Below are 1,153,433 nucleotides of genomic sequence, written 5' to 3'. Positions count from 1 at the left end.
AGGGTGCATTACATCATAATAAACGTTCTTAGCATTTTACTTTTTTCGTTGTGTTGTAACATGACCCATCATTCACTTTAAATCAGTGTACATACTTTGTATCCATCAGTTCTACAACATTAAACATACAATGCAGTAAATACTCCTGTGGACTCATCCATAATAACGACTAATGTCATTAACGTGTTGTGACAGAAATTTGTATTGTCTCACCCCTAATCTATGTTAACGACCCCTTCCCTGTCCCCCTTCCTGGTCTGTCAGTGTGTTTTCGTCTATACAGTCTTGCATTCATACGGTATCATGAGTGTCAACCTATACCTTCAGTGTACTAGGGCCTTTCCTCATAGTCCACTCTGATTTTCTCTGGTGATGTGATGAGTGACATAGTGGCTCAGGGTAGCGAATCAAGAAATGAAAGTGGGAAATCCAATTACGTGAAGCCTTCTAACATAACAGCCCAGTCCATGGAGAAGGGATGCCTCCGCAAACCCCTTGCCTCATCTCTCCTAAGTGCGGCGCTTTCCGCGTTGCCCCATCTGATTATCTCCTCTCTCCATATATGTAGTTGGGGGCTCCTTGGAGATTTCCATCTCATAGTAATTGCCCTGATCGCCAGTATAAGCGCTAAGTCTAGAAATCTCAACTGTACCTTCTGGGCTTTGGTGCCCCTGCATAGACCCAATAAGCACTCCAATATGTTGTCGGACATTGGAAGGTGTGTAATGTCCCCCAGTACATTGCAAATGTGTCCCAAGTAATCCTTGAGACGTGGGCAAGCCCATAGCATATGTACAAAACTGACCTCCTCCTCCCCACATCTTGGGCAGTGGCTCTGGGCTTCTGGGAACATGCAGTGTATCAGTTTCGGGGTTAGATATGCTCAATGTAGTACCATATACTGTATAAACTTGAGTTTTGCATTCCGGGAGACCCGTTTGGGATGTTCCAGAATGCCCTCCCAGGCCCTATCAGTAATTCCCATATCTGCCCATTTCCCACGTAGGTCTATAAGGCTGATAGAGGCCTGCGATCGGATGCCTGTATATAGTCATTTAACTAGGTGGCCACCTCTCCCCATGTAATAAAGCAGATGCACCATGTCATGCTGTGAAGGCTCATTACGCTGGGGTGCCCATGTGGTCTTGATGTAATGTACTATCATGCGTGCAGTAGATAAAGGCGTTCAGTAGCCCCAGTCGTCCTTACAAATGTGCCATGATCCATAAGCACTCCATCCCCGAAGAAGGAGCCCACCTCCGCTACTCCCGCGGCCTCCCAAGCCTGCAACCTAGCCATCGTGAGACCCCCGCCCATGACTGGCAGCCCCAATAGTGGGATATTGGACGCGTAGGGGATCGCATCCGATGTGTACTGTAGTGCTTTTTTCCAGCATTGCAGTGCCGTTCGCAGTAGCGGTGGCCCGTCCGATGGCACTTTCGCCCTCGGAAGCAGCATACTATGTAGTGTACCCCTTTCCAGATCCTGCGTAGTATAGTTTATTTCTTGCAAGTTCCTGCCTGCTGTCCAGAAAGACAACCATTGCAATTGGGAAGCATAATAGTATGCTCGGAAATCAGGGACTCCCAGCCCTCCCCTGTTTGATTTTAGCTGCAATTTCTTGAGACCCACCCTGCCCCTACCACCGCCCCATATAAGTTCTATCAAGATTGTGCCTAATAAGCGAAATTTAGACTGAGGCACCACCAGGGGCAAATTTACAAAAAAGTATAATAGGCGGGGCAACATCACCATCTTGGATATGGCTATTCTCCCCATCACGGACAGTGGCAGGGATGTCCTGAAGGAAATACTAGGGCGCAACGAGGCGATGGCCTTCATCAAGTTGCCTTCTAGTTGGTCCGCAGGAGTCCTATAGACGTGGATACCCAGGTACTTAAAGGTATCCTGTGCTACCGGTATCTGATAAGTACTGAATTGTATTATTTCTGGACGAAGACCTTGGAAATAAAAGGCATGGGACTTCCCGGCGTTAATAGCCAACCCCGATATAGTCTCGAAGGTGGAGAATATTGTAGGGAGTGGGTTCGCCTCGCCCTCTAGGTCTCGCAAATATATGAGGATGTTGTCCGCATATATTGAGATAAGGTGTGTATCATTCAGTATGGGAATACCCAAAACTTCAGATGACCGCCTCAAGGCTATAGCCAGCGGTTCCACCGCGAGCACAAACAGGAGGGGGGAGAGTGGACACCTCTGCCTAGTGCCTCTGTGTATTGAGTATTCCGTAGATATATACCTCCCGGTACGTGCCCGTGCTGTAGGGTCAGTATAGAGTAGGCGCACTCACTGCAAGAAATCTGGAGGGAGACCAAAAACGCGACCGGGCTGTGAACATGTACTCCCATGTTATGGAGTCAAATGCATGATGTAGATCTAATGCTAGACATCCCGCCCTGACATATTCATTGGGAATAAACCTCATTTCATGATAAGTCTCCTAGTATTGAGTGAGGTGCTACGCGCAGGGAGAAACCCGCCATGGTCACTGTGTATAAGAGTGGGGAGTACCGGGGCCAGTCTGTTTGCTAGGGCCTTACCGAGAATTTTGTATTCTGTGGCCACTAACGATAGTGGCCTATAATCAGACATCTCTGTAACATCTCGTCCTGGTTTGGGGCGTGCCACCACCATAGCTTGTATCGTGGATTGTGGCAATCTACCAATCTCCCAAGCTGTTTTATATGGTTCCATTAATTTAGGTGCCAAGACATCCGAATAAGTTGCATAAAATTCCACTGGTAGACCATCTAGTCTCGGGGTTTTTACTATGGTTAAGGCCCTATATCGCTGCTTTTACTTCCTGTTGGGTGATGGGACCGATAAGGTCTTTTCGCATGGTCTCTGTGATCTTGGGGAACCGCAGGCCATCAAAGAAGGCCCCCATGAGACCATTGTCCACGTGCTGTGGTGCCGCATATAGGGTAGTGAGATAATTACTAAATGCGTCATTAATCTCACTTTGAGTGTGAATCAGTCCCCTCTATGGTCAACGAATGCAGGTGATCAAAGGGGACTCTATGTTAGTCCTCAATATCCGGGCCAGCAACGTACCGGATTTGTCTGCATCCATGAGTTTCAGTTGTGTATACGCTCGGTAATCCATAAGTCTAAGTGTTTCCAGGGGCTCTGCATGTCTAATACGGGTCTCCTGGAGAGAGTCCCGTTTTACGTCATCTGTTATTGCGGCTGGTTCTAACTCGGTCATCAGTCCCTCCGTATCTGTAAGTCTTTTATGTATCTCTTGGCGAGCCCCTATGGTAGCAGTGATTGTCGAACCACGGGTGTCATAAGTGATCAGCTGATATCAGACTGACTAGGCTTTTGAGACAGCAGCTAGAGAATATTTATTTATATCTTTTTTGACTAAGGAGCTTACTTAGTTGCCAGAGGCCAAGGAATCACTGTGAGAAGCAGTTGGCTGCACAGTTTTATCTTTCTTAGCATCTCCTTTTGACTTGTTATATTCTTTTAAAAACGTTAGTAGTCTTTTTTGACCTAAGTATACGTAGCTAGGCTAGATAAAGCAGTTCATGTTGTACATCACAGAAGTGTAGCTTCTTGATGTCTCCTAAGGTCTCTCTTGCTTCCTGCAAAGTAGCTGTAAAGTCAAGGTAGAAGGAAAATTAGGCACATTGATGTTGGATTTCTCTTTGCCTCTTGCCACCTTCAGGACCATGTCTCTTTCACAGTAGTTTTGCAGTCAAATGATAACAGGTCGCATTGGAGCACCAGGTAAAGGGGTAAGGGTCTTACCGTCCAATGATCTGTGTGTTCTCTGCACAACAAACACTGGGGAGAGGTTGTCTCTACTGAAACCTCTGAAAGGCGTAGCTCCACAAATTTCTCTGAATTTTCTTGTCACTGGATTCCAACATGTCTAATATGCAAATGTTGTTTCTGGTTAGATCTCACTTCCAGTCCTCAATATCTCAATTTAGTGCAAAATATTCCCAATTTTGTCTCCATCTACAGGATCTCCTCATTTGATGGTGCCCGTCTTCTACATCTGCAGTGTGTTGCATCTGCTTTCTATCAAGTGTTGTTGGCACAATGGTGTGGGCGGGAGGCTAGGAATAGGTGGCATGGTGCACAAACACAGTGGCGGCCTCTGGCACACTGGTTTCCCTTGTCACAGTTGGGCCTCCACTCGCATGCAGCTGCTGCCAAGTTTGTCTTGCCTCCCCGAGTTTAGCTCATTACAGCCTTGCTCTATTCTGCTGACCTTGAAAAGTCTTAGGGCCATATTTAAAGTTTGGAGAATTGGATACTAATGCCTCATCCACCGTTTACAAGTGCAATATAGCCTATGGCACTCATAACATGGTGGACAGAATACCTGCCACATTTTGACGGAGTGTCCTATCCACCATCCTCGAAATGATGCCCTTTTTGTCTTTTGATTATGTATTAAAAAACTCCTTGGGTTATATGATTAATGAAAAATTCAAATAAAAGCGACTAATGAGCTTTCGGATGTGTATGTAGTATACATTCTGGAACAAATCAATTTTTTAAATAATTATCAGTACTGGCAATTGTGATTGTTATGAGGTTATATTGTGCTCAGCCTTACTGATTAGAGCCATCCCCATATTTGGTAGAAAAAACTTAATCTCATTCAGCCTCATCTCTGGTCTCACAGGTGGTTTAAAGCGTTGCACCAACTTATATGCCTCTTGCATATCCATCTTGCTGGGTATGTCTTTTTAGTATTGGGCATCGAACTCCATCTCAACCTCCATATTAAAACCATGGTAAAAGGTGGAATTTCATCTTGTTCATTTAGAGAAGTATATGGAATGCTATCCACGGAGCTGGACTGGAAACCCTAACCAGTCCTGGCAAAACTGCTGAACCAAGCCCCACATTGCAGAAGGGCCCAACAAGAAAGGGATTCTGGACTCTCATGGCTGGGTGATGGCAGCCCATCTACTCTGAGAGCAGCCGCCTAGCCTGCCGCCCACTGGGAAGATGCCAGAGTGACAATGGCTAGTATGGCGCGACTGTCACACAGCAACCTTTAAAAGTGCAATGTATACTTATCTACTCACCTATCTTCAAATTGTAATTGAGTATTAGCCATTGAGTGCGCTCCCACACTGCTGGTCTGTCAGTGTTTAAAAAGTGTTAGGTATTGTAACCTTGTTGATTGCTCTCAATCCGAAAGCCTGGGGTAGCAGCATTCTGTCTTGCAGCTTTAAGAGAAACATGTTGGACCATAGTGCAGCTTCGAGTCAGCACCCCCCACTGGGTATTCAGCCCTGTCCAAGTCCTAACCCCCCGTCTGGGATAGGTTGAGAGCTGTATTATTTGTCAGTCTGATGCCTGAAGGGGACATGGAGTGCCGCACTTTGTGAGCCAATAAACTAGATGACAATGCTTAACCGTTTCCAGACACTTACATACCTGAAGTGTGAGAGGCATGTAAGGTGGTGTAATACCTTGAAAGTTATTTAAACTGAATATAGGAATGAGAAAATAGATCCGGCTGTTTAAGATGCCTAGATTAGACTGCCGTACTGGGTTTACTTGATCAGCACATCTGTCAATAATACTGGAACTGACCAATGCTTTAGTTTAAAATAAAAAGTCTGTGGCATATTATTGTAAATTCAACTGAAAGGTGTGGATATACTACATTTATATAAGTATAAAAAACAACTTAAACGATATAGGATAATTAAAAGTTCGTGCAAAACGTAAATAATGCATACATTTTCTACCGTGAGAGGTACTTTCATAGTTAAATAGTGTGTCCTGTATTCATGTAAAATGGAAAAATACTTCTTTAAATGAAATCCATAATAAATTCTAAGCGGTCCTATATGCCATCTCCTGTAGCACGTATACATGCATGTATTTGTCAGTAATTGTGTTTTACATTCTTGGCTTCAGCTCCTGAACGAGAGCCGGATGTCTGGAGAGAAATCACGTGGAGTTCAGAAGGACGGACACTTTTCTTATACTGGAAGGTAGGCTTCAGTTGGAATACAGAAAACTGCCCAGGCGTGTTCTTGTGTTTACTGCAAATGAACCCCTCACAATTTGTATCAGAAGGTTGTACAAGAGGGCTGGGCCTGCAGTGTAATTTACAGTGGAAGAACGGATGACACTAAAGGCCGAGGAGGACAGGGAAGGGCTGGGTTTGCCATAGTGCTGGGTCTCTGTTTTGGCTGTGATGAGCATTGCGAGCCACCCCGTGTCACCTAAAGACAGCCTGTTTTACTTTCGGTAACTGTTCGTTTAGCTCTTGATGCAAAAGGTGTTCACAGGAAGCCTATACATAAGGTGTTGTCACAATTTAGTGAGCAGCACAAAGTGCTGGATTGCCTTTTCGCCTCTAGGTCTTTAAATACCCACCAGGCTAAGCTGCACTTGTTGAGTTTTGGCCTTTATCTTCGTCCTTCCACACTGTGTGTGCTTTAGTTATCAGCTGCTGTCACTAACATGACCCTGGACGTCTATAAAGTAGTTTACAATGGGGCAAGGAACAAATGTGAACGCTCCAAGGGTTAATGAGAGGACCACTCACTTCAACATTTCGAGATATCAGGTGCTGTTGAAAAACATACTTGTACAGAAAGGTGGGGCTTGTTTGTGGTTTTATTTCAGATCATTTTTATTGGAATTTTAAGAAAAACAATAAATATAAACAAAGAGAAGAGGACATTGTGTGGCATAAGCAGGGTTTGGTGTGTAGGACAAGATATGCATATCAATTATTATTGTATAAACAGAGCTTAACATCCCATGTATGAAAGCTGTGTACTAAGTTAGTATGAGACAATACGCACATAGTATATGGTCTTTACAGTGGGTGACCCCCAGTAGAACATCAGGCATTTATGTAGGGGAGTCTGAATTGCGAATAGCATAGAGAAGGCAGGGTGGGCTAGTAGGGAGGGGGGGTCTCATCAAGAGTTGTGAAGTTTTTAGGTCTCCACTAGACCGCACATGCGCTGTCTCTTAGAGACATTTTATTTTCCATTCAGTGGGCTTACAGCCCATCCATAGTTTACCATTAGTTCTGTTTTGTTCTGTTAGGTGTTCTTCTAAAGGGCTTCAATACCAAACAAGTATTTGCAATGCAATCAGTCTCGCCTTTGGGACCTTATATGTATTTTGATATGCAGCACATTATCCTGGATGCCGAAACATCTACTGTTCTTCAACATGGAAGGAAAGTAAGCACCAAACTGCGTGACACGCAAGGAGAGAAATATTGCCTTTCAGTTGGAAATGGTATATTCCAAAGCTCTGTTTTTAATATAAAATCAGGGCCTTCTGTGGTCATATCACTGAAAATACAAGATTTGAAAAAAAGTTATTGTCTGCAGGTGCTCTTGGAAGACAATTTCTATGGACTGGAATCTAGAGAATGCTAAAGTGATTCTGGTCTTTTACTGACCTCTGCTGGTTAACTATCAAGAAAGTTAAATAGAGGCAGTTGCCAGACAAATAAAAAAAAAGGCCATCAGCAGAAATCAATTCTGGAATTTTACCAACCTCTAATGGTCGTTTTCTGTCAAGACAGTAGAATAGAGGCAGTTGAACAGAAAAAAAGTCCCTAAGTGGAAGCAGACAAGTCCTAGGGCTGATCTCCAGAGCCCACAAAGTACATACACATATAAGTATTATAAGGATATACTAAAGTATATACAAGAGGTCTCGAATGCTCGACCTAAAAAGGCATCTTGGCGATAACTGAGATAGCAGAAAGCAAGAGGAAGAAGAAGAGTTGGCGCCAGCCATTGTTCTAATTTTCTTTCTTCCTGTTACATCATGTGGGTATCATGGCTTCTTTATGTCTATGGCTCTCCCCAGGACCAGGACCAACTACTTGTGTCCATCCCTGCCTCCGTTTTTGGAGCTACTTTTGTCTGTGTTCAAGCACTACATATGAGTGCTTGTGTTTCAGGACGTCTCCTGTTCATCATCCAAGTTGCTTCTTTTAAACTCCCACCCGTACACCATTTATGTTGCTGCTTTTGCCTCCCACTCCCTGCCCCCTCAGTTTCTTCAACAACCCCACCTGCCCCGTCCGTGTTTCATCTTCTTTTGTGTACACATTCTACTTTTGTTAAGGGGCGAGAACTCTGCTGCTTCCCTCGCTTGTAACAGCGCTTGTACTTCTGTTACAAGCGCTGAAATGAATGTCCTTTGCGTGGCCATTTTAGGTCTCGCCTAGCGATGTAGCGCATGCGCTACCCGCCTTGGCGAGACCTATAGTTGTCGCTTTTGCTAACGAAGGGAGACAGAAGATGGCACAACCCGGACAGGCGATGTCCACGCACACACACATCTCCTGTCCGCGCTCGCGTCGTTTGAGCGGAAGGTGCACCATGCGCGCGTTCACTCTCACGCCGACAACTTGTTAAAGAAAGCCCCAGGCATCCGTGTTCTCGCGATGAATTCGGCATTTCTGTTTCACTTCGCTCTCCTCCCCTATGGCCGAATTTTGGTGACGTGTCCAGTCCAGCAGCCAGAGGTAGTGGTATGATTTCATTAGCTTTGCAAAGTATGCTTTACCAAGTTTCTATTTATTGTTTTGGCGAACAGATAGTTGTGCCCTGTATCAATATGAACTCTCGTGAACCTTCTGTCCCTAGGGTCGATAACTTCCTTGACAAGTTGACAGTCGACCTCATGAGTGCGAGACAGGCAGGCAGGGAACTTCAGTGGCATAGCAAACATCTTCGCATAAGAAACAAAATGATGAAGATAGAGGTGCCGTCTCTGTAATCCGGAAAAAGATTTTAAAAATGTGTGGAGTAATGCTCCATCATTTGAGATGCTGTTGTTCAGACTCCCATGATTCCCACATCCTAGTGTTTGGCTCTAATAGTTACATGCTTAACCTCGTCTTGTGTGCTGTTTTCAGTGTGCGACTGTTTATTAAATATGCAGCATTTTATAATCAAGTCCTTGCTGTGCCAGTAATGAAAGGTTGTGTGGACACATATACTTTAGTTTTCCTTAATTTTTGACATGGTAAAATGAGGACTGGTAGTAATTTTGTGGTTTAAGAGACCACCCCGCCCACCAAGACATGTACTTTTAAAACCAAAACTAAATCTTGTGGGTTAAGATTAGTTTTGATAGCACATGGATGTATTTCTTATACAGCAGTATTACTTTTGGTGATTGTTGTTTGGAAAATAATATTAAAGTAAATCAAAACCTGTAACATAGTCTCTGGTCTTACTAGAAGTACTATGTGATGCAAAAACGCATTATGCACCTTTAGTCACGCAGTCATATCGAGGGCATTGGCTGCACAAAAGACCTAGCATGGTTAAAAACACCTAGTCAACAAGGATCGTCAAAGCCAATGGGTCTTGCCTGTGCGAGAGTTTTTGGCTTTGTTAATTTCTTTTAGCCTTGCTGTACAGCTGTGTGGCTGTGCAGCAAGGCTAAAAGTAAAGTTAGAAAAAAATCACTGTGGCGTCATAGCACTTTTTTCTAACTTTATCTTTAGCCATGCTGCACAACCACACTGCTGTACAACATGGCTAAAAGACATTAGCAAATCCAATAGCTTGCGTATAGATGAGACCTATTGGCCTTGCCGTGTAAGTGGCATGTAAGAAATTCATTGTTTGTAATATTTTTTCATGTTTTAATGTTGAAACAACTTCACATCATAAACATATATTGTTTTCATAGTACATATCTTTAATTGGAAAACAGCTTTTCATCATGAATAAACAAGTACCTGAATCCGAGTTTACTACACAGTTTAGTGACACAGCTGGGCAATGTGATTACCAGAAGCGATAAATATGTACATTCCGAGTTTACTTCTGGAAAATGAGGGTTTGCATGCTAAATTGGTGCTCTCCACCCAAAATGTAGAATGTTTGGAATGTACCGCATGTTTTTTTTCCCTTACTGGTCCAACCGACCTTCATTAGGGCAAAACTGAAGAGATGCAAGGTTTACTACATAGCTCAGAATCCACTCATGCACATACAGGACTTTACCCATCATCATGCCTAATACCCTCACTTGGAGTCAGACTTTTTGTCCCAGAAGTCATTTGTGTCTGCAATAAGATAACAGTGGCCACATGTACAAAATATGTTGATAGTCGTAAACGGGCCGATGCACAGGCTCTGTCTGTATGCTACGTTTAAAAAAAAGAAAATGCTTTTTTGAAAAGCTGACACAGACATGATGGTCTGCGGTCTTGAGCCGGCCACCATCAATGTGTTTTTAGCGAATTTCCAATGAGTTACATATTGCTACCTACCTCATCAATATTAATGAGGGAGTTATATTTACGAGCCACTGAGAATCGCAACTGAAATGGAGTAGAGTTTCACATATTTCAAATTGCAATTTCTTCATCACGATTCGCATGGAATAACAATTAGGAACTCGCAATTTCTAACTTACATAAATTTGGCCCTATTACTCGCAGGAAAAGTGGAATTATCTAGGGAAATTCAGAAGCTATTCACAGCTAACACAGTAGTAAGATCATGGCTGCCAATTCACTAAAATGCCAGGGATACACAAAGTACCATCATGCATTTTTAGGGTCGCCTCTGCAAGAGCATGCTGTAGCGCATGCGTCTCGCTTGCGAGACACGGTTGTTAACAAAGAAGGGCTTGGAGCCGCCCGTTGCCTGCCATTTGTTAGACAGCATGGCATTCTTTTTTAAAGCCTGGTAATTTGTCACTGTAGGCCTAGCATCCAAATCTACCCTACTCCTATTTCTTCCACTCCAATCCACCCCACTCCGATCCAAACCACTCACCTCAATCCAAAGCACTCACCTCAATCCAATTCCACTCCAATCTACCACACTCTTATTCTCCCAGCCCGCCCCACTCCAATATGCACCACTCCAATTCACCCTACCGTATTCCAAAACAGTCTGCCCCACTCCAATCTTACCCACTCCAATCCAAAACCCAATCCAAAACAATTTGACCCCTCAAAAATCAGCCCCACTTCAATCCCCAAAAATGTTCTACCCGACTCCAATCTAAAACAATCTTCCCCACTCCAGTCTGCCTCAATCCAAAACAATTTGCCCCACTCCAATCCAAAACAAGCTGCCCTATTCCGATCTACCCACTCCAATCCAAAAAGATCTGTCAGATTCCAATCTGCTCCACTCCATTTCTCCCCACTTCAATCCAACACAATCTGCCCCATTCCAATCCAACACAATCTACCCCATTCCAGTCTGCTCCACTGCAATCTAAAACAATCTGTCCCACTTGAATCCTAAACAATCTGCCCCACTACAGTCTGTCCCACTCTAATCAGTTCGCCCTACTCCAATCTGTCACATTCTAATCCAAAACAATCTGCCCAACTTAACCGAAAACTATTTGCCCCACTTCAAACTAAAACAATCTGCCCAACTCCAATCCAAAACAATTTGCTTCACTACAATTTTCTCCACTCCAATATGCTCCAATTAATCCAAAACATTCTGCCCACTCAAATACTACCCACTCCAATCCAAAACAATATGCTCTACTCCAATTTGCCCGCACCAATCCAAAGTAATCTGCATCACTCCAATCCAGTCCACTTTGCCCCAACCCACTGACTCATCCCAATTTACCCATCTCCACTCACCCTAATCCAATCTGCCCCGCCCTACCCCAATCCAATCCACCCTACTCCAATCCAATCCACTTTACTCCCTCCCTATTCCACTTTACTCCCTCCCCATTCCACCCCACTCTAATCCAACCTACTGTATTCCAAAACAGTCTGCCCCACTCCAATCCAAAGCAATTTGCTCTCTCGAAAACAGTCTGCTCCACTCCAACCCAAAACAATCTGCCCCACTCCAACCCAAAACAATCTGCCCCACTCCAACCCAAAACAATCTGCCCCACTCCAACCCAAAACAATCTGCCCCACTCCAATCTAAAACAATCTGCCCCACTCCAGTGTGACCCACTCCAATCCAAAACAATTTTACCCACTCCGATCTAAAACAATCTACCTCACTCCGATCTGCCCCACCCTACCCCAATCCACCCTACTCCAATCCAAACCACTTTACTCCCTCCCCATTCCACCCCACTCTAATCCAACCTACTGTATTCCAAAACAATCTGCCCCACTCCAACCCAAAACAATCTGCCCCACTCCAATTCAAAACAATCTGCCTGACTCCAATCTGCCGGATTCCAATCCAAACAATCTGCCCCACTGTAATCCGCCTCACTCTAATCTGCCCCACTGCAATCCAAAACAATCTGCCCACTCCAATCCATCCCACTCCAATCCAAAACAATATACCGCACTCAATCCTCCCAACTTCATTCTGCCCCACTCCAATCCAAACAATCTGCCCACTTCAGTTTGCCCCACTCCAATGTAAAAGAATCAGACCCACTCCAATCCAAAAGAATCAGCCCCACTGCAATCTGCCCTTCTCCAGTCCAAACGAATCTGCCCTACTCCAGTCCAAAAGAATCTGCCCCACTCCGCCCCACACCAATCCAAAACCATCTCCTCAACTCCAATCCAAAACAATCTGTCCCACTCCAAACCAAAACAATACGCCCCTCTCCAATCCAAAATAATACGCCTCTCTCAAATCTACCCCACTCCAGTCCAAATCAATCTGCCTCACAACATTCTGTCCCTGTCTAATCCAACAACAATCCTCCCCATTCCAATCCACCCCACCTACTCCAATCCACCCCACAGCAATCAATCTAGCCAAATCCAATCTACCCCACTCCACATCACCCCACTCAAATCCACCCCACCCCAATCCAATCCACCCCACCCCATCCAATCCACCCCACCCCAGACCAATCTACTCCAAGCAAATCCAGTTCACCCTGCCCCAATCCAGTTCACCTCACCCCAATTCAATCCATCCCACTCAATCCAATCCACATCACTCTAATCCAGTCCACCCCAGTACCATCCAATCTGCTCAACTCCAGTCCACCACACCCTACGCCAGTCCATTCCACTCATGCCAGTTCATTCCATTCCAACAAACCCCACTCCACCTCACTTCATTCCTCCCCAGTCCACCCTATTACAATCCAGTACACCACACTCAATCAATGTCACCCTACTCCAATCCACCCCACCTCAATGGAATATGCCCTACTCTCCATTCCACCCCACCTTAATCCCATCCACATCAGCCCACTCCACCCTATTTCAATCCACCCCACTACAATCTAATCCACTGCATCCAGTCCACCTCTCTCAAATCCCCCCTCCTACACACCCCACCCCGTCTACCAAACTCCAGTCCAATCGACTCCAGTGCTATTCACTGTAATCCACTCCACTGTAACCCAGTCCAGTCCACTTCATACCCAGTTCAGTCCACCCTACTCAATCCATCCAACCCACCACACTCCAATCTAATCCACCCTACCCCAGCCCAGTTCACTCCAGTCCAGTTTACTCCAGTTCACCCCACCCCAGTTCAGTTCACTCAACTCCAGTCCAATCCACACCACTCTAATCCAATCCATCCACTCCAGTCTACCCCTTTCCAGTCTACCACATCCAGTCCAGTTTCATCTACCCCAATCCAGTGTAATCCACCTCACTCCAGTTCAGTTTAATCCACCCCACTCTGATTCACCACAGTCCATACCACCCTACTCCAATACACCTCAATCTACCCCAACCCATTTCCATCACTCCAATCCATCCACCACAAAGCCAAGTCAAGTCAAGCAAGCTTTATTCGACAATTGTCATAAAAGCATATAAACATAAAATGTTCGTCAAATTATTTAAAAGGTTTTAAATTAGAAAGCTTAAAATTCATTGTTAAAATACAACGGGGGCGTGGCCAAGACGGCGAACATGGCGGACGTAGCCTAAGTGAGCTCCGTCCCGCCATCCGCATATCCTGCCTGCATCCTACGTCGCCCCGACCGAACTGCGCCCAAAACCAGGTGGCAGACAGCGGATCCGACGGCGACGCCTCGGCGGTGACTCTGGTGTCCCGGCGGTCTGCGGCTGGGGAGATACAGCCGCCGGGAGCCCTGACGGCGAAGGGGCCTTCCTCCACGCCACAGCCGGGACCTCGATTTTGGGTTGGTCCGCCCGGAAGTGTGTGGCAGCCGGGGCGCGCCGGCGGAAGGTGCCGCTCTGGCGAAAGTGAAGTGGCGGAGAAGCGGCCGGGATCGATCTAGCCCCGCTACCGCCTGAACGCTTGGTGCAGTGGCGGCAACGCCGGCTGGGGGAAGACTGAGTTGGCGCCCGTTCTCCAGCGGAGGTGGGGTAAGGAGAGGCGGCTGGGCGTGAGGCCTAGTGGGGGAGGGGACGCTCTGGGACTGTGCCTGGCCTCACTCGGCGGCGATATCGAGCCGCGGGGCTCTGAGACACTGGAACACTAGGGGGGCGGCCGCCATACCGACCCCCTACTTGTCCCCCCCACCCCCCTCCATATTCGGACTGTGACCCTGCTGGACTCTTCCTGGGGGCCGGACAGCTGATGTGCTCCTGCTCGGTGGCCGCCTCGGGCCATGGTGAGGGGGAGTGAACTGGACGGACCACCACAGTCTGCTGGCACGGTCCTAGGCCTACAGGCGGCCCCCCCAAATTGCATTGACATTGCAGCTGAGAGGCGTGGCGCGGGTGCTGGGTTAATTGCTGCGGGCCCCGCAGCGGAGTGAGTGGCCCTGTTACCGCGTGGCTCGGCTGTATAGACCGGGCACTACCCCCTGCCACTGCACACATAGCGCCTTGCGGGAGTTCCACGGGGGTGCGCTTCATATCCAGAGATCCACGGCGGTCCGGGAGACGCTCATCATTAGAGAACGTGCACATTGTGAGGAGTACATTGGACTGCTGGTCCCTCGTGGTCGAGATCATCCCTCTGTCCGAGACATGACGAGAGGGGGCAACAGCGGCAATGCTTCTAAGCAGGGCCCGATGGACAAGTTTGCAGGACCCAGTGGGAGTGCGGGGGCGTCTGGTGGTCCTCAGAGCACGGGGCCTGACAACGCGGCGTTGATGGCGGCGATCACGCAGTCGAGGGACATGCTGGATGCAAAGATCGGAGCGGTCGGAGCCGACGTGACCTTGCTCCGACAGGACCTACGCAATGCGGTGGCACGTATCACCGAAACGGAATCCAGGATCACGGAAGTCGAGGACGATGTGGTCACTCAAGAAGAAAGTCGCCGCAATGGAGGGGATTCAGAAGGGACTTGCGCTGCGGGTGGAAGATGCGGAAGGGAGGGCCAGGAGGAACAACCTGCGCTTCGTGGGCTTCCCGGAGAACTGTGAAAAATGGAACATGGAGGCCTTCCTGACCCAATGGCTTGAGGGATGGCTCCCCCCGGACACCCTGTCGCGCTGCTTTGTGGTAGAGCGGGCGCATCGAGCACTCCTTCCTAAACCACCTACTGGAGCTCGCCCCCGCTCAGTGATTGCCAAATTGCTCAACTACCACAACAGGGACGCTATCCTGCGACAAACCCGCGCCCAGGACCCTCTAATGTTTGAGAACCACAAAATCCTTGTGTTCCCGGATTACACAAAATTGGTCCAGCAGCAGCGACAGTCGTTCACTGCAGCAAAGGCACGTCTGCGTGAGCTCAAAATTCCTTATGCTTTACTCTTCCCGGCTCGCCTGCGTGTGGTCTTCCAGTCCCGCACCCAGTTCTTCAATTCCCCGGAGGAAGTTTTTGAATGGACCGACGAGACAGTGCGAGTCAAGGTGAATACCCCCCCTAGGCGGAACTCGGATTCGTCGACCACCGGGAGACCTCCAAAGCCGCCCAGAAGGTCACGTAGCAGGAGTAACCGGAGGTCGCGCTCCCAGAAGCGCCCGCCTCCCCGCGACGAGACGGTCGAGGCACCGGAGGAGACGGACTCTTCCCCGTCGAAATCCTGACACCCTTACTTTCACGCTGACTCTGGCAACGGATATACTGGGCTGTTGAGGTACCTGGCTGGGTGGAATAGGCCTGGCGCTGCTCTTGGACATGCCACTCATTGATGGACTACATAATTCCTTACTCATGGGTGGGCAGCAGGTCGGGTGACGCTTACCCGAGGGCGGGCCTACTCCCGGAGTTCGTTCCCACGTGTTGGGTGGGAAGTTGTTAGATACTTAGTGGGTAGTTCGGTGGGATCCATTGGTGTAGTGGGTCTTAGACCTCCCGTTGGAGGTTTGTGATTGCCTGCACCGCGACAGGTACTTCAATGTTTCTGAGGTATGGGGTAGGGGGTTGGAGGGGGGGTCGTTGGTACAGATTGGGGCGGGGGAGGGGGCGTAGGGGGGGGACCGGGGTTTGGGGGCTCGGGAATCATGGGGGGGGGAGTTGGATCTAGCTCTAGCACGGTGTTTACGAGAACTTGGGGGCAACTGCATGTGCACGTGTGGTCTTGGTGGCCCGATACTCTCAAGGTTTGGGTGATTGATGGCGGCTGATGAACAGGGTGCGAGCCTTTCGCATGCTACGATGCGTATATTGAGCTGGAATGTGAGAGGGATGCTTGACAAAATCAAACTGAGTGCGGTTCTGCGATTGGGGAAGACTGAAAAAGCGGATGTTTTGTTACTCCAAGAGACGCACCTCATGGGCACAAAGGTTCTTAGTCTGCGGAGGTATGGGTATGACCAAGTGTTTCATGCTGGGTTCACGAGAGGGTCCAGGGGAGTTGCAATCTTGATTCATCGCAGGGTCCCGTACACACACGACACACAGTGGCTGGATTTGCATGGACGGTACGCGTTTGTCAAGGGGAAGCTGGGGAGTGAGCCTGTGGTCTTTGGCAGTGTGTATGCTCCACCCCCACTACAAGACGCTCTGATTGAACGACTGTTCGATATCTGGACTGACATCCCGCTTGTGTTGACGATTGTGGGAGGAGACTGGAATGACGTGATGGACGGGAGGCTTGATCGCTGTAGACCCGGCGGAGGCCGGTTATTAGATACTACTACACGACTGAGTAGGATGGTGCAAGGGATGGGATGGATTGACACTTGGCGGCATTATCATGCATGTACCCGCGAATATACCTGTGTCCGCGGTCCACAAATCCTTCTCTCGTCTGGACTACCTGTTTGTCCCACAGCCCTGGATAGGGAGAGTTGCTTCTACCTCCATACTTCCTAGGGGCCTATCTGACCACTCCCCGATTGCATTGACGTTGAGTCTAGGTGTGCGGCGACAGCCGTTTCTCTGGCGACTATCCACGTGGCATTTGCAGCGCGATGACTACCAATCGCGCATGAGGGAGGCAATAGCGCATTACTGGATAGAGAATGAGGACCCGAGTATGGTTGCCATGACCTTGTGGGAGGCCCTGAAACCTGTGCTCCGGGGCGTGGACATAGCGTGGTGCGCCGCGAATCGTAAGGCCCGCACGTTGGCCCTGGCGGACGCGGCTGCCCAGGTACGTACCCAAGAGGCGACCTGTCTGACAGGGGAGAGCGAAGACGCGGTGACTGTGTTGCTGCACCTCCAGCGCTCTTACACCTCCTTATTGCTAGATGAAGCCAGACAGAACTGGCTAGCTACGCAGAGTCTCATTTATCAATGGGGGGACAAATCCAGCACGATGCTTTATAGGCTGTGTCAGGATACCTATCAAGCCCAGCCCTTGCCGGGACTCTGTGATGCCGCCGGAAATCCTATATCAGCTCCCGAGATCCTGGCCCAAACCTTTGCCCAATATTACGAGACGCAATATGCCCCCCAGGACTCCCTCCCGGCGGAGGAGATCGATAGATTCCTTGCGGACCTTCCGCCCCGGGCGCTCTCGGACGAGGTTAGGGATCAACTGGACCTCCCGCTGTCTGCTGAGGAGCTGGGAACAGCTCTAGGCGGACTAAACACGGGCAGGGCCCCTGGGCCCAATGGGTTCCCCTGTGAATTCATGAAGTTGTTCCATCTCCAATTGGGGCTGCGCTATAAGAAAGCCCTGGAAGTGGCCAGGGACCGTGGCAGACTGCCGGCGGACTGGCGACATGCCGAGATCGTGGTTTTTTGCAAGCCAGGGAGGCCCCAAGATAGTCCCGAATCTTATCGTCCGATATCATTGCTGAACTTCGAGGCGAAACTACTGGCAAAGGCTCTGGTGAATCGCCTACTCCCATATATTACGGACTTGATTCATGCGGACCAGGCGGGCTTCATGCCCCACAGAGCGACAAGACATAATATACGCCGCGCGCATTTAGTGGTAGAAGCGGTACGGCGGCGGGCATCCCTGCGGCCCTCTTACTGGCGGACATTGACCACGCCTTTGACTCCTTGAGCTGGCCATATCTTCGAGCGCTCCTCCTCCGGCTTAATCTGGGCCCGCGCTTTTTGTCGTACATTCACTTGCTGTATACGGACCTGACGGCAGCGGTCAGGGTTGCGGGGGCGGTCTCCAGTTCATTCCCCATTGGTCGGGGCACCCGACAGGGATGCCCCCTCTCACCTTACCTGTTCGCCTTGGCTATGGAGCCGCTTGCGGCTTGGGTGCGGATGGACGCTCAATTGCACGGAGTAGAATGGGTGGGAGGCCCATCCGATAGTATTGCACTCTATGCTGATGATGTGCTCTTTTTCCTCACAGACCTCGATAAATCGGGACCGAGGGTCCTGGACATAATGCGCATTTTCGGGGAGGTGTCCGGTCTTAGGATCAATGTACGGAAGTCGAAATTGTGGGTCCTGGGTGACCGGGGGACCCTGGGCCCTTGGGCCTCGGCCTTGCAAGAAGCGGCGGGAGGCCTTAAATATTTGGGTGTCTTCTTGACGGACGTTCCGGGAGTGTCATGGTCCCGTAACATAGTGCCAGTCTGGGACAGAATCCGCTCAGATATGCAGACGTGGTCCAGGATGCCCCTGAACGTCTATGGCCGCTCGGCCATCTTCAAGATGGTAGCCCTACCCCGTATTCTCTACCAATTGCAAAACCACCCGTATCCAGTTTTGGCGCACTGGTTTCGGCAGGTGAACTCTGCCTTGGGTCGATTCCTGTGGACTGGGGGAGCAGTAAGAGTGGCGCTCCGTACCTGCTTCCTGTCGACCTACTGTGGGGGGCTGGCCACCTCGGACGTCCAATCCTACTATCAGGCGTCACACCTGCTTGTCCTTAACGAATGGTGGTATGGGGATCGGGGAGACCCGACCTATGCCCTGGAAAGGTATTTGATGGACCGGGACACGCTCCATACTATCCTGTACTCGGCTGCTCTCCGGAAACGACTCCCGATGGTCACTCAGGTGGTCTTCAGAGTGTGGCGCGACGCTCTCCGCCGCATGGGATGGTGGAATAGGCTAACGGGTGAGACTCCCCTGTGGCACAATGGGAGACTGCCCGGTTTGGCTTCCCTGCGGGGCTTTGAAGGTTGGGATGCTATTGGCATCTCGGCACTGGGCCACGTATTAAAGGGCACAGTCCTCAAGTCGTTCCAGGCATTGCGGGTAGAATTTGACATGCCCCAGTCTCAGTTCTTTCGATACCTGCAGCTCAGACACGCCCTGACCCCCGCAATAGCGAACTTAACGTCTTTGCCGGAATTCAGTCCTTTGGAAGCTAAAGTATTTATGGGGGAATTGGAGACAAAGAAAATTTCAACCATATACCAAACGCTGGTTACCCATTGTTCCCCCTCCCTTGATAATCTGGGGGCAGTTTGGGAGGGTGAGCTGGGGGAGTTGGAGGAGGAGGACTGGAGGGAAGCCCTGGAGGCCCCTAGGGGGGCAGCAATAGCAGTGCGCCTGCGATTCATCCAATTTAAGTACCTGCATAGAGCATATTATACAAGAGAACGGCTGTGGAAAGCTGGACTGATAGCCTCCCCGGAGTGCCTGAGGTGTGGGAATGCGATAGGCTCCTTCTTACATACGGTATGGGGATGCGTACGGCTGCAGAGATGTTGGACTGGTGTGTGGGACTGTCTGGAGGAAGTACTGGCATGGGACCTCCCTCGCACGCCGAAGTTGGGCCTCCTCCATGTTATGGAGCAAGTAGGGGGTAACAGATATAAACGCCACTTGCTCCTGTTGGGTCTTACAGTGGCCAAGAGGGACATAGCCCAGGCTTGGAAGGCACCCAGAGCTCCGCTGGTGGGGTGTGGAAGCGAGGCATGGACTTCAACATGGGCCTGGAACGTCCAATCTTTGAGGCCAGGGGCTGCCCTAGAAAACACTATCGAATCTGGAGGAGATGGGCGGATTATCGGGGCCTCCTGCTGGACCCCCCAGCGACAAGAGACACAAGTCTGGACCTTGTTAGTTCTGCCCCTGAGTGAACTGTACCACATGCTGCTGTTAGGATCCCTCAGATTATGTTCTAGACAATGTAAACACCGTGCAGGGTGGGGGGTGGGTGTTGGGTTGGAATACGGGGTGGGGGGCTTGGGTAAACGTTGTTTTCACTGCCTTCCTGATGCTACGGAAGCGGTGTCTTGTTTATATTCTGTCAACAACTGAAACCCAATAAAATTTGTTCTGAAAAAAAAAAATACAACATGATTTCATAGGTACTAAAGTGCATGTTAATTTAGATCATCTCAAAAGGGGTTACCCCAACAACAATTTGCTTCTGATTGCCCAAGCCCATCCTAGGAACTTGGCCACAGCTGTGAACACAGGGGGATTGTTACTGGTGCAAATTATTCTACCTGCAACCATACCACTCCTAGTGCCCAATAGCTTGCACATGGGTCGTAACCATATACGGCGTGGGGCTATATACACAGGGCATTCAAAAAGTATGTGGTTTAATTGTTTCCGAGGCGGCCACCACAAAGCAATCCAATCCACCCACTCCAATCCACCCAATCAAATTCACCTCACCCCATTTTAGTCCACTCCAATCCAATCCACCCTATCCAGTCCATCCACCCCAATCCACCCCACTCCACAATCCAATCCACCCCAATCAGCTCCAATCCAATTCATCCCACTAACTCAATCCACTCCACCCCATCCCACCCTACTCCAAGCCACTCCACTCAACTCTATACCAGTCCACCCTACACCACTGCACTCTAAGCCACTGAACTCCACTCACCTCTCAACACTCTACTTCAACAAATCGAGTCCACAACACTCTACTTCCACCACTCCACTCTAGAACAGTCTACGCCACTAACATTTAGACATGCGGAACAGCAGCCACACTGGTTTACAAATTGGCAAAAAAATCATTGCCAAAGCCAATAGCTCCTATATAGGTGAGACCTATTGACTTTGCCAGAGCTTTTTTTTTTACCTCTGCTGGCACTACAGGGTTCATCCTTTTTCCCACCTCTAGCCTCTTATTAGCCTCCTATTTGCATCTGATTTTCTATTACAGGAGACAGTATGAACAATAAACAGTACTCCAGATCCCTCTTTACTTTGTGTTACTGCTGCTGCCTTTATGACCCCTGACATCAGATGTAACAGAGGTAGTGCCAGGGTATCCTACGGAACACATGGCAGCTACACTCTAAGTGACCGTTGTCGGTGAGACAAAGCTACTCAAAGTATAAGCTTTATGAATTGTGCCCACGTTTCTCAGCTTATCACAGGTGTCCTAGTTTAAAGGAAGCATCCACTGAAATTCTCCATTTACCTTCTATTCTTATGCTACCATTATGTCTTGTTCTTTCCTCAACATTCGGTGATTTTAATTATTTTCCTTACATTTGCTTTACATGTTGTTTTTTGTTCTTAGCCTTTACCTCAAGATGCGGCCAATGGGGAGATCCTTAATTATGAAGTCCAGTGGATGGCACTGAATGGGAATTCTTTGCCGGAGAGACGCCTTGTTGGTATCCCGCAGACCACTACACAGATAAAGCTTACCAACAAAGATTACATGATCAGTGTTGTGGCAAGTAACACTGCTGGGGTTTCTCCCCCTGCAAACCTATCTACACTAGAGCTTACAAGTGGTGAGTTTTCAATGTGGACTCAATTATTGCTGTGCAGTTGAATTGGTGCAATATTTTGCATCACTTATTTTTTTAATGCATTAATTTCATGGACTCCATGCTTTTTAAATTTGGTTTATGGTAGCATTTAAAACAAAACCAGCGGATGGTATGAATTGCTATATACGGAATCATTATTGTAACACAATTGATTGAGATTTATTTTTTTTAAACGTTGTTTAGTGTGGGAAAGTGGTACCAATATTTATGTCACCGGAAGGTGCCCCTTCTTGACATGGTCACCTCCACTTTTCCCCGGTACGTGAATATTCTCAACTTCAAGTGCACTGGGTTCCTGCTAACTAGGTCCAGAGTGCCAAATCTCTTTCCCGAAACTCTAAAATTGTTCCCCCACCTGACTATACCTATAGAACTCTCTACAAGTCCCTAGTAAATGGTACCTCTGGTTTCTAGGGCAGGAGATACTAAAGAAGGGTATCCAGGGGCTGCTGCACAAATTTTGCCATCCTAATAGACTCCTCACCAAACACATGGAATACTACCACTGCAGGCTGCATGTTTTGGTGTAGACAAAAGTTAAAATACAACATGTTACACATCCCTCTGTGCCACGTCCCGTAACACTGCATGTAGTATTTGTAAGTCACCCCTTCAGCAGGCCTTGCAACCCTAAGGCATGGTGCTCAATATTACATGTAAGGGCCTACCTGCACTAGCAAATATGCCCCTGGGCTGCTCAGTTCCACTACTGCCAGTGCAAGTGAACAAGGAAGCCATTTTAGAACATGTTCTGGACACTGGTGAAAACAAGTTTCCCAGCTACATGATGGCTTCATTGAAAATATGAATGTTTAGTATCAAACATCTCATATTCACAAAGCCACCTTGATTCTAGTGGTGGATTGGTGAATACATGCACACAGAGGGCACCTTAGAGGTGCCCCCTGAAAACCTACCAGCCTCTGGTGTGTTGACTGACTGGTCTCTGCCTGCCTTCCAACCAAGACAGATTTCTGACCTTCCAGGGTGAAGGCATTTGCTCTCAGGAGGTCAGAAACAAAACATGCAATGGAGGAGGGTGTTCACTCAGAATGGGATACTGATTAGCACTCCTAGGCCGGCAAGCTTCACAGAAGCTCCCGGCTTTGAATTGCAAATCTGTGTCCCTTCACAGGAGATGAGGCTGACCCCCTTTGTCTAGAGCACTGGGAACCTGGACAGCGGGGAAATTAGCTAGTCAGGTGCTCACAAAGGAACTCTGGGATAGGGTTATGCACACTTCCCACAGGAAGTGGTCATATAGGGGGCATAGTGTCACCAAGGGTCAGTAGCCCATAGGCTATCACCCTACACTCCCCTAATACCCATAAATTCAGTGTTTAGGGGGTCTCTGGCACCTGACGATCAGATCTGGCTGAGCTGACAGAGATGAAAAAGGACGTGAAGAGTTGCATCCTGCAAGAACTGAAGCCCCAGCAACTGACTTGGGGCCAACCCTGCTGGCCTGCCTGCTGACTTTGACAGTTGTGCCAAAAGTCGACATATCCAGCAGCTGCTACGTCCCTGAAGCCTGGGAGACCTGCGAGCACTTCATCCAGGAACCAAGACCTCCCGAGAAGTAGCTTCCCTTCAACCTGGAGGCATCCAAAGACTCCTCTGAGGACTTGGTAACCACTGGAACCTGATGCCTGAAGACACCACTGCACCCTTTGCTCTAAGCCCGATAGAAGTAGGCCAACGGTGTCAACGAGGTCCCCCAGGCCTCCATGGACAGAGTCCACTGTGGTTTCACCCTTAGTGAACTTTGAAGTTGTCTGCAGCCACTGTACGCAGGCCCCCTCTACTGCAAAAATTCTATGTAAGAAAAACCAGACGCCTAAAGACTCATCTGCACCGGTCGCCCCTGGCTGTGGAGAACAGGATCATAGATGTCCCTACATCTCGGAGCATCATGAGGTCTGAGCCCCCCTGTTGCTTCAGCCTCACTGGCCTCCCAGTCCGAGCTTGCAGCCCCTTTTTACATTGAGACCGATCCCTATAGCGAAACAATGGCCCCCAATGCTTTTTTGCACCTCTCCACCCGGCCACCCTATTTGCATTGGTGGAGTTCTGCTGGTGCTGCCTTGGGCCTTACCCACCACTCACCGTAACTCCTGGAGATTGGACTCGTAAGTTGCTCGAACACACTGCCCCTCAGAAGAGCGCCTAAGGATTGCCATTACAAGCCGCCTCTCCACTCATAAGGGAACCCCTGGGACTCTTAATACAATATATTTCATTTTGAAATATCATATTAAGGGCCAGCTTCCTACAATATTCATGTCCCAATTTTTACCACCTTTTTATGTTCCTCATTTAGAATGCCAAATTTAATAGCCTTTATTAAATGCATTTTGTTATCTTCTGTATCACTGAATGCACAAATGAAGATCCTTATGTTTTGTGTAGAGGACAATACATTGTGAAATTTAAGTGGGGTTTAGGTTTTGATTTGGAACTACAACAGCACTTTTTATGGTGCTCAGTGAATTTCTTAGAATAGAATTTTTCTTATGAGAACTTAACGTGTGCACTACCATTATTTTAAATGTCTTATCTTTGAATATACTTGGGTGGTTGTGTGTGTGTTTGTAAATACTTCATATTTAGTTGTTTTCATACCTCAAAAACACTGTACATCACAAGGATCCATGAAATATGGAACATATTTCACAAGACCCTGAGAAATGTGGAAAATACTTTGCAGGTGTCTGTGAAATATTGGTTTCATCATTATAATGAGAGACCAAATCTCCAGTGCCTTACCATTGTCCATAGTTCAATTGTTCTGTTCATGAAAGGTGAACAAAACCTGAAAATTCTAATTATATTCAATGCCCATGCTCATTCTTGCCCATGCTCATTCACACTTTTATAAAAATATTTTCTTGTGTAAAATGTTTAATTTCTAGTTACTTCATTATTTTTCTCCTCTTTTTTACTAAAGCTATCCAAACAGTCCAACGCAGTTGTGAGAAAGGGCCATCTTTCTTCCATGGTATGCCCCCACTTTTTGCTGAATTGCTGATGTGCTTTGACTGAGTGTGCCCTGGGATCCTGCCAATCAGGGGCCCAGGGCCTGTGTTCCCTCCCTAAAACTGTGTTGAAACTAAAACCCAATTGGCATCTCTGGCCACATGTCAGTCGCTGCCAAATGATACCCTAGGTACCCAGGGCATTGTGACCAGAAAAGACTTCTAAGGGCTGCAGCACTTATTGTGCCACCCTTAGGGCCCTGTACCCTGACACACTGCCTTTGCAGGCTGAGTGTCCTGGTGCAGAACTAAACAATGAGTCGACATGGCACACATTCCTGTGTGCCATGCCCACAAACCCACTACCCTGGCATACATCAGTCACCCCCCTAGCTGGGTGCGCTATGTGGGCACAGGTGCATGAGCCCAGTGCCCCTACAGTACCCAGGGTCATTCCTGGGCACTGTAAGGACAGTGATGCCATTAAGAGTATATGGTGCTGGGAGGTTGTCATTACGACACAGCACCATGATGGCTACACTGAAGACTGAGAAGTTTGATATCAAACTTCTCATCACATTAAACCCACACTGATGCCAGTGTGGGATTTAATGCCAAATGCACTACAAATGGCATCTTAGAGGTGCCCCCTGAAACCTAACCAACTCCCAGTGTCCTGACTGCCTGGCTACCGAGGCTGCCACCACTGACATGTTTCTGGACCCCTGGGTTGAGCGCTTGCCGCTCGCGGGGGCCTGAAATAATGCACATCCTGGGGCGAAGTGCCAAGCCTCCACCCCCAGGATGGGCAGGGGAAAGTCCAAATTCAAGCCGCCTTTTGTGAGCTTCCCCAGGCCAATTGCTGTACTCCGCAACTGGCCCCCACCGGTTCTGACCCCTGCTCTGGTGGGAAGGCAGGCGGGAAACTCTAGGTGAGGAAAGGGGGTGTGCCAGCCTGTGTCAACTCCACCCCTCAGGTCTGAGAGGCGAGGTGAAGCACAACTCCGGGCTACCGCCATCTTGAGGATGGGGAGCCCTACCCAATCAGAGCTAGGCCCCTGCCCCCCTCCCACAGGAGAGGAGCAGGATAGGGGGTGTATTCAGAACAGGGACCCATTGGTCCCTGCCCTTGCCCTACCTGTAACACCCCTAAATTTAGTATTTCGGGGCAACCTGAACCTTCCTTCCTCAGATCCCGATTTTGAAACAAGAAGAAGAACAAGAAACAAGAAGACCTGCCGTGCAGCTGCTAACAAGAGGACGACACCAACTGACTTGGCCCCAGCCCTACCGCCCTGTTGATCCTTGAACCTGCTCCTGCTAAAATCCTGGCGTCTCCTTCGGACAGCAACCTCGAAAACCCCGGAGGACCTGCCTGCCTTACTCATCTAAAGATTTAGACTCCCATGAGCAGTGGTTCTGCTCAAACAGCAACAACCCCTGCTGCCAGCCAGGAACCGCAAATCCAGCACACACTGCACCCGCAATCCAGTGCCCAAAGACCCTTCTCGAGGATCCTGACGACGCCGGCAGCCTCACAACCAGGGACCCCTCCAACCGCGACCAGCTGAGGGTAAGATTTCCTGACGTCCAAAGACACGCCTGCACCAGGCGCCCCACAGCCCCATGTGCCCAACTCCTGGGTGTTCACCTATACTACATGATCCCAGCTTACCTCTCGAAATGGTGGTCGCACATGAAGAATCTCCGTCCCCGAGCCTGCAGCCTTGGTTCAACTTCCAAGTCTCCCATTTAATAACATTCGGCGCCCGAAGGCCCAAAAGCACCCTGCACCCAGCCGCCCGAGTGCCGCTGGAAGTGCAGCAACTACTCTACTCTTCTTCCCCACTTGCCCTGTGTAAGTGACCAGAAGCTTAGCTCCCACAGCCGCGTGGCCTGCCTAATATCTGCTTCCAACGGAGGGCCCCCTTTCCTCCATAGGATAACATTGAGCCTACTCTCTCTGCACCCGGCTGCCCCAGTGCCGGTGAGGGTGCAACAACTGTACCTACCTGACCCTGGGAGACCCCTGAGTCTCAGCCCAGAACCTTAACTCTGCCAGTTGAGTACTTACCCAAAATCCGATAACTCACTTTTCTTCCACAGGGTAACATTGACTGGTTTCACTTGGAAATTCTTCTAAGTGTGGAGTTTTGAAACTTTAAAATATTCATCTAAAATCAGCCAAACAACGAATTCCGATGTACGCACCCGTTATCAGTAGAGATCCCAGTGCTGTATCTTTCAGCCCAGCACTGAACCTGAAATTATAATCGTGATTTACTGTTTACTCAATTTTCCTCCATAGGAAACCATTGTCTGGTTTTCACCAGAAAAACTTCTAAGTGTCCAATTTCTAAACTTACAAATATTCCTTAAAAGTCGCCTGTATGACTTAAACGCATTATTTCAATTGTTTACAGGAAACACACCAGTTCTGGATCCAGGATCCAACACTGAGTAAGAAAAAGTAATGATAACACTACTTACCTGCCAAGTGAATTTCCTCCCATAGGATAACATTGGTGATTCTATGTGAAAAAGTTTCTAAGTGTCAACTTTTAAAATACAATAAGATTCCTTAAAAATCACAACTGTAACCAAAACGCTTTTACTCAATTGTTTACGGGAGATGTCCCAGGACTGAATCTAGGATCCAGTCCTGTGGTTAGAAAAGTAATCCATAAAGTAATCTATTGCATTTAACTAGAAAGTCCCATTGAGCTCAATGTCACATTGTGTTTGAAATTGTGTTGCCTATTGCAACAACTGTAGCTATTGTATTAAAAAGTAGTCTATTTCCTATTTGAAAAGTATTTAACTAAAGTAACTCATACTGAGAAAGTATATTTTGATACCTATTGTTGGTTCTAAAATAAAACAACAATATATTTTTATACAAAACAATTGGCCTACAGTTCAGTTCTTGAGTGTGTGAGACCATTTGCTGACTGAGTGTGTACAACAAATGCTTTACACTGTCCTCTGATACTGCCTTACTGCTCAACCAAGCTACCACTTTAGAGAGTAAGGTTAAATCTAACCTTAGCCTCTGCCATACCTCTGGGGACTGTGGACTCTGTGCACACTGTACCTTACTTTGGTCCAGTATATACAGAGCCACTTTCTTACTGCAGTATTTCAATTACCGCCTTCAAAAAACATTTAACTGAAAAAAGCTATTTGTCCCAAAATAGACGTAATAATATATTTATAACGTGTGGGCTACTGTATAGTATGTTTTGCTTTGCCACCTTAGGATTCTTGTGAAATGTAAAACCTAATGGGGTTTAGGCCTTATTGATTATGATGTGTAGTTTCACTAGAACCCTTTAATTGCAGTAAAGTCCCATATTACACAGTTACTCATTAGGGCTTCACTCGAAGGTCAATAATGGGTAATTTTGCTCAGAAAATTAACATATCGCTCAGAAAATTACTGACAAATGACACTTAACATGCAGTTATGGTCAGAAACCTCAGCCGTATTGTCACTGAAATTATCCAGTTATGAGTAGTTAAGCACACATGATTGACAGTACATTTTAGCAATGAAATCACAAACAACATCAATGACATCAAGAGACTTGGCACTGTGCATCATGAGGTTTGTGCTTAAAATTCCATTATGGATTCATGAATCTGAAAAAAACAAAGTCAACCTTTATGGGCCAAACCGTATCCCCTGTAAGGGATGGCCACCCAGGCAGTTTGTGCTTGCAAATATTTCAACCTCGCACCTAAAAATCACAGCCTGCCCTTGAGTAAGCAGTTTCAGAGGAGTTTAAGTCTTACCCCACACCCAAAAAAGAAAAAGCCCAGGAAGCAATCTGCACCTCTACTCGCACAGTCATCTTCATGGTCACCATCCCCTGCACAGTCTAAACACACAGATTCAGATTAGGTCCCCACTGCAGATCAGCCATGAATATATGAAGACCCAATACCCGCAGATGGCGAAGGTGACCCTTGAATGACCATCATGTGGACCCCTCAGGTGATCCGTCTTAGCAGTAATACCCAGTGAGGCCATCCCTACCCGATAACATAAACACATAACAAACTTTTATGCAATCGGCAGCAGATCACCACAAGCTCAAGCTCAGTGTAGTGGAAGAAGAAAATGACTTTATCCTTGAGGCACTCTAAAAAATTTGAGCCATCCGTACAAGTTTGCCAGTGCTGAAGAGTGTACTTAAATGCTCCACTAGAATTTCAGGGGTCCAGCAGAAACAAAAGTCAAATCACATTTAGGGTGTCGAATAAGTATAAAGCTTTTTTGCAAGACCCTGTATACCTTAGAGAACGTGTCCCATCTAATTCACTTGGCATACATACTGCACGAACAAGGGCTTTGATGTATGCAGTATACTCCTTCACCTGATGTGGGGGATGGGGGGCAAGAACATCATTGGCACAGGAAAGTGGTTAGCAGTGGGGGCAGCTACACAGTGGCGTGTTACTAACTGTGGTGACTTGTTTTAAAGATATGACTGTTATCAGTGGGAGGAGATGGAGGAGCTGGTTAAGCACCATCGGGACGCTTACAAAAAGCAGGGGGAAAAGATCATCGTGATGGGCAAAATAATTTCAAATGCTTATACATGGAGTGTTACAGATATTGATGATTCTGTGTCCAAGGAGACCAGTATGTATGTATGTATATGGTATTTCTATAGGTATTTCTGTACTGCAAACCTAGCCAAAAGTCAGCAAAGTGCTGTACTTGGTCAAAAGCAAGCTTAATGTCTGCACAGTTAATGGATAGTAATGTTGTGTTCTTTAAAGAACTGAGTCTTCAACTCTTTCCTAAATTGGAGCAGCATTTGGGCAGTCCTGATGGATACATAGATCCTGCTAAATAGATAGAAAAGGCCAGTTGTTTTGTGTTTTTCTGTATTACACTTACTTTGCATTCTGTTGGTGTCCTGGCTGTTCCGAAAAGCCACTAGAGGTGGTAAGCTGGTCTGCAAGATGAGCACCAGTGCTAGTTGTTTTGGCTTTGTAGGTGATACAGCTAAATTTGAAGATAGTGCGGCTGGCAACGGGAGCCAATGGAATCCATCATGGGGCTGTCATATGATCATATTTTTTCTGGCCCTGATGGAGTCTTGGAGGTCATAGAGTAGGGCCTTACCACCATCCAGATGCAAGAGTACACAGGTTTGAACAGTAATACTGAAGTCGCTTTATGGAAGAAACTGTTTGACTTTCTTTAGAAGAGGGAGCTAGTACCAGGCAGTCTTTTTTTCTAACAATGTTATTTGAGGGAGAGGTTGGTGTTCAGGGTGATGTTATGTGATTTGGCATTCAGTAAATGTTGTGCTTTGAAACCATCAAGGTTCATGCCATTGAGCCAAGTTTGTGCTTTTTGTTATTCTTGTCAAATAGAAATGTTATCTTAGTTGGGGTGAGCCTTAGGTAGGCTTTAGACATCCAGTTCTCGATGATGTGCAAGCAGTGGCATTGAATGTCTAAAGCAGAGTAGACTTTCCAGTAGAGTTGTGGCTCATCGGCATATTGGTGAGTCTTGATGCTGTTACCTGTGAGTTGAGCACCAAGCAGCTCCAGTACCACTAGCACGTCTGCTTTACTACCACATCAGGCTTATAGTGTCTAGATTCCGGCCCGAGGTGTATTTATTGGTTTGCCATTTACTATTACTATTGTGGAGGAAGGGGAGAGGAATCATGGCTCACCTAAGCGTTAGCCTCTTAAGATTTATGGCCCCTCCCCACACTTTGTTTTGTTTAAATATTTTTATTGGGTTTTAGCTTTCATTGCAACATTTTTAGTTCAGTGCAGTAGTGCAATGTTACGAAAGATACATTAACAAGCCGAACCAAATACATAATTCCATACATACGTATTGTACTGTCCAACTGTTATTAAGTTGATTGGTCCACGTGTACATATTTCATGTTACTGCAATGTCTGTGTCGTACACATTATAATGAAGATCTGTCGGGGAAGGTGGACACACCCTTCTTAACGCAACAGTGACCCTGCGTCTCCGCTTTATGTATTATCCGTCTCTTCGGGTGTACCTGACGGGGGTGTCATGATGTGTGTCTCTTTATGTTGCCGTGTCGACCTTATCTAAATGCGTTCCCAAGTATTCTCTGGTGGGGTACCCCTCCAGTGTGAACTAGTAAACTTTTTGTAACCGTTGGAGTAAACCATAGGGAGGGAGGAACTAGAGGGGAGTGGGAAGTTTCCAACTGTGTTTAGGTGGGATTGCTCGTATCTCTGGATACTTGTTTCAGTTAGGTGTGGATGTCCGGTAGTATGCGCGGGGTGGAGGGGACCGATTAGCTCAGGTCTCTGTGGTGGTCCTTACTCCAACAGGGGGGTGACCGCTCTGTGGGGGTACCCTTCTCGCGTGGGCCCGGGGTGATTGGCTTGGCCCCTCCCCACACTTATCAATAAAAAGCATATTATACTCTGCACATCTGATATCTGCCTCTTTTTATTTAAGACCGAGTTCAACATAGAAAACACTCTTTAGGAAACCTCATTTTTGCATATCTCCTACCGCCTAAACCAATTTGCAGTAAACCTTGGGGAAACCAGAGTAGTTAATGCAGGCTTTTAACCTATCACAGTTGTTACAGATTGAACAAAGAGAACAAAGTGAATCAATGAAATCCAGTTGGCAGTTTTATCCTTCGATTTCTTTGATTTGTAAACATGCTAATATTTGCAAACAAATGCTAAGAAAAACACACATTTTTGATTATTTTTTTAATTAAATAAATTAATTAACTTTAGATGTACATGAATATTGAGAGGATGAAATCAACCACAATGTTGGAGTGTTTGTGATACACTATCTATAAGAAGACGTAGAGATCCACATTAGTAGGAATCTTCTCCTCCTCCCACCGTCCCGGCCTGACCATGAGGGAAAATAGCAGGCCATAGCCATTGCCCGATAGATTAGAGGTCAAAGGAAAACAGAATCTCTGGCTTTGCCAATTTAACAGAGATTATTTTGCTGGCTGCGTCCACTTTACCATCTCCTTCAAACTTTTCACCTGTGAGGGTATCCAGGCACTGGAGCAGGAACGTAGGTCGGGCGGTGTTCTAATTAAACAGCCAGGTCTTCCGTTTCTTGTGAAAGTTGAGTAGCGAAGGGCGGTCCTGATGTGTTTGAGGGAGTTAATTGCATGTCTTGGCGGCGATTTAGGAGAAGGAGTGCCCTAATCACTTGCTTCTGTGGATGCGGGGGACACTTGTTAGGGCGAGTGAGGCGGAGTGTAGCTGTCTGGTTGTATGGTAGAGTTGAAGTCAGTTGTTGAGTTACACAGGTCTGTTGTTGTGGAGTGCTTGGTAGGCGTAGACGAGTAGCTTTAATAGGCACCTTCCCTGGATGGGTTGCCAGTGGAGAGGTAGTAAGTGATGTGCGCATTTCTGCGGTGTCTAGGATGAGTCTGGCAGTAGTGTTTTTAGATGCCAGCATAGAGCACTTTTTGGTAGTCTAGTCTGCTGGTTATGAGGGCCGGGTGACAGTACGTCTTGTGGACGTGGGAAGCCATTTGAAAATGTTGCTGAGTATGAGGAAGCCGCATGAGGTCACTGTGTTCACCTGTTTATTCTTTGTGAGTTTGTTGTCTATGATGAAATGAGGTTTCTGGCCTGGTCTTTGGGGATGGGTGTGCTTCCCAGTGCAGCTGCCCACCAGGAGGAGTCCCATGGGAAGCTCATGTTTCTAAAGATCAGGGTCTTCACCAAAAAATATGGGTTTGTTGTTCTTTCCTCAGCCTTGCCTAAAGGTCAAGCATTAACCCTGCCTTGCTGAAGGACAGAGATAGATATTTGTTTTTGCTTCACCCAGTACATGACCTTCTCAATCATGACCAAGTGTTGGCGAGTTTGATGTTACCACTAACCCCTGCCCAGAGACAGAAAGGGATGTTTACATTTTAAACTCTCCTAGACATGCCCAAGGGCTGGCAGGGTTATTGTTGCCCCTACACCTTCCCCAGTGGCAGAAGGATATTGCTTTATTTAGAACTTTCTATATCTTTGTCAAGGGCTAGAAGTGGATCTTCGTTCCTCCATGTGTTTTCCTTTGTTTTGTGCCAGGGTGGGAGTTAATTTGGTGTTTTTCACCTTGACCAACAGTGCAGGGGATTTTCTAGTGCGCCTTTGTGGATGGTAGATAGGAATGTTTAGTCAGGGGGGCGTGGCCACGAGCTGAGCATGGCAGACGTGCTCTAGGGTAGCTCCGTCCGAAGCCCACAACACGAGTAAAATATCCTATACACCCGAACCCACAAGCCGCCCAACTTACCCCTGAAACACACCGGAGCCCGGGGTGATCACGAGACGATCACGAGTGAGGGTGAGACACCTCGGAAGGCCGGGACAGAGGAGCGCCATCTACGGGGCCTGACACATCGGCTGAAGCCGCGGCCCACAGTGGAAAGTACCGCCGCCGGGGTAGCGCCTGATCGCCGAGACCCAGCGGAACGGTGAGACGCGACTGGAGGGGGGATCCGGAGTGCCGAGACGCAGCCAGACACAGCGGTGCCCTGTGGAGACCAGGGAAGCAGACCACGGGGGTGAGCCAAGCGGAGAAGAGGGATTTCGGAGGCCGCGCGGAGGCGGCGCCGGCCAGGCAGAGTTGGAGCGCGAAGCCCGGCGTCCGCACCCGCCAATACACGCACGCTGTCAGGGGCACCGGGACTGTCCGTCGAGGTGGAGGGACCGCCGAAATCTAGCCACCGGGCCCCTGACCCCAACTGAGCAGGGCGGCTGCCTGGGGACTGCCGCGGAAGCACGGCCGCCATCTTGTCCTGGATTGCCGAGCCTACGGCAAGACTCCCGGCACTACGTGCTTCGCTGGGGCTGCGAGGGTCGGAGCAGACCGACAACAGCACGGGGCGCCATAATTACCAGGACTCCCGGTAATCCCATCGCCAGACCCCCGACCTTGCATACATGGGATTTCTACATAGCGCCAGAAGCTGCTAACATTGCCACCATCTTGTCTTGGGCGGAGGCGCCGCCGCGCCTGCCGCTGTGATCCCAGCGACATGTGACGTTGATGGGGCTGAGAGGACCCACATGAACATACAGTGTCGCAGGACGCCATAACCGACAGAGCTGGGGTGGTGCTGACCCGCGTTGGGTCCACCCACTGTCTGGTGACAGACGAGTGGAGCGGGGCGACCCTTCCGGGACATCCACGCTGCACACATAAGCATACTGATAGGAGTCACCCGGAGCAGTAAGGCGACAACAACGCATAACCTGGTAGGACTGATGTGCATCCCCGACGGAGACCAATAGTGCGGGGCACACGCCCGGGCACAGAGCGAGTCATGGGGAGGAACAGAGCCAAGGCACAGGACATGGGCGCCAACTCGGAACTACAATCAACAGGATCGGAAGACCCGCTGGCCTCCTCTAATGCGGAGATCGTCCCACCGACCGGGATGGCCACCCAGGACGCCAAACTGGACCTTATACTGGCGGAAATAAAGGCGTCCAGAGAAGCGCTGGAACTACGAATGGACAATATGGCGACTGGCCTTTCACTACTACGAGCAGACCATAACAAGCTGGCGGAAAAGGTAACCGAGCACAAAATAGCACTGGATGATCTAATCCCGCAGCAGACGGTCCATTCCACGAAATTGGAAAACATGGAGAAACAAATCAAGTTACTGTGGAATAAGGTGGACGATGCGGAAGGGCGTTCCCGCCGCAACAACGTGCGAATTTTGGGAATACCGGAACGAAGCGAAGGGAAGAACCCCACGCAATTCGTGGGAGACTATCTGAAAACGCTAGTTGGCCCACAAGACCTCACTCCGCTGTGCAGCGTGGAAAGAGCACACAGGATGCCGGCGATACCACCGAAGCCAGGAGCACCACCGAGGCCACTCATTGCTCGCCTGCTGAACTACAAAGACAGGGATTCTGTGCTACGAGTGGCGAGAGAGAAGGCCCCGATCCGCTATGAGGATAGAACCATTTCAGTGTACCCAGATTTTACCCCGACGGTACAAAGAGCCAGAGCATCGTTCTTGGGAGTGAAGCGCAAGTTGCGGGACAGAAACCTTAAATATGCCCTCTTATTCCCTGCTCGCCTTAAGATACTGCATGGCAACAAATCCTACTTCTTCGACTCGCCGGAGGAAGCGGCGGAATGGGTGGAGGTGACGCTTACGCCGCCAACTACCCAGGACCTCTTTGAGGACGACAGGGGAGGTGGGCCCTCACACCAGGAACGGAATCATGAGGCACCCAACTCGACACACAACAACAAGGGATCGTCGTCCAGCGGGGGTCACAAGTCGACGGGATCTGTCAGAACAGCGCAAGTAGGACACCTGACGGAGGCAGCGCTGGCGGCGCACGACGCCAATGTTCACTCGGCGGAGGGCAACCGCTCTGGAACGCTGACGGAGGTATCAGGGTCGGCTGATAGCCTGCAACTGTTCCCCAAAATTACGGCGCAAGTGGCCAATGAATTCTGACCGCGACAATAGAAGGCTTCGAATGGTAAAGTATACATGGCATAAGGGGCGGATGTGGGTAGGGGAGCACCGGCTAAGGGCACGTAACTGTACTATCACCAGGCTCTGATCCGGAGCGAGTGGCTCCCCGCCCCGCCTAATGGAAATGACTATGTTGTTCAATCGCCCAAGTTGGGCGTTACGGTTTGGTCCCCGAGAGTTTTGGCTTAGGGACCTGAGAGTTCGGGGGTTATCTGTTAACACGGCACTGGGGGCATGGAATACTTTGTTGGGATCTTTTGCAACGCAGCACACACCGATCTGGCCTACAAATGGGAGCAATGGGGACTAACAGTGAGTACAAACTGTGCTCCTGGAATGTCAGAGGCATGGGCTCTGTCCATAAAAGGCATAGACTGCTGGCGCAACTCAACCGCAGGAACGTCAAGATCGCTTGTCTCCAAGAGACTCATTTGAACACTGCAGAGGGGGGGAAGCTACTTAAGAAGTGGAAAGGGCAATTGTTTGCTACCTCATACTCTGTATTCTCAAGAGGGGCTGCGATATGGATTCGTAATTCTGTACCGTTTAAGCTAGTGGAGAAACGCATAGATAAGGAGGGCAGGTATGTGTTTGTTAGTGGGATACTGGATGGCACTCCGATAGTACTAGGCAGTATTTACGCCCCCAACTCGGGTCAATCCGACTTTTTACGGCATGTGAATAGTGTTATGGCGGAATGGGCTGACCATAGTTGGATCATAGGGGGGGACTACAATGCGGTGTAAGATATCTCATTAGACAGATCGCACCCACCACTACAAGACACCGAGAGCAGGAAGCATGCGGATGCACTGAGGAGGTGGGCGGAGGGGTGGGGACTGGCGGATGCATGGAGAGCCAAACATGTGCTGGATAGAGAATATACCTTTTACTCACCACCTCACAGCTTACATACCAGAATAGATAATTTCTTTTGCACTACGTCACTGATGGGGAGAGTCGCTATGGCGGAACACATGGGCAAGACATTGTCAGATCACAATCCGGTAGAGGTCACGTTCCGATGGGGGCAGGATTCCGACGCCAATACCTACCTGGCGCCTTGCGCCGGTACTATTGGAAGACACGGTTTATCGCACAACACTCGCAGAAGCCATCACGTCCTATTTTGATACAAACACTGGATCGGCGAGCTCCCGCAGTGTAGATTGGGACGCTTTTAAGGCGAACATACGGGGAGTAGCAATGGGCACGCGCGTAGGCATGAGACACATGGTGCTGGATAAACTGCGGGAAGTGGAGGGAAGACTGGCAGCACTGGAGAGTGAAGCGGCTGGCACGAACGTACCGTTCACGCCGCTGCAGGGAGCACATATACAACATGCAGAGCTGTTAGAGGAACTGAGAGTTCTAGATTACAGGGAATATACGAGCAGGCAGCACGCGCAAGCGGAGAGGGCGGGCCCCTACTGGCTCGTATGGTACGAGACGACCCCGTACAAGTGCCGATAATGGAGATTCTTGACCAGAGGGAATCCCGAACCTCGACACAGATAGGCATAAACGCTGCGTTCAAGGCATATTATGAGTCCCTATACAGCCCACCCGACCCACAGACAGACACGACGTTGAGAGAGTTCCTGGAGGGGATAGACCTGCCGCGCATGACGGATGCCCAATGCAAGGAGTTGTCCCATCCTATCGCAACCGCCGAGATCCGCCGAGCAATAAGAGCACTACCACGGAACAAAACGCCGGGAACGGATGGCCTACCGGCCGAGTTCTATGGTGCCTTCATTGACCTTCTTGCCCCACGCCTTCAGACAGTCTATCAGGAGGCGCTCCAAATGGGTAGCCTGCCACAGACGTCACTTCAAGCCCTTATAGTGTCACTCTTGAAACCGGGCAGGGATGGCCTACAAATGGCTAATTATCGACCCCTCTCCTTACTAAACCTGGATTATAAAATATTAAGCAAGATCCTAGCAACGAGGTTGGCACAATACATACCGCACATGATACACCCTGACCGATGTGGCTTTGTGCCGGGCAGAAGCACGGCCATGAACCTCAGGAGGCTCAGCCAACTAATGCTTAGTGGGACTTAGGATGTAAGGGGGGAGGGTTGTATCTCCCTGGACCTAAAACAGGCCTTTGACTCCATAAGATGGGACTACATGATGGAGGCACTTACACGATTCGGCATACCGCCCACATTTTTGTCCTGGATTCAGCTGCTATACACCCGCCCCACGGCACGTGTCCGCACGAATGGCTGCATATCGGCGCCCATGGAAGTGGCGAGAGGCACAAGGCAGGGATGCCGCTGTCCCCGCTATTGTTCATACTGGCACTAGAGCCATTACTGGGCAAACTTCGAGGGCGGGCACAGCACAGGGACATCCATAGGGACGGAGTCACGCATATTGTGTCGGCATACGCTGATGATATCATCCTGTACTTCAGAGACCTGAAGGGTGATATTGAGCCGGTGCCCGCCATATTTGAGACTTTCCGCATACTATCTGGGCTCACCATAAGCGAGATGAAATTGCATGGTTTCTATTTCTCCATACCGACGGCAGAGGATCGAGTCCCTTTCGCACCACATAACTTCCAGGTGGCGGAGACTACTTTCCGATACCTTGGGGTTCAAATTTACAGGGGAGCACAGGACATGATAGACGGCAACCTAGGGAGGGCGATTAGGGCACTGAGGTCCCAGGTACAATTCTGGACGGCGCTGCCATTGTCAGTGTCAGGCAGGGTAACCATCTCTAAAATGGTGGTCCTACCCCGGCTCCTTTATTATTTTACGAACATTCCGTTTCTGATACCTGCGACAATGTTTGCCACACTGAACACACTACTGACGGAACTAGTATGGGGTGCTGGGAGGAGAAGAATTAGCCTGGCTAAACTGCAACTCCCTACGTCGGCAGGAGGTATGGGTGTACCAGACCTACGAGCGTACAACTTCGCCTGCCAACTGCAATGGTTAGCCTATTGGGTGGCTGGAAGGAATCTGCATGAAATTAATGTCTCTGAAGCAGACTGGAACAGGGGGGACATACACACTTTACTGTCACCTGGAGCTGAGATACCACGGCGGACGCCCCCGCTGCTTCGTCTTGCGGTTCTATACTGGAGAAAGGCGATGAGATATACCTCCAGAACGTCCTCCTACGCCCCTACGATACCGCTGCTGTGACTGCCGGTGGGTCTGAGGCCACTTTGGAGTGTGCAACTGGCGGACTGGCATGAAGCAGGCGTGACGCAGGTGGGGGATTTCTTTAATGGAGGCAGGGTAATGGCGTTTGGAGACTTCTGCGCAACGCATCACGCACCAGGAGGGTCGTTCCTATTACATGCGGGGGTGCGACACTACATCACACGGGTGTGGGCAGCGGATGGCCAGGAGCCTCCCGCAAACCCCTTGATCACAATGCTTCACTTAATGGGCTCTGGAAGCCACTTGACACGATGGCTGACACATGGCATACGGGAGGGTAGAGCATTCCCGTTGCACCTGACACGAGACAAATGGGAACGGGACTTGGGGAGACCTATTAGAGACACGGAATGGACCAAGATCTTAGCGTTCCCCAAAAAAGGTGTCCCGGAACCCGAAATTCAAATTCATACAGCTCATGTTACTACACAGGGCATACCTAACTCCGCGCCGCATACATGCAATGTTCCCCACCGCACCGGACACATGCCCCCGATGTGGAGCGGCAAGCGCAAACCTGATCCATATGCTTTGGGAGTGCCCAAAACTGGGATACTACTGGGCGACTGTCCAGGCTGACCTGACAAGGCTGGTTCCTTCCAAGCCATACACCACACCGGAATACACATTATTGGGGCTGGGCCCTGTAGAGAGGAAGAAAAGTGTAGGTACACGCTTCACTGACCTGGCTCTGCTGCTGGCGAAACAAACTCTGACAATGAAATGGAAGTCGCCGAGACCGCCAGACCCAGAGGTATGGAGGGCGGAAATGTTATGATGGGGTAAAGCAGAAGGTATGACACTACAAAGGGAAGAGCGCAGGGGACTCAGAAAGAACCCTATCTCGCTAGACTGGAATACTCTAATGGGGTCCTTTGAGGGAGGGGGAAGTGATACATCTGACACCTCTATAGAAGGGAGTTGATAGTGTTTTGATGATGACGCGCCTCCATACAATAAGTTACACGAGTACTTGGGTGCAAGTCCTGATGAATGTTGATTTGTAGGATTACTAGGTATGTTCAGAGGTACTGCGCTGGATGCGTTACAAATGATATGATTGTGTGAGATGGACTGCGTACTACGATGATGAAAATGTACCTTACAGTGCCGAGGTGGGAGGGTATGGGAGGGGGGAGTTGTGAGTGGGTTGTTTCAGTAATAAATAGAAATGTTTGACGCAGCGAAGGTACTATGGAGGGAAGTAACAATGTATGATAAATGGAGACAATGCATCCCTGTACCGTACCATCATATTATTATGCTTCAATAAAAACGATTAAAAAAAAAAAAGGAATGTTTATTCAGCAGGCCGCTTCCCTAGTGTTATATTTACTATTGTGCACATGACACAGCCGCCTTGCTCCCCCTGGGACCACGAAAGATGTGAGCAGCGGAGTATTAAGGCAATTAAGTGCTGCTCCGGTGTCGTAAAATATTGGATGGAGGAGGCTCGAAACATCTAACTCAGTCCTTCTGGGCCCCACTTTGTGGATTTGTCTATTCTCACAGAGCAAGAGATACTTTAAAATATAACAAATAATAAATAGTTCCTCTATTTAATCTCTACTTATGTTCTCCAACACTGGCAGAGGTTAATAACATGTGTATTGTACTAAGAGTTAATATTCCTCCTAACTTATCCCGTTTTGGATATTCTGCATTAAGGGGAAGTAAAGTGCAGCACTTGTCCCCTCCAGCTTGGCCCCAGATGGCCTCTCCGCCTGCACTGAACCCCCTGCCACCGCAGCCATCTAGCTGCATAAAATGACTCGATAGTTCCTGGTCCAGGTGACTATCCCGCCTTCCGGAGAATTTAAGACGTGATCCCCCTGTACTCATGGGGAGATACCGGTTAAAATAGTTAATTATGGCCAAGGTATCTCAAGGAGTTAAGAGGGAACTGATCATGAGGCTCTTAGTGGACATTCTAACAACAGTAAGGCTGCTTTTGGAATCATATGATATCAGTTGCCCGCAGCTTGTCCTAACTCGTTCAACCGTCTGGCCAGCATTTCTAGCCATATTTTTAGCCAGTTTCAATAAGAGAGACAGGACAGGGCCAGTGTCAGTCTAGCAGTGGTCAGTTCTAAAATGGAAAATAGTTTTCATTGTTCCTAAATATACACTCATGCTCCTGAGAGTCATCAGCTTTCACAGGTTCCACAACATCCACCATATATCAAGTCTGTCCATAAATGTATCTGCTTTTATAAAAAGTAATTCTGTTTTTCCCTCATTCATACCTTTTCAGTTATTTTGCTCTCTTTTACTTGATGTTTTACTCATAGGTAATGTTGAAACCGAGCATGCTGTAGGAACCGGCGATGGCATGAACATCACGTGGCGTCATGGCTCCGGTGCCACCTGTGGTATCACGGTGCAGTGGCGCCACTCCTTAGGGTCTGTGCCATCACCCCTAGACTGGAAAACATTTCCGTCGGATGCAACCGATGCGTGGATTCCCTCTTGTAAGTCTGAGTTGTTTTCTTTTAAATGTTTGACTTATGTACCATATCAAACGTCTCACTTGTTATGCATTATACATGGAAATGCATGAACATTGTTTTGTTTAGATCTTTAGCAAGTACTTGTTTTTGTAAATTTAACTTTGTTTCAAAAGCTCTTAGTATTGAATATTTTCAAGCATGTACATCCGCCTACATATCTTTTTTCGAGGTTTGGGTTCTGCAGTTGTTATCCGGACTATTGCAAATGCCATGCAAATATAGACACAAACTCCCAGCAGTATCCAACATCTAGGGTTCCATGACACCATCACGCAGACAAATTGTGCTAAAACAAATTGCATTATTATGCGATTGCTCCGAAAAATTGTAGAGGCGTTGTTTGCAGATGAAGATTTGCAGCTCTATTGCTAGACACCTAGAGCACAGCTTGAATTAACTGTACTGTCATTTTGAACCCCAAAGTGAACCCACCCCTTTGTTGATCCAAACAGACTACACTATTTTGCTATGTCTGAGCTCCCTGCCAGAGGCCATCCAACGAAAAGCCGACTCCATGGCACGAGCTACAGAGGTGGGTAGGGAGCCTGGAGGATCCATATGAAATAAGAAGGGTAGACGCATATGCCATGGGCACACATTAATACCACTTCAAATCTCTGATGTGACTTAATATCTCAGGTAGGGTGAATTACCAGTCAATGGCTGCAGGATATTTGTCTCAGAGAGACATTGAGGTGCTATTTGTTACTAAATAAAGGTGCAAGTTCTTCCTTTGGCCCGTCAAACACTAGAGGAATATTACTCTGCGAGCACTTGAACTCTGAGCGCCACTCTGTTCACATGTCAGTCCTCTTCCACTCTGTTCACCTGTTAGTCCTTCCACTCTGTTCACCTTAGTCCTCTTCCATTCTGTTCACCTTAGTCCTCTTCCACTCTGTTCACCTGTTAGTCCTCTTCCACTCTGTTCACCTGTTAGTCCTCTTCCACCCTGTTCACCTGTTAGTCCTCTTCCACTCTGTTCACCTGTTAGTCCTCTTCCACTCTGTTCACCTGTTAGTCCTCTTCCACTCTGTTCACCTCAGCCCTCTTCCACTCTGTTCACCTCAGTCCTCTTCCACTCTGTTCTCCTGTTAGTCCTTCCACTCTGTTCATCTTGATCCTCAGGCATCATCCTTGTGTAGGCTGAAGATTAAAGGAGCCCAGTGTCACTTTAAAGAAGAGTGACCTAGAAGTAGCATTCTCTGAACCATCACTTTGTACTACAGCAGGCTTATCCTCTGTAGATCCAGGACATGTATGGAGATCGTAGATGCCAGATTTTCAAGCTAACCACCGACTATGTAAATGAATGCCATTTAGATGTATGATATATAAATGTATTTTAGGTAGGTGTCAGAAAATCTGGCATGAATCCAGCCTTCTCGACCTCTGATGAACACACCGGCCCTACAATCATTTTAAAGCTCAATGTAGCCTACATATGAGTACAGCTTAAATTGAAGACATAATTAATATACCTGCAATTACTACTTATAAGGAAAGCCTGGTTACAAACTCACCCTGTGCTGATAACAGTTGGACATTCAAGACATTAGAGAGAGCATGATGTTCCATGCTTGCTGCCCCATATCTGTAGTGTAGCACTTCATTTCAGATATAAAGTTTATGTAGCCCACATTGTTTGGGAATGAGTTCTCAGCGTTTTCCATACAATGTGACCTTCAGGGTGTATATCTGTCTTGTTGAACATATTATTGTTACTTAATAGATAACATAGTCTACTTTGTATAGGGTAGAGGCACAATTTAGCACCTTCCTGTTGTTAAGATGGTCCACAGTGACTGCCTGTTCATATGCAAGATGTTCTACAGTGTAGTCACCCGAACACAAAATGCTATGCCACTCTTCCATGTCTTTTAAGTCTCTGCTATGCACAGCTTAAGTTGTCTGGAGGAGACGCATTGTTTCCATTGTATAGCATATATTAAGAGAGGCGTTTGCATCAACTTCTTGCCCATGATTAGATGACTTTGTTGGCTGTCTGGCTTTGTTGGTCGTCCATATTTCAAGGCGTTTATTTTTTAAATATAGTTTCGTATAGCACAAGCTTAGCCCAAAGGCATTAGAGCATTGTACCTGAACACCAGATTACATTGCACAAGGTCGGATTTTTTTTTCTTTTTTAAGCACAGTGAAATTAACTGATTTGCCCAGAATCACAGGAACTGAGCCAACACCGGAACTTGAACCTGGTTTCCCTATTCCAAATGTGGCCATTAAGCCACATCTCCTCCCTTTATTCTTGTGGGTTTCCTGCCAGGACCCTTCTAGTCTATATTTTGATTGATTGACATATCCTTTCACGGGTGATATCAGACCTTACATTGCAGTGCAGTACAAGAGAGAGACTATTTTATGACCCACTCTCTGCCCCCCTCCAATTCTTCCTCGTCAACTTTTCCTGTCACTACCACCTCCTTTAAAAACCCACTGGTGCTTTTTTCCCGCTGGCCACACTACCAGTGAGTGATCATTTTAACCCGTTTCATGCGTCGAACGTTCAGCGCCAGTGCTGAACGTTCTAAGAAATGGGTGGGGCCGCGTCGGCCGTTCGTCGTGCGCAGCACTACGGAGGTAGTGCTCGCAACGTCCAACGGCCGACGGCAGCACTAAAGGGGTTAAATACTTTTGTAAACATTTCTAGATGGCCACCCATGCCTTTGCACATTTTTGCAGTTGTCATCTTTTAAAGACTTTGTTTTATTTAAAAATATCCCATTCAATAAGAACATTTAGAAAATGCATTCAGATGGCAGCCATCAATACACATTTTTGTGTTGCACACAAGCATCTTGTAGTTTGCAAGTACAACATGGCCATAGACTTGCATGTTCTGATTCCAGAAGGGTTTAGTCAGCAGAAAGCCTCATCAATCCTAACTTTTTAGCTGCATTCTGAAATTGTTTTTCAAAGACAGACGTGGGCTGATCTACTGCATTTTCTAATTGCCATGCAAGTATTCACACACACACTACATGGTCTCTTCCTCCGGAGCCTGGCCATCAACAACCCCATTTGAATGCATTGCGTTACCAATATACGATAAATGTACAACTGGGAGAGGCACTCCCAACCCAAAAGTATGAAGACTTGACAGATGTGCTCGACAACTCCTTAGACATGTACTCCTTCATAGTTTTTAATTCATTGTTCGGATCCAAATGAAGGCTCGAATTAACCTCACGTTTAGAACTTGTTTCTTTTGATCTTCCCCAGTCATGTATAAATTAAACCCACCACTCCAGTCAAAGCGTTTCGTTCCTATCTGGAATCTTTGGATTCAGAGTGCTTCCCCCATTAAGACCTATTTCTGGTCGTATTCTGCTTGAAAGATTAAAGTGCATCTGTTTCTTTCTTTGCAGCGCTTCTTCAGCCTGGAATAAGATACACATTTTCAGTCTATAGTTGCCACAACTATGAGTATCAGTTGTTAAAGATTGTAATCGGATACGTTCAAGAGTTGCGTAAGTATCTTCATTTGCTATTCCATGTTAAACCAAACCTTTAAGTATTTTCGTAATGATCAGTTGAATCAAATCTTTGCATAGTAGGTGTGGATTAGAAACTTTGCAAAATCCAATTATAAACAATATTTGACCTTTTTGTTTTAAAATATTATAATATCTCATACCTAGAATAAACGTTTGTCATACATTGCCCATATTAGAATAGCTTGAAGCATATTTTGTTTAATTTAAAGAAAATAAGAGCCCATTTAATATTAATCAATATTTTATTGTATGTCCTATGTTTGAATGTGAAGATTTAGAATCTCTTAATTCATGCAAATAAATATTGATATTTTTTTTATTCTTAACCTATGAGTTCTGTTATTTCTGCGGGCACCCTGTTCACATGATCCTTTAAAACCTCAGAAATCAAATCGATCACTTGGGCGATTACATTAATTAATGTAATCTTGATGTGATCATAAAATATTTGATTTTAGTTTTTACTTTTTTAGGAATTGCACAGACCTTCAGGGATGTAAATACTTTATGGTCAATAAGTAGCATACGTCTGCCATGAAGCAAGACAAAATGTGAACCATATGAGATGATTCACAGTAACAAGAGAGCACTGAAGTAAAAGCCTTTGTCTAAGAATGTTAAGAAGGAATAGGGTAAAACGAGTGCTCCAAATATATCTGTGGTCAAATGTATTCTGACATCTTATATGTAGTCGAAGAGAGTCCAGAAGCATCCCTCAACAAAGGGTTTCAGATAATTGGAAAGAGTGTTGAAGATTAGTGACAGGGAGATACCAAAGAAAAAATAATTATACCAGATTGAGTCATTGTTTAATATTATGCTGAGGAAATGCAGTCACGGGAAGGGATGAATATCAAGGCGAGATGCAACAGTAGACCAGAATAAGAGTTGTCCATCCATCTTATTTAGAAGATTTAGCATAATGCTCTCTGCGTTTTAGTTAGTGTATGGCCCCGGTGCCCGTGACGCTATGCTGCTTGGCTGTGCATAATTTGGTAAGGCTGTTACCATTATGATCATCTGATTGCATTTCCGCATGGCAACTGTGCAGTTACTGGTGTCCTCTGGTGGTTAGAGAATTGGTTGTTTCCATTATTGCAGGGACAGCTGTTTAAATTATCCTAACATGAAGATGATTTACTAAAGGGAAGTGAAGAAGGTATAATTAGCTTTCAGAGCCTCCACTATCCCCTGGCCTGTGCTGACCTATGTGTGGATAATCATATATACACCTTAGCATAACTTGTGGAAGCACTATCTTACTGAGTCCATGCAATAGTGCAAGGTTCTCCAAAGTCAGTCCTGAAGGGCCGGATCCAGGCCAGATTTTTAGCACATCCCCATTTAGATAAATGTAGTTATCTTTAAAGTCTGGCATGGGTCCAGCCCTCCAGGACCAACTTTGGAGAACCCTGCAATAGTAGATAAATCGAGAGAAACACATCTCTCGTCACCCAACAATGTAGCATTCGAAGTATGTGAGAGGAGCTATTCCTGCAGCTTCCACTGTCGTATACATTAGTGTCTAAATTCATGTTTAGATTGCTGAAATTAAATTAAATACTTTTTTGCTAACATTCACATATACCTTGCTAGTAAAGCGAATCTATTGTCTGAGTTTGAATGCTTGCTGTGTAGATCCTTAAAAGATTTTTCTTCGGCACATGGTTTGATTAAATGTAACTGTGCTATTTAACTGTACAAAGAGGCATTTGGTGTTATTTACCTGGAAACAATTCTATATATTGCATAGAATGATGCACTTTATTGGACAACATCTCAGATTATAAATCTTAGTGTTGTTTAACTGATAAAAGACAGGAAAGATTCTTTGAAGTGTAAATTTGCCTGACATATAATTGTCAAACCTCCAGTTGACTGGCAATTGGTCTTTTACGAAGGCCAAATTTGTCAGAAGTAAGTGTCCACAGTTGCATGAGTACCAACAAGTCAGTAAACCTTTGTGGATAGGACCTCTGATATTGGAGAAGATGCCTCTAATGAAGCTCAGAAATAATAGGAAACCAAGAAGCCTATTGACAGCCCTAGTCTGCACCTTTGTGCAGCTTCCCTGTGTGTTCCTCCTACAGAAACACGTGAAGGGCCTCCAAAAGGGCTACCAGATTTTTTGGCAGAGGCAAACACTTTTCTTCTTGGTGACATTGTTACCTCATTGGGGGGCAGCATTTAAACTGTCTCTGCACAGAAACTGACAGTGCACTTCCTGGTAAGCAAATTATACCATCCTTGCCCACATGTAATGAGTATCACAGAAGGAAATTACACAAAGGTCTGCTGCCACTTCTGAAATACTTAACATACCACAGGAGCCCTAAAACTGGCATAAAAGTAAATTCCACTCTCAAGACACCTTTAATAATACAGCCCGGAAGACACCTTTAATAAAGCAGCCCGGATGTTGAACTACTTCCTGTTCACCTTTTGTTTGGAAGGCTGCTTTGCATACTTTGCAATGGAATCAGGGACGTAGTTTCAGGGGAGTGTTTGGGATGCTACACCCCCCGAAAAAAGTGTATTCTGTTGTAAATAGTTGGATACAAGTCGGATATGCTGAAGTGTCTGCCGGATTTCATTAGGAATTTTTACATGCACACTCACTTGTCTCTGTTTTGAAGGCCTTAAATGCGTTGATTAGTTTAAAAAAAGTTGCTTTTCAAGTACTCCTAACAATCCGCCCTCCTTTCTCTTTCCTCTGCTCCTTAAACCCCCCTAATGTCCTGCTGCTCATATAATGTATTTTGTTTTTTTACAAGATGTCCCAGCGTGATATTTGGGAATTCTGAAGCTCACACCCCACAATCTTATTGACCAAGCTATGCCCTGAATGGAATGTACCAGACCCCAACTTCTACAATTCCGCTCCAGGGCACAGGATTGGCAGCACAATGCACAGGTTATTTAGGCATATAAAAGTTGCAGTGGTCTGGTGAAAAGGGTGTAACAATGTGATTAAAGACAATGTGCAACTGTCTATAGCAAATGGCTTGGATTGGTATAAGGAGTTTGAGTTGTTGTAGACTGTTCATACTACTCCAAATGCTCTGAGAGGGTTATCTCCGTTTTGCCTACTAAATGGATGGGTGCCCTAGTCTAAGTTGGTTGGATCATGGATGGTAGGCAGAAGTGATTAGAAGGATACATTGGCAGAGGCCAAGTGTAAGAGAGAAATGGTGCTAATAAATTGGGAGAGGAAAGTGGTAGGCACTAGTTGGAAGTAACGGAAGGGTATTGTGTCAGAGTTAAAATGCCTATGTTTGTAACTAAAGGGCATTCAAACCTTCCTATGCCCAAACAAGTGGTGCAAGTCCGAGAATGTGTGGTTAGATTGGATGATGAACAAGGAGAGATTATCTGTGCAAAGACAAGCCACTTTGCCCTGGAATAAGGACACATTTAATGATGAGTTGAAGGGGATGGCTGAGGGAAGCTGTAGTCTGAGGTCATCTGCTGAAAGAAAACCTCCTAGAAAATTGAGAGATTTTGTGTATAGTTAATACATTCTGTTAAGTGTGTGAAGGCATGTTGTGTTATCTGTTTTCCATACCTGGAAAGGTATAAAGATATTTTCTTTTATGTCATTTTTGATGCGCAAGTTGTAATATGTTTCCAGTGCATAAATGTTTGATGTTGTGTTATTGTGTTGGATCTTTATTTTTTGGGTGGTTCTAGATCCCAGATGCATTGTTGGGGGATGATGCGGGGATTAGAATGTGAGTTTTTGAACTAAACTAATGACAGATGTTATCTTGGTGCCTACCGGTCAAGTTATACCACAATTAATAGAGTATACCAGTAAAACGTACCTGTTGTATTCGTAGAGTCTTTGCATTGATCTATGTATTACTTGAAGCTTTTGAAGGAGTTTTTAGACCTGATCCTATGTGATCCTTCTTTTACGTAGAGGAGTTCCTTCAACACCATACACGTTAGTGAACAAACTAAAAAAAATGGCATCACTTCCTCATATGTGATGGTTTATAAAGATAAGGTGACAGCAACTCAACATACCCAATACATCCAGTGTGGTCTGCGCTCATGCGCTAAATACTCTTTAAGAACTTTCCGACTAGTTACTGGTAACTCTCTTGATATATTATTTTTTCAATGAGCCATTGCTTAGTGAATGTTTAGATTATAAAGTTCTATATTATAGTTAACAAACTGTACCTTTCTTAAATTAGACAGCCTATATGAAAAATGTGTGGGATGCTGCCACCATATTAAAATCTCCAACACAAACTTTGTATCTTTAGTTGATGTCAAATGTTTGTCGGCAAATATTTTTATCTGTTCCAAACAGTGTTTGTCTTTCTTATTAATTTATTGTCCACTTAGTTCCCCAAAGGTTTTATCCCCAAATTGTAAGATGTTGTTTGGCTACTTCATGGTATTAGGCTCAATGTATGTTCAGAGGTGACTTGAACTTTCACTTTGATAACAAAAAAAGACAATAACGCTTCTCTTCTTTAAGGTCATAAATCATACTGTGGTCTTATCCTGTTAATCTACGAGCTGACTCATTCTGTGTGTTGTGCACACTGGACATGTAATGGGAATTATTGATTTGATTTCAATTGAGCTGTTGATATTGACAGATGACTCGCTATCTAATAGGATTTCAGTTTATACGTATAATTACTCTGTTTTCAGCCAAAGGCTAAAAAAAAATCATTTAAGTACCGTCATAGGCATTACGTTGATACTCATAGCTAATAATAGCTTAATCAGACCCTCCAAAAGCTTTACAGTCCTTCTACAAGTTATACTGAGTATGTTAGGTAGTCTTCTTACATTGCAGACAAATTAGTTCCTTTACCAAACAGACACCATAATGCAGCACATACATGTTCCCCCAATAGTAAATGCCTGTTCTCAGCAACTATGCAATAACTTGGACAAACAATTCATTGATAAAATAAATACCATACAGCATTCTCATTTAAATACAAACTTTAACAGCTGATGAGAAGTTTGATTCCAAAGTAATTACTACTGGGAAATAGCACAATGCCTAAACTACTGGGAAATAGCACAATGCCTAATCACTCCATCAGCTTTGTGGTTTAGCTGGTTTTAGGCAAATAAAGCCAGAGGAGCTTTTAAAGCTCATTCGGAAAGGTCAATGAGGCTAGTTCAACAACCATACCCCTTCAGGTGATCTATCAGGACATTATATCTATGATGGATACTATTTGGAAACGTGCTAATATTTCATTCAGATCCGTATAGTACATATAAAATTAAGCAAGATGTGGAGAGGCTGATTTAAAAAAAAAAAAAAATGTTGCCCCTGAAACTCTTTCTTATTACTGACCAATTACCTTATTACCTACGGTTGTGCCAATAACTAATGCCTAACTGTTTTCTTTATACCTAGAATCTAACAGACTTCTTAATGATGCTCAGGTAGACTTCTGTCCCAACCTAAGTAGTGATTTCGCCTTAGTGTCAGTTGTGGACAATCCAAGAATTGCTGCAGACCGTAATAAAACATTTGGTCTCATAGTTTGACCATTTGCAGTTTTTGATACCATTATTTGTTCAATCTTTTTATCAAGATGTTTGGTATAAATGGAACTGCAGTTTAATGGGTTTCTTCATTTCTGGAGAATAGATCCAAAAATGTTTTATGTCATTTTTTTATTTATATCCTCAGTCCATTGACACAGGAGTACCACAGTGCTTACATATTTCTCTATTTCTGCTCAATATATATCTTTCTCTGTGGCCTTCTACCTTAGCAACAGATTTTTTTCCTCCCTTTTTAATCCACTGAGATTGCAGTCAAAGTTTAGGTATTAAACTGAATAATACATTAACTAGGGAGAAACCAGTTATTGGTGGTAGTTTTACCTTGCACTATCTGGTTACGCAAATTAAGGCAAATAATTCCTTTTCTCTCAGTTGACAATCGGAAAACTGTTAGTTGCCCTCATATGGTCTCTACTGTACTATTGAAAATCTATGCATCTTCTGATATCAAACCATTCTTTCTCAAGGCTGCAAGCAATCCATACCCAGGAGGCATCGCTGGTCACTCTCTCCCCTTGGATTTTCTCTTCCAAGCTATTCTAACAGCTTTTCCTAGGCTGCAGTTTGAAAACCATATCTCCTTTAAGACATTATGTGTCATACAAACATGTTCTAATCTAAGGATCTGGAATCATACATTACATTTCTACAAGCCATTCCACGCGCTTCAGTCATCAGTTCAGATGTTAAATCCACCATCGTTTTCATAAGCTTTGTTTGGGGGCCTTCCCTTCTCTGGAACAAACTTCTAATAGAATTAAGAATGATCTTCACACTTTTGTTATTTAGAAAATATGAGACTATTTTGTTTCCAAATTTCAGTTTGGTTATGTTAGTCTTTCTTAATGCCTTTAGCACCGAGAGACCTCACGGTGTAAGTTGCACTTAATATGGTTCAGAGTAATGGAAAGATTTGGGGGTTTTTGACAGCCCATATTTATGATGTTACAAAAGTGCTGTAGCACCATAATTGATGCTCTAGTTAAATCCCATTGTTAAATAAATTGTATAAATAAGTGGTAACTTTGTAAAAAAAAAAAACAAAAAAAAAAAAAATACTATGATCAGAACAATCACCTGTAATAAAGGAAAACAAAAATTGCATAGAACACAAAAGTTCTTTGCTTTATTTAAAGTGACGATGCCTTGTAATTATTGCTAAGTGAAGGGCAGCCTCCATACAAGATTTAACACATGTTAAAGCAAGAATTGTGTATACTGGGCAAGAATCCATGCACAACTATTAATAAGTTAAGTATGTTTTGTTTTTATATAATTTCTGTTTCTGATCCATTTTTCAGTTCTGCGGTTAGGCTTGTTCGTTTTATAGGCAGCATCATGACAATATACTATGTTACAATATGATAGATTGACATGTTGTACATTTCATCCATAAACCATTGTAAAACTGTAGTAGCTCTTATACTGCTAGTGTCTCCCAAGAAGATTTTGAACAAATATGCTAAAACCTCTGAACTCTCCAAAATGAGCAGGATGTACAAGTGCTTTTGGTAGAACGACCTCAAAAAGATAGCAAAGCACTTTACCATTCTGGAAAGCTTGGATAAAAAAAGAGTTTGAAAATCAGTAAGTGAGAATGACCTTGTAAAAATCTTCAGAAGCCAAGCACCTCTTCCATGTATTACCTAAGAAAAGAGAAACTGTAATCACTTAATAATGCTCACATTTAAAAATATCAACTGTAAATCCTTCATCATAAAAGCAACTGCACGTCAAGCAAATGTACCTCACATCATCCTCCACCAGAAAACAAACTATAATCATCCAGCAAATACTTCTACTTGAGAAACAACATTGTGAATAAAAAATACCCAGAACACAATCAATCCTGGGGCTAGGTCACATAAGAAATCTATATCCGAGTCAAAAACAAATCCTGGCATGGCTTGCTAAATGCGAAAATCTGCATCTGTAATCACATGATTCTTTTCATACTCTACAGATCGCTATGGTTGCCTGATAAGCTCCATGCTTTTGGTCTAGAATCCAGTTTTTGCTGGAGCTACCACCCAAATGCTTCCACTTTAAACACATGCTTCTCACCTGCCCTTGTCTACACTTCTGATGTAAGAGTGTTCCTGGGAAATTATTAATGTCATTGTGCCTGGATAGCTCCATCTGAAAAAGTAGATTCTGCTCTTAGCAGAAGAACCTCCCTCGGCTATTCTAAAACGGAGAACTAAACTTCCACATGTCTTAATGTCATTTGCCCTTATGCCTTATGAAATCCTCTGATTGCCTACAGTGACCCAACGGGGAAACTCAGTATGTCATGACCACAATGAGACTGACCTGAGAACCAAAGAGACCGACCAAACATACCTTCTGCAACACACCTTCTGTAAAACGTCCGATAAATTGACATTTTGCCCAGTACTCCTACAGTGTCTGCTTGGGAATGTACCAGCTCTTGAATTCCAACTCCGAGTGCTCTGCAGTCAAGACCATCATTGTTAAGTCACTGTACACAGGCCCAAGAGATTGCATGGGGACATATGCTTCTCCAGCTGGAGACCACAGTGAGCTTCACTGATTTTTTGATTTTTTTATTTTAATTTTATCATCCATCTGTTGTGTCCGTCAAATAAACACAACATTGATGAAGTGGGCCCAGCAGCTTTTAGTTTGAAGCTTAGATACATATCCCTGACTTATTTTCTTCATACGGATGCTGTCATCACCTCAAAAATTAAACTGGACCTTAATTGTGACATGAAAGATGAACCAAAGCCACCATGAACTGTGGACATCATCCAGAAATTGCTAACCTGACCCACAGCTTATATCCTTTTCTGATCTTCACGTACTTTTCAATTGCTGCCCAGTGTACTGCAAACTTCTCCGCATCACAAGCTACTCCAGCTGTGCTCTAAACCCTTTTTCTGGTTCACACATGCTTTTCTATTCAATGCTTTTTTCTCGCTTGCATATTAAAACACTAAAGGTTTTATAAACCCTCCCAGATTAGCCCCTAGATCCTCTCCTCTTTAAATGTTGAGATATTACTCAATTTGTATATTTATTAAAAAGAATAATAATTTTAGCTTTAACCAAGAAGTCAGAAAAAATCCCAGCATTTAATTTGTATAGTACAATGATGTCGCCAGGATTATTTTTGATCCTGGGATTTCAAGTTTGTATTTAAGAATTTATATTGTATTCATGTGTAGTACATAGCAAAAATTGAACTACTTAAAGCATATTAGGCAGCAATAATGAATTTGTTCCAATTCCATTAATACTATTCTTATTCTTCAACAGCACCAGCTTCACCTCCAAATTGTACTGTGAAAGAAACCACTTCGAGTTCAGTTCAGATAAAGTGGGATGACATGTCTGTTGAAGTGCTTCGAGGCTTTTTGAAGGGCTACTTGGTCTTTATTTCTAAGGAGGGTACAAACACATCAATGCTCAGTTTTATGGGAAATGGTAAGTAAAAAACCATGAATGATGTATTGTATGTTAGACTCAGGCAGTCATTTGCATCGCCCACTGTATTTTTGTGATGAGAGAATCAAGAAGTCTGCAGTATTGTTAATGTTTAACAAGCAAAATCAAATGGGAATGTTTGTCCTAGTAATGTATGTTCTTGAAAGAAGATTTCCTGTTACAACATTAGTTGTGAAATCATAATAAAACTCTATTAACAATGTAGGTATCCGGTTTCATAGGATGTAAAAATAATTGGACTTAGTTTGACTGATAATGTTTGTTATTCAACACGATGCTTAAAATTAGTTTGTTTTGTTAGAGGTTGTATTCGCCGGAAATGGCTGTGTCTTCTTTTTTGTTTCCATATGCTTGCAGCTGCCAACAAAATGATGAAGGTCAGAACTATGCTCAGTCGGCTTCCACCTTGGTTGCAGAAGGATTTGTGTTGCTGTTTGCAGACTAAAAAAAGGTCAAGAGATTGCAGTCTGGAGGGGCCATATGAAGAAATACTTAGGTCAGGAGTACATATGTGATGAGGACATGCATAAGACAGCTAGGGGAAGCATAAATACAAAGAAATGGTAATGGTAGAGCCCATAGTAACTATGGTAGAGGTGTTTTTTAAACAAGATAGGCAATTAGTGAGGTAAGGGAAATAATGTCAACATATTGAGTGTTATTGATTGTATTTCAGGCCTAGATAATTTTCAGATGTATGATTCTGAACGTATGCACTAAACTACCACAGAGGCCTGATGGGGCTATCTGCTGCTCCCATTTAATGTCTTTGTGATTTGCTGTGTTATGCAACTATCTCTTTTGATTGCCTGTAGAATAGTTATACATGACATCTGCCCTATCCCACCTTTCAGATCCCAAGTTTGTCTTTATCTATTCTTGTACCTGTGTACAGAGTGCCTGTATGGGTGTTTTGTAGTACATGTGTCTACCCAGTCCTTCCACATTGTGTGATTTTGTACTCTAGCTCTGTGAAGGTGACTAGTTGGCATATTATTGTTTTGCAGATTGTTTTGCAGATTGAATCCTTTTCTGGATTCACATGCTGTGCATTATTCCGCCATCTAGTGGTTGGGTCCGGAATGCTCTTTTTTTGGGTGTCGTCGACCACTATTTGGTGCCACGTCAGACGGCACCGTGGATGATGATGTGCATAGTAGCCATCTTCAGATTATTTCTTCTGCCGTTGGGTCTGGAAGCAAGAGGGGACACTATGGAAAATTGCAGAAAACCCCCCAAAATAATGGAGTTTTTGTAAGAAAAACATAAACATTGCATCAACGACACGACCGGGGTACCACACCTGGCCTTCGGAGACGATGTCTTCAGTACAGAATACAGCCGCCACCACCACAATGCATGGTTCGACAAATTACGAGATAGGGGCCATGGAAAAGACCCCCTTCAGATTATGCCCCGAGTGCCACTACAAATTTCGCCCAACGTGATCCACACAAGGAAAACAGGAAAAGTGGCAAAGTTTTCTTGCGCACAGGATAAAATTTGCACTCCCCAAATTGAAACAAATGAACAATCACAGCGTGCTTCCAAGGACAGTGATAGCCACTTATATTCCCAGATAAGAACCAGTAAACCAGTCCAAATTCAACATTAGAACAAAATGTCCTGAGCACAACTTCACTCCGAGTATAAAGAAGTCCAGTCAATCTTCTTTTGTGGTGATTTTATTCTTCAAATCAGATAAAATCTTCTCATCAGTCACATATGGAGATCTTCAAATCATCCAGAGCCAAGTCATCCAAAGCCAAAACGTGTTTCGTCAGCTAAGATGCCTCTGCATCTCTGACTTCTTCAGGGCTATCTGGATATTTCTCCAAATTCAAAAATGACCAACCCCTCCATATTATAGGTAGAGAATTTCGCTGTATCAATATCGTAATCTGCTCGCTCAGTATTCCTTTCAAGCATCCAAGTAAAATCAGGATTTTAGCATAATCAGTTGTCATGTGTCCGAGACACAGAGAGTACCCCTCACAACATTGCGCTGGCGTTTTGAATTTGGAGACCGGGGTACCACACCCGGCCTTTGGAGATGATGTCTTCAGTACAGAATACAGCCACCACGACGATGCATAGTTCGACAAATGGCGAGGTAGGGGTCATGGAAAAGAAGCCCTTCAAATTATGACCCAAGTGCTACCATAAATTTGCCCAACATGATCCACACAAGGTGTACATCCTCTGTTTGCCTAAGGATCACAAGGACAAGGATTGCGAGGCCTGCGCTGTGTTTGTTGAAGACCCTCAGGGCACGCTGAAAGCAGAGAGAGGGCCACAACGCGACAATGACCCAGAGACAGAAGAAACCTTCCTTGAAGAACTTAGGTCTCTCTAGCTACGAGGAGGACCAAGAGGTCCCAACAGAATTGACGCACGAAGATTCACAAATCGAAGTTCTCAAGGAAGACGCCGAGAAAAATCACAGCCAAAAAAGATAGGGACAGTCACGAGGAAATAGATGAAAAAGGTAAGACACCCATACCCATCGTAACCGAAAGGTCACGAAATGAAGGCACAGCCGAAGTCAGCCCCGACGCTGAATAAAAAGGCGATCAAAGATCAGCCATGATCCAAAGGCCCACGGAACCCGAGGAGGGAAGATCGCATAAGGCGCCGAAGCAGAGGGTCGAGCAAGAAACCGCGAAGGGAGCTACGCCACCCTCAAACACAGAGTCCACCACTCCAAAAAGAGAAGATCTCAGGTCACTGATTCCAAGAGAACCCTTGAGGTCGAAAAGAAGAAAAGACACCTTGTGGCGAAAATGGCAGCACTCCTCCAAAAGAAAAAGGAGTTCAACTAATCACTCAAGGGATTCCGTATCCCCGCGATTCCCACTGTCAACACCGAAAACGTTGACCCCGAAGAAACAGAAAATGCTGTTCTAGTCGCCTCCAACTCCCAAACCACGCAACAAGGATGTCTAGGAGGAAGAAACCTCTGAGAAACTTCGAGGATCAGTGGAACGACCTCGACACAGAAAGTCCAGAGGAGGAAATATCTCTTCGCCTCCAGATGATATCGCTTTCTATAATGGACTCATAAAAAGAGCAGCAGACCTTTTCGGGTCGCCCTCGAAGAAGAAAAGGAAGAAATATTCTTCCTGTTAGAGACAGTAGCCCCTTCCAACAAGGGTACACAGTATCTTCCCATGCTACCAAGCATCCTGGACCAAGGCAAGGAAGCCTTCATAGAGCCCGCCTCAGTCAAAGGTGTGACACCTAGGGTTGAGAAGAAGTACAAACCTTCCTCCAAGGACACCTAGTATATACAAGGAAATACTGTACCAGACTCGATCATTGTCACCACAGCTAGGAAGAGGGGTGACACCCTTCCCAACTCTGATCCACCTCCAGAGAAGGAGAGCAAAAGAATTGACATGGTGGGAAGAAAATAGAAAAGGAGGCAGCTACGCAATGGAGCATAGCAAACTCAAATGCTCTGTTAAACGGGTATGGTCACCAATACTGGGAGGACATCGAGGAGCTCATCAACAAGCTCCCAGAAGAGGACAGGAAAAGAGGAAGATCCATTGTCCAGGAAGACAAGAATATTGCAAATATATGCCTAATGTCAGCACTCAATGCAGCTGACACTGCCAGCAGACAAATGTGCACAGGTACCACACTAAGGAGACAGGCTTAGTTAAGAATATCCGGCTTTAAGCGGGAAGGTCAAACCTCCATCAATAATAGACCATTTACCCTGTTCGGCAAAAAAGTTGACGAAACCCTCCAACAAATAAAAAAGGACAACGAAACTGCAAGAGCTAAGGGAGCACTACAACAAAGAGGAACTTTCAAAAGTGGAGGGTTTAACGTAAGGAAACCCACAGGACAACAAATACCTCATCCACAGCAAGGCCACGGAAAAAGTCAACAGTCAAGCCAACAGACCGGATATCAAGGGTAGCAACAACAGCCAAAGCAGTCCTTTTGTGGAAGGGGAAGAGGCAGAGGCCAACCCTCCAGAGGAAGAGGAAATGGATCAAACTGACTCATACACAAAATAAGACCCACACAGAACACCAGTGGGGGGCAGGATAGCACAATACGAAAAATTGGATATTAAATATAATAAAATATGGATGTTGCATGGAGCTCACAAGGAGGCCACCAGAAAAACGTCCAAAAATAAGAAGGTCCAACCAATCAGAACTCACACAGCTGAGATCAGAAATCAAAGAGCTTTTTCAAAAGCAAGCAATAGAACCTGTACCAAAGGAAGACCTTTCCAAGGGAAACTCCTCACCGTATTTCCTAGTGCCCAAGCAAGACCTTACACTGAGACCCATTCTAGACCTAAGGTTCAAAAACAAGTTCATCTTAACGCAACGTTTCAAAAAGACTACTCATCAAAAATTAATACCACAAATTCAAAGGGGAGATTATATGGCAACAATAGGCCTCAAAGACACATACTTGCACATTTCCATGAACAAAAACCCCAGAAAGTATCTGATTCCTATGCAAAGTAACACATTATCAGTTCAAAGTGCTACCTTTCGAAATAAAATCAGCACCACAAGTCTTCACCATGTGCCTGGCCGCAGTGGTAGCACACCTACGAAAAGAAGGAATACATGTCTATCCTTATCTAGAAGACTGGCTTATAAGGGCAAATACAAAACAAAGATGTCACAAACATGTTCGATCAGTAATCCTCACACTCCAAAAACTAGGATTCTCAATAAATCACAAGATGTCATCCACAAAGCCAGAACAAGAAAAAATCTTCTTGGGGGCAAGACTCAACTCAGTACTTGCACGAGCTTATCCAACGCAAAACAGGATACAAGGGGTCACTCTCTGACAGTGAGGAGAGTCATGAAACTCATGGGCATGATGGCATCATGCATCCCACTCATTCCTCATGCCCGCCTACATATGTGACCCTTCAAGGAATGGCTCTCCAACAATTGGTCACAGGGAGTTGGGAAGATCTAGTGGTTGTTACGCAGAAATTGTAGGCAGAAATACAAAGGTGGGCATCCAGGAAGATAACACTGCCCAACTCGCTCTACGACAATAACAGATTCATCTCACAGCAGGTGGGGAGCGCATCTCGGCCAATTGAAGATACGAGGTCAGTGGAATGACTTAGACTCCATAAAACACATCAATTATCTACAAATTAAGAGTCCTCCTAGCTCTGAAGTTGTTCCAGAAACACATTTGCAGGAAGACCGTTTTAATTCGAACAGACAACACCGCCGCAATGTTCTACCTCAACAAACAGGGAGGTATGAAGTAATTTCCACTCAGCAACCTAGCTCTACAGATCTGAAAATGGAGGATTCTAAAAAAAAAATCATTATACAAACAATACATCTGCCAGGGATATACAACACAATGGCAGATCAATTGAACATGCAGAACAACTGCTCCCACAAGTGGGAATTGAAGCAGAAGACAAGACAATACAATACATCTTCAAACTCTCTGGACCCTAGAAATATAACTATTTGCAACAATACAGAACAAGAAATATCAGTTCTTTGCCTCCAGGTTTCATCACCATCTGTCAAAAGGGAATGCCCTATCGCTCTAAACTGGCCAGAGACATTTGCCTACGCTTTTTCACCAATACCCCTAATCCAAAGAGTCCTAGAATAAGCAAGACAACCAGGAACAAACCTAATACTGATTGCTCCACATTGAGGCCAGACCAACATGGCACTCAAGTCTGCTAGAACTGTTGAAGGGACGAATAATCAAACTCAGGGTAGACAAGGACCTACTAACAATTTAACAAGGTCAAATCTTCCATCCAGAACCAGTGACACCATGCCTGGCGCATGAGTACGTAGAGTGTGGTCATCTAAACTTGCCTCAGCGAACAATGGAAATTCAAAAGGAGGCAAGAAAACAAACCACAAGACAATGCTATGCTGCAAAATGGAAAAGGTACACCACTTGGTGCACAACAAACTGATGTACTCAAACTCCACAAAAGAAACAGTGGTCATATATCTAACACACCTCCTAGACAGCCACATCAACTACTCAAGCCTAAAGGTATACCTCACAGCTATCGTAGCCTACACCCAAGGAAAATTAAGCAAGAGCTTCTTCACAAGACCTGTCATAAAGACATTCTCAGAGGGATCTAAAAGAATTACACCCCCAAGGAGAACTCCAGCTCCCAATGGAGTTTAAACCAAGTTCTCACGCAACTTATGACTGAACCATGTGAGCCCATGCAAAAGCAGACCTAAAGCATATCACTTTAAAGACAGCATTCTTAATAGCTGTCACATCTTTACGAAGAGTAAGTGAACTACAAGCATTAACCATAGAAGAGCCATACAGTCAAATCGACAAGGACAAAGTAATCCTATGAACAAATCCTCAGTTCTTACCCAAGGTGGTGTTGAGTATCACTTAAATCAAAGTATTCTCCTTCCAGTCTTCTTAAAAAAAAACACGAACAAAAGGAGAGATGAGTCTCCATGCCCCGGATGTAAGGAGAGCTCTACTGTACTATCTACAGAGAACAAAACAAGCTCGCAAGAGCAAGCAACTGTTTGTTGCACACTCACATACCAAGAGAGGAACACCTGTCACAAAAGCAACAATTGCACGATGGATAGTCCAAACCATCCAACTATACTATGCCGCCGCAGAAAGAACCCTAAGCATACGGCCCAAAGCTCACTCAACTAGGAAAAAAGGAGCAACCCTAGCATTCATGGCCAATGTGCCAATAGACACCATATGTGCTGCAGCATCATGGGCATCTCCACACACTTTCACCAAGCATTACTGTGTGGACATACAGATAAATAGAGAAGTGCAAGTAGGACAAAGAGTACTTCAACACCTGTTCACAAAGTCTTCCTCTTACCACAGCCTCCTCACGTAGAGAGAACTTGCTACATAATCTGATGCACAGGATGTGAATCCAGAAAAGGATTCACGCTGCTGAACAAAAGGGTTACTTTCCAGTAGGAGTAGTTTTGCAGCTTGAAGAGTTTTCTGGATTCACATGCAACCCACCCAGCCTCCTCCTACTAGTAATACAAACAGATGGGGGACTATAATTAACAATTCACTAAAGTACCATCCAAAAGACTACAAGTCAAAAACACAGAAAAAATAATCTGAAGATGGCTACTGTGAACAACAACATCCAGGGTGTGCCGTCTGATGTCACACAGGGGACGTACCTGGTACCAAATGGTGGTCAACGATCACCCCGCCTCTCCCCCTCCCCCAAAAAAAGACTATTCCGGACCCAACCACTAGAAGGCGTAATAAGGCACAGCATGTGAATCCAGAAAACTCTTTAAGCTGGAAAACTACTCCTACTGGTAAGTAACTATTTTGTCATTATTTTTAGGTCTTGATGTTCTGCTTTTGCTAATCATCTGCAGGGGGTTTCTCAGCACCAATCCCCTAGTCGCAAGAATACCACTTGTAGTGAATAGGTCTCTGGATCCAATACCTCATCTCTTGGTGTAGGCTAAATTGGTACTGAGGATCCTTTGGTGATGCATGGAGTTCTTTGAGAAGAGTTTTGTTGCTCTTAGATGGAACTTTGTTATTCACTTGTCAATATTATTTAGCAGCTACACCCCCATTCTAGAAGAGCCAAAACTGCTCTATAATAACCAACTACGGGACCCATATTTAGTTTCTCGGTGGCCATTATCGTCTATAGGCAGTACCATAACTTACCCTACATAAAAAAGAGAAATCACAAACTGATTAAAAAGGCAGGATCCAGCAATAGCCATATCCATATGGGAAGCCTTCACATCTCCAGAAGACCCTGTGGAGTGCATCCACGCATGACGATGAGGCACCACACTAGTTCCAACCGCTCGCCCTAAGCAGTCCGTAGTATTCAGACCAGCCGGAGTCACATATTTGGCTGCATTTTGGACATCTCGAATGGTTTGAGCCAAAGAGGTCCTAAATGCCTCAGAGACTGCCAACAAAATCTCACTGGCCATATCAAAGAGGGCCTGCATATATTGGCCTAATAGACAGATTGCACTGACTGACCTCTAGACTAGGCTGGCTGACTAGAACATTGATTTCCCGAATGCCTCAATCCTTTTAGACTCCCTGTCTGGAGAGGTCTAAAGGATTGCTATAGGATGCAGTTTGCTGGTGGAAGCCTGGATGACAAAACTCTCAGGATGATGGTGTGGAGTAAGAAAATCCGGGTTGGTGGGTACCGGTATGTGGCATCTGGCCATCTGCCTGTTCACCAGTGGGCAAGATGATGGCTTAGACTAAGCTCTCATAAGTGTGTCAGGTAGGGGTTCATTGAATAGAAGTAAGTACTCAGACAAGTTTGAACCAGTGTGCAAATCCTCAGAGAGGACATTTGTCTTGACACACAAGGCAGTTGTAGGTCAGGACCTCAGCTGCTCCTCTAATTATGACAGCAAAGGAAGCATTCTCTTCTGTTGGGAGTCCAGTTGGTGTGGATTTAGGGGGTCTTTTGGGGGACCACCCAAAAGGAGCAGGGTCACCCTATAGTCAACGTGTCCGGAATACAAACTGAGACCAACTCTGGAGAGAAAGGATATTTATTACAATCTCATGAGATGGAGAGAGCATCAACAACAGACACCCATAGCTGTCTGAGGAGGCAGTCTGCTGAGTGCTTTGGTTTGTGCACCTTATATACCCTTCATCCCCACCCTGTGCGTGCCAGGTGAACAGCAACAAACATTGATAATTTACAGACAAATAATGATCAGTTCTGATACAATCAGCAGGTGTTGGCTGTTTGGCCCCTGCAGGGCATAGGTGAAAAAGGCATGATTATATGAAAAACAAAGGTTAATCTGATAAGCACAGATGGTAGCGGTGAGTCCCCTGCAAGGTGTAGGGTAAAAGCATTTTTATACAAATAAGTCCGCAAATGGTAGTTGTTTGGACCACGGCAGGGCTCAGGCGGGAGGTATGATTACACAGCAAGCAGAGATAAATCTGATAGGCCTGTTGATGGTAGCTGTCGGACGCCTGCAGGGTGTAGTGTGCAGGATGAGGACAATAAACATCTGGGAAACTCCCTGTCCGACTGGTTGAGCATGGGCTGGTCAGTTTGTGGCAGGCCAAAACACGAACAGGGTGTGAGTGTCTGTGCAGGAATGTGGCAGGTCAAAAGTGGAGCTCCAGAGTATCCGTGATACAGAGAGAAGGTCAGTCATGATGGGTATAGCACAAAATGGTGGAGTGAATGGCAAGATAACAGACCTACTTTTCCACACGGGGTAAATCCCCCCCTGTATCCTGGGAGGTATCAAGCCCACTGGCCCCCTATAGGTTTGTGTATACACTTCTGTCATCATAATGTGGGGTTAAATCACTCCCATTGCATATCCAGCAGGTGGCAAACTCTGGTTAGAATCAGACCCAAAAGGATGACGAGCCTCTGAGGAAGGCTCTGCTGTAATGAGAGCACATTATCTAAGCCAGACTGTGCGGGACTGGGTACGCTTGAAGACCACAGGTAGGGCTGAGATGGATAAAGGTTGAACACCAGATCCCACTCCAGGGAAGTTGGAACTGTTGGAACTGACATCAACGAGAGAGGGACTAATGCTAGAAGACTACCAAAAATACAGGCCTCCTCGATCTGCTGTGATGTCAGCAATGGCCCGGGGAATTTAGAACACATCAGTCATTTGTGGAATCAACTTCTCAATCCAGAATCAAGAGCGAGATCGATTGGCACTTTGACACCCTTGCCACTTTTGTTTAGACAGATAGGGGCAGGGTAGGGTTGAGTCCTGCATCAACATCTTAAGTTTTTTGTTTGACTTGGACTTCGACTACTGAATGACTTTGACCTCGAGAAAGACCTGGGCAGGAGAGGCTGTAAGAGTTGGAATGGGTCCACGCCCTCAACCTGGACCAGGGCTATATTTCACTGTCCTAAATTGCCTTCAGGTGCATGGGGGCACATTCTTCACACAACTTGGAGTTGTGTCCTGAGCTCAAACCCCAAAGGCACATATAGTGTCATCCAATACTGAACATTTCTTTCTGACAGTTATGGCATGATTTAACCCTGAAGTCTTTGTTGGGGACACTGTTTCCATGGTCACTGGAATTCAATTTGGAGAAAACAGGCAAAATCTGGAGTGGGGTTTCGGATCCTCATTTGAAGGCTTGGTAAGAAAAGAACTGACGGCAGAGCACATTGGTGCTGCTTATAGACTTATGAATCCAGTCTGGTGCTACAGGTATATTCTAAAGGTGAACATTCTGAGGTTAGAAGTATGCATCAGAAGAGCAGATTTTTCCCTATGAATTATTTTATGGATTCCTATGCTGTTCCTTATTCCGCCATCTAATGGTTGGATCTGGAATGGTCTCTCGCCGTCTGGTGGTAAGTCCATACTCGCTATGATGTCAGATGTGCCCCCCCCGGAAGTTCCTTTGTGTTGTTGCCATCTTTAGGTACTTTTTTCACTGGTGGGTCTGACAGCAAGATGGAGGAACTCTGAGGGAAATTCGAATATCATGACTAATTGTCAAAGAAAACACTGCAAAAGACACTGAAGACCACAAGAAACGGAGGTGGGAATGTCGATGGTGGGGGTTAGGGCCCGGGCCCACTTTTTAGCATGGGAGAGAACCAGTAGAACCAGGAGGACATGGTCAGAGTATGCATTGAGGTGGGGTAGAAAGTGGACATTGTGAATACCCCTTTCATGTTTTGCCCCAACCACCCTCACAAGTTAACACGGAGAGACCTGCATGAGATCTGTAAATTGTGCCTGCCCAAGGTCCATCTCACCACGGACTGTAAGACCTGTGCCAAATTCCAGCCCAAGAAGCTTCAGAGGAGACCGAGGCAGCGCCTGGCACACTACGAAATGGCTGAGCAGAATAAACACCAGTCTTTGAAAGATCTGGTTCTATCAAGCGAATAAGATAGCCCAACCTCCAACGAACTGGCGCAGGGAGCAGAGACGGACACAGAGAAAGGGTTCATTTATGTCAAGAAACTTGATGCCGTGGGGAGGGCAGCGAAAGAGGCTACAAAGGAAGCTGGCTACAAAGGAAGCTGAGTGCAAAAAGTACCAGAAGATAAACAAACCCACATACTCAAAGTATGTTAAGTTTGCCTCTGCATTGACGTTGAAATTTATGACACTCGAAGGAGAGCATAAAGCCAAGGAGCTGCAAGGGTCCAAGCAAAAGAACACTAATGTGGTCAAACCTTAACAATACCCTTGCCAGCCACTGCTGCCAGAAAGAGAACGAAGGAGAAGGATCACAAGGCCCAAGAGCTGCTGACTCTGAACAAGAAGGTATCAACGGCAACCAACACCGAATAAATGGCGCTCGAGGTTGATCTTAAGAATCCACTCAAATCTCAATTGGTGGCACTCCAGCAAAGGAAGAAGGACTTTGACGAGTCCATCAAGATGTTTTCAATCCCACATGAGCTATGGAGCCAAAGCAGGGAGAAGGCGAGCAAGAAATCAACCCCCACCCAGAAGCTGGAACCACATGAGGAAGAACTACAGTTCTTTGACTATAAGGACAAAGACTCAAATGTTGTCGGGCGGGAGGGAACAGCAGGAGGATATGTGGCAGGATCTCAATAGCGAAGGATGGTGTCAACAACCGTTCATCGAGGATCTCACCCCCAGATGTGAAATGGAGTAGCAAAAGGAATGCTCCTGTTTCCCTCTCGTAACTTCGATGCCATCCTAAAAGGCAAACCCATGTAACAAGCATTGTCGAAAATAGCCTTTCAACAACCAGCAAATGCAGGAAAACATACAAACACTTCTCACAGGACCCTATTGACATAAAGGGCACTGTGCCAGATGATTCCATCATAGTGACAACAACAAGAAAGAGGGGCATGTACCAACATCAACTGGCTTATCGCCAGGTGGAGAGAGCAAGAGGATGGGCCTAGTGGGCAGGCCTCAATCCAGTGGACGATTGCTGGTTCCATTGCCTTACTCAACCGTTACGGACACCAACAATGGGATGAAATGGAGGGCCTTATGCAGCTCCTCATTGAAGAGTACACAAAGAATGCCAAGTTGGTATTTTAAGAGGGCAAGAATATCACCAAGTCATGCCTAAAATCGTCCCTTGACGCTGCAGACACTGCAAGCAGATAGATGTGCACCACAGTAATGCTCAGGAGGCACGCATGGGTGAGAGTCTCAGGGTTCAAGGCGGAGGTACAGGCCTCATGCTTCAACATGCGTTTCACCAAGGAAGCCCTATTTGGGCCAGCAGTAGATGAAGCACTGCAGCAGATAAAGAAAGACAGGAAACAGCAAAGATAATTGGTGCTTTGCGATCCCAGGGCTGCTTCCAAATGAAGGAGCATGCCTACCAGAAAAAAACAACAGATAAGGGAGGCTAACACAGCACAGTCCCCTAAAAACAAAACCGGTTTGGACAAAAACCAGCCACCCACACAACGCAATAGCAGTACCCAGTATGACAGCCCTCTTGTGGAAGGGTTAGTGGGTGAGATCAACCACAAGAGAGGGAGCCCAATTAAGCCAGGGACTTTCTCAGACAAGATCCCCACCACAAAACACTGGTGGAGGGAAGATTTTAGGGATTCTTCCAGGAATTAAGGTTAATCACTGCAGACAAGTGGATACTAAATATAATAAAACACAGGTACTGCGTAGAACGCCTCAGAAGACCACCTCCAGCACCACCAAAGTAAAGACCTCTGCGAGCGAAGGAACCAAGACATCTACGTCAGGAGATGCAAGTGTTCATCAAAAAAGGAGACATAGAAAGAGTTCCAGAAACTGGAAGAGGCATCTCCTCTGCGTGCTTTCTAGTGTCAAATTCGGATCGAACTTTAAGACCAGTCCTGGACCTCTAATACTTAAATAAGTTCATAAAGATACGCTTCAAGATGGGGACACAGCAGGTTGTTATTTCACTCCTAAAGAAAAGAGACTTTATGACCGCTATAGCCCTAAAGGATGCCTACCTACACATACCAATGAATTAAGGTGACAGACAGTCTCTCATATTCTTCTATTCGTCATAGACCAAGTGTGCTACTAGTTTAAGATCTTCAGCGTGAAATCTGCACCAAGGGTGTGAGAAGTTGGCCTGGTATATGCTGTCCATTAATTAAAGTGGGCACCTTGTACCAGTCCAAACAACCCTTCTGGTGATTAGGTGAAAGATAATCTTTATAGAAAGCTATCCTAGTGGTAGCTATGGAGAGCAGCCTTCAGGCTGAGTCTTGAAGGAATGTTAAGCACCTTGTTTTACCAGAATGCAACCTTATAGTATTGGTTAAATAAAAAGGAAACCACACAGTAGGTATAAAAATATGTATTTATTCTATATAACACTCTCTAGTGTCCTCTACACGAGGATAGCACACAAATCAAATAATACAATTGCAAAGAATCAAACGTAAGTAGCACAATACACAGTGGGCTCCAGGGGGAGTCCAAACCATATACTAAATAAGTGGTATAAGAACCGCGACTCGGGACTAGACCTAGTCGAGAATGTGTAGAATTGCTGGGACCCCAAGGAACCACCCAAGGAGAGTAAGTAGGGACCCCACGGAGGACGGGTGCAGAGTGAGAAGTCGACTGCGTGCTCCGTACAATTCAATGGGAAAGTTGTTGTTGAAACTTTAGAGATTAAAGTCCCTTCCCAGCAGATTACGAAGACGACCCATGGAACTTAAGAAGTTGGAGAGCCACCCCCCGTGGATACCTTTGTACCAGTGATACCTATCCCAGGCGAGCCGGGTGCATAGGCACGAAGTGGCGTCGGAAACCCTTGTCGTACTCTATGGATGACGACAAAGAAATGCTCCTGCTGGAAGTAAGTTAAGTGTCCGGTGGAATCCAAACGTGGATTCTAGATGAGAAGAACCTGAAAGGAGAGGGGACAGAGTCTGGGTCACTTTGGAGTGACCAGGGGCTCGGTAGACAAATACCCCCCGATGTCGGGTGCTTCAGGTATGTTGACTGTGATTTTGACTCTTAAGCTGCACGGACCAGGAGACGTCCAGGATGACCAGGAGCTGGATACGAGCTGTCCCACTAAGGATGTCGAGTGCTGCGGGGTCGGTGTCCGGTGAGCGCACCAACAAGCCTTGACAGCGGCAAACAACGCAGATGGTCAAGTTCGGTGTCGATCTGGTCAAGTTCGGTGTCGATCTGGTCAAGCAAGGACCAGGGGACTCGCCACAGCAAGGGGTGTTGGGGCAGGCCTGGAGCAATCAGGGAAGCCCAAATAAAGTGAAGTTGACCCTCAAGTGGACCCACATGTTGGAGGCACAGGAGTCGCAAGGGGACCTCAGGCGGTTTCACAGGATACCAGCTAGTAGGGCTCAGAGTGTGAGGATGCTGGAGTCCTTCTCAGAAAAGATGCACTGGGGTCAGGGCTACAAATGCGTAGAATTTTTGCACGACAACAACCATTTTCAGCTGCAAATAGACGCTGTGCGCAGGGGTACGGGTTATGCGGTCCCCACAAGGGATATTTGCCTCAAACTCGGTAAGAGGGCAGCTCGACTTCGGAGACCTTCAGTAACCCACCTCCTGTGTTACTTAAGCCTTTGGAGTCTGCAGGAGCTCAGGATCAGCAAACCAGTCGGATGCGTTACGGGGCCTGCGTTTGCAGGGGAGTGATTTCTTCACTCCAAGGGACATTCTTCTGTTGTCTTGGAGGTCCACAAGGTCCTGCATAGAGCCTGTATGAATCGCAGACAGTGGCGATACTGGGGACGGCAAGGGAAGACGAAGTTGAGCCCAAGGGAGGTCCAGCGAAGTCCAGCGTGTCCAGACGGATGAAGTGTAGTGGTATCTTCTTGTAGAATCTTGTTCACGTAAAATCTAATGTCCTGTAGCCAGGTAACCCATTTTATACCCACGGGAGAGGGTTGGACAGATTCTAGGGACCCTCCTAGGGGAGGCACAGGACAGGGGGGAGGCTACTCCCATGGCCTTTGTCCAGTTTCGCACCAGAGCAGGTGAAAATGTCTCCCAGGACTGGTTTGAGCTGGACTATGCACAGCGACACCAAATGTGCCCCGGAGCTAGACTTTCTGGTGCTGAGACAGTGCACCCACGCAGCCCCAATAAACTAAATCCTGTCTGGGAGGTGGTCGCACCTCCCTGTGACAGGATGCCTATTGTGCTGCCTTCCCCTGCTCGAGCTTGGCTCAGCAGCAGGAGGGCAGACTCGTGTCTGTGGCTGGCAGCATCCATTTTGTGCTGTAAGGCTCGAGAAAGTTAGTACCGGTAGACTTAGGTACCCCCAGAACCTCAGTTCTGAGGGGAGAAATCATACCTCCACACCATTTACTGGTGTGGAGGTATGATTCCAAGGTACCAAACATGGCATACTTCATTTCAGTCCTTTTCGAGATAGCATTTACAGCGAGGTTATAATGCACCTCTACCTATATGTCTGGTAATATCACCAACAGCCCTGGAGAATGGTCTCCGAAGACTGCAGAGGTGCCCTGCTCATGCAGGAGCACCCTCTCATGTAAAATCCAGCACCCTGCCTTCAGGATTGTTAAGGCCTGCTATAGGGGTGACTTATAAGGTTTTAAGTGTAGTGATATGGATAGATATAGTGAACCTATATCTCTCGTAAGTGGTGCAAGCAACAGCTTCCACAGGCTGCAGTAGCAGACCTGAGGTTCCATTTTGCATGGCCTCTCATGGGTGGCATAATACATGCTTTAGCCCATGGGAGGCTTCTGGTGTATCCATGCCCTGGGTACATGTGTACCATATACTAGGGACGGATGTACCCCAGTAGCCAATCTGGAGTTGTACCAAAGTACATACATATCAATTTAAGGCAGAAAGCAGATAGAATGGGGTGCCGAATAGCAGGATCCCAGCCAGACTAGTCAGAACAGTGGGTGCAAAAAGTGGGGGTAACCATAAGAAGCAGATCCTACTTTCCTACAAAGGGTGTTCACAAAATGCCTGGCAGCCGTTGCTGCACACCTCAAAAGCAGGGCATACATGTCTACCAATACCCGGACGACTAGTTAGTAAAGGACATACAAATGATGATCCAGACGCTGCACCAACTGGGTTTCACCCTAAACCTGAAAAACTCATCCCCACAACCAGAACAGGAGAAAGTGTTTCTAGTGGCAGAGCTAAACTTGAGGACAGCACAGGCCTACCCAGTGCCCTAGAAACTGAAGGCTATAACAGAACAAGCTTGACTATACCCGAGGAGTCAGTCTCTGACAGTGAGGACTGTAATTAAGCTAATGGGCACGATGGCCTCAAGCATCCCTCTCAAACCCCAATCAAGGCAACAATACAAGAGTGGCTTAGCAACCCATGATGGCAGGCACAGGGAGTAGGGAGAATCTGGTGGGTGTCTCTTTAAAAATGCAGAAGAAAATAGCAGGTGGAACAAAGAACATATGACCATGGGGAGACCCTTCAAGATGCCTACAGCGATCATAAAGAAAGACACATACCACACAGGATATCAAGCACACATAAATGACCTAAGGATCAGAGGTTACTGGACCCATATGGAGGCAGTAAAACACATAAGCCTGCAGCAACTGAAGACGGTTTTCTTAGTCTTGAAAGCCTTCCAAGCACAAGTGAGGGGGGGGGGGGGAGGTTGCTGATCAGCAAAGTGAATGTTGGTGGAAAAGATTTTTCCAACTTTACATCTAGCACATGACACATGTAAATGGGCAACCCAAAGGGGCAAACTCCTAGTAGCAATACATCCATCAGGCATACAAAACATTGAAGCAGGTAAATTAACCAGGCTAGCAAATGCACCCCATGAATAGGGGCTAAAGTAGAAAGTGCCGGACAGTATTTTCAGGAAATTGGGCACACCAATCATAGACCTCCTTGTACAACCAGAAAATGCAAAATGCCTAGACTTCGTGTCCTGGTACCTGTACCCCCGGTCAGAAAAGCTGATCATGGACATTTACATACACATTTCCACCTATTTTCTTGATCCCAGGGTGCTAGACAAATTCAGACAATCAAACATGTGACTCCTCCTCATCACCCGCAGTGGGCCAGACAGACATGGTACTCTGAGCCAGTAAAGATCTTGTAGGAAGCATACCTTCAAAATCCACACAGGATCTGCTAACAATGTCAGGGGTCTTATGTCACTGTCGGGTATGCAGGTATGGACTGGCTTATGAAAGACGCAGCACACTGCTTGTACGGAGTTCAAGAAGTCTTTTAATGGGTAGCCCCAAAACACGGCGTTCAAACAAATGAAAGATCTTCTTTTGGTCAGGAGAAACACAACAATAACGGACACAGTCTCTGCTCTTACCTCGGCCCCGCTCTCTGATTGGGCATAAGCCGGTGACGTCACGGCTGATGAGTCGTCCTCCGGGAAAGCCCAGGCCACGTTAAAGGGGCCGCAGGAATCCTGTCCACGGGGCAGAAACGAAGAAGAATTAAAGTCCGGCTCCTGTCCAGCAGCCCCGTGACAGTCACCCTCGCCCTCATAGCCTGGTGCTTGAGTACCTAGAATTTGGCTATCTCCATTTCCCTTCCAGAGCAATAGAAATCTTCAAAGAGGCAAGAAGACAGAGCACACGAATGTGCTATAGTGTGAAATGCAGCCAATGCACTCACTGGTGGAGGATCATGGCAGGTTAGAAACCAGAACGGAGGACAACACGATACGAACATACCTTACCTACCTAATAGACAATGGATTAACCTGGGTGCTCCACTTGGCTCGCAGGTAGCAGTTTATCTGCCATACAGTGGTAAAGAGATTCATGGAATGATCAAACAAGGTAGCTCCATCCAGAGCTGTGCCAACACCATTAAGGAACTTGAATGTTGCGGTCCCACAACTGATGAAAGCCCTTTAAGCCCATGCACAAGGCAGACCTCAAGTTCCTAAAGTAAAATACAGATTTTCTAACAGCCATCATGTTGATGTGCAGAGTCAACAAGCTAAAAGCACTCACCACCGAGAATCCTGCCTTTCATTACATAATGACAAGGTATTGTTGAGAAAACATTTCTACCCAAAGTGGTGTCACAGTTCCACCTTAACCAAAGCATTCAGCTGCTGGCCTTGTTTGAAGAGCCAAAGCTGAAAGTGCCGTGCACAGTTTGGACATATGTAGGGCACTCCTATACCACAAAGACTTTTAAGAAAGGGATGCCAACTTTCCAACTTTTCTTAAACTTTGCAAGAGCAAGTAAGGGCATGCCAGCGACTAAGGGAACCTCTGCACAATGCATAGTACAAGCAATCCTGAGCACACTTCATGAGGGAAAAAGTGCACAACTCTAACCCTCCTGGCAAACTTGCCAATCACCGACATCTACATGTCAGCTAAATGGTCGACCAAACACACCTTAACAAAACACTACTGAGGTGAAATACAAAGAATCATGGATCAGACAGAGCGGTACTCTACAGCATCTTGTAAACTTAAGCGGTTTTTAACCCAACCTCCCCAAGGAGGCAGACATCGCTACAGAATGAATGCACAGCATGTAACATGTGGTTAAGTAACCAGTAAAAGTAGTTTTGCAGCTTTAAGAATGTGCTGGATTCACATGCGAGACTCCGCCTCCACCGGAAATGTCAAGTGGCAAACAGACAAAGGGAGAGTGGCAAATCATTAGAAAGGGACTTTCCAAGACTGCAATTTGTCATGGGGGGGAAAAGAATCGGACCTCGCACAGGAACATCTCGGACTCATCTGATGTCATAGAGAGGATGGACTTACCACCTAATGGTGATTGACGATATTCAAAAAGGAAGAAAGAAGGGGGGAAAAACGAGAGGCACAATTCTGCACAAAATAACGCACAGCATGTGGATTCTGAAAAGACTTTAAGCTACTCCTACTGGTAAGTAACCTTTCCGTTACTTACCTTCCGTAATTCTCTTTTTGGTGGCTACTCTTATCTAACCACACATTTCTCACTGTCATTCCACCTCCTCATTCTGTGGCCTTTCCTCCTTTTTACCGTCTAAAAAGTCTGAAAATAGGCCTTTGTAGATGGGGCCTGTAAAAAGTCAAGCAAGAAACTGACATTGGCATGCAGTGGTGGCGCTTATCATCCGCTCTGCTCTGTAACCTCCAGGCGGAATGAGGCCAACTCTGAACCAAATGGAGCCATCTAGTGGTATGCGGGAGCACTGCTGTGAAAACGTCTAGTATGGTGCCTCGTGACTATTCTAAATGTGCAGGAGTTTGCAATTAGACTGAATATCCACCAGAAACCACATTACAGAAGGTAAGTAACTTGTTCTTCATGGCCACTTTGAAGAAGATACAGCAAGGAATTCCATGTTCGATGATTACAGCGGTCCATTTGCCAGTTGCAGGCCCCATACTTGCCAGATCCTGGCTGTGAAATATGCTTTTGATGGAGTGTACATTCCATTCTTTCCATTACAGTGTGCTTCAGGAGTCTGGCGCAGAGACAAAAAGGCATATGAAGGGATCCTATTTCTAAAAAATCTTCTGAGTTAAAAGTTGTTGCATTGTACTAAGGAACCACTACCACGGTTAAGTTGATCAGTTCATTGTTATGCATTCAGAGGTTTGTTTTTAGAAAATAAGAAAGCTCTGACGCTCACTCACATTGCCGCCCTGGTGATGGCAGGTTCAGAGCTAAAAATGCAGCGATGGAAGCCTGCGAGGCTCATCAAAGCTCTGTCCCTACATTTTTATCCCCATTGAAACATGTTTTTGAAAGCAGCCCAGGCCTATTGAAAAAACATATGCTACTTTAAAAAAATCAGTTTGGGAAGATATGGGGGCAGACAGAAATTGGGTTTCTGGACCACTGCCTGCTCCCCTTAAGGCCTCTGGGGCGATTCCCAAAAATGAAGACGTTCCACAGGGACAGCTTCCACTGTGTGAATCAGAAAACTCCCACACTGTGGGAAAGTGTTGGTCAGATTAACAGACTAAATCAAACTTCAAGATGATATTTTATATGCAGTTTATGTGCAGCTAACATTACCTACACAGAGAGGCTGTCAGAACCCCTTTCAGAGGGCCACGGGGCATGCAGGGCCTACTGAGCCCAACAGTGGTGGTTGAGGCCTTTTACTCCTCATGTCCCAGGGCTCTGCTCTTGACTCTCAGTGCTAGCTGTGGTGGAGCAGTTAAGGCTCCCCACAGGGGTTGTAGATACAGGTCAGTAAACATGACTTCTAACTAAAAATGCAGTATGAGCAATAAATCGATGTCCAGTCAAATATTTGCTTTTATGCGAAAAAGCAGCATTTAATTTCTAACTCTCCAAAGGCAAAGCAATATGACATTCAAATACAACACCACATTCCCCCTTGAGGTTCGGGGCCCTGTAGTTCTCATGTAAATCCCTTTCCTCCATTCTTTATGTGACTGTTTCAGGATTATTCACTGCTGGCTGCACCGAATGAATGAATGAATATTGGAATTTGTCGAGTGTGAACTTAGCCCAAGGATGTCTAGGCGCTGTATGCGGAACCTAAGGGTGCAGACAAAGAGCCATGCTCATACCGACATCTGTGAGAAAAGCCAGGTCTTTAAGGTTTTACGGAAAAGCGAATGGGACATCTGACTCGAAAGCTCTTCCGGGAGGGAGTTCCACAGTTTAGCAGCAGCCGTGGAGAAAGCACTACCTCCCCATTTGGCCTTATTAAACCTCGGTACTGTTAGCAGATATTTGTCTGAGGACCGGAGCAGCCTGCTAGGAACATAGTGATGGATGATAGCCTTACTCCCCTCTGGACCTGAGCCATAGTAGGCATCATGAGTCGGGCACAAAGTCTTGAAGAGGATACTAAGGTCCCAAAGGTAGCCTGTGCAGCAGCTTGGTAGAGGCTGTGACTGAATGATATTTTGGAAGGTTCAGCACCAACCTGGCCGCAGCATTCTGCACAATCTGCAGGCATCACACTAGGCCTTTGTTAATGCCCAGATAAAGGGCATTGCAATAGTCCAATCTGGACGTTACCAAGGAAATGACGGCCTGCTTACATGCATAAAAGGAGAGGAAATGGGAGATTTATCTGAGAATCCTAATGATCCCGTAACAAGTGGAGACTGTCCTGCTGACCTGCAAGTTGAGGGAAAGTGAATTGTCCACGATAACCCCCTAGGTTCTTCCCATGGGATACCGGAAAGGTACAGACGCCAAGTGCGTCCGGTCACCAGTCACTGGAACAGATCTCCTGTTTACTACAAAAATCAGGAATGCAAACTATTAGGCTGTACTCAAGAGTTCTCCCTTTTGACCCTTTAGTTACTTAGTCAAATGTGTTTATGGCACCGCAGCATCTTTACAACAAATTCCCCTGGGGCCCAACTGGCCCAGTTCTTGTCTTACCCACTCTTGCAGCTCAAAAGAGTTAAACAATGCAGCAGGTGCCTTCAAAAGCGCACCTGCAAGTCCTGTTAAGTTTGGAGAGGTCGGGCTGCTCGCGGCCCACGTGGCAGCACCCGATCATGCAGGCTCTCTCTTGAGCGGCGCTGCTGGTGGTCTCTCAGATGTCAGAGCAGCAGTAAGTTGAAATTGCTCAACGGGGGGAGAATCCTTTCTTCAGCCCCCAACTGGCAGGTGCTGTGCCGTCCCCAGCGTCTCCGGCAATCCTTAATCATGAGTCAAGGGCATGTCCATCGCAGTGCGGGTCCAATCCCAGATTGTAGCCTCAGTCTCTCCTTCAGGTAGCATCCTGAATCCTTTGGCAATGTTGGTACCGCCAGCCTCTGCTGGCATACAGTGTTGCAATGGTATGGGGTTATCTGGGTGCAGGCTCTCCCAGCTCACGCACCCCGCCCCAGTCAGTCACAAGTCTTGGCCCTCCTTGAAATGGTTATTTTACTGGAAGCCCCCTCTGGCATATGGGGTCACTGCCGCTCAGCAGTACGTGTGTAGAAGGAGCCACGCAGTGCTCAACGTGCGGCCCAGTTTACGACAGCCCTCTCCTAGCATATGAGGATCACCGAAAACAATCTTGCACATGGGCAATGGCCCGATCCATGCTTAGCTGAATCATCATGCCTCGCACAGGTAGTCCTTACAGTAGGGTCCCCACTGGAGCTTGCTCCCGCCAACGCTCACCTCTTCCTTACAGAACGCACTGGTTTTGGCAAGCAGGCAGGCACCAGGGCTGGTGGTCTTGGTTTCCCCAGGTGATGTCCCGTCACCTAGCAGGGAGACTAGCGGGCCTTAGCCCCCAGTATTGGTCACAGACAGAAGTGTTGAAGAGCTTCCCTTATCACACAGCCTGTTTGTCTGCTTGACAGATGACAAATGTTTGAGGGCTCAATCTCCCCTTCTTATAGTGCTTTTCCAGACAACAAATGTGATTTTGGGTATGGGTCTTTGAAGTTTTATGTTGGATTGTTGCTTCTTTTGAAGTGGGCACTTCTCCTTTTCATCTTCCTTCATGAAAGGTGTCATAGTAAGCATGACTTCAATGCTGATTGGCCATAGGCCAATTCAATAGGCCAATTCATGGGAGTGACCACAATTCACACCTGGATGTCTGCCACAGTGATATGTGCATCAAAAGGTTAATTCTAGAGCCCTGGCCTTACCCTTTATGATTGTCAGCCCCGTCTCCCTTACCTGAGATGTGTCCAGGCCCCTCCTTGTGATCGATCTCTGAATCAAAGAGCAATCTTATGAAATGTAAAGGTAGTCTCTTCCTTTTCCCTCTACCATGCCCCCAACCAGCTCTGAGAAATACAGCAATGCACAAATCCATCTGGAGTGATTCCTCTCCTCCTCATGTTTTTAGCAGCCAGGCCTGGGGTTCCCAAAGTTGAACCCAGGGTCCTCCATACAATGCACAATTGAATGGATATTCACTCAGTGTACTTTCACAGCACCCTTCAGTCCAGCATTGTTTCTCCATGGATTGTACTTTGCATGTACCCATCCACCCAGTACCCACACACACTGTTGAGCACTGAAGCTTTTCTATCTTTAACAAGGGTGTGGTCCTACAAACACACACTGCCCGCATACACAAACGCTATGTGTCTGCTGCACAACACTTCACCCTCCATATTGCGCTCCATGCAAGCCCACACACTCCGCATATGCTTCATCCACATATGCACCCCACAGCACTACATCTCATGTTATGTATTCCTCTTGTCACACATACACCCAGTGCATGTACTAACCACACATGCACTAGACAGTACTACTCTATCCCTATACTGTACCCTTCCCAGGCACACATACAACCTCACATTGTCACTACTCCTGAGTTGCGCAGAACTTCACATCTTACCTGATGTAGGCCACGGGTGAGTTAAGCACACAACAGCAGGACTTTTAAAAAGGTCAGTGAGCCTGCAGGCTTCATTCCAGTGGCACAAGGTACAAACGTCCTGTTCACTACTACTAATATACTACACGGTATGCTGGCACCACCACGCTTGCACTGTTTAACTTCTGGTGAAGACATAGCCTTCTACCATTATGAGGGTAGTGATTTGGGCACCTCTCCCAGCCCATTAAGCCTGCATTCTGTGAGACAGGCCTATGCCATGGCACACACATGATCCTTGTTCGCCTATGACAAAACATCACCATTAGAGATCCAGACAACAGTCCAGTTGAGCACTCACGGCATCGGTACACACCTTTACCATGCAGAGGAATTTTCCAACCCAGCACAGTCACAACCTTAATTCTGTATGATATTGATAGTGCATATTGTCTCAAACAAATCCACCAGACTCGTCCCACAAATATAGATAACCTGTAGTAGGGCAGTAGATGGGTAATATTTTCCAGACAGCCAAGTATTTTACAGTCCGTATGCATACTATTTTGCCACAGGACTGTACACTGGTCCCCAGTCCATCTTTACTACTATACCTTGGTGCATGATATCAATTGGTTAACTGTGGCAACTAAGCGACTTAAGGATGGGGCCCCATTAAATACTGATTGATCCCCCATGAGATGTAGTTTTTTCCTATATGGTTTTTTAAAGTATTTTATTGTCATTTATAAAACTAAAAAGACAAATCCTCAACAGATGGGTGAAATTGTTGAGTCAGCAGTTATGGAGCCAATCATGCAATGATGAGTTTCAAATTACATCTGAATGCTTGGAATGCATACATATTGGTATTTGATGGAACAATCGCAAGTCATTCTTATGGCTAGAGATACTGGGATGATCTGACTGTGGAGCTGAGATGTCGATCATTGCACGATGGACCCCAAATCTTTTCATGTTTACTGGGTCAGCCTATTTGCTACTATCGTGCCACAAACAAGATCCTCTCACCCATTCTACCATCTTCATTGCAATAAGTAGATGCCTACATTGCTGATATGGTCATTTTGATGTACATTTTGGACGCATTGTGATACTTTACCCAAACAGTGGTCATGTGTCTGCAACGCTTTGCAGATTCTATGCTTTCTTAATCCATTCATTATTTACTGGTAATATTTGACATGTGTTTTTACAGTAGTATTCTGTCTTCCTGACCTGTATTGTCCCTTGAAGCAAGAGTTCTTATGAAATTCTCTTTCCAAATACATATTTAACCGGATTTGTCTCAGCTCGCGCTATAACCTTTGAAATGTTTTTATTTTTTAATCAGGCCGTACAGACATGAAAGTCAAGAATATCACTGATATGGAAACAAAGATATTGACAATACGTGATCTTAAAAGTGGCACCCGCTATATGCTGGGCTTGCAATCTTATACTGGAGGTGGAAAAAGCCCACTGACTTTATTGTACGTGGACACACCAGACAATTGTAAGTAAGATGCTGGTATATTGTATGTTTCTAGCTTTTTCAATACAATAATTTGGTGCCCAAAATCAATATATCAATTTCAAAACCACATTTACACGTAGTCCTGTATATTTATCTGGCTGAAAAATCCTCATGTTTGATCTTCCGATAGGAAGCTAGATGGATGCATGGATGAATGCAGGAAGGTATGGGTACCATCTTTCAAGTAATTACACAAATAGGTGTGCTCTGAAGAGCTATGAAGTACACAGTGCATTACTTTTCTAGATCTTTAGCTTGCTATTTCTCATTTTTTTAACATAATGAGCACTTACATACAGAGCCTTTATATTAGAATTTTATATAGCCATAATACCAGTTTATAAAGATTAAGGAAAAGGAGCTATGCATTACTAAATAGATCTAGCTAATAATTCGACTGGCATGGTTGCTTTAGTTTTTCAAAGTGAATTTTAAGTCTTGGCTCTAAACGGCATGCATGCGCTGTCTTGAAAAGAGACCTGTTGTAGGTAGTTTGTGGGCTTCAGCCTGCCCATAGCCTTGCTATTTCCTGGCTCCCTTATCGCTCCATTATTGGTTCTCCCCATTTGCCCATGGCATGCATGTGTCATGCCTCTTTCCGTCTTTAACCCTCCCCGAGAGCAGGGACCAAGTTCTACTATTCATACACAGCTGACATTTTAGAAAATGTTTTAGGGGCTACTTTTTTGTTCGTCTTGGAACACCCCATACCATGCTTATGTTTTCAGTTCACTGACTTTGTCCTCCATCTTTTTTTTTTTTTTTTAAATGCAGTTTTATATAGCGCGAACACCACCCAAATGTATTATTACTGCGCTTTATGTGAGTGGCAGTTACTTTACACAAGGAGACGTTAATTTTTGCATTTCTGCTAGAGCCCTTTTGCTGTCTGTGCAGACAGTGCCTGCTAAAGTAGCAAGTGTTAATCCCAGATTCATAGGACTATTCTTTACATAATTATCACATTCTTGGATTCTGAAATGCTGATGAGTGGGGACAGCAGCACATGATGTGGACATTAGGCGAGTAATGAGGTTTTTGGACTCCTGTTTAAATCAGATCGACAGTTTACCCCTTCCGTGGTCAAACCAAGTGGCGTTTTAGAAATATATTGTTTAACCTGTGGCTAAGTTGCCCCAAACTGTATACTCTTGTGTGGGCAAGTTCAGAAACCCTTTTTGTAATGGCAGCAGTGACATACCTCTGCTTGACCCGCTTCCAGACCGCATATCCCCTGCCCTTTGATGTATTTATTCTCGTCATTGCTTGCCGGGTGTAATTAGTGCAAATAATAAATGTATGCTGTTCCTTTTTATCGTCGCCCTTTAAAGCCCATCATTGTCTTGATGCTTTCTGACCTAATGTTTTATCGTCTTGGTGCTATGCACACTGTTTCTTTCCCAAATGCCATTGCCGCTGAATAAAACTCAGCCTCCCGGTTTTTAGGTCTTGGATATGGATGATGCGCATATGCATCTCGAAAAGAGACCTGTTGTATGTACTTTGTGGGCTTCAGCCCACCCATAGGCTTTCCATTTGCTTAATCCCTCATCCCTCCATTATTCGTTTTCTCTATTTGCCCATGGCATGCATGTGTCATGCCTCTTCCGGACTTTAACCCTCGCCGAGAACTGAACCAAGTACTACTATTCATACACACCACCCATCTTAGGAAATGTTTTCAGGCCTACTTTTTTTTTATTTCTCTTGGATCGCTCGTGTTTTTGCTCCAACCTCTCTCTCTTGTGCTTTTTATTAAGGACCTACCTGATGTTAGAGCAAATTTAGCCAGTGCCTCCCTCAACTTCACAATCCTGGGTGACCTTAACCTACATTTTAATTATGATCTATCTGCTTGTTCATTAGAATTAGTTGATGAACTGGCAATATTCCAACTCACACTAAAAGTGGACAGTCCCATCCATACTAAAGGCCACTTGTTGGACCCTATTCTTTCAAATATAAGTAACCTTTCGGTAGATGAGGCTGTTCCTATTCCTTGGTCAGACCACTTCTTACTACCTTTTAATTGGGCATTACCAGACGCTAATCCACCAACTGCCAGAGTCACTAAATTTGCTCGCAAGTGGTTGAAGCTCCCCTTAGATACCTTGATAAGCAACCTTAAGAACACTTTGCCCCCTTCTCGCCCTAACCCCATTGTCGCAAACGACAAGTTTAATAAATGGCTTGAATCTTCACTTAATCATGTTCTTCCAAAGAATGAAATCTCAGAAAAGGTGGGAGTAAAAAAAAATCCTTGGTATTCTCAAAAATTATGCCAACTAAAGCAGATTATGAAAGAAGTTGGAGGAAGGACTTCTCCGCTGCTAGTAAAATCAACTATCAAGAAGCTATCAAAAGCTATACAAATGAAATAAAAAACGCCCAAGTTCTTCACTATCAAGGAAAATTTCATCTGCAAACTATTCTTGTGAGATATTTAAAATCGCCAAATCCTTTCTCACACTCCCTACCCCTCCTAATGACAGACAATGCTCAATCGGGGTGCGAGCTAATTGCCGATTTCTTCTCAGAATAGATGCAAACCATTTATAATTCCTTCCCTCCTATTATAGTTCCACAAGCGTTTGTATCAACTGATAACTCCATCCTGCTGGAGGAATTCCTGCCTCTGGATCTTAAGACCCTGCAGGGGTTGCTGAGAGAGCTTAAATCGGGTACCCCCTTAGATGCCGCCGCCCCACTATTCTCCATAAAATTTCGGAGGTGGTGTCACTAGTTATACTTGATTGTATAAATTCTTCACTTAAAACCGGGATTGTTCCACCCCAATGGAAACATGCCAGGGTTAAAGCACTCCTAAAGAAACCGAACCTGGATCCAGATAATTTGGGAAACTATTAACCAATCTGCCAATCTCCTTACTGCCAGGAGTCAGTAAATTAGCAGAGAAATAAATTCATTTGATCTTATCGGCCTTCTTGGAAAACAATAACCGTCTGCATCCTACGCAGATTGGATTCAGACACCAACAAGGCACAGAGACGGCTATGGTAGAGCAAATCAGGAAGACTCTTGATAATGGAGGCTGTGCTGCCCTAATTTTATTGGACCTTAGCGCAGCCTTCGACACTGTAAATCACCAGTTAATGATACAAAGTCGGAGGGAGGCCGGAGTGACTGGACTGGCACTAAAATGGTTGCAGTCTTTCCTCCAAAACAGGGTTTTTCAGTTTTCGAGGAATGTTCTTCAAAACGAATACCGTTGACTTGTGGGGTCCCACAATGATCTTCCCCTAGCCCCAATATGTTCAATGTGTATATGAGCTCGCTGATTGAAACGGTATGCCCATTTAGTGAACAGATCATTACATACGCTGTCGACACACAGCTAATTATCTCTTTGAAGCAATCTGACCACCTGGATCCAGATCTAGCCACCTGCCTTGAGAAAGTCTTTAACTGTATAAGCGATTCCTTTTTAAACCTCAATGTATCTAAGACCGAACTCCTGCTTTTGGGGAAGTCTGCTCCCCACCTGTGGCCTAGTTGCCTAGGCCCCCTCGTCCCAAAAAAACATATAGAGTTTAGGAATCTGGCTTGACTATAACTTCGATTTCAAAGAACAATCATGCATAGTGGCAGCGAGCTGCTAAGGTCTGCTAAGAATGTTTAGAAAGTTGCTTCCCCTACTCCCTCTTTCTGCTAGACAGCTGTTGGTACAGGCCCTTGTCTTATCACGACTCGATTATGCCAATGCCGTATATTTGGGAGCTCCCCAGGTCACTATCAAAAGACTTCAAATAGTACAGAACTGTGTGGCCCGAATGTTGCTGAACATTTCCTGACTATCCTCTGCAAGACCTGCCCTTGCCACCCTGCATTGGCTCCCTGTACACCCCGACAACACCCAGCTGATCCTCTCCCTCACCAACGACCCCGCCACCGCCAGAGCCAGCCTACACGAAGGAATGAAAGACGTCGCCGAGTGGATGAAGAACAGCCGCCTGAAACTAAACTCAGACAAGACGGAAGTCCTCATCCTGGGATCATCCCCGTCCGCCTGGGACGACTCCTGGTGGTCCCCTGCGCTGGGCACCACCCCCAAGCCAACGGACCACGCACAAAACTTGGGCTTCATCCTGGACTCCTCCCTCTCGATGACCAAACAAGTCAACGCCGTCTCGTCATCCTGTTTCAACACCCTGCGCATGCTCCGAAAGATTTTTCGATGGATCCCCACCGAAACCAGGAAGACTGTCACCCAGGCACTCGTCACCAGCCGACTGGACTACGCGAACACCCTCTACGCGGGAACCACAGCTAAACTACAGAAAAGACTCCAGCGCATACAGAACGCCTCCGCACGACTCGTCCTGGACATCCCCCGCCACAACCACATCTCCGCCCACCTGAGAGACCTGCACTGGCTCCCCATCAGCAAGAGGATCCCATTCAGACTCCTCACCCACGCACACAAGGCTCGTTACGACCTGGGCCCCAAGTACCTCAACAACCGCCTCACTTTCTACATGCCCACCCGCCAGCTGCGTTCGACCAGCCTCGCCCTCGCCACCGGACCACGCATTCGCAGAGCCACCGCCGGAGGAAGGCCCTTCTCCTACCTGGCAGCCAAGACATGGAACTCCCTCCCCATCCACCTACGGCTGACCCAGGACCATCTCTCCTTCAGGAAGCAACTCAAGACCTGGCTTTTCGAGCAGTAACGGACCCCACCCCCCCAGCGCCTTGAGACCCTAGCGGGTGAGTAGCGCGCTATATAAATCTGATTGATTGATTGATTGATTCTACAGGAAAGAATTCGATTTAAGGCTCTGTGTATCACCCATAAGTCATTCTCTGCCTCTGATCCGTTCTTGGATCCAACCTTATGTACCTAACAGAGCCCTTAGGTCTGAGAACAAAGGTTTAATCTTAGTTCCCAAGATTAAATGTGCACGCAGTGGAGGGAGACTGTTTACATACAATGCATCCAGACTTTGAAACAGTCTTCCCCCTCCACATACGCTCTGAAGCTGACTACCTTAAGTTCAGAAAACTTCCGAAAACTTTTCTCTTTCCTTAACCTCCTCACAGTTTTACATGGCGTCTTAGCACTGGGATGCCCCAGGGTAACCATGCGCTTTATAAATGCTCCATTTAATTTCATTTAATGCATTTTTGTATAGCGCAAACACCACCCGAATATATTTTCAGAGCACGTTACGTGAATGCCAGTTACTTTACACAAGGACATATTCTTTTTTTGTAGGAAGAGGGAGATTAAGTAATGTGACCAAGATCACAGCATGTTGTGCCGAGACTCAAACCCGGTTTCCCAGCTCAATAGTCGGCAGCTCTGACCTAACTTAACATTCTCTCCTCCTGTCCTGACCTCCGCCTGCAAGGGCTATTCACAATTTTTAAAAAGTTTAACATCTATCACTTTGAACAAGTACCTCTCGGTGCCTTGTCATAATGTGCCATAATCATATCAAAGTTTCAACATGTTGAAGAAATACACCTTTTGAGTAAGAAATAGACCTTTCGAGTGTTTTATAAACCCTATCATATTTTATGTGATGTGTGTTGCATGATCTACATTGTAAATACTTTCAGAGCTTTGCACAGGCTGTTTGCTCGCCCATCTCCACCCATGGTAGCTACAGCCTCTGCGACTCTTCCGAAGTAACTGGTCTTAGCCAGGCCAATAGAAGGTGAGGTCAGGGGCATACCGGACATCTGTTTCCTCACTAGGGGGCCTATTATGATTGCGGTTTTCCCGCATCCTCCGGGCCGGCGGAAGCCACCGCCGGCCCAGAGGATGCGGGAAAACCACCGCGGAGCCTCGAAAGACCCACCGCCATATTATGATGGCTGGTGGGTCTGGAATTCCGTCCGCACCTTTTCCGCTGCGGTCGCCTTCCGACAGTGGCGGAAAAGCTTTAACATGGCTGGTGGTGTCTATCAGACACCGCCAGCCATATTAGGATGGTGTGAAAGGCATGCTTTTCCGCTGCGGATTTTCTGCCGTGGAAAAGCAAACGGACTTTAACTTCGTGGGCCCGTTGCGGGCCCCCCTGGGTGAAGGTGGGGTGGGGGGTGCACATTGGGGGGGTACCTATGGTACCCCCCTGCATTTGCGTGCACAAAGCAGCAGGCACTGCGCGGTGCCTGCCGCTTTGTGCATGCAAATGCGATGCATGCATTTTTAACCTTGCGGCGGGTGCAGCTTGAAGCTGCACCCACCGCAATGTTAAAGATAGAGGATGTGACCGCCACCCTGGCGGTCACATCCTAATCTGCACGGAGGGAACGCCGCAGCCCTTGCGGATGTTCCTTCCTGCTCAGGGGTCGCGGACGGACTCCAGTCCGTCCGCGATCATAATCGGCCCCTTGGTACGGCTGTACAAGTGTGATCCTGAGTGATTAGCAACTGGATCTGAACTCACGAGCCAGGAGTTTGGTTTCGGCTAGCATCATTAACTGCGACATAGAGCATTATTAAGCAAGAATTTGAGGAATTCTTTTCCCTCTGTATATATTTACCATCAACAGGCAGCAAAAGTGCTGGCTGGCGTGCCTATTACATGGGCTGATAGCATTTAATATGAGCCTTATTTATTTATTTATTTATTTGACTGACATCCGAAATCAGCTAGATTACATGATATATCAAGTGTTGACACTGAGCTGGTTAATCCGGCCCACCACTTTCCCTAGATAGGCTGCTCTTGGGCTTGCCAAGCAACACCTGCATCTGTCCTTGTGAAACTTGACATGCTGTGAAGTGTTGAGCTTTGTTTGGGCTCTTGTAATCACTTTGATAACTTAGGAGCACCATAATAATTGAGCTATTCCCATTGTCTTGTTTAAAGCTGCAATTTGCCATGTTCCCCCTAATTGTCTGATGTGGTGACCCATTTCCAGTTTGTTATTAATAATCTACCGCATGAAGTGTGCCGTACGTGAAATACATTTCAACCTTTCCTCCGTCCATACATGCACCTCTTCCCTGTTGTGCCATTTTTGCTACGGACTGTAGGCGAGGGCCTGCAATCAAAGAAAGCAGGCCATAATTGTTGTCCAGCATTTCCATTAAAACCAAGCTCACAAGCACAACACAGGCCATGAGGGTTCTACAGCGACAAGTGGCACTAAACCTCCCCTTGACCAGAAAGAAATACCACACCTTTCATAACAAAGCATTACATCCATCTCCACTGGTACAACTCCGCATTCTCCCCTTTACAAAGCAGTGTCACAAAAGACTGAGGAAGGCAGGTGCCGTCCTTGTGCAGCACACCATTCTACAACTGGTCGCCTTATTCAGCAAAACAGTATGAAAGTGTGTATAGAAAGTCTAAAAAATGCTCTTGTAAAAAAACAAAAAAATAGCAAGGAATTCCAGTAACAAGCATAGAAGATTTGGACACCAACGGTCACTTTTGTGAAATTCATAGCCTTTTTAAATGTTTTTCAACTCCACATAATTTCACTCTACTCAATGCTTCATAAATACACCCCACATAAATGCACTCTATGCCAGATAGCAACAATCCACATGAATACAATTCCCCTCAACATAATTTCAGTCAACACCACACAGTTCCATGCCACACAATTCAGAATATACATTTCCAGACTTGGTAGCTTCAAAGGGCATTGGTTCAGACGTGCATATATTCTTCCTCCTCTTCAAACAGTTTTCTGTTATGCCTTTTAGAGTGTTGATGGCTAACATATGATTAATAGTGTTAAATGTTGACCACTGGTTGGACCATGTTTTCCCTGCTACAGAGCGCATCATCGAGCACTTTCAAGTTGGCTGTTCTTGCACTGCTAGCTGAAGTTGCCACGTTTGGGAGACTACGGCAGGTCTAGTTTCTTCATCGTGGCAAATCTGTATATACCTCCTGGGAGAAATTTTGACCATTTGTTGAGTGTACTCTTCATTTATTCATGATATAGCCACCAGGGAAGAATGCCACCTAGTAATAATCGTGGGAGACTTAAATATCAAAATCTCTAACTCTGCTTCGGCAATTGATGCCAACACTGATTCGAGTTCAATAATTTATTAGGATTTTAAAAAGATAAAAACAGTTAGGTACAGTTCATAATGATACCAAAATAAAAGAGAAGGAAATATCCACAAGTTCGGTAGAATACATCATTAACAGTAGATAAATTGCCACAACTCATGTCTTTAAAAACAAAATGAAGGTCAAGGAGCAGAGTGGCAGTAGTGAATCATAGGAACCCATGAACGGCATCATTATTTACAATACAGAAAGATAGAACAGAAAAAAGAAAAGGGAACAGGACAGAAGAAAAGAAAGAAGGAAAAAGAAAAGAAGAACAAGGAAAAGGAAGGATCTCTCTGGATGGCGCAGCAAAATAAAACACTACAAACAACGGTCAGTCAGACGTCACAAAGGGATATTGGTCGACTAACCCCCTTGAGGCCAAATCCATATAATTATCCAAAGTACTCCATACGTTAAAAGAAATAGTGGGAGTGAGATGAGCACTATCCACAGAAGTGTGTGCACTTCTCAAGAAGGAGACCCATGCCCACCATGTGTGATAAGACACGGAAGCGAAAGACTTCCAATACATAAGGTTTACCTTAACTGCCACAGTAAGTAAAAGATCCAACAATTGCATATCTAAGGTATCTAACGGCAGAGGCTCTCGGGAAGCCAAGGGTCCCAATAAGATCATAGGAAAGGAAAGAGAAAATTGAATTCGAAAAATTAACATAAGATGTTTATGAATAAGATCCCAAAAGGGTTGAAGAAGAGAACAATGATCGAACATATGTGGATAGTCACCAACCGCCAAGCCGCAACTCCAACATAAATCATCATCTTTTAAATGAAGAGAACAAAGCCGCTTAGGAGTCCAATGAAGAAGGTTGATGGAGAAGAATTTGTATTGAAACAAAGAAGGAGCAATTTTATTGCGCAAAGAGAACGTACCTATCAATTGCCAAGTGTCCGCCGACACATGATCAGTTATCTCCGTACCAAAGTGGCGAGACCATTTTTGCTGTGCAATGGTACATGAATCTGAAGACGTTGAGGTCAACAATGTATAAATGCGTGAAGCAATGTGGCCAGACTTAAGCCACAAAGAAAATAAAGTAATCAAAGGGGAGTTGGGAACAAGACGCACTTTGGCAAGAGCGACTTTAATTTTCAAGAATGTGTAAAAATCCAAATTAGATAGTGAAAATTGACGAGCTAGAGAAGAAAAAGGTAACGGGTCGTCATTGGAGTCATAAAGATGACGGACCAGCGTAATACCGTTGGCAGACCAATATTGAATTAGTGGGGGGTCAATAAGAACCTTTATTCTGGGATTACGCCACAAAGACGACCACCTAGATGTATGAATCGGAGTTGCCATTTTCCGATTGACCAATTTAACAGCTGCAACGGTATCCAATATAATAGCACCAGAAAAAAGGATAGATAATGAAGACGTAGTTAAAAATGAAGAAACCGGAAGAGGAAAAGAGAGCCTGCTCGATGCACATCCAAGAAGGTGTATGACCAGGAAGTGAGGAAAACCACAACACTCCTTGAGAAGCTAAAAAAGCGATTTGATACTTCCCCCAATCTGGGAAATTACAGCCACCCATATCATAAGGTTTCCTCAAGGATTTATATGCGATTCGAGCCCTCTTATCATTCCAAAGAAATGAGGAAGTTATGGAATCAATCTCACGAAAAAAGGAAGAAGATAGATTCAACGGGAGCATAGACGAAATAATAGGAGTAACCATCATTTTTAAAGTTTGGGCCCAACCCCACCAAGAAATGTGTTTAGGAGACCAAGTGTCCAAAAGATTACTAACTTTAATTAAGGTCTGTGTCTCATTATAAGCCACTGTATCAGATAAAGTACTACAAAACCAGACCCCTAAGTATTTGAGTTGTTTAGATTGCCATTTGAAACCAGCAGATCCCATATGGGCCGGAAAACCATAAGCATTGAGGGGAAACATCTCCGTCGTGTCTCTGTTTAGAGTATAGCCAGAGACCGTAGAAAAAAGAGCAATTGTATCTGTGATCGCAGGAATAGCCGAAACAATATCTTCAGAAAAAATAAGGACATCATCTGCGTACGCCGCTGACTTTATGCACTGTGAACCAAACGTAAACCCTTTAATGTCTGGATGAAGATCAATTAGCCTCAGGAGCGGATCAATAGCTAGTAAAAACAAAAGCGGTGCCAGGGGGCAACCCTGACGAGTACCCTGACGAAGACTAAAAAACTCAGAGGTAGCCCCATTTACTCTAATATTCGCTCGAGGCTGGGCATAAAGAGACATCACCATATTAACAAAGGAATCCCCAAGATTATGAGCACAAAGAATGGCTTGCAAAAAAGGCAAAGAGACCTTGTCAAAAGCCTTCTCGGCATCAAGGGCTAGAGCTGCAGCAGGAAGCGAAGATCGTTTAGCTGGACCCAAAATATGGCAACAAGTACGAATGTTGTCCCTAGCAAGCCTACCTTTGACAAACCCAGTGTGTGATGGATGAACCAGAGAAGGAATATAGGACTCCAAATGTTTAGCCAGAATTTTGGCAAAAATGTTCGCCTCCATAGTAAGGAGGGAAATAGGACGAAAGTTTTTTAGGGTCCGTGATATCCTTCCTCTCCTTTGGGATGACCACAATAGTAGCATCCGCTGCTGTACCGGAAACTGCACTTCGATGAATGAATACATCAAAAAGGGTCTTGAGACGAGGGACCATGAAAGGGAGAAAAGTTTTATAAAACAAAATGGGAAAGCCATCAGGTCCTGGAGCTTTGCCAGATCGAGTAGCGTTGATAGCAAGAGTAATTTCCTCAGTTGTAATTGAGGCACCTAGCTGCTCCCCATCTTCCTCAGAAACAGAATGAATAGGAATAGTGCGTAAGAACTCTTGACAAGCCTCCAAGGACGATGGATTAGTAGGAGTATACAAAGTATCATAAAAATCACAAAGACCTCAAGGATCTCCTTAGTCTGAAATTTTTAAATGCCGGATCTATCAGAGATAGAAGAAATTTGAGACGACTTAAAACTAGACTCTTGATACTTTAACGTGGCCGCTAAGACCTTACCAGCACGATTCTTCAATAGCAACCGTTTAGGCTTTTGTGCTTGAACACCAATATGAGCCCTCTTAGTGACAAGAGCATTATAAGAGTATTTTAAATTTTTAATAGACTAAAACTTGTGAGTCTTTCGTTTGACGAAAAAGAAGTTCATTTTGTTTAATACTATCCGCTAAATCAGAAAGTTCCTTCTTAATGGCAGCATTCCTCTGCGCCATAACTTTAATAATGTAACCGCGAAGGGTGCATTTAAAGGCGTCCCACAAAACCACTGGAGAATCAACGGAACCTTCATTAACCGAGAAAAACTGTTCAATTTCGGCTTGCAAGGCACTGACCGCAGCGTCGTCATAAAGAATTTCCGTATTTAATTTCCACAAAGGGGAGGATTTCTTAGGTGCAAGCCCCGAGAGGGAGAAGGAAACCGCAGCATGGTCTGAAACAAGAATAGGATGAATGTACGGCGAAGACTAAGATTGTAGCAGAGACGAATGAACCAAGAGGTAATCAATACAAGAAAAACTAGAATGAGGAGAGGAAAAAAAAGAAAATTCACTGCCAGTAGGGTTATGAAGACGCCATATATCATGAAGATTATCAGAAGAGCACATATTTAACAAATGCTTGTGAGCTCTGGGAGGGCGAAAAGAAAAAGCAGAATTTCTATCTAACAGAGGATCCAACGGCAAATTAAAATCACCACCCACTATTAGATTACCCTTATTAGGCGTTCGGGAAAGTAATTTAGTGATATTCTGCCAGAAAAGAGGATCATCATTATTTGGAGCATAAATATTCAAAGAATAAAGATCATGAATACCATCAGATAATCTTGATAATACCCAACGACCCTCAGAGTCATGGTCAGAAGAAAAGATTGATAATCCAGAGTTTTTAGAAATAAGGGTGATCACGCCATTACGTTTACCAAGAGCATCAGAGCATACCACATCCATAACCCAGCCTTTCCGCAACCACAGAGCCTCTTTATGGGATCATTTCGTCTCCTGCAAAAATACCAGATCCGAAGACCAAGATTTGCAATAATCTAAAATGTTAGCCCTCTTAACAGGATGATTTAAACCCTTAACATTAAGGGAAACTACATTTAAGCCAGGCATGGACGTACAGCAAAAACAAACAAATTAAGAAAAACAGATGGACAGAAAATTAGAACACTACCATCTGACACAAAATAGAGAGGCACCATCAGGAGATCCAAGAGGAAAGAGAAAGAAGAAAAAGGAGAAGAAAGGGAAAGAGGAGAGAAAGAAAGAAAGAATAATGGAAACAGAGAGAAAAAGAGACCCGCCAGGGTAGGTCTATGAGAGACCCATCTCATACCAGGGGGAAAATGGAGAGGGAAACAAAGGACCGTCAGGAAAAAACAGTAGAGAAAGCGATGGATCCCAGACTAGAGAAAAGGAAACAACAAGCAATGGTCCTAGAACAATAAAAGTGGACCCTATAATATACTTGAAATCGGGGAAAGAAAAGCTACGAGAAATAGGCACAGAATAATCAAACCCGGTCAATGACCGAAAAAAGACAGAAAAATACAATATGAGGCATATCAAATAACAAGCTCATGAATAGAAGCTAAAAGTGAGATAAAAGGATCTTCGCTATATGTCAACAATTAAGTGGCAATAAACTATAAATGCCATACAAAGAACAAGAAAAGTATATATGAAAAGCAGAAAATGGTGCAAATCAAGAACTAGCAAATATATAAATAAAAAGGCAGTAGTACATGGTATGTAGTTGGAGAAAGGAGAAACAATAAATATGAAAATTGAAAAATTAAGAAGATAAAATGTTAAGCAATATCATATATCAGCAGGAATAAAACTTGCAAAGTTAAAAACAGTGCGAAAATATAAACAAAATACCACTAAGTGACAAGAAGAAATACTAGGAAGGGAGCCATAAAATAGTTACAAGATAGGCAAATATAGAGAAACAAACCATACGAATGAGCACAAAGAGAAAAACTGACACATCGGACCGAACGGCTGACAAAAACAGACATATAAACCTACGCCAAGAATAGGTAAGATCAAATCTCGGCAAGGTACAAAATCGAAAGATACCAATAAGTGGGGAAAAATACAACATGAAACAAATATTGGAAAATATGAGACGCATGAACAAAGAGCCAAAAATCGCCCACAACAAGGAGGATAATCAAGAAAGACGAAATGGCGGCAGAGAAATATCGGGAATATCAAACAAGAAAGAGAAAAAACAAAAAAGGGTGAATAAGTGGATAAATACCAAGAACAAGTCAAGCTAAAGCTGACAAGTGACAGACAAATCATCTGGAAAACGAATAGCAATCAGCTACCAACATATGGAGCGAAAAAACAATGACATATGTCAAACAGCAAGACGCACTAAACCACGTGAAACAACAAAGACAGAAACTCAAGTCCCAGAAGAGCCAGGAGCCGGAGAAGAGTCCATCTGAGACTCAAGTTGGTTATCCAAAAAAGAGGAAAGATCAGCAGGTTCATCAAAAATCCGATAGCGGCCCTTGAAGGTTATACGAAACTTGGATGGACCAGCAAAGGAAAAAGGAATATGCTTGTCCAGCAGACGTTTTAGCAGATTGAGAAATCCCTTCCTTCGAATTAGTGTCTCTGGCAAAATCCTGGGAGATAGTAATCCGATGGCCCTCCCAAGACACCGACTTGACTTTCCTCATGTGATCCAAAATCTTTTCTGAATGCTGATGACGCAGTGGTTTAAGGATTACTGCTCTGGGATAAGTGGAGGTTTTAGGTTTGAACGCAGGTACCCGAGGAGCTCTCTCAATTTCAAAGTCTCTTTGAAAGGAGATTTGTAGGGTAGAAGGAATCCATTTGGAGAGGAAATCAATCATTGAGGGGGCTGACTGCTCTGCATCTTCAGGAAGACCAAAAATACGCAGGTTACTCCTCCGAGTACGATCCTCCTGCTCTGTAAGGTCTCTGCGTAAGGCCGCCATAGAATGTTCTAGCTGGAGAAGAGATCTCGAATGCTGGTGCGTAGTATCCTCCACCACACTGATACGAGATTCAGTATTCGTAACCCTGACAGATAAGGCTTTAAAGTCACTCCTGATAGCAGCCACCTCAACTTGCAATAAGTCGGTATTAGTTTTAGTAGACTGCGCAATATCATGAACGGCATTTAGATGCGTCAGAATAGCATCCAAAGTGGAGTTAGTATCCTTCTGAGAGGACTCAGGAGAGGGGGACTGCTGCTTAGCTCGTTTTAAAGCCCCTTTAGAGTCCTTCGCAGTAATGTAAGGCCCCATGGTGTCCGTCATAGGAACAGGCCACAATAGACAGCTCAAAAACACCCCCACCAAAGGTACTTGACGTAGAATAAATGAGCAAGGGCCAAGAATCACACAAAAATAATTCACCAAGGGCCACTGACAGGAAGCGCCGTTGGCGTAGATTATGCCCGGGACACCAGCGCACAAAATGGCGGACAAAAGCAGTTGAAGTAGAAGAAGAAGCCAAAAATATTCTCGAGCGCCAAAAAACAGATTCTGCCAAATAGCAAGCAACCTAGCAATCAGGTTACATAGCACAAACCACTCAGGTAAGGCAGGGAATAATTATAAACAAGTCGAGTGAGGTGAAAAAAGGTAGTCAGAAATTCATAGAAGATAGCAAGCAGGTATTGCGTCAGTTATGCATAAAACGACTGCAAAGGGCCATCAAAATATAAAGGTAATAAATGTCACCTCAGAACAGCTGACTGAACCTGTTGCGCTCGAAGGCAAGGGTCTGATACCACAAAAACGAGCGACGCCACCGCATAAACAAAATGGCGGCCGCTCACTGAAGTGCCGGTAATGAGGGTTGCAAGCAGAAAAAAGGACAGTTCAGATCGTCGTGCGATGAGGCAGCATAAAGGAAAGCGCTCACGGCACCTTCCGACACCTCATGATGAAATCTGTAGAAGAAACACTCTCGAACGGGATCCTAAAATCGTCCCGACTGTCTCCGTCTCCCTCGAGCTCAAGCGCGACCCGCCATCTCGCAGCGGCGCGCAAGCCACGCCCCTGATGCCAACACTGATTAAGAGGAAATTTGGCATATACCTGAGATTTTATTACCGAAAAAATAAAAACGTATACACTGAGGTTCTCCCAGCTTGATAGCATTAGAAGTATAGAGCTTATCATTCTAAATAGGAGAGTGCCTGTTAACAAAGCAGCTCAATTTACGTTTCACTCTCATCATACTCAGAGTCTCTTAGACTATGTGGATGTCTCTTATCAAATGTTTGGGGCTTGTGAAAATCTATTTGTCCTCCCGTCGGTATGGAAAGACCATAGTGTAGTGGGTATGACAGTGGCTTTTGATCTACCTGTATTGGATCCTGGGAATTCTCACCCGGGTATGGCTGTCTCCAATAAAGCAAATGGACATTCCTTTTGGACGTTAAAAAATATCTCTGAAAAAAAGTTCGATAGTGAAGAGGGCTTATGTAGAACAGCAGGGTTATGCTCACACTAATATCATTCCCTATTTTGAGGCCCAAATGGAAGAGATACGTAATTTAAGCTCTAAATCCGTTGGCCCTTGCTTGACTAAACAGGGTATGTTTTCGTTGAAATTATTAAATCAAGAAATTGACTAGTCCGAAAACAGCATATACAATTCTCTATGGGTCGACAGCAGGAAATCAGTTGTCTTAAACGAGTAAGAAGCTGCCGTAAACTCAGTAAAAAGAGATGGGAGTATGACTCTAAGTGGATTGGGTTGAGGGAAGCTGCAAGGGCCAAAGATTCAAGAAAGTATAGGCACTTGATTGCGGAATATTGTGATTCAAGGCAGAGGGCTCTGCCTATTCCGATCCCAGAAAAGGATTGGGTGGATTATATCTCCCTATTATATAAAAACAGTCCAATTGTTCCTGTGACGATTGGTGTGGATGAGTCTTCTCTTCTTGAATTTGGTCCCCCGGGATGAAATAGTAGGTTTTATAAAGAACGCCAGAACATTCGGTGCACAAGGTCCGGACGGAATTCCGATTGTGCTAATTAAAAAGGAGTCACCTGCATGGAGAGCTCTCTTAGCACCAATATTTAATTATTGTTTTTGAAAAAGAAAAATTCCCCCTACTTGGAAGGGTAGTATTCTAGTCCCTTTGTATAAAAAGGGCCTGAAAACTTCGCCAGCTAGTTTCAGACAGAATGCACTGCTGGATGCTTCAGACAAATTATTTGCTAAAAGCATATTATGTCATCAGCCACAATGGGCCCATGACCAGAATATTATACCACCAGAACAAGCTGGTTTCAGAAATAAACATAGTACCTTGGACAATATTGCGGTCCTTCAGACCATTGTGGAGAAATATCTTTTTTTGTGAGGCATGTCAGTCTCTACTGCATTCTTTGATTTCTCCACAGCGCTTGACAAAGTGGTTCGGCAAACGCTGTGGAGAAAGCTCCTTTATCTTGGTATACCACATCACCTTTTGGGTCTTATTAGAAATACATACAGATACCTGGTGCCAAATTTTGATGGGAGGTTCGCTGGGGCTATCAAGTTAGATTAAAACATATAACGGGCTTAAGCAGGGCTGCCTGCTGGCCCCTCTTTGGTTTTCTCTATATATATCCGATCTCCCCGGCGTCTTGAACTCAGTGAGGGGGATCCCCCCAGAATCGGTACAAAGTCCGTTGGTTCTCTATTATATGCAGATGACGTGTCCATTTTTGATTTAACGCTTAGTGGTTTGCAACGTCGCCTGGATGACCTGATATGCAGAAGCACACTTCTTGAAAATTAACATTGCCAAAAGTAAGATCTTGGTTTTCTGCAGAAAGGGCTCAGAATAACGAGATGTTTTAAGTAGATGTTGGGGTCTGAAAAATTGGAATCGGGTGATTCTTATTTATATCTGGGAAAGGTTTTTTCAAAAACAGGGCGAGATGTAGAGCATATATCAAACTTTGTATAAGAAGGGCTGTCTCCCAGGCTAGCGCATTAAACAGATATCATAAGACTTGTTGGAGACGCCATTTTGGCCATCTTCTGTCAGTTTTCAAGGTTAAAATTCCCACTTCATTAACATACGCTTCTGAGGTACTGGATGTGAAGCATTCTTTCATTTGACAAGGCCGAAGGTCGAATTCTGCGCCAAATTGGTAATTTAAACTCTCTGGCTGCCCCTCATGTTTTACATTCGAACTTGGTTTATTATGCTCATATACTTTATCCCTGGCAGCAGTTCTGAGGTGAGGTAATTCCCTCTGCTGGGGGGGATGAGGGTACCCTTAGGGCTGCCCTTAGAATGGAAATCTTTGATAAACTGAAAGAACTATTAACATTCTTTAGGTCCTTTGCACAAGCAAATAATTCATTTGGGCTTAGCCTGAACACTGTCTTCCCCCATGCCAAAGTCTGCATTGACGCTGTTTATAAAGAAGTCTGCAACCTCTATCAGTCTGGTCAGAGGTACCGCTTTATCAGCCCAAGTCTCGAAATGAGGTGGTCTGTGGGAGCACCCTGGGGAATAAACCACAGCCCTATTTAACTTGGAACCTACCTCACGGGAGTAGAAGGTTGATACTCTTTTGAGAATCAACTTGTTGCCCCTAAGAGAAGTTACTAGCATTTAGGGTAAAATGGAGAGGAGAGAATTTGTGAAATGTGTTATTTACAATCCAAGAATTTAACTATGTGTGCTATTTGTGTCCACAGAGTTACAAACGGCCAGGCACATGTTTTTAAGACCATTACTTATTAAATGTAATATTCATTCTGCCCAGGAGGCCCGTTTATTTGTTTTGCCCCCACCAAATGAAATGGTTTGTTAAAGGATATATACATTTTTTTAAACTGTTTTGGCTATTTATTAGGTAATTTTTCTCTATTTTGTACTTCACATTATTTTGATGGTTGGATATTTGATTGTATACATATTTCTCCTTTTGTTCCATAAGAATGTTTTGATTAACGTATCTATTTTTCTTTCTTGCACACCACACAGTATGTTTGATAAGTCTTTTTTAGGAGGCAGCCATGTACAAAGAAAGAATTACGTATTGTATGTAAAGTATTTCTTGTTTAATCTGTGTGTGTATTTTTGTGGACCTCTGTAGGAGTTCTATATCAAAATAAATACATTAATTTAATAATTAATTGGGTGGGGATATTAAGTTCTATGGCCTTTCACATTTAAGATGGGTGGCCATTGTGATGATTAGGTAAATCAGATATACAGTATACTCATTATACTTTGGTATGTAGGTTGTATGCTTGTACTCATGTAATTTATAAAGCTCAAATCTAGCCACTAATTCAAGAAGGATTGTTGTGTAATCAGCTGGAGGGTGGAGGGGATTGGATTGTAATCTACAGGGTGAGAGTGGGGATTGCTTTATTGTAGGGGTATAAGCCGGGAAAGCAGCCACAGGCAACATGGAGGATTGCAGATTTGAGAATGGGAAAGGAGTAAGTAGAAAGATTGCAGAGGGATGAGTGAGGCAAGATGAACAGGGAGATGAAGAGTTTGAAGAGGTAGGGACTCTTCAGGTGGGTCTGACTGCTGGGTGCTTACTCTGCATAGAGGTATTGCGCGAAGAGAAGAGTCTAGCTTTGTTTAGAAGTGGAGAATAGATGGGGCCTCGCGAAACGACCGGGTTTTAGTGCTGTGCCTGGTATTTTAACCGCGAGTTGATAAATGCATTATCCTGAATGCAAGGCATCATTGGATATGTGCTGACAGCTCCTGTAATTTGAAGTTTGTAATTATGAATGAGTTGCTAATTATTGTAAATATGAATCTTTACTATTTATCAGTAGAATTCGCATGGTAAGCTAGACTTGGAACTCGAGTGCATAGTAATTTTGGTAAAGAAATGGGGTCCAGTGGCTTAGTTTTTCGCCTTCAAGCCAAGGGACTTCATTCTAGTTATCGACTTGAGCAAAAAAATTGGTTTCTGGAAAAGGATCCTAGCTTCTTGTGAACTAGATTGTAAATATATGCAGAGTTCTTTTTACAGAATCGAATGGTTGAGGTCCTCCTTCTGCAATAAAAGTAGGTTTCAGTAAAGCTCCCTTCTGCTCTTTCATGTTAGGTTTGTGCTACATCACGTACCAAAATATTGAAAAAAAATCATAATATTTAATAGCATTTGATCCGTGTATACATATCCTGCCAGAGACAACATATGTCACACAAAATCCATCTACTGTTACCCTTACACCAGCAATTTTCAAAACCTCAACACCTCATGTCATGAGCGAAAAGGTGGCCTTGAGGTTTTGGTTCACAGATATGATAGAGGAAAAAACTTGTGTTAGAGAAAAACGTGTTTGGCATCGGTGCTATAAACAGTTGTGCAATACAACACGTGAACTTTAAATAAGTACATTTTTAATTTGGTACCTTTTGCTCTTTCCTAGTGGTGGGCCTAATCCTGGCTATTTTCATCCCAATTGCTGTTGCTTTGCTGCTTGGCGTTGTGACCAGTACCATCTGCTATCGGAAAAGAGAATGGTAAAACACACTTTAACATGTTTTGTGTTTCATGTTTGAGATTTTAACCATTTTTTCTTTGACGGGTTCTTTGAGTGTAGAAGAACATTCATTGTCTTTATAATTACTTTTGCTGTGAAATGCCAGTGGCGAAGAGAAAATGAGACTGGATAGCTTACTCACCCTGCCCTTGGCAACAATAGTGCATTGCATCTTTACCACCTTCTTGCTAGTGAGCAGGGGGTTCTTTACACCGAGCAGCTTCAGTGAGCCACTGTCATCTCGGACTTAAAAAATGTGTGGAGAAATCCAAACACGTATGAAGTTCCTAACTGCATTTTTCTTTCGTTGTGCTGTTCATTTATTGCAAATGTACTGAGTTGTTCTTGTTGGTGTTTAGTGAAAATATACTTAGAGCAATGTTCTAGTGCATCGTTGTATCAAGGAAAAGTGCACAGTGGTGGAGAGGGTACTCCTACTGTCTTACCCTTCGAATGCTAAAAAATAAAAGCCTGCACAGTGGAGGAAAGGGTATCTTTGCTGACCAACCCACTATGTTCTGATGATGAAAGAAGATGTCATGGTCTGGGGTTCTATTGCTGTACAACCTGTACAGATGTGTAATTTACTGATGTGATCCACTATTATGCACATTAATAGACGAACAGAGGACATTTAGGGAACAAATATTCAAGCAAAACACTGGTAGATCTGTGAGCACCATTCTACAGTTACAGCCATTTTTTATATTGTTGTTGATTTCAGTATCTGATTAGTATCCGATTAGTCCAGTCAGTAGTACTAGAAACTGAAAAGTGACTAAAGCATAAACAGATTACTTGATTGATAAACAGAGCATCGTAGCAAACAAATTAGCGAGTAGAGGGTAAACATTCCAGTTTGTGCTCTGCCTTGAGACTGACGTGGACGCATTCCCTGTACTTGAAAGAGGGGCTTAGCACTTTTTAGCGCATTCTCGTGTCCTGCAGCTCGGGCTTGGTCCGGGCTAAAAGCAGGGTCATCTGCGTTCAACAGAGGCCAGGTAGAGCCAGCCCTCTTTCACTTGCAACAGACGTTGCCATATTTTATGGTTATGGGAAGTGTAAGAACTCTTGTGCTTCCACAGCTACTTCCAGTTCTACTACCAATGGTTCCACTTTGGATCGTTTTATAGCCCACGCAGTAGGGGTCGTATGCAGGGAGATTAAGCTGGTTAAAAGGGGACTTTCACTTGTCAGTGTTGCTCCCTCGTGTTCAAAGATCTCTGACCCCACACCCATTAATATTCTTGCACATGACATGCCCATTCAATCATTGGGCATTTTAGGGCCTTGGTAGTGCGAGGGGGCCCCAGAGAGGCCCGCCAGTGGCGGAGGCAGGGCCGTGACTGCAGCGCTTCTACCGGAGAGGCATTGAGACCGGCGAGAGCGGCCGGGTGAGTGACACTCCACGGCGGTGAGTGGAGACGCACCACCTGCGATCGGCGGCTAGATCAGGCCAAGGGAGCGGGCGGTGGCGATCTGTGCTGCCGGGCCAAGCATCGGGCAGAGTTGAGGAGATCTGCCTGGCCCTGCGGCCGAGGATACTGTTGACGGAGGACCCTGTGGCCCATTGATGCACAGTGGACCTGCTACTCTGGAGGAATTGGCTGAGGCCCACCAAATACACTCCCTAGCTCAACTGTGTCGCCTACTGACCGCGATTGCTGACGGGGCCTGAGCCTGGCCTGCCAGACGTGCATGTGGAGCCAGAGGCCCACTGGGACGATACGCCGTCACGTCACGGCCCGGCCTCCGCCACTGGAAGGCCTCTCTGGGGGCCCCCGCGCACCGTCAGGCCTCTCTGGAGGCCCCCGCGCACTGCCAAGGCGCGGGGCCGAACTCCTCTGCTGCGCTACACACATAAGGCTCACCGCTGCCACAGTTTCCGGGCTCTTGCCACGCTGCCAGGAGGCCTCAAACGCCTCCCAGCTCATTCCCGCTGACACGTCTCGAGGCACCCCTGTTCTCCTTCACCACTACCTTCCATGTTAGTGGTTTCGATGAAGGTCTTCCAGGCCGCCACAGTGCCGATGATGTAGGATAAACAACGTATATGAGGATGGGCTATGAGAGCTCGCCTAAAGCGAGTCCGCCATGTTGGACTTTTAGGCCACGCCCCATGTCTGGTCCTTTTAAATGCAAGTCGCACTTTATTAAAGCCAGTATTCCTAAAATATGGAGCACGCACATGCAGGGAAGGAAAAGAACTGCTCTTCAGCCTAGAAACCTTGGCTGAGCTGACAAGACTTAGCAAATACATGGCCCTAATCCAAAGTCTGCTTTCTGCCCATTCACTCCGAAAAATTGATGGTGCTGCTAAAAAAATCATAACTCGAAAGGATTTATAACATAGAAACAACATTATTCAAATCTTGTTTATGCCTCCACAACTAGCACATTGCACTTTAAGTTGGGGTCACATTTGTGCCCTTAAACAATCCTGACCTTGCACGTCTAACCTTCCACAAGCTACATTTTACACTTTCTGATGTGTTCGCAACTAGGTTCCCTGCACAACACATGAAGGGCCCAAAAGAAGATCTTGTGCAATATGGTGGCTTGCTCAAAGACTCAAAAAGAACAGTGACTGTCTGACAGACTTGGACTTGTCTTTAAAACAACACAAGGTACTCTTCCTGTTAGTGCCCCTTTAGTGTATATAGGTATTTTATGGGGTGCCAGTCAGACCCCTGAAGTCCCATTATTCTTCATTGATCGACTCCGCAAGAGCACTGTTTTATGAAATTTTTGTACTCACTTTTTAATCATTGTTATACTTTATTGCATGTTGCACTTTTTCAGATGCGGCCCCATTAATTAACACAATTCAAGGGGCACCAACTAGATCACATTGTGTATTATCATCCTCTGTTGACAAGATTTAACAAATATAGTGTTCATATGGAAGGTATTTTAACGGCGTCGTAGGCATGGTTAGATTTTACGGTTATACATGACGATATCTATCAATAAGGCCGTCTATGATACGGTGCAACATATTGAGGAAGTGCTGAGCCAGGGTGTGCCAGTCAAAACCTGAAATCCTCCCCAAACTCAACCACTCCTCTGGTTCAGGCTTGCAGCAGGCTCTTGGACCGCTGCTGGTCCAGCTGTTGTAGGCCCCATTTAATGTCCACAAGGGGACATGATGAAAGCCACAAGTATGTCTATATCCATGAACACAGAATGAATGATGGCAATGTGTTGGCTTGCAGAATCCAGGGCAGGTTGCTGGTATTTGATGGGATATGAACCCAGAGTCTACTTTGAACCTCTCTCTCTACAGAGGCCTGCCCATATGTCTTAATCCTTGTGTACTTTCCTGCATGAAGAGCACTCTTAGAGGAAGATGCTTCACAATTATGGAACAAAGCCAAACATTGGATCTCTGAGCATCTGGAATTTAACACTTATAACTGATAAAATTTTGACTTTGAGGAGATTCACATGGAGTGGGCCTTCCCGAAATCATTTCAAGGTGACTGCGTAAAGATCAATTTAGAAAGCTTATTCTTGTTAGGACATTGACAGCTAGCTATTCGTATCAATGTGATAAGCACAGTTGTATTTGAGCCTTGCCACTTTTTTTTAATAAGCTGTCATTATTTTGTACTACGTCCCATTCTGATTCAGTTCCCAGATTACTCCCAATTAAGTGTAATAATACCATACCACTGTGCAACAGACTATTCCCTATGCAGAGCTTTTATGACCTGAATTTACTACGACCCACTTTTTTTGGTGCCTAATATGATTCCTCCTGACCTTTGTGTACTTTGTCCGAAAGTCCTTGCACTGTCTCTCCATCCCCATCTCTCCATCCCCATGTGCTTTCTGTTTTTACATGAAGTATAGTTAGCTAGAACATTGCGGGCTGACCTAAAAAAAATTGCAATAAAGCTAAGACTTCTTTTATTGACAGTTTTTACATTGTCGTTCTGCAGGAAACTTTGTCTGTTGTGGATCCCATTTATAATGGATATTTTACAGGTCATGGAGAGCTTAGGGGGAACTTTCGGTATGGTTTAAACTTGCTCTAAAAGTTAATATCATCTTATTTGATTTGAGCAACAATGGGGTTCATGCCTTGTCTGAACTCTGTAGGAAAGAACTTACTTTATTAAAATTCTTTTTTATAATGATGATTTTTCATAAATTAACTTTGCCAATTTTTGAGTATTATTTAACTGGGCGATTTGTTGGGAGTTTAATGCTAGTTAAAATATTGAAACTAATTAAATGACTCTTTCCCATATCAGAACTTTTAAGCTATTCATTCTGCCTGTAAAACTATAGAGGGACTGAGCTGGGAAAATGTATCTTAGAACACCATTTGGTCAACATAAACAAAAGGGTTGCCTTTATTTCATCCCTTATTCTTACTTTTTTGAAAGAGGATGTTCATCCACTAAAGACTATATTTCTGTATTTTCTTATCGAGTAGTCTTTTGAGTCACCTGTGTCCATTAACATTTCTAAGACACATTCTAATCTGAGACCCCACAATAACAGTTTGTGCCTTGTGTGAAATCTACCAAATCCTGTTGTTTTTTAGGTTTTGCTTGCACAGCGCTTGCACTGTACTTGAGAAATCTATTGTTTAATATAAGCTTGAAAGGGACTTACATCCCGCATCCTCTCTTTCCTGGCTTCTCATTGGTTCCTGTGCGTGCCACTCGCCTTTCCTCCACTTCTATTGGCTGTAGCATATTCTCCTGTTTTTACCGATGTTTGTTCCTCGTCTGCTTCTCTTATCATAGTTACCCGCCACTGAAATACTGTTAACATCCGCTTTGGTGGGACTATATTTTCATAAAGTTTTACCTTTTACTCTTGCTGCATATTTATATAACGGTTTATCACCTGGAGAGATTAAGTGGTTTGTATAGAATCACAGGATGTTGCGTGGCGCCGCTGAGACTCGGACCCGGATCCCCAGCTTTCGAATCAGCTCTGGCTGCTACGCCACATCCTCTCGACTCCCATGTTATCTCTCAGGGAGCTCCTTCGTTTTTTTGGACGATGATTGATGAAAACAGCTCTTTATTTGGGACATAGGCGAAACCTATGCATTACCAATGCTTGATTTTTGAGCCATATTAAATCTAGAAAGTCATCCACTCCAAGCTGGTTTAATGCAACATACTCAGCTGCAAATGGCCAGTTGAGAAGTGCCTTGTCTGCTAAACCTTTGTCCGCCAGCCTAGTAGCCATCTGTCGCAAAGAATATAAGTGCTCCCTAAAGGATAGTCGTAAGGAGATTAAGCATACTAAATGGGAAGTTTGACCACAGACTCCAAATTTAAAAAAACAAGATATTTGATTGCAACCATCATAAGACACATATTGCTTGTTAGTTCCTATATACCAATAAAGGAGTGGGTTTTTCACTTTTCTAATATGTATTCCTTACCTATCTGTGGCTTCGTGGGTTCTCTGTTAGACGGATCACACTTCTATTTGAAACTAGAAGTGGATCTCCAGGTACAAGTTGTAGTTTTGCATGAATATCCATCAAACAAGGCTTCCGGACCTAATGGCATGCCTAAAGACTTATTTGAATGTAATGTCGTTAACAACCTAAGTGTGAAAAATGTGCCTTGTTCTTGGTCCAATTCAATTATTGTCCCTATTTTAAAAAGGGAAATCGTGCAGACCCACATTACTATCTGCCCATATCCCTAATAGAATCAACTGTAACGGTATAAGGTTGTCACTTTAATAGAATTAGGCCATAGGCTAATGAGCATGGGGTTCAGAGCATGTTCCAATATGTGTTTAGGGTTGGTCTTGGTAAAATGGCGCAGTGCCTAAATCTCCATTTTATCATCTGTAAACATACCCTGGCCTAGCATTGGCCACTGTACCTTGCTTTTTTGGAGCTCTCCTGTGCCTTTGCCAAGCTTAACAGATCTAAGCTGTAGCCAAAGCTCTTAGGTATGGACTAGACCCTAAATTGGTTTGTTTACTCTCAATCATGCATCCTAACCTATGTGCCAGGGATAGGTTTGGCGCCAATAGCAGGTGTACTGAGAGTGGGGTATGCCACGGTTGTATCCTAGCCCCTCCCTTTTTCATTTTGTATATAAACGGAACACTGTGCTGGTAGAGCTATGACAGGATGTGTCTAAGATCAATCAATCAGTGGATTTGTAGAGCGCTACTTGCCCCCTTTGAGGGTACCTAGGTGCTGGCAGCGTCCAGTTGATTAGCCATATACCCAGGTCTTTAGGGACTTTCAGAACTCTGGAAGAGATTGGGAGGTCTGTAGACTAAAGGGTAGCTCATTCCATGTCTTTGCTTCTAGGTATGAGAAGGAGCGACCTCCGCATCGGTTATGTTGGATGCGGATGAGGGGTAGAGAAAGGGACTCAGAGTGGAGGTGTCTGGTGGGCTGATGGACGTTTAGGCAGTGGGTCCAGTAGGCAGGTCTGCTGTTGTGTAGGGCCTTGTATGCATGGGTCAGTAGCTCGAACTGGCATATTTTCTGTACAGGGAGCCAGTCGAGTTCCCTGAGGTAAGGAGTGATGTGGGAGGAGGAGGTAACTGTGATCTCTGCGTAGAGAGCATTGTCATACTCCAGCCATACTCCAGCCCGCTGGAGATGAGGGCCTGGGTGATAATGTGTCTTGACGTTTGGGGTAGCCATTTGAATATTTTATGATGTATGGGGAAAATGAAAGAGCAGGAGGAGGAGTTAGAGTTCATCTAAGTTGTCATGGTTTGCCTAATGTCCAGGATGATGCCTAGGTTCCGAGTGTGGACAGTGGCGGTAGGAGTAGGTCTGAGGGCCACCAGGATGTGTCCCATAAGGAGCTTTTGTTTCTGAAAATCAGTACCAGTTGAATCAGTAGATAGTTATCCTTCATCCAGTTGGTGACGTCTGTCATGCAGTTGTGGAAGTTGGTCTTGGTGGTGTCTTTGGAGAGAGATGAGTTGTGTGTCATCGGCGTAAGATATGTTGTTGAGTTAGTGTGCTTTTTTGGCGATGCTGGCCTGAAGTGTCATCTAAGTGTTGAAGAGGGTGGGGCTGAGTGAGGATCCGCAGATGATTTCCTTGGGTTCGGAGATGAAGGGGGACTTTTTGTGTTCTTCTGGTGAGGATCGAGGTTATCCATTGGAGAACGGCTCCTTGGATGCCTATGTTGAGCAGCCTTGTGATGCGTGTGTGGTGGTAGGCTGTATCAAAGGCTGCCGAGAGGTCTAGGAAGATCAGAGCCGCAGTCTCTCCTTGTTTGAGTTGGGCCCGGATGTCGTCTGTAGCCGCACCGCAATAAGGGCTGTCTCTGTGCTGTGGTTGCTGTGGAATTCATATTCGGAGGAGTTAAGTAGGAGGTTTTGTTCCAGATGTGAGGAGAGTCGTTAGTGGCTTTTTTTCCAATACTTTGGCCAGGAACAGGAGCAGGGAAATCAGTCTATAGTTGTTGAGTTTGATGTGGTCTGCCTATGGTTTCTTTATTAGGGAGTTGACTTCTGCGTATTACAAGTCCTCAGGGAAGGTGGCCATGGCAATTGAGGTGTTGAACAAGGCATTGAGTGTGTGGTTGATTCTGGCTTTGCCTGTGTTGAAGATGTGGTGAAGGTATGGGTTGTTTGGGGCCCTTGAATGTACCAGGTTCATGATGGAGGCGGTATCCTGTTCAGCGAGCTGGCACCATTTAGTTAGTTGGATGTCTGTGGTGGTAGCGGGGTATTGCTTGAAGAAGTCTGTGGCCTTGGGCTGGGGTTTGAAGTTTCTGTAGATGTTAGCGATATTGTTGTGGAAGAAGTTTGCAAAGTTGTCGCAGAGGTCCTGTGTAATGTTTATTGCACCTGAGAGGTTGGAGAATTGACAATGTTGAAAAGTACTTTTCTTTTATTGGAGCTTAATCGATGCTTGAGGCTATTGCTTTTTTTCTTAGGTTTTCTTAACTGCCTGTAGTAGGGACTGAGGGCCTTGTCGGTCGTGCCCTTGTTGGTGTGCCATCTTCTTTCCAGTTGTGTACAGTGCCGTTCAGCGGTTCTGAGGGCTTCAGTGTTCCAAATGTTCCAAATGGCCTGCCTGGTGGACCTCCTGTGGGTGTTGTTGCTGTAGGCAGTGACGCTGTCGGCGCAGTGCTGATCCAATTGTTGACGTTTCTGATGTTCTGGTCTAGGTTGTTGGAGGAGATGGGCTTGGTTGTGTTGAGGGAGTATCCATGTGTCCTTTGAGACCTTGCTCCAGCTGCTGTGGGGGGCGTTGGGCAGACTGGGGCGGAGGTCCATGAGCTGGTGTTGTTGAGATGGACGATGTATTGGTTGGTCCAGGTGAGTTCCGTGGTGTGGCTGTACCTGCTTTGGTCACTGGAGGTGAAGATGGGGTCTAGCGTGTGGCCTGCGGTGTGTGTGGGGTCGTGGACTAGTGGGGTGAGTCCGATGTTCATGCTGTCGAGGAGGTTGGTGGCGTTAATGTAATTGTCGTCGTTGAGATGGAAATTTAGGTCGCTGAGGAAAATGTAGTTGTTGGAGTCTATGGCGACGGAGGCATTGAAGTTGCAGATGGCTGCACCTGGTCCTGAACGACGGTAGGCGAGGGTGCCACTGATGGTGGTTTTGCTGTCAGTTTGGATTCAGAAGTCAAGGTGTTCCATGGCTAGGGTGATGTTGTCATTTTTTATGGTGCATTGGATGGATTCCTTGTGTATGATGGAGATCCTTCTGCCAGGCTTGTTGATGCGGTCGCAGTGGGTGATCGTGTATCCTTCGGGTATTGCAACGGCAATGTTAGGCGTAGAGATGGCGTTGAGCCAGGTCTCAGTGATGAAGAGGACGTCAAGTGTGAGGGTGTAGATGAGATTCCAATTCTCTGTTGTGTTTGCATAGTGAGTGTGTGCCGAGAAGGGTGCATGCAAATTGGTGTTTTTGTTCAGGTGGTGTTTGCAGCAGCGGTTCCTGTGCCTGGGCATTGGGGCTCCGCCCTCGTAATTTTGTGAAGCTTGCGGGTGTTTTAATTGCTAAAAGCAAAAGCAATTACCATCCACATGCATAACAAAACAACTCAGTTCCTCTGTGCCTACCTTTCTATCACCCTCACTCACTCCAGAGTCAGGCAACCAGGCCATTTTCCAGTGTGATACATGGGCGCTTGTGCGCATGTGCCCGACAAAGTTTTCGTTTTCTTTTTTCTCCGTAGGGCTGATCTAGCGCCAGCCCAAGTCTGCTGTGATTGGGGGTACTCTGGGACCACCCAATTATGACGTACAGCAGGCACCGTATTTTAGAAGCAGCAGTTCATCAGCCCTGTACTTCCTGGGGCTGCTTGTCAGTCATTGCTGAGACCGCATCATCATCCCACCCTTTCCCATGTCGTCATAGGGTGAGGTGGGGTCAGTAAGCTTCACTGACCCCATCATCTGACGACCTGGGAAGGGGTGGGGTTACAGGAGGCTGCTTGTGATTCCCTCGTGCCCATGATCCAGGAATCTTTTTGCGCAAGGTCTGGGGCAGGGCAATACCAAACTGGAACACGCACGGTAAGCCCCCACCTTTATTTATCTCTCCTGCCCCTTAACATAAAGTAGTACCATCTTCGGCGTAAGAGGGGAAGAATGTCTCTCAGTTCATGTTTAATAACACTCCCTCTAGATAAATACTTCTCGTTGCAAGGATGAAATCTCATATACTAAGGTGAAATGCTTCCTTTAGAATATAATAGGGTGTCTTCAATACTCAAAGTGTATTTCTTTAACACGCGGAAGTCTTTCACCTTAGTACATCAGATTTTATCTCTCATTGAAAATAATGTATTAAAAAGTTAGCGCTTGAGTACTTGAACTGGGAAACATCCCTGCCCCAATTCTAATACCAATGCTATCAGTGGTCATGTGACCCTATATGTGGACTAGATTCCTATTAGATATACGCTCTTTTTCACCAATTTTGAAAACAATTCTTGGTGCGAGAACCACTCTCTTTGACAAGAGGAACACATTTAAAAATTAGACCATCACATACTCTCTGTAGAGAGGTTGCAACCATTCAGACGATACACACTGCTGTGTGCCTCATCTGAAAAAAGCGTGTAATTGATGATGGCAAAGAGCGAAATAAGTATGTAAAACAAAGAAACATGTCATTTTAGACAAAAAGTGGACCAATCTATTTGGGAGCACTGGCAGAAACTCACCCAGCCAGGCAGCCTTTCTGACCACCGGACACCGCGCCTGCATCCAGCCGCTCTCCCCCGCCGCCGCAGTTCTCATCGCGGCTGCCGAGAGGGGGGAGCGAGTGAAAAACTAAATTCCCCAGCGTCCCTTGCTGGGACGCCCACAGCGGCGCCACTTTCCCGCACCCGGAGGCGCATTTAAACGCGGCGCTCCTACAGAGGAGCGGGGGACCAATCTATTTGGGAGCACTGGCAGAAACTCACCCAGCCAGGCAGCCTTTCTGACCACCGGACACCGCACCTGCATCCAGCCGCTCTCCCCTGCCGCCGCAGTTCTCATCGCGGCTGCCGAGAGGGGGGAGCGAGTGAAAAACTACATTCCCCAGCGTCCCTTGCTGGGACGCCCACAGCAGCGCCACTTTCCCGCGCCCGGAGGCGCATTTAAACGCGACGCTCCTCCCGCGTCGCGGGACGCGCGCGGGCGACGCCGGGCAGAGCCCGGGCAGAGGGCAGGCCGTCTGTGGCCGTCCGGGGACGACAAGGGATGGGACGGGCCTCCCCCCCTGAAATTATGATCATAGGCGCCCTAAGGTACGTCGCTCTTAGTTGTCCCACTGACTGTTTGATCTATCTGGATGGACTCCGGTGCCTCTCCGTGTTCAATGTGATGGACTGGGCGCTGCTTTGATTCTAACTCTCATTGCACGGCGTTGAGTCTATTGCAGCTTATATTTAAGACTGATTGACTGAAGTACTATCCATACTGTGATTCTGTAAACATTTTGTCATTTCAATATGTCTACCAGGGGTTCTCGAAGCAATACTGCAGCTGGGGGACCTCCAGTGAAAGGCCCTATAGACAATTATATCACAAGGGCCAATGATGCCATAGATCAGGGAATCTTACTCCTGGAGCGTAGGGTCTCGCTAGATCTAGCTCGAGCTAAACGATCATCCCTCGGCTCTATTATATCGGCAACAACACCTATCCAGGCTTGTACTAGTAACACCAGAGCTCTAATTGATGTTCGCGCCGATATACATAGTATACCAAATGAGGTAAACTTATCTGCATCGATTCCCCTGTTAGACTCTGACTCAGAATCTACCACAGACTTGGAAAAAACTCCTAATCTATCCATCAATCCCACCTCAGAAGAAACAAACACAGACACTGTGAGGCAGTTACAAGGTAGGCGGGTGGGTGCCGTACAAAAACAGGCCAAACACATTTCCAAGCATTGTATGTCTAAGGTCAGGAAATATAGCGTGCCCAAACGTAAACCCAGGAAAGGCATAAATGCACACTTAAACACGGGCGGGACAAACGCACCCATTGAGATTGAAAGTGAGGAACTACAAGGGAAGTTGCTAGATACGGAGGATAAACTCGACACAGATACTGTAAATGACCTCCTGTTGGAAAAATTGGGTGAACTGCTTAGTATTTATTTGTCACCAATAGAATGCAGATTAACCCGCATCGAAAAGCAACTAGCGGAATTAAGTTCCCCTTTTAAGAATATCTCTAGTGGTGGGGTGTCTACTAGCGTGGGGGTTAAATTAAGCAACTCAAAACCCACAGGCCCTAAATCTAATAATCCCGCAGCTCCACAGGCAATTATATCTAAAACTGTAAAGGCTTCTGGCAAAGGGATTATTGCCAACCAATCTGTAGCGAAGCCTAGCACTAATCATACGGCCACCCATCTTAATACTAAGACAGTTGTAGAGCAAGGGAAGGGCCAAAATATTGACCAGAGTAAGGGGATCTTAAAGAGTCAAACACATAACCCTGCGCAAAATCTCCCCATGGTTCAAACCGCCCAAAATATGGTAACTAATACAAGGAAGATCCCACCACGTATTAACTTACCACCTGAATGTGGGGCGTTTGTGCTGGTTCTGGTTAATGTCCCTAAACTCAGGAGGGATCAAGAAGAAACTCCTATATCCCTCAAAAACAAAACCCTTCATTGGCTAACTGCAAATTGCAGTTTCCCTATGGAGGGGCAAGGGAAATTATCCATACCCAAAGAGTGGGCTGGATAGGCCCTCTGCGCAAAATGATCGAGGGGGATTGTATAACCATAAATTTTAAGAACCCCCAATGGGCCCAAAAAATACTGGCTAGCGCTCCTCTACCCTCACCATGGGAATTTAATACTACCTTGCTCCCACTGGGTTACTTCTATAGACATCTGATCCCCTCTGAGCTAAATATGTCAACCAATCTCGCCATTCCCAATCAGGATTTGAACTTTGGCGCTAGGATCATGTCTCCTCTTTTTTTCTGCGAACCAAGATCCTAACCACCTGAATGGTCCTATCTGGCGCAAGCAGGTCTCAATGCCAGCATACCCTCTACATTACCCTCAGTTCCCATTAATGCCCCAATATGACCATAGGGAAAGGTCATATTCAGCACTTACCTCCAGTCGATATATGCAGCCAAATGAAGCCGGGCCACTGTTTAATATCCCAACCCACAATTGGTTCGATTATTTTTCGAATCTAGATGAGCAGGATTGACTGGATGGAACGAATGGCAACAGTACCAGAAGCTTAGCAATAGACAATGGTAACAAGGGATACACACCATCAGTCGCAGTAAGAGCAATTCAGAATAGTTTAGCCGACGATTCGCTTGCTAATAGCGGTCCCCTAGTAACATCCCCGGGGAACAACCACTTGTAACATCAGCCAGCGATGAAATTCGGGACTCACTTGCCAATGATCACACTGCCATCTCTCCACTCAAATGGGGTTACAAAATGCACATGCCACCTGAACTTGGCGCGAACATAGTGAGGAGCGCTGGGAATAAACCCACTATACATCAGAGGAAATGTGGGTTATCAATCCTTAGCTGGAATGTGGCGGGATTGGAATCTAGACTCTCAGACCCCTTATGGGCTAAGATAATTGATGGTATAGATATTGTCATGTTTCAGGAAACGTGGGCTGTTGGGAATTTGTATATAGAGGGCTATCATTGTTTTAGTATAACATCACCCAAACCGAGTTTTGGTCGAGCGGTAGGCGGCCTGTTCACTGGGATTAGGATTTTGGCTGGAGGTTCAATAAGAGATTTGTCCATTGGGAATCCGAATATTCAAATTCTTGAATATAAGTTAAAGTCTAAGACCAGGATTTATTTAATCAATTTTTATAACAAGGATTTTTACTGCGTACCGAATAAGAATTTTGAGGCATTATCAAGGGTTTTACATAATTTGGAATTTAATCCTCTAACTGATATAGGATCAGGGATTTTAATCGGGGGTGATTTTAACGCAAAGGTATCAAAGAATCATGGAACTGAGGATAAGATTTACTTAGATCAGGCTGAACGGAGGGGCACTGAATTATCTAGCATACTGACTGAATTTGTTCTTGGTGATGCCATGTTAACAAATCATAGTCTCAGTGCACCCCACGCACCCACGTTCATAGGAAGGGACAGTAGTTCTACAATTGACTATATCTTTGTCGCCTCACTTAATAGATTGTATAGTAAAGTCAACTGTGATGGTGACATCATTCAGCGACCATAACCCACTTATGGTGACCCTGAATTTTGCCCCCACCCCGGTTTATACGAACCTAAATGGTGCCATGGATATTACTCCCTCGATTGATGGACTGAGATTAAAATGGAGGGGGGTTGATAGTGGGGCAATCCTGGATAGTGTACAAACTCAATACCCGCACTTAATTGAGTCCTGCCTATCCATGGACGGCAACCACCGTAGGATAATTGCTGATTTTGAAAAATTATGTTCAATTATAAAAACTCTTCTGTCAGTTCCATTACCTAAGGAAGATAAAGAACCTAGGTGGTTTGACTCAGCCTGTTCGCTTGCGAATAAGGAGTTAAGAAAGGCACTCAATACTAAACCTAGATGCAAAATGACCATTCAGATAGCTAGGAAAAAGTATAAAACTAAAATAGCGGAAAGGAAAGCCACTTTATTATCTGAACAATGGGAAGCACTAGTGACCAGCGCAAATCTGGGGGGCAGCGGACCCTTTTGGTCCGCGGTCAGGAAAACAAGGGAAATGGGCAAGAAGCTTACAACAACTAACTGTAACATAACCAGTAGTGCTTGGGAGACCCATTTCTCAAATATTTATGCTGCACCACCTGAGGAATTGGCGACCCCAATTACTGGACAACCGCAACTGCAATTGCGCGGTCTACAGATTGAGGCCCATGAAGTAAAAATAGCTATAAATGAGAGCCTTGGAAACAAGGCGCCTGGTCCCGATGGTTTGCCCATTGACATTATCAAATTCAATTTGGATTTATGGGCACCAGTTCTCTTAAATGTCTTCAACAGTTTACCATCAACACCTATGCCCGCCACGTGGGCAATTAGTACCATCGTCCCAATCTTTAAAAAGGGAGATAGGTCGGAACCGGCCAATTACCGCCCGATCTCCCTTTTGGACAACACTTTAAACATTTTGGGACAAGTTATTTATAACAAAGTACTTGAATGGACCGAAGACACAGATTTGCTGGACCCGTGCCAGATGGGATTCCGGAGTGGGGTGGGGACAGTGGAGCAATGCCTAAATCTTAAATTAATATTCGATAAGTACAGTATTGCCCGATCGTCCCCCACTTACCTTGCTTTTATGGATCTCTCATCCGCTTTCGACCTAGTGAATAGATCCAAACTCTGGACAATCCTACTGAATTACGGGCTTGATGAGGCTCTTGTTGGTTTCCTGGCTTATCTTCATACAGATTTGAAAGCACGTGTCAGAATTGGGATGGGTGGTGAAGTCTCTGGAGCCATTGACATTGGTAGGGGGGTGAGACAGGGGTGCGTTCTAGCACCCCTGCTGTTTATCATTTATATTAATGGTCTATCCAGTAGTCTAAGGAAAGTTACCAGTGATGTCCCAACAATTTTAGGGAAACCTTTACCAGTACTCCTATACGCAGATGATGCGGTGCTTATGGCCCGCACACCTAATGCCCTCCGCCTTCTTGTCCATAGTTTTGTGCATTTTATGGAGGAATTAGATTTGCGGGTACATTTAAAAAAATCTTTTATAATGTCATGTGGCCCAGGGAAAAAGAAGCTCAATACTATACAGATAGGCACAGATAAACTAAAATCTGTGCCTATATTTCCCTACTTAGGAGTGGTTTTCGCTGCGAACGGCTTGTGGAGTGGGCATTTGGCCCACGCCACGAGCAAGTTCTCGAAGGCCACTAATTCTATATTGAGCTTGCCCCGTCCGAAGAAAATAGGCGCCACAAGAGCCATTTTAAAAATTTTTAAATTACAGTGTTTACCCGTTGCCTCTTATGGAGCGGAGGTCTGGGGACTTGGAGGTAGCACCTGCATTCAACGGGAAGAAAGCCGCTTTTGCAGGAAAATACTGGGCGCTCCAATCTCATCCTCTGATTATATTTGCCACAATGAACTAAATCTCCTGTATGTTAACGATTTTATTAGAGCAAGACCAGCACTGTTTTGGATCAAAGTCTGGAGGAATGATTCAGCCATCCTTACACAAAATATTATAAAAGACTGCTTAAACTGTGATCATGGTATGGCAATTCCCTGGCTCTCTGGAGTTTTTAAAACATTGTCTGCCGTTGACAGACGCAATTTATTCTCAGACCCAACCAGGATCGAGACTAAGGACAAAGTTGAGGTTAAAAATGCACTGTATGCACTTTACAACTCTGAAAGGATGGAAAGAGAATCATCAAAATCAACTGTCGCTAAATACTTGGGTAATGTTTTGTGCAGGCTATCACTCCCACCTTATTTATCACTACCCATGACTAGCTGGGAGAGATCATTATTGTTTCGTCTAAGGGCGGGTTCTGTAAAATTTTTACTGTCTTTCCCTTTGGGCTATTGCCATAGTAGCGACTACAAACCTTGCCCCTGCGATGGTGTTAGTTTACAGGATGATTTGCACTTCCTATTCTTTTGTAAATACTATGTGAAATATATTAAATGGTTTTTAACTCCATTTTTTAAGAAACACAGACCACTGTCACTTAATGAGTCCTACAGAATGTTGGTTTCCTTGGATTCCGATGAACTAATTTTTCGCACTAGCACTTTTTTGAGAGTGATAACAAGAGTGCGCAAAACGATGGAAAGCCCTTGAAATTAGCCTCAACAGAGTCTAACTGTTTTGTATTTTTTATCGTAAAACCTTGTGAATTAATGTATAAAGTCAAAGTCAAAGTCAAATTTATTATGATTTGGCTCTCGATGAGGGCCACATAAAAAATACACACATAATAATACAACATAGTACATGAAAACATCATACGACAGAAAAAACAGCCACAAAGTTATCTGCAAGTAAGCAAATTATCGACATCTCCCGGAAATTCATTAATAAATATCTAAAAACTCTTTAAAATAATTAAAAATTCTGGAACAGAACATTTCGTTAGGGGGGCAATAAAGTGCATGGAAGAACATTTTTACATTCACAATTCCCAATTGTAAACAAATAGGTTTTATCCATTTTTGGCGCATGGGACACAATACCGGGCAAATAAGCAATACATGATTAAAATCCTGCACAACATTATTACAGAAGTTGCATAGGGGAGAAACCCCGTACCATTTTGCTAAAAGGGAATTCAGTGGAAGCAAATTATGACGTAAAAGGTACCAAAATCTACGGACGCCATGAGGAATATTCCAAATTAAATATTGTTGGGCTACTTTGGGAGTATATGTCATAACCAGGACTTCCCTTTCTTTTTTCTTAGGTTGGGCGAGTATATCCGACTTAATGCAAAGTTCCCAGGACATTCTTTTTAACTTCAACTTTAACTCTAATGGAGAAAGTAAAAATAATGTGCTTTCATCCAGTTCAAGCAGCGATGTCGCTTTTCTAAAGTTTTTTACCAGCTGCGAGAACTCATTAAAGTTGCCCAATAGTTCTTTTTTTATAATTTCTCGTAAGGTGCCCGGTTTACCTCTAGCCAAACAGGCTACCCATCTTACAAGGGCTGCCAACCCCTGTGCCCAACAACTTCGAAGTCCGAATTCCAGTCTGCATGATGATGTAGAGCAGGCTGTGTTAAGTGATAGTATTTTTCTTAGTACCTTTCCTTCCATTTTTTGCATGAAACCCCATTGTTTCAGCTCCACTAATTCCGTTCCATAAAGGAGGGTTGCAGGAATTTTAGTTTGAAATACATCCAAGCATAGGGAGAAATGTCTCTTCCCAGTAGCTTTATACAATGAACATAATCCCATACCATGGGTCATCGCTTTTCTGGAATTATGTTCGATGTGAGGCTTCTCACTAAGATTAGCAGATATTATTTTGCCTAAAAACGTGTAGGTTTTAACCACCTCAAGTTTTTCTCCGCTAAGTATCCAATTATAGCTACTAGACCTGCATTTCTTCTTTCCAAAAATGCACATAACTTTACTTTTAGAGCTATTAATTTTCATATAATGTGCATCTGCATATTGGTTCAATGCATGAAGACGATTAGAAAGACCTTTCGGGGTCAGATCTAAAACAAGTATATCGTCTGCATACATTAGAATCGATATAGCTGTCCCTCCAATTTTCGGGGCTAATCCCTCACACACTGCAACTGTAGTAGGTAAGTCGGCCGTATACAAGGAAAACAATATGGGTGCCAATATACACCCTTGCTTTAAGCCATTCAGGGAGGGGATAGAATGAGAAAGACCCCTCTCACCTCCTTGTAGCACCTTACACCATGTGCACGAATGTAAAGACTTAACTAAGTCTAATAGGTATCCCGGCATACCCATAGCCGCCAACTTTCTCCACAGCGTTGGACGATCCACCTTGTCAAACGCTGTGGAGAAATCTATAAATGCTACGTATACGCCACCTCCTCGTACACGAGCATATTTATCCATAATTACCTGTAGCAATGTTAGATTATCTAAAGTTCCATGCTCTTTTCGAAATCCTGTCTGTTCCATAGGTAAAATATTATATAAATTTATCCATTTCATTATTTGCAACAACAAAAGTTTAGCAAAAATTTTCCCTATTGAGTCTAATAGAGCTATTAGACGGTAATTAGAGGGGTTGTCCCGATCACCTTTTTTAAAAATTGGGATTAGGATACTTCCCCTCCAAGAGTCGGGGACTGTTCGTAATTTAAACCACGCCAGAAATACTGGAAGAAGAATCCTGCTCCAAGTCGTAACATCTTGTTTAACTATAGACATGGGCAATTCATCGGGCCCCATAGCCCCGGAAGAGCGCATGCTCTTTATTACGGTAGCTATGGATTGCTCAGTGGGGAGTTCCATTATAAAATCACTATTTAGCCCTGGCACCCAAGGGTCCACCCCTGCACCATTAGGCGCATATAGGGTGGACACAAATTCGGTCCAGACATCTTCCGTAATAACTATAGGAGTGGGCGTTATTACAGAACCACATCCTTGCCTTATTATGGACCAAAAATCTCTAGAGTTTTTACAAATTGAGGCCTCTCTTAACTTGATCCATAAAATATCTTCTTTTTCTTTTTTTATTTTGTATCTCAATCTTACCCTCCTTCTTTTTAATAAAGCTAACTGAGACTCGATTTCCCCCGATCTATTGAGGTATTGCTTTCTAACGAGTTTATTTATTTCGTTATTTAACCTTAATAGAGGACTAGGGGAAAAATGCTTCTTTTTTGGTTTTCCTATAGTCCTAGCCATTGAGGTGACTTTTTTAATAAGATTTTCAAGAAATAGGAATTCCCTACCTTGACAGTAGTCCAACTCCAATAATGATTGGCTAAGGATATTTTGTACGTCCTTACTATTAATATTTCCCCAATAACATCTATCTGTATTGCACTTGATCGAGAAACCTCTATTCTTTAAAGACCAGAGGCTCGTTGCTGGGGGTGTTAATGAGACAGTTATAGTAATTATTTTATGATCACTGAGAGGGGAGTGAGAGATCACCAAATCTTTAAGAAAGGAGAACATATCAAAATCCGTTATTACATAATCCAAAATAGATTCTCCCCTAAAAGATACATGTGTATAATTTGCAGGAGTATCTGAAGGCATCCTGCCATTTATAATAATTCCCTCCAGGGCACTGAGTTCCCCGAGGAGAATCTTGCCTCTTTTATTAGTTTTGATTTGGGCAGGCAGGACTGCTTGAGGTATATTATATGCCTCTTCCTTATCTTTATTTCTAAACATGACCAAAGAAGTGTTAGACACTTTACAATTCAAGTCCCCCACCAACAGTAAGTATGGGGGGTGATCCACCTCTATTAGTTGTTTAACATGGGAAAACATACGTTTTAAAACTATCGTGAAAGTATCTTCTGGAGGAATGTAGGCATTTAGTATTATAAGTGAGGACCGTTGACTAGCAGAGTCCATATTGGAAATAGTTATGGATTGGAATAGATTACTCTCGTCCTTATAGTGGGAAAATTGCCATTGTAATGCGTTTGATAACAAACAGGCAATTCCACCCTTAGCATGGCCTTTTTTTGATGGAGTTGCAGGAGCCTCTAGGACGAAGTAATCTTTCCCTCCATATGGGAGAGTTTTACACCATGTTTCCTGGATACATATCACATCTGCATTCAAAGAGAAGAGGAAATCAAATTTCTCGGGGCAATTCGACAAACCAGCGGCATTCCAAGAGACAATTTTTAAACAAGTGTTAAAGATGCGAAAATGGTCGTGGGTTTCTCGAGGTTGTATTTGAGAGAACTCCTGGTAACCAGTTCCACATCAAATTGTCTTCATTTAGAGGAACGTCTGTGTTAACAGGTAATGGAAGCACCTGTGAAACCATTCGTTTTCCTCTGGAGACCCAAATTTTTAGGTCTTTATTACACATAGAAAAATCTTCCTGATCAGAGGTCCACTTTGTGTTTCTTTCACTAGATGAGAGACACAAATTATTATTAACAAAGGGTAGCACATCAATTCCTCTGCATTGAAAGGCTTCCGCTTGATGGAGAACTAAATTGGCTAATATTTTAGAGTAAAACTTTACCCTTGTTCGTTGCCCATTTATAGATTTTATTGGGAGAACTAAATCAATGTCATTTGTTAAAACTAACTTTAAACTTTCTATCTCCTTAAAGCAGTTAAGTAACCAGGATCTATTCATTTTTAGATCTGTATCAAATAATGGGAGAAAATCCAATGACAAAGTATCCACATTTAAAGTAGGGCTTTTTACTGGACGAGGCATTGGATTCCTAACTACCTCCGTCTGTGGCCGAAATTTGGGTGCAGACGGATTAAATACTCTTGTTACTATCGGCGTATGTATAGTATCTTCGGGACTTATCGATAGAGGAACAGAGACATTTACTAATGGACATGGGACTGCCCCCTTCATAGATGCTTCAACCGGGGTACTCCCACATTCAACGTTTGTGTTACCTCCAACTTCCGTCATACCAGGGATATCTAAAGGTGGATTTTGACCACTTTCTGTAGGAGCAGGCAATTCAGAAGTTGCATGTTTTTGAAAAATAGTTTGCCTAGGTCTTTTCTTTTTATATTTACGTATCAGTTTCCTATTTTTCCCTCTTGATTTTACTTTAGCAGCACTAATAGTTCCCGAGGGACCTTCAGGCTCCTTTTTATCTTGAATAAAAATAGGAAATAGATCATAACCCTCCGTTTGTATCTCTACAACCACCTTTCCTTCCTTCTCAGCCAACACAGAATCTTTTATCTGTGGCAAGGAAGATGGGGGAGGTCGATTAGGGGGCTTTTGAATATCCACCTCTATAGACAATCCTGTGGGGGCAATTTCCCCCACCTCAGTAGTATGATCATCAACTTTTTGAACAGCAGAAACAAAATTACTAGAAGTAATAAGAGGATTAATCACATTTTCAGCTTTTTTTACATTTTGTGCCAACAACACCTGCAATATCTCAGTAACCGAAGACAAAATACAATCGGAGTTTACAGCAAATTTACCCATTAGAAGTAATATGGAAGACAAGATTTGCTCAAGGGCTATGAGAGACTCAGAAATCGGTTTATCATTTTTTGGATAACTGGATGATGTAAAAGCACAAATCCCCGATAAATTAAGTTCCGGAGATTGTACAGCACTCTGCGAAAAAAGGTTATCTGTGGATTTAACAGAGGGAGTGCTGCTATAAAGTAGCAATCCAGATGGTGTTTCTCCAGTAGGGGTTTTATTAGCCACTAGATGAAGCAAAGATGGCTTATCCACATATCGTCCGCAGAGTTCCAAATCAATGCTGGTGGCTATTGAAACATCAACCTTATCTTTTTCCAAATTATCATTTCCCATGAGAATGCTATGTCCCAAAGCTTGCGCTGGTATTAACAAGGGATCAGCGCCAGTCTCATATGCTGGACATATAGGGATGTTTACTTCACTTGGCTGGTTCAGTGACCTTTTTGTTTCCAGCATAGGATCAAGCTGGCAAGCTCCCTCCATATTAGGACAAAGTTCCTGCTGAGGTAAATAATCAGTATCAGACTTCTTGGGAACTTCTAGGGATTTATTCAGGCTTTTTTCCCAGATTTGAGACAGTTGCATCTGCCCTTTCATAGTATCACAATTAACATATTTTTTCCTCAAATGAATAGGACCGGGTATTGTACCAGGTTTCTCCATTACAACTTTCCCAGAACGGAGTGTCTTTGCCTCCATAGTGCAGGAAAGATTGGTCCTACAGCTGGATTCCCCACTATTGAAGGTAATACACAATATAGAATATAAATAGTAAAAATATTCCCAGGGAGGTGAACACAAGAAACAAACTTGCAGAGAAAGTGCTCTGTGACTATAGTCCTATCAGCACGTTTGCATGCCTGTAAGGTACAGTAACTCAGGCAGCGAACAAAGTCAACAAACGAAAAAGTTAATAAAAAATACCAGGGCCCAGCCCGGCCTACCTCGGCCACTGAGGGCCACAGATGGCCCGCCCTTTGCCCGGGCTTAGCCCCGGGCGCTCCTGCGCGCTCCCGCGACGCGGGGATGACGCGTTCTTAAGCGCCGCCTGGCGCGAAGTCTTCCCCGTCTTCCGCTGCGGGGCAGGGCGGGAAATGAAGTCTTGCGGCCCCCTCCGCTTCAAGACCGCTTCAGGCAAGGAAAATGCGGCGGCGGGGGGGGGGCACCGAGACCACAGGCTCCGGGGTTCAGGTAGAATACTGTGCGGCGTTTTGCGAGATAGACACTCGCGTTTCTCCGACCTTAGCAGCACAGGATTTCAGGCAGCGTCACCCGCTCCACCGGGATGACGCGTTCTTAAGCGCCGCCTGGCGCGAAGTCTTCCCCGTCTTCCGCTGCGGGGCAGGGCGGGAAATGAAGTCTTGCGGCCCCCTCCGCTTCAAGACCGCTTCAGGCAAGGAAAATGCGGCGGCGGGGGGGGGGCACCGAGACCACAGGCTCCGGGGTTCAGGTAGAATACTGTGCGGCGTTTTGCGAGATAGACACTCGCGTTTCTCCGACCTTAGCAGCACAGGATTTCAGGCAGCGTCATGTATAATGTAAATGAATTGTTGTTTTTTTAAATCACGGTACTTTTATGAATTTTATGTAATTCGAATAAAGGTCTTTTGAACTTGAACTTGACAAAAAGTGGAAGAAGTATCTCCAGTTATCATCAAAATATTCTCTAGTCATTTCTTATTATAGAGATTCTGCAGCTCCTATAACCTGTTATCAAATCAGAAAAAGCTTATGCTTTCTACTGATGATTTAATATGTCTTCATCATGTAATAAGCTTGTGGGTATACCTATCTATTGGTTTAACCTGAAGTCAAAAGGGGGGAAAACCCTAAGCCACCTTGCAATCAAAGCCTGGAACAGCATGCCCATTCACTTAAGACAGCAGACCCTAGAGAAACCCTTTCGAAAACTTCTCAAAACATGGATTTTTAACCTCTCTGACGACTGGACCAAAGCAGCTATCTAGCCCCTTCCTCCCCACCCCTCGTTCTGGTTTTAAGGATTTTCAGCGCCATGATGCTCCCTCCGGAGCGACCGCCGCGCTTTAGAAATACTCCTTCAAATATCAAATATCAAATATTGCTAATACATTTAACAAAATAATGACTTTGTTTATAGCCAGAGAAAATTTCTGGAACTGTGGGTCTAGACACATTGTGCACCACTCTGTCCCCAATCAGGGTTTCAGCAATGTACTACAATGATAAACAACTTTATAAACAGAATAATCAGAGAATTCAACACATTTGAAGTTGCATTGACGTATGAGGTGCAAATTGTGTAATCTCTCAGATTGTTGTTTTTACAGTTCCCATTCTTTTTGTTATTTTGTTATCCTTTGTATACAATTAGGATGACTTTGTATTATTTACCACTGTCTCTTTTTAAATGCTAACAATGTTCAAATAATGTTGATTTTTATTTTTAAAGGCTCAAGGAAACGTTTTACCCTGAAATTCCAAATCCACAAAACAGCAAGGCACTGCAGTTTGAAAACAGCATGAATGAGGTAATAATTTTCACAGCGCGCTGAATATTTTAATTTATTGGTAGGACAATTAAATATTGCACGCAGTTATGTTGGGTAAAGCTCTGTTCTTTTTGTTCTTTCTGGGAATGAAAAGTGGAAGATTGATAGCACTGCTTGCTCCATTGCTAGAATTAAAGCACAGGTATGTGAAACAAGTTTTCAACTTGTGATGCCTCCACAGGTTAGACAGTGTGCTCTGATATATCCCGAATTGAGTTTCTAGTCAACACAGACCAGAAGCAGCTACTTGAGTCTTTTGCCTAATTCATGCAAATCATTAGTTGGGGCACCTTCAATTTCTAGAGCGTGCATTTTGATATGTATGTGCAGCCAGGATTAAACGTACATAATTGTTTATCTAATTTCATGCAACAAGATCTGTGTTATTAAACATTGACTCATATCAGACCACCACCACTGATTACGGGCTACAGCTGAAGGCTCAGTAAATACACTCTCTCCCATTTGTGGTTTTACTTCACTTCGTTCCATCTTCTCTTTCCCTGCCTTGAAAGACATTCCTTATGTGAATCATGTCATGCAGAGAGACAGGGAGTGTAGGGAAGAGAGGAGGAGGAGGAGATGATGTTGATGGGAGTGAGGAAAGAAAAGAGGATGGGGGACTGGAGGGGAAACAACTCAGAATGCAGCTTAATATTGAATTATTGCCCACATTGTATATAATATGAATGGCATTAGTTCATATTGTTATATTTTGGGATGTTGCCCCTAGTTTGCCACAAAAATGCATGTCGTCAAGAACATATTGAAAGATAAAGTTAAAAAGGCTTGAATTGGGAACATACAATGCAGAATTAACACAGACCGTTATTATGCGGTAGAACTAAAATGCCCACTTTTTGAAGTCCGGAAGTGATTGAAGAAGGCGGTTGAGAGGGGCTAGCCACTTGCATAGGGTTTTTACCATCGGCATGTGATACCCTACTTTGGATACTCAGGCTGTCAAACCTACAATATCAGACATAGTAAAACATTTGTCATGTATTTTGCCTTCCTAAGTCATTAAACGGAAGGGACAATTAAGCCTTTCATACTGATTTCCCCAGTGAACATTTCAGCTTTCATCTTCATTGTGATATATTTTAAGTGTACCTTCTCCATGTCCAAATTAAACTCAGTTAGGAGATGCTCTCAGTAAGCAGGAGAGAGACCTTTCTTTGAATACCGTTATCAAGGTACAATCTTCAAAATCCAAACCTGCTGTCGCTCAAAGCATCCAGCTCTTTCCCTGTAATGCCAAAATTGAACTTTTGTTTTGAAACTGCAGAAAGGCAGTATTTTTACTCACGCTATCCATCAAACTGCACAATATTCTGTATTGACTTTGTCTCCTTCTGACTCTTCTATTACAGACGGACTCTCAGCTCAGACATAATGCTTCCTTTTAACTCTTTTGATGTATACAGTTTCAGAACCTACAGTCTCATATTCTACAAAAGATCTTGATCATGAGTCTCAACATGACCCTCTGTACCCTTTCTGATGCAATAATATTGCCTGATCAATCGTTGGTTTCTGATAGATACTTCTACCGCCAGATTTATCAACTTTTGAGTTTCCCCAGTTTTGCTGTAGCTCCCACACATTGATTGGTGGCACCATTTCCACATCTCCTCTGAATGTGGCCACACACAGCCGTATATGGGAGCTACCCTGCAGGCTGATGGTAGTTCCCCTTTTTCCCCTTCAACAGGATCCAATGCTCTGCTCCCGATTTCAGCTCTTGGTTGTTTTTTGGCAAAGGTTTTGGTAACACAATGTGCTAGGTATGTTCTCCCCAAAGACTGCAGTTTACAAACTGTGCAATGATTGCCAAAAGGAGATGTCAATCACAGATCTGCATGATGTTTGCCTTTGGTGCTTCAACACAAACATAACTCTAAGTCCTGCTACTTATGGCTCCTGACATGGGTGGCTCCTCCGCTATGGCGGAGGAGCTTTGCCCCACTGCTCTTTGAGCAAGAAAAATAAGATGATCATAACTTAGTTATCATTTTATTTTTCGCAGGTTGAGGGCTGGGTTAGGGTTGGGATGGAGGCACAACAGGAGGAGTGGTTTACACACTCCAAGTGCCCATGACTGCTTGGCCAGCTCTCTTGGCCTGGCCAAACAGTCATGTGCACTTTGCATGTTCCCCACCAGGCTGCATTACACAGCCTGGTGGGGAACATGCCTAGGCCGCCAGTCCACATCTGAGTGCCGAGCCACTGTGCTCAGACCAATCACAACGCTGCATTGCAGCATTGTGATTGGCTATGGGAACCCTGGGTGCTTCCTGGTTCCGGAACTCGAGAAGCAGAGGAGAGATGCAGCTGGGTAAGTGTGATTTATGTATTTTTTGTCTCCCGCTACCCCCTGTTCCCTTGCGTCTCCACCCTCATTCCCTGCCCGCTGCTACTGGTTCCTGATGCACCCGAAAGCCATCATGGAGTGTAAAACCAAACTCTGCCTCACTGAACACAAGAGGTGTCACTGCTCAAAGTCATTAAGTCGCTCTTAATCTCATTCTCAATCACTGAGTAAGTCTAAGATGAGGCTGAAAGGCAAGTTGTGGCAGAAACACAAGAAATCCAAGAGGAATTTAACCCTTACCCAATGCTTCCAATTCAGAGAGAAATCACACAGTTACCAATCCAATGCAAATCCAGCTGTGAATTCGGACTCGATTCCAGTCCTGGAGTCAATGCGTTCAAAGTTTTCCAATACGTTGTCTCCTCCAAGGCAAATGGAGGCCTTGAAAGAGGCCATGCTGCAATTGTGTAAGGTGGGTACAATTTGCTGTGCTTCATCTTTGGGCCTCATGTGTCTGTAGGAGGTTCCATTTGCAATTCCAAGGCAAGTCCTTCCCCGACACCATCTGACCGTTCAGCCTCAATCTGGCCTGACATCGGCCCAGCCTGTACCTTGGTGCCTCTGCAACACGTTCTCTGATCCAGAGCAGACTTTACATCCATCCCATTTCATGGAAGACTCCCTCTTTTGCCCTCCTGCCTTGATGGCAATATCAAAGATCTGAGGCCTTGTTTTGTCAGACTCTGAAACTATGCTGGGGATTGATCCATTACCCACAATGATGATAACACGGCCCTGTGTTCTCCCACCACCCATTATAATGATGAAATCCTGTTATTGATTCATAGAAAGATAGTGCCATTGATACGTCTCCTTAAACTGAACTTAACTCTCCTTTGGATCCTCCCAATGAGGAGAGTGACTCCTTTGCTATGGTGGTTTGTAGATCCGTGAAGGTCTTGCATTTGCAATTGCCTTCGGTGGAAACCAAAGTGCATTTACTGACATACATACTTCAACCTGACAATCTACTTCCAAAATGTGTTGCTATTAATGTGGCCCTTACAGACTGCCTTTCTGTTGCTTGGCCTAAACCTTGCTCCTGTCCAATGTTAATCCAGTGGATTTCATGGTGCTATAGGCCCGTTCCTAGGGACACCCCTTTCCAGCCCCTGTACCCAACTGCAAAAATACTTTTGTTGCAGCCTTCCTCTACGAAGTCTAACTCTAATACCTTTCATATATTTTCGCTGGATAGGGAATCAAAATAGAGTATTGTTTAAACATGTGTTGGCCTCATCTAGTTTAGACCTCAAGGGCCAGATGTATGACCATTTGTAATTGCGACTCGCACATTGGGACAAATAGCGAGTCCAATTTGTGAGTCGCCATTACCAATGTACAACAATGTCTGAGGCACTGTTTGCGATTCCCAATGGGGTCGCAAATTGCATGCCTCTTGCATATTAATGAGGCTCTTTCAATTTGTGACCCCATTGGGAATGGCTGACGCTCCCAGGGTTGGTGGCTTGCTGGGGTCAGCAGACCACCATGTCAGGGACAGCTTTTAAATAAAGCAGTTTAAAAAAAAAATGCAGCCCATTTTCCTTAAAGGAAAACGAAATGCATTTGAAAAATAAAAATGAAACTTTTGAGTTTTATTTTTTAAGGGCGGGCAGTGGTCCCTGGGACCACTGACTACCCTTAAAAAATATTTGCGAGTGCATTCACAAAGGGGAAGGGATCCTGTGGGAACCCCTTCCCGTTTGCTAGTGCTTTACCACCCTTCAAAGAAGGGTGGTAAACTGAAGTGTTTTCCGACCGCGATTGCGGTCGCAAAACATTCTTACATTGGTGTGGAGTCGCTATTAGGAAGGGACGCCCTTGGGCCGCCCCTTCCTAATAGCGAGTCGCTAACGCTATATTGCGAGTCACTAATTGATTAGTGACTCACAAAATAGGGTTAGTACATTGGCCTGACAGTTTTTTGCAAATGCCTTTGTGACCGCAAAATTTGGTCGTACATCTGGCCCAAGTTCTTAGGATCATGGTGAGTGGCATTTCGCCTGCCATTCCTGGGGATTTCAGACATTCCTTCACATCGATATGGTGCACAAAAGTATGTACTCAGAGTTGGCCTGGATACCCCAGATTGTGTCGCTCATACCATGGTCAACATAATGGTGATTCATCACCACAAGTGAATATGCACCTCCGGCTTGTGATGTCCAAGCTTCTTTAATGGATATACAATTTGATGAACCAGGATCTTTGGTGAAAAGGCAGACTTGACTCTGGAGTGCTTTAAAGACCACAGTGCTATGGCATGCTCTTTGAGGCTGCTGTCCCCACCCACCTGTTTTACCAGTTGTACCTATGGTTCAAGGGCTATTTGAGAGGCCGTGCAACAGCAGCCCTTGCAACCTGTACAGGAGATAGGTCAGCCTTTTTACAGCTCCAAAGGATTGGGGTGCTGGCAGAGGCTGTGGTCACCAGCTAACACAGCATTCATCTTCCTCCTCCTCACATGCTGCGAATTTGTCAAGCCAGTTTAGCAAATCCATTTTTATCTGCTTTGTTGGCATGCTGTTTCTTCAGATCAGTGGGTGCTTCAGGTTGTTCAAGTTGGTTACGCCCTCCCTTTTGTGTCCTTCCATCCCACTTTCCTCTTTTTGTTACATAGAAACCGGTTGTACCTGCTACTACCCTCTCCATGGAAGTTCCTTCTCTGCTAGCCGAGGGTGTGACCAAGGTTGTCCCCAAAGTAGTAAAGGACACAGGATACTATTCCCAATTATCCAATAATTCCTGGTTCCCAAGAGACATGAGGGGATTGTGCACAACCTTAGATCCCAGAATGTTGATGCTGCCAGGTCATTGACACTGCATGGTGTCCTTGGGAGTTACAAAACACATACTTTGATGTGCCGATCCTGCAACCCACAGACATCCTTCAACCCAGAAACATTATCTCTAGTTCATTATCAGGATCAAGCATTACCAGTTCACTTATACCTATACCTTGGCAACTGGCATTTGAAGGCAGCATCATGTCAGCTACTCTCAGGCCACTTACAGGTGATAATATAATTGCCTTCCACCATGGGGTTTTCCATCAGTGAACTGACATACTATCTTTGGCACTTTGTTTCAGCCGTCATTGCCAAGCCTTTCTTCCCAAGTAACAAGGCAGGGACATTCAGGCTTGAGCTTTTGTTCTGGCCCAACTAATTCGTAGGCATAGCTTCCCATCCTCATGCCTCTTGGCACATGCAGGCTCTACACTGGAACCTTCAACTACAGTCAACTGCCCATTGGAAGGTGCCTCTTTAAGAACATCCAGGTCTTGGATGAGATGAACTGGGACCCTTTGGTGGTGGTTGAAAGATTCCAATCTGACCTGTTTAAGTGTACAAAAAAGTGATGGCTGGAATGCTTGAATTAATCTCAGCCACTGGTAGTTTTCAGGGTCGCATCCCAGTCCATTGTTATTTTCCACACAATGCCACCTCAGTTTGGACACAGCTATATACAAATCACTCTTGACCCTACTCTAATGGGAACAGGAACAGTCAAGCCCAAACTGCCAAGCCAGGTCCTCCTTGAACCCAAACACAAGCAATCCAGGACCGGTTGTTATGGGCATATTAGTTGGATATAACTTGGTTCCAGTGACACGATACGCACAGGACCCACGTCTGGGCATACTCGACCCACTTAATGTCACATACTAAATTGTACAAAAATGTTTACAAATAGTGATGGATGGAATGCTAAAATTAATCTCAGCTATTGATATTTACATTGGCCGCATCGTTATTTTGCACACCATGCCACCTCATTTTGGACCCAACTGCATGCAAAATAGTCTTGACCCTGCTCCCATGAGAACAGTTGAAGGATTTAAACTTCGGCATAATCCATGGTGATTCCCAGGGTCCATTGTTTTTCCTTTTTTGATATCAAATCTTCCCCTTTCTTCTGTTACACACACCTCCAAGGAATTATGTGTGTCCCTACTAATAACTGGTTTAGTTCCCATACATTATAGCTTCAGATGATTTTCATGTTTTTAAAATTTCTAGATGTACACTTGTATTCAAATCTCATTTTTGTGTGTGTCAATGACATGTGATATACTTAAGGTTCCCTTCACCTTCTTTTCAAAAAGGTATTGTCTTTTTCTGCACCTATTGAGGTACTGGAGTCTTCAGTTGCTGAAATATTTTTTCTGTGTTTGTTATTTAATGGAAAAGGCTAAAAATAATTTCATTTTTTTGTGTTCATTTTCAGGGTAATCCATCCCTTAAAACATTGGAGATGAATCCTTGCACTCCCAACTGTGTGGAAGTGGTGGAAACCCTGTCGACCATACCGAAGATAGTGGATACTGAACTTATATCACCAGTTACATACAGCGATGAGCTTGGAGATAATTTGATTCAAGATGACTCAGACTCAGAAAGCGAAAATCATGTTGTTGTGTCCTACTGCCCACCCATCATTGAGGAGGAGATATGTAACCAAGGAGCAGATGACAATGCAGATGATTCTCAAATAATCTATCTTGACGTTCAGTTAATGTACCAGCCACAAACGAAGGCCAGCAATGAAACCGATGTCGACTTGGAGGACATGGCGGGCTACAAGCCGCAAATGCAACTGCCTATTAGTACTGTGAATATGGGCGAGCAGCTGCCTGCTGAGGAAGGCGTAGACCATAGCGCAGGTTATAAGCCTCAGGTGGATGTAAATAATTGGAACGCAGATTCTCCAAGTTCACCAACATCAGCTGCGAGTTATGGTGAAAATGCCTCTTTTGGCAGTCCATGTTCAATTAATTCTAGACATTTCTTGATTCCCCCAGAGGATGACAAGGATTCACTCAAACCTACTCATGTTGGGTGGTCCTTTACCTCCCTTTTTCAAACCAAACCTGATGAGTAGTTTTTGGAAAAACCTTGTTTAATTCATCTTCAAACTGCTGCCCAAGTGTGCAGTCTTCCTCTTGTTGCTAAGGCACCAACACAATTGTTGCTATCAGTGGCCGACTGAGTATGTCAGAAGGATGACTGTTACCAGTTCTTGTATTAATTTCTAGGAATTTAATAGCCACGTCCAATAAACCTGTTACTGGAATGGTTTCTCAGAATTCCTAAAATGATGAAATTTAGTTTTAGCCAAAGAATGTTTTCTACCTTAGCTACTCTTCCAGTGTTGGAGTCACTTTGTTAGGTGAAAATATGTAGGCACTCTTGTTGAAATTGTATAGTAGGTATGCATGCTGAAACATGGTCAAAAGACTAATGTATCAAATGTGACAGAACATAGCAGTAAGCTATGCCCAGCTACCTGTATAAGCTTTCCTGGATAGATGCGTTCCCCCTCTTTAAAGTGCTATAGACTTTGTTATTGCAGGTCTGCTGTCCTCAAAATATCACCTTTTTTCTTTGTGGATAATGCTGCAAAGTCTTTGGGTCTACTGTTAAATGAAGGAATGAGAAAAAGTCACTCTTCCTTTCTTGAAATGAAACGAAGCAGATGCAATCATGTACCTCAGGGTTCCCGTTTGTGTGAAATGTTGAAGATTTTAGACTATTTAGTCAATCGCAGATTGATTCCTCTTGGGGGATGAACATGCGCTCTTGTGGGTTATTTGTTTTCTATTCTTGTTCTTCAGACACCTGCTGTAAACGGTGTTGCTTTTCACCACACACTTGTTAATACTCCTATCATTTCAGTTATGAGCCCTGCTTGAATTGAGTACGATGCAGTTTGGTACCAAGAGTGTAAAGACAAAGCTGTAAAAGGGTGGTAATAGGCTTGATGAAATTGGGAGTGCTGATAGGATGGATTTCTTTGTCATTTATACAGAATTTTAATGAACTCCAGATGAGCAACTTCTTTTTCGCCCTAAATCCGCACACTCAAAGCCCTTTGGATTACAAGTGTCTAGGGCCTGTATTACCTCCATCAAAAGATGGCCATACCTTGTCATGTTATGATGTCAAGAATCGGCAAAGAGAGAGACTTGGTGGTCACAGCTTTTTAACAGTGGCCTTTTCACTGCAAAACATTCTGTTAATAATCGGCCGCACTCGCCTCTGACCTCACGCATGCTTTTCATCCAAGCATCTTCCATGTGTGGTATTGCCTTCCTCTGTTTTGCGACCCACATAGCTCTCTTCCTTGGCACTCTGAAACAGATGTTGCCACCTGCATGACCTATGTGGCTTGCTCAGATTTTCAGCATATTTATCTTTTTTTTCAGAAATGGTTGCTAGTTATTTTATACTTAACCCCAGATGTTGTGTTAGTGGAGTCTTTAGTAGTTAAAACTCCCAAATTCATTAAGAAAAATGCTAAGTGTAAGATAGCCGTGTTTACAGTAGGTTATTTTAAAAAATATATATAAACAGAGATATTGTTTAAACACGGTCTATGAAGAGGCCATACAATGCATTGGATAGTGCTATGTCCATTATGCATCAATATGACATTGCATTTGCTAAATGCCTTGACTTGGCAGATTTGGTCATTAGTGATTTGACTGAGCGTGTAATTTCCCGAGACAGCATGCCCTTCTTTTAAAAATACTTAACTTTAAATAAGTAGTTGATTTTTAATTTTTATTAATTACGTTTATTTTTAGATTTGTTCCCATTCACAGAATTACCTTTACATTCTGTGAGCACACCCTGCCCGCCACACCATGGGAACCCAAGTTGTGTGTTAAGATAAGTCTTTTGATATAAACATTAACGTAATAGATGGTCACCTAGAGGTTTGAAAGTCCTTGACTTAAGGACTGAATTTCTGAACTCTGAAAATATGTGTCCTTAACAAGTGCCTGGTCAAATGAAAGCTGCATAAAACTGTATGGAAGTTTCACACATTGCAGGGAAACTTTGTGTTGTACCAAATATATTCTAGTCTTCCTTTGATGAATCACAAAGTGCGCTGACATAGCTAAGTCTTTTAATGTGATAGCAATGTTCATGTTCCTACATTATAACGCGATCCTTCTTCTTGGCTAACGGTATGGTAAGCCTCATATACATTGCGCCTATGCAGAGTACTGGCTGGGTGTTTAAGAGCTCTCTGTTTAGTAAAAAAGAAAAGTACATGTGCATGCATTGGATATTTGCCTTGGCAACTGTGCTAGTAATTTGCTTTCAAACGTTTGGATTAGGCTGCAAGTGAACACCTGCTTTTGTCTGTGTTCAAGCTCTGGGGCGTTATGCCAAAAGATCATATTTATAGAACATCTGTTTTGGCGAATTTATGGTTAAAGGTGGACATTGTGGAATCCCTTAAAATCTGGGTAGGTTTTATTACTGGGATGTTTGTTCCAGGCACGGTCCTATCATATGTGATCTTTTTAAAGTGATTAATTCCCCACAATATGCTGTACACGTACAGTGGCCTCCGAGAGCTCTTCTTCTGGGGCTCATAAAAAATCTGAAAATATAGGTTTACCAATCTTTTGGCCTTTTTTGGAGACAGTCAAGGTGAGCAGAATGTTTCGCAATTTCACAGTACTTCCATATGTATCGGACTATTCAACACTATTTTAGCTTCATAAACTTGTTTTACTGGTTTGGCAGTAAGAACTGTAAACTATGATTATGCATGTCCAGTGGTGCTTGGGGTGCGGTGAGCAATTCAAAAGCACTTTGTTTCAGTATGTTTAGTCATTTCCTCACAGAAAATGCGGTCTTCTTAGGAAAAGATTTAAGTGCTGCTGAGCTGAATTCTTTGAATAGATAGATGCTGTAGTGAGTTCCATGAAAATGTAGATCTGTTAGAACAGCACGACAAATGTTTTGGTCATACGATCACTTAGGGTTGAGTAATATTCTTCTTTCGCCTAAGGGTGAAATTATTTTAATATTGATGTATCTATTTAGAATGTTTAGGCAGGTATGTTTCTACCTTCACCCTTTACAAAAGTATAAAATGTATACTATGGAACAAGAATGTTAACACTACTTTGTCACAAACTGTACCAGCTTTTTCATCATGTAGACTTTCAAGTCATATTAAAGTCAATCCTAAAAAGGTCAAGTGAATAGAAACTCGGTAGCATTTGCAGCCTTCTGGATAAGTATAAAATATCTTCCTGTTTATCTGTTATGGTTAATCATCAAAGCCATGGGCTGGTAGACATTTATTCGTTGATAAAGTGACTCTAATAATTGCTCCTTTGTTATTGTAGAAAAGTACTCGGATGTCTTTTGATTCATTTGGAGTTCTTATAATATCTTTTTAAAATTCTGAATGCCCTATTGCTGACCTTAATTCAGCCTAAAGCCCTAGAAAGAGCCACGCCATAGATCTACTGCCTTTGCGGCTTGTCACCAATTTGGCCATTTGCTATATCTTTGACAGCAGTAGATGAATTAATAAGACCTTCCTCAATGATGGGCATACAGAAATGAACCCCCTAAATAACTTTGGATTCAAGACCAAATAGGTCCACACAAGCATAATACTAATAATTTTATTTAATTTCGAATGTGTTCGTAATATTAAGATCCTTGGAATTTCTGTGCTATCTCGCTCACCTTTTGATTATCTCTACGGTTCACTTACGACATTGGACAGCAGAGATGCAATATGCAGTACCCATTAATGTTGTCTCCTAAACATGTAGATTGCAACAGAACGATTTATTAGGATGTGTTTTGGGGTATACCATTGAAGGCAGCTAATAGTCTAAAATTAATATTCAGTGGAAAAGTGCACCCCACTCTTAGAATTTTTGTGCAAACTTTTTGAGTGCTATCAAACAGTTGATTATAAGAAATCGGTCACATGAATCTATATATTGACAGGCACATATTAAACTAAAGAATGCTTGATATATTTCATTTTAAGTAACGTTAAGTTAAATGTTCACATATATGTATGATACTCCCTCTGTTCTCCCCAAACACTTTCTCATCACATGACCTGCATTAAATAAACTGTTGCCAACTATTTTATACCAGGTTCCTAAGCAGCATATAACATCAAGATCATATTTCTCTTCAACTGCTGATTGCTCATTCCCTCATGAAACGAAAACCTGAAAATTGAGACATGTACTAAGCCAAGGAAATAAAACATGTTACAATTTAGAATACAAATGTCTCTCTGTTTGCAGCTGTATTAATCAGCAGGCCAAGCTAGTCAAGAAAGCAAAGGCACATTTTGTAATTTCTCACAATTTGTCAGGTGAAATAGTTGATCGCCACAAAGCAGCTTAATAGAGGTTAGGTCAGCAACAAAAAAAAGTATGTCAGAAATTCCGAACAAAGCATCAAAACTTATTTTTTCCAAACGAAGAAATATTTATTTCAGGCTGCCTTTGTCATAACAGATTCTCATAGGCAAATCCTTACAGCATAATGGTAGCATTTGTACATGAAGACTAGCCAATAAAGTTTAATCGGTGTTTAGCATTATTAAAGCTACCATGACCTGCTCCCTGATTTATTGCTTGTACCACTACACAATTGACATCGTTACCAATATGATTATTCTCATCACATATAATACCGTCAAATACTTAATAACTCTTTGTATTGCTTATCGAGTGTTCTGTAGGGGTTGTGAAGGGCAGAGGTGCTCTTGTATCAGTGTTTACACTCCCTTTTTCCACAAGCTTGAACAAGGCGTGGTGTGTTCGAATTCAGCCCTTGAGTTCCACCAACAGGCCAAGGCTGATGTTTTGATAATATCATTGTAGAAATTGTATATTAACACAGGTAGTCTGGTGGTACTGTTGACAAACCTAAGTGTTGCTAGCAGTGCCACCAATTCCTAGAAATGTAGCCACATGTAAAATTATGTTTTACATTTCTTCTGGAATTTTCAATGTTTGTCATCCTGCCTCAGAGTCCTTCAGGAAGGAGTTCCAGAGTTTGGATCTCTATATTTACTTATCAAATGCACTTATATTAAGTAGTTACCCTGAAGATCAACTGGTTGTCTGTCTTTTAACTGTAATTGGACACCCTAAAATAGTTGAAGCTAAAATAGAAAATAAACAATTTGTTGTGTTGCTAGTCATGGTAATATTACAGTTTTAAGAGTGCGTAAGAAGTGTTACATATGCTTATGCTATTTAACAGTATGTGAGTTGCAGAATTTAGAAGCATATTGATCTCATTTTGAGATTTCTGCACTGTGAGTGAGTGAATAGTAAGAGATAGTAGTGCAACAATATCTGAAATCTTCAGGCATTTCGTGCATGAAGACATGTTAGTCAATCAATGTCATTTTGTGAAACCCAGGACTTTCTAATCTATAAATTGCATTATCCTCATGTCTCCTCTGTGACATTTACTAGACAAAAGTAGCAATCCATAAGGTTTGTTAATAAAAAGAAGACATAGATACTACCAGAAGTGCAATTTAGAGATGTGAATTTAAAGCATTGTACTAATATAATGACTATTAACACCCTTTCAAAGATCGATTAAAAACAGCGTGATGAGTTCAAACATTAATAGTGCTTCCCTAAGGAGGTCCTTACCTCCTAATCACTCAAACAATTCCATTTGTTTTAAATGTTTAGGCTGCTGTGATTGTATCAAGTATGCACTCATACAAAAACATTTGGATAACATGCCATGTGTCCTTTCACAGAATGTTCCAGTATTTCAGTAGATGGAGAGCATTAATCGTGCCACTACCATCACCCAAGACTTGGTGGGATACCCACTGGTGATCAAAGCACTGAAAGTAGGCGCTTCACTTGCAATAAACAGCCACATCTGAAACTCTTTCAGCTGCCTGATCTTGCATTATTCTGTTTTGTTAAATATTCCTTTAGTGGTGCTTTCTGGCATCTGCCATAGAAAAGTCCCTCAGAAAGAAGTTTGTTCAAATCCAGGTTTTTTCGTATTGCTCTGCAATAAGCTTTCTTTAGTTTCAGGTTGTTTCAGTGTATATGCTTAATTCTTTTTACACAAATGGAGAAATTAGGCAAGCTTCTTATCTTTTTTCGATAAGCTGTGTGTTCTGAAAACGGCATTTTATAAATTGTTTCATATGAGCTGTTTTAAGTTTTACATGCGTTTGTGCTTGATTGTACACAGGGAACCTTTTAGCACTCAACAGAAATATGTACACGAAGGGGCTGATTTATAAAGATCTCAGAATAAAGATCTAATTTATGCACATGCAGAAGTTCCAACTTTCAGTTTATTCACAGACATTTCTGGATGGGCGTCATTGTTTATAAGTAACATACACCTTTCTGTTAATGCACGTAGAAGTGTACAGAATTCCCGAATTCAGATGACTTATTCCTAGATCTGTAACCCTACTCATTCATAATATCTGTATATGTTTGACAAATAGGATTACAGAATATCGACCTATTCATATTTTCTATTCACTTGTTTCACCTTTTTCCTCACTTATATTTTGAGCTTTGTAAAGACATCGCTTCATTTTTCACCCAACATTGGCCATGTGCATACAAGTGTATGTTAGATATTCCTTAACTGTAGCTAGTGCATTGAAAAACATGTGAATTATGTTGAAGTCCTCTACTGTTTGGTGATGGATAAGATTTGCATTGCATATCCCTTGTGCTGCCCTGAAGTTCTCAGTCTTTTCATGGTGACACCCAGGGGATCCTTGAACAACATTCCAAATGAAAATTCACAATTCTTAAGATTATGCACTGTGTGTGCATTAAGCATACATATGTAACCAGCACTAGGTTTTAGAAAATATACCATTCTGACGTTGTGAATTGTAAAAAAAGTAAACAAATTTTACACTTTAAAGTGCACATCTAACTTGCATAATGAAAAGCATTTTGAATGGGCTCTTTATTAATGGCATCAATATACCTACAGTCGCTACATACTTTGATCTTGGTGTTGAACACTACTCATATGTATTTAATCAGTTTTTGGACATGTAAGCTATAGCTACATTTTTTTATGATTTGGAACACATAAGTGATGTCTGCTTATCATTTCCAGATATTTCTAGTTAAATGTGTCAAAATCTTTTTTGTTTGTAATATTTTGAGGGCATTAATCCGGAAAAACTATTGACACTTAATTTTCTAAAAGTACACCACAAGCTTTAGGTGGCGTAATTTAGATACATAATCCTGTTTAATATTGCCTATCCAACTTAAGTGTATTACCTATTTCAATAACCACTGTACATTCCATTTGTAAATCACTGTTTAATGTTATCAACCTTTTTTTAGTTATAGCCTGTCCAATGTATAAATATATTCTAGAGTACTATATGTGACAGATCACTTGTGCTATCTTTGAAATCCATCTCACATGCTGAGAATATAAAACATTGTCTGCCCAAAACACACTAGAGTGAAAATTACATTGAATGTGCTGTCCATATGACACATGCAAATATCAGAATCATTTGATACCCTTTGTCATCGGTGCATTATTCTTAAAGCACCTCTACTCCTTGGCAAACATAATTTTGGAAAAATACAGTGTGGCTTTTTGTTAAAGTTGACTTGTCACAACATAATTAACTGATATAAGTGTTCTGATAATCGCATTATTCCTCAACATCTTGCGTACCACAAATATTGATGGTGACTTAGTAATAATGTTTATAAAATATCTATGCTCTAGCACCCTTTTTGTTTTAGTATTTAATCTTCTAGTGGTTTCCAGAATTAGAGAATTGTGCTTTAATCATCTGCACCAATTATATTTTTCAACTGTATTTGTTTCAAGCCTATTCAACGAATAGTAACGCATAGCATCATGCATAATAAACAAACCTTTCCCTTGTTCAATAGGTATTTATTATTACAGGCAGCTATATTGACATTTTAAAAATACCTAATAATTAAGCCGCATAATACAATTCATGAATTATCATGTTCAAGAATTTAAAGTGAATTATATTAATGTAAGCTTTATAGATTCCAGGTCTGCATTGATGTAGCTCAGCATTTGTTGTTACAGCATTGTATATATTGAATTGTATCCTTATAGAATATGAATAAGTTATACCTGTTTCTCGCAGGTTTCAAAATTGGTCTTAGAATGTGAATAAAATGCAAACTATCAAGGTGCATTGCATTATGTACACCTGTGATTCCCCCAAGTATCATAAAATATATTAAATGCCATTCTTTTGGGCATCACATATAAGGTTTTTGTTTTGCTGTTACATAAAATGTAATACTCCTGCAGAAACATAATGTGACCATTAACCAATATGTTTGGGACTTTCTTAAGACTTCACAAAGGAATTAAATCAAATGACTGTGCTTTTTGTTGTGCAGTAGGAGTTAGCACATATCATATCTTATACCCAATTTAACAAAATGTATACTGTGAAATGTTTTGTTTGTGTAACATTGACCGTGATGTAACACATTTATCTTGTGAGTCTACAGTAGTGTCCGTGTAGGGTAAGGCAGAATATGCAGTCCTTACTCGGAGATATGTAATAGGGAGCCCCTAATGCCAATACATATGTGAAGGTTGAGGAGTTTGTACTTATCAAGCTTCTTCATTTTAATCAAGGCTATGCTTGCGGGATGAGGGTTTTATGGTTTGAACAGTGAGATGTCCTTGTGCTTTTTAGCTACGTTTTTCCAAATAGTTTTCACAGCATAACACACTAAAGCTTTGGTAAGCTTTTAATATTGTCACATATTGTATATCTGTTTATAGTAAACAGTCACAAATGGTGCAATAAAAGTGCTTAATGCATGAGAAGATGTATGACGTGAAGTCAATGTGTGTTGTTACCATGCAAGGTATGGATCTTTCTTCTGCAACCTATTATGTTTACCTTAAAAATGCATTAAAAAAATATAAGCTTCAGAGCAAAACCTTAATCATGCATGCTCAAACAGTGGATTGCTGCAATTCTAATGCTACAAATATCTATGCTACATATCCAGAATATTATAATTGGTAAAGATACTACCTTGTCAATGTTCTTCTAAATTGAATTGTCTCGTGTGTAATATCTAATGTATGTCCTATCTGACACATGCATGTCATAAGCCAATGCTATACATTTGCCGTGATCATCAACAAATAAATATATTTTCTTACATGCGAACACATTTCATGAACATGCATTTTTTCAGTATTTTCCAAAGAGCTTTTGTATGCATTATGCTTTAGCCATTGGTCAAATGTGTTTGGATTTCAGAGCGATATGGGGGTTTTTTTCTTCTGAATTTATCTGGAAAAAATAACCTCTTTTGTGTACAACCTTACGGAGCATGTTCAAGATTATCTAGACATATCCCTTAATTGACTAAAAAATCATTTTGTGTTTCAAAAAGCAAAAACTCAATAGAGTGCTCATAACATTTATGAAACATTAACAATTCATCTTGGATTGGGGGTGTGCTGCTGTCCAGAAAGCAACAATTAAACATTTATGGATAAGGTAAGCACATCCAGGATCCATATTGAAAGAATGGAGCCTTAACGTATGCCAGCATGTTGCAGGCCAGGTACCTTCACTACCAAACATAAAACAGACCATAAACTGTAAAAGACCAATACAACAGGTAAAAGACTGGACTATCCTCCCAAACGTTTTAACTTACAATCACATGCTAATACCTACTGCACTAATACTAGCAAATACTAAAAAACCTTTCCTACTACATGAGAAATAGGATGCCAACAAAAGAATACTAATATTTACCACAGCCAAAAACCCACTTACCCATAAACAAAGTCAAATTTGGATGCTGGATGGATTGTTTAAAACTTGCCCACCACTCTTCACTCAAAATTACACTATCTACAAAATAACATGTCACTAATACACAATCATAAAACAATATTACAGTGAATTTTCAAATTGGGTTACTACAAAAGCTGACAAAATCTAACCGTAAAAAAAAAACTATTTTGATTACCTACGATAAGTCATAAGAACATTTTAACAAAGCATATTATCCAAGATTACTTGTTTTCTCATGTAAGACAACAAATCGGACCGAAAACACAAACAAATATCTGCCTTGTAGGTGAATATATAAAAGGCAGTAAACCGCAAAAAGAAATTAAAGCATTGGCCTTTGTTAAATCCGACCACTTGAATGTACATTATAATACTCTTTGCCAATGGGATTATTATGATGAGAATAAAGAAAAATAGTCAGACTTCCTAAAATATTTTGAGAGAACAGGGATAGGTCATTTGAACAATTCACGTAGCAGGAAGCAACCACAATTTCAAATATCACAGGCAGACTACTATAAAACCTGTTTGGAAAGTAAGGCAAAAACCAGTAATGCCATATCTCATTTACTTCTGCTGTAACCTGCTACCACTTCTTGAAAAAACTGGACAAACTGTATAGTTTCCAAGAAGGAAAACAGGCATAATTACTGTCAACATTTTAAATATTTGTCCATATTTTAGAGTTATATTACCTAAAAATGCTGTTACATTACAATATTAAACATGCTCCTTTACAAACAGGACTAACCTAAATAACCCACATTCAAAACTAGAAAATCTTAAATTTCAACATTTCGCTGTTCGTCAATTACATCCAATGTAGAAATCATCCAATTCCTCAACCTCTTTCTTTTTTTAAATGAAATATACAATTACAAATAACAGTATTTTTGTATGGGGTTAACCGGCTGACCCCTCCCCCCCTTTTAATTATTTAGATTTACCTGTAGAACAACAACACTATTTTGACATACGTGTAAGTGCCACCAACTCCCTTGCCTTCTATGAAATTATATTTACAACTACAAATACTAATTTGGGTTTAGTTTTGGAGACTAAGCCTCCTATCCGCCTTTCCTTTTTTAAATTAAATGTACTATAATAAAAATATGATTTTTACATTGGGTTAACCCATTTTATTTACTTATAATTAAAGGTGCAATACAACTATTGGTAGCATGTGTGGCTGAAGATACTCATTCTCTGCATATTCCTACCATCTAGTGTTAGCCCTGAACGTTACAACTTGTTTTTGTTCAAAAAGTTAGCTTCACGACATGCTGGGACTCCTCCAATAGTCCATGAATAAAAGAGGACTTATTTTCTTCTACAGATTGATTTCTGCCATCGGTTTCAGACATTTAGACTACTCACTCCTAAGCTAACATGTTCTAGCTAACTTTTGTGGACAAACTCTTTTGCATTTTGGAACCAATAACTCAGATGATAAATGGCAAATCTCTGCACAGCTGCTTCCTCAGTAAGTGTCAGCATACTGGTCTTACCATGGGTATTTGGTGTGGCCTGATGGCAGAATTGGTAAAACATATATTCCATAGCACCTTCCAATAGGCATTCTACAATGATACAACCTGCATTTCCTTGAGGGTTAGTGACTGCTGGTTGGTGCTGCTGTTTGGGTCAAGAGGCTCTGAGGGTCACGGAAAGCGAATCTCTGTGGAAGTCCATCAACCTCTTCTTGCTTCCATTGTTGCTGCTCTCTTCCAAGGCTTCTAAATTGTGCTTCCTCCTCCCACTGTCCGTTGCTGCTCTCGCCCTCATGTTTACCCCCGCACTTTTTTAGACCTATTTCACAGCAGCGCGGGCGACTGTACAACATGACTTAAAGAAAAAAAAGCAGTGATGCGGCAAACGCTGACCGTGTCATAGGTTGTTTTACTTTAAACTCTTCTCCTGTACAGGTTTTTAAATTTCCCAAACTGGGCGTAAACGTCTTGCATGATGTAAGGTGGAGACAGCACCTGAACTACCCTAAAAATCAAGAAGACTGGATAGCATTTGGAGCATCCCCAGCAATAATTATTGCAGAGTTGCCGCTAGTTGTCAAGTCTGAATTCTGAGTGTTTAGTGCCTGTTCGAGGGTCAATAAGGCGTTCGCTTTTTAACCTGAGCCCGCCTCCTCCAATGTACATTAGAAAGAGAAATTTGAAAATCTGAGTGACATGTTAACACAAAATGTAGGGTAATGGTTGGTTGGAGTTAATGATAGTAATCTGACAGGTTAGTGAGATAATGATCCGAATGTGCAGTCCCCATTAAGTCCTCCCTTTCGATATCTTTACTGCGGGAACGTCGGAACAGTGGAAGTCTGATCTATGCAAGGAAATTAGAGCCCAGGTTTCCTGGAATGAGCAGATCTGGTGCTTATTGATAAACATGCACCAGTCGGCATCCTTCATATTTGCACCAGGCCTGACATATTCTAGATAAATAGTTTAAGTGAAGTGAAGAAGTGAAGAGGAAATTTATAAAGCTCTAACTGCCACTCCTAACGGAGTCTCCTGGCGCTAACCACAATAGATCAGGTAGGTAACAAGAGTCTAAATAAGCTTTTGGCTACGAGCCAGTGGTAGTCCAAAGATCCACGTCTTTAGTTGTTTTCTAAACTGCCCCTCCTGTTCCATGGTTCTGAGCTCATTAGGCATGCTGTTCCAGGCTTTAGCTCCCAAAACGGTCGCTGATCTTCCGCCTCTGGTACCTAGCCGAAATGTTGGGACATTGTGCAGGTTGGCCGAGGCTGACCTTAGCGTTCTTGCCGTAAGGTAGGGCCTAAATCTTGCTGAGAGATATCCTGCGCCTAAGTGGCGATGGGCTCTAAAAGTTGTCAGTAGGAGTTTCAACAGGACCCTTTTACAGACCGGGAGCCAGTGAAGGGTCTCCAGTGCCGCCGAGGCCGACGCCCTGCGTGGTAGTCCTAAAACCAATCTGGCCGCCGCGTTCTGGACTACTTGAAGTCTCCTCAGGTTAGATTTGTTAGTTCCTGCAAGGAGACTATTACAATAGTCCAGTATAGATGATATGAGAGCCACTGCTACCGTTTTTTTGGTGACTAAGGGAATCAAGTTAAAAAAAATTCTCAAGGTTTTTATAAACCCAAAACAGGTCCCGGTCAGTTTCAAGACGTGGGGCTTGAAGGAAAGGGCAGAGTCGAACCACACGCCTAGGTTTTTAGCCTTATCTACCGTTGATGGCGGTGCTGTGGCATCGTCTGGCCACCAATCCCTTGGACAGAAGGCATTATCTTTCCCTTTCGGTAAAATTTCTGTCTTGCTGGTGTTGCAACAAAGATGGTTTTCCTTCATCCATTGCAACCCAGCCGTCAGACAGGCCTTAAATTTTACCTCTACATTAGTAGAGGTCTTATCCAGGGAAAGGATAAATTGGGTGTCATCGGCATATGACGTGATTTCAATCCCATAATTAGAGATTAGAGTGACAAGAGGGGCCATATATACATTAACCAGCAGAGGACTCAATGAAGCCCCCTGCGGCACTCCTGTAGTGATACCTTGTACAGGTGACATAAATGGTCCTAACGCAATTGCTTGTGTCCTGTTTGCCAAAAAAGATGTAATCCATGCTAAGGCCTGATCTGACATGCCACACAATCTTAATCTGTTGAGCAAGATTTTATGTGAGATCGAGTCAAACGCTGCTGACAGATCTAAAAGGATCAGCACTGCCCTCTTGCCTTCGTCCAGGATGAATTTAATGGTATCTGAGATTTCTAATAATGCCGACTCAATGGAGTATTTTGGTCGGAAACCAGATTGGCGGGGATGAAAAGCCTGTGTTGCCTCTAGGTAATTAGAGAGCTCCTTGTAAACAATTTTCTCTGTAATTTTACCCAAGATGGGTAACAGGGATATGGGTCTATAATTTGTAAGATATGATGAGTCGACGTTTGCATTCTTTTTTTTTTTTTGTAAAAGAATGCGCTCAATCTCCCTCGCAGGGGGTACGGTATCGGGTATACAGACATCAATGAATTCAGCTAGCTAGTAAATCCGGCCCAAGGCCTGCAAGCTACATATCAGGCTTAGAGGCACAGTCCAAGTCCGACGCAGGGGCCCTAGACCTTCAGAGGGCTTCAGTTCTGGGCGGGGTATCGCCAGTGTGCCGAATAGATTGTATGGCAGTCATAGTCTGCATCCCCCACTTCCCCGTTATTCTACCTTGCGGTTGTCGCCATAACCTGTCCCAACAACCCTGCCCACCCCCCACCCGTTCCCACCCCGCCCCCCAGTGGTGGTAACACACATTCACGCATCGAATCAGTCAAACAGAGCGACTCAGGTCTGGAATAGATGAAGGCCTCTCTAGGAGGGTGGACAAACCGCAGAAGGCAAGCCGCTGGATAGGAAGGGGACCCCATCGGAAGGAAAAGTTTTTGAAATCACCTCGAAAGATGTCTGCCATTCGTTCCAACCTAAGGAGCCTCCATAGCCTCGCATGCCAGAGTGCGAGCGCCGGGGCCTCCTTTTTCTTCCAGGCTGCCGCTAATGTCAGCTTGGCCGCCCCCATACATAGCCAGAGAATCTTTTTATCAGCTCGTGTCTGGTGTTCAAGGTCAGGGTCTCGAAGGCCTAGTAGAACATGGTCCAGTGTGTCCTTGATAGGGTAGCCCAAGATGTCTTTGATATGAGACAGGATTTCCGCCCAGTAAGGACGGATGAACGGGCAATCCCACCATATCTGACGAAAATCGCCCAGCAGCCCCTCCAGCACCTATCCGAAGAGTTTGGAAAAATCCGTACGTAGCCCCGTAGGTCACCAGCCTCCCCCTCGCATGGCACTGCTCGAATGCGGATGTTATTCCGGCGGGAACGGTTCTCCAAATCCTCAGCGTGAGTTTGGAGATCTAGGTTTTGTTCCGTGAGCCTGAGGACATCTTACTGCAGCTGATGCACATCGCCAGCTAATCCCAGGTCGTGCTCTTCGAGCGTCGCCACCCTCTCACCTATGCCGTCTACGTCTCTCCGTACCTCACGCAGGTCCGAAGCCAGCTGGCTGCGTAGTTCCGAAATATCCTCTTTTATCGCCGCAAAAAGTTCCATCATAAAGGCCTTGGTGGCCGGAGCATCGCCGTCCTTTTGCTTCGGGGAGCTACTGGGACCCGGTGGGGTCGACGACGAGGTCCCCCCTGGCTGGCCATCTTTGCCCGGCTTGTCCTTCTCCTTACGGGGCCTGCTCGCCATTACTCCGCCTCCGGTATGTCACCCCAGACCAGGCGCACTCCGCACCTCACTACGTGCCCCTGTCAGGAGGGGGCGTTCAGGGCAAGAAGACCACAGACCTTAGCGTCGGGGAGCCCGAGTCTCAGGGAGGCCGCAGTCGCAGGCAGCGGAAGGGGGGCCCAAGAGGACCCTGTCCCACCCTCCGCTCGCTAGTCAGGGATCCAGCCGAGCTTCACCAAGCCTCATGCCCGCCTCAGTGCTGCATCCAGGGCGTAGGTCCTCAGGCGAGCCGCAGATAGCCCAACCACGTGGCACAACACCGGCCGGGATGCTGTTGGGGTTCCCGGGTCTCACCCGTCTTGGCTTCGCCTTGTAGAGGTCTTTTATTTATCCCTCTAGGGCCGGGGTCAGTTGAGCGGTGCCGCCCCCTTATTGATCGGGCACACCTCTGCCAGGCCGAGTCCAAGCAGTCCCAAGGCCGGCGCTCTCGGGCAGGGGGCCCCTCCGCCACACCCCCCCGTCCGTAACAGGCCCCACCACATGGGATTAGGCAGCAAATGTAGCCCGAGGCCAGGAGCCCCGTGGAGCTCCGATGTCCACCCTCAAGCCGGGAGCCCCCGGCGCGGATCCCGGCAGACGCAGGTCAGCGGGGCATGCGCTAATACAGGTCGAGGCCTACCTGGGCCCAGAAGCCCCGACCTCGTGTGACTGGGGCAGCTGTGTCGTGGCAATCAAGTCCGGGCGTTCTCCCGCTGCTCAGCTCCTCCCTCCTGCTGAGCATACACCTAATACAGGTCTCCCCTCTCCATTCACAGTGTGTGGTCCTGATGAGAACTCCGTAACAAGAGGAGTTCGAAACGCGTAGACCTTGTGTTTCCAAAGCCATAAGAAATCAAACAAAAATCGGAAATTTATGGATTATTGACTTATGTTTACATTGTAATCTATGGCTGTGTAAAATTTGCTTTTTGAGAAATTCGTGTATTATTTCTTGTAAATAAGAATGGTATGATTGTGAGTTTGTCTGGAAAGTTTGATAGTGATTTTGGTATGACATTGAGTGTGAATGATGATAGAAGGGTGAGGTTTTTTTGTACAGAATGTTTTTCATATATTGTGTGTTATAAGTGTTTTGAAATGTAAAAAAATTTGAACAAAATAAGATTGAATATTTCTAATGAAGTGAATTAAAACAAACAAAAAGATTAATTCAAGAAACTGAGGTCTCCTCACTTTATGTTTAATTCAAGGGTGAGATGAAAAATTGATATCAAATTGAGATAGGCAGCATTGGCATCTCTTCAGTTTGAAGTAAAATATTATGCATCCCTGGCATTAGCTGACCTTGCACAATGGTCTGAAGAAAACAATAAAATACCGATAAATCAGACAGGATTCCGCCGTGGCATGGGCACCGCAGCAAATATAAAGGCACTAAGCATAATAGCCGAAAAAAGCCTTCAAAATCATCAGGCACTATACACCTGCTTCATAGACTTTAAGGGGGCTTTCGACCGGGTGAGCAGGCAACTATTAGGGTCCAAACTGAAGAAGCAGGGCCTGCCGGATTCAATCCTAACCCCAATAATGGACCTGTACACCAACACCTGGATGCAGGTAAAGATCGATAACGGAAGGCGGCTAACCCGGAAGATCAGCACTTATGATGGTCTCAAACAAGGCTGCGTTCTGGCCCCACATCTTTTCAACTTATTTATGGCTGACATGACATCCAGGCTAGACAGGATCAATGCCCACCCACCGCGGCTAGGAAACCTACGTTTAACACACCTATCCTATGCCGACGATGTGGTCCTACTTAGCCAGACGAAAATAGGCCTACAGCGTCTCCTACATGAATTGACTGGATACACAAAACAGAACCTGCTAGAAGTAAACAACAAGAAAACGCAGATAATGGTAATAACACGACGCTGTAAAGCACCACCAATCCTGGAAATGGATAACAACAAATTGGAAGTAGTGGAAAGTTACAAGTATTTGGGGATCCCACTGGACAAGTGCCTCAATTTCTCTTTGCATCTCAATTCCATTGAAAAGAAGGGCATCGCCCTGTTGCACGCCTTTAATACCTTAGCCATCAAACTCAAAGGTCCTTTATTCAATCCGCTATTAACTGCAATGAAAGCTAAACTACTTCCAAGAATAGCGTATGGAAGCGTGCTACATCACGGAAAGAGCGCACAGCTAATAGACAAAATTCAAACTAAAGTCTACAAGCGCGTATTTGGCCCACCACACAACGCATCACCCGCGCAAATGCAACTCGAATTCGGCCTTCAGTCTCAAGTATTGCTGAAAAAATATGAGACTGTTAAATTCTGGTATGGGATTTGGATGAACCAAGATAATGAGGTCAATTGTGCAATGTGGGAAGCAATTCATAACAGCCCGAACTCCCAGTATGCCAAATACCTACGACAATCCCTTGAAACCACTGAATTAGTAGCGCTCTGGGAAACCAAGCTTCCAGTACCAACGTTCAAACAGGCAGTAAAGAAGGCAGCCAACAGGCACTCGTTGCTCAACGACAAATTAGCCCTGAGCCATCGCTCACATGCCTGGATGATTTTACAATCATATAAAAAGTCCACGCCGGCAGCCTACCTGGAACTCGCATTCTCATCACATATTAAACACAAATACCTTTACCTAAGGTTGGGGAACCTGCCGACCAATGCCGATCAACCTAAATGGAGGACCCCAGACATCAAGGAGTGCGACTTATGTGGTGCAGCAAAACAAGATCTCATTCACCTGATCTGCATTTGTCCCGCACTGGACCAGGAACGCAGGAACAGGCTAAAAGGGAAGTTCAAACAAAATGGCATTCACACCTGTCGTTCCGCTATTATCCAAGTCTTGTGCTCCGCGGACCCTCAGTTCATCTGTAGAGCAGTTAAATTTATCACGAGCTTTGAGGAAAAGAGAGGAACTTTGGCAAAGATCCAAACCATATCTTGAATTACACAATACTTGTGTAACTATTCCCTCTGTAACTGTCTCTCGAACTTTAAATGACATTTTTTCTTGATTTTAAGTTCCAACTGTATGTATCTTCAATTTAGTTTTAATATTCCTTTTTCTTAATACTGCGGCATTTTAACTTTTGTAATGGTTTTTATTAACTATCCAAATAAAGAAAGAAATTCATTCATTCATTCATTCATTCATTATGGGAAGTTTGAAAATCTAGAAGTCTCTGGGTCCTTTGCGTGGTCAAGCTTTTAAACAGATAAGCTGGTCTGTCGCCGGTACATTAATGTATTTTTGGGGAGACTTGTTGACTAAACTAAAGCGGAATGGTTACTTTTTAAGTGAACTATTTGTTGCCAGTATCCCCAAGTTACTCAGTAGAGACCTTGCAGCCTATAAAGCTGTGCATGGGTGACTATTGTGTGGCCTTGTGTCTTCATTATTACTCGCATGTGTTTAGAAATGCAATTGAGAGAATACCACTAGATGCTAGCTTGTCAGAGCCCTCAAATAATGGCAGGAGATTCAACAAATTACTTTGATTTTGGTGTTGCCATGTGAGACCTCATGTGTATCTTTGTGCCTAAGACTGCTGTGTTGAAAGGCCATAGGAGGCTTGGAGACCAGTCATACCGGGGTACCTCCTAATGGCATAAGTGAGTGGTTGCAGGTACAGTGATCTACCTGTGGCGACAATCTGCCTGATTAGTCTGTTATTAAACATGGGATAATATTCATGGGCTGGCGACCTGCTGGCAGCTGTCTAATTTGGTTGGGCTACAGACTTGGATCGTGGTACCATCTATTTTGTAAACAGCATAGCTTTGTTTTTTTACTGCATATGTAATAAACTGGCACTTTTTGTATGATCACCACCCACATTTTTAGACTGATGTTGCTTATTTTTCGATGCTGAAATGCACTGGGCCCTGCTGACCAGGCCCCAGTGCATATGCTTTGACCTCTCAAAGTGTATGTGCGATTGGCTAATCACTGATTATCATATTTCACTCACCTGTAAGTCCCTAGTATATCATACTAAGTGTATCCAGTGCTAGTAAGATAAATGTCCTAAATTGCCAACCCAACATAGCAAAATAAACTCTTTCGTCACGTTCAAACCTTTCTTTTTTAATAATTGTAAGTCCTTCCTAGGGAAGGTCTTTGTAAACAAATATTAAATATTAAAGGGCATGCTTCTTTTATGCTATACATATCCTGATTGTGATAACTCGCAAATATTGCTTTCACTGGAGTAAGTCTGGTAGTCTCATTGGCTAAAATAGGGTTACACTAGCCCAACTGCTGAGTGCTAACTTTATTTGGGACCACCAAACCATAGGACTTCATGGTATCAAATGATTGGTTATAATAAACCTGACTTATTGCTGCAGTCAGATTTAAACTAACTGTTAATATAAAGGTTATTTTAGAAAGTCCCCACTTTTTTCCCCCCAATGTTCTAGTAGCCGCTTCTGATTAACTGCATCACTTGTCACTTGAAACAGCCTGCTGCCCTTCTCTAAGGAGGTGTGTATCGCTCCCAGAGAGGAGGAACAAAAGTTCCCCTGGTGGGAGGAGTTGTGACCTTCTCCTGACAGGATGGCCAGAGGGCTGTGGTCACAGATGGCCCAGCTTTCAACTTGGGCATAAAGTCAGGCTTAATGTAACAAGTTGTTTGATACCTTACAGTATCACCTTTAGTACTCCCAGTAAAAATTTAGCAAGGATTAGATGTCCACTTGCAACTCAGCACTCGCCAATAGGGCTACAAGCCTTTTACTGTAAAAACTTCAATGGTGGGTGGCTACTATACACAACCTGCTTTGTAATCTTTAGACCTACTCTATGGGCGACGTGCAAATATTAAAAAGAGAGCATTGGACTTTACCATGACAGTTGAGTGAGCAGTTTAAAACTGGCCTTCAAGTCTCCAATGGCAGACTGGGAGGCATGTTTTACCTTTGTCCTACCCAGAGTGGCACAACCAGTGCTGCTGTCCCCTAGGTTACCCTCTAACTTACAGACCCCTGGTACAATATACATGGACTTACAAGTATGGGCATAAACCAAACAAACATACACATTTTAAGGTCAGGGTACTGACACTGAGGTCTGGTTAGCAGATCTCTGTGCACTCCAGCAGGATCAGTCCGAAACTTTAGGTTTGACCTTACAGGAAGAGGCATTTCCTTACAAGAGGGAATGGAATGAGGCTGTCTAGGTAGACCTTATCAAGGCATCTGGAACCAGAGATATGACTTCTTTCTGGTATATTATCATCCTTGGCAGTTGACAGTGAAATTTCTGTACCAACCATTTTATCCAGCCCTCGTCCTGGTTTCTAATTTTGAGAACCAATATTCCTCCTTTTGTCCATCTCAGACTTGTTTGGCCAGCCACCATAACACCTGGGCCGACCACATTAGATCATAATCAGCAGATGATCTAATTTTTTCTATTGCCGAAACCCAGGCTTCCATTGTGAATTTGAAGGTAGGTAAATAACCAGGCCTTGATAAGATCACAGGATGTTTTACCATATGATGTAACGTTATGCAGTCTATACATTAATTTACTATCCAGTGCTATAATTGATGGTGCAGAGGTACCGGATACCTGAGTGTTGGGCTGAAATCATACCTATTTAGCAAAAAGAGTTAAAGGCATTCCCAGTAACTACAGGTTGATAAGTTATTTGAATAAAAATTGCAGAAGATATTTGCTAGACAAGTTCTTAACAAACTTGAATGAGGTGTAATCCTTTTACAGGATGAATTAAGGCAACATTGACCGTGTTTTTAGATTTCCTCTTATCCAGTGGAAATATATTACCATTAACACTTGTATGATGCATTTGTTGACCTGTGGGAAGCTTTTTACTTAGCCCCAAGACAGTCAGTATGGGAATCCATTAAATCAATGGGTGTGCCAATTTCACTGTTGACCATTATAGTTCAACTTTGAGTATTTTTATGCACCGGTGTTCTGGGGTAAATGGGGAACTTACAGAATGCGTCCATGTATGAAGAGAGGTTAGGCAGGAGTGTGGTCTGGCCCCCACTCTTTTATATATTTGCATTAATTATGCTTTCAAAACTCTTTTGATCCGTACAAATGATTCTACTAAACTTAATGATTCATCTTACCAGCTCAACTCTTTGCAGATGACCCTGTATCTCAAACTCATTTTGGCCTGCAAAATCTTTTGTCTAAGTTTAAAGTATTTTATGGGTTTAGAAACGAATATGCAGAAAACAAAGTGCATAGTAATTAACCCTCACAGGGGCTTTGAGAGAGTGGAAAGATTTGGTTACTTTGGAATTAAGGTTGATGATAGACTATCTTGTGAGCTCCAAATGGAGAAGGGCAAGCCAATACCCCAACACAGGGCATCCACACTTCTAAAGATTCAACGTACAACAATTTCTAGATCCGTCTTCCCAGCTCTGGAGGTGTATAAAGCTAAGATGCAGTCTGCTGATCTACATGGATCATAGATTTAGGGTCATGCAAATAAATCTGCACTAGCTGTAGGGGAAAGCATTTTTATCAAATCTCTTTGCAACCTACCTATGTTTTGGTTGCTTTTTATATTTTGTTACATAAGATTTAGCTTGCAGCTGTTTGGAAACCTCTTCTATTATTTGGAGCTAGCCCATGGTCAACCATCAAACCTGCTCCCTTATAAGGTCAGTCTAACCAAAATTCTAAATCTTTACACTCTAATACTTTCCGTTTGTTGTGCCACATAAAACTCTGACTAGGTACATTGCAGCTGGAGAATCTGTGGACTGATCCGTCTTCTACAACACCTGCCACAAACGGCATTATAGAAAAGCTTTACAGGGCATTTATAGTGGGCCAGTTACAAAAGTTTACAAGCACAGGGAGTCTCACAGATGCTTAAAATTCAATCCTTTTCCCTCTTTTGAGACATGTTTGGTTAATATATAGGCTCCTTTAGCTAAAACACTATTTTCGAAATTCCTATATCGAACCATTTGCATTACAAGCTTTACATCAGAGTAGAATACTGGCCAATACACAACTATTGTTTTCTCACTTGGCAATAGTCAGAAAGTAGAAATCAATAGAGCATATATTATTATTCTTCTCGGAGGGTACTGCAGCGAGGAGGAAGTGGATTCATCCTTTATGTCAATGTACGGGTCTTCAACACTACCTACCTACTGTAGGACTCCTACCATCTGACCATTTATCCCTTATTGTGTTCTCCTTAAGTAGGTTTTTACATTGTCTCTGAATAATTAGGAACTGGTCAGGGTTGGCATTCTAGGCCACCATTAGATAAAACTTTTCTTAGACTAACCTTGGTGCTTGGGGATCTGGTTTTAGGACGCTGTTTGTGATATTGAGTAGTGAGATTTTATAAATATGTCCTCTAATGTTTCCCAATGACGTACTGTATTTGTGTATTTTATATGCATATACAAACATTTTATATTCATAGATTTTGCAACATACACTTAATTTTATTGTTGCATTATATTGCACCTTTTTTATGGAGAAACATCCCGGAAATAAACATTGGTTTATTGATTGGTATAGAGCAAACCCCACAGAAAATGATGTAAGAGTGGATAGGGTTGCCCATGGGAATTGTAACCCCATTTGCCGGGGAGCCCTTCCTTACCCACAAACTCAAAATTGGCATCCAGTCTTCTTACACTGCTGGACTCAGAAAAGACAGAAGTACTACAACTGCTGTACTTGTGGACCTCGGAAAGATGGGATGCACCAAGAAAGACTGTAACCTGCTAAACCAAGACAGGACTTCAGAAAAAGAATGGCTGCTGCTGTTAAACCCATAGCAAGAAATCCGAAGCCTGCATAGTGCCCAGCTGACCAGATGCCACTGGACTTGCCCTGGATTCCACTGATTCGTGCAATCAAGCCTTACCTCCCAAGAGGTGCCCCAGAAGTCCTGGACTCTTGGCTTGTGCGAACACGTACTTTTTCTCCCCACAGAATTACAACGTTTGAGCGTAAACCGAAGGATAACATTTGTGTGGCACATACTCCAAGGCTCATATACTACCACTACTAATTCATGGCTTTCACTGGTGCCCTGGACTTCGCCTGTCCCTCTGATGTTTTACCCAACATTGGACTCCAGCTGCAGAGGACCCAGTCACAGAGCCCATCATGAAGAAAAAGAACCAGGAAAGCTTCTAAGTGTGAAGGTAAAATCTTGACGGGGACCAACCCAGCTCCTGCATCTAACCCCGCACTCTATTGCAGTCAGCCTGAAACATTGTCTTTGGCCTGGACCCTCACAATTGAGGCTCGTAGAGTACTGCTAAGAGAGAAAAGCAGCGATTTACAAAATGTTTGGGATTAAATTGAAGTGATTTATGAAAACCTTGCAAAAATAATTACTCTGGTTCCCTTGATCTAATTTGTGTCCTTTGGGTCTGTTTGAAGATACAAATATATATATATATATATATATATCGGAGTGGATTTTTTATTGTCATGTTTCTTACTTATTGACTGTTTAGGTACTAATAAATGTTTTACACTTGTCCTTTGAGTGAAACCTGACTGTTCTGTGCCACAGCTACCTTTAACTGAGGTTTGATTTATAGAAACTCACCAGGACCTGATACAGAATAGTAACACATTATTACTTGCTTAAGTCTCACAAGTACCCAAACTAAAAGTCTACTTTTCTCACAGCAAATAAACTGGAAAGCACTATCTGAATCCTGTACAATGGAGCAAGTGGCCGTCCTCTCAGCGGGGGTTGGTGGGGCAGGAACAGTGGATGGTTACGATGACATAAATTTATCATTACACTGCAAGCCAGTGGCAATGGATGTTACTAAATCATTTTCACTATTCGAGGTGGTGAGCCTGGTAGTTGTGAAATGTGAAAATTGCTGACATCAATTACTGATGGTAAATCTTCTGCATGTTTTTAGAGCTGTTGTCATCTAAACCGAATTGTCAAGAGGGGCTACTGGTGGTTTCAAGTGCTTTGGGAGAAATAACTGGGTGGAGTTTAGCTGCAAAGCATCTTCAGTACCACATTTGGATCGTTTTTGCACGCTGGTTGGCATAAATAGGTGCCCTATAAAGATTTGGTGGGATGCACTGAATAAAAAGTGGATTCAAATAGAGAACTAGATGCCAGATGTCAAACAGTCCATGCACCAGGAGATGTTCTAGGGGTGCACACTCAATATTGTCTACCCAACACCCCATGATCTTGGCTAATAAAGCTTTGTGGAACAGTCGGGACCATTACCTTGGATTGATCAACACCCCCTGACATACTAATCTGCGCTATTTTTACACAATCACTACTGACATCCCATTGCACTGGTTTGCAACTAAGTCTTTGGTGAATTCTCCTGCTGACATATGCTTCTTAGATTAGACAAGTGCTACACACTCCATTTGTTAACATTAGCAACCTTCTTGTACCCCTCCGCTTTTTTGTTTCTTGTTTTTTTTCACTTTCTTCTCTTTTACTTTCTCACCAAGCGGTTGATTAACATAGATATATATGCCTTAGCAGGCTCTTTGGTAAATATTTTGCCTCCCTTCATACTACCCATATGTACTGTTGGCAATTTATGTAGCCCACATATGTATACCAACTGATTGTTTTGTACTAAAATCTTTAGCAGAACCCTTTGAAATAAAATAAATAAATACAGTGGCAGATAGTGGTAGTCAGAAACGGAATAGTTAAGTTAAACTCAAAGATTCATTAGAAGCTCCAGTCTTTAAATAATTCGGAAGAATCAGCTCAAAGCTCTTCAGTGCCTGGTGCCAAAATGAAGTGCCAGTGCATGTAGAAAAATGCAAAAAACTGGAAGACGGAGAAAAGGAGGAAGAAAAGTCACTTATCTCGCCCTTGCCCCCGTAAACAAAATGGGGCACGCCTCGGCCTATAGAGAAGGGCTCATGCAGTGTCCAAAAAACCTATGGTGTGCATTTGGGCCCTTAGGAAGTGTTACATTCAGCTGTGCAGGAGGCCAAAGAGTAGAGAACAGGTCAAAAGAATGACCCCCTTATGGACTGCACGATCCACTGGCTCAAGGTCCTAAATTCTAAATCTCAAAATCTTTTGTGCTCCCCTAGTCCAGGTCCAAGTCGAGAGTAGAGTAGGGATCCTTCTGACATATTAAATCCCACAAGGAGGAGCTCGCCCCAGCCTGAGTCAGTCCCAGCCCCTCCCAAATGTAGGCCAGCCACAGCAAGATACCACCTATCGTCCTGCAGCATGTTCACCCCTGGGCTCCTGAAGAAAAGTGAGCACAATGACGGTAGTGGTAGCTGTGGAAGGTGGCAGAGGTCCATAGTGAAAGCAGAATGCCGGGCTAGGCAACATTGAAGTGAGCGTTATCTAATGGTAAGTGGCCACCGAGGCATGTGCTGAAGACTCCAAGGCAACTGGAAGGGAGGCAGATGAAAAAGAATAAAGTCCAGGCAGCATGCTATAGCATAAGTACACAGAGACAGAGAGGTCCAGAGGCAGAAGAAAAGTGTCTGACAACTACGGCACTTCTGAGTTGACACAAACACAGCACCACCAAGTGGGAGAAAAAAGACAAAGCATGAACGTTGACATGTCTCGCAAGCAGGTGGCTGTGGGGGGCCACCACCTATTGGAGTATCACCAACTCTATGGGTCTTCTATCTCAACACATTTTAGACACTTGGCGTTTCTTTGCATTTATAAACTGTTGTCATCAATTTATCCAAAACTTTATAGCTATAACTAGATGCATCACTTGTGTTTTTAAAAAGGAAAATATGAAGAGATGTTTTTGATGGGATGAAGAAGCTAAAACAGCTTTTAATACACTCGAGCACCAATCTGTCATCCTGATACTTCAAAGAATTTACTCTGGAAACTGACACCTCTGAACCAGCAGTTTTGTTACAAGAATATGATAGAGAAGAGTATTCTCTTTTAGCTCATGTTTTGTCTGAACAGAACGACTCACTTCTTAAAAGAGAACATTTAGTTATAAAGTTAGCTTGTGCTATTTCGAGACATCTTTTGGAGGATAGTAGAGAACCATTTGAAATGCAAACTGATCATCTGAATTTGCAGTATTTATGAAATCTACAACACATACAATTAAAGGGAACCCAAGGGCAATTTAATGACCTGCTCTGAATACATGCCCTATAAACGCTTATCACAAAGAAGTATCAGAGGGTCAGGATTTATACAGGTAGTTATTGAGGACAGTAGTAGTGAGTTGTTACCACTAGCCATACAACTCAAAGTTACAGGAGCCAGGTCAGGTTAGTGTCTAGTCTCTGGCACCCATCAGTCACCACTCGGAACCGCCCTTCATCATTTGGGGCTCCGAGGACCACCACCGCACCTGATCTTTTCTCTGACAGGAAAGGCTTGACCTCCCTGTTGGTCAGGGCATGATTGTTTGAAGTTGGAAATATATATACTGGTGATGTAACTGACGGGGTAAAAAAGTGTGTGCAGTGCAAAGAACAGAGTGATACCAAAAGATATGGAGAAAGTGAATAAAATTGGTTTAAGGAGCAACAGAAATTTTAATAGGGTATAGCTCCCAGCACCAATGTTAAAAATAGCCAAGACAGGGAAAAGGATAGAGTGGGGTCCTGAATTCAAGATCGACCAACGTTTCTTCACCGCTTTCTTGATACTGTTGGATAGTGTACCAAAAGTGTGAACAAAAGTAAGCCTTTCCAGAGGTGCTTTCGGAGTGGGAGGTTCCAATAATGCTGCTCGGTTATTGTTGCTGGCCCGCTTCATGGCTCGATGCACCAGACGGGGAGGGTATTTTCGTTGATAAGTTGTGTCTTGAGTGCAGTGGAATGTGTATTAAAAGCTGTGTTAGTGGAACAATTTCTCTGTACCCGTAGAAATTGCCCAAACGGCAAATTGTCCCGTAGAGACTTAGGATGATGGCTGTCGTACAACAGGAGGGAATTTCTGGACATAGGCTAGGCACTAGTTCAAACAGTGCATTTGGTCCTATCCTTTGGATATAGACCTCACCAATGTTGATAACTACACATGGGGAAAAGGAAGGTTTTTTGTGGACAGGTGGTGGGTGATGTGCTCATGCCATGTATTTCTTTTTCAGTCTACAACTGAATATGTGAGAAGACTTGGAACAATCAAACCTAAGATGTCCAGGTGACACGTATATATCTAAGTTGTTCCAGTAATCTTCTCCTTTTTAAGAAAACACTTCTTCACATTGAAAGGGTTTTTTTCTATTTGCAGTAGCGATTTATTTAGGTCCTGAAGAAAGCAAGGCCAATAGCCATTATTGCTGAAACATGTTGACCACGTTCCACCACTAGACAGTTTATAAATTTTCCCTGTCTTGGCTATTTTTAACATTGGTGCTGGGAGCTATACCCTATTAAAATTTCTGTTGCTCCTTAAACCAATTTTATTCACTTTCTCCATATCTTTTGGTATCACTCTGTTCTTTGCACTGCACACACTTTTTTACCCCGTCAGTTACATCACCAGTATATATATTTCCAACTTCAAACAATCATGCCCTGACCAACAGGGAGGTCAAGCCTTTCCTGTCAGAGAAAAGATCAGGTGCGGTGGTGGTCCTCGGAGCCCCAAATGATGAAGGGCGGTTCCGAGTGGTGACTGATGGGTGCCAGAGACTAGACACTAACCTGACCTGGCTCCTGTAACTTTGAGTTGTATGGCTAGTGGTAACAACTCACTACTACTGTCCTCAATAACTACCTGTATAAATCCTGACCCTCTGATACTTCTTTGTGATAAGTATTTATGAAATCTTCATTGCAGGAATAGTCCTCAAACTACAGGAGTGTTTTTCTTTGCACAGTTTGTTTTTATTATCACATATACTCCTGGTTCAATGTATAGTAGATGCTCTATCTGATTGTTATCCTGAGGCAATTAATTATCAGTGTGTAATTCACTGTCAGTGTCTGTGGCATCTTTCTTAGTCATATTCAAGATGACTCGAGAACAGATGGCTTGAAGAAATTAGGGGCCTCATGATGTCGGTGGGATCGCAGCTGACAGGCCGTTGGTGGCGGTCCCACCAACAGACAGCCTTTTGGTCTGTTCGGATCCTTGTCGCCATCTCCACCAGGATCAGTGAGCCTGGACCACAAGCCCCAGGAGCCTCAGGGGCACAACACGCTTTTCCCACGCGCCAGGAGGCGCATAAAGACCCGCCTGCTGCGGAGTCCCTTGGCGTCCAGTGTTTGAAAGTGACTTTTGCGGTTCCCCTTCACGCGGCCGGGTTCGGCTCCGCCCCCCGCCTTCACTGACCGGCCGTGCTCTGCTCCGCCGGTCCAGCGCTCCGGACCACAAGCCCCAGGAGCCTCAGGGGCACAACGCGCTTTTCCCACGCGCCAGGAGGCGCATACAGACCCGCCTGCTGCGGAGTCCCTTGGCGTCCAGTGTTTGAAAGTGACTTTTGCGGTTCCCCTTCCCGCGGCCGGGCTTGGCTCCGCCCCCCGCCTTCACCGACCGGCCGGGCTTTGCTCCGCCGGTCCAGCGCTCCGGACCACAAGCCCCAGGAGCCTCAGGGGCACAACGCGCTTTTCCTACGCGCCAGGAGGCGTATAAAGACCCGCCTGCTCCCTCGTCCCGCGAGGACGCGCGCTGGACTGCGCCGGGCTAAGCCCGGGACAAGGGCGGGGCCATCTGCGACCATCGGAGGCCGGGTCGGGGCACCCCCCCTTGCTTTTGAGCCAAGAACTGAGGAACTTTGAATAAAGGTACCGTTACCCACTGACTATTTCCGGTTCATGTAACAGGTCCTTTCTAAGGTACATTATAGTTCGGTAGTCGATATTGACTTTGTTTTTACTGGCAAAAGCTGTCATGCTATGTCTTGCAAAGGGGGCATTAGAAAACCTTCCTCCCAGGGTGACCTGCTTAGGGGAACAATGGATTTTTATATTAAGAATGCAATACTGCCCATCGCTAGTGAATTAGACAGAATAGAACGATCCCCAGCCTTGGACAGTTCTCTCAGTTTGGGTTCTCCTCCACAGACTGTTGATATAGCTCCGGCTATTTCATTATTGGATGAACTAAATCAAATGTGTAAATCCTCGTACGCCCCTATGGATTCAGAAAAAGTGCAAACTATCGCTCCTATCTCCCCTACAGTTATGATTAATCCTGGGTCTAGCTGTTCTTCCCAACTAACTCAAATTCCACAGGTAACGCCCCTTATAATACCACCAATAGCAAACTCGCTACCCGCAGCCGCCACCCAGGCGCTCTCTGCCAAAAGGAAGAGAAATGAGGTTAAACAAACGGGCAGTCAGGCCAAGTTACAAAAGTTAAATCGAAATCCATCTTTACCCAATACTCCGAGCACTGCTACACTGAAAGCATCTACACAGACTTCTCTACTGTCCGCGCTCGAAAATATGATGAAGTCGATTATATCCCCGTTGATCGATCAAATGACTAGATTAGGGGTCAGGCTCATGGGTGTTGAGGAAGCAATAAAAGCTAAGTTGATAGTTACAAAAACCATGGGAGGATCCGTACAACTACAGCATCCAGCCCCTACAGAAACACCTAATTCCATTACACAAGGCAAGATCACTCGTAACCAGCCAGCTGCTCCACACATGAAAATCTCAAATATCTCGAAAGCCGCCTCTACATCACAGAGTTCTTACCCTAGGGCTGGGCAGAATAAAGAGACATTATCTCAAAAAAGAATAGCGGCTAGTTATGATACTATACCACACAAAACTAACCACCTACATTTGTCACCAGAGGCAGCCCCTATTGTGTGTGTCCTCTCAGGAATACCTGAACTCCCAAAGGGGAAACCTGAAAGACAGCAGGATCTAAGGAACAAGGTAGTGTTCTGGCTCACCAAAAATAGACCTCTGCCCCCCAATATAGATGGGACTATATTAAGCGTTAGAAGGGTGGGCTGGTTAGGACCTCTCACAAAAAACACTGTGGGGGATTTGGTACTCGTCAAATTTAGTAATAAATATGTTGTCCCATACCTCCAATCTTGGCAGCCACAAATAGGTGATGGACCTATATCTGTTTGGAGCCTAAGTGAATTCTACCCCAGAACATTATATGCCCCATCCCAATGCCAAGCAACATAGAGTAATTTCCGGACGGCGAGAAGCGGTCCTGCACTGAGTGGCCACCTCTCCCCTGCTTTTAATTAATCTGTTCACTCTTCCTGTTGCTCATTGATTAGCTGATTTATCCTATTGATTTAATCTATTCTTAACAGATGCTAATTCTTTTTTTATGGAATGAAAGGTATTAATGTATTGGTGTATAATTATGTACTGCTGTTGCTTTTATGATTTTTATACAGAAATCGAATAAAGCTAATCGAATCGAATAGGGAGCCTGACGGGGCAGTGGTCGGAATCATGATCCCGAGTGGAGGCGATGCCGAGGCAGGCACCACAGTCGGGATTACGATGTCCCTTTTTGACAGCCTTATCATCGCGGTCCGACTGCCATGAAAGGCTGTTGGAAAGGGATTTTAGGGGACCCAAACAGGGCCCCCATCCCTCGTTGTCCACTGCAAAGTGGCACTGGGGGCACATCTAGTGCCCCCACACACATCCATGCACTGTGAGCCATGCACCACATGGTGCATGGCACACCGTGCATGAATGTGCACAAACATACTTTTCCTGGGCCACAGCACAAGCTTTCATGAAAATTAGCACTTTGCGACTGGCAGCCCGTCGGTCGCATCATAATTGAGCGGTCGGACTGCCACCTGCTTGTCGGGCGGTCTCCTGACTGCCGTGGTTGCCGTTGGTGGTCTGACCGTACACTATCATAATAAGGCCTTAAGTGTATATTAACCAACATGCTACATTTGAGCCAAATAAGGAATTACAGTTGGATGTAATGAAACTGTCATTACTCATCCATTTTTTGTCAATTGTTTTATTTTAATGACGTGTGGGTGACCTACTGACAAACATAACTTATGACAAGCACAAAAAAAACAAGCAGGAATATATTTGTTAATATAAGCATAACCCCTTTCTTTTGTCCAAATTAAGACTTCCGCTTTATGACAATGTGATAAGAGATCTGTGGGTGAAGGTATATGCGGAGGCTATTTTGGCTTATGTATAGTGAGTGACTCGTTGTACCCCCCTACTGGTACAAACCTATAAATTAAAAGTAGACGACTAAAGAGCTACCTTTGGGTCCAATGATGGGGAGAATTCAGTGTTCAGGGCTTCTCATCATTGGTGTGATCCTAGTAATGGGCACGGGGATGGTTGATTAGTGTGTATATGGCATTGGGAGGTGTATTCCAGCTGGCTTCTAATCTTGGATGTTAGAGTAAGGCCGGGGTACCGCCTGCCTTACTGTGTTACCTCAGAGCAGTTGTTTGTTTTAAAAGAAACTAATAATAATTGAACTTTTTTGCGTGTTTACATAGTTACTAACATATTGGTCCCATCTCGTTGTTAGACATTCACTTTTTCAGCATACAAGAGACATCACATACAGTAAGCTGTACATGTAAACAGTTACTACTTCCAACTGCTCATCTCTTGTGTTCATTTACCACTAGCCATTCTGCTACTTCAATTGTGCTCCTTCTCTTCAGAGACTGTCCCACATGGGAAACAGCCTTTACAACAAATGTTCAACAATTGGATGCCTTTACATCGAAGGCTTTACAAGTCCTTTACAGCAAAACGAATGTGCCTTTACCAGGGATGGCTTTTACCACGAAAACCATTCTAAATGTAAGTATTTTGCAGGTAAGTAGGAAGTATATATATGAAAATTTTTAGGGTTTAGGCTGGATATGGGTTTTTGGGTGGCAAGAGAATTTTTAGGGTGTAGGATAGGAAGGGATTTTTGGGTGGTAAGGGAATTTTTAGGGGTTTAGGGTGGGTATTGTTTTTTGGGTGGTAAGGGAATTTTTAGGGTGGCAAGGGAATTTCTAGGGTTCAATGTATATGTGTATATATATATATATATATATATATATATATATATATATATATATATATATATATATATATATATATATATATATTCACTGAAAAAACCATAGGTTTTACACCAGTTATAGTTAGCTGGAAATTTTACTCGCATAAAGCCATTGAAATTCCCACGTTATAGTTAGTTGGACTCACTATAACTTGCGCGTGCAATGCACTGCTGATGACGTCACATATTACATCACTCATGACATGGTCAGTGACATCACTCATGACATCACTGATGACGCCATCCAGTGAATGTGTGTCTTTCTGAAAAATAAATATGTGTTATATAAGTATATGTAAAAGTTGATGGAAGAATAAATGTTTAAATAAGTGTTTACATAGATTTAAAAAAAATGGTTAACTGGTTTATTAAGTGTATCTTAGTGAATACATATATTAGAGAGTAATGTTTAAATATTTAAATATATGTGTTAGTGTTTCACTTTGTGTATACGTGGCTGCATGGGTTGGTGAGTAGCTACATGTGTATGTATATGGGTTATTAGATGTTTTTCTTAGTATCAGTATGAGTGTTTGTATGGTTTAGTGGGGGTATTACTTAGCACATAGATGCATGAATGACTGTCTCTCTCTTTGTTTGTGTTTTGAAGACAGCATATGTGCAGGACTGTATGGGTGGATGAGTGTGTATATGTGTGTGTTAGTGAGTGAATGACTGTCTCATTAGTGTCTTTATCAGTAACTACATATGTTTTAATGTAGTATATGTGAATATTGATGTATATAAGTGAGTATATGTGAGAGTGAGGGATTGTAAGAGTTCCTGTTTAAATAAGTATGTGTTTCTATAAGTGATTGTTTAACAGAGTAAGTATGTGTAAGTTTCTTTAGAAGTAAGGTGGTAGTGTGTGTATAGCTGTATATGCAAATAAATGGATGTTCAATAGTTTATTTGCATGTGTGAGTTTGTGTGAGAGTATCTTTTGGATGACTGTCGGTGTGTAACAGGATGTATAGGTGTATCACTACATATCATGAGTGAGTATATGTATGAGTGACTATATAGAACTGTTGGTGAATGAGTGGATGTGTATTTAGATGGTGGAATTATTGAATTGGTTGTTGTAACTAGTATGGGTATCTCCATTTTTTTGAAAATGTTAGTTTCTATTTTTCAATATGTGTTTCAAGGGTTACATTACAGTGAAAGGAGGTCTGTCACAAGGATGGTGTCATCAGTGATGTCATGAGTGATGTCACTGACCATGTCATGAGTGATGTAATATGTGACGTCCTCAGCAGTGCATTGCACGCGCAAGTTATAGTGAGTCCAACTAACTATAACGTGGGAATTTCAATGGTTTTATGCGAGTAAAATTTCCAGCTAACTATAACTGGTGTAAAACCTATGGTTTTTTCAGTGAATTTAATAGGTTTTTTAAATGCTAATTCCTAACTGTAACTGGTGTGAAACCTATGGTTTTTTCAGTGAATTTCATAGGTTTTTTTAAATGCTAATTCCTAACTATAACTGGTGTGAAACCTATGGTTTTTTCAGTGAATTTCATAGGTTTTGTAAATGCTAATTCCTAACTATATATAGGGCCTCAAACCTAAGTTTTTTTCAGTGAATTTCATATGTTTTTTAAAATCTAATTTCTATAGCTATGAAATATATTTTTTATAATAAATCCTATATTGTATATTTATATAATACTTTTTTTAATGTATATTTTTCGCTTTTTTTTTTTTTTGCCTTGGTGCGCTCCCGGTGCGCGTACCGGTGTATGCACAGGTAAGCGCAGTGTTATGGCGCGCCCCGGTGCGCGTACCGGTGAGCGTCCCATTAGCGCTATTGCCGCGAACGAAAACAACATCGTGACGTATCGCGTAGCCGCGTCTTATGACGCACGCCGTAAGCGCCCCCGGGCGCGCCCAGATGCGCTTACGCTAAGCACCCCAGGGCGCGCCCCGGTGCGCGCCCCCGGGCGCGTAGCGTAAGTGCGTCGGGTCATGTGACCATGAAAATAACACTTTTCATTGGTTCAGAACAGTTCTGTTTTCCAAATGATGAAAGCCCGGGTCATGTGACTTGAAAATAACACTTTTCATTGGTTCAGAACAGTTTTGTTTTCCAAATGATGAAAGCCCCCACCTTTTTTCCTCATTCTTACTTTGTTCTTTGAGTGAGGAAGACCTGCTTTTTTCTTAGAGATATGGCTACAGTACTGTCAGCAGCTGGAGCATCTGCCCCACCACCACCACCACCACAAGGACCACCAGAACATCACATTGGTGGTCAAGAAGAAGAGGAGGAGGAGGAGGAAGAGGAGGAAGAGAGAAGGCAGTTCCTGCCAGAAGACAATCCCCCATACAAACCTAGGGAGCACTTTATATGGGAGTTTTATAAAATCCCAAGGGGTTTCAAAAAAGTAAACGCTGCAAAGGTGACCTGTCTCATCTGTGGCGCTGTACTATCCAGGGGGAACCCTGCCAAAAAATATTCATTTGGCAATCACACAATGATTCGCCACATGCAACGATGGCATCCCAATAACTATTCTGCAGCAGAGGTGAGAGAACTGTGCAGAAACCTTCCCCAATCGTCTTCCAGAACCTCAACAACCAAAGAACCCACTCCATCGGGTCCAGAGGCAAGGGAGATGGTGCCAAACATACAAACCAAGTTTGGTGGGTACAAAATCGTTTGCATTGTTTGTGGAAAAACAATTACCTATGATGAGCAAAGTATTAATCTCAACCTTGCTGGTGACAACCACCAGTGCCGAAAGAAGCCTTAATTTTTTCCTGTTTTTTTTTGCTTCAGTTGAGCCGTTTACAATTCCCTGTTTTTTGTTTGTCCCCATAAAAAATACAAAAAAATATAAAATTCTTCATAAAAGCCAAAAAAAGTAAAAAATGTTCAAAAAAACAATAAAAAAATAAAACAAAAAGAATAAAAAAAACAGTTCTTTTTAGAACTACCTCTAATTTATAAAAAAAATCCTACATTTTTAAAAAAAACTGTCATTCTTTTTTCTTCAGGGTACCCAAAAAAGAATTAAAAAAAAGAATAAAGGAGTGAGCAATTCCTCTATCTTGCAAATGTTGATACCAAGCATTATCAAAAAACATGACACAAACCAACAAGAAAGAATCTCAATCTGCTTCCTAATCTGAGATAACACAGGTGACATCATTGTGAAAGGTTCAAATATATTTCTTTAATCATGTAGACACTATTTATTCCTTCTCAAAAATGTAAACGCCATTCATTTTCCCCAAAATCTTTTTTCACATCACATTTAAGAAACACAGCACAGGTCCTATGTACAAGCATTCCATGTCACTACTGAAACTTCACAATTTTACAAAATACATTTCCTCTATGCAGCAAAAACCTTTTACCAAGCATTATCAAAAAACATGACACAAAGCAACATTTAAAAACCACAATTTGCTTCCAAATCTTCTCCATAGAGTTTACAAGTCTCTATCTATATTAAATGAATCATTACTCACCTTTACAAATGCTTTGGGAGATTGAGAACAGTGTCAGACACACACACCAATATTTCTTTAGCAGAGCAAAAGGTATGTACTCCAGGCACTACAACCATGAATGGCACAGAAAACCTCTAATTCTACACACATATCCCTCATGTTAACCAATTAAAACTCTTCCCTCTCTATTTTCAAACCAACACCCTTCCCCCCCTCAGCCCTTTCTACCTGTTACCATAGCAACTCCCTCCTCACTGACCTCTCAGGTTTAAAAGTTTATTCTACAATGTTGCAAATGAACTCAGCAAGGATGTTTGACCTCTCAATACACCAGCTTATCCGGTGCAATGTTTCTTTAAATGACTTTTTCTTAACCATTCAAATTACTTCTTTCACAGAACAGAACCATGCACCCTAACTTTCAGTTTTCAACTATCTGAATCCATCAATCATTGCTTGTGATTCAAGAGCACTGAAACTCCACAGTTTTTTTTGCAAACTCCTACTGTTCCAACTGCCATTTCATTCCCACACTTCATCTGACTGCACCAGAACCTTCTCTCACCATATATTCTGTCTGGATTATTGGACATAGCTACATCCCTGTAGCTATCAGAAATTTTCACAACCTTGATTTACTAAATGTAGACATCAAGTGGATTGGCCAAAGAGGATTGAGATGTCATCAATGGATACCATTGGTGAAAACCTTTTACCATCTGCCACACCCTGACCTCATAATTTTGCACTGTGGTGGAAATGACCTAGGCACTTTGACTGGGGTAGGTCTGGAAATGGTTTTAAAGGACACCTTTGGGCAATTGATGACACTTTTTCCACAAACTGCCTTGGTATATTCCAATATATGCCAAAGACAGAAATGGAAGTGGTCCAACCAATTTTGTCCACAATTTGAGAAAGCACGGAAACATGTGAATAAATCTGTTTCTGCTTACATGAGAGACTATGGAATGGGTTCAATATACAACAATAACTTGCGTTATAACATGCAAGATATCTACAGAGGAGATGGTGTGCACTTCTCAGATGAGGGGAATAGAATATTCCTCCTGAATTTAAGACTGTGCATTGGAACCTACTTGTAGGTACCTAAATCAGCCACAGAACCCAAAAGCTCTTTTCAGGGCTACCCTACCTCTCATCACTCAAAATGATTACTTTACTCATACCGGGTGCTCCCCCCGCGAAAAATTAAAAAATATATATTTTTTGGCCTATATGAGCCTCCTAAGCCCCCCTCAGAAAACCTAGGGGGTCAGGGGGTGTCTACCATGCCCCCTTTTACCCATTCCCAACGTTGTTTGTCCTCCATCTTGTGTCTCAAATCTACCGAAACACAAGATGGAGGACTCCCGTAGCGCTGCCGGTACGCGTACCGGGGCGCGCACCGGTGAGCGCTCCAAACATTTTTTAAAAGATAATTTACATAAAAACCACTGGAGAGACTTTCACCAAATATAGAATAGGCCCTACTACATACCAGTCCCTACCATTTTTCCAAATTTGGTGGAATACCATTGAGCCATTTGGGCTGTAGCCCTGTCTAAATATCCTGAGGTAAATTACATGACAAAAACACATATGAAGTGTTAGAATTTACAACCAATTAAAATGTTACTTTCATTTTCTACTTTTATTTCCTGACATTTGATTGGTTATGTACATGAATATAAATGAAAAATGAGAGGGAAACACGGCCATTTTGACTACAACTACCTGAGGTACATCTTGAAAGGAGTTTCTCATTTATCTTCATCACCTTTCTATAAGGTAAGTTGTTAATTTGTAAGGGGCACTTTAAGTTAATTTGTAAAAACGTTTTCTGATAGTTATTTACTGTCCCTCTGTTATAGTTATAGATTAAGATAGGCTTCTCTGTTATAGTTATAGATTGAGTTAGGCTTCTCTGGTATAATTATGAATTTACTTAGGCTTCTTCACATACACTTTTTCATATTTCTACTTCCTGCCTGATACCATACACTGCCCAAAGATAACTTCACTGTTAAAAACTCAGAAGTACCTGTCTGAACTTAAACCCAACAGTGCCCTAACTCTACTGATATATTTATTTTTTATGCAATTTACAGCAAGAAAATGGAAGGAGAACAAAACAAAATTAATATTTCTTTAGAAATTGTTGTGGAGAACAATCCGGAGGAAATTAATGATGACTTGGACTTTATGGATCAGTCTCTGGACCAAGAGTTACTTAATTGTGTTGAAGAAATAGAATCATGGAATCAAAATGAGGAGATTCCAGATGATGTAATCTTAGAAGTTCTTTTAAATTTTGAAAAATCACAACAATAAATGTATATTTAATAATTTAAAAAAAATCGAGATATTATTCATTTTTATATGTAATTCATGAAATAGTACCAAAATGATTATAATATAAAGTGATACTTATAGTTTACTGTGCAACTTTTTTGTGTTACATAGTAATTTTGCTCATAGTTACTTCCTTTCTCCCACTATATTATCTCCAATGAGTATTTGACATCTCTTTTTCATCTCCTGCCTCCATGTTGTTTCTGCTTTCCTGACAGACTATGGTATAGATTCCATATACCACAATAACTTCTGTAACAACATGCAAATTATCTACAGAGGAGACGGTGTACATTGAATTTAAGACTCTGCATTGGTACCTACATGTTGGTACTTAGATCACCCACACAACACAACAACTCTATTCACAGCTACCCTACCTCTAAGCACTTTAAATTATTATTTTACTGTTTCACTAGGTTTTCCCCATGGTACGCTCCCCGGTGCGCGTACCGGGCGCTCCCCCCGCGAAAATCGCCCTTTTATGGCCCCCACATCAAACCTAGGGGGTCAGGGGGGGTCTGCCCTACCCCTTTTTAGTCATTTCCCCCTTTGTTTTTGCCACCTCTTGTGTCTCGATCCTACCGAAACACAAGATGGCGGCCGCTCCGGACTGTTTGGAATGTTGACAGACACCCGAGAGCCAATCAGCTTTCCGCTCGCAAACTCGCGCTGGTACGCGCCCCGGTGCGCGTACCGGGGCGCGCTTATAGATATATATATATATTTTTTAACCTAAATTACTCAAAATCTACTGGAACACATATCTTGAGACATAGCAAAGGCACATCAGGCTACCAGTCCCTACAATTTTGCCAAGTTTGGTGGAAATCCATTCAGCCGTTCGGGCTAAAAGTGAGTCCAACCGCCCTATGGAAATTAACATGGGGAAAACACGTTTTGGGACCCCCCTTTTATCTCAGCCCCCGCTTGACGAATCCCCCCCAAACTTTCAGGGAAGGAGCGGAGCGGGCCATCTTCTTTGAGAAATTCGCGAAGATTCGTCCACCGGCGCCAAAGTTATTCCCAATAGAATGTTGCGGATTTCCTATGGAAAATAATCCTAACTATAACTACCTACTGGCAACCGCCAGTAGGTAATATATATATATGTATATATATATATATATATATATATATAATATATATAATTTATGTGTGTGAAGTAAAAGGTTGCCCCTTAGAGAGAGACACTCACAGGTAAGTTGGATTGCTTAAAGAGTCAGCTCACGTAAATCACACTCGGCAGTCCTCACCGACACGTTTCGGGCCGAGCGTCCTTCTTCCAAAGCAAACTGCCCCAAATGACGACAGACAGCCATCTCCAGTACCTTCCCTTTATTTATAATTAAACATGCTAATGTGAGCAGCTGCGTATTGCATCATAAGACAGGAAGTTCCAAAAGTTTGTAAGGCATGTGGGTCGCTGTCTGATCGCCATTTTCACAAAAGTTCTTTAACTGCATGCGTGCGGTGCAGATTTCCGCGCTGCATTTTTAAAAAACCAGCGGTGCATGACGAGCTCAGCTCTTCATGAGCGTACGAGAGGCGTAACTCATGACGAGCCGAGCTCGTCATCCTACTCGAAGGGGTTAAAATCTTCTGATTCACAGAGTCAGTCTCTCACATCAAAATTGCACTCCCTGCTCCGCATTCACCATCCAAATAAGACAGCAGCGGGTGCACTGGTTGTTTTGCGGGGGTTCGTCTCACTACCGGGCCGGAGGTATAGATGTGAAGAAAAAGGTTACCCCTAGGAGAGACGCGCTCGCAGGTAAGTTGAATTGCTTAAAGGGTCAGCTCACGTAAATCACACTCAGCAGTCCTCGCCGATCCGTTTCGGGCCGTGCGCCCTTCAACCAAAACAAATTGCCCCAAATGACGACAGACGGCCATCTCCAGTAACTTCCCTTTAATTATATAAACATGCTCAGGTGAGCAGCTACGCAATATATATATATATATATATATATATATATATATATATATATATATATATATATATTCAACAAGAGGTCAACCCTATCCACCCGACACATGGGACCCATACCCGAATCCCCAGGAAACATTTTGTGCAGTCTGCTGGGTGTCACTGTTCATAGAATCAATATGGGCCATATAAAGCGCGACTACTCACCTGTGAGGGTCTCAATGCAATGTTTAACTTCAAAAGGTGCAATCTTAAATTTTGGACTACCATATGCCACCATTTCCCCCCCAGTTCCTATCTAAGAGGGCCATGTTCACATCTTCTGCGTAAAGTCTCTTGGTCCAATCCGAAACCTTTATTTCTGCACTATCCAATAGGCCATAAAAGCACTTATATTAAAATACAGTACAATGCATCATCAAACTAGGGACTTGGGAAGGTAGAACAATGAATCTTGAGCTCTTGATTTGGAAATATACAAGAGCTAAGCAAGGTTCACTTTACCTGTCCTTTGGCCTAGTAGACCATTCAATATTGTGGTGCATTTTGCTTTCTTACGGGCCCATGAATAAAGTCTGTCTTCTTGCAGAGCTCTATGAGAATCTCTTAGTCAACGTAACCTTTGGGAGGAATATTGAACTTACTCCTTCTATTATAATTAGACTGGGTGCACGACAAGAGTGTGTGTTGGCCACTCTTTTATTCTCTTTATATATAAATGCAGTGATGATTCTCTTCGGTCCTTACAGATGGATGTGCCAATGGTTGATGATCATCCGGTAGGTGTGCTTCTTTATGCAGACGAGACAGTTCTATTATCAAAGACCCCTGTTGGGCTGCAGAAATTAATGGATTCCTTTATGGGTTTTGTGGACTCCAAGAAAGTAAAGATTAACAAAAACAAGACATTTATAATGATTTGTGGGAAAACAATAGCTAAAGTTAAATCCTTTTGCTATTTAGGCAGCCTTTTTTTGTGTAATGGTACATAGGGCAAACACATACAGAATACCCGAATGAAGATGAATAGAGTCTGCGAGGGTGTGTTTAGATTCTATAATAAACTTGGCTGCCGTCCCACCAAGTAGATGACTGCCATCTACAAAGCGAGGGTGCTAGCGACCACAACTTATAGTAGGGGTGTTTGAAGCCATATGCTTAGTAACCCTTCACAGGCTGAGGAAAACACCTTGAGGTTTCTCCTGTCTACCCCCTTGCATCATCCTCCGTTCTACACAGAGAAGCAGGCCTGAGCCATCTGGAAGATAGCTTGATGTTTAAACCCATTTCTTTGTGGCGTTCCATATGGGCCAAACCAGAGACTACATTTGCAAAGGCTATAATACTAATGATTGTTTAATGCTAGATTATGTTCTCAATATCCCGTGGTTGTCCTGTATCAATGATATTCTAAGGTCGGTGTATGACTTTTCTGTGTTTCAGGACCTGGTTAGGATCTTATCGCTTGAGAAAACAGTGGTGAAGGCCGTTTTGTTCGACACCACCACTTTATACAGCCGCATGCTCAGACAGTTCACACTTGATTAGACACAGTCCTTATCCACGTAAGTGGAGAATGCCTCATCATCCACGAGCAATACTCTCATCATGAATTTCCAATTCTTCGTATTTTAATCTCCTGTCTTTCTCCCTTTTTCTTTCCCTCTTTCCCTTTTTTCTACCTCCTTCTAGAACCTCAGTTGACAGGCAATTGCCCCAGGCACCCATTTGCTCTGTCCTGAAGATGATCCCAGCATTTAGTATAAGGAATCGAAACGTCGTTGACTGTATGCAATCCGACATAAAATGTATATCTTGTATTAATGTGTGCTAAGAGTGCTCTCATATATTAGATGTTGGCTAAACAGCTATATTCCTTTATGGCCACGCCTTCCTGTATTGCCTGAGCCTTTTTCTGTTTTTATGATACACATGTCCCCACTTGTATGTTTTGTTATTTTTTTCAATAAATATGATGTCTAGTTGGACAAGCAAAGTATAGATATCATTGCATTTCTATATATATGAATCTGCAATTTAAAAAAAAAATAATAATTTAAGGACTTCTGTTCCTTAAAATATATCACTGAAAAATTCCCCAGCACTCAACAACGACCCCACCAAAACATATAGATTCTATATTAATTATCCTCATTTTCACAGCGCTTCATCACAATTTTGAATTCAATTAATTCAACCTAGACCTAGCAAATTGCTGTGAATCAAGACTGAGTCTCGGGTAACTCATCTCTTTTGCCCACTTTTATGTAAACACTGCATGCACGTACAGTTAACACTTGACTAGACACAGTCCTTATCCACGTGAATGGAGCATGACTCACCATCCATGTGCAATACTCTAATCATGTATTTCCAATTCTTCGTCTTTTAATCTCCTGTCTTTCTCCCTTTTTCTTTCCCTCTTTCCCCTTTTTTCTACCTCCCTCTAGAACCACAGTTGACAGGCAGTTGTCTCAGGCACCCATTTGCTCTGTCCTGAAGATGATCCCAGCATTTAGTTAAAGGGATCGACACATCGTTTATTGTATGCACTCTGACATAATGTATCTTGTATTAATGTGTGCTAAGAGTGCTCTCGCATATTTGATGTTGGCCTAACAGCTATAATCCTTTCTGGCCACGCCTTCCTGTATTACCTGAGCCTTTTTTTACTTTTTTTTTATACATATGTTCCCACTTGTATGTTTTCTTCTTTTTTCATTAAAATATGATGTCAAGTTGGGGGCGCTAGAGGGCGCGAGAGGGCGCGAGATAAGATGGCCGCACTTTTGTGAGGCTCTGTTGGATCAAGCCAAAATCCGTTAATAATCCTGCATATCCTGCTTTGTGAAGCGCTCCGTTCGGGCGTACAAACATCCTGACCCCGGAGTTTGCTCCGTGGGCGGCTCTGAGGCTTCTGCTGCCCGAGGAGCTTTTGAAACACCGTGAGCTGCGAGGGGCCTGGTGCGGGCCTGGAGGGCTGGCGGAGCGCACGGACGGGGCCTGCCGTAGGGGCTCCCCCACCAGCGGCTATACCGACGGCGACAGGAGGCGTTAGGAAGACCCAGCGGAGCCCGGCTGGCTTCTCCTGTTTCCCATCTCGAGATCGTGGTGAAGGTGTGGCCTGGGGGAGAGGCTTCCAACGGCCCGGAGAGCAGCGCGGGAGACGGGTCCTGAGAGGACGGCTGCCAGACGAGCCGGGACCCAGCCGGAGATCGGAGAAACGAGAGTGGTGGTGACTGGCGGCGCCCGGACGTCTCCGGTGCTGGCTGCGGTGAGTGGGGTAGGGGTCGGGCGCGGCCTGGGACTGCGGAGGCAGTTTTGGGCCTTGTGGGCGGCCTCCCTCTGCGAGTTGTGGCCGGGGCTGGGGGGGACCGGCTGCAGGCCTGGCTGCCACGCGTGCGGCTGCACAGCGTGGGCTAGATCGAGGCTGAGAGTCCCAATTATACCCGGTCTGTGCATCTAGGATTTGCTGACATCCAGCGTGTGGGCCTATAATCCCCGGCCTCGGGTAACATTCGAGCCGAAGCAGGCGGGCGCGTGCGCATTGCCGAACGGCTGGAGAGTGGGGACGTCTGCAGTTCTACCGCATAGCCCGGTCTCGGCGGACATATTTCGTTGTGCATGACCCCATGAACATTGAGTGTCCACCTCCATTTTGTGTTTGATCAGGTCGTGGGGGTGCCGCCTGGGGCGTTTGGTCTCCGAATACTTTGCGGGCGCCACAGGCCCCCTGATATCTGCGAAGTTGTGGTCTGGGCTGCGGAACTTCCACAGACATGGGCAGACCGGCCCGGGGTCAATCCAAGATAAACTTTGAATCTCGCAGACCGGTCAAGATGCCGCAAAAACCTGCCTCTGAAATGGCGTCTGGCGGGACACCTAAACTGGAGGCAATGCTGGCGGCCATGCAAAAATCGCTGCAATCTATTGAAGGTGCCATGTCCGCGGTCAATCACTGGCTAGATCATATGTCGACGCAACTGGAAAAACATAATGCTCGCATGGGGGAGGTTGAGCAGAGGGTTTCGGCTACTGAGGACGGACTAACAGCAGTCACAGATAAGGCCTCGGATATGGATAAGATTCTGGCGGTCATTAAAGCAAAGAATGAGGACTTGGAGGCGCGCTCGCGACGCAATAACATCCGCGTTACGGCCTGCCGGAATCGACAAATGTGGGGAGAATGGAGGTATTTATGGAGCGCCTCATTACTGACATATTTGGGACTGAACAACTGTCAGCCATGTTTATTATTGAGAGAGCGCATCGGTCGCTGGCGACCAGACCGCCACCGGGCGCCCCTCCACGGCCTGTAATTGCCCGAGTTCTAAACTATAGAGACCGGGACGCCATTTTGAGAATGGCAAGGGAGACAGGCGCAATAGAACACCAAGGGAACAAGCTAGAGTTTTTCCCAGACTTCACTGCAGCGGTTCAGGCGGCCAGAAAGGAATTCAGTGCGGTCAAACAATTCTTACGAAAAGAGAAAGTAACTCTACCTCGCTAAACTCCGAATTGGAGCCCCGGCTGACAATAAAATATTTAGCACTCCTAAAGCGGCGATGGACTATGCTAAAAAGTTGAAACGCAAAAAGCGTGACTCTGCCGAGATTCCCGAGGAGGATGAGATGGCCGAGGAGGAGATTTGAACTGCATACAAAGACATTCTGAAGCTTGTAGTTGTTGATTGCACGGCCTGTGGGCTGCGCCTTCGCATTTTATGAACATTTCTGTCTCCATATGGGCTGAGAATTGAATTCCCGGGCCACACGGAATCGGAGTGGTCGACATGAACGCTCGGGGGCTGATGTGTGGGTCGGCCTGCCTCTGTGGGCTGGGATGGCATGTCTGGCTCAGAGTGTGCGTCAGACGATGTGGGTATAGGAAGGAGGGAATGACAATGTATGGCCTTGAAATTCTTTGTGTACCCTCTAACGTTTAATTGGTGCTAACGTGCTCTGTTATTGTATGGATGTTCGATCATTACTACTTGATCACCTCCCTTTCTGTCTGTTACGGGAGGGATATGCACCCTGGCGCCTTCCACATGGGTGTACCCCAACTGATGAATGAACAGGGGGGGGGGAGAGAGTTGGGACTTGGGTTGGGATGGCTTTGGCTAGATTGGGTGGCTGAAGTGGGAGGGGGTTGATGGGGGAGGGGGGTAGGGTGAGGGACTGTTTCTGGATCTTCCCCTGTTGGGAGGGTTTGTTGTGCGAGTACAGCCATGGCATGATTCCTTTTATACTACATGGACTCAATCTTGAATGTCGGGGTCGGTCTAACGAGCACAGCCTTGACGTGTATGCCTCACTTTTTCTTCAGGCAAACTACGATTTGCCCAGTGACTCAGCTTCTTTCAGGTATATGATGCTTCTGGTGGATGCCCAGTAGCAGTAACCTCAATTGGATCACGTGGAATGTGAGAGGTCTCAATAGTCCCAAAAAGATTAGACAGGTGATAGGGTACCTGAATCGTCATAATGCGCACATCGTTTTTCTCCAAGAAACGCACTTAACGGCGCAAAAAGCGGTCTCCGTAGCTAAACAGTGGGCGGGGTTTCGGCTGGCCTCGACGTACTCCACATATGCTCGTGGTGTTATGGTACTGATCAAAAGGGGAATACCGTTTGAGAGTGTACGTGAGGAGGTTGATAAGGAAGGGAGGTACATTCTATTACATGGTAAACTGGGCTGAACATTACTTACAATGGTCAATGTCTACGGGCCCAAAATAGACGACCCTGATTTCTACAGAGTGCTGTGGAACAGAGTGTATGAGATGCCACCAGCTGCTATTGTATGTGGGGGTGACTACAATGTGGTTATGGAAGCTGGTGTGGACAGGAAGACTTCCCACCCACTGCAAGAGAAGAAGGCTGCGAAGGTGGTGCGTGATGGCATGACAGATCTGGGTTTGGTGGATGCGTGGAGACTGCTTCACCCTGGGGACGCAGTGGGTACATGTTATACGTATGCGCGAGACACGTGGTCCCGATTAGATTTCCGGTTAGTGACTCGGGATGTGAATGTGTGGGTCTCTAGCGTTGAACACTTACCGCGTACGTTGTCAGATCACGCACCGGTTGCGCTAGCAATGGACCTGCCAACTTATTCTTCTGCTCCGTATGCCTGGAAATTACAACCCACAGCCCTGCTGGATCTGGTGTTTAAAGAGGAATTGCGGGAAGCGTAGAACTTTATTTTTCCGAAAATGCTGGATCTGTGCAGGGCATGAGCACTATATGGGAGGCCTTTAATGCAACTATTAGGGGCGTGTGTATAGGGAAGCAAGCAGGGGTTCTCAGGTCACTGCGTGACTCTCTTGCAAGGTTGGAGCGTGACCTGAGAAACCTGGAACACCATTACGATATTTCCCCTACTGAGGCACTGCTGGCGGACATAAGGTCTAAAGTAGACGAGTATAACGAACTAGCAGATCAGGAAGCTTGCCACTTATCCAAGAGGCGCAGAGCACGATACTATGGGGAAGGCGGACGACCCGGTCGCGCACTGGCAGAGCGCATCACTGAGCCGTGGGCGAAATACTGTAATGTGCAGGGGATTAATGTTGAGGACCGTTCCGTGACGGATGCAGAAGGGATTCTGGATCAATTTGTGCAATATTACAAGGGAATGTACGTACATAGGGAAACGGCTAGCGAGGACGAGGTGGGACAATATCTAGAGGAGGTAGCACTGGTTTGGCTCTCTAAAGCTCAGCAAGACTTTTTAATGCATCATATAACGGCTGATGAGCTGAGGGACGCCATCACTGCATTGCCGAATGGGAAGGCGGCGGGCACCGATGGTCTCCCGCCGAATTTTATAAAGAATATGTAGATGTGCTTCTTCCTCACCTGGCTGAAATGTACGAGGAATCCTTTGAGCAGGGACGACTGCCGGACACGCTCAGAGAGGCCCTCATTGTCGCGCTGCCTAAACCCGGCAAGCCGCATGATCAGTGTGAATGTTACCGGCCGCTCTCCTTAATGAATACAGACGTGAAAATCTTAGCTAAGGTGTTGGCTACGCGGCTACGCCTGCTCCTCCCAGTTATGGTTTCACCAGACCAGTCAGGGTTTGTTCCGTCATGTTCTACCGCACACAATTTACGGGCTATGTTCGCTGTCCTCCATTTGATCAAGCCAGAATTGCCAGCTGTGGCTGTTTTCTTAGACGCTGCAAAAGCGTTTGACTCTATCGCATGGAACTTTTTATTTGCAGTATTACACTGTATGGGGGTCCCCCTATTCTTTGTCAACTGGGTAAAGTTGCTGTATGCAGACCCAGTAGCCCGGGTTCGGATTAACGGGCATGTTTCGGACGTGTTCCCCATACAGCGCGGGACCAGGCAGGGCTGCCCGCTCTCGCCTCTATTATTTGCTCTGATCATGGAGCCATTGGCCTGTTTGCTGCGCCAACGACATTTACACTCGGCTCTGCGCTTTGAGCAGATGCAGTTGGCTGTGTCTATGTACGCAGACGACATGGTTCTATATGTAAAGGACCCGGAGAGCCACCTCGAAGGGGTCATACAGGAATACATTCGCTTTGAGTGGTTTGCGGGACTGTCCATTAACTGGGCAAAGTCGATTATTATGCCTCTTACTGAAAGTACCGTGCAGTTCTCTCTGAACTTTCCCCTGGAATGGGCCGCGGACCCTGTTCGTTATCTAGGAGTCTGGCTGCACCGGGACTCGCACGAAAAGCTCAGAGCTAATTATGGAACGGCGATCTCTAGGCTTGAGGATCAAGTGGGTAGATGGAAGCAATTGCCATTGTCTTTTGCTGATCGGGTAGCATTGATAAAGATGGTGGTACTCCCTAAATTCTTGTATTTATTTGTGAACGTCCCACTGATGCTCAAGAGCCATTTTTTTGCTACACTTCGTTCTCTGTTGCTCACATTGGCATGGGGAGGCAAGAAACCCCGCCTGGGCTGGGACACTGACAAAACCATATGAGTTTGGCGGCTTTTCAGTCCCGGATATGCACCTCTACTACTTGTGTGCCCAGGCCCATTTCGCCTTATATTGGTTGTCGGCCCCACCTTACACGCCACATGTGGCGGTAGAGGCCGGGGCGGTTAAACCATTGCCCTTACAAGCCATGATAGTAAGCTCCCATTCGGTGTTTGAGAGGAACGAGGTGGATACAGTTCGGAGCACGTCTGCGGCCTGGACTACGCTGGGGAAGCGTGCAGGTAAGCTTCCTCTATACGCACCGGCGATACCTCTCTTGCATCATGAGAATATTTCGGTGCTGGGTGAGGCCGGAGCACTCCGCCTCCTACGGGCCGCTGGTCTGTAGGTCATGGGGGATATCTTCCCAGGCGGCACATTTATTACATTGCAGGCTTTCTTGGCAAAGGGCGGCAATGCAAGTATGGCTACGTTCATATACGTTCGACTTCGAGCCGCAATACGAAGACTGTTCCCGTCTTTCCCCTCAGAGCCACCGACACTTGAGGCGTTGAAGCTCCTATACATGTCAAAAGACAGAACGAAACTGGTATCCCGGTTATATAGAGCGGCGCAACAGGACGAGGGTGCGGTAGATGACCGCTTGAAGCGCAAATGGGACGATAAGCTTCAGCAGCCCTTAACGGATGAAGAATGGGAGGAGTGCTGCTCCATGACGGGAAACTTTGCAGTGAACGGAAACTTTAAACTTATACACTATAAATATTTACATCAATTATATTATATGCCGGCGCAATTACGTAAATATGGGCTGCGAGACTCTGACAACTGTACACGTTGTGGGGCAGAGGCTGCTGACTTTGTGCATTTGGCTTGGGAATGTCCCAAAGTTTGCGAGTTCTGGACGAATGTGGTGGCGACATTGACTACTACGACTGAAGTCACGATTGAATGTACTCCCCGAATGTGTCTGCTAGGCTTGGTCTCTACCATACCGAAGGGGGTACGTAGGCTTGTGTCACTGTCACTTCAAATGGCTAAACGTAGGGTTGCAGTGTGTTGGGGGGGTAGGAGGGCACCTGCTCTGAAGGACTGGTTGTTGGACTTGGCGCTTTGTCGGGACCAAATCACCTGTTACTACGAGGCGTTACCATCTAAATCTAGGCCTAATGACATCTGGGGACCATATACTACATACATGCTTGCCAGGGTAGACTCTGATTGTGGAACTGAATAAACTGGCCTGCATGCAAAGCTTAGAAAGGTTGGGATTTCATACACTGGGCACTGGCGGGGCATTTGGACGTTCTTGGTGTTTATGTAGGTATACTGTGTGGCATTACATCTACAGAATTTACATCGTTACATGGCAATCGTGGAATACTTAATCCTTGAGTCTTGGACAAAGTGAGTGAATATACTACACATCATTGACTAGGATTACCTCATGTGCACTGGCTGTGCGGTTTGTTGTTTTTGTTTTTTTGTATATAGTTATCTGGGGGACTAATACAAGAAAGGGTGGCTTTATGAAACCTACTGCTACCCTGATGGATCTGTCCATATGTTATTGCAATCATCGGCTGGCGGGCAATCCACCGGCTCTCCGGCAGATGATACCTGGTCATGCTCTGCTCATATCCGAACACTTTGTTACTACCAGCTAGTAGGAGATACAGACTGAAAACGCGGCCGGCCCGTGGGGTTGTAGGCGGCATGCTATGTTAATCTGTAGAATATCTATGAATGTCTCTTGCTCTATATGTGTTACGAGTGTGGAGCAGCTGGCCAGTTTATGGTTGTAGGCTACCAGCTGTGTTCATTGGACAATAAAGGTTTTTGAAACAAAAAAAAAAAAATATGATGTCAAGTTGGACAAGCAAAGTATAGAGATCATTGCATTTCTATATATATGAATCTGCAATTAAAATTTTTTTTTTTTTAAGGACTTCTGTTCCTTAAAATATATCACTGAAAACTTCCCCAGCACTCAACAACGACCCCACCAAAACATATAGATTCTATATTAATTATCCTCATTTTCACAGCGCTTCATCACAATTTTGAATTCAATTAATTCAACCTAGACCTAGCAAATTGCTGTGAATCAAGACTGAGTCTCGGGTAACTCATCTCTTTTGCCCACTTTTATGTAAACACTGCATGCACGTACAGTTAACACTTGACTAGACACAGTCCTTATCCACGTGAATGGAGCATGACTCGCCATCCATGTGCAATACTCTCATCATGTATTTCCAATTCTTCGTCTTTTAATCTCCTGTCATTCTCCCTTTTTCTTTCCCTCTTTCCCCTTTTTTCTACCTCCCCCTAGAACCTCAGTTGACAGGCAGTTGTCTCAGGCACCCATTTGCTCTGTCCTGAAGATGATCTCAGCATTTAGTTAAAGGGATCGACACATCGTTTATTGTATGCACTCTGACATAATGTATCTTGTATTAATGTGTGCTAAGAGTGCTCTCGCATATTTGATGTTGGCCTAACAGCTATAATCCTTTCTGGCCACGCCTTCCTGTATTACCTGAGCCTTTTTCCTTTTTTTTGATACATATGTCCCCACTTGTATGTTTTCTTATTTTTTTCATTAAAATATGATGTCAAGTTGGTCAAGCAAAGTATAGATATCATTGAATTTCTATATGTATGAATCTCCGCAATTGTTTTTTTTGTTAGGGACCTCTGTTCCTTAAAATAGTTTGCACCCAAGGTTCTTGACCACGTATTAGGTTCCCTTGTCTTTGTAAAATATTGAGTAGTTTTCAGGGCTGGGGGATCGGGATGTTTCCAAGGCTTGGGGAGATCGGCCCATTTTTAGGGCTGAGGGAGAGTCAAGGTAGTTGTTAGGGCTCTGGTAGTTTTTAGGGCTTGGGGGGTCGGGTCGTTTTTAGAGCTTAGAGGGGGTTGAGGTAGTTTTAGGGGCTGGTGTAGTTTTTAGGGCTTAGGGGAGGGCAGGGTAGTTTTCGGTCTTGGGGGCAGGGAAGTTTTTAGGGCGTGGTAGAGGGGGTTGGTTTTCAGGAGGGAGGGGGTTGTTTTAGATTTCAGGGCAGGGGCCTGGGAGACTGTTTTGGGGCTTAGGGTTGGGGCAGGCTTTACAGGGCATGGGGGGCAGTAAAGTTTTTAGTGCGTTGGGGAAGGGGTTGGTTTTCAGGAGAGAGGGGGTAGTTTTAGGTCCAAGGGTGGTGCTTATGGCCGATTTAGGGCTCAGAGCAGGGGGTAGGGATCGGGTCCTTTTTTGCCATTTTTATTATTATTAAATTAAATTTATAAGGCGCACAGCTACCTGGAGGTTTCCCGGTGACAACGGACACAGTGGGAAAGAAGGAGAAACATCTACTGATTGAATAGCCACGTTTTGAGACCCTTACAAAGGTTTTTATAACTGGTTTAGTGCCAGAGCGGCATGTGTATCGAATTCCACAGTGAGGGGGCCAGATAAGAAAAGGTTCGGCCACCCATACGTGACAGTTTGAACCTGGGAACTAGTAATTTGGCTTGAGAGGAGGATCGAAGCAGGCTTGTCGGAAGATATGAATGGGCTAAGGAGCTCAGATATTGAGGTGCTGTGCCCAGCTTGATCTTATGCATATAACATAAGGCCTTAAATTTAGTACAGTTCTCTATCCTGAGCCAGTGGAGGTCACGGAGAGAGCCTGAGATAGAGGAATTTTTCGGTACATGACAGAGCAGTCTAGCCGCAGAGTTCTGAACCACTTGCAGTTTTTGAACTACCTCCTTATTTGCTACTCAGTACAGGACGTTGCCATAGTCCAGCCTGGACATGATCAAGGCCTGGTTCACAGTTCTTTGTGTGGGACCAGGCAACATCCAAAGTACTTTGCAGAGCCAATTTCGGCTGGTGAAGCAAGTTGATGCGACCTTGACTGCTTGCTGCCTCATAGATAGCTGATCATCTATGACTACGTCTAGATTACGTGCTGTTTGCACCGGTTGAGGCAGATTGCCCATTTGGGGGGGCCAATGACGAGGGCCCCAGAGATCTTTGTTTTTCCCCAGGATCAGAACCTCAGTTTTTCCACTGTTTAACTTTAGCCATTAGTGTGCATCCAGCTAGCTATCTTTTGCAGCCCTACCTGTAGAGATGACACCATGAATGACTTGTTGGAGGATAAAGAGAAGATTAGCTGGGTGTCATCGGCATAAGAAAAGATAGACAACCCAGCTTCTTCCGCAATTGTAGCTAGCGGGCTAACATACAGATTAAATAGCACTGGGCTAAGGATCAATCCCTGTGGACCTCCATACAGATACGCATGGGTCTTAAAGCTAGAAGGTGGGGAAAAGACCTGAAAAGTCCGACCGGTTAGAAAATCTTTAATCCATTTAAACGCTGAGCCAACTATGCCCAGGCATTGAAGTACTTTTAATAGAGCAGTGTGTGACCCAGTGTCAAAAGTGACACGCAAGTCAAGCAAAATGAGTGCCACTGTTTCACCCCTGGCAAAATGTTGGTGCAGAGCTTCAGTGACTCCCAGGAGCGTGGTCTCTGTGGAGTAGCCTGCTCTAAAGCCTGGTTGTGACGCATGCAAGATTTTATAAGATTTCACAAACTGCGTAAGGTGTTGATTAACGTGTTTTCCCAAAATGGCCGAGAAAGCGGGAAGGAATGAGATTGGGCGGAAATTCGAGAGTTCAGCCGGATCGGCACTGGGTTTTTAAAAAAAGGGGAAGAACCATAGCGTGTTTCCATGCGGCTGGTAAGATTGCTTCCCTCAATGATACATTGAGTAACTCCATGATAAGTTAAAATGAAATAGGCTCTAATTTTTGGAGAATATGAATCGGGAGCAGATCGTTAGGTGAACCAGATTTAAGGCTATTTAAAATGCTATTAAAAGACAAGATGTCCAATGGCAGCCACATTTTTATCATATTAGTTGCTTCCCGAGTCATGAGTCCCTTGTGGCATGACATAACCTAATGTGGAGTGAGCGCTCTTTATTTACTGTTCCACATTAGTTGTTTCTGTATTTAGTTCTGAGTAGATCTTCTCTACTTTGTCAAAGAAGAACATTACCACATCCTCACATTGTGCTTCATCAAGCACAGGAGGCGTCAGTTGGCAAGTTGCTCCTGAGAACTCCGTTACTATTTTGAACAGAACTTTGGAGTTATTATGTGCTGATGTAATAGTATTATTAACATGTTCTTCACTAGCCACTTTGCACAGGGAATTGTAGTCCCTCTAGGCAAGTTTATAGCTATGCTTGGATTTAGGCGCATAATCCTTCCTCCAACGTCTTTCGAAGGCTTTACATTTAGTTTTTTCAACTTTGAGCTTTTCTGAGTACCAAGGGGCCAAGGGACGATGGCTATTCATTTTCTTGATAGACGTTGGAAGGCATGTATTAACGGATGTCATGATCCAAGTATGGATGGTAGCCAAATCCAATGTCTTAATGGATGAAATAGCCAAAATATTGTTCGCGAGATGTTGATTGAGAGAATCAATATCTGGATTCTTCCAATTTCTGCACTTAGATTTGGTAGAAGAAGTGAGTGAATTATTCTGCCACAGATCAATCCCCACCTTAAAGCTGACCAAGAAATGCTCCGACCAAAGTATAGGAAGGGTTGTCTGGCATGAGATGTTTGGTAAGTTCGAGAAAATAGGATCTAGCAAATGACCAGCCCTATGGGTGAAACCTGAGTTGCAAGTGACACATTCATAGTTTCTAGATCGGCTATCATGGCAGTACCAATCTTACATATAGGATCGTTAAAGTCACCCTTAATGGTAAAATAGGCAGCGTCTAGCAAAAAAGGGGCAATAAGTTCCGGAAACCTCGCTGCTCATAGCCCCACTGGACCTGGCGGACGGTACACCAAGATCCCGAAAATGTGAATTGAGGGGAAAGAAGAAGCCTGAAAGAGCCGGCTTCACAACCTTCAAAGGGTAAACTCTCCCATCGGCACGAAAAAGCCTTTTTTTAAATTACTGCAATGCCACCACTGGATTTATCCCCACGATCCTTTCTAAAGATCTTGTAAGTGGGTGGTAGGGCAACTGCAACATCGGGCCCGGAACTTTCATGTAACCAAGTTTCCGTAAGGAAAATTGCGTCTGGTTGTGTGTTCTGTAAGAGGTCATAAATATCCTCTTTGTGCTTAGATACGGATCTACAATTTAATTTAAAAAAGGTAAATTATTTTACATAAGCTTCTTTATTCTTACCCACAGCGGGCGGTTGCTTAATAGAGCTCATGGAGGTAATGATATTAGGCGTATATAGCCTATTAAGTAAAGTGGTACAATTGAAGCCACAGCAGGGACAAGGCATAAGGGGGTTGCCTGGTTTAAAAGAGATGCAATTTTTTTGAGATTTTTGCCGTAATCCATGTAAGACACTAGAGGAGTATTTCCTTATATCCACTTAAAAGGAGCAGGGGTTGTGGCCCCTGGCCCCGGTTGGGCGAGGACGGGCGCAGATGGGCTTGCCTATGGCGTGCCACCGGCGCGTCCCCTGCGCAAAGTGAGTCATCGGTTTATATCCTGTGCAGCAGCTGGTCTGCTGCCGTCCAATCACCGCCTCTCCCCGCCTCCTACCCAGATATTCAGAGAACCGATTTGGTATCAGAGCGGGGGGCAAGGGTCAGGGGGGGTACACTTACTTGAAAAGTCTTAACCACTCGTATGTCTTTGCCAATAAATGCCTTAACAATGAGTATTTTGTTGTAAATGAATGCGTGATAAAGGCATATGTGTGGTTAAGACGGCAAGGACCCGGCATGCATGGTGATCGCATTTGTGGTTCCGTCAAACAACCCAATTGAAAGGGTACAAACTTGGGATCTTTTCTTACATTCCTTTAAAATGTGGACATTAGTGATGAGTCTGGGATAGAAAACAAGTAGTAATGTACTTCGGAATGGAAATGAACTGCGTATTGGAAGAGTATAGATTATTAATTAGAGTCCTTTAAAAGTTTGGAATCAAATAAAAATGTACTTTGCAAATTAATTCATGTAGAAAAGAAGTGTACTTGCGAAATGCTATGTGTCTATATATGCTGTAAAGGGGACTGGACTTAAGAGGGGGGAGAAGTTAGGGTAAGTGGTAACTGTAATTGTATCATTGTGTGTTTTATTAAAATGCTAATAAAATTATGTTAAAAAGAAAAAGTTATAGACATGGCACTAGCTGTTGAAAACAATTATTATGTGCTACAATATACATTGTCATGGCCATGAGTGCACTCCACTCAGGAATGTATTGGAGTATATCCATGTGAGATTTCTCTCTGTGCGAATATGGAATCTATACCTCTGTCTGCCCAGATTTTAGTAAGTTTGGGCAGACTCTGGATTCGTTAACAGGTAGTTCTAAAGCCATGCAGTGGTCCAGCCCCGGACCACATTTCAAGTGGGGCAGGAGTCTCATTCTTCCATTCCCCCCGCAATTTCCTTCCTGACCACCAATAGGCCCATGTGCATAAAGGCCTATCCGAACCAAGGAGTTTGGGTAAACCCCTAATGTAGGTGTACAGGGCATGTTGTAACTGGAGGTGATGAGAGAATTGTTTAGGCATTCGAAAACATTCTTGGAGATTGAGGAAAGGGACCTTATTTTTACCTACCAATATATCCCAACCCTAAACTCTCTCCAAAGCTGCCACCTCCTAAAGCATGGTTCCCGTCCAGGGGGAGGCTGGGCGAGGTCTCCTCCATGTGTCTACCATGCCATTCCAAGTCTCTGAGGACAGCTCACCAAATCTTGAATATCTGTTTGGTTGCCGGTGAAGAGTCACCAGTATGAGTCTCCATACAGGTAATCAAAGGAATGTGTTACACCCATGACCAATCTCTTGGTAGGAAAGTAAGTAAGTAAGTAAAGAAACATTTGTAGAGCGCGTGGTTACCGGAAGGCATCCTATCCAAGGTGGGGACAGTCTGCAGTGAGTGAAACCAGCTGTCAATCTCTGCTAAGTGCACAGCTCTGTAATAAGACTGTACATTTGCCATACTAATTCCGCAGCTCAAATGTTGACTTGCAACATTAATTAATCCTCTGTATCTAACAGTCCTACAGAAAACCCCAAGGAATTAATCCACTTGGAAGGTGTTACCAGGTACTCAAAATGGGTAATGTTGGAGTGGATACAGAAAGAGTACCAAGCTATGCAAATATATGTATTGAATGTTCTTTTCTCACGACTGTATCCTAACTACCCTAAATATGAATCACTCCGATACCCGCTTGGGTCATGTTCGCACTATACAAAACTTTATAAATACATGTAAAAAATTGTCATCTAGATAGGCGTACACCTGCATCTACCTTCCCACCTGTAGGAGTTGACCACAACAGTTCTGGGTCATTTCATCAAAGCCAACGATGGTGCCTTGACTACAGTCTTGATTTTACCAGGTAAGACTCTTACTGGACAGACCTGCTTTGATACTTCCAAATTCTTAGTGACCAAGAAAGGGAGTGCTTTGCAGAGATTTGGAAGAGCTGCTCTGTGACCAGAACTGCTGCCTGCATGAAAGCCAGTCTCCCAGCAGCAAGGAGACCTGAAGTCTGCACTTTTTGCTAGAGGAGCTGAGAGCCTGCTTGTTACCTACAAGCATACCTCCCTTCTCACTGAGAAAAGGAGAGTGCCTGGCTCTACATGAGTAGAGAGTGTCCAGGAGAAGAAAATCAACATGTTCTTAGCTTGAGGAACAGCCACAAGAAGCCGGCTGCCAGAGCAAATTAAACAAGGAGTTGATAAACGTAATGTCCTGATCTCCCTACAACAAGGGCTGTTGTTGCCACCGATCAAGAAGCCGTGATCTGGCCTGGAACGCCACAAACTGCCAAAGGCAAACATCCACTTGAGATCATGTGTGGAAGTTATAATGGCCAATACTGAGCAACTGCCTGTGCCCTCCATATGGACCTGTGGTGCTGATCCCCACCCAGTAGCACGTGTTCAGAGTGAAGCTGTCCTGTTGATCTCAGAATGCACCCACCAACACCACAAAAGCCACATCTTGAGCTGGTAAAATGGTGCCAATTCATGAAAAGGCTGAGGGAGAATGAACAGTGGCAAATCTGCTGTTAAGAACCATAGAGTGCCTGTGTGAACTAGTAGCAGCATGAACTGTTGAACTGATCTAAGGATTAGCTGGTGGGGCTATCCAGAGTGAACTGCACTTGTACCTAACTAATACCCAAGCCCATAAGTCATAAAATGGACTGTAGACATGAGAATAGCTCCTAGAAATAAAATGATTTTCAACTCTACTCCCTCATCTCACGTCTCGGACCCCATTCCTCCCCAACTGGTAAAAAAGCTCAAGCACACCCTAGCTCCGATCTGGACCTAGACTATAAATAGCTCCCTGAAAACCGGAGTCATGCTGGACTGTCTCAAAATCAGCCAAGTCACACCACTACTAAAAAAAAACGGGGTCTGACACAAACTATCCCAAAACCTTCAGACCCATCTCAAATCTTCCTCTCTTAGTTAAAATCTTGGAAAAATGTGTTCTCCAACTCACTCAACACATGGAGTCCAACAACCTTCTAGACCCTCACCATTCTGGCTTCAGAAAAGGTTGCAGCACAGAGACAGCGATCCTGGATGTCATAGACGACATCCACAAATCTCTAGACATTGACCAATGCTGTCTGCTCATTCTCTTGGACCTATCGGCAGCCTTTGACACAGTTGACCACAAATTACTCATTAAGGTACTGCAAGAAAGGGTAGGAGTGGATGAGGTGGTCCTACAGTGGTTCAGCTCCTTCCTACAGAACCGCATACAAAGAATAAAAATCAATAACTTCTTGTCGGACCTAAACACCGTCAGCGGGGGTACCCCAAGGATCAGTTCTTTCTCCGCAACTTTTTAACATCTACATGGAACCCCTCACTTACATTCTCAAAAAAAACAACATCCCCCTCCACCTTTATGCAGATGACACCCAGATCTATCTTGAAACCTCCTCCATTGACGATATTCACAGACTAAACGACACTCTAAGGGAAGTCCAACACTGGCTAACACTCAACCACCTTAAACTCAGCCAAGACGAGATGGAATTCTTGCTCATCTCCAACAAGGAGCAGAACCCCCAAGTCACAGATTGGCTAAAAGCCATGGATGAGCTCAACTGCAATATCACCTTGACCGACTCTGTAAAATCACTAAGGGATCACTCTGGACCCAAAATTAGACATGGCCAAACACATCAAGAACTCCGCTAAGAGCGCCTTCCTCAACATTAAGGTGCTCAACAAAATAAAACTCTTCATCCCTCCCCATGATCTCAAACACGCCACCCAATCGCTGGTGTTGTCCAGACTGGACTATGGAAATGCAACCCTCACAGGAACAGCAAAATCCCGATTAGCTCCCCTTAGATCAACTCTCAAAGCAGCAGCCAGAATGGTCACCGGAGTGAAGAAATTTGAACACATTTTGCCTGCACTCAGAGAACTGAAATGGCTCCCAATCGAAATGCCAGCCAATTTCAGAACTGCCTGTCTCACGCACAAAGCTCTACACACTGGGAAACCCACCTAATGGCCGCCAAACTCAAGAAAGCCGGAGAGACAAGGAACCTCAGGAGCACCAACACTCTAATCTTCATCCCCCCGAAAACTTGCAAACAAAAAACCTCATCTCAATCCTTCTCTGGAAATGCACCGAAAATCTAGAACTCCATCCCTATCCATATCAGGACCGTGCCCTTCCAAATGGATAGCGACCGCCCAAATTCAGACTCTTGTCTATTCAAGCACTCAGCCACCTTAATATTTAGACTTCTACCTCACACCCCTTCTGACCCGTTCATATGCCCCCCTCCCTGAGCGTTCTCCTCTCGAGTCTAGGTATATATCACCCTAAGACTTCGTGATCTCCTGTTATTCAATGTGTATCTCGCTCTTAGTCATTTGACTCGCCACAAGTCTACATGTATACTACTTTTTCTTTCGCGATGATCTCCTGCTATGCAATGTTTATGCTGATACGAGAATTTCGACTCGCAAGGAGTCAACATGTATACTACTGTTATTTCTTTTGTGGTTTCCCTTCCACCTATGTTGTAAAGTGCTCTGATACTTTCAGGTCTGGCAAGCGCTATATAAAACTCCTAAATAAATAGAATTGTGAAAGGGCACCAGAACGGCTGAAGCTCTGCACTGATATTAGTAGATGAGATTATAGTATGTTAACTATAATCCTATTTGGACTGTGAACTGTTTTGTTTTGCTGTGAGTTTGAAGTATTTTCTTTTTACTATGATAAGCACTTAGGCTTGTAAGCCAACGTTTGTGGATGCATGAGCCTGTTGCTCCACGCTGGCCTGTAATAAATGCTATCCTCGCGTAGCCCAGCCTGGTACGCCCCCGGGTGTGTGGCCCTGGTCCGGTGAGAGCCCTGATGGGTTTGTGACAGTGGTCCAGGAGCCCAGCAGTGTGCTGAAGATAGTAGAAGGGAACACTGGCCATGCGACAGACCTTGTCGCAAGATGGTGGCTCTGTCATGCAGAGAGTGGAGGCCCAAGCACAGACATTGTATCGGTAAATTGCCGCTCCGGAACACAGCGGAGGAAGACTAGGCATGATAGCTGCTGCACTCCGGAGTCCTCCAGGAGGCGAGGCCTGACCGGCTGACTGTTGGGCCCTGGTGGCAGCTGTAGGAAAGTGTGTTTCTGTTGCAATAACCCCCCTACTTTTTGACATATCTCTGATGCACTTTGCCGGTTACCAGTCAATCAATCAGGCGTTTGTTAAGCGCAACTATTCACCCGTAAGGGTCTCAAGGCGCTGGGGGACCTGCGTCCTTTCCCAAAACTGTACCTTTGTAACCTAAATTGGCAGCTCTCTGGCCACATGCAAGTCCCTTGTAAGCGGTACCATAGATACCAAGGGCACTGTGACCAGGGAAGGCCTCTAAGGGCTACAGCACATATTGTGCCACTCTTAGAGGCCCTGCACCTTAACACACACATACTGCCATTGCAGGCTGTGTCCTTTGGTGCAGAGAAAAGTGAAGAGTCGACATGGCACACATACCTGTGTGCCATGCCTTCAACCCACTGCCTATGATATAGGTAAAACACCCCTTTAGCTGGGTGCCCTATACCACTGGTGAGGGTACAGTTGCATGAGCTCTGTACCCCTACAGCGTCCAAGTCCATTCTAAGACATTCTAAGTGCAGTAAAGCCATAAAAAGTATATTGTCTGGGAGTTTGTCATTATGAACCCACAGCACAATAATGTCTTTACTGAATTCTGGAAAGTTTGATATCAAACTTCTCAGCATACTAAACCAACATTGATGCCATTGTGGGATTTATTTTACCAAACACTCAGAGGGCATCTTAGAGATGCGACCAGCCTCTGGTGGGTTCCCTGACTGGTAAACACCAGCCTGCACCACAAGACATGTTTCTGGACCCCTGGAGTGGGAGCCTTTGCTCCCTGAGCCCATAAACAAAGCCTTTTCTGGCCAGAGGTGGTCACATCTCCCCAGGTCAGAAAGAGCCATCTGTGGCAGGGGAGCTTCAAAGGCCTTGCTCCATTTGTAACGTGACCCCCAGTCTCTCCTGCTATCAGGAGCAGGCCCCTTCCTGTCTCCCCTCCTTTTCAGCGGCTAAACAGGTGGGAACAATTAGTACAGCCCAGAAGGTGTGCCCACCTCGGCCAACCCCACACCTCAGGTAGGGGATGCGAGTTGAAGTCCACTCTTAGTGTCCCCCATCTTGCAGATCGCAGGCACTCTCAAACCAGGAGTAGGGATTGTGCCCACTCCCCCAAGTGGGGTGAGCACACCAAGGGTGTAGTCACCCTAAGGTCAGTAGCCTAATGGCTACTGACCTTCAGACCCCTAAAACGCCCCCCAATACAGTATTTAGGGGGCAGCCCTGAACCAAGTAGGCAGATTCCCGCAACCTACAAAGAAGAAGGACGAAAGAAGACGCCCAGCAGAGGAGACTGCAGAGAAGAACTGACTTGGCCCCAGTCCTACCAGCCTGTCACCAGTTTCCAAAGATCCTGTGCCAAAAGATCCCGTGTTCTGAATGTCGCTGGCTGCAGGACAAGGCGTCTTTTGGCACAGGATCTCTGGAAACTGTGGCCGGGCCGGTAAGGCTGGGGCAAAGTCAGTTACAGGCTCTGCACTCTGTTTTCACATTGGGTGGGGTAAAATGGTTTTATATCTCACTGACAGATATGACTCGTACTCCTTTAACGAAACTCAGAAGCTGCTGGGAGATTATATTGGATAGGAAATCACAGACCTGGAATGGGGCAGAATTCTTGCATATCCAAAAAAGGATTCACGTAACACCAGACTGAAGTACACACAGTTTAACTATACTCATATGACGTATATAACGCCCCATAAACTCAGGATTGTCTACAGCGGCGAGGCACGCAAATGACAGAGATGCGGTCATAGAGATGCAGATTTCGATAATATGACTTTGGGCTGGGGCACCTTAAGAGAAGGTGTTGAGGTCGGTAGGCTCCGCCGTGGGGCACACACTGAAGAACACAGTTGAGGTGTGTTTACTGGGGCTCTCACCCCAGCCACCTAAACGAAAGGTGAGGAATAGATTCCTGGACCTTTCCCCGGTCCTGGCTAGAAGACGAATGGCTAGTAAATCAGAGGTTGAGCCCTCAATTGATATGTGGTGGTGAGATGTGACCTACTGGGCTGGGGCAGAGGGAAGGTTCCTGGTTAGAGTAGAAAGGAGGGGGCTCAGGCGCCATCCCATCGCAGAGTTATGGAGAGAAGTTCTGGAGAGTGACCGGAGTGAAGGGGAGAGGGGAAGTGACAATACCCAATCAGACGACGAATGTACCTAGGTAGCTGGTGGCCCAATAGTAGCTGAATGGCGGACTGATAGTGAAGTAGTTGATTGAACTTAGCATGGATACCCAAAAGTAATTGCTTTTGTAGGCTGAACGGTTGGGGTCTCAATGGTTTGACACAAGAAGAATGAACCATTTATAAGAGGGATATTCTAATATATGTGGCTGGGGATGTCTCCGGTTTCCCCCTCTTCCTGGTCTTCTTTCTTCTCATCCTGGTCATTTTTTGTCTCCTGATCTTGGGCCTCATACTTGTCCTTCTTTTCATGGGTTGTTCAGGTCCTCCTGGCTGCCTTCCTCCTTGCCCGGGTCACCTTGCACAAGTCCCGCTCGCTCTGTACCTTCTAGTCCCAGTACTGCAGTGCCTGGTCCTGATCGTCCCCTTTTTCAATCCGGTTTTTCATGTCCGTTTGTACCTAGGCCTGGCCCTCCTAGTCCTTGTCCTCCTTGTTTGGATTATCCTGTTCCTCTTGGCTCCTTTCCTTGTCTTCTTGGTCCACCTGCAACCACTGGCCCTGGCCCTGGCCTTCTTCTTCCTGGTTCTACTTGATGTGGATCTACTTGTTCAGGTCCTCCTGAGCCTGGTCATTTAGACCCAGATGCCCATGGCTACCTTTATCCAATCACCTTGGTCGTCCTAACTAGGGTTGCCTTTTTATTTCTGATCCTCCTTACCCTGGTCCTGCAACCACAGGTTCTGCTTGGTCTATACTGCTTGGTAGTTTATGCCTTCTCATAGTCCTGTTCCTAGTCTTCCTGGACTACTTAGTCCACCTAATCCCCCTTGTTCTGGCATTCCTTGCTCCAGGTCCTTGGTCCCGTCCCCCGCTATTACTACTTTGTCCTGCTTATACTGAGCTCATGGTCCTACTGGACATTGTCCTCCTGATACTGATCATCAAAGTGACACCACCCACATAGGGTGGCTCGAAGGATAGCAAGGCGAATCCCACCTTTTCTCCTTAGAGGTGGTCCATTTTCCTGTATCTGTCAGGATTCTGCTATTCTGCCACTAGCTGTCACTGATGAAGGCCCTTTACAAACCTGCCTTTAACATCTGTATAGGACATCACGCACATCAACACTTACCAAACTTAGTTGCACTTTACCTTTTAGTCTAGGTTTCGGTTCCACTTCTGTGAGGCCTCATGGTACTTGTAGTTCTCTCGTCTTTATACTCTTCCTAGATCATGTCCTGGTGGTGATTTCCTGTTCACTAGATTTGTTAGGTTTGTTCATGGATCCTACGGTTATTCAGACCCTTTTATATTTGCATTCTGGACCCTTCTCAATATTTGTTCCAATACATACTCTGTTCCAGGTTTTTCTATTCCATGTCGTGTGTCTCCAGTTTCCACTGGTCTTCCCTTCTCCAGTCCCAGTTTAGCCTTCCCTCCATTGGTGGTTCCCTGATTCCCTGCACCTGGTTAAGTACGTGCGCTTGGTTTTCTCCCTGCACCTGTGGTCCTTCAGTGAGCCTCCAGCTTTTTCAGCCCTGTGGGCGCAGAGTGCAGCAGCTAGCAACTGACTTATGTTGCGTTTCCTTGGGCTCTGTTGTTTCTGACGCTGTTATTATAGGCTTGTTCTTTGATTCTGTTTCCCTTATTACCTCCACCTATTTTCCTGTTTTGGGCTATTCTGTACCTTGTTTCCCTTCATCTCTTTTCTTATGTTAGTCGTTGATCGTAGTCTCCTGTCTGCATTCTCTTTGATCTGCCCTGTTACAGGCAGACTCCTTCGCTTGTGTTCTGTGTTCATGTTTGTCTGCATATTTCTGTTTTGCATTGTTTGAGTGTAGATCCTTCCTAGCTTTATTTTCAGTATCTCAGCTCTACGTATTCCAGTCCTGTTGCTATTCCTGATTCCAGTCATGCTTTTCCCTGAGCCCAGTTTCTGTTTTGGTGTTCCCTGTTCTGTTCCCTGTTGTTCTGTCTTGTGGTTATATTGTAATTCTGATTGTCTTAGCTTCAAAGGCGCCAGTAACAGTCCAAGACTAGCGCCTTTGACACAGAGGAGCACCCTGCACTCCTCCATAGGCGCTCCTAGGCATCTCTTAGAACTCTGTGAGATTAATCTGCTCCTTGCTTTCAAATAGGATCTTTTCACCTCACAGAGAGATAATTTCCTAGGAGCAGACAAACTATATGTATGATAGTTCGGTTATTGATTACCTGCTTTACCTTCCTATTGTTAGTACTTGTGTTATCCCTGCAGACTTCCAGTTCCCTATACACTGCCTGTTCCAACCTGCTTCGGTCCTCTGCCTATATCTTGCTCCTTGGCAGCCTTCGGGTACTCTCTTGCTTGTATTCTGTTCAGAGACCCCACACAAACCCAGTATCCAGTCTAGTACCAGTCTCACCCAGTTAGTCCCCTGAAACATCACCGGCTAGTTCCCTGACAGTGTAGGTAAACAGGAGTGTAAGGAGCACCAATTACGAAAAGGTAAAGAGGGGAGGATACAGAATAAATAAGGGAAAGAAACACACACCAAAGCCCTTGTTTCCAGTAGGATGGTTGTTAGAACATCTGGACCGGATTCACTGAGATACAGGATGGCACTGCATTGCCGTGGCACGGTAAACTACCTTCACCCCGCATCCGTGACCCCGCATGCCGCCACAACGTGGTCGTAAAAACGACCACGTTGTGACAACGCATACCATTAACCTGCAAGTCATTACAACGACTTGTTTAGGGGGGGAGTAGGTGTTGGATTTAAAATCCAACACCTTCCCTACAGTACGCACAGACTGGAGTTAGAATAGTAAATTTTACTATTCCAACATCCAGCGCCCCCCCTCCGCAGGTCGTTGTAACGACTTGCTGGGTAATGGTATGTGCTGTCACAACGCTGTCATTGTTATGACCGCCTTGTGACAGCATGCGGGATAATGGTACGCGGAGTAAGGAGGCATATTCCCGTGGCACACTTCCTGTTTATTGTGCTCTGCCTTCTCTGACCTGGAAGTCATATCCCAGTCCTTGGGTGGCTGGGGCAGTGTCTTTTAGACCCCACACTGGAAGCTATTGTCCTCCATGGTTGTAGTATCTACTGCCCTGTCTTTTATCTGACCCATGTCATATGTTTCCTGTTAGACCTAGGGTATCCTAGACTACATAGGGTAGCCTGGCACAGTAGAGGAAACAGCTAAACTCCAAGGCTTGGTTAAGTGCTTACAGGACCCACTCACAGTAACTCAATGACTGACCACTAAAAATACAAGACACTACACCAGTTTAGAAAAATACTAGTACCTTTTATAAAAGTTCTCTTTGTTCTTTTCTTAGATACAAGCAGTACACATTTAGTTCAGCATAGTTGTCATACAAGTTTCACAATCTTCACTACTTTTCTCAGTTCAGCAAGGCTTAATCACAGGTACATTTCATTTGAGGTAACTTTCTCTTAATTACACAGTATACTTCTTCAATTAGCTTTACAGAAGGGAAAATTCACTCTACAGGTTCAATGTGTTACTTTACATAACCCAGGCACGTACATTACCCCTCTGCTCTCAGCTTCCAGATCAGCTCAACAGGCTTCTACCCCCAGCAGCGTTCCTCGCAAAATATGCAACCAGCTAGATGGTTAAAAGAAGACACGGTAAAATTAATAAGGCTTCCCTTTTTGTCTATTCTCTGGCTACACCTTACTTGTGGAAGAACTGCCTCCAAGTGAATAACTGTCTGGAAGGGTTTTAAAAGTGAGCCCTGTCCGCTCCTGACACCCTTGGGCTCAACCTACCACACTTCAATGCTAGGCACATGAACTTAATGCTTTGTTTTCCCTTTACACTGCTTTCCCCCCTTTATTTAGCTTGGTGATAGCAGTTCAAATGTACTGGGAGGATTAATAGCCAAGTTCCTCGTGTTTTAGTTACTGGCGGTTCCTCAGATAATCAACTAGTTCTCTTAATACTGCCGCTTTAGTGTTCTTGGCCAACCGGCGCTGCCGCCTCCCGCTTTCCCTCGTTCTCCCCTGCTTACTTCAGTCACGGCGAGACACCCGGCTGGAGTCGCTCGGTCTGTCACCAGTCTCCGGCGCCGTGGGTGAGGACTCTGCAGGAGTTATCGTCAGGCGGGGACAGTAGAGCGTGGAGAGGCTCGGTTCGTCGCTGTCTCACCGGCGAGTCCGACGGCGCTCTCGCTGCTCCGTTGACGAGGCTGACGGCGCTCTCACTCTCGGGCTCCGCCTCTTCCGTCCAGCTGGGTGGGCTTCAGGCGCGCCTCCTGTGATGCCGCCGGCTTCCTTTCGGCTCCGGACTCCGCCCCTCCTCCAGCGCCGCCTTCTTCCGTCAATACGCAGATCAGCTGGGCACTTCCCTCGCGCCTGGGTCAGGCTTGGTGTCGGCGCCTCAAGCAGGTAGGAGCCTCAATCGATTTCACTGCCTGTTACCACAATGTGCGAGGCGGTCGCGTATGTTGTGACAGGGACTGTCCTTACTCCTCAGCCAGTCAGCAGAGCTCTGGTCCGATGTCCACCTGATCTGCCTATACTTCTCAGGGCAGGTGTGCAGGACACACGAGGGTCGCTATATAGCCGTTGGCAAGGGTCTCACAACATGACCCTGTAATTTACAATCTGGTCACAATGTCTCTGGTCACGGTTAATGGATGACGTGACAGTGGGGTTTGGTCAGCCTGAAAGGGGGCACTTCCCAATAACGCGACAGCCGGCCCACAGGTCGATCTGGTCACCACTGGTGCGCAATCCTCCTCCACAGGTCGCCTCTCTCCTCACCGGTCACTCCTGAGACTGCACAAAATGGCTGCTGGTCACTGGCCTTTTATAGAGTGGCCTGAGACCTCTGGAAGCCACTAGAGGTTTCTGGAACCTTCCTCATATTAGCCTATGGGCCTGTTCCCCTGGAATGTCCGTTATGGCAGTTGGTGGACACCATTTTAGGTTCCTGAGTGTCCCTAGATTTTCCAGGAGCTAAACTAGGCCTCACAGGGTATGAGGGAAAAATGGCGTCATAGTCAAGGAACACCTAGCCCCCTGACAGCACTGAAAAATCCTGGTGGTTATATAAAAATAAAAATAGAAACACTGGGAGGCTAAGGGGGACAAAAATAAATAATGTTGGTTAGAGTATCCCCAGATGCAGACAGGTCTAACACGCGTCCCCCCCAGCTGAAAGTGGGGAGAGCTACCCAATCCCTTGGGAGTTCTCATCACTAAGGCGGAAATACCTGGATAGACCGTCTGCATTGGCATGGTCCGATCCAGGCCGATGTTCCACCCTAAAGTCCATTCCCTGTAGGGAGATGGACCACCTTAACAATTTGGGATTCTCCCCCTTCATTTGCATTAGCCAACGAAGGGGGCGGTGGTCAGTCTGAACCAGGAAGTGCGAGCCAAACAAGTATGGCCGCAGCTTCTTCAGAGCCCAAACCACCGCAAAGGCTTCCCGCTCAATGGTACTCCACCTCCGTTCCCTGGGGAGTAGTCTCCTAGACAGGAAAACCACGGGTTGATCCAAGCCCTCATCATTTAGCTGCGATAACACTGCCCCAATGCCATGTTCTGACGCATCTGTTTGGACAATGAATTCTCTAGCAAAATCAGGGGCCTTGAGTATTGGAGCGGAACACAATGCTTGCTTCAAGGTCATGAAGGCTCGCTGACAAGCCTCCGTCCAGACTACCCGTCGGGGTTGTTTCTTGGAAGTAAGTTCAGTGAGGGGTGCCACAATGGTGCCATACCCCTTCACAAAGCGACGGTAGTATCCAGTGAGGCCCAGGAAGGCTCGGACCTCAGTTTGAGTCTTGGGGGGCTCCCAGGCTATGATAGCCTCAATCTTTGCCTGGAGGGGCTGCACCGACCCTCTGCCCACCAAGTGGCCTAGGTACACCACCGACCCCTGCCCGATCTGACACTTGCTGGCCTTGATTGTCAAGCCGGCCTGTTGCAGGGCGTGAAGAACTGCTTGCAAGTGTTGCAAATGGTCCTCCCAGCTGCTACTGAAGACAGCGATGTCATCCAGGTAAGCAGCAGAAAAAGTTTCCATTCCAGAAAGGACCTTGTTCACCAGCCGCTGAAAAGTGGCAGGGGCGTTCTTGAGCCCAAAGGGCATCACACAGAACTGGTAGTGTCCCTGAGGTGTAGAGAAGGCTGACCTTTCCTTCGCCCCCTCAGTAAGGGAGATCTGCCAGTACCCTGAAGTTAGGTCAAAGGTACTTAAGTATTGGGCAGCTCCCAGCCGGTCGATAAGCTCATCCGCCCTAGGGATGGGATGAGCATCTGTCTTAGTTACTGAATTTAGTCCTCGGTAGTCCACACAGAATCTCAATTCTGGTGTGGTGCCCGGCGGGGCAGCTTTTGGTACCAAAACCACCGGACTAGCCCAAGGGCTACCAGAAGGTTCAATCACTCCTAGCTCCAGCATCTTAGCGACTTCGCTTTTGATGCTGGCCTTCACCTTGTCCGACAGCCTGTAGATCTTAGATTTCACAGGGGGGCTGTCTCCTGTGTCCACGTCATGGGTACACAGGTGGGTCCTACCCGGGACAAGGGAGAACAGAGAAGAAAATTGCCCCAGGATCTGGTGGCAATCTCTCTGCTGTTCAGGAGTCAGGGATGGTGAGAGAATCACTCCCTCCACCGACCCATCCTTTTCTTGGGACGAGAGTAGATCAGGGAGAGGTTCGCTTTCCTCTTCCTCTGCTCCATCGGTCACCATCATTAAGACAACCTCGGGCCTCTCATGGTGTGGCTTGAGGCGATTGGCATGCAGCACCCTGTGGGGCTGTCTCGGGGTCTTAAGATCCACCAAGTAGGTGGATTTACTCTTTTTCTCCAATACCTCAAAGGGGCCTGTCCAACGGTCCTGGAGGGCATTAGGCTCTCCAGGCTCCATCACCCACACTTTTTGTCCAGGCTCCAGTTCCACTGGGTGAGCGTTGTGGTCATACCACTCCTTCATCACTGCTTGGCTGGCCTCCAAGTTGTCAGAAGCTTGCTTCCACAACTTAGCCATTTGGCTCCGGAAGGCCAGCATGTAGCTCACCACGTCCTGGGGAAGCTTCCTGGGAGTCTTTTCCCATCCGTCTTTCACCAGGCTGAGAGGTCCCCGTACAGGGTGCCCGTACAAAAGTTCGAAGGGGCTGAAGCCCACTCCCTTCTGTGGCACTTCCCTGTAGGAAAACAAGAGACAGGGTAGGAGGACGTCCCATTTCCTCCGCAGGCTCTCAGGCAGACTTCTTATCATGCCTTTCAAGGTTTTATTAAACCTTTCCACAAGACCATTGGTTTGTGGGTGGTAAGGAGTGGTAAACCGATAGGTAACACCGCACTCCTTCCACATAGCCCGCATGTATGCTGAAAGGAAGTTAGTCCCCCTGTCGGACACAACCTCCTTGGGGAAACCCACTCGGGTGAAGATCCCCATCAGGGCCCTTGCCACTGCGGGTGCAGTGATGGTCCTCAGAGGAATTGCCTCTGGGTACCGTGTGGCATGATCTACTAAAACCAGGATGAACCGGTGACCAGCTGAAGTTGGTGGATCCAATGGCCCTACAATGTCGATGCCCACCCTCTCAAAGGGGGTGCTAACGACAGGTAGTGGTTCCAGGGGAGCCTTTAGCTTCACCCCTGTTTTCCCACTGGCTTGGCAAGACACACACGTCCGACAATATGTGTCCGACGCCACTTTCATTCGAGGCCAGTAAAAGTGGGGGACAAGCCGGGCAAAGGTCTTGTCCTGTCCTAGGTGTCCTGCCAATGGTATCTCCAAAAGAAAGGCTCTAAAGCATTGAGGGACCACCAAGGCCCTGGATGTCCCATGTCCAGGTGCCTTGGGCTCACTGTAGAGGAGTCCATCCTCCCAGTAAATCTGGTAGCTCCCTACAATGTTTCCCGCTACCTGGGCTTTGGCCTGTTGCCGCAGCCCCTCAAGAGTAGGACACTCTTTCTGAGCTTTGCAGAACTCTTCCCGGGAAGGACCTCCCTCCACATGCCATTCAGTAGGGATGGGTAGGTTCTTCAGGGAAGCAACATTCTCCCCTGTGGACTCCAGATCCACCTCCGCAGGTGGCCTGTCTGTCTCACGAGGTGGAGATGCCGAGGCAGGGTCCTCCGGCCTCCTGTCCTTTTCTTCTCTGGCAGCCGGCTGGGCCATTGTTCCAGGCTCCAGCGTAAGTGAACTCCCCCTTCGGGCAGTCACGGACCTTGTGCTGACACAGGTCCAGTCAGGGGGTCCCAGCATCTCAGAGTGAGTCTGGTACTCCACCCTCCTCCAAGCATTGTGCTCCATATCATTTCCTAACAGGCAGTCAACAGGCACGGCAGGGCTTACGGCAACTCGAAGTGGACCTGCAACCCCTCCCCACTCAAAGGGAACCTCGGCCACAGGGTAGTGGCCCAATCTGCCGTCAGCCATCACGGCGGGATGGAGTACATCTGGGATGACCTGCTCTGGAGACACCAGTTGACTCCTTACCATAGTCATACTGGCTCCTGTGTCTCTCAGAGCCTCCCCTCTACGGCCGTTGATGGTGACCCACTGCTCATACTTGGTAGTATTAGAGGGCAGTTGGGTCTTTGGCACCATCTCCTTATCACCCAGGGACACTAAAGTGACACCCGCCCACTCCCCTCCGTTACCCAAAGGCATCTCCTCCCCGAGCACTACACTAGTTATTCCCGGGGTTTTTCCTCCAGTGGGAGGGGGTGGTCTTTTTGGGCATCTCACATCTCCTTTATAGTGTCCCACACCACCACACTCAAAACAATGAACAACCCTTGGCTGCTGGCTTGGGCCAGGATTAGGGTTGCGAGGGGGGTTACTCTTAGGGATGAATCCTCTGCCCCTTCCTTGTGAAGTATTTTGTGGACCTTTTGAGAACTCCCTCCTATTATCCCCGCCCTCTTTCTTCTGGGGGGCGCCCTGTCCAGACTTCTGGGAATCCCCTCCAGTCCCCCTAGATGACACCCGGGTACTAACCCAGATGTCCGCCTCCTCAGCAAGCTTCCTGGGGCTGGTCAGCTTGCTGTCCACCAGATGCTGTCGTAGCTCGGGAAGACATTTCTCGAGTAGGTGTTCCTTGAGTACGAGGTCATATAAACCTTCATAGTCCCCTACCTCGCTGCCTTTCACCCAACCCTCTAAGGCCTTTCGGGCATAGTCCAAAAAGTCCACCCAGTTCTGCGTGCCCAGTTTGTGGCTTCCCCGGAACTTCTGCCTATACTTCTCAGGGGTTAGCCCAAACTTCCTTATCAGCGCCACCTTCATGGCAGGGTAGTAGGTTTGCTCACTCTGCTCCAGGGCCAATAAGGTATCCCTGCCAGCAGGTGGCATGTATTTGTATAACCCACCCCCCCAGTGGGCTTCCAAGATCCCATGGGCCCTCAATGAGACCTCATAGGCGGCTAGCCATTTTGCAATATCATCACTTGGTACGTAGCTAGCCATGACATCTTTGGGTAAATAGGGTCTGGGTTCTCTGGTGTTCACCTTGGTTTCGCTGCCACCATTTGGAGTGATGTTAGGGACCTGGAATTCGAGCTCTCGTAGCTTGAACTCGTGTTCCAACCTCCTCCCCTCCCTCCTTTCTTCCAACTCCATTTTTGCTATTTCCCACCTTAACAGTCTTTCCTCTCTCCTGTCAGCTAACTCGGTTTCTGACAACCCTCTCGATGACACACTGCTGCCCTCCCTTGAGGTTGCCTTGGGGCTGATTGACATCTCACCCACCCCCGGGGGACATTCCGCAGTCCTATCAATGACAGTACCTCTGTCCGATTCCTCCTCCTCTACCGTTCCCTCCGTGTGCGCTTCCACCCAGGCTCGCAGACTAGTACGGAGCTCTTCTCTTTTGGCCCCTCGCCTAACGAACACTCCCCTTTCCTGACAGAAATCCTTGAGCTGTGCCACAGTATAGGTCTCCAGCTCTGACATTTCGAATTCCATCTTGTCAGTGAAGAGTGTGGACAACCACCCCGAAGTAAGTTACAAGGATAGGAAACTCTGAGGGTCACCTCCACCCACCACCAGGAGTAAATTTAGAAAAAACAAAATTCAGATTAGGAGGGCCGCAGGGAGAAAACTCCAGGTGTAGTCCCGTGGTAAGCACTGCGTTACTACTAAGTGAGTGTAAGCACAAATCCGCAATCCCACCGCTGAAACACCAATTATGTTAGACCTAGGGTATCCTAGACTACATAGGGTAGCCTGGCACAGTAGAGGAAACAGCTAAACTCCAAGGCTTGGTTAAGTGCTTACAGGACCCACTCACAGTAACTCAATGACTGACCACTAAAAATACAAGACACTACACCAGTTTAGAAAAATACTAGTACCTTTTATAAAAGTTCTCTTTGTTCTTTTCTTAGATACAAGCAGTACACATTTAGTTCAGCATAGTTGTCATACAAGTTTCACAATCTTCACTACTTTTCTCAGTTCAGCAAGGCTTAATCACAGGTACATTTCATTTGAGGTAACTTTCTCTTAATTACACAGTATACTTCTTCAATTAGCTTTACAGAAGGGAAAATTCACTCTACAGGTTCAATGTGTTACTTTACATAACCCAGGCACGTACATTACCCCTCTGCTCTCAGCTTCCAGATCAGCTCAACAGGCTTCTACCCCCAGCAGCGTTCCTCGCAAAATATGCAACCAGCTAGATGGTTAAAAGAAGACACGGTAAAATGAATAAGGCTTCCCTTTTTGTCTATTCTCTGGCTACACCTTACTTGTGGAAGAACTGCCTCCAAGGGAATAACTGTCTGGAAGGGTTTTAAAAGTGAGCCCTGTCCGCTCCTGACACCCTTGGGCTCAACCTACCACACTTCAATGCTAGGCACATGAACTTAATGCTTCGTTTTCCCTTTACACTGCTTTCCCCCCTTTATTTAGCTTGGTGATAGCAGTTCAAATGTACTGGGAGGATTAATAGCCAAGTTCCTCGTGTTTTAGTTACTGGCGGTTCCTCAGATAATCAACTAGTTCTCTTAATACTGCCGCTTTAGTGTTCTTGGACAACCGGCGCTGCCGCCTCCCGCTTTCCCTCGTTCTCCCCTGCTTACTTCAGTCACGGCGAGACACCCGGCTGGAGTCGCTCGGTCTGTCACCAGTCTCCGGCGCCGTGGGTGAGGACTCTGCAGGAGTTATCGTCAGGCGGGGACAGTAGAGCATGGAGAGGCTCGGTTCGTCGCTGTCTCACCGGCGAGTCCGACGGCGCTCTCGCTGCTCCGTTGACGAGGCTGACGGCGCTCTCACTCTCGGGCTCCGCCTCTTCCGTCCAGCTGGGTGGGCTTCAGGCGCGCCTCCTGTGATGCCGCCGGCTTCCTTTCGGCTCCGGACTCCGCCCCTCCTCCAGCGCCGCCTTCTTCCGTCAATACGCAGATCAGCTGGGCACTTCCCTCGCGCCTGGGTCAGGCTTGGTGTCGGCGCCTCAAGCAGGTAGGAGCCTCAATCGATTTCACTGCCTGTTACCACAATGTGCGAGGCAGTCGCGTATGTTGTGACAGGGACTGTCCTTACTCCTCAGCCAGTCAGCAGAGCTCTGGTCCGATGTCCACCTGATCTGCCTATACTTCTCAGGGCAGGTGTGCAGGACACACGAGGGTCGCTATATAGCCGTTGGCAAGGGTCTCACAACATGACCCTGTAATTTACAATCTGGTCACAATGTCTCTGGTCACGGTTAATGGATGACGTGACAGTGGGGTTTGGTCAGCCTGAAAGGGGGCACTTCCCAATAACGCGACAGCCGGCCCACAGGTCGATCTGGTCACCACTGGTGCGCAATCCTCCTCCACAGGTCGCCTCTCTCCTCACCGGTCACTCCTGAGACTGCACAAAATGGCTGCTGGTCACTGGCCTTTTATAGAGTGGCCTGAGACCTCTGGAAGCCACTAGAGGTTTCTGGAACCTTCCTCATATTAGCCTATGGGCCTGTTCCCCTGGAATGTCCGTTATGGCAGTTGGTGGACACCATTTTAGGTTCCTGAGTGTCCCTAGATTTTCCAGGAGCTAAACTAGGCCTCACAGGGTATGAGGGAAAAATGGGGTCATAGTCAAGGAACACCTAGCCCCCTGACAGCACTGAAAAATCCTGGTGGTTATATAAAAATAAAAATAGAAACACTGGGAGGCTAAGGGGGACAAAAATAAATAATGTTGGTTAGAGTATCCCCAGATGCAGACAGGTCTAACATTTCCTGATTCTCCTGCCACATGGTCAATCCAGCCCTAGTCCTCCTGGCCCTAGTTCTCCTTTTTTTCATGGTTCTGCCATAACTTGTTCTGGCCTACAACTGATCATCTTAGCCCTTCCCAAGTCTGATGGGCCAGTGCCTCTTGTCCATGGTAGGTTTACAACTTCCTGACCTTCCCAGTCTTGGTCCTTCTGGTTGCTATTCTCAGCTACTCCTGCCCTGGTCCTCTGGATCCTTACCCGCCTGTTTCACAGACTTTCGGTTCAGGCTCTTTTCATCATCCTCACCCTAATTCTGGAGCCCCATTCCACCTGATTCTGCTCCCATTGTGTACCTAGTCCCCCTGGTATGCCTGTTCCATAACCCTTCTGCTCCTGTTCCCCTAGTCCATATACACCTGGTCTTCCTAGTTCTGGTGCTCCTTTGTGTGGTTCCCCTGGATCTGACCTTCTGATGCTAGTTCCACTGGCCTTGGTTTCCCTAGCCCTGCAAGGCCCCCTGGTCCTCCTACCCCATTTTTGTCCTACTAGTCGTCCTGCCCCTTGGTTTGCCTGTTTAACCTCATTCTTATTCCTCGGACCTTGGTCCCCTCTGTTCTCATAACAGTGGTCCTCATAATTTTGGTCTTCCTTGTTCCCTGGATTTGGTCCTACTAGTTTGCGTGGTGCAGTACATCCTGCTAATAGTGGTCCTTCTGGGTCTGCTCTTGTCCTCCTAGTTCCTGTGGGGGGTCACCATTTTCATCATGGTATAAAGCCCTCCAAAGCTTGGACTTCATTGGTCTTCTGGTCCTGGTCCAATAGGATCTGTACTTCCGGGTCCGTTCTATTCCTCATGGACCTACAGATATATGGTCTCCTGGTTCTGCTAGCCCTGGTCATTCCCTGTTGTGGCCTTCCTGGTCCTTCTGCTTCTGGTCCCCTGATCCTCCTTGATCTGATCTCTGTGGTCCTGCTCCCCTTAACCCCCTAACCCCGGTCTTCAGCCTTACTGTTCTCCAGATACTAGTTCCCTTGGGACTGTCCAACCTGTGTCTTCTACTCCTGTCTCGGTTCTTTCCTGTCCAGCTAGTTCTGGTAGGAGCTCCTCGTCCTCCTACCCTTGGTCCTTCTATTCTTTCTGGCCATGCTCCTCAGAGCCCTAATCCCCCTGTTCCATAACTTTCTGATTTTTCTCATAGTGGTGTGGGTGCTCCTTGATCTTTTTCACCTGATCCTGCTCCGAATCTGTTTGTTCCTGGTACCATCTGGCTATGCTCACTCGGGAAACGGCCTTTACAACGAAGCCGTTTCCCCGAAATCTTTAACCACGCATGCAGTACAACGCATGCGTGGTTACCACTAATGCCTTTACCACGCATACCTTTACTGCGATGTTTGTAGTAAAGGCATATGTGGTAAAGGTAAAAAGAAAAAAAGGGGGGCTTGGGGGGGTCTCCCCCCCAAATAAAACAACTCAGCATAAGTCACTTCGGCGTCAGCGTCGTTTAAGAGAAATCGGAAAAAAATACCGTTTTCTCTTAACGACGTATGACGTCACCACGCAATTATTCGAGGAAAAGTTTATCCGTGGTAAACGAATTCCGTTGTAACGCATGCGTGGTAAAGGCATGCGTTGCAACGGAATTCGTTGTATCATCATATATTCGCTCACTCTAGTTCTCATGGATTAGGTTTGCCTTTATATTCTCATGGCTCTCACCATTCTAGCCCTCCAGGTGGTCCACCCCTTGTTCTTATCATCATTCTCCTTCTACAAGTCCTCCTTCCTCTCCAGGTCCCCTCTACAAAGACTTTACTCTGGTACGGCCTCCAAGCCAGTCACTCGGGCATATTTTTTTATGTTATTTTTGGCCTTCCAGATGTCTTTTGCAAACAAAGCTGCCAATGTCCGAACTGAAGGCCCAGTAGAGACAGATCTCTGCCAACAATGTTTAGTATGTTAAATTTTAAAGCACAATTCCAAATACATATTGGGCGTGACTAAGATGCCAGTTTAGCTCAATGGACCACCCACAACATGGAACCATTAATCATCTATGCCTGAAACCCACCCTGGGTGAATGGTGTAAAAAAGAGTGTTTATTCAAGGGTGAGCAGAGTGAAAAGACACTACCCTTATTAATGACCAGATGCTTTGCTTACCTGTCCCATAGTTTGTCTTGTCCTGTTTCACAGAGGCCACATTACAGTTTCTCGACCCAATTTACCTCCTGCAAGTGCCCCAAAGCATTTGTCCTTTAGCTCCAATTGCCTTATGTCAATGCCCCTTCCTCCGTGGCTCAGACACCACCTGTCTCTCTGCGCTACCTGTTTGCTACTGCTAGTAACCTGCTCTTGTTTGCCATATCTGAACTACTAAAAAAGCACAGTCCCAAATAAAGAAGCCCAAAATAAGTGTAAGAGCCATAAGCAAACAGCCAGACACACCCATACTGAAGAATAAAACATCTGTGTGATATAACCCGAAGATTCTGAAGCAGAAGTTTGATTTAGCATCTCCTTTTTAATTTGATACAGCAGAAATGTATTTATACTGAATTGGTTTTACTTTTTTTTTTGCCGTAAAAAACTTGGCTTAATGTATTCACTTTTTTGAACATACTTCTCTACATTTGTACAAGCCATTCCTTTAAAATGCTTCACATGCTTTCCTACACCCCCATTACAAGATGGCCACCTAATTCCATTGCCTGAGTCCCTTTATTGTTCATGTCCAGTAAAATAAAGATGTATTTCATAGTATTTATTCGGGTGCTGGTGAAATAGTACATAATCTTTGTTATTTAACATGTGGCCAGGTAAATAGAGCAGTTTAAGATATTTAGCAGAGATTAAGTACTAATTTAGTAAATAGCATAGATATTGTGCTATCTCGCTGGTGACTAGATAAATAGCCACTTCCTTTTTTTAGTATAATAATTCTGGTTGGTGATCATTTGCTTTAGAAATAAAATAACCGTAGACAAAAAAGACACCAGTGCAATAGTTTAAATCTTTAATTTGTTTACGTCTGATGGCTTCATAAATGTACAAGTTTTATCATCAAAATTTACAAAAGAAAACATCAGATTTAAAACCGATTATAATTCACTTATATCTCTACAAATAGCGTTTAACACTGTGAGCATAAAGCATAGCCTTTCCTAATCAACAGACAACATATTTTGGAAATTGTGCAAAGGATTAAAATGTCAAAAGTATACTAAATACTTATTTATCAGAGCCTGTTGCATCTATAAAAATATACATGTACAAAATGTCTAGTTTAGTTTTACAAAGGTAGGGTCAAGTAGTTTGGTCATAGTACAAAATATGAAGACACTCATTGCAAGAATTTCAACCTTCAGGCAAGTTCATTCTTTGTATTTTTATTTTAAAAAACTGATGCCTGGAATTGAATGAATTATATTTGAAAGAAAGTGTAATTCGATTTAAAAAATAGGTGAATCAGCTTCTAATGTGTGAAGTTAGAGAAAGAAGGAACTCCCTTCTAGTATTTGAAGTTGTTGATTATTTTCTATAAATGCTGACTAGGTTTCTTCATTTATTCTAACGTCTCTTACATTGGTGCCAGTGAATACACGATTGAGAATTAATGTATCGCAATATTTTAAGAAGATTTGCATTGCTCTAAATGAAAGTTTCATAGATACTTGCATTGGAATTCATGAATGAATGTATGTATTTGTTCATCCATTCCAGTATTCGATGGAGACATGCATTGGTTACATTGTTCAAGGATGTCTACAGTAATCTCATCGTAGATTGTATGAGTTAAAACTAAACCTTTTGTGCATTTCCGAATTGAAGAAAACTTTTAAAGTCCTACATGCGTGTCAGCCGTATCTTCATCTAGTTTTCTGTTGGACCTTGGTGTACGCTAGATTGTATGTTTGAAAAAGCAACACCAAAACACAAAAGTAGTATCAGATTAAGTACTTGTGTAACAAGCTAGAGAAGAAATTTGTCAAAGGAGTTCCTCAGTGAGGAAGGGTAAATAGGAAATAGATTGATACTCATCTGCAGGCTGAAGCAAAAAAAGTTCAGTTATTTCAGAGGATGCATCTGGATATATTAGAGAAGGATTTACCTAGAACTTGTGAATAAATTCATCCATCAGTTGAATAGGCGAGTAGCAAAGAGCACACGGCAAATGGTCTTGTATTGACTGCAAAATCCTTTTTTGCATGCCTGTTTTTTGTCAGTCTATATTGTCCCTTATTGTCTTTGTGTGTTTGTAAAGCGGAAATACTAATTTAGCAGAACATGCTGTTGGTTATTACCTTACACAACACGCTAATAGCTGACCATGCCATTTCTCCCCCACCCCATCACCTGTTTCTTTATTTGGCTATTCCTGCATAGCTTTGAATGAGGTATAATGTGAGTTATTTGTTAAGAACAGCACCATGAAATTATTGCTTGACCGCAGGTTTACTGTGCTTGCAAGAATGTAGAAATATTCACTGCTTCTATGGGCCCTTGACAGAGGCAGCCGCTCAGTAACCTTGCTTGAATTTCAACAAAGATCTCATAGTTTGGTGGCAAGAGAAGATTAAGATCCATCAAGGCCCATGTAACAGCCCCAGCAGTGGCATTGCCAACACAATGAAGACCAGGAACCAGGTTCTGAAATGAAATCCCAATGCACTAGCTCATTCTCTCCTCCACTTTCCAAAGCATGTGAAGAACCTTCAAGCAACATCTCATACAATAGTAAAAAAACCTTCTGCCCCTTTACTGTCCTTGGACGTACATGTAGATCTTAAAAAACATTCTGTCTCCATAAATTCAATACACTTCTTGCACACCCATTGCTTCCTCTGCACTACTCTCCACCATGCTCTTTTATTTTATGGCATGTGTGTGCTTTATGAATGCACATAAAACTGGAAGATAATCCATGAATCAAGATGAATGCCAATTTGCACTGTAATATCTAAACTATGAAAAGTACTGCATATGTATCTTGTGATGGACACCTGGAGACGCCAAGGAATGGCACATTAAATTTGGTTTTTTGGACGAATGTCCTAATTGTGCAGGTGGCACATATTTGTGCATGTGTAGAAGTGAGTATTTTAAACATCATTGCTTACAGTCCTAATATACTTTATTGTGGTTCTTGAACACAGTGTAAGTAATTAGCCTCTTTGATGTGGGCGACTGGTTATATGTCATTTTACTGTTTTTTGGAATTTCATACCACATACAATTGCTACTGCTGAGGGATAATGTTACTTCTAATTATCTGTTCAAGCAGACGTGACTTTACCAAATTCAAGGTAGGAAACAACTGTGTAGTAGTTACAGTCTGTGGGACAATTTTTAGAATAAGTTATATCTTAAATTGTAAAGGGCCCTCTCCTGTACTCCTTTTTGAGGCGATCTAAAAGCTTCCCCCAAAATGGGGAAGGCTGCACAGGTGATTTATGTAATTAGGCATAATTTTAGAAACAAGTTACCTAGAGGTCCTTTCTAACTCCTCTTCATGATGGTCTAGTAAAGGTCAGCCTACCAATCAGCCAATTTTCTGCCACCTCCAGTATATGTTTGATAACAATGTGCATACATTAACACTAAGTAAGTGTAACTAACTAGAAGTTATTTTGAAAATGAGATTACATCCTATTAATGACAAAAGTCAAATATTGCATTTGTTTCGCACTTCTCTGTGGGTAGATATAGTGCCTCCCTGAAGCCACATTAACAATAAGAATTAGACTGAAGAGCTGAGAGGAGCGTTAGATACCTGGCTGGAATTGAAATCGATTTGTTTTGAAGGAGCATTACATTGTTAATGAATCCTTGGTGAGAGTTTATAGTGATAAGTACACAGTTTCCACTATATAGCGTCTTTGAAAGTGAATTACAAGTTCTGCAGGCTCTATTAGCAAGTACGTTGCAGACAAATTGACCATGTATTTCAGGTTAGAGTGCACGACTATGTTCCATGAATCTACACTCTGATTCTTTACTAAATGGTAGGAAGTGATGCCTTCCACCATGTGGCATCAGTAGCTCTTATTGTATTGTATTCTAATTGCAAGTGAAATTTGCATCTACTGGTGGGCATACATCTGTGCAAATTTTGTAAAACCTCTCCTTGAACTCCTCTATATGGAAGAGCATGTCCTGGACAGTTCATAGGTTCCCTGTTTGTACGAATTATTACAAATTATGTTAAAGTAGATGATCTTTATTGCAAGCACCATAAAAAGGATTAAAAAAATTCCTAAAAAGCGCACAAATGTGTTGCGTAATCATATTAAGGTGTATGTGTCACTCTGCTGACTTGCACCTTGATTATGTCAGGAAATAACCAACAATGAATTATTGAGAGCATGAACCAACAGGTAGCCTTCATTTACCCACTGAAGCAGAAGTTTAATAACCTGGATACCAAATCCTTCTCATACGCTATTCTCTGGAAATGGATTCAGGTGCTAAGCTCTAAGCACAGAGAACATGCATGAATATGCAAGAATGACTCAATGGTGCTGGTAACTGAAAAAAGGTATTTGAGAAACTTTTAAAAGTGTTACTCCTTTTATGTTAGTCCGAACTCGCTGCCATATTCCTTTATGTGGAAAGATTTTAGGGTGAGGTATCTGTAGTTGTCAAACTATTCAGAACATTTAGCAAACTGCTTTTACTAAATGTCCAGAACTGAGCCTCTTAAAGATCTGTTCTCTATATCGAAAAGGTGTCGATCTCAGAAGGACATTCGGACGTATGACGTGTGCACTGAGCTATTTAGCCTTCATTGGAATTCACCTTGATGTGGCCTTAAAGAACTGCCTGAAAATGGCATATTGTGCCCGGAGCCCAATGACGTTTGCTGCAGGTACATAACCAGAAACGGGCTTTTACCCATATAACCTCTCTGCATGGTTCTTTTATTGTTCAGTCCATAAGCTACTGGTGGAGTGCTGTTCCAGGTACCACTTGCATCTTTGGGGAAACAAGAACTTGCTTAATGTACAGCAGCAAGATGTCTGCCTTTAGAAATAACGCCCAGGATGCTAATGATGTGCCCATTGACGGAATTTGCTTTTTTTCCTTGAGGAACTCCCATAACAAAACAAAAAGCGCTGACTGTGTGGAAAGAGGCGTAGACTGGTTCTAGTGCATTGTTTCCCTGTGTCATCCTCACTGCTAAGTAAACATTACTAATACTGAATTTTAGACACTGGTACACATTGGTAACTGAATAATGAAGGTTTCTATCTGCCTTCTAGAACAAATAAATACTGCTATTTGTCGTAAAAAATAATCACTCATACATTCTATTTTGGGCATGCGGAATTGTTGCAATTTCTAGCAATTCAATGAGATTTGGATCCTTGCATATTTGTTAGTCGGTTGCTGTGTGTATGTATAATCACCATGTTTAATGCCAAGACCTATTAGCAGATAGAATAGGCTTATGGATATAAAAACATCACATCTCCTGTTCTGAGTACATAGTTTTCTTTGGTCAGATATCAATTCTGTGAAGGGGATGATATATTTAAACTCAAGGACACAAATTTCATGTAACTTAGAAGCCTTTCAACTTTAAATACATACACTAAAAACTGTGCAATTTAGAAAGCAAAAGTTTTACAAGAGAGATTTATATTTCCTGTCTTCTGCAATATTCTTTCTTGGCTCCTTGGAAGATAGGCCTGGGCAGCAACAAGTCTTTTTTTAGTGGTCTTACACCGCTGGAATTATCTTTCACTGACAGTCTCTGCGTCGCTATTTTGCTCCACAAGTGTTGATGTTTTTCCCATCTGCAGCATCTTCCACCAGGGAGACGTGGAAATCAGTGGACAGGGTGAAGTGCGATATGCACCCCACAAGGCCCCCCATGTACTGCCGGTTTGTATGCAAGGCTATCTCCTTCATTCCACCTACAGGGCGGAAAAAGGAAAGACAGTGACTAATTAAAACTCTAACCATGGGTTTGCTTGTTGCAAATATTTGTATTTGTCCTGGTGCTTGTTCGACGCATATGTCTGTGCTTCTATCTAACATGCTATTGATAAAGAGACACACACATTTCTTTTAAAACACTACATCATGATACAGTTAATGTCCACTTCCGGATCAGAACTTATTTAGCCCTCCAATCCTTTGTTAACTGTATCTTCCCCTTTGATCTGGCACAGCACCCTACTGCCTTTCAGATAGGTTCACACTACATATACAACACATATATACAAGCAGTGTTTAATTTGTGATTGTGTTTGCTGGTGCTTGGCTCTGGCACTTATTTGTAAACACCTGCTTCTATTTATTAGAATGCATCACTAGGTGGCAGTGTGTGACTTTATCTAGCAGTGCTTGTGAGTAGAACATGTTTCTATTTAGTATACCTAAAAATATATATATATAAAACTATGGTTTAAACCTATAGTTTTAAGGTGACACGCAAAAAGTGGCAGCTGCAGTGGGCGCATGCGAAATATTGTAGGCCCTGGTACTTAATTGGTTTTTTTATTTTAATTATTATGAAATAAGCACTGCATACAAATAGATACATTTTGAAGTACTCGTTCTGCTTATCTCAGGATTTATCTGGCAGTTGTTCATGTAAACTGCACGTACATTTATCATGGTATTTATACAGTGCAAATGCACGGAAAATTGCATTTGTGTGCCTGTCTGGTTGTATATCTGGCAGTCTATCGAGGCATTTTCATAGCATATTTGTAAGGAACCCCCACTTCTGCATTGTTGTTAAAATAATGTGTATGCAAAGACACCTTTCAATTTAACATAGCACTAGTAGAGTTTCTTAGCCCCACAACCCAACGAACATTATTTGACAGAGAACCCAGTGCGATCAACTTCATACTTACTCGCAAATAGGTGGAATTTTTTAACGAGTGATGCGAATTATAGCTGAGAAAGTTTACCAATAAACCCTACTTTATTGCTCTCAGTGTGAAATATATTGCTAGGAACACTGCTGTTGTACGGCTTGCCATCTCAACTTGTTCAGGCCCAGTTATGACAGTTTTGGGAAATAATAACTTTGTGCTTGGTTTCTAAAGGGCATATTTATAAAATAGTGTTGCAGTGCTGCAAAGCAAGTAACTTTGCTGTGCTGCACTGCGTCACTGGGAAAGGACAAGAATGCGCTGTATTTAAGGCATAGGGCGCATTCCTGAGTTTTTGTCTTGCGCTGGCGCCCTTTTGGCAGCCTAGCGTCAATGCAAGCACCACTGCACCGTGGTGCAAGTATACATGCAGGATTGTTTTTGTGCAGGAAGAGATACCTTCCTACACAAAAACAATCCTGAGAGGCATGTTCCTCTTTCTATGAGTGCTACAGAATGCATCACTCATAAAAAGAGGAAGAAACAAGGAGTAATAAAGATATTTGTCCTCATTACGACTCTCCGCGATTTGTTCTGCATTGTGTTACTTCAGAAAGTTTCTTTGCGTCTCTTCAAAAACCTGACTTAAGGTTTCCGTCTCTCTTGGCCCTTAGCTTATTGCTTTCTTTGAGGGTTGTCTCAGGACACTTCAGCAATTGAGCTCTGACAGTAACCAAAGACTTTGTCACAAAGGGCCTGCCTTATATTTCGGGGACTGGATACTCCATCACAAACGTGACGGCTATCCCGTCAGATATATTGCAAATGCCATAGCAATTAATGCACCCTTAATACCGCGGATGGGATACCTGCAACATTTTCCTTTATTTATTTATTTATTTATGAAGTTTTATATAGCGCGGACTTGACCCTAGTAGGGTACCAGAGCGCTTTACAATTGGTTAGGCAAGACAAAAATATGACAACCAAGCAATACAAATGCTGTCACGTTCACTCTCGGCTCTCATCTGCCTCTCTGTCATCATCTACATTCAACACAGTGGTCAGAGTACTAAATACAGCTCTGAAGTCATAGGTGCTGGAAGAAGCGGTGTGTGTGTGGGAGTGGGTGTAGTGCCCCCCTCCCCCCAATAGCCATACTAGAGTTCTGAAGACGAGCAAGCATCAAATGACAGTCCAGTACTCTGACAAATTGCTGGTTATTCTTTTAACATGGAGACTGGTGTTAACCTTTCTTTCTCTTACTGCAGAGTGTGAGGATTTTGTAAAGTGAACTATGTGACATTCTTTCTGGTGTGAAAGGAGAGGCTGTAGAATGTTATCTTGTAACGAAACAACAATCAAATACCTATAAATTAACTGTACAAATATTTCCAAATAAACAGTTAGGAAAGCACAAATGAAGTGCTTTCTTTCTAATTCTGACGTGTGATGGAAACAAAGACTTTAATAGGATCAAAACAAATCAAGACTCTTTATTTGGTGATGCACAAATGACAACTATTTGATGAAACTGATTTTTCACACATTATTGGTTGTGTGGTATATAGTTTTATCAATAAAACTCTGTCCAAATTTAGTGGTGGTAGTGTGCTACCACACTCCGCTTTAGTAATATATTTGTGACTGTGTGCTGCAAAATGCAACACCAGCTACACACTACACCCTTGCCACTCTCTTGCTGATTGGGTGTGGCTCCTCAGTGACACTAGGATATGTGATGCTTGCATTTTTCAGAATCCCTATACGTTTAGCGATGGCAGTACGCCCAGTATGAAAATGCTCCAGCACTAATGAACTATCGAAGGTTGTAAAATTGCTTGTTTTATGAAATTATTTCAGCTGAGTCTTCATAATACTGTCAAGGGATTTCGCAAGGAACAGTAGATGGGTAACAGGTCACAAGTTATTCTTGTCTTCAGGGACAGCTACTGCTTTTTTAGAAGAGGAGTGACTTGCCATATAAATGAGCATCAAATAAACAAAAGGTGAGACAGAGTAACCTGTCCGCCAAAATATAAATTAGGTCCAAGGACATTGACACCTGTCTGAAAAAAAAGTGGGTTTCAATTGATCAACTTTTGACCTTGTGCTTTACCACATACACGAAAAGTCATCTGAAACATCGCATTAGACACCGAGAGTTAAGCATAGGTAGCTGAGAGAGCTGGAGTCTGAGCCTAATAGATGAAAACCTGAACGTTTGTATTTCTAACATCTGGACAAGGAGCTTGAATTCTTCTCAGTGCATTAACATCAATAAAATGCCTACAAGCTGTGCTACTCATTATATGACAACCTCCTCAGACTATCTCAAATGTTCCTACATTTGATAGAAAAAAATAATAAAATTGACAGTATGCATTATATCTGGTCGAACTGCCAAAGTGTAAATATCTTTTGGAAAGCAATTTTAACCTACATCAAGGATCTTAAGGCCTTGTCGGTTTCTAATGATTTCTAGATACGCCTGTTTGAAAGTCTAAGTTTAATGCAGGCTCCTCATTCACACATCCTCAAAGCAGAAACGCTCATTATCGTCCATTCCTGGGTAAACATAAGCCCTCCCTCCTCAATGATGTTGTGGAGCAAGATCTGGAATGCTTGTGTAGTGAAGAAAAGCTCACCCACTCTATAATAGGATGTTATGATCTGTCCCCACTCTAGATTTTTGCTACCTCGGATTTCACTTTTAGAGGCATGTTACCAACAAGGCATAGTCTCTTTTCACAATCAACTTGCCTCTCAGGATGGGTCATGAAGGTTTTGGCACCAGGACTCCTGTTTGGTTATACCTTTTATTTATGGCTATACCCATGCTAGTCATTCCTCTTGTTTGCAGATTGCCATAAAGAATGTATATATGGTATGCCTTTGCCATTTATTGACACCTGTATTTTTATTCTTTTCTATTTAATTGTACTTAGATTTGACCTAATTTATCATTATGCAGATTCTTCTAAATACATTGTTGTGCAAGTGCTTATGTTAAATAAACTTTGGGAATAAGGGACCTCATGTATAAAACACTTTCATGGTCACAAGGCATACGAATCTCAAAAACTCAGAGTTTATGCCGGCAAAAGTGTGTGTTTGCTATGTACAACACCTTTAACAAGTCAGAAAAGTCTTTCTGACTCGCAACAGGGTTTTGCTACCCTGTATGAATAGCAAAAAACAGGGACATAAAAGGGGCATCCCTTCCCTACTTAGAAGTCATATTGGTACGTATCAATAGCAATTGCAGATGCAATCCACTGATCGGATATCGAAACCGGACTTCATGTGGAACAGCTTCCCCTTTGGTAATTGCCAATGCTGACCATGGGGGCTGAGGGGACAAGGCACCCCCTATGTCCTTCCTAAGAGGTCCTTTATAGGCCTAGATTTAAAAAAGTGTTAGTTGCTCTCACCATACCTGCTTTTCCACGAAATCCAGAAATAAACACATTCACAGATAGGCTTTGGGTCAGTGGTCTGCATCTATTGGTTAGCTAAACGTCATTCACATTTTGCATCCGCCCATCACAGTATAGCATGGGACAATGGATCAGCTCACTTTACCCACTGGCTTCCTTCACATTGAGTGACTGCACAAAGCCTGTGCTTATTATTTACCTAAAAGTAGTTCCTTTCACTTCAGTGGCAAACCTAGTTCAAATTGGTTTTATGTATTTATATTTATTTTGAATACAGGCTATTTGTTTTGCCTGCACTTCAGGCGTCTAGTTCGATGGTGATTTATTTTCTATCTTCTCATTAAAATTCTGTTATAAAGTGGTTACATGACATTAAAAGAATTGGTGGAATGAGAATGCAGTGGTGGGGGGCTGCGGTGCCTTGCAGACATTTGCAGTGATTTGGAAAATGCCACATGCATACTTACTATTTAGCAGGCAGGAGGTTTTGTGAACTTCAGCAAATCCACATTTTCGGATGCAACTGATAAGTATGAGGAAGATCGCAAAACGTTGATACTAACTTTTCACCCACTGTATTCAAAATGCCCAAAACAGGCCAACATGTTTTATGTTTTTCATGCATAGCTTTCTCCATTGTATGACCTCGCTGGCAATTTAGGGGTTTCAGTTGTAGTCTGCAGTCAGTGGCATTGTCTAAAAATCTGACTCAATGTTTTAGTTATGTATTCAATTGTTTAATAACTTGTTGGTGTGTAAGATTGGATATTCAGGGACAGTCCCAATTGAGGGTGTACTGTGGGGTTGGGGAGTGGGCTTCTTTTCACCACATTTGATAGTGTGTGTAGTTGAAAGCTGTTCTGGATGATATCTGTGTATTGTTGTCTGTCCCCAGTGTGTGAGCTTTCCTAGAATGTATGTTGGAGGGCACCCTATCAGAGGAGCTGCCAAGAATCCATGGAGTTGCCACAAAGCAGGGTGTGACTGATTCAAGAGAAATAAGGAGACAAAGAATGGTATTGGGCTCAAACAATAAAGAGAGTTCCTCAAACTCAAGAGGCAGGGGCAGGCTACATTTCTTAAGTGGTATTTGGGCTCCAACCAAAACTACAATTTAAAAGTAATACTTCTTTGATAAAACTTTCTTTCCCATTTCTAAAAGACCATGATAAAAGTAAATCATTGTCATTGATAGGTGGGCACTTACCAACATACAAGTCTCCATTGATGTTTAACTGGCGCATCATCCCTGGTGATTTTCCTGTCCGTGCACCATAATCGTCCACAGTTACTTTTCCTGTTTGACCATCACTGCAACAGAAATACAAAGGTAATCATGACTATTGATGTTCATGTTCTTTACATCTCTCTTGGTACCATAAGAAGAAATTCACTATGGAACAAAATTAAATAAAAAAAACTACCAAGACTACATTACAGTGAAATGCCAAACAATAGAATATTTACTTGAAAAATACAAATTAGTTTGAACTATTTTACTGTCACAAAAATGCATCTTAACAAAAACAAAGTTAAAATTCAACATAGGATGGGAGGATTGGAGGTGGTTACTAAATAACTGTGGTCAATATAGCTGCCTGGTAACTACCTGCGGTAACTAAAGACCCAGAGATACAATCGAATACACCCATTGGGAATAGTTGTTTTTCAACAACGTAACAAGATATAATCTTACATGCATCTGATACAACGAGCAGACTTTTATTTAATTACCATGTTCATATTAGTAATTTCAATGTATAGCTTATGCTGAGCTATGCTCATCGAGCCTCAAATAAAAGAGGTTCTTCAGAACGGAGGATTTACCAATTGCTATTGGCACCTTGAAAATGCAACACGGTTGCTTTTGTAATACTTTTAAATCATATGTTTCTTAGCTTATTTAGACTTGCACTATTCTATGTCCACTGAGTACCACATTATAACATGGCTGCAACTGAAGCACTCCAACATCCAACTGCAGTGCAGCTAGAGCAACGGTTAAGCGAGATGGGTCAGGGCATCCAGGGAAGAGAGCGTGACAAACTTCCATGCCTCCCTTCTTTAAAGGACAGCACTGTGCATCTGTCCTGTCCTGCCTACTTATTCATTAATGGTGTGAGACACAGTGCTAACCTGCAGAGGGCACTGACCAGAACAAAGTGGTAGACAACAGCCAGAGGAGCAGTAAGTGAGCTAAACGATGTAAGAGTTATGCACCAATCAAATTGCAGGTCATATGATTTGCAGTCACTTGCTCCCCTTTTAAATAGTGGGGTTGTTGTGGCATTCAACTATTTATGGTATAATTGATTCAGCAATCACAATAATGTGAGAAGTAACCGTACTTACGTAGGGGATAGGGTTAGTCACAAAACAACAAGCTAGTGTCCCCCACGTTTCTCCAATATTTTTTTCCAAACTACCCACTCTTCACTCTACTCCTCCACACATTCCCATTCTGAACTCTTCAACATGTGACAATGTTTGCTGTGTTGCTATTTATACCCCAATTCCACAGCATTATTCCACAAAAACATCTTTGCAGGAGCAAGTACATATTAAACGATTTATTAAAAAAGATTTTGCAGTGTAATCACACAAGTAAAACAGTTTTTTATATTAAAATGATAGGGACTATTATATACCCTGTTTTTTGTCTCCAGGTCTCAATATAATACAATTCACCTATCAATGTCTATACACAATTAAAATAACCACATTGCATATCAGATAATCAATTCATTGGATACAAAGTGCATTTTATATATTCACATTTGAATTTTGACCCTAGAATTTCAAAATACAGGTAGGTGTTGATACAGCGTTTTGGCGGATCATTTCCAATACAACCAGCTTCTTCAGGAGAAAGATTTTGTGACAACAATCATCTGTGTGTTGTACACAGGAGACCCTTGGCTATTTGACAAACTCCCAGAGCTAGTTATGCTCTCCAAAAGCTTTTATGAATCCCCCACTATTGATTACATTTCTCTGTCTTGGAGGAAAGATGGGCTGTTTAATCACTTTTATTTGTCACAAAATCTTTGTCCCGAAGAAGCTGTTTGTATTGGATATAATCCACCGGAATGCTGCATCGACAACTACATGTTTTTAAAAATTCTAGTGGTAAAAATTCAAATGGGAATATAGAAAATGCACTTTTTATCAAATGAATTGATTATCTGATATGCAATGTGGTTATTTTAATTGTGTACAGACATTGAGCGTTGAATTGTATTATATTGAGATCTGGAGACAAACAACAGTGTATATAATAGTCCCTATCGTTTTAATATGAAAACTGTTTTTAGTTGTGTGATTACACTACAAAATCTTTTTGAATAAATTGTTTAATTTGTATTTGCTCTTGTAAAGATTTTTGTGTGGAATAGTGCTGTGGAACTGGGATATAAATAGCAACACAGCAAACATTGTCACATGTTGAAGAGTTCAGAATGGGAATGTGTTGAGGAGTAGAGTGAAGAGTAGGTAGTTTGGAAAATAATTTTGGAGAAACGTGGGGACACTATGTTGTTGTTTTATAATTGATTCAGCAACAAAAATGAAAAAACTGTTTAGAAACAGATCACATACCGAACGGCTTTCACTCTGTGCCACCTTCCATCATTGAAGGACCCATTGACCAAAATGGTAGCAATGCCGCTTCCCAGGTTGTAGCTGAAAAGAATAGAAAGAGGCACTGATAATGACACCCCTTGCTTACATCAATCAGTTGAATGTCAATAAGATACAGAAATTCCTGAAACAGAGCAGCATCAGCTGACTGATTATGCCCTGTAATGTTGTCCAGCATACAAAAATAGTACAGCTAAATAACCTCGTTTTACAAATATCCTCGCCTTACATCTAGACCACCATACTTCCCATTCATTCAAGAATTATTTTTGGAAAAACATTACATTGGCATATTGATGCCAGCTTCATTTAGTCCAATTGTGCTACCTCATACAGTGGGAGGTTTAATCTGCTATTACATGCTTTATCAATGGATGTAATGCAACAAAATCTGAAAATAATCACGTCTTCACGCTTGAAAAAATGTTCTCCAAAAGTAGAGGAAGAGTGAGTAGCATAAGATTACAAGTGAGGTGTTTGCATTTGTAATTGAAAGTCCAACAACAGACACTCTTGGCCCCTCACAGTAATGTACTTTCCTTTTGAATCCGATTTCGGTTTCACAATGCTCTTTAGATAGAACTGGACATCTTGAACATTGATATTTAGGTTTCCATTTCATACCTTAGATAACAGGGATAATCGTTCTGGAGCATTAGATGTACAAATATAGTACCTTAAAGGGACCCCACAGTGTACAGAACAACAAACAAGATTGTTAAGAGATGCAAAATGCCCAGTCATGGTAACACATTTTCTGGCTTCCAAAAGGTTATTGCTTTTTGAGAATTTTTCATTTGGGTTATATTCATTTCTCTATTTTCTCCAGAGTGGATATTAATGTTTTTCCAATTTGTCCTTTTCTGCATGTGTGGCATGAATCATTGCCCAACAATTAATGTCAAAACACTCCAATGAAGAGAAATGCTGGCTTGATCTACCAAGAACATAAAAAGTAAAGGAAGTGAAACTTTGTGGCAATGACTGAACATATTAACCGCATGCGTGCGGGCGGAATTCCGCTCGTACGCTGACTTTTTAAAAGCGCACTTTACGTGACGAGCTGGGCTCGTCATGAGCGTGCGAGGAGGCTACCTCATGACGAGCCCAGCTCGTCATCAGCGTCGAAGGGGTTAACCCCTCCTATGCTCGTGACGGAACCGTTCCGTTACGAGCCTTGGGTGCGCTGTGCTGGTGACAGAGCGGTTCCGTCACGGCCCACTCGACACGCCTGCGCGGCGCTGATTCCGCGCCTGCGCTGGACGTTCCATTGAGCGGGCGGGGCCGTGACAGAACCGCTCCGTCACAAGCACAGCGCGCCCGAGGCTCGTGACGGAGCGGTTCCGTCACGAGCATAGGAGCGCCGCGCGGCCCTCCATACCCCCTAGCACTGCGGCGGAATTGCCGCCACAGTGAAGGGATTAATAGACACACGCTTACTCAAAGCACATGAACTGATGCAATTCGATAATCCACTCTGCATTGTAAGATTGAGGAGTTATGACTTTGTGCTGTCTGTATGCAAGATGTAGATGGCGATTCTGAGGAGGGCTATCTCTGAACACCTGCTGCAAATTCTGGCCTGGGCCGTGACTGTCTGTCTGATCATGTGAAGTAATGGAAGCAAGTTTGTACCCAACTCATGGGACTAATGTGTTGAGGAAATACATTGGGATCTCTCTGTATCCTGATAACAGTAAGAAGGGATAACCATGTATGTGAGGTTACAAGAAGATCTAATACCCAAATACTAGCACCCAACCCAGTTTCAAGGTACTACTCTTTGGGTAAGTCTCTTGAGTGGAATATTTACATTTTTATCTAGAAAGGTATCATGGGCATTCAATATATTATCAACCAATGAACATTCTAGCTAGTAAGGAAATTAATGGACTGGTTCAAAATCATAACAAGAATTGTAAAGTCAAAAGGTTTGACGCTCACACTTAAGAGTAGACAGAATTAACAAAAAATTGCACCTTTAACACAAAACAGTTACAAAAAAGGATTGCTTTTTATACACAATGTATGGTTAAGATAAAGAGTTAAAGGTTTGGTGATAATGTGTACTTTTTAGCTGTAAAACATTCCCTAATGCATTTCAATGGAAATAGCTAATAGAATGAAGGTAAGGATGAAATACTACTGTGGACTGATGAGTTTCAAGTTTTTGCAACATTTTCATGAGCCAAAGATTTCAATGGCTTAAAGAGAATAAAGCAAAGCCCCTTACAGCATGAACCGAATACGATGTGTTTGCAATGCATGGGGCAAACGTCATTACATATCGAACCTAAAAACGTCTACATCTGAGTGAAAGTCTATTGCTGATACTCATGCAGCAATTAAATTATGCAACAACATACGATCAGTAAGTCTTTTTCTGACACACATGTGTTCAAGAGTTCTTTGAGAGAAAAGGTTGTTATTGTCACAACCCAATATAGTTCATAGATAGTGGAAACCATGAGTCCAGAGCTGTTGAAATAGCAGTGCGCATTCAGAATGTGCATTCATTCACCTTAGAAGGAATGTCCAAATCCAGTTTTCAGTATGGGGTAGAATTCTCAGATACATGCTGGTGTTGGTAAGGAACATGGATAGACTAGATGGAGGATCACTGGAAAAAGCAAATGTGAGTTCATAGAAGAAAATGTGCTTCAGGCATGAAGAAAAACAAACCGACTGGGGCAACGATTGGAAAGTAAGGATATCCATGATGAGCTCCTTGACATACTGAAGGTTCAAACATTCCTGCCACAACCCAATCCATATTTGCACTCTCTCAGGACTTCAAAACTGATTTGAAATTGAATGGGAAATGACATTCACAGTTCCCAAGTACTGTGTCCAAAATGTCATCCACCTTAGTTTGGGCACATAGAACATTATTACTTGCGGTATTCTTTATTGATGAGGACTAATGCCTGAAGTATGTTCAAAGTAGCTATATATTGAGAAGTCATGGAGTTTAGGCATGGAGCTCCTACCCTCCCCACCCCGAAACTCACTCCCTATTCTACCTCCGAAGCTAGAGTTCACATGTTCTACTGGATATTGTGTTGTTTACATTTTTTATCTTCGGTTACTTGTATTTTTGTTTACGATTATGTAACCCCGAGTATTTATGGCTAACTTACTTACATATCACATTGTATATCATTTTCTCTTGTATTGTTACTATGTATTCTTATGTACTCGTTATGTTCCTCATGTTATCCGGCTGCGCTTACTCTTTAAAGGGCTCTGACACCTTCTGGTTTTGTTCGAGCTATATATAACTCCTCAAATTAAAACAAATAAATAAGGAAACAGATGTAAACACCATGACCTAGCTCCAGGGAAGCATTACCCATTGTCTTTGATTAGCACCAGTAAGGAGTTCTCTCTTAGGGTCAGAGCAGGTGAGAAATAAGGAGTTAATGTCCCTGATACTGCATGCATTTGGAACTAGATGATCCTGTGTGGGCTGGATCATGGCTATCAGTGGCACAAAGAACAAGAATCTGAGTGAAATTAAAAGAGAAAGATGGAATGGAAGAGTGTAAGGAATATGTTTTTTCATTGATGTGATATGTTTTTGGAACAAGACAGTACTTATCTGTAAAGTGTGTCCAAGCGTAAGTGTACACAAACTGATAGTGTGGATTGAGCAATAAAATGTTATTTTCTAATACCATGGGGCTTCCAAAAAGAGCTCTCTATATATGATAACATCTTTTTCTTAACACACACATTTTCCACAAGCATGCAGTAGTGTAAAAGATCAAACTGGGTGCTATTTATTTTGATTTTTCATCAGCGTTCAGCAACCATTTCAAAATGTCATCCCAGCCCTGTGCACTGAGTAATCAACTCGTGTGGATATTCATGAAAGGAAGGTTTACAAACACATTCCATACAATAAGGTATGTTAAACAAGGCTGAATGGAGCTCCCTCCCTCTTCTCCCTACACATAAATGCCCTTTGTTAGGAGGTTTAGTGCCTCCAAAGACATTCCCGTGATTCAAACTATCTTATGACTTAGGGCCTGATTACGATCATGGCAGACAGAGTTACTACAATGTGATTGATATCGCATTCACCAAATTACCATTTTATTATATCCTATGGAACTTGGTAATACGGCAAATGAGATAATCCATAAGATCGTGATCAGGGCCTTAGTGGGTTTTGCACATGATCCAAATCCATTGCAAGCCCAGCTGCAGTGATGAAAACCTATTGTAGAGCAATTGACCTACTAATAAACATCAGTAAATCACAAATGATAGTCCTTGCCAATACCAATGACCTATGTCTACAACCAAATTAGAACCATGTCTTGTAGTAAAGGAATATCTGTATTTATTCATACATGTGGATAACACCTTTCATTAGAATGGGGTAGTCAACAGCCAGCTAGAAATGTGGTTTGTAAGGAAGCACAACAGTACCATTTCTCCTCAGATCAATAAACATTTGCCAGCAAAGTACAGCTAATGGATTATGAAGCCACAAGGAGAGGATGTATTCCAATGCTTTCAAGCTACGAGTTAGTGAAAGAGTAATGAGAAAACACCTAGGATGCTCCCCACACGTTTTCCCTTTATCGCACGTAAAGAAGATTACGCACATAGGTCAACTCAAGAGAGTGCAGCATAGCTATGCACACTATGCTTATAGAAGGCAGCCCCATAAACTATCTGGTGGATAAAGCCTGAGCTGAACGTCTTCCCTTAAGCATTATATCATGCTAAAACAGAATCTCTGAAGTTTGACTATGGGAAATCACCTGAGCTAAATATTTTCTTTTGAATAGAGCAACATGGGTGCTTTGACTACACTAAAGACAACACAGCTTGCACAAATAAAAGCAAAATCAGGGCAACAACTGAAAAGACCACAACTTCTTGGGTTGAAAGCCATCTGCATTGTGCACAAGAGCCAAAAGCCTTATGTGCTGATGCATTCTTAGGAAATTAGTTCAGAATGTACTACCACTCACCCAAACATTGGCTAACATGGTTTGTGGCCCAGGTTGAGCTTGCAATAATTTTATAATCAATCAGAAAGTGTTAAACACTTTTGTCTGACCTGCCACCTGTAAAAAGTAAGTTGGGAAAAAGAATGGCTGAGAAGAATGGGCTGAGCAACAACAATTAATACACAAAATATAAAGTTCTGTGTATGCTAATGTTAAAGTATGAGAACCTTGCCTTTAAGGGAAGAATAATCCAAATTGGTTTTGTAGCCGGGACCTGTTTTAGTCTGCTACGCTCCATTAAGAATTTCCTGCACTTGTTAGCAGTTGAGACCTGGGGTATAGTAGTCCATGCTTTGATTACACCCCAGCTGGACTTCTCCAACTGTGTTCATATCGGTGTGTCCGATTATAAGACTAGTAAATGTCAGACAGTCATAAACGCCGTGGCCTGGATAATTTTCGGACATTCGAGAAGTGTATAAGTTTCCTCCTATCTGCAGTAACTTCAAGGCTTCCCATTAAGAAAAGGATTTTGTTTAAATATCTTCAGTTGGCAACAGCTTTATTAGTGAGGATTCCTAAATTTCACATGGCAAGATCAGGAGGGCACTCTCAGGGCTGGCTGGCAAGGCTTGGAATGAACTTCCGCTCACTTTGCGTGCTATCCATGTGAGGCCCTCTTTAACCACATGAGCGCTAGCGAAATTCCGCTCCTGTGCTCATGTTTTAAAAAACCCATTATTCATGACGAGCTGGGCTCGTCATGAGCGTGCGAGGAGGCTACCTCATGACGAGCCCAGCTCGTCATGAGCGTCGAAGGGGTTAAGAAGGCCCTAAAACACATTTTTTTCGTTGAACTCATTGTGAGTGGCTTTTCTGATCTTCGCAGACTAGCATTGGGACAGACCTTTGGAGTAAGTGTATGCTTTATAAATTGCCTTCACTCATTTGAGAGTGTGAACCAACTACTAAGAGCAAATTAGTATGCAGGTATAGTACAACGCAAGATAGATTCCCAGGCAGGGGTAACCTGCTGAATATCCATTCCCTACACTACACAGCTTGAGATTTTGAGAACTAAGCAATGGTGTTTTACATGATTTACAAAAACTGTAATAATGCAATTGCCTCCTCTAAGAAACAATGGAGGCGGAGGAGGCATGAAGGAAAGTCATCTAATAGCTCTCTAAGCACATTACAACTCAATCTATATCTACCAGATTACCTTTTCTGCTTATACAACTCCTGTCTAAGATGACAAAATGGCCCAAATTTAAAGATTGACATTTTATTAGCTATTAATATTCCCTCATTTAGCCAGGCTCCAGGGCAATATTTTGTTATGGAGCTGGATATTACAATTACGCCATATGAGAGATACAATCGAAACAGAAAAGTAATGTAAGGCATGGTCTTGCAGACATTATTTTAGAGTAAAAAAAACTTATGGAAAGGTGAATTTAAATAAAAGCAGTGTGGTCTAAACATCTCAGGAAACAAACAATTCCCAGAGTTGGATTGTACTTCAATGTATCTCAAGAAACTGTAGGCTTCCTATCAAAACTCATTAAAATGTTTCTAAGCCTGAACCAGATCTCCCTTAGCCAAATAAGATAGGGGCATTCTAGGAAGCCGGCTTTTTATATAGTGGACAAAAGCGAGGTACACTGTGGAAAGAGTTCAGGCAAACCCCAATTGGTTTACAGCGGCAGTAATGATAATCCAAATGCTATCTTTTGCGGTGTTGTGGGGGCTAGCAGTTAGACTTATCAGAGGGTAGTGCTAAGCATTTGTTGTAATCATAGAGCCAATAAATGAGATAGACACTCAAGAATAAATCCGAGACCAATTTAGAAAAATAAGTTGTATTTTTATATAAGTTTTGATTCCAAGAATTTCGTTATCAAGCTAGTGCTTTTGCAGTTGTGCATTTTTTCAGGTAAGTAAATTGTTCAATTCTATGCGTATTTACACAGCAATACTTCCCTATGGAAGAAACAGCATATGTTGCATACAGATATGTGCTATCAGTTTCTGGGGGTCTCCTACGGGACGTATGCTCATAGGGGACCAAGTTACCACCCTCAGTTACCTGTACTTGTTACCTGCCCTGGGGTGCCTGGGTGCAGAGGTGCGATTCGGTTTGGTAGCTGTGTGCACTACTCCGGTGGAAAGAAGGTGGGCCACTTAGAAAAAGGTTGCAGAAGGAGATGTGAGGACAAGTCGGGGCGCTCCCAATGAGGGACTCAGGTCGCAAGGGTACTAGGAAGTAGAGGATACAGCCGGTTTGTTGGTACCTGGGCTGGGGCGCTTGGGTGCAGAGTGAAAAGATCAGCTCTGTGCATCCTAGTGCCTTGTGGTTGTCAGTCTCCACTGTATGAGGGTGCAAAATCAGGACAGCTGGGACACCCTGGAAGTGGGTCTCTGTAGTGCTGATGTCTCTCAATGGCTGCTCAGTCTCAGTGCAGGGGGAGTCCGGATTGGACTATTATGGGTGCTGTTTGCTGCAAGGGCTCTGGTACCACAGGTATTGGTCCTGTGCGGCTTCAGTTGATCCTTGTCCTCTCACTTGATGGGGCACAGATTGACCTTCGGGAACACAGTGTCCTCTTTCTGGGGGGCTGCTGTGTCGGGCTGGCCGGGGAGCGGCAACACAGTAGACTGGACTTGTGTTTCATGCCTGTGGACTGCAGAGGAGTAGCTCCTCTACCCCAAGAGACATTACTTTGCAATTTGTGAATGTTGACAGTCTCCCAGGGTTCTTGGAAACTGGTCAGCGGCAGGACTAGTCGCTGGGTATGATTGTCAAGACTTGGTGCAAGCAGGCACGGCTTGGCACCAAATGTCCATAGCAGTTTTCAGTTCTCGCTTTTCTCACTGCTCTTCCTTGTCCTCTCTTCTTGTTCCATCAAATCTAAGTTCCTGGTTTCAGGGGTGCCACCTAAATGCTCAATTAAGGAGTGTTGCGGGGAGTGACAGGTAGTAGCTAATGGGCTACTTACCTTCATGGTGTCTATACCCTTTATATGACCATTTCCTGTGGGAAGTGAGCATAACCTTAACCCAGAGAGCCTAATTCTGCCAAAATGGTGTAATTCTACAAGTCATGTTCACTTCAGGTAGCCAACCATATGGGTGGTATTAGCCTGAGAGGGGAACACGCCTCCTGACCAGCTAATTTTCCTGCCTGTTCTGGTGCCAAATGGGCCTGGGGCAGGAGTGGAATTTCCCCTGTTTGAGGAAGCCTTGGATCAGGTTCAAAAGGTAGCAGAGGCCTTGGAAGCCTACTGCCTTGATATGCTAATTACTTAGCCATCCTGCTTGGAGGAGGTGACAACACCTCCGGCCAGAGCAGGCAATGTTTCTACCCTCAGAGAGCTCAGGTTCTCACCTGCAGAGGGTCAGAAACCTGTCTGTGGTGGCAGGCTGGTCTGCACCGGTCAGCCAGCACACGGGTAGTAGGTAGTTTCAGGCATCTTTAAGGTACCCTCTGGGTGCATGTATTAATAAATCAATCACTGCAATCAGTGTGTGCTTATTAATAAGAAATGTTTGATACCAAACATCTCTAGTTTCAGTGAAGCCATCAGGTAGCTGAGGGAACTCATAAACCTTCCCTGCCCACTTGCAATATCTAAGAATCAACTTACACATCACAAGGCCATATCTGGTGATTAAAAAATGTCCACTCATGTAGTATAGTACACCCTGCCTTAGGGCTGCAAGGACTGATGTAGGGGTTATTTACCTATACTGCATGCAGTGTCTACAGGCATGGCGCACATGAGGTGTGCCATGCCATGTCTTCACTTTTCTCTGCACCATGGCAAGCAGCCTGCAATGGCAGTTAGCAAATTGGGTGCTGATGGGTCTCTTAGGGTAGTATAATCAATCCTGCAGTCCTTAGAGACCCTCTTACCCTCTTTAGCTTTCCTGCCCTAGGCACCATGAGAACCATTTACTTACTCATACATGAGGTTCTAAAGGCATTGCAATTGGGGGAACAATTGTACAGTTTTAGGGAAAGAGAACTGGCACTGGGGACGTAGGTAGCTGGAACCCAATGCACTTCTGTCAAACTTGCATTAGATACCAGGCAAAAAGTAGGGGAATCATTTCAGAAAGGGGCACTTTCCTACAGGCATGACTAAATATACTACATCCTCAGAAAGACAGTGTTTTTTTTAGTTAATTAATTTTATGCCCGAAGTCCTCCATAAATCCCAAAATATCTAATACAATCTTATTTTAAGCATGCTAATCCTCCTTAAAATAAATACGCGAAATGATGAACAACTTATGTATATTTATAATCAATCTATTGAACAGAAATACCTGCCCAGTTTAATCCCTCTCTTGCCCACTTGGCCCTTAATACAGAATCTAGATTTTGGAAAAACCATTTATTTAGTAACATTACCTGTATATAACGAAAGCTAACTATAACTCTGTATCATTTCCTGTAACCTTCATTTCCATGCCTTGGAAATCAGTCTCCAGACAGAACGAAAAAAAAGTATTTATGTCAATTAAATATGTAATGTATAAATGGGGAACCAGCCTGGTTGCAGGCTGTATATATTTTCAACAAATTACAACTGTAGTAGCCTACAATTGATTGCTAGGTAATATGCCTATTTTTGGCAATTTGTGTGTGCTGAATGAAGTGAGGATAGCCAATAGAAAATACAGAAAAATATTAGACAATGGTGGTTTATGTTTAGAAAAAGAAGATCAATGATACTCATAGATCAGAAGAAATAGTTGCCAAATGCGAATTACTAAAGTCAAAATAATAAAGGAATGAGTTAGGTGCTGTGATGACAGGCATTAATACACTTATCTCGTACATGTGCAGACTGCAGCTAAAACTATTGCATACCTGAATGCTAAAACCCCATCATGGAGGCCAAGAGAAATGAAATCACTGTTTGGCCTCATAGGGCTGTCGCCTCTCCACATCAGCAGGCCATCTCTTGCTGTTGTTTTAAACCGCATAAATATGTTTGTTCGAGATCCTGTAACTCTAGAGGTTAAAAGCAAAATAAAGAATGGACATTGGTTACACATTCAAAAATCAGTTTGAAACAACCAAATATCTCTGTCTAAGGTTTAGCAATTGACTAACCAGTTTCCCAAAAGGATGTCAACAGAACTATGACTTTCTCTCTTCATGTTAAATATGTAAATCAGTCAAAACACTCACGGTCCGATTATGACTTTTGGCAGTGCGGGGGTGGGTGGCCCGCCACCACCACGCCCCTGCACCACCAAGAGTTGCTGCCGCCAGATTACAAGTTTTTTGTAGTCGGGTGGCGGGGTGGAGGATCCCCCAGTGGTGCATTTTTCAAAGGCGGTGGTGCCTTTGAAGAAGGCACCGCAATGGGGAAGCCTCACAAGGTTCCTGCATGTCATGAACTGTAGTGTCCATGCTGTGCAAGAAATTGTGCGCATGCACACAGAGGCTTGAATGTTGTGCTCCCCTGTGTGCATACACAGGGCTGCCGAGGCGGGCTGTTTCCTCTCTGCCAGGGTTTTCATTGTGGTGGAGCAGCCATAAAAACCCTGATGGATAGGAAAGTCATAATAGGCTTGGTGGGACCAGGGTGGTCCCGCCAAGCATATTGTGACCTCTGGCCACTGCCAGGGAATGGCAGTTCCCTGGTGGCGTTGGTGGTACCAGGGCAGTCCCACTGCCTAAGTCGTAATGGGGTGGTCGGACCGCCGATACGGCGGTGGCTGGGTTACCACCGCTGTGCCACCACGAGCCTGGCAGACCTTGGACCGCCAGACATGCAATTAGGCCCTAACTCTTTGACTCATTATTTTATGTATGTATGCATGTGTTGGGTGTTTTGCATTTTCTGATTCACTTCTAGAAGAGGGTCTGTCAGCTTTCCAAATGCATTTATATATATGTAGAATAAAATATTTCTGGGAACACTAGATTCAAGCTGAAACTAGGGGCCTTGTAACACAGTACCACTCCTGATTACAAAAAATCTAGTACGGGATGAGAGCAGGCTGGCATATTCTAAAGGATGCCCTAAGTGCGACTTTTATGTTCAGGCATTGGTCCTGTGCTTACTGTGCTATAGACTCAAGCTGCATCCTATTGATGAGGCCCAAAAAGATTGAAACTGATATGTGATTACTTGTGTTCAGATTTAGATGGGGTCTAAACTGGCAGTTTGGGCTGGACTGTTCGTTTAGAAGCAGGACCAATGCTAGTTGCATAAGGCTGGTTCCTGTCTGAGGTGGCATAGTATGCAAAAGATTATGGATTTGATTTCGGCCCGGAGTAAATTACCAGTAGCTGAAATTGATTCAAGCAATCCATACATCAGTTTTCCGGTATCCTCCGTGCAATGCCCTACGCGTGATGGGTATGTCCAGAATTGGTTCTTGTGCTCACTGTGTCACTGAAACAAGGCTGTGCCCTCCTAAAAAGGCTCAAATATGCTGAAACAATCAATCTAGCCATCCCTTTTTTAGGTCTTGCATGTGTGAGCATGCATTAGTGCATGTGTTCTTACATGCCAGACTATTGTGTTCTAGAATGAGCTTGGAACCTTCCCATTAAAAACCATTTGTTTGCAGCATTGTTAAACTTCTTTGATGCTTTTTAATCGGATAGTGCTTGCCATGTGTCACAATCTTTTCCTTCAGTGGCGCATTGACTGATTAAGTTTAATTATGTCTCTCCACTGGCCATCCGTTGCTCGCGCTGTGATGTAGGTACAATTTTCTTTTAAAAGAAACATGCTATGACACGGTCAACACTGGCCACTTCATAGCACTTTTTTACCATCCCACCCCATTCTGTTTCTTCTAGCCTCCCCCCACCCCCATCCTGTAACTACAGACTCATCCTGTTAGTTCTCCCCCACCACCTGCCTCATCCCTGTTTGTTCTCATACACCACCACCCTTGCACTTTTTGTTCTCCCCAACCACCCTCCCCATCCCTGTTTGTTCTACCCCCCCACCCGCCCCATCCCTATTTGTTCTCCCCCCCACCCGCCCCATCCCGATTTGTTCTCTCCCCCCCCACCCGCCCCATACCTATTTGTTCTCTCCCACCTGTCCCAGTTTCTTCTCCTCAGGGTACCCTCTTTTCCATCCATGTTTCTTCTCCCCCATTCACAGAAAATAGTTTAAAAAAGACGTGTTATAAGGGCTTCTTTTAACCGCCACTTTACTGACCACCACCCCTTGTTACCCACCCCCACCTGATTGCCACAACCAATAGCTCACACATAGGTGATACCTATTGACTTTGCCAACCATTTCTTGGTTTCCCCAATAATAAAAGTGTTCTTTAAGAGGGAATACTAATGCCCGGTGCACAAAAATATTTGCTGCAGGATGGCTGATGCTGACCAAAATAATATGTTAAGAACATCTTGTGTTGCAATATGAGAGACATTTAGAGTGGTGACAAAAATCTCCATATCGCTGTTTACTACTTTGTCGTCTACATAAATTTATGGCAGGGTATGCTTTGACTTGACTGGGAGAGCTTGTGATTTGTTTATGCCTTTGCAAGTGTAGCTTTATTTTCTTTCTGTATATACAAACTCATTAAAAAAACAAATAAAAAGATCAAATCCAGTAAATTAATTTGCATTTCATCTTTCAGGCATATTTTATAAATAGTCCTATTCTCCTCTTTGTTGCCTTTGATTCTTCTCCCTTAAAGAAGGCTCTACCCCTGAATTTGTTGTCTTCCAATCAAATCTGAAAAATCTCTTTAAAGTTCCTTGACAGTGAAGGTGAGAGTAAAAGACAAGCTAACAAAGCACATGAAAATGTCCCTAACTCTGATGTGATAACCAACTTGAATGTTGACTATTATTATAGCTATCCCGGGTTTTTATGAACAGCAACTCGGAGAATGCAAGTCAATATCATAAACATCTGCCACTTTTAAGATATATAAAATCTGTGTTGTTGGTAGCACTGCTGTTTTAATAGAGCTTTAAGGCAGACCACATCAATTCTTTGGGTTGAAACCTTCTGCCAAAGTCAGTCCCTTAAGGCAGGCGAGAAACAGTATTGGCACAAAATAAATAGACCCGAAGAAAACAAAGGAATAATAAATGTTAGGTTTGATGTTCATTTGAAAGAAGAATTCAAGCACAAAATACTCCTTGCAGATGCTTTCAGTTAGTCTATTTTCTTCAGAAGCCAAATGTAGAAAAGTCTCTAAAATATGTTATTCATGCAGCTGTGTTAAATTCAAAGTTATATAATACGTTTTCTTAAAAATGACAATGTGGAATTCAAAAAATGGACATAAGTTTCGTAGTCAGGCAAAGGTAACTTACCTTTTTAACATGTCAGTATTGTCGTAGGTCAGGTAACTACGACCAATAAACTGTGGGATTTCAATGGCTTCTGTAATGACTGGAAGATTAATTAAACCACAATTAGGAACGCATGAGACCAAAAGCAAACATCTACATGGGCGTTAAACCATCAAAATGCCAAGAGTCACGAAAATGAACTCCCCTTCGACCCAATAACATCACATGAAGTGACAACATATTATCTGAACCAGAATCCTCCAAGGAAAGTATGTCACCTGACCTTAATCTTAATGATATCACCTGGTAATACTGAAGTTATAGACTCTCAACTGCACAATTATATAGCATAAGTTATTAACATAAACAAATGTTTATATTATATACCTCTTACATTTTCATTAAGATACTGACATAATAAGACCATTACACATTTCTATTATTTATTGGACAAAAAAAGTGGAGACATATGATTTTGAGTCAGGGTTGTGTCACTTTTGTGGCGCAGCCCCAACACAAAACCATTTTTGGTATTTACTAAGTCAGGCAAAGCCACTGTGGATTAGTAAATGCAAAGTAATGTGCATGCAACATAAGTCGTTGCCTTGCGTTACTTTACATTGGATAGTTATTATCTGAGTGGAGGATGAGCATTTCCATGCACCTACCCAGGCATTTTGATGGAAATCCAGATTTACAAAGACTTGTAAACCTGGGGATGCGCCAACATGGTGCACCTACCCAACAGAGGCGTAACAAATAAAAAAATCTTTAATTCTCCTTGTTAATTCCTCTTTCCAAATGTGCTGGATTCTGCAGCCCACGTAGAACATGGAATTTGCCTCTAAGGATTGTTTTTGTGCAGGAAGGTTGCCCTTCCTGCACAAAAACGATCTTTATTTGTTCTAAGTTGATTGCCTCAGTTCAGAGCCTGAGCTGCAGAAAGTAAACAGTGAACATGACAACACAGTTTACCTTTTGTTTTGTTCTTGGCATTGCTTTTGCCACCTCTGTGGCCAGGTATCCCAAAGGCAACTCCAGGGGTTGCAATGGGTCAGCCAGGAGTCGCAGCTGAGACCCCTGGTGACTCCTAAATCATGTCTATGGCATGCATATTCACCACTTCAAGAAGCTTATGTTTTACAGCAAGGTTGCCCAACATTGTCCATAAGAAGAAGATTTGTTACTCATATTTCAGGCATTCATATGTGATACTTAGCAGCATTGGTGTGTAATTTAGTTTATAATATGTTCTTGGAAAAAGATCTGTAAATTTGTTTCACCCCTATGCAATGTGGCAACTGAAAGTGTAAGTCATTGGCATACAAATGTATAGGGGCTTATTTTAGAAAAAAAACTAGCTATGTACACAGAAAATAGTATGATGAACTCCTCAACCGATTGGGCGGGTAATTGGCAATCCACAATGACTCAATCAATATTTAGCCATTCAAAATACTTACTGTTGATGCAGTAATTTCCACACTCTGCATGCAGTAAGCATAAAACAAAATGATAATTAGACTCCATTACTAGGTACAATTAAGATAGCTTTTTAGTAAAGACACTTGTTTACTGTACAAGAAATGGTTCAGTTTCATTCCATATTTTATTTTCACTTATTGCAGCTGGAATACAGCAGATTAACAATTTGGATTAGGGCACTGCTCATTTGTACACAACTCAAAAATTAAGTTCAGTGCTTGGTAGGGAAAGATGGAAAAACATTGACAAAGAAAGAAAGTAGGAATAACAAAAAACCTAAAAGAGTGAGATGAACGGGCAGAGTGATGGAGGAAAGAGGCAAAAGGAGAAATCAAGACTACACAGTGTTGTTATTTGGCACACCGACATTCAATAGTGCTATTTGCGTACTTCAGAGCAATACTTTTGGCCCTTTGGATTTATTCTTTTACAAATTAACTACTAATTAAGTTGGTAACCCAAAAGACTCCAAATACTTTCTAGATTAGTGAATGGTATGATCCTATTCTCTCTTTAGCATTACCTGTACATTTCCATACGTATTCCTAAATGTACATTCAGATCAGTTCCCGAGCCGTAGTCAAATATTATAACTAAACGCCATGCTCATTAAAGTAATAAAAAAAATCACAAAGAAACGTCACAGGGTGGGAACAGGAAACTAATGTGACGAAGCTTCTGATAAGAAGCTTGGTTGCCATGACAATAGAAAGCTATTGTCACAAGATGGCGTCGGACTGTCCACAGTCCGTACAGACACGCGCATGCTGTTTGCTTTGGACAAAGGGCGAGAGCAGCCATCTTTGTCCATGCCGACGCGTGCATGTATGCCTTTGGGAGAATTGATTGCAAAAGGCACTCGCATGGCGAGAGCAGCACATGCGCTGCTTTCGCCGGGGGAGACCTAAAAAGGAGTGGCGACAGCGGACAGCCTTACATAGCGCTGCGAGAAATAGAAAACGGTCTAGTTTTCATGCCGTTAACACTGATGTGTGCAGTTGGTTGTGTGTATAGTAAAGTGATGAGGGATGTTAATCCCACAGGGAAACCCAGTTTCCGCAACACAGCTTGTAGAAAGGGCCATTCAAAGGAGTCAAAGGCGTTTTCGGCATCCAACAGCACCATCACAGCCAGGAATGTAGGTGCTATCCTATGGAGGACTGCAAAAGAACACCCGGAGAGTCAGTGCGGTGGACCTATGCGGGACAAACCCGACTGCGCAGGCGATATAATCTGCCCCATTAGTAGCGCAAGACGAGTCACCACCATCTTGGAGGTATTTTGTTAGTTTATATTTTTGCTATAATATTTTTTACATGTTATTACACTACATCTTTGGGTCCCAGCACCAAGAATGGTGTATGCGCACTTTATTGCATCCCCTATTCACTTAATGAGTCAGCAAATACAAAGAAGCCTGGGGCCTCTCATACAATGCTTTGCTAATTTACAGTGCATTAGCTCTTATGTTGCAACAATATTATGATAAGAACTTGTTTACTGGGATTAATTAGTTTTGAAAGGACATTGAACTGGTACTGCAGGCCTTGTCTTGGATACAAGAGAGAAATATCCTGATTATCCATGGGGAAAAAACTGAAGTGTTAATTTTTTCACTTGAAAATGAATGAAAACGTGACGTTGTACCTTTCTGACAATGCTTTCCATCAAAGCCTAGTGGACAATCACATTCATAGCTGTCCCGTTTCGGCCGACAGCTGCCTCCATTAGCGCAGGGCACATTCGCACATGGGTGCACAGCATTGTCAAGGTTCACCCCAAACGCCTGTCCTTGCTTCAAATGGATGGTCCGGTCATTTAGAATGATCTGCAATAGGAAAGACAGAGAACAAACACAAGTAGTCTTTGGTAATCAGAATCCATAATTGTGAACATGACAAGCTTTCATTTCCATTATAATATTTTAGTAAGTGTGATAATAATGATTTTAAGACACAACCTTGATTCCGAAGTTTATTTTTTACATTTTATGTTGTGTATATTTTTTGTTAATGTTAATGTTAATGTTAAAATAAATTTATTAAGCGCTCGTACGCCCGAGGGCTTCATGGCGCTGTAGGAAGGAGCGTAACAGAGCAATCACGGTAAAGATGAGGCAGCTCAGTAATGCGCCTGCGAGAAGAGCCAGGTTTTCAAGGAGTGTCTAAAACTGAGGATGTTATCATTCAGTTTGAGATCAAGGGGGAGAGAGTTCCAGAAGGCAGCTGCAAGATGGTCAAAGCAGCTGCCTCCGAGACGTTTCCTCTTATAGGAAGGGACGATCAAAAGGGATTTGTGGATGGACCGGAGATTACGGGAAGGGCTGTATCTTTTGAATAGATCTCTAATGAATAAGGGGCCAGAGTCATGTAGAGACTTAAATAAGATGCACCCTGCTTTAAAAGCTACGCGTTGCTCAACAGGCAACCAATGTAGCTGCTTCAAGCCAAGTCTAACAGACTGCCTCTTGGAGAGATTCAGAAGCAGTCTGGCTGCCTGGTTCTGAACGAGCTGGAGGCGTTTAAGCTCTCCGATTTGAAGGCCAAAATAAAGGCTGTTAGAGAAATCTAATCTGGAAAGAACCAGGGAGATGACGATCTGTGTTAGAGCAGCCAGGGAGAAGAAACAGGCAATTTTCTTAATTTTCTTCAGCTGGAAAAAGCTGGATGACACGACTGCTCCTACCTGTTTTTTTAGAGAGAGATCCTCACAAATGAAAATTCCCAGGCTCTTAACCGAGGATGACTTAGATGGAGGGGCACCCATGCTAGAAGGCCAGAAGCTAGGGTTCCAACTAAGTGCACTCTGTCCAGGCAAGACCAATTCGGTCTTGCCTGGATTAAGTTTCAGATGATTGCAGCTCATCCAGCTCATAATGTGGGACATGGTGTTTTGAAATTCTACCACTGAGTCCTTGGTGTTCAAAGGGAAGATGAGCTGCAAATCATCTGCATAGTTGAGGATGGTGACTTTCGCATTCCTGAGGGAGTATAGAAGGGGACGTAGATACAGATTAAAAAGCAGGGGTGATAAAGATGAGCCCTGAGGTACCCCACAGATGGTAGATATAGTAGGGGCAGTGAAGGAACCCAATCTAACTGATTGAGTGCGGCCAGTGATAAATGAGCGGATCCAGCTCAGCGCAGGGCCCCTAAGACCTGCCTGCTCGACACGGTCGACCAAGATGGCGTAGTCGACCGTGTCGAACGCAGCAGAAAGGTCAAGTAGCACCAGAGCCTGGTGGATCCCTACATCCGCGTTCCGCCTCAAAGTGTTCTGCACCGAGAGAATGACTCCCTCAGTAGAGTGACAAGGGCGGAAGCCAGCCTGATTAGGAGCAAGATACTTTGATTCCTCCAGAAATTTGGAGATGCTGTCACATACATGAGCCTCCAGAAGTTTGGCGCAGTAAGGCAGCAGGGATATAGGCCTATAATTGAGCGGATCTAGCGGATTGGCTCCTGCCTTTTTTAAAAGGGGAATAAGGAGGGCCTTTTTAAAATTATTTGGGACTTTGCCCTGTGTGAGCGATCCATTCAGCATGGCAAGTAGACCCACGGAGATGCTAGTTCCTACCTCATTCAGAATATAAGGGGGGCAGATGTCATCAGGAGAACCTGATTTAACCTTAGCAAGAAGTTTGATTAAATTAGCACTATCGATGGAAGGGAAAGAATCCAGGGTCACAGGATTGTAAAAAGTGTCCGCCAAAAGGAGGGGAGACTGAGTGGTGGGAATACCCTGTTTTATAGTGCAGATTTTATCAACAAAGAAGGAGTTTAGCGAGTTACAGAGCTCCTGGGTGGGAACCACCGGGATAGAGGTTCTGTCGCTGGCGCTAAGATTTTCCACAATGCTGAACAGTTCTCTTGATTTGTTGTGAGCATTTAGAATTTTTTCAGAGAAATATTCTGTTTTATGTTTCTGAATGAGCTTTTGATAGTCCTTTCGGGCCTTACAATAATTGGCTCTATCTTGTTCTGAATAGGCTATTCGCCATTTTCGCTCCATTTGACGGACTTCGAGTTTAAAAGTTTTCAAAAGAGGTGTAAACCACCTGTGAGCGTCATTGGGGCGAGAGCGGGGAAAGTTGATGCAGGGGGCATGAGCGTCAGCTGCCTGGAGCAGCCATTCGGAGAAGGCTTCTTCCATTTTTTCAATGTCCTGATCTAATGAGGGGAGGGAGGAGGTTAAAAAATCAATAAAAGCAGGAATATCGACATTCTTCCATAATCTGGTTTTTCCTCCTATCTGGGACTGGGGCTTCTTACTTCTTTCGATAGTCATAGTGAAATTGATCAAAAAATGGTCCGACCAAATACAGGGCATGATGGAATTGATAGCCAAGGAGATGTTCTGAGACCAAATCTGATCAAGGCTATGCCCTTTTTTCATGGGTTGGAAGATGTATCTGTTGAGTGAGGTTCATGTCAAGAAGGGCCTCTTTCAATGCAGCTGCATGAGTATCTAACTCGACAGAGTCCAGCCAAAGATTGAGATCGCCCAGCAACACTATTTTTTTGTAAGAAATTATTAAAGGGGCAAGCTGTTCAGCTAGGGATGCCGCAAAAGTGGGCATGTTTTGAGGAGGACGATATATGAGGATAAGAAGTACTGATCCAGAATTAGTGTCTATTTTAAAAATCAAGTTGTCTGATCCTATGAGGTCAAAGGACGGTAGGAGAGACACTTTATGGGAGTTGTGAATAATCGCGGTTTTAAAACCATTGTCTTTGATATGGCCTCTTTTTGGGGAAACAACTGGCATTAGATTATAAAAATTAAAGCCCTGTGGTGTAACGATCACTGTATGACATTCCGATGACCTTCAATCACACTCACACTGGGTACAAAAGGCAATTTAGGAGTCTGTAAGTAGTGGTGAGGGGGCAGGAATAGAATTTGGAGGCTCTAACCTGTGGAGGGGAGGGCGCTATCACTCTTGTCCTTTTCTTAATAATCTTTGATATTGGCAAATGTCATGAACAAAGCCATGATCTCAGGGCTGGACAATTTCTATACACATTATTAGTGGGGAGACACTTTGTAGCACTCCATTCTCTCCATTATGTATAACCAAAAGAAGGGGGATCTGCGAGAGACAAAGGTAAGAGTGTGCATGGGTATACAAGGACACAGCTGTCTTCCCAACAGTCAAAATCGCCTCTTTGCTTAAGCCAAACGACATCCAACTGAGAAAGTGAGTAACTTGGGAATCTTCTTCTGCCTCTGAGCATTCATTTGACCCTCAGATTAATGTGGAGGCTTGCTATGGAAATATCTCCTAGTCCTCCAAATTATCTGCAGAGTCAAGCTTGGTGATGGCAGACCTAGATATTATACCATCACCTACACAGGGCTTCCAGAGAAACTGATCAAGAGGATACAGTCGCTCCAAAATAAGGGTGCCATGAGCTACTTGAATTTACAGAGGCGAGATCACATTTAACCCACCTGACAGAGCTTCAATGGCTACCACTAGAGCTAGGAATTAAATTCCATGTGCACTGTACCACACACAATCAATACTGGGGCATGGGCCTGGTACACTAACAGAACTTTGCATCCTACTGTGTTCCTCATGAACCATTATGCTCAACTATTGTCTACCTTGGCACACATATAGGGCCCCATTAGGATGGCGGGCGGATTGCCCCCGCCAGGCCGGTGGTAGTCACCGGTGGCCCGGTGGGGGCAATCCACCCGCCATCCCTGTACAAAAGACCCCCGCCATATTATTATGGCTGGGGGGTCCGCGACAGAGTGAAAGACCGTCCGCCGCATTTCCGCCCCGGTAGACTTGCGACCGGACGGAAAAGGCTGCAATATGGTGGAGGTGTCTGTTTGACACCGCCAGCCATATTACAATGTGCTTTTGGGAATGCCGCCACGGAAAGGCATGCAGAGTCTGCTGGGGGTCCCGTTGCGGGCCCCCAGGGACTCTGGGGGTGTGGGGGTACATATGGTACCCCCCAGCAGTTCCATGCACCACATGGCAGGCACCGCGCGGTGCCTGCCATGTTGTGCATGGAGGTGCACAACATGCCTTCCTGGCATTGTGGCGGGCGGTGCAGGCGCATCCTAATAGCAGGCACGGGACATACAACAGGACGGGACGACGGGACATATGACGGAATAGCGGGCGGACAAAGTTCCCCTGCCATCCTAATGTGCCCCATAGTCTTTAAATAGTTGAAAGACAAAGAGAAGACTCTTACAATACAGGGCTGAATAAAGCTGTGCGCTTCACAAACAAACTGTAACCAGAACATTTCTCGCTCGCCTATAAATGCCCTCAACTCCTGCAGGGAAGTGATTAAGAATAATAGGCTGGTACCTTCATCGTGAATTGGACGCTATCTGCCCTATATCTCGATGCCAGGGAGGAAGACATGTTGCTTCAGGCACTGGCACGTGTATGTCCAAACCTGAGGGAGAAAACAATCTGAGGTGGAGGCTTTGTCCTGGGGAACTATGGACTGAGGGTGGAATCACAGTAGGTCTTGTGACTTGAAAACAGCTTTGAACAAAAGCAACTAGATGGCATAAGTATTGAGAGCGTGTGTATCTACAGCCACATGTGCTAGAAACATTATATCAAGATCATTATCATCTAGAAAGTCATTTCCCTAGATTTTTTAATACAAAGTATTCAGTTGAAAATATGAAGTGGCACCGGCGTAGCTAGGGGGGGCGAGGGGGCGGTCCGCCCCAGTCGGCACTATTTTGAGGGCGGCCGCGCGGTACTGGCCCGTTGAGGCAGCCTTTATAATTTATTTGGGTACACTGACTGATACTACTATCAGTCAGTGTACCCAAATAAATTATAAAGGCTGCCTCAGCGGGCCAGTACCGCGCGGCCGCCGTTTGAAGTGTAAGCGCTGCGCAGCCAGTGGATTGGCATTCACGTGACATGGAGAGGTCACGTGAATGCACCTAACAGTGTATCCTTTTACTGTCCCTGGGCGCGAAGGCAGGGCAAGCGGTAGTTACGTTTGATTATGGTTGCTAATGCCCGCCATGCTGCAATAATTCTTTTGGTGCCTCCTCGATCATGCGTGCAAATACCGGCTTTAACTGGAGGGGCCGCACAGTCATGGCAGAGGCAGAGATGCATGCAGGGTCGGTCGGACATTTATTAATACAAAAGGTCCACCGTCCGGCTCAGCTGAGGTGAGTGAGAAGTACCTTGCTGCTCGGACCACCGCAGGCGTGCCTCGGCCTCTGAAGCTCACCGTTTACCTGCGTTAGTGGCTGCTGACTCGCCGTACTGACCCGGCTGCTTGCTACTTTTGGCCTGTGCATAGTGGTATAATTGTGGTCCAGTGGCCTAGGGGTTAACCAACTCGGGACCGGGCTGCTGCCTGTAGCTGTGACAGTGTGTACCAGCCCGGGGGAAGGCGCCTGTTGCCGCTGGACTATCTCCGCTCGTCCCCTGCTTCAAGAAGTAAGTGTAAAAATAAACATAACTTATAACCTCTGACATCGCAATCGGTGCTCTTAATAAAAGTGATGTCCCTTTGGTTTTATTAGATTTATAGCAGCCGAGTATCAAGAAAGGTAATGCTTTTATTTTATGTTTGTCAGAGCGGAAGAAATTAAAGCGTTACACTACACCTGCTCAAAATTTTGGTAGTGGAGTCTACATTCAGTGCCCCAGCGAACGAACCATGATGGATGCTTTCAAGTGAGGACATCAAATCTTTAAAACAGTCCTCATCCGCCTCCTTCTCTCCCGCCGCCACTATAGCAGTCATTATGTTGTTTTCTATGCTTGGGTAAAGAAAGTGGCAGGCACACTGCGCCGGCTTCTCAACAGATAATCTGACCCTACTATAATAACGGACTTTGTCGAAATCTACAGAAACATTATTTTGTTTGCAGTGACGCAGTACACACACAGTAGTGCAGATCCCAGTGAGTCCTTGTTTTGATTAACAATCAGCTTAGAAGGGCACTCGGTGCTTCAGTTTCTGGTGCTTTCCAGCACTTGTAACCTCTTCTTACAGTGCATTGTTGCTCAAATGGGTGCAATTCTTGATATTTATGTTTTCCTGGTCTTCATTGCTTGATTTTGCGTGTGAGAAAGTGTCACTCCTAGTCATTGAAATGTCACTCAAAATTGCATTGAAATTATGAAAACGTCACACTTTGCAATCTGAAACCTTGGGCAGCTATGTTGTAATTTCATCTTAGGTTGGGTGGGGCAGTTAGGTTTGATGCGCAGTGGTGGAGGAAGTGTAAATTATGCAGCTTGATAGACAAAGCACTGACACATTTTACCTGGGCAGATGCAGTGTATTTTGGGACATGTAGTAGATTTAGATTTTGGCAAATATCACGAAGGACAGATTTAGAAGAGTGGGGTCACTTCGATTGTTACAAGGTTACCAGGGTAAGATGAAGGGGAGGTTACTATTGTGAAAAGACGTCAGAACGTGAAATAAATCACTAATGATTATGAAGTACATGAAAGGAAAGGTTACTGCCTAACGCAGCTTGGAAGAGGGAGATATAGGGTTAACGGAGGTGGTTACGAAAAGGAGGAGGGTGAACACAGAGCACGGGTGTTAAAAGCACAGGTTTAGGAAAGCATGCAGTACGTGGGGGCTTGTAATTCAATCGTGAGGTGTTTATGGAAGCTGATTTAGAAGGTAAAGTTCCGGGGTGACTTACCTGTTGGGCAACAATTTGTTTATGAATGGGTGTCACGTAAATGTATTGGGACGCAAGGGTTTGAAATGTGGGAAGTGGAGAGGTGGTTTTGGGCATCAACATAGGGGTAGCTCTAGTGTTACTTTTAGAAGCTCATAACAAGCCGTGATGTTATGAGTGAGATGTCACAAACAAGGTAGGCAGAACTGATGTTAGTTTTTTTTTTTTCTGCTTCTCCTTCGGCGGTGTAGCTAGGTGGGGGCGGTCCCCCCCAGGCGGCACTGTCTTGGGGACGGGGGCTGTCTAGCCCTGGACCGTGTCATGTATGTGCATGTAATTTGCATGATTGAGGTAACTATTACCAGCGATACTACGTGTCTCTCGGACCTCTTTCAGGTGCTCGCCGTCCTTTTTCCCCAGCACCACCCCAGGGGGGGCGGCAAGCTGAAGGATAGCCCCGGGCGCCACAAGCTCTAGCTACGCCTCTGTGAAGTAGTAAGCATAATACTGCTATATTAAATATTTAGAACGTCTTCTATGCTAAAGTTCTGAGCATTAGCATGCACATTATAGTGCTCCGTTTCCACTAATGTTTCTCTTGCAGACAGTAGAGCTGATCGTAGAAGTGACCGCAGCTTTTGGAGTAAACATTTTAGAAGGTTTAATGAGTGGAACTCCTTTTTTCCAAGCCCCTATTGCTGGTGGTACGTCATGTTTCCCCACATTAAAAGTAACGCACCTGTGGCACAAGGGGCTTGCAAATAAGCCCCTCTGTCTGCTCAAATATTAGATGATCTGCTGATAACAAGTTTGAATCCTTGCAACGCCAACTCAGCCTGCCACCTGTCCAAGATTGGTAAATTGACTACCATCAAACTGGATGATAGTCAGTCTTTCTTTACAGAGCTTAAAAGTGTGGCAGGACGAAAAGTGAAAATATAAGTTGTTATAATTAGTTATTACTGAAACACTGATGCAGGCACTCCAAGAAGGTATTGGTCTAAAGCAACTCCTTTGTAATATCTGTATTGAGACCTTCAGACATTCAGTGTTAGCTTTGCCTGGACTTTTGTTGCTATTTTTATGAGTAAGTTTTTCAAATGTAGCTGACTTAGTCGATGCATTTAAAAAAATAATGTACCCCCTAAAAACTCTAGAAGTTCCTAGGACAGGGAAACAACCATCAAGTACATAACATTCCTAGGCAACTAAGGACTTTATAGAAAATCAAGTCCTATACATGAAGCAGTGATAGCCGCATCAGCTTTGTGTACCAGTCAAAAGACAGTTAAAATTGTATCATTTATTCATATAAAAGTTAAAAATTGTGACATAAACATACATAAAAAATTATTGTGCATGGCATGATGTCCAAGTGATGTATTAATTACCTAGCACAAGCATAAAACAATCAATTGCTTAAAGACAAAAGTTAAAAACAGTTCCAATGAAAACAATCACATGTGGCTAAGATGTACTAAAGTTCATAAAGACTTCTTTCGGCGTGCAAGCCTTCTTCAGGAAAAGCCACGATAAACTCTGTACAATAAAAAACACATATACAATTCACATGTTAAACCGATATCGGTTGTGCGTTACAATACAAAGGGAGACTCCAAAGAAAAAAGAAAAAAATGAAGTGAATAGAAGGGTGAAGTAAAAGATATCTTGTTTGTGAAATTGATATAAGAAATGCTAGTAAATATCAAAATACCAAGAAGAAAACTCCCAGGCTGGTGACATGCAACTGAGAGATAAAGCTGTTGAATAGCAAGACCTCTATTGTGCATAGATACTTATAGCCCCTCCTCTAAATTCCCATCAATGAACAACCGGGAATTTTTGATGTTCATCCTAAGCATGTCATGTGAAGGACATATTTATCTGGATACCATAAAATTCTAGTCCGACATCTGCTAAATCTAATTTAAAAAGTGCTGCTTACCTTTTGAATACTTCCACTAAAGGGCTTCTCAACACCAGAGTTTTTCTTCAGTGAGTCATAATCAGGCACGCCACCAACAAAGATGTCTGTATTGCACTTAATTTGATTGAAGGCTCCCTGAAAGACAGAGGACAGAGCTTTTAAGGGGTTCATCATTGTGCAGCTATCACACCGTGTGCAGTTCCACACCAACCAATATCATAGTTCGGTTTATTAGTTTTCTTATTGCATGCAAGAACATATGGTGGTTTGCAGTCTAGGGCTCTGTTAAACTGCATGGAAAATTAGACATTAACTTAAGTAACGCTCCTGCTCCTAGACTTAAATATTTGTCCTCACATTCCTTTGTGCTACACAATGTCTTTATGTGGCCCGTCAGTGCTATGCAGAACAACCTGTGCACATTCTTTTGGTTGTCTGATAGAGTATCAAAGCTAAAAATATTGGGTGGACAGAATATCATGTAAAAAATATCGAAGACCAAAGTATCGGTAAGGTATGTGAAAATAGGTAAGTAAAGAATTACTATTCTTAACTCCACATTTACATACCTTGAAGATATTAACATTGTCAAAGTACATAAATGTGGAGTTAAGTATAGTAAGAGTTTGCTTACCCATAGAAACATACTTTCACAGTATTTTTGGCTTCAATAATCTTGACGCGATATTTTGTCCACACTATATTTTTAACTCAATACTTTTAGATGTTAGTTTGATATGGTGTAGTTTGCTTGGGATGCATTTATTTACAAAATTCTACTGAAGTCATCTTATTAGCTTTTAAGTTTACGGAAATATTGCTTGTTAAATCAGTGGTCAGAAGTCTCTGGCACAGGTCAGTACATTAGTGTCTACCACATTTCCAGGTGGGAGTTCCTAGATACTGAGTGTCCCTGCCATAACAAGCTGTTCTGTGACTGAGAGATCTTGAGATACAGGCCTTTCAACACCACCAAAATCAAACGGGACGTTTAGAGTGACCTGGCTCCTTAATGACCTGTTGTCTCCATTAAGTCATCTAATGTCTACTAGACTTGGATTCAGGGGTGTAGCATAGTCAGTGAGATTAAGGAGTGTGAATCTAAATTTCACAATGCAAAAAATAGAGAGCTGTAGGTTGGAGGGGTGAGATGAGCAAGGTTTAGGCTAGACTATTTACATGAAGAACAGAGTCCGCACTGATTTGCTGTAGGTGGGTCTCTGTCTAGTGTGGCACAGTGGGTGAAAAACAATGGGTCAGAAGCCACCCTGGCGACTGCCACTGGTATGATTATTTGCAAGCATTCCCCCATTCACCTTTAGGGTGTATGATTGGCAGATGTATGCCTGGAAATTTGTGACTCGCACTGCTTTTCTACCCTCCTGTTGTCAATGTTTGTGAGTTTAAAAAAGTTATACAGGCCTCAAAAAATCTTCTAGCCCACTCCTTATGGCGAGTCTTATTTTATCAGGTCAAACTATATTTAGGACCTACTCGCTTGTTCTGGCAAGTTTACGAAGTAGAGGTGGTCTGACCTGTCAGAAAGTGAAGGAGAAATACAGATGCCTTAAATCTTGTTTTTATCTTGTGGTATTTGCTCTGTTTTCAAAGACAAAGGTCAAAGGCCAGTTTACAATTACTTCTCCTTCTCTGACTGCAGAGTTGCAGGATTTGGTAAAGCGAATTGTCTGACCTCCTGTACGAAGTGTGAAATGAAAGGCTGTAGGGTTTCAGGTTTTTCCTAACACACATTTAAATAGCTAATATGTCAACTGTATAAACATTTCAAAATATATTTCATTAGTTGTGAAAGCCCATTTTTTGTTCTTCTGCAATATGAAAAAAATATTTTAGTAGGATGAAAAATAAATTAGAACACTTAACTTGGTGATGTGCAAATGATAAATTTGTTTCCTGAAACTCAATTTTCACATATTATTATTAATACGATATATCGTTTTATCAGTAAAGCTGAAAGATAGTGGGAAGGTTTTTGCCCATTTCTTGGAAATTTACTATCTGTAAATGACAGTGTGCTGCCACATCATGCCTTTGTAATATATTTATTAAAAGTGAGTGGTTAAACATGAACTGAGAAACACTCCTGCCCTGATGGCGAGGCTATTAGTACACTGAGAGGCAAGTGGGGGATAATGTGTTCCCTATATGTGGGCTAGATTTGTATTACACATGGCGAAAACGTTTAGTCTATTTCATCAAACAAAAGACTTTTGTTTTCCACAGCAGAATGCTGAACTCACATATTTGAAGGTTTTCGCATATGTGAGAATGAAGAAAAAGGTCAATGATCACACAATTTGAGACCAGTTTACAGGTTAAGTACATCACAGTTAGGTCCAGTAGATTATGGAAGTTACTCGACGTGCAGGTCTAGTAAAATTTTTATGACTTTCTGAGGCCTGATATACGGTGTGCAAAATCCTAGGGAAACTAACGGCAGACTGCAGGGTGTTGATGGAGGTTGAATGGCGAAGCTGCCTGGCAAACAATAAAGGATTTTGCACACCGTATGTGGGTCTCCAATTGTGGGTGCTTTACAAGCGGATTATATAGCGGCCTACCCGGGTCACGGCGACCCCTCCTGCAGAGGCGCAGGTCCAGCAAAGCCACTAATTTGGAGCAGATGGAACGATGTGCGTGTTTGCGAGGGGGAGAACAGCCTCGCACCATTCCTCTTGGGACACAGCAGCCCACTATGGGACTTTTAAATCAATTTAGGAAAAAACGGCAGCGGCATCTACGAAAGAAAAACAAAGGCAAAGACTTCAAGTACCAGACTGCAATAGCGGATACGCCCATGGGACGGGACTCATTTCACTGCATATTAAGTCATGCCGTATGCTGCATTTCCATAGAAGCCATTCCTTTGATCAAGGGCAATGATGACGCCCGGAACGCGTAGGGAAACTAACGTCAGACTGCAGCGGTGTTGATGGAGGCTGAATGGCGAAGCTGCCTGGCAAACAATAAAGGATTTTGCACACCGTATGTGGGTCTCCAATTGTGGGTGCTTTACAAGTGGAATATATATATATATATATATATATATATATATATAAATATATATATATTAACGCTTCAGAACATCCAATATCGGAGCACTCACAGACGGGTGCTAAACTCCCAGTGGTGTGCCCGCAAATTCTATCACAGCTCCTTTCTCTTTTTCTTCTCAAAGAAAACAGCACTAAGCGGGGGCAGTTACTTTCAAATTCATCAGCAACACAACAAACGCGTTTTGGCTAGCGCCTTTCTCGGTGTTAGATGCCACACTGGAAACGGTTGCTTTAAATAATAGAGTTACGTGTTTGGCAACAATAATAAAAAAAGGACAATATGTCAACTTCAATAGGGGGTGCCATATTTGCATGGTTACACTGACAGAAATCACGGTTCAAGTGCCCTTTTGTCATGTACCAATCCTATCAATGTTTACAGAATATTTCATCCGTATTTCATCAAACTAGCGATATAATCACAAGTTCATATTTCACCGTATATCGGCAAAATTACCACTCTAATTATGGCGTGCAATCAAGCGCTTGTCATTTGTCCTATTTACATCAAGCCGTGTGTCGGCATTGAACAAAAGTTGCCATTATTCATTTAAAAAATTCATGTTCAATAAAACTGAATTCAGGGAATCTCCAAGCATATTTTGCTGTGATATAGCACCAACAAGCTGAGTATAGGCATTCAACAAACAATTATCAACAATCTTTAGTCACAATTCATTATTCAAGTTTTCAAAAACCTTTTTCTGCTGAATGGAATACCTTGGTATGCAGATTGTGCTTTTTGTGATTTGGTGTAATCCATTCAGTAATGTTTGAGAAATGAAGGTTAAAAAAATAGAGATATGTGGATGGTTGAGTTTGAGGGACACTCACGAGAATCCCTTGAAAACCATAAAAAAAAAATAGTGTTCTGATTAGCCCAAGGAGCTTTTTTCCCTCCCGAGCCATAATAGGCCCCAGCGACCCCCTCCCCCCCACCCCGGGCCGTATTCAATAAGGGGGAGGAGAGCCGCACAACCGAAATCCTTGAGCCTTTAGGAGCCCTCCCCTGGGACCCATCCAAAAAGGGTAGGGTCTATGCCCCCCTCCCAGAGCCTTTATTGACCCCAGGGACTTCATCCCTGGAACTGATTCACTTTCTGTGTCCCAGGGAGCCCAGCCCCAGGACACAGCAGTTTCCCTACCCACACCAGCAGGAACACCTGTATTCGCTCCTGCTGGGGGGGGAAGGGGCATTTTGTAATCTCCTGCCATATGGGAGCAAACACAAAGTCTGCTATCAGTGGTTGAGAGCTTTAATAATACACTCACCAGCAGGGAGCACACTTTGATCTGCTTCCTTGCCGGCACTGATGCTGGCAGAGAAACAGAGCAAGAATTTGCTCCCGCCCAGAGCGAGCAGCATAAGTAGCTGTTCCCTCCTGATGAGCAATACTGTGTATACTCCGGTTAGTTGGGAATTTTATAATGCTCCCACCCTGCTGTGCAGACAGTGAAACTGCTGTGTCCTGGAGTGGGCTCCCCGGGACACAGCAAGTGACCAGGACCTGGATGGGGTCCCCTATGTCATTAATGGATCACGGAGGGGGGGCGTGCCACCTCCCTCCCTTTTTGGAAAGTTAGTGGCCCTGGGCAATGGGGTCCCCAGTGCCTTTTTAACTCTCAAGGAGGGGGGTGCAACCCACCTCCCCCTTTTTGGAGTCCCTCAGCCCAGGGTTGAGCCCCCAGGAGCCTATGACGGCTCTTTGAGGGGTAGTGTGGTCCCCTACCATTACTTGGTGATTTGTGGCTCTGGGGGCGTCCTCCCTGTGATCTATAACTTCCCCCATTTAAAAAAGGTGACAGCCCAGGGAATGGGGTACACAGGGCATTGTTATAGGTCTTGGGTAGGGGGCCGCGTAGCCCCTTCTTCTTTTTCCTGAAGATTTCGGTTCAGGGTGTGTGCTTCCTGGGGCCAATAATGGCTCAGGAACGTGGGATGAAAATGGCTCAGTGGGGGCTGTGTGGCCTCTCCTCTTTTTAGGAGATTCTGGCTCCTGTGGTGGGCTCTCCAAGGCCTATAAGTGTTCGAGAAGGGGGACTGTGCAGCCTCCCTCCCCTTATAAGTGCACTGGATACTGGGGGGTGGAGTCCCCGGGACCAAATACAGCTTAGGGAGGGGGCAACGCGGTCCCCTTTATACTATAGCATGGCCCCAGGGGATAGTATCCCCCGGCCTAATAAGGCTAGGGGAGGGGGGACACATTACCCCACCCCTTTGAAATTTAATGAGTCCCTGCCGTATAAGGCTACCGTAGCCTCATAGGCTGGGGGGCATGTGGGCCCCCTCCCCCTTTTAAAAATGGACGGCCCTGGTGGATGGGTTCCCCAGGCTAAAGGAGGCTTGGGGGGGCCCTCTACCCTTTTAAAATCAGGGCTAGAGAAGGACCCCCTCCCATTTAAAAACAACAACTGAGGGACATAACTCCATTGGCCCCTCCCCCACACGAGGTACGCGGTGGTGGAAGGCGTCGGCGTTTGTTTCTCGTAGCGGGAGTGAAAGCTAAGGCGGTTTCGGACCAGCGTTCTCTGAGGTTTTCTTTCTGTGCCCTGAGCCAAATTGGGTTTGAACGTGAGGAAGAAGATCAACAGCTGGAATTAAGAACGCCGAAATGCTGAGGAAACCATGCTGAGGGAGCTACTCCGCTTTTCCGTGGGGTAGAGAATGGCGGTTATACTGTGAGAAATCGGTTTGCTAAAAAACGGCGTCTGCACTCTGAGGGGGGCCTGCACCGGCATCTGCATCCGTGAAAGTCGCGGTAGGTGCAGAGGAGACACGTTGTGTTTTGTTTCAGCAAGTAGAAGCTGGTAGCCCTCTTTGAACTTGTTGAATACTTTTCGATTTGGAGCAAGTAACTTTGATATCTGATGGGAATCCTCGGTGGCTTTCTTTTAAAAAAAAACAAAAACGTCTTGACTCGAGTTGCAGAGCAGGGCTGAATTAGGCTCAAATCATCACGCCACATAATTGAGGAAAGTGAACGGCGGCTCCTACTGGTTATTCCTATCATTCTAAAGGGACTGTATTTAAATATACGAAGAAGCGTTAAAAACTGTTTAAAAACTGTAAAAACTGTGAAACACTAAAGGAAACAGAGAAACAGTGAAGATAACACTTTGTTTGGTGTTAGTAATTAGCAGTCGCTAGTTTGTAAAGGAGCTATCGCTGGAAAGGAACATTGAATATTGGAATAAAAAACTTTTCCCCCTTTTTCGAAAATTAGAAAGAACAGAGGAGCTTGCTTTGAAGGAAAGCAAAAGACAAAAGGATTTTTCCCCGCTGAGTGATCAGGGTTAATCTGCTTGTATTTTAAAAGGGGAAAAAACTGTGGAAGCCTCTGCAATATTTCTGCAATACCTTTCTAATAGTCTTTTGCAATAACTTCTTGGGGAGTGTTCTTTAACCTGTGAAGAGCTGAGCTGCTGAGTTATTGAGCCACTGAGTTACCAGCAGTCTCTCTGCTCCCCAGCTGCTGCCTCTTCCCTCGGCGTTCCCGCCCCCCCGCCTGGACATTATATTTTATTAACCTATCGCGGCCCCCGCTCCGCGGGTGCTGCTCACGGTGTGTTTTCTGCCCTGGAAGGACGACGTTGGACCCGTGCGCTTTGCTAGCGCTTGTGACTCTGTGTGGGGCTACTTGAGGGGAAAGGACTGAGACTGCACCAGAAGCAGAGGGACTGCGAGGACCAGCATTCTCTCTGCTCCCCAGCTGCTGCCTCTTCCCTCGGCGTCCCGCCCCCGCCTGCAGTGTATAAATCTCGCTCCTATTCCCGCGGCGCGGGACATAGCCCGGGCAAAGGGCGGGCCCTCTACGGCCCTCTAAAGGCCGATTAAGGACGGGACGGGCCACCCCCCTTGGTTGGCACATTGTAGGCCTATCATATAGAAGGTAAATACTCCCCCTGTTTCTATACCTTGTGGACTCTTCCATATATCACGGTCCTACATCCCTACACCACCATGACCTCCAAGGGGGACCATTCAACCAGCGAAGCTGGTACTGGGCAAACGTTCTCCCTGCTAGACGAGCTAAACCTCCTATGCAAAACCAAATACGCCACATTGGAAACTCCCCCTCCGCCCAAAAGGGTTAGTACACTTCCAGACAAGGCTACACCTTTAGATCTCCCCATATTAGTTAATAATTCCTGCAGCCCTAACACACAAAGTATTGAATTCCCTCAGGTCCCATCTGCAAAAAGGATAAATAACGATGACAATCTAGCTGGAAACAACCCCAAAACCCAAAATTTGTGCCGATGCCCATCCACTACTAACTCCCCAATGATTCCACCGATTGCTGAGTTTCCAGAAGCTATAACACCCCCTCCCCACCTGCAAATACTACCCCTTATCGAACAATTGGTTAGCTCTATGATGGCTCCGATATTAGAACAAATTAACTTGTTAGGCGAACGGCTATCTGAGATAGAGAAAGCCATTAAGTTAAACTCGCTGGTTGACAAACGCAGTGTCACATCCAATCGCCCTAAGACACCTCCTACCCATCTAGGCTTAAAACCACTTGTGCAGGAAAAAGGGCGTCAAACACAACCTGCTGGCCCTAGTGCGACAGGGCAAAAAACAGCTAAATACCCCACTAAAGTTTCCCCTCCCCAGCCGACCGCACCTAGAGTAGGTCATAATAAGGTTAACTCTATTCATTTACCTCCAGAAGCGGCCCCATACGTGTGCATCCTTGCGGGTGTACCTGCTCTTCCACCGGGAAAAATTGAGAGTCAATATGACTTAGTCAATAAAACCAAATTCTGGCTGTCAAAAAATAGGCCACTGCCTCTTAATCTATACGGAGCGATAAGGAGTGTTAGAAGGGTGGGCTGGTTGGGCTCTCTCCCCAAGGATATTGCAGGGGACCTGGTACTTGTGAGATTTAGAGACCGAAATATTGTCCCTTATTTGAAAACTTGGCCGCCCCAAGTAAGAGACGGCCCAATATCAATATGGGACTTACATGACTTCTACCCCATAATCCCATGTTTTCCTCCCTGAATACCTGGACCAATCATGAACTCCTACGTTTAACCACGATCTCCTTTGAGACTGCCATAACCTTGGAGTGTAAAATAATTTTTTATGTCTGGGACCCTACCTTACTGTACTTTGATCATTTAAAATGTTTTTTATTATTATTTGGAATGTAAATTGTATTTATTATGAACTTTTATGGTTTTGTATCTCAAAAACCGAATAAAGTATATTTGTTTGATTGATTGAAAAACAACAACTGAGGGATGGGGTACCTGGGCCCTAATAAGGCTCAGGAAAGGGGCTGCATGCCACCCTACCCTGTTTAATTGTATTTGGCCCAGAGGATAGGATACACAGGACCTTTTAAATCTTGGGGAGGGATGTCGGCCCTAGTCCTTTTTTTATTGGAACTGGCCCCGGGGATGGGGTTCCCAAGGCCATTTAGGGGTTAGGGAGGGGGCTGCACACGCCCTCCCCTTTAAATATATGTTTTTCCCCAGGGGTGCATTCCCCTGGGACCAAAGGCCAACCCTACACTGCGCACACCAGGGGCAGTGTCTGGTCTGAGGTTAGAGGTCTGCTGGGGCTTTGGCCACAGCATCTGGCAGCAGGCCAAGTCTTGTGGCCAACACTTCGCTGCATATGGCCAAAGGCTCTGGGCAGCATAAATGTGGCTGCCTGTAGGGAGTTGGCCGCAAGCCAGCCCCTGAGGCCAACCCCACACTGTGCACGGCATTCCCCCGGGCCCAAAGGCCAACCCTACAGTGCGCACACCAGGGGCAGTGTCCGGTCTGGGGTTAGCAGCCTGCTGGGGCTTTGGCCACAGCATCTGGCAGCAGGCCAAGTCTTGTGGCCAACACTTCGCTGCACATGGCCAAAGGCTCTGGGCAGCATAAATTTGGCTGCCTGTAGGGAGTTGGCCGCAAGCCAGCCCCTGAGGCCAACCCCACACTGTGCACGACAAAAGGACATGCGCAGAATGGAGTTGGCTGCTTACGAGGGGTTGGCCAAAGTCCCTGTAGCTAACCCCCTGCTGTGGATTTGCAGCGTGGGATGGTCTGCCTCTGTGCCCAAGCCCTGTGGCAAAACCCAGCTATGCGCGGTCTATGCGCAGCCTAAGGCCTTGCACTTTGTGAGGTGTTGGCTTTACGTCTGGTAATAAAATATTACTTTACGTAAAAATAAAAAGTAGAAATTCACAGACTAAAACAAAGGTTAGAGTAACTTTAAAACTAGATCTAATAATTAGATCTGTTTTTGTTTTTAAAAAAACGTAGAAATTCACTGAGAAAAAACAAAGGTTTAAGTAACGTTATAGTTGGGTGAATATGTCAGTGATAACATTAACCCCTTCGCTGCTATGCCTATTCCCCCCCTGTGCTAAGCCTTTGGCTATTTGGGGTAGTTCGAGCTTAGGCCCCTGTAACGTTTTGACCACATAAGGTATCCACAAGAAATTTGTGTCATTTTCTTCCAACAGCCTGGGGATTCTGAAGGCACCCAGGGTTTGTGGATTCCCCTGCAGGGGGCCCAGAAAATAGCAAAAATACAGCTAAATTTAGTTTTTGGGGGAAAATGTGAAAAAAGTGCTGCAAATGAAAGCTTCTGGGTTTTTCCCTACAAATGGTATCAAAAAAGGGTGTGTGGTGCTGAAATCACCCTTTTACAAGCTTTTAGGGAATGACAGACTTTTGTCAGAAAACCAAAATATTTTACACAGTTTTGGCATTTTTCTGGAACATAGCCTATTTTTGCTATTTTTTGTCCTTTCAACCTCCTTCCAGTTAATGGTAGACATGGGTATGAAAGCAATAATGGATCCTGAAAAGCTATACATGTTTGAAAAGTAGACACAATTCAAAATTCAGTAAGGGGTCATTTGTGTAGCTCCTTCAAGGATTCTTTATAGAAACTAGCAGTTAAATATAGGAAAAATTGAAAATTAGTTGAAAAAAACAGCCTTTTGGGTCAACATTTTCACCTGTAACTTCTTCTAATTATGACAGCTCTTTGAAAGCAATATATTGTTACATCAGCTGGACCTTACTGGTTGTGGGGATATATAGGACTTGTAGGTTCACCAAGAACCCGATGAACCTAGAGCCAAAAACTGAGCAGCGACTTGCAATGTTTTTTTATTATGTACCGGCATATATAGCAATTATTCTGGGAAAACGTATGCATAGAAAAATCGGTATGAAAGACACCTATGTATTTCTGAAATGGGAACTCAATATAGAGTTTAGAAACAGTAGATATTTGCACATTTCCGAAATTGGGAATACTCCATCCTAGCACGAGAATTATCGATTTATTTTTCAAAATTACTTATTTTTTACACATTGTCTTTCATTTGGAAGGCAGAAATGCATCGCAAGTCAATAGGTAAAAACAGTTGCTTTACAAATATAAATTAGCCTAAGTCTCCCGAGAAAAATGGTACCTCACTTGTGTGGGTAGGCCTAGTGCCTGCGACAGGAAATGGCGCAAAACGCAACGTGGAAAAACCACAATTTGACAGTGAAAAATTACCGTTTTTTGGCAAAGTGTCAAGCTGTCGTTTTTGAACCCTAGCTCTGCCGGCATCCTCGGGAAACCTAGTAAACCTATGTATTTTTGAAATCTAGACACCCAGGGGATTCCAGTGAGGTATGGCCTGCGTGGATCCCCCAACGTTTCCTTACCCGGAATCCTCTGCAAACCTCAAATTTAGCTGAAAAAATCACTTTTTTCACACAATTTGGTACAGGGGCATTGGTATGCCCATTCTGGGCAGCCCCCACCCTAATTAAAATTTGCCCACACAAATCCCTGGCATCTAATGGGCTTTTGGCCCCCCCCCGAGGAAGAAGATTGGGGGCTACTCCCCATCTGCCCCCCCGGGGGGTTTTGTGGGGGAGGGGGTGGGGCATGGGCTGCCCCCACCCTAATTCAAATTTGCCCCAAAAAAATCCCTGGCGACTAGTGGGCTGTTTTCCCACCCGGGGGTGCAGATTCTGAGCTGATGCCCCCATCTGCCCCCCCAGGGGGGACAGAAAGCCTACTAGATGCCAGGAATTTTTTTGGGCATATTTTAATTTGGGTGGGGGCTGCCCAAAACGGGCATGCCATTGCCCCCACCCTAATTAAAATTTGCCCCAAAAAATCCCTGGCGTCGAGTGGGCTTTTGCCCCCCCCCCCCGGGAGGGCAGATTGGGGGCTTCTGCCCCATCAGCCCACCAAGGGGGGCAGGAAGGCTGTAATTTTTGTAGAGGAGGGGGTATCGGCATGCCCGTTTTGGGCAGCCCCCATCCTAATTTAATTTGGCAATAAAAATCCCTGGCATATAGTGGGCTTTTTGCCCCCCTGGGGGGGAATATTGGGGGCTAAGAGACTAAATGATACCAAATCTATTTGGGGGAGCAAAAGCCCTTGCCCAAGGGGCCGCTCCCCCTCCCTGGTGTCTAGTGGGTGGATGCCTGCTTGGGGATCGCCCTCCTGGGGCGATCCCCAAGCAGGGATCCACTGGGGAGGGGTACCATTGGAAAGGGGAGATTCTCCCCTTTTCAATGACACCTCTCCTGTCTTTCTACGTGCCTGGGGGCTGAGATAGCCCCCTGGGCACATAGAAAGTGAAACTGAAAGTTTCGGTTTCTGTGCAATGACGACAGTGCGACCTGCGCACTGATCGGCATTGCACACAAACAAAGGGGGGGAGTTGGCGGGTTAGCGGGGGGGGAAGGGGGCTCGGGAGCTGAGGAAGCTCTTCCCAAGCTCCCGAGGCTTTGGGGGAGAAAGAGAAATCCCTCTGCTGTCTGCAGCAGAGGGATTTCGTGCCCCTGTCCTCATGACGGAATGGTTCCGTCATGAGCACAGGAGCACCGATGCTCATGACGGAACAATTCCGTCATGAGCAATTTGGATTAAAACGGATGAAATGATGAAAAGAATTTGGTTTCTGGATGTTGAATTATTGAAATTTGACACTTGATCAGCTCGAGTCTGGTAGGGTGATGACCCACCAGTTTGGTATGTTAAAATAAACCTTTTGCCAGGCCTAAATCATTCTTTCTAATACACATACTATAAGTCACCCCAAGGTAAGCTCCTAAAAACATGTCCTGGGAGTGAAAAACTCTCAAATTCGTTTTCACTCTGCCCTTCCCGACTGTACATGGGAAACACTGCTGGGTTGGAGGGCAGCCCTCAGATTTATTGGCTGGGAGCGGAAGTTCACTGGGCTGACCACATTGTGGCAGGGGATCTGGCTGCACCACACTGCTGGGCTCTGAGGCTTTGTGAGGTGCGACACAATAGGTATTACCCATCTTGGAGGTGTGTGGCCAAGCGATAGCCTACAGTCCTTCCAAGAAATGCAGGAGCAGTACTAGCTCTCTCACAAGCAGTTCTACCAATATCTGCAATTGCACCACGCCTTGCTGGCTCACATTCCCTCAGGTACACAGATCCCAGAGTTTAACTCCCTTGAAGCTAAACTTCTGATGGGAAAAATGGACAAGGGTGCTATTTCTCGGATCTACAAGTCTCTTATTCTAAATCCCCAGATCGCTACCCGAGTCAACACGGCCGGTGGGATGCTTGGTTGGGCGAACTTGATGAGGACGACTTGCGTGAGGCCTGATTGCCACCATGGAACTGGCTATTGCTGTGCAGATGCGAATGGTACAGGTTAATTACCTGCATCTTTCATATATATGTTTCCATCAAACTGGCAGGGCGGCCCAATCCTGTTGTACCCGCTGTTCCGCAGCTGAAGCAGTGATCTGGACATGTGCATGTGGTCTGGACATATCATCAACTGATCCTGCTTTGGAAGGAGACTAAGTGAGAGATTTCTGAGATTCTGGGATGCCAAGTTGATCTCCCCCCTAGGGTTGCTTTATTGGGCTATTGGAGGAGTTGGGAGGACCTAGGTTGGACCGCACCTTTATTGGAGTGGTGCTACTTGTGGCCAGATGATATATAGCTCACAGGTGGAGGACTGCATATCCCCCACCTGTGGCACAGTGGAGGAGGGGGGTAGATTGGTGTGCACACCTGGTGCAGTCTATTTATGAAGCAAGAGGCTGTACCCGCAAACATGAGAAGATCTGGGGTAGGTGGCGGATTACCACTGGCTGGGGGTGGAAATATAATACTTGTATTGCTGTACTCTCCTTACAGGATTGATGCAAAGTTGCTGTTTATGTTGTTATTGTTGTTGTTGTGGACATAAACAATAAAAATTTGGTTATGAAAAAAATATTTTTTCACTACTGTAGGTGACAAGACAGAGATCATGTTATTTGGCAAAATGGCAGAGTCATGGTCAGCTGCCTGGTGGCCCTCGGAACCTGTCCCTGTCCCTTCACCTCAGTAGATCGTGAAAAATCTTGGAGTGAAGTTGGACCAATCACTTTCCATGAAAGACCAAATTAACGCACTTGCTTTGTCACCACGAGGCTCCTAAAAAAGCCCTTCCTTGGCTTCCAGACACCATCATCAGCCGCCTGGACTACGGGTACTCTCTGTTGACATTTGTAAACAACACCTTGCTATCCAAGCTGCAGGTGGTCCAGAACACTGCCACATGGCTAAACTGCAATTTTCCCTGTTGCTCTCCCTCTTCTCTGATTCTCAGGAAGCTTCACAGGCTGCCGATTAGATAGCGTGTCATTTTAAAACTATGCTGTCTGACACACAAGGTATTCCATAAGTTCCGCCCAGCATATTTCACCACTCGACTAAAACCTTACCTGCCTCCCAGATGTCTTAGGTCTTTGGATAAGGTGGCTCAGAAGCTCACTTTATGTTGTTCTTAGCAGGAGCAAATCCTGTTCAGCAGAAACCTCCAAGCAACAGTAGCCGGTCTCATGGAGCCCTTCTCAGCTATAGCCTACAGCTTCCTTCCACTGGAGATTTTCAACTTCCAAAAAAGTTTCAAAGTCCAAAATTAGAATTCTTCACCGTGGCTCCCTCCAGTGACTCCCTGATGATGATGTCTCCTCCTCAAATACATCCAGCTGCCTTGACCTGCTGACTTTACCTTCTCAGAAAGTTTTCTTCTAAATCCAAAGGTAAGCCAAGATTGGGCCTAATTCACCTTGTGTAGTCAAACCGAGCTTTATTGCTGCCGGCCTTAACTTTTGACTTTTCCTTGGTCTCGCACAACCAGAAAACCATGGCGCTCTGATCTTTTCACTAACAACTTTAAAAATGTATAAAAATGTATAACTCTGGTTCTACTAATTGAATCTAATTTTTTTTGTATGTCATTTTATTTATAAAATTTGACTTTCACATTATTACTGTTTGTATGCTGCATAAATACTTTACATATTGCCTCTAAGTAAAGCCTGACTGCTTTTACGCCACGCTACCAGAGGGTTAAGCACCAGTTAATTTAGTGAGTTTTGTGGTTCACCCTGGCAAGGATTGTGGTTGTTATTTGACTAAGGTCTTCACCCCCCTCAATCTATAATCCAATTTCTTATAATTACAATTTTTAGGTTGAGCCTACCAGACAGTGATATATTGCATCCTTTCCCAACATTATCAACAGCAGACCACCCTACATGTTTGTATCACAGAGAGGAGGTTTAAGGGAGGAGCAGCAGGTGTAGGTGCTACTCTACATGCGGTTGTTGTTAAATGGTTTTGTGGTTCTAGGCAGTGATGTTGCTGGCGAGAACATGGTGCGTCTGCATCATTAATAGCCTTCTCCAACTAGTTCCTCTGGATCTGCATATTTGAAGAACAGTTAAAAAGAACTCAAAAGTTCTCTTTTAAGTTGGTCCTCCCATATGCCATATCCTTGTTTTGTATTCACTGAATTTTTTGTATATGTTGGTGTGCGTACATGCCATGTTCACCAACATACAGGTGAAAGAATGCGAAAGTGGGCCTGGATCAGGTATTACCTACTCCATGCCACATTATTGTCTTAAATAATGCTCACATTTTGTATTGCTTTCATATCATTGGGAAGACACCATCTAATTGGGAATAGTATATTGGAGGGATAGGGAGAGGTGTATTAGTTTAATAGTGGTCACCTTTCTGTTAAATGAAAGTAATACATTATTATGGAAAGGCAAACTTGTTTGGGTGTAAGCAATATTGAGACTATTTTACAATGTGTGATTGGTTATTAGCTAAATAAAAACAATCAGCCTGCACCATAGCAATGCAAGATGGCTGTTCTGTTATCCAGTCAATAAAAGGTGTGTCATGATAACATATTAAACAAAGAACAAAAACATGTTTTTTCCGCTGCTATTTCTATCTCTGTTACCCTGTGGTTCTAAGCCGAAAATAGTTATTTGTGGAGGGCATGCAAATCAATATCAGAAAACGAAACCTTAATTAGAACTGAGGAATAGATTTTTCTGGTCACAAATCAGGACCGCAAAACCACTTCCAGAAAACTGTGAACATGTTTATCATATTTGTCATATACTACATCAAATCTATTACTATTTTATGAAAGCATGTTCAAATTATCTACATTTATGTTACTTGGTTACTGCACATAAAGGTAAGATTCAAAGACCTGAAAAATAAGTGCTGCTTTTTAATACTTTGCCAACAAGAACTAGACATTTCTACTGATATGGACATGATTAATGCTTACCTCTGCCATTCCTTCTGTTGGTTTTTGGCTATCCACTTGTACAATACCATTCTTTGCTGTGCGAGATACACGTAGCTCATGCCACTGGCCCAGACTTATGGGCTCTGCACTCCTGGGGGGAAAAACTGCTTATGTGAGTCTTAAAACTTTTAAAATGTGTTTAGAATGTTCCTTCTGCTACTATCAAAATGGTATAGAATGAGGAACTCTAGAGTGAAGAAATTGCTTTTCATGTCCATACAAGTCTACATAAAATCTTGATAACTCAATCACTATTTAAATGTGAAAGTATATTGCTCAAAGGCTCCTGTAACAGGTATTACTTGCTCTCTGCTTCAATAAAACTCCCAACATTTCAATGCTGTAACAACGTACTACTTCACAGCACATCAACAAGCAGTACAACAAAGGAATTTCTATATGATAATGTACTTTGTAGTGTACATTTTTGACATTCAAGTCAAATTTAAAGGAAAGCCACGAAGAACAAATGTTATACGAATAGTTTTACCTATGCAGCTTTAAAAGCCAGATGACAAAATGCCATAATCATTAAAAATCGAACAAATATAAATTCAAAAGATTACCTCCCTGTAGGGCTCATTCCTTTTGCCTGCTGCACCTTGGCAAATAAGTGGTTTAACCTCTCAATTCTGTTTGAGTTGCTTTTCCTTTCAACTTAAATATGTCTTGTCCTTTCGACTTTTTGTGTGACTGAAAGTGAGTATTAAGGGGGCGTGAGGTTGATACACATTGACCACTGCTTTCCCATGTCCTCTTCTCATCAAACCACACCCTTCACTCCGTCTGCCTCATACCACCTCCCACTTTCTTTGTTTACGCGCAGGTTCTTTTGAAAGGCCCTCTATAATTTTTTGGGGCGTTCATGTGTACAGACGCCTTGCAGACATGAGTTGTGATTAGATTGCATGTGCTGACTGGCTGTCCGTCTTGTGTCACATTATGAAGCTTTGATACACATATCGATAGTGAACTCCGAGTACTTTACACGATGGGTTTGAAATCTTGATATAAATATCGACTATTGTTTGTGGGCACTCTGGATAAAGTATAAAACCTTCACAAGATCTTCAAGTGTAGACTGTGAGTGATTTTAAATTGCGGTTATGGAGACTTGACACGAACGAGGAGTCTTGATACAAAGATCAATATTGTATGTGAGCACTTTGGACAAGGCACATGACTTTGAGTGAGCTAATCCAGTGCTCACTGGAGACAATGTCTTTCTTGTGGCAGGCAGGGCAGGTCCTTTGGGTTCTTGAGGCTGCTGGCTGCAGGACACACCGTGATTTCGCTGGGGCAGGTTCGAGCTGGGGACAGGCCGGTAGGGTCAAAGTCAGTGGGTGTCATCCTCTTCTTAGTTTCAGCATAGCTCGTCGGTCCTTGTTCTTCTCTTCTTTATCGTCGGTTCTTGTCTGAGGAGGCACGGTTTAGGGGTGCCTCTAAATACTAGATTTTGAGACATTACAGGTACATAAAATGTTGGGACCAATGGATCCCTTCCTTGGGGTGGGTACACCGCCTGTTATGCCACCCTCCAGTGGGAAGGGGCATATGCCTACCTCTGGTTGGCTGTATCCTCCTATCTGCAAGTTTGTGGGGACTGAGAGTTGTGCTTCACCTTGCCTCCCCCACCTGAGGGGTGGGGTTGGCAAAGTTGGGCACACCGCCCTTCCTCACTTGGTTTTCCCACTGATTCTCCCGCCGAAAGTGGGGGTCAGAACCAGTGGGGGCCAGTTGCTGGAAGCAGCAAAGGCCTGGGGAAGCTCACAAAGCGGGGAAGCCTTTGAAGCTCCCCTTTTGTGGACCCTTCTAATCCTGGGGGAGGAGGCTTCGCACCTCAGCCCAGGATGTGCATTGTTTCAGACCCCAGAGAGCAGCCGGCTCTCAACCCAGGGGTCCAGAAACATATCTGGTGGTAGCAGCTGGCGAGCATCCACTCAACCTGGACACTAGTGTGAGGCATTATTTCAGGGGGCATCTTTAAGATACCCTCTGTGAGCATTTTTCATTAAATCCCACACCAGCATCAGAGTTGGTTTAATGTGCTAAGAAGTTTGATACCAAACTTCCCTGTTTTCAATAAAGCCATTATGATGCTGTGGATTTTGTAATGACAAAACCCCAACACCATATACACATAATGGCATTACTGCTCTTACAATGTCCAATAATTGGCTTAGACACTGTAGGGTACAGGGCTCTTGCATCTGTACCCTCACCACAGGTCTAGTGCACCCAGCTAGAGGGGTGGCTGAACTATGCCAGGGCAGTGGGTAGTAGGCATGGCACACAAAGGTGTGTGCCAAGTCGACTCTTCACTTTGTTCTGCACCAAAACACGCAGTCTGCAAAGGCAGTATGTGTGGAAAAGTACAGGGCCTCTAAGGGTGGCATTATAAGTGCTGCAGCCCTTAGAGGCCTTCCCTGGCCCCAATGCTCTTGGTACCTGTCGTACCATTTACATGGGATTGACCTGTGGCTAAACAGTGCCAATTGGCTTTTGTCTTAATGAAGTTTTAGGGAAAGAACATAGGCCCATGGTACCTGTTTGGCAGGAAGTAACCCAGGGCACACTCAGTCAAAGTACATCAACAGTTTAGCAAAAAATGGGGGCAACCATGCAAAAAGAGGGCACTTTCTTACAGTAAAGGATTGCAAGAAGTGATGCATTCTCCTCAAAATGGCCACATTATTAGATGTTTATTTAAAGACAAGGGAACCCTATAAGGTAATCAAGGACCTAGGGTGTCAGTTATTTATTTATTCATTTATTTATTTGTTAGAGGAAAAACTCAACAGAAGCAATAAATATAGATCAGAATCGATTCTATATGTTCTATCCATCCGGATAGTGCAATTTATTCAGGATAAATAGATTTTTGTTGAGGGACAAATGTAATATCCGGTGGAATACAACCCTGTATCCGAAGCAAGACAATATACAAAGTGTCACAAGGTGAAAAAGTGATAATTTACATAGAAAAAAACAAACGACATACAAGTACAGTCAGGCGGGCCAAAACAACTAGCTTGTTCTTAATTGTACATAATAGGACAAGCATGATAAACAACGACAACTGTAACACATATAATTTAGAATCGTTTGTGTGCAAGGTGTTTTAAAGGTCGACGACGTTTCGATCCCATTCAGGGAATAATAGGGATCATCATCAGGACAGTAATAATGTCAGACTGAAATAGCAATTTAACATAACTGACAAACCACATATGGAGATGCAAATTGAGAGAAACGGGGGGAGGGAAGGGAGAAAAAGAAAACATAATAAGATTTTACTGGGAGACTTCCCCAATGGCACAGTGCATTTTCAGAGTAACTACTCTGGATAGTAATGATTTGTTGTAACTCAGACTATTTGCTCGTGGTAACAATATGAGTGACCGTGATCGAGGAGGTAGTCAAAGTGGCACAATTCACAAAGTCAAACACAATTGGAATTCCTAATAACTGTCGACACTAATGGTGGATCATGCATAACACTAGTACAATTGATTAAATAGTGATCACGGGCGCGAGCGGGGATAGCAAGTTGAGTGGAAGAAGGAATAGTCATTAAGGGACTCCAATAACCGCCAGTCATGCACAACATACTGAATATTGTATGATTAATATGGCCATGGACGCAAGCGGTGATATCAGGAGTTCATGGAAGAAAGTGTCTTAATGCGACTACTGTGAATGCGGTGGTTCTAAGAGAAGTGTGACAGGTTTAAGAAAGTGAGAGAGCCTTACTGGTGATAATGCGGAAAGATTCAAGTGCCGGTGCCTACCCGGGTCCCAAGGAAAGTAGCCGTCATTGGGGGACCGTGGTGGGGCAAGACTGTGAGCAGGCTGCGTGAGGCGGCAGGGTGTAGTGCTAAAGTGCATTGTCGGCGAGAACTGCAAATTCCAGTTAGGGAGCAACAAGTATACCTTAGGAGTAAGTCAGAATACGCTGCCACGGTGATCTTAGCAGGGATTGAAAACAGCTACATTTAGTCTCAACGAGTTCTGTAAAACTGAGAGACCACATAGTGGTCAGAGATTCCTTAAAATACATAACACCTCTTTTTCCTTGCACGTTTTTTTAAGGTACACTTTTGTGACATAACTTTGTTGCAATTATTTCCCGGGTAGTCGACAGCGCGTATAGTCCGCTTTCATTTTCTACGCACGTCCTATGAACGAGTTAGTCCGCTTTCACTTTTGACGAACTCCCCATGACCGAGATTTAAACAGCGCATCCGGTGTACACCGATCGAATAGCTCCACGGAGGTGGACGCGGCATACACACTGCTGGAATCGAGTTAGAAAGCACTAACCGTAAGCGCGAAACTACGCAATAGCATTAAATAGCGGCGTATCTGCAATACTTCTTGTTGAGTAACATAATACTAGGTGTCTTATACACGATGTTCGCATGATATTTAAACTTGCATAACAATCACGAGTTTCCTTTAAAACCGTCACCAAACACCCCGTGCATGTTTTTGCTCACGAGGACCTGTAAACAAGAATCCTTACTGCTTCTTCACCAGAGAAGAGCATGCAACAAACAGGTTGACGCTGAAACACTTTTTCACATAACTTTCACTACGCAGTTTTTGAGAGCTATAGCACGGCATGATTAACCAATTCTCCACTTCGCATATGTTCACGAATAACAATGTGGTCCCCAACTGTATTATATATATTCTTAAATAGTGATTTATCACTTACAGACAATCCCCTTGATGTAGGCCACCGGCCGCAATGCATTGGGAGTAAAAGCTTGAAAGCATGTTAAACCAAGCACCAGGAATGATGCATTTTGGGAATTGAAGTTTCTTTTGAATGAATTGTTTGTGACGGGATCAATAATATTAAAAAGTACTTGAACTAAAGGATCCTTGTAATGGAATTCAATTATTGAACAGTGAAACCTTTCGCAAGGACTGACCCTGTGCCCGGGGCACATCACCCACACATGTGGGGGATGCAAATGGAGTGAAATTGTCCATTTGATGTCATTTTCACTGTATCTTTTCTTTACAAAATGTTCCACCAAGGGTGCATTGGATGTTTTGCAGCGGACACGGCTCCGGTGTTGGCATATCCTGATGCGCGCTTTCTGGGACGTTTGTCCTATGTATATTTCACCACATGGACATTGAATCACATAAATTACATTACAGGTGTTACAATTGGTGAAACTGTTTGATTTGATCTTGACACCATTAAAAGTGAATTTGTTCCCTTCGATTGTGAACTCGCACACACTACAATTTCCACATTTTATGTGTCCCAGCATAGGGGTCATTCCCCAAAGTTCTGCATTATGGATTGCCTAGAATGTACTAGGATGATAATCAGGCTTACCTCTCCAGGGATAGCTGTCATTCCTGCCTGATCTTGCAAATTCCCATCAGCGAAGAGCAAGTACAGGGTGACCAAAGAAATGGGAGACAGACCGAACTGCCAGGCCAGGTCCTCCCTGGACTGGAAACAAGCGTCCTAGGACCGGTTTCGGCCGTTCAGCCCTAATCAGCCAGGGTAGTTTGACTCCAGCAGCATGGAGAGCATGGTACCCACGTCTAGGCCTACCCGTCCCACTTGGGGTGACAAATGCAAAAAGAACAATTGTTGGACAGAATGCAGAACAATATCATACATTCACCCCAGTACAGCGATCTGGCCCTAAATCCATCGTTTTTGTGCTCACCATACCATTCCAACTGGGGTAGCATGGTGAGCAAAAGAATGATGGATTTAACCCAGCTCTCTTGACTGGGGGTGAATGGTTTGATTTGTTCTGCATTCCATCCATCAATTGTGTGTCTTTTGCTTCCTTGTCCTAAGTGCACTGGGTGTGCCCAGACATGGGTTCTGGGCTCACTGTGCCACTGGATTAAAGCTATCCTGGCTGATGAGGGGTGAAACCGGAAACTAGTCCTAGGATGCTTGTTTCCGGTCCAGGGAGGTCCTGGCTTGGCAGTTCGGGCTGGACAGTTCCCATGAGGCACAGGTTCAAGTCTGATTTGCATATGGCCAGGTCTAAACTGGGGTGGCATGGTGCGCAAAAGAATGATGGACTTAACCCAGATCTCTTGAATGGAGGTGAATGTTTTGATTTGTTCTGCATTCCGTCCATCTATTTTGTGTGTCATTTGATTAATTACCAGCCTGTCCTCCATTCTTAAATGTCCATGTCTAGCCATCCAGGCACATCTATTGAAGGGTCATCAAATTGCACTAGCATTTGCTGCCCTTGAAAGCATGTCAGCCAAAAACCAATGACGTTGATGGACATATAAATGAGCATGAAATACTGAAATAAGTAATACTGTCCTCTTGCCTCATCTCTCTGTGTAGTCCTGAGATATTATATTCAAACTAAGGAGCTCCTGATGTATCTAAGGAGTTACTATGGTGTAAAATAAGTCATCCTGACACTAGAAACCACATTCCTCACTATCTCACCAGATTCTTGATAATGAATACTGTTGGAAGTGACCATCTTCCAACAGGCCAATTGCAAGGTGTAATCCCAGATTTTTGCCTTGACTGTTTTTGCTGGCAATGGAACTCTGTGTACTTTAGCCCTGCTAACCAGTGGTAAAGTGTATGTGATCCCCCTTACAACATTATTAAATTGTCATAACCTTGATTGGCATATCTACCTTAGCAATAAGTTCCTAGTATATGGTACCCACAGTGTACCCAGGGCCTGAAAGTTAAATGTCAACAGTGGGTAACATTACTCATTGTGCCATCAACTGCAGTGATAATGCAAATATGAATGCAGGCCTGTCACCAGTTGCCTTGCTGTGCAAGTTTAAACGGCCAATTCAACCTGCCAAAATAATCTCTTTTGACAGGCCAGAAATACTCCTTTTAAATATTTATTAGTTATCCCTAATCAATCAATCAATATTTGTAGAGTGCAGCGCTGTCAACCTTGGGGGTATCGTTGCGCGAGGTCTCCGTCGAAAAGCCAGGTCTTGAGGAAACAGCAGGAAAAGGTAAGAAATGAGCAGAAAAGGGCAAAACAGAGGGCAGAAAAACAAGCAAGCAGAAAAGGCAAAACAGAGGGCAGAAAAACAAGCAGAAAAGGCACAAAAAGGGCAGAAAAATTAGCAGAAAAGGAAAAACAGAGCAGGAGAGGGCAAAACAGAGGGTAGAAAAATAAGCAGAAAGCAAACCAGAGTGCAGGAAAATTAGCAGAAAAGTAAAAACAGAGCAGAAGATGGCAAAACAGAGGGCAGAAAAATTAGCAGAAACGTAAAATGGAGGGCAGAAAAAATAGCAGAAAAGGCAAAGCAGAGGCCAGAAAAACAAGCAGAAAAGGCATAACAGAGAAAAAAAACAAGCAGAGGAGACACAAACAGAGGGCAGCAGGTAGACAGGCAGGAGAGTGTAGCGGACTACGGGAAAGCTGGACAGGAGAACAGTTACAGGGGTAGCTGGCACGAGGACCTAAGTAAGCTTTAATGTCCACTGAGGAAGGGTGTATGGTAGTTAAAAGTAGAATATGTAAAAGTTTAACATTAAATATGTCCTTATAGTGAAAAGGCCCTAAAGCAGGGTTAGTTGTTTGATAGGAAAGAAATGGGGTACAGTATTTAATTTAATAATGCTATCTCCGCCTAGGAAACAATACACTGTTCATTTGTGGACTTATATTTATTAAACGGCCAATTCATTCGTAAAGTTTCATGTGTAATACATATTTTAGAAAATGTACTTTTAAAAAGTTGCCTGTTACCTGCCTAAAGCCTCTTATAGCCCATTTACATGAACATCCAACTGTCACCGAGGAGCTAGAGTAGCCCCTTTGATGAGGTGTGAACCAGCTACCAGAGCTCAGACAAAGTAAAGGCATTGGGTGCAGGGAGTTCCTCTGTTTCTCTGGAAGACTGACCATCTCGGTTGTGCCAAAGAACTTAATTAACTTCAAATAGGCCTACCCAGTCACATGCAGATGTAGCTAACACCTGGGCCAGCCCCCTTCCTTTGTTCCCGAGCCAGTCAGGAACCAAGCTCACTGGGAGAGGAGCTGCCCCCAGAACCAATTGTGAATAACCACAGAGGAGGGGTTGCTGATTTCCATGGCCATACTCTAGGGTGGGCACAGGAGCCATATTGAGTTTTGGTAGAGAAGGGCACTTTGAGCAGGGTATACAGAAAGTACAGCAAAAGTCTGGAGGATCACATCTGGAAACTTTAACCCCATTGGTTAGGGAGTGGCCATGAAATTCACCCACCAACTGGCTGGTGCCAGGCATAAATGTGGCACCCACAGTACCCTCCTTATATCACGTCTGTACCGGTGGAAGAACAGAAGAGGTATGTACCTGCTGTCTGTGACCTGAGATGAACACTGGAGACCAAGCCAGCTCTCCCTCTTGTACCCAGGCCAAAGAAGTGGACTTCAATGGTCATAAGGCTGACCTCCTATTTGAGCTACAGGGACACAACATGCTTCAAAAGGCCTTTTCCTGCATTCCCAGCTGACCAGTTCCAACTGGATCTGCCTTAGACCCTGCTGCTGTCCTCTTCTGGAGTGAGTCATGACACCAAAGTGCTGTTTGTCCTAGACCCTTGGCTGGTGTCAAAGTGTACTCCTCCTAAAGTTTCTTGAAACCTGGGACTTACATAGAAATTGGGTACCTACTTTTTGCCCAAAGAGCTGCCATGGGATCGGGACCAACCTGCCAAGTTGATACGCTGAGAGTGCATCACTGTTGGGACTGAGCTTGTTGCAGCTCTCGCCACGTTCTTCTCCGCAACAAGAAATCTGATTCAGTGGGTCTGTAGTCAACAGGCATCTGATGCCATTGAGCCTTTTTCAGCCATGGGCCGCATGTCTTGCCCCACCAAGCAAATCCAAGTTCCAGAAAAGCTTCTAAGACCAAATACAGAAAATTATACCAGATCAAGCTGCTGCCGATTTCCGATTGAAGTTGTGAGCTGTTTGGGTTAAACACTGGAACTTTTCCTGCTCAGAGCTTTTCTACCTTTGTTGATGAGTTCACTGAGACCTCAGACTTCAGCTCCCTGTTTTCATCGAGCGCATTTTCAACCACATCCTACTGCCTTGATCCACTGAAAACTTTGTGCATCATAAAAGTTTCCAAGTGCCAAGGTAACTTTTTGATAGAACATACCAGGTCCTTGTATCTAACCATTGATCCATCGTGGTGGGCCTTAAAACGTAGGCTTAACCTGGTCATGCGCAACCAGGTTACCACAGTTGGTGCTTCTTGCTTTTCAGTGCTGTTTTTAAATTCAAACTTTAAAAATTCAAACTCTGGTTTTACTTGTCAGATTTTTGTTGTCATTTTATTTATTAAAATGTACTCTATTTTCAAAATGTTTTGTTATTTCTAAATTGGTTTGGTATTTCTCTTTTGTTGTGTTTTGACTTAATTTCTGTTTGAGCAATAGGCACTGTCTAATTGCTGTATACAAGGCCTCTGAGGTCAGCCTATTTTCTCCTTGTCATAGCTACCAGGGGGTGAACTCAGGTTAATTTGGTGACTTTATGTGCTTCCCTAAAAATAATTGTAGTTATTGTTTTAAATAGGTACTTGCCCCCTCAACTAACACCTCAATTCCTTTACAAATACCAAGGCATACACGTTGCCTGCTAATCATACTATCTACTGGATAATGGTTGGAAATATCCATTTATTGCACTAATGTCTGTTGCATCATATCACATGAAAAGCAGAAAGTAATGAGAAGGTGCACGTCAAACTGGCTGAAAAAGAGCTATCCGGCTAGATATACCTAGGACATATCCCAAATACCAAGCAATACTAATATATGTGTGCATGTGCACTTCCGTCTATGCACAGCAAGCAAAGATCCATGCTCCAATACTGCATTATGTGGGAAGGCCTTACACTGTTGCTCAACATGCTCCAGAGAAAAGCACCAATTGCAGTTATTTATGATATTCTTTCTATGATCATAATGCAGGTACCCAAAAGGGTGTCTTCTATTACACCTCCATAGCCCCACATTATTCTGATTAGTTTCAATCCTTACTATACCTTTGCATCTTTGTTACTACATTCACGAACCATGAAGGAAATTAACATCTAAAAAGTTACGATTTCTAGAAAAGTGTCAGGTCCCGATCTACTTGTTCTGAAAGACATGGTGGACATTGACAACTGGTTATGGCATTGATTTGTAGGCATTATCAGGCTGATCTTATCATAAGGAGGAATTGAGCACAATAAAAGAGAGTGAGAGAAAAGAATGAAGAATTAATAAGATTTTGTACAGTGAGTACAATAATGGTTAAACTATGTTCTAGAAAGAAAACTAGAAGGTTCTAATACCTTCAAGGTATGACGGCCAAACCCAATCTTTATTACAGCGTCCTCATGCTAGGGGCTATGAAACAGTTCACCAATGAACACTCTAGCGAAAGTTAGGCAATAAGGATACTTTACATCAGATCAGTAAAATTCACAAGTGTTCGGATATCCACTCTAAAGATGGGGGTTTGAGGGATAGTGTGGTACGCATAATACTGCTACACCAGCTGTACTTTGATCTAGCCTCCTGTAGTACACAAGTAGGCCCTGAATAAAGGAGGCACACATCTATAGCAATTAAAATTCACTCACATCCCAGAAAATGGAATTCCCACCTGAAGAACACTTAGCACATCCTTGCTTGGTCCAAGTTACTGGCTCACTATTTTGCCATCTATTACTAACATTAAATGAAGTAAAACAGCTAAGAGGCCAACTGAGACCTATAGGTAAAGTCGAGGGACTGATGACAAAATAGTAGACTTCTCACTATGTGTTTCAGAGGTGGCTTTTTCTTGTTGGTGCCTGCATCTCAAAACGTACTAGTCGATTCGATTCAAAAGCTTTATTCGACTATTTCACTAAACAATCATAAAAGCATACAGAATATATACAAAATACATTCCTCCTGGTACACTCAAGCTCCAATATCACTAAAATATACCAATTAAAAAGAAAAAATCATTCATAAAGGTATGAACATAATACAGCTCATAATAATAATAAAAAAAAAAAAGAAAACAGCTTAAAAGATTAAAAGACCATACTTTTCCTAACGGCCATTGATTTCCAAATAAATGTAGCTGTGAAGAAACAAATATCTGGATCCTCTAGGGAGAACAGTAAGCTCATTGCTGATTTTTTTTTTTTTTTTTTTTTAAAGACCTTTATTCATTAGGAAAGGCAAGTACAAAGCAACAAGAGCCCCATGGCTCATATATACAGTACATCACAATTTACTGAAGTACAAAGGATCCATTACAGAAGGAATAAGGTCTAGTTTTAAAAGTTTTCCTTGTAGAATAGACATGAACAGGATAACGTGGTGCAACAGGACGACACCGGCAGAAAACAATCAGGATAGGTAATCTCGAAGCATAAACAAGCATCAGAGTCGTTGCGTGGCACCCAGGAAGGAAGCGTCTAAACCCCAGGGAAGGAAAAAGGGAAAAAGAATAGTAGGCCCATAGAACAGAAAGAAAAAACAAAAACAAAAAGAAAGCATCCCCACCCCCTAAGTACCCCCCACCCTGCACCCCTGCAGCTGGCTACGGCCTAACCCCCCCTAGCAGTGTGCCTGTCGCCCAAGAAAAGGAGTCCCGAAAGATAGAGAGTGAGAAAAGGAGAGAATCCTAAATCTCTCGGAAAAAAGAAAAGTGGGGAGGAGCCCACTACCCGTCCCCCAGCTCCACCATGTCGTACCAATAGTTCCTACAGCGGTCTGACACTCAACAAGTACAGTATGTCCAATAAGCAGAGAAAATGAAGGCGCAACAGCAGCGCGCAGTATCTGTAAGGCAATAACACCCAATCCAAGTACAAACCCCCGCTATAATCTTCTATCCCCAACGATGCATGTCCGAGTCACTGAAAGAGACTAGATCCCTCGCCGCCCCGCCCACCCGAATAGCACAGGAACAGGAAACAGTAGCCCCAATGGCATACCACGGTCCCAGAGCACAGAGTGGAGCACCGCGGCAATATCAATAAACAAAGTACCGATAACATGCCCCCATCCGTCACGATCCGTAATCAAAATCCAGCAGTCCAATAATGGAAGCGTCTATCCTTGTCCCGTTCGTTCCGCACCACCGCAGATCCACGCAGCCAATGCAGGCGTAGACGGCAAGCCAGGGAAGAAACCACGTTGTAGGGGACCAGGTGCAGGCAGGGCGATGAAGTCTAGGAGTCCCAAAGAAAACGCCGAGTATGCCATCACAAACACTCCCAGAGTAGCCAGGGCAGGGAGGGAAAGCTCTGCGCACCTCTCTTCTCGGAGCGAGTCTCGGGGGTCAGCAAACATGGCGTGGAAGGAGGGCTTGCGTCGTCGCCAAGGTTCCAAAAGATACGATGTCGGGAGCCACCCTCCCGCGACTAATGGCAGCGACAGACTTGGGGTCACGAGAGCGCCAGCAACTCCAGTGGACACCACCGGAGCACAGGCGATGGTGGAACAAAGAGCGGTGCTGAGTCCCTGCGAGGCGGCCATTTTAGGGCAAGTGGAAAAACTGAGGATGTCCTCCATTTTGTCCAACAGGGCGCAGCCAGAGCGTAGAACCTCAGATTGGAAGGAGAGGACCGCTTCCAAAACGCTCCCAGAGCTGTAAGAGGGGGCACACAGTGTATCAGGCACGGTTCTCCACATGGTGAGGCCAAAAGCATCATTCACGGCCAATCAACCACGACACACAGCAGCATGTCCGCCATAGCATTGGGCAGGGAGACCCCGGGTAAAAGCAGGCGCGCACCACAGAAGGACAACCAAGCGTGCTACGAAGGCCGATGCCGGAGCCTGAGTGCAAACAGTAGTGCAGTCTGATAAATACGCCCTCCGCTCAGTTTCGAGTACCTGGGCAGGTCGGAAGTCCAGCGCTAGTAGCGGGGCGAAATGCAGACAATAAGCACACAAAGCACAACGCGAGTGTCCGTAGCGTCAAAGTTGTAGCCTGGTGCAAGCGCTGCAGGGCAAAAAGCGCAACAGGATGCGAGTACAGGGTCCGCTGATCGATGCGAGCTGCAAAGCGAGACCTCACCGTCACCAAGTCCGGAGGAGCTTGTCTGATGGCCAGCTCCGATAGATACGCGAGGTCCCGGTCCATACGCCGATGCAGGCCGCCAGCTGCGCCCAAGTATTTCTCCAACTTGCCAAGGAGCAAACACTTCAGGATTTCGTCACGGGTCAGTGAATCGCTTCCGCTGTCGAAATCAGTCACTATATCGCAGGATATCAGGCAGGAGAGGCTTAAAGGCGGAGACGGTCTCCGGAGCCGAGGGACTACACGTCCGCTCCGAGCGCCATCTTGGCTCCTCCCCCCCCTCATTGCTGATGTTATCGTTGTTACAGCCTTTTTTTAAAAGAAAGGTTTCAAATAAGCAATGCGAAGGTGCAAATACAGATCACAAATAAATAGAAAGTGTACATTGCTCTGTTTAGTAACCTTGTCACAAGGGCAGGGTGAGGAAGGATGATTTTTCATTCGAGGGAACGCCACCAGGTGGTGAACGATTCCTAATCGTAAGCTAGTGAGGACAAACCGATGGGATGGTCTAGTAACTATCCTCAGATAATTTTGAAAGCCAGGTGTCACCACGTTGGAATAGTAAAATTGTGGCGTAATTAGCAGCATATTAACATTTCTCCGTAATTGTGATTTCTTGTTCAAATAACGACACTTTAGCTCTTTCTTGGGGATATCGGATAGGCTCTCGGGGTTGGCCTGGACGTCTAGATTAAGTACATCTCTAGCTGTTGCCACAACATAATGAATCCATGGGATCAATGAGCATTTATCTAGGAGAAGACAGTCGCTAATAATACTCCTGGTAAAACCAGTTTCTTCTTTCATCCAGATTGCTCTCCACACCATCAAGGGCCTTAGGGTGATTAAGTCAGACAGATACCCCAACCCCAATTCCTGGTGTGTTATCTCAGTTGAGGCTGATTTGGGTAAACATAACAATTTTTTAATAAAACAATTTTCCTCAACCTGTAGATCCACGTGACGACTGTACCCCCAGACACCGGATCCATATAATGCGATTGAAGCACATCTGCAACAGTAAATGTGCAGCATATCATGGATACAACGGTCCCCAAGCTTGCTCGCGAATTAAAACATTCCGTGGGCACTTTTAGACATTTTTTCCTTCACATTAGTTATCTCTTGGGACCACATGCCATTGGTGCTAAACGTAATACCTAAATAGCACAATTTTTTTACTATTTCTATTTTCTTATCCTCTATATAAAATGCTTTCAGCTTCCTCATTTTCTTCCCACACTGCATAATAAAAGTTTTGGTATTATTAATTTTTAGCTTCCTACCCTTGATGAATCCCGCAAACTTGTCCATTAGCCTCTGCAGGCCACAAGGGGTTCTAGACAAGAGCACCGAATCGTCGGCATAAAGCAAGACGGGAATAGCCAGACCGTCTGCTTGTGGGGCATCAGAATTGACCTGCTTAAGTTCAGTGTCGATTGCGTTGATAAAGAGGGAGAAAAGGAGGGGCGCAAGGACGCACCCTTGTCTTATGCCCAGATTAACTCTGATGCTATCCGTACATTCTCCCGCTTGGCCGTATCTTATGCGGGCTGATAATTTTGTGTATAATCTGGCCAAAAAATAAATAATCCCAGGGGGAGCGCCATGCTCTAGCAGGGTTGACCATAGCAGTGCATGATCAACAAGATCGAACGCGTTACTAAGATCCGCGAAGCAGAGGAACAACGAACCCTGCTTGGCGCGCGTATACTTTCCTATTAAAAGGTCTAAATTTATGCACTGATCTATGGTTCCCAAACCTTTACGGAACCCATATTGGGACTGCGCAAGGATGCCACCAACATCCACCCATTCCCCTAGTCTGGCCAGCAATACTCGACTCATCGTTTTAAGTGATGAGTCTAAAAGGGAGATAGGTCGGTAGTTCTTCGCATCTGACCCATCTCCCTTTTTATATATAGAGATAATTATAGATTCGCCCCAAGTATGTGGGGTGCTTTCCTCAACTACCGCATTAAAAACCTTGGTCAGGACGGGGACCCATAATTTTATATCGGCCTTGTACAGGTCGATGGGCACCCCATCAGGGCCTGGGGCTTTCCCGCCCTTGCTACATCTAATGGCAAGCTCTACCTCTGAAACAGTAATGCCTAGTGGGGTGGTAGGCCATTGATTGGCCACCATAGTCATTGGATCGCCCCCCCCTTCCGGGTCAAAAATGCTCGTAAAATGTGAGACCCAGCAGTCTTCACTAACTTGGGCAGTGAGGACTGGCGTGTTATCGCTCTTAAGGAAGGGGCAGTTAACAGTGTCCCCAAAAAGTTTACTGTCTGAGAGTTCGACAGCCCTGGCCAGCTTGTCCCATGCTTCCTCCTGCAATTCGTGCTTCCTGCGCTTTATCTGCCCTTTGTAATCGGCCCTTAAGTTTTTAATAGTCAGCCTATCTCTGGGCCTGCTAGCTAGAGCCTTTTTTAACTTCCGCAGTGACTCCGAACGTACTAGTCACAGTTAGGTCTTTCTAGTATTGGGGCACCTACAGATATCTGGGCACATGCAAGTTGAGACGGCACTGATAGCCACAAGTGACTAGCTGCTGGTCCAGTTGTAGACATTTGTAACTGTAACTTCAACTGGTGATATCTCCGGTATAGTAAATACTATAATTTACCATGAAGATCCTACCACTAACATGGGCCTTGGCTCTTTTATCTGGTAAAAGGTCACTCCTCAAGGCATGTGCAGGTGAGTTCCTCGTGCTGGAAGACTGGTCTTCCTTTTCTCTACAGGATAAGTAGTGTTATTACTACAGAAGCTTTCCAGGAATTAGTCCCAGTCCCAGCATGCACATGTTCCATTCCTGGCTTTATCTGTTCTCTCTTGGGGTTGATACATATCCGTCCTCAATGTGGAATTAAAAAATAGAGTGAAATACTGGCTGAGTAGAGTAAAACAAGTACTTCTCTGGATTCTGCAAATTATAAGTTTAAAAACTCTGCTTCTCCTGGGGGGAGGGGGCACCTTCATGGTGTCACTGGACAGTTATTACGAGCTTCCAGCCCTAATGGCCGAACTGGGACCATGTTGGGAGGGGTCAGGTGAGGACGCATAATCAGGTGTCTGGAAAGCCTCCATTGTACTAAGGAGGTGGCCACAAGAAACATGGAAGGAGTGGGTTTCAATTAAGCAGGTGACTACCTGGGCTGACTACCTACACCTTCCATAATCTACAGCAACAGGCCTGTCACCCTAGACACTCTTAATTAGTTTTTAATATGGCATGGATTGTAGTGGTACAAAAAACTTTTTATTACCACCAGCCAGTTTTTCACATCCATCCAAGTGTCAAACATTAATATGGTACACACACGGTAAACATTCAATCTGTCGTAATGCCATCACCCACTAAACGGTACTTGTGGAAAAAAAGTGTGGAGAGGAGAGTGAGCCCCTCACGGAAGAACCGCCAATCGGGTTGTCTGACTAGCAATTGCCAGTACACCCAATTATCATCATCGGTGACTCACTCTCATAACAGTGGAAAATGAAAACAGAAAAAGACCGACAACATATAACAGTGCTTCTTCTCAACATCAGCCCCACAATCTGCTGACTGTTCCTATCAAAGCAAGTCAACGTATTGCCCTTGCTATACTTGTGTGCACATATAACACAAAAACAGAAACCCCCAGTGAGAGAGAAACGTGAATCTCACACAATTAAAATAGAAGAGTTCACTGGCCACTCTGGGTTTATTCTGAGCTGTGAATTCTTCTAACTTAAAAATGACTCACACCATACAAAGTCTCAGGTGGGTCATAGTCGCCAACAGGTTTCGTTGCTCATATTTTCTGCAACTTCTTCAGGGCAAATGGGGGTTACCCACTGCTATTGCCACTGTCTTTCAACACACACCTGTGATGGTAAAAACTACAGGTTTGTAAAATAAGGTGAGCCGAGGGTTAAAGACCCTCTCATATTTACTAATGAATTTAATTAAAAAGAAATGTAATACAAGGTTGTGTTACTCAGAACAGACAACACTGCACATAATCACCTGGGGTTAGCGTCTTTCACGCATACCTGCTACCCCTTTTAAACAGTCTGCCCGTGTCCTCAAAGATCACGTGTTGATTACGAGAACCCGCTATCGTTGGATGTCCTGCACACAGAAACAAAGACAAGGACCGAAGTCAGTCGATGTGACACTACATAATCTACTGTCACGCACTCAATCACCTCATTGGAGTATAGAGGACTTGTAATTAGATATAGGAAACCAAATATTCACAATGCGCCCTTCTCAAATCAGACCCGTCGGTCACCGCCTTTATCTCCAACCTAAACCTCCCCCATTTGGTACTGGTTTGATCACCTTACCGATCCAGTGGGGAAGCTTACCCACGCTCGGTCACCGGCACTTCTAAATGTCACCCGCGCCCCGTTCCGGCTTCAGAAGCCGGATATCAGGAGACGCGCGATGACGTGTAAGACGTCGCGTGGCATGTGACAAGAGTACGCCACACGTGGCGGTCATCTTACAGTGTGTTCCATAACCTTAACAGTGGGCAAAGCACACTTCTTGGCAGTGCAGAGCATTGCAAACCAACAATCAAAAGCTGAAAAAAGGGGGAATCTGGTGTCAATCAACCATCTTTTCACCGGAAACTTTTCTTGGAGGGGCAAATAAGATTATTTACAGTTAAAACGTCTGCTACCTAGGTATGGGCATGTGTATCAAAGGGATCAAATAATGACGAGAGGCACACATGGGTGGTATAAACTGTACTATATGTATTGTATAGTTGGGAGTTGGTGACCCAAGGCTGCACTATCGACTTTTCAAGGATATACATCATCATGTGAGCTCATCGTTTGGTGATTTTATTCCACTCAATGAGGTCGTTCAACCCCTCACGATCGACCTGTTCCTGATAGATCCAGCGACCTTGCTTTCTCGCCAAAATGTTTTCTACATTATGACTCTCACACATCACCCTCTCCAGTACAACCCACTCCAAATCCTTGGGATCATGTCCCATGTCATTGAAGTGTTGCACCAATCTCGTTGTCAATTTTTTCGCCCTGATGGTGCTAAGGTGTTCTTGAATGCGGACTTTTACCTTTCTGGACGTAAGAAGTGGATAACACCCAAAGAGGCAGACTTTATTGTCAACAAAAAGTCTCGCATTCCGGCGTTCTACATCTTGCCGAAGATCCACAAACCCCAGAGACCACCCCCAGGAAGCCCGATAGTGTCAGGTATCCAGTCAGTACTGGAGCCCCTGTCACAATTCGCGGACTTTTTTCTGCGTGAAGCAGTAATTACTCAGGAGTCCTATGTTCAGGACACGACTGACATTCTTAATGTCCTTGAAGGAGTGCATTTTGACCCTGAGTTGCAACTGCTAGTAACCATCAACATCGAGTCACTCTACACCAGTATCCCCCAGGACGCCACGCTGGTGGCAGCAGCGCGGGCCCTGGGGGAACTGGAGTGGTTCTACGATACGCCCATCACGTTTGTCATGCAGTGCATTGAGCTTGCATTGACTAAAAACTTTTTTGAGTATAAGAACCAACTATACCTGCAAGTGTCTGGGACGTCTATGGGGGCCACTTTTGCCCCAAGTCTGGCCTGCATTTATGTGGGCCAGTTTGAGGTGAATGTGGTCCTCCATCGGAACAACAACCCCTTTAGGGAACATATCTCCTTATGGAGGAGATATATTGATGACGTCCTCTGTATCTGGACAGGTACAGAGGACCTCCTCCTTGAATTTCTCTCATGGCTCAACCAGATAGATGACTGCCTTAAATTCACTTGGTCTATTAATAGAACCACAGCAGTCTATCTGGATGTTGATATCGAAGCAGTTGACCATAAATTGGTGACGACCGTACATCACAAAAAAACCGAGAAGAACTCCTTGCTCCACTACAATTCTTTCCATCCAAGAGCCTTACGTGATAATCTTCCTGTGGGGCAATTTTTGCGCTACAGGCGAAATTGCTCCACGACAGAGTCATTTGTGGAGCAATCGGAAGAACTGGCTGTGAAATTGGCCGCCAGGGCATATCCCAAGAAGGTGGTAAAGCAAGCACGTAAACGTGCATTGAATACGCCTCGGGGTGCACTCCTTGAACGCCATGTTAGAACTAAACAGGAGTGTATACCAGTGGTAACAACTTTTGATCCTTTATCCACCAAACTGAGGCAGATTGTGAGGAAGCATTGGTCAATTCTTGATACAAATATGGGAAAGATGCCACCTCCAAGGTTTGCTTTAAAAGAGCCACAAACTTAAAAGATAAACTGGTCCATACCCGGACCTCACAACCTGTATATACAGAAAGGCTACCACCTGGCCATCACCCATGTACGAGCTGTTCAGTATGCAATTTAACAAAGACTACGAAGGCAGTGACCCTGCAAAATGGCAGAATTTGGCATCTCACCAAGTTCAGTAATTGCAATACTGTAAATGTAATCTACAGATTGACATGTAAATGTGGGCTGCACTACATTGGACTTACGTCCAGAAAGGTAAAAGTCCGCATTCAAGAACACCTTAGCACCATCAGGGCGAAAAAATTGACAGCGAGATTGGTGCAACACTTCAATGACATGGGACGTGATCCCAAGGATTTGGAGTGGGTTGTACTGGAGAGGGTGAAGTGTGAGAGTCATAATGTAGAAAACATTTTGGCGAGAAAGGAAGCTTGCTGGATCTATCAGGAACAGGTCGATCGTGAGGGGTTGAATGACGTCATTGAGTGGAATAAAATCACCAAACGATGAGCTCACATGATGATGTATATCCTTGAAAAGTCGATAGTGCAGCCTTGGGTCACCAACTCCCAACTATACAATACATATAGTACAGTTTATACCACCCATGTGTGCCTCTCGTCATTATTTGATCCCTTTGATACACATGCCCATACCTAGGTAGCAGACGTTTTAACTGTAAATAATCTTATTTGCCCCTCCAAGAAAAGTTTCCGGTGAAAAGATGGTTGATTGACACCAGATTCCCCCTTTTTTCAGCTTTTGATTGTTGGTTTGCAATGCTCTGCACTGCCAAGAAGTGTGCTTTGCCCACTGTTAAGGTTATGGAACACACTGTAAGATGGCCGCCACGTGTGGCGTACTCTTGTCACGTGCCACGCGACGTCTTACACGTCATCACGCGTCTCCTGATATCCGGCTTCTGAAGCCGGGACGGGGCGCGGGTGACATTTAGAAGTGCCGGTGACCGAGCGTGGGTAAGCTTCCCCACTGGATCGGTAAGGTGATCAAACCAGTACCAAATGGGGGAGGTTTAGGTTTGAGATAGGGGCGGTGACCGACGGGTCTGATTTGAGAAGGGCGCATTGTGAATATTTGGTTTCCTATATCTAATTACAAGTCCTCTATACTCTAATGAGGTGATTGAGTGCGTGACAGTAGATTATGTAGTGTCACATCGACTGACTTCGGTCCTTGTCTTTGTTTCTGTGTGCAGGACACCCGACGATAGCGGGTTCTCGTAATCAACACGTGATCTTTGAGGACACAGGCAGACTGTTTAAAAGGGGTAGCAGGTATGCGTGAAAGACGCTAACCCCAGGTGATTATGTGCAGTGTTGTCTGTTCTGAGTAACACAACCTTGTATTACATTTTTTTTTAATTAAATTCATTAGTAAATATGGGAGGGTCTTTAACCCTCGGCTCACCTTATTTTACAAATCTGTAGTTTTTACCATCACAGGTGTGTGTTGAAAGACAGTGGCAATAGCAGTGGGTAACCCCCATTTGCCCTGAAGAAGTTGCAGAAAATATGAGCAACGAAACATGTTGGCGACTATGACCCACCTGAGACTTTGTATGGTGTGAGTCATTTTTAAGTTAGAAGGATTCACAGCCCAGAATAAACCCAGAGTGGCCAGTGAACTCTTCTATTTTAATTGTGTGAGATTCACGTTTCTTTCTCACTGGGGTTGTCTGTTTTTGTGTTATATGTGCACACAAGTATAGCAAGGGCAATACGTTGACTTGCTTTGATAGGAACAGTCAGCAGATTGTGGGGCTGATGTTGAGAAGAAGCACTGTTATATGTTGTCGGTCTTTTTCTGTTTTCATTTTCCACTGTTATGAGAGTGAGTCACCGATGATGATAATTGGGTATACTGGCAATTGCTAGTCAGACAACCCGATTGGCGGTTCTTCCGTGAGGGGCTCACTCTCCTCTCCACACTTTTTTTCCACAAGTACAGTTTGGTGGGTGATGGTATTACGACAGATTGAATGTTTACCGTGTGTGTACCATATTAATGTTTGACACTTGGATGGATGTGAATAGCTAGAGAAAAACTGGCTGGTGGTAATAAAAAGTTTTTTGTACCACTACAATCCATGCCATATTAAAAACTAATTAAGAGTGTCTAGGGTGACAGGCCTGTTGCGGTAGATTATGGTTTGAGTGGGGGGCGGCCTGTACCCTTCTCTTTCCCCCTTCGACTCCTCTTATTTGGATATACCTACACCTTCCACCAGCTATATCTAATTTTGAGGAGGTGAAAATGAGATATGTACATTGAGGCTGCAGTGTCCAGCTCTACAAAGCTTATGAAGTGAACTTTTGCCTGAATAATGGTGTAACTGAGGGACTATTTGCCATTATTAGATTTGGAAAAAATGAAAGCTTACCTTATTACTGCTGTTCCAGAGCCACAATCAAATCTGAATTCCACATAGCCGTCCACCATATTAATGGAGATGAAATCTTTGCTGTCCGTATCGTAGCTGTACAGAATAACCCCACTCTCAGAATCAGGTCGTAATGTGATTTCAAACTCAATGAAGGAAAGGTAGTGCTGTGGTTGAAATGGCCAAGGTGTTGCAGCAAATGATCGCAAAGACTCATTAAACTGAGGCACAGCCAAAGTGAAAGCTGACAACAACAAAAAAGTTTTGTGTAAAGCATACAGAAAATATGTGATTTATTTTAATCATTTTAATATTTTTTAATTATTCTGTGAATACATAATTTTAAAAGGTTGCGAAGGATTCTTTATAATTCGTTTTTATTTCTGTCTAAAATTTTGGTATACAAATCTTGCTCTTGCTTTAACCTACCATAGGAGACATTAACTTTCTAAAACCATTGGTGTAGTTGCTCAGTTGTCTCCTTTATTCCCTAGCACACTTTAATATTAAAGGAAATCTTTTTGGTGAGAATAAAGTGAGTGCAAATTGGTTGTGATCCAGAAATAGCTAGGAAAGCAAGCATCTACCTTCTAAGGAGAAAGGAGTATGTGGACTTTGCAAAATATTATGATGCGGTTTATGGCCCTCATTATGAGTCACCCGATCTATTCCATTTCCTGTGCAAGCTACTATTTGCACAGGAATGGGAATAACAAGTTTTGTGATAGTTACCACATGCCTCACAATTTTCCGTAGGTAAAGGTAATAATTGTTGCACCTTTTAAACTCTGCAGCCCTTGGTACTGGATTTTAAAAGATGCAATAATAATCGCCTTCCTTGTTGGGCCACCTGTAATGAGGGCATAAGAGTCTGATTTCTGGAAGGGAGTTTTGTGAGACTGCGATATAAAGGAAGAAAAATGACTAGATTTTGTAAATGGGATCTGGATATGAATTGTGATGTAAGATCCCATAAATCTGTCTTGTAGATACATTTCTGAACATTTGTGAGAATCTAGAGTTTGGTGTGCAAAACGACTGGGAGCCAGTGCAAGGGCCACCAAATGACAGTGATGAGACACTTTTTGTTTAGAATAAAAATTAGAGGCATAACCATATTTTAAATCATTTAACAAATGAAAATGTCAAGATCTACAGACATGTAGGCAGGGTTGCTTCTGCTACTTGCAAGGTGAGCATGGGCGTGGTTATTTGGTTCCCTAACAATGGTTTCTGCATAAAAGGAAAGCCTCTGATCAAAGAGAAAAAAAGGGCTGTTTTGAATCACATTGTAAACTACACCACTGACCATCAGCATGCACAATGCAAAGCATAAAAGTAACTGTGCTTTCTTACCCCTTTCACAGTGTCGACCCCTGAATCCGATGGGGCAAAGGCACATATATGAGTCTGCTCCGTTCGAAGCGCAAGTACCACCATTGATGCAAGCGGCTTCATCACAGATTCCACTGCTACATTCACCTGGACATTGAGGTTGTGAGACGTAAGAAATTAGAAATGTTCCATTGAAACTTTATTTGCATCATGCTATTTTACATTCCTATATAATGTAGATGAATTACCCACATGTCCGGATCTCTGTATTGCAACTGAGCACGTAGTTCTCAGGATTAATATATCTTAAATTTTAAACATCATTCATGTCCATATATCTACAACTTTCAGATTCATAACTTGGTGTTCATTCAAAATATTCAACTTAAAAGCACAGTACATTGAAGTGGACACATTTTTACAGCAATCTATGGTCCATGATGACATTATAACATGGGGATGCACCACTGAAGGGAAAGACAGGGGCGGCCGGGTGCAGGGTGCTATTTCAGAGTCGGGCGCCTAATGCTGTTCAATGGAGATTCTTCTTTTGGCAAACACGCTGCACCGGAGGTTGTAGGAGGAAGACCTACAACAGCAGAGGTAAGTAGAGATGTAGGGGTTTGTGGGGGCACCATTGGTTCAGGTTACCAATGCCCAGGGGCTTCGGATGCATGGGTGCCTTTTGCCGTCAGACTCTTCTTACCCGGGCTAGTCGTGGTCAGTGGAGCCTCTGGATTCACACTGCAGGCGCTGCTGTGGAGATCAGGAGATGTCAGCCAACGCTGGACTCAAGATCAGAATCGCTGGGGAGACTTTACAGCACAATTGAGCCACTCAGGCCGTGGGCGTTGGGTGCAGAGTGGGCAGGAGACACGGATCCACCTGGATCCAGAGTCCTTGGAGTTAGTTTTTCTGGACAGGTCCGCTGTCCATGGAAGATTAGATTCTTTTTTGAAGCTAGCACTCCTACCAAGGTTTTCAGAGGTCACTTGCTGCAAGGCAGGTCGCAGATTCACAGAAGCCGGAGACAGGCCGGTAGGGCTGGAGCCAAGGCAGTAGTTGTCTTCAGTCATCTCTGCAGGGATGTCTTCTTTCTTCTTAGGTCATCACAGATCTAGTTTTCAGGTCTGGGGGATCAACCTAAATACTAAATTTAGGGGTGTTTTAGGGGAATAGCTGGTAGGGCAAATGGGCACCTTACCTGGGGTGGCTACACCCTCATTTATGCCACGTTCCTGTAAAAGGCGGCATAAACCTAGCCCTGTTTGGAGGGGTCTCCCCATCCTTAAGATGGCGGGGACTGAAAGATGTGCTCCCCTACCTTAGGTGTGGGAGAGGGGTTGGCCTAACGGCTAAGGCGCTCGACCTCGGACCTGGGGATCTGGGTTCAAGTCTCGATAACGACGCCAAAAACCTCCTGTGATTCTGGGCAAATCACTTAATCTCCCCATGCCTAAAAAATGAAAGTGTGTCCTCATGTAACGTAACTGGTGCTATGTAAAGCGCTCTGATACCTGATTTGGTTCGGGTCTAGTTCGCGCTATACAAAACTCTGCAAAAAAAAAAAGTGTGGAGTTGTCAGAGGTGGGTACATGCCTATTCTTCTAAGGTTTGCCACCAGTTTTCCCACCCAAAATAGGGGTGTAAACTAGGGGGGGTCACATTACAAAGGTGGCAGGCCTTTGAAGCTTCCCCTTTGAGCACTGAATCATCCTGGGGGAGGAGATGTGCCACCTCTGCCCGGATGTGCATCGTTTACAAAGCCGGCAAGACTTTGAATCTTCCCCTTGGAGCACTGGCCATGCTGGGGGAGGATGTGTGACACCTCTGCCCTGGATGTGCAATTTTTCTGGGCCTAGAGAGCAGAGGCTCTCCACCCAGGGGTCCAGAAACATGTCTGTGTGTGGCAAGCTGCCTGAAGCCAGTCAGTGTCCACACCAGGGTCAGTAGGTTTTCAGGGGGCACCTCTGAGTACATGGTTTAATTAATCTCACACTGGCATTAGTGTGGATTTATTTCAAGGAGTTGCATGGTGTCAAACACTCCTGGTTTCAGTGATGCCATCATGGTGCTGTGGAACGCAAGTTGTCAAGTTACCAGCCCATGTGCTTTCTATGACTTCCCTGTCTCCTACTATATCAAGGAATAGACCCTAATATTGTAGGGGCATATCTGCTCATGCAGATATGCCCAAACCTGTGATATAGTGAGCCCTGCCTTAGGCTGGTAAGACCTGCTAGAGGGGTGACTTACTTACATCTTGGGCAGTGCTAGTTGGCATGGCACACAGGAAGTTGGCCATTTCGACTTTGTTGTTTTCTTTGCACCAGATCATACATGCTATAGTGACAGTCTGCATGGCCTAGGTGAGGGGTCTCTAGAGGACCCTCTTCAGTCCCAATGCCCTAGGTACCCACATACCTTTTACTTGGGACTTACAGGGGACCTGAAGGGCCAATTGTGGATCAGTTTTAAGGTACTGGAAACCTGGACAGCAAGGAGCCAGTACTCTACAATGAAAGATGCATGAAAAGCCAGGTAAAAAGTGGGGGCGGGGGTTACAATAACAGAACCCCTTATTTTCACAGTCTATCAATTTACAATTGCCATGACATTTGCAAAGGAGATAAATACATTTGAGAAAAAATGATAATTATTTTTGAAGCAAAAATAATTGAAAGGAAAATGTTGAATTATGTTTATTTCCTACTTTGGTACGTATGTGGCCCATGCAATACATGGACTATGTAAACACAGGGTGAGCTATGTGTGGGACTATCATACTATTACTTGTGTAATGTAAGAACGTCTAAAAGTTTTGAACATCATCAATGATAGTATATGAAAATCATGTAAGCCCATTACTCCGGTTTCTAAACAACTAAAGTGGTGTATATGTCTATCTTACTTGACTGTAGCAGGAGAGGTGATTTTTTTTACAAAACTTATTGGAACATACTTCATCTAATAATTAAACTAATGTAAACATGTGGCCAAAACACTCATATATAGACACAGAGATGTAAGCAGAAGATTAGGCCACTTCTTCATACAGTGTATATCAACACATGCTGTAGAATGGTTATGTTATGTAAGCAACATAAATCCTGCTTAACAGCAATGTTTTAATTTCAAGGGATTCCATCACAGAATGAAAACAAATGTTTATTACAGGTGGTACAATTTATATTGAGTAGTGTGGAGCCCCTTCTTGAGATAGATAGTTGAAATACCAAGTAAAAAACACCCTATAACTTGTACTACTTAAGGACATTTTCATTCAATGTATTAATGTTAAGGTGATGCTACAAACAGGGGCGGCTGCTCTCCTCCTTTCCTGGAGAAGGTAGGCATAGGAGATTGAGAGGTCTACAGATACACACTGGTTAGTCAGCGAGGGACACTATAGATTCATCTGAATTTCACTTATCCAGCATGTGGCAGTAGTGACAGGATGCAACAATTTTTCTAGGGCTTTGGGTCAGGAATTTGCTGCCCAGAAGCCCTGACTCCAGCCTAACCCAGCCTTCCCAAAGCCGCTTCATATTGGCTGACTCCACTTTCAATCCGCTCCTAGTGTTCCATTACTGGATACTGGCCTGCCTCATGATGGTTTCCCTGCCACCCTTGAACAATATCTGCCTTCTCTGGCCTGTCTGCCACTGAACTTCTGACACCCCCTAGCTCTGGCTTGCCTTAATGCAGTGCTTCTGCCTTATTTGCAACACAGGTTCCTGCTCAGTCACCTGCTGGTGTTGCAAGATGAGCTGGAAAGAAAGAAGCAGCTGAGACTGAACATTGCCCATTTCGTAAGTTGGGAGAGACGGCGAGGGCAGGGGTGAGCAGGGGTAAGCTGAGACTGTGAATGTTTGTGTGGGTGTATGTATGTACCTGGAAGTGTCCAAGTGTGAATGGGTATGTCAGCTTCAGACTGTAAAGCTGTGCAAGTGTATTGGGGAAAGGGCTAATAGGACATGTTGGCTCTCACTGGCATAAGGGTAGACCAAGTGGGACATGACAGGCCTTCTTGGTGAACGTTTTGGCTCATCTTAACATGATGTTGGCCCAAGCAATAAACATTGAGCACTGATGATAATATTTTGGTTTTATCTGGTGTTCGACCTGTCAGCCTTAGTTTGGGTTCCACCAAACTCTTAGCCTCCATTTTTTACTGATCTCGTTTTTGCTGGCCTTAGGACTCTGTGCACTTTACCACTGCTAACCAGTGCTAAAGTGCGTGTGCTCTCTTCTCTAAACATAGTAAAATTAGCTATATCCAATTGGCACATTTAACTTACTCTTAAGCCCCTACCATAGTTGTACTACATGTTACCAGAGCCTGTAAATTAAATACTACTAGTGGGCCTACAACAAGCAATGATTTTGCCACCCTCTTAAGTAGCCCTTTAAACATGTCTCAGGCCTGCCAATGCAGCCTGTGTATGCAGTTTTAAACTGCCATTTCACACTGGCAAAATAAATGTCACTCCTGAAGGTAGGAACTGAACAGCCCAGAGGGCAGGGTGCAGTGTATTTAAAAAGATGGACATGTACATTCAAGATTTACATGTCCTGGTAGTGAAAAACTCCTACATTCGATTTTCACTACTGCCATGCCTACCTCTCCCATAGGATAACATTGGATTACCTTATTACTTTTAATAAGTGATATCTTTCAATTGGGAGCAGGTACAGGTCGAGTTTGGCGTGTTTGGCGTCTACAGAATTTTTATTAAAAAGCCCTCTTTAATGGTAAAGTTAGATTTTTAAAAACAATTCTGAAAATACCACTTTTAGAAAGTGGGATTTTCTTCTCCTAACATTTTGTACATTCAGCCAGATCCTGGGTCACATGACTAGGTGTAGCTGGCAGTTAATTTTTGTGTATTGCTCCTGAACACAAATCTGCACTCTCACCCATGCTCTTCAACTTGTTCATGGAACCTCTAACGGAAAAAACCTCTAACGGAAATGCGCAATGCATGCAACATTCAATATCACATGTATGCGGATAACACCCACCTTTGTCTGAAAATCTCCTCCCTGGCAGACATCAGATCACTCAACTCAACCCTACTCAAAACACAACACTGGCTGACCTCCCAACATCTCAAGCTAAACTCACCCAAAAGGGAATTTCTCCTTATAGTGCCATCCAAACTGGCTTCCGTCACTGTTGTCTAATTGAAACTCCTAACAGCTCTCAACTGTACTCCACACTCCAGTGACTCCACAAGGTCTCTTGGAATAATACTTGATAAGATCTTGAGTATGCAGGTGCACATTAGCTAAGCCACCAAAGCAGCTAACTTCCATATAAGTATCCTAGGAAAGATAAAACCCTTCCTTCCTCTGGATGACTTCAAGTCTGCTGTTCAAGCACTAATAATTTCCAGGTTGGATTATGGTAGTGGAACACTCTGTGGGTTACCCAGCTACAGGTTGGCACTGCTTCAGCTGCTCATCAGGGAATCTAGAAGAAATAACCACATCACACCAGACCTGAAATCCCTAAATTGGCTGCCTTTTGAGGTGAGGATTCATCTTAAAATTGCTAGCACGACACCCAAGACCCTTCCCCATAACACCCCTTTGTAACTAGCTCAAAAACTAGAGCATTCATAATCGATCGTTCTCGGGTATTGCCCTAAAAATCTGGAACTCCTTGCCTCTGGATGACAGAATGATTCCCTCTAAGGCATCTTTAAAAAAGAAGTGAAAACTCTATTGATGAATACCCTCTGATTGACTGTACCCACTCCCACTAGGTATCATCTGTTGTATTTTTTCCCCCTAACAAGCGAGTCTTGCTCTTCCTCTACGGACTGTCTCGCCCTGAGTAGCGTTACTACAATGTACTTCGCACGTGAGCCTATGACTTTGACTTCGTCTTTGACCTATTGCTGTCCCCAGGATCAATATTTGTTTGTTGTGCATATATGCTCATATATATCCTTTTGTGATGTCATGCTACGTTGTTCCTCTTTTTACTCCAATATCTTCCCTATCACTGTTGTCTCTAGCAACCTACTGGACTAACTCTTTGGTCCGGGAACATCTGTTAAGCACTCTGATACCTGCCTGGCTTTTGTCCGTGCTATATACAACTTTATATAAATAAATAAGAAAGTGAGACAAAGGAAAAATAGGTAGTGGTAGGATGGGCCACTCTGAGTTAACGAGGGGGAGGAGCTTTCACCTACCACACTTGCACATTACAAGGGCTCTGCCTGAGCACTCTCACAAAGGGTTTGCCACTAGCCTTTTGTGATCCCAGACAAGTTGAGACCAGGGCAGGAAGAAGGGGATGCCTAACACCTTTTTGTTTGATAATCAATTTTATTGTTTTTTTAAAACAGGTAAATCAGCAGTAATCAAATGCAGTGTGTTACAGCAGTTATAGGACATCACCATGTTACATATTCAGAAAATGCACTTGCAATACATAGGGGCATATTCTCAAGGACTTATCACTGAGTTAGCAGCACTTTACTGCAGCAAAAGCCACTATAAATTTATCGTCCCATTTACAAGCTGGTGCTAACAGCTGATATCACCACTTTACCTGCAATAGCAGCCGCAAAAAACATCGCCACAAATTACCCCAGCAACTATCGCTAATGAGATCCAGAGTAGGCGTTCCCGTGCAAAAAGCTGCAACAGCACCACTTCGCAACATTCTCAACGACCAGCCAGATTGACGATAAAATCACAGAACAGGTGATAAGGCGCATTAGCAGCAGGAATTTAACACCTGCTCTTACCTGGTGTGAAGTCGGATGACAACCTGCACCAGAAAAGGGAGCCCAGCCCAGAGCCACACCTGAAGAACAACAGATGCCATGGAGCCAACGACCATGCAGCTCGGACACCCAAGAGGGCCACAACACCCACTGCCATCCCCCCAGAACCCCCACCCCCACCACCCCCCCAGAGTCCTTTAGAGAATGACAAGTTCATCGAAAGAGTACAGTCCACAGTCTGAATGCCGTATCATTGGTGACCAAACAGAATATGGCAGTACATTTCGAGGTCCAAGGTGAGTGTCGCAGAGTGTATCGGGGGACAGTGGAAGGTGATGATGCAGAGGGCAGAACCAAGCAAAAACTGGCCATATGGTGGAGATGAATACTACTGCGTCCTTCTTACCACAAAGGCAGATTCATCCGCATCTTCGTCCTCTGGTGTTTCATGTGCCTCACATGTGGGTGGTGGTGTTCTGCCTCCAGCACTATGTGGCATTGACACTTCAGGGGCGGAGAAGTGGATGGAGTGGTAGCAGCAGCATGCATTAACGCCAGGCCTTGTGGCAGCAATGCCATGAGGAGGGTCTGCAGGGCACAGAAGAACCCAGCTACCTCTCGCTGGTGTGCAGCCATGGCAGCCGCTCTTTCCGCCTGCGTCCGCTCCATGTTCTCCATGATCCTCCGCATGTGTCCCAACTCCTGGGTGACATCGCTGGAGCCACTTTGACTAGTCAGTTGTTCTTGTCTCTGAGTCAGGACTCTAGCGATGGCAGCCATGGCTCGTTGGAGAGCATGGAGCGGACTGTGGGTGTCCGTTAGGGACTGTGAGTGGTCCCTGATGGGACTTAGACACCCACGTATGGCATCTAGTTTGGCTGCCATGCGTTTGAACCCCACCCGCACCTGTTCAGCCAGCTTCTCCTGGCACCCCCACACACAACGTTGGAAGGCCATGTGTTGTTCGTGTGGGTCTTGGGGGGATACCGTGGTGGTGGGTGCTGCCTTCTATGGGTTCTGTGCAGGGGGTGGGGTCTCCTCGTAGCAGCTGGCCTGCCCTGCTCCTGAAGGGGGGGTGAGGAGGCTGTCTATGAGTAGTTGGAGGGTGTCGGGGTCAAAGGTGTGGTGGTCCTCTTCGTCATCAGAGAAGAGAGGTTCGGCCTGCTCTGCAGGAGGTGCTGGACTTCCCTCTGCAAGTTGGAGGGGAGATGCATTGTACATGTTTACATTCAGACTGCATGACAGTGTACATTGTGACTGTTTGGGAGGAGCTGCCTATTTGATGCAGGACAGTGGACATTTCGACAACATCACGGATGTGTGTTTGTACTTGTACATTGTCAACTCACATTTCCCTGCAATGCCAAATGTGATTGGCTAGTTTCTACAGACAAGCGGCACCAGTTGTGTCTTCTGTTCTGTTGTGGACGTGTTGCGGTTTGTAACACATCGTTGTCAATGTTGATGTGCTCTGCAAGTTATGCGTGCGTGCTGCATTTTGGGGGAGTCACCTCTGCAGCTCTGATTTTGCTGCCCCTTATCCCTTTCATGTGTTGTGCCTTTGACTTCTGTGCTTATACAGTGCTGAGATGTTGCATACTTGGGTACATCTCCAGGTGGGAGTTGGGGGGTCTGGGACATGGTTTGTCCGCAGATGTGCTATACTTAATTATGCATGTGTGCCTTGTGCCCATCTCCCCCGTCCCCCTAGTCCCTGGCCGTTACTCACCCTGGTACTGTTGTGTCCGGTCATGTTGAGTAGTATCCGGTCCCCCAACTCCTGCCATCGTCTCCCCACTTATGACTGTGGACACCATTTCCTCCATCTCGTCCAGCTCCCTCTGTGGCGCTGGACTCCCACCTCCAGTCTGCATTGCAGCCTTCCAGTTGTTGGCGAGTTTCTGCTTGGTTTTGCGCTTCACATCATTTCAGCACCTACTGACCTCTTCCACTGTCCTCTTCAGCACTCCGACTGCATTCACCTTGTCCACGATGGATTGGCATATTCCATTTTTGTGTGCCAATGACACAGTGGAGGTTACGAACAGTAGTTGATGGTGTTCTACCACCTCCATTATCAGGATCCTGTTTTCCTGTGGACAGAACTGCTTTTTCCTACTCTTCTTGTCCTTGCCCTTCCCTGACCCAGAGGTCCCAGGCTGGTCCTCTGGGGGGCTTGTGGGGTTCTGGTTGTCCTCTGTACTTGCTCCGGCTACCTCCATTGTGCTTTGCTGTTGTTTGGCTTTTGTTTGTATGTTTTTTTCTACTTTTATAGTGATTTTTCCTGCATGATGCGTGGGAATTGCAGGCCTGTCGCTGGTTTTCGCAGATTTTTTGTATTGCGATTGGCCTCATCGTTACTATTTTCGAGTTTTTCGGCATCACGCGAATTTTAACACGGTCATTTGATGCGTCAGCGTGAGACTATCGAATGGTACAACCGGGTAGGGAATACAAGGTTAACACAGTGTTACTTTGTCGCGATAGTCTGCAATGTGTAAAGTTGCGTTAAGCTAATTTTGCGACGATTATCACACGTTCTTGAGAATATGCCACATAATCTCATAAAGTCTCACATAGTGCTCACAGTTCCTGAAGGGAGGTACTTTTATTCTATCTGCCCCAGCCATTTACTCCAGACTTTACAATGTTTCGCCGGGCACCCCATGACCTCATACATAGGCTTCTCTTGTGCTGTGCATCAGTCCATCTCTCTGCACAATTTGGTTATGGTGGGTGGGACAGGGTTTATGCAGCTGACAGCAAAGTCCCTCTTAGTCACCACCATGGCTGCGCTCTGAAATAGCTTGTCGAATCTAGAGCTGCATATTTAATGGATTGCGTGGGACCTCCCAGCCCAGAAACTCTGTGAGCTCCTTTTCTATGTCCCAATATTGTGCAATGACGGGGCAAGTACCATGTGAATGAAATCTGCTTGGTCTTGTTCGCAAAGTTTACATGATGCGGTTGGTTTCGGACATACGCTATGAAGGTGTTTTGGTGTTAGGTAGGCAACGTGTAGATAGTAAAATTAGACAAGACGGAGTCTGGCTGAAGTGGGGACTGTTTTGGGTACCATCAGTGCATCTCTCCAGTCCTCCTCCTCAAGAGGCCCGATCCATCCCTCCCACTGGCTCCTAAGCAGATCAAACGTATTTGGAGTGTGGTTTGTCAGGGAGCGGTAAATACAAGAGATTCCTCCTTTTACCAGATTACCTGTCATGGTTTGCACCTCAGAGGGACTATATTCTGCTAGTGAGGTGCCATTTGGCATGTGTATGTGGAGGGCATGGCGCAGTTGCAGCTACCTATAAAATTGTGAGGAGTGTAGGAAAGTACCGGGTCTGCAAGTCCTGAAAAGTGTGCATATGGTCGCCTGTCTATATGTCCCCAAGCTGTGAGATGAAAATAAGATCCCAGGCCCGGAATCCCTCCAATATGCTGACCTCTCGGAGCCAGGTACCCTGCCAAAGTGGCGTGTATTGGGTCAACTTATTGGTCCATTGGATGTGGCGCAGGGCGGCACGCCAGGCCAGGAGAACCACCTGTGTCACCATGGGTAAAGTTCTGTGGATAGGTCTCCATACTTCATCGCCTAGATCCTGGGTAGGCCCAAGTCATTCAACTCTGCTCTGTATGCCGAGTCAGACCAGCCTCCGTTAAACCAGTCGTGTAACGTAAGTAGGCGAGTTGCCAAATAATACAGTCAATAAGTTAGTCATGCCCATACCCCCGTCAAAGGATGGGATTCGGCATTGGGACAGGGCCATGCGAGGTCTACACCTGCCCCAAAGGAATTTAGTGGTCAGGCTGTCCAGTTCTTTAAACCAAGTCCGCAGGAAATGAAATGGGGTATTTTGAATTATATAGAGGAATCTGGGAACTATCATCATTTTAAAGGGGGCGACTCTTCCCAGAGGATTAAGCGGTAGTGTCTGCCATTTGTGGAGGTCATCTCGAGCTCTCTTTTGTGAAGGTAGCTGATGAAACGCTTTGAACCTAAGCTGTGTGAATGAAAGAACGATTTACACTGCCCAGTTGATTATTTTACTCGCACTTGAAATAGCGCGCACTAAAACGATTTGAGCTTTAGTTAGCGTGACATATGTTTTTTACTGAACACTGCGCCGATTGATTTTATAATTTGCACTGTGTTGGAAAACAAAATGTAATATTGGAATTTCTGATTCACTCACCCCCACTTCACTCCTGCAGCCCCGTTTCCACTGCAAGCGCCAGGCTTGTTTGAGTGGAGGGCGCAGGGAGGCTCCTTCTTCCGGCTCCCAGGCCGAGGAAGACACCGATTGGCTCAGTGGATAGAGGCGGAGCTCACGAGTCCGTCCTCTACAAAAGCCAGACGCTTTCTATGACGCGCAGCGAGTACGCGCTGCGACCGCGCCATGGCCGCGCCAAAGACAAGCCTAAGACCTGCCCGTCTGGGCCCGTCCGGGACAGTACGGGGCTCGGGGCACAGAACTATACTCTATCAACGCGGCACAATACAGGTATGAGCGCCGCATATCTCAAAAGTCTGCGCCCAATAAAACACAAAGATTGCTGTGTACTAATGCCCTCTCTTACCTGCAGCACTGCATGCAGTAATTGCAATTTGAGTCTGTCTAACTTTCAGCCCCACCCTGATCCTTTATCTATCAAGTTATCATCTAAACTGCGAGCAACCCCAAAGACTCGTGAATTCTCCTTCTACAGTGTCAACTGTAGATCCTTACCACGGCACAAATTTGACATTTTTAATCTTTTAATGGACAATAAACCTAGCGCACTCTTTCTAACAGAGACATGGCTGCATGATAGCGCTGGCCCTGACATAGCAACTGCACTTCCCCCTGACTATGCCATAGTCAGAAGAGACAGGGAAGGTCATATAGGAGGAGGAATCGCTATCATATTCAAGCGGGACATTATATGTACACTTGAATCAGTCCCCATCCCTGACTGCGAAGCAGCTTCATTTAAAATGTGTCTTAACCCTAATTTTACGATCTCTGGCATCTTAATATACAGGCCCCCTGGATATGCCAACACCTGGGCTGCAAATCTGATAAACTACATTACTCCCTTTTATCTTGCCTCAAAAAACTTTACTCTGCTGGGGGACCTAAACCTGCACTTGGATGATCCCCTAAATACGGCCTGCACGAACTTACTCGACGACCTAGCTGCATTAAATTTAACCCCAATTAACACTGGGGCTACCCACAAGGCGGGGCATCTGCTTGACCCCGTTTTCACAAACATCCCTCAACTCTCCTGGCTAGACACGACTCCGATTTGCTGGTCAGATCACTACCTTATTCACTTCTGCTTAAAATTACCTACATCGCCGATTACAAACACCATTCGGCCCTCATCTAAGAGAAGGAACTGGAAACTTCTAGATATGAAGGAACTTAATCGTACTCTAGAAAGGCAGCTTCCAGGTCCAGGCACTGACATGGAAAATATTGCTCTGGCCACCCACTCTTGTCTAGAAAACGCCGTCGAAAGATGTCTTCCCCTATCCCAAGAAAAAAGTAATATCCACCGCCCCCCGGCTCCTTGGTTTAATGATTCCCTAAAAACCATGAAATCAAAATGCAAAACCCTTGAAAGAAATTGGCGGAAAGATTACGCTCATGATAAAAAAATCACGTACCACAAAGCCAGGAATGATTACCACTCAGCCTGCAACAAAGCCCGAGCCCTTCATGTGGCCAAAACCATCAATACTGCGCCAAACAAAGCGAAAATACTATTCAACACGGTAAAGAACCTCGCAGGGGAAAAAACGGCAGCTTCAGCTCGCCCCTTGGACAAAAAACAATGCCAAGATCTTGCCTCCTTCTTCAAAGAGAAAATCGAGAATATCATCTCTGGCATTAGGAGTAACCTCCCCACCCATGACCTTGGTGAATCAACTCCCTCCTGGCCAAATGACATTAACATCATTGAATCCTGGCCTCCTTTTACCATAGAATCACTAGTCTCCACCCTCAAAACTGTTAAATCAGGTTCCCCTCGTGATCCGGTACCCACTTCTATTCTTAAAATCCTGGACGTCCCTGCCCTGTCCACCATTGCTGAAACTCTAAATTCTTCTCTTCAACTCGCCGCAGTGCCCTCAATGTGGAAACACGCTATGGTCAGTCCACTCTTAAAAAAAACCACTGCAAACCCGGAGCTCTCCTCAAACTACCGGCCGATCTCACTCCTCCCTATTTTTTCAAAATTGTTGGAGAGACATATTCACTCGGCCCTCACCTTCTTCACCGAAGAAAACTGTCTTCTCCATCCCTCGCAATCTGGGTTTAGGGCCGGCTTCTCTACTGAAACCGCCCTACTAGGAGTTACCGAAAACATCAGGAGACTCCTGGACGATGGCCAGACAGTCGCACTCATTTTACTAGACTTGAGTGCGGCTTTCGACACCATCTCCCACGCCAAACTGCTGGCCACACTGGGGAGAAATGGCATCAGGGGCAATGCACTAAAATGGATTGAGTCCTTCTTGTCACAGAGAACCTTCCAAATCACATCTCCAATAGCCTGCTCGGATACAATGAGCGCCCCCCATGGAGTACCACAGGGCTCCATCCTAAGCCCTCTGTTTTTTAATCTCTACCTCCGGCCCTTGGCTGATCTAGCGGATGAATCTGGCCTCACCCTCATGACATACGCTGATGATTCTCAAATCATCTTCTCCCTGTCAGAAGCAAACCCACTTCTTCCATCCCGTCTTAATCAAGGTCTCCAAAACATCTTCAGCTGGATGTCCGCACACCAGCTGAAACTCAATGGAGACAAGACCGAGGTCCTCCTTTTGGGGAAAAACAAAGACCTCTGGAACGCTTCTCACTGGCCCTCTGAGCTCGGTTCCATCCCTACTCCCGCTACTCAAGTTAGAAATCTGGGAGTCATCATCGACAACACCTTGTCCATGAAGCAGCAGGCAAACAGAGTGGTAGGCCTCTGCTTCACCATCCTAAAATGGCTAAGGAAGATCCTCTGGATGTTGCCCCTCGACACCCAAAAGTCCGTAGTCAATGCACTTATTACATCGAGGATTGACTACGGCAACATTCTCTACTTAGGCTCAAACAAAGCTGTCATTAACCGATTACAAGTGGTCCAGAATTCAGCGGCTAGGCTACTCTGTAACATCCCAAAAACCTCCAGTGTGTCCAGCCACCTAAAAAACCTACATTGGCTCAGGGTGGAAAGCCGTATTAGGTTCAAAGCCCTGAGCTATATGTTTAGGATCAAATCTGGTACCGCCCCTAAATATCTCCAAACCCTCGCCACTCCCTACACTCCGGCGAGAGCACTACGTTCTCAAAATGCTGCAAACTTTTCCACCCCAAAGTTCAAATTTGCAAGAATGGGAGGTAGATCCTTTGCTGTCATAGGGCCCACACTTTGGAACAAACTCCCCCCCCATATCCGGAAAGAAGACAGGTATAACATCTTCAGAAAACAGCTAAAGACCTGGCTCTTCCAGAAATAATCCACCATCATTTACCTTCCTCCATAAACTTGCTTAAATTCTGTCATCGGCGCCGGGAAACCCTTGTTGGGTAGCTGCGCGCCATACAAATGCAATAAATAAATAAATAAATAAATAAAAGGGGGCGACTCTTCCCAGAGGATTAAGCGGTAGTGTCTGCCATTTGTGGAGGTCATCTCGAGCTCTCTTTACCAGTGGGGTAACATTGAGTGACCAGGCGAGGTCAGGAAGCAGGGCCACGCAGATTCCCAAATATTTAAACGATTGCCTTCTGATAGTTATCATGGATTGCCAATCAAAGCAGTCTCTCAGAATGTGGAGAGGGACTAGGACAGACTTACTGGAATTTAATTGCAGGCCAGAGATTTGTCCAAAAGACTGCAGCGCCCGAAGACAGTGGGGACCGGATTGAGCCGGGTTGGTCAGAAAGAGCAGCATATCATCCGCAAATAGAGCGATTTTGTCTTCATCAGAGCCTGGCAATTTCCATTCCCTAATTCGGTCATCGGACTGTATGAGGCATGCTAAAGGCTCCATCGCCACGGCAAACAGGAGCAGTGAGAGGGGGCAACCTTGCCTCGTCCTCCTCTTAATAGGAAACAGCTCAGATAGTGCCCCATTGGCGAGCACACGCGCCTGCGGCCTTGCATATAACACCTTAACCAAGTTGCTGAAGTGATGGCCCATGCCCATCTCAACTAATGCGTCCTACAGATACTGCCAATCTATATAATCAAACGCCTTTTTGAAATCAATGAGAAGTGCTAAATAAGGGGTTAGTGATTGGCGATTTGCTAAGGCTAAATGGAGGCATCTGAGGCAGTGTCTGGTCCCACAGGGACAGGGCTCATACGCTAACCGCAGGCTTCCTGACTGTCTGCTGTGACGCCTTAAACGGATTAATTACGTGCCCAGTTCCTGCATCTTTTCAGGTCCCTGGCTGCTATAACTTTCAAATTGCCGCGATGGCTCAGTGACACTTCACTCGTCCACCAATACATCAGTCCCCAGGTGGTTAGACGTTTCCCCGCCGGATCCCTTGGATCGGGGCCGATATTGGAACTGCCTACAGCACTTCAAACGAGACAACCTCGTCCTGAAGATGGTCCACATTGATTAAGGACCGAAACGCCGTCGACTCAACAGCGCAAACAATAGGCGCACTGTGTGGTGACTCCATTGAAATTACGAATTGTGTAATAGAAAGTCACTGAATTCTGTGTCACAAGTTTTATCGGTTGTCACTCGAATTCTTGAACTGTGTGCTGTACATAATTATGCCCTTATGAATTTCTCCTTTCATGATTTGCATACTAAAAATACTAAAATTAATTTTGAATTGAAAGACTTTGAATAAGTGTCTCCTTCCTGTGACCTATGTAATGCCTTGTGCATGCAATATTATTTGCCTCTTCATTTATACCTTTTGGGATATTGTTTTACCTTTATAACCTTGAACCCCAATCCCGATTGGTTTATGGGTCACACTTCTGTTTTTCTTTACAACATGGTCCCACAGGACGGCATGAATCCACATTGGTCAGGGTGGACCAGTTTACTAAGAAAGGGCCTCAGTCGGTTGGCTTGGACCGAGGCAAATATTTTAACCTCCATATTAATGAGGGAGATTGGGCAGTTTTTGGCACAGTTTGATGAGGGAGGTTGTGTTTTAGGGATCACCACAATCGTGGCGGCATCTGTTTCTGGCAGAAACAAGCCATTTTCGACAGCTTTGGAGTATATGTCCGAGAGATGTGGAACGAGTGTCTCCCGGTAGGCAACGTAGTACTCCTGCGGGGATGCATAACACCCTATGGGAGTGGAAGCCTCTAGAAGCTTTTCTTACTTCAAAGTGGACACGAGTCATAAATATTGGGCCTCAGACCCCAACTCTTCCGATCACTAGTGAACCTGTGGACTCTGTCAGAAAGAAGGACTGCCAAGCTGTGAAGTTTGCCCTCCTGACCTGATTTGCTGCCCAAGGACTTGTTGTGAGCATTTTAGGCTCCGATTAAATTTTCCAGATTCATGCCCTTATATAGGTACAATTCACATTGCCCTTACATAGGCATAGAAATCCAGCCCTTATTTAGGCATAGCCCATGCTACCCAGATACAGGCATCTCTACTTCCATCCGTTCACCAAACGTCACAACGATTTCTTGGAAAACCAGCTTAAGCCGTTAGGGAACTTCCCCTTGCTTGAATATTGATTTCTCCAAGAACTCAGTTACTTTACAATGAACAACTATTCCCCAGGGGTTCATTCATGACGTTCATATGCCCGACTTTATGTCAAACTATGGCATTCCTAACCAAATTCAAGGTATAAATATACCTTCACTTGCTATAGCAAGATACAGTGGTTCGGAGCAGTTCGAAGACCTACTTGCCCGACGCAGCTCGCTACAGCAAGTGCCGACGGAAGCCGACTCTCCAGCTGACGCACTGATCAGGAAGCTGCTTTTCCCCTGCCGAGAATCCAGCTCCAGTGTTTCCGGCTCCCCTTGGGGGGTGTTGGGAAATAGAGTTCCCGAGACAGAGATACCAAACCTCCTTCATTCTAAGGTATGGGGCTGATTAGAACCTAGAGAAACCTTTGGTAGATTCTTGGCAAAAACTAAACCTATGCTAAACAATACTTACTTCTTCCCTCGTACTAGACTTAGGTTAGGTACATTGGGATAGGCGTATTTTAGAAACACCAGTTGAGTATTTTAGTCTATGTTATTTATCTATGTATTTGTATATGGCTTAGAAACCATACAAAGCTCTTACAGTATTCTTTCATATTACTGTTTAGGCTGTATGCATTATACTTTGCAGTCTGCCTAACGATTGTAGCAGTTCACTTCTCTTGCATGAGAAAGAAGACTGTTCAATAAACCCTTTTATTGAAAACGCCAGTCTCACTATTTCTCTGCAATTCTGTAGAAACGAAGCATGCACGATTGACTAAGTGAACTAGGTATCTATTGTTTACGCGACTCTGAGAGATATATTCTTATTCTTGGGAAACAAAGTTTTCATGTTTATGCAGTTGTCAGAAACTAATCCCTTCTTGTGTATTCTAGTGACCTCTGAGTTAGCTGGCACACACACAATTAAGGTTAGTATATTCAATAGAGACATATTGATCTAAGTCCTACGTCAAATCTATAGGATATATTAGTCCAATGCGCAGAGCCTATTGGGAATATAGGAACTACATTACAGACTGATTTGCTGCCCAAGGACTGCTTTTGCTGCACTAGGACTCGTCTGCTGGCAGGTGCCCTGATGAAACCAGCCTGCCTGTATGTTCCAGGACTCCAAGCTCTCCAAGGGTCAGTCGGCTGACCTCATGTTCTCAAGCCACAGAGACACAACAGGCTTCTCTATGCCACACTATTTTTGCGCAGGACTTCACTTTGCCTCAACAACTCTGTAAGCTTGATCAAGTGCATCTCAATGCCAAAAACTGGTCCAGTGTCCCCTAGCTCCTCGCAGCTCTGAATCAGAGCCATGCATTGCATTGGCGGTTCTGCCAGCCCGACCCAGAGCGACGCATCTCAATGCAGACTACCGGCCCAGCTCGATGCACCCCGGTGCATCTCAAGCCCCCCGGTGCATCTCAAGCCCCAGCGACTTCACTAGCACTGACTCAGTACATCACACCGCGACCTCAGTGCCAACACATCGCTAACAAGTCTTCCCAAGTCCTAGCGGCTTCCTCAATGATGATGCAGAACCTTGCATTGTAAGCTCCAATTCACAGTCAATGACTTAGGGCATGTATATTAGAGCGTTTGTTTCATAGCTTGTGTGAAAGCATTCCACCATAATTTTCTTTGGGTAATCTTTCTTCCCGTTTTTAGGTCCAGCCCACCAAACAGAGCATATGTCTGCTGCTGTCGCACATGTATTGTGCACATGCCTACAAAATGACAAGCTATGTATCTGGAAATACACCCTATACCATCAATCTTAAAACAGTTAACAGAGAAAAACGTCTCACCATTATTTCCCTAAGTGTCAATTAATGACCACTGATGAATTTTGTTGTAATTCATACCAACTGTACACTGAATATACCATATGTGTTTGATGGCGTTATATGTATATTCTTGTTTAAATGTATGCCACTGTTTGTATGTTTTCCAATCTTTGGGTACACAGTTAGATCTGCGAATGTGACATACAGTATATTCAGTGTACAGTTGGTATGACTTACAAAAAAATTCATCAGTAGTCATTAATTGACGCCCAGAGAAATAATGGTGAGACTTTTTTTCTGTTAACTGTTTTGAGTTTGATGGTATGGGGATATTTCCAGATATTGAGCATGTATTGATCCCAGCTCTCTAGGTCCTAAATTGGATCACTCTCCTTTATGACAAACACATTCAAAAGGACCAGGGCGCCCATGTCAAAGGCCTTTTTTACACTTCAGCCACATTGCACAGCATCACCATTGCTGGATGAAAAATGTAAATTAATGTACATCAATACAGAAGCAGGCGCAGACTCAAAAATACAGACTGACATGGAGCCTTGCATACATCTGATCAAATATGTTCTGCTTCCATTTAAAAAAGAGACATCAGAAAACATATACGTATTATTACTTATACTTACCAACATCAGCTCCACTCAAGGCTTTGCCTAGTGGCCACGGTCTCATAGCCGTCATTTTACCATTGATAACCAATAACTGGATACATCCTTTAAAACCTCGGTTTGTTCCAGCTGATTTTACTAACCAGTATGCACTTGGTGCGCCACCAAGGTATAAAGGAGTCCTGAAGGTAATTTTACTGTACTGTCCCTACAAGAAGAGCAAAAGAAATTATAGAAATCAGATATATGAGGAATTATAAAATAAGTATTTATTAAAACATAAAACAATGCAGAGTGTTATGAGTTTAGTTGCTGCCACTGTGGTATTGACTCACAACTCGAATGAGTAGGCACTGTAGCTCAGGTGTCGTTATCAAAAGAGGTCAGAAAGAAAACTATATTTTGCACAGTTGTAGGGCCCACTCCTGAGGGCTATATCAGTTTTGATAAAACTCGTCCACAGTTATAGCAGGGTCACTGGAATTATGTGGCAGGGGAGGGCCAAATTATGCGGTAAGAAAAGGCAAATTATGCGGTATAATGCAGCACATTCTGTAATAGTACTACTTCTGTATTTTATCATTTTTAAACTGGGTAGCACTCTCTGGGCATATTTTACACCGCATTAGTACCAGTTTAACATCCAAATATAGCAATAAGTAGCAGAAAGGTGTGCAGTCCAGCTTTGCATAGGGCTTTCCACTGCGCAGCAACACATGTCATCACATCTTTGCAACTTTTGAGCACTTTGCGCTACAAATAATTTTTTTGTTAAAGTCTGTAGATTATGCGACAAATTATGAATTATTTGGCAAATGTTGCAAATCTATAATTATGCAACCATTGCTGCTGCCATACAATCGCATAATTCCAGTGGCGCTGGTTATAGGTCTGCGCATCAGGAGAAGACCAATAATAACCTGTATAGCTCAATGCTGAAGAGCAACAAGGCTACTAGAACCAAACAATAAATCTTCTCTCTGTGATATACTACCTTAGGTTATTTAGGTCTATATTCAACAACTTATAATTTCATTTCTTATTTTCCACTCATGTATCCCACATAACATATCACAATTCATTCATTAAAAATATGTATAGGTAAGTTTTGACTATTTTAATAATTAGTAATCAACAAATTTCAGGATATACACAGAAATTTGCATACAATAAAAACAGTAATACTCTGTGTAAACAGACAATCGCAATAGTGCAAGGCACTAATGACTTCATATCACACAAAAATTAATTCCAATATTGACAATTTAAAAAAACTCAAAAACTGTTGATGCAGCGTTTTGGTGGTTTCTTGGTTTACCCTTTTCTTCAGGACATAAACAATGAGCATTTAAAAAATATTGAAAACCAGGGGTGCAGCGTTATTTCATGTGGGACCCTATTCGTTCGAAATTAATGGTATATTCATTATTTTGCCACCAAATTTCTCTGCTGTTTCATTAGTGCCTAGCTGGAAACCCTGGACATGACCTGCAATTTGTTAAACAGATTGAAATGGGCCAAAGTACGAAAAACGCAGAGTTTGTCTGATGTACGTGAGTGCCACGAAGTAATAATTTAAACAACAACAATGGAATATGCTGTGGCAAGTAAAATTATTAGCATGATGACATGGAGGCTAGGTTTTGCTTGAAGGGAGAATGAACCTTTAGATCAGTGGGAATCTCTTTGAAAGAAGCACATGGATTGGTATTTTTCATGAGGAATATAAGTTATACAAGGAAATATATAACACATCTCCTTCCTACAAAATGATAAAAAGCATAAAGGACAAAAATTATGCTTGAAGAAGCTTCAAAGAAGGAGTTCTTATACGTGCTCAGTTTTTGACGTGATTAGTAACGGAACCTTCATCCCCTCGGTTTACCCTTCCATCAGGAGTTATGAGAGTTTCAGCAGGTACTGAAGCTGGCTCAGTTAAACAGATATGTCCTGAGTCAGTTACAGAAGCACCATACTCACACAAACCATCAGGGTAATTATTGTGAAACTAATCGTGACTAAAACAGGACTACTAATCTGTATCAATCATTTTGGGGCATATTATCAACAACTAGCTATATTTATCGCTAAATGGGCTTAGCGATATTTTTTTTATCGCCGCGCATCGCCGGATTTTATCGCAGAGATAACGTGCTGTTAGCAACGTTTATCTCTAAAGCGATAAAATATCCGGCGATAGCGGCGAAATGAGTGAATATCGCTGGGAATCCAGCGATATTCACGCATTAACGCCAATTGGGTCTTAACCTTAATATCCAACTCCCATTGGATATACAGGTTAAGAACTGGTCTGAGCAGGCGTTCGTTTTCAGCAAATGTTTTTATCGCTACGCCTGCGTTGGTAATAGGCGATAGCGATGTTAGCGACTGCTTTCATTCGCTAACAGGTTGGGTACGCCCACTTTGCATGTCATTAGCGATAAATATCGCTGACATGCAAAGTGCGCCCCAAACCGCTCGCTATCGCCTCTAAGCTGTCGCTAACTGATGTTAGCGACAGCTTGCTAATAGGGCGATGAAATTATAGCCGCTTTGTGGCCGAAAACGGCCGCAAAAGCGGCGATAATTTCATATCGCCTGCCCTGATAATATGCCCCTTAATTTCTGACACATTTCGCCACCCTCTTGAGATTTCAACACCTATCATCTTGGGCAATGACACTCTTTTTATTGATTTTAATAACTTTGAAAACTTGGAGGAACCATTTTACAACATGACCAGGAAAGCAAATCTTTTACAAAGTCACCCATGTGCATTTCAGTAGGTTTGGGCTTGAGAAGGGCATGCAATGCCCCCTACTCTTGGCATGTCGTGACTCCTCGGAAGTTCTAATAGAGATCAGGTTGGGCATTGGCACATTCTCTACAAGATATTTTGCATTTAATCAACCATAAGCATATATCTGTAATGGGGATTTGGCCCTTCAACAGTAGTAAGGGTGTAAAACCTGGAACATAGTTGAGATATTTACTATACTCCCACAACCTTTCTCTGATTGCCAAAGATACAGGAAACTGACTCTGACATGCAAGATAGACGCTATCCTTTAAGTAACAGCTAAATTCTTCAACTTGTCCATTGCTTTGGGGATCATAGACAGCCATTCTGATGTGTTGTGTGTGCTGCCGTTGTATTTCAGTCATCTCATTAGAAGTGAGCTGCACATCGCTGTCTGTGATTAAGGTTTGTGGAAATTTTTCTTTGCTAACAGTTTTTATAAGAAACTAAAGCACGTCATGTGTGTTGACCATTCCAACAAACTTGGGGGCATATTATCAACAACTAGCGATATCTATCGCTAAATGGGCTTAGCGATATTATCGCAGAGATAACGTGCTATTAGCAACGTTTATCTCTAAAGCGATAAAATATCCAGCAAGAGCGGCGAAATGCGTGAATATCGCTGGGAATCCAGCGATATTCAGGCATTAATGCCAATAGGGTCTTAACTTGAATATCCAACTCCCATTGGATATACAGGTTAAGAACTGGTCTGAGCAGGCGTTCGGTTTTCAGCGATATTCGCGCTTAGCGTTAATTTTTTTATCGCTACGCCTGCGTTGATAATAGGCAATAGCGATGTTAGCGACTGCTTTCAGTCGCTAACAGGTTGGGTACGCCCACTTTGCATGTCATTAGCGATAAATATCGCTGACATGCAAAGTGGGCCCCAAACCGCTCGCTAACGTCTCAAAGCTGTCGCTAACTGATGTTAGCGACAGCTTGCTAATAGGGCGATGAAATTATCGCCGCTTTGCGGCCGAAAACGGCTGCAAAAGCAGCAATAATTTCATATCGCCCGCCTTGATGATATGCCCCTTAATTACTGGCCATTTAGAATAGACATTCCAGGGTGGGAAGCTTTAAAGGCCCTGCCAACTTTGATATGTAACCCCGAACCTCTCCAGATAGTGGAGCTGCCCACTCCACTGTCCTGACCCCACTTTTCGGAGGCAAGGCAGGTGGGAACATTTGTTAGACTAGGAGGTGTGCTCACATTCAGCCAACACCACCCCTCGGGTGGGCGAACTGATGTGAATACCACTTTTCAAAATCCTCCCTCTTGTATTGGAGAGAATTAGCCTATTAGGGTCAGGGTTATGCCCACTTCCCATAGGAAGTCATCAGATAGATGGTGTAGTAGCCCTACAGGTAGGCAGCTCAATGACTACTTCCTGGTACTCTCCTTAATTTCCCATAATTGAGTATTTAGGTGGCACCGCTCAACACTGAACATCAGATGTGATAGACCTATAGACGAAGAGAACAAAGAGGATCTGCTGAACCCAAGAACTGGGTGCCTGTCACAGAGTTTTGGCGCGAACCCCTGCCTGCCGCTTCAACACTCGACAATCAAGGTGAACTGTTTTGTCCTGCAGCTGTGTGGCCTTTAAGAACACTAGAGCATTATCAGCCTTCACAAACTGCCCAAGAACTCCCTTAGAGTAGAGGAGCTTCTCCTCTGTAGACCGCAGGCACTGAAACCGCAGAGTCTCGTCCATTGACTTGCAGCTCCCCGGCCCGGCCGGTGCAGAAACTGACCAGGGAGAGGCACTAGCGCTCTAAAAGTTCAGATCTGTTTCCCCAGCTAGTGTTGAGGCACCAGAAACAACTGGAGCCGTGCATTACCAATCCCCAGGATACTGGATGCCCTGCACCCAAGACTGACATTGAAGAGTCCAGTCAGGAGTTCAACTGTAGCAGAGCCCCGCAGCCAGTGAGTGACATCCAGACGCCTGAGACCCACTTAGAGAGTGGCCCAGCAGTCCTGAATTTGCCCCTGCCAGCTGTTGGCCCCTGACCACTTTTAAGCACCGGGACAGTCAACTTACCTGCTCTGCCCCCAGCCCGCCTTGCCTGGGTAATGGCAAACTGGCTGTTCTCCCTTGTCCCAAAGGCCCTTGTGTCCCTAGCCACCATTTGGGAGCTCTCGGACTTGCCTGCAAGTCCCAGTGTGCAGCCTCATTTTAGAAGGACCCCTTACCCAGTAGCTCCAGCTACCAACCTCACCAACTCCCTGTGGAATTCAGGATGTACAAATGGGGTGAGGCACAGACGCTGTGAGGCACAGACAGCGATTCCCCTGCGGCACGCAAGCACTACACCGCGGGAGTACACGTATATCACCTTGCAGTGCCAGTTCCACCCACCCCATTTGTGCAAACACGAACACTGTCCAAGGAACCGAGCACGCACAAACTGCCATCATGAATTATGATACCATCACCGGTATGACGGATCAGAAAGCGGACACCTTCGCTTTCACCCCAGATGATGCAAGTAAAATTTACGATATGATCAAAGAGGACATAGCACCCACCACTAATCCTCGCAGTACCGAAAGTAACATAAGACAACTACTCTACCTGTTAAAAAAAGAGTCTAACCAAAAATTGCACGCAAGTACACTCGTCCGGTACCACCGGGCCCAACGGATCCCCAGAGGCCTAAGGGTCTCACTAAAACCTCTCCTTTGCAAGAACAACACCCGATTTGTTGAGCGTTGGTACGCCATACTCAATAAATGTTCCCTGGATTTAATCCTGTTAATCATAGAGGAACTTTCAAAATCTTTAGAAGAATTAACCATCGAAATCAAGAATACACGCGCCGAACTGACCAACACCATGGACGCAACCGCACTAGCGAAAATGCTGGAGGACATCAATATACAACTGGACAAACACATCCGCGAAACCCAAGAACGTAAAATTCGCAAATTCAAACGGGATACCATCGACTACAAGCTCGGCGAGGTGTACACCTGGGCAGAGGTGTACGCCCGCCGACGCCCCAGTAGACCTTATAACCCCTACTCTGAACAGGAAACATCATCGTCTGATGGTGATACTAGAGCGAAAACCACAAGACAAACACCGAATTCAGAAGAATCACAATCACAACCACAGCCCGGTACATCTAATGCTGCAGTGCATTTTTTGGAATCAGGTCTAGAACAACCGACCGACCCAGGCGGGGCAAGACCCGCAGAGGTAGAAAAAACACCAACAAAACCAAAAAAACGGAAAGGCAACCGCAACAGATAAACAAACAAGAAAACCTGGTGATTAACATTTCGTCACACCAACTCACTGATGAGGAGACCCGTATCCTACAAAAAGGACAATCATTTGTCCCCACTACCAAAACGAACACTCTAGAATTGGAGGTGAGCGCCTTCAAACTAGTACGCAACATCCGTTTGCGTCATTATTTTCAAAACGTGGTATCTACACCCACACTAGCGGAAGATGACTTGAGAGGACTTCGTCCCCATAGCACATTCCTGGCTCCACAAAGCCACAAGATAATTGACACGTTTGAAACTTTGATCAAACAAGATATAGCCAAACTCCCATTTCAACCAACAATGAAACACAACAATCTCACCAAGAAGGAGCTAAACATCCTTCGGAAACTGGCTAATAATAAATCCATCGTATGTCAGACTGCCGATAAAGGGGGAGCCCTAGTAATTATGGACGCGACATACTACCAGGAACAAGTTGAGGCACACACATCAGATAAAAACACATATGCCCAACTAACCACGGACCCGACAAACGAATATACCAACATACTGAGCGACATCATCAAACAGGCATTTGACAACGGCACCATATCTGACAGAGCCAGAAGATATCTTACACCAAGACACCCCACTACTCCGGTGCTACACATGGTACCCAAGGTGCACAAACACCCGACTCGACCCCCACTGAGGCCCATAGTATCCACCAAAGGGAGTATACATGAGGCTACGGGCAAATTTCTTGACAAATATCTGCAACCCTTTGTACTACAAACCGATTCCTACATCAGAGACACCACCGACTTTTTAGTCAAACTGGAAAGATGCACTGAGAATCTCACAGAACAGGAGCTAATACTATGCACAGTGGACGTATGTTCATTGTACACGTCCATACCTCACGACATGGGGATTGAAGCCATAGAAAAAACATTAGCTCGATCAGCCTTGGATCCAGACCTGAAAGTACTATTGATGGAATTGATGATTTTCACACTATACCACAGCTACTTTTCTGTCAACAACAACTACTTCCAACAATTGTGCGGTACCTCCATGGGTAATTGTTCAGCTCCGTGCTACGCGAATATCTTCATGAAGCATTTCGAAGAGACACATATACTCCAAGATCCCATGTGGCTCACCCATGGTAAACTTTACTTGAAATTCATAGACGACATATTCATCCTATGGTCAGGCCACACTAACACCTTGGCAGAATTCTTGAATAACTGGAACAAGATCAACGCGAGAATACAATTTACCTGGAACTATGACAAGGAACACATCCATTTCTTGGACGTAGATGTACAGAGAGATGGGCCTAAGTTCAACACGACAATTTTTCGTAAACCCACGGACCGGAACTCCATTCTACACTTTAACAGCTTTCATCGGCCAGACCTCAAACACAACCTACCGTACTCCCAACTCTTGAGGATCAAACGTATTGTCTCTAACGACGCAGAATGTGACAAAGAAATCCTTCACACAGTGGACCGATTCACTTCACGAGGATACCCACCCACAATTCTCAAAGAGGCAGTCTCTCGCAGCAAAAGGTGCACACGGAAAGATCTACTACAGGTCAAACCAAAATCAGACAACACCCGTATGGTAGTGGTATCTAAATACACAACCACCAGTACAAGAAAATAATATCTAAACACTGGCCACTATTGAGCACAGAACCGGATTTCCAAGGAGCATTCACACAACCACCCATATTTGCGTACACAAGAGGAAGGAACATCAAGGAGATTTTGACCCATCCCAGAGAAACTACGCAAACAGAGACATACAAAGGACTGTTGCCATGTCATAATTGCAGTAACTGCCACAATATCATACCAGGGAATTCCACCAACCATCCAATGAAAGGTTACCAAATCAAACTCAAAGTCAATGCCACATGCAACACCGCCAATGTGATCTATATGCTTAAATGCCCTTGTGGTTTGAGCTATATAGGACACACAGAGAGGAAGATACGAGCACGCATATTGGAGCACAAGAGTAACATCAGGACCAATAACCTAAAATCTTCAGTGGCAGCACATTTTAATGAAAAACACCACACAGTGCCACAATTGAAATTCCTGATTTTGGAACAAATTAAACCAGGCAGAAACAACAAAAACACATTGTTGAAACGTGAGAACTTTTGGATCCGACTCATGGCCACGATGCAACCGTACGGACTTAATGATCGGATGGAATTCCTTTGCTACTTGTAATGATGCTACTGGATTTATCATTAGTAATTCCCATTTATACCATGGTCATTTATACCTATATTTAGGTCTTGTTTATATTCATGTCTTGTTCATATTTACAGCCTTTTTTACTCTGATTTTTATTTTTCAATTCATCACTTGACTCTGTTGAACCTGTCACCCGATCGTTTCACAGTTAGTCTCACTCTAACCCCACACTCCAAGATGGCGCCCGTTTACACTGTTCAAGGATTAGTCCTTCTACAGTGTTCACGCACACTAACGTCTGTTTAATCACTTCATTCACGAATGCGCCGTACGCCTGCATCCTCCCGGACGTACGCGACAGCGCTCACAGCCCCAAGTAAGTACCCGTCACACGGACGAGTAACCCAAATGCATGTATTATCCGCGGGCACCCCTGGCACGCTTTGACCATTTATATAGAGCACTATCCCAGAAAGCTTCCACCCGGTACTTGAACAGTAGGTGCACCTGCCCATATAATCACCATGAGCACCGAGCACGCCCTGCCCTGTAACTTCAGATCACACCTAGCATACTTGTAACCTTACACACCCACCCCGAAGGCACCTTTTCATTTATCAACCACACGCTTAGCGAGCACCTAATCTACCTTTTTGCACTAGGTAACATAGGACCACTCACTGTCGTGCTATGCATGAATGATACAATTACACTCCAGTATACTGATGGACACTCATTTTTTTGACTTGTAGAGTAATCCCCTGATAAAGGGCTGTCTTAAAGCCCGAAACGCATTGGGACACGTAATATAATTTCGGCCGACATGAGGATGCACCATGTATGATAACCATGAAATGAAATTAGTTATACCATGCAGTGAACGAAAAGAAATAAACACAGAAGTGAAGCAACTTTACATTCACCAGCCTACTGATTATTGCAGAAACCCTATTCAGGGTCTAGGACAGAATCATTAAGACTTTGTCTTTGAAGCTGTGCGCAGAGGAGTCTTCCCCTCTGATAGGGGAAGCCACGTACTAGTACTGTTGAATTCAGGATGTACCCAACAAACTATTGGTAGAATATTGGGCCTTGTCTTCCTGCTACTCTAAACCTGGATGGTGAAACCATACAACTGTCTGCTTTACCAACCTGATTTTTCCTCCCATAAAATTGCATGGTGCATAATTGCACACAACTTTGAACTATTTGCTTATGTTTAAAAAGTCATAAAAAATACAGTACTTACCTTTGAACAAAGTTCTTGGTATTAAAATATATATAACAAGAATTGTTATTTTTCTAAATTGGTTTCAGATTTATTTTTTGAGTGTGTGTCTCATTTATTGCCTCTGTGAGTACAACAAATGTTAGCACCACTCTCTAATAACCCTAGCTGCTCACTCACTGTGCCACAAAAAAGGAGCGTTAGTTATGTTATGTTATGTTACGTGGATTTGTACTGCGCACAGCTGCCCCAGCTAAGGGGCGTCCCGGCGCACGGCAAGGTACCACGCAACAACCACTGGAAACACAACCGCTAAGAAAAGAGCCAAGTTAAAATAGAAAGGTTTTAATAGCCCTGCGAAAGGACAGGAGGTCTTCCAACAACCGAATCCCCATTTCCACAATTCGGCTGCTTTGACCCGAAAAGACCGGCCACCAACATGGCACAGCTTGTATCTGGGAGTAATAGTACGGGCTTGGCCCAGAGATCTCAAATGCCGAGTGGGGACGTACTAGGTCAAGAGGTCCATAAGAATTTGAGGAGCCGTACCATTTAAAATCTTGAAGGCTAGACACAGTACCTTGAATTGAATTCTAGCCCTGACTGGCAACCAGTGCAGAGCTTTCAAAGTACTGGAAACAGGGCAGAATCGAGGGAGACCAACAATTGCCCTAGCAGCGGCATTCTGCACCCGCTGAAGGCGGGTGATTTCAGCCTGGTTAGCGCCCACCAGAAGGGAGCTGGCATAGTCCAGGCGTGATATAACAGTCGCCTGTATAACTAGCTGCCGGGTGCGGGGATCGAAAAACTTCAAGATTGGACGCAGGGTCCGGAGAATTCCGAAGCAGCAGGCCGCCGTTTTCTTTGTGTGCCCCTCAAAGCTGAGAGTAGGATCCATCCACACTCCCAGGTTTTTCAGTTCCGTCACCGGACGAGGGGCCGGCCCAAGCTCCGGAGGCCACCACCTATCCCCCCAGAGATCCGCCCGTCTGCCGACGATCATGACCTCGGTTTTCTTCGCGTTGAGCTGGAGACAGTTGGTCTTCATCCAGCTTGCCACCGCCCTAAGTCCACTCTGAAACCTGGGAGTGTCCTGTTCTACATCCCCGCTGATCGTAACCGCTAGCTGGGTGTCATCGGCATATGACACCTTGGTCATACCCCATTGCCTGACAACCTCAGCCAGCGGTCTCACGTATAGATTGAACAACGTGGGACTCAGCGAGGATCCCTGCGGCACTCCCTGTTTCAGAGGATGGAACTTGGACTGGAACGGTGGCACCGCAACGCTGAAGAAACGATCATCGAGGAAAGACCGAAACCACTGGAGGGCAGACCCCCTCACTCCTATCTCCTCCAGGCGATGCAACAGGATTGGATGAGAGACAGTATCAAAGGCGGCGCTTAGATCTAATAATACCAGCGCCGCCGTCTGTCCTACATCCATCACTGTGCGAAGGTGTTCAGCCATGGTGAGAAGGGCGGTCTCCGTGCTGTGTCCAGCACGGAACCCGTTCTGGGTGGGATCTAGGATGTTGAGTCGAGAGAGGTGGTCCGAGAGAGTCTTGTTCACGTCGGCCTCCACAACTTTGGTCGGCCAGGGGAGCAGGGAAATAGGCCGATAGCTTTCCGGCTTTTCCGGGTCCAGGGAGGGTTTCTTTAAAATAGGAGAAGCCACAGCCCGCTTCCAGCTTGCTGGAACCATGCCCGAGGCTAACGAGATGTTCATCAGGGAAAGTACCGAAGTGCGACCCATGAACAACTGGTCTCTAAAGAGGGCTGTCTTAAGCGGATCGGCGGGCGACCCGGATTTCACCTGCTGAGCCAAGATGTCAAAACCCTTAGTTGTCAACGGGGGCAGCACATATAGCAGGGAATCACCAGCGATGTTACATGGGGTGCCTGCCGGTGGCCTAGTATCAGGGAATGTTAAGTAGATGTTCTGAACTTTTTCTAGGAAGAACAGGGCAAGGGCCTCACAGTGTGCCGTAGTATTATCTACTTTAGCCTCTGTGAACCAATTTGGGACCCACTGGCCTCTCTGCAGAGGGGGTTTCATTTTAGTACACTATATAACGAGCCATCTTCCTACAAGAATGTTCTGAGCAAATTCTTTTCAGAAGACAAGCTCAGATTTCCCCTGTGGCAAGTGTGGACAATTTCATTATCACACCAATGGGGGAACAAATAAACCGGGGGCACATTGTTATTTCATGTGGGACCCTATTCCTTTTTAATTAATGGTATGTTTGCTATTTTAAAACAATTAAACCTGGAATTTGGTCATCAGATTGCAGTGGGCCACGAAACAGGAAGACTGAGCGTTTGTTCGTGTGAGTGCCACAAAGGAAGCAATGAGGGTGGTTCTACTTCTTGCCAGCCAAAAATAAGATATTAAAAACAGCAGTGAAATATCCCATGGCAAGTAAAAGTATTATCATGACAACATGGAGGCAAGGTTTTGCTTGAAGAAAGAATGAACCTTTAAATCAGTGGTAGTCTCTTTGAAGGAAGCAAAATAATTGGAATTCTCCAATAAGAATGTAATTTATACAAGGCAATATATAACGCATCTCCTTCCTTCAAAAGGATAAGAGACATAAAAGACAAATTATCCTTGAAGAACCTACAAAGACGGAGTTCTTATACATGCTGAGTTTTTTATGTGATTAGTAACTGAACCTTTGAGAGAGCACAAGTTTGAAAAAAAATGTATAAGTACGCCATATTTACAAGCACGTAGTTAGTAAACATGTTTTGCACACGAGTGGTTTATATTCAGTAGTGAAACGTATAGAATGTTAAGTAGAGTAACTATAATTATAACGGTGTGAGATTAATGTAGAAATGTTGGAATATATGTGAAAACCTCATGTTCTCATGTTAAAAAGAGTCATGTCCGAATTAAATGTAACTTTGAAAATCCAGTATTATGTGTAGGCCTTAGGGCAATTCACAGCAAACCTGAACGTGCTGCTAAATTAATGTGAGATAAAGTTGACATGGTTCTTTCAAAATGTACTATTGAACTTAGGGTTAAAAGTATATGCTTTATAGATGTGTTATTTTAGAAACGTATGCTAGTTAAGAATGTTTGCTGTTTAAATCAAGTTAACGTTTTAAGAGTGCAGGAACCTGCTGCATGTAAATCAAGTAGGCCAGAGCAGATAATGTCATGTAGTTTAAATTGCCATGTGCTCGTTAGAGGAGAGGTCGTGAGGTGTCCAGCACGGAGCTTTGAGAGTGTTTTATGACCAAAGATATGGTGGAGTCTGGAATTTGAGGCCCACTGCAGGACGAGCTGTATGCAGGTGCGAGGGTCCTAATCAGCTCGAATGAAAGGGACTTTGTTCAGTGGCGCCTTGCGCAGGCCTGTAGGAGTTTCCAGGAATTTCAGGGGGTATCAGCGCACGGAAGAAGAAGCCTGGGAACCAAGGTCAACTATAACGAGGGTCTTCAAGAGTACCATCATGGAGTTTGCCGCGCAAAGATGTACCACGTGAGGGGCGTCCCAAGGGGCGTTTCTATTGGAAATGTGATTTGGTATTAGGGAAAGTGACCCGGGAGGAGAGCAGAGCAGATGATTTTGGGAGCCTAAGGAAGCGGATGGGTAGGCAGATAAGCTGATCAGGAGAGACCCATTATCAGAGAAGAGACAAAGAGAAGTGCGTGATCTTCTTAGGAAGTCACCACGGCTGACACCTAGAGGGTTAAGATCTTGCTAAGTAGGGATGTCATTTAGTGTAGTGTAGGGACAGACTAACCTTAATTTTCTTTTCTGTAATGACTTTGAGGTTGCAACTTGTATCCATTTTGGCAACCCTGATGGTTTTCGAGCTTGTACTTATTATTCTGTTTTTCAGACTCAGACTATTCAAAAAGTTCATGTTTATAGTGATACCGATTTATCTTCTTAATCTCATTTTGAGAAGTTTGTATCTTCAGTTATCTTTGACTTTATATTAAATCTTTAAAACTTAAATTTGGTCAGTGGTCATTTAGAGTGGTGTAAGTTCTTAAATTGATTGATTTATTGCGAGATTACCTTTTACTCAAGACAGGTACCAACGATTCAGTCGACATAGTTTGGGATTTGGTAAGATAATTAGTAACCAGTAATCCCGCGTTAGCAGTTGGTAGCAGAGTGAGGATGGTTATCTTCTTGAGGAAGGTAATCTAGAGAGGTTAGTTTACCCCAAGGCCCGAGACGCCGAGAGACGAGCAGCGGAAGAATCGTGTGCCGAAAGGTGCAGACGGTGCGAGAAAAGCAGCAGTATCGGAGAGTGAGTATAAAAAGGGTCATGCGTGAATAGATTGCGGTGTTTTGTGTTGTATTTGTATTGTAATGTCTTGCGGAGTTGAATGCCTGTAGTGTGAATGAGAGACGGTTGTGAGCGCGCGCAACCTGGTAAACTGGTAACCTGGTAAACGGGTTAACTGGTGAAATCTTAAGTTCAGGCCAGAGCTTAAGTGGTTTTGGGTGTATCGAACATCCAGGGTAGTTGTCGACCATAGTACGGAGGTCACGAGGTACCATTGACCGCCGTGGATCCAAGATAGGGGGAGTGTAAGAGTGAGTGTATGAGTAACGGACGCTGGTCGAAAGTTACTGTGTGTGAGTAACCTATCGGAGAAGGCGATTGTCTGGAAGTAATCGGAAAGACATTTCGCCAAGTTAAGGTGACAACTACAGAAAGACTGTGGGCGTACAGTCAAACAAAGGTGATCGCTTGGACGGAAGTAATCATTTTTCAGAGTATGAATGGGATGCGTGCATGACCGAGGAGACGAGCTGAGAAAGGAGGGGAACTGCTGCGAAGGGGGACGGGTGACGTCGGCTAGAGCCGCGCTGTGATTGAGCGGTTGGTGTGACGTTAGCTAGAGCCGCGCTCTGGTTGGGCGGCTAGCGTGACGTCGGAGGAAAGTCGCGTACGGATAGGCCAGTTAGTGAGGACAGCGCTGAGATTGGTGGAGTGTCATCAGGAAGTAAACAAACGCGGAGAAAAGAGAAATCATGAAGTGTTTTAAGTGTTTGAAAGGGATTTTTAAACGTAAACGAAGTGAACATTATTACGGGGAAGAGGCTCCCCCAGAGGGTACGCCAGCTCATTATATGGCAACGAATGTTGGGCTGCATACGATATTGTGGATTGGGGCTTGGAATAAGCTTACGGAAGGGAATGAGGAAATGCAGTTCCCGAGGTACGGGACGTTTAAATTAGAGGTGTTACATCGGCTAAAAGCAACCATGTCCTCATTGAAACCCTCGCCCAGACCAACACAGTTTGAGGCTCTTAATGCATGGATTAAGGCTGCACACGACCGAAATTTGAACAGGCGTCAACAAAGGCTGACGCGATCGGTAAGGGCAGTGCGAGATTCCAAATGGGATGAGGAGGAAAAGCGTTGGAGGGTACAGACTATCGAGGTGGAGAAAATGTATCCGATGAGGGAGGTGTCAGGAGGAGGAAACCTCATGGAAGAAGACGAGGAAAGCGAGTCGGAGGACAATCTGATAAACAGATTGTTAATGGATAGACCACCTCCGAGAGTGGAGTTAATAGAAGATAGAGGGCTCGCAAGGGAAGATGGGAATGACATAGAGGGATATACACCACTCCCTATATCGGAATGGACACCTATCAAAAGTGGAGAAACACCTCCAAACAACACTGTACAGAGTGTAGTGGGAAGGTTTGTGGTGCAGAAAACGCCAACCACAGAAAGGGTTGAGTCTGTGGGATTGCCAGACGCTCTTCAAGTGCCTGTTACCATAGGACCCATAGTTTCGATCTATAATTCTGAGAGAGATAGAGGGGAACAACAAAGGCAATTGGATAGGGAGAGGATTGAGATGGAAAGGAGGAATAATGTGACAAATGCATGGAAACAATTGCCAGGATCAGTAACATGGAATACCCCATTAGACACAACTGTCGGTCCCAATTCAGAACAGGGAGGTCCGAGAGGACCAATGGATCTAAGGGGACCGCGGCCAAGATCTTTTTCAGAGTTAAGAGCTGATTTGAGGGAATGGGACGGGTCCATAGTATCTCCGAGTAACAGGACAAGAACGGAACCAGAGTGGGAAAGCAGGGGTAACGGGACTGTATCTCATTGTGGGGCCAGCGAAAGCAGTCAGGGCCGGGAAGGCCAAAGTCAAGAGAATAGAGGGGATGCATGTCCTACAAATCAGAGAGAACAGCCGGAACAAAATACTAGGATTGTAGAATGTGAGGAAATGTCCCGTCTCTGGGGGAAGGGAGGAGATGAGGCGGTACGGGCTTTTCAGAATAGGTTTAGGTGCCTTCATCATACACTCGGGGAAGACGTTCAACATTGGAGAAAGGAGAACAGCGATAGGTCCCGCCACGCCTCGAATAATCAGGAATCACAGGGAAGTAGGGAAGAAAGAGGGAGTAATGGAACATCTTACCCTGCATCCCGTGAAACTAGCCCGGAGGGGGAGAGAGGGGCTATGAGGCATGAAGGAGTGTTTCACCACCCACCCCGAGAAGACGGAAAGGCATGGGATCTAGAGAGATGGGAACAGGGGAGGACTCCCTATAATTCACCAATACCTAAACGTAGATCTCGGAGCTGGGATGGGAGAGATGCGGATGGAGGAGCTAAATTGAGTGTCTTGAAAGCTGAAATTAAGGCAAAAAGGCTTGATGTTACCAGTTTAAAATCAGATGTTGATGAGATAATAGATGGAACATTGCCTTTGGAAAGGATAGAATTGTACGAACAGGATGAGTTATTGTTCATGGCAAAGGATATTACTAGGAAAGCTAGAGCGTTTCATGAAAAACTGACTGATTTGGCAGACAAGTATGCCGTGGATTTGTCTAGGACAAGGGCATTGCAGAGTAACCACAGATTACAGTACGCAGACCAGGATCTAGATGAGAAGAGAACTACTGGATTAAAAACACACATAAGAGAGCTGGTAACAGGGATAAGAGTGTGGAGAGAACTGGATAAATGGGAAGAAAGGTGGTCGAAAAAGGGCACAGTTAGGCGAAGTACAAATGTGATGACCCCTGAGGGAAGGGTAATGCAGATGGAGGCATTCCCTTTGCGAGAAATATCAAATGGAAATTATGTACATGTGCCCTGGAGTAGAGGAGACTTAGCCGCATTTACCAACTCATTTCCGAAGTTGCGGGACAATCCAGTCGAATGGTATAAGCAGGTAGAGAGGTTTGTTAAAATCTCGAAAGTACTGTGGATAGATTTGAACACGTTGTTTGACATCGTGGTCCCATCTGATTTGTGGACCCCGTGCAAGACTAGTGTCGAATGGCCAAATGCTGAACCATTGAGGGATGCTCGAACAAATGGACCATCTGAGATTGTCATGCGAAAGTATGAAAGGGTAATAGCATGGCTGAAAGATAAGGTACCACCACAGGACATAGATTGGGTAAAAATAGACCGAACAAGGCAGGAACCCAAGGAGACAGTTCACGAGTTTTATGAAAGATTGCTGAAAACATTCAAGCAATACAGTGGACTAGATGTAATGGATCCCAAAGACATAGGGCAGTTCGTGTCAAAGTTTGTCTTGGGGTTGAGACCTGATATTTGTTTGATGATACAGCAACATTTAATCTGTTGGCAGAACAAACCACTAGATGAGATTTTACAATATGCGAGGTACTGCAGTGACGAGATAGATTCTAAAGCCAAGAATCTAAAGGAGAAATTGATGGTGGTGCAAATGCAGTCCGCTGGGAAGGGTGGCCAGCAGAAGCAGGGGATGGGACGAAAACCAAATGGTCAGAGCAAAGATAATGAAGAAGGGCAGAGACCTAGGATAGACTTTGCCACTTTAAAGAAAACGACAAAGTGTCATCAGTGTCACCAGGTGGGGCATTGGCGACGCGAGTGTCCCTTTAACCCTGAAAATGGAGAGCTAGAAGTAGAAGAACAGGTCCAAGAAGACCCAGTGCAAAAGGTGACAGTCCCAAGTAATAAGGTGGCCAAAGGGGGGACTTCGGCTCCACGGGCCCAATTCCCACAGCCACCGAAGATAGCAGCTGGAGGAAAGGTCTTTAAACAAATGCCTCTGTTTATTGAGGAAGAAAAATGTTATTACATTGATCCATTGACAGGACAACGGGTGAGCAGTGAAGAGGACTGTACCCTCGGGGCAGTTCTAGAAGTGGATCAGAGAGGGCCATTTGTTGAGGCAGAAGTGGCAGGGTGTCCCACTACGTTCTTAGTGGATACTGGGGCTACTCGTTCGACTCTGAGATCAGCGGTGGTTCCAGACTTGCCGATGTCAGGGGAAACAATTCAGGTGGTAGGAGTCGCAAATAAAAGAATGACTAGTCCGTTGACAGAACCAGTATCTGTGAAAATAGGCAATCATATGAACGAACATCAGTTTGTGGTTTGTGACTCGAGTCCGGTATGTCTGTTAGGAAGGGATTTGTTGTGCAAATTGAACTGCACCATATACTGCACCCCGCAAGGAGTGGAGGTACAGACTACCGACGATGATGCTACCTTTAAGGTGGCCAATTCAAAATTCTGTGTAGAACTATATCCTACTCTGACTGTAGAAGATCTTCCCCAAGATTTAAGAGATGCAGTGGCGTCAGAGGTCTGGGATTTCACAGGAGAAGATATAGGATTGATTAAAGGGGTAGAACCGGTAAAAATTCTGGTAAAACCAAATGTTGAGTTTCCAAGAACGCCTCAATACAAATTGTCCCAGGAAACGATTGCGGGAATAAAGCCTGTGATCGAGTCAATGATACAACAGGGAATACTGAAAGAAATCGTGGGTAGTCCTTGTAACTCCCCGATTATGGGTTTGCAGAAACCTAGCGGGAAGTTTAGGATAGTTCAGGATTTACGAAAAATTAACAACATAGTCGTTTCATGTTGTCCCGTGGTACCGAATCCATCAGTGATATTGTTTCAAATACCATGTCAAGCAGAATGGTTCACAGTGATAGATCTTTGTCAGGCTTTCTTTTCAATCCCATTGGATGAAGAGAGCAGGTACCTTTTCGCTTTTAAAATGGAAGATCGCGTTTTAACATGGTGTCGAATCCCACAAGGATTCACAGACAGCCCATCCATCTTTAATCAGTTGTTGAAAAAGAATCTTGAGAATCTAGTACTGCCACAGAACTCGGTTCTGGTACAGTACATAGATGACCTACTTGTTGCGTCAGAAACAGAGGAAGCTTGTAAAGCAGATTCAATTGCCTTACTGAATCATTTAGCTGAAAATGGACATAAGGTATCTCCGAGCAAGTTGCAGTATTGTCTGACAGAAGTACAGTATCTAGGGCACAGGTTAGAAAAAGGGAAACGTAAGGTGTCCCCAGAGAGGATTGAGGCGATAATGAAAATGAATGCGCCTACAACACAGAGAGAAGTTAGAATGTTCCTAGGAATGGTGGGTTACTGCCGACAGTGGATAGTTAACTTTTCACTGAAAGCAAAGCCCTTACAGAAACTGACGCACAAGGAGGTGAGTGATCCGGTACCATGGGATGAAGAATGTCTGGTGGCGTTTTTACAGCTGAGAGACGATTTATGTCGTGCTCCGGCTCTGGGAATGCCAGATTACGAAAAGTCATTTTCACTCTATTGCTGTGAGAGAGAGGGATGTGCTTTGTCAGTCTTGGCACAGACCCACGGTAATGCCCGTAGACCAGTTGCATATTTTTCGGCTACATTAGATCCAGTAGCCGCAGCGTTGCCCGGATGTCTCAAATCCGTTGCTGCAACGGGTGTCAGCATTGAAAGGAGCGAGAGTATTGTGATGGGACATCCAGTAGTGGTGTATGTACCACATTCAGTTGAATTGTTAATGACCAGGACGAAGACGCAGCATCTGACCAATAGCAGGCTCACGCGTTACGAGCAAGTTATACTTGCCGCAGAAAACGTGACTCTCAGGAGATGCTCTGTCTTGAATCCTGCTACTTTGATGCCATTACCTACGGTAATAGAAGGCGAAGGATGTGAAGACCACGATTGCCTTGATGTGACTGAACTATGCACGAAACCCAGACCAGATATTGTGGATGAGCCATTGTCAGACCCCGATGAAATTTATTTTGTTGATGGCTCATGTTTAAGAGACGATACTGGTCGGTTGAGAGCAGCTTATGCTGTTTGTACTATTACTGGAGTTGTAGAAGCCGCTTGCCTGGAAGGAGTACATTCCGCACAGGTAGCAGAGATTATTGCCCTAACTCGTGCCTGCATAGCAGGAAATGGAAAGAGAGTTACCATCTACACGGACAGCCAATATGGTTTCGGTGTGGTTCATGATTTCGGGCAGTTGTGGTCTCAGAGGGGTTACATGACCTCCTCTGGTTCGCCCATTCGAAATGGAGAATTTGTGCGATTGTTGTTAGAAGCATTGCAAGGTCCAGTTGATATCGCAATAGTGAAGTGTGTAGCTCATACTAAGAATACAGATTTTGTGTCACAAGGTAATAGATATGCTGATGAAGTCGCACGCTATTGTGCGGAACAAAGTTATTCTTTCTCAAAGGTGGAAATAGAAGGTGCAGAAGAAAAGACTGAATTAAGTATGATGTTAGAAACTGTAGACACTTGGGAGGATTTAAGAATAATGCAGGAGAACGCACCTGAAACAGAGAAAAAGGCATGGGAAATAGCAGGTTGTGTGCGAAGTGAAATGGATTTTTGGGTTTCAGCAGATGGGAGAGCTGTGTTACCTGAAGAATTAGCTAATCCCATGGCGAGAGAAATACATGGTCCAGTACATCTAGGAAGGGATGCTATGATGAGAGTGTTTAGGCAAACTTGGTATTGCCCGAAATTTAGAATAGCAGCAGAATCAGTATGTAAACGATGTGTTACTTGCCAACAGCTGAACGTAGGCAAACGAACACCAGTCACACTGAGTCACATTGGGAGGTCGGGGGGGCCTTTCAATAGAATGCAACTAGATTTCATCGAAATGCCAAGAGTCAATCGCCTTCGGTATGTGTTGGTGATTGTATGCGTATTTTCCAGATGGGTTGAAGCGTACCCTACACGTAGGTGCGATACACTCACAGTGGCTAAATTGTTGCTCAGGGAGTTGATACCGCGCTTCGGGGTGCCTGCCTCTTTGGAATCTGACAGAGGAAAACATTTTAACAGCGAAATAGTGAAGATGTTGTGCTCCACACTGAATATCGATCAAAAGCTGCATTGTAGTTATCGACCAGAAGCTTCAGGAATTGTGGAACAAGTGAATGGCACTTTGAAGAATAGATTGGCTAAAGTAGTGGCATCCACATCCTTGAGTTGGCCAGATGCTCTTCCTTTAGTGCTCATGAGCATGCGCAGCACACCTGATAGGAGGACAGGTCTCTCTCCCCACGAGATCCTGATGGGGAGGGCCATGAGACTTCCTACAGTTCCAACTACTGCTCTATTGAATATTACAGATGATCTGATCTTGGATTATTGTAAAGGACTGTCTGACGCCATCCATTCTGTGTCCCTTCAGGTGCATGCGGCTGAAGTTCCAGCAGCGAGGAACCTGTGTCATGACCTGAACCCAGGGGACTGGGTCTTAGTTAAAAAGCACGTCCGGAAGAACTGCCTAGATGTTCGCTGGCGTGGGCCCTTTCAGGTAATCCTGATAACGAACACCGCGGTGAAGTGCGGGGGGCTGCCAAATTGGATCCATGCATCCCATACTCGAAGAGTTCCAGCACCTCTAGAAGGAACAGCTCCCATCCCAGACGAAAACCCGGAAGTGGAAGAAGAGTCGCAAGAAGGGATAGAGGCAGCTGAGGGGGTGTCGGAAGAAGTTGGGAACGCAACGGATTCAGAAGAAGAGCGAAGGCAGGACGGCAGTGAGACAGAAGACGCAACTGAAGGAGAGAGCAGAAGTGAATACGACTCAGACCCGTATCGGAGCGACCAAGAACCAAGTGGGAGGACAAGAAATAGGAGAATAAGGCTTGGAGCTGCCACTTGGCCAACAAGGAGAAGAAGGCTAAGTTTGAGGTCGGCCCAGGAAGAAACGCTTACTCCTATATCCGAAGACTCAGATCCAGAAGAAGATATCCAGGATCAAGCCGAGGAGGGTCTTAGAAGATCAAGGAGGGTGCGAGTGCCTAGTAGAAGATACTCTACTCCCGACTGGACCTACCTCGTTGCAGATGTCTGGGAGACACAGAACAGGGAGGATCAGGGAAGTGGAACTGATCAGAACTGACCCGATCATCACAGTGCAAATAAGGTTTCTACTGCCAGGAGCGGAGACCGAAAGGTTGCTGACACTCAACATCGTTCATCCTGCTCTCCTGAGTGGAATAAGAAAATTGATTTTAGAGACAGTTGAGTTTCCAGTTTGCTGTTCACGATATCCAATATTGGAGGGAACTCTTCTTCGTTTGGAAATGCTTGAGCGAGTAGTAGAAATGCTAGGAGCGCTTATTGTTGTGGATTAATACCATATTGTGAATGTCTTCAAAGGGGCGCAGAACTGGGAAGGTGAAGAAAGTGATCTTGATTAGAACGGACCCCTTTGTAATTGTGGATGTAGAACTGATAGTACCAGGAGTGGAAATTGAAAAAACGCTAACTCTCAATTTTGTCCGTCCACTTGTCTTGAGCGAAATAAGGAGAATAATCCTAGAAAAAGTTGACTTTCCATGTTGTGGTACGAACTGTCCAGAACCTGAGGGAATGATACTTCGGATGGACATTTATGAAGAAGTAGTGTCACTCCTTGAGCCATACATAACTTTAGATGAAAACAAGACTTTTGAAAAGAAATTGTAAACTTGTTGCAAGATAACCTAGCGCCGAGTGGAAGAAGAAAAGTGATAGGGGTTTCATTTTAGTGGATGGAGAAGGGCTAGGGTTGTCTATTTTCTACTGGACTTTGAACTGTTTTGCGGAAACAAATTGTCAAGCTTCCAAGTGTTCAAAGAAAGACATTGCAAGAGAAAAAGACTTTGTTTGAAAAGAAGAGGAAGTGAATGCTGGAAGAAAGTCAAAACTACACTGTTTGAGAACATGGAGGCTGGCAACCCGAACCGCAGGGCAAAATGTATAGCTGTTATACTTTTAGAAGTAGTTGGAGATGTAATAGGTGCTGCATTCCCTTTCTTAGGATTGATAATGAATGACATTAAGATCAGGAGGTTAGCTACAGTCGTAGATAGGCTATCTGCCAGTACTGCAAGATCCTTGATGCTGATAGAAGGGGAGATGCAATCGATTAGGGCGATGGTTCTTCAGAACCGACTTGCTTTAGATGTTCTGTTAGCAAAAGAGGGAGGAGTCTGTAGGGCCTTGAAGGTCCAGGAATGCTGTACTTACATTCCAGACAATTCAAAGCCTCTAGAGAAGTATATACAAAACATCACTGCCATACACTACGAAATTGAGGACCTGGCAAAGGTAAATGTGTGGGAAAAAGTAGGCCATGGAATGGGTAAAGTTGGAAGTTGGTTTGCCAACTTAGGAAAGGGTATCGTTTGGTACATACTGAAACCCATCATCATAATTGTGATTTGTGTAATCACTTTGTGGGGATTGGTGCGTTTGTATCAATGTTATAGAGCAAATAGGTTACAGAGAGCTATGAAGAAACAGGAAGAAGAGTTGACAGCGATGCAGGACACTCAATATAAGAGTCTGAAAGCATTAGAGAGTATGAAAAGAAGTGGTACTGCCCTGTCTTCACTTTAAAAGGTTCTACATTTTTAGTGTCTTGGTGATGATGACCCCTGAAGGTCATCAAAGGGGGGACTGAGAGAGCACAAGTTTGAAAAAAAATGTATAAGTACGCCATATTTACAAGCACGTAGTTAGTAAACATGTTTTGCACACGAGTGGTTTATATTCAGTAGTGAAACGTATAGAATGTTAAGTAGAGTAACTATAATTATAACGGTGTGAGATTAATGTAGAAATGTTGGAATATATGTGAAAACCTCATGTTCTCATGTTAAAAAGAGTCATGTCCGAATTAAATGTAACTTTGAAAATCCAGTATTATGTGTAGGCCTTAGGGCAATTCACAGCAAACCTGAACGTGCTGCTAAATTAATGTGAGATAAAGTTGACATGGTTCTTTCAAAATGTACTATTGAACTTAGGGTTAAAAGTATATGCTTTATAGATGTGTTATTTTAGAAACGTATGCTAGTTAAGAATGTTTGCTGTTTAAATCAAGTTAACGTTTTAAGAGTGCAGGAACCTGCTGCATGTAAATCAAGTAGGCCAGAGCAGATAATGTCATGTAGTTTAAATTGCCATGTGCTCGTTAGAGGAGAGGTCGTGAGGTGTCCAGCACGGAGCTTTGAGAGTGTTTTATGACCAAAGATATGGTGGAGTCTGGAATTTGAGGCCCACTGCAGGACGAGCTGTATGCAGGTGCGAGGGTCCTAATCAGCTCGAATGAAAGGGACTTTGTTCAGTGGCGCCTTGCGCAGGCCTGTAGGAGTTTCCAGGAATTTCAGGGGGTATCAGCGCACGGAAGAAGAAGCCTGGGAACCAAGGTCAACTATAACGAGGGTCTTCAAGAGTACCATCATGGAGTTTGCCGCGCAAAGATGTACCACGTGAGGGGCGTCCCAAGGGGCGTTTCTATTGGAAATGTGATTTGGTATTAGGGAAAGTGACCCGGGAGGAGAGCAGAGCAGATGATTTTGGGAGCCTAAGGAAGCGGATGGGTAGGCAGATAAGCTGATCAGGAGAGACCCATTATCAGAGAAGAGACAAAGAGAAGTGCGTGATCTTCTTAGGAAGTCACCACGGCTGACACCTAGAGGGTTAAGATCTTGCTAAGTAGGGATGTCATTTAGTGTAGTGTAGGGACAGACTAACCTTAATTTTCTTTTCTGTAATGACTTTGAGGTTGCAACTTGTATCCATTTTGGCAACCCTGATGGTTTTCGAGCTTGTACTTATTATTCTGTTTTTCAGACTCAGACTATTCAAAAAGTTCATGTTTATAGTGATACCGATTTATCTTCTTAATCTCATTTTGAGAAGTTTGTATCTTCAGTTATCTTTGACTTTATATTAAATCTTTAAAACTTAAATTTGGTCAGTGGTCATTTAGAGTGGTGTAAGTTCTTAAATTGATTGATTTATTGCGAGATTACCTTTTACTCAAGACAGGTACCAACGATTCAGTCGACATAGTTTGGGATTTGGTAAGATAATTAGTAACCAGTAATCCCGCGTTAGCACCTTCATCCCCTTGGTGAACACTTCCATCGGGAGGTATTAGAGTTTCAGCAGGTACTGGAGCTTGCTCAGATAAGTCCAGAGTCAGATACAGAAGCATCATACTCACACAAACCTTCAGGATAATTATTGTGATCTTTATCATCATGAATAAAACAGAACTACTTTTTATCAGTCATTTCATTCCTGACACACGCTTGACCACCTTCCTGAGATTTCAACACCAACCATCTTGGTTAATTGTAGGAATCTGGCTCTGTATATACTATACCACAGTAAGGTATAGTGTGCACAGAGTCCAGTGGATCCCCAAAAGCTTACAAAGGTAAAACTAGATATCACCTTACTCTCTATTTGTGGTAGTGTGGGCGAGCAGTAAGGCTTTATCAGAGGGTAGTGTTAAGCATTTATTGTACACACTCATGCAAGAAATGATGTCACACACACAAAGACTGAACTCAGACCAATTGTTTGTATTAGAAACATTTCTTTAGTTGCATTCTATTCTTAGAAACAAGTAGGACTTGGTTCAGGTAAATAGAATTGTACCTTTCAAGACAGATTGATCAACAAGCAAGTTGGATGGGAATGACTTTTGTTACAGGTTTGTAAATTATTTAAATTCAGTTGAAATTACTTTTGGATTACTTTTCAGATTACTTTTTCTACTCAGTGTTATATGCATAGATATCACACTGGTACATTTCCTAGATAAAAGGTAAGAAAAACAGTTTTCATAAAAGCACAAATTCTTATGTTTCCATACAAACATCCTCAACACTTAGAAATTTTTCAGAGGAAAACAGTCATAATCCTATGGAGAAAAATTAGGTTATCGGTTTGCTGGTAAGTAAACGGTCTTGAGGGTTGAGTTTCTGGGGTTAGAACAAGAGTACACCCAGGGTCAATGATGCACTGAAAAAACTCTCTAGGCGTCACTAGGGCAGTTAGGTGCAGAGTGCTGAGGCCCAATAATAGTCTATTGGGCTAGGGGCCATCGGTCAGTGGCTGCTCTCGGACAAGCCACAGGGTTGAGGGCGCAAAGCTCCTAGGGTTAAGTTCAGGGCAAGGGGGGATCCTAGCTGGCACACAAGGTGCACCCACAGTCGATCAGGGGCGGCCTGGTGCAGGGTGCTGATTTGGCGTCGAGTGCCCTGTTCTTTTCAGAGGGAGGTGCTGGTTTTGGCTGTTAGCCCCAGGCTCGGTCCAGGAAGTCTTTCAGGAGGAACCAAAAGCTGGGCAGGTAAGTTGGAGGGCTCCGGGATGTTGGGCACCTTAGGTCCTCTTCTCCAGGGTGCATGGTGGCCGGATTCAGGGGTACCTTTTGAGGTCAGATTTCACCTTACCGTGCCACTCGCAGATGGGGGGGTCTTGGTGCAGAGGCTGCAGGTAACATCAGGGAGTCCTGGTGGGGTCAACCCATGGTGGACTTGGACTCTGGAGTGCTGGGGGACCTCGCTGCGATTACGATGCAACACTAAAGTCAGATTTATCAAGCCACACAAGGCCACCTTGCGTGACCCTTAATGGCCTGATAAATCTGAAGTAGCGCAATCCAGTTCAAATTGCTGCCTTGCGTTACTCTACCCCAGGGAGGTGTTCCATGGATGGAGCATGAATGTTCCCACGCATCCACTCATGGATTTTGGCACATTCTCAGATTTATCATTAGTGGCAGACCTGGGAATGCATCAAAGTGCTATGCGTTTAGAGGGGAGGTGTAATGAGGAGAAATATCCTTGTTTTTTCCACTTTTTATGTGTGCTGCATTCTGCGGCATGAATAGAAAGATCAAAATGTCCCTCAGGATTGTTTTTGTGCAGGAAGGTGCCCCTTCCTGCACAAAAACAATCCAGCTTATAAAGCAGGCACCCTTGCCCAACAGAGCAAGGGTGCCTGCATTGACGCTAGGCAGCCAAAAGTGCCCTAGCACAAGGAAAGAACAGGAATGCCTGTATAATGTTAAATTCGGACATTCCTGCCCTTTCCTTTTCACATAGCGCAGCAAGGATGATAAATATGCACCTACATTTTTCAGGTGCAAATGTAAAACTCTTCTCTGCTAACCTTTAACATACTTTCTACATGGCTTGCTTGCTGCTTGTTGTTCAGAATATCATCTTGAAAACACTTCCTGTTTTCTTCCAAGTCCCTGATGAAGAACGGCTTTTTGGAAGATGGGTGCTACTGACACAAGTCCAAGCAGCTTTATGGAATACTCCAAAGGGCACTGTGAGCTGTTTGGAGTCTTCAGACAGTTCTCTTTGGTGATATGCCTGATTAAGATGCAGGGTGGGGAAGACTGTTGCACCACTTAGTGGAGCTAAAATGTATTCTATTTGTTGATGATATTCGAAGAGCTCAAAGTTCTTAGGTAACACATAGTCGCAAGGCATCATTATTATTTAGGGGGTAAAACAATCTTTCCTATAATTACCTCCTTTTGAAGTTGTTCATATTAACAATTGAAGATTCTTCTGTGTGGAAAGAGGCACTTCCCTTTAATTTTCTCTCCTGTAACTGCTTATTCTCCGAGTTTGATGTGGTGAACAAAGCCTCCAAGTTTCTCCAGAACATTGTTGAAGATTTTGGGAAATTATAATAATTCTGATGACAACTAGGATCAGTAGCACAGATAATTCAAACAGGGGCTGGTGCACAAAGGTTGAGTGTTATTTTCAATAGTTGCTGGGCATTCCTCCATAGCACACATTTCTTTCAAAGCTACATAATCAATCAATCAATCAATCAATCAGGTCATTTGTAGAGCGCACTACTCACCCGTAGGGTCTCAAGGCGCTGGGAGGGGGGGGGTGCCGCTACTGCTCGAACAGCCAGGTCTTGAGCTTCTTCCTGAAGGAGAGGTGGTCTTGGGTCAGGCGCAGATTGGTCGGAAGTGAGTTCCAGGTCTTGGCGGCCAGGTAGGAGAAGGATCTTCCTCCTGTTGTCGCTCTTCGAATGCGGGGGACGGCGGCGAGGGCGTGGTTGGTTGATCTGAGGAGGCGCTTGGGAGTGTAGAAGTTGATCCGGTTGTTGAGGTAGCTCGGGCCTTGGTCGTGTAGGGCTTTGTGCGCGTGGGTGAGGAGCCGGAAGGTGATTCTCTTGTTGACCGGGAGCCAGTGCAGATCTCTCAGGTGTCCGGAGATGTGGCTGCGTCGGGGGATGTCGAGGATGAGTCTCGCCGAGGCGTTCTGGATCCGCTGGAGTCTCTTCTGGAGTTTGGCAGTGGTTCCGGCGTAGAGGGCGTTGCCGTAGTCCAGTCGGCTGGTGACGAGGGCTTGGGTGACCGTCTTCCTCGTCTCGGTGGGGATCCACCGGAAGATCTTACGTAGCATGCGCAGGATGTTGAAGCATGACGAGGAGACGGCGTTGACTTGTCTGGTCATGGAGAGGGAGGAGTCCAGGATGAAGCCCAGGTTGCGTGCGTGGTCCGTCGGTTTGGGTGCGGTGCCCAGGGCGGGGGGCCACCAGGAGTCGTCCCAGGCGGAGGGCGTGGAGCCCAGGATGAGGACCTCCGTCTTGTCTGAGTTCAGTTTCAGGCGGCTGGTCGTCATCCATTCGGCTACGTCTCTCATCCCTTCGTGCAGGTTGGCTCTGGCGGTGGCGGGGTCGTTGGTCAGGGAGAGGATCAGCTGGGTGTCGTCGGCGTAGGAGATGATGTTCAGGTTGTGTTGGCGTGCGATGGCCGCGAGGGGGCTCATGTAGACGTTGAAGAGGGTTGGGCTCAGCGAGGATCCTTGGGGTACGCCGCAGATGACTTTGGTGGCCTCTGACTTGTACGGTGGTAGGCGGACTCTTTGTGTTCTTCCGTCGAGGAAGGAGGTGATCCATTCCAGTGCCTTCTCCTGGATTCCGATGTTGCTGAGGCGCTGTACTAGGGTGCGGTGGCAGACAGTGTCGAAAGCCGCGGAGAGGTCCAGGAGGATGAGGGCCGCTGTTTCTCCGTTGTCCATCAGAGTTCGAAGGTCGTCGGTGGCGGCGATGAGGGCGGTCTCGGTGCTGTGGTTCGCTCGGAAGCCGGACTGTGAGGGGTCGAGGGATCCATTCGTCTCGAGGAAGGCGGCCAGCTGTTTGTTGACGGTCTTCTCGATGACTTTGGCCGGGAACGGGAGGAGCGAGATGGGACGGTAGTTCTTGAGGTCGGTGGGGTCTGCTGTGGGTTTCTTGAGGAGAGCGCTGAGTTCGGCGTGCTTCCAGCTCTCAGGGAAGGTGGCGGAGTCGAAGGAGGTGCTTGATTCATGTACACCTTCCTTGAATGCAACGCTGCTCAGAAAATACCCTAAAACATCAGCATAGCGTCCATCAACAGTAGATGGTTTCATGCCTGGTTCAAATAGATGTTAAACTTTGTGTCCCAGTAGACTGTTGAACCATTTTTTGGTAATTAGAGTAATAGGGAAGCCTGAATCTGAGATGACAATCAGATTCTTCCCCAGCACCTGCAAGGCACACATGGGTAATTTATCCACATCATCACTTTTCATACCATTCACTTTTTGACTACTAAGACTATGTTTCCAGTAGCTAGAACCTGTTCCACATCGAAGTTCTTACTGTGTGATAATTCCTCAGAAACAATGGCTTTTCCAACAATTGTTAAACTCATCTTTAGCCACTGGGCATCCTTATGTGATGCGTGTATTGTTACCACATTAAAAGTATGCATTTTTGTTCTCAAATTTCTTATTCCTCATTATAACCAATTCTCATTTGTTTGGTATTCTTGCTGCATACCTCATTTTATCCCTTTCTCCCCCTCTTTCTTCATTTACAGCTCAAACCCACAATTCTGCCCTAGGTACCTCAGGCAGTTGAGTAAAATGTTCTTTCTGCATTATATTAGCATCAATTGCAATTAAACATGTTAGGAACTCTTCCTTCCACCTTTTCCATGGTATGTAAGGATCCGTTTTATTCTGTAAGAATTTTGTTGGTTGGTCAAATTGGATTTTACAAGGGTAACGTAACTACAGCAAGTACAAGTGGACGATTAAAAGATCAGTACAAATATGGAAGGAGCACAATATAATGACAATGTAATATTAATTGAGACCAAGCTTTGTGCAGATCATGAAAAGGAACACAATTATGTGAGGCACAATATAAACCTATACTTTATAGTATGAAGTACTTCCTTTCAGCACTTGAACATATGCTGAAAAACTGAACAATATGGTTGCAGTTCAAGAAAATATTGTATAGAGTAACTGAAAGTGTTTTCCCCTGGGGCGGTGGGTGAGAGGGCGGCACTTTGGGAAGTACCCGACCAATGATTCGTCAGAGGCAGGGAAGAAACACATTTCTGGGAGAAGTGAGGAAAGACATCTCACTGGCTGCATAGTTAAGCATGAAGGAGAGTCCACACACTTCCAGGCAGGTTTTCAGCAGCCACATCGCACAACAGTTTGGCTCCAATAGGGGTATTCTCCTCAGACCCTGAGAGAAAAGGAGGATGCATGCCCTCAGGCTCCTACAGATGGCAGCACGCTGGAAGCTTCAGACAAACTCATTTGGATCTTACGCTCATCGCTAAAACTTGTAATGGATTCAGATGTAGAAACTCATGGACTCCGGTACAAATGGCTTTATTAGTAAGATCAACAATTATACAGGAGCAATCATCAAGCAGTTCCTGGTATAACTGACTCAACTGTCCCCATCAGAACTCTCTGAATGCAATGTTTCACTGCGTCACCCAGAAGGAGGAAATGGGGTGAGTGGCGCAATACAGATACGGGAGAGAAATAGAAGAATGTGGCAAGTTTTACAAGAATATATAGAACATTGACATTCTGGCTGATATATATATTTTTACATGTTGTTATGCTGTGTTATGATATGCAGAATTGTAGATAACACTCACATTGGAGGGTCTCCTGGCACTGAGCAGGTGTGAGTCTAGTCACTACTCAAAAAGCCAAGTGCTGAGCTTCTTGCGGAGTTCAAGAAGTGAGGGAGAGGCTCTTCTGTGTAGCGGCAGGTCATATCATGCTTCAGGAGCAATGTAGGAGAAAGCTCGACCGCCGGATCTGGTTTCCTGTTTGCATGGGTTTGTGCAAGGAGGACTCCCTAGGTGTGTGGACCGTTTGTAAAAGCAGATGCAATTGCGGATGAATGCTGTGCCAGTATTATGTAGTGCCTTGGAAGTGTGGGTGAGAAGTTTGCATTGTGTTTGTCTGCGAATGGCGAGCCAGTGGAGCTCCTTCAGGTGCAGAGTGATGTGAGTTCTGAATGGTCTGGGGACTTCTGGTGAGTTTTTTGCTGATTCTGAGATAGAGGGTGTTCCTGTAGTCCAGCTTTCTTGAGACCAGGGTATGTGTGACAGTTTTCTTGGTGCTGATTGGGAGCCATTTGAAAATTTTCATCAGCATCTTCGGGGTTTTGAAGCATGAGGTAGTGACGGAATTGACTTGGGCGGTCATGTTGAGTTTTATGAGGATCCTGAGGTTCTTGGCATGGGTAGTGGTGGCGAGTGACAGTCCTAGCTCTGTAGGACCCCAGGTGGAGTACGACTATGATGTGCTCTTTCAAAATGTCACAACTTCGGTCTTGTCAATGTTGAGCTTTACACATTTGATCTTCATCCATTGGGTGATTTCAGTCATGCAGGCATTGAACTCGATCCAGGTACTTGGTATCTTGACCATGAGGGATCGAATGTGTTGCATGTCATCCGCGTAGGAGACGATGTTGATGTCATAGGAGCATATGATGCTGGCTTGAGAGAACAAGTATTGAAGAAAGTCTGGCTAAAAGAGGATTCTTACAGAACACTACAGATGAGTTCAAAAGCGTCCAAGGTTTACGGTTCCGAGATTTATGGTTCCAGGCTGACTGACTTGGTCTTTCCAGTCTGGAAGGAGCAGATCCATCAGAATGCATGTCGTTGGATTCCAATGTCTTGTAGGCATTGGATGAGGATGGGGTGGGAGACTGTGTCAAATGCTGCTGAGAGGTTAAGGAGGATGAGGACCACCATGTATCCTCTGTCCAGAGCCATATGGATGTCATTCATTCCAGCAATGAGGGCAGTTTTAGTTCTGTGGTTGTGTCTGAAACCAGACCGAGTAGAGTCGTGGAGTTGGTGATTGTGAAGGTATTGTGGAGTGTGCAGTCGCTAGTGGTGTTCAGAAGTTGGTGGTCGTTTATGTATTTGGTGAGGTGTCTGTTAATGATTTTCCCAAAAACCTTGGCTGGGATGGTAGCAGGGCAATTGGTCTGCTGTTGGCGATCTTTGAAGGGTCCTACGAGGGTACCTTCAGCAACGGTAGGACAGGCCTATTTCCAAGCATCTGGGAAGGTCACGGAAGAGGTGGAGGTATTCAGAATGGGTGTGAGAATGGTGCCGAAGGGATGCAGTCCTCTGAAGTAAGCGTGATGGGGGCAGTGGTCCGATGGAGTCTCCGAGTGGATGGACTTCATGGTGGTGGCGTTTTCTTCTGTGGTGATGACAGGCCATGTGGTTGGCATTAGTTCTTTGGATAAGAGCAGGAGGTGTTAGCAAGGTGTGTGGGGTCGGGTTGTGGACTGAAGTTACTGTAATGCAGTGATTCTGTTGCTGAAGAATTGAGAGACATTGTTGCAGAGGTCCTGCAAGGGGTTGATTCAGTTGGAGGCAGCTGACGGTGAGGTGAAATCTTTCACAATGGCGAATATTTCTTTGCTTCTGTTGCAGCAATTGAATGAATATACCTTCAACAAATAATCCATTGTATTGCTGCAAGCGGCCCACTAAACTCTTGGAGACTATATTAAGGACATGTTATGGACAGTTTTCATTGCCACACACCTAGCCACCTGCATTCTCTTTTTATTTGTCACGCTACTTAACTCTAAAAAGAAGGGTCCAACATGAGTAACGGAACACATGCTTAGTGGACATATGTCTAACAACAGATCAGCAGGACACCATGTCCTGAAGCAACTAAAATAGAGAATCCTCACAGGACACATACTTGAAAAATTCTAAGTTCTAAAGAGGACTAAGATTGCCACATCCACACACAAGCCCAGACTCAACACTCTCATTGTTCAGTGTCCTTCTCTAGTCCAGTTCTTTTTCACCATCTTTGTGTCTCTTATCTATGAGCCTTCGTCTATTGCATTACTTGACAATTGTTTTTTTTTAGTTGATTCATTCCTCCATTTCTTTTTTCTATGCTCCATTTCATTTTCTTTCTTGCAATCCCACAGGTGTTTACTCATCTTACTTTCTTACTCCTTAATTTTAATATTTTCCCTTGTCAGCTGATATCTTTTTATCTCTTACTATTCCAGCTACTAGCTCCCTACCTGTAAACAAGGTACTCTTACGATTAAAGCATTTTCCTTACTTTTCTAATTCATCATCGTTAATTCCGTCAAATTTCCTTTTTTACACATGCCGGTCTGCATAACTAAATTTACCCATTAGTCCCTTCCTCCTTCCATCTTGTTCTCTCAACCCTGACTTTTAGCAGTTCCAGTTCATCAATATATCTACCATTCACTCACACCACTCCAGTCTACATTTCTGTTGATGCACTCTCTCACATTTTACTTTATTCTTTTTTGTGCCTAAACATCAGATATTCTCTTTCTAGCTCTCATTAGTGCACATTATTCCTTTTGCAGCCTCATTTTTTCCACTCTCAATTTTTAAATTGTATTAACTGTCCTTCCGCCTCCTTTTTCTTACCCTTTCTATTTTTGTTATGTATGCCCATCTCTTTCTCTGTTTATCTTGCTCCTCATCAGTCTTTTTCTAATGTCCTTCATTCCCAGCCACTCTTGTCTCTCCTCTTGTTTTTTCTCATCCTCTCAACTGCGGTGGAAACAGATTCACAGCAGAATGAATGGAGCACAAGGTAAAGAAGGAGTTCCTCCAGCTGGCACTGGTTATTCACCACAGTCACTTTGTAGCAGGAACCTGAGCGCTTTACCTCCACTGACATTGATGCTTTACCTTCATTTCCCTGTGTTTACATGCCCTAGAAAATTGCCTATTACTTAACTGTGCTCAACATGAACTTATCAGTTATTCATTTACAGACAGGGGCAGAGTTCCAAATGTTTTGCAAATCTAGAGTTCAAATATTTCCTCCAAATCCTAATTCACATAATCAGGATAGAATCCCACATAGCTTACTACTTACTGCCTTTTATACTAACTAGCATGTAGGGTAGCAATGAAGGACCTCCACTTCATCTATCCTTAACAAGTTTCTGTATGGTGGGTGCCTCAGCTGTGGTTCAGCGTCTGCATTTCGGTTTCTAAAATTTTCCTTAAGGTGTTCTTTGGCCTCTCTGTCTTCCATGTGCCCTCTGGGACCTAGTGGAGTCTTGTTCCTTTATGATGGTGTGTCCTATCCATCTCTATCTTAATCTCATAATGATGGTGGCCATGCTCTCTTGCTTACATCTGGTGAGCAGTTCCTGGTTGTAGATGGTTTGCAGACAGCAAATGTGCAAGATTCTTCTCTGATTACTGGTGTGGAAGGTGTCAGCTAGTTATGCTGCTTTTCGTCATCCTCCAGCATTCTGATCCATACAAGAGTGTGGTCAGAACACAAGTTTGGTAAAGTCTCAGCTTGGTGTTGGTGCTGTGCTGACATGGCCTTCACACAATGTTCAGCATCAGGAAGTCAATCCTGACTTGGTTCGGTCTGCTCTCGATGACACTGTGGGCCCCTTCATCATGGCTGATAGTGCTGCCTTGGTAGGGAAACTCTTCAGTCATAGCTAGGTCGTTTCCAACCACCTTAATTGGCGAAGGGTTTAGGATGTTCAGTGGCATGACTTTAGATTTCTTCATGTTGATCTTCAGGTCTCCTTGCTGTGCATAAATGTTGAGGCGAAACATTTTTCCTAATTAAGCTGGTCCTCCAGTGTAGAGAATAAGGTCCAATCGATGCCTCTATTTTGGTTTTCAGCTGCGTAATGCATCAGCCAGTTGACTACTAGGTTTAAGAGCAACACTGACATCATGCATTTCTGTCTCACACCAGTATTGACTTAAAAACTATACTTATCTCCCACCTTGCAGGTAAAATGGTCATAGAAGCTTGACGATAAGAACTATCTGCTGCGGGATGCCATATGCTCTCAGTATACGCAGAGGCTGTCACTGTGGATACTGTCAAAGGCTTTCTCAAAATCATGAAGTTAATACACATTTGTCTCTGCCACTCCAGAGTGCACGGGATTCTATGTATGCACTTACAAATGAGAACATTATGCCAGTATAACAGAATTTCTGCATTTTCTGGTTTAAGTACTGGACATTATTGTGAGGATTTCTGTGTGGGCCAGCTTGCAAGAGGGGAACACCCACATTCTTAGTGGGAGTTTATATAATCCTTGCAGGTAGATTCTCACCCTTTCCAGAGTTGGAATGGGAAATGAACACTGGGAAAAATATTTTTCCCCTCGATGCAAAATGTAAGTTGCATGAGGTAATTCAAATTCTCATTTAATGAATCATTCTTAAGTATACGCAGTGGAAGTTTCAATTGTGTTACCTGAGATTTGCCAGCTACAGGGGTGTTATCGTCCATTTGAAGCCGGCCACTGAGTCCGTCTCTGTGAACAGTCACACTGTGCCAGCTGCCCAACTTGATTTTACTTTCACTCGTTATGACAGCAGAACCAGTGCCACAGTTAAACCTGAAAAGAAATAATTTGAGAGTGTCAGTAAAAAAAAGAAATACGAAATATACCACTACATGACCACATTCTTGGTGCAGAGCTGTGGTGGGGCAAACAGCAATGCCCTCCTGCTTCTTGCATTCCTGTGTCATGCATGATTTCACCAAATACAGATTGATGTTTTACTTATTCATATTTAAACAGCCTTCAATGGCTTGCTCCTTTGCCTTATAATTTGTTCAAGAAATAAATTATCAGCAATACAGCCTTTACATGAAGCTGATAGAAATTGAAAGCATGACCGGAGCAAGAGAATTCTCATTTGAGTGATATTAATCATACTGAGACTGCAGAAAAGAGGGCACAAACTTTGCATGAGATGGGTATCTCCCCACTTGTGCCTGAAAGCCTACTGCATATTTACCACAGATAAGAGAAGGGGGGTTGTAGGGGGACGACAGTAGAACCTTGAATCCTGGCTATAGTGGACATGTGTAACTACTTATTCGTAACTGCATTTTTAGGTCTCGCCTGTCAATGCGCATGCACATTGAGCGGAGCGAGACTGTAGGGGCTTAAACAGAGTTTAACCAGACTGGCGATTTGATGAAGTGCATGTGCGCTTTTAGCTCAATGCGCAAGCGCAATGAGTTAAAATGCGCGTGCACAGCATCAAATCGCCAGCCATCTGTTCCCCAGCAGCTCTTCCCGCTCCGCCCACAAGCTTCCCCCAGCGTGCGCTCTGCCTCAGCCGCACTCCTCCCACACCTTTGAAGTGAAGCTTTGCTTCACTTCAAAGGCCCCTGCTGCTTCACACTATTCACGGCCGCTAGGCAGTGTTTCTCCCTCATCGCCGCTCTCCCCGCTCCGCCCCCTGCTGCGGCCGTGTCGCATTTCTCCTCCCCCCTCCCCACAGCAATGCCCTCCGTCTTGTTTCTTTGTATTAGGCACCCTGACAGCCCCTGGCATAGACCACTCACGGAGGCGACAGGCATACTCCGTGCTGGGCTCAGGACGGCAAGATACCCCTTAATTTATGCATGCACCCCTGCATCCGTTAGACACATCACATCTTGCATGATAAATCTGCAGTAGGTTTCCCCAACCTGGAACAAATTCTGCTTCATGCTCTGACCTTTTTCGTTGAGTGGCATTTAATTCATCTGCTCAATTTTTTTTTCTTTTAGTTTTTTGGGCATAACGCAATTTGCAGATTGTAAATGTGCTTTCATTTTAAAATCAAAAAAGACATATAACCTGCAGAATGGGGGAGTGTCTTACTGGACGACAGCCTAGGTTCCAAATGAGTCAATTTCATGCTCTCATAATTTTTTACTAATTTCACACAGACCCTTGCCCCTGTGCAGTACCGTGCTCCGTAGAAGAACACATATTGTGTTCCCCACCCCCCTCCCCAATAACTACATATTTGTTTTGCTGTCAAGATCTTTTCTGGGCATCGTGCACACAGCCCCCTGTTTCTGGTACATAAACAAACAGAAAGCCGACAATACAATATGTTAGTGAGTGTTATGGAAAACAGGGTGCTCTGGGCGCCTATTCTCAGGGACGTGTACCTGAAAGCGCGCTCCTGCAAATACTGCTTGCTGTAGAGATGGTGCGTTGCACATCAAATTTCCTAGAACCCCCTTACCTCATCCTCACGCAACGCTTCATAACCAGGAAGCATATCATGAACAGCTGCGCTGGCTCAGAGAAGAGCTGAGCGCTTGTTTTCATGCGCCTGCACAGTCAAAAGTGCAATAATTTAAATGTATAGTTTCACGATTCTTGGACAGCACAGCTCGGAAAGAGGTGAATCCTACTCTCTGTTCCTGAGCTGCTGCTCGGTTTGTCGGCTCTGCTGGGGCCAGCACAGCTATTTATGACACGGCTATAGAATTAAACGTCCTCCTAAACAAAATATAACCAGGGTGTATTGAAATAAAGTGCTGCATTGTCAAATCGGAATAGATGAAAATGTTTTTTTGAATGGTCACCATGGTGAGTGCCTATTGTTAAATAATACATTTAGAAAAAGTTGCTTTTTTATAGAGAAGGCAGGGCACTTTTTTGTAGAAAGGCATCAAGCCTTCCTTTCACTATTTATTTCAAGATTATTTCTTCTTTCGTTGTTCGGGTCTAATCAGTCAGTTCTCCCCTAGTTACTGCTGCTTGCCCAACTTTAGGTAATCCCGTTTTATTATGAGATTATAGAATTGACTCCTCTCACAGTGAAGGGTGCTTGAGTGAAGTTCGTTAGTGTTTGCTTAAGTGAGGTTCTGTAGTGTTACTGAGTAAAGTGGGGCTTTTACTCCTCACTAACAGTCCCTCCCCTCACCCCCTTTGTTTCCCGATCCTGTCCGCTTTCCCAGACTCACCCACTGTTTCCCAAACCTCAATTCCGAACTACTCCATAATCATTGTTTACCTACATTTTTCCCATCTCCCCCAACCCTCTTCTGTTACTGCCCTCTGCTTATTCCTATTTAAGCGTGTCCTTTCTCCACCGCTCACCCTTCCCATATAATCCCGTTGCCTTCCTTTACCCGCAATATTACCTCTCCTCACTGGCACTGATTGCCAGGGACACAATTTCAAACTGGGTGGAATTTCGCTCTTTCCCACTCACTCTACTTCCCTTGCTACCGACATCTTTCAATCCCGAAAGGCGGCTCAGGCTCTCAGCTGTGAGCGGGAATTGGAAGCATGAAATAACGACTTCAGAAATATAGTCATTATTCCCACAGACTTCCGACCTGCTGAGTAATCGCAGTGCAGTCGGGATGGAGGCGTCAGGCTTTCTGTTTAATCTGCTTTCTGTTTGTTAGTTTAAAGCCAAAGCGAAGACACTTCTAAATAAATAAATAAAGCGTAAAAACACTTGTTCTTTCAGTGCGACCTTTCAGTATGTTTTTTTAGTTAGTTTAAAAACTGACCAGAACACCTATTGTCTTTGGGCGTTAAGCATAAGCCTGTGTGTTCCCTTGGAATCCGTAGGTGTAGTAAAACATAAAGCAGTGTGTCCCCTTAGAATCCGCAGGAGTGTCGTACACTCCGAGGGTTGCAGAGGTTTGGGGAACTAAATCGGATTTAATAAATGGAAGAAGGGTCAGTGAAAATTGTCTTTGTGCAAGCTTCCCCCAGCGTGCGCTCTGGCATTTCTCCTCCCCTAATTATTCACTGCCCAGCACATCAAAGGCTGCTGCTCCCTGTGCGTCTTGTCACCCTCTGCTGTCCGTTGGTTACAGTATGATCAGTCCTGTCGTGCCAGTGCCCGTCAAGCACTTTAGCATGTCCGATTTCCTTTAATGAAATCCTCGGAGTTGGTGGACAATGTTCAGACTGTCGACATTATGGTAGAAGATGTCTTGTGTAGACAATATTTCCTTGAAGCATTCAATTACTAAATCTTGCCTTTTTGCCAGCATGAGATGCAGTCCCCTCGGACCACCATTCAGTCAGATGTTTTGTCTCTAATATTCTCACCAAACAATAGTGAGTAAAGATACTCCACTGCCCACAACAGAAGAACTGAAATGAGGGATGCGCAGCCCCTCTTATCTCTCTGCTCTCCTTACTCTCAGCACTCTCCCCTCCCTCTCTCACCTCCCTCTCACCTCAATATCCCCTCTCCTCACTATCCTCACTATCCCCACTCTCCCCTCTCACCACTCTCCTCTCACCACTATCCCCTCTCACCACTCTCCCCTCTCCTCACTCTCCAATCCCTCTCTCCCCTCCCTCTTTTTCCCCTCTCTCCCCACTCCCCTCTCTCCTCACTACCCTCTCTCGTCACTCCCCTCTCTCCTCACTCCCCTCTCTCCTCTCCATCTCCCCTATCCTCACTTTTCCATCTCCTCTCTCCTCACTCAACCCTCTCCTCACTCTCCCCTCTCCTTACTCTCCTCTCTCCCCTCTCTTATTCTCTCTCACCTCTCTTCTCCTATCTACTCTCTACCCTATTACCTCTCTCCTCTCATCCCGCTCCCCTCAGCACCACCACAGCATCACTCAGAGGCACCAAAACATCACTATGCGCCACTACAGCATCACTGAATGCCACAGCATTACTCATTGCCACCACAGCATCACTCAGCACCACCCCAGCATCACTCAGAACCACTCACCATCACCACATCATCACTCAGCATCACCCAGCATCACTCAGCACCACCACAGCACCACTCATCATCACTCAGCGCTACCCCAGCATCACTCAGCAACACCACATTATCACTCCGCACCCCACATTATCACTCAGCGCCACCCCAGCATCACTCAGTGCCACTCCAGCCTCACTCAGCACCACCACAGCATCACTCAGCGCAACCACAGCATCACTCAGCGCAACCACAGCATCACTCAGCGCAACCACAGCATCACTCAGCGCAACCACAGCATCACTCAGCGCAACCACAGCATCACTCAGCGCAACCACAGCATCACTCAGCGCAACCACAGCATCACTCAGCACCACCACAGCATCACTCAGCGCAACCACAGCATCACTCAGCACCACCACAGCATCACTCAGCAACACCCCAGCATCACTCAGCACCACCGCAGCATCACTCAGCTCAACCACAGCATCACTCAGCGTAACCACAGCATCACTCAGCATCACCACAGCATCACTGGTTCAAATATATTCTCTCAATGTTTCAAGCTTTATTACAAATGTCAAAAAAGATGTTAATATTTCACTTCTGTTCTTGGATTTCCGTCACAATAAAATGCACTGAACATAATCTTCACTAAAGTTATTTACAAAAGTTTAAGCTATTGCCATTATAAATTAAATTCACTTTTATTTAATTATTAATTATTTAAAAAAGTTAAAAGCCATTGTTATTTGTAATATCAATACATCTAAGTCACGTAAATACAAAACATGTTGCATTACAAATGCTATAGGTGTCACATTTGCGAAAGTTATAACTATTGGCATCGTAAATGACAAAGCTATTAATTTACCTATTTTAAAAAACAACACATAAATAAAAAAAATATCATTTATAAGACCAATAGCTCAAACTTTCCTAATGCGAGACCTATTGCATTTCCAATGCTTGTTTAACTGTGTTTTGTTTTCAACTGTAATAAACTACTTTCTTTTGTAAAATTACAACAACGAAGTTGGGCAATCAGTTAATGTCTCGCTTGGTGAATGTTGAGCTCTGAGCTTGATGCACTACCGCTCTGAGAGGCCTGCCATCGCTACCACAGAGGCAAGTGCTCAAGGGGCAGTACACGTCTCAGTTTTCACAGGAATAGAAGAATGGACACCAGGACACTGAGGGCATATCTCATCAGCCCACCAGCTCCTGCTCGTCCTACCGTCCCCTAAGAGGGGGTGACTAGAAGTAAAGCACTGAGATGTGTTTGGGCAATGTACAATAAGTCCATGTGACCAAAAAGGCATAATGAACATGGACTACTATCAGCAATAACACTAGCGTCTGCCAAGGAGTCCTCTAAGCAGATATTAATAGGGTTTACCAAGATATGAGACTTTGTCTACGGCCTTAAGCGGGGCCTAATATTCTGCCCAACTTTTTATTCTAGCACCGAACGATGATATCTATACATACTTCCAGCTGATGCACTACTCATTTACTCTTAATCAGTCAATGGACTTGTGCTGTGAACTTAATATAACTATATATATTTGCATGGATTCTAAGAGTGGGTGGTACTTAAAGAGTTTCTGCTATTGAAGCTTCCCATCGGCCAATGTCCTTCAACCTCAGGAGGGCAACCAAAGCATTGGGCACATGCGCACTGACATGCCAATATTTTCACTCTCCACACCTATCCTATGTGTAACAAGAATCTCGAAAACACACATTCCCCAAACATTCCACGATTGGAGTTAGAGTCATCAATTATACTGGCCTCAAATCTTCCAGTGTGTTTATTTGCCATTTCTCTGGTTTTGAGGTGAAATATAGGAATATGGCTATTTAATTAGAGGCAAGTACAGACAAGGGAGGGGAGGAGGCCTAAAATATGTCACAAAGACACTGGCCCTCCCTCAAGCAGACCACTGACCCGGAATTGTTGCATTCAGAATGTAACGCCACTTACAAAAAATGCCTAAAGAAAACTAAACTTCGAAGCTCCATTTTACATTGCATATGCCACAGGTCCGTCTCCCGTTCCTGGTGAAATTCTTCACTGTAATGAAATACATCCTGCCTGCCCAGATCTCCTCAGACTAAAATACAAGCTATCTAAAGGTCATAAACCCTCGTGGCAGTAGGACGGCAGACATCCGCGTGAATGCTCTGACTGGAGGTAAATTGAGCAGGGCAGCTGCTGTCTGGAGTCCCGCGTGCATGCCCGAAATCAATCACCTATGCAGCCAACACCCCACACCTGAGCAGCGAAGGCTTCTTAGAACATCCGGCGCAGTGTGGAAGAAGTGCTGAGTTTTCAATGTGCAGATGCGAGGCGCAGTTTATCGCAGCGCATGAAGCAGCAAGCAGGCACCCGTGATGACGAATGAGGCTGTGCGGAATTCCGCTGAAATCCAGAACAGCTAACAACCTCACAAGTCGACTGCAGCGAATGCGCTATCACATCCCGTATCCATTTTCCTTATATAGCATGCACTGCCCAGTGAAGCAGAAACTTGCGAAAAGGGTAGCGTGGCGTCCAAGCATTCATCATCGAGATGCTGCACAGGAGCCTATGAGGCTTCCTCCCCATCACAGGCCACACAACTACTTCTAAATATGACACAACCTAAAAACCACAGAGCACAGAAAGGGTAAAATCAGACTGCTCTGTCGATTTTCAAAAGGCGTTTGATTCAATCTGCCACACAGTACTCTTTCGAAAACAAAAAGGAGGCCTTATACGGGGATGGGCATATTAATTAATCAAAGCAGAGCGCTCACAAATAAAATTCAGTAGACAAATATCAAGACTGACAACTTCAAATAGGAACCCGTGGTGAGACAAGATGGTGGCTGCCTTAGCGGAACTCTGTTTAACAAATACATGAACAACGGGGCGGTCATGATTCAAGAGCGACCAACCGCAAGTTCACCACCAGAAGATAAAACAAGCATTTGCAATGTAATCGGTCCAATTGCATTGCAAATGCTTAAGTTTAAAACTAAGCGCAGAGCCGCTCGGTTTCTTTATATATTTCTTAACTTCAACACTGAGCACGGTGTCCTTGAAGCGGGCGCTGCGCTCGGTGCTAAAGTTAAGAAATACATAGATAAACCAAGCACGGTGTCCGTGAAGCGGCGCCATGCTCAGTTTCAAAGATAAACGAGCGAGACTCAGAGAGCGTTTCCCTTGCGGGAGCGAGCCAAGGGCACCATCTGTTTGCAAGTTAATTGCAAACAGATGGTTTCAATGCTCGCTCCCGCAAGGGAATCGCCAAACGTGCACGCGTTGCCATTAAAAGCAATGCAACGCGTGCATGTTTTTGGCCAAAAAAGCAAATCGATTACAAGAGGCCCTTCTATGCAGCGCATGCGTGCTACGTAGGCGAGACCTAATAAACCATAGCTAGAAACATCAATTGGTTAGAAACATCTCACCTAATGGCCATATGGTTCACAACTCAATTTTCTATTAGTTTCTCTTGAGTCCGAGCAGTCAGTCATTCACATAGTGTAAATTCCAGATTTTGGTCTACAGTAACTGAATTGGAGGTGCTTCCTGTATCTTCGTCTACGCAACTATTGTGAATCTTGCAGCTTTGCTTTTGTGTAATCAGTTTTCCTCACGGAGATGTCTGTGTAACCCACTATGTAGAGCAGGGAATCTAGGGGAATATCTCCCCGCTACAACTTTCTTGATTATCCCCTATATCTCTTTCCAGAAGATCAGCCGCACTGAGCAGTTTCACCACATATGTTCCACTATGCCCCTTTGTACGTAACCTCTCCAGAACTTCACAAGAACCTCCATACATTGCCCCCACCCTTACTGGAGTATAGTGCAAGTGCATTACAATTTTGTAATCATTTTCTTTAAACTGAGAACATATGGAAGTGCTGGTTGCTCCTGTCCATATTACGGTCTCCTATATTTCCATATATGTATAAGACTGCATGGTGGAAGTGGACCACAGAGCTCTATATAGTAACGTTATGCTCCTAGCAAGGCTTTTCAATCTGCATGAGACTTTTTTTTAACCTCCCATATCTTATTTTGGGGAGTTTTTCTACTGCAGTAACTGTGTTAGACTGTAATGGTCTGGCAGAGTTAGGTGAAATAAGGTGGTGCATGTTTGCAGCAGTGGATTCTGCCTTTGTCATATAGGGCTTTAAGTGTTAGTGGATGCTCACTTTTCCATTGAGAGAAGTACCTATTCCTCACATCTGGTGCACAATCAAGGTTTTATGCAATTGGTGTCAAAGATGTTCAATGTGTTGTCACCTCACCTCTACAGTTTGCTAAATCCCACTAGGAGAGCGAGATGGTAATGGTATTGAGGAGAGAGGTGATAATTTATGTACTTATTTATTAAGCATGCAAATACTGGCTACGAACTAGTGCTTGACACATGTAAGAACTAAGGTTCCTAAGGTATTGTAAAGACTGAAAAGCAATGTTGAAGACGTTTCCTGGAATGAAGCAAATTCTTAGTGGAGCATTGGTACAGTGGAAGGCTATTCCAGCTCACACTTGCCTGATAGGCAAAGAAGAGGTCACCAAACCTTACCCTTCCAAATGAAAGAGGAGTCCTGTTGGGATGGTAGACAAGATAAAAGATAAAAATGGGATTCTAAAAATTGAATCTCTTGTGACAGAAGATAGGTATCCTTAAGTAAGAAACCTGCACAGGATCTATTTGTTAATCAACAGCCTATAAGTTTGTTTTACAATGTTCAAAATAGGCTCTCATTATGGCAGCCCAGAAAGTAGTAGCGCTGCTGCATTTTGAAGTAGTTGTAGGTGATTTAAAGAATATTTGGGAAGGTTGAGGTATAAAGTGTTCAAGGAGGTAGCCAACTATTACCTGAATGACCTGAAATGAAATTCCGAAGGGATAAGTGGAAGAAGTGTCCTAAATCTTTTAAGATGATAGACCCAAGATGTAACCTTGGAGATTTGTGTTTCAAAGTTCAGATTTTTAATAAACATAAATTGAAGAGTGTGCCCTATCACCAAGGAATGTGGACAGTCTCCCAAACTAAGGGGCACCAGGTAGAAGACCAGATAGAAGGAGCTCCTCCCAAAAGCACGACTTCTGACTAGTCAGACTTCAGTTTTAAACAGTGATTAGTCATCCGAGAAGTAAGGAAATTGCGGAGATTAATTTGGTATATTTCCTGATCATCATTTTGTGTCACAATCAAATGAGTGTTGCCAGCATAACCCATAAATGACAGGCCAAAGGATCTGATTAATCTTGCTAAAGGGGTTGCATAAAGATTGATTAGAGTGGAATACTATGGAGTCTCCTCAGGAACTCCACCGGATTGCTTTTTTGAAAATTACATAAAGAGCTCCATACAGACAAAATTAGCTCTTTCTGTCAAATTGGAAGAAAGTCATTTCAGTGTCTTGCCTTTAACACTAACTTACCACAAATTGGAAATCAGCAATGCATTAATATGGTGCTAAAGGCTGCTGATAGGTCTGGCAAAATAAGAGCATCAGTGCCATTGTAGGACACTGGAATTTCTTTGCAGTTATCCCCCACTTTTTGCCCCATTTGTAACTATTAGATGCTGTTTTTTTTAACTTTGACAGTGCACTGATACCTGCTAACCAGACCACAGTGTCAGTGCTCTTTCCCCTAAAACAAGGTAAAGTCTAATTGTAAGCCAATTGACACAGACTTTAGCACCCCTATAAGTCCCTAGTAAATGTGCCCCTGGTACCTTAGGCATGGGTCCTAAAGAGGGTCCCTAAAGGCTGCAGCATGTCTTATGCCACCCTATGGGACAGATACACAAATTACATGCCTTTGCAGCCTGCGTGAATAGCTGAAAACCATTCTGAGAACATGCCATGGCACACTCACCCTGTGCCATGCCTAAGAGCTCAGCATGTACTATTTGTAAGCCATCCCTACAGCAGGCCTTATAGCCCTAAGGCAGGGGCATTATAGTATATGTGAGAACATATCTGCATGAGCACATATGCTCCTGTGATGTCTAGCTCTATTACTAGATATTGAAAGTGCTCAGGGAAGCCATCTTAAGACATGTACTGAAGACTGGTAATCACGAGTTACCCAGCTACACAATGGCTTCATTGAAAATACTTGTGTTTTGTACCAAACTCCTTGTCTTAATAAATCTGTATTGATGCCAGTACTAGATTTATTATGACATACACCCAGAGGGCATCTTAGAGGTGCCCCTTGAAACTTTGCTAGTCTCATAGTCGCCTGGTTGACCGGACTCTTCCAGCCTGCCACCACAGACGTGTTTCTGACCCCCTGCCAGGGAGAGCCCATGCTCTCTGAGGCCAGAAACAATGTCTGCTCCAGAGGACGATGTTCACAGGATGGCTAGTGAGATTAGCAAGTCAAGCCTCTGCTGCCTTTGATATGCGACCCCAAGTTCCTCCAGACCTGGAGAATGCTCTCCCTTCCCTGAGGCCCACTTGGCACCAGGACAAGTGGGAAATTAGATAGTCAGGATGCATGTTATACTGTCAGGCAAGTCACACCCTGAAGGTGGGCTACCTGAAGTTGACGCGAAAAGAAGGATTTCACCATCTTGGTTGGGGTGAAATTAGGAACTGAGGAACTCTAGGATAGGGTTATGCCCACACTTCACAGCAAGTGGTCACATAGGGGGCGTAGTGACCCCAAGGGTCAGTAGCTCATTGATTACTACCCTACACACCCTTAACACCCCCATATTGAGTATTTAAGGGAGCCCCTGGTACCAGAAGCGCAGATCCTGATGACCTGAAGAGAGAAGATGGACAAGAAGAGTCACACAACAAGAATAGAAGTCCCAGAAACTGGCTTGGCACCAATTCTGCTGGCCTGCCTGCTGAATTCGCCTGTTGCACAAGAAGTCAACTTGTCCTGCAGCTGATGAGTTCCCAAAGCCTGGGAGACCTGCCAACCTTCACCCTTAAACCAAGACTTCCTGAGGGACAGCTGAACTGTCCCCTGCATCCGGCAGACAGCAAATGAAAGACCAAGAGGACTCCAGCCCTGCCAAAACCTGACGCCGCCAAGAACCACTGCATCCAAGCCCCCCAACCCGTGGCGAAGTGGGTCAATGGTGTTAGCACGGTCCCTTAGCCCTCAAATTACAGAGTCCACTGTGGAGTGACTCCTTGTGGCATTCCTGATGTCACCTGCAGCCTCTGTTTGCATGCCCCCACAACCGTGAGTGTTGCCGGATGGAGCAACCCAACACCCCAAAGAACCTCTGCACCCGTACACCCCGTCTTGAGAAAAGGACCAAAGGTGGCCCCATGTCCCTCAACATCGCAAGAACCAGACTGGTCAAACAGTCCCTTTCTGCAACTTCTTTCTAAGGCGACCGTTCTCCTCTGGATAAAATTGGGCACTCAACTCTGTTTGCCACCTCTGTTCCCGGCTGCCCTAGTACCGCTGGTGGTGTTCTGACGGTGCTGCCTTGGACCTCGCCCAACACACATTTTAACTCTGGAGAAGTGTCCCGTAAGTAGCTGACAAGAACCAACAAGCATTTGCAATGCAATAGGTCTCCCATTTACGCGAGTTTAAGCTATTGGCATTGTAAATAACAATGGGCCCGATGTAGGTCGGTCGGTAACGGCCGAAAATCGGTATTTTCGGCCATTTTCGGCCGTTACCGACCGGTATCGAGCCCTCGGGATGTAGCAGTCCCAAAACCGGCCGATTCGTTGAATATACCGAATCGGAAAAGTTACCGATTCGTTAGAATACCGAATCGGAAATTAACCCGAATCGGCAAATATACCGAATCGGTAACAAACCGAATCGGTAAAAAATATGGAATCGGAAAAATCACCGATTCGGTACAATACCGAATCGGAAAAACACAGAATCGGAAAAAATTACCGAATCGGTAAAATTACCGATTCGGTATAAAACCGATTCTGTGTGCAAAACTGAAGATTGAGATGTAGGACAGCTCTGAAATACCGATTTAGCGTCAAATTCGGTATTTAAGAATCAGTATTTACCATAGATTGGAATCAGGTGGTAACCAGGTGCAACCTATAAAAAAGGACCCAAAATGCATTTCTGCTTGCACCATGGTAGCTTTTTATGTCATAGCAAGACGGCTACGGCTACAGCAGGATGGAGAGAGGGAATGGCAGAGACAGGAGCAGGTGTATAGAGAGCGTATCACCCTGTTCATGCAGACAGAAGCAGAGATCCTACAGAGGTACAGGCTGGACCCAGAGACCATCTTAGAGCTCATTAGGGATCTCAAACCCCTGTTGCAGCACCCCACCCAAAGGGCACACGCAATCCCAGTGCACGTGCAGGTGCTATGCAGCCTACACCTGCTTGCGTCTGGCAGCTATCAAAGTGCAGTAGCTGCGGTAGGAGGGGCGAGCCAGAGCTGCCTGTCCCGGTTCTTCCACAAGTTCCTAGACGCCATGATACAAAGGATGGACCAATACATTTCCTTCCCTGCAACCCATGCAGAACTGGTACAGACAAAAGCAGACTTCTACCAGATGGCAAGATTCCCCCACATCATTGGCTGCATAGATGGCACACACATTCCGATTTGTCCCCCTGCTGACACGGAATACATATACCGTAATCGGAAATCAACGCACACCATAAATGTGCAGGTTATTTGTAATGCCAAGTGTGTAATCACTGACGTGGTAGCAAAATTTCCAGGGAGTACCCATGACTCCTATATCTTTCAAAATAGCGGAATTTATGCACGGCTGACGGCAGGGGAATTCGGTGAAGGATACCTCCTAGGTAAGACACAGTGTCAGACCCCCATAACCTAAATAGCAGTGTGAAGTACATGTATGCATGTGAGTAATGTTACCCCTTTTTCTTCTAGGCGACAGTGCATATGCCCTCCGCTCATTCATTCTCACCCCCTACCTCAACCCCTCAACACCCAGCCAAAGGAGGTATAACCGTGCGCACAAAAGCACAAGGAATGTAGTAGAACGGACCTTCGGCATCTGGAAAAGCAGGTTCAGATGCCTGCACAAGAGCGGAGGTGCAAGACAATATACCCCTATCACCTGCTGCAAAATGATTGCTGTATGTGCAATGTTGCACAACCTTGCGGTCAAGAAGGGCACAGAGGTAGAGTTGTCTGACTACGAGGACCCTGACGATGACATAGCTGTGCCACTAACACAACCTGCTGGAGTGTCTACACCAAGTGATGGGAGGTACAGACGTGAGGAGATAACGGACAACTATTTCTGAGTGAGTACAGATGCACAGACACGTTGTGAATGTGAGGAAATGCCATTTTTAATTTTCGGTATAACGTCACAGCACTGATGTGCAACAAATGAAAAAAAAAAAACAATATGTGGTCAGGAAATGGGCCGGGTTGCCTCACCCACACTGGCAGTCTCATTTCTTGCTGCGCTTTGCAGACCCACTGGGATGCGGCTCCCCCCCTTCTGCATGTCCGGCTGCCTCTGCGGAGCGCCTGGTGCTCCGGCGCGGCTCGGACACTGCGCTGGCAGGACTGCTGCGGCTGCTGCTCTCCCCAGCCTCGGCCACGTCCAGGGCAGGATTCACGACAGTGTTAGAAATTATCAGTGTCTCCATGGCAGTGGTGATGCGGGCCATGCCCCTGGTCAGCTCCGCAGTGTTATTAGTGAGGCAGTCCTCCATATTTGCCCCTCGACGGCATAGCAGGGCTGTTGATGCGGCAAGCCGGTTTATTGCCCGGGTCTGTACTCGGGCATCCCTGCGCCGTATATATTCATGTTGGTCCAACTTTGCACACAGCTGTGTCATGGCAGTTGTCATACTGCCCATACCTGTGGCTATTTCCCGGTTGGTTGCAACTAAGTCAACAATCCCCTTTGTTAACTCCCCCATCTGCAGGTTGTGCTGTCGCAATTGGCGGTGACAAGCAAGGATGAATTTGACCTGCATCCGCTGTATCCGGACCATGCTCCCCTCTAGCCCATGGAAGACGCTGCCCTCCCGTGATGGATTAGCACTGCCACTGCTGGAAGTGCGTGGACGGCGGCGTTCGGTGCTAGTCTGCTGTATGGGCTGCTGTGCCACAGGTGTGACAGGTGTGGGATCTGGTGCCTGACCCGCATCTCCCTCCATGATGGACAATGGGGCCACATTAATCCTCCTGGCTGTAGCTGTGGCAGGTGCTGGCTGGTACTGTGTGGGTGTGTTCTCTGGGGAGAACTGGAGTGTTGGTGATTGGGACAAATGGGGGGAGTGGGGAAACAAGAGGGAATGTCCTGAGTCATCCTCAATTGCAGTCTCGCTGCTGTCCTCCACCTCCTGCGACTCAGCCATGCTGCTTGGCCCTGCCACCGCACTGTCTGCTGTTGCTGGTGCTGAGCCTTGTGCAGCTGCTGCTCCACTACCTGATGGTGGCCCTAGGAATAAAGTAGCATTTGTCAACTGAGTGGAAATGTCTTCCTGTCACTACAATAAATGCATTGCACATGTCAAGTTCATTACTCAGATTATTTCTTAAGGTGCATTGCAGTGTCATGTGCACTGTAAAATGTTCCTACATTAGCTGGCTACATTTCCCATCATGCATTGCACATTTATATTGCTAGCAGTACTGGACTGGGGTTTGGCTGTACATGGGGGCCAATGGGGAGGTGTCTGGTAGGGTGTGTCATGCTGTGCATGCTTCTTACCTTTAGCTTTGGCTCTGGCTGAGCTGTCCAGGTCCCCAACTCCAACCACACTCTGCCTCTCGATAGTTGTCGATACCAGTTCCTCCAGTTCAGTGAGGGGGGGCGCGGGGTTCCTGCCGCCACCGGTCAGTCCTGCCTGCTTGCTGATCTCCGCCAGTTTCCTCTTGGTGAGGCTCCTGATGTCATAGAACCTCTTCTTGAGGTCATCCATGGACCTGGGGGTCACACCAACTGCATTCACCCTCTCGCTGATGGCACTCCACAGGTTCCTCTTCGTTGACTCTGGGACTGTGAGGGACAGCCTCCCATACAGCTGCCTGTGTACCATCACCACCTCCTCCACCAATACTTTCAGCTCCGAGCTGCTGAACTTGACCTTTCTCTTCCTGTCAGCCTTCTGGCTCTCAGAGCTGCTTGCCATTTTGACTGTGTACACAGTACTCCCAAAACTCTCTCTGCTGCTCACTCTCCCTCCCTGTTCAGCTCTGGCTTCCTTTCCAGAAAGTTCTGCTAAGTTGCACCTGCATGGGTAGCCACTCCCTGCTAGGGTGGGGGAGGGTGCTTCCACCTCATTGGCTGCTTTCATTAGTTTCACTTCCTTGTTTGCCGATCACGTGTTTGCCGATTCGGTATTTACCGAATCGGGAAATACCGATTCGGTTTTGACAATGCATTCCTATGGGCCTTTGGCCCGTACTGTTGTATTTCCATTACCGAATCGGTATTTACCGATTCGGTATTTACCGGATCGGGAAATACCGTTTCGGGACATGCCGAATCGGTAAATACCGATTAGAGTATAACCGATTCGGTAAGTGTAGGAACACGATACCGATTGTTACCGAATCGGTATTTTAACGATTTTTTTTTTCTACATATCATTTACCGATTTCAGAATACCGATTCGGTATGAATCGGTATTTTAAAATCGGTAAATGACTTTTACCTACATCGGGCCCAAAGTCTTTTATTTATGTTTTAAAAATGCAAACAAAAATAAAAGGCATTGTCATTTACAATGCCAATTGCTTAAACTCACCTAAATGTGAGACATGTTGCATTGCAAATGCTTTATTTCTGGGGAGCAGGTCTCTTCACAATATATTCGAAACTGTTCAGTGGTCTCAAACTGATGGACACAAGACGCAATATTGTTAAGTTGTGGGGCAGTAAACAGTTTTCTACTTGTGTTCCTCGTGTATCAATATAAGCTGGTGCATGTCCATAGACAGGGTGGTGTACTCCAGTCATGGTTGCATTAGAAAGATCAGCAAGATTTGGGGGAACAATGGAGCAAAGTCCATGGACTGCATTAGGGCCTCTTTTACTTATGTCAGAATTACAACTCAGGCCGTGGCCAAGCAAGATAGTCATATAGATTGTTCCTTGTGGAGCTCCCGCCAGCGAATACCTCCTGCAGACATCCTGCGGCATTCGTTACCACAGACGCTGACATACATGATATAAAGCCACACTAAATAACCTGGATTGCAGCCATAGCAGTTCAGGCAGCCAAGTAGCAGCAGAGCGCACAGAGGAACAACCGATGGTGCTGGCTCGGACTTCCAAGACCCATGAGACACGCCAGGTGTGCAGTGCGGTCGGCCCCTGGAAGCTGCTCTCGCCCGGAGCTTTCCTGAGAGGGCTGCGGGGCACAGGAAAGTAAAAGCATGCGCACAGAGCAACAACCGATAGTGCCGGCTTGGACATCCAAGACCCGCGAGACAGGCCAGGTGTGCAGTGCGGTCGGCCCCTGGAAGCTGCTCTTGCTCGGAGAATTCCTGAGAGGGCTGCATGGCATAGGAAAGTGAAAGCGAGCGCAAAGAGCAACAACAGATGGTGGTGGCTCGGACAGTCAAGACCTGCAAGACAGGCCAGGCGTGAAGTGCGGTCGGTCCCTGGAAGCTGCTCTCGCTTAGAGCGTTCCTGAGAGGGCTGCGGGGCATAGGAAAGTGAAAGCACGCCATGCGCACGTTGAGCGAGCCGTACACGTGCACATCGCCTGTCGGGGCGCGTGCACATAATCTGTTCCCCTTCCGAACAAAAATCAACGACAATAGACTCGCCAAGTGGGTAGCGCATGTGCTGCGTCACTAGGCGAGACCTAATAAACCGCATATGATTTTCCTTTCATAGGTTAACATTGAAGAACTCGAAATTGCACTGTGTTGACTTTTTGAACTGAAAAATATTCTTTTTTTAAAAACGTATGTACCTGAATGATTTTCTTCTGATTCCTAAACATATTTAAAGATACTTGCTGTTTTTAGGTCTCGCGCAGCGAAGACCTTATGTCGCCCGTTTTCGGGAATGTGGACAGGAGAGGGTGCACGAGCGCAGAGCTGCTCAGTTTTGACCTCGTGAGCGCGCACGGCGCCGTGCCCCTCTCCTGCCTCATTCCCTTGCGCAAACACTCACTCACGCATGCGCACATACACACACTGCATACACACACACACGCGCACACGCGCACACGCACTTACACTTACACAGACACGCAGGCACCCAGACAGGCAACCCCCTCCTCCTCCCCCACAGTCACACACGCATACACACAGACTCCAAGACACACGCACGCTCACACACATACACAGCCCGCCGCCACGCGCGCGCCCACACATGCCCCCCCCCCGCCCTCGCAGGCCAGCCACAAAGCAAAGCCCCACTCACCGGCAGCAGGACTCTTCCTCCATTCTTCGGCACCGGGGCGCAGGGTAGGCTCCTGCCTGCTCCGGTGCTGCAACCAATCGCGGCTCTTCCGTGGGAGGCGGGGTAGGCTCCCGCCCTCCTACTGCCTGTTTCCGGTTGTCGCGCCGGCCTGCCTGACTTCCTGGTCGCAGGCCGGCAGAGTGACGGCGGTGATTTGCGGTATTTATTTATTTAGTTATTTATGCATTTTTATATAGCGCGGACTTTACCCGAAGGCGGTATTTTTTTTTCTGGCACTGATAGCTATGAGGACAAAGCTGCTTCATGGTCGGTAAATCTGATAAAAGTTTACACAGTCTCCCTTAGCCACGTCTAGTGCTCCATCCATGTGGGAAATGGATGTGGAGTCGATGCGGAGTTGCATGCCACACGCACATATTCATACTGGTGTGATTTAGAACCTCATAGCCCTTTTCTTGATTGCAAGGAGGAGGGAAACTAAAATTACATACCTAAACAAGCCTGTGCTCGTCTTTTCTCCTGCCCCGCCCCGTTCCGACGCGGTAACCAGTACCGTTGCGCGGAGGGCGGGCCAGGGAGAGCCAGTGACTTCCTGCCGGGACACTCCACGAGCGGTTAGCGCTCTAGTGCACTAATCTGGAGGGCCTATTTAGGCGGAGCCTTGACCTGTGTCAGCTGCGGATGTGAGACGGTGGCAGAGTCTCCACTCCGCTTAGCCAGTCAAGAAACCTCGATTGTGCCTCGCGCTATACCTACTTGTGGTGGGTTGTAAGATGTGATTTGCCTGTCTGTTTTAAAATACTCGCTTTTTAATATTGCATTGTTGATTCACGAACGATCTTTTAACCTGAGCACTTCATTTTTATGTGACACACATTTCATTGGAAACCACACGCACATATTCATACTGGTGTGATTTAGAACCTCATAGCCCTTTTCTTGATTGCAAGGAGGAGGGAAACTAAAATTACATACCTAAACAAGCCTGTGCTCGTCTTTTCTCCTGCCCCGCCCCGTTCCGACGCGGTAACCAGTACCGTTGCGCGGAGGGCGGGCCAGGGAGAGCCAGTGACTTCCTGCCGGGACACTCCACGAGCGGTTAGCGCTCTAGTGCACTAATCTGGAGGGCCTATTTAGCCATCGCCTCTTTTGAGCGCGCAGCGATCGCGCGCAGCATCGCCAAAGCAACGCGCGACAGGACGAGGCAGACTGAGGCACAAAGGCAATTAGGCGCCCCCACGATGAATCCCGGCATAGAAGGTACTAACTATGTCACTTACACACCCGAAACTCTCCGACAGCTACAGCCCAGGGTGATGTGTGATACACGGTTACAATATAAACAGCTTGAAGGGAGTTTCTCTTGCCTCCAATGTCGTTTTCAGTCAGACACGGCAGGAAATAGCATTTACGATAAAGCTTCTAGAACTCCAGCTCCCCCGGAATTCAAATGTCTCCTTTTAAATGTACGTTCTATGCCCAAGCATCAACTACAGATTTGGGATCTTATTTTCTCTGAACAACCAGACATTTGTTTTTTTACTGAAACCTGGATGAAACCCCATACAACACCGGCTGTTGTATTGGGTGTTCCCTCAGGCTATAAAATTATACATGCTGACAGGCCCAATAAAACAGGAGGCGGCTTAGCGATCATATTTAAGGATATGTTTAAAGCAACAATTTTAGACAAAATATGTAGTCCAATGATGGAAATTATGATTTTTAAAATCACAATAGGAAACACATCTTGGAAAGGAGCTGTATCGCCCACCAGTTCCCAATCCTGACTTTGCTCTGCTCCTCCTTGAAATATTAGCCCCCCATATGAAAGCCAAGGAGGATTTTATCCTCCTTGGGGATTTTAATATACATATGGACAACCCAGAACTTCCAGAAACAACTCATTTAACAGCTGATTTGTCTAATCTGGGGCTCAAAGTAATGAACAACGGTGCCACACATATAGGTGGACATTCCCTTGACCTTATATTTTCCAACTGCACCGAAATAAGATGTCTTCCTGCAAAAAAAATCCTCTGGTCAGATCATTTTCTGATTGAGTTCCATCTAGCTGGACCGACTAAACGAGTTCAAAAAGCCCCGCCCCCGCCAATTCTTCGTCGAGAATGGCACAAAATTTCTGTGACCAATCTGCACGAATACTGGGTGCAACCGATAGTCACGGCTGCAGACACAGCTGAGTCTGCACTAGAGAAATTTAATAAATCCTTGAAATCCGCTATTGATACCCTTGCCCCCCTCAAACTGCACAAACAACACCCCCAAACCAAACAAGAGAAATGGTATACAACTGATCTCAGAAAGGAAAAACAAAGATGCAGACGATTAGAATAAATATGGAGAACCTCTAAAAATGACGAGGCTAGGAAAGCCTTTCACGAGGTTCAATCATCATATTATAAAAAAATCAAATCAGCTAGGAAAGCCCACCTCTCAGTACAACTGGAGGAGGCAGGAAACTGTCCACGCGAATTGTTTAAAATCTTGCAAAATTTTATTAAGCCTACAGCTACTGAAAGTACCGAGGATGCTTCACAATTACTTTGTGACGAAATTTCTGACTTCTTTGAGGACAAAATAAACTTGATTTACAATAAAATTTTAACCTCTAAGGGTGGGGTCATTGTATCCCCTCCCGAAGCTAAACCCATCACTCAGGCCACAAATTCCCTACTTGTCATTCCTCCAGTCACAGATCAAAACCTTGCAACCCTTATCAGCCATATGAAAACTGGCTCTCCCAACGACTCCCTCCCTGCTAAAATGATGGCCCCTTTGATTTCCATCTTAGGTCCCTCGATCCAGGCAGTTATGAACACCTCCCTGGCCAAAGGACAAGTCCCCATGGAATGGAAGATTGCGGTAGTAAACCCAATTAGGAAGAAGGCGACCCTACCCTGGACGGATCTATCTAACCTCCGACCTATCTCTCTCTTGCCATACATCGGCAAGCTAACAGAGAAGCACGTGAACACCCACCTTTCAAACTATATCGAGACAGCGGATGGCCTAGATCCTTCACAATCTGGATTTAGGCCCAACCATAGCACCGAATCCGCCCTACTGGCTGTCACCAATAACATCAGGATGACGCTGGATAGTGGAGGGTCGATGATTCTGGTGCTATTGGATTTATCCGCTGCCTTCGATACGGTGTCTCACGAACTGCTTCTCGGCCGTTTGAGAGAGATAGGTTTGGGAGGCACGGCTCTGTCCTGGATGGAGAGCTTTCTTTCGGGTCGCTCTCAAGAAGTCAGATTGGGCTCCCATAAATCCATCGCCAGGGAGCTCACCAGGGGTGTGCCACAGGGCTCATGCCTAAGCCCCACATTATTCAATGTGTACGTGGCCCCCCTGGCTGACTTAGTGAGATCCTTTGGGTTTATACCGGTGTCCTACGCCGATGACACCCAACTTCTGTTCCCTTTTAAGACCTTCTCTTCTGCATTACAAAGAACTTTTGCAGAAGGGATGAGGGCAGTTTCTAAATGGATGGCCGAGAACTGCTTACAGTGCAACGTGGCTAAAACTGAGGTTGTACTCTATGGGGAAGCAGTAACATTATGGTCCAAAGAGTGGTGGCCTCTTGAACTGGGACCTGCCCCTATCCCTAAACAGACCATAAAAAATCTTGGTGTGTTATTCGATCAGTCATTGACATTCAAAGATCATGTCAACCAGGTTGCTGGTACTTGTTTCGGGGTTATTTCACTGCTGAGAAGGGTGTTTCCCTTTCTCCCGGATCACCACAGAAAGACCCTGGTCCAGGCTCTGGTCATCAGTAGACTGGACTACTGTAATGGCCTTCTTTTGTCATCTAATGAAGGCCATTTCAACAAACTACAAGTAGTCCAGAATACGGCCGCGAGGTTAGTCTTGAATGTTCCATCTAGGACTCCCTCCCGGCCACTACTGATGGAACTCCACTGGCTGCCAGTGCGACTTCGCACCAAATTTAAAATCTTGTGTACAATTCACAAATGCTTGATTGGGAAGGGCCCAAAATTTCTCACCACTGCCTTTCTTCCCTATGTTCCCGGCTGCTCACTACGTTCCAGCAATCTTCAGCTCCTTCAGGTTCCTAAAATTAAAAAGACCCGCCAAGGAGGCAAGGCCCTGGCATACGCAGGACCTGTTCTCTGGAACTCCCTCCCCCTTTCGTTAAAACACATCACTGATCACCTGTCTTTTCGAAAAATCCTGAAAACTCATCTTTTCTCCAGCGTTTAATCATTTCCCGCCATCCACTACCTACTAGTACTGTTCAGGCACAATACCTGGTTTCTTCTGTTTGGCAAAGCGCAGAGATACCTCTCCGGGGGTCTATTCAGGCGCTATAGAAGCATATAAATAAATAAATAAATGCAGAATGTATGTTGGGCCTGTATGTGTGAGCTTGTTGAGATTTGTCTGCAGTTATGCGGATTTCCTACAGAATGGCCTCCCTTCTGCACCCATTTACTAGTTTCCAAAGTGGGGACAGTGAGAAAACCAACTCTTATTGCTGCCCTGACAACACTAATCACTGGGTGCCCCATAAGGTGACACTGATGTAAAAATGCTAAAAACGAGTTAAACAGGCAAAGTGCTGTTGTCAAGTAAATGTAAATTGTAAATTGATACGTTAACTGGTGCTCATGCTGTTCTAGGCATTGCCAAGCTTCGTCTTAGCACTGGTGCACTAGCCGGCGCCCGTGGCCTGTTCCAGCTGGGCAGATCGGTATTCCTTCCTTTGGCATTCCCCCACCCGCCTGTCACCTCCTCCTTCGCACCTCTTTGTGAACTCTTCTCCGCTTTGAGATTACCGAGGAAGTGACGCGGGAGCGAGCCTCCTTGCAGAAGCTGCAGAACTGGGGACAGGAAGGTGCCTGAATTTATTCTCGCTGGGGGCTGCTGCTTTCCGACTGTACGTACACACCTGCCCTGTTGCAGCACAGGAAAAGTACAGCAGTTCAGTATCCACACACTTCACAGGAGGTGACATGGCAGTGCGAGGGGCAATGGGAGGGAGACTCTTTGTAACGGGTGGCTGCTGTCAAGAGTGCGAGTAACAGGTGCCTGTAGAGAAAGTGTGCAACTGGTGCTCTGAGAGGCGCAATAGAGGGACATGAATGAAAACGGCTGCTACCTGTTGGCCCCCAAGTCGTGTGAGGGATACCTAGGTCCAGTCATGAGTTCTTACCCAAGAGTACTTTGCATTCTGGGATTCATACTATCCGCCTTAACGTTGCTGACATTAGTTTACAAATGAGAGTATGTTAAGTGCTTTTATAAAACCCAGGACAGACTAATGGTGCCCAATGCTGGCAGGGGACTTTTTGGCTGCTATGAATACGCATGCTGTTTTTCATATCTGCTTGCTGACAGTCTTGTAGTATTTAATATAATATAAGCGTGCACATGCTCTGCTTTCTAGAAAGTCAAGCATTTGCAATGCCATAGGTCTCGCATTTGTGAGACTCATCTATTAGCATTGTAATGACAATGCCTTTTATTCATGTTTTATAAACCAAAACATAGATAAAAGGCATTGTCATTTACAATGCCAATAGCTCAAACTCACATCAATGCGAGACCTATTGCATTGCAAATGCTTGTTATAAATTGGTGTGAAGTTCTTTTTTGAGTTGTGCATCCCATTAACTGACCATGGTGTGTATTTTCAGATGTCTTGCACTCCTCTGTGTTAAACCTAAGGCTGCTCGATCACACTTCACCCAAAACAAAGCACTTTGGAATTGCCATAGCAAGACTCTTTCCACTCATAAGGGAACCTCTGGACTCTTTACACAGTATATCAGAATTTTGATATATCAAATAAAGAGCCAATTTCCTACAATTGGAAACTGTTCTTCTTGAATGTGTTAGAATTCATCAGATTCTTAATGTACCACCTCATTCTCTTCAATTTCAAATATTTTATTTTGAATCCAGAGAGAGCAAAAAGGACATCCGGAGTGGAAACCAGCACCAATAATGAGGTCTCAGGATGAGCTACCAAACACAATATGTTGTCAACAAACAGTACAGCTTTGTGGTGCCCTTATCTTGTGGTTAGGCCTTAACTATTGCATTTGGAATTCATATTTTATACTAGGTACTTCAGAGATAATGCAAATAATAAAGACGAGTCTGGGCAGCCTGCCCTAGTACTACAAATAAGTTGTATGTGAGAAATCAGTGTGCCACTTATCCTAATCGTGACCTGGGGGCACCAAAGTTAGCTTCTAAGTAATTATTCATGTGTAGGCCTAAAGTAGTTATGTAAAAGACCTTTGGGGCAGATTTACAAGCCCCCTGCGCCACCGGTACATCACTTTTCGTGATGTACTGGTGGCGCAGGGGGTCTCCTCCATATTTACTAGGAGAGAAAAGCCACCCTGTGTGACTTTTCCTCTCCTTGTAAATATGGCCCCTTCACACGCAGCACTTTGTGTTGAAGGGGAACTCCCCTATTGTCGACTATTGTCGTTGATTTTTGTTCGGAAGTGGGACAGGATATGTGCACACACCCAGACAGGCGATGTGCACGTGTACGGCTCGCACAACGTGCGCATGGCGTGCTTTCACTTTCCTATGCCCCGCAGCCCTCTCAGGAACGCTCCGAGCGAGAGCAGCTTCCAGGGGCCGACCACACTGCACGCCTGGCCTGTCTGGCGGGTCTTGGATGTCCGAGCCATCACCATCGGTTGTTGCTCTTTGCGCTCGCTTTCCCTTTCCTATGCCCCGCAGCCCTCTCAGGTACGCTCCGAGCGAGAGCAGCTTCCATGGGCTGACCGCACTGCACACCTGGCCTGTCTCACGGGTCTTGGATGTCCGAGCCGGCACCATTGTTTGTTGCTCTGTGCACGTGCTTTCACTTTCCTATGCCCCACAGCTCTCTCAGGAACGCTCAGAGCGAGAGCAGCTTCCAGGGGCCGACCGCACTGCACACCTGGCGTGTCTCGCGGGTCTGGTTGTTGCTCTGTGCGCTCTGCTGCTACTTGCCTGCCTGAACTGCTATGGCTGCACTCCAGGTCATTCAGTGTGGCTTTATGTCATGTATGTCAGCGTCTGTGGCAACGAGTGCCGCAGGATGTCTACAGGATAGGTATTCATTGGCGGGAGCTCCACGAGGAGCAATCTACGTGACTATCTTGCTTGGCCACGCCCTAAGTTGTAATGATGACATAAGTAAAAGGGGCCCTAATGCAGTCCATGGACTTTGCTCCATTGTCCCCCCAAATCTTGCTGATCTTTCTAGTGCAACCATGACTGGAGTACACCACCCTGTCTATGGACATGCACCAACTTATATTGATACACAAGGAACACAAGTTGAAAACTGTTTACTGCCCCACAACCTAACAATGCTGCATCTTGTGTCCATCAGTTTGAGACCACTGAAGAGTTTTGAATATATTGTGAAGAGACCTGCTCCCCAGAAATAAAGCATTTGCAATGCAACAGGTCTTGCATTTAGGCCAGTTTAAGCTGTTGGCATTGTAAATGACAATGCCTTTTATTTTGTTTGCGTTTTTAAAACATAAATAAAAGGCATTGTTATTTACAATACCAATAGCTTAAACTCGCATAAATGTGAGACCTATTGCATGGATGTTGCTGTGGGTGTTCCCACGCAACACCCATGGAACAAGAAACATCTCCAGATTTAAGAGAAATTGTAAATCTGGAGATGCGTCTGAATGCTACGCCACCCTAGAGGTGACATAGCGAGGCGGAATGAGGAGAAATGTTTTCATTTCTCCTCGTTTTTTTCTCATTTAATGTGTGCTGCATTCTACAGCACGCATTGAAAGAGGAAAACACCTGTAGTGATTGTTTGTGTGCAGGAGGGTGCCCCTTCCTGCACAAAAACAATCCCCCCATGGTGCAAGGGTGCCAGCGCATGGCTGCAGTTTGTGCGCCAGGGCATGGGGAAGCACAGAGATGCGACATATTCTAGTAATTATGTAGCATCCCTGTCCTTCAGAAGTGCCACAGTGTGGCGCAGCCAAAGGGCTTGCGGTGACACGCTGCGGCACTGTAGATCTGCCCCTTGAATTGGAAAGTACATTCAATATGATCAAAAGTCTTTTCAGTGCTGAGGGACAGCAGAACCATTTTATCGTTCAGCCTCCTCAATCAGGGTCACTGCCAATCTGATATTATCATACGACCTTTCCTTTTTTTAAATAAAACCCAATAGGTCATGTGAAACTTTAATGAAGATTGTTGCATCCTAATTTAGTAGGGTTATGGGCCAGTAAGGTCCACAGCTCAGCAGGTCTTTTCAGGCCTAAGAATAATAGTGACAGAAGATTCCATCGTTAGGGTGTGGCAGAGTATGATGTCAAGAAAGAGCTGCAAAGTTGGGCTAGAGAGGTAGCCAAGAGCAACCTATATTGAGCCTAGGGCCTTGCCAGTAGGCAGGCTCTTTATAGCTTTCAGAACTAATCTGGAGTGATTAGAGAATCTAGAGACAAAACTGTCCCTGTATCCAGGTGTAGAAAGCCAAAATTGGTGAGATCATTTTTTGAGGACTCAGGATCAATTTCATGCAAATGGTAGGGGTTTCAAAGCAAACACAAGGAGATGATGGACGGAGCGCTGAAACCTTTCAGATACTCACCCCCAGATATAGAGCTGGGTTGAATCCATCATCGTTCCTTAGCTCACTTTGCCACCCCAGTTCAGCTATATGCAAATCAGTCTTGACCCTGTGCCTCATGGGAGCAGTCCAGCCTGAATTGCCAAGCCAGGTCTTTCCTTGGACCGGAAACAAGCATCCTAGGACCGGTTTCGGGGTAACACCCCTCATCAGCCAGGCTAGCCTGAATCCAGTGGCAAAGTGAGCAAGGGACCCACATCTGGGCATACCCTGCCAACTTAGGGCAAGGAAAGCAAACACAAGGATATGATGGACGGAGCGCTGAAACTTTTCAGACGCTCACCCCCAATCACAGATCTGGGTTGAATCCATCATCGTACTTTAGCTCACTTCGCTACTCCAATACTAGATGTAAAAGATTAGAGATATGTTTTTCTCACCAGAGTAAATTGTGCAGTCTTGGGCTTGGAATGTAGTTCCTAGTTTGCGGTCTTAGGATTTTGTAGCCTAGAATTTTATCTTCCTTCTTCACCTGTTTCTTTAAAAAATCTTTATTTTGTTTTATTAGAGAAAACAGAAGTAAGAAAAAAAAAAGCGACAAACCCGCACAATTCCCACACAGGGGCATAAGTAGAGGCAGAAAGCAAGGGCGAAGAGTCTAAAGAGCGACCACCATTTAGCTCGGACAGCAGTTCCATGAGGCAATAGGACAGTTAGGCGCAAGACAACGCTGGTTACAGTTCGAGATCTCGGTGGGTGGGACGCTCTGTGAGGGTGGAATTGAGGTATTCAGACACTCCGCCTGCTGTATCGGTGCCTTATACGCCTCATTCTGCATCGAGAGTGCGGCAAGAAACGAACTAGTAAGGAACTTACCCCCCCACCCCCCTCCCCCCTGTGGTGGTGACAACGTACAATCATTCTTTCAACCTGAGTCTCATTCATACCTGAAATAGATGGAGAGCCCGCACCATGGACGGGCATACTGCAGATGGCAAACCTTTTGAGAGGAAGCAGACCAAGGGTCCCCAGTGGAAAATAAAATTCTTTAAATCGCCCAGGAAGATGTCCGCAACCCGTTCCATGCTCAGCAGTTGCCACAACTTCGCATGCTACCGGGAAATTGCTGGGGCCTCCGTTTTTTTCCAGGCCGCTGCCAGAGTAAGTTTGGCAGCCTCGATACACAGCCACAAGATCTTTTTGTCCGCTTGGGTCTGGTGTTCGAGAGCCGGGTCTCGAAGGCCCAGTAGTACATGGGCCATTGAGTCAGCGATTGGATAATCAAGGATTCCTTTGATATGGGATAGGATCTCTTCCCAAAATGGGCGGATGATCGGGCAGTCCCACCAGATATGGTGGAAATCCCCCAGCAAACCACAGCCTCTCCAGCATCTGTCCGAAGAAGACGGGAAGATGCGATGTAGCTTGGACGGGTACAGATACCAGTCCATGAGCGTTTTAAGATGGGGCTCCCTCAAGTCCATCGAATGATTATGTGCAGCGATGTCCCGCCACAGGCATGACCACTCCCCGTCAGAAATGTCCCGTCCGAGGAGTTCCTCCCAGTGTCCCATATACCTGGGGCGAGGCGACACGGCGGAAGTAAGTAGTAGGTTATAAAGAAAGGAGATAACGCCCCTCATGGTAGTGGTCCGTAAGATGAAGGCCTCAAAGGGAGAGGGGGGCCTCGTGGCCACTTCATTGATCACTGGGGATGTGACCCAATAAAGCAGTTGGAGATGGCGGAATCTCTCGGAAGGTGGGACTCCATAGTCCCGCATACAGTTGTCAAAGGTAAGCGGGTTATAGCCATGAAACAGGTGCGTGAGAGCCCTACAGCCTCCCTCCCTCCATACCTCGAAAGGCCCTTCATGCATCGCCGGCGGGAAGGCCGGGTTAAAGTGTATTGGTGTGAAGGGGGATGGGAACGTAGTCCAGCGCTCATCACTAGACACCGTATCGCAAACCTTCAGGGTGGTGCCGGTGGGGGTACTGATGTAGGCGTTCTTGGGTCTATCCTTCTTAGGTTTCCACGCCAGATCCCAGATTGATCTCCCCGCTACGCTTCTGTCCATGTGCAGCCAATGTTTTTCCGAACATTGCTGAGACCATTCCACCAGAACCCGTAACTGCGCAGCTTTGTAGTATAGGTGCATATCGGGGAGGCCCACTCCCCCTTTCCTCCGTGGCCGCCGCAGAGTAGCAAAGGAGAATCGCGCCCGTCCCCCCTGCCAGATAAAGCGGAGCATCTGGGTTTTGAGGTGCCGGAAGAAGTCTACATCCATCGGTATAGGGAGTGCCTGGTAAAGGTATAAAAACTTGGGCAGGAGGACCATTTTGAGCGCGTGTATTCTACCCAGCCACGATATATATTTGGGTTTACAGCGGTCCAAATCCGCACGAGTCTTCGCCAGCAACGGGGGGAAGTTCGCAGAGTATAATTTCCCTATCGAGGGCGTCAGCCGGACCCCTAGGTACAGGATGGAGTGGGAGGCCCATGGCAACGGGGTGAGTGGTCACACTCTGTCCACCTCCGCTGAGGAGAGTGTTAGATTGAGAACATACGATTTATCGTAATTTACTTTGAAACCGGCCACCTCCTCAAAGCGCAGTAACACCGTCTGGACGTGTGGGAGAGAGTGAGCCGGATCCATAATAGACAAAAGAACATCATCGGCAAAGAAGGTAATCTTGTGTTGTTCCCCAGTAAAGGAGAGACCCCGTATCTCCTTGTGTTCCCGCACCACTAACGCCAATGGTTCAATACTCAAGGCGAAGAGTAGAGGGGAGAGAGGGCAGCCCTGTCTGGTGCCCTGGGAGTGCGGAAAAAATGCTGATACGTGGCCATTTACCGCTACCCTAGAGCAGGGGCTATTGTAGTTCGCTCTAATCATCGTAAGAAACTTAGCCGAGAAGCCGAAGGCGGCCAAGGTGTGAAACAGGAAGCCCCAGTCCACCCGATCAAAGGCTTTCTCCGCATCGAGACCCACCAGGACTGCTGGTATGTGGAATCTGTTAGCCTTCTCAATCAAGTGGATAACCCTCCTCGTATTATCGTGGGTCTGGCGACCATTAATGAACCCGGATTGGTATGGGTGAATGAGCGCCGGTAGCAAGTCCGGGAGCCTACTAGCAATGATGGAGGAGTACAACTTGGCGTCTATATTAAGGAGGGCTATCAGGCGATATGAGGAGCATTTAGTCGGGTCCTTTCCTGATTTGGGGATAATCGAAATCACGGCCTCCGCCATTGATCCGGACGTTTCCCCGGCCTCCGCCATGGTGTTAAAAAGAGTGACTAAAAAGTCGCTCACTTCCGTCGCGAACGTCTGGTAGAAAAGAGCGGTATAGCCATCTGGCCCAGGGGCCTTATGGAGTTTCAGTGCTTTGATGCCGTCTAACACTTCTGCTCTAGCGATCGGGGAAGCTAGTAGGTCATTCCATTCCGTGGATACTTGAGGTAAGGGCAGACCACCTAAATATTCCAGTTGGTCCCTAGAGTCTAAGGTCCCACCTCTATAGAGTGCGGCATAGAAGCGTCCAAAGAGATCGGCCTTGGCCTCGTCCCTATGCTGCAGGGTACCTGCCGCATCTCGGATACCTCCGATGTAGTCCCTTTCCCTCTTATCCCGCAGCTGGCATGCCAGGTGCCTCCCCACTTTGTTCCCCTGGAAGTAGGAGAGGTGCCGTAGTCGAAGCAGTGTAAACTCCACACTGTTGTTGTAATGGGCCCTAAGCCTCCCCCTTACCGCAGTCAATGGGCGAAGGGTCAATCGGGAAGGATTCAGTTTATGCGCCTGTTCAAGAGCAGCGAGTTCTTCCTCCAGCTTCTCACGCTCTTTCCGCCGCAACTTGTTGAGGTGAGCATTGAGGGCCAAGCAGGTGCCCCGCATGGACGCCTTAAAGGCATCCCAGGTGGTGAAAACTGATGTGTCAGATACGGGATTGAGAGTAAAAAAGTCCCGGATGGCCTTCCGCAGTTCCTTGCATGATGGTTTGTTCCGGACAAGGGAGGCCGGAAAATACCACTTGCATTGTCCGTCACCCTTCGCAGACCATTGTAGCCCGAGCACTAGCAAGCTGTGGTCAGAAACAGAGAGCGGGAATATACTGGAGTCGCGGACATCTCTGAGGGCTTGACTCAAGGAAATGTGGTCCAGGCGTGAGTAGGAGTGGTGTACATGGGAGAAGAAGGTATAGTCCCGAGAATGGGGGTGTAGGGAGCGCCATCCATCAACCAACCCCAAGTCCCCTAGCAGCCGCTGTGTCTCAGTGGAGAACAAGCCTGTAGTAGACCTCTGATGATGAGAGCTATCCATTTCCCTATTCCAAATCAGATTAAAGTCCCCCATAAGGAACAGGACTCCCTCCACAAAGTCTTCCACTCTCCGCAGCAGATCCTGGCGAAACCCATTTTGTCCTGCATTTGGGGCATACAACACCACAAAAGTGCATAATCTACCACACACCATACCCTTAACCATCAACCAACTGCCATCCTTGTCGCTGAGCACCCCCAGAGGCTGAAAGTGAAGGGATGAACGGAAGAGAAGGGCCACCCCCCTATGCTTCGTGGAGGCAGATGATCTGTATATAAGGGGGAAATTCTTATGTTTGAGGCGGAGCTCATCTTTGCATGCCAGATGAGTCTCCTGGAGACCCACCACATCCAGCTGGTGGTCATTCAGATATTTCCAAACCTTTTGGCGTTTTTGCGGGGAGTTCAAGCCCTTCACATTCCACTTGCCAATACTATGAGGCATTACAAGGCAGTGACTTTACCCTCGCTACATGCATACTGCCAATGGACCTCTCCGCCACCTCCACCCGGAGTCGCCCCAGGACAGTCTGCGCTAGTACAACCCAGCAAGAAAACCCATGGGGGCCACCCACCAAGAAACCACATTCCAGCCGATTGCCCTCCAACACTCCCCTACCACCCTCCGACCCCACCACCCGCCTCGGCCCCATTCAGAACAGCCATAGAATCCACCCCTGCCACCTCGTTTAAAAGCTCATCGGCAGTCCAACCCGACAGAACCACCAGTATCGCGCAGTCAGCATGGGAAGCACATAGAGCCTTCGGGCCCAGGTACACGCATACATCATTCCATAAAGCAAAAACTGCATCGAACCAATCATCCAGGCCACCACCACCTCCCCCCCAGTCCCAGCCCTCCCAATACCCCCAACAACCCCCCATGAAACCTTCCTCCTCCCAAGGAGCGGGAGTTCCACCCTAGAACCAGGAGAACAGAAGGAGGCAACAAGAAGAAGGGGAAACACAAGAAAGAACAACGATCCTGATAGTCCAAGAGTGTGGAAGTCTATAGGACACCCCAGGGGGTGGCGGTCAGGACACCATTGAGCGTGCCCCCAAGGTCTCGTACCGGGGTGTCTTCCCAAAAGTACAATAATACCCACGGTACCTGAAGAGGAGGAGTCCCTCCGGCGCCTTCTAGCCGTCAACCCAGGGGTCAGGCCGCCCCAGAGCTATCTTGCGCCGGTGCCACCGTCACCGACGCCACGGAGGCCACCGCTGCGCCTCTTTCCTGCAGACTGGTGGTAGGATCGGGCCTCCTCGGCGCAGACTCTCATCCCACTCTGTGCCAGGACGGGGAGCGCCGTATCCTTCTCGACGGGGAGCTCCCAGCGCTCGGGGAGGGGGCAGCGTCCTCCAGGCCCAGAAGATCTTTGGCTTCCTGCAGGGATCTGACCTTAACCAATCTGTTTTGCCATCTGAAGATCAGTCGAAAGGGATGACCCCAGGAGTAGGACACATTTTGTTCACGCAAGAAAGTGGTCGCAGGTCGAAACTCACGCCTCTTTTGAAGTGTTGATGCCGCCAGGTCCTAGTACAGTTGAGGATGATGGCTCCGGAATTGCAAGGAGGGAGTCTACCGGGCCTTTCGAAGTATGCATTCCTTCAATTGAAAGTCATGGACACACACCAGGATATCGGGGGGAGGGGCCCCACCACGCCTTGGCAGTCCGACCCTGTGGACCCTGTCCATCCGGATCTCGCTTACGTCCTCCTCACCCAGGATCTGCAAGAAAAGTGCTTCCACATATCCCCTCAAGTCTCCAGCTTTGCAGTCCCAGGGCACCGACCGGATGCGGATGTTGTTCCGACGTGACCGGTTCTCTAAATCCTACGCATGGGCCTGGAGGTCTAAATTCTGCTCAGTGAGCCGGATCACATCCTGCTGGAGCTGGTGCACATCGCCCGCCAACCCCAGGTCGTGGTCCTCCAGTGTAGCCACTCGCTCTCCGATGCTATCCACGTCTCTCCTCACCTCTCGAAGATCCGAAGAGAGCTGGGAGCGGAGTTCAGAGATGTCCTCCTTAATGGTCGAGAAAAGCTCCAGCATGAAGGCCTTAGTGGCAGGGGCCTCATCATCTCTTGGTTTAGGGGAGACGCTGGATCCGGGAGACGCCGCCTGTTGGTTCCCTTTCGGGGTAGCGTCTTTGCCCAGCTTCTCCTTCCGCTGTTTGGTAGACATTGCGCCGATGCCGGCTCCACTCCCACCCGACGGCGCGTTAGCGATGATTCCCACTCGTCAATGTGGGTTGCCGCTGGTCGTCCCGGGGCCCTGCCGCCGTCGCAGCGTGTATAGGGGCCAGCACTGGCGCAAACGAAGATTGTCCCAGGTGGTGTGACCAGACAGCGCCGCTCGGGCCCAGCTTGCACGCCCAGGAGTCCGCGCCGAGCCCAGGGGCCACAGTAGATCACGAGAAGTGCGTCTCTGACCCAGGCACCTCTCCTCGTCCAGAACCGGCCCCGAGAGCAGGACCAATCCCTCAACGACTCCTTCTCTACCCTCTCCTCTCACGTGGCTGTAGAACCGGCCCTTGTGAATTCCGGCTGCACCGTAGATACGTGAAGGTCTCTGGGTCAGGACCGGCCCGTAGAGAGCTCACCTTCAAGGGCTCGTTCCACAGGCAACCGCCGCCACCAGCTCCAGCCCCAGGGGAAGGGTGAGTCGTGTAGGACCAATAGCCCCAGCCTTTCGCAGTGTGGTTCACCGGCCTCCTCTCTGCTCCGGTCGGTTTTGGTACTCCGCTCCAAACTCCACCGGGGGACGTAGGCAAAAGTCCCCAAATCTGGACTCGAGGCGTCTGCGGGCAAAGCAACGTTCATACGGGACCGATGTCTCCAGACGTGTCACTCCTTGCCTCTCTTCACCTGTTTCTTAATAATGTTGCTGGGTGTATAACATTGTTTGGGCATCCTTGTGGATCCAAAGGCCCTTCCCTTCTTTCAACAGGGCTCTACGTAATGTAATGTGAAGTGGATTTGTAGAGTGCTGCTCATCACCAGTGAGGATATCCAGAAGTTGAGTAGGTAAGTGGAGGTATGTGAGGAGGCTCAGCCTGAGTACAGGTAGTCTTGATGGTCAAGCCAGAAGACTAATTGAAAGCCAGGTATTCATTTTCGTGTGGAATTCAAGAAGTGAAGAGGAGGCCCTGATGTGTTGGGGGAGGTTGTTCAAAATTTGGCAGCTTTGAAGGAGAATGATCAACCTCCCATTCTACTTCTGTGGATGCTGGATGTATGTGTGAGTGTGATGCTAAGCCAAGTTGTCTGGTGGGTTGCTCGAAGTGAAGCCGGTGATTCAGGTATGCGGGTCCTGTGTATTGACTTGAATGCATATGTGAGAAGTTTGAACTGGTAGCGCTTCTGGATGGGGAGCCAGAGGAGTTCCCTGAGGAATGCTGTGGTGTGCTTTCTGTGCGGTAGGTTGCGGCATGGTGGCGTTTTGGATGGTTTGATATCCGTGAAGAAGGTGGGTTGGGATGCTGGCATAGAGTGCATTGCCGTAGTCTAATCTGTTTATGATTAGGACCTGCGAGATGGTATGCTTAGTGTTCAGTGGGAGCGACTTGAAGATTTTAGGTAACTTGCGGAGGATGTGGAAGCATGAGGAGGTGACGACATTGACTTGGGACTTCATGGTGAGGTTGGCATTCAGGATGAGGCCTAGGTTCCTAGCTTGGATGGTTGGAGTGGGTGTGGGTCCAAATTCGGGGGGCCATCAGGTGGATTCCCAAAGTGAGCTTTATAAGTTCAGCGGGAACAGTCCTTTTTATATGTTCACGGGATGCTGATTATCTTGGTAAGGTTTCTGTCAGTCTGTTTGATAATCCTAGTAAATGTTTAGGTGTGGCTGATCAATTTGTCTCACAGTACAGCTATGGCCATGTCCCAGACCATATCCTATGAGTTCTATGTGTTCATATTGTCCGTGAAATAATTGTTTAAGGCATTCTTTATCGAGTTGTGTTTATTGATAACTTCTTGGGGCATTTGAACTTACTTTGCTGGCTCCCGGTCACTAGCGCCCTCGTTCAGCCTGTCCTCCCGCCGCCGCATTCAACGGATGTATGACGGTACGACACGGGCTATTACCACGCGTACTGTTACAACACGTGTTTTACAACGCAAGTCGTTACCACGACTTGCGCTGTAGGGTGCGGACTTAAAAATAGTTTAATTTACTATTCCAACACCAGTCCCCGTGGATAGTAGGGAAGGTGTTGGAATAGTAAATTAACTATTCCTTGTCCTTGAGCGCCCTCCAGCGCAAGTCGTGGTTACGACTTGCGTTGTAAGAGACGCATCGTAATGGTAGTGCGGGGTAACATCCGCGTCGTAAAGGATGTTCCCCGCATTCAACCAGTCTTGCGGCCGCCGAGAGGAGGACTCCATCCCCCAGGCTCCCTTGTGGCGGAAGCCGCCAACGTCATTTGCGCGCCCGGAGGCGCTTTAAATACCGACCAGCCCCCGCGTCGCGGGACCGCGCGCGGGCTGCACCGGGCTAAGCCTGGTCAAAGGGCGGGCCATCTGTGGCCATCAGGGGCCAGAAGAGGCCGGGCTAGGCCAGCTCCCTAACATTGCCACTTCTGGTTGGGACCCTAAGTCTAGTTAAGTGTGTAGCTCTGTTAAAATCTAGATTGTGGCATAAACATTATCGGCGCCATCTTGTCCCTTTTCAGACTCGTACGTGCGCGTAAGCAGCAGCCATTTTGAATGCCATGGCCTCTCTGCCCACTCCCGATAGTCAGCGTCTCTCTCTCTCTCTCCCCCTCACTCCCCAGCCTCGCAAGCATCCCCGACAGCCCCCGGTCTCTCCTGCTTGGGTCATAAACGCACCTCCAGCGCGACCCTGTCTCCGAGCCACATCCCGTGCTGCACCCCCTCACTCGTTCATCTCATTCATAGAACAGGCCCTTTGATAACCTCTTCCTCCCTGCCCGATTGTCCGGCCTGACCCCAAGCCATCACATAGCTCAACAGATGCAGTTTATTGCCCCCACTGCAGGAACTCACCCCACATCAAAGGAGCAGAGATTAATCAATACCTTCACACCCCTAGACCCGACCGATCGCCTACATTCCCGTTCCCAGCGGAATGTCCAGCTGCGCGATTGCCATCACATGCTGAGATCGGGGTGGGAACTCTACTGTAGATGTGTGTGGGAACGGGCCTGGACCGGGGATTCCGAGGATGTCATGCAGTACTTCAAAGTAATATTACGGATGCAATGAATGCAATAAAACCATAAAACTGTGTATAAGAGGCCAGGCCTCAGAGATGTTGTTAGAACACCTCGAAACGATACCCCGTTGTCTGATCTGATGTGTTCTGCTCCGTCGGAAATAAACTCCTGTTTCCTGCCTTCCAGTCTCCAGCGCCTGCCTCTTTATTGGATAATCGTGAGTTGGGTGAGAAGCGGCTAACGCCGGGCAAACCTTGAAAAGGGGTAGTCGACCTGATCTGCCTGAACCCTTTGTTTACAATTGGCGTCCCAAACGTGGGGCCCATCAGCGACACGTGGATCCAGTGGGAGAGGTCCTGACGACGGAGTGAACGACTGCAACGATCGGGAAGTGCACCTGCCCGATAGACCCTCGTCTGGCAGCCGATCATCCGAACTTCACTGGTTCCGAACAGACCTCTCTCGAGTGATCTACGGTCCTGACTGGGAACCATCAGGAGTGCCACGACAGAAGATAGAGGACGATCGGGCGCTGGAATCGAAAGACAGGAAACTGTCCACGCGGTCCGGGTAAGGTCGTGTAAACACGACAAACTGTGAAATATTTGATTGATTGATTGGAAAATACTAGTATTACTCTCCGAATTGTTGGTTCTCTTGGAGATTCTCTGTCTGCAAACGGAGAGGAATAGAAAGTATTCTCTCTTCCTTTGCAGGTAGTGAAGGGTAGGTAACGCAGGCCTTTGCCCCCGTTGTAATCCGTCGTGCCTATCTTTCTCCCCCACTGATTGATTGTTTGCCCGAACATTGTTTGTTCGAGGATTGCTTTCTCGAGAATTCTCTGTCTACAAACGGGGAAGGATAAACGTATTCTGTCCTCCTTTGCAGATAGTGAAGAATAGGTAACGCAGGCCTTTGCCCCCGTTGTAACCCGTCGTGCCTATTTCTTTCTCGCCACTGATTGTTTGATTGAACAGGACATTGATTGTTCGATATTGGTTCTTTGGAGGTATTCTCTGCTCACAAATAACGTGGAATAGAGATATTCTGTCTAGTCTTTGTAAGCAGTGAAAGGGTAGGTAGCGCAGGCTTTTGCCCCCATTGTAACCCGTCGCGCCTATTAGAATAGAAATATTCTGTCTAGTCTTCGCAAAGTAGTGAAGGATAGGTAGTGCAGACTTTTGTCCCCATTGTAACCCGTCATGCCTATCTTCTCCCCATTGTTCAGTAGTTGCTTCAGCCCGGACCGCTTATTAGAGGTGGATCATCCGGCTCCTCTGGAGGGCACCCCTAATAAGGATATGTTTTTAAAGTATGGACTAGTCGCCGTAGCTTATAGTAAGTTATGGCATAAATATACTAAAAAGGATCAGGAAAGTCAGTGGCCACTGATAGGATCCTTCGATGACGCAAAAATAAGCGTGCTGGAAACAGCCCTTTGTAACAATAAAACAACGCCCACTATGCTTGATAGTTTCGGCATGTGGCGCAAAGAAGCAGAGCAACAAAAGAAAAGAGAAGAAGCAAGAATAGGAAAAGAGTTACGAAAGGCAGCCCATCTGACCGCTAAGAAACTAGAAGAAGAAATAAAAGAAAGACAGGAAAGCAGACAAAAGCAGGAATCTGAGTCGGCAGGTCAATGCCCTGTTAGGACCCCCTCTACGCTCTACCCTGAGCTGCCCTCCAAACAACGGGCGAACGATGAGTTACTGCTAGGTCCTCCGATCATCTACATGCCCCCCCCATATGCCCCCTCCCAACCTCTAGTACAGCACCCGCCAGCTCCGAGTGCAAATGAGAATAACCTTGGAGCTAGTACCCCAGCCCTCACGGCCTCCGCACCGACCGCATTAGTAACGACATCAGATGAACTCGAGACTAGCAAACAGCCACCAGCCAGACTGAATAGATTGAGCAAAGATGAGCGGGAGGGAATTGACAAGATAGTAAAGACACTGGTAGAACGGAAGGAGAGCGAAGAATACACGATAGATATGCACAATTCACATGCCGGTAGCCACAGACGGTATTTCATTTTACGGTTTAGCTACCACACTGTGGTATATAAATAAATAATACCGGATCTAGGTTTGACTGGACATAACAATAACAGATAGCTCAATAAATAAGAGTCAAGATTCGAGGTAGTAGGAGTTTGCAGGTTTAATACAGCATAAAGGACAGGAACAGGACAACCTGCACGGGAACAGGATGGCAGCGCTGCCGGGGGCAGGATCAGAATCGGCGTAAGGGAATGGGGGTCACATTTAATAGCAGTGCACCAATATATACTAAAACAGTTACATTACAATGAATTACAGTAGGCGGAGCAGTGGGTGTGGTCAATAGCAGTCGCGAAAGATAAGGGTGAAAATGGGTGTAACAGGGGCGTATACATAGACATGTGATGCAAACGTAACAGAATATGTCATAAATGGGGCGGAAACATGGAGGGGGCTACCTAAGGAGCCGGGACCTCTAACCTAATGGTGCGCGCAAACTGACAATGACGTGTTACTAGGAGAAGCTGGGGGCTATGAACTCTGTGCTAGGAGCAGAGACTGAAGTCTGGAGAGTCAGGGCGACATGTACCTAAACAGTATCTAGTATCTGATGTTTAGAGAACATGTTGATAGAATCCAAAAGTTATCGGGGTAAAGGCTAACAGACTCTAAGACTGGAGCATGCATTATTCTACATGTAGTGCGTGATGAAGAATATTAAATGACCATTAAATGCAGTATTTCTCTTACATGGAGACGTAAAGGCTAGACAATGACGGAAACTATTGATGCGATTCAGTAGCTTAGGAATGCAGAGAAGGAGGGCTGGACTGATAACTAGAATCATAACATACTCTTGGCAGACTCGTAGGCAGAGCCAGGCTGAGCCAGGCACTGTGAGGCAGGAAGTAAGTGAAGGGTCGAGGATACAGGTGGGGGCTGTATCGCTCCTCAGCGAGGACTCAGAAGACAGGAGCTGAATCTGGTGTCCGGGCCCTTTTGAGGCCTAGAAAACGGGGACTTTACAATAAAATAACGTGCACACTGAGAAACGTGGCAACGTAACTTTACATAGGCCTGATACTCGTAGCTTTCACGAGAACTGGAAACTGGCATACTAGTAATGGACACAACTGTAATTGCGTCTTTAATCAAACATGGGGGATACATATGCATATTTAATCATGCACACATAACATAAGATGGAGGACACGTAGGGACACAGAACATGGCAAAATTTACTTTTCCACATTCCCTCCTTGTCACTACGTTTCCATCAGGAAACATCAATATTCATGATACCATCTATCATTTCATACAGTATCATTTGCTCGTCTCGAATTTTCTTGGAACGGGATTTAGGACGGGACTTAGGACTAGGAATACAAGAGGTAGCACAAATGCCGCAAATCGCAGGGCCACATTGTAAACAGAGGCAGCAACTGAATATGATCGCTACTGCAATACCCAGAAATGACAATACTTTCCATCCCCAGGCGGAAATTATATTCCAGAACCAACCGGACCATGTCCAGGTGCCTGGATCTTGGTGTAACATATGGGCAATTTTATGGAGTCTGGTAATAGCTGAATAAACAGACGGTGCGTTATTAGGAATGAAAATGCAGCAACTAGATCCGATGACTCTACATGCCCCGCCCCTATCGGCCAGTATGACGTCAAGGACGAGACGATTCTGGAGCACGACAATTCTCATAAAGGATTGCTCTTCGGTTAAGTTACTTAGAGCAGAAGTAGTCTCAATCACTACTGCTTCAAGTGTTCTGGTTAATCTACGTATCAGTTTACTATTCACGACAGTACCTAAGTAGGGGAAGACACCTTTATTGATATCTATGTATTGTTCTAGAGCAGTTTCAGTATAATCGATAATCGGGAAATTTCTCTTGTGTCTAGTATGTACTAGGAGGGAATTCCTATGATAGTCAGGTGGGGCTAGGAAAACTGGTGGCAGTAGGAAGGCAATGTAACAGGTTCCCTCCCAATCGAGGGGCAGACGAACATATGCGGTCTGGCCACAAACAAAATAAGAATGACGTGAAGCTTTGAAAATAGATTTCCTACTGTCACTATATTTGACAATAGTAGTACAATCACTATGGCCTACATGTATGGAACCATTATTTCGGACACATAATTCACCTTTGACGGGTAGTACTGACATAGCAGGTAAGTCTGGAGTAGAATCAGACTGAACATTCAGGACCATAAAACTCGAAGAATAATTACCCAAATTATAAACTTCATCTTCTAGATCTAACCCTGTTCTGTGGGGAAGACCTTGCTTGTCTGGGAAACATGTGCTGTTCAGAAAAGACATATCTGTTAAGGATGACGTTAACGTGGACCATGCTCCACACGAACCATTATGTGAAAATGGATAAGGAAAGAGTGGCAGAACTCCCTTCGGTGTCTGGAAAGGGGGGAGTCGACCACACACCCAACAATTTGTGGCATTGCTGGTCTGGTGTGAATAATGTAACATGCGGATAAAAGAATTATTTCACATAGCGAGACGATATGAGAGTTCATGAGGAGGCAGATCACTAAACGTGTGCTCTACTGTAACATTAGCAGACTTATTTACATGAGAAACTGAAAAATACAAATAAAATGCATAACTGGTGCAGGAAATTATAATGCTGAAATATAGCAGAAAACATAAAATAATAGTGCAACTTCTAGAGTTCTCACTAACTCTCTCTCTATGGGGGTCTATTATATACATGTCAGAAACCGGTCTAACCGTTTCACCTAGGGGAGGACTTAGACAATCAAACTGGCTGACTTATTTTACTAGACCTTAGTTTAAGCTTATACTCCTGCTGCGGAGTTTTCTCTAACAGGGAAGGGTTCGTAGCAATGTCTTTTGCGGGACAGTCCTTAAGAATAGTACTTTGGCAGTCTTTAAGATCCTCGGAAATGTTCTTTGAAACAGGCTTTAATCCAAAAAATCTTTTCACATGTGACAAATGGACCCAGCCCTTCCTGCCTTCCAGCTTGACGGCAGTACGGGTGGCCAGGAGGACCTGTCGGGGTTCCTTCCAGCGAGGCTCCAGCGGACTTGAACGATCAAAATTTCGGACGAGAACCATGGATCCGGGAACGATTTCATGCGGTGCCACCTCGGTATTGTCTGGAAATGCGGCAGCAACCTGTGAACGACAAGAGTTGAGGGCAGACATCAAGGAAGCTAGGTAATCTGTCAGCATATTACTTGAAACATCGGTAATACTTCGGGGTCTAGGTGTACCCCACATGTTAGGGGGGCGGCCGAATACGACCTCATAAGGGGACAGACCTGATCTGGAATGTGCGACCATGCGCATATAAAATAAAGCAACTGGCAGAGCTACTAGCCAGTCCACACCTTTCTCTTTACATACTTTTGCAATTCGGATTTTCAGGGTCTGATTATGTCTCTCTACGAGACCGGCTGCTTCTGGATGGCGTACACAATGGAACTTCCACTGGTACCCTAACAAAAGGGAAATATGTTTCATGAGCTCAGATGAGAATGGCTGGCCGTTATCAGAATACACGACTCTAGGGAGTCCATAACGGGGGAAGAACTCACGAACCAACTGCTTAGCAGTGGTCGCGGCTGCGTAATCCGGGACTGGATATGCCTCTGTCCACCTGGACAAAGCGCATACAACTACGAGGACATACTTGAAACCTCGACATCGTTCCATCTGAATATAATCCATCTGGAGGACTTCAAAAGGGTGGTCAGGGGGCTGGAATCCACCTTGTTCCACCGGGACACTTTTACCTGGATTAAACTGACAACATATCATACAGGTACGGACCTTCTGCTTGGCTGCAGCTCGTAAATGCTTGTTGAACCAAATGTTCTGGATACTGTCTAACATAGCTTTTTCTCCTAAATGTGCTGGACTATGTGCGGTATTGATAATGACTTGAACCATAGAGTCGGGGAGAAACCATGTGGCTTTACCCTTCGTTACCCATCCCTGATCTGTCTGGACCCCTCCTTGTTCGGACCATTTCTTGATTTCATCGGGAGTAGCATGTAACTGGATATCTATGACATCTTGAGTAGGGTCCTTAACTGTCATACATGTAGTCTGTTCTAGAGTGGATGTCGGTGTCTTGTTAACTGGAATGTCCTGTGTCTGTGCTGTAAGCTTGGCTGTGCGATCTGCTAGATCATTACCTTGGGAAATAGTGTCAGTAACTTTCGTATGTGCTTTGCATTTCATGATAGCAATGGATGTCGGCAAGTGTATGGCATCTAACAGAGCTTGAATATGGAGACCATGCTGAATCTTGGTTCCATGAGAAGTCATGAAACCTCTCTCCTGCCAGAGCACTCCAAAGTCGTGTACGACTCCGAATGCGTAACGTGAATCTGTGTAAACATTAACTTTCAGGTTCTTAGCGTGTATGCAGGCTTGTGTCAGAGCAACTAGCTCTGCTGCTTGAGCAGACAGGGTGTCAATACGGTGCGTTTCAATAACTTCAGTGTCAGTAGTCACTGCATACGCGGCTACTAGTTCTCCTGTACTTGTTCTCATACATGAACCATCCACATAAAGTGTCAGGTCGGGATCTGGCAATGGAATATCTGTCAAGTCTTGTCTTGGCTTAGTCATAATGTTAACCACTTCCACACAGTCATGTGTGGCAGGATTTGAAGTAACTGACGGTAACAGTGTAGCAGGATTTAGAACGTTGCAGCGTCTGATTTCTATGTGTGGCTGGAACAGTGTCAGTTCATAACCTGTTAAACGTGCAATTGTCAAGTGCTGAGTCTGTGTTCGGTTTAAAAGAACTTCCACGGAGTGTGGGACTTGTACTGTCAAGGAATGTCCTAATACTATGGAATCACTTTGTCTGATAGCTAGTGCTGTGGCTGCAACTGACTTGAGGCACGCAGGCAGAGCCTGGGCTACAGGATCTAATGTGCTCGAAAAATAAGCACAGGGCTTGTATTGTCCTGCTTGATCTTGTGTGAGAACAGATAATGCTGTACCTTCGCGTTCAGTGACAAAAAGTGTAAAAGGCTTACTGTAGTTCGGTGTTGCTAGAACTGGAGCTTGGCATAGAGCTTTCTTTAACTCATTAAAACTAAGTGTATGTTCAGATGTCCAAGGGAGAACAGTCGATACGGCTGCCTCCTGTGTCGTTAACTGTATCAGTGGTTTAGCTAGAAATGCATACTGAGGAATCCATTGTCTGCAGTAAGAAGTAAGGCCGATAAAAGCACGTACCTCCTTCTGGGTCTTGGGCTGAGGAAGACTCGCTATTAACTGGATACGGTCAGGTGTCAACTGCCTACCCCTCTTGGACAGCAAGTGGCCTAAATAGATCACTTGCTGGACACAGAATTGAAGCTTAGAAGGGGACACCTTGTGCCCCATCTCGGCGAGAAAATACAAGACTGTAAGGGATGCTCGCTCGCAAGCACGTTCAGAACGGGCTGTGATCAGTAGATCATCGACATACTGGAGCAGGGCAGTGTCAGTTGGCATGTGAATATTGTCTAGTTGTCTCTTAAGTGCTTGACTGTAAATACTAGGACTTTCTGTGAAACCTTGAGGAGCGCGTGTGAACATATAGCTCCTTCCATTTAAACAAAATCCGAAAAGGAACTGGCTGTCTGGATGAATGGGGACACTAAAAAATGCGTTCTTGAGGTCTATGACTGAAAAAAATGAGGCTTCAGAATCAATGGCTGTCAATAGGGAAGAGATATCTGGGACAACTGGGTACTGGGGAATAATACATTTGTTAAGCTCTCGGAGGTCAATCACTAATCGATATACTGGGGGTGCATTTGGATCAGTACGTTTCATGACTGGAATGATCGGAGAATTACATACATTGGAGTCAGTTTCTACAACTACTCCTTGAGCCATGAGCTCGTCAATAATTTTGGATAAGGCTGCTACAGCCTCAGGTGGCAATCTGTACTGTCTGATTCGTGGTAACACTACACCTGGCTTGAGAGTCACACGATGGGGTGTGATTTGCATATAACCAACATCAGTTGGACCTTGCGCCCATAGATGCTGCGGAACATTAGACAATCTCGGATCAAAATCTCGTAATACATAGTGACCCTTGAAGTCACGTAGGAACAATCGTATTCCCTCTGGGGAGCAGCAAATAACTGCACCTAATTCTTTCAGTGTTTTAATGCCTAATAAATTTTCTGGACATGACTTCGTAAGTAACAGATCAGTAGTGCGGGACAATGGACCTACTTCTAGAGTAACTGGCTTAGATATCTCATTTACAATAGGCTTTCCTGAAAATCCAAGGGAAACATTTCTAGAGCCTGAGAGCGGAGCCCCTGGAACTTCGGCGTGACTAATGGTGGTCCTACTTGCCCCTGTATCAATCAAAAACTTTCTGTCTTTCCCTAATACTTGACTATGAACATAGGGACCCTCTTGATCTACAGGTATCTCGATGAGAGGCAAGCCTACCTCCCTCTCTAGGCTGTTTCATGAATATGGCTGATACTCTGGATACTCGGACTGTGCATACTGGTACATCTGCTGTGTAACATGCTGTGTTGCAGCAATAGGCTGCGGTGCTGGAACTGTCTTTTGTGCATTCTGTGGCTGAGAAGTCTGTGAAACTTGTTCTTGTCTAGGCGGACGTGGTCTTTCTTTAGTCTTACCAGTAGCTATATTGTGTTTCAGAACTGCACACTCGTTTATAAAATGACCTGGCTGTTTACAATAATTGCATGTCCCTTTAACGGGAACTGCAGGATGACTGGCTTGATTCGGACCCCTCTTTTGACTGTCTTGTGGAATAGATTGTGCAACTAGTACTTTCATTTTCGTGTCTTTCATACGTTTTCTTTCATGATCTTGCTCTTCTCTGATTCTATTCTGGTGGTATTGGAGCATTTGTAACATCTGGGACGGGGTATTAGCTTGCCAGGTACTTTCGACTTTCAAAACTCGATTCTTAACTTGTGGACTTGAATTCTCGACTAATTTAGTAACAAAAAGATGAGGGTATGACTCGCTACTCGTCTTGAGGCCACTGTTTATACTAAAACATTTCTCGAATCTAGAATAAAAATCACTAGTGTCTTCGTCTTGTTTCTGTTTACAGGCTGAGATTGCATCCCAGTCTTCCTTTTTAGTGGCTAATAATCTGGGCAAAACTTGTATTAACAATTCTGGTAATTCTTTACATTTCTCTCCTAGACCGGTACCTGGTACTCGTGCCTTATCTTCAGCTTCTAGAACTGCCCAATCGATCTTTTTCTCTCCCACCTCCCAATCTTTTTCCTTGAGTTTCTCGTATACCCCTGCGGGCAATAAGACTTTTAACATTTTAATTATATCTGGATACGTGTATTCTCCCATACGGAGCATGTCCTTTAATTTTCGGTGGAACCCTGCTGGATCTTTATCATGACAGGGAATTAACTTTTTCATCTCTAAGAGTTCCATCTTTGTAATTGGAGTGTAAACAAACACTCGTTGCATTTCACCATCTGTTGTCCTAACTGGGTGTACTTCTCGTAACGGATTCTGTCTATCTATGTAAAACGGTTTACTTTCTGGGGGTGAGACATGAACAAAATGCGGGTTCAAAAACGTTCTATATTTGTGGCGCTGTTCTAGAATGACACTAATTAAATCGGTACCTAAACCTTTCCATCTATACTGGAGTAACTCGTTCAGGACATCATGTAACGGACCTGGATCAGAATGTTGACCCTCATACAGAGTAATGAGGTGCTGGATCATATACATACCCACCAGTCGTTGCTCGGCTGGGGGCAGTTTCAGAAACATTTGTGCCACTATTTCGTCTGGGAAAGTGGTAGAATCAGTAATCCATCGGACCGCTGATCGGACTAGTTCTTGTTCATGCATAGTACTTAACTCGCTATAACCGATTCGTGATTTCAGAATGTGATCGGTAGCTTGAAATACTTGTTCCAGAGAACCTTGTTCTGGTGCTGGATGATGTAAAACTGACTTGTGTTCTAGGCGCAAATGGCGATCTGGAAATCTAGATTTTCCTACATACGCTATTCTGGCGGGATTCTCGTCCTCTACCTCTTCAGTAGAAGAGTCATTTTCTTTCTCGTTTACTTGTGCTGCTTTACGTTGTTCGTGTAACTTTAGTATTTCTTTACGGATTTTCTTGTACATACTCTCTATACTACTGATAGTCTTGTGTTTACCCTCGGCTATATTATCACTCCACCTTGTCAGGATTTTCATTTCGGCCGGATCTTTAGTCGGGTAATCTTGTTCTCTTATTAGACAATTAATCAGAAACTTTAATATCATGAGCTGGATCTCAGCTTTCCTTTGAGACATGGCTTCGCCAATACTTTCTGGATCATCCCCTGTACGGATGAAACGATATATTCTGTCTAGATCTCCTTTCATATCTGGTAGGGTGTCTAAATACCCGGTCACCCGTCTTACACGGATGGAATATATTACTGTACTATCATCACCTGCAACTGGATCATAGCGGCATTCAGTGAGAGCTCGTCGGATTTCTGCAACGGACTTAAATTTGGGCGTACGCTGTAACGCACATTCATGTAACTCGGCCAACGTTCTACGTTGGTGCGGTGGCGGGGTACCAGGAGGACCTCCTCCTGCGGCCCCTAAACTGGAATCATCGACTGATACTCTTCGTACTAGCGCGGCGGGAAATTGTAATGTAGGCTGGACCGGGGGTACCGTAGCGGGTACTCCGGTGACTGGAGGAGCAGGAATTGCCTGATTTACAGGGACCGGCGGAACAGGATTTGCATATTCCGGGACTGTGTCGTCCAAATAGGACGAGATGAAAATATCAGCTGCGGTCGGTTTGTGACGTAGCTTAGTCGGAACTAATGGTGGTGGAAAATTACTGGATGCCTCCGGGGTCGCTTTTGGCAAGCCCTCGGCAAGAAGAGGATACATACCCTTAATAAGGGCATGCCTCTGTCTGTCTGACTGTTCTGTTTTAACTCGTTCACCTATCTCGATTAGTTCCCTTTCTTGGGCTCGTTCTAAGGATTCTCTACTTAGTTCTGACTTTCTGATTTCTTTTTCGGTTCTTTTATGAGATTCTTTGCGCCATAACTCGATGGCATCTTTCTGTGACTGTCTGGCTTTCTTTTTCCATAATGCTTCTTCTACTCGCATGATGCACTCGGCATCCCATGTACCCGATACGGGCCATCTATACTTTTCTTCTAACTGTTTGGTATACTCTACCCATAAATCTAGATATAATATGGCACTTATGCCATGCTTCTGATACATAAAATGACCTGGACTGTCTCTAGGCGGGACAGGAACTGCTGCTTCTAGCAGACCTTTTCTAGTTTTTAACTGACGTAATTTCGAGAATAAGGGCATGACTGAACTGTAATCTAGACACAATACAATACACAATGAACACGATAATTACTTCACATTCATACCACGACATTAAAATACATGAAGAACATTTAAAATATCAGTTCGAACAGAATACTACCTGGAATACTGGAAACAGAATACATGAATTTCTCGAGAACAGAACGGACTAGAACAGAAACTAGATGCACTGCTGAAACAGTACGAAACTTAGCGGTCTCATAAAGAGACACGTCAGGACCCGCATCCACCGAAGTGGACACTTCGTTTGTGGGTCTGTGTACCACCAACCCACGGACCAGAGTCAATTAGATTGACCCTGTCTAGATACTACCCCAGCAATGGTACTCACCGGGCAGCAAGAACGGAAGGCCTCGGACTGGACTGGACTGCTTCGACGCCGGACGGACGAACTTCGGACTTCAGTTACGGGTGGGCCTCCGGATACCTCGGACCTTGGACTCTCGGCTTGGGCTCTGGTCGGGACTCGCCGCGTTCCTCCACCGCCTCGTCTGGATGCTGGACCGCCACCTCCGTCTCCTCCGTGGGCCTGAGGGATACTTGAAGCAGAAATATCTGCACGTGCACGGTATGGTTCCGTCACGGCTGCAGAGGGTCAGGGGGCCGGCGTGGCTTCACCGGCGCGTGGGGAAAGGGCGAGTCCCTGTTCGGGCGCCATTATGTGGTATATAAATAAATAATACCGGATCTAGGTTTGACTGGACATAACAATAACAGATAGCTCAATAAATAAGAGTCAAGATTCGAGGTAGTAGGAGTTTGCAGGTTTAATACAGCATAAAGGACAGGAACAGGACAACCTGCACGGGAACAGGATGGCAGCGCTGCCGGGGGCAGGATCAGAATCGGCGTAAGGGAATGGGGGTCACATTTAATAGCAGTGCACCAATATATACTAAAACAGTTACATTACAATGAATTACAGTAGGCGGAGCAGTGGGTGTGGTCAATAGCAGTCGCGAAAGATAAGGGTGAAAATGGGTGTAACAGGGGCGTATACATAGACATGTGATGCAAACGTAACAGAATATGTCATAAATGGGGCGGAAACATGGAGGAGGCTACCTAAGGAGCCGGGACCTCTAACCTAATGGTGCGCGCAAACTGACAATGACGTGTTACTAGGAGAAGCTGGGGGCTATGAACTCTGTGCTAGGAGCAGAGACTGAAGTCTGGAGAGTCAGGGCGACATGTACCTAAACAGTATCTAGTATCTGATGTTTAGAGAACATGTTGATAGAATCCAAAAGTTATCGGGGTAAAGGCTAACAGACTCTAAGACTGGAGCATGCATTATTCTACATGTAGTGCGTGATGAAGAATATTAAATGACCATTAAATGCAGTATTTCTCTTACATGGAGACGTAAAGGCTAGACAATGACGGAAACTATTGATGCGATTCAGTAGCTTAGGAATGCAGAGAAGGAGGGCTGGACTGATAACTAGAATCATAACATACTCTTGGCAGACTCGTAGGCAGAGCCAGGCTGAGCCGGGCACTGTGAGGCAGGAAGTAAGTGAAGGGTCGAGGATACAGGTGGGGGCTGTATCGCTCCTCAGCGAGGACTCAGAAGACAGGAGCTGAATCTGGTGTCCGGGCCCTTTTGAGGCCTAGAAAACGGGGACTTTACAATAAAATAACGTGCACACTGAGAAACGTGGCAACGTAACTTTACATAGGCCTGATACTCGTAGCTTTCACGAGAACTGGAAACTGGCATACTAGTAATGGACACAACTGTAATTGCGTCTTTAATCAAACATGGGGGATACATATGCATATTTAATCATGCACACATAACATAAGATGGAGGACACGTAGGGACACAGAACATGGCAAAATTTACTTTTCCACAACACCCTGAACGCATATGAGGATAGGTATCAGAATCAGGGTCCTGCTAAACTGACAGCTTTATATAGAAAAGTCAATGTTGGAGACGAGGCTGAGCACGACGCAATGGACCTCTTCATGCAATTGCTTGAGGTCTTCCGCCACCTCACGGAACAGAAACTAGAAGTTAAGATTACAGTCCCTGAAACGACTGGGTCCCCATCAGAAGTAGCCAACACTATGATGCCTATCAGAGAAGCCGCCCCCTACTGGGTCCCCCCGCGAGGTCAGGGAACAAACGACGATATCAACCACGCAGATGCGAAGGGGAGGGTTGTGTACAACTGGGTTTATCAACCATGGGATCGGCAAGATATTTTAACTTTTAGGCAAACCCTGCCCGATTTAAGAAAGAACCCGACAGCATTTTATACCGAACTAGGTACAGCCTTGGGTTCAACAATAATGACTCTAGCGGACATTGACTTGTTTTTCGGGTTATGTCTGCCGGCTGACGTGTGGAAGCAAATCCGGAAAACCGACCACACAGATCTGTTCGGACATACCTGGAATCAACTCAGTGAACTAGATAGACAGCGAGAGCCCGGAAAGAAACCGGTAAAAGACATACTGGAACTCCCAGACAAAATAGTTCAGAAGCTAAAGACATTGATCCCAGAGAAGAAGGTAGACTGGTCGATAGTCACGGCTTGCCGTCAGAAACCCCAGGAAGACGTATCAGAATACTTCTCCCGATTTGAGACGGTGTTCTCCGACTACAGTGGCCAAGACATGACCACTGCAACCGGACAACACCTATTCGTGCAAAACTACGTAAAGGGTCTATCGCAAGAAGTGTCCCAGAAATTACAGACGAGCGAGAGTAGTTGGGGGGCCTCCAAACCTGCAGCTATCCTTCAGATGGCTCAGTACTACGAACACCAAAAGAACGAGAACGATAGGGCGACTGAGAAAAAGAAAAAGGACTTGAAAGAACGAGTGATGATTGCTCAATTGCAAGGAGTGACGACAGGGAGGGAACAGTATAGAGGAAACTACCAGTCGAATGCCCCTAGAAATCCACCCCCTAGAGACCGCACACCCACACCCGGCGCTCCACGAACAGACCTCGATGAGAACCAGTGTGCGTTTTGCAAAGGATTTGGCCATTGGAAGTCTCAATGTCCGGTTCTTCTGGAAATGATTAAAAATAAAGAGACGAGGGACATGTCGAATGGCCCCAGGACTAGAGGGCAGGGACGAGGGCACACCCATGACACCAACAATGACAGACCTGGCAGACCGAACACGTTTGACCGTCCCCGGCAGAATCAGTGCCAACAGTCTGACGGCGACAATGCCCGCGACTTTGCATAGGACTGCCAAGGGCAAGGTAGGGATCCAGTCGAGCTCTATGTTGACCAGCAAGGTCCTTATGTCACCGCTAAGGTCCTAGGTACGAAATCTCCATTCCTGGTAGACACTGGCGCGACATGTAGTGCGTTATCTAAACGACTGATTCCAAGGGCACCCTTGTCTGGCTCACACATAACATCAATAGGCTTTGATGGAACGCCCTCCACCAACCCCTTATCCGCACCGGTCTCCTTCGACTTGGACAGTAACCCCACTGACAAGACGTTTCTGCTTTCCTCCAACACCCCCGATGCCATTATGGGACTTGACTTATTGAAGCATTTCCGAGCTACTATCAGGTGTTCACAGGACGGAGTTTGAGTCATTCTGTACGATAACCCGACTCTGCTCAGACCCCATCCCGCACGACACATGTTCTCCATCTCTGACGCTGACGCATCCTTACTTGACTCTCTACCTCTGTATCTGTGGGCTAAAACTGACGCTGATGTAGGACGAATGATGATCGACCCCGTGCGCATAACTGTTTGCCAAGATGCGATACTCCCAAAACTCCCACAGTATCGGATATCGCCCGAAGGTGAGAAGGCATTGGTAATGATAATCCAGTCCCTGGTAGAGGCAGGAGTGGTGGAGGAAGTAGTCAGCAATATTTGCAACAGCCCTATCCTACCCATTGTGAAGAAGCAGGGCGAGGGAGATGAGAAAGCGTACCGCTTCATCATCGACTTTCGAGAGGTCAACAAGGTAGTTGTACCTCAGTACTCCGTGGTCTCAGATATCGCCACCATTCTGACCCTGATTCCTTCCACAGCCACCACCTTCACTGTAATAGACCTCAAGAACGCTTTCTTCTCCATCCCCATCCACCCAGACAGCCGCTACCTTTTCGGCTTCACGTTAAAATCCCGCTCATATAGATTTTGTAGAGCTCCCCAAGGTTACACAGAAAGTCCCAGCATCTATAGCCAGGCCCTCAAGAGGCAGCTGGACGCCGTTCAGCTACCGGAGGGAGTGGTGCTGATACAGTACGTCGATGACATCCTTTTGGCGGCCGACACCACTCCACTTGCAGTCACAGCCACCATCCAACTCTTGCACTTCCTTGCGGAAAATGGCCACAAGGTCTCCAAGAAGAAGTTGCAATTCTACCAAACCCAGGTCACCTACCTAGGCCACCTCTTGTCCAAAGATGGGAGAAAGCTTACACCCGATCGAATCCAGGCCATTCTAGACACCCCTGTCCCAAAGACCCAGAAACAAGTCCGCTCCCTGGTAGGCCTCACCTCCTTCTGCCGGCAGTGGTTGCCAAATTTCAGCCTCATTGTAAAGCCACTACTTTCCCTACTAGCCAAAGATGTCCCCTTCCCACTCCCGTGGACCCCCGAATGCCAATCCTCCTTCAAAGAACTTCGAGACGCCCTTTGTTCTGCACCAGTCCTAGGAACCCCCGATTACACCAAACCCTTCTCTCTCTACACCCACGAAAGGGAGGGGTGCTCTTTGTCTGTCCTGACTCAAACTATTGGCCCCAAGAAACGACCATGTGCCTATTTCTCTGCCACCCTTGACCCCGTAGCGAGAGCCTTGCCTGCCTGCCTTCGAGCCGTAGCTGCCGCTGCTGTCTCTATCCGACAAAGTGAGGGGATTGTACTCTCGAATTCCCTCACGGTATTGGTGCCCCATGCTGTTGACACCCTCCTAAACCAGACTAAGACGCAACACCTGACTAGCGCACGACTGACCGGATACGAACTGACTCTACTTGCACCCCACATCACGCTGAAAAGATGCACCACACTGAACCCAGCCACCTTGTTGCCTCTGCCCGAAAACGACCCAAATGTCCCCCCTATACATGACTGTGTGACCCTCACAGACGAACAGACTAGGAGTAGAGTTGACCTCCGAGACACCTCCTTCACAGACCCTGACGGAGAGCTATGGGTAGACGGCTCTTGCATAAAACTCCCCGACGGCACCACCTCAGCTGCCTATGCAGTTACCACAGCCCGAACTGTAGTTGAAACTGCCCGCATCACGCAACGATCCGCACAGGCGGCAGAACTGATTGCCCTCACACGAGCATGTATTATAGCAACAGGGACTACGGCAAACATCTACACGGACAGCCAGTACGCCTTCGGAGTGGTTCATCATTTTGGACTCTTGTGGAGAGAAAGGGGATTCCTGACGTCCCACGGCACGCCCATCCTCCACGGAGATCTAGTCTCCGCCCTGATTGAAGCAGTTCTCCTCCCCAAACGATTAGCTGTAATAAAATGCCAGGCACACAGGAAGGTGACAGACTTAGTCGGACAGGGAAACGCGCTGGCCGACATCACCGCCCGAACCACAGCTGAGAATAGGACGACGACACGCATGTATGTGACCAGGTCACAAGCAGAAAAATGGATTGACGCTAGGGAGACAATTAGGGACATCCAGATGGCCAGTTCACTACACGAATTGACTGAATGGACACGGGTGGGAATGAAAGACGATGAAGACTGCTGGCGGACAAAGGACACTAACAAATGGTTGCTACCCAATTCATACCTGATCCCCATACTGACTATGGCTCACTCCCCTGCACACATAGGATCTGCCCCCATGATCGAACTCATCTACAAGGTCTGGCACAACGACAAAATCCCCGACTCAGCCAGACGCCTGGTCCAGCAATGCCTTATCTGCCTGCAACACAACCCTGGGAAAGGAACTGTGGTACCCCGGGGAGGGTTTGGGGTCCCCGACCATCCTTTTGAGGTCCTCCAGATGGACTACATCCAACTAGAAAGATGCCAAAGCCTGAAGTATGTATTAGTCGTTGTGTGTGCTTTCAGCAAATGGGTAGAAGCTTATCCAACCCGTGATAACACTGCCATGACCACTGCCAAGGTACTGCTGAAAGAGTTTTTCCCTCGCTACGGTCTTTGTCGAATTCTATGGAGCGACAACGGCCCCCACTTCATAGCCGAAGTTATCCAACTAATCTTGAAAGGGTTGGGTGTAAAACAGAGGTTTCATGCAGTTTTTCACCCCCAATCTGCTGGCTTAGTTGAGCGACACAACGCCACACTGAAACTAAAACTGTCGAAGATAGTGGCCACCACAGGACTTAAATGGCCAGATGCCCTCCCACTGGCATTGCTATCGATGCGCTCCACTCCCACTAAGCACCATTTGACCCCCTATGAGGTTGTATTTGGGCGACCGATGAACCTCTGGACTGCCCCTAAACCGACCTCCATTCACGACGTCCCGGACGTCCTACTGTCTGATTACTTGTGCAAATTGACTAAAACGTTGTCTGTCATTCATCAGCAGGTGCAGCAGGCCATCCCCGATGCTTCCAGGGGTCCGGGTCACGATATCCAACCGGGGGATTATGTGCTGATCCGAAATTTCCAACGGGCGAAGAGTCTGGAACCCCGGTGGACGGGCCCCTGGCAAGTACTGATCACCACCCGGACGGCTCTTCGAGTGGAGGGGAAACGACACTGGCTGCACGCACACCACTGTAAGAAGGTCTCCTCGACCCTGGCCACGACAGAAAACGTCAGCACCCAAGAAGAACTGCTGAACAAAGACCGGCCATCACTGAACTGTTATCCTGATACCGAGGCACTCGAACTTGCAAAAATCTCTGATCCCACTGTGCCATCCAGGGAAGGGTATTTCCTGCGTCGAAAGGAGGGAGCTTCGGCTAAGTAGACCACAGACTGAGTTGAATCTCAGAACGGTATCCTAAACACAACCAAGGGTTACCCGGAGAGAAGCTAAACGAAGTCTGCGGTTCTGCCCACTACCGAGCACCTCGAAGATGATGGAAGCGCCAGATAAGAAGATGATGGAAGCAACCGGAAATACCCACTACCGGAACCCAAAGACTGACAGTATACACAAATCGAAGACAATTGCCCTTTTCATTGTCCTCCTCTTTTGCCTCCTCCTCATGACTTCCTTCTGGATCGTGGAAGAGAGCGCACCCGCTCATCAGATATTGCTGACCACTGCACAGCCAACCACTATGAAAGAGCATCACCTGATCTCCCTTTCGCCTCAGCTCCGAGAAAGGCGTAAGGAGTTCTGGAACAATTCCTTCGTGCAACTGTTGCACCAACACAACCTTGCCGCCAACGCCACCAACTGCTGGATCTGCGGGTTGCTCCCGCATGCCACCGGACACTCCATCCCTTTCATCCCTTCCCCTTTCTCAGTTCACGGCTCCTGCCTCGCCTGGCTGATTCTCTTGCAAGAGAGCTACAAGGACAACGCCACTTCAGGTCAAACAGTGTCACACTTCTACCATGGGTTCTGGCTGAACAAAACCGGAAGAACATCTGCTCCCTTTTGTCCTTTGACCTCTGGTCCCTCCTTCCAGATGGACATCCCTGCCAAGGAACGAGTTGAAATGCAGGTGTTCCATAATCCAGCCAGACCCACCTTCTCCTACCTACGGAAACGAACTGCTGCCACTCTGACTGTGGCTCTGTCTGTTATCAATGTCACGGGCCTCGTGTGCCTCGAAGGCCTGGGAACCCAGCTGGTGGGCCACAGTTCCTACCACATCACCAGAACATTGGGCTCAATTGATCCCCCCTCCTTTGTTGCTTCTCCGAATATGTACTTTGTTTGTGGCACCAAAGCTTACACTTGGCTTCCAAAAGGTTGGGGGGGCACTTGCTACATCGCCTTCATTCTCCCTCCAACGTACGTGGCCCCAGCAAACCATCACCGGCAGAAGCGCGCAAGAGACATTGAACAAGCCGACTCCACCGGAGCACAGTTCCTGGATGCAGTGACGGGACTTGTTCCTCTGTGGGGCCCAATGGCAAACAGCCGCGCCATCCGACACCTGACCCAGGGAGTAGAAACGACCATGAACATCACGGCTGGCATCCTCACTTACAATACGGCCGAGCTTCAGGCAGTCCGCCTGGTGGCTCTTCAGAACCGCCTTGTTCTAGATGTGGTTCTAGCTGACCGTGGAGGAGCATGCCGCATCATCGGGTCCAGCTGTTGCACCTACGTGCCAGATAACTCGCCCTCAGTCTACAAAGCAATCGAGCACCGACTTTCCTCAGAGGTTCATCAGGAACAAGAAGAATGGTCACTTGGGAGTTGGTTCTGGAGTGCTGTAAAGGACTGGGGGTGGAGGTTGTTTATGATCGTATTGATACCGATTGTCGTAATATGTGGATTCTGCCTGGGTATTCAATGCTTGCCACCTCTATGCTCACTTTTGACTAACTGTATCTGCCATAAGACTCTGGACTTTGAAACCGAACGCATGAAAGCCTTGTATGACCTTGAAGTAAGAAATATAATGGGGATTGACGTAAATTGACAAGCTGGCTAGATATGTTGAAAAGGGAGGACTGTTAAAATCTAGATTGTGGCATAAACATTACCGGCGCCATCTTGTCCCTTTTCAGACTCGTACGTGCGCGTAAGCAGCAGCCATTTTGAATGCCATGGCCTCTCTGCCCACTCCCGATAGCCAGTGTCTCTCTCTCTCTCTCCCCCTCACTCCCCAGCCTCGCAAGCATCCCCGACAGCCCCCGGTCTCTCCTGCTTGGGTCATAAACGCACCTCCAGCGCGACCCTGTCTCCGAGCGACATCCCGTGCTGCACCCCCTCACTCTTTCATCTCATTCATAGAACAAGCCCTTTGATAACCTCTTCCTCCCTGCCAGATTGTCCGGCCTGACCCCAAGCCATCACATAGCTCAACAGATGCAGTTTATTGCCCCCACTGCAGGAACTCACCCCACATCAAAGGAGCAGAGATTAATCAATACCTTCACACCCCTAGACCCGACCGATCGCCTACATTCCCATTCCCAGCGGAATGTCCAGCTGCGCGATTGCCATCACATGCTGAGATCGGGGTGGGAACTCTACTGTAGATGTGTGTGGGAACGGGCCTGGACCGGGGATTCCGAGGATGTCATGCAGTACTTCAAAGTAATATTACGGATGCAATGAATGCAATAAAACCATAAAACTGTGTATAAGAGGCCAGGCCTCAGAGATGTTGTTAGAACACCTCGAAACGATACCCCGTTGTCTGATCTGATGTGTTCTGCTCCGTCGGGAAATAAACTCCTGTTTCCTGCCTTCCAGTCTCCAGCGCCTGCCTCTTTATTTGATAATCGTGAGTTGGGTGAGAAGCGGCTAACGCCGGGCAAACCTTGAAAAGGGGTAGTCGACCTGATCTGCCTGAACCCTTTGTTTACAGCTCGATATTTATCACTTGTATTTGTTTATACTGCATGACTATTTGTGTTAAGGTATTATTGTCATTCTACTAAAACCTGCCACAAAATATGAGTAAAACCAGTCGCATAGCGGGGGCAGGGGGAGGGGGTGTAAGGACAATGGATGCCTTCCTCAAATGGGCTGAATCTGCACTATCTAAGGAGATAGAGCTCACGGAGAGGAGGCTTTCGCTTGATCCACTTAACTATTTGTTAGATCCACCACTGGGTATAGAGTCCTCTGGAAGCAGACCTCCTTTCCCTGCTCCCCCACAAGTGATAGCATCGCCCTCTCAGGGTGACCTGGTCCTAGTATCACATATATCAAACTCATCATGTTCTTCTATATCCAGTCCCTCCTGTTAGAAGTAAAGACCATCCGGGGAAAAGAAAAGCTAACAGTGCCCCGAAAGGAAGCCGCCAATACGCAAAACAAGCTAGGAACAAAACTTCCGCATCTGGGTTGGGTTGTCAAACAGAAAACGTTACACCTCTGATAACCCATCCCCCTGTTCATGGAGGGAGTAAGCCTACGTCATTTGTGTTAGATTCTATTAGTGAGGGGATTATGCCGGAGTTAATAGGGCACTTGTAGGGTATACTAAGGGCTCTCGTCCATCCAGTCATGGATAAACTAGATCTATTAGATCGTAGATTAGATATCTTAGAAAAACATCTTATGAATGAGCAAGCATCCATCAAGGGCCCTCAAACCATTGTAGTACGTCCGGATAGTGCCTCTGCTCAAATGGCAACCGATTTAGGAAGCCTTCTGTAGCCCCAGTAACCTTAGCATTCAAGATACCGGCTGTGGCACTAAATCCAATCCCCCAGTGAAGTCTGGCCCTAAGGGTCCTGCTGAGAGATTGCAAACGACAGGTAATAACTCTTCTAGGGAAATATTCCTCCACCTCCCCCCGGAGGCATGTCCATATTCTATCATCTTGGCGAATGTCCCAAAAATCTCGGATGGCGAAGATGAGCACTGGTCCACGCTTAAAAACAAGGCCCTCCATTTTCTAACCAACAAAACAGTGTTAGGAGAACACTTATTTAATAACTTTAAGATGGTACGAAGGTAGCTTGGGTGGGACACACAAGGAAGGGTATGGAGGGGGATTGTGTTGTGGTGTATTTTAGTTCTACAGAGTTGGTAGGGCATATTTTGAAGCAGGCAGGATCAGTTAGGATCCATCATGACTGCATTAATGTTCTACCACTGGGCTATTTTCATCATCCAACTTCCCACCCAGGAGCCCATGTTAGAAGGAATTATGTATCACAGGCAGACACCCTCATTGGCTCTCTTCCACTTAGTAATAGATTTGAGATCTTTAGTACATTGGACAACATTGGATGATTGACATCAATGTGAACCGGGTAAGGATCTTCTGGAAGTTAGCCCTGTTACTATCGACTGTGTGAGCCCACCTCCAAGTACCTGTTTATTGAAAGTAAATTCTTCCTTCCAGGCAAATACTGTAGCAATGAGTGGACCTGATAATACCCTCAGTTTGTGACAAGAGGGCCATCGAAGTGGCCAAAGCGGCAACGGAGGGCATGTTGACAGGGGACTTCTCGGTCTACATAATAATACTGCAACTTATTCTGAGGCAACATCTATGGTCTCGTGGAATGTGGCAGGGCTTAGAAGCAAGGTAATATCCCCAGACTGGATGTCCTTTCTAGACAGTAAAGATCTCATCCTACTCCAGGAAACATGGTTGGTCGCTCCGGAGTTTAAACCTGGATACCTTAACTTTTATGTATCAGCGACCCTGAGTCTGAGAGGGAGACCGAAGGGGGGTTTACTCACCTGGGTTAAACAGGATAGCAGATATACAATCAATCAATTGGATTCTAATAGTAAAGAAATCTTATTAATCTAAATTAAATGCCCCGATTGTAAAGATCTGTTTATTTTTAATATTTACTCAAGGGGATTGCCCGGGGGCAAATCCTCTGACACCATTGAACAACTAGATGCACTCCTAGACTCTTATTGCAATAAAGGTAACGTCATAGTAGCAGGGGTTCTTAATTGTTGTTTTGAACCTCTGGACGGCAATGAAATAGATCTCACTTTGGAAGAAGATTTCATATGGAATATCCCTCAGTTGAGAGTGGCGCCAATCAAAAAATGGACAGAAGCTGCACTCCAGCTCAAAGTTCTATGTGTTGGACATGGGCTACGTGCAACACAGGGAAGAATGGCTTCTGATAAACATGGCGCATTTACTTTCAATAATGGCTCATGTAAGAGCCGTATTGATTATATCCTTACCAACAAAGAGAACTGGCCCAATATTAAGGATATGATGATAGTGGAAAGGGTCGAGAGCGATCATGATCCTTTAGTTCTATTATTTAAGTTATTTAATTCCCATCATCAAGAGGGTCCTCCAGATTGTGTGGACATCGTCCTTTCTAATGATACCAGACCAATTTGATGGGCTAACTGTTTACTGATAGAGGATAAGATAGCCGCGATGAGGGAATTGACTGTCCTGGCCACAATGGAACTTCAAAAACCTACCACAAAAGAGGAAGTTATAACAAATGTCAATCTGATTCATAATAAACTTTTTAGCCAATTGAGGTTTTTTTTATAAAAAAGGTGTCAAATAAACCGAAAAGGCCAGTCAAAAAGGAAGATCAATGGTACGGGAAGTCCTGTAGGGTTGCATACAAAGTATTAGCAGATGCTGTTAAACTAAAAGATAGAGATTTAATTAAGAATGCTCGCGCCCCCTACAAAAAAGCCTAATATGATGCGAAACGGGAATGAGATTAGGACTGCTGGAGGGAGTTGTTTTGCACAAGTAATGAAAGATCTATGTGCTCCTTAGGGGATGTGGTAAAGTGGGGCAGGGGGATTAATAGGGGAGAACCCACAAATTACGTTCCACCCAACCTCTGGGTTTCTCACTATGCGTCCCAGTTTGCACCAACAGAATTGGCCGGTGACGCGAGTCTGGATCCCATCACTTCCAATCGGGATATTATCCCATTATGTTTTGATAGAACAGAGGTTAGTAAGATACTGAATACTATTTCCAAGGGTAGAGCCCCCGGCCTGGACTTAGATCCCTGCTGATTTATTTATGCACAAGGAGGTTTGGGCATCATATATTCAATCTCTTGTAAATGGCATTGCTACAGGCTCACCTGTACCTGACTCCTGCAAGGGTGCCGAGATCATTCCGATCTTTAAGAAGGGGGAGCGCTCAGACCCAGGAAATTACAGGCCTATCAGTTTAATTGACTGTATACAGAAGGTGGTAACCAGGCTTGTACTGCAGAGAATCCAAGGGTGGATTGAGGAGGAAGAAGTATTGTCACCTCTCCAGGCCGGGTTCCGCAGTCACACAAGCACGATTGATCAAGTGTTTAGATTTGTTTTAATTTATTGGCGGGTGATAGTGTTGAGGGGGGTACACTCTTTGCGGCTTTTGTCGATCTTAAATCTGCATTCAACTTGGTGCCACGAGCAAAAATGTGGGCTGCCTTTGCTGATCAGGGCATGCCTTTGGATATTTTGTCCTTTCTAATTAAATTACATGAGGATAATTTTGCCCAAGTCCGATGGAACCAACAGGGGAGTGTAACTAACAAGTTCCCAATTGCTAGGGGTGTACGCGAAGGGTGCGTACTGGCACCGACCCTCTTTTCATTATACATCAACAGGGTGATCAACTACTACGAGCAATAACCAACTGATGCCCCTAAGCTGGATGGTAAGTTGATCCCCCTGTTGTTGTTTGCAGATGATACCCTATTAATCTCAAAGACACAACAAGGCCTGCAAAAGGCCATAGATGTTTTTGAGGTATTCTGCAAAGACCATGGACTTGCTATAAATGTTAGTAAGACCAAGTTCATGGTCCTTCACAAGTCCAAGTATGTTAGAGGGAAAGTAGCCATGAATGGGGTACAATTAGACCAGACACAGGTTTTTTCTTATCTGGGGATTACCCTAGCTTCTAAACTAGATTGGAAACACCACACTAACCAGCTGGCCACGAAACATGCTCAACTAGCAGGGGCACTAACTAAAGAGTTTTTCCTATCCCACACCAGGCCAATCACCCCAGTTCTTAAAATTTACGATGCTAAGATAGGAGCAGCTGTTCTTTACGGGGCAGAATTGTGGGAATTTAGCAACCTTACCCGTTTGACTGGTGCCCAGAACAAATTTATGCGTGGAATTACAGGTCTTCCAGTATCAACCACTTTGACTCCCCTTCTCTATGACCTAGGATCCCAACGCTTGGAGGATATGGCCCGATATAGACCAGTAGCATACTGGAGGAGATTGTGAGTCACTCCAAAACTCTCCCAGTATGCTCGGGCATTCCTCGAAGTTAGAGATGCAGATAAGGCTCATAAAATCCCATGGATGAGGGAGGCAAGGGCAACATATACTGCTATGGGATTATCCTTTTTGTGGGAAGATCCAACAGCTAATTCATTTCCACCAAGAATTTTTTTTTAGAGAACTGTACAGGAACATGGTTTTATTGAAAATATTTGGTTGCTGTTCCAGTCCGTCTCTAACCACGGAGTTTCTGGAATTAAAACATTCTCCTGCTCTTGAGGGTTACTGGGACTTGATTACCGTCCCTGTGGATCGGAAGAAATACCATCAGTTTAGGGTTGGTACATTACCTATTAATACCTTCACGGCGAAATGGAGCGGTGGATGTAATACTAGTTGTCCTTTCTGTCCCACTCAATGAGAATGTATTGGACATATACTCTTTATTTGCCCCGAATATAACGTCCCCAGGCAAACATGGTTAAACCTTTCTGTCTGCATCTAGGTATTAAAACAGGTTGTGAGTCCTTAAGGATTCTTCTAACTAATAACTCCCAGCCTGTGGTTGTAGCTGTTGCGAAGTTTCTCCACTGGATGTGGATAATTCGAGCTCGTGAATCATGCCCACATTGATAAATTGTGTGCTACTTTAAAGTAACTAAATGTGATCATGCCATCTAAATGTATATACATAGGTACAAGTTGTATGTGTAAACTCCAGAAATTTTCTCTGTCTGTTTTTAAAAACTTTTAAAATTTGGGTAATGAACTGTACATATTTTAAATTGATGCAAAAACATATGAAACTCATCAATTAATTTACTTAACTTATTGTTTTAATTAGTAATTGGACGGTTGACACTTTGTCATAACCCTGTAAAGTTTTGTGGTATTATGATAATCTGCCGATTGATATGCTAATGTATAGGTTCAATTGTGTTAATGTCTAGTCTCTTTTATAATGTTGTCTTTTATGATTTCTAAATCGAAATAAAGACTTATGAAATGACGAAAAATTGAAATGAGTTTCTAAGTACTGCAAATTTTGAAGGCCTATTGCCTGCAAATGAGGATCTTTTTTCTAAACCAATTTATCGTAATTGTTGTAAAGGAGTGGTTGTAAGAAATTGGGTAGTTGGTTGACTGGCGTCTGAGCCTTGGTCAAGCAGCAATCACAATCCAGGTCAGGATAAGGCATAAGTAAACCACACAAATTAACCTGTGCTCACCCCCATGTAGCTTGGCACATAGCAGTCAGGCTTAATTTGGAGGCACTGTGTAATGTATGTGTGCAACACTTCAAACTTTAACACAGTGAAAACACACCTCAAAAGGAGCCCACAACTGAGTTAGAAAAATAGAATTGTTTTTAATAAATGAAACAAGACAAAAGACATATAAAGCCAGTCAATAGAACCTGGAGATATTGAAGCTTACATTTTTTATATTAAATAGTGCCGAAAGGGTGTAAAGCGACAACTGTGGATATCTGGTTGCACCGGACGGGGACATAGTCACATGTTCAGGCCGACCGTGATTTGGCGTGGGCCAGATACAGGGACCCAGTTAGGCCCGCTGCACAAACGTATCTTCAATCCTTGTCTGCGGATTGTTGGGTGGAACCGTGTCAAACATGCATTGCTCAGTCGGAGCAATGCATTGGTTCTGAGATGCGGCAAGGCTGAGTTCAGAGGTCCGGTTGCATCAACGTCGATGATCCTATCGATTAGGCTTGCAAGGCGAAGTTCGGTGTTGGAGATGTGATGCTCAGTTGGGGTGATCTGTCAGTTCTGAACAGCTGCAAGGCTGCGATGTGGAGTCCATCGTCGTCACTGAAGCTGCAGTCGACGAGAGATGCATCAGCAGTGGCAGTTGCAAAGGCGATGTGGGCTGTGGGGGTGATGTGAGTCATTGCCACAGATCCAATCCACTCAGCAGCGGTCATGTGTCGATTCTGCTTGGGTTTGAGCCAAGCATCAGAGCAGATGAATCGGTTTTGCTGGATCCACAGGCTGGCAAAGCACCTTAGGCCAACTTCCAAGGGTCCAGGACTGGGGTACAGATTTCAGAGTCCACGTGCAGATGCAAGGTTGTTGTAAACCTGTTGATTTTGTGAGGCTTCAGATCAGGATTCCAGCCAACTTGCACTTTGAGTCACTCTGGGGGCTGTGTTCAAGGGATGCAGGTCCAGTCTTTCTCACCCACGCGGCAAGAGTGCAGCAGGGAGAGGTCAGCGCAGTAAAGTAGGAGTCCAACAGAGTGCAGTCCAGCAGAGTGGCAGTTCTTCAGCAGCACAGCAGTCCTTCTCCCCGGCAGAGTATCCACAGGTCCAGTAGTGTACTGAAGTGGTGGTGTCTGGGGTCTGTCTTTCAAACCCTGGTGACCTGGTTCTGGAAGGTGGGAGAAGTTTTTAGACTGTGACTTTGAAGTGCAAGGAATATCCTTCCTCCTCTGCCCTTGCTCCAAGCTGTCTGGAGTGACAATTTGAGGTCATTAAGCCCTTTGTGTGAAGACAGGGCACATCCTATTCAGGTATAAGTGAGGCTGTGTCCAACTGCTCCCTACCACCTGTGATGACAATACCGAAGAGTAGTAACATTAAACTTACACATAAGGGTAAGTTTACCTTTATGAATCAGGTCCTGAGTTTGGCCTCAAGTTCGAACAAAAGGCGTTTTTGAGTAGAATCAACACTGGTCTAATTTTGGTGAGACATTACAGTGGAATTGTGTAGGGAACCTGCAGGACTTCCGATACTCATTGTCCTCTATTAAAAGGTGGGTTTCCTGTAATAAGGCAATATCAATCTATTTGAAATGGACTGAGGGTAACTGGTCTTTCCACTTCAGCAATATTGTTTTTGAATGATCGTAACATCATCTGGATGAAAGATGTTTATATTGCCAAATACTTGCACCTGAGGATTTCTTGTGTAAAAATTATGTGAGAAAGCCATGACATAATTATATATCATATTATATTAATGGAACAATGACACCATATATCTGTTTCTCACTGTCAAAGTATCTAGCTACCTACTCAAATTGTCACAAACGTTTATTGTTCATCTGTCATGATTCTCAAATCAATAAATAAAATCTGCCTACTAGATGGTCGGATGTAAAGCATGTAGTTGTGTTAATAAATTGTGCTGGGCAGCAAAAAAAATTACATTGTTCGTAAATAAACGAGTTTGGGGGGCAAGAGGATCCTGGGTCAAGGGAGGGCGTGTGAAGAAAGAGGAATTGGGAATATGGCGGAAGAGGGAGAGCCTCTATGGCATTGCAAAGCAATGTCTGACATCAACAGTGGAAGGATACATAATCCAATCATAAAACTGAGAGAGTGAAGGCTCCTGGATGAGACCAATCGAAAAATAGGGAGGAAACTGTGATATTTAGCACTGTATCTTTAAAGTTTCATTTAGAATATTAAGGATGTCATTTAGTATGTCATGCAAGTTGCTGACATATGAAGATTCCTATGTTAGTCAGTTGATGCTTGGTTGTCTTGTATATGGATGGGATCTTATATTCCTGGATTAAACTTGATCTTAAGAACCATTTTGTATCCTGGATTCATTAATGAAGATACTTCACTGGCATTGAACCCCATGAATCAGAGGCAAGTAAGTGAACTAGACAACAAAGTCATCCAATCCTGAGCAACAGGCTGAACGAAAGTCCATTCTTAGTATATGTAATGTATTGGAAACAATCTAAACATGAGTGTGTTGTAATCTTTCTCTCCTTCTCTCCCTCCCCGTCCACCCCTCCTCTCCCTGACCTCTTGGTATGAACCGCGCTCCATCCTGGAGTGTGGGTTAGAATGTCGGTGATTAAGCTGTTGCCGCCAAGCTGGAAGCACCTGTTGTATTTATGACAATAAACCTAACGTTGGAACTTATTAATTGGTAGAGATTTATTACGACATTTATGGCGACGAGGACGGGATACTGAGCCAGGGTCAGTGCGGTGTTTTCCCCTGGATATATCTGACGCTTGAGCGGAGCAAAGCAACAAGGAAGTCTCACCCAATTTATGAAAAGTAATAATTCGGTCTACCTCGAGGCCGGTTGTGAGTGGAGACAAGGAGTTAAACCGTTGATGTGGAGGTGAAGCGGATCACTCAAGGCAGCGGTGCTCCGATCCAGGCTGTGAAGAGACGTTAATAGGCACCAGGCTCAGTCCCCTCCGTGGTTTGTGAGGACTGTTATGCTGTGGGCGAGAAGCAGGGAACTCTTGTGAGGAGAAGACGGAGCAGGTCTTGCTCCGATCTCGCGCAGAGTCGTCGACGGGAAGTTCCGGCCCGGAAAAGGGGCAGTAGAAGGAGGACTTCGTTTGCCTAACTCTTCCTGTGTGAAGTTAGGAGGGAATAAAGCAAAAGGAAAGTACTTCAGGTGGTCGGAGCGAGCCGCACATTTCAGCGAGCTGAGCACATGAAGAGCGTGAGGAAGGGAGTGGAGGAACGAAGTCACTCTCAGGAAAACGTCAAAGAAACAGTTTAGAGGTGAGCGCAAATTCAGCGAGGCACTAGTGAGTGACAGCGTAGGGGAGCTACTAACCCCTCTACTTCCAGTAATAAGGGAGGCGTGTAACTAAAGCCTCAGAGTATTCTAAAAGTATTTGATCAGGAATTTGGAGGAAGTTTAGCCGTGGGGGACCAAGCTGCATTTCACAATTACTTTAAGCCATCGGAAAGCTGTGAGGAGCACGTAATGGAGAAATATTTTGTTGAAAGCTTAGGAAACTGAGTAAAACGGTACCAGTGACAGCAGTTGTCGCATAGCTGGGGTGAGTTCATTTATATATATATCAAAGAAGAAAGAAATGAAGATAAATGTAGGGGGCAAATGAGGCGAAGAGAGAGAAGAAGTGTCTACTTATTAATTGTGAAAGTGGAAAACTAAACGCCTCTAGCGGAATATTGGAGCGCAGGATCCATGTTATCATTCTCGTTGTAAAGACATAACGTAATCTGGCAGGGAAAATAGAAACTGATTTCGGGTGTCGTGTCGGGCACCTCGCTTCCGACCTGCCTTTAAGTGTTCGAAGAGAGTTGATATCCGACTATAAGGATTGGTGTTTCTGACCAGATGGGGTGTCTAATCGGGCACAGGAGGCGCTGAGGTGAAGAGCGCGAAAGTGAGGACGACAGTTGGGAGGCGATCGTCCGTGTGTCTGACTGGGCACAGGTGGCGCTGAGGTGAAGAGCGCGAAGGTGAGGACGACGGTTAGGAGGCTACCGTCCGAGTATCTGACTGGCACTGTTGGCGCATTGGTGAAGAGCGCGAAGGCGAGGATGATGGGTGGAAGGAAAGCGCCTTAAGGGCAGACAGCTGAGTGGGTGCGACACCAGAGCGTAGGCTGTGCATCGCTTGTCCACCGCACACATCTAATGAACTGGAGGTACGGTGTGGAAAACGTATGAAGTAGCACAGTGGCGGTGTATGGTAGCTGTATTGAGAAAATATTTCAGGAACATAAAGTTTAGCGAGCTTGGGTTCCAGTGATCGAAAATTAACTTGGGTAATACCTTGAGTGACGAAATTGTCAGTGATTATTGAGGAGGAGAGAAAAGGAAAACTGTACAAGGGACAGTGGGGGTCGTCTCCCCGAGGTGAATTCATTGAAGTCAAATAAATAATAGGAAATTAATATTATGGGAGCAAAGGATGTGAGGTGATATAATAAGTGACCGCCTATCAGTGGTAGCACCCCATTAGAGTTCAGACGCAGGATCCCTGTCTTTATCCTAGTGCATCTGCAACAGGGAAAATCTGTCAAGGAGTAGGAATTGAATTTCGGGTGTCGAGCCGGGCACCTAGCGTCCGACCAGTCCTCAGTTGTTAAAGGTTTAGTGGTTCTATTTTAAGGAGGTGTGTGTCATTCCAAGTCGCGGGTCTGACAGGGTAGTTTGGTGCGAAGGTGGAGAGTGTGAAAGCGAGGACGACGTTTGGAGGCGACCGCCTTAAGGACAGGCGGTTGATTTATTAAAGCACCAGGACTCAGCTTGCGCAACGATAATTTAAGGGAATCTTCTAAGGAACGTGGGGTTTGCAGTGGGTAAGTGAGAGAAGTACCCAGCACCCTGCGAGTTCTCATTGCGAGGCAGTGTGATTTACAGTCACGTCTCTTTTCATTTCTCAAGCCTCTTGTCAATACGCACATAGTCTAAACAGTCTAGTATTTGCCATCAAGATTCACCCTTCTGTGTTTAGTTGTCCAGAACCTGACCACCCCATCTTGGTATCCAGTCAGAGTTTATTTGTTCCTTGCCATTTTTTGGAAGGGTCACCTGAGCAGTCCTCCAACGCAAGTGCATGATATCCTTAAGGGCCCCTGGGGTAACGTGGCCAATAGATAACAGTGCTCAGTAGTGATCAGTGTGGGTATTGTAGTGCTGTATTCGTGTAGTGGTGGCACATTCCGAGGAAGAGAAGAGGTATTGCAGCACACCCAACATGGAGTGGGGCCGAAAGTACAATCTCCCTCCACCTGAGCCGTTCATGGAGGAGGGTAATAAAAACATTGCAGAGTGGAGTGAGTGGAAAGTGTATTTTGAAAACTATTTGTCTGTTTTGGAAGAAGAAGTAGCATCCTTGTCACCGGAAGCCAAAGCGGAAATTCTACTCCACAGCTTAGGTAAGGGTGGAAGGAAAATGTATCACAACATGGAGAAGGTTTTCATGTCAGGTACTGATAGAAACATGTATGAGAATATTCTGAACGTGTGGGACGAACATTATATACTAGCCACCAGTGGAATGGCACATATGGATGAAAGTTTCAAGGAAAGAATGGAGGGCAAAGAGGATGTCAGTGCCAGCAAGATAGCTCTGAGATGCACTGTTTTAATAGAAGAAGTTGAGACAGAAATGATTACTGACACTGGTTCGAGATATAGCATGGTAAGCAAAAAAGATTGGGACAGAAAATTTGCAAAAAAATTTGGCAGTGAACTAAAAGAGGCCAACACAGTCCTGCAAACATATGCAGGGGAGGATATACAGATTATTGGTTACAAAGTCATGGATGTAGTTTATAAAGATAACAATACGAGGAGTACTATATACATAACGAGAAGTAGTATCAACACGCTAGGGTGGAGAGATCAACAGAAGTTGAGGATATCATGGGGAAAAAGAATAAAAGGACACAGGAATGAGCTGGCAGGGTATCAAAGCAAACAGAATACCAGAGGAGAAACTGTTAACGTTCGCATGCAACCACCTAAGATTACGGCAGCATTTGAAAATACTGCAAAGGAAAAGAAGTGGGAAAGTGAAGCTATTAGGGATGAACACAACAAGAAAAAAAAACACATATCAAAGCCAGGTGGAGGAAAGAGAAATACGTAAGAAACCAGAGAGAATGGACAGTAGTAAACAAAAAGTGAAGACGGTTGGAAAATTGGGGAGAATGGTGGTGAGTGCGGATACCACAACCAAAGAAAGAGGTGGGCAGATGAATAAAACCAACCAGTCCGTTTGCAAAGTGATGCAGCAAAGAATGAAGCCGGATGGGTTCCAACCCAAGTGGTCAGAGGAGCATATGGACAATTGTGATCTAGAAAGAGTGAGAGGTGCAAGACACATCGAGCCTAAAAGAGGAAAAAAAAATGAATACATACAAAGGATCGAGTATGGAATGATGGAAAGGGAGTGCAACATAAAGCCGAGAGACCTAAAAGGATCCCCACTTAAAGTTAAGGAAGGGAAGAGGGGTCCAGTATATGGTATGTGGAAGAAGCCGAAGTGCAATGGCTCAGAAGACACGTATGATTTCGTGTATGGCAAACCCAAGAGGGAACAGGAGGACACACTCAAGCCTGAGGAGACTCATGCAAATGATCGGGGGCTGTCTAAAACCAAATGTGACAAAGATGGCAATAATAGTCATGACCAAGGAAGTGGGAGCAGAAGAAGGCCCGGTCCTGGTATTGATAAGTACATGGAAACGGAAGTTGGTTTCATCAGTGGTTGCCTTAGGGGTGCGTCCTGGCACAAGCTACTGCCCAGAGAAAAGGACTGTACAGCCATTCCAAATCTTCCGGTAAGGGATGGTAATTCCATCAGTAGGAGTTCGGAATCCCAGGGAGAAATAGACGGAGTAGTAAGCTTGGACAGGAGAGAGCTAAATGGGAAAAGGTGGTGATGCCTTGTTTTCACCAACATGAGGATGCCCGTAGTGTTACACAATGCATACATTGATCAGCTTCATCCATCGTTACGAGTGACACTCCCTGTTGGTTCCAGACTGTTCTAGTTGCTTAACGTTTGACAATGTAACCGCATAGCCTTCTTACTCCTTTTCTGAATTTTTAAAGGCACCAGACTTTTACAGTTGTTTAACGCAGTAAATGCAACCTCGTAACTATTTCAAATGCACATTACAGTTATAGTTGATTAACATTGTAAATGCAACCTTTCAACCTTTCTTATTTCTTTATTAATGTTTTAAAGAGCCTTACCACATCCCTGCAAATGTATATGAGAATAGGGCCACCCACCCCATCGATACAGAACTTGCCTTGGGACTACATACGCATTCCCCCCCCCATCCCAGGCTTCCCTGCGCATATTCACCCCGCTCACTCTCTCTCTCTCCATCTTTTCTTAGGGAGGGAGGTGTGTTGTAATCTTTCTCTCCTTCTCTCCCTCCCCGTCCACCCCTCCTCTCCCTGACCTCTTGGTATGAACCGCGCTCCATCCTGGAGTGTGGGTTAGAATGTCGGTGATTAAGCTGTTGCCGCCAAGCTGGAAGCACCTGTTGTATTTATGACAATAAACCTAACGTTGGAACTTATTAATTGGTAGAGATTTATTACGACAGAGTGCCAAAGATCAACAACAAATAAAATGTCACTCATTACCTTATATATAATGGACCATTCAAATAAATACAGTAGATGGTCTCATCACAGCTAAAATGCCAGAGATCATGTGGTGTCTTTTTAAACTTACCAGTCAAGGACTGTAACTATATGTGGACTGGGCAAATTAAAATGAATCAATGTGTTTTGCAGGACACAATATCAACCTTTGATATTCTTCACCAAATAATTTGCTACTGAGTATTAGTGTTCATTATTTAGGAAGGAGATTCGAATAAAACATTATGCACAGAATGAGAACCAATATTTAATGGGAGTTCAATGAGAATTAACAACCCTTAAGACAAGCAAGCTAATTCAGATCCTGAATAAAATAACAACATCCAAAACAACAGAATGAGGCATGCCTATTCTCAGGCCAGCAAATCACTGGCAGTTGCAGTGGAAGACTTGAATACCCCTTTTATGCTTCTAGTCTTGCTGTGGATTATGTGTCATTGACTTAATCTTTCAGTCTTTTGGCCCAGAAACCCATACCAGTGCATTATGGTCATTGTAATATATTGAAGGCAAATCAAGGTAGTTCATTTATAATGGGGAGTTGGGGCTTCGCCCTTTCAGTTATGAACCCGGGTCAGCAAGTTCTCTCCTGGGCCCGTATTACAGATAGGGAGCACTTTCCATGTTTGCGCCATGGCACACCTTAAAGCAGGTGTGCTGCTTGCAAACACTGAAAATGTGCACTGTCAGGAAGAATCGCTGCAAGCTCACACTGCCCCCAGGGTAGCACATTCAAGATAAATATGAGGCAGTTGTTTAAAGGTGCTCCGTGTTTCTATGCGCAGGCGGCAACTCGCCTGCACTTTTAAAAGGGATTAGAGATCCCCTTGCAGGCGGGTGCAGTGAGTGTCTGCACCGGCCTGCAAGGAGATGTCTGGGGGTTCCATAGGATCACCTTTCATCCCTTTAGAGCAGAGGTCTTCAAACTTTTTGATGCCGAGACCCCCCTGTCAAAAATCTTTAGGCGTAAGGACCCCCTCCTGACAAAAAGTTCTGGAACCTTGTACAACCATGCTCGACAACCATAAAAGTCCCCAATTCCCATGGCAAATAATTTTTATGGTGGAGAAACAATATTAAACAGTGTTTAGCAAACCAAATGGTTGTGGGTGACTGGATTGGTATCAGAGGCTTACTACACAGTTCAAACAAAACGTCTCCAAAAAGAACTATCCAAAAATTCACAATGATACTTTTTCATAAATAAAACATATTTTGGCAAAACATATTTGGGTTTTAACACCTTCTGAACTTCTGAACTGATGAATGTGCTTGTTTTTCTCCAGAGAGACAGTCAATCTGTGTTTGCACCTTATTAATACCAGTTTACCATCCAAATATAGCAATAAGCAACAAAACGGTGACTAGTCCAGTTTTTCAAATAGCCCTTACTGCACAGCAACACGTGTCGCTGCTTTTTAGTAACTAGTGAACTGCTTGAGTTATAAAAATTTTTTTTTGTAATAATCAGCAGCTTATGTGGCAGATGATTGACTGTGTGGCAAATCTATAATTATGTGACAATCGCTGTGGTTGCACAATCGCATAATTCCAGTGGCCCTGGGTATAATGGCTGTAATGCATGGGCTGCAACTTTAGTGCAAGGCATCCGAGGAGAACCATACTATATTTCATGGGATGCTTGTGGCTTGGCTTTTACAGCTGCTTGGAACTGGAGGTTGCTGAACATCACTCATCATCATTGAAACATACTATTTACAGTCATTATTGATGAACTGTAAGGTCCAAGTCGGATGCTTTCTTTGATTCCACAGGAGGAAGTTGTCCGTTATTCTTCTTTCACACTGTTTTTCTAAAAAGGTTTTATTTTTAACATTATGAAAACAGACTCTTCTATTTTAGCAAAAACTGACTCCTAGTTATATTAGTTTGCTGCTGTTGTTTATTTCAGTTATGTTTGGGGGGCAGCTGGAGGGCCTTGAGAGTGTGAGCGCTTCGGTGGGTCAAAGGTTTGGGTAAAAACTAAATATTCTGTACATGTTTTAGGTCCTGCACAATCAGGTAGCTAGATATAAATTAAGGGTCATCTTAAATAAAATATAAATTTAAAAATTGCTACTCAGTGGGCAATGCACTATAGTACATTATTAAACCTCTGGTAATTAATCCACCTTAATAAATGGTCTGTGTGTAACTAGAGAGCCACAGAATTAAATCTTGTTTCTCTGTGAAGCCTGTTGCCATATTAGACGATTGTACCAGAGCGTGAAAGGGTCCTTATTTACAAGGCAGCGTTAAGCCACGTTTACTGGCTTAACGCTACCTTGTAAATAAGGCCACGTTTAGTGGCCTAAGGCTGCCTTGTAAATGAGATGCAGCCCCTATCGCCACCACAACGTCGATAAAAGTGACGTTGTGGTGGCGATAGGGGCTCTCAATATGCCCCACAGTTTACCACATGTTCAGAGAATATACAGCAGCAAAGACATTAAAAAAATTACATTTAGCCCCACAGTTTACCACATCACATGTTCGGAGGATATACAGCAGCAAAGACATACAAAACAATTACATTTACATTTTCCCAACCAATTTCACATGTAGGAACCAGGAAAGGAAATGTTCATGACACAGCCTCTAGACTGAAAAGAGAAAAAAACTCATGCATTTTCACACTTTCCACAAGAGTGCATTAAGACCCGCACTTTAAAGGAAGTTGTGCACAAAGCCTAATCCTTGCACTTTCTGTTCGGACCAAAAGCAAGAGTCTGCACTTACTTCAGATGAAATCTTTTCAAAAAGTAAATACAAAACAGCGTCGCTCTCACACAAGAGAAAAAATCACTCCAAAAAAAGAGATATGTATTGGCTCTGTCAGTTGTTGTTACAGAGATGGCTACATCTTGCAATACATCAGTGTCCTAAACACAACAAATACGAGACAAAAGACTGTGACTCTAAGTTGGCCATTGATTCCTGAGAGTCAACTTGTTAAGCGTCAGTGCTTAATTTGAGCTGGTGGTTACAGGTGGGGAAAATAGGCACTTTTTTTGGAGACCAGCAATTATTTTTCCATATCAGATATTTACAAGTAAGAGAGGGAAAACACATAGGGCTAGATGTAGGTAAATAGGATTTACAGATTCTAAAATACCGAATTTTACAGATTCAGTATTTTAGAATCGGTAAATGCTATGTAGGTAATAATTCGGTAAAAATTACCGAATAGTTAAGATTCTGTATTTACCGATACCGATTCGGTAATTGCCATTCCAATTGCCATGCCATTCATTCCTATGGGCCTGGCCTGGATTTACCGATTCGGTAAAATAGAGAAAGAGTCAAGGGTGGCAGGGTGTCACTTTGACACCCTGTTGCACCCCTGAAAAGTGCTTGTGTGCACATGTGGCACACATACATGCCCTAAAGGCATGTATGTCTGTCACATGGCACAGGTGTAAATGCACAGAGGTATTCGTTATTTACCACCAACTAATAGTTGGTGGTAAATAACGAATCCTTGAAGCACAGAAGCACTCTTCAAAGTGCTACCTACATGTCATTTACCGATTCGGTAAATACCGAATCGGTAAATGATGATTCGGTAAATACCGATTCGTTGTTTACCTAATCCTCCACTACATCCCAAATGCCTAATACCGGTCGGTAATGGCCGGAATTCGGTAATTTCGGCCGTTACCGACCAGTATTGGGCCACCTACATCTGGCCCATAGATTGGGAAGACGGAGGTAAAAACCGGCAAGCAGTCACAAACAGAAAGCACAAACCCACAAGCGCGGTCCGGAAAAAAGAGGCAAGGATTGTCTGCAGTTGCAGGTATTCGGTGCGCAAACAATTAATTGCACCTTTCTTCGGCTTCTGAGCAGGGTTTCTGGCACCACTGCTCATTCTTTCACAAATTAAGCACTGTTAGTGCTTAATTTGAATAAACATAAGAGTAGCAGCCCACATTTTTTCTTATCGGCCCCCAGCTAGTGCTATACTGGATGCTGTGCTTACTGACCATCAAGGATCCTAGTCTTGATTCCACCAGTTTTTTTTACAACCACCCTTCTTTCCATGTCTCTTTAACTCACTTTTGATGGTTGTTATTCTCCATTTGTCACTGATTTCTATTGTCCTTCCCTTTCTCTCTTTCCTTCTCTGGGTCAGAACCTGATGAAAACAGTTCCCAAATAATAATGCTTGTGGCCACAATGAGCTATCAGTGTTGGATTGGGATCATAATTAGGCCGGGGCACTCTCAAACAAAGTGGACCACATTCCAGAATCGTTCATTTTTTTGTACTAGGCCACTGGCAGAACAAGCATTTGCAATGCAATAGGTCTTGCAATTGAGAGATTTTGACCTATTGGCATTGTAAATGACAATACCATTTATTTATGTGTTTACAAAACACCTTCAATAATAAAAGGTGTTGGCATTTGCAATACCAATAGGTCAAAGTTTCTAATATGCAAGACCTATTGCATTGCAAATGCTTGTTTTCTTGCTCTTCACCAACCTTCGACACCTCCTCAGGGATAGTAAGCACTATGTAAATATATTTTCAATTAGAAGCACACACTTCACAGCTCATCACAAAACTTCCAGTGATTGGATCAATGAAAGCCAGTACCGGCTCCCAATCATTCTTTACAGCTGCAAATTGCCCTATACATTTTTAGATTAACTGATAGCACATATTTCCGTTCCATTCAGACAAGCAGGCATCCTGGAAAGAAACCTGGTATAACTGTCTGATCAAGTGAACACTCCCAGAATGGCATTACAGCTTCGAAAACTTTAATTTCATAATGAACTGTCCGGAGACGTTTTTTTTTTCAAGAGTCCCGGCAGAAGTGAGGCCCGGCAATGCGCGACACCCTTCCCATGACTCCACGGCCCCCATGAGGGTTGCGCCCCACAGATTGAAGACTTCTGCTTTAGAGGGCTGCATTTAGAAGGCGCACTAAGTGTGTGCCACCTTTTTGTGGCGCCCTTTTTTAGTGCGCCTTCTAAAGGCGTGTTTGTCTCTGCGCCCACTTCAGTATATGGCACAGGCGCAAAGGCAAAGAAAATCCCTCATTTGCATGGGGACACATCCCCATGAAAATGAGAGAAAGCCCTCTAATGATAGAGCTGGCGCTATATGTGTGCCAGCACTATCCGTATGCCAGCTCTAGCTATATGACAGAACGGGCCGCACATGCATTTGTGTCCCTGTCTGTAATACCAAAGTGCCTCAGGGGTAGGCGAAAGCACTTGTGTAATACGGCCCAACTTTTTGTCCTTTGCTTAAGTCTGGAGAGTCTGATGCATGTTGTCTCCTGTTTGCGCGTGCAGCTCAGCCCAAAAGACATGCAGGTAGATCTGCTTTGCTCTGCAGGAGGTGGTGAGGGAAAGCAGCCTGGGTTGAATTAGTTCTCTTCCAGTGCTTCTGCTACAAGCCTAACACATTACACATCAGCTGTCGCTCTTATACAATAGGGTATAATGTTTTGTTGTTGCTCCTTTCTGCTTCCAGATACAGAAGGAGATTGTTTGTGCAATTCTGAAACAAGGCTGAACAAAAGTATGGCCTCGCTAGTGGCATGATGGTAACGAGAATATTCTGTGCAGTGTCAGCTTTTAATTACAATTCAATACACGGAATCATGCTTTTATTGGCATTGATGAGTTTCTTACTTTGGATATGCAGTCGGCAACATCAGTCACAATGTTTCAACTATTTATAACATGTTGACTAAAATTATTTTTTTTTATCTCTGCTGTGCACTGCACTGTACTTGCAAACATCAGGACCTGTGCATCCCTGCTTTTTTGTTCTGTGCGGAAACAGACTGCTTTTCCAGCAAACCTTCTCCTGATGTACGAAACCTCCTGGTCTCCCGCATTAACAATTCGTTCCTAATATCATTGTGTTTCTGTGTCTGCCCAATTTTTGGCCTTTGCACTGTCTACTTTGCTATTGGGAGATTTTATTTATTTATTTATTTAAAATTTTCTATAGCGCGAACAAGACCCTTAGGTATCAGAGCGCTTTACATTACGTGAGGTAGTTATAGACAAGAGTTTGTAAATTCGTTCAATGTAAAGAGGTAGGTACATATAAAAGCAATAGATAGACATTATACATTAGACGTTATACATGAAGTAAATACATGGTATGTCATATTCCGATGTTTACATTAATACTTATATATGTAATATATACTAGATATTATATATGTTTGAATATGGCTAAAATGAATGGTCTAGAATCACTGATTCCCAAATGCTTATTGTTTGTGTAGCTTTTGTTTTCACTCCTTTATCAAATGTTCTTTTGACCTCGGTCCGACCTATGGAAGGAACTTATTTATTAGGAAGCTTTTCGTTTCCCTCTTGAAGGATGTCGTGTCTGTAATTTTTCCTATGCTTGGCGGAAGTGAATTCCAGATCCTTGGTGCTGCTCCTGAGAATGCTCTGTCGTACGATTTCTTCTTCTTGAAGATGGCTGGTCTCAGTAGCAGCTCCTCTGCAATCCTTGCCGGTCTGCTTCCTCCGGAGATTTTAATTTTCTGAGCCAGGTACTTAGGTGTGTTGTGGTGTAGCGCTTTGTGGGTTATGCATGCCATTTTTAGCTGGATTCTGGCTTCGTAAGGTAGCCAGTTTAATGCTTTCAGGTGTGGTGATATGTGGTCAAATTTTCTCGATCCGGTTATCAGTCTTGCAGCTGCATTGAGACATGCCTTTAGTGGTGCTGTTGAAATTTTTGGGAGCCCTGCTAGCGTTGTACATCCATATTCAATCCTTGAAATGACTAGTGATTGTACTGCCATTTTAAGATCCGTCGTGGATATGAATGGTTTCATTTTTCTGATGTAGTTCAGGTGATAGCGTGCGCTTTTTGCCATAGCTTTGATGTGGCCTTTCATGTTTAGGTTCTCATCAAGTGTGATTCCTAATGATTTTGCAGATTTAACTAGTGTAGGGGTGCAGTTTAACGCTGTGATCATATTGCACCATTCTTTCCCTTCTGTGTGTTTATTCGGTGGTGTGATTAATAGAAATTCTGTTTTTTGTGCATTCAGCTTCAAATGATTATCTGCTAGCCATTGTAACGATATTTTTAAGGCTTCATTCATTCTCTTGACGTCCTCCATGGATGTTATCTTGATGTAAATCTGCGTATCATCCGCATACATGTGATAGGATATCTTTGAATTTCGAAGGATTTCTGTGAGAGGTTCAATGTATAGGTTAAATAGTGATGGAGATAGCGTAGAGCCTTGCGGGACTCCAATTGAATTAGGGCTTGATGTTGAGAGTGACTGATTGACCAGGAATCTTTGTGTTCTATTCTGAAGGAAAGATTCAAACCATTATAGCACATTTCCTGCCAATCCCATCCTGTTATGAAGCCTGTTCAATAATTTTTCATGATTTACCGTCTAAAATGCTGATGATAGGTCTAGGAGGATAAGAAGACATGTCTGATTAAGGTCTAACGCCTGTAGTGCATCATCGACAATATGTAGGATCGCTGTCTCTGTGCTATGTCCTGTTCTGAATCCTGACTGACAATCGTCCAGTAGTGAAGAAGTTCGTGATGTGTTGGCTTAATTGGTTTTGAACACATTTTTCAATTAGTTTGGCAAGAATAGGGATGTTGGTCACAGGGCGAAAGTTATTTGGATCTGCTGGGTCCGCTGTGGGTTTTTTGATGATGGGAACGACTTGACCCGTTTTTAGGCAATCTGGCAGGGTTCCTTGGGATAGGGAGGCGTTTATTATTTTCGTCCATATGGGAATCACAATATGATTTATTTCTTTGACGCACTTTGATGGGAGTGGATCGTTATAGTGGTTGTTGGGTTTGATGTCCGATAGTGTTTTGGCGATGGTGTTTTGGTCCAGTATCTTGAAGTTATCCCACTGCGCCATGTTTTTTGTGATACGGGTGATTTCCGATGTGAAAATAACTGTTTGTGGTGTACGGTTGTCTGTATTATCAATATCGTCAGCTTCATTTTTCCTAAGCTCTCTTTTCAGAGTATTAGCCTTGTTAGTAAAGAAAGATGCGAACTCTTCACAACTTAGTTGGGTTTTTGTCGTTTCTTGGGCAGTTTTGCCCACTTTATTAGATTGCTGTCTTAAAATCTCGAATAGTTTCCGCGGCCTATTTTTGGCATTATCTAGTTCCGATCTAATAAAATCCTTTTTTGAGTTTAGGACCTTTTAATTGTACCCGCTCCGGATTCTCCTAAGGGTATTCAGTTCGTGCGTTGATGGGTGTTGTCTCCATTTTCTTTCCGCCTGTCTCAGTTTCCGCCTTTCTTCATTCAGTGTTCCACTAAACCATGGATTTTTGATCTTCTCTGTTGTTCTTTTCAGCTTTAGTGGCATTGTGGTATTGACTATGTTCGATACTGTTGTAGTATAATGATTCGTAAGATCCTCTACTGTCAGCATCTTGTTTGGTGGGTTTAGGTTCTTCTCACAGCTTTCTCTTAGTAATTTCATATTCAGCTCTTTGGTATCTCGCATCCATTTCTTGTGTCTGGTAGGTTGACTGGTTCTGGTATTCTTCATAGTGTTTATCAGGAAGGTTATGACATGGTGATCTGACCAGTCGCATGGCTCAATTGCTGTAATTGAGGTATTGTTCGTCTTTGAAATTATCCAGTCTAACGTGGCTCCCTTCTCGTGTGTCGGTTGTGTGCATGCTTGGTTAAGGTTTAGCTCCGCTAGAAGATCTTTAAGAGCATTGACCTGTTTGTCATCACTATCGTTCCAGTGTAAATTAAAGTCTCCTAGAACAATGTTGTTAGCTTAGGGATTGAAGTTGGTAGTGATGATTTCCATTAGCTGATCTATGAAGGATGTATTATTGCCTGGAGGGTAGTAGATCGCATGCAGGTTGCATCTTTGATTCTCTGCTGATCTAATTTTGAGATTTAGGTGTTCGCAATATCCGAGTGGTTCTGTTAGTTCTTCGATGACCTCTAACTCCGATCTATAGATGCATGCAATCCCACCGCCTTTCTTTTTTGGTCTATCCAGTCTCACTATATTGTACTGCGGTGGTACAAGTAGGTCCATACAAGGTGATGATGATTCCGTTAGCCACGTTTCTGTCAGGATTGTTACATCAATTTCCTTGTTCATGATGAGGTCAGCTATATCTGATGCATGTTTTTTTGCGGACCGGCAATTGAGAAGTAGGCATTTCAAAGGTTTCCCTGATTTCCTTACTTCAGTGTTCTGTGTGTCATCGATTAGTTGGATTTGCTGTTGTTAAGATTAGTTCTTCTTTCACTTATCTTTGCTGTTCTATTCACATCAATCTGAACTGTTTTAATATCTTCCCCTCTTTTAAGGTCAGAGGTTTCATAATCCCTTAGTAAGGATATCGTTTCTTCCTCCGATAGGTCTTTAAGGAATCTCTTAGGTCGGTTTTGCCTGTATGGAGATGGCATTGCCCTCATGTTTCCCTTTCTTTGAGAGTTGATAATAGCATCTCGGAGTTGATCGATTTTGGTGTGAGAGCTTACCGTGAGTTCCCGCAACTTTTTCATTGCTTGAACTGTGTTTAGAATATTGACTACTTGGATTTGAAGTTCTTTGATTTCTCTCATCGTTCGGGATGAGTTATTAGTCTCGTGTGTTCTCTTCCTTCTTTGACCTTGTTTTGCTTTTCCGAGTTTACCTTTTTTTCTCCTCATATGACCCTTCTTCATGTCATTATCTCTGTTGTCGGCTCTGCATCTGTTCGAATCATCCTCATTGCTTGGTGTTCTCCCAACCATGTTCTTGGGGTATCTTCTTTGTGCTTTTCTAGAAGATCTGTGTGTAGTGTTGGACTGTGGTGAGTGATTCGTGCTGTCTTCCATACCAGTAGTTGCAGTGGTTTCCTTGTCGCCATTTTCCGTGTTGAAGGGTGTTCGCTCTTCCTTCTCCGTTTGTTCCTGGCTGTTATTCTTATATTGTTCTCTCAGATCAGCTCTAGCCGACTTTTGTGTAGTATTGGTATGGGGTGAGGGAGTCGTGTTTTCTTCTCCACCAGTAGTTACGTTAATTTCCTTGTTGCCACCTTCCTTGTCTAAAATTGTCATTTCTTCCTTCTGCGGTTGTTTCTGGCTGTTGTTCTCCTTTTGTGCTCTCAGTTCATCTCTATCTATATCCTTTCTGATGTTATGTTGCAGCGTTGGATCTTCTATCTGTGCCATTTCCCGGGTTAAATTTGTATATTGTGTTAGCAATTCTGTTCTTGACGAGACATTCCCTGACTGTGTTCCTCCTGTTCCCAGTAGGACTCCTGAGTGTGTTGGATGTGGTGGGTCCTGATGGTTTATGTTTGTTATGTCGTCAGTGTGGTTAGTATGGTTCTGGACCGTCGCGTCTTCTCGTGGTGTCAAGTTTAGTTTCTGGTGTTGTTTCCAGTTGCCATTTCCATCTCGAGCTTTCATTCCCCTACTGTCAGAGTCCTTCCTAATATTAGGAGGCAGCAATGGGTCTTCTATCAGACCTTCCTGTGTGGTGATTTTATATTGTGTGCTCACCCCGGTTCTTCCTGAGATATTCCCGGATTGAATTCTTCCTGTTCTTGGTATGATTCCTTGGCGTGTTGGTTGTAGTGGATCTTGAAGGTTTATGTTTGGTAAGCCATCAGTATTGGAAGAACTGTTCGGGACTATATTGACTTCTCGTTGGGTTCGAGGTGGCTGGGATCTTGTGTTTTCTGCTTCTATTTTTAAGGTTGAGAATACTTTGTCAAATTTTACTAACTCTCTGTCAGCTGCTTGGATGAGTACAATTCCGTTTTTGTATATAGTTATGTTTAGGACAGCTCTGCACCATGTTGATGGTTTGCTCCTAATTTTTGTGCCGTGTGGAATGTTGGTTATATTTTCAATATTTAGCCTTTTTGTCACAACATTACGCCAGGTCGCCGTTCTTCTAGTGAAGAATATCAGGTCATTTATGATAATGCCCCTATCTGAGTTAAGCGAGGGGTCCAAGAACAGTTGTTCAGGGTTTTTCTTCAATAAGTTGTGTTTGACCTTTTTGGCCGCGTTCTTGGAAATCTTGGGGGGGTATGTTATGACTTGCGCGTTTATGCCTTCACGCTCTGTGTACATGACCGACATAATGGTTCTTTAGTTCGTGTAGATCTTAAGTGTTTCTCGTTTCTATCCTTCCAGGTTTCACTATGACCAGCTTATTATCTTTCTTAATTTATAGCTGTGTTCTCTTTACTCTTTCCACTGTCTTGCCTGTCCTCTTTTTATTTCTCTTCGTATGCTGCTACTATCTTAGCCCTTTTTCTTTCTTACCACGCTTTGTCCTCTTTTTCTTTCCTTGTTTGCAGGTGTATCTTGTGTGAAGATATTTTGTTATTGATGAAGTTGCTCCCAGTTACAAGATGGCCGTTTGTTTCTCTGTCTGAGTGAGAGCTGAAGTCCCTTCTCCCTTTCACTTGCTTGAAAGTCCTCTCTCAATTGTCTTTCTTTTGTTGTTGTTGCAATCCTAGTCCCTTTTCACTTTCACCTTTTTGTCCTCTTATGTTTTCCTTATGCCTGATGTGCTGTTTTGGGTGCAGTCTTTGTTCCAGGACTGACGATGTCAGTAACGGCCGCCATTTTAAGGTCAGGCAAGCCGGACCTTACTTCCCTCCGTTTAAATAACCGGTGAATCTTTACTTATTTAGAGCATCCAATCTTGCGCTGCTTGGCTGGGGCTGGTAGAACCTAGTCCCTCGTGCCGAATTCCGTGATTGCGGTCTATATAAAGTTTATTTGTCTGCTTTCGCCGCCATTGTTAGATCAGGCGGGGCAGATCGGATCAGTCTTTCTCTATCTCCAGTTTACCTATGCTCTCCTCATCGGATGATCCAAAGGAGGGGGGGGGGTAACGCTGGAGGGGTAAGGATGCCCGTACCTTTACACGCGTAACCCCGCTCTTCCTGCCTCCATCTGCCCTCCACGTCTGCAGTGTCCAGACCATGCCCGTAGTCCTCACGATGCTCCCGACGCTGTTTCCAGCTCCTCCTGTAGCGGGCCGGACCAGCACAGCTCAAGGTGACAAGAGCTGTACTGCTGGTGCTGCCGATGTCTCTCTCGTGTCCACCATTGTGAGCGCTGGCTGTGGACTCTTCGTGTCCAGCTCCCGTCCACCATATATCTCTGCCCTGCAGTCCGTCGTGGAGAGCCAGCCGTCTGTATATGGTCCCGGTATGTTGTATTTCATATTTTCTTTTCTTCTCCCTTTTTGTACTGTTCACACTAGGTTCCAGGTCGCAGAGAGGGTTTTTGCAGGGATTATTACCAGATTTGGTGATCCCTAATCCCGGAGCTCTTTTCTAGAGCTCCTGTTCGGCGGCCATCTTGATTTCTTTTCTGTGTTGTTATCTGTGTTGTTATGTGTTGAGATGTTTTGTGTATGCATATTTGTGCTTGCTTGAGGCACCATTTTCCTTGTTGCAGTTACCCCGGGCTAGTACGCCTATCTGTTTCAAATTTCACAAACCACCACTGGTACAATTTCTACAGCATATTGTATTCTTTTAGTGCTTCTAAAAAGAATGTAATACAGCAGGTCTGAAAGTAGTTAAAATGTCATCTAATGGTGTGAGTACCTGTTTAATAACAGCCTTTATAAAAGTGATGATATTCCACAAGGTGTGCTGTCATTTTTGTCCTGTAGGAAGCCACAATGGAAAATTCAACATTGACAGAATGGGGAGTGCGCAACAGTAGGCCAGGAGATCACTTGCAGGTGCACTGCCATGCCTACCAAGGCAAAAGCCTGGATATAATGAAGCAGTTGTAGATGTACTGTATGACACAGAGCTACATGGCCTATAATACAAAGCAAGATTAGAAAGTATTATTGAATATAGGAACTACACCGATAGTGATTTGATGTTCCAATTGTGTGCATTGACCATTCTGCTGTTTTTGAAGAAAGAATGTTATAGTAGTACTTAAAACTGATGTGGAAAAGATGCTTCCTAAACCTAAAATTGAAGGATTTTTCAAAGACCTGGATGGAAAATCGCTGTATCAGGAAGAAATGTCTGTTCATGTGAAGAGTAGATGTAATAGACTACCAGGACTATGTCGCATATCAATATGATTATCTATATAAAGATTGTAGGCTGTTAGCTCAAAAGTTGGCACAGTTCTCTATACTTAGCCATTTGGAAGTTGACTCTGGTCTAAAAGTCAATGAGGTGGGTGTCTTGAGTAAATAGGATTTTTTAGACAATTTGCAAATTGTAGAAACTTAATGTGGCTAAACACTTTTAAGCACAAGGAGAAGAGGCAAAAGAAAATGAGAAAAGGGAGGAGGTCTAAAAGGCAATATGAGGCACAACTCCTGTATGCCAGATGATGAAATGAGAAATCAAAGTGACCTTTTGAAAATTGTTAGATTCTCAGAAAGGGTTTTAACACCAACAGAAAAAAGCATATGAAAGGTAGAACTGTATTTCTGTCCTTTATGAAATGGCGGATTTGGTTGATTTCAAGATCAACCTCTGTAGATTTACACATAAATTGAGATTACATACATTTAAAAAAAATAAAGAGAGAATGACCATTCCTACCACTGTGTGTACTAGTGGAATCTGTACCCCTTATCCTCTAAGAATTCTAATGTTACTAACCATGGGCCAGATGTACAAACCCATTTTGCTAAATCACAGGGCATGTGACCATCTAACAGCTTTTAAGTATGTACAAAACCGATTTTGCTATTCAAAACGTGCTCAAAGAATCACAAAATGGGTTTGGAAATGTATATCACATTGAAATTTGGAAGGGCGGTGTTTAGGGCATCCACCCCAAATTGTGATTCAATGTTTTTTGACTGCAATTTCAGTTGCAAACCATTGATGTTACCAACTCCCCAGAAGAGGTGGTAATCCATTTCAAAGGCAAGGGATCCCTTAGGAACCTCTTTCTTTGAAAAATATCAAAACATAGTTTGTTTGGGAGAAGGCAGTGGCCCAGTGGACAACTGCCAACTCTTTTTCAAATGCTGCCCCGTTTCCCTCAATGAAACCAGGCTGCATTTAAAAGAAGAAGTGTACTGTATTTATGTGCGATCACAGACATGGTGGTCTCCTGATCCCAATAGGCATCCAATTGAATAAAGTCGCAATTGGCAACCTTCCTTATGATTAGTAATGAAGTAGCTCTTATTGCAACCCACTCCCAATCCTTATCTTGTCAACCAAACTATTATTACATATGTTCGTTTGCAATATAATTTTAGTGTTCACAAAAATACTGGTTGCGAATTGTGACCAGTATTTTGCAATGACCTCTACATACATCTGGCCCTTAATTACTATGAGCCATCTTGAAGATGAAGGGGATGATTAGAGAAGATTTTATAAGATGGGATATTGATACTGATTTACAACTTTTTGTTACACTTTTCCAAATGACGATATAATCAAGACCTTAGGCATGTTGGCTTGGCATGAACTGGCACTGGAATTAAAGGATGGTGATGGTAAGGTCAATACCTATAATGGACCACCTTTAAAGCTGTAGCTGCTGACCTAGATATTCCAGAATAAAGAAAAAAAGACTCTTAAACAAATCTTTCTGTGCAAATAGTCCCAGGATTTAAATCTCCATTCCCCATCAATTAGAGCTCTAGACAACTTCTAGAAGGAACGTGGGTTTGTACTGTTTCAACAATGCTAACTACCTGAATAGTGCTCTTCTGCCTTCCTCGTCCAGTCATATATCTGTATTGTAGTATTTATTTTAATTTATTTGGCAGTCATGCAACAGATAAACAATGATTTGTGCAGTAGGGGTCTAACTGGGTGATTACAGTGAAGGAGGCCGTGTCTGGCTTATGAATTTGTCAGCAGCAAAGAATGGAAAGAGAGAAAATGTTAAACCCTTACCTGAACTGGAGATTCCGTCGTATTAAGGCCAGTGACATAAAATCCCCTCGACCATGTTCATTTTCTCCACAGTACAACAGCAAGCCATCATCTGCTTCAGCCTGTCATTGCAACATGGGAAAAGACAGTGACTGCGTGAATCACACATTAGTACAGTAACTTTTTTGGGTGCATAGGCTTTGTAAAAGCACTCGGATGGTTGTTATGGGGATGAAAAATAACAAACACATCAACAGGTTAAAAAATGTGGAAAATGATGCATTAGAGTTGTTGACGGTGCTTAAGCATACAGATTGTAACATCTGCGCCATTTCCGTCATTAAGTTGTTTTGTTTTGTTTGTTATGCACATCAGATCAACACCTATATAAGCTGTTAAAACAAACAATTAAGAATGCTTAATATTATTAAAACATAGGTAATGATTGACTACAAAAATATATCAGCTTTATAAGATTGCAAGTGCAAAGCTGTTCTAGCAGTGGACAAGTTAATAAACTGCAATATGTCAGACTATGATAACTAAAAGGATTGTTAAAGCAGCAAGCAATTTATTTTGAAGCTAAATAAGAAATAATGTGTGCTATAATTTATTAAAAAGCCACCTACTGCTCTGTCCTCTACTCTAGCACTAGTCTTCTTAGGTAAAATTCTGACTAACTCTTCAGCATCTTTGTTCAAGGTATTGTTGAGGCTGTCTCAATGTATTTTGGCACACTACGCAAGCACATTTTAAAATACAGACCTTTTTCGATATAGGCAAAGCATACAGCACTGCCCCCAACCCATAATGTTCCCTATAACACACAAATGAAAAAATGTATATATAACTTAGACCTCAAAGGAATCAATGCTGCCAATGGTCAGTCAAGAAACAAAGGTACCTTCTGGTGTGCCCTATACAAAAATGTATATAGTCGATAGCACAGAACAAAGTTATAGTAAAAAGGGACAATAGACAAGTAAGGCTGTTCTTTGTACTAGACATTCTGAGAAATTGATTCCTTCTGTTCCTAAATAGGTCTGTTAAGAAAACTAAGGCACAAGGAGGTAAAGTGTTTTTCCAGGACCACAAAGTTTGCTTATGTGGGAAAAGCTGTGATTTCATCCTGGTTTCCTTTTAAGTGAGTATGCAAATAAGACCTTAGGTCAAATCTAAATTGCCTGCTTGTACTACTTTCACACACACATTTGCGATGTGTTTTAGATTTGTAGTCAAATAATTAAATGTATTTCTCTGTTAGAAATTGATATGTTCTTCAGATTGCTCCACAGTACGGTAGCTGTGGTAATTCTTGTGGAAAAGGAAAGAAAAGAGAGGCCCTGAGGCCTAATTGTGCCTTCCTGACCATCAGTGCATGCAGAGCTCAGCAATGGGAGTTATAGGTGATGGCCAACATGAGCATCATCTATAGGTGAAGGGAAAATGTTGGTACAACAGACATGGTGCAGGATCATACTATAGATGGCTAAACAGAGTGCCATATGCATGTGTGACCCTTTAATGGCAGTTATTTCAGGCTCATCAAACTACCCAGATTACATGACTTCTGAAGTTCAACATTGTAGTGCTCGGTACTTCCACAGTGATCCAGTTCATAGGTCACAAGCCCAATACTTGTTCAGTATTTCATTTAGTCATCTTTTTTATTGCCATCATATAGTGGGCATAGAACCATAAAATTATTTAATTATTCATCTGTCACCTCATCACAGTTATACGACTAAAGGCATTTATGCCATGGCCAGCTCTTGGAGACCCCTTGTATGGGGAACACACACAGCCTAAACCTGACAAGCAATTTCCTCGCTGTCCCATCTTTCTCTCTTCCTTGTTGAACTCCTAAAATACAAAAAACATATCTACAGAGAAAAATCATCCTGCTTCTGAGCCCAACTTGATCCCTCCTTAAATTGACCCGAAGAGCTTTTTAACATCATAAAACAGCAAACCTCCTACTTTCCGCAACATCCAATTTATGACTCTATTAAATGATGTGAAAAGTTTGTTAGCATCAAACTTTCAGTGGACCACGCCACCTCCTCCCTCTGCATCAAAGATCCCACGTCTATCAAAGATGGCTGCCTCACTGTCACACTCCCAACAACTGATGGTCCTCCCACACTCACCTCATCAGTGAATCAGAGCACCAACCTAAACCTTATACAACAAAAAGCAATACATCCTGGACAAAATGTGATAATGTCTTGGAAGAAAAATACATCAAAATACTTGCATGTATTAAGCCGACTTCACCTCTTCCAGACACTTTCCCCTCCTCACTAGTCAAAAATCTCATGCACATCATGGCCAGTATAAGGTCCAAAATCACTTTCTCCTTCCTTTCTAGTGGCTCAAAGCCAACCTCTCTTAAACTCAACCAAGTCACCCCTCAGCAAAAAAACAGACGCCGACACAAACATCATTCACAATTACAGACCAATAACTAACCTCTCTCTTTATGTGTGCTCTCACAACTCAACAACCATATTGAAAAATTCAACCTGCACGACTCCTTTCAATCTTGGTTCAGGAAAGGCTGTTGAATATCATGGATGACCTACACAGATCTGGAGGCAATGGACAGGCATGCACACTAATCCTTCTGGACCTCTCCGTGGCCTTTGATACAGACAAACACAAAATTATCCTACAAACACTCTCTCAATGTGCAGGCATTGATGGTACTGTCCTTCAGTGGTTCACATCATACCTAAACCAATGATCCCTCGTATTCAAACTAAATAATTCTACCGAACCAGCATTCTCAATCCCACAAGGAGTACCCCAAGAATCAATCTTGTCCCCTACCCTGTTCAACCTCTATATGGAAGCCCTTGCAGCCATCCTGAATCAAGCCAAAATTGCCTACCACCTCCTTACAGATGACACCTAACTATATGTTAAAATCTCATCCAAAGACATCCAACCCTAAATCACACCCCAAGCATGGTACAATCCTGGCTGACTATCACCCACCTAACACTTAACTCACAAAAAATTAAACTCCCCCCTCATCCAACCTAAAGGGAAGTTGCTTCCCGTCTACAACTGGCTGGACAAACTAACTGCACTAAACTGCAAACTTTCTCTCTCTAACTCCATGAAACCTCTTGGGATTACATTAGGCATAAACCTGAACATGAAAGACCACATCAATGCCTCAACATAAAGTGCCCTATTCTCGTTGAAACTCCTAAAAAGACAATCAAACCCTTCATTCCCCTGGGAGATTTAAAGACTGTAATGGCATCCCTAGTCCTCTCCAAGCTAGACTACAGTAATGCAACGATCACTGGTTCCCCAAAACCTACCTTATCCCTATGAATGCTGCACTCAATGCAGCGGCTAGACTCCTCTCTGGGGAGAGCTGCTTTGACCACACCACTCCCACTCTGAAAAAAAACTCAACTGTCTACCAATTGAAGCAAGAAGTATATTAACCCATAAGGCTCTGAAAAATCCATCTACCTTGCAAACAAACTATCAAAAGCTGGCTGAAAGAGAACTTTGCCAAGCTCTAACACCCTACTCCCAATTCCACCCAAATTAAAGAATGAAAAATCACTCACACGTTTTTTCTCTGTGAATGCACCTAGAATTTGGAATGCCCTGCCACAGGATCTCCGTACCACTCAATGTTTCCTACACTTCAGGATAAAACTAAAACTACTTCTTCTCAACAAATACCTAAACCCTACCTACTAAAACATCAAAGTCCTTGAATTCACGTCCCCCCAGCACTCAATGAGCTTGAACATTGCTACCTCTGGATAGAATTGTGCATAATTTAACCGTGTTACCCCGGCGTGAAACAACCATCGCTACCTCTGAACTGTTTAGTGCCTTCATTACACCACCTATTGTATATTTGTATATTGCATCATATTTTTACCCTGTATTCTCTCTTCTAATGCTATGGTGCAAACTCTGTAAAGGCACCTTGCTGTGCTGCCATATGCCAAAGTGAAAGGGCAGGAATGCACAATATTTAACCAATATGGTGCATTCCTCTTCTTTCTGCCTGCGCTGCCACTGTTTTGGCAGCCTAGCATCAACATAGGCACCCTTGCACCATGGTGCAAGGGTGCCTCCATTGCAGGCAGGATTATTCTTGTGCAGGAAGCAGTGGCGTAACGATAATTGAGGGGGCCCCCCTGCCAGGCACGTGGAGGGGCCCCCTCCGGACTCTATTCGGAGCTCTCAGGCCGAAATGCAGTGCTGAGGGGGCCCCCTTGAGCTTGAGGGCCCCCCGCACTGCGGGGGATGCGTGGGCCTGTGTTACGCCCCTGGCAGGAAGGGGTACCTTCCTGCACAAAACAATCCTACGAGGTGTTTTCCTCTTTCTATTTGTGCTGCAGGAAAAAATTAGGAGAAATAAATATATTTCTCCTTGTACACTTCGGGAGACACAAGATTTGATTCTACCCCAGGTTTACATCACTTTGTAAATCTGGGGAATGTCAAATTCCATTGGTGTTGCGTGGGAAAACCCACCGCAACGACCATGGAACGCATCCCGGGTGCAGAGTAAGGCAATGCAGCGATTTGTGCTGCGTCGCCTTACTCATGATTTATGAAGCCACTCGAAGCCATGCAAAGCAACGCAGGGTGGCTTTGCGTGGCTTCATAAATCTTTATGAGAGCCCTGAATCTTGCATGTACCACTTTACGATGTGCAAAAGTGACTCAGGGCTCTCATAAATAAGCTCCTATATTTTTAGCTTCAAATCAGTAAAAGCTTTCTTCATTCCTGCACCCTGTAGTTTACTTTATCTGTGAAAAATCTTTATGTACATATCCAGTTGATCTATTAAGATGCCATACATGGTAAATGCTTTAAACATGCTCCAATCTGGCACTCAGGCCAGAAATGTCTCAAATCATTCTTTGCTCTCCTTGCATGTGACGTTCTGAAAGGAGTGCAGTGATCCAAAAGAGGCCTCACTAGTGACGTTCAACTTGGAGGCAAAATTAAACAATTTCTGATGGTAGCCTGCCCACGTTTTGTTTTTCCAATTTTAGTTCATCGCCTTTCAGTGGCTTTTAAGAGCACACAATCTGTCCTAGGCTACTCTTCAAGATTTTTGCTACTTCGGAGGGATGTTGTTGTGCAATTTCTGTCTTTAATTACCTGATTCTGTAGTTAAAGACAGACATAATTGGGGTGCAGAGGGCCCGTCCCTCTCCTGACCCCAGTGTGACAACACAACTGTGTAAAAGATAACTAAATCCAGTGGTTAATTTGGAAAGGAATAACTGCTGGTGGCCATACTTTTGCCTAGAAGCCCACGGCTGATGCTATTGAAGATCAGGGTTCCAAAAATCAGCTGTGCAGCTTTGATTCCACTTCATACCTCTTTAATTCACCACCACACACTTGAGAGAGCGCCATTTACAGTGAAATTTGTAGGGGTGCAGCATATGTACAAGTAGTCAGCACCCGTATATATAGAGGATTTTTTTTAATCATGTTTAGATGCAATGTATGACAAAGTACTAATGTAAATTGGTATCAAAGAATGTGCAGAGCCAACGTTACAAGGTGCAAATTCATATTTGCGGCAATAAGAGAGATGCTTTGAAAGGAAATCTTTCACTATTAATAAGAATGTTTAATTGATTTGCTAATGTGCCTTCAGATTGACTAATTGAAATGTAATCCTGCTTTATGTACTCAATAATTAGTCGAATATAGAGAAAATGCATTTGTCGTTAAGGTTGGAGGCCTAGTGAACCCAGAGAATTGCTCATTTAAACGTAAGGCCTAAAACTATAGCAGAGGCCTAGATCATGGAAGGGCGCAGGCCTGTATGAAAATGTTTGCTTTACATATAAACGGTATAAATGCTTATGAAAGAGGCTTTAGAAAATGTTGCAACATTATTAGACTGTGAGCCTATTTGCGTATATTCCTTTGCAGGTGCATCATCCAGTAGATTGTAGAGTAGAAGGGCCCATTGTGTACGAGAGCTAGAATGTTAGACTCAGACATGGAGGAGTAAACCAGGAATTTGAAGATACTACTGGAAGCGACAGAGAGTCTGAGACCCAAGGACGTTTAACGGACAAGGATGGAAGAAGGCCAAGGTGGAAAAATTCATGTAATCGACACCTTGAAGAGGGCGTACCTGAAGGCGTGTCATTCACATTTTGGGGTTTCGTATTAGGGACAGCACCCCGAGGGTGGAGGCAGTGCAGATGGGCTGAGGAGTCAGAGAGAGTGGTTGGTCTTGGTAAATAGCTTAGCTATGACTGAGGATTCTCTAGTCTTGGAGAGAAGTGAGTGAACTTCTTTGAAGTCACCACTGCTGACACCTTTGGTTAGGTTGGGCTATTGTTGAGTAGGGATGTCACTTAGAGTAGTGTAGGGACAGATTAACCTGGATTTATGTCCTTTATTCCGATGAGTACCAGAACCCAGGTTATAGCTATTTTGTTCAGTCTGATGGTCCTGGAATTGATCCTGGTATTGTTCATTAGTCGCCTGAGACTTTTCCGTAGGATTATGTTTGTATTAGTGCCTGTTTACCTTTTGAACCTCTTGCTGAGGTGTTTGTACCTGCAGTTATTTTTGGTTATGTAATAAACCTTTCAAACTTAGTTTGGTCAGTGGTTCTTGGGGGGAAGCAATTGGGATTTCTAAATTGTTTATTCTCTTATGACAGATTGCCTAATTCACTCTATGGCAGGTAAAAAGGTCTAGTCGACCTGTGACGGGATTCTGGAGAATGACAAGCAGACTCTAGAGGTAAAATCCCGCCTTTCCAGTTGGTAGCAGAGTAGGATGGTTTACCTTCTAGAGTGAGGGTAATCCAGAAGTAGGTTGAGATTTCCCCGAGGCCCATAGAACCAAGGATGAGTGTCCAGAGAATCGCGGATGGAGGATGGCGTTCCACGAAAACTGACGGAGAGTGACAGTGCGGCAGAAAGCAGCAGGTCGAAGGAGAGTGAGTATGAAAAGGGTCATGCGTTGCTAGATTGCGGTGTTAAGTTGTATTGTGTGTTGTATTGTCTTGCGTAGTTGAATGCCTGTAGTGTGACAGAGGAACAGGTTGTGAGCGCGCGCAACCAGTGAAAATCTTGGGTTCAGGGAGAGTCCAAGTGGTCCGGGTGTATCGAACACTCATAGTAATTGTCGACCATTGTTAAGGGGGTTATGAGGTACCATTAATCGCCCGCAGGACCGAGATAGGGGGAACGAATGTGTGAGTGCGTGGGTAACGGACGCTGGTCGGAAGTTGCCGTGAGTTTGTAACCTATCAGTGAGGCGATTGTCCGGTCGTTCGCGGACAGACATTTGCCAGTTCGGGTGACAATTACAGTTAGACTGTGGCCGTACAGTCAGGGAAGCGGTTGCTTGGTCGGAAGTAATCATTTTCAGTGTATGATTGGGACGCATGCGAGACCGCGAGAAGTACGGAGAAAGGAGGGGAACTGCTGCGAAACGGAGGCGAGTGACGTCAGAAAGAGCCGCGCTGAGATTGGTCGGTTGGCGGGGAGCCGCGCTGAGATAGGGCGGTTAGTGAGAAGCCGCGCTGAGATTGGTGGATTGTCATCAGGAAGTAAACAAGCGCTGTGGAACAAGGAAACGTTTTGGGTTTTCATCATGAAATGTTTTAAGGTGTTGCGGAAATGTTACAAAGGCGAAAACAAGATCGAACCTCGGGGTGGGGAGGAGGCTCCACCCGAGGATACTCCAGCTCATTACATGGCTACGAATGTTGGGTTGCATACCATATTGTGGCTTGATACCTGGTGTAAGATGACAGATGGAAATGAAGAATTGACCTTCCCTAAATACGGGACGTTTAGACTAGAAGTGTTGTATCAGCTGAAAGAGATTATGGCTGCGTTGCGACCTTTGCCCAGACCAACACAATTTGAAGCGCTAAATGCATGGATCAGGGCAGCCCATGACAGGGGCAGAGATAGGCGACAAGAAAGAGTGAAACGATCAGTTAAGGCGGTCCAAGATGCGAGATGGGATGCCATGGAAAAGAGATGGAGGGTACAGACTATAGAAGGGGATAGATTGTACCCGTTACTAGATGCACAGAGGCGAAATACAGAAGACGAGGATGAGGACAGCGAGACAGATGATGGCCTGATAGAGAGGATGTTGGCAGAGAGACCACCTCCATACAATCCCGAGTTGGGGGGCACGCCAATGTCAGCCAAGTGCGGGGAACATTCTGATGGGGATGGTGGGGTCAAAATGGTGAGTGATAAGAGCACCTCAGAGGATATATTTTATCCAGTGAAGGGAGAAAAAGCACCTCCACCCTCCCCAGTGACGAGAGTAGTGGGGCGATTTACAGTGCAGAAGGTTCGGGTGGAAGAGGGTGTCCACTCACAGAAATTGCCAGATGCGCTTACGGTACCTGTTACCATAGGTCCCATAGTATCAGTGTACAACCCAGAGCAGAAACAAGTCGAGAATCCGTTGCAGAGGGGGAGTGAGAGATGCACCAGTGAAGACAGGAGTAATGGGACAGAAGAAGGGTGGAGGCAGTTGCCAACGCCAGTAGACAGAAGCACCCCTTTGGTGGCATCGGCAGACTCCTCGGAAGGACAGATGGGTTGGAGGGGACCGATGGATCTGAGGGGACCAAGGCCGAGGTCGATGAGAGAATTAAGGCCAGACTTGAGAACGTGGGAAACGGTTGGGGACACTCAGAGTGATAGATCCAGGAATGTTTTTGGGTCTGACAACCAGGAAGATAGGATGGGGTCCCACTGTGCGCCTAGTGAAACAGGCAGGAGTGGGAACGAGAAGGGGTGGGGAATAGGGGGGCGTCCCATCACACCTCTAGCGATAGTAGGCAGGAGTGGGTTCGAGAAGGCTGGGAGAACAGAAGGGTTCCCCCTAACACACCTGAAGAAAACAGACGAGAAATTCAGGATAGTGGCGGGAGAGGCTCTAATGGAACTACTAGTCAAGGTACATTGAGGGCTGCGATAAAGGCAAGAAGAATAGATGTGCTGAGGCTGAAAACAGAAGTGGAGGAAATAGTGGAAGGTACATTGCCACTAGAGAGAATTGAACTATACGAACCAGATGAGCTACTGTTTGTTGCGAAGGATGTTACACGGAGGGCTAGGGCCGCTCATGAGAAACTCTCTGAATTGGCAAATAAATACAGCGTAGATTTGACAAAAACAAAGGCCTTGCAGAGTGGCCACCGGTTACAGTATTCCGATCAAGATCTAGAAGAAAAGAGGGTGATCGGATTAAAAACTCACATCAGGGAGCTGATTGTGGGAATACGAACGTGGTCCCCTCTGGAGAAATGGGAGGAAAGGTGGTCAAAGAGAAAGAGTGTTAGAAGGAGCGTTCTGGAGACATCTCCGGGAGGAGGGTTGATGCATGCAGAGGCATACCCCTTGCGGGAGGTGGCTCATGGAGGCTATGTACACGTACCCTGGAGTAGGGGAGATCTGGCTGCCTTTACGAACACATTCCCAAAGTTGAGAGAGAGTCCAGTGGAATGGTACAAACAGGTGGAGAGGTTTGTGAAAATCTCAAAGGTGCTGTGGATTGATTTGAACACACTGTTTGACATTGTGGATAGCGTGCAAGGTTAGTGTTGAATGGCCCACCGCGGAGCCAGAACGAGATTCTGCCACAAATGGGCCGTCACCCAGGGTAATGGCAAAGTATGAGCAGGCGATCACGTGGCTGAAGACTAAGGTACCACCACAGGACATAGACTGGGTGAAAATAGATCGGACTAGACCGGAACCAAAAGAGACAGTGCATGAATACTACGAGAGGTTATTGCTGATCTTTAAGCAGTACAGTGGATTAGATGTGATGGACCCAAAGGATATGGGACAGTTCGTATCCAAATTTGTCCTAGGACTAAGGCCTGAAATTTGCCTTATGATACAGCAACATCTGATCTGTTGGCAAAATAAACCCCTGGATGAGATTTTGAGGTATGCGAGGTATTGCAGTGACGAGATAGACTCGAAGACAAAGAAGGTTAAGGACAAATTGATGTTAGTACAGATGCAAGCGGGAGGACAGGGTCAGGCAGGCAATGGCACTATGGGAAGGAGATCAGGGGGGCAGAAGAGGGACGGAGAGGAAGGTCCGAGACCTAGGATAGATATAGAGGCCCTGAAAAAGACGACCAAGTGCCATCAATGTCACTAGGTGGGGCATTGGAGACACGAGTGTCCCCATAACCTTGACAATCAGGTACAGGAGGAGGAGGAGGAGGAGGAAGTACAAGCCCCTCCGGTACGGAAGGTGACAGTGACCAAATCCCAGACGACGAAAGGGGGGACATCAGCCACTAGGGATCCAGTTCCCCAGGCACCGAAGATTTCAACGGGGAGCAAGGTATATAAGCAGATGCCTTTCATAATGGAAGGGGACGAGTGTTACCAATTTGATCCAGTGACAGGACGGTTCGTGGACGGGGAGGAGGGCTGTACTCTAGGAGCGGTACTGGAGGTAGATCAGAGAGGACCTTTTGTAGAGGCAGATGTAGATGGTCATCCCACCACATTTCTGGTTGACACTGGTGCCTCTCGCTCCACTGTGCGGTCTGCGGTAGTCCCCAACGTACCCCTTTCAGGGCAGACCTTCCAAGTTGTAGGAGTTGCAAACAGAAGAATGACAAACCCCCTGACTGAGCCAGTCCCTGTAAAGATTGGAAGTTTTAGTGACCGACACCAGTTCGTGGTGTGTGATTCCAGTCCTGTGTGCCTGTTAGGAAGAGATCTTTTGTGCAAACTTAATTGCACCATCTATTGTACCCCAAAGGGAGTGGAATTACAGACTAACGATGATGATGATGATTTTAAGGTTGCAAATACGCATACGTGCATTGAGTTGTACCCTGCTATAACTGTGGAGGAACTCCCTTGGGACTTGAGAGACTCGGTCTCCCCAGAAGTCTGGGACTTCACAGGAAAGGAGATTGGATTGATTAAGGGGGTAGAGCCAGTCAGAATTCAGGTGAGACAGAATGTTGAATTTCCTCGAACTCCCCAGTACAAGCTGACCCCAGAAACACTCGAAGGTATAAAACCTGTGATTGAGTCCATGGTTAGACAGGGAATTCTGAAGGAGGTTATGGGAAGTCCCTGTAACTCTCCGATAATGGGATTGCAGAAACCAAGTGGGAAGTTCAGGATTGTGCAGGACTTACGAAAAATTAACAACATAGTTGTTCCATGCTGTCCAGTGGTACCGAATCCATCAGTGATACTGTTTCAGATACCGTTCCAAGCTGAATGGTTTTCTGTGATTGATTTGTGTCAGGCTTTCTTTTCTATCCCATTGCACGAGGAGAGCCAATTTATTTTCGCATTTAAAATAGAGAGTCGCGTTTTAACATGGTGTCGTATCCCCCAAGGGTATACAGAGAGCCCATCGATCTTTAATCAATTGCTGAAAAGGAATCTTGAGAGTCTAGTACTACCGCAGAACTCCGTTCTTGTGCAGTACATAGACGACCTCCTTGTTGCGTCAGACACAGAAGATGCTTGTAGGATTGATACCATTGCCTTGTTGAACCATCTGGGGAAGAATGGACACAAGGTATCTCCCAGTAAATTACAGTACTGCCTGCAAGAAGTGCAGTATCTGGGTCACAGAACAGAGAAGGGGAAGAGAAAGGTGTCACCTGACAGGATTGAGACTATCATGAGAATGAGTGTGCCCTCGACTCAAAGAGAGGTCAGGATGTTCTTAGGCATGGTTGGCTACTGCCGACAGTGGATTGCTAACTTTTCTCTGAAGGCGAAACCACTGCAGAAACTGACGCACAAGGACGTGAGTGATCCGGTACCATGGGACACAGATTGTATGATGGCCTTTCTGGAGCTGAGAGAGGACCTGTGTCGCGCTCCAGCTCTGGGAATGCCCGATTACACCAAATCATTTGCATTGTTCTGCTGCGAGAGGGAGGGGTGTGCATTGGCAGTCTTAGTGCAAGATCATGGAGGAGTCCGTAGACCAGTTGCATACTTCTCGGCTACCTTAGATCCAGTAGCCGCAGCGTTGCCCGGATGTCTCAAATCCGTTGCTGCAACAGGTGTCAGCATTGAAAGGTGTGAAAGTATTGTGATGGGATATCCACTGACAGTGCATGTACCTCATTCTGTGGAATTGTTGATGACCAGGACCAAGACGCAGCACTTGACAAACAACAGGCTCACTAGCTACGAGCAGGTTATACTTGCTGCAGAGAATGTGACTCTCAGGAGGTGCTCTGTCTTGAATCCTGCTACTTTGTTACCATTACCGAATGATATCGAAGATGATTGGGAAGACCATGATTGTCTTGATGTAACTGAACTATGCACCAAACCTAGACCGGATATTGTTGATGTGCCATTAACAGACCCTGATGAAATATATTTTGTGGATGGCTCATGTGTAAGAGACAATACTGGTCAGTTGAGAGCAGCCTTTGCTGTCTGCACTATTTCTGGAATAATTGAAGCAGCCTGCCTGGAAGGAGTACACTCTGCACAGGTGGCTGAGATAATTGCATTGACACGCGCCTGTTTAGCAGCCAACGGCATTAAGATCACCATATTCACGGACAGCCAGTACGGATTTGGGGTGGTTCATGACTTTGGCTAGTTGTGGTCCCAGAGGGGTTACATGACATCATCGGGCTCCCCAATCAGAAATGGTGAATTTATCAGGTTATTGCTGGAGGCCTTGCAAAGACCTGCAGAAATAGCTGTGGTAAAATGCACAGCGCACACAAAGGGAACGGATTTTGTGACACAAGGGAACCGTTATGCTGATGAAGTTTCACGCTATTGTGCAGAGCAGGGATACTCCTTTACGGAACAAACAATTGAGGGGCCAAGGGAAAGAACCGAACTAAGCATGATGCTTGAGGTAGCAGACACATGGGAAGAGCTGAGAGACATGCAAGGATCTGATGCATCTGATTATGAAAAAAGGGTGTGGGAATCGGCTGGCTGTGTCAAGGGAGATTTGGACATGTGGGTTTCAGCTGATGGAAGAGCTGTGTTACCGAATGAGTTGGTGAGTGCAATGGCACGACAGATACATGGTCCTGTGCATCTGGGAAGGGATGCGATGGTGCGTGTATTCAGGCAAACGTGGTACAACCCAAAATTTAGACAGGCCGCGGAAGCAGTATGTCAGAAATGTATAACCTGTCAACAGCTGAATGTTGGGAAAAGAACACCTGTTGCATTGAGTCACATTGGGAGGTCTGGCGGACCTTTCTATAGAATGCAGATAGATTTCATCGAGATGCTGAGGTGCAATCGCCTCAGGTACGTCTTGGTGATTGTGTGTGTGTTTTCTAGATGGGTTGAGGCATATCCCACTCGTAGGTGCGATACACTCACAGTAGCAAAACTGTTGTTGAGGGAGCTAGTGCCACGATTCGGGGTTCCGACCTCTTTGGAATCGGACAGAGGAAAACACTTTAATAGCGAAGTTGTGAAGATGCTTTGCTCTGCCCTGAACATTGACCAGAGACTGCATTGTAGCTATAGACCAGAGGCTTCTGGCATAGTGGAGCAAATCAATGGGACCTTGAAAGCTCGAATGGCAAAAGTGTGCTCATCCACGTCCCTGAAGTGGCCCGATGCCTTGCCATTGGTACTGATGAGCATGCGTAGTACCCCAGACAGAAGGACAGGGCTCTCGCCTCACGAAGTGCTGATGGGGAGGGCTATGAGACTGCCATCTATTCCTTGATGAATATCACAGATGATGTGATTCTTGACTATTGCAGAGGACTTTCTGATGTCATGCGTTCTGTGTCTCTTCAGGTGCAGGCTGCTGAAATTCCGGCTTCTAGCGACCTGTGCCCTGGTGACTGGGTCCTGGTGCGGAAGCACGTCAGGAAGAGCTGCTTGGACGTACGTTGGAGAGGACCTTTCCAAGTGATCCTAGTCACTACTACTGCTGTGAAGTGCGGTGGATTGCCAAATTGGGTCCATGCTTCTCACACCCGACGAGTCCCAGCACCCAAGGAGAGGACAGCTCCTCTCGTAGATGAAAATAATAACGAAGAAGAGGATTCATCAGAGGGAGCAAGTCAAGCTGTGGGGGTGCCTGTAGAACTTGGGGACTCCCCTGATCAAGCAGGAAACGGCCAAGACGAAAGTGACACGGAATCTGCCTCAGAGGGAGGAAGTGGCAGGGAAGGCGATCTGAGCGCAGAAGAGGTCGACAGTGGAGACGAACAGGGTGTGCGAACGAGAACCAGAAGGGCAAGAAGTGCAGGGGATCATTGGCCCGAGAGACGGAGGCGAATGAATGTGAGATTGGCTTCCGGAACAGATCTTGCCCCTGTGTCTGAAGAATCCGATCCGGAAGAGGGAGAACGAGGAGCAGAGCAAGGAGGTCCGAGAAGGTCAAGGAGGGTGAGAGTACCTTGCCAAAGATACGCCACTCCAGAGTGGACCTACCCTTTTACAAATGCCAGGAGTACTGAGGTCCGGGAGGGTGAGGTCAGTAGCAGTGACCAGTACGATCCCAAATGTTAAGCTGGAAGTGATACTGTTGGTTCCTGGACTTGAAATCGAAGGTAAACTGACACTCACCATTCCCAATCCCCCTCTCCTGAGCAAGATACGTGATTTACTCCTGGATAGACTGATTTTTCCTACGTTTGTTCCCGACATGCCAGTATATGATGAAGTTGTGCTCCGCATGGAACTTTTAGATTATGTGTTGCAAGCAATCGGATCAAGTATAATCATAGACTATTGAGAACATTGAACTTTGAATTGCTTCAAAAAACTTTTGAAAAGACTTTGTGAATAACTGTTGAACTTAACCTAGAGCCGAGTGGAAGAAGAACAAATTTAGGGACTTTCCACAGAGGACGGAGAAGTGTTAAGGTTGTCTGTCGTTGAAACAAAAGAAGAACTGAAACGGGACTTTCTGCTTTTCAAGGTGGTTCGAGAGACTCAAATAGCACAGAAAGAGACTTTTGGGTGCTTTCCGAGAACAAACTACTTTGTACTGAGACCATGGCGTCTGGAAACCCGAATCGTAGAGCCAAATGCATAGTAGGCACTCTTCTAGGAGGAGTGATACTCCTTATAGCTATAGTAGTTTTAGTTTCTTATTTTGCACCACACGAACAGGTAGAGAAGGCTGTGGGGACATCGACACCTACCACTCCTAGCCAGAAGGAAGAGAGAGAGCGAAGAGAGAAAGCCATACTGGCTGCAGAAAGCCGTAGGCTACACACTGATCTGTCTAAAGGAAATTTTGGGCAGAATGCGTATGCAAAGCTGTTGTATGAATACATTGAGGCGATGGATGCGAAGGACTGTTATGTGTGCATGCAATTACCGGCTTCAGTAGATGAGGGTATTAGATACCATCACCTTCCATTGACATATGGAATATCCTGTAGTTTGCTGATTAGTATCCTATATGGGCGAAATCACTTTGAATATTTCTTTTCGAATTACGATGCTGTGTTACCAGAAGTCCCGAATTACAAGCATTTGAACAAGTGGGACTATTATAAGTCAGAGGACAGACTTGGATATTTCTTCATTCCCACTCAAGAGCTAGACACCCTGTATGCACACCGACACAACTTGACATGTTTGTTGTCAGAGGTAGAGAAGAAGTTCATTGAACAAGTAGAAGATAGGTACACGAAACAGAAAAAGTTGCGAGATTCATGGCAAGGTAAGGTAGATTGGACCGAAGAAGAGAATCAGCATAAGTCAAGAGGGAGTTATGGCCCAATAGCTCTAGATGAAGTACAGAAAGGGAAGTTGTGTCTTCACAGACCACAGACGTATTATGAAAATGTGTATGTGGGTCAGACTACGTGTGACCACACCTTCACATTAGAATACTATACAAAGGACTTCTTGAAGAGCGTGATTCAGGTGATTCCTACTGTATATTTTGTCTGCGGAAAGAATGCGTATGTGAGATTGCCAGAGAAGTGGTATGGAACTTGCTATCTAGCAATTATTTTTCCCAAGATTTATCATACGGAGGATTTCGAACTCTTAGAGGGAGGGTCTCAAAGGAGGGTAAAACGAGGAGAAAGTGCTGGAGCAATTGTGGGAGATGTGTTTGGAGCAGCGATACCTATGTTGGGTGTCATTTTGAATGACATAAAGATACGGCGGCTGGCAACTGTTGTGGATGAATTGTCAATGAATACTGCCAAGTCATTGGTGTTGGTTGAGGGTGAGATGTTGTCGATCAGGACAATGGTTTTACAGAACCGTCTTGCTCTTGACGTCATTCTAGCAAAAGAGGGCGGGGTCTGTAAACGTTTGAAGGTCCAAGAATGTTGCACTTATATACCAGACAACTCTAAGGATCTGGAGAAATATATAAGCAACATTACTGCAATCCATTATGAAATTGAGGACTTGACGCAAGAGAATGCGTGGGAGACGGTTGGCAAGGGATTTGGAAAGGTTGGAAGCTGGTTTGCCAACTTAGGAAAGAGTTTTCTTGGATTTGTACTGAAGCCCCTTATCATAGCGGTGGCATGTGTGATCGGATTGTGGGGTTTGGTAAGATTGTATAAGTGGTACAGGTCCAATAGGTTGGCGAGATCAATGAGAGCGCAAGAGATGCGAATGGAAAGGCTGCAATATAGTCAATATCGCAGCCTGAGGGCGTTGGAATCGTTCAAGCGAGGGAAAATGGCCACAAGCTCAGTTTAGTTGGTTCTTACTCTAAGGAAGATGTGTGGGTGGTGATGACACGGGTCATCAAAGGGGGGAACTGAGAGAGCGCCATTTACAGTGAAATTTGTAGGGGTGCAGCATATGTACAAGTAGTCAGCACCCGTATATATAGAGGATTTTTTTTAATCATGTTTAGATGCAATGTATGACAAAGTACTAATGTAAATTGGTATCAAAGAATGTGCAGAGCCAACGTTACAAGGTGCAAATTCATATTTGCGGCAATAAGAGAGATGCTTTGAAAGGAAATCTTTCACTATTAATAAGAATGTTTAATTGATTTGCTAATGTGCCTTCAGATTGACTAATTGAAATGTAATCCTGCCTTATGTACTCAATAATTAGTCGAATATAGAGAAAATGCATTTGTCGTTAAGGTTGGAGGCCTAGTGAACCCAGAGAATTGCTCATTTAAACGTAAGGCCTAAAATTCGAGCAGAGGCCTAGTTCATGGAAGGGCGCAGGCCTGTATGAAAATGTTTTTACATATAAACGGTATAAATGCTTATGAAAGAGGCTTTAGAAAATGTTGCAACATTATTAGACTGTGAGCCTATTTGCGTATATTCCTCTGCAGGTGCATCATCCAGTAGATTGTAGAGTAGAAGGGCCCATTGTGTACGAGAGCTAGAATGTTAGACTCAGACATGGAGGAGGAAACCAGGAATTTGAAGATACTACTGGAAGCGACAGAGAGTCTGAGACCCAAGGACGTTTAACGGACAAGGATGGAAGAAGGCCAAGGTGGAAAAATTCATGTAATCGACACCTTGAAGAGGGCGTACCTGAAGGCGTGTCATTCACATTTTGGGGTTTCGTATTAGGGACAGCACCCCGAGGGTGGAGGCAGTGCAGATGGGCTGAGGAGTCAGAGAGAGTGGTTGGTCTTGGTAAATAGCTTAGCTATGACTGAGGATTCTCTAGTCTTGGAGCGGAGTGAGTGAACTTCTTTGAAGTCACCACTGCTGACACCTTTGGTTAGGTTGGGCTATTGTTGAGTAGGGATGTCACTTAGAGTAGTGTAGGGACAGATTAACCTGGATTTATGTCCTTTATTCCGATGAGTACCAGAACCCAGGTTATAGCTATTTTGTTCAGTCTGATGGTCCTGGAATTGATCCTGGTATTGTTCATTAGTCGCCTGAGACTTTTCCGTAGGATTATGTTTGTATTAGTGCCTGTTTACCTTTTGAACCTCTTGCTGGGGTGTTTGTACCTGCAGTTATTTTTGGTTATGTAATAATCCTTTCAAACTTAGTTTGGTCAGTGGTTCTTGGGGGGAAGCAATTGGGATTTCTAAATTGTTTATTCTCTTATGACAGATTGCCTAATTCACTCTATGGCAGGTAAAAAGGTCTAGTCGACCTGTGACGGGATTCTGGAGAATGACAAGCAGACTCTAGAGGTAAAATCCCACCTTTCCACACTCCCTGTCCCTTAATCGCCATCTTGCACATTGTTTTTTATATGTGCTTTTTCCATCTGTCACTGTTTTAATATATTTCTCTTTCGTCTTCTTTCTCCCATTTGTATTTTCTCTCTCTTTCTCTGAATCAAAGTACCCAAAAAATGAGTGCCGGTGGGCCACACCTCCAACCATCAGCTCAAATTAAGCACTGGTTACACCCTGGGAAAGTGCTCGAACATATTAAGCCCAACTTACAATCTTAGTGCAACTCCGTTTCCTGTCTGAACTGGTATTGTAAGCCATGAAAAATTGCGTAGCCCGAGTATTTGCTAGCAATATAATCACCAAGTAAAAGCTGGCAAAAGTGTGAGGATGAACTGTGAAAAAAATAGTTTGTGCGTATCAGATTGGGGTAAAAAAAAAACCTTCACAATTTTCAAGTTATGCCCCCTTCCAATTTCCGAAACCTAGAATCTGAACAAAATTGTGCACTTGTGCACTCCTCACAACCATTATTTATTGCGTGTGAAATTCTCTCCCACGATTGCTCCAGATCACAATCAAATATCATTCACTAGAGGGAGAGAAAATCCTAAAACTAATAAGATGATCAGTATGTCTGAGTTGTCACCAATAAAATATGTTGGTTAAGCAAACATAAAAACACTGCAAAGTTAACTGTGAAAATATATAGGTAAAACATACATGAGCTGCTTGTTACGATATACGAAATTCAATTTGTTACATGACAATTTGTTTTATGACCGCCTGATGGCAGTACAGCAGCATCAAATATTATGGTGGTCTGTAGAATTAAGGCAAGTAGTAATAACGTCTTAACAAAGCAATTATTTATTTCAGAATTCTGCTCTGATATTTCTTTCCCGTTCCCAAGCAGTGTTTAAAGAAAATGGTAAGTAAACATGGTTTGTACTGAAGTGCTATGTTTTATTTATTCTTGGACGTTGCACATGTTGCATGAAGTGTGCAGGAAAAGTAGAAGAAATTGGAAGGATTTGGCTAGGGTATCGAGATTTAGATGACTGCTGTAAAGAGGCCATTTTTTCGAGGCATCGTGACTAAGATACGTCTTAAAGTTAAAAAATAGAAACAACTGAAATGGAGGTACTAGTAAGTAGGAGTTTGCGCTAAAAACCTTGGGCGCATGTACAAAACCTATTTTGCGTCTCGCTAATCAATTAGCAACTCGCAAAATAGGTTTTGCGACTCGCTATTAGGAAGGGGTATTATGCCTGCATTAGAGTGCGCCTTCAAGCAAAGGGGAAATGCTTTGGTTTGATCACGGAGTGGATTTCTTGGATATATAAACATATATATATAAACTTGTACTACTTAGTGGAGGTCGCCACTAGGTAGTTATAATTTCCATTGAAAGAGCGTTTTTTTGGTTTACTAATAACTTTGGCACCTCCTTCCTGTAATGTTTTGGTGTGGTTTGTCAAGTGGGTACCATGAAAAAAGGGGAGTCCCAAATTGCAAAATCCACATGCATTTTCCATAGACTTCTTTAAGATGCACTACAGCTAAACCTGCTGACCAGAATTTCACCAAATTTCTTAGGAAGCTAGATTTTGGTCCGGAGATTGTGTATTTTTTTGTGATTTGAAGTAAATTCGCTCAGTCATTTTGAGACATTAAGGGTCAAACATAATTTGATATTGGACTTCGCACTTGGGTCCGCGAGAGTATCAGACACTCTGGCGGGAGTGCCATTTCCAAATCAGAGTGTCCTGATAGGTCCAGGAAGTTTTATTTCCCTTGGGCCATCTTGCTCCTGATGTAGCCGGACTCTTAGTAGAACAAGTGCTCTGATTTGCTGCCACCAACATGAGAAAAAGTTTTCTGGCAGCCATGACAGGGCTTGGGGACTTTGTCCCCGGTACTGAAATTCTAAATAAATAAAGATATATGGGAGCGTTGTAGGGATACCATGACCTCCAAGGCCCCATGAGGAGGACTCAGAGGTACCCCCATAGGGTCAAAAAAGAAAATAAAATGGCAAGAAATTCTGCGATCCCGCAAGAGTCTTGTGGGAGGATTGAAAAAAAAATATGGCACCAATGAAATGAAATGAATGAATGAAATGAAATGAAATGAAATTTATAACGCGCAACTAAGCCCGTAGGCATCAAGGCGCCTAACAAAGTAAGATCAAAAGGCTGATTTTTATGATGCCATATTTAAATTATTTATGCCCCAGGGGGACTACCCCAGGGACTGATTTCATAAAAGGGATAAGGCTGCGTGGCCTCCCTCCTTAAGCCTCTAGTGGCCATGAGGAGCACAACCCCAGGGCTTATATTTTTGAAAATGAAGAGGGAGGCCACTTGGGCCCCCTCCCCAAGCCTTGAGAGGCCCAGAGAAGCCTACCCCTGGGACCGAAATGTAAGAAAATGGGGAGGGATGCTGCGCTGCCCCATGCTCAAGCCTGAAAAGGCCCCAGGAAGCCCACCCTGGAGCTGATTACTTTAAAAAGGGATAACCCCTTCTCTGAGCAATTAATTGCCCAGGGGACCGTATTTCCCGGGGCCGGCTTAGATGCTATGTCCCTGGGAGCCCGCCCCCAGGACATAGAGGTTTCTCTTCTGGCATTGGCATGGGCAGGGAAGCATGTATTTGCTATAGCTTGGCGGGAGCATTTTCAAATCATTTGCCAAGCAGGAACAAACACCATGTCCGCTACCAGCTGCAGGAGTTACAAAACGTTTCCCGTCTGCTGGGTGGAGACTTCAGATCTGTTACCATTCCCACAGTGATATGGACAGAGAACCAGATCAAAATATTTCTCCTGTCTGCAGGGAGCAGTATTAGGAGCTGCTCCCTGCGGGTGGAGCAATTCCGTGTCCCACTGGTTGTGGGCATCTGTCTGGGGCTGCGGGGGCCCTGGGGTTCCCCTCACAGTCCCCAATAACAATATGATGGATGCCCAAGTTGGGCATCAGAGCACCCACCTTTAAGGTGCTGGGCCCCCAGGAGATGGGGTCCACTGGGCCGAAATCGGCCTCCGGGATAAGGGGCATGTGCCCCCTCCCCTTCACAATAACGCCAGGTCCCGGTGGATGGAGCCCTCCCCTTCACAATAACGGCAGGTCCCGGTGGATGGGGTCCCTGGGGCCAAGATTGGCCTGGGGTGGGGCTGCATGCCTTCTCCCCTTCACAATTACACAAAACCCCATAGGATGTGGTCCTTGCACCAAAATCGGGTTGTGGAGGGGGTCGTGTACCCTCACCTCCTAAACAATAACCCCAGGCCATCGGCTCGAAATCGACCCAGGAAGGGGGTCGCATGCCCACTGTAGGAAACTGGCTCTTTATCTAGTAGACAAAAAAGAGGTACACTGTGTAAAGAGTCCAAGCAATTCCCAGAGGAATTACAGAGGCACAAATGAAACCCCAAATGCTCTCTTTTGTGGTAGTGTGGGTGAGACGTTAGGGATATCAGAGCATAGTGCTAAGCATTTTTTGCACACACAAAAGCAGTAAATAAGACACAGATTCACCAAAGAAATCCAACACCAATTTATAAAAATAACACGTACTTTGGAATCGACTATGTACTTTTCGAGTTATGAATTTTAACAGTTTTCAGAAATGGATACAATGTATTTTCTGGACTGGTAATTTTATCCTATGGAGCAAAAACATGTATTGCATTCGGGCACTTGTCAGTGACTTACGGAACTGTTCTTCTGGACTCAAGGTGAGTATGGGGCAAGGTCCAAGGCCACACCAACAGGTCACCTCAGGAGCTTTGGGGCATCCGGGTGCAGAGGTGGCATCCAGTGTCCCATTCACTTCAATGGGAGAACAGTCCAGTTACAAGCAGGCTGCAAGCAGGGATTGGGGCCTTGAGATCATCAGGCATGCAGGGACAGCTTTGGTCCACTTCTCTTCGGGCTGGGGGGGGCTCGGGTGCAGTGATGTATTTTGGGGTAAGATTCCAGTGAAGGAGTCTCTCGCGGTTGTAGAGGGCCTTCAGAAAGAGGCTGCAGGTGGCGACTGGAAGTTCAGTCTGGGCAAACCCAAGCATGGGTTTGGCTCTTGTGGGTCTCTGGATTCCATTGGCACTGTTACCTCCCTTGGACTCAGGTTCTGAAGTGTAGATGCATAAGTGATCTGAGGTGTTGGGTGGCAGTGGTCACAGACTCAGTTTTCAGTTTTTAACGTCTTTATTTCGATTTTTCATCATAAAAGACACATATATACAAATAATTTACATAATCTGCAATAGATACATCAGAGTCATAACGATATAAATATTTAAATACATGTAATAACCAAATCACAAAGAAAAAAAACAAAACCAAATCGTTGAAGAAAAAAACATGTAAAGTTAAGATCTCAATTAAACATACATATAAAGACGTCAAGGAAGATGGTAAAAATCGTTTGATCATATATAAAATTAGCAGTTCATCAATACTATTAAATTCATAGACCAAGGAAACAGTCAGGGAACATGGTATACAGGTTGTTTAGATTGTGATTTATGAACTGATTGACTTAGACCTTATCAGCCAAGCCCACCCGAGGAATTTCGCCAATCCTATAGTTAGCCATTCAGAAGTATTCGTTTTCAAGGTGTACAATGCTTCACTGCTCACTCGGGTGTTTAGTCTAGAACATACAGGTCTCAGCCACTTATTACGAGGTTCGCAATAGGCAGTACAGGCAAATAAAAAATGGCCTAATGTTTCTTCACAAGCGGCACAACAGGGACAGGAGCTAGACTCCGGCCTCTGCCAGCCGCTACTAAAGGCCCTCAGGGGCAACGAGCCCACACGGAACTGATGATACAGTTTCCTGTCTAATGTTTTAAGGATTACATCCCAATATACTTCTTTATTAGGAATTACTTTGTGGAGCAAAAACTTGCCTGTCAAGTTCATTTTCTCGGAAAGTGCAACATGTTCCATTTTTACCATGGACCAGAAGAAAAGTTTGAATTCATCCTTAGTAGGAAAGGTTTGGGAACCCGGCTCTGACCATAGCAAGGGTAGGCCCATTTCAATAAGAGTGTTCTTAATTTGCTTTAGCCAAGGTATGTTGCCTGCCCCTTGTTGCAGTCTCACATCATGAAGCTCACGGGCAAACATGGCCAGTTCCGGGGTGGACCATATGCGTCTCCATAGAGCCACCATCCTGTACTGGGCCTGATGTTTAATGCTGTGCATGCCCATGTCCATCAAAAGTGGAAGGACTGGTGTTGATGGGGGGAGACTAACTAGGTTACGAAGAAATTTATTCTGTATCCTATCCAGGACAGTCAAGTCCACACAACCCCAGATATCTGCCCCATACAATATCGCTGAGCTGATTTTTGCACTGTAGATTTTGAGCGCGGGCAATACTCTTTTAGTCAGGGAGCACCGCTGCTCTTTTACTAGACAACCAGTCAAGCGGGCAAATTTCAGACAGAGTGCCTCTACTTGCTCTTTCCATTTTAACCTATAATCCAAAGTAACACCGAGATAAGTCATTACATCGACCTGTTCCAATCTGGACCCATTCATTAAAATATTGCCCCTAAATGGCTTTTTCTTGGTCAAGACCATAAACTTGGTTTTATTAATGTTAATCTCGAGATCATTCAAATTACAAAAATCCATAAATTTGTTTATTGCAACCTGTAAACCCTTCTGCGTTTTGGCCAATATAAGGGTATCGTCTGCAAAAATTAAAAGGGGGAATTTTGTCCCACCCAGTGAAGGAGCATCAGTGGGGGTGTTTGAAAGGAACTCAACCACCTGATTAATAAAGAGCACAAATAGGGTGGGGGCCAGGACACAACCCTGCCTCACACCACGAGTCACGGGGAAGGATTCAGTGACCTGGCCCTGACGACCCCATCTGACTCTTGCGAAATTACCCTCATGCATCCTAATGGTAAGATCTAAAAGTGCAGAAGGAACCCCCATCCTTCTCAATGCAGCCCACATCTTCCCTCTAGGAACTAAATCAAACGCTGATTTGAGATCGACAAATGCAGCGAAGATCTTCCCATCTCTCAATAACACAGTTTTCCAATAAATCATAACAAATCTTAAAATCTGATCAACTGTGCTAATGTGTGCCCTAAACCCAGCCTGCATTGGAGACAGGATATCTACTTCTATCATCCACAAATGAATTTTCCCCACCAACATTCTGGCTATTACTTTTTGAAGGGCGTCGATGAGGCTGATCGGGCGATAATTTCCCGCATCAGATCTGTCCCCTTTTTTATGCACTGGCAAAATCTCGGCCCCTTTCCAGGAGTTTGGGATCCTAGTACCCCTAGCTATAGCATTTGCTAAAATTAATATATACGGGACCCAGTGTTTTTGGTCATATTTGAAGAGGTCCGCGGGGATACAATCTATACCGGGGGCTTTGCCATTCTGCACTTGTTTGAGAGCAGAAATAGCTTCGGTTTCGGTGAAGACGACGTGATCAAATGAGGACAATTCAGGCTGCACACTGGCATCTTCCCTAATGGTAGTAAGGGAGATCCGTTCCGTGTGGCTGAACTGCGCCTCATAGTGTTTGACCCATTGCTCTGCTGGAACGTAGTTTACCGGACTATGTAATTCCCCCGATTCTCCCCATTTCACAACCTCCCAAAATCTTTGTTGGTTGGATGAGGTACTTGCCTGGTATAAATCCAACCAACGCTGGTCATCCCATCTATTTTTTGCCTCTTTTAATGCCTTCCTATAATTCACCCTAGCTATCCTTATATCCACACATAATTTGGATTTAATGGCACTTAGCAGAGAGCTGTGGGCAATACTACAGGTCTTATCGTACCATTTCAGCCTAGGATGTGCTTGGGCTTTGTTACTTCCTCCCTTAACAGTTTTGATAAAAAAAGACTTAATTTTATTAAAAAGAGTCTCGTGAATTGTACCAATTTGGTCAAGTGGAGTACCAGCCTCTAGTATGGGTGCCATCTGTATTGTGGCCGCTAAGACCTCCATGGCAATGCTGCTAATAGTAGCAGTGTTGTCTTGGAGCCCAGCCCATTTTACCCTTCTGCAGTCATTTGTAAGACCAGCATCTGCAGTTTCAATGTTTGTAACAGGGTTCATACAGAGACCCTCAGATACTGATAATGATATCACCAAGGGATTGTGGTCGCTCTCAGATCTACTGACTACTTCCATATCCACCAACATTTTCCAGAACTCTATCTTAAGTAGAAAATAATCAATACGACTTGAGTTTATGGAATTATCAAATGTAACTTTTCCCATCGGGTCTGATTTGGTCCTACCATTCACTGCACGTAAGTCCCATTCAAGACAAAAACCCAACCATTGCATAACTGCCTCCGTGACTTTTTTAATAGGGGCGACAGACAAAGGGGGTATGTTCCAGATCTGATCAATTTCCCCATATCCCCCACTATCAAGGTTGGGAAATGGTTCGAAACAACAGTTGAAATCGCCTGCCACCATGACACAGCTATCACTGCTAATGTCATTCAATAAGAAGTCAAGTTCAGCTACCACTCCCGCCGGCTTCCCGCCTGGTATCCCTCTAGCATATATATTAAACAGAAAAAATACCTGATTATTGTTATCTGTTAGTTTCAGTGCCAGGATATCATTACCCAGAGTAGGGAGTTCAGTGATGGTGATAGCTAAGGATTGTTTAATCCAAATGACTAAACCCCCTGACGGTCGGCCCTTCGGTCCTTTGCTGGCTGGTTTATAGTAATTAAGATAGCCAACCCGATAAATAGCTTCTGTTGACCAACTTTCCTGCAGGATGATTACATCATGTAGATCCACAAAATAACCCCAAGCGGCCTCTGACATTTTCCCCTTCAATCCCGCTATATTCCAAGACAAGACTGCAAGGGTATATGTTGTTTTCTCTGCCATATTGGCAGATGGGTTAACAGTGGCCTTGGTAATTTTCTGTCTGGGGTTACCTGACAAGAATGTTTCCCTTTTTTCCACCCTCTTAGTTTTTGTGCTAGGTATAGAGACAGTTTCTACCCCTGAAACGCACACTGTTTGCGGAGAGCAAGTTAGTACAGCGCTAGTACTCCCAGTATTCAGTTGTTCTACATCAAGTCAATCCACACCTTCTAAGCCGGAGAGGGGAGCAAACCGGTTCGCAAGGTGAGGATAGAACATTGGATAGAGCGGGGTATCGAAATGAAATCTCCCTCTGGGCCTGTCCCTACTCGAATGTTGGAACGGAGTGTGGGATCTATTAGCATGTAAGGCTGGATAAAAATAGTGCAATAGTAAGGTTTGTACGTCCCCGACTCTACCAAATCTTGGTTCCCTGCCGATATATTCGGCTACCCAGGGCTCTCTGAAACTAACCACCACACAATCCCCCTCAAGATCTTTCTTACCATAACCTATCCAATCCACCCTCCTTACATTGAGTATTTCAGGGTTTAAGTTGGGAGGGAGTGGCCGGTTTTTATTAAGCCAAAATGTGACCTTATTATAAAGATCCTTGTGTGTTTCCCTCTTGCCGTGTACAAGTGGAGCCACTCCGGTTAAAACAATTGTATAGGGCACTGACTCCGGTGGAAGGTTCACACACTGTTTCTTTCGGATGGGTTTGGCAACGGGTTGATGAGTTGTGTTTGGGCCCCTGACTATTGTTGGGTTCTTCTGAACCTGCTGGTTTTTAGCGGGCTTAGGCCTTGTAGGATTCTCTGTAGGGGCTATTTCCATGTGAGTGGGTCCTGTTTTTTGCGGGGCCTTTGGTTTAGAAGCTCCTACTTGTGTATTAATACCCCCTGCTTTATTATTTATCACAATCATGGGCTTCGGATTGGACGGGACAGAAGGGGACAAACCGGCTTTTGCTAGGCTAGAAAGAATTCTATCAGAAGTCGCTATGTTATCCTTCACCAGTAAATCTAAGGTGTCCATTTTTGCATTTAACAACCTTGTCCTTTCAAAAAGAGGTAAAAGAATAGATTTAAATAGCAACTCGATTTTAGCCAAAAATATTTCTTCTGTGATGCTAATCATAGTCATAGTCTCACCCCCCCCTTGTTGGGTCGAGGCATTAATGTTAGGTGACTGTGGGGGCGAAACTGAAGCATTTACCACCCCCTCTGTTTGTTCCTCCAGGTCTGGTGAGGCTACCCTCTTACGTTTCCCAGGATTCTGAGTCGGTGTCTGTTCTAATAAAGAGGGAGAGTCCGTAAGATCATTACTAATATTAAGTTTTGGAGAGTCTGAAAGACCAGAATTATCCCCGGACTGATCTAAACAAATGGTCCCACTATTGGGTAAGTTCTCATGTGCAGTATTAAAAACATATTCCTGGTTAGAATTCATAATCTCCCCAATATGAATCTCAGGAACAGGTGCCAACATTACATCTACATTACTATCCGCATTCAACGTAGAGAGTGGGACAGGAGAGATAGCCTCGCTTATTTTACCTAATGAAGAACGCTTGCCAGTAATGATATCAAATGAGAGGCGTTTTTCAACTAAGGCGATCTCCTTCTCTAATATGGCAGTTGAACGTTTAAAAAATTGATCGATTGTACCAGTAAAAGTACCATTAGAGGTGGAGACCTGAACCTGTCTCTCCTTGCCTGATCTAAGGGTCATTTTTGTTAATTTTTTTAGGGTATGGCAGGCAAGAATATGACCAACCTAAACAGGTGGCAAAGCCACTCAATGCACAAAATTAATCTGTCCAAATAAGGGGACTTTAACAACACTATTAACACAAATTATAACTATATAAGTATGACCAAGGTACAATTTAAATATATGAATAAAAAAGAAGTCAGGAAGGAAAATGTTAGTGATGGGGGCCCAGCCCGGCCTCCTCCGGCCCCGGACGGCCACAGACGGTCCCGCCCTTGTCCCGGTCTTCTCCCGGGACGCTCCCGCGCGCTCCCGCGTGGTCGGTAGTTACCTTCACTTAAGTAGGAAGTCCCTCAGATAAGAGGGAAGGGCGTGGTGATGGCCAGGGAGAGCGGCCAGCTGGTCAGAGGCGCGGTGTGCAGGGACTTCTGGGATTGGAAGTCCTGCCCCGCTCGCTCGCAGCCCTGGTCCTTCCACGCAGGTGTAGCACAATCTTCCCTTGCCCTCTGGGGCGCAGCGGGACCCGCGAAGCGGGTTCCGCAAGTCGTAGAGTAGTTACAGGGACCAGAAGGAGTGTCTGTTGAAGGCAGCAACAGGCAGCAAACGCCAAAGGATTCCCACGTCGGAAGATCTAATTCCGCCCTTTAAAGAAATAAAGGCGGGGCGCGGTGATGGCCAGGGAGAGCGGCCAGCTGGTCAGAGGCGCGGTGTGCAGGGACTTCTGGGATTGGAAGTCCTGCCCCGCTCGCTCGCAGCCCTGGTCCTTCCACGCAGGTGTAGCACAATCTTCCCTTGCCCTCTGGGGCGCAGCGGGACCCGCGAAGCGGGTTCCGCAAGTCGTAGAGTAGTTACAGGGACCAGAAGGAGTGTCTGTTGAAGGCAGCAACAGGCAGCAAACGCCAAAGGATTCCCACGTCGGAAGATCTAATTCCGCCCTTTAAAGAAATAAAGGCGGGGCGCGGTGATGGCCAGGGAGAGCGGCCAGGTGGTCAGAGGCGCGGTGTGCAGGGACTTCTGGGATTGGAAGTCCTGCCCCGCTCGCTCGCAGCCCTGGTCCTTCCACGCAGGTGTAGCACAATCTTCCCTTGCCCTCTGGGGCGCAGCGGGACCCGCGAAGCGGGTTCCGCAAGTCGTAGAGTAGTTACAGGGACCAGAAGGAGTGTCTGTTGAAGGCAGCAACAGGCAGCAAACGCCAAAGGATTCCCACGTCGGAAGATCTAATTCCGCCCTTTAAAGAAATAAAGGCGGGGCGCGGTGATGGCCAGGGAGAGCGGCCAGCTGGTCAGAGGCGCGGTGTGCAGGGACTTCTGGGATTGGAAGTCCTGCCCCGCTCGCTCGCAGCCCTGGTCCTTCCACGCAGGTGTAGCACAATCTTCCCTTGCCCTCTGGGGCGCAGCGGGACCCGCGAAGCGGGTTCCGCAAGTCGTAGAGTAGTTACAGGGACCAGAAGGAGTGTCTGTTGAAGGCAGCAACAGGCAGCAAACGCCAAAGGATTCACAGACTCACTTCTTTGTCTTTGTTACCTGCAGGATGGGCAAACAGGACAGCTGGGCCACTCATGACGTGGGCCTTACTGTCCCTGAAGTCCCTTGACATGCAGGTCAATCTTCCTTGGTGTAGGTGTCCGGTCTGGGCACAACAAGCCTTGGCTGCTGCAAGGAATCCAGTACCCCAGGGATTGGCGCTGTGAGGCTCCGGTCGGTCCTGGTGTGCCCACTGAGGGTAGACGGATCTGACCTGTGGAAGCACTGCTACCTCTTCCTTGGTGGCTACTGCATTGGTAGTCTCTGTAGGTGTCAGGTCAGGTGTACAGGATCTTGCTTCTTTGGCATCTGCGGCTTTTTTTCCCTCTCGTTTTCACATTGAGTAGCCCTTGTGGTTAGTGCAGTCCTTCCCTGATTGTGAGTTTCAAAGTCTTATTTTGGAGAGCGAGGGAAGGCTTATTCTTGTGTCCCTTCTTTTTTGCATGTGTATAAGACTTAGGTCTGGTTAGCAGGCCTCAGTGCACTGTCAGAGTAAAAAATCTTCATCTAGTAACTACAAAGGGGAGGAAAAATATGGGGTAATTGCAACAAAAGCCTAGTTCTCTATACCCCCCTAAAAAATAATGCTGGCCAGGAGAGGGGGGCCGCATGCCCCTGTTCCCCTGAAGAACAATGCTGGCCCTCAGGGGATGGTGTCACCAGGGCCGAAATCGGCCTGGGGAGGAGGTCATGTGCCACGCCACAATTACGACAAACAGAACAAGGTGGCTGGACAGGATTATTCGTGAAACAATTCCCCAGACACACAGTCAATCTGTACCATGTGACCACTGGATTTAATTTTCCAAACAAGTTTATTTTTCTTTTTTTACATTTATCAGCAATTTTTTGAAACACAAGCACAAACAAAACCACTGTCAATTCAAAAGGTTCATATATACAGTATCTACAAATGCACACATTTACAAATTTACAACAAAGAATCAAACAAAAAATTGGTTAGACACACCAAAAGACAATCACATATGTATAATAAATCAAGTAAATTGCAATTATATACAGTGCAGAGATTAGTCCATAAGCAAACAAACGGGCACCAGTCCTAGAGATTGAAAAAACCAAGTGACAGGCGGGGTTGAGATCGAAAACAAGCCTGCCTGTCAACGAAAGCCTGTGGTGTAATGTTAAATAGGGTTGCGAGGCTAGGATACAGAGTGGTGGTATGATTTACATCCTAGCAGCACCCTTTGTTGTAGCCATAGGGTGGTATTGTCGACGCGTTTCGAACCTAAGTATTCAAGGTTCTCTTCAGGACAGGGACTGGGAAACAGATTCTGCACGCGGGCACAAAGATTGCCGTGGCGTAGGTATATCGTGTTCACACCTGCAATAGGTGCAGAGCAGGACTTAAGGCGTGGTGTCAGGCTTCAGAAGCTTGCGGGTATCAGGGCGGCTCACATTATTTTTGCGCGTGTAGGTCTGGCTATGCAGACCACGGGGAGGGAAGCGGCCGGTCACTGGCCTCAGTTCAGGCCGGCAGTTAAAATTGGCCCGTTTTCTGAATGAAGTAATCAAGCCACAGTAAGGTCCGTGTTCCTCACTCTCTCCCAGGGACAAGCTGTCTGTAGGCCTGTTCCCCTGAAGAACAATGCTGGCCCTCAGGGGATGGTGTCACCAGGGCCGAAATCGGCCTGGGGAGGAGGTCATGTGCCACGCCACAATTACACCGGGCCTGGGGGCTTAAGGTCCCAAGACTGAAATTGGCCCAGGAAAGGGGGGCTGCGTGCTCTCTTCCCCTAAATAATAATGCCAGGCTCCGGGGGATGGGGCCAAAAAAGGCTTGGAGAGGGAGCCACACAGTCCACCTTCCCTTAAAAAAATACAGGGTCCAAAGGATGGGGTCTCCAGGGCTGAAATCAGCCCGGGAGGGGGGCTGCATGTCCTTCTCCCTTAAACAATAACATTTTTACCCAGGGGCTGTGTGCCCCTTCACAATTACACCATGCCCTGGAGGATGGGGTCTTAGCAGGCAAAATCAGCAAGGAGAGGGGGGGGCGCATGCCCCCTCCCCCTAAACAATAACGCTGGGCCCCAGGGTTAGGTTCCCCAGGGCCAAAATCAGCCAATGGAGGAGGAGGGTACATGCACTCCTCCCCATAAACAATAACTCTGGACCTCAGGGGATAGTGTCTCCAGGGATGAAATTGACCTGGGTAAGGGAGCCACATGCCTCCCTAAACAATTACATCGGGCACCGGGGATGTGGTCTGTAGGGCCGAAATCAGCCTGTGGATCCACAAGCCATCCTCCCACTTAACAATAACTCTGGGCCCCAGGGGCTGTGGTCACCAGGGTCGAAATCGGCCCAGGGAGGGGGCCACATGCTACCTGAAAATGCGCTTGACCCCGGGGGATGGGGTCCCTATAGCCAAAATTCACCCAGGAATATGGGCTGTGTGCTCCACTCCCCCTAAACAATAATTCTGGGCACCGGGGGATGGGGTCCCGGGGTGAATTTTCGATGGGTATTGAGGGCCATATTTACCCCTCTCTGTATAAAGACTAATGCTGTGCCCAGGGGGGGAAGGGGGGGCAGGGTGGGGGTTGGGATACCCTGGTCCGAAGGCAGCCTGGGCTTCAGGGAATGGGGAACCCTGGTCCTAAATTGGGAAAATTATGCCCGGCCCCGGGGGATGGGATCCCTTGGGCTAAAATCAGTTTGGGGAGGGGGCCAACACTGCCCCTCTGTTTTATTTAAAAGAGTGGCCCTGGTGGACGGGGTCCGCAGGGACTAATAGGGCTTGGGAAGGGGGCCACATGGCCACCTTCCTCTTAAAAAAATACAAGGCCCTGGGGATGGGATCCTTGAGGCCGAAATCAGCCTGGGGAGGGCTGCTGCGTGCCCTCCTCCCCAAAGCAATAACGCTGGCCCGGGGGATGGGGTCCCCGCAGCCAAAATCCGTCCGGCGAGGGGGCCAACATGCCCCCTTCCACCTAAACAATAATGCTGTGCTCTGGGACCGAAATAGGCTTGGAGAGGGGGTCTGCACATCTACCAGGGGGACTGGGTTCCCAGGAACAAAATTGGTCTGGGGGAATTGAGGCCACACGTCCCCTGACCCCATCCCCTTTATCTTTAGAAATGGGCCTGGGGGATGGGGGTCCCAAGGTCTAACAGGGCTTAGGGAGTAGGGGATGCATGGCACCCCTTCCCTTTAATTACAATACAAATGGCCCTGAGGATTGGGTCCCTAGGGCAAGGCCCCATGGTCAACCCTCTACTGCACACGGCTGGAGCCAACCCCGAGGATGGGGTCCTCAAGGCCGGGACCAATGTCAACCATGCGTCCTTGTGCAGCGTGGGGTTAGCTGTATGGTGGTGTTGGCAGCAGGGCCTGCAGCCAGGCCACTGCTCCACATGGGGGGTTGCGTTTACATTTGGGAATTAAGTATTACTTTATATTTTAAAAAAAGAAATTCACTAAAAAAGCTAAATCTTAAAGTAGGGCTATAGTTAGGTGTGCTAAAAAGATTTTTTTTTAATAACTTAGAAATGTAATGAAAAAAAACAAAGGTTAAAGTAAAGTTATAGTTAGGTGTGATAAAAAGATCTGTTTTTTTTTTTAAACCTTAGAAATTCGCTGAAAGCATATGTTTAAAGTAACATTATAGTTGGGTGAATTTGTCAGTGACAATATTCATGTGTTTAACTAAAAAAAACACAGAAATTCACTGGTTGTAGTTAGCAGCTCTAACTATAACTTGCGCCCCCGCCATGCACACATACGATATCACTCATGAGATGTTCAACAACACCATTTATGACATCACTGACGACATCTCAAATGATATCATTCATGACATCACTGATGACATCATCCAATGAGTGTGCTAGTTTGTTTTATAGTTTACATAGTGACTACAATATTATTTTTCTACTTATTTTTGTACATCAAGGGTCTAGCTAATGGGTGTTTTTTACATTTCAAAACGTTAAGGTTGTCACTGACAAATTCACCTAACCAGGACTTTACTTTAACTTTTGTTTTTTTTGTGAATTTGTAAGGTTTTCCATAAAAATAAAAGAAAAAACTGATCTATTTATTACACCTAACTATTACGTTACTTTATACTTTGTGTTTTTCAGTGAATATCTATCTATCTATTATCTATATATCTATCTATAGATAGCTAGATATCTATATCTATATAGATATAGTTATATATCTATCTATGTATATATATATATTTATATCTATACATATATATATATTCACTGAAAAAACCATACGTTTCAGAGACGTTATAGTTAGAAATTAGCATTTAAAAAAGCTTTAAAATTCACTGAAAAAACCATAGGTTTCAGAGACATTATAGTCTCTGAAACCTATGGTTTTTTCAGTGAATTTCAAAGCTTTTTTAAATGCTAATTTTTAAGTATAGTATTAGTTATACCTATTTTTTTGTAGTTTTTCTACAGATTTTTAACTGTTTATTTATAAATATTTTATTCATTAAATAACATTATATATTTTTCTGAAAATTGCAACAAAACAAAATTCATGCTGAATATTGTTTAATTTTTATTTTTTATTTTAATATATTTATATTATTTTCAATTTTTTCCCAAAAAAATTCAGAGTCGTGCACCCAAAGCTTACACATCACGGTGGGTGCGGGCATTCTAGAAAAGTCGTGAAGGATCCGCGTATGGTGTGCGACAGCTGCGTGTTTTTCAGTAACATCATATACATTTAATATTACGTGATGTGAGCCATTGGTATGTGACCAGTCCGGGACTCCTGCTCCCGTGCATTTGCGACAGATGCGCATTACGGTACGCGATTCTTGCGCGGTGGCCCTGCGTGACGTCATATACATTCTGGGGCGCGCTGGGTGTGCGATCTCAGCAAAAAAAAAAATTATGTTCTAAAATGATATGTATGTGTCTTTAATATATATATTAGGGCAAGAGATTATCTAAGATATTCATGAAAATAATATATTTGTACTTATAATAAACTTATTATTTTTAAATATATTTTCTCAAAGTTGCGTCGGGTGCGTACTTCGTGAGCGCAGAGTGTGCGGATCCCATGTAACCTAAAAAAAAAAGATTTCATTGGTTCATAACATTTCCCACTGTAACTATTGAAGGACCCCACCCTTTTTAATCATTCTTGTTGGAGCATCTTTAGAGAGACATCTCTTTTCTTACAAGAATCCTTTTTGCTTTTTTTTTTTGGTGTTTTACAAAAAATATCAAACAAAATGGCATCTGGACGGCAGCAGCAGGAGGAAGTATCTTCTGAAGAAGAATTCTTGCAGGAGGCACCACGTCCACAGAGGCCGGAATCTGTTGTGTGGAAATTATTCACTTTTCCACCTGGAGAGAAGAAAGTAAATGCGAGAAAGGTGATGTGCAAAATTTGTGACCGAGTCCTCTCAAGAGGCAGTGAAAAAAAAGACTCTTGTGGTACTGCTTCTATGTACAAGCATCTCCGGACCACACATCCTCTCAATCTTGCTCGGGAGGAAATGAGGCGAGCTGCTTTGAACCCCTCACCTGCTGTGGCAAGTACGTCTTGAGCGTCCTCAGGAACACCTGCAATGGACATTAGGCCAGAATTCACCTTTCTCGAGCAACACTGCGTGAAGTGTAAGAAACTTATATGCTTCAGTGAGCAGTCGGTGGATGCAGTTTGTGGTGCGCAACGCAACCATTGTTGTTAATTTCTTGTTGTTGTTTTTGGAATGATAAGTAATTCCAAAAATTTCCTATTTTATTCGTTTTTTTTTGTTAATTTTTTTAATAAAACCCCCCAAAAACCCCAAATTGTTAAAAAAATAAAAAAAAATTAAAAATGAAATAAGAAGAAAAAAAAAGTTCTTATCAGAACTACCTTATCTGGTTAAAGAAAGAACTACAATTGCAAGGTAATGTGTGAAAGTTTGGTTGAATATATGTATACACCATGATTGACTGAAAGAATGCATTAGTAGTGTATGGTGAATTTATAGGTGAAGATTTATGAGGAAGCACTAAAGCATGACACTACAAGCTCTTTAGCTGCACTGCACTGTGTCACTTCCGAAGCATAGGAATGTGACATATGTACATGAATACGTTGCAACTCTGTGCTTCCCTCTGCATTGCTGCACAAACTGCAGCCATGCGGTGACACAGGCACCGTTGCACCATGGTGCCAGGATGTCTTTGTCGTGTGGAAATTGTTTTTGTGCAGGAAGGGACACCTTCCTGCACAAACACAATCAGTAAAGGCATTTTCCTCTTTCAATGTATGCTGTGGAATGCAGCATGCATTGAAAGAGGAAAAAATTAGGAGAAATGAAAACAATTCTCCTTGTTGCACCTTGCTACACCAACTCTAGGATGGCGCAGCATTCACATACATCTCCAGATTTACGGTTTCTCATAAATCTGGAGATGTGTCTTGTTCTATGCGTGTTGCGTGAGAACAAGCAAAGCAACACCTATGGAACACCCCTTCAAAGCAAAGGTTTGTGTGTGAAGGGGTCATATTTACAAGGAGAGGAAAAACCATGCAGGGTGGCTTTTCCTCTCCTTGTAAATATGAAGGAGTACCTGGCGCCATCACTACATTTACAAAAAGTGACGTACTGGTGGTGCAGTGTGCTTGTTAATTTGCCCCATAAGTGCTTAGGTACTGGCAGACTGATACAATAAGAACATAGTGCTGGATGGGTGATTGAAGAATTGCATGAGACTGACAGGAGGTATCCAACGCTGCATGGGTACTACTTCAGTATTTAATGGAGTGGACCAATAGTATGTATCTGCTTAGAGATTTGCAGGGATTATGCACAGAATATTTTATGTGTACTTGTGTTGGTGCCTAGGTCATTTTATAAGAATACCACTAGTAACTGGAATAATGACAGTGCTGCAAACAGAGTGAACACTTAATTTATAAGTGCTTACGTATTGGTGGAGTGATAGGATAAGTAGATCGTGGTTCAGAAGTGCATGGGACAGACTAGACGATTCCTACACTGCATGAGTAATTACTGGGTATTTAGAAGGATGTATCAATAGTATGTAGCTAGTTAGAGGTCTGCTTGGATAGTGCACAAAATATTATAGCTGTACTTGTGTTATTAGCTAGGTCATTCCATAAGTTCATGACTAGTAACTAGAATAATTACAGTATTACAAACAGAGTGTATAGTGAATTTGTAAGTGCTCAGGTATTGGTGAGGTTATAGGATAAGTAGATAGTGCTGGATGGGTGATTGGAGAAATGCATGGGACAGACAGAAGGATTCCTAGACTGCATAGGTACTAACTGGGTATTTAGAAGAGCGTATCAATAGTATGTAGCAGGTTAGAGGTCTGCATGCATAGTGCAAAGAATATTGTAGCTGCACTTTAATTGGTGTGTCTATGGTTTCGAGAATGGTAGTCTGTGTTTTTGGGTGTGAGGAGGTGCATCCGATGATCACGTGGATGATGTAATCAGTGATGTCCTTTGAGATGTCATCAGTGATGTCACTGACCATGTCATGAGTGATGTAATATGTGACGTCATCAGCAGTGCATTGCGGGGACGTGAGTTATGCGACTATAGCGGCCGAATTTCTCTTGTTTTGTACGAGTAAAATGTCCAACTAACTATGACGTTCATGACACCTGTGTTTTTTTCAGTGAATTTCTGAGGTTTTTTAAATGCTAATTTCTAACTATAATGTCCCTGAAACTTGTGTTTTTTTCAGTGAATTTTATATATATGTATGAAACCCTGTGAAACTGCCTTGTTTGCCTGGAGGAGCCCTTGCTTGTGAAGAGCGGACCTGCGCATCAGCGCAACAACTTGCCGCACCCGCTTCGCCTGCCGAAAATACTGTCTCATCTGGGCTGGAGGTACCGGGCGGATCGTGGGGTCAGCAACAACGCCAGCGAGACTCCTGAGGGGCAGAGAGCAACGCAGCAGGAACTCAATCTCCCAGGAGCCCCCGCCTGATCAAGAACACCTGGTCCTGCGCTGCCCGTGAGCCCCTCCCACTGGCCTCAGCACGCTCTATATATTGGACAAAGGCTACCGCTGCGCGGGAGCGTCTCGGGAGAAGCCCGGGACAAGGGCAGGGCAGTCTGTGACAGTCCGGGACAGATCGAGACAGGGCAGGGCCACGGAATCTGGACGTTGAACACTGCAGCTGGGCCCCTGACATAGTGAGACCCTTCCATTACTCTATGTATGCTTGTATAAATGTGTAAACCATAAGGTCACAGGACAAAAAGTTAAGTGAAGCTTTTCACACGGTGGTTTGGTTTTTGTGACGGTCTTTGTTTCCAAAGTTGACTACCTTAGAAATCCTTGACATTAGTAAAATGTCGAAAGCTAAAGTTCCCAAAACACCCTCTGCACCATCCACCTTAGACAACTATCTTGTGAGAGTTGTGAGTAAAATAAATAGTGAACGGCGCAAATCGCTAGGCTGGGGGGTTTCTTCCGCCTCACCGCCTACATCACCTATTCTGGTACCAGTTTCCACACTGGACAATAGCTGCGACCTTGATCACTCGGTCTTATTAAATACGGAAGACGCAACCCCCTCACTTATAGTATCACCACCTAACCAGGAAAAAACAGCTGTTTCCCCTGACCCTTCAGCACCGTGCACCCCGGCCCCGGCCCGAGGACACAGAGAGTACTGAGAACACGTAAGAACACACAAACTAAACAGGGTGGGGGCCGTAATAACAAAAGAGCAGATTCACCTCCTGCTAGTACTGGAAGGGACATCGAGCCAGTTGTCAACAATGCTGTAGTTAAAATAGACAAGGAACAACTGGAACTCCTGATTGGCATTATAGATACAAAAATTGCCAAGATAGTGAAGCCCCTAATGGTCAAATTAGACCTAATCTCTGCGGAAGTAGGCCCCCACATTGATATAACTAGTAGTGTTAACGCTGCTGCAAAGGGTTCTGGGGACAACAATGAGACTCTTAAGTCTTTGAATGGGGGATCGCGCACAGTAGAACCAGCAGTACCCGTAGTATCTGCAGTCCCGAAACCCGCGCGCAAAAACCCATTACAAGTAACTGGCTCAGAGAAAAAACAAGGTGTAGTAGTTGCAAGTGATATCTACCCGGTTACCTCAAAACCAGACTTACCACCAGAATGTGCACCGTTTGTGGCAGTCCCACCAGTAAGAGTGACCGGTCACCCAAGCAAGTCAGAATCCCACGACTCTCAGAAAAATAAAACTGTGTCATGGCTTAATCAAGAGTGTGGGTATCCAGTGGCCCTATCACACCAGATCCTAACCACTAGAAGAGTCTCCTGGATAGGTAGATCTCACAAGAACATTAATGGCACAAATGGCGGTAAAATGTCTGCTACTTAACGCCAGATCGCTGGTGAAACACAGCATAGAACTGGCGGATCTAATTCAGGAAACCAAAGTTACGATAGCTTTCATAACGGAATCCTGGACAGACGCTGCCTCAGGCCCAGATATTGTTAAAGCTACCCCACCTGACTGCGAGTGTTTTGCCCAAAACAGAGAAAAGAGGAGAGGCGGAGGGCTGGCCATAATCTATCATAAATCGGTCAGAGGGTCCTTCCAGCCCGGCACCACCGACCTATTTGAAGCCCTAGACTTTAACTTCACTCTATCTAACCATCAAACCCTCAAAGGTTGTCTCATGTACAGTCCCCCTGGGCCTAAAACCCCTTTTCTCACAGGACTCACTAACCTGTTAGAAGAAGCGGTATGCACCAATAAATTCACTCTGCTAGGGGACTTCAATTTTCATCTGGAGAGTGACTCAGACCCAGATACCCTGGATCTCATTGAACTGCTGCATGGGGTAGAACTAAAACAAATGGTCAGTGGCTCGACCCACAGGGCGGGACACACCCTAGATGGGATGTTTTCAAACCATCCTTACCTTGAGATGACGGGTGTTCGCCTGGTCTCCTGGTCGGACCATGCTGCTATCCACTTTGATATTAGCCTAGCCCCCCCTACCAGACCAAGCAAGGTCAAAAACCCACCCAGAATAATTAGGAAGTGGAAAAGCATAGAAGGGAGGGCACTGGAGGATTTGTTGAGAACCTCTATGGTCCCCCCCCCAGTTATGGTGGAGGAAGCGGCCACCACTTACACGAACTGGCTAGAGGCAGCTTGCCTACACTTAGTTCCCTCTAAAATGTATCACTCTACACGTTCAAGTCCTTCAGCTCCCTGGTTCTCTGAGCAAATTAGGGACCATAAAGTACTCTGTAAAAAACTTGAAAGATACTGGCGGAAAAATTATAGAGAGGAGGACAGAAGACTACTTAACGCTGAGCTGAGAGTGTACAAACACACGATTCAAAAGGCGAAATACGCTTATTTTACCAAACGCATCAAGGAAGCAAGTAACTCCCCTAAGGAACTATTTCATGCAGTATTATCCCTGGTGGCCCCCAAACCAGCGGAGATTCCCCCAAGCCGCAAATTATGCGAAGACCTGGTCAAGTTCTTCCGGGAAAAGGTGGAAAAGATTTTCCTCCCGCTAGACAAGCAAGTCAAGATTGGAACCCCAGAAACTGACCCTGAAAAAAACTGTAACAAAGTGATGCTACTCAACTTCACCACCATCAGTGAGGAGGAGGTCAGGATCAGATTACAAAGGATAAAATCTGGATCCCCGTCCGACCCCTGCCCAGCCACGGTGGCCAAACTAGCCCCCGCTTCCTTGGCCGCAGGTCTTACCCCATTGTTCAATGCCATGCTGGACAACGGGGAATTTCCCCTGCGTTGGAAACAAGCTTCCATACTACCCCTGCTCAAAAAACCCAACCTAGATATGACTGATCTGAATAACTTTCGGCCCATTGCCAGGCTACCCCTTCCAGTGAAAACCATGGAGGGTATTTTAAACACACAGCTGAGTGCCTTCCTGGGGGCAGGTCAACGTCTAGATCCGTCACAGCATGGATTCCGGGTGGGGCACAGCACCGAATCCGCACTGACTAAATCAACAGAGAACATAAGAACGGTGATGGATGCAGGGGGCAGAGCTGCCCTGATCCTGCTGGACCTGTCTGCGGCCTTTGATACGGTCCACCACAAGTTACTGGTGGACCAACTGAGGGCCTGTGGGATTCAAGGAAAGGCACTTAAAATCCTGCAAGCCTTCCTCAGGACTCAGAAAGGGGCTTTAGGGGCCTTTGATTCCGACCCTTTTGTGCTCCCCTGCGGAGTTCCTCAGGGGTCCTCCCTGAGTCCAACTCTTTTTAACGTGTACGTTTCCACCCTGGCGCCAGTGATCAGATCCTTTGGCTTCAACCTAACATCATACGCAGATGACACACAGATAGTGGTGTCACTGCTACCTTGTGAAACTGACAGCACAGCTGATAGGTTCAGAGGCTGCATGCGTGAGGTCAGCAACTGGATGGCTGAAAACTGCCTCAAATTGAATTCAGCAAAAACTGAAGTGATGCTGTTTGGGTCCAGAGATAACTTCTGGTCCCCACGCTGGTGGCCAGAGGAAATGGGGACCCCCCCATCACCGGTCACGAAGGTGAAAAACCTGGGTATACTGATGGATGACTCTCTATCCTTCAGGCCTCAAATAAAAGCCCTTTTCTCAACTACCCACTATGTGCTAAAAAGCATCCGGAAAGTCATGCCGGTTCTTGCGGATGAGCACAAGAAGACAGTGGTCATAGGTTTGGTGATGTCCCGATTGGACTACTGCAACAGCCTTCTGCTGAATGCGCAACAGGGGATTCTAAACAAGCTCCAAATTCTGCAGAACGCAGCTGCCCGTCTGATTACAGGTACACCCAAGTTCGCCTCGGCTGCACAGGACTTGGTGAAGCTATATTGGCTACCAGTCCGTAAAAGAATAATCTTTAAATCACTGTGCGTGGTCTTCAAGGCACTGAATGGCCTCGGCCCCCACTGTATGACCTTGCTCTTTCACTGGTACATACCGGTAAGATCCCTTAGGTCAGCTGAGCAGGGACTGGTGGTAGTCCCAAGAGTCAGGAAAGCTCGTTGGGGGGGTAGGAGCTTTTCCTTGGGCGCTGCGAAAGCATGGAACGCATTGCCGCTAAACCTCAGACAGATGCCTGAACTTCTATCATTCAGAAGAGCTTTAAAGACCTGGCTTTTCACACACTAATTTCTCAGCTCTCCCACACTATTGTCATTCAGTAAGCGCCAGGACACCACCGGGTAACAGCGCGCTCTAAAAATGTGAAAAATAAATAAAATAAATAAAAAAGGCAGGCCATCAGGGGGCCTATTGATCTGGACAAAAGTCACCATTAATGGTACTATAAAACAAGTAGAGACAAACTCCCTTGATATACTAGGCATACAAATAGTGACCAACGACAACAGAGTCTTGAATATTTATAACATATACAATCGCCCTGGTCTGGCGTCTAAGGAATCACAGGTATTTGCCCAATTGGAGCAGATCATAAGTAAAACACCTACAGGCACAGGCTTAATCTTAGGGGGAGATTTCAACTGTGAGTATGAACCAATAAAAGGGTTGGACTGTATCCATGTAAATTGATACTTGTATAGCGCACTACTCACCCGCAAGGGTCTCAAGGCGCTTGTACGAATACCGCTGTGGAACCCATCCTGGCTTTCCCTGTGAGGTGTCCACTCCTGGGCACCCCCAAGGTGGAGGCCAGGCATCCTTAGCGTTGCATTGTGGGGGCCGTTGTGGAGATTAAGCAAGCTATTGCCCAGAGTTGCAGAGTGGGACTCCATGATTGGAATAGGCACCAAGGCGAGAATTATCAGGTCCGTGGAATTTTTGAGCTCAAGACCCGCCGAGGCGGGGAATTGAACCCTAGTCCCGGGCTAGACCTCAGGGTCTGCCGCTCTAACCAGTGAGACACACTTTTCCACTATCCATGAGGATGAGGACGTGGTAAATGAGATTCCTGAGTTATCTAGCATGAAGCAAGTTGCATGCACATCCTTGGCGCTTCAAATAACAAGTCTAATGACCACGCATGGGCTAAGAGCATGTAATGGTCGACAAACTTCTGATACACCGAGGGTTCCCACATTCTTTAAGAAGGACATGGAAAGTAAGATAGACTATGTAGTCCTCTCTCTTGACCTATGGCAATATGTAGTAGACTTCAAAGTCAAGAAAAGGGTAGAAAGTGACCACCGGCCACTCAAATTAACACTAAAAAGAGAGATTATATCTAGTACTCTGGATTATAAATCTCCTGCTCTAGATATTAGTGATAACATAACTGTGACTAATAATCGTCGTGCCGTTAAATGGGCACACACATTGGACAACAACACGAAACTTGCAAAAATCCACGACACTTTTGCAAACACCTTCACTACTTATATAGTAGCAGAAATAGAATTCGAGGGGAACCAATTCTTAGAACTACACAAAAGATTTATACTAGAAATAACCCCAATAATAACTTACAGCTAGATTCATGAACGGAAAATCGGCTCGCAAAGGGCCAGATTCTCAGAATCTGGCCCTTTGCGAGCGCAATTTTTGCATTTGGGATTCATGATCCCAAATGCAAAAATCGCTATTACAGAATTCGCATTTTAGCGAGGAATTGCATTTAAGGAATCTCTATTTGACATTCCTTAAATGCAATTCATTAACCAATTTTAAATTGCGAATTCGCAATATTTGGCCGCTATTTACCACGAAGTCAGACTTCGTTGTAAATAGCGAAAAAAATAGAAAAAAGCACTTTAATGCATTATTCTCTGTTGCATGTTACACACACACATGTCCTTTGGACATGTGTGTGTGCAACACCTGTGTAATATTGCATTTCATGGCTGCTACAGGGTGCCCTTTGGACACCCCTGGCACCCTTGAAATCGCATCCTTATTGGCGATTAGCAAATTGCTAATCGCAAATAAGGAAGATGTAGGAATCGCAATATTTTTTGCAATTCCTACATGAATCCCGTTTTGCAAGTCCTTAATAGCGATTCCTTATGAATCGCTATTAAAGACTCGCAAAACGGGTCTTTGATGAATCTAGCTGTAAGCTACTTAGACCAGACTCTGCAAATAAGAATAAAAAGATAATGGGGAAACTTTGGTATGACAAAGCTTGCCGCTGTGCCAAAACTGAGCTAGTAATAGCAATTAAAACTAAATGCCATAGCTCCAAGGTGAGGGAAGCACGGCAGAAGTATAAAACAACACTCAAGACTGTTAAGAAGATCTGGGACGAGGCAATATGGGCAGACATGCTGACCGCAGTAAAGAGCAAGGATTCTTTTCGCTTCTGGAAAATTGTTGCAAACAAGAATAGGGAAGCGAAGTGTACTAGAGATGTTTTTTTGGAAGAAGAGACTTGGGTTGATCACTTCACAAACCTATATGCAGCATTTGAACCAGGGATCGAATTGGATTCTCCAACATCTCCAAACTCACTTGAGCCTATCTTAAAATTCACCCTTAAGGAAACAGACACAGCCATTAATTGTGTAAAATCTGGCAAAGCCCCGGGACTCGACTCCATTCCAGGAGACTTGTTCAAGCACGATGTCGAAATTTGGGGACCATATCTTAACTATCTGTGTAATCATATAGCTGCGGGTGCTAGCATGCCTGATACTTGGATGGGAGCGGTAATCATCTGTATTTTTAAAAAGGGCGACAGGAGCGATGCCGCAAACTATCGCCCGATAAGCTTAATAGACATACAGCAAAAGATTTATGCCAGGCACCTTTTAAATCAGATCAACGAATGGATTGATGAAGGAGATGTCCTTATCAAATACCAAGCGGGCTTCAGAGCAAGAGTTAGCACTATAGATCAGCTATTCAGGTTCTGTTGCCTAAGCTGGAAATACGTAAATTTGCAGAGGGGCCATTTGTATGTGGCATTTGTTGATCTTAGGGCCGCATTTGACCTCATCCCCAGACACTTGTTATGGAAGGCGCTTGCCAAACAGGGTTTCCACTCATACTGTAACACAAAGGGCCTCGAGATAAACACCAGCAAAACCAAGTATATGGCAATAAATCCACACAGTTCCTTTAAGGGAAACTTGGTTTTAGATAATCAAAAGCTGGAACATGTTAAAACTTTTATATACTTGGGTGTATCCTCTGACTCCAAAATGTTGTGGAAATCACAAATAGAAAAAAGTAAGCTAGTGCTAACACAGAATAGTCGCCCCATACTAAAAAGGCATAGGGACAGCTGGAACAAAGCTGTGCTACCGGCACTCGAAGTTTATCGGGCTAAAACACAATTGGCAGCATTATATGGGGCCGAGCTGTGGGGACCCCTCTGCAAAAAATCTTTTGAGGTCAAGGAGAATGAATTTTATAGAGCACTCCTAAAATTACCAGTACATACCCCAATAATACCAATGCTTCTTGACTTAAATATGAAGTGGACAGATCACCATGCCATATTAAGACCGCTAATGTTATGGGTTAGGCTATGGACCATACCTGAGCTGATACATTATAGAATAGCTCTAAAGGAGTTAAAAGATCTGGATGCTTTTAGCCGCATCACATGGTATGCCCATATCAGAGCATGGTTGGAGAGGGTTGGACTAGCCCATTTTTGGACAAATCCAACTGCACTAACCTCATGCTCAAAAAAGATTCTAAAAATCTCCTTTTGGACTTATATGAATGAAAGGAGAACTAGTGATCTATCTAATGGCTCCTTGACAAAAGAATTTTACCTGTTCAAAATAGAGCCTTGTTTCGAGCCCTTTTTGAATGAAGTAAATCCTCCCCTAGCAAAAACACTATACCTAAAGCTTAGATATGGATCACTGATGTTAAAAAGTCGCACAGCAAAGTGGAGTACAAACGGCAATGATAATTGTGGTATGTGTAGTGAAGGTATGAAGGAGGACAATGCACACATACTAATTTTCTGTCCCGCATATTTGGCAGCCAGGAAAAAATGGATCAAACCTCTTTGTTTGAATATTGGTGTTAGGATGTATAGAGTTGCAGAAAGAATCTTAACAACTGACACACGACAAGTTATAGTTTTTTAGGTTTCGCCCTGGCCGTAGCACTGCGAAGCAGTGCTCCGCCCAGGGCGAAATCTTATGTCTTACACTGTGTGCTTTAGTTCAGCCTCTCTCTTCCATTGGCTAGCTCCATAAATGGAGGCTAGCCATTGGAAGAGAGAACTGTCCGTCATTTCCCGAGGCGATTGATGGGCGTTCCCGCCGATTCTGTCCCTCTCCGCAACGTCATGAAGACGTGGCCACTGTGGGCGTGTACTTTTATTTTTCCCCCCGATGTTTGTGTTCATTGTTCGTCTTGTTCCCTGTCCCGCTGGCTGTTTCCCGACCCCCTCCCGCTGTCCGTGTGCCGCTAACCTGCCCCCCTCCCGCTGTCCGTTTGCCCCCCCCCCCGCTGTCCGTGTTTAATGCTTGTTTTTTTAGTTTTGTGTAGGTTGGAATTGTGGAAAACATTTAGGAACCACTGTTCATATTTCACCATTAGTGGCGCACCTCTGCAAGCTGCCGTTCAATGGGACTGACCCTCAAGTTTGACAAATTTACATGAGACATCTTTCTCTATCTACTTCCCCTTCCTTTATTTGTGTACTGGCCTACGCCCTCCGCCTGCTCCCCTGGTCTGTGCAGCTTTTCCCACGAGGGCCCCTTAGAGCGAGGACCGCAGCCGAACGTCACCTCCTCGTAGACAAGCCCTGTGCGCTCAGGCTCACATGCAATGGAACAAGCCGATCGGGTGGTTGGCAGGCCCTGCTAATCACTGGCCAATCAACGTGCATATCCTGATGGAACTTACATGAGAACGCTAGCTGATGATTGGGCAAGGTATTGTACACGTGCTGAAAACATTGTTGTGACAGCATCATGGCGTGTTTTTTTTAATGTATATAGAGCTTTAAATGCTCGGAGATCAAGTGCCTCAGCGCATATGCAAATATCTGTGTACAGGCAGGTACCTCTCCTTTCACAGCCAATAAAGCAGCCTCCAAAGCCCCGAGGCTACTCAGAAGTCTCTGGTTTTCCTGGCAGGCACTAAAGCATTAAATTCAACAATGTGCTCACCCACACATTTTTTTGTTAATGCCGATGTTAGTGTGTTTGTGTAGTTGAATAAGTCATTGCCTTTTTTGTTAGTAATTTCACAGAAGGATTTTTCTAGTCTTTCTTTTTCCCTCCTGTATACGACTATTTATTTTGTCTTCTGTATCAGTGACCCGTCAAACACTACGCGAGGGGGAGGGGCCAAGCTACATCTCATCGAGGGGGTTCAAATGGGGCCCTCTACACTTTTCCCCTTTGTAGGGTTGGGCGCTTGTACTGTCTTGGTTTGTGTGCGTGCGAGTGTGGGGTAGTTGCTACAGGGAAGGGAGTTTACCGTGCCCCACTGTGGCGTTTTTATACCATGCCAAATCTTATATGTGTGTGTGCACAGGAGTATGTTGTGTCATCTGAGAGGGTGTTGTTCGGTGGCACTCCAAATGGAGGGTCTTATATGTGCCCACACGCAAGCCTTGAGAAGGTGCCCGTCCGAAGGGGGGGGGGTCTTACGTTTTTAACTTCTGAGGGGGCGCCCTGTGAAGACAGAGTGCCCCCCCCCTGTGATATGTGTGTCTGGAGTACTTTGTGCACTTTGCGTGGATGCTGTCTGTGCCGCTTAGAAGGTCGTGAGGGGGTATAGTGTGTTTGTGTGTGCATTTGTATGTGTGTGTATTCCTGTGTGTTTTTATATGTGTATTACACTGTGTCCCACTGCTGAGCTCGTCCATAGGGTACAATAGGTCTCACATAGGTCTCACATTTGCGAGAGATTAAGCTAATGGCAATGTAATGACATTGCCATTTATTTATCTGTTTTCAAAACCAACACATAAATACAAAATTTGTCATTTACAATGCCAATAGCTCTAACTTTTCCAAAGGCGAAACCATTGCATTGTAAATGCTTGTTGTATTAGCTGGTACCTGCTTGCTGTATATTTTATTAGGAGAAAAGCAGGTGAAAAAATGTAAAAAGATGCAAAATCAATTGGAAATTACTGCTGATTTTATGGAAATTGATTTTATCTGTTTTTATCCATTTATTTTTAATATGACATGTACTCCCTCTAATAGATACTTTTCCATATAGCTACCTACAATGGATTATGTAAAATGAAATGTTTTATTTTTATCTGCACATTTTATGATATTTTATCGAAATAAAGGACATATAAATAAATAAATAAATAAATAAATAAATATATGTATGTAATCTTCTCTCACTCTTACAAGGAAGGAATCAGCACTTAGGTTGTAGTTTGGAAGTATTTAATCTACGGAGTGAAGATTGCATTTTTTTATTGGCGTGCCTAGCTCTTCTCTTAGCGTTTTTACTCTCAGTGCAAGCCTCATCCTGTATTTGCTTTAAAGTGGATAGTAACACTTCAAAATTGGAAGGGTTCCCATCCACATCCACATCCTGAGGGTTAGCTTGGGGGGTAGCAGCGCTTATATTATCAGGTTCCCCTGTGGACATCACCCGACTTTCCAAAGTGATTCACTGGAGTCTCATGATGTTCTCTAGCCGGGATCTTATGTCTAGAGCTGCGTCTTTTGCTCTTACTCTTACTCTTACTTTTACACTTAGCTTTGCTTTTTAGTGCAGATTTGCTCTTTTCTGTGGGGACGGGATTTAGCACTGTCTTGGGGCCTTTCTGTACTGTATCATGCTGTATGACAATGAGCTCTGCCTCGCTATCAATAGAGGTTGAGGTGCTGTCATATTCCAACTCTTTATCGTTGTCTGATCCAGTATCAGATACCGACCCAGCAGAAGTTTCCAGCTCTGATTCCGACAGTGGGTCTGGGTCCGGGTCACTGTCCTCACTCTCATCCTCATCATCTGCCTCATCGTTTCCGGTAAAGAAGACATCCTCGCTGGGTGAGGCTGGGACTGATACTAGCATAGCCAAAACATCTCTATTAGCCACATTCTCAGAGACTATCTTGCATGCCACTGTGTTCACCGCCCCCAAAGCCACAGCCTTACCCTCACTCCCCTGGGGTAGGTCCAGGAGTGTTGTGTCTGCACCATCCGATATATATATCTCCTTATGGGCTCCGTCCTGTGGTTGCGGGGTGCCAGCTGCATTATCTGCAATATCTGCTGTTAGTGCTGACTCTGCGCCTTTAACTGCAGACATACTCCGACTGTTCTCATTGCTTTCAGCCGTAGAATCCGCCTTTGTGTTAGCTCCGCCCCCTGCTCCGCCTCCTGCTGGATCCAATGATAAACCCAGCTGTCGTGCTGGCTCTGTAACTTCAGCAGAGTCACTCACCAGGTCTGCTCGGTAAGTCGCGCCCTTAATTGCTCCCATCGCGCTCCTCTCCTGCTGCTCCGCCATGCATCTCTCCCGCTTCTCTGCCACCGCGCTGCACAGAGTTCTGAGCGGCAGAACGGTGAAACCTCGAGCAAGCTGCTGAACTTGTTGGGCGCATGGTATGGGGGAAAACGTCTCCACAATGGTAGTTTGCCGCAATGAGGTCTCTCTTACTGTTGTCTCACCATCAGCGATCTGCACATCGTTACGCTTTATTGCCAGCATCTTTTTCTTTGCCTCGATCTCCTTCTCACAAACCTTGCGCAGCTTGCATTCTTTGGCTAACTCTCGTCTCTGTTGTGCTTTCGCTCGTGCTTTCCCTCTCAAGTTGGAGGCAGGGACCCCGAGACCGTCCGAGTACACATCATCGTTGTCACCTTTGTCACCCCATCTGCCTTGTGGCTCCCTATTCCTTTTGGGCGATCTCATTATCTTGGGTGCCATCCTACTTAGCAGACTCCTCCAATTAATCCGCCCAGAGTGCGTCAGGCGTGCCAAAAAGGAAAAACCGGCTGTAGAAGGGATTTTTGATTTGACCTGTAAGATAACATCAAGTCGTAAAGGCCAAAAGAAAGGGGCTCCCAGCATCGCCTCCGTCAGCTACACCCTTGCGTTCTATCCATATAGTACAATAGAGCAGTAGAGCAGTAGATAGAGTGAGAAGCAATCCGTGTAGAAAGATACACTTTCCAAGGATAGTCCGTTATTCCATTAAATTTCAGTTCGATAGAGGGTAGTCGTCGTAATACATCTTAGCATCGGGAGGAAGGTCTGGTGCGACTGACCCCTACAGCCTCTCGGCGGCCATCTTGCCTCCTTATTTAAATGTATAAATGCCTAAAGTTGCCAACATTAACAAAGGCTACATATTACTTTAATCCAAAAAGCTGGCGGCCATATTGGCCTGGTCACGATGTGAAAATTCAGGAATTGATACAATAAAGAAAAGAAAACAAGTGTTAATATGCACACAATGTCATTTTAGCATATCTTGCCCCAGGACCGCCATACCTGTATGTTCGTCAACGTGACTTATTCATAATAAACATACTTAGGATTGAAAACATCAACATAAACATAACCAATGGACTACACATTACTTTAAAGTGAAAGGCTATCAGCCATATTAAACTGGGCACGTTGCGTATTATAATAGTTCTTACACAAAAGAAAAGAAAAAAGGGGTGTTAATATACACACACTATCCCTAAATAAAATTCTAGCGATTATAGTTCCTTTCTATTCACAGTTCATTTGAGTGATGTAACTGACCATGTCATGAATGATATAATGTCTGAGGTCATTAGCATTACATTGCGGGGACGTAAGTTAAAGTTAGCTCAGGTAACTATAACTGCTGAATTTCACTGGTATCTTGCTTCTAGTGCCCATCCTGCCTGACCTCCATGGTCATCTTGCTGCTCCTGCCCTGCTCCCTTTCCCCCAGCCCTCTGTTTCCATGTGCAAACCCCTATTCCCTCCCGGCTTGTCTGTTCCATTGTAATACCCCTGATCCGTCCCTCCTTCCCTTTATGGTCCATTATGCTGCAGCTTTCTCTCCTGTCTGTCCATTATGGTCAGCTAGCTACCATTGCCTCTTTCCCCTCTGTTCTCTGTTGTCCATGTGCATGGTCCTGTCCCCTCCCTATTGCTTTCTATGGATTGTTGTGCTGCACTCCAGACCCGCATGCCCTGTGTGGTGTACTGTGCTGCTGCAACCCCTGATGCCTACCCTGTAGGGTCAGTTTGGTGCCACTGTCCATGTCCCTCCTGTCCTCTGTTATCCGAGCCCATGTCCCTACCCCAATTCCTCCTGCCTTCCATGATCCAATGTACCATACTTGCTAACATTTTGAACTTGGTAAGAGGGAAATTTTGTAAAAAAACTGGGGTATTGATTTTCCCCTTTGACTTACATTGAAAAAGAGGAGATTGTAGACAGGAGACAGTTCAAATAAAGTCCATTTGGGCTTAAAAATATTGGACGTTTCCTGGCTGAAACGGGTCTGTTGGCATGTATGGTTGTACTACCACTGCCTCTTCATTCTTCCCACAATGGTCTATTATATTGCCACCGCCTCTCTTGCCAGTCCTGTTATGTTGGTTTGTTGCCTCTGCCCCCCTTTCTATTGCCTCCATAGTCTGTTGTGCTGCCACTGCCCTTCCTGCCTGCCCAGTGTGGTCAAATTGTTGCCTCTGCACCCTCCTACCTGCCTTCAATTTTCAGACTCCGTGCCCCTGGCCTCTGCCTCTCAACAGTATCCTAATGAACAACTAGATTGCTAACATTCTATATTTATTACAAAAGTGTGGAACGCCTGACGTCATCTTGATGTAATCAAAACTGTAATGGCTAGTGCATTTCCTTTAGAAATTATATATATGAGAGGGTCTTATTTGCACCAGAATTATGGTTAGTGCTCTAAAAAACTAAAATGAGGACATATTTTCTGAGTTTTCAAATAGCGACAAAGCACTTTTAAATTATTTGTTATCTTTATGTTTTTTTATCCAGTTGACCACTTGATTAAATGTTGCACTTAGGGGAGAGGATGTGGTGTTACTTCCAGAGCTGCAGACTTTGCAACTGGGGAACCAGGTTGGAGTTTCTGCTTCAGCTCGACATTCTGTGATTCTGTTCAAATCACTTAATCTCCCCATGTCTACAACCAAAATGAATTTGTTCTTGTGTGATGTAACCAATGCTCATGTAAAGCACTCCAATACCTGACAAGTCTGCACTATATAAAACTGCAAAAACACAAAAAATAAAACGTGTTTTGCACACTTCTGTCATTGGGCTACATGTGGGCTACATCTGGGTGATATTTGTGCTACATTTGGGCTCTTTTGTCTCAGGTGGCCATTTTGGGAGATTTATTTGTTATGAAGTTTCCTAATTTCCTCATTTACTGCAGTCTCCTCGGTAGAAAATGCTTTCATGTTTTTTACTATGATTCCATCAAGAAGGTATTCAGATATGTCACACATTTGCCATAAACTCTAGTTGCTCATTAGATCACTGTAGTAAAGCTACTGCTCACCACAGAAGTCTGCTGCTGGTATTAACTACTTGCATGCTAATGACAAGGTGAACTCGTCATGAGGCACACTGGATCTGTGCTCATGACAAGGTCAACTCGTCATGTATAATGGGAAACATAAATCTCCAGCACAGGAGGGGAAAACCCCTTAGCAGCCAAGTGGTTAAAAGTGCATGTTTCAGTCTGCATGTCAGACTTTTTTTAATGAAACAGAAGAGGATTTGAGAAGTCACTCAAAATGTGCCCTAATTTTTCTTTCTGTAGCACTGATCATACTTTCTATGGCAAAATGAACCCCCTCATTTTTTTCCTTTTTAAATGAAATGTTTTAAGAGTTACCACTTTATTCCAATCAAGATGGCTTCAGCTGTGCAATACGTTTGTCATAAGTAGGACTGTTAGTGCTCTAGTTGTTCTTTAGAACACTCTGGGAAGCTGCAGTAGAACACAAAGGAATCAACTGACAGTCTCTGTCCTTGTTGGATGTACATGTTTTACTGAGAATGTCAGACTTCATTCTAACATGACTGAGAAAGATAATGTGAATTTACAAAAAATATACTCTCAGTTTAGCTTATCGATCACCTTCCAAACCTCTGTGGGAAAAGCATGAGAAAATAGTTTTCTCTCAAACATGATTCATGATATCACAGCAGAAGGCTTTTTCACCCCAGCATTAATTTTTATTTATTATATTGCTTATGGAATGCTGAGCTGTTAAGAAATTTATGGCCAAAATATATTTCGGTACATTGTTGTATTATACTGCGCTGTGTTTATATCTTTATTTTTAATTTAGTCTGTAACTAGATCTACAGATGTGTCATTTTTTGTTGTGATTATTTTCCTTTCTTACTTTTTTTCTCATGTATTTGTTTATGTGAAATATTGGCTCTCCCTATGTCTAGTTGGCTTGTGTTGTCAATAAAAACAATAAAATAAAAAAAAGAAGGCTTTTTCACATGGTAAAATCACCTTAGAACACCGCAATTCCTAAAATGAGTATGGTACGATCAACAAATGATTTATAATTTAACTAAAGTCTTAAAACCTTCTATTAACTGCAATGCTTTTTAATGAGGTGCTATCATGTATATTGGTCCCAAGATGGCTGCCAACACTTCTTGGATGTATATATTTATTTTCCATTAATATTTAGAAAACTTCTGAAAGGATTTACAACATTTAACAAAATGGGCTCTTTCTGAACCAAGGGCTACCTTTTTGCCAAATTTGGTGTAATTCCGTTCAGCAGTTCGGGCTGTAGCCGTGTCTAAAGTTTCCTATAGAAAATTGCATGGAGAAAACCCTTTTTTTGGACCCCCCTTTTTTCTTGGCCCCCGCTTGCCGAATCACCCCGAAACTTTCAAGATAGGAGCGAACCGAAGCGGTCCATAAGTTTGAAAATTTCGCAAAGGTTTGTCTATCGACGCCAAAGTTATTGGGAATAGAATGTTGCAATTTTCCTATGGTAACTAAGTCCTAACTATAACTACCTACTGGCGACCGCAGTAGAACATTGCTTCCTAGGAAACTGGAATGCCTTTACTTTGTTGACTTAGATACTAAGATACCCAAGGGACTAAAAATGGATGTACAGTTTTGTATGCACCTGTAGTTTAAGACTGGCAACAACCAAATAGGGTTATCTAATTGAGTACACATTTACAGTTTTGAGAATGAATGAGCGTTGCATCAGTGTTGAACTGTTTTTCATTTCACTATTTGTTTTGTTTTTTGATTTGTGGTAGAATGTCATTATGTTAAACATGACATGCCTATGATTACAGAATGCTATCATTTGAGAGTGTCAGTGAACTTGACAATATTTCGGCTCTTGGGGACAGACCACTAGGGTGGGAGTAATGTGATGTCAAAACTAGAAGGAGGAGCACAGTATTAAATTCACATGTCTACAAGGACGTTTTAGATCGAATGCCAACTGAAACTATTGCTAATGTCCCTAGGAAGATACAGGAGTGATGAAGTACAAGTTAACAATTTCCACTAATTATTTAATGAGCAATCTTGAGGTTTGTGAAAGTATGTATAGTCTCTCACATTAGATTGAGGCAATACCCCACTGGGACACAATTTAGGTTATTACTAACAGAAAAATGCGTTAATAATATCTGATTGCTTGAGTATATGCCTATTAATTAAGAAACCTGATGTACTCTGTACTCTGTCTCTGTAAGCAATATGGTGATTGTAGCTAATTTAACCAACTTGGGTATGAGGTACGTTTTCTTATGACTATGAACAGTTTCTCTTCTGACTTGCCCAATTGTCCTAACTGGATGCATGACAAGCTGATGTTGTAAATCTAGTTAAGAAACATTCAGCAAGAAATACTGAAAGCTTCATGATTTGGGCTGTTGGTGTTTAAAATGATTTAGTACATTGCATGTGCATGGGTAAAGATGGCTGCTGCTTTGTTTCTCATGATTACCCGGAATTACTATCTGGGTAATTTCACATGCAAGTGAAATGTACCAAATAATTTTAAACACCAACACTCACAATTATGAAGGTTTCAGTATTCCTTGCTGAACGTTTTCCCATTTGTGTGTCATGTATAAAACACATTTTGAATGTAAACCTGCAACCCTTGATAAAGGCTGATGCGGAATCGCATCAGGTTCTGCTGACGCTGATTCATAGTAAATAAAATTATCCAGCATATTTCCTAACCAGGAATGAACTGTTCTTTCCCTTTGTGTATTTGAGTTGCTAATCTGGAGACATGGATATTATTCTACCTCGTTTTCATTTTCGGGTTGATATGTTCACCACCCCCTTTGACCGTTAGTATGGAACCAGTGTGATATGGGTTTCAATTGAACAGGTTTGCTCTAGAAGATTATGTAACATAGACATGCTCTAGTTCAAGATTGCTTTTATGGCATTATATAACTGGTGTTTGGACATATGGGTCTTATGAGATTTCACTATGGGACTCAGTGTAACACACGGTTTGTGGAGTGTGCAATAAGTAGCTCTATTTGTAGGTCCTTTTATATTGAGATTAGAAGAACCTTGAAGTTGGTGTTTTCAACCCACCCTACCATGAATTGAATTCGCCCCTTCAAGTAAATGTGGTACGTTTTTTCGGGAGTAGGTAGAAATTACTCTCCAGGGGCCCCATTACAGAAAGTGCCCCGAGGGTGCAACGGGCATTTGAGCCCACTTTGTGCGCCCCCCGGGGTACTTTGGTATTACAGAAGATGCCACAGACACTTGTGCGGCCCCGTCTGTAATTTTGATAGCGCTGGTGCACGTAAAGCTAAATTCTTTGTGCTAAATGAGGGAATCCATTTGCCTCTGCACCTGTGACATATTACAAAGAAGCCCCCAGGAGGTGCACTGACAGTGCATCACCTAAAAGAATGCACAATGTCAGTGCGCCCCCTGATAGCAACCCTCTGGTGGGGGGAAATGGGGTTTCATTGACCCCCAGCCATCCCCTTGCAGGCGGGTGCTGTCATTGACTGCACCCGCCTCCAAAGGGATCTCTAGTTCACTTCAAAAGTGCAGGTGGGTTGCCACCTATACTGTGAAAACAAGGAGCGCTTCCGTGTTCCTCCTGAATGCGCTGCCCTGGGGGCAGCGTGAGTTCTTGGCTGCCATGGGGGTAGCACATTCTTCGTAATAGGGTGCATATTCATTGTTTATATGGGCATACCTTTTTAAAGGTGCACCCTGCGCAAACAAAAAAAATGTACTCCTTGTGTAATGTGGTCCCAGGAGTCATAACACACCCCACTTGATTTCAAGGATTTTTTGACACAGAAATTACCAAATGGCAGCCTGCCCTTTATTTTAATTGACTTAGTATGGGTTTCTACAAACAGTGACATAGCAGTGGACACATGGGTTCCTCTTACACCTTGAGGGGGGAGGAGCAAACACCTGGCAGGGGGTTTGACTAGGACTGATGACTTTACCCCAGACTAAGGGCTCTTTGCCGTCTTTCTTCTGCGTTGGACAGATGACCTTGTCGGTTGAACTATGGTATTCTCTCACTGGAATAAACCAGGAGCAAGACCTATGTCCTCTGGTCTGAGACCTGCCCTCTCCCTAGCAGCTCCTCTGTGCCTGCCTACCACTGCCTCTGTTCGCCTACACCTGGTAGGTGTTCGAGGCCGCTTCTGTCCGCTCCTGTGCTGTGCTTGTTCCAGCCTGGTTAGTGCCCCTTCTCGTGCCTTGTACTGTTTTTGCTATTTTGCCCCTTGTTTTGCTTGTACTGCTCGTGTGATTATTTGTTGTGCCCTGTGCCAGTTTAGACTTCCTGCGCCCCGTCCCTGGCTCTTCCCTGCCACTGCTGCCCCTGCAGCCCCTCACCCTGCTGAATCCCGTTCCCGCCTCCCAGCTGCATGTCTCTTCTCCCTCCCCTACTTAATGGTGGCTTCTGCATGGTTGAGTAGTAGGCGCTCGCAGCAGGCGTGCCAAAGGCGAGCCCGTCTTCACCCGTCTTCACACGTCTGTGACCCGATCACGGCCAGCGCCAGGGACCCACAATCTCCAACCGCCAACCACTACAACTTAGCTGCCCTCCTCGCACTCAACCCCGGAAGGAACAACTGCCAGCTGTCCATGCTGAACACCACTCATGGCCAATTCTCCTGCTGCCACTGCCACCAGACCTTCACCACCGCCCCAGCCGCCAACACCGCAGATGCCCTGAGGTGCATCCTGCTCAACGTGCGCTCCCTACACAGACATGTCATCGAGATCTGGAACCTCCTTGACACCCTCTCACCAGACGTCGCCTTCTTTACAGAAACCTGGACCAATGACTCCTGACATCGCTATTGCCATCCCGGATGGATACAAGATCCAGAGGAAGGACTGCCCCAACCACCCAGGTGGAGGACTTGCCATCGCACACAAAAACTCCCTCCACCTCTCCACCTCGAGCAACGCCTTCTCCCCTGCCGAACACCTTCACTTCCAGGTCCAGACCAGCCCTAGAAACACACTCCACAGCACCCTCCCCTAAAGATCCCCCGGGCCCCTGCGCCACATTCGCCATCACCATCACCGACCTCATCGCATCCCACGCCATCGCCTCCAACGACTACATACTCATCGGAGACCAGAACTTCCACCTCGACAACACCAGCGACCCCAAATCCCCCACCCTCCTGGACAACCTCACCAACATCAGACTGAAACAGCTCATCACCATGCCTACACACAAGGCAGGACACACCCTCTACACCATCTTTGCAGTAAGAAATAACATCCACTTCAGGCACACCACACAACCCCCATGGACAGACCACCACTGTGTACACTTCCTCGTTGACAAACCCAAGCCGCCCAAACCTGCTCCGCACCCTCTGCGAACGAACTGGAGCAAAGTCGCTGAGGATCAGTTCAACTCCAACCTCAACCATGACACCCCCACCACTGCGCCAACATCGCAGCCAGAGAACTACACAATTTGATCTCCAACTGAGCAGATAAGCTCACACCCCTACACAACCCCGACAGACAGTGCCCCAGGAAGGCCATCTGGTTCAACACTGACCCCAAGAAGCCAGACGCACCTGCAGACAACGCAAAAAAAACTGGAGGAACAGCAAAACATCTGAAGACCACACCGCCTACAAGAACGCCATGAGGGAATACCACCAACGCATCAGAACCACCAAAAGGACCTTCATTCAAAACAAAATCTTCGCCAACTCCAGCAACTCCAAGGAACTCTTCAGCGTCACCCAGGAATTCACAAAGACCTCCAGCGAAACCACGAACATCACCCTTCCCAGGACCTCTGCGACAAGCTCGGATCTTACTTTCATCTGAAAATCAAGAGCCCCTACGACAACTTCAACGACCAGACACTGGACTCCCCAACCACTCCCTTCATGCCAGCCAGCTCACCATCTCCTCCTGGGCACTGGTCACAACTAAAAAGACTGCCTAGACCATGAAAAGCATCCACTCTGGGGCCCCCACAGACCACTGCCCACTGCAGATCTATCACAGAGCCATCACCGCCATCACGCCAGAACTACGATGCATCATCAATGCCACCTTCAAGAACAGCACCTTTCCCGACGACTGGAAACACGCAGAAGTCAGGCCCCTGCTCAAGAAGCCCTCACCAGATCCCATGGACCTCACCAACTACCGACCTATCTCCCTCTCCCCTTCACAGAAAAACTCGCTGAGAAGACCGTCAATGCACAACTAACAAGGTTCCTCGAAGACAACTCCATCCTCCACCTCTCCCAATCTGGATTCCGCAACAACCACATAACCGAGACTGTCCTACTCGACACCACAGATGACAACCGCACCCTCATTGACCAAGGACACATCGCTGCCCTTATCCTACTCGACCTCTCAGCAGTGTCTGACACCGTCTCCCACAACACACTCATCGCCAGAGTCTCCGACGCCGGCATACAAGAAACCGCCCTTGACTGGATCTGCTCATTCCTCATCCGCAGAACCCAAAGAATCAGACTGTACCCTTCCTCTCCGAACCCACGGAAATCAACTACGGAGTACCCCAGGGATCTTCACTCAGTCCAACCCTCTACAAAATCCACATGGCCCCCCTCGCCACCATCGTCAGAAAGCACGGCCACAGCATAGTGTCCTACGCCGACGACACCCAACTCATCCTCTCCCTCACCAAGGAACCCACCAGCCTCAACTTCCAGGAAGGAATCCAGGACGTCACATCCTGGATGAGCAACAGCTGCCTTAAGCTTAACTCGAAGAAGATAGAGGTCCTCATCCTCGTTTCTCCCCGTCAGCATGGGACAACACCTGTTGGCCCACCGCCCTCAGAAGTCCCCGGGCTCCCACTGACCATGCCTGAAACCTCTGCATCGTACTCGACTCCTCCCTCTCCATGAACAGACAAGTCAACGCCGTCGTCTCCAGCTGCTTCAACACCCTCTGCATCCTCCAAAAGACCTTCAAATGGATCCCCCCCAAACAAGGAAGGCCGTCACCCACGCACTCATAAACAGCAGAATAGACTATAGAAACGCCCTCTTTGCCGTGATCTACAAGTCTCTAATCCGCAAGCTCCAGACAATACAGAACATCGCAGCCAGACTCGTCCTCGGCATCCCTCGAAACAAACATATCCCCCAACACGGTTGTATGACATTACAACACAGGCTTTTACCCCGCATGCCATTACGACGCTGTTTTTACAACGCAAGTCGTTACAACGACTTGCGCTGTAAGCGCTGGATAGAGGAATAGTTTAATTTTCTATTCCAACTCCAGCCCACGTTACAGTAGGGAAGGTGTTGGAATAGAAAATTAAACTATTCCTTTTCCTACAGCGCCCTCCAGCGCAAGTCGTTGAAACGACTTGCGTTGTAAAAGCAGCATCGTAATGGCAGCGTGTGGTAATGCCCGCGTTGTGATGGCTGCTCACCCCCAACACCTACAGAACCTCCACTGACTCCCAGTCGAGAAGAGAATCACTTTCAAGATACTCACCCATGGGTACAAATGCCTCCACAATACCTCAATGAGAGAATCTCCTTCCACGTACCCAAAAGAAACCTCAGATCCACCAACCTCGCCCTCGCTGAAACACAGCGCATCCACAGAACAGGAAGAAGAGCCTTCTCCTACATCGCGGCCAAGACCTGGAATGAGCTCCCGATCAACATCAGACGCAGCCCCTCCCTGAATGTCTTAAGGAAGACACTCCAGAGCTGGCTGTTCTACTGACTAGTGCTGCCTTCCCCCCCACCTTCCCCCCAGTGCCTTGAGACCCTCACGAGTGAGTATTGCGCTTACAATTCCCTGATTGATTCGTTGATTGACTGTGAAACTGATAACAGGCTCCATACTGTCTATAGTTAGGACATCAATGTTGTGCTTTGTACAGTGTTTTCTGCACCTTGCATGTAGGAGTTTAGGGTCTGCTTCCTATGGTTACCCCCACTTTTTGCCGTGTTTCACTGGTTTTTCGACTTTAGTCTGACTGTGGCCCTGCTAATCAGGACCACAGCCTAGCTGTTCTCTCTCTAAATTGATACCATGTACTTTAGGTACATACCAGATTGGTTACTGGGTTACCCTTGTGAGTCCCTGTATATGGTACCTTAGGTACCCAGGGCATAGGTACCCCAGAGGCTTACCAGGGGCTGAAGCATGTATTATGCCACCCCTGGGAAGTCTTCCAAAATGGCACCACAGGCCTGCACTTGCAGCCTGGGTAAGGTGGTGTAAGCACCACTTACGTAGATATAGTATACCTATATCTACCTTTACTTATAGACACATATTGACCTATAAGTCACTCCTATGGCAGGCCTTGACAATCCTGAAGGCAGAGCGCTTGGTTTTGTGTGAGAGGGTGCCCTAGCATGACCTGAGCCCCTCTGCAGCTTTCGGAAATATCTCCTTATAGCTGTTCTATGATATAGCCATACCATATACTCTTAAGTGCATTATAATCCTCGCGGTTAATGCTAACTTTGGTTTTATCAAAACATGTCGTGTTTGGTGTCAAACACTTTGGAATACTACCTCCCCTCCCCCCCACAAGTTCTGGCGGTGGGGGTAGCATTCCACCCTTCTAGAGGGAGAAGACATGTACACACTGGTATACCCGGTTAAAGTTAAACAGAGCCCCCGCATCACAAAATGGATGCTGCTGCCACAGACACGAGTCTGACCTCCTGCTGCTGGACAAAACTCTGGCAGGGGAGGCTTGGACAATAGGTTTCCTGTCCAGGGAGGTGCCAGCACCTCCCCAGACGGCTTTAGTATATTGGGGCAAGATGGGTTGCATTCAGTGAATGCTTTTCAGACACTGCCTGGGGCACACTAGGTGCTCCATGCATTTCCCAGTTCAACCCGGCTGCTGGTGCACTCTGCCCCAGCTCTGGCGTGAAACTGGACAAAGGGGAAGGGATGTAACCACCCCCTCCCCAGGTCCTCCCATAGGTGGGACCCTAGAGTTAGCCCAACCCCTAAACTTGGTATAAGTATAGGAACCCAGTCCCTAGGATTTTAAATTACCCTGGAAGAAAATCTGAAGAAGAAATCTTGGACCTTCAACATTTCATTCCAACTGAAAGACTGAAGAATCTCCCTTGTGGTCAAGGAGTGACCTCCCTGTTCAAACAAGCACCAAAGAAGCATCTTTGCCGGTCTGCATTTTCGAGGTTCCTGCCGGATCCCGAAGAATCTGCAACACAGGACACAGACTTCCAGACGTCTCTGAAGCTGACACGAGTTCCCAGCAGAGCTGAGACCTTTAGCTGACACTAGAGACGTGTGACCAGAAGTCCTGGACATCCTGCATTTTTGCGACTGCACCTACTTCCCGAGGTATCCTGAAGTTGTGAATTGGGGAATTTTAAGCCCCTGCCCGAGCACCTTTTGCACCAAAGTACAGAGGCCAGCACTCCACGAGTGACCCATGAGTCCCCTTTCTTCACCGCAACTTGAGGCTCCTTCGCGGTTCCTAGCCTGTTGGCTAGTGAGCCCCCACGAAGGCCAATCCTTTGTTTCTTGAGCTTTCCTGGATGCTCCAGATGTGCTCTGACTCCCCTCCGAAGGAGGCGTCCCTCAGACCTTGCTGGTCTGCACCGAAGCCAATCTTGTCATCTTGCGTGGGTTGCTGTTGCCAAGGCTTGTTGGGTCCAATCCGGATTCCGACACTGCAGCACTCGACATCCGTCATGGGACAGCTCGAAAACTAGATCGTGGTCATCGTCGACACCTCCTGGTCCTCGTGGCTGAAGAGTCAAGCTTCACCTCTTTCATCTGAAAACACCCGACATCGGCTGGCATCTTCCTGTCGCCATCCTGGTCACTGGCTAGTGACCCAGACTCTGTCCCCTCTGCTTTCAGGTTCTTCACATCTCCGATCCACCCTTGGATCCACCCGGACACTTTTCCTCAGGTCGCCTGCAGCATTTCTTTGCAGCTCTCCATTGGAATCGATGATAAAACCAGACACCAAAAGACACCTATGCACCCGGCTTCCCTGGGTGAGGTAACACGAGTACTCTGGTGCTCCCGTGGGTCTTGACTCTCGAAGTGTCCTAGTCTAAAAGGGTTCCATCATAGTTCACCTCTAAGTGTCCTTAATCTTTAAAATTGTAACTTGTTCTCTCTCCATAGAAAGTCAATGGTGATTCGCGGCTGTGTTTAGACACTGCACGCGTCCCCCATGGGTCTCCTGCGTCCCTACCTTGGGTGGTTCCTGGTAGCCCCAGCGGTTCTACAGGCCCTAGGCCTGCTTTCTAACCCTCACATGATTCTTATACCACTATTTTAGTATATGGTTTGTGAGGCCCCTAGGGCATAACATATACTGTGCAACTTATCGTATGCTAATTAAGTTCCTTGTATTGTACTTTTACCTCTGACCTCATAAAGAGACCAGAGGGGTTGTGTTTAGAATACATACATATATAATTTATATATACCTTGTGTGGTGTACTTTCATTTGATCATTCAAGAGATTATAGACTGGTAAAACAAATTGCTTAACTCGCCTCTAAGTCTTAGCCTGAAGGCTGCTCTCCACAGCTACCACTAGGATAGCTTTCTATAAGGTAGACTTTAAACCTACCATCAATAAGGGTCGTTTGGACTGGTGCAAGGTGCCCATTAGAATAGTGGACATCATATGCCAGGCCAACTTCTCACATTGCATATTTTATTTTAACTTTCCTGATCATTGCCTCATCTACACTATTGTCACTTTATTTATTGCACCTGTAAATCTGATGTAAAAATTACATTACTGCAAAGAAGAGAAAAATAGGTTTGGAATGTTCTTTGATTCAATCACTATATGACGGCGGTCAATGTATCAATACTAAATTATCTTTTGAATGATCCCACAGGACCACTGTTATGTTTATTAAGAACTCCCTGGCCCAGGTGGCAGATTGGGTTGATTCTTGGTCGTATAATCTTGTTCTGAAATAAGTTTGCTACCATATACCTGAGAATGTACCAGTGTAGGGTTCTGTTTGTTTGTTGTTGTACTCACCCTGAATTCAATGGTGATTTCGAATGACTGGTAGGAGTTTTTCAGCGGCTCGAATGTCATGTATGAGTGACCATGGAACTGGGGGTACTGGATCGTCACATCTAAAAATAATAACAAACATGCTGGTTAGAAGCTGCATTAGGAGCACTCCACAAACAAAACTGTACCAGTCCACACAGTAGAGTGCCTCCTATTAATAGAGTAAACCAGAGGGGGTCGCTGTGGATACTGCCCCGGTAGCGGACCTCCATCAGGGCCCTGAAGAAAGCCCAGCTTAACCTTTTAAGAAAAGGAGATCAGTGACCCACATGCAGGATGGCCCAGTGAGGTTGTTTGTAGGGGTGGTATGCCAAGTTGTACAGTCAGATGACTCACATTATTCATTTTTTGTAACTTCACCAAGTTAGAAACATAGCAACTACAGCTGCCTTTCATTGCAACAGATAAAATACCTTACTGCCTCGAGGGACAATTGTGGCTAGCCAGTTGGCCGTGGTCACTTGGCTGCCATCCCCATCATTGACCACCACAGCACCTCTTCTGTCCTACCTCACCCCCAGCACTATCCCTTTCAATAGAAACTATTAGCCTACATGCAGCAAGCACTCATAACCAGCAGACTAGACTACAGAAACACCCCCTTCGCCGGGAGCCATCCCCATGCACTGTCCTCTTAGATCCAGCCACTGCTGCCAGTGCCCAGTCCACGCCTATACCCTTCCCTGTTCATCTTTAGTGATAGGATGTCCTGTACATCATCTTGTGACTGGAAAACAGCATGGCTTCGCAGCTTTGGATATAGAATCTTTACTGTGGTGAAGTCAGGAATCTTTGCTTACATTTGCCTAGGTGGAGTGTGTGACTAATCCCCTCTTTACAAGCAAAGAGTTTCCCTTTGCCCACCCCTAGTTGTTTCCCTTGTACTTGCCTCTAGTTCCCAATGCCCCTGTTTGCTAACAGAATACTTCTAATGGCATTTCCAGACAATAGAATAGAATAGAATAGATTTTATTGTCAAGTTAATTAAAACTCACAATTAAAATACATATCAAGTATATCAAGGATAAAAAGTTAGTTATCAAAAGTTAAAATATTGTAGTTCATATAATTGGTTGGTCAATCTATGCGCCTCGTTTGGGTCGCCAACCCAAGAATGCTCAGTGTCACTCTCTGGCTATTGCACTGTTACATCTTTTTGTGCTTCCTTGATCCTCGTCCAGACAAGAATACACACATCTTGGTAACTCTATTTTGACTTTACAAAGTCAACTTTTAGGGAAATCAGAGCCTAAGTATGCCTTATATTTGTTGAACATTTTCCAAGAATACTTGTTAACAATGCTGTATATATGATCAATATGTCAATCATGGCTTATGTTTAATGGCACAGTGCAAATAGACATGACACAAAGATTAATGGAATTTGGCCAATCTTTGATTACATCTTTCATGGTTGGTGTATTTATTAGATGAACAGATTTTTGTTGCTAGATTTTAAGATTCTTTAGGGGTTGTTACCAAGAACGGTGAAACCAGAAGTTTTACCAAAAATGTATGAGTAATTTGGACCTCTTGTGGTTCAGATGTGCCATCTGCGTCACTTCCATTCCATTTAAAGTGATGGCAGAGCTGTGACACAACACAGGCAGATTGGTCTCTCGCTCCGCCTGGCAGATATAACTCTAGGCAGACTGCACCATTGCTGTGCCAAGTAGATATGACTAAACAACTCCAATTATATGGCGGTGGTCATTCACCAAAATATGACTATAGTGTCCAGAACATGCTGGGAAACACCTTCAGCCTGCTGGTATGACACTGGCAATGTATCCACACTCTGGGGGTAAATTGTGACATTGGTTAGTCAATTCAATCAAACAATCAAATTGCAAAACATATTTGGCTGCAGAATTAGAGCGTTAGTGTAGTCAATTGCCAGAACCTGTCATTGTGAGACATAAAGTGAATGGCGAGCAATATCTCAGATCAAGGGAGGAAAGAACAGGTGAATGTTCTATGTGCAGATTAATAAACATACTGTAATGAGTCTGTTCACTAAAGGACTCAGGAAGTCTTAAGCAACGTATAAAGAGGTCTGACTTAGGGGTCTGCCTTTACCGATAGCTGTGGACAGAGAAACCATACAGTCACTGTTGTGTGACAAAGAAAGTTACACACCTAGATCCAATGTATAAACTGAAAAAAATCACATGGTATCAATAACCTGTACTCTGCATCTAATTAATATGCTATGCTATGCTTTACACAAAAAACAGAAGCACATTCAAAAAAATATAAACAACACCTTCGTCTGGTCAAAAGATGTGCCTTCAATTATATACTTTTGTAAATCGATCTCTCCAGGAGCATCAATAACAAAAATTAATATTGTTTAATAAATGTTACTCAGCAACAATATAGTTGAGCTAACTGCTTTTTATGTAATCATATCTGAGGCTCACAATGCACAGGCAGAGAAAGAGAGAAACAAAGTACATTTTAATCGGTGTGCAGGATGTACTGAAATGAAAACGAAAACACGAATGGGCCAATAGGCTCGATTAAGCCCACGTTGGCTAATTTAAGTATGCCATGTGTTAAAACGCAATGCGAACAATTAATTTATGTGTAATTAATCTCAATTAAAACACATAACTATTAAGTTTAGAATTCTCGCCCACACTAGAGTGCAAATATACCATCCCACAAAATCACAGACTTTTATACTCATGAACCTAGTCGCTGTGGCTTCTCGATAGACAGCTTTCGATTAAACAAAGGCAACAGGACAGAGGATTTCTACAAATGTGTAGCGTAATGGACAGAAAACTAGAGTGTTCTGCACTTTTTTGACATCTTTCTATTGAAGAAGGCAATTGAAGTGACTAGTTCTTCTGCCTTAGACTGCTGAGCAAAGTCACGGCATGTCATGATCACAAGGCCAAAAGTTACTTAATAAGTGTCTATTGATGACTGTAAAGTGTTGGGAACTTCCTGACGACATTCACATTCTCCAGGCAACTGCTATGGGTTGTATACAGCTTTGAAGGATGGCGCATATATTCCTATGGGCAGGTCTCAATCCACATGGTGGTGCAAGCCTCTTCCACGATCAAACAGCAACCATAAATTATGTAATCTATGACCAAGTATGAAGATGGCACTTGGAACATGACTCATTGTGCCTGATTCACAAAGGCAATCTGAGACAGAAGTCTAACTTTACAACTTTTGGTATTCGCAGAGGTCATTTATGAGTCGTATCTTTACGTCCGCAGTCGGGCTTGAATCTCCGCACCCGGGCCGTACTCTCCGCACCCCCCAGCTGGAGAGTACAGCCCGGTGCGGACGTAAAGATACGACTCATACATGACCCCTGGTGCAGTACACTCCGGCAGGGGCAGTACTCTCGGACTCAAGCCGGATGAGGTGTAAACAATGGGCCACAATACAATTTTTTTTAAAAAGGAACATTAGGAACGTGTGATAAATGGTGGAGGAGGTCATGAAGCCGGACACTACATCACAGCCCAGAAAGGTATGCTCCTTTGCATCATGGTACATGCAGTTCACGATTTGGGCTCAGGAAACACAAATCATGGACTGCATATACCAATTTGCATTCAGTTTTCTTGCTGTTAAGCTCAAGCTCACTGCTGGACATTCAATCTGCGACCTCCCCAAGGCAAGAGTTTAGTTGACAGTAGTTTCAGTGGTGTTGAGTCTAAGGGCCAGGATAACCTGAGTATCATCAGCATATGACACTATGACCATATGAGTGGACAATTTCAGCACCATTGAGCATACATATACGTTAAACAATGTGGGGCTAAGAGAGGAGCCCTGTGGGACCCCACGCAACAGAGGATGGATAAAGGAAGCAAAGGAGTCTTCACATACTTGGAAGCCCTGTCTGCTAGAAAGTCTTCCAGTCATTAAATGGTGATCCCTGTGATGCCAACATCCAGCATCCTCTGGATGAGGATAGTGTGTGACACAGTATCAAAGGCTGCTCTCAAACCCAGCATGATCATTGACGCTGACTCACCTTGGTCTAGAATGGAGCAGAGTTCTGCGGTGGTTACCAGCAGTACAGTCTCCGTACTGAGGCCCGACCTAAAGCCTGTCTGAGTGGGATGGTAAATGTCATGCAGTTCCCAAAAACTGGACAGATGTTGATTAACATGTTTTTCCAGTATTTTGTTCACTACCGGCATAGGTCTGCAGCTGTCTGCTATCTCACGGTTTGCCATTGGTTTCTTTAATAGTGGCTTCACTATAGTGAGTTTCGAAGCATTAGGAATATGTCCTGTTTCTGGGGCGTGGTTGAAGATATTTCTAATGGTGTCTAATACCGACAAGATATCTTGGCCTAGAATATCTGGCAGGGCCGGGTCCACAGGGGAGCCTGATTTGATAGACTCAAGAGTAAGTTTCAAAGTTTCAATATTTAAGGCTTGGAGGGCAGACAGAGTGGGGCTGGCCAGGGCTGGACTGGCCGTAGCGGGCACCCCGCGTTTCCCTGGGGGGCCGCCAGGGTGTTGGACAGTTTTCGGCCCCTGGGAGGCCCTTTTTGTTACCGGGAGTTGGCAATATCAGCCCCCTGTAACAAAGTCGCCCAACCCTAGCAAACAGCTGGGCCGTACCCCCCGCCCCTCCCAGGGGGGCCGGCCGCGCAGTTTGCCCGGGTCGGTTTCTGTTCCCAGTCCGCCATGGGGAGGGCATTTTGATTTGATTGGTCATAGATATTGGGAGTCATAGCTGATGGGAGGAGAGTCAAAATTGTATTGATTTTGTTAGTGAAATGATTGGCGAGCATATTGCAGTGTTCTTTAGAGGACGGGGGTCCTATTGCCCATGAGAAGGAGTCATGAAGTTGTTGACTAGTGAAAATAGTTCCCTTGATGCGTTTGGGGCGGTTTCTATTTTCTCTTGGTGGTAAGTGATTCTGGCCTTCCTGATTGCCTGTTGACAAATCATTTTTTATATATAATAAACATAATATTATTTTACATCAGGTAAAACATTAAATTAAACTCCAATCTTAAATTGGACTAATATCATAACATAATATATATATTATTTAAATGAGAAATCTAAATCTCACCAACCAAAAAGCTCAAAGAACAAATTAAATCTACCATATAAAATAAATATAACACATAAACCACACATTTCCAAACAACAATCACATAATAATTGCACAAACAATGAAATATAACATTTCCCACCCAAAACATATAAAATAAATATGCTTTACTGTTCTGTGGCTGTATCCATGTAGTCAAAATAATAATCCACCAAAAACCAGAAAAATACAATACAAAAGGGCCCAAAAATATTGGAAAAATTAAACCAATCCACTAGAGATCCTTTGAAGCAATCTAAAGTATTTAAGAACCATAAAAAACCTGAAAAAGTGTTTAAAAACAGAAAAGCTTCAGGAAACCCGAAAAAAAGAAAATCAAAGTTAAGAATAGTGGTTCATAATAAATCAAAAGAGATTTCCTTAAAAAAAAAAAAATTAAATGGTAAATTCCATTGCCCATATACCGCATTTTTAGACAGAGATATGCAAAGTAAAACAGAAAACCCACCGGAAAAAAATATGACATTCTTAAAAAAGCATATACATTTTACTAAATCATAATAAAATAAGTAACTTGAAACTATATAACATAAAAATGCATTACTAAAACAGTTTGCAAAAAACCAAAACTACACACCAGTAAAAAACACTTCTATTAATACAACTAAGGGCACCATTACGATGTCGGTAAGTAAGCCTCCGAATGCTCGTTGGAGGCTTAAGGACCGATATCATAGGTTTACACTCTGACCGCCAAGTTATAATGTAGGCGGTCGGAGTGTAAACTGGTCGGTCAAACTGATTGGATTCCGACGGGCTCAAGGAGCCCGTCAGCCAGTTGGAAGCAGCATATAATCCATAACGGACAGCGTTTCCGCCGTCGGGATTATGATGTTGGTTTCCGACAGGCTTTCCATGTCAGGAAAGCCTGTTGGAAAGCGACTTTGGGGGCAACTAGCAGGGTTCCCTTACCTCCACAGCCTACAGTTGTGGGACTGGGGGCACCTAGGGTGCCCCCTGAAAATTCCTGCATTGATTGGCAGGCACCGTCAGGTGCCTGCCACACGGTGCAGGAGTTTACACAAACGTACGCCCGCACCACAAGCTCCTATAGAGAAATGGGAGTTTGCGACCGCACCATGTGCGGTCACATCGTAATATGGTGTTCGGAACCGCAGACCTACAGTCGGTCAGTTCCCACACCAAGACGGTGTTGGCTGGAGGCAACTCCGACTGACATCGTAATAGGCCCCTAAATATACAAAAAAAACACAAACAACACTATAACTAACCTCAAGACCTCTCCCCTATAGCTTCCCACCCTCAAACCCTTAAGAAAACCTTTAAAAAGTACTTACCTATTCTGATTAACAGCAGCACCTTATTGCAATCTATATCCTGGAAAAAAAGACTAATAATGACACAAATAGACTACAAAATAGAAGGAAGCAGAATAAAAAATGGCAGCTTAATGAATCTATAAAAAAAGACTATCTCTTCATAGAAATGAATGGGAAATAATTTATAAACGTGGAATAAATGTATTAAAAAAGGTAAAAAACTATTAAAACGTACCACATGTTAAATATGTTGAAACACAGTGATGCATGAATTCAATAATAATATTACAATTATACAATTATTAAATATATACTAAAAAAACAAATATGTATATGAACACTTAAAAAAGGATAAAAAAGTTAAACAGAAAAAAGTGGTTAATGTACAACATGCAATACTATTTAAACATGATTTACATTTTGTATTTAATACTAAAAATTTACTAAATATCAGTTAGAAAGATTGCGCAGAGATGTGACGCATTGGCGGAGGCTACCGGTATCTCTTATGGGACGGGCGGTCTTGTTTAAAATGATGGCACTTCCGCAGTTACTGTACGTGCTTTAGAATAACCCATGTCGGATCCCGATGTCAGTGTTTGGAACAATTGATGCAGAATTACAGGCCCACCTGAGGGCGGGGGGAAGCCCCCGAATAGCATTGCAAAAATTGCAGAGAGGGACTGGCAGTGCCGAATATTAGGTATTATTATCTGGCGGCTCAATTAGTGTGTGTGAATGACTGGGTTTTTGCACCTAGTGATGAGCCGGCCCATAGGATGGACTGTCACGCATTTGGTTCTCTGGGATACCCGGAGGCATTTTATAGAAAGGGTTGTAAACCCCATCTGCTGGCACATACAAAGATGGTTGTCCAGGCATTCTGGGAGAGGGTACTGAGTGGGTAAGGTGGGGACAGAGTGGGGAAGTTTAACACTATTGTAGTGCGTACTGCTACAGAAGTTATTATGATGCCCTATTGTAACCTGTATCGTCCAAAATTGCAATGTGTAGTAACACGCAACAGATAAAAGATACCCATGTATGAATTAACTTAGTTTATAGAAAATGTATTAGCAAATAACAGATAGTTAGATCAAAGAAGAAAATATATATAATAGAGTTATGGAGCTCAACAAGTTACACAAACAACAAGGCAAACAATACAGTGTGTAATCAAAAAAGGGGTATTGGAAAAATGTATACAAAATAAGTTCAGGACAAAACAGAAACAACACAAAGCAAAAATGCGTCCTCTTCAGTTAAGGCCACATTTATACGTCGACGGCATTTCAACCATAATGTAATTAGATGGTCATCATCAGGACAAATCAATAGATCTGGGTAAAACATCTTTTATAACGATAGGTCCAACCAGAAGGAAAGAAGTATATGTCATTCGTATTGAATCCAAGGTTGTCACTATATAATTAACATTGCATCCCTCTGTAGATCCAGCACGGAATGTGGCATATCCATAAAACAAGGTGCCCCAACCTCAACAAATTGAAAGGGACCCTAACCACACAGCAAAATACATGGTTGTATTGCTTCTTCAATTCAGGCCGAGCTGCAATGTATGGCAAGGAACTGATGTACATATGAACATGCCAGTCCCGGAAGATCTGGCAGAGACCTTGTCCGTGCCGGTAATCACATTCATGAAAGGAAGACGCAAAACTTCGTGTCAAAATTTGTAGCACAGGCGTAGTCAGAGGTAGACTAGACTCAATGGATCAGTCCCACCCAACAGACTCAACTTCCTGCTGAGAGAGTTGCAACAACCTGTGAGTCCAATCCTATTTCGGCCCGAAAACCTTGGGGGACTCCTGTAGTAACGGTGTGTCGCTTGGAGGAGGCACTGGCTGTGATCACCTGAAATGAATGCTTCTTTAAACAGGATGTCATACAGGAAAAGGGCTGTGCCTTGGATTCCCACAACCGCCAATCTTTCCAGGAGAATCTCATAAGGCACAGTATTAAATGCCAGGCTGAGATCAAGAAGGACCAGCACGGCTGTCTTGCCTCTATCCAGCAGCCGCCTGAGATGTTCTGTGACTCGTTGAAGGGTGGTTTCGGTACTGGGTCCCCTCCTAAACCCTGATTGCAAAGGGTGTAGAGAGGGTGTAGAGAGCCCTGGGCCTCAATAAAACTAGAGAGTTGTGTATTAACATGCTTCTCCATGATTTTGGCAATTATTGGAAGTATTGATATTGGTCTATAGTTATCCCAGTTGGCAACCAAAACTACAAATCCAATATTCATAATTAAACATTAACATATAAATTGTAATTGTAGTTTGAATTATATAGCGCTTACTACCCCTGACGAAGTGTTGTAGTTCTTTACAGTGAGTAGAACGCTACTCCAAACCCAAGGTTAGTGGTTAATCTAGTGGTTAATGTTGGTTATTGTGATCACAGGGATAGGGTTTTAAAGAGGAGAGGTTATGATCTATGAACCGAGGTATCAGTCAATTGCATAATTACAATATGAAGGACTAAAGCAGGCAGGCATGATACTGAGATAAGAGTTTACTCAGAAATAGAAGGAATGCAGAGGATGGAAGGTAAGAAGAGGGTCACACTGAAGAAAGAAAGTATGTAAAGGTCAATTTTTCACTTATGTAAACTTTCTTGGGCTACTTCAACTTAACCAAATCCCTATAGCATGATTAAAGGGAACACAATAGTGACACTCAAACCAGATTTCTTTTTTTTTAGAAAAATACAAAATATTTATTAGTGCAATTTTCTGATTATTCAGTATATTATAAAACACAATTTATTACATAAAAGGACAATGACACAGACAATTATCATGGTGACTTTCACAAACGCACAACATACATACCACATTCATTCATTCCCATATATACTCAATTCACATAAATATAAATATTGGAATTAATTTTTACAAGAGGTGCCTGCCTCCATGACAATGCAGGGGGGTACCATAGGTACCCCCTATGTGCACCCTCCACCCCCCAAAACCCTGGGGGCCCGCAACGGGCCCCCGAAAGCAGACTCTGCATGGCTTTCCATGGCAGGGTCTCCGTCATGGAAAGCCATGCTCTGCTGCCCATGCTAATATGGATGGCGGTGTCTAGGAGACACCGCCACCATAGATAGCCCCTTTTTCGCCCGGTCGACCGGCAGAAAACCGGCAGACGGTCTTTACATCAGCCGGGGTGAAATGGGTGGTGAGGGGGAGGATGTAGGGCGGATCGCCACTGCCATGCGGGCAGTGGCGATCTGCCCTACATCCTAATCGACCCCTTGGTATGTTGGACAAAAGATTTTCAGAACATTACCTGAAGACCAGAGATTGTGAATACTTTCACTGGAATAAAATATTGCTAGCCTTCTCTGACATGTTAACAGCCACCATGAAGCTGCAAAACTAAGCTCCCAGTCTTAATAATTGATCAAATTGATTTAATCTGTTCTTTTCCTGAGAAGGATGCTGAGCCCAGTGCCCTATGGAAACCCTTATCATTTGAGCAGCACCCACTGGACCCTTTACTAAATATAAACAGGAGTTATATATTTACACCCTCTTATCGCTTTTTCCATACTGGTTTTAAAGAAGGGTTGGGTGGTGTGTGCATCAAAATCCAAACATGGTTAAAACCTTAGATATTCCTGATCTCAGCTATTTTACCTTTAGCACTGATGGCAGAAGTGAGAATTAATACCCAAGTTAAGGAATGCTGGCTCTAATTGTTACAGACTCTAAGCTATGAATTTGCTTGAATAGAAAATGTGTTAATTTTGACGAACTCACATAGGTGGAGTAATTCCTAAAAAAAAAAAAAAAAACTTAAAGGCCTATGGTTGTTTGTTTTATCATATTTCGATGCTAATGGGGAAATAAAGACTCTTCTCCATCATACTTGAGCAATATTTAGCTATCAGAAGTAAACAGTGAATGAATATTTTCTTGATACTCTGAGCTTGTACTGCTCAGAGCTTAATCTGTAACAGAATACTTGCCAAGGACCAACGTTCCGTTCGGAAGCCCGCAGCCAGTGCTATTGAGGGTCAGGGTGCCAAATACCAACTATGCATAGAGCCTTATTACGAGTCTGTTGGTCCATGGAATGCCAGAGTAGCGGGGCGTGGCAGTACAGCCATTGCTGCACCAGCGGTCAGACCACCGTATTATGAATTTGGCAGCCAGACAACCATTTGACCACCGCAACTACCAGGGAACTGCGTTCCGTGGTGGTGGCACGGCGGTCAGGGGCCCAGAATATTCTCACGGTGCTGCTTCGTCACCGCCATGCATATTTTCAGTTTCCCGACTCCCATGTAGAAGCTGGTGGGGGGAAAACAAAGGGGGCCCAAAAGGTCCTCCATTGCCCCATGCAGGAAGGTGCATGCAGGGGGCACATATTGTGCCCCCCTGGGTGCAAGCACACCCGCCAGTTCCAGCAGGGCATGGACTTTACAACCCATGCAGGGCTGGAACGCTTCGTGGTTATCCTATGGCAGGACAGTATTAAAGACTCATTGAGCCTTTTTACAGCACCGCTGTGGGACCGCCACTCTGCTGGCCCGCCTGCCAGATAACGATTTGTATCATAATCTGGTGGGCGGACAGCATTCGGGTTTGGTGATGCAGGAGCAGGCGGTGGTGACCCTCTCGCTCATGCACCGCCAAACTCATAATGAGGTCCACAGCCTTAATTCCACTTTCTGCCTCTTTAATTGAGCACAACTTGTTCTCTGATACTTTATATCACCTCAGTGTGGTCTTTTTATCCTTGCCTTCTCCCTATATCATTGTTTTTCTGTTTTCCTATTCCTCCTCCCCCCTTTTGTATTCTTCTCTTTCTTGCTCTGGGTCAAAGTTTGTTGAGGAGAAATAAGTGTTGATCCCAAAGAAATTAGTGCCGCTCTGCCCAACCTGTAACCACTGGCTCAAATTAACCAGTGTCAATGCTGTTCTAGTTCTTTCCAGAATGCAAATAGGTTTATTTATATGGAATCAAGAGAAATGGACTCCCTTAGAGGGTGTTGGTAGGGGCAGCACACTAACTTGAAACGTATTTAACAGTGCAACAGGTCTAAGCCGATAAGAAAGAAAGCAGAGCTCATAGAAAGACAGAATAACTAAAGGTGACATAGAAAGCCACTATATTTCTATTGAACCTCAAGTCATTAACCTTAAGATGTGTACCTCAAATTGATTAAAGGATATTTAACAAACATAGGTGGACAGAAAGTATTCACTATGAGTTTAAGTCAGAATGCTCAACATGCCAATGGGTTGCAGTATTTACTGAGTACAAAATAGGGTATTATTCGGTTTGTGAAATAGGAGTCACATATTATAGGGGAACAGCTGATAGCACAGATCAGAATATATACTCAGCCAATGGTAGCTAGATACTCATCAGTATAACTCATCCCTGAATGATTTAAGTACATTAATATAATTTTCCCCAATTAAATCAAATCAATTGGCCTGGAAGTAGTATAGGACTGTTTTAATGCTTCAGTAGGGGGATAGATCATAATATATGTATTTTCAGGTGTGTACCCTACAAAAGTGTAAACATAACACATTATACCATATGCTACTCTGGCTCCTGGGAGCATATAGTTTGGCCGGACCCCAAACTCTAGCTTAGGAACATGTTTAAAGAGAAGTAACTAACTTTGGGTAAAAGAGATACCTTTAGGCACACGTGTCAGTGATGGGCATTAGCCAAGAGAATGATGAAATACCACAGACATGTACATGAATAATTTCCATATTCTCTCTTGTGATGGGTAGCTATTTCTACAAATTGGAGAGGGATAGAAAGTACAAACATTGGAGATTGGTAGCTCTATGTGTAGCAACTGATAACTTAAAAAACAAGCTATCATAGTCGTCCTGGTGGAACAGATTTACAAAGGGGCATTTAATTATATAATAAAACTTTCTGTTTGTGGTAGTACCTTATCAAACTTAGGGGCTCATTATGATGGCGGTCCGACTGCCATTGCTGCTGGGCAGGTGGCCGTTCGACAATGAGTTGGTGGTCTCGCCTGCCCTATCATGATAAGACTGATGTGCAGGCAGTTGGAAAAGTGCCTTGTTCTACTGTGGTTTGCAGGAAAAGGGGCACAGCACAAGTCGGGTAGTAAAAGGCACTTAGTACACATCCATGCACCATGTGCCAGGCATCTTATGGTGCCTGGCACATGGTGCATGGATGTGTGGGGGGGCACTACCAGTGCCCCCTAGGCCACTTAGCAGTGGCCGTTCGGGGGATAGGGGCTCTGCTTGGGGCCCCCAAAATCCCTTTCCGACTGTATTTCCATGTTGGTGGGACCGCCATGAAAAGGCAGTCGGAAAGTGACAACCTATTCCCTACGGCAGTGCCTGCACAGGCACCACTCTCATGATAGGGATAGGAGCCAGACATCTGCCCCGATGGGATCTTTGAACCTGTTGGAGGTGACAGTCTGTCCCGAGACCACTGGATCTAACAGTCCGCATGGTATTGCGGTGGTTGGACCGATGGCCTGGATGTCGGTGGGACTGCCACCGATGGACTTTCCGAGGCGGTGCCACTGACATCCTAATGAGGCCCTTAGTTTCAATGTTTGCTTGGTGTATATTTTGTAACCTGGTAATATTTGTTTTCTTTATATAAATATGCATCTTTTCTGTACGTGGCCCACTCCGGCTAAGTGAAAAAGATAGGCAAAAAAGAGAGTGAAAAATTAGCAGTATAAACAGAAAGAGAAAAGAAGCAAGTCAAGAGCAAATACTAGGAAAAAGAGATAAAGAACTGATCAGATCTGAGGAAGAGCTAGACTGAAAAGGAGCTACCACAAAGACATGCATTCAGAGATCAAGAGGGAGAAACAGAGTTGGGGACAACATAGAAGAAAGATAGAAGCAAAATGGATGAGAAACATAGAGATACGGGGAGAGGTGCAGGCAGAATGAAAAGTGAAGTAAGAGAGAAGAAATCAAAAGAACTTTAGAATAACAGAAAAAGAATGAAACAGTGGTAAAGAGAAAGAGGCAGTATAAGAGAAGAAGGCAGAAAGAAAGGGGTAAAAGACATATGTGTGTCAGTAAGAGAAGAATTAAGCAAGAAAGCATACAAAGCTTGCCAGTGAAGACTAGGACAGGATAGCAAACTGTATCAATTCAAAGAAAGGTTTCACTATGCTGAAGAACTGCTGCATTGCCAAAGTCACTTTGAACTTTTCAATTGGCTGCATTAAAAAAACACCCGATCAGCACTCTGCCCGCAAGCGATTCAATGCTTCATGTAACAAGCTAAGAGCTGTGGGCGGGGGGGATCAGTTTTTTATGCTGGTTAGGATCCACGGGGAAAGATTCTCCTCTATTAAAAAGTATTGATCTCTATTCCCCACACCAACGTGTCCGGCTAAAAATATATCTTTTTTTTTAATTACACTACGTCAATCGAACAACTACTACACACAAGAAAGCATGCATCAAATGCTTGATCAGGAAGGTCAAGGGTAATTTGCACAGTTAAATTAGCTGCTGCCACTCCATGATCATCACTGTGTGAAATGAGAAGTGCTCACCGTCTACTCTGCTTACTAAACAGAGGACCAACTAGGCGATCTCACAGCCGCTGCTAATGTGCTACAGAATTCCAAGTGATGTCAACATTGACAGCTTCTGGCATTCCAAAAGACAATAGCGCTGTAAGATACCAGCAGCATGAACACCTGCTACCAGATGTAATAATGTTTTGTAAGGTCTGTGTAAATTGGTTGTGTTTGAGACACACACTAATTACCAGAACGCAATTTCCACATCTAAATTGAATTCTGGAGGCAATGTCACAGAAGTATTTATGAGTAGGAAGTATTACTAAAGTACTCTTACATACCGTTGCGAATTGGCCCATGAAAATACAACTCTATATGAATAAAAAGGTCATGGAGGGCACAGCAGTTCTGATTTGTACCAATTGTATATGAACGTTCCCATTTAACCCCTTCGACGCTCATGACGAGCTCAGCTCGTCATGAGTTACGCCTGTCGTACGCTCATGACGAGCTGAGCTCGTCATGAACGGCGGCTTTTCGCAAAAGTCAGCGCACAGTGGGAAAACCTGCAGCGCGCATGGGTTTAATTCCCATTTTACATTTTTGGAACCTATTTACAAAGATAAGCAGAAGTGCATAAAAGAGTACTACATGAGTGTGAGTATTGCTTTACAAACTCCACATTTCCATTGTTAATAGGCCTATGGTTCACAAAATACATTATATTCCAATGTAAAGTCTGGATTCCACAGTGGTGGAATTTCACATTTGTACGGAACACATATGAATGCGGAAATTCTCCAATTGGCAAAAGAAACAGAGATTTAAATAGGTAGATTAATAAAAGAGTCGACACAGAAAGGGGGAAAATCACACAATATATTTTAAAAAAAGTCAAAAAAAGTTGTGATAAAACATGTATTAAGGTTGGGGTAAGGAAAGTTTTATATTTAGAGTATGGTGTGGTTTGAGGGATGATATGTGGTAAAGAGTATGGGTTAGGAGTAGGCAAAGGGTTAGGTTTAGGATTGTCGTAAAACATAGGGATGGTGTAAGGTTTTAGCTTAGGTTTAGGTTAATATTAGTGTCTGGTTTACCGTCAGAGTAAGGGTTGAAATATGAGATGGTATGAGTGAATGTGTTACGGTTAAGGTTGGATAAAGGATTAGTGTTAGTAAGTGTTAGCACTGCATGGTACTGGAAAATCACACCATCAGAATACTATATGACATACATATCGTGCTCGAAATATAATACACAAAATTATAATTAACAAATAATCTACACCTTAGGGGGACAATATTTTTTGTAAACAATATTTAGACCACAATGTTTATGTCTGTCAATATTTATGACCATGATAGTTTGACGTAGAACTATTCAAACTGAGTAAGGGTTATGGTTAGGGTAGGTTTAGTGTAGTTTTTGAGTTATTAAGAGAAACAGAGTATGAACGATGTGCAGAAAATGGAAGTGCAGAAGTGTGGAGGAAATGCCAATGTAGGAGCAGTATGGGGTTAGCACCCCATAAACTGTCAGGGACAACATTGTGCAAATGGAAAAGAAGTTAGGGCTATGGTTGAGAAGAGAGTAATAGCAGTTTTTTGAAGGGTTCATTTATCTCTATATAGTGATAAAATTCAATGTTTTACCTTTATATTTTTGTATTTTACATTTGCATATCTTAACTATACATTTTTTATCTCTACTTAGTGGCGGCTGGTGACATTTCAAAGTGGTGAGGCGTAAAATTTGGGGATGAGCTCTAGGTTGTAAGCGAGCAATGTAAGTGAGCTCGACTGATGAACTGGAAGGTTAGGGGGAGTCTCTAGAGAAATGTTTGGAAAAAACAAGAGGGCTAAAAGGCGTATTTTAAAGCTAATTTCAATAGAGAATTTCATGAAAAGCAAGATTTATAAAACAATTTTTAATGTGTGATCTTAAGATATGTCAAACCGTTAAAGAATGCCCCATATCAGGAAACATCTATAACAACACAGGAATTACAATGTAGTGCCTTTACAATGCAGTAAGTGCCACAACTGTGATGTTACTACTAGTTCCATTATACAGCAAGCCATTATATGCTTTAGGGAATGCGGTGTTGGACTGGTGTTGGATTTTAAGTCCAACACCTTCCCCACTGATACACCGAAAGGAGTTGGAATAGTAATTTAAACTATTCCAAAGTCCAGCCCTTCCCTAAAGCAAATCATTGTAAGGCCTTGCGTTGTAATGGAACTCGTGACCAGGACCGGGTTGGAATTATCACCGGTCGCCCGGTGAGTTAATCATAATTTCATATGGTTTCTCAGAATTAGGTTATATCAACGCTGTATTTATTGTTTTGACCTGGCACTTCTTCATTTTTAATATACCTCCCGTTAATTCTTTACAGATATCGTCCCCTTCATCCCTCATTCAGGTATTGTCCGTATAATTTTATTGCAGTGCATGTTAGCAATTTACCGCCGCTCCTTCGCTTTTCCTCCAATTCTTCTCCATTCCTCTGGTCTTTTATTTCCCCCCCTACCTTTCCTTTCAGGTGCACTCGTTTCCTTTCTACAAGGCCATTTGCCAACAGTTAACTCTGTTTCTATGCAGCTATACTACATACCATCATCTTGAATGTTGCTTCCATTACAGGTTATATGCATTCACACTGTGACCTTTAAGAAATGAAGATATTATATGCCAGTAGCACAGTCATTTTGCTTTACAGGATATACTCATTGATACTGTGTTCTTTAGAAATGAAGGGATTGTATGCTACTAGTACAGCCAACGTGGTTTTGGCGGTTTCGATGCCTTTTCCTTTTGTCTCTCCTACTCTATTCCAAAGGTCACAAAGTTCAAATCTACCGTTTGGTCGGTCACCATGCATGACGTTCATGGGTTACAATAATATTGTTATCATTTTTTGTTTATTTATTCCATTTTAGAATCCCACTCTCGTCACGTCACTCACCATGTTAATTTCGATCTTTATTTTTGCATAACTGGGATCATGATTATTGTGTCGCAATCCTGTAGTATCATTTTTCAAAAGATCCTCTGCTTTGTGCCTTTTTCCTGGTTATTTTAGAAATAGAATACCCCTTTTCTCTCCCACCTGGTTTTCTTGCTTTTTCTTTTGCCCTTCTCCAAGATTACAATGTCATCCACATACACACTGGTTTTATTCTATCATTAGGTTTGGAGTCACTATACTATGTCTTTATCCACCGTACTTTATGGTTTCCACTCACAGGAGATGTATTTCTCGTCACCCCGCCTTTATGGCTGTTTTTCTGATACTCTTTCATACTCCCAATACTGTACCATTTCTTTTGTATCACCCCCATCCCTGAAGAGTCACGGGTAACTACCCGATTTGACGAAACACATGTCGGCTGGTTTCATGTTCTCTGAATCTCCTCTGCAAGGAGAACCACGATCACGTATAAAGCAAAAAGAAACAACCACTTGTGAATGATCTTTTTTCTTTTATACTTATTATTACTTCTAAAGCAACTCTTTGCGTGTGCTCTGAACCCTGCTTGTGAATATTTGAAGAGGGGGTTTCTTACCCCACTCTCACACAGGGGTTTTGGGTTTCCCCTGTTCTAGTAGCACCGCTGCTCATCTATCATTTTCTCTACTCTCATCGCCACTTGATGAGTGCCAAAGATTTTCTGAAAACTCTAAAACCCTTCGCAGAACTCTCACACAGTCGTCGGATTGACTGCGTTGTTAAGCAACACGTGGTTTTGGCATGCTTGGTAACAGACGCTACTCCCCCATATTTTACTACATCTTGCTTCAACTATCTTGACAGCTGAGAAGCAATTTTTGTATGTTTGCAACCCCTAAATTGAGAATTGTAGGTTCTGCTTGTAATTCCCCGACAGCGTTGGAGCAGGAGCTCCGCTGTAATCTTCAGTTCTCCCAGAGAGGAAAAGCTTCCATATCCTGCCTAGCTGCCGCTGTCCCTGCCTGTAGTCCCCCCGCCGCCACCAGCACCATCGAGTGGCCGCTGAGAGGGGACTACACTTTCCATCAGGCATAGCGCCGGGCATGCCAGGTACGCGCCAGGAGGCGCTTTAAATCAGCGTCACTGTCGGCAGAGCGGGTGTTCTGCTTGTAATTCCCCGACAGCGTTGGAGCAGGAGCTCCGCTGTAATCTTCAGTTCTCCCAGAGAGGAAAAGCTTCCATATCCTGCCTAGCTGCCGCTGGCCCTGCCTGTAGTCCCCCCGCCGCCACCAGCACCATCAAGTGGCCGCTGAGAGGGGACTACACTTTCCATCAGGCATAGCGCCGGGCATGCCAGGTACGCGCCAGGAGGCGCTTTAAATCAGCGTCACTGTCGGCAGAGCGGGTGTTCTGCTTGTAATTCCCCGACAGCGTTGGAGCAGGAGCTCCGCTGTAATCTTCAGTTCTCCCAGAGAGGAAAAGCTTCCATATCCTGCCTAGCTGCCGCTGGCCCTGCCTGTAGTCCCCCCGCCACCACCAGCACCATCGAGTGGCCGCTGAGAGGGGACTACACTTTCCATCAGGCATAGCGCCGGGCATGCCAGGTACGCGCCAGGAGGCGCTTTAAATCAGCGTCACTGCCTGCGTCGCGGGAGCGCCCGGGCGAAGCCCGGGCCAAGGGCGGGCCCGTTGTTGCCCATTAGTGGCCGTAAGGGACCGGACCGGGCCACCCCCCCTGTCTTCCCACGACCAGAGTGAGTACTGTATCTCAAAAAAATTTTGTGATCTATATATCTGTCTAAAAATGACCCGAAGAACCCGGAAAAACGCTAAGATTGTCCAACCTGTCACCCATTTGACCGGGCCGATAGACCAATTTATTGCACGCACCAACGATGTCATTGACCAGAGTATTTCCATCCTGGAACGCAGAGTATCTTTAGATCTCGCTAATGCTAAGCGCTCTTCTATGGGCCATTTGGCAACTGCGGCCTCTCCAAACCACCAAGGCTCTATTCTACCTATCTTGACGACTCCAATTTCCATTGCAGCCGACATCCCCACGCTTCCTTCCACAGTGGACCTCTCGGCTACTCAATCTATATCTGACTCTCTCTCTTCAGATGACTTGGAGGCTACTCCTAATTTGGTGCTTTGCCAAACCCTGGACACGTCAATAGATAACCACCTTCGTGGGATTAGAGAGGGCGCTGTACCAAAAAGGGGAAACGGTATACAACATTGTAACTCTAATAGCTCTGTAGTTCCAACTGAGTCAGGGGGGATCAATTGTCTCTGCCTGCTCATCCTAGCGCTATTACATCAACTGCAAGTTTACCCCTAACAACTAGTACCAGCACCGAGAACACGATTGTTAATCCCCCTAGGCCCTCTCAGCCCGATAATTTTTGTCCAGTCTGTAATGCCACCCCTTTCTTATTATCCACTATTAGGGAACTCCTCAACGAGCAATTAAAACCTGTGCAATTAGGTTTGAGGAATCTAGAAAAACATATGGGATTATTATCCTCTAAAACACCCTCCCAGTCTATTAGAGAGCAGACTAACCAGGGGATAGGGAAACCCAAACCTCCAGTACAAATCTCACAAGCGTTTCAATCAGGCCCTGTCAGTAAGATGGCAGTAGTGTCTAATTCATCTAATATTTCACTTATACACCCAGCTCCTTTAGCAACCCATGTGTCAAATCCTCCCGTGGCTGTGCCTCTGGCTGGACCAAGTACGGACCAGACCCCGGTTGCACAAGGTTCGGGGAACAAAACGTATAAACCCGCTGACAAAAAACAGGTATCTGTTCATCCCAAAACATTGGAAACTAAACCCCCAGAGCTATCAAAAAGGGGAATGCGCTCAAGGCGTCCAGTGCATCTTCCACCCGAGGCATCCCCATATACGGTTATTCTCACCGGAGTTCCCGAACTTACTGAAGGCACAAATGAATCCTTTTGGTCCCTTAAAAATAAAGTCCTACAGTGGCTAAGCTTAAATAGACCACTACAGCGGCACCACAATAGCAGAATAACTACAGTACGCAGAGTAACTTGGGTAGGTGAGGTACAAAAATCAATTCAGGGCGATTGCATCATAGTGAACTGTGCTGATCCTAACACGGTTAATCACATCTGCTCATGGCCATCCCTGGAAAAAAAGGGGGGTATTGACGCTTACCGTCTTTCCTTTTTCTATCCTCCAGAGAACATCCAAAACTATTTCCCCACGGGAAATTGGCAACAACCCCCTGACGGGCAATGGAACCAGGTGCCTTACGCAAAAAGAAATAGCAATAGAGACTGGCAGCCACAGGACTGGCACTCGCAGCCCTGGCTCCCAAGAAGATCCCAGTTCCCGTTGGAGGGGTGGCAGGGCTTTTCTACCAGAAATCGTTACGATTGTCTGGATATGGTAGATTGACCGTCAGCCAATATAGTACAAAAGATCCAGGCCCCAATCTCTCTTGTTGTCCCTATTAGTCCTGGACTAAAATTAAGCCCGATTATCAATCAACCTCCGATGCTATCGAAAAGGCCCACTCCAATTATTAGCGAGGAAGGTTATCCGGTTGACTCCTTTCACGTTGACATAAGTAGAAGGTCATGTGTGTCACCGGAGGCCTCTACTGGAGCAAACATCATAAACCATCGTCAGCCCCAAAATACCGACAAAAATATACCAGGTGTAATTTTGGCAGAACAACTGAGCATCCCAATCGTGTATTGGAATGTCGCTGGCCTACGGGCCAAGATGGTGCTCCAACCATGGTTGGATTCAGTGTCTATCTATAGGATACTCTGCTTTCAGGAAACCTGGTCAATAACACCACAACACCTACTTGGTTATAAAACGTTCCATAATCCAGCTATCCAAGGAGTTATGGGCAGACCAAAGGGTGGTTTGGCAGTTTATGTTGCTAACACTCTGTCCTCCCTAACTATATGTATGCTTAAAGAAGACCCAAGCTACCAAATATTACAATTACATTTTAACAAAAACAGTACCTTTATTCTGATTAACTACTATAATAATTCCGAAGTAAAGGACTGTATAAAATTATTAGGTGAAGTTACCACTTTTTTAGAATCTCTTCAAAATGATTTACACTCAACCACCGTATACATAATTTGGGGTGGAGATTTTAACACTGCATTATGCACAAATCACAATAATGGGAATTGTGGCCTGTTGGACGATCAAGGCTGCCCATTGTTGCATTTTGTACATTCCACTTGTGGGAATAAACTAAATGAGTGCCTCTTTTCTTTAGAACTTGAGTACGCAAACAAATTAGTAGAACCTCCCATAGATTTCTCTCCAACGTTTCATGGCAGAGGGGCATCAACCACAATAGACTATATTTTGACCTCACAGACCCTGAAGGGCCAATTGACCGACTTCCTTACAGGGACAGATGTGAGTAGCGATCACTATCCAATTAGTGTAATACTTTCACCCAAAAATGTTAAGATTCACTCAACTCTTACCAGCCATCTAACGCAAAGCTCCCTAACCATGAACAAGGTGAATGGCTATTCAGTTAAATGGGCCAAGGTCGATCCATCAAAAATCACGGAACGGGTCCTCGATAGAGCCGCTCCCTGGGTTCATGACTGTCTATCTGCTGATGCTTCGCCCAAAACAACTGTGACAAGTTTCCAAAAAATTCTAGAGGTTATTGGGGAGGAGTTTATCCGCAAATCCAGGAATAAAAAACCCAATTCTGAAAGATGGTTCAATGTAAACTGTCGTAAGGCTCTTTCAAATCTAAAGGCCGCCCTCCGTAGTCCTCTGAGGGATATCGCGGAAATCTCCAAATTACGGAAACTCTATAACATAGCCAGAGTGGAACGCAGGAAAGAAATCAAGAATAATTTGTGGGCACAGTTACATCTCAGTTGCCTCAACAAAGACAGCGCCCTCTTCTGGCAAGTCCTCAGATCTCCATTTTTGGCTGATTCCTCGAAGGCCCAACATCTGGACGTGGTTATCACCGCTGATGAATGGGTTTCCCATTTCTCGAAAATCTTTGGATCTTTTGAAGCAGCCCTCTCTGAAGATGAACAGAGAAATGGCAACGTGACAGGGAGGATCACCTATCCGATTAATTTAACCTTCACTCATGGAGAGGTTAACAAAGCCCTAAAGGCGTCTAAACCGGGCAAGGCTCCAGGGCCTGATGGTGTGCCCTTAGATTTCTTTCTACACAATCTTGAACTTTGGTCACCCCTCCTCACCCAGGTCCTCTGCGCTGTAACATCTACTGGGCTTCTAAAGTCATGGTCGACATCAATCCTGCTGCCTATTTTCAAAAAGGGTGATCGCAACGACCCAGTCTGCTACAGGCCTATTTCCCTTCTGGACTCCATAGGTAAAGTTGCAGGTCGGGTGATACTGGACCGACTACAATCCTGGGCCCAGTCAAACAACATCATGACCGACCTGCAATACGGCTTCCAGAAGGGTCTTGGAACTGTGGAGCAGGCTCTGAACCTTGTTCTTCTGATAGGGAAATACGCAGGAGCGAAAGGGGTAACATCTTCCTAGTGTATGTCGACCTTAGTGCAGCCTTTGACTGTGTCCAGCACTCCAAACTTTGGGCTATTCTAAGCGACCTCAAAGTGGAACCAGCCCTTATAGCTTTTCTACGGGAACTCTATGGGGATGCAACGGCGTCTGTTAGATTTGGAGTCAACGGCGAGTTGTCCCCATCTTTTTCCATTAAAAAAGGGGTAAGGCAGGGCTGTGTACTGGCTCCCTTCCTGTTCAACCTCTATACCAACGGCCTCGAGCAGGCCATGCTTGAAGGGAGCCAGGACTTACCCCAGATCAACCATCGCCCTATACCAACGCTGCTTTATGCAGATGACTCAGTCATCTTCGCAAGGACACTCAATCAATTACAAAAGCAGCTTGATAAATTCTCTTCTTTCATGGGCTCCCTTGGTCTCAAAATTAACATAAAAACGACGTTTACTATGCATATTGGCCCCAAGGTCAAGAAACCCAGAGTGATTGTTGTGGAAAAGTCAAGACTGGAAAAGACGTCTGCCTACCCATATTTGGGGATATTGGTGGACGATTCTCTAAACTGGTGGCAGGCCACGGCCAGCAGAAAACTCCTTTTCCAGCGAGCAGCTACGGCCTTGATCTCCTTCTCCAGGAAACTAGGCAAACCTGCTCCCCAAGAACTTTTAAAAATCTTCTATGCTAAATGCCATAGCGTGGCCACTTACGGCGCAGGAGTCTGGGGACACGGTCCAATTGATCCCATCCAAGTAGTAGAGAACGGGTTCGCTAAATACTTGTTGGCCCTCCCACAAAGCGCCCCGAACTATGCTACCCACAATGAGCTTGGAATGGATTATATCACAGACTATATACGTGTCCAACCAATTCTTTTATGGCAACGTATATGGTCAAAACCAGAATGTCACCTGACACGCTCACTGATTGAGGACTGTATGGCCTTAACAAATTGGCGGAGAATTCCCTGGCTAGCATATGTGGAGAACTTTTTCAAAGACTTAGGTCGAAGTTCATATTTTGACGACCCACCGAGTGTGGAGGATATATCCAGAAAAGATCTAAAGAAAATAAGCATGGACCACTTAAGAGAACTTCGTAGCACAACCGAGATCCAAAAGCATTCTAATCTCCAAACCCAAGCAATTCAACCAGGTAACCTTATACAACCGTATTTAACATATTATTTGTCTAATTTTGAAAAATATCTTCTGACAAGATTTCGATTCAATACTTTTTTTCGTCTGGTTTCCTTTCCTCGGATACAGTATTGGTCGAAAGACATTATGAACTGTCCATGTGACGGAGTATCGACCCAATCAACCCTACACATTATTTTTTTCTGCTCTTATTATAAGACACCACGAAGAACTTGGATTCTTCCACTTCTCCGTTCATCTGGTCATAGGTCCTGTCACCTAGCTTATCTTTCTTTACAACTTTTGAACTCAACTCATTCTGCCAAATGTATAGCCACATTCCTAAAAACTACAATCAAAATACGAGATGCTCTTGTTTGATTTATGTGTTTTTGTGTAAATGCATTCATGTTTTACTTTTTGCTATGTAAAATAATTTTATTTTTATCTGTACTTTTTATGGTTGCAAACAAGTGGTAACCGAATAAAAGGAACAAACTGAACTGACTGCGTTGTTAAGCCACACGTGGTTTTGGCATGCTTGGTAACAGACGCTACTCCCCCATATTTTACTACATCTTGCTTCAACTATCTTGACAGCTGAGAAGCAATTTTTGTATGTTTGCAACCCCTAAATTGGGAATTGTAGTCACAAAGAACAGTAATGTACATGCTTAAGCGGAATAAAAGTGACTTCGGTGGTGGGATATTGCACAAAAAAAATGTTCCAAATGTGCTAGCAGGAGGGGTCAAGGTCATAATAACTATTGTCAATAAACAACAGCAGTGAAGCCAACACAAGCGTGGGGGTGAAGTCAGCTCTAGTGTCAATGTGAAAGGATAGTTCTGCTGGTCTTGTGCAGGTCACTGAGGTCATAAAGGATTGAATGTAGATAATGTCAGACATGATGACATAGGCAGACAATAGTTGTTCATATGTCAGTCTCTGTCTTACGAAACATGTGTCATGATTAAAAATAAAACAAATCCTGATTGCACAGTGAAAACAATGACTTTTAAACACAAAGCCCAGGACCGGAGCCTGATGACCTGACCACTGTCTGGAATGTAAACAAACCCAATCCCATGTACAAAAGGAAAAAACAGTATTGGCATCAGGGGATCTATCTTTCATTACCACATATACTCTGATCCTAAATCCAGTATGCTGCAACCGGCACTGTCTTTGAGCCTCTGAAATGATGAAAGGATAAAGTGATGGATGAGACCTGTCTGAAGAGGAGAACATCCCTCATAGTATAAATTTGCACCAAGAGGGAAGACCCAGAGTGGAGTGATCTCCGAGCCGAGTGAAAGAAACTGATGCGGAGGTTCAAAATCAGTTAAAATTCAGTTCAAGATGAAAGCGCCATAAATGCGGACACAATATGGAAGGGGTACGCCGGCAACCTCGCAGCGCTACGACCAGCTGTTTTTTTTTTTTTTTTTAGAAATGTGATTTATTTATGCCCACGAAGGGTGATGCAAATATCCTCTTCAGCCTGGTTTTCAGAGATGATGCAAGTGAAGAGGCACATTTCTTTGTATATAGTCTAAAGAGACAAGTCAGCTCCACGACCTTGGCACCTTTTAGAGCTTACATTGCTATTCATTTAAACCAGGATGGCACCTGCCGGTCCTACACACAATCAGAAACTTCCATTTCAAGTCCACTCGTCGAAAAATAATGTTGTGCTGAGACGTTTGCATTTTATATTTTCTGAAAATGTTCGACCTTGGCAGGGCCTTCTATATGTGAAAGCACAAATGGAAGGGCTCATTGCTCCACACACCCTGCTGATGCGCTTAATGTAAACAGCTAACTTACATCAGGAAGACTGTACACAAACCAAAACTTGATATCTGTCGCTTCTCGCCGCATTTAGCCACAACGAAGAGCTGTGAACCAAAATCGGTAATATGACCTTATGTAATGGAGCGGTTGGCCCAGGGAAGTAGCCTCTATTGGTGCATCAGGTGCAGTGGCACCAGGGTCCAAAGGCCTGAGAGGCTCACTGAACCTTGAATATTGCTGTATTTCACAATCCATAAAGCACGAGGGGGCCCATTTCCTTCCTTGTACGAGGGCCCATTTCACTCTGGCTACATCACTGGGTTAGGCACACAAAAGGTGGCTGCCCTTTAAGATTCAAATCTTACCTCAAAACATAATTTTTCTGTGAGAAGGTTCACGTGGAGGATTAAAATCTGCATAGCGCCCACGATCCAACAAACAGCAAGGTGATGGACAGTATGCTTAAATTATTCTCAGCCACTGGCGATCACTCTGACTGCTACTTACTTCTTCTATAGCAGTATAGAAGGCATGCCAGGGTGATTTCAGGACACTACTTCCCTCTGCTCCTGGCCAGGGAAAAATAAGCCCACGCTCCCCAGCAAATCCAAGCACTGCTCTTATGCTTTAAATAATACAGAGCAGCATAAGAGCAGTGCTAGGATTGGCTGGGGCATAAAAGTACAACGCTCCATTGAAAACCGATGAGGCTGTGTCTTGGCTCATGCAGCTCCACAGTAGTCTTCAATGTAGAAGCCTGAACTGTGAAGTCATACCAGCCTATCTGACATGTGCAGCTCAGTTTCAACCTCAGCTACTCGTCCCACCCACTGTGAGCTCTGTAGACGCATCCATAAGGAGATATAAATGAATGGAGGTACGTACAGGGGTAATTTAAATTGTCAAATTGAGCCTGGGAGGTAGTGGCTCGCAGCAGTGGGGGGTCAACGCCCCTGCACCCCTATGAACGAACTGCCTCTACTTTTGTTTCCCTACTGAATTAATCAAAATATTGTGTTCTATTTTCTATATTCAATCAGTTCTAGCACTTCAAAAAACTATAAATGGTGTAGATCTATGATCATTAGTAAAAACGTTAAATTTAGAAACTTTCTTCAAAAATAGGAGTAATTATAAAGCAGCAAATTCTCCCTTATATGTAATAGTTTTTTTTTTATTTGGGCCCCAAAAATACAAAACCAAGAACCCGTCCATTAGGATGTGCAACTGCTAGAATATTCATCTAGCACAACTATCCAGCAGTAGTAAATTCAAAGGGTCTGATTCATAAACGTTTGTCAAACCTAAGCAGAATGTAGGTGTACAAAAAGTCTATCTCCAGATGCAAGTTGCTAGATCCTTATAGAATTAGTAGAAGTAGCAGAGGGGTAGGAAGCCAGCTGTTTCAAGGCAGACACAACAGTGTGCATAGAGAAGGCAGAAATATTCACTGGGACATACATTTGCGCATATTTACAAACCTTCCCAATAGTTTCATATACAGTTTGTGCACCTATGTTTGGTTAGAAAATATGGTTTGAGTAAATGTAAAACTAGGGTGTGAAGAACACCCACCACCACCCTCCTCACAGCTGTGTGTTTTTTTAATCCCTGGTGGGGATTTTTCTCACCTGGAGCAATATTTTCTGGGTGAAGAAAAAGAACAAACTAAACATTTTGCACCTTTCCATGCATAGCCTCTGAGATTTTTGTGAGTCCCAAAAAATCTTCATGAAAATGTTTAGCATTAAGCCTACTCAAATTAACAACTGCAATCAACATGTACAAACACTGGACCGGATGTTTCAAAAGTCTGCTTGCAAAATGTGGTCCAAACTGCAAGCTTACTTTTTGTAAACAGTTTTAAATTTTGTCATGTGACCCATGTACCTACAAATCGCATCACAATATGGCCAGTCAACAGCGGTCAAAGAACAGCCTGCCTAATGGATGCTAATTAGGGGGTCGCTACGTGAAACACACAAACATTGGCCACAAACATAAGGACGGTGGCTGGTATTGAACAGGACACCACTATCCATGTGCTTGCATTCCGAAAAATAATTTGTTTTTAAAGCAACCTTTATGCCTTAAAGCAAATAGTGGGTTAAACATCCTTTACAACGCAACTTTTACCACACAGTGCCTTTACGACGCAACTTTTACAACGCAAACCATTACAACGCATTGCGCTGGGGGGCGCTCTAGAATAGGGAATAGGTTTAATGTACTATCCAACACCTTCCCTACTATCCACGGGGACTGGAGTTGGAATAGTAAATTAAACTATTCACTATCCAGCGCCTAAAAGCACTATGCGTTGTAATGGTATGCGTTGTAAAACTTGCGATGTAAAGGTAGGCGTTGTAAAAGAATGCGCTGTAACGTCATACATCCAACCAGTGGTGCTTTAAAAAAACAATTACTGTTTGGGAAAATATTATAGGTAGCTGGATGTGGTCTTCTGGACCACAGCTTATGTATCCCTCCTTGCACTCACCCTAAGGGCACGTGGCCCTATTCCCCATTCAAGGGGACACCATCCCCTTTGAGAACCAGTTACCACCTCCTCTGAGGTGTTGATTGATAACTGATCAGTGATTTGCGGTCACAAACCACTGATGCATGCCATATTGCATAGAAATTAGGGGGGCACACCACTTTCATGCACCTTCCGAACTAGAGTTTGGTATGGGTTTCTAAATCATATAAATATATAAATACATTTAGTACATAGCTAAAAGACATGTTGTGGTCACAAACCGTGTGATTTAGCGAAACGCAGGTTTTGATTTTGCAGAATGACTTTGTTCATCTGGCCCATACATACATTCAATAAGCTGCGGTACATTCAACGCACACAAGTGCATTCAGTAAAAATATGTGTTTTCTACACAAAGAAGTGCAAATATATTAAACGTATTTCATAGAAAACGTTGCAGATATACACAAGCAAGTGCATTGAACATGTGAGGGAACATTCATTGTGCAAGTACATTACAGAAATATAAGTGCAGGCACAGTTAACATCTACATGTGAAAATTAGTTCAACACGAAAAAGCAGAAAGCATCTAAGTCATTCCAACATCATGTACCTTCTTCACAAGTGTCTCCGCCTTTTCCAAGAGTGCAGTGGCAGCGGGCTCCTCCGCGGTCATAATCATTGACACAGAAGCTGTCAGGAGGACAGACAGTTTCATCACAGGATAGGTCAAAGAACCGTAGGGGAGCGAGCCCGTTCCTCCGTGCTGGCTTAGTGGTTGTGCTTCTGGTCCTGGTTGTTGTGGTACTGGTGGTTGTTGAGGTAGTGACCAGGGAAGTAACTGGAGCAAGGGTGGTTGCAGTAAACTTAGGTGGCATCTTTGTCCAGTAGCCTGGATTCACCTCGGTGTCAACCACAAACTTCTTGTTTCCTTCTTTAACATTAGATAGTGGTTTCAGCTAAAAAGAAAAAAATATATAGTTTGAAATGTCATAAACTCAGGTTTAAAAGAAGTGAGAGATGTTAAAATGGACTCGAATTATTTTAAATGTGTATATAATATAGCACAGTGTCTTAAATTGTAGTTAGGCTTTCTTGTTTCCAATTTCTATTTGTTATGAATTCTGGTGGGGAGTTTCAGTGTTTGCAATGTTTTCAGGAAATGTAGATATCAATGGCTGGCTGCGCTTCCTCTTTGTTGATCCCCGTAAAAAGACACGGGGCTGCGGTTTATATCCTATTGTTGTTTTTACCCGTGCCATAGGACCCTTCTATTAAAACTTTTCAAAAAGGGTATTTCCTATAGGTACTTTTAACACATATTTCACTTCACATAACACTGTCACTTTTCACAAGAAATCCCGCTCCGCTGTAGACAGGCGTTGCAGCACAGCTGGATCGCACTCGGTGATCCAGCTGGGCCCCGATGATGAAACATGCCACCTACTAGGTAGGTGGGTGAGGGGTTTCTTAACAACAACACCCTGTTGTTAGCATCCAACGACCAGGTGACAGGGGACCATCCCTGACCTGTACCTGCTCAAGGTCTTGTCCTTGTTGTTCTATTATATATGTCCGGGGAAAAGGACAAGTACTACGGTCTAATCCTCGCTCTCTTGTTGTTACTTTGATCCACGTAAAAAGACAAGGGGCTGCGGTTTATTTATGCTTATGACGAATTTTGATTTTATTCCTTCCTTTCCTCTTCATTCCTATTTTCAGTTCTAGTTTCCTTCTATCCTGCTCCAGACTACGTTTCTTCTCTTTACTTAAATTATTGTTTCATTATTACTCACAACCCTACGTCTGTCTCGTTTCCCAGTACCCAAACTCCTCTTTCTCTCACTGCATAAAGCAAGTGCGTGGATAATCGTATGTTTGCACTTCATTTGATACCAGCAGATAACAGAGTAATGGTGAGCATTTAACACACCTTCCTGCTATCCTATTCTTCAGACAAATGGCAAATAACATCTGAAAGAACATGTGCTTTATTATTCCACACTGCCTTGTTCTTTGTCTCAAGATATCAAAATGGGAAAGGGTTAATAAATATTTCATTACTGTCTGATGTGGAGAAGGAATTAATATGCATGCTGATAGCATTAGGTCCTTTGGTGACAGCAAACTGTGAAGCTGTATGAAACAGCTCCTGAGGTAGTAAAGAATCTTCGTGACCTGCAGCATAGCATGTCTTGGATTGTCTGCCTATGCCATACTGATAGGATTTTCTGTTTATTCGAAAGATAGCATAGGGCTCCTAACCATACGTTTTTGCTAAACATGCCTTTGTCTACATCGAAGCAGTTCATGGTCTTTGCTCCTGATGGGCATGTGGTCAGTGTTGCATAAGGCACTAATTTGTAGATTTTCTGACCACAGCTTTAGCAAAACGGATGCATTGACCCATTCATGGGTGTTCATGATGTGTCCCATGCTCCATCAGTAACATCCGATCTAGTAGCTGCCGCTATGCTTTTGAGGCCGTTACAATGTAAAACTAAAAGCAGGAATGTTGGGCACAATGTTTTATAGCACATAGATTCAGGTTCACTTAAAGTTGAATATTAATTATCATAAACTCAAGTGAAACTTTTTTGAAGGATGCTAGTGAAGATTAGCAGATACATTCTGGAAATAATTTTGAGTGGGGAGTTTAGCCCCTAAGGCTTCGTTCAGAGTTTGAAGGAAATGAAAACCTTCCAATTTCAGGAGGAACATGATGCTAAATTTGAAAGTGAATTCACATGCTGAATCTCCATCACCATACCAGTTTTGTGGTGGAAGACATTTGGACTGAGTCGTCACTTCCAGATTTCGATTTCTGTCTATAAATTGGAAGCTTTTGCTTTACCACCAGGCTCTAAATAAGACTATAAGTGAGTATAAAGGTTACATCACAATAACTAGAAGAAACCTAGAATTGGATAACAAGACCCTGGAAATAATCCATAGTTTGACTGTTTAATCAAAACTTGTAAGCTTCCTCGTGGACTGATTTCCAACACTTCAATATGCTACAGACACAGAAGAGCAAAACATTATGATCTTACCATGTCTCAAGCATTTCAGTTGGTTTTTCACAAACAGTGATTCACAGCAGATAGCCCTGAAAAACGGGCCACCGCAACCTGACCACTGCCGTTTCTAAATTAGATTATAAAGTCATAGTGTAAAACTCAGATGAGAATTTCAGGAACATCTCTGATTTGGATTGGGGCTATCCTTTCCACATGTAAGGATGCAAAGTTGCCTTCTTGTAGGCTGCAAATAATATATAAGTCATAAACAAATAATTACAAGGCTTATCCCTTTCTGTCATCCTTTTGAAAATTTGTATGTACCACTCAGATGAGTGTTTGAGGACAATGACATTTGCTGCCAAGTGTATGAGGATAACACACACATTTTACTAGTCCCATTCATGAATCTATATTTCTATATATTGAGTCAGGATTTCTGTATGAAGTTATAAAATCAATTTAATCAAGAAAGGGCAAAAAAATAGATTATAGACAATGGGCTGTGCTGAAATAGTAATGTCAGTAGATAACCTGCCATCCCCACTCACCCTTCCTCACTTCGGCACATCTTTTGCTTTCTTCAAATCTCCAATTTCCCTCCAGCTGCAGCTAGGCCTTATTGTGTGTGTCTATCGCAGTAATAATAGTACCCTTTTCTGAGTTAGAGTAAATGGTGACCTCTCTAAATAAGAATCAATGAGCCTGCCTTCATACAACATGCTAAGGACCACAGCATTTTCAAAAGTAGCTGTAAGGGAAGCAAACAGAAATAGCTTTTAAATGATTGTATATGCATATATCTAAAGTAAACTTCTAAAGTAGCCCATTCAGGTAGGAGCAGTAGGGCCCGGTGAGGGGGTATTTTGATGGACGATGACAAGGTAAAATTAAATATTTATTTAATTTTCCCTCATTATCTTCGGTCGAAATACCACCCCCCCACCGGGCCCCACAGCTCTTACTTGCACGGGCCGTGGGTGGTTGCAATGTGATAGATGCATTACCCTTTACTCAGCCAGTTCAATAAAACATATCTATTTTCTACGAAGCAGACCAGGAAGAGGATAAAAATCTTTGTCCACTTATGTAGTCAATGCTGGATGACTTCCTTAATAATCTTTATCCAGACCTCTGGCCTCCAAGGGGCATAGTGACTCAAATAGTGGAATGATTTCGAACACTCTAAGATATAACCAATGCCCCTTTTACATCAAAAATGTAGGTTGTTTAAATAATGTATTATTATAATAATTCCTATTTGTAAAGCGCAAACATATCACCCATTAATGGTTTTAAGGCGCTGGGGTGCTGTCGGGGAGATTAAGTGAGCTATTGCCCAGTCACATGATGCTGAGCTGAGCTGCAGTCGTGAATCGAAGTGTGATCTCCGTGCTCGGGAGTCAGCCACTCTGGCAGCTGCGCCACACCTCTCTTATTAATGGATGATATGAATTCCACCACTTTGTAGAACCATGCAAAAAAGGCGAGTCGGGTACTATTTCTGATCAGCTGCAAATGATCACCAGCCCTCGACTTTGTTCCAAGGAGCTCTGGCCTTCTGATATGAATGGACATCTGTTTACAATAAAGCAGGTGTAAATACCTTGGCTCTTGACCGGATTGACAGGTGGGAGACAGAAGTGCTACGGTGCACCGCTTTAGCTGTTAGACCATGCTGAATGAACCTGAGGCCCCAAAAGTTTCAGAAACATGTCAAAAATATTCTGCATGATCTATTCAAACTTCACGATATACTCCGAATAAGATTGGTCATCTCTTTTAACAATCTGTGTTCCAGGAATGCCCTGGTTTATAAAGGTTGTGGTACTGACAGAAGGACTGGAGTTTCCAAGAAGAGAACTTCAGTGACAAGTTTCCTGAAGGGGGAATGTTAATAGGGTACTGTGATCACACTTACAGAAGCACAACAATATCACAACCTAGCAAATAAACATACTACCAGGGTCTGTTGTCTTACCTCTTCAATGTATATGTCATAATCAGAGTCATCAAAGCCAAATCCATCATCCTCGCTAATTTTGGCCTCCGTAATGTACCGATGAACAAAGCTTCCACTTCCGGCTTCTTCAGAACCTGCAAAATGGTGGGTGTATTTAACAAACTATCCATAGTTAGCAAAACCTTCTTTTATTTCTGTTCACTGCTGTACCTTCATGCAGTATTTACCAAAGGGGCTGCTCATGCCTAGGACATGGAGCAGCTTCATTTCATATTGTATTGCGAAATCACTCTTGCTAACAAAGTTATTCATAGGAAAAATAATTTGACAATTGACCTGTGAACCTGGAGTCAGTGCCCTCATATAAGCTGCTCTTACAAGTAGATTTTAACTTTCAGGTTTGCCATCTGTTAGATTTGAATATGCAAACCTGGCCATAGGGCCATATATCAAAGCCCTTTTGTGTTTACAATCCACCATATTTTATACTGATATTTAAAGTTAAAACCAAATCCTAAGTGTTTACATTTTCCCAATGACTAAACAAATGCTGTATCCATAAAACTCTTGAAAAAAACATGAGACTGTAAAAAGCAACATCACAAAGACACATCTGTATTTTATGACTTGTGACCTTCATCGTGGACTGAAAACCATGCAGGTTGTGAATAGATGTTTGGGTGGAGATTTCTGGGTTTAGGTGCTACAACTGTCGTAGCCCAAGTTCGTTGTGGCACATTCCTCACAAAAGGCTTCACCCAAGAGCCATTATGGGGGTAAGTACAAAAAAAAGGTAGAGGATTGTGCCCTCACAATTGTCAACAGAAATACATATCAAAAATCAGGCGTTCTTTGAAAGTTTAACGTGCTAAAGTTTTATTTAATGTTTCCTCTGTATGGAAGGACAGCCGACACGTGTTTCGCCCATAGGGCCTATTTAGGCCGTGGGCTTTTTCAAGGCAAAATCAAATGTTCAGTCAGGACAGTTTCATATTTCAAAAGAAGGCCGTGATTAGAGTCTCTGTGATCCGGACCATACAGAGGAAACATTAAATAAAACTTTAGCACGTTAAACTTTCAAAGAACGCCTGATTTTTCATATGTATTTCTGTTGACAATTGTGAGGGCACAATCCTCTACCTTTTTTTGAAAACCATCCAGGATCAACTAGAACCGGGTATGATTGCCAACATTTTGCACTAAGTGCCTATTTGGCAAAGGATTATGGGTAAACGTTAGTTGGACTGACTAAAGCAGCACCATGGGAAGGCCATGTCAAATTCATGACTCTGGCATTAGTAGAGTCCATGTATACAGCATCACTTCCTTCAATAAAAAAGTTTGTAATACGAACAATTATTTAATATGGTGCAGACTGAGATTGGTAAATTGATAAGCATCGTTTCATCCATTATAGCCCTATTTGTCATTCTTCTCGCAGAATCAAGTTTAAATGAACAATCTTAGCAAAGTTAATCTTTAAAATATGTTCAATTATTAGCTATGTATTTCTTCTTCTTTCGCTATTATTTTCTCTTTCCTTTTGATTTTATACAGATGTGTAAACCTGTGGGTACAATTTGAAATAGTGTATTTCAAAAAGGAGAGAGAATAAGATAGGAGCATTGAATGGTGGGTGCACGTGGGTAGTGGTGAAGGTTATTAGGGAGCAGAAAGATGTTTGGGGTAGAGAGGTGAGGAGGAGGAGGTTAAAAGAAAATGAGGAGCATAGAGGCAGAATGGTGATAGATAAGATAAGTTGTGAATGATCGATACGTGAATTGAGAGCACTTGCAAACACATTGGGACACTATGTGGCGAGTGACATAGAGTGCTTAGCCTTAGAAGATGCTGCTACACGTCGCTTCTCAAAAACTTCCAGTTAGGTTTCTATGGGTTCACCTATGCGTGGTGAAGGTTATATTCGCTGGATATGCAGCTTTCCACTCCATCAGTTCAATATTAATAGAACACTGGAATGCTGAGACCTCCATTGAGGCCTGTATGAACTGGGACAGGCCTGCTGCTCTCAACATTCCAATGTTCTAATAATACACACCCTCTGCCTTTCTCTTTCTCCTGCTTCTCGAAAATATATTTATTAGGCAGAGGAAAGCAAAATGCATAGGCTGTACAGGAATACACACGCAGCCTTCACCCTTCCCGCCTCCTGTAGCTCTGTTTCACTAGGGCTTCAGAAGGAGGTGGGGGTGAATGCTGCTCAGCTCCCGGGCCTCCCTGGCTTGGCTGAACTACAAAAACCAGTGCGCCAAGCTGGGACGAACCAGGCACGGACTTCAGCTCCTTTCACAGCTCTTGATGTGAATGTTCAACAACTACCAGCCGGCCCTGCGCGCTGCTGAGTGTAGAACATGCACAGCAAGAGCTGTGAACCAAGGTGTCGGAGCCGAGGAGAGGCCTTTGTTTTTCTAATTACAACATTTTGCCCTCATGGGGTGGAATGTTCTAACAGCTTTATATTCTGCTGCAGCTGGGCTATACCGGCCATTAATGGCCCGCTACTTTGTCGTTAAGGCTGAGCGGGCCATTAATGGCCGGTATATAAAGTTACATTCTATATGACCAGCGTAGGTGAGGCTCAAGTGCAACCCTCTGGAAGACACAGATTCCCAAACCACAAGGTAATTACGAATGTAGGAGTGGGACATGGTCACCTGACTGGACAGCACATGTTACAGAATACCGTTTAATCAACATTATAACGAAGACATGATTTCCAATACAAAAGGTCATTAAAAGTCTGTTGAAGATGCAGTTTCATAACTACAAGTGAATTAAGGTTTAATGGGGTCACCTAGGAGCAGAGTAGGTGCAAATAGAAGTGGAAGAAGGAGCTTCCTAAACCATAAGGTACATACGATTATATGGGGTCTACCTATGAGCAACATGTGTGTGAAATTCCTACTGGTCTATTTTTGAAAACCTAAGCAGTGCTTTATACTTTTATTATTATTTTCTATTCACCCAGTACATTTAATGAGGATTATAAGAAATTAAACTTGTGGCCCTTTTTACTGGTCAATATATCCGGGTTTGATACCACACAACCTGTTTTTTCTATACTTATGTTCTTTCGCTGCTGTAGGACTGTGCTCGGCAGAGCGAAAAACGTTTCCACTGATATTTTCCATCTGCTGCACTGCTTGCCAGGTAAGTGGAAAGGAGAATCGTTCAGTCCGGTCACATTGCCTGCTCCTCCAAGGCCTTGGGATCTCGTAATAGGGCCACAGAGTAATGAGCTGCAAAGTATTTAACACTGAGATGCCTGGATTAACTATAAAAACAGACTTCATCGTAACCACCACACACCACATGGTCTCATTCCATGGTGGACACCTCCAGACAGACCTAGCAGGTCAGCAAACGATATGTTGCACTCTGGGATTTGTAGTTTCAATTTCAATTTCACTACAGGCTCACACCTCGAGTACGCAACGCGCTCCTAGCTACAATGCCAATACTAGGTCTATGCCACACAAGACATGGGGCCACTCGACACCTATGAATCTTGATGGCGACTTTAGCAATTTATTCCCAATAGATCGCATCACAAATCTTAACAAAATACCTATTGCTATTTTCTGTTTGGAACTTCAACAAAAGTTAGGGCACGTTGGTTAAAGGATAAGACAAACGGAGAGATTTTTGTTTTGTTTTGTGATGTTTACAAAGTTTTAATTAGGTCCTGACGGGATAGAGAAACTTGCACTTTGGCCACATTGCATCTTCCTTTGATGATTCTCGAATTATTACTTATTCATCCTCAGATTACTTGAATGCTTGCTCAATTGACCACATGTGATTTCCTGAATAGAAATATTAACGTGATATACTAACAGCCCTGCCCCTAATTAGGACAATTACAAATCCGTTTGCCAAGCGTCGAAGTTTGTTCCACTTAAACAGACTCAACAAAATTTTCAGACACGTTTCATTGAGGTGTTTTTTTATCCTCGTAAGGTAATTTGCAATGCACTACCCGCTAGGTGCACTTTGACTATTACTCATTGCTTTGCCTAAACATTGCATAAAAGGAACCTTTTCCTCGGGAATGACTGAGACAAATGATGACACCCATGGAAGCAAATCGAACTGCCCTAATCGGAGTGTATTTGATAGTTTCAATCCCTAGTAATCTAGAGGACGTGTGAAAACAACAGACTGTGTTGAACAAGCATGCAAAGAAACACATCTCAATCTAAACCAGGCATTCAAACACACTTTTAAAAGATTGTTGCGCAAAATGTTACGGCTGGTCGCTGTACTTGGACTACATTTGTGTGACAAAGTTAAAGTATATTACGTTAGTGGGACATCTTCAAAAAATGTTTCAATAAGGTTGGTATCTGGTTTCTATACAAAAAAGGTGAAACTATTTCACACCACATGAACGTACTAGTGCGAAGCCCAGGCCAAGGGCGGGCCCGTCCCGTGCCCGTCCGCGCCAGGAAGAGGCAGGGCAGGGCCCCCCTTTAACATCTGGAACACGGGAACACGATATATAAGGACAAAAGGTACTGTGGGGACTTTGAAGGGGTTTGTGGCCTGTAATATAGCGAACATTGACCCCTTGTTTGAATTATTCTTATACGGGTGCGTAGCTTTGGGTCCTAAGCTGTGCAAGAGTGGTTGAAACTATAAGTTTAGCGTAAAAATGGGAAAAAGGAAGTCCATGGAGGGGGGGCACTAACCTTACTTGCTAAAAAAGGGAAAAAGGCAAAAAAGATATCACATGCAGCTACGAACTGCGTCCTCACAAGAATTTAAGCCATTGTAAATGAATGTGAGGATGTTCTAGTTGGGAACACTAGTAGTAACATAATGGAAAATATTGATACCCTTACCGAGGTTCTAAAGCAGCCTCGGAAAAAAGTGATCCCCGATATTTTTAGTAAAAAAACACCATTAATTCCCCCCATCTGTGAAGTGCATAGCCCTCTTGAAGGTTCTACGGAGATATTTAATTTGACGGAAACCCCCAATAAGCCACTAGAGCACTCCAATCAAAGGGTTTTACAGGAGGCACTAGTCGAGAAAGGTATTACTTGCCCCAACAAGATTTGCTTTATTAGAAGGGGACCCAGGAGTTTTAATAGATGATATAGTGCATGAAAACAGGGAATTAGAGCACCTTAATGGTGGCCCTTTAGCGTGCACCAAATGCCTACATTTTAATAAGGCATCACTGCTGAATCTGGAAAACCTTGAAAGGGACTTGGCCCCCATAAGAAAATCGATGGAGGAGTTAATACGGAAAGCGGATGTGCCTAGGGCCACAGATCTCCAGTCCTTAACACCCACCCAAGCGGCTATAGCAACCAGGGGACCTCCACCCACTAAATCAATGGCAGGTTCGGGGTCATCCTTGAGAGGGCCTACAGTTCAAAAGCCACTTGGTAAGACTATTCCTTCAGGGTATACTATCTTTAGCTCAAATGCAAAAATTATGAAATCACGGGGTGAGAGAGTCAAGAGCACGGTTCCTCACCCTAGCAATATGGACAACAACAGCACCCCCCATGTGAGAGAAAGACAGAGTGAGAGAGATGACTCGGGTATTTCATCGAATAGCACCCTCCTTAGAAATCCAGCAACAATTGTCTACATGACCAAGGTCCCCAAGCTTAGTAGCAAGATTGGCCACGAAACAGCGAATCTATACATAATAAAGCAATCCATTGACTGCGACATGTGAGGGGCTGTAGATCAATCATCAGGGAAGATATGATCAGGGTAAAATGGATATCCTTGTTTAGCTCCTATACAGACTGCATTGAACCGCTGTTAAGCAACCCAGTAATTGCGGAGAACCTAGTAGCCCTTGAGTACCGTACCTCCCCCCCAAGCATTCGGATATCCAAATTAGACGCTTGCCACTTTGGTCCATAGATAGGGAATGGGATGAATCTGACCTTAATAGAATAGATTGACTAACTAAGGACAACCATTCGAATCACCCACTTGAAACACAAGATATGGCAGAGCATGGAGGCATTTCCTGTGCAAACATAGCAATCCCAAGACCCCTTAGCCTGGAAGGGAAGGGACGGGCCACTCATGGTTTAGCAGGAATAGAGAATGATAACCCAGGGGTGATTCAGCTCCTCTCCTGGAACATAGCAGGTCTACAAAAAAAACTGGCCATCCCGGAATGGAACAAATTCATTGATAAGCACAAAGTCTGCCTGTTCCAGGAGACCTGGAGTACGACTTCCCTACATAAGTCAGGGTATACCACCTTCTTTATCCCCACCATAAGTACAGGGAAGGGTCGGCCATTGGGGGGTCTCACATATGGGTCAATATTGCTCTGAACTGGGTCATTACCATGCATAACTCACCTTCGGAGGACATTTTACATCTGACAATTAAAGGTCCTCACAATGGTAACAATGTGGAGTTGTTTAATGTGTATGCAAGAGGATCTGCAGGGGCCCAAACCTCAGCTACTATAGCAATTCTAGAGACAGAACTTGCTGGCATTTCCCCCCTTGCCAACATTCTTGTGGGAGGAGATCTAAACTGCACACATGAACCCCTAAGCGGGAAGACTTCCTGGGAATTAATGAAGAGGATGCTAAACAGTCTATTCCCACCCTGACTTTGGCTCCAATCAGGAAATGGTCACCCAGGGCGATCCAAATTAATGCTCTAACACTAGAATATAATCTACGAGCACTAAATGGCAGGACACGTTCTGATCTAAAAGGGGCCAATACCTATAACAGACTTAGTTGTCCTTCGCGCATAGACTATATATTGCTCGATATTCGCCTCTGGGGTGACCTAGTGGACATGGAGGTAAAGCAGTCCCAGGACAGCGATCACAACCCTCTATGTATGAAAATTAGATGGGGAATTACTGAAAAGCTGTCTAATGTCATGTTATTACTAACAAAGGAGATAGTCCCATCCAATTGTAACCGTAGACTGAAATGGAATAAGGTTGCATGTCAGGAGGATAAATTATCCAGTATTAGGGAACTCGTAGAACAGAAGAGCATAGAACTGGCATCCCTCAACACAGTCCAGGGAAAATTGCAGGATTTCCATTTGAATGAATTTTACAAAAATACAATAGTGAAGCTGGGGTCGTTTTTTACTATCAAGGAGTCCAGAAGGCACAAAAGCAAACTAGCAAAATCTGGTAATCCATGGTATACGACTTTGTGCAGAGAAAAGAGAAAGGCATTAACCATAGCCCTGCGCAACAAAGATGTTACATTAGTAAGAGTGACTAGAAAGGAGTACACCAAAACTATAGAATTAGCAAAGCGGGACTGGGAGGAACAACATTGGCAGGAGTTCAAAACCGCGGCCCAGATAAAAGATTCAACTCTATTCTGGGAACTAATTAATAAATCCAACAGAAGGGGAGCGGACTCCATCCCAAACCACATCACAGAACATCAATGGTACAGCCACTTTTTCAAACTGTACTGTGGTGAGGCAGAACCAGAGATACCGCAAAGTGTCCCTGCAGGACCTTGTTTAGAGGACCCCGTTCTAGCAGAACCCTTTTCAATCCATGAGGTACACCTGGCTACTAAGAACATAACCCCGGCAAAGGCCGCGGGGCCGGATGATTTGCCGGGGGATTTACATTCATATGACCCTATACTTTGGGCCAACTTCATCTCCCTATTATTGAACTTGATTGCACAGGGGCAATCTATTCTAGATTCGTGGAAGGGAGCTAAGGTTGTAACAATATTTAAGAAAGGTGCTAGAGAGGACCCTGCCAACTACAGGCCGATTAGTTTAATCGATGTAGTCCAGAAAGTAGTTGGCAGGGTCATCGTCTCTAGAATAGGGTCATGGCTGGATGAAGGGAACATTCTTACGCATTTTCAGGCGGGATTCAGGCAGAAGGTGGGCATGATGGACCAGGTTTTCAGATTCTTTGCGGTCTATTGGAAGACTGTGTACATCGGGAAAGGTAGCCTATATTTGGCCTTTATAGACTTAAAGACCGCCTTCCACCTGGTGCCCCGCGGTAAACTCTGGCAGGCGCTACAAGACCTGGGCCTTCCCATCTATCTCCTCGAGCTCATCAAGAGGCTCCACGAGGGTAATTATGCTACGATTAGATGGGGGAATCAGGGCCAGTTGACAGAGAGGGTGGCTGTGAACAGGGGGGTTTGCCAGGGCTGTGTGATGGCCCAGACATTGTTCACTCTCTTTGTTAATGGGGTGGTAGACCATTTGAGAGAGGACCCAGCCAACGCCCCAGTCCTGGTGGGGGAGAAAACACCCACCCTGCTTTTCGCCGAGGACACCCTTCTGATGTCCAAAACCCCTGTGGGCTTCCAGAAATTGCTGGACAGGTTTAGCTTGTTCTGTGAAGAAAGGGGATTAACCATCAATACCTCCAAAACCAAGCTAATGATACTGTCACCGTTAAAAAGATCAAGGAGGATTAACATCACCCTTAATGGGTCTCCGCTAGAGGTGGTTGAGGCGTTTGACTACTTGGGAGTTAGGGTCAACAATAGGATGAAATGGAACTCCCATGTGGCCAAAATGCTCCTCAATCACAAACGAGTCTCAGGAGCAATCCTAAGAGAACAGCGGGGATCCATTAGTAGACCAATAGCCCCGGCACTCATGGTATATGAGGGGAAGGCACTGTTTTCAGCAGTGTACGGGTCAGAATTGTGGGGGTTTGAGAACACTACTGACTTGGTCAGATCTGAGAATAAATTCCTGAGAGATCTGGCTTCCCTCCCAGTTTCTACCCCTTTAAAGCCCCTTCTCCAGGACATGGGTAAACGCTCAATTAAAGACATAGTTCGCCTTCGCCCACTATTATTCTGGGTATGCCTGAGAAGGACGCCCGAATTGGCAAACTATGCGGCAGCTCTTGACAAATTCATCAAACTGAACAGCTGCAACAAGATTGTGTGGTTGAGTAAATTGAGACAGCTGGTCTTAAATCTGGGGTTGGGTGAAACCTGGATGAGCCAATGCCCCCCACCCAAAAAATTGTTAAGAAAATATATTGGGATTGGGTGCAGGCAGAGGAGCTACATGGTTCTAACTGGGGGCCCTTAACCGAACAGTTTTTGGAGCACAAACCTGTTAGGAAGTTTGAACCATTTCTTGACTTCATTCAAAACTCAAGAGACAGGTCTCTCTACTTAAAGCTGAGGTTTGGGACTCTCCCACTTAACGAATTAAATGAAGGTTGGAAAAAGTCCGGGTTCCCCCATGCTTCTTGCCCAGGGTGTCCTGCTCCCAGAGAGTCACTACCCCATTTTCTGTTTGCATGTAAAGCCTATGGGGTGGCTAGAAGAAGATGGCTGAAACCAATATGCAAAGAGATGGGTTTTAGGCACTACAGGATGGCTCAACGCACACCACCGTGTGCGGGGTAGCAAAGTATTTGGGAAATGACTGGCAGACGCGTACAAAGCTGATAAAGAACAATACGACCTAGACGATTGTAGGCTACGCAGATTACTGTTCTTGATTACATTGCTGTAGCACTTTAGGTTTCTTGGTTTTTATTGTACATATGCCTTTTTATTTTATTTATTGCCTTGTAATTTGGCTTCATGTATTTTATGGATTGTTTTTAAGACCAGGAAATGTATACACTTTTATGATCATTTTTATCGAATAAAGTACATACTTGACTTGATTATTGGAAGCAGTGGTATTTACGTATTTAAAAGCAGATTTGAAATTAGTTGCAAAGTTTTATCTCCACAAACTTTGCAAGGTTTACTTCACAAAGGTTGAAACTGATAGAAAAAAAGTGTCACAAAAGTAGGTTTGGTATAAAAAAAAGACAACTTTTAAAGAAAGAGTTCTGCTGCTAAAAACGATTTTGTGGATTTTAGTAGGAACACTTTTTTTCAAGAATTGTCAACTGCCAGGAAAGTTTAGTGAAGTTTACAGTAGTTCTGAATCTTTGCGAAGGTTTGTAAAGCTGGCTAAACAGTTACCACAATGCGACTTTGGAGAAGACCAGCAGATCGCGAGATAGCATACTTGTACCAACTATAGACTTACATCAAACCACAATATGTTGAATGCTACAGTTTATTCACTTAGTAATTTTGTAATGTGCTACGTAACGTCCTAGGACCACTTCCGGGTGCATGGTTGTTCAGAGGGCAGTATTCAGTCTGATGAGACAGTTCACAGGCTCTACCACTAGAACTGTTGACGTCTGTCCCGAGAACAGCAGAGGATATTGGTTCCAGCATTTCTTAGCAACCTACGAGTTCTTAGACTATTATTCTGATCTCTGAAATACAACACTTGGATTGGAACAATTTCCTTTGAAAGGGACATATTTACCTGAATGAGATGTTGGCTGCGTGCTTTCCAAAATGCTACTTACTGTGTGATGTTATACACAGCTCTTTCAGCAAGTTAGATTCTTGTCTATTTTTGTCTCGAGGTATAGCAAGGAGCCATCCCAATGTTGCTGGAATATACTAAAAATTAAATTGTCTGTGTATATTTTCTACTTGTAAAAGTTGGGTAGAGATTTATTGGGTACACTGATCATAAACTATACATCTGGATATTTAAAAGGGTCAGTATGACAATAAGCAACTAAGAGTGTGTGACTTATAAACACGGCCAAGCCCAGTAGAAGTGGGCCCGACAGGCCCAGTTTATTAGTACATTTAGTCTTATAAAATACTGCAGGCTCTGATTTCTCCATAGCTTTTTTGTTGCTCTTATCTTTGTCTTTTCCCTGCTATTTTGAGATGTGTAACTGTTTTTTTCACATGTCCATTTATGAACAGGGCTGCTCATCTAAGCATCTTTAGATGTAAAGAGAAGCCCTCTGATCATCTAAAGGCTTTTTTCAGTTCATTATTAGCTGATCCTCTAATTTTATCCAGCAGGAACGCTTAGCGCTGAGACGCCTTTGGCAATTGTGCGCTTTACAAAAATTATAAAATGAAAATGAAATCATGTACCCACTGTACCTTAAGGGGCTCGGGCGACGATAATTACATGACAGAAATAGAGGCGTTGGGACTAGCAGTGAACCATTAGTGAAGGCAGTTTGGGTATCTAAAAATATTCAAGAATAAGTGGGTTTCTATATCTTATTTAAGCCCTCATTCCAAGCTAGGCAGAAAAGGTGAGATATTTATCACACGTGGTAAATACCATTAACCCGGAGTCAGGATACTGCCTTACAAGTTTACACAAACACACAGTAGCTTCTAGGAGTGTTTTTGAATTATCCTGGTGTCTGTAAGGAAGAAAACGTGACAACTATTAAATAGTATGATAACTCTGCCGTCACATGGAAAAAGGTGAATCCGATCTCGACCAGATTCACCTTTTTCCATGTGATATGAGAGTTATCATAATCAACAATTTACGAGCTCTTACTTTGGGCCACTAAGTGTGGTTTTGAGTTCTACAGCCATCACCGATGAAAGGGCTGTGAAACTTCTTTTTGGAATCATTACAATTCTTGGATTGCCACAACTCGCTTGCCATATTATTTTGAATATATGGATAATTTTCCAAGAAACACATTGCGTGTACATTCACCTTTGAATAGGCGCCTACTACTGTGCACTTTGAAACTTGATAGAGAACCATTTACGTACTATTGTACGTGGGTGCTTAGTCATATTTTCTTTAAGGCAATGTGTACAATATTTGTGCAACATTTCAAACAGTAAAACAGTGAAGACGAAAGGAGCCCACAACAGATGTAGAGCAATAGAATAATTTTTAATAAATAAAACAAGACCAAAACCAAAAAAGTCTAATCAGTAAAACCGGAGATATTAATTTTTAAAGAATAAACTAAAAAATAGCACCTAAAAGCATGGAGCTGCAACCAGGGATATCTGGTCGTGCTGGATTGGGACAAAGTCAAAAGTTCAGGCTGACTGAGATTAGACACGGGCCAGCTACCGGAACCCAGTTTGGCCTGCTGAAGAAAGTGCTTTAAATCCTGGTTGCGGAACATTGCGTGGATCCATGCCGAAGATGCGCTGTAAAGCTGATGCATCGGTTACGAGATGTGGCAAGTCTATGGTGCAAGGTCCTGTTGCGTCGAGGATCTCATTGATGGGGCTTGCGATGCAAAGTCCATTTCATGGTGCGCTCAGCTAGCGATGAGTCAGTTCAGGGGAGTTGAGAGGCTGCGAGCAGAGTCCGGCATCGTCGTCGAGGCTGCCATCAGCCAGAGATGCGAGGACCTGGGCCATGGATGCACCACACCTTCGGGGAGATGAGTAAGTTCCGAGGACTGCGGAGGTGATGCAAATCTTTGCAACAGGACCAATCCAGGCAGCAACAGCAATTCGTCAGTTTTGCTCGGAGATGCGCAACCCAGCAGAGGAGATGTATTGGTTCAGCTGACAAGCACCTTGGGCCCACTAAGTCATATTAAAGGCCCACCACCATTATAAAGCATAGGCCCAGTACACTAATAGTAATAAGGCAATTCCAATATTTTTACATGGGAGAAATTCATCATGCAGTAGTGGAAAAATAAATGTGAGAGTTTTTTACTACTAGGGCTTGTAAAACCTAAAAGTACATGTCCTGCTTTTTAAATACATTGCACCCCGCCCTCTAGGCTGTCCAGGGCCAGGGGGTGACTTACATGTATTAAACAAGCATTGGCATAGCTAATAGGTATCGCCTTTGGGACCTTATCAGTATTTAGTTATGCAGCACAATATACTCACTGCAACAACGTTAACTGTTGCATGGCTAATCACTTATAAGGTCCCAAAGGCGAGACCTATTGGCTATGCCAATGCTTGTTTGTTTTGAGATTCTGTTCACCCTAAATGGCGGCTACTTTTCAAATAGGTCTTGCATTTACCAGAGTTGGAGCAATTGGCATTGTACATGGCAATGCCTTTTAATTATGTGTTAAGTAGCAAAACAGATAAATACAAGCCTTTGCAATGCAATTGGTCTCGCAATTGTGAATGTTAAAGCTTTTGGCGTTGTAAATGACAATGTTTTGTACTCATGGTTTTTTGTTTGCTGTGAAGTGGATTATGTTGTTTTTAATTAAGTGGTTTGGATTTGAATTGTTAGTTGTGCGATTGTGTGGGGTGGAATTGAGTGGTATGTAGTGTAACTGTAATGGCGTTATGTGGCATGAAGAATGCAGCAGAAAAGCTGAAGAGCAGACACTATAGAGAGCATTGAGAGAGAGAGACAAGGGAATAGCAGACAATTAACTGGGAGGTTATTTGCTCTATTGGCTACAATCATGGCTGTTCAATCTGGAAATCAGATTTTTTTATTTATTTGGGCGTCACTGTTAGGAACAGTGTTAGAAAAACTGTATGTTTGCGGGCACATTACTTTTTTCATTATTGTATGAACTGTAGAGTGAGTTTAAAATCAGTTTAACTCATACATTTAAGCCCTGCCCAAGATCCTGATGTTTACACTGCAGCGCAAGTGAACTTGGGCAGGATGTTAGTACTATCAGTCAGACATAAGGAAGACTCGTATGCTGTTCCGCTCCTAACGCAGATGACAGTGAGGCAGTGCACAAAATGAGCTGTCTGACATCACTTTTCCAGTACACTGTTCACATCTGCCACCAGCAAAGTTAATAATTGCTTTCTTTGTAAAAGCGCATAGGAAGCACAGTTTTGAACACAATTAACCACTATATTGATCATCCAACACTTTAGATTAAAAAAGGCATGATCTGAAGTTAATTAATAAGACTAATCACGTGTAAGAAAATGAGGCCAGCTGGGGTCCTCCCTATTATATATCCGAATATTCGTACACATTTTATATAGGTTTGTGCTAGTGGTAAAAACAAAAATAAAGTGCACTATAAAGCAACACAAGTTCTTGCTTACACTGCCTTAATTAAAAGCTGTACTTCTTGCAATAAAACGGTTTAAAATTCAACAACAAAAAAGGAAAAAAAAAAGCTGTACTTGGTATTTAGTCATTCTGTGTAAGTGGAATCCGAAACAGCATAAACAAAACCAGCACTAGAAATGTAATTGCCAACAACCAGAAGTCATAACATCGGCGCCCTGTACAAATACAGTGAACATTCCATATGCTCAACAGATATTATGCACTTTTTCCATGCCCACTGCTCAGTGCTAAACACAGAATTAAGTAGTTCCTTTACATAAATAGCAGGTCTGCTGCATATCAAAACAGACAACACGTTCCTGTAGTTTGTTTTGCTACCAGCCAGTAGCTGAACTAGAATGGCAACAAAACCGAAATAAGTGATTGAAGAGAAAAAAGCAAAGCAACCTATGTCTACATTGTGGTGAAAGGCACTCCATTCTTGCAGTCCAATACTCAATAAAGAAAAATCTAAATATAATTACCAAATGCTTGGCTGATAGGAAGTGGTGGCTACCGGCTGAAACCTAGATATGCACAAAGGATTAAGGAAACAGACGCCTTCCTCCTTTCACAAGCAAATACAAAGGTAATTTTTCAACAACGCTGCATTGTTCTGTAGAACTTTTACCCGTACTCAATGTTCGCCTTACATGTTTGCACACCTAGCATCTACCTAGTGGATACAGTTAGTATTCAGCCAGATGCCGGTTCTTGGGGCTTGTGGGAGGCTTTCAGGGAACCAGGCAGTGATCACAGGAGGTCGGGCAGGATAGGCATTAAGTGCCTCTAGGAGCAGGGCTGACACTAGAGCGAGAGCTTGCATCTCTAAAGCACGGGGATAGTTGTAACTGGAAACCCGATCTGACGCACTCTGCAAAGGCAGCATGGGAAGAGGAGGGGTGAGATAAGAGGGCTGCTAGAAGTCTCCCGTTCCTCACCATGACTGTCTGTGCCTTAAACAATAACATAGGATCCACAGGCGCTATGATGACCTCGTTATGAGTTTTATATCTTTACTGTTTACTGTAATGTTATTAAATTGTAGTGTTTCATACGAGTGACCCATTTTCACAAAAGCCGTCAGAGGAGTGGGGGAGGCAGGGCACAAATGTACACGGAGGACACGGTTTCGGATTTATCTTGTGCAAGTGAGATTTTTATTGTGATTAAAGTGCACAACAAAATTAATGATGGCTCCGTTATTGTATAAATTGCTGGACTGTAAGCCTTCCAAACAAGAATGCGCCTTGTAATTTTCAACAAAACCAGCACCAGCAAGTAGCCATTAAAACAAAAGGAGTTCTTCCACACAACAGGTTAATAAGGAAAGCGCAGGGAAACTGTACTTGACCGGTGCGCCTAAGCCTCCAATGGAAGTGACGTACAGGCAAAGCCAACAAGCGCGGGAGTGGTTCGTGTGCGCGCCGTCTTCACTTTTGAAGGTGTATGCCGCCACAAGTGCAGTGCTTGAAAAAAAGCTGAACGACGGCTAAAGGTCTCCTATGCAGCGCATGCGCGCTGCATAGGCGAGACCTAGAAAGGTAGGATTGGGCCTGGCATTAATATTTATTTTGCCAGGTCGAAATGGCATTTTAAACTGCAGATACAGGCTCTGCAATGGCAGGCCTGAAACATGTTTAAAGGGCTACTTAAGTGAGTGGCACAATCAGTGCTGCATGCCCACTAGTAGCATTTAATTTACAGGCCCTGGGCACCTGCTGTGCACTGTAGTAGGGACTTATAACTAAATTAAACATGCCAATTGGGTATGAGCCAATATTACCATGTTTAGAGGAGAAGCACATGCACTTTAGCACTGGTTAGCATTGGAAAATTGCTCAGAGTCCTATGGCCAGCAAAAACAAGTTCAGAAAAAATGGAGGAGGAAGGAAAACAGTTGGGGGAAGACCACCCTAAGGCTGACAGGACTAACAGTGTGCAACTGGAATTTGGCAGCAAACAATTGATACACAGCTTACCGATTAACAATTTGGAAGGGATCCACCAAACGGCCCCTTTCAAAATGACAAATTAGCAAGCATTGCTGAACCCATTTAGTGATTCGGGTTTTCCTAATTGTTAAATGGGTACCTGCCCCAGTGGTACAGGCACGTGTTTAGACCAGTAAAAGAGACAGACGTTTGTTCCAGCAGTAGGTTAATGTTGTCACACACTATTTCTTTAAGTATCTGATTCATATGGATATCTTACATGAGAATGTTAGTGAATAGCCATTTAAAGTTACTGATAAACCCAGAGCATATACCAGTTGTTCCACTATTCAGAGCAGGTACCCCCAATACACACTGTAGAACACTTTTTTAGAAACTATTGATAATGCCAGTTTTTCAGCATGGTCATCTTTAACTTGCTAGATTAGACATAAATAATTCCTGAATGAACACTTGAAAAACGTGAACAAGAGCAGATATCAACCCCTTAAGTCAGGCAGCCAGGAACTCTGCAAGGAACTTGATTTGTGTTGACGAGACGGATTTTCCCAAAACAGGAACAAATCAATGAATTTTGGGGTGAGGGACAAGGTCATCCTGTTTAAGTTAGAGTTAAGTAGCACCAACCATTCAGCATATTTGAAGGTCCTGCAAAGAAGCAAGGACAACCTGGCTGTATCAATTTTGTATTGTTTTACCAATAATACATGATCTCCCATCGCCCTCCCTGCTGCCATATCCTTGATTTCTATGGTTATTTACCCTCCAGGAAATGGCCATCCGCAGAACCTTCCAGGTAGTGGCTATCTGCAGGTGTCAATTTAAGCAGTTTTATATTGTGATGTGTCAACATGAGTGACATAGTTGTTTACAACAAAAAACAAATTACTTAATTATGGTGAAAGAGTACATGGGTAGGCTTCCCTGGTTATTGCAAATGACAGGTATCCCCATCATTGACTCTCTTTGATATAGGAGCATTGCTAGTAGCCTCTCGCCTTTTCTGTATGATAAAAATGCCACAAATAGAGGTGTAAAAAGCTGTATTCTGCGTGAGAGGTGCAGGGTGTGTTGCAATCAAACTTGACCTTTTTCAGTTCTCTCAGAAGAGCACGAATGATGCGATAATTTAAACCAAGGTAAAAATACAGACATTGATATTTGTCAGGACTGCCTTTGATGCCTATTTCGCCATTTCATAGTCTTTCAAAATAGTACTCTTTTGTTAGGCTTTGCCCACTGCTCACATGATCTGATAATTGGTCATAAACACCTCATTATCTTTCAGGTAGCAACTCAGGTTCATTTATTGGCTGTGTTTCTCCTCAGGCAATTTATACCTAGTAATATCCATGCACCATCTCTTCTAAGGTGGCAAAACATGTCCCAAATCCAAACGTTGTTGCCCAGGTGAAAGGTCAGAGAAGCCACTAATAAGGAGCTGACACATCAGGGAAAAGAGAGGTTGGGGTAAAGAAAAGTTGATAAGTGTGCTGGTTCCATGGACTTATGAGAGGAACATATAATCATTGTCAAAGGTTAGGCGATATTCCATGAGGGTACAAACGTATGGTCAGATATCAAGTTTTTAAATATTCCCCCGCTCTGAAATTCCAGATGTTAGATGTACCAGACCTGCCCATAATACCATCAATTGTTAGGTTGCAGTAAGCAACATAAAACAAGTCTTGAGTTGACAACTTAAGTGAAGACCCATGAAAGGGTGAAGAAACCAGCTTTGCTGCCATTGGTGCACAGATCACAACTGACATTGAGTGTTGTGCCGAGAATCTCACAAATATGTAGCACCCTGCTGATTGAAACAGGTGTTTAAAATGCACAAGGGGAGTGATTTTGAGAACAAACTGGCAACAACCTACTTGTTTAAATAAGACTAAGTTGACCCTACCAAGTAGGTCGCTCCCCCTCCACACAGCACCGCCTGTATGTCCCTGCCCCAGCTTCCGCTGCTGAGGAAGTTCGAGGCCCTCCACCACCCGCAGGCTACCACCTGCACCTCATTCCTGGTGGCCAATGGTAGGCCGTAGGTAGGTTTGTTCATCCTCTGCTTTATTGCTTTTATTGTATTGCCTGTATTTTCATTGTTGTGTCTGTGACTGCTGTTGTAGGTCTTCTACCGCTGCCTGTACATGGTCCGTGCCCCTTTTTTAGGTCTCGCCTGTCGATGCGCATGCGCATCGAGCTTGCGAGCCTATTGCGGCTTAAACAACTTTTAACTAAGAAGCAAGGAATCGTGGCGATTCCTTGCAGTGCCCGTGACTTTTAAGCTCAATGCGCATGTGCATTGAGCTTAAAAGCGCGTGCAAAGCCGCAATCGCCATCTGTTCCTCTCTCCCGCATTCCTCCGACACCTTTTGAAGTGAAGCTTAGCTTCACTTCAAAGGCCCGGCTTCTTAACACCCACATGCCGCTCTCCCCGCTCCGCCCCCTCCCCTGCCCGCCTTGTTTGTTTATGCCGCCGCAATCTTTGGTATTTTGCATTACCCTTTTTACACGAAATGCCTGATATTGCTTTCGGGTTAAAATCTCCGCCCCCTCCCCTGCCCGCCTTGTTTGTTTATGCCGCCGCAATCTTTGGTATTTTGCATTACCCTTTTTACACGAAATGCCTGATATTGCTTTCGGGTTAAAATCTTATCTCACGAGCACGGCAATCACGCAATGAATAGTACGTGAATGCTTGTTAGCAACGTTTGTGCTCCCCAACCCCCTCTCTTTTAGAGCGAAATCCTTCTTTGCAAAGATATATAACACGCTTGAAAAATAGTATTACCCTTTTTACACGAAATGCCTGATATTGCTTTCGGGTTTTTAAAGTTGCTGCCCGCAACTCAGTCATGCCGTCCCCTAATCTCGGGGAGTTCTATACATGAAGATATGTCTCTCCCGAGGACACTCTTATGTCCCGGAGATTGGATTAAACCACTCCCGGATCAGCCTGCAAATAACCTATTGAATAACCTCCGGGCAATAACCTTGCGTTGTCTGATTCCTATGTCCCTTTCATCTCTCGCTTCCTGCGACACTCAGACAGACCCTGTGTGCTGTTACTTATTTCCCCACTCTTTGTCCGTCTTCCCCTCATCGGAGCTCGTGCACTGAAGAGCCCCTCGCAGCGCGTGCTCACTCACGCCATGTTTGCTGCCGCCTCGCTCCTCCTTGCACCCAGCCGCGCTCGGGCGGAGTTCATTAGTCAGGTAGATTTATTATGCAGTAAGCGGATACCGCAGCGATTACTATCACAGGAAACGGCGCCCCTGCCCCCAGGCCGCCATCTAACATTAACCTGATTGCGGGCATTCCTCTCTGCCTGATCCAAGCCCTTTTCCTATTAACCATCTGTCGCCTCTGTGACTATAGCGTTGCAAGTGTTGAACTCCTCTGGCCTCGTCAGAGAATCACCATGGTCAGGCTGAAATAGGGTCTCTCCATGCTCGTAAATGGTTTTACACGTGGGGAGTCGTGAAGCCAAGGCAATTTTCTTCATATCTCCATTTTTTTGTCATTTTGGGTCGGGCCTGAGCCACCAACTTCACCTAGCAAGCTGTCCCCACGTATCCCTTATGAGAACGCGGCTTGGTCTATTCACCTAGTTGCCCGGCTGGTGGATATTATAGGCATACCTTCCTATCCTGCTGAAAGAAAAGTGGCGCTGGTCCCACTAGGATTTGCCGGTTAATGCAGTAAGCACTGGTTTAATTTAGGTTTCAGCACTCCATGGCAGGGCATTACTTTCTTCACTCCTCCCACTGTTATTTTTTATTTATTTATTTTTGTGAATACCCGACAGCTGCGCATTCCCGACAGGGCCTTCCTACTGGTCTTTTGCTCCAAAACATGAATCAACCCCCAACACGCCTTGCTTTATTTATGTTTCATTCACATTTTTTACATTATTTTAGCGTTGCCAATAGGTCTCGCAGTAGGAAAGTTGTAGCTATTACAATTGCAAATAACAATGCCTTTTATTTTTGTTTTCATTTTAAAAACATAAAGGGCTTTGTCATTTACAAAACCAATAGCTATAACTTTCCTACTGCGAGACCTATTGGCAACGCCAGTGCTTGTCTTCCCTCTGTTCCCCTCGCTGTCCCCGTGCTCTCTCTGCCCGGTCTTTCCTTCTGTTCCCCTCGCTGCCCCCGTGTCCCTGCCTGTTTTTCCCTTCTGTTCCCCTCGCTGCCCCTGTGCCTCTCTGCCCGTTCTGCCATCTGTTCTTAGCTGCCCCTGTATTTCTGTATTCTGTATTTTGCCTCTGTGCCAATCGTTTTTCCAGTATTTCTGTGCCCTTTATGCCTTCTGTGCCACTCGTTTTTCCATTGTTTTTGTGCCTCTTTTGCCTTCTGCTCCACTCGTTTTTGTGCCCTTCTGCCCTCTGTTGCATTTGTTTTTCCCGTGTTTTTGTGCCCCTTTTGCCTTCTGTTCCACTCCTTTTTTGTGCCCCCTGTTCCACTCCTTTTTTGTGCCCTTCTGCCCTCTGTGCCACTCGTTTTTCCCTTGTTTCTGTGCCCCTTTTTTCTTCTGTTACCTTCGTTGTCCCTCAACGTCCTCGCCGCTGCGTCCCCGCCCTCCTGACTGCCCACTGCCTGTTCGCTGCCCCCCGCCTCCCAGCTGCTCCTCCCTCCCCCCTCCCCATATATGTCGGCCGCTGCGCGACGCTGGCGCGCCAAAGGCGCTCCTAAGGCAAGCCCGTCTGTGCCTGTCCGCGCTTGGACCGCACCCAACACCAGAACCCCTGGCACCCGCCACGACGACCGCCACCACTAGGACATCAGCACTCTGCACGCTCTCAACTCCGGACTGAGCCACACCTGTTTCAAGGCCACCCTAAAACGCACACAAGGTCCCTTCACCTGCCGGAACTGCAGCTACACCGGCCTCAGAGATGAGGAACCACCTGCCAAGAAAGACTCCAACCACCTCCGATGCATGCTACTGAACACCCGCTCTGCACGCAAGCATGCCGTCGAGCTCTGGGACCTGCTCGACACAACACCCTCAGATGTCGTCTTCCTGACAGAGACCTGGTTTAACGACTCCTTCGCACCCGACATCGCCATAGCCATCCCAGATGGCTACGAGATCACGCACAAAGACCGCACCAATGGAGTCGGAGGAGGAATCGCCATCGTCCACAAGAACAGCATCAGGGTCTCGACTAGTACCAACGACGCGCTCAGCACAGCTGAACACATGCATTTCCAGATCCACACAGTCCCTAACTCCACCCACAGAGGCACCCTCAGCTACCGACCCCCCGGATCCCGCCCCCAGTTCAGCGACTCCATCGCTGACTTGATCAGCACACACGCCCTGACCTCCACCCACTACAGCCTCCTCGTAGACCTGAACTTTCACCTTGAGAACAACAACGACAACCCTGATCGATAACAGCCACACCACCGAACTCCTCTGGACCGACCACCGCTGCATCCACTTCACCTTCCAGAAACCCACCACACACCACCGCACCCAACAGATCCCCTGCTGCTGCTGGAGCAAAATCACCGAAGATCAACTACACGCAAACCTCACTCTCGGCCCACCCACAGAACCGTCCAACTCCGACGACACTGCCCACAGCCTCAGGATCGAGGACTGCGCCAGCACCCTTGTCCCGCTGAAGAAACCCCCCACAGAGACACCAGCAAGAGGGCCAGCTGGTTCACCCAGGGAACTCCTATCCTCCAAGCAAGCCTGCCGGAAACTAGAGAAGAAATGGCACAGTGAACAAACTCCGGACAGCCACGCAGCACACAAGGACGCAATCCACAACCACCACCACCTCATCAGGGCGGCCAAGAGGACCTCCTTCAAAGACCGCCTCGACAACAACGCACACAATAGCAAGGAGCTCTTCAACATCATGAAGGAACTCTCCAACCCCAGCTCCAACACCAGTGACATACCGCTGTCGCAAGCCCTGTGCGACTCCCTTGCCACCTTCTTCCACCGCAAGATAGCAAACATCCACGACAGCTTCAACACCCAGACAGCCTCAACAGACAGCAACACAACAGACCCTCCGCACACCATCGACCACGACCCCCTGCTAGCCTGGGCCAGCGTGAGCATCGATGACACCATCAAGACCATGTGCACAATCCACTCCGGCTCTCCGTCAGACCCATTCCCGCACCACATCTTCAACAGAGCAAGCAGCTCCATCGCACCCCACCTGCGCAACGTCATCAATCTCTCCCTCGAGACCGCGACCTTGCCAGAGATCAGGAAAAACGCCGAGATCAACGCCCTACTCAAAAAACCTAAGGTAGACCCAAGAAACCTCAAGAACTTCTGGCCCATCTCCTCTCCCCTTCCCGGCCCAGGTTATTGAGAAAACCGTCAACAGACAGCTAACCCAATACTTCGAAGAAAACAGAATCCTGGACCCTTCCCAGTCAGGGTTCCGCAGCAACCACAGCACCGAGACTGCCCTCATCGCTGCCACCGACGACATCAGGACCCTGCTGGACAACGTAGAGACCGCACTCATCCTCCTAGACCTCTCTGCCGCCTTCGACACCGTCTGCCACCGCACACTACGCGCACGCCTCCATGCCGTAGGGATCCAAGACAAGGCTCTGGATTGGACCACCTCCTTCCTCTTCGGCAGAATCCAGAGTGTCTGCCTCCCCCCATTCCATTCCAAAGCCTCCAAGATCATCTGCAGGGTACCCTAGGGATCCTCCCTCAGCCCGCTGTTCAACATTTACATGGCCCCGCTCGCACACGTAGCCCGACAGCACGACCTCAACATAATCTCCTACACCGACGACACTCAGCTGATCATCTCCCTCCCCAAGGACCCCATCACCGCCAAAGCCAACCTCCACGAAGGAATGAAGGCCGTCGCCGACTGGATGAAGACCAGCCGCCTGAAGCTGAACTCGGACAAGACGGACGTCCTCATCCTTGGCTCCGACTCCAGCCTGGCACGACTCCTGGTGGCAAACGGTACTGGGGGCAGCCCCAAGACCCACCGACCATGCACGCAACCTGGGAATCATCCTCGATTTAATGCTCTCAATGACCAAGCAAGTCAACACCGTCTCCTCCTCCTGCTTCAACACCCTCTGCATGCTCTGAAAGATCTACAGATGGATCCCTACAGATGCAAGAAAGACAGTCACCCAGGCCCTCGTCAGCAGCAGACTCGACTACGGAAACTACCTCTATGCGGGAGCCCTCATCGCTGCCACCGACGACATCAGGACCCTGCTGGACAACGTAGAGACCGCAGCACTCATCCTCCTAGACCTCTCTGCCGCCTTCGACACCGTCTGCCACCGCACACTACGCGCAAGCCTCCACGCCGTAAGGATCCGAGACAAGGCTCTGGATTGGACCACCTCCTTCCTATTCGGCAGAATCCAGAGTGTCTGCCTCCCCCCATTCCATTCCAAAGCCTCCAAGATCATCTGCAGGGTACCCCAGGGATCCTCCCTGAGCCCGCTGTTCAACATTTACATGGCCCCGCTCGCACACGTAGCCCGACAGCACGACCTCAACATAATCTCCTACACCGACGACACTCAGCTGATCATCTCCCTCCCCAAGGACCCCATCACCGCCAAAGCCAACCTCCACGAAGGAATGAAGGCCGTCGCCGACTGGATGAAGACCAGCCGCCTGAAGCTGAACTCGGACAAGACGGACGTCCTCATCCTTGGCTCCAACTCCAGCCTGGCACGACTCCTGGTGGCAAACGGCACTGGGGGCAGCCCCAAGACCCACCGACCATGCACGCAACCTGGGAATCATCCTCGACTTAATGCTCTCAATGACCAAGCAAGTCAACACCATCTCCTCCTCCTGCTTCAACACCCTCTGCATGCTCCGAAAGATCTACAGATGGATCCCTACAGATGCAAGAAAGACAGTCACCCAGGCCCTCGTCAGCAGCAGACTCGACTACGGAAACTACCTCTATGCGGGAGCCCAGACCAAGCTCATCAAATGACTACAACTCATCCAAAACGCCTCGGCATGACTGATCCTCGACGTACCACGCCACGGCCACATCACCCTCCACCTGAGAAACCTGCACTGGCTCCCCATCAACAAGAGGATATCCTTCAAGCTCCTCACCCACACGTACAATGCACTCCACAAGACCGGCCAAGCCTACCTCAACGGACGGCTCTCCTTCTACATCCCCAACCGCCAGCTACTCTCCACCAACCTCTCACTCGCCACCGTCCCGTGCATCCAAAGAATAACCACCGGTGGGAGATCCTTCTCCCACCTCGCAGCCAAGACATAGAACACCCTCCACTGAGCTTACGACAGACCCAAGACCTGCTGACCTTCAGGAGGATACTCAAGACCTGGCTGTTCGATCAGTAGCGCCCCCATCCCCAGTGCCTTGAGACCCTCGCGGGTCTGTAGTGCGCTTTACAAATGATTGATTGATTGATTGATACAGTTGACAGTGAGGGAGAGTTGCGAGCAAACAGCGCTTTGCTCACCGGTTCCTCTTAAATCATAATTATTCTATTGCGGAGAGATCAATTTCTTTCACCTTGCCAATGTATGGGCATTTGGTGGCCAAGTAAGCACATATTGATTTTCAATGAGAGGATTGAAAGGTGTCTGGTGTTGGCATCTCAATAGTAAAACATGTCCTACGCATGCAGCACAAGATATTGCTAAGCACTGGACTCTATTGCATCAGTGGTAGAGAAAATAGGTGGCACAACCAGACCCACGGCTCATTGGTTTAATGAGGGGTTGGCCATGCTCAGTGAGTGCACATGGCATAGGACTTTTGATCAGATGGTAAGGAGGCATATGGATCTGCTCTAAAAACCTATCACGGTCGCATCAGGCAGGTGCGAAGTGAATTTTATGCAAATAAAATTGAGATGGCTTAAAATTCCCCAGAGAGATCTTCTCTATTATTAAAGCATTAACATTACTGGTTTGAGTTTCTGCAGTAACACCCTCATCTAAGGAGAGCTGTGATACATTGGCAGATTTCTTCTCGGACAAATTTGCCACCATTTACTCTTTGTTTGCCGAGGCAGCTAGAAATGTCCTCTATTGCAACAAATGGTTTGAGCCTTCTAGGGAAAGCAAATGCCTGCTCCAGTTTAAAACTATTGATAAGGATGAGCTGAAGGGTTGCATGTCTTCCATTAAGTCAGGTTCTCCCTACCTAGTGCTTAATTTGAGCCAGTGGCTTCAGGTGCTCAGCACCGGCACTTAATCGCCAACACTGGCACTTATGACTGTCTGCCACATTGTGGCGCTGTTTGTGTAATTTAGATATGAGCACAACAACAGTTTAATGCACATTAAAAGTGACTAATACCTGCCACCTCAAGCCATTCCTGTAGCATTTGGGTCTCGAATAGTCTGAAATGTCATACTTGTAGGAGTTTGTCATTGGCAGCGCTGGCAGGTGCAATGGGTGGTGCAAGCTGCACTGGCCTCCTGACAAGTGCCCTGGCATTTATTTGTTTACAAATTAAGCACTGTGGCTACCCCTAATATCTTGGAGCACAGTACTATTGAACTCCTTCCTATATTTAAGAAATTACTTAGCAGCTCTTTTGAGGCAGCCCAGGTATCTCTTAACTGGAAACATGCCCCTGTTGTTCCTCCACTAAAAAAGCCCTCTCTTGATCCTGCTAAACCAGAGAACTATAGGCCTATCTCTCTTCTTACTTTTTTATTTAAAGTGGCTGAAAAATACATCAACCAAAAACTGTCAGATTTAATTGAGGTAAGGAATCTTTTACACAAAACACAATCTGGCTTCTGTCCCCAGTACAGTACTGAGTCGCCTCTTCTGTTAGGCTCCTAATCAATGCGTCAGGCTTTGGACAATGGGGATACTACAGCTTTACTGCTACTGGACTTAAGTGCGGCCTTTAACACTCCCTCTTGGAGCGTTTGTCGAGTTACAGTGTCGGCCATAAAGATCTTAGGTGTCTGGCATATTTCCTGTAAAATCACTCTTTCCAGGTCCTCCAGAAGACTTTTTGCTCCAAGGTGGTTCCTTTGCCTCAGGGTCTTCCACAGGGCTCCCTGTTAAGCCCTACCCATTTTAGTCTGTACATCCATCCCCCTGTCAGACATTGATGTGCGACATGGTTTTGAAATAATATCCTATGCCGACAACACTGATCGTTACCTTGTCCCATAATTCAGCTGTTTCTGCTCAGCTCTGAGGGCCTGCTTGTTTGAGGTATCTTACTGGATGGACCTTAACTGCCTGAAGTTAAACGCAGGTAAGATGGAGGTCTTGATCTGGTCTTTGAACTGGTGTCTGGAGTCTCTGGGTCCATTTCCCCAGCCTAACCCTAAGGTTAAAAACGTAGGTGTCTGGTTTGATTATAAACTCACTTTTGAAAGTCAAATTACAGCCTTAGCGGGCAAGTGTTTTGGCATTATTAAATCTCTCAAATGCTTTATTCATCTTTTACCATTTTTTGGCCCAGAAGACAGTGATCCAGGCTTAAGTGCTCTCTCTGGTGGACTATTGTACCATCTTATGCCAGGGTGCTGCTCAGGCTAGGATCAAGAGACTCCTGCAAGTACACAACTTGGTGGCTCGCCTTCTGCTAAAACTCCACAAGTGTGCATCCATGGGCATGGCACTTCAGAAACTGCACTGGCTCCCAGTGGAGAAGCACCTTTCTTTTAAAAGCCCTTTGCTACAGTTATAGGATCCATAGGAAGATTCGGCCGACTTATCTGCATCCTCTTCTTGCACCTTATTGTCAGAGGAGGTGACCCAGGTCTTCTGAGGCACTACTTATGCAGGTGCCCAGACTCAAGAAAGTTCGCTCTGGCAGGAGATCTTTTCACTTTCTTGCTTCTAAACTTTGGAATTCTCTTCCGGTGGAGCTAAGGCAATCTCTGTCAGACCCTCAGTTTCGCAAAGACCTGGCATTTTAGGCTCCTCCCCTTTTGATTTCTTCAGTTGCTTCTGACTTCTCAGCGCTGGGACACTTCTTACAGGTTTAGCTATGTTATGTTATGTTATGTTATAAGCTTATAGAGCGCTATATCACCCAGGGGTATCTAAGCGCTATCAGCGGACACACAACATCAGTGGGTACAGGTGCCGAATCACAGAGGCCCCCACGCCTCCTCAAAAAGCACAGTTTTCAGCTTTTTCCGGAACAACAGCAGGTTGGTTTCCTTCCTATGTTCCGTGGGCAGGTGGTTCCATGCCAGAGGGACAGTGCTAGAAAAGGCTCTGCCACCCTTGGGTATGAGGTTATATCGAGGGCAAAGCAGGTTACATGCCTCAGCCGACCGGAGGGACCTGGTAGGTAGGTACCTACGGAGCCGATCCTTGATGTATTTAGGGGCTGAGCCGTACATTGCCTTGTGCGCAATGCAGAGGCTTTTAAATGTTATTCTTTGGGCAATAGGCAACCAATGTAAACTGCAAAGTAAGGGCGTAGCTCGGGTGTGCCTAGGTTTGTTAAAGATAAGCCTGGCCGCGTCGTTCATTACAACCTGGAGACGGGCCAGCAGATTTTTTGGGAGGCCATAGTATAGGGAGTTACCATAGTCCAGCCGTGCCAGAATTAAAGCGGAGACCGCCAGCCTCATCGTGGAGAAAGACAGCAATGAGGAGAGTTTCTGCAACTGGCGTATCAGACTCACACAGATGCCCACCACAGATGATACCTGTTGAGTCATAGATAATAGGGCATCAATTTTGATGCCAAGGCTTTTTACTGCTGGTTCTGGAAGTGGTCCTAAATCAGCCGGCCAAAACTGATCGCACCAAGGATTGGCGGCTGTAGTAATTGCCAAGACTTCAGTTTTGTCTGGATTTATTTTTAGAGAGTTATCCGACATCCAGCTGATTGTGAATTTGAGTATGTTTTGCATTCTCAAATGAGCCTGAGCGGTGTCGTCAATCTGAATCAGAATCTGTGTGTCGTCAGCATAATTGTAAACTCTACAGTCCATCCTGTTCAGTGCTGCAATCAGTGGCTGAAGATAAATGTTAAAAAGCAATGGTGACAGAGCCGAACCTTGGGGCACGCCGCAGGTCAATTTTGCCGGCTTGGACACATGGTCGGCAAGTTGAACTCGCTGCGACCGGTCTTCAAGGAAAGAAGTCAACCAGGCAAGGACTGTACCCTGAATCCCCAGGTCCTTTATCCGCGATAGAAGTTGGCAATGATTAACGGTATCAAATGCCGCGGATAAGTCCAAGAGGATCAGGGCACAGGGTTCTTTTTTGTCAGCCATGAGTCTCAGGTCATCCAGCACGGACAGCATTACCAGTTCCGTGCTGTGGTGAGCTCGGAAACCCGCCTGATTGGGCTCAACGAGGTGATAACTTTCCAGGAAGTGGGTGAGAGATTGTAACACATGATGTTCTAGAATTTTCGCAAGACAGGGAAGCTGGGAAATTGGTCTGAAATTCTTTAGGTTTTTTGGGTCAGCACCAGGTTTCTTAAGTAACGGAACCACCCTTGCCTCTTTAAAGTTGGAGGGCACCTGTCCCGTCTCCAAGGAGTGATTTAGCAGCATAAGGACTTTGTCCTCCAATCCAGGCCATCCCAGCTTGAAAATCTGAGGTGGACAAGGGTCAGCTGGGGAGCCAGATTTCACCCGGTTCCATATAGTCGCTAAACACTCCTTGGTTAGGGCTGGAAAGACCGAAAGTTTTTGCGAGGTAGGTCTGATGGGGAATGGGAGGGGTTCAATAGAGCATGGGAGGATTGGGTTTTGATTAATTTCTGTGACCAATTTCTTGATTTTATTCATAAGGAAGTCTTGAAAGTCCTGACAGTCTTTGGAGTCAAAGGAAGGTTTTGGCTCTTTGACAGTACGTAGATCATTTAAGACTTTAAAAACGTCTTTCTGGGGGTTGGCTGCCGTTTGGATGGCTGTTTCGTAGTTTCATGTGAATGGCTTTTTTATAAAATGCAAGTTGCAAAGTGTAAGCCTTGCGTGCAGTGGGCGAGCGGGACTTCCGCCAGGCTCTTTCGCGTTGGCGTAGAACTTGCTTTAGTTCCCTAAGATCTTTATTAAACCATCCTGCGGCTTTGCCCTTGTCTCTCATTCTGATTTTACGGACAGGGGCAACAACCTCAATGGCTTCTTTGAGTGAGTCCTGCAGAGCGGTGCTTACAGTATCTACATTGTCCATTGGTGACTGGGGAAGTGGGGTTTGCGATAGAGCGGTAATTAATTCATCAGCTTTCACCTGCTATGCACTTTATAAATCCTGTATTCATTAATTCATTCATTAATTCAGTCATATTAAAATGAGTGCCCCAGTACACCAGACTTACCATCACACAAGCACTCATAATATGCAGACTCGATTACGGAAATGCACTCTACAACGTGATCTTCAAACAGCTCCTACAGACTCCAGACCATCCAGAACGCCACAGCAAGACTCATCCTAAACCCCCATCATAGCACCCACATCTCACCACACCTCAGACAGCTCAGCTCCACTTACTCCCCCTTCACAAACGCAATCAATTCAAAATCCTCACACATGCGTAGAAGGCACTGCACAAAATTGGACCAGCATACTTGAACAACTGCATACACTTTCACCGGCCAACCAAACACCTATGCTCATCCTCACACTCACTCGCACACACACCCAGCATCCACAAAAGTAGAATGGAAGGATTTCCTACATTGCACCCCAAATCTGGAACGTCCTCCTTGTACACATTGGAGCCTCCTCCTTGTTGCTTCTCAAATCTTGAAAGAAGCTGAAGACCTGACTCTTCGACTAACACTGCAGGGCCAAACACCTATGCACCCCGCTCAAGTGCTTGGATACCCTCACTGGTGCAAAAATCTACATAACGTTACATAAAATAACATAACATGTAGCAACTTGAATCAGGTTTGGACATGAAGGCTTTAGTGGAGGGAAATGTTTAGTCAGTATAAGTTGGCTGTGGCGAAAAGTGTATACAGTGGACTTTATGCCAATAGGAAATGCTTATGTCCCACAGTGGGGATGTAGGAACTAAATGGAGGTGGAAAATGTGTTTTAAGGAATAGATGGATGGATATCATGATTAGATTTAATACATATAATTAACAAGGAACAGGATAAACTAAGAAAGGAACAGACTAACTTCATATATGTCTCACACTGTGCTATAACAAACAGGCTGTGCATCCTCAAGTTTCAGCCACACTGATATTAGAGAAAGAGACATATACATAGGCAAGGATCAGTATGGATGGGAGAATACTCTGCACATATATGTAGACTTTCGACCACACACTTGGGTAGCCTGTTGTTCTGACGTTGACAGCTCAGCACTGGATGCTGACACTGCTGCTGTGCATTTAATCAGAGCCCTCGTTCTGACAGCACTACTTTGAAGCACACCACTGGAAACTGACACTGGTGGGGGTGCATTTAATACGTAGCTTTTCTTCGAGATTTGAGTGCAAGAGGCTTCCAAGTGCAGAATATTCTGGTGCCCTCCAGAACGCCAGGCAGCTGCAGACTGTAAAGCAAGACTGAGTAATTATGATAATTTATTAGCAGGCAGCTGAGATCATCCGCACTGGGGCCTCTCACATCCTGTTTGGTACAGTCGGGTCCCACAGTGCCCTTCCATTTATGGTGCTTTGCATCAGTTTTAAGATGCTCTTATAGTTTCTCCTTGCTCAAATGGGTATAATTTCTAATATGTATATTTTCCCTCGTCTTCATTGCTTGATATTGTTCGTGAGAAAGTGTCACTCATAGTCATTGAATGGCACTCATAAATACATTGAAATTCTGAAAATGCCACACGTACATTCCTGAAAGCTTGGCAGCTGTGCAGGTGGAGCTGGCATGAGGACTCTCGTAACTCTATTTCTAAAAGAATTGAGACAATTAATAGTTCCAAAACTCTTTCGAAAGCAAATGTGAGAGCAAATGTTACATCTCACCCATAATCAAGTGGGAGGAGGTCATTATGGAAGGTACCAAACTGAAGACTGCTAGAAAACTATTACAGGGCAAGGTTTTTCTCAAGCATCCACAAACACTGCTCCGGGTGTTGAAAAAGCCACTTATACATAAACATATGTGCTCCTGATGCCTTTACGAAGTGCTCATGTAGAACGAATGTAGAACGAATTTTGCCAAAATGCACCTTCCGGACATAGCAAGCATTTTAAACACGATCTTGCCAATTTCATAGTTTCTCAAATGAAGTGCTCAAGAATAAGCAAATGGCTTTGGACTTTGAAATACGATAAGCACTTCTGAGACTGCTTCAGATCAAATGTCAGGTCATCTGGCCCCAAGAATATAGCAAATGTGTTTCTGAGCCAGTGAACTATGAGTTATCGATGTCCCATTGTGCCACTCTTGCTTTGTGTCCACCCCCGTGGAAAGGTGCATCCATCCTTATTGTTGTTATGTCTCCCTATAAGGAACGCACAGTATGTACAGAACAGCTCATAACTTTCCTTTTGTTTGCTCAACAGTTCTATTTTCAGGTTATTTATTTTGTTAGATTTGACATGTACGATTGTCGTTCAGGTGTGCACTTGAGCGTCATAAAACACATTTAAAAACAGAAATGATGTATTTTCAGTTTCTATTCAACTCAATCAAATTATTTTCTGACAGACAGATTGCTTGTAACATCATATAAATGATGGATGTGACTGCTAGGCAATTATGAAGTTAATGTCAGTTTGTAAAAGGAAAGATGTAGAAATAGTTTGCCTATGTGCTGAAATGTTCTCAATTTTTCGGAATATGAACCCTATAGAGCAGAACAGAATAGCAACTGTGGTCTAGGGTGATTAAGGAATGTGACAAGGCCAAATGATAATCAACAACAAATTTGAGATACATATGAAAATTTGTTGTACGCAGAAAAATGCATGTTGCGTTAAATCTGAACACACTGCTGGTAAGGATTCATGAAATGCGATCTGATCAGCAAGATACTGTGCCAGAAATATAAACATTGCACAACGAACAGGTCACATATGGGGTACAAATAGGAATGTGGTTAAATGAAAGGATCAGGAAAGGTTTATGAATCTAAATATATATGCAGTGTAAGAAAGGAAGGATATTCACATTGATAAAGTGAATAAATGCATCACAGTACACAAGCATTGTATGCTACACATACTGAGGCAATGTGGCATTCAGATTTCTGCGTCAATATGTGATTTAGTAGCATGGCAATGTGTGCTTTACCTACTGCGTAAGGAATTAGTCTTCATGTTGACATTACAATGCCTGCCTTGCATACTTGGGCATAATGGCAGTGTCTGTGTTCCAATAGACAGGCACATTGTCAAATATATGAACATTGACAATCAGTATGTTGTGTGTAAAAAGTAATGTATAGTTTCTTACCTGTCAGCGTAGTTTTGCAGCATGAGGAGTTTTCTGAATTCACTTGCTGTGCATTATTCCGCCATCGAGTGCTTGGGTCTGGAATTGCAGTATTTCTTTTTCTGTTCGTGGGCATTGACGTACCGCCATTTGGTGTCCCCTTGTGACTTCGTTGTGCTTCTGCCGGAAGCTCCCACCTTTGGACGCAATCTTCAGATTCTTTTTTTCTCTCTCTTCTCATCTACTTTGGTGGAGGAGGGTGGGTTCGCTAGTGAATCCAGAAATATTTTCATGCTGCAAAACTACACAGACAGGTAAGAAACTATACGTTTTGCAGCATGAATCTTTTCTGGATTTTGTAGCGGCTTGTTACTACTGTGGTGGCAGGGTTGAAGATTAGCATTAGGTTAGTGAATAGATGTTAGAAGACCCTTTGTCCTACTTGTGCTTCCTTATTCATTTGAATGTCCACACAGTAGTGTTTTGTGAACGTGTGCACTGAAAACATGTTGCTGCCATGCAAATGTCATGAAGTGGTGTGTTGGCTAGAAAGGCGATAATTGCCCCTTTTTGTCTTGTAGAATGAGCCTGTGGGGCCCATTGTAATGTTTCTCCTGCTTTTTTGTGGCACAATTGTATTGTTTGTGCTATCCATCTTGCGATTGTGTTCTTGGTTACTGGTTTCCCAAGGAAATTCTTTGCAAATGATACAAAGAGTTGATTTGTCTTTCTGTATTCTTTTGTTCTTTCAGTCTAATATAGCACTGCTATTCTTCGGTCTAGAGTCTGCAATGCTATTTCTGTATGTGTCTTTGGATTCTGGAAGAAACCTGGTATTTGTAAGGTTTAATCTATGTGGAATTATGAGGCCAACTTTAACTCCAAGTGTGGATCCGTTCTCATGACGATCCTGTCGTTATATATTTGGAAGTAGGGTTCCTGTAACATTAGTGCCTGTAACTCACTTACTTTACGTAGTGATGTTATCGCCACCAAAAAAGAAGTTTTTAGTGTGAGCATTTTTGGCGAGGCCTTGTATAGCGGCTCAAACAGTGCTTTCATTAGCTGAGCGAGTACCATATTTAGATTACATGTGGGTGCAGGTACCCTTTTGGGGGTGTGATTCTTTTGGCTCCTTCTAGGAACCTTTTGACCACGTGTGAAGTGTAGAAGCTGTTCCCTATGTGTCCCCTTGTATTTGCTACAATTGCTGCTTTGTGAACCTTTAGTGATGGATAGGTCAGCTTACTGTGCAGTAGATGTGTATTTAATACTTTAGCACTGTCTTTTCTCTAGTGTTCTTCTTGAGAAGTCTTTCCTTGAGACACCATAGAGAGTATCTTTTCCATTTTGCTGTAAAACACTTTCTAGTGGTAGGCCTTAGGAGCCATGCTGCATGGCTTAAGGTCTCTGTTTCTGGGTGGAGCACCTTTCCATCTTGCATTGTTAACAACTCTTGTCTCCTTGTCTCCTTGGTAATTTGTGAACTGAACCCTGAGATATTTCCATTATTTTTGAGAACCATGTCTGTCTCGTCCATTGCAGGGCAATGAGTATCATCTTCATGTTGCTGATACTGCATTTGTTGATGGCATAAGCCAATCCCTGACGGATGTATGACGGTACAACGCGTATCGTTTCAACGCGTGCCTTTACAACGCGTCTTTAACAACGCAAGTCATTACAACGACTTGCGTTGTTGGGCGCGGATAGTGAATAGTATAATTTACTATTCTAACACCAGTCCCTGTGGATAGTAGGGAAGGTGTTGGAATAGTAAATATACTATTCTTTATCCTTTAGCGCCCTCCAGCGCAAGTCGTGGTTACGACTTGCGTTGTAAAGGACGCGTCATAAAAGCACTGCGGGGTAACATCTGCGTTGAAAAGGATGTTCCCCATCCCTGACCAGTCTATACATAGCACATACCCCAGGGACTGTTGGCAAGGTTGCCTGGATGCGAATTGTTGGCATTTGGCATTCTGGGGTGTTGCGAAGAGGTCGACCTCTGGAGTTCCCCATTTGTGAAAAATCTTCTTGAGTTCTGATTGAGTCAGTTCCCACTCTTGGGACCAAGAAGCTTGCCTGCTTAGTCTGTCTGCTTCTGCATTGTCCTTTCCCCAGTAGGTGTATTGCTACAATGTTTATCTCTTGTGGGATTGCCCATCTCCACAGTTGCTGCACTAGAGTTGAAAGTGCTACTGATTGTGTTCCCCCTTGTTTGTTTATGTAGAACATGGTGGTTGTGTTGTTTGTTTGTAGTAGAAATGTTTTCCCATAGAGCTCTTTCTAACAGGCTTTTAAGGCTAGGAACACTGGGGCATATTAGCAAGGGGGTTTATCTCCGCTTTTTTGGCTTTAAAAGCCAAGAAAGCGGAGATAAAATTATCTCCCTATTACCTAGCTGTCTCTAACACCAGTTAACGACAGCTAGTAGGAGATAGCGACCATCTTGGGCCCCACTTTGCATGTCAGAGATATTTATCACTAATGACATGCAAAGTGGGCATGCCAAGATGTTAGCGACTGGAAACAGTCGCTAACATCGCTATCTCCTATTACCAACTTTTGGAGATATTCGCACTAAGCGCGAATATCTCCAAAAGCTAACACCTGCCCCGAGCAGTTCTTAGCCATGTTATCCAATGGGAGGTGGATAACATGGCTAAGAGCATTAGCTCGGTAATGCATGAATATCGCTGACTTTTCAGCGATATTCATGCATTTCGGCCGATTTTTATCGCTTAGGAGATAAACCTTGATAATAGTGAGGTTCCTAAGCGATAAAAATCGCCACAGCTCGGCGATAAAAATATTGCCGCTAAGCCAACATAGCGATAATTATCGCTAGTTGTTGGTAATATGCCCCACTGTCTTTAATTCCAGGATGTTGATGTGTTGCATTGCATCCTGGTCCGTCCACACTCCCTTTACTTTGAGGTTGTTCATCTGAGCTCCCCATACCATCTGGGGGACATTTCTAGCAATGGTCACTGCTGGAGTAGGTGTGTAAAAGATCTCCCTTGTGATATGTTTGTCTTATTGCACCATGCTATCTCGTCCTGTAACCTTTGTGTGGCAATCACCATATCTTCCCAAATCCCTGTTGCTTGTGACCATTGTGCTTGAAGCCATTCCTGGAATGGTCTCATGTGTAGCCGAATGCTGGGGATTAAGTGAATGTATGAGGCCATCATCCCCAGCAGCTTCCACACTGTCCTCACTGTCAGAGCTTGCCCCTTTCGTTATAGCTGTGTTTCCCTCAGAAGGGCAGTTGTTCATTTGTCGCTTGGGAAAACTTTCCCCCAGACTGAATTTATCTTTACCCCCAAGAACACCTTCTCCTGTTTTTGCTCGGGGGAAGATTTCTCCCATTGAAGAGGGAAACCGAGCTAATATAGCGTCTCTATTACCTGATGCACATGCTGCTTACAGGCTATCTACAAGTTTGCTCTTACTAGTCAGTTGTCTAAGTAAGGGTATACATGGATTCCCTGCCTTCTTAAGTATGCGGCCACCTCTGCCAGGCACTTAGTGAATACCCTTCGTCCTGACTTTAAACCGAATGCTAGCACCTTGAATTGGCAGTGTGTCTTGTTGAGAACAAATCTTAAGAGTTTTTATGCTTGTTGTTCATGGGGATGTGCAAATAGGCGTCCTTAAGTCTATTGTAGTTACGTAGTCTACTTTTTGGAGCTGTGGGATCACCTCCTACAGGGCTGCCATCTTGAACTTTTGCGTCTTTATACATTTGTTGAGGAACCTCAGATCTAAGATAGGAAAGCAGTGTTCCATCTATCTTTGGTATTAGGAAGTATGTGGAGTAATTCCCTTTGTTTATTTCTCGCTGTGGCACTAGTTCTATAGCTTCCTTCATCCACAGAGTAGTTTCTCCTTTCGCCTCTGTTTGGATGTGATTTGATTAGTTCTATTCAGTAACCGCACTGTATTATGCTTAGGATCCACTTGTTTGAAGTGATCTCCCTCCATTTGTGGAGGAAGTTTTTTAGCCCGTCTCCTACTGGTGTAGAATGTTGGAGGAACTATTTGTTTGTGTTTGATCCCCTTGGGGGTACACTCCCTGTTCTTTTTGGGGTGTGTATTGTGTCTGGTGTGCAGTCATTTGTTTGCAGTAGGCCTCTTCCCCGGGTCATCCTCAAAAGGGCTGACTTCCTTGTTGGTACTGCCAACATTGCTGCTCTCCCTACTGTTGTGCTTGGTTCCCTACTTGGTAAGCTTGTTGGTATGTCAGATGCATGGTCGTGGGGTGATGGTTCCCTCTTCCCGCCTGCCTGCTTGAGGGCGTGGTTCCTCTACGTTCCTCTACGTATGCCACCTCTGAATTGTAGAGCCCCCATAGATCTTGCTGTTGTAATTGGTTTAGGGTTTCATCCATCTGGCTTTCAAAGAGCTGTACCCCGTGGAAAGGTGCATTTAGTATGTTGTTTTTGCATCTCTGGCTTGAATCCTGAGATTCGTAGCCATGCATGTCACCTTTCTGTGATACCGATCATCATCTGCCTGCTTGGTGTTTCTGCACCGTCTGGAGCTGATTTTAAACAGGTATTGCCTATGTTCTTCCCCTCCTCCACCAAATGCCTTGCTCTCTTTTGGTATTGTTCTGGTAGGTCCTTAAGTAGGTCACCTATCTCCTCCCAGTGCTGATATGTGTGTCAGTTGAGCAAAGCATTAGAACTGGCGATGTGCAATTGGTTCGCCACACTTCTCTCGACATTTCTGCCCATGAGCTCCATCCTCTTGCTTTCATTATCTGGTGGTGGCCCAGTAGTATGTGGTACATTTTCCCTTTTCCTGGCCATGGCAGTTATGATGGAATCTGCAGACACCGACCCCTTGATGTGATTAGGATCCTTGGAGGCATGTTTGTATTTCTTTTACCCTCTAGGCGTAATTGCCCTGCATGTGGCAGGCTCCTTAAATGCCTCCTTTTCCTGATCTAGCACACTTGGTAGCATAGGAAAAAATTGGTTCCTTGATTGTGTAGGCATCAGAGTTTCTAGCAAAAAACATGACAGAGGTTTTTCTTCTTTGAGTTGTACCCAATAGGTATCTGCTTCTCTTTTTTTTTTTTTTTTTTTGAAAACCTTTATTGATATCAAAAGAAGACAAATCGAGGCCCACAACCAAGCCGGCCGGCCGCAGTGTATAAAACAGTCAGGAGTTATCAGGCAAATAGTACATATTCAATCGATACAAAGCAGAGGCCGTACAATCGTAATAGGGGAGAAGAAATACAGAAACTAAAGGGCCAAATCACAGGAGTAAATAAGGCTTAATTTTACAATAAGGGGAGAGTACATATGACAGGCACACTCGCAGTACGGAGGCATCCGACATCCCATAATCAACCACAACAGTAAGAAGGGGGCATGGAACAAAATATCAGGGGGACAACACAACGGAGTCCAAAAAATCAGGATATGTGAGATGCAGTCAGCCCCTGAGCATTATCCTCGTAACACGCCCACCACCCGGGACACCACCAAGCCAGAACAGAGGGATCGGAAGACAATGCATGAAAACCCGCCCGTCACAGTACCCCCTGGGACGCAGGGAAGGAAAAAGGGAAGGGGGACTAGGTAGGGGGGGGAAGAGGAAGGGAAAGGAAAATGGAGGGAAAAAAAACCAAACAATAAAGGAGAATAAGGAAATAAGAAAAAAAGAAGGTAAAAGACACGCCGACACGGCTCCCCGTGGTGGGAGGACAGGAGACAAAAGGATTAGCGGTCCGAGTGGGGCATGGCAATCGGAAGGAAGGACAGCCGAAATGTAGCAGGAGGAGTAACGATGCCATACCCCCACCCGAAACACACCATCGGAGGTCGGGACAGACGCGGCCTCACGAAAAAGAGATACAAAAGGGCCATAGAACCAGAAGACAAACAAAAAAAACAGAACCCAACCCACCCGTCCCACCCTGCACCCCTGTAGAAGGCTACGGCCTACCCTTCAAACAGCGTGCCTGTCGCCCTAAACCAGAACCCGAAATATAGCAAGAAGAAAGAAAGAAAAACAAGACAAAAAGGCCACAAAGGCAAAGAAAGAAAACAGGAGGGAGGAGCAGAATAACTATAATACAAATGGTAGGCCACAGCCCTCCGCCCAACCCGACAAGTACAATAAAAAACGGACCAGGACGACACCCCATCACATGCCACAAAATATTAGGAGAAGGGGACCCCCCACCCCTCTACGATCAGAGACAATTGTGCAACGAAATCGCATACCGGGAATCAAGCAGAAGTCGTACATTTCACCCCCAGCCCTTCCGAGCGACAAACCCCACCCACCACATGGAAATGTACGACCACAGACTAAATATGAAGTCCGCATATAATCGAGTGGAATGGTGACTAGTATAGTTACGTGGGGGGTAGATAGATCGACAAGTGAGCAGTAGTCCAAATTGAAAGTATCGATGCATCAACAATCGAAGCACGAGCCATGAGAAACAGGAGTTCAGTTGCGCCACTAAAGCGGGCGAGGTGGTCCCAATTTTAAACACAGGCAAAGTCATCGAAGCAGGCGCAGGAGGAAGTCCGTCCACAATTCCAGGCAACAATGTCGAACAGAGTCGCTGTACAGCATCCGAGCCCCCGGGGTCCGAACCTTGAAAAGCAGGGCGCCCCAAAGTCACCAGCACACTACACGATCTTCGATCAGTGGTAGAGACACTCAGGTCAATCAAGGGGGGTGAGGCAATGGAGGCATCGAAACAAGAGGGCGACAAGAAGAAACGGCCGCCCAAAATGGCGGCGGATCGCGGCGGACCCACCGAGACGTCCAGGGCGAGGGAAGCGTGCAGGGATCTGAGAGCTTCCAGGACATCTCTGACTGTCGGCTCACGCCCACCAGATCCGATCCCCACACAATCAGGCAACTCGGGCCTGCCGCCACAGGGTGACTCTCGTTCCAGAGGGCCGGCCGCCATTTCGTGAATCAGCCCAATCGCCGCCCACGAGGACCCCCGGAAAAAACAGTTCTCAAATGTAGGACTTTACAAGCGCCGGGGGTCCCAGCAAGGGCGGCTTCGATGCCAAAAGGATGTCCGCCCAAAACGGGTCTCCGCCCGCACCGGTGCCCCAAACAAGCGGAGTCCGGGCCCCGAGGACCAGGGCCGCCGGACAAAGCAGCGGCGGGGGGACCCCCTCTCAGAATCAGGTCCCGGGGCTTCTCACCCACGTCGGCCACGCGACCACCAGGGCAGGTCCGGGTCAGGATCGCCGGGATCTTCGCACATCGGCTCCCAACACTGGTTCTCGCTCTCGGCCGGGGCCGAGAGCCGTCGGATCCCACAGGCCAGGTCCCGGTCCAAGTCTCGCAGAGGCCCCGATCTCTCGGAAGCCAGAACTCCGGAGCCACTGCACGTCGAGACCCCGGGGTCAGATGGTAAGTACAGACAAGCCGTAATGTTTCCAATTCCCCAAAAGTGTGCCGTCCCGGGGCAGGATAAAAGACAGGATAGGCAGTCAGGATGGAGGGCTGCGGGAGCCGAGCTAAAGGGCGACCATCACGGCCGCGAGCTAGGCTCCTCCTCTCTGCTTCTCTTTTAATTAATTGGTTGTACATTACAATATCATCTGTTGGACAAGGCCTCGAAGGACAGGTGTTGACTGCCTATTCTGGGGAATCTTGCCATTGCAGCTCTTGGACCTCAGACGTTTCTGATCGATGCATCCTTTCCTTGACCGTCTTTCGACGTCTTGAATCTTTCGAGGGTCTTAGCTGTTACAGAGTCCTTGTCTTAGGATCCTACGGTATGTTTTTCTTAGGACCCGACTACTGACGTCGAATGCTTTGACGCTGAAGCTACCTTCGAGGCCCTTGAGAACATTTTTCTACTGGTAAACAGAGGTTGCAGACTGGATGTTGGTCCTTCTGGGCGAACTTATGATGGCAATTCTGGCAAAACTTTAACAGTGTTTTGTCCATCACCAAACACAAGGAGCCCCCTGCACGCGCATTCTTCTACGGTCGTCAATGAGGTTGTTTCTTCCCCTCTCTGCGCCCTCCGGCACCTTGATTCGAAGTCCTGTACCTTGATCCGCTTTTCTGTACATTTTCGTCGATTCTCGTCTCCAAAGTTTGGAGCTCCTTCCGTATCGATCCAGACCCAATGCCGTAAAAAAAGAATCTGAAGATGTCAACCAAAGGTGGGAGCTTAAGGAGGAAGCACAACGACGTCACAAAGGGACACCAAATGGCGGTAGGTCGACGCCCACCAACAGAACAAAAAAAAAAGAAAAGAAATACATCAATTCTGGGTCCAACCACTAGATGGTGGAATAATGCACAGCATATGAATCCAGAAAAGATTCATGCTGCAAAACCTGCACCTATCGTGGGCCTATCTGTAGCTCTTGAATGCCTAGCACTCAGCATTCCCTTCCTACTTCCAGCATGCACAATGAGCAGACTATCAGCAGTCCTTGCTTATTTGGCATGAGTGACCATCCCTGACATTAAGCACAACTCTGCCATGTTTGAAAGGCACACTTGACCTGCTGACACACTGAACATCCTATTATTAGTAGGACCCTAGAAAGTGTAAGCAGAACCACATAGTATATTGGTAGACCGATGGATATTGAACAGCAGCACTACGAGGTATATTTTATACGGTCCTTCTGGTGGTGCACCAGTTTCTCCCTGATCAGGCAATTAACTGGCAATCGAACAATGATGTGTATCACTGGACGTAGAACTTATGCCATTTCTCTAGGCAAATGCCATTTGTTTCAGTGAAGCACATAACATTGTATAGACTTTGCATCTCTTGTGTTGAGCATGCAGGTTTCTCACCGAGTGCTAGAGAGAAAGACTGGTGCTTCCGGGCACTTTGATAGATTCAGAAGTATTGGGGCATTCCATTTTCTCCCCTTAAGAACTACCTGAGAAACCTATAGTTATTTTTTACCCAAAAAAGTTGAGACATTATGGTGTATTGTTTTGGACTTCAGTTTCCCCAAGTTTCACTTTTGCTGATGCAGTGTGGGGCAGATATAGCATGTTTTGTCACAGGTGCATTTGTTTACATGCCCGTTAGCGAGAAGAGAGGTTTACCTATTCCCTCCCACATTCTAAAAGGGGATTAGGTAGGAAGAATTAGGTTATACCAGGCTGAAAGGAGTGATGGCAGCTACCTTTCTCGCTCCACGTCCCCAAAAAATCATACTGTAGTTTGTGCTGGGGTGGAACAGTCCCCCTTTCTTCCTTCCTAAAACATTTACATAAGGGTCTGGCTTTAATAGGCACCTTATCAATGTCAGAATAGTCCCTTATATTTCATACAGGTACAGCAATCTATTTCTCTAGATTACAACTTCAGGAACATAGATAAACATCCGCAAACCACATTGTTTTCTCATACTGCCTACTCTACGGATGCATGTGATGAACTTTGTTGTCATTGGCCTACCAGGAGACCATCCATCATATGCAGTACTTGCGTTTTTTTGAATGATATTTCTGTAATGCTGACAGCTTTTGCGTAATATTTCTATAATGCAGGTGGCATACCTGTTAGGTCTTCGTTTGTGAATGCAAATGTTAGTACGACAAGAGTGAGCCCAGATTTTGATTTATCAGTTCCACTGAATTGGGTAACAATAAACATCTGTTATTCAGCACCAAGATACCCTTGGGTGAACTTGCACTTTAAAAATATACAAAAATGTTATGCCATATTACATTATCTTGGATTGCTGAGTGTTGCAGTACCAGACGTGCTCACAGAGCTTCCCGGGGTGTATCCTCAGGGAGGGTCTTTGGGGAGTTACACCGCCCCAAAAATGTATTCTGTAGTAAATAGTTGGGCACAGGTGCTTTCAGTCTGGTTTTGTGAGGTGTATTTTGGATTTCACCCTGGAGTTTTACATGCACACATAGAAAAAAAACATACACAGGACCTGATTTTAAAAAAAGGCATGCAACGCAGCACAGTTCCCAAAGAGACCGGCTGCATTGCGTGACAGACAGAGAGCAGTAGAGTATCATATCTACAGAGATATTGCTCTCCCCCCTCTTTTCCTCACGCCGGTGCTGATTTCAGCTGCCTTGCGTCAGGCACAAAACCTTAGAGCCAAATCACCAAGGTGTGTGCCTAAGTCTAACATAAGTTTTGTACAGGTACCCTTCCTGTACAAAATTCTATGCCTAGACAAGTTCACACACTTCTCCCACTTTGTAGGCATGCTAAACAGTACAGCATGCATGCAAAGTCAAAAAAGAAAGAAGAAATCAAAACATTTCTCCTGTTAATGCCTCCTTTGAAGAGGGGTTAAGCTTTAGCGCTGTACTTTTTTTTTACAATTGTTTGTAGATAGGATGGGTGATAGCATGGGAACGCCCATGTACCATCCAAATACTGCCCCTTTGCCGCTATTAACGCAGAGCAGTGCTTTGCGCTGCTTTGAGCTACTGTCAGGGTACTTTCCAGCACAAAACAAGATTTGCACTGAAAAGTAAATTGGGAGAAAAAAAAATTGTACTGGCTAGCGTTCCCTTCTGAGATGCTTACCCAGCAGAAAGCGTTTGTAAATCGACCCGACAATCTCTTGCCTTTGCCTTAAAACTTGGTTAGTTTAAAAACTATTTTTTAAGTGCCCATAACAAACCACACTCGTCTCTCTTTCCACTGCCTCTTAAGCCCCCCTCATGTCTTACTTCTCATAATGTACTTTAATAAGATATGTAGGAGTGATTGCTGGGAAATCTGAAGCTTACATCCTCCCCCAATCTTACTGACCAAACTACCACCCTGAGGGCTTTGTCTGAAATCAGTTGCCTAGTTCCTTGCCTGCATTAGAATTATGGGTACTGAAAACCCATTAAAAACTATACACATTTTGTATTCTTATCTTCTGAAGATAAATGGGAATTCATTTATAGGTCCACCTTCTTCACTTGCCAAGTCTTTTAGCAATGATAAGACTCCTTAGGGTGTGCAAAATTTAAAAAAACATATTTTTGTTTTCCTACCGCTGCATGGATGATGTTCGTAACTAAATAGGTGGGTCTTCAAACCATCCTTTCACCAAGAGCTGTCTCTGAAAAAGCTTGCCCTAACTGTGTCTGATGTACTACCTATGGGAGCTTAAAACTATACACTGTGGTTAATCTCACAGTTAGCAGATGCATAGAAAAAGATATACTAGTCCACATGGATTGGGCTTTCGTATGAGGGGAAATGTATATGCTGTTAGAGCATTTTATGTATTTAATAATTTTAAATAAGTTCGATATTTTTTATATTTTATGGAATAATTGTGTGAGGCTCTCCCTTTTAGGTCGACCTGCAGATGTGGACAAAACAGGACAGCAGGGCCCCTCTCGGTGATGGCTCTCTGATGCTGATGTCCCACATCAGTAGGTCGGTCTTGCTGTCAGGGCTGAACACTGAACAAGCCTTGGCTGCTGCAAGTGTGCCAGTACCCAGGGTATTGGTGCAGGGCTGCTCTTCGGGGTCCTGTAATCTCCAAATTTGGTAAGGAGATATATCTAGCTCCCGCATGGGGCCCTCCTCCCTGGATGCTGCTTCTTCATTGAAACCAGGGATGAGCAGAATGGTTCATGTTGTCGGTGCCTGCAGGCTGCAGGGAAGTGGCCCCTCCACTTCAAGGGAGATGCTGACTGGTTGGTGAAGTGATGGCAGCCCTCCGCGGCTTTATGAAGATGTACAAGCAAACAGAAAAAGTGGGAAAGGAGGAATACATATCTGACTGATTAACTAAATAGGGGACTGCTAATTCTCCTATACCAGAGGCACTAGTCCACTAACCTTTTGTTATATAAATCAACATACCATCACGACAAGAGGAGAACGTGATTACACATTTTAATTATCATAATCACACGAAATCAATAATCAATAGTTTTAATACATTTTAAATGTACATTATACACAAACATACATACATATGTACGCAATTATATTCAGCGACAAAGGACAAAATACACAAAATTAGTACAGAAGGTACAACAAATAAATCTATCTTCACCCAGAGAAAATTATTAAAGCAAAGGCTAGGTGTCCGCATATTAATTCTAGGAAGTACACTCCGAGGTAGTCAGACACAATTGGTTCAAAACACAAGATGTAGAACCTACAACGAAGAAATATGTCAAAAAGGTTTAGTTCCACTTTAATTTTTGGTGAAATCAGACTCCTCGTATAAGGAAAGTGTTGACGCGGTCGCATTTCGGCCTTCCAACAACTCTGACCTCCTCAGGACAGGATGATCAAAAAAACAGGCGTAGATCCGGTCTTGCGGCACCCTTTAAAGTATCTCACATAAAGGAGCAAATCTCATGAAAGACGAGGTACGTCTGTGTGGAGCATTCTCACACGTCGCTTATGGAAAAGGAAACCAATCCCAGGTTGGAACAACTGTCGCCAAATCAGCTTCGGGTCGCCCAGAACTCCGAAGAATCACGCTAACCACGGCAGATCGATAGCGTGTGAGCGCTAGGAATCTCGTCACTAAGAGGGAGCGCGGAGCGTCCCACGTACAGCAGGATGTGCAGCAGCAGGACAAGTCGGGTCTTTGCAATTGTCAGGAGCAGGCAGGCAGGGTTTAGCACCAAGTCCACAACTAGTCCTCTGTTCTTGCATTCTTCAGCTCTTCTTTGTCCTTCTTCTCCTTAGTCAGGTGAATCTGAGTTCCTGTTGTCAGAGGGCCACCTAAATACTAAATGTAGGAGTGTTAAGGGAGTGAGGGGTAGTAGCCAATGTGGGGAGTGGGCATAACCCTGTCCCAGAGTTCCTAATTCCACCAAAAACAATATGATGGAACCCTTCTTTCATCAGGATGCCCACATTAGGGGTGTGACTGGCCTGGTAGTGCAATACGCCTACTTTCATACCTCATTTCATACCTGTCCGGGTGTCAAATGGGCCTCAGGGCAGGGGGTGGCATCTCCCAAGTCTAGGGAAGCTGGGGTCTCATATCAAAGGCGCAGGAGCTTTGAGGCCCCTACCCTTGATATGCTAAATCACTAGCCATCCTGTTTTCCTTGGAGCAGGCATTGTCTCTGGCCTCAGAGAGTGTGGGCTCTCACCTGCAGGGGGTCAGAAACTCCTCTGAGGTGGCAGGCTGGTTGATACCAGTAAGCCAGCACACTAGATAGTGGTAGGTTTTTCAGGGGGCACCTCTAAGATGCCCTCTGGGTGCATGTCATAATATATCTAGTAATGTCAACAGTACGGAATTATTAAGACAAGGTGTTTGATGCCATACACCTTAGGTTTTAGTAAAACCATTATGTAGATGGGGAACTCGTAATGACCAGTGCCCAGTACATATACCTAAGATAGCTTCCTTGTTTGCTTAAACTATCTAGTAATTAAACTAGACAGCAAGGGGCTTATGAATTGGCAGTGAGTAAGGACCAGATTGGAAATAGGCCCAGCAAACAGATCAGCAGGGTGGCCACAATTTAGTGTTAAAATATATATACTTGTATAGTTCTACATCTGCATGGTGTCTCTAAGTAATTGCCTGTGGTCCATTAGCAATCAAGATAAATGATAGCCTTTATGCAATTACATTGACAGCATTGCTTACTGTGTTAATGAATAACACAGGAGTACCTAGTACAGCACATTACATAATATAATTCATTTTCTGGTATTTATCAATTTTCACAAATTCCCTTTGGTTACTATTTATTATGATGGCCTGGTAAAGAATTACCATTTCTGCCATTGACTTGTAACTCACCCCCAGATTCATCAAAGTCCTGTTGTGCGAGTCCTTAATAGCGAATTTTAAGGAATCGCTATTAAAGACTCGCAAAACGGGATGCATGTAGAAATCGCAATATTTTTTGCGATTTCTACTGCTTCCTTATTTGCGATTCGCTAATTGCGAATCGCAAATAAGGAATGGCTTTCCCATTCATTCCTATGGGCCTAGAGGCCCAAAGGAATGAATGGGGAGTCATTCCTCATGTGCGATTAGCAATTAGCGAATCGCAAAGAAGGAAGCGATTTCAAGGGTGCCAGGGTGTCCTTTGGTCCCTGAAATGGTAATGTACACTGGTGTTGCGCACATAGATGTCCAAAGACATGTGTGTGTGTAACATGCAACTTAGAAAAATGCACTAAAGTGCATTTTTCTAAGTTTTCGCTATTTACCACGTAGTTAGACTTCGCGGTAAATAGCGGCCCCAGATTGCGAATTCACAATTTTAAAATGGTTCATGAATTGCATTTAAGGAATCTCAAATTGAGATTCCTTAAATGCAATTATTCACAATTTAGCGATTTCTAAAATTGCGATTTTTGCATTTGGGATGATGAATCCCAAATGCAAAAATAGCGCTTGCAAAGGACCAGATTCTCAGAATCTGGCCCTTTGCGAGCCGATTTTGGCTTGATGAATCTGGCTGTCAGTGCTATCTAAAGTGCTCTTATAGCCATTTGGGCTTTTTGAGCACTTTATAAAATCACAAATTAAATAAATACAAATAGTAAACATGTTAAAATATTAGTTAACCATTTACAGAGAGAGTGTCCAACAAAAGTTAGTCCTTTTATATATTATAATCAGAGACCAAATACAGATAATCTGATAACCTAAATTACATTGAAATCTAGTAAAATCAAAATGCTAAGAAATTAATAACTTTCATGGACTAAGCATTTCCTTCCTGGTGGCTTGTTCTGCAACTTTTGCAATCTGTGCAACTTTATAGTCTATTGATTATACTATACAGCATATTGTAATATACGAAACTGCTGCTTGTGGTAAAATACAAATGAAAAGCAAAGTTAAAGAGGGTGCTAAGCAATATCTTTGCAGAAACGCATAATAAACTCCAAGCTGGAGAGCTAGAATACATGAAGAATGGTACCCATCGGATTCTGACTTGCCAATGCAGTATGAATTACTTGTGTTGAAATGACGTGGTCCTTGATGATTTGATGAATACAATTAATTTGTAGGACATAAAGTTCATCAGATTACCCAATGAGGCAATTTAGTGGATTATAGAATCCACCAATTAACAACAACAACGTGTGATTAATACTATAGTATTGCCAATTGTAAGTGCAGGCAATAACATACGTTACCATAAGCCATTGTAATGGTTCTCCATTCACCTACCTCGGAAGGATAGAAGACTGATTGGCCTTGTGATGCAAACTCATGGCATGCAGATGATTGAACGTTCCATAAGTGAGTGCTACCTCCCTCGTCAACCCCACTTGAATAAATCGAGCTATGATTAAATTAGATGCATAGATGGGGTGCATAAAACATTTATTGTCTCGGCTAAAAGCATACAATATACACTACAAAAATAATAATTGAACTTTAGTAACAGAATGCTACACCAATTAATTCTTGCTAAAGTGGTTAAAAGTTAAAAACCCATTGCCTGTAGACCAGGTATATGCTGGCACTGGTGGAAAAATTGAAGCTCATAGACCCAATGCAGTGGCATAAAGTACCCAAGACTTTCCAATTGTCATGTGCTACGGCCACATAATCTAATGTTACTCTCTTTGGGGTATTATTTTGCCGTATAGGCTTTTAATACTAGGCCCTGAAGTCTTAATTTCAAGTACCAGGAGCGTCGCATCCCTGGAGTAATTATGTCAATATATGGAACAAAGTTGACAAACGTTTTGCCACCATATATTGAGACAATAAAGTCCTACTTCAGATGGTGCTGGCTAATTGCTTATTTGGGGAACCCCAAACAATCCTTGATTCGGGCTGTTGCAGGCTCGTTCATTTTGCTCAGGCTCTCTCTACTGACTTCAATGTTGTATTGATATGAGATAGCCATTATAGTTGTTGAAGTTTCCCATGCACATGATGTCTAGTAATAATTGGAGATCAAATATAGGCAGGCAATCTGATCCTCAGTCGAACAGGCCACAGAAGGATGGTGCCTTCAATGTTCTTCCCGCCTGGCTCTAGCCTTGGAGCCATTACAGAGGACAGGGGATGGTGAGGGAGTCTTAAACTTAGTAGGCCTGTTTATTGTGTTTCAGAAATTTTACTGTAGCCCCAAATCCCAGCCCCAAACGTATCAGGTGCACCTTCCTTCTTACATAAATTCTCAGGTTATAAAATAAAATTACAAAGTTATAACTTTTTATTGTGTGTGTACAACAAATGCTTAACACAGCCCTCTGATAAGCCTAACACCTCGACCACACTACCACAAATAGAGCTCTTAGTATTATCTACTTAGACCTCTGTAAGCCTCTGGTTAGGCTCCCTGATCATGTTAGTCATGGTGGGGTTACACAAGCTGTTCGAAACCTCTGTGGGTAGGATGGGTGTTGCCCTGGCTAAAATAGAATTTGCAGAGGTGGACACCTCTGATCTCAATCTAAAAAGACTGGGTAAAGATACCAAAGAGTTAGAAAAGGGGCATTGGTAGTTAGGTCCTAAAACTGTTTAGGTAGGCCAGTTCCCCAAAGGGACTGACCTGGACAGAGAGATGTAAGGTAGAGTAGGCCCTACATCTTTAAAACCACTTCCTCTACTCTTCCTCACCTGACAGACTAGGAAGACTCTCCCATGTTTTGCTGAGTCTCCTGGCCTTTGGGCAGCAATCCCTCCCATGTTTTGCCAGATTTCTGATGCACTTTGACTGAATGTGCCCTGGGTCCCTGCCAATCAAGTTCCCAGGGCCTGTGTTCTTTTCCAAAATTGTGCCTTTGTTTCCACAATTGGCACACCTCCGGCCCACATGTACGTCCCTTGTAAAACGTACCATTGGTACCAAGGGCCTTGTGACCAGAGAGGGTCTCTAAGGGCTGCAACATGTACTGTGCCCTCAGAGAGCCCTCACCTAACACATACCCACTGCCATTGCAGACTGCGTGTTATGGTGCAGACTAAACTGAAGAGTCGACATGGCACACATCCCTGTGTGTCATGCCCACAAACATTGCCTGTGGCATAGGTAAGTTACCCCTGTAGTAGGCGAGAGTATAGCTGCATGAGCAATATGCCCCTGCAGTGTTTAAGTCCATTTTTAGAGATTGTAAGTGCAGTGAAGCCATATTGAGTACTTTGGCTGGGAGTTTGTCATTATGAACTTCACAGCTTCAAGATGGATTTACTGAAAGCTAAGAAGTTTGGGACAAAACTTCTCAGCACCATAACCCACAGTGATGCCAGTGTTGGGTTTATTGTAAAATGCACTCAGAAGGCATCTTAGAGATGCCCCCTGGAAAATGAACAACATACTAGTGTACAGATGACTGGTCTGCACCAGCTTGCCACACACAGACATGTTTCTGACCCACTGAGGTGAGAGCCCTTGTGCTCTCGTAGGTTAGGAACAAAGCCTGCTTGGCTGGAGGTGCTTCACACCTACCCCTTAGAAGGAACAGCATTCAGGGCGGGGAGCCTCAGAGGCTTCCTGCCCTTTGTAATGCTATTCAGGGCCTCTCCAGCCAGTGGAGATGCCTGTCCCCTTGACTAAGCCCCACGTTTGGCGGCAAGGTTGGCAGGAACTTTTGTAGTCAAGAGAGGTGATTCTTCTTTCAGCCAGGGTCACCCCTATGGTGTCCAGAGCTGAAGTGACCCCCTCCTTAGGAAATCCTCAATCTTGAATGGAAGGATTTTAGCCAATCAGATAGGGCGTGCCCCCTCCCCAAAAAGAGGGGACATACAAAGAGTGTAGTCACCCGAGAGGCAAAGTAGCCCACCTACTACCTGCCAGTACCTGTGACTCCCCTAAATTCAGTATTTAGGGGAACCCCTAAACCTTGATCCCCAGATTCCTGCAATCTATGAAGAAGGACGAAGAATACACTGTGCAGGAAAGCTTCAAGACGACGACTGACGTGGCCCCAGCCCTACTTGCCTGTCTCCAGCTGAAAGAGCCAGCGAAGAAGACAACGCCTGTCCTGTGGCCAGCAACTTCCAAGAACCCCAGGAATACTGTTACTCATCAAAAAAGACCAGATCTTCCGAGGACAGCAGCCCTGTCCAGAAAACTCCAACTTAAAGGACTCCAGATCCAGGAGGATCCACGACCCTAGCCCACTTTGCACCTGACTCCCACGGCCTGGGTTTGAGTGGCTCACCTGTCCAGTGAAGTCTCCCCATCGATCTTAACCTTGACTCAATCAGTGGCTGACCTCTCCTGGACTCCACGAAGATGCCTGCAGCCCCATCTTGAAGTGTACTCCGATCGTGACCAGCTCTGGTAAAGGAAATTTGACACCAAAGGGCAACCCTGCATCCTCAGCCCCCCAACATTGAGGAGCCCAGCAGACAGTGCCCCGCCCTCCTTCAACATCTCAACTTACCTGTCCAGCCAGTGGTCTCCTTCTTCCAGCCTCCTGGTCTGAGCCTGCAGCCTCTTTGTGTGACCGATATTCCCCATTGAAGAGCATTAAGTGCCAGATGCTGATTTAAACCCTGCACCGGCTGCCCCTGTGCCACTGGTGGTGTAGCATGCTGGCTTGTGCTCCCACCCAGTGCTCATGTTAACTCCCAGGCCTGTGCCCAGAAACTGTGGGTACCTACCTACAAACCGCACCTCTTGTGGGTGACCCCTGTCCCCATTGACTGACATTGGGCCCAATGAACTCTGGACCCGGCTACCCCAGTGGCACTGGTGGTGCAGTACCTACCTTAAATGGAACTTTGCCCAGTTTTGGTCTAAACCCCTAAAGACTGGAAGGGTAAGTGGTGCACTTACCTATTAATGCCTATAACTGTTTTCCTTCCATAGGATTGCACTGCATTTCTACTATTGCATTTAACTGTCTATCTTTTACAACTGCTAGGTTTGCTACTTTTTTCGATTGACAACAATAAAAGTAGTTCTCATACTGTAAAGTATTCCTACTGCCTTTTAAAGACAATTCCTACTACATTTTGAAAAGTATTACTACTCTGGAAATGGTTACTTACTTGAAACTGAGTTCCTCTTAGTTCTAATATAAAATAACAAAGTAATAACTTTTTATACAAAATCATTGGTCTGGAATTCTCTCTTTGGGTGTGTGTAATCATTTCTTGCCTGAGTGTATACTACAAATGCTTACACAACCCTCTGATAAGCCTAATAGCTCAACCACACTACCACACATAGAGCTCCAAGTGTTATCTACTTAAGCCCATGCAAGCGTCCAGGGATCCACTGGACTCTGTGCACACTGTACCTTGGTTTGATATAGTATATCGGAAGCCAACTTCCTACACAGGTAATTAGCAAAAATAAACAAAATGTTTAAAATCCAATAAGGGGAAGCATAGATATGGATGTTTAAAATGTTAAGGCTAAATTGTCAAAAATGACCAGGGACAATGGGTTTGTAAAAGTTGATTTGCATTACCCATACTTGGTCAATAGAGCCAACTCTTGCACAAGGATCAGTACTCTTCCACGCTGGCCCTCTCCAACGCTTGCAACCTGCCAGGTCCTCTTCTATTGTACTCCATTCAGATTATCATCAATAAAACAAAGGTCAAGTCACTTTGATGTCGCGACCCAAATTATGTCTGGTTCTTAGGTCTAAATAAAATTGAGCATGCAACTATTTATAGATATCTAGATGCTATCATAGGTTAATCAATTTGGAGCACCCATATAACACAAGTGCACCATAAAGCTTCCACTACCTCAGGAACAATTAAAAGATTTGCATTAAAATAGGGCAGGGTTTGCAGGGGCGGCTCCTCTGTAATGGTGGAGGAGTGTAGCCCCACTGAGTCAGTCAACGTAAAATAAGTTTATAATATAACAAAATTATCATTTTATTTCTTAAGCTGACTGAGGCCAGGGAGTCTTGGATGAGGCTTGGCCGGGCCGTGCATGGCAGGGAGGAGGGGGTAGTGTGCACTGTAAAGTGTGCATGTCGCTTCGGCACAGCCAGGTTGGAGAAACGCCACAGGCACTAAGGCACTGTCTGAGTGGCAAACAAGGCCGATCAGACCAATCCTGGCACTGCATTCATGCAATGAGGTCAGCATCTGGATTGGGTGGGGAGCCTGTGCCGGTATCCCAGAGACTGCTGGGACACCATCAGGAGGGAAAAGGAGCACTGACACGTCGGTGGCAGGCCAGATACTTTTTTTGATGTTATCTTCCTTACCCCCCATGTCAACTGGAGTTTTGTGGCGGCCGCCACTGGGGGTTCGTTCGATCCAATATTAAGGTTTCCTATACTAAACCGGTTTCAACTCTTATGTATGGTTTACCATGTTGGACCTCAGAGATAATAAGAAAAGTAGAAACAATACTTCTGAATTGCATCGGAAAGATATCTAACTTGCGAAGCTCACCAGAGCAAAGTCTTCCAAGACAGGAGCTGTGAATTACGTCTCCTCACACTCTCACCACCATCCACCAAATCAACAATTTTATTGACTGCTATCTGGTAGAGAACGATATTTTGGCACCTCATTTTAAAAACAACCTGGTAAATCAATACACCATAGTATCGGAATGATCTATCATGGATCTCTTAGTCAAATATAATCTGCCCGCACTGAACAAACTACACAAAATGACTTGAGCAGTGTGGAAGGTGCTACAAACTTTGTGCTGCATATCAGCCATTGAGATGCCAGAGAAATACAAAAATACTAAGTATACTTTGGAATCCTACGTTCAACCATATCTAGATGTTATTGTGAATGTAAAGATTAAAAAAATGTATGTTTTATCTCCTTTTGTCTACCTTTTGGTCAATTTGACAGAGTATGGAAAAGCACCGTGGGAGTCACTAATCTGTGTCGGATTTGCAACCAAGACCAGTAAATATATCTGCCAAATATGGAACTGCTTGACCACTGCAGGAAATATTTTAAAACAATTTTTAAGAAAGAGGAAATAAGGACAATATCTGATGTGATTTTATTCTGCTGCAGGAGGGCCACTTCAAAATATGTAGGCCATAATATAAAATACTTATGTTTTGCAATTAAACTGAGGGTAAGTCAATTCATGGAGGTTTTACAACCCCAAAGTCAGTCTCTTTGGCATGAAGCTCTTATATTTTTTTAATATTTTAAATGACACCTTTATTTTATTTACTTATTGGAAATGGTTTTAAAGAAACGGAGACAATAAGGACGTTACTAATTCATTCATTCACATAGTCAAATAGGCCTGTTTTATAGCAGGGAGCATTCCTGTCTTTTGTGTGACTGCAGCAGCATCTAGAGGCTACCACTCAATCACCTGGAAAGCAGTTACAGCCCCAAAAGAAGTCAGGAGCCATTCAGTCTTCTTTCCTCTGTATTTTGACAGAATGTTATTAATTTTCTTCCAGATATTTCTTCCCAAGTTCAGCAATGTTCTGAGTAGGAAGTGGTTAGGTGTAATTTCATCCTGTGCACTAACCAGTGATTAGAGATTACCCTGCATCCAATCCTAGGATCTTTACTGTCAAACTCAACCTTCTTTTTCAGCACATTCTTTCTCACTGTACTACAATCCTCCCCAGACTCTCCCATCCATGATGGCTATGCTTAACTCCCACTATAGGAGCCTTGTACTTCGTTCTAGTTGTTCCCATATGGACATGAGGTGTCCTCCCTCTACTATTGCTGAAACTGATTTTCCCTCTTGGTGGGACACAGGCAGAAATCTAGGGTGGGCTAATTATGATTTAAACGTTGGAATGAGGAGCACTCCATTGAATACAATGGAAAGCTCCGAGCTTCTATGGGCCGGTAGAAGCCCGCAAAGCAACATTCCAATGTTGTTTTTGTTCACAGTTGCTGCTGTGAACAAAGGCCTCTCGGAGCCCAAGGGGATTTAAACCCCCTCTGGCTCTGAGAGGCCTTTGTTTTTAGGAATTAGAACATTCTGCCCTTTAGTGTCGCAATGTTCTAATAGCCAGGCTCTACCAGTCATTTAAGACCTGCTCGCTTGTTAAAGGCCCCGCCTTCGTCTCTGGCCTTTAACGCTGGTGCAGGCCTTTAATAGTCGTTAGAGCCCGCTAGGTCGGGCTCTAAGGCTGTAATGGTTTCAGTTCCTAATGGTCCTAACTGGAATCTCCACTTTGGAAGAGGTACCCGTTAAGGCAGAGTTTTTGTTGCCAAGTGTTGCTGTTCTTTTCCAGATGACCAATCTCTACCACTCGGTCACTGTTCCAGCTGTCCTTCTTCCAGAAGCGATACCTCTGTGCACCCCGAGAAGAGTTATTAACAACGACTCTGGGATTTGCATTCACTCTCTGAAGCAAGGATCCATGCCAATCCAGTTCTAAACCAGTTTGGTGTCAGGCAGTACAAAGTACACTTTTAGAAAGATACTTTTGAACTAAATATATTATAAATCTAGATTCACCGTTGAATTTGTTTGTAAAAACAAGAGTAAAATAACTGTGACTGAAAGCTCTAGCATTTTCCCAGGCAATGTTACAGAAAATAATCTCCTAATTAGCCTGGTATGCATGGTGCAGTTCATGTGCTGTTGAGAGATTGCCACCCACCAAGTGTTGCATATAATTCTTACTTTAGTGGGGGGGGTAGAAAGGCTGTGCTACATGCATCTCTCTGAAATGCGAGAAAGACAACAGTAGAAGGCGTTAGACTTAAATGGGAGACGAACGTGAGGAATTACATCACCATAAAACACTTAAATGATGCAGTGGAGCATGTGACGAGGTGTCCCACAAAGCATACCTCAAACTTCCTAAATTTAACAACATCCACAACACCTACAGCATGGCCAACTGGGTGGGGAGATTATATGAAAAGTTTAGATGAAAGTGCCTCAGGTGTGGTAACAGCAAACTTCTATTGATGGAAGTGGTCTAAAGTAACCCAGTTTTGGAACAAGATTATAATTACTCTGACGGCAGTGAAGGGTAAAGCAAATCAGTTTTTGTCCGATACTTTTCTTTTTGGCATCATGGCTCCCAAAAAAGTTCACGGACGAGTGCAATGTTTATTGACTTTCTCCATGGGATTGACCAAATATAAAATTAGAATTAACTGGAAATCCAGTATGGCCCTGACAGTGTTGGACAGGAAAATGAGATCACCAGAAGGGCCGAGATCAAGGTGAGAATGCTCAGGGCATTTGCAATCAGAACATGGAATGGGACTTGAACCTGACTGAATGGCAGAGTGGTCAAGCATTTGCTGGACAGCTAGGGGAGAGCTTATGTAAACCAGGGTATGGAGCTTCAGGTAGGGAATAGGTAATTTCTAAATATTTCACCAATGTATTGAGTTTCTAGTAAATATTAATAAGAGTATTTTAATTATTCTTCTAACTGTTCTTCAACCTAAGTTAGCAGGTTTAATATTGTTTAATCTGTACTCTTGTTTTATCATAGGACAGCCAGAGGCTGTCACAGTGAAAATAGCTTTTGGAGGTGTGTCACTACAGGAACATGGCGCTATTAATTTCTACATGTCCCATTTTGAAATACTAGGCGCCCTCTCTTGTTGGCTACAACACTTATGTAGAGGTGACCTATCAATGTTTAAAAGGACGTTTTGTTCCCCTGTTATAAAGGTTATTTGACAGGTTGGATAGCAGCTTTAAACTGCAGCAGTCAGGATACAGTGCTAGCCATGTTTTCCTTATCACACCAGTGTCTGGTACAGTCCATAAACATTTACCTTTCCGTTCCATGGGTGTATTTTTCTCACCGTATACTATAGACTTATAAGTGAGTTAAAATAAGTCAATTAAGGATTAGCCAATTTCTACAAACATTAGGGGTCAAAAGCACAAACACTGGGCACTGAAGAGCACTAAAACCAGCAATAAAATGATTTGAAAAATTCAGGTGTCCATGTAAAAAAGGGTCCACATGAGATATAGATTTTTTTCCGAAGCTCCAGATACACCCTGCTGCATCATATTCAGTGCACTGTAGCTGGCCTGGCAGATAACCGTATAGTTCAACATACAATGAATTGTTATAATCCAGTTGCTGAAAAGACTAACAACTGCCTACATTTTTGCTGTTTACGGCTGGAAGAAGATGCATGAGTTTCTGTAAAGTGTGTCACAAAAAAGGACTCTCAGAGAGCTTAGGAACTTGAATATTAAAGTTCACTATCAAAAGTATCCCTGCTTTGAGGAGAAGGAGATGGTGATGAAAGGGCTCCAGGCCACCCAGCCATCAAAGCTGAGACCAATGAGATGATCCTCAGAAGATAACCAATTCAGTCCTATATATGTTTAGTTGATAGGTGCTGTTGTTCATTCGTATAGCTAGGGCTCAACAACAGTCTTTAAAGTTAAAGAGTGATGATGGGTTTAGTTAAAGTGAACGCTCTTTTGGGTATCATCTTTCTAGAAGTAAAATGTACCCTAAATTAGTGCAACTAGTGGCACAGTCTGGATATTAAATAAGGTGGGGTTCAAAGCAGAACCTTATGGGTCACCACAAACCCTTTAAATTGTGAGATGAAATGTGCCAAGGATAATGGTTGTGGGTTTGATCTTTATTACTAATATCCTTAAGCCGCTATATGAGGACTATGTGGGACACAGGACCAGATTTATTAACACTTGGCCTGATTTGTGTCATTTTTATTGATTCTAACCTGGATTTGTGTTTGGAAATTATCCAAAAGTAACATCAAGTTGCACTATGCGCTATCTTGTGCTACTTTGCATCAAGGGTGCATTCCATCGGTGCTTCATGGTCATTTCCATGCAACCACCCACGGGGTTTTGATGCAAATCCCTATTTACTAACATATGTAGACAGGAATTTGCACCAAAACATTACACATTCTCAAGGCATGAGGAGACATGTTTACATGTATCCTTATTTTGCTATTATTTGGATTTTACAAAGCACATACAAAGTGGGAAAAGTATTAAAGGATACTTCTTTTACTACTGGAAGGGACTCATCACTACAGAACATATGCTCAATGAAATGCACACACCCCTGCATCATGGTGAAGGATTGTAGGCGTTGGTGTTCAGCGGGGAAAAGTGCACCAGCGCTGTGCGAGAGAAAAAATGCACCGTTTCTTATTAAATAAGGAAGATACACACAACATAATAACTTGTCATTATATATTGTAAGGATGCCTCATTTACCAGCCGTAGACAGGTGGCGGTCTGATTTCCCTTATGGTGATTCAGATTTGTAACCAGAAGATCAAATCAGAGTCAGCAGTCAACGTGGAACTCACTGAGCTACCTTGCCAGGATATATTGGGTTAATGAGAGAGAACCAATTTAATCAGCAGGAAAAGGTAAACACAACCTAAGCAGAGAATAGAGAGAAAGGCAGAGCTGCTGTGAAGAATGTGTTTTTATATCAAATTGGGATTACAGTTACATCACAAAGCTGAGATTGTGTTCCTTCCGTAAAGGTCTCAATACGTCATACTCCCCAGCAGATTAAGTTGGTAATATATACGCGATAGTACACATGGCTGTTGTGACAAATCCTTGCTGAGACAACACATAAAACCTACGGGCCACAACCATAACCACAGACAATAGGGTACACATCAGGCAAAAGCATAAGAAAAATACACAAGTAGGGGTTAAACACAGCAGCCTTCAGGAATTAGTGGAAGCGTTGTGCCTCATGTACGGTTGATATGTATACAGTTGTGGTGTGTGTACAGTTTAGCTCCACAGTACACACCTGCTGGGAAGCTGCTCTGGGATGTCAGTGTTATTTTGTGCCAGTGAAGGCATTGTCTCAAGTTATGTAGAGCTTTTTTTCCCAGGCCATCTCAGTCATGGAGAATCAGTGCTGTGACGTCACCAATGGTACATTGCTACACCAACCCGCGCATAGAGGAGGAGATGTGGTTTATCAGCCAGAGCAGCCCACTTCAGAACTGAGGATCCAGGTTCAAGTCCCGACATCAGCTTAAAAACCTGTGATTCTAGTCAAATCAGGTAATTCCCGTGGTTCCGAAAAAGCATATTAATGTGACCTTGTGCAATGTTACAATGGTGCTCACATTAAGCGTGTCAATGCGCTTGTGCCGTGTTTGCGCTAAATACAAATATAAAATATAGCTGCCCTGCTCCTGCACCATAAATTAGCACACATGGTATCATATCCCAAGGGTTTGTTCGGGTACATATGATAGGTTCAGTTTCATTGTGATTGTGTATTGACGTATGACACCGTGATGCAAGCGATAGACTAAAATACTCAAGGAGTGATTTAGCTGCAGTTCACAACCAATAAGTGTGTACTACATGAGGGAGGGGAACATCAAATAAGCATAACTTCTTATATTGCAAATTCAGAAATTTACGAAAACAGGACAAATATAATGTAAAAAAAGTCTACTCAGCTACCGTCTACGTGCACCGTGTCACTGTACAACCCACTCGAGGATCAATAGGGAATGTGTCAGGCAAGGACATAATGATTACCTAAAAATGTCTGATCAATACAGGCAGTAATGAAAATCCTATGGAATTTGTAGGCTAAGCGGTGATGAGATGTCAATGAATGAATGCAGCATCTGTGCACTGACCTTAGCTTCAGTGTTCAGAAGCAGACTGGGGAGACGAGGGAGGGGGGTGGCTTGGAGTCTGGCTCACGGAGAGGGAGATCTCTTTTGGGTAAAACAACTGCCAATTGTTCACAACCAACTCCACAAACAGTTAATCTCGTCTCTGACTATCACACAAATGGAAGTTCAGAATGATTCATCATCTTACTATTCAGCCATAATAGCGGCCAGCAATTGGCAAAACAAATGCAAGCCTTTTGTTTCAGGGAAGAATAAGGAGTCTTTAGATTTAAATTAAAAGCAACCATTGGCAGAATCAATAGGTCTCGCCTATACAAGAGCTATTGGCTTTGTCAATGCTTTTTAGCCATGTTATAAACCAGTATGGCTGCTGTCCACCGTGGTTAAAAGGTAGATGCATGGGGTGGGGTGGTGTGGAGTGGGGTAGATTGGGAAGATTGGAGTGGGGTAGATTGGGATAGGGCGGATTGGAGTGGAGTAGGATGGAGTGGGGTAGATTGAGTGGAGTGGGGTACATTAGGGTAGATTGGAGGGGGGCGAGGTAGAGTGGAGTGTATTAGATAGGGGTGGAGTGGGGTGGATTGGGGTAGATTGGAGTTGGATAGATTGGGAGAGATTGGAGTGGAGTCAGGTAGATTGGAGTGAGTGGGATAAATTGGAGTTGAGTAAATTCAGGTGGATTCGAGTGTATTGTAGTCGAGATGGGCAGATTGGAGTGGATAAGTATAGATTGGAGTAGAGCAGATTGGGATAGAGTGTGTGAATGGCTGTATGAGTGAGCGGACATGTGAGTGCTTATATGGAGAGGTGATTGGGTAAATAAGTGGTTGTGTGGGTGAGTGTGTGTGTAAGTGGCTGTATAAGTAAATAATTGGGTGTGTGAGTAGCTGTATGGGTGAGGGTGTGGCTGTGTGATTAGCTGTATAGTTGAGGGACTGGTAGTATGAGTGGCTGTATAGGTGGGTGAGTGAGTGATTGGGTGGGTGTGTGAGTGGGTGTATGGGAGGCTGTATAGTGGTGTCAGTGGGTGTGTGAGTGGTTCTGTGGATGATGTCAACAGTGATGTCACTGACTATGCCATGAGTGATATAATATGTTAGGTCATAAGCAGTGCATTGCAGGTGTGTATGTTGTAGTAAACTCAGGTAACTATAACTGCTGAATTTGTATGGTTTTGTACAAGTGAAATCTAAACCTAACTATTATGTCTGTGTAATCTTTGTTTATTCAGTTAATTTCTATCTTTTTTTAAATTCCATTTCCTGACTATAATGCCCCTGTAACCTTTGGTTTTTTAGTGAATTTCTACAGTTTTTTAATTTGTATTTCCTAACTGTAACCTGTCAACTTTGAGAGTGGGTGTGTGACTGGCTCTATAAGTTGGTTACTTGATGTGTGAGTGACTGTATGGGTCTGTGAGTGAGTTTGTGAGTGGTTGTATGGGTATGTAAGTGGGTTTGTGAGTGCCTGTGACTTGGCCTGCGAGTGGTGCTATGGGTCTGTGAGTGATGTGTGTTTCTGTGACTCGGTCTGTGAGTGGCACTGTGGGTCTATAAGTGGGTGTGTGAGTGACTGTGTGGGTCCATGAGTGGGTGTGTGAGTGCCTTTGTGTGTCTGTGAGTGGGGGTGTGAGTGGTGCTATGGGTCTGTGTTGGAACTGGAAATGTCTGGTTGGCTGATAGGAAAAGGTGTCTTGATTAGTAGACGATGATCCAGGTCGTGCCCAGGCAATCTGGGCACAGCACTTGGTAAGCTTTGGGATTAGTCGCACCAAGCACTTTAGATTTAAAACTGATGAGTTGCAAATTCTGCGACTCCCTGGAAAGGAGGTCCAATGACTGGTGCACATTAAGATGGATTGTGCCAGGCAATTCCGATCAGACACAGCGAAGAGATGCAATTCGGTACCTCCCGGTTCTACATCCAGTTCACAATGATACAGCTGCACCAGAGCAGTCTGGTAACACACACAGGAGCAAGTTCAGCAGAGTCACATGATGTAGAATGAGGCACGACTCCGGGTACACCCCTACCTCCAAGGGTCGCATCATGTGAATTGTACACAACCTGCAATGAGCATGCAGTAAGCGTGTTACACGACAGAGATACAGCATGATCAACGAAACGAGCTACATGGGGTCCCGCAGCCAGTAAATCCACTCACCACAAACTAGACACTTATGAGTGTCAGGGTCCCTGCAGTACAGGAACTACCCATCTTAGATGCGGGCATGATTTCTGGTGCTTCACACTAGACGATTCAGTCTTCAAACACAAGTCTTAGTTCCATGCTCGCACCTCGCTACCAGTTGAGAGTCAGTAGCCGAGGTGGGCACTTGAGAGGGCACCTCTCTCTAGATGTCACAGGTAGATCGTGTATGTCCCTCACATATGATCTTCGATGTCCCTGAGATCTCAGAGAGAACAGGAGGCCTGTGTTTGAGCCCTTGGAGAGCGCACTTCAGGGTGCCATACTTCAGCAGGTCCTTAGCTCAGGCCAGCCTCTATTCAGACAGTTATCCTCCATATGCACAACAGAGTCCTTTGACAATGTGCACCACGCAGTCTGGGTTCTCTGGTCCCAAAATCCACAAGCTTATCTCACCCTTTGATGAAGAATGGCGCCCATAGTATAGTGTGTCTTTGAAGTTCGGGGTGGTGTAGGGGTTTTCCCTTTAAACCACAGATGTCTCCCCTAAATTGTAGGCCTGTCTGCCATGGGGCTGTGGAATGCAGATCTTAATATTTAGTGGGGCCATGATCTGGCCCCTAGAGGCTAAGTATCACTACCTTTATCTTCAACCTACCCTATTTGGCCCTCAAACAGCAGAGATCTACCCTACCCTTGGAATGCCCATAGGTTATGGCTGTCGATTGGGAATGCACAGATGTGCTCCCTCCGACCCCTGGTGTCCACTGGAGCCACACACCACAGTCCCCAAGACTCTTGAAGCATAGTAATGTCCATATTCCATAAGTGGCATTTCTAAACGAGTCATGCCAAAACCCCCCGTACCAATGTAAAGGGTTTGGCACTGCGAGCCCATTGATATGAGACATCATGAAACTGCTCCACTGCAACTCACTATTGCAGTCCAAAGTAATGTCAACCACTTCCCCATGTTAACCTAAGGGAAGAGCAGGCCTCATAGGTAGTGAAAACACACAAAGGTATTCTTTACTACCTGGGTGCATGTGTGCTATTGCATACACCAACCTGCCATGGCAGAAAGGACACATAGTTCTCAGCATCAATTGTGCAGGTGCGGCCGCCGAGTCTTCACGGTTTTAATTATTATGTGTGTCTGTGCTCAAATACAAGCCTGCGTTGGCAGGTGGTACACACATTCACTGGCACCATAGGTATGAATGCGTACTCACAGTGGCCTACAATGGCATGCTGCCCATGAGTTTACTCACAATAGATACCAGTACGCATGTATCCACCCATGCTTCAGAACACGGAATCAGCGCCACTTCCCAACACGGATGTGAAAGGCGCGCACATTTTCATGTGGCTTGGACAGGTCAGCCACATGGCCTGCCCAGGTCCTAGCACCTCTGGTGTAGGGGCATGCACACCACCCTGCTCGGACCAGCCAGACATGGCTGAGCCCTATTTCGCATGTGGTTGCGCATTCCCAGCTGGCAATGATGGTTAGGGCACCTTGCTACTAGCAAAATGGATTTATGTGTGCAGACACTGACCTGCACTGGCAGGCCTAAGGTTAGAATACTGGAGGTGCAGGGATATACTCATCAGCCCACAATGGCAGGCCGGGCACCTATCTAAAATGCCATAGGTGCCATGGTGCATCCTCCAGCCTGCAACTGCAGGCGGGATATGTATCCGAAACAGCACCAGGGTTGATGCGCAAACCTTGGTGTGCATTGACAGACCAGCCCATGTTCCAGAATAGCGTATCAGTGCCTCATCCTACTCTGTGTAAGGTGGTGCATGCACTTCCACACAGCCTTGACAGTGAGGACATGCTCAAGGCCCTGAGGCCACTACAGAGAATCAGCAACACTCCCGAAGTATCCACGGGTAGAGACGAACTCTAAGGCAGGGAAGTCTCATATGGGACGTTTCTCAATACCTGGCCAGTGAACATACATATGTGCCTGCCCAGACTTCTGCCTACCACTCCCATCATGTGCCCAACAGGGCTATCCTGGGGTGCGGTGCCCTTACGGTATGGGATGACCGACTGTGGTTGGCTGAGATTTAAGTGCTGCCAACTTAGGCAGGGGAGCCATGGCGCCCTACAGGCCTGTCCAGGCAGACCATATACAGGGTTGACCACTATCCAATGGGTGACACACTCAGTGCAACATCTCACTCCTGCCAGTACTGTACCCGCCTCGGGTATGTGGTGTAATTGTTTACAGGGTGCAAAGAGCTACGGCACCCAGAACCTATTGTAACGCAGCCCAATGCGGCAAAGTGGGTGTACGAACCTTCCCTCTGCCATACATGGGGAGGGTGCCCAGATTCCTAAGGGTATGCAGAGAGACTCTGCAAAGACTAGGAGGAAAAGACAAAATGTTTTGGGGCAATTTCCCCGAAGGAGGCCATGTCCAACAGTCTGTGAGTGAGTGTATGAATGCCTGTGTGGGTCTGGGACTGGGTCTGAGAGTGGCACTATGGGTCTGTGAGTGGGTGTGTTGGTCTGTGAGTGGGTCTGCAATTGGCTGTGTGGGTCTGTGAGCAGGTGTGTGAGTGCCTGTGTGTGTCTGTGAGTGAGTGTGTGAGTGCCTGTGTGCATCTGTGACTGGGTTTGTGAGTTGTGCTATAGGCCTGTGAGTGAGTGTATGAGTAGCCGTGAGTGGCTGTGTTAGAGCTTGTGTGTGTCTGTGAGTGTTGCAATGGATTTGAGGCATTTGTATACTTAGTGATTTAAATGGCAGAACCATGGACTCTGCTTTTACCAGGAGTCGAGAAGAGACCACTTGTCACAGTCACTACAGATCAGATTGCTCTCCAATAGATCAACGATGCATTCACCTCTACTAAGGATTTCAGATCTTTTTCAACATGGAATACAAGAGGAAACACATTTGATTTGCCTTCCCCATGGTCAAGAAGTTAGGATCATTTGTGCTTTACTGAATTGAGCTTCAGCTGGGGCACCTCTCATGTTTATATTTGTAAGTGCTTCCCGTTGAGGTTTCGTTTCTGTGAAATGAGCATCAGGGCTAGAATGGAACCTCGTTTTTCAAAGAGTCCACAGTTTTGCACAAAATGTCTACATAATTGGAGTACTTTCTATTAGTTAATTAGCAAGTGCTACCATTATTGGGTAAATGCCAGTGCATATTCTACACTACTACACCTCTGTAAAGGAGCACAAGGTAATGTCTCCAGTGACATTCTGCGCATGTAATTTCGACAATGTGACAGCTTCTCACTCTGTTTCTCGCACTGTCTTTATCCAGAATTCTGTGACAACTGGAATTCTGTTCAAGAGAAGATGAGGAAACTACACAGAGATGAATGTTGAATCCCAATTGATAACTAGAACCTTGAATCTAGAATTTGCAAAGATTTTTAATCTGGAAATGTTATTTGGTTACTCAATACATTATTATCAAGAGCACTGAAGGTGCTCACATCTTTGCTCCATGGTATGGGATATTTTGGTATCTGTTGAGTCAACCCGCAAATGAGGAAGTGCTCTCTAGATGCGACTCAGTGAGGGTGCTCCTTCACAACACTCGTCTCCCTTATGTTTTGCATAAGCTTCTCTGCAATTGCCATGTTAGTGTTCTGATAGAACATAACTGGAATCTCAAAGCTTTTTTATGCACAAACTGCAGCAATAATTCCCAGACCGGAAGCCATTTGGAGAACGCATGTTATTGGCCATCGTTAACATCTTCAGCTTGGCACAGATTGACAACACACTTAGAAAGAACGAATTCATACATCCACAATTCTCCCATGAAATGTGAATTCCATTGTTTTCATTGTATGTAGCATAGTCCGGTCAATGTCATATACGCTTGAAAATCAACGAAACACATCAATGGATGAATGGTGTTTTGAATAACTCTAAGCTATGTATAAATATGTGTTTTACTTGTATTTCCACGGGTCATTAAATATCAACACTCGTTCAATAATACACCTTTCACTGGAGGCCTTCCCCCTGCACTTAGCTTTCATGTAAAAGACATATTGCTTCCATTCTAAGGTAAACAACCCCAGTCACATTATTTGACATTTGATTTCCATTCAACATTGCCTATTTGCAGGAGGATTATATGTTTATTTATACTAATTTGGACTTTCAAAACTCTACCCATGACCACCAATGGCTGATGTGTTGCTCACGGTTCACCAATCATACCAAATGGATTTTGATAGCTCCAATAAGCTAAAAACATATAACAGCACTAGACAGATACATTGCTCTAAGTCGACACAAGCATTCACAGCAATTGACAGAAGCGTGTAGTTATTCAAAGATTTGACAATAGGGAAAGCAGTGACAGGAAGTAAACTAATAACACGAGGCAGCAGTAACAGTTTATGGAAATCTCTTGGATTGAATTCACAGACTTTACAATTCCTATTCACCTTATTTTGGTAAAATATCTCGGCTCTGATTCTGAAAGGCCTGATCACAAGCCTGCCTTGCTCAAGCAACCCATGTACCTTGGGGACCACACACCTACACACCTGCCCAAGCGCCTGGATACCCTGTATAGAGCGCTCTACAGCTCAACATAAGATGACATAACATAACACGGACAACCAGCCCATTACTGCCTAGGGCACAAAGCTTATAAATGCCTTGACTCACACAGTCAGTCCGCATTCTTTGGAAAGGTTAGCCTATTATGGTAAATGATAAACCTACAAAGCATCTCTTAACAACAATTTTTGATCACACCTACAATACTGTTATTCTTTGAGACCCATCTCCTATTTAGGTGGAAGTGCATGTTTATGCCGATGATAGTAAACTCCAAATCTAAATATTCATTAATTTCTTTGTGAATCGGGCTCATTATGGCTAGTCTTGCAGAGCAAGTTTTGAACTTTGCTTTGTTGGAAAAAATTAAACACAAGAGAACTTTTTTCAAACATTTCTTTTCTTTACTCCTTCCTGGGATGTCTGTTTTGTCTGTTTTAAAAACAAGTAAACTGATGGTGAAATGTTCTGGTTTTTTATTCATCTTCCCGGGATGTCTATGTTGAAAGGCAAATCCAAGTACTTCTTTGAACCAGGGGAACTACAGGTCTTTTTGGATGGATTACAGGAAGAGGCATGGACACCACCCAGTGACCTCCTAATCTCTCTGCCGAGGAGGAGGACCCTCTCACCCCGAGGAGTCCTGAAACTCATTCTCCGGTCCCCGGCACCAGGACAAAAAAAATATAATTGCATGCAGCTTGACAAGGAGAAGATATTTAAAGCAGTGACGGAACACACAGGGCAGTGGGCGTGACAAATCCCGCTCACCAGTTACGCAGGCTTGATTGAAGTCTAACCGCTAATGTATCAGCCGCAAATATTGATACCTCAGTATAGAAGAGTGCAGGTTTGTTACCGATGAGGTCAACTTTTCTCCCAGCTTGGCTTTGACTCATTTGTTTGTTGTAGTTCATTATTATATGTTTGATCTTCGGATCCGCCCGTTGGTGGTTTGGCAAAAACAGACATCCACTTCCCCTTTCCCTTACAATTTACCATGCCTGAGGGATAACCGACAGCGACAGCAATGCTGGCCTAATCTCTGCCATTTACAACCGTTGAAATGACTCTAAATCAGACCTAATGCGTGCTTTGCGACATTAAGCTTTTCCAGTAAATAGCTCACCAGAAGACCAGCGTACAACTAGGCCGGCATAATGAAAATCTTCAGCAGCTTTCATCTCATCTGACTCAGGTCGAAAAGAAGGTTTCTTCAAAACATAATGATCATGGAAGCAATTTGAGTAAATTGCAGACAGAGGGCATGCAACTGAAATTAGACAATTTGGGAAATCGATCACGACGTACACATTTAAGGTTCATTGTGATTCCCGAAGACCAAGAAGTGGGCCAATCGCCGGTCCAATTCATAAATGAACTAATAATGAAAGTTGTTATGCCAAAGATATTGGGGACTAGACCATCAATATTGCCCATAGAGTACAAGGAAATTGCCCTTCCAACCCCAAATTTCCAAGAACAATTCTGGCTAACTTCGGTGAATGGCCAATTAAAGAACAGATTTCTAAAAAATGGTTCACTTCACCCGAGAACTTCACTTTCAGAATGGAATGGAATGGAATGGTAAGAGGATTTGTAGAGCGCGATGGCTACCCAGGGGCGTCCCAGCGCTGTAAAAAAGATTTAGCTGAGCCAGAGTGGCTGGAATGAGTGAAGCTGAGTGAAGATTTAGACCGGAGTTTTGCTGAAAAGCCAAGTTTTAAGAAGTTTTCGAAAGGTAGACAAATTGGATTCTGATCTAATAGGGAGGGGGAGAGAATTCCAAATCTTGGCTAGATTGTAAGAGAGCGAGCGGCCTCCACATCTGGCTTTTCTAATGCGTGGCACTGAGGCGAGGTGGGAGGTTGCGGATCTGAGAGGGCGGGAAGGCTGGTAGGCTTTCACCAGGGGGGAGTTGATGGAGGGGCCTATTCCCCAGTAAGAGCGATGTGCAATGCGCATGCGCTTGAATTAAATTCTATACCGATATGTATATTTTAGCTGTGCAAAAGCGTAGAGATTTGATGGGAATGATTGACTAATTCAAGCGTCTGAATGCACCAACATGGATAATACAGCAATCCAAGCTCAAAGTGTTGTTCAGTCTGTAGCGCATGCTCGTGCCCTCCTTCATTTAATTAAGGATGAGCTAGAGAGAGGAAATAGTAAGTAGCACTTGGGCCAATGCTTGGGCCACTAAGAGATATCGAGGGAGGGGCAATTATGCAAGATCATAATGTGTTAGGTATGCCTATCCATCTTGGTATAATCCAGCGATGATATCCTCCATTTCCTGATATTCTGCTCTTCTGGCTGCCTTCTCCTATGGGGAGGAAGCTCTTAGTACTATGCCAAGGTATTATGATAGGGTTAAGGGGGTCACAGTGGTGGTACCCAGGGCACAGGGGGGGGGAAAGGGTCCAAGCAGGCAAAGGCCAGACTCACGGGAGAGGAAAGGGAAGGGGGCACTTCAAGATGGGTGGCGCGAAAAATAGAAAAAAATAATCGCACATCAAAATTGGAGCAATTTTCCCAAACATAGGGTTGGAAATAATGAACAGAGGACCTGCACATCCAACGCTGCCAGGGGTATGGGCTTATCGTCAGTGACATTACGGGCGTGGAAATATTCGTAATATTCAGATACATTGAACTGCGAGAACCTATTGTTGTCCACCACTGTTGTGTTCGCCTTCCTATCTCCACTTGCCGCTCTGAGGCAAGAACTCAAGAATACTTGATCAAATCGTCTATCTCCAGGGGAAACACCATGTGGGGATCTATGCTGAGGATACACATTCACTGTCAGAAAATGAGAACTGGTACTCCTGTGTTCCAAAGAGTGAGGCTGGGAGAAGGAGCAGATCAAACTAAGCAATGTGAACAAACCCTCACAGCTATCAACATAGGACAGAGGCATAGGCAGCAAATTCTCACTTTGATGTGTAACCGAAGGTAACAATCCACCCACCCAACATATTGTTGTGTTATAAACAGCATGTGTTTGATCCAACGTCTGAATAAAAACATTATCTTTATAGGACTTCTTTGTGAGGTGCTAAAGTGCCTATAATATGTTCATCAGGTGTCGGTGTGGTACTTATCCAAGCATGCACAGGATATTTCTCCTCTAGGAAATACAATACCCCAAATACAAACATCAGAGAAAGCAAAATTATTATCACAAATACTACTTCAGTCTTGGGGGACCAGGAGGACCAAACGGGACCCTGCGGAGTGGGATGCAGAGCTGCAAAGGGCTGCTCCTCATCAGGAATGGGACGACCAAAGGGATACATTTTAGAAAACACTTTTGGGAATTGGAGCCGCAATACAACCGCCCAGAGGGGTATTATTCTTTCCTGTGTCTGTCACGAGCCTCACAGGCAGGCTCCTATTGTTCATGAAACACTCTCACGGTGGAGATGCGCAATTGCAGCCCTTGCTGAAAAACAATTGTGGCCCTTAATGAGAAACAAATCCTTCTTCTTTCAGGATAAGGCAACCTCCCTCCAGGGCAAATACCCACAGCAATCCTGTCCAGTGTCCATAGGTAGTGCACCAATGTTCTTCACTCTAATCTAAAACAGGTACCAGAGGCGCAGCACCTGCAACCTAAGCACGTCCTTCCCTAACTCCTAGATTGCTCTGCGGGTGCACTGTCCTTCCGTCGGGCCGCAGGTTGTACCTGGTATGCCCAGGCTCTTCCTCATTAACAAATAGGGGTAAGAACTCAGATTTAGTTGGGGAGCGGGACTCAGATGTTTGCACGCCAGGAGCTGGAGTATCCAGAGCGGCCCTTATCTCAGGGGTTTTCACCTCAAATAAGGCCTTGTCACTCTCCTTGTCTGTTCGCGCTCCTCTCAGACATCAGGCATTAGATAAAGGGAGGAAACGGGGAACCAGCTCTCCTTCCTGGTCAGCAATCAAGTTGTGCACCCAGGCGTCATATGGAAGCTTCACTTGTGAGGCCTGGACCCAGTGCTTTCGCCCATTGATCTTCGCTGCTATGCGGGTGGCCAAAAGCACCTGGGCAGGTCTGTTTCACCTCAGCTCCAAACAATTTTTGTGCTGGAACTGCCGAACCATCACAAAGTCCCCAGGCTGGATATGGTGCCCGGGGCCCTCTGCCACTGGTTGTAGAGTGGCGTGTATATGTTGGTGGAGAGAACGGAGATTTTTAGTCAAGGCATACAAATAGCCAATCAAACGAGGGTATTCTATCTCAGAAAAATGCTTGGCTCTTGGGACGCCCCAGACATTAGCAGGCCATCCGAAGACAACCTCATAGGGTGACAGCCCCTTTCTGGAGTGTGCTGTCACCCTTGTGGACAATAATGCTAAGGGCAACGCATCTGGCCATTGAAATCGTGTGCTTTTATGTATTTTCGCTAGCTTCAGTTTGAGAGTACCATTGTTCTTCTCAACAAGACCTGCTGACTGGGGGTGATTTGCTGCATGAAATTTCTGTGTAATTTGTAAGACCTTACACACCAGATCAATGACTTTTGCATTGACGTGGCTCCCATTGTCACTCCAGATCACGTGTGGCAATCCGTAGCATGGGAAGTACTCTTTTAAAAGTGCCTTTGCCGTTGCCATGGCCGTATTCTCTTTGGTTGGGTAGGCCTCGATCCACTTATTGCATGCGCAAACTACCACTAGTACATATTTCAGATTATTCACTCGTTCCATCTCAATTAAATCAATTTGAAGAACCTCGAAAGGGAAGGAAGGCAGTACAAAGTTACCAGCTGGTGTAGGGGTGCCCTTCCAAGGATTGTGCTTTAGGCAAACAATACAGTGCTTTACCAAATGTGCGGCAACCTTAGGGATATTCTCGTTCTGCCATACTGGGTCTAACAGTTTACATATCCCTTTGGCACTAATGTGTGCCGGCCCATGAGCCATGGTGACTACGGGGAGGACAATTGCTTGTGGCAACAATCATCTCTGCATCCCTGACAAATCAGTCCAGCACCCATCCTCATCCAACCTCCTGTCCTCTCCTCCATCATTTCCAGTTCGTCTACAGTCACCTCTCTTTGTATTTCCTTTACACTATCTACTGTATCCTCAAACATCCCATTGTCTGGAACCCATCTTGCATGGCCAGCCACAAACATTTTATTAATTTTTGATCTAGCTGTATCCTTAGCTGTTTGGTCAGCAAAGGCATTACCCATTCTTACATCATCCACAGCAGCCTTGTGTGCGCTAAACTTGATTATATTCAACCTGTCTGGAATCGCCAATGCTGACAACAACCTAAGTATGAGGGGACCGTGCTGTATCACTTGCCCATTGGATGTCAGGAACCCTCTCTGCCCAGAGGCGTCCAAAGTTATGGGCCACCTGGAAGGCATACTGACTGTCAGTGTTGACATTAACAGCCAGTTCCTCACTCAACTTACAAACTCTCAGAAGGGCAACTAACTCTGCTGCTTGGGCCGACTGGTATGGAATGCAGGATGTCTCAACTAAAGTGCATAGCTTGGTGATCGCATGGGCTGCAGTGGTAGTGCCATCCGGCAATTTAAAACAAGAGCCATCGATATATGGTTCCCCTTTGGGGTCAGATAAGGGAACATCAGTCAAGTCTACCCGTCCCTTTGTTTCCTGTTCGGTCCGGAATAAACAATCATGGACATCATTGTCCTTTTCTTCCAAAGGGAGGGGTAGAAACGTGGCTGGGCTCATTGTACCGCATCATTTGATGGTAATGTGCGGAGCAAATAATGTTAGCTCATATCCAGTGAGACGCGCACTGGTGAGGTGCTGCGTCTTTGTCTTGTTCAAAAGTGTGTCCACAGCATGAGGTACTATAACTGTGAGGTCAGTATCAAGAACGAGCCCTGCCGATTGCCTGATAGATACTGCCGCTGTGGCGGCTGCTCTCAGACAGCCTGGGAGCGCTCTGGCGACATTATCCAAAATGGCAGAGAAATAAGCGCAGGGTCTTTGATTACCACCAAAACCCTGTGTTAGTACAGAGAGCGCGCAACCGTCCGCCTCAAGTACATAGAGCAGAAAAGGCTTCTGGTAGTAAGGAGTGCCAAGCACAAGAGCAGAGCAAAGCACAGTCTTTAATTGTTCAAAAACTTGCTGGCATGCAGGGGTCTAAGGCAAAGGCTGATGCACATCTTTGGTGGTGAGGTAAAGAAGGGGTTTTGTTAGTAAGGAAAAGTTTGGAATCCAGTGGCGACAATTCAAAGTTATCCCCAGGAACACGCGTACCTTGTGTTGGGTTTTAGGAACAGTCATGTTCGTGATAGCAGCTATGCATTCATATGTTAGCTTGCGACCTTCCTTTGACAGTAGGTGACCTGGGTAGGTGACCTCCTGTCGATAATACTGACATTTCGAAAGTGACACCTTGTGTCCATGATGAGCCAAATGTAACAACAATTTAACTATGGCCACTTTACAACCCTTTTCAGTGTCTGAGGCCACTAGGAGATTGTCAACATATTGCAGTAACACATTACCAGAGGGAAGTTCCAAAGCATCTAATTGCGTTTTCAATGCCTGACTATAAATACTGGGGCTTTCTGTATAGCCTTGCGGAGCACAACAGAATCTAAAGCTCTGACTGACTATTGCAAATCCAAACAGATGACGGCTGTCGGGGTATATTGGAATGCGTTTTTCAAATCAATCACTGAAAAGAATTTAGCTGTCGGGGGAATCATTGTCAGGATTGTGGTAATGTCAGGGACCACAGGATATTGGGTAATCACAATTTTATTGACCTCTCTGAGATCAATAACAAAACGGTAAACATCAGGGTGGGTGTCGGAACAGTCCAAAGGTGCCTTTTTAGGAACAGGGAGAATAGGCCTGTTGCACACATTCGCTGCTGCCTCTTCAATCACACCAGACTTAATCAATTCCTGTATTATTTGCAACAAAGCCTTCTCGCCTGCCTGGGATATCTTGTACTGGGGAATTCGGGGCAGCCTGGCATTGTCCTTTATCTGTCTAGTGACAGGTGGGATCTGGAGCAACCCCGCATCTGAATCTCCTGTAGCCCATCATGTGCGCTGCACATCTCTGAACTAAGGAGGGAGGAGATTATCCTTTGCGAAGCATTGCTTAGCATAGGCTACTCGCGGGACAACAGTCATGTAAACCCCGTCTGGGGAACAGTAAATTGTGGCAAGCAATCTTTTTAACAGATCTAGTCCTAGTATGTTCTCCACACAATTGGACTTTAGTAGGAATGGTGAGTCAACTGTAAACTGTCAAAGCAAGAGGCTTGGAAATGGGGATTAACAACCGGCACGCCTTAGAAACTTACCGAAACACTGTTTTGGCCAGACAGAGATGCCCCCGGGACCAGTGAACAGGAAACAGAGCAATTCATAGCCCCTGTGTCAACTAGAAATTTCTAGGAGGTACCTTGTATATCTGCAGTAACGTACGGTCCATGCTGATCTACAGGCACCGGTACTGGTCCCTTGCACTGCCCTTGGCTGTCCTAGCTGTGAGACAACCTATCACTTCGTCCAGGTCATAGACATCGTGGTAGTACTATCTTCCCAGAGGGTCATCAAAATAATTCCCATTCTGCCCATTGTAAGACACGTCCTCTGACTGCATTCCTCCCCGTCCTCCTCCTCCTCGCCCTCTGCCTCCAAAACCCTGACCTCTCGGAGCCCCACCTTTCTGAAACAATTCCGGACAGTCTTTCCGCCAATGTCGCTCCTTTTTATAGTACACACATTGGTTGGGTCCCACGGGAACACCTGAAGCACCACCCCTGTTTGTTTGGGGTGGCCATGGACCCACACCTTAACCTCATCCTCTACCTCCCCCTCTCGCAACTTGCTGCATTAACACCCACGTCTTCAAATCTTTCGACTTCTTTTCCACCATTTCTTTATCCTTGGTCTCTCTGAGTTCATAGTACTGTGCCATACTCAATATTACTCATGGGGAGGATGTCGTCCACGTACTTTCCGGAGCCTGCAACCTAGTGGCAAACGCAGGGAGTGACGAATCTGTTCACAACCAAACGGGCACCACCCTTTTGTGACAAATCCTGACCACTAAAGTTGAGAAACACCCCTTCGAATATGGTGAAGAAAGCCAACACACTCATCCTTTTTCTGACGACACTCAGTCAACTTATCCCAATCCACTTTCTTTGGAGGGATAAGGGAGTGCATATAGGCAATAATACACCTGGTAATGCCAATAACTCTGCCATTGGCTTCTCCCCAGGCTTGCACTCCTTATCCCTTGGTTTAATCTCATCCCATGTGCCGCCCAATTCCAAAGCATGTCCTGCGTGTGGATCTGTGTCCATATATCTACTGGTAAAAGCAAGCCAAAAAAGAATTCTATGTCAGCTAATGTCATCACTGTGGAGGAGGCCGCCTCTGTCAGTTCTTTATAATATGCAGTTGGGTTTTTTCATAGGTCTGGCAACTGGCTCTTTAGGGAAAGGACCTCATTCATTTTCCAAGGAGTATAGATCCATTGCTCCTGAAACCGAGCTTCAACTCGCGGTCCTATTACTGTATCCGTAAAGTTGCGAAAATCTGGTATTTCAGGATAATAAATAGGATGGACTTCCCTCAGAGGGTGCTGCGCCCCTAGCATAGGAACCTTCTGGAGTAGCCTGCCGCGATAACCCACCAAAGTAGACACATTTCTGAAAACCTCATTCGGGGCCATGTCTGTAACATACACTCTGTCCCGTATGTCATAAACGATCTGCGGTGTAGTACCATAGAAACACTGTTCCCACAATTCTATAAGTGTGGCTGACATGTGTTTAAGGGCATGCTGTTGTATAAATGGCTCATAATCTTTCATTACACTCTATACATCCTCCACGCTATAGATCGGGTGCTGGGCCCATTGGGCTGCCTGATTCGCCACCATTTGTTTCTCCTCAGTAGCCACAGCAGAGCGCACCAACGCTTTCTCAATGCAGTCTTGCGCAGCTGCCCAATTGGCCCCAGGAATTCCTCTTGCAGGTGTCCCAGTATTTAACGGTGTTTGTGGCATTGCATCCATAGGGGAAAGGACAGATGCTGAAACTGGCACCATCATGTAGGGGGACAGATTTGTAGGTGTAAAAGGGAGCGTAGTGGACAAAGCAGAGCCAAAGTAAGGGACAGGAGAAGGGAGAGTCAAAACAGGGAGAAGTGGTGGTGTCCCCTCCTGTGGCCGGCAGGGATATGAGGGAGGCAAGTGGGGCTGTAGCTGGGGCCGCAGAACGAAATGGGGCTGGGGCAGAAGCAGCAGTACCAGAAGCATCAGAGGAAACAGCCCCGGAGGTCGAGGACAAAGATGTGGGGACAGTAGGATATTTCCGATCTGGGGCATAGGGTGGTGGTGGGCGAGGATTCAAGAGCTCCTCAACAAGCTCATTTCCTTCCTCCCTAGCAACATAACTTTTGTCAGTCTGCAGCCGAAACTTCCTATCTGCGCATTCTATGCTTTTCTCGGTCTTTTCCCTTTCATAGGCTACTGCCTTCTGTGTAATAGTTTGTGTCTGCTTTCTCTGAACCTCTTTCTCTGCTCGCATGCGTCGCTGCTTTGCTACTCTCAAAGAATCAAACATGAACTGCCTACTCCTTTTAGCAAACAATTTGTCCTGCAGGAAATGTATTTTATGCTTATCAAACGAGCCAGTAAGTCGCCATTGCAGCTCAGCATTGTCCCCCGTATATTTATTCCTCAATGTGCTAACCAGAATAGGGCCAATACCATGCTTGACGTATATGTAAAAATTAAGGGTACCCTCCGGAGGTGCGGGCTGGCTCTCTTCCAACTGAGCATCAGTAGAACAACATCGACATCCGAAACATCATAACTTACTTAAACAAGGCATCTTAATATAAGACACATGCACTGTCCCTAACTGACAAACAACACCCACAACGGTAACAAAAAAGATGTGGTAACAAACTCGCACAAGAGCCAAATCAACTGTTTGGAAAGCACAGTCACTCCTCGCTCAAACACACATTCTACCAACATTATCACCAGCATTAGTCTGCAGATCACGCCACAACCAGAACCATGAGAGCATCACAGGTCAGTCCAAAGGCTGGGTCTCATTCAAAACAACAACCCAAGAAACCATACCAAGTTCAAGGGGACAGGCTTTTAACCCCAGACCTATTTCAACATATGCCAATTACCAGTTGGCCTGGCAGATTGACCGCAAACAGTCCCAGACCTTTTCGAGTGCGAGACAAATTTCCAGTTGGCCTGGCAGGCTGTTCACAAACACTCTGTGTCTTTTCCAAGGGTCCACAAACCCGTCAAATTCAAACCAAGACAGTCTGAAGACTAAACCAAGACACAGCCCATCAACTCATGTCATCCAAGCAAGACAGTCCGTAAACTGCACCCAAGACAGTCTAGAGACTGTAACAATACAAGAGTACAGGCCTCTGCCCCAGACCTTTTCAAGAGCAAATCCAATTACCAGTTGGCCTGACAGATTACCTGTGAACGGTCCCGGACTTTTACACATAGAGGCCAATTACCAGTTGGCCCAGTAGATTGCTCACAAGCACTCTGTGTCCCTCAAGGGTCCGAAAACCCACCAAGTCCAAGACAAGACAGTCCACAGACTGTACTAGACACAGCCCACAGGCTCGTGTTGTTCAAGCAAGGCGCCATTTTTCAGGAATCAAATCACTCACCTGGCGCACACAGGTCGAATCAAATTATTCTCCACTGCCGACTCTTCAGACCAAACGGAAAGGTTCCAAGGTTTCACCTTCTTAGGACCCCAGACGGTGACCACTAGCCGAGGATCCACCCAATCAGAAGGGCGGGGCAGCTGCGAGAACCAAGCTCAGTCTTATGGATGTGGGACCCCGATCCGTCTGACCAACCAGACATCACCCGGCCTCTGAGACCCGATTACGGATGAGGGGGCCACACTTTGTGTGGTCCCTGTTCGGGTGCCAACTGAAGGACGGGGCCATCTAGGGCCACGCGGGTTTTTACGACCACCAGCTATGCTTACCCAAATGAAGAGTCGGTCAGACAGTGAAAAATGAAAACTTTCACTTATCCAGATATGTACTCTGCATAGAAGCCAAGTCAGACCTTCACCCTAAGATGTCTGTCGAGCGGACTGCCTCCCTAGGGTATGCTAATACATAATAAACCTTTATGGAGACTTTCAACCACACCTCTGGTAGAAAAGTACAGGCTTGAACCGGGCATGAACAAAGGAGGTACACAGAGATGAGCTAGCACCTACCAGGGGGGTGCACTATCAGTATTTCAAGGCCACTGTGCCGAGTCTCAGAGTCTCCTAACGTGGGAGCAGAACTACATGAAGAGATTGGAATGTGTAAATAGAATAACAGTTCATTAACAGTTCAATAGCAAGTTGAGTTACAGCCTTGGACAAAAGAGAGTAATAACAAAGTACAGTTTTCTGCTGAGGCAAGTGTGTTAGGGAAGTAAGGCCTAATGTGAGCACAGCCTAAGCAGTCTATTAATGGTTACACAATACAAAATGGAGTCACACGGGCTAACTAAGGCCTACATGCAGCAGCGATAATTCTGTGGGTTACATAACCTGAATACAAATAGCGTCAGTTTTAGCCACACATTGCTAACCTAACAGGGCATAACAGGTGCACTGTGAAAAGGGAATTTTAAACCTAACAGAAGTCAGCTAAAAATATCTGACACGAATGGCTGAATGAGGGGTGTTACATATCATTTCATGTAATTTGAATGGGGGCAATAATTCAACAAAACTAAGAGCCACACTTCAATGGTTAATGGTAAATCAACCTCATGTTATTCTTCTCCAAGAAATGCATTTTTATAAAAGCATGGACCCAAATGGTCAAAATCTATAAAGCAGGCCCTTGTATCCTCAGCCGATGCCGCTGTTAGGGGGTTGCAATTGTTATCACCTGTAATTATCAAGGGGACGCCATTGAGAGTATTAGTGATACCCTAGCCAGATGGGTGATGGGGAATTTGAAAATGGGAGAGCAAAATATTTACTGACTCAGCTACAAAGACCCCATACATGATAAAACTCTAGCATTAGAAAAATGGCAGAAAGTTTAAACCATCTAGAGGGAGCCATAATCATTGGAGGGAATCTCAGTTTTATTTAGAATCTAGGACTAGACACCTCCCGAAAGAACAAATCCCCAAACAAATCGTAAACTGTCAGATACCAGAGTAATATGATGCGGGACTTCACGCTAGTCGATTCATGGCAGTCTCAGCATCCCGCTAGTAAGGAATTTAAAAAAAATACTACACAGCATCCAGAATTGACCTTTACTTAATTTCCCATCAGTGCGAAAAAGGGGAATCTTGGATCATTCCTATACCCTTTTCGGACCATTCGGTCCCAGTAGTTAAGATTAAGGCAAACACCGGTCTAAGGGAGCGACCAAGAAGGAAATTGGATAAAACCCTGCTAACTGACGAGGGCTGGATTAAAAAAATGCAGTCACTACCAGCTGAGTTTGCCATTAGAAATTTGGGATCTGCCCCAACTTTTGCAGTGTAGGATTCCTGCAAGGCTTATATCAGAGGGGAGGCAATTTCATATAAGAATCATCAAGGAAAAAGAAGAATTATCTAGACATCTTCAACATAATTTAATACAGACAAGTCAAATCAATCTTTTATTTCATTTTGAAAAAACAGCATCCAATCTAAAACAGGCCAGAGTAACTATTAGAAACTTTTATGAACATCAAGAAATGGTAAATCAAAAAACTTGCTTCCAAAATTGCTATGAGTAAAGTGAGCATATAGGCAAATTTTTAGCATGGTCCGTTGAAAAGAAATCATAATAATGCCATTGTTAAGTCCATCTTTGATGATGCCAAAGGTCAAAATGTCTACCAGGCCGAAGAGATCAATAATGTTTTTCTATCACATCATGAAAGACTATATACAGCTCTGACATCCAAATCATTAGAAGAAATTGACAATTTCTTGAATACAATGACACTACCATTTTTAACTCCCTCGCAGAAAGCACAACTCGTAACACCAATGTCAGAAAAGGAGATCAATGCGATCGTAAAAAATATACCTAGCAGCAAAGCCTGTGACATTGATGGTATACCCATTGAATTCTATAACATCTTTTTGCCACAGCTAAATAATCTATGCTTTTGTTATACAATGCAGTCTTGAAAGGTTGAAGTACTCCAAAGAGTTTTGTGGAAGCAGTGGTAGTCAGCTTGGTAAAGAATGGGAAGCCGCCAGATATACCAAAATCTTATTGGCCCATTAGTCTTTTAAACAAAGACTATAAAATTCTCATGAAAATAATGGCAACAAGAATGACCTTAGTCGCAGAAAAATTTGGTCCATACGGACTTATGTGGTTTCCTACCAGAAAGGTCTCTCACCAACAATAATAATTTCTTAACTCAGGTTTTTGACATTTTCTTAAATAATAACATGAAAGCGGCAATATCATGCTCTATGCTGAAAAAGCTTTCGATATGGTTGACTGGAATATTCTCTTCGCAGTTCTAAAAAAAATGATTCCCCCCAACTTATAGTGGACCTACTTACAAAATTATACAACAAGGCCAAGGCGAAAATAGTTATTAAAGCGTATACTGCTGGTACAATGGAGATTCAGAAGGGAACCTGGTAAGGTTGTCCTATGTCTCCAGTTTTATTTGCCGTGTGCATTGAGCCATTAGCGAATTCGATAAGCCAAAACCCCGTAATCACAACTCCAATAATAGGGGCAGCTAAATTGAAATTATTTGCTGATGATTTAATCCTCTATCTTGAGGCAGGAATGGCAAATATTAAACAAACATTTGACATGATTGAAACCTTCTAGAAGCTGGGGGTGGGGTATTAAATTAATGACAGTAAATCGTAGATTCTACAATTTAATTGTCACAACCAGATTCTGCCTCAGGCTCGTCAGAGTCGAGTGGCAACACATAATCCTATTCGCTATCTAGGTATTTGGATCTCAAATGATTTTACACAACTCTTTACACTTAACTACATTACATTGTTTAATAAAGTTACCAAGATCCTTAATAGCTGGCATAATTTACCTTTATCTATAAGTGGAAGAGTGACACTGATAAAAATGATGGAACTTCCATTATTTATTTTTGTTTTCTCAAATATTCTTCCTCCCACATTTTTTTTGATTGAAATAGACCAATTAGTTTGAAATTTTATTTTGAGAGGGAAGAAACCATGGACATAATTAACAACAATGCAATTGCGACCGGAAGAAGGTTGTCTAGGGTTACTGCATATACAACAATATTTCCAAGCTGCTCTTTTGGACTGGTGTGGACATGCATTATCAGCACAAGATTGTGGCCCTAACTTCTATCTATATCAAATGCTATTAGAAAAAAATACAAATTTAAAATCTTTTATTAAAATCTCAAAGCAACCCAAAGGCTACAGGTATAAGACTCCCCGCATAATCCATGTTAGACTCCAGCTGGTATGATATCTGCAAATGGTTACACATTTCACATGCAAAATGAGCTTCAAATAATCTTTGCAGGGTAAGGAATCAATTATAAGAATGGTGGTTCTTTAAGATGGAAGGATTAGCACCCTGTTTTTTTCAGCAAAGGTGTAATCACAGCCCTGAACTAAGGATTGATTCAGAAGATTCATTAGGGGGATTTCACACGTCGTAGATCAGATCTCCCATTACTGCTGGAGGTATGCGTCCAGTGGTGAGACAGATTTGTTTTTCCCATTAATTTCTGTGGGTAAATTTGATCTATTGGAGTAAAAGAGGAGAGTTGATGGGATTCATATTCACCTCTGAGTGTACCTGCTTCACTACACTATCTCTTTTAGTGATGCTCTTCTTAATTTATTTATTTTTCTTATTAAAGTGATTGCAAAGTTCTTGAGATGAATTGATGTAACTTGTCACCCTCTTAGAGGAGGAGAGTCCATTCACTATCTTGAATGCTTCTTTTTGATTGTTAGAAGACTGAAGAAGGTTAATTTCCATCTCCCACTACCACACCAGTGATCACATATAATAGAACATGAGAGCCAGTGTTGGTAATAGGGATGTGGCAACGTTAAGGAAGTCAACAGAGAAACAGAACTCACCACTGCTTTGTCACTTCTGGGGTCAAGGAAAGCTGAAGACTGTTGTGGATCTCTTAGTAATATCTCTTTGTAGCCCTCTATCTATGCTTTGAGAGGGCACTGGTAAACCCTGGAAGCTCAAACTGTCCCACTATATGTTCTCTTGTGGAAGATAAATATATTGTTTGGACTAGATTGTTGAAAATGTACACACTATGTGCATGAATACTCACATACATATGAAATTTCTTTTAGTTTCGGTCCTGTTCTGTCACAGCAACTTTTAGCATGTAACCCCAATCTTTAGAGTTAAAAGAAAGAATTAAAAATAACTCATAGTTCGTTTACAAATCACACATGACTTCAGGATACTTTTCTGACAAACAAAATATCCATAATACATTCTGTAGGGAACTAGTGGCCTTGACGTTTGAAAAATAAAATCTGTGTAGTTGTATCCGGCTGCAGCAACATTGTGGCACAATTTGTCTAGCAAGAAAGCAAGTATGGAAAGCACCGTGTAAAGTTATACTTGCAAATCCAAGATGGCCTCCGACTCTCTCTAGAGATACAGTGCCCTACTGGGAAATGTTGCTCACTGTCAATAGTCTACTGTGCAACATTTTATCTATCGATGCCCACACAGGTTCAATACAGTCTGAGGTCACACACCTTAATGACCGCATACCTTTCAATTGCAGGAACGGTTTTAAGGGACTGCTTCCTCACACAAAAACTTGACATGACATGACATTAAGGTCCCGATTCTAATGCGGTTTGGAAAGCTTCCCGGCCGAATCGGTTTGGAAATGGTCTCCAACCCACTCGGATCAGGAGAGTCCGACCAATCGAGTACGATGCATCCGGATGCTTCCTGATACGATTTGTTTGGACTCCCATTGACTTCAATGGGAGCCTATGTTCCTAACCACATCGTAGTTGGGCCCTTGGTTGGGAAGACACGTTCCTGATCCAATTTGGAAGGAGCCAATGACGTTAGGAGGCCTTCTTAACCGCATCGTAATCGGGCCCTAGGTGGGAATGCTTTCCTAACCACATCAGAATCAGGCCCTTAGTGTCACTTCTATCCAAGCACCCTGACAGGAGTTTCTTAATACGTTCAGTAGTAACTATCTAGTGCATAACGCGTCCACCTTCTGTGTTTGGACTTCATTGATATAATTTCATGTCTAAATACATATCACATTATTCCCTTCCTAGCAATGCTTTCCTTGTAAAGTCTAGGAAAATAAATCATGAGCATCTTTGTTCAAAACATCTTTCTTCAGGAAGAAATATACCATATTTATTTTTCTTATAATGCAAATGTGTAAATGTTTTAGCATCACATAAGACATAACATAGAATGGTAGATAACTGGACGGCATTATTGAATTACTTTTTACTGTGAGTATCTTTTCTGAATGTAAAATAAATAAATCTACTTACTGAAGGTCTTCACAACCTCACTTGGTTCGCTGAGCTGACTGGCTCCAAATGAATTCACTGCTTTCACAGCAAACTGGTATTTTGTATCCTGAATAAGTCCCTTAAGGACCATGGAATCCATCTGGATTTCTTCTTTAATGACTGTCCAGTTACTGTCAAGTTCTGGTCTACATTGGAACAAAAGTATAAAATAAAGCAAGCACAACATACTCCAGTCGAGTTTCATGTATTAGAAATTTCAAAGCAACAAGCGTACATTTCCTTCCTACTCCCATTTAATCACTTTATTTAGGTTTTCATAACAATTCAATAAACTATTTATTTTTAGCACATCTGCTGTTTCAATCTGGAACGTATTACATCTTGGACTGCACTGCTTGCTGTTGCAAATGTGATATCAAGGATAACACCAAAGGAATTACAACACATTCAATAATCTCCTCCCACTGGTTAATGGTGACCCTATGTGACTTAAAAGTTCATAATTCATTATTCATTCTTCCACTAGCCAAATTAGCTTCCCAGTATCCATTTTAAAAAAACTGGCAATGAGAAGTTGGTATTAATAGACATGCCAAAGTTTCATCTTCCTCCTTAGAGGAAAAGTAACCTCTAGTGCAAATTACAATTTCCTGCACGCAGATTATTAATTCCTAAATAGATTTGTTTCATTTTAGGTTATGAAAATATGCATGGCTAGCATTTTTGTTAGCTAACAGTTGGTCCATGGACAAATCTAGTTCTAATTAAAAACGAAAGTGTAGAGGTAGTAAGACCATTTTCCGATCCGTGGCTGCCACTCAAACATGCTAACATGTAATAGGGTTCCTGAACTAGAACCCTCGGCCACAGGCTGCAATTCATTCCAAGTCACCTAGACTTAAACTACACTATACTCAACTCAAACATTATTAGGAAGAATCTTGCACTCAGAGGTCGCTTGTTGTGGGGCAAGAAGGAAAAATCAGAGTCTAGAGGATTCCACTGTGCCCTGTTCTCCTTTGAATGCACTACAATCCCCCTTTTGCTCTCCACCGCTGCCTCTCTAAACACTGGTCAGGCATAGGGCATTTTGGGTATCATACCATACCGCTGCTGCCAGTTTAGGTTTCAATTCGTGTGGAATAGGGTGATCTGCTTGACAGAGTCAGGGCCTCAAAATGTATTGCACATCTCAGTGTGCCTTAGGTGCACAAAACCATTATTGCAAAAAAGTGACAGTTTCTAAATATTGACGCAAACCTGCGAGAGTAATTTTTTTACTTTTTCTTTTTTTCTTTTGTGAATTTGGCTTTCCCCGATGCGGTTCACAAGCATAAGCAGGTATAAAGGACGCAGTCCCAACGCAACAAAATACATTTATAAGTAAATATGATACATTTGATGAGAAATTAAATCTTAATCCAAATTAGTCATCTTCATTGGATGCTTATATTCTGTACAATGGAAGAGAAAGGCCATAATGCATGCATGAAAGAAGTTGCATGTTCTGCGTACAAAGTGCAGATGATTGGCTCACATATGTATGTGGGAACACTCGTATCTATGGCACTAGAATTTTGTCAGGGTCTGATTCAATGTCAGATAATTATGCATTACGACTATACAAGACATAGTATAGCTCTCGGGTTAATATTCTTCCTAAAAAATTACCAATTAACCATGTCAAGTCCTTCTTTCTCAACTCATGGTCGCGTGTTTATACATATTATGATCGCTTACAGGTTCTTCTTAGCATTTATCCCAGCTCCTTGTTTTTTAGCATATAATGTAGCAGATGTCAGCGCCAAGAAGCTCTTGGACATTCGCGCTATATATAAAAGTATTCAATATCAATACATATGTGGCAATATATTAGTCTGCTATTTGGGATATTGTTATGATTAATGCTTGAAGTAAAAACAGCCGAGTGAAAAACAAGAACATCCATTTCAAAACGTAAATAGTAAACATTATGTAAAAGTAAAATATAACGAAAGTAAATACCATGAAATCAGATATTCCTAAAAAAAAAATCAAATACTATCTATGCCATTCTAAACCAGGGCTGACGCTTCCATGAGATGAATAAAACACTTTCTGCTACGTGATTTTAGGACCCAGAAATGTATTTTTATTCTATGGGGAATGCTCCAGGTGGTAAAATAGAGTTTGTCCTGGAACACTAAAAATATCTTCACCCGGGTCCTGCTCCAACTATTTACTCCTCTCCTTACCAATTCCACCTAGCATAACATGGTTGAAGTTCGAGCTTTTCCCACTGTGAATGGACTTCTTAAATCTGAGGCCTTTGTCTTGTTAACCTGGTAACTAGCTAAATATTTGTCTTTAAAGGCAGCCACTACTTTGCATGTGCTTATGCCTGTTTCGTTATAAAACATGTTTGCTGAAAGGGCCATGCTAAAGAAGGTCCTATTTGAAAATGGTTAGCTAATACATATTTAAATTAATATGCTTATCTTATTAATATAATGCAGGACCTAAGCATCACTATAACCTGTTTCCCTGACATAATGGTCGTTAAAGGTAAGTATTGGGCGCCATAGAGGCTTGCATACAAATTATAACTACAACTAATATGCAGAAAATACTTCATCGAAGTCCATCTATTGGTCATGCCTCACTGATGAAGATGACGCATCAGACAGATTGGAGTATCTATGTAATCTCCAGTGAAGTCAGTGAGCTTGAAGGCACAAGAAGCTAAGCAGAGGTTGGTGTGTTAGTGACCTCTCATGGGAATGCAAGTCTAGGTTAGCAGAACCAGACAGTTACAGAAGTGCAATGCAAGGTGATGCAGACAAAGTGATGATTCTGAAGAACACTAAGGCAACATTCTAGTCACTTGTTAAGTCACTTGGATTCATGCTGGACACTTAGGGGCAGATTTATGAGGCTCTTGCGCCTCCTTGCGCCGCAATTGCGTCACGTAATCTAAGAGATGCGTCACGTTGGAAACCCCTGCGCCATAAGGAGGCGTTCCTGCGCAGGGGGGGGGCGTTCCTGCGCAGGAACGCCTCCTAAAAGTGGCTGAGTGAAATCTATGAGATTTCACTCAGTCACTTTCTACGTCAATTCCCTACGCCTGCTTGAAGCAGGCGTAAGGGTGACGCACCATACATTGAACAGGTGGCCCCTGTGCAATGCAGGAGTCATGTCGCACTTGCGACATGACTCCTGCAATGCTCCGCCCGTGCGCCGAGAGATGCGTCACGCATCTTCACTGCCTTGCACCATGGTGTGCCGCATCATAAATGCGGCGCACCATGGGTGGCGGAGCAGTGGCGCACTGTGGCGCATGTTAACTGGCGCATCCCTGGGGATGCGCCAGTTAACATAAATCTGCCCCCAAGCTCATAAGGGAGCGCACAAAAATCACACAGAGGTCATTGAAAATTCATTTTATCTAATATTCAGCATTGCCCATCAAACAAGTAATTCTTCTTTACATCCAATATGACACCGGAGCCATAATATAGAATATCCTTGCAGGCAAAGCCCTCCTAAATGGAGAACATATCCTCCTGTGAATACATGGGTGTCACAATCTGAATGGCAGGCCGATCCTTGGTTAAACTGCACCTCGTTTAACACCCTTCAGGAGACAACCAATTGTTCATCGCAAAAATATTAGACTCTACCACAATTCACGCTCTGCTACACCTAAATGCAGTTTTCTCTGGGACTTCAACCTTCACTGGGACAAAGTGAATGACATACATGTTAACACTAAAAAGTACTTCCTCATTGATCATAACTTTGTGCACAAATGTGCAGGATCAACATATATCCAAGGCAGGAGCTCTGAGCATTGACTCCATAAACCTATGTGACTGGTCAGACCATCACTCCATTATTTTCCACATCACAGAGTACAGAAAACAAGAGGCAAGAGGTCAGGCTGAGACACTGGACCAGAGATACCAAAAACATGAATTGAGATAATATTTCCTATCTCTGCCAGAGAAACCTTACACCCCAAAGGAACTATAGGGTGTACAGAAACCGAGCAAAACATTACAGTCATATGATGACCAATATAATAGAGGTCATAGCCCTTCTACATCTCAAAAGGGGCACAAACAAATTAGCATTGCTGTGGTCCAAGCAGTAGCTAACTGAAGACAGTAGGAGACTCAGATTCGCAGAGAGGCTTTGGAGGGATTGAACCATCCTCATATCACCTAAAACTGCTTGAAAAACGAAGGAACACCTACAAAAAGCATGTATGGAATGCTAAAGGAGAATTATACCGGTTCCGGCTAGATAACACGAGAAACCACCAAAGCTAATTGTTTGAGATTATTAAACAACACACATGGTCCAACAACAACACAGCAAGCACAAATTCTTCTTCAGCGAGCCATGAAGCTTTCTCTTCATTCTTTAATGAGAAACTAAGGAAAATGTAAAACTCAATATCAATCTACATTGAAAAGTTTCAAGATCAGAGTCTAACCAGTCACCAACACCAAAGGGACATTACTAACAGTGAGAGGTCACTAACACGCATTATTACTGTTAAGCTAAAGTGAATACAGAACCCTCATTGAAGCTGAAATTCATGAAATCATGCTGTCAATGAAACCAATGACCCGATCCCTTCAAAATTTGTGAAAGATCTAACCCACATGTTTCCCCTTTCTGGACCGAGACAGTGAACTCATCCCTAGTACAAAGCACAATCCTGTATTCCTGGTCAGAACAAGTAACACCTCTACTAAAAGAACCCAGAGCAGACCCGACATATCTAAAAAAAACTTTTGCCCAGCATTTATCATCTTGCTCCTCGTGAAGTTGCTATAAAAATGTGTTCATTGCCAAATAGGCCAATACATTAAAAATTCAGCCTGGTAGACAAGTTTCCATCTGGTTTCGGAGCAGGGCACAGCACTGAAACAGCCATCTTACACTTTATGGATGATGCATTCAAAAGCCTTGACCAAATGACTCATCCATACCGATCCTCTTCAATGTGTTATCAGCATTAAACACAGTCAGTCACAACAGGCTCTTGGAGTTACTAGAACACAGAATGAGAATGTCTGGAAGAGTGCTAAATTGGTTCTCCTCTTTTCTCCATAATTGATTGCAACAAACCAAAATGGGAGACACATTTTCCAAACAATCACCAGCCACACTTGGGATACTACAAATATCCACCATATCCCCCACTCTATTCAACCACTATGTGGAACCACTGAACGAGATCCTCAACCAAGCAAATGAACTATTGTTACTTACCTGTAAACAGGTGGTTCTCCAGTATTGGTGTCTTTCATAGATTCACATGCTTGAATATTCCCCGTCGTCGAAGTGGGAGTCCCACGGTATATAAAAAAAAATAGCAATAATGCTAATATAACATAAATGATAATATCATATAATAATAAAATAGAGATAATACACTGTAAAAACCTCTACAATGGTAACTTCCATAGGAAGACAGTATAAGAGAAAAAACTCATTTGTAACATATCAGTGTCATTATGTTGGTCCAAACTGCAGCCAATCAGGCTCACGCACCCTCTAGAACCTTCTCCTCAGAAGCTCAAGCCCTCAGATTTTCGTAGCACTAGTAATAATAGCGTATGAGGAGAAGAGAGCCTCTGAGGGGAGGAAGGGTGGGTCGCATGTGAATCTATGAAAGACACCAATACTGGAGAACCACCTGTTTACAGGTAAGTAACAATAGTTCTTCTCCAGTATTAGGGGTGTCTTTCATAGATTCACATGCTTGAATAGAATAGATAGCAGTAACTCCTTAGCACTGGGATTGCAAGCATCTTCACAAGAAGTAAACACATAGCTTAAAAGCATATAGCAATCACAGAAGAGAAGGAGGAGGGAACAGAGGCTCACCTTATTTAAAGAGATGGCGAAGCACTGCTTGCCCCACTGCGGTATCCGCCTCGTTGATGGAATCCAAACAGTAATGTCTGGTAAAGGTGTGCCTATTCGACCACGTTGCCGCCCGGCAAATCTGGTGTAGAGGCACTCCGGCAAACAAGGCGGTGGAGGACGCCATCGCTCTCGTTGAATGTGCCTTCACAGGACCCTGTAAAGGCTTGCCAGCTTGTTGGTGACAGTAGGATATGGCTGCTGAGAGCCATCTTGCAAGTGTCTGTTTTGTCACTGAATGTCCCCTTCGCATTCTTCCATATGCTACAAAAAGCTGATCTGATTTGCGGAAGGGGGCAGTTCTTGAAATGTAAAACTTTAGACAACGGCTGATGTCTAAGGAATGAAGGCGTTGTTCTGCCGGTGACTGTGGATTCGGAAAGAAAGTCTTCAAGAAGACAGGTTCGTTCAGATGGAAATCTGTAGGCACTTTTGGCAAAAAAGAGGGATTGGTCCGAAGAGACACCCCATCTGGTTTGAATTGCAAATAAGGAGGCTTGATTGTGAAAGCATGAAGATCGCTGACACGGCGAGAAGATGTTAGGGCCAAAAGCAAAACGACCTTCCAGGTAAGAAACTTGTTGTCTGCTCTGTGGATTGGCTCAAACGGAGGCTTCATGAGCTGTGACAATACCACGTTGAGCTGCCATGTCGGAGGCGGGCGTCTGATAGGAGGAAACTTCCTGAAGAGACCTTTAAAGAATTGTCTGATAATTCTGGATGAGCAGAGAGAGGTTGAGCCATCATGTCTGAAACGTGAAATAGCTGCCAGAAAGACCCTCAAGGTGGCATGAGAGAGGCCAGACTGAGCAAGGCTTAGAAAGAAGGGCAACAGCTGTTCTGGGGCAGAAGTGAGTGGGTGGACATTTGCTTCTGCGCACCAATGGCAAAACCGTTTCCACTTTAGTTTGTACGTTTGAACAGTTGAGGAAGCTCTAGCAGAAGCCAGAATCTCTCTGCATTCCTGGGGCATCTCTAAATTCGCGAATTCGAGGAATTCAGGTTCCATGCCCATAACTGAAGAGTGGTCGGGTCTGGATGGCAGACTTGGCCCTCGTCCATGGACAGAAGATCTGGACGTGGATGCAGACGAATGGGCGTGCATTGGGACAACAGAAGAAGTTCTGAGAACCAAGCCTGTCTGGGCCAACGAGGTGCAATCAGTATCAAATGGCAGGGTTGCCTGCGCATCTTCCACAACGTCCTCGGCACCAATGGTATGGGAGGAAACGCATAGGCGAACAGGCCGCTCCAGTCCATGAGAAGGGCGTTGCCGCTGGACCCCGGATGAGGATGCCAGCTCGCAAAGGCGGGGCACTTCCGATTCAGTGGAGTGGCAAAAAGGTCCATCAGGGGACGACCCCAACGGCGGAACACCATGTCCAGAGTTTGTTGATGAAGCTCCCACTCGTGGGTAGACGATGTGGACCTGCTCAACGAATCCGCTAGGATGTTTGAAACCCCCGGCAGATGGACCGCCGTCAGGGAGATTCGATGATGAAGAGCCCAGTTCCAGATCTTCTGAGCTAGCCGAGACAAGGGCTGAGATCTTGTGCCGCCCTGTTTGTTCATGTAGTGCATGCTGGTTGTGTTGTCCGTTTGAACCAGCACGGACTCTCCTTGCACTACTGGCAGAAAAGATCTGAGAGCAAGGAAGATCGCCAGCAGCTCCAATCTGTTGATATGCCATGTTCGTTGCGACGGTGTCCACTTCCCTTTGATTGAAAGGTCTAGGAGATGAGCTCCCCAACCCTCCATGGATGCATCTGTGGTCAGCGTTAGATCCGGAGGAAGGGCCAGAAAGGAAACTCCTTCGTTTAGGTTGGATGGTTCTCTCCACCAAAGGAGACTGTCCTTCATGCGAGACGAGACTCTCACTAGATCGTTGAAGGATCCTGACACTTGGCGCCATTGCAGGTCTAGTTCCTCCTGAATAGGGCGAGTGTGGAGCCTGCAGTTCGGAAGCAGAGCGATGCAGGACGACGCCATCCCCAGAAAGGACTTCAACATGCGCACAGAAACTGACTGTTTTGAACGGATGAGGGTGACCAGACGTACTATTTTCACCTGTCGTTCTTGGGAAACGAAGGCTTTTGATAATTCCGTGTCGAGAATGGCACCCAGGAAGTTCCTTCGTTGTGATGGTGTTAAGTGTGACTTGTCCACGTTGATGGTCAACCCCAGCGACTCGAAAGTCCGCAGGCAGAGACTTGTGTCGTGAGCCAGCTGAAGAGGAGACGGAGATTTCAGAAGGCAATCGTCCAGATAAGGAAAAATCTGCACTCCTTGAAGACGTAGATAAGCCATGACTGGGGCCAGGACCTTCGTGAAAACACGAGGTGCCGAACGCAGGCCGAAAGGCAGCACCTTGAATTGGTAATGGACAGCGCCCACTTTGAACCTCAGAAATTGGCGATGTTGTTGCAGAATCGGCACATGAAAATAGGCGTCTTGCAGATCTATTGTGGACAGAAAATCTCCGCTGCAGAGAAGCCGCAAGACTTCTGACAATGTGAGCATGCGGAAAGACTGCTGTTTCAGAAAGAAATTGAGCGCTCTCAAATCCAGTATAGGCCGCCACTCTCCCGTCTTCTTGGCAATGAGGAAAAAACGTGAGTAGAAACCTGTCCCTTGTTGTGATATAGGAACCACTTCGACTGCACCTTTTAGTATGAGAAGACGAACTTGATGTTGCAATTCTAGAAAATGGGGAGGTGGCGGGCCTGATGGCGGAGAATGAGGAGGAATCTCTGTGAACTCCAAGGCATGACCCTTGCGAACAATGTCCAATACCCATTGGTCCGATGTTATCAGAGACCATTGGGAATAAAACCGCGAGATTCTCCCTCCAACTCCTTGTGTGACATGAGAGTCACTGGCGTTTGTTGTTGGCACCCCTATAAGTAGGTTTTCCTTTATAGGGTCGTGACTGATTTTGGCGAGTAGACTGCTGAGAGGAGTAACGTTGATTGCCTTGGTTGAATTGGCGGTACTGAGTGTGCCCTCCTCGAAAATTCGTGGAAGACGAACCTCTTCCACGGGCGCCACGAAAGGGCTGCTTCTTAAATTGTAAGGAGACTAGCGATTTTGCTGTATCGGTGTCCTTTTTAATTGACTCAAGCGCCTCGTCAATGTGAGCGCCAAAAAGAGATTCACCGTCATAGGGCATGTCGAGTATCTTCGACTGGACCTCTTGCCGGAAAGAAGTGGATTTAAGCCAGCCCTGGCGGCGGAGAGCCGCAGCACTGGCGAGGATGCGAAATCCCGTACTCGCCACATCAATCGCGCAGTCAATCAGTTCCTCTGACGCCCTCATGCCATCCTGGAGAACTTGCTGGGCTTCCGCTCTGGACGCGTCTGGAATTAGAGAAACGAATGCGGAAATGTCCGACCACATTTGCCTGTCGAAGCGACCTAGAATGGCCAACGCATTTGCAGCGCGTACCGATGTAGAGGACATGGTGGAAAATTTCTTCCCAATGGCGTCCAAACGTCGACCCTCTCTATCAGGTGGAGTAGTGAGAGGAGTCGCCGGATTACGTGATCGTCGCTGTGCCGCCTGTGTGACAACCGAGTCCGGTTTGGGATGCGACAGCAAACAAGCAGGCGAACCCGCAGGAGCCTTGTATTTCTTTTCCAGGCGAGGGACTTGTGCCGGCAAGGAGTTAGGAGAATGCATAATTCTTATTCCTTCTTTCCATACAAATTCTATGATTGGTATGGTGTGAATTTGTTTGCATGGTTTGTTTTTGAAATCGTAGAGAAAGCAATCTTCTTGCCGTTGTTCTCTCGGCAATTTAAAGCGGTCCGCCGCTTTATTCATCAGCACATGGAAGCTTGCTGTATCAATGGTAGGCGCATCACCCGCCTCTGGCTGTTGCGGAGAAGGTGTCTGTATCCGATAGTCGTCGTAATCCGCCATATCTGGATCCTGATCATCGTCAGTATCCTGGTGTAATTCACCTTCTTCACTGTCCGACTCATCCACCCCGTGCGCACCAGGTTGCGGAAGAAGAGGGGGGTGAGGGCGGGGAAGCTCTGTCAAAAGAGGCTGCTCCAAAGACTGTGGATGGGTGGCAGGGCCGGAGTCCTCCGCAGGAGCGTGGCTTGGAGTACCCTGAGGGGTAGGCGGAAACCTTCTGTTGTAGTCATCCAGCATATGCTGGAGGTTTGAAAACAAAGAAACTGGAAAAGATGCCATAGGCAACTGGACAAATTGGTCATCCGGTTGGACCACTTCCTCCACGTCCTCCTGGTCAGAACTGGAGTCTTGACATTTTATAATCAATTCTGATGGACTGTGAGCTTCATCGTCATCATCTTCCCCCATAGATCCAGTCTCGTGATCAGTTGCCATCAAAGGCGAGGGTAATTGGAGATCAGGAGGCGGCAGCTGCATAGAAGAATCCCTGCCAGAGGTCAAGGAAGGCAGTGGTACCAGAGGCATGGTGGCAAAAGAACCCGATCCTGACGAGGATCCTGAACATGCCGCTGCAGAAATCGCCATCGTCGACGAGGTAGGGCCCACTGAGGGATTCGTCGTCGACGGTATCGTCGTCGACGGAACGTGCGTCGACGGAGCCGTCTTTGCTGGAATCTGAGGAGACGGTGTCTTCGTCGACGGTATCTTCGTCGACGATACTTTCGTCGACGGTATCGTCGTCGACGGTACCTTCGTCGACGGTACCTTCGTCGACGGAACCGGCGTCGCCTTCTTTGACGACGACGCCGTCGTCATGGAGCTGGTCGACGGAGTACTCGACGTCGACGGGGCTCTCGTCGTCGGAACCATCGTTGCCTTCTTCGTCGACGATACCGACGTCGACGAGGTGGTCGACGGAGAGGCTGACGTCGACGGGACCTTCGTCGACGAGGAATTCTTCGACGTCGAAGAGGTTTTCTTCGTCGACGGCAACTTCGTCGCCGACGAGACAATAGGGATCGTCGACGGGATCGTAGGAGTTCTCGTCGACGTCGAGGATGTCGACATCACCGTCGTCGACGACGAGGAAGCAGACGTCGTCGTCACAGAGGTCGTCGACGAAGACAGCAAAGCCAATCTTGTGGACGGAACGGTCGTCGACGAGCCCGTCGACGACCTGGGAGTCAGGACTGTCAGAATACTGATAGAGCCTGGACAAGACGCCTGAGAGCCAGGTCTCGTGGGCGTTGACACAGAAGGCATAGAATTTGAAGATTGTGCCACAGGCAAAGCCAGCTTTTTCTTTTTCTGAAGAAAAGGAGAAGGCAAGTTTTGAACACTCCCACGCTTGGAAGGAACAGTGGAACAGCCTGACTGAAGACTTACTGCGTCTGACAGAACATCTTCTTTATCTTGGAGGCGCTTCAACCATATAAGAAGGCGACCTTCCCTGTCTCTGAGAGTCTTAGAAGGAAGAGCTCTACAGATTTTACATTCATCCACCTTGTGGTCAGGGTACAGGCAGTAAATACACTTTTGGTGGGGGTCCTTCTCAAACAAACGCAGTTTCCCACATGAAGAGCAAGCTCTAAACAAGGACTTCTTACTTGACATTCTTGGAAAATTAATTAGAAGAGACAAACTTTGAAGAAAACTGAGCAGAGCTCAGGGAGACTCCCTTCACACGACGTGCGGTAGAAAATCTGAGGGCTTGAGCTTCTGAGGAGAAGGTTCTAGAGGGTGCGTGAGCCTGATTGGCTGCAGTTTGGACCAACATAATGACACTGATATGTTACAAATGAGTTTTTTCTCTTATACTGTCTTCCTATGGAAGTTACCATTGTAGAGGTTTTTACAGTGTATTATCTCTATTTTATTATTATATGATATTATCATTTATGTTATATTAGCATTATTGCTATTTTTTTTTATATACCGTGGGACTCCCACTTCGACGACGGGGAATATTCAAGCATGTGAATCTATGAAAGACACCCCTAATACTGGAGAACTATTGTACCACATGTATGCTGATGACACTCAGCTTTACCTAAAGATTTGTTCCCAAGAGGATATCATAAGACTTAACGACACACACATATAAAAATCCAGTTCTAGCTGTCACAAAATCAACCTAAACCGAATGGCCTGAAATCAGAAATCCTACTCATACCCCCACTCTAGAGCTCCCCATCAGCTGAAGCATGGATTACGCACTTAGGTCCCTTCAATTGCAAAACATTGCACTGTTACCAACAAAATGTCTTGGAATAACACTGGATAAAAACCTCAGCATGCAAGCACACATCAACGCAACCGCATGAGGAGCCTTTATCCAAATGAACCTCCTCAAGAAGGTAAAATTGTACATACCACCTCTGGATTTCAAGATAGTAGTGAAGTCCCATGTCATCTCCAGACTGGAATAGGGGAGTGCAACCTTAACAGATCTGCTTAAAGCAAGTACAGCACCACTCAAGGGGACACTCAATGCTGCAGCAAGATTGATTACAGCAACACGATTTTCTACCATATCACTCCCTCTCTCAAATCTCTCCACTGGCTCCCATTCGAAGCCAAGATCCAGCTGAATATAGCCTGCTTGATGCACAAAGCCCTCCACCACAATATACCCCTCTATCTGGCACAGATGTTTATGATCTCAGGAGGCAACCGCTCCCTACGGCATCCTAGCTCCCTTCTGCTAGAACCTCCGAGATTTAGAAAAAAGAAGATGTACAACCACACCTTCTCTGAATCGCCCCCAAGAATGTCAAACTCTTTCCCACCAGAGAGAGGTGCAAACCCTTCAACCTTAGCCTACAAAAATGAAGTCAAACTGATTCTATAGGACAGATTCCTACCATAAGGTTTGGAAATCAGGGTTTTACCAGAAACTGCCTGTAACTCAGGAAGGGTTTTATACAGAAAGCCCTTGTATGACATTATGCTGCTATAATTAACGATAGTCATCGACTCCCCCCATAGGGTGGTCTTCGGAGAACATACCTATATGTTTCCTTTGATCTTCTGTGGTGATTTATTTTATGTAATCGGATTTGAGTTTCTCAGTGTACAGGGCTCTAATGCCCTTCTGTCATGTTTGCGCTTTATTAAACTAAATAAACAAAAATGAATAAATACAATGAAAAAACTAGCTTTTCTTTCAACCAATGGAAATACATGTCCTTCAGTGCTCTAGTATTGCCCACTCTTCTCAGAAGAAAGTTAGCCTCAAGTGAATGCAGCACTTTACAAAACAAAAACAAAATACATAGTAGTGGGATTTCTAAACCATGCACTTAATCAGCCAAAGGCATTTAAGTGCTGTAAGTATCAAAACTGGTTGATCCATGTTAGTTAGGATATAGACATGATCTAGACATGATCTGAGGCTAATCCTAAGCTTAAGTACATTTTTCTCCCTACTGAAGTAAATGGGTAGCATGTTCCTTAGGGAGGCTGCAATGACAGCAAACGCTCTGCCTCCTGCTTATGTCCATTTCAACATTGGGACTTGCACCAGGAATTGGGGAAAGCTTCCAAACATGTGCAAAGACCTATACCGGCTAAATCGATCAGCTATTGACAATAAAGTGAGGGATGGCAGTGCTTTGAGTACCACTCCTGCAGTGCCGGGATGATATTGGTCTCCCCTGGCAGAGGCACGACCACCAGATTTAGAGATCCCTACCTGTCAAGCATGAATCTCTGTGCCTTAAGTGGAGAAACCTCTGCTACAACTTATTTGAAGGCACAGTTCCTTTGCTGCATAGGCACAATGTTTGAAGTGCTTGCTCAACAAACTATTTTGTTCTGCAAGACAAATTCCCCATAACTGAAGTTTGTTCTTGTAGAATGCAAAAGCAATAGCCCCAACATGAAGGGGAGGGTTGTACTACTTTCCTACTCAGGACTGCAATGTTTTGCATTGAGGTCCCATGTAGGGGAAACACGTTACCGTCTCTTTGCCCTAAATGGAGCGGGGTGAACACCACTATGACCTGGTGGTCCTGTGGCAGACAAGCCGTCACATCAAGGGTTTCCACCAGTGGAGTAAGCTCACTCTCCACTGGTAGAAACACTGTAGTTCCCCACCTCTTATGAAGGTGGGATAACTGTGGTGATGGAGGTACAGTACATAGACTTTTTTTTATGGTAGACGCACCATTCCGCCAAACTTTAATAACCTCCATGTCCTGTAAAGTAAGTCAAAATTGGAGACTTGCTGCTGTATGTGTTGGGACCTGTGCATGGTCATTTTTGTGCTGCAAAGATACATTGTTTTATAGTAGTCCACTAAAATAGACAATTGTGATGTTTTGTGATAAACTAAAAATGTGCAGAATGTTGTTTCAGGCCATTGTGAACGAATCACTAGTCACGGTGCTATCCTGAGCATGCAAGTTGAGTTTGAGTCAATTTTCACTGCATTTGTACAGAATTTGAATGGTTTGGTGGGTCTCCCAAGGCTTACAGCCAAAACTCATGCCACCAGAGTGTGGTCTGTATATTTCTCACTCTTTAATGTGAGGTAATTGTTCTACATCCTGATGGTAATGGTTGTAAGAAATTGTTTAAAGTTCCAAATGGTAGTATTGAATTACTTATTTCCTTGTGTCTTTGCCATACATGAAGGAAGCGATGCAAAAGGGGGATGATGGACGGAGTGCTTGAGCAAATCAAACACTCACCCCCAGTCAACTGATCTGGGTTTAATCCATCACCATTCTTTAGCTCACTCGGCCACCCCAGTTCAGACATGGCAATATGCAAATCAGTCTGACCCTGTTGCCTCATGGGAACAGTCCAGCCTGAACTACCATGCCATGTCTTCCCTGGACCGGAAACAAGCATCCTGGGACCGGTTTCGGGCTTTGTTCGCCCTAAGTGTGGCAGGGTATGCTTAGACGTGAGTCCCTTGTTCACTTGGCCACTGGATTCAAGATAGCCTGGCTGATGAGGATTATGAATCCGAAACCGGTCCCAGGATGCTTGTTTCCGGTCCAGGGAAGACATGGCTTGGCAGTTCGGGCCGGACTGTTCCCACTAGGCACAGGGTCAGACTGATTTGCATATAGCCATGTCTGAACTGGGGTGGCTGAGTGAACTAAAGAATGGTGATGGATTAAACCCAGATCAGTTGACTGGGGGTGAGTGTTTGATTTGTTCAAACGCTCCATCCATCATCCCCTTTTGTATCGCTTTGTTCGCCCTAAGTGTGGCAGGGTATGCTCAGACGTGAGTCCCTTGTTCACTTGGCCACTGGATTCAAGATAGCCTGGCTGATGAGGATTATGAATCCGAAACCGGTCCCAGGATGCTTGTTTCCGGTCCAGGGAAGACATGGCTTGGCAGTTCGGGCTGGACTGTTCCCATAAGGCACAGGGTCAGACTGATTTGCATATAGCCATGTCTGAACTGGGGTGGCTGAGTGAACTAAAGAATGGTGATGGATTAAACCCAGATCAGTTGACTGCGGGTGAGTGTTTGATTTGTTCAAACGCTCCATCCATCATCCCCTTTTGTATACATGAAGGAAAGCATGCAAATGACTCAATCAGGTGGTCAAGATGGTTGAGCCCTGGGGTGCATGGCCTGGAGCCAGTGGAGTGAGCAGCTCGATTCGGCGCCCAATCTGGCTCCATCCTGACTTATGTAGACCGATCAAAATTGAAACCTGTACACCTAGATGCACCAGAACAGAGAGGGAGTCAATGCTGGGCAAAAATCTGCACTCTAATGCCTTGGTGCGAAGATAGAGGGCCGATGCAATGCTGCCTCCGATGAAAACAGGATGGCGGCGGCAGCGATCGGGTCTGAGACTGAGACCCAAAGGGAGCTGAGAGCTGCACACATACCCAGTGCTGACTGACGCTGCCGACAGAGACAGAGACCAGAATGAGGCGTCCGCGACAGGCTGACCGATCTGGAACGGAGCTGACCCACGGAAGCAAGAGGGGCGGAGCTGTTACAACGGAGGTTGGCGCGATGAAAGGAGGAGGCAGCGCCGGCGGAGAAGGGCACCCCCGTAACCTGAGGTAAAAGTGGGGAGCCCTGCTACCATGGACAGACAAGGATTGCTGCGCTAGATGCCGCCTCCACATGGAGCGGAACAGAGGAGGCGTTAATTGCAGCCCCTGAAAATCAAAATGGAGGTGACACAGGCCGCAGATCAAGGCATGGACCGAGGGGAGCCGCAAACAGCATTCTCGCCACACGCTGACTGCCTCCATTATTGGAAACCAGGGCCGGAGCGGAGTGCCTGCAGGGGGGGACTTGCCTGACCCTGCGTTGACCCGCGAACACCGGGGTTGAGAGAGGCCCCATCTACGCTCATGGTATACGACAAGGTGTAGGAAGGGGACGGCAACAACGGAGGAGGGCGCCCCTGGGACTTAAACTTAAAGTAACAGGCCCTGCTACCACTGGCTAATACAGGGCATCGCATTGACTGGTGTCCCCAGCCGGGCCGAAATAGGAGTGGGGGCAAGCATGGCCTAAAGCTGCATGGCGAGGGGGGGTCAGAGCTACACCCCTACTTGAAGCTGACTGGTATTTCTGCCGGGGGCCGAGACTGAGCAGGGACAACTGCGGAGAAGGGGCTGTCCTGAACCAGCAGAGATCTGCACACGTCGAGGATACAGAGGGCCCCATCTAATCCTGAGACAGGAACTGCGAGAGGAGCGTCTACAGCAGAAAAAGGCACCCACAAGATACAGTGGACAATAGCAAACCCGACAACCAACCGCGGCCCGTGGAGGGAGTTAAGGTGGGGCAGGGAGGCGGTGAGGGGGAGGGGCAGGGTGGAGGGTGCTAAAAACCGGCATATGGATAATTGCAGGTAAGTAAACAATTTAATTAATAAAACAAATTTCGTAGCGCGCACTGCATCGCATTTTGCGATGCGAGGCGCGCTACCAAATTCGTTATATGAATTAAATTGTTTACTTACCTGCAATTATCCATATGCCCGTTTTTAGCACCCTCCACCCTGCCCCTCCCCCTCCCCGCCTTCCTGTCCCACCGTAACTCCCTCCACGGGCCGTGGCTGCCGACAACCCCCACAAGGCGTGAGATAAAGCATAAAAAGCCACCTGCATGAGGACCAAGGTGGGGACAACAGTGATCGTGGACCTGAGCTGGACCCTGCACAGAGAGAGAGATTACATTACTGTCTAGGGACACCGGATCCCACAGGTTAGAATCCCAGTAAGAAACCCACGATGAAGAAGGACAGCTGCATCTACATCACCCCTCATGCAGTAGTAGGAGTGGGGGGGCCTGACCGCACAGGCAACGCACAGTGAACACCCGGGAAAGAAGAGCCTCTATAAAAGAGGGCAGCCCTGAATGGCGAGAATGAGGTTGTAGCCGAAGCATAATGACAACCCATCTGCAAGAATAAGAGAGGGGGGCTGAACAGAGGGGGCAGAGACCCTTAGAACGTTACCCAGAGGATGCAAAGAGGGGACCAAAAGAGGGACCCCACCACTCTATGAGTGTAAGCGGGGAACAAGAGGAGAATCCATCGCTCCCAGAACTGGCCAAACTACTCTTAGAGCTGCGGCGCGACCACAATCCCTGACAGAGGGAGAGAGACCATACAATAGCACACAGAAGTGGAGCAAAATACTGCAACTGGCTTAAAAGTAGAAGAACACTTACACTCAAATAAAGTGACCCCTGAGGTAGAGGGGACCACAGCAATGAGCAGCACAAAGCAGAGTGAATTTTTGAATGTCGGGAAGTGGACTGCTTATTCCATATACCAACAGCACTGTTGCAACTCGCCGCACAGAAGCGACTAGGGACCCTGCTAACTGGGCGAAGTAGAAACAAGCTGAGACACTCGAGGGAAAACTAAGGTGTGGGGACTATTAATACAGCAAAACAATGGGCAAGTCCACCAAAAAGAAAGAACCTCAGCAGGAAGAAGCAAATGGGCCAAACACGGCCAAGGGAGCGACTCCGTCAATGATGCAATCAACAGAGGGTCCCAACCTGCAATATATACTGTAAGTTATTACAACAACCAGGGAAGCCCTAGAGCATAAAATAGATATTATCGGCATGGATCTTAGCTTGATCAAAGATGATCATACGAAACTGACAGACAGTTACCGCTAATGAACGCAAGCTAACTGAAATGATGCTGAGTGTAACAATGCAGAAATGCTTACATGACCTGGAATCCAGAGTTAAAACACTAGACACAGGGCAGAAGATGCTGAAAACAGATCGTGCCACAACAACGTCCGCATTGTGGGTATGCCAGAGAAAATTGAGGGAATACATACAGTGAAATATGTCGAGGACTGGCTGCGAACGCGCGTTGCTCCCGAAGGCCTAGCTCCATTCTTTGCCCTCAAAAGGGCGCACAAAGTTCCCACCAGACCTCCCCCACCGGGAGCCCCCCTCGAACGATAATTGTGCACCTTCTCCACTACAAGTGCCAGGAACACCATTTTAGAACAAGTCCATAAATGGGGAGAGCTGAAGATTAACAACGTGATTGTGTGAATATTTCCAGACTTCTCCAGAAAGGTCCAGGGACAAAGAGCGTCCTACCAGGTGATCAAAGAAGCCCTCTACACAGAAGGGTTTCCAATATGCAATGATCTTTACAGCAAAACTGAGAGTGGTGATCCCGGACGGAGCAAGATGTCTTCCAACTCCACAAGAAGCATGGTATTGATTTGACACCCAGAACGGACCAACGCATACTGCGGAAGAAGAACAACAGAGGAGCCTGCAAAGGAACTCCAGGGGAAGGCGACCTGAGCGGAGCTCAGCCATGCCTTCCCAAGATGAGGCTCAATTAGGACACCGCAGACTAGTAGAAGCGGTGTTCCTCCTGAACGGGAGCCAATCGGACCACAAAACTACAGACCACACATCCCTTCATATGGACTCGGAATCAGATCAGGACTCCAATGTATCTGAGAGCACTAGCTTGGAACTACTGGTGATCACTCCAGCCATGGCGGACGAGCTAATATAGAACCACGGGCGCTGCTTGCCAAAGGCATATGAGATGAGAAACCTAGCATTGACACCTGAACAGAACTAAAGAGCGACAGAAGTGCACAAAAACATTCCTCTTGCGTACTACAACATGCCAGAACTGCGAAAGCCGGATGAGGGCCCAGCCGCCGAGACGACAGCTAGGTACCCCCTACATTATAGACTATTGTGGGGCTATCCCACGAACGTTTTGGACCATTACCATGGTTTGGATGACAAGCATGTTGCTATTGGTCCTGGGGAGTGGGAGTTGGGGTTGTTGGTTGTTATATTTAAGGGCAGGATTTATAGAGTCACATCAGCAGATTACAGGAATAACCCCGAAAAGTGTCACAAGAGGAGGATGGGAAGGCAGGGTGGGGGAGAAGGGAAACCAGTTTTTCACACTGTATACAGATGGCTAGCAACCTAGCACATATATATATATATATATATATATATATATATATATATATATATATATATATATATATATATATATATATATATATACATATATATATATATATATATATATATATATGATGTCGAATGTCAGGGGTATGCATATGATGACTAAACGATACACGGTGTACTCTTACCTACACAGGAGTACAAATAGCGCTCCTACAAGATACCCATCTGACAGCATCAGAAGTTCAAGCACTCAAGAGGCGATGGAGAGGTCAGGCATACTTCACTACATACTCGGCATATGCCAGGGAGGAACTCATATGGATACGAGCAGGAGTCCGATTCCAACTCACAGATACTATCATTGACACAGAAGGGAGGTATGTGGCTAAAAGTGGCCGGTTAGAAGGGAAGGACATAACGCTGAACAGCTAATATGCCCCCAATACTGACCAGGGGGCCTTCTTTGCATCAGTGTTGTGGCGTCTAGCCCCATGGCTAACGACATCAGCACTAATTGGTGGGGATTTCAACTGTGTGTCTGACACCCAGCTAGACTGCTCACATCCCGCTCTGTGGGACTCCCAGACGACTCGGATGGCTAGGATGTTTTCTGACTGGCAACAACAGTGGAACCTAATAGATTCCTGGAGACGTAAAAACCCGCAGGACAGGGACTATTCCTTCTTCTTGGGCCTACATGAGGTTCATGTACGACTCGATCTATACCTTACCAACCCTGACATACACGATCTCACTGAGATGATTGAATACGTCCGCACTATTTTAGACCACAATCCTATTCTACTGCAATTACGAAGGGTGCACCCTAGACCCTCAATACCCACCTGGAGGCTAAAGATGGAACTACTGGAGGAACAGGTCTTCCGTAGTAGGTTGCAGAGAACACGGTAACAGCATCTACCCCCAAATAGAATGCGACGGCTTTAAGGAGATAACACATGGGCACTGCATTGCTGAATCCAAAGGGATCCCGCAGACATTGCTAACTGAGGTTGAGAGGGCGTAGGGCCAACTAAGTGCCATCGAGCTTAGGTGGCCAGAGCACCCAGAGCAGAGGCCAAGAAGGCAGTAGCGACTCAAGTAGAAAGACTGAGATGCTTTGACTATAAAGCCTATAAAAAACCCACTCTTGGCGTGGTTGGCTAATCCCAGCAAACAATGCTCCCATGTCCTGGAGCTAGAGACTCCAGGAGGAACAAGGGTCTACACAACAAGGGTGATTAATGACATCTTTGTGCACTACTGTTCCACTCTCTATACCAGCTCAACCACATGTGAGTTGCTACAGATGCACACATACCTAGCTGACCTACAGATGAAGTAGGTTCACAGAAGATGAAGTAGATGACCTAGGGGGGAACATAACAATCCACGAGAATGGTATGGCTATTAAACATATGGCACGCAATAATAAGAAACCTGGTACAGACGGACTCCTGGTGGAGTTCTATTCCACATACTCAGCTGAATTAACCCCCCATCTCCAGGCACTTTACGAAGCAGCCAATGAGACGGGCTCCCTGCCAGACACTAAGAGGGAAGCGGTATTAGTCCCCATTTTAAAGCCAAATAAATCCCCACATGACAGGATAGCCTACCGCCCACTGTCGATGCTTAATATTGACTATAAGATCTTAAGCCGGATCCTAGCCACATGACTATTGCCCCTCATGACCACACAGCAGGAAATATCAGGCGTTTGCTAGCTATCCTAGAGGCACACATGGACAGCCAGGGGCACGACACATATTGAGAAAGCTTTTGATAGCTTAGAATGGCCCTACCTGTACGAAATGATGAGATGCATGGGATTGGGAGAGGGATTTCTCAAGTGGACTAGAATGCTCTAAACTGGTCCCATTGCCAGAGTACACACTGGAAGAACAATATCACGAAGCAGGCCGATAGGGCGCGGCTCTAGACAGGGATACCCGCTCTCCCCATTAATATTTGCCCTGCCTATGGAGCCACTTGCTATAGCAGCCTGAGCAGGGCAATCATATGAGGGCCTGAGAATCAAACAGGACTATCATCATATTGCATTATATGCGGACGAACTGCTGTTGTTTCTAAAAGGATGTGATGAAAATTTAGCGCGAGCCTGAGTCTTGATGGAGAGATTTTGGCCCATATCTTGACTCAGGGTGAGCTGGATGAAATCCCGCCTCTTTCCGGTAATGCAAACGGGGTAAACCCCATGGGACCTGGGGCACTGGCAGTGGGAAATTAACTGCTTGCTATATTAGGGGATCCACATCTACCATGACTGATCGGATCTCTACAAGGGGAATATAGGAAGGGCATACTGCAGCCTGCGAGCGGCTATGTACTTCTGGCAGACTCGGCCGCTATCGGTGGCTGGCAGGAGTGCACTCCTCAAAATGATAGCGCTCCCCCTCCTTCTGTACTACTTTAAAGCACAACCTCTCTGGATCCCGGTGACATTTTTCAGAGATCTTGAGTCCCAAATCCGAGCATTCATATGGGGCATTGGCCGCTGCAGGGTGGCCCATGCACTATTACAGAGACTCGTGGCAGAGAGAGGACTGGCCGCCCAAACTTTGAAACATATTACATAGCAGCCCAGTTACAGTGGCTGGTGTGCAACATAGCCTCAGCGTGACGGCAGCAAGAGGATCCCGGGCACTCTGGAGTGCTACTAAATGATCTTCTGAGAGTATTTCTTAGAGTACTTAGACCCTCTGGAGGACACTCAGGAGCTTAGAGTACAAAGCAAATGCTGGGGTCAGGGTCTGCAGAAGGTGGGAGTAAGGACCCCATACTCACCAGACATTCCCCTGGACATGCTGAGAGCCCTACCGCATGGCGAGAACTCGCAAGACCTAGAGATGTGGATAGAAATGGTGGGCCACAAAAACTTAGTTGTAAAGGCAGAGCCTCTGCCCCCTGATTCAATGACACTCCGAAATCCACTAAATTAGCATGTAAACAGGCAGAGAGGAAATGGAGGCGGGGCTATATGGAATCTGATAGATTGCTTTGGAAGCTCAAAATTGCTGAGTATAAGACCTTGATGCATAAATCCAAAGCAGACTATTTCTGTTTCACGATCTGCAATGCTTCAAACAGCTCTAGGAGCATTTTTAATATCTTGAACAGCCTCACTAGCTCTGATTGCTCTAAAAAACCGGTAACCCCTTCGCTTGAACTCTGTGACAACTTGGCAAAGTTCTTTAGAGAAAAGATTGAGACTATCATCAAAGATCTCACAGTCTCCACTGAATCTAGTTGCTCCCACAATCTGAGGGATCAGGCCTCGGAGGATGGAGGTTATGACCCTTGTTGGCAGTCGGCCGATCAACTATCGGAATTTCCTCCCTTGAGGGAGGAGGACTTCGGTAGGCTGGCACGGGGCATTTCCTCTGGCTCGCCTCTGGACCTGGTCCCGCATAAGATCTGGAAAGAGTATGAAGAGGAACTATTTCCTACTCTTCGTATGATTTGCAACCAGTCCCTAGCAAGCGGTATAGTTCCCGCTCACTGGAAACAAGCCCTGATATCCCCGCTGTTGAAAAAACCATCACTGGACCCAGAGTGCTCTAAGAACTACAGATCGATTTCTCTGCTACCATTTCCGGCAAAAATTGTTGAACGCAGGGTCAGTTCATCACTCTCTAAACATTTGGAGCAACATCAGCAGCTCGAGGATATGCAATTTGGCTTCCGCCCTGCCCATGGGACTGAGACGGCCTTGTTAACTGCTATGGATGAGCTTCAAAGGGATGTATGACGTTACAATGCATACTTTTACCACGCATACCTTTACAACGCAGTTTTTACCACGCATACCTTTACAACGCATAGCGCTTAGAGGTGATGGATAGTGGTAAGTATAATTTTCTATTCCAACTCCAGTCCCCGTGGACACTAGGGAAGGTGTTGGATAGAAAATTAAACGTATTCCCTATCCTAGAGCGCCCCCCAGAGCAATGCGTTGTAATGGTTTGCGTTGTAAAAAATGCATGGTAAAGGTTGTATACCGCTTCAAAGACGTGCAGACAGGGGACAGGCAGCAGTTTTGATTCTGCTCAACCTGTCTGCCACATTTGATACGGTTAATCATGAGACCCTCCTGAGGAGACTGAGCGATGCCGGGGTGAGAGGCTGTGCCTTGCGCTGGTTCCGGTCGTTCCTGGGGGCTAGACAGCAGGCGGTGTCCCTTCCCCCTTTCCAATCTGCGTTCTCCCCTGTGCCGCACGGGGTTCCCCAGGGTTCGGCCATTAGCCCTATATTGTTCAACCTCTATTTAAAACCCTTGATAACATTGATCAGATCATATAAAATCAATACGATCAACTATGCGGATGACACTCAGTTGATCCTTTCCTTTGAAGGTGAGGAGTTGACGCCGATGGGGGTGTTTCATGAGTGTCTGCGGGATACCGCCGGCTGGTTACAGGATAACTCCCTTGAATTTAACGCTGGCAAAACTGAGGTGCTTTTTTATGCGGGGAATAGGATCCAACATCCGTTTCCCGATAATTCCTGGTCCCCAGAAACAGCGATTAAGGTTCTACCAGTTAAAACCTTTCGTAACCTTGGTATTATGCTGGATAACAAGCTGACCATGGAGGCTCAGGTGGCGAAAACTGTGTCTTGTTGTTTTGCCCTGATTAGGTCCCTTCGCAAGATCATGCCACTATTACCTATCCATGCTCGTGCTTCATTGGCTAGATGTACAATCCTGAGCTGACTTGATGATTGTAACGCCCTCCTGCTCGAGTCTCCCAGCTTTCTGTTAGACAGACTTCACAGAATCCAATCAGTGGCGGCTAGAATGGCCCTGGGCTGGTCTAGAAGAGCGTCTGCATCGGCAGCTTTGTCCGAACTTCATTGGCTTCCCCTAAGGCAGAGAGTTCAATTTAAGTCTCTTTGCATTGTTTTTAAAGCCCTTCATGGGCTAGGCCCTAGATCCTTGCAATCTAAATTTGCTTGGTACTTTCCTACCAGGCTACTTCGCTCTTCTTCAGCTCGGCTGGCAAGAGTGCCTAGATTCAAGAAAATCAGAGTAGGGGGAAGATCATTCGGGGTGGCTACAGCCAAACTTTGGAACAGTCTACCTTGGGAGATTAGACAAATTGAGGAACTTCTCCCGTTCAGGAAATGCGTGAAAACCTGGCTGTTTCCCTAAGATCTGAGTTCAGCTGCACCTGTAGGTCACCCTTCCTCCCACATCTTATGGAGTTCCAGCGCCAGGATGCCTGTAAGGCGACAGTGTGCTTTACAAGACTTATAAATAAATAAATAAATAAATAGGTGACCTCTCCAGGGACTCAGAGATGCTGCCATTCACGATGTTTCGGGCGGAATTTGTGCTGCCGCAGGGACATTTTTTGCTACATAGGGCATTAACGAGAGCCGTTCACAAACACTGGCGAGCGGGTTCTGTGGAACCTCCACCGCAGCAAACCGGCTATTATATGGCCCTATGAGCTGGTACTATCAAAGCAGTATCATGCCTATACAGAGTGCTACGCAGATAAGCCAAAACCATTGGAGAAGCTTCGACTCCAATGGGAAGGGGACTTGGGCGTACCCATACAGACCAAAGAGTGGGATAACATACTAGCTGGAACACCGAAAATATCCAGAAATGCACGCTTCAAATTGACAAATTATTATGTCTTGCACAGGGCATACCTGACCCCCGAACGAGTGGGTAGATACTTCCAGGTGGCGAATGCAGCCTGCCCAAATGCAACAGCGCCCCAGGCCCATATACTGCATATGTTCTGGGAATTACTCCAATTGCAAGAATTCTGGATGCAAGTGGTACAGACAGTGAGCGAAGTCATAGATGAAGAATTAACATGCACTCCGGCCCGTTGTCTACGGGGCTGGTTCCCCCACTCAACTAAAGTAAAAGTCACCAGCAGAGTCCAAGAGCTGGCATACATCTTAGCTAAACGGGAGATAACCAAGAACCAAGAAGGGGGCCCTAGGATAGTGACCTGATGTAGGGAGCTCCTGAAGTGGGCGGGGTGCGAAAGCCGAGTGATGATGCGCGAAGCCAAAAGAGGACTAAGGAACATAGAGATAGCGAGGGCCTGGGAGGCATCGCTACATGACCTATAATATCCAGAACCAGAGCCCCCAGACGATGAGATAGAGGCCGAATAAGACGGAAGCTCCTGAAGTAGACACGCATAAATGCCAACTGTTGCACAAATATTGAACGACACACTTTGCTAGATTCACCCCACCCTACACACACACAGCTAGAGAAAATACATTCCACCCAACTTGGCACAAGAGAACTGATAACAAGTGACTCGGGGGAGGGCGAGAGAGGATTAGTTATTGTTATCAATGTGCTGTTGCTTTAAAATGCCGATAACGTATTCACATAGCAAAGGAAAAAACTAAATCTGAGAAACCGATGTTAAATCAAAAAATGTGCCATTATGACTATGTACTAAGTTGACGCAAGAGAGAAATAACCAATACAAATTTGTTTACAAAAAAAAAGATGATTGAGCTCTGTTGAATACCACAGATCAAGTTCTGAGGAGCAGAATCAAAGTTTGATATGGTCACTTGCTGAGTTCACTGGTTTCAAAAAATTGATAATGGCAGTGCCTAGGACACCAAGAGCACAGGTCTTGGTAATCTACAGTGTCAAAATCTGTACAGAGATATAGTGGAGACCACTGCACAACCGTCATCAAACTGACTTCTTGGTCTGTCAATGCTGCCTCTACTATTGGTTTGATGTTACATTCCAGAGGGAACTCTACTATCATAGGATGTAGAATATTGTTTGTCTCAACAAACTCCTGAAATTTCATGGCTGTCTCCATAAGGTTTCACGAATACAGCAGTTGGGAGAGTAGCCAATATTTTGCTGGACTGTCTGGACTGAGCAATGTTTCTTTAGCAAAAGGGTTACAATGGCAATTTGAAGCTATCTTTTAAAGTGATGCATTTATTATGATAAAGTAAAAGACTAGAATACTACTTTTTAATATCCTGAAAGAATAAAGTTGGGGTGCGGTCCAGCTGGTTTGCAGTTAGCTGCACTATCTCCATATCCTGTGCTGTAAATAGCTTAAAGACAGCCAGCTGATCCCTACAAGACAACCGGAGGCCAGCCAGTGCAGGAAGACAGGAACGCTTTATCCCAATAGTGTCATAAAATGTCCCTATCTTGGCATTAAATAAATGTACACAAGCGCTGTATTAGCAGTGGAGCTGGCCAGACGCTGCCTGAGCTGGTTCCAGCTTATTTTTTATTAATGTAGAAAAATAGCTTCAGAGATATTGTTTTCTGAGAAAAAAAATGGTTCTGTAATAAACCGGTTTTGTTGACCTAAACATAGATTTATAAACTCTTATGTTTTTGCCAGTAGAGTTTAATCTAAGGTGTGTTTATAATCTGTGTGCCATAATCGCGCCAGAGAATACAGCTGTTGTTTGACTGATTTAATTTCACAAAGAAACCATGTAATAGTGGATTTATGCGCGCTCTTGTCTGCTCTTTCTTTATCCAAGAGACTTTTGATTTCTGATTGTTAAATTTTAATATTCTAACTCTTGTTTATCGTAAGAATTGGATGTAGGAGAAAGAGCTTTAATGCATCAAAATATCAGGGATTGTCTACTATACACTTCGTTCTTTAACACGTAGAGACAGGTTACATACAATAAAATGTTTTGTTCTTACAAACCACATTCGTATAGATTGTAATTCTTTAAAATCTCACTAGCCCTGACAATAGATATCTCATGACTTTATTATTTCCTTTACATTTTAAGGCTCATCACTGGTAAATTTCAGAATTAGGGAGACTTCATTCTGTTTCAACATTAGTTTCCTTATTAGAAGTGATGTCTTGCACTAAAAATAGTATGTTATTATCTGACTAGAAATTAATGTATGGACAATGTAATTTGTAAAAAGATATTCTCAATATTCTATCAATAAATAGTGTTGCTTTTAAGCACAGTTGTAGATGTGAGTGTGTATCATTTGCATTTATCATCATTGGATGTGTATTATGTTGTGCCTACAGGTTTGTGGGTAAAGCTGTTCTGTGTATTCTGTGTCTTCCAGTGTGCGCTCTTGCACAGCATTGGAAAAGGGCCCTCTCTGAAGAGTCACCCCAAACTTTTTTTTTTGCCTTCCACCTCCTCTTTTTCTGACCTTTTTTATTGGCTTTAGGACTCTGGGCACTTTACCACTGCCGACCGGTGCTAAAGTGCATGTGCTTTCTCCTCTCTAAACATAGCATAATTGGTTTACACGTGTTTGGCATATTTGATTTATTTATAAGTCCCTTGTAAAGTGGTATACCATATACACAGGGCCTTTAAATTAAATGCAACTAGTGGGTCTGAAGCACTGATTGTGCCACTCATAGAAGTAGCCTTTTAAACCTGTCTCAGGCCTGCCACTAGAGTGTCTGTGTGTGCAGTTTACTGCCACTTCAGCTTGGAATTTAAAATTACTTGTTAAACCTTAAACTCCCCTTTTATTATATGTATGTAACCCCTAAGGTAGGCCCTAGGTAGCCTTAAGAGCAGGGTGTTCCCACAGCACTCATCCTCCTAGACCTCTCTGCCGCCTTCGACACCGTCTGCCACCACACACTACGCACACGCCTCCACACCGCAGGGATCCGAGACAAGGCTCTGGATTGGACCACCTCCTTCCTCTCCGGCAGAACCCAGAGCGTCCGCCTCCCCTCATTCGTTCCAAAGCCTCCGAGATCATCTGCGGCGTACCCCAGGGATCCTCCCTCAGCCCGACGCTGTTCAACATTAACATGGTCCCGCTCGCACACGTAGCCCGACAGCACGACCTCAACATAATCTCCTACGCCAACAACACTCAGCTGATCCTCTCCATCACCGCCAAAGCCAACCTCCATGAAGGGATGAAGGCCTTCGCTGACAGGATGAAGACTAGCCGTCTAAAGCTGAACTCGGACAAGACAGAGGTCCTCATCCTCAGTTCCAACTCCTCAGCCTGGGACTACTCCTGGTGGTCGACGGCACTGGTGGCAGCACCGACACCCACCGACCACGCACGCAACCTGGGAATCATCCTCGACTCAATGCTCTCAATGACCAAGCAAGTCAACACCGTCTCCTCCTCCTGCTTCAACACCCTCCGCATGCTCTAGAAGGTCTACAGATGGATCCCAACAGATACTAGAAAGACAGTCACCCAGGCCCTCGTCAGCAGCAGACTCGACTACGGAAACGCACTCTACGCGGGAGCCCCGACCAAGCTCATCAAACAACTACAACGCATCCAAAACGCCTCGGCACGACTGATCCTCGACGTACCACACCACGGCCACATCACCCCCACCTGCAAAACCTGCACTGGCTCCCCGTCAACAAGAGGATATCCTTCGAGCTCCTCACCCACGCACACAAGGCAATCCACAAGACCGGGTAACAAAGAGAAGTATAAAGTTCCCCGATAGGACTAAGTAGAAGGCGTGTGTGTATGTGTAGTGTAGAGAGAAAGATATATCCAAGAGGGAAAGAGGAAGGGGAATTTCCCTCTTGGGAACTAGAACCCTCACACACCCAGCAAGCTAGGTGTCATGCTTCATCATATGGGTCCTGCTCCTCGTCAGACTGGCGCTGCAATGTCTGACGGGCACCCGCGAAGGGGCTCTTTAGCGGAGAACTTTTGTTCCAGCCATATGGTGCATGCGTGTGAGAGGGCAGGTAAATGTGTAGTCGTGAAAAAGTGATAGTGAGTTAAAAAAGGTGGGTTAGTCCACAAAGAACTTTAATGGTGTGGCTAGCTCCCTTAGTTAAAATAGTGGGAGGGGAGATAGACGCCACTAGTATTTGCGGCGAAATACCTGCAACCCTCTATTTAGGTCGACATGTTTCTTGCTATTCTAGCAATTCCTCAGGACCTCAGTGCTCAGTACTACACAGTGAATTAAAAATGTGTTAATACAACCCTGAATCTTAAGGTTCGTAGTGGGGCAGGCCAACTGGTCCTGCCTTGAATGGCGCAACCCTAAGTAAATCCCTAAGGTGCCCCGCAGTCTGCTCCTGTGGGACCTGCACAGAAGAGTCAGGCACCCAAGCGGTGTGCGGTCTCTGCCTGCAAACCTACCCCCACGCGTAATCCGTAAGGGATCCAGTCGCTCCGGATCCCTTACGGATCCTTGACAAAGAATGGCTTCAATTGGTCTATTCACTGGCAATGCGCAGTGACAAAATCAAAGTTTACTGTATCCGTTGTACCCAGTTTGGAAATAGTTTTCACAAATATTTCATATATTTGCTTCCGGATATCAGGGTTTGATGCTATTTTTTCCCACTTGACGTTTCGCCTATTACTTACTGTTTCAATTGGACAAAAAACAGTTAAGGGTGCCTGGTTTGAGCTCCTAAACATAGGTATCTCAAATTTTGCACTCAGTGCTTGATGGTCGCTATCCGGTCTTGGGATATTTGCTATATCCACCAAAAACGGCCATAATACCTCGTCCAGCAGTATGAAATCGATGTTGCTGGTTATAAATCTTCTTCTAAAGGTTGGACATGGAGGGGAATCTGATCCGGTGTTACCATTAACTATTCAAAGGCCATATTCGACAATCATATCTTCCAACTGCACTGCCACCGCAGTTGTCTTTGATGTAACTTGATCTGGAGCTCCTCTTCTGGATAGTGCATCAATGGCTCCTATAATCTGATCTACCTCTGTTTTACCAGGGTGGAATCTTATATTACATTCTCCTGCAATTATTTTTAAAGCTCCAATGAGAGTGGGTCAATATATCAACAAGTTGATCCAGCGTTGGAGAGTGTTTATTCGGGGGGACTAATCTTATGTATCTATGCACAATGACAATTTGTCTAGACCCTTGAGGAGTAGTCAACTAATTTAACTGTTGGGAATAAATCCTACCTCATCCAAATTAGGAGGCCACCAGAAACTCTTACTGACAGGGACTGTATACACTTCTAAATACCGAATCCACTGCCAAAGTCTCCCGGAATAGGACAATACGGTGACAATCAGTAAATTCCCCTCATTCAGGATCAGAAAGCCTAGTACTAACCCCAGCTAATTTCAACAATACTATCCTAAGGGAGTCCTCCTCAATTACACTGTTCTCCGCACTATATAGATTTATGACATGATTCTGAAGTATTGTTTCAACAGACACGTTTTCAGCAGACTTTGGATCACTGTTGGTCCTCCCTCGCTAATCCCAATCTGTTAATTCATGGAACGGCATCCAGTCCTGAAGTTAAATTAATGTCATTCTTGAACTGTATTTTGCTGCCTGTTGAAGCCCTCAAGCCTAAATGTAGTTAGTCAATGTCAGAGAGATTAGTAAGCGCATCTGGGTTAAGCGACTGTTGGTTGGATGCTGACAAGTTATGGAGCGCAGGCCTTATACTATTTATCTGTGGGTTGGGAATATTCAACTTACATTTTATTTAGGACTTAATAGTGGGTCTAAACCTCAACTCACGTGCAATTAGCTCTGCTACAAAGTCATTAGTCTTTAATTTGAGACCTATGCTGTCAAAGTCTCTCTGTTTGCCACTGAAGCGTGTCACCTGTAGAATATCTTCCCTAATAATGGTTCTGCACCCTTCAACATGTCTCAACCAGTGGATCACTTTATTGACACGTAAAGCGATGTATTCACAATCTTCTTATGCAATTTTAGGGGCATTTATCGGAAAGATATCATTTGGTATATTTATGGCCTTTGAGGATTTGTTGTTACCTAAGTGGCTAGAATCTCTCTACAGCCTTGAATCACTCTGTCTCGGGGGTATATGGTTTCCTAGTGGACAGTTCATCATAGGTATTTACCTGCTGCCTATCAGTTCCCCTCTGTCATTATTTTCACTAGAAGGTAGCTGCAGTCTGTAATGGCTGCCTTTTAATATAGCCTTTGTTTTACCACTATAAGGAATTGCTTTACGAGCAGAAAGTTGTTTACTAGCCATTATAGCCTTTTTGTTTATGCTATCATTAATATGATTACTAATGTTTGTTACTATATTCCCTAATTTATCAAGTTTCTCATGGAGCACCTTCACCAGCTTACCCATACACTCACACAGGCTGACAATCTATGCCCTAAATACATTTATCTTATTAGGTGTTTCCATTTCACCCTTACTGATGATGTTCAAGGGAGGCTCAGTGCCTACTCGTTCTGGGACTACATTTGTGTCTATAAGTTCTAGCACTGCATACCTATTCGAGCATTCAATATTGGGCATGAATTTGGAGGGAGTATGGCTTTGTTCTAACAAGGTTACTGGGGAACAATATGGGGCTCTCTGATAGGGGGATAGCTGTGCACTTATCTAGCCCCCAGGTTTCCCTTTGGGTTTAATTGACCAGAATACGAGGTAAAGTACTCATCATGGGCCCAAACCCAGACGCCTGGAGCGACACCTGGTGGCCCACCGCCCTCAGAAACCCGCCAACCCCCACAGACCACGCACGCAACCTGGGAATCATCCTGGACTCCGAGCTCAAAATGGACCGCCAGATCAACTCTGTCTCATCTTCATGCTTCCACACCCTCCGCCTCCTTCATAAGACCTTCAAATGGATCCACCTCGAACACCGAAAGACAGTCACTCACGCCCTGGTCACCAGCAAACTCGATTACGGCAACGCACTCTACGCCAGAATAAACAAAAACCTCATCCGCAAACTACAGAACATCCAGAACGCCGCCGCAAGACTGGTCCTCAACCTGCCAAAACACTGCCACATCTCCCAGCACCTGCGCACACTCCACTGGCTCCCCGTCGAGGCGAGAATCACCTTTAAGATGCTCACCCACGCACACAAGGCCCTACACGGCACCGGACCAGCATACCTGAACAGCCGGCTCAAATTCCACGCACCCCAAAGAACCCTACGATCAGCCCAGCTCTCCTACGCCGTGGTCCCCCGCACCAGAAAGACCAGATCGGGAGGCCGCTCCTTCTGCTTCCTCGTGGCCAAAGCATGGAACGCCCTTCCGCTCCACCTCAGACAGACAACATCGCTCCCCATCTTCGCAAGAAACCTCAAAACCTGGCTCTTCGACAGACCCCCTCCTTGATGGAATGGAACCTGCCCCCCCCCCCACCCCTAGCGCCTTGAGACGCTTACGGGTGAGTAGTCGCGCTTAAACAAACTCCTGATTGATTGATTGATTGTGTAGGTCCCTTACCCCTCTTCCCCAAAAGACCATCAAATTCCTTTGTGGCAATTAAGCCCTCCACCTACTCTATTAGCTCATCAATTTTACTCGGGGTGCCTACGTATCTTACTAGCGCCATCCACCCCCTCTGGCTTATCCAAAGCCTTCCGCTAGGCCATAATGTTAGTTGGCTACATGCTATTCACCACCACAGATATTCAATTTGTTTTTGAGCAGCCTATTCCAATTTACTTAACATTTAATATTTAAGTTAAATTGTGAAGCATGTCACACATATGAAACAGTGGCATTAGCTTCAATACGATATCCAACTTAAATCATTGACATCATCGTCTGTTACTACTTATGGGAGTCTTGGGCCCCCAAGCCAGAGTTACTCATAACTTAGTTGGCAGGGACAGCCCTCGCCCCTATTGTTGCTGGTAAATCACTTGGATTCCAAATTACACCAGCAGCTAAAAAGTCCTTAGTCCCAGAAGGCAGTCTCTTCTCAAGGCAGCTAACAATTAGACTTGGTATTGAGTAAAACGTAAACACCAAATGGTAGGAACCTCAGTTGTTAATTGTTTAACAAGTCGCAATTGCAAACAGGATTACCCAGTTCAAAGTCGGTGAATAACACAATAGGCAGAAGCAAGACCAAGGGAGATGGCCCTGCCCTGCCTCATCTTGTCGCTGACGGGTCTGCCCTTGGCCCGGGCTTTATCAACATGCGTCCCGTGCTCATCCCTCGCGTGTTCCGCGCGGCGGGAGAATGAGGCTGAGTAAATAGGCGAATGTAGAACAGCTGACGGTCCTGCAGGGGATTGTGAACACTGAAGTCCTCAGCGGCTATCTAGCGTAGCGTCTTTACCCCCGGCAAGATCCTAAATGCCCAAGTGAAATTATAAAGCATGGCTCCTTTCAGCAAAATAAAAACAGGCACATTCTGAATGCAAGCACATCAATCCTCCTCCTCCGTAGTAGAATCAGGCTGAGAATGTTTTGCTGGGCCGCCAGTGCGTTCCCTCACCTGATCACAAGTGAAAATTTTACCCTGTGAGTGATAGGTAGAAATCCTTTAAACCTATCTTCAAATGCTTTTTAATTATATGTTCCTGGTAATTATTCTTCATTATTCATTCAGATATGTTAACATTTTGTAAATATTTTCCAAACGGTAATGACATGGAAAGGAAATTACTAAAATATGAAGTGATGGAGAAACTCAGCGATTGACCCACATGGAATGAATGAATTTGAAGAACTGATGAGTTACCTTTAAGTTGAAATTTGCACAACTGGTCCTCACGCTCAAACTTTATGTAAAATTGAAAATGTGCTCAATGAAAGGCATTCCATGCATTCCTTAGAAAAAATAATGTAATAAAACTAGTGTTGGCTTTAACATAACACAAATCAATGTGGCTAAAGAGTCAAACACTTTGGTGCATGCTTTTAAAGATAATAGGGCCTATTCAAGTCAAGTCAAGTCAAGTCAAAATTTGTATAGCGCACTACTCACCCAGAGGGTCTCAAGGAGCTTGGGGGAGGGGGTTTCGCTATTTATCAAACAGCCAGGTTTTGAGTTGTTTTCTGAAGGAGAGGTGGTTCTGTGTAAGGCGGAGGTGGGTGGGGAGAGAATTCCAGGTCTTGGCCGCTAAGTAGGAGAATGATCTTCCTCCCATGGTGACTCTTCGGATTCGTGGGATCGTGGCGAGGGCTTGATTGGACGATCGTAGTTGACGGGTGTGGGTGTAAAAGGTCAGGCGCGTGTTGAGGTAACTAGGTCCTAGGTCGTAGAGGGCCTTGTGTGCGTGGGTGAGGAGACGGAACTTGATTCTCTTGTTGACGGGGAGCCAGTGAAGGTCTCTCAGGTGACCGGAGATGTGATTGTGGCGGGGCATGTCTAGGATGAGTCGGGCGGAGGCGTTCTGAATGCGTTGGAGTTTTTTCTGCAGTTTGGCTGTGGTTCCGGCGTATAGGGTGTTTCCGTAGTCCAGTAGGCTTGTGACAAGTGCTTGGGTGACCGTCTTTCTTGTTTCGGTGGGGATCCATCAGAAAATCTTTCAGAGCATGCGTAAGATGTTGAAGCATGATGAAGAGACGGCGTTGACTTGTCTGGTCATTGAGAGGGAGGAGTCTAGAATGAATCCCAGGTTGCGAGCGTGGTCCGTTGGTTTGGGCGGGCTGCCAAGGGCTGGTGGCCAGCATGAGTCGTCCCATGCAGAGAGGGATGATCCTAGGATGAGGACTTCCGTCTTGTCTGAATTCAGTTTTAGGCGGCTGTTCTTCATCCACTCGGCTACGTCTTTCATCCCTTCGTGTAGGTTGGTTTTGGCAGTGTTTGGGTCTTTTGTGAGGGAGAGGATCAGCTGTGTGTCGTCCGCGTAGGAGATGATGTTAAGGTTGTGCTGGCGTGCGATGGAAGCGAGGGGGCTCATGTAGACGTTGAAGAGGGTGGGGCTCAGGGATGATCCTTGTGGTACTCCACAGATGACTTTGGTGGCCTCTGATCTGAAGGGGGGGAGGTGGACTCTCTGGGTTCTTCGGCGAGGAACGAGATGATCCAGTCCAATGCTTTTTATTGTATTCCGACGTTGCTGAGGCATTGTACAAGGGTGCTATGGCAGACCGTGTCAAATGCTGCGGAGAGGTCCAGGAGGATGAGGGCCGCTGTTTCCCCGTTGTCTAGTAGTGTTCGGAGGTCGTCTGTGGCTGCGATGAGGGCGGTCTCGGTGCTGTGTTTGGCTCGGAAGCCGGATTGTGAGGGGTCGAGGGAGCCGTTAGACTCGAGGAAGGCGGCGAGCTGGTTGTTGACAGTCTTCTCTATGACTTTGGCAGGGAATGGGAGGAGCAAGATGGGGCGGTAGTTCTTAAGTTCGGTGGGGTCTGCTGTAGGTTTCTTCAGGAGGGTTCGGCATGTTTCCAGCTTTCTGGGAAGGTAGCGTTGTAGAGGGAGCAGTTGATGATATCCCGGAGTTGGGGTGCGATGATGGAGTCGGCCTTGTTGAAGATGTGGTGGGGGCATGGGTCGGTTGGTTATCCGGAGTGGATGGAGTTCATCAAGCGGATGGTGTCTCCGGTGCTGATCGGGGTCCAGGCGCAAAGGGTGGTGGTGGGGGGCTTCAGTTCGGTGGTGAGGGGAATGAGTTGTTCACCGAAGCTGTTATGTATGTTGGCGATCTTGCTGTGGAAGAACGAGGCTAGAGAGTCGCAGAGGTCTTGAGAAGGAGTGATGTCATTGGTGCCAGCGCTGGGGTTGGTAAGCTCTTTGGGGAGAGGTGTGGCGCCGCGGCCAGGGCGACTGACGCTGGAATCTGGGGATCAGGGTTCGATCCCCGGCTCCGGCGGCAGGTTAGCCCAGCACCATGTGACTCTGGGCAATAGCTTGCTTAATCTTCCCGACGGCCCCCAGCGCCTAGAGACCCTAACGGGTGATTGTGCGCTATACAAATGTGGATTATTATTATTATTTGACAATGCTGTAGAGTTCCTTGCTGTTGTGGGCGTTGTTGTCGAGTCGATCCTTGAATGCTGATTTCTTGGTGGATCGGATCAGCTGGTGGTGTTTGCGGGTGGCGTCCTTGAGGGCGGTCATGTTGTCTGTGGTTGGTTTTTTTTGCCAGGCTTTCTCGAAGGTGCGGCATTTTTTGGGGGAGTTTTTGAGGTCGTCATTGAACCAGGTGGCTCTTTTGCTTCCTGGCTTGTTGTGGTGGTTGTTCAAGGGTGCTAATTTGTCGGTGCAGCGGGTGATCCATTGTGCGAGATTGATGGCTGCATGGTTTGGGTCCGATACTCTGGCGGGGGGTTTTGGTTTAGCGATGTGGTGAGCTGGTCGGTGGTAATTTTGTTCCAGTTTCTGCGGGGAACTTGTTGTGGGTGGTGGTGTGTCGTGGTTTTTCTGAAGTTGAAGTGGAAGCAGCTGTGGTCTGTCCAGTGTAGTCCTGTGGCGTGGTTGAAGGAGATGTGTTTGCTGGAGGAGAAGATTGCGTCGAGCGTGTGTCCGGCATAGTGGGTGGAGGTGTTTACCAGGTGTTTGAGTCCGAGATTGGCGAGGTTGTCCAGAAGGGTGGTGGTATTGCTATCGTTGTTCTTTTCCAGGTGGAAGTTGAGGTCCCCAAGGAAAATGTAGTCCTCGGAGGGGAGGGCGTGTGGGCTGATAAAGTAAGTGATGTCTTCGCAGAATTGTGTGCGGGATCCTGGGGGTCTGTAGACGAGGGTGCCTCTAAGTGTTGTCTTGGGGTCGGTGTGAATCTGGAAGTGAAGATGTTCGGCGGCTGTGAGGGTGTCGTCGGAGCTGGTCGTGATGCGGATGGAGTTCTTGTGGACGATGACGATGCCTCCTCCTGTTTGGTTGATGCGGTCCTTTCGGATGATCTTGTATCCTTCCGGGATGGCTATGGCTATGTTGGGCGCTGATGAGGCGTTCATCCAGGTTTCCGTGAGAAAGGCGACGTCCGGAGTTGTGGTGTCGAGTAGGTTCCATAGTTCAATGGGGTGTCTGTGGACCGAGCGGGTGTTGAGCAGGATGCACTTCAGGTGGTTGTTGTTTGGGCTCTGTTTGGTGTTTGTGGTTGCAGTGTGGGTTCTGATGCAGCAGAACTTGCAGGATTGGCAGGTGAAGGGTCCATGGGCGTGTCCTGGGGCGGCTTGGTGGCAGTCGGGGAGTCGGCCGTTGTTGAGTGCAGTGAGGGTAGCGGCGTCGTATGTAAGGCGGGTGGAGTGGTGATTGCGGGGTCCAGGGGGTTTGGCGCTGGGCGCGGTCTAGGCGCGGACGGGCGTAGACAGGCTTACCTTTGGCGCGCCTTCGTGCGCGTGAACGCTGCGGGTATGCCGTACTGCCATAAGTGGAGAATGGAGGGGGGCGGAGTGAGGGAGGAGCAGCTGGGAGGCGGGAGCGGGGTGGCGCGTGGGGAAGGGATTGCTTGAGGATGCTGTAGGGAGCGGGGGTGGGGCCGCGGGGGAGCAGCGGCAGGGAGCGGGGAGGAGAGATGGGCTGGGACACAAAATGGCACCAAACAACAACAAAAGGCAATGCAGGGCGAGATCGGGGCACAGGCTGGCACAAATGCTTAATTAGTGCAGCAAATACGATATCAGCAACAGAAACCAAGGCAGCAACTCAATTAAGGCAGTAAACACGATATCAGCAACAGAAATTGAGGCAGCAACTTAACTAAGGCAGCAAATACGATATCAGCAGCAGAAAGCAATGCAAGGCGAGATCGGGGCTCAGGCTGTCACAGATGCTTAATTAGGCAGTAAATACAATACCAAACAGAGCGAGGTCGGGGCACAGGCTGGCAGGGCGTGATGCTTAATTAGGCAGTAAATACGATACCAAGCAAAGCGAGGTCGGGGCACAGGCTGGCAGGGCACAGAGTGGGGATGAGATGCGAGGACGGCCAGAAGCGGGTGGAGCGACCGGATCTGACTATTCACAAACTGCATTTTGTAGTGCATTTGGTAGTACAACAATTGGACTGCTAATGCATTAAAAAAGCAATTTCAAACCTCCTTGAGGATGTCTACACCTCCACTTCTCCTACCTTTCATGTGCACAGATCTACACACACGTAAATATACATTTTACTAGTAAATGTGGGAAAGACAGGGGGAAGTGGCTGGGAATGGCTGGACATTGGAGAATACTTACTAGTAAATGGGGGGTGTTAAGAAAGAATTAGGGAGATGTTAAGGGAGGTTTAGGAAGGGACATGCACCTACCTAAAAAAGAATAAGCCTAGTAACTATAGCCAAAAAAGGACCCAAACACTCATAAATGTACACCAGCTCAGAGCTGAAGTAAGTCCAGCATCACACATGGCCAACCACTTGTACTAAAATATTCTCCTATAGTAAAAAATGGAGGCAGGGACTTCACATAAAAGAAGTAGGAGTAGTTTGTCTTCCCCCTCTTGAGTGTGTGGAACGTATTAGCATGGCCGCCGAGCTGCAGGGGTTTTAGATTATTCTTTTCAGGGAGACTTTGGTGCAAAATCCAGTTGGAAATTCCAACTGTATCCCCGAGGAACATGGTGGCAGAACAGAGCCTGGCATATGGTGAGGACACAGTGTTGCAGATCCTAGCCTGCCCTTCACTACTCGGAGACACCACTATCAATCAGGTCCTTACCCAGGGAGAAGGATGGGATACACCTATGGAACTAATACCTTAGAGCAAATGCAGCCCGAGAGGTTTACTGGTAAACAATGAACCCTTGATCTTCCTGGAAGATCCCTCCTTTAGAAAGGACTGGGCACTAATAGCCTGGAAGTGTACAAGGCATTGGCTGATCCTGATTATTACAATAGCAAAACGGATAGCCAATACCCTCTACATACCAATCCAAGAAAGTGAATAAGGCTTAAAAGCGAGTGTCGTACTAGCCACTTATAAAAGAAAGCTGGAAGAAACTAATAACGAACTAGGCGAGTATAAGGACTATCTCAAGCAGTCTAAAATCACCAAACTACAAAAAGACCTCAAGAAATTCTCAAAGGAGAAAGTGTACCCGTACAAGACGATGAATATATCCATAGGACGATTGAGGAAATGAAGAAGGGACCCCCAAGGGGCAGAAAGGGAGGTGACATAATAAGTTCCAGTAGTGATGGAAGCGATTATGAAAATAGACCTAGGAGAAGGGGAAGGGGCCATGTCCAAGGACTGCGCCCAACGTTCACCAACAAGTACCCAAGGTATCCGGGCCACGGCTATGGCTGGCTTCCCATGTTCTAACCATTCCAACCCATGCAAGGGCCCCACAACACACAGTATCCCCAGATGCCCAATCCTTTTATAGGGAGAGGCAGAGGGAGAGGAAGGGGGAAGCAGAGAGGCACACAGGTAGTGCAGTGGGAGGACCTCAACCAGAGGGTAACGAGGAGCATGGCACCGGACCACATACCCAAGACGAGCAGGGATTATCCCTGATCATGAACTTGACAGACATACAACTGACAGAACCACAGGAAAGGCTATTGAATAAGGGACTAGGTTTTGAAAGGGTACACTACCTTCAGTCCTAAGTCTACTTTCATACCTATGACCTCAGCCCTCCCGTTGGAGGTGGCAGCATTTGAATGGGCAGTTATCCACGATGTGGAAGAACTAGCCAGAAAGTGGCCCACCCATTCAGGAACCTTATGAAGGAAGAAAAAGAGGCATTGGACCAACTGCAAGGGAACCCCACCCTCGTAATTAAGCCGGCGGACAAGGGAGGGGCAATTGTCCTCCAGACAAAAACAGCCTATGATAGTGAATGTGAGAGACTACTTTCAGATTAGAAGAATTACATAGTCCTCACTTGTGACCCCACACCTGGGATGAAAACGACAAAAGCCATACTGGTAGCAGTCAATAATGAGTGGATCACAGAACGAGAAGGGAACTTTTTATGTCAATCCAACCCTATGGTTCTGTATTTCTACACCCACCCTAAGGTGCACAAACCCACCAGACCACCCCAGGCTGACTCATTGCGTCTGGCATTGGGCCCATTTTGCAACCCTTGTGCAGTTCTGCGACTTTTTTCTGAAACCAATAGTCCAGAATATGAAGGCCTATCTTAAGGACACAACCGAGGTCCTGAACCTCATCAAGAATAGGGATTTTGACCCCACAAGAGAATTTTTGGTGGGGCTGGATATTGAATCCCTCCATACCAACATCCCCCAGTTGGAAACACTCAGGGTGGGGGAGGAGATTCTGTATGTACAGGAGTGGCCATACAGCATCCCTAGACCATTCATATTACATCTTGCTGAGCTTACACTAAGAACTTTTTTGAATTCCAAGGCGCTTACTACCTTCAGACCCATGGTACTTCATTGGGGAGTGCTTTTGTCCTCCGTTTAGAAGGCCTCTATGTGGCCTCCTTTGAACAGCGTTTCATTTTTGATACAGGGAGACAGTGGAGTGGCAACATCAAACTGTGGAAACTGATTATTGATGACGTGCTCCTCATCTGGGAGTGTGATGAATCATCAATCACAGAATTCTTACTCTGGTTGAATAACTAGGACCCCCTCCTGCATTTCACATCCACTATAACAAAGGAAAGTTTACCCTTTTTAGGTCTCGCCCGAGCCAGCGCGTGCGCTGGTCTGACGAGACATTTAGTAACTGGCTTTTTGAAGTGCTACCAAAGGCTTTCTTTGGCCACCAGCGAGCAGTTACGCGCGCGGGCCGCGCTTACTAGCACAGGCGCCATCTCGCAGGCACCCTTACAGCCATGATTACTTTCACTTTTGCGGCGCCGCTATCTGCCTTTCCTCGCTTTGCTTCACATTTCGATCTGTCTCTTTCATCCATCTCCGTGTGTCTCGCCAACACCCCTTTTTCCCTCTCACGATCTGCCCCTCCTGTCTTTCATTATTTCCTCTGCTTCTCTGTTTGTAAATATCTCTAACCACCTCACAGTTACCTCTCGCTGCCTTCCCCTCTGCGTCCTCCTTGTCCCTACATCTTCCAACTGCCCTCTCTTTCTGTCTCTCCACCCCACCTCGTTCTCTTCTCTCCTTCACCGTCCTCCCTCCCTTGCCCTCTCTTACACTGCCTGTGTGTCTCACTGTCTCACCCAAACCACGCTTCTTTTTCTGACTTTTTCTTCCCTCGTCTCTCAACACAATCCGAAAGTACCTCCCAGCAGAGCACATGGGCTTGCCAGCACTTTAAGGCAAGGATGGCATTTTGAAAGTAGCAAGAACGTCTCTCGCAGGCACCCCCCCCTCTCGAAACACCCAGAAAAGAAGCGTTAATCTGCATTTCGCAAACAACGCTTTACAGGACTGGATGGTGCATTCCTTTTGTTTTTGGTAGCTAATTTAAAAGGAGTATTGTTTCTTAATTCCTACCCGCCTGTGTTCTACTCTGTCTGTCCTGCATAATTGTTTTCCCAGTGTTTCTGAATTGACGGGCAGTATTTTTTTTTTAAATGAAAGTCTGTGGACATGTCAACATGCCCAAAAAACATACGTCAACCTACGGTGAACCAGGTATTTTGAAGTTTTTCCTGCGTGGACTTGCAAAAAGGCGAGGAGATGTAAGTGGAATAAATGTGTTCTCTTCCCTCCCCCTCTTTAGTCTGCTCTGCTACACTGCATTCTTACCTCTCATGGAATTTAAACTTTTCGACAAGGGAAAGGGGATCAGAAGTGTGATTTTTGGCACCACGCTTTGGAAGAGCAGCATATATTTTCAGCAATAATAAGCGGCCTTTAAGGAACAACGCACTTAGACCAGTCCCGGCCAGAGTTTATTCCAACAATTCATTGTCGCTTGCCGCAAGATCACACAGTTCATTAACAGTCGCGGCGGCTCCTGGCTGTAGTTGCGGAGCTGTGATCGACAACTTCTGATTTGTAATAATAACAAGCATTGGCATAGCCAAGAGGTCTCGCTTTTGGGACCTTATAAGTGTTTAGTTAGGCAGCACAATATCCTTGGTGCAACAACATTAACTGTTGTATGGATAAACACTTATAAGGTCCTAAAAGCGAGACCTATTGGCTATGACAATGCTCGTTGGATTTGGTGATTGTCCCAAGAGAGGGCAAACTCTCAACTCGAGTGTTTCACAAACCAACAGACAATAATGCACTTCTCCTTTTTGAGAGCATTCACCCTAAAGCACTGAAGGAAAAACGTACTGGTGGGACAGTTCCTCCGTCTCCGGAGGAACTGTTCTGAGACGGGCGACTTTAAAACAGAGTCAAACTCACTGGCGGGTAAGCTACAAAAGAGGAAGTACCCTGATAGAATCATCAAGAGAGCACAAAAGAGAGCGCAAAACTGTAATAGGGGAGCCCTACTGGAAAAGGTGGAGAAACCACAGGTCACCAACACCATCTGCGTGATAACTTTCAACACTGCGTCCAACAGTATCAAGCGCATCATACTGAAAAAACTGTGCATTTTGAATTCGAACGGATTACACTTGGACAAACCACTCTTCTCCTTTATGAGGAGCTCAAACATTAGGGACCACCTAGTTCACACAAGAGCTAGGGAGGGGTCAACAATGACTACGGGACCTACCCTCAGTAATGGGTCACACCAAATGTGGAGCATGTGAAGTCTGTAAACTCACTGAGAATACTAAGACCGTGGATGTGGGACTGAGGTATTCATGGGAACAGCACAGACACACAAACTGTAATTCAGAAAATGTTATTTACATGATCAAATGCTCATGTGATCTGCTATACGTGGGCATGACGACACACAAAGTTAAAATAAGAATCATGGAGCTCAGTAGCAAAACAGATGCCAGAAGATGATGACGCGATTTACTACACAGAGATTAAACACTCAGTAGATTACATATTCTGGACTGTATTGGACAAACCATACATTCCTAGGGACACACGAGACCCTAAAAAAAACCTATTCCTAAGGGAACAGAAGGAGATATATAGGGTACGAAGCCATGAAATTGGACTAAATGACAACATTCCTTGGTGCGCCCTTAGCAGATTGTAAAATAATTCCTTACTGAACCAATATATATATAAATCATGTCATGACCAACTCGATGTTACTTAGGGCAGTATATTTGTATATTTGTGTATATATATGAAATGATTAAGTTTTTTTTTATACGGAACTATTTTTTGTATGATTGAAAAAGCTTTTCTTAAATATACTGATGTATTCTTAAACATATGGATACATGTTTTTAAGCACTTTGCACTTTTTCCAAAATACAATAACTATTAGCATTGCACACAAATGTGATGTGCGCATTTTTAATTCAATTTGCCCATGCACACATTTACTAAGATCTACTTTGGTCAAAAGCAGCAATTAATTACATATAAATTGTTGTGCTGAGTTATTTCCTAAAAAATTGCAAAAAAATGTGCATGTATTAGACAGTAAATGTACTTTTCTTTCCCAGTATTATTCTTGAACTTTTTTGAACTTTTGTGAATTCATGTATATATTTCATATACTTATCTTTACTCGAAGGAGAACTTTCAAAATGTATTTCACGTTTTTCTTTTATGTCTATTGTAATCACAGTCACGTGCTTTGGGTGCTAGCTGTCTTAATGGTCCGTTCAAGGTTTGAACGTTGTCATGTGATCAAGCCACGTTTGTGGTGAAACGCGTTATGGCTGACTAGCGAGGAATAAACGCTACTCTTGCACTTACTCTGGGTTCGTGTCTGCTTTCGTGGTATGCTGAGGAACTACTATCGGCATCCGAGTCTTTCAAGCGGCGCTTGGGATATATATATATATATATATATATATATATTGAATATGTGAATTTATATATATATTATAACTCCTCATACGGTTATAACGGTACATCTATCCTCTGCTTACCTTCACCCGTCGAGTGTACTAAAGTGGGGTTTAGCATCTTAGCAAGATACAAGTACTAACATCTATATACACCATGTTTCCACACCGAACACTCAGTGCTAAGTCAGCATGCAGCCAACTCTTAGGAGTACCTTTGACACCTCCTACCTGGGTTGAGTGCAGTGGTACTCTTGATTTGAGTAGCTCTACTAGTTACATTACTGATTACCTCAGAAGGGGCAAAGCACATACTGATTGTGAGATGGAAGTGATGCATACTGCCAGCACACTTAGAGACTCATAATTTTTTCTTAAACAACTCTTGTTAATTAAATTAGAGTTGCGCAATTGTGGCGTGGGGTATAACACTATTTATTACCTCACGAGAGAGAAAGATACATACCAATAGCAGTATGGAAGGGACACATACCTGCTAGCATTCTTGATACAATTATAAGTTTCATAATCGTGGCGAATTATGGTATTCATCCTCTCCAGAAAAATTGAATCATATCCCATTTGGATAGACCAGATCATTTGCATCACGTGATCGACCACAAGATCACGTGATGGCAAGTGAGGGAGGCGTACTGTACTCAGGGGCAATGCGCACTCTAGCGCCCGAGCAGTAATACACTACGTGACCTCCTACGGGTCATGTGGTGTAAGAGGAAACCAAGAAAGAGAACACTCCGTATGGCCGAGTGACACCTTCACAGCGTACGGAGGGATGCAGTGATGGTGGCAGGCTCATCTTGATGAAGTAAGCAGGGAATAGCAGTGGGTGGGCCAGGATGGTGATGGAGACAACCACTCATCGCTCACCCGCAGATCGGACTACCAATTAGATGCAAGAGGGTTTTTTTGAGACACGGTCATAGCCTGGGGGTCTCAACGCACACAAGGGGCTAAAAGCAGTAAATGCGAATACGCGAGGCAGCGCAACTATAAGATTGGGTCAAAGGTCTTGGTATATTAGACCATGCGCGCAACTGTAGTGATTAAGTTTGACGGGACAACTATGGCACCGTTGATCATGCGCCTTTCTTGTGCAATTTGTCCCTGATCTTTTATGCATTATCCTCAGTGTGTGACTACAGGAGGCAGCCTTCCCTCCGATGCTCTTTCGAGCACATACTGTGGTGAAACTTGGTCAAATCTACTGGTTTCAGGTTTCACTTGTTTTTCCTCTATTTAGAGGCACCATGAGTAGAATATGTGCGTAGTGGTGTGTTCCGAGCTTTTCATTGATGAAGTCCTTTGTATAAACATTTGGAGATTTGATCCTAAAATGCATTTAATTTACCGTGTGCACTGATTTAGTTTAGAGTGACAAAGCCAACATGTTTTTAATGTAAAAATGTACACATTTCTTTCACTTCATTATTTTTCACTTACAGATAATAATCCAGAGTGTGGATACAACACCCGCACGTAAGTATGGGTTTAGTCCTAGACCCTCTAATACAGAATAGAGGTCAGAAGGGTAGGGATCTTTTCAGTCCTGAAGAAAGACACAAAGAGCCGGCTGAAACATGTTGATCATTCTGCAGTGAGGAGGAGCGAACGGTGCATAATAAGCCGTGCTCACTAGCATCCTCGAGCCCTTTGGACCTTTTTAACCCTAGCCAGGGAGTCCAGGACTAAAATAGGTTTTGGGACATCCCTGAGCTAGTTTTAACATATATTTCTGCACTATTCATATTCCTGATCCCTATTATTCTTTATGGTTGCTTTGTCTCCACCACCCTATTGCTCCATCCCAGGCGTTGGTCTGCGCAGGGGTGTGTTAGCAGCCCTATGATGAAGCATTCCACATTTGTGTGGGTGAGGGCAGTTTTTCAAACATGTTGACTTTGTCTATTATAACTCTTTAAGCGTTTATTCTTTTCACTCCTACTTCCTTTTGTGTGCGCAGATTGTTGTTGAGGAGGTCGAAGTAGAAGTAGTTTCTCCTCCCCTTCAGAGTGTGTGGAACTTAACATAAAAGCCCATAGGTTTGGCTAGCACTGATTACCTATGTTTTATTTATGTTCTTGGTTTTGGGTATGTAAGTGTTCCACTACATGCCTGAGCCATAGAAATATTCTGAATTATATATTGAATAACTTCTGACCCGTCTGGATTTTAGTAACGCCCTCCTCATTTCTGCTAAAGATTCTGCCCTACAGACCCTAGAGGGAGTCCAGAATATAGCAGCTCCTTTGGTCACCAACGCCCCTCGTCGCACCCCTTCCCTCCCTCTCCTTCACAAACTACACTGGCTCCCCATTCGTAAGCGTATCCATTTCAAAATTTGCTGCATAGTCTTCAAAGGTCTCCATCAGCTTGGCCCAACATATCTATCCAATAAACTGACCACTTATACTCCATCGCGCAGGCTCCGCTCAGAAGGCAAAGGCCTCTGGTTATTCCCCGCTTTAAGAAAACTAAGTGGGGAGGGAAAGCTTTCTCCCATCTGGCGCCCAAAATGTGGAATCTGCTCCCCGAGGCATTACGTCTCACTCACAACTATTTCAGCTTTAGGAAGAAACTGAAGACTTTTCTGTTCTAAATGATATGATTTCTTGATGTGATTACTTGCCTCCACTATCTTCAGCGCGGAGATACCCCATGTGGGGCGATTCAGGCGCTTTTTAAATCATCTAAAAAAAAAAAAATAATAAAAAAAAAAATAATAGATGATTCAATAACACAATAAGGTACTAAAAGATATCTGTCTTGTTTCTAGGTAGCCATTGCAGCCTTGGAAGTTCAGTATTCGAAGAGTGGGGATATCCAGCGTCTCTGTTTCTTCTCTTATCCTATTTCACTTTCCCCAGGTCCACGATTAACCAACATATTGTTATTGTGTAATGTTGGCTGAGGATACGGAGAACTGCAAAATCAATTATCTCTTTGTTGGACTCGAGCTACAACGATAATGCTTTCTGACACATACCTTCTAGATTGCTTCCTCACTGTTTATCCCTTTAACCATCACTGACTAATACCCTTAATTTAACTTGGGGCCAGATGTACTAACATTGTGAATAGCGAATCCCAAATTGCGATTTTCTCCAAATTGCAATTAGGAAATCACTATTCCTAATGTATTAATCTTTTATTTTTAAATTTGCAAGTCCTAGTGGGTCCCAAATCTACCTACCTCATGAATATTAATAAGGTAGGTCGCAAATCCTATTAGGAATGATAGCCATCACAGGGATGGTAGGCTCCTGGGGGCAGCAAGCAACATTAACTTTTTAAATAAAGCAATCTTTTCTTTTTTTTTTTTACTGCTGCCCACTTTCCTTAAAAGAAAATGGGTTCCATTTCAACCCACAAAAATGTCTGTGAGACCACTGCTTGCCCTTAATATATATATATTTTTTAACATTCTTAAAGGGACATGGTTCCATTTGCAAATGGCTTACCACCTACTTTGAGGAGCAGGTAAAATAATGTTTTCGACCGGAATTCGGTTGCAAAACATTAATACACACCAGTGCAATTTGGTCATTGGAAGGGATGCACTAAAACGCTCCTTCCAAATTGCGATTTGATAAATTGTTACTGAATTGCAATTTGGGTTTGATACATCAGAAAGAGCCTTTTTGCAGTGGCAAATGTTCCAATTCTGTGAATAGGAGCATTTGCCTCAGCAAAAAGGCTACGCACATCTGGCCCTTGGTGCACTAAACTATTTACTATTTAATAACTGTTCTCATCAGTATGTTTAGTGTAAGCAACAATTATCTTTTTTCCTGCTCTGTTTTATATCTGTACTTTCAAACCACTAATTACTTTTTCTCCACATTCATCATAAATGTGATTGTTCTATGTGAATTATTCACCCAATCATGCTGATCAATCTACATTATTTAAATTCTGGGGCTCAACTGGTACAATTCCATCATCAAAACATTACCATTGCTTATGGGTCCAATAGTAGGCACCGAGGATGCAATAGAGCTGAAGAAAATATCTAAAATAAATAAAAAAGTGCAATTGACAGCACTCCCTAATAAAGTAATTCAAATTTCCATGTTGGTGCCAGTTGAGAGAAGAAAAGGACAGAAGAAGGAGAGGGCTAAAAGTGAAAAAGAAAGTGGACACAGAAAATTTGAGAGTATAGATTTTGATCTGATTTTGATAAGTTCAAGGTAGAAATAATGTAGCAAATAAAAAAGAAATAATAATTAATGATGAAACAAACAAATAAAGGTAAGGAATGGAAAAGAGAAATCATGCTATGTAATTATTTTGTGATCTAAACTGACTTATACCCACATTTTATATTAGCGTTGTTATTGTGAGGTAAGAAGGATGGCGAAGACTAACCAACTACTTCCCTGTAGCCTATGATACACAGTCATCTGAATGTATAGGAAAACCTATGGACCAGTCTTAGGGGAAACAGGCAAAATAGAGCAAGGGAAGTAAGACAGCCAAACACACAAATGTTTGTCGGGGAACACTCCAGCCTTTCCGAGTGCTGGTGTCTGCCGACTGATAGTTTGAAAAACTGAAGTTGGTTTCACAGGAAGGTAACATGGAGGCCTTCATAGGAAGCTAAATACAGAATGAAAGAGCAGCAAAAAATTCTGCAAGTATTTAGCGTAGGAGTAGCCCGAAAGGGAATACAAGGAATGCAAGAAGGACACAGTGAGAGCTAGGTGGACAAACTCACAGCAGCATAGAAAGCCTGCAAAATTACTCCTACTGGTAAGTAACCTCTTTGTTTTGCAGCATGAATCCCTTTCTGAGTGAACATGCTGTGCATTAATTACGTAGCAGTATTTGACTCCTTGGGGAGGATAGGTTGAAATGTAGTTGACTTTGCAAAAAGGTGTTGTAGCACTCTCTATTCCACCTATGCTTTCTTGTTTATCTGGACAACCACATATTAGTTTTTCGTGAAGTTGCGTGTGGATGGCCATATCTCGGCCATACAGATGCCGCTAATGGGTATGTTTGCCAGGGATGCTAGTGTTGCACCCTTCTTTCTTGTTGAGTGTGCTTTGACTTGTGTAGGCAAAGTTTTACCTTTTTTTGTGTAGCAGGTTTGTATTGTCTCCACTATCTGCCGTGCAATGGTCCTTTTCATTACGGGCCTGAGAAAGGAGACGAAGAGTTGGTTACCCTTTCATATTGCCTTGGGTTCTTGTATGTAGTACATGAGTGCTCTCTGCGTGGCCAGGGTGTGCAGTGCCCTTTCAGCCTGTGACTTGGGTTCTTAGAAGAAGGGCGGTAATTGGTTGCTCTGGTTGAGGTGGAATTGTGAAACTATCTTTCGTAGAAACTGTTGGTTTGTTCTTAGTACAACATTGTCTTTATGGATTTGAAGATGTGGTTCTTTTATGGTGAGTTCTTGTAGCTCGCTCACCCTATGAAGCGACATGATTGCTATTAAGAATGCATTTTTTAGGGTGAGGAAGTTCGGGTCTGCATGGGATCAAATTGTTCTGTCATCAGTTGTGTATGTTCTATGTTCAGGTTCTAAATTGGTGCTGGTGCCGATCTAAGTGGTGCTACACTTTTTGACCCTTTCAGGAATCTTTTCACCACTGGTAGTGTGAGGAAGCTGTTTCTTGTTGTACCTCTAGTGTATGCAACAACGGCAACCAAGTGGATCTTTAATAATGCTTCGGTCAGGCCGTTGTCTAGTAGGTTGTCTAGTAGGTGATTGAGGTATAATAGCACTGTACTGTGCACTGTCCTTGCTTTTCTTCTCGTGGCCCATGCACCAGGGAATGTATCTGACCCACTTGGCTGTATAGCACTTCCATGTGTTCGGCTTTATTGCCTCCCAAAAATTTCTATCATCCTGGGAGGGAGGTGAAGTTGCCCAAATTCTAGGTCGTCAAGAGCTACGTGGTAGGTTGAATGTGTATGGATCTGGGTGGTATACTCTACAATCTTGCATTATTGGTAGGATCTATGTTGCACTTATGGGTATGATCTGACCTCTGGACATTTATGGCAGGTCCGAGTACCATGATTGTCTGTACCACTGTGGGGCGATAAGTATGAGTGAGTATGAGTGAAATCCTTGACTGTCTTGCCTTGTCCAATAACCTCAGGATCAAGGGAATTGGTGGGAAGGTGTATTCAAATCTCCCTGAATGAGTCTTTCAACAGGGCATTCCCTTTGAATTAGTGGTACTTTAACCTGCAGGTGCTGGATGATTTTTCATGGTTTATGGTGAAGCCGAACCATTGTAGCATTTGAATGTCTTGGTGCTACTTTTGCCTCGAGTTTGCCTTTACCCGCCAGTCGTTCAAGTACAGGTAGACATGTATACCCCATCTTCTCAGGGGTGCAGCTACTGCTGCTGGGCATTTAGTGAGCACCCTTGGTGCAGATTTTATGCTAAAGAGTTGCTCTCGTAACTGGTAGTTTACCTTGACAAATCTGAGGAACCGTTTGTATCTTCGGTTCATTGGTATGTGTAAGTAGGCATCCCGTAGGCTTCTGGTGGCCATGTAATCTCCCTTCCTTTGGAGTTGGATCACTTCTTGTAGAAATGTCATCCCCTTTCATCCTCACTTGCTCGAAATGTGCTTCCTTCCTGCTTTGCTGCCTGCCTGCTTTTGCCATTGAGCGCTCCGGCCTCCGCCCACCACCAGACTCCGCCCAGACTACAGTTCCAGCAGCCCAGGAAGTGGTGCTTGCTGGTCTATACTTTTCGCACCGCCCAACGCCAGTGCATGACCCCAAGCTTAAGGTACGGCACCGCTGTCCCTTTGCCGCCTGCTGTCCTTGCGCCACCTGCTATCCCTGCTCAACCTACTTCTCCTGCACCACCTGCTGACCCTGTCCCTGTGCCGCATGCTGTCCCTGCGCCGCCTGCGGTCCCTGCACCACCTGCTGTCCCTGCGCCGCCTGCTGTCCCTGTGCCGCTTGCTGTCACTGCACTGTTTGCTTTCCCTACACTGCTTGCTGTCCCCACACTGCCAGCTGTCCCTGTTGCTGGACTGCCTGCTGTCCCTGCACCGCTTGCTGTCCCTGTGTCGCCTGCTGTTCCTGTCCCTGCACCACCTGCTGTCCCTGTGTTGCCTGCTGTCGTTTATGGCTGGTGTGCTGCCAACGCACCCCTGGATGGACAACGCCCAGTGCCAGGACCCTCTTCCCTCCCGCCACCTGACTGTACACTGCCAAGCAACTCCTGGACCACAGACGCGGAAACAACAGCTATGCCTCCTCCTACCCACGATCTACCAAAGGACCCTTTACCCGCCGACAGTGCCACTTCTCCTGCGACACAACCCACAAAAGATCCCACACCACTCTTGTCCACAAGACCAAGAACACCCCACATGCACTCCATTGCAGCCTTCTCAATGCCCACTCGCTCTGTAAACATGCCACGGAAATCTAGGACACCATCACCACCCTCTCCACGGACGTTACCTTCATCACCAAACCTGGCTCAACCCCTTCTCGAACCCCGAAATCACCATCGCCACTCCAGAAGACTACAGGATGATACACCAAGACTGAACCGACAAACAAGGAGGAGGCTTTGCCATCATCTCCAAGGAAACCATCCGATGCACCCTTACGAATGATGACCCCATGGCTCTCATGGAACACCTCAACTTCCTACTACAAACTGATGCGAGGCAAGGTCACTGAATCCCAATGGACACAAGCCCTCACCTCCAGCCAACCTGAAGCCTCAGCAGACCTCAACTAGACTGTCCAGAATTTTGATGCCTGGATCACCAACAGCACCGACAGAGTCGCCCCACTGAAACCTACTAAATCCAACAAAACCTCCAAACATGCCAGTTGGTACACCCCAGAACTCAGGACCACCAAGCGCAAATGCCTCTAACTGGAGAAACAATGGTGTGCCACCAAGAACCCCACCGACAGAGCAGCTCACAAAACAGCCCTCTACAATGACCACCATCACACCAGAGGAAGCCAAGAAAGAAGCCCTCACCATCCACATCCAACCATACAAAGGAACTCTGCACAATATTCAAAATTCTGCAACCCAACAGCCACTGAGAGCACCATACACCCCTCCAAAGACCTCTGCAACACCCTCTAAGACTACTTCCACAGCAAGATCATCAACATCTACTACAATTTCAACCTCCAACCCACCACCCTGAACCCCACCGACCTCAACGAACACCAGCCAAACCATTACCGCCTGGTCTCCTCTCACTGCCCTGACCACGTCAGCCATTATGTCTTCCACTCAATCCTGCCCCCACCACCTGCACAACCTCGCAATGAACCCTATCAGCATGCATCTCACCAGCATCCTCAACACCTCCATCTCCTCAGCTGCCTTCCCAGAGAAATGGAAACAGGCAGATGTCAGACCCCTCCCAAAGAAAGCCTCTGACAACCCCAGCAATCTTAAAAACTATTTCCAGATGTCTCTGCTCCCCTACCCAGCCAAAGTACTTGAGAAAGCCATCAACCACCAGCTCAACGAATTCCTGGAACATAACCACCTACTGAACATCTCACAATCAGGATTCAGGGCAATCCACAGCACTGAGAGCATGGTGATTGCCGCCACAGATGACATCACAACAGTCCTCAACAATGGAGAAACCATGGCCCTGATCCTTCTGGACCTCTCCACTGCCTTCGACATGGTCTCCCCCAGCACCCTCATCAACAGACTCTACAACAAAGGTATACAGAACGATCCCCTTAAGTGGGTCACCTCCTTCCTTAAAGAATGCACACAGAGCATCTGACGGCCTCCCTTTACCTCCGCACCCAAAGACATCTTATGCAGCGTACCACAAGGATCATCCCTCAGCTCCACTCTGTTCAACATCTACATGTCCCCCTAGCGGACACTGTCAGATCCCATGGACTCAACATAATCTCGTATGCAGATGACACTCAATTGATCCCCTTGCTCACCGAAGACTCCTTCAAAACCAAAATCAACTTCTACAATGCTATGACCAACATAAGTGAATGGATGAGAGCAAACTGCCTCAAGCTCAACTCTGACAAAACTGAGGTACCTTTGTTCGGGAAGAACATTTCAACATGGAACTACACCTGGTGATGTACAGAACTCAGACCCACAATGACCGACAATGCACGCAACCTCGGCATCATCCTCGACAGCCAACTGACCATGAAACAACTGCGCCTCCTCCTGCTTTCACACATTTCACATACTCCACAGAATCTTCAGATGGATCACTACCAACACCAGAAAGACCGTCACTCAGGCCATCGTCACCAGCCGCCTCAATTATGGCAACACCCTCGATGCTGGCATCTCCACCCACCTCCTCAGAAGACTACAAAGCATACAGAATGCTACAACCTGACTCATCCTGGACCTCCCCAAATGAACCCACATCTCCACTGGCTCCCCATCCAGAAGACATGCCAGTTGAAGATCCTCACACATGCCTACAAAGCCCTCCACGACCTATTACCTGCCTACCCCAACCAGTGACTGAACTTCCACCAACCCTCGAGACACCTGTGCTCCTCCTCACTCACCCTCGGATACCCCTGCATTCAATGCAGCTGCAGCAGTGGTCACACCCTTCTCTGGCATCACTGCCGAGACCTGGAATGATCTACTCCTCCAGCTACATACAGCCCCCTCGCTGTCAGACTTCAGAAAGAGACTCAAGACCTGGCTCTTCAACGCAGACACAGCGCCCAGATACTCCTACGGGTGAGACTGTTGTGCTTTATAAATGCTATTTGATTTATTGATTGATCCTGAAGCATTGTGTTTGTATGAACTTGTTTAGGTATCTGAGGTCTAGTATTGGCCTCAGTGTTAACTCTTGAATTGGTACTAATAAGTACGCTGAGTAGATACCTCTTCCTGTCTCCCTTTGGGGGACTCTTTCTATCGCTCACTTTTTAATCTCCTCTTGCAATTGTATGAGTTCTTGTTCTCTTAATGGTCTTTTCTTTGGGGGAATGGTGAGTGGTATCTCGGTGGTTTCTATGCAGTAACCGTGTCTTATTATGTTTGAAATCCAGTTTTCTGAGGTGATTGGCCTCCACTCCTGGAGGGTTCCTCCTATTCGCCCCCATACAGGTGTTATGTGGGTGGATTGCAGGCATGGCAAGTCATTTTTTTGCCTGGCCTCCCCCTCTGGCCTCTACCTCGGTTTCCCGTGAAAGGGCTACCTTGTGGAGTGCTGCCACCGTTGTTGGTCAGGCATTTGTGTGGCTGGTTGGCTGAAGACTGGATGTTGTTGCGGTTGTGGGGCCGTGAGAATCCTCCCCTGCCTGCTGGCCTCGCGTTGGTCATTCCTCCTCTCCTAAATGACCCAGTTAACTGCAAAGTTCTCATGGCGTTGTCAGTCTTACTGTCCTTCTTTATCCTCTGTAGGGCCTCGTCTAAAGCATTTCCGAAGCGGGCTTCCACTGTGAAAGGCATGTTGATCACTGATGCCTGCACCTCTGCCTTGAAATCAGAAACTCTCAGCCATGCATGACTCCTGAGGGTGGTACCTGTGCACATCTGTCTGCTGAGGCCAAGGCAGGCGCTGGCAATGTTCTTGCTTTCCTGGATCACTGCCTTGGCCATCTTTTCAAACTCCCTAGGAAGGTGTTGCATGAGGCCCTACCTCTTCTGGCCATTGTTGCTGGCCCTGGCGGTGTGGAGTGTGTTCACATTCTCAATTCTTCATTGTGTAGCTTCTTTCCTTTCCATCTTCCTTCCCACCTGATCTAAATTTAAACTTCTTTAATTTATTTTCCATTACCAGTATTCCTGCTGCACAGGGAAGCCTGTGCTGCACAAATGGGGTTGCTGGCTCCAGTTTAACATCCCGTTATTTAGCCCATTCTTATTTTTTAAATTGAGGCGTCCTAGCTTGCTTCTCCCAGTCAGTCCCACCTCTGGCCACGCCCCTTAACCATGACCCTCTTAAGGGACCTGTAAGCATGTCCGCACAGTGTCCACTGCACTACCTACACTGCAGGCAGTTTCTAACTTCCTTGTACGCACTTACCGGCCATCTTAGGAGGTAACTGGCTCCTATATCTTAAATCCGCTGATGCAAAGGCTCTGTTACCTGGTTTTCATCTTTTCTCTTTCTGTTTACGCCCTGTTTCTTTAATTTGTTTTCCGTGACCAGTATTCCTGCAGCACAGGGGATACTGTGCTGCACGATGGGGATTGCCTGACCCCAGTTTCTACAACCCATTATTTTGCCCACTCTTGTTTTTTAAATTGAAGTGTCCCAGTACACTGTTCCCCCTTGGCTCCACCTCTGGCCATGCCCCTTGTAAACGTAAATGTAAATGTATGTAAATGTAAATGTATGTATACTTGTAAAGCGCACTATCACCTTTCAGGCATCCTGGCGCTGTATACCGCTGTGGAACCCTTCCTGGCTTTCCCTGTGAGATGCCCCCTACTGAGCACCTCCAAGGTGAAGCCAGGCATCCTAGCGCTTTCGAGGCCCTTGTGGAGATTAAGCAAGCTATTGCCCAGAGTTACAGAGTGGGAACCCATGATTAGAGTAGGCACCGAGGCGAGAATTATCGAGTCCGTGGACATTGAGCCCAAGACCCTGCCGCGTCGGAAATTGAGCCCTGGTCCCGAGCCAGACCTCTGCCTCAGGGTCTGCCACTCTAATCGGTGAGCCACACTTCTCCACTTCTCCCTTAACCATGGCCCTCTGAAGGGACCTGTAAGCGTGTCCCTACAGTGTCCACTGCGATACCTACACTGCAAGCGGTTTTAAATTTCCTTGTAGGCCATTAGCTGCCATCTTAAGAGGAGTCTGGCTCCTATTTCTGAAATTCACCGATACAACGGCTCTGCTGCCTGGTTTACATTTTTTTAAAGGTTTTTTCTGTTAACGCACTGTTTTTGTCATTTGTAGTCTGTTACCTGTATTTCTGAAGCACAGGGGGAGCCTATGCTGCAGGAAGGGGTTTGCTGGTCCCCAGTTTCTACAGCCGTTATTTTGCCTACTCTTTTTTTTTAATTCAAATCATCCTAGTGTGATTTTCCCGGTTGACCCCACCTCTGGCCTCGCCTTAACCACGGCCCTCTTGAGGGACCTGGAAGTGCATCTGCACAGTCCCCACAGTATTATCTACACTGCAGGCAACTTTCAATTTCCTTGTAGGCCCTTAGTGACATCTTAGGAGCTGCCTGGCTATGAAGGCTCTACTGCCTGATTTTAATCTTTTTATGTTTTTTCTGTTCATGCAATTTTTTTCATTTGTGTTCCCTTACCATTTCACCTGCAGCACAGGGAAGCCTAAGCGGTACAAAGGGAGCTGCTGGACCACATTTTCTACATCCCTTTATTTTGCTCACTCTTGTTTTTAGGTCTCGCCTAGATGCGCTGCTTGGAAAAAGACCTTTAGCCATCGATGCAGCTTTTGCCCTACAAACGTGCACGAGTTCCATTGCCTTCAATGGCAATGCATGCACGTCTGGCGATTCCCTTGCGGGAGCGAGCTTGACACCATATGTTTGTAATTAACTTACAAACACATGGTGCCCCCGGCGCGCTCCCGCAAGGGAAACACTTTGTGTGCTCTCGCAACTCCCCCACCCCTCCCACTTGTAGCGTGAGGTGCGCGCTTGTTGCGGTAGTGAGGAGTTCCTTCCTCTCACAGTGCCTCTTATGGATATAGACGCATTGTGCAAGAAAGGATCTGTGTTTGTGCAGCGCAAACCTCTCCTAGATTTACATGGTGTGAAATCAGATCACCCTTTTGTAGGCTAGAAACCGTCTCTATCCGTGCAAACTCGCAGATACATTTTCAGCACATGGCGATTGTGCCTTTCTGTGCTACAGAGAAAATCGTGCGGCAAAGGAGCACAAAGAAAGAAGCTCTCCAAAAACTGAAATGGGACTGGTGGATCTGAAGAAAGGTTGCATGAAGATGGAATACAGGGTTGTTCTCGAGGTTTAAATGCATTTCCTCCTGACATAAATATGTTTCATTGGCGAAGAAGGGACTTATCGTTAACATTGCTCGCTATAAACCCCATGAAAGAATTAATAACGTCCTCTTCGGGCTTTTCAAATGCACTCTTATGAGGCATCTGTACATCTGCGCTCAGAATAGATTACATTGAAAAAATCCGTAGGAAACAGCAGGGCTGTTTTAACAGAGACTAAAAATCATCGAGGAAAGGGTAAGATTTGAGCCATTGGCCATATTACAAGTTTTGGAGCACATGCAAACATACTATGGCAGGTTAATTGCATATCATATTAAGTAGCATTTTGAAATAAACAGACTGATGTTGAAATGATCCGAACATGGTTGAACCTTTTATGAAGTACATTTCAACAACCATTTTTTAAATGTACTTTTATTGATTACTGTGTTTCTTGAAAAGGTACAGACGTGTTCAAGGCATTTTGAATATCCATCCTGAAGGATGAGGAAATTCATAATTTTTTATGCTACCACGTAAGTTTTCGGAGCCCGGCTACCTTTAATTCACTCTCTTGTGATTAGTGCTGACCAAGAGATTGCAATACATTAGGTGTTTATTCCCGGTTTCCTTAACCACAGGTCTCCGGCTCACTATTATGCCCGGCAGCGGTAACAGTTTGAGGCATCCCTTGTCTGCCCCTTTTTCTGCTTCGGATTCCTTCAGGGACACGGGCCACTGGCCTGCATTAAGTGCATTCTTTTTCCTTAGTTCCTTGCCCCCATTCTTAGCATTTCGATTAACTCAAGGAGGATGGTGTAACATCCCTTGTTTTCCTTCCTCCGCGTGCTGCAAGGCTTTCCACTTCATTTTACGGCTTCCTCCTATCTGTTTCATTGATTGACAGCCTTTTGCTCTATTTCCTGATGTTCCTTCAAGCTACACTATTTTTAACAAGAAGTTCTAAGCATTGTTAAATGGCATCATGCACGCATTGGCATCACAAACATTGGCAGAGTTCACCGTCTCAACTTTTTGAGCTATTGGCTTCATCAATAATTTTTTTAAGCTGCTTTGGAGCATCAGCGTGTGTCTCCACGAACACACAGACCTCCAGAATGACTGCTATTCAAAGGGTGTGCACGGGGGCAAGGGAGCAATGGGGACACTCGAAGTTCAGCCCAGGGGAGGAAAATATTAAATGAAACAAGCATTAGAAATGCAATAGGTCTAGGGTTTTTTTGAGTTAGAGAAAATGGCCTTGTAAATGGCAATGTATTTTAGGCATGTGTCTTGGAGTGTGAGCATGTGGTGTGTGTTGGAAAAATGTGTTTTGCATTTGAATATTAGCAATGGTGGCGTGCTGTGCTTTAACGCATTATCTTGAAAAGGTAAAGTGTAGCATAGAGCGATTGCTACAATATTTTATGGTGCATGCATTAACAATTGATAGGTGCATTGATGGGTGGTGGATGTGTGTGCCTGTAGGAATCGTGCAGTGATGGCTGGTGGTATGTGTGCTTGTGTGGCTGTGAAGCATACAGTAATGGATGGTAATGCGTGTGCTTTGTAAAAGAGTGCACTGACAGCTGTTGATGAGTGTGCTTACTGAAAGAGTGAACTTTGGTGGTGTTGTGTGTGACTGATGAAAGTGTGCAGTGACAGCTGCTGGCGTGTGTGTGTGTTTGGTGAAAGCATGTACTGACATTGTGTGTTGTGTGTGTGGTAGATTTGCGGCATTGATGCATTGTCGTGTTTGTGTTTGGTGAAAGCGTACATTGATGGCTGTTGGTATTTGTGCCTGGTGAAAGTATGCACTGACGGTTGGAGGTGTGTTGTTTTGTGTGTTTTTTTGTGTGTAGTGATGAGTGTGTGCTGGTGAGAGGCTGGTGTGTGTTTAGTGTGTGTGGGTGTGGTATGTGTGTGTGGTGTATGTGTATGTGGTGTGTGTGGTGTGTGGGTTTGTGTGTGTGGTCCTATGTAAGTGTGTGGTGAACTTAGTTTTAGTGATTGTCTCCCGCACACTCAGACAGTGTCCCTACACACATACACAGCTCACTCTGCACATTCACACTGTTCATTCGCATAGTCACACACTGTTCATCCTGGACACTCACACACTTTGCACCCTGCACACTTACACACTGTTCACCCTGCATACTCACATACTCACACACTGTTTACCTTGCACACTCACAGCTGCAGTCACTGTCACTCTGCAGCCACTGTTACTCTGCAGTCACACTCACTCTGCAGTAACTGGAGTCACACTTACTCTGCAGTCATTCTGCACTCGCACTCACTCTGCACTCACTCTGTACCAGATCTCACTCTGCACTCACTTTGCACCTGCAATCACTCTACACTCACTCTCCAATCACACTCACTCTGCAGTCACAATGCAGTCACACTCACTGCAGTCACTCTGCAGTCACACTCACTCTGCAGTCATTCTGCACTTGCACTCACTCTGCACTCACTCTGTACTCACTCTTTCTGCACTCACTTTCTCTGCACTCTGCACCTGCTCTCACTTTGCACTCACTCACTGTGCACCTGCACTCACCCTGCACTCACTCTGCAACTACATTCACTTAGCCACTGCACTCACTGTGCACTCACTCTGCACTCAGCACTCTGCAATCACTGCCACTCTGCACCCATTCTGCATGCACTCTGCACTAACTCACACTCTGTACTCACTCACTCTCATTTTGCAGTCGTTCTACTTTACCTTTGCACTTATTCTGCACTCACTTCTGTCATTCTGCACTAACTCACACTCTGCACTCACTCTCACTCTGCACTCAGTCTCAAACTTCACTTACTCTCATTCTACACTCACTCTCACTCTGCATTTACTCTCACTCTGCATTCACTCTCATTTTGACTGTTGATAATTATCTACACACAGCACTCTACAGCACACAGCACTCTTCAGCACACAGCACTCTTCAGCACACAGCACTCTACAGCACACAGCACTATACAGCACACAGCACTCTGCACTCAACAGCACACAGCACTCTGCAATCAACAGCACACAGCACTCTGCACTCTACAGCACACAGCACTCTGCAGCACACAACACTCTACAGCACTTCTTAGTACACAGCACTTCTCAGCACACAGCACTTTACAGCACACAGCCCTCTACAACACACAGCACTCTACAGCACACAGCACTCTACAGCACTCTACAGCACACAGCACTCTACAGCACACAGCACTCTGCACTCAACTGCACACAGCACTCTGCAATTAACAGCACACAGCACTCTACAGCACTCTACAGCACTTCTCAGTACACAGCGCTTCTCAGCACACAGCACTTCTCAGCACACAGCACTCTACAGCACACAGCACTCTATAGCACACTGCACTTCTCAGCACACAGCAATCTACAGCACACAGCACTCTACAGCACACTGCACTTCTCAGCACACAGCACTCTACAGCACACAGCACTCTACAGCACTCTACAGCACACATCACTCTACAGCACACAGCACTCTAAAGCACACAGCAATCTACACTACTCTAAAAGAAAGTAAGCATGAATGCACTATTTTCCTCACACTATTCCCGACATTTTCACACCTAAGCAGAGTATCACTGTGCACGTTAAAAACAACCCCAAATAACTTCCTCCTTCATACCAAATTATTTCTTTATCGGCCACACTGCAACCACACACGTCCGTGTATGGATACTTCGGTCTGCGCCAACACAAACAAGTTTGCATACTGTGAAATGGAGCAACACCTGCAGAAGCGCAGTATACATACATCATGTAATACTACATGTTTGGTCAAATCACTTCGCATTCTTTTTATGCTCAAGTCTTGTTGAATTTTGTTAAAGCATGTCTATACGAAATTCAAGATAATCTGCGTAATTCCGTTTCAATAGAAAGAAACTGGCCTTCACTGAACAGGCCATTGTATCGCGGGGCTCGAAATAAAGCTAAAGAAAACATTGGAACATTCCCCGACATAGTTCTAGCAAGGCAAATGTTTAGGTGAATTCTTCTTAAAAAGCAAAAAAAAAATGCCATCAGGATGTGCTTTTTCTCCTACTTCTACTTAGTTTCTCTCTTCTTGTTTACCAAGTAGAAACTACAAAGGTTACGGACATGCCGAATTTCTACGTGAACCATCCCCTGCATTTTTTGCACATACTCCATATATAGTCCATACTTCCATTTCAACTTCCACCATTATTCTCTTGATAGTGGCAGAATATCCCTCAGCTGATTAATCACTCTGTGCCTCATTTAAAAAATGTCCACAGCAAACACATAAACAAATCGGTGAATCTGAATGAAAACTCGGGAGCCACCATGCGCGCACACAGAGCTGAAGAAAAATAAAAGCACAGCAGTGAACACGCTACAAGCATCTGCCTTCAATTACCGGCACCTCTGACAGCTGGTAATTGAGAATGTATGGCATTCTCCTGGACGGGGAGACAGCATGCGTGCACACACAGCTCAAGAAAACTACAGAGTCGTGAATGCGCGAACATCTGGCTTCAATTACCGCGGACCCTGACATCTGGTAATTGAGAATTTATGGCATTCTCCTGCGCGTGTCCGCACGGAATATGCAGGAAATGGAGAGAGTAAAATTCCTAGGGCCTATTACGTGAAGCCTTACAAAAACACAGCCGTGAGAGGACCAATTGCCATGCAGATGGCACACAACACCACGAAAATTCTCGCGCACTAAGGAATTTTTTCATTACTTATCGGAGCATTTTCTGAGCCCCCTAACAAAACAGCTCGGAAGCTCCGCCCACACTTCGTGTGGGGCGTAGGCCGAGCCCTAAAAAGGAATGCTTGCGGAAACTAAATGACGAGCTTGTGAGCAACATGGAACACACGCAGGTGGTTTGACAAGGGGAAGCAGAACCTGGAGAGAGCTAGAATACACGTTTGGTGTCTTGGAGTCACTGAAAGAAAATTAAAACAAGCATTGGCGTAGCCAATAGGTCTCGCCTTTGGGACCTGCTGCATAACTACATACTTATAAGGTCCCAAAGGCGAGACCTATTGGCTATGCCAGTGCTTGTTTAAATTGAAATGTCCTAGCATGCTTCTCCCGCTCGGCCCCACCTCCAGCCACGCCCCTTAACACTGACCTTCTTAAGGGACCTGGAAGAGCATGCGAGCTATGTCTTCAGTGCTACCTAAACTGCAGGCGTTTTTTAGTTTCCTTGCAGGCCCTTAGAGGCCATGTTAGGAGGTGACTGGCTTCTGTATCTTAAATCCGCATATACAAAGGCTTCGCTGCCTTGTTTTAATTTTTTTATGTTTTTTCCATTTACTCACTGTGTTTTTAATTTGTGTTCCGTTACCAGTATTCCTGCTGCACAGAACAGCCTGCGCTGCATAAATGGAATTGTTGGACCTCAGTTTCTACATCCCGCATTTTGCCGACTCTTGTTTTTAAAATCAAAGTGTCCTAGAGCACTGTTCCCACTTGGCTACGCCTGTGGTCAAGCCCCTTAACCACGGCCCTCCTAAGGGACCTAGTAGTGCATCCGCGCAGTGTCAACAGTGCTACCTACACTGCAGGCAGTTTTTCATTTTCTTTTAGGCCCTCAGCAGCCATTTTAGTAGGTGCCTGAGTACTATATCCGAAATCCGCCGATATGAAGAATCTGCTACCTGGCTTTAATCTTTCTAAGATTTTTTCTTTAATTTGTGTTCCTTTACCAGTATTCCTGCAGCATAGGGGAGCCTGTGCTGCAAGTAGGGAGTTGCAGGGTCCCAGTTTCTACATCCCATTGTTTTACCCACTCTTGTTTTTAAATCGAATCCTCCTAGCATGATTCTTCTGCCTGGCCTCGCCTCGGGTCAGGCCCCTAAAACACTGCCCTCTTAAATCCTTAAAAGGAATGCCATCAGGATGTGCTTTTTCTCCTACTTCTACTTAGTTTCTCTCTTCTTGTTTACCAAGTAGAAACTACAAAGGTTATGGACATGCCGGATTTCTACGTGAACCATCGCCTGCATTTTTTGCGCATACTCGGGTCAGGCCCCTAAAACACTGCCCTCTTAAATCCTTAAAAGGATTTAAGAGGGCAGTGTTTTAGGGGCCTGACCCGAGGCTAGGCCAGGCAGAAGAATCATGCTAGGAGGATTCGATTTAAAAACAAGAGTGGGTAAAACAATGGGATGTAGAAACTGGGACCCTGCAACTCCCTACTTGCAGCACAGGCTCCCCTATGCTGCAGGAATACTGGTAAAGGAACACAAATTAAAGAAAAAATCTTAGAAAGATTAAAGCCAGGTAGCAGATTCTTGTAGGTAGCACTGTCCACGGTGCTACCTACACTGCAGGTGGATTTTAATTTACTTGTAGGCCCTTAGCAGTCATTTTAGGAGCTGCGTGGCTCCTATATCTTGAAGATGCTGATACGAAGGCCGTGCTGCCTGGTTTTTATCTTTTTATGTTTTTTTTACTGTTTATGCTTTGTTTCTTTAATTTTTGTTCCATTACTAGCATTCCTGCACCACAGGGTGTCCTTTGCTGCACCAAAAGGGTTGCTGAATTCCAGTTTCTACATCCCGTTATTTTTTCCACTCTTGTTTTTTTTAATTGAAGCATTCTAGCTTGCTTCTCCTGCTTCGCCCCTCCTCCTGCCACGCCCCTTAACCACAGCCCTCTTAAGGGACCAAGAAGCGCGTCTGCGCAGTGTTCATAGCGCTACCTACATTGCAGTAGGGAAAGCAATGTTTTTTTGGAGAGCTAAGTTATACTATTCCCAGTCTAGTCTGGGCAACAGTATGGAAGCATTGGAGTTTGGAGGTGTAACATTGTTCTATTCTTACCCCACTCTGTGTGTCAGTATGGAAAACATTGGACTTCGGAGGGATTACATTTGCTATTCCCACTCCAGTCTGTGCAAAAGTAAGGGAAGCATTGTGACTTTGAAGGTGATAAAATGTACTATTGCCACTCCCTACTGCAACAGTAAGAAAAGCTTTGGATTTCGGAGGGGTAAGATTTACAATTCCGACTCCAATGTACGCAACAGTAGGGGAAACATAGGACTTCGGAGGAATTTACATTTGCTATTCCCACTCCAGTCTGTGCAGCGTGGAAAAGTACATCATTTCAAGCACATTACATATTTGAATAACCCTATCAATTTACAACAAATATAAAACTCTTAATATGAACATTATAAATGAACTCCTCCATATATATATATATATTATTACTTAATTAACTTCCCACAATATACCCCCACTAATCTAGCACCCCACATTTGAATATAGCTAAAAAAAGATACGCATAACACAATAATCAATTGAATAATTATTAACTAATTAGCTTACCTAATTACTTAACTTTTCACCCCATACCCTTACAAACACAGCGGGCCACAACTAATACATAATTTAAAAAATATAATTGTTACACAATTTGTATGCTTAATACACAACTAAATAGTTAATGATACATTAATAATTAATTGTTAATTAATTATTACTTACTTAACTTCCCACCCTAGATCCTTACAAACCTAGTGACCTGTACCTAATATATAACTTAAAATATGTAATATTTACACAATTTACATACTTAATATACAATTAAATATTTAATAATGAATGAAAAACTAAATTTTACAAACCGAGCAGCCTACCCCTAATATCTGAGTAAAAATATAATATTAATATACTATTTACATAATTAATAATCAATAAAATAATTAACACTACAATATTAAAGAATTGTAAATTAATAATAACTTAATTAACTTCTCACCCTACACCCCTACAAGCCAGCGCTTCACACCAAATATATAACTTAAAACATATATTTATTTGTCACTTTACATAATTAATAGTCACTTAAATAATTAACTATAAAATAACAAGTCATTGTTATTTTATAGTTAATTATTTAAATGTACTTAATTAACTACCCACACTATACCCCTACAAACCTAGCAACCTGCAACACCACTATAAGTTACTATTAGCAAATACATTAAAAAAATGAAATCACTTACATTTGCAAACCATATTTTAAAACATTACTAACAATTATGCAAACAATAATGACATACATTTAATATGTGAACTGAAGTACAAAAATAATTAAAATACAATATGTTTTAGAACTATACTATTGAAAACAATAGTAACAAAAGCTATATTCTTGACAATGATATTACTTACCTGAAAAAATTGACATTCTTGACAACAATATTTCTGCATCTTGATATTTTTGTATCATAATATTTGTTTCTGATATTTCTCTAACTCAACATTTAAAACTGAATATGTTGTCTAAATACCATATTTCTGCCGCTACATCATTAATTTTCTCAGTATTTAGGCATTGTTTACTGTCTGTCCATCCATGGGGCAGCTGATATTGGTCATACACAGGCTGCAGGGGTAGGAACTCTCCAGATCCATCAAGTCTGCAAAGCTCTACGGAGGCAGGCACTCCAGCTGCAGCCATAACCTAACTCTGATAATATTGGCTGGAGTGGCAAAATGGATTGCTTTACCAGTAACTTGCTAAAACATCATCACACCTTAAAAGCATGCATATATCAAGTGATATCAAGGTACGTTCAGAGGTATAATTTAGAGAAAATGTGGGTGTATTACTCTCCTGCCTTAGTATGTTTCAATCCAGTAGCAGATTAAATCATCTTCTAGCTTGCAATCTTTATTTTCCAACTCAGGGAGGTGGGATGAAATAACAATCAGCTGCAGAAGCAATCATTAGGAAACATGCAGCTCTTTCTTTAGTCTTAATGAGCCAAAGGTTAGTGGTTTCATTTTATTTACAGGCTCAATAACATTTGACTTTTATATGCACACTTAAAATATGTCTGCAAACCAAGCTTCTAAAACGTTTCTCACAGACTTAACCTCAGGAAGGGATGATCATTTTATATTGTTTAAAAAAAGTTATGGTTTTTTTCTGTACCACTGGTCCCTCAAATGAGAGTGACTCATAAATTGGCTCTATTAACAAGGAGCTTCTAAAAAGGAGAAATAATGGCACCTGACTAAGAATGGCGACCTTATAAAATGGAACTTGTTTTTAAGAAAATGCTGTAATTATGTTGAAAGCCTGAAGACAATTCTGCTGCATTTTTACTGAATGAATATGTCTGGAGGAAAATGCTAAATTTCAAGAGGTCTGTGATGTCTTCCTCTTTTGTTGCCGTCATGACACATGTAAAGTCAACAAGTGCATGACATGAGTTTTCAAGTTCTGACAGATATTATATTATTAGTGGGTCCTTGAATGTGCGTTTTCATTCTTGGCTCAATAACACCAGAGCTAGAACCCCACAGCTTATTTCTTAAAGTTGACAGGGTGGCCTAAAGGGCATGTGTCTTGCTTTGTATTGAAGACTTTAGCTTCATGTAGGACCCATATGCATTTAGCCAAACCCCGAGGTATGTATATTCCTTCACCTTTTTGATGTTAACTCCAAGCATTAGCTATATGCCTGGTTTATTTTGTCTCCTCCCAAAGATTATAATTTCGTTTTTTCCAAGTTCACCTCCAGTTCATTTTGCTTTGTGTATTTAAACCCTCTGTAGGACATATTTATAAAGTATGGCGAGCCTGTTGGCCCATAACTTGGGTTCTTTTGTTAAGAGTGCCTGCGGTAGTCCATTTGGACCTGGCTGTTAGACCTGTCAGCTTAAGGGTGGTCTTCCTCCACACTTGTTGCCTTCTTACCTTCTCTTTTTGCAGATTTGTTTTGTTGGCTATAGGACCCTGAGCACTTCACTACTGCTGACCAGTGCTAAAGTGCATGTGCTTCTCCCCCTAAACATGGTAACCTTGGTGTTTACACAATTGGCATCTTTAATTTACTTGTAAGTCCCTTGTAAAGTGGTATACCATTTACCCAGGGACTATAAATTAAATGTTACTAGTGGGTTTGCAGCACTGATTGTGACACCCACACAAGTAGCCCTTTCTCAGGCCTGCCACTGCAGTGCTTTTGTGTGCAGTTTTACTGCCACTTTGAATTGGCATTTAAAACCCTTTGCCAAGTCTTAAACTCCCCTTTTTTACCCTTTAATCACCTCTAAGGTAGGCCCTAGGTAGCCCATAGGGCAATCTGCTGTATAAGTTAAAGGTAGGACATGTACTTTTAAGATGTGCTTGTCCTGATAGTGAAAAACCCCTAAAGTCATCCTAGGATTCTTGCTTCTTGTCTGGGAAGGACCTGGCCTGGCAGTTCAGGTTGGACTGTTCCCATGAGGAACAGGGTCAGGACTGATTCGCAAAAGGCTGGGCCAAACTGGAATGGCCTGGTGAGCAAAATAAATTATGGACTTCAACCAAAATCTCTGTTCTGGGGGTGAGTTTTGACATTGTTCAGCATTCCATCCATCATTCGCTGTTTTTGTATTTTTCACCCTAAGTAGGACAGGTATGCCCAGATGTGTGTCCTGTATTCAGCATGCCACTGGGGTCGAGCTATCTTGGCTGATATGAGGTCGTACCCCGAAACTGGTCCTAGAATGTTTGTTTCCAGTCTGGGAAGGCCTGGTAGATCGGGCTGAACTGTTCCCATGGGGAGCTGGGTCAAGACTGATCTGCATATGGCTCGGTCCAAACTGGAGTGGTATGGGGAGCACAAGAACAATGGATTTAGGCCCAGATCCCTGTACTGGGGCTGAGTGTTTGCCTTCGTTCAGCATTTCCTCCATCATTTGTTCTTTTTAATTTTAGAAAGTGGACATTTCTCTGCTCTTACAGCTCTGTGTCTCCAATACAATTTTGGGGTGGGTGACAACTACACCTTGTGCATTCCCTCAAACACAGGAAGGTTAGGTGTGTCGGAGTACTCATCTACATTCTGATAGCTCTTCCCGGGCAGGAATGGAGGGAGGGCCTAACACACCTGAATAGGAAGTGCCCTGTCCCCACACAAAGTGCTGAATACCTACTACTGATAGTCTGGAACCAGGGCTGGGAAGAAAGGATCTCTGTGCACTTCTAAGACCCTTCTATGAAGTCACCCACAGTTCAAAGGTACAACTGGACATAAGTACTGGGCCTCTAACCCCACCAAATCAGACACTTCTTGACCTACAACAGGACTCTGTCAGACTCAGCGACATTAACATCTCTACACCTGCTCCTGTGCCTGATTCACTGGAAGTGGACAAAGATACTTTCACCAGAGAAATCGATGAATCTCCAGCCTGTGTGTTGCAGAATCGGCACATCGGCCCTGTTGCAAGAGTAATTGGTGCTCACACTCGGAACTGCCACATCGCATCCGGAGCCTTTGCTTCGGAACCAAAGCATCGCCTCTACTACATGGAGAAGATTGACACATCGCCCCCTACCATGGATTAACTCAGCACATAGTCTCCAGAACTTCCGCACTCGGAAAGGGTGCTTCACTCAATAGACCCTACATATCGCCACCACTGCATGAAGAAAATTGACCCATCACCTCAACTGTGGGCTCAACATCGATGCATCACTCGTCTGCACCCCGCATCTCGCTGTTGCAACCAGGATCTAGGGACTTTGTTCACCAGATCTGCGTGGCTCTTGTCCCCAGCATGTGCCCCATGCGAATGCCTGAACTGTTGACTTTGCCTCGGTCCTGCATGACCAGATAACCCCCATTTTCGCTAATTGCTTCTAAGAGGGAAAACTCTTTTTATTCTTTAAAAATTCATAACTTAACTTCTACTTATTGGATGTCTTGATTTATTAATAAAATTATTAATTTCTTTTCTAAACCAGTATGGAGTCTTTTTGCGGTGTGTAATACTGTGTGTGTTGCACAAATATTTTACACATAGCCTATATATATATATATATATATCCATATGTTTGTTTCCCAAAAAAACTGATGGAAATTACCCCCTGCAAGTGCTTCTTTCTCATATTGAATGGGATGAGAAAATGGAGCGGTAATATTTTCGCAGACACACCTCCGCGATTACAGCACCCGTCCAGGAGTGCTCTGGCTAGGTGTAACGGAACTGCAATATATATATATATATATATATGTATATATATATATATATATATATATATATATATATATATATATATATATATATATATATATATATATATATACATATATATATATATATATATATATGTATAGATATAGATATTAAATATTATATATATATATATATATATATATATAACACGCGTTATGGCGGTATGGTGTAGAGCACAATAAATTTATAACGCACCAAGCTTTGGGTTTGCCTCGTCTTTGATGCCGACTATCTGTAAGACGTCCTTCTGCCACATATATATATATATATATATATATATATATATATATATATATATATATATATATATATATTCACTGAAAAAACCATAGGTTATAGACCATATATAGTTAGGAATTAGCATTTACAAAACCTTATTTTACTCACACAAAACCATTGAAATTCGCATATATAGTTAGTTGCACTAACTATATATCGCGCACCCGCAATCCACTGCTGATCATGTCACATATTACATCATTCATGACATGGTCAGTGACATCACTGATGACATCACTGATGACATCTCAAATGACATCACTGATGACATCACTGATGACATCTCAAATGACATCACTGATGACATCACTGATGACATCTCAAATGACATCACTGATGACATCACTGATGACATCTCATTTGACATTACTGATCACATCACTGATGACATCATTCATGTGATAATACGATGAACCTCTTCAGACTCTAATATAACCTTAGATACACTCAGTGTAAACAGACACTCACAGACTGTCACTCATCCATGGAGTTACTCACACACCTAGTCAGTCATGCAAAGAATCAATCACACCTCCATTTCCTCAACTATACAGTTATACACACCTTACTTATTCAAACATATACTAACACATATTTACTCTCTTATACAATCCCTGATACAAGTTCACAATGATCCATACAGCCACTCACACATTCACTGGCTCTTATGCACAGTTATTTATATATGTCAACTCTCACATGTACTGTGTTTTACATATGTACTTACTTTGACATGTAGCACTGAGATATCCATTCACTCACCAATACACTCATGCACACAGTCAACCGCCCATACAGCTGTTTCCACATGCACTTTTGAACCCATACATCTAGTGAATCAACTGCTCACACATCTATGCACAGAGTCATACACCTCCCAGCCACCCACACACACACTCAGTCTCCCATACAAATACTTGGGCAACCAATCAATAACCCATATAGTTACTCATATAGCTACTGATCAACACATGCAGCAGTTTACAGAACAACAGACATAATGATGCACAAATTAAGACAGTTTAGTCACTAACCCATGCACTCAGTGAGACACAATTAATCACTCACTCATACAGTCAGTCATGCACCTACTAAATCCTTCATCCAGACACTTATACATCCACTCATTCTTCAATATGTAAGACATATTTTAACTTTACAGAAACATACAGTCACTGGATGTTGTCATCAGTGATGTCATCAGTGATGTCATTTGAGATGTCATCAGTGATGTCATCAGTGATGTCACTGACCATGTCATGAATGATGTAATATGTGACATGATCAGCAGTGGATTGCGGGTGCGCGATATATAGTTAGTGCAACTAACTATATATGCGAATTTCAATGGTTTTGTGTGAGTAAAATAAGGTTTTGTAAATGCTAATTCCTAACTATATGTGGTCTATAACCTATGGTTTTTTCAGTGAATTTTCAAGGTTTTGTAAATGCTAATTCCTAACTATATATGGTCTATAACCTATGGTTTTTTCAGTGAATTTCAATGGTTTTTTAATAGCAAATATCAAAAGCTGTAAAATGTATTCTTCTTTTAAAGGAAAAATATATTTTATATGTATTTAATATAATTTTTTTATGTATATACATTTTTTGAGGGAACGAATTTATCAACTATCATTTTTTTATTTTTTTTTGAAATATATTTTTATTGCAGGAATCAGCAAACTGTTACATATATGACCAGCCACAAAAATCCACTGAAATCAATTAACTGCACCCCGCCCACCCCCCGCAGCACGTTATCATACATAATCATTCAGCCCACAATCCAAAGGTCGGGCTATAAAATCCAGTGGGGGCTCAGCAGTAGAGCAAGGCTGGTCCGGATGATCCACAGTCCGTCATCTGCTTTTCCAAACAAGCCTCAAAACCCAAAAGAAAGTCCCACCCATAAAACTCTAAATTACAAAGAAATCCCTCCCCAACCCACCCCCGCCATCAGTGTATGGTAGCAGCCGCAATGGGATTCGTGAGAGGACCCAAGATGAGCGTATCAGAAACAGAAAACGCAATCGCCTATCGGGACTCAGGGCGCGCTGCAATCTCACTATCAGAATCGCTGGGGGCGCAATAGTCTCTGAGGGCCTGCACTAGTGTCTCCCATTCTAGCGCTGCCTCCTGTGTTTTTTCGTTACGCTGCCTCCCAGCCAGTTGGTATCTCAGCGTGCTTTCTCCCGCCGCCCACTTCAAGAGTTCGCTATGCCACCTGCTCCCAGTCGGACCAGCTCGTGCCTTCCAGTTCCTGGTCACCTCTCGTTTGGCCAAGAGAAGCCCTAAATCAATAAATCTACTGGAAATTTTGTTCTTGGGGGTATGTGGAAACCAATGCAAAAGACCCACCGCCGCATCGACCGATAGGGTTCTCCCCGTCACCTCCGTCAGGGTCTTCTCCACTTCCACCCAGTAGGAGGACAAACCCGGGCAGGTCCACAACATATGTAGGAGGTCCGCCTCCGGCGCCGGGCATCTGGGGCAGGCTGCCGAGCCCGTGGCGAAGTACTGTTGGATTTTCGCCGGGGTCAGGTATGCCCGATGGAGTATGTAATAGTGGACCAACTGAAAACGGGCGTGGCGCGTCCCCTTCCAAGCTCGTCGCACGAGCTGAGACCAGGTCGCTTCCGGGATTTCACTGCCTATGTCTGCCTCCCAACGGGCCTTCAGGGTCGTAAGGGGGGTCAGCCCTTCATTGATCAACCTACCGTAGAGGCAGGTGACCGCCTTCACCGTGCCCGCAGACATCATGACGTATTGGCACACCGGAGACGTAGGAGGTTCCTCCCGTCCGCCTTTCCAATGCGCCTGGATCGCACGGACCAGGGCCGAGTGCAACAGGAAGTCACCGTGGGGAATCTCGAAGCGGTCAACGAGCTCCTGAAAGGGCAAGAGTACCCCAGCCTCATAAAGATCCCCCACCAACTGCAACCCCGCGTCCTCCCAGTCCGCCAAACGTGACCAATCACCGCCATGGGGCAAGGCCGTCAACATCCCCAATGGTATTTCAGGCGCATATGGTATCCGCAAGTGTCCCCGGGCGTGAGCCCGGTTCCAACACAGGCGAAGGGTCTTTTCCTCCAACGTCAGGTCCTGCAAGGTCAGACGTTGGCGTAGAGCTATGAAGGATAGGACATGCCTGGCCATCCCTATACCTCTCCTGTCCTCCGGGCCACGGAATTCCCTGGCAATCTCCTGGGTGAGGGTCTGGAGCTGCGCTGCCAGATAGTATTTCTCAAAATCCGGCACCGCCAGTCCCCCCTCGGCTTTCGGCCTCATCAGGGTCGTAAGGGCCACTCTACGGCGGCCCGAGCCCCAGAGGAATCCGATTATCATCGACCGTAGGAGCCTAAATGTGGCTGGCGGGACCCAAACCGGTAGCGCCCGGAAATAGTACAGCAGCCGGGGAAGAGCCACCATTTTGAGGAGAGCGACCCGCCCCGCCAACGAAAGCGGTAGCGTAGCCCAGAAGTCCATATTCCCCCGTAGAGCTCGACTGCATCTGGTAATGTTTCCGTCCAGGAGGTCAGCTGGATCATGATAGATGTACACTCCCAGGTACCTGAAGCAGTCAGGCTCCCATCTAAGTTCTCTATTGAGGACCGGACTAGGGGTGCCTCTGCGAACCGGGAAAAGGCATGTCTTGGCCCAGTTCACTCGTAGGCCCGAGACCTCCCCAAACGCCGTGAGCGCCGTCTCAGCTTCATGTAGGGCCTCGACTGGGTCCTCAAGGAAGAGCAACAGGTCGTCGGCATATAACGAAACGTGGTGCGGGCCCGAAAGTGTCCAGAAACCACTGTAATGCGCCCCCGATCGGAGTAGCAACGCGAGGGGCTCCACCGCTAGCGCGAAGAGAAGTGGGGATAACGAACAGCCCTGTCTTGTGCCTCTTTCTACTGGGTACTGCGAGGAAATTAACGGACCCGCCCGAACCCTGGCCGATACGGAGGTATATAAGACCGCGGTCCACCTGATGAAGCCCTCGCCGAGACCGAATCGCCGCAACACAGCGTGTAGGTAGTCCCATTCCAGGCTATCAAACGCCTTCTCTAAGTCCACCGATAGGACCACCGGACACGGAGCATCCACCAGCGGGTCACCCAGCAATCGGAACAACCTACGGATGTTCATTGTTGTGTTGCGCTTGGGGATGAACCCAGCCTGGTCCTCATGCACCAGGGAGGCCATGTGGCCGAGCAGTCTCGAGGCCAAGATGCTGCTCAGAATCTTGTAATCGACCGTCAGCATCGATAAAGGACGGTAGGACGCCGGATCGGTTGAGTCCTGCCCCGGCTTGAGGAGGGGAACCACCAGGGCCTCGCGCATCGAGCCAGGCAGTCGGCCAAGCCTCTTCGCCTCTTTATAAACAGTCACCAGTCTTGGAGCCAGGAGGTCGGCATAGGCCGCGTAAAACTCCACAGGAAGACCGTCCAGACCCGGGGTCTTATTCCGCGCCATCTTTTTAATGGCGCTGCGGATCTCCCCCAGTTCAATATCGGACCCCAGGGCTTTCGCCACGACAGGCTCCACCACTGGGAGCTCCAGGGGCCTCAGATTGTCCTCAAGAAGGTCAGGGTCTTTGGCAGCACGACTGCGATACAACTGGTCATAGTAGTGCCGGTAGCAGCCTAAAATCTCCGGTTGAGTGTGCACCATGGTCCCGTTCGCCATGCGCATGGAGGTCGTCAGTGAGGTCTGGCGCGTAGGGTTAGCCAGCCATGCCAGCAATGCGCTCGACCTATCCCCTTCTGCAAGGGACCGAACCGTATAGGCCTTGTAGTCAAAGCAGCGCAGCCGCTCGACCTCAGCCGCCACCGCCTCCCTTGCCTCCGCCGTGCGTCCCTGGAGTTCAGGGTGCCCGGGGCGGTGGAGTTCCAACTCACGGAGCCTCCGATCAGCCACGTCCAAGTCATCGAGGATAACCCGCCTCATACCTACCTTCTTGGTGATGCAATAACCCCTCACTACCACCTTAAAAGCGTCCCATTCTAGTGCCCTCGAGCTCGCAGAGCCCCCGTTGGACGCGAAATACTCCTCGATCTTATCACCTAAGTCCGCTCTGAATACAGTGTCCTCGAGGATCTCAGGGCGTAACTTCCAGGTGGGCACCGCTGGCGCCCCCGGAAACCAGCGAAGGGCCAGCAGGAGGGGGTTATGGTCCGAAACGGTCCTGGTCAAGTATTCGGAACGGATGGCCGCTGAAACCAGTTCAGTCGAGCCAAGAAACCCGTCCAACCGAACGTGCAACTCGTGAAGGCTCGAAAAGTAGGAGTAATCTCTAGCGTCAGGGTGTTGCACTCTCCAAATATCCGTCAGACCCCACCGTGCCTGCCAGTCCCTACGGCCCTTGGCCACACGGCGGACCGGAGAATCAGGGAGGGGCGGGTGCGAGCGATCGGTCTCCACATCCACTACCGAATTGAAGTCCCCACCGAGCAGGAGGGGCCCCGTGAGAAAGTGGGCCAGCGAGCCCGATAACCCAGAAAGGAAGGCAATCTGGTCCATGTTAGGTGCGTAAACACAGCAAACGTTCAGGGCCCTCCCCCCCAGAGTGCCCGAGATGGCCACGTAGCGCCCCTCTGGATCTACCACTGAGTTTGTGACCTGGAAGGGAACCCCAGCCCTAATCCAGATTAGCGCCCCCCTGGCATATGCTGAGTACGACGTGTAGAAGACCTGCCCCCTCCATCTACGCTGTAGCGCCGCCCCCTCCGCCTTGTTCAGATGGGTCTCCTGCAGCAGCGCCATTTGTATTCCCCTACGCACTAAATAAGCGTGGACTTTGTGCCGCCTAGCCATGGTATGAAGCCCCCGCACGTTCCAAGTAATACACTTCACATTAGCAACGTCAGCCATTGTCCCATACTGTCCGTGCAAAGTCTTCCCATCTGGGTCTCAACAAAAAGCGAGCAACAATCCCCCCAGCACTGATGGCGGCCATTTCCCCCAACCAAAACTCAACAACTCTTACATTAACCAAAACCCCTGCCCACCCTCCCCAGAACAGGACCCAAAGAACTCCATCTAGATCCCATCCAAACCAAGCCCTCAGAAAAACCCTTCGTCCCAATCTAATCCCACGGTCGCCACCGTAGGAAGGCCTTAAGGGCCAGGTGCGGGCTGGGTGGTGGCAGTGGGCCCTCGATGTCCCGGCTACCAGGACTAAAGCAAGCCCCAAACAGCAACGGAAACCCTCGGGGCAAAAGCAAGGCACCCCACCCCCCGCGTCTCCGGAGACCATGTTGAACCATCGGCTCCCGCCACCCCCGCTACGGGCCCCCACCCAAAAGGATGCAACTCACCCCGTCAACCCTGTCCATCAAGAAGGTCCTCAGCCGATTTTGGCGTGATCACCGGTGTGCCGGTGCTATCTGTCACCGAGTTCTCCGAGTCCGTCGATGCCCCCTCGTCACCAGGGTTCTCTTCTTCCGCGATGGTATCATCCCGTGAACCAGACAGTGCAGACAACACCTCCAGTACCCCTTTCCGCTCCGTCGATGTCTCCGCAGTAGAAGGGCCGCCCGACCGGCCCCGGCGACCCCGCACCCTCGTGGATCGCCGTCGCTGTCTCGGCTCCGCCGTTGGCTGAGATGCGGAGGCGAAGCCATCTTTCCCAGCTCTATAAAGTTCAAGCCAATTACAGGCATCCTCCGGGGTATCAAAAAATTGAGTCTTGTCATCGACAATGACGCGGAGCCGTGCAGGAAATAGGAGCGAGTATTGGATGCCCTCGCTCCGGAGCTCGCGCTTGACCGCCAAGAATGAAAACCGCCTGCGTTGGGTTTTATAAGTGCAGTCCGGGAAGATGTTCACCTGGCCGTTCTCCACCTTGAAGGGGCCATTATGTCTAGCGGCATTGAGAATGAGGTCCCTGTCGCGAAAATGTAGGAGGCGCGCCACCACCGGGCGCGGCGCACGGCCCTGTTGCGGTGGCCTTGCTGGGACTCTATGAGCTCGTTCAAGGGTGTAGAAAGAGGATAGGCCCTCCGGGGCCACCGTGTCTCGGAGCCAGGCCTCCAAGTAGGCCACCATGTCGCCATCCTCGATCTTCTCCGGCAGGCCTACGACTCGGATGTTGTTGCGCCTGTTACGGCCTTCCGCATCCTCCGCTCGCTGCTCCAGAGCAGAAATCCGGGTCAGGGCATCCTTCATTGCTGCGGCCAAGGAGCGCTGCGCCGGCTCCAAGGTTTTCACCGAGCCTTCCACTTCTTTGACCCTGTCCGACAGCTTGCCATGATCCGCCCTGAGGAGGCCCAGGCTCGTCGCCACCTGGGCAATGTCCTGCTGAAGGGCCGAGCGTGTGGTCGCAATCGCCTCCAGGACGCGATCAAACTGTTGCTGCAGCGGTGCGCCACCAGCACTCTCCGGGTTTCCATGGCCTTCCTTGTCCGTGGTCTCCGAGTCAGAGGCCGCCGGGGTGGTCCCCTTGGCCCCCCTCGGCTTCCCCATGTCGCGAGAAGCGCACCGTGTGGACTCAGATGAAGGTGCCACCAAGTGCGGGCGCCGACTATAACTCTCCCGAATGCAGGCCCTCGGGGTGAGGGCCGGTGATCCACCTCTCCAGGGCCAGGCGGATCTCCACAGTTTCGGCTCGCGGCACCACCGTGTCGTCTGAGGGCGCCGAGGAGGAGGCGGAGACACCCGGCGCCAGGCCGGGCAGGCCCGTCTGGTTGACGAGGATCCGGAACGAGGGCCACCCACACTACCAGAGACTTTGTGGTGCCAGGGGGTTGTGCTTCCCATGGGATCGGGTCGATCGGGGGATGCAGCCAAGCGCCGCGTCGGGGGTCGGCACCACCGTCAGGACCTCCCGGCGTCCGTGCGCCGGGGCTCACTATGGTAGGGGCTTCCGACCGCCCTTGCGCAGTTACCAATATCAGAGTCTCAGCCGGGCAAAGTCCTGCTCCTCACTCTCCAGGAAAACACAAGAGCGGAGGGCACGCCATGACCAGCGACGTTCTTCCAGGCTAATGGTCCCGTCTAAGGGGACAAAGGGGTCCGGGCGCCATATTGGGTCGCTCTCCGCTGGACCACAAACTTCGAGTTTCGGGCGGATCACCACCGGTCCAGGCTGTGCCAGGCGCCCCAGCAGGGTCCAGTCGGGCCGAACAACGATTCGCGGGGGCTAGGGTGCCCCGCGGCCTCCGATTAACAGGATAATCCCGGGCTCAGTCCCGGAGCCGAGCTCTCAGGCGACCATCACCATCGGCGCCCAAGCCACGCCCCCCGAATTTATCAACTATCATGCTGAAGAAAAGTGTGGGGAAAAAAAACCAAAGAGGAGGACTAAGAGGAAAGAACAATCAGTTCAAAAATACAATTGCTTTAAAGCATGAAGTGCTTTTCCACACATTTACATTTAAATAACCCATATTAGAACATACAAATTATCGACAGAGGAGACGGTGTACATTGAATTTTAGACTCTTCATTGGTACCTACATGTTGGTACTTACATCACCCACACAACACAACAGCTCTATTCAGAGCTACCCTACCTCAAAGCACTCTAAAATATTATTTTACTATTTCCCTTGGTTTTCCCCTTGTTACGCTTTCCGGAACGCTACCCGGTGCGCGGTCCGGGCGCTAACCATGCGAAGTTTTTTTTTAACATATATGGGCCTCCTCAGCCACCCTCAGAAAACCTTGGGGGTCAGGATATGTCTCCCGTGCCCCGTTATACCCATTCCCAACATTGTTTATCCTCCATCTTGTGACTAAATTCGTCCGAAACACAAGATGGCGGACTCCCGTTACGCTACCGGTGAGCTACCCGGTTCGCGTACCGGGTAGCGCTTCCACCGCGAAAAATCGAAAAAAATGTATTTTATTTTTTTGCCCCGCGGGGCCCTTTAATAGCCCCCACATCAATCCTAGGGGGTCAGGAGGGGTCTACCTTGCCCCTTTCATTCATTTCCCCCTTCGTTTATTTCCACCTCTTGTCTCTCGATCCTACCGAGAGACAAGATGGCGGCCGCTCCGGACTGTTTAGAATGTTGAGAGTCACCGGAGAGCCAATCCGCTTCTCCTCGCGAAGTTCCGTTACGCGTCTGGTACGCGAACCGGGGCGCTAACCGGGACGCTGTCACAGATATATATATTTTTTTGAACGTTAATTTCTCAAAATCCATTGGAGCACATATCTTGAGACCTAGCAAAGGCACATCGGGCAAACAGTCTCTACAATTTTGCCAAGTTTCATAGAAATCCATTCAGCCGTTCGAGCTAAAAGTGAGTCCAACCGCCCTATGGTAAACTCAATGTTAAAAACACGTTTTGGGACCCCCTTTTTTCTCGGCCCCCCCTTGACGAAACCCCCCCCAAACTTTCAGGGGACGCTCAGAAACAAAATGTGCCATTTTCCTGAAAATTTCAGCCTATTCCGTCCATCAACGCCAAAGTTATTCAACATAGAATTTTCAGAAATCCCTATTCAAAAAAATCCTATATATACCTACTGGCGCTGTATATATATAACATTTCTATGGCAAAATGAAACCCCTCATTTTGTTCCTTTGCAAATTAAATGTTTTAAGTCTTAACACTTTATTCCAATCAAGATGACTTCAGGTGTGCCATACTTCTGTCATAAGTAAGACTGTTAGCGCTCTAGTTGTTCTTTAGAACACTCTGGGACATTCTGTCATTGGGCTATAGTTGGGCTACATCTGGCTGATATTTGGGCTACATTTGGGCTCTTTTGTCTCTGGTGGCCATCTTTGGGCTACATTGGGCTACATTGGGCTACATTGGGCCACATTTGGGCTCCAACATATATATAGCCCAATGTAGCCCAATATATATTTTTCAAAGTTAATTTTTGTAAAAACCACTGGAGCATATATCTTGAGACATAGCAAAGGCACATCGGGCTACCAGTCCCTACAATTTTGCCAAGTTTTGTGGAAATCCATTCAGCCGTTCGAGCTAAAAGTGAGTCCAACCGCCCTATGGAAAACTCAATGTTAAAAACACGTTTTGGGACCCCCCTTTTTTATCGGCCCCCGCTTGACGAAACCCCCCCAAATTTTCAGGGGCTGCTCAGAAACAAAACGTGCCATTTTCCTGAAAATTTCAGCCAATTCCTCGCACAAACGCCAAAGTTATTAGACATAGAATTTTCAGAAATCCCATAGAGAAAAAATCCTAACTATATATACCTACTGGCTATCGCCAGTAGGTAATATATATATATATATATATATATATATATATATATATATATATATATATATATATATATATATATATATATATATATATATATATATATATATATATATAACATTTCTATGGCAAAATGAAACCCCTCATTTTGTTCCTTTGCAAATTAAATGTTTTAAGTGTTAACACTTCATTCCAATCAAGATGACTTCAGGTGTGCCATACTTTTGTCATAAGTAAGACTGTTAGCGCTCTAGTTGTTCTTTAGAACACTCTGGGACATTCTGTCACTGGGCTATAGTTGGGCTACATCTGGCTGATATTTGGGCTACATTTGGGCTCTTTTGTCTCTGGTGGCCATCTTTGGGCTACATTGGGCTACATTGGGCTACATTTGGGCTCCAACATATATATAGCCCAATGTAGCCCAATATATATTTTTCAACGTTAATTTTTGTAAAAACCACTGGAGCATATATCTTGAGACATAGCAAAGGCACATCGGGCTACCAGTCCCTACAATTTTGCCAAGTTTTGTGGAAATCCATTCAGCCGTTCGAGCTAAAAGTGAGTCCAACCGCCCTATGGAAAACTCAATGTTAAAAACACGTTTTGGGACCCCCCTTTTTTCTCAACCCCGCTTGACGAAACCCCCCCAAATTTTCAGGGGCTGCTCAGAAACAAAACGTGCCATTTTCCTGAAAATTTCAGCCAATTCCGTGCACAAACGCCAAAGTTATTAGACATAGAATTTTCAGAAATCCCATAGAGAAAAAATCCTAACTATATATACCTACTGGCTATCGCCAGTAGGTAATATATATATATATGTATATATATATATATATATATATATATATATATATATATATATATATATATATATATATATATATATATATATATATATATATATATATATATATAACATTTCTATGGCAAAATGAAACCCCTCATTTTGTTCCTTTGCAAATTAAATGTTTTAAGTGTTAACACTTTATTCCAATCAAGATGACTTCAGGTGTGCCATACTTTTGTCATAAGTAAGACTGTTAGCGCTCTAGTTGTTCTTTAGAACACTCTGGGACATTCTGTCACTGGGCTATAGTTGGGCTACATCTGGCTGATATTTGGGCTACATTTGGGCTCTTTTGTCTCTGGTGGCCATCTTTGGGCTACATTGGGCTACATTGGGCTACATTTGGGCTCCAACATATATATAGCCCAATGTAGCCCAATATATATTTTTCAAAGTTAATTTTTGTAAAAACCACTGGAGCATATATCTTGAGACATAGCAAAGGCACATCGGGCTACCAGTCCCTACAATTTTGCCAAGTTTTGTGGAAATCCATTCAGCCGTTCGAGCTAAAAGTGAGTCCAACCGCCCTATGGAAAACTCAATGTTAAAAACACGTTTTGGGACCCCCCTTTTTTCTCAACCCCCGCTTGACGAAACCCCCCCAAATTTTCAGGGGCTGCTCAGAAACAAAACGTGCCATTTTCCTGAAAATTTCAGCCAATTCCGTGCACAAACGCCAAAGTTATTAGACATAGAACTTTCAGAAATCCCATAGAGAAAGAATCCTAACTATATATACCTACTGGCTATCGCCAGTAGGTAATATGTATATATATATATATATATATATATATATAAAACTCAAAAAAAGAACAAACGTGTCATGTCAAGAAGCGTGCATGGTGTTAACACTCCATAACAAGCCAACTGAATGATGCAGATGCCATTTTATATATACATTTTTTTTTTACCAATCCAAGATGGTGGAAGGCCCTTGCTGCAGTAAAAAAAAAGGAAAACTTAATTTTCCATTGCACTAAATCTCTAAAATCAGACGCATGTCCTCTTCATGCATACACCCCTCGCTATGTCCACTTTTAGTGTCTAGGTCAAAAATGTTAAATGTGTAAGATGCAATGCAATTGTATATTTTATGCACATATGAATCTAAAGTACTTATATATAGTACTTCCCTATGTTATGAATCTACTATAATGTACACATGTACATTCATCAATTCCAGACTAAAGACTGGCTTACTCATTAAAATAAACTGTGAATGAGTTCCAAAACTTGAATTATGTTTATTTAACTGTAAAAAGCAAATCAAGTTCCAAATGTATATCTACCTCTAGGCACTTGAACAGAGCTTATGGAAGGTGTAGGATGGAACCTGCAGAACATTAAACAAAAAATAGGTCATGCTTAACAGAAAAAAGCTTATATTTTCTGCAAAGTTTGCTAGATTTGAAGAAGGAGCATATATTATGGGGTCATTAGGATGTCGGGCGGATTGCCCCCGCCAGGCTGGCGGTAGCCACTGCCAGCCTGGCGGGGGCAATCCGCCCGACATCCTCACTCGTTTCCCCCCCCCCGCCATATTAATATGGCGGGGGGCACCTCGGCGGACGGAAAGACCGTCACCCGCGTTTCTGCCCCGGTCGCCTTGCGGCCGGGGCATAAAAGGAATAATATGGTGGCGGTATCTATCAGACACCGCCAGCCATATTACAATGGGCATTTTACAATGCCTTTCTGTGGCGGCAAAGGCATGCGGTCTTCACTCTGGGGGCCCCCTGCGGGCCCCCAGAGTGAAGGAGGGGTGGGGGCTGCACACAGGGGGTACCTGTGGTACCCCCCACATTTGCATAAACAAAGCAGCAGGCACCGTGTGGTGCCTGCCGCTTTGTTTATGCAAATGCTGAAATGCATTTCTAGCATTGTGGCGGGCGGTGCTGAGAGCACCGCCCGCCACAATGCTAGAAATGCAGGATGTGCCCGCTACTGTGGCGGGCACATCCTAATGCCCCCCACGGGACCCCCGCCCTTATGGCGTGCGGTCCCAATCCCCGTCAGGATAGCGGGCGGGCAAAGCCTGCCCGCCATCCTAATGACCCCCTAAATGTTTGTTCAGCAGCTCCGCTGTGCATGCCTTTATAAGCGCCTATTTTGCATGTGATCCCACTATTGTTCAATCTTCAAGCTCCTCACCCACTCCTACAAATCCATCCACAACATAAGACCTGAATACCAAATGAGAGTCTCCTTCCACGTGCCCAGGAGGAACCTACTCTCTGCCAACCTCACCCGGTTTCACCTCCCAAACCAGGACGTGACGGCACAGACTTATCTAGTTATCGGCCCCTGTCTCTATTAGCGACTCAATACAAAATCCTAAGCAAGGCCCTAGCTAATTGACTCCTGCCCTACCTAACTACCCTCATTCACAGAGACCAATGCGGGTTTCTCTTCCCTAAATATAAGGCGATTACATCATATTATGGTGGATACCCCAGAGGAATATGGCAATGCTGGATGTATAACGTTGGACCTACGCCAAGCCTTTGACTCCATAATAAGGGGATACATGTACGCAGCCCTATGACGTTTTGGTCTCCTTCCAGACTATCTTAACTGGGTATGGTTACTATACACTGATCCCACCACAAGAGCACGCACTGGAAGCCATATTTCGTGAGCTTCCACTATCCCTCTTGCTAATTGTCCTTGCATTGGAACCGTTAGCGATAGCACTGATGCAATCTGCAGACGACCTGGGGATACTGATAGATGGCACCGCCCACTTAATATCAATCTATGCCGATGACATCATCCTAAACCTACGTGACCTATCGGCCCAAGCAGAGCCTCTTCCCAACATTTTTGCCACCTTTGAAAGTATCTCTGCTCTTGCTATCAATGAAGGGAAATCAAACGCCTTCTATCTTCGGGATGGACCCCAAACAAACATGCTCCGCTTGGGTATTTAAAACCTGCCCGTAGCACATCATACATTCAAATTTTTGGGAATCCAAGTATACAGAACGCAGGCGGATCAACTTGATGGTAATCTATCAAAGACAATCACTGCAATACGCTGTAGTGTATCTTTTTGGACATCCCTGCCATTGTCAGTTATGGGACGGATTGGCCGTTCTAAGATGGTGGTGCTCCCCGTCTCTTATATTTCTTTGCGAATCTGCCTCTAGTGCTTACCCAGTCTACCTTTCGTAAACTTGACACCCACCCATTAGAGCTCATTCGGGGGACAGGCCGCCGCAGGGTGAGCCTCAGCAAATTACAGTTGGAACTTCAAAAGGGTGGATTGGGGGTCCCTGACTTTAGGGCCTACTATTATGCCTGCCAGCTCCAGCAGGAAGAAACCTGCAGGAAATAGGTTACAAGACCCGAGACTTAGAATGTGGAACCCTACATACCCTATTATTACCAAATGTAAAAATCCCCCCTGCTGTGCCTCCATTACTTAAAACAGTACAAAAGGGGGTGGTGATGGACGGAGCATCTGAACCAATCAAACACTCACACCCAGTAAACAGTTTGATTGGGTGTTAGAACAGATTGGTTCAGATGCTCTGTCCATCACCACCCCCTTTTGTACCGCTTTGTTCGCCATAAGTTGGCAGGGTATGCTCAGACGTGAGTCCCTTGCTCGCTTTGCCACTGGATTCAAGCAAGCCGGGCTGAAGACGGCTGAAATGCCAGAAACCGGTCCTCGGAAGCTTGTTTCCGGTCCAGGGAAGGCATGGCTTGGCAGTTCGGGCTGGACTGTTCCCATGAGGCACAGGGTCAGACTGATTTGCATATGGCCATGTCTGAACTGGGGAGGCAGAGTGGGCTAAAGAACGGTGATGGATTAAACCCAGATCTGCTGACTGGGTGTGAGTGTTTGATTGGTTCAGATGCTCTGTCCATCACCACCCCCTTTTTTGTACCACTTTGTTCGCCATAAGTTGGCAGGGTATGCTCAGATGTGAGTCCCTTGCTCACTTTGCCACTGGATTCAAGCAAGCCGGCCTGAAGACGGCTGAAATGCCAGAAACCGGTCCTCGGAAGCTTGTTTCCGGTCCAGGGAAGGCATGACTTTGCATTTCGGGCTGGACTGTTCCCATGAGGCACAGGGTCAGACTGATTTGCATATGGCCATGTCTGAACTGGGGTGGCAGAGTGGGCTAAAGAACGGTGATGGATTAAACCCAGATCTGCTGACTGGGTGTGAGTGTTTGATTGGTTCAGATGCTCTGTCCATCACCACCCCCTTTTGTACCACTTTGTTCGCCATAAGTTGGCAGGGTATGCTCAGACGTGAGTCCCTTGCTCACTTTGCCACTGGATTCAAGCAAGCCGGGCTGAAGATGGCTGAAATGCCAGAAACCGGTCCTCGGAAGCTTGTTTCCGGTCCAGGGAAGGCATGGCTTGGCAGTTCGGGCTGGACTGTTCTCATGAGGCACAGGGTCAGACTGACTTGCATATGGCCATGTCTGAACTGGGGTGGCAGAGTGGGCTAAAGAACGGTGATGGATTAAACCCAGATCTGCTGACTGGGTGTGAGTGTTTGATTGGTTCAGATGCTCTGTCCATCACCACCCCCTTTTGTACCACTTTGTTCGCCATAAGTTGGCAGGGTATGCTCAGACGTGAGTCCCTTGCTCACTTTGCCACTGGATTCAAGCAAGCCGGGCTGAAGACGGCTGAAATGCCAGAAACCGGTCCTCGGAAGCTTGTTTCCGTTCCAGGGAAGGCATGGGTTGGCAGTTCGGGCTGGACTGTTCCCAGGAGGCACAGGGTCAGACTGATTTGCATGTCTGAACTGGGGTGGCAGAGTGGGCTAAAGAACGGTGATAGATTAAACCCAGATCTGCTGACTGGGTGTGAGTGTTTGATTGGTTCAGATGCTCTGTCCATCACCATCCCCTTTTGTACCACTTTGTTTGCCATAAGTTGGCAGGGTATGCTCAAACGTGAGTCCCTTGCTCACTTTGCCACTGGATTCAAGCAAGCCGGGCTGAAGACGGCTGAAATGCCAGAATCCGGTCCTCGGAAGCTTGTTTCCGGTCCAGGGAAGGCATGGCTTGGCAGTTCGGGCTGGACTGTTCCCATGAGGCACAGGGTCAGACTGATTTGCATATGGCCATGTCTGAACTGGGGTGGCAGAGTGGGCTAAAGAACGGTGATGGATTAAACCCAGATCCGCTGACTGGGTGTGAGTGTTTGATTGGTTCAGATGCTATGTCCATCACCACCCCCTTTTGTACCACTCCATTACTTAAAACGGCACTCCACTGTTGGAAGAAGGCTTTACTTTACACCTCTGGTGTGCTTCCATATGCTGGTAACATCCCACTATTTGGAATACCAATCACTGGTGGCAGGCTCACGAAGGCTAGGTTACATGACTGGACAGACGCCTTGGTGACGGAGGTTGGGTCGCTATTTGGGGATTGAGCCTTCCTCGATCACGACACCTTTGTACAAACTATTGGCGCACCAGATCGCCTTTACTGGATACACGCAGCAGTCTCTCACTACATTAGGAAGACATGGTCACCTCAGCGCAATGAACCTCCGCAACATGACCTGGTATGATCACTTTATTATACGGGGGAGGGCAGCCTTCTCATCAGATGGTCATACATTAGTATTCGAACACAACCATCCATCTCACGCTCTGGACTTAGAGCGAAATGGTCAGAGGCCATTGATGTGGTACTCAAGGGTAAAGCTTGGGCGAGCATTCTAGAACATCTCAAACATGTTTCTCGTAATGCCAAATTTTAATTTATACAAACTATGGTGTTACACAGATCCTATTTAACCCCAAAGAGAATACATCACACTGCTGCCATGGTGCAAGTCGGAGGAGGCGGCCTTTGTTCACATGCTATGGGCGTGCTCTCGACTTCGCGACTACTGGGGAGGGTTGCGAGAGGCAATCGGGGAAATCACACATTTGCCAATCCAGGATAACATTCTGGAGTGTCTGCTAGGTCTCCGCAGGCGCACCAGGGCTTTGAAAGTCCAACTGCGCTTCCTGGACCTTGCTCTTATATTGGCCATAAGAGCGATCACCATGAGATGGAAATACCCTAGATGCCCTCCACTATCCGCGTGGCAAGAAGAGGTGATACGTTGGGGCATTGCCGAAAGCACAGCCATTAGACGTGAGGAGGCGTGCGGGCTTATGGAAACATCCTATTTCTATGGAGTGGGATATTATGTTGGAAGGTTCTAAAACGATAGATCTTCCTGCACAATTCACTCCTACCCCATAATATGATCAGTTATATGTGCCTTACTGTGTTGATGAAGGTCCTATTCACATTTCATCTACACATCAGCTAACTTGTAGCAGACGGTAGCTACACAAATGCAACAGGTTAAGAGCTTTACAAGAAACAGCAGGCCAGGAGGGAGGATGGTGGGAGGGGGGGGTTACACGTTATCGGGGTAGTATTGAACCGCACTGTACAATTACTTTGAGTGATATTTGCATCTTATGTGCATGCACTTATTGTTTCATAGTCACTAAGATTGCCTGATATTTTGATTGGCAAATACCAGCCTACCATTTGGTTTATACAAAGGTGATATTTGTATACTATTGGAAAAAGAAAATGCCATATTGTACCTGCTATGATACATGGAATTCTTTTTTAAGGCGCTCAATAAAGTTTGTTAAAAAAAAACCTTATGGATTCAATCGCTCTAGCCTGCACCACATTTTCCTGTTAATGTCTTGCTGTGTCCTTCCCATCTGCTACCATGCATTCCTGTCTTCTCAGATTTTAGTCTCCTTCCCCTCTGATTTTCTGTCACTGTACACTTTTGCTTCCACTTGACCCAGACACTGTGCATAAGGGGGTCATTAGGATTGCGGGCTGACTTAGCCCGCCCGCCATCCTATCGGATTATGGGACCACCCGCCATAAGGGCGGGGGTCCCGTGAGGGGTATTAGTGAAGGTGGTATTAGTGAAGACCGCCTGCCTTTCCGTGGCGGCATTGCCGCCACGGAAAGGCATTCTACAAAGCCCCTACTAATATGGCTGGCTGTGTCTGATAGACACCGCCACGATATTAAACCTTTTCCGCCCCTGTCGCAAGGCGACCGGGCGGAAAAGCGGCAGACGGTCTTTCCGTACGCCGTGGCTCCCGCCATAGTAATATGGTGGGGGGGAAATGGGTGGCGGGCGGCGGGCGGACAAGGATGTCGGGCGGAACGCCACCGCCCGCATGGTGGTGGCGATCTGCCCGACATCCTAATGGGCCCCTAAGTCTCGGTCTAGTCCACTATTTTCTGACCACCACCACTCATTGATGAATGATCCAAGACCGCCCCATGTTATCCATCCTTCTCCTTCAACCAACCAATCAGTTATCCCCTACATATTTGCTTTTTATTTGTTGACCGTTCCTTAGCATTTGTCTTTCTTTGGGCATTTCTCCACTAGCTACCCATTTTACATACATTCCTGTTGCTATACTCCAATTTGCAGACTTCACATTTCTTCCCTGCTTGACTAGTTAGCTCTTTCAGCATATTTCATAAACAGATACCATGATGTATTTTCAGATAATGTTTTTGAAGTGTGTAACAGAGATGGGACAAGTCTCAGTATTTGAAGTGCTAGCATAATATATCATGTTGGGCAGGCTAATGGGGATGAAGTAGGGATTTACGATGTTATCACACATTCCTTTACCACATATTCCTTTACCATTCATGTAATAAAATGTATTGTCCTTTACAATGTTCATTATTACATCAGGGGTCTTTACCATGCATTTTTGTGGTATTTATTTTTTAAACATTTTAATAAATGTGCGTGAACATATATATATTTTTCTCCCTTTACCCCTACTTTTCTGTGAACCCTGCAAACTGCATCCCCACCTTTGCTTCAACCAACTCCTAAACCTGATAAAAACCTACCCCTTTTACCTACATAGCCACCCAAAACCAAATCAGCCTCACCTCTCTTTTTCTCTACTTGTCTTTAAATCCTAAAAGTACCTATACCTTCCTTTACCTCTACCCACCCCGTAACCCAAAAATGACCATTACATCCTTTTACGTCTAACCACCCTTTTAACACTAAAATCACACTTAACTTCCTTTCCCTCTACCCGCATCCAAAACCATTGCATTTAAATAACATAAAAGCTATCAGCCTGCTTCATCAAGCTAAATTGCACTTGCAAAGGGCAAGATTCTCAGAATCTTGCCTTTTGCGAGTGCAATTTTTGCATTTGGGATTCATCATCCCAAATGCAAAATTCGCTATTAAAGAATTCGCACATTTGCGAAGAATTGCATTTAAGGAATCTCTATTTGAGATTCCTTAAATGCAATTCATGAATCATTTTAAAATTGCGAAATTGCAATTTTGGGACGCTATTTACCGAGAGGTCAGACCTCTCGGTAAATAGCAAAAACTTAGAAAAATGCATTTAAATGCATTTTTCTAAGTTGCATGTTACACACACACATGTCCTTTGGACATGTGTGTGCGCAACACCAATGTAGATTACATTTCAGGGGTGCTACAGGGTGTCCTTTGGACACCCCTGCACCCTTGAAATCGCATCCTTATTTGCGATTAGCTAATTGCTAATCGCAAATAAGGAATACCTCCCCATTCATTCCTATGGGCCTAAAGGCATGGGGAGTTATGCCTTATTTGCGATTAGCAATTTGCTAATCGCAAATAAGGAACATGTAGGAATCGCAATATTTTTTGCAATTCCTACATGAATCCCGTTTTGCAAGTCCTTAATAGCGATTCCTTATGAATCGCTATTAGGGGCTCGCAAAACGGGAGAATGATGAATCAGGCTGTAAGTCTTTTAAAAAATACCTTCGGTGGTAAACCACTGTGTGGGAAAGGATTTGAGGTAAAAGTAAAAACCTATTATATATGCTTACTTACCTGCATGGTATTTACCTATATGGTAGAGACTGTGTGGCAAAGTTAATACGTGCTAAAAACTGCAAAGCTGCCTCCCCCATGATTGCTCTCACAGAGCCAATAGTACCAAAGCAAGAAATCCTAAACTTTCGGACACCCATCATTAACCGTCCAAAAATTAATCCACACAATATAGGGATGCCATGTTTCCAATGCACCAAGAAATTGTACCCCTGTCACTATGATAGATGCTACAAAACATTAAAAGCTGTGACTAAAATACAACCAGCTGGCATCTTGTATGATTTTAATATAGTCCATCACCGCAGGTTTAAATATGATCCCTGACCAGATTCAAGACTAAACATTTAAAAGCATGCTGATTCCTTGTTAATACTGAAAAAGCTTGAATCACTTATGACCTCTAATGCAGTTTACCCAAGAAGATCTCTAGTCCACTCCAAGATTATATAGAATATTGCCTCTAACTGTGTCAATGAGCACAGTAAAAAGCTTTAATGGTTTGGTTGTCACACAAAATTAAAACCTCATAGGGAACCCCACTCTAAGCAACACCACACAAAACAAGAAAAGAGCACTACTCTGGTCAATCATGCATCACAACAAAACGCATGCTGCATAGGCCCCATTGCAAATGCAACATCCTTCCAACCAAGCACTCCCAACCAGTGCAGCATGCTACATGCTCGACACTATGCTTTAAAGTGTACAATAGTATGCACAGTATGCACTGTGTGCGTGGGACCCACAAAAGGGCGTACCCATCACACTTAAAGCGACACATTTAAGTGTACAAAAAAAGTGATGGATGAAATGTTTGAATTAATCTCAGCCACTGGTAATTATCCTGGCTGCATCCCAGATCATCGATATTTTACAAAACCATGCCAGTATCAGTATAGACCCAGCCACATGCGAATCAGTCTTGACCCTGCTTTATTTCCAACAGTCCAGCCCTAAGTGATTAATTCAACAATTCCATCCATCACTTTTTTGTGTACTTTAGTGTGTTGCTCTAAGTGGGACGGGTATACTATACATGGATCCCGTGCATAAAGTGTAATTAAAACCACGCTATACCTTGGCTTATAAGTTCTACCTAACCAGGGCAAAATCGTTCCTGGGTTGCTTATGTTGCGGTGCAGGTAGTATCTGGCCTGGCAGTTCGGGCTGGACTGTTCCCATTAAAGCAGGGTCAAGACTGGTTGGCATATGGCTGGCCCCAAACTAAGATGGCAATGTGTACAAACATCGATGGACAGGGATGCGGCCCCAGTGATTACCAGTGACTTAAATTAATTCAAGGATTCCATCCATCACGTTATTGTCCTTCTGAATCTGTGCTTTGACGAATCACTGGGGGTATGAAGTGCTATAAATAGGTAGTAACAATTATAAAATCAGGAAACATAGGGGTCTAACACACTAAGGAAGAGAGGGGACACCAAGGTATTACATGTGGATACTATTCGCCCTAAATTGAGTGGGTAATGTGTACAAGCATAATCTTGTATTCCTATTGCTTTAATGTCAATGTCTCCTGTCATTTGTATAGCACAACTGATATATTTATTTTGTAACTAGATATGGATGTCGTAATCAAATGAATTTGAAGTGTCCTTTAGCCTCAACATGCTTGTTATGTTTCATGACTCTAGTAGGCCTAGAAGACATTTTATCCAAGGTAGAATATTTGCACATTTCTGGAATCTCTCTGTACAGCATATTATTGCTTTCAATAGTTGAAACCATATGCACCTTCTTACTTCTTAAGAAATTAATGAGGTCAGCAGTATGTTCATGTGTTGTATCTCTGTTTCAAAAATGTCTTGCATTTTCTCTGTGAGAAGATCCTGCCAACTGCTCGTTAGATATGTTTTGCTGAAAGTTTCTGTCACATGTTTGCACTCCATGGACTTGATTTGGGGGTAAATGTAGATAAACCATGCAAATGTGCATGCACTTTAGTAGTACTTGCTGTAACTGGCTGTTTTGGGTGAGAGCTTTGGTGTGCTGAAAAGACAATTGTCTCTTTACTATTTGCTTAGCTGCTCCCTATTTTTTCATGAAACTTTTCAGTGCTCATGACGGCTCCCGGCTTCATGAGTCACGGTAGGCATGTGCTCAGGACGGCCGGGAGCCGTCCGAACGTTGCCGCTCCTCCCACATGGTGTTAATTCCCCGCCTGTGCGAGAGAATTAATCAGTGGGCGGAACTCGGAAGGCTCTCGCCTGTCATGAACACACGCCCACCGTGATTTATGATGGCCGGGGGCTGTCATGAGTACCGCAGTGCCACGCCCATCTCCTAACCCCCCCACTTGCGCACCGCGGCAGAATTCACGCCGCGGCGAAGGAGTTAAATGTGTGTTAGAGTTTTGACTTCCTGGCATATTGTATGTTTTTTTAGCAGTAAGAAAATAGTGTATCAAGTTTTGGGCTGATGACATGCATGCTCTTATGACCTCTTACAGAATGCTCTGCCACCTGCTACTTTGCAGTTTGCAGCCAACTTACAGGAGACTCCTCATAAAATCAGCAAGGAATGCTTGACTTCTCTTTGCTAAAGAGGATAGTAACAAGTCCAAGTTATGCAGATATTGAGCTAACATGGCTGTCGGTCACTTATCTCACACTTATTTGGTCTTCTACTATAACTCTAGCCCCTAAGGCATTGACCCTCATACATGGTTTATGACTGTACCAGCAGAAAAGTATGGTTCCAATCTGTTTCAGAGAGTAATGGCGTGATAGAACTGAAGTACTAAGTCAGCGTTTGAAGGCCTAATCCACTTTGCTTTTAATGCAGTAAAGCAGTATTTCACATTTTCTCTTGACAACAGTAGTTCACAAAGGTTTGAAAACTCAATTTCCAATTTTTGTGGAATGTAAGTTGTAGAGTAAAATATTTCCTTGTATTTTTTTAAGTGGTAGGAATGGGTTGCATTCTCTGAAACTGTCACACTTTATTCATTTATTCATCTGTTTATTTAGTGTGAGACATTAATTTTGTAGTTTATAAATTAGGCACGGCAAGCCTAATCTCCTCAATGTGCTAGTGAACTACTGCTAAAGCACAGGTGTGCTTGTAGTGAAATTACATAATTAGATGGATGTTAAGAGCAGGGGCAGCTCCTCTGTTATAGGGGAGGAGCGTCACCCCAATGAAATGCCTCCAGAGACGAAAAGAAAAAGGTAATGAAGATAATTTATTACCATTTAATTTTTTGCCACCCCATCCCAAACGTGCCAGGATGGGGTGGAGCCTGATGAACGGTAGCGGGGAGGAGGGCAGACTGTCTTTACACTTATTTAAAGTGTGCATTTCTCTTTGGCCGGCAGTCTTGCAGCGGCCAGCCAGACGTGCACTTTAAATCTCTCAACCCAGTTGTCTTACCTCAGCTGGATTGAGAGTAAGTGCGTGCGTTCAGTGTGCTGTGGAGTGTCAATACAGGCCGCTCCCTCCAATCAGGGTGCTGCTTTCATGCTGATTGAGAGCATGAGAGCAGCCCGGGACTGTTTTGGGAGCCTGCCTCATGGAGAGAAGATGATTGAGGACATTGCACTCCTTGCAGGAAGGTGTTTTATATTATTTAATGTTTTTTTTCCAGCCGCCTAACCACCCTAGGGACATGCCAGCCGCCACTGGTTAAGAGCCTCAAAAGAAGCCAAAGGAACGGAAGCTGATGTGCCTCAGGAGCTGGTTTAGAAACATTTGGGGCACAAACAGCAAAGTGACTGCAGCACACTCTTCTGGAAACAGGAGTTTAAGGAGAAGGCTGATGTGTGAGGAACTTAAGTGAACATTTCTCTGTTGCTGCAGAGATAAGGGAGGACACCTGTAGATGTGCAAAAATAGATTCAAACTGATTGTGCTCGGCAAGCGGGTGACCAACTTCTATTACTTCTACCAAGAACCACTGCTTATAAAAAAAAATCCTGTTGACATTCACAAAGGGGAAGGGCCACTTGGGGACCCCTTCTCGTTTTCAAATGCTTACCATGACTTTTGATTTGGTGGTAAAAAATGTATGTTTTGCTATCGGATTTTGGTCACAAAACATTAATACATAAGCTGAAGAATCTGTATTTTGGAAGGGACGAACTTTACATGCCCCTTCCAAATACTGATTCTGTATCTATTCTAAAACCCAAGGGGCATATTACCAACCAATAGAGATAATTTTTGTCTCTAACTTGTTTAGAGACAAAAATTATCGCCGCAAATCGGCGATTTTTATCGCAGATAAACCTTGGTATTACCAAGGTTTATCGCAAATGCGATAAAAAACGGCCGCAATGCATGAATATCGCTGAAAAGTCAGCGATATTCATGCATTATCGAGCAAATGCTCTTAGCCATGTTATCCACCTCCCATTGGTTAACATGGCTAAGAACTGCTCAGGGCAGGTGTTAGCTTTTGGAGTAGTTGGTAATAGGAGATAGCGATGTTAGCGACTGTTTCCAGTCGCTAACATCTTGGCACGCCCACTTTGCATGTCATTAGTGATAAATATCACTGACATGCAAAGCGGGGCCCAAGATGGTCGCTATCTCCTATTAGCTGTCCCTAACTGGTGTTAGCGACAGCTTGGTAATAGGGAGATAATTTTATCTCCGCTTTCTTGGCTTTTAAAGCCAAAAAAGCGGAGATAAACCCCCTTGATAATATGCCCCCAGATTTCGATTCGGTAACATGTTACTAAATTGCAATATGGGTTTGGTACATTTTAAAAAGTTAATTTGCATTCGCACAGGCTCAAATTTTAACTTTGCGACCTAAACATCAAGGCCTATTTTTTTTTTCTGTATTTTCCCACCAAAGCCTCAAAAGCAAACAGGAGGATGCGACGGAGTGGAGGGGGAGGCATGTGGCCACTTTTGCGATGTCAGGATTAAAGGGTGCTTGAGGTCACGTCTGCTACCCGCCTTGGTATTTAAGTGACTCGATGGCAGCAGTGTGCGGGTACCATGGCCCAGTACAATATTGCATTCATCTGGGACCAAGAGGAGCATTTCTGTCAGTGGTATTAGTCCTTGGCTGTAGGCAGACAGTGTGGCTGAATTAAACTATGTTATGCGCTCACAGTAACTAACGCAGCATTCCTTTGACTGTCCTTGAGGGTTCTACGGGGATGATTAGTAGCACTTCCTGCCGGCTGCCTCCTTTGGGCCATCTTCTTTAGTTCAAGAGCGAAAGAGCACGATGGAGGGAATAAAGGAATCTACAAAATGCGATATTTTCTCCTTCCTCTGAAGCATTTTGTTCACAGCGTCTTCTCATGACACAAAGAGGTCCAGTCACTGATTCTGCAAACAGACCTCTGCCTGAGAAATGCAACTCGAAAAAAGCCAAATCCGGGAGAATTCTGGCTACTTGTACGGAAAAACGCTTGAGGTCAAATGTAAGTCACCCTACTCCAGTCACAGATCAGCATGCTTCCAAAGACAAGCTACAGAAGGAATACAAAGATGATTCTTTTTTATTTAGCAGAATAATTTGAGAGGATAAGGCCATGTGCCTTCTTGAGCGCTCTCATTTCCTTGCAATGGACACTTGGGCCAGATTTATCAAAATTCGAAGCAGTGCAACGCTTCGAGACAAGAGGGCCACAAGTATCAAACGATTTTACATTCGCAAAGGGTGTGTATCACTTAATTTGACTGTTTGTGAATGCAAAATAGCCTTTCAAGATGTATGAAATGCTTTGCCAGTGCATTTTAGGCAATCACAATTTTTTGCAATTACCAAAAATTGCAACTCCAAATAGGGAATCACAATTTGCGATTCCCTAATCACATGTAGCAAGCATTTCCTAAATGCAAACTGGCCATTTAGGAAATTCTATTACAATTGACTCCAAGTCGATGGTAATGATGTGCAATTTTTAAAAATGTACAAACAATGCATTTTTCAAAGTGCCATGTACTGCACACATGCTCCTAAAACATGTGTGCGCCTTTCATGTGCACATTGGAGTGCTTCGGGGGGCCTTAGGCCCCCTGGGCACCCTTGGTTTTGCATTTACTAATTTGCGATTACCAATTAGATAATCGCAAATTAGGTAATGTAAAAGCATTTGCACCTATGGGCTTTTAGACCCATAGAAACAAATGGAGTAAGATTTCCTAATAGCAATTCCCTAATTGTAATTGCGACTTTGTAGGAATCACTATTAGGGAATCGCTATTTTCTTACATACCATTTTTGCATTCCCTAAATAGCGAGTACCTAAAATTCGCTATTCAGGGAATGTAAAATAGAACTTTGATATATGTGGCCCATGCTACTGTGCTGTGCTGCGTCAAATAGATAGTGCAGGAGTGTTCCATATTTACCAGAGTGTGGTGCATTCCTGCTCTCTTCTTCCACTGACGCACTAGTAGCTGCCTAGTGCAAACGCAGGAACCCTTGCACAATGGCAGGATTGTTTTGTGCAAAAAGGGACACCTTCCTGCTCAAAATCAGAATGCAGCACTTGAGGAGACATGAGATATTTATTTTTCTCGTTTCGCTTCTATCAGGCAGGAGTACAATTTTGACACATTCTCAGTTTTATCAGTCGTAAATCTGGTAATGCACCATAATGCATGAGTGGATAAGTCGGAACATTATATTATATTATAGTATAGTATATTATATTCCTTTAATTCACATCGAAGTAGTAGTTACAATGATAGCAATACGTGTAACACTGTGTCATCATTTGAATCCCAAAGCATTTTACAAGCAAACGACGCAAGCTGTTACAAGGTGGAGATAACTGAGTCACATCAGTTACATTGGTGTTTTTTATACAGTTTACCTGCACAGAGCCATCAAAATAATAATGTTAAATGTCATATTATTTTGCTTTTTATATTTCAATTCTATAGTTTTATATTCAATGTATAATATTGGACATACATTGAGATGTGTTTTTGTTAGTGTCAGGTATGCTGAATGGGTAGTGGCATAGCCAGTGTGTCTTGAGCTCTAGTGCAAGGAAGGAAATGGTCCCTCTGGCTGCAATAGTCAGGGTTTAGTAAGTTCCTTAGGTCTCTGATCTGGGGTGCCACTGAACATGGCTATGAATGAATGAGTCTTCTTCCCTGTAAACTTGTGAATTGCAGCAACAGGAGTTTTTATGCAGTCACATAGCCTAGTGCGGCAGACGACCAGAGCAGCCACATGACTTATTGCTTTAGGGTACCTCAAGGTATCCCCTTGGCATTTATCTGGAAAGATATCAATGCAAAAATATGGTTTGCTTTTTAGAAGCTTCAGTGTGAGAGCAGAAGAGGTCACACCACTGTATAGCATCATGGCCCAAAGCTGCAAAGGCCTCTGTGTCGCCGGTCAGCCTGGAGCTGTAGGGACCTGTTTACCCTAATGGCTCGAAGCTAGAGACTCTTCAGTGCAGACACCTAGATTAAAGCTTCACAGGCCTCAGGGTGACCAAACAGCCTGGAGCAGCAATGACCTGTAACTTCCTGGTGGGAAGCTGCAAATTCCTCAGTGTAGCCACATGGCCTAGAGGTGCTGCCATATTAATGTGTAAGTCTCTATAAGCAAATATTTTTTCAGAAAAAAGAGGCGGTACTGTGACTACCTATTTTAACTATGATGTAACAATGCACATTGGATAGTGGTGAAAATATGAAATAAAACTTTCCACACACCAACACAATTCATAGCTGCACTGTGTCCCATTGTTATATGTGATACCTTCAGCTAATCCTGGCTTTTTACCCACTGCACTTTCCTGCTGTGGTTGTCAGCCCATTGTTACAATGGAAACAGCAACATTTCAAGTCACAGAATACAATGGGATGTCTGTTAAAATGTCACAACTGGGTCAAAGGGAATCATTTGTCAAAGGCAAGCTAAGAATGTACACGCAACAGTAACACCACCTTAATGTTGTCAGGCAAAGAGTGCAGAAAAGCAGTGGTGAGTGCTTAAAGCATTTTGGTTCGGATACCATAGAATGCAGGGCTACAAATGGATCTGGTGTCATTCAAAAAGTAAAGATTTCACAAGGTACTATGTTGTTGTCTCAGGTGACTACCCCCACAATCCTATAATATTCAGTAATGTGAATCTCCCTTCAACTTAGTCTAGGAATTTGTCGACTAAAACCTTTGTATATGGCACTCTTACCTTTTTAATCCATTAATAGCCCCATTAATCAGGCAGAGTCCTATAAGAGTGGGTGTTGGAAGTAATGAGATGTGACAGAGGATGATGAGAAGTGAGTGAGACTTTATATGTTTAAAACAGTGTAACTTAAGTTCACTGGACACACCTCTAATGGGAAAACACTAAATGACCTGGATTTGATCCCCTTCAAATCAATTGTGTGCATTATACCAATCACTGGAAAAAAACATGTTTAATAAACACTGGAAAAACACCACAGGAAACAACAAATAATATTACGTTAATAAAAAATAAACACTGAAAACAGGACTTCCTAAACATGCACTTGCTTTGTGAATCAAATGTCAATGTGATAAACCAAAACCTATTTAACTAAAATGGCATTACTAAAATTGAATACTTGAAGGCACTATTGACATGCTGGAAACACATCTCAATAAGCATCTCGCGGCCTTTCTGGAGAGCTCTGGTCATTTAGATCATTTGCAGCACGGATTCAGGAGGGATCATAGAAACCGAGTCGGCCCTTACCATAGTGCTGGATAACATCCGCACCCGAGTTGATAAGGGCCAGACCACCCTCCTCATTCTGTTAGATCTTACGGCTGCGTTTGATACCCTTTCTCCCACGGTGTTAACATCTCGCCTGAGGGAGATTGGGGTGGAGGGGTCCGCTCTTAGTTTGCTGACTTCCTTCCTAGACCAGAGGGAACAGAGAGTGATGCTGGGGGAGTTTCTATCTCCATCCCTGTCCGTGCAATGTGGGGTCCCTCAGGGGTCGGCATTAAGTCCGACCCTTTCAACATCTATGTGATCCCACTTGCCAGACTGATAAGATCTTTTGGGATGGAGGTAGTCTCCTACGCCGACGATACCCAGATCCTGGTCTCTCTCTCCCAGTCTATCAGCGAGGCCGCCTCCAATTTTAGATTCTGTATGGAGGCAGTCGCTCAATGGATGACTTACAATTCATTGAAACTCAATGGTGAGAAGACGGAGATCCTGGTGTTTGGAGGAAAGGAGGATATTTGGTCGGCTAATTGGTGGCCTGCCTCACTGGGAGCCTGTCCGGTACCCGCTGCTCTGGCTAAAAACTTAGGAGTTTTGATCGACCCTTCCCTCAATATGCGTCAGCAGGTGAATAGAACAGTCTCCACTTGTTGGGGCATAATTCACATCTTGAGGAAGATTAAACACTACTTATCCCAGCAGGCCAGAAAGCAAGTCGTGGTTGCACTCATAGGCTCCCGACTTGACTATTGTAATGCGCTGTATGCAGGACTCAACAGGGGGTTGCTGCAGCGCCTACAAATGGTCCAAAACGCTGCGGCCAAGTTTGTGTTGGATCTACCCAAACGTGCGTCAGCCACTTCCGCAAGGAAATCGTTACATTGGCTCCCCATTGAGGATAGGATTTCTTTTAAAATCTTGTGCATGACCTTTGGCGCTTTAGCGAGAAATAGGTCAGTAGGTATTGGGGCTCTTTTGGCCCCCTACAGCCCTTCTAGAAATCTGCGCTCTGCCAACAAATCTCTGCTATCAGTACCACGCATTCGCAGAGTTAAATGGGGTGGCAGAGCTTTCTCCACCATAGCACCAAAAATGTGGAATGCTCTTCCTGTGGAAACTAAGGCCCTTCCCACCCTGCAGTCCTTTAGAAAAGCCCTGAAGACACGGCTATTTGCCAAAGCATACCTGTAGTTCTGTTTCTGCCTTTTGTGATTTATTTGGATAGGCGCCTTGATGCCTTCGGGTTTTAGCTGCGCAATATAAATAAAAAAAATTAAAAAAACATCCTACAAAAAAGTGAAAAGTTCTCTAACATCTGCAACTTTGATAGCAATGGAGGAGACCACATGAAACCTCTTCATAAGTTGTTATGCTGGGAGCTGTGTAGCACTGCTAACTTACTATTGATCTATGTCTATAACCCTGCATACCTCTCCTGGAAAACTTACACTTGACATAGCCTCCCTATCATCACCTCTATTTTAAATGTCTTACTTTAGAGGCAGTTGACTTGTTGTTTTTTTTAACTCTCTTCCCAATAACTCTTAAACGTTCTGTACTTCCTTCTTGTTATGAAAGTTGTTGATCCTAAAGCAGACTGAAATGAGTTTTTGAAGATGTCCTTTATGAATACAATGATCTGTTACAGCTTTGAATTCTTAAAGTAAAGTAAATACAAATATCGTTTTAGTAATATACAGGCATTTAAATTACACATGCATCTCCCCATAAACCTTTTTTTAAAGAGGTTGCATTAGAATAGGAATCTAAAGTTAGAGCATTTTAAAGAGAGCTTCCATTTGTGCTACAGTCATACATAAGCTCTGAGGGTCCTGTTCACACACTAAGGGGCTCATTAGGATGGCGGACGGACTTGCGTCCGTCCGCCACCCTTGAGGAGGAGGGAACGTCCGCAGGGGCTGCGGCGTTCCCTCCGTGCTGATTAGGATGTGACCGCCAGGGTGGCGGTCACATCCTCTATTTTTATCATTGCGGCGGGTGCAGCTTCAAGCTGCACCCGCCGCAATGTTAAAAATGCATGTGTTGCATTTACATGCACAAAGCGGCAGGCACCGCACGGTGCCTGCTGCTTTGTGTACGCAAATGCAGGGGGGTACCATAGGTACCCCCCATGTGCACCCCCCACCCCCCATTCACCCAGGGGGCCCGCAACGGGCCCCCAAAGTGAATGTCCGTATGCTTTTCCATGGCGGAAAAGCCGCCGTGGAAAAGCATATTTACACCAACATCATAATATGGCGGACGGTGTCTCATAGACACCGCCTGCCATGTTATAGCTTTTCCGCCGCGGTCGGAAGCCGACCGCGGCGGAAAAGCGGCGGACGGAATTCCAGACCCACCAGCCATCCTAATTTGGCGGTGGGTCTTTGGAGTCTCCGCCTCGGTTTTTCCGCATCCTCCACGCCGGCGGACACTTCCGCCGGCCCGGAGGATGCGGAAAAACCGCCATCCTAATGAGGCCCTAAATTTGATAGTATATTATTATTATAATTTTTTTTAGTTTTATAAAGTGACCCTTTCGGGTGTCAGAGCACTGTACTGCGTGGAGGCAGATAGTTAACCATATATAACTGACCCACTCGATCATCAGAGGGCTGTGCAACCGTAGAAATAAAAGATATGTGAATATACAAATGTGGGGAACAATAAAAGCTTGAATAGGGCCGTTGAATGTTTAGTAATGTTACAATAGGACTACTAAAGTACTGTAAAATGCTATTCACAAACCTATGTGCTGAGGTCTCCGCCTCTCCTATCTTTCATGTGTGGAGATCTCTGCCCAGATTTCAGAGATTTCTTCGCACATACACATACATTTTGAGTGTCAATGTTGGAGGAATGGGGGAGTTGATGTACAATGGGGAATTCTTACTACTAAATAGGAGGGGTTCTGGAAGGAGTAAGGAGGCATTAAGGCAGTGTTATGGAAGGGTTAAGGGTGAGACATTCACCGAGTTACGAAAGAGTAAGCCTATTGCTAATTTCAAACTGCTCTATAACTAAAAGAACTTTTAACTAAAGCTATATATCACATTTAACAATTGTTAATACATAATAAAATAATCTATATATTTTTTTACTTTAGAAGAGATTTTTTTAAATGTAAACTTTCTGAAAAATATGTATCTTTATTTAAAATAATTATGTTTTTAATTTAATATTAAAGGCCTGATTACGATGACGGTCGGACCAACTGCGACCTTCGCAGGCCCTTTCTGACTGCTGAGACCAGGAAGTTTCCCCCTGCCGCATTATGATGCGACCGCTGCTACAGCTATTGCATCTACAGAAGCACATATCCCAGAATTTGTCACTGCAGATGTGTACAAAATCACAGAAAACACGTGAATTGTACACACATGCATGACATATGTGGGGATATGCCTTGTGCACCATGTACCCCATTGCTGGAGTGCGGCAGAATGTGCACAGTCCAGTCAATGGGGATACATGCCACTTAAGGACTTACCAGGATTCCAGCGCCCACAGGATCATAGTCATTGGGGTGCAGCTACTCAGGTGTATGGGGAACCTGGAGGAAGGGATCCATGGTGGAGACTGCTAAAGAGAAGTGGATTTGGATGAGTATGCACCTCAAATCCATAGTTTCTGATGACTTGAAACAATCGTCGACCCCCACTGTCGGGTCATCCGAAACCCACATCTTAATCCAGACGGCGGTTGGAGATCCTTGTTCTGCTCTACCGTTGTTGTTTTTCTCCAATCACCATCTAGGCGGTCAGAGAAAGGTTGTTGGAGTCGGTGGTCTTTCAGCAGTTGGTCGGAGTACAGGATGCATGCATTGTGATCCGGCGGTCGGACCGCTGCGGTCTGACTGCCTCTGACAGGACAGCGGAAATTGGTCCAACCGGCATTGTAATCAGGCCCTAATTTATGCTGTCATCATTTTTTAAATTGTTCTACATTTATAATAAATGTATAACATTAATTAATATTTAACATAAACATATATTTTTCTATTTTTTTTAAGGTCTTTTACACTTTTCCCTATTCTGCACCATAGGTAGCTCTCCCCTCTGATTTCAGAGATCTCTGCCAAGTGTGAAAACATCAAATACAGTTATAAAGTCTCTTCTAGTAGTTATTTTATGGTTACATTTGATGTTTTTACTGACACCACCCCTCTATTTCAGGGTGGTGTCTAAGCCTACACTTTAGAGTAACTTTCAAATTGTAAACTGTGAATAGCCGAGAGTAGTAAAGCTACTCAAAGGTGTAAGAGTAACTTTATTTGTAGTAAATCTACACATGTAGATGTAGCTTTGTGAATAGGACCATGGGCTATTAAAATATATATAGAAAAAATTAGATTTCATTAAATTTGTGTTTAGCTACAATATATTGAAATGTGCATTAAAGACAAACCTGATGAACTCCACAATGTAGTGTTGGACTGGTGAGCTTCCTTCATTGTCTCCTGGCTTCCATGATATTGCTGCTTCTGATTCCGAAACCACAACCACCTGGGGCTGAGAGGGTGGTTCAGGGACCATACATCTATCTGCACAAAAAAAACACGTCTGGTCAGTATCTAAAATGAAAGATAGCCAGTCTAGAACAACACGACTGCTCATGAAATAATTATTGATCTCTGGGAGTTACACAGGGGACTAACAAACTCACAATGCCCAGTACATGTATGTTAAAGTAGTTGTTTAGCATATTCTCATAGAAACTTGTGCATCCTTTCTTGGTCTGAATTGTGTAGAGGGTAGTCATACTGGAAAGTGGTCGGCATGGTTGGATTAGACTAATATCAATCACGCAATCCAACTTGAAAGACTCAAAGACTTAGCAGTCATTTCTGAACCTTCACCGCAATTGGTTCATTCATCTTTTGATTGATCACAGCCAGAATGTCATCTCAGATTAGCATGTATCGTAAATATGTCAGAAGTGATTTATATTAGGCCTGTCAGACATTTATCGGGGCAGCTGGGTAGCACGTTGTGAGAAACCCTACATTATCAACCTGTTTTCTGCATGAGGATCGAGGCGAGAAGAAGCCCAGCAGTCACTGGCACAGGATCTGCGATGCAGCTGATCAATGGTAGCTATATCCCTGTTATCTTCCATAAGAGGAGGGAGGTGAAGAAGCCCAGCAGTCACAGACGCAGCCCGGATCATCAGGAAAAAAAGCCCAGCAGACACCACTGCAGCATGGAATGTCAAGAGAAAAAACCCAGCATTTACCTTCTTGCTGAGCCAGCGGACATCAGGAGTTGTCATAGTCAAGCCGGAAGCTCCACCATGGCGCAGAGACATTGCAAGAGCCATCATTGGCACATCTGAACTGGAGAGCGGCCCGCAGCTGAAATCACCCAGAGAAGGGATATCAGCTCAGCGAGGTGAGAAGGAGCCTGTGCGGGTGTCAGCCAAAAGCCCACGAGCAGGAGATGAAGTCCCATCCGTGGTGCCATGCACCCTGTTCACTCTCAGCAACACATCCCATGCACCAGCACCAGAGAGGGGCCGCCGGGCCAGAAGGCAAATGGGTGCATTACAGGCGGCATACAGCCATCATCGCTTACACTGAGCCCGCCCGTGAACCCCACCTTAATTGCTCATCGGAGACCCCACCGGGGTGGGGTGCTCAAAGACACAATATAGAGTGCCTGGTCTCTGGGCACAGTTCCCAGGCCGGGCAATATACTGAAAGCACGCTGGGATACAAGAGGGGAAGCCTGCTATTGGGAATAGCAGCTTACACCAGCATTAAGGTAAGGAGACCGGGGGACAGGAAACAGCTTCAGCAGTGCATTTGGCGGCAATGAGGCTGTAAGACAAGCATGGGTAGGGGCAAATCCCGAAGCCTGTTAAACGGCAGTGTGAAAGATGAGACAATTAATTAAGGACATTACATTTTGAAAGCATGGGAGCTGTACATAAATTGGAAGCTAACACAAAGGCACAGGCAAATCAAGGATTGCAAGGATGCATTATTGGTAATCCAATAAACAATGGACAGTCATGGACAGCCACAGGCTGATACAACCTGGTAGCAAAAGAGGCAAATGGCACAACCGAGGATAGCCCGCAAGGGTGACGTGGCTCAATTTGCGATGCACAGCAGCCTAGGCAAGGTACAGTCTGAGGAGCAGTTGGGGGCAGCCCACAAGGGTGAAGTGTCCCAGCTGTAGGACAAGAAGTCCAAGAGCAGTCAGAGACAGCCTACAAGGGTAACATAACCTGTCTGTAGGAGAAACAGGCTACGGTCAGCCGTGAAAAGCCTGTGAGGGTGATGCAACCCAGCTGCATGCAAGAAAAAGAAAGCCAAGGTAATCAGAGAATCAGCATGGAGGACCGGGCAGCAGCAATGAGCAATGTGACCTAGACAAGGTACTAAAAGCAGCAACAGAGGCTGCATCGATGCATAGCAAAAAATGGCTGCTAAGATAATTCAAAGGCGAAGGAGCAGCAGGTTGGCCTGAACACGACGTACCCAGTGACGACAGGTACACTGAGGTGCCCAAGGAGGAAGCAGACGAGAGTTAGGAACCCATGAAGTACCATTGCCAACACAATGGGAGCAGAGGCAGCAAGAAAGTGGAAAAGAAAGACACAAGGGAGCAGCGGTTGGGACACCTGTAACCATCAAGCGGGCTAAGGCGAATAATGGTGAACAAATCATAGCGATTGTGTAAGAATGTCTGAAATCATGTACAGCTTTCCTGTTTGCTAACAAAGGGAGGCTGGGTGGGGCATACGAGAGTAGTGTGGAAGCATCGGGGAGCCAAGGTTTGCCCCTGGGCACCAAAGCACCAGCGCCGCAACACATCCCATAGAGGCGCAAGGAGGGGTTTGCCCACCCATGGAGAAAGGGCTGGATGGGCTGCCAGCGACAACCGTAACGTCACTACCCACAGAGGGTTGTGGCAGAGCGCCAGGGGGAAAAGGGCAGAGGCCAGACAATCCAGCCATTGTAGAACTAGCACCAGTAGCATATAAAAGAGGCACACTATGGCAGCCTCACATGGTTACCAGAGCCACACGCTTGGCCAGCCTGATGCCACTGGCGGTAAAATAGCGCATCTGGCGCAAATAATTCATTGACATATTTTCATTTTTGGAGATACATGTGGAAGGCTTGGATCTTACTACAAGCGACATGAAGGGGAAGAATAAAAGGGAAAGAAATAGTATAAGAAAAGGGAGGAATTTTGACAATAGCTAGATGCTTTTAGAATGTTGTCTTGCATCATAGTGGAGAAGTTCCCCCACTGTGCAAAAGACCTACGGCTGTACGAGTTAAAAATGCAGAAGGCGCAGAGGTAGTTCGGGAGTGGGGGGCATGGCTGGATTATGATAAAGGCTTCAGGCTGAAAATGCAGGTTCATCCAGATATGGAATGGGATGAGGAGGATGTGTATGGGCAAAATGAGGATAGCCAGGGAGGACAGGAGCTGGTCTAGGAAGGGCGAGCAGCCCTTTCACAGGAGTTATTCCAAAGGGAAGCAGCAGAAATAGAAGCCATTCTACAAGCAAACACATTACATATACTGTAAGGAACCCCGTCTGGGAAAAGTGCATCATCAATATGTTTTAAACACGACAAAGACAAGTGCATATGGGGAACAGCATTTATTTATTTATTTACTTGAGTTTTTTATAGCGCTGGCTAGACCCGAAGGTATCAGAGCGCTTTACATGAGGATAAATGAGTTACAAGTTACAAATAACATCAGTTTCAGGGTTACAAAATACAATGACATATAAAAAACAATGTTACACGGTAGGAGGGGGGGAGGGAAGGAGACAGAGGAGAGACGAGGAAAACAATGTCCAATGTCCGGCTGGGTAGGTGACGGCAGAGGGGGTGAACCAAAGCTGATCTCCTCAATAGCTGTCTAGGCAGCTCCACCGGGCATCAGTCATATTGCTCGGTCTCTGCGGTCAGGTTCATAATCACGATTACTTGGAATGTCTGGAGTTTAAACCCGGGAGGATGGAGAGAAGTGAACTGCAGACGGATCAAAATTCCTGGTTATCCCCCAGGGACGACTAGGGTTGGCTTGTCCAGCAATCTCCCCTCCCCACCGTTGTACCTGGAGAGTTATTGTGTGATTGTAAGAGGAGTAGCAGTGCACTGCAGCAAGTGTGGCCACAAATCATTTGCATCAGCCACACTGTGGTAGCAGGGTTAAGACGGAGTGGCCAATTTCCACGCAGGGCATCTGCCATTTTAGAGACCGGCATCATGGACTCAGACCTCCCCCGGCACCATGTGTCTGTCACCCAGTAACGCGCAGTGTTTCCACCAAAGTAACCCCCAGTGTCCAGGCAGCTCCGGCACATAGTGAAGGGTGATTAGAGTTTACTGGCGGTGGTGCTGTTCTTAACAATATCTCATCACGGTCCAATGATGTCACGCTATCATTATGGGTGAGGGGATCTCGTGGAGGAAGGATCATGCAGGGGCTCTCTTATGCATCACCCGATGCTGCCTGCGGCAGTTTTGTGGCCCCCTGTTTGGAACCGACAACCTGTTGGTGGTGTCTGCACAATTTTCGAGCCCCCGGCTGCCTATTCCTGCTCCCGTCAGTGCTTCCCAGTGCCGTTCCGGCACACGAGTCACCAGCAATGCAAGCGGGGTGCGATGGCTTGAATCAGTCAAGTTCAGGCATGTGTGTTCCGTTTGTGGGAGGGACCCCAGCAACAAACTGCAAGAAAGGAAGGGGATCCAGCCACACCCACCACAAGAGGGAAAAGAGAAAAAGAAGTAGCCCAACTAGACACAAGGCCTGGGAGTTGGGGAGGGATGTGGAGTTGGCTAGGTCCCCCATAAATATCCACAGGTTCAGACAGCAAGACAATGAGTATGACACAAGGAGGATGCAAGGATACTGAGCTAAGGTTTCAAAAAAGGTTTTAGAATTTCATTTAAAGACTCTATTGCTCCCAAAGAAGCTAAGAAAGTTCGCTCAGCACTCGAGCACCCGAAGGTAGTAAGAAAAACAATCAAGAAGGAGAGGGAGCTGGGGAGAATGGTAGGCCCCTTAGAGAGTGGTGGACCCCCGGCCTGGTCATATTGATGCTTGGCATAGTGTCCAAGAAACAGCTAAGGCAATTCAGGCTAATTCACACCTCTAGTTCCCGTTGGGGGCTCAGTGAATGATGGGATCAACCCAGAGGACTGCGCAGTGGGGTACGCTTCCATGGAGGATGTGTAGGAAGCTGGCTCTGTATATACTATACCAAAGTAAGTATAGTGTGCACAGAGTCCAGTGGAACCCCAAAGGTAGGCAGAGGTAAAAGTAGATAATACCTTACTCTTTATTTGTGGTAGTGTGGGCGAAAAGTAAGGCTTTATCAGAGGGAAGTGTTAAGCATTTATTGTACACACTCAGGCAAGAAATGAGGTCACTAACTCAAAGACTGAACGAAGACCAATTTGTTTATATAAAAATATGATCTAGTTGTATTTTATTTTCTAGTACCAAGCCAGGCCTGGTACTGGTAAGTATAATAATACTTTGCAAGAATAATGCAGTTTAAATATAGTTTGAATGCACTTGAATGCAATTGGATTGGTTAAAGTTAAGGCATTTGTTTATAAAACAGTTTGAATAACTTTTCAGTTACTTTTCAGATTACTTTTTAAGTTACTTTCTCTACTCAGAGTGATATGCCTAGCCATCACACTGGGACATTTCCTTGAGGAAAGGTAAGTAAATCAGTTTTTGCACTTTTTCAGTTTCTTAAGGTTTCATACAAACCAACTCCACATACAACAATTTTCACGAGAAAGCAGTCAATGCAACCCTATGAGAGAAAACAATGTGATTGACTTAACGGTAAGCACTTAGGTTTGGGAGTTGGTTTCTGAGGTTAGAACCAGGGTCTCCCCAGGGTAAAGTATGACTCTCAAAGCACCTCACCGGCACTAGGGCGGCCAGGTGCAGATTGCTGAGGCCCAATGTTATCCAATGGGGGATAAGGTGCCTCCGGTTGGTGGCTGCTCATGAGCAAGCCAAAGGTTGGGGGATCCGATTTAGCACCCACAGCGGTGCAGCGGCAGTCGGGTGCAGGGTGCTGTTTTGGCGTCGGGTGCCCTGTTGTTTTCAAAGGGGAGTCTCCGGTTGCAACAAACACTGCAGGCTCGGGGAGGAAGATCTTCTGGAGGCGACCACCAGTTGGAGAGGTAGGTTGGGATGTCTTGGTATGCTGGGACATGATTGGTTGGACCACCCAAGGCCGTGGGACGTCGGGTGCAGGGGAGTCTTTTGGCATCTGGTTTTTCTTACCGGCCCCGGAAGGGGGGATCTTCCAGACAGGGGCTGCAAGCTTCAGTTGAAGACTTGAGGTAGGTCAGGGATCACCCGATCCAGGTCAGGATCACCGGTGGAGACCTCCTCGGGGTGTTGGGCCACTCGAACTCGGGCGTCGGGTGCAGAGTGGTGCAGACTCCCAGATTTGGCCAGAGCTAGAGTCTGTTGGTGTGCAAATATGGTGCTCACAGGAGACAAAGTCTTGTTTGGAAAGGCAGGGCAGGTCCTCCAAGTTCTTGGGACTGCTGGCTGCTGGCTGCAGGACACCCCGGGATTTCGCTGTAGTCAGTCGAGGTTGGGACAAGCCGGTAGGGCTAGGGCAAAGTCATTTGTTGTCCTCCCCCTTTTCCTCAGCATGGCTCTTCGGTCCTTCATCTTCTTATTTCTTCTTATCTGAGGAGGCAAGGTTCAGGGTTGCCCTTAAATACACATTTTAAGGGGGGCGCTAGGTGGCGCACTAGCAGATGGCCACTCTGTAGCGAGCTCCTGCCGTCCGGCGTACTTAATCCTTTATTTATCCTTATTATTGGCCAAGCGAGTTGACCCTGACACCCCCGATTGCTAGCGGACACCGTGCTGCAGCTGTGGGCCGAGTATCGCCGCTGCTGCTGTCTCGTTGGCCCAGAAAATTGCAGTGGAAGGTGACCCCGCCTGATGGTGAGATTTCTGGAGGTGTAGAATCGGCTGCGGAAATCGCCCAGCTCCGAGGCTGCAGCGAGGCCGACTGGGCCGTGTCGGCTTGGCTTCTGAGTCACGAACGCGGGACCGCGATCTTCTGCCTACAACTTGGATACTGCTGACCGCTGTACAGGGATTGTGCTTTGTGCGTGGTCTGCCCCCCCCTGCGAGGCAGATGCATAGGTGAGTGACAGCTCTAACGGACGGACGGACCAACACACTTCGCAGGGCGGATCGCCGCTCCGAGAGTACGTGAAAGGAGTGGGGCCCTCCGCCTCTGATAGTGTACTGGAGTAACATGGCAGAGGAGTCGCGGTTGCCTGACGTGAAGGTTGTGAGGCAGCTGGAAGACTCGTGGAAGCGGCGCTGCTGGGGAGCGTTCTATGGACACCGGACCCTACAGCCTGGGAAGCAGAGATTGCGGACTGCTACATGACTCAGTATGCTGAGAGCGGGGCCGTCTGGAGAAGATAGAGTTGCTACGCACTTGCACTTGGCGCTGGCTACGGACCTGCCGTGATTTTTGAGGTGTGTCTGACCTTTGAGATGTCTTGTGGGATCCCCCGGCCTCCAAGCCTGACTAGAGCGAAACATTCCCGCGATCTGCGGCCTGCTATTGCGCCTGTAAGGCTGTGATGCTACGCTACCAGCGTAAACTATCTGACGCCATCTTGGACCCCAGAGTGAACCAGGGCTGATTACCTTGACACTGCTTATTGGGTGATAGGGGGCACAGGTGGAGTTTCGCTCCCCAGATGATTTAACACACGCAGCCCTAACGAACTTCACTGGAGAGGAGAGTGAAAGTGCGGAGGCGTCCTGCAGGGGAGATTGTAATCTTGCAGCGTGGCCCTGTGGTGAGTGATTTTACTGTATCGACGTAGCCTTGACCACTCTATACCCTGACTTTCCCACTACCTCCACATCTATCATTGTTGGAATTAAACACGACACGGGTGAAGAGGCTGGGGCCCCTTCTACGCCAGATTGATGCAATGGGCAAACCAGACACGCGGCAGCCCAAGATTACGTTCGACATAACCAAAAAAGCGCCCGACCTAGCCAGGGAGATCGAGAGCAGCCTGGTCGCGATGGGAATGGAGCGGCGGTACCTGCCCCTGCTGCTGATGTCCAAGAGATCCTCAGGGAGGTCCGGCAAGGATTTGCTACCATTGTAGATAAGGTCGATAGGCTCTCCTCTCGGATTGATGCCATTGCCCACAAGCTTGATGGGCATGATGAAAGGATTAAGAAGGTTGAAAGACGCGTCTCTGACTCTGAAGATATTTTCGCCACTCACACATCCCAGCTGTCTCGCATGGATAATCTTTTACGCTCCATTGCAGCAAAGAATGAGGACTTGGAAGCGCGCAGTCGGCGCAACAACATTCGCCTTATAGGAATTCCGGAGTCCACCAACACTGGACGTATGGAGGACTATGTAGAGAAGTTGCTCCTGGAAGCTTTGGGAGCTGACGCTTTCTCTACCCAATTTATCGTCGAAAGGGCGCATCGCTCACTAGTGCCCCAGCCCAAGCCCGGAGATACTCCTAGACCTATAATAGCGCGTCTCCTGAACTATAGAGACCGGGATGTGGCACTGCGGGTGGCGCGCAGCAAACAAGAGCTGATTTACAATGGAGTCACCTTTTCTATATAACCTGATTTTACTCCTATGGTGCAAGAGGAGCGGCGTATGTTTTTAGATGTTAAGGCCAAACTGCGCAAAGCACAGGTTGACTATGCACTACTATACCCGGCAAGGCTGCGGATCACTCATCAAGGGAAGCAGCGGTTCTTTACGAAACCACAGCATGTAGAAGACTTTTTGAAACATCTGAAAAGATCGGCTAGACTAGAAGCGGAAGCAGATGATTCCCAGGACCCCCGATCGTTGAAGAGGACATGTAACACTAGTAAGACCCACGAACTTTGCAAATTGGGGCTCGGAGTGATGGGTAAAATGTAACTGTTATATGAGACATTATGTGTGCTGTCCTGCTCCTGTGGGTCTGGTTTGATGTATACTTCCCCGTGGTTGGGGGAGGAGAGGAGGACAGTTTCATGCTCTCCTTGGCATGAAGACCTAGCTTAATAGACTAGTGGCTCATTGTACTGGCTGTGGCTCCTTCCCTTTCTTGAAATGCTTTGTTGGGATTAATCCTTTTGAGATTATATGAGGGGGTGTTCTGGTTCTCCCGATACGTGCCACATTGATTAACACCTGGCACCTCTGTCTTCTTGCTTGAGGCTTTGGCCTCTGGCGAGTATGACGGGGGCGAGGTTGTGTTGCCACCCTAGACGGCCCCCTAAGGGCATTACCCCAAACTGGTCCACTACAAGAGTTTAGTGAGACCCCAATTGTTGTTGTTTTCTTTGTTGGGAGGGGGGGGGTCATGGGTGGGTGGGTGCGGGATACTGGCATGATTGGGATGCTTCAGTGGGTGGTGGGGGAGGGGGGGATGGGACTGAGTACATTTTGTCACGACCAGTTGGATGCGTACCTTAGTGCACTTTTAGTTTCTAAGACTGTATTTGTGGAGTGGCTAACTACACCCTACGCTACACTTGGTGATCTTATTTTTGCTATTCAATGCTGTACTTTCGTCTGGCTCTGCAAGTCCAAATTACTCTTACACACATAATGGCTTATAGGGGGTCACCACTAAATGTCCTCACGTGGAATGTCAGGGGGTTAGGGGACCCTAGAAAGAGAAGGCAGATCATAGCCTACTTAGACCACCACCACATTCACATAGCGATGCTACAGGAAACTCATCTTAGCCCCATACGGATTCCAACCTTTGCCTCTCGGTGGTCAGCATACCGAATCTTCTCATCTTACTCTACTTATGCCAGAGGCACCGCTATATTACTTAAGAATAATGTGCCTTTCTCTGCTTTAGGCTCCTTCAGTGATGAACAAGGGAGGTTCTGCCTCACATGGGGGCGACTTGGACAGGAATCAGTGACACTTGCGTGTTGTTATGGCCCCAATACAGATTCCCCTGACTTTTTCTCTTCCCTATGGGACAAGATAAGGGAGATTGACTCGACCAATGTTATCTGGGGAGGGGATTTTAATGTCACCTCTGCTTCTTCTATCGACAGATCTCACCCCACGCCACACCACCGCACCAAGGCAGTCGCACTGCTCCAGGATATCATCCTTGATAATTGTTTGCTGGATGCATGGCGTCATGTCTATCCGCTTCGACGGGAGGGAACACACTTCACTGCTCACGCCGCTTCTTGGGCGAGATTGGACTATTGGCTTGTGTCTCGTGGCTTGGGTCCCCTGCTTAGTGCGACACAACACTTAGCCAGGACATATTCTGATCACGCACCTGTTCTGCTCACTTTCTCTCCCTTGGTCTTTGAATGCCCGCGCAGTGCATGGCGACTAAACGTGCGTATGTTGCTTGATGAGGTCTTCCGAACAGAATTGGGAGACGAGATCAGGGAATTTTTTTAGATCAATAAGGGTTCGGTCCAAAGTGTGGAGACGATCTGGGAGGCTTTTAAGGTCACCATTAGAGGGGTGTGCATGTCCATAGGAGCGGGAGTGTTAAAAAGCATCACTTCCTCTCTACATAGATTGGAGCAGGAGCTTCGCAGGCTTGAAGCTCTTCTGGCTCAACACCCTGATGAAGACACTCAGGGCACGTTCAGAACAACGCTAACGGAATACATGGCGGAAGCTGAAAGGGAGGTGCACTTTCGTGGCAAACACTGGGTAGCATGTAGATATGGAGAGGGGGAACGCTCTGGCAAAGCTCTTGCGGATGTGATTAGACACCCACGGCACTCTAACTATATAGTAGCCTTAGATAAATCAGATGGTACATGATGCTGGGATACTGCATCCATCCTAGAGGAATTCACTGACCACTATACTATCTTATATACAAGTGTTGGCCAACGTGATCTAGATTTGGACTCCTACTTGGGTGATGTGGCCCTGGGATGGCTCAGTGATGTGCATCGGGAATTTCTGAGTGCGCCATTCGAGCTTGACGAGATACGAGATGCCATTATGGGCATGCAATCGGGTAAGGCCACTGGCCTAGACGGCGTCCCTATCGAATTTTATAAAACTTATATAGATCTGATGGCACCTATCTTACGTGAGGTCTTCGAAGAATCCCTTGAAGTGGGAATCCTTCCACCGTCCATGTGAGAGGTGCTTATTATTTCCCTCCTGAAGCCTGAGAAACCACCTCACCACAGTGGCTCCTATCGCCCCCTTTCCTTCCTCAATTGTGATGCGAAGATATTGGCGAAATTGATAGCCAATAGACTGACTTTGCTCTTAGACCGCCTAATATTACCGGAACAATCTGGATTTGTCCCGGGGAGATCCACCTCCCATAACTTGCGCACGCTCTTTACTGTCCTAGACACTGTTTCCCCTGACCTTCCTCTTGCGGCTGTTTTTCTTGACGCCACCATAGCTTTCGACTCTGTCGAATGGGACTATCTATTTAGGGTCATGCTACGGATGGGCTTCCCCCCTCTATTCATTTCATGGATTAAGCTCCTATATTGTCGACCAGGCGCTAGAGTAATGATCAATGGCCGCATGTCAGCACCCTTTTCCATTGCCAGGGGCACCCGAGAGGGATGCCCCCTGTCGCCTCTTTTATTCGCATTGGTCACAGAACCGCTTGCGGCTCGACTAAGGCAGCGACATAACGATATGGCTCTGTGGTGTCAACTACGGCAAATTTTGGTCTCAATGTATGCTGATGACATCACGCTTTATGTCCGAGATCCCAGTTCCAACCTCAACGTGCTCCTTCGGGAGTTTGTTATCTTTGGCGGTATATCTGGAGTCCAGATTAACTGGGGAAAATCATGTCTATTCCCCCTTACGGCCTCAACGTTGCGCTTCCCCTTAGAGTACCCATTAGATTGGTGTGAGGATGAGCTCCGCTATCTGGGGATTGGCATCACACGAGATAAAGAAGAGCTTCTGAGACTTAACTATGGGGTTGCGCTAACCCGTATCTCCGAAAAGGTAACTCGCTGGATAAAACTCCCACTATTGATGGCCGGACGGGCTTCTTTGATCAAAATGGTCATACTTCCACAACTACTTTACCTCTTCCTTAACATTCCGTATCACCCAGGGCGCCACTTCTTCGCATTGTTAAAAACTGAAATGATTAGATTGGTGTGGGGAGGGAAACAAGCTCGCCTGCAATGGTCGATTCTCACCAGACCTTATGCCTCTGGTGGCTTTGCTATCCCGGATCTAGAATTGTATTACTTATGTGCACAGGTTCATTATTTATATTATTGGGTGCGACCCCATCGATACATGCCGCACCTGGCAGCTGAACACTGGCTTGCTCACCCGATCCCCATAGAAGGGGTATTATTTGCTGAAATACCAGCTCGTGAACGGACCCAGAATACTGTCAATGTCACAGTTACGGCGTGGCGTCGCATTGCGACCCTATTGGAAGTTGACGCTTTATACTCCCCGCTTTTACCATTGGCCTATCATCCTACTATGCCACTGCTGCAAGAGACGCTTTTTCACAAACGTATGGAGAGAGCTGCTCTCACCACTTGGGGTGCTCTGTTTGAGGATGGCCTGTTCCGTGCGTCGGACAGTCTATTTCAAAATTTACTCACACGCCACTGGACAACTTCCTATACTTGCGACTCCGAAATGGGATCCGAGCTTTACATGCTGAGTTCCCGGCGGAGCCCCCCACACTAGTACCTCTCCACCTGCTCCTGCAACGTATAACATCTACCAAACTAGTATCCTTGTAGTTGTTATACCGTAATATTCGGGAGCAACGGGTGGTAACAATTCCACAAGCTCTAATGCGATGGAGTGAAGAATTAGGAGATTACCTTACTGATGACCAATGGGAGTTTCGTTGCCTTCAGACCGAGCGAGTGTCGGCCAGTAGCCGATTGCGCATTATACATTACAAATACCACCACAGGTTGTAATACACACCAGCCAAAATGCACCGGTTTCGGCTGCGGGACTCGAATGTCTGCGAAAGGTGCCATGCGACCAACGCTGATATGCTACACCTTGCTTGGAGCTGTCCCACGGTTCGCGTCTATTGGGAGCAGGTCTTTCAGGCTCTGCATCAGATGACTGAGATACAACTTGACGCTACTCCGCTGATGGCAGTACTTGGCTATGTTCTTCCCGTTCCGTCACCATATCGTAAATATGTAGCATTAGCATTATTGATGGCTAAGAGACGGGTGGCATGCCGCTAGGGTAGAGGGAGGGCACCCAAGTTTAAGGAATGGCTGGATGACATGATCTATTGCCAGGAACAGTTATCCAATTATGCTGACTTGTTACCTGCATCCTCCAAAACTCTAGATATTTGGTCACTGCTGACATCCTACCTAACTGCCAGATCGACAGACACTGAAGCGGTGACCCTGACAGATGACCCTTTGTAATTACCTGCCTCTTTATACATGACTCAACAGCACTGACAATATCACTCCACACTCCCAGATAAGGCGCCGGGAACTCATTTGCAATGTAGCCTTCAATAGATGCTGATTGGAGCTCCCCCTTGGACAATTCTATGCTCTTCTGCTCTAATACTTGTTGGCTGCCCCCTCCCCCCGCCTCCCCCATGCACCCCCCCCTATGAGGCCTCATTCATAAGTTTATTAGTGGAATCCCATATGGAAGTGCAGTTAACGCTGATCACCTGTGTTTTTCTCTTTATTCTTTCTTTTTACAAGTCACCCACAGAGTGTAAATGTAGGATTCTCATTCGCCAATGTTCAAAGGTTGCATGTTGTGCTGCAGTGACTCCTTCATGATTACTTGACGCGGCCGGCCCGGAGTGGTTGTAGGCGGCTTGCTGTGTACAACGTTAACTGATTCATATGCTTTATATGCTCTGATTTTTGCATCGGAAGCCGGCCACGTGATGGATGTAGGCTTACACTCCTGTGTTTGATGAGTTACCAATTAAGAAAAATAAAAAAATTAAAAAATTAAAAAAAATACACATTTTAAGGGCATTATAGGTAGATACAGGTTGGGACTAATGGGTCCCTTTGTTGGGGTGGGATCACCCCCTATTATAACACCCTCCAGTGGGAGGGAGTATAAGCCTCACTCTGGTTGACCCCCAATCTGCAGGATGGCGGGGACTAAGAGTTGTGCTTCACCTAGCCCCCCACCTGAGGGGTGGGGTTGGCAAAGGTGGGCACACCTCTCCTCCTAAGTTGGTTTTCCCGTTGGTTCTCCTGCCCAAAGTGGGGGTCAGAACCGGTGGGAACCAGTTGCTGGGAGCAGCAAATGACTGGGGTAGCTCACAAAGGCAACATGCCTTTGAAGCTTCCCCTTCACGGACCCTGCCTATCCTAGGGGAGAAGGCTTGGCACCTCGTCCCAGGATGTGCTTTGTTTCATGACCCAGAGAGCAGCAGGCTCTTGACTCATTGGTCCAGAAACATGTCTGGTGGTGGCAGCTGGTGAGCAGCCACTCAGCCAGGAAACTAGAGTTATGTCGTTTTTCAGGGGGCATCTCTAGGATGCCCTCTGAGTGCATTTTTTCATTAATTCCCACACTGGCATCAGTTTGATACCAAGCTTCCCAGTTTTCAGGAAAGCCATTATGGTGCTGTGGAGTTCATAATGACAAATTCCCAGATCATATACTCTTTATGGCATTACTGCACTTACAATGTCTAAGAACTGACTTAGACACTGTAGGGGTACAGGGCTCATGCAGCTGTACCCTCACCACTGATATGTGCACCCAGCTAGAGGGGTGGCTTACCTATGCCAGGGCAGTGGATTGTAGACCTGGCACACAGGGGTATCGGCCATGTCGACTCTTCACTTTGTTCTGCCCCAAAGCATGCAGCCTGCAATGGCAGTGTGAGTGTGTAAGGTACAGGGCCTCTAAGGGTGGCACAATAAGTGCTGCAGACCTTAGAGGCTGCAGACCATGAGAAGTGTCACTAAACATTGGCCAATCACGTGCGGATAAGTATATTGGAAATAAAAAAACTGATACAACTCAAATGAGTGGAGTAAAATGGATTTATTCAGTGTAAAGAACTGAGATAATACGAATAAGGATCACAGCTGTGCGTCTGGATTTGGGGTGCAGTGGCGCCCCTCTCATCTTGGTATGTTGTTAACTTTCACGTGGCAATGGGTGGACCACGTTATCCAGGGAGCACGCAAAACGGTTTTCAACTGTGAACAAATGGAGTACAATGGTTTAAAATCAAAAAAATAAGGTGTTCACGGCAACTTTTGTTAGAATTTCGAAATGCACTGCCCGACTTGCAACGTTGCACCCACAAAAGAAATGAACAAATCCAATAATGGATCAACAGATTTCCAACAGACTTGAAAATTCACGTGAAAAGCACATCTTTAATGCGGAAAAAACATGCTTGGGCGCATTTTGTTTTTATAGAGCAAGGACACGAGTTTCATGAATTGTTGTTTATGATGTTGTTTTACTGTTTTTAAACTCGTTGACATGAAAAAGGTAAAATTGCATGTATAACGTGGTTCAGGAAGATCGTTTTTGGCGTAAATTGATAAGATCAACAGGGTGTGCGGGGTATAGCAAGGAACCAGCCGGGCTAATCTCGTATGGTGCACGTATGAAAGTAGTGAATAACATGTAGTGAATTGGATATATTTCACCGGGTTGGTGCACAGAGGTATTATGGGGGAGGTAGGAAGATAGAGTGGATGTCTACGACAGGTTGTGATAGGTGAGGGAGAAGAGGCGGGGTTTCATCTGAGGAGTTAAATCTACGTGAGAAGATGGCGCGCAGTCAAACGCCGCCATCGTGTTGTGTAAATGGAACCTAATATCACAGGTACGGAAGCGAGAGGCAGTTAATTCGGGTAGAGAACTAGGGGAGACAAATTGAGGATTATTGGGATGGTACACTGGGCACTGAATGTGAGGTTGTGTGAGGGTTTGACATCGTGATAAGGGAGTCAGTTAGGGAATTCGTCCAAATTCAATTAAGGCAGCATTTTAGCTATGGTTTCAGAGGGTAGCGCTTAAAAACGTGTATAACCATGGGGTGATCTTTTTTAAAAAAAAGCAGTATTGTAACGTGACCTTGTTGTAAACTATATTTAATCACAGTTATTCAGACAAAATGTTTATAGCAACGTTTTCATTTAATATTTCAGTGGACCCCTGAGGAAGGACTTAAAAAAAGTTTGAAATGCATTGGGTGAGATCATCATTGAATATTAAGGATGTTTAATGTTTGACACGTGCCCGGAAAAAGGCTCGTTGTGGCATATCCGTGGTATGAGAAGTGTCACTAAACATTGGCCAATCACGTGTGGATAAGTATATTGGAAATAAAAAAACTGATACAACTCAAATGAATGGAGTAAAATGGATTTATTCAGTGTAAAGAACTGAGATAATATGAATAAGGATCACAGCTGTGCGTCTGGATTTGGGGTGCAGTGGCGCCCCTCTCATCTTGGTATGTTGTTAACTTTCACGTGGCAATGGGTGGACCACGTTATCCGGGGAGCACGCTAAACGGTTTTGAACTGTGAACAAATGGAGTACAATGGTTTAAAATAAAAAAAATAAGGTGTGCACGGCAACTTTTGTTAGAATTTCTCTTCAATGTCTACATACTAGCTTAGCTGCACAGGTGATGTTAGGTGACCTTCCACATGTCCACTGACAACATAAAAATGTATTTTCAATTGTAGAATGGGGCAGTGACTCCCACCAAGATCACTTCACGACTGGAGCACATGTTCCCTGGATGAGGTAGCTCGTTCTCTGCATGAATGCAGCGTGTTTTTTTTCAAAGCCGACCAATTGCTCTCTAGGTAATTTTGTTTTTAAGTGCTAAGAGTGTAATTATGCATCTCCCTTTGTCCATCACACCAACCACAAAGTGATCCCTCATTCTGGCATGACTTGATTATTGTAACATCATCTAATATGACAGGTGACATGGAGCAAGTCATTGCAAAGTTCTAAAGTTTTCAGCACCAGAGCAGCAGATTTTGCCTTAAGCTTGATAAGCTGCACCAGATCAAATCCATCCTGATATCAACCCATTGGATCCACACCACGATGAAGTTTAAGGTCCTATGTCCTGCCTTTAAAAAACTTCTAGGATACTGGGGCAGACAGAGCCAGTTATATGTACAAAAAGTGGTACCACATGACTTCGTCCCAACTAGAACCTTCACTCTAGGTTTGCCCATCTGATGAGTCAATGATCATTCTAGAGCAGGGGTCTTCAAACTGTGGGGCGCCGTGAAGCGATGCAAAGGGGGTCGCGCCTTCATAGTGTCACTTCTGCCCTGGCCTCCAGGGCTTCAGCCCCCCTCCTCCCCCATCCTGTGTCTCAGCCGGGCTGCTGCAGTGCAGCTCGCGCTCCTGGGGCCTCGGCTGGGCAGTGTTTGGAGTCTTATCTCCGGCCAGAGTTTTTCACAGGTCTTTAAAGACCATTAGCATATTTACATGCCTTTGTTAACTGATTACCAAAGCTTAGTTTTTTTATGGTTCCAGTATGGTTCCAGTACCCCACTCTGCCTATTCCTTACATTTGTATTTTTACACTTACTGCTGTAGTGTGAGAATGCATTTAATGAAAAGAAATATAAAGTTGGGTTGCCAAAAGAAACATGCCTGCTATGTGTTGTTTAAAGATCCTGCAGAGACCTGCTCTTGACACTAAATTGAGTTATAAATAAAAAAGTATGTATTAATTAGTTTTGTGACTTTTCTGTCTTTATTTTCTTTAATTATTAGTCATGGATTATTGAGGCATCCCTAGAACACAATTAAAAGTGCTTTCTATTAATATTTGCTGTTCTAAGTATTCACAGATAAGTGCAAAAAATACAGCTGTAGGTGACTGCTTATTTCTGGGCCATCAAAATCATGAGCTGGTAACCCTAATCATTAGACTGGAAGTTTGTTGCTGGTTCAGCACATTATTTATTTCCGCCACCCTCGAACCCTGATTAATGCCATTATAGCAATAGTACTTATATCTGAAACCCTACGCTTCAAGTTTCTGGGAATGCACCCTGCTTTCAGACTTCTCACTTCTCATTCTCGCCTTCACTTTCACATTCACCCTGCACTCCCAGCGATCACAATGCACTCACACTGATCACCATGCACTCATAGCGATCACCATGCACTCATAGCGATCACAATGCACTCACACTGATCACAATGCACTCACACTGATCACCATGCACTCACAGCAATCACAATGTACTCACACTGATCACCATGCGCTCACACTATTCACCCGCTCACCCTGCACTCACACTGATCACCATGCACTCACACTGATCACCATGCCCTCACACTGATCACCATGCACTCACACTGATCACCATGCACTCACATCAATCACCATGCACTCACACCATTCATCCCCTCACCCTGCACTCACAGTGATCACAATGCACTCACACTGATCACAGTTCACTCACACTGATCGCCAAGCACTCACAACATTCACCCACTCACCCTGCACTCAGTGATCACAATGCACTCGCACTGATCGCAATGCACTCACATCATTCACCCGCTTACCCTGCACTCACACAATCACCATGCACTCACACCATTCACCCGCTCACCCTGCACTCACAGTGATCACAATGAACTCACAGTGATCACAGTGCACTCACACTGATCACCATGCACTCACAACATTCACCCACTCACCCTGCACTCACAGTGATCATAATGTACTCACAGTGATCACAATGCACTCACACTGATCACCATGCACTCACAACATTCACCCGCTCACCCTGCTCTCACGGTGGTCACTCTGCACTAAAAATTTGCTTGCATTGTTCACTCTGTACCTCACCCTGCAGTCACACGAGCACACTTCTCACCCTGCACTCATGTGACACTCCACTCACCTGTCCCCCCCTTACTGCTCAATCTGTAGCTCACTCAAACCAGGCCATCACTAACCATGCACTATTTCGTCCCACTCTGCACTTACAGCCGAACCCAAATTCATATGGTCACCTCACTCACCCTGCAGTCACTCCTTGTACCCTACTCTCACACTGTTGCATTGCTCACCGTGCAGTCACATGAGCACTCTTGTCACCCACACAGTGCAGAAGGCTAAAGTGCCTGGTACAAAGAAGATGTACCATGCACATCACAGAACTGAGTGTGAGTAAACTATGAGTAGCGCTATAAAAAATGAAATGTTTGTCAGACAGGTACTATAAAGAGATGAGGTGTATTGTTGGGGAGTGGTAGTAAGGGAATTCATGGAGAAGGCGGAAAGACAGTTGTACCGTGTGCGACCAGTGCTTGGACAAGCCCCAGCTGGGAGTGTTAACCCCCCCGAAGTTTGAGTCTAGTGAATCCCCTGCTTCTGCCTATTATTTACATTTGTAGTGCGCTACTGTTACCAAAAGGTGTCCTGGGGCTAATAACCATCTGCCTGCAATGTGAGAGAGGGATCCGGGGTTGGGAGAGGAGAGAAGAGAGGGATGGAAGGAAGGGGGTGAGAAGAAAGGGGCATGGGTAAACTGCTTAACTCTGCACAAGACCGCCACGGTTTGAATGCACCCTTGCTGCTCCTGGCCATGGCCAGGTGAGCTTCTAATGTGGCATCGCGTATTCCTGCGGATTGGGAGGCCCTTCACAGAGGTTGACTAGACATCTTTCTGATGTTAATTGCAGTATTTTGGTTATAAACTGGTACTGATGGGGTGAAATCTTTCCTCAGTATTACTGTGTTTAAAAACATTCTAAATAATAAAGCAATGCTACCCCAAAATACGCAGCATCACAGAACATTATTTAAATGTTCTACTCACACAATTTAGTCAAGCCTGTCGCATAATTTGGTCCTCACCTTCCAGAAATTTTTGGCAGGAGGGGGCCCTTACGCTTGAAAATGTTGACAGGGGGGTCTCGGCATCCAAAAGTTTGAAGACCTCTGTTCTAGAGGAAGGTTTTGGGCATTTAAAGACCCAGTCTCTGAAATCCTCTTGGGTGAATTTAAACTCGATTTTTAAATATGATTTTTTGCGTGTTGCCATTCAATTACCAGAAACATTAATTGATAAGTATACTTTACCACATGTTACATGTAAATACAGAATTATAATTATTATGAGACTTTGCAGCTCAATAATCATGTTGACATGGAGTATCAGAAAATTCCTACACTTAGAAAAAAACATTAATCACCACTTAACAAAAAAATGAAACAGTTGTGTGACTATATCTATAATTTCATCACAGAGAGTGCGTGCATACATTTTAATAAGCCTCCCCATCTCTGGTGCGAGCTAGATGATAGCCATCTACACTTGGGAATAAAATAACGTACTTTATTTTTCTGCAAATTACCTTGTGAATACAAAATGTACAGGTTCTAAGACTCAGGAAATCAGAACAGTCCCTACTATTGCCTATAAGACAAGGATACAATTATCCACAACTATACTACCATAGCTCAAGAGATCTTTGCATTTATATCCACTCCAGACATTAATACATAATAAGCCAACAATAAAATCAGAGTTATACACAATTTATTTTAAAATATACAAAGACAAATATAAAATACAGTACCACAGTGCAAAAAAGTGTAAAAAACAGAATGTTTACGGTTTTTGTCTACACCCTACCAATGGGTCAATGGTGCACACACAATTCATACATGAACAGATAATTTAAAAAAGCAAATCGCTATTAAAAACAAGTTGTCGACGCAGCGTTTCGGTTTCTATGATGACACCTTCATCAGGACAGGGTTCTATACAGTAAAGAAACACAATATTAACAACAATAATTATCTTAAAAAAACAACATTATCTCCATCTCTTTTTAAAAAAAATTTTTCAGTTTTTTTACACACATTTGACAGTTGATTAACGTATTAAAGGAAGGCATTGTGTCATGGGGAAAATTATTTTGCATGGGGTAACAGGGTACATGGGAAAGTGGCAGCGTGATCTCTTGAGCTAAGCATAACAAAAAGCATTATATGCTTCCAGGTGACATGTTTCTAAGTTAACAATACACCCAGGGATAGTCCAAGACTATTTCAGTTTATAATATTTCTAAATATAGACACTTTTGTACTTACTCTAACAGGGCGTACTCTTTTGAAATGAGAGACGTCTTCCTCTTTTATTAATTTGAGGTAGCAGTCCTTAGTACATCATAGGACTTCAGGTACACAAATAGTGATGGACGGGTAAAGTGTCTTTTCGTGTCTGAAACAATAAACACCATCCTATATGCTCATACTGTTGTAAATGTGAGAGTCTAAAGAATAATAGTTCTTTTTTTAAAAAAAAACTAGTGCTCCAGGGTCAGTCAATTACCTTTGCTATACACTGGATATTCCTGGTCGTTGAGGAAAAAGGAGCCACCGATATGAGGGACCTTTGTATATGATTCCTTAAAAAATATAGAATAAGGACCATATCAATTTGGATTACAATTGGGAGAGTCGGAGTTTACTCATTCGCCTTTACCATTATATAATGCTTACCCAGTAATTTTAGGGATCAGTCCGGAGTATGAGCCGTGGCTGAGGATGGTGTTTATTGTTTCAGACACGAAAAGACACTTTACCCGTCCATCACTATTTGTGTACCTGAAGTCCTATGATGTACTAAGGACTGCTACCTCAAATTAATAAAAGAGGAAGACGTCTCTCATTTCAAAAGAGTACGCCCTGTTAGAGTAAGTACAAAAGTGTCTATATTTAGAAATATTATAAACTGAAATAGTCTTGGACTATCCCTGGGTGTATTGTTAACTTAGAAACATGTCACCTGGAAGCATATAATGCTTTTTGTTATGCTTAGCTCAAGAGATCACGCTGCCACTTTCCCATGTACCCTGTTACCCCATGCAAAATAATTTTCCCCATGACACAATGCCTTCCTTTAATACGTTAATCAACTGTCAAATGTGTGTAAAAAAACTGAAAAATTTTTTTTAAAAAGAGATGGAGATAATGTTGTTTTTTTAAGATAATTATTGTTGTTAATATTGTGTTTCTTTACTGTATAGAACCCTGTCCTGATGAAGGTGTCATCATAGAAACCGAAACGCTGCGTCGACAACTTGTTTTTAATAGCGATTTGCTTTTTTAAATTATCTGTTCATGTATGAATTGTGTGTGCACCATTGACCCATTGGTAGGGTGTAGACAAAAACCGTAAACATTCTGTTTTTTACACTTTTTTGCACTGTGGTACTGTATTTTATATTTGTCTTTGTATATTTTAAAATAAATTGTGTATAACTCTGATTTTATTGTTGGCTTATTATGTATTAATGTCTGGAGTGGATATAAATGCAAAGATCTCTTGAGCTATGGTAGTATAGTTGTGGATAATTGTATCCTTGTCTTATAGGCAATAGTAGGGACTGTTCTGATTTCCTGTTTCTTCTTTCTCCTCGTCCCGTCATTGGATATGTGAGGAGACCTCCCTTTCTATTTTTTTCAGGTTCTAAGACTAACATTAAAAGCTAAACTGTAACTATGTTTAAATACATTTGTTTAATAATGGGTGAACCTAATTGCCGTTGTGCCTTGTTCAGAAAGTGTTTAGGTACCGGTATATATCACCCATTGTTTTCTAAGTTTGAACAAGCTTTGTTGAATTGTTATGGCAATAATGGTACATACTAAGGGGCTTATGATGTACCGGTTGCCCAAGGTGCATGCATATAAGCCCCTAAATATATCTATCTATTTAAACAAAAGTTAACAAAACCAATGTAATATTGGGTATGTACTTGGAGGTAAAAAGGAAAATAAAAGAATAGAATTATAGAACAAGTATATAATCTAAATTGTAGTAGCTTACATCTGTAGCAAGTTAAAGTTTGTATTTTGAGGGGTATAGGGAGAGGAGAAGAAGAGAAGAAAAAGAAATAAGAGGACGAGAATAGAGTAACGATAGTTGTTTCCAAAGTTAAATATCACCCACATTAACCTGTAACTTTTAATGCGAACCAGGAAGAATTCTAAAACATGTGTCTAGACAGGGAGCAGCGAGAAAGCAGGAATCAATGCCTAATTTAAGCAAGTGGTTGCCAGTGGGGGCCACAGTACTTATTTTTGGAGACTGTCACTTATTTCCTGCATCATATGTTTACCAAGTGCAAGAGAGGGAAAAACACACAGATCAGAAAGACGGAGGAAGGGAAAGACAGCAAAACTATCACAAGCCTGCAAGAGCGAGAAAGAGGTGTAAAGAGTGTCTGGTAGTGGACTAAAGACTACCAGCCTTGGTGTTCGGTGTGCCAACATTTGATTGCACCGGTCACCGGCTTCTGAGCAGGTCTTCAAACACCAGCACTCCTTAACAAATTAACCACTGGCAGGATTGCAAACAATGGAGAGACAGACATGCATATGCTTCTCAGATCATGATACCTTTAAAGTTGTATCATGATTACTATTTCCACAGTTTCCCTTAATTGCTCTTTACCTAAATGTCATTATATAGAAGAGTGCATACAAAATTCTAGTACAACTCCCCCTACCTGCTTAGCTCTTATTATCAATAAATTACCTTGGGATGAAGTTGTTATTTCTCTGGGTGCACTGGCTCGTCCTTTCCCAGTCCTGCTATAGGCTCCCACACTAACACGGTGGATCAAATTGGGTTTTAAATCTCCAATGACTACTTCCTATTTTAGACAAAGAGAAAGACACAGATGGTTGGCAAACATACTCTCTGCTACACTTTTCATCACAGACACATGGCTCATTCCCAATTCCTCTCACTTTCAGGGCCTTCTTGTCCACATAGGCTATACATAGAGCACATCAGCTGCACATGCATGGCAGAATGAGACCACACTATTGTTGAAAAATGCATGTGTGCATGTGTGTCTCACAAACCCTCATACCTCTCCTCCATAAAACAAACTTCTGTATCCAACTGAAAACTCATCGATTCTGCCTGTCTAAGTTATAAAAACTAACCCCTCTCATCTATTGACCACCTCACTTCTGTAATTTTCTGTTTCTCTTTAACAGCATAAACATGATCCCCTACTTCCTCCTACTTTATCCTAAATTATGGTATGTGTTAGTGAGGGGTGATGAGTGAATCTGTGACAATCATTGCAAGCCTCGATGTTGACATCACAGAAAACAAAGCTCATGAACATTTGTATCTAAAACAGCCTAGAGAACCCTGGCACAAGAGACATTAGTGTGATTTAGGCATTTTTTGTGGATGTATAGGTGTGTGGAATTAGAGAGCAAGTATCACCAAAACACTAACCATATCTTACACATATATAATACGTTACACACATACTGCTATGAGATTTTGCAGGTTTAGAAACATTATCAAAGTAAGATATTGATCAATACTTACAAATATCGCCTCACCATCAACCTGCCCCTGAAATAAAAGTTAGAAGAATAATTGTTGTTTAGTTATTCATTAGTTATATAGGTTCCATTGAAATATCAAGCACATGTAATCAATAGGTCACTTAAGGTATTTGTTAAGTTGTTGACTGGAAGGAATGAAAATTGCTTTTAATGTAAGGGAGTCAGTAGGCGTTGGAAAGGGATAACCAGCTTTATTTCTTCCACCGTCCGGCAGCAACTGCTGCTTCCCCGAATCCCCTCTCCTACTCACATTCCGAGTTCTACACAGGGAACCTCGAGACCACATTCAAACCCAACACATCCCCCTTCCTACTGACAAAATACACCACAAAACAAAATTACATAATAGAAAGGCATGTGATGAGAACAAGAGAATTCAGCAGGGGAAAGAATATGATAAAAACAATGTAAGGAAGAAAACATGGTGAAACAAGAACATTAACCAGAATGTAAAAACAAGGCAATGTGAATCAAAACATTTCATAATCTATAAACTTTGCAGGACATGTCCTGGCTCTGACAGATGCTCTAACAGAAATACCCAACGAAGAGCTCCCCCGAGGGCAGCGTAAATCTTGAAGGATGTGCCACAACTCCATCCACAGCACATCTATGGCCCTGGGAAGAATCAACATGAGACTGAGCTGAATCAACATTCACACCCATCTTCCTCCCAACATATTCTGCCTTTGATTTGGGTGCAACAGAAATGAAACACTTGTTCCATGTTTTCCCATTCTCAAGTAGCACAACATTACCCCTCACCTTCTTAACCCAAATGGGTGCAGAAAAACGTGACCAACCTTTGCAAACAAACCCGGTCTTTTAACTCTCACCCAATCACCCAGCTGAACCGACAGAACCCGATGTTGTTCATCCGTGGAATCATACCTCTCCTGTACCGCAGCTCTCACATCCGCCACTTTAGCCAACCTTGCAGCATCAATTGTTTTCCTTTCTATACATTCTTTATTGAGTTTGGACCCGCAATCCTTCCCCTTAACTAGGTAAAAGGGGACATTCCTGTACTTATATGGGGGGTAGTTCTTTTGGCCCACAACATGTCATTCATTGCCTCTTTCCAGTGCAAGTTGCAATTGGTCTTTGATGCATCGATTTACCCTTTCAACAAGACCGTTGCTACGACGATGATAGATAGAAGTTAAAATCTGCTTTATGCCAGAATTGTCCAGACAATTCTGCATTATTCTAGATGTTAATTGGGTCCCATTGTCAGTTATCAATTCCTCGAGAAAGCCTTCCCTAGAAAATATCTCCTTGAAGAATCTAATGATGATATCCAAGTTTATACTGTCCACAAATTTTACCTCTGCCCATTTTGACATATAATCTATCAAGACCAATGCATATTTGGGTGTTCAGCCCCCGACATCAAAAGGACCAGCTACATCAAACACCACCTTACTCCATGGCGAGTTTTGTACCACAATGGGGTTGACCTGAGATGGACAAGTCACTGTGACTTGATATTTGAAATGTATTGATTTATAACATGCCGGCATCACCCCGCCAGGAATATCTCCGCGCTATAGAGTTGCTACCGCCAACCACAGAAAAGGAGCAAATTAGAACAGTGATGTTTTTAAAAGTCTTCTAAACTGTAAATGATCTGGGCATTGTCACAAGTGGATGGGAAGTTGGATCCAATAAGAAGGGGCTAGGTGGGAGAAAGCTTTACCACCTAGGTGAGATTTTTTATAGCGTGGAGTAAGAAGTAAATATTTGGTCCCTGATCGAAGGGACCTAGGTGGCAGGTGTTTGGTAAATTTGACCGCTAGGTAGCTGGGCCATTTAAATATTTAAGGACCGTACAGCATATCTTAAATCTGATCCGCTTCTGCATCTGAAGCCAATGCGGTTGATGCAGAATGGGGAGGGAGGCCATTCGGGGGGGCATTGGAGACCAAACAAGCCACAGTGTTATTGACTACTTGCAATCTATTTAAGGAGGCTTCATTAGCTGAGATCAGCAGAGCAATGCAGTAGTCGAGGCGGCCTAGCACCAGTGCCTGGATAGGAGTTTTTCGAGTGGTTAAAGGTAAGAAGGGATATACTCTTCGAAGAAGACTTAACACAAGGAAGCAAGCGCCAACAGTAGATGTGGCGTGCTTCTTCATTGTCAATTTCTGATCGGACTCCCAGATTTTTAACCACCAATTTGGGAGTCGAAGACGTGCCCAATTCCTCAGGCCACCACCTTGGGGACCACCTAGCCAGTGCATCTCCGCATAACATTACCTCAGTTTTCCCTGCATTAAATTGAAGGAAGTTATCCCTCATCCAGCCAGCGATGGCCGTCGTTCCCTCCGAAAATGTAGACTGGACATTGGGATTGTTTTTATTAAAGGAAAATAGGAGCTGAGTATCGTCAGCATAAGATATTGGGACAAATCCTAAATTCCTCAGTAATCCCGTTAAGGGAGTAACATAATTGTTAAATAAGGTGGGTCTGAGACAGGAACCCTGAGGTACTCCCTTAGTCAATCTTGTAGTCTTAGAGCGGAAAGGGCCTAGGTTGATAGTCTGAGTTCTATCAGACAGAAAACTCGACGTCTAGTGTAGAGCGCTCCATTGAAGGCCAATTTTCCCAAGTCTCCTGAGCACAGTCATTGTAATAGAGGACACACATACAACAATTACCAACGTAATGTTAAATCGCCCTGTCGACACCAGGCCACCAGAAATCTTCCCTTATCCTTCTTTTCATGGCCTGGATTCCAAAATGCCCTTCATGTGATAGAACCAAAACTCTCTCCTGAAGACACTCCGGGGGAACTAGTTGCCCACTCCTGCACAGAATGCTCCCCTCAATGGACAACTCAGTTTCTATTCTACTGAAAGGAACTAATACTTCAGGGGTATTTCTAACTGCAGGGTTACTGTTCACCATGCACTTCTTCACTTCCTGAAGGGTTTCATCACTTAATACAGCATCCAAACATTCTTGCTCAGACAACACTCCAATTGTGGTGTTACTGATCGAGCTCACCACACATACAATTTCCAACGCATCTGCATCCTCTTGATCCACATTGTTGCCATCCAAAGGCAACCTTGAGAGGCAATCAGCAACATAGTTTTTTGCACCAGCACATACTCCAACCTATACTGATATTCTTGTAGTCTATCTTGCCATTTGGCAATACGCGGGGATGGTCTACCCCCACTCTTGGTGGTAAACAGATCCAACAAAGGTTTATGAATTGTTGATGTACTGAACACCCCACCACATGACCACATGATTCTTTCTTTATTGTGTAGTAAGATGATTCTGTGCCTCATAACATCCTGGATGTGAATGCAATAGTCTCTTCCTTCCCATCAGCCCTAACCTGCATAAGTATTGCCCCAGACCGACATTGCTAGCGTCAGTAGTTATGATACATGAATCATTAATATCAAACCTTTTGAGTGGACCAGCGTTTACAATTTCCATTTTGATGGATTCAAAATCCCTGTCACAATCATCATCCCATACATACTTCATGTTTTTCTTCAGGAGACTGTGTAACCCACTAGTTTTGTCAGAAATATTCCTAACAAATTTGGAATAATACTCCACCAGCCCTATAAATGAATGGAGCTGATCCTTATTTTTTGGGTTAGGTGCACATTGTTGAATGACATCAAGCATTTTTACCTTGGGCTCAGTTACCTTCCTTGATACATGATGACCCAAATAATCAACACCTTCTTGAGCAAACTTACATTTCTCCTTTTTAAGGGTCAACCCACTGCCCTTGATGATGTCCAGGACTCTCCTCACCCTGCCGTCATGTTCTCCCATAGATTCACCAAAAACCAGGATGTCGTCTTAGAAGAACATGACACCCTTGACGTCTTTGAAAAGCTTAATAATCAACTGCTAAAATACATCAGATGCTGACGCCAACCCAAAGGGTATTTAGATATACCGAAATGCCCCTTCAGGCATAACAAATGACGTCAGGTGCCTGGAATCTCTACTTAATTCAATCTGGTGGTACTTTGAAGCTACATCAAAAGAGGTAAAGTACCTGACATTGCCCAAAGTCAATAGCATCTCATTTATGTTGGGCAACGGTTGATGATCTACCCAGATATTAGAATTTAGGTCCCTGAGATCCATACAAAGTCTCCTCGACTTGTCCACTTTACGCGCCAGAACTAAGGGTGCCAACCACTCTGAACCTTCAATGGGTTCTATTATATAAGTAGAATACAGTTTGTCTAGCTCCATTTTTAATTCACCCAGTAGGTTTAGTGGTACCTTGCGCACCTGGTGAGCTACAGCCTTTGAGTTGTGTTTCAATATTATGCGGTGTTGAAAACCCCCTGAGTTTCCCCAACCGTTCACAGAAAATTTCAGGGTAATGTTTGGCCAATTCTTCAGTTCCGATTTGAATACCTATACAGGAATTCTCAGAATTACTTAATGGGTGACCACTCAACATATTGTCCATATTCTGTTTCGACAGTACCATGTCAGGGTGATTGGGGTCTAAAATAATCCCTAACGCATCCTGTTCATCCCACTCCAACAAAGTCACACCATCCTTAACAATGTATACAGGTCCCACAGCATGTTTGCCATCAAATTGCAAATTTGCATCACATCTCCCTACAACCTCTAGCCTCTAGCCTCTGTAAGCAAAAAGTGAATACAAGACTCATGCACAACAGTGTTCTTAAACTCGCTAAAATACTTTTCGTTCAGCAAAGGGAAGGGAGAACCAGAATCTGCTAAGACTTTTAGATCTCTCTTGTTCACTGAGATCGTGCAAGTTGGAGGCTTTATTTTGCGTAAACCAGCCATGTATGATATCTTTACCGCTGCATTATCCTCCAGGTCTGTTGACGACAACATTAGAATCTCGTTATTCTCTTCTTCGGAAACGCAGAAACCTGCCTCAGTGTTCTTTATCGACTGTGAAAGAGCAGATCGCTGACTAATGCTAGCTCTGCACACACATGCAAAATGGCCTTTTTCCACACTTGAAGCAGGTTTGAGTTAATGCTGAGCAGAATCTGGCATTACCCAGATGGGATTTGCTACCACAATGGAAACATGAGTTCTCACACTTTTCTGTCTTTCCGTTCTTGGGTTTAGATGATTGGTCATTGCAACTAAGCGAAAGACTTGTGTTGGTTCCTTTGACAACTTGCCTGGGGCTGGGTCTGGTGTTCAAATGTCTCACCTCCACAGGTTTAGTACCCTCATTCATTTCTTCATGCAGACTTGTGAATGTTCAATACTCCTTGCTAGCTTTAATGCTGATTCTAAAACAGGGTCATCAGTAGATAAAGGATTCTCTTGAACTTTCCTATTATTAGTTGTTTATATTAATTGGTCCCTAATAATTTCATCCCGGAACTCTCTTTCGTTGCATGTAACAGCCAGCATTCTGAAGCTGGTGACAAAGTTGTCAATAGATTCACCTGGAAGTTTCGTTGAAGAAACTCGTGGTGTTCAAGAATAGTGTTTCTCTTAGGATTAAAATGCTTGTATAGGGTACTAATAATGGAGGCATACTCATCAATCGCTGTTGAAGAACCCCTGTTTTCACCACCCGATGTAAATACACTTACAATTTCCAGTGGCACGGTTTTCAGAATGTTCCGAACTTCAGTGCCCAAATTATACACCAGAAGAACCTTTTTCTTATTATAGGTGAAAGTATAACCATCAATTGCCTGCAAGCCTCAAAGGTTTATTTCCATTGTTGCCAGGTCAATGAGGGAGTGCCAGGAGCTTGTAAAAAGGGTACTGGTGCAACAATCCTCTCCATGAGACATTTGGTAGGGTAGTAAGTTTGTTGCAAAACTGTGCAGGCAGTTTGCCAAAATATAACAAAGGTACACTTTGTATATATGTTTTTAATGTTTTCTAAAAATTATGAGTAATCAAATTAATGTTCCTTGTTGCCGTAAAAACCGCACACAATTGCAGGCAAATTCCAAGTAAAGTTTCCTTTGCTCCCTTAATTGCAAGAAAACCACGATGTACATTATAAAGGTGTGCCTGTCACCGGTGAGAATGCCGGCAAAAGGATAAAACGGATGATTTTTACTCACCCAAGATTACCACACATTCAATGCACACGATGCGTGTGTTTCCTATGGTAAATAGGGCTTGTACCCGGACATGCACAGTGCAGCTCAATGACATGCGCTACGTCCCGAAGGTCTCAGACTCACGGAGCTGATGCTGTATGCCGCATGCTGACTCTCTGCCCCTCCTCAACAGCCTCAATTACCTCAAGGGCTGTGTGGGGATGCAGCTGCCGATGGAGATGGCAGTGCCCTGCTTCTGCACATCCAGGTTCCGATAAGTGACTCCGTTACAGGGTAGTCACAGAGGTGGAAGAAGTTCACAACAGTGATCGCAGACACTCGTGCACCTGCCAGTTTCCTTCACTGCCCCGCTCCAGATCGTCGCCACTGTAAAGGAGTAAGTAGGTTGTGGAAGATGATAACCAGCTTTATTCCTTCTCCAGTTCCGCAGCAACTGCCGTTTCCGCGATTCCCAAATCCCACCCACATACCGGGTTCCACGCAGGGAACCTCGAGACCAAATTCCAACCCAACACCTAACCACATTTTTATAATCGTTTGTTCTATAATTTCTATACGAAGTAGGTTTGAAGACTACAGCTCTGTCAATTGCATATGTAACATGTGACAACATTGACAACAAAATAAATGGCATTTCTATTGATCTGTGGAACACCTGTGTAAGATTTGTAAATGAACAACAGTCTGAATGTAGATGTTTAAACTGTCACTCAAAACTTGTAAATACTATATTAAAAGTTGAGGAACAAATGAAAAGGCTTGGTGTCTTGCTCTCTCTCCAACGAGAACATTTGTCGAGTCATAAACCAAATTTATGACATTCAAATAATATATATACAAATCCAAATTCAAATTCAAAAGTCTTTATTTTGATTTTTTTCAATCATAAAAGACAGTTACAACCTTAGCCATTTTCAAGAAAACTTTTACAATTTAAATTTTTTAACATTGCCCTTCATTGACAGCTAGTAAAATCCACAGTTCATTACTTCTACCCTCGATTGACAGTTATTATTGGCCTACCGCCAAACATAAAACCCATAGATTACAATCATTAAATGAGTTATGTTAAAAAGAACCTTATTCATCGCTAAATACATTGCTCACTAAGTACTTTTTACAGTCTCAAATAAGATGGGCCAAGATTACTGTAGGCTCATTTTACAGGCCCGAATTATCCACATCCAGTGGAGAAATTTAGCTATAGCTATAACTACGGCTTGGGAGTTATCAGTTCGTAAGATCCTGACAGCTTTGCAACGCGTTTTGACACCTAACTGGACACAAATAGGTTTTAACCAAGATCTCCTAGGCACCTTGTATTCTGGGCAGGCAAAGAGAATGTGCCCAATGCCTTCCCGCTGATCGGGACAAAAGGGACAGGCCGAACCTTGTCCCCCACGCCATTTTGCAGTGAGAGCATTTAGTGGTAGTGTCCCCACCCTAATCTGGTGATATTTCTTCCTGTCCCCTGGGATGGTAATCCAGTCCCAATAAGCCTCAAGGGCCGGAGAGTGCTTAAGTTGTAGGAAATCTGCCGTAAAGGATGGTACAATACAGCGGCCATATCTCTTTGCCTCAAGCATGTTCCAGTATAGGTCTCGAAATATTTTTCTAGATGGAAAAGGATTCCCTACTGGGTCATCCCACAATGGGGATAATCCCATGGCCTTGTATATTGCTTTAACCTCCCTCATCCATGATATTTTATGGGCCTTATCTGAGTCTCTCACATCGAGGAAGGCCCGTGCGTACTGGGAGAGTTCTGGGGTGACCCATAATCTCCTCCAGTAGGCAACCGATCTATATCTGGCCATATCCTCGAGACCATGTGACCCTAGATCATAATGGAGAGGGATCAATGGAGTGGAAGCCGGTAGACCTGTAATGTTGCGCAAAAATTTGTTTTGCGCACGACAACATTTTTAAGTTACTAAGCCCCCACAGTTCCGCCCCATAAAGAACTGCTGCTCCAACTTTGGCATCATAAATCTTTAAAACCGGGGTAATTGGCCTAGTATGAGATAGATAGAATTCCTTAGTGAGTGCTCCTGTCAATTGTGCGTGCTTTGTAACCAGCTGGTTGGTGTGCTGTTTCAAATCTAATTTGGATGATAAGGTTATGCCCAGATAATTAAATACTTGGGTCTGCTCCAATTGAACCACACTCATAACCACCTTCCCTCTGCCGTGTTTGTTTTTATGTAAGACCATGAACTTTGTCTTAGATGTATTAATGACAAGACAATGGTCATTACAGAAAGCTTCAAAGACTCCAACGGCCTTTTGAAGGCCCTGCTGTGTCTTCGAAATTAGTAACGTGTCGTCAGCAAACATCAACAGGGGGATCAGCCTACCATCCAACTTGGGGGCATCGGTTGGTTGCTGTTCAAAATAGCTGATCACCCTGTTGATGTATAGTGAAAAGAGTGTAGGGGCAAGTACACACCCTTGGCGTACCCCCCTTGCGATAGGGAATTTATCGGTTACGCTTCCCTGTTGGTTCCAGCGGACCCGAGCAAAATTATCTTCATGCAGTCTGATTAGGAGTGACAGGATATCCAATGGGATACCCTGTTCTTGTAAGGCTGCCCACAGCTTAGTAGGAGGCACCAAATCAAACGCTGATTTAAGATCAACGAATGCTGCAAAGAGCATACCCCCTCCAGTAACACTACACGCCAATATAATAAAACAAATCTAAAAACTTGGTCAATCATGCTGGTATGGCTACGGAACCCTGCCTGTAGGGGCGACAAAATATCATTTTCCTCTATCCAGCCCTGAATACGCTGCAGTAGGAGCCTTGCCACTACCTTTTGTATACAAGCTATAAGGCTAATTGGCCTATAGTTTCCTGGGTCCGAGCACTCCCCCTTTTTAAAGATTGGGATGATCTCGGCACCCTTCCAGGACTCTGGTATTGGTGAGCCCATCGCAATGCCATTAGCTAACAAGTGGATGTAAGAGGCCCAAAGATCCTTATCATGCATAAAGAGGTCTGCTGGAACGGAGTCCAGGCCTGGTGCCCTTGCTTTTGGGATATTGTTCAGAGTTCTAATAATATCGGCTCTGGTAAAGGAGAGGTGATTTGAGCCCTCAATTGCTTTCAGAAGAGCCTCATGCTCTTCTCCCTCCTCTTCCACGGCGGTAAACTGGGACGCATAGTGAGAGACCCAAGCATTTGGTGAAACATAATTAGTAGGTTCACCCCTTTTAATCCCCCTACCCCATTTGACCATGTCCCAAAAGGAGCACATAGATCTTTCTTTACTAGCACTCAGGAGCTCCCTCCAGTAGTCATTGTCCCAGTCACTTTTTGCCTTAAATTGCGTTTGTTTATACATGACTCGGGCAGTCTTTTTTTTTTTTTTTTGTATATATTTTATTTGGAAAACCACAGACATATCACGTTAGAAAGCACAGACAAATGATTACAACCCTTAGGGCCGGCAATAAGGAGCAATCATACAAACCAAATGAGCACAGCACAGTATCTATCAGTCCTAGGGTTTAGCACTCCATAAAATTAGGATTTACATCAAAGTGCGTCTGTGAAACAACCGGATGTGAGAGGATTCCATTTTATAATAAGGGAATGAGGATCTTAAGAACATACAATCTAGCAAGATCTAAATTGAAGCAGATTATGTAACAGGATGAAAGCATTCAACAGGAAAAGATAGGGAGGTAATTCAAGGACACGAAAAGCAAGAGATGTAAGCATATATGAAACGCGCATCAACCCAGCGCTCCCCTCGAGGGGACGACAATCAATGTAAAAACAAGCAGCGCGCGTTGCAAAAACCTCCCAGATCGGACTAAACTCAAACCCCCAACTAAGCAAAGGTACACAATAGAGAAGAAAAGGAGAAAAAGGAAAAACAAAAAGAAGAAGGCCATAGAAATAAAGAAGAAAACAAAACCCCATCCCCCCACCCCGCATACCAGCAGAAGGCTACGGCCACCCCCCCCCCCCCCATAGGCATGCCTGTCGCCCTAACAAAGAAAAACCCCAGACTATAGAGAGAGTGGAGGAGGAGCCCTCGCGTCCGCCCCTTGTGCCCGCCCCCTCTCCGACCCATTAATCACAGAAGAGAATGTAAACCCTCCCAAAAGAAAGCAGCCATTTCAACCTTATTCAACACGCCCCCCCCACTGTTGCAATATCAGATCAGGTCCCGCTTCAACACCGGAATCACCAACGTAGTAGAGTCATCCTGCCCCGCTCATCCTTGGCCAGTTCGAGCACGAATAAAAACCGTCCCCAGCTCCCCGGTTCCACAGGCAAACAAGTCAGGTGGCCATAACTGCCCCCCATAAGCCACGCCAGTAGTCTGAACGGACAGCCCCACTGTAACGACTACCATATTCCAGCGTTCGCAATCAGACACAAGAAGTATCTGGCTCTGATGGTCAGCAGCGATCAGTTTAATCAGGGAAACAAAGGAGCCGTCCTCCGTGCAAACATGGCCGATGTACGCACTGTCCTCAGGGTGCAGTCCACAGTACCTCCGATAGTCTTCAACCACTACCAATGGAACACAGCCGTCCAAACAGCCCATCCCTGTCTCCTCCACGGCGTCCGGCACTATATCCGAGGCAACAATCACCCGGGAGTCAGGGACGGCCAGCAGTCAATGGCACAGGGAGGTACAACAGTCCTCAATAGCCAGGAGAACGTCCCTCGGGGTACAGTCCCTCTCTCCGCCTTCAGTGGTTGTCACACTCCTCACCCCCGAGGGCCCCCCAGACTGGAGGGTACACATCCTATCGTGCGCTCCGGGTCGCATTACCCCTCAGCAGTAGACATTGCAAGTTATACTGGAGCCATGCAGGACAGTACGCACTTCAGCGCCCCAAACATCCAAGCAACCGTGGAGAGGGAGGGAGTCAGAGCCACGACACTGGAGACTGCCAATCACACCGAGAGCCAGGTCTCCTCGGGGCAGCCCAACTCTCCCACGCCTGCGGCCGCCAGCAAAATCGAGCGAGCCGCAACTCCCGCCGGAGTTCACCGGACTTTGTTGCCCAGCCACTACCGCCGCAGTACGTCTCACCACCGGCAGCGCAGCCACTGGAGGCCCCGGAGTACAATCGATTCAGGCCACAGCCCTTGCGTCGACCTTTCTCAGTCATCCGGGGCGAGCGCGAGCTCGGAATTTCGTGGCTGGGCACCGCTCCGTCTCAGCAGCAAGGGGATGGGGGTTTAGCGCAGGATAGATGCCAGGATGTTAGGGAGGGAGAGGGCGAGCGGCGGAGCCGGGCGCCTATGCGGCCATCTTGGTCGACGTCTTGGCTCCTCCTCCGGCAGTCTTGATCTTAGCTATATCTTTGGTTTTTACTGCATCTGATAGGGCCCTCTATGCAACCCTACAGGATTTGCCATACCATTGATCCTCCTTCCTCACTGGCCTACTCTGTTTTTTAGTCACCTTTTTGACGAAGAAAGATCTTAACTGATTAAAAAGACTGTCGTGGATCCGACTAAATTTGATACGACTGCCTCCACAGTGGAATTGTTCCTTAATTCCACTATAGCCTGGACAGTCAAGTCCCTCATGGCAGCAACACCTTCCTCATTCATTACACAGTTAGCCCATCTTATTCGTCTGTGGTTGTTTGAGAGGGCTATCGAGACACAGTCACACAAGCCCTCACATTTGGGTAAATCAAATAACCTAAATGACAAAATTAATGGGTCATGATCACTCTCTACCCGTTCCTCTATCCGCATATCATCTATACTAGACCAGTTCTCCTTATTTGTAAGAATATAGTCTATGCGGCTATGAGAAGTACCGTTGTTAAAGGTAGAGGCGCCCTGTTTGTCAGAACCCATTCTTCCATTAGTGGCACGTAACCCGTGCTCCACACATAGGACTTTAAGTTGTAGTGCTGCCTCTGACCATTTTTTAATGGATGGTATTGTCAGCTGAGGGATCTTCCAGATGTAGTCCTCTTCCACTGTGAGGTCCATATCATTGCTGTCTAGGGGTTCAAAGCAACAATTAAAATCTCCTGCAACAATAATGTTGCCTTGTGTGCAATAGCGCTCGAGGAGAGTATCTAACTGATCAACTGCTTCGGTGGGTTTACCACCTGGGAGCCCCCTGGAATAATTATTAAAAACAAAGAGGTCCTTATAATCTAAGCTTTTGAGTTTGATTAGCAAAATATCTGGGCTGTTTGTGACCAACTGAGTAACAGAATATCTACTATCCTGCTTGACCCATGTCAACAAACCTCCCTTCGGTCTCCCCCGTAAGCTAGGGATGGCTGGAGTGTAGAAATTTAAATATCCTTGCATAAAATCTGGGGTTACCTGCCATGTTTCCTGAAGGAGGATTATATCCTTATTATCCAGAAAGGCTAGCCAGTCCAAGGATGTTACCTTATTTCTCAGCCCTGCCACGTTCCATGACACCAAAACGGATTGGGCGGGAGGACTAATACTGTCAGATATAATGCGAGGGTCAACGCTAACCCTGCCCTCTTTGGGTAGTGTACCCCCGCATAGACTAGTATCTAATGCCTCCAGGTTTAAATCGATTTTATTTTTTGCTGTGTCATCAGCAATACAATCAAATAATTGATTTGGGCCATTTGTCCCTTCCAAATCCACTAAGATATTACATCCGCCCAATGTGTTGGTCTGGGGCATGGAGATGTCACTTGTGAGGACAGTGCTCAGAGCTACGATGTCACCCATTCCACAATCCTCAGTTAAGGTAATACATGCCGTATTGCAATCCCTCTTAAGTCAGTCGCAGTCATTTAAGCCTGACAGGCTCCCAAATCTGTTTCCTAGGCTAATCCCCCATTCATTGGCTGGAGCACCCACACCCCCACCCCATCTATTCGTCGTGATGTCCCACCTTGACCCTGGAGTCTTAAGATAAGTCACATTTTGCTGCTCACCATAGAAAGATTTTAGAGTGAGGGGAACAACAGTACCACTCCTGCGTTGAGGGGGGAATATATTTGACAAAACGTTAGGGAGCACAGCCGAATTGGAAAATTTCACCACTACACAGTCTCCTTTGAACTTTTTCGGTCTGTTCCCTATCCAGGCTACCCTTCAAGCCGTCTTAATCTCACCTGCTAACTGCTGTTTCCCTCCTGGAGCCATCTGCATGTTGCCTGACAACCACTGTAGCGCCTTACTAGAGAGAGATGTTGGGGATTCTAACTGCCCAACTACCAGGGGTGGAACATTTGCCAGTACCAACAGGTGAAGCTTCTACTATAAATTGGGGAGAATCTATCTCCTGACATGGTACAGATGGTACAGTTGTTATTAGCAAAGCGTCCTCTCTCGCTACTGGGTGGTTATCTGCATTTACTGGTACCTGACCAAGGGGGATAGTTGCTGTCATACTCCTCCCTGGCTCTGCCACACTCACATCATTCTCCCCAGTTGTACCTACTAGGTTTGAAACTAGAGTTACTATGTTGCCAACCTCCCCCTCAACCCTATTCTGAATCCCACCCAATTTTTTCACCTCAGCAGTGAGCTTATCAATTTTGGCCACCATTGGTTTAATAATAGCTTTGATTTGACACTCAATCATATCAGCTATCCTATGAAATAGCTCATCATCTACAATGTGCTTAATATGCTTTGCACTGTCCTCCCCAACATCCATACTCTTATCCTTAGCTTTCCATGGCGGTGAAGCCCTTTTCCTCCTCAACCCTGACCGTAACCCGCCACGCTTGGGCTGGGTCTTTCTTCATGTTCTGACTGCCCTAGTTTCCTGCTCTGGGGATGAAAGATCTCCTTCTATAACATGGACATGTGTTTCAGGGTCAGAATCAACATCTCTTTCCGGGTCAGTTACGAGGTCAATTTCTGGATCAAGCGCTAGGGGTGCACTTCGATCATACTTGCCACTATCATAAGGATCGGTCTCTAGAGCGTCACTACTAGTAGCTTGCAGTGATGTGTCTACCAATAAGGGTGATGGAGATGGGCTCAGGGGAGGGAGAACTGGAGATTGACTTAATCCTAATGACTGTCGCCTCTCACTATTTATTTTCGTTACCACCTGAACCATATAGTTATCCATCGTATTGGACGTGGTTGGAACTATTTTTTTCGGCATGCTAAACAATTGCAGATAGACGCTCAAAATATGTTAGGTGTTTTTAACACAGAATGTACAGTACTCAAACTGGAAAAAAAGGAGGATACAACAATAATCCTCTATAACATTTAGTAAGGTAGGGCAATATAGTCTTACTACAGGAAACTGCCTCGATCTTAGCAGGGACAGAGTGTTCGGCCCAGTCCAGTCGCAGCCAGTCTCGGACTGTCTAAGACTGTCCGCCCTTTGTCCGGGCTTCGTCCCGAGCTGCGTCCCGCACACGCGTCCCGCTAACGCGCAGTGGATCCTCCTAAAATACAGAACTTAGGCTGATAGGGTGGAGACACGGGAAGAGGCGGCAGGTGTGCGCGATGTGAGAACGCACTGCCTGGTGGGCCTCGCAGTCCCGGTCTCCTGCTGGTTGAAGCACGCACACAATTGATGTCCCAGGAAGGGCGGCTCAGGTCCACAAAATACCGCGATGCAGGAATCCAAAGTCTAACGTCCAGAAAGCGACTACGATCGGCACCCGCGGAGCGGGGGCCGCGAGTCGTATTTGAATAGGCCAGGTGACAGGAACAGCAAAGGGGAGGAGACACGGAAAGAGGCGGCAGGTGTGCGCGATGTGAGAACGCACTGCCTGGTGGGCCTCGCAGTCCCGGTCTCCTGCTGGTTCAAGCACGCACACAATTGATGTCCCAGGAAGGGCGGCTCAGGTCCACAAAATACCGCGATGCAGGAATCCAAAGTCTAACGTCCAGAAAGCGACTACAATCCTACAATCCAAGTATGTCAAAAATAAATGTAAACAAGAAAAAGAATATAGATGTAGTATAATTCAAGTGTATTTAAATAAATCCTGATAACAACCAGAATAGTGATCAAACATTGGAAATATCATCTGAGAGAAGATGTGTGGGGCCAGCCTCTACAAACTAGCTACCTCTTAAATAGTACCCTATTTTGGGGTGTGGTTAATCATCTGATATTTTTGAACAAAAAGAGTAGGGTTCCCCTTCTTCCTATATCTCTGCTAATATTTGGATAAGACATTTTCCAGGAATAAATGAAGGTGCAGATCAAGGGTCCCCCTTTGGGGCTGGTTCTCTGCCTCATGGAGTCTAGAATATTTATTTCTTGCTGGACGAAGTGACTGAAGCAGTATAGTGGCTGCCTTGCGACAAGAAGACAGGCCCTGATAGGATTTCTCTAGAACTTTACATTTCTCTTCCTGGGGTGTGGGCTCCACTCTTAGTCCAAACAAACAAATGCTGCTTTAAAAGTGCTGATGCCAACATCATTCTATTTATTTTTATTTTAATAGTTTTTTATAGTCCGAACATGACCTTTGTGGGTCTCAGAGCGCTTTACAGAATTATGTGTGAGTGGTAAAAGCAGTAATATCACATTCAATAGAGATTCATTAACAGTCGAATGGCATAGAGCCTCTGTTAATAATAACATATTGGCAGAGTTCAGGCCAGTGCAGATACCAGGAACGTTTGTGAAGCAGGGGGGTAAAGTTGGGACTGCATGGAAGAGCACGTTAGGTAGCCAGAGATCATTAATCATGTGGGCGAACAGGGGAGATAGGAGTCATGTGGTCTAGGGAAGACATTTGTTCATAAAGAATTCCTTGACTTCTTTCTTGAAAGGTATGACCAAGGGGTTTATTCTGATTTCCGGAGGTAATGATTTTCAAATTCTTGGGGCAATCCCAGAGAATGCACGGTTGTAGGTTTTCTTCCTGTGCAATCTCTGAGGTTTCAGAAGGGTGTTGGAGCTTCTGGATGATCTGGAGTCACTCGAGAGTTTGAGTGTCTGGACAAGATACTTAGGGGTGTGTGGTGGAGGGCTTTATGCATCATAAAGGCAATTTTTTGTTGGATTTCTACTTCGTAGGGGAGCCAGTTGAGGGATTTGAGATATGGGGTAAAGTGGCTGTATCTTTTTGAGCCAATGCTGAGTCTAGCCGCAGAGGTGAGCAGGGACCTTATATGAGCAAGTTTGGATCTGGATCATGATCACCGTCCAGTATTATTCTAGTCTTTAAGAAAAGTAACAAAAGTAAACCTTGTTGTTATCAACATATTTCTCTCATTGAATCTGTGGTAAACGCCATAGGAAGAATCCTTCTCAACAAACTAAAGATTTGGGCCAGGGAAAATCGAGTCTAGCCAGACCTGTAATATATGCGTTCAGACAGGGGTTGGAAACCATCAACTAGGTTGTTAATCTTTATCTTCACTGGGCAATAAATATACAGTGGGCTCCATTCACATAGCTTTTATAGGCCTGACATTTGCTTTTGACTGTGTTATTAGGGGTAAACTCTGGAATATAATATTGACCCTAGAAGTTGACCCAGGCATTGTATATACTCTTAGGGATCTTCATTCCAATATATCTGAAATAGTGCACTACAATGTTGATGGCTACTGTACTGAGGCTTTTACAATTCAATGTGGTGCAAGACAGGGTTGTATTATTGCACCTTTTTTGCTTACATTATATATTAATAATCTTGAATCTTGCTTCAAATCAATCAATCAATCAGGTTTCTTATAAAGCACGGCTACTCACCCGTAAGAGTTTCAAGGCGCTGAGGAGGGGGGGAGATGGGGGGTAGATCTGCAGTTCAGTGGAAGAGACAGGTCCTGAGGTACTTCCTGATTGTGGCAGCGATGGTGATTGCCTGAGGTGCAGAGGCAAAGAGGTCCAGGTCTTTGCAGTGAGGTAGAAAATCTTTATCCAGCTGTGGTCTTGCAGATCTGTGGGATGGTGGCCAATGCCTGTTGGGAGGAGCGGAGATGTCTGGTGGGAGTGTAGAAAGAAAGGCGGTGGTTGAAGTATGCAGGTCCGGCGATGTGGAGGCCTTTGTAGGCATGCGTGAGAAGCTTGAAGGCAATTCTTTTGTTGATAGGTAGTGATGGAGCAGGGCTTTCGCGAATTAAAGCCTGCTCGGATTGAACTCATCATTGTGTGGATTTTTAACAAAATGATGTGAAAATTAAAAAGGGGAAAGATGAAAACTGCGCAAGTACGTGCCTGTAGAAATTAGTGTTTTTAGTACTTTTGTAGTAGGCCTCAAATGCACATGATTAGTGCAGAAATAACAGTCAAAAGCCACAAGTTTAAAAGAGACATATTTACTTTTTCACTAACTGTTTGAAAATAATGTACATAAAGTAAGAAAATGCAAGCAAAGCATTTGTAGAGCATTAATAGTGGAGTTTTGTAAAATGACAATGATATCACACGTGTATTTGTTTTTCCTACAGCGCATTTTACTGTTCTGCAGAGGAAGGCCTTGAGAGTCTTTTTAGATTGATTTTGCTTATAAGAATGAGGGATGCAAAAATATGTAATCTGTCCACCATGAGTTCCTGATGATGGCCAAAGTTGTGTGGAGGAAACAATGAACATTATGAATGGAACTTCCTTGCTGAGTGGAGTATGTGCACACTTGTACTATGAGATTGATACATTAGCAAAATGAAGAAATGTGCAAGCCGCGGAAGAGATTATCCGAGTTTTCCACTGTTGAATGTTGATGATGAAAGTTTTCTAGAGACAAAGGAACTGTTTAAAAGTTAGGCACATCGGAAGTGGAGTGACTAGACACCCCCTAGTTTAAACCAATGAGATTCAAGAATTTTCCATGTGATGATACATTGGGGGTTGGATCTTTGGTGAATTAAGGGTATAACTATTAGTTCTGAAAAGGTTGGAGGGCAAGTTCGTTCTTTTGTTTTGAGATCTCATTTGCGTGAGGTGTGTTGCTGTTTCCTAACTTAACTGGCCTGATGTTGTTCTGCTGATCCTGAATCTTTGACTTTGCTCCTCATACCTTCTTGGGGATGCCCCAGCTTACTCTCTTGGCCGGAGAGTAGCTTTTCAGACTTCTAGTATTTTGCGCAATAAGTTTGTGTAATATTCTGAATATGCATTATTCTTATTTCCAAATGTCTTTATTATTTTGTCTCTTCGCCTATCCACTCTCTCACAACCTGGTTATTTGAGATGTATAATTGTGAATTACTATATTGTTGTTCTCTTGTGTGATGATCTATGATTAGAGCTGTATTGTACATTTATTTAGATGAAGCATATTGATAAGAAATCATAGTTTGTCTTTATTAATATCAATTAGTTATATTGAATGATTATTCCTATATTTAGACGCTTACTTTAGAATTCTGTTTAACCTTTGCCTATCCCGGACAACTATAAAAGATTCATCAAAGAGGAAAGAGGACCAACTAGTTAATAGAAAATTGGTAACATGTTTTAAACTCATGGAGCGTGAAAGGGACTGGTAGGTATTAAATTGGGTCCAGATAGTAGAAATCTGCAAAAAACCCTTTCGCTGGATCCGTTTTTGGCAGCAGACTTGATGGTTTTATTGATTAAATTGGCAATTGATCGGGACAGAATGAATAATTTTGATTATTAATATTTTGTATCATTGTTATATGATGTAGTCCGTTTTTGACCTTAAGACAGATGGGCCCGAAGTGGCCTAAGATCCCAGGATGATATTAGCCTAATGGGCAGGTTTAGTGCGGCATACACTAATTAGTATTGCGTTGTCTGTTGAAGCGGTATTAAGTTGAGTTGTTTATATTGCATAGGGAACTTTGAAGCTAGTATAATGGAGACTTATTTGGGTACCTTTAGAAAGCGCAGCTGAAGAAGTCCAGAGAATTTTCACTTGATTGAGGGAGGAGTAACTCTGGTCGATACTCCACTAGCAGTGAAAGAATTATTTTGGGTGATTGAATCTATCTCTTTCTTTTAGCGGAGCAGACACATAGGTTTGTTTATATGTTTCTAATCTTGTTTTCCTTTGAGCAAAGTTTGTAATTTACTGCCGATTATTTTTGTAAAAGGAGGGTCAGTTGTAGGAATTATACTGACGTCACAGAGGGCCTCACTGGCATTGGTCAGCTAGTGTGAATCGTCATGAAAGAGTGCTGTGCTGTTATTGGATGGTGGGTGTGATCCGCGCTGGTATTGGTCAGCGTGAATGAATAGTGTTTATGAAAATACTGAAGAATTTTCCTTTGTTTTGCCTGATTTAGTGCAACAAACAAGTTATTGAAAATGATGAAGATTTTGTTTAGGAAAGATGAGCATATACCTATTAGAGTGGGAATTCCTATACCGCCAGATGCTACGCCTGATTCTTTTATGTCTTTAGAACGAGGATATCTTACGTGGCTGGAGAATTGGGTGAAATATACAGGAGATGGGAATTCGGCGTTTCCAGAGTATGGTACTTTTAATGTAAGGATTTAAAAAAATCTGAGATATCAAATGAATCAATTGAGACCAAATCCTAGACCTATGCAGTACGAAACGCTTGAGGAATGGGAACATGAGGCATATAAGAGAGATAGAGACAGGTCTGAGAATAAATACAGAAATACTGTGAGTAGATACTCAGAGGCAAAATGGGATGCCCAAAGGAAGAGGTGGAGAAGTGATGTGATTGCAGCAGGTGAGGGTTTATATCCGGATGTTATAGTAAACGATAAGGTTGGAGGAAAGTGTAAAGAGAAAAAAAAATGTTGAATGTTCAGATCCAGATCCAAATGAAGTTGATGATGAGTTGTTGCATGAATTATTACTAAACAGACCTCCACCATATCAGGAAGAACAAGAGAGAATTACCCCGAATGCTCCATTGATTCAAGTAGAGGTTCCTCAGCCTTCGCAGGTGAGAAATATAAATGTAATGAGTCAGGTAAAAGATGATTTGATACAAAAGATAACTCAATTAAATCTGAATACAGGGGGGCGCTAGAGGGCGCACACACGGAATGGCTGCCTAAGCGTGCGGCTCCCGTTCCTTGGAGCATTATCCTGAATTAATCCTTTGCCACTGGAGACGTATTTCATGATACTGCTCGTCATCTGCTGCAGTGAGTGACCCCCTACATTCGACGAGAAGTTTGGACCCCTTGCGCCTACTGGGACGGAGCAATCGCCGTCCGAGTTTCTGCCGCGGCGACCCTTGGAGCTTGCTGAGCGCTGAGGCGGGCTGGCGGGTGCTACGCTGGGCCGCTGCTCGCCACGAGGCTGCGGGCCCCGCTTGCACCCGCGTTCTATCTGGTGCCTGGGACGGTTCCGATCCTGCATCCCCTGCTGTCGGCGGGGCCTATTGCGGACTGCGGGGGTGGGCCGCCCCGAGGAGTGCCTCCCTACGGTACTTGTCCCGCTATTGACGCACCTGTCCCTGGGATTCGGCGCCTTCCGCCACGGCGCGGACGTCTGCGGCTGAGGGGATTGCCTGTGACCCTGCTGCCTCGCCAGGGGAGTGGTGCGTGGAGCCGGGGTGCCGGCGGTGACCTGTTGGCCTGGAGAGCGGCGGTGAGTGGACGTCTCTGCCCTGTCCTGCTGGGACCTTTCGCCGTGCTTGCAGTGCTTGCTCCCCTTCGAGGCGCTATACAGCGGCTCCCTCCTGTCGCGCACCCCAGATATTTTACCCTGATGGTGTGACCTGCTGTGCAGGAGGGAATTAACTGCCGGAGGATTAACTGACCGCTCTGCCCCATACCTCTGCACTTGTGGTGCCTACTGCTGGCCTGTCCCTTTCGAGGATACATACTGCTGGTCCTCCTATTATTGGCCTCTTGACTGGGTGGTGGCGCGACGCTCCAGCATCCAGAGTGTGCATCACACGACGTCTCCCTGATCTGTGGTCACTATGGAGTTTCATGTGCTTATCCCTGCCACACACTTGATCCGTGTTTTAACAGAACAAGGGAACCCTTAAGGTATATTTATAGGGACCTTGGGCATTACGTATTACAAAGAACAGTAGTCCCTATATGAAATTAATATACAAAAAAATTATAATCATATACTTAATAAGTAATATGTCTTCTGCCCTTCCGGACAGGATTTATTTAGCAATGAGTGCAAGATTAAGGTTTTTTTGGAAGAATGTCAAGCGGGCACAGCCGTGACCCTTAACATACAAGACAGAAACAACAAAGAAGCAATGTGAACAAGGCAAGAAAATAAGTCTGCGTACTTGTACTTCAGTAAAGCAGGCACAAAATATAAAGAAAACACTCCATTGCAAATTGTACATAAATAGTTCGCATATGGGGTTTTAAAAGTCGACAACGTTTCGATGCCTATAATAGTGAAGGCATCATCATCAGGACAAGAGTTGACATCCAGCTGATGCCACACTCGCAGCAGTGCCGTCGCACTTATCAAGAAGCCATTGTACTCCTGTGCCACTGAATGCAACTGAGTCCAGGCTGACTATTAAATCGCTGGAACCACCGGACGAATTAGATAACTCGATCACTTCAAATTCGGAGATGAAATCCCCCTGTCCTGTATCATCGTATGACGAATAAATGTAACTTAATGGCATAATTTGCTTTTGTTTCAAGACAACAATAATGTCAACTCTTGTCCTGATGATGATGCCTTCACTATTATAGGCATCGAAACGTCGTCGACTTTTAAAACCCCATATGCGAACTATTTATGTACAATTTGCAATGGAGTGTTTTCTTTATATTTTGTGCCTGCTTTACTGAAGTACAAGTACGCAGACTTATTTTCTTGCCTTGTTCACATTGCTTCTTTGTTGTTTCTGTCTTGTATGTTAAGGGTCACGGCTGTGCCCGCTTGACATTCTTCCAAAAAAACCTTAATCTTGCACTCATTGCTAAATAAATCCTGTCCGGACGGGCAGAAGACATATTACTTATTAAGTATATGATTATAATTTTTTGTGTATATTAATTTCATATAGGGACTACTGTTCTTTGTAATACACACTTGATCCGTGTCTGCTGGCCTGCGAACTGACCGTGTTCCCTGATCGCCGCTTTACTTACCTCAACATCAAGGCCGCTGTGCGGATTGCGGAGGCACTAACTGTGCTAAGTGGCTGTTGCTGACGGCGCTTTTCCTCCTTGCGACTGGAGCCTAGCGGAGCTATGAGAGCGGAGAGTGGACTATTGGGCGTGAGGTGCCCGGCGGACGAGATGGTGCGCCCTGAGAACCGCCAGACTGAAATCAGCTTCGATGGTGCGAGGAAGGGCACCAAATCGGTGCCTACTGACCCAGGGCCAAGTGCTGCAACCTCGTCTGCCGCTGCCTCCCCTGCCAAGGATCTAGACTTGCACCGCCTTTTTCAGGAGATGAGGCAGGGGTTCGCCACGGTCGTGGAAAAAGTCGATGGGATGACATCTCGACTAGACGCCCTAGTGCATAAGGTGGATCAGCACGAAGAACGGATTGCCTCCACTGAGCAACGCATCTCGGACAATGATGATATCACCTCGTCCCATACCACGCAATTGGCCCGCATGGACAACTTGCTGCGTGTCATAGCTGCCAAGAACGAGGATTTGGAGGCCCGTAGCCGACGCAACAACATACGCGTCACGGGCATTCCGGAGTCCACGAACACGGGCAGAATGGAACTCTATATCGAGAAGCTCCTTAAGGGGTCGGTAGGAGAAGACGCGTACTCTCCCCAATTCATTGTCAAAGGGGCGCACAGATCCTTGGCCCCTATGCCCAAGCCCGGCCTACCGCCCAGGCCGATCATTGCTAAATTACTTAATTATCGCGATCGAGATGTGGCACTACGGGCTGCCAGGACGCAACAAACATTGCACTACAATGGCCTCACTTTCTCCATATATCCTGATTTTACCCCGTTGGTGCAGGAAGAACGACGGAAATTCTTACCCGTAAAGAAAAAACTGCGAGAAGCCCAGGTGGAGTATGCCTTGCTCTACCCGGCAAAACTATGTGTCACGCACCAGGGGAAGAATCGTTTTTTCACCAATCCGCAGAAAGCTGAAGACTATCTAAAAACACTTTGAGGGGCCCGGCGGGGCGGTCGGGATGCTGGGGCAGACTCGGGTGGGGAGGATCCGCCCTCAGCGGCCAACGAACGTTGATCCTCATAACTTTGCCTGGGCCGGACTTGCTGCCTCCTACCACGGCCACTGCTGGCCCCTGCTAGAGGCGTATTGAGGACATGGATATCTCGTCTACAGACTGGGACCTGCTGACTTCTCCAGTGGTAACTTACTCCAAGGACCACTATCTCTGCCCTGGCCTCCACCGAGGGCCGTATAGTATGGGAGGCCAATGGCGAGAGAAGTGGCTGTGCGTCCTTGCTGTTGATTCCCTCACGGGTGCTCCCCATGTGTATTGTTCAGATGTTGCAGATGTTGGGGGGGGAGGGGGTGGGGGAGGGACAAAGGGCGGGGAAAGATGGCTACTGGCATGATTGGGATGCTGGGGTGGGAGGGGGGTTGGGTTGGTTCTGGATGAGGCTTTTTTTGCTCGGAATGTTTGCTCGAATTGTGAACTGTCGTGATTACCTAGGTCGGCTGTTTAGAATAGGCTTAGCCTCCTCGCATGGGCTGGGACTGGTTAAATTGTTATCCTCCTGTCTATGGCTGCCATGAATGCTAACGCACAATTGACCTGCATGTCATGGAATGTTCGGGGACTTAATGATGCTAAAAAATGTCGGAATGTCATCGCCTATCTCAATAGACACCATGTCCAGGTGGCCATGTTGCAGGAAACCCATTTGTCTCCGCAGGGGGGGGACCACCTTTGCGAGGAAATGGGCTGGAATCCGCACCTTTTCCTCTTATTCCACTTACGCGAGGGGTGTCACCATTCTTATTGCTCGTAGTGTACCGTTTCATAAATGTGGAGACTTGGTTGATGGTGAGGGGCGCTGTGCTCTATTGTGGGGCAGACTGGGTCGTGACACATACACATTTGTTGTCAGCTATGCTCCTAACGTAGATACACCCGCTTTCTTTACCACATTATGGGTCAAAATCATGGATGTTGGATCTCGCCACGTTATCTGGGGTGGTGATTTCAATTTGGCATTGATTCCACATCTAGACAGGGCGGATGGAGTGAGCAGCTATAAGCCTAGGGCACGCGAGGCACTGGAGAGAGTGATCGCAGAGGGTGAACTTGTGGACATATGGCGGCACCTGCACCCCCATGGGAGGGAAGGCACACATTTCACCTCACACATGGGAACATGGGCGCGACTATACTATTTTCTCCTTACCAGAGGGATTGCCGCAGAGGTGTTACGAGTGACACATTTGCCAAGGACATACTCTGATCACAGTCCTGCGCTGCTACACCTCCGTGTTCCCGGATGGGATATCCCCAGACCACATTGGAGACTCCAGCCTGAGATCCTGTTGGATAGTCTGTTCCGCACCGAGCTGGGTGAAGAGATAGCTGCCTTTTTTCCCAGAAATAGGGAGTCAGTTGATTCGGTCGAACACATATGGGAGGCCTTTAAGGTGACCATTAGAGGATACTGCATTTCCAAAAGTTTCGGGGTCCTACGAGATATTCAAAACACTATTCGCACACTGGAAAGGGAGCTGCGAGCATTAGAACTCCGCATGGTGAAGGACGATAGTATGAGGAGGAGGCTGCTAGGGAGGCTAAGTTCCGTGGGAAACACTGGCAGGCCAGAAAATATTGTGAGGGTGATAGACCAGGCAGGGTACTTGCGATGCTCACGCGACCGTCACGGGAACGCAACACCATACTTGAAATTACTGACGCACGCGGGACCACAGTCAGAGACTCGGACGAGCTGCTTCGTACCTTTACATTTCACTACCACAAACTTTATACTTCTGACACTGTGCCCAATACCTCTTATGCTGCTTATCTAGGGGATGTGGCGCTCTGCTGGCTCAGTGATGGGGACGGGGCGTTTCTGGCGGCCCCCTTCGAGCTGGATGAAATTCGCGAGGCTATTATGTCCCTCAAGAACGGCAAGGCCCCCGGCCTCGATGGCATCCCTGCTGAATTCTATAAGGCATACATAGATATTATGGCTCCTGTCCTCCGAGAGGTTTACGAGGAATCGCTAGGCGATGGCGTTCTCCCTAGCTCTATGCGAGAAGTGGTTATCACTTCCCTCCTGAAGCCCGATAAGGACCCCAGCTCCTGTAACTCTTACCGTCCGCTATCCCTCCTAAACTGCCATGTCAAGATACTCGCTAAGGTCCTGGCTACCCGCCCGCTACTGTCCAGGATTGTACTGCCCGATCAATCTGGGTTTGTGGCTGGCCGATCCACCTCGCATAACCTCCGCACTTTATTCTCTCTGCTCTGCACAGTACACCCCAACATGCCGGTCGCAGCTGTTTTCCTCGATGCCTCCAAGGCATTCGACTCGGTCGAATGGCCTTACCTGTTTTCCGTCTTAGCTAGTATGGGGTTCCCGAAACTCTTCATGGCCTGGGTCCGTTTGCTCTATACTCGACCCACGGCGAGAGTACTTGTAAATGGTCGTCTCTCGCACCCTATTGACATTACTAGAGGCACGTGCCAGGGGTGCCCCCTGTCTCCCCTCTTGTTTGCTATAGCTGTTGAGCCTCTCGCCTGTCGCCTACGCCAACTACATCGAGAGGGGGCGATACAATGCATTCAGCGGCAAACCGATGTGTCTCTCTACGCGGATGACATCACGCTTAATGTTAAATACCCCGAGTTGCACCTTAACCCTCTACTCCGAGAATTTGTTGTATTCAGCAGGATTTTGGGTGTACACATTAATTGGTCCAAGTCGCAATTTTTCCCTTTAATGGAGGCGGTTGCCGATTTCCCCCTCGATTATCCGCTGGAGTGGTGTCGGACCGATCTTCGATACCTGGGGATACAAATCTCCCGAGACCGGAGCAAAACACTGCGGTCCAATTATGGCGTAGCAATCACTAAATTAACTGCCACAGTGGACCGTTGGATAACCCTGTCGCTTTCCATGGCCGGAAGGGCATCCCTTATAAAGATGGTGATTCTCCCCCGCTTCCTATATCTTTTCCTTAACATTCCCTATTTTCCTGGTGCTTTTTTCTTCAAAACCCTGAAGTCGGAACTGCGCCGTTTATTCTGGGGGGGCAAGAGCCCAAGGTTGAAATGGTCCACGCTCATCCTTCCATATGACAAGGGAGGCTTTGATATCCCTGATTTTGAAGCGTATTATCAATCTGCACAAGCACAGTTCGCCTATCACCTGCTGGCCCCTACCCCCTTCATGCCTCACATTGCGGTGGAAGGTTGGATTGTACATCCTATTCTGCTCAATGGACTACTCCACTGCCCGGAATCATCCATACCTACATCAGACACCTCAGTATCGTGTACACTTGACGCATGGCTTCGTATTGCCAAGAGCTTGTCCTGCCGCCTGCCATATTCGCCCAAGCTACCGCTTACTTTTCATCCTGATCTCGCCCTTCTGCAGGAACAGGGGTTTCGAACCCTATGTGCGAAGGTACGGGTTGCTTGTTGGGGCGACCTATTCTTGAACGGTCAGTTTAAGTCTGCAGAGCTGTTCTTTACATCTCATAGCCGCACCCCGCTCGAAGTCTTCTATTACATACGCTTACGCGCGGGGATGAGGAGTATCCTGCCTGCTTTCCCTGACGAACCTGAAATCCTACTTCCACTTCATTTCCTACTATGCTCACAGGATGGGACACATCTGGTCTCTGGCCTTTACCGGCAGCTCAGGGCTGCGGCTCCTATGTCTGGGGCTGGTGCCCGGATACACTGGAATGCTGAGCTAGCCGCTGACCTCACTGATGAGCAATGGCAATACTGCTGCACCCTCACGTCTCGTATCTCCGCAAGCAGTAGACTAAAAATCATACATTACAAATTCCTGCAACGGATGTATTATACGCCAGTGCGGAAGCACAGATTCGGTTTGGCGGATGATGACCGGTGCGAGCGATGCCGTGCCGAGCACGCGGACTTCCTGCACTTGGCGTGGGGATGCCCTCTCGTGCAGCACTACTGGCAACAGGTAACGGACGCTCTCACAGCAATGACGAAGAGCACCGTGCCTGTGGACCCGCTGACGGCGCTTCTCGGGCATACTCCGCATATCCCTAAATCCTGTCGGAAATTTATCCATACTGCATTGCTCTTAGCTAAGAGGAGGGTGGCGTGCCGTTGGGGCCGGGGCAGAGCGCCTAAATTTAAGGATTGGATAGCAGACTTGACCTACTGTCAGGAACAGCATACTATCTTCGCTGAATTGTTACCGGTCATGGGTCGGCCTAAAGATATCTGGGGCCCCCTAGTGACCTATCTACTTGCGCAGACGGATGACGACGATACCCCTGAGGGGGACCATACTAGTGGTTAGCGACACTGCTGGGACTTAATAGTGGGTCCACCTTTCTCGCTAGTACATATGCACTTCGTCTCCGTTCTGGTGGGGGGTGTCCCCTGTTCCCAAGTCATGGGTCACCACCCTGCACAGCGCATCCCATGTGTCACTCGTAACTATGGCTCTTTCTCTTGGTAGCGCCTGCCCCCTTGCTCACTCCGGGGTCCTCCCATGCCACCCAGGACATATACTCACCTCCCCTTCCATTCAATGCCGCTCCGTGACACCATACATGATACTTACCACAGCGTTGATTATATGCCGCCAGGTCTCTTGATGTACGACTACTTTGATGAGTACGAATGGGCCCCTTTATATTACTCTATCGGCTAAGGCCTTCATATCTGAGTGTGTCTATAAAGCTTCTTGGTTTTGTTTAATGTTGGGAAGTTTTTTCTTTTGTTCTCTCCCTTTTTTTTTTCAACTCACAAAAATAATGACTGAAAACACTGTTCTGCTGCGGTACATCCTTTGATGTTTGGCAACGCCGGTTGAGCAACTACTGTCGCCGGATCCTACGTTATGCCGCCGGGCCTCCGGGATGCCGGTCACAAGGCTGTGTTATATCAGATTGTCACGCTGCCGGCCTCCGGGTTGTAGGCGCAAGAAGCTGTGTGATGTTTTTCCTATGCAATAAAGCAGTTTTGAACACCAAAAAAAAATAAAATATGATTACAGAAGCTCTATCAGTTTCTGTGATGAATGGTCCCATAGTTCCATTGTATAGTGAGGGTTGGAATATTTCACAAGAACATACATTGACAGTACCTGTTAATGATAATAGGATGAATAGTGGTGCTGAAGTAAGTGAGACAGGAACATTGATTGATATTTCAGAAACATCGGTAGAAACCCCAAAGCATAATGTGCAGATAGAACCCAGAAGATTAGTGCAGAATGTGAGAGAAGTGACACCTACTTCAGGAGGGTCAATAGGGCCATCACCGGAAGAGCTGGATGAATGGATTAGAGGGATGGTGTCTAATAAAGTTGATGCGAGCCTGGATGTAAGTGCATAAAAAGCAGATTTGGAGGAAATTATTTTAGGTACGATTAGTCCAGAAAGGTTGAGTAAATATCAGAAAGAAGAATTGGTGTTTTTGTGTAAGAATATTAAAATGAGAGCAAAGAGTCTTCATGAGAGATTTGCTGAAGTTGCACAAACTTATGGAGTTGACATAGAGAAATCTAAGGCTTTACAAAAGACATATAGATTGGATTTTAGTGATAAAGATTTGGAGAGTTTGAATGCTTCCGGTAAGCGATTGTAAAAGAAAGAGTTTATTAATACATTGAGACCATGGGGTGAATTGGAATGTTGGTAAGGCAGGTGAGCTAAAAAGAAAGAAGAAATGATTGCAAAGAAAGGAGCATCATCTATTTTTCCATTGAGAGGGACAGGGACAGAGACAACAATGACTGAAATTATATATCCACTGAGAGGGGTACCAGGAGGTGGATATGTTCATGTTCCATGGTCAAGGCACAATATACTGTCTTTTACAAATGAGTTTCCCAGATTGAGAGAAAAAACAGTTGAGTGGTACAAACAAGTAGAAAGATTTGTAAAGGTTTCAAAAATCTTGTTGAAAGATTTAGATGGTTTATTTGACATTGTGGTTTCAGCTGATTTATGTGTCGAGTGTAAAATTGCAATAGATTAGCCAAAATAAGACTATCACAGAGATGCAAAGACTGGAGCACCATCAGAGAAAGTGATGAAAAATATGGTCAAGCAATTACCTATGGGAAGGGAAAGCTTTCACCGAAAGAGACAGATTGGGTAAAAATACAACTGAGGAGACAAAAGAAACAGTACATGCTTATTATGAGAGGTTTATCTACAGGTATTTAAACAATATAGAGGTTTTGAAAGCATAACTGATGGGACATTTTGTGTATATGTTTGTGTTTGGATTTCAACCAGAGATTAGTAGCATGATTCACCATCATTTGATTTGTTGCAGAATACAAGTGTAGAGGAAAAATTGCTGTATGCAAAATATTGCAGTGATGATACTGAATCGAGACATAAGAAATTGAAAGAGAAATTAATGTGGGCAGATGAAAGCGGCACAGTAAGGTGGTCACGTTTTTTCGCAAACATGTTTCTAAGGAAAGGGTCAGAATCAGAATACTCAGAATGGTCAAATTTCTAACATGGGAGCTGTCTTGATGAATGGTGGTGTTTCTACTCAAAGGAGAGGTAGGGGTAGAGGTAATAAAGAAGAGATGAAAAAGAAATTCCCTTGTTATGCTTGCGCCAAGTTGGGACATTGGTAAGGTTTTCTTAGACAATAATGAAATGAATCCGAATTTTAATCAGCAAATGCAAGTTGAGGTGAACAGAAATCAACTTCAACCACAACAGGTAGTTACATAGGTACATATATCATAAGCTCCAATGCCAAACAAGAATGTGAATGCTCAGGTAAATGACACAGTGTGAATGTGGGTTTTCATGCGGGTGAGCGAACTAAGAATGATCAAAATGTGCAAATGGTGTCACAATACTGGTTGCAGTGCCAGGAGAGTGATTCAGATAAATCTCAATGGCGGTGTCTGACGGGGGAGGAGGAGTGCGTGCTTGACGCATCTCTAGAGGTAGATTAATGTGGTCCCTTTGTGAAAGGAGAAGTCCAAGGTAATGTAATGATATTCCTTGTAGACACTGATGCTACCCGTTCTGCTGTGAGAACTGTGGAAATCCCTAACCTACCGCTCTCTGGAGATACTATCCAAGTTGTAGGTGTTTCAAATCAATTGATCAGAACTCCAGTGACAAAACCAATGAAGGTACACATTAGAGATTTTAAAGACTTACATCGTTTGGTGGAGTGTGATACAAGACCGGTTAACCTGCTTGGTAGAGATTTGCAAAATGAATTGCACCATCTATTGTACACCAGATGGTATAGCATTTAATACGCAGGACGAGGATGTGGTGTTTAAGGTAATGATAGCTAGGCAAGGGACAGAAGTGGATGATTTATATCCTTTATTTACAGTAAAGGATTTGCCTGTTGAACTGAGAGATACAGGGATGACTGATGTGTGGGATTTTTCAGGGAAAGATATTGGACTGATGAAAGGATTTGATCCTATTCAGATTTCAGTCAAACAAGATGCAGAATTTCCAAAAACGAGTCCTTTTAATTCACCTATTATGGGGATTAAGAAACCAAGTGGTAAGTACGGGATAGTTCAAAACCTGAGGAAGATTAATACGATAGTGATACCTTGTTGCCCAATAGTGCCAAACCCAGCAGTAATTCTTTACCAAATTCCTTGTGATGTAAAGTGGTTTACCGTGATTGATTTGTGGCAAGCATTTTTTTCAATACCCTTACCACCGGATAGCCAATATTTGTTTGCATTCCAAGTCGGAGACCGTGTTTTGGCATGGTGCCGAGTTCCTTAAGGGTATACAAAGAGTCCCTCAATTTTCAATCAGATTTTGAAGTGCTTAGAGTCATTGGTAATACCAGAATACTCAGTTGCATTGATGACTTGCTTGTTACATCAAAGACGAGGAAAGAATGTGTGACAGATACAATTGCTCTACTGAACAATTTGGCAGTAGGTGAGCATAAAGTGTCACCTGCAAAATTACAATTTTGTCAAAAAGAAGTTTTATATTTGTGCCATAACATTGAAAAATAATTCGGGAAAGTATCACAAGATCGAATAACCGTGATCTTGCACATGAATTGACCTAGGACACGAAAGAAGTTTGAATGTTCTTGGTTATGGTTGGATGCTGCAGACAATGGATCAGTGGCTGTTCAGTGACAGCCAAGACATTACAGAGATTGACACATAAAGATGTGACTGATCCAATTGAACAGACTGAAGAATGCATGAGGGCATTTGTAGAGTTGTGATACAGCCTTTGTCGAGCACCTGTATTAGAAATGCAAGATTACAGCAAGGATTTGCACTATTCTGATGTGACAGAGACAGTTGTGCACTTTCCGTTCCAACGCAAACGCATGGAACAGCACGTTGTCCGTGGCATACTTTTCTGCAACACTAGAATCAGTGGATGCAGCATTACCAGGATGTTTGAAAGCAGTTGCTGCTACTTGTGTGAGGTTGGAACAGAGTGAATGAATTGTAATGGGACATTCATTGAGAGTGTATGTGCCACATTCTGTTGAGCTCTAGTCTATATGAACACAAACGCAGCATCTTACAAGCAGTCGGTTGCCAAGATATGAGAGAGTGATTCTGAGAGCGGAGAACGTGACTGTGACAAGATGCACAAATTTGAATCCAGCTACATTGTTACCAAGTACAAGTTGTGAGGAAGAGGTGGATGAAGTTGATCATGATTGTCTGGATATGACTGAATTGTGCACAAAACAGAGGCCTGATATAAAAGACACACCATTGCCTGAATAAGAATGTGTAATGTTTGTGGATGGATCTTGTCTGAGAGATGATAAGAGCACCTTGCCTGCTTCATATGCAGTCTGTACAGTGGCTATGGTTTTTGAAGATTCCTGCTTGAAATGAGTAAGATCCACGCATTAATTGGTTGCATTGACCAGAGCATGTATAATTGGCAAAAATCTGAGAATAACAATATTCACTGATAGTCAATATGGTTTTGGAGTCTTCCATGACTTTGGACAATAGTGGTTGCAACATGGGTTTTTGACATCATTTGGTTCACCAATTCAGAATAGTAATTATGTAAGAGAATTACTAGTTGCACTACACTTGCAAAGACATTGGAGTGGGAAAGTGTTCTGCACATAAATTTGGATCTATGTGACTAAAGGAAATAGTTACGCAGCTCAAGTTGCACGTTTTTGTCCCCAAAATTCTATTTCAGTTAACAAAGAGACTAAGAAATCTGATACAAATTGTCATCTAATGTTTTCTTCTGTGGAGACATGGGAAGAAATTAGGCAATTGCAGGAAGAAGCTAGTGAGGAAGAAAAATATATTTGGATCAAAGCAGGTTGTGCACATAGGGCTGAAGATGAAATGTGGTTTTACACTGATGGAAGACCAATAATACCAGACAGCTTGTTGTCACAAATGGCAAGAATGTACCATGGTGTGACACATGTAGGCAGAGACACTATGATTACCTCTTTCTTTACCCAAAAAACCGACAACATAAAGAACGATCTCCTCATTGACGTAAGTCTTTACCCCAAACTCCACTGCACAGCTCCCACTGAACCAAAAAACAATGCTACATGGTCATCCTTTGTCACCTATTCGGAAGAAGAAATTGGTAGACTGCTCAGCACTGTGAAACCAGCCAATCACCCCTCGGACCCCCTTCCTGCCAACGCTGTCAAAGACCTTATCCCGTCGCTCCTCCCACTCTGGACTAAAATCATCAACAGTTCACTCCAACAAGGGACCATCCCCGACTCCCTCAAAGTTGGACAAGTCACACCTCTATTAAAGAAACCTTCAGCCGACCCCTCTGATCTAAACAATTACCGTCCCATTACCAATATTCCGACTCTTGCCAAACTGTTGGAAAAATGCGCACAAATACAATTGACTAAACACATCAATCAGTTTGATCTACTCAACCCTCATCAATCAGGCTTCAGAGCAGACCATAGTACAGAAACTGCTATGACTCACATAATTGACGACGCCCTCCAAATCCTAGATCAAAACGATACCTGCCTCCTCATCCTTCTTGATCTCTCTTCTGCATTCGACACCGTCAAACATGAGAATCTACTCGATCTATTAAACACAAGAATGGGTCTATCTGGAACTGTGCTCAAGTGGTTCACGTCCTTTCTACACAACAGATCGCAGAAATTCAAGAGTAACAACCTGATGTCTTCGCCAATACCTGTATCGCTAGGCGTCCCACAAGGATCCTCCCTATCCCCTACTTTGTTTAACCTAGTTATGGAGCCGCTCACCACCTTGCTACAAGCATCCAATGTTCACTTCCACATGTACGCCGATGACACCCAACTTTATCTCAAACTACAATCACCCAAAGACATTATGCTCTTGAATTCAACGATCAGAAGCACCCAATCATGGCTGGCCGCTAATCATCTCAAACTCAATGCCCTTAAAACAGAGTTCCTCCTGATCTCACCTCCCACGAAAATCACTACCGCTCAAATTTGGCTTAAACACCTAACGGCACTCAATGTTCATCCTACCATCGTGGACTCAGCAAAATCTTTAGGCATAACACTCGACACCAACCTCAACATGCTGGAACACATCAACAAAGCAACTAAGGGTGCGAACTACCAGATCAATACCTTAAGGAAACTAAAACCCTTCCTCCCAGCCAAAGATTTCCATACTGCGGTACAAGCACTAGTCATCCCTCGAATAGACTACGGCAGCATCGCCCTCTGCGGTCTCCCCCTAACTACTACGGCACCCATAAGAGCTTCTCTAAACGCCGCAGCGAGACTCATCACTGGATCAAAAAAACATTCACACATCTCCCCTGATCTGAAATCCCTGAACTGGCTGCCTTTTGAAGCCAGAATACATCTGAAAATCGCCTGCATGACGCACAAGGCTGTCCACCTTAGCTCACCTGGATACCTCGCTCAGAAGCTGACGATTTCTGGAGGCTCCAGGAACACTAGAGGCACAAACAATCTCTTGCTAAAGCCCCAAAGATTTCGCAAGGAAAAAACCTATAAACGCTCCTTCTCAGGAATGGCACCCAGGATCTGGAACTCACTCCCCCCCGAAACCAGGCTCATCTCCTCCACCATACTTTTTAAGAAAGAAGTAAAAGCTATCCTCATGGCTAAATACGCCTGAATTATTACTGGGTATGATATTTACAGTCAATGTACCATTCAGTTCTACTGATCTTTTGCATTTTTGTATGACTCGTATTATTGACCTTCCTGATTGTTTACGCTATTACCTATTTGTAGCTGTATCATTATTGATGTATCTGTCTGATCTGACTATGCTGCTGAGTCGGACTATGCTCCCACATGTACCTTCCCCACCCCAATTGTTATGTACTCACATGCTATAACCTTCGTTTGTAAAGCGCTCTGATATCTGCAAAGATCTTGTTCGCGCTATATAAAACTTTCAAAATAAATAAATAAATAAATTAGGCTGGTTAAGACATGGTATAATTCCAATTTCAGGGTAATCGCAGAAAGTCTTTTCCAGAGGTGCATAACTTACCAGCAGCAAAATGCAGGGAGGAAAATTGTTGTCAGTTGGGGATGAATTAGAAAAGCAGCAGGTCAATTTACTAGACTGCAGGCAGACTTTATAGAATTGCCTCCATGTAATGGATTGAAATATGTGTTGGTAGTGGTCTGTCTATTCTCTCACTGGGTGGAAGATTATCCAACAAGATGGAATGATAGTCTAACTGTTGCTAAATTACTACTGAGAAAGATAATACCACGTTCTGTGTTTCCATTCTCTTTAGAAAAAGATAGAGGTACACACTTCAATAATGAAACAATTTGGATGATTTGTGCAGCATTATAAATTGAGCAAAAATTACACTGTGCCTATCGACCAGAAGCTTCAGGTGTAGTCGAGAAAATTAATGGTACTATTAAGTTAAGACTTTCAGAGGTGTGTGTATCCACAGCACTAAAATGGCCAGATGCTTTACCTTTAGTTTTAATGAGTCTGAGAAGCATTCTTGATAGAAAGACTGGATTATTGCCCCATGAAGTGATTATGGGCAGAGCAATGAGACAGCCAATAGTTCCAGCAAATCAATTGATGAATATAACTTATGATCTAGTGCTCAATTATTGCAGAGGATTGCCTGATGTGGTGCGTTCTGTGTTTCATCAGGTTGTAGAAGTTGCAACCACAACACAGCAAGAACCAGCACATGATCTAAGTCCAGGAGAGTAAGTCCTGGTGAAAAACACGTGAGGAAGTCAGCGTTGGCATGGGCCATACCAAGTGATATTTGTGACAACAGCAACAGTGTGGTGGCTTACCAAATCGGATACACGCAAGCCACACAAGAAGAGTCCCAGGTCCACTTGACCTGGGTCCAAGTGGGCACCAGTTACTGGGTCTCGTTTGACTGTTGTTAATGCCGATGAAGAAGAGAGTTTGATTCAAGAGCAAGTGCAAATGAAAAAGGAAGAAAAAAGAGAAGTTTTGACTGAAGTCTTGAATCCGGTGGTGACTCTGTGCAAGTGAAAAAGGCAAGAAAAGGACATAATAGGCCAAAGGGAGTAAAAAGAGAGAAATGAGAAAGTTCCAAATACAATAATAGAAGTATCAAGCCAAACAGAACAAAGCGATTCAAAAGAAGATACAGTTTAAAGAACACAAAGAGCAAGAGTTCCGAACAAGAAATACACAGTTCCTGAATAGACATTTCTAGTGGCTGAAGCAGCTGAACCTACAGATCATTGTGAAGATAAAGAAAGTGACAAGAATTGTTATGAGCCTAAATGAACTGTGTCACAAATTTGTGTGCAGAACATTGAAAGACTGTTCTGAAAAAGTGCAGACAATTAAGTTGGGGCTCAGTTAAAGGCTGTAGAATATAAAATAAAAGAGAGAAGCAAGAAGGCTTAAAGAAGTGCTTGGATACACTACACTTTCATTTTTAAATGTTTTTGTTTTTTCACTGTTTGTTTATGTTTTGATTTTTCTAAATGTCAAAGGCAAATTTACAAGAGACTGGATATCGAAATCAACGTTTTAAACGTAGATGTATTAATGCTTGCTGTATACGTGTTTTACTACTAATGTATGTCTGGTTAACATTAATTGTTGTTGTGCCATATTTTATGTATCCTACTAAGAATAATATTACTAATAATTTGGTGAGTGAAAAAGTAGATGCGGAAAATCTTTAAAGAAGAAAAACAGACTAACATTGAGAAATTAACAAGTGATATATATATTGTGAGAAAGTGGCTCTGTATATAAAGGACTAGAAGGAAGTACAGTGTGTATACCAACCCCAGAGGTATAACAAAGGTTAAAGTCAGAACTGACCTTACTCTAAAGTGGTAGCTTGGTCGAACAGTAAGGCAGTACCAGAGGACAGTGTAAAGCATTTGATGTATACACTCAGTCAGCAAAAGGTTTCACACACTCAAAGACTGAATTTCAGGCCAATTGTTTGTATATCCAGAGATATGGTTGTTTTATTTTTAGAACCAACAGTTATAAAAATATACTTTTCACATTACGAGTACTCTCATGTAAATACTTTGCAGAGGAGCAATACGTTTGTACACATAATAATCACAGGTTGGCTAATAAGCAATACAGTTCTGAAACACACTCTAGCATTGAGCTCAATGGGTTTTCATAGGAAAGTACAGTTGATTACTTCATGGATTACTTTGGTAGTTCTAGGACTAGATCTTGGATTCAGTCTTGAGGTCTAAGCTGAAACCAGATTAGCAAAAACGTTTTAGTTACAGTGATGATTTTTCCTGAATATAAAGCTGTTTTAAAAGTTCACACTTAGAAACTTTTTGAGGTAATTCTCACAATGTTATTCAATGGGAGGAAATTCAGGTTACAGGTAAAGTATGATCGCGTTACTTTTGTAACCCAGCACTAGTCTCCTAGGGCCAGCACTGGGGGCTTAACTCAAAACAGGTAGGTAATTGCGTTTCAGTATTTCGTACGATTTTTAAAGAATATTTGCAGTTTTCAAAAGTAGACACTTAGAAGGAATTTCATAGAAAAGCAGACAATGGGTTCCTATGGAGAAAATACAGGTTACTAGTAAACCCGCTAGGGATTACTTTTGTGGTTCAGTACTGGGCTGAAATGTACAGTACTGGCTTCTCTCCTGATCACAGGGGAGTATTTTCGAATTCAGACTTTGGCTGATTTTATAGGAATATTTTCAGTTTTCAAAACTTCACACAGAAAATGTTTGAGTCCAAAATGGGTCAATGTTATCCAATGGCTGGTAAGTGAATTACCGGTTCCCAGGTGAGTACTTGGTTGGTGAAGTTAGGGTTCTGGGCATAGACTCAGGGGTCCCCCAGGGTCAGGTGAGTACAGTTAGTTCAGTCCCAGCGGCGCAGGGGCGGCCGGGTGCAGAGGTAGGTAGGCCCAATGTTATCCAATGAGGGAAAGGGGGCCTTCGTTTGGTGGCTGCTGGCTAGCAGGCCACACGGCTCTGGGTGCTGGCCTCCTGGTCAATTGCTCTGGGCAAGGAGGGAAGTAGGATAGGTGAAAGAGGTCCCAGCCAGCGGCACTCAGGCGGCTGGGTGCAGAGTGCTTTTGAGCCACCGGGCACTCAATGTTATCCAATGAGGATCTTGAAAAAGGAACAAAGGCTGCAGGCTCAGGGACGGTGACTCTCCAGAGGCGACCAGCACTTCGAGAGGTAAATTGGGATGTTGGAGCACAGGTAGGTACCCCAAAGGGAGGCACAGGGGGCTGTAGGGCGCCGGGTGCAGGGGTGTCTTTGGGTGTCGGAAAAGCTTACCCTCGGCTGGTCGCGGTTGGGGTGGCCCCTGGTTCTGAGTCTGCAGGCATCGGCTGGTTCGTCGAGGAGGGTCTTTGGGCACTGGACTTCAGGTCCCAGTCGTCGGGTGGACGTCCTCGTGGTCTTGGTTCAGGTTGGATGGCCCGGGCTCGGCTGGTGCAGAGTGGGCTGGTCCGGAGCTTCCTGGTGGGCACCAGGTGGGTTGTTGCAGCAGAGCCTCTGCTGATTGGATTCCCAATCGTCGAGAGGGTCAAGGCAGGCAGGTCCTCTGGATGTCCCAAGGGTGCTGTCCGTGGAGGTCACCGGGTTTAGGCAGGAGCAGGTTCCAGGATGAACAGGCCGGTAGGGCTGGGGCCAAGTCAGTTGTTGTTGTCCTGTTGTTAGCAGCTGCACGGCGGGTCTTCTTCTTCTTGATCTTCTTTCTTCTTTTTGATATCGCGATCTGAGGAAGGAAGGTTCAGGGAGCCCCTAAATACTAAATTTAGGGGCGTTACAGGCAGGACAAGGGCAGGGACCAAGGGGTCCCGGTCCTGGGGTGAGTACACCCACTAGCCTGCTCCTCTCCTGTGGGAGGGGGGCAGGAGCCTAGCTGGGATTGGGCAGAACTCCCCATCTACAAGATGGCCAGAGCCCGGGGTCGTGCTTCACCTCGCCTCCTCCACCTGAGGGGTGGAGTTGGCACAGGTTGGTACATCCCCCCCTTCCTGACGTAGTTTTTCCCACCAGTCTTCCCGCCAGAGTGGGGGTAGGACTGGTGAGGGGCTGGTTGCTGGGTACAGCAAATGGTCTGGAGAAGCTCTCAGAGGGGGTATGCCTTTGAAGCTTCCCCCTGTCCATCCTGGGGGAGGAGACATAGCACCTCGCCCAGGATGTGCTTTGTTGCAGACCCAGGAGAGCGGGGGGCTCTCTACCCAGGGGTCCAGCAACATATCTGCTGTGTGGCAGCCTCTGCAGCCACTCAGCCCAGACGTGGATTGTAGGTTCTGGTTTTTGTAGGGCATCTCTAAGATGCCCTCTCGTGCATTTTTACATTAAATCCCACTCTGGCATCAGGGCGGGTTTAATGTGCTGAGAAGTTTGGTACCAAACTTGTCAGTCTTCAGTGAAGCCATTATGGTGCTGTGGAGTTTGTGAATGACAACCTCCCAGCACCATATACTCTTAAATAGCAACACTGCACTTACAGTGCCCAGGAATGGCCCTGGGTACTGTAGGGGCACAGGGCTCATGCACCTGGGCCCTCACCTCTGGCATAGGGCACCCAGCTAGAGGGGTGACTGAAGTATGCCAGGGCAGTGGGTTCTGTGAGCATGGCACACAGGGATGTGTGCCATGTCGACTCTTACTTTAGTTTTGTACTTAGGCACTCAGCCTGCAAAGGCAGTGTGTGGGAGCCAGGGTACAAGGCCCCTGAGGGTGGCACAATAAGTGCTGCTGCCCTCAGGGGTCTTCTCTGGTCACCATGCCCTGGGTACCTAGGGTACCATTTACTAGGGGCTGACAGGGGCCAGAGATGCCAATTGGGTATTTTGTTTCAGCATAGCTTTTCTTTGTAGGGAAGGAACACAGGCTCTTGGTACCTGATTGGCAGGGACCCAGAGCACACTCAGTCAAAGTACAACAGCAGTTCTAAAAAAAAGTGGGGGCATACCAAGGCAAGAAAGATGACACTTTCTCACACAACCCCCCCCAACCTTAAGGTGATGAGACTAACCTTGGCCTGGGGAGTCTTCATTGTCTAAGTGGAAGAACCTGGAAAGTCCATCTGCATTGGCATGGGCAGTCCCTGGTCGGTGTTCCACTTCAAAGTCCATACCCTGTAGGGAGATGGACCATCTCAGTAGTTTTGGATGTTCCCCTTTCATCTGCATTAGCCATCTGAGAGGTCTGTGGTCAGTTTGAACCAGGAAGTGAGTACCAAACAGATAGGGCCTCAACTTCTTCAGGGACCAAACCACGGCAAAGGCCTCCCTCTCAATGGCACTCTAACGCTGCTCACTGGGGAGTAGCCTCCTGCTTATAAAAGCAACAGGTTGGTCGTGGCCTTCCTCATTGATCTGGTAGAGGACTGCTCCTATCCCCAGCTCTGAGGCATCAGTCTGCACTATGAACTGCTTGGAGTAGTTTGGTGCTTTTAGAATGTGTGCTGAGCATATTGCTTTTTTCAGGGTGTCAAAAACCTTTTGGCAGCTAACAGTCCAGTTTACTTACTTGGGCATTTGATTGGAGGTGAGTTCTGTGAGGGGAGTCACAATAGACCCATATCCCTTCACAAACTTTCTGTAATATCCAGTCAAGCCAAGGAATGCCCTGACTTGAGTCTGGGTGGTTGGAGCTGCCCAGTCCAGGATGCTCTGGATCTTGGCCCACAAGGTGGCTCAAGTACACCACAGTGCCCTGCCCTATCTGGCATTTCGATGCCTTGATAGTCAGTCCTGCAGATTGCAGGGCTTGCAGAACCTTCCCAAGGTGGATCAGGTGATCCTGCCAGGTGGAGCTAAAGACAGCAATATCATCAAGATAGGCTGCACTGAAGGATTCCAACCCAGTCAGGACTTGGTTCACCAACCTCTGGAAGGTGGCAGGGGCATTCTTTAACCCAAAAGGCATCACAGTAAACTGATAGTGCCCATCAGGGGTGGAGAATGCTGTCTTCTCTTTGGCTCCTGGGGCCATGCCAATTTGCCAGTACCCTGCAGTCAAGTCAAAGGTGCTTAGAAATTTGGCTGCCCTTAGTTTGTCTATCAACTCATCTGCTCTTGGAATGGAGTGAGCATCTGTCTTGGTGCCAGAGTTGAGCCCTCTATAGTCCACACAGAACCTCATCTCTCTCTTTCCACCCAGTTAGGTCTAACATATGTGCCTGTCACACTTGTTCTTTGCCCGTTGTTATGCTGGCTGATTGTCTGGACGAAAAAACAATCAGGTCTCAATTGAACCATACTAAGGGGTTGGCTCGGTCTCTATAGGGCACTGCATATCCCTTGGCTGAAATTTACGACCTTGTTTTCTGCTCTTGGTCAACCTGAACTTTTAAATCACCCAGAGAACATTATCAAAAGCGATGTGGGGGTGGGTCAAAAAACATTTCATGCTTCTAGATCTCATGGTAGGGGGAGCTTAGAGTTGCTGAAGCTGATAGTTGAGGGGTACGCAGTGTTAAAGACCAGCTGGCAAGCCAAGCCATATTTATCCTTTAGCACTAATGCTGACCATCAGTTTTTATTAGCCACATTACGGCTGAAAATGTTACATTGTCTTTAGGTAGTGCTTAAAGGGTGGACTCAGGTTAAAAATCTAGGATTTTGTAACAAAGTCTCTCCACAGAACACACTTTGTTTTTATTATGTTCTGTGTTTTTTATGCCAACTTGCATAGTATTTTTATAGAACATTTTAATCAAGCTCGACCTGCTTTGTTGTATCTTCAAATATTGCACAACGAAAACGTCTGTTTTTCAATTGTATCCTTCCTAAAAGGGCCCATTAAGAAAAGATAGAGGATTGGTGGTGTTATATATAACTAAACAATTTTCTAAATATAAAGTTTTCTTCATGTATGCTTTGAAATTTTCCTCGTTTTTGTATGATTTTTGTGATCTAATTGATTTATTGTAATGCATTGTAGTTATGGTATGGTGTATTTATGTTTATTATTTTATAGGTGTTTTAACCCAGATAAATATTCTTTTCTGACTGCCCTTCTAAATACAAAATTAGTTCAATCAAAATACATTTAAAGTAAGTGCTAAGGGGGTTCAAAACACGTAGGGGGTCATTAGGATGACGGGCGGACTTAGTCCGCCCGCCATCCTATCGGGACTAGGGACCGCCCGCCATAAGGGCGGGGGTACCGTGGGTGGCATTAGGATGCGGCCGCCACAGTGGCGGCCGCATCCTGCATTTATAACATTGTGGCGGGCGGTGCAGAGAGCACCGCCCGCCACAATCCTACAAATGCTTGTATGCATTTGCATGCACAATGCGGCAGGCACCGCGCGGTGCCTACTGCATTGTATATGCAAATGCAGGGGGGTACCACAGGTACCCCCGTGTGCACCCCCCACCCCTCCTTCACTTTGGGGGCCCCCAAAGGGAAGACCGCATGGCTTTCCGTGGCGGCATCACCGCCACGGAAAGGCATCTGTTTCACCCCATCATAATATGGCTGGCGGTGTCTGATAAACACCGCCACTATATTATTCCTTTTCCGCCCCAGCCGCAAGGCGACCGGGGCGGAAAAGCGGCGGACGGTCTTTCCGTCCGCCGCGGTCCCCCCGCCATACTAATATGGCGGGGGGAATTCGGGAATGGATGTCGGGCGGATTGCCTCTGCCAGGCCGGCGGTGGCTACCGCCAACCTGGCGGAGGCAATCCGCCCAACATCGTAATGGACCCTATAGTGTTTACAACCCAAATTATTAAAGTAAATGATATAATCTCCAACCTTTATATTAAAACATGAAAGTAAATATATAATTTCAAAACAAGTACTTATAGGGAGAGGAATCATACAGAGGATTTACAATAGTAAGACAATTAAAAGGCATCTGCAAATAATAACAGTTGTTTGGAGTTTCCTAGGTGTAGGAGTGGTTTGCAGTGGCACAGATGAGCAGATAAGATAAAATCTGAAAGGTTATGATGGATATGGAGAATTAGATTTTTCATACCTCAGGATACTTGGGCTTGCCACTTACATATTTTTTTCAGGAAATACCGGACGCCGTTGAAACATTACAGGATGCGTTTGGGATGGATGTTTGTCTATAGAGTCCTTGAGATACCTTTGAGTATATGATTTATGGGTTTTCAAGCGAGGAACCTTAATAGTAGGGGTTTCTTTCAGAATAGGTGTACAGATTAAAACTTTCAGAAGACTAATTATTTATTTATTTTATTTATTCACGTTTATAAATCATCATAGACTTTTTCGTAAAGGTTTCTAATGATTACCAATAAAACTTTTTTTTAAATTTCTTTTTATTGACAAATTAACAAAAAAAGAAAAACATCAGGTGAGTTAACAGTTTCCTCATTAGACAAGTTAAAATATCGCTCGTACAGAATCTCTAAAAACAATATATGATTTATAGGATCACAGGGATTCCTGAGCTTCTGCTTCTACTCGTTGCGCCGGGGGTGCACAAATCTCACGAGGTGGCTATTCCAGGCCCCCAGACCTTTCCCCATTTCTCTGGACAACCCCTGGCCACATATACAGACTTCTCCCTTAACATACAACAGTCCAAGTCCTCCGCCCATTAGGAACCCCGGGGTGGTTGGCTGGCCCCCCACAGCTGAGCAATATTTTGTTTCGCTACCATACATGCCAGTGTCACCCATTTCTTCCAATACACATTCAAGTTCGTGGGTTCCCACACATTCAATATGCATCTCCGGGCCTCTGGTCGTATCTCCTCCCCAAGGCTTCTCTTATCTCGGCATGAACCTTCGCCCAATATTCCTTTACTTCCACGCAGTGCCACAGAATATGCATAAAAGTGCCAAGCTCTCCACATCTCCTTCGGCACTCTCCACTCTCCATTTGCCCCATACGTACCAGTCGAGCCCTGTAGTATACGACATGTGCAAGATCTTTAGTTGCACCAGTCTAAGCCTCATCTGGATCACCACCACCTTCGGGGGGGAAATCGCCTCTGTCCAGTCTTCGTCATCTAGCTCGATCCCATCTGCACTCCACTGCGTTCTGATAAGTCCCAGCGGGTATTCCATATTATTAATAAGCTTTTTGTATATTAAAGAGATAGTTTTCTCGGGGAGGTGCCCATCTAACACTCGATCCTCGAGAGGAGAGGCCTCTGGAAGCGTGGTGTCCTTAGGTATCTGAGTGAGGAGGGCATGTCTAACCTGGAGGTATCGATAATACTCACTATCATGTAGGCTTTATTGTTGTTTGAGAAAGTCGAATGTATGTATTTTGTCCCCTCCCCACACATCCTTGAACTGAGCGATCCCAATGAGATCCCACTTGTCAAGTCCCTTGGATTTTGACAAGCTCCCAAGTCTCTCAGAATTCCATAGGGGGTTGGCTAAGGTTAGTTTCCATTCCCAGGCAACATATTCATTGGCCGCATGCCACATGTGGACTGCATGTGCCGTTGGGCCCATCAGCGAGAACCGCCTAGGCCTAGCAAAGATCGCCCTGGTGATATCCCCACCTGGCGCCTGCCCATGATCCATGGCATATCCTGGGTCCCCTGGGGGCCCGTACACAACATGGTTCACCGCTGCAAGTTGTGAAGCCCAATAGTACTTTCGTAAATCTGCCAGTCCAATCCCACCATCATACCATGGGAGAGTGAGCTTAGAAAATGCAATTCGGGGTCTTCCGTCCCAGAGAAGCTTCCTCTGAAGGGCCTCAATGTCTTTGAAATAGGATAACGGTACCGGGTCCATTGTATTATGGAGAACATTCAAAAATCGGGGCAGCGCCATCATCTTAAACAGCACCGCCCTACCCAGCAAGGATAGTGGAAGAGCCTTCCAGTGCTCCACGTCCTTTTTAAACCAGTTCAAGGGAGGACCCAGATTGTTGGTATAGTGCAGCTTCGGGTCAAGTGTTACGTAAATACCTAGGTATTTAAACCCTAATGGCTGAATCTGTATAGGGCATGACTGCGGGATTACCGGTGGCTCACCCGTGAGGATAAAGAGCACCGATTTCGACCAGTTTATAGCGAATCCGGAAGACCTACCGAATATGGCTAGTACATCCAGAAAACCGTTCAAAGACGCCCTGGGGTTGGTAAGATAAAGCAGGATATCATCGGCATATAGTGAAATGTTATCCTTCCACTCCAGTGTCCACCGCAAACCACGTATTGACCGATCCCACCTGACCCACGCCGCCAGAGGTTCCAGTGCAAGAGTGAAGAGGAGCGGGGACAAAGGGCACCCCTGTCTCGTACCCCTCCCAAGAGGAAAGTCAGCCGACTTACAGTTGTTCACAACTACCCTGGCCAAGGGATTAGCGTATAGTAAACGTACCCAACAAATAAACTCTGTTCCAAAGCCCAACTTTGCCAATACCGCAAATAAATAGGACCACTCGACCCTATCAAACGCCATGGTAGCATCCAAGGACACCAAGACCGCCGGCTCGTGTATTTTTGGGGAACCACCTAGGATCCCGGGCAGCCTCCGCAAGTTGAGAGCCGTTTTTCGGCGCGGCATGAAGCCAGGCTGATCGGGGTGTATCAAAGTTGTGATTACTTTAACTAATCTGGTAGCGAGTAGTTTCGCCAAGATTTTAGGCTCGGCGTTAAGCAGTGAAATGGGTCTGTATGAGGAACAAAGTGTCTTAGGTTTGCCTGTCTTATGGGTAACTGCAATATTTGCCACCCGCTGGTTATACGGGAGTCGACCTATCTCCCTACTTTCAGTGAACATGGCACGGATGTATGGGGCGAGTTTATGAGCATTCAATTTGTACATTTCTATTGGTATTCCATTGGGGCCAGTCGCCTTCCCAGATTTTATCCCTCTAATCGCCTGTGTAACTTCATTGTCTGTAAAAGGGGAGTCCAAGTCTCCCTTATTATCTTCAGACAGTTCAGGCATGCATATATCCTTAATCATTTCCCTATTCTCTGCCTCTGTATATCTACCAACTGTGGTGTATACCCCTCTGTAATAGTCATAGAACTCATCCGCCACTGCCTGCGGGTCTGTGACCATGGCAGAATCTATTCCCTTCAACTCAGGTACCAGCCTCAATGCCCATTCCTCACGTTCAAGTCACGCAATCAATTTACCAGCCTTGTCTCCATGTTCATATTTCGACTTTGGATGACATTGTTCTGGGCAATCGCCCTATCTCTGGCTAGGCCTTTATATTCATCCTGTCGTAACTTCAAAAGGTGTAGGTCTTCCGGAGTGGTAGATCTGGCCGCCTTTTCCTCCAACCTTATCACATCCGCCTATGCCCTGACTACCTCTGCCTGAGGCTTCCTTTTCTTCTCCGCCACCAAAGGTAGGACCTCCCCCCGCACCACTGTCTTATATGCTTCCCACAAAGACTGCGCTGAGTCAACAGTGCCCCCATTTTCTTGGAAGTAACGTTTCAACACCCTGACTATCTCGTTTTTGGTGTCGGGGTCTTTTATGTGCCACACACTAATTGGGGCTACTCTGCCTACCGTAGGCTGCCCAAGCTCCACCTGCAACCACATTGGAGAATGATCAGAGATACCCATTCCAAGGTAACATGCCTCCTTAATCTAATCTGGACATGCTGTGGTGTGCGGCGGATACGTGTGTGAAGTGCTTCTGTGTCGGATTACGTACCCGCCAGCTGTCCACAAGCCCCACCGTTTCAAGGAAGTCTGGGAGCCAACTCTGCGATGGTCTGAGTATCCGTGCCGGATGTTTGTCAATCTCCCCGTCAAGTACTGCATTTAAGTCACCCCTTAATACCAAAAGGCCCAGTGGCAGGGTGAGGAAGACAGCACCCAGGTCCAGGAAAGTGTTGAATAGGAGGCCAGGCGGTACATATATTGACAAGAAGGTCACCGTCCTCCCCCCCCTCATTGTCCCGAGACACCAATATATCGGCCCCTCTGGTCGGACGGACCACGTAGCCTGGATCGGCAAGGGAAAGTAGTTTTTCATCAAAATACTGACTCTCCTGTACCCCTTGGTAAACCCAGCATGCGCCACCAATTTATACCCCCCTTTATGGAGGGCAATGCAGTGGTTGCCAATGAGATGTGTCTCTTGCAATAGTACTACATCTGGATAGTGCCTTCTCACAAGCATATTTACCATTCCTCTCTTGATCCTCCCCCAGACCATTCACATTACAGCTCAGTGTGTTCCTTTTCCACATAGATCATCTTTTTAACTGTTTTGTTCCATTGACCGTGAAACTGACTGGCATTTTTATTTCTGCTAAATATGAATAATAAATTAAGAGAAAAAAATATCTTCACCAGAAACAACCTATTGACTTTGTACGCTTCTTGTAAAGGTTGCAGAGTAAATTGCAAAATTCATAAACGTATGTAAAAATTACAAAAATAAATATATTTTCACATTTTAGATACACATTTATAGCCAATTAAATGCCTGTTGAAGACAACTGCAAGGGTAGAGTTTGAAACCTCCACCAATAGGATGGAAGGTGCTATCAACTCGAAAGCTACTGACAAGGGCACTAAATTAGGCTGGTTTCAATTATGCACGTGCAAACAGCACAGAGCAAGAGACGAATATAGCACGTTACAATGCGTGCTTTTACTACGCGGTATGTAACAACGCGGTCGTCACAAATTAATAGAAAGTGATGTTGAACAGCATTAAGTGACAGAAAGGTATTTATATTAGTAAAAAAGGGGTATCTCAGAGAAGCAATAACAATACAATCCACAAAAGGATATTATGCTCTTTAATAAAACAGGAATTGGGGATTTCAGATGTTCTGAGCACAGCGATATAAGAAACAAACTGGGTAAGTTTGTAATAAATACTGCAGTAGTATGTTAACCAGTTACAACGTGTTCTTATACAAGATGACATGAGACAGAAGTTATTACCATGTGATTATTTTCCTTACTTCATCTTGTGTTAATGATATTCAATGCAACATTGCAGTCCTCTTAGGTATTTGGACTTGTACTCCTGATTAAGTGTAAAGTGAAAAGCACTGAGTGAATACCAAATACTGTGAGCTACATGAAAGATTATTTCAGATAAATATTTTCTGATTCCAAACTGGTCTGGCCTAAACTGGAAAATTAAATAAATTAAAAAGTTTTTTGTAAACACACTCCAAGAGATATTTGTAATGAATAATAATGAACTACGAATGAGTACTGTTGAGCAGCATATTAACCAGTCCATGGTTCATATTTTGTTAGATCAATTTGGATTTAACTTAGATAGTTTATTAGGCTCTAGTTGCTGGAGCGCCACACCACTTCACCCAAACAAAGAGTAAATAGAATCATACAATATTTCTGAAGAGTAAGTAAGGACAGTGAGTTCTACTTCCAGGATGCTTCAATTTGACAGCCCATTTGATACCAGTAATCTGATTTCATTGGACACTGCTAGGGATGGGGCTGCTGTTACCAGCAGGCACCAGTCGTCGCTGGAGGTAGGGCTGTAGAACTAATGTGCAAGCATTAGCTGGGTGGGTGCTTAGTTCATTTTCAATAAGGGCCCGAGCAAAAAGCATCAAACTCCCACTTACAAAAGCTTAGCTCTCGTTTGCAAATAAACGACCAATCAATATATTATGGAAGAACAGATCAGATCTAGACAGCCCATTGCCAGGTAATGCCAAAGTGCACAGATTTGGATATTAAATACACGCTATACAGAAAGGGGGCTTTGGTTACATAAATTATATTGTTATAAGTACAGAGACTCACCAGCATGTCCAGGCTGAGAGGAGCATCTTGTGATTGCTGCTTCAAGGGTTTACCTTTCTCGACCTCTGTATAAAATACCTGAAAACAACAGAATATAATTATTATTATGTCCAATAAACCTGTGAAGCTAACTGAGAACAATTAGCATATTAATTTGCTGTTACAAGTTAAAACTAATAATATGCCAAGCATAAATCACGAATGAACTTCGACTCCCTAATCATTGCTCATTCGTGCAGTGCTTGTATTGCCAAATCACAAGGATGGTTTAATTAAGTAGGTATTAATAACCCCTGGGTGACTGATAGAATTCTAAATTGCTGTTCACAGGGAAGAAATGTTCATAAGAACGAAATTCCCCAAAAAAGAAAAATAGAAAAAATACCTACCTACAAGTTCCATTACTCTTAGGCTATATGCTCCTTTATCTTAGCAAATACTCAGCAAACTGGCATTATATATCAGACTTCTCTGTAAGGCATGCAGGGACTTGTGCATGCAGACACCACCCCCTTGGTCTCTGCTCACATGAATGGCCTTCCTGAAGGGAGGAGACCTAGACACCGAAGTGGTGAATGAGGAGGCGTGGCTCATTTAGAAATCTGATTATTGTCCTTTTGCTGAGAGGAGCTGTTGATTAGTCGTCCCGAGCACTACCATTTGGTGGATGGTGGGGTCAAGGGTAGGACTGCAGTCTCTGCAGAGAAAAGGGCCCTTACGGTGAGGCCAGCTTTTTGTCTCTTTTGTATTCACTATTCAGTTATTCTGTAAATAGACAAGGGCAAAAAGCTCACATCTCCATGTGCCTTTTTTGTGGGTACTCCAGGCTGGAACCTTTCATTCCTCTATACTAAGGCTGTGTATGGATAACGCCCTAGAGAGGTCAGACAAAAAGACAACTGACTCAAATTGGTTGTGAAAGTGCAGACACAGAATCTCAATCCCCTGTCTGCAATGAAGGCGTAAATGTGAGCTACTGCTGGTACAGTTCCATGTTCTCTTTGACCATGGAAAGTATTGGTCCATAGCGGTGGCATAACGAAAGTTCAAGAGCCCCCCCCCCCTGCAAGGTACATGGAGGGGCCCCGTTCCAGACTCACTCCGGAGCTCTCAGGCCAAGGTACTGTGCTGTGAGGGACCCCTGGAGCTCGAGATCCCCTGCACTGCCAGGGCTGTGAAGGCCTTTGTGGCACCAGTGCTCCGTAGAGTACTCAGCAGATTGCTATGGAACCAGAGGTGGTATCTGCCTGACATCCTGCTTCCCAGTGGTGAGGGAACACCACTTAGAGCCTTGCATTGCTGGAAATAGCGTATCCTCTGACATAAATCATCTTGAAGTCAAACTGCGGCTGAGAAAGGGAAGGAGTCAAACTGCGGCTGAGAAAGGGAAGGAGCCTGCATACTCTGCAGAGGTGTGATGAATCTTCAGAGCAAAAGCAGATTGGGAGGTTGACCTACAGTGGTGTGAGTCGATTGTCCAAAGGAATAAGGAGGGGAGCGATCTATGGGTCCAGAGAACTGTTGAACACAGTCTTTCCACCCAAAAGGTTGCAGGAAAAAAAGAAAGGAAAAAAGAAACAGCAATAACACCAAACAACTTGGTGATCTAAAATTAAAGATTTTGCACATAGAAAACAGACTTAGGAAGATCTGTAAAGAGTTAGAAAATAACACCTCATCTATTTCCACATATTAACGCCTCATCTATATTCATACTACAGATGACCAATACATTGATGGTGGATATAGTGGAGGAGATTTCATTAGCAACATTCAGTGCAAATATACATATAAAGAAACTGAGGTACAGTATTAATATAGTGAATGTTGTAATCTTTTTAAATAAGGCTGAGATACTAAGAAAGTCCATGGAACTGACCCACAGAATCGTTAGACCCTTCACATCCCCTGATGGAAAATAATAAAACAAGCTACCATGATTAGTTTGTATAGAAACCAGGATTAACAAACAAATCATGGTAATTCTGTCTCCTAATGTTTCCCCATTCCTCTTCCTACCACTAAATGGTTTTACATTGCTTCTAATGACAAAGGGAATTTAAGAAAGTGGTGAACATTTTCCGACAATGTGTTGCTGACACCTACTTTTTTATTAATTACCTGGCCTATACCTATAGGCCCATAGTTGTCATATTACACATTCCATTAACCAAAACCTTTGGTCTGGATGCTTCTTTTTCCAATATCTTACTGGCAGAAAATGAGCAAGATTATCTGTTATGAAGTAACAAACTGAATCCATGCTCCCTTTTAGTGGATAACCTAATTTAAACCAAAAATGACATGCATTTAATCCCATTAAAAGCCGGTTTCTACTAACTGTGGGGAAATAGCCAGAGAGCCCCAACAGGTTATCAAGATTAGGCAACTGTAAAACATATGACATATCTGCAGTATAATTCACAATATATCATAAAACCTGTCTGCCTTTTGTGTTTCACAACAGTGGTCGCCAATCAGGACAGTTTGAAGGCCACAATAATATCTTGGAGATGTAAATTATTTGTATCTAAGCATCTACTTGATACAAATATGACTTGTCTGTGTGCATATACATTGCACAATAATAATATATAAAATATTGCCTTGATACCATGCCTCTATGGATATTTCATTGAAATTCACGAGATGTTATTGTGCCGCTAAAGTTCCTTCAGTACCTTCAATTTTTGTGAAAAAGAATACATATAACTGAGCAAGAATCAGCTTAGGGACGATCAACATATAATAAAGTTAGTCGTGCTTAATAAAGAAATGGAAAAGTTTGGATTCTGATTAATAACCTCTTCCTTTCACATTCACTATCAAAGGATCATGTACATAGAATTGTATGCAGTTTATGGATTTTATGCAGTTTTCAATAAACAAAATAGGAATTAGCTGTGAGACTCTTAGCTTGATTAAGTTGATTGGTTAAGGGCTAGGGTACCGAAAGGCACTAAATATAGGGTCTAGTTTATAGTGATAAATTGGAGTGGCAAGCATTCTGAGAATGGTTTGCAATGCAAAGCTCACATTTACTAAATCAAAGACCTTCTCAGCTTCTGAGTATCTTGCAAAGAATTCTCTAATACTTTATTTATTTGGCTTTCTGATATGTCAATGGTGACCTGAAGTAATCCACCAAACATCACTCTTTTCAATTGTGATGCTAAATGTACTTTGCAGTGAATACCTTGATAATGTAGTTTATTTCATTTAAAAAAAAAAATACAATAGCTACTATGGAGTCCCTCAAGTTTCTATTAAACAGCAACATTATATATTTACAAGAGGTCTGACATCTGACTGATAGCTTATTCCGTTTCAATATGTTTGATGAAAAAGCCAAGCCAACAGTTTGTGGGAACCCGAATGATGAAATGGGGAAGTGTAGCTAATACTTCTGAGGAACCTTTACTGATTTTGCATACTAAATATAATAAAAAAATTGGTGTCCATATTAATCATCGATGTAAATCAGTCCTGGGTCAAAGGTGCAAACGATAGATTCCCTATGACGTTTATTGAATTATTCACTCACTGGTGGGAAAATACGCACACCTACCAATTCTAATAATGTGTTGTTGGTCTTTGCCCTCTCTGAAGGGTGAAGGCAGAGTTTTTGCCTTCACCCTACTGTTTATTGAACCCATTTTCAGTAGCTTTTGACACTCTGAGCACTTTACTACTACTAACCAGTGCTAAGGTATGTGTGCTCTCTCCTTAAAATATGGTAAAATTGGCTTACATCCAATTGGCACATTCCCTTTACTTGTCATTACGACCTAGCAAAAGAACATTTTGCCAGGCCCAACCTTTCTTTTTAGGTTGCAGCCTATCAGACACAGCTGCTGCCTGGTTTGCTAAATATGTCTTGAGGACATTCAGAAAGCTGACTTAGGAATGCATACCGCCCATTGCTTACCAATGGCTATTTGCTGACTTTATTTGCTTTAGGCTGTCCAGCTTGAGTTTGTCCCTCGCGCTGCATTGTTTACTGTATTGTTCTATGAACTTGCCTTCAGTAAACAGCCCTTTATTTCTTGTTCTTATCTTGCCACATTTGCTGTGCATTCGAAGACAGAGGTCAAATGTCAAGCTCCCTCTTATGAGGGAGCTTGGGGCCATATGTATCAACATATCCTTTTGCGATTTCTTAATAGCAATTTTTAAGGAATCGCTATTTAGAAATCGCAAAATGGTATGTATGTAGAAATTCGCTTTTTATTAGCGATTTCTTAAAATTCCTTAATTGCGATTAGCAAATTGCGAATCTCAATTAAGGAATAATTTCCCATTCATTTCTATGGGCCAGGAGGCCCATAGGAATGAATGTGAAAGTATTCTCAATTTGCAATTCGCAATTTGCTAATCGCAAATTGAGAATAATTTCAAGGGTGCAGGGGTGTCCAAAGGACACCCTGTTGCACCCCTGAAATAAGCATGGGTACACATGTGGTGCACATACATGCCCTAAGGGCATGTATGTGCATCACATGGTCCTTTGAAAAATGCTGAAATGTGCATTTTTCAAAGAAATCGCAATTTACCACCAACTAGTAGTTGGTGGTAATTAGCGATTCCTTAAGGGCATTTTGCAAATTTTTTGGGCTTCATACATTGCATTTAAGGAATCGCAAAACTTGCGATTCCTTAAATGCAATTCCAAATCAGGAATCGCAAACTTTGCGATTCCTTAGTTTGCATGAAGATTTGTGTGGTACATACCATTTACCGAAAATGCGTTTTGTCATTCTGAAGTGTGGTGGAATCAAATATTAGAACACAATAAAAAAAAGACTGCACTCCACTCCAATCTACACCTCTCAATATAACCCAATCATCCCCACCCCACTCCATACCACTCTACAGCATTCGACTCAAATCTAACCCACTGTACTCTAATGTACCCCAGTCTACCCCACTCCAATCCATCCACGCTACCCCAATCCAATCCACTCCAATCTACCCCACTCCATTCCACTTTACCCCACCCCACTCCAATCTCCAATGCAATCTATTCAACTCCTCTCCACTCTAATCTACCCACTCCACCACAATCTAACCCACTCCACCACAACCTACCCCACCCCAATCTACTGCAATCTATCCCACTCAACTCCAATCTGTCACATTTCAATCCACCCAATCTACCCCCACTCCACTCATATATACCACACTACACTCTACCAAATCTACCCTACTCCACTCCAATCTAACCCACTCAACCCCATCCACTCCAGTCCAATCTACCTGACCCCACTCCATCCAAAATTGCCCCACTCCAATCTACCCCTCCCCATCTAACCCCACCCCAATTTACCTCACTCCAATCTACCCCATCTACTCCACTCAAATCTACCCCACTCCACTCATTCCCACCCCACTGCAATTTACCCCACTGCATCACACCACCCCCACCCCACTCCAATCTGACCCACTCCCCTCCACTTCAAGCTACCCCACTTCAAACAACCCAACTACAATCATCCTTCTTCAATCTACACCACTCCAATCTCCCCAATTCCAGTCTACCCCACTGCATTTTAATCTATTTACTTGAATACACTCAGTCTACCCCACTGCACCCTAACCTACCCCACTCCCCTCTTCCCTAATCTATCTCTCTCCACTCCTTTCTCGACTCCACTCCAATCTTGACTCCCCTCCAGTTTATCCAACTCTACTCCATTCCATTCCAATCTACCACACTCCACTCTACCCCAATCTACCCCACTCAACTGTACCCCAATCTACCACAATCCATACTACTTTACCCAAAGTACCCCACTCCACTTCACTCCAATCTAACACATGCCACCCAAGTCTACCCCCCACTCCAGTCCAATCTAACCCAGCTCACCTCACTCCATCCCACTCCAATCTACCATACCCCACTCCACTCCAAACTACAGCTACTCCAATCTACCCAATCCAATCACTCCACTCCAATCTACAGCACCCCATCCCAATGTACCCCACACCATTCTATCCAACTACACTACAATTTACCAAACTCCTATATATCTCACTACAATCTACTCCATGCCACTCCAATCTACCCCACTTCACTCCAATTCACGTTACAATAATCCACCCAATCTATCCCACTCCACCCTAATCTACCCCACTTCACTCGACTCCTCTCCATTCCTATCTATCCCACTCCACCGCAATCTACCTCAATCCACTGCACTCCACTCTACCCCAAAATATATCCCGCTCCACTCTACCCTGATCTACCCCACTCCAATCAACCCCACTCCAGTTCAATCTACCCTACTTAATCCCAGTCTACCTTAATGTATTCTATCTCACCCACACTCCAATCTACCAAAATCTATTCCACTCCAATCTGTTCCACTCTATCCCAATCTACCCTACTCTACCCCACTACACCCTGCTCCAACTTACCCCACCCATCCCAATCTACCCCACACCACTCCAATCTACCCCCGCTCCAATCAACCCCACTCCAATCTACCCCACCCCATTTGAATCTACCCCACACCACTCCAATCTGCCCTACTCCCCAATCTACCCCACTCCAGTCCATCCTAATCTACCCCACTCCAAACTTTCCCAATCTACCCCCACTCCATTGATTTTGACCCTACTATAATACACCATATCTACCCCACTCTAAACTACACCACTCCAATCCAATCTACCTGACTCCACTGCAATCTACCGCACTCTACTCCAACCTACCCCAATTCACAACACTCCAATCTTCTAAAATCTGCCCCAATCCACTCCAACTACCGAAATATATCCCACTCCACTCTACCCCAATCTTCCCAGATCTACTTTACTCCTATCTACCCCACTACAATCTACCCCAAACAACTCCACCACAATCTACACCACTCCACCCCAATCGACCCCTCTCCACCCCAATCTAATCCAATTCAATCTACCCCACTACAATCTACCATACTAATCTACCCAACTCCCCCACTCCAATCTACCCCACTCTATCCCACTCCAATATACCCCAATCCACCCCACTCCATTCTATCCCACTCTACCCCCACTCTACTCTACGCCAACCTACCCCACTCCACTCTATCTCAATACACCCCATTCCTATATATCTCTGATAGGATAACATTGGGCTACATTATTACATTTAATAAATGATAACTTTTGTTTGGGAGCAGGCAGTAATGTCATGTTTGGTGGTGTTGAAGAGACAGCAGCATATTTTATAATTGCATGAGGCAGATTAATCACTGGATGCAGTGCAATTGCCTAAAACTAAACTGTGATAAAACCGAAATCATGCTGCTTGGGACAGACATAAAAAGTGGTGGTCAGACTGCTTTGGCAACTGCCCATCCCCAGTGAACAAAGTTATAAGTCTAGGAGTGATACTGGATAACAAACTATCGTTTAATGCTCAGACAAACAAATTGTCTTCCACAATATGTTATATTCTCAAAATGATCAAAAAAACAAATGCCGTTCATTCCCCAAGATTCATGTAAAATGTTAGTAACAGCATTGGCCTTATCTAGGCTAGATTACGGGAATGCCTTATATGCTGGGATACAGACCCAGCATCTAGCAAAACTACAGCGCCTACAAAACGCTGCTGCTAGGCTGGTGCTGGACATTCCCAGATTTGAGCCAGTTGCACACAGATTAGGAACCCTCCATTGGCTACCTATTGAAACCAGCAGTAACCCCGACTCTCGGAGCACATTCCATCCCAAGGGAGGGGGGAAATCAGGAGAAGAAGGCTGACAGCAGCGGCAGGAAAGAGCCGGCATTGTGTGAGGACAGAAGGGATTGTGTGTCCCCTGCGAGTGGGCCTCTGTACCGGTGTGTCATTGTGTTGAGGTGGGTATGCATTGTGCATTGTTGCTGCAAGGAGTGAGAGGGAGTTTGGACATTGTGTGTGAGTGACAGTGCCTAACAGGTTCAAAAACAGAAGAGAATAGACCCAAAGTTGTTGCTAGGCGCTTTCCAGGCTCTGCGAGTACAGTTGCCGAGTACCAACACTGCCACCATCTCTAAGCCCCGTCCTTTTCAGACTGGGGGACGTGTTTTTCTTTCTCCCCTCTTTTCCATTGGCTGGAGGAGAGGAGAGAAAGAAACGAATAAAACACGCCCCTCAATCCGAAAAGGACGGGGCTTACAGCGAAAAGAGAACGTCACAGAGACCTCTTCTCCAGGCTGGCCGCCGTTTAGGAGGCCAGCCAAAGGAGAAGAGGGGCGGGGTTTACCCTCGCTACTCTGAGACATTAAGTCTCGCTGGAGAGACTGCGCCTTGTACGCAGCCTACGACAGTCTCGACCAAAAAAGGATAACATTCAAGTCCGTCTGTCTGGCCTACAAAGCCCTCAATGGGATAGGATCCCATTTTTTAAAAACACACTTGAAACAGTATGAGCCGTCCAGAAGACTGAGATCTAGCCAAGCTAAACTGATTCAGGTTCCGAAATTCAAGCAAGTCAGGTGGGGGGGAGAAGTGTCCTGCTACAGGCAGCCAAGGCCTGGAAGGTTCTACTTATTTCAATCAAAAATAGCCCATCTCTGCTTTCATTCAGGAAAGAGGTAAAAACCTGGCTGTTCACCTCCTGTTAGAACATCATTCTCTGTAGAATCCTGCTTTACATCGACTCAGCGCCAAGACGCCCATGGGCAATCATGCGCTTTATAAATTCACAAATCAAATCAAAATCAAATCAAATCATTGTAATTTAAAATCTTATTTAGTGGTAAAGTTGGATTGTAAGTCACAATTCGGAAAATGCCACCTTTAGACAGTTGGCCTTTACTTATTCTAACCATTTGATGTCTTTCACCAGTTTCTGGGTCACATGACTAGGTGTAGTTGGCCTTTGTGTATTCCTCTCAGGTAGCATCACAAGAGAGGGTGTTGGCAGGATGTGCCCACATCCAGACTGCGACTAGGGCAGGGAGGCAGGGAATTCCAGACACCTCTGTAGGGGGAAAGGCCAGAATCGTCTACGACTTCAAAATGAGCATCAGGTATAAAAGGGGACGCTTAGACCCACTCATCAGTTCGCTTCTGGATCTGTAAAAAACTCAGGAGAAGGACTGCTCTGCTGTCCTGCTTCTTTACTGCAAGAAGGACTGCCCAGCTGCTCTGTTTCCCTGCTGCCCTGCCTGCAAGAGGGACTGCTCTGCTGCCCTGCTCTCTGAGGAAGAAGGACTGGACCTGTACCTTGAACCTAGGACCACCAGAGTGACTCCAAGTGCTTAGGTGACTGGCCCCCTGATCAGAGCCTCAGGGACAGAAAAGGTTCCAACCATCTTGAATCTACCATCTGGATTCTGCCTGCTGTGAGTTATAACCCCTCAAGGGCTGCCTACCCAGTCTGGACCCTTGGGAAAGGGGGATACAGTTGCTGTGCCAGCCCAGCTGCTGACACCATCAGAACCGACGCAGTATGATAAAACCTGAAGCAGCTATTCATCAGAACCAATGCAGCGCGATGCAACCCGACAAAGAACTTGCATTGCAGCCCTGACAGCTCCTCTTTGGAACTGATGCATTACAACGTATCTTGATGTAGGACTCTGCATCGCTCCTCGGAATCACTGCTTCGCGGCACATCGCCCTGCATATATGACATAAGGAACAACTCTCTAAAGTGGGCCAAACCTGGTCCCATTAACTGTCTCATGCTTCATTGCAGTTTGCCTGAATTTGAGACTTCTGGCTAAAGTGTGACCAGTTGGCACGTTGTACTTTTAAGTATTATATTTACCTAAACCATTAAACTTGCATAACTTCAGTTCTGATGGTTGGATTTTTGTTGTTTAGGTGTAAAAATGTTTTGTAATATTACTCTATTGTTCTAAATTGGTGTGGGATTGTTTTGTGTAGTGTTCTCTTATTACTGTTGGCATGCTGCTGCATAAATACTTTATACATTGCCTCTAAGTTAAGCAAGACTGCTTTTGTGGCAGGCTACCAGAGGGTTAAGCACAGGTAAATGTTGTGACTGTCTGTGGTTCACTCCGACATGAATTGTGGCTGGTGTTTGAGGCCTCACACCAACCCTCAAGCAACAACCCAATTTCTCGCAGTTGTGATTTTAATTGACAATAATTTTGGAAGGAAGAGACAGGTGATGTATTCCTCACATGTAATAAAAAGAGATATCCCTACAACAATGTACTATGAGGTTAAAAGCAAGTCGAGGGGGACAGGGTTTTTCAACTGCCATATGCAAAACACATTACCAACATAAAATGTCAGGTTTCCAAATGATCAACTGCCCAATACAACTCATGTTGGCTCAGAACGATTGACTTCTCAACTACGTTAGGAAATTATTCTATGTTGAAAACGTTTTCTAGGGATCACCTGCATCAGGTATTTGTTAGGGAATGGGTGAATGCTCAGCTTAATTTGAGCTGGTGGTTGTTGGTGGGGCCCACAGGCACTTATGGGGACCAGCACTTATTTCTCCTCAACAGACTTTAATCTAGAGAGAGAAAAACATAAAAGAGGGAAAGAAGGAAAGAAGGAGGGGGAGGAAGATGAAAAACATTGATAAAGAAAGAATGCAAGATAAAAAAGATCCCGTAAGCGTGAAATAAAGGAGTAGGCGGTGACTGATGGTGGATTAAAAAGGTGGCAGATGGAATCGGAACTACGCAGCATTGGTATTCGGCAACCCAAACTACAATAGTGCCAACTGCGTGCTTCTGGGGACAACTCTGGGACCTGACACTTATTCTTTTACAAATTGACCAATAGTATTTTTATTTCAAGATTAACACAGCTAGCATGAGAAAGGCTCATTGGTGTGTATGCCATGTGAGACTTCTCCAGCCCCTGCTGCAACCCCAATCAATCAAGGCTTGCCTTTCAGTGGCTGATTTCAGCCATGGAGGGCCAGGACAGTGCTCTTTTTCTGTGGGCTGGTAGGTTTGGCATTAGGGTGCCCAGATTTAGAACCCCGGTCAAATCCAGCGGAGGCTTCCAATAGTGAGGTAAGCTTCAAGCCATGTTTTTCCATTGATCTCAGGCGCTTGTAGTTCTTGATTCTCTTTTGAAAATGCTAGACTGCAATTACTAAAATGCAAAGAAAAGGATAATCCATCCCTGTAGGCACGTGGAATACTGTTAATTTGAAACAAAGGGCAAAATACCAAGTATATACTGGCATTTTATTGTTCTGTGCAAACCCTGCTGGCAATCAACAGAGTGGTGCACATTGCAAAAGCGCAGGCATAGCAACAATGTCAGTGTAGAGGAGGGAGCGACAGGCCTGGCACCGGAGGAGTCAGAGAGCGCGTGGGCAGCAGACAGGTCTGGCTGTGACAGCTTGAACAATCTTCGGGTCCTGGCACTTACTTGCTCATTACAAAGTAAGACTCGGTGTGGTAAAGACAACAAATGGGGCAGGGGACTGGAAATGACAGGGGTACAAAGAGGCCATGTCTCGATTGTGCACTTTGTGAATGACACTATTTTCTGCTCTCCAAGGCCTCTATCCGGCCACTAACCCTGGAGCCCAAGACGAGGGCGCATTAACTTCTGTCTCAAAGAATTCTACATGCAAAAATAGTTGTCTAGAAGACTCGACAATGCGGTCAGTGTCATGAAAAGACCATAAAAACAGGAAATGAGGGCTGCAATTGGGGAAAGCACATGCCACAGGGGATTCCTTCTGATGTTTATCATGTACCCATATGCTAACAATTTCCTTCCTATTTTTAGCTTCCTAAAATACTATTTACAATTAACCATGGGGACATGGTGTTTTTTATCCTCAAGAGACCTTGGCATTTGCCGGTGCCTATGCTACACAGAGTAGATGTTTATTAAGAACCGGTCTTCAATGTTCACTGGCAATTTATTTGATCAATTTCACATCGTGGTTCACCTTTTCTTCCCAATCAGAAACACACGCTAAGTTAAGCCAGACAATACACAACAGAATATGGAATTACTTTTAATTGCGAACACTGCAGTTGAAAAGGCGACGTTGGCATTATGTAACACAATATCTATATTAGTGAGCATGAGGCACGTTAGGCAACTCCTAATTAGTTTAATTACATAAAAAAAGGACACTAGCAATTTGGGACAGGCACAGAGTGCCAGAGTGCGCCTCATGTCACCTCCTACTCTCACAGGATGGGGCAGTCTGACTGCGCTCACTCCCATGGGAGACTTAAAGCCATAGTCAAACTTTACACCTGGTGCACCAGAGACAGTTCAGTCTCGTCCTCAGACTCCCCTGCTGACATCCGCTCTGGTGCACTCGGCCAACCTCTGATTGCACAATCCTGGGACTGAGAACACTGAAGCAAGCAAAGAGCGGACCTTGCCTCCTCCAAAGAGTCCCACGGGAGAGAAAGAAAATGAAGACCCCTTTCTACTTCAGACTCAACCCTCCCCCGAGAGGGTCTACAGTGTGAACCACAGGCTTATTTATGTCTTGTTTTTCAACGAAAAAACAACCCGAATTAAACTGTTCTGAGGAATGATCTTCATCCAACCTGTGTTCATGATTTTTTTCAACCTTGAGCGGCTTTCGCCAGACTGACGAAACACACCTGGTGAATTCCATTCTTGGAGAATGTTTTTTTTCTTCTTCTAAGTGGTTTTTGTTCCTATCCTCCAATTTACTAAACCCACCCCCTCCACGCTCTTACCTTTTCCTTTTCTTAATCTCTTTTCCAAAAGGGGGGAGTCTCCCCCTTAAACCTTTAATTCCAGGGCCGGACTGGCTGTAGCGGCACCGGGCATTTTCCTGGTAGGCTGGAAGGTTCGGGCTGTTTTTTCAGCAGTGCTGCAAAATCGGCCCCCTGTAACAAAAGCGGCCGCGGCACCAGTTCTTCTCACTAGAATCCCCTCCCTCCTCCTGGTTTTAGAGATGAAAAAGGTTTGTTTTCTAACACTGAGTTAGGTGGAGGGCCTGTAGAGATCTGTAGCCCTGAATTCTTTTTGCATCAGAATTAAAACAGTGAAATACTGAAAATCACAAAAACATGGCGTCTCTGTCATGCTTGGTGACTACAGTGGCGATGCGCTTGTTTGCAGTTTTACTAAGCATGAATTGGGCCCCAATGTTTGAGAGTGCACTGCAGCTTGAATAAAGAAAAGCGATGTGTTCATGGATAAACAAATTAAACAAACGTATTAGATTTTGTATTATGGGAGGTACGTACATGACAGACGCAAGACCCAAAACCATTATTAATTCAGGGAGATCAGACAAGAGCACAATTTAACAAGCTTAGATCAGAGGGTATTCATGCATTATAGGAATGCAAATATACTAATAAACCTGTAGTAGCTAATAACAACAGTGATAGCATGGTAGGAAATGTAGGCTGTGATTGAAATATGGATAGATGCACTCTCTGCCTATGTTTCAAACCCATCCAATTCCTCTGAAATCCCCAGTGGTCATCATTTCTTCGGAGTGAATGAATATTGCGTGGAGGTAGGTATCAGCCTGGCAATATCACTACAACGTGGTTTATGTCCAGTTCGATCATGCAGAACTAGGTGGACACCCGTCACAAAGGGATCAAAAACACTCTTTAATTCTACCTACCCCACCATTCATGGCGACAGCGTGAGGTGGTCCCAGAAGCATCCTAAACCTGAAGATAAAGGCCATACCTTGTGTGGTCCTCTTTGGGACTCTACACAAATAGTAGGCCTGAGGGAATCGAAAGGGTTCCTTTATGGGTAGGGATTATTCATAGTTTTTGTGTTCCCTGGCTCTGGTTCTTTTGAACATTCCCTATCTCCTCGGCCCACGGCAATTTTTAAGGCCATACTTTGCAATTTCGTTTCTTCATGTAGCTCTTTCAGCTGATGTAGACCATTGCCACATCGTTGCCTCCACTTAGCTTGGGCTCCATTGTCAGAGTTGGCATATGAGTCCGGTAGTGGTTGATAGTGTGTACGAATGCCCCTCATTTGAATCGGGCAGTTGGGAGGTAGTTTATGGTGGTTTTGAGCCAAAGAAGAGGTAGTTTCCTCCTCCTCATAAACCTTTAATTGCTTTTAGGCCCAGCTGTGTTTATTTCTGCTTTGCCACTGCCCCAGTGCATTCTTTGGGCGCAATGTCCCACATTTAAGAGTACAGTACATTTTAAGCGCATCCTAAGGGCATGAGGATAGGCATTTGTATGAAACCATCCACTTTGCGCAACTGCGCAATAGTGGGGGGGTCATCAGGCTTTTTTCTCATCCCCTTCCTTGCCCAAGCGAAAGGCATTTGCTCTGTTTAATCCCTGGGGATGATGCAGGTTTGTGGCTTCTCTCCATCATGGTCCAGTGAGTTGTCTCAGTCCTGCCAGGTATCACGCATCAGGCGTGACTCTTACGCATTTCATTGTGGTATTCCGCAACACCACACTGAAATGCATTGTCACGCATTTTTAATGGTATTCTGAAACTCACTTATGGCAGGGTGCTGCCCGCGCGCTGGCGCCTGTGCCGACAGTGGCTTGCGGCTCGATAGTTTTTGAGCGCCCATTCCTTTCTTGCCTAATGGCAAGGGGTTTGTGTTCATGAGCAGGGGCAGCTGTCATCTGCCCGCTCCTATAATATTCTCTGGGCCACGGAGGAGTGTTTTAGTTTGAAGCAGATCTTGAAACCTGTTTGCAGTTGCACACAGGGCAAGGAGCATCTTTCAGCAGTCACACTTCTCCACGACTTGGAAGATGCTCTGGGCTATGGAACAGTGGGGTATCTGCCATCTGTTCATGTTTCACGTTTGCAATTAAGATGAGAGTGCACAGCAGCCGTGAGCTGCCCAATCCTCCGTTACCTGTATTTTCCAAGCCACAGAGAAGCGGGGCACTTGACAGCGCTTTGCCACCATGTTGTGAAATATGAAAAAAAAATTGCTTTTTCAAATCCTCCCTCATCCTTGAGAAAGTTGAGTGTGCTATGATTCATTTATTGCCCATGCTTTGGTACGGTTGGGGTGTTATATTGTTTTTCATTTTTTATTTATTAGAAAGTTGATATAGAGCAGACTAGACCACAAAAAAGTAGGAACGGATTTTACATAAATATAAGTTGACAGCTACAAACTGCAAGTTAAATTTTTCATTACGTTTTACAATGCATTACTTGCCAAAGAAGTAAATGGGAAAAGGACACAAAGCAATAAACACAGAGCAATACTAAATAAAACAGGAGCATAGCTTCTCTTGGTGCGTAGGTGTAGTGGCACCGGGGCTAAGAATCCTGAAGAGCCCTGATTATTCCTGTATTTTAGAATTAAAACAGCAGATGATGACCATTTCCTTCCTTGCGCTAGGATGGGAAACAACCAATACAACGCAGTCATTACAGCGCACTACCTTTACAACACAGCTGTTAAAACGCAACTGCCTATACATCGCATGCCATTAAAATGCATCTCACTACAATGCATGCCATTACAACGCATACCATTACAATGCATGCCATTACAAGGCATTATAAGGTAAGTAATGGAGATTTTTTAGTTTTAGGGTGGGTATGGGTTTTGGGGTACATGGGGATAGTATTTTTACCCATACACTATCCTACACTTACCCCACTGTTGCACTCACTGAAGTGGGAATAGTAATTTTTACCGCTATACTATCTAACACTTTCGCTATTGTTGCACTCACTGTAGTGGGAATAGTAACTTTTACCCCATCACTATCCAACAATTACCCTACTGTTGCACTCACTGGAGTGGGAATAGCATTTTTCACCCCTACACTATCCAACTCTTACCCCAGTGTTGCAGGAAGGTGCCTCTTCCTGCAGAAAAACAAACCTGCTAGCCACATTCGTGCTAGGCTGCCAAAAGGGCGCCAGCACAGGGGAAAAGACAGGAATGTGTTGTATAGCCTTAAATAGGGTGCATTCCCACCCTAATCCTTTCACGCAGCGTAGCAACGTGACTTGCTGTGGTGTGTGACTTTTTTGGGAATAGGCCCCTGTGGGACTTGGCCCTTTTCCCAGAAAGTTTTCGCTTTTTGCTCCCCTAATTTAGGATGTCCCCCATTGTAATAAAAGGGTATAGGCCTTGTGTAGTGGAGATGCCCTGTGTAATGTTAAACTAATGTTAAGGTGCAGGTGCCCTCTTCCCCTAACATGGCTGCCACTGACCCCTGCTACTGCAGCGCGGTCTTTGTGGGTGCATTCTAGTAGCCAGGAGCTGGCTGGAACCTTTCAAACAATGTATCCATACTAGCCTGCCAGCCTGCCCATAGCCAGAATGGTGGAACCTCCTAGAACCTCCTGGAACCTTCTGGAACAGGTGAGGTGACACCAACTGCCACTGCCAACTGTCAACTGGCACTATATAAGGAAAGGGAGGGAAACGTTCCTGTCAGATTGAGGGAGCACAGACCTGGGGAAGAACCTACGCAGGAGTTTTAGGCAGTGGGGCCTAGTCAGGGACTTATGATACTGGGAGTGACAGGGCTTAGGTGTTGCCTTCCAAGTGTTGAGGAATCCTGAACTTACCCCCTGATCTGGCCCGGCGGGAGGGGAACCCAGAGTCCACCTGAGGAGACCAGCTGAGGAGATTTGATACCATCCATCAACTCCAACCCCCCCCCTTTCAAGGAACCAAGAGACTGCTATTTACAAGGGCGCAAGAAACATAAAGCGCCGAGAAGAAACCTAATCACCACAGGACTATTGAGAAATCAACCAGGTATTGGCGCTGTGTCGCTCCCCGAGCTCCATGACGCCACGTGGGATCCCTTTTGCTGGTTTGCCACTGTTGCGTGGCTTGTCCTGTTGGTCCTGCTGATCTGATTCCAACTAAAATAAACTGCCTGCTGGCTAAGCGCTCCTATTCCCTAGTGCTAGCATCCCGGACTACCTGTCCTGCTGGCGCTGCCTGAACTGCCTTATTTATGGGAATGGTCCCTGAAAAGTACTATGTCTGAGAAGCGCTATTGCTGTAACTAACCCTGAGTGCCTAGCGCTGTCATTTGAGGATCTGTGGCTGCCAGGAGCGCTATTGTGGAGACTACCCAAGTGCTAGAATTGCCGAAGCGCTACTGCTGTTTGAGCGCTAGCTCCCAGAACTGTGGTGCCCATGGTAGCGCTGTTAAAGAAACTGCCCAAACGCTGTATTGTCCCTCCAGCGCTTATCTACTAAGCCACTGTGAGTTGCTGATTGCCCCAAGCGCTAAACTGCCCTACGAGCTTTCCCCAGGTGAAGCGCTATGAAGAAGAGGAGCGCTGGCCAGGTAACTCACCGGGGCTTTTCTGTGGACCTGTGAGGAATCGCCGCCTTCGGCGTCCCCGTGGAACCCCTCTGTGGCCTGAGCGTGCTGCCGTGGTCATCGCCGCGATCTGAGAGGCCCCTGGGCCTGGTCCCTGTTATTGTGGCCTGACGAGGGGCTGTAGAGGCCCCCACTGCTGTCGGAAGTCACCTCGGCGGCCCACGGAGCCAGAAGAGGGCCGCCGCACCTCAGCGCTAGGCCGCAGTAGGCCCAACGAAGCCTGTTTCCTGCCTCACGTGACGGGGGCGCGCCCTGCATTCCGCCCCCGCCACGCTCTCATTGGCCTGAGGGAGACGCGCCCCGCAGGCCGCGCTGTCACTGGCCGCTACAGGCGCGCTTCCTCCCTTCTGCCGCCTGATTAGCCCAGGGCCCGGGGAAGCCTCTGGAGGCCCAGGACCAGGAGTAGAGCCGACAACTTGCCGCCGGTGCAGAGAGGGCCCTGCCCAGCCCCCACGCTCACCGGAGGGCTCTCTGAGGAGGGCGGGAGCCCCTCCTTCCTGCACCACCATCGGAGGGCCCCGAAGGAAGCCTGGGCCCTCCCCTTGCCAGCGTCATTGCAAGGGCCCGGGAAGGGCCGAAGAGTAGAGGTAAACCCCCCCAGGGAGGAGGGCGGAAGGCTGAAGAAGGCCCTGAGTTCGCCCCTCCCCCTGGGGAATACTGTCAATGGGCCCCGTTGGCCCTAATTTCTTTTATAGAAGCCCCCCCCCCTTCCGACATGGGCAGTAGCCCTTAATGACAGGATAAGAACCCCCAAAATTCCTCATTTCGTAACTGGACTGAGGAGGAAGTAGTCCCTAGCTGTGGAATTACTTTAGTCAGATTGCTTCTTAGCAGGGCATGAGTTTCACAAGAAGAAATCCCCTGCGGGTTCAATGATTTATCTATGCCTAATGAAATGTTTGGCCTTTTGAAGGGGTAATTACCTGACGGAATGTTTGCTTATCTGCTGAAATGGGAATGTGTATTCCAGGTTACAAAGATGTTTTCTTTACCTACGCTTAAGGGGTGATTCTTCCTGCCTGATTGTTAATGGCCGGTATATTCCTGGGTGGTGGGATGTTGGGTTATGCCTACTGATATGGCTATTCTTCCCTAGAGAAATGTTGATGCATTGCCTACCAGTGTAAAATGAAATGCTCTACCCTGGTTTATTGATATGCAAAGGTCTGACGCAATGAGAAGTTAAATGGGAGGAAATGAAATGCTGAGCCTTCAATGAAATGTTCATTCTTGGTGAAATAATTTAACAAAATGATCTGCCTTTGATTAATGCAAAGGTTACCGCGTCAGGTTATATTGAATACTAAATTGCTCTCCGGATGAAGGGAACTAAGGGAAGGTTTATCTTGAGTGCACTGCTTATTCAGGCATCAGGTAATGGGACGGTTTTACCCGACGCAAATGGTGGTCCTTATCTACTGAATGGATTACTTCTAGAGAAGGAAACGTTTATTCCAGCCTGACCAGTAATTAAAGGTTTACCCTGGTTCACTGAGGAAAGGTCGCCTGTGTTCAAAAGGGATGAGGATGCTAACGTCTTCACCTTGAGATGCTGGTTCTCCTGCCAATGAGGAGTTACTTAATTGTCATTAAAGTGTTTAGGCCTGAAAAGGAAGCTGTTGACTCAAGGCCTCCAGGTATTTAAGGAACTGCTTAGTACTGAATAATGGAATGTTTCAGTTACCTATTTACATGTTTATTGCTGTGGAACGCTCACCCTTGTTTGGTGAGAAGTGGGTAAAATGCCTGCAGAACTAATATGATGCAATGTCATTTGGTTGCCTTTGTGATGTATTCCTTACAGGTGCTGACGAGGAGCAAGGTTGAGGTCAGGCCTATGTTTATCTATTATATAATATTATCCAATATTTAATATTTATTCCTCAAAGTATTTATTACAAAGTGTTGAACCTATGTATTCTGAAGGAAAACTAAAAAGCTTATGATACTGTAAATTCTTGATTTCCCTGACTCTGCTCTTTATAAAAGTTATCTAATTTTTATACAAACTAACTGGAGTGGCGTCTCTCATTGCGTGCCCATTTTTACTGTCTCAGTGGTTGTGTGTGCTGTATGGTCGCTTTACACGTAAGCTTTCGGATGCCTACCCGCTCGTGCCATGCTACCCTCGGGGAACTTGTGACCCCAGTTCCAACAGCCCCTTAATAACAAGCATTATGGTCAGCGATCACAGGACTGAATAACGAATATTACACCTACATTGGAGAAGGAGCCAATGGATGATAAATCACCTGGAGGTAAAATACAGGAGATTGATACTTTCCTTAAACACACAATTCACTTTGACAATAAATGAAGCAAGATTAAACAAATTAGAGAATGTATTCCTCTCACCCCCTCAATGTGTAATGTTGAACATTCAAGGCACTTCATCCAGCAGCAAAGCCAGAGGCCGGTCCAGGCACATTGAGACATAAATGGAATATATAGTCTGCTTTATTGCGTATGACCATATGATGGATGCTACGGCAAGAGTCAGGAACTTCACACCCTAGAATATATTAGAGGAGAAGATCAGCCATGTTTATGTCTTAAATAGACCCAAAGCCTCAAATCATGAGGCTAATGCCAAGAAACGAGCCTTGGATCTTTGATGGCATGGTCATGTCAGTCATCTGTCCAGGATACCAGACGATAAAGAAAATGGCTTGTGATAAATCAAACATTTTGCAGGCAGAGGGTCAAGGCTGATTTGCATATGGCCATGTCTGAACTGGGGTGGTGTGGAGTGCAAAAAACGATGGATTTAGGCCCAGATCTCTGTACTGGGGTGAATGTATGACATTGGTTTGCATTCTGTCCATGAACTGTTGTTTTTGCATTTGTCACCCCGAGTGGGATGGGTATGCTCAGACGTGAGTCCCATGCTCTCCACACCACTGAAGTCAAGCTATCCTGGCTGAAGACGGCTGATAGCCAGAAACCGGTCCTAGGATGCTTGATTCTGGTCCAGGAAAGACATGGCTTGGCAGTTCGGGCTGGACTGTTCCCATGAAGCACAGGGTCAAGCCTGAATTTGCACATGGCCATGTCTGAACTGGGGTGGTGTGGAGTGCAAAAAAACGATGGATTTAGGCCCAGATTTCTGGACTGGGGTGAATGTATGACATTGTTCTGCATTCTGTCCATCAACTGTTGTTTTTGCGTAAAAGCCCAAACAGACACAACAATTCCTCATGGCTATGAGATCGAAGCCACTGAAGATGATTTGACTTACGCAGATATAATTTAGAAGTAGGTAATGAAAAGAATACTTGATTAACATACCTATAAAAGAGCCCGGCATGACCGCAAGCTTGTTATCCAGAGAGAATCTGTATGCACACATGTGGACATGAAGGCCTGACTAATTATATATACATTGTCTTAGATTTGTTGCTAACAATAAATAATAAAAAAGGGTACATTTATTTTCTAATGACTGCTTCTCAATCCTGGAATAACTGAGAAGTGGATATTCTATAGTTATGTATAGCTAAATATATATGATTTTGGACAAGTTTTCCATTTGAATTAATGAATGAAGGAACATTTACAAAGTGCGTGGTTACCCAGGGGCATCCCAGCGCTATGAATCCATATAAACTGTGGGGAGATTAGGGAAAGAAAAATGTTTTCAGTAGTTTTCTGAACTTGAGGTAATCAGGTTCAGAGCGTATGTGGAGGGAAGATTGTTTTAAAGTCTAGATGCATTGTATGTGAACAGTCGGCCTCCACTACGTGCACATTTAATCTTGGGAACTAAGATTAAACCTTTGTTCTCAGATCTAAGGACTCTGTTGGACACATAAGGTTTGATCCAAGGACGGATCAAAGGCGTGCCCTTTCCAGAGAATGACTTATAGGAGATACACATAGCCTTAAATCCAATTCTTTCCTGGACAGGGAGCCAATGTAGGGTAACAAGAGCAGGTTTTGCGGAGGAGCATCTAGAAATGTTCAGCAGCATGCGAGCTGCACAGTTCTGTACTATTTGGAGTCTTTTGATAGGGGCTTGGGGGGCTCCCAGGTATATGACATTAGCATAGTTGAGTCGTGATAGAACATGGGCTTGTACCAACAGCCGTCTAGCAGCAAAAGGGAACTGGGGGGGGTATCTTTCTAATAGTTCTTAAAAGATCATAACAACTCGCTGCCAATTTGCGTGATTGTTCTTTAAAATTGAGGTTGCGATCAAGCCAGACTCATAACTTTTGATTTTTTTTTTGGGACATGGGGGGGACGTAGGCAGCTAGGCCAGAGATGGTCTAAGTTAGGGGGAGCAGACTTCCCCAAAAGCAGGAGTTCAGTGTTTGATCCGTTAAGTTTCAAAAAGGAGTCATTCATCCAGTTAAAAACGTTCTCAAGGCAGGTGGGTAGAGCAGGATCAAGGTGGTTATTCTTGCTTCAAAGAGATAACTAACTGTGTGTCATCAGCATATGTGACGATCTGTACACCAAATGGGCCTACCGTTTCAGCCAGCAAGCTCATATAATCATTGAACATAGTGGGGCTAAGGGAAGATCCCTGGGGTACCCCACATGTCAACGGTATTTGTTTCGAGGAATATTCCTCTTCAATGAATGTAAAAAACGTGTTTTGAAGGAAAGACTGTAGCCATTTTAATGGGTGTCCGGTGACTCCGGCCTCCCTCAGTCTTTGGATCATTAGCTTGTGATTTACAGTGTCGAAAGCTGCGCTAAGGTCCAACAGGATAAGGGCAGCGCAGCCTCCATTATCAAGGGTCTTCCTTATTTCCTCTACTGCAACCAGAAGAGCAGTTTCTGTGCCTTGTTGGGGTCTAAATCCTGTTTGCGTAGGGTGGAGACAAATATTGTTTTCCAAGAAAGCTAATAGGATCGAATTAATTTATTTCTCCACCAATTTACTTACTCCTGGCAGTAGGGAAATTGGTTGATAATTTCTCCAGTTATTTGGATCCAGATTTTGTATCTTTTGGTGTGCTTTGACCCTTGCATGTTTCCATTGGGGTGGCACAATCCCTGTCTTGCGTGAAGTGTTTATACAATCACGTATAACTGGTGATACCACCTTCGATACCTGAAGGAGAATAGTAGGAGGGGTGCAATCTAAGGAGGAACCGGATTTAAGCTCTCTCAGCAACCCTTGCAAGTTAGTAAGATCCAGAGGTGGGAATTCCTCCAGCATGATCAAAGTGTAAGGAATAAATATATCAGTTAATACAGACGCTTGTGAAGCTATAATTTGGGGGAAAGAATTATAGATGGTTTGTATTTTTTTTTAGAAGAATTCAGCAATTTGATCGCACCACGATTGAACATTATTATTATTATTATTATTATTATTATTGGACATTTATTAAGCGCCTGGTTACGCCAGTGGCGTGTCCCCGCGCTATGACAAGTGGAGTGACTGTCCCCCCCTCCTCCCAAACCAAGCTATCTACTGAAAAAAATACGTTTTAAGTTTTTTTCTAAACTGGATTTCGGAGGGCTCAAGCCGAAGTTCCAGTGGAAGATTATTCCAGCACTTGGGAGCAAGGTATCTAAAGGATCTGCCTCCCATACGAGCTTTAGATATTCTTGGAACTTTTAACAGCCCGGTCTGCGAGGACCTAAGACTGCGTGTAGGCTCGTAATAGGCTACTAGGCTCTGGAGCGGAGGAGGTGCCTTGCCGTGCAGAATACGATGGCAGGTGGCAAGGGCCTTAAACTTCACTCTCCTCTCGATAGGGAGCCAATGTAGCGCTTGCAAGGCTGATTTGGCAGATGACCTCCTGGGGAGTCTGAGGACCAGCCGCGCTGCCGCATTTTGGAGAACCTGCATGCGGCCGATGACCTTTCCTGTGGCCCCCAAATAAAGCAGGTTCCCATAATCGAGTCGGGAGGTGACCAAGGCATGAACCAGCGTCTGACGAGCAGAAATGGGAAGCAGGTCTAAGACTTTCCTGAGGGCTCTCAGAACACTGAAGCATACCCCCGCCACCCGGCCGACATGTGGGCCAAAGGTGAGGTCCTTATCGAGCCACACGCCCAGGTTCCTGGCCTCACGGCAGGGAGTGGGGACTTCCCCCAAACAAGGTGGCCACCACGCCGACGACCACGCCGACGGTACACCCCCCACCACGAGCACCTCGGTCTTGCTCCCGTTCAACTTTAAACAGTTGGCAGACATCCAGGCAGCAAGGTCTTTCATACAGTTCCTGAAGATGTCAGCCGCAAGACCGGGCGCGCGCGATAGGGAGATGACCAACTGCGTGTCGTCGGCGTAGGACACCAGGCGGAGGCCATACCCCTCCACAATGGCCGCCAGGGGGGAGACGTAGATATTGAATAGAGTTGGGCTCAGGGACGAACCCTGAGGTACGCCCTGGCCCAGCTCAATCTCCCTGGAATAGCACTCACCCAATCTGACTTGAAAGCACCTCTCAGAGAGGAAGGACTTAATCCAACCAAGCGCAGCTCCTGTCACCCCACCTCCATTCAGACACTGTAGCAAGGTGGAATGTGCTACAGTGTCGAATGCTGCGCTTAAGTCTAGAAGGATCAGTGCCATCGTCTGGCCCTCGTCTACTCCCTGTCTGAGTGCTTCTACCGCCACGAGGAGAGCAGACTCCGTCGAGTGGCGGGGACGGAAGCCAAACTGCGAGTCGTGGAGTATTGAAGCCGTGTCCACGAACTGCATGAGCTGTATGTTGGCTATTTTTTCCGCCACCTTCGCCATGTAGGGAAGCAGGGAAATAGGACGGAGGTTGTCCAGCTTTTCAAAACTAACGCTGGCCTTTTTTTGCAGGGGAAGTACCACCGCCTGTTTCCATGCCTTCGGGACCACCTGAGACTCAAAGGAGATGTCCAGCAGCTGACGCACATAGGGCTCTAGCACTGGCAAACTGTCCTTGAGCCGGCTGGGGGTGGTCGGATCTCTGGGGGAACCAGATTTGATGGATCCACAAATGCGGAGAAGCTCCGCAGTGGGAGGAGTAACGAACATGGTTAGCCAATGTTCCCCTTCCCTTCTTGGGAGTTCCAAGGGGGCAAGGCCACTGTCGGTCCTCTGGGGGAAGGAGTTGTATATGTTGGAGACCTTGGTTGCAAAGTACTCCGCAATACGATTACAGCCCTCCATGGTGCAAAGTTTCTTCGGTACTACGGCGGATTTACCTATTGCAATGGATTTGTAAATAGAGAAGAGCTCCTTAGTGGACTGCTTAGCTTCCTCAATTTTATTGCAATAGTACGTTGATTTGGCCTTCCTAATCAACATGTGATAGGCACGTCTGCAATTAGTGTAAACAGTTTTGGCCTGCATGGAGTAAGCAGTCCTCCATTGTCTTTCAGCACGTTTACATGCAGCTTTGGCCGTTCGCAAATCCTCATTGTACCAGGGCGCCGACCGTTGTATTCGGCCGCCTGATTTCGCCACACCCAGAGGTGCCACCTGATTCAGGGCTTCCAAGATCCGCTGGTCCAGGTTGGAATTGATTTCATCAGCCCCGACACCCCCAGGATGATCTTTCTCGATGAGTGCCAGGTTGAATTTGGCCTGGGAGAAAGCTGACCATCTGCGCCTCGGATGTTTATCAGCGGGAGGGTCATTGGGGCGAGGTCCCTGTATTTCGATGGTAAAAGGGACGAGGAAATGATCAGACCATGCGATAGGAATCGGGGCTTGAGCGTCCACTTGACTCCAGTTGGCAAAAACTGGATCCAAAAGGTGACCCAACTTATGGGTGGGCTGCAGTACCTTCTGCTCAAATTGTAAGCTAGCCATCGTGTGGCATAGCTCGCTCGCCACTCTGTCCGAAGGGGTATCTAGATGTAAATTGAGATCCCCTAGGACCAGATATTTGTCCGAGCGTAGAGCGGCTTCTGTGACACCTTCCATTAACTTTTCAACGAAGGCTGCGGAAGAGCCTAGAGGACGGTAGATTAACAAGTCTTTCAAGGTGAAACAGCCATTAATAGAGATGGAAAAGGCGCCAGCCTCACTGTCGTCAATCACAGTGCGGTCCAGCTGACATTGATAATCTTGCCGCACAGCAATGGCTATGCCGCCCCCTCTCCCACGTGGTCTATCTAGCCTATGAAGGCAGTAGCCTTCAGGGATGGCCTCAATTATCTTCGGCATGGAATCCGGGTCAAGCCAGGTTTCCGTGAAGAAAAACAGATCCCATTGTTTCCCCGTGAGGAGATCATGAATATCCAGGGAGTGTTTCCGTAGGGAGCGAACATTTAGTAGACCACATACCAAAGTATGTTGGCCTACGGTTAGCGATTTACCTGTGTTAAAGGTGTACTCACAGTGGCTACAGCCCGCATTGGTCCCTGCATCAATGCTGTGGGGGCATAGCCCGTATAGCTCTCTACGGAGGAGAAGTAAATCATCTCGACTCCAGGAGACTAGACAGGATGGAGAGGCAGAGGTTACGGCCCTGGGCCGCGGACAGCCGCAGACGGGCGCAGACGGGCTTAACTCTGGCGCAACTCCGGCGCGCCTTCGTCGCGCCCGCTGCGCTCGCCCGCTGCGCTGTCGACAACACATCCGCCTTATATCCCCCCCACAGTTTCAACAACTAGAGCGCTGCTGTTCCCTACCGGAAGTGCCTGGCTCGGACCCTCCACGCCCTCTGCTCAAACGGCGCTAATCGCCGGCGTCAGACCGAGGCGGGAGGGAGGGGCGAGTCCAGTCCTCCGTGATCCGTCTAACCGAGCTCAGCCGAGCTAAAACAAGGGGCACACACAACACGCTGCCAACACGCTGTGCTTCCCAGCAAGGTTAGGAGAAATAATAAAATAATGTGCAGAGTTTTAAAATAGCATAAAAAATGCTCACGCGCCGCTAAGCAGGCGAGCTGCACGCAGATGCGCTTTAGTTTTAAAAGCGGTAGGGACGCTGCCACAGTCCACTTACCACACAGGGCTCCTGAATCCAGTGCCTTATATCCCCCCCACAGTTTCAACAACTAGAGCGCTGCTGTTCCCTACCGGAAGTGCCTGGCTCGGACCCTCCACGCCCTCTGCTCAAACGGCGCTAATCGCCGGCGTCAGACCGAGGCGGGAGGGAGGGGCGAGTCCAGTCCTCCGTGATCCGTCTAACCGAGCTCAGCCGAGCTAAAACAAGGGGCACACACAACACGCTGCCAACACGCTGTGCTTCCCAGCAAGGTGAGGAGAAATAATAAAATAATGTGCAGAGTTTTAAAATAGCATAAAAAATGCTCACGCGCCGCTAAGCAGGCGAGCTGCACGCAGATGCGCTTTAGTTTTAAAAGCGGTAGGGACGCTGCCACAGTCCACTTACCACACAGGGCTCCTGAATCCAGTGCCTTATATCCCCCCCACAGTTTCAACAACTAGAGCGCTGCTGTTCCCTACCGGAAGTGCCTGGCTCGGACCCTCCACGCCCTCTGCTCAAACGGCGCTAATCGCCGGCGTCAGACCGAGGCGGGAGGGAGGGGCGAGTCCAGTCCTCCGTGATCCGTCTAACCGAGCTCAGCCGAGCTAAAACAAGGGGCACACACAACACGCTGCCAACACGCTGTGCTTCCCAGCAAGGTGAGGAGAAATAATAAAATAATGTGCAGAGTTTTAAAATAGCATAAAAAATGCTCACGCGCCGCTAAGCAGGCGAGCTGCACGCAGATGCGCTTTAGTTTTAAAAGCGGTAGGGACGCTGCCACAGTCCACTTACCACCAACATTGTCTAAGATATTAAGGGGCGTGGGGGATGTGAGGAGGGATTTGGTGATTTTAAATATCAGAATTTTCGGCTGAAATTTTTTATTGATAGTAAAGGGCTTGAGCGTTTTTTATTTCATTTTTGTAGATTTTAATAGCTTTTCGATATTTGGTTTTACTGGAAGGGGAGAAGTCCTTCCTCCAGCTTCTTTCATGCCTTTTACAGATCTGCTTTAGTAGACGTAGTTTCTGGGAGTACCATGTTTTTTTTTTTGCTCCCACCTTTTCTGAGATTTCCTTCCTAGGAAGAACACAGTTGAGTGAGGATTCACGCCATGTGTTAAAATTGTCGTTAGCCACAATAGGATTTGGGTGAGATAGGGGAAAAGTGTCCTTAAGATTGCTTATCAAGGCATCTAAGGGGAGTTTCGACCACTTACGAGCAAGCTTAGTAGCTCTCGCAGTTGGTGGAATAACATCTGGTAGTGCCCATTTGAAAGGGTGTATGTCATTTAAGACATATGCATGATTTATTTAAAGTGAATGCTAATCCATACAACTTTGATGTAATGTACTGATGAAAAGAATATTTAAACGTGTCATGGTTGTGCTCAAACCTAATAATTGTATGGAAATAGCTACAATTATGTGCTCAAAAGCAGGGGGGTGACCTAATTAGAATTACTTCCTTGAAAGCTGACATAACGACAGGTTAAGTAGTTAAAATAGTGTAGTTGGATGTGTTTTTCTAAATTACTAGGAATTAGCTATAAATCACAATTTGGGTCAATTTATGGTGATAATGTATTCCTAGATTTAGTAGAATGGAATAAGAGTTCGAGTAAAGTAAGTCGTGCAGTTATCTGCTGGTAAAGCATTCCATCGCTACAGACTTTGTTGGTGTGGTTGCTTTCTTGGAGATGCCTTGAGCTTGTTGGTGTCTTACTCTCATGTGAACTGCAGCATTTCTATCTGTAAACTGTCTCAGACGGGACTATTCATTTCACCACAAACTGCTAAAAGCAGAACATGGGAAGCAGACTATCACTAAATGTTTCTGCCAGTAACTGCTTGAAAAGAGGTTAAAGTTACACTTTCTCAGCGCCCACGCTTGTTGATCAAATTGTTTTGTTATTTGGGCTTCATTGATATATTGGTTTCATTAATATAATGGATTTGCTTTGAGTTTCAGTATTAATAAGTTATAGGCAGTGTGTCGTTGTGTTAATGAAGGATAGTTGACTGATTATAAATTGTTCAAATAACAAGCATGGGAAAGCCAGTGTCTCACCTTTCCAGCTTTGCAAATTCAGACCTTTTGGCTCTGATTTTTCATTTTTTCCAGTAAATATCATCAAGCAGTAGCAAGAATTGCAGAGGGGGAAATCAATCGTGAAGTATTAAAAAAAACAGGTGGGGTGCGAAGGGCGTGGTAAGGACCAGAGAGTGCGAGAGGGAGTGTGGGTGTGAAAGGGAAAGCAACACAAAAGGGAGAGAAAGATAACGCAAGAAAATACCACATGCCCTGCAATGGTTGCTGAAACTAAAATAAACAAGCATTACCAAAGCCAAGATTTAGTTTGTTGACCTATTGACTTTGACAATGCCGTTCGCTGATGTTGTGCAGCATATGCAAAAATAAAATGTAAATAAAAGGTACGATGATGGGGAGAAAATAACAATTGCGTGATTGGGCTGGGGAGCACACACATAATAATGTATATGCATGCATCCATCAATCAGGGTTTATAGATCACGGCATATCACCCGTGGGGGCGGTCTCAATGCGCTGGAGTTGAAAGCTGATTTGTGGTGATATGTTCATCCGAACAGCCAGGTCTTGAGTCCTTTCCTGAATTCCCGGATCGGCAAGGCGGTTCTGAATTGTAGGGGAAGGTTGTTCCAAGCTTTGGCCGCCAGGTGTGAGAAGGTGCTACCCCCACTGTTGGTTGTATAACTCAATAACTACTGCCTGAAGCACGACTGCCTGAACCACGACCTCCTAAACCACGAAAGTTTTAACAACGATCTATTCGTTACAACTACTTTTTTTAGAACGACTTCTTGAACAACTAAATTCCTTTAATTATTCATTTTTTCTGGGGGGGGGAAACCCCACACACACCCCAAAAATCCATTTATAACGTGTTGCAAGACTTGAAAGTGTTTACACGTCATATTTAATACCAATGTAAAACAACTCATTTTAAAAATTATACTTATAAAAATAATTTTAAGTATTAATAAAAATATTCATTTAAAGAAATGACATACCTTTGACGCCAGCAATGGTGCATATGAAACGATGCTAGTGTTAACTTTTTTTTCTTAACCTATCGCGGGAGACATTTTGTGATTGGGCAGAGATGAGTGACGTATCACTCCAACAAAGCCCAATCGTAGTGAGCGGAAGGGGATGGTAGGCGGAAGACAGCGGAGAGAAGTGACGTGGCCGTCAAGTCGTGGTTCTGGCATTCGATGTTGAGCAGTCTTCGTTGTTCTCTCCTCATTGTTCAGGTGAGTCGTTGCTCAAGAATCGTGGTTTAGGATGTTTCCCCCCACTGTTGCCTCTGCGAATTTGGGAGGTGCCTGCGAGGAAGAGGGAAGCAGATCATACGTGTCTGGTCGGTTGGTGGAAGGTCATGCGTTTGTTAATGTATGTTGGTCCTTCATTGTGCAGGGCTTTGTATGCATGGGTCAACATCTTGAACTGGCATCTCTTCTGGATCATGAGCCAGTGTAGTTTCTTGAGGTGCGGTGTGATGAGGGTTCACCTGGGGAGGTCTGGTCGAGGCTTTATCTTGTCTCTGAGTTTTGTATTTTTTGAAGTATTTTCAGGAGGCAGATGGTGATTCCTACGTAGATTGTGTTCCCATAGTCCAGCCCGCTGGTGATGAGGGCCAGTGTGACGGTCCTTTTGGGTTTGACTGGGAGCCACCTGAAGATTTTGTTGGGCATGCGTAGGGTGTGGAAGCAGGCTAATGAGGCTGTGTTTACCTGTTTCTTCATGAATAGTTTGCTGTCCAATATGATGCTGAAGTTGCAGGCATGGTTTGCCGGGCGGGGGATGAGCCGAGTTCAGCAGACCACCATAGGGAGGTGTTGTTCCCAAAGATAAGGACTTGGGTTGGGCTTGTGGCAGTTGTTCTTCATCTAGTCAGTGATGTTCATACTACATCATACATCTGGTGGCGGAGGTTTGCAGTGAGAGAATAATCTGGGTGTTGTCGGCATAGGTGATAATGTTGAGTCTATAAGATCCGATGGTGTTGACCAGGGGGGTCATGTACATGTTGAAGAGGGTGGGGCTGAGGTATGATCTTTGGGGGATGCTGCAGATAATCTTCTTGGGTTTGGGAGGTAAATGGTGGGAGACACATCTTCTGGTGAGGTATGATACAATCCATTTGAGGGCATCTCCCTCAGATTCTGATGTGGTGAATTTTGCTGATCAAGATGTGGGAGGCAGTGTTAAAAGCAGTTCACAGGTCCAGGAGGATGAGGGCTGCCATTATTCTGTGGTCCAGGAGGTCCTTGATGTCATCAGTGGCTGCCATCAGGCCTGCCTCAGTACTGTGGTTGGCTTGGAATCTGATTGAGAGGGGTCCCGGAAGTTGTTTTGTTCCAGGGGTTTGGTGAGTTGTTGGCTGATTACCTTCTCGACAGCCTAAGCTGGAAAGAGAAGCAAGGAGATCATTCAGTAGTTTTTGAGTCCTGCTGTGCTGGGTCAGCAGATGGTTTCTTCAGGAGGGGCCTCACTTCAGCGTGTTTTTAGTCCTCAGGGAAGGAGGCATAAGTGATGGAGGTGTTCAGGACATTCTTGAGCTCTTTGCCAATTATTTTGCTCCACAGGTGGAAGATATGGTGTGGAACGGGTTCTGTGGGTGCTTCCAAGTGCACAAAGTTTATGATAGCTATTGTGGCTTGGGTTTTGAGAGCTTCCCACTGGGTAAGCCGGTGTTTAGTTTTTGTGTTCATGGGTGTGAGCAGGCTGATGCTGTTGGTGGCAGGGGTTAGGGGCTCAAAATTTTCATAGATATCAGGGTTCTAATCATGGAAGAAGTCCGCCAGAGTATCACAAAGTTCTTGGTGCTGGCTGGAGAACGGTCCTCTGGTGGTACGTGGAGATGTGTGGCAGCAGTTGTTGTTAGTGCATTCAGCATCCAGGGCTCGGAGGTCTGCAGCACTGTAGCAGTGCGGGGTGGATGAACCAGGGGTCCTGGTGCTGGGCGCCGTCCAGACTTGGACAGGCACAGACAGGCAGGCTTGTGCAGCTGTGCCCTGGCCTCCATTAAGTATGTGTTAGGGGGGAGGCAGGTCGCTGGCTGGCAAGAGCTTCAAAACGGCAGGAAAGCGAGCGGCGAGCCGGGCTGGCTCACAGCGCCGAAAAACTACTGAATTGCAACAGTTACAAGGGGGTGACATTACAGTGTTACACTATAATGAAAAAACGCTATACAGATGGTGATATCTATACGGGAAAACAGGGCTATGCTAACATGCTAGACTAACAGTCAAAAATAGGCCCCATGGAGGTCACTCATCATTGAGATCAGCCTATCAACATCAAATCACCTCACATACATTCACCCAGTCTTGAAAGAGCAGAGAACACAGAATATTGAAATATTGATATCTCCAAATTTAATTTAAAAACAAATATTTTTCAATGTATCTGTTAAAATTTAGCATAAATATAAAAACAGGTATATGAGACCCATATAAATACTATAATAAACATGAAAAAGGGAGCGACAACACATAAGACAATCACATTTGTCATAAAATCAAGTTAATTTGTAGGAATTCATGAGGACAACACATTGCAGAAACCAATTTCTTTTCAAAATGGGATTCTATCTTCCACAAATTTAACAAACTCTAGGTGTCGACGCGTTTCGGTGGATTGTATAAAATAAAACCACATTTTTCAGGACAGCAAAAATATTCCTCTCTAAACGATATTGTTATATAAAATAACCGGTGAGAAGCACTCTGATACAAAGAATTGCTTTACTTGGATATTTACCAACTCTTTTTTATGTTCAGTACCTGTTCCAATTCAAATCTAAATGTTTGAGTATGTCAAATAGTGATAAAAAAGCACTATATATTATCCACCATCCTCGTAGGCGACCACAATATCAGGTTTCCATAATCACCCTCCAATATAAGTATAATCAATTGTCTTTGTGGTGCCAAAGACAAATGAAGAAGCTGAAAAGCGTTCTTGTAATGTTTTCGTTGGGCAGTGACATTGTTATATCCCTCCCAGTTGCTAGAGGCGAAAACGCTCTCTATTTACAAAGTTTCACCATGTGTATACAGCATCTCTGGTGAAGGAGTGAAGTGATTTGATGTTTGTAGGTTGATCTAAGTGATGAGTGGTCTCCAAGGTAACTATTTATGACTGTTAAGTCTAGCACAGAGCCCTGTCCCATTGGTGTGTGGGGTCCCGCCCTTTGCATTTGATATGCTAACATGCTAAACTGGGAAAACAAGGTTATACAGATGGCTAATCTATACAGGAAAACAAAGGCTATGCTAACACAAGTGCCTATACTGTGCAGAAAAGACCATACTGAGGCAAATCAACAGCTGGGCTGAATACAGTAAACAGGCAAGAGCAGCAGGAGGTGGCAAGTGGGGAGCAGCGAGGCGAGCGTCAGCATCACAACAGAGGCAGCATCAGGGAGACCTGTGAAGTAGCTTCGGAGGGGGGGCAGGGCGCTGGGTGGTGGGAGCCTTAAAATGGTGGAAAGCGAGCGGCAAAGTGGGACGGCTAACAGCACAGAAAAGCAACAGAATAACAACAATTACAATGGGGTAGACTTTACAGTGTTACACTAAACAGAAAAAGGTTATACAGATGGTGATCTCTACAGGAAAACATGGGCTATGTTAACACCGGTGGCTATACTGTGCAGCGAAGGCCTTACTGAGGCAAATCAGCAGCCGGGCTGAATAAAGTAAAGGCGAAGGAGCAAGTGGGGAGGAGGGAGGCAAGTGGCAGTAGCACAATCGTGGCCACATCAGGAACACCTCCTAGAGTGCAATGAGGGAATCTGGCACATGGACAAGCATGTATTATCATGCATGCATGTGTAAAGCGCTGGAGGTATTTTCACTTTTTCTTTTTCAATCCAAGATCGTGGACACCACTTGCATAGGTAAATAAAACAAAATAAAAATCTCTTTTCAAAGGTACTTTCTGAATTGCAGAGTGTCCCAGCAGCAAATGGCATCTACCAGGCCCTCCAAAGCAACACAAAAACACCTTTAAAAACATCTGGCATAGTGGAGGCGCAGGAGGGGGAAGCAAAAGGAATTGGATAGGAGTGGAAAAGCACTGGGGAGTGGAGAAGCCTACAGCAGCTGAACAACAACAATCAAGCAACGAGAGTGACAATGAAACCAACCAAGTGTAAGGAGTGGGTGGTCTCCAAGTCCACTGATAGAAAATAAAAGATCTCGAAGAAACAGTGCATGCACTGTCTAGGCTAGATATAAAAAAGTAGTTCCCTAAACGTGAGCAGTGTAAAGATGCAAATCAGCTAATCAAATAAGTGGTAAAGAGGGCAACCTCCAGACAAAGACAAGAAGGACTGCGCAATCCATCGAATATGAAGCATGCCAATTAAATTGACAATAAGGTCAACAAATTGTATGCAATGGGCTCCAAGTCCACTGCAAGTTCTCAGTAAGCCCATAAAAGGTATTCAGTAACCAGACAGCTTGTGCTGTCTAGTGGCCGAGACCTAAAAAGTATTTCCCTGATGTGAGTCATGGGAAGGACAACAGTTATTAATCCAAAAGGATGATAAAGAGGCTATTCACCAGGGAGAGAGACAAGTTAAAGAAGAGAAAGGTGAACCATTGAATATGAAGCAAACACAAAACATTTATAAGGAAGCTTCACCTAATAATAAGTAATGGACTGACCAAAAGCCCACTGTGAGTATAATGTGCTATAGACAATATTGTTTGTAGGCACAACCTAAAAAAAGTGGTGCCTGCTTGTACCTGTCCACACTAGACCCCGTCACTCCCTGGGTAATCTCTGTTCATCTATTGAAATGTTATTCTTGTATCTATTACACACAATTGGTCGTCTCACTTAACCAGTCGGACCATTCCTCTGAGAACCTACGATGCTGTCTATCAGAAATTTTTAGCTGGATGAATAAATCCCTCCTGAAACTTAACGGAGATAAAACGGAGCTAATGCTGTTGGGCTGAAAAACTACATCTATCCTTAATTCCATGTGGCCTACATGCATGGGATCAATTCCCATTCCAAAAAGTGAAATTAAAAGCCTTGGTGTCTGGCTCGACCAAGACCTTTCTTTTAGAACCCAAGCAAAGAAAAGCGCTGGCGTGTGCTTTGGCCTATTTCGTACCGCATGTAAAATCCTCCCTCTCTTACCTCCATATTCCAGAAAACTCCTCATGCAGGGCCTCATCCTCTCTAGGCTGGATTATAGTAATGCCCTCTGCCTAGGTGCCCCAGAGACCACCATAAACAAACTACAACTCGTCCAGAACTCTGCAGCGAGACTGTTGACAGGAACTTCAAAAAGACTCTCAGCTAAACCCGCCCTTAGATCCCTTCATTGTCTCCCAATACGGGAAAGAATCAAATTTAAGTCCCTGTGCATAATGAACAAATCACTTCAGGGCAAGGCCCCCCCCCATCCTGAGAGGTCTGATCACCCCCTACAAAGCCAACAGAGCACTAAGATCTGATCACCTTTACCTTGCAAATATCCCCAGAGTAAAGAAGGCACGAACTGGCGGACGTCTCTTCTCTTTCAACGCCACAAAACTCTGGAACTCCCTCCCCCTCAATATTCGGATAGAATCCAATCTTTTGAAGTTCCGCAAGCTCCTGAAAACTTTCCTCTTTCCCTAAAGCTTCTGTTCCTCTGCCAAAATCTATACTCATAGCGCTGGGACGCCCATGGGTAGCCACGCGCTCTACAAATCCAATTCCATTCCATCTTGTTTTACTTCAAAGTGTACTGTATTGCTCTTAGATGAATATATATGTGTGAATATATATCTATATATATTCAATGAAAAAAACAAAGGTTACAGGCACATTATTGTTAGGCTCAGATTTCACTCGTACAAAACCAGTGAAATTCAGCAGTTCTAGTTAACTGAGTAAACTATACCTTAAGTGGTCAGTGACATCACTGATGACATCTCAAATGACATCACTGATGGCATCTACTGTTGTTGGAGAAAGGGGGCAGGGCCTCCGACCATCTATCAGGAATCCTGCTGTAAGGGACTTAATGGAGGTAACAGGAGCTTCTTGGCCCCCAAGGTCCCTCAGCTTCTAAGAGGACTTTATCGCCCCAGCCAGTTGTGTACCAGGATGTGCATTTTCAGAGTGGTGGAGAAAGGGGGCATAGCCTCTGAAGTCCTCCCAGCAATCATGCTCTGTGGGATTTACTGGTGGTAACAGAAAGGGCTTGTTGGCCCCCAAGCACCGTCTGCAGCCAAAGGGACTTCATCCCTTAACTAGTTGTGCACCAGGAAGGACGTTTACAAAGTGGTGGTGGTGAAGGGGGCACGGCCTCCAGCAACTTGCCTGAGTTTTTTTCTATTTTTATTTTTGGGGGGAGGTTGGCCATGTGGCCCCCTTCCCTGGGCCATTTTCAGCCCGAGGACCCATCCCCCTAAGCATAGCCTCTAAAAAAGAAATAACATTAATAATGGGAGAGGGGCCCTGGTGACATCATACCCCAGGGCCCGGCGGATGATGATTTAAAAACAAAATAGGGCGGGCTGTGCTGCCTCTTCCTGGGTCAATGTTGGCCCCGGGTACTCTATCCCCCGGGGCTTGGCTTCAATTGTGGGTGTCCAGGTCCCACCCAGGCCACTCACTCTCTGACAGAGAGGGAACAGCTGAACATGCAGCTCCCTCTCTGCCAAATCAATTGTGCTCTGCTTCTAGTAAGAGAGAGCATTTTTTTAATGCTCTTGCTTGCTAAAAGCAGAGCATAATTTGCTATGGCTTGGTAGGAGCAGTAAAACTATGTCCAGGGGATGGCCCCCAAAGACATACCAGGAGTGTGCCCTGGGGAGTGGTGGTCCCCAGGGTCATGTACGGCTCAAGGAGGGGGCCGCTCAGCCCTTTACTCTTTTCCTGTTTTAAGGCCTGCCCTCCAATTTCTAAAAAAGGAGTTTTGGTCCCCATATCAAAAATAAAAAGCCCAGAGGAGGTGGTAGTTTCCGTGGCGGGGTCCACAAGGCCCCTCATTGCATAAGCCCCAGGGAGGTGGCTGTCCTCGGGCTGCAGGGAGGCCATACTGGCCTCCCCCACACTAATTTAATAAATAGCCCTAGATATTTGGCGGTATCCGGGACTGCAGAGATGTGCTGGCCCCCCACATCAGTTTATTATTGTTTGCCCCAGGAGGGTGGCAGTCCCGGGGGCATGGGAGTACTGCATGGGCACCCCCGCATAATTATAAAACACTGGCCCCTGGATAAGGCTCACCCAGGGGCTCCCTATAAAAGACGTGTGGGAGTCCATGCGTCTTTTCAATTCTATTTTGTTGCAGATTTGCAGATCAATCCACATGTTTGCAGTGTATCTGAATTTAAAAAAGTCTTTTAATCCCAGCGGGGTATGTGTGGAACAACACCCTCCACAATATCTGGGGAGTCAGGGTATTCCTACCCTGACCTTTTATATTTGTTACATTTTTTGTGGGACTCAGCTTCAAGCCGAGTCTCAAGAAGGCTTCCAACACTTCCTGGTTGACGCCAATCAAATTTCAGTAGGATCGTCTTGTCCACTGCAAGGATCCACGTCCCCAGATATCTATATTTTTTAAACTTAAATATCTCTAAAACTACTGAAAGGATTTACACCAAATTACAACAAGCATGCTTTCTGGATCAATATCTAGCTTTCTACCAAATCTGGTGTAATTCCATTTAGCGGTTCAGGCTGTAGTTATGTTCAAAATCCCCATGGAAAAATGCATGGGGAAACATGTTGTGGTACCACTCTTTTTTTTTGGCCCCCTCTTGACGGATTACCCTGAAACTTTTAACAGCAGTTTAACACCTTCGCTGCAGCGCAAATTCCGCAGCAGTGCTGGGACATTTCAATCTAGGGCATGGCTCGGACGGCCCCGGCCGTCGTGCACACACGCCCACCATGACACATGACGACCGGGGGCCGTCATGAGCACAGAAGAGGTTAACCAAATAAAGTAATGTTTTGAAACTTTCGTGAAGATTCAGAAACAGGCGTCAAAGTTATAGGCAAACCAAAACACTGCTTTCCTATGGAAAAATGGTCCTAACTATAACTACCTACTGGTAAACACCAGCAGGTAATATACTTTCCTCATTTCATGCTCTATAACAATGTTTTTTTTTGTTTAAATGTGTTCATTGGTTAACATCACAGTCATGTATACATAAAAGGACGATATTTTTCCGACTTACACAAATATAGTATCTGGACAACCATTAAATAGAAATATACATTACATAAAATCTGCACTCTCTGTACGTCTATGCATTTCCAATTCCACCATTGTGGACACCACAGGATCACCTCGATATTTATTCCAGTGCGACCATTTCCGGTCCCATTTTTTAGGGCACCCCCTTGCTAAGAAAACTTCCGTTTCCACCAGCATGCATCTGTCAAGCTCCTTCGCCCACGTGTGGACGCGTTGTGTGAGTACATCCCCCACCCTCTTGCTATCTCCCGTTTAACTAATGTGTATCCTAGCGCCGTGAATTGCTTTTTCACTTTCGTGAGGTCGGTTGCCTACCAAATATTCAACAATCCCAGTTGTGGCGTTAATACAATCTCCTTATGAAGGCCGTCTGCATGTGCCCCGAGGATTCCTCCCATAAGATATGAATATTTGGGCAGCTCCAGAGACTGTGGTAAAATATGGCCTGTTGGCCACATCCCCGCAGGCAGAGGTCGTCAGTTCTGGAACCTATTTTTGCTAAGGTCTGTCCTGTCATATATGAGCGGTGCAGTATCCTAAGTTGAATCAACCTAAATTTTAAGTGTAATGGCCACCTCTCGAGGGGACATGAGGGCCTCCTGCCAATCCTCGTCGCTAATCAATCCCAAATCACCCTTCCACTGCTCCCTGAGTCTCGGAATAGTATCCGGGAGGTTATTACATAATTTCTTATATGTGAGAAAAATTGCTTTCAAATTTAAGGGCCCATCTTACCGCCTGTCCTCAAGTGGTGAAGATTCTGGTACGTCAGTAAAGGACGAAAAGGCCGCCGTAAGAGCATGCCAAATTTGCAGATATCTATACGTTTCTCCCTGAGCCAGGTGATACTGTTTCTGGAGGTCCTCAAATGTAAGTATAACCCCCCTTCTGACCAGATCTTTTACTGCCGAGATGCCTGCTCTAGAACAATGTTAATGACATCACTGCAACAAATGAAATACCATAATCGATGACTACACTGTGTAAGACTGTGCCTGGCGGTGGTGCAAGTTATGGTTACTTTAGGGCACGAGTTATAGTTACTTGAGATACCTAAAACTGGTGAATTTCAGTGGTTTTGTTAGTTTAAAATAGTTAGTTTTAATTTTCACCTAACTATAACATCCCTTAAACCCTTGTTTTCTAACAGAAAAAACCCCAAAGTACTATTTTGAACGGGGATGAGACACGCCTCCTGAAACACTCACCTGGCACTGAAGAAGGCAATCCCGCCGAAATGCATTTGCCTTGTGTTTTAATAAAGATGCCTCCTTTCTGTTCCCCCGTTGTGGCTTCTACTCTTCTCTTGGAAGGAGTTCGATTCTGCATTGCTACAACGCGTTGCCTGTGACGCGTTCCAGAAGCCCCCGCATTCTCAAGAGGCTCCATCTGCACTGGCGTGGGCGGCTGCGACTGCTCTTTGTTTGTTTCCGAGGTATCGGATGTTTGGAGCCCACCTGCTGACTGGGAAGAAATTGCGCGATGTGGAGGAAACCTTTCCTCACAGCGGGCCTGATGCACTGTCATATGGGCCCTCATGTTACAGACTCCCGAAGGCATGGTGTATGCGGTGTGGGGACTTGAGGGGGCCTTTGTTTCTACATTTATCAGGACAGTGGCAGTGTCCTTTTGTCCCCGAGTGCCCTCCAGCTACATCGTGCTGTCACCCTATCCAGCTTCGCCCGAACCAGAAAAGATGCATTCTGGGACTTGTGGTCTACTGCTACACAGTGGACTAGCTTCACGAGGGCGCACCTATCCACTTGGAGCTAATGTGTGGGGGTGAAACCAATCAGCACAGAGCAGGACTATTTTAAACGGGGATGAGACACGCCTCCTGAAACACTCACCTGGCACTGAAGAAGGCAATCCCGCCAAAATGCATTTGCCTTGTGTTTTAATAAAGCTGCTTCCTTCCTGTTCCCCCGTTGTGGCTTCTACTCTTTTCTTGGAAGGAGTTTGTTTCTGCATTGCTACAACGCGTTGCCTGTGACGCGTTCCAGAAGCCCCCGCATTCTCAAGAGGCTCTATCTGCACTGGCGTGGGCAGCTGCGGCTGCTCTTTGTTTGTTTCCGAGGTATCGAATGTTTGGAGCCCATCTGCTGACTGGGAAGAAATTGCGCGATGTGGAGGAAAACTTTCCCCACAGCGGGCCTGATGCACTATCATATGGGCCCTCGTGTTACAGACTCCCGAAGGCATGGTGTATGCGGTGTGGGGACTTGAGGGGGCCTTTGTTTCTACATTTATCAGGACAGTGGCAGTGTCCTTTTGTCCCCGAGTGCCCTCCAGCTACATCATGCTGTCACCCTATCCAGCTTCGCCCGAACCAGAAAAGATGCATTCTGGGACTTGTGGTCTACTGCTACACGGTGGACCAGCTTCACGAGGGCGCACCTAACCACTTGGAGCTAAGGTGTAGGGGTGTAAGCAATCAATACAAAAGGGGATGATGGACGGAGCGTTTGAGAAAATCAAGCACTCTCCCCAGTCAACTGATCTGGGTTTAATCCATCACAATTCTTTAGCCCACTCAGCCACCCCAGTTCAGACATGGCTATATGCAAATCAGTCTGACCCTGTGCCTCATGGGAACAGTCCAGCCCGAACTGACAAGCCATGTCTTCCCTGGACCGGAAACAAGCATCCTGGGACCGGTTTCGGATTCATAATCCTCATCAGCCAGGCTATCTTGAATCCAGTGGCCAAGTGAGCAAGGGACTCACGTCTGAGCATACCCTGCCACACTTAGGGCGAACAAAGCGATACAAAAGGGGATGATGGACGGAGCATTTGAGAAAATCAAGCACTCTCCCCAGTCAACTGATCTGGGTTTAATCCATCACAATTCTTTAGCCCACTCAGCCACCCCAGTTCAGACATGGCTATATGCAAATCAGTCTGACCCTGTGCCTCATGGGAACAGTCCAGCCCGAACTGCCAAGCCATGTCTTCCCTGGACCGGAAACAAGCATCCTGGGACCGGTTTCGGATTCATAATCCTCATCAGCCAGGCTATCTTGAATCCAGTGGCCAAGTGAGCAAGGGACTCACGTCTGAGCATACCCTGCCACACTTAGGGCGAACAAAGCGATACAAACCAATCAGCAGAGAGCAGGACTATTTTGAACGGGATGAGACACGCCTCCTGAAACACTCACCTGGCACTGAAGAAGGCAATCCCACCGAAATGCATTTGCCTTGTGTTTTAATAAAGCTGCCTCCTTCCTGTTCCCCCGTTGTGGCTTCTACTCTTTTCTTGGAAGGAGTTCGTTTCTGCATTGCTACAACGCGTTGCCTGTGACGCGTTCCAGAAGCCCCCGCATTCTCAAGAGGCTCCATCTGCACTGGCGTGGGCGGCTGCGGCTGCTCTTTGTTTGTTTCCGAGGTATCGGATGTTTGGAGCCCACCTGCTGACTGGGAAGAAATTGCGCGATGTGGAGGAAACCTTTCCTCACAGCGGGCCTGATGCCCTGTCATATGGGCCCTCATGTTACAGACTCCCGAAGGCATGGTGTATGCGGTGTGGGGACTTGAGGGGGCCTTTGTTTCTACATTTATCAGGACAGTGGCAGTGTCCTTTTGTCCCCGAGTGCCCTCCAGCTACATCGTGCTGTCACCCTATCCAGCATGGCCCGAACCAGAAAAGATGCATTCTGGGACTTGTGGTCTACTGCTACACGGTGGACCAGCTTCACGAGGGCGCACCTATCCACTTGGAGCTAAGGTGTAGTGGTGTAACCAATCAGCAGAGAGCAGGACTATTTTGAACGGGAATGAGACACGCCTCCTGAATCACTCACCTGGCACTGAAGAAGTCAATCCCGCCAAAATGCATTTGCCTTGTGTTTTAATAAAGCTGCCTCCTTCCTGTTCCCCCGTTGTGGCTTCTACTCTTTTCTTGGTAGGAGTTTGTTTCTGTGTGTGTATATATATATATATATAGATATATATAGATATATATATATATATATATATATATATATATATATATATATATATATATATATATATATATATATATATATCTATATATATATATATATATATGTATATATCTATATATATATATATATATATATATATATATATATACATCGCACTTTCCGGCCTTAAAGTATTTTATTGGGTCAGCTTCTAGGACACGCTTCGCCTGACCAGCAGGCTTGTTCACCAATGACCAAAGTTGCCCAAGTGCGGAGGTTTGAAATATATATGAACAATTTAAAAAACGTAGAAACTCACTGAAAAAAGCATAGGTTTTAGGGGTGTTATAGTTAGCTGGACATTTCACACGTACAAAACCATTGCAATTCCTCCGGTATAGTTAGTTGTACTAAGTATAACTTGTGCGCCCACAATCCACTGCTGATGATGTCACATATTACATCATTCATGACATGGTCAGTGACATCATTGATGACATCACTGATAACATCTCAAATGACATCACTGATGACATCATCCTGTGAATGAGGTTTGGTTTGTTGTTTATATAATTATTATATATATAGGAATCTGCATTGAAAACTGAGTGGATGTAGAAGTGTCTGGATGGAGGATTTAGTACTACTGTGATTGACTGTGTAAGTGAGTGATTTAAAGTGTCTCACTAAATATATGGGATAGTGATTTAACAGTGTGAATATTTGTTTCACTCTGTGTCTTGTTGTGTAAACTACTGCATAAGTTGGTTACTAGGTATGTGAAACTCTATATTAGTTGTTAATTAGTTAAGAGAGTATTTGTATGAGAGAGTGAATGTGTGTGTAGTTGAATGGAAGGTGTGTAACTGTCTAAAGATGTAAAAATGTTATGTTATGTTATGTTATGTGGTCTCTTTTATAGCGCACGGCTACTCCAGGGAGTGTCCCGGCGCTTTGGCAAAGAGAACTGCAGAAAGGTACACAACAAAGCAACTCACAGAGGGCCCAAGGAATATCATAAGGAGAAGAGCCAGGTCTTCAACTCCTTTCTAAAGGAGAACAGACTGTTGGCTTTCCTTAGGGAAACAGGAAGCTCATTCCAGCATCGAGGTGCCAAGTATCGAAAGGAGCGACCTCCAATCCGAGCGCGTCTAATAGGGGGAACAACTGCTTTGGCCAACACGGCCGACCGTAAAGTCCTCCTCGGCGCGTAAAAGGCCATGCGCTTCCCAATGTATTTAGTTACAAAAAACAGTGGTCCCTATTTGTGGACACAATGGTATACTAAGCTGATAATCACACACCAGAACCCCACCGTCCGCCACAGCGCTGCCGCCTTCTGCATATCGAGCTATTATGCTCCCAATCCAGACAACTTTCCACGCTGGAAACTGCAGTACCGCGTTGAATTGCCTGATGCGATACGCTATTGGGTTAAAAGGCAGTGTAATATTTAAAGACAACAATGACTATATTTTTGTCCTGATGATGATGCCCCTCATTTAACTTAGGCATCGAAACGTCGTCGACCAAAAAACCCCCGTATGCAATATGACATTTAAAATATTGTGAAATGCAATGGTGTGGTTATAACAATCTCTGTCTGTAACACTGACTACAAGTACACAGACATATTTTTGCTTTGCTCCTTTTACCATTCTGTTCGTTGTTTTGTCTGAATGTTGTGGGTCACGGCTGTGCCCACTTGTTATTAATGTGTTCATTCAGTTTTTATTAAGAAAATTGTTAAATAAATTCCCTGTCCGGCTGGACAAAAGACATAACACTTATCAGGTGTGTGATTATCAGCTTAGTATACCATTGTGTCCACGAATAGGGACCACTGTTTTTTGTAACATGATACTGCCCAAGGTCCCTATGGCATACCTTTTGGGTTCCCTTGTCTTTCTTAAACACTCCCAATGTATTTAGGGCCAATCAAATAGAGGGCCTTAAAAGCAAGGGTCAGAGCCTTGAAAGTAATTCTCTTAGAGATAGGAAGCCAGTGCAATCTCTTGAGCAGCTCCGAGGCTTTTGCCCTACGCGGAAGACCAAAAATGGCTCTTGCCGCAGAATTCTGCACAATTTGCAGACGTGCCAGAAGGTATTTGGGTAGACCGAGGTAAAGGGCATTCGCGTAATCCAAACGCGAGCCTATCAAAGACTGAACAATGATTTTTTTATGTTGCAGAGACAACAACGGAAGAAACCTCCGAAGCATTTTCAAAATGCCAAAGCATTTCCCGGACAACCCAATGATCTGGGGTCTGAAAGAAAGACCATCATCGCACAAAACACCAAGGCTTTTGGCTTTTGCAGAGGCAACATCAGGAGGAAACATGTCCAGAGGCCACCATGTCTTCCAGCTGGGATCAGGCGGACATCCGAAGAAAAGCAGCTCCGATTTATCGGAGTTGCATTTCAGACTGTACCGCCGAAACCAGTCAAAAACAGTGCCCAGACATTCTTTGATCCGACTACCATCGAAGACCTCACCCTTGTTACACGTAAAAAGGAGCTGGGTGTCATCAGCATAAGATATGATCCGGGCACCGAAGGATTCCGCTACCGCCGCCAGAGGGGCCATATAGATATTAAAAAGGGTGGGGCTCAGGATAGACCCCTGAGGAACCCCCACCTCCAGCGCCGGCATTTTGGAGGAAAACGGAGGTGCCCAGACCACTTGTCGGCGGCTGGTCAGAAATGATTTAAACCAGTTCCACACCGTCCCACGAAAACCGATCTCCCAGAGTCTTAAAAGGAGACCGTCGTGGTAAACGGTGTCGAAAGCCGCCAACAGGTCCAACATCACCAGAATAGCCTTACCCCCGGAGTCAAGGGTCTCTCTGATGGCATCGGTGATCTCAAGGAGGGCTGTCTCCGTGCTAAAATTAGCAAGGAAACCTGATTGAGAATCATGAAGATGTTATTGCTCTTAATAAAGTTGGAAATAGAGAGCTGCACGTGTTTCTCATTCACCTTTGCCAGAGCAGGGAGGAGGGTGATAGGCCTAGAGTTGGCGTGAACAAGGGGATCCAAGGTAGGCTATAAATAGTGATTAAGTACATATATGAGCTTAAGACTATATGTGAAAACAGTTGTTTTGGGTGAGTGAATCTCTTTATGGATGTGTTGATGAGTAAATATATTTCTCAATGATATATGTCCAACAAAGTAGAAATATAAAAGGCAATGTATGTGACAGTCGTTCTATATAAATAAGTATACATAAGACTCAGTGATTGTATGAGTGACTGTATCGAAAACTGTATACTTGTAATAGTGATTTTATAACACACTAAGTATGAGTTATTATCTATATGAATAAATAAAGTGGTGTTTCCATAAGTGTGTAGCTTAGTAAATGTAAGTATGATCAATTGTTTGCATAAGTGGGTAGGATGACTACATAAGGGAATAGGGTGTGTGCTGGAGTGTAATGTCGCTGTCGGTGTATAAGTATATTTAATAGTGTTCTATTGATCTTTGTTAGCATGTACGAGTGAATCTATAGGCAAGTGTTTAGATGTGTGTGTAGATCTAGGAATCACTGAGTGGGTTTTTAGAAAGTTGTATTGGTGTGTGAATGGATTCAAATATGGTACTTTACAGTGAGTAATGAAAGGTTTTACTAGTGTATGATGAGGTGTATCTGATTGTCTTGTGCATGATGTCATCAGTGATGTCATCCGTGATGTCATTTGAGATGTCATCAGTGATGTCATCAGTGATGTCACTGACCATGTCATGAATGATGTAATATGTGGCATCATCAGCAGTGGATTGCGGGCGCACAAGTTATACTTAGTACAACTAATTATAACAGAGGAATTTCAATGTGTACGAGAATTTAAGAATATTTTCAACTTAATTAGCAGTAATTAACATATAAGTGTGGTAAAAGTATGACGCACCACCTATAATACCTGACTTTCAAGAACAGCGTTCACAGTTTGATTCCAAAGCCCATCATCATCTTAGCCCACCACTATCTCACTGTAGGTAACACCCTGCTTAATCTTCCCGACGCGCCAAGCGCTGGCACACCTTTCCTGGGGTAGCTTTACAAATGCTGGCAATTTTTAATTAAAAAGCATAGTGATAACAAATATTAATACTTTCTTTTTTTTCTTCTATTGTAAACGATATGTTTTTTATATCTTCTATTTGGATGTTTTTAATCATGAGAATGCAAAGGACACAGTTTACCGCGTAACACTTTTTAAACTCTCCAACGTATGTAGATAATAAGGAGCTTATACGTGTTACTATGGAAATCAAAACGTTTACAGCTTCACGTTTTGTAACTTTTCCCAACACATACACAAGTAAAACAGTTAAACTGTAAAACGTGACAACTACATAGGCGGAGCCGAATCTTCCTTCCATAGACTACTAAACAACCAAAAACTATATAAACCACACCTATTGTGCAATTAGTTTACTTTTTGCGAGTTATTTTCTGCGTCGCCAATCTGTGATGCAGGTTCCCTTTTCTTGCATCGTATTCTTGTTTTGCGTCAACAAACATATTCCGGAGTTGTAAGTTGTTTCATTATGGCATAGTAGATAGCTATAATTTGTGGCTATTTGTCAATATTTAAACATTTTTATCTAGAAAAAAGTGTTATTGCGTGTTTTTCCCCTTTTCTCTATAACGTCAGCAGCTTGTTTTTCGGAACAGATAGATTACAACAAACATTACTCCTTTTCTTGCTCCTTTCAGCTTATATATTGTGACTTTCTATATTATAATATTGACACTGTATTTCGCTTCAGATGTGTAGGTGACCCGTCGGCGCAAACCCTAAACATTTACAATCAACGTCACCACCTTCCAGTTGTTAGTGTGTTTTCCCCTAGGTATTTCATAGGGGGGGTATTTCATACCTATGTTAATATGTATATTATAATATTAAGTTATGCTAATCTCAGTGGAGTTTATGACCCGTCGTCACAAAGAGTAAAGATATATAAGCAACGTCACCAGCTTCTGGTTTTTAGCCTATTCCCTCCTTTTGATCATATACTGTGAATATATATATTATAATTTTCACAGTCATGATCTCAGAGGAGTTTATGACCCGTCGCCACGAAGATCAAACTTTTTGACCTCCCGGAGAAAAGAAGCTCAGAAAATAATTACCGCTCGAAAGTATTTCGTTATGGATGTTCTGTTAAATAGATAACTTTATTTTACTTTTCTTTTTACTGTGACAATGGTAATCAATCATTATATTGTAATAGATTGTCCTATTGTTACAGAAGACGAATAGGAGATTTTTCAGCGCCATCTGTAATACAGCTTACAAACATTAGAACGTACTTGATCACATATTATTTTCAGGGAGCATATTTTACGAAATTGCGGAATAAAAAATATAGCTTTCATACATACTTTGTTACTTTAAATATTTGATAAATCCTACATTTCTGAATGTTATTTTCTAATTTCTATTCTTCTCATTTGTGGTTCCTATTCACCTCCCTAAAGAATATATTGGACCAGTTCTGTATATTATAATAGTACTGTCCTATATATTCTTAGGTGAGCATGTGATTTGTTAGCGGAACAGTGTGTGACCTCTAAGTACTACGACAGAACGTTCCTGAATTCTATAGAATTCAAATTTGAAAAATAATAATGCATACATTTATATGTAATATGAAGTCACTTGTATTTAACTCTTTTTTACTTGTTCTCCTGACCTCAGATAATGTCGTGCAGGAGTGTTTGTTGTAGCACTTCTATTCTACTTTATCTAAAAGTAACTGATGCCCTCTTACATTATCAAGAATATGGGGCAACACTTTTACAAACTATAGCATAAAAAAGGAGGGTATAGCCACGCTTAACTGATATTTTATGACATTGCATTTTTATTTGTCACCCCTTTCATATATACAGCGTAGGTTTCTGAAGAAAGTTTATTTGTATTTACTAAATAAAAACTGTTTCAAACCTAGACTGAAATTTTTGCTGCGCAACCACACCTCCCCATCAGAAAAGTAAACCCCACATTATAAGTAAATAGTGTTCCTGGGAAGTATCCCACCCGCAACCTTGATGACAAAAAACACTGCAAGACACTGTCATTTTTCCGCCGTGATTTCTACACCACACGGCAATTATATAAATGGCCCTTAAAACATATAAAAACAATTTTTACCTTCATAATCCCTGTCCACCACCTTGTGACACCACTGTACAGAGTTAATAGTGTTCCTAACCTCCCCTGTACTACTTTCTTTCCCCATACTCCTTTGGAATTGCGTCCAAAATCACTGACAACAGTGAACCATTCCCACCCAATAACGAGCAAACTTGTGCTCGAAACACTTTAGCCAATAAAAGGTCCATGTTGTTCCGCAGAGGAGGAAGGAATAACTGCCAAAACTTCTACTTTTAATTCTTCATAGCCGATGAACATTAAGCTTCGTAAGGTCCCACTCGGAACACGTTACCCAATGAAATGTCCCTAATACTCCGCGAAGAGGGAAGGACTCGCTGACAACACTTCCTCTTTCAACAGTTTACAGCCAATCAACATTAAGCTTGGGAAAGTCATCCTTGAGCACGTCAGCAAATCAGATGTCCCTCCTACTCCACAGAGCGGAAGTGAATGGCTAGCAACACTTCTACTTTCAATAGTTCGCAATCAACCAAAATAAAGCTTAGAAAAGTCCTCCTTACAACATAAGCCAATTAGATGTCCTTGCTACTCTCCGGAGCAGAAGTGAATTGCAGAAAACACTTCTACTTTCAATAGTTCGCACCCAATGAACATTAAGCCAATTAAACGTTACGTTTGTTCCACGCACACATACAGAAAACGCCGTCCTACATATTTATACAGTTCCTGTAACAAAGTGACTCTATCCGTAACATTATAAATACAAATTATTCCACATTATATTAAAGAAAAGCCGCAATAAGACGCATTGTTGTTTTCCCGATATAATTTACACAGCCTACTACACCCCACTCCCAACATGAGTGAAGCCCAGGACTGTGGGGGCCCCAGCAAACCCCCGCTATTATTTTTTTTATATTTTCCACTGACTTCGTCTACAACTAACAGGTTCCTATGGAAAACTTTTAAAACTCCAGCACAGTAACTGTTTCGATTAGCAACATAGTATGGTGAATTTCTAACCTCTATGCTCACTTAAGTGTTCCATGAACTGTAACTATGGTAACAGGCAGTAAGCAGTTTGGGGGTAGGGTGAAAGGTAATGGCTGTACAGAAACCGTTATATTTACCAAGGATCCTCTACATAACAGAAAGGAAAGCAAAGTAGGACAGAACACTGTGTAGCAGATTTACAATCCCCTTAAGCCACTTTCGCGTCACTTTTCCCATTTTAAAAATTATGCAACAGTAACGCAATAAACTTGTAAATCTGCCCCTATGCACCTATGCACATTACGAGCAAAAGAAGTACAAAACTCTTTCAATTCTTTATCGATCACAATTAGACAGTGTTGCTTCATGATTCACAATGCACTTCAATAAATACTTCGTGCCTATTTAAATGGGAGACGAGATTGTCGACATTGCAAAACTTAGTGCCATATTTACAAAGACGAAGTTAAAATTGTCGCCCCTTTAACGGCTGCAACCAACAACAAAAACGTCAAAAATGGACTTCAAAATCCTTTGTTATCTTACCGGAAGATTTTCTCAACATTGCTGTTTGCTATGCAAGAGTGAGAGCCACCCCTAGGGGCTATAACATAAATGGTTGGAGTGGGCTCCAAACCCCCCCACTGCAAAATTACAAGTGGAAGGGGCTCAACGACCCCCCTCAAACCCCGGGAACCACCACCCCCAGGGCTTTGTGTATTGTGGGAGGGAGGCTGCGTGGCCCTCCTCCTGGAGCCATCGAGGGCCCTAGGGACCTCCACCCCCCAGGGCCGGCTCCTGCAGTGTCCTGGGGTGCCTACCCCCGGGACACTGCCGTTTGCTATGAGAGGGCGGGAACCTCGCAGCTCCCACCCTCCCATAGCAAACTTGGTTTGCATTTTGAAAGACAGAGCAGTGAAATCTGTTCTCACTTTCAAAATCCAAACCAGATAACTTTTCCACATGCAAGTTAGCATCTCCCCATGTGGAAATGCAATGCCGGCTCCCGAAGGATGTGGGGAGCCGGCTGGGACTGTGGGGGCATTTTGGCTCCCCCCACGGTCCCCAGCATTTTATGTAAGCCTCGGGGGTATTAGAAATTACTGATAGGGGCTATTTTTGTTACGGTAAAATTAGAAGTCGCGCACCCAGAGAAAGAGAGAACAGATTTCCTTGCTATGGGAGGGCGGGATGGACACCCCAGGACACTGCAGGAACCGGCCCTCCCACAATACATAAAGCCCCAGGGAGTGGTGGTCCCCGGGGCTTTGGAGACCTTGCAGTCCCCCCAATCATTTTTTTTTGTAGGATAGGGATCTCTCTCCAAGAAAATATCTACAATCCTTGATCCCCAACTTGTGGGGACTACTAGTATATAGGCTGTTAACGTCAAGACACATCATCAGACAGTTCTCATTTCACTCAACATTTCTGACTAGACTCACGGCTTTTAGATACTTTCTTGGAGAGAGATCCCTATCCTACCTTCTGCATACAGAGATGTTAATTGATATGATGCTTACATGCCTTACAAAAAACGTTTTCATCTTTAATAATCAGATGTGTGGGCACCTGCTTCGCCCCCAGCTTCGCGTGTTTATACCTAGGCGGTGGGAGGAGCAGGTGGTTTGGGTCCAGGAACCTTACAAAAGACATGTTAATGTTTGGTCGAGATATATCGACGATTTGTTTTGTATCTGGCAGGGTACGCCAACCGAAGCAGATGAATTTGTGAGTGTACTTAACCAAAATGATTTGAACCTAACATTTACATGTCCACTCAATACTAAGAAAATTGAATTTCTTGATGTGATGTTAGAAGTGATTGACGGTAAAATTGAGACTACGTTGTACCGTAAAAGTACAGCTGGTAACAGCATGTTACAAGCTCGCAGTTGCCACCCCAAAAACATTATCCAAAGCATCCCATATGGGGAATTACTATGGGCAAAAAGGAACTTGTCATACTCCAGAGAGTTACACTAAGGAAAAGGAAACTATGACCAAATGATTCAAGGAAAGAGGTTACAGTGAGGCGTGTGTAGCAACAGCATGCTGAAAGGTGGAAGCTAGAAAAAGAGATGACCTGTTACAGATCAAGGACAAAACAACCAATGATCCAGAGTCAGATAAAGTACGGTTTATCGCCACATTCAGCAACAAATCATATGGAATGAGAAAATGTCTTGACAAACATTGGAGCATTCTGCACACTGATCCTGACCTAGAGAAATGCATAGGTGATTCACCACAAATTACATTTAGGAAGGCTCAATCTTTCCAAGATATGGTTTGTCCAGCCTTACTACCCAAAGTAACTAGAACACTGAGTGGGGCTGTACAAGGGTTCTTTGTATGTGGCAGATGCAAGGCCTGTAAATACAGCTCCTGTTCCAAGTCTGTCAAGTTATCTGCAGAATGTGGTACTATCAAGATCAAAAAGCATGTATCATGTGATAGTGAATATGCAGTTTATGCCCTTAGGTGCCCATGTAATATGTACTATATTGGTAATACTATACATAAGGCCAAAAAGAGGGTCTTGAGTACCTAAGGGCAATAATCCATCATGACAAACAGTATCCCACCGCACGCCACTTTTTCACGAATCATAGACAGAACACCAGTCTACTTTCATTTGTCATCTTGGATTGCATCCCCAAGCGTGAGAGGGGGGGTGATAGATTAAAAGAACTAAGACGACTTGAATCAAAGATCATAATTAAATATCATACACTGCAACCATCCGGCCATAATGGAGATGATGCACTTGCGGTACATTTAGGCTGAATAAGTAATCACTACGTGTTTGTTTTTATTTGTTTCATGAGAAGTATTAGTTGATGCTGATTTTTTCACTTACTCTCAGTTTTAATCTGGGTATGTTTTTCAATAGATTCACAATGATGTTAATCTGTGCATTCTTCTTTTAATTACAGATTATCAGTGGTCAGATTAATTCATTGAAGTTAAAGAGCAAAAGTACCTGCATTGGACCTTTTTGTTGGAAATGTTACTTTCTTTATGCCCACTGGGGCTTAATCTCAGCAGCATATTTTCCATTGAAAGTGGATCGCGAGTGGCACTCGTACTCTGTTAATACCGTCACCCACTTGGGTTGATTTTGGTTAAATATTGTTAAGTTGGTGGGGCAAAAAGATAAACCATGCTTAAGTGCTTGAATTTATTATTATTTTTATTATTAGATGATTTATAAAGCGCCTAATTCGCCCCCCATGGGGTATCTCCGCGCTGTGGACATAGAAATATAAGCTCATGGTATTTAAAACAGAAATGTCTTCAATTTCTTCCTAAAACTGAGGTAGTCGTGGGTAAGGCGTAGTGCCTCAGGTAGCTGATTCCACATTTTGGGCGCCAGGTGAGAGAAAGCTTTCCCTCCCCACTTGGTTTTCTTAAAGCGGGGGATGACCAAGAGGCCTTTGCCTTCCGAGCGGAGCCTGCGCGAAGGGAATATATGTGGTCAGTTTGTTGGATAAATATGTGGGTCTAAGCTGATGGAGGCCTTTAAAAACTATACAACACATTTTAAAATAAATACGTTTACCAATGGGAAGCCAGTGAAGTTTGTATAGGAGCGGGAGGGAGGGGGTGCGACGAGGGGCATTGGAAACCAGGCTGGCTGCAGTGTTTTGAACCACCTATAGGGTCTGAAGGGCAGAATCTTTGGCCGTGATAAGAAGGGCGTTGCTAAAATCCAACCGACTCAAAACTAGAGCGTGTATAAGAGTCTTGCGAGTGGACAGGGGCAGAAAGTGGAAAACTTTCCGCAATAGGCTTAGAACATGGAAGCACAACCGTTTGGTGGATGCTATGTGCTCATCCATGTTTAGCCTATTGTCTACTAGTACCCCTAAGTTCTTTACCACCGATTTTGGGGTGGGGGCCGTCCCTAATTTTTCCGGCCACCAAATCGGGGACCAACTTGTAACTGCCTCCGTAAATAGCATGATTTCCGTTTGCTAGTGTTGAGCTGAAGGACATTCTGACTCATCCATGCAGTAATTTTGAGCATCCCTTCAGAAAAAATTTCTTGGATATTAGGCGCATCGGTATCGTAGGCCTGGAGCAGCTGTGTATCGTCTGCGTAGGAGACTGGGATAAACCCAATCTTCCGAAGCAGAGCGGCCAGAGGGGCAATATAAATATTAAAAAGGGTAGGGCTAAGACATGAGCCCTGTGGGACTCCTTTAGTTACCGCGGTGGTCTTTGCTTTGAAGGGGCCGAGATTCACAGTTTGAGTTCGATCCTTAAGGAAATCTGTCAGCCATTCCAAGGCCATGTCCTGTATGGCTATGGTGTGCAGTCTATCTAGGAGGATCTGGTGGGAAATTGTATCAAAAGCAGCGGATAGGTCGAGCAGTATAAGAATAACTGCTCGACCCCCATCGGTCTTCAGTCTGATATCATCTAGGACATTAACCAGAGCAGATTCCGTGCTATAACGGGGCTGGAATCCCGACTGGGTATAGTCTAGGCAATTGGAGATTTCAACAAAAGATGAGAGATGTTTATTAATATGTTTCTCCGACAACTTGCTATATAACGGAAGCAAGGAGATGGGCCGATAGTTTGTAATAACATCCGGTGGAAGTTTTGAGTTTTTCCTAATTGGCATGACTTGTGCGTCTTTCCATTTCTTCGGAAGTTTGCCCTCAATAATCGATCTGTTAAAAACCACCTGTAGGGGTTCTGCCAGTTCTGTTGCAAGGGTTTTTACAATTTTGGCCGGAATGAGGTCTTTTGGGGGATCCTGACTTAGCCGATTTAAGAAGGATTTCGGTTTCTCCTGTAGTAAGAAGGGGAAACACGCTTAGTGAAGGTTGCGTGTGCTTGTAGGGGCTAGTGAGTAGTAAGTCTGTGTCTATCTCGCGAGAGCTGGGACAGGAAAATTTAGAGTAAATATCCTCAATCTTCTGAGTCAGATGATTGGCAATATTATCGCAAAGTAATTGGGACGGTTCGTCCTCAGGGCTACAAGCTATGGGATTAACCAGTGAATTAAGAATCTGAAAAAGCATTTTGGAGGTATTGTCAGCTTGCTCCAGTTGTAATACTATGTGCTTTTTAAGGGTGTTTCTAAGACTCTTATGATATTTCCTCAGCAGCTCTTTAAAATTGCCCCTGCCTGATTGTGCTTTAGTACGGCGCCAGATACGTTCCAGTGCCTTACATCTACTTTTCTCTGTCTTCATTTCTTGTATGTACCAGGGAGCCTGGGGGGCGACGTGCTAAGGTGGAACCTGTTTTTATAGGTATGGTGGCATCTAATGTGAGATGAATAGCGGCGTGAAGGGATTTAAGGTGCTCCTCGACTGTACTATCGGAAGACTGTGGGAAGGCATGAAAAGCTTCTGAGAAGGACGCTGGCGAAAGTTTGTGCCATTGCCTAAAACAGCGGGAGCCTGGCTTTTTGTTAGGTACGTTTGCCCTGGGTCGCACAGGTCAAATGTGATCATATGATGATCCGACCAGGTTACAGGGAGCGTTTGTTTGTAAATTAAATCTAGGGAATTCAAAAGTACTTGTTCTAGAATAAATCTATTAGTGGAGATGACATGGGGCACAATCATCTCTGAAAGAATTGAGAACGAGTCGGCAACGGAGCCCGGAGGGCGATAGACAAGTGCGCCTTTCCAACTAAGTTGCGAATGAAGATCTATTCTAAATATAATTACTTCTAAATTGTTGCTCAGGTGTTGATCCAGAATAGTGGCTTTTATGGGGTCTTTATAAATAATAGCACTCCCTCACCCTGCTTTCTTAGGTCTATCTAATTTTAGGATCTTATATCCTTCAGGCAAGGCTGCTGCAATGGTTGGGGCGGATGTGGTCTTTAGCCATGTTTCTGTGAGGAACCCAAGATCCGGGTTCGAAGAGGAAACAAAATCCCACATGTGGGTTGCATGTTTGGGCAAAGAGCGAACGTTGGCTGAAAAGGCTTTCCAAATGTAGTCGGCTTGGATTTCCTCCGTAACTTGAGTGCTTTCAGGGAGTAAGTTTAAATTTGCGGGAAGGCTATGAATCCTACAACTCCGGCATGAGATAGGACCTTCCAGGCATAAGGGAAACTGATTTTCAGAGCAATGGATCAATGAGTCAGACCAGTCCTGTCTGACAGAATGGTCAGCGAGATTTAATAGCTCCTGTCTAGAAAAGGTGATCTTCCCATTGATCTTTGAGGTGTAAGTCCTACCTTGGGGGAATCTAGCATAATGACTGGCACCTGGCAACGGACTAGCGCGGACGGGAGCAAACAGGCTTGCCTTTGGCGTGCCTTCGGCGTGCCCGCTGCGCATGCCCGCCCGCTGCACCTGCCCGCCCGCTGCGCGGTCGAGTGATTACCGTCATTTATGCCCAGAGAGGGCGGGGTTTACAGAACAACTAGTCCGCAGCCAAAATTCCTTCCAATATGGCCGCTCACCCCCAGTGCGTCCCCCGGCAGCACCTAATCGTCTGCGGGGACAAGGGTTCGAGCGCGGTAAGGGGGAAGTGGGGACAAAGTGAAAATAAGCAGAAGTGTAAAGTAAGCAGTTAAAAGTTATTTTTAAAAACACAATCTATCCTGTCTTTCTCGGCTTCCGCCTCAGGAAAGTGAGCTTAGCTTCTAATGTCAACCAGCACAGGTGGGGGAGCGTGGCTTAAGTAGCAGCAAGGGCGGGGTTTACAGAACAACTAGTCCGCAGCGAAATGTCCTTCCAATATGGCCGCTCACCCCCAGTGCGTCCCCCGGCAGCACCTAATCGTCTGTGGGGACCAGGGTTCGAGCGCGGTAAGGGGGCGGTGGAGACAAAGTGCAAATAAGCAGAAGTGCACAGTAAGCAGTTAAAAGTTATTTTTAAAAACACAATCTATCCTGTCTTTCCCGGCTTCCGCCTCAGGAAAGTGAGCTTAGCTTCTAATGTTCTGTTTCTGTTATTATTATTTTCGATAAGTCTATTACTTCAAGTTCTTGAGAGTTGTTTTCTAGACCCTCTTCTGTCTCATGCTTCTTGTCCATGTTCCGTTTTTTTGGATGGGTCTGTTGTTGTGCTTGCCTCTTCAGAAACAGAAACTCAAGTACTTAAGCGTGGTCTATCATTTTGCCCCACCAACAAAATGGACCTGGTAAAACCGAGAATAGATATATAAATATATTCAAAAATCGAAGCTCGCAAAAACTTTCAAGGAAAATCCCAAATTGGCAGAATATCAAAAACATAAAGAGCGGCAGATGCAAAACATTTTGTAACACTGATGGAATTGGATCAAGATGCAAATGAGCCAATTAATGAATTGGAAATGTATTGTTCCCAGCTGGGGGAAGAAAGTAGCTGCAAAAAATCTAAATCTAAATACTACCCACAATTACCGACTGGTAATAAGATCGAGACCTTCCACGAAGCAGTCGTGAAAGACCTATACCAACTCAAATACAAAAAACAGAAGTACAATCTAACATTGGAAGAACGAAATGCCTTAAAGGCGCTTAACATTGATGATGAAATTGTAATAAAAATGGCTGACAAAGGGGGAAATATCATCATTCAAGATAAAGAGCTCTATGTCAAGGAGGCTTACTCACAGTTGAGCGATACAAGACACTACCAGAAATTAAAGGAAAATCCAACGCCATCATACAAACATGATCTTGACATGAAACTACAGAGTTGGTTTGAAAAGAAACTCATAGACCAGGATGAGAAAAAATACCTCACGATGGAACATCCTATTACTGCAACAATTTATTTCCTCCCAAAATACACTAACATCCCACAACACCACCTGGGAGACCAATCATTTCTGCAAAGGGGTCACTGTTAGAACCAATTGCAAATTTTGTAGATGGTTATCTATTGCCATATGTAAAGAGATTAACATCATATTTACGAGACACAAGCGATTTATTAAGAATTGTGCAAGAAATCACTTGGAAACCAACATACAAATTGATCACAATGGATGTGATCTCGTTATGCACCAACATCCAAAATGTAATTGCCATGGCAGCATGTGAGTATTTCTTGAAAGAACGGAATATCCATTTTGCCAACCACAATGCAATGGTAATGGAAATGATTGAGTTGTGTCTGACCCAAAATGTTTTTATGTTCGGAGATGAAATTTATCAGTAGAAGGATGGGACAGCGATGGGATTTTCTTTTAGTCCTAGTTTTCTGTGTCTCACAATGGGTTAGTGGGAACAAAAGGTGGCATGGAACACAAATAATGATCTATATGTGGAGAAGATAATATCATGGATGAGATATATAGATGATCTCCTCATTATATGGTTCTGTAGAAGAATTCAAGTCATATTTCAGCATCCTCAATAACACCAACACCAACCTGCATTTTACATACAACATAAGTGACAACCGAGTAGTATTCCTGGACACTGAGATCTACGTTACAGAAAATAAGGTACATACAACATTACACCGCAAAGCCACAGCAAGTAACACAACATTACATGCAGAGAGTTTTCATCAAGCCACGTTGATTAAAAACATCCCATATAGAGAGCTATTGAGGATACGACTGATATGCTTGGACGAGCATGAATGACAAAACTACAGTAAACAATCGATGCTCAGATTCAGAAAAAGAAAATACAATAAAACCAATTTAACATCTTGTCTGGAAAGAACGAAAAAACAGTCAAGAACTGATATAATAAAAACCAAAATGCCACAGCAGGACAATGAAGAAGATATAATTCAACTAATCACAATGTTTTCCACAAAATCAAAACAAATTGAAAACATTGGAATATCTTGTGCTTAGACCCCACTATTGCAAAAGTTGTGGGAAACCATCCGAAAATGACATACAGGAGAGCGAAAAACATTAAAGATGAACTAGTCGACAGTCACTTTGAATTGTAAAAACAAAAGACTTGGTTGGACATAATAGGAATCTACAAGAATTCTACTTGCAAAGTAGGTCAGATTGCGCAAAATACTAAGGAGATCTTAATGGCAAACCAAAAAAGTGGAAAATCAACCAACTAATTAATTGTTAAAGTCAATATGTTATTTACATAATTGAGTGTCCTTGCAAACTCAAATATGTGGGGAGCAAGGTTTGCGAATTGAAAAAGTGCATTCTGGAGCATGTGAGGGCAACAACAAACAGGGATTGTAGTTATGCTGTTGCTGAACACATGGAAAAATGCCATGAAGGGGTCTGGAAACAATTAAAGTTCTATGCTGTGGAGATGGTCAATCGCCATGTGAGAGGTGGCAATCGAGAAACGATTTTGAGACAGAAGGAATTACGTCACATACTGTCGTTTAGAACTTTGGCCCCTTATGGTCTCAATAAAGACGAGGAGATGTACTCACACCTATAGGGTGTGATTCAATCAACCACCTGGGCTCATTTTGATAACATCATATAAATGTAATTAGTAGTATCAACAAAACTGCAAAGTTTGCCCGCTTTTTGAAATAGGTTGCATTATATTAATCTCTCTTTACCCATGAAAGGATTGGTAGTTAGGAATATATAGTACAAGATGTCAGAATTGATAAAATGTGACGACCAAAGGAATTGATGAATTTTAAACACAAACCACAAACTAGTTATAAATGTTCACCCAAGAAATAGATGAAAATGTTGTCATAGGCTTTAACCCCTTCCATGACCATGACGAGCTCAGCTCGTCATGAGGCACACTGGAGCTGTGCTAATGACGAGCTGACCTTGTCATGAACAATGGGAAATCAGGAAATGCAGCACAGGAGGAAAATCTCTGTAGCATCCAAGGTGTTAATGGATTTGAAGTACGGCCCACTAGGGGGCAGGTATTGTAAATTGAAAAATGTATTGCTACTGCACTGCATTTCACAAATGAGGTTATTAGCAATTTTGCCAACTGGAGGGCTGGCTGCATAATCAAAACTGAGACATGTGGATATGCGGAAATGAAGTAGTGAACATCAATGTAAAGGGACGGAAAATTATTTTACTTTCACAAACACTGTTTTTTTCACTAATATCACTGTTTATATGCACAAAACGAATGTACTACAACCACCAGAAAGCAAAGCGCTTATTAACCAGGATGTGAAGTAACATCATGTGGTATATTCAACTAGAGGTATTGTTTGTAGCGTTTGTTACCCGTAAACAAGGTCTGTAGAAAGACTGAAACGCATAGGGTTGGTGGGCTTGTCGGAAAATGTTGTTGCCTCAATAAAAGACAGAAATTGCAACACGAACTAGCCAGTGAGTGCGTGTGGAATCTTTCCATGAGGAATACTGGATGCAATTTAACAACGGCTGGGCTCCGCCGTCTCCACATATCACACCGTCAGAGAGCGCCGAATGCCTGTGAAAGAGCCATCCTTGTGGAATATATATATATACATATATATATATATACATATATATATATATATATATATATATTTTTTTTTTTTGCTTCAAGCCTCTGTAACAAACGCCCTGCAATCCACACTGTGTTCCAAGGGGCAGACAGAAGAACGGCACAACAGAATACTTTGCGGCGAGGTACTTTATTTAAGTTTTATAGCAACCAAACATAATGGAGCCATAAAAAATCAAAGTGCAGAGTGCATAACATCCAAAGCTGCCCTGCGCGTTTCGGCCAGAGCTTCTACTGGGTTATAGAGTGTCAATTTAAAGGGAAATTACTACCCTTTTCCCACCACCAATTAAAAACATACATTTGTTTTAAAGGGGACACATCCAAAATTATTTTTTTCTTCATTTTGATTATAAGGAGTAAGTGTCATTGCAGCGGTATAAATAAGCATACAATTAATTCTCAATTTATCCTTGTAAAGTACACAAAGTTTTGGGGACTTAGGGCCATGAGTACAACATTCAGACTTTAATGATTCATCTGGCATTTAGATTGTGCAAAACAGACAAAAATGTGCAAAACTATTTATAGACGACCAATTCCATATACTAATCCTCTATGGGTCCCGGAGTAGCGTGCTACTCGCTGAAAAAGCGCTATGACATCTCGTCAGGGGTAGTAAGCGCTATATAAATGCAATTACAATACAATACAATACAATATAGACTCCAATGAGTCTTTGACATTTGACATTTTTATGTAATAGTTTGAAATTATCGAAATTTTGAAAGATTACCACCGAGATTAGAGGATCAAGATAAGAGCAAGTTTCTAACAATCAGTTGTCAAAAAATCATAATTGTCGAACTATTACTATATTATGATATCCCAAGTGCAGATGTCCCTTTCGAATACAAGGTATCCTTCACAAGATGACTTATCTATTGCCCAACCAATTCCTGGGAAGCAGGGATCCGTATCAAGCATTAATGTTTCAATATAGTGCATACAATGTTGTCCATGTGGGGTCGGAAAATATAGAGTGTCAACATGTTATATTATACCTCCTGGGCAATGTAAAGGTACCAAAGGTCTAAGTCCCATTACCTCCTACAACTCAGACCAGACCTCACCTACGAGTGTCCATACCCATGTTCCATTCTAAGAACAATATGGATAAAAATTAAATAAACAACTGTCAGGTACTGCATTTAGTCAAGGTTCAATCTATATATAAAAGGGAGACAACGATGCATAAAGCTGCAATATTAAATGTCCCTAGTTAAATTCCAAAGCTGACCTTCAGAGTATATCATATAGGTTTATTAGAAAACAAACAGGTACGTTTGTAATCCATCCACTAAAGAGCACTGTGCAAATTTCAGTGAAATACAGACAACCCTCAAAGACAAATTCCTCTCTATCATTTTCTCTGGGGTTCCATCTAAGATATGAAAGTGCTAGGTGCAGCTGTGGTCATATTTAGGATAAAGGTGGCCCATGCTTATGTAAACATATGGAATAAAGTATATTTAGAAGAAATCATGCTATAATGCAAACATCAACACTAGGTTGTTTTTGCGTCCTCCTCCTCTCCAAATTTTGCACATACAATATTAAAGTGCCAAGTGCAATTGTGAAGCTATTATGAAAAAAGTGGCTCATACACATACTCGGACACAGATAAAACCTAATTCATATTGTCACACACCATCAATTGAAAGCCAGATAAAATCACAAGTAAAACACCAAATTCATAGATAAGGAGTCACGAACCAACTACTGCTGTAGACTGATTCCCAAATGTTACTATCAGACTGTCACGGACATGGATTAGAAATCCTGATAATCCTATCTATAATCCAATCATCAAAAAGTTACAACAAAGAGACCCTACAGAAAGGTATAAAGTTCAGCATCTGTATTGAGGCCCCAAGGATTTTCTGTGCCCAGAGTCACTATCTATCTTGATTCTGCACACCACAGGGCTAGTTTTCTATCCCCTCCTCTGATCTTAACAGGGATATGCTCGATCCCAGAATAAGAAAAGTTGTTTAAAATGCCATTGTGCTCTTTCCAAATATGCTTGGCCATCACATATGTAAAATCCTTGTTGGGTACAACCCGCAAATGCTGGAGAATGCCTAATTTTAATTTATTCACAGCACTTACAACATATCGTTTACCGCATCCACATTCTAGGAGATACACCACAAAGCTGGTTTCACAGGTGATCCTCTGCTTGATGAGTTTCTTGATCCCTTGTAGAGTTATTATGTCCACTTGTTGCGGCCAAAGTTGCATGCTGCATTTGGGGCATTTAATGAAGCCCTTGTTTGTGAGCCAAGTATCCTTTTCGGTATGTTTGTTAGTAAAATAGCTCTGGGTCAACAGATTGCCCAAACAATGGTACCTTTCTGTATGTAATGTTTACATGTTCTGGAATAAAAAGTTTAAGTTCCCGGTCTTTATTTAAAATATTCCAATGTTTAGCTATTACTTGTTTGACTTTGATGTTAGAGCTGTTAAAATCTGTGATAAGTCTCGTTATTTTTACAGTTGGTGTCACAGTTCTTTTAGGCAGCAGTGGATTGTCTCTATTTTGTTTGGTGGCTCTTGAGCGTGCATTTTCCAAGACAGTGACCGGATATCCTCTTCTAAGGAATCTATCATACATCACGTCAACTTGTCTTGCATATTCCTTATTCTTGGAGCAGTTCCTGCGAGCCAGAAGGAACACTCTGGATAGAATGATCCATTATAGAGCTTTGGGGTGTGCACTATTTGCTGATAAGATATGCTGTTGCACGCTGTGGTCTTCTGAAAGAGGGTGGTGCATATTCTCTCTTCCTCAATGTAGACCCTTAAATCAACATAATCAATAGAACTCCTACTGTAAGTGTGGGTAAGCTGCAGGTTGAGGGAGTTGGTGTTCAATGATATCAAGAAATCTTTCAAATCACTCTACTCTCCTTCCCATATGAGGAAGAGGTCATCGATATAACGAACCCATAGCACCACCCTCGCCAGATTGATGTTGTTGTTATCTGACCACAGACATTCTGCCTCCCAAAAGCCCATTGTTAAGTTCGCATACTATGGGGCGAATGACATGCCCATGGCAGTTCCTTGGTTCTGCCTATAAAATGTGCCATCAAAAATAAAAATATTGTTGGTTAGGCAAAAGGACATCATTTCTAGGAGCATATGGGTTTGACTACATAGGTTCAAGGATCGGGATCTCATGAAGTATTTGCACGCTTTCAATCCATCCTCATGGATAATTGAGGTATAAAGAGAGACCACATCCACCGTGGCCATGATATACCCTGGTTTCCAAGGAGTGTTATTAATTCTCTTGAGAAAGTCCATGGAGTTGGGTATGTAAGTTGGTAGATCTGCAACATATGGAAATAGAAAAATATCTATGAATTTGGAGGTGTTCTCTATAAGGGAACCACATGAACTGGCGATAGGACGGCCAGGGGGATTCTCGAGATTTTTATGTACTTTGGGCAGCACATAAGGGTTCGGGATAATAGGATGTTTCACCTGTAAATATTGTAGTTCACCATCATAAATAAGTCCCTCCTCATGCCAGTGATTTAATTATGTATGGTAAATGGACATGGTATCCTTAATAGGATTGTTTTTTAATGTGTCATAGTTGGTCGATTCCCCCAACTGTCTTCTGACCTCTTGAAGATATTTGGTGCGGTCCATAACTACAATATTTCCACCCTTGATGGACTTATGATATTCATATCTTGCCGTAAGTCTGTAAGTGCCCACCAATCCTCCTTTTTCATATTAGAATATCTTTGATTTCTATTTTATGCTTGACCCATAATGCACTGAATAAAAAGGGGCCTAGGTATCTTCAAAAAAACCTAAACTGGTACGCTCCTAAGCGGGTCTTAAGATCTAGCCTCAAGTCTCTTTTAGTGCAACCTCGGGTGCGAACTTCTAGGTACGGGCAACGCTCCTTTTCATTCCTTGCACCTGCCCTTTGGAATAAGCTGCCTCCCCACCTTCTTTCCATTGAGGAGTATCAGCAATTCCGCAAAGCCTTGAAAACTTGGCTCTTTCCCTAGCTTGTGACCTGCTTTCCTCTGGTTTGATGCCCTCTCAGTGTTCCCCCCCCCCCGGTTCTTATGCTACAAGCGCCTTGAGACCTTACGGTGAGAATGGCACTATATAAAAACTTTTGACATTTGACATTTGACATTTCTTTTCCTTTAATGTAGATATCCCTCAGGTCTTCTGCCACAAGTTCCTGAAAGATATCCACTTTGTTGCTCGAGGGGATATATATAATCTGCCAATTGTCACCGAATACTAGCAAAGACTAGACGCATACCAGAGACATATAAAATGTAAAGGCTGATGCATTTTAGTCCCCCTGGAACTTGATTACGGGATTAGGGTGTTTAGTCTATCACCACTGTTTATCTTCCCCCTTACAAAGACGTCACTTTCACATTTTTTCCCCTTACTGTTGGGAAATGAAGTTCTTTTGCATTACAGGGGGAATTCTTATAAAGCGTTCATCATGCTCTGTGCAAAACTACCAAAACGAAGTTGCTGAATTCATTAAAGTACTTGTGCTAGTGCAAACTTATATAACACCATCATGATGAAAGTTTGTTTTTGTTCATTGTCTTTTCGATATGCCACATACAATTATGTTACTTATGTCACAAAGTTTTGGCCTTATGATTGACTAATGGCAGTCCATCATATTACCACATTCTCGCTTTTGATTAACATTTTATTACCACGCTTATTTTTCACTCATGTTTTCCTCTTTTTCAGAGGGCATTCGCAGAGCCTCATGGAAGTTGTAGTGTGTGAGATATATGTTGTTTATTTCAGTCAGCTTATATGTTGTGCCCTCCAGTAAGCTAATGCATGTTTTTGACTATCTTGCTTCCATCACATTTCATTATAATTATAGAAGACGTGCCTTTTTATCATTGTTTTTTTATCCACTTCTTACTTCATAATGCATGCCCTCCTGTGGGCTGATGCTTTCTCCATCTTCTGTATTTTAGTGCTATTTATCACATTGTCATCTTTTAAACAATCATATGATGTGCTCTGAACTCATTCACTATTATTCTTTTGGCAATTGGCAAGGATCATGTCACCTTGTGGAATTTCTGCCCTCTGGTGGGACCATACTTTCTCAAAATCTTTTATATATGTGGCCTATGATGGTATATTACTCATTTATCACTTGGGCATTGGCACTTTCTTTCATCCTTGTGACATTTCTTTCTCTTTATGTTGTTTTCCTTATTACTCATGGTTTTTTATTTTAATTTGATTTTCTTTTGTTACTTCTTTGTATCTTGTGTTTCTATACGTGTAATTTTCCTTTTTTCTTTAATTACTATCCAACAAGAGCAGTTTCTTGATTTATGTATCTTCTCACTTCATTTTCTGACTTTAGTTCCTTTTTTGGGCGAGCCTAGGCAGCGTGCATGTGCTATCTTCGAGACATGTGGTATTCACTCTGTTATGTTATGTTATGTTACAAAAGCTTGTATAGCGCTTAGCTGCCCCAACAAAGGGGCGTCACGGCGCTTCTCGCAGCTAACAAACAACTGACTACGATGGAGCCCAGCAAAACAATATCCAGGAAAACTTATTTTAGGGGGAAAAGATGAGTTTTAACTGCCTTCCTGAAATCCAACAGGCCATCCAGTTGTCGTATGTGTGCCGTTAGTGAGTTCCACAGCTTTGCTGCCAGATAGCGAAAGGAGCGGTCTCCTGCTCGGCAGCGTTTCACCCGAGGTACCATGACCAAGTGCTGTCCCGCAGAACGTAATGCACGGGTAGGGACATACGGGGTCAATAGGTTACAGAGCATTTTGGGTGTGGCGAATTAAACATTTTTAAAAGAAAGACAAAGTGTTTTAAACTGAATCCCCTGACCCACAGGGAGCCAATGTAGCCTCCGAATGGTGTCAGTGATGGAGCAGAACTTGGGAACACCAACTAAGGCTCTGGCTGACTCATTTTGGATGCGCTGCATCCGGGTGATCTCGGCTTGATTGGCCCCCAAAAGCAGGGAGCTGAAGTAGTCCAATCGGGAAAGAACAGTAGACTGGACTATCAGCTGTCTAGTAGATGGGTCAAAAAACTTAAAAATAGGTTTGAGACCTCGTAAAATGCCAAAGCATGTAGCAGCAACTTTTTTAGTGTGGAAACAGAAACTAAGAGAGGAGTTCATCCACACCCCTAAGTTCTTGACTTGAGTTCTTCTTGACTCTTAGGCTCCGGGGCCTTACCCAAAGCATTAGACCACCAGAGGTTGCCCCATAGGTCAATGTTCTTCCCGACCAGCAGAACTTCCGTCTTGTTTGCATTTAATTGCAAACAATTAGACGTCATCCAGTCTGTGATTTCTCATTTCAAGAGTATTTGTTTTCTCCTTGGGATAATCCTTGTTGATTGTTTCAGTTCTTCTTCTATTGGAACGCTAGCTGTGTATAGCTCCATGTCTATCTCATGGGACAGTTTTTTTTACAAGTGTACATAGAGTTCCTCATCCTGATTCAAACCTCTTGATGCCAGGATTCGTAATGAGATTACATATCTAGATTCACTCTGTCAAAGAAGTTTCTCCCTTTTGCCACCTCTTTCTGATGAAGCTATTTTATCAGTTACATAGTAATGTAGATCTTCCCTCAACTTTTATGTTTTATTCGCCATATGCTTGGCTACATAATTGCTCCCATATAAATTTACTGTGACACAAATATGTTCAAAGATCCTCTTTTAAATTTTAGAGGTGGCGCTTCCCACATATTTTAGTTTGCATGGGCATTCAATTACTTATACTACTACTTATACTACGTATTTGCTTTTACATATAATATGCTGATGTTATTTTCCATGTTTGATTATTTTACAGGGTGAATTCTTTCATGTTTAGAGCTTCTTGCATGCCTTATGTATATGTTATTCCTATTAAAAATACGAAACCATACAAAGTCAAAACAAACACAAAGTGAAAAAGGTGTAAACAGAGATGATTAATAGACAGCCTGAACTGGCGAATTCTAAGAAGACAGGAGTTGCCATTTGTGGCTTGACAGTTTAGAATTTATACCAACACCCTTTCAGCCCTCCACATCCCCTTCCCGCTTTTCCTCCCATACACTGCTAGCGCTTTACAATGAACCGATAGTCCTGCCATCCTCAAACCCCACCAGTAGTGTAATTGCCTTATTATAAATAATCTAGAAATGCAGAACTGCAGTGCCTTGTACATAGTTTCCTGTTCCAGGTAAAGCGCTCTGCTGCTTCATTTACCTTGGGTCCGGCCCCCTGCTATGTATAGCCACACTTTATTAAAAAAAAGTGTGTAGGTTGGGGAACATCATTTTAAAACCTGGGGTTTAAGAGCTTTGGTCCGTATGGAGATTTTGCACAATACTTAGCTAATTATTAGTAAACATACTGTTACTTTCTTTAATAAAAAATTAAACTTGAAATTCAAGAGATCAATGTATGTCCTGCACTATTGCTTAAACTGGCAACAAAAAACATGGATGGAAGTGGCTAACATTATAGTGACACAAATATCTCCCAGTAGGGGCTACAAGATCAGTTAGGTTCCTCTCATAAGGTATGTTCAAGAAAGGGACATCTTAAAAATGTTTTAAGGTCGAGGGCTTTCTTGGTGTATTTATTGGTTTGTAGTGAATAATTTGTTTTAAGAATATTGTTGTGATCCTTACTAAATGTATTAATATTATTTGATGTTTGGGGGTGATTTGAAATGTCATTCGTTGCTTTATGATATTTTTCTCTAGCTTTCACAAATCTTTATACTTCTTTATATTTGTACACATCCTAAGAGTTATGTTAAACGTTCCCACTGTAAACTTCACGTTTGCATTGTATCTTTAACCTTTTGTGGACCCAGGACTGCTTCTCACAATTATTTCAGCACTGCACCTCTCATATGGTCGAACAGCAATTCAAAGTATAGAGAGACTGGCATTGCCTGCACATATTAACAAATATGGGCCTCATTTATGACGCCTTGCAACAGTTTTGTGCTGCCATTGCATCACTTTTTGTGACGCATCGTTGGCGTAAAACATGCCCCTGTTGCTCCTTATTTACAAAGCAGATGCGTCACTTTGTTAACCCCTGCGCTACATTATACCTGCATTAGGTATAATGTATGCGGGGGCGTTCCCACGCTAGTAAGCCTCATGGAACTGAGATTTCACTGCTCAACTTCTAGGACGCAAATGCTTCAGAACCTTATGCCTGCCTCCTGGCAAGCTTAAGGGTGACGCAGTGCTATATTCATAGCCCTCCCCCTGCATTGCTGGAGTTGCGTCACGCTTCAGACACAACTCAAGCAATGCATCATTTTTGCACAGACAGAAAAGTAATGTATCTGTCATTCCTTAGGACAAGATGTGTCATACAGTAAATATGACGCATCCATCATGTCGCAAGGAGGGCGCAATGAAAAGTGACGCATCACTGTTTTCACGCAGCAATACGTCACTTTTCATAAATGAGGCCCTATGTTTGGTCATTTCTCAGGATGGTGTAGGAAAAGTACACGTGTTATTTATTTGATTCTCAGTGAGCATGGCAATGCCTGTAAGTAAACAGAAAATTGTGAGTATTTCTAACTGAAACCAAGCGCTGCACTGCTATTACTCACTCCTAACCAGGTACCCACACTCATTAATACAATGACATTAAGTACAAGCTTCTGGGGGACAGAGTCAGCCAGGCACCCATCTTGTTTCCCTGCCTCGGCCTCCCCCTTAGAGAACCGGGTCCACACAGTTGATATAACCATTGCTGATTTAACCCCTGCCACGCATCTCAACTTACTTACATGGCAGTTCATGTGAAAACCCTCAAGGGTAGAATCGAAGCTCAGGAGGCTGGGCCTGGGGCAATACCATTCAAGTGATTGTATTCCCCAAAAACATCGAAGGAGGATCCATGATTTTCTTCCTGGAGGATTGATTGCAGGAACTGGTTGCTCCGGAGCGACTCTCAAAATATTATGCACCCGAATGAGCACACAGGGTGCCAGCCGGCCTACCACCACCCGACACCCTCCACGACCAGTGATAGCCCATCTGGATTATTTTCATAAATAAGATTTCTTGCTCCGTCAGACCACACTGCAGGCGCCTTCCAGGTAGAGAATACAAAATTCTTCATATTTCTGGACTATATAGCAACTGTGCAACAACAAAGAGCATCCTTCCTTGCCATAACGAAACAGCGATGAGATCTACCTATTCCTTATGCTCTTTTATTGTCTGCTAGACTACGGGTCCACCTAGATGAGCAATCCATATTTTCGACACTTCCACAGAGGCCTGGAACAGACCCGCGTGGTGCACCCAGTGGTCCCTCCCACATCAACAAGGGGAAAAACGTTCCATTCAAGGAGATACAGGGGGATGCGCCCTACACCACACCAAGCTCATGATGGAAGAGACTGGGCTTTGCTGCGGCAGCACTGGTAGTGCACCCCACCAGGGGGAGCGGCACTTGAGCATCCTCTATACATTATCCTGGCTCGGGCTCCGAAAGCTGCCCAGTCTCTGATTCCAGTGTTGTCCTTCCCCCTCATGTCACACCTGGAACTGCTGATTACATTATTTAAGGCCTGCCCAACTCCCCTTTGTGGCATTGAGGAGTATGCTAATTACTGGAATTATACTAATTTACACCCATTAGCAATTACCTAAGCATTCGAACATGAACTTAATAATGCTTTTTGTTCTATTGGAAGTCGCTGTAGCAGGAGAACTTGAGTCTTACACTGTGTGCTTTCTCTCCCTTCCCCCCGCTTCCCCCCCAACTGACCTGCTGTGTTTGGTCTGTAACAATCCCATCAGTGGTGACAATTCATTATGAGTCTACGTAGTTTGGACGGAGTGCCACAGCACGACTGTCCTTGTGGGGTTCTGTTGGGGAGTTCTATTGTTGTTCCCCCACTTGAATGGGATGTTAATTTCCATTTCTGTTGGGGTGTCTGCAATCCTTATTTATTTATGGGATTTTTAATGCGCAGCTAATACCCTAGGGTGTCTAGGCGCAGAACTGGTATGGCTGGGTGGTTCGGTGGGAGTGACAGGTCCTTCCTTTTCCGAGACCTGTGATCTTCTTTATGGCTGGAGTATTCCCTATCATTAATGTGATCACTTGAAATGTTTGTGGCCTCAATTTCCCGTCTAAACATTATAGAGTTCAATTGCACCTCAAGATTGCACTCCTCCAAGAGACACACCTTACTAAAATGGAGAGTAAAGTACTACAAAAACGTTGGTGGGGTAAAATATATGCCACTACATATGCCTCATTTGCTAAGGGGGTGCTGATTTGGGGTCTTATTGGGATCCCCTTTCTTCCCCGAGTAGAGATCATTGATCTAGAGTAGAGCTACACTGTACTGGGGAGCAAGTTGGATGGTAAGGACATCGCTTTTATTAATGTATACACCTCAAACACAGATCAACCCGAGTTTTTGTCCTCCATTGTACCACATGTCACTAAGGTACTGGAATTTGTGTTGCTGATGGGAAGGGATTTTAATTGCATAGCTGATGCCACTCTCGACAGATCTCATCCCTCCTCCCTGCCTCCCCGATTCATAAGTGCTCGACTTCTCCACAGTTGGAAAGCAGACTGGGGTCTTATCGACACTTGGAGGGCTCATAACCCACAGAGCGCTATCTACCCCTATTCCTCTGTCAAACACAACCGCCCTGTCCTCCTTGACGTGTTTTAATGCTCTGCCGTCTAAACTGGTCCTCTGGAGCATTGTATTACAAGCATAGTTGGGATTTGCGCTCAGTTGCACATGAAGATCGGAAGTGCAGAAGGGGTGGCACATTCACGACCAAACACAAGCATGGGATTTGATACTAAAGGACTGCCTATTTCTAGCTACTGTTGGCCGCCTACTCCCTGCCCCAGACGGTGAATCTTATGATGAGAATTGAGGCATCGTCCTTTGCCATGTGGGTCTCTTGCCACATATATACTGTATGTTGATACTCGATGACTACAAGGGAAACCCACTGTGCCCACCTCCTGGCCCCCACCATACTATACCCAGTACCACAGTGGTCCATCATAGAGGGACAGCCCAGTGGATACTTAGTTCTTGGTTTACCGCAATGACTTCTTTATTTATTAGTTACTGATTTTCCCCCTCTCCCCACACTTGCTCTTTTTGTACTCTTGAACTCAAAAGCACAATTTGCCTGTGTGGACTAGTTCCACAATATAACTTAATTGAATGTGTACTGTTTTTCCGTCATACCTACAGGCACTCCTTTCTGTACATTATTTTACTGTAATGATCTCAGTTCTTACTGCATTGAGAATTTGTATTACAACTCATTGTCCTCGACTACAACTGTAACCCGACTATTAAAATGTGTTTTAAACAAAAATAAAATAAAGTACAAGCTTCTTTGGATGCTGAATGAGCATCAACAAATTCCAAACATTCAATATTTAAATCAAAATTACAAATACATAACAAATTAAATTATTTCAGACTGTGATTGTCTTCAGATTTAAAGGCAGTCCAATGATATTGTTTTTCTTCAAAATAAGTTGATCACTTCATTACAATAGAAGATAATTTCATTATCATAAAAATCCATTATCACGACAGCCAACAATTGGTTCCAAGAGCACTTCTGGTTTACCAAGACTATTAATGAAAAGATATAAACGACCCATCTATAAAACTGCTTGCATCAACCAAGCACAAGAAACAAAGGAAGTCCAGATTCACCACATATAGGGTACTTACTCTTATTTTTTAGAACCTATGATAAGGAGCAGAACACAGCAGATGTAAAATAGTAGTGAGCTTCAATCAAGAGTACATTCTAAGAAGTCCAAGAAATTGAAATGATGATAGGATGTATAGTGAACGCTCATGATACGGTTTAGTAGTAGCCGAGTTGCAAAATTCTGAATCTATTTGATACACTAGATGGATTTCTTTGGGAGCCTAAAGTACAAGGAATTACAGTAGTCAATGTGAGATAAACTAATAATACAGACCACAGTCTGTGGTGAGCCCTCGGGCAGGAAATGCAGCATCTTTTAAAGCATCCATAAAAAATGAAAGTGTGAGGACCACCAACAAACGAAGTAAATGGATGAAGTTTTTCCATCAGAATATACAACTAAACCTAATAACCAACAATAATCAATAACCCCTGAATTAACCACTGACCCTGGGTTCTGGAGTAAAACGCTTCCCTTTTATAAAGCTCACCAGGGGTAGTATGTGCTATATGAAGCCAATTACAATGCAATACAATTAAAATACAATGATTTTAATTGTATTTCATTTTGCATTTAAATATATTTATTTTTTGTGTTTATATTAGCATACGTTGAAATAAATCATTTGAATCAAATGAATCATTTTCAATATGAACAGGTTCCAGGGTTCTTTCTAAAAAAACATTGCAATATACATTCTTTTATGTATTGAGACACAACTACATGTAATGTTTCTGTTACTTCAGCACCCTGATGATATGGCATAGTTTATTCTCATCTTGGCATTTTCAGTCCCTAATCTAGGTTCATAATATTAGGAAGCATGGCTGGTGACATATCTTGCCATGTGTGGGAGGGTGATGCTCCGCACCCCTTCACGCTGAGCTCTAAAACCCGCTCACGCTGAGTCTGTAGCTTTCTGGTGAGAGTGTTCACATGTGTGATGAAAACACTATAGGACAGATTTTTTAAAAATACACTCAATGCAGCGCAACACCCAAAGAAGCTACACTGCGTTGCGTGGCAGGGTGGGAGTAGGAGATCACCATATCTTCAGTAATATGGCACTCTCCTCCCCTCTCCCTATATCTAGCACTGATTTCAGCTGCCGAGCGCCACGCACACACCTTAGCGCCAAAGCGCTGGGATGTGAGCATGATTGTACCATAGGTTTTGTAAAGTAAATTCCCCCAAAAACATTTTGTGCATCACAGCGCAAATTGTTTGAAAATCTACCCCTATGTATCAGTGCCCATCAATGAACAAAATGTCCCAGCAGGCCATGAACTCCCATTTAGTCGAAGATGTGGTGGCCATATTGGATTTCTAGGCATAATTTTTCTCGAGCTCAACTGCATCTTTAGAAAGCAATCATGACACTATGTTGCTACAGCAGCCTGGACTTTGCTGTGCGGGTATATGATTTTTAAGCTAAGCCTTTCTGGGAAAATACACTTTTGAACATTTAACTTGAAAAACTCTTGAAATATTAACTTGAATTTTTCTCAAGAGTGTAATATTGTTGTTTACATTTAAGTTTATCCCGTGGTGGAACAGCAAAGAATCGTAAGTCCGAACTATGATACACACTCTATCTATTTGTAACTATGCATAAGGGGTTTGGAGGTATAATACTGTTCATAAAGGTTTCCCAGTTAGGGCTTGCAGTTTAGTAGTGTTGCTAATTACTTTGCAGTGGCACCCAAGTCAAGTAGAAACTAAAACTAATCTTCCACAAAAAGGTGCATAGGTACGAAGCTAGGGACAGTTGTCCTATTGCTAGGGAGAGGTGTTGAAGATATATTCAAGGTGCAATTATAATAGAGCAAGAGCCAAGTCGTGGTTCTGCTGTGCACAGGTCTGGGTAGAAAGAACTCAAATTTTTCAGGAAATGTTTCTCCTGGTATTAGTCTTAAGTGATAAAGCGTATCCAGATGTGTGTAGGAAGAAGGAAGACTGGGCTTTTGGTCTCCTATAACTCGTGTGAAAGTGTCTAGTGCCAGAACACTGTGCTGTCGCACCGATCCGAATTGTCATTTAGAACAAACACACATCAAAGACACGCACAAGATAAAGCTGCGGCAATTGAGCTGTTGATCACACACAACATATATTCAAGATACTCATCTCTTTCAGGAATAACAAGCTCTCCATCAAAGTATAGAGAGTTGGTTATATAGATGTGTATCCCAGGGGCGGGTCCTCACCTAAGGCGGGGGAGGGTCGCTCCACTGCTCTCAGAGCAGAGCAGCAAAAATAAAATGATAATAACGTTGTTATCGTTTTTATTTTTTGTAGCTGCGGGGCTGGGTTAGGGTAGGGCGGGGTGATGCCACACGGGGAGGAGTGGTGTGCACACTCCTCAAGTGCACATGACTTTTCGGCCAGCCCTCTTGGGCTGACCAAACAGTCATGCACACTTTGTATGCTGCATTACGCAGCCTGGTGAGGAACATGCAAAGCCTCGCTGTCCCCGCGTGAGCGTGAACCACGTGCTCAAACCAATCACAACGCTTCATTGCAGCACTGTAATTGGCTAAGGGGAGCCCAGGAGCCGGGTGCTAGCTGCTGCCCGTACTGCAGGAAGAAGGAAGCTGAACAAGACGGAGGAGAGGCTGCGGCCAGCAAACAGATAAGTGGTAGTTTTTAGGGCTCGCGAAACGAAAAGCCCTTGTGAGGGCGTTTTGAAAATGGACCTTGAAATTCCACACAGCTCGTGCGTGTGCATTTCAAGGTCCATTTTCATTGGGCTTTGGGTGCATGCTGTTTTTTAACAGAACACGCAATAGGCCATAGGCGGTCGCGTAGCTCCGCCTATGGACTATTGGTGTCTGTTACGCGCACCAAAGCCATATGTCTTCAATTACTGCGGCAGTCAGGCTGTGATAATTGAAGACATATGCCTGGCAGTGGCGCGCACGCACCACTCACGGGCTTTTTTTTTTGGATCCATTTCACGGCGAAGCGCTCAAGTCTTGTTTCAGTGTGTTGATGACTGCTTTATTCACACTGCTGGACATAGTGCGGGTGAATACTGGCCCAGTTGACTGGGAACTGCAGTTTCAAGACCAGCCTAAGTTTATCATGGTACCCACAGTAGTCAGACTTCAGTCCTGGAGGCTTAGGGGCACTAGTACACAGCTCGCTTCTCATAGAGTAGTGCTTTAAAGAAACACTTTTGAAACGGTTTACCCCCTTTCTCGGTTGTTTTTGTTGCGTGTTTATAGATACTTTCCCTGAACCCCTTTGACTGAGGGAGAGAACCTTTGCTTGCCGTACCCCCCCGGAACACAAAGATGCCCTTCAGGAGTATGTAATGGTGCCACCAATTAAGCCGGTAATTAACACCCTCGGAGACGGAAAATAGCTTCTGTTGACCATTTGTGCATGCATACCTGGCTCAGACAGGCGACAGCTGACACACAGGACCGCTATTCATGGCGGACAGGTCCACTGTGTCCTGCGGCACGTGCTGGGCCATGAAATGAATCCAGCGCAGTGTGCAGCATAAATCACCCTGGAACCTTCCTATCAACTTCCAGCATTCACCTCCCTCTCCCCGCCCCCCACTCTGGCCGTTTGTGGCATTACCTGAGCATGAAACACAAATGACATTTAGAGCAATAATAGATACTTCCTCCTCCTATACTCCCTGAAACGCCTCATTGAATCGGGATTCTCTATTGAATGTCAGCATGTGTTTAAACCTGTTCGTGGACACTACAGCTTGAATATTTGGACCTCCGGGTCCATTCCTAAATGCTGATTAGGGGCATCTACATTTCGATGGGAAAAAAATCGACTAGAAAGGCGGATTTGTTGATTTATTTATGTCAATAAATAAAAGCCTGTGTATGCCTGCTGACTAACGTGTGTGTGATGTTATTGTGTGTATGTGCACAAGAGAGAAGTACTCTGTTTAATCCGTGGGTAGCTTTATGCCCGTTAGGCTTTGAGCATCCCGGGTGTCTGGATCTCTGGGGTCCAGTGTGAGCACGGGTATCTCATGCCTGCATGTGTGCCTGTATCTGCGCGCAATATTGCGCGAGTACATGTCGCAGTCTTTCTCCATGTGTGGGTATTTGTATTCACGTTGCTCTTTCAGTGTTGGTGCTCTTGTGCTGGTTATTTTCATGTATTAATGCATAGTGTACTACCACGTGAGCACGCTATACACAAGCCAAGCCTATCGGCTTTGTCAATGAGTGTTTATTCACTTTGTTCACCAGACCCTCTCACCACACCCAGGACCCGCTGCCGAGCACCTCTTAGGGCCCGTCGGACTCAGGAGCTCGCCTCTCTCCTGCAGCGGTGCAACAGCCGCACAAATGCAGTCTTGGCAAAACTTTTTCCTGCTGCTGGCCAGAAATATGGAAAATGGACGCTTAGGAGAGTGCAGTTTCCTGCCCTGCCTGCCTGCGCTCGTGTGACGGGGAGCAGGGGGGTCAGTAACCCCTCCCAGATACCGCTTCCAAAGAAGGGGTACCTGCGCCAAGCTCTCCCTGAAAATGACTCTCTCTCGCTCTCTAACTCTAAATCTAATTTATACTTTTATGTCTGTTGCAGCTGAATAAAGATATTTGACTCACTCTGAACATCAAGGGGGGAGCACATACATACATTTCGCATATGTAAGTGATTTATCCATAATCACACAATGTTGAACCAAGCACTGAGGCCGGATTCAAATCCATGTCCCCAGGTTCCAAAGTCTACAGCTCTAGCCACTGGCACACCGCTCCTTCTACAGGAGTTCCTACCAGCCTATGACATCAGAGCACGGTTGGAGGTCACTACAATTCAAGCAGTATCACTCAGCTCTCAGGGAGATTCCAAACCTGTCTACACATTTGACACTGGTTTAAGTCCCACGTGACAGCAGTGGCATTTAAATCTTCTACAGCAAATGATGGATTGGGAGGTACCTCTGGAGCCCACTCTCACCACACCTTTTTCAAACATCGGCAACAGAGTCTTGTTTTTTATTTGTTGCTGGGCATGGTAGGCAGGTGGGATTCATTTTCCTCCATCAGCAGTCCATGGGCATATTTCGCTCCCAGACTGGAAACCTCAATTTGAATTAAATGCACTAATTACTAATGCGACAAATTGGCTAAATTGTGGAGACTATACACACACAGAACCAAACCCACACACACACAACCCCACACCACACAACCCCCCCACACACACAACCACAACCCCACACACACACAACCCCACACCACACGACCCCCCCCACACAACCACAACCCCACACAAACACACAACCCCCCACACACACGCAACCCCCCCCACACACACACACCACACACACAACCCCCCCACTGACCTCCCCACACACACAACCCCACACCCCCCCACTCACACAACCCCACACACAAACACACACACAACAACCCCACACACACAATCACACACCAGGATAGCAAAACATAGCATAGCATAACAAAACACAACAAAGCTTAGCACAGCATAACAAAACATAGCATAGCATAACAAAGCATAGCATAACAAAACACAACAAAACATAGCATAGCATAACAAAACCAAGCATAGCATAAAAAACACAATAAAACATAGCATAACAAAACATAGCAAAACACAACAAAACATAGCATAGCATAACAAAACACAACAAAGCTTAGCACAGCATAACAAAACATAGCATAGCATAACATAGCATAGCATAACAAAACACATCAAAACATAGCATAAAAAACAAAACCTAGCATAACAAAACAAAGCATAGCATGGCATAGCATAACAAAACACAACCACACACACAGCCACACAGACAACCACGCACACAACTACACACAACCACAAACACAACCACACTGTCAGTGCACACTTTCAACAGACACCACCAGCCGTCAGTGCACACTTTCACTGGGCACAAACACCACCAGCCGTCAGTGCAAGCTTCCACCAGGCACACCACCAGACATCAGTGCACGCTTCCATCAGGCACACACCACCAGACGTCAGTGCACGCTTTCACCAGGCACACACACACCACCCGCCATCAGTGCACGCTTTCACCAGGCACACACCACCAGCCGTCAGTGCGCGCTTTCACCAGGCACACACACCACCAGCCGTCAGTGCATGCTTCCACCAGGCACACACTCCACCAGCCGTCAGTGCACACTTCCACCAGGCACACACACCACCAGCCATCAGTGCACACATCAATTGTTAACGCAACCACAATTAACTATTGTAGCAATCGCAGTATGGTGCACTTTACTTTTAAACATATTCATCTAAAGCGCAGCATGCCACCATTGATACAAAAAAAATACACATTTTTTGGCCTTCAATTTATAGACTTTTGTTGCAATTGATGTTGCAATATTTAGCAATGCCAATAGCTCAAACTTAATTAATGCGAGACCTATTGCATCGCAAATGCTTGTTTTATTTTCCCTCCCACACGCCCTCCACCACCCGTCCCTGCCAGCTGCTACTCGTGTATCCACTCACTGTTACAATGAGATGCAGGAAGGAGTGTTATAGCCAGTCATTTAAGAAATGTCTCATTGCATTTAAAAGATACACTACGTCCTGCAGACCCTGGGTGACTAGCAGAAGGGGCATGTCAGAGTGGTGCGTTCCAGTATCTGTTTATTTTTTTATCTCATTACCCCTTCCCCGTATTCACCCCCGGCCCTCTTTTTGTTGTTTATGTTGTCATATGTGGAGGCGCTGAGATAGAAAAAAGTGCATGGCTCTGCTGGATCTTGAGTACAAGTTTAGTGCTGTCTGACAGCAAAAAAGTTTAATGCATAGGCTACACTGAACAGCTCTGTTTTCAAGCCCTTTTTGAAATGCAGATAGTAGGAGGTGTCCTTGAATTCTAAGGCAATGGGACTACACGGTAATGTATCATAGTTGATGTTGAAATGAATGCCAATGTGTATTATTACTACCTTAATAGGCTATTAGGCTTGACTGTGCTTAAACTCGAATTAAAATATTTAATAAACAGGAAACATACAACAGTAGAGTGGACTTTTGCAGGCACGCAAACAAATAATGGGTGGTCTGTTTTGAAAGTGATATGCAATCTTCAGATCCAGAAAGTCAAGTATTTCTACTTGTGCAGCACTTTATCTGTACAGATTTATTACCAAATGTATGTTTTCTGTCTACTCTTGGCAGTCTTTTTGTGTTCACCTGTTCTGTATTTGTGCAAAATGCAGCTAATGCTTCCCCTTTCCCCTAGATCGACCCCACTCTCATCGGACAGAGACAGGATCCAGTTTCATACTGTACAAATATATAATAATGTCATAGCCGGGAAAGGAGATGCCATCATTTGAAGAAGGGAACAGACATGAAAGTGGGGATAAACAGTCCTGTTTTAGTTCCCAATTTACTATTTACTGTAGCCAAAACAAATCATTGAACCTCTTGGCCCAAATACATAAACAATCATTAATAAACTTTCAAAAATACACTGTCCTTGCAACCTCTCTTTTTATCTAACTCTGTAAGTTGGTGAAACGCAGTATATATCCTATCAGGCTACCTTCTGCATTACCAACAAGACTTAGGGGGTCATTATGATGACGGCACCATAGTGGGGAAAGGGACCGCCCGCCATAAGGGCGGGGGTCCCAGGGGTGAGATTAGGATGTGCCCGCCCCAGTGGCAGGCACATCATGTATTTACAGCATTGTGGCGGGCGGTGCTCTCTGCACCGCCCGCCACAAAGCTGAAAATGATTTTCACCATTTGCATAATGAAAGCTGCAGGCACCGCGCGATGCCTGCCGCTTTCATTATGCAAATGCAGGGGGGAACCACAGGTACCCCCCCGTGTGCACCTCCCTACTGTCCTTCACTCTGGGGGCCCGCAGGGGGCCCCCAGAGTGAAGACCGCCTGCCTTTCCGTGGCGGCATTGACGCCACGGAAAGGCTTGCCTCACAGCCCATTGTAATATGGCGGGCGGTGTCTTACAGACACCGCCACCATGTTACAGGTTTTCCGCCGCAAGGCGACCAGGGCGGAAAACAGGCGGGCAGTGTTTTTCACCGCCGCCTTCCCCTCCGCCATCCTAATCTGGCGGAGGGGATTTGGGCTTGCGATGTCGGGCGGTTTGCTTCCGCCATGCCGGCGGTGGCCACCGCCAGCCTGGTGGAGGCAAACCGCCCGACATCGTAATGGACCCCTTAGAGTTGTAGACCTCTACTGTAAGCGCACTACCCTCACATGCTACCGCTCATCCATACCCAGTGTGAACGTTTTGGACCCGGCAAGGCACTATCATCCCATTCGCAGTTCAGCTGTAATGAGATCAATCTTTCCTTGTACAATTGATGCTGTTTTATAAAGTTGATGCATTAGGTTAAATAATTGGCACAGTTGTGAATCCATACATTACAGTCCTGTTCTTTTATTATTGTGCCTAAAGGTTGGAGCCTTTTATAAATAGACATATCAAGCCTGGCAATGAGCTTTACCTAAAACACTACCATAAATAACATAGAATAGTTAACAATACCAAGAAAATCATGTAAATATCACTGTATATGGAATTTAACAAATCTTAGCTTGGCTTGGAGGAGTGACATAAGAAAGACATGACCATGGGCAAGAACAACATCTATAAAACCAGTTACTTATAGATGAAATGTTCATACTACTTGTTAGATCTGACATCCTTGGTATGGTTCTGCTCTAAGTTTTTGCCTTCAACCTACTGTTTGCTGACTTCATTTTTGCTGGATTTAGGACTCTGTGCACTTTGCTACTGCTAATCAACGCTAAAGTGCTTCTGCTTTTGCCTTAAAACTGGTAGCATTGATTTAGACCGAATTGGCCTATTTAATTTACTTGTAAGTCCGTAGTTAGGGGGTAATACATGTGCCCAGCACCTGTAAATTAAAGCTACTAGTGGGCCTGCAGCACTGATTGTGCCACCCACTTAAGCATCTCTTTAAACATGTCTCCGGCCTACTATTGCAGCCTGTGCATGCTGTTTTATAAACGTGCATGCTGACTTGGCAAAATAATCCTTTTGCCAGACCCAAACCTTCCTTTTTAATGCATATAAGTCACCCCTAGTGGAGGCCATGAACAGTCCAGAGGGCAAGGGAGCAGTGCATTTAAAAAGTTGGACTTTTAAGTTTTACATGTCCTAAATTCTCTACTGCAAAGCCTATCTCTCCCAGAGGATAGCATCGGGGCTACCTTATCACATTTAATAGGCTGTAACTTTCAAGTAGGAACAGGTAGACAGATCACGTTTGGTGCCTAAAGAATTGTATTTAAAAGCCCTCTTTAATGGTAAAGTCAGATTTTTCAATAACATTCTGAAAATTCCACTTTTAGAAAGTTGTAATTTTCATTCCCTAACCATGTGGTGCCTTCAGCCTGAACCTGGATCATAAGACTAGGTGTAACTGCCATTTGGTATTTGTGCATTGCTCGTAGACAGTGAGACAAAGGGAGGATAGGTGGTGGCAGGATGGGCCACTCTGAGTTAACGAGGGGAGAGCTGTCACCTATCACACTCGCGCATCACAAAGGCCCTGCCTGTGCACCCTCCAAGGGTTTGACTCTGGTGACTCCAGACAAGCTGGGGCCAGGACATGGAGGAAGGGGATACCTGACGAGTCAGTGGAAACCTCTAGAAGCTTCCTTCACATCAAAGTGGTTATCAGATATTAATATTGAACATCAGCACTGAACTATTTAGTACACTTCTGGAACTGTGGACTAGGCCAGGAAGAAGGGCTGCTGGGCTGTTGAAAGGACTGACATTCTGCTGGGCTGCTACTATACTGACCTGCTGCTATCTTGCCTAGTTGAGAAGGATTGGACCTGTATTTATCATTCCAGGACCCCAGATTGACTCCAAGGGCTAGTTGACTTTCCTCCTGATGAGAATACTCAGGGACATAACAGGCTTATGATAACCTAGAACCCAGCACCTTGGCTCTGTCCTCTGTGAGTCTTGCCCTCCCACATGGTGCGACCGTAGTTCTGAACCCCTGGAAATGGGCTTGAAGGTGCTCTGCCAGCCCATCTGTGGATCCAGCAGAACCAATGCATCTCCTCTGCAGTGCAGTGCATCTCCCGCAGAACAGTGGCATGCCTCTGCTGTTCAATGCCTCACGTGCGGATCTGCTGCTGCGTCATGCATCTATATGCCAGGACAGCGATTTGCATAGCACAAGCCATTGGAACTGCTGCTGCAGGAGATATCTCCACACAAGGACATCACATCGCTCAAAGTAGCCCATCAGAACTGCCGCTGCATGATGCATTTCTATGCAAGGTCATCGCCTAGCACTTCACGGCTTCCTTGAACCACCACTGAGCAATGCATCTCCTCACCTGGACCTCACATCGCCTCTGCTGCGTGACATATTCTTGATGCATGGTTCCATGTTTCTTCACAACTAGGTTTTAAGGTACTCTTGTTCAGCAGCTCTGAGTGAGTCTCTGCAGCCTTCACATCACAGTCAGTCTTTGTCAAAGTCACTTTTTCCTGATCCACCACGACCAGATAACCACAGTTGGTGTTTTTTATGCTTTTTGGCGCTATTTTCCATTAAGTCTTACAAATTACACAGAAAGTACATAGCTACAGTTCTATTGATTGGATTTTTTTTGTTCTGATCTTGATTTATTTATTAAAATGTAATCTATTATTCTAAATTGGTGTGAGATTCTTCTTGTATTGTGTTGTCACTCTATCACTATTTGAAGTCCTGCATAAATACTTTGCCCATTGCCTCTACGTAAATCTTGACTGATCTGTGCCAAGCTACAGAGGGTTGAGCAAGGTAGGGTGTGCCTGTGACTTCACCCTGACAAGGATTGTGGTTCCTGTTTGAATAGGGTTTCACCGCCCTCAACCAGTAACTCATTTTTTTACACCCCTCCCTGTGGATAAATGAGTTTAAACAACAGAATTGCTTTAAATAAATACATTTTCATTCTGTACACAGCCTCTGCGGAAGATAAGTAATTTTAGGCACGTAGGGACACAATATACTAAGAGCTTTCAGGAATCTGGCAAAAGTCTGGACAATGTAGAAACAGAGGAAAGCAAAGAAGCAGTCAAAATCGGAAAGCCTAGAAAAACACACAGTCACTATAATTCCAATAACAAAACAAATGCTACTTACTGTGTATCCAGTAATAGTATTTGCATGTTGCTTCGGCATCCTCCATTGCACACTGAGGGCTGTGCAATTCACTGCGTCAAGCTGTACATCTAAGGGTGGTCCTGGTCTATCTGTCTCAAGACATAAGAAGAGTGCATTAAGAACTTCAGGCATGTTGTAAAGAGTTAATCATGAGCTAGAAAAAATATATGATGTAGACTAAGCCAATTTATTTTTTATTTAATCACAAGTTAATTTTTTTGCTTTTATCCATAGCCTACTTGAGTCTCATCTAATTCTATATGGGATTACTGTCATTATTACTACATTCTGTAGGAAATATCCCTTTTCTGCATGGGCACACCCCAGATGTTTTGCTTTTGCTGGATCTAATTTTCTGTTGGCTGGCTTTAGAACTCAGTGCACTTTACCATTGCTAACCAGTACTAAAGTGTCTGTACCCCCTCTAAGCAGGGTTGAATTGACATACTCCTAATTGGCATATTTAACTTACTTGCATATCAGCCCCTTGTATGGTACAAAATGTACCTAGAGTCTGGAAGTTAAATTCCACTAGTGGATTGCGGCAACTATTGTGCCATTCACTATGTTGGCAGTGCAAACATTGCTTCAGACTTATTATTGAAGCCTGACTGTAACAGTGTCAAACATGTACTGCAACCTGTAAAAAAATGTTGACTGGTAAAGCCTATTAAATATTAATAAGTCACTCCTATGTAGGCCTTATACCCCAGAAGGCAGGGTTCATGGTATTTAAAAGTAGGACATGCAGAAATTTCAAGTTAACTTGTCCTTATAATGACTAGCACCCGAAGGCTATTTTCACTGTAGAAAGGCTGACTGGCACATAGAGAAACACTGGGAAGCAATATTAAATAATTATTCTGTGTCTCTAAATGTAATGCAATGGCGAAGTCAGATCTGCAATAAATATTAAGGAAAGGTAACCTTTAGAAAATTACCTTTCACATGCCTGAACCCTCAGAAGGCTAATTAGCATAAGTCCCTGCAAGCTCTCAGCCTGTGCTCAGCCTTCCATAGCTGCACAGAGTTGCGCAATCAATGTAGTTATTTCAAACATGTAGAGGATTATTCTCAGCTCAAGACACACAAACAACAAGCCTGACAAGGGTTTCGTTAATAAGGTGCATTATCCAAATTCTCTGCAATTATCAGTATTACATTCTATACAAAGTGCAAATGAGTGCTCTTGTGAGTGTGTGAATTTATAAAATATACATATAAGACACTGTACAGCCCAGGTTCAATAAATAACTGTAATAGAAAACAGATAGCTTATCATCGCAAGCTTTGAAAATCACATTGGATATATGAACCAAGGGAAAGATGTCGACCTATCAACCCAGGTTCTCCTCAGGGCTAAGTTATTTGGCTTAGAACCACTGGCATTGTAATGAGTCCTGTGTATACTGACGTTGATTGATCTAGAGTTTGGCCAAGCTAAGGAATTGTCTGAGCAGGGCCTACAGGAGTCCACTCTGTGACAGGATCATCACTGTGATCCTGCTTCAATATGAGAACGAGTGTGACCCACCAGGTGTCACAACGATTCTGTTCCAATATGCGATCATTGTAACCCAGCAGGTGTCACAAGGTTTCTGCTCAATTCTATGTGGATGGGCTCAACAATTGTTTTTTATAAATTAAAGAATAATAAATAATATAAAATAATGGACAAATTGAAAATAAAAAAAAATTATAAAATAAAATATGACTGACATATATCTGTCACCTAGGTCAGATTGACAGTAGGATGTATACCAGTATTTGAAGATTAGGGCCAGTGCTGGAACAACCTTTTCGTAGTGATGGGCTCAACAATTACCGCTGCAACTGAGTGTCATCAACAAGATTCTTCTTAGTGAGTAACTGGAGGCAGAATTCTCTCATCACCTCCTGCAGAGAATAGATATCTTGTGCGGGCATTCTTTTTGACATTACTGTGTAAGGTTGTGCTTGACAGACAGTTCTGTCAAGCCACATACAACATTTGGGGCATACTTCAAAGGCAGAGACCAGGATACCAAAACAATTCCTGTGGATCTTCTGTCTGGATGCTGAATGATCCTTCTTTTGTCCTACCAGACTTCTGTATCTGGGTTTGTTGTGGGTACAGTGACTGATTCAAATGAGACCTTAGGATTAGATGTGGGAGGGAACTAGAATTGCCATGCTAGACTTCCCACACACACACACACACAGTCTTCAGAGCCCAAGTTTAGTGTGGCTGAAGACTGTCACCATCTTAGATTTGCCCTGACACATTGAATTTTGGACCTGTTTGCAGTAAGGCAAACAGGTACTATTGAAAAAGTGGGTAGGTTTGGCCCTGGGAACTTTTACCCAAACGGTTAGGGTGTGCCCAGGAGTCCCTCCACTTCTAAGTGGTTCCGACATAAATGTGCACCTCTAGGCCTCTAATTTTTAACACTTTTTAGACCAGCAGAAGATTAGAAGAGAACTGAACCTGCTGTCTGTGACCTCATAGGAGTCCGGAAGGACTGGACCCAGTCATAGAAGAGGGCTCTAAAGGTCAGTTGACTGACCTGTGTGGCTATAGGAAAAGAAGCTGCAAGAGGCTTTTCCTCAAAGTACTCAGGAAACTGGACCTGCGCTAGACTCTGCTGTTAGCCTCTGTCTGAGAACCCTGTGAGTCACTATTTACCTCCCCTGAGGTCCTAGGAGTTTTAGAAGACTAATTCAGAAAGTAAAATCTTTGACCAGGATGAACCTGGCTGTTGTATCGAACATGTGCTCCATCGTGGTCGACTTTGAATTGTGCATAGGTCCCGTTCCACAGCGACCATTGATTATGATTGGCACAGTGTTCTTTTGGTGCTATTTTTACACAAATATAATCGGTTTCCATTTTTGTAATTTTAGTGTTATTTTGTTTATTAAAGTTTACTATATATTTATAATGCCGTTTTCTTGTTTTGTTTGGCATTTGGACTTTATTACTGTTTTGGTACAGCATAAATACTTCGCACGTTGCCCAAAATGAATACTGTCAGCTATGTGCTATTTCTACGAGGGGGGGTTCGGTTCAGATTAATTGAGTACCTGAGAGGGCTCACCCTAATAAAGGTTGTGAATATTCATTTGAGGGCAATTGCCCACCTCAAATAATAACCCATGTTCTTACATTATGTGGTTGTTCACCCTTCTCATAAATGTAATTTGTTTTCCTTTATCCATATGCCCTATCACTGTTAGGCAGTTTTGGCACATCTTGGAAATGTTACGTTGTCAATTATCTATTGGACTCACATAATCATTCTCCACCTCCAAATCTTCTCCTCGTAGTTCAATTCATGCAATAAGCAGTAAACAATAAATACACCATGTGTTCTTGAAAGAAAAGGGTGGTGTTCATAGTTTAGTAGCGGGAGGACATCCACCAAAATCTTCCCGATTTGGAGTGTATGCCCAGGTATACATTGTAAATATGGAGGAGAGAACATCAACCAATTTGTGGATGTCCCTGGAAAAAGAGTATTTTTATGTTTAAGTCTAATGCCACAATATTTTGAAAAAGATAATAAACTGAAATACTTTATTTTTATGAGAGTAAGGTGAGATAAATGTACATTTACTGCAAAAAAGGGAAAGGATATACACCGAAATGAAAAAAGGTGCCACATTCACTGAGTGACACTAAGCATTCATGTTTTATAAGCTTTTGATCTGCTTGTATCTCTTGTTGCAAATGTGGTCATATCATTATTAATATTAGCACAGAGTAGTGATACCTCATCCATAGTTCAGAATAATATGCAGTTTCGTATAATGTAAAAGTATAAAATGTGTCACTCTCTGCCGCATAATCCCAGCAGGTCTTCCTTTAACAGCGGATATGGCTCCAGCATGTGAGTGAAGGCCAAATTTTAGACTGCCATCGGACATGCAATGCAAGTGACAAGCAAAGCATATACCTACTGCATTGGAGACATTCTGCAACTTAAACTCTGTACAAAACAAATATATTTATCTGCACAACAAATAACTAATAATTTCAACAAGCCAGTTGTTTAAATGAAAGGTACATAACTGAGATGCCCAGCTAAAATCTAGTTTTAAAGTTTAAAGACACAGGCTTTGCCAAAGACGTCAGAGCTCTTGTTTCTAAGGGCATCTCAAACTGCCTATTTCCCTATTATTCAGGCACTTTTCAAGTAATAAGATGCAAGGTTCAAAAATGGAACCAGGGGTGTAGTGCTTTCATAAGGCTGGGGTCGAGTACTCTTTTATGCCTCTTTAGTGTGCTAGATCTTTATTTTACCTGCATTTTAAAAGTATTTCTGAACACTGTCAGAAATAACCATCTGGATACCTAATATAGCATTACGCCCAGCTACTCACGGTTCTACATTTTGTTAAAGGGCCTGAGTCTGAGTTATAGGCCCGAGCAACAGGTGAGAGCATGTAACAAGCAAAAAGGTCTTTAACTATCGCTATGGCCCGAGCAGACGTGCTATAGTGCTATTAAAACATTCCATCCCCTGAGGGCAGAATGTTCTAAATGAAAGAAGGAGAAACAGAAAAACACAATCAATCAATAGGGGGAGGGAGAGTACTGATCCATTCAGTCTCCTTAGGATTAATCACTAAATCAAGGGGGGGAAAGGATCACTTGTCCTGCATAACTAGGGTATGCAGGTCGATGGGTGGTGTCTCCCAAGTAAAAAACCCTCATGCACGTGTGAAATTGTATCTCGTAGCGGTATATGTTGTCTCCCCGCTCTTATTAACACGTGTGTGCATAATCATAGGGTTAGTATTTATGCACCCTCAACCTGGAGGTTTTTACCCATAGTTAAAACAGTAGTGATCGTGAATGGTGAGTGATAAGTGTTAAAGGGAAATTTAAAATACCTAAACGAACAGACTGAAACTTTAATTAGTCTGGGTTCGGGTAGACAAAATTGTAGGTGTGCTGTTATGGAAAAGTTAGGAATCAAATCGCACGAATATGGTGAATTTTAAAAAAGACGGTCGACATGTTTCAGCCTCAATTGCTTCGAAAGGTCAGTTTGGCTTTCTTCAGGACCAGTGCTGGGTAGTGAATACAGTGAAAAAAATGAAAAAAGGTATTTTGACCTGTTCCATTAGTCTGTGGGAGGTTGCATTGTACCTCACAAAGTAGCAAGTTGTGCTTCCTTCGGGTCGGCGGCACTGAAAGGAGTACCTCACTAGGTCTCTTCTCTTTCGGCGCAGCTTGTGCTGTCTCTGCCTGTCTCAACCCGGACTTCAGGTGGTATTCCTTTCAGTGCCGGGGAGACAACATATACCGCTACGAGATACAATTTCACATGTGCATGAGGGTTTTTTACTTGGGAGACACCCCACATCGACCTGCATACCCTAGTTATGCAGGACAAGTGATCCTTTCCCCCCCTTGATTTAGTGAAACAGAAAGACAAACATTGGCATGTTGGAGCAGAAGGTTTATACCACTTATTTTTGGTCCAGAATCATCGAGCCAGATGTACGACCAGTTTTATCGAAAACCTACATGGCCATGTACAAACAATATTTTGCGACTCGCAAATAATTGCGACTCGCAAAATAGTCATTTGAGACTCACTATTAGGAAGGGGCCTCCCCTGCTTAATAGCGACTCTCTAGCTATGTATGAATGTTTTGTGACCGCAAGTGCGGTTGCAAATCACTCGCAATGTACTACCCTTTTCAAAAGGGTGGTAATGGAGTCACAAATAGGTAGGGGTCCCTAGGAGGCCCCTTAGCCTTTGTGACTGGCTCTAAAAACCTTTTTTAAGGGCAGGCAGTGGTCCCAGGGGTTTAACTTTTTTTTTTAATGCATCTTGTTTTCCTTTAAGGAAAACTGGTGCATTAAACATTTTAAAAAACTGCTTTATTGACAAGCAGTCCAAGACATGGAGCTCTGCTGAGCCCAGCAGGCCACCATCCCTGGGAGGGCCAGCCTTTCCCAATAGAGTCACAAATTGAGAGTGGCTCAATAATATTCATGAGCCTCGCATGTTGCTACCCTATTGGGAATCGCAATCAGTGTCTCTGACACTGTTGTACATTCCAAATTGCGACTCACAATTGAGCACAAATTGCGAGTCGCAATTTGGAATAGTCGTACATCTGGCCTCTTTAGCACAGCTCTCAACATTCCAATGTTCTAATTGATTTTAGTTCCAAGATATTTTGTCTGAGTCAGAAGAGTGTAGAACACCTTAGAATAATAATTTGCTCTCATTTTCACCTTTTCAAACCGATGCAAAACAGTTACTATTACCCAGTTTAGTGGTTCTCGATTTAATATCGCGGAAGAAAGGAAGGATGTCGTGGCCAGCTGGGATTTGAACTGGAGACCTGGATGCAGCCCATTGTATTGTATTGTATTGTATTGTAATTGCATTTATATAGTGCTTACTACCCCTGACGAGGCGTCAAAGTGCTTATTTTGGCGAGTAGCACGCTACTCCAGGACCCATAGAGGATTAGTGTTGAATTAGTATGGTAAAACATGCAAGTACATTTTAAGTGGTGGATAGGTTAGTCAGTTAATTGGATTTGGAATGATAGCAGAAGGACAGAGGAGGACTAAGGTTTGTATTTATATAGCACTTATTGACGCTCGCTATTCAGGAAGCCTACAAAGGATTAGTGGTGAATTAATATGGTGAAATATGAAGTAATTTCAGTGGTGGATATTAGTCAGTTACTTGGAGTGAGAAGGATAGCGGAGGGATAAAAGGGGAAGAAAGATTTGCATTCATATAGCACTTGTTACCCCTGATGGGTGTTGAAGCTCCTTTCGGCCAACTTGTATCGAACAGAATCGAATAGGGTGGTGGCTGGCGCAGCAGTGTTTTTTTTCTAAAAGAAACCCAATGGAATGGCAGAGAAAAGCTACGTTTTTCGAAATCTTTGTGCAGCTGCTGAAACAGTCTTTTTAGAGCTGCCCAGAACAGAGAAGATTGGATTTCAGAACACAATTTAGTTGAGTTTCAGAATCTAATGTAATTTATTTATAATGAATGACCTGATCAATGGTAGATTACATTGAGCTATCGTTCTTCAATATAGGCACTGACAAAGCCGAATAAAAATAGGATTGAATGTTTGTTTTTCCTGGTCAAAGATTGAGTCTCAGCACATATTGCCAATTTCAGACCCCACAGCCCATTCTAAAGTCCCTGCCCGGTAATGGAGTCGTGCCTTGCCGTGCTGTGTTATTCTATTAGAAGCGCTTCAGGTCTGACAGCGGCAGGCTCGATACCGTGACTTGGTTCTAATCACCGGTCCTACTGCATTCCTAAAAGGAAATGCTCTTCAAAGGCATTTATTCCTCCTTTAAATTCTTTTAAGTGGCAAAGACATGGAGTTATAAACTGCAAGCTAGTCTCAGGAATAAATCTGCTCCCTTCAGGGTGGCAGGATTATTCGTTAGCGGCCCGAAGGCTGTTTCTGTGAGCGGCGTCATTCAAGGTGCACCAGGTTTATCCCTTTAGACTGTGTGACCTTGGCTGCAATACCAATATATGGAGCTCTGGTTTCTGCTAATTCATTAAAGGAAAAATAAACAAGCAGCACATGGTGCATTCTTGCTATGGTTCAGATTCACAATTTTCACAGTATAGGATGCCCATAGCACCTCATCACCCCAACTCCAACTCCAATAGTCTCTGGCAGGAGGCAGGTTGGGGAAGGGGGATGAAATGCTCTTGCTGCTGCAGACACACGATCAGAAGACAGAGAGGATTTCCTTTTACAAACCGTGGATCAGAGGCTGAAAATCTAATGCAGGTGAAATATCCGAGTAGATTTAACTTGTCTTGTCAAACCTAAAACAAAAAAATAACAATCGCCGTTTTGTCAATGTAACATGCAGCATATAACATGAGCACACCATGGACTACAATCATATATAATATTTCCACTGTTGATTAAAGATGGGGTAAAGATGAGCGATAAACAATACTGCAGGAAGGATCAGAGATCACACGTCTTACTAATAACCTTAATTTTTAAACAGTGTTTTTTTTTTTGTAAAATGGTACTTAGCTTGCAGTAGCTTTGTGGAATTTTAGTTCGTGTACTGAACATCATCTACGCCATCTTGCAGACTCACGTATGAACATACACGACAGCCATTTTAGGTACCATGGTCTCCCTGTTCACGATCGCCCGTCAGCACACTTCCCTGAACCTTGCAAGCCTTCCCCGCGCACCCTGGCTGCCCCCGCACTCACATGCACAAGTCATGAACCCTCCCTTCCCATGATTCTGTCTCAGGGAATCACACCCCGCGCCTGACCAACACCTCCTTTCCGTCCATGAATACCCCTCCTTTGATGACCCCTTCCTCTGAGCCCGACTGCCTGTACGAACCGCTGGTCATCCCTTAGCCCGAGGATACAGTTTATTGCCCACTACTGTATGCACTCGGCTTTCCTGAAAGGAGCCACTATTGATCATGACCTCCCCACCCCCTGAGATTCGATCAGGCGCACACATTCCAAAGGAATCGGCAGAACACTCGGCTGCGTGATAGCCCCCTCCCAATCATATGGGGGGAAAGGGCCTCTATGGTTGTCATGTGTTGGAATAGGCCGGAACTGGGGGGGTGCCGGGGATGTCGTTCTCATACTTCACAATGTCCTTGTTGTAATAAAGAACGTTCACATGTCTTAAACCAGTGTATAAAAGAGCAGGTCTCAGAGAGGCTGAGAGAGCACCTCAAGACGATACCTTGTTGTCCGATCTGATGTGTTCTACTCCGTCGGAATAAAACTTGTTTCCTGTCTTCCTGTCTCCAGCGCCTGCCTCTTTATTGGATAATTTCGTATGGTATTAGAGGCGTTTTACGCCGGGCAAATTTAACTTAGGAAACATCAACTGAAATCGCCTGACCATTTTGAATTGATCTTTATCAATTGGCGTCCCAAACGCGGGGCCCATCAGCGACACGTGGATCCAGTGGGAGAGGTCCCGACGACAGAGTGAACGACTGCAACGATTGTGAGAGCTCCTGTCCGATAGACCCTCGTCTGACAGCCGATCATCTGAACTTCACTGATTCCGAGCAGACCTCCCCCGAGTGATCTACGGTCCTGACTGGGAACCACCAGGTGTGCCGCGATAGCAACAGAGAGTAGAGGACGATCGGGCGCTGGAAGCGGAAGACGAGAAACTGTCCATGCGGTCCGGGTAAGGTCGTGACACACGACAAATTGCGAAATTGATTGTTTGAAAATACTAGTATTACTTATTTTATTGTCTCTGAGAGATTCTCTATTTGCAAACAAGCACAGAATCGCCATACTCTGTTTAGTCTTTGCAGATAGTGAAGGATAGGTAACGCAGACTTTTGTCCTCCATTGTAATCTGCCGTGCCTATTTTTCTCCCCATTGATTGATTGTTTGATCGAACATTGAATTGTTCGAAGTTGGTTCTCTTAAGGATCTTCTCTGCCTGCAAACGGGGAAGAATAGGAATATTCTCTCTCCCTTTGCCGATAGTGAAGGGTAGGTAACGCAAGGTTTTAACCCGTCATGCCTATTTCATTCCTCATTGATTGATTGTTTGTCCAAACATTGACTGTTTGGAATTGGTTCTTTCTGGAGGTATTCTCTATTTGCAAATAGCGTAGAATAGAATATTCTGTCCAGTCTTTGCAAGTAGTGAAAAGATAGGTAGTGCAGGCTTTTGCCCCCCATTGTATTCCGTCATGCCTATCTTCTCCCCATTGGTTAATAGTTGGGTCAACCCGGACCGCTTATTAGAGATGAACCATCCAGCTCCACTGGAAGGCACCCCTAATAAGGACATGTTTACTAAGCAAGGACTAGTCGTTATAGCTTATAGTAAGTTATGGCATAAATATACAAAAAAGGATCCTGAAAGTCAGTGGCCACTGATAGGTTCTTTTGATGAAAATAAAATAAAAACACTAGAAGCAGCTGTAAAAATAAATAAGGCAACGCCCACTATGCTCGATAGTATTGGCATGTGGCGCAAAGAAGCAGAACAGCAAAGGAAAAGAGAAGAAGCAAAAATAGTGAAAGAATTACGAAAAGCAGCCCATCTGGCCGCAAAAGAACTAGATGAAGAAATAAGAAGAAGAGAGGAAGTTAAACAAACACAAGAATCAGGACTGGCAGGCCAATGCCCTGTCAGGACCACCCCTACGCTCTACCCGGAGATGCCCTCCAAACAGCGGGCAAATGACGAGTTACTGCTCGGTCCTCCAATTATCTACATGCCTCCTCCATATGCTCCCTGCCAACCTCTACCACAACACTCACCAGTTCAAAATGCAGGCGAGGGTGACCCTAGCACTAGTGCCCCGGCTCTTACGGCCTTCGCACCAGCCGCATTGGTAACAACAGCAGATGAACATGAGACTAGCAAGCAGCTAACAGCCAGGCCAAATAGGTTGAGCAAAGACGAGCGGGATGGAATCGACCAGATAGCAAAGACCCTGGTAGAACGGAAGGAGAGCGAAGAATATACAATGAATATGCACAATTCACATGCCGGTAGTCACAGACGGCATTTCATTTTACGGTTCAGCTACCACACCCTGAACGCCTATGAGGATAGGTACCAGAATAAGGGTCCTGCAAAACTGACGACTCTATATAGAAGGGTCGATGTTGGAGATGGGACTGAGAGCGATGTGACGGACCTCTTCATGCAAACGCTTGAGGTCTTCCGCCACCTCGCGGAACAGAAACCAGAGGTCAAGATCACAGTCCCTGAGACGATTGAGCCCTCATTGAAAGCAGCCAACACTATGATGCCTATCAGAGAAGCCGCCCCCTACTGGGTTCCCCCAAGAGGTCAGGGAACAAATGATGATATCAACCACGCGGATGCAAAGGGGAGGGTTGTGTATAATTGGGTTTACCAACCATGGGATCGGCAAGATATTTTAACCTTTAGGCAAACCCTGCCCGATTTAAGAAAGAACCCGACAGCATTTTATACCGAACTAAGTACAGCCTTGGGCTCAACCATAATGACTCTAGCGGACATTGATTTGTTTTTTGGGTTATGTCTGCCGGCTGACGTGTGGAAGCAAATCCGGAAGGCCAACCACACAGATCTGTTTGGACATACCTGGAATCAACTCGGTGAACTAGATAGGCAGCGAGAGCCCGGTAAGAAACCTGTAAAAGACATACTGGAACTCCCGGACAAAATAGTGCAGAAGTTAAAGACATTGATCCCAGAGAGAAAGGTAGACTGGTCGATAGTCACGGCTTGCCGTCAGAAACCCCAGGAAGACGTATCAGAATATTTCTCCCGATTTGAAACAGTGTTCTCCGACTACAGTGGCCAAGACATGACCACCGCAACCGGACAACACCTATTCGTGCAAAACTACGTAAAGGGGCTATCGCAAGAGGTCTCCCAAAAGTTACAGACGAGTGAGAGTAGTTGGGGAGCCTCCAAACCTGCAGCTATCCTTCAGATGGCTCAGTATTATGAACACCAAAAGAACGAGAACGAGAGGGCGAATGAGAAAAAGAAAAAGGACTTAAAGGAACGAGTGATGATTGCTCAATTACATGAAGTGACTACAGGAAGGGAACGGTATAGGGGAAACTACCAGTCGAATGCCCCTAGGAATTCACCCCCTAGAGACCGCAACCCCACACCTGGCGCTCCACGAACCGACCTCGATGAGAACCAGTGTGCATTTTGCAAAGAATTTGGACATTGGAAGTCTCAATGCCTGGCCCTTCGGGAACTGATTAGAAATAAAGAGACAAATGGCCCCAAAACTAGAGGGCAGGGACGAGGGCAGACCCGCGACACCACCAATGACCGACCTGGCAGACCAAACACATTTGACCGCCCCCGACAGAATCAGTGCCAACAGTCCGACTGCAACAATGCTCACGACTCTGCATAGGACTGCCAGGGGCAAGGGAGGGATCCAGTCGAGCTCTGTGTTGACCAGCAAGGTCCTTACGTCACTGCTAAGGTCCTGGGTACAAAGTCTCCATTTTTGGTAGACACTGGAGCGACACGTAGTGTATTATCAAAACGACTGATTCCAAGGGCACCCTTGTCTGGCTCACACATTACCTCGATAGGTTTCGATGGAACGCCCTCCACTAATCCCCTGTCTGTACCTATCTCCTTTGACCTAGGAAACAATCCCACTGACACCACGTTTCTGCTCTCCTCCAACTCCCCTGACGCCATTATGGGTATTGATTTACTGAAACATTTCCGAGCTACTATTAGGTGTTCCCCGGATGGAGTCCGAGTCATCCTGTACGACAACCCGAGCATGTCCAGACCCTACCCCGCACGACATATGTACACCATAACAGATGCTGACCTAACCTTGCTCGATACCCTACCCCTGTACCTGTGGGCCAGAAACGACTCGGATGTAGGACGAATGATGATCGATCCTGTACACATAACTGTTCGACCAGATGCAATACTCCCGAAACTCCCACAGTACCGGATATCGCCCGAAGGCGAGAAGGCATTGGTAGCGATTATTCAGCCCTTGGTAGATGCAGGAGTGGTAGAGGAAGTGGTTAGTAATGTCTGCAATAGCCCTATCCTACCCATTGTTAAGAAGCAAGGTGAGGGAGATGAGAAAGCGTACCGCTTCATCATCGACCTGCGAGAAGTCAACAAAGTGGTGGTGCCACAGTACCCCGTAGTCTCAGACATCGCCACCATTCTGACTCTCATCCCGTCCACTGCCACCACCTTCACCGTTATTGATCTTAAAAATGCATTTTTCTCTATCCCCATCCATCCAGACAGCCGCTATCTCTTCGGCTTCACTTTAAAAAACCGTTCATGCCGATTTTGTAGAGCTCCCCAGGGCTACACTGAAAGTCCCAGCATTTACAGCCAGGCCCTCAAAAGACAGCTGGACGCCGTCCAGCTACCAGATGGAGTGGTGTTGATCCAATATGTCGATGATATCCTTTTGGCGGCCGACACCACTCCGCTTGCCATCACAGCCACTATCCAACTCTTGCACTTTCTTGCGGAGAATGGCCACAAAGTCTCCAAAAAGAAACTGCAGTTCTGTCAACCTCAAGTGACCTACCTAGGCCATCTCCTGTCCAAAGAAGGGAGGAAACTTACACCTGACCGAATCCAGACCATCCTAGACACCCCCATCCCAAAAACACAGAAGCAAGTCCGTTCATTGGTGGGCCTTACCTCTTTTTGCCGACAGTGGTTACCAAATTTCAGTCTCATCATAAAACCCCTACTTTCCCTGTTGGCCAAAGATGTCCCTTTCCCACTCCCTTGGACTCCCGAATGCCAAGCATCCTTTAAGGAGTTGCGGGATGCCCTTTGATCGGCACCCGTTCTAGGAACACCAGATTACTCCAAGCCCTTCTCCCTCTTCACTCACGAAAGGGAGGGATGCGCATTGTCTGTTCTAACTCAGCCCATCGGCGCCAAACAACGCCCTTGTGCCTACTTCTCTGCCACTCTTGACCCAGTCGCCAGAGCTTTACCTGCCTGCCTTCGAGCGGTAGCCGCTGCTGCTGTCTCTATCCGCCAGAGTGAGGGAATTGTACTCTCGAACTCTCTCACGGTATTAGTACCCCATGCAGTTGACACCCTTTTGAACCAGACTAAGACTCAGCACCTGACTAGTGCACGACTAACAGGGTACGAATTGACTCTGCTTGCACCCCACCTCACTCTGAAGAGATGCACGACGTTGAATCCTGCTACACTGTTACCCTTGCCCGAAAATGACCCCGATGTGCCCCCTATACACGACTGTGTGACCCTCACGGACGAACAGACTAGGAGTAGAATTGACCTCCGAGACATTGCTTTTACAGACCCTGATGGAGAACTATGGGTAGATGGCTGTTGTATCAAACTCCCAAACTGCACCACTTCTGCTGCCTATGCGGTGACGACAGCTCGAACAGTAGTTGAAACAGCTCGCATCACACAACGATCCGCACAGGCAGCAGAGCTAATTGCCCTCACACGAGCATGTATCATAGCAGCAGGAACCACGGCAAACATTTACACGGAGAGCCAGTATGCCTTCGGGGTGGTTCATCATTTTGGGCTCTTGTGGAGGGAAAGGGGATTCCTGACGTCCCACGGCACGCCCATCCTTCATGGAGATCTAGTCTCCGCCCTAATTGAAGCAGTTCTTCTCCCCAAACAATTAGCAGTGATCAAATGCCAGGCACACAAGAAGGTGACAGATTTAGTTGGACAGGGAAACGCACTAGCCGACATCACTGCCCGAACCACAGCTGAGAATAGGACAACGACACGCATGTATGTGACCAGGTCACAAGCAGAAAAATGGACTGACTCTAGGGAAACAATTAGGGACATCCAGTCGGCTAGCACACCTCTCGAACTGACTGAATGGGCACGGGTGGGTCTAAGGGACGATGAAGGCTGCTGGCGGACAAAAGACACGAACAAATGGTTGCTGCCTGATGCATATTTGATCCCCATACTGACAATGGCACACTCCCCTGCACACATAGGCTCTGCCCCCATGATTGAACTCATTTCCAAAGTCTGGCACAACAACAAGATCCCCGACTCAGCCAAACGCCTAGTCCAGCAGTGCCTTATCTGCCTACAACACAACCCCGGGAAAGGAACTGTAGTACCTTGGGGAGGGTTTGGGATCCCCGACCACCCCTTTGAGGTCCTCCAGATGGATTACATCCAGCTAGAGAGGTGCCAAGGCTTGAAGTACGTATTAGTCATTGTATGTGCCTTCAGCAAATGGGTGGAAGCCTATCCGACCCGAGATAACACTGCCATTTATTTATTTTTATTTATTTGGGGCAATTTTTAGAGCGCGCAAATACCCGAGGGTGTCTCGGCGCTGTGTCACAGAACTCTCCGTAGGAAAGGAAACTAGGCATGGAATAGCCATGTTTTCAGATTTTTTCTGAACTTAAGCAGGGTAGGTGCACACTTAAGGTGGAGAGGGAGAGTGTTCCACAGTCTAGCTGTGGCAACGGTGAAACGTTTGTCTCCCCAGTTAGCCCTTCTTGTGCGGGGGACTGTTAGCAGATGGGCAGAAGATGAACGCAATGTTCTTTGCTGTTCAGGTGGGCGAAAGGCTTGTTTTAGAAATAGGGGGCCATGGTTATGAATGGCTTTGTACGCTATGCACAAGGCTTTAAATTTGATGCGGCTCCTTACCGGCAGCCAATGCAGCTGTTGGATGTAGGGGGAGACAGATGCAAATTTAGGAATGCGTAGCAGGGTCCTAGCTGCTGCATTCTGTACAGTCTGTAATTTATTAAGGACCTTTTGTTGTGCATTTAGGAGTAAGGCATTACAATAGTCAGTCTTGGAAAAGACTAGCGTGCTGACTAAAGTTTTGCCTGCGGAAGATGGTAGGTAAGGAATGAGTTTTTTGATTTTTTTTAAGGTGTGGAAGGCAGATGAGACCACTGAGTTTGCGTGCTGCTGGAAGGACAGTTTGTTGTCGAAGATGACCCCCAAGTTTCGTACCTTGACCACTGGTACTGGAGGTTGTCCCAATTGTTGGGGCCACCATTGAGGAGACCAGGTTGGTTGTAGTCTCCCGAATGTCATCACTTCTGTTTTATCAGAATTTAGCTTGAGGCAGTTTGATGACATCCAGGAGCTTATTGCTTCCATGCCAGATTGGAAATTTGACGCTACTGTTTGGCCATCATCGAATACGGACAACACCAGCTGTGTGTCGTCTGCGTATGTAGTGAGAGAGATACCATGGGACTTGATGACCCTCGCTAAGTCAGACACATATATATTGAACAGTGTCGGGCTTAGCGAGGATCCCTGTGGTACACCGCAAGGCAGGGAGAAGGTCTGGGAAGTGTATTGTCCCAGCTTCACCGTTTGTGGGCGGTTTGACAAGAATGAGGCCAGAAGCTCCTTAGCCTTGTCCCTTACTCCTATGGCCGCGACACGGTCGATCAGAGTGGCATGATCGACCGTGTCGAAGGCTGCGGACAGGTCTAAAAGTATGAGGATTGCAGCTCCTCCATTGTCCATAATGGATCGAATCTCGTCCGCTGCCTTCAGGAGAGCTGTCTCTGTGCCATGTCCCTGACGGAACCCGAACTGGGTGTCATCCAGTAAGTTGTTGTTGTGGATGTATGTTGCCAGTTGCTGGTTCATGATCTTTTCAAAGATTTTAGCCGGAAAAGGAAGGCATGCAATAGGCCTGTAGCTGGATGGGAGAGACGGGTCTAGACTGGGTTTTTTGAGTAGCGGCTTGATAATGGCTTCCTTCCATACTGAAGGGTAGGTGCCGGATGTGAACATTGCGTTGCAGATCGTAGTGAGTGACGGGGCAACAGCTTCTGGGATAAGGTTGAGAACAGCAGGAGGGCATGGATCAAATGGGGATCCAGATTTGGTTCTGGCGATAAGGGGTTGAACCGTATCTTTCGTGATGTTTTCGAAGGCTGGGAAATTAGGAGTGTTATTTGTCGTAGGGTGCTCGGTAGGGGATAAGGAAGGGTCAGGTGCAAAAGTGGAGAAAATGGCTCTGACCTTATCTTCAAAAAATTTGGCCAGTGCATCTGAGAGGTCCTGAGATCCCTCTGAGGGGGGTGGAGGAGGATTGGACAGGTATGTTACTACCTGGAACAGTTTTCCTGATGAATTTTTGGCCTGGTTGATTTGGTTGGTGTAGTAAGTGGTTTTCTCGGATGTGATCAGTTTTTTATAGATGGAAAGGGCGTTTTTATAGCTGATCTTGTCTGCGTTATTATAGTGTCGACGCCATTGTCTTTCTAAGTTCCTGCAATATTGGCGCTGCAATCTGAGTGATTCCGAGAACCAAGGGGCTGAAGGATGCTTTCTGTTCCTGTTAGATATTTTTGTGGGGGCTAGTTTGTTACAGGCTGCGTTCAGGATGTTTAAGTAGGTGGCTGACGCAGCTACAGGGTCTTGCTTGTTTAGCGGAGGACTGTCCCGTATGATCTCAGTGAGCTGGTCGATATTAATGTTTTTCCAGTCTCTGAATTTTATTGGTCCAGAAGTAGTCTGGGAGGGTGGACAAGGAGTAATGGGGACTGAAAAACAAACTGCCGAATGGTCTGTCCATGTTAGAGGAAGAACCTTATTGATTGTAATATCTCTGTCGTTGGTGAATAGGCCGTCTAAGGTATGCCCTGCTGAGTGGGTAGGTGATTTGACGATTTGTAGGAGGTCTACTGACTCCATGTCACCTAATAATGTTCCTGTATCAAGGTCATCATGAGATTCAAGATGAAAATTGAAGTCACCTAATACGGTGAAGTGTTGGGCTCCAATAGACATCTCAATGATTTTGTCTACATTTGAGAGAAATTTAGATCTGGATCCTGGGGGGCGGTAAATTAACAAACCTCTAAAGGTAGTTTTACTGGAGGTGCGTATGGCAAAGAGGAGAGCTTCACACTCAAGGAGAGTAGTTTCTGTTGTTGTTAATTTTAGGTGCTCTTTATGTATAATTGCTATTCCTCCGCCTTTTCTTAGGGGTCTGTTTAGCTTGCTTACACAGTAATTGTTAGGCATGGCATCTCTGAAATCAGGTCCAGAGGATTCATTTCCCCATGTTTCGGTGATAAATAATAGGTCCAGGTCATGAGAGTCAATGAACTCGGCGATTTCCATTTTGTGTTTGGGTAAGGAACGAACGTTTATTAAAGCTGCAGACACTGTGGGTATGGAGGTGGTAGTGTCTGTAGACGGTATCTTTATGCATGTGGGACATATAAGTGGTCCAATGCAAGAGTCGTAATTACAGAGGGGTGTGGGATGGGCTATTTCGGCATAAGGTTTATAGCTCCGGAGTTCTGCAGAGGAGTAACATAGCAGAGGAGTATTGATGGTGGGTCGTGGACCAGGCAGAACAGGGGGGGTGGCCCCGGGCCCGTCCTCGGCGCGGACGAGCGCAGACGAGCTTGCCTTATGCGCGCCTTCGGCGCGCAATCGTCGCGCCCGCTGCGCTCGTCCGCTGCGCTTCCGGAAATTACACATATTAAGTAGGGGTAAGTAATAGGGAGGGGGCGTGGCCTGGTGTTGGTGGGCGTGGCCTCAGTGTCCCGAAAATCGCGGCAACACAACAAATCCCGCAGCTGCCTCTAAAACTGCAGCGCGGTAAATGCCCAGAGAAGGTGCAAGTTTGTTTTTAAAATCACAGAAATAACTAAATGCACAATTCTAGTTAAAAACACAGCGTAGTAACCCTCCCGGCTTCCGCCTCAAGAGGTCTGATGTCAGGGATCGCGCTAGCGAATCAGCGCGCTTTAAATGCTGGTGTGGGGAGGGGCGTGGCCTGGTGTTAGTGGGCGTGGCCTCAGTGTCCCGAAAATCGCGGCAACACAACAAATCCCGCAGCTGCCTCTAAAACTGCAGCGCGGTAAATGCCCAGAGAAGGTGCAAGTTTGTTTTTAAAATCACAGAAATAACTAAATGCACAATTCTAGTTAAAAACACAGCGTAGTAACCCTCCCGGCTTCCGCCTCAAGAGGTCTGATGTCAGGGATCGCGCTAGCGAATCAGCGCGCTTTAAATGCTGGTGTGGGGAGGGGCGTGGCCTGGTGTTAGTGGGCGTGGCCTCAGTGTCCCGAAAATCGCGGCAACACAACAAATCCCGCAGCTGCCTCTAAAACTGCAGCGCGGTAAATGCCCAGAGAAGGTGCAAGTTTGTTTTTAAAATCACAGAAATAACTAAATGCACAATTCTAGTTAAAAACACAGCGTAGTAACCCTCCCGGCTTCCGCCTCAGAGGCCATGACTACTGCCAAAGTACTACTGAAAGAGTTTTTCCCTCGCTACGGCCTTTGTCGAATTTTATGGAGCGACAATGGCCCCCACTTCATAGCTGAAGTTATCCAACTAATCCTGAAGGGGTTGGGGGTAAAACAGAGGTTCCATGCAGTCTTCCACCCCCAATCCGCTGGCCTGGTTGAACGACACAACGCTACACTGAAACTGAAACTGTCAAAAATAGTGGCCACCACAGGACTTAAGTGGCCAGATGCCCTTCCACTGGCATTACTATCGATGCGCTACACTCCCACTAAGCACCACTTGACCCCCTATGAAGTTGTGTTTGGGCGGCCTATGAACCTCTGGACTGCCCCCAAACCGACCTCCATTCACGACGTCCCCGACGTCCTGCTGTCAGATTATTTATACAAATTAACTAAAACATTGTCTGTCATTCATCAACAGGTGCAGCAGGCCATCCCCGATGCTTCCAGGGGTCCCGGTCACGATATCCAACCGGGAGACTACGTCCTAGTCCGGAACTTTCAACGAGCGAAGAGTCTGGAACCCCGGTGGACGGGCCCCTGGCAAGTACTGATCACCACTCGGACGGCTCTTCGAGTGGAGGGGAAGAAGCACTGGCTGCACGCACACCACTGCAAGAAGGTTTCCTCGACCCTGGCCACGACAGACAACGTCAGCACCCAAGAGGAGCTCCTGAACAAAGACCGACCATCACTGAACTGCTATCCTGATACCGAGGCACTTGAACTTGCAAAACACTCTGATCCCACTGTGCCATCCCGAGAAGGGTATTTCCTGCGTCGAAAGGAGGGAGCTTCGGCTAAGTAGGCCACTGACTAAGTTAAAATCTCAGAACAGTGACCCAAAACCAACCAAGGGTTACCCGGAGAGAAGCTAAACGAAGTCTGTGGTTCTGCCCACTACCGAGCACCTTGAAGATGAAGATGATGGAAGCGCCAGATAAGAAGATGATGGAAGCGCCAGACAAGAAGACGTCGGAAGCAACAGGAAATACCCACTACAGGAACCCAAAGACTGATAATTTGCACAAATCAAAGACAATCGCTTTCTTCATTGTCTTCCTCTTTTGCCTCCTCCTCATGACTTCCTTCTGGATCTTGGAGGAAAGCACACCCGCTCATCAGATGTTGCCGACCACGGCACAGCCAACCCCCATGAAAGAGCACCACCTGATCACCCTTTCACCTCAGCTCCGAGAAAGGCGTAAGGAGTTCTGGAACAATTCCTTCGTGCAACTGTTGCACCAGCACAACCTTGCTGCAAATGCCACGAACTGCTGGATCTGTGGGTTGCTCCCACATGCTACCGGACACTCCATCCCCTTCATCCCTTCTCCTTTCTCAGTTCACGGCTCCTGCCTCGCCTGGTTGATCCTCATGCAGGAAAGCCACAAGGACAACGCCGCTTCCGGTCAAACAGTGTCACACTTCTACTATGGGTTCTGGCTGAACAAAACAGGAAAGACGTCTGCCCCCTTTTGTCCTGCAATTTCAGGTTCAACCTTCCTTACGAACATCCCTGCCAAAGAAAGGGTCGAAATGCAAGTGCTCCACAATCCAGCCAGACCCACCTTCTCCCACCTGCGGAAACAAACGGCTGCCACCCTGACCGTGGCCCTGTCTGTCATCAATGTCACAGGACTCGTATGCCTCGAAGGACAGGGACCGCAGCTGGTGGGTCACAGTTCTTGTCGCATCACCAAAACATTGGTCTCAGCTGACCCCCCCTCCTTTATTGCTTCCCCGAATATGTACTTTGTTTGTGGCACCAAAGCTTACACTTGGCTCCCAAAAGGCTGGAGGGGTACGTGCTACATCGCCTTCATTCTTTCTCCCACGTATGTGGCCTCAGCCTACCACCACCGGCAACGGCGCGCCGGAGATGTTGAGCAAGCCGACTCCACCGGAGCACAGTTCCTGGATGCAGCAAAGGGACTTGTTCCTCTGTGGGGACCAATGGCAAATAGCCGCGCTATCCGACACCTGACTCAGGCAGTAGAAACAACCATTAACATCACCGCTGGCATCCTTGCTAACAACACGGCTGAGCTTCAGGCAGTCCGCCTGGTGGCTCTTCAAAACCGCCTTGTTCTAGATGTGGTTCTGGCCGACCGGGGAGGTGCATGCCGCATCATCGGCTCCAGCTGTTGCACCTACGTGCCAGATAACTCACCTTCAGTCTACAAAGCAATCGAACACCTCCACAGACTGTCCTCAGAGGTTCACCAGGAGCAGGAAGGATGGTCGCTTGGAGGCTGGTTCTGGGACACTTTGAAGAACTGGGGATGGAGATTGGTCACGTTTATATTGATACCAATCATGATACTGTGTGGGTGTTGCTTAGGTATTCAATGTTTACCACCTTTATGTGCACTCATTTCCAACTGTATGTGCCCTAAGACTTTGGACTTTAAAACTGAGCACATGAGTCCCCTATACGAGATAGAGGTGCGTGGTCTCATGGGGATCGATCCGAACTGACAAGCTGGCGAGACATGTTAAAGGGAGGACTGTGGAATTTTAGTTCGTGTACTGAACATCATCTACGCCATCTTGCAGACTCACGTATGAACATACACGACAGCCATTTTAGGTACCATGGTCTCCCTGTTCACGATCGCCCGTCAGCACACTTCCCTGAACCTTGCAAGCCTTCCCCGCGCACCCTGGCTGCCCCCGCACTCACATGCACAAGTCATGAACCCTCCCCTCCCATGACTCTGTCTCAGGGAATCACACCCCGCGCCTGACCAACACCTCCTTTCCGTCCATGAATACCCCTCCTTTGATGACCCCTTCCTCTGAGCCCGACTGCCTGTACGAACCGCTGGTTATCCCTTAGCCCGAGGATACAGTTTATTGCCCACTACTGTATGCACTCGGCTTTCCTGAAAGGAGCCACTATTGATCATGACCTCCCCACCCCCTGAGATTCGATCAGGCGCACACATTCCAAAGGAATCGGCAGAACACTCGGCTGCGTGATAGCCCCCTCCCAATCATATGGGGGGAAAGGGCCTCTACGGTTGTCATGTGTTGGAATAGGCCGGAACTGGGGGGGTGCCGGGGATGTCGTTCTCATACTTCACAATGTCCTTGTTGTAATAAAGAACGTTCACATGTCTTAAACCAGTGTATAAAAGAGCAGGTCTCAGAGAGGCTGAGAGAGCACCTCGAGACGATACCTTGTTGTCCGATCTGATGTGTTCTACTCCGTCGGAATAAAACTTGTTTCCTGTCTTCCTGTCTCCAGCGCCTGCCTCTTTATTGGATAATTTCGTATGGTATTAGAGGCGTTTTACGCCGGGCAAATTTAACTTAGGAAACATCAACTGAAATCGCCTGACCATTTTGAATTGATCTTTATCAGCTTCGGAACACTTTGGAGAGAGCGAAGGCCCGGACAGGACTTTTAGTCCACCAGGCATTTCCCCAGTGGGCTGGAGTCCTCGGAGGGTCTCTCCTGGTGCCTCTGACACATTCCCAGCCCCCCGAGATTAATTGCAGCAGGTAAGGGGGTAAGGCTTTAAGACAGACAGAAAGAGAGGGGGAAGATAGAGAGAAATCAATCAAGCGATCAATCAATCAGGGTGTTTAAAGCGCGCTACTCACCTGTGTGGGTCTCAAGGCGCTGAGGGGAGTGGGCGGCTCTGTTGGGGTCATTCAAAGAGCCAGGTCTTGAGGTCCTTTATGAATTGGTGCTGGGTCGGGGTTCGTGGGAGGTAAAGGGGGAGTTAGTTCCAGGTCTTGGTTGGGAGGTAGGAGAAGGATCCTCCTCCTGCTCTGGTCCTGTAGAAACGAGGGACGGTGGCTAGGGCAAAGACGGCTAAGTGGAGGTTTCTTGGGGGCGTGGAAGGAGATTTGATTGTTTAGGTATTGGGGTTCGGTGTTGTGGAGGGCTTTGTAGGCGTGTGTGAGTATCTGGAAGGTTATTCTTCGTACGACGGGGAGCAAGTAGAGGTCGCAGAGGTGTTGGCTGATGTAGTTGTGTCGTGGGATATCGAGGAAAAGTCTGGCTGCGTTCTGGACAGTATGGAGTTTGTGAAGGAGGTTTTTGGTGATTCTCTAGTAGAGGGCGTTGCCGTAGTCTAGTTTGCTGGTGATTAGTGTGTGAGTGATTGTTTTCCTGGAGTCCGGGGAGGTCCACTTGAACGTCTTGCGAAGTATGCAGAGGATGTTGAAGCATACGTAGGATACGGAATTGATCAGGCTATTCATGGTGAGTGAAGAGTCAAGTATGATGCCAAGGTTGCATGCATGGTCTGTTGGAGTGGGTGGGTTTCCAATTGTGGGGGCCACCAGGTGTTGTCCCATGTGGTGGGGATGGAGCCGTAAATGAGGAAATCTGGGGCATATTACCAAGGGCAAGTATCGCCGCTTTTTCGGCGAATTGTGCCGAGAAAGCGGCGATACTGCTAGAGCCCTATTAACAAGGGCATTTTAAAGCCTGGCGCAAGCCCACTTTGCATGTCGGCGATTAACATCGCTAATGACATGCAAAGTGGGCGTTCCCACGTCCAACCACATGTAAAATGTGGTTGGAGGTGGGAACACCCTATTACCTAGGCAGGCGTTGGGAGAGGGAGACCTGCGATAAACTCATTTATCGCAGGTCTCCCAACGCCTGCTCTGACCAGGTGTTAGGGCATTGATAACATGGGGGAGTGGATCATAAAGCTGAATCCACCCCCCCATATTATCAAGGAACACATTAGCGCGTGAAAACAACGTTTGTTTTCATGTGCTAATGTGCCATATCGCCGACTATCGCCGGATTTCAATTCCCCTACGTGATGCGCATTCATAATTGCGCGCTAAAAAGGGAATGAAATCCGGCGACAGCCGGCGATATGGGGATGTGCGTTGTGCATTTACTAACGCACTTCTTGGTAATATGCCCCTCTGTTTTCTCCGAGTTGAGCTACAGGCAGCTATTGTTCATATAGGTCGCAACGGTTTTCATTTCTTCTTGGAAGTTGCGCATGGTGATGTCGGGTTCCTTGTTGGTGAGAAAGCGACCAGACAGAGAAAACAGAGCGAGAAGAAAGAAGGGGGAAAAATGAGAATGGATGGATGGAAAGAGAGAGAGAGGTTGTGCGATGAAACTTAGGCAGTGGGGCTGGTTTTGCATTTATGCAAAGGTTTCTTTTGGTTCCCCAGTCCAGCCTTGAGAAAGGATACATGCAGAGGGGAGGAACCGAAATCCTTAGGTAGTCGAAGCAGTAAATCATCTATCATCTACTCTGCCAGTGACGGTCATGTCCATGTAGGTCCAAAATATGGTGTAGACGTGTAGAAGACCCATCAAAGTGCTTTCGTGGCACAGAATGGTAAAGGCAGGGTTGGTCTTACCATGCATTCAAGTTTATATCTTTCGTTCCTTCCCACTGGAGCCCAGAGATCAGTGTCTCCTCTGATGAAGTTGTGTAAAAAAGCTTGAGGAGACAAAGATGCAAGCAGCTGGAATACATGCAGGTTTAGATAGATGCAAGTAATATTTAAACAATATTACTGGTCAAGCTAAAAATTCTTGATGCATAAAATTATTATGCAAAATGAAGGGACTAATTTACAGTTATTGCCAAATTTAGAGATGTCTGACTCTCTGGTAGCCATTGTACCCCTGTGGTAAGGTTCTCGCTAGCACTGTAGGAGCTAACTGTGGAGAAGGAGGGAAAATGCTGTGGCAGAGGTTCCACCAAGACATGGCAACATCACTGGACTTCCACCACTTACATGTGACCTGAAGACAGGCAGCCAAAGCAGGGGTCACAATGCAGGACACGCATGACTAACGTATCTCACACAGGTTTTTTTTAAAAATCTGAGTGTCAGGGACATTTGAAGAATGATGGATTCAGACCACCATGGTTTTAGTGGGCAGCCATGGGCAGAGGTTTGGAATGAATTGGAGGAAACCCCTCCAAAGGCAATCCTATCAGAACTGTCAAATAGGTTTTCTTGACAATGGAACTGGTGGCTGCTCTGCCAACAAAAAAAATATGAATGGCAATTTAGTCATTTGGCTGGCCTTTAGCAAATCGAGCCATACACTCTCTCTCAAATAGGCAAAGTGTTGTAATGCAAAGAGACAGGCCACTTTCTTAAAATATGGTGAGGGGTTCAATAAGATTTCCATCAACACCTGTAACACCCTTTCCTCCAAAAGAAAATGCTCACATGCTGCCATTGTCTAGGACCCTAAGGATACCCTGAGGTTGGCTGAGTGTGCCCATTGTGTAACACTTGAAAAAGGACTCTATGTCTTTTTGCCTCTAAAGGTGTTCACAACACACTTATATTTTCACTTTTTCATCATCTAGACTTACATTACCATCTCATTATATCGTTGAGCAGACTGGCATCTTATTCTCACAGCAGAGTATGCACCACTGCATCAGCTCACTTCCTGACCAGTTAAAAAAAGTACTTTGATCTGAAGGACACAAGAAAATGTAAATTTCGGCACTGGTTGATAGTTAAAATTAAACTCTGCGCCAGTGTTTAGATGCAAAAGTCCGTTTTGCACTGGTTGGTCCATCAAAAGGGCAGTGAAATTATATTGCAGTAGTCCGAGACTTCATTGGTCACTGTAACAAAAGAGTGTTAAAGCTCAAAATATATGAAAGGATTTCCGGGACATCAGCAATCCTGGTCGGCATGAACATGATAGTATCTAGATTGTTCACCTAGTTATTTAATGCAACATAGTACATTCCAGGATGTTAGAACATACAGTAGAGTTTTTTTTAGGAAAAATAAACCGTAACCCACAGGTAGCTAAAAACAAGTATATTTCAATCAAGAATGCAGTTGGTCATCTGTACAAACAGTAGTGGAAAGATGCATTTATTTATCTAGATGTTTTTCTGAAGTGCTGGCTTTAATCTTTTGAAGGTTTTCCAAGCTCTTGCTTACAAATATATTTATTTATTTGGCAGCTATCAGAATTCGAACAGTAACGTTTTAGCTGGAAATACACTTGTGGCACATAGAGTATCACGTTAGGGTAGGTGGCATGTACCCGAGGTGCGAATTGTTTACACCAATTGTGCTGGTATCACTGGGGGAGACAGACAAATATCAAATTACACAACTGCATGTAAACTGGCATACATAAACATATTTAAAGTGATTTTGGTGGGTAAAGAGCACCCAAGTTCTATGAGTGAGAGATGACATTGCAATCTTTCTTGCACTATCGAAGGCAGGGGCACTTGCATGGTAAAGATGTAGAGTGGATAGAGGGTAAAATGATCAGAATCAAATAGAATGTCAGAGAGGTTGGTTGGTTTGGTTGGCAAGCCATTTATTGCTTGGTATACAAGCAGCAATTGTTTGTATGTGTTACTGTTTATGGTGGAGAGCCAGACAGCCTGATTAGGAGGACTATATAAGGTTATAGTGGCAAAGTTTAAAATGTAGTCAGATTTGCCAAAGGGATCCTAGGGGAGACCAACCGACAGACTATTATGGTAGTCTCGCCTCTAAGAAGAAGACAATTATTGAGTGTATTAACTGTGTTGAATTAAAAGAGTGGTTGGATCGTGCTTATGTTCATTGCTTGGTATCATGCAGCAGTGGTTGTGGTGAAAATTAAGGATTCAATTTTCATGTAGGGGCAACAAGAACTCCAAGGTTTCTAGTGGTGAAAATAATCAGGTGATGTCAGGACATTGGTGATGGCAGATTGAGCCAGTTAGGGAAATAGATGCCGATAAGAAGGGAAAATACAGCCCTTCGTTTTACAGCAGTTAGCATGAGGGACCGTAAGGCCATTCAGTGGTGGATAGGAGTGAGACATTTAGTACCACATAACTGAATGAGGAGGGGGAGCCAGTAGGACATGTGAAAACGACCTGGGGGCTGTCAGCATAAAGCAATATTTTTTTCTTATGGCACTGGCAGATGGCCATCATGGACAACTGGTACTGTTTTTTTTCTTATGGGGAAGGGGTGGATTACATGGACAACGGTAGGATAGATGGCAGGAGGCGAAGAAGCAACACAGACAATGGGGGATGGGAGAGAGAAGAAGCAACAATCACAGTGTGGAGGGGGGAGGAAAGAAGCAACATGAACAATTGGAGTGGGAGAGGGAAAAAGCATCACCGACAACGGGGTAGTGGTGAGGGTGGGAGTGGAAAGAGGCAATACAGACACAGGGTGGGAGTGGAAGAAGCAACAAAGAAGAACAAATACAAATAATACCTCTATCCCAATGAGATCAGCAGAAGGACAGCAATCAAGCTGAAGCAATCAATACTTGGTCCACACTCCAGCCTATAGACAGGAAGTGAAGCTGGCACACGACGGCCAATAAGAAGGCAGCAAATAAGACTAAGAATGAAACCAACGAATGGTAAGCAATAGGCGGGTGCAAGCCCCTTGTTGTAATCAGTATTTCTCACAAGATAGAGTGCATGCAACACATACGCTGCCACAGTTGAGACCTAAGAATGGAGGAGATCAGACACTGGGCGAGAGATGTAAAGAAAGGGTGGATCTCCAGTGGCTGTCTTTAGAGGAGGTAGAATCACAGCTGATTTGTAGCACGGTATGTAGGTACCAGTTGTAAATGAAGAGCTAAAAGGAGAATTACCTTGGTAGAAAGAGCAAGAAGTTGAATTTGTTTGTGGACTACAGAGATTGCTAGGAGTACACTATAGCAGATTTGATTATGGTAATGAGTGTGCGAGGATATAACCAAATGCAAGAGCATAGCTGAATGATGATGAAGTTTAGTGGAGGAGTGGAGGAGGGTGGAAGTGTAGCAGTAATTAGTGTAGCAAATGTGTTTTTTATTAGGTATTTTTAAGGAGAAATATTAACGCAAATCAGTAGCTAATAAAGATGCGTGTGTCTTAGCGGAGTATGGTGGAAAAAGAAGGTTGTCAGTTGTATTCTGTGTGCAGTAGATTGTCTTTTGTAATGCATTGTTTTGCAGCATTTATATAGTGCTCACTATCACTATGTGAAGTGCTGAAGTGGTTACCTACAGCGGTAGCAAGCGACACCGTGGAGGGTGTGTGCTATGAAGGACGTGTCTGAGAGACAGGTTGTGGGTGCTAGTGTTTTTTAGTGAAGATGAGGTTGAAATTGGTTTTGGAAGCAAAGGGACTCGGTCTTGTTGATGGTGTAGTATGCTCTGAGCATGTTTATATGCCACAGATGTGCAGTGGTTTACTTCTTATGCCATTTGTACTGACATGCTTCCACTTAGGTTTTCAGATTGTGAATGCATAAAGAGAAACACCGCATCAGTCAAATAACAATAGCAGAATTGTAGGGCATAAACGAATGTCACCTATTGGGGCATTACAAACTAAAATTTCTAAAGCCACTTTTTGGGCTATATTTCTTTAATGCTTGTGAAATATTGTGTTTTCAATTGGAATGTTCCTAAGAATTGAATCAATAAAGCTCTGCCATTTATATCAATGATTACAAATCTATTTAAGGATTCTGATTAACGCTTATGAAAAATAATTTGATATTACATAGAAGCCATGACGTTTGATTTTTTAAAATTCATAAGAGATGACTAATGTGGTTGGATCGTGAAGCTTAATGCCACAACTCTAAAAATATAAAGTATGTGTAGAATAAAGGGGAAAGAGGTTAATTGTATTATAAAATCAAAATAATATTTATTGGTTACAAGAGAGTAGAAATAATGCACTAGAATACTTTAATTTAGAGAATATAATAAGAAGTAACTGTAAAATTAATATCTCAAAGACCCAAGAGTTTTGGTGTCTAAGGTCATTTATATAGCCAGATGTAATAATAACACATCTGGCTAGTGGCACCCTTACGCAGATTCTTTCTTACTTAAAGTGCGAACGTAACTAAAGGGCATTAGAGCACTTTATATGAGCACTAGATTACATTGCACATTAGATTTTTTTAGGCACAGTGTGATTAAGTGATTTGCCCAGTTTCACAGAATGTTGGTACGCTGCTGGGACTCAAACCTGGGGGCATATTACCAAGGCAGGCGATATGAAATTATTGCTGCTTTTGCGGCCGTTTTCGGCCACAAAGCAGCGATAATTTCATCGCCCTATTAGCAATCTGTCGCTAACATCAGTTAGCGACAGCTTTTAGGTGATAGCGAGCGGTTTGGGCCTGCTTTACATGTCAGCGATTTTTATCGCTAATGACATGCAAAGTGGGCGCATCCAACCTGTCAGCGACTGAAAGCAGTCGCTAACATTGCTATCGCCTATTATCAACACAGGCGTAGCGACAAAAAAATGTGCGCTAAGCGCGAATATCGCTGAAAAGTAACGCCTGCTCAGACCAGTTCTTAGCCTGTATATCCAATGGGAGGTGGATATTCAGGCTAAGTCCCTATTAGCAATAATACCTGAATATCGCTGGATTTACAGCGATATTCACGCATTTTGCCGCTATCGCTGGATATTTTATCGCTTTGGAGATAAACGTTGCTACTAGCACGTTATTTCTGCGATAAAATCCGGCGATGCGCGTCGATAAAAAAAATTTTGCTAAGCTTATTTAGCGATAAATATCGCTAGTTGTTGATAATATGCCCCACGGTTCTTCAGTTCAAAAGTTGGCAGCTCTGACAGTTCGACCACATTGCGCCTCATATATACATGGCTCAGTAACTCTAGAATAGGAGGGTTTAATCATCGACAAGAGGTTTACAAAGTTAGGGGACAGTCAAATATATGGTGAAAGCTGTAAATATGTGTTTGTGTTTTTGATCCCCACACACCTGGCCAGGTACATGGCATTGGAACAGAGGGCTGAATAAAGTGCAGGCTTTAATGAGGAAAGTCATCAGTTATCATCAGAGGCCACTGCAGCTTGCACAACCCATTGCCCCTGCCAGCGCTGCAAAATGACAGCACTAACACAAGTACTAACTATCGAACTCCTACAAATGTGACAATTCACACTATTCCAGGCCCCCAAAACTATAAGAATGGCTTGGGGGCAGGTATTAGTCATTTTTAGTGTATATCGAATTATTAAACTACTGTTATTGTGCTCATCTCTAAATTAGAAAAACATTTCCGCCATGCGGCAGGCTGTCATAAGTGCTAGTGATAATGATTAAGTGCAGGTGCCGAGTCCCAGAAACCACAGTCTCAAATGAAGCATTGGGTTTAACATCTTATTGATATGTGTGATAAAAGACAGGTCTAAGTCTTAAACCAAGGGATTTGGAGACAATGTTGGAGTGGATGCATAACCTTTCGGCTTTAGTGATTTAATGAGTCAAGGAGTTTGTTTTTGGTTTAGAGGAGTAATTTAGTTTTGTGGGTGTTGAGCAACCGGAAGTTCTGATGCATCCGTGCCTCTACTTGGGTCAGACAGTTTCTAAGGATTGTAATGTCAGCTATTGTTGAAGTATTTAATACTGAAGTGTGTCTTCCACATATTAGTGAAGGGCAACACTGGATTTGTGAAGGATCAAAGATAGAGGCTCCCTGTAGAAGTTAAATAATATTGTCAGTGGAATGGAGCCTTCTGGAATTGAGTAGCACTTGTTGGCAGTGGATCTTCACCAACTGGGATCTATCAGTTAGGAGTAAAACCATTTAAAACTTTACCTTGAAATCCCTTGAAGTGCTCAAGTACAAGACGAAGTCTTGTCGTCAGTAGTATGAAATAATAATAATAATATTAATAATCCACATTTGTGAAGCGCAAACAATCACCCGTGAGGGTCTCTAGGTGCTGGGGGCCGTCAGGAAGATTAAGCAAGCTATTGCCCAAAGTCACATGGTGCTGGGCTAATCTGCTGCCGGCACCGAGAACGAACCTTGATCCCCAGATTCCAGAGTCAGTCGCCCTGGCCGCGGCGCCACACCTCTTCCCAGCTGAGAGGGCCGAGAGAATGATTAAGCAGACTCATCCATGTCAAGTATATGATGTACTTCTCATAGAAGCTTCAGAGTTGCCAATTCAATGCTGCAGCTGAGTCTCAATCTCTGCATCTCTGTACAGCATCTCTGGGAGAAAGAACCCTGCTTGTTTTACAATATACGTAAACTTGGTGAAGGGCAACTTATGGCTGGACGGCGGCCTATGTTTATACAGGTTTGTGGGTACTGGCGGAAAGCCATGGCCAACTGAAGCAGAAGCTTAGTTTGAACTGTCAAACACTCCTCCAGTCAAGATGGAGAGCATCTTCTCAGCCATTACCAGCACAGCCGAGGGAGGAGCTGGTATCATGCTGTCAAACTATGTGGACCAGCATCTGAGTGGAATCAGATGATGTCGGCCAGATCCCACGTTGCTAGGCGATGTTCAACACACAGTAAGAAGAGGGAAGCAAAACTTAGGTAAGATACTGCGGCTGGCAGAAACATGCGGTAGAGGGTGGATGTATCCTCTCTCAGTGACCAGACCTGTATAAAGAATCAAGGTGGTTCCCTGGGACTATGTACAATCTGGTTGGCACATTCACAAGCAAGGATAACAGCATCATGGAGGGGAGCCACAATTCCCTATATAACACTATTCATACTGCATATATTTATTCTCAAACACACAACACATATGTAGAATGCGTGACATAGAGTGCACTAACTCCACAAATTAAGGCATAATGGGAAGGACCCATCTAATGGTGAACTAAACAGAGCAGACTTCAGTAAGCGTTCTCCCTTTCAGCAGCAGGTAGGAGGGCATGAATTTGGAATCTAATAGTAGAAATGTACAGGTCACATCAGAAGCATTCGTACAGGGGCTGGATAGCCCACCTTACTCAGTTTAACTTGCACTTTTTTCCTACAAGTGCCAGTTAGATGTGAAATAAATAGATTTACACTTAGAAATGTCACATCTTAATTCAAAGGATTAGAAAAAGCGGTCATTTACAAATGCAAATTATACTAATTTGGGCGGGAAACCGCCACCATCTCCCAGTTTATGGCGACTTAACTTATGAGCAAGCAGCGGGAAAGTTAGTGTTCTGAGGTGAGGGAAGAGGATTTCGACACAGGTAACTTTGGGTGAACCGAGGAGAAAAAGCGAAAATATGATAGTGCATTTGCACACGCAATACACTAATTAGGCAGATAAACCACTTTTTTTTGTAGTTTTCTACAGAGTGAACCAAACTAAAGAAGCATATCAGAGCGATGTAGAAAAAGGACGTCACAGTAATTTAAAAATAGAAGGGTAATACATAAGTAGCAAAGAATGTACCCTAATTATACATCCACAATGAAAAGTCCCCAAAGGTATAAACAGAAATTGTACAGGAGTAAAGTGTTATGACTGGTCCTAATATAAAGCAGGCCAGCCTGCTTAAAATAAACCCACGCAGAAACGCGGCAGCTGTACAGGAGGAATGCTTGACAGGGCATGTGTGAAGTGTTAATGGAAGTGACTACACCTCTCTTTCGAAGGTGGGAAATAAGAGACCCGACAGCTCCCTGGACGGAATTTCTTTGGGGTCCCACCCTGATTTCGATAGATTCAGGTGCGCAAGCTTTGGAATTTTTTCCAAATACAGTACCGTATTTGTAAAACACACATTCCCTCTTGGGCCTCTAGGCACTGAAATAACAGAGGTTCATTGTTGCCCAGCTCAGTTGTAATTATGTTATCCACCTTGGAAGGATGAAAGGCTGAACGGACTCACCAGGAATCAAACCTGTGATCATGAGGCTATAGAGATACTTGGAGAGGATGCATTAGTCCGCTCATCACCACACCCGATTATCTAATAAAATCACACATCTACTGAATCCAACAGAGGCAATCTAAGAGGATGGAGTACAACACTTTTAAAAATAACTGGCAGAACTGGGTTCATTATATCTAAAGTCTGAGTTAATCCAGAAGTGAGCTTGTTTGATGCAATTGTAAAGGCTCGTTGTGCCAGAGTAATATTTAGTGTACCCTGTTTGTGGACAAGTAAGGCAGAGTCTCTAAAGCTCTTAAGAAGGTAATTAAAAAAGGCACATATTTATGGTATTCTGGTGACTGACAGAATTTGGCTGTGAGTAAAAGTGAATTAACCTCTATCCTGCTCGTGGTAGGTTGAGTGCAAAGTGTGGGACTATTTTGAAGATAGATAGCTTGGATGTTGCTCTTTGTGAGGTGGTGGAAGGACATGTCCTAATTTTATCTTTTGCTTTTTTGACGTCAAAGCTCAGGGTGTAGTGTAACTCCTTGGCATTGGAAGGGAAGGCATTAGAAAGCTGCTGGGCCATAAAAGAACTCTAGGTTCTCTGTGTAGCCTTGGTGTTTGCAGTGAGGTCCGATATCAGGCGTACAGTGTAGAATTTCGCATCTAGAAAGATGTCCACTTTGGGCTCAGGGAAGGCTGAGTTCAACTTTATAGTGAAACATTTGTCAGATCCTTCCAGCATTGGTAGAATGTCTGCCTGGATTGATTGTAACAGGTCTTTGAGGGTGAGGGTATTCAGGATGTGGACGGCTTGATTTTGGGCACAACAAGCCTTTTGGGTAATGCGACTGGCTATAGAAGCAAGATAGTGTGATGGAACTGGTTAAGTAATGCATGGTACATGGTTGAATCAAGGCGGGAATGATAGAGCCGAAAGCTTGAAATTTCACAGAGTTTGAGAGAAGATGAGTATCCTGGATGGTAACCTTTTGAGATAATGGCTCCACTGATAGAACGCGTTCTATTACTAATGTATGAAGGTTATGTTGGATGTAGTCTCATCAGCTGGAAAGTTAAACAAACTTGTTGGTAGTCAGAAGAATGGAAACTATAGGAGCGTACTGTGAAAATTAGCGTTTTTATGTTTGGCTTTCGGCTATGGCCTAGAATGCATAGGAAAGGATGTGGTCTAAGAATATTTGTTATTATTGCAACATGAAAATATTACAGAGGTCGGAAAGGATGCATGAGTTTGTAATATAGTGGAGTACATTGAACAGTGCGTTATGGCGAATAGACAATGTAAGTATGGAAATTGTGCGTGTTAGGGATCTAGCATCTTAGGTATGCCTTGGGAAACTTGGATTCTTGAGCTCGATTTAACAGTTTGGGGGAATTTTAGGGTAGGTGTCTAGAGTGAGTGCCTGTGTGTGTATGTGTGTGTGTTGCATTAGAGACATATGTGTGGTAACACGTATGCGGCTTGACGAGATTCAAAGTGTATTCATATATGTTGAATATTACATGATTTTTACACTGTATTCTTCTAATTTACTTATATATCTATTGTTAAAATATGTGTCTGCGACTCCTAGGTTTCTGTATGGTGGCTTTTATCATGCCCCTCCTCCAATATGGCAATTATATTCCTACTTTGACACAAATGTGTTAGACACTTTAACCACTATTTGTTATTCTCTATCACTATACACTTGATTATATATTAAATCTATTATTTTTAATCCATGCTGAGATTAAACCCTTTTGGACTACATTGATGCACGTGGAGTCTCCAACATGGACTTTGAATTGCGGTGTTCCAGTGTATTTTGTATTTCATCGAAGGTTAGATAAGATGCTGTGTGGGTGGCCAAGGGATATGGGAGCGTAATTTCCTGCTGACAAGCTTGTTTTTTGGTGATAATCAACCAAGTGTCTCACAATACATTTATAACACGTGTATACTGCTTAACAATACCAACAATAGGTAATTATTTTATTAAAACCACAATTTATTCCTATAGAAGCTCGTCGGAATAATAATTCAGCGATTTTAAATCAGAATAAAAATATTGAAACCTAAAATTTCTAACCCTAGATTGCTCCCAAAAAGTTTCTGGAGCTTACCTTCATGCTGAAACTCACAGAATCAGTAGCAGCTACAGGAATTGTCCAAAGAGTACAGCCTAGGTTGCTGATGGCAACCAACAGTGCACCTGCTGGTGGGCCTTGACTACTATGCATCTTTGTCTCAATATAAGCAACCTCAGAGAGTGCAGAATGCGACCGGTGGCCTAATTTTGAGTTCTAGGGAAACACATTCATCTTATTTCTTACAATTTCTGCTCTGGATTCTTGAAACTGCCAGGGTTTATTCTGTGTCTAACCTTTCCCATTGAAGTGGATGTGTTGAAAGCCTGTTTTTGAATGTGACAATAAGTAGCACATGTAAAGGATGATAACAGATTTTAGTCACAATATAAATCATTGGTTAGTGGTATACTACTAAATTTAGGAATAGTGTTAGGTTCTAAGGCAATTTTTCATGTGAAAAATGCTGCTCCTGAGTTGGGATTTAATTAACCATATTTGCGGGAAAACTGTTTTCTCTCATGAATTTCCCACAGAAGATATGGAAGGTGCTCCAGAAGCTAAAATGAGAGCACATTTCCTATAAGTTCACACTATCTTGCTCAGTCATGTGAGAATAAAGTCTGCTATTCTGAATAAACCATGTACCTTCATCAGTTGATTCCCCAGTGTTCTACTGCAGCTTCCCACAGTGTTCTAATGAACAGCAAGAGTTCTAACATTCTGTACTTATGACAAAATTATGGCTCACCTGAAGCCATCTTGATAGCATCAGAGCTGTAAAATCTAAAGCATGTCCTTTAGAAATTAACAAAACAAGGAGGTTTGTTTTTTCATAGAAATAATAATTAGTGCTCTAGAAAGCTAAAATGAGAACCTATTTTCTATGAGTTCTCAAATATATTTCTCATTCATGTCAGTAAAACATTCTAATTGAAACATACTTTCAACACCAGTAGCATCCCATCAGTTAACTTTCTAGTGGTCCACAGCTGCTTTACTACACATTTCTAATGAGCAACTAGAGCAATAATACTGTTTTGTATTAAAGACAAAAGTGAGGCGATCATGAACACCATTTTGGTGAAATAAGAGGTGTTGAATTTAAAGCCTTTCTTAAAGACCAGGCTGAAGTAAATGAGCAATGAAGACATGAAGCCAGAAGGTTAAAATGTTATGGGAGGCGTACAGTTGTATTACTTTACGGAATCATGGATTTTTTAAAGGGCTAAAAATAGTGAAAGAGAGCGAGGTCTGCATAAGTAGAGCTTCCCCTTTCCACATGTGCTACTCAGCCTACCCATCTCTTCTGTTGCTTAATACCTTCCTTATTTTAAAATAGTAACATTTTAGGAGACAAAAATATATATTCGTTGTTAAAACAAAGGTTAAAAGATGTTATAATAAGGCCTGCTAATAAGATCTTGATGTGTGTTAAAAAAATTACATAGGCCTTCATTATGATAATGGGCAGTCGGACCGCCGTCTGCTATTGCGGCGGTCAGCAGATCGCCTGACAAGCAGGTGTTGGTCCGGCCACCGCATTACGAGGCTTTCTAAGACTCATGGAGGGGGGCTACATGGACCCCCCCCCCTTTCTAGGTCTTGCCTGAGCCAGCGCGCTCGTGCATGTGTTTTTTATTTTATCTCCCGCTATTGGCCTTTGCCAAGGCGGGTGCATGTCCTGCCTTCTTTCTCCCCTGGCCTAGGGTGCTTGGGAGCGAGCATCAGCGCCATCTGTTTCCAATTATCGCGCTGCGTCTCACGTTTGCGTACATTATAAACAGATGGAGCTTGTGCTGGCCCTGGTGCACCCCCTTGTAGCCAGTGCTTCTTTTGAACCTGCCACATTTTCTAAGTGTCAACAGGCACCAACCTTTATCTTTACCTTGCAGATGTTCCCTGTTTCTCACTCCAGCAGGTCTCGCTCTCTGGCATAGCTCCATGAGGGACGTGAAAAGATGACAGCAAGGAGGGCCATTCAGATTATGCTGCTAATACATTACTGTGCATTTTCTCCATTGCCAGCAATCTTTACTGAAGAAACATCTGTCATACTGGATATACACTGCTTCCATTTTCACTCTTTCATTGCTCCCGCTGTCAAAGTCCATACTGCCTTCTATGGCAGGCAATCTGTCTTGACATACTCTCATCATAGCCGACCTGCACTCTCTGCGAAGCCAAAGACCACTCAGTCCCTGAGGCCATGAAGGAAGGGTCTCCATCCTCTTCGAGTTCCCCTCTCCCAACCGATTCTCATTCATTCTTGTCCGAGCAGGAGCTTCTGGACCAGTTGTCCTTGGAAGGGATATTTCTATGTCACAAGCCCTACTTTGATCATCTTCAGCCCCTTCTGTCGGCATACTGTTGAACCCACTTTTGGGATGCAGATGCCTTCAAAGATTGGCGAAACCCCACCTTCCTTAAGGTCAGTGCAGTTCACTGCTTGTCCTAGGTGCACCGTTTCTTGTGGATACAGCATTGCCAGAGGGCATGTTTTATGGGCCGGTTCTGCTTCCCGAGTTGGCTTTCATGCTGTGTAGTGATTGTAACACTCTCCGTTGAGAAGGGGATTAAGTCCCTGGATAGGTCTAAACATTGCCTGAGCAAGTGAATAAAACTGCATGTTTTGTCACAAGTCAATATTTACCATGATCACAGGCGAAACTGATTGTCCTTTATTCATCGATTCAAGTCCTATTATGGAAGAATAGTGGTTGTCCGTCTTGGGTCTGCTTGAAAGTGTCTTGTTTCCCCACCCAATTTGGAAAAGTCCTAGTGCAAAGGCGGTCTAACTCTTTGAATGAGTGAATACAATAGTCTAAACAAACCGAAATTGCCTGATTTGGCAGTGCAAAGGTCTCAGCGTGCCTTTGTAGTACCCAACGTTCTCGGTTTACAGCATGACTGCAAGTGTTAAATGGCTGAAGGGGCAGGAAAAACTCTATGTGAGAAATCTCTTTTGGCTGAAATTCCATATGGCTGCTAAAAACGTACTGTTTTCTTTTTATAGTGTCTTGTGTCCCACATTAGCAGGTCAATTCAATATTCTTTAACATGTTAGGTTGGATGTTTTAGGCGTTTGAGTTCATGCAGTTTGGGGGCCTCTCCCCTCACGAGTGCACTCCACTGACCCACCAGGGCCAGTACAAGCTCCATCTGTTTATAATTTACGCAAACGCGAGACGCGGCGCGATAATTGGAAACAGATGGCGCTGATGCTCGCTCCCAAGCACCCTAGGCCAGGGGAGAAAGAAGGCAGGACATGCACCCGCCTTGGCAAAGGCCAATAGCGGGAGAGGGCAGTGTTATTCAAAATGATGGCCCTTCCACGCTTACTCCATTAGTTGAAAAATACCCCGCATAAGATCCCAGATACATTCTTTTGGGCTATTGAAGGGGAACAACGCAACTTAGTATGGGAGGGAGGCAGACCACGCACAGTGCTTCGCAAACTACAGCGTGGTATATGAGGGTGGATTAGCCAGTCCAGACATCCGGAATTACTACTTAGCGGCCCAACTCATTAACACCAATGGCTGGGTCTTTGCACCTCGCTCAGTACCAACTTATTGGGTAGATCACCAGTTAATGGGAACTGGTGGGCATCTGGCGACGCTGTATCGCAGAGACAGAGGGAGGTCGCTCCCAGCGCACACAAATACAGTGGTACGAGCAAGGGACACTTTCACCAAATCACTGGGCTGGAAGGACAGACTGACTCAGCAAAGCCCACTGTGGGATAGCAACGTGCTGAGGGAGGTGGGTCACCTGCAGGGCTTTCACAAATGAAGTCTTATTGGCATAGACACCCTTGGGAATGTATGGCGAAATGGCAACATACTTACCTTTAAGGAACTTCAAACAGAATTTCAACTGACAGAGAGCAGTTCCGATACCTGCAGCTAAAACATGCCCTAATGTGCCACATCAAAGATGGGGAGCTAGTACCCGAGACCTCTGCGCTGGAAGACTGACTAGTGTTGGACCCAATCCCCGAGAAAGCGATCTCCAAATAAAATAATGAACAATCTCCCCGACCCCAAGGGGAGAAGTGAGAACAGCTTGGGAGACCGACCTGAGATTGCTGGAAGATGATGATTGGCAAGAAGCAATCCAAAGTCCCAGAGAGATAGCAATCAGGCAAGATTCCGACTTATACAACTCAGAATCCTGCAATGATCGTACTCTCCCCGAATGATCCAACACAGAATAGGCAGAGCTGACACAAACCATTGTGTTAGGGGATGTGGGACATGGGTACATTCTTCCACATCATTTATGATTGCCTCAAAATCCAGTGCTACTGGGTAGGAGTCACAGAGGTGATGTCAACAGTGCTGGGCATCCAAATCCAACCAGATGCACACTGGCACCTGCTGGGGGTCATGGGAAAAGAAAGCTGGCCCACACACATTAAAATTGGTTCATGCAGGTCTCAGGGGTAGCAAAACGAAATGTTGCATGGCTGTGAGGGTCACTGAACCCACGGAAACTCCCTGATTGGAAGGTGGACATGTATTGGTGCAGATTGGCAGAAAAAGTGGTATACGAGAGCAGAGGATGCCTAAAGAAGTGGCACAAAATCTGAAGCCCGTGGGAGATATACAGGTCCAAATAGGGGGAAGAAGTAGGACACTAACGTGCATGAGCAGGAGAGCGGGAGGCCCAATTGTAAGATGTATCATGTCTAATATCGTGGAACTCTCTTTCATGTATCTATACAAGACGCACTCCATATATCGAAAGCTGTATAGAACATCTCTGGTTGAATACTCTTACTTGTATGATTGGATTGAATCTTGTTCAATAAAAAGATCTATTAAAGAAATATGGCATAACCATCATGTACACAACTCAAGGACTCCCATCAAACTACTAACCACAGCAACTTGCGACTCCATGAATGTTGTTTACCTATTAAAATGTCCCTGTGGACTGGCATATATGGGTAAGACGCAGAGGAAAATAAAAGTGAGGATGACGGAACACAAGAATAATATCTGCACTAAAAATCCCAAATCAACTATTGCTGTACATTTCAATACCCACAACCATAATGTGAGCCCATTAAGATTTTTGATATTAGAAAAAGTACCCATAAAGGAAGGGAGGAGCAACCACAAACATCTTCTGCAAACCAAAACATACTGGATAAAACGGTTGTACTCTGTTAGCTCAAAGGGGCTCAATGAACGAATTGACTCCCATTGCTATCTCTAAACTTGCATTTGAGTTTTATCAATTACTGGATGTTTTCAACCTTTTTTTGCACTTAGTTATCACTCTGAGCATTTTTAAACAATAAAAAAATTTTTTTTTTAGTTTTTCGTGTTATTTTTATGGTTTAACTCCTGTAATACTCTATGAGTAACGTAATCTTGTGTCAAAATCTGGCAGTTTACCCGTTTAATATGGCGTTCACATTTTCCGCCCGTTGGGGAGCCGCGTTCTATCCGTTGTCTGTTTCGCATACTTTGGGCTGCGTTGCACATGGCGGTTCCCACAGCGTTCACTTTGTTGGACTGAATTACTTGTCACCCATCGTGAGGTATATGTTGAAATCCGGTGCTGAATGTTGTGATTAGACTTTGGGTATAACACTGTCACAGAGGATTTTTTTTTTAACAGCCGGCACATTTGGCACTACGGTTCACTGTTTGAATGACATTCACCTATGCTGTATGGAACACCTTTAAGCAGTAACACACTGGAGTCGAACGATTTGTACTCACCATTATCAGAGTAGCCATTACAATTTGCAGATGTATCATGGTTCACTAGTTGTATGATTCCAGTCACACGGATTCTTTTACATTACACCTCTTTTAAATTAACACACCAGGTCCGAATTTCCACTCACAATTTCTCACAGTGGCACATAGGATGCGCTAGACCTTTTACTTGTTTTTTACTTTTGTGATTCGACTAAAGTGACAAGCTCCATAGATTATTTCTGAACACATTTTTTCATATAATTAATTTTTTTCATATTTCACTCTTGTTTTTCACTTTCTGTAGGATTCTCATGAGCACATTATCTATAATTCACATTCCTCCTTACTTTCTTATTTCTGTGTTACTCAGATGTAATTTGCTTGTTGTGCAGTACCTTGCGTCATTTGATTAATTAAAGATGTTACGTTTTAGGAACTATCCCTTGATGAAGGGCGATTCCTGAAATCCATTGGGTATTGTATCATTATGGATAATTGAAGACCATGATGGGCATGTAGTGTGATTACTTAACAGTATACCATTGATGAAGATTAACGCAACATTAAGAATAAAAATAAGATGGGATCAGCTATTTGTTTACGCATTCATTTATTTCTTTGAAGAAAAGGTGTCAATCACATTGAAGAAAAATCTGAAAAATAAAACTTTGTGACTGCCAGCTGAGGCGCTTTGTCCTCTTTAGGAAAACGCTTCATTTGGATTGTCTGGATTCTCACTCTTCTTGATCAGAAGGCGATGCCGACTGGCACGTACAAGGATTACATTGAGTTAACCAGGAGTGTGATTGTCATTTCTTCTACGTCTAGTATATTCAGTTCAAACCACATAGAACACAGGGCTAAGAAAGTGCACAGATATGATGTGAGCTACCCTCGAGGGTCAATCTCAGGAATATAAGCGGTTACCACGCCCATGAGTACATCCAATCAACTCCAAAACAGCCTCTGTAGAAGGAAAAAGTTATATGAACTTCTCTGTATAGCGAGGAATACAGCACTCACAATGTGCTGCATTTGAGGCAACAATTACCTACGATCAGGAAAGTGGGCAGGCCTTGGAGGGTGGGAGCACTAATTAGAATCGTTGCTAAACACTGATGACAGAATATATCATTTTTCCTTTCATCTCTTGATTAAATAGTGCCTAATGTTATGGAAGGGTTTAAAGCATTAAGAAAATAACAGCAATGTTTTTGCCAGATTTGCATTTTCGACCTCTCAAGGGTTAGGAAAGTGCTCTACAATTGACAATACAATATAGTATCATTGTTTCCCTCTATTACATCCTGATTGAATGTTGTATTATATATATTTTTTTACCTTAAAGCATGGTGACGTACCACTGCTGTGTATTTGTTAGATGTGGTGGGATGAGATAATAGGGCCTTTCATTCATATTGATCTATCCCCCGTCACTTTAAGTGGCGCATCATGGCTTCAATTACAACTTGCACGTTACTGGCAGGGTGTAACCTCCACACCAGTCATTGTTAGTACTTGCAGTATTAACCCCCCTACCTCTCAGTATTGTGCAATATGAGTTAAACCCCACGGAATGGGTAATTACTGTGCAGACTTGGGTTTACCATTCAATATTCCGCATTGTATTCCTTTTGTCGTGGGGTTTACCATACATACACATTTACCACTTTTGTGATCACAGGACACAAATGGTTGTAAAGAGGATTTATTAAGTATCTTCAGAACGACCCCTAAAGCCAACTCCTTAACTCCACAGCCAAGCTTCTCTGCTGGACTCCACAAACCGGATTCTAACAGAAGAACCTTGTTGCTAAGAGCTGATCTAAATCATAACATATGGTAAAACATAACACATCTGCCTTACTAACAATAGACTAAAGAAAACAGTAATGAACATATGTAATCATAAAATGTGTTATTAACAGCAAAATACAAAAAATCACGTACATATATAATCATCAAATTTCTTGGGTCTTATTTTTTGACATGTACTTGGAACTCTTGTGAAATCATCCATGGACTCGATGATTTCTGAATTTTCTTTTAACCAGAATCCTAACACAGCATCATCGCATTTGACAACCTTGCAAATGTTCCACCATTTTCCATCAGATGTTTTAATTACATTACCCTTAACTTCCAAAACCTTCTTAGGATTGGATAATTTAGAATTACCTTTTTTCACTAAAATGTTTGGACAAATTTTCACAAAATCTCCTTGGTTTATCTCTCTCTTGTTCTTACTAATTTTGTCATTATGTCTAGTTTGATAACTCAATTGATATCTAGCAACCTTATCAAGTATATCTATTTCCTTCACATTTTTTTCCACTTCTACCCATCCATGCAGGTACTGCCACTGTACAGGGAACTCTCCCCTTGAGAAGACAAAATGGAGTTTCTCCGGTTACAGAATTCGGAGAAGTTCTGTAATTCCACAACATTTTTTTTATCTGAGATCTCCAACAAATGTTCCTAGAAGTAGCCAATTGAATGTGTTCTACCAACACTCGGCTGAAGTGCTCAACCAAACCATTTCCCCTTGAGTGATACACAGGTGTCCTCAAATGTTTAACACCCCATTTGTTTAGAAATTCATCAAATTCGTGGGAAATAAATTGTGGACCATTGTCTTACGGAATCTCTGCAGGGCACCCCTCTCTAGTACAAATCTCTTCACAAAAGGCAATAATGCTACTGGTCTTGACATCAGTCACAAAGGCCACTTCCAGCCATTTAGAATAATAATCCAGCAACACTAATGCATACTTGTCTACTGAACCTAAACCTTCAAACTGTCCACAGATATCAATTCCAAGTCTCACCCATGCTTTCTCAGGTAACTTCATAGGTGTAATGGGAGAATCTCTTAAGACATGAGCCTTGTCACTGCAAGTACAAGATATGCACTCCCTCACATACCTTTCTATGTCCCTATCCATATTTGGCCACCAAAAATCCATCCTGGCCTTTCTTTTTACAGATGACATTCCTCCATGACCTTCAAGTAGTACACCCATTAATTTGGCTCTCAACAGGACATGTACCACCAGTTTGTCATTCCGTCTTATTATTCCATTCACCATGCATAATTATTCCCAGACATTTTTATGCATTACAATATCTTCTTCCATTTTAAAGCTTACACCCGAAGGTAAAACTTTTATCACTTAAACTAATGACGCATCAGAATCGATAGCTTCCTTCCATTCACGTTCGCTAATAGCTTGATGAAGCTCTTCAATGTTGGCAATTAACAAATCATCTTCCTCATTGCCCTCATCAAATTTGCACTCTACAGGCAATCGCGACAAACAGTCAGCATTAATGTTCCTCACACCTGGCACATATTTCAATTTGAAAGAATATTCTTGTAATCTATATAGCCACTTTGCTATGTGTGGAGTAGCTCTACCTGCACCTGTGGTAGTAAAAAGATCCAGTAAAGGTCGGTGATCTGTGCGAAGTTCAAATTTATTGCCCCAAATATATATTCAGAAATGTTGTACTCCCCACCAACAAGCTATTGCTTCTTTTTTGATGGTGGTGTATGATGGTTCAGCACCCTTTAAAGTACGCATTGCAAATGCGATCCCATTCTCTTCACCATTATGTTCTTGCATCAATACAGCTCCCAACCCGTACCCACTACCATCAGTCACAATAATGGATTTGTTTTGTGGATTAAAAGACTTTAAGGTAGTGGCGTTAGCTACAGATTTCTTTATAGTATCAAACGCATTTTGGCATTCTCGCGACCATATAAAATTAACACCTTTCTTCATTATATTACGTAAAGGTTGCACAATGTCAGAAAAATGGCGTACAAATTTAGCATAATATTCAGCTAAACCAAGGAACGACCTTAGCTGATCCTTATCCGCTGGGGTGGAGCTTTTTCCAAGTCTTCTACTAAATTTAATTTAGGTTTTATCCCCTTGTGAGACAATGTATGTCCTAAATATTCTACCTCTTGTTGGCAAAAGTTACATTTATTCAAACTTATTGTGAGACCAGCATCTTCAAGTTCCATTAACACACATCTCAGAATCGCATGATGTTGAATTTCATCCTTACCCCAAATTAACACATCATCTTGGAACACCAATGTATTTTTAACATCCTTCAAAAAATGTTGCATTATTCTCTGAAAACGACAGATGCAGAGGCCAATCAAAATGGCATCCAGAAAAATTGAAATGCACCTTCAGGGGTAATGAAGGATGTTCGGTGTTTGGGTTCCGCCTGTAAACGTACCTGGTGATAAGCACTAGATAAATCTAAAGTGGTGAAGTATTTTCTACCTTCCACACTTTATAACAAAAGGGTGCCTATCAAACCAAATACAATCGTTTAATTCCCTCAGGTCCAGACACATGCGAATCTTGCCGTTGGGTTTGTGCGCGATCACAATTGGACTTAACCAATCTGATGTCTCTATCGGTTCAATGATCTTTTCTTTACATACTCTTTGCAATTCCTCCCTCAGTTTTCCCCTCATTGCCAAAGGCAAATTGCTCACTTTATGTACTTTAGGTTTGGTGTCTTTTTTTTACCATTATCTGGTGTTCAAATCCTTTAAGACATCCCAATTCTTCTTTGAACAAATTGGGAAAATGTACCACCCATTTGTTTGTTTCGTCTGCTTCTGTTAATAACACTTGTAAGGGATGGCTGGGATCCAAGATGATCTCTACACTTTTCTGCTCTCTCCATCCCAATAAACATCTGCCAGATTCCACTTCATAAACCTTAGCTATGGTAGAACGATTTTTGAAATGTATTTTTTCACAAAAATATCCTAACACTGGTAATTTGCCTCCACAATATCCAAGTGGTTCAACATCAGTGGGAATTAATGTGGTAGATCCTAAACTTTTCCAATTACCCTTATCTATTAAGGTGAAAGGAGAACATGAATCCGCCCACATATGTACTTCTGAATCGTTGACAGATATTATGCATTTTGGAGGCGAATAAGTATCTTTCAAATTATTGTGTAAACTAGTCACATTTTCTATTACCATTACTTCAATGTCGCTCTCAATCTCATCATATAACTTGTCTCTGGTGTGATTCCTTTCAGATTCACTTATCATATTTACAGTTTTCCTTACGCTAGAAACATCATTGGTTTTACACACTCGAGAAAAATGACCAATTCTCTTACACTTTTGCAGCAGGACACTGTATAGCATCAGCACTGTATCTGTAACTACCACATATGTAGCAATTTTTTTTGTCATTCTTTTCTAACCTCTTTCCCGAATTGGTATTTTCTTCACTGTTAGTTTTTACTATTTTTTTTAGATTGGAATTCAATGCACATACTTTGTTGGTATCTGTTTCACTTTTAGCACCATTCTCTGATAATTCCTTCACATATCAAGATGTGTTTTCAATACGTCTGGCAATTTCAATGGATTTTTCTAAAGATGGATCTTTTATATCTAACAATTTTTCCTGAACTCTCTTATTAGTTCTATTAATAAGTTGATCTCTAATAATATCATCTCCTAAGTCTTTAAATTTACATGTGATAGACAATTTTCTCAAAGTCGCTACATATTGTTCAATTTGTTTGCCTTGTTTTTGAGAATGGGAAAAAAATGTATGTCTCTCTATGACTATACTTAATTGTTTTCCAAAACTGTCAGCTAACGCTGTCAAGGCCATTTCATAAAGGTCTTCTTTATCCTCATCTGAAGAATTGTCAACATTCCTAATATTAGGTTGAAAGTTAGTAAGTATTCAAAACATTTCTCCCTTCTACTCCTAAGCTTACTTTTAATATGGCTAACTTCCTTTTTGCAATGAACACATCTCCACCAATAGCTTCAAGGTAGGTGGTGAAAGCTTCCTTCCAATCTTCCCACTCTATACACGGAGAACCAGGTTCTGGAAGGAACGTAGGTGGAGTGGGAATGGATGATAGCGTAGCCATAATTTGTTAAAATGAATAAAATGCTATTATTAAAAATATTCAGATAATTGAGAAATTAAATATTTTTACCTTATTTCTATATTCTTAAAGGTATGTTGAATACTTTGGTAAAATGGTTTCACACTATGCTTATTTGGATTTTATGAGACATAAGACCTATTGCAATAATGGTCTAGGTTATTCTTGCCCTCACGACGTTACGCGTATATGTTGGCACAAATAGTAGAATTAGGTCACTCACCGTATGACTCTCACAACAAAATAATCGAAGGCAAGGTTTTTCTATTTTTTTTTCTAGACACGATCACAAGCTCACTCGCATATAACACACACTCGCTATTGCCTTGGTGCGTGTGTATTGTTAATAAAGTTTGTTGCTAGGTTACTAGTCCATTCTCATGCCTTTCCTCATACGCCACCATGCTGAGCGTCGCGTCGATACTGTTAGCGATGTTCTTTCCTCAAATGCCTTCGCCACCACGCTGAACGTTGCGTTGATTCTGATGCCAATGTTCCTCCTCAAATGCCTTCGCGCACTGCGCATGTACCAGTACTGTGTAGTCACCTCTTCCACTGGAGATGAAGAACTCTCCTCAGGTGTGGAACGGACCCCTCGTGGACCTTCAATACGCAAAATGGAAACCTCACACGAGGATGTCACCAGTTTCAGCTTGCGGATTCCTCTCTGCTCGTGGACATAGGCAAACACTGTATGTCTCTCATGCACGTAGCGCGCAGCTCTCTTAGTAGATTCAGCTCGCAACTCTCCACATGAATATCGTTACTTGGCACAATTCAAACCGCAACAGTCTTTAGTAGTCGTGATGATTTAACACGATTATTTTAATAATATCCACTTGTCATAACACACACATGGAACTGACCTTAATGTGTCGACGGTTGACAACTGGGGTCTTTCAGTTCTTTTTCTTTCTTTTTCCTTCAAGAAATGTCCAGGACTGGTAGACGATCTAGATGAAAATTCACAACCAAGATCTTCATGAAATTGTCCTCTTCAAATACAGCATCCCATCCTCGTCACCATTTTTGTGTTCACAGGACACAAATGGTTGTAAAGAGGATTTATTAAGTATCTTCAGAACGACCCCCAAAGCCAACTCCTCAGTTCCACAGCCTACCTTCTATGCTGGACTACACAAACCGGATTTCAACTGAAGAACCTTGTTGCTAGGAGCTGATCTAAATCATAACATATGGTAAAACATAACAACCACCTTTTCTGAGCAGGTGGTAAAAGTATGCAGAAGGCTGACGTAAAAGTGTGTAGAGACTGTTGTGAGGCAGAGGCAGAGGTAGAGGGAGGGGGTGAGGAGACTGAAAGAAGGACTGGATGATGTTGGTTGGCAGGGCGGAGCACGTAATGCTCTTCCCCATTGTGGCTTGCATGAGGTTTGCGCAGCGATGGTGAAAGGCGTCTGGGCGACAATGTTGCCTTTTCTCACGGGGATTTTACCTGCTGGGTTTTCTTTCTAAGTGGTAAAATAGGGTTAGCTATTCCCACACCAAGTAAGTATGAGGGCAGGAACACTGGACCCCTTATAATTATGGGAACTGGAATTTCACAAAGAAATTTGGCTTCGTACAGATCCCAATTGGGGCCCAGGTCTTTTATGGGCACCTTGTAAGTTATCTGAGGAGGAAGAGAGAGCAGACCATCATGAGGCTCAAGAAGCAATTAAAAAAAACAAAGCCTCCTCTACATATAAATGTTTTTTTGATGACCACAGAGGTTGAAGTGTACAGGATCTATTAGAAATGACATAGCAAATCTTTATACATTTTACAATAACATTTCCGATGCCATTTGTTAAAAAACAACTCTCCCAGAATAGATCATGTGGATGTAGGTTAATCTGCCTTTTCTGCTTGGGGACCCTGGATTTTTCACATTTGCTGGACACTATTTATATGAATAATCTTTCATTTTGAATATATATATAATTTGCGTGAATAATATAATTCTAGGACAAAGACACATTTGTATATATCTGTGCCAGAGAACACTTTGTAAATATGCAAACAAAATATACCACGCTCTTTAAATGATGTATGAATTGTAAATAGTAACTACTAGTACCATAATGCCTCATAATAGGGCTGCTATGATTGACTGGTAGAAAAGGTAGAAACAAACAATGGACAAATGTTTTGTAACCGTGATCAAGATCGTAAGATCGAAACGCGTAGGTAAAGGCTGTGTGCTGTAATGGCATATAAATAAACCTGCTATGAACTGACTTCCTGGTGGAGTGCGAGTATAATTTCTTTTGGTGGTGAATTAATAACAGGGAAAGCCCGTCCCTGAAACTCGCACCAGCTGTTTCAAAGAGTGCCCTCGGTAACGGGATTACTTTGGTGACGAATTGCAAATACCGAGTTGCACCCGACTGATCTTTTGTATACTGCCGTCTGGGACACACGAGTAATAACCGCGGACTTTCGGTAAACGCTTTGCGTGATAACGGACTCTGCGGGCCTGAACGAAAGGAAGCGTCCCGGACTGGATTGGCGGTATCTTGATCGAAGAAAGTGCTAAGATATTTTCAAACCAACACGGAGGCACAAAGGACTGAGTGGAGCGCATACCTGAAAACGAGGTGAGAGCGCGATGATTTAATGTGCCGTAAAATCGAAGAATCTTACACTAAAGTCGCAGCGAGTATCTGGGGCAGTTAAAGCGACAGTAACATTGTTTGATCTATCGCGAGTCTGCCCATTTGTATATTTAACTCACCAGGAAAAGCAGGACAATCTGTGGAGTTCTGACCACAGAGTAAACAGCGTTTGTTTTGAGCAAAGTTACTCATCTGTAATCTTGAGAGGTAAACGTGGTATGCACTCAGAAATATGGAGGAAAGAGCTTTAAAACGTGCACAGAGAGCGGAGGCAATGTTTCAAAAAACGACCTCTAATGAAACTGAGAAAAGTAATGTTGAGGCATCAAATACAAAAGGAGAAATCACATTAAAACAACTATTTCTCCAGCTGGAAAGGCTACTAAAAAAAGATATAACAAAAAGTTGGGAGATTCTCACAATGGAGAAATACTTAGAACAAAAAATGGTACCAAGGGGACTGAGAATATTTACTCTCCCAAATCATCCTGATACAAGGCCTGAAATGCTCATTGACTCGGGAAATAACAATATGCAGTGCTGCTATAATATGATGATGATTATTGTCAAGCACGCCAAAATAGTGAGGAACAAGAATTAGATTAGGCCTCGCACGAGGAAATAGAACGTGGTTTCTAAGTCAGTGTTCAGCGTGATGCAACTAATTAACATACTAAGAACGCCCCAATGGCATAAAGACACCCTGTTTGTTCTAATCCGACATATACCTTGTAATCATATTTTTTGCCCTCCTTGTAAATAGGTTAGAGTCGGTCAGCAAGACTGGCGCCATTTTGTTTGGCCAATTCGTAGCACTGTCTGTAAAACTCTCCATGTCTCAGCATTTTCGCATCTTCTCGTTCTCATGAGAAATAGCTAGACGCATGTAGCAAGCAGCTGCTTCTGCTTTTGGGCCCCGTCAAGGTTATAGGAGGGGGCCGGCCAGATAAGCACATTCTTGCAGGCGCTGTGCGGACTCTCACCGAAACTAGCAGAAGGGAGTCAACCGGCCTGACCTTGCTATACTGAGCTCAGATAGATGCTTTGTGTGCCATATATGGGCATACCCCTTGCCACCTGCTGTACCAACCTGTACTTTTCCATTTTGGGTAACGGTTGCAAATTGTGATAGTATATATGTGTTGACCTGACAACGTGCCAGCAGTCTCTCTGCGGTCCTCGGGGTGTGAGGTCGTTGGGAGCTCCTCTGGCAGAGTATTGTTTTGTCTAATAAACGCTTGAACTTTCTACACTGCCAATCGACTGATTATTGATGAATGATATTTTGGTTATTGTAAGTATAATCCGTTAGGGGTTTGTACATTTCGGTACTTCAGTTGGCGACTCCGCCGGGACTCCACGTTGGGGTCGTCCCTCCGTATTCGGAAAAGGAAAGGGACATTAAAAGGGGTGTACTCGGTCGGGGGGTGGACTGACCAAAGAAAAAGGGTTGCTCCGCTTTTCTGATCGGTAGAAGCCTCAGCTGCTAGTGGCCCCACGCCGGAGTCCTACGGGTGAAACCCGGAAGAATAGATCGATTGGCAGTGGAGAAATCTGCAACCGGACCTGAGTGCACCAGGTGAGTGTTTGTCTCGTCTCATGTCGGATATCGTTCTGTAATTGATTTTGAATTTGGTGGTCTTTGACCACGGAGATCGCGGTATTTTGGGAGGTGGTCTGACGGGGCAGTAGTGAGACTGCACGGGCGGACACCTCTAATTTGTATTTGATAGAGATATAACTAACACGCCTAGGTATGAACCGTAAAATGTTCATACCTGGCCAGATCGCCCTCTGAAATGCTGATGGTCATACTTGGGTAGCACTCGGGCAGATCTGGAGCGGTGCTTGAAAAAGCGGGCTAAGCCAGCATAGTCCGGGAGGTGAACCAAGAGGGCCGTCGGATGGTCGGTAGGTCGGTCTGTGGTAGTGAAAAACCTGTGTAGCTATCTCTAGGCAGCCCCTATGGTGAGGCTGTTTTGACCTTTGGTTCTGCGACTTTGGAATAGACCGGTTCTCCACAGACGGGAGTCGACGGGCTCCGTCTTTTGATTTGGGCTATCATTTGTTCTCACTGGTTTGTACTGTCTGTATTTCGGTCTATGTTTTGTTTTGTTTTATTTGTATTCCGGATGATCAGATGAACTTTGGTTCTGAAACAAGTGATTGAATGAGTGAATGAACATGGCCGTGTATGTGTGAAAAGTATTGTGAATAATAAATTGCCTTTTCCTTTTATACAGATACAATTTGAGCAGTAGTAAAACAATGCCGTGCTTCAGTCGACTATGTTTTGGCTGTACCAGCCCAAATAGTACTAGATTAGACGAAAGTCAGCCGGCCCCTCCGGAAGGTACTCCCAGCCATGATCTATACTGTAAGCACGGGATTGGACCCTTGCTATTTAATCGTCTATGGCACAAGTATACCAAGGATAATGTAGAACTGCAGTGGCCTCTGACAGAGTCCTTCGATGAGAAAAAGATTAATTATTTACAAGAGCGTCTGTTTGCGAAACGCAGCAGACATTCCATGTTTGATACCCTGAGAACATGGCAGAAAGAGGCCACTTGCAGAAGAATGAGAGCCGACAAATTAGTACAAATGAAACAAGGACAGACCATTACCCAGAAAGCAATTGCGCATGACAAAAACCAAACCGAGCAGAATATCGAGTACTTAGATAGACAGTTTCGGTTGGAGGTAGATAAGACCTATGTTGTCTGAAAGGAAGCCGAAGATGAGATAGAGGATCTGCTGGACGTTCGCCCCCCTCTGCCGTATGCTCCACAACGGATATATCCAGCAGTGCCTTTAACGGCGCCCACCGCCCCTGTGGCATTGGCTCAAGAGGGGGCCCGACCAGGGCTCCCACCAATGTACCGGGCGCCGTTGCTACCCTGCTCCCGGACACACGCCACCCCTTGGGGACGACGGGTGTCTCTCCAGCGCTATCGCCCTTGTGTAGCCCGGTAGGAACTTCCCAGTCAGCTAGCACGACACCCGAGTGCCGGGGTCGGGCTCCGATTGGGGATTCGGAAGGCTCGCATGTTAGGCTCCTGTACACGAGAGGTGCCGTGGGTTACGGAGAGAAAGAAGCGATAGCGGATCAAGCAGTTAGATGGATGTACACAGACATCAATACATTAACTGACATATGGAGTACCATGAAAGACTTTGAACCGCTGATGCAACAAACTGCCCTACAACACATGTCCCGATTTCTCATCGAAATATGGGAACAAAGTTTTGGAACAAGGGGATTAGCCCCACAAATTCTGTATGACATAAAGGATCGCGCTCATAAATTCCAATTAAGTCCCGATGAAGTATATAAGAATGTCGACACTTTAGTAGGTTACCGAGGCAGACTCTATTTGCAGTTCCCTGAATTAAGTTCCCAGCACCCCATGAGGGAGGTACACCCCATTTATCATCCCGAGATACCTGAACTGCGCAATGACCGGAACGAAATAACACGGGCCGGAGTGGAAGCTAGGTTTCAGGAACAATGGGTGTATACGCCATGGAAGCGAAGTGAAGTGTTGGCCCTAAAGGCTCAGCTTCCGGACCCCCAAAAGAATCCCACTGCCTATTATAAAGAATTAACAGAGGCAGCGTCCTCCGCTGTCATGACTTTAGCTGATATTGAGTTATTTTTCGGGTTATTGGTTCCTGTAGATATATGGCGGCAAGTCCATGATACTCCCCATGCGGCCGAGTTGGGGGGTACCTGGGATGATCTGAAAGGATGGGATCAAGACCGTAAGCCGGGGGACAAGCCGAGGGCTGAAATAATTGCCTTGCCAGCAAAAATTATAGCTTATATGCATACTTTGATCCCGCCACAAAAGGTGGACTGGGATAAACTGACTGCTTGCAAACAAAAGAAGGATGAAAGTGTCTCTGATTTCTTTACCAGATTCGAGGGAACTTTTATCGATTTTAGTGGTCAGGACCTTGCTAGCGAGGGGGGGGATACGATTATTTGTGAATAGATTTGTAACAAATTTGATACCTGAAATTTCGACCCGACTACAAGCTGCTGAAAGCACGTGGACTACGTCCACCCCTTCTATCATATTAAGCATGGCCCAGTATTACGAGCACAGGGAGAATGAGAGCAAGGATAAAGACGAAAAGAAGACTAAGGACCTCAAAACTCGAGTGTTGCTACAGCAGGTTATGAGGGGTCGAGGCACAGGGAGAGGCGCCAGGGGGCCCGGGTCCAGCGAGCCAGTCTCCAGAGGGGGAGGAGGGGGTCAGCCCTCCCGATGGGGACCCAATCAGTGCGTGTATTGTAGAGAGGAAGGCCATTGGAAAGATCAGTGTCCGTGGCTGTTAGCACAGAACGGAGCAGTCCGAGGAAGAGGTAGAGGACGCGGCGGAACGGACCGTGGTGATATGCACCGAGAGGAGGCAGTACAAGGAGAAAACGAACGAAATCATTTTGATAAAGCACAAGGCACAGCACGAGGCACAGGTAGGCACTACTACAATGAAGATTATGGTTTTGAGGATCAGGATAAATTCGGGGATGTATAGGACAGCCAAGGACAGAGTGGGGGCCAAGTGTCGATACCGGTCAATCAGCAGGGACCCTATGTCACAGGGGAATTGATGGGGACCACCGACAAATTTTTGATTGACACAGGAGCCATGAATAGTTCGGTTGCTCGCTCGTTGGTCCCAGGGGCCGCTCTGTCCGGGCATAATAATGTTTCAGTGGGATTTTCAGGAGTTCCTGTAATCAGCCCCATCTCTCAGCCTATCCCTTTCACGATTGGTCCATTCACTATGAACACTCCATTCCTTTTAACTTCCAGTTGCGGAGAGAATCTTTTGGGTTTGGATATGTTGAAAAGACTGAATGCTAAAATACATTGTTCCCCCGATGGTGTTTATTTGACCATTCAAAATCCCGATGTAAGTACGAGACAATGTTTTGCTAAAAATGAACCATTGCCACCTGAATTTGCGGCAACAGGAGATACGGATGTCGGTAAACTAGATATCCCTCCTGTCCGCATTACCTTGAAACCCGGCGCTAGATTGCCCCGTCTACCACAATACAAGATCTCCCCAGCGGGAGAACGAGCTTTGTTTTCCACAATCCAAGACTTGATTGATAAAGGGGTGGTTGAGGAAACTGCATCGAACGTCTGTAATAGCCCTATCCTGCCTATTTTGAAAAAAGCTCCTGAGACAGGGACCCCTGACAATGTTGATGTCTACCGTTTTGTGATTCATTTGCGGGAGGTTAATAAAATAGTGGTGCCCCAATTCCCGGTGGTGTCGGACATCACTACAATCCTTACTATGATACCTCCTACTGCTAAATATTTCTCTGTCATCGACCTGAAGAATGCCTTCTTCAGTATCCCTATCCATCCTGATAGCAGGCAGGTCTTCGGATTCTCATTATCTGGCCGAAGCTTCCGATTCTGTCGCGCTCCCCAAAGTTATACGGAAAGTCCTAGCATCTACAGCCAAGCCCTTAAGGCAGTCTTAGATGACCTGTCTTTGCCAGATGGTAGCGTGCTCTTGCAGTACGTTGATGATTTATTGATAGCATCTGATACTGAAGAGGGTTGTAAGGAAGCAACGGTTAAGTTGTTGCACCATCTGGCGGACAGAGGTAATAAGGTTTCCCTGTCCAAGTTTCAATATTGTCGACAGGAAGTGACCTACCTCGGCCACTTACTATCGAAGGAGGGTAGACGTTTATCATCTGAACGAATTATTACCATCACTAACATGCCTGTGCCTTGTACTCAGCGTGAAGTCCGTGCTTTTCTTGGCATTACCTCTTACTGTCGTCAATTGATCCCTAATTTTTCTCTTCTTGCTAAACCTTTGCTACACTTAACCACTAAAGCTGTGCATGAACCCCTCCCTTGGACTGATGAATGTCAATCTGCTTTTTCTGCTCTGAAATCTGCTTTGTGTTCTGCTCCTGTCCTTGGCACTCCTGATTACCGTAAACCTTTTGTACTATATGTGCACGAGGTCGACGGTTGCTCGCTTTCAGTGTTAACACAGGACTTTGGTGGTAAGCAAAGACCATGTGCTTATTTTTCGACCACATTGGATAATGTGGCCAGAGCACTTCCCAGCTGCTTGAGGGCCACGGCGGCTGTAGCAGCGGCCATCAGGTAGTCAGAAGGGCTCGTTCTAAATTCTAATTTGACGGTGATGGTGCCGCATGCTTTGGACGCATTATTGAACAAAACAAAGACTCAGCATCTAACAAGCGCGCGCCTCACTGGTTATGAATTTACTTTGTTCGCCCCACATGTGACCATTAAACGTTGTGCCACATTGAATCCGGCTACACTGTTACCCCTCCCTTCAGGAGAACAGGCGAATGATGTTCATGATTGTATTTTCAGAACAGAAGAAGAGACGAAGGAAAAATCGATCTCACAGACATTCCTTTATCTGACCCCCAAGGGGAACTGTATGTGGACGGTTCTTGTTTTAAATTAGCAGATGGCACGACAGCTGCGTATGCAATCACTACTCTAAAAACAGTAGTTGAAACATTCCGAATACCCCATCGATCAGCCCAAGCTGCTGAGTTGATGGCTTTACTACGAGCATGTGAGCTGAGTGAGGGACTAGAGGTCAACATCTTCACGGACAGCCAATACGCCTTTGGCGTGGCTCATAGCTTCGGGAGGTTATGGAGGGAGCGGGGATTCCTCACCTCACATGGTCAGAAAATACAGAATGGACCCTTGGTGTTACGATTACTTGAAGCTTTGACGCTCCCCAAGAAAGTAGCAATTGTAAAATGTAGTGCACATAAGACAGTGGTGGATGAAGTAGGAGAGGGTAATGCTTTTGCAGATCAGGTAGCCAAACACACGGCTCAGTCAATGGTGTCCTCAATGTACGTAAACTCCTCTGCACGATGGGTGGGGGAGACAGACTTGTTTGATAATACTATTGAGAGTGTCCGAGACATTCAGAAAGAAGCGACTGCAGTGGAACTAGAGAGATGGGAGCAGGAAGTAGGGAGGTTGGATGAGAATAATTGTTGGGTGGACCTGACAGACAAACAGCGATGGTTACTGCCCAATGCCATGGTACAGGCTGTCGTCACTATGGCCCATGGACCAGCCCATGTTGGAGCCAAAGGCATTTGTGCCTTGTTGGACCCAGTGTGGAATAACCCCAATATACAGAAAACAGCTGTACGACTTGTTCAATATTGCATGGTCTGCCTGCAACATAACCCAGGGAAAGGAGAACCTATCCTGAGTGGAAATTTTGCACCCCCGACATTGCCATTTGAGGTGCTCCAGATGGATTACATCCATATGGAGCGCGTCAATAACTTCAAATATGTACTAGTGGTGGCGTGCGCCTTCAGTAAATGGGTTGAGGCGTACCCTACCAAAGAAAATACTGCCCTAGCCACTGCAAATTCCCTTATGAAGGAGTTTATCCCACGCTTTGGATTGCCTCGCTTGATCGGTCAGACAACGGCGGGCATTTCCATGGGGCCCTTGTGCAAGGTATATGCAATGGGCTCCAAATAAAACAAAAATTCCACGTAGCTAGGCACCCCCAATCAGCAGGATTAGTGGAAAAATATAACGGAATTCTGAAGTTAAAGATGGCGAAAATCCAAGAGAGTACTGGTTTGAAATGGCCTGACACCCTCCCATTAGCTCTTATGTCTCTGCGGGTCACCCCCCATTCACGCTCTGGACTATCTCCTTACGAGATAGTGTTTGGGCGACCCGCTAATATATGGGGCGTGTCTAGGCCAAAATTGTTTTCTGACATTGAATACCCTATGTTGATCGACTACTTGTATACGTTGACTAAAGATATTCGTTTTATTCATCAGCAGGTAGCCTCTGTACTGCAACCCCTGCCAGAGGGTCCCGGACATCGCCTGGAACCCGGCCAGTGGGTTCTTGTCAAGAAATACGATCGAGACTCCAGCTTGGCTCCGAGATGGTCTAAGCCACACCAGATCCTGTTGGCCACGCGGACGGCCATAAGAGTGGAGGGAAAAAGACACTGGATCCATGTGTCGCACCTAAAAAGAATTCCTCTTTCACTCCCCTATGACCAGCGACACCCTGAGGGAATTGTGACTCAGGAAAGCGAGAGAGCTGTTGCCTTTGTTCCCTTCTCCGACGCTTGTGAAATCGGAGCTGAAACAGAGACAGGGCCGGTCGGGGCAGTCTCTGGAGAATCAGCAATCACCCCTGGCCCTGTCCATGTTGATTTGGTTGGCAGCAGATCTGACGAAGGTGCTGTACCTTCCGCTGTGTTATTCCCAGATCAGGAAGTGCCAAGCCATGTCCGTTACAACCTGCGGCCAAGAAAACACCACAGTACCTCAGATGACACTGATAGGAGATAAGGAAAGACTTTGATAAAAGTAGGGTTTGCTAGTTTCCAATCTGTGGTACTGAGCGAGACACTGGACTGAACTAGTTGAGAGCTGGAACATTGATATTGTGCTCTGTTCAGAAAGAAAGACTCTGTTCTTGTCACTGGCCAGGTTGTTTGCGCTAAACCCATTTTCCAGAAAATCTCCATCGTGGGACGCCGTTGGATATGTATGCTGATTAAAAGCCTGCCTGTGAGGCTTTGAAGGACACAGGAAAGAAGAACCCTCTGACAGGAAGGTTGTTCTGATCCCATTTTAGTTAGTTTGGACGTTTTAGCCAGGAATGTACCCTTTTGGTCGTTTTATAGTAGAAGACGAACTCCCTTTGGCTCCTAGGTATTTGCCTTTTTACGAACCAATGTTTTCTAGTTGGACCATGCGTGTGAAAATAGCCTTCGTAGTTACAATCGCAGTCATTTTAGCAATCTTCATGGGGGTCTTTATATACTTAGAATATAAGCACCCAATGCAATCAATGATGACATCGACTGTCGCTCCTCCTGAGCATTTTATGTACACTTTAGCACCCCACAAAGAACGACATCGCCAGACCTATGCGAAAAATATATTTGTCGAAATGTTGCACCAAACACACAGCACCACAAACACCACTGACTGCTGGGTTTGTGGACTTCTGCCCTCTGTTGTACACAATCATGATCTGTTCCTCTCGTTACCTCTCTCCTATTTGGGGATTTGTGAAGCCTGGTTCAAACTGTTCTCTGCCATGTACAATCATTACATAGAAAATTACAAGCAATTTGTTTACACTGAAAAAGATTATAACATGATTCTAGCGTACATTAGGGCACATCAAGGTTTTGACCCACAAGGCAATGGGGGGCGGGGATCTCTAGATCCACAAGCGTGTATGAATAAATATATGGAGGTTCGAAATAGTACTTGGTTACAGGATGAACTCTATGATTTTGATGATTTCAATTCGACCAAATATTTTCAGCTTTTCGTTGATCGAAATGTCACGAGCGAACGTATTGTACCCATTCCTATTCTGAATACTTCCTCTGATTTTTGTGTCCAGGGATTGAGGCATGTGCAGGTTGGTGACAGTGTTTGTAATTATACCTATCAGATGAATATACTTAGCAGTCCACCTTTGTTGACACCACCCAATGTGTATTTCGTATGTGGGGAGAATGCTTACACTTGGTTACCTCGTGGGTGGGCTGGGCACTGCTACCTGTCCTTCCTGTACCCACCTGTATATATAGCACCATCTGACTATCACAGAACACACCAGTTACATTCAACAAGATCAGTACCCAATAGACAACGTAGGCAGCTCATAGCAACCGAAGTTGATCAGACCGATATCTCCTTGGAACAGTTCACAGACTTTAGCAAAGGCTTGGTTCCCTTCTGGGGACCAATCTTTAACAGCAGAGAAATAAGGCGGCTGTCTAGAATAGTAGAAAATGTCATTAACATCACTACTGATATCATGACCAATCTAACGGTTATTATTATTATTAATATTATAATTGCATTGATTGAGCGCGCAGCTACCCGAAGGTTTCCCGGCGCTGTAGCAAACGGAAGATGGAACAGTGAAGAGAACCATGGGCATGGCAGTTACATGTTAAAAAGCCAGGTCTTAATACCTTTGCGGAATGTCATATAACAGACTTCCGAGCGCAGGGATTGGGGCATAGAGTTCCATAAAGAGGGGGCCAGAAAGGCGAACGAACGTCCGCCCATCTTGGCTCGCTTAACACGTGGAGTTTGAAACTTGTTTTGGGTAGATGATCTTAAAGTGCAGGATGGGACATAGTGCTGGGCCAAGGAAGATAGATATTTCGGGGCTTTGTTCATTTTTATACGGTGCATAATACAAAGGGCTTTGAATTTTATACGGCTCTCAATTCGTAACCAATGCAGTTTGTGCAGATGGGTAGTAGCCGAAGATCTAGCAGGTAGGTTACATATCAGGCGCACAGCCATATTCTGAACAACATGAAGTTTCTTTAATACCTCCTTACAGGCGCCCAGGAGTAGTACGTTCCCGTAGTCCATCCGGGAGATGACAAGGGCTTGGACCACGGTTCTCAGGGTATCCACTGGGAGCATCCATGTGATTTTTCTAAGCCACCTGATGATGGTAGTACAGGTGGCAGATACCTTTACCACATGTTGCTTCAATGACAACTGGTTGTCAAGCAGAACCCCGAGATTACGGGCAGAATCTGAGGGGGTAGGTAAAGGGCCCATCTGCGGAGGCCAATGTTGCGGGCCCCACAAAGGTGCATTGGGACCGAATAGGAGCAGCTCCGTTTTGTCCCCATTGAGCTTTAATTTATGTCTCTGCATCCAATTGGCGATCTGTTCCAAACCTGTCTGCAAGGAGGAGGAAGGCGAGTGATTCTTGGTGGAAAGTGAATAGACGATTTGAGTATCGTCAGCGTAAGAATATATTGTGAGACCCGCTTGCTCTGCCAAGAAAGCAAGCGGTCTCACATAAAGATTAAAGAAAAGGGGACTAAGAATCGACCCTTGGGGAACACCGTGAGGGGAAGAGTAGATAGAAGAAACAGAAGTAGCAGAAAAGACCTGGAAGGTGCGATTAGAAAGAAAACTAGCAATCCAAGCCAGGGCTGGGCCAACAACCCCCACGGATTGCAAGGTGGACAATAAGATGGGATGGGAGACGGTGTCAAATGCGGCACTCAAATCAAGCAAGATGAGTGCCACAGTCTCCCCATTGTCCACCTGTCTCCTGATGGTCTCAGACACGCCAAGAAGCGTAGTCTCCGTGGAGAAACCAGCCCTGAACCCAGACTGAGAGCAGTGAAGAAGGTGAGAAGATTCAACATAAGAGGTGAGAGAAGAATTCACGTGTTTTTCAAGAATTTTAGAATAACAAGAGAGGAGAGAGATAGGACGAAAATTAGAGGGGTTATTAGAATCCGCATTGGCCTTCTTTAGCAATGGAACCACCATTGCATGTTTCCATTCGCTGGGAACTGAAGCCTCCTCCAGTGAGGCATTCAACATATCTAGTATGATCTGAAGCAAATTTGGGTCCAGGGAGGCCATTATTTGAGGGGGCAGAGGGTCAGTGGGGGAACCGGATTTAATTTCATGTAAATATTTCTGGAGGAGCGGAAGAGATATCGGTTCACAAGAGTGAATTGGTAGAGAAATATGAGTACCATCATCAGCAACAGCGAAACACGGGGTGGAGAGTACGGGCTCAGGGAAAGAAGGAGCATTGGGAGTGGCATCAAGGATAGCATAGATCTTATCAATTTTGTCCAAGAAGAATTTAGCCAAAGCGTTGCATTGGGAAGAGTCCAAAGAAGGGTCATTAGGTGCAGAAGACATGCCAGAAAGATCTTTTACTAGTTTAAACAGAGCCTTAGGTCTATTTTGGGCCTTAAGTATGGTGCTGTTTGCATGATTGGCTCTGGCAGTGTCACAGGCGGAGTGGTATGTCCGAAGGGCAGCCTTGTAATTTGCTTTCTTAAGTGTGCAATAACCCGAACGCCATAAGCGCTCCAGTTTCTTGCAACAGGACTTTTCCCGACGCAATGAGTCGTTAAACCAGGGAGCTGGTGGGTGATGGAACTGTGACTTATTCCTCTGAGTGGGAAGACACAAATCTAGGGCTGTATTTAGCCAGGAATTGACTACAGAAACCTCCTTGGTAGAGATAATAGGAGATGTTGGTTTGGAATTATCAAGGCAAAAATTAAGTTTGTCTATATCCAAACGTTTCCAGTTCCTACTAGCTTTATGAGGGGGAAGTCTAGAGGAATTATTATGAGCTGGTATTCTAATTGAAAAGTTGACAGTAAAGTGATCAGACCAAATGACAAGAGAGGAAGAAAGGTGAGTGATACAGTTGAGATTTGAGATGATGGGATCCAATAAATTACCGGCTTTATGGGTGGGGCCGGAGTTATGTAAGTGGAGGTCAAGGGCAGCTAAGTCCTGAAGTAGGCGCATACCAATAGGACAAGATGAGAGATTAAAATGAATGTTTAAGTCACCCACTACTAAAAAGTTAGTGGATTGTAAAATTAGAGGGGCGATAAGCTCGGGGAAAGAAGAGGCCCAAGAATTGGCCGAACCCGGGGGGCGATAAATCAGGGTTCCAGTCAAAGTATAATGCGGGGTGAGGGAAAGTTTAAAGAGGCCAGCCTCGCAGTTAGGGAAATCTAAATCCTCCCATTTACAGGAAAACTCTCTTTTAAAAATTATCGCTATGCCACCTCCCTCCTTGAGCACACGATTTCTTCCCACATAGGTGTAGTTATTAGGGAGAGCCATAGCAATGTCAGGACCAGAGCAATTGCTAAGCCATGTTTCTGTTAGAAACATTGCTGCTGGACTTGCCGATTCGAGAAGATCAAAAATCTCTCTTTTATGTTTTGCCAGAGATCGGCAATTTATGCAAATAAAATTCATAGAAGGAGTGGATATAGGCATATTGATGGAGGCCAAATGCGTAGCCTGAGTGGTGGTCCAAAAGGAGGAGGACAGGGAGTCTGTGACAGCAGGGATGGAATCCAGAGTAAGGGCACAGGCACAACATTTTAATGGAGCATCTTGGCAGTTGAAAATGGGAGCCAAGGTGCAGGAGGAGGTCTGAAGAGACAGTAAATCGGAACGGGAATATGATGTATAGCCCGGGGCCGATGGAGAGGCCCCTGGTCCCGTCCTGGCGCGGACGGGCGCAGACGGGCAGGACTCTGGCTTGACTCCGGCGCGATGATGGCGCGTCCGCTGAACGCGTCCGCTGCGCGGAGTCATAGCCGTTTATTTTTATAGACTTTCCTCTCGCCCCAAGGGAAGAAGCCCTGCCCAAGATGGCTGCCACACTAGCTCTGCCCTAACCCCAGGTCGAGCAGCCCCAAGACCCTCTGAGGAAGGTAGCGCTGGGTGTGGTAAGTGAGGAAATGTTCAGAATTAATTTGGTAATTTTAAAAGTGTCTTGACCCCAAATCGGACAAGACAGTCAGCGTCGCGCTAAATCCGCGTGCTGGGTGCAGGGGGGGAGAGGACACAAGGGGAAGTGAAATCAAGGAACAAAAGTTAACAAAAGTTTTAAAACAAAGATTAAAACGAAGTGTAACTGCCCGGCTCAAGCCTCAGGCACCGAATGCAGGGATCTCGCGCCAGGAGTCCTTCTACTATTTTTATAGACTTTCCTCTCGCCCCAAGGGAGGAAGCCCTGCCCAAGATGGCTGCCACACTAGCTCTGCCCTAACCCCAGGTCGAGCAGCCCCAAGATCGGCCGGACCCTCTGAGGAAGGTAGCGCTGGGTGTGGTAAGTGAGGAAATGCTCAGAATTAATTTGGCAATTTTAAAAGTGTCTTGACCCCAAATCGGACAAGACAGTCAGCGTCGCGCTAAATCCGCGTGCTGGGTGCAGGGGGGGAGAGGACACAAGGGGAGGTGAAATCAAGGAACAAAAGTTAACAAAAGTTTTAAAACAAAGATTAAAACGAAGTGTAACTGCCCGGCTCAAGCCTCAGGCACCGAATGCAGGGATCAGCAGGAACGGTTGAGCTTCAGGCGACAAGACTCGTAGCGCTTCAGAACCGTATGGTTTTAGACGTTATCTTGGCTGATCGAGGCGGAGCATGCCGGGTGATCGGCAGCTCTTGCTGTGTTTACATTCCAGACTCCGCCCCTACTGTCCATCTGGCCATTCAAAAGCTCCATCGCATAGCGGCAGAGATGCATGTAGATAATGGGTCTTGGTCCCTGTCCGGGTGGTTCTGGGGTATTTTGGGAACTTGGGGCTGGAAGGTATTGTTGGTTCTGGGTGGAGCGGCCGGTGTCCTTTTTGTCTGCTGTCTCTGTCTGCAGTGCGGTCCTGCGTGCTGCTCATATTGTGCCACCAGACTAACAGCGGCGGTTACCCCTTCAGTACCCCCCACTAAAGCTCAGATGCTCCAGCAGGAGATCCGTGAACTTATGAGGATAGATGAAGATCTCTTCGACAATTAGTGACCTCTGTTATTAGCTTCATCACGCTAAAAGTAGGGTTTGCGGAACAAGAATTAGATTAGGCCTCGCACGAGGAAATAGAACGTGGTTTCTAAGTCAGTGTTCAGCGTGATGCAGCTAATTAACATACTAAGAAAACGCCCCTATGGCATAAAGATACTCTGTTTGTTCTAATCCGACCTATACCTTGTAATCATATTCTTTGCCCTCCTTGTAAATAGGTTAGAGTCGGTCAGCAAGACTGGCGCCATTTTGTTTGGCCAATTCGTAGCACTGTCTGTAAAACTCTCCATGTCTCAGCATTTTCGCATCTTCTCGTTCTCATGAGAAATAGCTAGACACATGTAGCAAGCAGCTGCTTCTGCTTTTGGGCCCCGTCAAGGTTATAGGAGGGGGCCGGCCAGATAAGCACATTTGTGCAGGCGCTGTGCGTACTCTCACCGAAACTAGCAGAAGGGAGTCAACCGGCCTGACCTTGTTATACTGAGCTCAGATAGACGCTTTGTGTGCCATATATGGGCATATCCCTTGCCACCTCCTGTACCAACCTGTACTTTTCCATTTTGGGTAACGGTTGCAAATTGTGATAGTATATATGTGTTGACCTGACAACGTGCCAGCAGTCTCTCTGCGGTCCTCGGGGTGTGAGGTCGTTGGGAGCTCCTCTGGCAGAGTATTGTTTTGTCTAATAAACGCTTGAACTTTCTACACTGCCAATCGACTGATTATTGATGAATGATATTTTGGTTATTGTAAGTATAATCCGTTAGGGGTTTGTAAATTTCGGTACTTCAATAGACATTGATGAAATAAAGAAAAAGGTGGAAGAGATAGAAGCGAAAATACAGGAAATCAACAAAGATGAGGAAGCAAAAAAATTACGCAAAATAATGGAAATGAACCTGGATAAACATGAGAAAGAGGTAGAAGAGAGAAAAGAAAGAAAATATAAAAGAGACCAGCATGACTACGCCTCAGGAACAATCCTCACCTTTGCTAAACGCTTCACAAACTTAAAACAACAGCTCAAGGCAAACAAAAAGCCTCTCATTCCATCAATGAATACCACCCCGAGTGAGTCAGACACGGACTTCAGTGAAAATGAAGAATCAATACCACAAGGACAAAAACCTTCTTTTTTAGAGAAATGCAATTAGTATACTTCGACCAGCAACTACCCAAAGGAAGAGGCAAGAGCAGAGGAAGGGGCTTCTCAAGAGGACGGGGTAGAGGGAGTGGATTACAAACATCAGGAGAACAAAACGCAAAACCAGACGAAGCAAAAGGAAAAAACAAGGGATACAACTTGAGAAACAGAGTAACGAATGCGTGAACAATCTGGAAGAAAAAGAACCATATTTGATTATTAACTTGTCGAAACATGTACTAACGAGAGCGGAAGAGACTCTTTTAAACAAAGGACTGACATTCTGTCCAAAAAAACATTGGGATCTAGTGGAAACCAAGATAGATCTCTATAAGTATGTGAGAAAGATGAAACTATCTAAATTCTTTAAAAAACAAGGTAGACAAAATATGGAATCAAATATAATGAATACCAATATGAATGATAACCAGGTATTGAGTATTCAGGACATACCAGTACTAAGAACAGCTCATGGACTGGTACATGAAACAGATGAAGATAGCATCCCAGATACTCAAATCTTAACCGAAATGGGACACGAAACTAGTGGCCACCCAAGGACAAAGTTAAAAAAACAGTCGAAATTTAGTCCAACATTACATCCAGGCAACAAAATTGACCTCTTCTATGAACTGGTAAATGAAGAATTGGACAAATTGAGTAACATCAAAATAAAGAAAAAAGAAAATTTGACGATAGAGGAACGTAATGCATTGGAATCATTAATGACAAATGATAATCTGGAAATCAAACCCGCCGACAAAGGCGGGAATATAATAATCCAGAACAAAGAGGACTATACTAAAGAAGCAATGCACCAATTAAGTGATACCAATAACTACAAAAAGTTGAACAAAAATCCAATCAACGAAATGATAACGGACCTGGAAAAACGTCTAAAAAAGTGGCAAGACCTAAATTTATTACGTGAAAATTAAGTTCAATTCCTCAACAACCAAACTCCGATCACTCCAACGCTAGTTCATAAGACATTAAACAAACCTCCCTGGAGACCAATTATTTCTAGTTGTGGCTCTCTATATGAAAATGTTGCGAACTATGTTGATAATTTCTTAGCCCCAATTGTGCCCACCTTACCCTCGTATATAAAAGACACGGGGGATTTCCTCAGACATTTGATGAACATAGAATGGACGGATGGTTGGTTACCGGCTGGTGACCATCGATGTAGTCTCTCTCTACACCTCAATAAATCACGAACTGGGACTGACAGCAATAGAATATTTTCTAAAGCAAAAACTGATAGAACAATTGAAACATTGTAAGATGATTGTTGAAATGGTAGAAATGTGCCTTAAAAATAATGTTTTTCTTTTTAATAAGGTACATTACACTCAAACGTTTGGGACAGCAATGGGAGTTTCCTTCTCTCCAAGCTACGCCAACCTAGTGATGGGTTGGTGGGAGAAAATGGTAGCTTGGAGAGAAGGAAATGACCAACACGTAGCCAGAGTGGTTCTCTGGCTACGATTCATAGATGACCTATTTGTAATATGGAATGGATCGAACAATGAATTCCTGGAGTACCTAAAAATCCTAAACAACAACGAGGTGGGATTGAAATTCACACATAACATAAGCACCAGCGAAATAGTATTCCTGGATACGAAAGTGTATGTTGAGAATTGTCAACTAGAAACAACGGTCCACAGAAAAACAAGTGCCACGAACAGCATACTTCATGGTCAAAGTTTTCATCCTGAGGCACTAAAAAGAAATATACCTTATGGTGAATTTATCAGGATGAAGAAAAATTGTTCTAATCAAGGCGAAATGAATAAAAAGTTTAAAGAAACTGCTGCCAGATTCAGTAAAAGAGGATATAAACAACATGACATTGAACGAGGTGAAAAGAGAGCAAGAGAGAAAAGCCAAATTGAAACACTGATCCCGCAGAAAGAATTAGATAATGAACCAACCACAAAGGAACCGATCAGAATGATACTGACGTATACAAAAGAGAGTCACAGAATACGGAAAACATTACAAACATTTTGGCATGTGTTGCAAACAGATCCAGATATAGGAAAAGAACTTGGCCAAGTTCCACAGATGGCATTTAGAAAAGCTCCGTCATTGTCGAATAAACTGGTCAACAGCCATTTTGAAGAAAATAAAAAATAAAAAAATTGGTTAGATGGAAGACGTAATGGCTTTACGAAATGTAGCCAATGTAAGGCCTGCCAAGTGGGACGTAATCTATCTAAAATAAAGGACCCTAAAGGAAAAATCTTTAGTGTGGAAAGTACCATCACCTGTAAAACTACACATGTGGTATATCTGTTACAATGTTTCTGTGGCCAAAGATACATCGGAAGCACCATCTGCACTCTGCACAAAAGAATATTGGAGCATATCCGTGCAATAGAGAATCACGACCAAAGCTATGCAACGGCAAAACATATGCTGACCCATGAAAAAGAAAAAAGGGCATGGAAGAACATTACATACAGTGGATTGGCAACAGTGCCAATAAAGGAGAGAGGTGGCAATAGACTGATGACTTTACGTCAACTTGAATCGAGACTAATCATCCGATTTAAAACAAAAAATCCTGGTGGATTGAATGGGGACGAAGAACTTTATGTGCACCTTTGACCAACTCAAACCTCACTTCAATGAATCTGGTTAATGTAAAGATAACCAACAGTTAATGATATACAATGTAGACTTGTCTTAGAAATTGGGCACTGAGTCCCGATATATCCTTCGCAAAACATCTTAACAAATAATGTGATGCTCAAAATAGTGGGCATTCACATACAATTGGACCATTTATGCATGCAGATATTTTTATATACTAGACTCACTTAGAGATTACATATTACATGCATTGCGATGTTTGAATTTGCGTGAATAATATAATTCTAGGACAAAGACACATTTGTATATATCTGTGCCGGAGAACACTTTGTAAATATGCAAACAAAATATACCACGCTCTTTAAATGATGTATGAATTGTAAATAGTAACTACTAGTACCATAATGCCTCATAATAGGGCTGCTATGATTGACTGGTATAAAAGGTAGAAACAAACAATGGACAAATGTTTGTAACCGTGATCAAGATCGTAAGATCGAAACGCATAGGTAAAGGCTGTGTGCTGTAATGGCACATAAATAAACCTGCTACGAACTGACTTCCTGGTGGAGTGCGAGTATAATTTCTTTTGGTGGTGAATTAATAACAGGGAAAGCCCGTCCCTGAAACTCGCACCAGCTGTTTCAAAGAGTGCCCTCAGTAACGGGATTACTTTGGTGCCGAAATATATATATATATATATATATATATATATATATATATATATATATATATATATATAACACGCCAAGACAAACGTTTCTGAAACGCAAGCTGCAATAAGAGACATTAGAAAAAGAATATCCTCAGAATGACAGCGGAGGCTGTTCGTGTGCGAGAAGCGGCAGCGGATGAATTATTTGGGAATCTACCGGCCATACAAAATAATGATCGAGGGCCCAATACAAATCCAACGAGTGGAGAAGAAAATGTTAAAACTCTACTCAGAAAATTAGAAAAATGTATGGGAAGCGAGGTAACAAAATGGTGGGAGCATAAATCCCTCACAAAATATGTGGAAGTAGAACGTATACCAAGGGGATTGAGGATTCTTTTGGCCCCCCGTTATGAAGCGCCAATTTTGATGATGTTACGGGATTGGGGGGAAAGCAACTTACATGCATCAATGAATTTGGTTAAAATACTGATTAAATATGCTGAAATAGACCGTCAGGCTCTGCTTGGAGAAATCGTAGTCATTGAGGAGGCACTAAAGAAATTGGAACCAAATGATTACATCGCAAAAACGAAAAAAGACATCCAGGAAAGGATAAATAAACAAGAAGAAAAATCAAATTGCGCAACAGTTTAAATTCACCAGAGATAAAAAAGATTATGAAAAGGGGCGTATATACACATTTGCACGAAAATATGAACAAGCAAGAAAATCAAAAGCTAGCACAAAGCCTAATGTGGTGACAGAATGCCAGATACAAAGCCATCGAATTGCTGAGGGGGGATCACTATCAGGGGCTGAAGGAGAATCGCTCACAAGTGATGCAACATCAGATAGCGGTAGCTCTTACAGCCTGGGTGAAACAAGCAATATGAGAAGGTTGGAGCTAGGTGAGGAGGTGGATTTTTTAGCTATAGATCGCCGCCAAACATTGAGACCCAGGAACCAACCACCCCAACAAAGAGTAAACAAACAATCAAAAGAAGAGAAAGGCGTAAAAAGAGACAATGCAAAACCAAAGAAAAGAAACTATTGGCGCAAAAAGTAGACGACAATACAATAGTTAACCTTTCATCTCTAACACTATCTGAAGCAGAAAGACAACTGTTATCACTGGGACTGTTATTCTGCCCAGTAAGTGACTTTAATTACACCAGTACAAGGGTGGATGTATTTTTTTATCCGCAAATTGAAATTAAAGAAATTCTTCGCTGTTAAAGATGGATTGAAAGAGCCGCAACAAAAAAAATATTATAGCTGGAAACACTACAAAATCTTTACAGGTATCTGACATCCATATGCTACAAGCAATGCAAGAGCTAGTGGACGAGGAACAAAATGATGTCAGAGAACAAGAACTGCAGACATCACAAGATACATTAAGCAAGGCCAATATCATACAACAAGGAGCAGGCATCAGCCCTTTCAAAAAGAAATCAACTTTTGTACCAACTATGCCTAAGGACGTCATAGATATTTATCATGAGTGTGTCACCAATGAAATAAAAAAACGAAATCATCAAATCAAACATAAAAGACGATCACGAACATACCAAGAGAAATCATACAACTACTTGATTAAAAAAATGAGCGAAAACCAGGAAATAGTGGTAAATAAATCTGATAAAGGCAGAAACATAGTAATCTGGCCACGTTGCGACTATATCACAGAGGCATACAGACATCTAAATGATTCGGAAGTCTATGCCAAATCTAGCTATTCAGAATACAGACAAATCCAGGAAAATCTAAAAAAACCTCATTGCTCGCTGGAAGATGGAGGGTATGATCTCAAATGAAGAACATAAATATCTAAAGGTGGATTTTCGTAGTCCCAAGAATATACTTCATTCCAAAAATCCACAAAAAATGTACTCCAGTACCAGGAAGACCGATCATATCGGCAATTGGGAGTATGGGGGAACATGTGACTGAATATGTTGATTATTTTCTGCAAAGTTTTGTCAAGGAACTGCCAACATACATTAGGGATACCGGTGATTTTTTGATCAAACTGAATAAAGTGAAATGGGCAGATGATTTTCTATTTATAGCATTGGACATAGAATCGCTATATACTAGCATCCAACATAAAGATGGTCTGAGAGCTGTGAAAGAATTTCTAGAAACAAGACCGGCGGAATGTTATAATCATAACAAGTTACTGATGGAATTGATTAATTGGTGTTTGATTAATAACTTTTTTGTCTTCAATAATGACATGTATGTTCAAAAGAGGGGTGTTGCGATGGGGGTCTGCTTCTCTCCCAGCTACGCGTATCTTCACGTAGGCTGGTGGGAGGAGCAGGTCCTCAAGCGCAAACACTCCACAGAATATGACAACCATGTACAGCATTGGTTCAGGTTTATAGACAATGTTTTTATTATCTGGAAAGGTGACGCCAAAAGTGCACTAGATTTTATTGACAAAATCAATGTAAACACAGTGAATCTTAAGTTCACCTCCCAGATAAATGATGAATGCATAGAATTCTTGGATGTCAGGGTGTTTGTGAAAGAAGGACAAATTGCAACTACATTACATAGAAAAAGCACAGCTGGAAATGCGACCCTACATGCCAGCAGTGCTCATCCCAAACACCTAATAGATAGTATTCCCTACGGGGAATTACTTAGACTCAAACGAATCTGTACAAACAATAATGATTTTAATACATGGTGCGAGGAGGCCTTGGAGAGATATAGAAGGAGGGGATATGAGGAAAGGAGATTGCAGGAAGCAGTCAAAAAAGTGCAGAAAATATCAAGAGAATCCCTTCTTCCCACACTTACAGAGGATAAAACAGATGAGGAGGAAGAGATACCTAGGCTTATCACCAGACAAGAAAGGAAGATCAGGTCAATCATCAGGCGTAACTGGCCGATAATATTGACGGATGGTGTACTAGCCCCCAGACATCCTGACCAACCGACCATTACGTTCAAAAAAAGGCCATCTATGCGCACACAGTTAGTGAAAAACAGTCCAGAATTAAAAACCCCAGGCAGTTGGTTGACAAACAGACAAGGATTTTTTAAATGCACCTCGTGTCAGGCGTGCAAATTTGGGGTCAACACATCTGAATATACTGCCCCGTTCAGTCCCACTGCCATCAAGATAAAGGGCAATTTTGGCTGTAGAACAGAATACGTTGTGTATGTTCTGACATGCACCTTTGGCTTAAGATATGTGGGGAGTACAAAGCCACAGGTGCATGTCAGAATTCTACAACACCTGCGCGCCATAGTCAACAATGACCTGACGTACCCAGTAGCGAGACATTTTAAGGCAGTGCATAATAACGATCTCAACCGTCTAAAATATTTTGTCATTAAAGCTGTCCCAAAACTCCGAAGAGGTGGAGATAGAGAAAAAAAGTTACGTAAACTTGAATCCACCACGATCTAGGAATTAGACAGCAAAACTCCAAATGGTCTAAACAACATGAAGGATCTCCACTATTTCCGTTAAGTCTGTACTTTTCTCCCCTTACAGTACTTTATGAAATCTTTGAATTATGCTTCCAAATACACAGATAATTGTTACCTTGCGGTTAAATAAATTTTAAGCATTCATGCAGACATACGAGTTATTTAACGCGCTTTATTGCACTTTAGTAATTTATTCATATACATTATCACGAATGCACTAAATTTTATATTGTTTTTAATAGAAATAATACTATATCATCATAGAATTCTCAACTTTGGCATGATTGAAACTTTAATAGTCTAAAGTCTTAATAGGGTCAGTTAACTAGTCCTTGAATAGAGTAGGACAGCAACTATGATGATTTAATCAAGACATTATGATAACATTGCACATTTGCACAATTATAAATATATTATTGCTATGTTTTTAGATCAATATTTATACATGGTTTTTAACTTTGGAATTATAACCTTGGCTAATTGATTTAAAAAGATTGTAATGTGTGTTATCATATATATATTATATATCTTTTTAATGTACCCATATATGTATTTATTTAATCTATATATGTGAATATTTACTAATGCATTGTTATCAGGTTTAAAACTGAGTATTTTACTGTGATTTCAACAATAATGTTATGCAAAACAAATGACCCAAATCAGAAAACAGACTACAAGAATATATTGTATGCCATCGTGATGATTAGTATGTTCTCTATGTTCATTAGTCACGTGGTGTTGCAATGTAAATTTAAAATGGCGAATGGCTTACCCGATGTTAGTGTGATCAAGGACTGAAGAAGTTTGAAACGCGTCACTGAGGGGAAATAGATACATCTGAGCCATACCTTCCCGTGGTCCGTGTCTCTATTTCCCTTGGTGGGGATTGCAGGAGAGTCGTTTGGTGGATATATATATATATATATATATATATATATATATATATATATATATATATATATATATATATATATTTTATTCGGTTTGTCTCTTTGCAAAGACACTTTTTCCTCGTGCACTCCCGTGTGATGGTAATAACTCCACACTCTTATTTAGTCGATATTCTGTTTATTCTTGCATAAACCAGCAACACCTTACGCGTTTCGATCTCCACAGAGATCTTGCTCACAGGTTTACACTGTCGACCATTTTTTTGCCCATTAAATAAAGGGATCAAAGGAAATTACTCATTGCAGTTGCATCACTTCCTGTTTACACACAGGATTTCTGGGACATGTAGTTTTTGTTACATTTTCACTTTAAATCATATTGAATCATATTAAACTCTTTTATATATATACATTGTAAACAAAGGAGATCTGCCGATCTAGCCCTCCAGTGGGATTTGTTAATAATGTTAATGAGGTGTCCCCAAAGCATTGTTTTTTATATAAACTTCAAAATTCAATTCTCTTAACTTTTCGAATTATTTAAGTACAGTGAGCCACCATTGGTGTCACCCCCAAAGTGTTTTTGATGTGGGAACAATATTAATGCTATTCACTTTCTGAAGAAAATTAATTAGTCAATAAACCTATCACATAATATCTACAAGTCCATTTCTTCTGAGAGAAAAAAGAAAAAAAAAGGGGGGGGAAGTTTCATTCAGTAAATTAAATTAGTGTGGTTTAAAATTGATTGCAGGGTGGGCATCATTTTTACACAGTTCTTTAGTTCATTTGGAAACATGTTTACAGGTGACAATGTAGTTCTTCATCTTGATTGTGTCCAAAAGGGCTCAGAGTTCGAAAGTTCATGATATGTTTTGATTCTTTTTGTCGCATCACCTTTTCACGGTCACCGGCCCTTAGGGTAGATCCCACACTTTCAATTCCATAGAAAGTCAATTCCTTCCAATTTCCTTTATGTTCCTTTTCCATGTGTTTTGCCATCGCATTGCTGCGATCTGAATTTATGGTTGCACGCACATGCTCCAAAATGCGTAATTTCAGTTCTTTTTTCGATATATTTCAAGGAGCACGGACATTCCAGGGCATATATGACAAATTGAGTTTTACAATTGATCAATTGATTAATTTTCCAAGTTTTAGTATTTGCCATCTCTATTTCTTTGGTTGTTTTCGCAATGCAGCAAACTTTGCATTCTGAACATTTGTAAAAACCTCTCGGTTTTCGCCATGCTTCAGGCTTTTTTTGTTCTTGGAAGTGACTATGAATCAATTTGTCTTTTAAGTTTTTGGCCCTCCGATATGTCACATTTGGATGATCCCCTACGATTTCAGCAACAATAGGATCCATGTGTAATATGTGCCAGTTTTTCCTAAGGATTTGGGTAATTGCTTTGTTGGCCGTTGAGTGGGTGGTGATGAATCGAATTTTCTGGTCCTCTTTGTTTGGTGATTGTATTTCTTTCAATAAGTCAGTTCTGTTGATATTGGAGGTGCGTTGTAACGCTATTTGAATGCTTGCAGGATTGTACTTGCGTTTTACAAATCTTTTAGTTGTTGGGTTCTTGTGAATTTGCCAATCTTCATCATTTGAGCAAATTCTTTTTATCCGAAGGAATTCTCCGTAAGGGATATTGTGAATTAGACTCTGTTGGTGAAAACTTTGAGCATGTAATACAGTATTTGTTGCTGTGCTTTTCCGATGTAGTGTGGTATGCAGCACATTGTCTTTCACAAAGATTTCAGTGTCTAGGAATACTATCCTTGAGTTGCTGATTGTGTATGTGAATTTAAGGCCAAAATTGGAATTGTTCAGGATTTCAAAATAATTTTCAAACTCTTGATTGGTCCCATCCCAAATTAACAACAAATCATCTATGTATCTTAGCCATGCCACGGTTTTAGATACTGCCCCATCATTCTCTGTTCTCCAATCCCATGATTTTTCCCAGTGTCCCATTGTAAGGCAGGCATATGATGGACTAAAAGAAAAGCCCATTGCTGTGCCTTTGGCTTGACGATATAGCTCTTGTCCGAATAGAAATATATTCTGTTCCAAACACATTGAAATCATGTCCATAAGCATGTTGGTGTGATCTGTCAATTGTATACTCCTGTCACTTAGGAACATTTTACATGCATCCAAGCCAATTTTATTTTGAATGTTGGAGTATAGCGACACAACGTCCATTGCGATCAACTTATATGATGGTTGCCAAGGAGTATTTTGTAATTGTCTCAACATGTCTCCTGTATCCTTTATGTATGAAGTTAGGTTTTTGACATATGGTAACAAGAACACATCTATGTAATTTGCAATGGGTTCCAACAGGGCTCCTTTTGCAGATATTATTGGTCTCACAGGTGGTCTAGTTGGATGTTTATGAATTTTTGGGAGAAAGTATATTGTGGCCATTTTGGGATGTGTCGTTTGCAAATATTTGTATTCATCACTGTCAATTAAATTTTGTTTGAACCACTTCGCCAATTTTTGGTCTAATTCCTCTTTCATTTTTGGTAACGGATTGATTTTCAATTTTTCATAATATTCTTTGTTTTGCAGTTGAGAATGAGCTTCACGCATGTATGTCTCCTTATCTTGAACAACTGCATTGCCGCCTTTGTCTGCCATTTTAATTTCAATAGAGTCATCTTGTTGTAGCCGATTTAATGCTTGGCGTTCTTGTTTTGTTAGATTATCTTTGTTTTGTGGAATTTGCAGCCGGTAAAGATCCTTTACAACGCATTCTTGAAAAACATCAATTTTGTTTCCGGGTGGAAGTCGTGGATAAAATCTGGATTGAGGTTTCATTTTGGATAAACCTGCTCCCAATTGGATGCAATATGCCTGTACTTCTCCGCCCCCTTGTTGTGGGGTTTGACTTAATTCCATTAGATTAACAAAATGTTCAGCATCTTGCATTGGTATTTGAACAGTTGGTTGAGCGATGGTCCTTCTATAATTGGCCATATCGGGTTTGTCGATGAATAGTTTTGCTAGTTTTATTTTCCGTACAAATTTGTAGAGGTCTATTCGTGTCTCAGCTAGGTTCATCCCACTCGTTGGGCAAAAGTTCATGCCTCGTTTAAGAACCTGTAGTTCCAATTCGCTTAGATTTTTAGATGATAAATTAATTACTTGTAATTCCTGGTCGTCATTATTGATATTTTGATCTTCCTCTGGTGATACCATATCTGCTAATTCCTGATTTGTCGGTATAGTATTTTGATGTGTCAAAATACTATACCGACAAATCAGGAATTAGCAAATCAGGAATTAGCAGAGGAAGATCAAAATATCAATAATGACGACCAGGAATTACAAGTAATTAATTTATCATCTAAAAATCTAAGCGAATTGGAACTACAGGTTCTTAAACGAGGCATGAACTTTTGCCCAACGAGTGGGATGAACCTAGCTGAGACACGAATAGACCTCTACAAATTTGTACGGAAAATAAAACTAGCAAAACTATTCATCGACAAACCCGATATGGCCAATTATAGAAGGACCATCGCTCAACCAACTGTTCAAATACCAATGCAAGATGCTGAACATTTTGTTAATCTAATGGAATTAAGTCAAACCCCACAACAAGGGGGCGGAGAAGTACAGGCATATTGCATCCAATTGGGAGCAGGTTTATCCAAAATGAAACCTCATTCCAGATTTTATCCACGACTTCCACCCGGAAACAAAATTGATTTTTTTCAAGAATGCGTTGTAAAGGATCTTTACTGGCTGCAAATTCCACAAAAACAACAAGATGACTCTATTGAAATTAAAATGGCAGACAAAGGCGGCAATGTAGTTGTTCAAGATAAGGAGACATACATGCGTGAAGCTCATTCTCAACTGCAAAACAAAGAATATTATGAAAAATTGAAAATCAATCCGTTACCAAAAATGAAAGAGGAATTAGACCAAAAATTGGCGAAGTGGTTCAAACAAAATTTAATTGACAGTGATGAATACAAATATTTGCAAACGACACATCCCAAAATGGCCACAATATACTTTCTCCCAAAAATTCATAAACATCCAACTAGACCACCTGGGAGACCAATAATATCTGCAAAAGGAGCCCTGTTGGAACCCATTGCAAATTACATAGATGTGTTCTTGTTACCATATGTCAAAAACCTAACTTCATACATAAAGTATACAGGAGACATGTTGAGACAATTACAAAATACTCCTTGGCAACCATCATATAAGTTGATCGCAATGGACGTTGTGTCGCTATACTCCAACATTCAAAATAAAATTGGCTTGGATGCATGTAAAATGTTCCTAAGTGACAGGAGTATACAATTGACAGATCACACCAACATGCTTATGGACATGATTTCAATGTGTTTGGAACAGAATATATTTCTATTCGGACAAGAGCTATATCGTCAAGCCAAAGGCACAGCAATGGGCTTTTCTTTTAGTCCATCATATGCCTGCCTACAATGGGACACTGGGAAAAATCATGGGCTTGGAGATCAGAGAATGATGGGGCAGTATCTAAAACCGTGGCATGGCTAAGATACATAGATGATTTGTTGTTAATTTGGGATGGGACCAATCAAGAGTTTGAAAATTATTTTGAAATCCTGAACAATTCCAATTTTGGCCTTAAATTCACATACACAATCAGCAACTCAAGGATAGTATTCCTAGACACTGAAATCTTTGTGAAAGACAATGTGCTGCATACCACACTACATCGGAAAAGCACAGCAACAAATGCTGTATTACATGCTCAAAGTTTTCACCAACAGAGTCTAATTCACAATATCCCTTACGGAGAATTCCTTCGGATAAAAAGAATTTGCTCAAATGATGAAGATTGGCAAATTCACAAGAACTCAACAACTAAAAGATTTGTAAAACGCAAGTATAATCCTGCAAGCATTCAAATAGCGTTACAACGCACCTCCAATATCAACAGAACTGACTTATTGAAAGAAAAACAATCACCAAACAAAGAGGACCAGAAAATTCGATTCATCACCACCCACTCAACGGCCAACAAAGCAATTACCCAAATCCTTAGGAAAAACTAGCACATATTACACATGGATCCTATTGTTGCTGAAATCGTAGGGGATCATCCAAATGTGACATATCGGAGGGCCAAAAACTTAAAAGACAAATTGATTCATAGTCACTTCCAAGAACAAAAAAAGCCTGAAGCATGGCGAAAACCGAGAGGTTTTTACAAATGTTCAGAATGCAAAGTTTGCTGCATTGCGAAAACAACCAAAGAAATAGAGATGGCAAATACTAAAACTTGGAAAATTAATCAATTGATCAATTGTAAAACTCAATTTGTCATATATGCCCTGGAATGTCCGTGCTCCTTGAAATATATCGGAAGCACCAAAAAATAACTGAAATTACGCATTTTGGAGCATGTGCGTGCAACCATAAATTCAGATCGCAGCAATGCGATGGCAAAACACATGGAAAAGGAACATAAAGGAAATTGGAAGGAATTGACTTTCTATGGAATTGAAAGTGTGGGATCTACCCTAAGGGGCGGTGACCGTGAAAAGGTGATGCGACAAAAAGAATCAAAACATATCATGAACTTTCGAACTCTGAGCCCTTTTGGACACAATCAAGATGAAGAACTACATTGTCACCTGTAAACATGTTTCCAAATGAACTAAAGAACTGTGTAAAAATGATGCCCACCCTGCAATCAATTTTAAACCACACTAATTTAATTTACTTAATGAAACTTCCCCCCCTTTTTTTCTTTTTTCTCTCAGAAGAAATGGACTTGTAGATATTATGTGATAGGTTTATTGACTAATTAAATTTCTTCAGAAAGTGAATAGCATTAAAATTGTTCCCACATCAAAAACACTTTGGGGGTGACACCAATGGTGGCTCACTGTACTTAAATAATTCGAAAAGTTAAGAGAATTGAATTTTGAAGTTTATATAAAAAACAATGCTTTGGGGACACCTCATTAACATTATTAACAAAGCCCACTGGAGGGCTAGATCGGCAGATCTCCTTTGTTTACAATGTATATATATAAAAGAGTTTAATATGATTCAATATGATTTAAAGTGAAAATTTAACAAAAACTACATGTCCCAGAAATCCTGTGTGTAAACAGGAAGTGATGCAACTGCAATGAGTAATTTCCTTTGATCACTTTATTTAATGGCAAAAAAATGGTCGACAGTGTAAACCTGTGAGCAAGATCTCTGTGGAGATCGAAACGCGTAAGGTGTTGCTGGTTTATGCAAGAATAAACAGAATATCGACTAAATAAGAGTGTGGAGTTATTACCATCACACGGGAGTGCACGAGGAAAAAGTGTCTTTGCAAAGAGACAAACCGAATAAGTTATACGCGGCTGGTCCTGCCGCGCCTCGCGTGCACCGCCCTAGAGCACCCGGAAGCCCTGAACTTGGACGATTTTGAATTTATATATATATATATATATATATATATATTCCACACGTTGCTCCAGGAATGGAAGGGGAATGGACTTATCGAAACAGAGGAATTTAGGTTTCTTGAATGTAAGTTCCCTAGGATGCCAGCTTTATATCTTCTTCCGAAGATTCATAAAGATCGAAACCACCCCCCTGGGAGACCAATAGTCTCGTCAATTGGAAGCTGCTTGGAGAACGCTTCACAATATGTGGACTTTTTTTTGCAGTGTTGGGTACAAGATCTGCCATCCTACATAAAAGACTCGGGAGAATTTCTTAAGTTCATCGAGTCATTACAATGGGATGACAGTTACTCATTACTGTCATTGGATGTAGTGGGGTTATATACATGCATTCCCCACACACTAGGTCTGACAGCCTGCAAACATTTTCTCTCTAGGAGATCAATCTCCTACTTTCACCACACTCGAATGCTCCTCAAGATAATGGAATTGTGTCTGACCCAAAACTACTTCCTCTTTGATTCTAAAATCTACAGGCAAGTCCTTGGGACATCTATGGGGACTTGCTTTGCTCCCAGCTTTGCTGGTCTGTTCATGGGACATTGGGACAGATACATTGATGACATTTTTATTGTGTGGTCAGGCTCAGAGATGGAAGCTAACAACTTTGTAGATGAGCTCATGTATTCAATCTGAAATTCACAAGCCAATGGGCCAAGAATAGCCTAGACTTCCTTGATCTTAGATTAAGTGTTGAGAACAATAAATTGGAAAGTTCCCTCCACAGGAAAGAGACAGCAGGCAACAGCCTGCTACATGCCAGAAGCTGTCATCAAAGCTCGTTGGTACAAAGCATACCAATAGGAGAACTCCTCAGAGCAAAACAAAATTGGAGCACTGCTCAAAGTTTTAAGAACGAAGAAAGTGTGATGGTTGGAAGATTTAGAGCTAGAGGATATACTGAGAAAATAATCACCAGAGCCAAAAATATTGTGGCAGAAAGAAGCAGAGAGTCTCTGTTAATCTGCAAAGATAAAATGGAGGAGGACAGTGTAAATAACAAAACACGTTTCATCACCACATATAGCAATCAAGCTTTTATGATCAAACGCAGCCTAAAAAAATTGTGGCCAATTCTGCAGACTGATCCTGAAATTGCAGAATATGTGGAGACTTATCCTCAAATAACTTTCAAAAAAACACAATCATTGAAGGACGTGTTGTGCAGTGCTATCACAACGGGGAAAGAAAGAGTAAAAGGAATACAAGGATTTTTTCCATGTAGGAGTTGCAAAGCTTGCAAGAATAGTAAGAACTGCAAGGAGGCAAGACTTTCCGCGAAAATGGAACCTTTTGTGATACAGGAACACACTTCGTGCAATACGGAGTTCGCCGTATATGCTCTGTTTTGCCCATGTGATAAGGCCTACATAGGCAGTACAAAACATAAAGCCAAAATCAGAATTTTAGAACATTTGAGAGCCATAAAAAACTGTGACAAAGCGTATCCTATGGCGAGGCATTTTCAGGAGGAACATCATCAGAACCCAAACTTATTGAGATTTTGTGTCCTGGACATGATCAAACATGATGACAGAGGGGGCAACAAAATACAAAGACTCCGTAGATTGGAGTCCAGGTTGATTATCAAATACCAAACGACAGCGCCAATTGGGCATAACTACGATGAGGAATTAGAAACTCATCTAGGCTAAAGCATAGAGTTATTGTCACATTGGAACACTATTGACCTGGAACAACAAGGAGAAAAATAAGAGGGGTTAGATGTGTAAGGGGACGAGAAATAATTTATGTTAACTCATATTCTGAGAGAGAACTAATGATAATTTAGCTAACAGATGTTTGAGAGAATGTATGTGCTGAAGCCAATTTACAATATAACCACAATATACGAACCACTCTAGGAATGAGGACTTAGATGCTGATGTGCATAAATTTTGTATCCCTATTATGATTGAAACAGTTTTTTCATTTTTCACAGGGTGTTAGAGTATTATTTGATAAGGGGTTAATATATATTGTTTCTGTTTTAACATAGATACCTATGAAATGAAGAAGAGGAAGACATGAAGAAAAGTATCAGCCTGAACGTAGATGGATAAAATAAAATACATAATGTGATATTGACAATATAAGCCCACTTGGGCAAAAGTACGGTTAGGAAGGAATTCCCAGGACGAAAGTATCATAGATAAGGAGGCACGCTAGTCTAATGGCTAGTCTTAAGAAGTAGTATACACCCTACAGTGAGGGTCGGTAGGAGGATACGTAAAAGCCGGGAAACCGAGAAAGAGGAAATATGCCTAGCACGAATAAATTATTGAAATTATATGGACCAAAAATAATTTGGCTTGGAATATAAGGAAAGGTTAAAGAAATTTGGAAATAACGTTGTATATGGACTAGCGATAGTCTAGGGTTTTGAACATTAACGTTATTAACTTTAATTTGACATTTTGTCATGAACCGATTGTAAAACATGCAAATGGCGTTTATTAATTGTCACCAAGCAATGAGAATTATCAGGAATGTATAAAAGGGATGAACAAAGGAATTTAACTATATAAGTTTCCTCTTATTATCAAATCACGTTTTGGTAGCAGCGGGAGTCTGCTTTCTATGTTTATTTTTCACTTAATCACATGTTTGTTTAAAAAACGTATCGGAATCACTGACACTTTTACTCGTGAGAAAGGGAGGTGAACTCCTGAAACGCGTCGAGTGTTTTTGCTTTGAATCTGCAATAAAACGCGTCTTCAGCAAGAAGTTGTCCGTGTGTTTCCTTACCGAGAAGGGAGTCGGGATTTTGAATTAATACACAGGCTCGCTACCTACACACGGACCGCCCTCGCAAAGAGGCTCGAGGAAAGCGGTGCCTGGCGGCTGCCAGGCAAATTTGAAATTTATATATATATATATATATATATATATATATATATATATATACATATATATATATCACCACCGTAAGTTACCCTTGATAACTCACAAACGACCACTCCATCGTGCTGGTTTCAAATCTTTAATGGAGACAGCATAGCATGACGCGTTTCGCCTACAACGGCTTAATCATATGCAGCTTTCACCTGGGATGGGTTCGTTGGCTTTTATCAAAATATATATCTATATGTATATGTCAAGAACTTCGTCTTCACGTCACAAAACAAATCCAGGACAAACGAAAATGAACTCAGGTAGGAGATTTGCAAAGGTTTTATTCCATCAGTACGCGTTTCAGGCCCGGTGAGCCCTTGATCACATGATGCTATTTTGAAAAGCCCATACATTTAAAGTGCAATAGTGCCTAACACGTGACCTGCGGGCCAATGGACATAGTAAACAGACATTCAATCATGGTTTAAAATACTGTTAATAAATTAGTGGTTTCACTTTAGGCAATTGAGAAAACCGGGAAACAATGCAAATACATGTAATAGTGCAAAATTGTAAATACATGTGCAAATTACGCCACAGCTGTGCAAATAATGCTACAGAAGACATGTCAAAGTGCAAATTACAAATAAATGTGCAAAATGCGCCAAGGCTGTGCAAAACCTGCAGTATTTACAGTACCAACACGTCAGACACATGATATATGGTCGTAGAGTAATCTCAATATACATCCCATTCTGATGGAAACAAATTGTTATTCTGTGCAAATTGCTTGCAGCATATAGCAACTGAGAGCAATGTCACTCAAGGAAAGCAGTAGAAATCTACCGTTTCCATCTATGAAGCTAGAAGAACAATTGCATGCTAACTAGCTACTGGGACCGCTCTCTTGTGTCTGGGCTGTGTGTGATACAGTCACCTAATAGTGTCTATGTATCTACATACACCCTTCTGTCAGTTCGGATGTCATTTAATACTCCTCTTAGTGAGGTATCCCAACCATGTGCAAATGGAGGTGTAAAATGGAATGTATTATCCACTGTGTCAGACAAGCCACTAGTTAATACCTTCCCTGTGTCCATAGCCTATACGCAATAAGCAATGCAAATTACATCTCAAATAAATGTAGCCATTCATAATTGCCAGTTCGTCTGAATGCCTCTACTTCCAATGTAACCGTTCACTTTGTTGAATTGCTGGTATGCTAATGTGTGCATAGAATTGAGTGCTGTATGTATGTGCATATATATATAGGTCGGGGTTTCGCAAGTTCACCTTAGCCCAGGAGTTGGAAGCAGTTCAACAGGACCGCAAGCAAACCCTTCACTCTGGTGTCAAAAATGTCAGCGGAAACAAAATACAAACCACAAAACGCTCCGCAAGGAGGCGCTGCACCAAACAACGCCGGCGTAACAAACAAAGTGAAGAAACCGCGGAGACAATGGCAACGCTAACAAAATTGAATCAGCAAGATGCACAAACGGTAATTAATTTGACTGAGTTGCCATTGACGCCTAAGGAAACTTAAATCCTATCCTTGGGCTTATCATTTTGTGCTAGGAGCAATTTTGATTATGCAGGAATGAAAATAGATCTGTTTAAATACGTGCGGAAATTAAAGTTACGCAAGTATTTTTGTTTGCATACTAAACCCAATCCTACAGCGCCACCAGCTATCTTGGATTCTCCGCCTATGTAAACCTCAGACGCCACTTTACTAAATGAACTGTTGGGCATGCAGGAAGTACCTGTTGCATCGCAGCCAATTCCTGGATGGGATTTGACAACCAAAACTGTTCCCACCACCTTTAAACCCAAGTCTAAATTCTGCCCTCTCATGCTGATGGATAACCTGGACATGTTTCATGACAAAGTGGCATTAGAGATCAGGGCCCTATACATGAAGCAGAACAAGTCCAACAAGCGGCAGCACTATGAATACCATAGTCTGATTAAAAAATTGGAAACCAACGAGAATATCATTGGACGTCAGTCTGACAAGGGGGGCAATGTGAGTCCACATGAGGTCGCACACTGCTCGTCCCATCAGCGTGTGACCCCGGAGCATGATGGTCGATGTAGTCAGGTATCAGCGGGTACGCTTTTACCCGGGTCTAGAGTCTTCAAGGTATTCACTTGGTGTGCTTGCCATCCCTGGACACGTGTTTCGCGTTCATTAACGCTCATCAGCATTAGAGATCATCAGTCCAACAAGTACCTACTTGCACCCACTGGGGTGAACCACTCAAGAACTCCATGTACCAGAGTCCCGAGGGGCGATCCGGAGGAGGGGCTAGCGGTGTGCGGTCCATTGCGATTGTGTCTAAGGGGGGCAATGTGGTCCTTTGGCCAAGAAAGATGTATATGGAGGAAGCATTGGGTCAACTTAACAATAGGGACTGCTACAAGAGAGTAAACTTGAATGATGCCCAACAGCCGCAAAATGGGATTTATTCGAAATTGATGGCTTGGAGGAGTATGGTTCTTATTACATTGGATGAATTTAAGTATTTGAAGAAGGAATTTCCGGTTATACCAGCCATATACTTTATTCCAAAGAACCATAAAAGTGATTCCAAACCTCCTGGGCGTCCTATTATCTCAGCCTGTAACAGCATATTGGAAAATGTCAGTAAATATGTAGATTACATTTTACAGGATTGTGTCAGGGCTTTACCTTCTTTTGTTCTAGACACAGGTGATCTACTGAACAAGTTATCTGATTTTACTTGGCAATCCAGTTATTTACTGATATCCCTGGATGTCACCTCATTGTATACCAGTATTTACCATAATGATGGTGTAAGAGCTGTACAGTATTATTTGAGCATGCAAGACTCTTGTCTAAATGAGCACACAAAAATGATTTTGTCTATGATCAGTCTATGCACTACCACAAGGAGCCAAGAGGGATATGGAAAGGTATATCAGGGATCGCCCTCCACTCTGAACAGTCAAACAACAACAAGATCCCTATACCTGGGGCGATTGTTACATTACCGAGACATGAGTACACATCACTCAGGTTGTATTCTTTGTTTACATACCGAGGTGGACTCCTGCTATCTATCGCAGTGAGGTATCACTCCTCTAATGTCTAATTGTCCCCATCCACTTTATGGTTCCAAACAGTTAATTAAATACTACTGTCTCAATTCACATAGTGTCCAGTATGATGTTCAACAGATGTCTGCCTTCTATACTGACAATACATCTAACCACACTTCACAACTTGTGCGCACACTTTGAAAGGAAAAAATGTGTGGTGGAAAGGAAGGCACCTCACGGGCGAACACCCTCGGGGATGTTGGCAGATGTTACCAACTCAATGCCCCTTTCTCATCATCGGTTGCCTTCCAATCCAGAAAGAAAACAGAATAGATACAACACATAAACTGAAATGCGTGTAAAGGTGCAACATAAAGAGTATAACAACATTAACTCATACAGGACGGAGTGACATAAAATCGACAGCCACACCCACTCAATAACTTTATTCTTCGTATCAGTGTGAGCTGAAGAATTAAAACAAAGGTTGGTAGCTTAGTGTCGCCTACCAGTACCTGATACCGACATGTTTCACTGCCCCATTGATTTCGGCAGATTCATCAGGGTATTTAAACACTCGGTCACTGCACCAATTTTTTGCACATCCTTTCTGGACACCCTGACCAGCATGGACCGCTCATACCGGCTGGCCGAATCACGCTTTGACTCGTTTAAAAACGATTGAAGTAGCAATCGTACACTTGGAAACCGGGACTGTATCTCATCCCAGGAACCTGGATTGGAAGGCAACCGATGATGAGAAAGGGGCATTGAGTTGGTAACATCTGCCAACATCCCCGAGGGTGTTCGCCCGTGAGGTGCCTTCCTTTCCACCACACATTTTTTCCTTTCAAAGTGTGCGCACAAGTTGTGAAGTGTGGTTAGATGTGTTGTCAGTATAGAGGCAGACATCTGTTGAACATCATACTGGACACTATGTGAATTGAGACAGTAGTATTTAATTAACTGTTTGGAACCATAAAGTGGATGGGGACAATTAGACATTAGAGGAGTGATACCTCACTGCGATAGATAGGAGGAGTCCACCTCGGTATGTAAACAAAGAATACAACCTGAGTGATGTGTACTCATGTCTCGGTAATGTAACAATCGCCCCAGGTATAGGGATCTTGTTGTTGTTTGTATGATCAGTCTATGTCTTGAGAATAATATCTTCCTGTTTGCCAATCAATTGTTCCAGCAAGTCAGGGGTGTGGCCATGGGGGCCTGTTTTTCTCCCAGTTATGGCTGTCTACATATGGGCTACTGGGAGGAACAGGTCCTCATGCTAACCTACATGAACATCATGACTACAAAAGTCAAGAGATGGTTACGCTATATTGATGACCTTTTTTTTTTTGTCTGGGACGGTTCATTGGTTGAGGCAGAACAGTTTATCAACAGCCTCAACAGTAACAATCTCAACCTTGCATTCACGAGCAATATTAGTGCCACTTCCATTGTTTTCTGGATGTAGAAACTTACATCCAGAATGGTCAGCTGGAAACACAACTGTTTCGTAAACCAACTGCTGGCAATTCATTATTGCATGCAGATAGCCACCATCCAGCCCACCTTATACGCAGTATTCCATATGGAGAAATGCTGCGTATAAGGCGGATTTGCAGCACACAATTGGAATGCAGGGTAGCACAGTTGGCATGTAAGGAGAGATTCTTGAGAAGAGGTTACAAAGCAGATATTGTGGACAGGGCAATTAATCAAGCCAATGCACAGGACAGATTACATTATTGGCTGCCAAGGATACAAGCTACTCTAAAAAAGTTACAGAGCGTTCAGCATGCGGCAGCAAGACTGGTCCTCAAATCACCAAGAGGATCTTCTGCATCTGCTGCACTTTCGACCCTCCATTGGTTACCCCTACATAAAAGGATTCTATTTAAGATACTGTTAACCGCCTTCAGGTCTCTCAATAAGACAGGACCAAGATATCTCATGAGACGTTTTACGCGCTATGACCCCCTAAGATGCGTAAGGTCGTCCGGAGGTTATCTAACTAGCATCCCAAGGTTTAGGCTTAAATCTAAAGGTGGTAAGTCTCTTACAGTACTGGCTTCTAAAGCCTGGAACACCATGCCCATTGCCCTCAGATCCCTTGTACAGGAAAATGCCTTTAGGAAGCATTTAAAAACTTGAATTTTTGGTTTGACAGACAATTTTGTAATGGCTGCTATTTAGATCCTATTATTTGGTTTGTACACATGTTCAGCGCCAGGATGCTCCTTTCGGAGCGATAGTTAGCACTTTATAAATAATCTATACAAATACAAATACAAATACAACTAGTATGGGTAAAAAGGATGAGGTCAATGAAGAAACTAGACTCATCTTTACATACAGCAGCCAACAGCAAAACATCCATCGCATAGTCAAACGCAACTGGGCTCTCATAACTAGTGACCCTGTCTTGGGAGATAAGGTCAAAAGAGCCCCTAGTATAACGTACAAAAGAGCCAGATCTATGCAGAACTACTTAGTGTCCAGCAGTCCAGAAGTCAGAACCACGGGACCGTGGTTGAATAGCAGCAGAGGTTTCCTCAGATGTTCATCCTGCAAGGCCTGTAAAAATGGGGTCAGTAAAACCGAATATACGACCCCTTTTTCAGACAGACCAGTCCTTATCAAACACAAGTTGACATGCAGGACCGAGTACGCAGTGTACGTGTTGGAATGTCCCTGTGGCCTACGGTATGTGGGAAGTACCCGGCCACAGGTGTACAAACGTATCCTCCAACATCTTAGGGCAATTTCCAATGGCGACACTGCTTACCCAGTGGCTAGATATTTTGAGGTCCAACACGATAAGAATCCTGCTGGGCTCCGTTATTACGTTATTGATACAGTACCCCCTCAGAGAAGAGGTGGGGATCGAGAATCCATGCTTTGCAAATTGGAGACTAGGCACATAATTCTTTTAGATAGTAAGACCCCCAATGGCCTTAATGCTAGTGAGGACTGTTATACATATTTATGAGTCACAATATGCAACTACCTGTAGTCTGTCATTACATTAATATGCCTTTTTAGCTGCCTTTTAGGCTATTTTATGGAATTGTACTGTCGATTTTTATATGTATTTTGCACTTAGTCACTTTATATATCTATCAGGGTTGCACTATTAACTTGCCATGTTTACATGTGACTTTGCACAGCTGCACATTTTTAGTGGGATTGACCAGTTGCCCACTTGGGCGTTATCTGTTACTGTTTAATCATTGTTGGCGCCATGTCAAGGTCAATATTGCACCCAGGGTATTGAACTATGTAAACTTGTACCGTACAGAGATAAATCATTATCTTGTAGATACCAGACATTTTGGACTACAGGCACGTGTTTATGTTAGTTCTCACCCTCATTAATGCATTCATGCAGTAATTAATGTTTTTTTTCAAGGGTCTTGTCTTCAGCAATGAATTGAATATCTATAACTTTTAACATACACAAAGATATATAAATTGTTCTTTTATATGGTTTTAAATGTATTCTCAATTGCTGTGACATCTTGCTTATACACATGCATTACCCGCGATATTTTGATCCATTTCATCATGGTGATCCATTTGTCAACCTTCTTAAAAAAAAGTTCCACTTTGTGTACAATGCAAGCAGAGTATACTTTCTATGTTCATGGCACGTTGCACTTTAACTATAAATTTGCACTCCGCCCTTTAACTCTTATCATGTGATCAAGGCCTCTTCAGGCTGAAACGCGTAATGGCGGCATGGTGGTGAGCACTAATAAAACTTAATTGCGCCAGTATTGGGTCTCGCTTCGTCTTTGGCAGACTACTTGTGAAGACGTCCTTTCTGCCATATATATATATATATATATATATATATATATATTCACTGTCATTTGAGATGTCATCAGTGATGTCATCAGTGATGTCACTGACCATGTCATGAATGATGTAATATGTGACATCATCAGCAGTGGATTGAGGGTGCGCGATATATATAGTTAGTACAACTAACTATATATGGAATTTCAATGGTTTTGTGTGAGTAAAATAAGGTTTTTTAAATGCTAATTCCTAACTATATATGGTCTATAACCTATGGTTTTTTCAGTGAATTTTCAAGGTTTTGTAAATGCTAATTCCTAACTATATATGGTCTATAACCTATGGTTTTTTCAGTGAATTTCATTGGTTTTTTAAAAGCTAATATCTGTAGCTGTAAAATGTATTCTTCTTTAAATCCAAACATATATTTTATATGTTTATTAATAATTTTTTTTTTAATACTTTTTTTTTGTAAGCTCCCAGGGCGCGGACAGGTGAACGCACGGGTAAGCGCAATCTTGCTACTAATACGCGTCCCGGAAGCGCTATTGCTGCGAACGAAAACTACATCGTGACGTATCGCGTAGCCGCCACGCCTTGCGTCATAAGACACGTATCGCGTAGCCGCGAGATGCGTCTTATGACGCACCGCGTAAGCGCACCCGGAAGCGCATACGATCGCGCAACGTAAGCGCCCCGATGCCCCGATGCGCTTACGATACACGCCCGGGGCGCGCCCCGGGGCGCGTAGCGTAAGCGCGTCAAACCATGTGACTTTAAAATAACACTTTTCATTGGTTCAGAACTTTTTTTTTTCCAAATTGTGTGAAACCCACCCATTTCTCTCACTATTGCTTTGTACTTGGAGAGAGCAAGAGCTGTTCTGTCTACTCTATCTCCTACTTTTCTGATCTCCAGCAATGGCTGCAAGAGAGTCATCCAGCAGTGATTCAGATGGATTTTTAGATGAGGACCCTCCTCAGCAAAAGAAAAAAACCCATTTCATCTGGAAATTTTACGACATCCCTGAAGGACAGAAAAAAGTCAACGCTCCCAAAGTAACCTGCAAAATATGTGGGAGTAGTTTATCCAGAGGCAATCCTCTGAAAAAATATAGTTTTGGGAATGCTAATTTGATCAGGCATGTGAAAAGAAGACACCCTAACAACTTTGCCAGGGAGAGTGTCAGAGAGCTGGCACGGAATGTACCAACAGATGGCGGCAGCACCTCCACTGGTGGAGCAACACCTTCGGGACCACCCCGTGGAAGAATGGTCCCTAACATTCAGCCGGTGTTTGCAGGCATCAAATTTTTGTGCACGGAGTGTGACGAACTGCTCTGCTATGGGGAGCAGAGTGTTGAACTGATTGCCCTAAAGAAACAGCAACACCGCTGCTCTGCCAGTCCCTAAATTTTCAAATTTTTTTGCTCCTGTTGAGCAGTTTTGCAATCCCTGTTTTTGTTTTTCCCTTGACAAAAATCCCAAAAAAATATAAAATTGTTTTAAAAAGTCTAAAAAAAATATAAAACAACAAAAACAAAAAAAAATATATAAAACAACAAAATCCAAAAAAAAGTTCTTTTCAGAACTACCTCCAATTTATAAAAAGAAGCTTTTTTTAAAAAAAAAAAAGTCTGTCATTTTTAATCTCCATGGTACGCTCCCCCGTAAGCTCCCCGGTGCGCGTACCGGGCGCTCCCCCCCGCGAAAATCGATTTTTTTTTAAAAAAAAATTTTCACCCGCGGGAGCCTTTTATGGCCCCCACATCAAAAGTAGGGGGTCAGGGGGGTGTACCCTGCCCCCTTTTGCTCATTTCCCCCCTTTGATTCTTGCCACCTCTTGTGTCTCAATCCCACCGAGACACAAGATGGCGGCCGCTGCGGACTGTTTCGAATGTTTACAGACACCCGAGAACCAATCAGCTTGCCGTGCGTAAGTCGCGTGGCGCGCCTGAAGCGCTCCCCGGTACGCGTACCGGGCGCGGCTCTAGATATATATCTTTTTTTACACCTAATTTACTCAAAATTCACAGGACCACATATCTTGAGACCTAGCAAAGGCACATCGGGCAAACAATATCTACAATTTTGCCAAGTTTCGTGGAAATCCATTCAGCCGTTCGGGCTAAAAGTGAGGCCAACCGCCCTATGGAAAACTCAATGTTAAAAACACGTTTTGGGACCCCCCTTTTTTCTCGGCCCCCCCTTGACGAAACCCCCCCAAATTTTCGGGGGCTGCTCAGAAACAAAATGTTCCATTTTCCTGAAAATTTCAGCCAATTCCGTCCACAAACGCCAAAGTTATTAGACATAGAATTTTCAAAAATCCCATAGAGAAAAAATCCTAACTATATATACCTACTGGCGACCGCCAGTAGGTAATATATATATATATATATTCACTGAAAAAACCATAGGTTATAGACCATATATAGTTAGGAATTCGCATTTAAAAAACCTTATTTTACTCACACAAAACCATTGAAATTCCATATATAGTTAGTTGCACTAACTATATATCGCGCACCCGCAATCCACTGCTGATCATGTCACATATTACATCATTCATGACATGGTCAGTGACATCACTGATGACATCACTGATGACATCTCAAATGACATCACTGATGACATCACTGATGACAACATCCAGTGACTGTATGTTTCTGTAAAGTTAAAATATGTCTTACATATTGAAGAATGAGTGGATGTATAAGTGTCTGGATGAAGAATTTAGTAGGTGCGTGACTGACTGTATGAGTGAGTGATTAAATGTGTCTCACTGAATGCATGGGTTAGTGACTAAACTGTCTTAATTTGTGCATCATTATGTCTGTTGTGATGTAAACTGCTGCATGTGTTGATCATTAGCTATACGAGAGGCTATATGTGTTATTAATTGGTTGCCCAAGTATTTCTATGGGAGATTGAGTTTGTGTGGGGGTGGCTGGAAGGTGTGTGACTCTGTGCATAGATGTGTGAGCAGTTTATTCACTAGGTGTATGAGTTCAAGAGTGCATGTGGAAACAGCTACATGGGCAGTTGACTGTGTGCATGAGTGTATTGATGAGTGAATGGATATCTCAATGCTACATGTCATAGTAAGTACATATGTAAAACACAGTACATGTGAGAGTTGGCATATATAAATAACTATGCATGAGAGCCACTGAATGAGTGAGTGGTTGTATCGATCATTGTGAACTTGTATCAGGGATTGTATAAGAGAGTAAATATGTGTTAGTATATGTTTCAATAAGTAAGGTGTGTTTAACTGTATAGTTGAAGAAATGGAGGTGAGATTGTTTCTTTGCATGACTGACTGGGTGTGTGAGTAACTCCATGGATGAGTGTCTGTATACACTGAGTGTATCTAAGGTTATATTAGAGTCTGAAGAGGTTTATCGTATTAGCACAAGAATGATGTCAAATGAGATGTCATCAGTGATGTCATCAGTGATGTCATTTGAGATGTCATCAGTGATGTCATCAGTGATGTCACTGACCATGTCATGAATGATGTAATATGTGACATGATCAGCAGTGGATTGCGGGTGCGCGATATATAGTTAGTGCAACTAACTATATATGGAATTTCAATGGTTTTGTGTGAGTAAAATAAGGTTTTTTAAATGCTAATTCCTAACTATATATGGTCTATAACCTACGGTTTTTTCAGTGAATTTCAATGGTTTTTTAATAGCAAATATCATAAGCTGTCGAATGTCAAGTACATGGTAAGTAAAAACATTTTTGTGTTTATGCACACTGATCTGCTTTGAATGCTGCCCCCCACCCCTCATTTCTATTAGGAGTACTCTCTCTTTGCAGATAGTGAAGGGTAGTTAACGCAGGCCTTTGCCCCCGTTGTAATCCGTCGTGCCTGCTTCTCTCTCCATTTGATTGATTGTTCTCTTTGGTTCATTCTCTATTTACAAACAAGCCCAGAGTCGCAATACTCTGTTTAGTCTTTGCAGATAGCTAAAAATCGTGTAAAAAAACAAAAGGAATCGAGCAAAATCAGTAGGCCACTAATGAGATCTCTTTTTGACCTCCCTAAAATAGAAACATTAGGAACAACCTGTTGATAATACCAATGTGTATGTACATAAGCGGCGTTCATTTGTGTTCACAGTACCCCTTGTTGATTGTTTGAATCGAGCATTGAATTGTTCGAAGTTGGTTCTCTTAAGAATCTTCTCTGCCTGCAAACGAGGAAGAATAGGAATATTCTCTCTCCCTTTGCAGATAGTGAAGGGTAGGTAACGCAAACCTTTAACACGTCGTGCCTATTTCGTTCCTCATTGATTGATTGTTTCCCCAAACATTGACTGTTTGGGAATTGGTTCTTTTTGGAGGTATTCCCTGTTTGCAAATATACGTAGGAAAATCTTTGCAAATAGTGAAAGGGTACGTAATGCGGACCTTTCTCCCCCGTTGTAATCTGTCATGCCTATCTACTCCCCACTGATTGATGCACCTGTTTCACCCGGACCATTTACTAGAGATACGTCATCTGGCCCGACCAGAGAGCACCCCTAGTGAAAAGGACATATGCAATAATAACGAAGTGATCACTGTATCCTGTTAACAGAAACTTTAGCATGAAACAACCTGGAAAGAAAAGAATAGGAAAACGAAAATCAGTAGGCCACTGATGAACATGAACTTTTATTAAACAACGAACAAAGAAACGATAACATAACGTAATGATAAAACCTATTAATGTCCTAGAAACAAGAAAACGTTAAAATATGCCAGTGGTGAGAGACCAGAAAAACAGTAAGAGAAACCAAATCACCCCTCGCTGTCCCACCGCCTGCCACGCCAAAAAAATCGATAGACTAGGGAAAATGCAAGTCAGTAGAACATCCGCCCCCACTCTGGAAACTTCCAAGGTGGGGCAGGGTTGCGGCTACGCCCAGCCGGGAGCAGCCCATATAAGGCGGGTCCTGCTGCCACGCCTCGGCCAGGAGATCATCACGTAGGGTGTAGCCGGAGGAGAGGCCGAGGCCAGCGGGACCCGGCCAGGGGATTGCCTTTACAACGCTGAAGAGTTGCAGGGGGGGGAATGTCTCCTCGACCCTCCCCTCTCTCTCCCAGTCCGGCCACGGTGGCCCTTGACAGTTTCAGGTAGTCCCGCCACATGCTCTTCCGGTCCGGCCACAAACGGTCGGGGGGCCGAGGCCGACGGGATCCGGCTGCAGCCGATAAACCAAGGAACCCGTTCATGGGGCCAGAGCCAGGGGCGTCCGGCCGACATCCACCGGAAGCCCGGCCCGAAGACGGACGGGACACTTCTTCTTTCTTGAATAATGGCTGCGACAACACTGGGGGGGGATGTCTTGCACATGCCTCCGACCCCCCCCCCTCGTCCTCATCGCCTGGTCCGGCCATAACAAATCTCAAGCGAGACGCCGTGGGGTGCACTGGGAGGGAGAGACGGTGCGAACAGGCCTCTCCCGCCTCCCCAGGTGGAGGCTTCCCAGCTGCACCCTCAGCGCTCCAGGCGCCCGGAAAAGGGTTCTTCCACTGTGGCCATGCTGCAACGTCTCGCCCGGCAGGGTGGAGCCCGTCCGCTCATTTGACCCCGCGATCGCCAGTAGCTACCGAACTCTCAAAATGGCGGTCGACCTGGCAAGAGCAGGCCCAGCATAAAGAAATGGCCCGGTCACTGGTTGACTCCACCACCGTAGTCCTCCACGACCTTGAAGATTCTAGAGGAGCCGCGGGAGTCTCCGACCCCCGATGGGGAATGACTGCCATGATCGCCCGTGGAGTGACGAAACTGTATCCGCGGGATGTCGCCGCTCCCATGCTGGCGCCAGCCTCACTTTGAATTACTAGAATCCTGCAGACCTCAGTTCCGGTGAAAGCACAGTGTGACCCGGTAGGAAAAATTGTTGCACCCCCTCCCCTTTTTGACTGATAGTTCAAACCACCGATCCTTTCCTTTGCCCTTTTAACGGAACTTTGGACTGCCTCCCCCTCTTTTACATTTTCTAGAGAAAACAAAACATTAACCACTACATTAGCATAGCAGTTGACACCAGAACTGTTTTCAAATTGAAAACCAACAACATCTTCAACAGAATCCTTTTTGTTTCTGCTGTCACCCTGCTACAGCACAGGCATTGTCCCCAGCAGTAATTCTGCAATGCCGGTAAGAATAGCTGTGGTGCCTACTGGACTCACTCACCCCCGCGGCGCCCCACGCCGTTATTTGCTGGGCGGCAACTTACTAGACATCACTTTCGTGCCATCTAGATTTCAGCGCGTTCTGCTGCCTTGGAACTATTCGCACAACAGACTGCTACTGACGACCCACCCCCAGGCAACATCTTCTGAATTTTCATAATTTGAAAGAACTAGTAACATGTCCTCATCAGGAATTCAAAAGAAATTGCCACGGTCTCTTCGTTGTTTAAATGTTTTTACTGTTTTTGTTTTGTTGTATATATTTATATGTTATTAAAGTTTTATATTCCTACTACTTTGTTGGAGTGCTATATATTTTTAATGTGACACATAATTGTAAAAACTTTGATGTACAAAGAGTCATTCCTGGAATCTTCCGCTACAGGCTCGGTCCCCTCCCCAATCACAATACAGGATGGTTTTCAGATAGTAGGAACACGTGTGGTGTGACGGATCTCATCGGGTGTGGGCCTTGATCTACTATAACTCCTTTGAAGAGGGGTGATTCTTTACAGCTGGAGCCATAAACTACATCTGCAGGGCTAGCTGATAGCCTGGACAATCGGACACAGAGGAAGAGGAGTGTCAGAGGGTGCGGTAGTGAATAGGGGGAAAGGGAGGTGTCGGGCGGGCACAGAGTGTGATTCTCAGGGAAGAGCAGCGCAGATGGGGGGAGGTTTATTGCCCATGCATAAGACAGAGAGCGGGGGTGACCAGTGCCTGGGGAAGATGCTTGCGAGGGTGGGGAGCCATGCTACGAATCGACAGCGTGCAGAGAGTGGGTCTGGTCAAGGCATCTAAAATGGCTGCCGTGCACGACAAAAGTGTGGCATTTCAAAAAAGGCAAGATGGCGCAAACAATGTTTTTCAACACTTCCTCATTTCCTTCGAATCGAACGTTAACAGACGTTGGTGCATATTACCAAAGTTAAGCGATATTTATCGCTAACGATGCTTACCAACGAATTTTTTACCGCTAAGCATCGTCAGAAATTATCGAAGATAAACCTTGCTATTATCAAGGTTTATCGCAAATGCGATAATAAACGGCCGCAATGCATGAATATCGCTAAAAAGTCAGCGATATTCATGCATTACCGAGCTAATGCTCTTAGCCATTTTATCCACCTCCCATTGGATAACATGGCTAAGAACTGCTCAGGGCAGGTGTTACTTTTTGGAGATATTCGCGCTGAGCGCGAATATCTCCAAAAGTTGGTAATAGGAGATAGATATCTTGCATGTTGTAATGCAAATTATTGTGGTATATGGAACTCATACCATAATCTCTCAGGAAAGCAGAAACTGATCCTTTTGGGACCGCCTGAAAAGGCCTAGGGAGTGAGGGGTACTCTACTTTGCCCCCTTTTCACGTTCCGAACTATTTTATTTTACTCTCTTCTGTAATTACACAAAATAGCAGCGATAAGATGCATCGGAGACACACAGTGAGAGAAAGGAGGCCGGAGATGAAGAAGAGATGTCAAATACACATTGGAGATAATATAGTGGCAGAAGGGAAGTAAATATGAGTAAACTTACCATGTAACATAAAAATGTTGCACTCTATACTATAAGTCTCATTTTATACTACAATCACTTCGCTACAACCTCATAAATTAAAAATAAAAATGAATAATGTCTCAAACAATTTTTGATTTCTAAATATAAATTTATTCTTCAGAATTTTCTAAATTTGAAAGAACTAGTAACATGTCCTCATCAGCAATTTCCTCATGAAAAGTCTGCAATGATGATTCTTGTAACTCTATGGTCTCCAAACATTCGATAAATTCGCCATCAACAGATTGATCAAAAAAATCATTCAAGTCATCTCCTCCTTGTGACAATATTTCATTATTGGTGCTGTCAATTTCAATCAATGTAGTGGAATCATTCAAGTCATCTCCTCCTTGTGACAATATTTCATTATTGGTGCTGTCAATTTCAATCAATGTAGTGGAATCATTCAAGTCATCTCCTCGTGACAATATTTCATTATTGGTGCTCTCAATTTCAATCAATGTAGTGGAATCATTCAAGTCATCTCCTCGTGACAATATTTCATTATTGGTGCTCTCAATTTCAATCAATGTAGTGGAATCATTCAAGTCATCTCCTCCTTGTGACAATATTTCATTATTGGTGCTGTCAATTTCAATCAATCTAATGAAATCATACACGTCATCTCCTCCTTGTGACAATATTTCATTATTGGTGCTCTCAATTTCAATCAATGTAGTGGACAATTCAAAAGAAATTGCCACGGTCTCTTCATTGTGAGCCATTTTATTTTGAAATTGCTTGCTGTTGTTGAAAATTAGTACGTTTTGGTGAACATTATCTGCGCCATCTTGCCTCTTCCCCTGATGCCACACTTTTGTCGTGCGCGCCCGCCATTTTTTTAAGATGCCCCGATCAGAGCGAACCCTTTTGCATGCTGCTGGCCCCTGACATAGCCCTTCGCCTTCACTAAGCCTGCACGCTGACCACCCCCTGCTTGCACCTGCCTTGAGTCATAAACCCCTCTTCGGCGCTGCTCTGCCCCAGGCCCTCATCCTGTTCCCAGCGCGACACCTCCCTGCTTCCCTTTCATGATCTCCGGCCCTAAGATGCAAACCCCCTTTTTCCCTGTGTGCCCGTTTTGTCTTCCCCGTTCCCAAGCCGACACCCAGCTCTGCCGATACCATTCCTTGCCCCTCCCCGTACAATAGAAAGCTTCCCCCATCAAAGGATCCCCGGGTTGATCAAAGCCCCCACTCCATGAGATCCGATCAAACCCCCCACATTCCGTGAATCGGCGGAATATCCAGCTGCGTGATACTCATCACCTGTTGTGACTAGGGTGGGGACTTCAACTGTAAATGTGTGTGGGAACGGGCCCAAAGGGGGATCTGAGGATGTCTTTCTGTACATCAAAGTATCGACGAGAATATGTTACATGCAATAAAAAGATAAACTTGTGTATAAGAGGCCAGGCCTCAGGGATGCAGTTAGAGCACCTCAGAACGATACCTTCTGTCCGTTTCGTTGTGTTCTCCTCCGGAGAGAATAAAAACCTTGTTTCCTGCTTTCCAGTCTCCAGCGCCTGCCTCTTCATTGATTAAATAACTAGAGGGTCACAGAGGCAATACCGCCGGGCAAATATCGATTGCCCCCGACCCGCCTCAGGTTTTTACAATTGGCGTCCCAAGCGTGGGGCCCATCAGCGACTCGTGGATCCAGTGGGAGAGGTCCCGACGACAGAGTGAACGACTGCAACGATCGGGAGAGCTCTTGCCCAATAGACCCTCGTCTGGCAGCCGATCATCCGAACTTCACTAGTTCCGAACAGACCTCTCTCGAGTGATCTACGGTCCTGACTGGGGACCATCAGGAGTGCCGTGAGAAATACGAGAAAAAGAGGACGATCGGGCGCTGGATTCGGAAGACAAGAAACTGTCCACATGGTCCGGGTAAGGTCGTGTAATCACGACAAGTTGCGAAATGATTGCTTGATTGCTTGATTGTTTAAAAATACTAGTATTGCTCTTTTTATTTATTTGGAGATTCACTGTCTACAAACGGAGAAACAACGGGCTCTCTCTTTGCAAGCAGTGGAGGATAGGTAGGGCAGCAGCCGTGCTTATTTTTTTCTCCCCCACTCAATAATTACTTGAAACTGAACTGTTGTTCGCAAAACTATTGTTTCCTGGAGATTCCCTGTCTGCAAACAGGGAAGAGACCACCCTTTTTGCAGATAGTGAAAAGGGTAGGTAACGCAGATCTTTGCGGACCTACTCATTCTCCCCATTGTTATTTATTGGTCTTTTTATTATTTTTGATCCATGAGGTATTCACTGCCTGCAAACAACGTTGAATAGAAATATTCTGTCCGGTCTTTGCACCTAGTGATAAGATAGGCAGTGCTGACTTTTTAGTCCCTCGTTACGAGCCGTCATGTCTGTCTTCTCCCCACTGATTAATAGCCTGTTTAGCCCGGACCGTGTATTAGAGGTGGACCATATAGCTCCACTAGAAGGCACCCCTAATAAGGACATGTTCATAAACTATGGATTAGTCACCATAGCCTATAATAAATTGTGGCACAGGTATACCGAAGATAGTCAAGACAAACAGTGGCCACTGGCAGGATCCTTTGACCTTGATAAAATAGAAACGTTAGAAATAGCCCTTCGAAATAATAAGACAACGCCAATTATGCTCGACAGTCTCGGTATGTGGCGCAGAGAGGCTATGCAACGACAGAGAAAAGACGAGGACAAACCAAATAGAGAAATATACCGACAGGACAACCCCAGGACATCGCTACCCACAACTTATCCCCCGACACTATGCAAAAGACGACCAGACTTAGGGCCAGCCCAATGCGCTTTTTGTAGGTATGTCGGACACTGGAAAGCCCAATGCCCGACTCTACTGAGCGTGAGTAAAGGCAAAGGGCCGACAGGAACGACAGACCGGCAGTACAAGAAAAAGCGCGAGACAAAGAAGAACCCGACTTACATAGACAGACCAGACAGAACCACCACGTTTGATTATGCCCGATGGCACAGATTTCGCCAGGACAATTTCAGCGGCATGCTCAAGTTCTCCTAGGTCGGGCAACGTCAAGACGGGAACCCAGCCTCGTTTCAAATTCACAGACGGAAAGAGATAATTATGACCAATAACTGTTTTATATTCGTCTTGGGTCTTTGTATGTCGTACTTGTACTGTCCCCCCGTCTGAGTTTGTGTGTATGTAATGTACAAATCTGCGTCATCCCTCTACACGTGTTTCCGTGTTACTCAACCTCTGTTAGCAGAAACTTAGCATAAAAACAACCTGAAAAGAAAGAAATGGTAAAACAAATCCGTAGACCATTAATGAACTTGAACTTTTAATTTAACACAACAAACAAGGAATAATAACGGTAAACTGTAGAAAATGAAAGTCAAACAGAACATTCGCCCCCCCCCCTCATTCTGGAACCTTCCAAAGTAGGGCAGGGTTACGGCTACGCCCAACCAACGGCAACCCATATAAGGCGGGCCCGGCCGCCAACTCTTGGTCAGGAAATCTTAACGTATGGGGGAGCCGGAGGAGAGGCAGGAGCCAGCAGCCGGGGCAGTTGTAGGTAGTCCCGCCACATGTCTCCTCAGCCAGCCGCAACGGGCCTGGATAGACTTAAGTAGTCCCGCCACATGTCCAGAGGAGAACGAGGCACCTTTTTTTCCTTTTCTCTTCCGTAACAGCCGCAGCAGCTCTGGACGGCGGGATGTCCTGCACGTACCTCCACAACAATTTGTCCAAGTTGGGCTGGGAGGGAGAGGCGACGCGGACGAGCCTCTCCCACCTCCACCGATAGGAGGTCTCCCAGCCCCCGGCCCGACGCCGAACACCCCCAGTCAGGCGATGGTGCCAATACTTCCACAGCACCGAACACACCATGGTGGCACCCCAGTACTTGCGCAGCACCGAACGTGCAATGGTGACCATATTTTCGGAACACCGAACCTGCAATGACTGCACTGATACTCGTGCCGCGCCGAATGCGCGCCACAGGTGGCCATGCTCCCACAGCACTGAGCACAGGACTTGGGGAACGCCGGATGTGGAGAGACCTTCATGCGGGGCGATAAAAAGGAGCGGCATGGAGTGCACCGGGAGAAGGAGACGATGCGAACGAGTCTCCCTCGCCCCCCCAGGTGGGGGCATCACAGCTGCACCCCAGCTGAACGTCCCGCCTTCACACAACAGGGACCTCTTCCTTTCACTCCGAAGGATCTCTCCCACTCTTGCAAACTCGACGAGAGTGGCCCCTGTAGGGCCCCAAAATGGCGTCTGGGTCCGCTGGAAGGCGGGCCCCGGCCACTAGAGTAACTTTGACCAGCAATATAACTCGAACATTTGCCCCCTGGAGCACGAGCCCCCATCTCCGACAGCATCTCCGCAGCCTTGAAGATCCTACAAAGGTCCCCGGCGGAACCTTCGGCCTTTGCAGGCTTCCGGTAAGGGACGGCTGCCTTGATCGCCAACGAAACAAACATGACATTGCCACTCCTTCTGTTAGCATGAATTCTAGAACTGCCGAAAAGGACTCTGGTCCAAACTGCCAGTAATGGGAAACATTTCCCCCTGATGCTGCTTCCGGACTGAGCCGGCCCCGCCCAAAATGGCGCTGGTATCAATCGGAACTTACGAACACCTCGTGGTGTTCCTTCGCACTAATATAAACTTGATGTTCTAAGATTTTATATGATCCTTTGTACACTTGGCTAGAAAAGACAAGGAGAACTCACTCGACGAACAGTATGAAAGGATCCCCGTTACAAATGTTGATTACAAATGTACAATGTATTATATTTTTATAACTGATGTAAACCTCATTTACGACGCTCACGTACGGTATGCATATAGGAAATCTGATTACCACTATTATGATTATGCTTCTAAATTATGAAAATAAATGCCCCCGAACCCCCAGCCAATTAATAGACGTTTTAGTCTCTTACAAATGAATGAGTAAAACTTTCCGATGTTTTTATTGCTGCAAACGACACCCCCCACTGTACGCACTTTAGCCATTGCCACGACCGGCCAAATACGACCGCACCCTCATAATCCTCATGCTGAAATGATTTTGCAAAATAAAATTTTTGAAACTATGGACGGGTATTGCATGCTTTATTTTAAAAATGTGGGGTCGGTGGGAAAGTTCTTTTCTGTGCACCCTACTCTGCTCTCTCTTTAAGGTTAAAGAAGATGGTTGCCCAGCCCTGGAGGACGGATCGGATTGACAACACGACACTCCGCCTTCAAAGTACGCGACTGACTCATGAACTCTCGCGTAGAGGAAGACCTTGACTTCCAAGGATGGGTAAAACGAACGGTGTAAATGAGGGAATGTAAAAGGAGGGTGAAATGAAATAATGTAAATGTGATAAAGTACAACGTTCCAAAGTATCAGGGAACGGAGCTGACCCAAGAACCGAAGAACCTTAGAACGCCACAGCGTTGAAAGAGGTTTAAGGATCCCGATAGTGAGATACATCCTTTGACTAGATACCTCGCACTAAGCACCTCCGGTTACCTTTTTACGTTTCCCCGCACACGACCTATATGGACACACTACCCCCCTCGACTCCAGAAACCATATCCCCGGGGACCCTGCCCCGAGGAGGAAAGACGAGTAAGAGGTAAGTAAAGGACTTATGAACCCATGTGTTTGAATATGCGCGAATGCTGTCTCCCCCACCCCCTTTTTCCTCCCTCTGCAGGTTACATCAGAGATTACAGCCGAGGTGTGGCGAAGATCTGAAGCCTTGCCATGTCTAATACACGAAGCGGACTAGCGCCGCAAGGTGGTGTCTAAGCACGCCTGCAAACTACTCACGTATCGAACAAACCCGGAAAATTAGCGCAACCTGATAAAAAGTGATCACCCTTAAACCAGACCGGACGAATGAACCCATGTCACGTATGATGCGAAACTGTGAGGGAATGTGTGTGTGTGACTGAGGCGTCGACCCAACTGGTCGAAGGACCGAGAATGCGAGAAGTGCGACAAAATGGTACCTCCTTTCTTCTTTCCTTTTTCTCAAGGCACGTCCCCTCTACCCTGTCTAATGCTCAAACTGCATGATTACAAGATTCTAACGCAGACCCGCGAATGCCCTTTACTGTGTAATGCACTAAATAGCCTTTCTTGAATACACCGCCACCCTCTCTGTCGCACGTATACTATTTAGCCTGCCGTTGCACTCTCTCTCTCTCTCTCTCTCTCTCTCTCTCTCTCTCTCTCTCTCTCCCTCTCTCTCTCTCTCTCTCTCTCTCTCTCTCCCTCTCTCCCTCTATTTTTGCACTCCCACTCTTCCGAGTGATTAGCCCCGAAATTGGCAGATTGCCACCCCTAGCACACCACCTAATTGGCTTCAAATACCGTCAGTATTTGCACAAAAACTTGTCTTTAATACAATCACCCTGAGGCCGCGTCATTACCTCTCCTTTTCCGCTAGAAGTCCGTAAGGGAAAGGACAGGTAAGACGACAGAGGTTCCCTAATCTGGCCCGAAATAAGGGAACTACATGTCGACGGCTCCTATGGTATAAAACAAGGACCTCAGAATACGCGACCCTCCCCTCCCCGAATTGTCGCAATACCCAAACCAGAAAAATGATCACCCCTGTTACCCCCCCTATATCAGCCGCCCAAAAACTGGAATTATGAAACTACCCCTCATTTCCGGTTGTGAGAGATGGGTCGATTTTTGCCCTTACCACAAGTTTCCTATGTCCCTGGTTGTTCCCCATAAAACCCCTGTCCCTCCTAATTAAGTAATCGGGCTGTAAAAGGTTACGTAGGATCCAGAGTGATGTTTTACAAGGTTAACAGACTAGTCCAAGGTAAAGAAATCATCGAAATGAACCCCGTAGTAGTTGAAAGGCAGGATGCATCGATAGAAAGGAAATGTTTAGCCATGTTCGTCTCTCAGCAAAATACCTGTGTAGTACTATGTTGACGACTCACAGTACCCTTTGTAAATGTAAAACTCTAGAGAACGGCATATCTTTGCCAGGTTCGTCTCACGAAGGTGGGTCACTATCAGATGAACTGTCGTGACTGTGATAAATAATTGTAAAGGAAAGTCATAGTAAATCCAACAGGCCCGTCACCGGTCATTCATATGCCAGTTGTGAACACTAATATAACGGGCATTTTTTCATTCTTTGCCTGGAGCTGGGAGAGAAATAGACTTTTTGATTATCTTCATCTGCAAATTCTCTAAAGACTGTCTTTTCAAACTTGTTTAAGGGTACTGCTGTTGGAGGAGAGAAGGACCGGATGTGGGAGCACGAGGCCTGACTACAGACTAAGGAACACCTGCGACATTAGCCAAGGCGAGACCACGACAGAAAAGAGCTGCAGGACGAGGCACTGTTTTCGACAACATGAGAAGAAAGGGTCGACCTGATGCCCCTGCTCGATGTCCAGTGTCTGTCGACAAGTCCCCGCTCTCTGAATTCGGTCACACGCCCGCCTATTTGAAGTCTCTCGTTCCCCTAGTTTGTTCCTAATTTGGCCTTGCTCCATCCCCCTTTTCCTCTGACCTACCCTATGGACTGTTTTGTACGCTCTTCTTCCATCTGAACTTTCTGACAAACACCTCAAAGGACACAGGGCGAAAAGGACCTTTCCGACCAGTAACGCGAGGAAAGGGTCGTGCCCTGCAACGCAGAACTTAGAACAGAGCTGGACTTGTAGCTCCACCGCCGGTGCTCAACAGCGCCAACGAAAGGCAACAAAGAATGATGAGAACTCGTTAAACTTCGAACATTTGACATCCCCAATCGCCGTTTCTGCTAGACCTCATTTCTCTCCCAGCCGCCATCGTATTGATCATGCTCCAATCCGAACCTGATATATATGTAATAACCTGCCAGTATGAAATATGCTTGCTGCTCTCGCTACAGAATCGTTTTTGTATTGCATTCCTATGACTTTCCTGCTAAACAAATTGATCAAAGTTTATCAAATAGGCCCACCTCCTAAAAACTAGAAATGTTAAAATGTATTGTTTACAACTCTTTTCCTCTAGGGTTCCTACCGTTTTCTTTCTCATGCCCACCACAATAGAACCGAGTAGAAAATGAACCAGCAAGATGTCTTGAATATGTTAAAGGGAGGACTGTTGAAAATTAGTACGTTTTGGTGAACATTATCTGCGCCATCTTGCCTCTTCCCCTGATGCCACACTTTTGTCGTGCGCGCCCGCCATTTTTTTAAGATGCCCCGATTAGAGCGAACCCTTTTGCATGCTGCTGGCCCCTGACATAGCCCTTCGCCTTCACTAAGCCTGCACGCTGACCACCCCCTGCTTGCACCTGCCTTGAGTCATAAACCCCTCTTCGGCGCTGCTCTGCCCCAGGCCCTCATCCTGTTCCCAGCGCGACACCTCCCTGCTTCCCTTTCATGATCTCCGGCCCTAAGATGCAAACCCCCTTTTTCCCTGTGTGCCCGTTTTGTCTTCCCCGTTCCCAAGCCGACACCCAGCTCTGCCGATACCATTCCTTGCCCCTCCCCGTACAATAGAAAGCTTCCCCCATCAAAGGATCCCCGGGTTGATCAAAGCCCCCACTCCATGAGATCCGATCAAACCCCCCACATTCCGTGAATCGGCGGAATATCCAGCTGCGTGATACTCATCACCTGTTGTGACTAGGGTGGGGACTTCAACTGTAAATGTGTGTGGAAACGGGCCCAAAGGGGGATCTGAGGATGTCTTTCTGTACATCAAAGTATCGACGAGAATATGTTACATGCAATAAAAAGATAAACTTGTGTATAAGAGGCCAGGCCTCAGGGATGCAGTTAGAGCACCTCAGAACGATACCTTCTGTCCGTTTCGTTGTGTTCTCCTCCGGAGAGAATAAAAACCTTGTTTCCTGCTTTCCAGTCTCCAGCGCCTGCCTCTTCATTGATTAAATAACTAGAGGGTCACAGAGGCAATACCGCCGGGCAAATATCGATTGCCCCCGACCCGCCTCAGGTTTTTACACTGTAAATTGCAGAAAAAAATAATCACTTTCATTTATCGTTTTTAGTAATACATAATATAAAACTAACTTTATCAAGTATTTAGTATAACAGAAGGACTGCAAATAAATAACAGAAAACATTTTTCAAATTATCTTCAAGTGTACAACATAGTTCCCCTTACAAATTAACAACTCACCTTTTTAAAAGTAGGAGAAGTGTTAGTACTGTGTAAATCAAACACCAGAAATTCACCACCAAAAATTCCTCACAAATGTACCTCAGACAGTAGTATCACAAAATGGCTGTGGTTTCCTCTCATTTGACATATATACATAACCAATTAACTTTCATCACACACAAATACAAAACCAAAGTAACATTTTAATTGGTTCTAAATTTCAACACTTTCAAATGTGTTTTCCCCATGCAATTTTCCATAGGACATTTACATACGTCTACAGCCTGAATGGCTGAACGGAATTACACCAAACTTGGCAAAATGGTACATCAAACCTAAGAGGTCAGGAAGGATCTACTATGCCCCCTTATGGTCATTTGCCCCTTCGCTTTGGCCTCCTCTTGTCTCTCGATCCTACCGAGAGACAAGATGGCGGCCGCTACGGACTGTTTGGAATGTTGACAGACGCCGGAGAACCAATCAGCTTCGCAAAGCTCCGTAACGCGAAAAGTACGCGAAGCGGAGCGCTGTTACAGATATATATCTTTTTTTGAACGTTAATTTCTCAAAATCCACTGGAGCACATATATTGAGACCTAGCAAAGGCACATCGGGCTACCAGTCCCTAATATTTTGCCAAGTTTCGTGCAAATCCATTCAGCCGTTCGATTATTGACATTTAGATACGTCTACAGCCTGAATGGCTGAACGGAATTACACCAAACTTGGCAAAATGGTACATCAAACCTAAGAGGTCAGGGAGGATCTACTATGCCCCCTTATGGTCATTTGCCCCTTCGCTTTCGCCTCCTCTTGTCTCTCGATCCTACCGAGAGACAAGATGGCGGCCGCTACGGACTATTTGGAATGTTGACAGACGCCGGAGAACCAATCAGCTTCGCTTCACAAAGCTCCGTTGCGCGAAAAGTCCGCGAACCGGAGCGCTGCCCGGTCCGCTGTTACAGATATATATCTTTTTTTAAACGTTAATTTCTCAAAATCCACTGGAGCACATATATTGAGACCTACAAAAGGCACATCGGGCTACCAGTCCCTACAATTTTGCCAAGTTTCGTGCAAATCCATTCAGCCGTTCGGGCTAAAAGTGAGGCCAACCGCCCTATGGAAAACTCAATGTTAAAAACACGTTTTGGGACCCCCTTTTTTCTCGACCCCCCCTGGACGAACCCCCCCCCAATTTTCAGGGGCTGCTCAGAAACAAAATGTGCCATTTTCCTGAAAATTTCAGCCGATTCCGTCCACAAACGCCAAAGTTATTCGACATAGAATTTTCAAAAATCCCATAGAGAAAAAATCCTAACTATATATACCTACTGGCGACCGCCAGTAGGTAATATATATATATATATATTCACTGAAAAAACCATAGGTTATAGACCATATATAGTTAGGAATTAGCATTTAAAAAACCTTATTTTACTCACACAAAACCATTGAAATTCCATATATAGTTAGTTGCACTAACTATATATCGCGCACCCGCAATCCACTGCTGATGATGTCACATATTACATCATTCATGACATGGTCAGTGACATCACTGATGACATCACTGATGACATCTCAAATGACATCACTGATGACATCATCCAGTGACTGTGTGTTTCTGTAAAGTTTAAATATGTTTTACATATTGAAGAATGAGTAGATGTAGAAGTCTCTGGATGAAGGATTTAGTAGGTGCGTGACTGACTGTATGAGTGAGTGATTAAATGTGTCTCACTGAGTGCATGGGTTAGTGACTAAACTGTCTTAATTTGTGCATCATTATGTCTGTTGTTCTGTAAACTGCTGCATGTGTTGGTCAGTAGCTATATGAGTAACTATATGGGTTATTGATTGATTGCCCAAGTATTTGTATGGGAGACTGAGTGTGTGTGTGGCTGGCTGGGAGGTGTGTGACTCTGTGCAGATCAATGTGTACTTGTATCAATGATTGTATAAGAGAGTAAGTATGTGTTAGTATATGTTTCAAAATGTAAGGTGCTCTATGTTTAACTGTATAGATTAGAAAATGGAAGTGTGATTGATTATTTACAGGACTGACTAGGTGTGTGAGTAACTCCATGGATGAGTGACAGAGTGTGAGAGTCTGTATAGGTGTATGAGTGCATATGATAGTGTTGTAAAGATGAGTGATTGTATGTATGAATGATTGTATGGGTAAATGAGTGAATGTGTGTGTAAACATAGGAATCACTGAGTGCGTATGTAGTAACTAGTATTGGTGTGTCAATGGTTTCAAAAATTATACTCTGTATTTAACACTGGGTGTAACAGAGGTTATATTAAAGTGTGAGGAGATGCATTGTATTGTCACATGAATGATATCATCAGTGATGTGGTCATTGATGTCAAATGAGATGTCATCAGTGATGTCATCAGTGATGTCATTTGAGATGTCATCAGTGATATCATTTGAGATGTTATCAGTGATGTCATTTCAGATGTCAACAGTGATGTCATCAGTGATGTCATTTGAGATGTCATCAGTGATGTCATCAGTGATGTCACTGACCATGTCATGAATGATGTAATATGTGACATCATCAGCAGTGGATTGCGGGTGCGCGATATATAGTTAGTGCAACTAACTATATATGGAATTTCAATGGTTTTGTGTGAGTAAAATAAGGTTTTTTAAATGCTAATTCCTAACTATATATGGTCTATAACCTATGGTTTTTTCAGTGAATTTTCAAGGTTTTGTAAATGCTAATTCCTAACTATATATGATCTATAACTTATGGTTTTTTCAGTGAATTTCAATGGTTTTTTAATAGCAAATATCATAAGCTGTCGAATGTCAAGTACGTGGTAAGTGAAAACATTTTCGTGTTTATGCACACTGATCTGCTTTGAATGGTGCCCCCCCCCTCATTTCTATTAGGAGTACTCTCTCTTTGCACATAGTGAAGGGTAGTTAACGCAGGCCTTTGCCCCCGTTGTAATACGTCGTGCCTGCTTCTCTCTCCATTTGATTGATTGTTATCCAAGTATTTACTGTTTTAGAATTGGTTCTCTTTGGTTCATTCTCTATTTACAAACAAACAGAGTCGCAATACTCTGTTTAGTCTTTGCAGATAACGAAAAATCGTGTAAAAAAAGAAAGAAAAGGAATCGAGCAAAATCAGTAGGCCACTAACGGGATCTCTTTTTGACCTCGCTAAAATAGAAACATTAGGAACAACCCCTCATGACAAATACAAAACTAGTGAGATGAACTGAACTCCACACAATGATGGCTGCAAAACAGCTCGGCTCCGCCACCCACCCCGCCCAAAATAACGATAAAGAGCGGCTGCCATGATTGGTTGCGGAATGGCCACGACGGAGCTACGAAATGGTACTGCTCTCATGCTAACCCCAGCTTCAGTCTGAAACATCCAGAAACACTGTAGACTACCAATTCGATCAGTTCCGGTAGCGCCCCAATGTAACCCGGTAGAGAAGAACTAGCCCTCCCCTCTTTGACTGATGGTTCTTGTTGCCTGTCCCTTCTGTTGTCATTTAACAGAACTATTTAGCCTGCTGAAAGGGGTTGTGTTCCGACCGCTGGTTGGTGGAGACATTTTGACTATATTCTGGACCTGCGTTGTCGCGTAATGCGTCATATGACGCGCCGTGTTAGCGCATCCGGAAGTCATCCGGGGCGCGCAGCGCGTAACGTAAGCATAACAAGTCATGTGACTTGTTAATAAAACTTTTCATTGGTTCATTTTACTTTTCTTATTCTAATGATGAAAGGCTTGGTCATATGACCTAAAAATTACGCTTTTTATTACTTCCGAACATAATTTTTTCTTAAATATATGTTATAATGTTCCAGGCTAATGTACTTTCCCGGAAAATTTACAACTGTCCTGCAAGTAAAATATATTCTTTTTTCGAAAAAAAGAGCGTTTCTTCGTCCCATGACGGAGCCGTTGAGCAAAAGAGGGTCGACCTGCTGTCTTAGTCGCAGATACGCCTGAATATGAGATTCTTATCGATCACTTTATGTTGCAGGAATAGAAAACACAACAGCCCTTGACCATTTATCTTTACTGCGTTCCTTCGTATTATACCTTTTACCCTTCATGTAATTGGTCTGCTTTATTTCACTTGCCTTTTAATGATTCTAAAACAGTGACTATTATTAAAAACTTTACCAATGTATATACTACTACCATGTTTTCTTTTAAAAACCTTTATTGTGAAAATTTCATTATACAAATACGAGCCTATAACCACGTGGGCCGGCCACGGAGCAAACTGTAATCGTATATGATGAGTAGACATTTACACTGTAGAGGAACGTAACGGGCGGGCCATTAGGTTGCAAGAACTAAGGTGTCTAACAGTTACGGAATCGGTGGACGTATATTTTATAATTAAAATACGACAGGGCCAGTTACAATAAAATTATCTAGATATACATTTGCGGGCAAGTACCATGGGTGACGTTAATTCGAACTTTCAATAGTACAGTAATCAATAACACATCAGAACTTAATATCAATAGGGATGTCGAAATATTCAATCAATTCTCGTCCCCGCCCGCCATGTGCTTCAAAACTGCATACGTATCTCGTGATTTCAAGGTTCTGCAACCAGTACACAACAAGGAGTTACGAGTCCCATTTATTCCGGCGCCATTTTGGGCGAGGACGGGCAGGTCCAGGATATAGTCAAAATGTCTCTACCAACCATCGACTATGATGATGTTCATATGCTGTATTTATTAGAGTAACACTCATCTGTCCACATGAAATTAATTTGCCACAATCTAAACATGTCATTTTAATCTTTCCAAAGTTCTTCTAAATATTTGGGACCGTTTCCCTTGCCTCTGATGCTGTCAGTGCCACTCCTTTGATGAATGTACTAGCAGGTCAGGGGTTCTCCTCCAAATCTCTCTTTTATGCAGCACTATAATTAATTGGTGCCACCTCTCCATATGACGATGCATGGTATAGTTACCATAACTATATTTTTTTTCGGTTCCTCTGGAGAGTTCATCGTGGCAGATGAGGCGTGTAACGTACCGGGCATTTACCTTTTTTTGCATGTACAGGAAAGGAAAAAAAAATCGAGCGTCCGAGTTCTAAGGTGTCCCAGGGCCATTTTAGTGGACCAGGCCCAAATCCAAAGAACAGGCCGCCATTTTGAGAGTCCTGTTGCAGCCGCCTGTCGCTGTAGCATCAAGAGCAGCCGAAACTCAGCTGAATGGCAACTGAAACGGTAAAGGGGCGCCCCACTACAGCAGACGAGCCTCCACCTAGGAAGGCCCGTTCACGCCGCCTCCCCCCCCCCTTCGGGCACCCCACGCCGTTATTCGGAGCAGTATTGTAGGATGGCCACACCAGTGCGGCAACTTGCTAGACATCACCTCGGTGGTAACCGAATCTCAACGCCTTGTGGTGTCTTCTATTCAGAAAACATTGTTATGCTGCCTTCGACCTATTCGCCGCAAGTGCACACACAACTCAACTGCATAGCTTGCTAGACACTACCTCGATGCCATCCGGATCTTGGAATCTCAGCGCCTTTTGGTGTCTTCTCTTCAGAAAATATTGTTGCGCTGCCTTTGGCCCCATTCGCACATCGGTCCGCTACTGACGCCATCTCACAGGCTAATGGGGCGCCCCATGCCGACTTTCAGCATTGTAGGATGACCACACCAGTACAGCAACTTGCTAGACATCACCTCGGTGCCATCCGGATCTCGGCGCCCCACTGCAGATGAAGTGCCTCTCAACTATGAAACCACCACGGTGACATCCGGATCTTGGCGCGTTGTGCTGCCTTCGGCCTATTCGCACATCGGTCCGCTACTGACGCCATCTCACAGGCTAATGGGGCGCCCCACGCCGAGTTTCAGCATTGTAGGATGACCACACCAGTACAGCAACTTGCTAGACATCACCTCGGTGCCATCCGGATCTCGGCGCCCCACTGCAGATGAAGTGCCTCTCAACTATGAAACCACCACGGTGACATCCGGATCTTTGCGCGTTGTGCTGCCTTCGGCCTATTCGCACATCGGTCCGCTACTGATGCCATCTCACAGACTAATGGGGCGCCCCACGCCGAGTTTCAGCATTGTAGGATGACCACACCAGTACAGCAACTTGCTAGACATCACCTCGGTGCCATCCGGATCTTGGCATCTCAACGCCTAGTGGTATCTTCCATACAGAAAATATTGTTGCGCTGCCTTTGGCCCCATTCGCACATCGGTCCGCAACTTAGACATCACCTCGGTGCCATCCGGATCTTGGCATCTCAGCGCCTTGTGGTGTCAGTTAGAAAATATTGTTGCGCTGCCTTTGGCCCCATTCGCACATCAGTCCGCTACTGACACCATCTCACAGGCCAACAGGGCGCCCCACGCCGACTTTTACCATTGTAGGATGGCCACACCAGTGCCACAACTTGCTAGACACCACCTCGGTGCCATCCGGATCTTGGCATCTCAGCGCCTTGTGGTGTCTTCTATTCCGAAAATATTGTTGCGCTGCCTTTGGCCCCATTCGCACATCGGTCCGCTACTGCCGCCATCTCACAGGCCAACGGGGCGCCCCACGCCGACTTTCAACATTGTAGGATGGCCACACCAGTGCGGCAACTTACTAGACACCACCTCGGTACCATCCGGATCTTGGCGCGTTGTGCTGCCTTCGGCCTATTCGCACATCGGTCCGCTACTGACGCAAACTCACAGGCCAACGGGGCGCCCCACGCCGACTTTCAGCATTGTAGGATGGCCACACCAGTGCTGCAACTTGCTGGACACCACCTCGGTGCCATCCGGATCTTGGCGCGTTGTATTGCCTTCGGCCTATTCGCACATCGGTCCGCTACTGACGCCGCCTCACGTGCCAACGTATTTTCTCCGCATTTTATACCCTATGCCGCATAACAGGTCATGTGACTTGTTTATAAAACTTTTCATTGGTTCATTTTACTTTTGGTTTCCTAATGATGGAAGGCTTGATCATATGACCTAAAAACAACACTTTTCATTGGATGAAAACTTTTTTTTTTCCCAAACGATGAAAGCCCCACCTTGTTTCTGGATGTTTCAGACTGAAGCTGGCGTCAGCATGAGAGCACCACCATCTCGTAGCTCCGTCGTGGTCATTCCGCGAGCAATCATGGCAACCGCTCCCCACCAGAAGCCTACAGGAGTCGGGGGCCCCCAAAACTTTTGATGAATCCTCAAGGCGGAGGGGACGCTTTCGAGAATGGGGTCCAAGACCTAGCAGACAAGCGTCCGATTTCCAAGGTGTCCCAGGGCCATTTCAGTGGACCAGGCCCAAAAAGGAAAGAGCCTGCCGCCATTTTGAGAGTCCTGTGACAGCCGCCTATCGCTGCACCGCAAGAGTGGGCGCGACTCAGCTGAATGGCGGATTTTGACACAGTGGACCAAAAACGGACGGAATGGCAACTGAAACGGTAAAGGGGCGCCCCACTACAACAGATGACACTCCACCTGGAGAGGCCCGTTCACGCCGCCTCCCCCCGGGGCGCCCCACGCCGTTATTCGGAGCAGCATTGTAGGATACCAAAACCAGTGCGGCAACTTACTGGACATCACCTTGGTGCCATCGTTCTGCTGCCTTGGAACTATTCGCACAACAGTTTGCTACTGATGACCCACCCCCCGCGACGCCCCACGCCGGAAATCTGGACGTTGTGCTGCGTTGGGACTATTCGCACAGCCGACCGCTACTTCGTTGTTTTTCCCTAAAAATGTTTATATGTTATTACTATTTTTGTTTTCTTGTATATATTTATAAGTTATTAAAGTTTTATAATCTTACTACTTTGTCGGAGTGCTATATATTTTTAATGTGACACATAACTGTAAAAACTTTGATGTACAAAGAGTCATCCCTGGAATCTTCCGCTTCAGGCTTGGTCCCCTCCCCAATCACAATACAGGATGGTTTTCAGATAATAGGAACGCGTCTGCTGTGACGGATCTCATCGAGTGTGGGCCTTGATCTACTATAACTCCTTTGAAGAGGGGTGATTCTTTACAGCTGGGGCCATAAACTACATCTGCAGGGCTAGCTGATACCCTAGGACCAGCCTGGACAATCGGACACAGAGGAAAAGGAGTGTCAGAGGGTGCGGTAGTGAATAGGGCGAAAGGGAGGTGTCGGGCGGGCACAGGGTGTGATTCTCAGGGAAGAGCAGCGCAGATGGGGGGAGGTTTATTACCCATGCATAAGACAGAGAGCGGGGGTGACCACTGCCTGGGGGAGATGCTTGCGAGGGTGGGGAGCCATGCTAAGGATCGACAGCGTGCACAGAGTGGGTCTGGTCAAGGCATCTAAAATGGCTGCCGTGCACGACAAAAGTGTGGCATTTGAAAAAAGACAAGATGGCGCAGACAATGTTTTTCAACACTTCCTGATTTCCTTCGAATCGAACGTTAACAGACGTTGGGACATATTACCAAAGTTAAGCGATATTTATCCCTAACGATGCTTAGCAACGATTTTTTTACCGCTAAGCATCGTCAGAAATTATCGCAGATAAACCTTGCTATTATCAAGGTTTATCGCAAATACGATAATAAACGACCGCAATGCATTAATATCGCTGAAAACTCAGCGATATTCATGCATTACCGAGCTAATGCTCTTAGCCATGTTATCCACCTCCCATTGGATAACATGGCTAAGAACTGCTCAGGGCAGGTGCTAGCTTTTGGAGATATTCGCGCTTATCTCGAATATTTCCAAAAGTTGATAATAGGAGATAGCGATGTTAGCGACTGTTTCCAGTCGCTAACATCTTGGCATGCCCACTTTGCATGTCATTAGTGATAAATATCACTCACATGCAAAGTGGGGCCCAAGATGGTCGCTATCTCCTACTAGCCGTCGCTAACTGGTGTTAGCAACAGCTAGGTAATACAGATATAATTTTATCTCCGCGAAGCGGAGCGCTGTTACAGATATATATCTTGTTTTTGAACGTTAATTTCTCAAAATCCACTGAAGCACATATATTGAGATCTAGCAAAGGCACATCGAGCTACCAGTCCCTACAATTTTGCCAAGTTTCGTGCAAATCCATTCAGCCGTTCGATTATTATTATTATTTTTTTTTTTCCCCGCGGGGCCCTTTTAAAACCTCCACATCAATCCTAAGAGGTCAAGGAGGATCTACTATGCCCCCTATGGTCATTTGCCCCTTCGCTTTGGCCTCCTCTTGTCTCTCGATCCTACCGAGAGACAAGATGGCGGCCGCTACGGACTGTTTGCAATGTTTACAGACGCCGGAGAACCAATCAGCTTCGCAAACCTCCGTTACGCGAAGCGGAGCGCTGTTACAGATATATATCTTTTTTTGAACGTTAATTTCTCAAAATCCACTGGAGCACATATATTGAGAACTAGCAAAGGCACATCGGGCTACCAGTCCCTAATATTTTACCAAGTTTCGTGCAAATCCATTCAGCCGTTCGATTATTATTATTATTATTTTTTTTTGCCCCGCGGGACCCTTTTAAAACCTCCACATCAAACCTAGGGGGTCAGCGAGGATCTACTATGCCCCCTTATGGTCATTTGCCCCTTCGCTTTGGCCTCCTCTTGTCTCTCGATCCTACCGAGAGACAAGATGGCGGCCGCTACGGACTGTTTGGAATGTTCACAGACGCCGGAGAGCCAATCAGCTTCGCTACGCGAAGTTCCGTTACGCGTAAAGTCCGCGAACCGGAGCGCTGCCCGGTCCGCTGTTACAGATATATATCTTTTTTTGAACGTTAATTTCTCAAAATCCACTGGAGCACATATATTGAGACCTAGCAAAGGCACATCGGGCTACCAGTCCCTACAATTTTGCCAAGTTTCGTGCAAATCCATTCAGCCGTTCGGGCTAAAAGTGAGGCCAACCGCCCTATGGAAAACTCAATGTTAAAAACACGTTTTGGGACCCCCCTTTTTTCTCGGCCCTCCCTTGACGAACCCCCCCAAATTTTCAAGGGCTGCTCAGAAACAAAATGTGCCATTTTCCTGAACATTTCAGCCAATTCCGTCCACAAACGCCAAAGTTATTAGACATAGAATTTTCAAAAATCCCATAGAGAAAAAATCCTAACTATATATACCTACTGGCGACCGCCAGTAGGTAATATATATATATATCCTCCTTTTTTTGTCAAGGGGTTGTGAGGTTCGACTAAGAATCACAAATTCATGTGCAGATTAAGTGAAACAGCATTGATATTGCCTTTCTGCAAGAGGAAAAAGCGCTGGAGAGGCTCAAGCATAGGTAGAGGTGATAGTTATTTGGTCCTACATATTCCTCCTTTGCCAGAGGTATGCTCAATTGTTTTAACCCGGTGGTCCCATTTGAGTGATTAAACATATTAGCAATGGAGAGGGAAATTACACAGTCCTAAAGGCAGTGGCGTAACGAACCTTGAGGGGTCACCCCCTGCAGGGTACGTGAAGGGGCCCCCTCCGGACTCAATCTAGAGCTCCCAAGCAGAAGTGCGGTGCTGACGGGCCCCCCGCACAGGGGCCTATTTTACGCCCCTGCCTAAAGGATAAGGTGGATGGGTGTCCAATCAGATTGGTAAACATTTACATCCCATCCCAACCACCAACCAACATGACTTTTTAGACTCTGTTGCAAGGTAAGTTATCCTAGTCCCATAGAGTGATGGGATCTGGGGACACAGGTGGGAGGAATGTGCTTAACATTGACAAAGACAGATCACTACTGGCATATCAGGGTTCTCAGGCAGCTAGCCTAAGATCCAAACTCACCAGATGGTGTGCCAGTTGAAGACTGGTTGACACATGGTGCATCATGCATCCTGGCAAGAGAGCATTCTCCAATTAATCACTAATTTAATTAGTTTATCTACTGCATACATGAATTAACGTGTTTCGATGCAACTTGTAAATGTAGGGCCTACTGTTGACATCTAAATATCAGATCATTGCCACCTTAAATTGTTGCTGGAGTGAGGAGTACGTGTTACAAGAGTACCAATGTGGCACTTGCAAACAACATAATCACATTGGGGATTTATTTGTTACTAACAAGCTTCTTACATTTGAAGAATGAACTAAGACAAAGTACACAGATTCCTGTGGGCCAATTTTTAACATTCCGGACATTAATATGACACATAAAATCCATTTGGAGACAGATCTGGAACTCACCACTCATAACACATTTAGAGTTCTATTGATTCACAGTGGGACCAAGAAAGGTAGCACTGTACTACATCCTGACCCTACAATCAATAACAGATATTTCCTCACTGAAGGGCTTATGGGAAAGAGATGCTGGAAGTTGTTTAACTCTTAAATCAATATCCTTCAAAGACACCAATTTAAAGTACTTCATACAGTATACTTATCCCCTAAGTGGCTGGGAGCCTTTGTACACAGCCAGGGAGCCCCTCGTGGGACGCTGTTACCTACCCTCTTTTCACCACAATGACTGGCCGCACCCGCTTCGCAGGTGCCGCTGCGCGGTCAGAGACGCCGCCTGGAGAAACTGCCCTGGGTGTTGGAGTGTGCGTGGGCCGAGAGGATCTTTCACCAGCACAGGAGTGTAGCGCTGCAGGGACTCGCTTCCCCAGGAGTCCCTGCCTGACCTTTGCCAGCTGGTCTGCGCCCCCTGTTAGCCCCGCCGCCCGGACGGCACACACCTTCAAAAACTGACTTTCTTCCCTGGTGTAAATGGGAGCCTTTGTACACAGCCAGGGAGCCCCTCGTGGGACGCTGTTACCTACCCTCTTTTCACCACAACGACTGGCCACACCCGCTTCGCGGGTGCCGCTGCGCGGTCAGAGACGCCGCCTGGAGAAACTGCCCTGGGTGTTGGAGTGTGCGTGGGTCGAGAGGATCTTTCACCAGCACAGGAGTGTAGCGCTGCAGGGACTCGCTTCCCCAGGAGTCCCTGCCTGACCTTTGCCAGCTGGTCTGCGCCCCCTGTTAGCCCCGCCCCCCGGACGGCACACACCTTCAAAAACTGACTTTCTTCCCTGGTGTAAGTGGGAGCCTTTGTACACAGCCAGGGAGCCCCTCATGGGACGCTGTTACCTACCCTCTTTTCACCACAACGACTGCCCGCACCCGCTTCGCGGGTGCCGCTGCGCGGTCAGAGACGCCGCCTGGAGAAACTGCCCTGGGTGTTGGAGTGTGCGTGGGCCGAGAGGATCTTTCACCAGCACAGGAGTGTAGCGCTGCAGGGACTCGCTTCCCCAGGAGTCCCTGCCTGACCTTTGCGAGCTGCTCTGAGCCCCCTGTTAGCCCCGCCCCCCAGACGGCACACACCTTCACAAACGGACTTTCCTCCCTGGTGTAAGTGGGAGCCTTTGTACACAGCCAGGGAGCCCCTCGTGGGACGCTGTTACCTACCCTCTTTTCACCACAACGACTGGCCGCACCCGCTTCGCGGGTGCCGCTGCGCGGTCAGAGACGCCGCCTGGAGAAACTGCCCTGGGTGTTGGAGTGTGCGTGGGCCGAGAGGATCTTTCACCAGCACAGGAGTGTAGTGCTGCATGGACTCGCTTCCCCAGGAGTCCCAGCCTGACCTTTGACAGCTGGTCCGCGCCCCCTGTTAGCCCCGCCCCCCGGACGGCACACACCTTCAAAAACTGACTTTCTTCCCTGGTGTAAGTGGGAGCCTTAGTACACAGCCAGGGATCCCCTCGTGGGACGCTGTTACCTACCCTCTTTTCACCACAACGACTGCCCGCACCCGCTTCGCGGGTGCCGCTGCGCGGTCAGAGACGCCGCCTGGAGAAACTGCCCTGGGTGTTGGAGTGTGCGTGGGCCGAGAGGAACTTTCACCAGCACAGGAGTGTAGTGCTGCATGGACTCGCTTCCCCAGGAGTCCCAGCCTGACCTTTGACAGCTGGTCCGCGCCCCCTGTTAGCCCCGCCCCCCGGACGGCACACACCTTCAAAAACTGACTTTCTTCCCTGGTGTAAGTGGGAGCCTTTGTACACAGCCAGGGATCCCCTCGTGGGACGCTGTTACCTACCCTCTTTTCACCACAACGACTGGCCGCACCCGCTTCGCGGGTGCCGCTGCGCGGTCAGAGACGCCGCCTGGAGAAACTGCCCTGGGTGTTGGAGTGTGCGTGGGCCGAGAGGATCTTTCACCAGCACAGGAGTGTAGCGCTGCAGGGACTCGCTTCCCCAGGAGTCCCTGCCTGACCTTTGCCAGCTGGTCTGCGCCCCCTGTTAGCCCCGCCCCCTGGACGGCACACACCTTCAAAAACTGACTTTCTTCCCTGGTGTAAGTGGGAGCCTTTGTACACAGCCAGGGAGCCCCTCGTGGGACGCTGTTACCTACCCTCTTTTCACCACAACGACTGGCCTGCGCGGTCAGAGACGCCGCCTGGAGAAACTGCCCTGGGTGTTGGAGTGTGCGTGGGCCGAGAGGATCTTTCACCAGCACAGGAGTGTAGTGCTGCATGGACTCGCTTCCCCAGGAGTCCCAGCCTGACCTTTGACAGCTGGTCCGCGCCCCCTGTTAGCCCCGCCCCCCGGACGGCACACACCTTCAAAAACTGACTTTCTTCCCTGGTGTAAGTGGGAGCCTTTGTACACAGCCAGGGAGCCCCTCGTGGGACGCTGTTACCTACCCTCTTTTCACCACAACGACTGGCCGCACCCGCTTCGCGGGTGCCGCTGCGCGGTCAGAGACGCCGCCTGGAGAAACTGCCCTGGGTGTTGGAGTGTGCGTGGGCCGAGAGGATCTTTCACCAGCACAGGAGTGTAGCGCTGCAGGGACTCGCTTCCCCAGGAGTCCCTGCCTGACCTTTGCCAGCTGGTCTGCGCCCCCTGTTAGCCCCGCCCTCTGGTCGCCTTTGAACTCCAATATAACCACGCCAGTTGCTCGCTGCGCGAGAGCGCCGGGCAAAGCACGGGACAAGGGCGGGGCCATCTGCGGCCATCAAAGGCCAGAGGAGGCCGGGTCGGGTCACCCCCCTTAGTTCTTATGCCAATATTCCAGGAACACTGATCAATGGTACTGTTACCCATTGACTATTTCCGGTCCTTGTAATAGGCCCCTTCCAAGGTTCTCGATATTGTCTTAGTACAAAACTTCCTTATTGGTGATAGCTCCTACGCTATGTCTTGCAAAGCGGACCTTAGAAATCTCTCCTCCCAGGGTGACCTGCATAGGGGAACAATGGATTCGTATTTTAAGCGTGTTATACTGCCCATTGCAAGTGCTTTAGATAGAATAGAATGATCCCCACTTCTAGACAGCTCTTTCGCTCTGGGTTCTCTGCCTCAGACTGCCAATATAGCCCCGGCAATATCATTACTGGATGAACTTAATCAATTGTGCAAATCCTCTTACGCCCCTTTGGTTCCAAAAAAAGCTCCAATTTCCCCAATATCTACGCCTAAACATGGGTCTAGCTGCTCTTCCCAATTAACTTACACTCCACAGGTAACGCCCCACATAATACAACCAACAGCAAACTTCCTACCGGTAATCCCCAACCAGGTGCTCTCTGCTAAAAGGAAGAGAGATGAGGCTATACACACGGGCAGTCAGGCCAAATTACAAAAATTACATCGTAATCCACCTTTACGCAATACTCTCAGCACTGCGACTTCGAAAACACCTACACAGGCCTCCCTATTGTTGGAGCTCGAAACCATGATGAAGTCAATCATAACTCCGTTGATTGATAAAATGACTAGCCTAGAGGACAGGCTTAGGGGAGTCGAGGAAGCTATAAAAGTCAAGTCAATAGTTACTAAATCTTTGGGAGGACCCGTACTATCACAGCATCCAGCCCCTAGAGATACGCCAATTTCCATCACACAAAGCAAGCTCTCCAGTATACAACCAGTTGCCCCACACATGAAAGCTGTAAATACCCCAAAAGTCGCAAAAGCCGCTATGCCATCACAATCCTCTTACCTTAGGGCTGGGCAGAATAAAGACAAGTCATCTTATAAAAGAATAGTGTCTAGTCATGATACTTTACCTCACAAAACTAACCACCTACATTTGCCACCTGAGGCAGCTCCTATTGTGTGTGTCCTCTCAGGAATACCTGAACTCCCAAAGGGAAAACTCGAGAGACAGCACGACCTAAGGAATAAGGTAGTGTACTGGCTCACCAAAAATAGACCTCTGCCCTCCAATTTAGACGGGACCATATTAAGTGTCCGAAGGGTGGGCTGGTTAGGACCTCTCGTAAAAAACACTGTGGGCGACTTGGTACTCGTAAAGTTTAGAAATAAATATGTCGTACCATACCTGCAATCCTGGCAGCCACAAATAGGGGATGGTCCCATATCAGTTTGGTCTCTAAGTGACTTTTACCCCAGAACATTATATGTCCCGTCATAATGTCAGACAACATAGAGTAATTTCCAGACGACAAGAAGTGGTCTTATATTGCGTGGCCAACTTTCTCCTGTTTTTTAACTTGTTCACGCTGCATTTTGTATACTGATTAGCCGATTCATTTTATTGATTTAATTTATTTTCAAATTCATCTAATTGTTTTATGAAATGAAATGTATTAATGTTTTGGTGTATTTTTATGTATTGTTGTTGCTTTTATGATTTTTTTACTGAAATCGAATAAAGCTAATCGAACAAGTGGCTACACAGGAGTTTCCGTGCTGTAATGGATCAATGTCCCAGTATTATTACCCTAGGCAGACACAGGGCTTGATTATGAGTTTGGAGGTGTGAAAGCCAGGTGACACACTGCCACCCCCTCCCACACCGCCAAACTCCACCACCCACGGCCCGCTAAATTACAAGTTGTAATCTGGGCGGGCATTCCTGCGGCGGCTGGCCCACAGTGCTGACTTTTAAAGGCTAATAGGAGAGACTTAAAAAGGCAGTGCCGTGGGAGCGCCACAGCGCATTCCAGAATGGCATGGACTGTAAAGTCCATGCCATGCAGGAACTGTGGGTGCAGCTAGACAGGAGGACACACCATGTGCACTCCTGCATGAACCCCCAAGCACTGAGGCACCAGGGGTCCCCTAAGTTTCCTCAACACCACCCTTTTCATGGAGGGCTCACTGCCATGAAAAGAATGACAGTGAGGAAACTATAATATAATATGCATGGGGGTGCAGCAGCTGCACCGGCAGTATATTGTGGCCTTAGGCCACTGCAAGACCACCAGTGATTGCGGATCCCTAGCGGTAGCAGCAGTCCTATGGCAGTCCTAACAGCAAAGTCATAATACGGAGGTGGGCCCACCAGTGCTTTATTTGCTTCACGACCAACGTGTGTTTCGCGGTCCATCAGACGCCAAACTCATATTAAGGCCTTTAGTATGCTCTGGAACTGCCTGGACGTTCATCTTTCCGGAAGATGGTTCAGAGTTTGGCGAGAGAAGAAAGAAAAGATGCCACCCTTACTCTTGAGGTTTTCATATATGGCTTAAACCAAAAACCAAAACCAAAAACTGCAAAATTAGAAAACAGATCTGCACATTTAGCATAGCTATATCCTACAAGATGCCTCAGCCTCCCCCAGTCAGGACCTTGATGAAAGAGGTCCTGAAATGTATGGAAGCAGAGGGTAACAAATGTACCCGCACTCCAACGAAAAGTCAGTGGATGGGCGGATGCGACTAAATGGGACCAAGTGATTACAACTTTAAATACTATGACAGGCGACAAACCTTCCGGTCAGGTTTGACGCTTTGCGGCTGGGGAAACAATTGCAGATATTTAGGAAAGGGGGATCAGATATTGTGTTTTTTGCTCTCGGCTTCTGTGTGGTTATGTTGAATCGATAGACCCCACTTGTGCCTGTCCTCATGATCCTGACCATATGCTCTCCTAGCTCTGGATGTGAGCTAGAGGACCTCGATGGCATCACTGATTGTGGGCGTTTCACTCCTGACATTGTCAATGTGTTTAATCTTGAAAATCAGTTTTAAAACATTAAAAAAGGATCAATGTAGTTTGTTGAGAAGCTGCCAACAGGGATAAAATAAATAATGAAAGGGATACTTTTTGAATTTCTGGTAGTTTAAGATTCCTGGTTTGACCCAGCCATAAAGTCTTAGCAGCAAGGTTGTTGCCTTATGGCTGCCACTCAGTGGCACCAAGTTATAAGGTAATGGCTATAAAAAAAACACAGTGTTCTTGTTTGCATGCTCTATTTGTAAAGTATTGCTTTACCTGGAGCAGTGAACATCCTTGCACCATAACTGGCAAGCAAACGGTCTGCATATAATAGCCTGATCTCTCTCACTAACGTAGAATGCTATTTATAGTCAGATGTCCAGATTATTTAAAAAAATCGATTGCCAGACAGGCCCGTGCTAATGACAGCTGTCAGTTTATTGAAGGGTCCTGATTTTCTTAGTATCATTACAGACTGTGTCCTCCCCCTGTCATTCTGTCACCCAGGTGTCTGCAGATTGCTTTTCCACATTGAAGCTCCCAAGGTACTGGCAGATGCTGTAGCAGACACTTCACTGCCTGTAGGATAGTGCATAAATGTCAGTACTGTCATTCTTTTATTTTTAGGATCCCCATTTAAGGTAAATTAATATATAAATGTGTATATTTGAATATATTAACAATTTTTCTTTGTTACTTGCTTTTTACAGGCAGCAATGTGGTGCTTTAATAGCACTTTGCATATTCGTTGCTAGCCTTTAGTGTGACTGGAATTGTAAAGAACCTGGCATGTTAAAAGAAAATACGGTGTGGGTCTTTTATAAAATAACTTCCAGGAGAGGTAGATTGGCAGCACACACAGGCAGCAAATATACTGGAAGTAAAGGTAAACAAGCATTGGCAATGTCAATAGGTGTGACTTTAAAGGAATCTTGTATGTTACTGTGAATTGCAAAAAGCTGTAAAGGGGGTCGTTGATTTAGTTGAAAAGCTTTTTACTGTAGGACAAGGTATTCAATAGACTTGGCCTATGTCTTCATTTCGCAATTCATTGTTTATAGTTGCTATCCCCCAGATGCATCAACAACCCAATTTGCGATTCCTTAATAGCGAAAAATACCGATTCGCTATTAAGGAATAGCAAAATGGAATGCATCCAGAAATCACTTAAAAAATAGCGATGTCTTAGAATTCCTTAATTGCGACTCGCAAATTGCGAGTCGCAATTAAGGAATACCTCCCCATTCATTCCTAAGGCCCATAGGAATGAATGGGAAGACAATCTCAATTTGCGTGTCGCAATTAGCGATTCGCAAAATGAGATTGCGATTTCAAGGGTGCAGGGGTGTCCAAAGGACACCCTGTTGCTCCCCTGAAATTGATCGGTGCACATATGTTGCGCACACACATGCCCTTAGGGCATGTGTGTGCGCAACATGAAACTTTGAAAAATGCACAAAAGTGCATTTTTAAAAGTTTTTGCAAATTACCATGAAGTTGTACTTCATGGTAATTTGCATGCCCTATTAGCGAATTCGCTATTTTTAAAAGTTTCATGCATTGCATTTAAGGAATCTCAATTTGAGATTCCTTAAATGCAAATAATCGCAATTTAGCGAATTCTCTATTTGCGATTTTTGCATTTGGGATGATGCATCCCAAATGCAAAAATACCGCTCGCAAAGGGGCAGATTCTCAGAATCTGCCCCTTTGCGAGCGGATTTCTGTTTGATGAATCTATGCCCTAATGCTTTACAAAACATCAAAAATGAAAACCCTCTTCTTTTGCATCAATCAATTGTACCACATTAACAACACGAAAAAACTGAAAACTATGACATTATCAAACAATTGTACCGCATTAATAAGACCAAAAGGCAAAAGACGATGACATTCAATTCAAACTCAAATGGTGACATTTATACATTCAAGAATGTGTTATATCTTATATGTGAACACACAAATTGTGTTATGTCATGAATGCGACCACAAGAAACGATATAAGTTATTTTTTTAACCAGTCCAGAACTCTTAAAACTGGAGGGATTAAGTCATGGCTGCCCTAGAGAAGCAAACACCTTTCAGTAGTGGCACCTGGGTTCCAATATCATCTATTATGGATGGATTCTTTATCATATAGTCTATTTTACACTATGCATACTGATGTTTGAATTGGTGGAGTCCCAGATGGTTCTTACCAACGTGTTCTGAACCACAAATAGCTGGGGGTTCTCTTCAGGGTTATGGGCTGGTGATTGCGTGTATCTTATATCATCAGAAAAGGAGGGAGGGGAGGGGGACGGGCTGCTCCCAATAATAGTTCTGATGTCAACTTGAGAAGCTCCTTAGATTTTTGTAGGTGCACTGCAGAATTATTTTAGAGTCCGAAACTTAAAAACGTTAAACTTCGTGAGTCACTTATGCCTCCATCTTCACCCTAGGACTGTTGGTGTTTCAAGTCTATTGAATACCTTGTCCTATAGAAAAACGTTTTTCAACTAAATCACCCACCTCGTTTACAGTTTTTTTGCAATGTGCTAGAGGCCCAAGGTGGTTGCTTTGAAGTGCCCAACGCCTCAAAGTTTAGAGTATGTTAATGTGAAGCATTAAATGTAACTAAGATGGGAATGGATGTGTATTTGTGTGGAAGCAAAAAACTGTAGAATAATACTGGTGTAGGGGAAAAGGTCAGGAGACAGTTGCATTGTAAACCCAGGCCTAAATATCCATATAGGTTAATGACTGTCCTATTCCCATCTGTGCTTCTGCCAGATAAAAACACCATAAATTATCTAGTTATCTAAGACATTTTAATAGCATTACAACATCATGTGTGTGTCCCTGGAAGTTCAAGCTCAGGCAGCTGGATAAATAAATAAAATGATCACAGCTGTTTGAGGCGGAGCACTTTTTTGTGGAAGCACAAAGATAACATACTTCTGGTTCCCAACATGTGGGCGGAGCCGAAGCCCCTCTATAGTGATGTTTTGATTTTGATTAAAACAATACCAATGCTTATAAGGGTGCACTCACATACACAAACAAAATGGCATCACTATTATCAAATTCACCCGTCATGAACTCTCCATTAACCCTGACTCAGAAATGCGTGATGAGGCAGGCTCTGCAATGTAGGCCTGTAGTAGCTGATTGACAGGTCACAGGTGGGGTGACACATGGCCTGCAGATAATTGCGCGAAACTCTGGGCCATCACCAGATAAGTGCAGTGTCACCACAATGGTCCAGGGATATTGGCCCCCAATAAAGCTCACCTGGCCAGAGGGGTGCGCGCATTCCAAAAACACCATAAAGTCAGATGGCACATGGAGTTAGGAACACGCAACAACCAGGAAACAACACACACAGTACACGCAGTGATCATACGTGCCTCGTGCTGGACATATTACCCACTGGGCCACATTGTGTCCACATAAGGTGGAGGCCCACCTGCATTTGTTATCAGGGACCTCCCATTTACGGCTCCACAGACAAGGCTCGCATTCTTCTACCAAACAAGGATCGTCTGATGTACTTTTATGACAACCAAAACTGTATAAAACTCACTTGGATTGATTGTACTTTGAGACAGTTCTCAGACCCATTTCTGTAAGCTGTACTCCCAGCCGAAGTGTTTAATTAATCCTACTGTTCCTGTTTTGCCAAACACCTGTTGCCTTTTGTTTTTTCAAGGCAAATTCATTTTCAAGCAACATATTGATAAGCCAGCCAGTAGAGATTGGTACCTCAAGCCCAACTGCAGCTCAAGGAAAGGGATCCCGCCCAGACGGATTCACAGCTGTGCTGCAAGGAAGGTGGGCAGGCACCGCAATTGATTGGAACCTCTGATGAGTACATGGGTTGGAGTCATGTCCTGAAGCCGCCGTCAGTTGGTAAGAGACCACATCTGATCCTTAGTCCCCAGCATTTGGCATATGGCAAACTGGGAAGAAGAATACAAATGTAACCTGCGCCCTGATACTGATAGGAATCTGACACCTATTTTATGTGCCTGAACTAAGGAGTCACAAGGCGGCTTCAGAGGTATTACTGCTGAGGTCACCATTTTTCGATAGTCTGCACTCTAGGAAGGGTGAATTGGTTGTCGCTTGGACCGCTGTGTGTGACACAGATGGTACACTTGTCCCTGGGTGTGATACAGGGTTGAGGCCTCACCACTTTGACCACTGTGGGTGATGCAGATAGTATGCATGGGGCCTAGTTGTGATATAGTGCCGAGACTGCAATCTTAATTTTTTAGTCTAAAAGGGTTTTCTCAGTACTGCAGGGTCTCTAAAACACTGTCGGTATCTGAAAGAAGTGAGAGGTGCTGTTCGCTTGGACCGCTGGGCATGAAACAGGTGGTACGTTAAGCCCCTGGGTGTGAAACAGAGTGCAATTTGGATGTTAGGGAAAGACTTAGATCTGGGAGATCAGGTGTAGCTTGTTTTTGGCCAAGAGAGACCTGTGATTCTTCAAGATATTCCTTTTCTCCTATAAAAAATTGTCGCTTTTTTTGCCCCGGAGCCGATATTGATGGATTATCGGGCTCAATTAGTGTACCACACATGACTTCCCCTGGTCAAAGGACAGCATGGGCTAGGAGCGGGCTAAAATATTTTTGCTAAAGTCATCACTTTTTTCTCTCCATTTTTTGCTTATTGTAGTTTTTTAATTTATGCAACGTATTTAATGTTGTGATGATTTGATGCTGTGGTGCCGGTAGATTAACTGAGCTGTATTTTGTATGAATATTGTGTTTTGTCGATGTCTTAATGTGCTATATGAAGGTGTTGCTATTTTCACAACCATTATTTCATATCACAGTAAGTCTGCTATTTGTTACCAATTTAATACTTGCACTTTCTTCCAGGTTGTGACCCTTCATATGCATTGATATTTTGTGTTTGTGAAATGTACATATTGATGCATCTGTACATAGCGTTGAGCTCATAATAAGTAGTTAGGACCAGCAATCCTTTAGATTAATATTTTCCCTACAACCAGAGCAGAACTTAAAAATTCCCCAAACCCCCAGAAAAACTAGGATGTGTCTGTCCCTTAAAAAGTACCCAAACTATCATAGAGTTGCCACTAAAACACATGCAACCCATGTTCTCCACACAGGCGGCAAAAACATGTAACAAGTATTGCCACGAATGGCGCGCAGACACAAAGGCACACAGTTTTCCCTGGCCAGAAGAGGGAACGTTCGACACCAACACAATTAAACACAGGAGGACAGGAGGACACATATACGGATGGACTAAATATGTAGGACAAAAGGACAGGAGATAGGCACTATTAGAAATGTGTGTCATCCTTGCGGAGGCCCAGACTGATAATCCTACACTACAGACAATAAGTAAAATGTCTGCACCTGCCCCGCCATATGCTGGTATGGAGGTGCTCTCCCACCCCTGCATTAGGATACATAAACCCACCAGTTAAGGGTGTCAGAGGTCCCCTACCGAGCAATGGACTGTTAGGTCTAGACACAAGGGCCTAACAGACCAGCAGGCATGGCCCCAGTCCAGTTCTAGGGCTCCCCGAAACTCAAAACCTCATCTGTCGCGTTCCACCCTTCAAGCTCCAGCAGCGCGAAGAAAGTACAATCCCACCAGGTCAAGTGAACATCTCGGGTTAACCATTCTGGACAATTATACAACTAGAGAAGGTGAGGAATGGTGTTCCAGTCCTCCGGGATCTGACTACTAGGTGGGGGCCACAGGGTTTGCTCAGGTAGCCAAAGAAACAACAAGTAGTGAGTTTGAAGGCAAGTTCAGACCAAAAAGAACTGCACACAGCTCGGAACGAAGGAGACAATCTAGGTGGGATTTAGAGGAAACGAGTGTACTAATTAGAGAGAGAGCAAGCCCGCACCATAGAAGATCAGCCAGAACGCAAAGCAGCATGCCTCCTCCTGAGGAGAGCTGGGGTAGGCACAGAGTACAATTCGAGGAAGAGTCTGAGGCAGCACTAAAGGTGAGGCTCCTGGCTGGGTCCCAAGCCTCACCAGATCATCAGTGTAGGAGAGGGGCTGACCGGGAAATCAGAAACCAAGGTAGCCTGGTGCAAAATCAAGCAAGACATAGAAGTAGGATGGCACCTTTGCGTGCACATGAGGGGAGCAGCGACGAAGAAGTCCGCTGCTCCCCTCAAACATGCGAAACAGATACACTGACCCTATAGAAGGCAGTGGCCCGAGAGAAAAGCAAGATCTTTGCTTGGCCATTTTGCAACCTGCACTGCTCGGCCGAGGGAAAGGATCATTGTGATAGGCCCTGGCCAGAGGAGGGATCCTTCGAACCAGATGACATGGTTGTTGCAGGAGACTGCATCTGGCATGGAGGGTGAGATCCCTAGTGGAACTTCCCCTAAATACAGGATTACTTAAGAAGATGGGGATGCTCTGTTAGGGAAAAACCAGTGGAGCTCACACACGCCAACATGTACCCACTACTTAAGAAGTGCACGTCTGGGACCATCTATGTGCCCTGGGCTCAGATGGATAAAGAAGGGTTAAAGACCAAATTGCGACCCTTGCTGGATGGAGCGGGGAAATGGATCTCATGTTTTGAGAAGAACATCGTGGGTGTAAATCCAGCGAGAGGCGATGTTAAATGTTTTCTAAGCAGCTCTATTGGAAAACGACTAACACAGTGTTCACCCGAGCTCGCATCCCAGCAGTCACGCTGACAAATACCGAGCATGATGGAGCCACATTCAATTCTAAATCTGGATGGCCCTGAGGGGAATATTTCCTGACTACCCAGATGTAGGAGAGATGATGGCTGAAACTATGAAACCTGAGGAGACCATAACTGAGTTTCTGGATAGAATGAGGGAATGATGGGGACAAGAGACAGCCATGTACTGACACAGGCCCACAAGTCATGTTCTTTTATAACATTGTCAATAAGAGACAACCCACAGAGACACAGAGTGGTTTGGGAAGCACAGTAGGGTTAGATACGAAACCCTGGCAGGATATACAGGCCCACATATTGCACTATTACAGACAGGGAACCCAGCCCAGTAGGGACCGGGGCCACAACAACTGCAAGGCAGGGATACTGTCTTGGGGGGCAAAGCCTTCTTGCAAATGCGGAACTCAAGTATGCAGTAAGTGACAACCCCCAATAACAAACAATCCATTAAATGCGCACCTCACAATTCACTGTACTTAAATTCAAAAGAAGGACCAATGAGACAATATCAGGAATTCAAGCCTTTACTTGCATTCTACAGTCAGCCTTTCTGGGTGCTCACTGGAGCCTAGTCTACAATACGCTGCTGATCCCCCAGGTCAGGGATGACTGACCACACCCCAGGGGAAGTGCTGTCTGACGAGGGGGGAGCAGGGTGGCTCCCATCCACTCCTTAAAGGCAGGCACCCATGCCCCCGCACCCACAAGTCAATTGGGTCGGGTTTCAATAACTGAATCGAATGGACTCCAATTTTAAAAAACCCCAGCCCAGGACCAAAATTCTTTCATGGCATGAGGTTCCAACCACACCCCAAATGTTAGCAGCCTCCTGCCAATCGAGGCACACTTTAAGTTCCAAAACGAAGCTGTCCTCCAGTTTTGGGATCCATCGAGCACACTCAGGAAAATGAAGACCCCATCACCTCTACAGTATCGGATTCAACAAGTTGCAAGGCACCGCGGGGCGCCGAGTCAGTTGGAAGCAAAAGGAACAACTGATGGACGGAATGCTGAACAATGCAAACATTCAATCCCAGTTACAAAGATCTGGGTTTAATCCATTGTTCTTTTGCTCACAATGCCATCCAACTTTTGACCCAGCCATGTGCAAATCAGTCTTGACCCTGCTCCTCATGAGAACAGTCCAGCTCAAACTACCAAGCCAGGCCCACCCTGAACTGGAAGCAAGCATCCTGGTAACCGGTTTTGCTGCATCACCCCATATCAGCCAAGCTAGTTGGAATCCAGTGGTGCAGTGAGGACTACACTCACATCTGGGCATACCCCTCCCACTTAGGGCGACAATAGAAAAAGAGACAACTGATGGACGGAGGGCCGAACAATGCAAACATTCACCCCCAGTCACAAAGATTTTGGTTTAATCCATCGTTCTTTTGCTTACCACGCCACCACAGTTTTGGACCGAGCCATATGCAAATCAGTCTTGACCCAGATCCTCATGGGAACAGTCCAGCACAGGCCAAACAGACAACCAATGAAAAAGCGCTAGAAATGGCCAGGCATGGGAAGCATTGGTGCAGGCTCTGCAGGATTCGCAAAGGGACAACGAGGGTTAATGTACAAGGACTATATATGTGGTACTGAATATGCGCACTGTATTTTGGACGTTATCTTTACAACTGGTACTGGGCTGTGTTATGTGTATTTGGAAGTGCCCACACCAACTGCTGTATGGGGGAGGGGACTCTGGGTGTTAGTTGGGAGTAAACATGAAGACGCAATTGATGGTTGCAGGAGGAATGCACTGTACTTTGGTTGTATGGCGATGAAAACTTAATAAAAATGTGTTTTCAAAAAATGGGAACAGTCCAGCCTGAACCGCAAAGCCAGGTCCTCCCTGGACCTGGACAAGCATCCTGGGGCCAGTTTTGGGGCATCACCCCTCATCAGCCAGGCTAGCTTGAATCCAGTGGCGCAGTGAACACGGGACCCACGTCTGGGCACACTCTTCCTACTTAGAGGGACAAAAGTAAAAGGAACAACTGATGGACTGATGCTGAACGATGCAAACATTCAACCACAGTCACAAAGATTTGGGTTCAATCCATCATTGTTTTGCTCACAACGCCACCCCAGTTTGGAACCGGCCATATGCAAATCAGTCTTGACCCTGCTCCTCATGGTAACAGCCCAGCCCAAACTGCCAACGCAGCTCCTCCCTGGACTGGAAAGAAGCATCCTGGGACATCACCCCTCATCAGCCAGGCTAGCTTGAATGCAGTGCAGCAGTGAGCACGGGACCCACACCTGGGCATACCCTTTCCACTTAGGGCGACAGAGTCAGTCAGGCGGGCAGATCTGCTCAAACAGCCAACTATCCCTTCATTGGACGAATTTCGACTAATTCTTGACCTTAGATTTTAAACTGGGCACTGGTGGGACATCTTTAAATGTCCTGCCACCTCTTATGTCCCTCTACTGCTGGAAAAAACAGAACCGGCACTCTCAACCTGGAAACTAGGATGTTGTTCCTGTTTACCTAACTAACTAAAGAGGGTTTTGGCCCATAATCGGTAAGGCTGAGCCAAAAATTGATATGCAACAACAAACATGCCAACACTGATATTCTTTCCATCAATCTTTCATTAAGCCCTTCGGCGCTCATGACGAGCTCAGCTCATCATGAGTTACGACGCTCGTACGCTCATGACGAGCTGAGCTCGTCATGTAACGCGGCTTTTAAAAAAACGCAGCGCACAGCGGGAAAACCGCTAGCGCGCATGCGGTTAAGGCACACATAAAAACTCAATGTGACCCAGAAACATCCGTTTCAATTTCTTCTTTGTTTTCTTGAAAAATTGATTTCTTTATAAGAAAATCATCAATTTCTACAAGAACCACAAATAAACTGCTACAGACCCACAAAAAACTTATTTATAAAAAATAATTGTACATTTGGACAAGACCAAAAAAATAAATGGACATTCCTGTACTCTGCCTGCGCTGGCACACAATCTGCAGCCAGCACCAAATGCAGGCACCCTTGCACCATGAAGCAAGGACGCCTGTATTACAGGCAGGGTTGTTTTGTGCAGGAAAGGACAGCTTCAAGCACATAAACATCAATTTACTGAGGCGTTTTCCTCTTTCTAAGTGTGCTGCAGAAAGGAGGAGAAAAAAAAGATGTTTCTCTTCATTGCACCCCGGTGGGAAGGAATACAATTCTGACACATTCCCAAGTTTACCAGTGATGGTAAATCTGAGAATGCTTCAGAATACATCGGTGGATGTGTGGGAACACCCAAGCTCCACCATGTAACGCCCCCCCACCATGCACAATAACGCATGGCAGAGACTGCTGCTGCTTTGCGGTACTCCAGATTTACCAAGCCGCCCAAGCAGGCCTTTGCATGACTTGGTAAATCTCATTTTAGGTTCGGTTTTACCCTGCTTCCCCTTCCATGGTACAAGGGTGACTCGAAACCTTAATAAATCTGGGCCGTAATCCTTGGCCTTTCAGCAGACCAGACAGCATTATGGTCAGGTGTGCCAATTCTAATTGTGATTACATGCAAAAGTGTGTGAAACAGTACAAAGCATTCAAATATTGGTATGGTGATAGTTAAAGATTGCATTGCATACAGGTTTAGTGGGTGCACTGATTGGTAAAGTGAAGGACAAGCAAGATGGTACGTGCAGCAAAGAGTGAACATAGGGAGCTGAAGAGGAAAGAGGTGAGATATGAGATATGCAGATTCAGTGTTTCAGAAAGATATTAGGATAAAATAGTGTAAATATCTAATATACTAACAGAGAGACTGAAGAAGAGACTGGTGTGAATGGAGAACAGGAGTGATTGAGAGACTGTGAAGACCTTGTATCTTTTACAATCAAAGTATATGTGTGTGTGTGTGTGTGTGTGTGTGTGTGTGTGTGTGTGTGTGTGTGTGTGCGTGTGTGTGTGTGTGCATGTTCGCTTGTGTATTCACTGAAAAAAAGAAAGGTTAATGGGATATTATAGTTGATTGAAAATGTCACTTTAAGTAAACCATTTTTAACAAACTAAACCTCTGAATAGTTATCTCAAGTAACTATAACATGTGGCCTAAAGCAACTATATTTTCAGTCCCTAATTTGGCTGGTGTTGTGCCTAATTTTCCTATGGAAAATTTCATGTGTAAAATGCATTTTGAGACCCCCCCACTTTATTTGGCCCCCGCTTGACAGATCAACCCAAACCTTTCAAGGAGGGAGCTGGGGTGAATTAACTTTTCTTTGGAAAGGTTTTATGAAGATTCGTCAAACAGCACCAAAGTTATAAGCAAAACAGAAAATGAAAACGAGGCCCTAACTGTAACTACCTTGTGATGAAAGGTATATATATATATATATATATATATATATATATATATATATATATATATATATATATATATTTTGCCTTGTCTCTTCTCACCACGATTACCACGGATGAAGTCACGACACAGCAACAGGTCAGTTCACAGATATTTTATTTACACACCATGTGCAAAATAAACGTGCATCAAATAACGGACTGCCTACGCGTTTCGGCTACTCCTAGCCTTCCACTGGACCATAGAGTCCTCGGGTCTAGACCTCATTTTTAAAGTGCTCAGTGTAAGTACCCTCTTCCCTTTCCTTGGTCATCTAGACCAACAACCCTGCACAGTTAATTGTCGGCATACTAAGGCAGCCATTTTACATTTTAATATCTACGTAAAGTACTCTGTTTGTTCAAAACCAATGAAAACCAAATTATAATATGAACATATTGACATTTCTACAATTTTACAATTTTTACATCCCATTCCTATTTACAATTACGGTTTTATGATAGTTAATGAACCCATTGTTGCTCGACTATATTTAGTAAAGTACTCTGTTAAATCCACAATCCCGGGCAAAGTTGTATTTCAACATACTTTTAAAGCCAAATTCTAGTTCCACTGGTATATATGTACACTATTTAATGATTACAGTCTGTTGAATGTTCCATAATTATGTACATACTCCTTAGTTACTAGTTTATATGGCTGTATTTGATTGGGTGACGCAAATGAACATTCAAGATTTATGTAAAGTACAGGTTTTATATCCGCTTTGTTCATGTCCTAGACACCCATTCATTCTATGTTGTTCCATTATTGTCCGTTTCCTCTTTAACAATGATTCATAATAACTCTGTACAAACCCTGGGATGCTATGATATTTTGGTTTATGGGTTCTGGCTGATATGTTGTATTCAATTTCAAATTTCCTCACATCTATTTACATTATTTATACCGTTCTTACACTTCTCTGCTTTGTGAAATAGTTCTCTCATTTTCTCTACCATTTCCTCCTCTTATTTTTACAGATGTACAAACAGTTCGGCATCTAAATTATGTCCAAATGGGACCTCAGTTCCCATGCCTAATATCATTCTGGATTCCAGTTTTTGAAGTTGTAAAGTTCGATCTCCACCCCTCTCCGAGATTTTGCTTAATTTGATTCCTGAATATTTCAATAAGGCAGGGTTACTCTGATGGTGTTTGGCAAAATGTGCGGCCATCGGGTAGCCAGGGTCTTTGTTCTTAATTGCCCTTAGGTGTTGTAATATTCTTAATTTCAATTTATTGATCGTGCTCCCGATATAAGATTTATCACAGGGGCATTGTAATCTGTAGACCACACATTTGGATTCACACGTGATGTGCTCCTTTATTTTCTCTGTTTTGCCGTTTTGAAGTTTGTACTCCTTGATGTTCACGCCATGCTCACAGGCTTTGCACTTGTAGCACTTCCAGAACCCAGGAGCAGTTAACCAAGTTCGTTTGTCCGGTTCTCTTAACTCAAGATGACTTTGTGTTAAGATATCTCATAGAGATGAAGTTTTCCGGTAGGCAATACTTGGAAAGGTTGTTAAGTTATTTTTCAAAGTTTCATCCAGGAGCAATATTTTCCAATGTTTTTGCAATGCCCTTTTCATTTCATTACTTTGGTTGTCAAAATCAATGATTAATCTTGTCACTTCTTTCTCATGATTACTTCCCATGTCTATGATGTTTTCAGACCTTTGTATTTTCAGTACAAGCAAATCCACTCTATTTTTCATTGTCATCCTTGATTTTGCAGAGGATATTACTTCTTCAGGGTATATATATATATATATATATATATATATATATATATATATATATATATATATATATATATATATATATTACCTACTGGCGATAGCCAGTAGGTATATATAGTTAGGATTTTTTTCCTATGGGATTTTTGAAAATTCTATGTCAAATAACTTTGGCGTTTGAGGACAGAATCGGCTGAAATTTTCAGGAAAATGGAACATTTTGTTTCTGAGCAGCCCCTGAAAATTTGGGGGGGTTTCGTCAAGGGGGGGCCGAGAAAAAAGAGGGGTCCCAAAACGTGTTTTTCCCATGCAATTTTCCATAGGGCGGTTGGCCTCACTTTTAGCCCGAACGGCTGAATGGATTTACACCAAACTTGGCAAAATTGTAGGGACTGGTAGCCCGATGTGCCTTTACTATGTCTCAAGATATAGGCTCCAGTGGTTTTTACGAAAATTAACTTTGAAAAATATATATTGGGCTACATTGGGCTATATATATGTTGGAGCCCAAATGTAGCCCAATGTAGCCCAATGTAGCCCAAAGATGGCCACCAGAGACAAAAAAAACAAATGTAGCCCAAATATCAGCCAGATGTAGCCCAACTATAGCCCAATGACAGAATGTCCCAGAGTGTTCTAAAGAACAACTAGAGTGCTAACAGTCCTACTTATTACAAAGGTATGGCACACCTGAAGCCATCTTGATTGGAATAAAGTGGTAACTCTTAAAACATTTAATTTAAAAGGGAACAAAATGAGGGGGTTCATTTTGCCATAGAAAGTATGATTAGCGAATATAAAACGAAATCCCGCATACCATCAGTCCGCAAAAAAAATCCTGCATGTACTATTAGGCCGCAAATTAAAATAACGAAAACTTTTAGAACGAATATGCCTTTAGCATACACTAAACAACTAAACTACCCTAAACCCTAAAACACTACCCCCAGCATGACCCTACACTACACAAACAGTACAACACTACCCTAAACCCTAAAACACTACCCCCAGCATGACCCTACACTACACAAACACTACAACACTACCCTAAACCCTAAAACACTACCCCCAGCATGACCCTACACTACGCAAACACTACAACACTACCCAAAACCCTAAAACACTACACCCCAGCATGACCCTACACTACGCAACCACTACAACACTACCCTAAACCCTAAAACACTACCCCCAGCATGACCCTACACTACACAAACACTACAACACAACCCTAAACCCTAAAACACTACCCCCAGCATGACCCTACACTACACAAACACTACAACACTACCCTAAACCCTAAAACCCTACCCCCAGCATGACCCTACACTACACAAACACTACAACACAACCCTAAACCCTAAAACACTACACCCCAGCATGACCCTACACTACGCAAACACTACAACACTACCCTAAACCATAAAACACTACCCCCCAGCATGACCCTACACTACGCAAGCACTACAACACTACGCAAAACTCTAAAACACTACACCCCAGCATGACCCTACACTACGCAAACACTACAACACTACCCTAAACCCTAAAACACTACCCCCAGCATGACCCTACACTACGCAAACACTACAACACTACCCTAAACCCTAAAACACTACCCCCAGCATGACCCTACACTACGCAAACACTACAACACTACCCTAAACCCTAAAACACTACCCCCAGCATGACCCTACACTACGCAAACACTACAACACTACCCAAAACCCTAAAACACTACACCCCAGCATGACCCTACACTACGCAAACACTACAACACTACCCTAAACCCTAAAACACTACCCCCAGCATGACCCTACACTACGCAAACATTACAACACTACCCTAAACCCTAAAACACTACCCCCAGCATGACCCTACACTACGCAAACACTACAGCACTACCCAAAACCCTAAAACACTACACCCCAGCATGACCCTACACTACGCAAACACTACAACACTTCCCTAAACCCTAAAACACTACCCCCAGCATGACCCTACACTACACAAACACTACAACACTACCCTAAACCCTAAAACACTACCCCCAGCATGACCCTACACTACGCAAACACTACAACACTACCCTAAACCCTAAAACACTACCCCCAGCATGACCCTACACTACGCAAACACTACAACACTACCCAAAACCCTAAAACACTACACCCCAGCGTGACCCTACACTACGCAAACACTACAACACTACCCTAAACCCTAAAACACTACCCCCAGCGTGATCCTACACTACGCAAACACTACAACACTACCCTAAACCCTAAAACACTACCCCCAGCATGACCCTACACTACGCAAACACTACAACACTACCCTAAACCCTAAAACACAACCCCCAGCATGACCCTACACTACGCAAACACTACAACACTACCCTAAACCCTAAAACACTACCCCCAGCATGACCCTACACTACGCAAACACTACAACACTACCCTAAACCCTAAAACACTACCCCCAGCATGACCCTACACTACGCAAACACTACAACACTACCCTAAACCCTAAAACACTACCCCCAGCATGACCCTACACTACGCAAACACTACAACACTACCCTAAACCATAAAACACTACACCCAGCATGACCCTACACTACGCAAACACTACAACACTACCCTAAACCCTAAAACACTACCCCCCAGCATGACCCTACACTACGCAAACACTACAACACTACCCTAAACCCTAAAACACTACCACCAGCATGACCCTACACTACGCAAACACTACAACACTACCCAAAACCCTAAAACACTACCCCCAGCATGACCCTACACTACGCAAACACTACAACACTACCCTACACCCTAAAACACTACCCCCAGCATGACCCTACACTACGCAAACACTACAACACTACCCTAAACCCTAAAACACTAGCCCCAGCATGACCCTACACTACGCAAACACTACAACACTACCCAAAACCCTAAAACACTACCCCCAGCATGACCCTACACTACACAAACACTACAACACTACCCAAAACCCTAAAACACTACACCCCAGCATGACCCTACACTACGCAAACACTACAACACTACCCAAAACCCTAAAACACTACACCCCAGCATGACCCTACACTACGCAAACACTACAACACTACCCAAAACCCTTAAACACTATCCCCAGCATGACCCTACACTACGCAAACACTACAACACTACCCAAACCCCTAAAACACTACCCCCAGCATGACCCTACACTACGCAAACACTACAACACTACCCTAAACCCTAAAATACTACACCCCAGCATGACCCTACACTACGCAAACACTACAACACTACCCAAAACCCTAAAACACTACCCCCAGCATGACCCTACACTACGCAAACACTACAACACTATCCTAAACCCTAAAACACTACGCCCAGCATGACCCTACACTACGCAAACACTACAACACTACCCTAAACCCTAAAACACTAGCCCCAGCATGACCCTACACTACGCAAACACTACAACACAACCCTAAACCCTAAAACACTACCCCCAGCATGACCCTACACTACGCAAACACTACAACACTACCCTAAACCCTAAAACACTACCCCCAGCAAACACTACAACACAACCCTAAACCCTAAAACACTACCCCCAGCATGACCCTACTCTAAACAACCACCACAACTCTACACTACACTAACACAACACTACACTACACAACACTACACTACACTACACAATCACTAACCCACGAAAAAATGAACACAAACCCACTTACCTCTCTCGTCATCGTGGTTTTCACAACGCAAATGCATTTACCATACGTGCCTTTAAAACGTAATTCTTTGTAAAGGCATGCGCGATAAATGCACATGCGTTTTGAAAAAATGCGGGATAATGGTATGCGAGGTCAATGACCTTGCGGGATAATGGTATGCGGACTGAAAGTCTGCGGGATAAAAAATGCGGGAAAATGGCTGCAAACCATGATTAGCAGCAGACTTCCCTGGTGAGCACTAGCTTTACTACAGTGATCTAATGAGCAACTAGAGTGCTAACATTCAGAATTTATGGCAAATGTGTGACACATCTGAATGCCTTCTTGACAGAACCAAAGTAAACAAGCATTGAAAATGCAATAGATCTCGCCCTCGTTTAAGTTAACCCCTTCCATGCTCATGACGGAACGGTTCCGTCATCAGCGTCGGTGCTCCGTGCTGATGACGGAACATTTCCGTCATGAGTCAATATGATTTATTACCCTTCAGCACTGCAGCGAAATTCGCGCAGCACTGAAGGGGTTAAAGCCATTCTGTTTGTAATGAGGTGGCTTTTTAGCTTTGCTTTTATTAGTGTTTTTAAAACTTTCATGTAAATAACATGCATATGTATGCATATATGTATATGTATGCATGCATTTATATTTATATAGATATGCAGATTATATATGTTTATATATGTATATTACCTACTGGCGATAGCCAGTGGGTATATATAGTTAGGATTTTTTCTCTATGGGATTTCTGAAAATTCTATGTCTAATAACTTTGGCGTTTGTGGACGGAATTGGCTGAAATTTTCAGGAAAATGGCACATTTTGTTTCTGAGCAGCCCCTGAAAATTTGGGGGGGGGTTCGTCAAGGGGGGGCCGAGAAAAAAGGGGGGTCCCAAAACGCGTTTTTCACATTCATTTTTCCATGGGGCGTTTGGACTCACTTTTAGCTCGAACGGCTGAATAGATTTACATGAAACTTGGCAAAGTTGTAGATATGGTTTGCCCGACGTGCCTTTGCTATGTCTCAATATATGTGCTCCAGTGGATTTTGAGAAATTAACGTTTAAAAAAATATATATATCTGTGACAGCGCTCCGGTTAGCGCCCCGGTTCGCGTACCTGACGCGTAATGGAACTTCGCGAAGCGAAGCTGATTGGCTCTCCGGTGTCTGTCAACATTCTAAACAGTCCGGAGCGGCCGCCATCTTGTCTCTCGGTAGGATCGAGAGACAAGATGTGGTGAAAAACGAAGGGGGAAATGAAGGAAAGGGGGCAAGGTAGACCCCTCCTGACCCCCTAGGATTGATGAGGGGGATATTAAAGTGCCCCGCGGGGCAAAAAAAAACAAAACATTTTTTTTTGCGATTTTATGCCGTAGAGGCGCGTCCCGGTACGCGAACCGGGCAGCTCACCGGGCAGCTAACCGGGCAGCTAACCGGCAGCGTAGCTGTCAACATTGTAAACAGTCCGGAGCGGCCGCCATCTTGTCTCTCGGTAGGTTCGAGAGACAAGATGTGGTGAAAAAAGAAGGGGGAAATGAAGGAAAGGGGGCAAGGTAAACCCCTCCTGACCCCCTAGGATTGATGAGGGGGATATTAAAGTCCCCCGCGATTTTTCGCGGTAGAGGCGCTTCCCGGTACGTGAACCGGGCAGCTAACCGGCAGCGTAACGGGAGTCCGCCATCTTGTGTTTTTGGAGCGTCCGGTTCGCCTACCGGGTAGCGTCCCGGTAAGCGTAACAAGGGGAAAACCAAGAGAAACAGTAAAAAAAAAATGAAGGGAATAGATTTCCAGCAAACTTGGCAAAATTGTAGGGACTGTTTGTTTGATGTGCCTTTGCAAGGCCTCAAGATATGTGCACGTGTGGATTTTGTCTAATTAAGGTTAAAAAAAATATATATATCTGTAAGCGTGCTCCGGCACGCTTACGTTACGGGTTTTGTTTGCGCTGCAGAGCCGATACGTCACGGTTATGCGACGCGTCATGAGGCGTCTCACGTGGCTACGTGATTCCCCCTCTGGTCTCCACTTGTATCATTAGCGCGGGGATGCCTCCGGGTCACCAGGCGCTTTATAAATCGCTAAATAAATAAATAAATAAATAAATAAAGAATATATTTTACAGCTATAGATATTAGCTTTTAAAAAACCAATGAAATTCACTGAAAAAACCATAGGTTATAGACCATATATAGTTAGGAATTTGCATTTACAAAACCTTGAAAATTCACTGAAAAAACCATAGGTTAGAGACCATATATAGTTAGCTGGACATTTTATTGCCATAAAACCAATAAATTCCATATATAGTTAGTTGCACTAACTATATATCGCGCACCCGCAATCCACTGCTGATGATGTCACATATTACATCATTCATGACATGGTCAGTGACATCACTGATGACATCACTGATGACATCTCAAATGACATCACTGATGACATCACTGATGACATCTCAAATGACATCACTGATGACATCATGACACACCAATACCAGTTACTACATACGCACTCACTGATTCCTACGTCTACACACACATTCACTCATTAACCCATACAATCACTCATACATACAGTCACTCATTATTACAACACTATCATATGCACTCATACACCTATGCAGACACTCACACACTGCCACTCATCCATGGAGTTACTCACACACCTAGTCAGTCCTGTAAAGAATCAATCACACTTCCATTTCCTCATCTATACAGTTAAACACAGAACACCATACTTCAGTGACATCACTGATGACATCACTGATGACATCTCAAATGACATCACTGATGACATCTCAAATGACATCACTGATGACATCTCAAATGACATCACTGATGACATCATGACACACCAATACCAGTTACTACATACGCACTCACTGATTCCTACGTCTACACACACATTCACTCATTCACCCATACAATCACTCATACATACAGTCACTCATTATTACAACACTATCATATGCACTCATACACCTAGTCAGTCCTGTGAAGAATCAATCACACTTCGATTTCATCATCTATACAGTTAAACACAGAACACCATACTTTTTCACACATATACTAACACATACTTACTCTCTTATACAATCACTGATACAAGTACACATTGATATGCACAGAGTCACACACCTCCCAGCCAGCCACACACACACTCAGTCTTCCATACATCCACTCATTCTTCAATATGTAAAACATATTTAAACTTTACAAAAACACACAGACACTAGATGATGTCATCAGTGATGTCATTTGAGATGTCATCAGCGATGTCATCAGTGATGTCATTTGAGATGTCATCAGTGATGTCATCAGTGATGTCACTGACCATGTCATGAATGATGTAATATGTGACATCATCAGCAGTGGATTGCGGGTGCGCGATATATAGTTAGTGCAACTAACTGTATATGGAATTTCATTGGTTTTATGTCAATAAAATGTCCAGCTAACTATATATGGTCTCTAACCTATGGTTTTTTCAGTGAATATATATATATATACATACATATATATATGATAAAGAGCTTTTGCTCGAAACGCGTCAGCCTAATAAACAACCTTGAAGTCTTATCTTTTCCTGTGACCGAACCTGAACGGGGAAACCTTTGCTCATATATATATATATATATATATATATATATATATATATATATATATATATATATATATATATATATATATATATATATATATTTATTTATTTATGCGGAGTTATTTGGAAAGGACACTGTGACTTTAAGAGATGGAGGGGGTTGGATGTTTGCTTGAATGGGAATGTATATCTTTGGACATTCAACGGCCCCCAGCTGATGAACTTTGTAGTTTAAACGGCATTGAGGAAGGCGAGTAGCTGAAACTTGTATGCCAAGGCACTTCTAGTACATCAATTTGACAATACTGTACTTACATCTCTGGTGAACTTATAAACTTGCAGGTAGTGTATCTGAGCTGTGTCGGAGCCCTTTTTTTAACAGAAGTGTGAGTTGGGCAATGATATATATATATATATATATATATATATATATATATATATATATATATATATATATATATATATTACCTACTGGCGATAGCCAGTAGGTATATATAGTTAGGATTGTTTTCCATAGGGAAATCGCAACATTCTATTGGGAATAACTTTGGCGCCGGTTGAGGAATCAGCCTGAATTTTTCAGCAACTTTGCCTCGCGGCGCTCCGGTCCTTCCCTGAAAGTTTGGAAGGGATCCGTCAATCGGGGGCCGAGATAAAAGGGGGGTCCCAAAACGTGTTTTCCCCATGTTAATTTCCATAGGGCGGTCTGTCGCACTTTTAGCTCGAACGGCTGAATGGATTTTCACCAAACTTGGCAAAATTGTAGGGACTGGTAGCCCGATGTGCCTTTGCTATGTCTCAAGATATGTGCTCCAGTGGATTTTGAGTAATTTAGGTTCAAAAAAATTTATATATCTGTAGCAGCTTACCGGTGAGCTTACCGGTACGCTTACGGTACGCGTACGTGCGCGTACGGTACGCGTACCTCTAGAGCGTGAGCTGCATTCTGATTGGCTGCCAATGTCTGTCAACACTCCAAAACAGAAACTGTTGGCAGCCATCTTGTGCCTCGGTAGACTGAGGCACAGGAAAGCAGAAAAACAAACGTGTAGAACTCAAAAAAGGGGCAGGGTAGAAGCACCCCGACCCCCTAGACCTGCTCAGGGGGTCCCACAAGGACCCCCAAGGCAAAATAAAATTAAAAAAATGTTTTAAATCGCGGGGTATGCGTACCGTACGCGTACGCTCACGGTATGCGTACCCCGACATTTACAAAAAAAATGTGGGACCCCCTGAGCAGGCCTAGGGGGTCAGGGTGATTCTACTCTGGCCCCTTTGCGAGTTTCACACCTTTGTTTCACTGCTTTCTTGTGCCTTGGTTCTAACAAGGCACAAGATGGCTGCCAACAATTCCTGGTTTTGAGTGTTGACAGACAGTGGCAGCCAATCAGCATGCCTTCCCGAGAAAGCTGCATGGTCATTGGCTGTCAACACTTCTAACCAGGAGGTGTTGGAATCTATCTTGTGCTAGTGTTGACAGACAGTGACAGCCAATCAGCATGCCTTCCCGAGAAAGCTGCATGCTCATTGGCTGTCAACACTTCTAACCAGGAAGTGTTGGCATCCATCTTGGGTCTTAATAGACTGAGGCAGAAAAAAGCAGAAAAACAAACGTGTAGAACACAAAAAGGGGCAGGGTAGAAACATCCTGACCCCTTAGGGTGCTCAGGTGGTCCCACTAGGATATTAATATATTTAAACGTTATCCGCTAATAGAATTAGCATTTAAAAAACCTTTGAAATTCACTGAAAAAAACATAGGTTTCAGGCCATATATAGTTAGGAATTAGCATTTAAAAAACCTTTGAAATTCACTGAAAAAACCATAGGTTTCAGGCCTTATATAGTTAGGAATTAGCATTTAAAAAAGTCTGAATATATAAAAACGTTATCCGCTAATAGAATTAGCATTTAAAAAACCTTGCAAATTCACTGAAAAAACCATAGGATTCAGGCCTTATATAGTTAGGAATTAGCATTTAAAAAACCTTGCAAATTCACTGAAAAAAACATAGGTTTCAGGCCATATATAGTTAGGAATTAGGCACAAGAAAGCAGAAAAACAAATGTGTAGAACACAAAAAGGGGGCAGGGTAGAAACACCCTGACCCCTTAGGGCTGCTCAGGTGGTCCCACTAGGATATTAATATATTTAAACGTTATCCGCTAATAGAATTAGCATTTAAAAAACCTTTGAAATTCACTGAAAAAACCATAGGTTTCAGGCAATATATAGTTAGGAATTAGCATTTAAAAAACCTTGGAAATTCACTGAAAAAACCATAGGTTTCAGGTCATATATAGTTAGGTATTGGCATTTAAAAAACCTTGGAAATTCACTGAAAAATACATAGGTTTCAGGTCATATATAGTTAGGTATTAGCATTTAAAAAACCATTGAAATTCACTCAAAAAACTATAAGTTTTAGTGGTGTTATAGTTAGCTGGACATTTTACTCATACAAAACCATTGAAATTGCTCATATATAGTTAGTTGGACTAACTATATTTCGCGCACCCGCAATCCACTGCTGATGATGTCACATATTACATCATTCATGACATGGTTAGTGACATCACTGATGACATCACTGATGACTTCTCAAATGACATCTGAATTTTCCCTGTTTATGGCTGCTTCCTTTCACGTCGTTGGAGGGTGGATTCATATACTTCGTGTCAGCCAGAGGACACATTAAGGAGCCCCGTCCTGTCAAGAGGCTGCCTATTGTTCTGGTGCCTGCGAAAGCGGATGGAATTTGCTCAGGTATAAGAGTTTAGGCAGTCCACCAACAGAGCGCCGGAATGGGAAGGACACTGCTTAAGGCAGACCGTGACTTCACGGGAGAGTCGGTGCAATCTCGCCGATCCATGTCCCAGCTGGAAGACGCGCTGCGGGTTGGGACGTCGCGCAGGGACTCGAGGGGCCAGGACATCATAATGCGATCTCACCAAGTGTGCCCAGTCCTACAAACGCCTTAACGAAAAGATAAAACTTTGGTTCCCCACATCACGCCAATCCGGAGTATAGCTTTCTGGGAGTTGTAGTTTTGCAATGGCTGCAACAAGGCGGATGATCACATGGTTGGGGGCGTGTAGGATGTAAATAACGGACATTTGAGCTGGGCCACACAAACATGAGACGCGGCAGCAAAAGGTGTCTGAGGAAGGAATATAAACCGAAATGCATTATACCTACGCTGTCCAGTTCCAATTAAAAGCCTCACCTGAATCTTCCCTGTTTGTGGCTGCTTCCTTTCACGTCGTTGGAGGGTGGATTCATATACTTCGTGTCAGCCAGAGGACACATTAAGGAGCCCCGTCCTGTCAAGAGGCTGCCTATTGTTCTGGTGCCTGCGAAAGCGGATGGAATTTGCTCAGGTATGGGCGTTTAGGCAGTCCACCAACAGAGCGCCGGAATGGGAAGGACACTGCTTAAGGCAGACCGTGACTTCACGGGAGAGTCGGTGCAATCTCGCCAATCCATGTCCCAGCTGGAAGACGCGCTGCGGGTTGGGACGTCGCGCAGGGACTCGAGGGGCCAGGACATCATAATGCGATCTCACCAAGTGTGCCCAGTCCTACAAACGCCTTAACGAAAAGATAAAACTTTGGTTCCCCACATCACGCCAATCCGGAGTATAGCTTTCTGGGAGTTGTAGTTTTGCAATGGCTGCAACAAGGCGGATGATCACATGGTTGGGGGCGTGTAGGATGTAAATAACGGACATTTGAGCTGGGCCACACAAACATGAGACGCGGCAGCAAAAGGTGTCTGAGGAAGGAATATAAATCGAAATGCATTATACCTACGCTGTCCAGTTCCAATTAAAAGCCTCACCTGAATTTTCCCTGTTTGTGGCTGCTTCCTTTCACGTCGTTGGAGGGTGGATTCATATACTTCGTGTCAGCCAGAGGACACATTAAGGAGCCCCGTCCTGTCAAGAGGCTGCCTATTGTTCTGGTGCCTGTGAAAGCGGATCGAATTTGCTCAGGTATGGGCGTTTAGGCAGTCCACCAACAGAGCGCCGGAATGGGAAGGACACTGCTTAAGGCAGACCGTGACTTCACGGGAGAGTCGGTGCAATCTCGCCGATCCATGTCCCAGCTGGAAGACGCGCTGCGGGTTGGGACGTCGCGCAGGGACTTGAGGGGCCAGGACATCATAATGCGATCTCACCAAGTGTGCCCAGTCCTACAAACGCCTTAACGAAAAGATAAAACTTTGGTTCCCCACATCACGCCAATCCGGAGTATAGCTTTCTGGGAGTTGTAGTTTTGCAATGGCTGCAACAAGGCGGATGATCACATGGTTGGGGGCGTGTAGGATGTAAATAACGGACATTTGAGCTGGGCCACACAAACATGAGACGCGGCAGCAAAAGGTGTCTGAGGAAGGAATATAAACCGAAATGCATTATACCTACGCTGTCCAGTTCCAATTAAAAGCCTCACCTGAATTTTCCCTGTTTGTGGCTGCTTCCTTTGACGTCGTTGGAGGGTGGATTCATATACTTCGTGTCAGCCAGAGGACACATTAAGGAGCCCCGTCCTGTCAAGAGGCTGCCTATTGTTCTGGTGCCTGTGAAAGCGGATGGAATTTGCTCAGGTATGGGCGTTTAGGCAGTCCACCAACAGAGCGCCGGAATGGGAAGGACACTGCTTAAGGCAGACCGTGACTTCACGGGAGAGTCGGTGCAATCTCGCCGATCCATGTCCCAGCTGGAAGACGCGCTGCGGGTTGGGACGTCGCGCAGGGACTTGAGGGGCCAGGACATCATAATGCGATCTCACCAAGTGTGCCCAGTCCTACAAACGCCTTAACGAAAAGATAAAACTTTGGTTCCCCACATCACGCCAATCCGGAGTATAGCTTTCTGGGAGTTGTAGTTTTGCAATGGCTGCAACAAGGCGGATGATCACATGGTTGGGGGCGTGTAGGATGTAAATAACGGACATTTGAGCTGGGCCACACAAACATGAGACGCGGCAGCAAAAGGTGTCTGAGGAAGGAATATAAACCGAAATGCATTATACCTACGCTGTCCAGTTCCAATTAAAAGCCTCACCTGAATTTTCCCTGTTTGTGGCTGCTTCCTTTGACGTCGTTGGAGGGTGGATTCATATACTTCGTGTCAGCCAGAGGACACATTAAGGAGCCCCGTCCTATCAAGAGGCTGCCTATTGTTCTGGTGCCTGTGAAAGAGGATGGAATTTGCTCAGGTATGGGCTTTTAGGCAGTCCACCAACAGAGCGCCGGAATGGGAAGGACACTGCTTAAGGCAGACCGTGACTTCACGGGAGAGTCGGTGCAATCTCGCCGATCCATGTCCCAGCTGGAAGACGCGCTGCGGGTTGGGACGTCGCGCAGGGACTCGAGGGGCCAGGACATCATAATGTGATCTCACCAAGTGTGCCCAGTCCTACAAACGCCTTAACGAAAAGATAAAACTTTGGATCCCCACATCACGCCAATCCGGAGTATAGCTTTCTGGGAGTTGTAGTTTTGCAATGGCTGCAACAAGGCGGATGATCACATGGTTGGGGGCGTGTAGGATGTAAATAACGGACATTTGAGCTGGGCCACACAAACATGAGACGCGGCAGCAAAAGGTGTCTGAGGAAGGAATATAAACCGAAATGCATTATACCTACGCTGTCCAGTTCCAATTAAAAGCCTCACCTGAATTTTCCCTGTTTGTGGCTGCTTCCTTTCACGTCGTTGGAGGGTGGATTCATATATATATATATATATATATATATGTTCTCGCGCTCCTCAAGAAGAGCAAGAAATATGGGGACTAGTCTAGACAAAAATAGTCCTGAAACAATCTCAAACAGTATGCGGCTTAAACCGGCACATGGGTTTCGAAAATGCACTAGCTGCAGAGCGTGCAAGTTTGGGGTCAACACTACTCATTTTCATACTCCATTCAGTACTCAAGATGTGGCAATTTCTGGTAGTTATGATTGCATGTATGCTGTGTATGTCCTGACGTGCACCTGTGGATTGAACTACAAAGGGAGTACCAAGCTACAGGTGCACGTCAGAATTTTGCAGCATCTTCGTGCCATTCTGCACACTGACCCAGCCTACCCAGTGGCACGCCATTTTAAGAGATGTCATAATAATGATGTGTTCTGCCTAAAGTACTTCGTGGTAGGGGCTATCCCCAAACCGCGTAGGGGAGGAAACCGTGAGCGCCAGTTGCGTCAACTTGAGACTAAGATGATATTAGAGTTTGACAGCATGTGGCCTAATGGGTTAAACAATACTGAAGAATTGCATAATTTCTTGTAGATATTGAGGTTCCCTGGTATCTACCAAATATTTTGGTTTTACTGTTAGTCCTTAACATCTAGATTAATTATGTAGTTCAGTGGACTGCTGGCTATGGGAGGTATGTTGAATCTCTTCGCATGATATATAGGTTCCCTAATATCATAGCACTCAATAAAATGAGAATAGAATATAAATTATGATGAGTTTCTATTGGCAATAATTTCTATACAGTTTAGATAGTAAATAATATGTAAATAATCAAAATGAATTTTTTTTATATATATTTCACCTCCTTTTTGCACTCATTTTACCGTTATGATAAGGTTGTAAAACACTATTTATATATATATATATTTTTATTTTTTTTTTAAAACCTTTATTGACATCAGAAAGGAGAGACAAGTCAAGGCCTACAACCCAGCCGGCCGGCCGCAATGTACAAAACAATCAGGAGTCACCAGGCAAATATCACATAATCAATCAATACAAAGCAGAGGCCGTACAATATAATAGGGGGGAGAAAAAATTCGGGAACCAAAGGGCTAAAACACAGGAGTAAATAAGGCTTAATTTTATAATATGGGGAGAAGACGTATGACAGGCGCACTTTCAATACGGAGGCATCCGATATCCCGTAATCAACTGCAACATTAATAAGGAGGCATGGGGCCAGAAGATCGGGGGGGATAATACAATGCATTCAAGAAATCTGGATATGTGAGACACAATCAGCCCCTGAGCATTCTTCTCGTAACATGCCCGCCACCCAGGACACTACCAAGCCAGAACAGAGGGATCGGAAAGACAATAAACCAAAACCAGCTCGTCATAAGAACTTCTAGGACACCGAGAGGAAAAAGGGGGGGGGCGAGGTAGGGAAGGGGAGGGGGAAGGGAAGGGAAAACGGAGGGAAGACAAAATAAGACAATAAAAAGGGAAATAAAGAAATAAGAAAAACGAAAGGAAGAAGACACGCCGACCCAGGCCCCCCGTGGCAGGAAGACAGGAGACAAAAGGAGTAGCGGCCCAAGTGGGGGTATGGCAATCGGGGAGAAAGACAGCCGAAACCTATCAGGAGGATTAACGACGCCACACCCCCCACCCGAAACACACCAGAGGAGGTCAGGACAGACGCGGCCTCAAGAAAAAGAGATAGAAAAGGGCCATAGAACCAGAGGACAAACAAAAAATAGTACCCAACCCACCCGTCCCACCCTGCACCCCTGTAGAAGGCTATGGCCTACCCTTCAGACAGCGTGCCTGTCGCCCTAAACCAGAACCCGAAATATAGCGAGAAGTAAGAAAGAAGAACGAGACAAAAAAGAACAACAAAAGCGAAGAAAAAAAGGGACAGGAGGGAGGAGCAGAATAACTATAATCCGAACGGGCTGCCGCAGCCCTCCGCCCAACCAGAAAAGTACAGTCAAAAACAGACCAGGACGACACCCCATCACGCGCTATAAAACATTAAGAGAAGGGGACCGGCCACCTTTCTACGATTAAAAACAATGATGCTACTAAATCGTATACCGGGAATCAAACAGAAGTCGTACATTTCACCCCCAACCCTTTCGAGCGACAAATCCCACCCACCACATGGCAATGTAAAACCACATACTAAATACGAAATCAGCATATAGTCGAGTGGAATGGTGACTAACATAGCTACGTGGGGGGTAGATAGATCCACAAGGGAGCAATAGTCCGAACCGAAAGTGTAGATGCATCAACAATCGCAGCACGATCAGTGTAAAACAGGAGTTCAGTTGCGCCACTGGATCGGGCGAAGTGGTCCCAATTATAGACACAGGCAAAGTCATCGAAGCAAGCACAGGAGGCAGTCCACCAATAGTTTCAGGCAACAATGTCGAACATGGTCGCAATACAGCATCCAAGTCCCCGGGGTCCGAACCATGAAAAGCAGGGCGCCCCCAAGTCACCGGCACACTACACGATCTTCGATCAGTGGCGGAGACACTCAAGTCAATCGAGGGGGGCGAGGCAATGAAGTCATCGAGACAAGAGGGCGACAAGAAGAAATGGCCGCCCAAAATGGCGGCAGATCGTGGCGGACCCACCGAGACTCCCAGGGCCAGGGAAGCGTGTAGGGATCTCAGGGCTTCCAGGACATCTCTGACCGTCGGCTCACGTCCACCAGATCCGCTCCCCACACGATTAGGCAACACGGGCCCGCCGCCACAGGGTGATTCTCGTTCCAGAGGGTCGGCCGCCATTTCGTGAATCAGCCCAATCGCCGCCCACCAAGACCCCCGGAAATAACAATTCGCAAATGTAGGACTTTACAAGCTCCAGGGGTCCCAGCAAGGGCGGCCTCGATGCCAAAAGGATATCCGCCCAAAACGGGTCTCCGCCAGCACCAGCTCCGGTGCCCCAAACAAGCGGAGTCCGGGCCCCGAGGACCAGGGCCGCCGGACCAAGCAGCGGCGGAGGGAGACCTCTTCACAGAATCAGGTCCCGGGGCCTCTCACCCACGTCGGCCGCGCGGCCACCATGGCAGGCCCGGGTCAGGATCGCCGGGATCTTCGCACATCGGCTCCCAACACTGGTTCTCGCTCTCGGCCAGGGCCGAGAGCCGTCGGATCCCGCCAGCCAGGTCCCGGTCCAAGTCTCGCAGAGGCCCCGATCCCTCGGAGGCCACAACTCCGGAGCCACTGCACACCGAGACCCCGGGGTCGGATGGTAAGTACAAACAAGCCGTTATGTTTCAATGCCCCAAAAGATGTGTCGTCCTCGGACAGGATAGAAGACAGGATCGTCAATCAGGACGGAGGGCTGCGGGAGCCGAGCTAAAGGGCGACCATCACGGCCGCGAGCTAGGCTCCTCCCGACGTATTTATATATTTTTACCAATTTTTTATCCAAAATTTGGGTTCATTGTTGTTGATGATATTGATTGATAGATGTTATTTATTCATACGGTTTGCACTTTTCAGAAGCTATTTGCACAGATATTTTGCCGTTTTTTTACACAGTAAAGTAGAAATGTTTGCTATATTTTGCACATGGACTCGACAGATATAGGATATTTTCTATATGAATAACAAAGGATAAATGCGTGTCATTGGATTTTCTGTATTTATACAGTCATATACATTGCATTGACGACATTTATTTTAGAAATATTAGACAATATGAAATGTTTTTTTGTATTTATACAGTCATATACTATCCAGTTATTTCTGCGGTAGTACAGGTGTTGTCTATATTTTTGCATATATTACATCTAAATCAAAGTCCTTTGGTTTAGACTAGAATTAATACCTGTATTTATACAGTGACCGTACAGACTTATAATATTGCTGCTATATTTATCTAAATATCCGTATTCATACAGTGATTGTATAGATTTATAATATTGCTGCTATATTTATTCATTTATGGATGTATTTATGCAATTGTATATAGATATATGATCGTATATGTGGAGTTCATAGAGCAGACCCTACAGCTTATCGCGATTTCGCGATTTGCTAAAAAATCGCGAAATCGGCCGATCCGTGCAAATGCCGCGATATTTACACAAACGCCCGCGAAATCCGCCGTTTCCGTCCGTGAGCCGCCAATCAATGGAAAGGAGGAGGGTCAGCATCCAGCAGCGGCGAGGGGCGACGAGAGGAGAGGAACAACCAGCAGGAGAGCGGAGAGCAGGAAGGAGACCAGGGGGAGAGAGAAGCGGCAGCGGACACGAGGAGAGCGGAGAGCAGGAAGGAGACCAGACATGACGACTCTTCTCCAACCCCCAGCCCAGGAACACGGAAGCGGAAGCGGCACCCCGCCGGCAAGCAGGAGACAGCCGGCGAACAGCGAACAAGTAGGTCCTTCACGCCGTACTTAATAAAAGTATTTTTTCCTTTTGTGGGGGGCCGCCGCACACGGGGCACGCGGCGGGCCCCGGGGGGCCAAAAATCATTTTCTTTACTTTCCGGTGGGGGCCCGCCGCACACGGGGCACGCGGCGGGCCCCGGGGGGGGCAAAAATAATTTTCTTTACTTTCCGGTGGGGGCCTGCCGCACACGGGGCACGCGGCGGGCCTTGGGGGGGCCAAAAATCATTTTCTTTAATTTTCGGTGGGGGCCTGCTGCACACAGGGGCACGCAGCGGGCCCCTGGGGGGCCCAAATTCATGTTTTTAACTTTGTGGGGGCCCAAATTCATGTTTTTAACTTTGTTGTGGGGGCCTGCTGCACACAGGGGCACGCAGCGGGCCCCTGGGGGGGCCCAAATTCATGTTTTTAACTTTGTGGGGGCCCAAATTCATGTTTTTAACTTTGTTGTGGGGGCCTGCTGCACACATTTTTTTTTAACTTTGTTGCACTGTACTGATCGATCCGGGCATTATTGTTTGTACATTATAACCAGCAGCACAATACTGGTCTAGATTTGGAGTGCTCAGAAGAATGTGAACGTACATGGCCAAGATTAACATGCCTTTTAACCAAAACAAGTGGGCTGAATTGTAAATAAACAAAATGTACATAGCTCCATGTTGGCAAATAACTCAAACAGTAAGATATCTGTGTTTGTTGTAGAAAAAAAAACCAAAATAAAATGCCGCTAAATGCCGCTAAATTTTCATTTTTGGGCCGCTAAATTTTCATTTTTGGGCCGCTAAATTTGCCAATCCATGCCGCTATATCCTGGGGGTCTGATAGAGTATATTCTCACTTTCTATGGTCACATGACCAAGTCACATGGTGTTGATGGGAGTGCACTAAAAAGCATTTAAAAAAGTAAAAGTTTGCTATGACCGTTGTGTGATCAAGGGCTTTCGAGCCCGAAACGCGTCATTTGTTAATACTTGGCAATACAGAAAGAAAGGAACATCTTGCCGGTGGTCTGTTCTCCTTCTTCGCCGGTGCTGTTGGGCTGGAGGTGATTCGGAAAGTTGCTGATTGATATATATATAGGGCTGGTACCTGCATTCCCATCATGAATTCGCCCTTTCCTCTGAAGAGAAGGCGGGAGCCTTCGAAACGCGTCAGGAACACCACGGCGAAATGGGATTTGAATCACAATTTCTTGAACTCCTTAGCTATTCAAGCGAGCTGTGGCAAATAAAGGCGAGTTTAAGAATCTCCCCGTGAGTGTGGCTGTGTCTTTACACGCGAGCGTCAATATATATATATATATATATATCACTCCAACCGGTTGTAGTGCACCGAAACTTCCAAAGCACTTTCGCCAGTGCGCAGACACAGAATAACGGTCCAAAGCCAGTCTTCAGGTGATTTTTGTTTTTATTTTCAAATCATAAGGTGCAGGGGTACACAACAGAGAACGACGAACAGACGCGTTTCGGGCGTGGCCGCCCTTGCTCACTGTTAGCGGTAAGATGGACTAACTTGCATTTAAATAATACAGAGTTAATTCGGAAAAAGCGCGCCCAAATGCAAATGGTAAACATCATAAAAGGACTTTTCGAAATGTAAGAAAATGAAATCTAATGTAGCGGCCATCTTTGCTTAGTCAAACATGCTAGTAAAAATACTGGGATTGCATGAAAATATCCATGAAAATAAAGAATTTTTCTTAAAATGATATAGAAAAAGTTAATTATAATGAAAAGTGAACACTATTAGAGCGTTCGCCTTACAGATACATTATCTAAACATTTTCTGTACAAATACAAATTTCATGACCAAACAAAGATTTAAAAACCAAATTATCTATTCAATTGAATTCTATGTCATAGATAAGCACAAATGCTCAGATGTCCTTTAAAATGTTCCTACAGTTTTTCCAAATATTCAAACCAATTAATCATGGCAATAGTTGTCCATCAGAATAAAAATGAACAAATAACAATTTAATAATGGTGAAGGAGTGACAAAGTGTCAGCGATCAGTCTCGTTTTGACAACTAATATAGTGTACGGATAAATCCAAATAAACATAAATATGTGAAGAAATAGAAATGCATGAAACCTAAGAAATCAATCTTACTTGCTGGTTTCGTAATATTAAAAAATTCATAATCTAGGATGTTAAATCACATCCTGTTTGCTTACTAGTTTCACAAAGGGGTACATAATCTAATCAAATTATTTCATATTGCTGAATCAGGAGATGGTATATGTTTCATAGTGGAGTTTTTTGATTAACTGGAACCTTAAATTACATATTGTAAGTGATGACATTCAGCACATTTACAGAAAATTGCTTAAATCTTCTCCCATATTTAGGCCTCCAGGAGTTTTACTATTGAGTCTAATGATGTACATTGACTCCAACTGCCTCAACATTTTTTCATAGTCTCCACCTTTTTTGGATGTTTTTACAGCATCTATTACGAAGTAATTGAGCTGAGACAGGTTCCTATTGTGAAATTGATCAAAATGTCGTGCTACTGGGTAGCTCTGATCACAATTAACAATAGCCCTGAGATGCTGGAGAATGCGTTGATACACAGGCAATTTGGTACTCCCAATGTATCTCAAATTGCATGTGCAAGTTAATACATACACCGCTAGTACGAAATACTAGTATAGAGACTAGCAATGTCCATTGTCATTAGCAAGTACTCAGCAGACCAGTTACATTGGTTGATGTTCCTAAGGAATTCCGTTGAGTCTTTAATGTAGGCAGGGAGGCTGGTGACAAACTCCTGCAAGTAATGATCGATGTATTTTGAGGTGTTCTCAAATAGACTGTTGATGGCAGAGACTATTGGTCTCCCCTGGGATCGGTGAGACTCCCTTATGAACTTTTGGGATAAAATAAATATTAGGTAACACTGGATGATCTTTGTGTAAGAACTTTGTTTCATCCCTGGATAAAAGACCCTCCCTTTTCCACCCATAAAGTTCTTTCTGATATGCCTGTTGGATGGATCTGGCGGTTTTGAAGTCGATTTGGGCATAACATTCTGCGTCATTAAGATGTTTGTATGCCTCTTCCATATATTGTTTCTTGTCCCAAAGCACGATGTTGCCACCCTTGTCGGATTTTTTGACAATTACTGCTTGGTTGGTTTTCAGTTTTCTCATTAACTCATTGTATATATATATATATATATATATATGTCCTTGCGCTCCTCAAGTATTCCTTGCCACACCAAAGCGAGAGTTGCGTCGCCTGATAGACTCCTCGAGTCGAGTCTCTCAATATTTCACCAAATGACGACGCCTTGTGCGATTTTTAATTTTTATTTTCTGCCGCTACCAAACGCGTTTCGACTGACAAGCAGTCTTGCTCACTGGTAAACAAGGTTTAAAATGCGGCCATTTTTAAAGTGCATGACGTACAGTGCATAACAACTACAGATATAATAAACATGAAAAACAGATTTGTAGTTTTAGTCATAGTGTCCACGTTACAAATCATTTAAATTTCATTCAAGTTTAAAAAATATTTGCCATTGTGCTTTGCCATTCTCAGCCTTACACTTTGCTCAGATTTCAAAAGCATTGTGTATTTCACATTCTTTGTCCTTATTGCTAACGCGCTTTAACTACAAGCTCAAGTGAGCTTTATTGACACCGCTCTCTAAGCGTCAACTTCATCCGCTGTACCTTCAAGCTCAAGTGAGCTTTATTGACCTTGCTCTTTACGCAACAAAATTAATGTTGGCAATACCGTGCATGTGTGCCTATTAAACATAGCGCATTCAGCAACCAAATTAGACACTGCTATTAGCCTGCCGTTCGTGTAACGCCCAAGTAGGCTACTTAATCCCGAAGGTGCACAAGGATTTAAGTAATCCCCCTGGTCGCCCGATAATTTCTGTCATGGGCAGTGCCCTTGAGCACATGTCTAAATTTGTAGACTCATTTCTGACTCCCCTTGTGAAAACACTTCCCTCCTACATACAAGACACCTGAGATTTTCTCAGGAGGATCTATGATCTCCCATGGGAAGATGATTACTTGCTAGTAACCATTGATGTGTCAACTCTATACACGAGTGTAAGGCACACTGATGGTTTACGAGCGGTGGGACACTTCATAGGTACAACGCCGTCAAATTATGGGCCCATACCCAGATGATCATTCGTATGGTGGAGAAATGCTTGAAGAGTCATTTCTTCTTGTTTAATGGACAACTTTTCCACCAGATCTGTGGTACTGCGATGGGCACCTGCTTCTCCCCCAGCTATGCAAATTTGCATATGGGCTAGTGGGAGGCGCAGGTGATCCGAGTGCAGTACCACAGGGAATGGGACAACCACATAATGCATTGGAGTCGGTTTATCGATTACTTGTTTTTAGTGTGGAAAGGCAATGAGACTGAAGCAAAATCCTTCATTGCCAAACTTCAGAAGAATGATCTGAATCTCAACATTACAAGTGAAATCAGCAGTAAAAGTGCCAACTTTCTTGATGTATATAGAAAAGGGGAAGTTTGAAACTAAACTGTGTAGAAAGCCCACGTCTGGCAACACTCTGCTGCACGCTCAGAGTTTTCATCCAATAAATCTGAAAAGAAGTATCCCCTATGGGGAGAGTCTGAGAGTCAGGCATAATTGCAGTGTGCCAGAAGAGAGTAAAATGGAATTTGGTGTTCTAAAAAGGAGATTCAGAAGTAGAGGTTATCCAGAGGAGTGGATTGACAGTGGTATCAGCAAAGCATCAAAAAAGCAAAGAGAGGAAATTCTGTTTGATGCTAGGAAGAAAAATTAGAAAAGTAGTGAGAATCAGTGTAGATTTATCACGACATTTAGCAAGTAACATGATGAGGTGAGAAGAATACTCAACAAACATTGGCACATTATAAAGAATGACCCATTTCTAGGCAAGCATGTTACGAAGAGACTGCAAATCACCTTTCGAAAAGTCAGGTCCTTTAAACAGTCCCTGGTGTTGGTAGAGTAAAAACTACATGGTTAAACAAAAAGCAAGGATTTGTGAAATGCCTAAAATGTAAGGCGTGCGCACATGAAATCAATACTGAAATATATATATATATATATATATATATATATATATATATATATATATATGTATATATACATATATATATATAAAAACAAAACCCTTTCAGGCATATATATATGTGTGTGTGTGTGTACAAGTCTGTCAGAGTGATTTGGTGGCACACTCTGCTGTCGGTACTATTGATGGGGGTAGACCAGATCCCCTGATTAATCCCACATCCAAATTCAAGAAAAACTCTGGCCCACCAATCTTTAGTGATATACACAGTTAGATTGGGATTTAGCCAAATTGCAATGAAACTGTATATATCACTGAATGTGGAATATACCTATTTATCTATATATTTATATCTATATATATAAAGACAAAGAGGCATTTGTACAAGGAAGTGGCGGAGGGAGGCGTTAGCCGTCATGGCTTAAAGTCTCACTATGCCACTTCAGAAAGGCAAGGCTGTACCATATTAAAAGGATATGGTGCAACCTTGGGTTTCCCCCTGCGCTGGTGCTACACTTAGCAGTGTAGCACATAAACAATCCTGAAATGCCATTTTGTCACTTCTATGTATGCTGCTTAATGCAGCACACAGGAAAGTTACAAATGTCATTTTTAAAAAAAGATTGTTTAGGCGCAGGAAGGGTCACCTTCCTACACATAAACAATCTAAGGCATTTTGCTTTCTCCATGTGTGTTGCACAAGGCAGCGCACATGGAAAAAGCAAAAACGAGGAGAAATAAAGCATTTCTCCTTGTTTCGCCAACTTAAGACCAGGTTTTTCCTGGTCTTAATTTTGGCACTGCCTCCTATTTACGCTGCCCTTGTAAATAGGGGGCTGCATAAAAAACAATGGATGTTGCGGTGGAACACCCACCCCAACACCCACTGCCCATCCCTTTCACGCTAAGCATATGTCTTGAAAATAATTATTTAATGTTTGAAAATCAAGTATACCAACAATCCAGAGGAGTATCTATGGGAGCATGTTTTTCTCCCAGCTACTCCTCCCTCCATATGGGTTGGTTGGAGGAAAGGGTTTTAAAAACTGTTCATAGTGAGACAGTTCAAAATCATGTGGTTGCCTGGCTCAGATATATAGATGATTTATTTATTATCTGGCGGGGGACAGAAGCAATGGCAAATGAGTTTATAAAATCAATTAACATCAACAACCTAAACTTATGCTTCACAATCACAATCAGTCAACATTCAGTTCAGTTCCTTGATGTTGAGGTCTTTATCCATAATCAACTAATTGAAACTAGGCTTCACCGCAAGGATACCGCATGCAACAGCGTATTACATGCCACCAGTCACCATCCTCAACACCTCATCCATAGTATACCATGTGGAGAAATGTTGTCAATCAGACGAATTTGCAGTACGGATCCTGACTTAAAACATGCCCAAGAACAGAGCAAACAACGCTTTTTAGCCAGAGGCTATAGTGAAAAAACATTAGATATTGCCATCAGAAAAGCCAACAATCATGATAGACAGCTATTAACATCTATAATTGTCCCAGAACCAGTCGACTCTACCAACACACAAAAACAGGAGACAAGATTAATATTAACGTACAATAAGCAGCACAAAGCTTTGCGCAAAATCATCAATAAAAATTAGATGATAGTACGTAATGGCCCAATAATCGGCAAAGATCTTCTTAGATATCCTAACATTACCTTCAGGAAAGGAAGATCCATGAGAGATGCACTGGTCAAAAGTAGACCAGAAGTTAGACCAAATGTGTACTGGCTAAGTAAACGGGGTGGCTTTTATAAATGTAACAACTGTAAAGCTTGCTGGCATGGGGACAATAAAACCTACTACACTGTCCCGTTTCAAACACAGCCAATAAAAATCAATACATTTCTGACATGTCACACTGAGTTCGTTATATACGTGTTGGAGTGCCCTTATGGGTTGCAATATGTGGGCATTACCAAGCTGCAAGCCCACAAGCGTATATTGCAACACATGAGGGCGATCACCAACTCAGACGCAACATACCCTGTTGCCCGTCATTTAAGGGAAAGACATAACAATAAGCTAGATGACCTGAAATATTTCCTGATTGACACGATTCCCTGCTCAAGAAGAGGCGGAAATTGTGAGTCTAAACTAAGACAATTAGAGACGAAGGACATCATCAGGCTCGATTCAAAAACACCTAACTAACAGCCATAATGCCAGCGAAGATTTTTATACATGTTTCTAAAAAAGCTATATTACAAAATTGGTACTTCTATGATGGCACCCACTTATAAAATATGTCCAATATTCTAATACAAAGTTATGCTAATAACAACATAGGCAATTTTGCCCACACATGTAAGTTTTATTTTTTTTAAAAATGGTTTTAACACACACACACGAATATAGCACATCGCACTTGTTATTTATAATTTTTTACACTACACTCTTGTTTTAGCCAGACATGTAGTGAGAGACCTTAAATCATAATGATCAAGGCTATACATCAACTCTCTGTGCGGTGAACAATTGGTGTTTTTAGGCTCAACTAATTTCTACAGATGTTTCACAGGCAGGCAGTGATTTCAAATGAGAATGACAATGCAGTTCTTGATAATCCTGTCACAACAATGTGTTTAGCATACACAGTATCACAAATGTGTTATACAATTTTTATGATATAAAAAATGTACCCGAGCACCTGGAAAAATCGGAATAACATGAACTTTTGAAATTCTGTTTAAACTGTTAGTAACCTCTTATGTGCATTATTAACGTGGTTCGGATTTTAAAAAATTGCGCAGTTTTCTTATGTCGAAATATTTTATATTGTAAATTGTAACGATTTTAAGTAATCATATGCAATAAACTAGTGACTGACTAAAGATATAAAAAAATGTATTTCTACCTTGTTATTTATTAAATATATTTATATATTTATTGTGATTTTTTATACATATACGTGGTACCAAATTGCATTTAGTATTTATACTGGCGATATGTTGCACATCATTACAGGTTCTAGTATTTATACTTGTGATCTATTGCACTTTAATAATATGAGTATCTAAACTTGCGGAATTTTGCACAGAGAATTTGCGATATATTGCACAATGTATAGTTTGCATTGAAGTATTTTTTCCATGTCAATGGCATTGCTCGATAATCACGTGTGTCGACACTTTCACTTTAAATATAATGCTATTCTCCTAAGACGCATCATGTGATCAAGGTCTTGAGAGACCGAAACGCGTCATGGCAGAGAAAGCTGAGTAAAGATTGAACAAAGCACATCACTGGTGGTCCGTTCTTCATTTTGGTGATATATATATATATATATATATATATATATATATATCTACGTACTTATAGGGGCCTTCACTCAGACCTCTTCATCCACTGATCTGTTTGTGTGGCATTCACAAGTTTCTTCTGCCCAGTATTGTATGCAGCGTGCAGCAATGGGTCAGTTCATGACAGATATTGGCTAACTTCACTGTAAGGGGTCTTTCACATGGAGCACATCCACATAAAAAGTAGTTCCCTTCGGTGCCACTGACTGCTATTAGAATGCGAACTTTTTGATACTAAAATAATGCATTGCATTTAGCCAATATTTTTTTATATATTTTGCTGATGGCCTGACAGCTCATACAATACTAAAATTGCATACAAACCATGACAAAACAAACCAAGTACTGACAAAGCTAAAATGCTGGCAGCCAACTCCCGACCGATTGACTTTGCCAATGCTTGTTTACAGTTTGCAATTTAATGTAAGTGTAATGATACCTTATGGACCGCAGCGATATATAACTGTTACATAAACGCTGAGACCGAAACAGCGCCGCACATGTGGACATAACATCATGAGAGCATGAGGAATGGATTATCACCATGGATTTTGGCACCATAGTCTGAAATAAATGAGTTCTGTGGTGAATCTGGCGCGGTTGCCACATAACTGTCCTTAGATAGTTCTGAGCCCTGCTGAAGTCAACCCGACATCCCGTTGTTTGGAACACATTCTCAGATACAACTACACACAAACAAATAAACAAAACGCTGTTGCTCCAGAAGTATTCTCCCATGTCATTAGGTACCCCCTGCAAAGCAAACAAACACATCCCGGTTTTACTCCATTTCGCGGGTCTGCGGGGACTCAGGCTGGACTGTAATGATAAAATAACAAGGCAGGCAGGATTTAGTGTCCCCAAACCTGATTGAAACAAAGTTCATTTGGAAGAGGGTTGCCGAACAATGCGTGTCTGGGGCCAGGGCCGAGATTACTGACGCCCTACTCAGAACTGCCAGGGGATGCTGGCGCGGATAAACACACTGACACCAGACGAGCCACCCCACGCCAGAGGGCGCGGGGCAGAGCCCACATCTGCAGCTCTGAGGGGCTTTTAAGAACAGGAAATGCCACGCCGAGAGACAGCGAGGCAAATGAGAGGGCAGAGCCAAGGAGTTCTCAGACAAAGGCAGTATTACTCACGTCCGAGAGCTGTCTGCCAGTTTTACATCCCGTGACGAGCGGGGCTGGACCGGGCTGCCGCGAAACCAAAAGATGGCCAGACAGGCGTACAGAGCACAAGCACTAATGTCAGGGAAGAAAGAGATGTGTCTAAGCGGGAACAGCTGCAGCCTTTTGGAACTTGAGGACCGGGTTTGAGTCCCGGCGTCGGCTCAACAGCCTGTGATTCCGGGCGAATTGCTTAAATCTCCCCGAGCCTTAAAAAGAGGAATCTGATCCTTTATTAATGTCGCTGGATGGCCATGAAAGTCGCTCGGGCTATATAAATATATCTGTAAAAAAAAGTCAGGTTTGCTTGTGAGTGACTCTAACCCAACCCTACCGATGGAAGGGCTCCTGTGTGTTTATAGGTGCTGGACTATTCTGTCTCGGTGCCATTATTAGGTACTATTGGGTTCAGTCTCAAACTATCAGCCTTTCAGAGGGACCGGCCCAGACTGTTGCCCCCAAGCAAACAGGACACAACAGAACAGAACCGTGAATGGCACCTGCCTGTCCCTTTGCTGTCCATTCCCTCGCGCTCTTTCAAAGACAGAGGTGTGTCCTTGCTTGCCTCTTCCATACAGAACATTCAGAAGCACTGGGGTGTCCTGTCTCTTCTGTACCCCACAGACGCCGGCCCGTGCTTTCTCTGTCCGTGTTCCAGCATAGCAGACCTTCCAGTGGCGCCGGCCTGTCAAAATCACAGCCAGAGACACAGGTGTGTCCTTTTCCTACCACGGGCCTAACGGTCTATCAGAGGCAGGGCATGTCCTGTCTCTGCCCAGTCCTACTGTACTGGCCTGTCCGAAAGACCCCATGATATGTTTCACTCCTGACATCACATGGCGGAGGCACTTAAATGTTCTTTCTCTACCCCGGCCGCAGCAGCGTTTCAGTGATACTGGCCTGTCCCTACTCTACCCTAGCAAAGCTCTGCCGGATATCCAGATACCCCAGCCTGTCCTGTCTCTGTCCCAGCCCTTTGGAACCCGACTGTCGGAGTTGCCGGCCTATCTTGTCACTGCCCCCCAGAACGCCCCCCACACCTTTGCCCCCGCCCTACCGGCCTTTGGGAGGCACCGGCCAGACTGAATACCTGGGCACTTTCTCTGTAGGCCAGTCCTCCGCACTCAGCCCTGAGCGTGCCAGTATCCGCGCATAGCATCATCTGCTTCTACAACAAAGAAACACACGGAAAGTCCACTTTAAACAGAACCTCTCACGGAAACAGGATGAGCGCTTCTGCAGACACAAACATTTAACCGTCACCCTCCCTGCAATCCTTAAAGATGTTAAAGAAGATGAGACAGGCGCAGCTCTTAATTGTTACCTTGTCTTCTCGGGGTGGTCCTCCTGGACCCCAGAGCGTGACCACACACCGCAGCCAAATAATAAAGAGCGAGGACGCGAGACGTCCCGGGCGGCCCCATCTGTCCCGGGATGAAGACGACAAACTCCTGCAGAGAGGCTCGCGCGCCGTGCCGCGTCCGAGGGCAGCCTGCAGCCGGGGTCCGCGCGCGGGACAGAGCGCGAGCGCAGGAGCCCGGAGCGGAGGCAGCAGGTCTGAAGCGGCGACGGACTGGAGGGCTCTGTGACAGGAGTGGGAGGGGGCGGAGAACACACTAGGGCAGGAAGCGAGAGAGCGGGAGGGCGCCCTGACACCGACCCTCCACGGCAGCAGGCGGAGAGTCCATCTAATTCAAGCAGGCGGGCACGGCTGTTAACAAGTCATTAACCCACGCATGAGGACACACACCTCCTCCTTCAAAAAGCATCCGCTTTCCCACACGGGACCCCCGCCCAGGACAGCCGTAGGTAGCTGATAATTGTTTAGGAAGTTGTATGTCCTGGGGGGCGCGGCTTGTGGAAGGGACCTGCGGGTCTCCCAGGACAGCAGGCCCCGCTAAGAAGATAAGGCAGGGGTAATCCCTCTGGAAGCGGTGCTGACACGGCTCTGGCCACTCAGACTAATAAAGCAGCAGGGAGGGATTTAGGAGTCAGCGGGGAGCCGCGGGCAGCCAGACGCGAGCGAGGCAGAGAAGCCCTACCTGAGAACCAAATCACTTCAATTCTTCCTTACTTGCCCCACTACCTTGCTCTAGGAAAAGGACGCCCCTCCTTCTCATACCACGCACCCCTTGTAAACTGCCTATAGCCCTCAAAATAGAAATGTTGCCCTATTCCCTGCTCCAGGGCCGGTCCTAGAACTTCTGGGGCCCTGGGCGAAAGGAAAGTTGTGAGGCCCCTCTAATTTGCATGTAAAATCCAGTTGCAGCCAAGGTCTCGCGGGGGTTCGCGCGGGGGGGGGGGGGGGGGGGGGGAGTAGTTTAAAAATAAACTTACCTTCCCAGGTCTTGCGTCATCTCTGCTCCTGACCTGCTTTCCTTCTTTCCTGCCTCTAGCAGGAACAGGAAGCAGGGAGCCTCCCTTCCCTAAGCCAATCACAATACTGCAATGTCAGCCGACCAGCCTGGCGCCTATGGGGAGGCCATTTTCTCCATGTAGGGTGCACTGGTGCCTACATGGAGAAAGGCCAGCGTGTGCATGACTGGAGGGCAGACCAAACAGTCAGGGCCCTTAGCAGTGGGCAAGGCACTCCTCCCCTGTCCTGAAGCAGACCCGCCCGCCCCCAACCAAACACTTCTGCTTTCTCGCAGTGCGCGTAGCAGAAACATAAAATGGTAGTTTTTGCATTTTGTGTTTCTGCTTTTCGCACTGCGAGAAAGCAGTTGGGCAACGCTCCTCCGCCCTAGTGGAGGAGCTTTGAAAGTTACATCGCGGGACTATTGATCTTATTTGGCATCCCTGAAGAGACCTAAGGTCGATATCAGTAACAACATGGGCAAAAAGATAAATATACAAATTAAATAAGTCCATATATTTTAAATCTGTATTAAATGGATTACATTTGTCACATTGGATGGAAAAGCTAGGTGCAGGTCTCACAAAGATGTATATTATTTACTCCTCGTTAACCTATTGTTTCGAGATAACTCCATGATACAATTTCCAGTTCTGCCTCATAAAGGGGGGAGATACTGTGAGGTAATGAGGGGCGGGATCATTAAAAAAATAAAATGACACAAGAGAAAACCTCTCGCACCATGGATATAATTGCAAATTTCAAAAGGCCCCCTTATCTTTCCGTGCCATTATTGTGCTACCTTAGGATGACATTAATACTTCGTAATTTGTTTTAACATAAACCCTCTCATCAGTATCCCGCAGGCACCTGCTAAGAGACATAGGACAATCTTTTTTGTGTGTAGGCTCTTTACTCACCAGAATTATGTTAAGTTTAAAACACAACACATATAGTAACCATTACATTGCATGACACTACAATGCATGACACTACAACGCATGTCATTACAACGCATGTCATTACAATGCATACCATTACAACGCATACCATTACAACGCATAGTACCCTTACACTATCCAACACTTCCCCTACTGTTTCAGCCCCTGGAGTTAGAATAGTAATTTTTACCCCTACACTACCCAACACTTACCCTACTGTTGCACTACCTGGAGTTAGAATAGTAATTTTTACCCCTATACTATCCAATACTTACCATAAATGTAATGTAGTGGTATGTGTTGTAATGGTATGCGTTGTAAAGGTAGTATGCGATGTAATGGAATGCATTGTAAATGTAGTTTCTTAAAATGCGATGTCGTGTCATGCGATGTAATGGAATGCGTTGTAAAGGATGTTGTGATGTGAAAAATGTGTTGTAAAGGCATGCGTTGTAAAAGTATGCTTTGTAACTTCATACAACCCATGGTATAGGCCCAGATTCATCAAAGGAAAATCTGGTCGTAAAGGGGCAGATTCCCAGAATCTGCCCCTTTGTGACCGGTATGTTTGCATTTGGGATGCATCATCCCAAATGCAAAAATCGCAAAGTGAGAATTCGCTAAATTGCGATTACTTGCATTTAAGGAATCTCAAATTGAGATTCCTTAAATGCAATGCATTAAATTAAAAAAAATAGCGATTTCGCTAATAGGGCACGCAAGTTACGATGAAGTACAACTTCATGGTAATTTGCAAAAACTTTGAAAAATGCACTAAAGTGCATTTTTCAAAGTTTCATGTTGCGCACACACATGCCCTAGGGGCATGCGTGTGCGCAACATATGTGCACAGATTAATTTCAAGGGTGCAACAGGGTGTCCTTTGGACACCCCTGCACCCTTGAAATCGCATTCTCATTTTGCGTTTCGCTAATTGCGATTCACAAATTGAGAATGTCTTCTCATTCATTCCTATGGGCCTTTAGGCCCATAGGAATGAATGGGGAGGTATTCCTTAATTGCGATTCGCAATTTGCGAGTTGCAATTAAGGAATTTTAAGAAATCGATTTTTTTAGTGATATCTTCATGCATTGCATTTTGCTATTCCTTAATAGCGAATCGTTATTTTTCGCTATTAAGGAATAGCAAAATGGGTTCTTGATGCATCTGGGGGTATGTCACCTAAATGCAGTACAGTGGAAAATATATAGGGTTTGCTCCAAGTAGGAGTGCACTGCAGTCCTGGCTCTACTGATGTAACCAACGGTTTGATTCTGGGCAAATATTTTTGGCACTGTGCCCCGTCCACTGATTTGACAGCAGGGCAGCACTTTGAAACAGCTTTCATGTGGGAAATAGACATTAAAAGATGACTCCCCGGAGAGGTAGAGGTGGGAGAAGATGTGTTACGTCAGGGCTGCTGATTTTTGACGGTGTCTCATCCTGTGATTCTCGCAAGTAACTTAATCACACTGTGCCTAAAAAAAGGAATATGTCCATGTTTTGTAACTGGTGCTCACGTAAAGCACTCCAATACCTTTGGGTCAAGTTTGCGCTATATAAAAAGAGCAGAAGAAAACGGGTTTCATTTACACATAGAAAGCTATTTGCATTTAAATTACGGAAGGTGCTCCTGATCCTTAATGGTGCATGCCCCCCTCGTGTGCTACAACGCCTTCTTTTCAGCCACTGACAAGCATCTCTTTCGCAGCTCATCAGCATCTGAAAGAGTGAGAGTTGCTTGTCTTTATAAATGTTAAAACTGTCAGACCCCAAAATGCGTGCTAATTGTCACTGGCGTGGGAAGTGGACAGCATCCTTAATGTTTAGTTTAGTTTAGTTTATGACATTTGTTAAGCGCTTGGTTGCACAGAGAACAGTGCGTCCCCGCGCTGACGACCCTACCTACATCTCTTCAGCTTAGCTCACAGAGGGTGAACACAGGGACACGGGTGAACTATGCTGAGTTTATCATGGGGAAAAGATGGGTTTTCAGCCTCTGTCTGAACCTGGTTTCAGACGGCTCCATCCTCAGTTCGATGGGTAGGTTATTCCAGTCGTTGCTGGCATGGTGTCTGAATGAACGTCCTCCCATCCTTGCTCTATGTATCCGAGGCACCACTAATAGCATGCTACCCATCGACCTCAAAGGACGTGCAGGGCGATAGACTGGAAGCAAGTCCTGAAGATATGGAGGTGCTTTTTTGTGAGCTATACGGTGGGTGATGCACATAGTTTTAAATTTGATTCTTTCCTTTATTGGGAGCCAATGAAGGGAGCGTAATGCATGTTTACCAGAGGCTCTCCTAGGGAGGTTAAGGACCAGCCTCGCAGCTGCGTTCTGGACGCGTTGCAGCTGTGTTAGGCCCTTTTTACTAAGTCCACATAGGAGGGAGTTCCCATAATCCAACTGGGAGGTGACCAAGGCGTGTACCATAGTTTTTCTGGAGCTGGGGGGCAATAGGTCCAGGATTTTCCTTAGGACCTTCAGGAGTCCATAGCATTTTCCCGCGACCTTACCCACATGATTGGTGTAGGCTAGGTTAGAGTCCAGAAGAAAGCCAAGATTCTTAACTGTGTCTACTGGGACCGGGACAGAGCCCAGTTCAGTGGGCCACCAGGCAGAGGTCCAGATGGAAGGACATGGACCTACAATAAGAACTTCCGTCTTGTTACCATTAAGGCGGAGACAGTTTTGTTTCATCCAGCCGTCAAGTGCCACAAGGCAAGCCGAGAACTTCTCAGCATCCACAACTGGATCACGGGACAGATTGATCACCAGTTGTGTATCATCTGCATAGGAGACTATTGCCACACCATATGACTCCACCAGATTGGCAAGGGGTTCCATGTACAGATTGAATAATGTAGGGCTCAGAATAGAGCCCTGTGGAACCCCTTGCCTGAGACACCTTACACTGGATTTGCATGGTGGGCAATGCACTTGAAATCTCCTGTTCTTAAGAAAGGATACCAGCCACTCATGAGCAGGTCCGGTTATTCCCTTTTCACTCAGTCGGTCCAGTAGTACGGGATGTGATACGGTGTCAAACGCCGCACTTAAGTCCAATAGGACCAGTGCGGCCGTGTGACCTTCATCCGCCTTGCTCTGCAGCAATTCTGTTGATAGGAGGAGGGCGGTCTCAGTCGAGTGTTTAGCTCTGAAACCCGATTGAGACGTGTGCAGGAGCAAGTTTTCCTCCATGAAGCTTACCAGCTGTCGGTTAGCCAGTTTTTCTACTACCTTCGCACAGTAGGGGAGAAGGGAGATTGGTCTTAGGTTGTCTAATTGCGCTATGCTTATGTGGGCTTTCTTTTTTATTGGGACGACTTGGGCCAGTTTCCAGCTCTCCGGAACTAGACATTCATAGAAGGAAAGCGAGGCCATATTGCCTATGTGCTTCGCCACCTGGGGAAGATGACTACGAAGAATTCTCGCTGGTACCGCATCTAGGGGATCACAGGTCAAACAGCCATTGCCAAGAGCTGCAAGGCACAGGGGAGGGGGGCCTCTTCCGCTATTCCTACACAAGCCTGTGAAGCCCAGAGGAGAGGCAGCCCTTCCCTGGGACACGCAGTGCTCACCACAGGCGCGAAGCCTAAGATGTGGTGAGTTAACACTTTTGCGAGGCCCCCTGTTGATGGGCTGAGCTCGGGGCCCTGGGCAGCCGCCCATGCTGCCCATGCCTAGCGCCGGCCCTGCCCTGCTCTCATGCTGCCGTCGGTCGGCCGCACTCCGAGTTGTATAATACCAAGCACCAAACAGAATGACATATAAACGGGCCAGCACCCTTCATAACACAACACAGTCTGGACTCGTATCCAACCACATGCTTGGAATTCACTCCACGATAGCAGGCCTTCCCATATGAAGCCCCAAAATGTATGAGAGCGATTGGCTTCTCACTCTCTGGAAAGATAAGTGAAATAAATTGTGAGCGAACATATTTATTTATAAAGTTTTATATTATAGCGCTAGCTCAACCGGTGGGTATCATATAGTCAAATGAGCAAGGTAAAGGCAGAATGTAATCCCTTAACCTTATGGTTGAGTGTCAGAGACATTAACCGTTAGTTCATGAGTATCACTTCCAAAGAAAAGGGTCCAACTGGCAAAGAGCTGGCGTCGTCAGGGCCCCAAAACAATAAAGTGGGGAACTAGGGACGAAGAGGGACGGTGAAGATACTGAGCTGGCAAATAGGGGTACCAGAACCGGACTGCATACCAGAGTGAACTTCCCAAAGTCTCAGTTATAGTCCCTAATGTGCAGGGTTGCCCAGACAAAAAAGCTAAGGTTGACGAGGTCCAGACCGCAACAGGAAGTAGGAGTGGGTCAGGAAAGTCGAGGCTCTACATGGTGACATGACCAAGGAAAAACATGCCAGTCCTAAGGCCTCAATACCCAGGAAGGTGCCTAGAGAGACTTCCTCAAAAGAGCAAGCATGGCCACAGAAAAGGAAGTATACAGCTCGCAAAAGACATGTGAAGAATGGCATCATGGTAAACACCTACACAGTAACTAAAGGAAAAGATGCCCATGCTAAACCTAGAGAAAAGCACACCAGCACATGGCAGACAAACAATACAGAACAGAAGTTGTCAGAACCCCATTCAGAGAGCCACAGGGCACGCACAAGTTACTGGGCCCAACCGTGATGGTTGAGGCCTTCTACTCCTGATGTCCCAGGGCCTGACATACTATAGCAACTGAGTCATACACTTGACTCTCAGTGGTAGCTGTGGACAAGCAGTCAAAGACTCCCTCGGGAGGGGGCATGGTGGGAGTGTAGATACAGGTAATTGAACACAACTCAAAACTCAATGTGCACACAGTACGAACAATACATCAACGTCCAGACCAATACTGACTTTTATAAGAAAAATAAGTATTTTATCTTTATCTGTAAGCATTCAAAGGAATAACGAATACTCATGCAATAACACATTCCCATGTGATCAGGACTCTAGTAGTTGTCAGGCAAATCCCTGTCCCATCCTCTACTGTGCAGCGTGCTTGGGGTTATTCCTCATTCACTGGTGTCTATATCCAGAGAATGAGTACAAGTAGACTGTACTTAAGAGAAATGAAATGAAATGAAATGAAACAAATATTTATAAGAGCGCACTGCGGCCAAGCGGCTTCCTGGCGCTAAGGAACACAGCCATAATTTGGAAGGGAACCAGGGGGAAGTTAGACAGGAAAAGCCTGAATGAAGAGAAAAGTTTTAAGAGCTTTACGGAAATGAGAAAAAATAGGAATAGAGCGAATCGAGAGGGGAAGAGAATTCCAGATCTGGGGGGCCCGCACCGAGAAGCGGGTGCCTCCGGTGCGGGATTTACGGAAGCGGGGGACGTGAAGAAGAGAGAGAGAGGACGAGCGAAGAGAGCGACAAGGGGCATGAGAGGAAACTAAAGAATTGATAAAGAGAGGAGCAGATCGGGCATGAGCCCGGAAAGCCAAACAGGCAAGTTTAAAGTGAGATCTGAGGTGAACAGGGAGCCAGTGGAGGGATTTAAGGGCAGGGGTGATGTGGGAGAACTTAGGAAGACGAAAAACAAGACGGGCTGCCTGGTTCTGGATGGCCTGAAGGCGGCGAGTTTCGTAGGCCGGAATGCCTACGAACAGGCCATTGCCATAATCCAGGCGGGAAGTGATAAGGGCAGAAATAATAGTTTTAAGGGCATCAACAGAAAAAAACCGGGAAATCTTGCGGATGAGGCGAAGGGAAAGGAAACAAGCAGAGACGACGGCGCTGATATGCGCATGCATAGTAAGATCATTGCTGATCTTAATGCCCAGGGTCCGGACGGAGGAGACTGGGGAAGGAGGGGGACCAAAGGAAAGGGGCCAGTGAACAGCAGACCAGGGGTTAGAGGGACCACCAGTGAGGACAAGCTCAGTCTTGTCAGGATTGAGCTTTAAATGATTAAAGCTCATCCATTGGGAAATAAAGAGTAGAGTAGAACTGAACTTGGAGAGAGAGTGAGTAGGAGAGGACAGATCGAAAACGAGCTGGAGGTCATCTGCGTAATTGTACACAGAGACCCCCAGCTCGAGAAGGGAGGAGATAAGAGGGCGGATGTAAAGGTTGAAAAGAAGGGGGGACAGAGAAGAACCTTGGGGTACCCCACAAGTGACCGGGAGAGAGGGGGCAGAAAAGTCAGAGAGGTGAACTGCCTGTGATCTGCCCTGAAGAAAGGACGCGATCCAGGAGAGGGCGGTTCCCTGGATGCCCGCTGCGCTGACACGGTCGAGAAGAATGGTATGATCGACCGTGTCAAACGCAGCGGACAAGTCCAAGAGAACTAAGGCCTGGGGGAGATTGCTGTCAGCCTTCCCCTTCAGTTCATCCAGGACCGCGAGGACCACACTCTCAGTGGAGTGGCCAGGTCGAAAACCAGCCTGGCGAGCGGCCAAGATGTTATTCTCCTCGATGAAATTCGAGAGACAAGAAGTCACATAGCTCTCGAGGATCTTCCCAAGATAGGGAAGAAGGGAGATCGGCCTAAAGTTCGATGGAAGGGAAGGGTCCAGGCCAGCTTTCTTCAGGATAGGAAGCACAATGGCAGTTTTGAAAAGAGAAGGAACAGAACCCAAAGCCAGACAAGAATTGAGAAGAGTTAAGGGAGGGGTGGGGCAGGAAGTGTAGAGGGATCTAAGGATCCGAGCAGGAGCACAATCCGCCGGAGAACCGGACTTGACCTTAACAAGGAGGTCACGGAAGAGCTCACGTGATATAGGTTGGAAGTGATCAAAAACAGAAGAACAACAGAAAGAGTGATCCGGGAAGTTAGGTTCAGGTACAGTCGGAATGTTGGACTTGATGGTGATTATTTTATTAATAAAATAATCATTAAGGGAGTGACAGAGAGATAGAGAGGGGGCGGGGGACAAGCTAGCCCGATCGGAGGTGGCAAGACTACGCACCAGTGAGAAGATCTCACGCGATTTATTGGCCGAAAGGGCTACGCGCTCCGAGAAATACTTGGATTTTGCCGCTAAGATGGCCGATTTGTAGCTGTTCAGAAGAGCTTTATAGGCAATGCGAAGATCAGGACAGTAGTTGCGGCGCCAGCGACGCTCAGAGCGCCTAAGTTCTAATTTCAGCGATCTGAGGTCGCTGGAGAACCACTTATGCGCATCATGGGGGCGGGCTGATCTGATCATTCTGAGGGGGGCGGCCCGGTCACAGGCCGAGAAGAGCCAGTTGTTGATAGCAACCACCTGATTCTCCACAGGGAGGTTAGTCAGGGTAGGAGCCGATGAAAGTAGAGAAGAAGAGAGATCACTAAGGTCCGTCTTGTTCCAGCTCCGAGCCCAGGTGTTTTTGGGGCGGGAGGCTTTCTCGGGTTGACCTAGGCTGATAGAAAAGGAAATCAAAAAATGATCGGACCGGATACAGGGGGAGATCGAGGTAACCGAAGAGTTACAGCGTAGAGACCAGATCTGGTCCAATACGTGACCGTGGGTGTGGGTAGGGGCCAAAACAAGAGGGAGAAAATTAAGACAACGAAGGGTAGCAGAAAAGTCTTTAGAAGAGGAGTCCTCCGTCGGGTCACCCGGCCAAAAGTTAAAATCCCCGAGCAGAAGTAACGAGGAATTGTTAACAGCCAGCGTGGCCAGGAGATCCTGCAGGGTGGACACAAATGACGGCATACTTTGAGGGGGACGGTAGAGAAGAATCACCGTGAGGGGAACCGGGAGGTTGAGCGAACGGGCCACCAAGAAATCCACACCAGAAATGCCAGGGTGCGGCAGGAGCTGGAATTGGAAGGAGCGTCGGACTATCATGGCCACTCCACCTCCAGTTTTACCATCAGGGCGGTCGGCACGAAGAGCGTAGTGGGTGTCAGGGAGAATGGCCAGCAGATCGGGGAGAGAGTCCGAGGAAAACCAAGTTTCTGTAAGGAACAGAAAGTCCGGGGCGTCAGTGTCCAGAAGGTTGAAAAGAGCAGATTGATTTTTCACAGCAGAGCGAGTATTGAGGAGAAGGGCAGAAGCAAGAGGGAAACCGGGGAAAATACGAGTGAGGGGAGGCGGGGAGGATGTTAGAGGTGGGGAAATGGGCAAGACTGGGCCAGTAGGAGGGGAGACGTAAATACCATGCAAGGATAAAAGTTTAACTGTGGATGGAGAGGGAGAGGTAGAGGCAGGAAACGAAATGAGTTGAGCAGAAGAATACATCAGAGGACGGGCAAGGTCTGTGGCCCCTGGTCCCGGCCGGTCGCGGACGGGCGCAGACGGGCTTGCCTTAGGCGCGCCTTCGGCGCGCAAACGGCGCGCCCGCTGCGCCCGTCCGCTGCGCGAACGGTAGAGGCACATGATTTATTAGTGGGGAAAGGGGGCGTGGCCAGGAAGTGGGCGTGGCCGGAGGAGCGTCCGCTGAAGGCGGCGGGCAGGTCAGAGTGAAGCCGCGGCAGCGTCCAACTCGGCTGCGCGGAAGGGAGGAATGAGAGCAAGGTCCCTAAGACAGGTAAGGGGACAGTGAGTTAAAAAGCGCGCTGAGGCGCTGCGAGGTGAAAGTGCAAATTAAAACGACAAAGTGTGGCTGAGAGCTCCCGCGGATGGCAGGGGAGCGATCCTTTTGAGGGAGCGAGCTCGTAATCAGCTCCTAAGTAGGTAGCAGCCCCAAAGGGGCGTGGCCAGGAAGTGGGCGTGGCCGGAGGAGCGTCCGCTGAAGGCGGCGGGCAGGTCAGAGTGAAGCCGCGGCAGCGTCCAACTCGGCTGCGCGGAAGGGAGGAATGAGAGCAAGGTCCCTAAGACAGGTAAGGGGACAGTGAGTTAAAAAGCGTGCTGAGGCGCTGCGAGGTGAAAGTGCAAATTAAAACGACAAAGTGTGGCTGAGAGCTCCCGCGGATGGCAGGGGAGCGATCCTTTTGAGGGAGCGAGCTCGTAATCAGCTCCTAAGTAGGTAGCAGCCCCAAAGGGGCGTGGCCAGGAAGTGGGCGTGGCCGGAGGAGCGTCCGCTGAAGGCGGCGGGCAGGTCAGAGTGAAGCCGCGGCAGCATCCAACTCGGCTGCGCGGAAGGGAGGAATGAGAGCAAGGTCCCTAAGAGTTCCCCTTTGACTTCTTAGTTATTACAAAAGTGTCAATGGTACCACAGCTCCTTCAGCAGCGAATCCCCTGGAGCCCACAGGCCCAGTTTAAATCTTACTCGCTACTGCAACACGGGAGCCCTTGGCGTTACAGCTGGCGCCTTGAGTGAGGGCACTTGCGAGCACAGAATCTGCTCAGAGAAGTTGGGCTGCTCGTGGTACACGAGGCAGCATCCAGCAGACTCAGGCACTCTCTCCTGAGCGGTGCCGCCAGTTCTCCCCAGAAATCGGAGTAGCTTCTAGCTTTCAAAGACGCAGTAAATCAATTTCTACTTATCGGGGGGAATTCAATCCTTCAGCTCTCGACGTGAGTCCATCGAGGGTGCAATATTCTGCTTGGCGTCCTCAGGGGATCAGTCAAGGCGCTCTCACTGTCTGTCTAGACCCGCTGGTGGCAGCCTTACTCCAGTTCCAGGTAACAGCGCACTGTCTTTGGTGATTTGGTCCCTGCAGCCCCTCCTGGCACACAGGGTTGCCCTAGAACCTTTGAATGCAAGATAGACTGCTCCGGGGCAATCACACACACCATGGCAGACCCTTCTGTCATATGGGGCCGCCACTAAGGTGTTCACAAGTCCTAGCATGCTGGTAACACAATTCCTTCAATGGTGGCCCCTTCTGGCATGTGGGATCACCGCAACAAGGCAGTGCGGGCTTGGCACCCTCTGCACAGTGCTCGATACTTGGCTCAGTCTATGACAGTCCTCTTCTGGCATACAGGTTTGCCAAAACAATCCTGTACACAGACAACAGCCCAAACAGTGCACAGCTGAATCCTCACACCTCGCACAGGCCGTCTTCATAGTACAGCTCCCCACTGGACCTCACTCCCTCCAATACTCTCCTCTTCCTCACATAACATACTGGTCTTGGTAAGCAGGCAGAGGCTGGCACTCCGGGCTCCAGGGCAGGTGATGTTGGTTTCCCTGGGTAATGTCCTCTCACCCAGCAGGGAGACTAGAAGGCCTTTACTCCCTGTCCTGGTCACAAGCAGAAGTACTGCAGAGCTTCCTCTTCTCACATAGCCAGTCTGGCTGCTTGGCAGATGACAAGTTTTTGGGGACTCAACCTCCCCTTTGGATAGTCCTTTTCCAGACACCCAATGTGATTTAGGGTCTGAGTCTTTGATGTTTATGTTAATGTTCTGCTTGTTTTGAAGTAAGCACTTCTCCTACCCTTCTTTCCTCATGAAAGATGTCTGTCACAGCAGGCAAGACTCCAAAGCTGATTGTCCCACAACACAATCCATGGGAGTGACCAGAGTTCACACCTGCATATCAGCCGCATTGGTATCCCAGACCCCAGCTCTACTCTTTATCTTCTGCATCTCCCTTCCTGAGATGTGCCCAGGTCCCTTCTTTATGATCTATCAGTGAATCAAAGAGTCATAGAGTAGTCCTTTGAAGTGTAAAGAGAGTCTCTTCCTCTTCCGGCCTGTGTGTGTCCTGCCAAACTCACAGCAATGCAGCATTCCACAAATATGTCTGGGGGGATTCCTCTCCTCATTTCTTTTTCAGACAGGCCCGGACTTATCAAAATGGGTCCTCCATGTAATGTACCATTGCAGGCACACTTACTCAGAGTACATTCACAGCACACTTACTGTCCAGCACTAGTACCTCCATGCATTGTATCATTACATGTACACATGTATTCAGCACACACACTCAGTCTGCGCACACTGTTCTGCACTAAGGCTTTTCTATATTTATAAACACACACTTCCAGGACACACACTCACCCGTGCTGCACAACACTCCATCCTTCACGTATGGTCCTTTATGCAAGTGCACATACACCCTGCACCTGCTCTCATTGTGCACACACTGTACCCCTCTACATCTTTCATGTCATGTACTCCTCGTAGGCATACATACACTCAGCACATGCACTAATCTCACATGTACTATACAGTAGCCCTCTATCTCAATACTGTTCCCTTCAAAGGGACACATACAACTAGTACAGAATCACTACTCCAACGCTGTGCAGAACTCCACATCTACCTCATGTATTCCAAGGGCGAGTTAAGCACAGATCAGAACTTTAAAAGCACAATGAGTCTGTAGACTTAATTCTAGTGATAGGGTAAACAGGCTCTGTTCACTACTACTGTTCACTATATGGTATGCTGCCACCACTGCACTCGTGCTGCTTAAATCCTGGTCAAGACGGTAGCCTTCCACCACTCGTAGCAGTTTGGCAGCCCCTCCTGGTCCAACTAGACTGCAAGCTGTGAGACAGGCCCATGTCATGGCACACACACATGATCCATGTTTGCCTATAGCAAAAAATCAGCAGTAGGGGTCCAGACAGCAGTACAGTTGGGCACTCAGGGCAGGGGTACACATCTCTTGCCATACAGAGGACTTTTCCGTCCCAACAGAAGGGCAGGCCAAGTAAAAGGGAATAACATTTCTGATTTTCACCTCCTGAGCCTCTCACCTAAAACCTGCCACCCACAGAGAAGGAGGAGAATGAGGTTAAGTGATTTCTTATAATGTACAGTCCAGGCTCCTAGGCCAAAGTTGCCCTCGTTGCCCTCTAAATCCAGTCCATTGTAGCAAACAGAATACAGTGGTCAGAAACAAAACACACCTAGTATACACAAATATGACCCTGCTGCCAACAGGGATACAACAGGAAGTGCTGTCCACAGAAAAGGGATGCGGTCCACCCTGGGAATGAGTAGGTCGTATTGACGGATGGTTGCTGAGCACAGGTTCTACAGGCCCCTCCACCCAGACAGACCATGAGGTACAATTTGGCCATAAAATAAATACTACATGTTCAGAATCAACTGTATGTATTTTTTCGAAATGCTCACACAATAGGTGTGCATTCATTATCTTTATTTTCACTTAACTATAGGTCCTGCATGGAGTGGTACACAAGGGGTTGGTCCCTTTGTTGTCTTGAAGAAGAGATTTAGGGGATACCTTAAATCATGTTGACACAATACTAGGGATTATAATTACATAACAGTTATTTTTCCCTTTTATTAACCCCTTTTTATCCTTGCAAACTGGGAGCAGCACTAAAACTTTGGCTCACTAGTTAGGTACATTTTTAAATATCACTTACACCACTCCCCCTACACTGCACTACACATATACTCACAAACTAAGTGCTCCTACATAACTCTGCAAGTCGCAGTAGATGCTTGGGATGGCCCCAATGATGAAGCTTGTCACCAAGGGGAAACCCTGGGTAAGTGAGGGGACTCAAGAAAATTCATTTTTCTTTTCGGCTAACAGAGGTTGGTTTCCACCCAATTGGTGATCCACCCGTATGTTCTTGGCTAGGTTCTATTGATCTGTCATCCATGGATCCTTTATGCTACACAGAAAAGGTACACCATCCACTCCCAGCCTCCACGAGACAGGAACCCAGAGAAATACCCAGGAATAGGGCTGTTCCTTCAATTCCTAGGCATGAACCATCCCAAAGGTCCACCTGAGCCCTACTGCCTCACAGGATAAAGAGAGGTAGTCATCTTAAGGCATCACAGGTGAAGCAGGAAGCCACAGATTGCCACAGAGTACAGTCATGATAAAGTCACCCCTGAAACACTGCAGGGTCCAGTAGGGAGCAGCCATTGTAGCTGCCCACCTATGAAAAGATTGTGCAGACCCATTTGAGACCTGCCATAAGAGACACCAACTAACATTGTCAAAACAGTAAAATCTGTGTGCCAGCTATGATGGGCTAACCTAAAGAATCAAAATGCACCCATCTTCTAAGTGAACCCAGTGAAGACCCTCGAGAACTGTGGTGAAAAGAAGGTCAGAAAAAAGGCAGGAACCACAACAGCAGCAGTTTGCCTCCCACTAAATAACTAGCGACGGAAGAAGTATTTTTTAACTTATTGTAGAGATTCCTGATGAATGCTTCCACCAAACATTGGAACATAGTGATAGCAGGATACAAACTGCCTTTAGATAGTGAGACAGTAACGTGCACCATTAGACTACGAATAAGGACAACCAAGTGGTGTGGAAAAAGCTGCTCCGTGTTCATCATTGTTGCCAGATTGCACTCATCGAGAAACCTGCTGCTCATTAATGCATGAGTCAACTTCACCTCAGAAATGTTGGCCAGGATTGGAGCAGCAAGCAGTCTAGGCTGTTTTTTAATCCACATAATCGGTTGCCCTTTCACTGTCAGAGCTTCTACTTGGGTATGCGCCAATGATGTCCTTAATAATGTCAGATGTTAAATGTGTATATCCACAAGCACAAAACCAGCAAGGTAGTGGGGACCTGTGACACCATGAGCCGGGGCTCTTGCACCCAGGAGGGCATATCTCAATGAGGAGAACCGGCCAGGAGAGGAACACATGGTGACCCAGCCAAACCATGTCCCCTTTAGAACCTACCTGGGCTTTTGAAAATGGTCAATGTAAGCACTTCAGTGCCTTGCCAGGGGTAGCAAGAGCCACCCACACATCAAAACATCACAATACAATCACAGGTCGTCAACCCACCAAAGATTAACAAGGGAGGAGGTGCAAGACCACAGCAATGCACCAAACCGGCCTCCCAGCCTGCCATACCTTCAAACTGGGGCCCTTGCACCTCGGATGGTACTTTCCCAACCTGAAAACAAGCTAGGAGGGGAAGAGAAGGAGGCCCAGACAACCTGCGTCACTTTCAGGCCAAACCAGTGTATCCAGCCGCAGGGTCTCCAAGCATGCCATACTGTCTATCCGAATAGGGCAACGGGAACAAGACGCAGTTTCGCCACGCTTTCAACCGGGACCATGCACCTGAGATGACCAGCGGAGGAAGGGGTAAAGACCCACATCAAAACCAGCAACAGAGTCGATCCAAGCTTTCTCTTCTCAAATATATGAAAGTGATGGAGTGCTAAAGTAGCCGGAGCGTCAGAGCCCAGGGCGCGTGGCTCACCACAGATGCGCAGGAAACCAATGGGATGGAGGCAGGGTAACACTACCCTTTATGGGAGCATGTGAGAAGTAGGGCCTAGGGCGACATTGGTAAAAAAAACACATATTTTGATGGATTTAGGTAGCTTTACAAGGAGTTCCTAGTCTAAAGAGATGGATCCCCTCCACATGGAGTAAGGCATGAAGCGATGAAAGCGATGGAGAGAATTATGGCATAGTCATAACATATCTTTTACTGCCACATTGATGCAGGCTGATGACAGCATTATTTCTGGTCTTACTTAATGGAACGCTTTTGAAACAATGATACGCGAGTGTGTTCTGACTTGTGACTGCAGACTGAACACAGAGCTTACTAGTGGATGCATGTCATGCTGTCATCATGTGTTGAATGCATCTGTACCATTTACAGGGCATTGCAGTGCTTAGAGAGTCTGATCAACCCTTTTTGTATAGACATGGGATTTCTCATTGACCTTCATTAACGAAATCTTCTGGTGCGTTCTATGTCCAGAACCCCCAGCTCCTATTATGTATTGAATGTTTTTTACTACCCGCAGTGGCAAAGAAAAAGGATAACACATTTAAACCTATAAAAAGAAAAACGGCAAAGCTTTCATATCATGTCCGCTTCAGATTAATCCAGTCCATTTTCAAGAGCGAACACATTTTTTATATATTAGATAAAGTAGCAAGTGTTGGAAGGCAATGCAGGTTAACAAAGTCCATATTCATGCAACGTATGCATCTGAATGCTTTACTTATTCAGTGAAAGATTGCAAAGCCTAGGCTTTTTGGGCCTAAAGTAACGAATTTGAAGCCTCAATAATTTGAGACATTATGAACTCTTTGTATTTGCTGTATTGTCATGCCCTTTTCTTGTCCATAGTACACACGTTTTCCTTCCACTCACTGCTGTATTAGTAGTGGCTGTGTTTTGCCTGCAGGCTTCATAGAAGTCGAAATTCCGTGCTGGAAGAATGCAAAAGATAAAAGAACGGGGTCTTCCCCATACTTCCTAATAAGCTAATATGGGCATTGTCTTCAGACCTGTGTTGTAATATGCAGGATCAATACTGATAAATAAAAAGTAGTGGTATTGAGGAAGAGGAAGGGTAATTAAAAAATATTTGCAGACAGTGAATACTTGTATTCAGAATATTTTTTTGCAGCTTCTGGATTCCAGAACATGCTCAGCTACTGGTCTCAGTCTTAAGGAAAACACAAATTCAAACAGTTAAGGATATGTTGATATATATAGTTACATTTTTTAGGGTAATATTTAATCTCATGAAATGTTAAATATTCAGGAGGGAGTATATTATGAAAAATGATTGCTTTAATACGTTGATGAGTTAATAATTATTTTGAGAAATTCGGATTAATGTTGTGTTTTTGTCGCCATTTTGTCTGTGTTGGTGTGGGAATGTCATCATACATATTTATTATTTCAGCTTTATATAAAAGCCAAACAATAAAAACATAATGCAGTGCAAAAATTATTAAAAGGTCGAGGTTGCAATTGTGCATTATGCTTTATGCGGTCGCGCGGTTGGTCCCTAAGATGTCTTTCACTGAATACATTTGCAAATCATATGACGAATGAAGGTTTGAGTTGGGTCGTCAGTAGCACTAGGCACATAATCACAAAGTAGATTGTAAAGTCTGGCATACAATCAGCATTCGACATTAAAAGGCTACAACAATCCCAGATTCGCACCCAGCACTGGACAGGTTTAAGGGACATAGGACTGATTTGATGGTCATCAGGCCCAGGTCCATCTTAAGTGCTGGCATTGGGGTCCCAGGCCCAAGACATTGAAGGTTGCACAGAAATCTATTGACTGCCTTGCCAAGGCCCGTTGTCTTTTTTTAAACCCCAGGACTCCGCCCCATATAAACTTGTCACAGCTTTCATTGGATAGGCTCATAGTACTGGGGCAACGAGCCTGGGGTCACACTTAGAACAAGCATTTGCAATGCAATAGGTCTTGCATTAGGAAAGTTTGAGCTATTGGTATTGTAAATGACACATTTTTTATTTATGTGTTGGTTTTGAAAATAACAAAATTAATAGCGTTGTCATTTACAATGCCAATAGTTTTAACTTTCGCAAATGTGTCACCTATAGCATTTGTAATGCAATATGTGTTGTATTTACGTGACTTAGATGTATTGATATTACAAATAACAATGGCTTTTATTTTTTTAAAATAATTATTACTTAAAAGTTATTGTAATTTATAATGGCAATAGATTAAACTTTTGTAAATAACTTTTGTGAAAATTATGTTCAGTGTATTTTATTGTGACGAACATACAAGCACAGAAGTGAAATATTAACATCTTTTTGTGACATTTGTAATAAAGCTTGAAACATTGAGAGAACATATTTGAACCAGTTGTTGTTGAATGGTTGCACATATTGATGCTGTGGTGGCGCTGAGTGATGTTGTGTTGGCGACGAGTGATGCTGTGGCCTTCAGTGATGCTGTGGTAGCGCATAGTGATGTTGTGGTGCCCCTGGGTGATGCTGTTGTGGTGCTGATTGATGCTGTGGTGGTGCGATAGATAGAGTGAGGGCGATAGATAGATAGAGGGAGGGCGATAGATAGAGGGAGGGCGGTAGAGTGAGGGCGATAGATAGATAGATAGAGTTAGGGCGATAGATAGAGTGAGGGCGATAGTTAGAAGCATGCACTGACGTCTGGTGGTGTGGGTGTGAATGGTGAAATTGTGCACTGACGGCTGGTGGTGTGTGTATGCCTGGTGAAAGCGTGCAGTGACTGCTGGTGGTGTGTGCATGCCTGGTGATAGTGTGCACTGATGGCTGATGGTGTGTGTGTGCTTGGTGAAAGCATGCACTGACGGCTGATGGTGTGTGTGTACCTGTTGAAAGTGTGTACTATGTCTGTTGGTGTGTGCCTGGTGGAAGCGTTCACTGACGGCTGGTGGTGTCTGTGTCCGGTGAAAGCCTGCACTGATGGCAGGTTGTGTTTGTGTGTGGTAAAAGCGTGTACTGATGAGTGATGGTGTCTGTGCGTGGTGAAAGTGTGCACTGACGGTTTGGTTTTCAGTGTAGTTGTGTGTGTGTTTGTTGTGTGTGTGTTTGTATGTGTGGTTGTGTGTGGTTGTATGTGGTTGTGGGTGTGGTTGTGTTTGTGTGTTGTGTGTGTGGTTGTGTGTGTTGTTGTGTTTGTGTGGTGTTGTGTGTGTGGTGTTGTGTGTGTGGTGTTGTGTGTGTGGTGTTGTGTGTGTGGTTGTGTGTGGTTGTGTGTGTGGTTGCACTGTAAGGCATTTGTGAGCGTGGCAGTGCTAGTGTTCACACCTTTCAGTGAGAGGCTTTGGGGTAGAGGTGTGCCAGAAAAAAACTCATAAACGCCAGATTGCAGCATAATGTGTACTAAAATAGATCAGCCTAACAAAAGTGTGTAAAAGACAGTACATTAAAAAATAGTTGTGTAACAATTAGGTGGGTCGGATGGTGGTGTGTCTGCCTGCTAGAAGCGTGCACTGATGGCGTGTATGCTTGGTGGAAGCGTGCACTGACAAACGGTGGTGTGTGTGCCTGGTGGAAGCATGCAAATATAGCTGGTGTTGTGTATGCCTGGTGAAAGTGTACACTGACAGCTGGAGGAGTGTGCCTGTTAAAACGTGCACTGCAGCTGGCGGTGTGTGTCTGCCTGGTCAAAGCGTGCACTGACGTCTGGTGGTGTGTGTCTGATGGAAGGGTGTACAGACAGCTAGTAGTGTGTGTGCATGATGGAACCATGCACTGACTGGTGATGATGCCATTTGGACCTTCTGAAGTATTTAGCCATGCAGCACATTATCCTCGGTGCTACACCATCTACTGTTACTTCAGGTGCATTGTTAACGACCACACACCCAAGGATGGGCTTCCGTGCGTTTTAATGAAAATATGAAAACGTTGTGTACGTGTGTCATGTGAAACAAGTTGAAAAGTTATGATAAAAAAGTGTTATAAGCATTTTTGTTACAATATATTTATATAACTAAGAAGCCATTATGTACAACTGAATGTCCCGATTAAAAAAGAATGAACATAAAAAAAAGTCTTCTCGTTTTTTGTCCTTGCAGTGCTGGCAAATTCTTCCTGCCTGTTCTAATGCTTGTTTATTTATTGTTGATTTATTTATTGTGTTTTTCTTTGTTTTGTTATGCAAGGTGGACATAAACAACGGGACGGTGGAGGTTGGGAAATAGTACCTGAATTACACACAAGCAGCGGACAGACTTCAGGGGAGAATCAACAGATGCCAGATTCTGGGGGTAGACTGAGGTGGTGCTGAGTGGTACTGAGTTGTGGTTTGCTGATGCGGAGGTGATGCTCAGGTGATGCTGAATGATACTCAGGTGGTGCTGAAATATGGTGATGTGGTGCTGAAGTGGTTGTGTGCTGGTGCAGAGATGCTGCTCAGGTGATGCTGAGTGATACTGAGGTGATGCTGAGTGATACTGAGGTGGTGCTGAGTGATGCTGAGTGATGCTGAGGTATGTGGTGGTGGTGCTGCACTGGTGCTCAGGTGGTGCTGAGTAAATGCTGTGTTGATGCTGAAGTAGTGCTGCGTTAGTGCTGAATTGCGGCTGAGGTGGGGCTACGCTTGTGGTGATGCTGTGCTAATGCAGAGGAGGTGCTGGGCTGATGCTGAGATGGTGCTGCGCTGATGTTGAGGTAGTGCTGCGCTGGTAGTGAGGTGGTTCTGCACTGGTGCAGCACTGATGCTATGTTGGTGCTGAGTTGCAGGTCAGAGTTTTGTATATTTCGTTTTTTGGGGGGCGAAGAGTTGGGAAAGACTGCTTGGGTTCTGAATGTGTACTGATTGACTTATATGATATTGTGCATGCAGGAGTATGCCTCGGCTGCTGGACATCTGTGTTTTTAAGGCAATCACGATATATCCGAGGAGAGATTCTATATTTGTTTCAGCAGCTGAAGTGCGTAATGCTGAGGGAGGAAGACAAACAGTTAGACAAACAGTTAAATAAGCAGGGACAGACGGGAGGTAGTGTGGGGTGGGGAGGGCACAGTAGATAAAGTGAAATACAGGCCTGCTCGATATTTATTTCTGCAGCTGAAAACAGCAGCTGAAGTGTGCAAAGCTTAATTAAAGCTGGTAACGTAATCAGTCATTTGATTCTGATGCCCTCACTTTAGGCTCCTGCTTCGACACGTGGCTTGCTACTGCCCATGTAATATTTGTCAATAGAGGAAAACGTGTGCACACTGCAATGGACCACCATTGCAGTGTGAACGACGTACGAGTAGACGATGAAACCATCCTACTCAGCTTTGACATTGAGAGCCTGTATACAAGTATACCACAAGATGCCACCCTGAATGTCCTTCAAACCATCTTGGATAAGAACAACTGGGAGCACCAAACGCCTAAAACATTCATCTTACAGTGTGCTACTCTCGCACTCAAAAGAAACTACTTCGAATATGAGGGCTCACTGTACCTCCAAATCGGTGGCACATCCATGGGCAGTGTTTTTGCTCCAAGCATAGCCGGACTATACGTCCACGATTTTGAACAAAACCATATCCTGACGGAAGAGAACCCTTACATTGAACATATCAAGTTCTGGCGCCGGTACATTGACGACGTCATAGCAATCTGGCAAGGACCTGAGGAAATACTTAAAATTTTTACCACCTGTATCAACACCCGTGATCCACACCTCAGATTTACCCACAACTATGATAGACAGCATATGATCTTCCTGGATATAGAAATCAACAAGGAGGGGCAGGAATTGACAACCAAAACACATTTTAAACCAACAGCCAAGAACAATCTACTAAGGTACGAGAGCTTCCACCCTCGCCCGCTCAGAGAAAACTTGCCATATGGTCAATACCTGAGACTACGACGCAATTGTAGCAAACTATCGGACTACAAAACTCAAGCACAAGATCTCACCTGCAAATTGAAACAACGAGGATATCCCAACAAGATAATTGAGAAGTGCCAGAAAAGAGCGAGGAATCAACCTAGAGACGCGCTCCTAGAAGTAAGAATGGTTCAAAATGATTCAGTCCCCCTCACTTGTGTCACGACATACAATACTATATCTAACAAAGTGAGTAAGAGTATTAACAAACATTGGCAAATATTAAATACTGGCATGCTCAAATGGGACAAACCGCTCTTCTCCTACAAGAAGGCACCAAGTATAAAAGACAGCCTAGTCAACACAAGACCTAAAGCTGAAACCAACAACCTTAACCCAAGCATTACAGAACTATGGAACTTGCCACCAATTACTGGACACTTCAAATGCGGGGACTGTAGTGTGTGCCATTTGACTGAGAACACAAAAACATTGAATCTTGAAGAAGGTAAAGTTTGGGAACAGCGCAAACACACGAATTGCAACAGCACCAATGTCGTTTATATGATCACATGCACATGCGGTAAGAACTATATTGGCATGACCACTAGGAAGGTCAAGCAGCGTATCTGCGAGCATCGCAGCACAATACGCTGCAAGAAAAACGCTACCAAATTGACGGACCATTTCCTAGATGCTAACCATACCCCTAACGACATGAGGTGGACCATCATCGAACAAATTCGGACAGGACCTAATTCGCAACAACTTCTATATGAAAAAGAACAGCGCTGGGTCTACAGACTTTCCACCCACATCACAGGCCTGAATGATAATATCCCTTGGGCTTCAGTACTTAAATAACCCTACCTAATGTTTACCCAGTATAAACCTTTCAATATATGGCCTCCCTACTGGGCTGTCTACCCAACTGCCCTAATGAGTAACTCCCTTAATGAATACCCCTCAAATGAGGACCACCTATGGAATACCACCTCCTCCATTCAGGCTTACCTACAGTACTGCCCAATGTTCCTTTGTGCTCTCCATTCAGTTACCCCTACAGGCACTTTCAATATATGCCACCCCTTAACACACCCCCCTATGTCCTAGATGCTCTGTAGTACCATTGCCAACTGTATTTTGGGAACTGCCCGTTTTTAAGACCTCTTCCAGTCACACTCCGACCAGTGCATATCTGGTTGTGGGTTATTCTGTTTATTTTATATTATTATTCACAGAATTGACCAATTAATCTTTTGCCACGATTTACAGAATAGACCTATGAATCATTTATCACGAATTATGTTCCACTTTTTTATCACCCAGTACCGTTACCTGGCTACCCAATCTGGGGATCGAACACACGAGAGTCACGTCTACTCATGACCCTGTGCAGCCACCATCCCTGCGCCCTCCCCGGTTGCCTGGATACCGCGCACGTGATCGGGAGGTCTAACCACGCCCATCACGGCAGCGCTCTACCGATATTTACCATCGCCGACGCCCAGCCCAATACTAACGGGGCGGTGTAGGTAGTAGGTTACCGGCCAGAGTCCTCGCCACCAAACTGTAAGTAAAAATCTATCTTACCCTGCCCTTTTCCCTAGGGCAGTTCCTACGCATCGAGCGCCACAGCGCGCACTCAGGACACGGCTCTGATCTCCAGAAGCCGGTCTCCCTCGCAGTAACGCCCCACTTTGAAAACCCCTTTCTTTCAGAGTACGTTTGTTTGCAAGGGTAACCTCCCCTGCCCTATGAAGTCCTCGAACACTCCATCGAGAGTGAGCCTTGGTTTTTCTTTTCTTTTGTCTGTCTCGTACTTTTGACGTGTTTGTCTTGTTTTGTGTTTTACAAATTAGCATGGCAGTGCATGCATTATCAAATCGATATAGCCTCGCACCAGCTAGTCAGAATGCGAGTCAGCACCACGCCGCGATAATCACTGAATTGCGTGAAAGTTGTGAAGATACATAAGAAAACACAGCACTCTAGTTATTCAGTGTGCAAGTTGCGGTTAATTTTCACCGCCCCACATCGTGCACTTTCACATCCTTCCTCCCATTGATGTATGTTGGAGCTGAGCTTTATACCGGTAACGCAAAAAAATGTTTGGTGCTACCATTAAATTCACCACCTTATGGGGATAGACAGCATGCAGGCACAACGTTGAAGCACTGCACTATGTAACAGGCTTGTAAAAACGCTCTATATGTGACAATTGTCCGTATTTTCTTTTACAGGCTTTTTGATTTTTGGAGCTCACCCACTGTGGTGCGAGCTGATACCACGGGCACACTTTTGCCATTCAGTGGTCCCATTTGGTAGGATAGGGTGCGTCTTTTAGGGGACGCAGACCGTCCACCAATTTGGTTTTAAGGTCCTGAAGAAAACCTGGTTCATCATAACCTCGAAGGTTGAAACATGTAGACCTAACACATAGAGAGATACACGGGCTCATTACTGCCCTCACTTTATCTCGCCACGATTTTAACATTGTCCAGTTGCTTGCCAATAAAAAAATTTATTTTCTTCAAGTTCAAACCAGGACAATTTTTAACACACTTACCTTTTCTTTTTCTCACGCACTATCACTCACAACCTGCTCCACTGTAATCAGGTGTTGTAGCACACCCTGATGACGCTAGGTCATTAGGGTGGACCCCGATGATGAAGCATGTCATCACTAGGTGATGAGTGAGGGGTTTTTAACAAAAGGAGACTCTCTCCTCTTTGTCTAAACCTTCCACCCCTATAGCAACCTGTGAATTCTTGCTGGTGGTACTCCTTCATTTGTTTTTCTGCAGTCATACCCAGGGGTACAGGAGTACTCCCCGTTCACCTTGGTGAACATAACCCTTGCTCTCCTTTTTGTTCCTCTATACCACCATATGTAATGCCACTAATTCTGAAATGTACGCTCCGAGGATTTTTAAAACGTACGTCCTAAAACTATGATGGCCACTCTTGTTAGTTTAATTAGGTCCACTGGCACTAACACTACATTACCCAGAATGCATTACATTGTCACACACAAGCCTAGTCCTGGCAAGTGATAACATGGAGTGAGGTTTTCACCTTGGATGTGAACTAAGTCCCAAAGTGTAAAGTAGACTGCGACCTAAACTGGAACAACTTGGTGATCCCAGAAGATCCTAAATTGGGTGTGAGTACTTAATGTGATCATTTTTCTTCCTGTGAGTTCTGGTACTTGCGATGCTCACAATGTTAAGCGCTGAAGATCCTTGGTTCCGAAATTAAAACAAGAATTAAACTTTATGCTCTGCACCAGTTTTCTTTTTTAGCTGCTTGTGACTGAGTGTCCCTTAAGGTGTCACACATGAGACATGCAAATGTCGCATGCACGCACACTGAAAACTTGGAAGCTATATTTTGTGATGTGTGTGATATTTGAGTGGCGGCCGGAGAGAGGGGGCAGCCTCTATTCCAATTTCAGAGGGGCGTGCAAGAAAAAACGGTCTTGCCCACTAACGGAAGTTGTTCACAAGCGATACGCTTCTAATGAAAAAATTACCAATAAATATATAACCAAAGTGGCAAGGCAACATAGGCTGCATGACTGATTGAAAGGCCATTCAAAGGGCGATGGGGTTAGAGGGTACGGAAAAGACTAGCCCAACATGTAAAGGAGGCTGGGGCCAGAGAGGGTACAGGTAGGACTGGCCAACCATCCCAGAGGGCTGGGTTTAGGGGAGGTAATAAGGACTGGGCCCTAACATATGGTGGTGGGAGTCAGACGCCGGAAGAGACACTGGCCACAATTATAATGGAGCCGAGGTCAGGGTGCGCAGGTGGCATTACAAAACAACACTCCAACAGATAGCACGCGGTACGTTCTGCCTATCATATGACGAAACTTACTTCTTGTTGTTTAAAAGCAGTATCAGACCATCCAGGGTCGCACCTATGACTTGCAGAATACAGACAAACTCTATTTGCATCTCCTTTACGCTCTCCGCTGCCAGCGCATTAACTTGGATTATCGCACTGCAACAAAGTGCAATGGGAGTTTTCATGGGCGATGAGAGTAATCTCCTCTGGGAAGGGGTACTCTCAGCATCCCTGCAGGACTGGGTGTTTACGTCTCACTCACCACTGGTAGTCGGGTCCCCCAACCACAGACGGGAAGCACACGTACTCTGTCAAAACCCAGGGTCTGATGAAACATTACATGTCCTTTTACAGCGTGTTACGACTACAGTACACTTAAATCAGTGAATATGGAGAAAATGTTAAACTAGTAGTGGGGATGGCTGAAATGCCTCCTGTGCCCGGAAAAACTTATGTCCTGAAGAGCTCTACGTAATCACTGATCAAACAAGCGTTCTGTGACTCAAAGCACGATCAATAGTGTTATGGGCAGAACAAATGTGAAACAAGTTTAACAGGAAGCATGAGCAACAAGACGTGCGCGTGACGAAAACTGCCGTGGGGCGGGACTTCCATTTCCTGCTGGAAGCTTGCGCCCACGGAGTGGCTGGCTAGGAGAGGAGCAGTGATGACGCGGGGCTCCCATGCCCGAGGGAGAGCCCCGCGGTGGCGGCTGAAGTCCGGAGTAGCACCGATACGGTAAGTGGGGCTTAGTTGTAGTGGGTGGGGCGGCTGGGGGGGGCACGTGTATGGGTGTAGCTGTGTGTGTGTATGTATATGTGTGACTGTGTGTCTGTTAGCTGTGCGTGTGTATATGTGGGTGGGGGGGCCTGCGTGGCTGAGTGCGCGTGAGCCGGGGGGGGTGCGTGTGTGAGTGCCTGCCAGCCTGTGTGTGTGTGTGTGCCTGCCTGCGTGTGCATGTGTGTATGTGTGTGCTCAGGGAATCTGAGGCAGGGGATGTGCACGGCACCGGGCTGGGCGTGCGCGCCCACGAGGTGAAGTCGACGCGCATGCCCGACCCCTGTCTCAGATTCCCAGGAGACGGGCAGCTATAGTTGTCGAGCTGGATGCATGCTTCGCATGCTTTCTCCAGCTCGACCTAAAAAACAATGTGAGTACCGCATTGCTAAACTGGGTCAGGATGGTTTCACTCTTAGCTGTGTAGCCCAGGACAGTTTCTCATCAAATCTGACCTTCTGGTAGTGCTCGTATTTGATTATATGAGTGCCTGTCAATACATTTTAAAAATACTCTTCAGGGGTTGTCAAGGATTTACATTCAGGAATTTTGTTTTTAAAATGTTTATCCTGAGGTTCTTATTGTGAATCCGGTGAACAATTTATGCATCGATAAGTTGGCGCAGGATAGGATTTCCTGCATGGAAAAAAAGCATGAACCCCATCCACAGCCCTAACCCTATGTGAAACTGGTATCTTGACTTTTTCTTTGGCTCTGGCATCATGCTAATCACTGGTAGTGAAGATCTCTCTGTGGTAAAGTATAGGGAAAATTAAAAAATATTTAATGAAGTTGAAAAAGAATTGTAAAAATATTTTTATTTTAAACATTATGGTTAAATAAATTGAAATATTTATTTTAAATGTTGAACAAAATGGAAAAATGCTACAATGCAATTATCTTAATTTTGAATTAAATATTTAATCAATTTAAATGAATCAAATTAATATTATTTTTTCTGAAATTTAAATCACAAAAATCCATTAAACATTATTGAAAGTGATGTGCAGAATTAATTAAAAATATTTCATTATACTTTAATAAAACTATTGTTACATGCATTTTTTAATTAAAAAAAGCAATTAAAATGTTTTTAAATAAAACAATAATTATGATTTATTTGTAGATCATTATTTTAACATTAACTTACATTTATGTATTTTTTAACTAGCTTAAAACATGTAATTTAATTTATCGTTATTTTCTATGAGGTTTTATTTTAAGTGCTTATTTACTATTTACTCTAGGCCTGAGTTGGAGTACATTTACTGTGATTTGGGGATCTTTTTGGCTGCAGTAGCTTTGAAAGTGCAGTTTGTGAATATCAATGGGCTTACTTTGTTGTGGGTGGTTGCATGTCCCTCCTGAACCCCAACCTAACCCTCAATTAACCCCTCTTTATTCTTCCTTAACCCTTCCTATTTAGTAGTAAATGTCCCCCATTTTCTCACCCTGGTCCCTCCACACTTACCACTAAAGGCCTGATTATGAGTTTGGCGGTCCATAGACCGCCAAACTCACAGTGATGTGGCGGTGTTGTTCCGGTCACCGCCGCACTGCGGTCCAATTGCCTTATTACAACTTTGGCGGTCGGACTGCCATTAGACTGCCTCAACTGCCACAGAACTGCGTTCCTTGGTGGTGGAGCGGTGGTTAAAGGCCCACATTCTGCTGGTGGTGCCGCTACAGCACTGCCATGCATATTGCGAGTTTTCTGACCACCGGCGGTCTCATGGAGGTTCTCCCTCCATGAAATTGGTGGCGGTCAGGAAACAAAGTGGGCCCTACAGTGCCCCCCTTGCCCTATGCATGTTGGTGTATGCAAGGGGGCACGTATTGTGCCCCGGAATGTGCCACGGCAGCCTGCAGCGGTGCAGCATTATGATTCACATTTTTCGCCTATTTACTGCACCACCGTGGGACTGCCACACCACCTGCCCTATAGATCTCGATTTCACTCATAATCTGGCGGGCAGGTGTCGGCTCTGTTTGGCAGTGTGGGAGCGGGACGATGGTGCGGTGGGCCGCACCCACACCGCCAAACTCGTAATCAGGCCCTGAGTAGGATCATTCCATAGAAAAAATGGAAGATGTGGAGGTGGAGATTTACACTTGTAGGTTTGTAAATTGCATATTGTACCACATATTACTACTGCAGTTCTATGTTGTGTACTACAAAATGCAGTTTGCGAATAAGGCCCTACATATATTAACAAAATTAAAAAAAAGAAAGAACAATCAAAGGCATTTATTTTCATTAACAGCTGATTCTCTTTCATTTGTATATTACTCTTTTCATTCCATATTACAGTGCCCTGCTGTGCTATTCAACATTGGGGGTATTCCTTGTTGTTCAATGGTTGGTTGCTTTCTGCAATTTGTCTTATTTAACCCATGTCAGGTCCTGATAACTTATGTTATCTGCTAGGCGGGGTTGGTTTTGGGGGATCATCATACGTGGAGGAGGATATTTTGCTAGAAGAGCAGTGCAATAGCTTGTACAATGCCACAGTGGAATAAATTGCACTTTTTATACTATGCATAGCTCACTGGAATAATAATTGCAATTTCCCTTGGTACATGAATCTCAACACAAAGGTTGGGAGGCTCTCTTGTATTGGTAATTAGGGAAATGATTCCATATTGCCTATGGTTCTTTCCTTTTCCGAAATAGATAGTCTGTTGTGAAGAAGTCACATTCACTTTCTAACAGGTTTTAATAAAAAAGAAGGTTCTCCTCACTCAGACTATCAGACTAGTTGACATGCTACATCATAAGTGCTTCCTTCACCAGCGCTTTACTGGTAGCAGGTGGGCACATCCTGATCCCTTTAGAAAGTATATTTCTAGGGCTATATATGTTTTTAAGAATGGAGTCCGCTAAATTGTAATAAGGCAGAAGAATCTGTTTCTTTTTACTCATATCTGTCATATACAAGGTTAAAAACAAATGCTACGGAGTTGGGAAAGTAACTAGTAGAGACAGAAAATCACAGGTCTTAGTCAACATGTTTCAGCACTTCCATTGTACCTTACTTATCTCTGGGCTTCCTACGGGGCCTGTCTTTACCATGTCCTTTCTCAACCTTCACCGAATCCCATGTGTAAGAAACAAAAGTTGGCTTACCAAACCTGATTGTGGATTCTGGCTCAGTTATTCTTGTACTTCCCATAAATTCTATGATGCTTCTTAGGACTGGGGGATGTAACATCTGGACCCACCCTAGGTCATATGGTGCAGGCCCTTTGAAGATGTTGTTGCCTGTGGTCCTTACCTACAGCCTGTGTCTCTGCAATCTCCAGGAATAATTTAATTGACTGCTGAAACAAGAGATCCTGCCAGTCCGTGGAGTGTATTCCCCATATGTTTTGCAGTACTACAATAGTCTACAAATGAAATGCTATTCACAAACATTTCTGCAGAGTACATGTGAGATTAGTGACAGTTATTTACAGTTATGTACATTTTCTTGATGTGATGGTCAGTGTCTCAATTTTTTGGGGAAGGAAACTATAGATAATAGTGCCCCCCATGTCGCAGCAACCATCCTTCTAAACTCAAATGGAGTATCCCTTATTGGGAGATATTACTTATCAAGCATAATTATATATTAGTTGATGATTTTATCAAGGAACAATCTGAGTTGATTGGGAGATTTGAGATTTCTGACTTGATGGTGGCTCAAACAAAACATAGTGAATTAGTGTTTTCCCTAAAAGACCCTGATAGTGTTGATGATAAACCTATCAGTACATTTTGGGATCAACCAGGTCAAATACAATGGATTATGAAAAGGAATCAGCATATTCTTCTGACAGATGGGCACATAGAAAAGTAGGCTGGTTCCAATCTTAGTATTACATATAGAAGAATAACTCACTAAGAGACAAACTGGTTAAATTTGATGTCACCAGCAGTGATAGAACTCATGGGATTGATATGAAAGTTTTTTCATCCGTGGCAATTGTAAACTGTAGATGCAGCAGCTATGTGATTGGATAAGTAGTACCATATTCTAACATGCCAGCATACATTGAGATTTGTACAGGTAAGTATGACTTTGTGGTGTGTATGCTGACATGCACCTGTGATTTAAGATGCATTGGGAGTACCATCCACCAAGCAAACAAATTAGTATTGGAACACACAAGGGCAATACAGGGTAGACATCAGGCTACCCAGTGCCATGCCACTTTGAAGAGCTACATTGTAGTGATCAGAGCAAACTGAAGTTTTGTTTCATTCATAGTATGGACGAATCCAGAAGGAGAGGGGACAGAGAAGTTAGACTAAGGAGATCAGAGCCTAAGTATCTAATTAAACTTGAGACCAAATATCTGAAAGGCCTCAATCGGGATGAGGAATTAAATGTTCAGTTAGACTGAGATTGTTACAATATGGAAATAGGGTTATGTATTGAACACTGCAACATCTTGGCTTTAGTCACAGTTTTTTTAACTGCATAGTCTCTGAATTGTATGGTTCTGGTAATGTTGTTATTTAAATGTGTTTTCCACTTTTGAAGGATAATTGAATAAAATGTATTGCTTATGCTTTTATTTTTCTGAAAATGAGTGAATTGAATTTTGGACATTTATCATTTTTTGTTTTGGCAGTTGATCCAGTAAAGATTTTTTTTTCTTGATGGTGTACCCCACGGGGCTTGATTGACTATTGTGAATTTAGCATACACTGCTTTGCTCACTTCCACATAATGCTGAATATAGGTTTCTGTACATATACATATACTATTGGTTGTTATTCATGGAATCAATTAAGGAGCAACAATATTTGCATTTTGCTCAATTTCGCACAGCGATTAATTATGCCAGCTGTCCTTCATTTTTGGTGTATTTGTCAATTATGTTCCATATGAATCATTAGGACCACATTTATAACGTAATGAAATGTATTGCTCAAAATATTATGCTGGGATTTTTTTTTCTTTATATATGTAAATGTGACTACGCCATTCATAATAGTGTATTAAATGTATATGAGTATTGTGAAATATGGTGTGTTCTTTTCATTTACTGTGGACTCTTTTGTTTTCCTTTGTTTATGTTGATGTCTCACATGTGGTGCTCTTTATAAGTATGTTTGTGGGCATTGAAGAACACTTGTGACCAAGGTTTCTTTGCTGAAATGCTTTGCATGTTACTCGCCAGTTCTGAAAATAACATTTGTGACATATGGCACTATCGGGAGACGGGAGACGGGAGAGCACTGTTTCTGTTTGTCTTTACCAATTTATTTCCGTGGATATATATATATATATATATGTATATATAAGTGTATGGATATATATGTAGCCCTATAGATATACCTCCAAAGAGGCAGCAATACAACGGCGTTAAGAGCCTAGGCAATATGTTAATTGTTGCATTGGCCACCCTTCCCAATGGCAACAGCAGATTCAGACTCCAAAATGAAAGTGCCTGCTTAAAATTCCTTATAGCTTTATCCAGATTAGAAACCCCTGGAGATCATCATCTGTGCGATAAACATTTGATCCTAAACAATTAAAGGTGTTTGGCTCCTACCTGAGAGCTGTCAGGTACCTGTTCCATTGCATTCAGCCATCAAAGGGGGAATAGGCAAGATGTAGCCCAATTAATTTTGATACGCAATACATTGCCAAATTCCATCAATATTGCCCATATGGAGGTCATATGAGCCCCAGGATCCCTAAGAAACAAAAGGGTATAATTCACGTACAAGGCCACTGGGTGTCATTCCATACATTCTATTCTCAAGATGGGCTGCCTGATCTTTTTCTCATTGGCCGGTACAGCTCCAGACTTCATTAGATCAAAGATCAGGGCCTATGTCCCTAGCAGAAGCCTTCGCTCCTCTACCCAGCTTCTCCTTAGTGTACCTCACTACCGCAGGAAAAAACTTGGCGGTTCTAGCTTTTCTACCCTTGCCCCCCTTTTTTGGAACGCACTTCCCTTCACCATTAGATCCATTACCATCTACATGGACTTTCGTAAAGCTCTAAAAACCCACCTCTTCACTCTAGCTTACCCACTGTAGTTCCTCCCCTGTTACCCTCAGGTTAGTTTTTCTGCAGCGCCAAGAAACCGTTTGGTAGTAGAGCGCTTTACAAAACCATTCAACTTCAACTTCAACTTCAACATGTGAATACCCCAAGACTGTTTTTGGGCTCATAGTAGACATGTTAATGGCTCCATGGCCAACACACCAGAAGGGGTGACAGGGGCACCCCTATCTTATACTTCTTTAAATAAGCCATCTGTCTTGGAAAAAATGGCCTGGATATACCCTAGATGGTGACTGCGAATACAGAAGCTGTGTCCATTTCAGTATTCGTCCTGTCACTCCAATTTTTGCCAAAACCTTTAAGATGTCATAATAGGGTGTCAAAAGCATTCTCTTTGTCAGGAGAGGCCACAGCTGGTGGTTCAATCACTTTGCACAAGAGGTCCATAACATGGAAGAGTGCACATAAGTTAAAGAGTATGTTTCTTCCAGGTAACCAAACCCATTGGTCATCATTTATCAGTTTCTGCAAGACATGGAACCAATTGATTGACCATAATACTACCCAATATCTTCTGCTCAATGTTATGTAATGATAGTGGTATATATGACTTGACATCTTGGGGGTCATAACCCTGCTTAGTTAGCACCCGGGCACAAGTCCTAAAAAAAGAAGTGGGGGGACTAACCAAGTCAAGCAATATGAAACAGGAAGGTACATCATGACCATAGACCTCACAGGAAGTGACATCACAAGATGTGACATTCGCTCTTAAGATCTCACACATATGCTTAGCAGATCTATCATCAGTACATTTCAGAGCAAAACAAGATTTAACAAATGAAAGCTGATCAGCTCAGTACTTAAGACTTAAGTTCCCTGCTTGAAGAAATTACCAGCCCAAATGTGGATGAAGTTTGCTGTCTGTCTAACTTCAGTACACAAGAGATTCCGCAGAGTCCGCAGAGTCCGGGTCCGTGTTTTACAGAGGAGCTGCTGAGCGAGGAGCGAGGGAGACTGCGGGAGGCCGCGGGAAGGCTGCAGCGGCGGTGAGTGGCGTCGGCTTTGGCCTTGGTGTACGGGGAGCCAGAGTCAGAGCTGCTGGTATTTGCACACCGGGCATTGACACCCTCTCGGCATCCTCAGAATTGCCGAGACCTGCTGAGCCCACTGAGCCCACTGAGCACTGAGCACGCCGCCGCCCGCCCGCCCGTCTTCCACCATCCTCCATCCGCCATCCGCTGTCTGCTGTTTCTCTGGCGGCGATTTGGGCTGCTGCTGCTTCAGTTCAGCTGCTCAGCTCAGCTGCTCCGCTGTACGGCGATCAGTGCTCCCGGCCCAGCGTGGACGACGGCGGCGGTCGGCTGTGAGCCCCCGGGGGCTGTGTGCGAGAGCAGGGGGACTGACCACCTCAACCCCTGCGCCGGTCCGCCACCCACACGCCCCCCCCCCGCAACCTAACTGAAGGAGCAGTACTAGGAGCGGAACTAGGCACAGGGTACAGGAGAGGAGAGGGGCCACGTACAGCCAACAAAAAGCCCACGGAATCCCACGGAAGCCCCCACCATAAAGAAATAGTCATAGGTGGAGGTGGAGGAGGATCAAGCTTTTGGCCCTGTACTGCCCCCCCACTTACACACTGTCGTGTTGTCTTGTTGGTCTGTGCTGGCTCACACCAAGACCCCAGTACTTCACCATTAAGGGGTTACAGGGGGACAAGGAGGCACAAGAAAGAGCACAAGGCAAAGACAGCAGCACATCACCAGCACCAGCGGTGGAAGGAAACTGCAAAGAAACCCCACTGATTCATAGTGGGAATCTGCCTGAGGCCCAGAACAGCTCACGGATCCCCGGGAAGGGGGGAGTTAGGAAAACATTAAACGTTAAAGAGGCAAAAGACAGAGTGGGGAGGCAAAAGGCACCGGGAGAAGGTCAATAGAATACCGACATAAGGTCTGGAAGAGTAAGAAGAACCCTCACAAGGCCTTCTCTTAAACCGAAAAAGAAGGCAGCCTTACAGCCATTCGATGGGAGTAAAGAAACCTCAGAAACAGACGATCCCACTGGGCGCAACACCGAGGACAACGGTACCATCAGTATAAGCGACACCCAGGAAACAAACGTCCGTCTAACTGTCGGCCCAACAGAAAACCGAGCAAGAACTCGCAACCTACAATGGACCTAAGAGGTGGAAACCAGCTAAAAGGAACTCCCAAAAGAGTTAAAGGAGCCAAAAGGAAAAAACAAGACGAGATTGTGGATATAGACATAGATACAGATGGACAGTCATCTAAAAAGCACTCAAGCCTTTATCAGCCTAAAATCTACACAAAATTTACCTTTCTCAAAGATCCTGGGAACATAATCTACTCAAACAACGACATCATTACGGGTCTACAATCCCCACTGCGACCGGAGGTAGCGGAAAGCCAGTCAGTAGCAGAACGTCAGACACTTCAAGCAACTGGAACAACAGTCGTTGAAATTCATAACTCCCTAACTGAAATGGAGACAACAGCCCATTGGAAAACCAAAAGGGGGGACGGAGTACAAGGGGGACAAAATGGTAACAGTGCAGAAGCATCTGATGCGGATAGCGGCCAGCTTAGTCGCCACACCAACTCCTCACCATATGCAGAGCACCCGGTACAGAGCTTTGGGAAACTCACGCCAGTGAATGAAAAGAACCCAGAGCAGAAAAATGGGGCCTTACAACCTAATGACCTACCTGAGCATCAGCAGGCCAATGACCTGAGAGAACACTCCCCCTCTTCTCTAAACCCTCAAATGCATCAGAACTCTCAGAGCAAACACGAAGGATTATTTACAACTCGCCATGCAACACACTGCACCTCAAATAAGCAACCAGTCACGCATCATGACAACCTAATAGCCGAGGAACAGCAAAGGAGCTCCAATCCACCAACTCACCCTTCACAACTGCCACCTGTGGACCTCAGTAATCCAGACATGACTTTTCTGGCAACACAAGAATGGGAGGACTTAGTAGCTTCATACAGCGTAAAGCCTACCCACAACAGCTCTACAGAAGACCTCGCTTCCCCGTCCATCGTAGGGAGTAACGGTCCCACCAACATATTTTGGGCAAACTTATTGAACACAATTCAACGGTCAGCCACAGCACTGCAGTATCAATCAGACAAACTGGACCTACAGCTAACCGTCCTTCAGGCGCTAGCAGATGCCACAACAGGGATAGAAAATAAACTATCAGATCTTAATGGCCTTATAAAAAGAGCCAGTACTGCTCAATAATTTAGAAAATGTAGAAACATGATCACCAGATCTCACATTTCTATGGACCACTCTTTCAGTCTAGAACCAAATCTCAAAAAAGTTTTGAATTTTTATTATTATCAAGATAAGTTGCGTTTTGTTTTATTTCACAAAAATGAGAACATATTTATGCTCAGACAGAACAAATCTCCTACAGCATAATATGAATACGAAGGGAATTCCTAATGGTAAAATCTTATCAAGTGAATATATACAAGTGTGTAGTGTGGAGAGGGAGTGAACTAAACAAAAAAAGTTGTGATGCACTCAAAATCAGCTTCATACAAAATCACTCAGTCATACGTGAATAAGGAAATTAGGTAAAAGGAGGGGAAGGAATTGCGCTGGATGGATACAGGGAAGCCTGCACTAAACCAAATTAATTATGGCAGGGAGTACCAACACGAATAAGAAGAATACAAATCTTTAGATACAATCAACTAATAAGCCATCAAAAACAATTTGAATTTTCAGCATTTACAAATGATTGGCTTAAAGGGAGAGGGGCCGACGCGTTTCGAATCCCCAAAAATGATGGGATTCTCCTCAGGACCGTGCAAAAATTAAATCTGGACAGCTTCTGGATGTTTATGGGGCAGGAATTTGATGGTTGCAAGTGAATTCTTGCAATGCCTCCGCGGGCACCGGTAAGATGAATGATACTGGCTTTGGATGGATTTGATAAATTCGGATTTGCCTTTAACGACGTTTCTTTGTTGTCGATATACAATTCTCCCTCTGGCGTTCTCTTGATCTGGAAAACTGGGAGAATTGTATATCGAAAACAAAGAAACGTTGTTAAAGGCAAATCCGAATTTATCAAATCCATCCAAAGCCAGCATCATTCATCTTACCTGCGCCCGCGGAGGCATTGCAAGAATTCACTTGCAACCATCAAATTCCTGCCCCATAAACATCCAGAAGCTGTCCAGAATTAATTTCTGCACGGTCCTGAGGAGAATCCCATCATTTTTGGGGATTCGAAACGCATCGACCCCTCTCCCTTTAAGCCAATCATTTGCAAATGCTGAAAATTCAAATTGTTTTTGATGGCTTATTAGTTGATTGTATCTAAAGATTTGTATTCTTCTTATTCGTGTTGGTACTCCCTGCCATAATTAATTTGGTTTAGTGCAGGCTTCCCTGTTTCCATCCAGCACAATTCCTTCCCCTCCTTTTCCCTAATTTCCTTATTCACGTATGACTGAGTGATTTTGTATGAAGCTGATTTTGAGTGCATCACAACTTTTTTTGTTTAGTTCACTCCCTCTCCACACTACACACTTGTATATATTCACTTGATAAGATTCTACCATTAGGAATTCCCTTCGTATTCATATTATGCTGTAGGAGATTTGTTCTGACTGAGCATAAATATGTTCTCTTTTTTGTGAAATAAAACAAAACGCAACTTATCTTGATAATAATAAAAATTCAAAACTTTTTTGAGATTTGGTTCTAGACTGAAAGAGTGGTCCATAGAAATGTGAGATCTGGTGATCATGTTTCTACATTTTCTAAATTATTGAGCAGTACTGGCACTTGTTTTTGTTTTTTGTTTTTTGATATAATTGTCGCAGCCTTACTGCGCTTAAGCCAAACCCTCCTTTGTTGTATACTTATAAAAAGAGGGCAAGAATCAGCAACACTATCACAAATAATAAGAACTTAGTGCATCTGCTCCCCGATAATTGATAAGTTATCAACATTACCGACAATTCTGGGGAACCTCCTGGTGGACTTAAAAGAAAACATTACAACGCACCTAGTCACAGAGGCAAAGACCAGCAGTACAGGTCCTAACCAAAAAACACCAGGTGGCAAGACCCACCACATCACCAGTAAGCAAGGTGATTTATCCCCAAAACCCATAAACATTAGAGATGATTCCTTCCTGAACACTTCCACCACCGGCAGGGAAGGTGCAGTGACATCTACAAATGCACGTGCCCGCCGCAAACAAAAAAGGAAGGGCAGGAACAGAAAGACAATAGACACTTGTTGTATTAACGAGATTGAGTCAATAACAACGCCAGGAGATAAAGAACAAAAACGAAAAAACGAGAAGCTCACGGAGGACATAAAGTCACCTCCCACAGATATTCAATCTACCGACACTACGACTCTGGAACTAGCAGAGACCTCAACACGGAAACAAGTAAAAGAGGGAGCAGGCAAACAGACGGAGCAGGAAGTCACCGGCCCAGTCATTAAAAAACAACTTACCCCTGCAACAGATTCTGCACACGACATACAGAGTATTGGAAGTATGACAGATGTTAAAAAGCCAATAGTACTGTCAAAACAAACGCAATGTGGAATGCACAACAAAGATCAGGCCCAAGGGGTTTTGACCCATTTCAGTAAAGACAATATAAACACCAACCAGTCAATAAACCGTGCTGCACTTTACAAGGACACCACTACCCGGAATCAACATGGCATCACCACTACTTACAACGACATGTTATATAGTGCCGAATCCCCCAACAGTGTCAACCAACACATGACACTCACTTATCCGTGCAGACAGTCCCCAGGAACAAACGAGACAGACATCATTCTGTTCATCCCCGAATTCAAATCTAGAGGTAGAGTGGACACCCTAAACAGGGGCAATATACTAAGACTCATCCACTCAATCGAAAGTCTAACACACATTAACACAGCAGATCTGCTATCGATCGAATTTTACTCACCGTCTGACCGACGAGACAGTGAAACAAAAAAGTCAGTATGGAAAACAAAAGAAATAGCAGGTCGAATTTTAGGGGAAACACTCAGATTCTCCAAATGGGGAAAAAAATTGGTACCGGGAAAGAGACCCGCTTATCCCACCCCACTCCTGGAAGGAAGCAATAAAGACCACCCAAAAAAAGTCATCTCGATTCTAAAAGGAGCACGCAGTAACTCACCAGGACTGAATGACACTTTAACATCCTCGATAACTTACCAACTTAACCCAAGCTGGGCAAACATACGGCGGAGAATAACCACTGGCGCCACAAAGTGACAAAGGTCACCAAGCCAGTCCTCTATAAAAGCTGACACTCCAAACATAAAAATATGCATTTGGAACATAAACGGTCTGACTAGTAAACTAGACGACCCAGAAACACTAAACCACCTAAAATCATTCGACCTGATTCTGCTCCAAGAAACCTGGGAGGAGAAAGAGTTCTCTCTTCAAGGATACTCAACCCAAATCCATCCAGCCATAAGAAACTCGTCCTATGGTCACAGCTCAGGAGGTCTGGCAACGCTAGCTTCAATACTCACCATAGGAAAAATGGAAGCAATAAAGGCAAAAATGACACCTCCAAGGGCCATACAGGCAATAGTAATAACGATCAAAATAAACCATGTTGCCCAACAACTGCATATAATAAACACATATTTACATCCCAAGCATAGATCAAAAGGCGCGGGAGAATTGGTCAATGAGGTGGCAAGAATGATGGAAGAAAGGGAAATAGAGAACTTACTCCTGGCAGGAGATTTTAATCTTCAACTCTTCGGAGATAAATCAGAAGACGAAATGGTACAAGACCTTAACATCGCTTGGGGAATTCCTAATCAAGCTGCACCCACTCCCAATAAGCAAACAAGATGCTCAAGTCAGCTATTAAGAGGCCTAGAGCAGCTAAATCTGAGGGTAATAAATGGTCGATTTGAAGAGGACACACCTCCAGCATTCACGTATTTTCTTCATCAACCTCTTCGCATCTCGACTTCACCCTCCTAGCACTCCCTCTGTTTGACGCTATTTGCTCATTCAAGATCGGTGTAAATGGTGAAAGCGACCACCAACCACAGGAAGTGGAACTATACGGTACCAGAGGGATTGACCTGGAAGAAAGAAAAACTGCTGGCACTGAGCACACCACCAATCTCAGACGGATAAGGTGCAAGACTAACAAAGTAGAAGAGCTTACAATCAATGCAAGAGCAATCCTGAATCAGATCTCAAGTTCGTCAAGGAACCCACTAGAGGCCTGGGAAGACTTTGTAGCAGAACTCGGAACAAAATTCGCCACAGAGCAAAAATCCTACACTACGACCTCATCAACCCACACAACAGTGAAAGTAACTACACAGGAGATAAAAAAATTAAAACGGGAAATAACTATGATCCTTAGGAAACTCCGTAAACAACCAAACAATGTCCCCTTGCATGAGGAGCTGCGATCCCTAAAGACTCGGCTCAACAAGTCAATCTGGGAAAGGAAAAGGAAAATCAACGAGGACCTCTGGGTGAAAATCGTACACGACTCAAAATAGAACAACAGCGCCAGGTTCTGGAAAACAATACAAAGCCTCCAACGTCCAAGCCACAAAGGAATAAATTCCCATGTATCCGAACCCGAATGGGCTCACTATTTATCAACACACTTCAATGACAAAACTCCTGAGATGGGCTTACCTAGAGGAAAAAATCTAACTATGAGGATCATATAGAGCAATATGAAAACGACACTCAATCATCGAACAAATGCAAACGAAAACAAAGACACAACTCCGGTGAAGACATCATGCAACTCTGCAACGCTGGAGATAGACGGAACATCAAGCTTTAGACCACCTTCAGGCAGCGAGGATAAAAAACATACAATAACAGCAGCCAGGATTAAGAAACAAATATCCAAAGGGAAACCGGAAGGAGCTCCTGGGCCCAATGGAGTCCCACCAATAATGTATAAGCACAAAGCCAACTTCTGGAGCGAGACACTGGTGCCACTCTTCCAGGAAGTTAGGGAAACAGTGACGTGCCCTTCAACCTGGAGCGGATCAATACTTAGTCCGATCCACAAACAAGGTGATAGGAGCACTCCAAGTAATTATCGCCTCATCGCCCTAATTGATACAGAGGCAAAGTACTACGCGGGCCTCCTCCTGGAGGAACTAACATCGTGGGCAACCCTAAAACACATCATTCATTCCCATTAACCAAACTGGATTTTGCAGAGGACAGGGCACAATCACAAATATCATGGCATTAACCCTACTGATAGACGCTGCCAAGACAACCAAGAGCTCACTATTTCTATGTTTTATAGATTATAGTGCAGCGTTTGATCCATGTTGACCGAACCAAACTCTGGTTGAAACTAGACAAGTGGGGGATACCAGGGCCATTACTGCAGCAGCTGATACTACTCCATACTAACACCTGGGTCAAGATCAAACTTGGTAGCGGGACGCACCTTTCCAGGCAAATCAACACCACTAAAGGTCTAAAACAAGGATGCGTCCTTGCTCCCATGTTGTTTAATCTTTTTCTCGCAGACTTGCCTGGAGAACTGGACAAAACCAATTCACACGCGCCAAGGCTGGGAGACATCTTGCTATCAAACCTTCTTTATGCCGATGACCTAGTCTTGGTAAGCCGCTCCCCAATTGGACTGCACCATCTCTTGGACACTACCAATCAATTTTCAATAAAAAATGCTTTGAAGATTAACTTAAACAAGACTAAAGTCATTGTAGTATTCTGGGTTTAGTATTTATATTGCTGCACTTCTCTGCATCTAGCTACTCAGCCAGTGTGAGTGTTCCAGGTTAGAATGTGAGTGTGATTGACATGGATGGAATGCTTGTGTGACTGGTATGAGGATTGGCAGTTGGAGTATGGGCTGAGTGTATGTATGGACTCAAATACTACAGTCATGTCAGTGAATTACAACAAATTAAAGAAATTGGCATGGTCCTTGGATGGTCAAAGGCTGGATCAAGTTACCAACTATAAATACCTTGGCGTATTACTAGACAGAAGAGGCTTGTTCAAACCCCAGCTAGATGCTATAGCACGGAAGGGAACTACCTTTCATTTCTCAATGAAGCCGCTACAAAAAGTTCTCCTTGAACGATCATTTGGCCGACTCCTACAGGTGATTAATGCACGCCTCCAGCCTATGCTCACATACGGTAGCGAACCCATGCAAGGGAAGGACGCCAATGCCCTAGACAAAATAATCAGCAGAGCATACAGGGCAATCTTCCGTCTGCCAAATTATATCTCTCCTGCCCAAATCCGTCTCGAATTTGGCATCCAAAAACAAACGGTAGAGAGAAGAGGCGCCTATATAAAATGCTGGCGCAAAATCAAAGGCTCGGAACGAGGAACCCTAAACGCTCACCTATGGACAGAACTGTCAATACGATCAAACTCACCCGCTAAGAAATACCTTTTAAACTCTTTGGAATATCTGGACCTAACCAGCCTTTGGGAGTCATCAGATGACAACAACAGTTTCAAAAAGGTGGTAACAAAAGTTACTAAATTAATATCATCTATCAAAGATAAAGACACCCTGGCCAAGAGGGCACATGGATGGGGCGTGCTGAAAGATTACAATGCCCTTAAACTGCATAAATATCTGGAAATGGGCCTCACGCGGAAGACAAAAGATACATTTCTAAACCTGCACTTTGGAATTCTACCAATTCTACCTCACTTGGCACCATGGAAAAGGAGGCCAGACGAACATCTTTGCCGTCTTTGCAAATCAGGGAATGAGGATTTAATCCACATAATCTGTATCTGCCCTAACCTGATAGACATAAGGCGCACCTTATTTCGATCACTTTGGAATCAAAAAGGTGTAAAAAGCTGCAGGCAAGCCGTGATGATATGCTTCAACCCAGAAGAGGTCCAGTTAAATTGCAGACTGACGAAGTTTTTTGACATTGTATCCACAAGACTTACTCAACTACACGGCACAGTGATCAACGGCATCTAATAACTCGCCAATCAAGAAATAGTCTGCCAAGGTCCTGCCAAGCCAAAGCAAGCTGAGAACATTGACTCACACTTTTAATTTTCACAAGTGGGTTAGAGACACTGTAATCGAGAACGATAACTCAATACGGTTTTATATTCCTTTTTTCCTTTAACAATACACGCGCTTTCAAGCTTATAACGATTTTAATGATGTACTTTTTATATTGTGAGTTTTAATTAACTGTACAATAAAGTAAACTGTAAACCGTACACAAACCACTAAGTGCTACAAGCTGGGCATACTAAACTTGCACCAAGAGCAAAGCACAGTCTATGCATTGTATTAAAAATACAAGCAACTACATTTGTGAATATCAAAACTATAAAATGTATTAACCTACTTAACATACCACCAGTATATACACTGACACCTTTAGCAAACTTTGACAATTTGCACATACAAATGCAAGTTGCACACTGCATTTGGTATTGTGAACATGACAAATGATATTCCCTATGAAAGATGCAGCTATAACTGGATGTTCTGCACATATATCGATTCAGACATTATTGGACAGACCATATTGCCAAAGGACATTTAACCAGCAAAAAGAAGTTTTCAATGAGACTATTTACATCTTTGAATCCCAAGCATGTGGTTAATAACATCAGTTAAAAAAACATAAAATGTATTTGATATCACTTCTTTCGATGGGTAATAAGATCTACCTTCAAATGCTGAGTATCATCCCATGGCGATGGGCTGTCAGCCATCTGTTAACATTTGACAATGGATTTCAAAGAGGAACTGGAGGGCCCAGGAGATCTATGAGCATTAGTGAAGAAAGACATGCAATACTTAGATAGCGTTGTATGAGTGACATTATCAAGTTCACGATGCTGAAACATCTTTTGTAGTTGCATCTGGTAGTGTGTTTCTTGGCCTCAAAAGAGGCTGAAGTTGATCTGGAACCTCCTTCCCAACATTGTCATATAATCTCTGAAACATTCTGATTCTAGATTATAATTAATGGAGAATCTCATAGATAAGCCTATATACTAACACAAACTACACATGCTCAAAATTACTCTCTTGTGATTTTTTTTAGCGGCCTGCTGTGAGGGTGTTTCTGCAAACATTGGGGTAGCCAGGGACCCTAAGTACATGGACAGTCAGTACTTGCCAAGCATACATAAGTTGCCAGAGCATCCTCTGTGGGCACTACCCCTTCAGCTTTAACCCCACACCTTAAAAATGCCCTAAGAAAAAGTAGTAAAAGTATAGACTGCCAATACCTATGTGTAGTACCAAAACCCATTTGAATCATAGCCACGTCACCTCAAACTATCACCATTTTAGAATGTTGATGTAATTAGAACCAGTAGTTAAAGTAGGATGATCTAAAGGTATAAGGCACATTGACTGGAGTGAAACAGGTCAGGTTTTATACCTTTCTATCTAGCTAAACTGTCTACATTTTATATTCCTCCAAGCAAATCCAGACTTTCCATTGGCTGTCTTATGTCAGTCCAAATTAAGTCATTTCCGTTTCATCACCAAGTTCAGGCTTTTCTTTAGCCCTATTGTCCTTTCATTTTGTGTCATTTGGCTTCCTCAAAAGAGAAACATTTCTCTCAAGTTACAGTTCACAACTTCCTTGCCTTGGCAATCTTACTGGTTTCCTGTCCTTGAGCCTTTCTCCAAGAGCACGTTTAGCACAACTTATTTAACTGTGTTTTTCTGACAAAAATGTCAACGTGGCAAAAGTTTTCCACTTCTGAATATGTGCAAGGCTCCTCTCTGGACAGGATTCGTAACACCATTTCTTAGCATGCCTTAGGCCTCACTCGGAAACTATTATTCAAACAAACACAAGACATCAATTAAATAGAGAATTGAGACCCATTCTGTTACCGACCCCCTTTGCTAATTAAAAACCCGTTAATTTATGTTACCTAGCTGAGCACACAAAGCAGCATTTATATGTACCTTCTTCTTTTAGACCGCAAGGATTCTCCACGAGCTTTTGTCACAGAAAAGACATAACATAAGCACACAAAATAAGCACATGCCATTAGTTAAACAGCGCATTTAATACTGACAAAGACAATAGACAAGGTTAGTTTATTAGTTTCTTCGCAATTGCAACATAAAGCACATATGTTAATCCCACTTGTTTTCTGAATGAATGCATTTTTAATCTAAGTTGATTAATAATATCACCACATGCTTGTTATTACTGTTACATATTTTGTGGAAGTTTAACTTTGCGAGTTTGAACAAAAAGTGTTCATCACCTCGCTTCATCAACTCCCTCATCTGGTGATTTCAAAATCACCAAACAACACCCAAAATTTAGGAAATTTTTTAACCCTTGAACATGGTTTGGACTTTCTTGATATTAGTATTTCTAAACTTTCGATTCAGCTGTTTGTCTGCAACTCTCATATTGAGATCTACGAAACTCTTCTAAATCTATTTCTTTTTCTTTTCTGAGTTTGTAAATTCTTTTCTTTTCCCTTAGATATTTCTTTCTCTTATGTAACATGCAACTAATTTTTAACAAAAATATCACTATGACTATGACTATAAGAAGACACAGTATTTTACCTAAAATTTAACTACCAATCTCTAAAAACCAGTTTCTGATTGCTGCAAATCTTTTGCTCAAGCGTTCTGAAAAATCTTCATCTTCTAAAGGTACATTTTCAGCATGTAATTCTGTAATATTCTTAATATACATCTCACTATTCTGGCTTTTATCTGGAATATATGTACAGCAATGCTGGGCATGTAAAATTCCACAAACTCCTCCTTTTTTAGCTAGCAGAATGTCTAATGCAAGATGGTTCTGCATTACCATCGTTCTCATGGCAATAAGTTCTGTATTTACTAATTGGAATCCACCTGCAGTATCTGTAGACAATCTATCAACAATTGTAGACATTTTTCTGATTTTAACTGCATTCAGGGTTATACCCACCAAAGGTATTACTGCACCAAAAATTTCTCCCAAAATTTCTGAAAAACGTTCCCTTTTGTATCTATTCAGGAGTTTGCCAATTTCAAATGACCCCTTTTCATTTTTATCTACATGAAAAATCTTTGGGAACACTAAACCAACATAACAAGTCCCATACCAGTGGTCTGGGAGATTATAGTAAGCTTTGTTCCCACAGACAAAATAAATTCCAGGAAAAATTGGATCTTTACCTCCTTTAAATCCCCAACCCCCTAAGATTTGATATGTATCTTCACATTGACTTGCACCTACAAAGTAATTATCGAACAGAGTATTATCTCTTCTAATACAAAGCTTTCCACTAACAGGTTTGTCTATATGAATTGCAACATTTTCAGTTTTACCATTGAGCTTTTCATCTTCAATCTGCCAAAACTTAGATTTGGTTTGTTTCAACATCTCATTTCGCTTATAAATTGCCCTTCTTTCTTCTACCATATTTAAGAAAGATTTTTCTTCCATTCTCAACTTACATGTTAAATTGTTTCTAAAAGCATACTCATAAGTAAGTTAATTAGTTACTATGAAAAATTCCCTCATCTGTTTAGCATGTTTCAGTTTATTCAAGCTTTTATCAACTTTTAAATTTGCAAATATTTCATCGAAATTTGAGTAATAGTATTCTAAATGACCTGTCTGATAAAACAAACTAGCTATTACACTACAAGTGATGCCATAAGTAAGAGGAAGCATATTATAGGTCACCCCTTCAGAGACAGAAGCGGGTAATTTCACACAAATGTAACAATCTTTCACATCCATTACCTTAACATATTCAGATAAAAGTCTTGAAACGGTATTACTAGAAAAATCTCCTACAGATCTATCTTCGTGAATCTCTGGTTTATGCTCAATGATTTTATTAGTCTTGCCTACTATATCATGGCTGTCTTGTTTAACCACAACTTTACTAGTCATGTTAGTTTTATACTCTTCCTTATCAATTCCGAAAGGAAAAATGACAGCCAAAATCAACCAAACCAAAATTATTAGAATTACACATATGGAAGACATTTTGCAACATCTCCTGACAATAGAGCATCTCGAATTATTATTAGTAGAAGGCATCTTTACTTTGAAACAAGAGCCTTTCAAAACAAAAAACAAAAATTTAAAAATTTAAAAATTACTAAATATACACCCCTCTTTTTTACTTTTTTTTAATTAAGAAAACCTTATTTTCTAACAGCTTTTCTTCGACCTTATGTCTTACATTGATGTGTTTTTCCAGCTAACACAATTTCTTCGACCTTGTGTCACCTAACACAATTTCTTCAACCTTGTGTCAGAACAAAATCAATCATTATCACTTGTATCATCCAAATCTTCTTGGCTACTGCTATTCACTTCAACTACTGGTGGGATAATAATATACGTCCACTCAGGTGACTTATACTTTTGATTAGACTTTGTTACTCTCTTCGCTCTATTACTTATCACTTCTATTTTTTTCCCTATTTGATTTTTCTTATCTGAGTCTCCTCCCTTCTGACATGAGACCTCATTAACTTGCTCTTTTGATCTGTTCACTAATTTGAATTTTAGACTCTCATTTTCAGCTTGCCAATTATCTCCTTTTCTAAATAATTTCTTCTTTGGTTCAGTCAGATTACACTCTGCTCTCCAAGCTCTTTTCCTTGAATTTTTCACTTTGAATTCATCATCACTTTCATCTGATTCGCTTTCTGTGATGTCAGTTTTAGATCCAGGTACTTCTTTACTCGGCAGTCTCACTCTGTTAGGAACATCATCCTTACAGCTGGTACTCAGAATTTCGTCTTCTTCTTCTTCTTCAATTACTTTCAACTTCCCAGACTCAGAATTTTTGTTCGTTCTTCCAGAGCTTCCAATCTGCTTTTCAATACTCTCCTGATCTTGAATCACCACTTGTTCACCTTTTTTTCTGCTTCTTGATCTAGCAGATCTTCATCATTTTCAGAGTCTTGTATCACAATCTCTTCATTTTCTTCATTCAATGCCTCATTCGCATTTGAATTTTCCAGATGTCGACTTCCCTGTCGATCTTCAGAATCTGGATTACTTTCAGGTTCTTCTTCAGAATCTGAATCAGCTGTAGTGTCACCTTCGTCAGGATTTTCAGGAGCTGGTACACGTATGGTGTGACTAGCATGAATCCATCTCTTCAATCCTCTACACTTTACTGCATTTGTTGTGACAAGTATCACCTGTCTTGCCTTCTGTCACCTGGGTACTAGGCAATTTCTTCTTTGGTGTACTTTTGTTCTCACCCAGTCTCCTGGTAACAAATCATGAGCTTGTTCCTTCTCTTTTGTTATCACTTCAGTTCCCACCTGATGGAACACAGAAGTCACCACGTCAGATAGATTCTTGCAGTACTCTAATATGACGCTATCATTAATGCTCAATAGTTTACCAACTGGAACAAATGCTTGTCTCATAACTCTGCCCATGACAATTTCCTGGGGGCTCAAACCTGTTTTTCTATCTGGAGTACTTCTCAATGACATCAAAACAAGTGGAAGTGCATCAGTCCACTTCATTCCTGTAGCTAAACACATTTTCGCTATTCTATTTTTGATTGTGCCATTCACTTGTTCAACAACACCTGATGCTTCTGGTCTGTAGGCACAGTGTAGCTTTTGCTTTATGTCTAGTGCTTCACAAATCAATTTTAACAATCTGTTTTCAAAATGTGTGCCACGATCAGTCTCGACCGTCACCGGAAATCCATACCTTGGTATGATTCCTCTCAAAAGCAATTTTGCCACAGTAACTGAATCATTGTGACGTGTTGGGAATGCTTCCACCCATCTTGAAAACAGACAGATTATCACCAGAACACATCTCAACTTGTTATGAGGTGGCATGTCAATGAAATCAAGTTGTAGTCTGGTAAAAGGACCACCCTCCCGTCCTATGGTTCCCATGCTCACAACCGTTTTTTCTGTTTGGATTAATCTGCTGGCAGATCAAACATCTCTGACAAAAAGATTCTGCAATTAGTCTGAACTTTGGATTGTACCATGTCTGCCTAAACAATCTGATCATTGAATCTCTTCCAATATGTCCTGGACCATGATACATTCGAGCCATGTCAGCAATCATGCTATCTGGCATTACTGGTCTGTCATCTTTGTAAACCCAAATCTCATCCTCTGCTCTCTGTCTGCAACCTGCTTTTAACCATGTGTCTTTTTCCTCATCACTTGCCTCATCTTGTAAATATTTTACTCTTTGCCATGTCTCAACTACAGATGTTAGCAAAAGTGAGTTCAAAACATGTTCATTGTCTTTTTCCCGATTAATGGACATATTATTCTTAGCACAAAATTTTGCAATTTCATCAGCATATGCATTTCCTTTTGTCATATAGTCATCACCTTTTTTGTGTGCTGTGCATTTTACAACAGCAATTTTCTCTGGTAGCTGAATACCATCGATCTGCCTTTTGATCAATTTTGCATTCCTGATAGGAGTTCCCGCAGAAGTTAAATAACCTCTTTGAGACCAAAGCTGGCTATAGTCATGGACTACGCCATACCCATACTGACTATCAGTCACTATGGTAACTTTTAACTCTTTTCCTTTTTCACATGCACGAATCAAAGCAATCAATTCTGCTACTTGAGCTGAACGAATTCCTTTGAGACAGGAGGCTTCAATTACATCTGCAACTGTGCAGACAGAGTATGCTGCACTTAGAACACCTTCACCTGTTTTTAAGCATGAACCATCAACAAAATAAACATAATCTGATTCAGTTAATGGGACATCTTTAATGTCTTGCCTAGGTTTAGTGCAATATTCTAATACATCCAAGCATTCATGATCAATATACGTGTACCAGCTCAACCCCGACAAGACTGAGCTGGTCCTTGTCGGGGGGGCTGCCAACCCATGGAAATCCATCTTCTGGCCCGCGAGGTTGGGTTTTCCCCCCCAGCCCAGTCGACTCAGCAAAAAGTCTGGGGGTCATCATCAGCAATGATCTTACGATGAAGCCCCAGATCAATGCTGTAGTCTTCTCCAGTTTTCTCCAGTTGCGGAAAGTCCATAAGATTGCCCGCTTTGTGACAACTGAGGCCCTCACTCTAGTTTTGTTAGCCTTAGTTATCTCGAGGAAAGACTATGCCAATTCTCTTTATGTTGGCATCCCGGCTTACCTACTGAAGAGGCTGCAACTCGATCAGAACCAGGCCGCATGTCTTATTCACCATCAACCTAGGCATCAACACGTCCGTCCCTTGTTAAAATCCCTTCATTGGCTTCCCGTGTCTGAGCGCTGTAAATTTAAATTAGGATGTACTATTTTTAAGTCCCTTGCTGGAATGGGTCCATCCTTTATTTCCTCATTATTATACCCTTATGTTCCTTCCCGTAATCTCCGTTCCTCCCACCTGGTCCTACTCAACGTCCCAGCTTTCAAACGTAAGAAACACGGAGGACTGAGATTTTCATTTCTTGCCCCTTCCTTTTGGAACTTACTCCCCCTAGGTATAAGATCTGCTTTCCCCTATACCCGTTTTAGGTCCCTTCTTAAAACTCATTTGTTTTGTAATGCTTACTACTAACGCCTTTCTGCCTTGTGGACTGTCTTCCCCCTTTGCTCAAGCGCCAAGAAACCGCCAGGTGTTAGTTGCGCTTTAGAAATACTTTTTACATTACATTACAATATTTTCATTTCTGATTTCTGTTACACTACCATCTGGCAATAATGTGGAAGGATTTAAATTCACACATCTTGCAATTGATACGTTATCTGATCCTAGGATAACTTTTTCATATTTTGTTAACCTGTTACTTGTCAAATGCTGTGTTTTGCTTCTAGTGAGGAGAATTTCAACTGAATGAGGTACATATACTTTTACCGGGAATCCCATTATTATCCCTTCACTTGTTGCAGCTACTGCTTTTAAGCAGCCTGGTAATGCTTTTGCAACATGATCAAGAACAGCTGAGAAATATGCTATTGGCTTTCTCAATCTTCCATGTCTTTGAATAAGGACTGATAAAGCACATCCTTCTCTTTCACTGCAATATAGCTCAAACTCCTTTTCATAATCTGGCATTCCCAATGCTGGAGCTTCACACAAACTTTTCTTTAACTGTTCAAAAGCTTCTAACTCAGTTTCTGTTAGGGTAATCAGGTTTTTTATGTCTGCTTTTGTCAATCTCTGCAGTGGTTTTGCAATTACTGAAAATCCACTAATCCATTGGCGACAATAACCTACCATTCCTAGAAACATTCTGACCTGTCTCTGTGTTTTTGGAGGTTGCATTGCCTGAATCATTTTTATTCTCTCAGTTGTCACTTGCCTGATTCCTTTTGCAATTCTGTGACCAAGGTATTTTACTTCTTGTTTACAAAACTGTAATATTGCAGGAGACACTTTATGTCCCTCATCTGCCAAATGATTTAAAAGAATAATGGTATCTGTCACACAGTTATCTCGTGTTTTTGCAGCTTCAAGGAGATCATCAATATACTGCACTAACATTGATTTTCCAAGTAAATCTAGATTTTCCAAGGATTTCTTTAGCAACTGATAAAAAATAGATGGACTCTCTGTATACCCTTGAGGGATACAACACCATGCTAGGATACGGTCTTGGAACCTGAACGCAAAAATGTGTTGGCTTTCTGGATGCAATGGAACAGTAAAGAATGCACTACAAAGATCTATAACGGTGTACCATTCTGCATCATGCGGAATCTGATAAAGAATTACCGCTGGGTTTGGCACAACAGGGCAACAAGGTACAACTATTTTGTTAACCTTTCTCAGATCTTGAACAATCCTGAAAGTTCCATTTGGCTTTTTGATTTCCATAATCGGTGAATTACATGAACTGCTTTCAATTTCTTTTAGAACACCTTGTTTTATGAATTTATCAATTACAGGAATGACACCTTCAATAACTTCTGCTTTCATTTTATACTGAGGAATGTTTGGATAATCTACTCCTTGTTTTACTGATATTTTTACTGGGTCTACATTTTTCATCAAACCCATTTCGTTTCCAGTGAAATCCCAAATTTTAGCATTAACTGTTTCTTTGAATTCTTCAGGTAGATTATTTTTATCAAATACAGGAAATAATTTACTTTCTTCTGCTCAAACCATTAACATTGTTAACTTATAAAGCCCATCTTCTTCTTGAGTTTGGAGCTCAATACCATCCAGTGAGCAATATATTTTACAGTTCATCTTACAAAGGATGACCCTTCCTAACAAGTTTACAGGACTGCTGTTACAAACTACAAATGTATGCATATCTTTAAATTTACCAATTTCAACTTCAACTGGTTCTGTTAAATCTGTTTTAATTTGTTGATTTGCTACACCAACTACTTGGATCTTCTCACCAGAGAGAGGCAGGTTTTCTATTTCCACTGATCTACCAGTAGAACGGGTAGCACCAGTGTCCACTAGAAAAGTGATTTCTACATCATTCACTTTACCATTTACAAATGGACCAGCCTGATCTACCTCAAGAGTGGCTCCAAGTACACACTCTTCCTCCTCTCTCAGGCACCGTCATAAGTAATCCTCAGAATCACTCCCTCCATTTTCTTTTAACCAATACTGTTGAGAAACATTTGACACATTCACTCTTGGCGATCTGTTTACCTGTTCAACTCCGCAGAATCCTGTTTCTCTATTGTATCTCTGCACATTTACACAGTTTGGAAGTGGCGGCTGTGGTATCTGACTTTGCTGATTCGCTACCTGTCGCTGTAGCTGTTGCAATATGAGAAATAACAAGGACCCCCTGATATGGATAGAGTTCCTGGGTCAGGGCAAATAATATATGTAAAGTAGCATACCCAGGCAAACACACATATAAACTGGCACAAATCAATAAGTTAACAAAGACAAAATTAATAGTAACAAACTGAATTAGCATGAAAAGTACATTTTAATAAATTTTCATAAAAAGTGTCATGAGTTAAACCATTGACATATTGATAAAAAGTGATAAAACAAATGCCATTAATACATTGTTATATACAGTAAGGTAAATGGGGAGATGGTTTCCTGTCTACGCGTTTCGACACCTTGAAGGTGTCTTCTTCAGGACACTACCATCATGATACTGTTTAAAAATCTTCCTGTTGAATTGAAGTCGCGTGGTTTTTAATATCTGTGCGGACGTGACTTGTTGAGGTCCACTCCATAGATTAGGATGGTATTTTGCCAAACATACGAGATTGAAAAACTGAGTAGGGTTTATCCACAGCAGAACGCCGGCAATCTGCGTGTAATTTAAACCAGTTGGTATAGTGTTGGGCGAAGCCGTTGGAGAGTTGCTAGGAGCTCAGTTTACTAAGTATCTGTTTAAATAATTTGAAAACAAGCCGGTGTCACGTGATACAACGCCAGCGAGGTTCACTCAGTTGTGGATTGCTGGCTATCTATTTTAAAAAAAATTACGGGCGGGCCGGTGTCACGTGTTGCGCCGACGAAGGAGATAAATGCGGCTACAGATCACCGGCTGTCTATTTTAAAAAAATTACGTGCGGGCCGGTGTCACATGTTGCGCCGAGGAAGGAGATAAATGCGGCTACAGATCACCGGCTGTCTGTGTATGCTGGAGTAGTGGCGTATAATGTTGCGCGGTCTACCGTCCTAGCTTTGAATGGAAAAAATAGCTGTTGCTGCAGATTTTTTTCATTCTGCATCTGTGGATTTAATGATGCATTTTTAAAATTTCTGGGCGGATTCTTACATTTGCGCTTCCAGTGTACAATTTCGCGGCAATTAAAACATGGGAGTTTTTGCTTTAATTCTTCAATATTTCCCATCAATCTTGGCTTATTAAAATTACCTTTAAATTTCCCTTGATTCTGATTAACACTTTTGTTTTTCTAGGGTTGCTATTTGCTGTTCAGCCACTTTCACCTGTGCCCACATAGCTTTTTCTTTTAGCTTCTTTTGTTTAGCATCTAATTCATCACTACAGTATTTTGCTTTTCTCAAAATGTCGTCTACTGAGAGCGATTGTCAGCCAACTATTCCTGATCTTATCATTTCACCAATTTCAGGTCTTAAGCCATAAACAAATCTGTATATAACATGGCTCATATCCTTTTCACTCAATTTTTCATAACCACTGTATTGTTAAAATACCAGCAGTAATCTTTCATAAAATGAATGTACTGATTCTTTTGGTTCTTGATTTGTTCTATCTATTTTAACCCAATCTACTTCTTTTGGGGGAATCTTGTTTTCAACCACACAATTACCTTTTCGTACAGATTCATAACATCTGATGAAGGAGCACCTGTTACCTTATCTCGAGAAGGTTCTTCTTTAGGGCAATCTATAGAAATGTTACATTCTGTCCAAAGATCTGATGGGACAACTATGTCAAAGAATCCATCAAGATCAATCCACAGAACTTTTGAAACTTTCACAAATCTGTCTACTTGTCAATACCATTCCACAGGTTTTTCTCTCAGCCAAGGAAAATCATTTGTAAACAGCAAAATGTCCTGTCTTGTCCAAGGAACATGCACTACTTCTCCTCTTTCTCTTTTGTCTTCCTCTCTTTTCTTTGTCCATTTTACTCTCCACTTACTCAATTCACCCAATCTTTTTAGAAACACAATTAAATCTTTTATATGAATAATTCTTCCTGTGGTATTCATGTTTTCAATGTCTTTTTCAGAGAAATCCACTCTATAATGTTTCTGCAAATTATTCTGTCTACTTAAATCTACTTCTAATTCAGCAGCCATTTCTTCTAATTGATCATACTTGGTTTTTGTTTTCCATTGTATGCTTTTACAAATAAATAATAATTCATCATCCTGATATAGCCAAATTTTGGGTTTTATATGATTTAGAATGTCACTACAATAACGTACCTTAACAAATATAGGGTTTCCACGGTCAACAGGGTGTTTTGCTTTGAGATCACTCTTGCTGTATTTCCTTCCACTGCACACAACTAATGTAAATCCAGCGTTTGGTTTCTTCTTTTTTGTTTCATTTATTTTATATTTTTTATTTTGTTTCATACAACAATTGTAATTCCAACGTTATGTTTCTTTTATTTTACTCCTCTTTTTCATGTCCTTCCCAGCCCTGAAGAGTCACAACTGTAATACGGTGTGACGAAACACGTGTCGGCTGGTTTATTTCTTTCTGTACTGATCTGGATTGACTTATAAATTACTCTACTTGAAACTCGTGATGTCAACCTTCATTATTTCTACAAGAATATTGTGTTATAAGTTTGTTTTTTACACTAAAACCTACTACACTCTTACGTGTGCACAGTACTCTTGTTCATACACATAAAACCATGTTACATTTTGTTAGTTTCGTTTTTTCTTTACATTTACTCCCTACTTGATCCTCAGCCATCAACACTGGATATAAGCCCTCTGTTACTACAGCTCTTCTCCATCTTTTCATCTGATCCCCTCAAGTGTCAAATGGGTATCTGGGTAAAAATCCTCTATTAATTGTTCTAACTCCTCTGTATTTCTCTTGTTCAAATGCCTCCACTTCCCATTACCCCAAAGCTTCATACTGCGTCAACCTAGGGTTTGGTTCTAATGTATTCATGTGATTTCTCAAATTCTGAAGGATCCTTACTTTAAACATCCCATGTTCTGGAAAAGATAAAACACTATCACCTTTCATGTATTCTGCCCAATTTTCCAACCAAACACAAGTATGATATCCTCGTTCCATCATCATAAAAAAGGTGGCATAAGAATTTCCTCCCTAGTTAATACGGCTTGTCCTTCTTGAAGAAATTTTGGATTTTATTAATCAACTTCATTTTTCTGACTCATGTGACTAACTAATTCAGTAATCAAAATCCAGGAAACTCTTCCGTATTCACACGTATCCTATTTGCTAAACTTTGTCCAATACCAGTGCGAGTCACAGCAACAGTCCAATCAGAGCTCACTACGTGTTCTTTTCCACAACCAATACCAGCGCGATTCTCATCTACTGGCCAGTCAGAACTCACTGCACACTCACTTGTCTGACCAATGCCAGCGTGGCTCTTTGTGAGGTCATTGTTACTCCTACTACTGACCCTCCCTTTACAATCTGCACTTGTTACACGCCTGCTGTTTAAACCAATACCAGCGCAGCTCTCTGCGATATCAGTATGACTCCTGCTACTGACCCTCCCTTCACAAGGTAATACAGTAATGCGTTTTTCCCACTTTGCTTTATCAATTTCTGTTAGTAACAACGTAAAAACAGCACTACGCTGTCTGCTCCGCTGAACCAAGGAAAATTTCTTCACTTGCTTCAAAAAGAAAAAGTACTTCCTTTCACTACGAGTAAAAACCACTGTTTACCTCCACTTAAGCTCGGGGAGGACCTATTACTCCTCTAGGGATACTCCTCTGTGGATCAGGCCAAAGTTTCACAGGTCGATCCTTCACTATCACTCACACTCTACTCTTATACGATATAGTCCCTAATAAAACACCAACAGCCCTCCATAGCTTTTAGGTGTTATGACAACAGATGAGTGACCTTGTGCAGTGTAATTTCCTTACCACACTCTTCTAAATTCCATTCCTAGGATTCCCAGGTAGCTCAGTACCTGTACTTCCAGACAACATAGAACGCAACACTAACTCTTGATGTTAAACATACAGTTAATATTCAATTATCACAAAACTAATCAATAATAACCATAACTCTGCTACCAGAAAAGCTGGTCCAGCGGAAGGCCAGGGATAAATACTTCACAAACAAAATATTTCAATGGGGCCCATACACATTTACCCAAATGCTCATCCACACACCCTGACAAATTTGCTGGGGATCAAGTTTTATAATTCACTTAAATTCTGATTAGTTAGCTTTCTGTAGTCTCAAACAAAATTTGAACAATATTTAATACCTAACTAACCCTTCACAGATCAACACTCTTTCCTCTGGCCGGTGGACCATTAGTTGAGTTAGTTGATGGTGATATTAACAGATATCTAACTAATTCACAAATCTCAGTGAAATAACCACAGACTCTGGGTAAGATTTATAAGTTTTATCTAAGAATTTAGTCATAAATTGAACACTCATTAATACAGATTCACATTGCAAACTCCATCATTCTTCACAAGGGAGAGAAATTTTTCATTTGGCAAATACAATCAATAACACAGACTCATTCGACAAATCAACGCATAAGAGTGGATAGATGAAGAGACAAAGATACAAATTAGAAATACATTTGCAAAAGAATATGCAACTTTTTGAGATGGAATAATATTTACCTATTATAAATATTTAAAAACCACCTCTCTGGCCAAATGACTGGTGGGGGTCCCCTGAGTTAGAATCAGGAGACAAAGGCTATAGGACAGGATCAAGACAGGGCAGATACTTTCTAGACTTCACTCCCAGCCACGGCCCGTGTAGGGTGTGCCACCGGGTGGTGACGTCGGGAGGGGGAGGGGCAGGGTGGAGGGTTGTAAAATGCGGGATACGGACGCTTTCAGGTTAGTACCGAAATTTGTTTTTTTATAATTTTGTTGCGTGCGCTGCATCACATTTGGCGATGCAGCACTCGCAATGCATTTTTGCAAATTAAAGCAGGTTTTAGTCACGTTGCATTTTACTCTTTATTAATTAAGCATGTGTAAAGCTTTCTCCCCATGTGTCGGTGTCTGGTGTGTATTAGCTTCGTCTCATATACAGTTTTAACAGTTAATAAAAGTTAATGAAGGATTGCTTGAATACTTGCTCCATCAATAGTGCCTAGTTTAAGTGCCAATCCTTGAACATGGTTTAAATATTCTGGTAAATCTGCAATATATAACAAACATTAAAGAATCGCCAGAATGCATCCCTGTTTTGAACTATTTGATGTTGACGTCTTAGGCAATACAACATTCTTGTTAGGTATGCATTTCGTAGCCAGGTGTCATAGTGTAGTAAAATCAGAAAGTATAGTAGGGATTAATCTATTCCCCATTTTAATAATTTACTCCACAGAGGATGTCAATTTATTTTGTCAAATGCAGTAGTGTAGTCCATTTAACAAGCATATACACTGGTGTTATTTTTAATGTTTTTGTTACTGAAAGATTTAAAGCAGTGATTAGGGGTGGGTAGAACTTGCGGAAATTGACTCTGTGGAATTCGGTTGAGTTACATTAAACTCAGTGAGATTCTGCAGACTTACTCCAGTGGGCGAAAATAGGCCTGTTGTTCTGCTTGTTCTGTGATTTAGTACCAGTAGTGCGTTCCTGAAAAATCAGCATGAACAGCACCATACAGTTCACCAGAGGGAGCAGCTACTTGAGTTGATTTTGCTAATGCTCAAGTAGATTTCTTACCTGATCTGCAGCCTTCTACTAACCGTGAACGTCTGTGACCACCCACGTTAGAAAAACCTTGGCTAATGTCCTCCTAAAGACCAAAAATTTCACATGGGGGTGCCAATTTACCGTTCTGGAGCCTTGTGCATGAAAATATTTCTACCATTGCGCTTTGGGCACAATCTGGCCAGAACTACGCTTTACAGTTCTGTGGGCAGCATGCAATATTCCACCCACCTCTAGCTGTGATGTTAAGCAGCCCTTTCGACAGCTGGTTTGATTGAATTGTATCAAAATCTTTCAGTTACCCATGTTACTAAATTATTTAGTATACATTTTGGAAAACGTTTACTTTTAAAGTCCAGAAGGGTGATTAACCTATAATTTCTAGGGTCGCGTTTTGGGCTTTTTTTTTATAAATAAGATAGATGAGGGATCCCTTTAGCACTGGAAGAAAAATTCCAGTTTACAACACCTTTAAATACAGCTGAGTTAATAAATGAACGCAATTACGGCATATCCATTTTAACCAACTCAATAGGAATGGCATTTGGGCCTACTGCTTTTGAAGAGGAACTTTTTTTTAATCGAGGCAGTTGCTTGCTCCTGGGATATTTTGAGGCATAGTTCAAATAATGGGATGCTTATATTTGGGCACCTGATGGTGCTTACATAAAACGTCTTTATATGTTCTGCCCATATATCTTCTGGTATTAAATGGTTGTTTGCTATGCTATAAATTTTCATTTACTTCCCTATCAAGGGCCAACATGTTTTAGTGTTGTTTGCTTTAATTGTCTCTATTAGTGACATGTTGGTGATTTTTCCTTATTTCAATTTTTCTGTTGTTTAAAAGATACTTTTTGTTTTCAATTTGCTTGTCTGGTTCCCCAGAGCTGGATTGCTTCAAGAGATGCCAAATTTCTTTGCGATTGTCTATTTTTGCTTTAATTTTTAGTGGATTTCTGTGTTAAAGACAATAGCCATTTAAGGATGTATTGTTATTACACTGTGCTAAAGCCTACAGGCATGTATTTTGTTACCGAGAATTTAACAGAGTAGGGTAGTAGGCAAGGGTTTGGTGTTGATGATTCACCATAACGAACCAGTAGGAAAGAAGATATGCACTACAATAATTGTTTTTAAGCTGTTCTAGGAAAGATAGTATTTTGCTTTGCCAACTGTAATTCGGCATACAATTGCAATGTTGTGACTGTTTGCTGGATGGTTGCGATGTGGAAAGCTTATGCTCCGTACAGTGGGCATCAATTGGTTATGGTGATAAAGAAATGATAAAGGCTATAGGCTTGATTGCTTTATTATGAAAATTTACAAGAAAAGGCAGTAGGCCTTGTATTTTTATTTTGAAAAGCATAAGTTAAAGACAATAGGTATTTAAGGATGAACGGTTATTGCTCTAACTTAAAGCCTACTGTTTTTTTGTTACATGGAATCTCACAGATTACATTAGAAGGCAAGAGTTTTGGTGCTGGTTACCCCCTCTTGCACCCCATTTGTACGAAAGATTTGCATAGTGGGAATTCTTGTTAAGGCCTGTTAGGAGAGATAGTATTTTGCTTTTCCAATTGTTCTTTTGTTTTGTATACATTAGCAATGTTATAACTTATGCCTGATGGTTGCCTTGTGGAAAAGCTTACGCTCAGTACAGTAGCACTGAGGGGTTTTGGTAACAAGCCAGTCATACCTCCTGTGGGTTTGATTCTTGTGCAGGGAAATGGTATGTGATCCATAGATTGGGATGGGTAATTATGAAAAATTATTACAAAGGCAGTAGGTCTGCCTTATTTATTGTGAAAACTATATTGTAAACAGGTCTCTAAAAATTAATTGTTATCACATAAGGGTACAGGTCATAGAAATGTATTTGGTTACATATAACCTCACAGATTAGCATAGAAGCATAGAAGGCAAGGGTTTTGGTGTTGGTCACCTACTCCGACAAACCCTGGAAGTAACCCTGGGAGTAAAGTTTCACTGTGAGGATTCTTGTTATGCTTTGTTGAGATGTGTTGTGCATTGTTTTGCAAACTGTAATTTTGTACATATTTGTCATTTTATAAATGTGTGCCTGGTGTTTGCCCTTTTATGCACACTTCAGTTAGCCTGTGTTGTATATAGTGTGAAGACATTTGTAAATGCTAGAGGCCTTTTCGGTTCACTTGGAAACCTTATGTCAAATTCCTTAGGTGTGATCTGTTTATAATGAAAAGATATAATAAAGGAAGTAGACCACACTTACTTATTGTGAAAAGCATGTGTTAAAGACAATAGGTTTTTAAGGGAGGGTTGTTATTGCACTGTGCTAAAGCCTGTAGGTAGATATTTTGTTACACGGAATCTTACAGATTCATAACGTGTGCACGGGTTTGGTGTTGGTGAGCCACCCAGGCAAAAAAACACGGGGATACACAATTCGCATTAAGATAGCCCGTATTAGGCTATATTAGTAGAGATTTTATATTGTTTTGTAAAAGTGTATTTTGTACAAATCAAATTTGGAATTGAATTACAGTATTAATGATGGTTGCCTATTGGAAAGTCTTATGACCAACACAGTAGGCCTGAGTTAGTCATAGTGACATGCGAATAATAAAGGTTATAAACCATATTGTTTATATTGAAATGTTATGATTAAGGCACTAGGCCTGACATTTTGATTACATAAAGCACACATTAATTAAATTCACATTTAGGGATAGATTGTTACTGCTCTCTATTAAAACCCAGAGGGAGGTGTTTTGTCATAAGGAATCTCGTGGATAACTATAGTAGGTAAGGGTTTTAGTACAGGTTATCCCCTCAGAAAAACCAGGGATTTAGAAGATTTACACTGTCAAACTCCCTGTGAGCTCCTCTTAGTACTGATGATATTTTTCTCTGCCCACTGTAATTTGATGTACTATGTAATTTTATGACTCTACACCTGATAGTTGCCTTGTGGGAAGGCTTAAGTTTAATACAGAAGGCCCAAGCTGCCTATGGTGAAAAGCCAATGATAACAACAATAGGCCCTGATTGATTCACTAGAAAAAAATCTTTCTGGTGCCATAGTCTGATCTGTTTATTTTGGAAAGTTATGATAAACGCAGTAGGCCTGACATATTGATTATGAAAAGCATATGATAAAGTCAATAGCCATTTAATGATGTATTGTTATCCCTCTGTAATAAAGCCTAGAGAAAGGTATTTTATTTAGTGAAATGTCACTGATTACCTTTGAAAGGAAGGATTTTGGCTCTCTTGCCCTGTGAATGACAGCATTTGCTGATCACATTTTTACATCCACATGAATACAAGTGTGCTTCAGTGTCAGATCGGGTTGGCCAGTCCTTTAATTTTCAATTGTCTCCTTTTATTGTTCCCCTTTTATTTCTTGCTTCTCCACTTTATAATTTCATGCTTCTTTAGAGGATGCTTCAGCTCTCTAGGCAATGCTAACTGGTTGCTTGCTTGCCGCTCATTTCATCTGCAGAGCGTGCACATCCCACGTGGCCCCTCCCGCTACACCAGGAGAACATTATGGAATGCTGTTCTCCATAATGTGCCATTGTTTTACCTTTCCAAGATGGCCAACAAGGGAAACCTTGCTCTGAGGATTGTCTAGGAGAACTGTGTGGAGGCTCCCTCCTCCTGCTGTGTTGCCGCCGTTGGATCCGTGGGACGGAGCATTGCACCTACGCCTTGCCGGACCCGCTGCGCGGGTCCCGCTGCGTCTCTTGTCTCTGTGAGGCGTTTAGCGAAGGGAGCCGAACATTGATGTGCCTCTTGAACCAGCAGGGCTGCGTGCAGCTTAGCAGGGACTCAATTGCCCAGGAGTCCCTGCGTGTCACACCTGCGGCCGCTCTCCCTGCCGGCCACGCCCCCCGCCCTGAATAAAGCTGCCTGGTTGGTGCAGACTGCGGGAAACCTTGCTCTGAGGATTGTCTAGAAGAACTGTGTGGAGGCTCCCTCCTCCTGCTGTGTTGCCGCCGTTGGATCCGTGGGACGGAGCATTGCACCTACGCCTTGCCGGACCCGCTGCGCGGGTCCCACTGCGTCTCTTGTCTCTGTGGGGCGTTTAGCGAAGGGAGCCGAACATTGCTGTGCCTCTTGAACCGGCAGGGCTGCGAGCAGCTTAGCAGGGACTCAATTGCCCAGGAGTCCCTGCGTGTCACACCTGCGGCCGCTCTCCCTGCCGGCCACGCCCCCGCCCTGTATAAAGCTGCCTGGTTGGTGCAGACTGCGGGAAACCTTTCTCTGAGGATTGTCTAGGAGAACTGTGTGGAGACTCCCTCCTCCTGCTGTGTTGCCGCCGTTGGATCCGTGGGACGGAGCATTGCACCTACGCCTTGCCGGACCCGCTGCGCGGGTCCCGCTGCGTCTCTTGTCTCTGTGGGGCGTTTAGCGAAGGGAGCCGAATATTGCTGTGCCTCTTGAACCGGCAGGGCTGCGAGCAGCTTAGCAGGGACTCAATTGCCCAGGAGTCCCTGCGTGTCACACCTGCGGCCGCTCTCCCTGCCGGCCACGCCCCCCGCCCTAGCCCTATTTCACTGTCTGGGGAAACCGCAGCACGGTAGCGCGTGGGAGCGCCCGGGGCGAAGACCGGGAAAAGAGCGGGCCGTTTGAGGCCGTTCGAGCCCGGGAGAGACTGGACTGGGCCATACCCTTTGGTCCTAATTCTGCTCCCTAGCTTTACTGGTTGTTGGCCCGCTCTATATAAAGCACTATGTAGGTAAGGGTTTTAGTACAGGTTATCCCCTCAGAAAAACCAGGGATTTAGAAGATTTACACTGTCAAACTCCCTGTGAGCTCCTCTTAGTACTGATGATATTTTTCTCTGCCCACTGTAATTTGATGTACTATGTAATTTTATGACTCTACACCTGATAGTTGCCTTGTGGGAAGGCTTAAGTTTAATACAGAAGGCCCAAGCTGCCTATGGTGAAAAGCCAATGATAACAACAATAGGCCCTGATTGATTCACTAGAAAAAAATCTTTCTGGTGCCATAGTCTGATCTGTTTATTTTGGAAAGTTATGATAAACGCAGTAGGCCTGACATATTGATTATGAAAAGCATATGATAAAGTCAATAGCCATTTAATGATGTATTGTTATCCCTCTGTAATAAAGCCTAGAGAAAGGTATTTTATTTAGTGAAATGTCACTGATTACCTTTGAAAGGAAGGATTTTGGCTCTCTTGCCCTGTGAATGACAGCATTTGCTGATCACATTTTTACATCCACATGAATACAAGTGTGCTTCAGTGTCAGATCGGGTTGGCCAGTCCTTTAATTTTCAATTGTCTCCTTTTATTGTTCCCCTTTTATTTCTTGCTTCTCCACTTTATAATTTCATGCTTCTTTAGAGGATGCTTCAGCTCTCTAGGCAATGCTAACTGGTTGCTTGCTTGCCGCTCATTTCATCTGCAGAGCGTGCACATCCCACGTGGCCCCTCCCGCTACACCAGGAGAACATTATGGAATGCTGTTCTCCATAATGTGCCATTGTTTTACCTTTCCAAGATGGCCAACAAGGGAAACCTTGCTCTGAGGATTGTCTAGGAGAACTGTGTGGAGGCTCCCTCCTCCTGCTGTGTTGCCGCCGTTGGATCCGTGGGACGGAGCATTGCACCTACGCCTTGCCGGACCCGCTGCGCGGGTCCCGCTGCGTCTCTTGTCTCTGTGAGGCGTTTAGCGAAGGGAGCCGAACATTGATGTGCCTCTTGAACCAGCAGGGCTGCGTGCAGCTTAGCAGGGACTCAATTGCCCAGGAGTCCCTGCGTGTCACACCTGCGGCCGCTCTCCCTGCCGGCCACGCCCCCCGCCCTGAATAAAGCTGCCTGGTTGGTGCAGACTGCGGGAAACCTTGCTCTGAGGATTGTCTAGAAGAACTGTGTGGAGGCTCCCTCCTCCTGCTGTGTTGCCGCCGTTGGATCCGTGGGACGGAGCATTGCACCTACGCCTTGCCGGACCCGCTGCGCGGATCCCACTGCGTCTCTTGTCTCTGTGGGGCGTTTAGCGAAGGGAGCCGAACATTGCTGTGCCTCTTGAACCGGCAGGGCTGCGAGCAGCTTAGCAGGGACTCAATTGCCCAGGAGTCCCTGCGTGTCACACCTGCGGCCGCTCTCCCTGCCGGCCACGCCCCCGCCCTGTATAAAGCTGCCTGGTTGGTGCAGACTGCGGGAAACCTTTCTCTGAGGATTGTCTAGGAGAACTGTGTGGAGACTCCCTCCTCCTGCTGTGTTGCCGCCGTTGGATCCGTGGGACGGAGCATTGCACCTACGCCTTGCCGGACCCGCTGCGCGGGTCCCGCTGCGTCTCTTGTCTCTGTGGGGCGTTTAGCGAAGGGAGCCGAATATTGCTGTGCCTCTTGAACCGGCAGGGCTGCGAGCAGCTTAGCAGGGACTCAATTGCCCAGGAGTCCCTGCGTGTCACACCTGCGGCCGCTCTCCCTGCCGGCCACGCCCCCCGCCCTAGCCCTATTTCACTGTCTGGGGAAACCGCAGCACGGTAGCGCGTGGGAGCGCCCGGGGCGAAGACCGGGAAAAGAGCGGGCCGTTTGAGGCCGTTCGAGCCCGGGAGAGACTGGACTGGGCCATACCCTTTGGTCCTAATTCTGCTCCCTAGCTTTACTGGTTGTTGGCCCGCTCTATATAAAGCACTATGTCTACCCGTGAGTATAGGAGTAGGGCAGCGAAGGACACGCTAAAAAATGGAACACTAGACAATTTTATTACCAGGACCAACAATACAATAGATATGGAAATTAATAAAATGCAGCGTAGGGTTTCTAATGAACTAGACGCAGCGAGAAGGCTATCTCATGAACTGGCCATGGCTAAAAAAAAATCCTCCCTAGGGCACTTTGCCTTTGTTAAAACACCTGACCGCACAATCGGCTTAACTCCCACATTGATTGCGACACAAGCCGATATTCATCAGCCATTAGCAACTATGCCACATACACCTAAGGTGGAGTCTCTACAAGAAACTCCAGCTATTCTAAGTCGCTCATTGGGCGGGGAGGTTGGGTCGGATATAACATGTGAGGGGGCCCTTATGAATAAGGTACCAACTGTGAAATCTAGGGGAAAGACTGGGGGGATTCTGTATACCCCACATAAGGGCCCAAATCACAAAAGAAAACGCAATCATACCTCTGCCTATTCAAGGAAAAAGGCAAAGGTAGCAAAGGCCCAATTACTTACTCATGATTTTCCCCAGAAACCCCACAAACCCTCTTTAATGAGAAACACGTGTCCCTCTGATCTAGAAATAGAATCCAGCCCTGCAAAACTGGTGGGTAAAAGCGACCTAGATAACCTTGTAATAGAAAGTGAGAACGGTGGGGTTCCACTTTGTACTATAAAAGGGAAAGATGTGGAATTTCTGAGAATTGTGTGGGGAACACTAAAAAAACTTTTAACCCCCCTTGAAGCCAGGTTTATACGAATAGAAACTCAGTTGCTTGAGATTGAAAAAAGTATCCTCGATGTTGCCACCCTTAGTATATCTGATAACAAACTAACTTGCCGATCGGCTATTACTAATAACTTACCACCACTATCTGTCGCCACAGCATTACCTGTTGCCTCCCTCTCAGAAGCATTGAAAGCTAAACCTATCCCAAAACCCCGGCACAAGGGTGTCACATGCACTTCTGTTAACAGGTTATCAGTGGATGTAAAACAGCAGGTGGTTCCTGCTGTTCCAGCTCCGACAGTCGCAACTACACAGAGGGTCATTGAGCATAATAACCCCCACCTTACAACACAGAGAGTAAAAACTAACACAAATCACTATAGGGGTTATGTTGATCTTCCCCCTGATGTAGGGCCATATGTAGTTGTGCTAACAGGGGTGCCGGAATTGTTATATCATCACCAGGAAGACTATGGGTCACTAAAAAATAAAGTAACACACTGGCTCAATGTTAACAGGCCAATACCCAACCACCTGAGTAGTAAAATCCTCATGGTGCGTCGGGTACCCTGGATAGGCACTTCGCATAAGTCTATTAACGGTGATTGTGTAATTATTTCATTTGAAAATCCGAATGCTGCACACTATATTCACACCTGGGATAACAACAATGCAAATTCGCTTATAGCTTCCAGACCCCTAACCTATTTCTACCCTCCACGCTTACATCATAATACAGGAGGGAATTGGAGCAGGATCCCGGAGATAAAAGGTGTGCAGGGTGGGTTCCACAATCATTGGCCAAATACACATGGCGGGTGGACAGAAGTTCCTGTCTACAATAGGTTTGGGTGCCTTGAGGAAGTAGACTGACTCTTCCATAGGTCTACTAACACACAGCCACTAGTAGACTTAGCCAGTTGCCCTATCTATTCTCTGGGCCAACCTGCTTTTTCTTTCCCATATTCCCAATGTGGAGATTGTAATCAAACTACAGATGAGGTCAGGTACAAAGATGACCCTGCTTCCAATCACTCTGGGGGTATTACAACCTCTTCAACTTCTCCAATTATTGGGTTATATAATGCTAAAAACATTTATACAGACAAAGCTAAATTAGACCATAGCATTGAGGACAATCCCCTTGTAGAGGTGACGTCTGTAATAATCTCAACGGTAAAGGAAGGCACGTCTTCCTATATCCAAGGTCAGCCAAGGGCAAGCAGGCCTACTCCGGTAACTAGCGACACTGATAAGATGGTGACCCCAGGTTTACTTTCCATACTCTCTTGGAACATCGCAGGGTTGGCCAACAAAATAGACTCCCCCGAGTGGGAGAAATTAATAGAAGGATATGACATATGCCTGTTTCAAGAAACATGGGCCAGGCAAAAACAGTCTCACATAGGATATGCCTCCTTTGAAACACTGGCAAATTGGGGTGGGAAGGGACGACCATCTGGGGGTCTTCTGATCTGGGTGGCTTCTTATCTTGGATGTAGGGTAACATTGCGCGAAACCAATTCAGCGGACTTCCAGTGCGTTGTTTTGGAATGGGCACACGGTGCAAGTATAGCACTGATTAACGTATATTCAAGGCCAGTAGGGATAGCAGGCACCTCGAGAACAATTGAGGATTTAGCTTTGTTCCTCGATTCCGCCAGCCTATGCTCCACACTTATAGTGGGGGGAGATTTTAACACCCAATATGAGCCTCTCCCGGATCATCTAGTGGGTGTTACAAGTGAAGAGGACGATCTCTGGGAGATCCCCACCTTGGTGGCCTCCCCCGTAAAGGCTTGGTCACCTATCGCCACACAAATAACCTCTCTAACGCTCTGCCACTTGCTGAGGGCTTGCAATGGCCGTATTGAAGGAGATATTCCATCAAAATACACCTTCAACAGACCAGGTTGCGAGTCACTAATAGACTACATCATGGTCTCAACGAAGGACTGGGATAAAGTGAAGGACTTTAGGATAGTCGCTAGGAATGACAGCGACCACAATGCTCTCTCACTGAGACTTGCGGTCCAGGGAATATCTATGGGTATGGCAGAAGAAAACTCAGTACTCTCAGCTGCCTTGGTCCTAAGTAGTAATAGGCGTAAAATTAAATGGTTGAAACTCTTAGAGAACCCAACTAATATCCAAAGGCTGTATGTACCAGTGGTCCTCGCGCTAGAAAAGGTTGAGGCCCTTACCCCACAGCTAGTTATTCCTACTGAATCTTTTGCTCTAGAAGGAGCCGAAGTACTCAATACCATTCAAACCACCCTTGCTGAGTTCTCTGTGCTTGGGGATATCCACTCTGAGCTATGCTCCAACCTGGTAGAGGTATTGAACCCGGTGGCTAGGAGGAAGAAATTCAAGAAGAAAAGAGCCTCGTGGTTCAGTGCATCTTGCAGGAGAGCAAAGGCTGCTCTATTAGAGTCACTTAAAATAAGGGATAGTCCAAGCATGATCAGGGAAAAACGGCTAGCTTATAAGTCTATTTTACGTATTGCTAAAATAGAGTGGGATGAGGAAAATTGGTCTGAAATGACAGCTGCCTTACGATCCGAGATAGTCGAAAATTCTGGCAAATTGTTAAGCACGGATCAGCTGAACCCCTAGCTGCAGTTGAAGCGAATATACCACCCGCCATTTGGGAGGATCACTTTAAAAATTTGTATAGAAAACATAACCTGGACCAATTGGTGACTCCACCGGAACTTACAATGGACCAACATACTAAAAGTATAGCTCCTATGGATGGATTCACTCTGGAAGAAATTACCACGGCGTTCTCGGGGCTGGCACCTGAAAAAGCGCCAGGCCTGGACAGGATTCCAGGTAACCTATACAAACACGAAGTTAAAATCTGGGCCCCGTACCTTAGGGTGCTGTTCAATGCAATTCTGAATGGCATGACGATCCCCCCCACTTGGCTGGGGGCAGAGATAGTCCCTCTTTTTAAAAAGGGCTCTCCTCTGCTCCCGGTCAATTATAGGCCAATAAGCCTGATAGACGTTTCACAAAAGCTATTCGCCAGGCTTTTGCTGGATCGTCTGTTGGAATGGTCGATGGAACACGACATACTGAGTCCCCTCCAAGCAGGCTTTAGAGGGAAGGTTTCAACGATAGATCAGGTCTTCCGCCTCGCCCTTATCCATTGGAAAACGGTACAGTTGGGGGGTCAAGTCAGATAATTTATATAGCGCACTACATACCCAGAGGGTCTCAAGGCGCTTGAGGAAGGGTGCAGGATTACTTGTCGAATATCCATGTTTTAAGCTGTTTTCTGAAGGCTAGGTGGTCTTGGGTAAGGCGGAGGTGAATGGGAATGGAGTTCCATGTCTTAGCCGCTAGGTAGGAGAAGGATCTTCCCCCCATGGTGGTTTTGTTGATGCGTGGAACAGCAGCGAGGGCAAGGTTGGAAGAACGAAGCTGGCGGGGGGAGTGTAGAAGGATAGTCGTGTGTTGAGGCATTCGGGTCCAAGTTCGTAGAGGGCTTTGTGTGCGTGGGTGAGGAGGCGGAACGTTATTCTTTTATTGACGGGAAGCCAGTGGAGGTCTTTCAGGTGACCGGAGATGTGGTCTTTGCGCGGGATGTCTAATATGAGTCTGGCTGATGCGTTTTGGATGCGTTGTAGTTTTTTCTGAAGTTTTGCGGTGGTACCGGCGTACAGGGTGTTTCCGTAGTCCAGGCGGCTTGTAACCAGTGCGTGGGTTACCGTTTTTCTGGTATCGGTGGGGATCCAGCGAAATGTTTTTTTGAGCATGCGAAGAATGTTGAAGCATGATGATGAGACTGCGTTGACTTGTCTGGTCATCGAGAGTGAGGAGTCCAGGATGACGCCCAGGTTCCTTGCGTGGTCCGTTGGGATGGGTGCTTTTCCTAGGGCCGTTGGCCACCAGGAGTCGTCCCAAGCGGAAGGTGAAGTACCTAAGATGAGGACTTCTGTCTTATCCGAGTTCAGTTTTAGACAGCTATGCTTCATCCATTCGGCTACTTCTTGCATCCCTTCATGTAGGTTAGTTTTGTCGGTGTTTGGGTCTTTGGTGAGTGAAAGGATCAGTTGAGTGTCATCGGCGTAGGAGATGATGTTAAGGTTGTGATGGCGTGCGATGGCCGCGAGGGGGCTCATATATACGTTGAAGAGTGTGGGACTGAGCGATGATCCTTGCGGCACGCCGCAGATGACTTCGGTGGCCTCTGACTTAAACGGTGGGAGGGGGACTCTTTGAGTTCTTCCGGTAAGGAACGAGGTGATCCAGTCCAGTGCTTTTCCTTGAATTCCGATGTTGTTGAGACGTTGTATAAGGGTGCTATGACAAACTGTGTCGAATGCTGCTGGTAGGTCAAGGAGGATGAGGGCGACTGTGTCTCCATTGTTCAGTAGTGTTCGAATGTCGTCAGTTGCTGCGATGAGGGCTGTTTCGGTGCTATGTTTGGCTCGGAAGCCGGACTGTGAGGAGTCGAGGGATTTATTGGTTTCGAGGAAGGCGGCGAGCTGGTTGTTGACGGCTTTCTCAATGACTTTGGCCGGGAATGGTAGGAGCGAGATGGGGCGGTAGTTTTTGAGTTCGGAGGGGTCTGCTGTGGGTTTTTTCAGAAGGGCGCTGAGCTCGGCGTGTTTCCAGCTTTCCGGGAATGTGGCGGAGTTGAGTGAGCAGTTGATGACGTCTTGGAGGTGGGGTGCGATGAAGGAGTCTGCTTTGTTGAAGATGTGGTGGGGACATGGGTCTGTGGGGGATCCTGAGTGGATGGAGTTCATCAGGCGAATGGTGTCCTCAGTTGAGATTGGGTTCCAGTCATGAAGGATGTTCAGGGGGGGTTTAGGATCAGGGGTAGGTTGGGTGGGTTGGTTTCCGGGATGGTTGTCGAAACTGTTGTGGATGTCGGCGATTTTGTTGTGGAAGAATGAAGCTAGGGAGTCGCAGAGGATTTGAGAGGGAGTGATGTCGTTGGAGTTGGCAGTGGGGTTGGTAAACTCTTTGACGATGTTGAATAGTTCCTTGCTGTTGTGGGCGTTGTTGTCTAGTCGGTCTTTAAATGCGGATTTCTTGGCTGATCTGATAAGTTGGTGGTGTTTACGGGTGGCGTTTTTGAAGGCGTCTCTAGTCCTAATGTTTGGTTCTTTTTTCCAGGCTTTCTCCAGGGAACTACAGAGTTTCTTTGATTTCTTAAGGTCATCGTTGAACCAGGGGGCGTTTTTGCTGCCTGGTTTGATTTGACGTTTTTTCAAGGGTGCTAGGTTGTCTGCGCTGTGGGTTAGCCATTGAGTGAGGTTGATGGCTGCTTGGTTAGGGTTCGACGAATAGGCAGGGGGGTTTTGAAGAAGCGATGTGGAGATCTGGTCGATGGTGATTTTGTTCCAGTTTCTTCGCAGTGTTGGTTGAGGGTGGTTGTGGATTGTGGTTTTTTTGTACTCAAAGTGGACGCAGCTGTGGTCCGTCCAGGGGAGAGCTGTGGTGTGATTGAAGGAGATGTGCTTGCTGGAGGTGAAGATAGGGTCGAGAGTGTGTCCTGCGTAGTGGGTGGGGGTGTTTACGATTTGTTTGAGTCCGAGGTTGGCGAGATTGTCCAGAAGGGTGGTGGTGTTGCTGTCGTTGTTCTTTTCCAGGTGGAAATTGAGGTCTCCCAGTAGAATGTAGTCCTCGGAGGGGAGGGCGTGTGGGCTGATGAAGTCAGTGATGTCTCCACTGAATTGTGTGCGGGGTCCTGGTGGTCTGTAGAGGAGGGTGCCTCTGACGGTCTTGGGGTCGATGTGGATCTGGAAGTGAAGATGTTCGGCGATAGTGAAGTTGTCGTCTGAGCTTGTTGAGACACGGATGGTGTTCTTATGGACTATGGCGATGCCTCCTCCTGTTTGGTTGGTGCGGTCTTTTCGGATGATCTTGTAGCCGTCCGGGATGGCTATGGTGATGTCTGGAGCTGAAGAGGCGTTCATCCAGGTTTCTGTGAGGAAGGCGAGGTCTGGTTCTGTAGTGTCGAGTAGGTCCCAGAGTTGGACGGCGTGACTGTGGACTGAGCGGGTGTTGAGAAGGATACAATTCAGCTGGTTGGTTTTAGGAGTATGTTTGGAAGTGGTGGGTTTGGTAAGGGTTCTAATGCAGGCAAACTTGCATGAATTACAGGTGAAAGGTCCATGGGTGTGACCGGGTGCTGCTTGGTAGCAGTGTGGTGGTCGGCCGGGGTTAAGGGCTGTGAGGGTGGCAGCATCATATGTAATGCGGGGGGATTGGGAATTGCGGGGGCCAGGGGGTCTGGCGCTGGGCACGGTCCAGGCGCGGACGGGCGTAGACGGGCTTACCTTTGGCACACCTTCGCAGCCTCTACACTGTATTCGTGGACCTGCGGGCGGCTTTCGACCTGGTCCCTCGCAAAAAACTTTGGGAGGTGTTGGCCAAATTGGGGGTCCCTAAGGGACTGCTGGAGATGATTATTCATCTCCATACTGCCAACTTTGCACAGGTAAGGTGTGGCAAGGAGGGTGCCCTCTCGAATAGGTTCCCCGTTGACAGGGGGGTAAGGCAGGGCTGTGTGCTTGCACCGACCCTGTTTTGCCTCTATGTCAACGGGGTTATCCCTCATTTGAATGGGGTGGCTGACTCTGACGTTCCGAAGCTGGCGGGAACTAGAGTGCCGGCGATCATGTTCGCCGATGACACTCTACTGTTATCAAAGTCTATGATGGGTATCCAGAGGGTACTCGATGGTTTTGTGGGGAATATGGTCTAGAAATTAACACCCTAAAGACCAAATTTATGGTATTTAATCCCCCCCCAAAACTCCGTTCTACCCCCAAGATTGAACAAAACAAACTGGAACGGGTGAGAACTTTTGAGTACCTAGGAATTATCCTAAACGAAAGAATGACCTGGTGTACCCACCAAGAGAAAGCGCTCCTTAAACTGATTCAGTATTCGGGTGGTACCATGAAGCTCATGTGCGATAATAAGTCATCTATTCGGCCTGTTGGCCCACCTTTACAGATTTATAGGGCACAGGCAAGGGGGGCTGCCATGTATGGGTGTGAGCTTTGGGGCCATGCAGTCTCTCAGGATTTGTTGAAAGAGGAGAACAAGTTTATTCGGAGGATTGTAGCCCTTCCCCCTAGTACGCCTCTTGTCCCCCTAAGGCTAGATCTTGGAATACGACCCCTTGATGAGGAACTGGCTTTCCGACCGCTGTCATACTGGCGTAGGTTATGGTCAGTCCCGGAACTGATCAGCTATAGACAAGGTCTCCAGGAGGTGCTTGCAATGCCCAATGCGGGGGAAATTAAATGGCTGAAATTTATTAAAACTGAGTTGGAGGGTTTGGGTCTTCTGAAACTGTGGTCTGACCCCCTATCCAATTGTCCACTTTTCCCCAAAAAGACATTGGCAAAGGTATATCAGGATAGCAAATTGACGGCACTGTACCGCCGCCAAAACCATGGGACACTAACAGAGGGATTTCTACGCATTAAGGATATTTATAGCTTCGAGCCAGCGTTAGATAATTTATATCCCTCCTTGCTTAGGAAACTCTACTTACAATGGAGACATGGGTCTCTCCCACTCCGTGCATTTACAAGTAAGTGGAGTGAAAATGCAAATAGTGTATGTCCAGCATGCAAATTGGCCGATGAGTCTGAGCTGCATATAATCTTTTTCTGTCCAGTATATCATGAGATACGTAAGAAATGGATTGTCCCTTTATGTAGGAACCTGGGATTTGTGGAGTGTTTGGCCGCTTTTAGAGTTCTTAAAACAGACCTGTCGGACCACATTGTATTTACAGTAGCTAAGTACCTAGGTGCTGTGTGGCTTTTGAGGAGAAAATGTATCAAGGCTGTTCAGTGACCGCAATATATCGTAATGTGATGAAATTCCATGTAATGGACTGTATGAATTTGTAAAGTACAAATTTTATTTTAACTGTTTTTTTTTTTTTTTTTTTTTTTTTTAAAACCTTTATTGTGCACAAAAAAGAACAAATACGGGCCTACAACCATCAGGCCGGCCACAAAACTTTAAGCACAGGTGCGAGCAACGTTATTCCACAACGGCATCAGGTATGATAGTAACAATTAGTAGCCGTGACACAAAATGGAGTCATGTCGCCAAGGAAAAGGAGAATTGAAGGTTAAATTTTAAAATTATAAAGAAAATAGCAATGAAGAATGAAATCAAGGAGAACTGAGTCCAGACAGTAAGTACACAAACATGAGCAGGCAGCATGAATTAGAACAACAGTATGAAGAACACCACGTCGAGATGGCAGTAACACACCCAACAACAGGAGTTGCAGTCCACAGTTACGCACTACCCTCAGCGCCACCCACTACCTACTAACCTTCAGGGCAGACCCAGAACTGAAACCAGAACAAGAAAGCGCAGAAATTAGAAAAATAAGGCCCATAGAAACTAAAAGAGAAATTAAATCTACCCCCCCACCCTACAACAATCCGGAGGCTACGGCCTACCCCCCCCCCGGCAAAGTGCCTGTCGCCCAGTAAAGAAACCCGAAATACAGAGGAAGAATAGAAAGGAAAGAAGAAAAGATAAGAAAAGAAAACCATCACACTTGAAGCATCGGGAGGAAGAGAAGAACAAGCCAGTCTATCACTCCCGAAAAGGAAAGGAAACGAGGGAGGAGGAGCCCTAATATTAACAAACTCCCGGTCCCCCAGCCATGTATAGCCCCCTGCCCCAATTGAAGCAATCAAATCGAAAAATATACCAGCAAATGAAATATTGAAACAGATGTGCCCCGGACCCCGAGTCAGTACTGAAACGATCACCCCGTCCATATGGGCGGTAACAGGATAAACCCAGTTCCACCCCACGTGCGAATTCACCAGGATGAACAACAGTAGCAGAACAGATATGGGGAGCTACGACCTCTACATTCACCAGATAGGTGGCACAGTCAGAAACAGAACAGCCGGGACAACCAGAGTGAAGCCCCGAAGACCACGATCTCTAATCCGGTCGCGAGCGACCACTATACTATGAGGCCCAGCAAACGCCCTCCCCAGTCAGGACAAAGGGACAAAATGGCCGCCGTAAGGAGAGTGCAGACAGAGGAGAGCAAGATGGACGCTACCCTGTACAAAGAACCCCCATGTCACCATAAGTTTCCCGGACCAGCAAACAGGAAACAAAGAAAAACGTGGCGGAGCCGATAGCGAGCAAGTAATCAGGGTAGCCAGTGTATAATGCAGCTTGTGTCAATGACAAAGGTCGCAACACCCAAAGGATGCCTTAATTGGAGAGCAAGACAACCACTAGCTATAATAGAGACAGACGGGGGGAAACAATCTACATCGTAAATACAAATCATGTAGCCAATACGTATCACAATCTAGCCCCGATCCCCACCCGGTAAGACGGGACACAACCAGGAACCCGCCCCTCCCGCATCAAATGTACACGCTCGGACAGCCCCGGCTCATTAAGCATCCCACACCCCAGCATCAATTACCAGAGAACTGCACCCGAGACATCCTCATTGGGGAAAGATAGTAAGTAATACCCTGTGTACCACACACATATCAAGTCTGTCCTGGCCTCCACCAGTCCGTACAGGAATGCAATCAGAGGATCGGCTAGCCTTGGCCCGATCTAGGAGGCACATTGTCACCCAACCATCTCGGCAGTCCGCTGCAATCCATCTTGACGAGGAAACATGGCCGCCCCGAGGATAAGGAAAGCGCACCATCGCCGAGGGAACTCCGGTCGTCCCCCGCAGATAGTAGTCCAACAACAAAATGTACTCCCAGAGCGCATAAATGGCAAAAGTCGCTGAACGTCGAGATGGAACTAGTCAAGGAGGGAGCAGGGGCAAGGGCAGGAGAACAAGCTAGCGATGCACTGCACAGCCAGGCTGGTTCACGAGGCAGACAGCCAATCGAAGAACAAAGGGGAAACACTGTAGCAACAGCAGCGTGAATGAGCGGCAACAAGTCTGCAGAAGCTCCAGTAGCGGTTATATCGGGTGATACAGTAGCAACAGGAGGTAGCGAGGGGCTGGCAAGTTGTAACCAAGTCAGACCTGAGTCCTGTTGAGAGTGAACCCCTCGCGTTCGGCTCACAGCAGGGAGACACGCATCAAGTTTCTCAAACAGCACCGCCGAGGCACGCAGTATCTCCGACCGCACCTCATCCAGGATATTCAACACCTCCCTGTAGGTGCAGTCCGGCCGTGATACTCGAGGCTCTCCAATCTCAGTGGAGGGCTCAAACACGGTCCCCCGTACCAATGAACACATGCCACCCCAGGAAGAGGTCCCAGCGCCATTTCCACCCCGTTGGTGATCAGGCATCGCCATCTTAGCAGCAGTCCACGGAGTGCTGGGAGGGGGGGAAAACGGGGTACACAGTTTCCGACAGGGAAGTGGATGTTTGCCCCAAAACACTTTACGTCCCCTCCTGTGCGCTGCATAAGCGAGGGGCATCCGATGGTGCGGCGGGCAGTCAGGGCAGCTCGATCTTACCGGCCATCAGCGCAGCTAGGAAGAAAGCTGACCGGCATCATGGCGGCCACAAACAAAGGAACCCACGCAAGCCCTCACATATCCGTGTCGGAGCTGCTCCGTGTGAGCTCGGCAGGTCAATGAGCACAGGGCATAGGCAAGACTGTAGACGGGCGGAAGCACTCCCCCAGCACAGGCAGCCACAGCAACAGAGCCTCCCCTTGAGATTTGCGAGGTCCGGCAGGCTGCAGGGAGCGGGCGGAGGTCCGGGGCAGAAACGATCTCCCCAGAGCTCGCGACTCTGGGAGGGCTGAGAGGCCAGAGGGACACCGTCAGGATCGACTTCGTGTCCCACGCATGTCGGGCGAGAGAAACCCCAGGATTCCAGGCAGGATATGAGCGCGGGTCTTCAGGGCCGGCGGAGCCGAGCGACCACACGTCCGTTCAGGTCGCCATCTTGGCTCCTCCCCTATTTTAACTGTTTTAATGAAATTTATAATGTCTTTTATGGTGAAAAATTTCTACCGAAATAAAGAAATAAAGGAAAAGTTCTAAAAGTGGCAATAGACTATTTGCAATACTTCTGAAAGACAGCCACCTGCTGCTATATTTAGTTTTATTTCAAGCATTTGAAATAACTTGTATTCTTTTAATTTATATTACATATGTTGTTGATTTTGTGTGTGTTTTATTGTGTTTGTGTCAGCGGGTAAATGCAAGAATGAGTCAGTGGATGGATGAATGTATGCATGAGTGAAAAGATGAGTGACAAAGTGTGTGTAAGATGACTTATTGAGTACCTACACACATCAATGACACAAAATTCCCTTTCATTCATAAGCCAGAACTTTTGGCATTGCCAGTGTTTGTTTAGACAACCGCTGTGGGTTTAACAGTAGGAATAAAGACTGGCATCTGGTAGCTATGACAATGAGCCAACAATTTCAATAACAGAAGTCAAAAAGTATAATACAATGCAAGTTTTTGGAAGTAACTATTAATTATCATTAAGGGAAGGTGAATCGTTCTTATGAACAAGGCCTGTTCGAGAAAATGTACAGAAAACTGCCAGAACTGGAGCACAACAGAAACTACAACTAATAAGGCCTAAGCAGATATAAAAAACAAGCATTGGCATAGCCAATAGGACTCGCCTTTGGTACGTTATAAGTGTTCAGCCAGAGCTATTGGCTTTGCCAATGTTTTTAAGTCATGCTGTAAAGTAGTGTGTTACTTGAGCAGTATGTTGAAAAGTTATAATATAAAAGTGTTGTAAGCATTTGTGTTACCTTAAATATAACCAAGAAGACATTATGTACAACTGAAAGATCCTATTAAAGAAAGAATATAAAAATGTCATGTTTTTTGTCCTTGCAGTGCTAGCAACTTCTTCTTGCCTGTTCCAACACACGTTATAGTTTTTTTTTTCAAGGGGGTGGGGTGGAGGTTGGGAAATAGTACCTGAATTACAACACAAGCAGCAGATGGACACTAGGGGAGAATCAACAGATGCCAGATTCCAAGGGCATACTGAGGTGGTTGTGTGCTGGTGTGGAGGTGATGCACTGGAGTAGAGTGGAGTACTGTTAATTAATTAATTAATTACATAACAGAGTGGAGTAAAGTAGCATAGAGAGGGCTGCATAGGGCGTTGTAGAGTGGAGTAGTGTCGTAGAGTGGCAGAGTGTTGTGGAGTGGCATAGAGTAGAGTGGCAAAGAGTAATGGAGTACAGCATTATAAAGTGGAGTATCGTGGAGTGTTAGAGTAGAGTGGACTAGAGTGAAGTTGAGTAAAGTACACTGGTGTAGAGTAGATTGGCGAAGAGTGCAGTGGTTTTGAGTGAAGTGGTGCAGTCATTGGCATAGAGAAAATCACAAACATCTACAAATTTCAGCCACACGCGGTTCACACCACTTGAATATTTATCTTGTCTTTGATAATTTTTGGTTATTTGTTTCATGGTTGTGTCTAAACTGATTATTTCAGTGTATATATTGTTGTATTGTTTGTCATGCTATTCATGTTCCATTATGGCTGGTTATGTCAGATTTTTAAATTTTATATGAATAAAATGATTTTTTTTTACTGATATTTGTAGTACCATTAGCCTATGTAGATACTATCTCCTTAAGTCTAGGACTTGATTTCCACATGGTCCCAAGTTGCTTAGGAATGTTACTCCAGTCAGAATCGTCATTGGCATAGAGTGCAGTAAAGATGAGTAGAGTAGTGCAGAGTAGATTACAGTGGCGTAAAGTGCAATGGCACAGAGTGGAGTGTTTCAAAGTGGAGTAGAGTGTAATAGAGTGCAGAGGCATAGAGTGGAGTGTTTCAAAGTGGACTATAGTGTAGTAGAGTGCAGTGGCATAGCGTACATTGCTTCAGAGTCAAGTTATGTTGCGAAGAGTGGAGTGGTGTAGGGTAGAGTGGATTGGTGCAGGGTAGAGTGGTGTAGAGTTGTGTTGAACGCAGTGGTGAGGAGTGCAGTGGTGCGGATAGAGTTTTCATAGAGTGGTGTAGTCATTGGCATAGAGAAAATCATCAGGATGTACGTTGTTACAACACATGTTGTAACAACGCATGCCTTTACCACGCAAGTCTTACAACGCAAGTCGTTACAACGACTTGCGTTGGAGGGCGTGGATTTAGGAATTTTATAATTTTATATTCCAACACCAGTCCCTGTAACAGTAGGGAAGGTGTTGGAATATAAATTTACAAGATTCCTTATCCCACAGCGCCATCCAGCGCAAGTCGTAGTAACGACTTGCGTTGTAATAGCTGCGGGTTAAAGGCACTACTTTGTAAAAAACACGTTGAAAACGATGTTCCCCAGAAAATCACAAACATCTACACATTTCAGCCACACGTGGTTCACACTACTTGAATATTTATCTTGTCTTTGATCATTTTTGGTTATTTGTTTTATGGTTGTGTCTAAACTGATTATTTCATTGTATGTATTGTTGTATTGTATGTCATGCTATTCATGTTCCATTATGGCTGTTTATGTCAGATTTTTAATTTTTATATGAATAAAATGAAATATTTTTAACTGATATTTGTAGTACACTGAGCCTATGTAGATACTATCTCCTTATGTCTAGGAATTGATTTCCGCATGGTCCCAGGTTCCTTAGGAATGTTACTCTAGTCAGAATCGTCATTGGCATAGAGTGCAGTAAAGTTGAGTAGAGTGGTGCAGAGTAGATTGCAGTTGCGTAAAGTGCAATGGCATAGAGTGAAGTGTTTCAAAGTAGAGTAGAGTGTAGTAGAGTGCAGTGGCATAGAATGGAATGTTTCAAAGTTGACTATAGTGTAGTAGAGTGCAGTGGCATAGAGTACATTGCTTCGGAGTGGAGTGATGTTGTGAAGAGTGGAGTGGAGTGGTGTAGGGTAGAGTGGATTGGTGCACGGTAGAGTGGCGGAGAGTTGTGTTGAACGCAGTGGTGAGGAGTGCAGTGGTGCAGAATAGAGTTTCATAGAGTGAAGTGCTGCAGAGTAGAGTTCATTGATGTAGAGTTGAGTGGTGCAAAGTAGAGTGCAGTGGCATAGAGTAGAGTGGCATTGAGGAAGGCAGCATGTGTGAGCAAGCAGTCCAGAGAAGAGACAGGGAGTGTGAGTGAGGAATGAGAGGGGGCAGTGGGAATGTGAGGACGAGATGAGGGGGCAGTGTGGGTGAGATGAGAGGGCTAGAAGTGCGAGATAGATTGATAAATAGACTTTCTTGGTTGAACTGGGAGAGCATCACAAAAAAAGACAATTAAGCATACATAGAGTTTCATAGAGTGAAGTGCTGCAGAGTAGAGTTCATTGATGTAGAGTTGAGTGGTGCAAAGTAGAGTGCAGTGGCATAGAGTAGAGTGGCATTGAGGAAGGCAGCATGTGTGAGCAAGCAGTCCAGAGAAGAGACAGGGAGTGTGAGTGAGGAATGAGAGGGGGCAGTGGGAATGTGAGGACGAGATGAGGGGGCAGTGTGGGTGAGATGAGAGGGCTAGAAGTGCGAGATAGATTGATAAATAGACTTTCTTGGTTGAACTGGGAGAGCATCACAAAAAAAGACAATTAAGCATACTTAAAATGATCTTAACTAGGAAAACGTCTCAACGAATTAAATGCCCACTTCTAAGTCCTCTGCTATGGTCAGCTACGCCACCTTGCAAGAGCAAAATTAACCCAACTTTCATCCTTTGCGGGTCATGGAAAGTACCGTTAAATTGGGTAACAGAGTCAGCTGTTTATTAAAATATATTTGGACTAGCAAATGTCCAGTATAGGTGCTTTATAAAAAAAATTCACCGTAATTAGGCAAATGGATAGCTCAGATGCCATTGGGTACCTTTTTGAATCATCCAACAGACTCCCTGGATAAAGTCCTTAGTAACTAGTTAATTAGAACACTTGTAGGTACCTCCATTACTTAAAAGTAAAATAAACATGGGTGAAACCCCTAGCATGCCATATCAATCAATAAAATGTGGACGCAGGTAGGTAATCTTACCTAAGATATGTGCTTATATCGTTTGCCATGACTGTTCCACAGCGTTTGCATGAATCAAGTGGTGTTCAGGGCTCACTGCTGCACAGAGGCTCTCTGAGACCTTGTCCTTACAAACAAAACAAAGTGGGCTGCTGTAACTTCTACAAAAGGACATGCCGTTTTTTTAATGGAACGGAAGTAGCAATGCACATCCCTGGGTCTCGGCAGTGCACCAATGGAATGGAGCCCACACTTCTACGCGAACAAAACATTTTTTGTAAAGTCTGATTAGAGTGTGCTTCCCTTGATCCAGTTGTCCTGCTCACTGCTGGCTGCCTTTGTTGGTGATTAGGAGCAGCATCGCAGGGATGCTTAAAAATATTGGGGCAAATAAAAAATTAGAGTTGTGCGTGCCGTGCGACTGCTATTGTGCTGCTACATATTGACAAAGGTAATAGCTCCCACGGCGTAGGCGAGACATATTAGCTTTGTTAATGCTTGTCAGAAAATGCCAGGATCTCGAGTGTACAGAACTGTATTATTGGTAAATGCTGAGTCACCTGAACAAGGAAATTTGTTGGCGACCCCCATGGTAAAATTACTGCACACTTTTCCTAACAAAATTGGAGTGCAAGGGTTGAACAGAAGCTGCCATAGTCCTATTTATTTTTTGCAGTTTTATTCATTTTCATGGGCACTTGGAGATTAAGTGATTTGCTCAGAATCACAGGATCTTGAACCCAGACCCAAACCTAATTCCTCAGTTCCAAGGCCTTCATACCACGTCCTCTCCCCCTCCCTCCCCATGTCACCCACCATGCACATGTGCATACCCGATGCAAGCCACGCGCTTGATACGGTGCTTGATATCACTTCTAATGCCCATATGACACCTGTTTGGGGCACGTGTGTTCAGCAGAAGCTTGCACTGCTGGTGCCCAGAGAGTACCCATTCCCTGTGCCCCAGTGACGTTCGAGAAGAGCTTTCAATCTACACAACACGAAACAAGTTGTACTGTTGGTGCTTGACATATTTTGTGGTCAAAACTACTGTGCAAACACAACTGGCAGAGCAGAATTCCTCCTGTCATCACTTTGTGTATCACCTTACATTCTGTGCTTCTCGCTATGCCCTGTGCACAAGCACACTGTATATTTGAGCCTCTGGGCAAGCATGCTTGCCCGGCTGTTCGTTATGTGTCTGTTGTGCAGTCAGAAACTCAGCCAGGCCACCATTGGCCGTAATGCAAACAAGCAATATGCCCCCTGTCCCTATGTCTGGTAAATGAACCTTATAATTGGGGTGCAGTTGATGTGGTGAGGGAGAGGGGGGGTGCTGTCCGGTGTCAACTATGTGGCTTTAATGAGGAGCTGTGCACATTAGGCGTCAGTGTTCTGCCTAAAGCGCTCTGTTTGTGAAAGCCAAGTTATAGGCGCTACAGCAATGTCACGAGGTGGACATTGGCGGGTATCAGGTGCTGCTTATTGGACCAGGATAGCCGGTTCTGGCACTTCGGCTGTGTCTTTGGTGCTTAAAGTAAGATATTGATCCATGTGGGGGTATGTCAAGGGAGCTGTTGTTATGTCCTGGGTTCCTGATCACCTACCCGCCTCCTGCAGCTCTGACAGTGGGTGTGATGCAGAGGGCAGCATGAACAGAGGGGGCTGCCATTGGGACCCCTGGTCCTTGAGCACCGTCATGCCTGTGGGGCAGCCCAGCCTCGGTTTCAGACATGCAGGTGAGATGTCCTTTTCCTGGCTCCGAGCATCCAGCTGGCCTCTGCTCTCCAGTCCGGTAATGGGCAGTGGGGCCCCATCCCCGCTCTCTTCACTTGCCACAGGATTGAAGCATGGCCCCTCGGCCGGGTCCTGCATCCCCTCCCTGCAGCTTCAGAGCTCGTTGTTATTTTTTGCTGAGTTCATTTCTGTCTCTTTGTCCGCGGGAGGCATTAATGAAACTGCTGATTGCTGAGCCGAAAAGTGCTTGTTTGTATATTTTTTATCTCTTGCAAAGTGTTCTGCCACTGGAGGGGGGGCTCGGAGTTCACCCGAGTCCCTTTATTGGACTGCGGTGCCAGGCGCTGCAATGCCTTATTTGGCAAACATCTTCGGAAAGCGCCTCGCTTGATCCCGAGAACGGGCGGTTGTGACTTGAGGGGAACGTTTGCTTTGGAGTTGGGCCACTCGAGTGAAACAAGGTCACAAACAAAAACACTAATCCATCTGTGGATGTGAAGGCCGGTCAACTAACACGAGCTGACTAACGAGCTGCTCCTCAGCTCCCTCGAGTGGCTTTAGAAGAGTGAGTGGCGTGCCAATAATTAACAAGCGCGGCCCCTTGTGCATGTATGGGCGTTTACCTTACGGGAGCGAGCAGTGGTGGGCGCGATAATTACAAACAGATGGCGCCGCTGCTCGCTCCCACAAGGTAAAGGCTGTACATGCACGAAGGCTCATTGGAAACAGTGCAGTACATGCACGAGTTTCCCAAAAAGTACGGAGTGATTCCAAAAGGTCACTCCAAAGCAGCGCTTGCGCGCTGTGTAGGTGAGACCTAAAAATGGGGGAATAAGAATTAACCAGGTTGTATATAGACTAAACGAGACATGATTCTGCATTTATTTTATCAGTGTTATGGTTTGTAAATACTCTTTAACACTTTACCCACGGTTTAGTTCCTTTCTTTGTCGGGTCACGTTTGTTTAGCTGAGAACAAGCACATGCAATGCTTCTTCTGGCTCCATAATGGAAATTCCAGCATTAATTATAAATCTTTTTACTGGATTTAGCTGTAACATAAGCGTTATTTTTGCACCTACTGTATCGCTAGGGAAAGCATTTAAATTAATTTAGTTGCATCTTAAAGCTGGCATTTGCTATCTTTTGTTTTCAATTGATTCATTTGGTTATTTTATATATTATTTATAGTACAATTTTCCATGTATTTATTCAGCTAAGCCTAGTCCAATTAGTGATTGGCGAAATATTCTGGCGTAATGTGAAATACGTGAATTTCGCCCAGGGGAACAATTTTCTATGCAAAACTAATTCAGTTCTCGATACTTTTCCCACTCAGCAGATTTCAGTGTTTTAGGGGAATTTCTCAAAGAAGAACTGTTCACCCACACGAAAACTTACGAAATTTTTTCAACTGTCATGAAGCATCACGAACAGTGAATAACAAATTATCAAAAAATGTTCACTTCTGTATTTTGCAGATAAAACACAAAGTCGTCCAGGCCTAGGTCCTATGTGCCAAAATTCAAGCATCTCCTCTGCAACCACCAGAAACCGTTTGTAACCAGTCAACTAAAATTTAAATTAGCTTTTTTTTGCACTGATTTCATGTAATATCCCGTATTTAAGAGAAGAAAAAAAAAACACCACAAACATCCTTTTGTTTTTTAGAGGGATTGCAGGTAAAGGGATAAGGAACGCGCCTAGACCATCACCCACCTCCCTTAATCGATTCTTAATTTTCCTTCTGGCTGCGGTACGGAAAAATATCTTCCAAGGTCACTGTAATTAACAGGGTTATATATGCCAATTGGTTCTTGCGGGAGATAAAGTGTTTGTTTAATTAAAGGGGTTGTTCTGGGAGGGTCGGGGCTAACACCATTACATCCTGTCACTACTAGGAGTTGAAGGATGGAATGGGGTGTGAGGATTCACGCTTACTTGGTGCGACAGTGAGAACTAGGACCACCCACGTTCCTTTAATTAGCATATGGGCTTTAATGGCACTTTTGACCCCATGTAGTGCAAGAATTGTGTCCCTAAAGGTCCACCGCCATGGTCCCAGCGTTTCCAGGAACCTGCTACGGACGTGACGTGGGGTAGTAGTTCCGATCAGTCACCCGAGCCGCGTGCTGGAACCATGTGTTGCAATTCCATGACAAAATCAAGAGAAGAGTGAGTTGACACTTTCACTTGTTTGATTCAGCGACATCACCCTGAATGGCTTCTGGAGACTGAAAAAACAGGCTTTCCCTAATCACTGTCTTTTTGGCCGTAGTAAGGGGGATATTATATAATTTTAGCCGACAATACTTTACAACTCAAATGTTAAATGGGACGATTTGTGACTATGCGCATTTTCTTAAAAAGAAGTTCATGTGAGGAAAATGTGTATTGCTGTTTCAACGTGTAAAGTCCTCTCATCCCGCACAAGCTTACCTATGCGTTTGTGAAGGGGTCATTTATTTTTTAAGGGGCCGCTTTTCGTGTTTGTATAATCCTACACTCGTGTGAAGTGGGACATATATTCATCCAGTTCGACTATTTTAGCACACATCCTTTTGCAGGCACGAACGAATTCTGATTTCTTAGAAATATGTTTTAGAAATAGCGCAGACCCAGCTTCCATGGTCAGCGGAGCTCTTTGCAAAGAACATATTGAGGTATCTGGCCTAGACACAGCAGTAGTTTTCTCTCAAACCTCATGTTTTCCCAAAACATACCCAAAACACACACACACACACACACACACACACACTCACACTCCCCCCCCACCCCCCCACCCCCACTAGCCATTTTCTTGGGCACATTTGCCGCATTGTCCAAGCATTTCAAAATTGCAAACCAGATCGGGTCAGGCATTTCTGGATTGTTTTTGTGTCAAATGTGAGCTGGGTAGAGTTACTGAGTATCAGGGTCAGTTTGCTTCTGTGGCTAGCTAACATGTTGAACAGGGAATGATAATAACAGCCTTCGGGGAAGGTTTGAGGAAGGATCTGTGCCATGCCACCATGGCCTGACCTGGCAGAACAGGACCATCTACCAGAATGGTGATCGGGAGGAGCTATGGAGCTCTCTAACATAGATATTAGGACCTATTTATCTTCTTAAAGGCGTGGCACTCAAATGTAGCAGAAATAGAACATGTACAGAAACACACCATTTGTGATTTGTAGTTTCTAAGGACTCATGATTGTAATTCCTGCTAATGGCTTACACAGTAAAGGAGATGCATGGACTTATGCTAATTAAATGGATTATGTATCATTGTTATCTTTGATTATTATAATTAATGTAAAGTCACCTGAAAATCTGTTTTCTTTTGTGGTGCGTGCGATGTTGACACAAACATTTTCATTCACAATGTATGTGAATTAAAATGTGACCTGAAAAGTGTTTCTTACATAAAGATGTGTGAATCTCTTGTCATCCTTGGTACTGCCATCATTGTGGCTTACTAGGTCGTGCTCCTATTGGTAAACTAGTTGTCTGAGTCATTCAGATAACTGCGACTTAAGGAGTAGCTTTGCTGCCTGAAGCCCAAGGCTGTGACATGTATGTTAACTGATGGATAGTATGCTGTATGAATCATGCAAGATTTGCATCTCTATTGTCTTTCGGTTTCTTTTCGCAACATCAACTCCATCGGAGCCCTGTTTACGAAGGCATATAACCAGGGCTCGAGTCGGGGGTACAAGCAGGTACACAGCGTACCCCCACTCTTTTCACAGGATGGATGCCGCCCCCCCTGCCTAGAAATTGGGCCCCATAGAAATATATGCTGAACTTGTCCTGGTGTAATTTTCAGACACCCGTTCAGTAGCACCTGCAGGTTTCCTGCTTTCCATTCCCAGTAACAATGTGCAGGCAGCGAGGGAGGCTTTTATGACCTCAAGTAGGCCCGAAGTTAAGGGGCCATCCGGCCTCCTTTTGTTTGTATATGCTGACTGGGGGCCACCTGGAACCTTACATGTAAATAAAAATGCCACAGAGGGAAATAAAGGCACACAGCTTGCCTTCTCTTCACAGGTACTTAAGATAGGCATGCTTTTGCTTTTATTCTGTCGCTGTTTATAAATGCAGCCACTCTAAGACTGTCAGATGGGTTAGTCTGTCCCAGAATCTACACAAATGATTTAAATAGCTCTATTTTATTTCTTTTTTTAGTGATACGTCGTGCCTTCATGAGGTCATTTGCATATTGACTTAATTGGTCAGTCCCCCCCACTTCTTTTTATAGGACGTGTGCCCTGAATATATAACTGTGTGTTCTGACCGTGTGTTTATAGCTTTTATGCTCACAAGTGCGCGGGGGTCTCCTTATAACCTGATTCTGTGATTTACAGAATATTTTTCTTTTGTTAATAAACGCTGAAGTTATAGTTGCACAGTTTTATGGAACAGCGAGGCTGAAAACACGAGCAAACGATAAGTTAATAGAATTTTAGGTAATCTCTAAATGGTTTCAGGTTACCCTTTTGAATAAATTATTAAAGGAAATCAGTGCACAGATACATGCTGTGGTTTATTATCCCTGGAAAAGACAACTATATTTTTTCCACATTGTAAATTGATAAGTCTGCGAACGAGTGAGTGAGTTATCTCAAACACTTAGGGGAGGGGGTTCAGCAATTTGTAGCTCAACCGTTATTATGCAAATAACCAGTAGATGTCACCACTGTCAAACATATTAAGGGTGTGCGACTGCATAATACGCGTGAATATTGATTACTTGCAGAATAACAGAGGCGGCTGCTGTCAAATCAAAGCTGTGAGGCAGTGCAGGGGAGAACAATTTTACCCATCCTCATACACTGCCAGAAACCTGCAATGCCCTTCGACTCAACAGTAAAGCTCTCAATCGTGGCCTGTTCCAAACAGAGTTTAAAACGGGCCACGATAGAGAGCTCTGAAGTTGCAAGTTTCCAACAGTGCCTGTCAGTGAGTAAAAGGAAACATTTAATTAAAATGCAGCCGCGGCCCATGGAGGGAGTTCGGTGGGGCAGGGAGGGTGCGGTACGAAATTCGTTTTGTTTATTAAATTGTTTACTTACCTGCAATTATCCATATTCCGTTGTTTACCACCCTCCACCCTGCCCCTCCCCCGCACCGCCTCCCTGCCCCACCGAACTCCCTCCACGGGCGTGGCTGTTAAAATGAAAAAGTTTAAAAGCGTGCTTACCCGCTGCCTCAAAGCTCCGCTCCCGTCCTCGCATTCCACGGCTCCAGCACAGGCACCCAGAGTCTAGTGAACGCTGACCAGTGCTTAATGTGTAAAATATTAAGTGCCAGGGCTCTGACCAGGAGGCCACTGCAGCTTGCACCACCCATTGCCCTTGTCATCGCTGCCAAAACAACTACTAACCATCTGTCTTGCATGTTAACTCGACAGTTCAGATTATTCCAGGTCCCTAAAGCTAAAAAAATGGCTGGGGAGGCAGGTATTAGCAGTTTTAATGTATATTGTATTCCTAAAAAGTACTTGTTCTGCTCATCTCTAAATTAGATGAGCAGCGTCACCATGTGGTAGACTGTTGTAAGTATGGTGTTGACAATTAGGTGCCGCTGCCCAGCACCGGAAACCAATTAAGTGCTGGTGCTGAGTAACTGAAAGCACTCGCTCAAAGTAAGCACTGGACCGCTCCCAACCAATCCAGACACTGCTCTTATGGTGGTAATACAGCATGAGAGAAGGAGTCAGTGCCTGTTCTCCAGCTAGCTGTGGAACACAGCTTGGGTTGGAGAGGTTTAAAGTGTGCATGTCGGGCTGTCTGTCTCAAGACAGCCTGCCAAACTGACATGCACACTTGCAGTGCCCACCACTCTTCCTCCCTGCTGCTGTCCGTCACCAGCAATGGCCCACCCCACCCATAGACTTGGCTCGGCTGATAGGATGAAAAATAAAATGATAATAAAATGGAGGAGCCACCACTGAACAGATGTTGACAGCCTAGCAAAGAGGTTCTCGCAGTTGTTGTTAAACACATCTCACAACCACCAAAAAATTAGAGGCTGTTGTTCTTAAAAGCAGCACTACTTAGTGACGTGAAAGTAGCCTTAGCCTTCACTCATTTGTATTTCAGGCTTTCTCTAAAGAAAAGCATTACATATACGTCTAATGAATTCATGACAGTTGTAATGTTCACAAATTCGCTATAGAGCAGTCCAATATTTCTAGAGAGTCGATTAAATATGGTTGCATATCTATCTGATATATTAGCATTAATATTTGCCAATGAAAATGAATTAGTATATACTTGGGTCCAGATTTCCTATGCCCTTGTGCCACACAAGGCAGTGCAGGGGCCAAAGTGAGATTTACTAAGCTACGCAAAGCCATCTTGTGTTGCCCTGCGTGACTTAGTAAATACAAAGTAATGCAAGATAGCCCAAATCGCTGACTGCATTACTCTGTGATAAGAAGGCGTTTATGGGTGGAGCATGGGTCTTCCCAAGCATCTATCCATGGATTTCGACAATATCCCAGATTGACTAAGGGTTCTAAACATGGCATTGCAACAAAATGGTACACTTTCCCAACAGAGGCATACCAAGGAGAAATTTCTACTCATTATTTCCTCTCTCTATGTGCGCTGCTTTCTGCAGCACCCATAGAAAGAGGAAAATGCCTTTAACAGTTATATTTGAACAGAAAGGTCCCCTTTGCTGCACAAAAACTATTTTTCCTGTAACGCAATCACTCTTGCTTCATGGCTCAAGGGTGCCTGCATTGGCCAGTGCAGGGACAGACAAATCATACATCTTATCTTAGTAGATATGGAGCAGTCCTGCTCGCTCCTTGTCAAGCAGTGCAGCAAGTTTTCTTACTGTGTTGCATTGCACGACATTTTGATAAATCTGCCCCTCAGTTTGAAGTAGAAGTCTTGTAGTTTATTGACTTACACTTATATAATGAGACTCAGAATCCACACCTATCCCTTACTGATATGTTTTTCCATAACCCTAATTCACAGAAGCTGAAAAATAACTTTCTAATTGGAGTGTACATATAACTCTCACTTGAATTATGTTTTTTTCTTTTTACTGATTTTGTACTTGATTGTAGTGGGCATCTTCTTAAATTCTCAGGATAAATTACTCAAGTATTTTCTTAATGAAAAGGAGCAATTGAATTAGATATGTGGTATCAGCGAACCATCATGTTATCAAATGCTAAAATCAAGTTCTTTTAACATGACACTTTTATCAGTGCCAATTTAAAATTTGTTCACATAGAAATTGCCAAGAACATATGCATTTGGCCTACTAGAGCTGATGCTAAAGCAAATTTACCATATCGTTTTGCCATACCAGAGGGCACTTAACCCTTATAGAATGTTACTGCATTGCTAATTTAAATGATGCACACTGCAAACCAGTTTCATTAAACTCAAAAGAAAGGCTCTCAGAGACTCATTTTTTGAAGCTGATGGACCTGATTGATTTTTTAGAGGTAGGATTTACACAAACTCACACACACACGTGCATTCACGCATGCACACTACACACAAGCACACACACACACACACATCCCCCTGCAGTGGTGGCTGGTGAGATTTGAAAGTGGTGGGTGTAAACTTTCTGTCCGAGTGCACTGTGGCGAGCGAGCACAGAGAGCAAGCCCGAATCATTTAAGGGGCATTCAGGGGGGTTCTTCCCCCGAGAAAGTTTTGAAAAAGAGTGGGTAAATGGTACATTTTCAAGCAAATTTGAAAACAAGATGGTCAACGTTCACCCACTACATAGCAGCCGCGGTCGGTAGGGGAGTACCTGCCGGGGCGGTGACGTGGGGAGAGGGAGGGGCAGGGTGGGCGGTAGTAATGTATGGATAATGGATGTTTGCAGGTAAGTAAACATATAAATAAATCAAACAAATTTTGTTGCGTGCACTGCATTGCATTTAGGGATGCAGTGCACGCAACGAAATTCGTCGGACTTATTTATATGTTTACTTACCCGCAAACATCCATTATCCATACATTACTACCCCCCAACCCTGCCCCCCCTCTCCCCACGTCACCGCCCGGCAGGTACTCCCCTACCGACCACAGCTGCTACATAGATCTGCATTGCCATCCAGACTCAATCAATCAATCAATCAAACATTTGTAAAGCGTCCTACTCACCAGTGAGGGTCTCAAGTGCTAGAAGGGGGGGGGAGAAGCAGCAGCTACTCATCAAACAGCCAGGTCTTGAGAAGTTTCCTGAAGGTCAGCAGGTCCTGGGTTTGTCACAAGTGGGTGGGGAGGGTGTTCCATGTCTTGGCGGCGAGGTAGGAGAATGATCTGCTATCAGTGGTCGTTCGGTGGATGCGTGGAAACGGTGGCGAGGACGAGGTCCGTGGAGCAAAGCTGGCGTTTCAGGGTGTAGAAGGTGAGTCTTTGTTGAAGTACACTGGTCTAGCGTTAGGGAGTGCTTTATGAGCGTGGGTGAGGAGCTAGAATATTATCCTATTTTTGACCTGGAGTCAGTGCAGGTCTCTCAGGTGGGCGGTGATGTGGCTGTGGCAAGGGATTCCAAGGATGAGGCATGCGGAGGCGTTTTGTATGCGTTGAAGTCTTTTCTGGAGTTTGGCCGTGGTTCCCGCATAGATGGCGTTGCTGTAGTCCAGCCTGCTGCTGACAAGGGCATGGATGACTGTCCTTCTGGTTTCGGTGGGGATCCATCTGAAAATCTTGCGGCGCATGCGGAGGGTGTTGAAGGAGGAGGAGGAGACCGCGTTGACTTGCTGGGTCATAGAGAGCGTCGAGTCCAGGATGAACCACAGGTTGCGAGCGTGGTTGATGGGTGTCGGGACCGTTCCCAGCGTGGCCAGCCACCAGGAATCGTCCCATGCAGAGGGGGTGGAGCCGAGGATGAGGACCTCCATCTTGTCCGAGTTTAGTTTCAGGCGGCTGGTCTCCTTCCACTCTGCAACGGCTTTTCATTCCCTTGTGGAGGTTGGATTTGGCGGTGGCCGGGTCCTTGGTGAGGGAGAGGATCAGCTGGGTGTCATCGGCGTACAACACCATGTTGAGGTGGTGCACTCGGAGGATGTTGGGGAGAGGTGCCGTGTAGATGTTGAAAAGAGTCGGGCTGAGGGATGATCCTTGTAGTACACCACAGGTGATCGTGGTGGCTTCGGATCAGAATGGGGGAGGAGGACTCTCTGGGTTCTGCCGGTGAAGAAGGAGGGGATCAATTGGAGCTGGAGATGGGGGTGGCGAGTTCTTCCATGAAGTTGAAGAGCTCGTTACTGTTTTGTGCGTTGTTGTCCATGAGCTCCTTGAAGGAGGTCCTTTTGGCAGATCGGATGAGTTGGTGGTTCTTGCGTCTGGCGTTCTTGAGGGCTGGGTGGTTGTCTGGTGTCTGTTCGTGGTGCCACTGCTTCTCGAGTCTTCAACTGGTTTTCTTGGAAGTCTGGAGGTCGGGTTGAACCAGATGGCTTTTGTGTCTGTGCGCTTGTTTGTGGGTTTCCTGATAGAGGAGGAGGAGTTAGCGCAGTCGTCGATCCATTGTCTGAAGTTGTGGGCCGCTGTGTTGGTGTCTGAGGGCCCGGTTGGTGGGCCTCGGGCAAGGGTGGTGATAGGTTGATCTTTGGTGACTTTCTTCCAGCTGCGGTGTGGGATTCGTTGTGATTGGTTGTGCGCGGTGTGTTTCTCGAAGGAGAAGTAGATGCAGTGTTGGTCGGACCAGTGGAGTTCTGTGGTGTGGCTGAAGGTGACGTGGTTGCTGGTGGAGAAGATGGGGTTGAGGGTGTGTCCATCGGAGTGGGTGGGTGTCTTGACAAGCTGTTTGAGTTTGAGGTTGGCGAGGCTGCCGATCAAGGTTGTGGAGTTGCTGTTGTTTGCGTTCTCGAGGTAGAAGTTCAGGTCTCCGAGGAGAATGTAGTCTGTGGAGGCGAGGGCGTGCATGCTGATGAGTTCGGTGATGGAGTCGCTGAACTGCGGTCGAGGTCCCGGGGATCTGTAGACAAGGGTTCCTCTGAGGGTGATGTTGTAATTGACGTGGATCTGGAAGTGTAGGTGTTGGTCGAGATTCTGATGGTGTTCCTGTGGACGATGGCGATTCCTCCTCCTGGCTTGTGGTTTCAGTCCCTGCGGGTGATCTTGTAGCCGTCCGGGATTCGCTATGTCGGGCGCCAAGGAGGCGTTCATCCAGGTCTCTGTCAGGACGGTGACGTCCGGGGAGGATGAATCGAGCAGGTCCTAGAGTTCCACGGCGTGCTTGTAGACTGAGCAGGTGTTGAGCAGTATGCTCTGAGATGGTTATGGTCTCCTTTGGTGGGGTGGGCAGGACGTACAGGTGTGCACTGGCAGGACTAGCGGGAGTTTCGGCAGGTGAATGGTCTGTGGGTGAGCTTTGGGGTAGCCTGGAAGCAGGTGGAGGATCAGCCGGCGTTGAGTGCTTGGAGGGTGTTGGCGTCGTAGCAGCATCGGGTGATGTGGCGCTCGTGGGGGCCAGGGGGTCTGGTGCTGGCCGTGGTCCAGACGCGTACTAGCGCAGATGGGCCTGCCATAGCCTCCTTTGGCACGTCCACTGCGTGCGTCACCTGCACGACTGTTCGGCATTTAAGTAGGGGAGGGGCGTGTGGCTGGGAGGCGGAAGCGGGGCGGGTTACGGCAGAAAAAGAAGGAAATGCAGTGGTAGTGTTACGGGTAGCGGGCAACCCTCAGCCATGGAGCCAAGAAGGAGAGGAGCTAATAAAAACACAAATACAATAAGAAGATGAAAAAGCAGGACCCACAAGGGGGAGGTCTCGAACCCTGCCTGTGGGGACCGTGGGCAGAGCTCTGACAAGCAGAGCTGTGGGGGAAGACCTGATCACTGACCAAGGGTCAGGGGTCTACTTCGCGCTCCCGCAGCGGTCGGCATTTAAGTTGGGGAGGGGGAAGGGGCATGTGGCTGGGAGGCGGAGACTGGACTTTATTCTCATGCTTTACTATGTTCTTCGCCTTGTATTGAAGAGTGACACCCACAGGCCTGACCCATAAATAAACAATAAACGTGATGCCCTGCAGACTGGGATTCAGCTGAGTGCTTTACGCCCTGCAGCAGGTCATGAAGCCACGCGCTGATGGTGGCGAGACTGTCTTCGAAAATTCACACCAGCATAGTTAATACTACAGACAAACATTAGGAATTCTTTTTTTAACTTTTGTCTAGTTAGGCAGGTGGGGTAGGGGGATGGGGGCTCATTATTTTTGTTTTATCAACTACACCAGGGCCTCAACATTTATCATGTGACGTGATGCAGCACAGTCATGGCCGTAATAATGGCCAGAGACTCTGGTGTTAGGCTGCTGTGCTGACCATGGCAACCTGAAGGCCGAGAACCAGGTTCGATATTGGCATACCGAACCTGGTTCCCGTCCTTCAGGTTGGTGAAGTGAGAACCAGGTTCCGGTCTCAGCGTCGAGGATTCATGTAGACCCAGGGCCTCAACATTTATCATGTGACGTGACGCAGCACAGTCATCATGGCCGTAATATTGGCCAGAGCAGAATTGCTAACTTTAGTTTGGAGACGCGAGAGAGACACCAAAGTCAGCAGCTGTCCTCTGGCCACAGTACGGTCACGGGCCACAAGATTCAGTGGACAGTCAGTCACACGCTGACAGGCAGCAATATATGCATAATGCAGCACTGTGCACTTGTGCTGGCTTGGCAAAGCTTGTAGTCTAGTCAGTACTTACTCACTGTGGATCCTTTCTACTGAGTCTGACTGACTCTAGGAGTATGTGCTCAGCATCAGGTTCGACGGCAGCTCACATTGCCTGCAGTAGGGCTTGCACTGGCCTGGGCTGCCCATGATGATCTGGCTCAGTGAAGTAAGTAGAGGCCTCCCAGGGCAACGAGGTCAGGCGAGCTTGAGTGCTCCTGACTCTCTCTCACTCCCTTCTGTGTGTGCAAATGGCACGCACGCACAGAGGGAGGGGGAGCACCTGGAGCAGAGAGAGCGGGCTGAGCTTACTGAGGGCAACAATGACCATTCACTGCACGGCTTCACAATAAAGCAGTTCCTTAGGATGCCGGGTGGCTATGGCTTTGACCCCCTCCTCCATTGTACAAGCGAGAGTGGCAAGACCCTCAAGACTGCTCATGTCGGGCTGGCCAGGAAAAGGTACCCGGCCAACCTGACATGCGCATTGTTGCTGCACTGACTCATGGAATGGCTGAGCCTTGTTGCAAGTTGCTTTTAACTCCCCCACCTCCCCTTGAGTGACGTCACATCAGTAATGGCATGCCCGCGGCTGAGTGAGACAGCTAACTACTGACATTTATTATGAAGTAAGTGCTGCTGCTGGTGGACCCCTGGGGCAAAATAATCATTGGGGCGACGTCCCAACGCCCATACACAGGAACCGCGACTGCAAGATGTGTAGCTAACTGAGCAAGCTCAGCAACTATTTTTGAAATTTAACTGGAGATTTCTTGTAGAAGGAGTTTATTTTTCTGGCAGTGAGAAATGCATCAAATAGAATGCCACCAAAAACACATACACCTTTCACCTATTATTACCAAAACATTTTCTTGCATTTGCTGCCCTCTTCAATTTATTTCTTAACATGGCCGTTTGTTTTTCTCTCCGAGTCCCATTTCAGTGCTAGTTAACTAAAAAACGTAATACATGTTTTGCTTCCAATTATTCTAACAGTTCAGATACTTCTGAACAAAAATACTCTCATTTAAAGTGAAAGTTCCTATTAGTGATTCATAAAACGTGAACTTACTCGCAATTAAACATACTAATGTTATTTTTGACTTTTAAATTTGCTCCTAATTTTATTAATTGATCATTTTAAGTCTAAGCAAATCTTTTCTCCGGAGAATCAGTTGGGTGTTCCAGAACGGGGATCCCTTAAAAAAGGCAGTGGAAACCCATGTTACCAAATACATGTTTGAGGGTATTTTGAAAGATGTTCCAGCTATTTCCACCATGAAAACAGCTGCAGAGTTACTCTTTTCAAGGGATGGTGTAGAATACATTTCATGGCGGAAAAGTGTGAGAAACCTTTTATATTTAAAGGTTGTGTAAGGAGGTTTCTCCACACAGAAACAATTTTCCACATGGAGAAAAAGAAAACAAATAAACACAAAGGCATTTAAATTACATTTACATATGCAGCAATGTACACTTGCTACATTACCAAATGTGTAAATGTTAAGCAGGTGAGTTATCTCAGAAAACTGCGAAAGTTTCAACTTTCCAGGAGTAGGCCTAATATTCTTTGTTAATTCCTGAAAAGTCCAAAATGTGCTTGAAATGCCAAATTAACCCTCTGGAATCAAATCTCAAAATGCGTTTGTCAATCAGACCCTCATGCGAAACTGTTGTAAATATAATTTTAATATTATTGTATTGTGTAGTCTGTTCTCTATTTCATTAGCTTTATGTCATATTGTCAATGTTCCTATTTGTGTTCTGACATTACTGGGATTCTGGCTTTGGCAGTTAGAGCCTGGCCAGATGAGGAGATGCACGTTTGTTTCTGTGCTGTAATTAAACTCTACTTCAATACTTAAGAAGTGTCTGTCAGATTGATCTTCGGATTTACAACAGAAACCATTGTATTAATCATAGTGCTCCTTCTGAATTGAACTTACATTTATTTTAATGTCAGAGAAATAACTTTACTGCTGCTGAAAGTGAGAGAGATTTTCTACTTCACATGCAGGCATCGATGATCAGGATTCTTGTTTTGCTAGAATGTGATAATATAGTTTTCAAAGACATTTTATGGAAAAATGACTTTTGGAAAACATCTTTAACATTAACCTCATTATTGCATAACATTTTTTGTGTGTGTGTTTTTCATTGATAATTCGGAACAGTGACATACATAGCAAAGCAGTTATTTCTTTATTACATAGTCATTGTTGTGCATATGTCCTACCTTAACTACTTAGAACAAAACATTTAACTGCAAGAGGAAAAGCATCCTCCCTTAGATCGTCCATGGTACAGCACATCAAGGTATGTTTTTTTCAGTTTTAAGTGCAAGACATTCACATCAGAATCCACATTTCAAGTCAAATATAGTTCTCATCAGCATCAACCCAATTAACAATCCCATTACATTATATGTTAACTGCCTGTCAAGCAGTTACTCCCTTGCCGGGGGACCCTGCTGCAGAGGGGGTCTGAGCTCTCTTTTCCCTAGCCAGTCTGAATATGGGGCCCATATGTCCTGTGGTCTAGAGGCAGGAGGCATCAGTTCCAAGAAATTGGAGAGTTGCTCCTGGCAGTACGCGACAGCGTCTATCTAGGAGTCAATGGGCCCTGCTTTCTCCTCAGTGCATCGCCAGTTCTCTTTTGGCCATCAGACGTAACATTGTAGTCAGACAGCTATGGGCTCAAGGAACTTCCTTGCCACATCCCATAAATCCCACTAGTGGTGTACATTCAATGTCTACCCCAGTAGTTTCTGTGACCGTGCTGGTCACCTTGTCCCAATAAGCTGCCACCACAGGACAGTGCCTTGCCAGATGCAAAAAAGTAGCATCTGGTGCCTTTCACTTCCAGAAATTGCTGGATGTCCTCAGCCCCATTTTCAAGAGCGGCGTGGGGGTTCTATATAGCTGGTGAAGACATTTGAAAATAATTGGTTTTAGCCTATAATTGGGGGACAGTAGCTCCAGTTGGCCACAGCAATAAAGTGACTGTTGTAGCATGGCAGGGTCGAGGGTCGTCAAGCTCTGCATTCTAGATGTCCAGCGCATGAGGATGTGTCACTGGGGGTTTTTGTTGCGTGATAGTGTAGAGACGGGTGACTAGTTTCTTGGATGACGGTTCTGACAGGAGGTGGTCCAGTGGGGCCGGTGTAGGCGAGGGGGCCGGAAATGTGCAAGTGGCTTTAAGTTGGTAATACAACAATGTGTCTGATTTGGTTTTGGGGGACTCTATCCGCCCACCAGGGAGCGGCCATTGTTAGAAATGGGGGTGACCAATTCTACGGGGGGTAGCATGGTGCAGAGCGGGCAGGCCAAACTCCTGAGGACATGTGTGAAGCATCCACGCAGTACACCCAGACGACACACAAGGCACACCACAAAAGAGACACGACGCCAATTTGGATGAAAAAGAATAACTTTAGTATTGTACTAAAGATGCAAAAGTAAAACACAGTAATCACAATGGGGCGCCAACTGGCGCCAGGGCAATGTGTACCCGGGGGATTATTTACAGGGAAAATGGGAAAAGCAAGGTGAGTCCATTAGTTGCAATGCTGACATAGAAAAACATTAACATTTGGCATAACCTTATGTAGGTACATGTCACCAGCATCAGTCAAAGAGTGGGCAATCTCTTAGGCCTATACACTCCCTACACCTCCTTGGCACAAAGCATGCAATCGTAGAGACATAACTTGGGTATGGAACCCATCAGACATAATCAGCGCTGTAGGCAAAACCAGATTGAGATGGAGAAACAATAGGCGTAAAACCTACATTAGCCTGTTAGGCTGACCACATGTTACATGGGGCGTAAAGCATTAGCACCGGGCACAAACCTGTGGGCATACCCATCAGCGTGAAGGCAGTAGGCTCAGTGACGGTAACCTTTCCTATAATCATGGACCTCAACGGGATCAATAAAGCAACATTTCCTGGGTCATTCAGCACCAGAACCCCTATGTGCATGGCACGTTATTAACAGCAACTTGGCTTCCTGCTTAAAGGCAGTCTACGAGGGACAGTCCCCTAGCCAGGGTTTCCGGTGGCACAACACAGTCAGGGATCACTGTCAAAGCCCAGTCCAGGGGTGGGAGTTCCTTTCTCCTCGCCTCCAGGCCTTCATCCGCGAAACATGGGGCCAACGGGGCCCGACAACAGTTTCCAGCAGGGGCAGGGTGGCCTCCGGAATCCTTCAAGGCCTCCCCCGCAGCAAAACACTGGTCCAGGGGGCGGGCACCGACCCTGTGCCCCGACACCCCCCCAACCACCACACAGCTGAGCCCCACTCACCGGGCTCCACTGGCTCTGCCTTGGGGCGCTCAGGGGACTGCAGGGCTCTCTCTCCACTCAGAGCCCTGAACGCATCGTGCTGCCTCTGCCTCGGGGTGTTCAGGGGGCTCTCCGGCTCCTGGGAGCCCCCTCTTCCGGTGTTGCAAGTGGTCCCGGGCCTACCGCTCCTTCCCGGGCCCGGGAACCAATCAGAATGCTCGCTGCTGGTGGGCACGCCCACAGCCGCCAATGGCAGCGCAGTTCGCGGGGGCGTGGCAGCTGGGCCCAATGGCTGTGCGGCGTTTGGTGGGGGCGTGGCCTGAGATGCAGCCGACGCCCCCGTCAAGTGACGGTGGGACCGGAGCTTCCAAGGCCCTGCGCGACCTTGCTCACTACCGCGGCAGCCCTCCCCAGGCTCCGGGGGCTGCAGCGGAGGCCGCAGACAGCAGCGGCACTTCCTTGGTCAGCGACCCCGAGGTCGCGGCAGTGATCTCAAGGTGGCAAAGATGCGGGGTGGGCACCCGTGGAGTTAATTTAAAGTGCCACACAGCAGACTCTCCCCATGTGGGCCCAGGCCGCAGCGGTGATCGCGGTAAGGTTTCTTCCTCTTCCGGGCCCCGGGCCACGCGGTGATTTCCTCGATAACAAGGGGTAGGCTCCCTCTAAACAGAAGTGCCCCCGCGGCGCTCTCCAGTAGAACAGTTCTCCTGGCCCCAGCCTCACACATTAGCCCGGGGTATGCAAAGCGCTTCGAGGCCACACAGCGCTAGCAGCAGTCCAGAACCTTGGGAGGCAACAGTTCCCTTAGTATAGCGCTGAGGAGGCGCTCAGCAGCCTCACCAACTTCAGGGGCAGCAGGCAGGGCTTCTTCCCAATCCCGGGCACACAGTACACATCACAGGGGGTTCCCCAGTTCCCCTAATCCAGCGCTAACAATGGGATTAGTCCCACCAGGGCTTGGGGGGACGACAGATAGCGCTCCTCACCTCCTTCTGGGCGCAGTTACAGGTGCTCCTTAGTAATCATGGAAAGTGCCCTACTTCTCCAGGCGCTTGCCAGAGTCAGGGACCTGGGATGGCACTCCTTTCTTCCTCAGGGGCCCGGGAACAGAGCAGCACGCACTACTGGGCCAGGTCAGCAGTTAGTGGGAACTCATCAAAACAGAGCGGTAGGCTTTCACCATCCTCCACTGTAGCGTGGCCCTCCTCCTACACAGCAGCCTGAACTCCTGTAGTGGGGCTTCCACTAGCCCTGGGGACAGCAGAGGGGTTTTGGTAAGGTGCAGGGTCCAGCACACAGGCCCAAGTTATGGTATCCCCTGGCAGTAGGTCCCCTCACATTCCTGACCCTGCTCTGTCTCAGCACATGGTGGCACAGCCCCCTTATTTATATGCCCCTAACCCCACCTTCCAGGCATTGCCAGAAGCTTCTGGAATTCTCAGGGGAACTAGTTCTAACTGGCTCAGGGGAAGGAGTAGAGCACCCTGGGTGCCAGGCTTTCCCTCTAAATGCTGGGATTGCTGGGTACCAAACGTCTAGACTGCTAACCCACTGCAGTCAGGTGGCACAACACATAGCCATGGCATCCATTTGAAATACAGCATTTCACCAGGTGCATTTCCACAATGGGGGGTTAATAAGCGCACACACCATTGCATTACATTTTCATATTAAACAGGGCATCTCATACCACACATGGCCTATACAGTGTTCCTACCATGGGGGATACATCCTAAAATAGGGGGGTGAAAGGCGAAAAATTCAGGGAAAATGGGCCAAGTCCAACAGTCATGAAAACGTAATTCGCATAGAGATCATCAAATATAGCTATGTGAAGTGAGCTCGCATTTTTATTAGACTCTCTGCCTTTCAACATGGTAAAATGCGGATGTTGCATCAGTGGGACAGAAGGGCAAACATAACTGGTGTCTTCGCTCTTTTTTTTTTTACCTGTTCCATGCCCACCTCGGACCCTCAACGGTGTCAATCTCCACAGGGGGATGTTTATAGTCCTGATATAGGGTCGTAGCCAAGGGGAGTGGGGCAACCTTGTCCAGTTCATTGCCACGTGCGGCTGAAACGGAGTGGGATATAGCCAATAATGTAAGAAGTGATCCTGCGCACAGAATGCTTTTAGTTGGAAGTCTGGCACGCCCAAACCACCCTGACAGAGTGGCAGTGGCAGGGTTTCCCAAGCAATTGCTTGCCCGGCCAAATTAAAGTGATCATATTTGATCTGCGTCTCTTCAAGAAATCTGCTTTCAACGGCATGGGTATATTTACAAACAAATACAGTAATTGGGGCAACACAATCATCTTTGCAATAGCTATTCTACCTGCCATAGAGATAGGCAGTTTCATCCAAATGGGGATCTTTCCTTCCAATCATGTCATTTTGCGGCCGTAGTTCATCTTCCAAATTTCTTTTATATCCCTGCTCACCCATACCCGAGGTACTTGACAGGGCCCTCTGCCCACTGTACCGGGAAGTCCAATGGAAACGGCACCTTTTGGTCCATGAGCGAAAGCAGTATGGATTTGGACCAATTGATCAGGATACCAGAGAATTGTCCAAAGCTTAGCAGTTGTTCTATCATGAGGTTTAGATTTTCAAGTGGCTCATCAATGTATAATGTAAGATCATCGTCGTAGAGGGACGCCACCAGTACTCTGGTCGTAAATCCAAAGCTGTGTTGCGCATGATGTTGCCTCACCCTTGCAGCCAGGAGCTCCATCGCTATGGCAAACAGCAGAGGCGATAATGGGCACCCCTGTCTGGTGCCACGTGAGATTCCGAAGGGCTCAGTTATTACATTGTTGTAGCTGATATGAGCCGTGGGACTTGTGTATAGCAGTCTAATCTGCCGCACAAACTGTGTACTGAGGCTAACTCACGCCAGTAATGCAAATAGATAGGACCACTCCAGAGTGTCAAATACCTTGGTTGCTTCAAGCAGGGCAGCAATTGCGGATGTTTGTAAGTGTAGGTAATGGACTGTCGCAAAGAGTGTCCACAAATTATGGGAGGTTGATCTACCCGGTATGAAACCAGATTGATCTGGACGTATCATAAGGGGCAGCAGCGGTTGAAGGCAGGACGCCAGGAGTTTGGTGTAAATCTTATTGTCCACGTTAATCAGAGATAGTGGGCGGTACGAGTTACAATTATTTGGTGTTTTACTCAGTTTGGGTATTATAGTTATTAAGGCATCCTGCATGGACGGTGGTGGAAGCCTGTCACAGTTTATAGCCTCCTGGTACACTTTGAGCAGGTGTGGCACCAGTATTGAGGCATATGTTTTATTAAAGGAAACTGAGAGGCCATCTGACCCTGGAGCCTTTTCCCTGGGAAGGCTTTGTATTACTTGTATGATGTCCTCCTCAGTAAAGGGGTGATCTAGGTAATCCCTGTGCGCCCTCTCCAACCAGATCAGTTCAATGGTGTCCCAATATTCGATCAACAAGGCCGGGTTGTGTGCGTCGCAGGATGAACATAATTTCTCAAAGTATGTTGTGACCACCTTTTGGAGAACCTTAGGATCTTTTACCAAGATGGAGTCCTCGTCCATTAATTCAATTATGTGAGCGTGAGAGTGAAATGTTTTCAAGGTTGTGACCAGGGTTTTATTCTGGTCGATTACCCTCCCATATCGTTTGGCCAGCCCATGCCTGCCTAAGAAGCAAAGCTCTTTATTCTCTTCCTCTTCGTGTGTCGTAATCTGTTCTCTTATTTTAGCCAATGTGACGGGGTCTTGGGTCTGGTAATATTCTTTTTCAAAGCTGTGAATGTCTGCCTCAATATTACTTAATGTGCGCCTTATATCCCTGAGGACTCCCCCCTGTTTGGCCAGGCAGGCTCCTCTTATTACCAATTTAAATGCTTCCAATAGTGTTGCCTGTGAGCGCACAGTTGACTCGTTGGTCTTAAAATATTCCAGTATCTCTTTGCGAATTTCATCTCTAAAGACCGGATCCAGCAGGGCCTCCTGCGGCAAGCGCCACGTGAAGGCTCTGGGAGACATCTGTGGGAGGGGCCATTTGAGCATTACCGGCACGTGATCAGATAGAGTGTGTGGCATGCGTTTGACCTCGCTAGTCCAAGATGCTGCTTTGCCAGAGAGTAGCCCCAAATCTATTCTGGACCATGCTTTGAGATGTACGCATAGGCAAGTGCCCTCTAGCGTGCCTGGGTGCAGTTGTCTCCAGATAACTACCAAGTGATTCTCTCTCATTATAGACTGTAATTGAGCAGTGGCTCTAGGGTGCAGTGTCTGCGCATCGCTCAGCCTGTCCCTTCCATCCTCCAGAATTGGGTCTCCCAACCCATATTGTCATGCCTTCGCCTATCTTTATGATTTCAGCCCATATTCTACTGTAAAAGTCAGGGTTGTCCATATTGTGGGCCGTATACTGCCACCAGCGTGAGGTATATGCATCCAATATGTCCCTCTACTATTATGTATCTTCTGTCTGCGTCTGTTAAGGTCAGACATGTAGTCTGGCCTAGATCCCTACGAATTAAGATTGATACACCCTGGGAGTAGTTGGAGTAAGTTGCTTCAAATGTGTAAGCCCAGCATTTTGATCAAAGCCTATTCAGTGTCGGTGCTGTGAGATGCGTCTCCTGCAGGAAGCAGACTTCAATGCCTTGTCGGAGCAGGTACGTCTGAACCAGCCGGCTTTCCTGTTATCCTTTAGGCTGTGGTTATTCCAGGTGAGGAGCGTGATGGGTGTCATTTGTGAGTGTGCTTGTCTTGGGGGCGTTTAGCTGTCTTGTGCGGGATGGCCATGTGGACGCTCTGTGAAGCGGGCTTCACAGCCTGCACTTGGTGTTGAGTTCTAGTGTATGTGTAATGCTCTAGATGTCTTATCAAGCTTTGGTTAAAGTGTTTGCAGTAATGCTTCCCTATCTCTTGCTCAAAACAAATAATAACAACTGTAACTACCCCTACCTCCAACCCTTCCCACATTGCAATTGCCAAGCCATGATTAAGGAAGACATTCTTTCGAAACGCGTAGGCTTTAATTGGCAGACACTGTTTGTTGGCAAATCCTTGCACGCTGCTGCTACCCTGCAATTAAAGGAAATAAGAAACGCTGCGAGGGTATCTTCATTTTCAGGACAAATATAGTTGGAATTATTAGTGGCCGGTCCGGGTCACGAAGATCACCCCACCGCTGCCCAGCGGATCCGCGTGTTTCATGTTGAACACGCAATGCGGAGCAACGTACCTTGTGGGGATCAGCGCAAGAAAAGCAGTTGGTTCGGGTTCGCCGCTCCAGTGACCCGATGGAAGACACTGTTTGAGGGGACTGGTTAGCGGCTTCCACTACGGAGAAAATACCAACTAAAAACTTCAGGTACCAGAATGCCGAGTTGGCGGCACGCCCATTAAGGCGGAACACTTACCTGTTAATGAACAAAAAGAAAAACGGCCGCTCACTTCCCACATTGCAATTGCCAAGCCATGATTAAGGAAGACATTCTTTCGAAACGCGTAGGCTTTAATTGGCAGACACTGTTTGTTGGCGAATCCTTGCACGCTGCTGCTACCCTGCAATTAAAGGAAATAAGAAACGCTGCGAGGGTATCTTCATTTATGTTTAAGCACACTGTTTATTTTCATTTGAGAAGATTCAGGTTTGCTTTATATTCTAGATAACTTTGATTGATTATCAGTATATTGACAAGATTAATCTATAATCTGCACTTTACTCCCTAAAATTGGCCGTTATATCTATTCATGTAACGTTTTTTTGACATGTCATTTGAGCACTATGCTCCTATTTCTGTCTTCTTGTACATAGAGTAGAAACACAATTGATCGACATTATTGCTTCATTTACAAATTGTATGCCTATTTGCTTTTCTGCAACCCTTGCGTCCTGTTTCTTTAGGCGCTTGGGCTTTTAATTTGATTATAATGCACTGCCTACTCCTGACGCGTCATGTGATCAAGCTCCGCCTGCGGAGCGAAACGCGTCAGGGAGGGCACTCGCTCTTGCACTCTAACAGAAATTAAATATGGATTGCTGGTAACGATTTTTGTGTTGTGGCTTCATCGGTGTTTACGAATCGACTAAACACCTGACATCGAAGACGAGGTCTACGCCTGTTGTCACCGCTACCTTTGGCGGTCAGGTCTCAGCGTTCAATATATATATATATATATATATATATATATATATATATATATATATATATATATATATATATATATATATATATATATATATATATATATATATATATATATATATATATATATATATATATATATATATATATATATATATATATATTACCTACTGGCGGTCGCCAGTAGGTATTTCTAGTTAGGACCTAGTTTCCATAGGAAATCCGCAACATTCTATTGAGAATAACTTTGGCACCGGTGGACGAATCTTTGCGAATTTCTCAAAGAAGATGGCTCGGTCCTCTGTGCTCCTTCTGTGTAAGTTTTGGGGGGATTCGTCAAGTGGGGGCTGAGATAAAAGGGGGGTCCCAAAACGTGTTTTTCCCATGTTATTTTCCATAGGACGTTTAGACACGGCTACAGCTCGAACGACTGAATGGATTTACAACAAATTTGGTAGAAAGGTAGAGTCCGGCTCGCAGATCACGCTTTTGTTTAAATGGTGTAAATCCGTCCAGTAGTTGCTGAGAAAATTAATGTTGAAATCAATTATATATCTGTAAGCGCGCACGGGTGCGCACACTAGTGCGGCTGTGCGCGAGCGGAATTCTGATTTGCTGTTTAACGTCTGTCAACATTCGATTCAGAGGAAATCAGGAAGTGTTGACCGCCATTTTGTTAGTGCGAGTGAATATTTTGTACAGAACAAAGGGTTAGAACTTGGAAAGGGGAGAAGGTAGAGATTGTCTGGCCGGGTACGTTTGTCAGGGGGTGCAGTAAGGACCCTGAACGCGAAAAGAATTTTTTTTCCTTGTGAAAAAAAGTTGCGGGGTGCGCGCACTCGCTCGTGCATCCCTATTCACAAGACTGTGAAAAACTATAGTGGAGAGCATGGAAAGGGAGTAGGGTGGAGACTGTTTGATTTCGTAGGTTTCCTCAGGGGTTTATTAAGGACGCTGAAAGTGTAAAAGTAGCTTTTTTTTTGCTAAAAAGTTGTGGGGTGCGCGCACCCGGTCGCGCACGGTGAACAAAAAAATAAAGAAAGATGGAGATAAATTACAAGTTTGAGTGTTTAGATGTAAGGTGGCTCTTAAAAGAGCCTTTGTGTTAATTGAGTATTTTCTGCACTTATAAGTAAGTACCGATGCAGAGTCTCATGTTACAGAGGAAGATTCTATTTCCCTCATCCGTGAAATGAACACCATCTCTCCTATAGATGCCTTGCATGTTGTAACGCAAGTTGTTGTTGTATATAGAACCCATGCTATAATCTCTGAGGAAAGCAGAAACAGATTTATTTACATGTTTCCTTGCTTTCTCAATCTGTGGACAACGTTGATTGGACCAATTCCATTTCTGTCTTTGGCATATATTTGAATACACCAAGACAGTTCGAGGAATAAGTGACATCAATTGACGAAAGGTGTCTTTTAGAAGCATTTCCAGACCTACCCCTGTTAATGTGCCTAGATCATTCCCACCACAGTGCACAATTATAAGGTTAGGTTCAGGGAGATGCATAAAAGTTTTCACCAATGGTATCAATTGGTGACATCTCAATCCTCTTTGGCTAATCCACGTAATGTGCACATTTGGTAAGTCAAGGTTAGAAATTCGTCTGTTTGCAGCATATTTTTCACTCCAGTGAATATAGCTGTGTCCTAAAAGCCAAACCTTCATTTTCAAGGCAGATGCAGTAGTACTCCGATGGGTTCTGGAAGTGGAATGGCAGTTAGAAGGTGAAAGTGAGGATAAAAAAGTGGATGAGGTTTGGTGTTGATGAAAAACTAAAAATGATTGGTTGATTCTTATACCTCAAGATTGAAGACTACGTTGTATGTTACAGTTTTTTTTAAACGAAAACTTCTATTGGTCGTGAAAAAAAATGAAATGTAAAAAAATAGTGGATAGGCAGGTGTGTTTGGAGGGAAATGAGCCTTGTTGGTTTGATTTAGAACGTTGAGATATGAACTTTTGACCTGTGCCTTCAGCCAGGTGCAGAATGAGCTGTTACCATGGTAACACCCAGAGAAGGCAGAGGGTGAAGGGTGACCTTTATGTGACTTTGAAAATATTGAAAGGGATAACCAACTGAAATGTTAATTTGATTATGAAATTGTGCGGGAACAAATATGATTGGTTGAAGAGACATATATGAGTGTGTATTGACAGGAAATCTGTGCCATTAATTTTTGGTTGCAGTGATAGAAGCATTACTGAGAGTTCCGTCAAATGACTATCTGTTTTGTGAATATCATTGTTCTACATCTTATAAAGCATTAGTAAAGGTGAGTCTCTAACTGTTTCTATTGTGATGTATTGTAAAATGTGGTTTGGTCACTACAATTGTTTATTTCCCTCACAGTCTCTGAGTAACCGCATTTTTGACTTTGGCACCGTTTTCTATTTCTTCAACTACTGTTCCATTTCATTTAATCACTCTTTATATACATTATTTATTTGCAATTAATAGTTTTAAATTACGATTAATAAATTTGATTAAGCTCAGTGGACTTCAGGCATGTTCTTATGTTATCCCCTACTGTTAGTTCTTTTAATGCAATGTCAGTCAGAGACGGAACTGCAACGAAATTTCGGGGGGGGGGGAGAAAAACATTTTTTTTGTTAAGGGGACATGAACGTTTAATCAGTAGGTAGAGTAAAGCTGGAGGGGCTCTTAGAATGGGTAAAACAAGTGCAAGGCCTAATTAACATTCAAATGGTTCTTTATAGAGATGTGAAACGTTCAGGTGCGGCTCTGTGTGTATCTGGGATGTATGTTATCTTGGGCTTCCACAGCAGACGGGAGGGGGCTGAAGTCCTGTGAAGTTAATGGGGGTTGCGCGCCGTTTTTTCACTTTCTTTCAAGTGTGAATTATAGTTTTGGAAATATTTTTGGTATACTGAATAAATGGTATATAAAATATGTTAAAATAGACAGTAATTATTTGACTGATTTGGGAGCGTTTCCATAAAATCTGTGAAGTTGGTTGAAGATTAAAAAATGGAATTAGCAGAGACACAGATAATGCAGGTAGAGAGAGAAATGGTAGATTATATGTCATATCGTCGTCAAAAATTGCTAATGCTTAAGGTATTTATAAACTTTATGTTGGAGGATAAAATTACAGTGTGGTTTGTGGCCGAGGGCTGCACTGGTGGGGGTGGGGTGAGAAGGGGAGGGGGTCGAGTAAAATAAAATGAAAACTTGTGACCATGAGGTTGTACACTCGTTCGTGGGGTATAATGCCTTCATACATTGAGGTAGCAGACCGAGTACACATAGAGCTCTCTCCCTCCTGCCGTCTGAATCCATTTTCATTTCCCTCCTGCTTTCTGTATCCGTTGCTCTGTGTTATCTTAGTGTGTGTGTGTGTCTGTCTGTGTCTGCGTTCAGTCTGGGCTGAGGAAGTTTGTTCTGCTGGCAGACACAGATAGTCGCATCAAAGTACTTGGTAGGTTTTCAAAATAATATTTATTTAATTGAGATGCTTTTTGGAAGCGCTAGTCAGTGACTGACTACTTTCAGAATTACCGCTCGGTCGGCTCCATAGAGCAAAGGGTTTGTCCTATTTCACTTCTTAGTCTGTTTGGTTTTCCACTTTGTTCTTTGGTGGCTGGCGAAGAAGTGTTTGTTATAGTGGAGATGAAAGGGTGATAAGTAGTAAAATACGACATAGCGTGTGCTCTGTAGAAGCGGGGGAGCAGTGATTATCAGTCTGAGTGAAGCGCAACAGCGGCGGTGCTTGGTAACAGTAATAAATTGTTTGCATGGTCAGCGACCCGCTAAGAAAGGGTTGACGGGCCGTCACAGGCCAGCGGGTTGCAGTATGAGTAACTCAGGTTGACAAAAGAAAACATGAACTTATTATAGCTGAGATTACGTTGAACACATGAATACTCTTTTAGTATACAATAATTTCAGTTATGAATATGGATTAAAAGAGGGAACGTATATATTTGAAATGTTTATTCACTAATGCAGTGCTTTGTAGCGAAGTTTATTAACTAATACGAGTAAAGATATTATAAGAAACAAAGTAATCGGCATAGTTACTAGTCCATAGAACACAAATGGTAGAAGCATAGTATGATGCAAAATGAATAAGGTTTAACAAAACATATTCTACAGCCTCCTAAGCAAAAATATTAAATTATATTAAATCTAAGAAGGTGTCTTTTGATTTTAAGTTCAGTAATCATATATGAAAATGCTTGTGGTTAGACATCATCTCATTAACAATTAGTTGTGTGCATACGAAGCACTATCAAGTTTGTGTTATGGTATTGTGTAAGGAAATACAAAACGCGCCAAAAGCGAGAACTTGGCTGGAGGTGCATGTATGTTATCTGTAGGGATGTCGAAAATCAGTGTTCAAAACAACTACTGTATTGAGATATCTTTTGAAAGGTTTCAGTACTCCATGTCAGATACAGCTCGATAAGCAAGGGTAATATCAGTGTAACCACATATTTTTCTGTTATGAATCGAACATGTTTCACTAGGCAGAAAAGAAAAGCAGCACATGTGTGTGAGGCGGAAAAAAGGAGCAGAAAGGGAAAATGGTGTTTAAACAAATAAAAATTATTTACAACAAGGGGTGGTGATGGACAGAGTCTCTGAATTAAGCAGAGTACTCTCACCCAGTCAAGAGATCAGGGCTAGATCCAACACCGTTTTTTAGCTCATTGCACCATCCCAGTTTCAGAACCTGGCTGTATGCAAATTAGTCTGTCCCTGGCCCAGTGCATCATGGGAACAGGGCAGACCAGACTACAAAAGCCAATTCTTACACTGAGAAGGAAACAAGCTTCCGGGGACCGGTTTCTGCCATTTCAGGCGTCTTCGGCCTGGCTTGCTTGAATCCTGATGGTGCAATGAGCAAGGGACTCACATCTGAGTATACCCTTCCACGCTTAGGGTGGACAAAATTATTTACAACAAGGGGTGGTGATGGACAGAGTCTCTGAATTAAGCAGAGTACTCTCACCCAGTCAAGAGATCAGGGCTAGATCCAACACCGTTTTTTAGCTCATTGCACCATCCCAGTTTCAGAACCTGGCTGTATGCAAATTAGTCTGTCCCTGGCCCAGTGCATCATGGGAACAGGGCAGACCAGACTACAAAAGCCAATTCTTACACTGGGAAGGAAACAAGCTTCCGGGGACCGGTTTCTGCCATTTCAGGCGTCTTCGGCCCGGCTTGCTTGAATCCTGATGGTGCAATGAGCAAGGGACTCACATCTGAGTATACCCTTCCACGCTTAGGGTGGACAAAATTATTTACAACAAGGGGTGGTGATGGACAGAGTCTCTGAATTAAGCAGAGTACTCTCACCCAGTCAAGAGATCAGGGCTAGTTCTGAAACTGGGATGGTGCAGTGAGCTAAAAAACGGTGTTGGATCTAGCCCTGATCTCTTGACTGGGTGAGAGTATTCTGCTTAATTCAGAGACTCTGTCCCTCACCACCCCTTGTTGTAAATAATTTTGTCCACCCTAAGCGTGGAAGGGTATACTCAGACATGAGTCCCTTGCTCATTGCACCATCAGGATTCAAGCAAGCCGGGCCGAAGACGGCTGAAATGCCAGAAACCGGTCCCCGGAAGCTTGTTTCCTTCCCAGTGTAAGAATTGGCTTTTGTAGTTTGGTTTGCCCTGTTCCCATCATGCACTGGGACAGGAACAGACTAATTTGCATACAGCCAGGTTCTGAAACTGGGATGGTGCAGTGAGCTAAAAAACGGTGTTGGATCTAGCCCTGATCTCTTGACTGGGTGAGAGCATTCTGCTTAATTCAGAGACTCTGTCCCTCACCACCCCTTGTTGTAAATAATTTTGTCCACCCTAAGCGTGGAAGGGTATACTCAGACATGAGTCCCTTGCTCATTGCACCATCAGGATTCAAGCAAGCCGGGCCGAAGACGGCTGAAATGCCAGAAACCGGTCCCCGGAAGCTTGTTTCCTTCCCAGTGTAAGAATTGGCTTTTGTAGTTTGGTTTGCCCTGTTCCCATCATGCACTGGGACAGGAATAGACTAATTTGCATACAGCCAGGTTCTGAAACTGGGATGGTGCAGTGAGCTAAAAAACGGTGTTGGATCTAGCCCTGATCTCTTGACTGGGTGAGAGTATTCTGCTTAATTCAGAGACTCTGTCCCTCACCACCCCTTGTTGTAAATAATTTTGTCCACCCTAAGCGTGGAAGGGTATACTCAGACATGAGTCCCTTGCTCATTGCACCATCAGGATTCAAGCAAGCCGGGCCGAAGACGGCTGAAATGCCAGAAACCGGTCCCCGGAAGCTTGTTCCCTTCCCAGTGTAAGAATTGGCTTTTGTAGTTTGGTTTGCCCTGTTCCCATCATGCACTGGGACAGGAACAGACTAATTTGCATACAGCCAGGTTCTGAAACTGGGATGGTGCAGTGAGCTAAAAAACGGTGTTGGATCTAGCCCTGATCTCTTGACTGGGTGAGAGTATTCTGCTTAATTCAGAGACTCTGTCCCTCACCACCCCTTGTTGTAAATAATTTTGTCCACCCTAAGCGTGGAAGGGTATACTCAGACATGAGTCCCTTGCTCATTGCACCATCAGGATTCAAGCAAGCCGGGCCGAAGACGGCTGAAATGCCAGAAACCGGTCCCCGGAAGCTTGTTTCCTTCCCAGTGTAAGAATTGGCTTTTGTAGTTTGGTTTGCCCTGTTCCCATCATGCACTGGGACAGGAACAGACTAATTTGCATACAGCCAGGTTCTGAAACTGGGATGGTGCAGTGAGCTAAAAAACGGTGTTGGATCTAGCCCTGATCTCTTGACTGGGTGAGAGTATTCTGCTTAATTCAGAGACTCTGTCCCTCACCACCCCTTGTTGTAAACAATTTTGTCCACCCTAAGCGTGGAAGGGTATACTCAGACATGAGTCCCTTGCTCATTGCACCATCAGGATTCAAGCAAGCCGGGCCGAAGACGGCTGAAATGCCAGAAACCGGTCCCCGGAAGCTTGTTTCCTTCCCAGTGTAAGAATTGGCTTTTGTAGTTTGGTTTGCCCTGTTCCCATCATGCACTGGGACAGGAACAGACTAATTTGCATACAGCCAGGTTCTGAAACTGGGGTGGTGCAGTGAGCTAAAAAACGGTGTTGGATCTAGCCCTGATCTCTTGACTGGGTGAGAGTATTCTGCTTAATTCAGAGACTCTGTCCCTCACCACCCCTTGTTGTAAATAATTTTGTCCACCCTAAGCGTGGAAGGGTATACTCAGACATGAGTCCCTTGCTCATTGCACCATCAGGATTCAAGCAAGCCGGGCCGAAGACGGCTGAAATGCCAGAAACCGGTCCCCGGAAGCTTGTTTCCTTCCCAGTGTAAGAATTGGCTTTTGTAGTTTGGTTTGCCCTGTTCCCATCATGCACTGGGACAGGAACAGACTAATTTGCATACAGCCAGGTTCTGAAACTGGGATGGTGCAGTGAGCTAAAAAACGGTGTTGGATCTAGCCCTGATCTCTTGACTGGGTGAGAGTATTCTGCTTAATTCAGAGACTCTGTCCCTCACCACCCCTTGTTGTAAATAAACAAATAAAAAGTCATTGTAGCTTTACACATTTATCAGGGTACATTTAACAATATTTTACCCAGCCTTGCTTCGAGAACATTTGAAATAAGATAAGATAAGATAAGCAAGTGATTTGTTCAAATTAGAGTACAATGAAATGTTTTGAACGAAATCGAGTAGGTGAGGAAAAAAAATTAACTGCACATAAAACACGAAAATCTCACCAGTATGAAATTCTAATGTCCACTGTTAGTAAAGCTAATAGGTCTGTTTATATAAAAAACGTGATAAAGATAGGGAGGGAAAAAAAACTTAAGACGTCAATGGCTTGCATAAGAGTCATCCAACAACTGAGTAGGCGAAGTAAGCAGCAACCGCTTCTAAAAGGAAGTCAGTGTTATCATCCGAAAACAAGTCAGCCATCCAATTGAAAAGAGGAAATGAACATACATGTTCTTTAATTACCGGAGCCTCTAGTACCATCAGAGGACAACTCGGTGACTTTTCTATGTAGCTGTGTGCCAAGAAATCTTGCGTCGCTGCGAATATATTCCAATGACCCAGAACTCCATGTATCGCTGCAAAGGCCATAATCCCTCCGTCGGAAAAAAGCTGTTCATGATCAATTAACGGATTCATGAGATGATTGTAATTCACTTCAGGAGATACCGAGTTGCAGAGACATAAGTCCAGGGCCCACATGAAATCACAGCTCAGGCAATGAAATACAGGCTGCACACAGGTGAAATAGGAAAATCGAAATGATAATCCATTTGATGCACTCAAAGTCGCGAGTGGCAGGATGCCATAGTACTCAAGCATCCTGTGGCGAAACAGTTCTAAGTGCTCCAGCTCGTTTGCGAAGACAGGACGGACATCCATTTTGTAAAGAAGAAAATAGGAACAGAAAAGTAGCAGCTACTGGTAGTAGATCAGCAAGTTCACAAAAATAGGTCAGAGAATATGGTGTGAAGAGTAGCAGAATGACTTTAAATAATTTGGGGAAAGAAATCACAAACCCATTGGTTAGAAGTTGCAAAAAAAAAAAGGCCAGCTGTGAAGTGGAGGATGCGTTAAAGATTATGGGAGTCACCTCAGGAAATTGTAAAGGAAGGTCACTATTTAATAAGTTATGCAGTTCTCTGCGAGTGTTAGCTAAGTGAAGGAGATATGTTTGTGAACAGATGCTAGGGTAACTTGATTTTGTGACAATAAGGCTGTTGTTCATGTCTTGGGATGGAACTTTGAATTCAAGGCCGGAATTCGCAGCCAGATGGAAACATCAAGGTTCCCATGCGGGGGTGGATAAACTACATTCTTACAGAGAAGCATATGTAGAGTGACTATTACAGAGTAAGGTTTGTCGTTTAATAAGTCATAGCAATTCTCATTGCTTGAAAATAAATAATCACTGTTGAGTATTAAGGTAAAAGTAGGCTTTATAGGAGGCACCGGTGTACCTTTGAAAAAAAACGCAACATTACAGCGGTTCTAGTTAAATAAGTCATGCAATTGGAAGTGCCTGGGTGTGAACGACTAATCCCATGTTCCAGTACGCTCATCTCTATACAAATATAATTTTTTGCCGTCTCTAAGGGATTTGTAAGTAAAAGGGAGGGACTTGGTTTCATGTTAGTAAAAGGTACTGAACCGGTGGTATGTATTTTTGTGAAAAAAAACTGTGGAATTTAAACATTGAAAAAGCGCGAAAGATAGAGTAATTAATTTGTTGATTAGGCATGTTGCAGCTGCGGCTGCAAACTAAAAAGGGTAAAGTGTCTAGGCGTTGAATGTGGAACACCGAAAAAGAATCGTGTGTGATGGAAAGGAAACGTGGTTTGAAAATGAAATTTAAAGGTGCAAAGGGAGAGGAGACATTAAGATAGTTTCAGGGCTTTAAGTGTGGCGGGTCTTTTCGGGTCTCATTATAGGCAGTTTCTTAAAGCTAGGCTGGGTGTGTATCGGGGTGAACTTTTGAGCTCTGGCATAGGTAGAATGTTTTTTTTGCCGGCGTATCGTGACAGCATGCTGTTGCAGTACTTCAAGAAAAAGTGGTAGAGCAAAAAAGAGAGTGCAGAACAGACACGTTCAGAAACTGCAGGTAGATTATGTGTGGTATTGATATTAATGCTTATTTAACTTGTGCAGCTATGAATGTGTGTCAAAGGCAATAGTTCACAGTTGCTGTAGGTATCATGTTATCTAGTGTACCATACCCTCATGCTTTGAGATGTAGGGCAAAATTTACAGTGTGGTTTGTGGTTCTGGTGGGTGAGAGGTCAGAGGGGAAAGGGGTGGGGCTAAAGCGAAACAAAGAGTTTTGACTATGACGTTATACAGAAGTTCCAGCAGCAGATGTCTTCATGCACTAAGTTACTATGGAGTTAGCAAACATATATCTGTCTTCTTCTTTCCCTTTTCTCAATATCTCTATCTTTGTGCTAGTTCCTTCATATATTTCAGTGTGTCCGGCTAGTTCTCTGTATCTCTGTCTATTGTGCAGTTTTACTTTATGTTGTGTACTCTCTGAATTCTATCCTTCTTGACTCTCATGTATTTTCTCTCTATCCTGTTTTTGTTCTCCCTCACTGTTTGTTGTATTCTTTCTGTTTCTCTTGTTGTCCCTCTCTTTGTTGTCCTTTTTACTATTCTTTTTTTGCCATCTGTGCTTCTTTTACTTTGTGGCCTGATTTATGCCCTTGCTTTCCCTCTCCCTTGTGATCTCTCACTGCTTTCTATGGTCGTTTTGTATCTTTCTCTATCTCCTGCTTTCAGTCTTTCTCCTGCATTATCTCTATGGTGGTGTATCTCTCTCTCTCTCTTCTATTCAGCCGCCTTTTCTCCATCTCTCTCTCCCTTCTGCTCTTCTTGTCCATCTCTGCATTCCTTATGCTCTCTTTCTCCCTATTGTGCTGTTTGCCTGGTGTCCTCTATTTCCATGTGCCTCCTGGCGTTTGTTTCTTTTGTGCCCTGTCTGTTGTTTCTACTCTGTCACACCCTGTCTATGTTCATCTTTTTGTTTTTTGTAACTTCCCTCTTTTTGTTCACTATTCTCTGCTTTCTGTTATTTTTTCTTTTTCTCTATCTGTGCTTTCAAAGCTGGTGTCTCTCTGCATGTTGGTGTCCCTGGTACTGTGTGTCTGTCTCCTGTGGTCTGTGTTCCTTCTATTCTGTGTCTCTTTCGTATTGTACATCTCTCTCTATCTCTGTCATTAGTTTTGTGCAACTAGTGATTATGAAAATGTAGGAAGGAAAACGAATCAGTATAATTACCAGAATTCAAATATAAAACTCAAAAGCAAATTATTCACTCAAAATTATGTAAAAAGAAGCTTTATTCACAATGTGATGTTGATGTTCCATGCTGATATATTTTGCCAAGTAAGATGGGTAACAGATATACTAAGTAAGATTGTGTAGCAGTGCATATCATAGATATTGCATGTAGTATCCAGGCAATGTGTGGGATATTACACTGTAAATGAAGTTTGATTTTTAAAAAATCTGGGTGAAAAATTTGGTTATTGGATGTGTTTAAAAAACAAATATTAAAGTTAGTTAAGCTTTAGGATATATAATGGAGAGAAAATTAGGGAATGTATCTGTTAGGCTTGTTATTTGGCACAATGGGTGTATGTTGTGTAATAAATATGTCTGTAATATGTTAACTAAAAATCAGTTGTTTATTTTTTATTTTTAGAGTGTTTGGTGCTGAAAAGCAACAACCTGAAGTCAACGTGATAGACTTTACAACGATCAAATTCTTTTTTCCAGGTGAGTTGGTATTTTGTTAAAGGCAATTTATGTTTGTGCAGATTAAAATAATAAGTAAGATTTTTTAGAATATTTGCACTGCTTCTCTTTTGCTGGAGGATTTTATGTTCTGTTTTTACCATGTCTGTACCTGCTTGCACTACATATGTATTTTGAGATAGGTTTCCACTGTCTGTTGGCACTATCTTTTTATGGGCCGGGTCCATGTGTTATTTCCTATGCAGTTCTGGTTCATCTATTCTTTGACTGCAAGAGTTTGCTCTTTACGTGGATTAATTCTTGCTAAGTTATCATTATCACTGTAACTCATGCTGTATCATTTGTGTACAGTCGTTTTTCTTGAATTATAGAGGTGTATTATGATATGGCTGTTGGCATGATGGGTATTTTTTGTGTATATCTGTGACTGTACTATCTATTTGCACCCTATTATATGCATTTGCAGAGGTCTATTATGATGTGGTTCCTCATGGTTAGCACAAAATATTCTACATTCGATGAAATTCACATGTTGAGTATGCTGCTGAAAGGTAAAAGCAACTGTCTCTGTGGGAAGTAGTAATCTGTTTAGTGAATGTTTTAATTGGTATATTGTGAGTCCCCCTTCAGTCTGCATACTGTTTAAATCGTAGTTTGTAGTGGTGAACTCAGAAAATAGATCTCTAAAAATAAATTAGAAAGTCTATCAACAGTTCTACAGTCCAAAAATCCTAAAAACAAATTTCACAGTAAGATGTGTTTTTACAGCACAATTTACTTAAAAACATTGAAAGGATAGTGTTAATGTCTAGGATCATAGTGTCAGTTTCTTTCAAAACAAGAGGAAGGTGCTATCTTAATATATGTACTTAATGTGTTAAAAAGTATGAAAATGTATGTAGTTTAAAAATTAGTAAAGGTACATTTTGGTTATCTATTCATGAAAAAGATATAATTTAGTCTTTACATTTTTTTAAAAGGACACAGAAGACAGAAAAGGAATACTAAAATGGAAAATGATTCCGAAAACATAAATTTACATTTTGAAATTGCAAATGAATTTATAGACGAATTACTAGATGGAGTATTTGAGGAGGAAAATGACACAGAAAATGTGGACTTTATGGACCGCACTTTTGACAGTGCTTATTTAGAAATGGTGGAAGGTGAAGAAGAGAATTTGGAAGAAGAAAATTACAATAATGAAGAAGTTCCTGATGATATTATGCTACAAGTGATTTTACAATATGAATTATTAAATGAATAAAATTATTTATATTAAAAACAAATCTTGAAGGCACTTTTCTTGTGCTATTGGTCGTTGATCTGCTTTATGAGAATGAGAATAAAAGTTTTCATGAACTGTATAAGAGATTACATTTAAAAAAATTAAAAGCAGGAGGAACACCTACAGTGCTTGAAAATTAGTATAGTGTTCATTAGCCTGAAAAATTAGAATCATGAAATATGTCTATAATGGTGACACAGCTATGGACTGTTATAAATTTAGAACCAATATTCACTACAGGATTTCCTACTCTGTTCAGAGACTGTTTCTTTGTCTTTAATCTAGTTATAAAATAAAGCAGTGGTTATAATTTGTATGTTATATGGTAGTAGAGGTCTATAATATTTTTTAACTTTTTTCCAAACAGATTGTCATTTTTAACACAAACATCAATCAGTATGCCGACCAGAAATGAAAAAAGAAAGCTGTATAAACGGACATACCATTTGAAGAGGAGAGAAGGACAAGAATTACATAATCAACAAAGGACGGAGAAAAACAAGAGTGCTCCTGGTAAGAGCAGCAAGGATTTTATGAAAAAGTTCAGTCAAAGGAAAAGTAAATTGGATAATGTTGAAAAGGAAAAGCAGTTGTCAGTATCTACAAGGAGAAATGCAAGAAAAAAGAAAAATGTGTCTGAAATCAGCGGTGAGGAAAATATGTACAGTAAAAGACGTACTAATCAGTTTGCGGAAATCAGGAAGCGTATGTTTCATAAGAGAGTAGTTTCGAATTTATTAAAAAAGGAAAAAGTTTCTAAAAGGAAATCTGCTTTTTATAAGAAGAAAAAATATATAGAGGATGTTGTTAAACACGCGTTTGAGACAATTTTTTAAAATTTATTTTAGTACTTAATAAAATAAATACACTAAATAAGGCAATCAGAGTTTTAAAAGCTAAGAGTAAATGGAAGAGACACATAAATAGAACTAATTTTTGTAAAGTCTTTTCTGGAAAATGGATGCATACTTCAAATTCTGAGCCATTTTTTAATAAAGAGAGTTACTTTCAAAGTAACGATTTGTTGCATGCAGTTGACACCAGTGGTCGAGCGTATGAGGTGAAGGATGGCTGCCCTATTGAGAAAGAGAAAATTGAGGTTAGAAATCCAGAAGGGGCAATAGGTGGAGAAGTTTTACAGGGATGTGTTCATGCTCCTGTTTATAGTTGAAATTGTAGCAGTATTTGCAGTGTACGACAGGATTCAATTGATTTCTTTCGCAATTTCTTACGTAAGTACACTAAGGAAAGTCTAAAAAAAAAATTGTAACGTTGCAAGAATTAGATCGTTGCAGAGTGAGAGAAAAAACAGGTTTGCAAGGCCATTCTCTGGCTTGTCTTTCTAAAAAAATATGCCAGAGTGTTTTTCATCACTTCAGGATGTTAGCAGTGCATCATACCAAAATGAGAAAATTAGTGAGAAAGTTGTATTATGCAAAAAGTCCAGCACTTAAACTTAAACAGTTAAATAGTGCTCTTTTGCATGGATGTGCATTAGATGTGAAGCACATTTGTGCAGAAATTGAGGTAAGTTATTTTGCTCGAGAAGAAGACAATGCAGAAACTGATATAGTTATAGAAGGAAATGTGTTAGAAAATATTGGAGATTTTAATACTGAAGATTTTGAACAGGAAATAACAAAGTTTAAGGTCATTGCAGGTGAAAAACCAAATTTTACTTGTGTGTGTTGTCGACGCATTCATTACAAAAGTCAAACTAGGTTAGTTGATTTATATTTAAAAAGTGAAGATGAATATAATACTCAGTGGAGAGAGTTTGCGACTTATTTGTTGGTAGAAAACAATTTTGATTTGGGTTTTGAGCAACGTATTTGTAAATATTGTTATAATAAATTAAATGAAAATAGAATGCCTGCTAGAGCTGTATATAATAATCTTGAGTTGATAAATATTCCATCGGAACTGAAGGATTTAAATACATCCTTTTCAGGCTATTGTTCGTATGGAGCCTAAGACTGGGAAATTAAATCCTTCAGATTTACAAAGAGGATTAAAGGGTAGAGTTGTATATTTGCCACTTGATTTAAAAAAAAAATATGGAGACCATTGGTATTGAAAATGTAGAAGAGGAACCTGTAGTTATTCTAGTTAATGGTGTACCTACAAAGAGTAAGAAAATCTGGCAAGATTTAGTGGATGTTAGGAAAGTCAAAAAGGCAACGTTGTATTTAGTCAAAAATAATAAATACTATAAAAATGTGTACGTAGAAGAAGAGGATGTAAGTGAAGAAGAGGATAATGATTTGTCTATTGGACAAATTGAAAAAGTCGACTTGTCCAGAAGGGAAGAAATTTATGAACATTACAGTGTTCATCCACTGCATTCGAAAGAAGCAATGGGGAATGCTATTGAGTTGTGTGTGTTGTCGACGCATTCATTACAAAAGTCAAACTAGGTTAGTTGATTTATATTTAAAAAGTGAAGATGAATATAATACTCAGTGGAGAGAGTTTGCGACTTATTTGTTGGTAGAAAACAATTTTGATTTGGGTTTTGAGCAACGTATTTGTAAATATTGTTATAATAAATTAAATGAAAATAGAATGCCTGCTAGAGCTGTATATAATAATCTTGAGTTGATAAATATTCCATCGGAACTGAAGGATTTAAATACATCCTTTTCAGGCTATTGTTCGTATGGAGCCTAAGACTGGGAAATTAAATCCTTCAGATTTACAAAGAGGATTAAAGGGTAGAGTTGTATATTTGCCACTTGATTTAAAAAAAAAATATGGAGACCATTGGTATTGAAAATGTAGAAGAGGAACCTCTAGTTATTCTAGTTAATGGTGTACCTACAAAGAGTAAGAAAATCTGGCAAGATTTAGTGGATGTTAGGAAAGTCAAAAAGGCAACGTTGTATTTAGTCAAAAATAATAAATACTATAAAAATGTGTACGTAGAAGAAGAGGATGTAAGTGAAGAAGAGGATAATGATTTGTCTATTGGACAAATTGAAAAAGTCGACTTGTCCAGAAGGGAAGAAATTTATGAACATTACAGTGTTCATCCACTGCATTCGAAAGAAGCAATGGGGAATGCTATTGAGTTGTGTGTGTTGTCGACGCATTCATTACAAAAGTCAAACTAGGTTAGTTGATTTATATTTAAAAAGTGAAGATGAATATAATACTCAGTGGAGAGAGTTTGCGACTTATTTGTTGGTAGAAAACAATTTTGATTTGGGTTTTGAGCAACGTATTTGTAAATATTGTTATAATAAATTAAATGAAAATAGAATGCCTGCTAGAGCTGTATATAATAATCTTGAGTTGATAAATATTCCATCGGAACTGAAGGATTTAAATACATCCTTTTCAGGCTATTGTTCGTATGGAGCCTAAGACTGGGAAATTAAATCCTTCAGATTTACAAAGAGGATTAAAGGGTAGAGTTGTATATTTGCCACTTGATTTAAAAAAAAATATGGAGACCATTGGTATTGAAAATGTAGAAGAGGAACCTCTAGTTATTCTAGTTAATGGTGTACCTAGTAAGAGTAAGAAAATCTGGCAAGATTTAGTGGATGTTAGGAAAGTCAAAAAGGCAACGTTGTATTTAGTCAAAAATAATAAATACTATAAAAATGTGTACGTAGAAGAAGAGGATGTAAGTGAAGAAGAGGATAATGATTTGTCTATTGGACAAATTGAAAAAGTCGACTTGTCCAGAAGGGAAGAAATTTATGAACATTACAGTGTTCATCCACTGCATTCGAAAGAAGCAATGGGGAATGCTATTGAGTTATTTCAGATGAAAAAAGCAGAAGGAAGTTCTATTAGTGTATGGGAAGAAATTTTGGAAGGTCGTTGTTTCCCACAGTTATTCCCAACAGGTGAAGGTGCGCGATATGATGATCGACCTATGCAGATTCCTGCATCTGAGTACCGGACAACAAGATTATATGCAGAAGAGCCGAGATTTCGTCAATGTATTCCATATTTGTTTCATCTTCTGTTTGAGAGTGACTTATCTGGTCTTTCTTATGCAGTAAACCATATCTTAAAAAGTGGAGTGCATCTGCAAAATGTTTCAGCAAAGGAATTTATGGATAAAGTGCAACAGAAAGACAATGTTTTGGATTCTCACCTAATTAATTTAATGGCATGTCAGCGTGGTACTAATGAGTATTGGTACCGTCGTCATGGAGATTTAAAATGCATGCTAAGAAACTTAGGAGCACCTACATGGTTTTTAACTCTAAGTTGTGCAGAGTATGCTTGGGAAGATTTACTTGAATTTCTTCGAGAGGCGATTGCAAATATTGAAAATATAAACTACAAGACACCTGGAGAATTGTGTTTGTTGGATCCAGTTAATGTTTGCAGATATTTTAATCATAGATTTGAAGCTATGATGTCTTTTATTACCGCTTGGTGAAGTTCTGGATTTTTTCTGGAGAAAAGAGTATCAAGCAAGAGGTGCTCCTCATATTCATATGCTATTATGGATCAAGGATGCTCCCAAATTTGGAACAGACTCGGATGACACTGTACTGTCTTTTATTGAACAATATGCCACTTGTGACATACCTAACAGTACAACTGATAAGGACTTAAGAGGACAAGTGTTACGCTTTCAAAGACATCGTTGTGGAAAATATTGTCTGCGAAAATTCAAATCAAAGGATAAATTCTATACTAAATGTCGTTTTGGATTTGCACGACCGGTGCTTTCAAAAGGAAGAGTCAACAATTTGATGTCATCTTTGCGACATAATATCACAAGAAGATCACCCAAAAATACCTACAATTTAAGAAGAGGTGAAGAGTCCAAATATATAAATGACTACAACCCAGTCATTTTGTCCATGTGGAATTCTAACATGGATATACAATATGTTGCGGACAACTCTATTGCTGTGGCTCGATATGTAACGTCTTACATCACGAAATCTGAAAAGACGGAACTGAAGGAGATGTGGGAAGATATTTCTCATGAAAAGAGCCTAAGCAAGAAATTGTATACGTACAGTTTGAAGATGTTATCTCATCGAGAAATTGGAGCATATGAATGTTGTGATCGATTATCATCAGCAAGTCTTTATGCGAAATCTAGAAGTGTCCTGTGGGTGAGTTTAGGTCTTGCAGGAACACGAAACCGTGTTTTGAAAACTGTGCAAGAAATTGAATATTTAGCACATAAAGAACCAAACAGTACAGACATTCTGAAAACAAATATGTTGGATACATACTATCGAAATAGAAGTACTCTGCTTGAAAACATTTGTCTGTATGAAGTACTTGAAAAATACATTTTTAAAAGGAATATTAGAGAGAATATTGAAAAAGGTGTATATGCTGTAATTGGACAGGAAGGATGTCTGGTCAAACAAAGAAAAGGACACTTGTTTAATCACCGAAAACTGAGTTGCGAAAGTCCTGACAAAAGAGAATTTGACTATTTAGCTCTTTTGCAACTTTTTAAACCATGGCGTACAGAAGAGGAACTACTTGGTGACTTTAATAGTTATGAAGATTCATTTAACGCATCTAAAAGTAGTATAGAATGTCCTGTTTTTAGTAATTATCTCAAAATGTTGAACGACGAAATAGAGCAAGAAGCAACAATTGCAGCGGAGATTGCTAGAGAAAGTTCTCAAGACACTCAAAGTTCTGCATCGTTGAGTCAGGATCCACTGGGACAACCAATTATCCGAAATGAAGCAGCCACTGCCATGGATGAGGTGGAAAGAGCAATGCAGCAAGCTCAAGAGGATATAATAAACTTAGAAGAATTGGAGAAGGAACTTAATCTTGAGCAAAGACAGATATATGATGAAGTGACAGAGCACATTGAGCATGGTTTTCGTCATGACAAAAAAGAATGCTCATGTATGCCATTTGAACCTATTCGACTATATGTAAGTGGAGAAGCTGGAACTGGTAAAAGTTTTCTAATTAAATGAATTACTACATATCTACAGCAAAGAACTGAGTCACCACTGTCTTGTGTGGTTACTGCTCCAACTGGATTTCGGACTGGACTGTTCCCATGGGGCACAGGGTCAGTGCTGATTTGCATATCGCCATTGTCTAACCCGGGGTGGTGTGGAGTGGAAAAACGATGGATTTGGGCCCAGATCTTTGGACTGGGGTGAATGTGTGACATTGATCCACATTCTGTCCATCACTGTTGTGTTTGCAATTACCGCTCTAAGTGTACTGGGGATGCTCAGACGTGAGTCCCAGGCACTCCACACCACTGGAGTCAAGCTAGCCGGGCTGATGAGAGGTGTAACCTCGAAACCGGGCCGGTCCTCGGATGCTTGTTTCTGTTCTGGGAAGGACATGGCTTTTGTAGTTCGGACTGGACTGTTCCCATGGGGCACAGGGTCAGTGCTGATTTGCATATCGCCATTGTCTAACCCGGGGTGGTGTGGAGTGGAAAAACGATGGATTTGGGCCCAGATCTTTGGACTGGGGTGAATGTGTGACATTGATCCACATTCTGTCCATCACTGTTGTGTTTGCAATTACCGCTCTAAGTGTACTGGGGATGCTCAGACGTGAGTCCCAGGCACTCCACACCACTGGAGTCAAGCTAGCCGGGCTGATGAGAGGTGTTACCTCGAAACCGGGCCGGTCCTCGGATGCTTGTTTCCGTTCTGGGAAGGACATGGCTTTTGTAGTTCGGACTGGACTGTTCCCATGGGGCACAGGGTCAGTGCTGATTTGCATATCGCCATTGTCTAACCCGGGGTGGTGTGGAGTGGAAAAACAATGGATTTGGGCCCAGATCTTTGGACTGGGGTGAATGTGTGACATTGATCCACATTCTGTCCATCACTGTTGTGTTTGCAATTACCGCTCTAAGTGTACTGGGGATGCTCAGACGTGAGTCCCAGGCACTCCACACCACTGGAGTCAAGCTAGCCGGGCTGATGAGAGGTGTTACCTCGAAACCGGGCCGGTCCTCGGATGCTTGTTTCCGTTCTGGGAAGGACATGGCTTTTGTAGTTCGGACTGGACTGTTCCCATGGGGCACAGGGTCAGTGCTGATTTGCATATCGCCATTGTCTAACCCGGGGTGGTGTGGAGTGGAAAAACGATGGATTTGGGCCCAGATCTTTGGACTGGGGTGAATGTGTGACATTGATCCACATTCTGTCCATCACTGTTGTGTTTGCAATTACCGCTCTAAGTGTACTGGGGATGCTCAGACGTGAGTCCCAGGCACTCCACACCACTGGAGTCAAGCTAGCCGGGCTGATGAGAGGTGTTACCTCGAAACCGGGCCGGTCCTCGGATGCTTGTTTCCGTTCTGGGAAGGACATGGCTTTTGTAGTTCGGACTGGACTGTTCCCATGGGGCACAGGGTCAGTGCTGATTTGCATATCGCCATTGTCTAACCCGGGGTGGTGTGGAGTGGAAAAACGATGGATTTGGGCCCAGATCTTTGGACTGGGGTGAATGTGTGACATTGATCCACATTCTGTCCATCACTGTTGTGTTTGCAATTACCGCTCTAAGTGTACTGGGGATGCTCAGACGTGAGTCCCAGGCACTCCACACCACTGGAGTCAAGCTAGCCGGGCTGATGAGAGGTGTTACCTCGAAACCGGGCCGGTCCTCGGATGCTTGTTTCCGTTCTGGGAAGGACATGGCTTTTGTAGTTCGGACTGGACTGTTCCCATGGGGCACAGGGTCAGTGCTGATTTGCATATCGCCATTGTCTAACCCGGGGTGGTGTGGAGTGGAAAAACGATGGATTTGGGCCCAGATCTTTGGACTGGGGTGAATGTGTGACATTGATCCACATTCTGTCCATCACTGTTGTGTTTGCAATTACCGCTCTAAGTGTACTGGGGATGCTCAGACGTGAGTCCCAGGCACTCCACACCACTGGAGTCAAGCTAGCCGGGCTGATGAGAGGTGTTACCTCGAAACCGGGCCGGTCCTCGGATGCTTGTTTCCGTTCTGGGAAGGACATGGCTTTTGTAGTTCGGACTGGACTGTTCCCATGGGGCACAGGGTCAGTGCTGATTTGCATATCGCCATTGTCTAACCCGGGGTGGTGTGGAGTGGAAAAACGATGGATTTGGGCCCAGATCTTTAGACTGGGGTGAATGTGTGACATTGATCCACATTCTGTCCATCACTGTTGTGTTTGCAATTACCGCTCTAAGTGTACTGGGGATGCTCAGACGTGAGTCCCAGGCACTCCACACCACTGGAGTCAAGCTAGCCGGGCTGATGAGAGGTGTTACCTCGAAACCGGGCCGGTCCTCGGATGCTTGTTTCCGTTCTGGGAAGGACATGGCTTTTGTAGTTCGGACTGGACTGTTCCCATGGGGCACAGGGTCAGTGCTGATTTGCATATCGCCATTGTCTAACCCGGGGTGGTGTGGAGTGGAAAAACAATGGATTTGGGCCCAGATCTTTGGACTGGGGTGAATGTGTGACATTGATCCACATTCTGTCCATCACTGTTGTGTTTGCAATTACCGCTCTAAGTGTACTGGGGATGCTCAGACGTGAGTCCCAGGCACTCCACACCACTGGAGTCAAGCTAGCCGGGCTGATGACAGGTGTTACCTCGAAACCGGGCCGGTCCTCGGATGCTTGTTTCCGTTCTGGGAAGGACATGGCTTTTGTAGTTCGGACTGGACTGTTCCCATGGGGCACAGGGTCAGTGCTGATTTGCATATCGCCATTGTCTAACCCGGGGTGGTGTGGAGTGGAAAAACGATGGATTTGGGCCCAGATCTTTGGACTGGGGTGAATGTGTGACATTGATCCACATTCTGTCCATCACTGTTGTGTTTGCAATTACCGCTCTAAGTGTACTGGGGATGCTCAGACGTGAGTCCCAGGCACTCCACACCACTGGAGTCAAGCTAGCCGGGCTGATGAGAGGTGTTACCTCGAAACCGGGCCGGTCCTCGGATGCTTGTTTCCGTTCTGGGAAGGACATGGCTTTTGTAGTTCGGACTGGACTGTTCCCATGGGGCACAGGGTCAGTGCTGATTTGCATATCGCCATTGTCTAACCCGGGGTGGTGTGGAGTGGAAAAACGATGGATTTGGGCCCAGATCTTTGGACTGGGGTGAATGTGTGACATTGATCCACATTCTGTCCATCACTGTTGTGTTTGCAATTACCGCTCTAAGTGTACTGGGGATGCTCAGACGTGAGTCCCAGGCACTCCACACCACTGGAGTCAAGCTAGCCGGGCTGATGAGAGGTGTTACCTCGAAACCGGGCCGGTCCTCGGATGCTTGTTTCCGTTCTGGGAAGGACATGGCTTTTGTAGTTCGGACTGGACTGTTCCCATGGGGCACAGGGTCAGTGCTGATTTGCATATCGCCATTGTCTAACCCGGGGTGGTGTGGAGTGGAAAAACGATGGATTTGGGCCCAGATCTTTGGACTGGGGTGAATGTGTGACATTGATCCACATTCTGTCCATCACTGTTGTGTTTGCAATTACCGCTCTAAGTGTACTGGGGATGCTCAGATGTGAGTCCCAGGCACTCCGCACCACTGGAGTCAAGCTAGCCGGGCTGGTGAGAGGTGTTACCTCGAAACCGGGCCGGTCCTCGGATGCTTGTTTCCGTTCTGGGAAGGACATGGCTTTTGTAGTTCGGACTGGACTGTTCCCATGGGGCACAGGGTCAGTGCTGATTTGCATATCGCCATTGTCTAACCCGGGGTGGTGTGGAGTGGAAAAACAATGGATTTGGGCCCAGATCTTTGGACTGGGGTGAATGTGTGACATTGATCCACATTCTGTCCATCACTGTTGTGTTTGCAATTACCAACTGGATTGGCAGCACATAATATTAAAGGTATTACTTTACATCGTTTCCTGATGCTGCCAGTTGAACATGAAAATAAATTACAATATCACAAGCTATCTGGAGACGCTTGTTATGAAGTTTCTAGAGTCCTTAAAGAAATTAAACTTCTCATTATTGATGAGGTAAGCATGGTATCCAATTTAATGCTTGCTTTTGTGCATTTAAGAATGCAACAGATACTTAAAACAGACTATGATGTGTTATTTGGAGGCAAACATGTCATAGTTTTTGGAGATCTACTGCAACTAACTCCTGTGAAAGGAGAACCTGTATTTCAAACTGTTACACATGAAGACACCAGAAAGTGCCTGGGCAGTATTGGAAATGTTAATATATGGTCACATTTCAAATATACTGAACTGATTCAAAATATGCAACAGGCAAACGATACTAAATATGGAAATATTCTTCAAGATATAAGGATTGGAAAACTAACTGAAGATGCGAAAGAAACTCTACGAACACGATTACTTTCTAAGTTGTTTCCCAATGAAGAAAATGTACCTGAGAAAATATATAGTAAAGAGGTAGAAGAGAAGTCAGTCATATGCTTGATGCCAACTCTAAAAGAATGCTCTGTTTTCAATGAAAAAATGTTGAAGTTGGAAAGACAAGAAATTAAGAAGCTAAAGATAAAATAGAGCATGAAGGAAGTACTATTGTTTTGTCTGAAAAATTGAAGTTAAAATTGGATTCTCTTCAGAAATCTATATCTAAAACTGCTTGCTTAGAAAAGAATCTGTATGTATGTTTAAATTGTCGGATTATTTTACGGAGAAATTTACATGTAGAAAGAGGTTTGGTGAATGGAGCAATGGGTAATATTGTTGGTTTTGTAAATTACCCAAATAGAGATGAGATTCAATTTTTAAGAATAAAATGTGATGGAATTGAGGAAGTTCAACAAATCAGTCGCTGTTCAACTCGTTTTTTGCTTGTGAAAGACTTATATGTCCGTCGGAAGCAATTTCCAATTTGTTTGGCATATGCAGTGACTATTCACACATCTCAAGGTTTAAGTGTAGATTGTGCTTTGGTAAATATTGGAAACACTGTATTCAAAGAGGGTATGGCATATGTTGCTTTATCTCGAGTTAGAACTTTATCTGGACTTTATCTAATTGATTTTTATGACACAAAGATTAGTGCAGATTTAAAATGTGTGAAGGAGTATAATAGGTTAAGAAGAGAATATGCTCCAAGTTTACCTCAATATCCTTTAATTAAAAAGAGTATGGTTGGTCAGAAAAGGAGAAATGAGGAAAAATGTAGTGAAGTAGTAGAGAAACGAAGAAAAAAAGATGAGGCTGTCATTGGTAGCAGTAAGAAAAAGGTTAGTATTGAAGAGATTGTTGGATTTAAATTTGAAAACAGGTGTGGTGTCAACTGCTATGCAAATGTAGTGGTTAATGTTGTTTTTTTTCTAAAAAATTTACAGCAACAGATTGTACAAAATCAGGAGCAAACATTTTGTTGTTCCTTAAATTCTGTCTTTGAAAAATGTAGCAGTGGTAATAGTGAAGTAGCAAGTGTTTCAGAAGTAAGGAATGTTTTAGACATATTTGCAGGACTAAATCAATTTTCTCAGAATATTCAGCAAGATTGTCAGGAATTTATTATGTATATGCTTACAGTTTTGGAAGAAGAAGGTGTAGATATTGATAGTCTTTTTGGCCTTTCTTATAAATGGCTACAACAAGGGGTGGTGATGGACAGAGTCTCTGAATTAAGCAGAATACTCTCACCCAGTCAAGAGATCAGGGCTAGATCCAACACCGTTTTTTAGCTCATTGCACCATCCCAGTTTCAGAACCTGGCTGTATGCAAATTAGTCTGTCCCTGGCCCAGTGCATCATGGGAACAGGGCAGACCAGACTACAAAAGCCAATTCTTACACTGGGAAGGAAACAAGCTTCCGGGGACCGGTTTCTGGCATTTCAGCCGTCGTCTGCCCGGCTTGCTTGAATCCTGATGGTGCAATGAGCAAGGGACTCACATCTGAGTATACCCTATAACTCAGATACTCTGTCCATCACCACCCCCTTTTTGTAATTATTTTAGCCACCATGAGTGTGGAAGGGTATGCTCAGACATGAGTCCCTTGCTCATTGCACCATCAGGATTCCAGCAAGCCGGGCCGAAGATGGCTGTAATGCCAGAAACCGGTCCCCGGAAGCTTGTTTCCTTTCCAGTGAAGAATTGGCTTGGTAGTTTGGTCTGCCCTGTTCCCATGATGCACTGGGCCAGGGACAGACTAATTTGCATATAGCCAGGTTCTGAACTGGGATGGTGCAGTGAGCTAAAAAACGGTGATGGATCAAGCCCTGATCTGTTGACTGGGTAGGAGTGTTCTGATTAACTCAGATACTCTGTCCATCACCACCCCCTTTTTGTAATTATTTTAGCCACCATGAGTGTGGAAGGGTATGCTCAGACATGAGTCCCTTGCTCATTGCACCATCAGGATTCAAGCAAGCCGGGCCGAAGACGGCTGTAATGCCAGAAACCGGTCCCCGGAAGCTTGTTTCCTTTCCAGTGAAGAATTGGCTTGGTAGTTTGGTCTGCCCTGTTCCCATGATGCACTGGGCCAGGGACAGACTAATTTGCATATAGCCAGGTTCTGAACTGGGATGGTGCAGTGAGCTAAAAAACGGTGATGGATCAAGCCCTGATCTGTTGACTGGGTAGGAGTGTTCTGATTAACTCAGATACTCTGTCCATCACCACCCCCTTTTTGTAATTATTTTAGCCACCATGAGTGTGGAAGGGTATGCTCAGACATGAGTCCCTTGCTCATTGCACCATCAGGATTCAAGCAAGCCGGGCCGAAGACGGCTGTAATGCCAGAAACCGGTCCCCGGAAGCTTGTTTCCTTTCCAGTGAAGAATTGGCTTGGTAGTTTGGTCTGCCCTGTTCCCATGATGCACTGGGCCAGGGACAGACTAATTTGCATATAGCCAGGTTCTGAACTGGGATGGTGCAGTGAGCTAAAAAACGGTGATGGATCAAGCCCTGATCTGTTGACTGGGTAGGAGTGTTCTGATTAACTCAGATACTCTGTCCATCACCACCCCCTTTTTGTAATTATTTTAGCCACCATGAGTGTGGAAGGGTATGCTCAGACATGAGTCCCTTGCTCATTGCACCATCAGGATTCAAGCAAGCCGGGCCGAAGACGGGTGTAATGCCAGAAACCGGTCCCCGGAAGCTTGTTTCCTTTCCAGTGAAGAATTGGCTTGGTAGTTTGGTCTGCCCTGTTCCCATGATGCACTGGGCCAGGGACAGACTAATTTGCATATAGCCAGGTTCTGAACTGGGATGGTGCAGTGAGCTAAAAAACGGTGATGGATCAAGCCCTGATCTGTTGACTGGGTAGGAGTGTTCTGATTAACTCAGATACTCTGTCCATCACCACCCCCTTTTTGTAATTATTTTAGCCACCATGAGTGTGGAAGGGTATGCTCAGACATGAGTCCCTTGCTCATTGCACCATCAGGATTCAAGCAAGCCGGGCCGAAGACGGCTGTAATGCCAGAAACCGGTCCCCGGAAGCTTGTTTCCTTTCCAGTGAAGAATTGGCTTGGTAGTTTGGTCTGCCCTGTTCCCATGATGCACTGGGCCAGGGACAGACTAATTTGCATATAGCCAGGTTCTGAACTGGGATGGTGCAGTGAGCTAAAAAACGGTGATGGATCAAGCCCTGATCTGTTGACTGGGTAGGAGTGTTCTGATTAACTCAGATACTCTGTCCATCACCACCCCCTTTTTGTAATTATTTTAGCCACCATGAGTGTGGAAGGGTATGCTCAGACATGAGTCCCTTGCTCATTGCACCATCAGGATTCAAGCAAGCCGGGCCGAAGACGGCTGTAATGCCAGAAACCGGTCCCCGGAAGCTTGTTTCCTTTCCAGTGAAGAATTGGCTTGGTAGTTTGGTCTGCCCTGTTCCCATGATGCACTGGGCCAGGGACAGACTAATTTGCATATAGCCAGGTTCTGAACTGGGATGGTGCAGTGAGCTAAAAAACGGTGATGGATCAAGCCCTGATCTGTTGACTGGGTAGGAGTGTTCTGATTAACTTAGATACTCTGTCCATCACCACCCCCTTTTTGTAATTATTTTAGCCACCATGAGTGTGGAAGGGTATGCTCAGACATGAGTCCCTTGCTCATTGCACCATCAGGATTCAAGCAAGCCGGGCCGAAGACGGCTGTAATGCCAGAAACCGGTCCCCGGAAGCTTGTTTCCTTTCCAGTGAAGAATTGGCTTGGTAGTTTGGTCTGCCCTGTTCCCATGATGCACTGGGCCAGGGACAGACTAATTTGCATATAGCCAGGTTCTGAACTGGGATGGTGCAGTGAGCTAAAAAACGGTGATGGATCAAGCCCTGATCTGTTGACTGGGTAGGAGTGTTCTGATTAACTCAGATACTCTGTCCATCACCACCCCCTTTTTGTAATTATTTTAGCCACCATGAGTGTGGAAGGGTATGCTCAGACATGAGTCCCTTGCTCATTGCACCATCAGGATTCAAGCAAGCCGGGCCGAAGACGGCTGTAATGCCAGAAACCGGTCCCCGGAAGCTTGTTTCCTTTCCAGTGAAGAATTGGCTTGGTAGTTTGGTCTGCCCTGTTCCCATGATGCACTGGGCCAGGGACAGACTAATTTGCATATAGCCAGGTTCTGAACTGGGATGGTGCAGTGAGCTAAAAAACGGTGATGGATCAAGCCCTGATCTGTTGACTGGGTAGGAGTGTTCTGATTAACTCAGATACTCTGTCCATCACCACCCCCTTTTTGTAATTATTTTAGCCACCATGAGTGTGGAAGGGTATGCTCAGACATGAGTCCCTTGCTCATTGCACCATCAGGATTCAAGCAAGCCGGGCCGAAGACGGGTGTAATGCCAGAAACCGGTCCCCGGAAGCTTGTTTCCTTTCCAGTGAAGAATTGGCTTGGTAGTTTGGTCTGCCCTGTTCCCATGATGCACTGGGCCAGGGACAGACTAATTTGCATATAGCCAGGTTCTGAACTGGGATGGTGCAGTGAGCTAAAAAACGGTGATGGATCAAGCCCTGATCTGTTGACTGGGTAGGAGTGTTCTGATTAACTCAGATACTCTGTCCATCACCACCCCCTTTTTGTAATTATTTTAGCCACCATGAGTGTGGAAGGGTATGCTCAGACATGAGTCCCTTGCTCATTGCACCATCAGGATTCAAGCAAGCCGGGCCGAAGACGGCTGTAATGCCAGAAACCGGTCCCCGGAAGCTTGTTTCCTTTCCAGTGAAGAATTGGCTTGGTAGTTTGGTCTGCCCTGTTCCCATGATGCACTGGGCCAGGGACAGACTAATTTGCATATAGCCAGGTTCTGAACTGGGATGGTGCAGTGAGCTAAAAAACGGTGATGGATCAAGCCCTGATCTGTTGACTGGGTAGGAGTGTTCTGATTAACTCAGATACTCTGTCCATCACCACCCCCTTTTTGTAATTATTTTAGCCACCATGAGTGTGGAAGGGTATGCTCAGACATGAGTCCCTTGCTCATTGCACCATCAGGATTCAAGCAAGCCGGGCCGAAGACGGCTGTAATGCCAGAAACCGGTCCCCGGAAGCTTGTTTCCTTTCCAGTGAAGAATTGGCTTGGTAGTTTGGTCTGCCCTGTTCCCATGATGCACTGGGCCAGGGACAGACTAATTTGCATATAGCCAGGTTCTGAACTGGGATGGTGCAGTGAGCTAAAAAACGGTGATGGATCAAGCCCTGATCTGTTGACTGGGTAGGAGTGTTCTGATTAACTTAGATACTCTGTCCATCACCACCCCCTTTTTGTAATTATTTTAGCCACCATGAGTGTGGAAGGGTATGCTCAGACATGAGTCCCTTGCTCATTGCACCATCAGGATTCAAGCAAGCCGGGCCGAAGACGGCTGTAATGCCAGAAACCGGTCCCCGGAAGCTTGTTTCCTTTCCAGTGAAGAATTGGCTTGGTAGTTTGGTCTGCCCTGTTCCCATGATGCACTGGGCCAGGGACAGACTAATTTGCATATAGCCAGGTTCTGAACTGGGATGGTGCAGTGAGCTAAAAAACGGTGATGGATCAAGCCCTGATCTGTTGACTGGGTAGGAGTGTTCTGATTAACTCAGATACTCTGTCCATCACCACCCCCTTTTTGTAATAATTTTAGCCACCATGAGTGTGGAAGGGTATGCTCAGACATGAGTCCCTTGCTCATTGCACCATCAGGATTCAAGCAAGCCGGGCCGAAGACGGCTGTAATGCCAGAAACCGGTCCCCGGAAGCTTGTTTCCTTTCCAGTGAAGAATTGGCTTTGTAGTTTGGTCTGCCCTGTTCCCATGATGCACTGGGCCAGGGACAGACTAATTTGCATATAGCCAGGTTCTGAACTGGGATGGTGCAGTGAGCTAAAAAACGGTGATGGATTAAGCCCTGATCTGTTGACTGGGTAGGAGTGTTCTGATTAACTCAGATACTCTGTCCATCACCACCCCCTTTTTGTAATTATTTTAGCCACCATGAGTGTGGAAGGGTATGCTCAGACATAAGTCCCTTGCTCATTGCACCATCAGGATTCAAGCAAGCCGGGCCGAAGACGGCTGTAATGCCAGAAACCGGTCCCCGGAAGCTTGTTTCCTTTCCAGTGAAGAATTGGCTTGGTAGTTTGGTCTGCCCTGTTCCCATGATGCACTGGGCCAGGGACAGACTAATTTGCATATAGCCAGGTTCTGAACTGGGATGGTGCAGTGAGCTAAAAAACGGTGATGGATCAAGCCCTGATCTGTTGACTGGGTAGGAGTGTTCTGATTAACTCAGATACTCTGTTCATCACCACCCCCTTTTTGTAATTATTTTAGCCACCATGAGTGTGGAAGGGTATGCTCAGACATGAGTCCCTTGCTCATTGCACCATCAGGATTCAAGCAAGCCGGGCCGAAGACGGCTGCAATGCCAGAAACCGGTCCCCGGAAGCTTGTTTCCTTTCCAGTGAAGAATTGGCTTGGTAGTTTGGTCTGCCCTGTTCCCATGATGCACTGGGCCAGGGACAGACTAATTTGCATATAGCCAGGTTCTGAACTGGGATGGTGCAGTGAGCTAAAAAACGGTGATGGATCAAGCCCTGATCTGTTGACTGGGTAGGAGTGTTCTGATTAACTCAGATACTCTGTCCATCACCACCCCCTTTTTGTAATTATTTTAGCCACCATGAGTGTGGAAGGGTATGCTCAGACATGAGTCCCTTGCTCATTGCACCATCAGGATTCAAGCAAGCCGGGCCGAAGACGGCTGTAATGCCAGAAACCGGTCCCCGGAAGCTTGTTTCCTTTCCAGTGAAGAATTGGCTTGGTAGTTTGGTCTGCCCTGTTCCCATGATGCACTGGGCCAGGGACAGACTAATTTGCATATAGCCAGGTTCTGAACTGGGATGGTGCAGTGAGCTAAAAAACGGTGATGGATCAAGCCCTGATCTGTTGACTGGGTAGGAGTGTTCTGATTAACTCAGATACTCTGTCCATCACCACCCCCTTTTTGTAATTATTTTAGCCACCATGAGTGTGGAAGGGTATGCTCAGACATGAGTCCCTTGCTCATTGCACCATCAGGATTCAAGCAAGCCGGGCCGAAGACGGCTGTAATGCCAGAAACCGGTCCCCGGAAGCTTGTTTCCTTTCCAGTGAAGAATTGGCTTGGTAGTTTGGTCTGCCCTGTTCCCATGATGCACTGGGCCAGGGACAGACTAATTTGCATATAGCCTGTTGAAAATTAGTACGGTTTGGTGAACATTATCTGCGCCATCTTGCCTCTTCCCCTGATGCCACACTTTTGTCGTGCGCACCCGCCATTTTAGAATGCCCTGATCAGAACGAACCCTTTTGCATGCCGCTGGCCCCTGACATAGCCCTTCGCCTTCACTAAGCCTGCACGCTGACCACCCCCCCCCTGCTTGCACCTGCCGCGAATCATAAAACCCCTCTTCGGCGCTGCTCTGCCCCAGGCCCTCGTCCTGTTCCCAGCGCAACACCTCCCTTCTTCCCATTTATGATCCCCGGCCCTTTGATGCAAACCCCTTTTCCCCGTGTGCCCGTTTGTCTTCCCCGTTCCCAGGCCGACACCCAGCTCTGCCGATACCAATCCTTGCCCCTCCCCGTACAATAGAAAGTTTCCCCCCAGCAAGGGATCCCCGGGTTGATCAAAGCCCCCCGCCCTACGAGATCCGATCGAACCCCACACACTCCGTGAATCGGCGGAATATCCAGCTGCGCGATGATCATCACCTGTTGTGAACGGGGCGGGGACTTCCACTGTAACCTTGCGTGGGAACGGGCTGGGAAGGGGGGATTCTGAGGATGTCTTTCCGTACATCAAAGTATCGACGAGAATGTGTTACATGCAACAAAGAGATAAACGTGTGTATAAGAGGCCAGGCCTCAGGGATGCAGTTAGAGCACCTCAGAACGATACCTTCTGCCCGTTTTGTCGTGTTCTCCTCCGGAGAGAATAAAAACCTTGTTTCCTGCTTTCCAGTCTCCAGCGCCTGCCTCTTCATTGATTAAATAACTAGAGGGTCACAGAGGCAATACCGCCGGGCAAATATCGATTGTCCCCGACCCGACTCAGGTTTCAACAATTGGCGTCCCAAGCGTGGGGCCCATCAGCGACTCGTGGATCCAGTGGGAGAGGTCCCGACGACAGAGTGAACGACTGCAACGATCGGGAGAGCTCTTGCCCAATAGACCCTCGTCTGGCAGCCGATCATCCGAACTTCACTAGTTCCGAACAGACCTCTCTCGAGTGATCTACGGTCCTGACTGGGGACCATCAGGAGTGCCGTGAGAAATACGAGAAAAAGAGGACGATCGGGCGCTGGATTCGGAAGACAAGAAACTGTCCACATGGTCCGGGTAAGGTCGTGTAATCACGACAAGTTGCGAAATGATTGCTTGATTGTTTGATTGCTTGATTGTTTAAAAATACTAGTATTGCTCTTTATTTATTTGGAGATTCACTGTCTACAAACGGAGAAACAACGGGCTCTCTCTTTGCAAGCAGTGGAGGATAGGTAGGGCAGCAGCCGTGCTTATTTTTTCTCCCCCACTCAATAATTACTTGAAACTGAACTGTTGTTCGCAAAACTATTGTTTCCTGGAGATTCCCTGTCTGCAAACAGGGAAGAGACCACCCTTTTTGCAGATAGTGAAAAGGGTAGGTAACGCAGATCTTTGCGGACCTACTCATTCTCCCCATTGTTATTTATTGGTCTTTTTGTTATTTTTTGATCCATGAGGTATTCACTGCCTGCAAACAACGTAGAATAGAAATATTCTGTCCAGTCTTTGCACCTAGTGATAAGATAGGCAGTGCTGACTTTTTAGTCCCTCGTTACGAGCCGTCATGTCTGTCTTCTCCCCACTGATTAATAGCCTGTTTAGCCCGGACCGTGTATTAGAG

General features: G+C 44.7%; 2 protein-coding genes across 3 annotated transcripts in view; one reads left to right on the top strand and one right to left on the bottom strand.

Moving 5' to 3' along the window:
• The window catches only part of LIFR (LIF receptor subunit alpha), a 682,553-nt gene extending 553,498 nt beyond the window's left edge, over window positions 1–129,055 (top strand). For both annotated transcript variants that reach the window (XM_078674980.1, XM_078674981.1), the window contains exons 13-21: window positions 5,920–5,996; window positions 21,665–21,884; window positions 40,894–41,073; window positions 44,496–44,597; window positions 53,460–53,627; window positions 78,238–78,399; window positions 97,920–98,013; window positions 121,559–121,637; window positions 128,266–129,055. In XM_078674980.1, coding sequence (XP_078531106.1) covers window positions 5,920–5,996; window positions 21,665–21,884; window positions 40,894–41,073; window positions 44,496–44,597; window positions 53,460–53,627; window positions 78,238–78,399; window positions 97,920–98,013; window positions 121,559–121,637; window positions 128,266–128,919 — 1,736 coding nt within the window. In that variant the 3' untranslated portion in view covers window positions 128,920–129,055. The remainder of the gene's footprint in view (window positions 1–5,919; window positions 5,997–21,664; window positions 21,885–40,893; window positions 41,074–44,495; window positions 44,598–53,459; window positions 53,628–78,237; window positions 78,400–97,919; window positions 98,014–121,558; window positions 121,638–128,265) is intronic.
• A 76,530-nt stretch (window positions 129,056–205,585) lies between these two features.
• EGFLAM (EGF like, fibronectin type III and laminin G domains) lies at window positions 205,586–1,017,828 on the bottom strand. The gene is made up of 23 exons (XM_078674979.1): window positions 1,017,592–1,017,828; window positions 854,488–854,597; window positions 772,744–772,821; window positions 724,500–724,526; window positions 723,684–723,801; window positions 700,525–700,660; window positions 598,605–598,771; window positions 516,794–516,909; window positions 512,406–512,751; window positions 483,918–484,018; window positions 421,322–421,422; window positions 336,635–336,779; window positions 301,462–301,651; window positions 282,616–282,741; window positions 281,260–281,503; window positions 259,515–259,626; window positions 243,854–243,970; window positions 234,901–235,081; window positions 231,790–231,868; window positions 228,343–228,486; window positions 218,452–218,535; window positions 216,062–216,165; window positions 205,586–210,502 (listed from the first exon to the last, which is right to left on the bottom strand). The coding sequence occupies exons 1-23, from the start codon at window positions 1,017,689–1,017,691 to the stop codon at window positions 210,348–210,350; spliced, it is 3,081 nt and encodes a 1,026-aa protein (XP_078531105.1). The 5' UTR covers window positions 1,017,692–1,017,828; the 3' UTR covers window positions 205,586–210,347.
• Window positions 1,017,829–1,153,433: the final 135,605 nt, after the last annotated feature.

Source organism: Lissotriton helveticus, chromosome 2_1, assembly GCF_964261635.1.
Source record: "Lissotriton helveticus chromosome 2_1, aLisHel1.1, whole genome shotgun sequence".
In the NCBI taxonomy this organism is placed as follows: Eukaryota; Metazoa; Chordata; class Amphibia; order Caudata; family Salamandridae; genus Lissotriton; species Lissotriton helveticus.
Note: the sequence above shows the minus strand (reverse complement) of the source record. Positions and strands in the feature narration are given on the sequence as shown.

What these genes read in the sequence shown, in the direction of transcription:
- EGFLAM (XM_078674979.1), bottom strand. Translation starts at nt 1,017,691, where the DNA reads ATGGGGCCGCCCGGGACGTCTCGCGTCCTCGCTCTTTATTATTTGGCT. An exon ending in TACATTGTGGAGTTCATCAG is followed by an intron (nt 598,772 to 700,524) that starts GTTTGTCTTTAA and finishes GTTCCAATGTAG; the next exon opens with ACCAGAACTTGACAGTAACT. An exon ending in TCTGGAACAGCAGTAATAAG is followed by an intron (nt 259,627 to 281,259) that starts GTAAGCTTTCAT and finishes TTTTCCCCCCAG; the next exon opens with GAGTGCAGAGCCCATAAGTC.